This window comes from Cuculus canorus, chromosome 1 (genome assembly GCF_017976375.1).
Source record: "Cuculus canorus isolate bCucCan1 chromosome 1, bCucCan1.pri, whole genome shotgun sequence".
NCBI classification, from domain to species: Eukaryota; Metazoa; Chordata; class Aves; order Cuculiformes; family Cuculidae; genus Cuculus; species Cuculus canorus.
Window position 1 is genome coordinate 161,461,034 of NC_071401.1, and position 1,153,433 is coordinate 162,614,466.

At 38.3% G+C, this 1,153,433-nt stretch overlaps 3 protein-coding genes and 1 long non-coding RNA gene across 18 annotated transcripts in view; 2 read left to right on the forward strand and 2 right to left on the reverse strand.

Moving 5' to 3' along the window:
• Nucleotides 1-5,696: 5,696 nt before the first annotated feature.
• E2F7 (E2F transcription factor 7) lies at nt 5,697-28,221 on the reverse strand. The gene is made up of 12 exons (XM_054056861.1): nt 28,091-28,221; nt 24,457-24,732; nt 22,280-22,448; nt 19,230-19,514; nt 18,429-18,587; nt 17,751-17,888; nt 16,732-16,926; nt 16,019-16,103; nt 14,910-15,429; nt 13,780-14,050; nt 12,255-12,679; nt 5,697-10,939 (listed from the first exon to the last, which is right to left on the reverse strand). Exons 1-12 carry the CDS (start codon nt 28,160-28,162, stop codon nt 10,763-10,765), a joined length of 2,772 nt encoding a protein of 923 aa, XP_053912836.1. The 5' UTR covers nt 28,163-28,221; the 3' UTR covers nt 5,697-10,762.
• A 101,242-nt stretch (nt 28,222-129,463) lies between these two features.
• Nucleotides 129,464-683,133, forward strand: NAV3 (neuron navigator 3). 12 transcript variants are annotated; one of them, XM_054072776.1, is made up of 39 exons: nt 129,464-129,575; nt 267,693-268,089; nt 491,108-491,225; nt 491,915-491,967; nt 517,232-517,304; nt 521,202-521,379; nt 535,215-535,283; nt 537,955-538,094; nt 547,499-548,534; nt 558,231-558,346; nt 572,124-572,232; nt 572,632-573,015; nt 576,447-576,566; nt 616,292-616,430; nt 619,724-620,000; nt 622,155-622,860; nt 624,394-624,882; nt 631,265-631,306; nt 633,612-633,772; nt 635,501-635,689; nt 638,133-638,185; nt 642,134-642,157; nt 644,438-644,515; nt 652,806-652,889; nt 654,494-654,605; nt 655,874-655,995; nt 657,789-657,961; nt 661,675-661,828; nt 664,750-664,924; nt 668,334-668,431; nt 669,085-669,180; nt 669,490-669,658; nt 670,412-670,647; nt 672,559-672,713; nt 673,643-673,714; nt 674,126-674,322; nt 674,939-675,057; nt 677,781-677,984; nt 680,151-683,133. In XM_054072776.1, the coding sequence occupies exons 2-39, from the start codon at nt 268,009-268,011 to the stop codon at nt 680,268-680,270; spliced, it is 6,921 nt and encodes a 2,306-aa protein (XP_053928751.1). In that variant the 5' UTR covers nt 129,464-129,575; nt 267,693-268,008; the 3' UTR covers nt 680,271-683,133. The 12 variants fall into 12 exon arrangements, with proteins under 12 accessions (XP_053928751.1, XP_053928741.1, XP_053928758.1 ...); XM_054072766.1 differs by having other exon boundaries at nt 129,563-129,705; XM_054072783.1 differs by lacking the exon at nt 129,464-129,575 and adding an exon at nt 203,434-203,545.
• Nucleotides 683,134-758,635: 75,502 nt separating this feature from the next.
• Nucleotides 758,636-866,609, reverse strand: LOC128851952 (uncharacterized). The gene is made up of 3 exons (XR_008449473.1): nt 865,520-866,609; nt 761,229-761,381; nt 758,636-761,080 (listed from the first exon to the last, which is right to left on the reverse strand). It is a non-coding gene; the product is annotated as an uncharacterized LOC128851952 (long non-coding RNA).
• A 10,209-nt stretch (nt 866,610-876,818) lies between these two features.
• The window catches only part of SYT1 (synaptotagmin 1), a 350,955-nt gene continuing 74,340 nt past the window's right edge, over nt 876,819-1,153,433 (forward strand). The window contains exons 1-7 of one of the 4 annotated variants that reach the window (XM_054064261.1): nt 876,819-877,077; nt 997,343-997,404; nt 1,094,532-1,094,740; nt 1,133,125-1,133,309; nt 1,146,162-1,146,284; nt 1,149,479-1,149,646; nt 1,152,345-1,152,512. In XM_054064261.1, coding sequence (XP_053920236.1) covers nt 1,094,566-1,094,740; nt 1,133,125-1,133,309; nt 1,146,162-1,146,284; nt 1,149,479-1,149,646; nt 1,152,345-1,152,512 — 819 coding nt within the window. In that variant the 5' untranslated portion in view covers nt 876,819-877,077; nt 997,343-997,404; nt 1,094,532-1,094,565. The remainder of the gene's footprint in view (nt 877,078-997,342; nt 997,405-1,094,531; nt 1,094,741-1,133,124; nt 1,133,310-1,146,161; nt 1,146,285-1,149,478; nt 1,149,647-1,152,344; nt 1,152,513-1,153,433) is intronic. The other 3 variants (XM_054064263.1, XM_054064260.1, XM_054064259.1) reach the window with 3 other exon arrangements.

A 1,153,433-nucleotide genomic window follows, 5' to 3' on the forward strand; every position in this document is an offset into this window, starting at 1 on the left:
GTGGATGTTACAGTGAGTAGCAGGGAGTAGCTCTAGTTTGGTGCAAAATACACACTAGTGCAAAAGGCAGCCAGCATCCACGTTTATGTGCTTCACTAAGAGCAGCTTGTGCTTTCTTCGCAGGTAATGCTGCTACAAATGCCCCATGAGGAACTGAGCTCAGCAAGACAAGAGACTGATGTGGGAGCGAAACCTGAACTGATTGTGGAGTATAAGGACCTGCTCCTGACCAGGCTGTAAATTGGTGGCTATGCTGCGTAGGACATCGTATAGCAGAAGGGTCAGAGATGCTTTGATACCCTGCTGCAGGCTCACCCTGCAATGGCCCTGAGCTTCTGAGCCCTTTGCTGGTCTGGTATCAGGAAGCAGTTAAGGCTGCTTTGAGCTAGAGAGACCCCCCAGCAGCTCCGAGCAAGGAGAGATCATAGCGTGCCTGAGCAAGAAGAGATCGTAGCATGCCATCATGTACATGGGAAGAGCAGGCAGCGTGAGCTACAGGTAGCAGAAGAAATTGGGAAGCAGGACTCCTGTAGGAAAGGCTGATATTCTGTTCCTCCTCTGCTGGCCAAGGTGGGTTGTAGTGATAAGAAATGGTGCAGAAAAAAAGACAACAGTACTGAGCACAGGCAGTCAGAGTATGCAGAGCCAAAGTTGGTGGGTGGAAGACGTGAATTGGGCTGGTTTGTTAGCAGATGCCTACAATTTATAAAACAATAACTTGTTCCTGGAGCTATGGATCCAAGGACCTTTCCTCTCCCCAGGTGACCTTTGGAGCTGTGCGGCTGTGAGAGCTATGCAAGCATCCTCAGAAATGCCTCAGTGTATGGAAGAATCCAAGTCTGTTGTGCATGAGACCTCACAGGCCTGCAGCAGCCAGTGTACTCTGTCTTGGGGCTGGCCTGGCTCTTCTTTTCGCTTTAATCCATTCAGGCATTTTTCACGTCCTCTCTCTTGTACTGAAAAGGTTTCTTTGCTCACTGCAGACCCATAGCGCCCCACATGGGGAAATATCTAAGGAAAAGATTTCTGCTTCTTGTCACTGCATCTCTGGTTTTCCTTTTAATTTTGACAAAGCAGAATCTCTCCTTGAAATGAAACAAATTAAATAAAAAAATCTGTTTCTGCATAGAATTACAAAAATCATATTTTTCCATGCAAAATCATAATCCAGATCAAGATTTCCTAGGATTCATCAGACTTAAAACGTTTATGAACCTCTGAGATTCATTTTGCTCTCCTTAATTAAACTCTCTGTGTCTTGAGAAAGCCAACAGGAGCCTACAAGTGTGTTTACCTGGCATAACAGATGATGAGGATTTTGCTAGATAAAAACTGGCCGGGTGGTGCTTTCTTTCTGTCCTCTCATTTCTTTCTGAGATAACAACTCACTGGGGTTATGCAGGACTTTGTAGCTTGCACTAGCTTGAAGAAATATGTGGAGAGACCTCTTAACTAGAGAAGGAGGGGGGCTGGCGCCTGAGTGAATCCTTTTATCCTTTGCAGAGGCTCCTGGAGCTCAGCCCTAGCTACTCTGGCAGGGCATTGTGCAGTTATCTGATTACAGCAAAACGTATTCCCTGACTGCATCTGAAATGTTCTTTCCTCTTTAATTGTATATGCTGGGAAGACTGAAAAAAGCTTTTGCTTTCTCAGCCTCTTAAAATAATCTTTTATCTAATGCATTTTGAAGTGATTTTGTACATGTCTTACAGACTTAATGGGCTCCTATCTATGTGATTTCAGCCTAACACTTATAAAGAGGAATCTTACATTAAAAATCAATGGTCAGACTGCAAGAGAAGGTCACTCCAAGACCATCAGGTTTGTACTGCAGGAGCAAAAGGGCAGATTTTGATGTTATCCCAAGCTAGCAGACTCTGACATGTCCTCAGGGGCAGCCTCAAATAACATGAAGTCCCAAGCAAGGCTGAACAGAAAAGCTTTAAATTATTTTCAAATCAGTGTATGTATTTGCCAAACTGTTTCTTACTGCCTGCTCAATGGGGCTGCCCCCTGACCTCTCTCCATCTCTTTTTTCCCTTGTACACTACCTCCACAATCTTGATCCTCAGCCTTCATGAGGCCAGATGATATTCCTGGTTGACTGTCATTGCTCTGGTATTAGAGAAGTCAAAGACTGCTTTGCTCAGTGTCGGGCAGCAGATGATGAGTAGAAATAAGCTCAGATCCTCCTTTCCTTCAAGTCGATGTAAATCAAGAGTCCACTGGAGCCACTGGCATTGTGATTATATATATACATATATATATATATATGTTATATATTAATATAGAGACTATTTCACCAATGTTTTCAAAATGTCCTAGTTCCAGTGCAGTGATGATGGGAACCCTGACGAAAGTGAGGTGCCAGGTAAACCTTAGAGCAGAGCTCAAGCCACATCCTCCCTGACATCTTCTTCAACCTTATTGAACTCCCAGTGCATTTCAGGCACATGACTAATTGAAGATTTTAAAGGGTGTAGGGTTATTAAACCACATGTTCATTGGCTACAAACATCAGCGGAAGTTTAGACTGGGTATTAGGAGAAAATTCTTCACCAAAAGGTTTGTGAGGCATTAAAACAGGCTGCCCGGGGAAGTGATTGAGCCACCACGCCTAGAGGTGTTTTAAATACATGTAGATGTGACGCTCAGGGACATGCGTTAGTGGTAGAGTTGGCAGTGTTGGGTTTACTGTTGGACTCATTGACCATAAATGTATTTTTCAACCTAAATGATTCTACGATTCTATCAGTGAAATGCAGAGACTGTCAGGAGGCAGTGTTTTTCTTCGCACTGAAGAATTGGCTAGCAAAGCAAGTGAGATGTTTCCTTCTGACCAATTTATTGTGGTGGAGTGAAATCTTTATACTTGTATCTTATTTTTAGGCTTTAAATTGTTTCCTCTTTCTTCCTAAAAGATTAAATCTGTTACAAATTGGCCTATCTCAGCTGTGGTTACAGGCACACACTGAGCTGCAGTATTTTATATTTACTGTGGATTTGTGTGATATCTCTACAGTGCCTTCAACACCACACCACACCCAAGGGGTGAGTCTGTAAACTGTTGGTTTACAGCCGTCAGTTTTGAAACAATAAAGCAACTGGTTTTGGATAAAACCAAGTTTCATGCACCCCTCTCCCCCAAATTTGGAACATCATCTATGAAATCAAACTGCTGTCACTTCCAGGGTCAGAAATATCTAGACAGAGATGGGGGAGAGGCATAAAGTCTGGTGTGTCACGCTCAGTGTGAAAATGAGAACTTTATTTATTTGGAAAATCCAGGAGAATGGAGGAGGCCTGACTGAGGCAGACCTTTTCATCCCCTGGGATGTCCCGTGATATCAGACTTGGAGGTCACGGCATTTTGCAAAGAAGGAATGCACCCTTCTGCACACTCAGTGGTAGAGTCACCATAGCCTCCAAGGGGAGTAGGGGAAGTCTTCAGGCTCTCGGAGCTTAAGCCAATGCTGACTGACACCATTAGGATTTATTTCATCAGTCTGGGAGGCCTTGGAGAAAGAGCTTAAAAAATATCCTAATTTCTCCTCACCTTTCTGGTGTAATAAATGAATTTGGAAAGAATCTAGATGTTAATTCTTACTGCCCAGATAGATCTTCTCAGAGGATCACAGTCAGCAAGGCTTAAATTAGCCTCATTTACGAGAAGCCTTTCTTTTCACCTTTACATCCTGAGCTATTAAATTTGAAATTATGTAGGCCACGGAGTCTTGCTCCCAGGAACTCTCTGGGCTGGAAGGAGAAAGCATTGCTATGACCAAGCACCCCCTCAGGTTGACCAAGACAGCTGGTGCAGACCTACTTCCCTGAACGTGGCAGAAGCAGGCTCTGCTTTGCACCCTGTTGGAGGCTTCCCTTTTGCTTCTGCCCCTGATTGGGTTTGCTGGCAGCGTTCAACACATCCCAGTATGTGGGGGTTACTTTTGTCTCTCAGCTGGCTCTAGGCTGCCCAGTCCAGGCTGTGGAGCATTAAGATGTTCATCCACGATGGCACTGCTTTTAATGTTCCCTTTTTACAGAGAAAACTAAATCAGAGAGAATTTGATGTTTGCCTCTTTTTTTTTTTTCTTTTTTTACTTCAAAAGGGGAAGTTTTAAGTGCTCAGTGAGGACAAGAACTGCTAGAATCTACAGCCCTCCTTCTCCTGCCTGTGGAGCTAGAATAGGGTTAGGGCTTTTTAGCGCTTCTCATACCATGTTTAATCTAATTAATCTTATCATCCTTCCTTCGTCAGTTGAAAAGGAAAGTTATTGGAGTCACAGGTAAAAAAACCCTGAAAACAATACTGAGTGAGCTGTGGAGTTTTTCTTTTAGAGATGAGTTTTGAGGAACTCAGCCAGTTGCAGCTCACAGGCATTTTGCAGTCGTTGGTGGCACAGGACTTTAACTCATGTCTCTTCTGTTATGGGGTGGAAGAAGGTAATATGAGACTTACTGAAATTAATAATGAACCTGCTATTGATTCTAATGGAAGCCATCTTCAGTGTGGGTAAGCTGTGTTTTATGTCTGAGTGATTAGGAAAGCAGAAGAGAAGGGGAAACAGGGCTCTGGCTGCATTCTCCACTTCTGTTTTTTTCACAAGCAGTTGGTGGTTGATAAGCACGCAAAAGCAAACACCAGCTTCTGCTTGTGGTAAACTGGCCTGTGCATCAGGGCTTGCCTTGTTCTTGGGTGCCTGCAGCCAGTGGCCGAGTAGGCATTGCTGCCACCCCGTGGAGAGCTGAGTGGCTGCGGGGGGCCCGGGGCAGGCTCCGTGGCAGTGCTGGTGTGGTCCCCAGTGGTGGAATCGCCTTGTATGGTTTTGTGCAAGGGCCATCGGATGCTCCTCTGGCCAGCTCCAGGACTTGAAAAACAAGTCTGCATCGCACTGGTCATAGAATCATAGAATATTTTAGGTTGGAAGGGACCTTAAAGATCATCTTGTTCCAACCCCTCTGCAATGGGCAGGGACATCCCACTAGATCAGGCTGCCCAACATCTCATCCAGCCTGGCCTTGAACATTTCCAGGGATGGGGCATCCACAACTTCCCTTGGCAACCTGTGCCAGTGCCTCACCACTCTCATAGTGAAGAAATTCTTCCTAATGTCTAGTCTAAATCTGCCCCTCTCCAGTTTGTACCCGTTCCCCCTGGTCCTATTACCACAAGCCTTTACGAATAGCCCCTCTCCAGCTTTCCTGTAGGCCCCTTCAGGTACTGGAAAGTCGCTATAAGATCTCCTCTGGGCCTTCTCTTCTCCAGGCTGAACAAGCCCAACTCTCTCAGCCTGTCCTTGTATGGAAGGTGCTCCAGCCCTCTATCATCTTTATAGCCCTCCTCTGGACCCGTTCCAACACCTTTATATCCTTCTTACGTTGAGGATTCCAGAACTGGACACAGTATTCCAGATGAAGTCTCTCAGGAGAGGAACAGAGGGGCACAATCACTTCCCTCGACCTGCTGGTCACACTTCTTTTGATGCAGCCCAGGATATGGTTGGCCTTCTGGGCTGCGAGTGCACATTGCCAATCCTGTGACTGCAACAGCTGGAGCAGAAACTGTTCCCGTGCTTTGTCAAACAGCTGGATGCGAGAGCCACTGGAGCAAGCTGTTTGTCCTCTGCTACTCATTTGGTGCTCACGTCCAACAGGGACTTCTCCCCTGGATGTACAATGGATGGATGTTTCTTCTCAAGGGTTTCCTCCACACTAAAATCACAGGCTCAGCCTTGGTTTTAATTCCATTTTTAAACTGTAAAAGTTTATTATTTTGCTAAAAGATAGTATTAAAAAATAAATTCAACACAACATTGTGATTGGAGTAAAGCTATATGCAGACAGCTAAAAAGATGGCTAGAGAGCAGGAAAAGCAGGTCATCTAATCACTGAAGAACAGTTATAAACAGTAATAAAATTAATACCTATATTAAACTAGCAGTGCAAAGATACAAACGGGAAGCAGCTTTACATTAAAAATACAGCTTTTTAAATACAGAGATAGCACCAATTTACAAAAGACAATCAGAAATGTAAACGTGGCAGGTAGATTCAAGTATAAGTTACACACTCACCCTCCTCAGCAACTGTCTTGGGACAGAGAGGTTTCACAAACCCTGCAGAACATCCTGGGTATGCACTTTGCCTCAGTGCAAATATAAATTCTGCTTTACGAAAGCTACTGTGCTGATGAGTTGTTCCTAGTTTATTTTACTTCTTAGCTTTCAGTGAAGGCAAAAAGGAAAAATAAACCCATTCCCTCTTGACAACCAACCCTTCCTCCTCACCAGTTTAGTTCAGCAGCTCAGGTACTGCAAGCAGAGCTGACCCCTTTGCTGCAGGACTGCTTTGGTGGTCCCGCTCCTTTTTTAGTGAGAATTTTGCACTGCCAAAAACAAGACAAAATCGACTCCCTTCCTCTCCCAGGCCCAAATCTACTTTCACAATTACAACCCATCAAACAGCTTTGATTGCGAGGGAGTTGATCCTCGTTTCCAGACCCGCTTTATTTACGGAAACTCACAACTGGAAGCAGATATTGGAAAACTGAAGATCCACTTTCAGTCCCTGCATTTTCAAGTATAGTTAGGTTAGTTATGGCACAAAATAACATTACCGACAAAGTAAGGCAATTTTTGCAATGATGCTTCGGCTGGAGGTAAGAGCCAATGTTAGCTCCGAACCTCCTCTCTGCTCCCAGCTGCCATTTCACTAAAAGGCTGCACTGTACTCATGGGAGAGAGAAAAGACAAGGTGTGGAGAATCAACATCCGCCATGTCATCCTGAACCCTACCATCCTGTTTCCAGCCCAAGAGCAACAAATGCACACTAGCAGAAATGCAGGGGCAGCACCGTGCCAATAAGACACATCGCTCTTCAAAGTGAAATAAATTTAAATGGGTATACAAGAAGAAATGATTCAGAAGTAAAAATTGTAAACTTTCACAACTGTAGTGTAATTAAAAAAAAAACCAAACAACCTTGAAATTTAGCGGTCTGGAGATTCCACTTTACCACCCCTGAAACTTCCTATAATTCTACAGATTTTCTTTCACTGAGGGCTAACCAGCCCTCCTTGTAAGGCTGTTATTGGTCTATTTTAAGATAAGGCCATGTTACTCAAACTCCCAGCTTCACTAAAATTCTTTCTTAAACCTCCATTTTCATAATACATTTCCTTACAAAAATAAAAAGCCTCACCAAATCCCCGACTTCCAAAGTCCTAGCCTCCCTTGACCAATGAAGTAGCACATCCAGCAGTGTATCTACCCTTGGAAAACCAGTACTAGTACCAATGAGAGAAAAGCTGATAACGCCAGGCTTATGTTTGCTAAAAATCCATAATGACCTGATGTCAACAGTAACACTTTGCTATCTTTTAAACGGAAAACTGCACAAATTTAACTGGAGATTGCTGCCCCAGTGAAAACATACCCAAGCATAAGAGCACCAAATCATAAAATTCTGTCCTATAGTATTAATAGCACCATACATTATTTGAGGACTCTGAATACTAACTGTTGAGGCTTTTCTTCCTCTTTTTCTCCTCCTAAGGAATAAAGACAATTTTTTTCCCCACTTCCAAAATTCATGACCCCTGCTCTTTCCAGTTTCTTTTTACAGTTTAGATAGATAGGAGCCAAAATAGAAGACCTCCCTTGTCTTTCAAGTACACTCAAATGCACTATTAACTAGTTATGACATTCCTGTAAGTGAAAAACTAGGCACTTAAGTACATATCCCTTAAGTAAACCACTAAGTAGGCACTTAAGCAGACTGAACCAGACCAGTAAACCACCAGTAAACCACTAAGCAGACACTTAACTAGACTTAGGTTATACTGACTCACTGTGGCTAAGTCAAGATCCAGCACGGCTGAGTTGAGATCTGCTGGTGAAACTGAAGACCAAGAGGGAACCGCACAGGCGGTGCAAGTAAGGACAGGGAACCTGGGAAGAGTACAAGGACTCTACTCAGTTGTGCAGGGATGGGGTCAGGAAGGCCAAGGCACAGCTGGAGCTGAACTTGGCAAGGGAAGTGAAGACTAACATGAAGGGCTTCTATAGGTACATCAATCCGAAAAGGAAGGTTAAAGAAAGCGTACCTCAACTGATGAATGAAAATGGTGACTTCATATCTACAGGCGAGAAGGCTGAGGTACTTAACTTTTTTGCCTCAGTCTTCACCAACAACAGCTCTTCTCACCCTTCCTGGGTCAATGGACAAGGGGACCCAAAGAAGGCATAGCCCCTCCCACAGCAGAGGAGGACCTGAGGAACCTGAACATATAAGTCTATCAGACCTGATGAGATGCTTCCCAGAGTCCTAAAGGAATTGGCTGATGTGGTTGCCAAGCCGCTCTCCATAATATTTGAAAAGTCGTGGCAATCAGAAGTCTCTGGTGACTGGAAGAAGCGTAACATTGTGCCCATTTTTAAAAAGGGTAGAAAAGACCACTCTGGGAACTACCCACCTGTCAGACTCACCTCTGTGCCTGGGAGGATCACGGAACAGATCCTCCTAGAAGCTATGGTAAAGCACATCGAGGACAGAGAGGCCATTAGAGGCAGCCAGCATGGCTTCACCAGAGGCAAGTCCTCCCTGACCAACTTAGTGGCTTTCTATGATGGGGTAACCACAGCAGTAGACATGGGAAAAGCAGCGGATGTAATCTATCTGGACTTCTGTAAAGCCTTTGACACAGTTCCCCACAACATCCTTCCCTCTAAATAGAAGAGGTATGGATTTGATGGGTAGACTGTTTGGGGGATAAGACATTGGTTGAATTGTCACATTCAGAGAATAGTGGTCAATGGCTCAATGTCCAGATGGAGATCCGTGATAAGTGGTGTCATTCAGGGGTCCATACTGGGATCAGTGTTGTTTAATATCTTGATCAATGATATAGACAGTGAGATCAAGTGCATCCTCAGCAAGTTTGCAGATGACACCAAGCTGAGTGATGCAGTTGCCACACTGGAAGGATGGGATGTCTTCCAGAGGGACTTGGACAAGCTGAGAAGTGGGCCTGTGTGAACCTCATGAAGTTCAACAAGGCCAAGTGCAAGGTCCTACACCTGGGTCAGGGCAATCTGTGGCTTCAATACAGGATGGGGGATGATGTAATTGAGAGCAGCCTTATGGAGAAGGACTTGGTGGTGCTGATTGATCAGAAATTCGACATGAGCTGGCAATGCACACTCGCAGTCCAGAATGCCAACCGTACCCTGGGCTGCATCAAAAGAAGCATGGCCGGCAGGTCGAGGGAGGTGATCCTTCCCCTCTACTCTACTTTTGTGAGACCCCACCTGGAGTATTGTGTCCAATTCGGGAATCCTCAACTTAAGAAAGATATGGAACTGTTGGAATGGGTCCAGAGGAAGGCTACAAAGATGATCACAGGGTTGGAACACCTCTGCTTTAAGGACAGCCTGAGGAAGTTTGGGCTGTTCAGCCTGGAGAAGGCTTCGGGGAGGCCTTATAATGGCCTTCAACTACCTGAAGGGGGCCTACAAGAAAGCTGGAGAGGGACGTTTTACAAAGTGATAGTAATACGATGAGGGTGAATGGCTACAAATTAAAGAGGGGCAGATTTAGACCAGACATAAGGAAAAAAACCCTCACAATGAGTTGCCTGGGGAAGCTGTGGATGCCCCATCCCTGGAGGTGTTCAAGACCAGCTTGGATGGTGTCTTGGGTAGTCTGATCTAGTGGGAGGTGTCCCTGTCCATGGCAGGGGGGTCAGAATTAGATGATCTTTAAGGTCCCTTCCAACCCAAACCATTCTATGATTCTATGAATCTAATCATGTGGCTAATGACTCACCACTGTTCCTTGGTCATAAAGTCTACACTATATATTTAAATGCAGCCCTCTCATTGGCTTGCTACTCTCAAATTACTTTGTCAAACTTATTTAAGGAATCAGATTTTGTATTCTTTACATCTAACTTGTACATTTTGCTCAGAGTAAAAGAAAAAAAAACCCCAAGAACTAACACAGTTCATTAATGCAATTACAAAAATGTTAACATTCACAGTTATTTTGGTCTTAGTAATTTTCACATGTATACATTCAATCATATTGTGTTAAGTTATTATTAGGTTTTTCTAACCGCAAGTGCTGGGCAAATTGTACAACAACCAACTGACATTCAAGTAAGCCTACCCTGAGAAAATCTTTTATTCTGAAGCTGAAAAAAAACTTTTTTGCACTAAATCCCACTCCAACATAGAAAATAAATAGCAAGAGGCTGCACTGCGGAGGCAGGATTTGACAGACTGGAACCAAGGAAGCAGTTGTTCTTGCAGCTGAAAGAGTTCATCATTTTCACCACAGATTTACTCAGGGTAAGTAGAGTACATGCAAAAATAAAATTGCTTACCCCAGATAAGTGCTAGACATCTCACTTTAAACTATGAATAAAGAACCCCTGGGGACTCCAAGGAAATCTGCATCTCCTCACAGCAATAAAGAGTTTTCCAAATTGAACACAAATACAATTTGATGCCCACAAGGCCGTGTGAAGCACAGCACCTGAATTCCAATCAGTACTGAAAGAACAATTCAGTAAAAGGTTTTCAGTACCAAGGATGACTTGTAAAGAAGGTGGTTAACAGGATCGGTGGGTGAACAGATAGCAGGGAAGCATACCAAAAGCAATGCTATTTTAATGTGCTCCTCTTGTCAGGTAAGAGCTTGTTCTCTTCTAATTGATACAAGGTCCTAGGACAATCTGCCCACCCTTTGCAGTGAGTGGAGTTAGTCAGGACTGGTACTAGAGATTTCCAGTCTCCTCTGCACTGAGCTGGCATTTCTGGTCTGGGTGCCTTCAGTTTTCTTCCATGCAACAGGGTCTCCAAGACTTCCAGGAGTTTTGAAAAATGCCTCATGACATGCAGAACGAATGTTCTTAGGAGTGAGAGGAGTTGATGAAGGCTATTTGTGAAACAAAACCAAAATGATTGAGTAGGGTTTTCTCAAAGCCTACATGCAAGCATATAAATAGAAGACAGCTTGTAAGCATTCAGCCCTGTACCCTCTACTATAGGGAACCATGTCACACATTCCTTCAGAAGCTCCACATGAAAAGCTATGGGCTTTGCCCCTGCCTTTTGTTCTGGAGCTGTCTGCCAGTACATCATTGCTGGAAGCTGAAAGCCTCTATCTCATTTCCAACTTAAATGTATTCATGACTACTTAATACGCATTCACTCTTATGCCAATCTTGTCCTTTCACTTACATGTCTCTTTCCCTTCCTTCACGTTTTACTCATTTTCTTTATTTGTTAGCATCAAAATAGATTTAAAATTAGCCTCCTAAGCCCTGGCCACTTCTATTTGAAGTGCCATGCTACCATAACCTCTACTGTTACCATCTGTAACCAGACTGTCTGCCAATCAGTCTCTAGTATAGCCTTTTTCTAAAGCTTAAACAAGATAAACATAGAGTAAAATTCATAAAGCTTCCAGAGTTCAATCTATTTGTCACCCCACGAGACAAAAGGAAAAGCACAGATTTGACACTGTAAGGTAAGAAGTGCCAAAATGTCACTGCTAATAGTTTTAAAGATCCAGGTAACACACTATGATGCAGCTGTTTTATGTCATACTTCAGATAAAAAACCAGAAATTTAGAAGTGAAGGACTTGTTTAATTTACAAAATCTGTTTCTATGGTGGAATTTTGAAAAATACCTTTATAAAAAAAGATCAACAAACCCCACAAGAATCATTGTTTTCCTCCAGTTCTGATACTGCCATTAAGTTTCCATTACACAGATCATGATTACACAGATCATTATGGGAGTGAGTAGGTAATCTAGGACACAGCTACCTGAGCAGTGTTGCAGCCAGTTCACTCCTGAATTATGACAATCCTCCTGTCCACCTAATGGTTTCTGCAGCCATTGCAGAACATGCTTACAATGATAGTGTCAAATGGGGAAAAAAGTATTGACTTGGATTTCTGAGGAAAAAAACACTGTAACTCATATTTTTTTTCTGTGTTCCTGTAAGATTTTTAAAGATTAAGATTTTATAACTTTAAAATACCTGTAAGATTTCTAAAAGTCACCACTTCACTGTGCAGAGCTGGGTTATGTCTTTAACACTGCCCCAAGCCCAGCCACAACTACGGATGGCCATGCAAAGTATGCAGAAGATTCGGCTTCCAGCCTGCCAACTTACCGTTCTGACACACCAGTGACCTAGCACTGCTGTTTCATCATTACTCAACCATCTTTCATTCTTACCTGCTGCAGCTTCAGAAGGGTCACTGGATGCCCCACACACATGGGGGAATCCAGTTTAACAGCAGTGCAAGACCTTGCAAGCACAGGACTCAGGTGGAGAGTGGGGTGAGTTGGCTGCTGGTGATCCACCGAAGGTGTGGGTGAGACCTTGGGGGTAACCACTGCTGTCGTGCCTACAAAAACTGGTGTTGTTGATGCCAAGCTGGACACGCTGAAATTCATGGAGGCAGCAGCTGAGAAGGAGCCATCAGGAACTGGGGAAACTGGACTGGCGATTGTGGGAGAACAGACAAGAGGGAAGGAAGCCAGCGCTGCTGATGGCACCATGACACAGGGGACGCTCAGAGAAGGTAACTGGCTCGCAGTCAGGCTGATAGCACCAGAGGCTTGTTTTGCGGAGAACAGGAAATTACAACTGCTTAATCCTAAAACAAAGAGAGAAAAAGCAAGACATTAATACAGTTGACAAATTAGAATTCAGCTATTCAGCTATTGTAACTTCACCTAGAACAGGAAAGAGGGATCACAACAAAGAAAGAGATAAGCTGCCCAGGAAGAAAACTGTAACAGACCCGTGACTGTTCCCTATCAAGCTCCCTCTCCCTAATTGCCTCTCCCCTCGCTGCCTGTTCATTATATCTGCATTCATTCACCTTGTTACCAACTACAGACCTTACTGTTTTCTAGTTCTAACTTCAGTTACAAGCAACAGCAAAAAAAAGCAAAAAAAAAAAAGGAAACACCCACAACAATATACCCCCAAGACACTAATTTTCCTGAGAATGGCTGAAATACTTTCAAAACAGAAGCTGCTTTGGTACCCAGTTTGTCTGACCTTCCAAAATATCAGGAACAACATTTTCAAACTGAGTGTCTCCATCCTGTAAGTCAAATCCCATAGACTCGACTCTGTGCCACTAGAGAATAAAATACTGAAACAGTAGTCATGGAAATCTGCCACACATATCCTGTTCCCACAAAACAGACTTTCACTTCACGCAATCACAAGCACAAAAAATGGCTGACACTAAATGCTCTTGTAATATTTTCAGCTGCTTCCTCCTGTGTCCTACAAGCAGGTCTGGCTACACTCCCAGTGCCTCAATCTTTGTGGGGTTTTCCCACTTATGAAGACAGTACAGAGTTCATAGATGAACAAATTCACGCACCTCGGGGGATGCTGTTGCACTATTCTGCCATCTTATTGCCAAACTTCAAGCTTCTCCAAGTTTTGCATGCTGGGTAGGTGTCTTTTTTTTCTACACAATTCAAGCACGCAAAACCCACATTATTCATCATTTATTCATGTTTGGGTACCTCAGAAAAATGCCCATATTTCCAGAGAAGCAACAGTTCTTCTGGAGTCACAAGAATTTAGAGCTATCAAACAACTATAAAGAACTGCTGACAGGTTTTGTGCCAAATATAGACAGACTTTTTCACCTATCTGTAGGTCTCCCTGTTTGAACAGCTCAGTGAACAGATGCAAGGTTTGAGTACCTCTAGATCTCAAGGGTGTCCTTACCAGCAGTAGGCTGAACATAGATATACTGTGGTAGGAAAGGTTGACTGGCATTTTCTTTAGAGATATGCTCTTTTCCTGGTGAAGGTTCATCAGGGTCTTTATTCTGAGGCCATTTTTCTTGCTCCTGAGAATCTAGAGGCCTAGTAGAATCCTTGTCTGCAGCCACTGGAACATCAGGACTTGCAAGGTCAAGATGAAAAGCTTCTAGCTGTACCGCAGATGTACAGCCGCTTCCTGGGGTAGATTCTGCCTTGGGTGACTCAAAAGACTTCTAGGCAAAACCAAAAGAGGAAATGACAAGTCAAAACTGAAACAGCACAGTATAATGCCGCTCACGCACAGAGCAAAATGTGCATCTGTGCAAAGGGGCAGCAAACTCCTCAGCAAGTCACCAAGTTAAAAAAGTTGTTTGAGGATTTGAAGAGCAATATTAGTGATGCCTAAGCCTGGTACTGTAGCTCACTTTTGGTATTCGGAGACAGTAGGTAAGAAATACTTGAGCTTAAGGATTCAATTCGCTTTTTGGGTAAGGAAAAACACCTGTTACAAATAGCTTATATGCAGACACTGATATAACTTTAAGCCTGATCCCCATACTCCGTAGTTAAGAAAACCATGAGATAGATGCAATTCACCTTCAATATCATCTTTTTCACCAGCCTGCTGTGGGCAACACTGGCCTTGAGAGAGAGGGACTCAGGCTGGAGAATAGGTGGAAAAGTACGAAACATGTTTGTTCTACTTCGGTGGAATAAGCAGTGTTGCTGCTGCCTGGGAATGCCCAAGCTAAGAGGGCAAGATGAGGAGTAATAGTCACATTGATTTCGTCCCTTCTGGCAGGCTGTTTTGTTGAAGACAATGATCGAGATAATGCTTCCAAAGAACAGCTGACCATCACTTCACTATGCAAAGCAATAATAGTCCAATTTCCCTGGTAGTGTGAAAACATTTCCCAGCTAATGCCTATACTTCCTGACACAGCATCCTTACAATTTTCTTAACGTGCGGGAGGTAGCACTTTTATCTGTAACAATTCTGCAGTGGATTTTCACTTCTGAAAATACTGTCTTGGGTAAAAGTCTTTTCTTGTTAACAGGAAGACTTAGTGACAATGAAATTCACTTCTTTACCTTGGGTACTACAAGCGAGAGGGGCACATCACTCTGTTCCATGGTCTGCTTTTTAGCAGCTGGCTCTTCATCATCTGCAGGTGCAGCGGGTGATGTGCACTTGCGGGAGCTGCGTTTCTGGCAGGCAGCTTGAAGTACGGCAGCTGGAGTTTCTGCACCCTTGTTTCCCCCATCTCCTGTGGCGGGTAAGGTCTCTGTCAAGTTATTTTCCTGAAGACCACCACACAACATAAAAAGGGATGAAGATGGGAAGCACAGAAAGGGTTGGTTGGGGAGCAAGGTAGGTTTTCCATTTTCTGTTTCGGAGGTTGCTGGCATGGAAGGATGAAGAGTTTGGCTGTTGACTCCATTTTGCAGTGAGAGGCTCGGAACATCTGCCTGAACCACAGGGAAAACTGCCTGAGGCAAAGTGTTAACACAAAAATCAAAGTCCCCAGGAACTGGAAGAAGGGAGAGAGGCGAGTTTGCGCCTGGGTTCTTTCCTGAACTTAATGTTGGTTTTGTAGCACAAGTTCTATTCCTAAAGAAAAGTAATGAAAAGAGGAAAAATATTTAGTCAGAAATTAAACCTCTATACTTAAAAACTAACTTGTACCTTGTTGGACATAAATTTGGACATATTTCCCCTAAAGAACTACTTGTAAACAGTTTACAAGAACGGTCACTTTATTATTTCTAATTACAGAGGCAGATTTGTCGGGTCTTTGGCAGAATAATAATGCTTTCAGCTGCACTTCATAAGACACCATCATTCACAAATAAATCTGAATTAGGATAGGTGTACAGAAGATCCAATGATACAACAGACAAACTCTTCTATGGAATCATGATTTGCTCAGTCTACCTCAACAACAGGTCAAAGGAGCCAGGGACGACCTATATAAACACACATGAGATAAAGAACTACTAACAGCAGCAAAAGTACAGGTGGATATAAATTGGCCATGACAACAAAAAAAAAAAAAAGAGTCACACTCAGACCTATCAACATTAAAATAGTAATAACGAGATTGGCAATATTTCATCCTAGTCCCATCAATGCAATCTAGCCTTGAACTAAATATGTCAAGCATGAAGCTGAAGCTGGACAGGAGTTAAGAACAACCTACCTATTATCTTCCGCTATCTTCTGCCTGCAGACAGCTGCTAGATTTATCATTTTGGAGCAATATTCATCTGAATTCACGATACAGGCTGAAAAAACAAAGAAGCATTCAATTAATAACATACAAGTTTACCAAGCATATTTTCATACTGGCCATATAAAATACTTAATATAATTTTTCTATCCTGGCGCATTTTTATAACATCCACTAATCATCAAGAGCCAGAACCTGCAAGACACTCACAACTCTCAGCCCCAGAGATGTTTGACATGATCATTTCCTACATGCAGGAACTGTGAAAAGCCCTGTAATTGTTTTATCTGTTTTAACAGCAACCTATTAGATTGTTACAGTAATTCCACTATATTAGGAACCATAAAATAAAGCAAGATTTTGTGGCTAAAGAATCTTTCTTTATTGATACGAAATTTTAACAGAAGAAACTGTAGTATAATTGCAATTAGAGAGAATGCAAACATTTACCAGAAAAAAAATTGCAGATTCAAGACAGTATGGCCCAGATTTATGTCATCTAATTTTAGCCACTTGACTGGAAGGTCTAAAACAGAAGTCTCATCACATGGATAGCAGAAATATAGGCACCTCCCAAGGGTAACTGACACATTTAATTAGGCTGATTCACCTAATCAAGTGTCTTAAATCGTATTTGGGCAGATCCAACGGAATACAAAACAACATGCTTTCTTAGTAGTTACCTTGCCTCTTTTGATGTGGGCTGCTGGGCTCAGAACTGACCTTCCTTCTGGTCCCCTCAGAAGGCTGTGCAACGTTAAAAGAAGAGTGACGTGTAAACCTTTGCTTTCCAGTAGTATGGATCTGATATGGGGTACAGGCTCCTCTCTGCATCCCTGGCAGAGGATCAGATGTTGGGCTATGCCCTCTTGGCTCATCTGTAGGAACATAATTTTGTACAACAGTTCTTCAGGGAACACAGCTCATTATTTAGGCTTTCGTCATGTTACCAAACTTGGCAATAGAAGAGGTAATCTCTATACCATCCCACACTCCACAACACTGAATCAGACCTAAGCTTGGTAGGCACTGATAGACAAGATAAAGGTTTCCCCTCTTTCCATTCCATGGCAGCTGCAGCAGCACCTACACTCCAGTGTGCACACCCAAGAGGAGGAGAAGTACTAAGATGCCATTAATGCTATCCTTCACTTTCACTTGGTCCTGGAACTAGCCTGACTCAAATACAAAGGGCTTTCCTTTGCTCTGGTTTCTAGCCAAGAATCAGCAGCTGATAGAGATGCTCTGGCCCAGAGCCTCCCTCCTGGCAGACAAACCTTTTGTACAAGGGGACACATGCAAGAAAAAAGCCTTGTTCTACCTTGTGAAGTCCCCTTACCAAGAAAATAATTCACTGTCTAGCTATGACAGAACTACCAAGATTTTGCAATCCAGAGAAGCTGTGGCCCCAGATTTTGAGATTCAAGCATTATCTGCAATTGCTCTACAATTCAAGCAGTTATTCATACAGTTATGTAAGTCAGTGCAAAACTACCAGCAAGACAGAGTGTCCCTCAACAACCCTCCACAGCTCCAGCCCTTGAGTGTATAGTCTAACAAGGGCAAATGTTAAGCTTAATTAATAATCAAAGGGTGGACAATGAATGCCAAACCATTCTTTATATACAGAAAACAAACTTTTACCACTTGAGAAGGGATTGTCAAAACAAAAAGAAAAAGAGGTGCAAGCTACAGAAGTTACCAGTCTTTCCAGTGAATTCTACAGGCCCAATCCACTTGAAGGCTGGTTTGCGTCCTCGTTCCTCAGTGACATGAACTTTCTTGATTAAGCCTAGGCTGGTGAGAACATTGGCGATATCATACAGTCTTCGTACCTTTGCTAACAAGAAAGGGTAGAAACAGTCACATTTACAATGCATACAGTAAATATTTACATGGCAATTTCATTCTAGAATATCACCATGGCTTTCACAGTGGGTAAAATCAAATGGGGATGGACTTAAGCCACCTCCTGTGAAGCCTGCCATGACTGCTCCTACCTGCTTGTCCCTGCTTCTTCATATCTTAGCTGCTTATCCATCTGAGCTACTCAGGTTTAAGCTCACCTACCCCATTTTGATGGAAATGGGTTAGAAAGAGATGACATCATTCTTGCCCAAAAAGGCACCATGCAGGGTAAAGACAAGCACTTTGGGGCAAGAGGTACATGAATGCACAGTTGATCACAAGAGGACACATATTTATGATCTTAAAAATGAAACACTCTCATAAAAATCTCTGTGACTCCAAGAAATAACATTTGAGCTGAATATGATGCCCACAGGAATCGATCTGCTTTTGCTGTTACTGGTGTGAGTTAAAACATGCCCTTTTTCTTTACTCACTGACCGATTAATTTGCCTCTCAACAGCCAGCTTACTTTTAAATTTGCTGTGGTCCACTGTATCCTGGGTTTCTTCTATCAGTATCTTTGCCGCAATGTCCAGAGTGACTATCTTGGTCTTGGAGACAAGGAACAGCATGACAAACTTTTGGCTCATAATCCGCAATGACTTGTCCTTTCTGCTGCTTGCAGATGCTGTGTTACAAATAATATGCATGCCTCTTAGCATATGTTATCCATCGCAGCCAGAAAAATAGCAAGTAGTTTTTTCACACACAAAAGGGGTAAAGTATTTCCTTGTTGGGAAGCACAAATCTTTTGGAAGGCAGCAAATAATTCAGTTATGCAGACATAAGCCACTCTTCAAAAGGCAATAAAAATTAAAGCTTGCAGAAACAGCTTTTAGGAAGTCAGGTTCCAAAGCTGATTGAACGTTGCGTTACACAGTTTTGCACCACTTTAATTTTGTAACTCCAATGGACTTTGTAACTTAAACCACTATGTATTATATGGGCAGCATGCAGATTAGACAAATGGAATATGGCACCTTCTGGCAAGATAAAGCATTTACTGTCAGGTATGGGTGGGGAAAGAACTGGAGTGTCTGGCAGAAGTTCCTGCCAGTCTGTAGAACAGAGGGAAAAATCTGTCCTGAGACCTGTCCTAGGGATAGCATAGAAGGAATAATTCTGTCAACTCTGTGGGGAATACAGCACCTTTTTGCAAAAAATGTTTTTTTATTATTTAATTTAAAAGCAAAGCAAGGGAAAAAGTTACAGAGCAAACTGGAGAAAGAGACTTGTGTCTGTGTGTCACATCACACATTGGTTATCTTACCAGAGGTGCAATCTGGTTCTGGAAAGTCCAATAATGGTCTGTCTTGAGATTCTGGAATAGTATCCTTTTTCCGTTCTCCAAATTTGTATTCCCAGTCTTGCTCCTTGTGCTGGAAGAAGGCCATTAGCTCTCCATACTGCAGCTCTCCTGCTTCCTGAAGCGCTTTCAGAGTTTGACTGAGGTTGTGCCGGCCATGCCAGCAGTATTGGTTCTTGGCCACATGGCTAACCAAGTGTAATGACTCCAGGACGTTCACTATATCATAAATACGCCTCCGCTCAACTCCTGTTTTAAGAGGTGGAATAAAAAGATATATCTGCTCATCTGGTTTTAATATGCACTTCAGCAGAAGCACAACAGAGAACCGGCTCTTCTCTATGCTGAATGTTCGCAATATAGTGTTCACCTGGACACACTACATTATATCCCTCCACATAGGCATGATTGACTTATGCATAGCAGCCCCATGGTTTGATATTGTTTATTTTGCTAGCTGCTGGCTCATACATCGCTTCAGCTACAAGAGTCTACTCTGTGTTTAGAGTAACTGGCTACAGTCTGGCCAGACCCAGTTAGTCAGACCAATCCAGAATGCCCTCAAGTTTTCAGAGCACTTCAACTCTTCTTTTCAGAGAGCTTCAGAGCCTCAGTATAGGAAAGACATGGACCTGTTGGTGTGGGTCCAGAGGTGGCCCACGAAAATGATCAGAGGAACTGAACGCCTCTCCTACGGAAAAAGGCTGAGATAGTTGGGGTGTTTCAGCCTGGAGAAGGCTCCAAGGAGACATTACTAAAGCCTTTCAATACTTATAAGGGGGCTTATAAGAAAGATAGCGACAGACCTTTTAGTAGGGACTGAACAGGATACTCAGAGAGGTGTCAGGTGCCCCATCCTGGAAAACATTCAAGATCAGGCTTGACGGGGCTCTGATCAAACAGATCTAGCTGAAGATGCCCCTGCTCGCTGCAGGGAGGTTGGACTCTATGACCTTTAAAGGTCCCTTCCAGCTCAAACCACTCTATGATTGTATGCAAGTAACAGACGGCAGGAAAGGGTCTGAGCATGGTGCTGATGCGGGGTTCACAAAAAAGTCCACTCCTACAGGAACCAGTGGGAGTGTGGTTCTTCCCTTGCATTTTGAATAGCACAATTACTTGCTATAAGCACATGCCAAGCAAAGGAGCATCAAAGATTTCACAAGGGGCAAAGCAACAGAGAATGAAGCCTGCTGCTCTCAAAAGCAGCAGAAACAAGTGTTCGGTGCTGACTGCGTCTGCACCAGTGGCAGATCTATAAAATATGTCTAACCTGGGTTCAGCCTGACTGACATGAGCAAGGTTAGGGACTGAATTTGAACAGGTGGCTGGCTCTGCTCACTGTCTTGAGTGTCTAGTGCTGTTCAAAGCATGGTTGTTATGTACAGCACAAAGCACTATCCACCAGTGGCAGCATCTGCACCAGAAATCCCATAACTGTTAAGATCTGCTGAGCAGAACAAGTGCTAGCCAAGAGGAAAGGTTTTCAAAGACTTCCCTCTGGAAAGCAAGGCCTTGATGCATCTGTTTACCCATCTGGAGAATATGGATAATACCAGCCTCAAACGAATCTTAGGATAAAAAACTTGGGAGTATTCCCAACTGTGTGGAGATCTTAAGAGTGAAACATGCTCTAGAAAAACAACAGTGCTACACATATCCTGGTGTCCATCAGGCACCAGCAGCAAAGGCCCCTTTATGATCTTTGTATAGGTGAACAAAACTATACATTTGTAGTAAAAGCTGTACTGCAACCCTCATTTGTTACACAGAGAGCAGCAATATCAGCAGTGAAGAATTTCGTGGAAAGAAGCAGATACAGGCAAGCAAAGAAGTGAGAACCAAAGGCAGAAGAACAAACACATCCCCTTCTGAAGGTAAAATCCCCAATATTAAATTTTAAAACAAAATTTCTGATTTTTATGAAAGCAAGGTAACACCACTCCTAACACAGAATAAAGCACTACTTGTGTCCAGCTGTACAAGGCTGGAGCACGGACATTCCACACAAACACCGAAAGGAGCAACTGCAAAATCTAAAAGAATTATCTTAAAAGTATTTTAACTATTTACTTGATCTGAATTACCTCCTACTTCCTGTTCCATAACAAGGCAAATAAATCAGGATTTCAAGAACTTTCTTACTGGAGTCACAGAGCACATCACTTTTCTGTTCCCTTTCTTCCCAAAATAAACATAGTCCATTTTTGCTACCTCTCTTTTATTAAATATCTGTGTTCTAAATGTAGATATAACATTCATTTAGTTTAAGTCCAATTTTGTAAGGCCCTTCCTACTTAAGAGATGCCTCTGAGGACTTGGATCTTTTTGTCATTGGTGTGACCCGGCTGAATTCTCTCTCCCAAGTTTTAATAGTTCTCTCAGATATATCTTTAATCTTTTAACTAAAACCAAACCTAACAGCAGACCCATCAAATAGGCTACTCTGTACTTTCTTGCCATCTCAATACAACACATTTTCTCATTCTACACTTACAGGTCTCTTTGTACCCTTCACAAGACAATATTTAAAGCTAAGATAACCTTGGTTAACTATGAGATCTATGAAGATAACGTCAGTCACATTATCGAAGTCAGGCAGTAAACCCAACTGATTTCGGGCAATTACTAGATTGCAATTGTTTCCAAAATGTTCCATTTTGACAAAATTTGTTGTTCATAAGTCACCTTTCAGAGGCCATATAACACTTATAACTCCTTCAGTGTTCAGCAAACTGAAAATTTAAGACAGCCACCAAGTTGGTACACAGCTCGATGATAGATAGGTTTAGTAAAAAGTACTGTGAGCAAGCAGATTTCAAAATGGTAGTGTTATCAAGCAGCAAAGATACTGAGGAATAATTTCCAACTTTTGGTTAGTATGATTAGAAGAGCATCCAGACACAGGGAAAGGCAGATCTTGAATGTACTGTGTAAGAAGGATGATTTTTTGAAGGCCCTCCTGCCAGGTTACCCCAGGTCATCAGTTACCTCATATTTGCAGGTATACATACCAAGAATTGAAGCCACTTCATCCAAAGAAATGGTAGTTTTTTCCGTTGATAACGGATAACTTGGATAGCGAGCTAGAAACTTTTGGCACAAGAGTCCTAAGCTTTTCTGTTTTCTGCTGGGCCTCTGCTTTTCAAATTCATCAGCCGTGTTGTCATCTACCATATCATACTGTCAAAAAATAAATGTTAACCTTTTAGTGCAGAGCTTTAGAAGCAAGTCATGGCCAAGAAGGTATATTTCAAATGTTAGCAATATTTAAGCTCAGACTTTCTAATAAAGAAAAAAACATAGACTCCTTGCAAGCACAGAGAACCTGGGTGACACACTTTTGCTTGCAATGTTTTTAATTCCTCACCCAAGATATCTACAGAAAAACTCTTACCTATGAGATCGTAAAATAATGGTTATGGAAACAAAGCAGTAAGACCAAACACGCAAGACTAGCAGACTGTAAGATCCTACTTGGAAGAAATATTTCTTTTCGAGAGGAGGACGAATATTCCCTCAAACACCCCTGAATCCAATAAATCAGATGTACAAGCCATCAAAGAGTGTTTGCAAAACCTCTTTCAAGAGATTTTACTGCCCTTTACGGTGCCTCTACAACTTTTAAGAAACTAGGGGAGATGAGGGAGGACGATGCTAAGAGACTATAGAAGGCACTGCCCAGTCTCTGAACCTTAAAGTTCAGCAAACTGTTAGCTTAAGTGAACTCTGTAGGATGGCCTGAATGTGGTATTTCTGTCCCTGTAAGGAAAAAGAAAAACAATCTTGTGATGGCACGAAGACGTGAAGAAGTATGTTTATTACACATGCCACAGAAAATGAGAACAATGGAGGATTCTTCTGCACTTCTAACTTTGGGGGTTTGCTTCTGTGTCAAAAAATCCCCAAAAAAGCAGAAAGAGAAAATAAGTTGCCTTCTTGAAAAGAAACGCTGCAAGTGGTGGCAGCTGCTGAAACCCAGGGTTCCTTGCTTATGAGATCCTGACTCTCACTCGCTGACTGTGACTAAATGACCTTAGGGCAGGCTGTTGCTCTGACTGAATTCTTTGAGTTTTACAAGGTATGGAAATAGCAGTATCCTTTATATTCTTGAATGTTTATATACTCTTACAGTAACACTTTCATATCTTTTGCAAGTTAACTTTCTGTGTGGAGACAATTATAAAGTTTTATTAATGAGAAAACACTTGAAACCTTTGTAGTAGCCACCCCAAAAATGCTGTATGGTCTCAGCAGGCTTGGAGTAGTAGTGTACTAACTTCTAGCACAGACTTCGTTTTACTCACTAGAAGCTATGTTAGGAATTACCTTTAAAGAACTGTTTGTTCCTTTATGACTATCTAAATTGGACAACTGTCCAGACTACAGCTGTAAAAATCTACATCCGTAGAGTGATCTGTACCTATCAAACGATGCCTTTCAGTAGGAGGACCTCAGATCTTCCTCTCACTGAAATCACAAAGGAATGATCACCAGAACAGGTAAAACAGTGGTTGGAACACAAAAAAAATGTTTGAAGGAAGAAAACTGTAATGATGCTTATTATGACCTGATGTCATCCTCTCAACGGATGGACTTCCTAAAGTGAGGCAAGTGTCAGCCCCCACGTTGCCTGAGTCTTGGCAAGCAAAAATCTCATATAACACTTGACCATGCTGCCTGTCTACTATTTTGGATGCTGAGGTGGAAAGAGGGAGAGAAGTCTTAACTGACCACTCTGTGGGGCTATTGTGGGCAAGGTATAGGATTTCAAAAGTATATTGAAAACTATGCTCTCACCATTGCCCAACTGCTTTTGACAATGCAAAATGATTGCCTGTCTAAAATGATTTGGCAATTTTCTAATGTAGCTTAGAAAATAGCATCAGAAGTACTTAGGCTGGGGAAAATTATACATTTAAGCTCTACTTCTCTCACTGCCCTTTTTATGTGATACTCAAGTTCTTGAGGGGTCTCAGGTCAGTTACTACAAAGACAGTTGTACTACTACTAAAAGGTACTTTTAGTCCTACTGCTCATTCAGTGCCATGTAAGCAACTGTTCTTGGGTATGATTTACATTTCTGCAGTTTTCCACAGGGAGCAAAAAAAACAGTTGGAAGTACAGACGCACAACTTAAGGAAAGTTCGAGTCCCAACAGAACATAAAGTAATTGTGTTCAGGGTCTCACCTGTAATGAATCAGGTGTGTTACTCTGCTCGTTGTTTTCTATGGGTCTGAAGAGCTCTTTCTTCTTTTCCCTGTCCCTCATGTCAGGGCTAGCAGCACTAACAAGCATCTTCAGGTTAGCAGTGGGGGTCCAGGGATCAGGCTGCGGTCTGTCAACGAGCTTAACAGGTGTAATTGGATTTCTTTCTGGGGTGCAGCCTTTTTGCTTTGATAAATCAACCGGTTCATTCTTAATGGGAGTCTTTGGGGCCATCCTGGATCGATCAAATATGTTTTCCTGTTAAAAACAAAAAGGGTCTTTAGGCACAACAGGAAAGAAAACAGTCCAACGATCAATTTCATTGTTCTTATGAAGGTAATTGTAGTGACTCATGCCTTGGCACTCATAGCTATATTTAGCACAGTTCTTCTGCCTTTGCTGGAAATGGCAAAATACTCCACACGTTACTGTACTGGAGGCAGCGTACAGGAGACACTGCTCTGAATTACAGAACCTGAGGTCAACCAGTCAAACTTGTGGCCTCTCAGGCTTTTAAACTCTGCCTGTTATTGCAAGGCAGTACTGCCCACAAACAAATCACCAAATTGGATCGAAACTGAAATAATGCATTGGTCACATTACATTTAGCAAGAAGACATGATGTTCTGTTTGAGAGGTCCACAATGAGAAGCCATCCTGGGGATGCAGCTCAGACTGTCATAAAATGTCAAACTGAAGTGGATATAACTTCACATGCAAGTGAAGCAAAGTTTGCATCTGTGCTATGTGCTGCTCAAAACAACAAAGAAAATCTCCATAACTGTGTCCCTTGGCTACAGCTAAGATCTGCTAGAAGGAAAAGTCCAATTCGTCATCTGATTTTCATCATTTTTGAATGAAGCTCAACTCCCCCAAGTCCCCGGCTTGAGCTGAGATCCATTTCTGAGAAACAAGAGATACTACTACCAGTCCTTTAGTCCATTTAGTTCATATTTTCGTGGGATATCAAAACCCGAGATCCAGGTATCCTAGACTCGGCACAGAGCAGGACTTCCAGAAATGCCCATGCAAAAAGTTGTACTGTTTCTTTTTGCTCAGGGTGATCAATGTTCTGTTCTTAGATAGTCCAGCTATCTCTTAATACTCCTTTATACTCTACAAATGCGACATTGGCTTTTGGAATGCTAGCTAATATTGCTCAGTGGTTTCTAGGTCTAGTCCCTTGAAATGGTTGCCATGCATCTTGAGCGAAGTGAGAGAGAAAGCGAAGTAGACAGACTATCATCAGAAAGTTAGCAGAGCTTATAACCTGATGGAATTGGGAGTGAAGCCTTTGGAACCACAGCAAACTGCTTTTAAATTATGAATCAGACTTGATGTTTACTCTTCAGATATGCTGTGGCTTTCTTGGTACTGGTCTCAAACTGAACAAGTCTTCTGGCTCAGACTAAGATTACCACTTCATTTTCCTTAAAAAATTAGTTTAAAAAATCTAACATGACAACACTGAGGGTGGATATTGTTGTTACTTTACTATGCGCTGCAAGAAGTCCAGTTCTGAAATCGAATATAGCCTCAAATAACTGTTAAATTACTATTGGTTTTCTGTGGGAACTTTCATGGTTAAGTTTTGCCCTTTATTTTGAGCAGTTCAGCTATCACTAGCTGATACAGGCGATTCCAAACATCATCTTATCAGGTACAATCTAGCTGGAAAGCAGAAAGAAGCTCTAGTAACAACTGAAGCTGACTTGGAGTAGTTCTGTAGTATTCAAACTGGAAATGAATTTGGCACATTGAGAACTTTGTGCTCTGAGCCCTGATGAAGAACACTTCTGCATATTCACCTATGAATCACCCAAAGGGATGTAATAAATATACCCCATTTTACAATTAACACTTAGCCAGTCGTAGCCTACCATACAGTGATAAATAGGGGTCAGTTTAGAGGCCACTGTACTTCTTGGAATATATGTTCCCAGTGTTGGCATTCAATGTATTCTTGCAATTTCACATTTGGCAGTGAATCAACACTTAATCTGTAATGGAGAAAGTCCATCTTCCCCTCAAGTTCCTGCTCACTACAGCTCTGCTAATGGTACTGTAGTGAGGGCAGCTGAAGCAAACAGCCATTCCACTGCCACAAACACTCGCGTTTCTACAACTATCACAATGAAAAAAGTAGTGGCACTACATGAGAAATACACAACCACTGTCAACCTTTCAGATCTTTATTTCTTGAATGTCATAATTGCCTGCAAATGCTTTTACCCCCTTCTCCCCCCTTTTTTTTTTCAGTAGCTGCAATGCCCTATGAACTTCTAAGCTGTATTCTACAAAACTGCAAGGGCAGTTGGTAGGGGATTCACTTCGATCCAAGCAAGACAGCTTATAAATACAAAAGCACAGGAAAGGCTGGCTTCATAAACTTAATATATAGGCAGGAACTGAAACCCATACCTGAGAGCCACATCTGACAAGAACTATGTAATCCTTGGAGGACTCAGATTGAGCATGGATAGCATGCCATGAATCATTCCTAGTCCAGGAGACATTATTGAGCAAGGTATGCCTGAGGATAACTGTCTCCTGGCTGGTGGGAAAGGAGAGGAACGATGACCTTGTTCCTTGCTAAGTGGCACCGCTTAGCCTCTTGACTTGGGAACATGACTGTATGGATACAGGCATAGAATCACAGAATAGTTTGGGTTGAAAGGGACCGTAAAGATTATCTAGTTCCAATCCCCCTGCCATGGGCAGGGACACGTCCCACTAGAGGCACGGGGTTGCCATTCCATGATTCTATGTTTTCCCAGGCCAGAAGGCAAACATAGCAGACACGTGCATCAATATGGTCACACTATATGTGGAATATTTCAAAGTGGAATTATCAATGGTCAACCTGTTGCTAAGTAAGAGGTCTCTACCGTTCACATGTCATGTCAGGCATGCTGTGGGTTAGCTTCCGAATGGTGGGTCTGTACAAACACCTTATTATCATAAATTTATAGAACCATAGAATATTTTGGGTTGGAAGAGGCCTTAAAGGTCATCTAGTTCCAATCCTCCTACCAAGGGCAGGGACACCTCCCACTAGATCAGGCTGCCCAAGGCCCCATCCAACCTGGCCTTGGACACCTCTAGGGATGAGGCATCCACAGCTTCCCTGGGCAACCTGTGCCAGCGCCTCACCACCCTCACCGTGAAGAAATTCCTCCTCACGTCCAGTCTAAATCTGCCCCTCTCCACGGCAGATTTATACCCATTGCCCCTTATTCACCTCATCCAACAGTCGCCGCGGGGTTGCTCGAGATCGCATAGTGAGTTTTGCTTAAGTGCGAGCTAAAAACGTCTGACCTGGGAGTAACGCCAGCGCTCAATCGCTTCGCTCACGGCAGCTTTACGGGATGGCGGTTTTACCTCAGGGGCAGCAGAGCGGACACCGCCGTGCGATGACCCCGCTCCACGGCCCGACACGGGGAGCTCTCCGTTTGCTCCATTTTGACACAACGTTACCATAAAAATCACAGTAAAACTGACAGAATTATAGACCCGTAGAATAGTTTGGGTTGGAAGGGACCTTAAGGATCACCTAGTTCCAACTCCCCTGCCGTGGAATCGACTCCCCGCCCCCCCACACCCCGGCCCCGCTCACCTTGTGCGCCGCCTCGCCGCGGCCCCGCCGCCCCCTCGCCAGGTCCCGCCGCGACAGCGCGCTCGCCTCCATCTGCCGAGCGAGAAGGCGCTTTTTGAACCCGGCCTTTAAGAAGGAGAGCCGCTGGCCGGTCGGTCGGTCGGTCGGTGTGAGGAGGGCGGGTGGGGGGGGTGGGTGGGTGGGTGTGTGTGTGTGCGGCGGGAAGCTCGGCGCCCTTCGCCGCTCCCGCCAGGCGCCCCTGCGGGCATCGCTTTGCCGATCCGGCCAATCGGCAGCGCCGGGCGCGCGGGCGGCCAATCAGCGCGCGGGCGGGCGGGCGGCGCGCGGCGGCGGCGCGCGGGACTCGGTCTCCCGCCCGCGCCGGCCGCCTTCGCTCCCTTGTCTGCGCGGAGCTCTGCCTTTGGCGCGGTCGGCGCCGGCCACTCCCTCCCCATCCCCCCAGGATCCCGCCGCCCGGCCGCCAGCGCCAGGCGGGACGGGGGCAGGCGGGAATCGGAGGGGGATGGAGGCGCAGAGTCATGGAATCACAGAACCATAGGATCATAGCGTCACAGAATCATAGAATTATAGAACCACGGAATCTCGGAACCATAAAATAGTGGAATCATGGAATCACAGAATCGTGGAATCACAAAATCATAGAATCATAGAACCGTGTAATCACGGAATCACAGAATCATAGAATTACAGATCCATAGAATTATAGAACCATAGAATCATCGGAACCATAAAATAATGGAATCACAGAATCGTGGAGTCACAAAATTGTAGAATCATAGAACTCTGTAATCATGGAACCACAGAATCACAGGATCGTAGAATCATGGAATTATGGAACCGTGGATTCGTAGAATCATATACTTATAGAACTACAGAATCACAGAATCATAGAATTATAGAACCATAGAATCAGGGAATCTAGGAACCATAAAATAATGGAATCATGGAATCACAGAATCATGGAATCACAAAATCATAGAATCATAGAACCCTATAATCGTGGAACCACAGAATCACAGGATTGTAGAATCATGGAATTACGGAACCACAGATTCGTAGAATCATAGAACCATAGAATTATAGAACCATAGAATTACAGAACCACAGATTCGTAGAATCATAGAATCATAGAATTATAGAACCATAGAATTACAGAATCACTAGGTTGGAAGAGACCTCTTGAGGTCATCAAGCCCAACTGTACCTGCCCACTACTAAACCATAACCCAAGCGCTTCATCCACACGTGTTTTAAGCACCTCCAGGGATGCTGACAGTGGAAGCGGGCTGGCAGAGCTGGAGGCTCAGAAGGGATTCTGGTCTCCCCCCCACTGCAGGGCAGGGTGTGCGGCTGCGGGGTGATTCCCAACACAAAAGCGATGGGAAGAGGGAACGGGGAACTGGACCATCTCTCCGGATCGTGGAGTGGGGAGGAAGGGTTTGGGCAGCCTGAGGAGGGTGAGGGCTTGGTCACTGGCTACGGCGAATGCCGAGTGGGTGAGTGTGACAGCAAAAATGCCGGCAGATAAACTCTCCAAGACTCGTTTTTGAGTTTTAGGAAGCAAGCATCCTTAATCAGGCCTGGGAAATGTGAAGGAGCGATCTCCATCAATCGTGTGCAACGAGAGGAGCTGGGGACAGAGTGGATTTCCCACGTAGATGCATATGGGTAAATTTCCCCAGAAATCTTATGCATAGTCTTTTATTTTCCAAGGTCTAATTTTAATGTTATTATGATCTTCGCAACAGTCAAAACTCTTCCTCATTTGGAGCTTTGGAGCCAGCTCTTTGGTTGACCTTGCATTAAAGATAGAGAAATACTGCAAACAGAGGTGATAGCATAAGCAGACACATCTGTTCAGCACAGATCATGCTTCATGCAAGACGTTATCATCTCCAAAAAATGAACAGTGTCTGGAAAAACGCTGTCTGAAAGAAAACATGCTATCAGAAGGACATTTTGTCTAACTTCCAAAAAATACAATTACTTAGATGAAGTTTAACTCTGCTTGTCTTAAATCAAAGAATCAAAGATACTCCAATTTTGGAATAGTAACTACTTCTTGTATCAGGTGGGTGGGTGCAGAAGAGCCGCCCAGGCTGCAGGTCCCCTTAGTGGGGTGACAGGCGGAGTGCTGGGTGCTCCCCACAGGTTGCTGGTGCTGCTCCCCCCGGGCTGCTCGAGAGCCCCGTGCAAGTCAGCCTGCGACACAGTCCTACCTGGGCATCCTGGACAGGGTGTACTTCTTCACAGTCGTCTCGTGGAATGGATCTGCTGCTGGGGTGATAAAGCAAGCAGACATTTTAGGGAGCGGACTGGACATAAGAAACCTTTCAGGAGGCCTGAGTCAGTCTGCTCCACAGCTTTCCCTCTTCTGAGATAAGGGAAGGGTGGGGGCAAAGCTTTGTCCCAAGTTAACATATCAAATCCTGCGGAGCTGTGCAGTGTCCAGTTTCCAGTTGTCCCATTTTGACACAATGTTAGAAACATTGCCAAAATAACAGCTTTCTGCTTTGCAGGACTACCTCAGACTTGAAAGCGATTGCTCTAAGCTTGAGAGGCTTTCTGGGGAAATTTCTTCCATGCAGTGTAATTAATTTTGCTTTTCAAATTGAGTTTGTACTTACCATATTTTTTTTGTTATGCTAATGACAGACGCACTGCTGCATTATTCCTATCTTGTTTTACGGTGGGAGGATTCCCCTTTGAAATTGCTCGTTAGTTAGTCGTGAGTTGTCACAGAAGAAGACTCCAATGCACGGTTCTAATAATTTATAAAAATATTGATTTGTTAAGTTCTGAGGAACAGAAGAAGTCAGATTTTTCAATAGAGTTGTAGATAACAGGTAGATATTAAATCTCTTGCATTAACTTTAATTTATTCACTCTTAATCTACACTAATTCTTTTCAGCAGATTCATGTGCACCATATTTTGTTGAAGTGAATGAAATATAAACTCCCAGAGAACCTCCTTTTAATGAGATATATATTAAAAAGCCCTTTAAAAAAAAGCTTAAACCTTGGTCTTTCTATTGTCTAAAGGAAAATTAATTCCGTAATTGCAAAGTATGTCTTTCAGTATGTATTTGCATCCATGGCAGTTATATATGGAAAGAGAAATTTCAAATGAGTAAACTGTTACTGCTGCTCACACGCACAAGAATTCTGAAAACAGACTTGTGAGAATCAGAAGAGGTGCAGCCATGGAAAATCTAAATGAGAATCTCGCGTGACAAACTGACGTGCCCAGGCATGAACTCTAGGCCAAGGTTAAGAAGTCCTGAAGACAATTTAGCAGCTGAGAATCTGTGTACTAAACTCACAGTGATATGAAATTGCCATCTGGCCCATTTAGTCATCTATCTAAACTAAAATGACATAAAAAAAAATTCTCAGACCTTTGTCTTAGATATATTGCAAGCAATTGTGTGTTGATTGCCAATTAACAACATCTATGATAAAGTATTACATGCTGTGAAAGTTTAATAGGCTTAACTGCTTTTGCAGCTCTAGTACAGTGACTTTCTGGTTATTTAAAGGCTTAGCGATGGTCAGGATCATAATATTTGAGCCACTTGCTGAAATACTATGGCATGTGCATGTAAAAGGTCATTTGATTACTGGCCTTAGAAATCTGGTCATTTGTAAGTGATTAAACAGAAAATCTGTAGGTTGGCATGAGACCCAGGAGACATAAGTCCAGATACTTGTCAGCATCAACTACAGGCTGTGCAGGCATTGTGGCACATCTAGTTGAGAGGTTACTAGCTTGTAGTACTATAATTTTCCTGCTGGAATGGATCTGGTACCTTAATCAACACTCAGGGCTTGTGACTTCTCTTACTTGAGGTTAAGGATGCCTCTGAATGTAAATTGTGTTACCACTAAAGCTCTTTACAAGTCATCAAGAGAGTACTAATTTGAATCAAGCTTGACACCTTCATTTTATTTTGCTGATGTTTTAGGTGCGCAGTATTGTTGACAGCTGAACTGCTGACTAATCAAAGGAAGCTGGCTGAAATTGTGTAATAGCACTGTTCTGGAAAACCCACTGTCTGTTGAAGGTGAGGCAAGTGAGTCAGATCTCTGATGGGCTGGAAGCCCAGCCTGTTTGCTAGGTGAATTCTGCTCCAGAAAGCATTGTGGAGCCCAGTATGTGGGCCAGTAACAGAAAAAAAGTGTCAGGGATAGAGGTGTCACTCCTGGGTGTAAGGGGGTACGGGGGACCACTTTGACACTGGGTACCATAAGGGGTATGAGTCGTGTGTAGAGACAAAGGTGGGAGAAGGGAGACGTGGCACCAGATGGGCAGCCGGTGGGTATGAAGGGACACTGGCTGCTGATTTAGTGTGAGGAAATAAAATGCATTTACATAGGAGAAGCCCCTTTGGTGGGAGGTGTTGGCCGTGATTTGGATGCAGTAATTACTTTTCTATAATATGGAAATGAGAGTGTTCAGAATTAACATGTTTATCTTAAACTGTTACACAACGGAAGAAACATATATAACAAAATACACTGCATTTCTTAATCCATGCTAATCTTTTCCTTAAGATCAATACACAGTATTGTAATGCATTTAATGAGATAATTCTTTGTTCAGTGAAATAAATGTCCAAATCTCCTCTGACAGTGAAATGCAAAACTTAACTGGCAAACATATTATGAGTTAAATAGAGCAAAGCTATGATACTATATTTCCTTTCCTGGCTGTAGTAGCTGAAAGAAGCTTGCTGATTATCAGATAAGACAAATTATTGCAGCCATACATATATATATCGTAATATGCTCCAAGATGATTGTATATCTCTGTATGCACAGGTAATCTACTAGAACTGGCAGGAATGAGTTAAAAATATACTACTACATTTAAGGGCCTGTTCTTCAATATTTTTGTTATATAATCTTGTTACAGGCCAAAAAACCCCTGTCTGATTATTTACGATTTTGTATGAATGATACATGGGCAAATATATGTATATGCATATTTTATTTAACATGAATATTATTAAGAATTAAGCATTCCCATTAATTTCCTTCCATTTGTTTCCAGACTTGAAAATACAATCTTCCATGCAAGGTAGAAGTGGCAGTGCCAGTTCTTTGTGACAGAAAGCCAATACCTCTTTGGCAGAGGAGAAATCGTATCTATGCACCCAACAATACTCTATTGTGGGAGCAACGTCAAGTATACGGAAGATTAATTTGAAGTAAAAAAAAGCATGGAGCTGGTACCAAGCGTATTATAATAAACATTATTAAAGAGACCGGGTGTTCTGAACTAGACACATGGGATCACAAATCTTCAATGTGTGAGAAGGCCATGCTGGAAAAAAATGCCTTGGAATAAGTGGATTGGAGAGATGACTGCAAACAATCGTGAGAGTGTGGGATAGACAAAAACAAAACCATCCTGTCTGTCTCTTTAGTTTGGGAACTTATTAGACAATGCTATCTATACCCTCAATTTTTTAAATGCCAATTTGGTTTCTGGTAGAAATATGACCGCTGTAAAAAGGCATTTTTCAGTTTTTGAGAAATTATCACATCATCCAAAGGTTATGTACAGGGACCCTATGGCAAACAATTGTTGGAATGGACCTGCTGAAGTAATAATGTAGGGGAGAGAGTATGCCTGTGTTCTTTTTCCCTCAGACCTTGGTAGTTTCCAGCACAATATATTAAGCCCTACCATGAGCTGGAAAAACGTTACCCAGAATCAGGTGCCTCAGATAGAAAAGTTGAACCTGAACAAAGGTAAAAGGCCATGGAAATGAAAGAGGACAACACAAGATGATCCTATCACCTGGGGATCCTATCACCTTTGGGCATGTGTTGGTCTCGGTTTCACTTGTGTTGTTTTTATATTTGCAGTGCTCAGAATCATCTGGGAAATGCAATAAGAACTCAAAAGAACAGAACTCAAGGTCTTCTCTACCCTTGGTGTGAATTTGATCTTCTAAAACAAATAATGGGGAGATGTAGAAGTAATGCCAAGTATATGGAAGATTAATTGGGACTAAAATAAAGCATAGAGCTGGTACCAAGCATATTATAATAAACATTAGAAAAAATAGGTGTTCCAAACTAGACACACGGGATGACAAATCTGGAATGTGTGAGAAGGCCAGGTTGGAAATACTGCCTGGGAATAAGTGGATTGGAGATACGACTGAAAACAGTCACAAGAGTGTGGAGCAGACAAAACCAAAAGCATCTTATTTGACTCTTTAGTTTGGGAACCAAAGAGCTATATAAAGATCTGCCTGAATGAGAGAAGCTAGTGTCATTTTCTTAATATGACTCCTGTATGCCATGCTGACTAAAAAGAATATGTTTAAAGGAAACTATGAGGTCTGTGTCTCCTTTATCACCACACACTATCACAGAATGGGAAATAGATTTGAAAACTTGAATACCTTTAAACCTGTGTGACTCCTTATAATGCCAAAAATGTGACGAGTCAAAGACCTATTAGCTCCTCTCTGTCCTCTTCTCAGCTGCCTTTTCCTATGAGTTCAGTTATGCTGGAAAATCATTTCTCTGTCTGTTTTGGCTGATATTTGAAAGAGGAACTCAAAAACTATGAGTAAGGAAGACAGATCCCCACACAGATCAGATCGTGAGGTTTTATTTGCTTTAAAAGCCAGGCTGAATCACCCAATTGCTGAACCATCAGGGAATCTGTGTGACACCAGTGCTCTCAGCAGTAAAGGTAGCGGCATGCTTTGGTGTCTGCTGCCAGTCATTTCCCAAGCTTTAGTGGCTTATGTGTCATCTCCTCCCTGGGGCAGATTGGAAGTTCCCACCATTCTATGACCTCAGACTGCCTTTGGTTAGGCATGTCCTGCACCGGCGTGGACAGTAACAATGACCAGTTAACATTCAATGACAGCCAGAAGAGGTTGCCTTAGAAGTGATCCTATGGACTTCATAGTTTGGCATCAGTAGCCAAGGCGAAAACAGAGAAGCAGGGCTGGGAGTAGGACCCGAACCCAGCAAGGTCGTTTTCTCACCATGCTAGGAGGCCATGTGCTTTTGAAGTTTACATTCACTGTGGTACAGAGCCCCAGTTCTGATAGGAGGAACAGAGAAGGATCACAAATAGACTACAGCTGTGTGGCTTAGGTAAATGATAGTTAAGATACACACATTTGAAATCATTCTAGTAGAGGACAGCATTGAAAGAGTCTCCCATTTTCTGAGTGCTTTGCTAAACAGCCCTGTCAGTATCATTGCTCGGTCCCTTGGCTCTTAACGTATCTGTAAAAAAAGAGTATGCAAATTTCCTGGATCCAAATCAAGGAAGGTATTGGTGTTATTTAACTTGAGGCTACAAGTTGGTAGAACAGCTTCAGATCTTTGGTATTTCTCATTGCCTAATCCAGGTGCAGCCCGATTCAGGTTGGAGATTCTCAGGGGACAACCAGCTTTTTGCCTAGTGGGTAGCGTAGGTAGGCGCTTCAGCTGATTTGAGAAATTCCTTCTGGGGGCTGAGCGATCGGCAAGACCATGCCTCAGTCCTTTTATGGCTCTGATCTCAACCTGCCAAAGGTCACGTAAGGAAGTGGTTAAATCATGTCCCCAATCAGCCTTGCACCTGAAAGTCACTTCCCGCTGCTGCTTTTACAAAAAGCTGAATCCTTCACAAAAGTAGTGTTACACTCCCAGTGATTACTGGATACTGAAATTAAATCGCTGTTAATGGTCAGCTCTGTGCAACATTATAATTTTATTACTTTTCTCTGAGTGGGATATTGTTCGTTTAATGTCCCATACCATAATCCTTCTCTACTAGAGCTTCAGATTGATGACTTTTCAGTAAAAAGTGAATCAAGAATTGATGTCTTTAATGCGAAGCAGTTTAAAAGTTACTAGAAAAAATTACTAAAGTATGACATGGTTACAGTAGTTACACTGTGGTAGTTGGTTGAAGCTCTGAGAAAGCCACTGTGATAGTTGGTTGAAGCCCTGTCTTCCTGCACACCATGTAGCATCTCTACCTTGGACAGCCCTCAATCTAAAACGTAAGGGATTATGGCTATCTTTCAGCTGGCTTCTATACCACAGAGACACAGGGTGCAAATCTTCTTTCTGTCTTGCCACAGTACCTTGAGTGTAAATTGCTTAAGTAACTCTGCCTTGCCTGTTTAGACTCATACTAAGAGGAATCAGGGCCTCACAGCTTAGGGTGCTATTCAGACACGAGATCACACATCACATGCAGTCCCCATTGATTCAAGTAAAATTCTAGACCCCTTTGTTTCTTCTGTGGAATATCAAGAAAATACCGGTACACAACCATTTCTGCCTAAAATTCACAGACAAAGATTTGTTATTCCTTAAAACTGTCAGGAAATTAACTTAAATTAGGATGCACTCTGTGATGTAAATACTCAAACCTGCTCTCTAGTGATCACTTGCTACTAATTCATTGTGCAGAGTTGTTCAGCAGCACTGTTTTCCTCCATAGACCTGCCACTTGAACATTTAGCTTTTTGAATTAGCAGCGGAAAAAAGTGCCAAGCATCTTCTTACAGATGAATGTTTCCTCTGATTTCAGTCCATAACAGGACAACCGGACTCCCTCAATCTTATTAAAGTTTCTCTTGAGACCAAACATGGAAAATATGAATTTGAAAAGCAGGAACTTACCTGGGAATTGTGATCATAAATGTTATAGCAGAAGTTCCAATATGACCCTAGTGATGTGCTACCTGGAGAATTCTGTAAGAATGTTTATAGTTAGTTAGTGATGCAATATATCCATACAATATCCTTTGGTAGAGGAACAAAATCAAGAGAGGACCAGGCATGGAAGAAAAAAGTCCCATACTTCTTATTTTGTTGTACCATATCCCTGGCAAAGTCTGCCATACACACTGGACTCATTTCATTACTCAGCCCTGTACACTTTGATCTTGCATGATTGTTCCTAGATTATAAAGCCAGAGGGACCATTAGATCACCTAGTCTGACCTCCTGTATGTTGCAGGTCATTAAATTGTATTCATTACCTTTGTATTGATCCTAAGAATTTCTGCTTGGCTAAAGCTTGTGTTCTAGAGAAGCATGTGGTATTGATCTGAAGGCAGCAAAAGACTGTGAATCCATCATTTCCACGACTTTGTTTAAATGTGATTCCATTGTCCCCATTATTATTTTTTTTTCTTATTTCTAATTGGATTTTGTCTGGCTTCAGTTTCAAGCCGTTGGTTCTTGGCATGCTTTTCTTCCCTAAACTGCAGGGCCTTTCAAGTACTGCTTTTTTCCCATGGCAGTATGGCAATCATAAGCAACTTACCTCTTTCTCATTTTAACAGACTAGGAATAAAAGCCTTCAGTTCTCACTAAAAGCTATTTTCTCATGCTCTCGAATGACTTCTGTTTTTTTTTTTTAACAGCTTCTCAAGTTGTATTGCATGTGTTTTTAAAATACAGATACCCAAGCTTTATATTTTGTTATAGTACCAATCTCACTAATGCTTTATGCAGGGCCAAAATCATTTCCCACTGCTGACCTGCACTCCCTTAGAAAACTGAGGGCAGAAAGATTCTCCTTCAGCAGAAGTAAATTTGAAACTTCATATGGGGATTTATGATTGTGTTCTATTTTGGAGTTCATAATTTTTCACAAAGCATATTGTCAGACAAAGTATGTGTATCAATCAAAGTATATATTTTGATTTCTTCAGCTGGCTATCCTTCAGTGAAGCTCTTGGTTTTTATAAATTCAGCATTTCAATCAGGATGGAAAATGTACTGCAGAAGTTTCCGGAGTGCTCTGCTCTTTGCTTCTGATATAGAGATTGCACTAGTCCTCCTTATACCAGCACTGCTGTGAGCACTCAGAAATAGTTGTCTGCTGTGAACTCTGGATCCTTTGAAGTCACTGCTACATAGCCCCATCACTATTCAAAGGGACCTGGATTCCCTCTTCCTACATGAGTAACCTGGATGTGTACAGATGTTTTTCATTTGCAAAGGGCTCTTCTCATCAAGCTGTCTATATCTTCTATATGGCAGCCCTTCTCATGTGAAAATTTTATCAGTTTTTAATTTTTGTCTCTGTTTGCACCCACCGAGAAGGTAGCAGGCACAGCTGTCTGTTACAGTATGTCTTCAAAGCCTGCTGCTTTGGCAGGTTACCATGCATCAGAAAATCTGGTCCTGGACTCACTGCCCGTCAGCCTAGTACACAAAGGAGAGCAGTTCCCACTGGCCACTTGTACTGTGTATGTGCTACGCTTAAACAAAACTAGCCTGTTTGTTGCTAGCTCCTAAAGGCAGGGATACTAAAACAGATAAAGAATATCACTTCTTAATAAGTAAAATAGGGAAAATAGCTACTGCCAGCAGGACTAAGGAAGCTCTAGGATATTGATGAAATATTGATCAAATCCTACCTTGAAGTTAAAGAGCACCTTAAGCAGACTGCAGCCTCTTAAGAACAGAAAGTTGTTGACAGAAAAAAACCTCTGCATAGTGACCACCAAACTCCAAAAGTCAGCTTTCCTGGGGAAGAAGGAGACCTCTGTTTTTCACTTGAGCAGTTCCTGCCATCTGGGAAGATACTATGCTAGAGCCAGGACTGAAAGTGGTGTAACTACTCCTTCACCATCAGCTGTAGCTGCTGCCAATAACTAGTACTAAACTGATGCACGCATATTTGCATGGCCAGTACAGCTCAATGCATTTGCTTTATGTAGTGGGAGCCAGAACTAAAGAATGATTTAAGGGGATGTTAATGCCAGGTTTTAGGTCCTTGACCCTCAAGAGTGGAATCTGAAACCCAGCACGAGCCAGATTCAATATTTTGCAGAGGTAAGGGCCACACCAAAACCTAAATCCCATGTGCTTAGTAGGAAGCCTTTTTCACCCAGGCAATGGGGGCAGAGAATAAGGACCAGGCTGTGCCCCTAAACTTAGGTTTCTAGAAGTGTCTATCCTGTGTGGTAGAGACTAGCGCGGCAGCCTTCAGAGCAGCTGAACTTTGTGGTGAAGTCTTGAACTCAGAAGTGTGCGTTACACAGACACTCTGGTGACATGTCACATTATCTGGAGGTTTTTGTTTCAGAAGTGTGTTGCTTGGATGTTGAACCCAAACTAATAAACCCTCTTGGACTGCAGAAGAGCTTGTTCCTATGGTCATGTTTACCAGTCTCCTTCCTTCCATCATGGATGGCAGAATAGAGCTGCTGTTGCTCATGTCATTTTTTTCTTTCTTTCTTGCACCAATGCCTCCTTTTTGGCCCAAGGCCACTAGCCACTTGACTTGGGACTGCCCTGGGTCTGTCTTAGTATAATATATGCAGTGGTATCTCTACCGCTTTTCAATATTTTATTTCTTGGAGTTCTCAGCAAAGACAGCTTCTAGTTCTCCAGGGGATTAATTGCAGTCTGGCAGAACAGGAGTGTTTACTAGCTGGACTGCTTCCATCCAAAAGCGTTGCTTCCAGGCTGTACTATGGAGCAATACAAGTGCACTCATGCAGTGCTGTCCCTATGGTAATAAACTAGCACTAAGCTGGTGCTGCATAGAGCCATATGATGTGTCTTTACCTGTGGCGAGGCTAGTCTACAATCCAGATAAATTGCCAATAAGTAACAGAGCAGAGCCGACTATATATTTGAAGTTCCATACAAGTGCCTTTTAAAAAATAAAGATACTAAAAGAAAGCAACACTTCATCATTGCATTTGATACATGGTAGGGGCTTATTTAATCTGCAAAGGAATGAAGACATTTAGCACCTTGCAGCAGCAGATCCTGAATCTCTTGGTATTTGTAAGGATTTAGTATTACTTAGAATGCACTTCAAGGGAAATAGAAGCCAGCTGATACCTATGGTTGGCACATGAAGGCTGTGATTTATTGAAATTTCCTCCTTGATATGAAAGGAGGCTCTTGGAAGTGGAATAAACTGAAATACCTATGTGTAATGATCCTGTCAGGGCTGGAGAACAGGATAACATTGTTCTATAAGTTTTGCGGGATGTATTATATTACAAAATGTGTCTTAAAGATTTCTCTAAATGCATTTTCATTTTTCTGGCATTTGTAAGCCAAGAGTATTATTTTTGTCTTTCCCTCATGTGTGAATGTGGGTGAATTGGCAGGGGTCAACCAATGCCATAAAAAAACCCCACTAGAATCCTAGCCTAATGGTGTTTAAAATGCCAATACAGAATAGAGCAGTGAGCCGCTTCTAAATAAAAACTGAGTGCCATTTATCTGATGCTCAAGGCATGCCCTACAAGCCTCACAAATCAACTGTGGAACTGCTAGGAATTTGGTGCATTTTAAGACTCAACTTATTACAACAGCTCGTCAGTCCCCGTGCAACTGATTGGAGATAAGTCGCTTTTACAACTCCAAAAAGACTGCCTGCCCACCAGACAGATACTGTTTGTGTTTCCCTTTTTGCATTTCGTGCTTCAGTACACTGTAGGGAAAGTTAACGGAAAATATCCTCTCTCATCAACCAATCAAATTTCCAAGTGAATTCTAGTCTAAATTTTTTTTCAAACTTAACAACTGTTTAGCCTAATATAGTTCACGTGAAAGAAATAGGGAATAAGACTTTCTGCTAGAGACTTTGGAGTGTATTTTGAGCAGTGCTTCACTAGAAAGATTCTCAAACTCATTTATATTCTTTTAGAAAAATACTTCTATGGAAGCAAAGATAACATCAGCTTGTCTGAAAAACAGCTCTGGCATATGCCTACTGGAGAAGATGACAGCAAGAAATTGGAGGAAGGACAGAGAAGGACACTTAGATTGGCCTATTGGCTGCAATTAACTTGTGTAAACACTTGACATTCCTTTTATTAAAGACTCTCCTGTACAGACATTCTGTCAGTTACAGGAAAGACACCAGATGTAGGGAGGTTACCTTGATCAAAACTGTACAACATCCTTGTCATCCAGTAATTATAATTATTGCTGGTAAGGAAAGGGAGCATGCGAATAGCCATACTAGATTAAGTTCCAAGTCTGCCCTGAGTAGCCCTGTGCCCCACAATAGACAATAGGAAACCCTTAAGCAAACACATACATAAAATCAGAATATACTGAAAATGATCCTTTCCCTGACTATTCTTCCCAGGTCTAGCACTTCAGAGGATTTCCTGAGAAGGCAATTGCATCCAGACCAGTGCATCCTGCATCCAGTGCTCGTCATGTTGTGCACTTGCCTCAGAACTTAGCCTGTACAATGTGCCTTTTGAGCTCACCTACACTTTTGGCCAGTGTTCTGGAGCAACAAATTCTATGATGTAATTATACAGCATGGAAAGTGCTTTGAAATATGCTGCCTGGCTGAGTACAAAGGTTTTCTTTACATTAAGCTGTCGGTTAAAACAGTAAAAATGAAAGGTATGTTGTGGTATCTCACTATAGGATTTATCTCCAAGAGTGTTAAGGCTACCAGTTGATTTGCAGGTGTAAGTCGCATATTTATGTGGTAATGCTGTTCTTATTCCCCAAAGCCCTTCAGAGTGTATGAACGAGCTGCTGTGTTTGAGCTGCAGTGTGTGCAATCAGAGGTTTATGGTTCCTTTGGGGATTCAGTTATAGCATGAAATTAATCTCTTTCAGCTACTCTGGTTGAGCAGGTGAAAAGTGAAAATAATTATCAAAGCTTTGTGTCCTCTAGTAATTGTGTGAAACCTCTGAATATGCCTGCACTGCAGCTTGCTAACACAGTTTGCAATTGTCTGAAATGACATAGTGTTTAAAATAGATAACAGCACTGTATTCCTCTTGAATGGCTGGAGAGCTGCAAAAAAACAGGTAGTCAATCACACGCCTTGAAAAAGCCATTCTTTTCAGTGCAAGTTTGCTTATTCAACACATCCGGTGTTGAATTGCTTATTCATGCAATTGCTTATTCAATACATCCAGTGTCCTCCTATATATAATATATCCTGAGTACCTGGGAATGTAAGTGATTAGGGTCAGTGCAGTGAGTGTCTGTTTAGATGGAATAACAAGAGGTACTGCCTACACTATCAAGAATGCAGTATCTAACCTAGAGAACTGGCTCCAGACCTTAAATGGAAGATACTGCTACTTTTCTTTTTTTTTTTTTTTTTTTTTGGCTGAATATCAAGAGTGGCTAAATATAAGCTCAGGGCTTACTTTCATTTCTTGTTGAAAAGTGTTGATAATATAGTGTCTTTACCTAACCCTTATCACTCACCAAGGAATCAGAGTATATCCCATAGAAGTAAGTGACTAATTTCTTTTTTTTTCTTTTTCAAATTTTCAGTACAATTGAGAAACTAAAGATGCTCAGGAGGATTGTTATGGAACCACCTGTTCTTGCTCAACAAATATATAAGAGAGTAGTAATGAAAAAATGTTAGCAGATTCTGGCTTTGCTTAAAATTCGCTGTGTTCAAGATTAGGCTTCGTGGTCTTTTTGTTGCTGCAAATAATAATTACTTGGATTGGGTTTGCATGGCAAGGTTTGGGTAGCAGAGGATCTACAGGAGTGCCTTCTGTAAGAAGCTGCAAGAAGCTTCCCTTGTGTCCAATAAAGCCAACACTAGGTAGGTCCAAGATGGACCCATTGCTGGCTAAGGCTAAGCCCACCAGTGACAGTGGTAACACCCCTGTGAAAACATATTGAAGAAGGGGAGGAAAAAAACCCTGTCATGAATCAACTGCAGCAGTCAGAAGAGAGGAGTGAGAATATGTGAGAGAAACAGCTCTGCAAACACCAAAGTCCGTGAAGACAGAGTGTGAGGAGGTGATCCACATGCCTGAGCAGAGAGTCCGCTGCAGCCTATGAGGAAGACCATGGTGAGGCAGCCCGTGGAGGTTAATGGTGGAGCAGATATCCACCTGCAGTCCATGGAGGGCCCCATGAGCAGATGGTTGCATCTGGAGGAGGCTTTGACCCCATGGGAAACCTGCACCAGAGCCAGCTCCTGGCAGAACCTGTGGTGATATAGGAGCCCATGCTGGGGCAGATTCACTGGCAGGGTTTGTGACCCATTGGGGGACCTACGCTGGAGCAGTCTGCTCCTGAAGAATGGCGCACTGTGGAAGGGACACATGGTGGGGCAGTTTGTAAAGAACTGCAGTCTGGGGGAAGGACTCGTTTTGCAGAAGCTCAAGGAGGGTCCCATGGGATGGAGTCCTCCCTTTGAGGAGGGAGAAGCAGCAGAAATGAGGTGCAGTGAAATAACTGCAATCCCCATTCCCTGTCCTCCTACACCGCTCAGGAGAGAATGCAGAGAATTTGGGAATGAAGTTGAGCCTATGAAGAAGGGAAGGATGGGAGGAAAGTGTTTTAAGATTTTTTTTTTCTTTTATTTTGCATTACTCTACTCTGATTTGATTGGAAATAAATTAATCTTCCATAAGTTGAATCTATTTTGCTTATCATGGCAGTTGGTGAATGATCTCTCCTTGTCCTTATCTCACCCCACAAGCATTTAGTTATATTTTCTCTTCCCTGTCTAGTTGAGGAGAGGGATTGATAGAGCAGTTTTGGTGGCCATCGAGACAGGGCCAACCCAGCAGTCCTTTTCAGCACCCAGCGTGGGGCATGAGGAATTTGAGATAAGGATAGTAACTGGAGAGGTAATGGGCAAAACATGGACTGAACAATGTTAGAGAATGGAGTGAACCTGGGGAATTCCATTTGTTGTAATTGCGGCGAAGAAATGAGGGGTGAATGGTCTGTAAATTGTCCTCTTGTTTGGTGTTGTGATGATGTTATTTTGATTTTGGTGTGCAGCATTTGTTATTATGACATTTGGATACCAAAGCAACCACTATGCATACTGAAGCCCTGCTTCCCAGGAAGTAGCTGATCTTTGCCTGCTGAAGGGAAGTAGAGAATAAATCTTTTGTTTTCCTTGGCTTCCATGCCCGGCCTTTGCTTTTACTTTGTTAAACTGCCTTTGTCTTGACCCACAAGTTTTTTCCGATCTTATTTTCTCCCCCTCTGCTCTGCTGAGGAGAAGAGTGACAAAGCAGCTTCTGGGCAGCTGACATCAGCCAAGCCACATTAATAGAGCCAGAAAAGGACATGGATGTCTAAAGCTTGGGAATCTGACCTGAGTTCACTCTGGGGTCCACAGTTAAGAGGCTCACACTCCTGCCTGGGAGACTGGGTTATCTTGGAATAACAATTAATAAAGTCTCCCCCTGAAATCTGACCTGCTTGACTTTCAGGAAAATATGATCAACAGCCACTAGAACAGCTTGGTATCCGAAATCCAGGAGGTGTTTTCAGTGTTGCATTTCTAATCAGGTTACGGCCATAGGAGGATGCTTAAATAACTGGTTGCAGGCCCAGAGTAGAGGCAGGATTTGAAATCATCTTGCGATCAGCTGCATTAGGCTTGTGCCAGGCTCAGCACATCATACGCTGAATATCTAATTCTGCCCTTTCTGCAGCAGGACTTTGGCTTTAGGAATTCCACACACAGTCTGACAATGCCCAAATTAAATCTGAAACTGAGATCCCTTTGGGATTCAGGCATAGATGCTGATTGTTCCAAATTGTACTGCATCTAGGCATTCCTCTGTGCTTTGGAGGAGTCACACAGAAAGGTATCTAGCAAATTTGGGTTCCTTGGGCACTGGAGGGAAATACTGAGTGATCTGGAAGTGAAAGTTGTATTCTATTGCCATGTCCATTGGGGCATCCTGGTTGCACTTAGTCCAAGGACAACAGGTATTCCCAAGCATTCAACTCGCACAAAAATGTGGCTTTTCATGCCAAATCACAGAACATATGGGTCTGCTGCCATTGGCTGGTGACACTGATTCAAGGTCAGAATCTTGTTATCATTGCTAGAGATTAGCACAAAGTGTTTACAGGCATGAAATGTCTTTGTCTTGCTTAAGACTTGTTGATAACTCGTCTAGCTGAGGATGGGGAAACAACTTTTTTTCTTGTCAGGAGGCTTGTGTTACCAGTCTTGCAAACATGTGGATGGATTGGTTAAAGTTTCTGCCTTTCCCTGCAGATTGGAAAGCGTGCTATGGGCAAATTATCCAGCAAGTACATGTGTGCATACAGTGAACTGAGCCACATCAATCATAAATATGCCTAATTAAAGCTCTCAGGGTTTTGCTTTTCTTATGCTGTCTGTGTAGATGTAGTGTGATATGGTGTAAGATTTGATTCATGAGGATGCTGATATTTAGAATGACTGGCTGTCAGTCAGTGTCAATTCTGGAAATCAGCTGTTGCTGGAACAAATTTGACAGAATAAAAGGTCTAAATATATACCTGTCACTACTGATTTGTCCTTAATGGCCATTTTTATAGGTACAACACTGGCATCTGAAATGAAAAAGCACGTTAATAGTTCAGAGGTGAAAACAACAGGTGATGTATAGGATGTGATAAAAAAAAAAAAGTGAAAAGTGCAATGGGCAGCCTTCTGTTGGCCAAATAATTTCCATCAAAGTATATTGATATTCCATCTGTTGACTGAAAAAGGTAACTCAAACTGAAATGTGAAAGGACTATTAAATCAGAGGAAAGGACAGAAGGACACACTTCTGCTACCATATTTAAGTCCTTTTAAAACTCCTGAAACGGCTTGCAACTATTCAGCTCCTACAGAAAGATCTGACAGTAGCGTAATTGAGTAAAAGAATATGACTAACGCGATTCTGCCTGCGCTTTAGTCTTTATATATACTTGCTATTTCTTGTCAGCTTGACATGGAAGTGAAAAGAAAACAGATGGACAGGAAGTTAGATTATTTGTTGTATATTTGGTGTTACTGTGCTTGAGGTGCAGTAACTGTCCTTGCTGTTCATTCCAGTCGCTTTGCCCCTTGCCTTTCTGGAGATCCCTGTCATCTGAGCTGTTCACCCAATTGCTCTTTAAATCTCTGGAATGATTTGGCTTATCAAAACACATGTACTCTCAAATCCAGGTTATAGTCACTCCATACTTTCCTTAGCAGGTGTGCTGGTTTATGAGTTCCTGTCCCTGGGTACAAAAGAACTACTTCTGACCAGGAGCATTTGCCTGGCCAAGCTGCCAGTACAGCCACAAGTGCTTGACATTGTGGAGAGGGACCAAATACCTGAAAGTAGGACGAAAAGAGAAGCAGGAATCATAGAATCACTAGGTTAGAAAAGACCTTTGAGATCACTGAGTCCAACTGTACCTGAGCACTACTAAACCATATTCCTGAGTACTTTGTCTACCCGTCTTCTAAATAACTCCAGGGATAGTGACTCAACCACCTCACTGGGCAACCTGTTCCAGTGCTTGATAATCCTTTCAGTGAAGAAATTTTTCCTGATGTCTAATCTGAACCTCCCCTGGTGCAACTTAAGGTCGTTTCCTCTTGTCCTATTGCCTATCACTTGGGCGAAGAGACCAATACCCACCTCTCTACAACCTCCTCGCAGGTAGTTGTGGACAGTGATAAGGTCTCCCCTCAGCCTTAACACAGTATTCGAGGTGCAGCCTCATCAGTGCTGAGCTGCTTGGGACAGGACTGCCTCTTTCAGAAGACCACATGGAACCCAAGGACAGGGCTGGCTTCCCATGGGTGTTATTTCTGCCTGCCAAGGGGTTGCTGGTCTTTCTATGGCCTTTCCTCTCCTTCCCATCTTTATTCTGCAGTTCACCAGCATCCTTTTAATGTGTGCTGATACAACTTTTTTCTGTGGATACAGTGTATGCCAGACCATGAGATATATCAGGTTTAAAAATTGTCTGTGTTATGATTTTAATTTGGATCCACTTTTAATCTGGATCATTTTACTGGAACAGTGTAAAGCGTGGCATGATAAACAGTTGCCTCAGTGTAACATTGGAGTGAAGGAAGTAATTTCTGAAGTTCAGAAAGACAGGGAGAGGAAAAGTCTTTTAAACTGTCTTTGCAGAAAAAGAAAACAAACAGTAGTGCTTAATCTACCTCACAGAGAAAAAGCGCTAGGTTTTTGTTTCAGCAAGACCTGACTTGGAGAGCCTTCTCTCTTCAACTGACACAGCTGAGGAAGCTACAGACTCACGTGGGGCATGAGGCTGAGGGACCAGTTGAGTCTAGAAGATCTAACTTGCCTAACCACTTCAGAGATACAGTCACCATATAGAAGCCCAACTTCTCTTCATAGCAGACTATGTCTTCAATGTGTCTTCAACTAGTCTGATGTAGAGATATCGGTATGTGAAAAACTTTTATAAATCTGAAGGACATTTGGCTTTTTCATGCAGCTTCTTGTACTGTTCAGACAAACACAGCTGCCTGAAAGGATCTTCAGATGGTGCTGTGACAGAGAAGAGTCCTGAGCTAGGAAAAGCTAAGGCTGTGCTGTAACACAGCACTCTTTCCTGTTTGATGGGCCAAAGACAAGGCTTAGCATCTTGGGAGAAGTGTCGGAGAGCTGGCATATGAGCCTTTTAAAGACAAGAAAAAAAATGTTTTCCCACATCTCAGGTGTGGTAAAATGCAGACTTGGCAGAATTTATTTTTAATTTTGGCACTGGTATATCAAAGCTGTGGGTTTGATTGAGCAACAACATGTTGATGAAATTTTATGGCTTGGGAGTTTTTTTGCTATTTTTCTTTTGTTTTTAAACAAAGGAAGTCAAACTAGATGAGCATAATGGTGCTTTCCTGGTTTGAAGTGTATGAAAGATTAATTCACCCTTATTCATATACTCTTTTTTAGTTATGAGGCATAAAATAGCTACTGTAGCAAAATTTATTAAAAGGGGAAGGGGTCTCAGAACAATTCTTGCTTTCCTGTTAGTTGTCTCACAATTTTCAGTTGTAAATTAAACGCAGCACTTAAAGCCAGCAAGTATTAATACAAATAATTTGTAGGCAAAGCAGTTAATGTTATACCACTTACTGTAGCAAAAGTACATGTGAGCTTTGAAGCCAAACACATCTCTAATATGTTGTCAGGTTTAGTGGCTTTAAAATCTTCTGCTTAAGTTCTATCCAATCAGTCTCGAACTCTTCAGACTCCCAGGGCAGCCATTAAAAACCAAACCAATCTGGTCATCAATTCTAATCAGGTGTCAAAACAGCTGTTACTGTTGGACAGTGCGTGGAAATTCATATCCAGCAAATGGATTTCAGGTCTTGACTTTGACCCTTCATATTTCAAAAAAACCTGATGTTATTAAAACAACAGAAGAACAGTTGGAAGCAAAATTGTTTGGCTTGGCCCTTTCGGAAAGACTGCGCCATGTGGCTGTTATAGGACTGTGAAAGGGTGACCATTTAGACTGTTAATTGATGTCTAGTTATATCACAGGGTGTTTGAAGGATGCCTCTGTAGGAGAGAATTCTAAAACTAAGTATTATCCTGATTGGGAATATTGGGGAGAAGGTGGAGCCCTGGCTAAGGACACATGAGTATGGGCTCTGTCATTGCTTCGTCGTGTGATGTAGTTACTGCACTGTGCTGCATGTCAGTCTGTCTCTCTGCAGAGCAGGGAGTAGGATGCTGATATTGATAAGGCATTTCAGAAACCTACTTATGAATACAGCAAGATATTATTAGCGCTTTCTTATGCAACGCCCTACTTGTGCAACCTGGTGCAAGTCAAATTTGGATGTCTTGACGCAAAATCTTCAGTCTGTTAAGGAGAAATACACCTGGGAATGCTGCTGCAGAAGTTCTGCCAGACCAGAGGAACAGCCTGAGCAGAAAATCTCATGTTTCTACTTCATATAGGCTCAGGTCCTAGCTGTTCAGGTCTTGCTAAGGTGATACATTTCTGCCTGAAAATGACTTGATTTTCATCTCTCTGTTCTTTGGCACTTGTACGGCAGTCACTTTGGAAGGGGCATCTGTCATTTCCTCCAGCAGACTACCAGCCAGAGCTTGTTTTTGCAGTCATCTGGTAGATGCTCCCAGCGTGAGCAACACGTCACCTTCTGTCAAAGAGGAGGCAAGGAGGGAAGGAAAGAGAGACAAAGAAGAAGTAATCAATTAACAAGGCAAAAGGTTAAAGGCAGAGAAAAACAAAGCAGGAAGGAAGAAAAGAACAAGGGGTTCCAGAATAAAAGAAGCAACTAAACAGTAATATTCATAGAGAGAGGAGCTTTTACGCTCTTAAAAACACAAAGCAGGCCTGTTCACAATGCCTTGTGATTTATTTTTTTTTTTGTGTGTGTGTAAGACTGGCAGCTGGAGATGGCCAATGAGGTCCATCATGAAGGAAGATCTTCCAAAAAGTCTTGACCTGCTACTACCTTAACTGCTGCAGATGCCACACAACTGATGAAGCAGCGATGCTGTCACAGTTGCCAGGGCAGCCCACAACTCACTTTGCCCAGGAAGTCCCACCATCAGGCTTCACCTGCTGTGGTGTATAATGGTGTAAATGAGGGAGAAATGTGCTAAATTCAAATTATCCAGCCTAGTCTGGAGCAGGGGTAGAGATCAGTCTGCCCAGGCAGTTGAGGATCCTTCAAGGAGACAGAAGAGCAGGTTTAGTGAGCAAGTACTGGCCGTTCTTCAAGCTCATTAAATAGACTTGTGCTTTAGGTCAGCTCCCAACAAGTAATCTAACTTGTTTCTGATCTTTGCCTTGGGTAAACCTTGTATGAGTTGCTGGTAATCTAAATTCTGGCTACAAGTAAGGTAAAGTCTATCTGATTACTGTTTTAGGAAAATAATAACTTAATTTCTCTATGAGCTTTTCAAAAACACCTCATCTTCATTTTGTTATAGCTATTCCAAGAAATATAACACACGGTTCTGTAAGTGCCTTCATCTTTGTAAACTGAATATTCATATTTTTATTCCAGTTGGCCATTTAAAGCCATTTTGAAAAAGGTGCCCTAAATCAAACATATTTATAGTTACTTGTCATTCCTAAAAATCACAGAAAGTTGTGTTACAGCAAAAGATAATGCGTTTCATATGCTATGGCACATAGTGATCTTTGCACTGTTATAGCATTATAACAGTGTAAGGTGTTGTAGAAGAGGAAGGTGGGGGAGAGTGGGTAAGGATTCTGATTGTCCAACCAGGAAGCAAACCTGTGTATTTGGTTTTGTTTGCCGGGAGTCACGTAACATCTCTAAGTCTCTGGGTGTGCCTGTGAATGCATACTGCCCATCAGCCACCCATGGGACATGTAAGGGGAAGTAGTGAACATGAAGCAAAGGCAGCATGTTGGAGAGGGAGAGGAAAACATAGGAGGTAATAATAATCATCCAACTGAACAAATTCTACAGTCCAGAAAAAAAAAAATTACCTATGTATGAGTCTCATCTTTGGGAGGGACAGTGGTAGCATATGCGTCCAACAGAACATCTTTTTCTCTTCTTCACAACAAGTCATGCTACTATATTTACCGTTCTAGACAGCAGGGAGTGTGATGGGGTGGACACCATTCAATACTTGTGCTGGATAGAGGGACCGAGAGACTGTAGCAGTAGCTGCAAGGAGCCTGAGGAGGGTGTGGGTGAGCTAAGTGCCAAAATATCTTGGTACATCTCTGCCTGAGCTGATTAGTTAACGCCTGGCAAAAGAGATTATGCTGAGATATTGGACTTGCATGCATAGGAAGCTTTTCTCCTGGAGGATCTTGAAGAGCTGTGTAGCTGGCAGCCTGCTGGTCCTGGCAGCTTGCTGTCTCTGCCTTCCCTCTCCAGGTTGCCTTCTGCCAGTAAGAGGAAATTTCAAGGGTACTGTGTAGCCTCCTGATACTTTATGCTGAGTAGTAGCCCCTTGAGGCACCACACTAGAAGTGACGGCTCTGAAAAATAAGGGCGAGAATATGAATGTATTCTTCCTAGTATTAAGGAGGGATTCTACCAGGAGACTGAAATGTGGACGAGGATTCCTAAGGACTGTTCCAGCTAAGTGCGCGAAACAGTCTGTGGAGGCTAAGCCACTGAGGAGGAGCTGTGGCTGGTTCCATGTCTTGCCTGAGCAGTCATCCACAGCTCAGGATAGACTGTACATGGCTGAAACCATTCAAGTATGTATTAAGTCCAGAAAGACACTGTCCTTTGGAGGAAGGTGTTGTAAAAGAAGTGGCAGGTAGCTAAAGCACCAACAACTGGTCCATCGGGCTTCCTCAGGCAAGAAGGGCCCTCCAGAAAGTGATGCAGTGTTGATATTTTCTTCAGATTTTATATGAAGTCCCATAATATTTGGTCTTTGTAACTTTGTGTGACAGCCTCTGCTCAAGGAAATCTTTTATCATCATCATCTCTAAAGATAGCTTCTGTCTTTCAGATGAAAGCACAAAGCCCATGAATTCTGAAACTACCAATGCAAAAATGCAAAGAAAAAAACAGACCTTGTGATATACCTGGTGGCCATTTTTTTATGTCAGCATTGTGGCTCTCAACCTATTCGTCATCCTGAACACAGAAGATTCAAAATTGCCTTCTCCTCTGTCACTACTGAAGAAAAGGGGACTTTAGCAAATCTTTCCTGTGTTTGTGATCCTCAAGCTGAGCATGTTCAAGTTAAGGGAAGTATTACTAGAATTTAATTAACCACAACACTTGTGCTTATTCATCATATCAACTGTGGAACACGTTTTAAATAATTTTTACATAAAATAATGTGAGACATAAAGGAGCCTTGCACAACAGTTTAGACATGGACCTTCTTTCCACCTGTCCATGGATGAGATGGGCTGCTTCTGCTCTAAGCTCTGCCAGCGTGCTCTCAAGTGCTTAGATGCTCCGGTTTAGCTCACTTTCTGATAACCCCCTGAAGGAAGCCAGTGCTTAAGTGCAGATTAAATCCTAGCCTGGTAGTTAGATGCCCTGCATGTTCTGGTTACACAATAATTTCAAACTGTTCACTAGGTTCCCTGCAGAATGGGAGCCACAGGACCGTGACTGTCCTCTGCTGGCTTGTAGGTAGTAGTGATCTCATGTTCTACCATACATGGTCCCCACTGGCTGTGAACCCTTTCTGCCAACAAAACATGGATTCCCGTGCTCCTTATCATTTTTTTCCTGAGTACCTCCAAAAACTAGGCTTTTTGTTGATAGAAGGGAAAAAAATCCCCAACCCACAGCTGTATGTTAAAATTTGCAAAAAATAGATAATTCAGTTTATGATATGTCATTATTTGTTACGTAGGGGCTTCTTAACCTGATTTTCCCATTTCATATTTTTCTGCACTTTAAAGTTTGGGGATCATTCTTTGGTTTTGGTCTCTGTAAGAGAACTGGATATCTACCAAAGTGACACAAGTCTATCAAAGAGGTGCTAGCATCAAGGGATTTACTGGGCAAAGGAATCCTTAAGCTATACATAAAAGCATCAAATGGCTGATCTGGTAAAGTATATGCTGACTTCAGGGGAAACATTATAGAACTCTTTAGAGCCCTGAGAATGACCAGACATGAATTATGCTGATATATGTCTGCATTACTATTCTATTGAGGGAGATAAGGGTAAAACAGGAAAATCAATCATATTCAAGCAATCCAGAGCTACCAAATACATCTTCAGCTGCATTAGGCAAGTATTTTTTATCCATTTATGTAGACAAATACTTTGGCATGTTCATAAACAAAATAAAAAGCGTGTTTTTACCACTGGTCAATTTAAGCTTTGCTGCAGACATAATGGAACAAAAAGGCACAATAGCCTAAGGCTGCACATTCTGTCTGAGGAGCAGATTAGTTCTTTTCTTTGTGCCTGAGTGAATGTTTGTTTTGGGAAGAAAACATTCTTTTACCTGGAAGTAAAATATTTCTCAGTGTCTTGACTTTGATTTTAATGCTGAACATATTTTCAGGAAGAATGCAGTAAAATAACTGCTATGGAAACAAAAGTAGAGTCTAACCTGTGAATGTTAAGTAATGTGAAAATCTAAATTTGGAGTAAGTCTCTATGTAACCGAGGTGTTTTCTACCAAGAAAACTTTAATGAAAAACCCGAATCTAGCCATTTGAAAAACATATCACGTGACCCTCCTCCAGTTATGGAATTTTAATCTATTTCTAGAGGGAGCTGTGCTATATAATTCCACAGTTCGCTAGGATTGTGCTTCTTATTCAAGAACACTCATTGAACCAAAGAAACCTAGGCTTGACTCAAACTAATTAAGCTTGTGAGGATTTACAAATAGCAGTCAAAATCTTGCCAGCAAAATATTTAATGGGAACAGTGTAGAAGCTCAAACCTCGCTCTGCAAATTGAACAGCTTTCCTTAGAGCTCCAGATAGGAATCTGAGGCTTAGGGGAGATCTTTGATTTAAAGAGGGATTTTCAGAGCACAAAATGAAAACAAAATGCTTAGAGACCAATATATTTTATAAGCTTTTCCTGATAGGCTGAGCTGAGTGCCTGAATGTATTAATGGCCGAGCAGATGATCAATCTGCAGATGGAAAGTTGAATTGCCTTAACCTGGCCTGTGTATACACTCCTAACTTGGTGCCACAGTAAAGCAGAATGTATTAAGTTCAGCTAAATATATAGGTTTTATTCCTCAGGTGCAATGAGCCAGAAGCATGCAGACGGTTAATTAAAATCCTTTGGATGATGAGTCAGCTTCTTAAACTGCAGTAACTCAGTCAATTGCAGTTAACTTGAGTGCCTGTAATAGTCTGACTATGCCCTTGTTAAACAATAAAAAAACAATATTCTCAATTTTTCATTCTCTGAACAGTAATATTGCACCTGGCAACACCCCCCCCTCCCCCGGGTATAACGCAGCCCAGTGATGTCCTTCAGAGCCTTCACGTCATCCCACCCTTTCCATTCCTGTTGTCTTTCAGGAAGGCTGAATCTTGAGTGAGTGGTATGGTTTCAGTCTGGCAGTTTCATCATTTTGTATCGAGACTGAGTCAGCTTGAGAAGTCAGGAGCATATTTAAGGATCAGCAGCCCATCCAGCATGAACCTTCCTTGCGTTCATGGAACTGGCTCCCCTCTCCAAGAGCCTTTGGCATATGCTGGTGAACATCATGCAAACTTGGAGAGAGGAGCCAGTTCCATGAATGTGAGCACGGCCAGCCCATCTGTTACAGGATTTAGGCTCTTTGGGATAAATTTGTTTCCTTTATGTAACTTGTGCTTCTGCTGGGTACACTCCTCATAAAAAGGATCCCTTGCTTATAAAACACAAAATGGCCCTGTTAAGAAGAAAATATTTACTGAGCTGCAGTTGGCTTTCTGAGCTGCATTTTTGTAAAACCAGATTATTGCTGATGCTGACACTGAACTTTTCCTGCCTCCCTCACCTCTCACACAGTGTGCTGTGGAGCTGAGTGGTAAGAGATCCTCAGAGAATGATGGAGAGCAGGTTCCAGAGGGTGATCCCACTTCTGCTCAAGACAAATCCCACAGGAGACAATTTTATGACTGAGAATTGGAAGGGGAGAGGTGAAGGCATAGAGCCCAATTCAGTTGCCTAGACAGAGGTGTCCAGTGACTTCTGAGAGGCAGAAGGTAGCCAGGAGATGCGTGTGGGGCTGTCAGTTGTGGCATAGGACCTCTGGAAGTTTTGCATCTTAATGGAGAGGCAGCTAGATCTGGGTTGGGACAGCCTAGGGCAATAGATGCCTCTATTCTGAGTAGTGAAATGAATCCAGGATGTTTCCATTATCTTGAGAAGGATGTGGTGGTGGACTCATGGTGGTAGGCTATGTAGAACGTGTTATATCAGAAGCTGTAGCACTTACCTGAGCCATGGTATTCACTGGTGTAGGGCACCAGGAACTCCTTCACTTTCCAGTGAGAGAAGTTCCCTGTCTCTGGGACAGAGCAGGAAATACTCAACTCAGATTTGTCTAGAGAGAGAAGCACCTGGTGGGAGAAAGTGTCAGAGGTGAAGAATCTACATCAGAGCTGATGAGATTCTGCCAGGGAGCAGAAAGAGGGCTCTCAGAGGCAGTTATGGATCCAAGCTGGCAAGAGAGCTTTAATAGATGCATATCAGCAGGGCCTTGTGTGTTTTCTTCTGTATTTACCTTGACTTGAGCTAGAAGCCATATAATACAGAACTCAACCTTCATCCAAACCCAGCATTTTTTAGTAAAAACATGGCAATTGCTGGTCGCCTGGCCTGTGCTAGATGAGTCGCTGTCTTGCTGACATTTGCCGCAGAGGGGTGAAGGATGGCACTGTCGTAATGACTGAACATCCTTCTCAGACACCACTGGAGGTCCCAGTCTGCTCTGAAGGGCTGTGTTACATTCCCACCACGACTAAAGACAAGTCATGATGAACTATGAGACTCTTGAGTAAAAATTTACAAGCATTTTAGCAGACTCTTCTTCCAGACGTGTGTTGCTACATTTGGTCCTGTCCTATCTTTAGTTATACCTTCACTCAGACAGATAATGAACTGTAAATTTGGATTTGAAAGGACAGATGATCTCATTCTCACAATATTTATTGCCAACTTCTTCCTCCATCATGAAGAAGCAATGGGTTGTGAGTGATTTTTTCTTACTGGAGATAGTCTATGAATAGCAGAGGAGAAACATAAAGAAGATGTTTTATCTTAGAATATATTTTCAGATTATACTGATGGATATCCTCTCTGAGAAAATGGAACTTTATAAAACAATCATTTTTATCCAAAACTGATAAAAAGAATACTAAACAATATATTGCATCTCATTAAATGCCTATATTTTTTTTTTTTAATCACCACTGCATTTTTCATTCACCAAAGCTTTCAATACCTCTTCACGTATAAGTCACCTCTGTAAGGTGTTAATTGTCTGCAGGACCAGTTACTTTCCCGGTCAATAGTTGTAACAATTAATACATCCAGTATGGTCACATCCAGTTCCTATTAAAGCCATAGGCATAGCTTTTTATTGGAATTCCATCAAACCTTTAATCTAATAGACTTTTTTGGACACTGAATGTTTTCAATACCAGACAAAAGGTACATAGAGGCCTCATAAAACTAAGTTGTTATTGATGAATAATACTGAAAGATTGCTTGCTAATTACCATTTGTTATTCAGTTAGTTTCTGCAGCCAATGGCATATTATTAATCTTGCTTTGAATGATTAAATCTAAAAATTATTCTCTTCAAAGTCTCCTCTTTCATTGTACAATAAGCTCCATTTGCCATGTTTTACATGAGCTATTTTTTATCTTGTCTAGAGAATTGAAAAAAATTACTAGCTTAATAATTACTTCAGAATAGGAAATTTCCAGTAAGTCACAGGATTTTATCTTCTGAAAATAAAGATGCAACATTTTCAATCCTTTGTTAGGATACAGTGGTTTATTAATTCCGTTGTTTTTCATTCTGTCTTTGTTTGAGGGAGAAGGGAAGTGAGTTTTTGTTTGTTTACTCTCAAAAATAGAAGAGACGGTGAACACCACTCAATAGAATCATCTCAGGACCTGAGAGATAACTGGGCCTGTGTATACGTATGTATAAACCAAATGAAATGGATGTCTGCAAAGAAATTTGAAGTAGTCTTAGTGAGGAATGGCGTGAGATGCTTGCCACTGCTCTATTTTAAACAGAAAGTAATCTACCAAGGTCAACCTTATGAATAAATCTGTGTGATTATCAGTAGAGATAACTGCGAGCAGAGCAGTTTACCCACTACTGGCTGATGGCGCTTGACAAACCCTGTGGAAAGGGCAAGGTTCCTGGATGAAGGAACAGACAGCTATTTCTAGAGTAAGAATGGAGGTGTGCTTCTTGAGCCTAATATATGAAAGTGGCAAGGACAGAGAGGTGGAAATAGCATGACTCAAGCGGAAGGTACATGTATGGCAGGGTCATAGGCAACAGCTCCTTGCTTTAACAGTAGCATTTTGTTACTAATCACACAGCTATAGCTGCATGATACCAAGTAGACAGTACACCACTTGCTTGCAGAAATTTATAAAGTAGTTTCATCTACTTCATCTCTTTTCAATTTTTTGGAAGGTAAGGAGGGGCTGTGGGTATAACAAAAAATGCGTTTACTTGAAAGACTCAAACTTTCCTGTTTGTAGCAGAGATAGTGTACGTAATACAGAAAATTAACAAACATCTGTAGTGTTTTCACTTGTGGGTTTTTTTTTTTTTTGGCAGTTAACTGTAAATAAGGGGGCACAGACTGCTGATGAACAAGGTGGAAGAAGTGCAGATGACACCGAGCTGAGTGGTGAGGTTGACACCCCTGAGGGACGGGCTGCCATCCAGAGGTAGCTTGACAAGCTGGTGAGCTTGTGAAAACCTCATGAGGTTCAACAAGGCGAAGTGCAAGGTCCCACACCCGGGTTGGGGGCCTGTATCAATGCAGGCTGGAGGATGGAGAGATTGAGAGCAGCCCTGCCAAGATGGACCTGGAGGTCTTGGTGGATTTGAAGCGGGACATGAGCCAGCGATGTGTGCTTGCAACCCAGAAAGCTAACCATATCCTGGGCTGCATCAAAAGAAGTGTGGCCAGCAGGCTGAGAGAGGTGATTCTGCCCCTCTGCTCTGATAAGACCACACCTTGAATACTGCACCCAGCTCTGGAGCCCTCAGCACAGGAGGGACATGGACCTGTTGGAGCGGGTCCAGAATAGGGGCACAAAAATGATCCAAGTCCTGGAATACCTCCCCTATGAAGAGAGGCTGAGAAAGCTGGGGTTGTTCAGCTTGGAGAAGACTCCAAGGAAACCTTATTGCATCCTTTCAGTACTTTAAATATTTATTTTATAAGTATTTATACTTATAAGTATAAGGGGCTTATAAGGAAAATGGGGGAAAACTTTTTAGCAGGGCCTGTAGCAACAGGACAAGGGGTAACAGTTTTAAACTAAAAGAAGTTTAGACTAGATATTAGAAAGAATTTTTTCATGCCGAGGTGGTAGATGCCCCATCCCTGGAAACATTCAAGGTCAGACAGGATGGGGCTCTGAGTAGCGTGATCGAGTTGAAGATGTCCCTTCTCACTGCATGGGGATTGCACTAGATGACCTGTAAAAGTTCCATCCAACCCAAATCATACTATGATTTGAATCTTTCTGCTCAAACTATGCAGATCATGTGTGTCAATGCTTGCAAAATACGATTATTGTTTTGGAGAGAGAAGTCAGCATTCTTTTAACTTTTACATACAAAGGAAGGCTACCTCTAATTTGGATTAATTAAATTGAGTTTATATGTTGTGTCTATTCCAAGTAGAAACAGATAAATACCACACTGCTATTCTGCTTCCCCTGGTTATTGACAGGTTTTAATTTGTGTTTTTAAACACTGTTCATAAAGCTCTTTTTTGTGTACTGTATGGAATATACTCAAAGTTCCTCTCCTACTCAAGACTTTACAACCAGCCTTAAAATGTCCTACTTTGGTAGTGGAAGCTGCATAGTGTCGAGTAATTCAGTCCAGAGGTTTATCTTCATCACAGTGGTTAGAACAGGCATATGTTACCTGTGTAATAGTCTTCTCTGTTTTTTAAAGAATGGTTCATCCACCCCAAATGGTTATTTGTGATAATAAATAGCTATAATACATGTACTGCTCTCATGGTTAGGCCAACATAATGAGAAAAAATATATTTTTTTAAACAAGCTTTAAGGTAATAATTTTTCTATTTCACCTTCCAGTTATTATGATTTGAGTGGAAAGAAGAAATTTAACTCAGTTGGAGCCAGTTATTCTGTCCAAATAGTAAAGCGTGGCTGTTACATTTATGACAATATTTATGGCAATATACGCTGTGCTTATAATTGATTTGGGTGATGGATCAAGTGTGAGGAAGGTGTCATATAGCAGAAACATTTCTTTTTTTCTTCTTCACAGTATCTTTAAATCAAGAGGCATCGAAGTTACTATATCTAAGTGACACCAGTGCCTTTTGTACACACAGGACTCAGACAGCCAGGGCACCTGCTGAAACTTCTGCTAGACAGAGTTAAATTTAATATGTGGTACACTTGCGCAGACATTCAGAATCAATTTAATAGGAGCTATTGCTTTTAAATGGCTTCTGCTCTTTCTGTTTCATAATGGTGTTGCTCTGGTATTGTGACTGGGTGGGAGTTCACAGGCAGCTCCAGGATCTTTGATAAACCCGAGATGTAAGGAATTGTTAGTGGAAGGTGCTAAGTTATTATGATTAGAGAAATGTTAAGAATTTGCTCACGGATTTTCTTGGCCCATGCAATACTTTTTCCACAGCTTGTTTATTTTTTTCTGGTTTTAAGCATGACATAAGCGTGCTTAAGTCTCTTAACAACATCAGTGAGGTCTCTGGGATGGATCTTTGGGAATTAAGTCGCTGTCTTATTCTGTTTACTCTAAAATTTCGTTTACAAGGTGTATTTGTAAGGTCTGCTGGCATAAGCGTTTTGTCCACTATAGCATTATGCATCAAATGAATATTCTGTAATATAGGTGCACGTAAATTTTCCTTGTGGGAAACTGTAGAAAGCATTTCAGAGATCAAGTCCTCTGCTGAAGGTTGCTGTACATAGAAGTGTCCTTGCTGGTCCACCTAGAGACACAACGTGCCATAACCTCACATGGGAATAGAAAGAGAGAGTAGTAGAGAACATGATCAGCTTACCATGGGCATGGAATAGACTTATTGTGTGCTATTATCATTCCAAACCTCTTCTCTGTTGCAGGTCTGCAAAAAAAAGAAATGTTGCTGCTCCTGAATGTTGTGAGGGAAAGCGGTTGCCAAGAAGAGAGAGAAATGTTGTCAGTTAAGGCAAAATACGAGCTGAAGGACCCACAATTTTTTCTGCTGTGAGTCCTATAAGATGATTTACAAGCCTTAGTGGTGTCTGAGCCATTCAAATTTCACACCAAGTCTCTAGAACAATATTATACACTGAAACTGGAATTGATAAACATTCCCAAGCATATAAAAAAGAAACATTGACTAGAAATTTAACCTCTAACTTTTCTAAATATTTGTAAGTTTTTAAATATACCTATGCAACTTAGGAACTACATGGCCTTTCTTTCCTCCTTGAAAAGAAATGGTTACCAAATTATTCACTGTGGACTTTTCCATAAATTGTTCAAACAACAAACTGAAACCACTCAAATCAGCAAAAAGGGAGAGGTTAAAGCAGTATTTCTCACTGTCATGCTTCTGAAAGTGTCAGTAAGTAGTATGCGCTGTTGATTGACTCTATGTCAGTTTTTCCTTTGCAGTTCTTCAAATCGTATGTAATGCTGATCAAGGGAGCCCTCAGTGCAATACCTCTCTGCATGGAGGTGAGGGGCATGCTCAGCATGCATCAAGGCAAGACCCAAAATGAAATGCTAAATAAATGGTCACTCAGTGCTGACAGCCAGCAGCAGAACTGATTTATGGGATGAGATCTCTGACTGGTTATTCCTAAATCACAAGATAAAACCTTAGGCTTTTTCCATAATTCAAAATTCATTCTTTGAGAAATCTATAAACCAAATATTTTTATTGAGACTAAAATTAATGACACTTAGAATGTACAGGACTCTCCTTAAGTAACCTGTCAAGTTTATTTGTCTCTCCAGACAGATTGCCAACGTAATTTCTCCATGTTCACATACCAAAGACAATCTAATAGAAAGAGGTGAAGCATGAAGTAAAATATGACATGTATATGAAGTATAGGCCTCCCTGTCAAATAAAAGAGTGCAGATTTTTAATTGTCACTCAACAGAGAATTTCAGCTGCCCCTTTCTTACAGATGTGTTATCATTATCCCTAGACTCAAAAATCAAGAATCATGAATGTTCCATTATTGCTGCATCTGCTTCATCTGTCCCTTGTACCTCAAAAGGCAAAGACCGGGTTTTAAAGCATGAAAATTTCCTTGTGATTATTTCATAAAATAGCACAAAAACCATGGACAGAGGGGAATAATTTGCTGATGTCCTACTGTGCGAGCTATACAACAGCGTTCATGAAAACCATCTTCTGATAATAGCCAGAGGAAGTGCTAGTTTCCATCTTTAAAAAGAAATTGGAGGTTATTAAAATAATAGAAAACAAAATAGATGTGAGTCCACGTTCTTCTTCCACTCCCACTTAAGTTTTTGTGTCTCCACTGGGTTCCTTAGGGATATGTACTTCTCTGCATTCAGGGTCTGAATCTGCACATAAAAGGAGTACCAAACTGAATAAGGGTGAAGTGAAGAAGGGCATCTCTTTTGTTTTAAGAAAATCATGGTAGCAGTGAATCAGCGGGATGCCAATAGTAAGTAAAATAACCATTAAAATAGGATCACAGCTCTTTGGTTGCCTGTCTTCTTCCTCTCTAACCTATTGTGGTCTACAAGGACTGACTCATAGACATTCCTGTTGTTCTTCTTACAAGGGTTAACTAGGATCATATCATGAGTAGAGATTCCCTTTTAAAACTTGCTTCTTTCCTTCGAATGCTCTGCACTAATTTTTCTAGCATCTGTTTGCAGACTGAAACCTTCCCATCCCTTTGCTGCCTAACACTGAAAAAACTGGAATAAATCTCCTTGGTGTGCTCTGTCCTTGCAAAGATGCAGTCACTTAGCTCCAGTAAGTCCCTACCATTTACGCTTACCCCAAGGGTTACTGGCCTTCCAGGTGCCAGCCATACTTAAAATTCCATCCCTAAGACTGCTTTTTTTCTTTTTTTCTTTTTTCTTTTTTTTTTACCTCTATGATTTTTGCAGCATGTAGTTGGTGAGCTTAACCATTTTTATGCTCTCCCAATGTACACCATGGGAGTACAGGAGGGGTCTGACTTGGATCACAGCTGACTGACACTATGGGCATTGCCTTTGGGTAGGTCACCTCAAGGGTGCTGAGCTGCTTAGGACCAAGGTGTCCAGTACCAAGCTCAACAGATCCTAAATTCTCCCTTTACCTGGAAGAAAACTGCTCCTGAACCGCAGTGACAAAGGCAGCTGCCTTTGAAGAAGGGTTGACTAACCACCACCCTGCTTTCTTCTAAATAGCAAAGCTTCCCCCACCAGCGATTTCAGCTGTAGCCATGCCAGACAGAGCAGATATCATAGGAGTTCGCTGCTCCCGTGGGATGCTGCTCTCATCTTTGCTGCCAGCACCGGCTAGGAGGCTCCTTCCTTTACCCAGGCCAAATGACCTCAGTGCTGTGGGCGTTGGATGAAGGTGATGATCACAAATTCATATAATTCCTTCTTGCAGCTGCAGTGAACAGATACCATGACCTGTCTGTAAGGTGGGCTCCTTAAAACTCAAGATCATAATGTTTCTACTGGAAATGTTTGCCTTCCACTGGAAGGGAAAGGGGATGCAATAAGGATATTCATGGTGCTCAAAGCTCTGAAGTTTAGCCTGTCCTATGAGGGTGAACCTCTTGCTGTTAGTCATGCTTATTGCTCAACCTTGCTGTGCTGGGCTAGGTAGGTAAGGTTTGCCTGCAATGAACTCTTGGCTTGAGCTGCGCTAATTATTTCTGATGCTCATAAGTCACTGAGTACTTCTGAGAGACCACGTCTCAGATCTACCTATCTTCCCAAGCAAGGAAGAACTTCACTGAAGCACCCGAGTGGAGACTTGCTGGTCCAGTGCCTTCCTCCATTGCATCAATAGATGGCAGCAGGCAGTTCCTCCAGGAGCAATATCCAAAGCAGCGGCAGCAGGTGGTTGTCTTTCCCTTCTGCTGGCAATGGTTTGAGGTTTAAATCTGCCTGCAGACACTTCTTAGGATGCTGTCCCCTTTAAAAGCAAAACTTGTTGGTTTCTTAGGTAGGTTGTGTATTGTTATTGTAGTATCCTGGAAGCAGTAAATAAGTATTGGACTCTAATACAATAGTATCGAAAGAAGATTAAATATTTGGAACATAACAGATTTTGTGCTACATTCAGCTGTTTTCTTGGCAATCTTGAGTGTTCACAAATCCTGTTTCTTTCATTCCTTCTTGTGTCGGATAATTTTGCAAAGTCTGGCAAGGGGATATACTTTTCTGAGAAAAGAACAGGTAGATTCAGTGTATTTAAGAAGATAAGGGGGAAAAAACTGCCTTAAAGGAAGGCTAGCACGCTTCATAGGCTTACATGCTCCCTTTCATTACTAACGTCTCAGTTGTGGGTTTTACACAGGGTTTTTTTTGTTATACTATGTCAGTCTGTGTTGAGCCATGAGCAGTAGCCACAGGCTGTGTTAAAAAGGGAGCTTGAATTCTGTATGGGAGAATTTAAAGCCAGATCAAGCATTTGGCCAAATCAGTCCCCTACTCAAACAAACAAACAAACATAAAAAGGTGGGGGGATAGGTGAGATGAGGGAATAGTATGTCCAACACTCCAAATGATATAGTGTAGAGCTAATACTGCTCACTGACTGGGAAATGCAGTAGCTGGAATTTTACTGTGGGTCCAAGCCAGAGCTGGGAAAAACTTCTTCTGCCTATGGGAGCTGTCGGAGTTGTGCTGTAAGCAGTATGCCCATAATTTGAAGCTATAGCTTTGTTTAGTTCTTCCTAATGAACAGTTGCATTACACGTCAGAGTTGTGCAGGTTGCGTTGAAAATTACCTATAATGACTGGAGTGATGGAAGAGAACACTATAATGCAAGTTTTATTGTTTTATCTAGTGGATATAATTGACCCCCACTGGTGTTTTTATCCTGATGTGAGACTAAAAGGCTATGTAAAGTATCAAGCTTATGGTTAATGACCAAGCTTCTGCCTTGCAAATAGTATTAGCAAACTCTTTATCAAGAAGACATGGTGTCTCTGCGAGCTGGCTCCACAGTCACAGGCATCAATTCATCATACTCATTGACTGTGAAAACAGCAAATTTCAGTCTGCAGTGTAATATAATACTTTGCTTCCTGGACTTCTGCAATCTCTAAGAGTGGAAAAAAAAAAAAGAATTTAAAGCCAAGTTTTCATACGAAATGATGTAAACATAAAATTCAATTAAAATCAAGGTGAGCCTGTCTCCCAAACTGCTGATCTCAACCTTTCAAAAAAGACTTTGAGGTGGTGTTCTTAATATGAGCAGATAAGATTGTGCATCAAGGAGCACTGGATGAATAAATACAGCTGAAATCTGTGCTCCTCTACCCCTGTCACCTGCACAGAGGACTGTATTCCTTTTGGGGGTATGAAGGTGCTTAGCCCTCTCTTACATCTCTGCCTTCAGAGCGTAAGACATTTTTATTTTGGCAGATCAGCGTTTGGGCAAAGGTATACAGGTGCTTGTTAATGTTTCAGTGCCACTGTGGGCCTAGGCAAATTTTGGTCTTAGTTTCACTCTGAATATTTGTACATGAGTTGAGTTTATGTACTAAGAAACTGTATAACCGAAAGAGAGAGGAAAAGGCTGAAAAGAAAAAAAAAAAAGGTATTAAATGAGCGTAGAAAGGCCTAGAAGCCTGGATAGTTTATTTAGGATGCTCAAGGAGGCATTGATCCAAGGAAGATTATTACTTTTCAAATATCCTCTTAAAAATGATAATTTGAACAGCCATATTTTTGCTTCTATGTCTATTTTTCATTATTATTTTCTAGATAGGTAAAACCGGGATGAATTCCAGTGTCTAAAAGCCACTGAACATGGACATGCTTCCTTGCCGCCTCTCTTTTCCTGCAGGATATTTTCAGAAGCATAGTAATTGAGGCAGAATCACTCTCTATGCCTATAGTCCAGTCTTTGACATGTGAATACCGTCAGTGTAAGCATTAACATACTGTTTTAAATTTGAAACAGGACCTAAATAGCAGAACAAACGCAGCTGCAGATATCAGCCATCAATATCTTTTCATTTTACGTTTCACAAATATGGTAGAGCTGCTGTGTTTGTAGTTTTCCACACAGCTGTAAAAGTCAGCACTGAATTACTCACCAGCCTTTGGAAGTCTTTTATATGTGCTGTCTTCTGTGAGCTGTAGAGCACCAGTATTCACTCTCCAGAAGACTAAATTACTTCCTCTATCCTGATATGTATCAGGATGCGTGTGTCTTTATGGTTCTTGGGTGATAAACTATCAGCTTTATATCCTCTGCTGATTGTTCTGGAATTCACAAATAAGTTGAGGAAGTTAAAAAAATGTAGAGAGAGCGAGCAATGTGTGTGATAAATAACATCAGCGGAATCCTTCTTCTCAAACGAGTGCTCTTAGCTACATCACACTTGAAACCTGCTGTTTATTGTGCCTGCAGCAGCAGAAGTTGGTACCCTCCATCCAGCAACTGGCATAGAAAGGGGCAGATGAGATACTTTGCCAGGGATTTTGGATAAAAGGAAGTTGTGCTACAAAAAGCCAGAGGCCATTTCTGGGAGTGCAATTTGATGCTGCAGATAACTTGATTTAATAGTTAATCATCCCTGAAAGTGGCATCCCCATGGCTCTTCCTGCACTCAGCATGTGCTCGCACCACTTTCCTGGCACAGACGCTTCTCTGTCTGCCCGGAGACAGTCCAATGAGTGGATAGCTACTGCCAAGTGGCAAGTGTAAGGAAGAAAGGGAAAGTAGGATCTAGCCTTTTAGCAATGACTAGCTCTCATCTTGGCTTAGCTGTATTATTAAAAGCACACTCAGCGCCTGGAAAAACAAGCTGACCCTTGTAAATGCAGCAGTTTGCACGGTAGAGATTTCTGGGGTGCAGGGCATTGCTGGATACAGAGAAGATATTGCTCTCCAATTCCAGAATTGGAATATTGCTCTCCAGTTCCAGGAATTGCTCTCCAATTCCAGGCTTACATTGGTGACAATTTTCTTGTTATTTGGAACTGGCAGAATTTGGTCATCCACATGGACAGAGTAATCAAAACTTGTATGTCCTGTAATTCTCATTTTGACAGGAGGTTCACACCAGTCCAGCTAACAGTGCTGTTGTACCCGCTGTGCCTGAGCAGACACAAGAAGAACAGAGTGGAAATTGCTGCAGTTTCCTTTGGGTCAGTGTTGGCCACTGAAGAATTAGCTTGAGCCTAAGTGCCGTAAGGTTCTTTTATTGTAAGACCTGCTCAAAATGTGTGTCCCAGTCTCCAGGGGGATTAAATGCATCATCAACATAGGCCAACACCACTTCACTCTGCACTGAAAGGCAAAGCTAAGCAGGAACATCCCCAGCCTTTGAGGCAGTCCTGAAAAGCATGCTTGGTTCATGAGGCCATGGCTCTGCAGCTCTCAAGGGATTTTCTGAAGGACTGCTGGAGGGATTGTTGGTTGGTTTGCTGGAGTGCGCAAAGGTCAGCTTTGATTGCCTGAATGAACGTCTGGTGCTATCTGCAATGCTCTGGAGTAATCTGGACTTCTAGGTTGTTCGTTTTATTTTTATTTATTTTTTTTTTACCAGCTCCTTCTTGGATGTATCAAGGCATCTTAAATTCATGAGATGATATCTCCCTTTGGACAGCTGTGACTGCTCTATGACAGACCTGGCTGAAAGGTTTAGCTCCAGGAGGAGGTGTACAGCTGAAAATCACCACCAGAGCAACGTGAGAAATTAGACAGCTTCACAGACCTACTTTTCTCCTCTTATTTCTTCTTGGCTATATATGACAGCTTGCCATTCAGCATGATGACTTCTCAGCATTGTCCTTCCAGGGTGGAAGTTTGGCTCCTTAAATTTAGTTCACCCACATGTTTCTGCCTAAGTCCTCTCAGGATATGTGACATAGGTCCTTCTGTAGATTTGCATCCACCACTTAGTCAGGTCACTAAGAGTTAGTGGCTAGTAGAAAGGATCCTATGGCTCAGCTGAGGAAAGAATACAATGAAGAAGCACACCAAATCTGCCCTTGCTCATGGATGCTTCAGCAGACAGGTAAAGCTGTGGCTGGAGGAGGAACCAGCCTGGTCAGAAGGACCTCTCCTGGGTCATGGAGATGAGGGAGCTGCCAAGAGGGGGCTCTGGCATTGTGCACCCTGGCATTGCTGCCTGCATGAAATGGACATCAGGCTCCTGATGCATCTTGGTGGTTTGCCCCAAGAATTCAAAGTGTAGTTTGGTATAGATATAGCCCCTCAGGGAGATTCATGTCTTGGTTGGAGAACAGAAATATCCCACTGAGTGTGTATGCCACTGCCTTTCCATGTGGAAACTGATTCAGTCCCTCCCAGAGCTCTCAAAATAGCATATGGAAATGTGTTCTTACTTTCATGTTCATTTTGTTCTGCTTTACACCTGTTAGACTTCACATTTTCCACAAAAAGAAGCAGCCATTGCCTTTTTCTTCAGAAAATAACTTTTTTTGTCAGAGCCAGCTGAACAGCTTGTGTTCCTGATCAATTTAAAGAAAGCTGTTCACCTAAAACCACAGATAAGTGAATCATATTCAACAAGGTCATCTATTTCCAGCTAAATAAATGACTTTTCTTCCAGTGTAATACAATCTACTGTTACACAGAGATTAAATTACTGGGTTTAAAAAAACAGAAGTCTTAACCTTTTGAAATATCAAAAGTTTGGGAATTTGCTTTCAACAGTCTCGATAGCAGAGCAGTCCACCAAAGCAAAACAAGAAATTCTTCTTTTAGCACATCTTCAGAAAACAAGACGTGTTCCAGAATTCTCTTAGATAAAGATTCTTGCTGAGATGTTGGGTTTTTTTTCTCTATTATCCCTAAACCGATCTATTTACTGCTGTTACTGCTACAAATGGCTTATGACTTCAAAAAGTCAGTTAGGGGACTGGCTTTGAATCTCTCTTCTACCTAACTCCTGTCTGTGGCGGATGTGTTGCCAAGGGAGCTGCATTGTTTCCTAGTGCAGCAAATGAATAAAGTTAAATTTATATCTTGCTATGTGCTAGAGAAATAGAGATGTAGTTATATATGCATTACCTTGAATATAAATCAGATAGAGATCCCCACCTCCTCTGTCTGCTACAAGGCATGCATAAAAATTTCCCGCTGGAACAGAAATAAAACCGTAAAACACCATGTCTGTAGTTAGAGATGAGTCAGATGCAGACTTCAGAAGTGGATCCAGATTTCAAATGCCACCCAAATGTGTATGTGTGATCAAAGGTTTTGGTTCTAACCCAACTCTAAATCACCATAACAGCCTGGATAAAATCCTGAATCTATAAATCTTTGCCATTTTATACATGCATTTAACCATGTGGAGCTCTTTCTCAAGCTGGAGCAAAGAAGGGGAGGATGCTTTGCTGGGTACTGCAAGACATAGATGTGACTTCCAGGTCATCTACAAGGTCTATCTTTTGGCTTTGGGTAAATAATTTAATCCTAGATGACATTTCACAAGCAATGGGGCCCAAAGGAGCAGCAACAGGGCTTCTTCCTATCAGATGCAAGGGGAGGCACAGCCATGCTGTGGTACCCTTTGGTGTGGGGACACTGGGTTCAGCCCTCAGGTTGGAGGTGCCCCACAACACTTCTTGCCACCCACCTCTGCAGTCTGCAGTGTATATGGGGATCTCTTCAGTCTCTTAAACAAACCACTGTCTTGATACTCCTTCTGTCAGTGGGATAAATGCTTCCTCCACTTCACAAAGTTGGTAGGTGTAGGGGGGAAATCCTCTTTAAACTTTGTGACACTGATGTCTAGCAGTTCTGAAGGCACAGACAGACCAGCAGTGGGGAGATGACCAAGATATTTTGTGGATTGGGTCACAGGTAACCTTTAATGAAAGTATTGTGGGTTTGTTTTGGTGTTTTCACTAAGTAAAATGTTGGTTTGAATTAAACCTCCTTATTAAAATATTTAGTTTTGTTTTCCAACTTTCGTTTGGGGTAAAATGTTCTGTCCCAAACAAATCCCATTTTTAGTACAACAGTCAAACCATGAAACAGCCCCAAGCACTGCTCTCTTAAGCCATGTTTGCTTTCTCTTCAACTACATTTTACAGCTGCTTTTCTGGTAAGTGCAGGAGAAATAACAGTTAACCTTCAGGTCAGACGGGTATCAGACTTGGGTTTAGTAAAGTCAAACAACTCACTGTGACTGATTATGTTACATCCCCACATGTTACGTCCTTCTGAAGCACTATGCATATATTTTGCCTTCCAGAGATGTCCTAAAATTAATTAGTGAGCTATGAAAGCACGACGAGGAGTGCTTCTATCTCCCTCAGTGAGAAAAGGACCTTCTGTATCACTGTGTGATATGTCATGAAGCTTGACTGAAAATTATCCCTCTCAGTCATAAATAAACATGACTTATCTGAAATTTAGTATGGCTCTTAAAAATCAGAAAGTGATTTTTGTTGTTAGGGCAATGGAGGAGATGGGACAGGAAGGCAGGAGATAAGTTTTATCCTTGTTAGGCACTACCCAGCCCCCTGCACGCTGTTCTCTTTACAGAGAGAATTACTAAAAGCTATGAAGGGGACAAAAATATTCCTTCACTACATTTAAGGAAAAAGCCTGCGGTAGTGTTTTTAAGGTTGAGACACAAAGTGAAAGCAAGCATTACTTTCAGCATACAGTAATGATTCCAACTGGAAATGGGAATGTTGTTTCGAAAGTGTCACAATTTAAAGCACAACTGTTCTGCTTCAACCTCCTAAAGCTGTTTCCCATTTTGTGAGCAGAAAAAGAAGATAAAGGGTGATGTCTAGGATGAGAATTAGAACCAAAAACTGAAAGGCCAGAAAACTTCCTGGTGCTTTAAAAAAATAAAATAAAGAAAACCTTTAAAAATTATTTTGAGGAATTAGGAATTAATTCCTGGGGGTTTCCAGTTTGACAGAGACGCTATTTTATCTCTTCACTCTTGTGCAGAGAAAATCTGAGCTCATGAGCACTGCATGGAGATGCCATATGGGAAGCTTTGTAAGCCTCTGGCAAATATCTGTATCAAACATGCACTTGTGTAGTGCCTTCTGCATGCAAAGAACAAAATGGCAATGAATGGAACCTCCCAGCACCAGCGGGAGGCAACAAATTACCTTTTCTGCTTACAGATGGTAGAATTGCAAAATTGGACCCACCTGTGCTCCTTGTAGCCTCACGCTACATCTCTGAGGATGTAGTGTGAAATGTTGCTGTTCTAAGCCGGCGTTGTGTGTCTGTAGTTAACAAGAGAAGACTTGGTGGGAGGGATGATAAGCCCTGCAACTGACTGGGAAGAATATGATCTAGATCAGGCTCCCAGGCCACCCTGCTGCCTGGGACTGTCACCCCCCCAGCTCGTAAGCATGTATACTCTGAAAAGATACAGAAGTTGGTATTGTGTTTATGTGGTAACACAAGTCTGTATATATTTTAAAACTTCTGTGAGAAATACAAATGTAAATCAGCTCTGATTGTGTAGAAGCATTGCAGGATCCTTTAGTGCATGGGGGAGCTCTCCTCTTCTCAACACCCCTTATCATCACAATAACTTGCCGCATTAATAAGCTTTATCTTGGTGGACCATAGACCTGTCACGGCTCAGAGCAAGGAAGCTGGTCTTCAAGGACCAGTGAGCCAGACGATACCCTTTATGGCATTCACCCGGGGAAGGTACGTGCTGCAAAGCAGAAATGTAAATCACTTCTTCCCAGGCACACTGTGAAACAGGGTGACTGTTATCAGGTCCATCCATAATGAAAATGAAAAATGAGAGCATAAGTCTTTCCCTTTTCATATATATCTTTCACACTCAATATTCTCCCTGAGCCTGGAATACTGGAGCATCTTTATTGAGCTTAAAGATAAATCGTACACACCGTTAATTCAGCTTCATAATGCCATTACCAAACAAGCAATTACAACTATCTAAACTGAGCTTCATGGTACATAAATATGGGGAAGCAGCCTCCATTCACCCTATTGAGTTATTCTGTTCAAAGCTATCCTATCTTCTAATTATTCAGATGCCATGTCGGGTACGATAAATTCTTCCCCCCACACAGCAATTTTAAAGTGTTATTTTTTTCCCCAGCCATTTTTACAGAGAAGTGGTTGAGATACTGCAACTATTCCTTCTACAGACTCTCATCAGTTACATCAGTCTCCCTCTCAGACACTACTAATAAATGCTGAATTTAGCAGCCATGTGCACAAGCAAGGAAATCTAACTGCAGGGTTGTTTCTTGCCTGGAGCATCCACCGATAACAATAGAAGGGATACAGTCTCTTTATGGAGATCTTACATGCAAGCTAGATTATGCATCCATAGCTTAATTTAGCTCCCTTATGCCTCAGCATTATGATACATTTGCTAATTACATGATCACATGCGGTGCTTTCCCCATTTAACTCCTGCTTCAGTTGGTACACAGGATGCTTTGTGACGGGCAGCTGTTCAGCAATCCCCTTCTTCCAGCTCTCCCATGCAGGGGCCCTGTGCTTCTCTGACTAAGCACTGTGCTGCATGAAATGGAGATAATGACTTCTTCTTCGTGTGCTCTTCTGAAGCGTGAGTGGTTGGGAAATCGGAGCCCTTCACAAGTATCAGCAGTGTTACCCTTAGAGCTCCCTGTGACAAAAGATATTTTCTCATTTCAGAGGCATGGCTGAAGCTCGTTCAGGTCTTGTGTCTGCTGCAATGTGTCCCTGGATTTGACCCCCAGCTCTGACAGCAGTTACTCAGCTATACCTCAGCAATCCAGTCTGTGAAATGAAAAGTGTATACTTGCTTTACAAGGTGAGTGCATGAAACCTCCTTCAGAAAAGCTCTGAAATGCAGTGAGCTCCTAACACCCAGCCCTGGACGGGCTCCAGACTGTAACTCATAGCTTCCTCTGGCTCTCAGTATAGATCAGATTCCCAGAGGAAAGCCAAAGCAAAGCTGACAGATTTTGAGTGGGTTTGCCCAACATCCCTGTACGGAGGGAAACAAGAGCTCCATGAGCCATCAGCCAGAAGCAGAGACCTAGGTTGAGAGGCAGGGAGGGAAATCAGCTCAGGTAATTAATCTAGTAAAACAATGAGAAAACTAATTCTCATTTAGTTTTCTCATGAAAACTCTTATCTTTTTGATAAGAGAGCTAAACAGCTATAGCTCTGCCTGCTCTGCTTGTAAGCACATCTGAGAACAGAAGTCCTCCTGGCTGTCTAAGCAAGCACAAGTACAGGTGTAAGACCAGCTCATGCCTCAGCTGTGAGGAAAGGAGCGTTTCTGCTGAGGGTGTTCCTATCAGTTCAGTGTTACTGATGTTAATTAAATGAAAACCTGCCTGCAAGCCAGAACTTGCCCAGACTTTATAGCCATAATGTTACATTAATGACTTCAGATGGCAGGTCATGTCATTAATTCCAGCAAGGTTGTATGGATTGCAGCCATAGGTAGACTTGATCTTTCCTCTTTCTCTAACTGTAGAGGAGCAGTGTAGGAGCATCCCACAAGGGACGATCAATAGACCGAGACAAATTAAGGCTGGCAAAAGGTATTGTTATTGACAGAATAGTATTTGTGGTAAGAAATCCATCAGTTTCAAACAATCCTGACTTTCAAAGTGTATTTGTTATTGGATTTTCAATGCTTTCCACCGCAATGAGAAATTTTGTGCATACCAGGCAACTAGGTGAGTTGAAAACATTTATTATAGACATTTTTAATTGAGTGAAAGAATCTGAGCACAAAGGAAATGTCTCTTTGCATAATGATCTATGGAATTCAGTGCCATAGGAAGACATGGAGGACTCAAGCATTCAGGTTACAGAGAACAGCTTTTTATACCAATAAGCAGAATAAAGAAATTTAGAACTGTAAACTCCTTAAAAAATTGATTTGGCTGGAGGGAAGCTTGAAACCTAATACTTGCAGGCTGAGTGACTAAGGGTCTGGAAAAAAATGTCCTATAACTCTATTTTGTGGAATTTCATGTACCTTTTGAAGCATCTGCTGCTTCAGACTCAATATGGAAAAATCTGTGTCTCAGCCTGAATAGAACCCGTCTTCCTTTTTGTTGGGCCTATGTAAAATCTCCTTCAGTCTCAATAAATGCTGCAATTCATAATGCCAGTGCTGGCTGGCAGCATGAGAACTAACACCATGAAATATAGTAGTAGATATGGATTTTCTTCCTCCAAACTGGTAGTGTCACCTGCAGTTCATCTTTCTCATGGTAGCTGTGGCTTTTGGTCAGGGACTGGAAGGCATGGTTTTGATGCCAATTTTAGTGTAAGTAAGTGAGACTTAAACCTATTGTTCCCAGGTTTTATTAAACTTCCCATTGTGGCGTAGGCAGCATGAATGAAGGAAAAAGGCCAGAGGAAGGGGAAAAAACGGTTTACAGAAAAACTGGGAGTGTGTCCCTTTATCTCAGCCAGCTGAAATTGTGCAATTGTAAAACTAATGGTAGAAAGAGCAAGACTTCAAGTGAGAGGCTGAGTCATACCTCAAGTAGGTGAGGACTCTGCTCCAGAATGCACCCAGGAGTAGTTTTAGTGTACTTTGCCATTAATCATTGGCTAGAACTGGGAGGAGGGAAGGAACAAACCAGTAGAACACAGCTTAGAACTGATTCTGGTCACTCCACAAACTAAAACACCATATATCAAGGTCTAGTTATACTGGATGGCATTACTCCTTGGTTCCTTTTCACAATGGTCATCAATTTGGGTCTGTGATTAAGGACCTTGCAGGCTCACAGACAAATGCTTGGTTCATGTAAATTTCTTTGCATAGCCTGGTGCTAGGATGTTTTAAATTTAAAGGAAAAAAGATAATTTGTGTGTTTGAAAAACCTGACATGTTGTCAACCACGTTAAGTTGTGCTATAAAGTGATTTTCTCATGGCTCTGTGCATTTTTTTTAATCAGAAATGCAACAGAGTGATTAAATTAGCACTTCTAGTTTCACTTACCTTGACCACAACCATCTAGTAATTTTTGCATGTGCTTTCTTTGTAGGCCACCACACACCAGCACAGGGGTAATCTTCTCAGCCTCTGCATGCAGAAGAGACAACTGGTGGCCACCTGCACAGGGTGCCTGGCCCCAAGCAAACAGCACAGGTCTCATCTCAATGATCCACGTGCTGTCAGGCTGAGCCTCCAGCCCACAAGGATAATGTGCCACTGCCATTCTGGTACAGAGCTCTTTTTGTCCCTGGGCTGGGAAAAAAAGAGAGAAATTTCCTTTTAGTTTACAGCAAAGGCAGCTCTTGTCCCCTCCCAGCTACACAGGGTTGGCCTCACATCTCTGTAAAGAAACAGCCTCCTCCTGCAAACCTCTTGGCATTTACTAGCTGTGGAAAAGGAGGCACACACCCTTCCCCACGGGACTGGAATGAAGCCATCTTACTTGGCTTTGGGGGCTGGAAGCACGTTTAAACCTGCCAACTCTGATGAAGGTCCCTGGGCTGAGTCCCAGCACCTGCATTTAATTTTCCTCCAGAGCAGGTGGGATCAGACGTATTTCTGGGTCCTAAAAGAGGTTGCACTCCCTTAGCCCTGTGTGTGCGTGTGTGTGCCAGGGCCTTTTGGGCTTGGGGACACTATAGTATATGAGGTTTATGCCAGCTGAGCAAATCCTGCAGTAAGCTGTCAATCAACATGCCACCCCAGGGAGAATGGCTGTTTCTGGGTGCACATAAGGGTCTGCCTCCTGCTGCACACCCCTCCAGGGCGCCACAGTCCACAGGGCCATGTGTGCAAAAATTAAGGATCCAGGACATATTTTTGCTTAAATAGAGGGGCATCATTTTAAGACCTGCCACCTGTCTTCAAGGGATTATGGCAGTCCAGCCTGAAGGTGCCATGAGCTTCCATCGCCTGAGTGGGGAATGAGGCTGCTGAAGAATTGTAATGAGTAAAATCCTACTTTAGCTGCTGCTTTAGTTATTTAACTAAAATAACACTGTAAAATAGGCTCTAAAAGATGTTTGGTTTGTTTCACTCTGTGGCTGTTTGCAGGCTAATTCACAAAGGCTTTTACAAAACAAATAATACAGCCTAAGCCCCATTTTCATTTACGTCCTCGCAATTTCATTGGAGGCCATTGGGTTGTATGCTCTATCACATTGAGTATTAAGTGGGAAATACACACACACAGACACACAAAATAATCTAATGAGTCATACTAAAGCAGAACTATTCCCCGCAGTCTCCAGAACAGTGCTGTTAAACCCTGAGATAGAAGGTTTAACAAAGACTGGAGACCATTATCTTGCAGTCTCTAACCACTTGCAATTTGCAGTCAGGGTTTAGCTCTATGAGCGCTGCAGGATTTGGCTACCATCAAACTCTTTTTTTAAATGTTACATTCACTTGAGATCTGACAGAGGCAGATTTCTTGTCAGAAAGCAGATGAATGAGATGCTAGCATCTCAGTAATACATGGATTGTTCAAAATTCAGAAGATTTACAGTGAATCTGAATAAAAAGGCATCACTTAATATTTGGCGCATCATTAAAGCAGTACCAATTCCCAACTTTTTTTGCTTTGCATGTATATATGTTCAATATAATTACACTTCTTTACCATGTGTACATTTTTTTGTCATGCATAAATGTGTGGCCTCGTGTGGGACATTTTTATACAATTAATTCAAATCCACATTTAATAGTCTCTTTCTCTTACTTGTATTTTAAATAGCAATATCTAGTCCAAAATCACAGTAGTAAGGCAAAATGTTCTTAGGGCAAGCCAATTTCTTTTGGAAAACAGGAAAACTGTATAGCTGGTTTATGCACATAAATATTGCTTAAGTGTATAATTACATGTAGGAAATTATTTCGAACACAGAAACACAAGAAACATCAAATCAAGTGTGATTCAGTAAAGACAGTCCTTCACTGTGCTTTTCCATGAGGGGAAGCTGTCAATCTTAATCTGACATAGTGGTAGTTTCCAGAAATGAAAGAGAAAGCTGAGAGTCGGATTCATTTCAAATAACCTTTTTATCTAAAAATAAGGTCTCTTGCAAAATCTGTTCACCTCAATGATCTGAAAACTGAGAGAAGAGAACAAGAGGGAAACCCCACCAGGCACTTTGTCCCATCGTACAATAGGGCTGCCAGGTGGAAGATTTTCTCCCAAAGCTACCAATTCTGACCACTAACTGGAGGAATGAAGGATTAGATACACTTTTTTTCCCTTGAAAATTGGCTAGAACTACATGATTAAACCCCACCCTGTGATGCTTGCCAGAAGCCTCAGAGGGATAACCTGTAGAGTGGGTCTCATGCACAGCGACTTAGCTTTTTGCTAGAGGTGAAATATCACTGTCCTTTCTCTAATCCACTGGAAACCCCTTTGAACTCCACTTTTCAGTTCCCAAAGGACTTTGTTCTTCCACAGGATTTCAGTGGCTTATGTTTGGATGTCTGAGTTCTGCTGGAGTCCTGTGTGACTGTGTGTTCTATGGGGGTGCACCAAATCAAATATGGAACGGCCAATCAGGGTACCCTACACCAAATAAGACCATCTACCCAAGTGTGTTCCCTGTTCTGCACATCAGCCTTATACAGCTCTACATTTCTTCAACTTTAAATTATTTCCTTGCCTGAACTGATTTGAGAAACTGTTTTTGATCAAAGTTTTTTAAAACATTTTTCTTCCTTCATAAGGCTGTTCTTTACCATGTAGGTTTTTTTAATACATTTCCCTCAAGCCTGAATTATCCATCATCTATGTCTTGTTTGGGACTGTGTTTGGATTAAATGCTGAGAACAGATAAGATGGGACCATTTGACCTCCAAGCATGTGTTTCTGATTAGCTTACCATCACTAACTACCCTAGGTTTAATATCATTAGTCATTTAAGCATTATGACACCATATTCATTATATTTATTGGTTTAAACAGAAGCCAAATGAACATGTCAATGGAAATTACATCCCTTCAAAAGTCATACTCAGACCCCTCCCTTCTGGCTATGATGAGGCTGCTTGCATGAACATCCCTGGACAGCAGAGCATTGTAACACCCACGGTTCCTGGAAAAGCCTTGCAGAATCACCTCCCTGGGCACCAAGCTGGCTGCTCTGGGCCAAGAATCAATGTGTGAGAGTGCACGAACACCAGGATTTGTGCTAACGTCAATGCACCCTCATAAACTAGTCTAATCCCACTAGATTATGTTCTCCAGACAGCCAAGTCACAGATGCAACCTTTGTTGTAATGGGATCATGCCATGCCTTATGGAAGATTGTTCCTCATAGCGCATGTACTTACAAGTTAGTTGTGATGTCCTGTCGAGAGGACTTGAGGATGGATGTAGCTGGGAATCTGTCCTCCTCTCATGGTGCGTTATTTAACCATGCTTTCTAGAGATGTATTTTAAAGATTTTTCTTCCTGCCCAGATTATGCAATATATCATTAATGTTGCTTTAGTTAGTACAGCAAAAGGAGAGCTGAAACAGGAATATGAAGTTTTCTTTGTCAATGGAAAGTACAGGTTCTTGTTTACTTGTTTATAAAGCAATCTTATTAGACCTCTAATAGGTTTTATAGTTATTAAAGAAGAATGTAAGTTGTAGAGAAATGTAAGTTTATTATACACATGGATGAAAAGTTTCAGTTTCCCTGGTAAAAATGTACAGATTTTAGCATTCCTTCAGATTTTCACACCAGGGTATAGGTATGAACACAGTAAATGGTGCAGGTAATCACAATTCAGGATAGACAGTCAAGGACACTTGATATCTGAAATTTCCTCTTCATTGTTTAGAATAATCTTCTGCAAACATGAGAACACAGACCTTCGTCTGCTCACCTTGCTGTGTCAGCACGACGATTGCTGCTGCTCAGCAGCAACTGGGGACGGTAGGCACTGGGGCATTTATGCCAAAGCTGTAAAAGGTAACTGTGAGATCTGGGCTCTTTCTAGGCTGGAACACGATCTTTCTGTGCTGGCTTGGTGTAATGAGTCTTTTCACACTGATCATTTCTTTATCCTCCTTTGCATTGGTGTTTTTCATGCTTTGCATCATCTCAAAAGTAATATGCTCTCCTTTCACGCTCTGCTTTGGATCTATCTATGTGGTTCTGCACTTTTAACCGATTAACTGATGCAGAAATAACTATTGTTTGCTACTGCAAGATACAGGTCCCAATTGTGGACCTATATTTTTCTACACTTGGTATTTCTGAGTTCTTTGTTTTTATTATTTTAAGCCCACATTTAAGTTTCTTTATGGCAATGTATAGGAAAAGTACTAAAACATTTATTAGAAACAATTTCAGCTGCTTGACAAATTAGTGTGCCATTTCCAGACTGGCAACATCTGCAATGGATTTGCCACTCCGTCTAGCAAGGAAGTAGAGGAGATGTCCTCTGCCAAGGCAGCTCCTGCTTCTGCTCGAATCAGTGGCAATGCATCCATGGAAATCACTGGCACAGCAGCGTGTTCTCACATTGTAGATACAAAGAACCAACAAAATGCCTTGCAGTTTTATGCAATGAGTTCATGAGATGCACGTGGCAAATAACTCCTATTAATGGTGAGGAAGCAATGTGTGAAGCTCCGGTGAACTGATGAAAAAATAGACTGAAAGAAATTGGCAACGTTGCAGTATTGCTTGATTCGCATACTTAAATATTCGTGTCCTCTGCACTTTCTCAACAAGAATACATAATGTAATCAGGAATAAAATGTAAATTTTTAGCTAAGGAATGTAACTAGATTTTAACAAAAGGAGCCAGAAGTAACTAGTGTGATGTTGTGCTAGGACTGACAGAAATACTTGTGGTTTACTGCACTAATTACATGTGATCTGTTTTTCTGCTGTTTTGGGATTTTTGTTATTTTCATCTATTAGGTGTTATTGAAACCAGGTCACATTCAATGTCGTTGCAATCTTTCTAACTGTTCTGGGAAAAAACAGTGCCGTTTGTACATATGGCTGAGGGAGGCAGATATGGAGGATAAAGCAAAAGGAAAAGATGGTGAATGTCTTCTGTAGAAGCAGACAACTTGCTCTTTATATACCCGAGAAATGTTTTAAAGCTTATATTTAGAAGCACCTCTTCTGTTGATGTATGCTCTGTTCAGTCTTTAAGATATAACTATTAGTGTCATCTATACACGTTAACCAAATCCCCTTTGATCTGGCATGTGAATCAAAACAAAAATACCCAGATATTTGCTTTTAAAGATAATTGCTGTAACTACCTGCCCTAAAAGATGTGCCCTTTTTTCACACCAACTTCTGCCATGCATTTTGTCTGAAGGCATATAGGGAACAGAGGGATCCTTTTCAACTCCTTGTTTTACCAGTTTGGGATGGCAAAATGTTTCTTGAAATTAGTATGGGACCCACAGAGAACTGTATTTGGGGGATCTATAATGAAGATCTCAATATTTGCTAAGCTTTAGGCACAATATTGACTGATTCACAAGGGATATTCCTTGTAAAGAACTGGAAGAGACTCTCTTCTCTAGCATGCCATTATTTAGCTTGCCTTCGCTGTAGCTACCACTTTCTGAAGTAGCATTCCTTTTATATGAGATGTTTCTATTGAAGTTAATGAAAAATAGGGATGTTTAAGGAAAGGAGCTCTATTTTCATGTTTTAGCATAAAGATGCAAATTAGTACCGGTATTAAAAACCTAACAAAAATGGATGGAATTGTAAAGCAGAGTTTGGATCGGATAGGAGTAATTTGTTCTGGCATTTTGAATAAACATTACAAATAAATCAGAATCTTTACTACACATGCTGCTTACTGCTGAATAATCTGGCAAAAAGATAGCTGCTGTTATGGAATTGCTTTCTAGTTAGCACTTTCAGCAACAGTTTTGAACTGGATTTAGGGAATTACAAGAGCGTCCTTCCATGATGTTTATGTAGAGGTCCTGTGGACAAACTGGGAGGACGCATACACTAATTTGGGCTCAGTTCCTTAACAGGTAAAGCAAGATCTAGGTGTCTAACTGTGAGTCCAGGCTCCTCTCACAGTCAGCAGAAGTCATATTCATGTAGAGAGTGCCTTTGTTCACCCTAAGTGGATGCATCCTGCCTGGCCAACTGAGATGATTGTCTGGTCTCCAGTGGCAGGACTGACGAGACCTCCATGGGCTATCACAGGAATTATGACAGTTCCCTGAGTTACAAACCTGAGTGTAGATATCGTAACTGGAAATGAATTCCACCTCCAGAAATTTTCTATCATATATGTGACCTTATGAAAGGGCAACTCAGAGGCTACTTCAAATTGGAAGCTCTGGAACAAAATCAGTACTTTCTGTTGTCATGAAAGTAGTGCCTACTCTTTCCTCCGTATCTGTGGGGCTGAGCCTCTCTGCCTGGTTCTGGCTACCATGTGGCACTCTGCCTAGCTGCCACTTCTTAGTCAGGGCCTTTTAGGAGTCTTCTTGCATGGACTTCCAACTGGCTCAAGAGGCTGAAAGGAAGCCCCTTTCCATACCATGTCATATACTGAGTTACTGAGTGTTTCAGAGATTTACAAATCCTTGTTTAAAGTTAGTGTCCAAAGGAAATACAAGGTCTTGTATTTGACTCTGAAATAACTCCTGGAGATGATCCAGACTGAAGTAAATGGAAAAATAAATAATTTAGAAAAAAAAAAGTATTTACAAAATCTAATCTGTAAGTGGACTTTGAGTCTGAGCTGTTCTTATGTGAATTTAGCCAGGAAAGAAAACATGTAAATCTCAAGGGAGGTGACTAATTTCAGCATGAATCTGTAGTTTAGAGCCTGTAGAAATTATTCTCCATACTGCCTCTGCCTGAAATGTAGTGATTTATATATAAATGGTATTTATGACAAGAAAGATAAGATGTTAAGTCTAGGAAAAGTGAAAGGGAATGAATTGTTACAGTAATGTGAGATGGGAAAGAGATGCTGACTGAAAAATTAGTTTTCTAAGATAATTTTTACTTTTTTTAATTACTTAAGAATTTAAAGTTTAGGGAGATGGTCACTGATAATGGTTGTTGAATTATGGACATGGATGTTCTCATAACGCAAGAGCAGGCAACCCGTTGCTGAAGCACCAGCAGTCCTCCCTAGTGTATGTTACTACACTCTGTCGTCTTTGGTTTTGTTCTTTGTATTTATCCTAAGTGTAACAGCTTCTGGATGGATGCAGTTTCAGAGGAGCCTTTAGTCTTGCAGCTGTCTCAGCTACCACTGAGGAGATGTCAACCCCACAGTCAAGTAGAGAGCCTTGGAGACTTATCATGTAAAACATCACACTTTGTAATTTTCTTCCATGCCACCCCTTAGGAAAACCTCCAAAGTGATTTCTGTGTTCCTGCAGCCCTTTTTTGAACCAAGAGAAGTTTTATCTGACTCAAGTACTCAGATACTTAGATACTCAGATACTCAGATACAGGACTTAGGATCCTTCTTGCCTAGGGTAAATGCTGACCACACTGAGGCCAATGGTACTCAAGTTCTTGGTAGTCTTTTGACCAGGCAAAATTTCTCTTGGAACACAGAAAATGAGCTAAATACCCCCCCGAATTCTAGAGAAAAGGAATGCTCCTTTCAAAGGAGTGGTGTGGAATTGGAATCAAGATTATTTCTTGGAGAAAATTTGTGCTCCTTTAGACATTACTTTACAGCTAAAATCTATTAGAGACAGGCAAATATAGCTAAAATATTAATGGCAAGGTAGGATATGTTTTATTTTGTAGATCAAATATGAATTACATGATAATTGCACAGCAATTACAATAAAATTACTGTTCCCCATTCCATGTTACCTGCAACCACTAATTGCTATAGACTGGTTAGTACCTGACAGTGTTATTACAGCCTAGACTCAACAGTGTTGGTGTACCTGGGTACACGGAGTAATGAGGAATTAACTCAATTGTAGAGAGAAACCCCAACTTTTAGAGTTGGTGTGTTCAGGGAAGTACAGCCAAGGTCTAATAAGGTAACTGCAGTACAATTCAAAAGAAAGTTGAAACCACTGCATGATGTAGCCTCAAACCAATGTTTCATTATGTTAAATAATGATAATGTGGCTAGAAGATGCAGAAATCTTTATATATACATTTACTTCATGGCTAGAGTACAAAATGCTAGTACAAGTAGCCATTTCCCTGTGTTTGGGCAAAATTCCCCAAAACACTATCGGTTCTCTGAGTACTTAATGTAGGTCTGCAAATTCAGGTTTGAAAACCTGCCTACCCACAAAGTGTATATAATTTGTATTTGCATTTTTTTCATGTCATTCCACAGTCTCAGAATGGGAGAACAAAAGCTGAGGAGGATAGTAGCAGGCTTCCAGATGAGTTCCAAGGCCTGGAAAAAATACTAAAATAATAAACAAAGTGAAGAAGGGCCTTATGTGATCTACTGTGTCTCTCAAATAGCGTTATGCAATGATTTGTCCTTTCAGCCCACATTTTTATTTGAATCACAGCATATCATTGTGAGATATTCCCTCATGTTTAGAAGCTACAAGAAAGAACTCAATTATTATTTACCCTCCCTGTTGAAATGGAAGGCTGACTTCCAGGCTGACTTCGTCTGGCTATGGTTTCCAAACACTGGATCATGTGTCTTTCTCTATTAGATTCATGTGTTGGTTGCTATTAAAGGGTTTCTGCATTTAGGTTCTTTTACACTGTGATAAAATCACCTCTTATCGTTGTCTTGGGTAATCAAAATAGTTGAAAATTCTAGATGTTCTCACCAGATGATGCTTCCCAAAATTGAGCATTCTTTCCTAGCTCTTTTTAAATTTCCAGATGGAGCAGCACAGCATCCCATATCACCCTACTCACAGCTTCTCTGGACTCTGTGAGGACAGGAAAAAGCAGTGCCTTGTCGTTAGTCATCCTGCCTGTTGCCCCCAGGGCACTGAACCTGGCCTGGCCCTGCCTCCAGGGCATGGTAGCAGCAGGGAAAAAACAGAAGCTGGAAACATAGACCAACCGTCTGAGAAACAGAAGCAGCAGCTCCATCAACACTCATGGTGAATTTTGTAGTTTGGAGTAATAAACATCACGTAAAACAAAAAGATGTTATTTCCTTACTCCTCCTTCACATTTGTCTGCTTATTTAGTGATGGACATGACTTGCTCTTTCAGCTTTTACGTTGTTTTGCTTATCTGTTACAGCTACTAAATCCTCTTAAAAGCCACTCCTTCCTCCCCCTTATAAATGGGATTTATTTTCTCCTGAAGAATAACCTTACATTTGATTGTGTTGAAACATGCCTTCAAATGACCCCCCCGCTTTCCAAGTGACCCTGACCTATGCCCATCATCTTTTCTCTCTTCATTGCTTTCTTTTTATTTGCTACAAATTCTGTCAGCAATGATTTAATATTTTCTTCAACATCATTGTTAAAGATATTGAATGGGAAGAGAGCAGCTCCCTAGAGGCTTCTGCTCAAAAAAGCCTTAGCGATGGCAAGCGCCTTTCTGAGATCTACCAACTGAGCAATACTTAATCTTTTTAAAATGAGTCTGCATTGATTTTCTTGTACAGCTAATTTTTATAAGAATGTTATGAAGGATTTGCTCTAATGCCTTATAGAAGTTGAGCAACTGAATCAAATCTGTGAAGTCACAAAAGTTTTGAGGTAGACTATAAAAATTAAGAAAAGATAATATATTGATTGACTCACTTATTCTTTTGACTCCTTGCTGATTGTTTTCCCTGTCAATCTTCCTGGATTTGACCAGAGACCAATGACAAAGTAAGCTTGTTTGTAACTGTGCAAGTAGGGTTTTTCTTGGTCATTCTAGGATTTATTAACATTAATAATTCAAAGAGCTCATTGGCCACAACCGTTAGTATCTTAACCGTTAGTTATTATCCAGTCTTGCAGAGTCAAAGCTGTCTGAACAGGACACGTAGGAAGGATTGTCCTCTCCACTGTGCCAGCCCCCATGGACGACTCAGGCTGACGTCACCTCAGCTCCTCGGCACCCGAGGGAAGCGCTGCTTGAGTGCTTCAGCCTTTTGCACTTCGTGATCGATGATCCTGCCAACCCTGTCTAACAGCAGATCTATGTTGTTAATGGGATTTCATTTCATTTGCTCCTTATGTATGTAAATAACTCCTCCTGGTTAGCCTTACCCTGGCTGGCCAGTAGTGCCTCTTCTCTCCCATAGCAATTACTTATATTTCCACAGTTTCATATTTCTGCCCGTTGCTATCAGTATAATTTAATTTTAATTGCATTTCTACCTCCGTTGCATCATTTAATGAAGAGAGGCATTTCTTCTCCTAGGGACTGAGGAGTCTTTGCACTGATATGGATGATTAGGCATTGCTGCTCTGCTTTCTGCAAAATTTGCTTTCTCTCAACCTGAAATCAAGGAAATATCCACCAGAGCACAGAACTGGCCCTATCTAAGATGCTGTCTTTTTGGTTCATGGGCTGTGCAGTCAGCTCTGTCCCTGTACCTCCAGCATTGAATTTCCTCAAGACTTCTCAGCAGGATCGACAGATTGAATGTAAAGTGGAGCTGCTGCTGCTGGAGGAGGGGCAGAAGTGGAATAGGATATGGGATGACTCCTGGGGGAACCTGGCTGCCTCCTCCAACTCCTCATGAAAGGGAGGGAGAGGCTTCAAGGTAGCGACAGCTTAATGACTGCTCTTGCTTATCGCTGTCCTAGAGTCGATATCGAAAAGCTCTCTCTTACTTATTTTTGCTCCATTTTTTCAACTTTGGGAAAGTGTTGTCTTTAAATAAGTAAGCATATGTACTGCTAATGAAAACCATACCTGTTAGCATAGAGCAAGTAAATGATCCTCAGCACTTGCATCTACATTGAATAACTGACACATTTGTGTTTATATGTAATTTGGATTTATTCCCAAGTGTTGTACTACATTTTAATGAAATCGGTACTGTTACCAGATTCATGTCCAGAAAGGTTGTATTTGCCTATAGGTAAAGAGGAAGAGATTTTGGTATTGAACAAACACTAGGTGTTATTGATACTTTCTAATGTACTACATGTACATACACTAGGTGTATGATGGCATTTGTGTCTGAAAAGCCAGATACTGACATTTGAAATGATACTTGCAATCTTAAACAGTTCTGTGAGGAGAAGAGAACTGGACTTGTTGATCCTTATGAGTCCCTTCCAACCTGATATTTTCTGTGATTCTATAATTCTATAAGTAATGGCTGATAAACTGGCAAAAGAGTTCTCAAAGATGCTGTTTGTATTAAATAGTTAAATGTTAAATCTTTAACACATTTTACTTTACCTGCCAAAGTCTAATTGATCTTTTAACACAAAACAAATAATTTGCTTATTATAAGCAAATGTTCATAAATATTAGTTTCAAAAAAACTGACAAGATACTGCAGTTTAGTCTTGGTGACCCATAGCTCAGTCTAATTTTTCCAGTTTCTTAGCTGGACCCTCAGTGCTCGTAGGAAGTTTATCCCGGGGATCAGGAGAGACAGAGCCCTACTATTTCTACGTTTTGGTGCAGTGGATGATAAACGCCATATAAGAAAGGGTAGGATGTGTCACCGAGTAGCCCTTTCATCATTGCTAGTATCATGGAAACTTGATCAAATACAAAGAAATGGCAAAAATGGCAAACCCTTCATATCAGAGATGGGGCGGTATAGCTTGTATGCAAGATATAAGTGAAATTTTACTCTTAAGTGGATTTTTGTTACCATTGGGATCAACTTAGGAAAACCATGGATGTTTGTAACCTGCAATATTATTTAGGAAATACCAACTAAACTGTACTGAGTTTACTAATAAGCCATGAGCTCAAAGTAGCACACACAAATTGGGGGTGGAAGAAGCCTGCACAATTACGAGACCTTAAACCAATGTATAATGTTTCAGTTCTGCTTTCTCCTGAGATCCATCAGGGTCCACTAAGGAGATGCCAAAATTATGCATAGACAATGAGATAATTCAGAGAAATTTCCTTTAAAACACCATAACTTAAAAAAGGCAGTTTTATTGCTATGAGTATCATCTGAGAGACTAATATGCACTTTTATGCAAGAATCAGTCAGTGGCATTTACAATGAAGCAGAAGAAACTAAATCCAGACAGAAAGCAATTTGTTAGCAACTTTAGATTTTGTTTAAATTTCCCCATAGGACATCCACACCATATGTGGAAATAAAATCCATGCATAAAACTGCATATTCCTGTGCAATTTATCAGATACTTGACATCTCAATCAACATACTGATGTACTTCCTGAGATAACACTTAAGCAGTTGCAAATATTTCCTTTTGATTGCTTTTGTTTTCTTCCTGTGAAAGGAATCTTCCTCCTGTGGCTGTTCTGAGCATGCAACCCTCCCTGCCCGCCCTTGGCTCTCAGCTAGCCAAGTACAGTCCTATCTTCCTAGAAATGCAGTTACTCAGAAATTTATCTTCTGATGGCCTCACACTGGGAGTGTCCAGCTTCTCAGGAGCATCTCTTTTGGCTTTTAGCCTTGAGATTTTAAAGAGGGGCCTTCTTAAGTGTAGGAAAAGCTTTTCAGAACAATTGAAGAGTTTATTTCATGTCTTTGTTCTGAGATCCATTGGAGGGGAATCTATGCCATTCAATTTATAGTAACAGCAACAACAACGAAGTCTACAATCTGACTTGAGGTCTCCCTGAGTACATAAATGTTAACAACTGAGGAGAGACTCTGTTGTCTGGCCCTAAGGGAAATCACAAACTCTGGACTGTGTACCTGTAACAAAACTCTCTCTGCTTCCTCCTGGGCATGGTGACTTCATCCATTCTGCCTTCTGGAAATGGTTCCCGACCTGTGTTTCACTCAAACTGTGCTTGGACATTGTCCATAAAAGTACCACTTGGCATGGGTCAAATCCATGCTGGGTAATGTGTTACTGTTGCAATCACAGGCCAATGCACTATCTGTCACACTGCTTTGTTTGCTAGAATAGACATAGCCCTCAAATCCCATCAGTAGCAATTTTCAGGAAGCTATTCAGAGCATCTTGTCTCAACAGCTTGCTGGAGGAGCTGGGTGTGAGAGATGCAGTATTTTATAGGGGGAATAAAGAGCCTAATCCTGCCAACACTTGGCCCTGCTCCCCTAACTCACCTGCTCTGGGGCTTGCAGAGGAGCATGCAGAAATCCTGGACAGCAGAGTAGAGATTTTATTACCCTTTATTTGGGGTGGTTGCTGATACACACAATCACTGTGCTAATGTATAGATAAAAAAATCTTTGTGTTACACCATCATGCTTTCCTTATATATCTTCCTCGCTCTGTAGCTCTCACTCTCTCTCCTTCCATCTGTCTCTAGACATCGCTTACAAGGGCTGGAGCACCACAGATTTTGAACACCACAGTTCCCAAGCACACAGAATGTCAGGAATTTGTGAAGACCTATTGGTACAATGCATCCTCTTCCTGCCAAGGTAGCCACACAGTAAGAAGATGACAAAGCAAGCTATATGGAAGGTGAAAAATCCCCTAAACATAACAAAGCTCTTCATTTAACCCTGCTGGAGCTCAGAAAGACTCCACAATCTGGACTGACTGACTAAGCACAAACGCTAATGAGCAGCTGAGAAGGCTCTCTCCCCAGGAGAGTTCATATCCTCAACTCTAAGCAAATTCCAATCCTACTAGTACAGTCAAGGCAAAAAAAACCCAAAACATCACAGGCACAAACAAACTGAGAGCTAGGCAAAGGGCCTGAGAATAGCCTAAGACCATCCCTCCCTGCAGTGCAGTATAGTTCTCATTTAGCTCTTGCTTTTTTCCCTTCTTGGGTCTCCTCTGTCCCTGTGCACCAGAGCCACATGCTTTGACACTTCTGTCTGACCAGTTTGTATACCTTTGGACCCTGGTGCCTCCTGACCCCGGACCTCTTTGCTATGCCCCTCCTTGACAGCCTTAAAACCTTGGGGACCTGACCCCTAAACACACTGAGCCCAGAGAACTCTTCAAGAAACACAAGTTGCTGAAGCTCACCTTTTGCCAGCGTAGCGAATCCTGTGGGCCCTTTGATTTACAGTTTAGTGATCCAGAGGCACAATGAAACGTGAAGACAGAGAAAAATGGACTCTGCAATAGTTACTCATAACTTTAGATGGCATATGAAAGGTCCATCTTCCCACAGAATATATGTCTGTATCAGTGGTGTGTCTTTTTCCTTACTATTTCCCTCGTCTCTTAGTTTAAATCAGAATCTCTGAGGATCTCATAGAATCCTTACTCAGCTTGTCCCCTGTCTCCATCTCCACTTTGTTAAAGACAGGCCACTGCATTTGGCTGGCATGTGGAAAGCAAAGGAGGAGAGAGTTTGTGTTTTGGGTCAGAGACAGAAGGATAGATAGAGATCCAGGGTGGAGATCTGCTATCCAGGCCCTCCAGCGGGTTTCAGGAGGCCCTCCCTGTGGCAGGGAGAGTGCCGGGATGTCACACCAAGCTGGAGATGAAAGAGCCCAGTTATTTGCTTGATACTGGAGGAAAGAGATGGAAGCGTTGGGTTGCAACAGGAGCAGATGGAGTCGGGTGAAGCTCAGTGCTGAGGTCAGCCATGGAGTGCAGTTGTGCTTCTGATCACGTTCCAGCAGGGCTTGGCTCTGACTGCAGCGCCATCAGCCTGGCCCTGGCATGAGTCACGGCAATGCCTGTGCCTACGGAAATGCAGCCAGGGACCTGCAGCACTGACAAACTAGGGATGATTGAAGTCCAAGTTTTCTAACACAGGCTTGCTGAGCAGTCCTGCTGATCTCAAATACCCATGGGCTCTGGGCCTCGGTGGCCAAAAGGGGCCCTGGTGAGAGCAGGATGTTTTCAGAAGCTTGAACAGACAGGGTGCCAGCTAAGCATCCCTCCCGTAGTCTCTTGGTATCTGGGTGCAAAGCAAGTGCCTAGCAATTAACTTACTAATTCTGTCCCTAATTACACTCCTGGCAAGGTGAGTTGCTGCAGGATTTGGATTTTTAGAAGAAAACGATCAAGGTTAATTTCAACTGTTTCCACATAAATAATGAGCATGGATAATAATTCAAACATTTCTGTATGATAGACAACTGCCCAAGAGCATCCAAGTCAATGGTGGTGATGGAGAACGTCATCTCGGTTTTTTTTATTTGGGGACATTAGGAAGCTGTGCTGCTGAAGCAGAATATTGGTTCTGTTGGTACTGCTCTCACACCTCAGAGAAGTGGATGCTTCATAGTGACAAGCATAATTGTTTTCCTGATAGGAAAAAAAAAAAAAGAATTGTTTAAAAATACCATAATAATTTTCCTGATATTTTGTGCAGGAAAAAAAATAATCAGTTTATCAGGTTTTGTTTAGCATGTTCACAACTATCTGGAAATGAAGAGGAGAAGAAAATTCTTACAAGCATTTCTGGATTTTCAGGAAGTTCTTTTTCCAATAGCCACTCACTACAAAACTGAAAAAAAAGTTTTCTAAAACTCCAGAACTGAAAAGTGAAACTGACTTTCAACATGTAAAATTAAAATGTTTTACATCTCCAACAGTTTAAAATCGCAGGATTTGCATTTAATGTTTTGGAAAAGATAAACATGTATTTTGCATTTTGTGATGGCAAGTCTAGTCAGCAACATCCTCTGCAGTTTAATGAGAAAGGGCCTTTAGATGCTGAGGCAGAAAATTTGCACCCAATTTCATTCAAATGGCACTTAGATAGTTTTCAGTAAAAGAATCTATCTAGGTAAGATATATACATATATAGTGACAGTAAGCACATCTAGCTGAGATATGTATTAACTAGAGATCCATTTTTGTATGCATTTATAAACGATGTACAAAAAAAGTCTGTTTAATAAAGAAGGAATGAACCAAATAAATAATTTAGGAAACATGCAAACAATGAAATTTTAGTGCTGATGTTAAAAACTTGCCCATTGCTTTACAAAACATCCAAATGGTTGCCTATAGTAATGTGATACTTGGTCCTTTCTGGTCCTTCTGCACTGCTTAGTTCTGGTGCAGAGAAGCAGTGTGGCTTGATGAGTGAAAACCTCAGTTCGGCTTAACTCAACCTCTCTTGTACTGTCTGACTTCAGCCCTTCCACTTATTCTTCCAGGGGTGAAGAATATTCACTGCATCTCCTTTTAGACATTAGCTAATTTGGCCTGTGAACTGTGTTCTGGGACACGCCACCTCCATCTTCATTATCAAGATGTGAAGCCTAAGCCTAAAGTGATATGATGAGATTAATAACATGATCTACATCCATAAAATGGTAGAAATTATACTAATTTTCTTTATAAAGTGCTTTTTATTTCTATGAGGAAAAGTGGTTATTATTATTTGCAGTTATTGGTACAGGGCATAAGGTTCAAAACATTGTATTTCATTTAGTAAATGCAGGAAGCACAAGGCTATTGCAAATATGAGGAAGTTCTGTCTATTTATCTATCTTACAACAGGCAAATTTTGAAAGGGCATTGCTGCATAAAACCACACAGGAGGGAGAGAAGGGCACATATACTTATACCCTGACAAGAGAAAGACATGATACATCTGAGAAAATCAACGGAGATGTTAAAACTGAGAAGCCCCACAGACATCTGCTAACTTGAACATGCAACTGGCAGCTATCACCGAGCCGTGCTCTCATGTGGTTCTTGGCTGCTGCTTGGCTGTGTTTTCTAATTCTAACATGCTTCCTCGGTGTTACTCCTACATGAGCTGGCAGTGATGTCAGAGGCAATCATGTCAGCACACTGTAGACCACTTTTTCCCTTGTGAAGAGCAAGTTAGTTTGATGGATCATGTTGCTCAAAGTAAAAATGCAGGTTTCATCCATACAAAGATTTATATTTTGTACTGGGAACACTGGAACCATGCAAAGGTTCAGTTGCTTTCATTGTCGGTTGATGAGGTCTGTAAGATAGTGCAATGGATACTCCCAAAATTCAGGGGGAACAGCACCAAAATGTCATCTTTCTTCAGCAGTTACAGAAAACAGTATGACAAAAAGTAGACTGGCAACCGTCTCCTGGCTTTGGGCTCACGTAGGCTCTCAGCAGAAAGCTGAAGTAGGATATAATTAATTATCAAGGATAAACAAGCTCTTGCAGCCTGCTATTGACATGGATCATTTGCTTTAAACGAGACTTTGAATTTTTAATAGTAATGCAGAAAAGCTACTCTTCTCCCCTTTCTCTGTTCCCACGTCATGTATAAAAGCACGTCTTTTTGTGTCATCCTCTAACCAGTGTGGCGTCCACCCTGGTTCCTGTTCTGAAATAAACTCCACTAAAAAGACTGTAAAAAATCTGACTAAATACAACTCATGTCTTTTAGTCATGTTCATAAAAGTCCCTTCCCATGCATTCGCTTTTGCCATTTCCAGGGATGTGCCTGGCAGCAGAGATGCTACAGACCTTGGTGCTTCTCTCGGGGAGGAGGAGAAGGGTAGGAGCTACAAGCCACAGGAGGCTGTACTGCACTCAGCAGCACCATGGGAGTCCTCCATCACTCTCCCACAGCCCTTGGCCCCCTGTGGCTTGTGCTGCTGCCCAAAAGTGATATCTGCTCACAATTCTCCCTGCTACTTGCAAACAGCCCTGGCGGGAAGTGGGAAGACTCTCTTTGTGATAGCTGGAAATTTTGCCCTTGGAGGTCTTCCCTCCATGATCCTCCCCATGGTAGCTTCTGCAGCACCTTCACAAGTTAGTTCACATGTTGGTGGTCTTTGAGTGAGTAAGGGTGGCAGCCAAAACAGAGCTTGAGGAGAATTTACTTTTCCTTTTTTGCAAGGTGTTCCTGCTCTCAGCAAATGTCCACATGATCAGAAAGACTGGGCCCTTCTTCTAGAAACCGAGTCCAAACTCCAGAGAATAATACTATAGCTTTAGTCTTTTCCTTGGGGCTCTGGGTTGACTGGTAGTGGAAGGAAAAGCTGGCTCTAAACATTTCTAAAACTCTTCTTTTATCTTGCTGCATCTCCAAGATGCCATGGAGACTGCAGCGCTGCACCTGCACCTGCACATGGGCCTCTCAGTCCTGTTTGCTCCCTGTGCTGCATGTGTTAATGTACAGGTGCTTCAGAGAGGCAACACATCCTACTCCCTCCCCAGGCAAAGTGTGGGAGATTCTCCCGTGGTGTTGTCCTTTAGGGACTCCTTTTTCTTTTGAGGTGATGACTTAGATGTTCAGAGGAGGCTCTGTTCCTGTGTCTCGCTCTGCATGTGCCTTCTCCATCACTGATGTTAGTGAATAACTATAGTAGAACTGCACAGACACCAAAAATGGAAAACAAAAGGAAAGGAAAAGATATAGATAGGGGAATCACTAGGCCATAGTGATGAAATGCCACACGGCATTTTGCAGCCCTCAGAAACACTAACATTTTCATTGATGAATAAGATTAGGTGACACGAAGGCTTAGAGACTTCATTATGAAGTATTTAAGCATACACAGAAGTACAGCCAGTGGGATTTCAGCCAGAAGGGTGAGGTTTCCTCAGCATCAGCAGCAGCAGTACAGAAGCTGGTTTTGCATAACTTTGCATCACTTTGAGAAGAGCAGAACCCAGCAGCCTGTTTTATTTTGCTGGCACGTGAACTTGACGCTCCCCTTGCAGCAGAAACTAAGTGTCTTCACTGCTTTCTGCAGCACCTGGAGGAGGCACAAACTCCATGTTTTCTGTACAACTCAGTACAACTCTGAAGGATAAGAGGTAACAACGTGTGACAACATGCCCGTAGGACCGAAGAGACTGAAATTAAATACAAACTTATAAGTCATTGTAAAACTACTCTGTGTATGTTTTTTAGTCTTTGTGCTTGCTAATAGCCATGTGTTTCACAGGTCTTATTTTCTGTAATATGTTTACCTTGTGTGTTAGCTGTGCTTTTTCTATAACTTTCATTATCTTTATATCGAAGGACCTGTTTCAGGGCATTAATAAAATTCCCCTCTCACTTCACATGAAACAGACCCCTAAACCCAAAGCTCACAAACCAGCAACCTATCTGCCATTGTTCTTTAAGCTGGGAATGACACTGCTCTCCTTGAGCCCACCCTACTTCAAGGTTTGCTTTTCAGATGAAAGAGAATACCAAAACGGTTTTAGAAATACATGCGCTGTTCAGAACAAAAGAAATAAGTCAAATGCAGCAGTGTACCGAAGTGTATAAAATAACCTGACTTGTGAGGCAGCCTCTAAATGTGCCCTTTCGGCATGTCTCTCTGCCATTCGTGGAACGCACAGCAACAAGATGCAATTCCAGGAGTATGTCACTGCATTAATGCGGGAGGAAAACAGACAGAGAGAAGCAGCTTGTTGGGCAACCTCGTGTGTGTTTGACTGGGAATCCTACAGCAAAATGCTGAAACACCTTTCAGGAAAGTACAATGCTATAATGAATATATCAAGCCCTTGTGACAATTGTGTCATTCAGAGCCTTATCACTCAAAGCTCCCAGGTTTTATTTTCTGTAGTATGTTTACCTTGTGGATAGGATTGAACCCAGCAGTGCTCTGTGGCCTTCAGTGGGGTCAAATAATCGTAAAAAAGTATACCTCATCAAGATAATCTTCTCCCTTTTTATTGCTTCTTTTTCATTTTATCTCTGGTTAACTCCCTCCTCAAACAAAGAGACAGCAAATTAACTGTGTTCAGTGATTAAATCAAAGATCACCATAACGCAGACAAATCATGGTCTATGAAACTTCTTCAGTCTGCAAATCATAGTCTTCCCTCTGGAAATTGGTGTCTGCTAATGTAAAGCCAGTCACTCTGATTAAATGTGACTTTGAGCAGTGGGCGGTTTCGTGCTTGTCTTTATGCGTAAAGGTAAATGTCAGCAAAATGACTGGAGCTTTGGGTGTTACTTATGTATTTGATGAACCCCTTATACTCTCCCTACCAACTGTATTGTAAGCGCTTGACTAGATTTATCAGCTGCTTTATAAGGAGCAGCAAGAAACCCAGATTAAAGTTGCTAAGCTACAAACCAGATAAGATATAGGCGTATTTCCAAATTTATACAAACACCATGCCTAAATTCAAGAGAAGCGTTAGAAGCAGTCTGAGCTCAAGAATAGGTTAGCGTGCAGGATGGATTTCTCTCTCTATTTCCTTGCATGGCTTTACTTCCAGTGATATTTCAAAGGGGCATTACAGCACTCAGAACCTATTACAACATGCCAAGTGTGAGAGAAATAATGCCTAATGCCCAGCATGGGGGCTTTTTAATGGTAATACAAATATTATGCAGCATTTCCCTCCCCAAGTCAAGCTGTGCTTGCCTTGAATGCAATCCTTCTACAAATACAAACATGTACATCCTGGGTGTACAGGCTCTTGTTACAATGGGGACAAAGTAGAACTGTCTTCACACACAGATAACATAGACATTAATCCGAAGATTGAAGAAATGGGATTTTGAACTGTGCAAATTCCAGTTCAAAGGAGGATTCCTTCTCAGTATAGATGTCTTTGTTATCAGCCCATGTTTAGCTAATAAATGATTTATTAAAAATGGCACGGCTGTGAATGGCTTACACACACATTACTGGGTTTGGAGATGTTCAAAATTACAGCTTACAGAACTCGAGAATCTGCTCAGAGATGCTTGCATGCACCGCACAGGGAAGCAGTACATGGAAATATGCAGTTTTCCTGTAGGCAACACTTTTTCAACCTACATAAGTTCCTAGATTTTACTTTGGTCTCATAATATTAGTAGATATGATCACAGATGGCTGTGTTCTGAGATCTCTTTTTTCTAGGGAGGGAAATGATACTGAAGCGTTCACCCCCCAGAATGGAGGTGAAACCTTTTGGTGTAAGTGTAGGTATGCAGCCTGTGTCTGGCTCTCTGCAGCCACGTGGCACCCAGCTGTAAGCCCAGCACACTTCCCTGACAAAATGTGTGCTACAGAGTCCTACAGTAGGGGAGAGAAAAGTGATTATTTAAAAATATCTAGTAGAGAAATAACTCTAAAATAGAGTTACATATAAGTTTCCCTGCAGAAAGTCTAAGTGGACACATTTACCTGATCATTTCCTCTACGTATCTAGTATTGTTCAGAAAAAAAAAAAAAGAAAAACTCTAATTGAATTCCACCTACATATGGCGTGATGGCTTGAAAAGGCTCTAGCAGGGGCTGGCTAACTGTTGTGTGAGAAGCACATTGCCCACAGGCATTTTTCTCATGCCCTGCTCCTTATGCAGTGCAAGGTCTACCAAAACTAGGCAGAGAGTTCTGCTACAACATATTGATGATTCCAGGGGATTTCCAGAAAAATGGTCAGCTGGGGCCTCTGGGCTTCATTCTGGTAGTTAAACACAGAATAATCACCTGACTTCCAGACCATGGATACTGGTCAGCCTGGCTTTATGATTACATGGAGCTCTGCAGCATAATGTCTTAATAAAGGTAGAAAATTGTTGATGGGCTATATTTTCCGCTTCCTGTTTTTTGTTTTTGCTTTTGTTTTTGTTCTTTTTTTTGTTTTTTTTTTTTTTTTAAAAGTATTTTCATTTACATGAAAGAACAAAAAAAAGCCACCCTGAATACCATCCATACTTCTGTTTAACTACCAGCTCTGTGTTTTCAAGAAGTTTAAAGGTAAGATTAATTATCATGACAAAAAGCACAAAACAGGGCTTTTTTTCTAGCTGGGAGCCAAAAAGGTGCTCCGAAAGCCTTGGCAGGCAGGGTTGTAAGAATCACATTAATTCATTTATAACAAGAAGAAAAATAGCATAGCTCTACATCATCTAACAGAAGTTGTGGTCATTACTTGGCCTATAAGCTGTCTGTGTCCCTGTCTGCTAGCTGAAGAGACTATCAGCATCCAAAGTCCGGTATTTTGGGCATTGATTTAAATTCAACCTTATCACAGGTTCTAAATTTACATTAGCTTCCAGACACAGTGGAAAAAATGCTCATTAGAAACAGAGTGCTTTCATTCTTAAATGTTTTTCCCAGTTACACATCAGATTTTTTCCTTCTTCTTACAGATCAGTCTTATCATACTCCGTAAAGCTGCCCTTCCCATCGTTTTTTTATTTTCTTTGACATGAGGCCTGTCTGACTCCTTAGATTTGAGAATCACGTGCTAGGAAGAATGACACTTGGTGGTTCCTCTGTACAGGTAGAACCGCTGCACCCACACCAGCAGTTCACCACATGGTTCACACTTGATCCTTGCTGCTCCGAGTAAAGGTCAGAGTCGGTACTTACCACTGCAGTCAGACTGATTTCATGATCACTGTTACAAGTGTTTTGTAGACACACAGTCCTACTCTTCCTTGCTTGAGGCAAGATAGCACCCCGAAAAAATCCAGTAGAAATGAACTCTGCTGCAAGACTAAGTTTCAGCCTGAGGGTTTGTGTCATTAGCCTTATAGCTAGGTGTTCCGTGTTTTCTTTGTGGATTTACCGACAACTTAGTCTCTCCCCACCTGTCAGGTCTGGGCTGTAAAATCCTTCAATCCATGCTCCTGGAGATCCCAGTCACCCCAACAACCAGTGCCAACATTTTAATCATTTCAACCCTCTTTTGCACATCTGCAGCGGTGAGCAGTTGAGAGACTGTCTTGAAGAATGAGTTTAAAGGGCTTTTCTATAGTCATCCTCTAATTTTATTACATTACCTGAGTTTTATTCTTTCTTTTTAGGAAGGGAATTATATGGCATTCACTGATATTCCTGTTCTTAGCCAAGTCAGTGGAAATGCCTGCAGGATTGTAAGGAAACTAGGTCCTGCAGTTTCTATTTCACTTGTTCATGGTAGCTAATCCCCAAACTAGCAATGCCTTTGGTCTTGAAAGGGCCTGCATGAACAGATGATGCTGATCTTTTTTGCTCTTCAAATCGTGACACAGATCTCACGGTCCTTTTTAGATCAAAATACCTGTTGATTGCAATGAGACTTTTGCCTGAATTATCAAATCCTGGATGTCAATGTAGTGAATTTATGATGCGCTAACTGCAGATGCCACATGCCAAAGACCTTTTTGTCAGAGCTTTGCATTTAAATTTAAATTTGAATTTGACAGGTCTGATGAAGAAAGAAATATACTTTCATCAGCGGGAGGGTGGTTTATATCTAAACCTAGGTGCAACCTCTCCTTGTCCTAAATAGGAAAATGTAGAGCTATACGAACGCTGTCACTTGCATGTCTTGCTTGTCTCTGAAGACTGTTAAAAAAATAGAAACACCTCGCTGCCTTGCAGGTAGACTAGGAAAGAGATTTTGGGGACATCCCTGTATTTGATTTATCTATACATCAATAAACCTGGCTGCCTGGGTACTCATTCATAAATATTCAAAAAGTGGTCCACGTGACTGTCACTTAGTCAAAACCCCTCACTCAGAGTATGGTTCAAATGGCTTGTGCAGACGAATTTTGAATGCCCAGGAATTCCACAACCTGTCTGGGTTGATGTTGTAATGCTTAAACACTATAACAACTTTTTTTTTTTTTCTAATACCTTAGAAAAAGTTATCTCCTTTGTCTCAGCTTGTGCACATTGCCTTTTGTACCTTCATTAGGTACTTCCAAGAATTGCCTGTCCCTATCTTCTTTCTGTCCCTGTCTTCTTTCTGCCCTCTCATTGTGTTTTTTCTTTCTCCTTCTTTCTTTTGCCAGATATTTCTCCTAGGAAAAGAGATGTAATCCCTTCCCTGACTTAGTACCCTTTTGAAATGCTCTGTCCTTAGCCGTGGCCATGCAAAGTACATGTACTTCAGTGAATATCTGAGCCCAAATTTAGTCACAGGACCTTACTGTGATGGGTGTATTATTCTTAAATTACTTTTTCACATTTTACTTTTTGCAGTTCTCACTCATCCCTTCTAAAATAACCCAGAAGCTTTTAAATCTCCAAAGAAGCAGCATAGCAAAGTGTTAACACAACAGTGGCCTTTGAAGCCCCTTCTTTCATACACATCTTCTCTTTCCTGCTCCCTTTGTTAAATCCCATGGGAAAGCTGGTGCAGAGATTATGACATTGAATTTAATGGGGCAGTTGCAGTCATTTCTGAAGCAAGGTCTGCACTGAAGCTTTTTGTAAATCCCATAAAGCCCAAAGTGACTTGGGGCTGGATTGATTTTGATTAACTGTGCTTGTCTAGCTTGAATTTGATGCCCAAGGTTCAGTCACCTGGGGTCCTTTCTAATTCACAGCCTTACTGGTGAGTCAGTCATCGTGCAGGTTGCCTTCCTCTTCCATTGATTGCACAGCAAACAAACTGAGACAAGATTTGCCACTTTTAGGCAGCTAACTTTAGAAGAGATGAATCACACCTTGCTAGTGTGGTGGCTTCTTCCTGTCATAAGTCCTGTACAAGCTGAATCCCTGCATCCCTTAAATTACCCCTGTGACTTAATTGGCTTTTGTGAGGTTCCTTGCATGAATCATTCCCCAGATGCAAAACTCAAGTGAGTGAGTGATGTCCAATGTTACTCACATTGGACTAAATACAAATGCGTGCTTATGGAACAAGAGTAATACTTCACATCCAAAGACCCCCTATCTAAGCATGTTACTATAAAGATTTCATTTCTGATTTACCATATCCTCAGAAACTGGCACAGTAGTTTATAAATTACACCAAAGGAGATTACAGTTTATGCACTCTAACCTACACACTGTGATTCACAAGGAGGCTGAAAGTTGTTCTGGAAAACAGAGTTGAATGGAAGAGGAGAATAAGGTCCACAACTAAGGAACAGGAGCAGGGATTAGCATCTCTCCATCATTTCCATCATTGGTCCCTTCCAACCCTAACTACACTATGATTCTATGATTCCACGATTCCATTATTCCATGATTCTATGATTCTATTCATAAGGCCACAGAGATGTAACACAACTGTATTCCACTTCTGTGAAACTGTATTCACCAACAGCAGAGGTAACAGCAGTGTTTTCGGAGGTACACATTAAATTCTTAAAGACCTTATTTTTGAAGGATCCCAAACCAGAAAACTCAAATCAGCATAAGCTTTGGCAAAACAGATATACAATGTCTGACACCCATAGAGGTATAGATTTTTTTCGACTCGCTGCAAATGGAGAAAGGAAACTTTCACTATATATTTGTTTTCTGCCTAAATTTCCGTATAAGGTACATTTCCATGTTCTGCCTGCATACTCATACTACGTTTATTATGTATCTGTTGAAAACAAAGAAGTCACATATAGACCAACAAGACCCCCCCAACCCAGAGACCTGCTCCCCCAAGCCACGGTGTGGGAGCTGCAGCCTCCCAGCAGATCCCTGGGGGCAGGGGGGTTTTAACAGGGAGATGCTGAGGTCAGCCACTGTATCTGTGGCCCATAAGCATTTGCGGAAAATCCAAGCATAATAAGGCCAGCAGGGACATCAGAAAGCCGAAATCACTGTACAGCATGTCCATAACAGTATCTAAATCTGTAGTGGTTGCTAATATAATTCTGCAGACGGAGAACCACCAGGGCACAGGACCAGTGGGATAACTAAAAGTTTAAAAAAAAAAAATAAAAAATCAATCAAACATGAGAAATTTAAACCAAGCTTGTGTCAGGAATACAAGTCTAAAATGTGTTTGTTTAGTAACAGGCGGATTTAGTCAAAGGTTTAAATTCAACCTAGAAATAAAAACCCACCATGTTTCTTGGTAATGCGCACTAGCCAGGCAAGCAACAATGATCTCCTGCTTGCTGATGAAGCAAACAGATAAGAGAGCAAAAAACCCGAGGCTCTCTGGTGCTCAGTTTGCTCTTGCTGTCACTGGTCAGTCCCTTCCCGTCTCTTTCTCTCTATTTAATTAAAACATTAACTAGTGGCTTTGCATTCAGCATTTGTATCTCTCAGATATGAATGCAGAAGTGATGGGAGCCACTCCTGTGCCAGAACCTTTGGAGGAGAAGCCTGTAGCTCAGCACTCCGCTCCGTGATCATCCATCCTCAGAGCAAAGCTGCTTTACTACCCCTTGCTGTTAACAAGCAGCTTCCTACTTTTTTTAAACCGTTTGTAACACTCTATCCCTGGTAAGGGAGCTTTTAAATAGTGTTTTTTCCTCTGGCCATTTTTTTTCAAATATAATTTGCAAACAAGACAGATTGCTGTACTCCAGTGAAAGAGAGTTATGGGAGAAGAGAAGGGGATTTGTGTAGTGTTTTAAGGGGGGAAAGGAGGTCATAAGCAATTTTTGTGAACACATTCAGTAACACTGATGTCCAAATAAAAGGGGTACAGATAGAAACAAGCTCTGATTATTTTATTTTTCATGTAGAATTGTCATGCATCAAAGAACTTCATAGACATCAGTGAAGTCTCCTGACACCACACTGGACAAATGAGCATTACATAGCAGATGGGTAAAATGAGACTTAAAGAAGCTGAACAGAACTGGCCTCCTTGGAAGCACAGCTCAGCAGCCTCCTGCTCAGATAAGCAACCTCAGCCTCTTCCTCCATCCTCCCCTTTGCAGCCGCAACATATTTGTGGCAGTCACCATGGGAACATTGTCCTGGGGTACAGGAGCAGCCCTGGAGCATCAGACATGGGACCTGCTGCCACTGCCCTCATGCCATGCAGGGGAACGCGGTGTCCAGCCTCCCATCCTGCTCTCAGCTGCTGGAATTGAAGCCCATGCAGTGACCATTGGAAACAAAAGTAGCCATAATTATCAGTCTGGAAGAAATGCTGAGATCACCACTGAACTACACATCACACCACAAATATGTCACTGCCAAATGCTTTAGTTGTCAGGATATTTCTAGTCTTACTGAATGCAACCTGCTAGAAACAACTAGAGTCAAAGTCTAAGGTAACTTTGTCAGACGACTTACCATGTGGCAGTCAGCTGCCCAGGTAGCGAAGGCAGTAACTGGTAGAGGGCACATTTCACCCCTGAACTAGCCTAGGACTGTGCAGGATTTGTAAAGGCAGCCAGTCCTTTGGTCTCCCTGCAACCCTTTGAGAAATGACAGTATAAAGCAATTCTCACTCATAGAGAAGCCCTTTAGTGCACTTGAGATTGAAATTTCTAAATGGCCATCAGCAAAAGCCTGAAAAACTCTGAAAAGTGCTGCTTTGCTTAATGTGCACTAGAAATATGGAGGTCTGTTTGAATGGCAGTAAGGTATGTTCTTTCATCTGGCTTTAACACCAAGCTTCTCAGTTTGAGAAATAATTTCAGTCTTTTGACTCAGTGTTAGAGAAAATATTTGGTTCTGCATGTAAACTACACAGAGGGCCAAAATCTTCCTCCTATAACCTGCAGAAATTGTTGGAGTTACTCCAGGAATGTATTTAGTCCCTTCTGTTCAAAATTTAAGACCTGCTGTTTTTCTGACAGCGCAGGTAATTGCTACAGCTGGAGCAAGGCTGTATCTCATCGTCTCTCGGCCACTCCTGCCATTCTCTCTTCCTGCAGCAGAAACATGGCAAATCCCTCAGAGCATGCTGAGGGATAGATCCAGTGCTAAATCTTCATCCAACAAGAGCTGGTGGGGGAGGACACTGCAACTTGCAGCACATCCCATGCTGGTTTTCCTATAGAAAAGGAAGGGCAAGACCTCGACTTTGGGGATGGCTTGAGGAAATCACGTAGATTTTGAGGTACTCATGGAGACTCCCTCCCCTTTGCTAGCCCTGAGCAGCAAGGACAAACCCACCAGCGATAGGGTCAGCTTGAAGGCTTTACCCTACACTTCTCAAGTTCTTACACCCCAGTCCACCACCTGTTTCCTCCTTGGAGGTTACTGATTTGATCACAGGATGAAAAGCAACTAAAGCTGAAGAGTCATCTTCCAAATATGCCAAGGGGAAAGCCTCTGCCCTTGAGAGCTTTGGAAGAGAGAGAGAGAAAAGGGGCAGTAAGGAGACCATATGAGCCTTGTTTTACAGCTGGAGACCTGAAGCTCAGAGCGGAGGTCCTCACAGTGCTGATTTATGCAAGACCATGAGTTCACTCAGCCCCATGGGGGAGTACAAGCCAGACTCCTCTGCCAAGTCCATCTCATAGCTGTGAAACTGTCTCAAATGGGAGAAAAATTATAATTTGTGCATGGACATGAGCTGTTTCGCAGTTTTCAGTCTTCCTAGCTGTAGTCATTCCTCGCGAAACAAACAGCTTTGAAAAGGGCAGCATCAAGAGGTGAATTGCCAGACACTGCTACGAACAAATCAGCTGGCTTTTCATTTCATCATTCTATTGCTGCACAGTTACACATGCTCACTCATAAAACCAAGTGCCAGTAGATTATATTTCCTTCCAAACAGGATCCTCTATAAATATATGTAACTTGGTTTTGAATTAGAAAAAGCCATCAGTTTTTCCTCTCCCTGTAGGTATACACATACACATGCATGAGTCTGTGTAGACATCCAGCTGTGGTGCAGTATAGTATAAAAAATGTGTAAGTGAAATTATTATATGTAAAATAGTGTGAACACCAGAGGTACATATCAGCAGCAGCCCAAATTCCAGCACCTCCCTGGCTGCATACCTGCATCCCATACATTTTCAGACTTACAAATCATTTCAATTTGCCAGCATTCCCTTAAACTGATCTTAGCCAGATTAATCTTATTTCTTCTTAACACACACGTCATTCGTGCAGAGTATAAAACAACAATCTGCTTGAAATGGTTGCTGACATTGGCGGCTCTCATCAAAGAGAGGGGCAGAAAACTGCAGCTAATGGCAATAAGGGAGAGACCACTTATTGAATGGCAGCACCTTGGAGGATTTTTCTACCTGCCTGTTGTGGGACTGAAATCCAGGAATTTCCAAGTTTCTTGTGTCTTTATACTCATTATGGAGATATCTCTCAGCCAGTACCAAATAATGACAACTGTAACTTTTTATGAAGAAAAATGGCAGTACTGCCTGAAATTCCCGGAGAGACAAAAACCTGTAGATTTGCCTTCTGTAGCATGGCAGCCCCCGTCATTATAACAAACACAAGAGCAGACTGATCATTTATCATCTCTACTTCCACTCATTATGCTGCATGCTCACTAATATGTGTTGGAGTATGTGTATTTTAATGTTTGAAGGGCAAGATATTTCCAGTTCTTTCACCCTTTAATGGATGACAGAATCTGGAAATGAAGACTGCACACTGGGAAACACAATTGTTCAGTCTGTCTGCTCTGCCCCAGCTCTGAAAAGTCCTTCTTTCCCCTCAAACAGTTGTGACTATGTAAATAACAGCAGTCATTTTTCCCACTCAAAAGATGAAGTCTGACCTGCCTTATGTGATTTCCTTAAATAAAATAATAATAATTAAGTGAACAGTGCATTATCAGACTGACTAAAATTCTTCAGGCAATGAAAAGGGTTTTTTATATGGCATGCAAGAGGACAGATTTCCTGACAATGTTTCAATCTTTCTAACAGAAAGCCCAACCTAGAAATTGTCCAGTGTCTGTTCCATCAACTGTGAATATTTTTCCTGAGATAAAAGGCAAAGTCAGTTAAAAACTGATGATTGGCCTGTGAAAGTATGCTATAGATCAGCCATTTCTGCCTTCTAATACTACTTGACATAGTTGAGTACAAGTTTAAAAACCATACAGAGACCTTGCAAGCACTTTTGCACCCATCCTTCTTGCTGGAGCACTCTGGAATGGACATGTGGAAACACAGCCCAGTTTCTTTATAGACAAATCTGGTAATGAAAACCCAAAATACATTGTTTGGCTAAAGGGATATGAGAAGATGAGAGATACAACCAAGATTATATCAGATGTAGAATGTTTGCCCTATTCAAATGAATATTTCTCTTTTTTCTTCTGAGTTTCGGTGTCCTGAATGAATAAGAAGCAACCTTTGTTTTCTTTGAGCTCCCTTAATGGCCATTTTAATGACTGTATCCTCAAGTTCACAGCCAGTTGTCTAATTATTGAGTGCCAGCGATAATAACACAATTCAATATTTATGGGGATCACACTTTTTGTGAATAATAGTACTGAGTAATCACAGCTTTCTTGGTACTTCCACTCATTTTGGAGCACAAAGCAAGAATTCCTTGAAACTTAAAATCCAGACTCTCTTCATCCCTTACTCTTTTTAGTGACTTCAGACCCAGCATGTAGCAGCAGTTAGAAAGAACTATGATTTCTTATTCCCAAAAAGCCAGTGCTGAATTCATGGGGTGAGGGATATTTTTAAGGCGTTGTGATTGGTTTGGAGGTGATGGGGAGCCTGACAAGGTAAGCAGCAGGGAGGGAATACTCTGACTTTCACATAATAGCTCAATGATTGGAACAACATCTGGGGAGGGGGAAGAGGTGGGCAGAGTATTAGACTCACTTTGCCTCTCAAAATCCTCCTTTTCTCACTAGCAGACTCCAAAGTCTTTGCTTAAAATTTGCCCAAAACTAAGTGCACTGCTTGACGTGAAGCAATTTTTGAGAGCGAAGACGTTCTCCAAGACTTAGATGACTCAAACACACCTACGCTACGGTTTTGGTGGAATTTAGCCAGTGGGCATTGGACCCAAAAGACTGTGAAGATGGGGCAGGACAGACATCATGGAGGGAGGGACTGCACTGCAAACTTTGTTTCCATGTAGTAAGGGAAAGATTGCAAATTTGAATATTAAGGAAGCTGTTCCTACTGCTGACTTCCGTACTTCCATGTTCAGGTCGTAATTATATTTACCACATAATTGCAACCAGGGAAGAACCTTGGGTTTATATCTTATTCAACAGAAAACTTTCTACTGTTGCAAAGTTTTCTAATACTAGAAATGATGGTAGAAATGATGTCAGTAGCTCACGCCATTTCTTGCAGAGCCTGTTTCCCTAAGACATGCTATAAGCAGATGTTCATGTTTAGTAGCCAACAATGGACTACTTTAATGAATTTATTTTTCCCCTCCATAATGTTTTCATACTAATTAAGATCCACGTGAAAAGGCCTTTTGTTTAAATCCATTATGCTTTAGCTTCATGTATCTTTTGTGTTCCTTGTCCTGTCCTGGCTTTCTGTGCCTAGAACAGCAGCGGCTTTGGTATCTGAAATAATAAAGTATAGTAGCAGAAATAATTCTTTTATTACTGTCATTTACTTGGGAGGAGTGGGGGGAAGATGATGAGATGTCACTGATTATTTGCCTAAAGAAAAGAAAGAGAGAAGGAAGAGGAAGGAAGGAAGGAAGGAAGGAAGGAAGGAAGGAAGGAAGGAAGGAAGGAAGGAAGGAAGAACAGATTTTCAAGAAGAGGGATATGGAATGGGCCAAGTGGAGTCATGAGTCCTGTGTTTCTGCCCAGTATTTTATCATGTCCCTCAGACTCTCTCAGATGGCTTCCCAATGTGTGAAACAGAATCAGAAATGTGTAGTGTAAATGGACTAATATAAGTAAAATTTTGAAGTTTTAAATTTCAAAATTAAATATTTTGAATTTTTTTATGACATTATAAAAGCCAGATACATAGGGATTCTTTGTCCTTACTGTAAATAGTTTGCTTGCATTGGCACTGTCCTTACTTAAATAGGTTAAATGACTACATATATGTGTATATACATACATAAAGCATTGTTAAATTCTTATTGAATGTATTGTCAAGCAATTGTGATAAAACATTTACCAACATCTTTAAACTCTTTCTCTTCTGATTGTTACTGACATAACTTCTGATGCTTGATTTTCCCATGATGCAAGTTTGCTCTTTTGCTTGATTTCTCTTTTGTGCAGTGAGAAGAAGAATTCATGTGACTGGAGGAAGGTCATTTTCCTGTGCAAAAGTAAGCAAATAGCAAATAAAAAGTGGCTTTTATTGAACAAAATATATCTACTCCTATGGCACACATCTGAAAGCTTCATTAGCAGTGGTCCGTGAAACTAGATCTTTAACATGAATGTGTGAGGTAGATGCTGAAACAGAACAAAAGGCAAGGGTCATATTTGAAAATACATATTAAACATTTGCAATTGATTCTGACAGTGTTTACTGAACAACAGGCACATGCAGATTTTGTTTTGCTGTGACAGGCTGCTCTCTCCACCACCTGATAAGAAGAATGAGTCAACAGTTAAACAAAATAATCCATTAAGCAACTGTTGTCACGAAACAGAAATGTCTCTTGCTCATTAAGTTTGAATAAAGGATGCTGAACAAAAGATTTATATATTAAGAAGTTATTTAGAAGACTGAATAAAAACAAATTTGGATCTACAGCTTTTTCTCTGTGATTCTCTCCGCACTCCTCCCTCCAGCCAAAAAAAACTCAACTGTTAGTCACGATGCATGTTAATTTCTTACTAGCTTCCTTTCCCCAAGGCATTAAAAAGAGTTTGTGTGGGTAGTTCTTATCTTAATTTACTAGTTAAAGTCTCTTTACTATCACTGAGTATGTGTATTGGTTTTGTGCTGTGGGTAGTTTACCCAAAAGACATCTTTCCTTCCTTTATGTTATTTTCATTTGGTTTAAAGAAGTGCTGAGATGTTACCTAGTGTGTAGGTTGTCATCATGGCAAAAAACAGAGCCAAAAGTTATGGTCTAAACTGCTCAGACAAACTGGTTGTCCTTATCCCCAGCTGCTGACATTTCTGTCTAAGCCTCACCTTAGAAATATATTATTATGTTGCTACTGTTTCTGGTCATTGCACAGGAAAAGCCAATGCAAGTCTTGATGCTGCATATGCTGTTCTTGTACAGGTAAGGTGCAAAGCCAGCAAGATAGCAGTAGGATTATAACTAGGAGGCTTCACTAATGGGTTACTGGCACAGTATGAAGACTACATTAGATATGCACTGCTGATATGACAAGATAATCTCCCAACAGGGACAATGGGTTGAAAGAAAAGAAACATTGCCAGCCTGAAACCTAAGCTGCTCAGCCACATACGCTGGCATGTGCCTGCCGTCAGACTACTGCAAAGTTTTGTGAAGTTAGCTAACATTTACCATTTATAATAAGCTTTTAAATGAATTCCATGCATGGAATGAAGTACAAGGGTATGCCAATTCACTGCACCCTCTTCAGCCTTGGCCATGGCCGTTTGGCAGCCAGTGTGCTCTATCAGGAATGTTGTCTGACACAAGGATACAGCTGCTACTATCCTGGGTGCCTTCCTAGGGGTCTTTCTTCAAAAGGGGGCCCTTGTGACCCAAATGACAGAAGGAAACTGGGTCAAATAGGCACAGTATGGACACTATACTCAGGAACAAAACCAACGCCAAAGTACCTGTTTTCCTGATCTCTGTATCCATCTTTCTCACTAAAGGATGTACATTTTAAGGAAACCACTGAAAACTTGCACAGGTTTAGCCTTCAAAAAGATAAATCCATACCCCAAAGAATGTGAGTGTGATCAGTTGAAGTACCTCTTAAACTCTTTTCATTATTCATTGGATGTCTAGGAAAACATTTTGACTGGTGTAATTCTATATACCCACCAGGCTGGTGCCAGAGATTCCATTAAACGAGTGCAAGGACTACCTGAGCTGCCTGCACAGGGAGAGCCACAGCCCTGTATTAACCCTTATTGATCTATGCACAAGGGAGAAAAGATAAAACTACGCATGAAGGAGCCCTAGCTTGTTGGCCTGTCTGCCCAGGATAGGCTAAAACTTTCATTTACAGTAACTGGGGCTGAAGTCACTTGCGATGTAAAGCCAAAGACGTTAATTTGAGGGCAGATTTCTGCTACTCTTTGAATATTAGACATGGAGCTCTCTCCGAGTCCTCTGTCCTGGACTTGAAAGGAGAAGGAGGGAATCTGATGTGGTAGCATGAAGAGTCTGGAATTGGGCAAATCAGAATGAATAAAAGTTTGCTTTTGCCATGTATTTAACTTTCCGTTAGCTCAAACAGTTTCCTCCCCAGCTTCGATGCTGGCTCTGGCCATCTGCCCCATCCCCAGCCTGCTCCATCACCCCTACTCATACCCACAGACCAATTAAATGGATTTACCCCAGACAGGCTGTGGACCTGCCCCATAGTAACTCCACAGGAGTTCATAACAGGGAGCACACATGCACGTTCGATGAAGGAATAGAAAGATGAACAGGTTGCTCAGAAATCATGGAAAATCCATCTCTAGAGGTGGTCAAGGTCAGGCTGGATGAGGTTTTGAGCAACCTATCCAGTGGAACGTGCCCCTGCCCATGGCAGAGGGGTTGGAACAAGACAATCTTTTAAGGTCCCTTCCAATCCAAACCTTCCTATGATTCTACGCTTGGAGGTAGCGTCTGCATTTTATAGGGCTCCCTCTGTTCCACAGAAGCTCGACATTTATTTAAAACACTGTTTTGTATGCATTTGAGGTCACTCTCATTAGGCCTGTTAATCCCCTGAAGTAATTTATATTTACCTATTATTGCCCTTTCCTGCAGCACTGTCATCACATCTGCTTTTTAGCTTACGATAATACAAGGAAAAGGCACTTGTGTGTATAAAGAAAGGAACATTCCAACTAAGATTTGTCTTGAAAACAGGGAAGTTCCCTGATTTTACTGTATGTACAATCAGGGCAATGATGTGGTCTCCTTCCTTTTGTTTCTTTTAGCCTTTATTATATCTATTCAATGATTTTCTTCACTTTCTTAAAGAAAAAGCTGCCTCAAAGACACAAACAGAATGTGCAGATATATCTTAAAGGAAGCCAGCCAAAACTCAGGTACTATGAATCCTGCTTAAACCCTGAAATTACTAAGATCCCAGCAATTTAATGGTTCCAGGATTTTTTCTCCAGTAGAGTGGGGCGAGTCTCTCGGACTGCCATGGAAACAGGCTGGGTAGTGTTGTCCAAAGGAATAAGAATTCGATTGTACAAATAATCTGCAGTTAATGTGAATATTGCCCATTGCCAAGGTAAAAATGTCATAATTCATAAGAAAAAGAAGTTCCAGCAGATGTTCCTGTAATCCTATTTACTGGTTCTCTACTATTTCCCCCCGGTCACATAACATGACTTTTCAGTATTTTTCATATGTTGGAAAAAACTTCAATGAACACAATGTAAGAAATAATTCATCACAGGCAGAGGAATGGAGTGGATGACCTAAACGATTTCCAGTTCCTAGTGGTTCTTTGTTATACTAAATATGCTTGTAATTAGAGGACAAAAGAACATTTATTCTGATGTAAAAAACATCCATGTTATGTTTTAGGATAGTAAAAATTATTTGGTAAAAAGTCATGCCCCCAGATTAAATAATTATATTGTGCAAAAACTGTGCATCAGCCAGGCTTTGCAAACAGCTCTCCATGTGGCAAGCTGTGCCGGAGTGTGCGCTGGCCTTAGCACATGACATTTCTTGGGGCATTAACTGTATGATTTCCTGAAATATTAAACTAAATGGTTTTTCTTTCTTGCTTACTGAACACAAATTAAACCCACAAACAGAGTAGCTTCTCATATTCACAGGGCCAAGGCTTCTCTCCTTCCCCTCTCCCATTCTGGAGTTTGCATTGTTGTAAATTTTAAAAATCTCTTCTGAAAAAAAAAAAGAGAGAGAGTGACAGTGAAGCAATTAAGGCAATGATTTGGCTTTTCTAATAGAAAACTTAAGTGGAACAAATGACATTTTAACCCTAGTTATGGTACTAGTCCTCATGAGTTAGCATTGTGAAAGGAACCCATTATTTTTAGCGCTAACTCTTCTTTCATTTCCCAGTGGGAGATCATAGGAAACTGTTCCTATTTCACGTATTTACCAGAGATGCATAAATCATTCCAGAGAAAGGAGGACCGGTTCAAGTAATGGATGAAAATGAAACAAATGGAAACCAGTCTGTTGTACCCCATGCTGCTGCTGGGTTTGTGCATGAACTGCTTTAGCAGAACTCCATGAGGATTTTAGTTTCCAGGGCCACAATGAATGATGACTTGTGTCTGGACATGTCACAAATTTTACCTTACTCCATTTTAATCCTTTGTAGCTTATAACAGTTTGTAGCAGGCTAATCAGAGAGGGTTATGTGGAAAGCTTGCTCTTGCCAACTTTCCAAGGCTGACCTATGATGAGAGAAGGATTTCCCTCTTCCCAACAGCAATGCATTGCTTTTAAGCAAGGCATTGGGAAAGGTTTAACATCACAGCGTGAATTTTGTTCAGATACCAAGATGAGGTTTCTGAATATCTCTCAGAAGAGAGAGAGGTGACAGGGGTCTGCTATGTATGATAACTGAGGTTTAAGTCCTTGCTGCAGCCTCGAGGGGAGTGCCCTGACAAGATGCCTGCAATGCACTTGCCTGCATCCTCTCCAGTCCAACACAGCCAAAACCACCAGAGAACAAATACAGACTGTCCAATGCATATAGAGAACACCATGTTAGTGTTTGGGTGGTCTCTGAAGAGCTTTGGGAGCTGTGTGGTTTGACCTCCATGCCCAAGACCACAGCACCTTTGCTGTCATGCAATGTTGTGTTGTCCCGGGGCCCTTTCCTGGAAATTCCAGGCACCTTGGTCTTGGCATTCTGGTGAATGAAGTGCCAACAAATGACAATCCTGACTTCACTAGCAGAGCTGCATGGGGTGGCAGGGCCACATATGTGTGAGAGCTTAACTCCTCGGCCTTTTTTCATATGTGTTTTAGTATTTTGACACCATTGTTCACCAGTCTGTTGGACTGTGGACAAAGTGAGCTGTCTGTTACCTGTCTAAACAGATACTTCATTCAAAACTGCTTAAATTTATTCCACGTTAACAGTGGCCCAGTGTCAGACACAACATCTTGAGCAAAAATGGATTTGCTAAGCATGATCATAGGTTTACTTGGTTACATCTCCTAGTAAGGCTGTCTCAGGGAAGTGAAAAAGGCAACTGAGGAACTGTGTGCCATTCTTCACGGACGGCATGAGCCTGTCTCTGCCTTTCAGTCCTGAAGCTGAGCTGCCCCCCACCACCAGTGATGGGATTTTTAATTTGGCTCAGTTCATATTTATGGCATATGTGACACAAAGGAGTTTCCTTTAGCCGCTTCTCAGTGGAACCAGTAGAAATACTTTTTCACAGGATTCTTTGCTCTGTAAATAATCGTCCCGACCTCTCAACAAAATAGCTTTCTGTTAACACTTCCCAATAAAATAGAATATTTTTATTACAGAATTTAATGCCTGAAATTTATTTCAATCAGATTTCAATTAAGTAGTTTCTCATAAACAAACAATTTTTTACCTTTGTTAAGTATCAGGATTAGATATAATCTAAAGAATCAAATTACTAATTTTGAAACACTCTCCCAGAAAGTAAATTGAAGTTAGGGAATTAGTGAAAGCTGTGAAGTCAAAATGTTATGAATAGAAGCATAAGAGTGTCCAACAGAGCATATTATAATTTCTGATACAATGTGGCAAACAATTGCATATTTAAAAATGTTAAAATTTGGATTATTGAATCTAGAATTGCTATCTTTGATGTAAGTACAGTATGTGTTTAGGAAATATTTAAAGAAGATAATGTTATGTACAGAGGACGAACTCCAGTGTTACAATACACAGTAGCTTTCACTCAATCCTTCTCACATTATTGAATTAAAAACTGGCATCGCAATACATATACCAGGTAGAGGGAGTGTTGCAGTCATTTTGACAATAAATTAGTCAAATTTACCAATATTTCAATCAGACTTCACTGAGAAAGATACAATTAAGCAGACTAAGAGTTTATAAATCTTTCTTTTTAGACGTCATAGGCTATCTTTAAAAACCATTGACATTATGTGTCATTAGTTTCCACAGATGAGGTGAAATACTGATTACTCTGAAAAAAAAAAAAAGATGTAAAGAATGAGACAGTCTGTTTTAGCTTCTCATGCGAACACCAACACCACTACTGTTTCCCTGGAAAGGAACCCAGATCCAGGCTTGGGACGTGAACCCAGAGCCTCCAAGCTCAACTGCAAGCGTTCCATGATCTGAACCATACAAACACACCTAAAACCACAAAAACAACACTTGTTGCACGTTCCTCTGCTGTACCTACTTTTCATACCTAGTAATTTAAAAGCAGTGGGAGTTCTGTGAGGAGGATGTCTGAGAGCAGATTTTGGTCCCTGGGCTATTTGTTTTTTAGTCTAAAAGGACTAAGGTGGTTGCAGTAGTATAATATACACACCATTTGTCAAATTTAGATCAAAGCAGCTTTAGTTATATGAGAACAGAAAATGTCTGAACCTGGCACACTCCTATTTTTCCTCCAGGAATGCTATACATTTGTCAAAAAGCAACTTCATAAGACACATTTTCAGCTGCCACTCCAAAAAGTATTACATCTTCCTTCCTTTCTCCCTTAAAAAGGCAGATATGGGCTTTTTTTCAGCCCCAGACATCCTCCCCGCTGCACATAGCAGGGAAGTGTGCTGTGCCATACCAGTCCTTCAGCCTGAGGACAGGATGAGTTTCTACCAGGGGATCTCCTTTCTCTCCTTCCGTAAACGGTAAGAGGAGCAAGCTTATAAGCAAGACACACTAATAGAAGCAGGTGTTTTCAACTTTTTGTTTCTTTTTCTCTTTTTTTTTGTCACTTTTCAGCATCCTGTGAACACTAAACATGTTTAAATATTTGTGGAGCTAGTTAAATTTTTCTTTCCTGTTGCTGTTTGCATGAAAATTTGGGGTTTTTTTGCCAAGATACAGATCTAACCAACAGCAATCACTCCCAATCAAAATGTGGGAATTTTGATTTCTTTTTCATGCAGAAAAAAACCCCCAAATTAAATATAAATAATTTACTCTGAATTATAACATTTCAGTCATTAGTGCATGAGCCAAGCACTTACTCTGGATTATATAACCAAGGATTCCCTCAGGACGCTGATCTTTTTACCAGAAGGGAAGACTGATGCACCATAGAAGATGCATCTGTATATTTTGTCTATAGAGTTTGTGCAAAAAAAAGCAAAATATTCATCTACCAACCCCTTTAGTACAGCCTTGGCAAAAGAAAGAAATCCAGTACCAGAGCTAGGGAAAATTGCTGTTAGTTCAACTGGCTGCTTTTTAATGCTTTTAACATGAAATTCTTCTGCCGTTGTTTTCAAAGGTATATATAGTCAAATTAGAAAAATGAGTATAAGAGCATGGTGTAGTCACAGAATGATAATAGCTTAAATAATTAACAAAAAAACCAGCCAACCACTGATTGTTCTAGAACTGTTTAAAGCCAAAACCTACAAAATCTAGAGGATTTTTTTTTCTGAAATAAGGACAAAACAGAAGTGATGATGAACCAGCTTGCTTGGATTATGGTCTTAGTTTGTCCTGTCAGGAGCAAAAATATTTCTATACTTCCAATATTTTATTTTATTTTATTTTATTTTATTTTATTTTATTTTATTTTATTTTATTTTATTTTATTTTATTTTATTTTTTAGGCAACAACTGTATCTCAAGTCTTTTCTATATCAGACTGTACTTTACATAATTTCTGTATGAGATGCAATTTCGGATGCTTCAGGAAAACATTATGAGGACCATAAAAATTGATTCTACGAGTTGCGGCCAGGATGCAGCCTTACAGAAAGTTCATGAGCCCTAAGTTTATCTTGCCAGTAGCTATCAAAATTTGTGAACCTGAATTTTAAAGAGCTTGACTTGACTGGTAATGACTCTAGATGTCTTTTCAAAAATGGTGACAAAAATACTTTCAGTATTTTTCTTTTCAGTATCTTTCTTTTCAGTATTTTTCCCTAAGTTCATGTAACTCTCTGTCTTTAATACAGTAATCATAATAAATATCACCAGATCTGCAGAGATGGATCCTGAGAGCTTGTCCATTTTGCTGAAGCGCTTCTGTTGTTCTAATAAAGGGGCTGGGATCTCCCTGTAGTCTTTACCTCCATTGGATACAAGCATTGACAACAGAAATAAAATTCAGAGCTATGTAACTTACTGTACAAGGAGAACAGCTAATGAAATGGAAAGTAGCGCAATATTATACACACATGGGAAAAAGAGCTTATATTGCTTCGAAATTGCAAGTTTTCCTGTTATTTTTCAGTATTTTCATCAGCGTGGGAAATGTGGAGAAGCCCTGTTCTGCAGTGGCAATTTGCCCCTGTGTTTGCCACAGTAATGTTAGAGTCCCTGGGAGCACGCTGCTACACCCCTACAGCTCTCAGGGAGCTGCTGCCCTGCTTCTGGCTTGGAAGACCTTGAAAGAAAAAAGAAAAAAAAAGGAGAGCAAACAAGTGTGGTTTACCGGGGTGACTCAAGCGATTAAATAGCTGCCGGCTGGCCATGTTTTCCAGAATACAAAAGGAAGATTGACAGCCAGTGCTGACATTCAAACCTCATGTCATCGCTGAAAGTTGCCAGTGAAGTCCTGACAAGTACACCTTGCTCTGTTAGACTCGGCACACTGGAGGTAATGTCAGCCAACAAGCTGGGGATTAAACGCAGTCTTTTATTTTGGATGTAGCTAATTAATATTTGAGGACAGAAAGGTTGAATTTTTAAGTAATTATTATAGCCTATTTCTGCCTTGGCAGAAGGAAATGAGAAGTCCTGAGCACCTGAAGCAGGGACAAGCTGAGTTTTTCCACAGTGGCATTGTGCCCAAGACCACAGAGCTCAATGAACTGCCCAGAGCAGATATTCATGGGCACTGGGGGGCAGAGGGGCATTGCTCCCGCCTGCTTCAGGAGCTGCCTTCCTTTTCCTGAGTGTTATTTTCATTTTAATTTTGCTCCCTCTTTTCTCCTTGCTGTGAATCAATATGCTGCTTGAAGGTAGATATCAGCTGAATAGATGAGGACAGGCTATGTATATCTTCTCAGGACTTTAATCCCACAGTAGGAAACATGGGAAACTCGGGCAGATCTGATAATGTTTAGTATCTGAAACCCCACGCCAGTAAGTGGCTGCTTTGATGGCAGATGAATTGATAGCTTTCGTTTGCGTATAGATGGAAAATGGATTGCCTTTTAGGAGACACTGCTACTTTACTCAAATTTGCTGCACTACAACTGTCTTGAGGGTTAGATAACATCTGGGCAGTGTCACAGTCCACTAAGTGTCACAGTGCACAGGCGTAGTTTTTACTCAGAAGTTAAAGGCTCTTCTTTTAATTAACTACATCCGTCAAGGCCTGAGTAGAAGGTTCTGGTTTTTTTATGCTATAATCAGTTGTTGCAGGAGGAACACATGAACCCAAGCTACTTTTTTGCTGGTTAGGGACTTCTCTATTGACTTTGAAAATACATGCTTGCAGCTGGAGAGTTACAGACCATTCCTATTTATAAACCTAATTTCCAATCCATGACTGACATTGTGAAGAGGAGATCACCAAAGGTGCTGAAGGTGGCAGCATGGAGGACCAGTACAGGATGCCCTTCACAGCCTGCTCCTGCACATTGCCATCTCTGGCAGCATTTCACATCAAAGAGAGGCAGAGGAAAATCTTTGGAAAAGTACTGCACTGCATGACTGCCAGGGAAGCTGCTCTACAACCTACCCTTCTTTCCTGCTTGTCTTCTGGGAAATGCCTCATGTCCTCTTCTGGTGCAGAGCGGGGAAACAGGGAGAAGCTGTTTCTCCTAAGACCTGACCAAAGAAGCAGAAAGATCTACTCTGCCACCTTCCTATCAGGGAGAGCTGAATCCAATGCAAACCTTGATCAGTGCTCACTCCCAATATAATTGACTCATGGACCTGCTGGGAAGTGAGGAGGAAATATAAGGATAAACCAGGACATATTCAGCTGGAAGAATGATTACTATTTGGTGTGTGTGTGTGCGCATGTATCTATATACTTTCTGGTGGCTTTTTTAATCTTCTACTCTTGGAGTAAGAGAAAATACGGACTGCTACAAGTTTCCTCCTTGCACAGATGGAGTCAAGGAAGAGAAACCTCTCCTCCAAGACTTCTCCATTGCAACACTATGCCATATGTCATCACCACTTTCTCATTTCCTAAGACTCTCATTCCACCTGTCAACATGTGCAACTTCTCTCCTAGGCAAGTTCTTTGGTGGTCTTGCAGAGCTCAGGGCCAAATTGCAGTTGTTATTTGAGAGTACACTAGAGTTTTGCCCTGAGGAAGCGTAAATGGATTATACAGACGTTAATACAGATAGGCAGTAATTTCTCTGTGGATCAGACATGGAGAGAACTGAAGAAGTCCTTCAGCTTAAAGACCTTAAAGACCTTTTTTTTTAAGGTAGCCCTCTGGAGAACTATTGCATCTTCTCACCTGAAAGAAAAATCTGCAACTTCCTGCTCTGTTTTTCATATCCTCATGAACCTCTTATTGACATGAGGATGTAACAGCCTACAGAGAGACTGATTAAGTGTTCAGAAAAATGAAAACCATAAGTCTAGACTGCAGACTCTTGGATCTGGAAATCAAATGAGTGCATGGATGACTCATTCTTGTTTTCCTGAAAGAAAACTGTACGCTTCCCTCTAACTAAGTTTTATGAGTAAAACCTTTCTCACTGTGTGTTCAGCACAGACTATTTGAAAGATCTTGAAATGTGTCATGTATTGGCAATGTATCCTGAGCAATAAAATATGCACAAATTCATAAGCACCATCCTCTCCTCTCAAACTATTTCTGGCCAGATCTCCCTCAGAAATCAATGGAAAACCTTGACAGAGCAAGTAATATAAGACAGAGTGGGTCCCAAAGAAAGAAATATAGTTCTCCTTTGGCCTTCTCTATCTTTTTGGCCTCAAAGCTTAAAATCAGCTGGTGAGCTGTTTATGCTTTATGTAACTTTGGAGGGGCTATAGGTAGATGTATGCAATGGCTCACATCTCAAACCAATGACCAAAATAACTTTCATATATATGGCAGAATTTCTGAACAATTTTTCACGGATAAAAAAGGCTTTTTTGTTGTTTGGGTTTTTTTTGGGTTTTTTTGTTTGTTTTTTGGTTTTTTTTTTTTTTAAATAATACTATCCTGGTTTTTACATGTTAGAGTGTTTGGACGGAAAGAAGAACATTTTATTATGTCTCTTTTCAAGAACCATAAATTGCGTAGCCTGCCTGCCAAGTATAAGATGCAAGTACTGTGAATTTATCATCCATTTTCTGGCTTTGGCACCCACCTGTCGTGTGACCGTGAGTAAGTTCCTTTGCTTTGTGCCTCTTCTGGTCTCCTATACAAACCATTTGCACAGCAAGCTTTGCAGACAGTGTTAACCTATTTAAAACATGTCTGCTCCAGATCCCCCTTGACTGCTGGATGTTAATGGGCATAATATAAATTATATAAACAAATAACATATCAGAATAATACACTTAACTCTTATTTCATCCCAGTCCAAACAATCTCATAGCTTGGCTTGCAGATATTAATTTTTCACTAGTGACAAAAATAAGTAATTTGTAGATATATATCTATATAAGCAATTTACCTCCACTAGCATAGAAGGTTGCTTTCTTGGTATATGTTTCCATCCTTGCTTACATCTGCTCTTCTGGAAGGTGCCTGTCCCTGCTCTCATGCCTTTCTCACAATCAGTCACAGCTTAATGCTATTGCAGGTTTCTTGGTTGTCAGTCAAATCATACCACCACAGATGTCTTTTTTTCTGCCATGGATGATCAATAAATACTTGTTTGCCTGTTGATGGAAGATTGAATCATAGAATTCCTAGACTAGAAAAGACCTTTGAGATCATCAAGCCCAACCATACCTGTCCACTACTAAATCCTGTTCTTAAGTACTTTGTCTACGTGCCTTTTGAATACCTCCAGGAATGGTGACTCAGCCATCTCCCTGGGCAGCCTCTGCCAGTGCCTGATAACCCCTTCTGTGAAGAAGTTTTTCCTAATGTACAATCTGAACCTCCTCTGGTGCAGCTTGAGGCTATTCTCTCTTGTCCTATCACTTGGGTGAAGAGACCAACACCCAACTCTCTACAACGTCCTTGAAGGTAGTTGTAGAGATCAATAAGGTCTCCCCTCAGCCTCCTCTACTCTAGGCTAAACAACTCCTGTTCCCTCAGCCGTTCCTCATAAGACTTGTTCACCAGCCCCTTCACCAGCTTCATTGCTCTTCTCTGGACACGCTCCAGAACATCAATGTCTTTCTTGTAGTGAGGGCCCAGAACTGAACACAGTATTCAAGATACAGCCTCACCAGTGCTGCGTACAGGGACAGAATCTCTTCCCTGGTCCTGCTGGCCACACCGTTTCTGATACAAGCCAAGATGCTACTGGCTTTCTTGGCCACCTGGGAACACTGCTGGCTCATGTTCAGCCAGATGTCAATGAACACCCCGAGGTCGTTCTCTGCCAGCAGCTTTCCAGCCACTCTTCCCCAAGCCTGTAGCACTGCACGGACTTTTTGTGTCCCAAGTGCAGGACTCTGCCCTTGGCCTTATTAAACCTCATCCCATTGACCTCAGCCCATCAATCCAGCCTGTTCAGACATTTGTACAGGCTCCCTACCCTCAAGCAGATGGACTGTTCTTCCCAGCTTACTGTCATCCACCCACTTAATAAGGGTACATTCAATCACATTGATAAAGATATTGACGCAGCACTGAGCCCTGGGGAACACCATTTGTGACCGCCCTCCAGCTGGATTTAACTCCATTTACCATGGCTTTTTGGGCCTGTCCATCCAGTAAATTTTTTACCCAGAAAAGGGTGTGTCTGTCCAGGCCAGTGGTAGCCAGCTTCTCAATCAGAATACCGTGAGAAATGTGTCAAAGGCTTCTGACACCAACCAAAAAGATTTTGACACTGACCTTGATGCTTCTTCCAATATGTTGGGAAGATAATGGGATGATGTCCAGTCTCTATTAAGGCAAAAATTTTAACTGGTAACATACCTACATGTAATACTTTAACTAATATAATCCAGTAGTAAGGAAATTTTGGTTTCCAGAACAGAGGCCATTATTTAGGCTCTATGTTGAATAAAGAAGGAAGAGAAAATGCGGATCACTATGTCAGCAACCAGCATATGATCTTTATTGCTGGCTAAAAGACTGGTGCGTATTGAACTGGTCAGTGTTGAAAAAGCTTCCATTTCAACAGCAGACCTGTAGGAAGTAATATCAGCATGGCAGTGATCTGTTCTAGTTCTACTTGGCTTGTCAAAAATTTCTCATTAATTGAAGACAGAAATGTATGAATTTTGCTGTGATAGGTAAATGGGCATCCAAAACCAACAAGTTGTCTAAAAACTTGAAACTGAGACTTATTTTAACAATCTTAAGATTTATGCTTTTGAAATAAGGGGGAAATTCTTAAACACGCTTTCTTCTTCCCAGAAGTGTTTTGTCTGGATTCACCCTAAAGTGATGATTATTTTTCATCTTGATATTGCTTTCAGTGGGAGGCTGGAAAGGTGGCACTGGCCTCCATGAAGTGCAGAGGAGATCAGGACTGAAGGCTGTGTATGTACTTCAGGCTCTCTTGAACAGGTTGTCTCACAGTATCGCAGCACCTCCCAGATTGGATATGGGACTTCAAATGGTGCTGCACATCTGAAAGTAGAAAAGTTTGGTAACAGCTTATATAGACAAAGGATAACAATATGGCAGCAGCAGTTTCAAGGTAATGGTCAGTATAACGAAGCTGAGCTGCAGGTCATGTCCGCCTGCTCCACCACCTTTCAGTAGTGCAGGAAACTGCATGTTCCTCCTGTTCTGTTCAGTTCTTTGAGAGAAAACGGGTCTTTCTGCTGCTGTTGCCACTGCTTGAAGGGGCAAAATAGAGGTTTGGAGCTATGCCTGTCGGAAGCTACTAAAGGAGTTCTGACCTCCTCAGCTCAGCACTCATTGGGTGGATGAGTTTACCTTAAGGCACACATGGGACCTGAAAGCACATTTGGAGATGGAAGAGTTTCCCTGGGACAACTTCCTTCGTTTAGCATCAGAGGAAGAATTTGAGCCATCTCATAACATTTTTGCTTAGTTCTAAGGGGTTTTTTTTGAGAGAGTAATAACTGTAATGAACACTACCAAGTTGGCATTTTCCCTCCTCAGCAGGGAGGGAAAGAGCAAATGTTATGTGTGTACTGTGCTCTAGACAGAGAGGCACCCATATGGTAGCCCTTCAAAGGCATCTGAGGGGAGGTTCTGACTTATCTTGCAAAAGCGGGAAAAAAACATCTTGTTCATAACTCCAATATATTCTGCTATAGCTAGATTTGATCCTAAGCTGCTATTGCTCTAGACCTCCTTTCTTTGAAGTGGGACAAGCAGTGACAGAGTGGCAATTCCTCTTTCTTTGTATTTACACCAACATCTTCCTCCAACATTTGTGGTTTATTCCAATTTGTATCTTCTTTTTACTGGCCCATCAGTTTGAGGTGATGGCTGGAAACGAATAACCATTTTCCTGCTTTGCATTGCCACTGCATCCTCAGCTTTAAGAGGATTCTCTCCCTTTCTTCTTTAGATCTAGTATTACATTTTCTGCTTTATTCATCCTTAAAAGACCAGAAGCTTTTCCCCCTCACTTTTTAATTTACTTAGGAAAAGCACATTAATTAAACAGTTACATTTGGTTGGTTGAAGGTTATGCATGTTACTTATTTAGCTGGAGGTTTATCTGGCTGTCAGAATAACTCACTGGAGAGATCACAATGTGATAACAATACTGGTCAACCAATGTGACCTTCAACAGGACCACCTGTGGTGGACCTTATGAGCCAGCTTGTAGCTCTTATCCCTGCCTTTTCTGGCATGATTTCATATGCTACTGCACCTCAGGCACACAGTATGCAGCTTCTGTCAAGCCTTCAAGAGACAAGCAGTGTGATTCAGAAAGTGCTTATAAACATAGGAGATATGACTCAGATGCCCATGTTACCTCTTCTTCTATGGTTTCCAGGGCAGTAAACAAGAGAGGACTGGAATGACCAGACAATCAATTTAAGGAACACCGAAAAGGTCAAGATATTGTAATATGCTGTGTTGCACTGAATATATGGGATATTAAAATTCAGATGCTGCATTCCCAGGAAAATAATCGCAGTGGCACAAATACAGAAGCATGAATTTCCACCCTGGTGGCAATTACACAGACAAATGGATATAATCTAATTACACCCTGAGAGACACATTCTTGCGTGGAAGTAGTGTTAATGTTTAGTTGTTCTGCTTTAGCAGAAGAAATTAAGCTTGTAACACTTTGGGACAGAAATCTTCCTTCTTAAATGAAAAGATGAGGCAACATGAACAGTCAGATCAACCTCTACTAACCTCTTAACTTCAGCAGCTGATCCGGCAAAGTCAGGAGCCTCAGGATCTTCTTACATCTTATTTTCTTTCTCTCCTTTCTGATCCTTAGTTTGCACTTTTAATTTCACTTGTCTTACCGAGAAGAGGAATTCTGCCATTGACTATTGGCTTTATTTTCACAAGTCTTGTTCCTTAATTTGATATACAGACCCCCCCAAAAATTATCTAGGAGCTGTTTTGATATAAGAGAAAAATCAAGTTTCTGGTCTGTATGCTCCTATATTACTTACAGGCTTTTCATAAAAAATGCTTCCTCACAGATTGTAATTTCTAAATCTCTGGTTATTGCTGTATCTTCTAAATGACTCTAAGTGATTCACACCATTTTTGAAATCTGTGCCCATATCTGAATCCACTGTTATAGCTCAGGCTGCAGCAGGAACATGTGGAACAGAAAGACTATTACATGAATACTAGAGAAAATACTCTTCTCTGGAAATATCTCTTACAATGTCAGCTCAAACTAGGTGCTAAAGACCACAATCCTATATACACAGAAGAACTCAAGCATTTAGAAGAGAAACAAATTAGCTAGATATTGTGGAGAGAGGAGACCTTACTGCTCTCTACAACTCCCTGAAAGGAGGTTGTGGAAAGGAGGGAGCTGGCTTCTTCTCCCAAGTGACAGGGGACAGGACAAGAGGGAATGGCCTCAACCTGCTCCAGGGGAGGTTCAGGCTGGACATCAGGAAAAATTTTTCACAGAAAGGGTCATTGGGCACTGGAACAGGCTGTCCAGGGAGGTGGTTGAGTCACCTTCCCTGGAGGTGCTTAAAGGACAGGTGGATGAGGTGCTGAGGGGCATGGTTTAGGGACTGATAGGAATGGTTGGACTTGATCATCCAGTAGGTCCTTTCCAACCTTGTGATTCTATGATTCTATGAAAAATGAGGAAGGTGACGTCTGCCATTCGTCTTCAACTACAGGAATAGATAAGCCAAGCCTCAAATTAAAGCAGAAATTACTGTCCTCTTTCATTGTAATTACAAATAAACACAGTTGAAATAGGCATGTGGAATGAGAAGAAGGCTTTCATCTCCAACAAGCAGAGAAAGTAAAACTAGCAAGGACTTAAAATATTATAGTGTCACACTGCTAACAAATAGTCCACTCTCTGTACTTAATGCAGAAGCTAACTTAATGATTGACAATACAGCCATCTATATCAAAGGGAATTTCCTCCATGTATAGTCTGCTAGAAATCACTCCTGGAAAGCATTTTGTTCCTCACCAGTAACCAGAACCTCATTAGCTGCCCTATGAGTAATTCTTAGTGTCTCTCGCTGCTACCACTACTTCAATTCCCATCTCGTTGTATGTGTGGCGGAAGTCTCAGGCCAAATGCCCAAGGTCTGGACCAAAGCCCATGTCTTCTTGTTTATTTGTGTTTCAAGAATACATGATTCATGTTTACTTACTGTGAATTATCACAACTGACTGTAAGTAGGACTGGGCTTTTGGAATAGGGTAAAGTACTGCTTATAGCTTGGGGAAGTTCCAGAAACACTACAAGCTGAATTCTTGCTGAAATTACAGGGTAATTACTCCGTAATACTCCTCTATCTGTGGTCACATTCCAAGAGATGTTAAAATATCTAAAAAGGTAATCTTACACATCCTACAGGCTGGGTCAATATCCCTGCAAGATACTCAGAAACTTTTGACAGAATATTAGAACTAAAAATACAAAAACCCTCAGAAGAGATACAAGTAATCTGTGAACTGAACAACTAAAGGATTAATAAAGGAAGTAAAACCATGTACATGCCTCCCCAAAATGTTTTCTGATATCCATTGCAGACTGGTGTATTTGACAGAAACATGTTTACATCTGCCAGCCAGATTCAGTTCTACGAAAAAAATACTGTTCGCCCTTGAAAACTCTGTTTTCAATAAGAAAGCTATAGAAGTTAATTTCTAGTATATATAAGCTGTTCTGTAAACATTACAAAATCACTCTTCAGCGACTTTTGCTCTGTTTTAAAGGAGAAGTATTTTTTATAATGCTTTCTGATTGCAATATCTGTGTTATAACTGTTAAGCAGTAATTTAAAATTAAACAATTTGTTTTTCTTCTGCTTTATGTTTAGAAGTTTGGAGTCTGAGTTTTTTTTGGCATTTGGAAGTAAGTTAACTGGAGAGCATTTTCTGTGCCATCTGAGGTTGAAAGTAACAGCATGGAGTCAGAGAGGGCCATTCAGCAGCCAATTTGTATCCCCAGTTGGGTATCCCTTCAGTTGAATGCAGCTGCTATAAAACATACAGGGTCTAGGGCTAATAGAAACAGCAAAAATTAAGAAAGTGAATTTTCTAGAAATGCTTAAACTATAAAAAGAGTTGAGCATGCTGTTGAAGAAGCTGTGAATTTGGCTCAGGAGACTGGAGAGCTTTTCTCGTCTTCAGAGTCAGATTGCAAGTGCTGATATAAGAGGAACTGGATGTTTCACCCACATTTTCCTGTGAAAAGACTGGGTTTAGATACTTCTAATATTGCTCATTTCTGACTATTTAGTAAAATGAGGACAAAATTGTCAAAAAAATCAGCTGTCTGTGAAAATGAGGCTCAGAAAAAAAAAAGATGCAGCTTTACCAGTATTAAAGGTTGTTGTGTTTTTTCCTTTGAATAACTCCAGTTTTAGAGCAGATATTTGAAAATCAGTAATAAATGAATCAGAGATATGTTTCTCATTCTACAGAAACCTCCACATTTTGTATCATTTTAGAAATCCCAGCTGCTCAGAGCACCTTCTCTGTTAACAGCTAAGAGTGGTGCACTGAAGACTCCATCTTCACTGAGAAAACCCATTTCCAAATTTGCTTAAGCTATTAGATTTTGAAAAATCACATTTACAGAGATGCTGCCAGGAAGCCTCGCATTTTAGCAGCTCTGCTTTTTGAGGACTCATTCTACACTGTGCGCTCCTGAGCACCTCACACCTTCACAGACTGGCAACCAAGTCATGCCTTACCCGTCAGGGAAGATGGTATGATGATCTCGGCTATGTAGGACTCCAAGCACAAGTTCAGCATTTCACTGTGTCTCTGCTCCAAGCTGGTGTCAGTGTTGAAAATAAAGGCGGAAGCCTTCCTCTCCTATGTTCTCAGTAACTCCCTACCTCATACTTATTGGCAATGTTTTACTGCCTATACTAATAAGGGGTATAGAAATGAAAAAAGAAGCCTGCCTATCCAGCAAGATATACATGGTATAGGACTATAACACAGATAATTAAGATAAAGAATGTAATTGAGGAGGTGTTTATTAAATAGGCATCATTCAACAAGTATATCAAACCTTATGAGCTCTTTTAACAGTATGCCCAGGCACATTGGCCAAATTAAGACTGGCAGACGATGTAAATTGTGCCATTTCCTCATTTTCAAATGTTTGACTTTATATTCTTTTAACATAGATGCGTATGTGTGCATGTGTGTGTACATGGAAATAGGGGATCAATATACATGATTTGTTTCCAGTGAGTATTACAGTCTTTTGGATATCATTCCTTGACCCTTATGGAAAGAGCTATGGGTTTTGCAAACATCTTGGAGGGTGATTAGACAGCCTGATATGGACAGGAGATCCCCAGAATACAGAAGCTGTATTAGTATGCTAACAGAAATCTGGAAACTATTGCAACTATTTTTTTTTTTTCAATGAGAAACAGAATTTCTTTCTCCTTTTTTTTTTTCCTGTTTCTTCCATAACACCTATACTTATAAATTTATCCATGCCTGGTGTCACAACTAAAGAGTGGAAGTCATTTATCAGGATGCATCACCTCCTGTGAGATGTCCCTGTCACCTGAAAGCAGGACTGCTTCTGCCTTCATGTGTCCTTGCAGATACTATGGCCACACTAGTGGATGGTGACTACAGTATCACACTAAAGGAAATACAGCCACTGACCATTGATAACTGTAATATCAATAGAGTTTCAGACAATTTTATCGCAACCCTCATTTAATCATTTGTGGGAAAAAAATGCAGAAAACCTCCTAAAAGAGCCAGCCATGCAGAAAGAGGGAAGCGGTCAAATCTTGGAAGAAGTATGATGATTACCAGGTGGCTGCACTTAAACAAAAGATGGGTAAGACAATCCAAACAACAAACAGATGAGCTGAAATGGCTTATAAAGAAACCAGAGCAACCTTTAGTTTTCCTTCTCCTAATGTGGACTGGAATTTCCTGTTCTTGAGAAAGATAGATCCATCCTTCCTTCCTTCCTTCCTTCCTTCCTTCCTTCCTTCCTTCCTTCCTTCCTTCCTTCCTTCCTTCCTTCCTTCCTTCCTTCCTTCCTTCCTTCCTTCCTTCCTTCCTTCTCCTTAAGAGTCTGGGCTTTTCCCTGTGAATTCAGAGTGCTACCTCTTCTGAGTATGTTGTGTCCACATTTACTCCAATGATGTGGAGTCTGATACAGGGTTTTCATCCAGTTCTACGTACTGTCCCATGGTGAGGCAGCCTGGGACAAGTGGCTTTGGAGTGCAGTGACCCTTTACACCACCAGCACCTGCTTTCCCACCTGTCCTGCAGCTCCCACCAGTGCTGTCTTCCTCCTGCTGAGGCAGGGAGGGATCAGGACCTGGGGAGCATAGTGTCACACTGGGCTTAGCAGGGTGACAAACTAGAAAAGACGAGGGAATCTTTCAGCTGGCAGCAGCAGGGAAAGGAGTGCTGTCATGGAGCCTTACAAATAGACACAGTAGGCACCTGGGGAATGTAAAATTAAAGTTCAAAGGCTCCAATGGACTTCTGGTAGTTGTAGATCTGGAAGGAGTTGTGTAAATGTCAGTTACTTGTCCCATCCAGGCGCCTGAGTGCCTGTGCAGAGCCACAGAGCTCCCCTCAAGCCTCACCTGCGAGATATAGAATTCCTGAGCTTTACCAGATTATTCTCATTGAAATACTTTTTCAGTAAATAAATGTTCCGTTGTAATTTTCCATTCAGACATGCAAATACATGATGTGCTTGATGTCAGATTACAGTGCTTTCCACACCGAGTAAAAAGGGTGTTTTTTTGCATTTTATTTTATACCAGAAAATACAGAGAATATGCAGCACAGCTGAGTTAAAATTTTGAGAGAAACATTAGTGTTTGGAGCTTTCAAAGTTTTTAATATTTGGTGTAAAAACCCCAAACTTTTGCTTTTAATACAGTGTACTTTGGGGGTGGAGAAGCACATTCTTTTAATATCACTTGAGTCCAGAGTCATATAAAGAGATTTTTATCTGAGATGGGGATTTGGGATACAAAAGGTGCTACTGTATTTGACTAGCAACACTGTATAAATCTTTATGGTTGGTAGATCCCTTTAGTCTTCGTGATGAGATCACATGTTATATAGTGATGTAATTTCAAAAGAATTGAAATTCCATAGTCCACAGGGATAAAACATTAATTGGCCTTTGTAAGCTTGGCATTGTTCAGTTGTTCCACTTTTACACGAATGTATGCTACCTAAGATAACTGATCACATTTAAATACACAGGGTACTGCAATTTCAAATTACTGTCTTGCTGCAGTTATCCTAAATATCACTGAAATAATTTATACTTAATCTCACGTAAATGACATCAACACATTTGTTTATATGTGATGTATAAAAGATCTACAGTACAACTAATTTGGATTTGTTTCTTTTTTATTTTTCAAAATTTTGCAAATTAATTCACAGACAACTTGAGACTACTTTAAATAAAACATCTCATATAATTTGTTAAATATGTAAACGTGAATTTTTATATATAAACTATGCAGTTCATTCTAAAGATGTCTGAGAATCACCTTTTTACTCTATAGCATGCTTTGTTAGTCACATGTTTGGCAATAAAAAGAAAAATAGATAATGAATTAGATATTTTCTCTGCAAAACTGTGAAAGTCATTGCAGGAAATCCTTGATAACAAGTAAACTTCCAAGATACTTTCTCTGCTCTGGAATACCACTTCCTAAAGGACTAGAGAACGGGTTACTGTTGCACTGCCAGACACAAGCTCCTAAAACTGCTTGAGGCATAAGATGAGTGGCCTACGAAACAATAAAATACGCTATCCATTTGCTAAACATGGTTGGGCCACTAGATCCGATCTTTGTACTGGCATAACAACATTACTCCACACCACAGTGAAAAATGTCATGCTAACAAAACCATAGTTCTGTCAATATGAACTGCATCTACATTAAAGGCCTCTGCTGGCACATCCCTGCCTGCTAAAAATTACACTTCTAACCCAATTAACCTTTCAGGGAGAGGTCTTGTAGCACAGAGACTGCCCGGATAGCTCACTGCTCTGTGCCTTCCGTGCACTGAAAGAAATAATCTCTGAGTTACAGATCCCACAGGTTATCTTTTCTAAAAGTTGTCTGTCACCTGGGTCTGTTCTCACAGACCTATCGCTTCGTTATACTAATTTTAAGATAGTCAGCCTCTCTCTTGCCCCACATCCGTAAGAGAAGGCAGCCTCAGATGTCCCATTATGTAAACTACATGTAAACTATGGTTAAAATCCATCCAGCTTTATTCTGGCAGGAATATTGCAAGTTATGGTATTTGGACAACTGGACTCCTGGACAACCTGGCTGTCAATTCCTGCTCTTTTAAATAGCCTTTGTTATTTCTTTCCACTAAGCTCTCACTAGGCTGCTATTTTTTATGCCTTCATTTTCTTAAATAGAAATGGCTAGCTGAAATGCCAGGAATTATTTGGAATGGGGAAATACCACACAGCTCAGTAGGAGAGGTTTTTTTTGTTTCTTTTGTTTGCTTTTTTTCCTCCTGCATCCAACTATGGCTCCACTTGCTAATTCTCTCACCTCAAACCCCATGAACAATTCAGGATCTGCTGGAAAGTACAGTTTCAGCTGCAGCTACACTGAGGAGCAGTGCTGAATATCTGTGCAAAATAAAGAGCTATGAGGCCCAGCTGGCTGATAGTCTGAAAGAGGAAGGCTTTTTCAAAGACCCACAGGTGTCATGGGGGCTACTAACTGCAAACCATCTTCCCTAAATCTCCCACTCCTGGTGTGTTCTTCCTTCTCTAGCTTTTATGGGAAAAACCAAAGAGAAGAAATGCACAATTTTTCTCCATGGGAGAAGCTTTTGGACTTGGATGTTACTCACTTGTCTTTTTCTTCTCTCCCTTCCACTCTTACCTTCCTTTCTCCCACAAGAGCACAGGACTCCTTTTCTTCATAGGTGTTTAAAGCAATCATTAAAAGACTTTTTTCTCCACACTTCCACTTTCTGGTAGCTGGAGCGCTTAAGGGCTTGTCTGCAACAACAGAACAAAGATGGGGTTCCACTCTGCTCTGGAAGCAGGCAGTTTTTAGAGCTGAAATAACTTAGAATCCCTGTCCCCCAACATGATAAATTTGTTGGGTATCTTCTGTGTGGATGAAAGCTATCCCCTTGGTGGCTGTTCCTGAGTCAGACACAGACCGGACACTGCTGGAGCATAGAGGGAGCTGGTGGTGGGAGGTGGCTCACACACCAGTGGGACAGAGTAGAGCAGCATGTGAGGATGAGGGTAGAGACAGAGTAGGGCAGAGCGAAGTAGTGTCTGCCATGCTCTGTCCACCCACTCACACCAAAGTTCTCTTGTGCCTGCGGGTGGCAGCTGGTGGCACAGCTCTGTCCGTGGTCAGTCTTGAAATGGGTCCTGCTTCCAGCCTCCCGGTTGCGGCAGTCATAGAATCATAGAATTATAGAATCATCAGGTTGGAAAACACCTCTTGGATCATAGGTAATCAACCATTCCTATCTGCCACTAACACAGAATAGTGGCATTCCTATCTGCCACCATGTCCCTGAGCACCTTGTCTACCCGTCTTTTAAATACCTCCAGGGATGGGGACTCTGCCAGTGTCCGATGACCCTTTCTGTGAAAAATTTTTTCTGATATCCAGCCTGAACCTCCCCTGGTGCAGCTTGAGGCCATTCCCCCTTGTCCTGTCCCCTGTCCCTTGGGAGAAGAGCCCAGCTCCCTCCACTCCACAACCTCCTTTCAGGGAGTTGTAGAAAGCAACAAGGTCTCCCCTCAGCCTCCTCTTCTCCAGGCTAAACAACCCCACTTCCCTCAGCCGCTCCTCCTAAGACTTGTTCTCCAGCCCCTTCACCAGCCTGCGTGCCAAGCTCATTTGTCAGGACCAGTGGGATTGACAGGGCACTTCAGATGATGAACACGGGACACAAGGGGAACGATCTGTTTCGGAACCGTTTGTGGCCTTTTTTTGAGCCTTTTAATTGCAGCTAAACATTAGAGATGGGGACGGGGGATAGGAAGTTTCATTCCCTCCCCCCCATGCATTTTAGACCCTTTTGTCTATCCTCACTTCTTACATGACCAGCTCTCAGAGGCTGGGGCTGCCTCTTCCTTGCATCCGAGGCCTTTGGATCCCGCCGTTCCGCATCTCCCAATTCCCACCGCCCCGCGCTGCGCGCAGCCAACACTTCTCTCCCTCTCCCGATGCGCATCCCCCAGCGCATCCTCTCCCGGTTCCCCCGCGGGAAACTTTGGGGTTGAAAAAGACACAGGCAGGCGTCCCTCCGCGGCGGGGGCAGCGTTTCCCAGCGAGCACGGCCCCTTTAAATTCCAGCTGTGCGGCGGGGGGCAGCACCGCTGGCGGCGCGGGGAGCGCGCAGCCCTGCGCCCGCGGGAGGCGGCGGCTCCGCGGAGCCTCGCCGGGGCGGAGAGGATGAGGATGCCTTCTGGCTGGGTTTTTTTCCGCTACGATTTCCATAGTAACCTGATCGAGCGGTGAGATTTCGGGAGCTGGGGTGGCTTTACTATTATTATTATTGTTATTATTATTATTATTATTATTATTATTATTACCCCCCCTCCCGCCTCTCGCCGCCCCCGCTGTCCGAGCAGTGCCAGCCGGCAGGTAAGATGCCCCGACCCCGCGGGGGGGGTTAGAACTTCCTCGGGCGACAGCGGCGCGGGGCTGCGGGGAGGGGTGCGGCGGTGCCAGGGGACACCCCCGGGGGACACCGCCGAGCTCCTCTTACCTTCTTTGTTTGCTTGTTCCCGGAGAGGGTTTTATTCTTCCCTTTGTTTCTCCCTCATTTTCTTCTGCACCCCCCCCCCCCCCCCGCCTCCCGTTCCCCGTTCCCCCGTCCCCATCCCTCCTCTGCCTGGTTTGTTTCCCTCGTCATCTTTCCTTTTGTGAGGGTGAGAAATCGCACACACTTCAGCTTGAAATGTGCGGAAGGCACCCGTCTGCCCGTTCCCGGGAGGTGGTGGAGTCCCCATCCTTGGAGGTATTTAAAAGACAGGCGGACGAGGTGCTCAGGGACAAGGTTTAGTGGCAGGTAGGAATGGTTGGACTCGATGATCCAAGAGGTCTTTTCCAACCTGGCGGTTCTATGATTCCATAATCCCCCGCCCGCAGTGCCCCGCAGCATCCCCTGCACAGCCAGGGGAGAGGGGAAGGATAGGGAGCCTCTGGATTATCCCCCCCGGGCTTGCTGTACTGAAAACCTGTGAGCAGGTTCGCCTAGAAGCTTCTCCCTCTGTGACCCATTCTGTCCACCTCGATCTGTCTGGAGAAGTTGAGGATAAGGGACCCATCTTCTTGGTGCTACCTTGGCATTGGGTTGTCAATGGCACTGATGGTCTCATGGATCAGGAGCTGGCCCCATCCCTGCTCCGCAGCCTCCTCGTGCTGCCGTACACCATCTCCCCAGCTCGGGTGGGATATGTGGGGAAGGCCCCAGCATGTCTGGGTTAGGTGATCAGGACTTCTTCCAGTTGCTGTCATTCTCGCTTGGTAGCACCGTTTCTATGGCCAGATGGTAGTCGATCGCCAAGCAGGTCTCTGCTAAAAGTTCGTGTTGCTCGCTGTCTTCCCCAGCCCTCTGGGTTTCATCCCTAGATGGTGTTTTTGGCTGTGACTCAGTTTGTAGTGTGCAGGGGGGTTGTCATTTTTCATATCGGTTTGTACTGAGCACAATGAATAGATGAGTCTGGTCAAGGCTTTTTGTTTCTGTCATAAATGATCAATAATCATCTGGTGGTAAGATGATCTTATTACAGAAAAAGCCAAAGTGCACACTGAGAACAGCCAAAATACAAGGTCAATAACTCTTGGGTTATCAACGTTAAGCCTGCTTTGCATATTTGAAGATGATGTATTCCTTTCAAAGTAAAGGCAACTTCAAGCTTTTGATAAGCTTTATTTTCAAAGTAAATAATGAGCATACAGTTAACAGAGGAAACCAGACTTGCTTTGGAGAAGATTACCCATCCTAAAACGTTCCTGAATCTTTTTTATTCTTGTTATTTAGTCAAGGTGGATGAGGATTGCGGTCCTCTTAGGTGAGAAGAGTTTTTGTAGCTCCCAATACAAAGGTTGGTTTATTCCTAGCACCCAGCAACTGCTACAGGCTTTCCAGACACAAAAGAAAGGCGTAGTCTGTGGCCTGAAGATCGTGCATGCTAAAAAGGCAGTCAGCTGGAGGGTAACGCAGATCAACCAGCTCCGCTGCTGCCTAATAACTGGCTTCATTCCGGAAAATGTAACAGTTCAGTGAGACAAGTAATTTATGCGGAGGTGCTGGTGGCTCAGGGAGGACTGCCGTAACCCTCGGGTCGAGCCTTTGCTGGAAGCGATATGAGGAGCCCAGGCTGCGAAAGAGGGAGCCTGGACAGGAGGAGACTCCAGGGACAGGTGAGGCAACCCTTCCTGAAGAAGGAGACGGATACAATGCTGGAGCAGGGGAATGCAACGCGAAAAGGGAGCAGGGCAGATAATCAGCAGGGGAAGAGGTTATGTGGGGACTCGGAGTGGAACATAAAAAGCTTTAAGTAATGAGTTTAATCAACGAAATCTAGTTCTTAAATTGTATGTGCTTGCCAATTAGCTAACCATTCTGCAAATCAGAATGGAATTCAGATCGTATCTTGGTAGATGTATTGACTCTGAAGTGCTGCAAGGAAAAAAAATATAATCTCTCCTCTTTCCCCTACTGTGGGCTTTAAATATGAACAAAAATCAGATCTGAGAACTGAGGAACCTTTTAATACACTCACTTTTCTGAGTTCTCATCCTATCTAGCCTAGACTCCCACAGCTGAAATCAAAAACCCCTATGGTAATATGACTTCAGGGGGCCAAATTCAGAGCAGTTGTAGGGCATTTTCACCAGTGAACACTGCAGTGCATTGTGAGGAGGGGTCACTGTCAGTCACAGTATGGATTAAAGTGCAGGAGATGTGTAGCTGTTACCTTGCAGGGAGCATGCATCCCATACAAAACACTTTGAGTACAATGAGGGAATCCTACAGCCCTCTTGGGCTCCTCTAACAAACACTTTAATGTTGCGTATATAGAAAAAGGATTTGCAGCATAACCTTTATTCTCCTGTATTAAAGGGTATTTTTATGTGTATATGTATGTATTAGTTCATGTGTGTCATAACAGTTTTCAAAATGGCTGAATGATATTGATCCAATTAAAAATACTATGAGAGAATAGCTGAAATTCTTTTATATTTCAGCTTGAGTGAATTGTAAGAAACATCTCTGGTTTACATTTCTTAAGCAGCTAGCTGCAATGATTTGTAGGAACTGAGACAACCCTTCATAATGCTATTGTTTCACTCAGATTTGACCAGTATGGACTTAAGAAAAGTAGAGGAGAATCAATGCCAGAAATTGCCACTACGATCAGCACCCTGGGAAAGAATATTTGCAGCTGTGTTTTGGGGTCTGGGAATGTTTGCTTTAGATGGCTAGCATTAATGTGGTTTATACTACAGAGGATCAAAAATTCATTATGTTTGATTGGTAGCACAGAGAGGTAATAATACAGAATTTCTCATTTTCTTAAAGAAATGTTATCTAATTCATGCTAAATTTTGCAGTTAAGCTCCACATTGAGATGGAGCAGAGGTGTGTGGCTGGGAGATGTGAAGTTGTTTATTTAATAGGGAATCTGACTTGCACTGATGCGTGTGCATTTTTTTTGTACTAGCCGCCTGTGGTATTGCCTGCACGTGTTGATGAAGCAATCTGCCTGAGAGCTGTTAGAATTTGCATGTACAGAACTTTTTTGTTTATATGTAGATCAGTTATTACTGCAAAGATAAGTGTAGGCAGGGAAAGTTGTTACCACAGATGCATGCTGGCCTCTGAGAAATGAGTCCCACCTCTTTAAGATAAACTTTCATGCATAATGTCAGAGAAACAAGCAGGTTGGGGGCTAAACTACTACTGTGTTTTTGATTATGCTCTGCATCCAGTTTATGCTAGTCAGTATAATAGTCACCGCAAAGACCCAACGCTATGCTTGCCGTTAAAGTACTTGGGATTTTGTTGCTGTAAAATCAGAGCCTTGCCCAGATGCTCAGCATTTGTCTGACAATCATTATAAGAAATACTATGGTAAAACTTCCTTGCAGAAACATTTTGTAGAAAGATGTAATATGTAATGCTAACGGCTATATGTTTTGCTTTTAACCTTCTTTAATGTTTCCTTTCTGGTCTTTAGAAATGACTACATACAAATAGCACATCTTTCCCCAGGTTTTTTTTTTTTCCGCTTTCCCATCTATATTTAGAATCATATCTGTTTAATTGAGTGACAAACATGACGTCTTTCTTCTGTAAACGCAACAAAGACAGATAGTGTTATGGAGCGTGAGCTGGCCTGTCTTGTCAGCTCGACAATAGCAGACCAGGATTTGTTTTTGAGCCCCATCTCTGAGCATCCCCCAAGTCCCACTGATTCGGGTGTCCTGAGCTTCTAGTCCTCTGCAGTTGGCCCATCTCAAGGCATCACAGAAACCCTATGCAGTACAGAAGCATTTGAAAACTCAGTCCTTCTGACAGAGCTTCCTGATCCTCACTAGCTGCTCAGAACACTGATTCATGTGGTCATCTGCACGTAAATCAGCTGTCCTCTGAGGAGCTCACTGTTGAGTGGTGCAAGCACTAATGCACCATTCTACCTAACTATATATGTGAAGTAAGGAAAATATGTGCAAAAGCGGCTTCTTCCAGCGATCTGTGTGACATGGAGCCAGCCAGTCTTGTGGCCTGATCAGCTTTAACTCTATTAATTTATATGGAAGGAGATGATATTCAGGTCTTTCAGTAACAGGACAGTATGTGTCACTTCCTGCAGTGACTGGTTCACAGTGCTTAACTGGAGTCTAGAGAAACAGCCACGTTCATGGCCCTGTAGAGCAAATGTATTCCACATCCAAACACTTAATGTTGGTAGGTCTGTTTCAAATAAGACAGCAATATCCTTCTAGACTAATTCCAAAGAGACATAAGGGGAATGTAAGAAAAATAAGGTCAAGACATTATGTCTACTGATATGTTGATGATTTTCCATCGCTGAGCTTAATCATAAAAATAACAATTGTATTCTGTTATATCACAACACAGTCATCACTGGTTTGTTTACATGTACTGCGGCAATGGGCGCTAGGCTGGAATTTGAAATAGAGGTCGTCCCATTTGGTGCTTGGAGAATAGCCCACTGATGACGTCTTTCAGATGGAAACATGGAAAGTGAGTAGCAACTGAAAGCTGATGAAGGAATAGTATTAGTAGAGAAAGTGGAGATTTATACTGAACCAGACAGACATTTATGTAAAGTTAAAAAAAGCCAAAGAGCTATGAAGGATCGTAAGAATGCTCTACTGAGAGCCGACAGAAATAGAAGCAGTTGTTGTTTCACCAGTTTTCAATGAATCTTCTCTCAAAGACAGACAGAAAACTTGAGATTTTTTGATCATTCAGAACCATGCTTGCAGAGAAAAAATGTAATCCTAGAGTGCTTTTAAGTGGGATGTCCTGCAGTGTTCTAAATGATTAGATTTGGAGGGAAAATATATCAAATATGTTTATGTGTCATCAAAACAACATGATGTATTTTTCATATTAGATTTATTACACATACACCTTCTTCTGTGTAAAACTTAGATAAATGCACTGCTTCTCTCTGTCCTATTGATATTTTCATTGGCAAGATGATGGATGCTGTTCGAAACAAAATGGTTTGCTGGAGACTAGGCGAATCACTGTTTTAAGTTTGGGAAGTAATATCTTCCACAAGGAAATTGGTAAAATCTGTAAATGAAGCATTAATCAAGTTTACAGTCACAAAACTGAAATTATGGTGCAATTACCTTTTTCAGGAGTAGTTACTGTATTGATGGTTCTGTTTTGCTCCTATTTGGCTATATTTCACAATAGTGTCAATTACCTCATACAGTAAAATGTTACTTTTTTTCAAGTGTGTATGTAACACCCAGCTTTATTTGGTCAGTAGGCTAAGTTCCACCTGGCTTTTAAGTAAGGTTACATGGCTGCCTCTGTTTTATATAATGTTGGAAGACCAGTTGACAGTAACATGGCAATTTGCAACAGTATGTTGAAAACAGAATTGTCTAACAGTTAATTGTAAAAAATCCTGTTTACTGCAGATGAACAGGTTTTAATGTAAAACTCCAGCTGGACTATAAAACTTTCATCTTTAGTCTTTGGACTATGTCCCAATGTATCGTTATTATGCCATAAAAATTAGTAAAGCAGAGGGAAATACATTAAATTGGAAACATTTAAAATAACCTTAAGAAACCACCATTTAAAAACTGGTGAAGAAACAGCTAATGAATTTGCAGAAGAACCTAAGAAGATAAGGGTTGCTATGATCTATTTAAGGACACTGCAAATTCATGCAGCGTCGCTCTTCTGGAAGTAGCAAATCCAAATATCCTTACAGAAAGTCTTAACTTTCAACAGACAAAGCTGATTAGTCATCCAAACCACCAAAATAGTTAAAGCAAGAGTCACTGTGTCTTGGAATATACACTGGAGGATCGCTGTAGTTATTTAAAAGCATACCAATATGCATAAGGCAACGAGTTACACTACAAACTATTAGGCAATGTAAGACTCCAGTAAAATCACTCTTACTTAATTTTGAAGCTTTATCAGTGTGTCACAGATACAGACTCCTGTAGACCTCGTGTTTTGGGCCATGATTTCTTTAAGATATCTCTGAGGAAGCTGAAAAATATAATTCCCAAGAATATAAGAAGAGGGTAACTTTGCATGTAGGAATTGCCTCAAGCAGTAAAAGTGAAAGAGAACGGAGTATGGCACAGCAGCACTGATGCATAGTGCATTTTCAAAGCGCTTGTTTTAGGATGCAGGCTGCTTACGAAGGAGGGGCAGAGGGACCAATTTGAAGAGAAAAAAACCTAACAGTAATTCATTCTGCAGGAGTAATATGTGAACTAGGCCATTACTTTGTAGGTTCTGGGGGGAATCTGTTTTTCTTCTGTAGCTAGAAACCACTGTTCATGTTACCTGTTCTCCTTTCTCTTGAGCGTCAAAGAGTCCAGTGGTTCTGTGTCACCGCAATACGGAAATAATGAAAGCAAACCATCATAGATTGTCACAACATTGTCTTTAGTTTGGCAGCGTGTTGGAGATAATTGCAAAGAAACTCTGCAAAGATAAGCAGGTTTCAAACTGAACGACTGAGTAGAAATCATAGAATCATAGAATGACTAGGTTGGAAAAGACCTTTGAGATCATCAAGCCCAACCGTACCTGTCCACTACTAAATCCTGTTCTTAAGCGCTTTGTCTACGTGCCTTTTGAATACCTCCAGGAATGGTGACTCAGCCACCTCCCTGGGCAGCCTCTGCCAGTGCCTGATAACCCCTTCTGTGAAGAAGTTTTTCCTAATGTACAATCTGAACCTCCTCTGGTGCAGCTTGAGGCCATTCTCTCTTGTCCTATCACTTGGGTGAAGAGACCAACATCCAACTCTCTACAAGCCAAGATGCTACTGGCTTTCTTGGCCACCTGGGCACACTGCTGGCTTATGTTCAGCTGGATGTCAATGAACACCCCGAGGTCATTCTCTGCCAGCAGCTTTCCAGCCACTCTTCCCCAAGCCTGTAGCACTGCATGGGCTTTTTGTGTCCAAGTGCAGGCCTCTGCCCTTAGCCTTATTAAACCTCATCCCATTGACCTCAGCCCATCAATCCAGCCTGTTCAGTTCCCTTTGTACAGCCTCCCTACCTGCAAGCAGATTGACACCTCCACCCAGCTTAGTGTCATCTGTGAATTTACTAAATTTACATTCAATCCCGTCATCCAGGTCATTGATAAAGATATTGAACAGAACTGGATGCAGCACTGAGCCCTGGGGAACACCATTTGTTACTGCCCTCCAGCTGGATTTAACTCCATCTACCACTCTTTGGGCCTGTCCATCCAGTCAGTTTAAAGCTCTATCAATGAGCCCTTGTAGCTTCTTGGTAAGCATCCTTTTGCCCCTTGGGGACAAATGTACCCTATCCTTGGACAGCAAGCCTGGTGCTGTGCAGGCCAACCTATGATCTAAGAACCCAAAGTTTTGCACCTCACATCAGGTTCAGAGCAAGGCATTTATTTCTTGGCTTTTCCTACTCCTTCCCTTGTCACCCTGTAGCCAGAATGACAGATGAGAACACTGCTGGTGCCCCTGATCTCTTCACCATATGTCCCAAGGTCCTGAAGTCCCTTTTCATTGCCTTCAGATTTTTTTGTTTGGATTTCATTACTGCCTACTTGGAAAATCAAGAGAGAATAATAATCCTTGAGCCTGACCAGGATTGGAAGTTTTCTTTCCACATCTCTAACAAAGGCCCCAGGTAGGCAGCAGACTTCCCTATGTAATGGGTCTGGTGCACAGATCGGGCCTTCTGTTCCCTTCAAAAGGGAGTCTCCTATGATATTAACCTTCTTCCTATTATTTCTTCTTCACAGAGGCCGTTTTGATGAATGGCTTAGTCTGTCTTAACCTAGGGAACATTTCTAGGCTGTGATATGCAGAGCTTCATGTCTGTTGTGCAAGGGAACCTGGGAATCTGAGGAGACACGCCTGCTATGCTAGGCGGGAACCTGCTGCCATTCCCCTTCCTCTCCTAAATTTCTCTCCTCAGCTGAGTGGAGAAAGAATGGGGAGTCCTCTGTCATACAGGCATGCCCACCTGTTGGATCTGAGACAGGAAGCATAGGGTGTTATTCCAGAAATGAATAGTACCGAGTCAGATACTAGTTTAAAACCACCCTGCTGAGATTTTTATCACTTGCAGAATACAGTGCTCAGATCATGAACGACTTCTAAATAAAAGTAATGGCTCTTAAGCCTTTTCCCTTCTTTGCTCTGCCCAACAATCTAAAAAAAAAAAAAAAAAAGAACTTTTACTTAACTCCAGTTCATCCTGTTTCACCGTTATTGTTGCCTGTTTGATGATCTTTGAATCTAAGTACAACTTCGTCCACATGTGCATGTGCAAGCTGCAACACCACTGGCTCAAAGGATTGTCCTTTGATGGTTCTCTGAAATGTCCAGAATTCCTATTTACTGCCTGTATTTTGTGTGGGTGTTGCTTCTTTTTCTTCTTTCCTGAGAAAGTTCTGCAAAAGGGTTCCACAGAATACAGTAACAAAGTAGTTTCCCCCCTCTTTCTTGCTTTTGTCCAGGAAACACTGTTTCCCACCATGAGAAGAGTTCTTTAGAGAAGAGAAAGGACAAGCAGCAAAGGTGGCAGAAACTAAGACCTTGTCAGCACATGTGAATGCAGTTGAAGCTAGGCCAACTAAATAAAGCTCCTCTGGTTTGAAACATTGAAATGTCCCTTTGAATTTTTGAAAACTTATTTACATTTCAACACTGCTGAGAAAAGGAAAACTCAATATGGTGACTGGAACATTGGAAGACCAAAATATTTAACTTAGGGATTTTTTTTTTTTTTTTGAGAAGTGGAGATAAAGCAGGAAAACTATTTGTTTCTAGCTAAAATTTTCATTTTGCAATTTAGATCTAAGCTTTTGGTTTCACTGGCAAAAGCTAAGGACCAGTAACACATTCCACTGGCATATATAGTTTTATGGACATTTCTTCCACCTGAATAACCTCACCTTCCTCATAGCATTTCTGCCAGTAAGAAGAATCAACAGTGCTCTTGACTGTCCTGCTTTGGTTTACATCCTCTCTCCAGCCTAACCTCTCCCTTACTCTAGTACAGAAACAAGGAAGAACCAAACTGTATGTCACAAATCACTAAGTGCTCCTTTTTGGCAGATGCTCAACTGACAAGATATTTTAGTTGGTTTTTAATAAGTAGCTAAAAGGAGTTGAGTGAAAACTAACTAAGTCAAGTTCTGTAACTTGACTTAGTATAGGCATAATATGAGAAACTTACGTGCTCTTTGATTTATGTGGTTTTCTATCACATTTTATTAATGAAGAGATGAAGGCAAGATGAGAGTCTGCATTACTTACTCTTGGACTAGATTTTGCTGGTAAATGGTAAAGTGGTGTGGAAGTCTTGAAAGTGATAGTGGCGCTAAAATGTTGCAAGTGGTAGTTTGACTTTAACATAGATGCTCTATTAGTCTAGATGTCTGTGTACTTATGATATTTAAATCCTTATTTTCCTGAGTGCAGTTTAAGTGATGCTTGTGTTCTTGTGGTCATTCTGTTATGTCACTGTATCTGCTCATTTTCAGCAACAGTCACTTTTTAAACACTGTCTTTAACACTGAGACAGTTTTGACTAAAGCTCTATAATTTGTTTTTAAAAGGTATACTACATTAGAAACCAAATATAAATTTCTCACATTTATATTAGGTTGGCTGTAAGATAATTTTCTGCCATCTCATCTACAGAGGAATCAATTAAGAATTCCTGCTACTTACTAACCTGTTCCCTTGCTATTGATTTTCTGTACTTTGATAGAAGATTAAGCTTGAATGCATTTGATTTATATGTTCATTTGGGGGGGAATTTATAAATATCATTTTTTGTAACAGATCTTTGTAGATTCATACCATCACATGTCTTTTTCTTGTATAGTATATTGCAAATAGTTCACATGATGAATAGAAAACAAAATTTCTTAAGTTATCTTGTGGATGTCACATAACTAATTTGATGACTTCTGCCTGGCTTCAGGGAAAAGTCTGTCAGACTCTGTGGCTACTTTGAGCATTTTTTTGGTTCACTTTTTAATTTTTGCTTTATTCTTTGTAATCTGCTTTAGAAAAGGAGGCAGCCATCCTGGATAAAACATTGGCTAACCGATGGCTTAACTGCTTAGTGGCAAAGTGGTTAACAGCTTTGGATTTGTTTTATCAACCTCTTTCGGAGTCAGTAACCCACTGAAATAAGGGATGAGCCAAATTAGTCTCTTGAAAGTCTTACCATTATTATCTGTTGCCAGACTGAAGAAGAAGGCACTATGCTGATTTAGGTTCAACTGGCTACTTTGACAACTACAAGGATTAAATCCTAGTGGTTCTTCCAGTCATAATTCTGGCCTGGTTGCTTCTATTGAGTTTATCACCATGGAAAATATATATTTTTTAAGAGGACGGAATCTGAAGCCTTTGGAAGTAAGAAAAATTTCTGATCTTGAAAACTTGGATTCAATTGCACACGTTACATTTTGTTCAGGTTTCCAGCTTTGATATAGTCACCTGTGAACTGACCACTGGTAGACTCCAGAGAGAATTAATATCTCTCGGTATTCCTTCAAAAGATTGTGTTTATGGTCATAGTCAGAGTAGGCTAAAATAAGCAAGAACACCAGGCTCCCCTTGCCCAGACTATAAGCCAGCTCTATGAAGTAACTATAAGCCTATGTTTAAGATATTTTTCCTGTTCTATGGTACAGGTTCCTGCTGTTTCAAAACATCAACCCCCATGATAGAGTGAAGGATGCAAAGAGATGATTACAGTCTGAGTACAGGCTGGCTTTTGGAGTCAGGATGACTTTCCTTTACCCCTACTGTGTATTGCATCATCATCATTGTTTAACTTGATTCTTTACCTGAAACTGAATATCTACATGTTTTGGTGACTGGAAACCAAGTGCATTGACAGCACCAGTATAGCATCTCTTACAGAGTCCTTGGTCACTTTGTTCCTGAATGACTGGAGTCCTTCTGGCATTATTTGCTCTGGGAAGGAATACACTTCGTTCACATATTTGTGAAAGTATCCACTTTATTAGTTCCATATTTTCCTACATTCTTTGAACTATGTTGTATGTCATGATGTTAAAGCCAATAGAATAAATATGTGGACAAGAAAAAAAAGGTATTTTGTCCCCATATCCTATGTTCTGAAACATTTTCTGTGTGTTAATGGGCTTGGACAGATCCTTTAATGTGACATTTCTGAAGAGAAAAGTAAAATTAGTTTCCCTAGTTCTTAAGGCATACTGCAAGAGTTTGCCAGCATCAATGACATGATTAAAGACCAGATTTAGACCAGGTGTGGGCCCATGAAATTCCCAGGTATACAAATTTCTAAGCACTGGCAGATCTGCTCCTCCCTGACTTACCCAGCCTCTACTCATGCTGATGAAAACTTCAGTGCAGTAACTTCATAGCACATAATTCAATGAAGTTAAAATAGGATAATTCATTCCCTTCCCTCACATTTTATTTCTTTCTATTAAATAAATTTCAGATTCAGAAGTAACAAGGGAGTTGAGTTCGTGACCTGAGTGTAGCTGATTTTTACCTGCAGATTACTTCCAGTCCCATCGCATGTTCCTTCCATTTTCAAACTGCAGCTCTCTGGTAATACCACAGTAGTTTTCCATGTAGAGGTTTTGAGGCAATGAGTTCCAACCATTTTCATTTTATGATGATCAGTCAAAGTGTGCAAGTCAAATCCTGATTTATTCTAGCCATTAGGTGGCAAAGATTCTCAGGCATTTGGACCGCAAGCAATACGTTATGCCAGAAACAAATAACTTTTCTGATGCTCCAGATACTGCAATCTTCAGACCATGACAGCCACAGAATTGGTGTCACCTTCAGGTTTTTCTCAGGTTTTTGTCAGGAGGAAGACAGAGGTGGCCTCTGGAAGTCTAACAAACTGTCTTTTACAGACAGGAGTGGTCCAAGACTGATGTTAACGATGGTGTCACGTGTTATCTCCTAGTGCAATTCCTTTCTCTCACAGGATGTGAACTAGCTGGTAGTTTCTGTGTAGCTCCAGCGTGAGAGTTACTCCTGAAGTACTGCCAGATGAAGCTTGGTGTTAGGTATGCAGGTCATGCACTGTTGCTTCATCATTGCACTGGCACACAGGATATTCACTATATGTCACCAAGTACTGCATAGGTCAAGATAACCCTCATGAGAGGGCAATTGTTTAAGATGCAGATTTTAATAAAATGAAGTTAGTACCATAGATCCTCAAATTAATTTTCTGAAAATATGTGGCACTTGTTAAGAAGGAGAGACAAACACAAAACATTGAACTTCTGGAAGCAGTGAGTAATGGCAAGGTAAGGAGAGTCTGAGGCCCTAGGTGTTTATTTACATTCTCTTTTAAAACCCACTTCCACAAATTGCGGAATGACTTGGTGTTTGTTTCAAAAAATAAGAATGCCTGTCTCTAGCTGCACATCTGTGGAGTGGCTCCTAGGTTTGCCCGCACTGTCCTAGGGAGCAGACGAGACCTTTCTAGCATTGTGCTGCTTAAGGCATCATCCTTTTTCTACCCAGTCCTCTCATTCATGGCTTCTGGGAGATAAAGTGACAGATAGCATTCAGTGACCCAGTCTCACTCTCCATGTGGAGAGCCTGAAATAGATTTTCTCTGTCTCTTACATGTGAAAATCCTGTCTGTGCCCTACTACCCATTGCCTGGAGCGTGCAGGAGAGCAAATAGCAGCTATGAAGGCACTGGAGTTTAAGGCAGCAGAAGTCTATTCGCAGGGCACCAGAATATGCAACTTTCTCACCATGCATTATAAAACCTCTAAAGATTTCTAGAGTTGGCCAAGCTAATTATAATATGTACATCTTGCTGGACTAAGAACAGTGCATGTGTGATTCCGTCCCATCCAGGATGATGGAGAGTAACTCCACAACAGAGGGGATTTGAGCAATAGGGTTAACAGCTTTTCCTACTACAGTAGTTAAATAAGTCCAAGAGTGCTAAGTGGTTAAATAATTCCAGAAGTGCTAAGGAAACATGTTCTGTACTTGTAGACTCTTCTGTCTTCTTGAATATGAGCTGTCATCTGAGAGCATTCACCAGGATGCTTGTCTGGAAATAGTCAGAAGTCAGATCCATTGATATCAACTGGCTAAAATCAAAGGCATTTGGTATAAGCTGCCACTCTTGGAGAGTAGTTATAAATTCACCTGCTTATTCAGCAAAGCATGCTTTCAGAAGAGTGGAATTAAACTTAACGAGGCACCTGCAAGCTCAGTCTGTTCAGCTAGCCTTGATGCACCAGAGGTCAGAGGTGCTGCCGGCTGAGCTGCATAGGTGGTTTGATCTCATCTGCATTTTTCTGCTCTTTTCTAGCTTGATCACTTAATAGAGTTTGAGAAATATTTTCTGAGCACACACACAGCAGCCCTTGTTTTTGCTGCTGAAAAGATGACTTGGGAAGAATCTTCCTTCTGTAAATACCAGTAATAATGCTAGAGATTGACATGTATAAAATTTAGGCAGAATTAAAACAAAAAAAAAAAAAAAAAAATCAACCTCTGAAACGAAAAATATGTATTATAGCAATAGACTCATTCTACCTTGCAGAAAACAACAGTGGAACAAATTCAAAGTTAACTTGTTACACTTTTGATATCTTTTTTTTCCCCCTATTGGTATGGCAATGCTGTTGAAACTTTTCAAATATTGCTCCATATTTTCTAGATATGTAGAGAAAGTGCAGAAATGACAGCTGCTTCACTCTCTTTCCTTTGCTTTGTTTTTTTCAAGTGACTATAATAGGACATACATCTGGAGAGGGACATTTTTGTGCTTTTTCCACCCCAGCCCATTTTTTTTTTTTACTGAAGATTTCTAACAACTCTTTAGATAGCATTTTAATTAATTGCCCAATTATTAAGAATATACCCACTCAGATAAACATCCTAAGCAGCATAATTGTAAAGATTATTTTTTTAGATGTAATTAGAGCCATACTGTGTGCTCAAAAGCACTGGTGAATGTCAACAGTCACATTATTTGAATCATTTAAATCTATCTTGGGTTAATGCCATTATCTCTAAAATCAAAATTTGCTCTGTAGTGCTTGATTATCCTCTTGCTTATGATATTTATGTTGTGTGATGTCAATGTCTTCAAGGTATGAGTGAAATTAGTCTTTTCATTCTTAAAAAAAGGCAAACAAAACCTGAGCAAACTCTTTAGAGATGAAATGAAACAATTGCTTCTCTCTAGTGGTCATTCCCTTCAGACTTTGGAACAGAAGGCAAAGCCTGTTTTCTCTACAGTTTTCTGAAGATTTAGTGCGAAATAATTACTACTTTCCCATTGTGTGAATCAGTGGGACACAAGGCAAGAATAGTTGGGGGGGGATGTTGAAAGACAGGGAGGAGGTGATGGTGTTAATGGAAAAGAAGTGGGTGGTAATGCACATTAAATACCCTGGGATATTAACCTTTGACTTGCACATGTTGTTTATTTCTTGCTTGATTAATGGTTTTAAAATTTAGAAGGAAAGACAGCTTTCAGCCTTTTAAACAATGCACACCTTTAGTGAAATACTCTCTTTGTTTTGTTTTTTTTTTATTGGAAAGGGGAAAATCGAATGGTGTTATTCAGACTCCGAGCCATTTGATTGCATTTATAGCAGTAGTTGATGGCCTCTTATATGGGGTCTATGCAATTTCATTGGGAGTGCAACACATGGCATTCATCCAGAGGATTAGCTGACTTCTCTGAATTAGGAGAGTGACCTTGTGGAGCACAATGTGTTTGGCTACATGAGGTACTTGTTCTCCTTGTTCTTTTGGCAGGGTTTGGGGTTTTTCTTTAAATTTTTCTGAAGTTTGCCTGCTAGGTTATCTGAGTTCCCTTCCCCATTTATTTTTTTGAGTGAGTGCTGACAATATTTTTAATGTGACAAGATGCCAGTGTTTTCCATGACTAGTGGAACCATTCTTTTTTGCTTAAAAAAACCAAACAATGAGTACTGTTCAAGATTCTGCCTCTGCTGCAAGTGTAGGGTCCTGTTGATTCGTAGTGGGAAGCACATGTGCTTGGAAGAGCAGGATTTGATTTATAAACCTCCAGTTATGCATTGAGACAGGCTAGCTCTACAATGAATGAATTGGGTTGAGTACTACTAGGCTGGCACTGTTACTATATTTCACGTTTTAGCTCAGAGTAGTAAATTGCCACCTTTGTATATGATCCCTTTGTATTTCCAAAGCAAATTTGGTTTTAGTGCAATTTTTTCACTGGAAGATTATCAAGCACTGGCACAGGCTGCCTAGGGAAGTGGTTGAGTCACCGTCCCTTAAAAGACAGTACAGACATGGTTTAGTGGTGAACCTGGCAGTGTTAAGTTTATGGTTGGCCTCAATGATTTTAGAGGTCTTTTCCAATCTAAATGATTTTGTGATTTTATGATTCTGTTTAGTCATTGTTGGTATTTTACCTAAGACCTTTAAAACCTCAATTCCCACTTCTCAGTGAGAGATTATGAATTAGACTTTTTTTAAGGCTGTTTAAGGTCTTTGGGCACTGAGTTCCTATTCAATTGTACAGGTCCCTTTCTTTAGCTGTGAAATTCTAACCCTAGAGGTCTTGGGAGGAAACAATCCTCATTTTCCTCCAGTCCTTGGTCCAAATTTCTTTAAACAATGTAGTATAACTATATATATAGAGAGAGATAGATAGATATAGTTTTTTCTCTAGATGTTTTCCCTTACATTACAGGAGTGAAATGTCTTGTATGTATTTTCCTAGCTTTGGGTTGGAAAATCAGCATAATGAAATGATTTTTAGTGTTATAGACTTTACTTTGTTTGCATAGCATGCAGTTTTACTTCTGTAAACATCAGATATTCATATTTGTTATTTATGTAAATTTCTATATCTACAATGAATTTGCAATCTTTGCATATTCTCTATTGAACTTTGATTATGCTGTTTGTAAAACATAGGCAAGAATTTAATGCCCATTCCTGCTGATGATGAAGCATTTTCCTGCTTACTTAATATTTTAATTTTATCAGAGTTGGAATTTAAATAGATACATTTGAAAAACTAACTGAGTGTGAATTTGCTTATTATGGAGCTTTTGGTAAGCACTATGTGACTGTGAAAAGAGCTGCTTTGTTTGGGAGTGTTGGTGTTGAACTCCTCATTGCAGCCAAAGGTTACAGGAGTGAAGACAAATGAGTCCTTTGAGGTAATTAAAAGTAATGAAGTTGATGAAATAGAAGCTGATAATCCCTTCCGCTTTCATATAACTTTAGATTTAGGTCAGCATAGCAGTGACTTAAGCTGCATAGAAGTTGAAACCCACTGCTAAAACGTTTGTACAGCAGCATGTCTTGTGGGGTAGAAGGAGTAGAAGGAGCATATCACACTAATGCCCTACACACTCTAGTGCTTTTCCACTCAATTCTGAATACACTTTGAGGTCCTGATCCTGTTGTTCTTAATGGGTGAGGGCCTGTCTTGGAGACTACGTTTCCATTTTCAGTCAGAATGCACAGGTTTAATGAAGATGCTGCGCTTACCATAGCCCTGTGTGAAACTGGGAATCCGAGGCAGAGAATATTTTAAGCATGAGTTGAGTAAGCAGCAAAGGTCAGAGTGAGCCTGGATCTGCTTACAGCATGCTGTGAGGACCAAAATTTTCCCTATAAATCTTCTCTCAGCAGAAAGATCCAAATTAATTTAATTCTTATAGCAGGAAAGAAGTGAGAAGATGAAAAGGGTGGAGTAGAAAAGAATATGGGAATTGAAAAATGCAGGGGAATGTTATAAGCATATGTTCTTGAAAGAAGGCTTATTTAAATAAAATAAATTTCCTGCTATTAACTAAAATAATACTGATACAAGCACACTTAGAGTACACATCTTTCCTATCCTTCCATTGAAAAAAGTGATAGAAACCATCTCTGATTTTCATCAGTTAAGCTTGTTTATTTTAAAATGAGATTTGCATGTTTTCTCAGGTTCAAATATCAGGTTTCTGTACTTTCACAAAAATTCATGGAAACTACTGGGGAGTTGAAGGGTCATCGCTTAAGTTCTGCTAAAAGCAGAGAGGTATCTGTGTTAGCAGAGGAAGATTAAAGAGGAAAAATGAGCTGCACCGCAGAGGTCAGAGTATCCTGTGGGCAGAAACTCTTGCTGCTCTAAGCAGGTCAGCTCAGCTGAACTTTTAATATATATAAGTTTTAACTTGCTGTACCACAACCAGAACTTGGTTTTGTAATACTTCATGCTCTGCTTCTACTATATATTTACACATAGTCTGAAAAAGATTAGGTTATGTAAACCCATGTAATGGGTAAATGTCCACGTAAACCAGTCTTTGCTTTCTTTACGCTTGTTGCTTTAGCCTCAAACAACCCAGCAGAAGGTGGTGGATACAATTGCTCCAGTCGCCTCACTCCCGAGTGCCAGGTCAGTGAGATATGTGCCACAAAGTCACTTCGAGCTTCTTTAATATTACCTGTTTTCACACTCAAAGAAGCAGGCTTACAGTGCAAATCAATTTTTTCCTCTAAAATTCAGCATTCTTTTATTACAGCTAATCTATGAGACAAGTAATGCTGTGAGGAGCAGGTATTTTTACTGCTGTACATTCATGCAGTATGTGCTTCTGCTGTAATATAGGGATTCAAGGAATCTAAAACATATTTATTATTATAGTAACTGCGGTGTTTTATAGGGTTCTGTAAGTAATATTAAGAGAAAAAGCTCACATGCTCACATCAACTTTATAATGATCTCATCTTGTACCCGTTTTCAAGGAATCTCTCTACTCACACAAATAACTCAAGGCCAGTACATCATATATAAAAATATACCTCAAAGCAAAAGTTCACAAGATGCCTTTCATCCCTATCCTTATGCATCATATCTGACATCACTCATTGTCTTTTCTCTACTGAGGACATCTCACTTTGTGAGGTACCTGTTAGTAACACCACTGAAAGATCATACCAGCACTGAATGGCTGCAGGACTGTACCTGAGTCCTTCAGAGAAGAATGGGTACCATCCTGTAGCAAGGCTCCTGCTTTTAATTCCTTGTAGGAAACCCAAGAGCGAAGGAAACATCCCTATGCACATGCTGAGCTGTCTCAGTGGTAGCACCAGGGCTAAGTGGATATAATGGGAAGTTGGTTTTCCTGTTCCAGGGAGCCCCACTGATCATGGGCAATTTAACTGCTTGTGAAGGCAGTCTTCTGAGAAACCCACCAGGAGGGACATGCAGGTGCCCTTGGCTGAGGTCAAACAAGGCCCAGTTTTGCCTTTATTGTAGCTCTGTTTGGTCTGTGGCAAAAATAGTGGAGCAGTAGAAGGAAAATATTCTTTATTTAAAGCATGCTGAACTAAACTCTGGAGGCTGTTGCCTGTGATAATGCCTGGAACAAAGAGTTCACGTGAGGTGCCTTGTCCCAGGAAACCCACCATCCAAATACTAGCAAAGATACCAAAATAGCAACAAGCAAATGAATAGATGGCAAGGTGGTGGAGGAAAGGGAGGGAGGTTGAGCTGGGACACAGGAGGAAAGGGGAACACTCCTGTGATGGCAAAGGATAGGCTGGATCAACTACTCATTGTGTCAGGCAGAGACTAAAGACTTGATAGAGTGAACAGTGTCTATATTCAGTAGAAAGAAAATACCTTTTGCATCTCTTGCATAAATGGAAGAGTGCTACACATCTTTATTTCTGTTTAAAATGAGGGATTCAGTCTAGCTATCCAGGTCAGCCAAAATGTCTATAGGGTGTCTTGGATATCTTTAGAAGTAGTGGCTTGGAGATGTGTTGCCTGTGTCCTTTCCACCTGACGCATTAATGTCCTATCAGCTGCAGCATGCTTTGCAAGCCCAGAGGAACATGGAGAGGGAGTGAGAAAACAAGGGAAGGGTGTCAATGCCCTGCCTGTGCCATGCGGCTTCCAGGCTTCTCTTCAGGGCAGCAACAGCTAGGTCCCATCCAGCAGTGGTGTGATGGGGCAGGGCAGGCTGCAGATCCTCATCCAAGCTGGATTTCAATCTCAGAGGTGACAGCGTTGGTCTGTGCATTAAAGTTGTCATTCAGTTACCATGAAAATGGGGCTCTTCCTTTGCAGTCTGGGTACTCCACACCTGGTGTTTGATGCTCAGCAGTTGCTTTAAGAATCTAAAATAGGCTTTTATTTTGTTCTTGTAACATCTATTGTTTGGGATAGAGAAGAAACAATAACTCACAGCCATTGTGTTTTTTGACACGTTTTTGCCGACTTGTCCTAAAACTTGTGGGTACAAGGGAAGGGGATGTCCGGATGGCACTGCGTTGCATTCTTATTTTGAAGATTTGGAAAACAAGTGCATAGCACATATATATGCATAGACAGAAAACAATTGCAAAATGCAGTTTAGCATACCTGGGGGTTGAATGTCACAGTGAGGTTTTGGGGAGTTTATTCGTTGTTAGCAACAGAAAATATTGCTTGGGTTTTAATGATGTGGTGTCCCCATAGTATGAAGTGACTGGAAGTTGATCTGCTTTATCAATAATGTGACATAAATTATTAGTGCAGACCATTCTTCACTATGAATTTAAACAAATCCAACTGCATGTTAAAGGGTCAGGGTTGGGAGTAACATGCAAAAAAAATTCCTTCTTTCTCTGTGCTCAAGTCTGTGCTCTCCTGTTCTGCTGACATTGAAGAGTCATGGCACAGGGAAGTGCAGAAGGTGACTTGTCATTCCCATTGCATGACTCATCCCCAAGCATTCAGGAGGACTTTTGGGTGCATAACGTTTCATACTGGCACAATTCCTTACCAGTAAGTCAAATTCTATTGCCTTTATTTTTGCTTACTACCTTGATATTTGATAGTACTTAAAGTACTTTCTAAGGGACCTGATTTCCACTCCAACTCTCAAAAAGACCTGAGCACTTTTAAGGTGACTGCACTCATCTTTTAACACGGTGTACTAAAATGCTCTGAGAGTTATTTTAAAGCAAAGCTAATAAAATGTTTCGTTTTAAAATAATGAGACATGCATAATATTATCTTATTACGCTTTTCTCAACTGGCTGGGTAAAATATTTTACTATTGACATTTTTGAAGGAGGCAAGACAATTCTTGTTTGAGTTTATATGCAACGAGGGGCTGGAATAACAATAGAAATCTTTGTAATAACCTAATGAAATCCATAATCCAGTGGGATAAGTATGCTTCATAATAGGTCGTTGTAATTGCTGCCTACTCTTTCAAACCTGAAGACCAGCAGCTCCAAAGTACTGACTCCCTGTCTAGATATAGAGAAATTTTCTTTATTTCTATATATACGTATATCACCCACTTGTGATTCTAACTCAAGCATCAGCATCACAAATTTAACCATAATGCCTTGCTTGCAGGTGGCCAGCATGTTATTTACTATTTAGCTAGATCAGTGCACCCCCCGGTTGGTTTCTCAGTTCAGCATGGTTCCCTGTGTGCTATTAAGCTAGCCATGGTTCAAATTATCCTTACAAATAAAAATTTCCTACAAATATTTTGAGAGAATTTTATGAATAACCCTCTTCGAGGAACTGGATGTATTTTATGCATGTAATACCTTTCATGTCTTCAGTATATTCTGACTTTCTGAGATAACAGTTTTAGCATTTACAGCCTTGGTAGAACAGCAAAGGGATGCTCACTAAATTATGTTCCACTTGTCAAATGCTGCCTCTATTATTAGCAGGAAGGCTTACACCATAGAGTAATTTCAGGCCATAACCAAAAAGGTATATATTTTCCATAACAGGGAACCTTTTCTTTCTCCCATATGACCCAATTATAGTCTGTTAAAATCAACAGGCAGTAAACTAGCTGGGTTTTGAACACTAATTCTGGTGTCATAAGCAGTTAAAAAATCAGCCGTTAGTATATTCAAGTTCTAAAATGCTGACTTAAGTTTTTTTCAATCACATAATAGTCAGTTGCACCAGAATCAGCTTTTGAAATTGAAACTATGTTATCACAAGGTGCTTGAATATTTTGAATACTGAGTGAAATGTTTGTACCAAATCTTTGTTTTTGGGTAAGCACTGCATAAAGGCCGTGCACTCAAAAATGCAGTGTGTATTTTCTTTAATGTAATTATTTGGGGTTAAAGAGCAGTTATGGGAAACATCTGTTGGAGAGCAAAGGGACCCTAGATAGAAAGAAAAGAAGGTGGCCACAAGTTAAAAAATGTGAATCCTCAGTCTGTTTGCATGAGAAAATTGAGCCAAGTTCAGGCCCTGGGAACAAAGAAAGTGTTAACACTCCTCCAGGCTCCTCTCACACTACAGCTAAGAAGCTTTGAAAAAATAGACTCTTTCAGGGCTTGAATGTGAATGAGTTGAACTCTACTGTTACCAGGAAATCTTTTCAGAATCAGACAGAACTGAGCAGGTTTTTAGTTAGTTGTATCCCATTCATTCCCTCACCCCTTATCCTCGAAGTGCTGATTCAGTTCATAACAGCACAGGTTGAGGCTTTTGAAGTCTGATCAAAGATCTCACACTGGCTGCAGAGTGGTGGAAACGAAGGCACCTTGCCCTTTGTGCTCTTCCTAGTTGCAAATGTTATCACCATCATCTAAACCAGAAGCAAAAAATGCAAAGTGCTCTGGAACTTGGCTGGTGTTTTAGCTGTTGATTTATGACTAATCCAAGAGGTTTGCTAATGTTGAATGGTTTAGTTCCCTCTGCTCATATGCCAACTGCTTCTCAAATCCTACTACTTCAGTTCCCCAATTTTAACTTTCACCTCTCTTTAAGATACATTACAAGAAATATTGCTAAGTTCCCCTGCATCACCACTCACATGGGAAGAAGGTACCAGGCTTGTGTCTTAAAGCAGCTGTTTATGAAACAATGGGTTTGTTTTGGTCGTTTGTTTTTTTTTTCATTTTTAGCCTTACCGTGTCGTTGGAACAATGAGTGAACTGAAAAGCACCTTGTCGTTGAATGCTCTTCTTCTAAATATAATCAAATCCCTCATTTTTATGTCAGGTCTTTGTAGCCCCTTCTGTACGTGAGGTCCACATAGTTCACTTGCTAGAAAAGAAAGACAGGCAGGGAAGGGCTCTGCCTATGTTGAGTCACATTTTGAAAGGAACAAAAGTATTTCTATAGTTTATAGAGTGGACTGAGCGGTCCACCCAACAAATCCATAGCTCTCCAATTTAGAGAGAAGAATGTTGTGGGAGGCTGTGTCAAAGGCTTTATAGATATCTGCTCCACTCTTGTGAGACCCCACCTGGAGTCTCCAACAGAAGAAGGATATGGAACTGTTGGCATGGGTCCAGAGGAGTGCTACAAAGATGATCAGAGGGCTGCAGCACCTCCCATATGAGGACAGGCTGAGGTTGTTCAGCCTGGAGAAGAGGAGCCTCTGGGGAGACCTTCTAGCAGCCTTCCAGTACCTGGAGGGGGCCTACAAGAAAGCCTGGGAAAGACTTTTTGCAAAGGCATATAGTGATAGGTTGAGGTGTAATGACTTTAAATTGGAAGGGGGAGGATTTAGACTGGACATTAGGAAGGAATTCTTCCTGATAAGAGTAGTGAGCCACTGCAACAGATTGTCCAGGGAAGTTGTGTATGCTCCCTCTCTGGAAGTGTTCAAGCCAGGTTGGATGGGGCCTTGAGGAGACTGGTCTGGTGGGACTTGTCCCTGCCTATGGCAGGGGGTTTGGAACTAGATGATTTTTAAGACCCCTTCCAACCCAACCCATTCTATGATTCTATGATTCTATAATTCTATGATTCTATGATTCTATAATTCTATGATTCTATGATAGTAATAACTTAAGCTACACTGGTAAGACAGCCTTGGATAGACCAATATGGTTTTCAGTTAACATTCTTAAAACTGTAAGTAAGATGTGTTTTTACATCACTTTCAGAATCAGAGCTGGGGCACATCTGTCTATGTTTTTTCAAATAGGTGCACTTCAATTTATGTTGACTCCTGAAACTATCTGTAAGTTAAATTTTAAATCAATGAGCAAATCTTGCTATTTGTATTTTTAAGTTGAAACAAAGTACTAGATCATGAGCCAGTTACACTAGCAAGTGACATCTCAGCCCATCACTGTTAGCCCAACAACTTTTATTGGCTAGTTGGTATTTGCTGTTTTTTCTACCTCTTCCACTTACTGCTGAATTGCTGGGCTGGATGATTTTTTTCGTCTGTTCTCCTTTTAGAGAACTCCTCAGGTCTTGCAATGAAGAAGTGATGGTTCCAATGGCCATCTTCCATATCACAAAGCTTTCTGGAGGAATAGTCCTTGAGAGGAGACAAAAAGATCCTTCTTGATTGATGTGTGCGTGCAGAGACCTCTGTGTCTCTCTATTTGCTTCAAAGGCCACCTTCCCCAGGAGCAACCTCTTCTGCTAGGGAGCCATAGCACCAGAAAAGTTTTTGAAGGATTTCTCTAACTGGACAATGATGTCATTCTGCTGTCCAGCTCTTTTATTGCTGAGAGTTTCTCACTGTCCACATCTGATGTCAGTACTGACATGTACCAAGCTAACCAAAGTATTTTGACTAGTCAGCAGCACTGTACCCACAAGCTAGCATTTTTCACTTATCTCAGTGTTTTTTCTGCAGAGGAAAAAGCTAATGGTTTCTGCATAGCTTCTGAAGCAGGGCAAAGGCTGCGTCCTACTGTCAGTTCGTTTCAATTCACATTGCATCTTGTGGTTGCATGTGCAGTGCAAAAAATTGTTGGTTTTGTTATCTGCAGTATGATAAACAATGTTTCAAATGAGACTGCTGATCTGAAGAAAACTCTGCAGCAAGTCTAGCACCGTCTTTTTTCCTGAGTCGGTGAAGGGTGGGCAAAGTTATGGGCAACGGCTGATGTCTATTGAGTTCTGTTTTCTTTCACAGCCTCATTATTTAAATGGTTGCTGATAAATGAGGTACAGAAAACGACATTAAAATGACTGATGATGTCAGCAACCATTGCTGCCTGGAAAGTCAAACATTGCTGTCATTGCACAGAGACAACAAGACCCAGCACTGGCTGATGTATACAATCAATAAGGAGAATTGATCCCCAGTCTCTTCCTGCCCTTTGCAGGAGAGGTGCTTTTGGATGAGAGAAGTAAGGGGGGAAAAAGAAACATATAGTTGCATTTATGTTTGTTAGTAATTTTTATAGACAACAGAAACAAATATTTTTGTGACTTAAAATATAGTGCATTGAAATGTTTCCTGGTGAGGGTGATTAGAATAACATGTAATGGTATCTGACGAGCAACATGAATTCATTGACTACCAACTGTTGAATCTTATATATTTGATCTGTTTCTACTCCTTATGTTTTATTAATGCAGCCTTCAGTTCTAATAAGGCCAGATTCTGTGCTTCTCAGTCAGCTACTGAGAAATGAATTTTCTGGGACTCATTTATGAGGAAAAAAGGGTGTGGGATTGAACCTGTCATTCCTGTGGAGCATTAACTAGGCTTTGGTGTTGAGGGAAATCTTTTAGATCTTTCCACACAACATGCTTTTTATAAAGATAATAACATACAGTAAAAAAACCCAAAAAACCCACAAAACAGTCTGTGAGCTCTGTAGCTTTACATTTTGCTACCTTGAAACTGGGAGTGAGAAAACCATTAAAGCCACAAGTAAGACTAAGTGGTTCTGCATGGGTTCGCATGGTGCCAGGCAGGGAGGATGCAAGGACCTCCATCCCATTGCACGGCAGTTATTGGATGGAAACACAATTAGTCAACAGTTGTGGTAATGTATTTTAGCTTGGTTGATATGCCTCTGAGTCTATGTGTAAACCATGAGGATCAGATCTCTGGTCTGCATGTGGATCCCACAGGTAAAGAAAAGACCAGGATGCAGTCATGTTCACCTCCTGCACCCCCTTTGCCACTTGAGGAAAACCTGAGGATGAATAGATGAAGCAGAGGAGCCCTGGAATGAGTTTTAGCGAGTTTCCTGATGCCTGCTGATGAGGGGATGGGGATCTGCCCACATGGCAGAGCAGGCAGCTCCCACACCTCTGTTCTGTCCCAAGCTACGCTGCAGACTGCAGCCACTGCCAGTGACCGTGTCTCTGGGTATAGAACCCCATTCAGTCAGCCCTGTCATCTACATATAAAGCCAGTAAAAAGCATACTGTTGCTAAAAGAGTAGAGCATATAGAGCAGGAACTGTGGCCTGACCTGAAGAACATTTCATTGGATTTAGGCTGTAGCAGGATGAGGACTTGAAGAGAGGGAATGCATATATTTTTTAGAGATTTTATTATACCTGCTTTGTTCCCATGTTTTGTTTTTTTGTTTTTTTTTTGTTTTTTTTTTTAAATGTCTTATATTTCTGCATATATTTGTTTCAAGACATTCTTTAATTAAAGCTAAGAGATACTCCTGATGGGGTGGTTTTTGGGAGGTATTCATGAAGACCCAGCTGCCTCACTGGGCAGCCCGATTAAATGAAAATAAATGGCATCTGCTCGTGTGTAGCCATCTCTTATGGAGAACCCTACATAGGGGTATCTTGATGTTTCTATGCTACAACAAGCCAGCCAAAATTCTCACTTTTTTTTTTTTCCTTACAACAGGAGATGACTCTTATAATACTTTTTAAAATTTGTCTATAAAAGTGACCAGTTGAGGGGGGACTCTGTTTCTTCAGTACAAAGATCACAAGATTTAGGCTTCATAGGTGTTTTTAAGAACAGCTGAATACGAAACTTCTGCTGTTTGTCTTTGGGGTAGCGTGCCTTATAATGTTATTAGAGAATGTGTTCAATTAATCAGATAAGTATTGTGTCCTTTTGTGTGAACCAGCCATCTGTAAGATACGCATCTTCCTCTGCATTTTAAAAGCAATTTTAGCCTGATGTTTTAATCCACAGGTGTATAACACAATTGGTGTCGTATAGCACATATTCCTTTGTATTTACTGTGCTGCACCACAGAAATATTTCATTTTTTACCTTGTAATGTATATTTGAGAGAAGCTTTTGCAAAGTAAAAGTACGTAACCAGTGCTTTAAAAAAAATATTGCTTGAGGAAATAATTTTATTAATCCTACACACAATATCCTTCCTGTCAAACAGTGGAATTTAGATGGCAGAATCAATAACATAGCACCCACATGGGAATTGCTAATACACAAATTAGTGCATTGTGCTTTTGCACTTGGTGAGAAAGATAGCCTGTGTTCCCTCAGTCTTTTATTGCTGTGCAATCAAAGAGAATTATGGACACAAACAATCCAGTAAAATATAATGGAATATTTAATGAATTGTGATGTTTACTAACAAGACTAGAAGCTGCTTTTTTCAAGATGTGGCTGAATGGAATAGCAAACAATATTTAGGGCAGTAATAAAAGGCAAATTATCAGTGTTTTCCTTTAAAACCCATCATGGAGGTAAACTAAAATCTAATGCAGTCTGGTAACATTAGTGCACAGTCTTTCTGGTGTAGTGTGTGAATATTGGAATACTAATGGTTCATCATATTTATTTCAAGTAGCAATATTCTTTCGTGTTACTGAAAATATAAAGGGATGTAAATTAGATATAATGAAATAATTTAATTTCTAATGGTTACAGAATGATCTAAATATACTGAACAAGACCCCGTGACTGCCTGCTCCAGTAATTGCTCAGTTGGGTGCTTATTTTCATAATCAATGCATTACTCAGGCTATCTTTAGTGCAATTTATTACCTCATTTTCAGTTTCATGCTACTTAAACATGCAGTAGCCAGTCCCACAGAAAATTGTGATCTGTGCAGCAAAGAATCATGGTGTCAGAGGTCAGAGTTCTTTGTTTTCATTCCTTTGAAATCACTCTTTAATATTCTAGAAAGGGCAAAAAGCATGTAATTTATATTTAAAGCACCGCTTTCCTGCATTACATCGCCTTGAATATATCTTTTGGATAGTGGACATTTATCATAGCATTCCTCTTGACTCTGGAACCAATGCAGAAGGTAGCTGAAGGACCTTTATAACTGTGCAGTACAAGGCAATAAATCCGAAACTGCCACAGGATTACTATGGTAACCATCAAGCCTGTCGGGTTCCCAGCCATACTGAAAGGTAGGTTCAATTTTCAGCTCATCAGCTCTTCCCAATGATTTACTGGTTGACACCGTACATTTGATATAGTAGTGTTAATGCCCTCTTGCATTGCAAGGATCTAATACCAACACCCCCTTTTTATAAGGTGATACTCTGTAGCGACCCGAGGAAATCATTCAAAATTGTAGAATTGTGTTTCTGTCAGCAAATGCATGGAGTGGCATAAATTACCAGATTTCAAATCCTGTTTTAAACTGCTGAAACATTATATGGAAGAAGAGACTTCCTTCACACGGCAGCGCGCATTATGAGTCTGACAATGAGATTAAAATGCTGTATTTACTTAAACATTTATAGTAGGAGATACATGCAGGTTATCCTGGTGTGCATATCCCTGCGCTTGCATCTTTTTACAGTTCTTTACTGTAAAAACAGAGAGGATTTTGGCATGCAGCGGGGTGGTGTGTCTTTTTGTCCTGTAGTATTCTCTGTGGAAATGATCTGCAGACTTGAATGGGTATGGCAAATACTGTTATACCTCAAACAGATTACTTGTAATGTTATGTTTTGCATTTACACACCTACTTACTTTCTCCCCAGGGCAGAGTGAAGCTGCATGGGGTGGGCCAAATAATCCAGGGATCGCTGACTGACATCTTGATATTTTTATTTTTTGAAGCTGTCCCCCAGCTTTCTGAGGTGATCCAAATATGGATGCTGTGAAAGTGAGTTTAAAGTGCTTTTGTTGCTGAAGAAAGGGAAGAAATCCATATTCGTTTTTAACATTCAAGAAAGTTCAGGAACACTGAAGCTTTTGAAGTCTGATTTATTTGAGAATTTGTGGGTATGGATGCGCGTGTACATGCCACTTGTAGTGTGGCCGGATCCTCTGGCATCTAGCCAGGTGTGAAATCTGATTGTTTGAATGGTCAGTTAAGGCAATTAATTCTTTGTTATAATATCTCTCTCATGAGAGGATTCTTCGTGTGTCAAAAGCCAAACCCGGAATTTAGCTTTTCTCTCAGTGAGGGTACTGATCAAATGTAAAATCTCTGCTCCGATACCTGTCTTCAAAAACATTGTTAGAACTCAGTAGCTTTTCAACTTCCGCTTTCTGTTAAATTTGATGGAAGCTGACTGGTGGTAAAGGTAACAGATACAGAAAGGTGTGTGTCCTCTCTCACATACATCAGTCTATAATCATATTTCTCTGGAAAAAGCAATAGGAAAAAGACTTGCATGCAGTGACCAATATGCTGTTAGTCCAGCAACCTTTGAAGAGGAGCTTCTTGACCAAAAGGTCTGACTCGGTTTGAAATAACTTCCTTGAACCAAACATTCTGATGCCTGATAGTGTCACTCATTCCATCTTCCATTGCAATGTGGATTTAAAGATTTGTAGTTTGAAGGATCTTTTGATGTCCATTCCTTCCTTTCCCTAAAATAGGCCCTAAGATTGCCCTCTATTCATATTCATATTGAAAAAACCTAACTGGCTAAAGCAATGCTCATAGTACTGGGGATTTACAACAACATATCTGCCCCAAAATGTTACCCTTCTGCAGTTGTGAAGTATTCCACCTGCTGAAAATGTTTGTATTTGTTTGCTGCTCGTTGGGACATATTTGTTGGTAATAATCAGTTTGGTTGACATGAACACCAAATGAAGACAATATGGAAACCCCCAAACTGGAAATGTGCTGTCCCTTACTTGTCCTCACATTTTGACATTGGATTTTCTTCCAAGCGGTAAAGGCAGGAGTGGGGCCCCCATCAGATAGGCAGTGATTTGGCTCACATGGTCATGTTCTCTGGTTATGGAGAGCTGGAGTTGGAGTAAGGGGCACTGGGCTATAGAATTGCTTCTTTGGGTACTTTCCCATGGGTGGTTTTTTTTTCTTTATTGTTGGAAGGGAAGTTGGCCTTCCCTGGCTGTCAGATGCCCACTCAGCCAGTCTCTCATTCCAATTCCTGAACGAAAACAAGATTGTGTATTGAGGTAAGGACAGGGAGATCACTCAGCCGTTACCAGAATGGGCAAACAAAGGCTCAACTTGAGGAAGGTTAATTTAGTTTATTTCAAATTTAAAACAGAGCAAGAGAGGGAGAAGCAACAATAGAACTAAACCCACTTTCCTCCACCCCCTTCTTCTCACTCTCAATTTCACTCCTAACTGTTCTGCCTCTTCCAGCTCCTGAGTGGTGCAGGGGAGTGGGAAAAGGGAGTTGTGGTCAGTCCGTAACACTTTGTCTCTGCTGCTCTTCCCTTCTCTAACTCTTTCCCTGGTCCAGCTCCCCTGCCGACAGGATACAGACCTTCATGAAATGCTCCAGCATGATCCTTCCCATGGGCTGCATTTCTTCAAGAGCTGCTCCAGCATAGGTAATACCACTCAAAGCTTATAGTGAAAAGCACAGAAATGAAGACTCCAGCATGTTTCCCTGTAGGGTAATGACTAAGCTATAAATGAAGTGGTGGGCAAAAGCAGGTGTTAACTTCTGACTTTATGCTGGCATTACAGTAGTATTATGTCTGGTGAAATTACATAGAAATGTGTTTCTTCAAGAAAACTAGCCTTCAAAAATATGACATCTTCCTTATCCTAATTAGAGGCAACACTCCATCCTGTGTGATAACTTAGTCTCATGTTTTGAGGATCAGTAGCACACTGTCATGCAGGGCCATGGACTTTATGGGGAGAGGCCAGAAGTAATCCCTTTATAAGGGATAGCAAGAAGGAAAATCTGAGAAAGGAAGAATGTGTTTTTGTTTAAATGTTTGACGGTGATAGATGTTGGTTGGTGTTGCTTTCCAGACCACAGTTGCTTGAAGGCAGTAAAGTTCTCTTTTCCTGGCGGATCATAGCTAGAGCTTTGTTTGAAACAGTGGTTCTTAGTTATGCTGTTAAGTAGAAACTTAATAAGCATCCATATTTTCACAGTCCTAAAGGTCTTTCTGGACTGAGGTTTGAGTAGATTGATGTATCTTTCTGGACAAATGCAGATGGATTCAGTTCTTTTTCTTTTAATTTTCTTTAGGCAATTTGTGTGTGTATCATGAATTAGAAATGTGCCTGGTACAACTTGGTATCATTTTATAATCAGAGCTATGTTCACATAATCTTTTATAGAAAGGTGTCTAAGACCTTTAAAAAACTGCTGACTCCCTAGCACAAACATGGCAGGTAGTTTAGTAAAAGTCTTATACTTTCTAGAATTGTGCATCTTCAGATTTCATCTTTTGCCACAAAATTAAGTTCTGGAATCTGAGCTTTGATTTAAAGAGAGAAGTATCGTTGACTGTTATTGCTGCAAAGAAGGTCTTAAAAAATGTGAAGGAAAGCACGTCTTTCTTCATGATTTTGACAATGTGAACTATGAAAACCTCGTTTGAGAGATTATTAACTCTGAAACTCAGTGCTTTGATAATTTTAAGGCTTGCTGAACTCCTTTAGCACTGTCCTTTTTAGCGGATGTAGTTTCTTTGCTAGCCTGTACTGTCGTCGTTAATAGCTGTATTGATTCAGTCATTCGTTTTTATATTTATTCATTAAAAAGAACAACTTCTAAAGAGGTTATATAATCCAGAAATCTCAGTGCACTAAGAAGGAAGCTATAAAATCCAAGGAACCCTTCCCTCCTCTTTATTGCATGAGTTGTTGTTTTCTTCTTGATACTTTCTGACGTATTTTACATGCTGTCATTTGGATAGCTTTTGAATTTTGTTCTTTCCCTCCATCTCTACATGTTGCTGCCAGGAAGATTTTTTTGTTTCAACAGTATTATTGGCTCTACTCCATCAGATTCCAGCTATGTTGCAGTAATAGGGAGCCAGTGACTCTGTAGGAGTTTTTACTATCCTGTGCTCTGTGAAATGTATCCATCAGTGTATATGCTCAAAGGGATAAACACTGATAACAGGGAGAGAACATAATTATTATCTATGTTTTTGCAGTTAGAGAGCTCTGTGTTGCATTCATTAGTGCTATTTATACATGTGCCACTGAGCAGTCAATAATCTCTCTCTGCTTCAGTTTTAAAAGAAAGCATGGCTTTAAAATGGTCTAATAAAGTCCAAATGTACTGAAATGCTGAAAGAAGTTTCTTTCGTTTAAACATATCATTTTCGGTTCAAAAGCGCACCGAGTCCTGATGATGGAGCTGAGGGAAGTCATCGTTTGCAAACTAAGACAGTTCTGCTTCTAAAGCGTAGAGCCTAGGATGGGGTGGAAAGTGGAGGCAGGTAGGCATCTGTGTTGTAAATCCTGTGGGATGTTAACAGATAGGCTGAAGTTTTAGAGAAGGAAGTCTGTGGGGAGAAGCAATGGGACAAGTACTTTACAGGACATACAAACATCAGCCAGTTCTCTTCCAGCTGTGGATGGAACTCAGTGCTGTGTGGTAAAGTGATGCTTCTGATAGGCGGCATATATGATGCTCAGATGTTTCACACAGTGAGTAAGTTGCACGTAGGCATGCATGCTGACATTGATTCCCAGGAAATGACTGACAAGGCCACAGGAGTCTTGCTTTGGAGATATGCTTAGAGGGAATCAATGGTGGATAACGCATAGCTGAAGCACAGGCATTGGCTGCATATCGGAGAAGAGGAGAGAAATGGGGGGGGAGGGGGAGGGGATAAGCTCCAGCACGATCCTGCTGTCATCTGTAGGAGATTTCAAAAAAAAAGCCACTGGCTACTTCTTCCAAGAATATAAAATTAATCCCTTTATACTCCAGAAAGGTAAGTATCATCTTGTGTATGCTAATTTGAACTTCTCTTTATAATTTACTTCATTTGCAAATCATGTAATTGACAAATCATGCCATGCAAGCCTAAGCTCCCGAGTGAAATATATTGTTTTGAGAAAAGATGGACAGCAGCATAAATCAAGTACGAGCAGGTCGTTGTTTAATGGCTCTTTCGCTTCAGAGAACACACAGTAATGTGATTTAGAGAAGGTGCAGAGTTTGCAGTAGAGAAATATGTGATGGTGACTGACAACCAAAGCAAGGGGAGTAAAAAGACCCATGTTTTCACAATTAACCATGTCCAAGATCAGACCCTGAGAAACATGAGATAGTGCCTATGTAAAGTATGCATAATTTTTGCCAGCCTGTATGAAAATGAGACATTATCACAGTGTGCATTGGAACAGGTTGCCAGAGGCAAATGCTTGTGTGATAACTCCCCCAAGTGAATTAAAAAAAAAAAAAAAAAAAAAAAAAAGAGAAAAACAACCTTCCATGCTGTCAACAGTAATGTCTTATCTGTTGGCAAGCGTTTTCCATTTGGGAAGCATGCTTGGCAAGTAACAGAAGCAGACCCTTTATACCCAAGAAGAAGGGATGGAGAAATGAACACATTAGACTACATCTACATACTTCTGTTTGTTTCTAGTCTTTTTCTGAACCTCTTTCTTTTGGTTATCTATCTTTATGACTCATTTGCATAATTTTTCACAAAGTTAATGCATTGCTAGTCATAAGAAGTACACACTATTGCAAATTCTAAATTTGTTTCTGAAGTGATTTTTCTGTGATACTTTAATGACCTGTTTTAGTCATTTATATATTTTTCAATACTGATGGATTTTAGTGGTATTAATAACAAAGTGTTTGATTTGTACCTAAATCAAAGATGGATTCTTCTGATAAGGAAAATTCAAAATAGCTTAATAGCCTGTCGGCTGGCCAGTATATCTTACACTAGATGCAGTATAAGAAAAAAAGTCTTTAAACAGTGATTTGTCTAATTTTATATCCAACTATATTCATTCAAGCTGAACTCTGCTCACTCATAAAAACCAGCTCTGCTACTTGCTAACTGGAATTTATCATCTCTCGTACACCTCATTCCTTTTATCAGAGGCAATTAACCTTGTGACTGCTTCAAACCACAGTTTTTGTCTGTTAATAAAAGTTCCTTAACAATATACATGTCACAAATGTTCAAAAAAAGACAATTAGAGTGATAATTTCAAAAGTAACGTGAACTGTGAAGTTTTCTCTCTTGCTTTGGTTTGTTCGTGATCTTGCTCTTTTTTTGCCAGTTTGGGATTTGTACATATTTGGGTCTAAATCAAATTCTAATCAAGTTTTTTTTAGTAATTTTGCTTTCATATTTTGGTCTGCCTTTTATTCTGCAGTTCTAATGAGAAAGTTGTCAAGTACTTCTAGTTTTTTAATATTTTTCCTTGAGATTTTCTTGAAGTTTGTTATTTATGGACAGCCTACAGAGCCATGCTTTTTGGAAGGATTTACATCAGTGTTTGTTGGAGTGGTACAGCAATGTCCTTTGGATGCTGGAGGTACCTTCTCTCTACTTGGACTCATGCAGCTGGTGAAAAGACTTTCTCTTTGAAGATACAGCAGGTTTCTTGGTTACACTGAGCTAAATTTGCTAACCTCTCCAAGCAATGTGTGGTATTGTGCTGGAGCATTTTCCTAAAGTGAAATTGATTTCTTAGACGTCATCTACCAAATTTTCTATGTTGAAATATATATTTGCTCTGCATTTAAGTTCAGATTTCAGGAGCTCCGTGTTGATCTGAAGTCTTCTTTCTAACAGCTGTTAGACTGTAGAACACACAGTCACAGTTGCAGTAAGAAAATGACTCTTTGAGATAAAGCTCAGTTATTAAATAGTTGCAAAGATTGATTTACTGTCCTCCTGGCCCCTATGAATAACTCAGCATGCAGCTTGGCTTTGCACATAACATGGTTTGAGCAGAGGCTGTGTTCGAGAGGGACAGTCCCTCACTTCCTTTGTCTCATCTGTTTCCATGGCTTATGTTGCATTGGATTGAGCAATCCGTGAATGCAGTGAGTCAGTTCAATGAACTGATCAGATAGAAAACTTTGGTTTGGCAGATTAATCTTCTGTTAGGCAGGTCATTGCGCCAGCTGGTGCCACGGTCGTATGGTTGCTACTTCTGAAGCTAAGGAGGAGTCTAGTGGGAGGTGACAGTGCTTCTCTCCACAGCAGCCTATGGTTTCACCAGGCTTTATATAACTTTGTACTGTATTTCAGGACTGGTGCCTGCATTTTGAGGCCTGGTGAATGGATTTTATGCAGTCATTTGTTATACAATTCATGCTGGACTGGTTTCAGTCTTGGAAAACACTGAACTGTAACTGCCAACGAGCTCTGAAATTGTGTAAGTCTTTATGAAGTCTATAATGTGTGATTACAAGCTAAACATTAGTGCTGTTTAAGTGTTTTCTTCTGTTTTCGTTGCTACCTGTGTTTCCCATGGTACTAATGGAAAGTTTACCAGTCTGTCCCAGATTCTCTGTGTTTTTCTAAAGCTCAGCCTTAGAAAAGCTTCTCTTTAGCTCATGGACATCTCCTCTGTTTCTGTTTGTTTTGTTTATTAGAACATATCTCCGCATAAGGAAGTGAAGAGGAATTAATTTAAGCAGGTGGCGTTTTGCATTACATGAGAGAAGAGAAAAATGCTCTCTCAGTGTAGATGTGTGTAAGCTCTTGTGCAGCCCTTTCCAGAGCACCAATTACAGAGGAACATCACAGACAGGTACTGACAAAACACAGCTGTTCACTCAAGGCAGTGCCCAGACAGGCACTTTCCTTCTGATCCCTGGGTAGTCCTGAGACAACTATGTAGAGTGACCTGTAGACTCCAAACCCTTCCCTGAAGGATGGATGATGCCCCAAATGTTGGGAGGAATTAGTTCAGTCATTGGTCCTATTGTAGCACACCCTTGTCAGGTTTTTGGTGGAAAGGGATCTTTTCTTCTCTCATAAAGGGGCAAATAACTTACTTTGTTTTATGACACTTATCTCCTCTGGAAATGAATTATTTTCTGTCATTCTTAGCAATATTGGTTTTCTCTTCCAGTAATGCTTTTATGACTTATTGTAGCATCACTTGCCATCCATTTTTCTTATTCTCATTAGTATGCATTTCTTTAATTTGATTTTAAGATGCTTCACTTTGTTCCCATAGTCCTTCCAGTGATGTATAGGTTACCACTTTTATCATGCCAAATATAAGACCCCCTCGTAAAACTTGCAAGTTAGCGCTCTTGTGTTTCTTCCAGCCCTTATGTAGTGATGGTGACCCAAAAGTATCTGCAAAGCTGTTTTGGAGGGAGTGTTTTTTTTTCAGATCCCTCCTTAAAACCTCATCCTCTGTTACAATGCTATGTAACTAATGCCTTGCTGGTGTGCTGACTTGGTTAGCTGTCAACCTGATCATTGCTGTGTCTTTTCCTTCTAATTTCACTCTCTCTTTCTTTCTACCTCCTTCTCTCTCACCTCTTCCCACATGTAGACTCTCTAAGACAGGCACATTGATTTTGATTTCTTTTCAAGATAATCAAGCCCAGTGGTGGCTTGATCTTCGGCAAGGTCCACTTATTTGCTCAGACGTGTAGTTCTAACTGTTGTCCCTAGTCCATGGAAATTTTTTCTTCAGTACCTATTTCTCAACCTTAAGCCTTTTTTTCCCTCCCAGTAATTTTTTTACTCCTAATCTAAAAATTACCCATGTTCTCATTTACATAATTTTGAAAAACAGTCACAAATTTAAAAAGTCTAATGATTTCACCAAAAGTGTGATGTGGAAGTTCGTTAAAAAAAAAGAAAGAGAGATGGAACACCTCTTCTATGAAGAAAGTCTTCTTTACAATAAGGATGGTGAACACTGGAACAGGTTGCCCAGAGAAGTGATAGATGCTCCATCCCTGGAAACATTCAAGATCAGGTTGGACAGGGCTCTGAGCAACGTGATCAAGTTGAAGATGTCCTGTCTCACTGCAGGGGGCTGGACTAGATGACCTATAAAGGCCCCTTCCAACTTAAACCATTCTGTGATCCTATAAATGTTCATTGCTATTTAGTCAAACCCATGTCAAACAGCTCAGGGAACTGCTTTCTTAAGGGATGTGGTATTTCAATGCAATTGGCCAAAAATGTGAAAAAAAGCTTATGGCTAAAACACAACTAGTAACTATCAATGGTTTTAATCTTTGTAAAACTGTAAGGACCAGATCAACTCAAAAGTGCTTCACTAAAATCAGAAGCAATTCTAAATCAATATGTATATAATGGAGAGCAATTGGTTTTTAAATTGGAAACAATTTTGTTGCTAAAAAAAGCAGTAATAAATCACAACCTTCTCCCTTTTTTTTTAAGATAGTATCATGTTTCACTGAGATCATGGTACTTGCTTTAAGCATGTGTGAAATGAAAATTTTTATTCAGTGAATGCTGCTTCAGGCTCTGAACCCTGGAAAATCTCATATTTAACCTGAAGCACTTACATTAGCACATAAGAAAATCTCAGTAATAAAGCTTGTTTTACAGAACTGTCTGATATCTCAGTGTAAAACTGTAACTGTGTGTCTGTGCCAAGTGTACTGCTGCATTTGAAAATAATTCTGCACAATATCAGACAACACCAAAATGCCGATCAAGTTATGAAGGCAATGGATAATTACATACATAAGATCTGTGAGATACCTTAGATGATTTCTTAGGGCAGTGTTGCTGATGAATGATGGTGGTATTTATGAAGATGGTATTTGCTGAAGATTTCTAGATACTTATATATTTCCTCTTTTCATTTCTTTTCTTTTCAAGCCCTTAGAACAGTTTATAATTGCTCAAATTATCTTTAGTTCATTTTTTGCTCTCCTTTTATCCTCTGCCTCATCTCCAAAGACCTTTCTGATATCTTGTGCACGTCAATCAGAAAAGGAAGGTTAAACAAAGCATACCCTAAATGATGAATGAAAATGGTGACCTTGTATCATTAGATGAGGAGAAGGCTGAGGTACTCAACAACTTTTTTTGCCTCAGTCTTCACTGACAACAGCTCTCCTCACCCCTCCTGCGTTGATGGACAACAAGATGGGAACCAGGGGGGTATAGCTTCTCCCACTGTACAGGAGGATCAGGTTTGTGACCACCTGAGGAACTTGAACATATAGAAGTCTGTGGGACCTGACGAGATGCATCCCAGAGTCCTGAGGGAATTGGCTAATGTGGTTTCCAGGCCACTCTCCATGATATTTGAAAAGTCATGGCAGTCAGGGGAAGTCCCTGGTGACTGGAAGAAGGGCAACATTGTGCCCATTTTTAAAAAGGGTAGAAAAGATGACCTTAGGAACTACTGAAAATCATGGAACAGATCCTCCTAGAAACTATGCTGAAGCACATGGAGGAAAGGAAAGTGATTAGAGGCAGCCAACACAGCTGAAGGGAGCCTACAAGATAGCTGGAGAGGGACTTTTTGCAAAGGAATGTAGTGGCAGGATGAGGGGGAATGGCTATGAATTGGAGAGGGGAAGATTTAGACTAGACATAGGGAAGAAATTCTTCACAGTGAGGGTGTTGAGCCACTGGCACAGGTTGCCCAGGGAAGCTGTGGGTGCCCCATCCCTGGAGGTGTTCAAGGCCAGGCTGGATGGGGCCTTGGGCAGCCTGATCTATTGGGAAGTGTCCTTGCCCATGACAGGGGGGTTGGAACTAGAAGATCTTTAAGGTCCCTTTCAATCCAAACCATTCTGTGATTCTATGATTCTACGACTCTACAATTCTGAGATTCTCTGATGTTGTATGGTCTCTATACTCAGTAGTATCTGCTTCACTGCCCACTGCTATTTCCTTCTTTTACTAATCTCCTTGTTCTATTTGTTTCTTCTTTCCTTTCTGGTTGTTATAAACCCCTACTTTTCCACTGGGAAATAGCAGTTGCTTGATTCAGGTAATTAACTGGTGCACACCAGATCAAAGGCCTGAAGATGGGTCTGTAATCTGAAAGGTCATTCAATTGCAATATATAAATGACTCTTTGAAACTTCCTGGGTCAAAACATTGAGATAGTTGCCTCATGCTATTTTTCCACTATACTCATGCAGCTACTAAAGAATCACCCAAATGCTTGAGAAATGATGGGAAGGTCACTCCAGAATAGCTTACTGGAGGGACAGTGCTGGATGGAAGATCTGACATTTTCTTCATGAACTTTATGTCAATGGGAGAACTATGTCTAACAACCACTTTCTTTCTAACCAAGACATTGACTCTTTAACTAAGGCCACTCTCTCCCTCCTGCCCCAGACATTATCACTACAGTTTTTGTGCTGAAAATGATGGTCACAGGTGGATAGCAGAATTTCAAAACCTTGTGAGTGGTTTATTCCACTGAGCACCCGAAAAAGCATTCGTGTTGAGGTGCGGAGAAGGTTTTCAGGGCAATCTGCCAGGTGCAAAACCACTCCAGCAGTATTTTTGTCACCATTCAATGTAGCTTTAATTGTGGTTTAGGTTAATAAAAGCTTCAGTCATGGACAAGAAAACTGTAATAAAACCATACATCCTTTTTCTGTCATTACCCATGCAAAGCAGAACCCTTCCCACTATTTCTTCCATTTTTAATGCAGCTTATCCTTGCTTTTAAGCTATAAAATTAGTCCGTGACTAATTATACCAATAGAGAAAAGACTCTGTTTAATGCACTCCTCTGATTGAAACATTAGACATCATCATTCAGCTTCCAGGGAGAAAGAAAATAAAACAGTGTTGGAATCATTTGTGACAAAGCAGGAAATGGCTTGGGCATGCTTTCTTACTCTTGTCTTCAAACATGATTATATTCTTCTGCTGATTCGATATTGACTTATCGGCATCAGGATTAGACTTTGTAATGAATAAATTACAAGGCGAAAAGTATCTTGCTGTCCAAGAATAATCAGACTTGCTGGATACTGCTTTCAGGAGAATGCTTGAGCTGTATTAGTGATGGTTTCTGATTCCTGTAGGTTGTTACCATAAGACATGAGTACTGTCCCTCTGACTTTTCATGTTCCCCGCTGTTACTGTTATCTTCTTTTTAGTACAAAGCTATTGGAAAAATTAGAGCTACTTGTAAACCGCTCACTAAAATTATTGGCATAGGGCTAAGTAATTTGGGGGAGGAGAGAGAGGGATTTGGGGAAGAAGGTGAGAAAAGATGGCATAGAAAGTGGGCATAGATTGAAAATTTGTTTTAATAGTCAAACATTTCTGCTCAGATATTCTGCTGAGGTACTGGCATTCCAGAGTTAGTGCGTGCATAAGCTTCATCCGAGTGTGAAGATGTTGACAGTGAAGGCTTACCCCTGTTGCTGTCACTGGGAACAGATGGGCTCAAGTGTTATGTGACTAGGTGTAGGGACTATGGGTATACCCAATGGCTTTGTGGCTTGAAGCCTGACACAATATGACCCTACCAGTCTCATTTATATCTGTTGTAGGTATGACTAGTTTGTCATTTGGAGAAAACTATAGGAAGGGCGCTGCAGTGTTGGATGTATTTGGGTGGCTTTGTCCACTGGAAGGACTATGGCAACTTCACTCAAGCCAGTGCCGCTTGAGCAGCTGATTGGAGAGAGAGACCCACCTTCAAGGGATACCCAAGCTGGGCAGGCAAACTCAGACATCCAGCATCATCATTCAGTCTTGCTCAGAAGACTATGTATGGGCAGCAAGGAGTCTTGGCTTAAATCCCAGTTAAAACCCGCATTCTCAATTTTGCAATGAGAACCCTCAGAATGGCCATTGAGGGAGGGGAAGCAGCCCCAGCGAGGGCAGGGATGAGGAAGAAATTGAACATGCGATCTGTATTTTCCAGTAACTGAGTTGCAGCAGGCGCCCTCTGAAGTTCGCAGCTGCAGCCTCTAAATCTTGCTTGCGTTTTCCTGTGGTCCTACTCTGGCCTTTCCCTCCTATAAGTAGTGCTGATCCCATTGAGGTTTCAGGGAGCTCCATTCGTTCAGGCACATGGAGGAGAAAGTTAGCAGCCTCATGCTATAGCCTGGATCACAGGTAATGTTTTCCAAGAGATAGTTGGACCCCTAGCCTCCACAGAGCAGTCTATTCTCAACAATTTCAATAATGAATGAAAGACTCCCTTTAATATTCTTCGTCTGTGTCCTACAGCTCTTGTGGAGAGGCCAGAAATATCATTCTGGCCCTCAACACTCGCCCAAACAAATTGCATCTATTTATTACTACCAGAATGCATACTTTCTGTTTTGTTTACATTTGGAGAATTGTAGTCTTAGACAAATTGTCACTACTTCCAAGTAAAATACTCTATTCCTTGTTATTGCTTTCAGACTTCAAAGATAGTATGAGGGGCTGAAAGTGTCAATATGTTATTAATTCTACAGGGGCAAGTTCCTGGCACCAGTCATTCAGATGAAGAGCTGTGATAAAGTGAAGCAGTTTAAAATTACACAAGTTCAAGGTAGATATAGTACCTCATTCACACTATCTTCAGGCGAAATACTGAGATGAAATTGGTGAACTTTGATTGATTGTTTGTTAATCACTCCAATGGACTGAGCTGACGGAATCACTTGCCCTTGAAAGATAGTGTGCAGTCATTCATTCCTGTCCTGTCATTTGTGCAATTTGTGCAAGAAATAGCTTTTAAAAAATGAATTAAAATTGATGCAAGTAGCAAGTAGTGCAGATGCACCTCATGTGAATTCCAGCAGTATCTAGTTTGCAGGGGCAGGAGAGACAAATGCACTTTCATTTTTTCCCTCAACAATATTTAATGAAGGTGAAGTAGATCAGATTATGATTATAGACAGAAAAATGGCTCTGAAGGAAGGCTATCACCCTGCCTTACTCCCCAGCTGGACTGTATTTGTTCATATCTATGGTAGAGAGAAAGATACTCTTGCCGTTGCCTCACAGTGCCAGTAAAACAGTGAAGTAGCAGGCTTCGTAGATTGGCTCTGTGCATCCTTCGTCATATGTTATCCCAAAGTCTTTTTATATACTGGCACCTCTTTTCATGCAAACTTAGTGTGAAAAGTCCATGTTGCAGAGCCTTGCTTAAGCAATATGTTTTTTCTGATTTTTCCATGTAGTTACCTTCCCTCTTTCACTATAATGAACTTTCAGTTCATTACAGAAGTCTCTGAGTGTTCTTTCCTCAGCAGCTGAGCCACTCTGGCGCTTTGCTACTGCCTGGAGTGAGAGTCTTGCTCCTTCTCTCCTGTCCGCTTCCCATGACTTCACCATCTAGCCCTTTCTTGCACTGGCTGTGCTGCTTTTTGACACTCCTATGAGCCTATTTAATCCATGGAAATGGCAAAAGACTCCAGGGCTTCCTGCATGGAGTAGTTTTGTGCCATTCTGATGTTCACAAACAGAGCTCGCTCTCATTGAGCAGACAGCGCTGAAGGAGGAGGTGGCCAGAGGATTCAGGGAGACCTTACTTGGTGGGCTATTGTATCTGCTCACCCACCTCACCTGACTTCATCTGACTCAGCTGGAATCAGCTCAGTCCATCTGACATTTGAGCTGTGTAGCCGTGTCCAGGCAGGGTACAGAAATGTGAGCAAAGCGAGACTGTGCATCACTCTGGCACTCCTTTGCACAATGACGGGTTGGACCCCTTCCTGAAATTGTTCCTGTCTCCTTCTCTGAACAGCGGCAAATACAAGTAATAACTCTTGGTATGTGTATTTGAGGAAGGGCGCAGGGCAGCTTATATCTCTACAGCCAAGGCAAGAATCACGCATGGCGCTGCAGAGAGCCAGGGTGAAGCGTGCAGGTGGGACCCGGGAAGGTGCAGTGCTGCAGGTAGTTGGGCAGCCCTCTCTCCTGTGAAGCATCACTGAGGCTGTGGAGGAGTCCTGTGCGAGAGACGGTCCTGAGAACAGCTGAATTTGTTTTGAGAGTCCATGTTGAATTTGCAGTACTGGCAGCACAAAAACCATATGTTGATTTGCAAATGGCTGCATTTTAGATGTAAATTACTGAAAACGATAAATGTGAAGCCCCCACAAAGTCGCTTTTAGTTAATGTCAGAATGTGATACAATTTTAATGAATACAGTCTAAACTTTCAAAGACCTTTCACTTAATTGAAAAAATGTTTATTTGCAGTGTTCATCTTTTTTTTTTTTGAGATGCATTTGGAATATATTGCGTAACACCAATAAAATTTTACTAGCAATATGTCTGGGTTTGTGTGTGGTTGAACAAGTTTGCTTTCCTATTTTTATACCAGATTGTAATGCAGGAACTCTATTATCCATCTTGCTGCCTGCAAAATAAGCAACAATTAAATGACTCACTGGGACTAATTAAAAATGATTCTTGCTGTTCACTCCTTAGCTTCACAGAGAGCAACTTGGAAGTTGCACATCAAAATCTTAGGCCTGCTTCTTGTCCTTTTATATACTACCTTTCACCTGATCTGTGAAAATTGCCTGCTCACTGCAGACACTTTTAAGTGGGAAAGTTTTCCTCCTCTTTAAAGGATTGTTAGGCAGGTGTGCGTCACTTCTTAAAGGGGAAACAGTTCTCTCGTGCTCTCTTAGAGCAGAAACTCAGAAAGGCTTTCTAGAAGGTGAGTGCAACGCTCAGGACTTCAGCTGTGTGAGGGGGCCGGACACAGTGGGAAATTGGTTTTTATAAATAAATGGACCAGAGAGTGGGGCAGGATGGTTTCCTACAGGTTGAGAGGGCAGTGGTTTAGCAAAAACAGGGAAAAAGGCAAGAGGTTGTAGCAGGTATTTGAATAGTTACTTACCATGTAGTGAAATGCTGAGGCTGTTGATAATTGTGCAGGATTTTTGTTTTGATACAGTCCATCACAGCCAATGCACTACTTAGTTATTTGTATGGTTGTGGTCGTAATTAAATGTCAGGAGATGAAAATACAGAGATTAAATGTATTCTCTCATCATCACCACAACCTGCCTCCTTTTTTTTTTCCCCGGGTAGTATTTTTCAATGAATTGCTCAGTATAAAAAAATGCTTTTCTTCCAAAACTTAAAAAAGCCTCTGGAATTACACCACAAAGTGTTAGACTGCCTGGTATGTCAGGTTCATGTTGAAATAAGGCTTTATTTTTGCATGTAAAGGAGGGGATATCTGTCTCCACTTCAAAAGATCTTGTATTCCATTCATCGATATGAGGTTTCCAATTTTTGTATAGTATGAATGACATAATATAATAATCATGAAAATTATTTAAATCAGACTTACACTATTGGAAAGAGATAGAGGCATAGGGGGATGCTGGGATGTTTCAAATTAATTTAATTCTAATTTTAGCAGGAATAATTGAAGTGTTCTTTCATGCAGATCTCTATTATCACTGAAGTTTTAAGTAAATGTATTTACTGTCTACATCTGCCAGTCAAATTCTATTGTTTTTTTATTTTTTTAATTCAGAAATATTGTGGATTTATGGTGCTCTCTAAATTCCTATGGACAACAAAGCTATTATTAAGTAGGCAAGAAATTACCTTCCCTGCCAAATAAAACTGTCTTTCATGTTAATTATAGAAAATCAAACCTGCTGTTACAATAAAGATAAAAAATTTAAAAAGAAAGGCTTAATAACTCTACTCAAGAAACTGAAATACATGTGGCTGTTAGTTCAGCAACAGTCTGAAACTTTATCTGCTTTTGTTTTGAATATTGATGTAATTAGGCTTCCCCCAATCCTTGTTGTTGTACCATTGCTGGAAAACACTGAACTGAGAAGTGAGGAGATGGTTGCAATATCTTTTTTTGCCTATGCCTAGTCTATAGCATATGAACTTTGTGGTTGCAGTTTGACATCCAGCCCAATTCCACCCAGCTTTCTCAGGGACTGTTTTGGCTCTTTGAAACAAATACTGAGATCTGTAATGATTGAGATCTCACTGACTTAGAGCCAACTGGTTTATTGAACTGAAGACCAGTATACCGAAATACATGAAACATAGAAAAAAAAGGTTTGCATTGCCTCAGCCCACCTAGACAACCAATAAATACTGAGTACTGTTTCTCAACATGTAATGAAGTCTTGAATCATAGACACTTCTAATCTTTGATTTTCCATATTTCTACTAAATGCATATTATCCATGTATACTAAATTCATATTATAGCAGTCTTTTTTGATCATTAAGTGATCCATTCCAATTTTTTTCCCTATAAATTTTTAATGTCTTTCAGGAGAAAATTAGAACACAGAATTGTGTGAATAGCAGAAACTGGGAAAGTATTGCGATTAAGAGATTAATTTGTTGACTAGAAATGAAGCTTTTCAAAAATTTGTATCTGATCTTTGTGTTTCTCCATTTTTCAGCTTAGTGGCTTGCAAAGGTTAGAGAGGAAATGTGGGTTAAGGCCATATAAGCTTATTTTCAATGTCCTCTGTACATCACATTTGATGAATATCGTGAATGAAAACTTCTGACTTGGTGGACATTGCAGACTGGGAAAACTAAAATGTGCTTAACTGCTTCCACTACCACAGCAATACTGAACAACGCATGCAAAGGTGGGACCTGCCAGAGGCCTTGTATTTTTCTGGTGTGCAGAGGTTTCATCTTACCCATTTTTTTTCTTTAAAGGGCAATATCTGGCTCTTGAAACCAAAAGCATAAGAAAAATTAGAACATAGGATTGTGTGAACAGCAGAAACTACTAATTTATCTGGGAAAGGACTGCAATTAGGAGCCACCACACAAATGCACAAGACATGATCAAGTAGCAATATGTGAACTCAAGTAGGCATTTAAATTTCTCAAAGGCATGCTATGAATGATTTCCCTTGTGAACTAATCAGATGGGGTTTTGTATCCTTTGTATTATACTTAATTATAAAACAAATATGTGTTTCCTATTGCTGATAAACTGTTGAAACAACATATCTCAATGCATGGAGAGGTTAAATATCTATTTCTTATAGAAGTCAGTAGCCCTTTGGCACTTTTTGAAGATCTAAAAATTATTTATATTATCAATTTCTTCTTTTTTCTTGGTTATGACCCCTAAGTGGTGTAAACTTGAGGTGTAGTCTGAACACATTCGATAACAGCTTTACCTCACAGGCCCCCCAACAAAGAAGTATCAGTTCCCTGTTTATTTCTGTCCCTACCAGCTGCCTTCCTTTGCTAGCACCAGTGGTTTTGAAGCAGCTTCCTGAACCGGCTCAAAGGGCTGATCCATTTGGGTAGAGAAGCCACATTTCTCTGATCTAATTCATCACATGCCTGTATAAATGGTTTAAAATGAGAAGAGATGCAGGAATTGAAATTAATGGCCAAGGGGAATGAAGAGAGGGGAGGACTGCTGGTTTTGGCAGCTGTAATGATGAGGGTGTTTGCTGAGGATTGTAGTTTCATGCTACACTTAAGCCAGTGAAACTGCAGGCTACTAGTGAAGGATAGTCCTGCTCCTTCTCCATCCCTAGTGATCGTGAGCCAAGCCTGTTGAAAGGCAACCAACCAAAACAGAAGTTCTCCATTGGATCTGCTCACTAAGAAGACTCATCTTCTAGCTTCCTCCTTGCTATGTCAAATGCAGGTGGGAGGAGGGACTTTATTATGAAGGTGAGAGATGTGGAGAGGGAAAGTGGTAGCTTCTTGTTCACAACCTGCATTTGTACTGAACCAGACAGACAACAAATGTCAGTCCTCGTTTGTTGTTTTACACTAGCTGTTGAAGCTGGGAGTTTCACTTGTCTACAGGAGTGAGACTCCATAGGATTTTTATTGGCATTTGCTTCTCTGATTTCCTGGACTTCTTAAGAAATTTCCATCTTGGAGCCATAAAATATTTTCTGAAGAGCTGTAGGCTGCTTATTTTGGCTCTTCCATGGCTTTAAATGTCAACAGTACTCTTATAAATTGTAGCCACCAACATGGGCCTCCATAAGCTAGCATCAGTTACTGAATTCACAGTAAAGGCGATCCCTGCTCTTAGAATCTTAAAATTTAAGTAAGGACTGAAAAGGAAGCTTTTTTTCTCTTTACTAAAGGTGTATTAAATCTCAGTGAAATGAAATGGGAAATGTTCCTTTTGGGAAGGCAAGTCAAATGTCTATTTTTATTGAAAACTTCCCCCTCCTTGTGGTCTTGCTTAGAGTCACATGGAGGAGAACAAACAGGAAATCAGATTTTCTGAGTCTCAGCTCTGTATCTTAACTAGCCATTCTGTTCATCTTTCTTTTCTATATACTTTAAAAGGAATTAAATTACCTTATTAAGAGAAGGCAGGACTGCTTAGTTAGTGCCAGAGAAATGGATTAAATAACTTATGCTGATAGAAATGTCCATTGGTTACTATTAAACAAAATGGTCTGGTTGCAGCCCGAAGCTCAAAAGATCACTAAACTAGTGCCAAGAGCTGCTAAAGGAGAGTTTCTGTACTTGTCTTGTTTCTTATATTCCTTCTCCATGCATCTTCTACAGAGGTCCATCCCAAAAAACCTTAAAGCTATCCCTAGTTAAGAGAAAAGGATAGAAAGAAGGAGATAAATCTGGAGAGGGAAAACCCTACTATTAAAACTCTCCAGATGACCTTTAAGACAAATGGGATATGAATGAAGGTCCCTATTGAAATTTGGGTTCTGGGCTAAATTGTCTTTTGGCTGGGAGAAGAGTACAGTTTATCATCTAATCTTAAAGTTTTTAATGAGGAAAGTTTAATTATGTTGATAAACGTAATTAAGGAGCTGTAGAAGGCCCTATCAGTTTGTAGAGGCAGATGAACTCAGGCTGCCTGACCTTCAACCAGAGTGTGCCCATTTGGTCTGTTAACATTTGCATGCAGAAGCTGTCCATCTCAATTAATTGTTGAAGATTTATTTAATACTGACAGCTGTAGGTCAGAATACAGTTAAGAAGTGGGCGGTTCCTGGGTGGCAGGAGGAAGGGAAGAAAACATAGGCTGACACTGGCTATTTTTCTCATGCCAATCCTTTCAAAACTTTGATGTCTGCATTTCTGTTTCTTCATGACACACAAAGCTTGCCAGAATGATGAGCTCCAGTATGAGAAGCGTTTTAAGAAAGTTTCCTATTTCAATTTATCCATTATTTCCTTTGCCTTTGCCTCTTGCTGCATAGGTTGTACTAGTGCCTTAAGTGATAACTGGTGTTAGTAAGGAGGCTGCAGACTTCTTTCAATTTGAACCCTGTCAGTCCTTCCATTAAGCCTGCAGGATGTATGCTGGGTCATTAATCCAAACTACCACTGTAATTTCTTCTCCCTTTTCCCTACCTCTGCCCCAGCCTGGCAGTTGTGCAGATAAATAATTTCCTGGTTTACATGTCCTGTGCAGGAATGAGCTGCTAATTGCTGCTGCTGTTGCCAGCCACCCTGGGACCATCTTACAGCTCCTCAATAAACTGGAAGGAGCTGAAGGGTTGGGAGTTGGTGGTACTCGATGCTCTCAATTATGGGCAAGATCTAGGATGCTCATGTTGGCCACTCAGCACCGAGAATGGAGGAGCCTGGCAGTCAGGTCACTCTGTCTGGAGCCTGTGTGGTGTGTTGAAGCTCTCTGCTACTGCAGTAGAGTGAGGATAACTCTTCAGAAAAAGGCCTGTGTGCTAGAGGTAGGGATAGGAGACTGTAAGCATAATGTTTGCATTCACACTGTCTGTGATCTCCCTCTTGAAGATGGAAGCTGGGATTGCAAGAGCCTGGGATCCGCTGGAGGTGATAAAGCCTCCCTGGGCAGAGATGAAAAGTATTTTCTGCTCGATGTATCTCTAATAACTACCTGGTAACTACTGCTCTAGTGTGTTCCGTGTTTATGAACTGAAGTTGCTCTTTTTGCTGTAATTTAATGCCAGTGCTCGCACTGAACCCCACACGGACTGTGGGAGGCTCTGCTCCAGCCTGGAGCTCTACCTGTGTGCATGCATCTGTAAATACATAGGGTGCATAGCAAGAACTGAGGCTACTGGGAGCATAGTCAGTGAGTTTTTGTGACAGGTAGAGCTAAAGCTGTCTGGATAGCTTGCTTAATGCTATCTCCCGTCATCCTTCCATACCCCACCTAGGCTTCATGCTCCCTCCCTAAGAATCACTGAAAATACCTATATGTTTTTTGGTAGGCTATTGCAATACCTTTTCCTTTTTATTTTCATCTGTATGTAACGCTGGCAGAGATTATTTATATGCTTCCTTACTGGAAGTCTGCGGCTCTTTGTTAGTACTGCTGGCTGCTTTTTTTTTTTTCTTTCTGTAAATACAGATAGTATTTATCCAACTTTATATGGCACTAATGTTTTGATTTGCAAGAAGAGGCTCATAAATCAGAAATGCTGTGCATTGTGAAACAGTTGAAAATGCACAATGTTTTCAAAGAGATTTCATACAGAGTGTATTTTTCTGTGGTGTTTGTGTATATTTTGTGCCTAATTTCTACATAATAATTGAAAAAAAACGTTAAAAAATAAGTCATAATAGTAAAACTCATTGCGAGAAGTTAATAAACAATGGCTGTGCAATTGTATGAAAGATCATGCTTAAAACCAATTTGCACAGTCAAGTTCTGTTGGTAACAGAATAATTTGAGGCTTCAGGACTGAGGAAATTTTCACCATAATGCAAATGTCTGTTGAGGAAAAAGAAAGAATTTGACATTGTATAACCTGGAACTTTCTGCATAACAATTACAATGAAAAAGTGTCATTTAAGCTTGAAAATGAAAGTGCTACCCTGTTAAGGCAACATTTTGCTTCTTTATATTGTCAAAGACTACTGCAGACACTATACCAGTGGACCTTCAAGGTGCAGTGGTAGTACTCTGAAATGTGACAGGCTGAGGTTTTGAATTGAATTATAGTGTCAACCTTGGCCCTTTATACCTCCATTTAAGGTAGAAAGCTAGAAAACGGTATCCTGCTAATAATAATTGTGTGTGTTCACTTAATGTATATGCCTGAGAGGAAGGGAATAGGGCTGAAATGTCTTTAACGAGTATGAAATGAACTGGGAGAAATTAGTTACTTGACAGATATGGGTTTTAAACTCCAGGTCAAACATAACCATCCTGGAAACCAGAAGGATACTTCTAAGTGGTCTCTTAAGATGATAGGCTGCCTTTTGGGGTGGTGATGTGAGCACTTTTGGTATATGAATTATCTGTTACCTAGGCTCTTGCCTAGGTATGGTTTCATGAAGGTCTCATTTTATCGGTATGTGGAAAAATAAGACCTTAGGTAAGTTGTGGGGATTTTTTTTGTTTGTTTGTCTTTTTTTTTTTTTTTTTCCCTATAAGGAAAACCTTGTAGGGCCATTGGGGAGGACTGATGATGTTTGGGGAGTGGGATTGGTGGCAAAAGAAAAGTGGAAATCAGTAAACATTGCAGAAATCACCAGGCTGAGTAAAAACTTCCAAGCTCTTGAAAGTATAGCAAACTTGCAGGGGTTATAGGCTTTCAGTTTTTTGGTCCTTCAAGATATATTCAATTTATGCCTTTGTATCTTTTTTTTTCCCCCCTTAAGCTATGAGATCTAGAAATTTACTTTTTTTTTAATTTAAGTGGAAGTTTAGGGATGTTTCATAGCTTAATTATTTGTATTTTTATAGTTACAGGCAGCAGATAATAGAAAAAAATAGGAGTCAGCATCACTCTGATTATGTTGTCTAGTTTCCTCCTAGTTCCACTTCCTTGACTAGACCTCCTAGCATCCATTTTGCATTGATCTTGAAACATTTGAGATGGCTTTTGTTCTGCAGTGAGTAAACTGCATTTGTGGAGAGCCAGTGAGTAATGCGATCCTACAGATCCAGATGCAGGGCTATGTTTATGAAGGCAGCAAATGTGGCTTAGCCAAATGCTCTTGTCATGTACTTTTAACATGACATGTTGTCTGATAACGTTCAGCTATAAATCCTTAGCCAGCCTTACCCCTCAAGAGGCTGCTCTGACCTCCAGGAACATCTGGAAGAGGAGTCTTACTTTTCATTAAGACTTTCTGGGGCTGCAAGTGAGATGGTGGGCACAAAAGTGAAAAGTACAGGGCTATAAGCAGCTGGATGCAAACTGACTTAAAAGGGTATCAAGCTGGTCATAGAAATCTCTGCTTCATATTGTAGGTGGTGCTTTTAATCATGTTTCCTGTGTAAACCTATGTGCTTCTTTCCAAACGTGATGTAGACGTGATCAGAAATTTCATAAGGCCATCTGCTTGGATTTCACTCTAGAGTATTTCCCATGTGATAATCACTATTTTTATTAAGCTTTCTAGTAAGCTTTATTCTTTCCAAAGATAAAGCAGCACTGAAAGAACAGCAGGTAGACACTGTATTGAAAAATTGGCTGTGTTAGCAGGGAATTTCCTTCTGTTCTGGTAGAGTGGCAATTCTGCCGTACTCTAAATAGCTTTTCATTATCTCTTAATACTTGTACGCACAAGAGTGTGAAAAAGTTTCTTTATGCTTTTACCGCTTTATATAAACAGAAGGAGTATTTAATAAGTTTGTTATTCTGAACACATAACATACTTGAGGTCAAACTTGGCAGTATTATGTTTTTTTCCCTTTTCTTGCCTTTACTGAATTTGAAGGCAGAAAGTTCAGGTTATTTAAAACTGTAATAGTGAATATTTACGGGATTTTTGTGGATATATCTGCTTGTTTGCTCTAGGTGTAGAGCATATAGAAAGGCAGAAATAAAATGGAAAAACTCTGGTCAGAAGCCTTACTCTCAAGCTAAGAGACACAAAGTTTAAAGATGGTCTGGTTTCTTCTTTGTAGCAGGTATTACATGTTTGAATACTTGATGCCATCTTTTCTCTCCTCTATCGGCCACGGAAGTCCATGAAAATTTGAGATAAAAGTGGCTTTGAAGCATCACAAATCTGAGGTCCCCATGGGGAATCCAGGTTGGCTTCTGCAGGTCCCCAAGCCTTCAGGTGGATGTGATGTGTGAAAGCGGTGTGCAACCTAGGAGGAGAACCCCCTTGCACCCCAGCGCTGGAAATAAACATACCTGCTTTATAACTCATTTTGGGTTATAGAGTTTGATTCCGTGAAACAGATGTATTCAAAGGGATCATCTGTATTGCTATGTCAGTGTTACCACAAAGTGAAAGTCATCTCTAGGCAGAATTCAGGCTGCTTTTCACCCATTTTGGTGCTCCTCAGGGGGCAGAGGCTGTTGGAACTAGCTTAGCTGGTTCTCTACTAATGCAGTCCTGATGCAGTAATGTGAACGCTGTTCAACTCTGTTACTTCTTCTCCAGTCATCTTTCACTCAGAGGAGATAACTCAAGTGAACCACCCAAATATATTTACTATGCTGCATCATGTTGTTGTTTTCAGGAATGAAAGTCCAAGGTATCCTGCATTGGAAGAGACTCCATGGTGGCCTGTAGGGTTTTTTACCTCACCTTTGCCTGGGTGGAGAGGAACAGGAGTCTCTCTCTGTTCTCGTATCTCTCGTTTTTGTTGGACACTCCATGGCACAATTTTTGTTTGGGCTGGGGAAGTAATTTCTGGACTTAATGTAAACTTCTTACACAGACTTTACTCTTTCTTACCTGATTTAAGGCTAATATGTTTTGTTATATTTTGCATTATATGCTAGCCAGGACTGACTTGGTAGTGAATTTTCAAGCAGGACTTATTAGTTATCATTTTGATTTCACAATTTATTGTATGGTTTCTGAGCATCTCTGGTCACTAGATGGGGAGCTGCATAAGACTAAATTTATCACTTTTTTAAAATAATATTTTTCTTTCTTGTACTATTGTTTTCTGATGATAAGTCACAGTATGTGTGATTTATGGTCATTCAACCACCACAACTCATCAGATAATCTTTAAACATACTAGTAACTGATGAGTCAGGTACATCACAGACAAGTTCACAGCTCTATCCAACAGCAGATTTAATCTTCAAATAACAAAAATTGCTCAAAAAAATTCAGCACTGAAGAAAGGTGTTAGTGACTGCTGAACTGATTTTAAGAAAAAGCATCAATTGATTTTTGGTGGATGTGGGTGCAGTGTTGAAATTGGCACTTACACGGTCATAAAAAGGAATTGGACCTTGCAAAATCAATGTCCCAGAAAGAACGCTCAAATGCAGTGTTTAGAGAACAATAAGATATGCAGGCATCTTTGCTGAAGAGTTTTACATCATATTTGTATGAATTGGCTGTTGATATGTGGTATAACACATTATAATTTAGACATCATAATTGGAAATACCTGTTTCCCAGCCCTTTCTATTAGAAGACAGTTACATAGCATTATCATATCTTAAGTTGCTTGAAGCTTTCCTGAATATTAAGATTTTGGGTAACAATCTTGTAAGGCTTATATATGTCTCAAAAGATCTTTGAGGGAAAGAGAATTATGTGAAAACTATAGCAAAAGCAACTCTGCCATTTCTCAGAGCAAGTCTATGAGAAGTGAGTAGGTTTGCTTATGTTGGACTCCCACAGGAACATTGCTGAGAAGCTGGAGCATAGCTGTTCTCTGACTGAAGAGCTTTTTGAAATTTCTGTCAAACTGTATAACTTTTTGCCATTCTGTGAGTGGGGCTTTTTCTGGGCGTGGGTATAATTTTTAACTTTAGCTCAAATCTGATCATGAGCGTCTGGAATTTGTTTTCGCAGTTACTTACTTACAATATTACAGCTGGCTGAAACTTGGCATGCCTGTTTTCAATGAAATGCCAACACTGAATTTTCTTCTTTTGAATGAGGATGAAAACAAACATTAATTTGTCCATAAAAAAGATTTTTTTCAAAAAGCATTATTTCAGTTTCACTGACGTACTATTTTAAGGAAATCAAAACATTGTGTTCAGCTTTTGACTTCTCTAATTGTTCCATGTAATAAGAAATAACATTCCAAATGATACATCTTTGAATGAAGCATCGCTTTTTCGTATGAAAAAATGATAGAATTCAAATGATCGGTTTGTGGTGTTGCTGTTCTGCTTCTATTCTTTAGTTGAAATGCTGAAAATGAACTCTCAAACTTTCAGTTTCATCAGATTGGCTGTTTCCACCACTGCTTCAGAGCCCAACTGCACCTTGTTAGTGTTCAGAAAACAAGTTAAAATTTCAGAGTCGGGCAGTGGTTTCCATGTCAGAGCAGTGTTGACCGAATGAGACCTCTCGGTATGCGCTACTGCTTATGTCCAGGAGATGGAAACTATGAACACTGTCTTTTTGGTCCTCATTCACCTCTGTCACCTGTTATTTGTACCTGGACAGCAGGAGAGAATATAGTTATGGTTATGATGATCTAGAGGACTGCTCTGCATCTGGAAAGCTGGAAATGCAAAAGGAGTGTCTGGCTTTAAGTGCCGAGTAGACAAACTGGAAGTTAAAGAAGAGACAAGTGGATGAACTAGCGGTGAGGGGCTGTGTCATGATATCAGTGGGCACGTTGGGTTTGGCCACCACCCTGCCATCACCGAGAATTAAAATCCCACTGAGAAAACAGGCATTGCTTCCCTTTTGTGGCTCCCAAGAGAGGACTCTTTTAGCTAACTCGGTGGGCGGAGTATGGTAAAGTGGATGTGCCTACTGTCTCTGCTTATGTTGTGCCTTGGGGAAGGTAAATAATGAGCAGGGATTTCACTACTTGCAAGAAACAGAGATGCACGGAAACTACATAGCAGTAAAATTTCAAGCAAATGAAAAGCTAACTGCCCTACATAGTTCAGTGTAGAATTTGCTGCCAGAGGATATTTTAAAGGCCAAAACTGTAAAGGGTTTGAAAAGGACCAAAGCAATTTAATAGGAACAGAGGATCTCAATACAATCTTTGGCTCAAAAAACTCCCTAAGCTGCAAGTTATTGGAAGCTGTAGGGCTCCCAAGGAAGAAATCATCCAGCAGATGTTCCGCTGCTGTTTAGCTCCCTAAACTGTGAATACTGCTGGAGTCAGGGTCCTGATGTTAATGCGCCTTTGATCTTGTCAGAATGGCTGGTCTTAGTTTTGTACCATGGATTTTGTTTTTCTTGATGCATGTTTTTAAGGGCCTGAAAAGATGAAGGGAAAAAAAAGAAAAAAGACCTGAACACTATTAAGTCAGCAAGCTGATATTGTCATAAGTAATGACAAGCCATGCTTGGAACTGCCTGTATAAAATGAATTGTCTTATCCATACCCTTATGGATAGGGTCAGAAAAAGTAGCACGGGTTCACAGAATATAATGTAATGAGTGCTTGTCTTTAGCACAGTTTTGTTTGTTGTTCTCTGATTTCCTTTTTATTTTTTTTAACGCTATTTGAAAAGCTAAAAAATGCAAGAAGTCCAACTGAATTTTCCACACGAGATGGTTTCAAAGCTTTTATTTCAGTATTGCAATCATGGATCTTTGCTATTTAATCTATAGTATGTAATGACAAGGGCAAATTGAGGGCGCTGGTTTTATTCTTAAGCTCCAAGCTCTTTCTTAGCCTGACACAGTCAAGAAAACCTACCTAGTGCCCATTGTTCTAGCTGTTGAAAAGATGCTAGTGTAAGGGGTCTTTCCAAGGATACCTGAGGGATGAGGACTGTGAGTACTGTCTCCTGCCTTTAAAGCTGCATGTTAATGACTGTGTGGTCCTCCTAGTGTCAGAGGTCATAACAGGAGGGTGCTTGAAACCAGTTTGGTGGGACCCTTAGCACATTCAACTTTGCTTTTCATTTGGGCACCGTTATTATTTCTGGCTTGAGCATTATTTTAAAAAATGAAAGCGTCTCCTTGTGTTGCACACTTGAAAGAAGTAGTGGTCATGACTGAATTGCTGATTTTTTTGTTTAGTTGACTCAGTTTTGTTACTGTCAAATTCATCATTGTTTTGTCAGTAATGTTGCTAGTTCACATTGTATTCCAGACTACTCTTACAAATAATGCTTAACTTCTATTTCAAAATGTTAATGAGTAGTGTTTGAGTATGGGGTATTTGTTAAATGCAAAACGATTCTTTTGCTTTTCTCAGAATCACATTTGTATTTTTCTTCCCCTCTTAAAGGTGTTTGCTATCCAAATGCTGAAGGAAAAAGGGCATTGTTTGCTGTTATATAAATATGGCCTTGTTTTGCCAAATTCACTCTTTCTTCTAGAAGAAACCCACAAGAGAGATCTGGAGGAGACAGCAGCATCTCTGTGATTGACTTAAATTTCTCCCAGACCCAAGGCACTGCTTGTCTGAAGGACTCTTGGACAAGGAATTCCCTGGGTGCTTGGAGGCTTTGAAGAATAGAGCAGTGGAATCCACAGAGGTGACTGCCTTTCTGAGCTGCAGCCTGGCCTTTTCTTTTCTTCCTCAGCTATCTCACTCTTCGAATGCATATTCTGTTGTTGACCAGATCCCTTGGTAAAAGCCACAGGGTGGATTCAGTGGCCATTCCTTGAAGGATGTGAGCAGCTGTAGTCACTTGCCTGTAATCCATGAACTACAGGAATTGGAAAAATCTCTGGTACACCTTCCTTCAAAGCCGCTGAAAATAATTTAGAGGAAGCAGAGGTAAAAATTATGTATAAGACAGAAATAAACCTTGTTGGAATAGAATTCAAAATCATCTATCTCATTAGTATTGAGAGACAGGATATAGCCACAAATCAGTTGTCTAAATGAAACTGCAAATGGGGCTAATAATAAAATTTAGCATGGTAATAAGATAAGAACTAAATATGGGATTTACAGTGTCAGTGGTAGGTTGTAGATGGATTTTTCTGACTTGAACTCAGGTTTGCAGTGAGGGATTTTAAAGGGCAAAATGGTGTTTTTCTACAGTGAAGCTATGCAAACTTTGAGGGGTGCTGAAATAATCTCTGGGAAGTAAACCTTGAACTGCACTGAGCTCTAGAATCATTACACCCTAGGCTATTTTTAATTAAGGTTTATCAGCATTTTTCAACTGGATTACAAAGTGTAAAGCTCCTAGGCATGCTTATGAACAATGCATGGTAAATATGCTGCAAAAATCTTTTCTGCTCTCTCCTTCAAACCCTCCAACTCTTCAAGCTGAAAAATAGTGTTTTCTGCATGTACTAGCTCTAACCCTTTGTTATTTAAATACATGCTGGTTAGGGCTCTATTTTTCTGTTGTTTGCATGTGAAGTATAATAGCTTGAATTTCCATGATATTTGAATGCAACTTGTCATTATTCTCCTACTTAGCAGCTGGTACACATCGCTGGATGGTGACCAGAAGGAAAGATGGATGGGCGGATGTAAGCTTCTGAAGAGAGAGTATTGTTTGGTTTTAAGCAGCAGACAACTACCCCTCCTTTCCCATTTCCTTATCATGTGCTAAGGTCAGAAGATGAAGGCTCATATTCACATATCTCAGGGCTGATTGCAGTTTGAGACTGGCACCTGAATTTAAGCATTCATCATTAGCTCTTACGTATGGATTAGGTGTCTAACTCCTGTTACAGTCAGTGAAGATCTAGGGGATTATTCGATATCCGAAGTAGACAGCTAGTGCCAGTTGAGATAATTTTGGCATCCCTTGTGACCTTTACCTGTTATTCCAAAGGTGCATGAGTCTCCCATCAGCCCTATCTGGTATATGGCATCACTTGGGCACTTTAAGTCACACAATCCTCCGATATTAAGGCAACTGCATTGAACTCCAAGTTGGGACAAGACTACAGGATACTAGAAAGTGATTCAGTTTTTCCTGAAGCAGACACTTAAGTCCATTGCCTTGACTAGCACCTATAAAAGGAGCTTAAATGTTTTTTGGAGACCCCTAAATGTGGATGTTTTAATCTTGACTAGATCCCAGTCAGAGCAATTACCTTGCCTCTGATAACAGCTTGGGATTTTGGTGGCCCTAGTTGTTAATGTACATTATGAGAACTTAATTTTCATTCAACAGGAGTTTTCTCTAATAACAAACCCTTAATAAGCTTTTCATGGTTAGTGCTGACCTTCTTTATTATTTACTACTTAATGTTGTGGCTAGAAAACCTATAAATGAGTGTGAATGTGTAGCTTGAGAATACTTGGCTCAGTGTTTGTTTGTGCTGAAAGTGGCTTGATGGGAATCATTTTTACACAGGCATGCATCCACTCTTTCTGTGCATATACACACCATGAGCAGGTTTCAAATACCATCTGATTTAATTTTAAATCATCCCAACAGCACTTTGCATTATTTAACAGTGTTTCAACTGAAAAAGTTATATGGAAAACTATTTATCAATGACTTTTTATTTGGTCTTGGTTAAAACAGTACATGTAATGGTAGAAATTCATCCAAGAATAGCCTTTTAATCATGCTGACTTTTGAGCAACAGCCCATAACACTTTACTGTTTCCCAGGCTGGATATCACACACTGCTTGGACTGTTGGAACTCAATACATTTTCCTATTTTGTCTCAAATAGTAGATCCCGCTGAATTTGCACAGGTGTTTCTGGACTTTGAGATGGAACACCCATGAAGTACTGTCTCTAGATGTAGGTTTTCAAGCACAACTTGGGGTTCAGGTTGTGGCTAAGGTTATTGTGGGTAAGCTGGTCTGCTATAACCTGTGAAGTGCGACGTGCATGCTTAGCCTGTAGTCTGTACAGGGCAAAAATGGTACTTGGTATAACCATATTTCATTGTGGCCTAAGTGAAGTCAAGTCCTTAGCCCACACCAAATGCAAGGTGGCATGTGCAGAGGTAGTCATTGGTTTGATGAGTGTTGAGCTAGTAAGCTGTAGTAACTTGCTTCATTAATTTCCCTATTTTGAACCTTCTTTGGAGAACTGAGAATTTAGACTTTTGCCAATGAGATCATATGACCACTGGTTGCTTCTCCAAACTTATAAGTAGCTCGAGAAGAGGATCTTGAAAAGTGTGTGCTGACAGGGCATCTCTTTAGGATCACACAGTGAGGAAAGCAAACAGATGTATTCCTTGCAAAGGGTTCAGCACTTCTCGTTTTAGAAGGTAGTAGTTGTTTATTCCATTCTCACCTCTCTGAAAGGCTCTTTAGAAACTGGGCCAGAGTTTTCTAAGATCTTCTCCCTAGAACTTTATTTTTCAAAATATCTTTTTTGCAGTTGCTCTTTTTCTTTCTTTTTAGTAGCTGACTTCTAATATCTTGGCTGTTTTGTGTCAAATCTTTCCTACATGCACCCTTTTTCTGAGTCTCTCCTGCTGTGTCATTTTTTATAAATAATTTTTCTAAACTTATTTTTTTCCTCCTCTTTCTTCTCCAAGATTCAGTGCATATACAGGTATGGTTCTGCTTAGGAGAAATACCTACTCCTTCAAATTTTCACTAAATACTCATTCCCACAAAAGGTGTCTGTCCTAGAATTTACCAGTGTGTGTTTAAAATTGTGTTCATGCAGGCACTAATTAAAGCTTGTTATCACGTCATGGGCAGTTCTTCCTCGATTGCTGCTCATAGCAGCAGTATCAGAGGCACCGCTGATCAGCGTTGAGCCTTAAACATGAAAGGAATGAGGTGCGCTGGTAATCAGAACTTTCATGCATTTTTTGGCAAGGGCTGTAACAAGAAGCACAGTAGAGCTGCACTACAAATTTTTGAGTAACTAAATGATGACTGCAATATGATGCTGCCTCAAAATAATACAGTACCCATGCCCTGTCATGTATATAGTGTTTCATGTTGTGGTCTGTGTGTCTGATGCCAATGATGGTGCATATTTTCATTTCTTTTATATGTATTTCACTTCTTTAAACCTCTTCAAGCTTTATTGTCTCAGATAAATGAGTTGTTCCACTTATATTTAGAGCTGGGCTTTTGCCTAGTCAATTCATGAATAGGAAACCTCTCCCTCACTCAGTTTTGCCCAAGTTCTGTTTTGCATTTGGTGTCTCAGTAAATGACAATTTGGTAAAAAACAAAAAAAAGCCCTCACAACCAAGCAAATGGACAGCAAAATTAAAAAAAAAAAACCCTGCTATTTCCCACAGGTGCTACAGAAAACAAAGATGACAAACTGCTGGCCAGACTTTGCTTATAAATAAAGTTGTCTTTATTTTCATGCTTAGTAACATGTGATTATAATTACTATCTTTTCTGCGCAAATCATCTCTGATATTTGGGTTCCAGAGCTAGTATATTACAGTCAAGCTGTACCTTCATCATGATGGACTTCGGGAGGCAGGAGGCTGCAAAGGCCCTAATTGCTCAGAGATGATATTAGATGAGTTAATGACTCAAGTGCTGACTTTGTGCCACAGACGCATTGTCACACTCTCTAATAGGGGGTTAGTGAATTGACTATATGGGATAACTATTCTGCCTGAAGTGTTACTGTATGGAGGAAGGAATATGTGGAGGACAGCTTCGTAGTCAGATCTTCTTGTTAAGCTGATACTTAGAATTTTGATCGTGGTTATAACTTTTTAATCTGTCGGGATGAACAGCGTCTGAGGGTTTTATGACTGGCGTTGCTTGCAAGCTATGGATTTGGACACACATACAATGGGATGTGCTTTTCCTTCTTTATAACCACTGAGAATGAAAGACAGGCATGGTCTACAAAGATAAGACCAAGCTTTCATACAGCTCTGTTCTAGAAGTGTTCTGAATGAAGGCTTTGTTTTCATGGCTCATCTCTGGAATAAAATTTAATCTGTGCAGAACTTATAAAACAGTATTGAAATTCAGCATAGCATAGGAGAATTACATCATGTCACACATGCTGTCTAAAATAGCATCTTGTTGGTAGCTTTCAAGTAACAGTATTTAATTGTGCTTTTTTTTCACAGTTTTTCAAGATGTTTGGTGAAATTTTATATATAACAAGAAAGCTAAATCCATTTATACTCTGTGCTGCAGGAGGTAGACTGCAGCCCAAGGACCTGGAAGAGGACAAAGCATTTCATTTTGCTCTCAAAAACTTCATCTACTTTATTTTAATTGGCACAGCTGAGTCCAATCTCCATTTCCCTGCCTTTCTTTGAAACCCTCTGGATGGCATAAAGCATTGCAGGTTGGAAGTGTTGCCCCTCAGAGCTGAATGGTACATCAACCGGTATCCGCAATAGCTAAAATTACTACTTTTGAATGCATGATACTGCTAGAATTACAGATTTTCTCTGACAAGAGCCAGGTTTTACGCAGTGGGAATTTGTTGCAACTTTAACTCTTCAAATAGCTCTAGGTCACTGGAGTAGGATCTTTCAGTAACAAATTTCTGTCAGAGAGAGGAGAACCTATATGTTCTTTGTTCACTCTGAGCAGATTGCTTCCAGTGCAGGGCAGAAAAAAGTTGAGGCCAAGGCTTGGCACTGGCAGATGTGCGCTTGCAGGAAATTGCTAGGAAGAAGGTTTTGGCTGGTGAAGTTTGGCAGGATAAGAGCTTCTTTTTGCTATCTTAGTGTGAAAAGACGATTCGTGCTTGGGTATCTGTCCCCATGTCTTTTTTGTGCATGTGCAGTCACTGAGCAGGTGGCATATAGAGATCAACACATGCAAATCAGAATGAACTTAAATATAGGGTGACTCAAGATGGAGGTGATGTGTACTGCAGATGTTGGAAATGGTATTGCTTCTGATGCTTTGCATGCCCTGTTCCCAAACACACGTAGGCTCTTGTCCTTAGACTTGGGAAATTTAAGCCATCAACTCTGGTGTATTTGGAAAAAAATATAAATTTATATTAACAGGGATTTTTGTTTCATGGCCCTTGACTGGTTTTGGAATGTAGATAAACTCTGAACATCTACTGGCTCAAACAATAGATAGGTTCATCTGTTCTCTCATTAAATCATCTAATGCTTCACACATCAAAAAGTAAGGTAGTTGTAAAGAGAAGAAGACAGGCCGTTTGATCGTGGGACCTATGGTGATTGCCTAAATGTGGTGAACTCTTATTTATCATTTGTTTATGTTAGTGTTTGAGCTTGAATTATGGATTCGCTTTTGAAATCAGTGTTTCCATTTTGGTACATAGAACAGTATTGGACCACTCCCTTCAGGCTGAAACTAAACCAGGTGAAGTGCTCCAGTCACCAGTGTGTGTTCAGTCTGTGGAGCTATTTAGAAATGGTAGCCTTCCCACTGTGGATTGCATGTTCTCAACACCAGCTGTTTCACACTACAAATTTCCTACTGGGCTATGCTGCTTCCTGACATGGCCCTGAAACTCTTCTGGCAGGGACTGGGAATGGTGCTCTGACTCAGGACACCATAGCAGGGGGATGTCTCATCTAGGAGATACAAAGTGATTCTAGCTTGGGGTCTAAACTGATAAAACATGCCTTTTCTCCTAGAGGCAGAGGGCTTGCTTTGTGATGAGTGGAAGAGACAATCGCTGCCTGCCTACAAAGATCTGCATTCAACAGTCTGTCCATATGAAAAATGCACTGTGAAAGCCATGGGCTAATGTCAGCATCTTATAGGGTCGTGCTTTGGCAGCTTAGAGATCTTTTTGCCTTAAAACTGCTTTATGCAAATATGTGCCTATTTAATGTAATAGTAAAGTTACATTAATGATGTTATTAATTATAAAAGTGAAGTGCTTTTAAGACCTGTGGCTTGTAGCACATCTGGTCCTCTTGTCTCAGTGTTTCAGAGAAAAAGTGTTAAATACTTGGCTGATTTGGGCCTGCAGGCTTCAGAACCTGGCACGGCTTTATTGTATGCTCAGGTAGGTAATAATTTGGTTTCAAGCATACACAGCTGTTTTGAGACCATTTTCTTTTCATTACACTTATCTGTATCACAGTTGAGTTCATGTTTCCCTGCAGACTCACCAGTGCGTCGTGCAAAATGGTATGTGTGCGCAGAGCCCTTGTTCTTTTTCTCTGTGCACTTAAATATATGTATACACTTACCCAGGGAAAGTGGTGATGGTAACAGAGCCCCGAGTAGGGCAACTTTTATGTAGTTGTGGGAAATCATAATCCTCAATGAAGCTGCAAATTTGCACTCATTCGTCCCTCTTTCTGCTGGCATGTTCCTGAGCTCTTCAAAGAAAATTCAAAAAGGGGGTGTATTTTCCTCTTGCCACCCTTATTAAGTACTGTGATGAAAAACCAAACATGTAATTTTTTATACTTACTTTTATTACTACTTTTAACATATCTACTTCTAACATGCTGGCTCCATGGATGTCTTGGGGCTGAGGTTGTCTTGCCTGTAGTTGAGAGGATGGTGGAGCCACACTGCTGTAGCTCCACAGCCCTGTTCTCACAATGACCCCTGCTTTTTTTCACTCCCCAGTGCCTCTGCTCACATGTAAAACAGAGCAGAAGTGTGAAAACGCTTAGATGACTTCTGAAGATTTTCTGGTGCGCTCGTGCATTGCTCATAGCTCCAACCATGCCTACAAACATCCTGGCTGTTATTCCTGGGGGCTGCTGTCTAGTTGTGCTCTCACCCGTGTGAATGCCATATGAACAAGCTGTGTGCAGCCTGCCAGCATGGGCAGACCAGGGGAAGAAGAGCTTGTTCATGCCGCCTTCTCCTCTTCTTCTTGCCTTGTTACTGCTCTCGCCTGTACTTCATCCAGTGGCAAACTCTTGATCCATACTGGATTTTCTAGGCTCTTTGAAAGTATTATTTATGCTACTACTGTAGAAACAACAGTGATTGTTAACAGTGAAAGCCCTACCTCTTTTTCTACCACGGAAGGGTAATTCTTTACATAATTGTACATTACTTTTGCTTTTCTGTCTGGTAATGGATGTTTTGTAAATAATGCTGTTCGTTGCTGCCACAATTAACTCCCCTTTTCTGTCATCCATTTCAGTTGTCACGTTACAGTGTGTTTATTGAATCTTGTCTCAACTCATACTTTAAGTACTTAAGCCCAGTCCCTCATTAGCTCCACAAAATCTTGATCTGATATATAGTTTGATATTGAATTTTTTTTTTTACAGAGAAGTGATTTTTCTCAGCATTTTGTTGAGGAAAGAAACTGTCAAGCCCTCTATGCATGTTTCAGTTGTGGTTGTTAAAAGATATGACAATGCTTCCCTCCCTCTCTGGCCTCTCTGCAAGAATTTGATTCTTTGATCTTTGTCAGTGCAGGAAAGCTAAAAGCTGTCTTCGATGCTGTTGGATTATTCATAAACTAACTTCTTCCATTAAGGATATTATTTTAAAATATGTTATAGCCTCTGAGCAGTGTTGAAATATCTTTTGAAACTAGAGCCATATCTCTGCCTTTACTGGCAAAGGCACTGATGATGCTTCATGTTTCTGGTCTTGGTCAGGTCTAAAACTAATTAATTGTCTCCAGTGGAAGCCGTCCAGTGGGATAGTCATTGAGCAGTTACTTCACTGTTACTCACCTATTTCAGACAGTTATGCATTGTCTGCAACAGCTCTCAACTTTAATTCTCCCATGGTATGGAAATCCACAATTTAAATACTATTATAGTTTGATTCATGTTTTCCCTGTCTCATTATAGAATAGTATTTATGGTGCTATGTCAAGAATAACTTTTATGAGTATCAGTTGCACTGGCTGTGTCTCAGTGTTTAATCACTCTACTATGAGCAATATCCCTGAAAGCGTAACAGGATGTGAACATCCTGGTTCCTGAAGAACATATGCAACAAGATTATTAAACAATTAATCTCCATGGATCACTTTTACTTGGTGTATTAGTATATGTTTCAAGCATTTTGGGAGGTATGAGACTATAGCAATAGTTTTTTGGTTTTTTTGGGGGGGGAATAGAAGCATGGTACTTATGCCTTTAATAGAACAGTAACATGTTTAGTATACAGAGTTCATTTCTTTGTCTTCTGCCAGGTTCTGTGAACCAGAATGATTGACAGTAAGTTTTCCAGAATGATAGAATCCTGAAATAATTTAGGTTGGAAAAGACCCTTATGATCGTAGATTCTGACCATAAACCTAACACTGCCAAGTCCACCATTAAACCATGTCTCTAATTGCCACATCTATGCATCTTTTGAATATTTCTAGGGATGGCGACTGAACCGCTTCCCTGGGCAGCTTGTTCTCCAACACTTGACAACACTTTCGATGAAAAAACTTTTCCTAATATCAAACCTAAACTTCCCTTGATGCCACTTGAGGCCATTCCCTCTTATCACTTGCTACTTGGGAATAAAAACCCCAACATCCACCTCGCTACAGCTTCCTTTCAGGTGGCTGTAGAGAGCAATAAGATCACCCCACAGCCTCCTTTTCTCCAGACTAAACAACCTCAGTCCCCTCAGTTGCTCCTCTTAGGACTTGTTCTCTAGACTCTTCACCAGCTCCACTGCTCTTCATTGGACATGCTCCAGCACCTATATGTCTTTCTTGTAGTGAGGGCTCCAAAGGCTCCAAATCTGAATACAGTATTCGAGGTATGACCTCACCAGTGCCGAGTACAGGGGTACGATCACTTTCCTGCTCGCCAAACCATTTTGATACAACCTAGGTTACTCTTGGCCTTCACCACATGGGCACACTGCTGGCTCACATTCAGCTGTTTTTCAACCAACAACTTCAGGTCCTTTTCTGCTGGACAGCTTTCCCGCCACTGTTTACCAAGCCTGTAGCATTGCATGGATTTATTGTGACCCAAATACAGGACCCAACACTTAGCCTTGCTGAAGCTTGTACAATTATCTTTGGCCCATCGATGCATCCTGTCCAGATCTCTCTGTAGAACCTTCCTTCTCTCAAGCAGATCAGCACTCCTGCCTAGCTTGGAGTAATCTGCAAATTTACTGAAGGTGCACTTGATCCCCTCATCTACATAACTGATAGAAATATTAAACAGAACTGGCCCCAATTTGATGGTGTGACCTTACTTAGTCAAAGGCTCTTATTTGCATCAAAGCAAAATTTACTAAGAAATCAAGATTTTTTGTGGTAGTTTTTCTAAGTTTCATTAATTTTTCTCCAAACTTAACAACCAAGAATGAAATTGCCATTGATTCCACTGGTAGCTTGATATAGAATGTTGGATTGCACTTTCTTAGTAAAGAAATGATTGCGGTGATTTCTTCCTTCCCTCCTCTCTTACCCGCTTATATGTAACTGAATGATGGTCTTTCTGTGCCCTCCAGAGCTCTCCAGGGGAGGAGAGCTCAGAAATGGACTAGCCTTACAAGAAATATAACATCCTCCTTCTGAAATACTCAGAGTCTCATAACTTAAAGAATGACAAGCTTCTTAAACCTTTTTGAAAAATAGACTTGGGTTGGGTAGCTTTAATAGGAAATAGTGTTAAAACCCAATTATTCCAAAATGGTCAAAGTTCAACTATCATTAATTGTCATGGACCTTAAGTGAACAATTCCAATTTAGAGATCTCTATCAATGTATCATTTATTATTAAAGCTAATTATTTGTTTAATTATTCACAGCACTGTCATGGGTTGATTTCTCTGTGGTCTGGGGCTAGATTTTGACTCAGATTTTAAAATAAACTAAAGAAATGTTTGTACAATTTTTCTGTTTGTGGCACTTGTACATGAAAAAGTCACTTATTTTTCCCTTAAAGCCTTCTTCTTTCCTGTTAATAACAACCTAAATCTCATATATAAAGAATATAAACATTCCTATCTATGGATTGATTCTGAAGTTTGAATTTGATGCATTACCTGTTATTAGAATATAGTTAAAGGAAGATTAGAGGACTTTGATTTAACTCAAACATTTACTGCTTCTGAAGAATAATATTAAGATAACATGACAGTCATACTATATACAGACTGTGGGGAAACGTTCATATATATTTTAAAGACGTGAATTCTGCTCCTCTCTCCCCATCATTTGTGTGTATACTTCTGAATGAGGCTGTACTGTCTACCTTGCTTCAGCTCTTTTGGTATCATGGAATCATAGAACAGTTTGGGTTGGAAGGGACCTCAATGATCATCCAGTTCCAGCCCCCCTGCCATGGGCAGGGACGCCTCCCACTAGATCAGGCTGCCCAGGGCCCCATCCAACCTGGCCTTGAACACCTCCAGGGATGGGGCATCCACAGTTTCCCTTGGCAACCCATTCCAGTGTCTCACCACTCACTGTAGTGAAAGACAGTATCAGACATCAAATATTGAGAACTATGCTTCTTTAAAGTGCAGTGTATTAGCTATCACTGAATTTAGTCCAGAGAAACAGGGATGGTAAGACCCGGCTGTTTGACCAACATGTGCCCACACATGATCAGTTTAAGTTGCTCTCGACCAGTGTCAGGAGGGTTTTTTTTATCTGCTGTTCACTTAGGACACTTATTGCAGTTTTATCCTTACTCCTAGAAAAAGTGGCTGAAACTTGCATGTCCTGTTTTACTCAGTGTTTCTTTCATGAATCCTATTTTCTAAACTTCTGAATATCTTCCTAGTCATTAGTTGAGCTTGCTTTGGAGGGTTCACATCTTTGTTAAAATGCAGTGATACATAAGGCTGGGCAGGGAGCAGGATTACTCCACATCTCATATATTTTCTGTATTTCAAAGCACCGTCCAGCTTATTTCACGCTTGACATTGGTCCTGCATTTAGTAAGTAGCCCATCCCTACCAATATTAAGAAGGAATTGAGCGGTGAGATTCCTAGGATGTATTTTTATAATACTCAGTCTGTAGGTGATGATGTTTGGTCAAGGCTGTGTAAGGAAGAGATATCTGATCACAACAGTCCAAAGTATGTGTTTATTGTATAACTATCTAGTATTTCCTCAACTTACAGGCTTCCTGAACCAAGGTCATGCCTGAACTCTATTAGATGCTGAATTTTAATCAATGACCTTGCCTAAAAAATTTTCGGACCTATTTTAGACTTTTAACATATGTAACATATGCTACCTCATGTGTCACTGTATTTGGTTTGGAAAAAGTACATTTTTGTGGTGGTTGTTTGTTTTTTTTTTCCCAAACTTCTGTTTGCTAATTTAATTTTATTTGACACATTGTATCTCATTAGAATTAGGGGCTCTGACTTTCTATTTACCTTTCTAGATATCAATGATTTTACAGAATTCTACGTCGCTTTTGTTGTCTTCTCTCCCATGCTCAGACAGTTCTATGATATTGTGTAATCCTTCTAATACAAAAGTCTTTTTCCATTAATTTGTGTTCTCTTTATTCCTCTATTACTAGTCTGAGGCTTTTGTGATGATAGCTAAATACGCCAGAACTCCATGTGGGATTCAAGGTGGGAGCATATGATGTGTATATGTAACCACATGCTGAAGCTTTCTCTTTTATTGTAATCCTTCCTAATATTCTGTGTTCCTTTGTTCAACCATCAAACTCGAGTAATGTGTGTAGTGGTTTTGTGGGCTTTTGGTTATTTGTTTTTTGTAGTGGTTTTGTTTTAGTTTTAAACAGGAACATTTGGTGGATCTAAGCTACTGTTCCTAAATGGTAATAACAAATTTCAAGTCTGTTATTGCCTGTTGATAGCCGAAGCTCATCTTGACTTTGTGCCTTACTATGGCATTCGATTTTCACTTGCCATTTTATTGTACAGTTACTCAGTGCGTGAGATTTTTTTCTGTAGCTCTTCAGTTTTAATTTTTTGAGGATTACTCAGGGTTACTAAACACACTTTCCATGCATATTCCTTCTGCCTTTAGGAGCATTAATCTGTGAGTTGATCTTTCCTTCTATTTCAGGATATCTATGTTTTTTCAGAGCTTTTGAGATGTAACCTCACTGGTTTTGTGACTGCTGTCCTGCTTCTTGATCAAAGACATTTTGTAAACCCATGGGATCACCTTTTATTTGCATGCTAGCTAATTCCTTGAAAGAATTTTAAATATTTTTATCTGTTATGAATTCTCTTTCTAAAGCCATGCTGTCCCTTCACAGATATTCATTTATCTAATGTTACCATTCTTTATTGTGATTTCCAGCAAGGAAACACTGTTGGATTATACAAATGGGGTATTGCACAATAGTTATGACAATATTGTAACAGTTTCACATAAGGACTCTTTCAAATCTCCTGGGTGAGCACTATCTGGTCTTGGGAATTTGGTACTATTTTTTATCAATCTGTTCTACAGCTACTCTACTGAGACATTAGTTTAAGACATTTTCTCATTTTACGTGAAAGAAAGACTTAGCGTGGGATCATTCAAAAATCTCATGGTGCAAATAAGTCTTGCAGCTGTCTATTGTTAACCATACAAGCTTCCTCGTAGTTTTTCCTTTGCTTTATTGTGTTTGAGGAAAAGCTACTATTGCTGCTGTGCCCTTGGCAAATTTTTCTACAAATTCTTTACTAATAAACCTTATTATTTTACATTTAAAGTTGCCAGAATTGTAAGGTGTATTATTTGCATGCTTTCTGTGATCAGTAGCTGACTTCAGTTTTCTTATCAAACAGGCAAACAAGGTGATTACATTGGGTGTGGTATTTCTGTTGGGGTGTTTTTTTTTTTTTGTTTGTTTGTTTGTTTTGTTTGGGTTTTTTTTTGTTGTTTGTTTTTTCTCCTTCTAGACCCTTTTATTTTATCCTTCCTTTTGTTATGGAACATGGGCACAAGAACTGGCCCTTCCCCAGTACTCCTGGACAGGTCATCTAGATGTGTTGTGAGGTACTACCTCCGCACCCACATGGCACATCATGGTGCGAGCTTCACTGGCATCACTGACCCATCTGTCCACTTGCCTGGGATTCATGTTACAGGCCAGATAGCTTCAGCTGTCATGTGTGCTGTAATAAGCCAGAAAATGTGTGAGCTCCTGCTGGGCTTGTATTTGTTTGTGTTTGCTTCTACCAGTGGATTTTGAAATTCTCTCTGCTTTTTCCCGTTTGTTCATTCCCCTTCCTCTCTTTCTCTTCTAGCAAAGTGCAGCCGTCCTCTTCTGACCTAGTCTATGGATGTGTGGTTTTGTTTGGGTTTTTGCTCAGAGTTAGAGGTGGAGGCCCAATTAGCAGATGCCAAACTTCATCTGCTCATTTGGGAAAGTCTTGGCATGTGAGGCCTTTTGCTTCCGAATACTAACAAAAACTGGGGCTTGTCCATGTGTTGTTGGATGCTTTGGGAATATTGGACAAAGCTTGGAAATGTAAGGAGTGAAAACATGACAGAATTAGTGTTCATGAAAGTATGAGTAGGATGTTGTTCTTGACATGGCAGATTACATTAAATATTTAAGTATGGTTCCTTTGTGTTTTAACAGGGACCCACCTGAGTGCACTTCCTTTTTAGCTTACAGTGATGTCATTTTGGCTCCTGACACTTCTTTTTTAATGAAAGTCTGTCTCTGCTTTTAGACATTCAGCAGCTGTTCAGATGGTATTACTTCAAGTATATTATTCTAATTAGAGGAGGTAGACATAAGAAAGATGTGCATAAATACTTAGACTTTTTTATCTAGTCTGATGATGACTTTCAGCACCTTAAAAAATTACAAAAACCCGAAACATCAAAAAACCCTATAAAATAATATTTATAGACAGGCATTATGGGGTAAATTCTCAACTGATGCAAGCTGTCATGACCCTACTAAAGACCAAAGACTTGCTTCAATTTGTGCAAGCTGAAGCTGTGTACTTGTTAGTCTTAAACTATGGAGAAATGTTTAATTTATTTATCACTGTCTGGGCAAGATTTAAGCAGTGAGGGCTCTTTTCCTGCCACTGTCACAGACTGACTGTGTTAAGGCCAGCGGGGCTGCAGTGGGCTCTTGTGGGGTTGCTGAGAGCAATTGTGAGACTGTTGCAGAGAAGTCTTGTTGAGGTCAGGTTGGAGCCAGGACATGTGCCTGCAGTCCTTGGGGAATTCGGTAGCCAAGCTCTTAGAAAGTCTTTGAGCATGCATGAACTCAGACCTTCAGGAGTCTAGTTCTTTGTACTCAATGCAGGTTTTCAGAGATGTAACAGACACTGTCCAGGCAGCAGAGCAGCCTCCTTGCCATTTTGAAGCCTGTGCCCCTCAAACAGCCACTCCCAGCTTAGTGCAGCTGTTGGCTATGTCTACATTAGATCACCACCCCGTTCATGTGATGCAGACTGCGCAACCACGCACACAAGTTTCTTGCTAAAAATCTACATCTTGTCCTGTCTGAGGAGTGTCCAGACCAGGGTTACTGGGATATAACACATCTCATAGTGTGTTTCTGGTTATCCCCCATCCTGGCTGTTCCTCAGGCTTTTCTGACCTCCCCTCCTACTCAGGGTCCAGCTGCCCGTCTTCCATCCAGCATCTGACCAGTTGGTGAGGATGATGCTACTGGACACTGAGGAAAGGAATGGGTGTGGATTGGTTCCACAGACAGAGGAGTCTCTCACGTTGCAAGAAGTGCTCGGGGAACAAGAGGGAATCTTCCTCAGGTGCATGAAGCGCTTTCCTCCCTGCTCTAATTGACTGAAAATGCTAGGGTCTTCAGTCAAACCACTGCCAGCTCCTTTGTTTCCTTTTAGAATGGGTTAAGTAGTGAAATTATTAAATGGGAAATGGCTGGATCTCTCTGCTAAAACAGTCCATGTAAAAAGAATGCATTCTAAAGTAGGCACTGTGGGTAGAATACTTCAGTTCAAATGGCTCAGATAATCAAAGACACAATTGACCAAACCCAGTATTATAGCAGATAGTACAATTAATTGCAAGTGCTGCTTGCAGCCTCATGTATGTGTATAGAAAGATACTTCTCTATGCTTCTTTAAAAATAAGTGCATTATTGCTCCGTAATTTCATTCCAGAGGCTCATATAACTTTGTATTCCTCAATAGATGACTTTTCAAAACCCTTGGAAACTGGATAACTATTCAGTTAATTTTATGGCATATAGAAGCTGGCTGTCTTTCATCATCTGGCTGAAAGTTTCACTACAGAGTTATATTTTATTAGTGCTGTTATAAATGAAGATGCCAAGTTGTTACAGTGTTTTGTGGAAGTGTTTGGTGGAGATCATTAGAGCAAAGTAAGATTCAAACATCTTATTGGCTGAAGAAAGACATGTATTTAGAAGATTAATAATTTGGAGAATATTTTTATATCTAATAAAAGGCTTAGTTAAAAGAGCTACAGTCCTTTGGGACATTCAGATGCTCAGAACAATATATTTGCATTAAAAAATAAATAATTAAAAAAAACCCCACCAAAGACAATTAGGAGTACACTGTAATAAAATGTGAATATATCATGTTTTATTGTTCAATTCTTATTAAACACGTTATGGAAGTGAAGTTCAGTAGAACATACTGTCGTATGAGCCAAGTAAAATATATGTTATATGTCATTAGGTTTTAATCCACGTAGTTTCTGTAAAGCTATTGACCTTTTTAATTAATTTGTCAGGAGAGTCTTGGAAAAAAAATGGAAAAATAACTTTAACTGAGAGGATAAATGTGCTTTGGTTCTGAACTGAAACTTGACTATAAAAATTGCACTTTTCTGCCCAGGAGACCTGATCTCTCTATTTTTAGTCTGTTTCATTCATTAATTTTAATGACTAAAAAAAATTATCTTTCACTCTTTTTTATCCCAATTGGTTAGTAAACTGTCACGTAGCAAAAAATAGATTTTTACTTTGCTTTATAATTAATCATTGAAGTTGATAATTAATCCCCAGCTGTAGGGTCATTTTTTTTCCAAGTTGGGTCAGTCAAATTCCGTACTAGAAATGTAGAAGAATTGCACAGTTTTAACTGTCGATTTTTTTTTTTTTTTTTTTTCTCCTGGTGGAAGTTTGTGTTTTGGAAGCCCTACCTGGATGAAGAATAAATTATCCTGTCCTTCAAAACCCACTATGCTGAGTTTTCCAACTGCTAGGTTTGCACTCCTATGAAATTAAGATAATCTAGTCTAGATAATTGGGGTACTCCCATAATCACTTCCAAGAATGGAACCTCGAGAGACACTTCTTGTGGTGGACCAGTTTTGGGGACTTCAGTGGGCTTTGGACCGTGCTTATGAATACATTCTTAAGTAGCTATTAATGTCATAAATAAATATGCCTCAGAGCTGCTGATTTCTTGAGGTTTTCCTCAGGAGGTGGGGATATGGGAAGGATTGGCATATTCTTGATTATTGTTAAAATCAGATAGTTTCCAATGTCTACTGCTGTTTTGACCACGAATGAGAAACTGCTATAAAGTAAAATGTATACTTGTGTTTTTCATTTATTTTTAATTTAGGCTTTCAAAGCTTTGTGTTTTTCCTAATTTCCTGTTTCTGCTGACCTATTTTGCTAATATGCTTACCATCCTGTTTGTTCATTAAAATGAAGGCTAACTAAATTTACTTTTAGTTTATGCTTACTCAAAGTCTTGGGGAAAGAAGCCATTCTGTTTTCTCATAATATCCTCAAAGGACTATTCAGACGTGATTCCAAGAACGTATATTATGGAGGGATTTATACATGCAGGTGGACTGAATGAATTACATTTAGGACTACTCTGTTATAACTACAGTTGTTCTCCTTAGGCTGTACAGAGGGGATGTGGATAGAGATTGAAAGTGCACCGGGGTTTGCTGCCTTAACACAGCTGCATTATTGTGAAAGGCAGTTGCAGTCTGGAAGTGAAATTTGCCCTCAGGTACGGGGGATCTGCCTTGATGCCTAACTTGCTTTCCTGGAATAGGGTATTTCTAGGTCTGTGGTGCACATGTAGAAGAGGGATGCACTTTAAAGCTGCAGTCTGTCCTTTTCCATTGCAGCATGTGATGGCTGTGCGTGTCCTCCATCCTGCTGCTCCTCAGAGCTCTCAGTTCAGTTCCTGAACATCCAGCTGGGTGGTGACAGATCTGCTGAAGAGCAAGAGCATGTCCACAGAGGATGGGATCACTGCGTGAGTGCAAAGTGTACCTGAAGATATTCCTGTCTCTTGGAGGTCCTGAGTGGTGCACTGAGATTCATGTCGGACAATGCCTGAAAGTTGATAAGTGCATGTGCCTCCTGTTCACAAAATACAAACTGGTTTTCCTTTCAGTATGAAAGGTTCTGAGAAGTGAGCATGAAGCAATGGGGAGGGAATCCCATGTTTTCTTCGATCTGTTCAGGAGATGTTACATCTGCTGCCTGGCTTGTAACATTCAAAGGCCCCTTGGAAACTAGAGTACTGGGAAATGTTTCATCTGTTCCTTATTGGTATTTGGAATATGGAAAAAGGGCAGACCTTAAATTTGATCTTTCTATTCTGTGTCTCATAAAGGTCAACTGTCTACAAATTTACAAAAAGATCTTATTGATTCCTTCTGTGATATTCTTAGGCCGGATAGGGAGTCTCTAACATGGAGAAGTGAAGCTGTTATTTCAATTTATTGGCCCACAGAGAGAAGAATTTAGTAAGATAATTTGTTAGCATGTATGTAGTTAACAGGCATGATCAGTTTAATTTGTCTCAAGTAATATGTGTGTGTGATCATGTAGTTATACAGCTATACAGAATAGAATGGTTGTTCAATTAATACATTTTTTCCATGACAAAGTCTGATTTAGATACAAAACTAAGGTCTAGATGTAAGTGTCCAAAGCAAGAAATTAGTACTTTGATGTGCAGAGATTAGCTTCACTATGTCACTGCCTAACGGCTGAATGCTAGAAAAAAATTCTTCAGTAGCAGAGGTAAGCGCCAGGGAGTAATTAGGGATAAAACTTGCTCTCAGTTATTTCCATTAACTTCAAAATAACTGGAACATGTTTTATGGAGTTGCAGGAGTGTGATTTATAGCCCAAAATATTCTTTTGTGTTCTCTTTAACTGACAGCGATCTATTTCAGGTCTTGTATTTGCCTTTTGGGGCTCTAAAGTTTCTGCCAATGTAAAATTTCTGAAGACTGCACTAATTCTAGGTCTGCTTTTCTGCTCTGATCAGATCATCACTGCTGATGCTCAGTGGCTCAGGTGGCCCAGGTACAGCTGCAAGGGGAAGGCTGCTATGTCTGACCAGCCCTGTCCTTGGCCTTTCCACAGTTTGCCAATGGGTGTGTCATTTCTGAGTTACTGTGGGAGCCAGGAAACTACATTAATTGAAGTCAAGTACTTCCAACAGCTTGGAGAAAGGTGGGTAAGAATAAATGCTTGGGCATTCAAAGGGTAGATTTCTGAACGGTCCTATAATTTCATGATAATTGATAAACTTGATTTGGTAGCTCCCTTTTGTTTTTAAAAATGAAAGTGGATACTTTTGTTCTTTGGAATTAGGTGATAGGATGTTCTGTTTCCAGGAAAACAACAGATGTTATCTAAAACATTTTTAGTAGTGTGAAGAAAGTTTGGTGATAAAAGACTATAATACATATATTAATAACAAAAAGTTAGATTGCTTGATGAAACTCTCATTTTAATAACTAAATCATGAGGATACCTTGTGTTTGTGAATGTATGTACTGGAATTCCATATTAAATTTTGAATATTCAGGTTGGCTTCTACTGGTTTACTTAACTTGCTAATTTCAGCAGCAGTTATTCTCCTATAGCACTTCAGCAAAGGAATACAGTAGGAACCTGACTATGTGCTGTCTAAGAAAAACGTGGAGGACTGGATTCATTCCGGCTCTTGAGCTACCTGTAGAGCTGCCTTGTGTCGTGCAGCTATAGGAATTGTTTCTGTTCTTCAGGCTTGCTATATCTAGATATCTGGGGGATCACTCTAATAAATACCACTAAGAATACCAATGTGTTTTGTTACTGAAACCTAATGCAGTCTGTAAAGCATAACCTGACAGGGTACAACAAGTGCTGTGGGTGCATGGTGTGATGCAAAATGCGTCTGCATGCAAAACATGATACAAATGGAAGGCTCTGATAGTTTATTTGTAAGTAAGGAAAGGAGTTGTGTTAGAGGAAAGCAAGTGTGGTTTGGCTGGAGCCAGGGGGTGACAGGAACAGTGGTGCCTGCTGTGGGAGCTGCAGGGTGGAGGTACGGAGCTTTCCCAGGAGCTAAGGCCACTGTCTTTGCAATTGCAGAAATGGAAATCATGCTGATTGTCCTCTACTTGTTGTGATCTGTTACTTTTGGTCCCACATGTAACTTACCTATAATCTTTTTGTATTTTGATTTTTAGTATGGAGTAGAGGAAGCGAAGAAGTCCCCAGGTGCTTCAGTTAGAGCTCTTCAAATACTAGATTTGAACCTGCATGTTCTGTTATTGCGTACTCGAAATTACAAGGCAGAGCTGTACCTCCTTTTCCAGTTTGCAGATGGCTTCTGGGAAACCGACTCGAAAAAGTAAAGTGTGGCAGATTGTTTTGGCATCCCATTAAAAGTTCAATTCTTTGTTCATCAAAAATTATTCCCCCTTTTTTAAGTTGAATTTGTGAATAGTTTTGGCCATCTTAATGGCATTTTTAAGTGAATGAAAATTTCTGTGGAAACATTCTATCTATATATAAGTGGTTTCTGAGATTCTAAAAAAAAAGTAGGATAATAGATTGTTCTGTGGAAAGAAATGCTCCAAGGTTATTATATGGCAAATGCCCCAGATACATCCAAGTTCTGTACAGGCAGTTTGATAAAGTACTTAGTAATTCAGAATTACAGTAGGAAAACAGAGTTCTGCATAATTCTGCATTAGCCTTCTTAATCTGTTTTGATATGTCTTATTGCAATAGCAAGGCAGTAAAAGCAAGACTTGAACCATGAGCGTTTGGTTCCACTTGTCAGGGGGTTTCTTTCTCCTACTTTTTTTTTTAAAAAAAAAAAAAAAAAGAGATATGTGATACGGTTTAAAAATAAATTCCTTCTTATGGGGTAGGACCAGGATTCTGAATTTGATCAGTAGTTGCTCTGTTTTAGAGGTAGTGTAATCCTTCTAGTTTTACAAGCAAGCTTGGGAGCCTTGACTTGAATGCTTGTAAGTAGTTTGGGCTACTTACAGATGTTATCTTCTCACCCACTGGGCAGATTCTGTGGCTGAGCTGTGAAGGTCCAAGTTTTCTGTCCTCAGGCTGCTCACTGCTCTGCCTCGAGGGGCCCCATTATGGGAGTGAACTTCCACTTAATCTTTTCACATGGATGCAACCAAATGCCAGTTATGTTTAAGGGAATTGAGGTTTAAGGGAGTTGAGGTTTAAGGTGATTTCTTTTGATTTCTCACATTTTGTGACCGACTTCTGATGACAGTGAAAGTGGTGTGTGTTCCATTCAAATGGGCTTTATGTGGTACTTGGTGCATACACTTATGGGTGAAAGGATTAAGGTCTATGTATTGTAAAGATTACAGGATATCTGTTTTCCTCCCTGTTGTTCAAAAACTCAAGCTGTACCTTCTGCAAATCCAAAGTAGCTGCACCTGGTTTGTAAAGGTTAGCTCAATCTTTAAAATGAGAGTAGAAGATATGGAGCTTTATATTCTGATGGTCCATTTGTGCCCAGGAGGCACTGGTTTGTCAATGAAACATATCTGGGCAACCTGGCATCTCCCTGTATATCTAGTTACAGTGCCAGTTGTATACTGGAGGGCTCCTGTCACCCAGTTCTGTTGTGGCCCCTGCTTCCCCCCGGCTCTTATCAGCGTCAGTAATGCTGGGCTCTTGCAGTTTGTGGGTACACAGTTTTCATAGAGCAAGGAGAGTGTGGCTCAGACAGTATGCAAAATCAGTCTTGGTGATTTTTAGCTAAGGAAAGAAATGATCTTGAAAGACTGAGGAAAAGTGACTTGTTTTTGTTTTTTTTCTTTTTTTTCCTTTTATTTCCATCCCCCCCCCCCCCACCAGAATTAATTCCTGGCTGTTAAGAATTCTTTTAAGGGAGGAACAGGTTTCCTGTTTAATACAAAACACATAGCATATTCTAGAATCACTGTTCAATTTTATCCATTCCTATGAAACTCTTTGTTGAAGGCAGAAATTTCTGTAAACAGTTAATTTTCTGTCATTCTCCTTAGTCAAGATCTGCTATAAATAGTATTTCCTCTATAAAAGCCTTTGCCTTGGGTTTGCTATCTTCATTCTTTGTGGTAGCTTTTTTTTTTTTTTCTTTTTTATTGCTCTGAACGTTGAAATAACTTTTTTAGCATTGGAGTACTGATGTTCCACAGAGAAAGGAAGGAAAATTGTTAAAAAAGGATCCTGGATTAATTTTGTACAACACAGATTTTTTTTTTTTTTATGTCAGTCAAAAAGTTAATAATTAAAATTGAACATATAAATAGTCTATAAAACAAAAAGAGCCTACATTCCTTTTCAAAGTGGTAGATATTGCTTTTATTAGCGGTACATGTATCATCAAACCTTCTAAGGCAGATTGGTAGGAGTAGAGGTAGTTGTTGCCTGCGTGATACACATTGGTGTTTTCAGACTGCCATGGAGAGCTTTGATGAGGCAGCACCGCAAGTGCTCCCCGTGTCACATCTATGTGTGGTGTGTGAGGAAATAGTAAGAGTGTGTTAAAACAGTTCTGGAGTTGTGGCTGGTTTGCACCTGTGTGTACAACTGCCTAGTCAAACCACCAGAGCAGTTTTGTCTCACCTCAGCAAAAGCCCTAGATGAGACTGTTTTTAAATATAAATGAGAATATGCTTAAAATGAGAACATTTCAATTGTCAGTTTGTAATTCAGGGGAAGCTATATTTTATTTAAATCTTATAACTATCGATGCAGGCACCTAAGTTAATGTAGAATTATGGCTGAGAATTTAAATGCAAGCAGGAAAACACAGTCAGGAAATTCAAAGTGATGGTTACCAAAGCAACTGTAATTCTTCCCTACTTGTTCTCTAGTAGTGCTGTATGCTTCTCAGTACTTCTAAGCTCTGATGTGTTAATACATACATGCAGTGTAGCTGAGTTACTGTGAGAACCAAAGTTGTGGGTTTTTTTAGATGCAGATCCTTTGCAGAGTACCAGAGATGATGGAGAGTTTTGCTTTAATATTCACTTACTTTAATTATCATAAAACTAGAGTCAAATAATGCCGACAAATAATGGAAAATGAGAACATATAACCTTAACAGTGCAAAATGCATGCAGGTCTTTTAGCTCAGCAGTCAGACAAAAGCACAGGGTAGGAGGAGAGCAGATTTTCACATGATAGAATGTGTTTATCTTCTTGCTCCTGGGAGAGGAAATAAGTTAAAAGATTAGATTAAAAACAGTAAATTAAAAATTGTGGTTATAGCAAATGGGACATGCTTTAAATATAAGGAACTATCTGGAAGAGTTACACACTCTTACCACCAGCACCGGGTTTGCCAAAGAATGGCATTGGGAGGCAAAGCAGGAGTTGCCCGAGATCCTGGTAGACAAAATACCACTCCAGACCAGTTTCTTCTACATAGTGCAATGAGAGCTCCCCCTCCTGTTTTCAGCCTTATCTGAGCTTCTAGATAGTACCGGTAATATTCATTAGCATTTTATTAAAACTATGTGAGGAGCTGTGAAGCCTACACTTTCTGTGTAGCTGAGAAAGGTCTTTTGGCTGAGAAAGAAAGAATGACCCTATGGCACGTTGTGCCTTTGGGCAGTTGGGTTGTGAAAGCAGGTTCTTGAGCTGAGTAAATACAAGACTAGCAGAGATATTCAGTGGAGCAGTTTATTGTTAGTTTTTGTTCAAATGTACAGTTCCTGTAGTCAGGAGGGAAGGTCTTTAAGTATTGTAACCAAAAGGCCTCTGCTTTTTCAGGCTCCTTGCATTTTCAAGACTTCCCCAGCCAACAAACAACCTAGTTCAGTCAGTTGCTGTCTGTGTGCGAAACCCTGCAAAGTAAATCTGAAATAGCTGTGGGGAGAAGGATGCTATGGTGATAGGAAGAAAATAGGGAAGTTTACTAGACAAGATCTTATGCCTAACTCCTTGTATATAAAACCTTCAGCAATTGTATTTGAGCAGTCACATCGCTGTTGTATTAGTTAGGAAACACAACTGAGGTTTATTCCAGTTTCATGGGTTTTATGCCAGATACAGTACCTGATAAAGTGGGAGTATTACAGATAAGGCGATACCTTATCTAGTGTAAAGCAGACGTACAAGTTGAACTGTCAGAATTGTTTGAGCTTTGATTAGATCAGTGATTTGTGTCATGTAGTCCCTTGCAGTTTGGTCCAGATGTTAAAGCTGAATTTTCTATCCTGTCAATTCAAAGTCTGGGAACAGTCATGACAGAAAGTTGGCAACTTAAACTTGCAGGCCGAGTCAGCATTCTTCACATCTTTGCAACTCGCTTTTTCAGTAGGCTAAAGTTGGACAATCTCTTCATCTAGTGTGCAGCACATCCATCATGAAGATAATAAGTTTCATTAACTGTTCAAGTTATTCTTTTGTGTTAACAATCCAGAATTTATATACTCTGATTTGTCTATTTCACCTGTAGAATATAATGTTATAAAGAAGCTCTGCAGCCAGCTTCAACCTTGCCTTTTTATCTGGATCTCAATCAAAATCAGAAAATGCAATATTGAAGTTGTGGATGCTAAATAATATCTAAGATGCCCAAGATTCTTTTGAGTTATTACTGGAAATCGATATCTGATAAACACTATTTGCTTATTTGACTGTGTTGAGTAGATTGCAACCGTCTGAGAAAGGTGACAAACCTTGTAGCTGTGCTGGTAAGGTAGGAAGTGGTTTGTTGTCAGTACATAAGTACAACAAGCTAAAGAATTCTTCATTGAAGTGACATAATCGCCTTAATGCTTCTAGAGTCAGCTTGGGATATCTTCTCCAGAGCTGCTCTTTATGCAAAGTGGATCACCCATTGCTATCCACATTTAGAAAAATATTTGAATAACAGTTGTTTGCTGCCTTGTGACAGGTTTCCCTCCTCTTGATTTATTTTTGGGCATAGCCTCAATCTGTTTCTCCTTGAACAGTGCAACAGAATTAATTCCATAAATAACTTAGTGCTTTTGTGTAGCATATCTAGCAGACAGATTTTTTTTTTCCAGTGGATATATTCTTGTAGGTTGCTACTGTTTTTTGTGTGTGACTTTTGAGTGAAGCCATCATAATCTGATGTTAATTTAAATGTCAAATTAAGAATGCGTCTATGGGAGTCAAGAATCTTACCTCAGCTAATTATTCTCTTGGGGGTCTGCATTCTATGTTAATGAGGTAGAACACGCAAAGGACCAAATAGCTGAACATCAAAGCTGCTATAAATGAACATGCAAGAGATTTAAAACTCAAAAAGCTCTGTACAGCACTTTCTCACACATGTAGAAAAAAAAAGGAGGTACTTGGTTGGCTTAAGGAAGTAATAAAAAATGAATTCAAATCCCAGAATGTCAGTGCAGTGAGGAAAGGCTTCAGCTATCCACAAATCAGGATTCGATGTGCACAGTACAGCCATAAAACTGATGGAGCTATGCCAGTGGGGAAGTGCAATGTAGTATTATCAATTTCCAAAGAGGGATAGGTGAGTCTTCTGAATGGGTATGAAGTTTAGACAACCTTGATATACATTAGGGAAACTTGCAACAAAACTGCTATTACCATCCTCATTTTCATTTTAGTGTTTGGATTGGCAGATTTTTGGATAACCACTGTAAAAAGGACTGTGCATCTTTCATCTGCTTCAACTGGTAAGTGAAACGCTGTGTCTATTCAAGCAGGTTGACCTTGCTGTGGTCCTGCATGCATGTCTGCCACCTTGCAGTCACACTCATCTGATGTGTGAGGTGAGGGAGCAGTTTCCTAGTGGTCTTGAGCAAACTCCATCAAAAGCAGCAGTGTGGGGAGCTATGCTGGCAACCTGCATATTTGAGTAAGATCCTTGTTGTTTTTTACAATTTTAAAGTTAGACGTTTTTGGGGGTTTGGTTAAGAGGGACAGTATCTATCCAGTTTCTGCTGTCATTAGCAAAGATGAGCGAGTTATTTGTAATGGTGAACAAGAGCATGCAGTAATTGAGGTATTTTTGTGAAGGCCTCTCTAAATCACCGAGAAGGGTAATGAGAGTGTTTATGTTCCTCGAGTGTTTTATTTGGTCTGTAGAACATTATAGAATTAAGTGTTCAGTGAGCAATGAACAATTCTGTTTATTGCAATGATATAGAGAAGATTTTGAAACTGGCTATTGCAAAGGATTCTAGAGCATAGAAAAGACCCTGCCAGGTTGGCTGACACCTCCTATAAATCTAAACAAATAATAAAAATAGAAAATGTGTGTTGTGCCAAGAATACACAGACAATAACAATTCACCTGGGAAATACTTTCTGAGTGATACACTGTTTGGTAAATGGCTGATGGGATCAGAGAATAGTTAGGGAATGATGGTGTAGAAAAGGAGGAGGTTTCCTTTGAACTTTAAAATATTTGCCCTTTAGGGCCAGTTAGAAGATTTATCATGAATCAGAAGTGGATGCTTTCTGTTTATTTTGTAAAAAATGAAATAGATAATGAAATAGATAATTCCCTATTATATTGATCAATCATTATAATAAAGTGTATTGTTTGTTATTTTTTAATATATATATATCATAGAATAATCATAGAATCACCAGGTTGGAAAGGACCCACTGGATTATCGAGTCCAACCATTCCTAACACTCCCTTAAACCATGTCCCTAAGCACTTCATCCACCCGTTCCTTAAACACCTCCAGGGAAGGCGACTTGACCACTTCCCTGGGCAGCCTGTTCCTGTGTATATATATATATATACACATGTGTATATTTATATACACACGTATATAAAGTTTTCATTATACACTGTAACAAGGGAGTAGAATTTTGTCGGAGACTTCGGTATTGTTTGTGCTTAAGTAAAACAAAGAAAGACAGCCTTCCCCTGGAAATAAGGACTTTGCTTCATGGAAGCTTAGAGCTGTCCATGAAGGGTAACGGATACCTCTGGACAACTAACATAACGCCAGCATACTAGCACTACTAACAGGTCTTTGAAACACTCCCAGCATTATTTTGCATCATAAGTACTTATAGCAAGACTGACATCTGTATCAATAGTAAAGTATCAATAATACTGCAGAAATATAGGTGCTTTGCAAAGTTTTACTGTAATTAGTAATTGGTAGTGTGGATGCTAGGGATAAATCAAATCATGTTTTTCGTGAAAACTCGGAGGGTATGAAAACCCATCTAAAACCACATTTGAGGTGCCTCAACTTGGCTGGTACATCTCATGCACGTGAATAAATATTTACTCTTGTATTTCTATACTTTGCACCCTAACCTCTCTCCTCTGTTGGCATGGGCCTGTTGTAGATTTTTGTGATGGTTTCCACTTATCGCACGCTATACTTCTCCTGTCTTTCAGCACTTGATGTTCTCACATTAATTCTTCCCCTCCCATTTTCTATTTCATTGCTTCTTCATTATATTCTCATTTCACAGTCTCCAGTGACTTTTAATCCTTCTTTTTCTTTCAACTCCTTCTTAATAATTCTTTGTTTTCTCATGCTTTTTAAAATGTTCTTCTTCCTTCTGCCTTCTCTTTCCTTGTCAAGATGTTTGCCTCTTCTCTGTAGAATCAATATTCACTGGCCCCTCTCTGAACATTTTTTATGTTGCCTTTCTTGCCGTCAGTTTGCAGTTTTCAAATATGCTTCAGCATGCATCTAAGAGGGGAAAGAAAAAAATTCCATTTTCTCAGTGCTGATTATGAACCCTCAGGCATTAGTCCTCTCCATTCTTCTAGTAGCTGGTGCTTTGTGCATACACATGAAGTTACGCTGAGCAACAAGGGTGGCTAATAAAATTCCTGTGCACATTCTGTTTCAAAAAGTAAGTCAGATATGTATTGAGGACTGGAGAGCTGAGAGGGATAATATTAGGTTTATTTTTCCACCTCCTACTTTGAAATAATGTCTAACCTTTCTGCCCTCCTCTGGTAATATGATCTTGAATAAATCAAAACAAAGGAAAAAGGGTCAGGAAATGGAATGAGATCAGATGTGATATATCTGGACTTCTGTAAAGCCTTTGACACAGTCCCCCACAATATCCTTCTCTCTAAATTGGAGAGATATGGATTTGATGGGTGGACTGTTCGGAGGATAAGAAACTGGTTGGATGGTCGTATTGAGAGAGTTGTGGTTAATGGCTTCAAGTCCAGATGGAGATCCATGACAAGTGGTGTCCCTCAGGGGTCCGTACTGGGATGAGTGCTGTTTAATATCTTCATCAATGATACAGACAGTGAGATTGAGTGCATCTTCGACAAGTTTGCAGGTGACACCAAGCTGAGTGGTGTAGTTGCCACACCGGAAGGACGGAATGTCATCCAGAGGGATCTGGACAAGCTGGAGAAGTGGGCCTGTGCAAACATCATGAGGTTCATCAAGGCCAAGTGCAAGATCCTACACCTGGGTTGGGGCAATCCCAAAGTTCAATACAGGATGGAGGATGATGTAATTGAGAGCAGCTTTGCAGAGAAGGACTTGGTGGTGCTGATCGATGAGAAGCTCGACATTAGCGGCAATGTGCGTTTGCAGCCCAGGAGGCCAACCGTACCCTGGGCTGCATCAAAAGAAGTGTGGCCAGCAGGCTGAGGGAGGTGATTCTGCCCCCCTATTCCTCTCTTGTGAGACCTTATCTGGACTATTGTGTCCAGTTCTGGAATCCTCAGCATAAGGAGGATATAGAGCTGTTGGAATAGGTCCAGAGAAGGGCTACAAAGATGATCAGTGGGCTGGAGCACCTCCCGTATGAGGACAGGCTGAGGGAATTGGGGTTGTTCAGCCTGCAGAAGAGAAGGCTCTGAGGGGACCTTATAGTGACCTTCCAGTACCTGAAGGGGGCCTACAAGAATGCTGGGGAGGGACTGTGTACAAAGGCTTGTAGTCATAGGACTAGGGGCAATGGATATAAACTGGAGAGGGGCAGATTTAGATCAGGCATAAGGAAGAATTTCTTCATGAGAGTGGTGAGGCACTGGCACAGGTTGCCCAGGTAGGTTGTGGCTGCCCCATCCATGGAGGTGTTCAAGGCCAGGCTGGATGGGGCCTTGGGCAGCCTGATCTAGTGGGAGGAGGGTTTGGGGCGGGGGGGCAGGGGGTTTGGAACTAGATGATCTTTAAGGTCCCATCCAATCCGAACTATTCTATGATTCTATTATTCTATGAGTCTATGATAGCTATTACACGAAAGAATGAAAAAATCCTGTTGTTTGCTATTGAGGCAAAACTGTATCCATGATTCTTTTAGTTTCAGTGTTTTTCTAGCCATGCAAGCTGCTGTGGATGAGCCAGACCTTTAGATATTCCATATGCATAGAATATATTTTGCACTATTGTGATATAGAGTCGTACTTAACTATGTAAGATTCCTCTCAGCGATCTCTTTACCTTGCAATTCAGTGAGTGTGAAAGGAGAGGTAGGGTTTTTTCCTTTTCATTTTTCCTTTTTATATGATTACATTTTAGTCTATATATTTTACATGGTCTAAATCTCTGTTCATTTAGCATTATCTGTTGCAAGGATCTGAAAAATATGAGCGACTCAGAGCTAGGTTGTTAAATCAAAATCTGTAATTTTTGTTTTCAGTTTTCAGGCACCAGTACTCATGTAATTAGTTGCTCCAGAATGGTTAGCAGACCAGAAGCATAAACTGCTTCAAGCAGGTTTAGACTTACTAACAGAAGTTTACAGCAGATAATGACACCCTCATTCAAATGTAACCCTTGTCTTGGAGGCCTTAAGTTGAAGGCTGCTTGGAGCTGGCATTGCTTTATACATGCACTGATCTATATTTTGTGAACATCTACTATTGGATTTTGTCCCTCAAACAATGCAGACTGAATTCTGATGAACTCTTCTGCAACCATTGCATGTGTCGTGCCTCTTGCTTAACACATATTGACAAATCTGTGTTTGTAGGCTACAAGATAATATAGGAGCTTTCCCTTCAATTTCTTTAGTTTTCTGACTGAGGTGGGCTAAAACCCACCACAGATCCTGGGATTTAAGAAAAAACATGGGGTTCACAGCACTGGGGTGATGTATGTTGAGTCTGGTTTCCAAGAAATATGAACATCTATATGGTTCGTTTTCTAAAAGTACAGGCTTTCTTCTTCCATGGCAGTGCTGAATAGCACAAACTAGAGGTTGCACAGGATGTCTTCTCACACGCCTCAGCCTGCCCTTCATTCTGATAGGAAACAGCATGTGCGTGTATTGATCACAAGGTGCTTTCTCTTCTTCGCAGAAAAAAGATTGTATTCGGAGCTTCTCTGTGGTGAGCTTTCTGTAATTTTGGGTGTAGCTACAGTTGTTTGAGATCCACTAAGATGTGTTTTTTTGAACACTAGTTTTTCTGTAAGCATTGTGTGGCCTAATATTGATCATGGTTGTTTCCTCGTGTCTCTGAGGAAAGGTGGAGGTCCTCACACTCTCCGGAGTGGCAGATCTTTTCCTATCGGCCCCAATAAGACAAACTACAGCTCTTCATCCTTGCTTAGGGGTGAAGAGATTGTGAGTTGATCCGTAGGATGAGAGTCATCAGGATTGCTGCCCTGGCTCTTTAGCAGTCTCATTTGAGTCCCACTACTGAGCCCTTATGGACAGGCTTCAGCTGAGCTGAGCACACTAAGCATGTGCTTAAATTGCCAATACTGTCTGCTCTGGTGCTGACCTGGAGTGAGAGTACCATCTCCTGCGATATATAACGATCCATGGATGTGATGCAGCCTCTGAGGGGATCTGTCATGGTCTCTGCTATGATTAATTGATGCTGTGAGGCATGAAATAGCATTTGCTTTCTCTGCTACAGGTATCAGATGGTGTGCTCTTCTTATTGCTCCAGTGGTATGATAAACAACTGTATTTCATAACTGACATTTCCAAACAGGTCCAGCTTGTTGAACTGAAACCAATTAACACAAAGTTTAACCAGCAATGGCATATAACTCTAAAGCTAATTGATTCTAATGGTGAAAACCCAGCTTAAGAATGATTTGGTGTCTGGAGCACTAATACATCATAAGCTTTAGCTTAGTTTTCTGTAGCTCTGCTTACCCGGAAGAATATCAATTTTTGACCTTTATTTAAAATGAGATTACTTAAAGGTGATCATGAGTTGAACACAGAAGGAATACAGTTAGAAAACCATCTCTTCAGTAAGCTGGGAAGAACTAGGGGTCTGTAATAGCTGGAAGATGCACCCATAAGCAAATAAATGAAATCTTGTTTTCAGTTAGCTGATTTTCACCGAAGCATATTTTAATAGGCTGAGAAGAAATTGGAAATGGTCTCCAATTCTGGCAAACAAATTATTGCAATGAGTTTACTTTTCAAGACAAAAGTCTTGGACCAAAGCCCTTAGCGCTGAGGAAACTTTCAAAAACTGATCTATGAGATTCCATCATGATGGTTTGATTGATTCTCAGTACTTGTTGCCCTGACTTTTTGCAAATTTTTCTTTTAAATCAAAAATTACTTCCTTGCTTTTCCTTAGGCAATGAGTCTGTTAAGGGCATTTCATAAGCAAACAACCTTACTTTGTTCTGGAAAAAGTAATTACCTGTTGTCAAGTACAGGTAACATATGACAACTCAAGTATCTAATATATGCACTGCACATGCTTGGCTTTGGAGAAGGAATACTTTTGTTTCATAATGGAAATCCTGTAACAATAAAATAGAAGACTCTATATACATAGATTGCATCAGCTTCAGACTTTGTCATTTGCTTTCTTTGCTATTTTTCTGTTGGCTTTACTCATGTTTCTCCTATACTGAGTCAATTATTTGTTTTACCTTTTAATAATAAAGTAATATATAGTAAAATAAATTCTTATCTTATTAAATTTCTGTAGCTCGAATCCTTCCAAGTTTTCCAGTGTAAGGCTTGTTGAGATGATTACATTAATAATACATTACTATAAAAATTAAAGTGCATCACAGAGAACATGCTAATAGGTTTCATTGGTTTAAACTTGTAAATGGGTGCTAGCAATCAGAAGCCAGGTGCAAATCTGACTTCAAATGAACTGATAGTGATAATGGTGACAAAATCGACGGCAACATTCATAGTTCTGGTGTTAAAAGGAAGTAAATGTTAAGTGTAATGAAGTTACTTAGAATTAAGCTTGAATTAAAATGTGAAGGTCACACACTGGACTTTTGCAGAGATGCTCTTTTTTTTGCTGTTAAGAATTTTAACCTCAATTAAATAGGAAGGTGTGAAAATACTATATTTCCCTTTGAATTTAGTTTGATACCTTAACATTTAGAAATAATTATGGGGTAAGAATGTATCATGGTGGAAATAATTTTCTTAAGAACAAATTTAGATTTCAAGGCATCACAAGAACAGTGAATATTTAGAACCACTTAAAGGCAGTGCTCTGCTGTTAGGTATTGTTAGCCTTACCGCTTCCAGTTGCAGACAATGATACTGTTCTCTAAAAACATGGATAATGTGAATATCCCTCATCTTCTCAAATAAAACGAGCAATCAAACAGAAAGCCTAGTTGTAATTGATATGCAAGGGTTATTTTGTTTTAGTAACTAGGAATGTAGTGTGCTTTGTAGAGATCTGGAGTCCTGTTCATATCTAGGGGTCTATTAAGTTCTGAGACATAGATATTCTGTAACCTGACTTTGCACTTGAAAGTGACTTCTACCTTTCAAACTTGCGTATGAGCTGCTGTTAAAATTTAGTCTTAAGGACAACTTTTAACAATTAGTATTGCATCTTCAAGTAATGTTTACTACTGCAAATTAGATTTCTTCATGATTTTGCTCCTGCCTGAAGCGAACCTCATTCCATTTTGTGTATGAAGAGTGGAAGTTTGTGGTCTGAAAATGAGACCATAAAGTGTTTTGTGGTCACTTTGGATGCTATGGATTTGGATACATTCTTGTTGTTGTTGTTTTGTCTTTTCTTGTAGACGTTTCCTACAGCTTTAGGATCGTAACAACTTTAAGAAACCTACTCTTTGTTTATGGTAACCCTTGGTTTGGATTATTTTTTTCCTAGTTGTTTATTTTCTTTTTAATATTGTTCTTGTCCATGGTGTAGCATAGGCCTTCAGAGAGCTTATCTGGAATCTCTGCAGGATGCTGGGCTGTATTGATATCTTAAGTGTACAGACCTGAAGATAGAAATGGAGGCTTATGGGAAATCACAGAGGAAACCAACATCAGATCTCGAAACTGAATCCAGATTTTAGCACAACTGTAACAATATACATCCTCTGGCTACTATCCATGTCCTTATTTCCTGCAAATTTAAGTTTTAGACAGGGAGCTTTGGAGATACTAGCCAAGATCAGACTGTTGAGATTCTTGTGGCTTTTTGTAGAGAACTTTAAGTCTATAATACACTACTCTTCCTTTCTACAAGGTGTAGTTTGAATCTGCGTGAAGGTCTCCCCTGTGAACTTGCCAAGTAGCTAAACCAGATGTGCCTGGCTATGCAGAGATAAAATGAGAACCGCTTTGATGAAAAAGAGAGGGGAAAAAAAAAAGAAAACAGAGAAGCAGAGAAGAGAATCCAGCAATAGCAAATATAGGAATGGGCATGTTAAATATATCTTGAAATATGGTGATTCATGAATTGCTTGTGTATTTTTTTTTCACCAGGGCCTGGAAAATGATAGGAAAAAAGACAGATTTCACATAGGACTGAGTCAGCGCAGGACTTCATTGCATATTTTGTGTACTGGGATATGGGTATTCCTGGGGTCAAATCCACATGTGCTGCTGTTTTCCATGTGTGCTGCAGTTTACATAGTGACTAACAGTGAAGAGTTACTGGGGATTGTATCTCGCTGGTGGGAGGGGGCTGCTGCTCAGCCATCCACCCCCCCCAACACTTGATATGTGTACTGCAGATTGTTAGCTGTAATATTGGCTTAAAAATTTGTAAGAATAGCTTGTACCTGTTTTTCTGCTGCCAGAGGATTGTTTGTCTCTGTGATATTTTTGTGTCACTTGGGTTCTACCATTTTTTAATTTTCTTTTTCTTTTTCTTTTTTTTTTTTTCCCTGTAGGTGTGTGCTTTGCAAATATCCAGTAGAAATCTAACACAACATGTATTGTAAGCTTGGGTATAGATTTAACTGCCCTATAAAATCTGACAAAAGAATAAATGCAAATGACTTGGCTTGGCCTAACGGGCTTTGTGAGCTGTGTGAGAGGCTTCATGCATGTGAGAGAAGCTGCAGACTGATAATAAGGTGGATGGGTCTTTTAAAAACTGGCAGTGAATGTCAGGACAATATATCAGCTCTGAAGTCCTCTAGTCTTAGTTAAATCATTCACTGGTAAATGAATAAGTCTCTATTAAATTGTCATGAGCTATACAGCTATTTAATTCCTTTGTTTGCTCTCTCATCTATGGTGGGGCTGCAGGAAAGAAGCCAGCTGCCTCTTTGCTGTGTCCGGCCTCCTGTGCGCCAGATTCAGTGACGGCTCTGGTAGGATGGTGACAGCTTGTTCCTGATGCCGGCGGAAATGAATGTGCAGGAGGATGGCAATTCCTGGGAACAGCAAGGAGAAAATACACAGGAGGACTTTCTACGTGGACCCTTTAGGTCTCGAGAAGGAGGGAGAGGGGGCAAGAAGTATCAGAGAGGGTGAAAACATGAACAAAAAGGATTCTTTTGGAAAGGGCAGGCTGAGCAGAGGGGAGACGGGTTTGCGTGTCTCTCTTACTATAATCCAGTCTTGCCCACCAGAGAGGTGCTGCCTCTGTTTTAAAAGGTCTTAGCTTATATTCTGCTAAAATCCAGCACTGGAGACTCAAAACCCTTCTGGTTTTCTTTGAGGTGCCGAGTATAAGAAAAGATGTAGTCCAGGTTGCCTGAAAAGGTCATGTTTAATCAGGGACCCATCGGACAAAGATTCCTTATGTCTGAGACCTGATTGTGTATCTGGTTCAAGTCAGTCCCAGACATTGCATATGATAGTGACATAAGTACCTATAGATACCAGGCTTTGTTAGTGAAAATTTGATTCAAATAATATTTTGTTACTACATCATTTATTTCTCTAGAAACACGCTTAATAATTCCAATCAGGAAGCAAAGTTTTATTAATCTTGCCCTGGAATGGATATTCTGATTTTCTTCTTACATAACTGAGGCTTGGCTAAACAGGGAAAAAAAAAAAGAAATGTTATTTGAGAGTTCACATTTGAGGGCTGTGTGTGTAGGGGAGATAAGCTGAAGTTTGAAAAAATACAACGATTAATTAGACTTGAAGAGGTAATGATGGTAGGAGACTATAGAGGGCTGATGTGTTTACCTGCAGTCTCCAGTTTTCTTGTCTACAATACACAAGGGAAGGAAAACAGGAAAAATATTCCACGAGCATAATGTTTTTCTTTGCCTCAAAAGCGTGTCTGATTAATTTCTAATACAGTAGTGGCAGCTGCTTTATATATGCTCCACATGTCTCAATTGTCCTTTTTACCTGCTGATGTTCAAATAAGAATTGGTAACTCAGTCTTTTTTTTTTAACAAAAAATATTAATTGAAAGGAAGTTAAACATGAATGCTAGTCAGGAATTCATTATTATCAGATTATTCTCTTGTGCGTTCTGTTTATGGCATTGACAGCACTGAATAACATTACTGGTTTTCATAGGCAGCACTGTATTATTATTCTTATTATTGCCTGGTGTATTTAATCGTAATTTTCATTACAGATTTTATGAGGTGTGGATTAAAGGTAAAAATCTCTGGAGTTGAGCTGCCAATAATCATGTTGTGGGTTTCAATTTTAGAGTAGTTCCTCCAATTATTCCGCTTAATTTTAAGAAGCAAAGGTCACAGGAATAAATATTCTTAGTGTGAATAAACACTGAGGAAATTATTGAAGACCTGACTATTATCATATCAACTGACAGTCCATTCTGTCAATCTAGATACTTGCAGGTCACAGTGATGGCAAATCTGCACACATTTTTGGTAGCACTGATGCTAGTAGTCAGAAATTTTAAAGATGCTTTTGAAATGTTCTCTGTGAGGCCAACTGCTCCAGTAAAACCACTGCAGGATCCATATGCATTATTATGAGTCCAGGTAATTCAACCAGGTAATTCATTTTGATGAATTTCATCCTTTTTTTTAAATTATTTTTTATTGATAGGACTAGAGGACTGCAGCGTGGTCTGGCTCTGAAGTTACCTTTGCTTTGTGCAGGCAGTTGACTAGATGGCCTCCAGAGGTCTTTTCCAACCTAAGTCCTTTTATCATCTTATGAATTGGCCTAAAATATGTTTTCCCCCACTCCTCCCTGCCTTCTATTCAGATTTCCTATATATTCCTTTTCTGATTTCCTTTACTGACAAAAGTATGCACATCAGAATCAACAGAATGTAACCAAAATTGTAACTCTTAATTGTCTCGACTACTTTTGCTATGCATAAGTAGCATAGCATTGTGGACACACATATGGAGATGTTTGTAATGGCGAATGGAATAGAGCTAAGTATAAATACATGATGTTATGTAAAGACTGATAAATGGCAAAATGAGAAAGGATAACAAAAGATAAAAAGCATCCAGTTTTTCAGAAAAAAGCTGTAATAGAGATCTGACAAGAAGAGACCTTTGGATGGGAAATGAAGAACAGTTTTATTCCTGTGTATAAATGGAATTCAGAGTTGCAATATATATTGAAATGAAAAAGCAAACATATTTGTCACTTGGATATAAAGGAAATGTGGGAGATTTATATCCCTGCACTAAAAAAAACCCTCATACATAATATAGCCAAGCATTTTAGTTTTGTCAAATGAGAGGGGAATAATTATTCACTCTGGTTGATGTTCTATAAAGGAATGTACTTATTAAAACTAGATGCATCTGATAGAAAATTTAAAGCTCTGCCTTTATAAAAATCTCTTTTCTTTCTTTATGGTGACATTTAAAAGGAAGAAAAAATATTGCAAGATTTATCAAAAAAAAAAAAAACCAACAAACCAACCAAACCAGTCTTCCCCCCTAAAAAAAAAACAACCTCTTCTTCTCTTTTCTTTTCCAGAGAAAATTCTTTTTTTTTTTTTTTTTTTAAATTAAAAAGCTTATGGAATTGTAAGTGAAACCCCACTATAGAGATACAAGATGAAATTATTTGGGATACATCTTGAATCACCAACAAATCAGGATGGATGTCTTTGTCTTTGAGAAGCATTGTTTTAATTTTCCTCTGAATTATACAAATGGGAATCCATTTACACATACCTTAGATGGGGGAAGAGTTTATGAGAAACTTATGAAAGATGAGCTAGGTCCCAGAAGCACAAGTAATGCCTGGACTCTAACAGGTGCTCTAAAGTAACTGCTGGTGGGGCCAGGGCTGGAATACAAACAACCTGGTAAGACTCTAGGAAGGGAATTTTTAAAATATGACGCTACTACTTTCCTTATTTTTCAGAAATTTTGATGGACCTTGCTGGCCCTTAGGTTATACTTGCTGGTCATGATCATTTGACATCTCGCTTCTACAGTGTTTGTTGGAAGGGAAGGGCTGCTGTTGCCAAACTTAAGAATAGCAGCATATTGGTCTTCCTGAAAAAAAGATTTGTGTGTTTATGGGTTCTTCTGTTACTATCAGAGCCTCTACACCTTCATATTGCTTAAGCATAATTTTCAGACTTTTAAGGATTTTGTATAGCTGCTTTGTGATTGTGCCTGAGAAGCCAATTCAAACTGGCTTTCCTAAAAAATTATCTGTCTAGTTCATTATGACTTGCGTGCCATGTAAGGATTTTGTTGAAAAGGAGGTTGTGCTTTAGAAAAAAAAGTGATTCCTTCTGCTTATAATTTTAAATTGTTATTATGTGAAAATGGATATTTTTCATGGAGGTGATTCTTTTATTAATTTCTTTCCCCATTGAGGTCGTGACATATGGTATCTATGGAAACAGATATTGGCTGTTACTGCACATCATCAGGGCATTACGTTGTGTTGTAAATATTGTTCATCTCTCATGACACTGGCTGAGTTTAGGTTGCGTTTCTTTCTCTGTACTGCTTGAGTGTGGGCCTCACTGTGCTTCTGAAATCTATAGATAAAGAAATAAATAGCCCTGAAACTATTCATAAAAGGAAGACATCAAACAAGTTGGCAATGACTGTGTTTAACATATAACGTGTATTAAGGTGTCCTTATGGTTTGTGAGGTTAGCTGTGTTATTTTGTGTAAAGGACAAAGTCTATTGCCACCTCATGCACATGAGAAACCATAATGATACTAGTGAAGAATTAGTTTAAGAGAGTGAACATCTTCAATTTGAAGGAGACACATAAAGCTTCCGGTGACAGTGGAAAGCTCTAACGACAACCCTTTCAGAGATCCCTATGATCTGGAGAAAGGAGAAAGGAGAGAAGGGGTATATGTGTAAATATGTGTGAGGAACTGGTATAAATCTCTTACTAGATTTCCTAGATACTGTCATGTCTCCAGAAATAATTTTATCAACCAGTTCCACTGTGTTATCTGATAGAATGTGTCTGAAAACTGGAAACACTCATTTATAATTTTAGAAGTCATGCTGAATTTACATTAAAATACAATAATGCATTTTTAATGGTAATGGCATTCTTGTAATAATGTATTTCTCAAACTACTTTAGCTTTGTCTTAGTAATAATTTCAAGCAATGTTTAAAAATTACTAAACTTTCTTAAAATTGTGAAATACACAATAAGCGTAATCATCATTGCACATACAACGTGATACTTTGAGCATTTATGATCTTTGGAACTCCATAATAAAAGTGAAAAGAGCCATAGCTATAGGTCAGTGTTGGAGTCCACTTTAGTAGTATCGATACCCAAAAAAAAGGAGAAAATGCACATATAAAACCTCACATAAACTGTATTTTATTTCTTGTAAGTAAAGAATTCAAATGGATAGACATCTCTGCCTTGGACGGGTATTATACAGTGCATGTGATGAACATGGATGAAATGCCTTTTTTTGACTTGTTCTTCTCTTGAAAAGTGATTTGCTGTCATCTTCATGGCTGTTGTGATCACTGTTATAGAAAGTATTTCAACATTCTCACATGTCAAAATGGTTCCTTGAATCTGACAGTTGGTACCCAAATAAAGTCATTACCTAAAGCAGCAGCAAAGATGAGAATGTGCTGCTATTATTACTTTTGAAGAGAAGACTTATTTTTAAACTCTTCTCAGCCTGCTATTATGTGCATGCTGGTTTTACCTTATTATTAAAATATCACAACAGAGATCAAATTCAGCTGTTATGAAGAAACATGCCATCTGTATGTAATTCTATTGCTTAAAAGTATGGTATGTTAAGTTACGGAAAAAAAATATCATTTTTTCTAAAAATTTATTCCCCTTGTATAAAGACCAAGCAGGGCTTAAATATTCATAGGTTTCCCTTTTTGATTTTGTTAACAGATAAGAGTGGAAATGGAAGTATTTGGGTCAAGTTTTCAGGTATTAAATGTACTAAATGGAACTGATTTGAGAAGGTATCCCACCGTAACCCAGGGGAAAGAGGAATTTGGTTAACTCTTGCATGGCATAGGGCAGCTAAAGGCAGCTCTAGTTGATACAAAACAATGTCAGCCCCATCAGGGCTTTTGTAGGCACGTGAAATGCAATTACTTTCTGCCCCATGTATGTTTCTGGTGTATGAAAAAGGGACAGAATAAAAGTCCATGACCTTGTCCTGTCTTCATGCTATTTTCTTATTCTCTTGTGTTATATTGATTTGTGTTTCACTAAGCTCCGTGAAAACATGTGGAAGTTGTGTGGATTGCCATTTGATAACCCAGCAAATGGCCATCTCCTTCAGAGTGGGGTGTTGGTGTAAGAAAATGTGAGGGATAAGGAGAAAGATAAAGCTGTAACTCCCTGATGCTCTTATAAGTGGCATAGAGGTAGCTGTGGTAAGACAGTAGGTGATGTGATGTAATACTTATCATCTGTGTTTCTGGTTATTGCACTTTATTTTCTTTCCTTGCCTCGGTAATGCAAAAGTGTAGGAACCTGATTAAGGTACTTCGTAGCAGTTTAGCACCTTTTAAGGAGAAAAGTGGGAGGATTTTGTTTTTAACAGAAGATATATCAAATGTACCAATAATGGCTGAAGAGTGGTTGGGAAAACTTTGATCCAGCTGTCCATGAAGTCTGTGGAAAAAGTCTAACCAACTTTCCTGGGAATTAGAAAGTGTATGAAAAATGCAGACCATGGGAAGCACAGCTATTGCACTTTTCCTTTCAAACTTAACTGAGCCTGATTAAGCATTGCTATGCTCCAGTTTTCTTCAGAAAGCAGTAACTTTTGTCACCCTCCTCCCCTTTTCTACCTACAGAAAATCTGGTTTTACTGATGTGTCTTGTTTCGTCTTTTATTTATTTTTTTTTATTGCAAGTATGATGATGCAGCGTATACCTGCCTTGTTTGAGGGGTGAGTATGTGCTCTGTTCAGATGAAATAGCCTTATTCAAGCTCTTATGCATTAGAAAAATGTTAGCATAAACTGTATTTTTCTCTGGATACCTTATTTCAGTGGCTTTAGACTAGATTGGTATCTGCCAGTTCTGACTGTTGACAAACTGTACAATCTTTCATTCCATGGAATAACAGGAGCGCAGGTAGGAGAAGGACTGTAGATAGTGCTAACTGTCTGAAAATGCATTTTATGCTTGCATGTAATAAAGCTAGGAGCAAATATAAAATGCATTGTCTGGATTATGGCACTTTGTACAGTGGATACAAATCCCTGTATTACCTTCCTGGTTGGGTAAGGCAGATGTGAAAAGGTTATGGACTGCTTGTTGGATATTTATTTCAAGTGCATGCCTGCGTTTCTTTAATATGCAGGCATTTAACATCTCTGAGGTGAGGGCTGAGTTGAAGCAGGTCGCGTGCTTGTATGTGTTGGGCTAGATACAGACTAGCCACTCTTGATCTTGTTTGTCAACAAGCTGTTAATCTATTTCCAGATATATTTTCCAAAGAGGCAGGAAGGGAGTACGTAATTCAGAAGAGCGTGGTTGTCCTTGGCCTCTCTTGCTGTGAATAGTACTTTCCTGGAGAGAGCAGCAAGGACGAAGGCAGGGTTCAAGGTGTGCTATCTCTTTGCTGTCACGAGTAGGCTAGTGCCGGGCGGGTGGCTGTGGAAAGCTCTCACCCTTAGAATAAGAATGTCTGGAATCATTGCTAGCACTTGTACTTGCCAGGCAGAGAGCAGACATATTTCTGAGTGACCTTCTAGTTCATCAGATTCCTAACCTATGCTGGCTCAATGCTGAGAGCACTGAGCCATATCATCCCCTGGGCAACATCATAGTTGGCACTTAGCGTGAACCTGAACCGTGACAGACTTCTTCTGTTGCCAGAGGTAAAATTAGATGGTTTCACAGGCCATATGTGTGAACTCATTCATCTGCAAGGCACTGAGCTATTTGCAGTTATCATACCTGGGAAGAACTGGGAGTATGGGGGAGAGTACCTTCAATGGGTGAAGATAACACTCTCCTGACCTTCTCTGCACCCAGCTTTTAAATCACTGCTGAACAGTGATATTCCCCCCCCCTCCCCGGCTCCTCCTTGTCCCCCCTACTCCCCCATATATTAATGGAATGCAGATCATCACCAACTGATTTAGTGAATATTGTTGGACAACTATGAAGAAGGTTGTGCTTGGATGTTTTTGTTTCCTACTCAGGAAACACAGTGGTCAACTTGAGAAAGGGGCAATTCTTATTTCCTCTTCAAAAGTATCACTCACATGAGATATAATGAAGGTCAGCAAAAGCTGTATGAAAAGACAGAGCGTGAGAAATATGTAATAAACATTTCCTATGAATCTGGAAAAGAGAGGACCCTTATGTCTTAACTTCCTGGTCAGCTCCACGAAATGAATTTCCCTTTTTCTTGTTGATAGCCTGCCTCTTACAATGACTTTGTCAAGATCTTCCCTAACTTTCTCCAAGGAGTTTCGCAGCAGGTTTGGAGTTTCTTTAAGGCTTAGCTAGTTACTCCTGGAGCTGTTGATTGGATTTTGGATTTTACCCTAGCTTAAAGCACAAAAGCACCTACTCAGTAATATTGAGACAGGTCATATCATTTTGTTCTTCAGCATGCTTGATTTCCTGTTATCCTCCAAATGTCTGATGAATTGTGCTATAGTTGATATGACTAGGGGGGATAAAAAAAATTCTGATGCCTCTGAAAAAAGCTATAAGATACCTCCTCAGGCACACAAAGCACCATCCAAAATGTGAGAATATGGGGGTAGCTTGGCTATGGGATATGTCAGCTGAGGGCACGGTATCCCAGCTGCTGAAAGGCAGAGGCTAGTATTACCTGCAGTGCGAAAATACTTGCCATGTTTTTGCACAATATTCAAATTTCTCCTGTAAGAGGAACTTAATAGCACTTAATATGAAGTGAAATAATATATTTGGCAATCTCTTAAGGAAGGCACCATAAAAGGAGCAAGAGCTTGAACTGTGCAGACATTATAGTCAGTGCTGTTTGTAGTCTCTTAGTTTGAAAGTTTCTGTTTTCAAAGGAGCATTGGGAGAGGCAAATGATGTTGGACAGCATAGCCAGATGCAACTGCAGGTGCTGTAAGTTTAGAGTCCTGAAGAGCTTATGTTGTTCTAATAGTGGGTACAAATGTGTAGTTTTATTCCTTCCTCATAAGATTGTGATCTTATAATCAAATTAAAGTTATACTGTATGCAAAGATAGCCATTACGGTGTTGCTTTTCTTGACCATGATAATAATGGGTTCAAAGAGGACTTAATCTTCAATATCATATAGTGGCAATAGGAGTCTATGTAAAATGAGTGCTGTCTTACCTTTTGGGAATCATCTGAGTTGATGGGTTTTAGAGGGTGTTTCATTAAGGCAGGGTGTATAAATTCAGTGATTTTCATGTTTTTCTTTATCTCGTACATAGAATTCCCCTGTGTTTAAGTGGAACATAACTTCTGCTTAACAACATGGAATAGAAACATTTAGAATTTCCAGGGAGAAAAGATGTTTGAGTGAGTGAAATGTGCAGTATTTGTAGATAACCTTACCCAAAGTAAAGAAAGATTTCATTACCAATTTCAGTTTTTCTTTATTCTCAGAGTTGACTTATGCCTCAAATTCTGTTTGAACTGAGACTTTGGGATTTCTTAAATACAGTACTTTGAATGACTTTCAAAAGTTTAGTTAAACTGTTGGAAAACTAGACGAAAAACTAAATGTGTTCATTCAGTCCTTCTACTTTTTATACCAAATTTCTCCTACCATATGCAAGAGAAATTTAGTAAGAGATAATGCCCTAATAGTGTTATTTTAAATTAAGACGAGCTTCATTTCCCTTTCATTCTGCTTAATATATTTTCAAAAGCCTGTAGTAATATGCTTATTTATGAAGGAAATGAATAAGATGAACTTTCAACCACTGGCAGCTTGTTTGGATCCCTTGTATTTGGAAGTGGGAAAGCAAGGATGTTTTTCCAGTCTAAATCAGACTGTATGCACAATGCCTGTTTATTCTAAAACTGCTTACCATATGTACTTAGGTCCTAAGTAGGTCTTAACAATCAAGCAATGTTTGGATAAATGTGTTTCAGAGCAGATTTTAGGGATTCCCTGAGCACTGAGATAGGCAAGTTAGGTACCGCAGGAGACTCTGTTTTTGACGATGAAGTCATTTCAAGATGTGCCTTGCCCTGGCCACTCCTGCACAGAAAATTGCCATTTGTTCACTGGCATGGTATAAGTGTTTGTGGAGCTGCAGTGTAGGTCCTTGGAAAGAAGCTAGGTAAAACATGGCATGGAAGCAAGAGGACTTCCTAATTTTCGTACATTTGAACACAGTAACATTGGTTTTACAAAGCCCAACAGCTTAAGTAAGTAGGATGGACGTGTCTCCCTTCATAGCACTGTACATTGATTTTGACTTTAGAGTCAGTGGAAGCACATAGTAAGACTATCATATGTAGTTCCATAAAATTAGCTGCCTTTAATGAGCTGCTGTGTTAATTTAAAACATATTCACCATGACAAAGACATGCCATGCAGTTGTTGAATCTCATTTGTGTTTTGTATAATTGAATATTTAATTATAATTGTAAAATGATAATATAATTAGCATAATTTATTTGACAAATCCATATTACTATCCTTAATTACATTATTTCTAACAATACTGTGCATTAAAGATATTCCGATAAGAGTTCACGCTTCTATTCCTTGGTGCTTGCCCTCTAGACATCTGATAGTAATCCTTACATTTCTGAGGGAAAAATCTATCATTTCAGCGTTATGGAAATGCGTGTAGTCTGGCAAATCAATCCCTTTAACCTCTCTTACCCCAATGGTTTTGGTTATTCATAGCTTTTTGCATGAAACTGTAAAAGCATAAAACTAACACTAATGCAGTTTTACATCCCTGCAATCTGTTCTGCTTTCGGCATGTTTGAATCACTGCAGATGTTCTGAAAGAATGTAATGCAAGTACTGTGTATGGTGGATTTTTCACTTCTAAAGACTCATCTTTGAAGAAATATTTGTTCGGCGATATAAACTGGTTTAGCCATATGTCACAAACCTGAAAAAGAACCAGACTCATTCTACAGCCATGCCCATATACTCTTGTGTAAACTGGAAATATTTGGGATATAAACATGCTGGGAAAGACTGACAGTATTCTTGAAGGTACGGAGGATGTGTCAGCTCTGTCACTCACAAAGGACCTGTCTGTGAAGGAGCTGGAGTGGAAAAGCCAACTCTGTGTGCTGACTCGGTCTCAGCAAGGGTCACGTTGGGAGCATATGTTTTTTGGGAGCCTCCCGGAGCCTCCAGCTCATGTAGGCACAAATGATGCCTCATGAACTGTTTGCCCAGATGTGGGACGTGGCATGTGAATACCCTGATGTCACCTGATTGTGATAATTTTAACTAAATGTGAAGCATTAAAAACTTCCATCTTTCTCTCTATGCTGATACAGCCCACTGGGAAGGAAGCCTTTTTCTACTTTGTGTACCACTATGGATGGAAGTTCATCAGCGCTCAGTGCAGAGACAGTATAGGTTGTCTGCACTATATGAGTGCATACAGCCCATTGGAACAAATCTTTTATAATTCTGGTTGGTGTGTTTTTATATGATTTGTGATTGTCACTGATTTTCTTTGTTACACCATAGAAAGCAACACCTCAAAGCACTCATCTAATGAGTCTGAGCATTAAATGTGAATTAAATAGGAAAAAAAAAAGGCTTGAAATATCTTTTGAGAAAATAAGATTAGAGATAAAGCAAAGAAAGAACAAGATTTATTGGACAGAAAAGGAAATGGTAATCCTCTGCATTAGAGAAGATGAGGTGAGAAGTACAAACCAAGAGGTAATGAGACTGTGGAAAATGGCTTGTTTCGGTAGGGAAAGATCCAGGTTGTATTCAGAGGTGGCAAATGAGGGATTAGAGGGTAAACTAAACCAGTTACTGGATCAAATTGTGAGGAATCTGGCTCAGTACAAAGGGGTGAAAATCTAGGCTGCTTGAGAAAGGATTAGTATTGAAAAGTGATAATTGCAGTTGAAAAGGAAGACAATGAGGCTTGCACGAGGGGAAAAGAAGGATAAAAATGAATCTGAAAAAGCAAAGTAAAAAACAGGATTTAGTGAAGCAGAAGTCTGTCATGTAATAGAAGCCTCATTTAATCCAGGAGGAGGAAGATGATAACACAAATGAATAATCGTTTTGGTTTCAGTTTTCCTCACGTGGCATGTGCTTCAATCTTTCCTGGAGGACAGAGGCAGGGAGGTCATGGTTCTGATAACATGAAATGGATTTGGAGCATTTACTATTTTCAGCTGCTGCCAGGTAAGCTCCAAGGGGTAAACTTTCAAAACCACAGTTGGAAGATGTGCATACGTTTGTTTGGATGAAAATGGATTTGAGATGCATCTCTCTCTCAGTGAGTTTGCATCCTTAAATCTGTCACAGACCTTTCATTCTCCCCTAGTAATTATTTATTTTTATATAGATATTTGGATAGCAGTAGGGAATTTTTATGTAGCCAGTCTGATTTTTTTTTCCCTGTAGTAGGAAATTTTAGTTGCTAATAATAGCACAGTTTGGAGCGATTTTGTCATTTTTTTACATGAAATTCAGTGAAGCAATAATGAAGAGAGTTAGTCCAACACTAGTAAAATGCATTTAAATCATGCTCTGACTGATTGGAGGAGTTATCATTGAATGAATTATTCATGAGCTATTTTTCAGACATGATTAATGCAAAATGTATTCACACTTTATTTGAAGCAATATTGGAAAATTAATATATGATTGCAATTAATAATTTGAGTGTGGGTAGGCATTGTTCACAATGATTATTGCTTCCTACAATACCTAAGATATGAAAAGGACGAAGTCAGATATAGTGATCTGAAATGAAAAATCTCTGCTTATGCTGCAGACCTGAGCTCTTCCAAGAGAGAAAAACCACTCAGTCCCTTTAGAAATGTCCTATACCATTTTTATTCCAGTGTCCAAAGCTGATGATGCTATTGGCTGAATGCATCTGCTTCTTTATTTATTCTGAGGATCAGGGCAAGATAGTATTTGCTCTAAGGAGCTTTGGTCTATTTTCTCATTTGCTTCATGAAAAATGCATTTGTTTCAGGAGAGTAGTTTTCTGAACAGTTTTTTAGATTTCTTTACACTGCCTGAGGACTGAGTTCTTGTAACTTGTGCATTTCATTTAAATTTTCCCCTTGTCAGTGAAATAGGCTGTGGGACCAAAATGAACATCTGTGTCCATGCATCTTGGTGAGATCAAGGTTGGATACATTTCTCAAAGGTCTGTGCTAGTTTAAAAGAAGTTCTTGGATTCAGTTCCGGATCAACTGTGGTGGCCCATGTTATGTGTGCCATTATATAGTAAGCCGGACTAAAGGACCTGATCTGGCCTTTCTCAGACTCGAATTATATGAATCTTGGTTAATAGCTATTTGTCCAATGTGAAACAGGAGCATGGGGTGGGCTATGAGTTTCAAATTCTATGTATGACTCAGTAGAAGGTGGCTTCATCTCTTAACAATTAGTTTATATTCATTAGAGAAATTTAACTGTAATTGCTCATGATTTTAACTTTTTGCTGCAGTGCAGTAAAAGGCCCATGTATTAGCATCGTATCTTGGGATAATCTGCCACTCCCACATTGTAGCTTTCTTTTGCATGAAGGTAGAAGAAACTGAATACTTTGATGTGTTGTATTCATAATGTTTTTCTTAAAACTTTCTGCTGCAACATGGACTTTGCCCAGTGCCACCTGATGAAAAACAACTAAGTTTTAAGAATGCCCAAAGGAAAGGATGCCTGCTGTGCTTTCTATTTCCCAGGAGACTACTTTTTACGAGCTCATTGCCTTATCTAGAAATTTTGTAAAACCATTGTGATTTACTAAATGCCTGTAAGTTACTTTTTGATGCCTACTCATGTTGTATACTAATACATCAAATAATGAGCCAGGGGAGGAAAAGCTGCTTGGAATGGAAAATCATATTCAGCTTTGCCATTTTAAATATGACTGCTAGACTGAAAATGTATTTGAAGTAACTCTTCAGGATTCTTGACGTGTCATATTTGCAACGAATCTCCTTACTTCATAATGATAATCTGAATTTTAAAATATGAGGGTTTTTTTTTTTTCCTTTTTTTTCCTGAAGGGTCACTTACTCACTTTGGACTGATTTCTGCTTCCTGAATAGGACATAATAGGTCTTTAATGGTCTTGTTGGCCGTGCTTATTCAGAAGTATATTAGTATCACAGGAGTACTTTCAATGCAATTGTCTGAAAGGTGAAAAATGTATTAAGGGTTACTTGAAATGAGGAGGCAGACAAGCTTTGTCTTTACCAAAATAAGATGTGAAGTATATGGCAAGGTGCTCATTTGGAACAGCTAATGTCATTTTGTCAGCAGAACTAAAATTTCCATAGAGACATCCACTTTGGACTAATCTTTTTCTTTTCCAAAACTCTGTAGTGAATGGAATTGATGTTAGAGGAATGATCCACAAAAGTTATTTTTCTTTGAATGGTTGTTAATTATATATTATCCTCTTACATAAGCTCCTCCACTCCCCTTGGCTGGAGATGAGACCCTTCAGGGTGATGCTGCCTTTGCCCATCTCCACTCTTGAATGGGAGTGTGATTTAGAGCTATGCAAAAGATGTGACTGGTTATTTCCTCTTTCACTGCACAAGATGATTTGCATGGTCTCTTTAGAAGCTGAGGTGGAATTCAGTTGTGGAACATTATATTCAGGCTTGTTTTTTCTCCTGGAATTGTTAGGGGTTTTCGGGTTTTGGCCATGGCATGATTCTTACTGTCAGTACCAGACAGTTACATTGCAAAAACTTCAGAAAAATTCCCAAGGCATTCAATAACCTATTGACTGTGATTAGTGACAAACACCTTTACATATTTTTTTTACCTCTGTCAAGAAGAATTCTGATGTCTGATGTGGGTTAAAGGTGAGTTCATCAACCCTTAATAAAATGTCTGTTGTCAGAATTAAAGACAATTGGAAAGAAATGTGGGTGGGCAGAACATAATGTGTGGATGCAGTTATGTAAGGTGAATAAGATTCAGCTTCATTTGTGACAATGACTCACTGAATTGCATGCCAACTTCAAATTTTAAACAATGCAGATATTTCAGGGACACGAGCTTCCATTTCTCAGGTTTCATGTAAATGATAGAAGATCAATTAAGCAGAAAATTTTCTTGAATGAAAAAAATATGCTTCATGATCAACGTCTTTCAAAATGCAAGATATTCCTGCTGCACACTTGATTGCAAAATATTCAAAATCTGTGTGAGAGATCTTAAGAGAGAATTACAATACAGTGTAGTGCTGCATCTTGTGGAGTGAAAATGGTAATGAGCTGAACTATTGGCCCGGGTGACTGTGGTAACAAACAGTTCACCCGTATGATTTTAGTTGCTTGTGTTCTCAATTGAAACATTAATACAAGAGTACTATATTTTAAAATATACTCTTTGTTTAATATTGCAAGAGAGATAATACACATAGATCTATTACTTGCAGCACAGATGCTCACCGTTGAAATCCTACAAAAAGGATTACTTATCACAGAAATATCCCAAGCATTTTAATTAAATGAATAGTAATCTATTATATCAAAGTTTGAAGCTAAACGAAAAAAAAAAAAGATTCAGCAGCCACAGGTTATTATATCTCTATAGAGTGATATATTGAACTATGTCTTATTTTTAACTAAATGGGAACTCTTTTTAAATTCAATTATTAAACATACACACAGTCCGCTTTCTCAGGGGTTTAAAATATGTTTGACTTTTTTTCTCCCTGGTCTTCTGATTTTATTTAAAACCAAGCACCTCCCACCAAAAGAAACACCACCACCACCATTTCAGCCTAGGACAACAGGCTTATCAAACCCTCAAATTTAAATTTGAGTTCCAGTCACTATTTCAGTCACTATCTCCACGGTTGAAGGAGTATGAAATACTGGAAACTTAATCTGACACTCTCTCCCCCCATGCCCCGAACTACATGACAGCACAATCTCTATGTGCTTTAGTTGAGCATACAGCATTGCCCTGAAAAAAGCATTAAATGGATTACCTTAATGATACATTGTAACTACGACAAGATAGTTAAGGGGCAGTAAAAGATTATTTATCCATTGATATGGTTATTAAGTTAAATTTCCAGGTGTATTACTGTGCTCTGGAATTACGTACAAATGTTAGCATAAGATAATGGTCACTCTATTCAAGGCAAGTTTGTTCTGAAAAGTGTTTTGGTAAATATTTGAATTTTAAAGAACTTGTGGCTGTCCTTTGGGGCTAAATTCACATTTAACTCTGACAGCTGACAGTTCTACAGCAATATTTGCCTTTGGGAAATTTCAGTGTGTATTTACTGGGTGGTTGTGATGCTCCCTCCTTGATTTACCTCATTGCTTGAGATTCTCCATTACCAACTACATAAATTGCTGAAGAAAAATTATAACATAAATGCTGTTCCATATTGGGTAATGGGATACCCAATAAGGTATTCCTTTCATAAGTCACTTTCCTTATGTTATAGCAAAGTCTTTTGGGGGTCTGGATTTGTTTGGCAGGTGATCTGTTTTGGCTTTTCAGTGCCTTTGCAGAAGTAAGAGCAGGTGAGCGGGGATGGGTCACAAAGCTTGTGTTTGTCTGTCCAGGTGAGATGTACACATCTAGAAGATGTACACATCAACAAGAACACCTGTTGTTGCATGTTTTTGTTTTAATAACCCTTGTGGCTACCAAGATGAAATATATTGACAGCAATCAAAATAATTTTTTTGTACCCCATAATTCATATTAGAAATTCTTGCCTGTTTTCAGCCTTTTGAGGTTTTCTAGTAGTTTTATATCAAATTCATTTTCCCAATTACATTGCATTTATTTCCTGTAACTAACTGTCAGGCTTCTTAAGATAGCAATTTTAAACACTTGGGGGAAAAAACCCACCCAAACACAAAATCAACAGATAATCCTGTCAGCATGTGATTAACTTGATTTATATGGAATTACAAATGTTTATGTAGCAAACATTTGATCTGCGTGTTGTAAGCTAAGCCTGTGTGACTAAAACGTTTGTCTGCATTTTTGCTTTTGGACACAGTATGGTTGCATGTTCCAATGTAGTCAAAGTGAACAAATCATAGAATACAGAATCAAAGAATAGTTTGGGTTGGAAGGGACCTTAAAGATCATCTAGTTCCATTCCCCCTGCCATGGGCAGGGACATCCCATTAGATAAGGCTGCCCAAGGCCCCATCTAGCCTTGAACACCTTCAGGGATGGGGCATCCACATCTTCCCTGGACAACCTGTGTCAGTGCCTCACCACTCTCATGGTGAAGAAATTCTTCCTAATGTCTAGTTTAAGTCTGCCCCTCTCCAGTTTGTACCCGTTCCCCCTCGTCCTATCACTACAAGCCTTTGTAAACAGTCCCTCCCCATCTTGTAGCCCCTTCAGGTACTGGGAGGTCGCTATAGAGTCTCCTCAGAGCCTTCTCTTCTCCAGAATGAACAAGCCCAACTCTCTCAGCCTGTCCTTGTATGGGAGGTGCTCCAGTCCTCTGATCATCTTTGTAGCCCTCGTCTGAACCCGTTCCAACGGTTCCATATCCTTCTTATGTTGAGGATTCCAGAGCTGGACACAATACTCCAGAATTGTTCTTTGTTACATTTTGTGGCATTTACCAGGCCCTCCAAGTATCTCTGAATATCTGTTACTATAAAAGTTATATTGTTCTTTAGTTCCTCAGAGCAAGGAAATAGTAGTATTTAACTGACCCTGGGTGTTGGTTAGCTTTGTAACTTGTGTTAGATTCAATGCCTGACCATGAGAAAACGTAAGTAAACAAAATTAAGAGCAGGGATTGTTTACATTTTTTGTTCTGAAAAAAAAAACCAAACCCACAACACACAACCAACAAAACCCAAAAGAACAAAGAAAGGAAACAAAAGCCACCTAAAGATAAGATTTGTTTTAGTTTGAGTGTAATTAGTCAGCATATAAGTGCACGTGATCTGAAACACTTCCATCTGGAGAGATGTTTTTCATAGAAATAAATGTTTTTCTCCCTGATTTCATATTCATTTTTTTTCTTTCCCAACTTAATTGATTCAGATGTTTAATATCGCAAGGATGCATTCCTTGTTTTTTAGAACAAAGCAAATGAACGCACAACTCTTTGAATTTTGTTCCGTTCAGGTATTAATGTAGAGTTCTTCTATATTGTTTCAAAAGCAGGGATTTTCGTTGCTGTTACAGTCACCAAACCACTACAATTAGATGTGACTTTACTGTCATCTCATTAATAGGATGGGTATTAGGACTCAGCAGAGTGAATGGAGTTAATTCCTGCTGCAGTTCCTTGGGTCTGCAGGGAGGTGAAGTGAGTGCTTGCCTCCTTGCAGCTGGGGAGAGGAGGAAAATCCAGTTCCAGCAGGAGAGCGCTTTAGGATGCTGCGCAATGGGAGGCAGGAGGAAAATTGCAGTTAAAGACGGAAACCTAAATTTAGGTTTTATCATGTGTCAGACAAACAAACCAACAAACAAGCGGGAGGTAAGCAAATAGCATGCAGGAAGGAGAGATGAAATGGAGCAGACATGGTGGCCAGGAGGCTCTCCATGGGCTGCCGAAGGAAACAGAAACACGAGAGCTGAAGGGATGATCCCCCTGCTGCTATCACACCCGTGCCTTGCAGAAAGGCTTTCAGCGGAAAACATCACCTCTCATTCTCTTCTGCTTTCAGGCATACATCAGTATCGCCTCTTTTTATTTTGCAGCAGAAGTTCTTCAGGTGGCTGATGCTGCTGTGGAGGGGAAGAAGGGATTTTATTTTGTTGGGGTCTTGCCCTGTTGCTCATCCTTCCCACCCTGGGGTAGCAGCAGGCAGCGGTCAGACCTCTCCTCCACCTGGTGCATCTTCAGCACCTGGCTGTTCCTCCAAAGCAGCTTCTCCCAATGCAGTAGTCAAAGACCAGGTCTTGGCAAGCTGATGTGGTGGACATGGGGCACAAAGTGAAGCAAGCTGATAAGCTGGACTGGGAGATTAAGGCAGACCAGGACAGGAGAGATGCAGTAGTCTGGTTAGTTGTCTCTCTTACTTCCCTGGGAGCGTATGCCAGTCGGATTGCTGTCAGCACAGATAGCCCTGCTGTGCCTAATGGCAGCAGGAATAGCTTTCTTCCTTATCTTACAACCCCTACTTTTAAACTCATCTGGTCACTCATTGCTGCAATTTGAAGTAAAGAATGGTTAGTTGCAACCTGTTTAGGCACAGGTTGTGAATCCACATTTTGGACTGTTAATTAATTGGTTTGTGCACCTTATTTAATTTATCTAGCCAAACCAGGTTTTATTTTTTTATTTATTTCTAAGTATTTTGAAACTGAGGGTAATTTTTGATGTTGACATGTAAATAAGTTGTTGCTTTAGGTACTGTTTGTCACAGCCGAGTACTCGTATGCCTGCTTTTGCCTGGCAGCAATGCAGGGAAATTTGAGGTATTTATTCTGCCCAATCAAATGTATATTTATTATTTGAGATTTTCACAGTGCTGTTTCTGAGCTGTTGCGTCTGGTTCAGATACTGTTATAATTAAGGAACCTATTTCTTCTCACTTAATTCAAAATGGTTCTGCATCTAAAATGGAAGCAATCCAGCAAAATTCAATATTTATTCTTGTTGCAAGTGACAACATAACTATAAGGGAAGGAAATTAGTTGCTGTTCAGAGCTATGGAAAGAAGAAAAGTAGTTTTACTCTTCCTAGTAATGCGCTGTGGTTAAAATGAAACATATTTAGTGGCTTGCTTTGTTAGGATTACATGACTACAGAAAAAAGATCTCTGAAAACTGAACATTTTCTTCCTTCTTTTTAGGTGCCTCCCATATTATAAAATATGGCAGCTGCATTGCTAGCCTCTAGCCTTAGAAAGTATTTTTTTGAAACAATCTCTGAGAACTTAGACTTGCCTTTTAAATTTCGGGTTCTCTTGAAATTGGGTAAATGCAATATTTCAGAGGAACTTATCTGTTCATCTCGAATTTATTTTGGGGACTATGGCCATGTTTTAAAAAAAGAGGCTATGAGGTCATACGACTTTTATGAAATAGGCCATTGATGGAAAAAAACTTATGATGAAGCAGCTTTCATGTAGGCAGTGTGAGGAATGGATTTTGGCACAGAAGCAGCACCCACAGCAACTGTGAAGATCAGTGTCTCTTCCATTTTGCTGTCTTGGAGCACTGTCTGGTACAGAGATGTCTGCTGGCAGTAATCAGGTACTGACAATTCAAGAATTCATGGATTATTGATACCGAGAACTTAAAATGTATATGACTTTAGTTCTTGCCCTTCATAAAAGGAATCTTATCAGAAGTGGTTAAATTGTGTCTTCTCTCATGTACTTTATTCTTTCTCTCTGTTAACGGTAGTAATATTTCATTTATTCATTGAATCCAGTCTGACCGCAGCAAATTAAGATTGTGAAAGAGCCGCATAGTAGTCTAGCACTGGTGTCAGTCATGTGAACAGTGACTGGGGAAAGACACCAGGATATTTTCTAAATATCCTGTATTCTTGTTTTGAGTGATGTACTGGCTTGTGATGAGGACTGTCAGGTTGCAGTGTTAATGAATGACTGTTATTTGAGGCACAGGACTACACTGAAGTACTCCAACACTGAGCTACTTAAGGAGGAAAAAAAAATATTAAAGACTTCTAGAGAATTGTTTTAAGATAGTCTTTGTTTGCTTATGTACAATCTGTTTTTCTATGGATTTAAATTTTATTGGCAGTTGTACTTTGTCCCCTTCCCTGACCTTTCTTTCTGGGTCTCTCCATCTACTTTGGTTAATGTGATAGCTGTTTTTTCCTGTCTTGTAGTTCTCCTGAAAAGCCTTGGTGGAGTTAAGTCTGTACTTGCCAGAACCAATCTGTAAGATTTACTCGCCTGTTCTATTTTTAAATTGCTTCCTGCTCTGTGGGAGATGCAACAAGCAGAACCCTCATTTCTATGCAGAATCATAAATCCTGTAGCATTTCCAGTGCATATGCTCCAAGTTAGGCAGAATGGGGAACTGTACCTTTGCCTGCTAGATCCAAACTGAAAGCTGGCTCAGCAGGACACAGAGAGATGCTTCCCTTACTCCTCCCAGCCACCTTTGGACAGAGGTGCCAGATGAATACCGCCTGCTTCAGAGTCTATGGAGACTTAATTGTCTTCTGAGCATTTCCTTCAAAAATGAGGCTTAACTTTAAGAGATGTTCTAGGTTTTTTGGATCCTGAGAGTGCTAGAAACTATGGATAGGTGGAAGGCCTTGCAATCTTTGACCGTGGAAAACTGAAATGTCCTGGAGGTTTGAGCAGTAACAGGGCAGGGTCTGCACAGAAACTTGGAGAAAGTGCTCAGTGTGATTAGATACTTGTAGGTCTCTGCAAATCAGTGTCTACCTGTAAATGAGTGTCTTAAGTAGCCTGTGGTGATGATAAGAGCAGGGATAAGATTCCTGTGCATTGAGTGGATTTCTCCATGGCTTACTGAACACTGTAAAACGTCTCAGGAAAGGCACTTTGCTCTTTGTTATGTAGCTCCTAGCACACAAAATCAGTCTTGGCTAGAGTTTCATGGCAGTACCACAGAATAAATATAGAATGGTAACTCTTAACCAAAGAATCATTTTACTTGATGCTTTCCAGACTGTTGGAGAAAGTGATATGCCAGAAGGAAGCAGAGAAATTCTAGTGATTCTGTTAGGAGCCATTTCTTGCCAATGCCAGTGAGAATTGCAGACTCACAGCTTATTTGAATCAAGCTGCATAAATACAGTTATAATTTGCATTAATGGGAACCACTTACACTCGTACACCTGTAAAACTCTTGGACGGCAGATTATTTTTCTTGTTCTTATTGTGGCAAATGAAATGAACAGCTGCTTGAGTTTCCAGAGTATTCATCAGTCTTGAACCTCTAAGCTAAAGGAAGGTGGACATTGAGGTATCCAAAGAAGGGCAACAAAGCTGGTGAACGGTCTGGAGCACAAGTCTTGTGAGGAGTGGCTGAGTGAACTGGCACTGTTTAGTATGGAAAAACAGGAGGCCGAGTGGAGACCTTGCCATTCTCTATAACTACATGAAAGGAGATTGTAATGAGGTGGCTGTCAGTCTGTTTGCCCAAGTGACTAGCGATGGAATGAGAGGAAATGGCTTCAAGTTGCCCCAGAAGAGGTTTAGTCCTTTCTTCACTGAAAGGGTTATCAAGCACTGGAAAAGGCTGCTCAGGGAAGTGGTTGAGTCACCATCCTTGGAGGTTCTTAGGGTCCTGGTTTAGTGATGGCTTGGCAGTGTTAGGCTAAAGGTTGGATGTTCTTAAAGATCCTTCCCAACTTAAATGATTCTGTGATCCTGTTTCAGTTTAGAATTTGATGTGAAAGAAGACCTGTGTTTTCCTCAGTCTTGCTATGTTAATTCAAACAACTGGTTAAAGAACCAGTTCCATAGCACAGAAAGGATTGGACTTTTTGGTGGGAAGTATGCATGAGCACACCTGAAGGTATCTGCAATAATAATTACGATTAATTTCTATGCTAAAATGACAGAGGTTAGATAAGCATTGGATTGTACTTCAAAATGAGGCTTTGCAACAAGACTTAGTAACGTGTGTGTGTGTCTGTCTGTCACAGTATTTGATACACGTCAGGCTCTTGCATAATGTTTTCCTTGAATAAATAGGGCACTTCAAAATGTGCCAGAGAGAACAGGCACTCTACACACAGGCAGAGTGATGGGCTTGATGATTTATTAGCCTCTTTCTGTTGCTGGTTATATTAGACTGTGATTTGCCCTATTTATACGTAGCTTTAATGTCAAAATAAGCCGTGATAATGTGCTGGCCGATGAAAAATTATTTACAAGTTAAGCAACTGTTTTATATCTGTCTGCATTTCCACAGATATCATTATAAAATATTGCTATTTGGTTTTGCAACCTTTTTTTTTGTTTGTTTTCCAGCTACTGGGCTTCATTTCCGTTTCTTAATATATTTTCTTCCCTTTTGAACAATAATTTTGCTTTTACATTTCAGTTGTTGTAATTCACATGCAATTAAAGTTGAGTGACTTAATCCGTGTACAAAAGCTGTTTGTCTTACCTTTTCTGTAAAAGGAAACTTTCTCACTAGATTGAAACTACTTTCTTACATATAATAATACTTCCAGTTTGCTTTAAATCACGCTTAATTTTAAACAAGGTTCTGTTTGCAGATGTCACAGTGCTTCCGTCCTGTGAAACAGTGCTTTCCTGGCTGCAAACTCCACTGAAGACTGGTTGCTTAAGGTGCTTTTCACTCTATGAGTCACGTTCCTTCTTGTAAGCCTCATTGCAGATCAGTTCATTCAAGTGACACACTAACAAACCTCCAGCTCCTAATTATAGTTCTATCAGCCGAAGGAGTGAATTTTGATAAGAGTGGGATGCAAGTGATGGATCCTATTGTGTGTGGAGCCACCGTCATAAGCTTTTATGTTTGTGCAATTGTAGCAATTGTATAGTTGTGTATCTGCTCATATCTGCATGTAGAAACAGATCAGTTGCATTTTCTATTTTTTTTTTAATAAAAAAAAAATACAGGGCTCTGACATGAATAATATTTTATGGATGAAGTTAATTTGCATTACGTTTAATTTTTGTTCATTTACGTACAATTATCATTACAATTTCCTGAAAATTACAGTTTAGTCAAGAGGGACTTCAGGATGAATAACAAAGGAGTGAATGAATGCATCATGTATGTTGCAGTTCCAGCCATCTGCTCTGATGTTTATCCTGGGTGTTTCTACTCTGATTGAATTGGTACTGGCAACTTTGTGATCCTATACGGTCTCTGACTACAGAAGCATGAGAGAAATTCTGCTTTTATGTATGCCTGTACTTTTTGAGGTCAGGTAACTTTGTTTGGTATCAAACAGTGTACCAGTCTGAGCTCTAAAGTTACTCTATGTGCATTATGTTTGTCTTTTAGTGTTGGCGTATCCTTTTAAATGATCTTTTCAAATTTCAGTGGCAACTGAACTCTGCTTGTGTCAGGGCACACCTGGAAACTGCTATCTGTTCTGTTGCCTCCTGAGCTTGTTTGGAGGAAAAGTCTTGTAGCTGAACAAAATGTGGAATTTCTTATGAATGACGTATTTGCTGTAGTAGTATCATGCATTTCTACAAGGAATAATTCCTAGAGAGCATTTTTAACAGCAATGTTATGTCTGCAGATTCATTTTTTGCTCTGCTAGAGGTTTTGCAGAAACTGAAACTGCACATCACAGCTGAGGTGAAAGTCTGATCTCCTGTAAGCAGCTCCCATCCCAAAAGCAGGGAAGAAGATGACATTCAGCTATAATAGCATTATCCTGTGGGAGAGTGGGCAAGTCTCTCAAAACCAGGAAGCTTATAAATGTACCTGAAGTTTTTAAATATTGAGCATTTCAACTCAAAGTCTAAAAGTAAATAATTTTGATTTGGATTGTGAGCTCATCTCTGAAGTTAATTGTGTAGCTGCCATATATGTATAAGTTGATTATTTTCCTGTCATGTTCATTGAGAAGCGTGCTTTGTAATTTATTTTTTTTTTCTTTTGGTCTAGTGAATGTTTAGATGCGGTACAAACACAATGAAGCTGACTTCACAAATCACAATAGTGGCGTGTTTTGCTATTGATTACTCTTATGGTTTTCCCGATTTTATGCTATGTAGAGATCACTCATTTCTTCTTGTGAGGACTTTTCTTCCCAAATTACTGGTATTTTCTCAATATAATCACTTAATGGAATTCTATTATATTAAAAAAGATATTATCTTGGTTAAAATACCTAATCAAAATATGTTCTAGGTCTTCCAGTGTGTCTAATTTTTTTTATTTCTACAGACTAATGATTTTCTAGATCCTCTTTTGACATGTCAATAATTCTTTTGCATGTGGCAGAGAAGCTGTTGGTAGTAAAACAAAAACTGAGACTGAATTAATATTTTAGAGTAAAATGTAATATTTTACAGCTTCTAATTAGAAGAAAACCCCAAATTGCCTATTTTATATCTATATAAAAGGTGTGAAGTGTTTCAACTTCTTAATCTTTACAGTGTCATTTGCCAAATAAGGCTTGGTTTACTGTTATTTTCTTAAGAAAAGCAAGATGACATGCTGTTTTCTTAGTACTATAATATGGCTTGTGAACAGAGCAGGTGTTTTTGTTTGGTACTATACAAATCCTTGCTGCTTCTAGCAGATACACAATTGAATCCAAATAAATACTATCTTAAATACGCCTTGTATGATCAAATATAATGAAAAATCTAGCTTGCCAAGAAAGCATTAAGTTGACAAAAAAGCAACTTTTGAAAACTTCAGACGAAAGCCGAATTACCAGATCTCTGAGTGAATACTCCCCAAGTTAGTTAGATCTAAATTTCTTAATGTAATAATTCAGTCTTAACAGATCGTCACCATTTTCTAAAATCCAACTTACATTAATTTTCTAAAATCCAACTTACATTTTTTTTTCAAATTCTCATTCATTTAAGTAGTTCACCAGTGTTAAGCATTTCTTAGAATTGACCTGTTTCAGATCTTCTGCCAGTGAAGTAAAGGCACAAATAATGATTCAAGCCCCAGTTAAGAACTGTTGACCCATGTTTAAAGTAACTAATTCTCATGTTGACTAAATGATTTTCTTTTAATGCACTTATAAATGAGAGCACTAATATAGCTTCAGGGAAAGCTGTGTTAGTGTAAGTAGAGATATACTCTAGATATGTAAGATTCGGGGACTTTTAACTAATTTCCTAATGTGAAGAGTATTCTTTAATCAGCAGAATTACATGCTGAGATACACATGTATGCCTTCTCTTTAGCCCACTTTCTTGATTTTTGCCTTAAGGGATCCTAAGAATTCTTCTCCCATTTCATGCAGACTAAAAGTTTCTGTGCAGAAATAATCTCTCTTTTCTTTCTGTCTCCTTGGCAGTTTTTCTTTTTTTCCTTTTTGTACGATGTAAACATATAGCTAAAAAGCTAAGGGAAAAGTAACACAAAGCTTCAGAAAAATTATTGATATCAGATCTATCCCTATAGCAACATGAAGTTACAGAAACTGAGCAGGATGTATATCTATTTAGAGAGGAGTTGTATTTCTTGCTTTAGTCTGACTCCTGATTGGTCTCTTCAAAGTTTTGTAAACTTTGGACCAGAAAAGACCCTGGCTGTAGTACAGGGGCTGTTGGTCTGCATCCTTGTTTAGGACTATACATGCAATCTGCAGGTGTCTCTTTTTCATGACGTTTTGGGAATGTTTTCAGATGAGACAGATTTAGCTGGTGGCAGCAGGAGCACCTCACAAGCACTGTCTTCCTTGTGAGCTCCCGTCTCTGTAGCTTATTGCAATGCTGTGCTCAGTGCATCCAGTGAAGTGTTTTGATCTGTACATGCAGGTTACAAAGCTGGCAAATTCGGTGCATGAATGGTAAATCTGTTTAGATGTGGTGGAAAGGTTTGTACTGCTGCTCTAGTCATTACAGAAGATCTTGAGAGGTGCTCCTCTTCCTTGAGTATTCAACAATAAGGATATCAGAGCTCCTTTCTCAAATTCATTTGGCGACAGTGAATCACTGTTCTGTCTGGTAAGTCTGAAGAGAGCAGGTACTCATCAGCATGGTCTGTTGAACGCTTCTTCAGATAACTGGTTGCTTATACTTTCCGTACCCATTTGGCTTTGTTAATTCATCAGTGCCCTCTTGCCAGCTCCCAAGGTTTCAGTTGTGCCCTCTTGGTAAGAAGAAACTGTAGCTGTTGAGTGATGCCATCCTGGCAGTGTGACTTCATTACCACCCTGTTCACCGCCATGCTCATTATGTATTTCTGAGTATGTGATGTTGAAAACTACCTCAGTCTCATGTCCTTTCCCCAAGGCAGATACTGTGTTGTGAAGAGGTGTTAGCAATTTCTACAGCACTTTCTGGTAATCTTCCTTTCTACAATTGAATCTTCTGGCATTGTAAGATTTGAGTTGATTTGTCCAAGACACTTGTAGATTTAATACTATTCTTTTTGTGGGGCTTTTCCCTTCCCAAAGTAAGAGGCAGTGTATTGGCTTTGCAAGAGCTTCAGAGCTCCACCACTGAGAGCAGTGTGTGGGCTCACGCAAATTTATTTCATGGCACAGGAATGCAGTTGGTTTCCTGGTTAACAGCCCTCTAATCTGTGCTTGTGTTTGCATACATCCAGTATTTCATACCAATGTCAGATTAAAACTGAATTCAGTCACGTTTTTCAATCTAAAATTAATTCCTAAGGAAATTTATAAATATTAAAAGTAGAAGAAAAAATCTTCTGTGTTAACGTGTATACTTTTTACATTTCTTTTGCTTAATATTGTTCTCCTTCAGTGGATGTTTTCTTTATCACTTATAATTGCATTTACATCCTGTCTGCAGTGGCCTCATCCATGTATTAATTGCAGTGTTTCTTTTTGCTTCTAAGAGTGTTATTTTGGATGCTAAAGTTTCTATTTTTCAACCCCAGCAGTGTGAGTAATTCAAATATGCTTTACTCACATACCTGAAAGAGTTCTTTGATTGTTTAGCATAAAGTTGTGGGTATTCTTTTAAAAGATTTGCAGTCTTGTAGTATGGAACGCTTATACTCCATTTTCTAACTGCTGTTTGGTTTTAACCATGACTTTTTTTGTATGACTGATTTTTATGAAAGTCTCCAGCCTGCCAGGTAGCAAAGTCTCCTTCTTTTCAGTAATTGAAAATGTCACTATGTTTAACAGCAGTCAATCTGACAAGTTTAAATGAATCTGTTTTAGGTGTCTGGGCTTTTTTGTGTTGGCAAAACTGATGTTATGTGATTTCTTGAATTTCATTTCTTTGCTCATGATTGCTTTGGGGGGAAAAGTGCAGCTAGGGAAGCTTGTTTTCATAATTAGACACCCGTGGTATGTGTGGCATTTATTTATTTGTATTTTTTTCAACACAGACAAGGTAGATTCCCATAAATGATTTGTCAAAAATTGCATTAACTGTTTTCTGGACCCTTATGCAAAATCTACGAGCTTCTCTATCATATGGCATGGTCTGTAATTGTCAGTTAATGTAAAGAAATTTAAGTTCCATGAATATGCTGCTACTTTGTCTTTCTGCTGAGCACTAGTGGGAAATATACTTTCTTTACATTTGACTGTTTTATATATATATATATATGTGTGTATGTATGTATGTATGCAGTTGCATCTTTGCAAGTGCTAATTTACTTGTTAAACTTGTATGGGAGCTGTTCTCACTTCTGAACGTGCGTGTTTGGTATGGGTCTATCTCTCGTTGGAACTACTTGGTCATGGGACTGTCTCTTTGTGATGCTTACAAAGCTCTTATGAAAAAGCAATTCTGTAATATTTCAAGAAAGATAATGCTTTTGTATTTAAACAAAATTAATAGATTAAAAAATGGCATTTTCCCCAGAGCTATGCTATTTTTCATTACTTTTTTTTGGGGGGGTGGGGGTTAACCCTCCAAGTGTTAGAATGTATGCAATTTTAAAAGTTTTAAAGCAACTGTCATGCAGTGGAGCATTATAGATACATGAAATGCAGATGGCAATGAAGAAGAATGTGGAAGTTCGTTTATGTTCTTATTTTCCGTTGATTACTGGACCTGCTACTTTTCATGCCCCGCACCCCATGTGAACTATAAAAGGAGTCCTCCCAAAGCATTAACTGCCATTTCTCTTTCCTACAGATACTTGTGTGAGCATGTAGTGATTTCCCACCTCCCCCACCCCCAAATGACAGAACAATTGCTTCTGACAGTAATTGCTGCTTACAGTTATTTATAAAAGCTTGGGAAAAAAAAGTTGTCAGTTATATATAAGTAAAAAATTGAAAAGTGATTTTTTTTTCAAGTAATAGTTTGTAGTTAACATGGATAGTTGGTAGGGAAAACCAGTAATAGCTACAAGGAATATGTTATTAATAAATCTGAAGATCCATAAAGGCCTTCTTGCAAACAAACCAATTTTTGTTGCCCGTTTTGTTTTCATTTTTCCTCTGGGATTCTTCTCTAGTAGAGATCATGTGAAAATGTGCTTATTTACCCCAGTATTAAAACCACTCTGAGTAGATAAATGCAGCCTTATGCTTATCTGAATTTAAAAGAACAACTCAGCATTGTGCTCAATAGTTCACTGTGCATTTAATATGAATTTTAAAACTCCTAATGTCTTACTTGTGAGAGTATAAACAGATATTCTTCTCCTTCAGAGCTATCAAACATTATCCAGTGAGGGTGCAATAGGCATTAAATGAATGACGCTTTTGTCAGCCTATGGGATGATGCTATTATTAACAACTTTCTCATGTAGTACATGTTTCTTGATTCCCAAGTGAGCTGTCACAGTCTGCCTCTAAAAAATTACTCTCTGCCTATTACATGCATATACATTATGAGAAGACACAACTCTATCCTGGCAATACTTCATTGCTAGCCGTAATTTTCTGAACATTTGCAGCAATATAGAGCTGCCATCTTCTTAATTTTCATTTGTTATTTTTATTTGAGAGGCTTCTGATAGCGGTAGTGTCCCTTATGTTTTATTCTTCACTAGTTACAGTGATATAAACTGCTCTACAATGATATTCTCGAAAGTATTAACATCTGGGGTGCTGCATCGCATCTCGCTTTTCTTGACAATAATTTTCTTTATTTTTACCATGCTTCCTTAGTGTACAGGGGGAGAGGAGAAGGGATTGAAATACAGCAAGTCTCAGTATAGAAAAGGGTAGGCTTTTAATTAATTTCCCAAGAGAATCATATTGCAAAAAGGATGGAAGAGAAATGCTGCTAATGGCCCTATCTGTGACTCAGGGGACTGCAGTGCTGAACTTATAACCTGCAAACAAAATGCTGGTCTTTTGTTAGGGGTAAGCTGCTTTTTGCTTGCTGAATTTTGAGTTTCCTAGAACCAACATCCTAAATGGGCAAACTCTCTTCATTCCAGCCTGGGGCTGGCTACTCTGTCAAAAGAGCAGATTAACTGCAGCTAGTGGCCAAGCAGTAGAGATTTTATACATTTCCAGAAGATGCCTGTGGTCACATTGTAGGGTTTAATTTTCTGATTTTCTGTTTGTATTTTTTTACCCTTACAGGAATAAACATGCTAAAACCACTTGATTCAGCTTTGTACATAACCGCACTCAGACAATATGAAACATGTGTGATTTAGTCAAGAATAAACACCATCACTTCCTCAGGCTTTGTGTTGTGCATTGTGCTGCTTAATTTTTCAGCTATATAAATACTCCAGTCACTTACAGCTAAAATGGCTGGTTTTCCTTCTTCCTGTGACCTTAACATTTTTAATCAAATTATATTTTCTGGGAAGATTTTTTCAATTCATTTAGACATTGGAGTCCCAGGATGTTTATCTTCAGCAGTCTGTTTGGCAAAACACCATTTGTTATAACGTCTGATATTAAACACTTTGAGAAGAGTAATTTATAACATCAGAAGTCTCCAAGGACGGAAAGCATAAATATGCCGTAGTCCAGATTGGCAGCACGTACTTTTGAAGGACAGAGGCTGTGGGAAGGGTATGGAAAGATAGGACAGCGTGAACAACTCACCTTGCACAGAGCCTTTGAGGTATAGGGTGGATGTGTATGCTCTTGTATAGCAGAGTTTAGGCTGAGCTTTGGAAGACTCATAAAGTTTATCATCAACTGAAAACAAAGCTATTTTACATATTTTCCTAAAGACGGCTGTTGGCTGTATCAAGACAAAAATATCAGAAAAACATATTGGGTATTGGAAGAAACACTCATCTTTTTCTGTGGGTACTTGTTTCTGGAATCTTCTTTCTGCTGAGTTGGTCTCTAGTCCTCTGTTTTCAGTAGATGAATGAGGACCACAAGAAGCTCTACCAGAGCTGTGGTGTTCTTCTGTTCTCTGCTTGTTCTGGTCTTCTGTTTTCTGAAGCATGGGGAGTCTTGGTTGCCAGACATCACTGGTTAACCCTGTATGTGCTGTGACAGTAGCACGGTGTGCTTGGGTATAGAAATCAAAGGCATATTATTAAGTAAGGGCAGCATGGTGATGTGAAAAGAAATTTGTGTATCCTAGAGTGATCGGTCCTGTGCTGAAATTATACCAGTCTCTTACCAGCTTATACTGTGTACTACTACTACAGTAACTCAAACTAAAAACCTGTGAGTGAAAATTTCAGCATTTTTCTTCTGAATACTTCCTGAATGGTGTCCTATCCTCAGGTGTGTACATTGACACAGGTAAATAGAGTGATGGATTTTTACATGTGTTTAGGCCTTTAAAAATAGGTGTTCATAGATATTAGCAGGCATGCCTGCATGATGAAAATAAAATAGCTTACATTTTATAGATAGATGGCACCAGAGAATTACTGAGTCAAAGAGGAAAGCTGGAAAAGTAATCTGTTCTATACAGGTGAATAGGGCTGTGGTGCAGAAGCATGGAACAGAGCAAAAAAATGGGAAAACCTTGTTTCCCAGGGACAGACTGCAACACATGAAGTCAGAGTTGATTAGTTTACTGTATGGCAATAAACACGACTGTCAAATCATCATAGTAGTGTATATTCTTACCTTTTCTGAAGAAGCAATTTATGAGATAGAGTATGAAAAAAAGTATATTTAACATTCATGTACATACAACTTTATATGTAGCATGGGATCCTAAATTTGCAACAAAAAACACTAGTCAAAAATTCAGTCTTATATTATCTCTAGTTCTCTTATTTTCATATTTTTTTGGTGCACTCATTACTTCATTGTCAGAAGCTGTATTATCTTATTTTCCCATCAGTGATTTGTGTTTCTTTTGGCCTTCTTTAGCTGTTAACTCTTTTGCCAGTTCTGCTTCCTTTGCTCTCTTTAAAGCTGAAATTTTAGTCATCCAGAGAGGCAGGATGTTGTTAATTAACATTGTCTTCTTCAAGATAACCTATAGAATCTATACTCAAAGCAAAAATGCAAGCCTGCTACTTGTAGATATACTCATTAAATGAAATTCTGGTAATTCTCACTTCCATTCTCACTCAGACTTAGTAGTCTTCTGCTACTGAGAAATTTATAATAACTCAGCAAAAGATATATCACTTGGTTTAGTGGAAAACAAGGGTAGCTATGTTAAAAAGATAATTTTAAAGGCAGTAAAAGAAGGGATGCCCAGCAGCAAGTAGTAGAGAGCTGGTGCTTTTGGTTTGACATATTCTGTTGTAACTGATTTTTGCTCTTTGTTTTTGTGGGTTTATCGTTTTGTATGCTGTATTACTAGATGGCTCTGTACTTATTTTTTATTTCTGCTTCTATACCTTGTTTGCTTTCTTCTCTTGGGAAGTTTCTAATGTACTGAAGTTCTATTTAGCTGTTGCAGCCTGCTTTGATGCATTTCCTTCAACATTCTATTAGATACTGAAACCTTTCTGATCTTAAACAGCTCTTCTGTTGTCTGTTTTCACCACAGAGTACTCAAAAAATACACTGCCTTCTTTTTGTAGTCAAATGTTAATGGTTTTTAGATTTCATTCTTCCTATTACAGTAATTAAAAATTACTCTTATGTTCTCAGTTGCCAATATTCAGTTTAGTCATTACAGTTTAACATCTAAAGAAACATACTACCAAGAGGCTTCTACCTTGTAACATGTATTTTGAAGGTATAACATTATGTATATATAAAGTTAGCTGCAAGCCCAGTTCTGCTCTGCTTCTGAGAGACGGGAATTCCCCAAGAAGTCTTTTTTGTAGCTCTGTCTCATCTCCATCCAGGTCACAATTTGGATCCAGAGAAATTTTTACAGATGGGACTTCTGGCGAGACTATGCCTCTACTTTGCAGTTCCTCGGCTGATAAGCAGGCTTCTTTGCATTGTGTAGAGTTGAGTGTCAATTAAAACAGCCTCTGGACTACTTTAATTTTCAGTAAGGATCTGTTGTGGTCAATGCACTGAGTGTGTAAACGTGTCTTTTACCCCTTTTCCTCTGTTTGTGCTGAACTAGGTTGGAAGATTTAGTCTCTAATTTAGGGATGCCAGAATTTTGAGCACCTGTTTTGAAGTGACTGTAGTTTTGAAAGGGCCATTTTCAGTACAGTGAACTGACCAACACGGCTGGGATATTTTGAGCCAATTTCTCAACTTCCAGTGTAATACCATGGAGCACATATATGTTTAAGTACAATGGTGCAACTAGGGGGAATCTAAAGACAAATTAAGCCAGCTGTTACGGTGCCCAGAAAGCATCTGCTAATGAAAGGATACAGTAAAGATAAAACAATCGAGTTCTTTTTTTCAGTTGTTGATCCAGCTCTTTAATAGAGCTATCAGAGTGACCTGTCTGTTAGTAGCCAATTTATGGGTCTTTCAGAAAACAATTTTCTGAGGATTTAGTGGTAACTTTCAGCCAATTTTCTAATCTCCCTTCACTTATTTATATTCCAGCAAATGTTATGTTATAAAACCCGTCTGACATTTGATTGCCTGACTGGAGTGCATCACACAGGTTTGGTCCTTGTGGCTGAATTTCAGCAGGCAGAACGAAGTGGAATGTAAACTTCATAGGTCTGCCTCTTTATTTGCATCGTTCGTCATCAAAGGGCAGATTGAATGCCAACAGACAATATGGATGAAGGCATAATAAGTGGCCATTGTCAGTGATGGATCTGCTGATTTTGATGCAGAGAGCTGTAATGTCTCTCTTGCTAGTTCACAACAGTTTGGGTACAGTTGCGTTCTCCTTAAGTAGATGTGTAACAAAATAAAGACACTCAAAAATTTAGTTAACCCACCATCACCACCTTAGGAGTGTGAGATTTGTGAATTTTATAATGTTATGTCTTTGAAACACAGCATAGCAATGAAATGAATTTATAGATGAGAAAGAAACTGTAAACAAAGGCAATGCATAGGCACTGAGTGTGTTAGTTCATTTGTTTGTTTTTCATAGTTAATGAGAAAATTATAGAGATGGTTTGAGTCATCCAAGCCTTCATTTTAGTAATTTTACCATGTCTTTAGTAGTTGTAATCTTGCCAGTAAAACATTCATGCTGGAAAGTAAAGCTATAGGAGATAAGGCTGATTAGGCCATGAACAGATTAGTTGGTTTACATATTCAGGAAATAAATTGCATTTATTCAATGTGATCATTAAATGAAGTGGTGTAAGGGAGTTTTGTGGCAAAACAGGTGAAGGCTGAGTGGAGATACACCAAAGTGGACTTGTTGAAACAAAGTAATTATGTATATTTGCATATTTGTTCATTTATCTGCTACTTGCTAGATTTCAAAAACTCTTTTCAGACTTGTGAATGAAGTTTCTCTGAGTTATATTTCTTTCTGCTAAATTTTGCGTTTGAGGAAAGAGGAGGAATGCAGTGTGATATCACATTGGTGGACTACTTTATATGTATAGGTTTATTGTTGCTTGATGTGATTGAATGTAGCAATACTGACATAACAAAATAATGATACTGTCTTGACCTAAACCCACTGAGATCAACAGGGAAAAAAATCACAGAGATATGAGCTTTTGGTCAGGCCAGAAAACTGCCTCTTGTAAGTTTGAAACCCAGATATTTTTCCACTGACCTAGTGCTGTCATTACAATATCTCAGCTCCAATTACAGGAGTTGTTGGAAGTATTATTGCCCTGTTTCTACCTCGTGTGTTATTGTATTATGTCAATTGTGGTGTAATCCCCAACCTCGTGCATTGTCTAATAAACCACAGTGATCTATTTGATGTGGGTTAATTGAAAGGAGAGGAAGTCCTGCGAAACAGTGGTAATAGGCATTAGCAGATTATAATGTTTTATTGGCTTCTCATTACTCAAGCCTTGAAATCTGAGGAAGACTTCCTTCCAAAGGTGGGGGGCTGGGAAGGGGGATCTGCATTTCACATCAGCTGCCGTACTAAGGCTCCCCTCAGGCTAGCATATTTGATTTTCATTTTGTGCGTGTGTGTGTTTGATAGCTCTTCTATCTTAAAATCTGGTTACTTTTTTTTGTGTGTTATAGTACTATTAATTTTTACCTTTTGGAATAGTTTGAATGCCAAGTGCTTTAAAGTAAGGCATGAGAACCTGGTTTTATTTTGGGTAAAACCTCTTACTATCAGGGATACTGGGAGAAACTAAATCATATAAAAAATCAGAATGCGTCATCTTTAGAGACTGACATGTATCTTAATAAACCTTTGCTCTAATTGGCATTTTAATAAAAGATGACATTTTAATTGGTTATTTTACCAATTTAGCTTGGTGATTAGCATCAGCTACTTCTTTTGTGACGAATAATTCATCTATGCAATCTCTATAACCATAAAAGTTGTTTTCAAATAGTATTTTGCTGTTCTGAAGAGTCTGAAATACTTTTCTCTTGCTCCTTCAATGCACTTCCTGGTGATTATGCCAAAGTCTGTAGTGTTTACCATTTAAAAAAGTAGACTTAGGGTGTCATCACAGATGAACAAGAAAACAAAGTCTTAATAGCAAATAACTACAAATTAATTATCATTGTTGGTACATTAAGCCTTCACATGCAAACCAGCTGTGCAATAGTACTTAGTCCACCTGCTGTGTATTGTTTTGTTATGCATTTTTCAGACATTTGAAATATAGTCTTTAATTTTTTTTCAATCATTATTCTTAATCCATCCTTTTTTAATATGATCTTAATTTTGAATTTTACATGAAAGAAAACATGCGACTAACTGAGATTTAGTAATAGATTACCCTTCTAGAAAGTAGAGAGTGTGAAATAGTCACAGGAAACAAAGAAAACATAAGTACTGTACACAACCTTCAAAAAAAAAAACCCAACAAACCCAAACAACCAAAAAATCCCAAGGATGGGGCAAAGGTATTCACTTAATAGGGTTTAATAAAACTGAGATTTTTTTGTTTTGTCTTTGAAAAAAGAGCCTTGGGTTCATTAAGAAAGATAGAATCTTCAAAGAAGCCCGTGGGAGCCCAGCTGGGGCCTTGAATGGGGCTTTGAAAATCTGAGCTTAAGAAAACTTACCATCAGCAGCTTTAGGTTCTCCATTATTATGTTTTGCTCTTTAGGAAGCTGTCACGTTGTGCCACAGAGGATAAAAGTGTGGGTGAAATGATTGTCTCTATTCTTGAAATGCTTTATAGGAGCCTTTTGAGAGCTAATTAATATTAACCACTTGAAAACTGCCTGGTGAAAGGCATGGTATAAATGGAATATTTGAGAAAAGTTATTTATTGTGATAACAGTGAGCTATTTTTAAATCCTTGTGCAAGAGAACTTAGGGCTTCTCTGAGGTGCCAGATTGACAGCACTGCCTGATCCGTTACCCACAAACAGAACATATGTACCGTGGGCAGCAGTACTGCAAGTGCTTCTGCCCTGTCCTAGATGGCCTCCCTCCAGCTTCCAGATTGCCTCTTGGCTCCGCTAAAACTGCTAGTTAATACCTGCTTTTGTGACGGTAGCTTTTTTTACTGTGGATGGTTACCTGCTGTGAATGGGACAGAGAATATCTTTCTCCATTTCATTTTTAATTCTGTAGTAATGAAGATAAACCACTTTACTCAGCTCAACTATTTTTTTTTCATAAAGGAAAGAAAGAGCTCACCAATAAAGGTGATGAAATGTAGATATATTGTGGTCACCGCCATTAATTCTTTCACCATTTCATGTGGAGATAGAAAATTGTGTTCTTGTAAGGGCAAATGTCTGCTAAGATGCTTCTTAGCCTGACACAGAAGCTGGAACAGAAAGTGGTTTGCTTATGAAACATTGGTATTGTTTTAATTGTCTTTTGTTCTTGAGAATATTGTGCAGAGAAATGTCACTGTATGTACTTAATGAAAACAATTTCAAATAATAAATTACAATAGGGGTCCTTGCATTTTGACTTTGGTGTGTTAGTAACATGTATGGTAAACTGCACAGATAAGCTATCTTTGTTACTACTGCTGCTTTTATGAGGCAGTCATGAAAATAGGCTTTATTTCTTTCAACACATTTCATTAAGGAGTAAGAAGAAAAAGGGATGGAGGAGAGGAGTTGTACACTTTTTTTTTCCTCTTACAAATGAATAAGCATGTTCAGGGTAAATGAGTGATAATTTATAATACAAACACCCCAGCATTTTAACCAGATTTTTTTGAAATTGCTTTAAACCTGAGCTTTTTTTAAAGCTCACGAATAACACTTGCCTTTATGGCTCATCTGGAGAGAGCTTGGCGTTGCTCTCAGTGATGTCTGCTGCATGTATCAGCTGAGAGAAAGTAAAAGCAGAAGGTTCCTGTTCCAGGGAAGGTATTGGCATTTAACTTGAGTGCCCACCAGAGCGGTGGAGTGCTAATAGCATCTTAAGCAGTATAGCTAAACCTAGAGCGAATTAATGCCTATTTTATAGTAATAAGAATCAGTTCCTTCAGACTGTAAATAGTAGACTACAATTTGAACTTATTGAGAAGTTATTCATAGAAATATCTTGCTGAGGAGGTTGTGAATATTTGTTTGCAATATAGTGGAGTATATTTTATTGCTTACAAACTTGCTTACCCATCCCTTTTTCAAGCTGTTATGGAGCATATAGCCGTTTGCTTGCTTCAGTTACATTGATTGACCAGGTCATGAATTTTCATGATGATTCGTGTGCAAAAGACTGTGTTCTGCTTCCTATTATCTGGGAATATTGTACGCGCAAATGCATAGTTGCTGAGTTAGGCTGATTTTCTATCTGCTCCTGTTTTGGAGAAAGCTTATTCAAACGCTTCTGTAACCCCAAATATTTTAGTTTTCCCTTTTATTTCTGTACTCAAAGGTTTGATATTAGATATTAACCTTCTGTCAAAGGATGTCTGAGCAAAAGTGTTGCATCCAGTCAGTGCTACCCCTAATCTGGCAGGATAAAGCAGTGTATTCCCTTCCACTCCAGGGGACTCCCTTCAATGCCTGTGCAACTCCCCGCTGCCTGCCAAGGACGGACCAGACTTGGCTCAGTCGTATGGGGAATTAGGCAGTGGGCTGCCAGTGGAGTAAAGGCAAACATGCTCAGGTTAAACAGAGATATTCTCAATTGGTATTGCTGAGAAATATGAGAAAGAGCCTCTTTGTATGAATTACAGTATGTGAGCTAGTTCTGTAGGCTGTGTGGTAATACTTGTGTCTGATGACAGCAGGCATCTAACATGCCGTAGGTTTAACGCTCTCAGGCAGCGTGCTTTCTTCCTGGTATTCGTTTCTGGGAAGGATGAGCTGTCACACACTCTTGATGTGTGTAGAGAACAGAGGTCTCCTGAGATACGGTTGTTCATTATGCTTCCTGAAGAACCATTACATTTCTATCAGTGCAATGTGATCCACTCCTTGGGTAGAGACATTGTTTTCTGAACCTTTTCTTCTACCCTAGCCTTCATTTCTGTGATTTCGTTGTTTTTTTTCTTTTTTTTTTTTTTTTAATCTACAAACAGCAAGAACAGAAATATGTAAGTAGTAATGATGCAGTATTTTTGTGAAGAATCTCACGTTGACAAGGTGAAAAATTATGCATTCTTACTGCATTATCTGGTATGTATAAGCCTTTATCAAATGAGGCATCTTTCATATCATGTAGCTTTTTATAACTTTGTTGGATTTTTGATGCAATACACTATTTTTAAAAACATGTCAGTATTGTACCAGTATTTCAAGGTAGTTGTTAGTATTATACAGTAATAACAGTAGCGATCTTTATTTTGGTTCAGGTTGTTTAGGCTGCTTCATCTAAACAATTAAAATAAAACATTGGTTTTAGTTATGGAAAAGCAATTGAAGTAAATACAAACATTGCAATATTGTGCCTGACATCTGTGTGCTTGCTATGTAAAAGTGGTCATTGAATTTGTGAGTTTGTAATAAACGTGGAGTATTTTTGTGCATAACAATAATATTCTGTATTTATTGGCTATGTTTGTAAAGGCAATCATATATTCAGAATTACCTTTCTACTCTGAAATGTCCTTGGCTGTTGAAAATAAACAAGACCGGGACTTCTTTTTAAGGTGAAATTCTTTAATATTTGTACTAAATCTATAATGCAACTAATTGCAGAAAGTTCTTCAGGTAGGTATTGTTTCTTTTGAGAATACAGAACAGTTTCAATCTTCTTTTTGCCAGTCTGAGCATCTGGTGAACAAATTAATTAAATTTGAGGTTATTATTTCAGAAACAAGATTTTCTTAAAATACATGATCAGCCCAGCTGCTAAATTTCTCTTGGAGTTATTTCACAGATACTTTGTGATCAATAGTAATTCTAATGGTAAATTCAGATTATTATACAGATGAAATGCATATATATTCCAGCTAAACACTGTTCACAATCTTTAATAGACTCAATCCATGTGTGTTTCACCATGTGAAGTGATTGTGCTTATTTTGTCAAAGCAGATGATCTCTGACCTTCACATTTGTTTATCTTTTGAATGCTACATGTTCAGCGTGGTGATTACCAATCGCGTCTGGGAGACTGACAATATTTAGATGTAAATACAGCAGTGCAAGCAGTGCACGTTCATGGTCTTATTCAGCAGCGCATTTGTGACATGAGTCACATTTTAATAATTTAGAGGGCAAATTACATGACAGCTGTCTCAACAGAGAAAATAAGAATTGTTTACATTGTTAATTAGCCTTTCTTTTTTCTTTAATTACTGCGTGTTTCAAATATACTTAGATAATTTTTGGCACTATTCAGAGGGCTGGAACATGTGTTTCTAGAAGAGAGGAACATAGCCTCTGGTAAGCTTTCAAACTGTGTGAGTTGTAGATTAGAATTTCAAGTGTAGTCTTTGTGCTAACAAGAAGGAAGGGAGATTTAGCAGTATTGTCCTGAGTTATTTGACTCCTTGAGGAAAGTAGTATTTGTTGCTTTGTATATATTAGAGCTTATATTTCTAAACAGTTTTAGAGGCTTAGGGCTAAACTGTAGCGATTTGCTCATTTCAAACTTCTGTAATGGCAATGTGAGGACGGGCTTTTTGTTATACATTTAAGGGAGGATTAAAACTACCCAATGCATAGTCTGAAATAGCCAAACTATAGATTGTGAAAGTATATTTCTTGAAATCCAAAGAGATGCCTAGACCTTAATCTGACTTGTATTGTCTAGGTGTATTGGAAAGCTAAAGTTATCATTAGTAATATGGAGGAGGTCTTCTGCTTCTGAATTTCACCCTAAAATAACCTCTGATGTAAATTGAAATAGTTGAATAGTAAGTCAAGAAACAGTGTCCTTTTTACAGTCTTTTTAGCTTTTAAGAACAGTCTAAAACTCATGTTTGAAGTTTGTCCATATACTTTTCAGGGACAAAACGTAGTGAAAATAATAATTTCTAAGTAATAGTTCCTGTAATTAACTTGGATAAATGTGGATTAGTAGGTGTCAATTCACTGTAACAGCTTCTCTTTCAGGAACTGAGGAAAATCTGTGGCACGCTATGTTTGCATGATGTTAAGTGCTTAGAAATGAGGAACGAAGTAAAAAGTGCTACAGACAATGTTAATGTAATTTATGCAGTAAATGGTAGAACATACTACCAATGTTGTTATAAAACATGCTGCAAACAGAGCCTTTGATTTAAATTTCTCTGATCTCACTGTGTGAAAAAGAATCCTAGAACCTCTACATATATACAGAGGATTCTGGTGAGGGGAGAACTTGTAGCTAGATCAGGGATCTGTATTACTGAGACACAAGGAGTACTGTCTACACAAGTAGAAGTCATAGGATTGTCACAGTTATTGCTATTTTTCAGGGCAGGTTTCATGGTACAAAAAGGAGGAAATCTTCAGTGTTGTTATGTCACAGAAATAGGACAAGCTAACTCTACTGGGAAGAGACTGTCTAAAAAAAATGTTCTGCATATTAAGAGGCAAAACAACTCTCAAAACTGTTTCTAGGGTTTAAAAGAAAATAGTGAAAAGCCTGCTTTTTGCATTCATGAGCATTATCATTGATTTGCGTAGCTGTACAATACTGTTCTTTAATGTAAATATATAAAAACCAGGATAGGGTTTGGTATACTTGAGTTGTATTTGTGCCATTCATATTGAAAAGGAATACGTTTTTGTGACACTCTTGAAAAAACTGCTTTCAAAGTCATAAACTTTTAAGGAAGAGGAGGAACAGCTCTCAGTGAAGGGGCTGTAAGCAACTTTTTTTGTGAAAGGAGGGGATCCATAGCTCTCCTAGAGTAGCAACCAAAATTTTCAGCTGTGGCAAATAAGAAAAGATCAGCTTTTCCTGAAGTAAGACACCAGTCTCCACATTGAATGAAGGGATGTTCATGGCAGGTGGTTTACTTATATGGAATTATTTCTGCAGGACTTGATCACATGTAGTAGTGTGTTTAGGCTTCCTAATACTGGTCTTGCTTTGAATATATCAACTTTGTGTATCGTGTCCCTTAAGAAGGCCTGAAGGAAGAGATTCCTCTCACCTGATTTCATGCAACACTCATCAAAGGTCTGCACATAAGATAGTCACCATGTTGTCTTTCTGCAGTCAGTGGGAAGAGGTAGGGATTTTTAGGTCATGATTCATCTGAGCTGTTCTGGAGAAGAATTGTCCCATTTTTCACATGCCTATTTAATTCCTCAAACTCCAGAGATACCACTGAGCCATTATCTCAGACTTGTGCAGCTGCGTGTGTTCAGATGAGTCCCATCCAAGATGGTCTCACTGGGTACTTTGTTCTTCCTGGAGATGCAAGTCTGTTTGCAAGTGGAGTGTGACATTGTACTTCGGGTACCTTACTGTCTTAACACATAGTTTTGACATTAAAGAGTGGACATATGCTCTGTTCTAGTTAGACACAAAGCCACATACTTCCCATAGTGACAAGGAGCTAATATGTACTTCATGGTAATCGTATGCCGGACAGCCATGTACAATTTTTAGGATTATTTCCTACGTGTTACCTCAAACCCGTTATAGCTCTACATTTTCAGTAAAGCTGAGAACTGTTTAGATATTCTTGTATTTCTTGTCCCGTGTTATTTTTATTTAAATCTCTTTTCATGTAAACTTTGAATGGACTTTCAGCTTTGAGGTTCTCAGGAACAACTGACAAAGTGCTTTGACATCTTGAAATGCAGTTGTATATTTGGTATTCTCAAGGTCTATTTGAGTTCTATTTGAATTGATTGAGAATTAGATAAGCCAAAGTTGACCCTAAAAAAGAAGTTACTTAGATACTTGTGTTAACAGAAGAAATTTTTTTATGGTGTTCAAAACTCTGAGGATACAATCAGTATGTAAAAATATATGGAGTGAGCAATTGCCTCTATTGGCAAAGACAGATACAGAATGCTTGAAGAATGTAAAATTAAGCTTAAAATATAACTCAATATACCTAGCCTTTAAGAAACTTCCTAGAGCATTCAGATCTATTGGACTGTTTAATATTCTCCTTTGGGAAATATTGCAAGCTGTGGTACCTGGGAATTTAAAGTAATGCAAGAGTAAAGCATTAGAAAATACATTGTAGTAATTTATTCTGCACTGGGAGATCAGAAATCTAACTTGCCTAGAAGGTCTTTCCAAGCTCAAATTTAAACAAGTGATTGTGAAGACAAGTAAACTTCTGTCATTAAAATTATCTTTTTAGTTCATGGTTAAGACTCACTAGGTACTGTTGCTTTTTGTCTTCAGATATTTTAATATTTTTTGTCTCTTGAATCTGGTTCTATAAAAAATATTTGTAATCCTTCTGCATCTCTTTCTCTCTTGTTTTCCTCTCAAACAGCTGTCTCATTTTGTCAGCTATCTCTGCTCTGCAGTCTCTAGGAGCTGTTTGTTGTTTCAGCTACATATTTGTTTGAATCAATCGAATTAATTGCAAGAGACTAGTCTGGACATGGATAGAATACTGAGGCACCAGGACGGTAGTGTTTAATCAGCACCCATATGTAATTTCTTGGGATAAGCATGGGGTTTACCTGAAAAGGCTGCCACTAAACACATATTGAAATAATTAATTGGCAACTTTTGAAGCACCCGTGAAATTGTCAGAGACATGTTCTGCAAAGATAGGAATGATTTTTTTTTTCTCTATCACTTCTAACAGGCATAGAGTTAAAAATGTTCTGAAAAAGCAGCTGGCTCTTTGATCCAATGGAGTTATTTGGCAAGTCATGGTAGGCTGAGAGAGTCTGTCTGATTTAATGGTATTTTTAAGATTTAAGGGTTTGGATTTCTCCAGGTGGGGTGTATAAGTCCTTATTTTCCATAAGGTAGGGGAAGTTGATTTAAGCATTTCATGTAAGAGTCATTGGTGAATCTTCATAATGCTGTTTCTGTGTCTGAATATATAAATTGCTCAAAAAAAAAAATGTATGTGAAACTTTAGTCTGTGCTTCTGTTTCTTTTAGTCGTAGCCTATTAATCAGGGAGAGCACATGTCCCTTTGAACAGCACTGCTATTCGTGGAGTGGTAGCCAAGTGTTAACGTATGTGGGGTATTGATACATACCATATATGTTAGTCTCTATAGAGCTACTAGTTATCTAGGTATTTCCTAAAGTACATTGCCTTTTTCTTCCTGGAAATTTTGTGAAGTGAACAAAAAGAAGTATTTAGTAATTTATCTGGGATTTCTGGTGTCTTGGCAATCTGGTTAGAACAATAATGGCAATAGATGACTGAAACTCCCAGAAGAATGGCCACTGCTCAGGCACAGATGAGCTGCATGATTTGTTTTCATCCTTTAAATCAAAACTTAAAAGCAATAGAAAGGAAAGTGTAATAGCTCCCTAGGAAACAAAATTTCAAAGGTATGCAAGCTCTCTACCATTTTCGATTAGCCTTCTGGTTTCTCATGAGCCTCATAAATTTCTCTGTCCCATTAACTAAAACAATCTCCTTATGTAAGAAAACTAAGATCCATACAGGTGTACCTGCTTTTTTTGATTAAGTTGTATTTTCTTCCTCTCTGTTTCCATAGTATACAAAAAACATGCTTTCTATCTTCCCTTTAATTTCTATCTCAGTGCTGTCTTTTTTTTTTTTTTTAATATCCCCTCTGGATTATTGGCAAATTCTGCAGGATACATATAATGTCTTTCTTCTTTTTCATGGTAGTTCTTTTGTTGTATGTGCAGTGATATAAATACAAATATGATAAACTATTTAACATGTACACAAATAAGGAATATTCATTCTTCCTGATGGTTCCCAAATATTATAAATTTAAAAATTGCACCATACTGTTTTCGTGAGGAGACATTTTGTTTCAACAGTACAGAGGAACATTCAAACCAACTTAGGACAACAATGGAGAAATATCCCTCTGAAATTAGAGACGGAATTGAAATCACTACTCAAGCTGGAATTTTTCCAGTGCAGCACCTCTACAGAAGTCTTGTAAGGCACACTGAAATGTAGACATTTTATGTATTGCTCAAAAGACCAAATATGTAGTAGGAGAGTGCTGGGTAAGATAACTAAATTCATTTGGGTCTGATGCTTAGTTACATATCCTGGTACAAAGTACTATGCATACAGCAAAAATGTCATCCCTCACATCAAATCTTTTGAAGAGATGGTAGTAAAATGTGGGCCTGGACTATCTCTCTAAAATATACTTTATATTCCCTATCTTATGCTTTCCTTGTCTGATGCTCAGTGGCCAAAGAATTGGATGATAGAAGAGAGAAGGCATTTCTGTCTGGTATTGGTGCCAAGTTTGAAATAAGATTGACATATAGTAGCAGGTATAAATTCTGTGCATAGCGTTCAGCCTGTTTGATTTCTATCCTCACTGATAATGTGATGATTCCAACATAGCATTCTATGCCGAAGAGGAGTTTTGCTCTGTGAAGAAATGCAGAGGATAGGATGACACCACTTACGGAAATAATACAAAATTATTCAGCCATACATGCACATAACAAAGGATTTGTTATCTTTGAGCTTGCCCTTATGTGGTCGCTTTTAATCTGAGTAAATACCACTGCATTGATCAGAAAGAGTCATATACACTGCAACTCTTTGTATTGCTGCAAATCAGGAGCTGGTTTGGACCAGTTTTACTGCTGTTTGGACTAAAATTAATTTTGTATCAGAAGAAATAACTCTGTAGGCAAGCCTCGCTGCTTAGAGATATTTTATTGGCTTACCAGCTGCCTCCCCAGGCTGCTTTTATCTTGTGCAGGCAAGCCTTTCTATGGCACTTCTATCATATGTGTTTGCAGAGAATAAATATTGGCTTCTCCTTCTGAATGCTGGCTAAAAGTGTTCTTTGGCATTGCTCTCAAATCCTCCAAGAGTCAACATCATCTTGTTTTCCTGATAACTCTTTGTATCCTTGATCATTATGTTTGCACTTAGACACATAAAGAGACCCCAAATGCTATCTCCCTGTGAGAAAAGAAAGCTAAGAAGATTTTATAATTAGAGGTAAGCTTTTTTTGAGGCCATTGTGAAGCTTTTGCTATGGTTAAGTTATTAGAACCATGCCGATGTGCCTCATCACCTAGAGGTTTTTTAGGATCATATTGAGGATGGAAGTTACATCTCTGGTATCCCTGAACTGCCAGTCTTCAATGCGGAGCTGAATAACTTTGCAAAATATTAATAGTGAGCTTCATTTTTATTGCAATAGCCTGAGGAATCAACCTCAAGGACAGTGGGGCAGAGGATGCCTTGCACAACAATGTGTCCTCCTGCTCATCTTAAGGGAGTCATGGCATCTTGATACTTTCCCACCTCTTCTCTGAGCCATCTGCCGTCATTGGCAACACTGAGGGGCAAGAACTAGGTTGGTTTGTGTCTTGCATTTGTTCTAGCTGTATACTGAGATTTACAGCTGGCATTTGCTATTTGGTCCTGGCACAGGCACTCTCACGTTTGAAAGAGGTGAGAAGATATCATGTTTAATTTCTGCTTCTTCCCAGCCCCAAATTCTGCATCACCATTATAACTACATAAAGTAGATGTTCCATTTCGATAATGAGGTATCAACACTGAAAATTAGTATGCTTTACCTCTAAAATTTGCATGGCCTTTAATATTGGCATACCCAGAAAGTAATTTCTGTATCAATATTTCCAGAAATGCTTTAATAAAAACATAACTCTCAAATATTCTTAAGCATAAATCCTTATCCGTGCAGTTGATTATACCCAGGGGTGCAGCTCAGTAGGTTTATCCTGTACACAAATGAGAAAAAATTGAAAAGCGTAAATTACAACCAGAGTTCCATACCTGCACCTGCCTCAAGCTCACTGCAAAGTCACTTTAATGTTGTGGCAGAAGTTGAGAATGTCCATGCAGGCAGCACTATAAGATTCTGGAAATGCATAGTCTGCTTGGGCTCTAATGTGCCCCTTGTCCTTGCTGACAAAAACTGCGACAGAGCAGTGTCTTGGTGTGCAACATCCTCACTAGGCATCAGAATACATTTGATGAAGTCATGGAGTTTGGATACATTGAAAGGATACTGACAATGGGAGGAAACTCAGGCAAAAAAAAAAAAAAAAAAAATCTGGATTTTTCCTAAGGTTGTAGAGCAACCTCTTCTTTGTAGAAACGAAACTGACCAAGACATAGTAATTGCTTCCAACTCCCCTTTCCCTGTGCCTGCTCCCCAACCAGGTTGACTTGCAACCTCCAAACTCTCAAAATATATTTGTGTTAAGTTCTACCAAATCTTTAACGAATGTGCCAGTTAAGAGAGAAATAATAATAATAATAATAATAATGACAACAGCAACAATATATGGAAGAGGCCTTCAGAGAAGTTAAGGATGCTGGTTGCTTCCTGAAAATCCTGCCAGTGCAAACTTTTCGAGAACTATTTGTATTGATAATAAGGGTAGTACAAAAAGAATAGCTCTGGTTGATTCTCAGAATATAACCTGGGGTTGTTCCCCACCAGTCTGTGAGTAACTCATAGTGAGGCAAACCAAAAAGTTCTTATAGGGCACATTTTGCCTGAACTAAGTCCACCTGAATTTAGGCAAGTAATAGGAGTACCTAAACCAGAAGCTTAATCACCCTGAACACCGTCAGTGGAATGTCTCTAGAGGAGGAAGTCGCTAACCTCCAGTCAGAAATATATCTGTAAAATATTTTCTTCCTTGTGGTGTTTAACAAGAAATGCTCCCAAGGATGCTCCTAGCTTGGGTAGCTTGCTCACTTCCTTTAAGCCTGTGTTTGCAGTGCTAAATGCCTAATCTGCCAGGCTATTTTATTATGAGTATCTGTAAATGATTAGAGATTATTATTGAATGACTGTTATGTGTCTGTTAAGAGAATAAAATTGTAAAAAGGCTCTAATTCATCTTTCCTTTTACATTTGTAGATGGCTAGTAAAATCTATGTTATTTAGTGTGTGATCATTAGGGTTTCTGGGATTCTCTGGACAATTTATTCTGTGATTGTGTATATGTTAAATATCATTGTAAAATGGTGAATAATAAATCGTGTGCCGCTGTATAAAAAAAAATAAAATAAAATTGCTAGCTAAGAACATTTAATTACAGCTGTTTATGTTGAAAGGCTGAAGACTATGGAGCAATGAGTGGAATGGAATGAGTAAGAATTACCACTCTGTGCTTTGCATGTTAAAAGTAATGAGGACAGTCCAAACAAAATTATTTACATTCTGTCCAACTTGGGCTTGAAAACACCATACAGTTCCACAAAATAGCTTAATTGCCTAGTATAGCATAATTGCCAGGCATGGGGAGTAATATAATTTACATGTCTGACCGTGAAATGAACCAGAGAAACTGCTGGGTTTTAACAGTTTGGTTTTGACTTATCTGAGTTTTAGAATTGTTACAAGAGTAAAATGTTGATTGCTGCAGCGGTACCTCATGTTTCATCATCCTGCATCCTGGAATTAGGGACTTGTGGATGTTGTGGGTCCCCGAAACTGTCACATGGGAGGAATCACAGGTTGTGCCTGTGAGGTGCTGGGTAGGGGTGGGAGCAGTCTGTGCTTGATGTACGGTTGTTTACATGATTTCACAAGACAGATGAATCTTCTGTTTGCTTCTAGTTATTTTTAGGAACAGACTTGTCCTTATTGCGTGATTAGTCCTTTTTTAATATCGTGTTCAAATGTATGTTAAGATAAATACAGAAAAGAAAAAGGTGCCTCACATTGTAACCTGAAAATAACCACAATTTTATCCCTTGCTGGTCTGAAAGAGAGATTATATCTCATAGGGTAACATGCTGTCAGTATTTCTTTGTATCAATATTAAGCCCTTGATTTTGTCTGACTGTTGGTTTTATCCCACTCCTGCGGTAACAGCTTAAGTCTTTTTCCTGCAAAAGAAAGATTGCTATTTTAGTGGTGGGACTAGGTGTCCTCTAGTGATATTTCTTTTAATTCAGTGTTATAGAAAAATGGAGAACCCTTCATGAAGCATAGCATGTTTTCCCTTTAAGTGCTGTGTGAAAAAATGCAGATGTAAGAATACTTAGAGTAATCAACAACTAAGCCAAAACCTAAGTAGTAGGAGTTGTTTGACATGGTGTGAGCCTAGTGATGTCTTCTATTAAAAAGCATAAGCGGCTTCCAGTGCAAATACAGAAGGTTAGTTCAGATCCTCCTAGAAACAGCTGTCAGATTGACTGTCAGTTCACAGTTTTTGTTTCTGAACCACAGGTTTAGGCATCTGGGAGGAAAAAAAACCAACCAACCTATAGATGCCTAAATATGGATTTCTTTCTTTGGAAGAAATGAGGTTTACAATTTTTGGCTTAATAAAACTTGCACCTTGAGTCTGATTAAAAGAGAGTTTAATCTGATAGTGAGACTAGTAATGACTTCTGTGACTTTTGGATTTATTTATTTATTTTGTCAAGAGAAAATAACCTTTTCAATGTCATTTTGATAGAGACAGACTGCATGACCTAGCATGCACATTCAGTGCACTATCTAGACATATTTCTTATTCCATATGCATTAGTGAAGGCATACGGTGAACATTATGCATTTAAAACAAATTGAAATGGCATTCAAGTTATTTTTATGTAGGCTTCATCTACTCAGTTAATTCAGTTTAAACACAGGTGGCTTTCAATGGCACTGGAGGCATGAATACCCTACAATTCACTGTGAAAAATGACAGAAGAGATGCTGGCTCTTTTTCTTGCTCTTAGCAGAACTTTAACTTTCTGGCAAACACATCTTTGTTTGTAGTGTGTTTTGTTTTGTTTTGTTTCCCCCTGACATTCCTGCCATTTGTAGCCCTCAAGAGAACTTTTTTTGAGAGTTGTTCTTTTTTTAAGTTGTCACGTTGACTAGGACTTAGTATTTTCACTGCATCTCTGCACTGAGGTATATGATTATAATGAAAAAATTTCACTGTGCTGCTTTTAGTCAAATAGTCTTTGCTCTTCTCTTTCTTTGGACTTTTCCTTGATGGCTATAGCTGGAATTCACTGGCTGTTCTCCATAAATACTCTGCATGCTTGTTGCGATTTAGAGGGGGACAAGTGGGATAATGCATAGGTTCATCCTGTGAAGCATTAAATCACAAAACAGTGTTAATTTAAAAAAAAGAAAATAACACACACTCCTTAAAGCACCAGGACAAATAAACAAACAACCCCCGCCCCCAACCTGAGCAATAGATAATGAGCTACAAAGAGTGACAGCAAATTGCAAACCAATCTTGATATTTTTTTCCTTTTTTTGTTTTTCCTCAACAGGTTCATAGTCAGGATGTAACCTTCTGTAAAATGGAAACCTGTGAAGAAAGATACAGATAGCAGTTGGAGTTAAAAGCAGTGGATGAGTATTACTCTTCTTAAGCATCAGCTTTTTAAAACGCTATGGTGATTTGGAAAGTCCCAAGAGTGAACTGTGAAGTTTTCCTCAGCTTGGTTTCTTTTTCGTTTCTCCAAGTCATTGATGTTCAGAGATGGTGTGTGATGGAAAAACCCACCATGTCTGTGTGTTTGTAGCCCCTCATTTTTGGATTAGCTTGCTGTATTGCTGAGCTGATTTTGTTTTGAAAGACAAGGAATGAATGTGATGGATTTATCTTCAGAGATGAGCAAACATGGAAGGAATCCAATAAGTCATAAACTAGAAGATCAAAAGAAGGTAAGATTATTTTTAATTATACTTACTTGTATTTGAACCACTTGTGAACTTTTTGATGATTTTCAGTAAACTGGAAATTATTATGCTTTTGAGATTAAAGTAGTCTGCTGTGCTCACATAGTATTGCGGTATAGTGATCTGCTGTTATGGGAATCAATTTATTCATAATCTATTAATTTTCTTTCTAATACTGCTTGACTGCTTGGTAATTTTGTGTCAAAAGCTCCTTGAATTTGTCTAGCAATTGGTTTGGCAAAATCTTTGTTCACTACCAACACTGAGTTCATGGCAGAGAACTATTGAGTTGAAGTATCTGACATCAGCCTGTTTTGAGATTTTCATCCTTTACAATGGATATGTAGATTGAACCTTCCAATTGTATCCTACCAGTAGTTCTGTATAATTTGGTTCTCTGCTAATTTGTTGTTTTTCAAGTTTCATCCATCAGTACCTAAGGCATTTTACGCATATAAATTCATGGTTCCACAGTATGGAAAATCCTTTTGAAATCCCACTTCTGCAATGGACTGTCTTGAAAAGCTCACCTTCCCAGTTCATCTGCTTTACTCACTCATGCTATGGTCTGGAAATTTTTTAATGCTTATTTCATAAACTTGAATTTGATGTTTTTAACATCTTCAAGTCTTTCTTCTATTTTACCCATGCTTTATTGGTCTTTTGTTATTACACCTATAGATTTTTCTGAAAAAAAAGGTGGGTTTTTTATTGTGCAGTTTATTAAAAATTCAAAACTGTAATATGTTTTGTTAGATCAGGAAGAATTCATCAAACTCAAGTTCAGCAAAAATGTTTTGAAAAACCCTGCAAAGCCTTCTTTATCACATTCATTTACCTGCTTTTCTATTTACTTCTCTCAAATTTTTCTTATCATACATGGTAAGATCTGCACATAAATAAAATTTCCACCAGTGATGCCTCACAGGCTTTGTGGATTTTTTAGAACACGCAAGTCTTTGGTGGAAAAAGACTTTTTCAATCCCCAGGTGGTTCTGAGATTACTGTAAAGATGTTTCATTGTTTTATATCTACTTCTTATTAATCTATCAGCAGTTTCTCTGCACTGATGATGCCTTTCCGAAATCAAGTTGGCCATAAACGCCCTCTGTGTCTGCCTGTGTCTGATGAATACATAATTCCCTGAGCTTTTATCCAGGCTCCATGCACTACTGTCTCACTTACCTGAGTATATTTGATCTGGCTCTGCTGTGGGCATCACTTTTCTGTTGAACCAGGCAGGATGTGTGACATAGAATTAACATCAGATTAATGCACTTTTATGCTAGCTGAGGGGTGGTAGGATTGAGATGTTGTCTTCCTGGCATGCTGGGCTCTAAAGTAAGGTCTGCATCAAATGGCAGCCAGCAGAGAGAGTGAAGTCTGGTTTCTAGCATTTTGTGGCTGTGGAGTTCTTCATTTTACATCTTAAAATGAGATTTACTGGCCCCTTTGAATTACTGAGTAGGTTAATTACTGTGGCTGTTAACATCCAAATCATGTATTAGAGTGCAAGTATGCTTATTATAAAAAGTGCTGTTGGGCCGATTTGTTTATATTTTTTTTTTCAAATATTGTTGTGAAAGCTGCTGGCTAATGTTTTAAATAATTTTGATCTTGTTTGGGGAAATACAAATTGGGTAACTTTATGGACAACATAAATAAGACTGTTTTAAGACCTAGATAATCAAATACTTGGATTTAGTGCTTCTGTGATTTTGTATGTGTTAATCTAAGTCATTTGGTTACAGCCAATAGCCTTTTAAAGTGCAGAAAACTGCAGGAATTATAGCATGATAACACGTGGTGAAATTACTGGGAAAAGGTATTAAGCCTCTGGGCAGTTTTTTTTGTAATGGAAAAGACACAGAGGTATGTGAAAGGCCATACCTGGTGTAGAGCATAGGACTTTCTCCAACTCATAATTCACACCCTTCTGTGGCACAAAAGAAAAGCTGAGAAATGTTAGAGTTAATCTTACCATCCACTGAACTGTTTCTGAACCATTGTTATCTGATCTGGAACTGAGCGTGCTTGAGTTCCCTCTTCCCCCACTCCCCTCTTATTTCAAAAGGACTTTTTTCCCCTTCATGTCTTACACCTGCAGATTCAGTTCTAGAGACTGAGTCTTCAGATTGCTTAGGAGGAGAAAGTTTATTTCAAAGAAGATCTGTTATACCTCAAGGTCAAATGTTTTCTTTGAGCCAGCCTGTGGATGTTTTACCCAGCTGTAGAACTATGCAATGACCACCAAAAGCTCTGCAGCTGCTAAAAGTCTGTGCTCCTGTGGTGTGGTTGATGCTGAAGAAGTCAATGTGGTGATAATAAACAGAAGTCTGGTTAGTTTTCATTTCATGGAATTCTTATTAGTAATTTGATATTACTGATGTGCTGGTTAATTGGGTTAATTATAGAAGGCTAATATTTGAATAAAATTATGTTTTGCAAGTGCCATAGAAACACAAGTGGAAATAGTAATTTGGTTATCTCTTTATGCTGCATCAGATGTAAACTAAATTTGAAAATATGATAGACAGAAATGAGTGAAATAGGAGTGGATTGCTTTAGGAAATATTGGCTGACTTACTGGCTGATATGAATGCGTTAGTGGTGTTCTATCTGGATCAAACCAGGCAGAAGTCAAGCTGATTCCCTTGAATAGATGACGTTCTTGACAAAAATAGTATTCTGGGAAGATTCAACTGTTGTGTTGCTTTGGAAGGTATTGCCACTGGATGTCTTTCTGCACAGAGGAAAAAAATCAAATGGAGAAAAAGCTCCATGTTAATTAAGGATATAAAACTTTTCAGGTGGTATTAAAAATTTGGACTGTGCTTTGGCATTTAGCTTTTCTAATAATTTCATGGGATACCACATGCCATATACTTAGTTTCCTATAATCCGGATTTGGGTGTGGACACCTATATATAACTTTCGGGTTTTGTAGCATATGAACTGTCATATCTATAGAGTGCTCAGGTGTGCTCCTCATCTCAAAACCCATGAAATGCCATCACCTGCATTTTAAATAGGTGTGTGCTTGTTTTATGGCTGCAGAACTATCAAGCTCCTTAGCTTTTCTGTAGATGCAAGGACAGTTTTATTGATTTATGTCAGCTGTCAGCTTACTTTGTGCGATTGGCAGGTGTCTCTGACTGGGATGATACTAGACGTTTGACTCTCGAGGCTCAGGCACGAGGCCAGAACTGGGTAACTGCATAGAAGCAACAGTCCAGTTTCTGTGGCTGAAATGTTGGGGAAGGCTAACAGAAGGGAGTGCAGAGAGAAAAAAAGATTTTCTAAATATCATTGTAATCATTTAATTTGATGCCCTACAGAAAACAGGCATATGAGTTCCCCCTAAGAATTCTTTCAGCTGAGTGGAAAACCTCAGGAAATTGTTAATGAGCTGAATGGGCAGTCTGGGATGTCCATCAGCTTTATCTCCTTGAGGACTGTGTGTCCATGGTATCTTTGTCCAAAATGTATCCTTCCATCCTTCAAGCTGGATTTGCCAGCTCTGACCATGTAGAGGTTTCTATGATTCTGTGATTTCAGGTTAAATGCTGTGCTTCTGTATGTATTTGCTATTCCCACAGTGTACTGTACTTTATTTAAAAGGTATGATAATATAGAAGACTTTAGGACATAAATGCCAGCAAGCAGCAAATGCATGTATCACTGTTTAAAGTATGGTGTGTGAGTTCATAATTTTAGCACATGGTAAATGGTAGAGAGCTCTATGAACTAGCAGGCTGAACAACAGGATCCTATAGGCAGTGCTGCAAATAACCATTTTAAAACTCAGAAAACACTGCCTTACCTATCTGTATGTCATCATTCAGTAGGGCTCTTCTGTTTTAAAAATCAAAGTAAAAAATTGTAATTTACTCCTACATGCATGGTTTTACACTAGTGAAACCCATAAAATACATATCCAAATTTTCCTGACTACTCTAGTCAATTTTAATGCTTTCCCCCCCACAAGAAAGTCCCATTGTGGCTGTTTCTTTGACAGACTATCCAGGTTACTTGGGGTATTTGAAAAACACATGCTTGCTGCAGGCAGGCAATGCCAAGCCTTTGAATTATGCTGTATTTGTGGCCTTATTAAAGTCTGGAGAGTGGGGGTGGGAGGCTGAGAGTGTACTTTGCTGCGGGCACACGGACACGTGTCGGAGAACACACAAGCAAATAGCACAGGTTGCCATACTCTCAAGTACCATTTATATGCTTCATCCTGTGTAATCCTATAAAATTGTTTCAGAAGTATGACGTACAAAATGCTTCCCTGTAAAAGTAGCACTCCATCCCTTAGAAGTCTGGCATATCTGCTTTGTCTGCTAACTGATTTACTGCTTTCTGTTCCACAATGTCTGGGATGTTTCACTCAGTCGCTGTCCTGACTCATACTGAAAGATGTGCACCTAGACTCGAAATCCATCATGCAGAATATGGTAGTAATGATATTCTTGCACAACTGATAGTTTCCAGAAAGATAACCTTTGCACCTCTGCTGACACCACTGATGCATGTCGTGGAGTTCTGCACACCCGGAATGCTTGCTATGGTCCAGAGATAGTTTTTAATCACATTTTCTTTTAAAGTCTGTTAGCCAAAGGCCTTGGTCCTTTTGTTTAGAGAGGCTGATGCAAATCAGATGAAAATGAAGGAAAGGTTTTAGCACTTCACCAGCACCCTTCCAACTACATGCCTATAAGTCCAGTATAAGAAAGTGAAAGGATTTCAGTTGCTTTTAGAACAAATTACATTATTTCCTTCAGTCTTTATTTCTGTAGGGAGATGAACCACTGAACTCAGAAAGATTTTTAACAGATACCAAAAGTTTATTACTAGTTGATAATTAAATACAATCAATTAGCAGGAATACTAAACAAGCCTTGTCTACTGTTGGATGTTTTGCTGATCTCCCTAACAGCCATTTGGAGACTGGCTAACTGTCCAATAATCAGTCAGTTTTTGCTTGATAGGGTAAAATAGTAATTTACTGTCAAATGCATCATGCAGGCTTGACACGCAATCCTTTAAAAAGCAAATGAAGAGAAAAGGTTTAGAAGGGACAGGTGAAATGAGAGTGATCAGTATGTACATCACGCATTTCCTCCATCCTTGCCTGCTTCATTTTAGTCGATATTCAGTGCATGGAACAACATTTCAGGAAAGTCAGATGTTGTCACCAGGAGCCAGCCAGTTGGGCCAGGAGCACAATTTGTTCTCATGAGTGTGCTCATACTACACTGTCTGTGCTCCCCATTTTTGTGTCTCAATTTTAATTTGTATGACAACTACTGTAATCACCCAATGATGTTTTTAAAATTACTGGCATTAAATATTGTGTAGGCCAGGGTTGTCACTATTCTTATTTAACAGTCCATTTTCATTTGGGGGCTTAGGATCTGGATGATGTTGTTTGTTATCTCAAAAAAAATAGTTGAGTTTTCCCATCTTGTTTTTAATTCTCCCTCTGAGGCAGCTCTAACTGAGCTTTCTCTCCCTCCTATTCTCCCCACCACAGTCCCTCCTACACAGACGAGTATACACATTTTTATGCCCATCTGTATCTGTGTCAGGAGCTGCTTTGCAAACAGCTGGAGGGCTGAAGATTTGATGAAGAGTCAGAAACATCCTAAGCTCAATGTTCACTATTATCCCTTATCTCACAACAGCTGGCAGATTTTTTTATTTTTTTTTTTACAGGCTATTTATTCAGTGTTCTAACCAAAAGTAGTGAGGTAAGAAGATAGTGAAGGGTCTTCATGGCTGGTGGGATAGGTTTGTTGTCTATTTGCTGTTTCTTCTTTCATACCTTTGAATTAGTCAAAGGTAGGAAGAGCCCACTCAGCTGCGGGAATAAAACTACAGTTGTTTTCCAAATTCTTTTCTATACAAGCCTGTTATATATTACTTCCATCTTTCCCTTAAGCTGTTTCCCTCCATACTCCAAAAATTTTCTGTTTCAAAAGTTATGTTAGAAAGACTTGAATTATTTTTCTTTCTGTCAAACCTCCCTGGGGCCCCAGCACCTGACTCCTCTCACTCACTGAAATTCTTCATTGCACTCTGCTAGTGCAGTTGTTCCAGTTAAAAAAAAAAAACCCAAAGTCTTCACAGGCTCAATAAATGGTGTTAAATGTCATTTTGTGGAATATGAAATACATATTTAATAATTCATAGAGCAATTCACGTCCTCTGCTGCATGTTTACAGGGCTTTTTTCCTCCTGTTAGAGAACCATGATGTAAATAAGGGAGTAAACATGTATTCTTTTAATGCTTTTTCTTTTTCATTGCCTTTCCTAAGCCACTTTTTCATTGCCTTTCCTAAGCCACTATCTCCAACAAAGTCTCAATTACACAGCCCTATTTTGACTCAGTGCTGCACCAAAACAGCTGAGAAATTAAATACTGATTATTAAATTATTTTCTTAAAAAGATGCTGTCTATACTTTGTATTTCAGTAGCATGCCTCAGTTTCTTAGCTTGTTGCTTTTCATCCCCTTCAACGTTATCTTTAAACTCTTCCTATTAATGCCTGCCTGATAACTGAATAAAACTTGTATACCAGGTAAAAGTTGTACAGGATGTCATCACTGCCTGGTTGGAAGAAGCTCAGCTGCTTTGCAGTTGTTTGTGCTGGCAGGCTTTTGCGTAATCAGATAGCTGAAATGAATACTATTTTTTTGTGTACACATACAACATGATTTTGGATATGCACGATATAGTACAGAGAGAGGAAGAAGACAGCTTATCATTTGGATTGCTTTTTTTTTCACCCCACAAAAAAAATTAATACTATCTCTTTGTTGGCTTTGGTCGTCACTTACTACTAGAGGCACAATTTCCCATTTCTACTGATTACATTGCTATTAGTACATAAGTAAAGGTAGATTTAAGCATCTGGTCTCAAAGGGTCTTATCTAATTTGGAGTAAGATACAATGGCTAAGAAGCAATAACCAGTGAAATTCATAGGGGTAATATCTCATGATTACACAGTTTGCTCTAGGACACTTTGATGGTTACAAACTGTCTACAAGGTTTTCATTTGTCAAGTACAGAAAGAAAAAGGCTAGAGGCTTTCTACCATAAATCCTATTTTTTCATTGCTGTTGCTCTTTGCTTTTTCAAAGAAAGCTCTTGTTAGCCTCGAGACAAAGAACAATTTAAGTGATAATAAATAACTAAACTAGTAAATAAAGTTCTTTGTTGTTCCTTCTCTGCAGTGGTATTGCAAAATAAGAAAATTACTGTAATTGTTACTTAATAGTTTCTTGCTCTTACTGTTGTTATTTTTTTAAAGTGTTACAGAATAATATTTGTTTAAGTGATTTTGTCTTGAAATTGTCCTCTGAGAAAATCTGAGAAAATCTGCTGTATTTTGAGGATAAAATGCGATTAGAAAAGGGTTGGGCTACTGAAGTGGTGTGCGACCATGGCCTGTCTTTTCCCTTCTAAGAAGGAGCACAAGCTTGAGATGCAGTTGCACAGAGCACTGTACAGAGGAGAATCTGAACAGAGGCTTCTAGGTGATCTTGTAACGTTGTTTTGGGATTTTTATCACCCAACTTCATGAAGATCAACACCTTCAAAAAGTCCACTAGAGGTTTTCACAACCTGAACTCTGATCGTTGAAGTAAAGATGGTCTCATAAGAAGTACATTAGGGGTAACCATCCTGCTTGCTGTCTTTTCTTGATTATTTTTTTAAATCCTGTGGATGATCCTGTATCAAAATCAGCCTTAAGGATGAATACCAATTTTCTTGTCTCCCTTCCCTTGAAGTTTGAACTTTCCATGTGTTTTTTTTTTTTGTTCTCTACTGTGAACAGGCTGTGTACAACAAAGACTAAAGAATGTATAGCCAAGATTCCTCCCAAAATGTTGGGAAGTGTAAGTGAATATAATCTGAACCTCCTGCTTACTCCATTTGTGGGTTTAAATTGATTTTCTGAAAGGCTAAATCATGACTACAGCTGTTTGGATATAGGTGTAACTAAAGACACTTTTTTCCTGCTTGAATATAATTCTGCTTTTACATTAAGTGAAAGGTACTGCAGTGGTTGTAAGTTATTTGGGAAGACTTTTTGTTGTTGTTTTTACTGCATTAGTGTTTGGCTAGTTTCTTTAAATCATACTGTATTGTTACCTTGAGATTTTAACTGGATCCTAAACTCAGGTCAAGGCCTCTGCATCTTCCTCGTTACCTCTGCATTCCTGCACTACTAGGAAAGCATTACAAGTACTGTTGAATCTGTCTCTTGTGAATGATGGTCCTACGTATTTGCCTGTCTAATTCCCTTAGAACTCTTAATTGCTGAAGTTGGAAGGAGAAAGATCTGCTGCTGCTATATCCAAAGAAACAGACCAGTGAGGGACTGTACTGCAATGTGCCTTTGTAAGAGGGCTTTAAAGACCTTTATAAGACTGCATTTTGTGTGTGCTAAAGCAAGAATTCTCTTGTGAGGCTGTATTGTGTATCTGCTTATAAACTCATTCTAGATAGGTCTAGCCTTAAGCAACATGTAAGGGGGCAACCCAGACTGGGACTGTGGCTTTTAGCTTCTGAATGGACATATCTGCTGAGATAATTGACTGTACCTGTGAAAATTAATAGTCCTAAATTAAACGAGATTTTGTTTTCCTGGGTACAGTATGTCAATACGCACTCTGAATGGAAAGAATGGGAAGTGGTGAAAAAGCTTGGTACAAATGCAGAAATGATGCAGAAATGTTTGAAGCCTTGCTTCTGCCTTGCTTCTACAATTGAGTTTGCTAGGATTTATGCATGCTTACTAATTGAAAAACACATGGAAACCCTTGCACCCCAAAACCTGCAGAATTAGGATCAAGGTATATTGCTGAGGTCACAGCAGTTTATTACAATAGTTTTATAATGCAGACAATCCTTAAACGTGAGTCTCTTGAGTCTGGGTATTGCACCAACATGAAAGACTATGCTTTGTTACACCTTACACTGAAGTGTGAGGTGCATTCATGCTGTGTTCCAATAAAATAATACTGTGTGGAGATGCTTCATTTTTCATTTTTAATGCCTGGGATCTCAGCTTTTCTCCAGTGCTGAGGTACAAAAGAATGTAAAGGCAGATGAGAACTCTGGAAATGGTTTGCATTTTCTTTTTAGTACTAGCTCTTTTTATTTTTTCCCACAGCTGGTTACTGTCAAGCACATGCATATCTATTTTAATTTAAATATAAGTATGTGTATATATACACAAGCGACATAGTTATGCTGTATGTTTCCTGCAGGTACTTGAGCAAAGCTTCTTTGCTAAGACCAAAGAAAATGTTGATAAAACAGAGTTTAATACCGATATATTTCCTCTACTTCAAAACAGTGGTTTTTTTTTGGTTTTACTGTTTTATAAAAACAAAATTCAGGATACTCCAGTGTGAAGTGAATGTTAGAATATTATAATTTATTTGTAGAAGGTCTTTCTAGTGCATTTGGATGTAATAAAATTGCATGTCAGTAGACACTGCTATATGTGAGACCTATGAATTTTTTTAATATTAAAATTCCTTCATGTCTTCTAGGATTTTTTGGTATTGGGCACAATTATTTCTCCTAATGGCACTTTTACCTGAGTGACCCAATGTAGGTTTTGTCAGGGAAAGGAATAGCTCCTGGCATCCAGGGCTTTATCTGAAGTTATGTAGCAAAGCAGCTGCTGTTCCGATTTAACATTTATTATTCTTGAAGGAAAAATAAAGCTGTGGTTGAAATGCAAGTCAGCAGGCTGTCTTTATTAGTCGGGCTCTTAATATACTTTTTTTTTCTGTTTGCTCCTCCTGCCTTTTTGTTGTTGTTGCTGTTGTTTCCTCCTTTCTCTGTCATGTGTTCTCCTTACCCATCATGTTCTCTCTATCCTTACTGCACGTCTGTTGCCCTCTATATGTTTATTTTCATTTTCCTTCTTCCTTGCTCAAATTAACTCTGCTTATCAGTTTTTTTCCCAGTATATGTGCATATACAAACACGCAGATAATTGTGAGTGTGAATATGCATATCTACACATTTATTTGTGTGTACAAGTATTTTGAGTGGGTGCTTGCATATAAACGGTTAATATGGACATTAAGCTCTGATGTAATCATATTTTAAAGTATTTTGCTTTCTCTGTATTCCTTTTGTTTCTTGATTTTTATGGAAACTAGTATACTTAGCTCAGGGTCTTTGTCACCCTGTTTCTTTGTATGTGTGCAGGTGCCACGCTTAGAACAGGAGTCACCTGTCTATAACTAGGGCTGTTAAGTCTTTTAAAACAAAAGTACAAGTAATTTTACAGTTTGAAATTTTTGTTTAAATGGATAATTTTTTCATTTTTTTTTTTTTTTAAATCTGCATTTCTTAAATTTTGTTGGTGAGAAATTTGTGTGTTCACACGTTTCCTCTTGTAGAGCCTGGTAGTGTTTTCCAGCTCAGTCAGAAACGTGGCAGTTGCTCTTGGTTCCTCATAGGAGAGGCAGTCCAAAAAACAATCAATGCCTGTTTCATCTGACTGACGTGGAGCAGGAGGAGTAAACATCCCTCTTATTAAAGCCCCTAAACTGATGCCACTAGTAAGCTGCATGGTAAGTCCATGACAAAGGGTGCAGTTATTTGTAAGCACGGTGGAGGATTCATACTAATAAAAAAGGACTAGGGAGAAGCTGCCAGTAATCTTCCTTTCTTTCTTTTTTTTTTAAATGCCTTATTTAAACACCATGTCTATGATTTGTCATTTAGAAGGAAGGATTTCCAGCAGGTGTTCTTTTTGGCTCAATTGTAGAGATCAGATGACTTTAGATTTATTGTTGGCATTGTAAATGAGAACCAAAGTAGACTACAATAAATAAATGCACAGGGATTCAACCTCTAGAGCACTAGCAAGTAGCCATACAGCAGTAAAACATTTGGCCCCTAGACTTATGCATCATTTAAAACAAGCTTTTACCTAGAGTTACTACAAAACATGCCCTGATATCATGAAGATATTTCCTACTTACTTAATGCGTAGTGACTGAGCCACATATTGACTTCTTAATGGTGATTTTTTTTTTAATTATGTTGACTTCTTAAACAAAAATTAGCTTAGGCATCTGTCATTTTTTAATGCTTTTTAGGTAGCAGATCAACATTAAAGCCAGTATTCTGGAAGACTGTTATTTAGTTTGCCTGAACCTAGCCTGTATTCAGAGTGAAACAGTTACTGCTTTGTCAGACACCATCTGTATGTGTCATGTAATAGCTTATTAATAATATAAATATGCCTATTGACATATTACAATTGGTGCTGTATTATTTTTAGGAAGGATGATGTGTGTACAGGTTGGGACAGAAAGGCTAACGGGCTGTTTCTTTTCTAGCTTTGTCAGCTTTCTTTGTATGCTCAGGGGAAGTTGCTTAAACTCAGTTTTATCCATCTGGAAAATTATAAGATCTTCTGAATGACTGCTTTCTCTCAGAGCATTAAGATCCTCAGGTTGAAGGTCAAATATATTTGCCTGGTGTTTAAAATAAGCACGTTGCACTCATGGCTGTTTATTTGTATAGGGCAGAGTCATGAATCAGGATACAGTTGTGTTGCTACTTTAGGACCACAGTAAAAAAGACTGTCTTGCTTAACAGTTTACAGTTTACTTGTCGTTTCCCTTGATTCCATTTTTTTTATTTGGGCCCTAAGAGTAGAGACTTTTTCTTGGTAGAACGTGATCTATACAAAGACCACCCATCACTTAGGAACCAAGTAGTACTGTGCACGGCAAAGGAGGGAGAAGTTTGTGTACACAAAGTAAGGAACACACAGGGTTTTTCTTTCTGTCATACTCACCAAAAGCTTGTAATGCCTGTTGTGATTTGACCCCAGCCAGCAATTTTGCATCACACAGCTTCTTGATTACTCTCCAGCAGTGGGATGAGGGAGAGATCAGAAGAGTAGAAGTGAGAAAACTCATGGATTGAGGTAAAAACAGTTTAATAAATAAAGCAAATGCTGCACATGCAAGCAAGGCAAGCAAGCAGGCACAGGTCTCAATGGGCGAGGTTACTCAAAGCCTCATACAACGTGGCCTTGAACATCTCCAGGGATGTGGGGCATCCACGACTTCTCTGGGAAACCTGTTCCAACACCACCCTCACAGTAAAAAATTTCTTCCTAGTATGCAATCGAAATCTACCCTCTTTCAGCTTAAAACTGTTACCTCTCATGCCATAGCTATGCTCCCTGATAAAGAACCCCTCCCCATCTTTCCTGCGTGCCCCCTTTAAGTACTAGAAGGCTCCTATAAGTTCTTCCCAGAGCCTTCTCTCATCTAGGCTAAACAAGCCCAACTCTCTCATCCTGTCCTTATAGGGAAGGTGCTTCAGTCCTCTGATCATCTTTGTGGCCTTCCTCTGCACTTGCTCCAACAAGTCCATGTCCTTCCTGTGCTGAAAACTCCAGAACTGAATGCAGTAATCCAGGTAAGGTCTCATGAGAGCAGAACAGAGAGGGAGAATCACCTCCCTCAGTGTGCTGCTCAAATTTCTTTTGATGCAGACCAGGATATAGTTGGCTTTCTGGGCTGCAAGCACACATTGCGAGCTCATATTTGGCTTCTCATCTACCAAAACACCCAAGTCCTTCTCTTAAAGGCTACTCTCAATCTGTTCTCCACCCATCCTGTAATTGTGCTTGGGATTACCCCAACCCAAGTGCAGGACCTTGCACTTAGCCTTGTTGAACTTCATGAGGTTCACACAGGTCCACCTCTCAAGCCTGTCAAGGTCCCTCTGGATGGCATCCCTTCCCTCCAGTGTGTCAACTGCACCACACAGCTTGGCGTCATCAGCCCACTTGCTGAGGGTGCCCTCGGTCCCACTGTCCATGTCGCTGACAAAGATGTTAAAATAATACCAGTCCAAATACTGGCCCGTGAGGAACACCACTGATCACTAGTCTCCACTTGGATAACAAGCATTGTCCACAATTCTTTGAGTGTCACCAGCCAGCCCATTCCTTATCCACTGAGTCATCCATCTGTCAAATCCATGTCTCTCCAATTTATAGACAATGATATCATGTGGGACAGTGTTGAATGCTTTGCCCAAGTCAGTTACTCTTCCTTTATCCATAAATGCTGTAGCCCCATCAGAGAAGGCCACCAAATTCGTCAGGCATGATTTGCCCTTAGTGGAGCCATATTGGCTGTCACCAATCACCTCCTTATTTTTCTTGTGCCTTAGCAGAATTTCCAGGAGAATCTGCTCCATGATCTTGCCAGGCAATGAGGTGACGCTGACTGGCCTGTAGTTCCTAAGGTTTTCCTTTTTTTTTTAAAAAAAAAAGGGGGGCGGGCTTGTGCTGGTGGTATTTCCTCTTTTCCAGTCAATGAGACTGCTACGACTTCTCAAAAATATGGGTAATGTCTTAGCAACTTCATTTGCCAGTACCCGCAGATGCAGCTCATCAGGTCCCATGGACTTGTGCACCTTCAGGTTCCTTAGATGGTCTTGCACTTGATCTATTCCTGTGATGGGCATATAGAATCATTAAGGTTGGACAAGACCTCTAAGTTCATTAAGTCCAACTCTCAGGCCAACATCATCATGCCTACTAAACTATGTCCCAGAGTGCCATGTCTACATGTCTTTTGAATACCTCCAGGGATGGCAACTCCACCACTTCCCTGGACAACCTATTCCAATCCTCAACCACTCTTTCAGTAGAGAAATTTTCCAATCTAAACCTGGTGCAATTTGAGGCCATTTCCTCTTGTCGTATGGCTAGTCACTTGGGAGAAGAGACCAATATCCACCTTGCTAGAACTTCCTTTTGGGTATTTGTAGAGATCAGTAAGGTCTCCCCTCAGCCTTCTCTTTCCCAGACTAAACAACACCAGTTCCCTCAGGTGCTTCTCATAAGACTTGTTCTCCAAATCCTTCATCTGCTTTGTTTCCCATCTCTGGACATGCTCCACCAGCTCAATGTCTTTCTTGTAGTGAGGGACCCAAAACTGAATGCAGCATTCGAGGTGCAGTGTCACCAGCACTGAGTACAGTGGCACAATTGCTTCCCTACTCCAGGTGGCCACATTATTTCTGAGACAAGCCAGGATGTTATTGACCATCTTGGCCACCTGGCACACTGCTGGCTCATGTTCAGCCGACTGTGAAGCAACACCCTCAGGTCTTTTTCCACCAAGGCAACTTTCCAGCCACACTTCCCTAAGCTTGTAGCGTTGCATGGGCTTGTTGTGACCCAAGTGCAGCACTAGGACAGCAGGCGCAGGTGCATCCCCTCCCAACTTCTTGTGCTCAACTTCTTGTTCCTTCTCACTGGTGGGACGTTGTCAGAAGCAGAAAAGGCCATGAATCTTTGTAAGCAGTAACTAAAACTTGCCTGTGTTATCAACACTTTTTTCAGTACAATCCAAAACATAGCCCCATACAAACTACTCTGAAGAACATTAGCTTTATCCCACTCAAAACCAGAACAATGCCTTAGCTGTTACTCCGTTGCATCTATATTTTCTCCTAATTTCCTGATTTTTCTCCATTTTAGTAATCTAAACATGCTCTCAGGACTAAACAACCCATTTGGCTGCACATTAGACAGGGGAACATATTCTTAATTCATTCCGTTTAGGTGGTAGCTAAAGTAGCTGGCACTTTCTTGTCATTGTCAGCTTCCACACAACTACTTCTTATGATGCTGCTTGCTCTTTCTATATGTTTAGAAATGGTCATTTAAAGAAATCATTGCAAGAGCTGCAAATGGATCAGTCAGAGAGAAGGAAGAAAGAGATAATAGAAGAAAATTACAGAATTTTCCTAACATTTTCCTGTGCCAGTTTAGACAACTGTGTTTTTGTTCTTTTCTGAAAGCAGATGGGAGTTGGTTGAAGTTTCCTCTGGAGCAGCATCAGTCCTTGTATCAAATAAGCTTTCTGGTTCAAAATCCAAAGGAGCTCTCTTCTTAACAAATGTACAAGTAATGCAGGAGGATTTGCAGTATTACCAAACACACAAAAAATAATAAAGTTATGCATAAACCCAATACTTATTAGTAAAAGCTGTCAGTAAGGAGTTAACATTGCATCAAGATTTAATTTACATCTCTTGCAGAAAAAAGACTTCAATATGCTATGCTATCCCATGCTCAGCAGTAATGAGCTAAAATCGTATGTAAACATTATAAAAAAGGATGATCCCAAAAGCACAATTCCTAAGTGGATCTGTAATTCAAAAGTGTCAAAGAGTTATTATGGAGTCCTTAAAGTTCATGTTAGCCCATCAGAAGCAGAAATAGTGAATGTCTTCTGCTTTACTCTCTCCTCCTCTCCTGTTGTGTTTTTGTTCACTTTTGATTAGTATTGCTGTACTGTGAGCAAATTATTAAGCATAAAAAGAGAGACAAAATTATTAAGCATAAAAGGAGACACACCTTTAACAGTAGTTAGCCTTTTTCTTGCCCTTTACTTATCTGTATATGCCAATCAAATTATTAAAATAAATAACGTCATTCTTCCACAACATGTGTCTAATAATTGTGGCCAATGCAAATTTGATCTGTCAAAAATCTTGTTGTGTTATCTTGATATGCCAGTTTATGATACAGCTAGAGAGAAAGGCAGAGTTGTCATTTGTTATCAGAACAGCTGGCATAACAGACTGGAAGTCATGTGCTCCAGGAATTAGTTTTTTACCAAGGTAAGTTCAGTCGCAGATTTTTAAACTGTTAAATTTGCCGCTTAGGCTGTGCTGCTTGCCTGGGTAACAATTTCAGAGGATATAAAATAGAAATCGTGGAAGATATGTTGGGGGGGTGCTGCTTTTAATTTTTATTTTCTTCCCCTGTAAAGGAGGTTTCCAGTCTCTTCTGTGTAGGAGTCAGAAAATGTATGCTATATAGTTGTTTATTTTCTGTTGAGTTTTGGGTTTTTTTTTTTTCTCAGTAGGATTTTTCTTAACGAAACAACTGAAACCTCTTTAAGGGGGAAAAATAAATCCATTACTGCCATATGATATTTTTCAAAAGTACTTTTTCCTTCCTGTCATGAGATACTGCTTAAGACAATGTCTTTTGAGTATGCCGAATTCCATTCTTTCTTTCCTCCTTTACTGCAGCACACATTTAGGAATGCTATGGACTAAGTATTCTTAGAAATATACCACTTCTATCAGGAGGGTTTAAATTCAGAAGAATAAAGTGTTGTGAGTTCTCCGTGGGAAAAAAACCCAAACATTTTAGACACAAATATTTATTTCTTTTGGGGTTTGTAATGAGCCTTTAAAACCATACATGGTCAAGGGGCAGGAAAGCATTTGTTATATTTGCAAGATAATCTGTGACTGTCTTGGTGCTTATCTCCAAGCATGTGCCATAAGTGATTGTAACATCATGTTTTTTCTACTGCTATGAACCAGTTCTCAAAATCAAATCAGCAGCTCTGCATGAATTTTTTTAAGAGGTGGAGTATAGGTGGCAATCACATGGTGAAGTTGTGTTTAGATTTATGCTAAAATACTTGACAGTTATACTTTAAAGGTGTAATTACCCAGACCTCTTAGATAACAGTGGGAATCTTTCCAGTGATTTTGGCAGGCTTTCTGCTGAGCCTTTCAGTTTTTGATATTATATCTTTTGCAAGAAGTATTTACTGGAATTTTAAAGAAAAAGCAATTAATATTGATCTTTTTTATAAAAAAAACAAAACTGAAACCCCAAACAAACCCAAATGTAGCTACTCACTGCAGGTGAGAGTTACAATCACCATCAGTTGCCAATATATGTATACTTTTTGTGTGTGCATGCAGATTGAGACAAAACTTGGGCCCTGAGATCACATTCAGGAATTTAAAGTTAGACATATCTGTAGCAGCTTACCTCATTGAGAACAACCTAAAATCAGTTTGCCAAACACAGCTGTGCAAAGCATCTGCAGGCCTGTTGGTGTCCACACTCTTTAGTGTCACCTCTCAGAGGACATTAGTTAACCTGAGTGAAAAAAAATCCTAATAATGAATAAAAAAACCCCAAACATCCAAGTACTATGAGGGGGGTTCCTTCCTGGCTTTGTTTTTAAGGCAAAAATATAGCTTGGTTTTAAAGACTGAAACTGTTCAAATTACAATTTGAATGAGACCCCTAAATGAGACTGACCTTCCAGATGAGGATTATATTGGTTGAATTACCTCTAACACCATTTGGATCAAATATTTACTCTTTCGGAGAAGAGATTAAAAATGTCCCTTAAAATTCAATGTTAAATGTAGCTTAGTTTCAGATTGATTTGACAGAAGGGCCAGAAATTACAGGCTAAACTGGTATCAGAGACACAGGATGATATTTGTATTTTATGTAAGCGTCATTTCTCATGGAGTTACTTTGCTTCTGGCAATCTGGCCGATTTCTCCAGATTCACTAGCTATTATGGTTCCAGAGGTTCCCACATTGTGCTTTAAAGATAGACTGCACTGCTTTCACACACAGCACACCCAACCTGTCTTGTATACAAAAGAAGATCCGTCAGTTAAACTGAAGGGCTGACATGGGTCAGGGATTTAGAAATGGTCTTCCAAGTGCTGTGAACTGGGGAAAGTGACTGCAAGGTTGCTGTGTTCTGTATGCTCTGGGCTGCACCAATAAGTGGTTACCCTACAGCCCTTGTATCAAGTCCTACCTCCTGGTGAGGAAAGACTAAAGTTGTCTTAAGCAGAGTCTAGATGAAAGCAAAACAGAGGAGGAACAGTTTTCTGAGTGATTCCTCCTCTCATAAACCCCTTATTTTTTTCAAAGTTGAAGGTAAATCAGCTGTTAGGTGGTAGATGAGAAAGGTTAATGAGAAATTTATGCAGATGAGGTTTTTTTTATTTGTTTTTAGACTATGTGTGGAAAGACTGTTGGAAAAGTGCTTATATGAAGTTCACAGTAGTATACTGAGGTTTGTGTCCTTAGAGACCACAATAATTGTTCCTGATTTTCTCAATATCAGATAGAACTTTATCTGTACAGTATTTTTATTTAGTTCCCACAATGCGATGTTTAAATTATTGTGCTTGTTTTATATTATATTTATTAGGTTTTAATAGAAGCATCAGCTAGTTTTGGAAACCCAGTTGCCGTAAACCTCAGATCTTTGGTACTACAGATTACTCTGCATGAAAACATAGCAGTATATTAATATTTCTGGCAATTTCAGATACATGCAAATATGAGGTTAATTTTTTTCTTCTTTCACAGAGTTAAGTTATGTTGTTTTGGTTTTTTGTAAGTTGGAAGTTTCTGGATATCATTCTTACGGAAATAAATGCAGAAGATGAGAATACTTGTTCTACAGGTTCATGAAGCTAACTTCTAGTGAGGATTACATTAAACTCTTCAGGCAGCGTGGCTCTAAAGGCCACTGAAAAGAAAATCAAGCAGTAGATTATTGGGGAAAAAGAACAGATTGTCTTCCTTGAATAAAAATCTAGAAAAAATGTCATTTAAAATATGTTTCATGTCTTTATTGACAACCTGGAATTTTCAAATTACCTTTTACCTTTTTTTATATTCTTAGCACAAATAAAGAACAGTCCAATTATCTAATTTGAGTAAACTTTTTAAAAGACTGTGTTGCGAAAAGGAAATACGTTGTACTAGGAGACAATGGATACTTGCCTTTCCGTGAAGTTTACTAATTTTTTGAATAATAGATGCCTATAAATTGTCTTGCAGTACTAATTTTAACCTATAATCCAGATATTGTCTTACATTATTTATTTGATATCCGCTATCCCCATTGTTCAGCAATGCAGTACCTTCTGTGACTGAGGTCACTGAGAAAATGAGGAAATCCAGCAATGCCTGTATGCTCCCACCATAGCACAAACTCCTTGGAATTGCTGTAATTATGACAACAATTGTGACCTAAGCTTGTCAAATGTTCAGCTGACTGCTGCTCTTCTCAGATGTATTAGTCTCTTTTTGTTACTGCATTCTATTTTCTTTCTCTGTTTTTTCCTTTCTTTTTCTTGGTCTTAGTCCCCTTCCTATGGTATTTTATCACAAGGTGAAGTTGCAAACTCTTTGGGACATTGACTTCCTTCTTATGGCATGTCTGTGCAGTCCTTAGTTAAACTAAGGCTGCAACCTAATGTTTTGCTTTTAGGTTAGTTAAGGTTTAGAAAATATTTGTTTGTGAATTTTGTTTCTTTTTAATGTTACCAAGAGAAAACAGATGGATCCAGCTTGTTCATTATTATAGCACAGGGTGGAGATCCATCTATTTCAGTGCTGTCGTTTTGCAGGAACGCATCCACTGGGTGTTGGCTTGCAACATGCAAATACCTGTCTTTGGCTTGGCTTTGACAGCAGCCGCCTCAGGGAAGAATAAGTAATTACTATCATCATTGTTATTTCATAGCAATTTATGTTCAGGAAGCTCTTTAGAGTTACAGTCAGGGCCAGGAAGTCCCACGATGGTAGATGCTTCTAGTAAACATACAAATCACCAGTTGAATTGAAAAACTGGCCGCCTAAACAAAGTTAAGCAGCATATTTTGAGCAGCTAGTCTACTTCAGAAGCTTTCCAATATCAGACAACTTGTTTTTACTTGTAATTGCATGTACCCCCACTATACTTAAATATGTATGCTTGTAAATGTCCTGAATAAAATATGATATTTGAAGGCTTTAAGTCTAACCATAAACTAGATATGTTCTACCATATTTTTAGTGTGGAAAAAATTGACAATTAAAGTTAGGTCCGTAATGTAGAATGCTACAGAACGGCATAAGTTAGTGGTGTTTGTTAATTCATGTGTGGCTGTACTTTCATTTAGAAACATGGTGAAAGTAATGTAGCAGAAGTGTCAGCTTTCTCTGGGGAAGATAAGATGCCATGCTAAAGACTTGTTCTTACCAGCCTAATTTTCACTGATATGGCCATGACAAAGACCTGCCTCATTTTTTTTTAGCATTTTCTCTATCTTGCTCTATAAAGCAAAACAGTAGCTTAATGAAAGTGTCATCAAATGTTCTTTTCCGTGTTTTTTTTAAACTTCTTAGCCTCTACTTTTCTTTTTTTTGTTTCATATTGTACAAATATTTGATAGCATTAAATGTGAGGGTTCGACACTAATCCTTTCAACTGCAGAATAGATAGCTGTAGAAATAAATGTACTTAGAGGATATTTATTCATGTTTAATGTTTAACTGTAGTCCTGTTAATTAATGCTAAGTTGCCAAAAAATCCAAAAAAATTGTCTTCCTTCCCCCCTGATTTAAGTGGAGATAGGTGGTCAGACGATTATTAGACTTTTCTTGAAGGAGAAAATGGTGCTGCATAGGAAGGCTTAACTATTTGTTTGTCATTTTTACATTACTTCAGTAGTGTTGGTGTTACAGTAACATCTGGCAGCTCCAATCTAAATCCAGATCATGTTGTGCTTGTCACCATACATAATTATATGGAGAAAAGTCTTCTGCACTAAAATCAGTGTACCGGACCAAAATGTATATGAGCAGATTGGGAAGTTATAATTAATATCTATGATTCTTTGGTGTCATTGTATTTTTTTCGATGTACTGATTGTCTCAGTCATGATCTGTAGGAGTGATTGTAGCTCGAATTTGTCTGAGAAATGAAAATGCAGATACTTCAGGCATTATTGACTTTGAAACCAGTAAGCATAAGATGCTTCAGCTATTAGGGAGGGGAAGAGGGAAGGAAAACTTTCAGGTATTGTTAAGAGACAACATATTTGAATTTACCTAAAAGGACTTTTTTTTATCTGCTAGAGTACAGGCTGTGGTTTGATGACTGTCCTGTATTCTCATGACGTTTTGCCACAATTAAAGTGACATCTGCTAGGATATCAACTTAATTGAGGAACTTCTCCCTGCGTGAATAGGAAACTCTTGTGTTTGAAGGGAGGTGATCGCTGAATTAAAAGCACATATAGAAGTTTTGAATAAATTCAGGTAAAGCAGAAAATTTTATAATTAATAGGAAAATGTAGCCATGTTTGTACGTGTTCTCAGGGTAGAAGTCTCTATATAGGAAGAGAGAATCATCTTGACATCAGTTATATTGTTATCTGGTACGTTTCTGTAACGAAGATTTCTCCTTCCTGTTTTGATTTTTTTATGGAGCATGTAGACTCAAAAGTCTTAATTCAGTTTTCTTTCCTTTAAAGAAGTGTTTTGGTGGCTTGGGACTCACAGAGCAAATTCTGTCAATAAGTGTTTCTTCCATCATTCTTACTATGTTTTCTTCTCAGTTTTCTGAAGGCAGACAGATAAAGTCATAATGTTGAATAACAAATCTCGTGAAGTTAAATTTGGAAGAGGTCAGCACTGATGACAATGAAAAAGGCTTCTGTTGGTTAGATCATAGTATAGTTTGGATGGTCAACTGCTTGTAAGAGAATCTGCCCTGATAACAGAAGACAGAGACACCATTGTTACCCTTGTTTGCAAGTGTCTGCATCTTTGCTAGTATACAAGTTTTGGTGATTATTTGTGGTTGTAAAAATACAAATGAAACAGCTTTGATGTTTTGGCTTAAGGATTTTTAAACAGTAGCTCCTAAATCAATGTACTCTGTAGAACTGTTGGTACTTCTTTGAGAAAACTTTGCCTTTAGCTAAATCCGTGTGGTTGCACTGGAAAATAAGAACCTGTTGTCTGAGAACAGCTGAAGTCAAAATGTAAAAAATGTAAAGACCTTTAAGTCACATATGCCACTGAGAGTAAAATTTGATCTGCAGAAGTTATTTACTGCAGTTGGTGTGACACAAGCTCAAAACAAAAAAAATGCTTGATTTTCAGTTTCAAGGTAGAGTGTAAAACTTCCTCCCTCGCCAAGAACAGTACATTTAACATGGATACCAGGGAAGAATTCCAAAATGTTTTACATTTTGCTTTCAAAAGTATCAGTAAGAACTGTCATGGAATGCAGCAAAGGAAACATGCAGTATTCAGTATTCCTAGCCCTTCCCAGTGTACCTTGTCGGCCACTTTGTGCTGCCACAATATCTGAACACATCAACGCTGTTGATTACAGAGCCTGTACATGTGCATGCCATATAAAAGTTCAAAGGGAGGACATTTCTGAAGGACCTTTTGGATAGTTCTGTGTTTTCATTTTGTCTTACCTCTCGCCTGTTCTCCCAATTCAGAAAGTTTTATACACATGTATCTGTAAAGAAAGCTTATTATCGTTTATATAAATGGTTACTGAATTAAAATAGATTGTAGAATCATAGAGTGGTTTGAGTTGGTAGGAACCTTGGAGATCATCTAGGTCCAACCCTGACATCCAGCCCAAGAAAGATGAGAATAAAAATGAAATGAGAGCTTCAAACACTGTTGTACTTAGGCCCCTTAAATTTAGAATAGTGGTTTTGACCTTAGAGCTAAAGGAACGGAGTATTGAGATATATATACACACTCCACTATTTTGACAGGATTTGCTTCTTACTGAAATAGCAGTGAGAGTAGGCTCCATGCATTCAAAGTAAAAAATTACTTGGTATTTTTAAGCTAGAGATGTTGTTTTCATCTTTCTTTACAAAATTCAGTCTTTTGATTTAGAAGAGTTTTATGTTCTCAGTTTATTTTTTACCTGGGGCTTGATAGCTACAGTCCAAATTGTCCTTTATTAAATGAATTTAACTATCAATTTTCAATCTTCTATGCTTTGCACTGTGTGTTACTGCTCATTGAAAATACAGATGAGTTTTATCTGGAATGTCTCTTTCTAACAAAGATATAATGTTAACAATCTCTTTGCCATACTCTTAATCTAGTTATGTGTGGCTGGAGTCTCAATGAAAAGGATGATTGTCTTTTTCTTTTGAGGGGTTTTGCTTATAGACTTTTACTATTAGCTTAAAAATGAGATAAACGTAGAAACAGAGATTAGAATTTCAGCCATATCTATATTAATTTAATCTTGCTGGAGAATCCATTTATAGCTTTAAAAATGCTTTGTAAATGCAGTAATTACTATATTACTGGCCAAATTATTCAGTAAAATTGTAATAAGGATACCAGTTGAACATTAGCAGGTTTGTGATTTGTTGTCTTATTTTGTTACCAGTGTACATATATATATATATATATGTATTTATACACTTAGACGTGTGTGTGTGTGTGTGTGTGTGTGTAAATCTGTGTAATATTTCTTTAATACTGCAATAAGATACATAAGTCAGTCAAAGTCTTCTGGCATAACTATGCTTCCACTGGTGGTGGTAGGTTTGCTTAATACAGTACATTTTTTTTTTTTTGTTTATTTTAAATGTACGCTTTGAAAATAATTTTATCAGACCAGAAAAAATAAATAAATGCATATAAAGAACAGGAACTGACAGGAGAAGAAACATTTGGAGGACACTGAAGGAGAATGACTCAATTCGTATGTATTATTGCTATTCTGCTTTTGGGTTGTTTCAAGGCCCTCAAGCAGGTAGGTGATACACTGAGAAATTCATGTGGGCATATCGCATTAGGGCTGTTCACAATGTATTCATAAAATTCATATATATGATAAGACTACAGAATTATGCCATTCAGACAGTATGCTCTATTTAAATAGACATGGAAATAGGATTAGAGATGTTCAGGATTACTTCCGTGAGCTGCTGTAAATAGTAGTAGTATCCTTGGCTGCTATGAGAACGTTAGCCAATCACTTACTGCTTCGAGTCACGTGGAGAAAGGCTGTCCGTACTGGCATGAATTGTGACATTTTCTGTGATGGAATGAGGATGAGGGAGCCCATGTACTAAAACACTTGTAAATTATCTTAATCTGTACTAAAAGTACCTGGCTTATTTCTTCCACCGAACAGAGATCTATCTCTGGAATACTTATGACCAAGCTCCCTTATGAGTAGCCATAACAGGCCAGGAGGAGGACATCCTGCAGGTTTTATCACCTTTGACAGGGAACAAAAAGGATAGCATTGGCTAAGATGTTTCTGAGAAAGTTCTAAAAATGTTGTGCTCTTTTGAACTGTTAAGCTGACATGATCTGGTTTTCGGCCTATGTCCTGCGGGTTCTTATGGCCAAATGCACCATTCAGACATGAATTCAGTGATTTGCGTCAGTAAAGAATCCAAAAGTGCAATAGGTAACTAAATTAATGTATATATGTGTCCACTCTACAACATGATGCCCTCTCTTCACAAGGTCTCCAATGAAAAGAAACTTGTTCTGAAAGGTAATAAATCACATTTGAGTCACTGGATCCAGTAAAGGGGTAGATTATAAAGCTGTTCAATTCACAAAGTAAAAATCCTATGCAGGCTTTCCTTTGTTTTTTAATGAGAAGTGTTCAGTTTTGGCAGTATATGTTGGGAAGAGAATTAGAAAGGGGTTGAGAGCCCTAAGCCAAGGGAAACTTTGCTAATCCCTATACCTTTAAAATCCAAATATGAGTCTTCAAGTGAACCGGATTATTTTGTTCCAGTCTTGGTTTTCAAATAATTGTAAGCACTGTGGGAAATGGATGGTGTCAGTGTAACATGCGTTTTGGATCATGGTGTGTTCTCTCTGAAAAAAAACAATTGCAATCAAGGAGCCAGAGGTAAAAATCAGAACTCTCTTTAACTGGGCACTCAGCGTCCAAAGTAGATCTAATCAAACTGGTGTAGAAGTGCCATGTTTTCTAGAAGACCTGACATGACGCTGTTAGGCACTCAGACATTTCTTAGGCTTGAAAAAAAAATGTTTCTCTGGTACAAGTTGATCTAGTTAAGGTTGTTTAATGTTTTTTTTTTTTTTTGCAAATAATTTTCAGAAGTGAATGGACTTTCATATAATTTTCAGAAGTGAATGGACTTTCATATAAATTTATTCTAAACTCGAGTTTGGCAGACTTTTGTCCTGGTTTGATCAGAAGAATTTTTCTGAGAGACCAGTTGCTTTGGCCAGTATAGTAAATCCTCGGTTTTCTGTTTAAATTCTAAAAATAACTAATTTTTCATTATTAAGTGCCAAATATGCATACAAGCCTATGAAGTGGTGTAAAATCTATCTCTTATCTGGAAAAGTGTATGATTTAATATATCTTACTTTCAGCACAGTCAGCCTACATAAGCGGGACTTCCACACTGGGATTCTGAGATTTCAGTTCCTGTTGACCTCTTTAATGTTCTAAAAGGTTACCTTTGATTGCATGTTGTTCTTTCAGTTGATCTTGTGTCATATTTGTTCCTCATATTTAGGCAGTTCTCACATTCTCTTTTGCTTTTCAATTTATTCCTGCATCTGCTCCATTATTCCAATAATTATGCCATGAGAAGTTCATCAATTGGGCCTGACCAAAGAAGATTGGGCCAGGCCCTTTATCGCTGTTGCTGCTGTGGTAAGACATTAGTTTGCAGTCAGCGCTGTGCACCTGAGGGAAACCAAGAACTTTCCACACTCAAATTTCAGTATCTTCAGCTATTAAGGACTGTGTTGTCCTTAGGTGCCGGCAGCTGGTTGATGTTGCCAGCCACACACACAGTTGTGTTGCGGTCAGTGGTACAACTTCCCTGTGTTTTCTGCAGCCACCTTTCTGAAGCCATAGCTACATATTTGTTGTTGTTGTTGTTTACACTTCGATCTGGCAAGATACAGCTCTGGATTAGCATGGCACTGTGCCTGGATGATTATATCCTGCAGGTATGACTAGGCTTCTAAATACCATCTGGCAATGCTAAGGGGGAAAATTATATCAAAGCATCCAGACAATGAGAAAGAAAAGGTTTCATAGCAAATTTGTGTCACCTGTTTTTTTGTGCCTTGTATGCAGACACTGAATAAATTAACTTCAATACATGTTACAAATAAGGGCATGGTGTTTAGCCAGCTAATGTAACCATTGGCTTAAGTTTTTCTCAATTCTGTGATGATACTCACAATTGAATGTTGTAGTTACATGGATTTATTCATTTAATTCCTAGTTATTTTTTGAAATATTTTTTATTACTGCCTGCCTGAAGACTCTAAAACCTCCAGTTGTAACTGAAGCTGGTATATTAAGATTCATCTAAAACCTGAGCCATGCTACATGGTTTTTGAAGTCTTTGAACTGAATATAGCTTTAGTATGATCTCTGTCTACTTCAGAGGGAAACGAAACACTTTCCTATTCTACTCACAGACAGCCTGCGCTGGAGAGCTGCTGTGTCTCTTCTCACAATGACTGCAGCAGCTAATCATATGTAATCCCTATGTTACAGCTCCCAAAGAAAATCTGTGGGTATTGGAAAACCATAAATCAATGGATTACACATTTTACGTGGATAGATACTTAGATTTTATTTTACAAACCATACCCTTTTGAATCTGCCATTATTCTAATGTTATTGTGGCGGACGTCATGATTTCATTTTTAGTGCTTTGCTGTTGCGGGGCCTTAAAACATATAACTTGTAATGCTTGATGAGATATAATCCTTTTTCTTTCCCATTAACATGATCCAAATATTTTCAGGGAGGTTTCAGTTTCATTCTTTAGGATAAAATGCTAAACTGTTACAAACTCTTCAATAATACACGTTTCATGTCTAGGTCTTCCAGACAAGTCTGTTTTTCCATTTTGGAAATACTCTTCTTGAATACATCTTTGGTGCTATGTCTTGGGCTGCCAAACATCTGGATACCTTGTACAAATAGTCATTGCACGTGGATTGACTGTTTTTTTTCTATTGCAGTGAGTCCAACTCATCAGGGTTTGTCAGGGTTCCTCTATATGAGGTATGCGATGCATATTTCCACTTTAATATCCAGCATTTGCCAGACAGAATTGTGAGTCCTAATGAGATTGATGGATTGCACTTTAAGTTATAATATCTAGGATCTGGATGGTTTTATGCTCTTAGATGAATGTGGGTGCAAACTTTCAATATTTTCAGATGGTGATTTAGATGAGATTGCCTGTTTCTATAATTGTATTCCAAACTGGGCAGAGCACAATTTTTTTTTCTTGATTGTGAAAAAGTAGGTTTTCTCACAAGGATGCAAGGAATTTGTTTGATTAACTATTATGAGTTTGTTTTAGGTTTCCTTCTTTTTTTTTTTTTTTTTTACTAATTCATTCTGGCATTGAGTTTTAGTCTGTCTTTTGTTGTTGCATACAGCTAGGTTTGTCAAGAGTGTCATTCCAAGTAGTTTATCATATATCATCAGTTTATCAAGCTGTCATACTGGAAGCATGGGGTGTCATCCAGAGAGACCTGGACAAACTGCAGAATTGGGCCTGTGTGGATCTCATTAGGCTCAACAAGGCCAAGTGCAGGGTCCTAAACCCAGCCTGGGGCAATCCATGGTTTCAGTACAGGATGGGGGATCGTGTGATTGAGAGCAGCCCTATAGAGAAGGACTTGGAGGTGCTGATTGATGAGAAGCTCAACATGAGATGGCAATGCATGCTCGCAGCCCAGAAGGCCAACCGTACCCTGGGCTGCATCAAAAGAAGTGTAGCCAGCAGAGTGAGGGAGGTAATTCTGCCTGTCAACTCCACTCTTGTGAGACTCCACCTGGACTACTGTGTCCAGTTGTGGAATCCTCAGCATAAGAAGGGCATGGAACTTTTGGAACGGGTCCAGAGGAGGGCTACAAAGGTGATCCGAGGGCTGGAGCTACCTCCCATATGAGGACAGGCTGAGAGAGCTGGGGTGGTTCAGACTGGAGAAGAGAAGGCTCTGAGGAGACCTTATAGTGGCCTTCCCATACCTGAAGGGGGCCTGCAAGAAAGCTGGGGAGGAACATTTTGCAAGGGCATGGAGTGATAGGACTAGGGGGAATGGCTATAAATTGGAGAGGAGAAGATTTAGACTAGACATAAGGAAGAAATTCTTCACAATAAGTGTGTTGAGGCACTGGCACAGATTTCCCAGGGAAGTTGTGGATGTTCCATCCCTGGAAGTGTCCAAGACAGGTTGCTTGGGGCCTCGAGCAGCCTGTTCTAGTCATATGTTCCCTGCCCGTGGCAGGGGAGTTGGAATTAGATGATCTTTAAGGTCCCTCCCAACTCAAACCATTCTGTGTTTCTACAATACATTCAGAATAAATACTATGTTTTAGTGTTGTGGATGTTAATAATAAAGGCTCATCTGTGCATGCAAATGTATACATGTGCTATTCTTCAGGAGCCACATGGGAATACTGCCAACTTGTAGTTCATTATTGCTGCAGTTTCTGAATACGTCAATACGTCCAATAAAATTAATTTCTTTCCTCCATTAAATCTGACAATTGTCTTTGTAATCACTGACATATTTGTTCATAAAGGTTTTAATTCTGATTTGGGATTTCAATAAGGGATAGCAGAGTGGTGATTGAGTCTTTGTGTCCTCTTTGAAGGCATTAAAAGTTGATGTTTTTTCTGTCCTACAAGCACTCATACCAATTCAAGATTTAAATTTTCACCTCTTAAAATGACAACAGTAGGTTACGCGTATTTCTACCATGAAATTTTATCTGTAAAACAATTCTTGGAAGGGTTTGTGGTGTAGCTGATAGTCTGTCTGATTCCAAAGTTCCTTTTGCCAAAAGCAGAGTTGACTGAGTATGGGTTTCCTGTTATTTAGGTGAAATTAAGGCAAAGATGAAGTTTGAGCTCTAGTCTAAATCATGCAGAAGTACTTTTGACAAGCAAATGGAGTATTTATAAATGGCAGAAGAGTTAGGTTTGTTCTTTTGAAAGATTTTTACCAATAACTTCCAATAAGCTGAGCAATTTTTAAGTCTTGATGAATACTCCCCATATTTTTTCTAAAGTAAATGCTTTAATACATCCTTAATTGTACTTTATCTTTAAGGTGACCTTTCCTTCCAGATCGGCCTTTACAATGTTTATCTCTATCTTTGTCACTGCCAGATTGGATTATGATGTTCTAACCTGAGTTTAGCAATATCTAAAGGCCATTCAGGAATTCTATTAATAAAGAATAAGTCATCTTTCTTGCTTAATCATGTCTGATATAGATCTATGCTCTGTAGGTATTGTAGCTAATAATTCATTTATAGCCTTTTGAATCTCCTAGTAAAAGAGAGAGAAATCAGGTCTGCTGAGATTGATTATGTCAGCAACTAAAACCACTGAAAATAAAATAAAATGAGAAGTACACTTGGAATGTATTTATTTACAATCGAGTCTGCTATTCCGGGTAATAAATAAGGTGGGATATGGAAGATAAAGCAAACTCACAAATTTAAACCATATGTAAAATAGCTGCAAGAGCATTCTGTACATAATTTATATCTAAACATGAGATGAAGATATGAAGTGAGGTTAAAAAAGAAAAGGAAAATGTTTTAAGGTCCTTTCTGCATGTATTATGGTTAGTCTGAAACCTGAACAGTTTTTCCATGACTAATTGATAATTGGCTATATTTGACATCTGTTTTGGCTTAACCAAAATATGCTGACCACTACTTGCACTCAGCACACAAATTATTGGTTCAAAAGTGTCCTTTACCTGTGCCATATTTGTTACACTCTGCAGACTGGAGTCCAGGCCCATACTCTTCATACTCTTTCACTTCCTCTTTAGGTATAATGCATAACCAAAATGATCATTTTAACTTCTGTCCTATTTTTGACTGCTATAGTTCTAATACCTAATATGTTCTGGTTTTCCAATTAAGGCTATCTTAACAGTACAAACAGACTGTTATGAACACCGGTAAGGAAATCTGGTCATGCTTAATTTGCATTACCAGGCAGATCATGCAAGTTGGCTTTATTAATTTGCTCCTGTCTGTTTAAAATTGCTCATTGTCATCTTGTTCTTTAGATACTGCAAATAATGGAAGACTGAAAGGTAAAGGATCTTAAAGAGTTAGACTAGGATGTTTTGCGCTATATTCTTGACATGATCTAATGTGATTTGTGCTTTTCAGATGCTTCAATCAAAGTCAAAATAAATTGTGTTATTGTTTGCTGTTCAGCCAAGATATACTCGCTTTGAAATATGAAATTCAAACTGTTTTGTAGATACACTTCAGAATATACAGTGTAAATATCAGATTTTAAAATAAATACATTCCAATACATTTAAAAATATTATAGGGGACATTTTAGGGTAAATTTCAGTTCTATTTTAGAAAGAGCCTTATGCTTTATGGGAAATTTCAGAAATTGCAGAAAAGGAGTGATTCACGAGTCCAGTTCTGCTGCCTGTCTTAGTGGAGGGGCATGGTGCCATGTTTTGCAGTGCAGGCACTGTTCTCCGGAAGGGTCATGCGAGGCGGTGGAAGAACATGGACTGTTTAGGCGATAATGTCATGAGTTTCTGACTGCTGTGTTGGGTTAAAACTGATTGCTCTACTTAAATATTTCTTGCTGAGATACTTTTTCTTTTATGTGTATTAATCTACTTCAATGTTTAACTGAATTAATGACTTTTCTGAACTTTGGTATAGTTATCTGGTATTCTGTCAAGTTGTGGTAGCTTCTTTGCTTACTGGACATCAGTTTCTAGAAACAGTCCTATCTCTGCTTGCTAGGGGACATGTCCATGCATGCATATATGTCTGTGACTTCAAGCTAACTCTGTGAGGAAATGTGAAGGAGCTGTCTAAATTAATCATCTCTCAACAACTGTTGTATCTCAGATAAAATGTCTCTGAAAAGGTCTGGAGGAGGGAGGCGGGAAGAGATTCAGGCACTAATTGCCTTTGCTATGTCTTTAATTGAGGTGCAAAATCAGCTTTCTCTTCAAAGGATAGAGGACTACTGCAGTTCAATTTTTTTTAAAGTTAGGAAAGAAAAAAAGAGATGATCTTGGTTAAGAAACAAAAATTGGGAGAAGATGGGTAGTCTCTTGTTTTGCTTTTCGGTTCTCCAATGTTCTCAGACTGAGCTCAGACAGACCCATCATGTCCAGAACTTCTACCTCCCTTTCCAGAATCTCACCATCCTGGGCAGGGTTCGGGAGCACTTAAGCCTGGGATGGGACAGGCACCTTTCCAACGAACAGTGCCTGAACAGTCTTGCTCTGTTGGAGACTGAAATCAGCAGTGGGGCAAGGAAAGAGAGAGGCAGCAGCCTTGCTCTTCTCCACCATACTTGCAGCATGGTGTGATTCTATGGGTGAATGAAATGCATAGCCCTGTACTCTAATGAAACTGATGAAACACAGCAGTGTCCCTCATTTTGAGTGCCAAGAGCCTCGTGCACATTTGCCTTTCCTCCCCTAAGGTCTTGGCTCAGGTCCGTCCCCTTCCTGTTCATCTGTGATATCCCTCATTACTGCTGGTATCTCTGAAGTGGTCTGTGTATGCTTCCCTCTCTAATCCAGAACTTTGTTCAAAATACACAATGCAGAAAAGATGATGATGCAAGCAGGCTTCAGAATATCTGTGAGTGTATTTGTGTGTGTGTGAAATGTTTGGAACTCTCAGACACAAACAGCTGTGCTGTTCAAGTTTCTGCAAAACACAGAAATCATCAATAATTCATCAGATGTGGAAACTATATTAATGTTAAAGGACTTTGTAGATTAGAACAACAGAAATAAAGAGGTCTCTCAAAACTGTAGTTCTTCATTTTTGCTGTTGATGCTAGGTTATGGCTTTGATTTTATTCTGACTTCACTGCCATTAGTAATGGGCCTCTGGTACGTTACATGTAAGGCTTAGATGATACCTTGTATGAGGGCAGCCCTGATTTTTTTGAACAGCGATTTTTGCACTGTGTTTTAAATCTGTCCCAAGTAAGCAATACTATAGAAAACTCTTAATTTCCTTAGCTGACTACCAGGAAACTACAACACTGGTGTTTGAACTTTGCACTTACTGACATAAAATCTCTTTTAATATCATCTTGAAATCCATAGTGATTATTGTTCTGCACATTGCTTAGAATGTATCGTCTTGGGCAAAGACTGCAAAGCTGCTATTTTCAGACTCTAAAGTTAAATCTAGACAGCTGAATGTCTCTGAACTTAGGAAGTGCTACTTGAATAATTGCCTAGTTTTAGATTGGATAGATAGATTTTTCTTGAAAAATAACATTTTTATTGTACAATCTCTAAATTTGTCAGCTATTGTTCTTATGTTATTGGAGGCTCTATCTTCCACACATGCAGCTCTTGTCTCTGAAAGGTTCGCTTACAAGCCCTGAGGTAAAGAAGTATTCATCTTTAGAATTTTGAAACCACCTTTATACTTTCATTTTAAAATATCCCTTCCTGTTTATATAACTAACTGCCCATACAGTCAGTAGTTTTCTCAGAAAAAAAATTGTCTTTGTAAGGAACCATGATTTCACCAAAGAGACTTTCTTCCATTCGGCAGTAAACTCAGATGGCCAGAGATACAGCTGACTACTCTACTCTTCATGAAGTCTGTGCCATTTAGAAACTCAGATATCACACCAGTGCAAAAATCAATGCAAATATGTTTTGATTCAGCTAACTCCATATGTGCCACTGACAGTAGCACAACAAATATGATTTCTTTCTGGTTAAAATTGCTCTGACTGATGAGAATCAAACAATTTATTTATTTCCTTCAGGGATCCTTCCTCATTGAGATTAGATGCTCAGGGAAAATGTTTTTTAATTATCTTAATAAGGTAGGGGATAATTTTGTGGAAAGCCAAGGTTATTCACAGTCCTGGAACTTGCCAGGAGGAATTCCAGCATGGAAACGGGACTACAACGCCAGCTGAAATAGCACAAGAGAAAATGCCATTTTGCAAGTGACAGCTGGGAGAAATCCAGGATGCAGTCAACAGCTGTCTTCAGTTGTCCCCGTACTGTATTTCATCACTAGTTCAGAGTGAGACTTGTGATTTTTTGCCAGTTTCTCTTAGTTTGGGAGAAAATAGTTATTTGTAGTTTTAATAGGAATGCTATAGCTGAACACTTTTGGGTCCTAGGGGAAATCATAGAGCGAGAGTATATTTTTGGCAAGGCTTTTGATGCTGTCTCATAAAACATTCTCGTGTGCGGGTGTTGGTGATCTGGTTTGTGGTCTGGTGGATGAAAAAGTAGTTTGGATCATTGCATCCAGAGAACAAGATTAATGGGTCGTATTACGCTTTGCGTGGAGGCCAATAGCAGTGGAGTACTACAGGGATCTATTCTGGTTGTGCCCAGTATCTTGATCAATGTCTTGAAGCAGGAGATGAAGAGCTTGCTCGTAAGGTTTGCATCAAATTGGTGAGGAGATGAGTCAGTTCAGCCAAAGACAGATCTGCAATCCAGGGGGACCTAGGCAGGCTGGGGGAATGGGCCAACAGGAGCTTTATGAGATTCAGCAAGGACAAATGCAAAGCCTTGCTCCTGGGGAGGAACAGCTTCCAGCAGAGACACAGGCTGAGGACTGCCAGTTTAGGAAGCAGCTCTGGAAAAAACACTGGGATTGCGGTATCTAGCAAGGTGAGCACGGGCCATCACTATCTGCTTGTCAACCAAGGCTTCCAGCAGTCTCCCTAGCTGTGTCAACAGACACATAAACTTAGATCAAGTGAAGTGATTACCCCCTTTACTCAGCCCACCTCGTATCCCATCTAAATTACTCATATCCCATCTAAATTACTGCTTCTAGTTTTGGGCCCCACTATACAGGGAAGGTATCGATAAACTGTAGGGAATTCAGCAGAGTGCTGCTATAATGGTCGATTCTGGTCCATTTTCCCTGTGACAAAAGTCCCAGGGTCCAGGGCTTGTTCACTTTGGACAAGGGATGGCTTTAGGAGGCCTTAACAGCAGTCCCTCACCTACCAGGTGATCATAAGGAGCAGGAACCAGGCTCTTGGTCTTTCATGTTCAACAGGAGTAAATTGAGGAAAGAAAAGTTGTACTGATGCAAGAAAAAGCTTTTTCACCATGAGGACTGTACAAGTAGTGGAAGAGATGGAGACTGCACAAGCTGTGCAGGCAGTCCTTGGAGATTTTCCAGACCCATCTGGGAATGACCCTGAGCAACCTGATCTGAGCAGAGCCTGCTTGGAGAAGCAGATTGGGCTAGAGCTCTCTTGAGGTCTCTTCCAGACTAAATCACTCTGTGATTATCCGGAGGGAACACTTTATGCAACAAATGGAACAGCTGTGTCCTGTTCTCTCCATTATCAAAGAAGCCAACAACCCAACAACCAACCAACAACAAAAAAACACAGAACAAAAAAATCTCAACCAAAAACCACCACAAAAATCCCCTATGGAAAGGCAGGAGTGTGAATAGACCTATACATCCCCAGAACATAATGAAAAGCCCATTCCCCCTCAAGGGTAGTTCCCCGTCCTGTTCCCCGCTATGCACAATGAGAAACAAGCACAGAAGAGCTCTGTTTGCAGTGTCCGAAGAAACTCTTAATAGAGGCTTCTCCCTTGCCCAACTAACTATTCCACAGGCATATGTCTTGCTCTGTAAGGGAAGTTTTTCTCCCCTTTGCTTTGGACTTTTATTTTATTATTTTTTCTTTAATAATTATGATCATTACCATTTGATCTGACAAGAGCTCCCCCAGGGCATTTTCCAGGATCATGATAATGCATTAATATCAGCCCTAAGGAAGAAGGAAACTAATGTATGCATGTATGTATGTGTATATCTATGTATTTCCTCACTGGGGCTCTGCAAGTGGAGGTAAGGAACAGGGTGTAGTTACTGCAGAGTCCTGCATCTGTGAATAAAACAGATGCAGAGTGCTAGGGAAGTCAATCACAAGCACTAAGAATGTATGTTTAGTCTTATGTCATAGCAAAAGAATGTTGAATGAAAGTGACCATAAAAAAAGACAAGTGATGTCACAGAAACCAAGATACTCTCTTTGAAGCATATAGGGAATGCTGATCTCATATGAAGTTGTGTGTTGCTGAACCATATTTCTCTTGAAGCTCTCCCTGGTCTTCCTGCTACCCCATGGATGCAGCTTAAAGCATTGCACCTGTTGGCAAGGTCAAAGTCCCATCATCTGTACTTGTGGACTGTTAAATGCATACCTGGGAGCTCCATTTATTAGTGAATGAGGGAAAGCAATTTGTCTGTCAGAAAACCTGGAAACCAGTGGGGCTGAGGTGGTAAAGGTGATAATGAACTTTGATTGCAGGGGCAAAGTACCTGTTAAAGACAGAGTAGTATGTGATTTCTTCGAGGATCATTCATTTTTAGGAGCTGCAGCTTTATTCTTGTGATGGCAGTTAAGGGACATATGCATTAGTAATGTAGAAGGGATATGATAAGACTTCTCAAATTTGAAACCAAAAAAACCCGAAGGACTACTTGCCTGGATAGAACTAAATTCCTCACCATGGTGCTTCCTTCATCAGCTGTTTGATGAACCCACGTATCGACATGTTGGATTGCACTGGTAATTTTCCTCATTTCATCATAAGTCATCTTTATAGTTTCTTGCCATATGGCAATGGCAATAGAGCACCTTCTCCAGCTATCAGCACTGAGAATACAAATTGATGGATCATCTCTCATGGTGCTGCTCTTAGGTTCTTCTTATCACCATGTATATTTTCTACCTATGTGTATTTTCCACTGATTTTCAGGTGCATACAGAAGATAGAGAGATTATCAGTCCTGATTTTAGGCCTTTCCACATTACTGGAGAGAGATGCTATTGCCAAACACATTGAAAAAAAATGTGATTATCACATCACAAACCATAGAAAGAAATTAACCACTAAGATTTGTATTCCTTGACTTGAAGCAGTGCCTGACTTACCCCGGGAAAGGTCTCAGCATGAAAGCCAAAGTGGCCGTGTTTTCACATTGCAGTGTTAAAAGGATCACAGAAGAAATACAGTACTATCTGTCCGATATTTCTGTAGTATCCACTCCAATTCCAGCTTCCCAGTCTCACAGAGAACAACCTTTGAATCTGTACTATTGTTCTCCCTGTCTTATTCCAGAGATAGATATGGTGACACTGTTCATATATTGCAACTGCTCTCTGATAGCACCGAGTCTACTCAGATGAGATTGTCTAACTGGGGTGTTTTCCTACGTTAGGTCCAACGTTATGCCATCAGTTCAACAAAGTAGATGCTGCCACAAATGAAGGTCACTTCCCAAGATATATTCAATGTATATTTTTGGTTTTGTTAGGTATGAGTGTTCTTTCTAGAAGTACTGTCATTATCAAAGTGAAAAGATCACATCTCTGTAATGAGATCCTACTAGGTGGTTCTTAGCCGTTCACATAAATACATAAAAATCTCATATAGGTCCCCTGATACTGACCCACATGCACTGTTTGTGACAGACACCCTTTCTTTTCCTCATTACTAGCTTCTTTCTCTCTTGTTTGGGCTTTTAAATGCATCTTCCAATTAGGAAATGCATAATTATTCAAGTCCCATTTTATCATTTCCCTTGACCATAATCTGGTAACTAGTGTTCTATCTAAATTTAATGCTTTGAGTAGTAAACCCCACTGATGTGACCAACCCCTGTAACAAAATCTTTATTAAGAATTGATACCAAAGTAATTAGCTTGGGCTACCAAATTAGTTTTATATTCTGCAGCAGGAGAGATTTTTCTGAACTGCATTGCTAGAAACTAGAAACGTGGGGGTATTTTACAGACAGTGAAAAAAACTTCCAGTTGGAAGAAATTTTTTACATATCAAGTCATTGCTATTTGCTGTTGACAGACTGATAGCTGTCCCTAGGACTCGAGAAGGCAAATGGATTCTCTGCAATTTATGTCTGTAGTTTGTAACTTGAGGAAAGATTTTTCAGGTTTTCATATATAAATATTACCATTCTGGCTGTACAGAAACCTCAAAAATATCTGATTCATTGAAAAAAGCTACAACAAGCCCCCAACCCCAAAATATTTGGTTTTAATGCTTTCACTTTTTTTTAAAAAACAGTATGACTATTTTTTCTGTTATCTGGATTGCTGTGGTGTTTGCCTTACAAATACATCATTGTCCACAAACCCTTAATCAAAACATAAAGGATCGTTTTGTCTCCTGTACTACTTTTTATTTTTGTGCTGTGTTTCCCAAGGCTTCTATTGATTTTATTTTTTATAAATGCAAATAACTTAAAAGGATTTCATTTTAGTTATTACAAAGCTATTCCCTTTAACTTAAAGGGCTTTAATTGTGATTTTTCTTGAATGCTCTACTGGAGTTTCTTCCAGTATTTCATGATATTTCTGTTTTAAATGAATGAATTATGTGTGCTTAAAAAATTATTAAAAGTTTTTCATTAGATATTATTATTATTTAAAAATAATCACCACGGAGGTGATTCTGCCCCTGTACGCAGCACTGATGAGGCCACACTTCAAATCCTGTGTTCAGTTTCAAACCCCTCACTATGAGAAAGACATTGAGGTCCTGGAGCATGTCCAGAGAAAGGCAATGAAGCTGGTGAAGGGGCTGGAGAACAAGTCTTATGAGGAACGGCTGAGGGAACTGGGGTTGTTTAGCCTGGAGAAGAGGAGGCTGAGGGGAGACCTCATTTCTCTCTATAACTGCTTAAAATGAGGTTGTAGAGAGTTGGGCGTTGGTCTCTTCTGCCAAGTGACAGGTGATAAGACAAGAGGGAATAGTCTAGTGCTGTGTCAAGGGAAGCTAGGTTGAACATTAGGAAAAATTTCCTCACAGAAAGAGTTATCAAGCACTGGCACAGGCTGCCCAGGGAAGTGGTTGAGTCACCATCCCTGGAGGTATTTAAAAGGCGGGTAGGTGAAGTGCTTAGGGATATGATTTAGTAGTAGGCAGGTATGGTTGTACTTGATGATTTCAAAGTTCTTTTCCAACCTAACGATTCTATGCTTGTATGTGTAACTGGTTTTAATGGTATAAGTACATTTTAAAATTGTATGGACAGCTTTCATCGCTCCTACATAAGGATCACATTTGTTAACCAATTTCTGTTCAGTAACTGTGGGATATTTTCACCACTGCTCTCTATTGCCTTTTCATCTTGGTATAATTCTCTCAAATTACACTATTATTCTTTAAAATCCTAATTTCTGCAGGGTAGAAAAGCATGGACTTCATGTAGGACACCAGAGAGTTTTAAAGCTGTTCACTTACGTTTGCCTAGTCTGAATATTATCAAATACAATTGTCCTGTGGTTTTAGGCATTTCAGATTTTTCTGGCTGGTTTACCTCTGAAATAAAATACTCCCTTATAGCAAGCAACGTCCTTGAAATGTGTTCTGCTATATTGAGAACATACTTACAGAGTTTGTTTCTCCTCATGGACCCAAGTCATCAGTTGACACCCTTGTCATCCTTGAGCGGATCTTGGTCTCTTACAGGCTAAGGAAACATGGTTATTACTGGAAGTGGCAGGATGAAGCCACATGGTATGCAGACAGGATGGCTGTCCTGTGCAAACAGACAAAGGAGCAATTACAGCTGCTCTGGTAAATGGGCAGCATGAGTGGAACAAATTGTGCTGACGGCCCAGCATCAGCTGCTGCTCTTCTTAGTCAGCCTGTCAGATCTCTGCAGAGTCTGTGCCACTCACCACTAGGTCCAAGTGAGAATCCATGGGCTGTGTGTTCTGCTGCCCTAGGTAGAAGGAGGGTTATCTGTCAGACAGGAAGGATAGAACCAATAGCTGAAAGCTCCTGTGTCTGAGATTGCCTCAAGTGTACATGCTCCTTTGGTTAACCACTCAGTTGATGTCAATATCTCTACCACATGTTTAGTCTTGTGGGTGAGGCACCAGAGACTGACAAGGTCCAGTAGAGAGCTACGGATACTCGGGGGTGTGTCCAAAACCAATCAAACGTGCCCCATGGGACTGGCAATATTGTTTGCTAGAAGATATGGGAAGGGGCAGATACGGGTAGGAAAAGAGCACCTAAAGTAGGACTAATGTGGGACAGAAGCAAGTGACCCAATCCTGTCCTTTGCCTCTGCAATACTAAGGTTTTACCTATGTAGAAGAATCAAGAGCTTTCCACCAACTCTCTTTGTTGTGTCTCTTATCCATAATGCAGTTGTGGATAAAAAGCAAAGTAACAGGAATGTATTTAAGATAGTTCAGTAAGTGTCCTTTCTCTTCAGAAATACTGTTGTTTAATGGTCACAAGTTACTACAGGTTTTGAGTCAAGGCTTCAAGTATCCCAGTCTTTATTCTTGATCCTGTTTTTCTCTTTCCTCCCCTTTATTGTACCCTACACAACATTTTGTTCCTAAACATCCTTTCTCAAAATAAGGCTGAAAGGTCTTGCCTTAAGTCACACAGTCCTTTCGAAGAGCTATTTCTTGTCCTCTGTATACATTCAGGGTCAACTTTCTCATAACATATTTGGGAAAAAAAAAATAGAGGACATTTTTGCTTTTAAATAACAAAAGCTTTCCAAATCAGTTTAATCTGAACATTTATATCCTTAGTGAATCATGTATTCCTCCTAAAAGTCACTTTTCCTTCAAGATCATGAGTTTTATTTTTGTAGGAGTATTTTGTCTCACTTTGCCAGCTGTTTCCATTCTCCTTTGTTTAGGGGCTTTGACAATATTGGTAGGGTCACTATTTTTTCAAAGGCAGCATCATAAGGCAAATGGCATTTTACTGTTTCTTAAGAGTGAGCTACTGTGCCATCTGCAGCTACTGTTTACTTTCCCACTTAAATGCATTTAGTCTCATTTTTAAATGACCCATGTTTTCATACACCAATCTACTTGACAAGAACCAAACGCATAGCACATATGGGATTTATGGAATCCTGCAAAGCAGGACCACATCCTTCAAACAACCAACACTCCCACCCTCACTGAATACAAGCAAAGAAGGCTTTGCCTTTTTTTTTTTTTCCATATTTCTTGTCCTTGATTATTAAAGTGAAATGTAGATATATTAGGATAATCTCAAAACTTTTAGTAAACCTCTGGGATATAGAGTGTTAGTGCAGATGTTCACTCCTACATTAGAAAAGCTATCGTTTATATTTTATGTTGTTCATGTTGTTGGTGTTCCATGAAATATGGTATTTAGTGGATTTTTTTTTTTAAGTTGCATACGTATGTCAGCATCAGTAACTTAAACTACTGTTGCATCTGTTGTTGCATATGATAATGATATCATGGAGAGAGAATAACAATTTCTTTCCTTCTTTTCTGTAGGCTCATTGACTAACGCGGAGCTAGACATTTCTTTTCACATCTTTCACCCTTCAGGCTCTTAACTGACAGTATTCCACTTTCTCTTAGCAGTTAAAGGGGTGCAGCTCTCAGGATATGCATTTACTGGAATATAAGCATACTGTAGGCATATGCTTGCTCTATGTACATTTGTCTACCAATAACTTACTTAAAATAATTGGGTTTTATTTGTTATGTAAATAAAAGTATACATGGGTGTGTAAAGATCTTGATCATGACTGCTACATATATCCAATTTTGTGGCAAGGTAGTAGGTGTATTTTGACATGAAACTGCCCATGGTGTTTAAGTAAAGCGTGAGAATAAGTGCATTTGGTATTGCTCACTTAGCAATTCCTTTCATTTTCCTCAAAATGTAATATATCATCTGAACATGGGATTTTCAGAAGTGCTTGCACTGGAGTAAGCTTTGCTCCTGTCAAGCTATTAACTATAAATTTAAAAACCATTAATGTTGCTCAGTATTGTTTTATATTTTAAACTTCAGGGAATAAAAAAGAAACTGAGATGTTAATTTAATAAAGCTTGTGTTAGAAAAATGTAGGTGCTTGTTACTCTCACCAATATTCTGCCAATGGATAGACAATTCTGTAGAAAGTAGTCTCTTTTTCTGCTAACCCTAAGCCCATTTGAACCCGACAAAAACATAATACAAATGTGTTTCCTGCTATACTACCCCAAGAATCAAAACCCAGTTGTCACTGAATGACAGTTATTCCTTTACTGTCCTTTCTGCTCTTTTACAGCATCTTTGGAAGTGTACACTCCTATTATCACAGAATAAATGGGGGGATGTGGACACTTGTCCATGTGTCCTAGTTTTAGGAACTGTTGAAAAAGTGAGGACTGAATGTTCTTTGGTCTCAATGATGAATGCCTTGTTTGTTGTCAGATAGCTTATGAAAGTCAAGCCCTGTTGAGGTAAAATGCAAAAAAATCGGGCCTTTCTTTAGAACATAAAAACAGATAGGCAGTTTAAAATATTCCACCCAGATCTGAAGACATTAAAGGGTCCATAGTCATCAGTATGTTCTGGCATCATTTAAAGATGGCACTTCAGATTAGACATGGTTGTGCATTTCTTGTGTTTCAAATAAGCATGAGAAGACAATGTGAAGTCCATATGATCTATGTAAGTTATGGGAGAACAGACAGTCCCTGGTTTGGTGTAAACTCTGCTAGTTCAAAGCTATGAGTCCACATCGAGTGTTTATGAGTGTCAATGGTTATATCAAAAAGAGAATGTCAAGATTACACAGACAGAAATCTGATTTTTGGGGACCCTATTCCTCTCCCTTCCTCCTGTAATTGAAGACCTCATCACCGCGTGACATTTTTTTTTCTTTCTCAGTGCGATTCTTGTTCAAAGAAACAAAATTATTCAGAAAAATTTGGCCTAGACACTGACAGTAGATTTGGTCAGAATACTCTCAAGTGGTAGTTGACTAATAATTTTTATTCATAGCTATACAGTAATTTTCTAGCCAAATGTGCTTTTTGCATGGAGGTTTTTTAAAAATAAAAATTTAATGAAGATTTATGAAGAAAGTAAATTCTTAAGTTGTTTGTTCACAATGTATGAGCAGCAGAAAATGCAGTTATAAAAAAGCCTTTTTTGTGTAAATAAATGTACTTCTCTGTGTTTAGTAAGAAGATTTCTATCAGTGATTTTTCTCTTAAAGTAAGAGTTTAGATAAATTATTTTATGCCGGCTGTCTGGATTTGATAGATAGCAGCTGTATCACAGCTTCTTAAATGTGTAATCCCAGCTGGGATGTTTGCTTTGGGAATAAGTTTCAGGAGGTCACTATGAAGAGGGATTTTATAAATCATGTGTGAGTAACTGTTTTTGGTGAAACTCTGGTAAACATTTGGACTTGTTCTGTGATTTAGTAAAATCATTTGTGTTAGGAAAACACATATTTGTGCAATGAGAGACACCCCCCCCAGTAATCCCTACCACTGGTCACATGTTGAGGTGAGAAAAGCATGAAGACTATACAAGCTGACATATAATTTAAGACCATTGGTTTCAAAGTGGTAAATCTGAAAGATCAGAATATAATAATTTTGCCATTGTTCACAGAAGTACTGAAATAAAGTCATCTACAATTTTATGAAGATATGAAGTGTAGAATGCAGCTCTACGATGAGAGAGAATTACATTGAGGTAGAAACAGGGGACTCTACATCTTTATTTTAATTTATTTCTAGCTTGTTTACAAAATGTTGCTTATGTTCTTCATTAGAATTCAACTCATATCATCTGCTTTTTTTGAGTGGCTGTGGTTTAATCATTAAATACACAGAAGAAGAGCAACCAACGATTAAAATTTGCCTGAGGAAGGAGTCTGCAATGAAGAGTGCTTAGAGAGCCCAAAACTGTGTCTCCACTGACATCATGGGAATTGCAGTCTAGGCTAGAAAATGCCAGTGATCACAAGGTCACATAATAGAGATTACTTATCTGACATGTAGTCCTTAAATCTCCTTAACTCCCTAGACAGCTTTAGAACTGCAAATTACATTATTTTGCTTTAAAATATGAAGAAAAAGATTTCCTGCAAGTGTACAGGTAAAAATTTTGGGTGAGGAAATAGAGAAGCTGCATCTAAGCTCTACTTAATAAGACAAACAAGTGCTTGTTAGATGGAAAATCACCTTGCATATACAGAAATATATATGTAAGCAGAACACAATGTAATAGGAATATTTAGTAAACTGGATGTTGGGGGAAGTTGGGAAATGTTAATCTCTGACTTCCTGATCATGTTTGTATTTTTTTTTGTCTTTTTCTCCTGCCTCTTGAGATACAGCCGATAAAAGTAATTTCTTCTTCCATCACACCCCCCACACATTGTTCAGCCTGGGCAAGAGAAGGCTCAGAGGAGATCTTATAGCAACCTTCCAGTAGCGGAAGGGCTACGAGAAAGCTGGGGAGGGACTATTCACAAAGGCTTGTGGCGATAGGATGAAGGGGAGTGGGTGTAAACTGGAGAGGGGCAGATTTAGGCTTGACATAAGGCAGAACTTCTTCACCGTGAGAATGGTGAGGCGCTGGCACAGGTTGCCCAGGGAAGCTCTGGATGCCCCATCCCTAGAGGTGTCCAAGGCCAGGTTGGATGGGGCTTTGGGAAGCCTGATCTAGTAAGAAGTGTCCCTGCCCGTGGCAGGGGGTTTGGAACTAGATGATCTTTAAGGTCCCTTCCGACCCTAACTATTCTATGATCTGTGCCTCCATATCAACACCTGCACCTTATGCTATCTAGAAGCTTATTATTTTCTGACAATATATAAAGATTATAATAGCACACTAAAAGTGAGGTGTTCATCTGCTTTCTAACTGCTGTTTTTTTAAAGTGCTAGACATAGTAGGTGATGGTGGCATCCTTTGAATCTTACTCATTTTGTGGTAGCTCCTTGGTCTCTTACTCCTTGTAATGCTTATCACTCAAGCATTTTCTTTGTTTCTTCAGATGATCCTGAGCTTTACCTATATTTTCTAGAATTCTGATGTTACTATGGGACAGGAATTTTAAATTTTGTCTCTTGAGGCTGTTTTAAAAGTGGGAGTCTAGAAAGAAAGAAAAACAATGCCATGCACGCTTTATGGTGTGTCTCACTTGAGAGAGGCAGATCTGCTTGTTGGTATACTGGTGGCTATAAAGTTAGGTCAGGACTGCACTAAGTCTTAGCTTTAAATATCTGTCTTTTGATTTGTACCTTTATTATCATCCCTAAGCTCCTGATAAGGAAATCTAAGTTAAAATCACGTGGATTCATATTTTTGAAGATGTACTACACGTTAGGTTTTGAGTACTTTGATGATGGGCCTTTCAAAAATTCTTTGAGTAATTTCACCTTAATTTTCTGATAAGGCAGAAGGCAGGTTATGCTTCTATGCTTATTTAAACTGTAAGATATACCATAGATTGATCACTGGCAATTTCAGTTGACACCAGTCTGTTCTTTCAGGCTATTTTAGATAAAAAAATGGGAGCTGCTGTAGTCAACATCCATGAAAACAGGGACAGTTTCAAATTACTGGCTGCCATGTTAAAAGGGAGTAAAAGAGCGGGTTTCCAGGCTCCAGGAGGTTAAATGGGAATCAAATCAATGGTAGAGTTTAAATATGAACAGATTTTTTTTATTAACATGTTAATTTAAAGCAAGTATTGCAGATTCTAAATTATGCAGATTCTAAAATAATAGAGTTCATAAGACCATGACTTTCTCAATATTTAATTTTTTAATATCAGTCTATCTGTATGTTCTGCTGTCCCTTTAAATACAAGAAATGTTATTAGGGTGGTGTGACCTAAGAATGGAAAGCAAGTGCAGAAAAGGTTTTGGCTGTAGCACTGACAGGGTATTTTGCTGCAATACAAAAGGTAGATGTTGTGTGTTTATCCTTTATGAATATTTAGGCTTCATGATGTTAAAGCAATCTTAATTTTAGAATGGAAACAAAATTGAGAGACCTTTTTTTATGACCCTATGCATTGTATTTGATGCGCTATTTTGTTGAACTGAGAACTGTAGTTTTCTAACGTCATTATAGTCTTGTCAATGTTGTTTGCAAATGTATAAGTCCTGTGGACTTTGCTTAGTGATGTATTCTGACTCATGTTTAGTCTCAGATCAGGTAAGAGTCATTTTAGTCGGGTTTTATTCCACCTTTGTAGAAAGCCAAAAATCCATTCATTAACTAAACTAAACATTGAAAAGATACTGTACACAAAAGGAGAAAATACCATTTGCTTGGTGATAATTACTAGTGTTCATTTTCTCACTTATGTGATAGGGCACGTCACACTGTTGCCATAACAACCCTGAATCTGTCCCATTAGCTGCCTAATGTGAATTTATGAATGTAAGTTTCAGTGTGTGGAAAGCAGCTCAAAATAGGGAGTGATTCATCATGTACAGCATAGACAGCTGAGTTGCAGGCTAAGTCAGGGCTGTCTGATTTGGTTTTCAATGTTAAAGTGGTATGCTGTAATGTAGGTATCCAATTAAAGATGAAACAATTTGATATTTAGTGAGATTTTAAATGATGGGTGAGTAGTTCATTTAATTTTTGAAATGTTCTGTGCTACATTACCACATTAAAAAAAAATAGAATTTTTTAATGAATACTGGAGAAGATACTGGCTCTTTTGTCATGATTTGATTATTTCAGACATTTCAAAGGTGAAACCTGTTTCAAGTTAGGTTGCTAATGCTGAATATGCTCCTGATTCCAGTGCTATAATGAATTTACTCCTATACCTTAATTAGTATTTCTCCTCATTTACACCTCAAGACAACAAGCCTGTGCGTAAGGAACTGGATAGAGATTTGCATTGAAATCTTGGCTGTTCCATAGACTTCCTATGTGATTTTGGGGTAAATGTTTGTCTGTTTCTGTGCATACTCTTCTCCTGTAAAATAAGGAAAGAAACAGGCAAATTCCCCTTCTTAGTCTTTTTCCTGTGTGTCATAGCTATTTAGTCTCGATTCCTGTGCCTACTTGCAGTTTTCACACTTTATTATCAGCAGTTGTAGGAGTAGTCTGATATTTTAAAAAGATAATGTGTCTCTACTTACAGTCTGTCTGCTCAGTGCCCAAAGTCCTGTGACTATACCATTCATTCACTAGGTTCAGTTCTGAGGGTTGTAATGAAATGGATAGTATCAAATGCAGAAAAATTACAATGGTATCATGAATACAATGCCAGTCATTTAGAGATGGAATTAAGGTAGCTCATGGAATTTTATTTTGCATCTGTGTCTACATGATGGTAAAGTCCTTTATTACATGATTATATTTTTGGTGAGTTTTTTTGAATTAAAGATGTGCTGTAAGTCTTTCTCTGAAAAGCATGTTCGACTACTCATTGGCAAGGATGAATGCATAAGTGTTTAAATTTACTGGGAATAAAAGAAGGAGACTACCTCTTAACATTGGCTACCTTTCAGAATTAAATTCATGCTACAGGATTATATGATCAATCTTTTTTTTGAATAGCATAGAAGTGGAGACAGACTCCAGACTTCATTTTCACACCTTGCTTTTCTGTATCTTATTATACTACATTGAACCATTCAGTTCCAGAGGAAGATTTCTGCTTTATTGTTTGCCTTGTTATTGAAGTTTGCCTTTCAGAGTTGTTCTGTATGGATGTGAAAAAGCATTATCTCTATTGTCATGTCGCTGATACATTTGGTCGAACACATCTTGTTCTCTTCCTCTTGCTGTTTTTCATGGCAAATTTCCATTGTTATTCTGCTGCTCCTGTGTATAACTACTCGTCTCTTCCAGCTACAATAACACCATTTAGCGAGGATAGTCCTCCCCAACTTTACTAGTATTCCAGACAGAAAGGCCAATTTTGCTTATAAATCCACTAAGCTCAGAATTTATTTTGAAGTTAGAAGTATCTGTATCAGGAATGAAGGATTAAAGACACTTTGGAAGCTGACGATGACTTGTGGTTTCATAAATACTCAGTGTCCCAAATAAAGAGAAATAAAACAAAAGCAAACCCCAAACTGACACTTTTAAATAAATCTCAAGTGTTTACTTGGAGATTAAACACGTGACCAATATAATCATTATAATTGTGATATGAAACATGGTTGTAAATTAGTAAGATCCCAGCAGTAGTGAATTTTTATCAGAACAGATGTCCATCCTGTAAATCTTTCTTAACAACTGTGAGAGAGGTAATTGCAACTACAAAACCTAATCTGCTTACATTAAAGTAAACAGGGGTAAAATAGGCTGGGAACAACTATGTCTAGCTCACGCAGAAAGGAATCTGGAAGAGACGAAAATCCATCTTTCTTGTGTTAACATCTTCTACTGAAACTTGAGTATTTGCACTTTGTGTGTTTTAAAAAATCCTAACTCAGACCTCCAAATGATCTGGTAATTATTTTTTCTGTCTTGAAATTTAATTGTCTGTGGGCCTTTTGTTTATTCAAGTGGGAGCCTTGTAAATTGAAAACCAACATTTCTCTTTAAGAACTCATTGGACAGAGAAAGATAAGAAAGCAAAAGTACTTGAAAACAATAGCAGTGATAAACTATTAGCAAAATCACCAAGTTGGTTCTCTTTGCTGGTTGACTGATGGTAGATGCCTTGGGCTCACAAATTACTTTTCAAATGGGGAATATTGCATTCTAGGATGATCTGATAACTGACACCCTTAGAGCACTTGTAGATAGAACTGGGCAATGTTTCGGTCAGTAGCAGGTTACGAGAAAACCAAAATCTCACACACACTGAAGCTACAAATGGAACTGGTTTGGGTTTTGATCAAAAGTTTAAAGTCAGTAAAGAAGATTTCTTTAGTTTTCTCATTCTGAAAAAGTCAAAATAAAGCGTTTCATTTCAGAAATGCCAAAAGAGTTCATACTGGTTTGCTTTTAAAGTAAAAGGCTTTTAAAGTTGTTTTTAGAACTATAGTTCTGCTAATACAATCAATAGATTAATTAGTTACCAGTCATCCTAGAAATAGATCCTCATGTAGTTTTTGGGTTTTCCATTTTGTAGCAAAATAAGAAGAGATACATACCCATTTTGAAGAAACCCCAGCTATATCAGTTTGATAGATCCATTTTTAATCTCCTACTTACTGGTTCAACCACCTAACAAAAACATGATCTGTACTTTGCTTTGCCCTTTATGTCAATGTCCTGAATAATCCAGAACTTTGATGTAGATGTTCCTAGACCTTCTACAGTAAATGCCTGAAGGATGGAGGAAAAAAAAAGTCAAGTTTTAATAGAAGATTTTTTTTTCTTAAAACCCTAGTTTTTAGAATAGAGTTCAAAGGGAGTATGTCATAGAATTGAAATGAAAATACACTACTACCCCCAAAATCTTGGTTTTCTTGTTCTAGGGTTCAGCTTCCAAACTGATTTTCAGTTTACTTTTTGAGATTTACCAAATTCAGTCCAGTTTTCTGTGGGTGCAAGAACTTTCTTTTCCTACTCTGAAGCTCATCTGGCTTTTTGTGGCAGCTGTTGCAGCTTCTCATTTCAGCGGTACTATTTTTCCGTGCTTACACCTACTTCTTCAAGTACATCTTGGGGTACATCACAGGTAAACAATTTTCACAAATCACAAATAAACTATTATCTCAAACATACAATTTAAAAATGTGCAAAGATACAATTTACATCTCTCATGTCACTCTCCATCAGGTTTGGGAAGTATGTAGTGGGCAGCATTGACAGAAAGGATTTTTGAAGGATTTGTTCCCTGGTGATACAAGAGGTGGGAGGAGTGCTTGAGAAGAGAAGCAATTATGGCAAGTTCATCTCATTTCACTTGTGGTATCTTGGGAAACTTTTTTTCAGTTATGTAGTAAAGGTCTCATTTTCATTAACTCATGAGATGATAGCAATTGCAGTAAGTTCTTTGAAACTACCTCTTGCTGTCAGGATATGCAGTGAAAATGTGTCACTGCTTGAAGGATTGAAAGTCGCATAGTCTTATGTGGCTGTTCAGATTTCCAGATGATAATTAGGAAGAGATATTTATATCTCCAGAAAATTGTTGAACGAAAGTCATGATATTACTGGAACACAAAATATATGGCATGTTGAGGCATCCACATTAACATGTCTAGTTATATATGTACATGATGGCTTATATAGGAGATCCATGCTTGGATATTTTTAACATTAAAAAACAATTAATTAATGTAAATTTATTGGCTTATTTCGATTGTGAAATGTTAAAGATAATCCCAGAACACTCAAATGTTCAAATATTCAATTCAAAATATTTCAAAGGTTAACAAAGACATTAAAGGGAAACCCACTATTTATTATACAAAGAAAATGTAGCCTGTTACTGCTAACTGGGTGGCCTTCTGCAAAGTGTTGACCTCATAGCTAACATCTTGACTGCAGACGGTTTATAATGCAGCAGCACAAGGAGTTGAAAATATATTGTAGTTGAAAAGGTGAGAAGGGGAAGGAAGTAGGGCACGTGCAGAAAATTCTTTGGCATTTCTCACAATTTCAGTTACCGGAAAGTATGCAGACTTGGTTAAGAAGAATATCTCCTAAGGATTTATGCTTGATATGGATTTTATTTACTTTTAATTATTGGAATTGACATCAGGAAAAAAAGTTTGAATACTTGAGTGCTGGTATTAGTGAAGACTGGAAAATTAATTGATAAGGTTTTCACAGTACAATTTCTAATAAATGCTGCCGTACATGTATATGCAGTATGAAAGCTCACGAAAGGCACTGCAGCTGACTAACAAATATTTAGAAAATTACTTATGCCCTAGGGAAAAGTTGACGGCAGATTTTCTACATTACTTGTACAATTAAAAATTTGAGGCTTGATGTTTGGGTCCTGGAATTAGTAATAACTTAAGTATGCCTAAGTCTCAATCACTTAATACAACCAAGAAACATTTTAAAACTTAAATATCCTCCTAGAAGCTATGCTAAAGCACATGGAGGACAGGGAGGTGATTAGTGGCAGCCAGTATGGCTTCACCAAGGGCAAGTCCTGTCTGACCAACCTGGTGGCTTTCTATGGTGGGGTAACTATAGCAGTGGACATGGGAAAAGCAACAGCTGTGGTCTGTCTGGACCTCTGTAAAGCCTTTGACACAGCCCCCCACAAGATCCTTCTCTCTAAATTGGAGAAATATGGATTTGATTGGTGGACTGTTTGGTGGATAAGGAATTAGTTGGATGGACGCATTCAGAAAGTAGTGGTTAATGACTTGATGTGCTTATGGTGATCCGTGACAAGTGGTGTACCTCAGGGGTCTGTACTGCGACCAGTGCTGTCTAATATTTTTATCAATGATATAGACAACAAGGTTGAGTGCACCCTCAACAAGTTTGCAGATGACACCAAGCTGAGTGGTGCAGTTGTCACACTGGGAGAACAGGATGTCATCCAGAGGGACCTGGACAAGCTGTAGAAGTGGGCCTGTGTGAACCTCAGCAAGGGCAAGTGCAAGGTCCTGCACCTGGGTCGGGGCAATCCTTAGTTTCAATACAGGATGGGGGTGATGTGATTGAGAGCAGCCCTATGCGGAAGGACTTGGAGGTGCTGATCAATGAGAAGCTCAACATGAGCTGGCAGTGTGCTCTCGTAGCCCAGAAGGCCAACTGTGTCTGGGGTTGCATCAAAAGAAGTGTGGCCAGCAGGGTGAGGGAGGTGATTCTGCCCATCAACTCCACTCTTGTGAGATTCCACCTGGAGTATTGTGTCCAGTTGTGGAATCCTCAGCATAAGAAGGGCATGGAACTTTTGGAACGGGTCCAGAGGAGGGCTACAAAGGTGATCCGAGGGCTGGAGCACCTTTCCATACGAGGAAAGGCTGAGACAGTTGGGGTTGTTTGTCCTGAAGAAAAGAAGTTTCCAGGTAGTGGCCTTCCAGTACCTGAAGGGGGCCTACAAGAAAGCTGGGGAGGGACTTTTTCGAGGGCTTGTAGTGTTAGGATGAGGGGTAATAGCTATAAACTGGGAAGGGGCAGATTTAGACTAGACATAAGGAGGAAATTCTTCACGATGGTAGTGGTGAGGCACTGGCACAGGTTTCCCAGGGAAGTTGTGGATGGCCCATCCCTGGAGGTGTTCAAGGCCAGGCTGGATGGGGCCTTGAGCAGCCTGATCTAGTAGGGGGTGTCCCTGCCCATGGCAGGGGCTTGGAACTAGATGATCCTTAAGGTCCCTTCCAACGCAAACCATTCTATGATTCTGTGATTCTATGATTCTAAACGCCACATGTGTATGCGAGTTTTGCACATTATTCATATCCTATTCAATGTATCTTTTACAGACAAATAATGTTTCATATGCTGAGCATGCTTGCTCTTAGACAAAAAAATGGGAGTTTATAAGTGTTTCTCTTTAATGCTGTGATTTAAAACCAATATTTAGTCCTGTATGCTAAAAAAAAAAAATAAAAAAAATAAGGAAAAGTAAGCGTGGACTTATTTTGTTCCAAATACTTTTAATAGTAGAAAGCCATATATCACTCATATTCCCATTAAATTCTCTTACTGAAATCTAACGAATCCCTTGCACTTACACTTATTTTTATAAGGATTATTTTCTTCTTCATAACATCGACTTTATTTTTCAGTAGGAGTGAAACAAGACTATTCCACAAACAAGCCCAAATAAAAATGAGGACCATATTTGAGGACTGTCCTCATCAGTCAGTGTGTTCAGTGGATTTAGATCATCTTCAGGAAACAGTTAACAGTGCCTTTAAAAATGACAGTTATTTTTCATGAAAATTATTCCAAATGACCTTAATATCCATCAAGAACATTTGCAACTTTCAGCAGTTTTAAATGGAGTGTTTTTCTGTATTTTTTTTCAATAACATATTATATTTTTCTCCTGCTCTTGAGCAAGGTACTTTGTGTTATCCATAAAAATGATTTAAGATAGTCTACGAATCAATCTAAGGATTTCAGAACTGTCTGCTGTAAGTGGTCTGCTTGCTGGTATGCAGGGGGATGAGGAAAGCCTGTAAGTGGAAGGAAGACATGAAAATACAGAGATCAAAACTGGGAAGTGGGATAAAGCAGCATGGAACTGCATGTTTGGTCAGTGTGAAAGTTCCAAAAGCACTTTTCACTTAATCTAGTAAATTACATACTCAAAACAATACTCAAGGACTAAACCTAATCACACCCCAGTCAACACCTCCTCTAAGTGATGTTAAATCTGAAGCCTAGAACTTTGTGAACGTGAGGCTGCAAAGCAGGAGAGCATCAAGCAATTAGCACTGAATCTGTGGAATCGTATGAACACCTCCTCCATCAATCTCGTCTTACCGTTCTTCCCTGGCCACCTTTTCAGTTGCATGTGGGTTTAGAGCTCACTGGTTAAAGGGAGCCCAGTTGATGCTAAAAATAATTAGAAGTAATAGGATTGCTTCGTAGGTTATGCTAAAATACTTGGTTGGATCTCAGTACTTTCAGAGACCAGGAACGTAGCTCAGCATTAGTCTGGCTCTCCAAGAAGACAAAGTTGAAGCTACACCCAGGCAAGATGCACTAGAAATGGAGTGTACATATGGGTCATCAGTGTTACCTGTGGGGCTGTACAGAGCAGGTGCACAGCTGTTCACTATTGTTCATCTCTTCCAATGCCTCTTCTGTATATGTTTGGTGCTAGTACGATACTGTTACAAAATTTCTGTGGGAACAAAAGTCCCTTATTTTCAGGTTCAAACTGAAACTTGAGAGAAGCCCGTATTTTTTTTTTTTTTTAATCAGTGTACTGAGAAGTGCCATGTGGCCTACAGACAATTATCTTTGTTGAAAAGACTGTATAGTAATTTTAAATTACAATTAGTAAATAAAAGGCTTTCGCAGATAATGGGTTTCCTTTGATAAACCAAAGAGAACCTTTGTCTCACTGCTTTTTCAGCTTTTGCCAACTTTATTTGTGTAGTATAGTGTAACATAGACTAAGATTTCCTTAAGGGTTTATTCAGCTAGTGACCGTTAATTGAAGAACTCATTTCAGATAATCCCTATGACTGAAATTAATCTCTGGGTTTTAGTGAAGTTATACATGACCGATTTCATTAAGAAAACATATTATTTTTAGATGTCAGGTTTGGGTGCTTTTTTTTTCATTAGATGTTATGCTATTATATTCTTGATACTTTATCAAAGAATACCATTACTGTTCCTTTAAAATAGAATATATTTTTTTAATGCTCTTGTGGCACCACAAGCTTTGCAAAGAGTATAACTGCCCTTGCTTCTTTTCTACCCTAGCAAAATAATTCCTAAAACTTATTGACATACTTCTCAGTCTGTTTTAACCTGAATATAAATTATGTTTTTCCACTACTAAATATTTAGAATTAAATCTAGAGGAGGCATCTCAAACAACTCCAGCATAGAAAAAGAGGAGTGTACCTCGGAGGCTTCTTCTAAAATCTGTAAGGAGGACTAGTATCCTGGAGCAGTTCACAGGCTCATCATTATTTTGTAAAATTAGCAGCAATGCTTTTGTCTTCTCCTGCCACGTTTTAAAAACTTTTAAATGCTTTATGGTATGTTTATTCCAGTACAGTATGCATGGATTTAGTCTTCAGTGTGGTGTTAGTTGACTACTCACCTTGCTGATGAGAGATCAAAACTTGCTCATTTGGGACTACGTGATAATATAAACCAGTAGCATTCTAGTTGCCATACAATTTTTTGGTGTAAAATCATGTCTACACATGTGTTGTCATATTAAAAGACTGTTGTCAAAATAACATTATCAAATAATCAGATGTTAGCAAGTATAACAGTTAAAAGCTACTGATTCCTCTGAAATTCATTTTCTAGACTTCTATGCAGCAGCCTGTGCTCTCTGAGAGCCTGGTTGCACACAGTTTTTGCCAGTGTCCTGAGCACCTAAGACATAGAATGAAGTTACTACTTCTCTTGTACTTATTCTTTGATATATATAATTACAACACCTGAATATTTGCCTTTGCAACTACCTTTATAATACTCCAGTGAGGGAACTATTTGTATCTTTGGTTTTAATGTTTTATGGATTAGTACCTGATGGGCTTTAAAGTCAGTGTTCACTAATTTTAGAAGTCCGACTGGAGATGCTATGGCCCTGATTATTCTTAATAGTTAGTGTTATATAGGACTTGTTACGTACATCATTGTCTTTCACTGCAGCTATGTCAACTCAAGTGCTTCTGCAAACCAAATATTAGGGTGTGCATCCAGAAAATGAAGAACATGCGCTTGATGAACATATGCAAAGGGTTTGGTTTATCTTACATGACTACCGATATACAGGAACTTTGTGGCAGAAACAGAAATAAAAGCCAGTTCTTCAGAAGACACTGAATACCTGTGACCATGACACTGTGACTGTCTATTCCTGCAACTCTGCTTTATTCTCTACCTACTTCTAGTCATACTTGACCGTGCATTCAGTGATTTCCCCGCTGTCTTGGTACTTGCTTTTCTTGGAGCTCCCACACACTACACTTGCTGTTAATTAATTTGTATGTAGCAAATTATTAAGATATGAAAGTACAATCCTTTTTTCCTCATGTTCTTCAACGTGTATGTAAGCACTAATTTCAATGAAGAGTCAACCTTAACCTCTAGAGCCCTAATACAAGGCATTTTTTCTAGCAGGCGATATGCCAGTTTCTCCTTTGCTGGTGTTACGAGGAGGTAGGTCTTAGTGGGACTCATATGGTCTAGAAAGACTGAGAACTCAGGAGAATATGACTATATAGTACTTGGATCTCTCAAAGATCTCTGAGACTTCTCAGTGAAAATGGGAATATAAAAATTGTTTCCACTGGGCAAATCCTGATTTACCTCATTGACTTTGAATAACAAATTTAAGCAAATTTTCACACAGAAAAAAATGTGCCAGTTTTTATATTTATGCTTAAAATTATGAATGCTATGGAGACCTTTCCCTAAATGACATTTTTTCCTAAATGAGAACTCAAATTGTTCTAATTGTGGAAAACATATCTATCTCTTAGTGCAGAAACTAGTGAGGAAATTTTCAAGCCAGATAGCTGAATAATGGCAAAAGTACACACTATTTTAATACGTTTTGTAACAAAAATCAGGCAACATTAATGCTATATGCTGCCATCCTCATGGTTTGTATCAAGTTCACTTTCAATTACAAACTCCTGTCAGCACAGTATAAAAATAAAGAATTTATGAAGCCAGTTTGGGTCATTTTAACCAGCTGTTATATTGGCACAAAAGTCATGCTGTGCCCTTTGAATCAGAGGCAGAAGGATCAATCCACAATAAGGTCCTTAGCAGCGGGTGCTGCCGCCTGCACAGAACCATCTGGATATCACAATTTCCACCTGAGTTCAAGTATTAATATACACCAATGTGGTTGGAGGGTGTGGGGATGGGATGGTTTGACACTGTACACTGTCAGCATGATTTGTAGATAAAATTGTATAGAAACTGTTCTTTTAATTTTTTTATGCTCTTGGAGAGAAGAGGCTGAAATAGGAGGGGACACTGTGGTCTCTGGAAGTATTTTAACTGTATGTATGTTGCAACAGGAGGCAGTTTTGCTTACATATAAACACATTATGGCCCCTTAAAAAGGAAGATTTGGCTCAGAGGTTAGAGGAAAATTTAATAAAATATTATCAAGTGTATTACTGTTGTCAATGATAAACATTTGAGTTACCTAAGTATTACCTTAAATAACTTCAAGGCTTGTTAAAAGTCAAACTGAAGTAACTACCCTTTCTCCATGAATGAACAGCTAAACTGACTGGGATGCTCCTGACTCGTAATTGTTTTGGTTTTGTGGGGAGGGAGGAAGACATCTCATTTCCTTTCACTGCAGAAGGTTGTTGCATTCCCAACTTGCTAGTGCCGAGAAGACAATATAAGCCCCTAGTCAGTAAACTTAATTAGAGAGCTATTCTGCTCCCCTATCAACTGCAACTGCGAGAGGCAATCTCATTAGTGCGTGGCCTGCTGAACGCAGGCAATGTTTGTGCCTTTTCAAGCTGTAATGCATTTTTGCTGATAACATACTCCTAGCAATTATCCTTTTCTCCATCAGTTTTGTGGGTGTCTAGGGCTTTGGAATATTAGCTCTTCTTTATGTCTGTCACTGTTAAAAACATTTTAAAGGAATACAACATGCCAGCCTTTGACTTATATGCAGCTGATGGCAAATTCACTGTCACTATCTAGTCTGTCTATGCCAGCAGTCCAAATGCTCCTCTATTGATAAATACAGCGTAGGTATGCGTAAAAGTTTTTCAGTGTTATGGATCGAATTCAAACGTTGTGGACTCCCTCTTACAGTTTGTTTTTGGACACCTGAGGTAGAGGTCCAGTCTTGCAGTCATGGGGTACCTGGGACTGCTGTTGAAATTATGACATTTGTTTAGAAATCTGACTTCAGAAACAACAGATTTGCTGCAAGGACCCGATTTCTTAAAAAAACCTCACCACCATAACAACAAGAACAAACCCAAACAAAAAACCAGCACCAAAATCACTGATTTATACACTTTTTAACTTCCCTTCAATACTAACAGCTATTTTTTTAAAAGTGCGTAATGTTGTTGACACAGCAAGAGTATAAGCTTGCAAAATGAAAAAACGAGAAAATACAATTTCCTTTCCTACTGTTAGCTATTCTAAGCTTCTCTTCTATTCACTCTTCTAAATGCGAATATTATAAAGAAGATTTTTTGCAAGTGAGACGATAAATTATTTTGTTTCTATTATTTGATTTTGTGTGCTCTTTACTGAAGTGATAGAAACTGGTATTTACAGAGCTAATTCATTTAAATAAGTCCTTCTTAGTGGATTAGAGAAATGCAGAAATTTGGGGATTTTGGAGGGAAAAAAAGAGAATAAAATGTTATTAGTGTCATAAGTAATGCATAAACCAAAGGCAATTTTATGCCAAAATTTTATTTAATTAGAAGAGCTATATACAAATAGTTTCTTCTTCTGAAAGCTGTATTCATAGTAGCAATAGTTCATGTCCTTCAGGTAGTGGAGGACCAGCTGTGGTTATAAGGTATCACCAGAGATTTCTCTCTTGTAGCATACAAGACTGCAGGTGTACTAAATTTGCTCTGTTTTTTCTCCTACTATAGAAACTTCCTAGTAGCTTAATGTAGTTATGCACTAAAATGTAAAACTAAAAATGAGAAATTTCAGAATTTAAGTTTACCTACTGATGTTTCCCTCTGATCTGATAAGTTATTTTTAAACAAATAATTTTAAGGAAAATACTCTTTACTTTTCCCAAAAAAAACACATAGTATAATTAATAATCCTTTTATTTTGACAATATTGCTATTTGTTATCAGTGATAATGAAAAGAATATTATCAATAGCATTTCTTTTCTCCTTAATTAAAGCTGGTTCTCTTACAGAAAATTATTTTTTTCACAGATGCATCAGGTACCTCAGTGGGCTTTTTGAGAACAGTATTCTTAGATCTTAAGTTCATTCAGGTTTATTATATTATTTTTGTACTTACGTGGAGACATAACTAAGTTGTACTTACGTGGAGACATAAGCTAATCTAAGTTTAGCTGTATAAAAGTTAGATTTCTAGTCTGTATTTGTTACCTATCATCTCTGCATGACAAACACAGAAATATGGGAACTCTCAGAGGATGAGTCACTCCACCTCCCTCTTTCCATTCGTTACACAAAAAGCTGGAGTAGGGATGCTAAAATTTCTGGTGGCTGAAATTTGATAAAATGATGTTGTCATTAGTGTGGGTTTCTCCATATTGATATTTTCTGCTTTTCCTACTCAGTCTGAATAAAAACTGAGTAGAAGTAACATGGTTTGCTTTATCTTTCCAGAACAGGCTGCTTCCCATGATGATTTCAGAGCAGTCAAACAGAGCAGCTCATGAGTTCAGTTTTCAAGGTTTCTTGTGAAACCGAGACTTCTTTCGGATTTTGCCTGGACTGTTTTTGGCTTGTGTAGTGGAGCTGATGATATATGCTGTGATGATTTACAGGCTGCCGTTTTTCTTTCATATTGTATTTAGAATCAATGTGATCATCCCCCCCCCAAAAAAAGAAAAAGAAAAAAATAAAAAAAGAAAAAAGAAAAGAAGAAAAAAGAAAAAACTGCAGAGGTTATTAAGATAATTTAAAAAACTCTATTGACTCAACAAGAACAGGAAGGTAGTACCTAAGGATTCTGAATTTTTCACTAAACTTTTGGAGAAATAGTACTAGGTTCAAGCCAATTTGCTTGGAACTGTTGTTTATATGAAGCAAGCTTGCTGCTTTGCTGTTGTGTCTCACATTGGATCATAAAGCTAACAAGATAATCACACATTTTTTTAGGAAATATGTGTTGATAGTATTATCATACAGGACCAAGCTTATTTTTAAGAAAATGGGCTTTACCTTTTTTTTTCCTCCTCGTTCTTGGTTCAAAATGTTACCCAGCAGTGTAACTCTTTAGCTGAATAGAGAACACATTCTACACTCGGGTCACTCAGACCCCTAATAATTAGTTTGAGATGTTTTCTAATGAGCATGTCTTCTGAAAAGTCATTGGTGAGACCAAAGTTCTTTCCTCTTGCCTTTGCCAAAATATTCCTCTTGCCTTTGTAGGAGGGACAACCCAACTCCCTGAAAAGGCACCTGGTCTCAAGCATTAATGGGAGGGTTTTTTGAGTACTCTCAGGTACTTCTGCCTCTCTTCTGAGATGCAGAGAGAAATCCCTGAAGGTAACACTGCCACCTTGGGCTCCAGCAGTGTAAAAGCACAAGTAGGAACTCGTACCAAGAAAATTGTTTTCCAACGTTGGAGAGCTGCTTGTTACCCTCAGGGCAGGAAGACACAAACCGTAATGTTTCTTCTCAAGCTTAGAGATGTGTCCCTTCTCACAGATAGTTAAACAATGACTCATTACAGTGAGACTTGCTTGTTCTTACTTTAATGGTTTCTTCTGGATACTTTATGATATCTTTAAGAAATTCTCAGTGCATAGTTTCAAAGAAGTTCTAATAGCTGTTTTGTTTGTGGTATATCTGTAATTTAAATGAGTTTGTTTTTCCTGGACCTTCTGTAAACATATGTTCTGTTGGTTAAAAACTGTATTTTTCTTCTTGTAACCCGTGGGTAGATGGTTTACCTTCAATTTTCATTAATTGATGTTACAGCAAATGGTATGCATATAGACAGAGGTTTGTAATTGCAAGCAGAACCTGATGCTTTCTGAAAGAGGAAAAAACAAGATGTCTCTTTGAGATGAATTGTCCAACATATACTTTGGGTAATGTATTTCTATGTTCAAGCTAGCACATCAAGATTCCAGGATTGTGTATTTATATTTTTATGAACTCTAAATTAATGTCTCATGAAGCTACTCATAGAGTTAAGGGTACACCTGCTGTATATCTAATTATTAAGATGATGTGGGGAAAAGTAATGATAAGCACCTCCCTCTTACCCTGCCTTCTCCCCACCCTCGTGTATGACTAGGATAGAAAGGAGTGCATCACCTCAGCTCCATGTTGAAGATTTTGAATCATCAAATCAACTTCACTAGCATAATTCCTCTATATTTTCCATGCATTATCCTACCACTTGCTGCTTGCACTGTTCTGGCTGTGATTTGTAGCTGTGAATGGTCAAGGACAAAAGATGAGCTGTCTGCAGGGGAAAGTAATTACAGGGTGGGGAGGGCACCTGATGCAGCTGGGGATAAGAAAGAAAATTTTAAAGGTCAGATATCTAATTAAAGAAACTAATTGCCTCTAAAAAAGGAGGGAAACCACATTTCCTCTCTGTAGTAAAGCATTCTTCTCAACTGCTCTGGGAAAAAAAAGAGCATAAATTAATTCTTTCACAAAATATGTATGGGTTTCATATACTGTGCATAAATGATTTTTTGGAAATTGCCTCATCTTATTTAAAAAGGTATATGCATAGCTTCTGTATTTGGTTAAATTTTACTCATAATCTATGTTTAAGTTTTACAGAAATAAATTCTATAATATAAATAGTATAAAAAACCTCTTCACAAATCCTAGGAAATCTATTTGATGGCTTGATTATGTCTAATTGCATGCTTGTAAAGTAGTTGAGCTTCACTATTGTAACAAGTGTGATATAATAAGAATATGTATCAGCAATGAGAGATCTTACATCCACTTAAAGAAACAGTAAGTACTAACAATGGAATAAGAAAAACATACATGGTTGTTCTATGTTTTGGGACAATTAAGATAAGAGTTCTGAATTAGTAATGGAGAGTTTTGACTGATGGCTGGCAAAGCACTCATGGGGGAGTTAATAAACCATCTATGTGCTGCTCATTTTTCTTATGCTGGTCATCTCTTCACTTGAGTGCCTGAGACAGTCTGTCCCTATGTCACTTAAATAAGCCATATGTTTTATTCATTCTCTTAAAGAACAGACATTACTGTTACTTCCATATGTAAAAAAGAGTGGTGGAGTGGTGACATTTAAACAGTTTCTTACAATGATGGAGCTGACTAGTCACATTTACGTGATTAGGCAAATACTACAAGACATCCATCCTATAGCTTGAGACATGTATGTTCATGTGTGGAATAACAAGTTGCAGCTAGCATTTTAATTGGCTTCACTTACCACATTTATGCAATGTCATTGCAGAATTCCTTGTGACTGTTTATTTGTTTACCAAATGGAATTACCTTCCTGCCCAAACATCTCAGTATAATAAATTTAATCTTGTGCACACTGTTTCAAAAAATGGTTGGCTATTTCACAAATACAAGAACTAATCCTCTCTCCTTTGAAAAGCTGCTGTAAACTGGCTTTGAGAATGGCTTTGCTTTGCAGATAAGGGGAAACGAGTGCTCCCAAATGCTGTCTGCAGCAAGGAAATCTGCTCTGTAGTTGTTCTTATGCTCCAGGAGCTTCTGCAACCCTTGATGTGGTCTCAGGTCAGCCCGGAATGCTTACACCTAGTTTCAGCAAAGCATTTAATTGTGTACTTAACATTAAATTCAGTATGACTCATACATGTACTTAACTTCAACACTTGCCATTATTGAGAAAAGTGGCTTGCTCAGTTGGGATTACGGGAAGGAAAGACAGATTATCCTGGTGAGGTAGACACTCATGGATGCCTGTGTCTATACCAACATCAAAGGCATCTTTCTTTTTGCTTAGAAGCACTCAGATCAAAACCACAATGCTTCCTTTGCAGTGCTGTGGTTAGCAGAGGAAAGAAAGCAAGCTCTTGCCTCTTTCTAAAAACAGCCCTTATTATTCCAATTCCTGGCTGTTGCGACAGTACAAGGGAGGGCACTTTGGAGTTGCCTTCCCCTCTCCCTCCCTTATTTCCCTCTATGGAGTGGCTGACATTGAGAAATTATCTTTTCCATTTGCACATGCCTCGTTCTCCTTGATGTTGCCAGAAACAAGGGCAAGGGAGCTACGCTACAGCTGTAGAGGGAAGGCTTTAGTGACCCACTGGTCCTGCTGTGAGAATTACTGAATTGCCGTATTTTTGTTCTCTCAGAAAATGTCAGGTCCAAATGCTGTACTTGGGCTCTTCTCCCTGGCGTCACAGCTTCCCAGATGCACACCAAGTGCCTGTCCATTTCTGCGCTTGACATTTGTAGGATAGAGCCTACTGCTTAATTTATTAACACAAAATTCAAATTAACAACAGCCATCCTTCATTGATTTACAGTCTAATGCTGCTCCAGCTCAACTGCCACATTTTCCCTCGGGATCCACCTGAGATACTGTCTTAGTCTGCTCCTTGCAGAACATGGGAGACCATGTAGATTTCTGACAAGGTATTTCATTAAAGGCTTCAAAAGAAAATGGGGTATAAGGAATGCAGGACAGAATAATAGCGTATGGCCATTTTTTATGTTAGACAAAGGTCTCCAGCTGATTCCTTTAAGGTTCTGTGCTGATCATGTGTAATTTAATTCTGTAAAAAGGAATTAACATTTAGTTGACAGAAGTCTGTATGTGATACAGCACTATATACTGTAAGTCATTGCTGTTAACTTATTTTCTCTTTTTATTTAACACTGGTGTATGTGGAACATTTGAATGTACCTAGTGTATTCTTACTAGGTAATAATAATGTTAGCCTGTCTAGCCTGTAGATGTTCTTTATCAGTATTAATTCGCTTCAAGTCTGGAAAAGCCCTATATTCTCTAATTAGAGACTCTATGCATCAGAATTGAAATGTAAGTTACAGTCCATGTTTTGATGCCTGGTTCTTCAGAAATGATACCCAGCCTATCACCTTTCCCGCTGCATCACTCTGTATTACTACACACAGATCTCAGAAGTAAATTGTCCTTTCATTTTGCAGTGTTGCAAGGAGTAGGTTTGAATCCTTGACAAGCCGACATCAGAAAGTTGGAAGGAATTCAGAGCAATCCATCAATGATGTTTAAAGATTTAGATTTCATGGAGGCATATTAAAAACTAATTATATAGGATTTGTCTAAATGATGAAATAACAATATGTCAGTGCAGAATTATTCTCACAGGAGAAAGCTGCAAATTGCTAATGAAGAGAAGAGGATCAATTTCTATTACTCAAAAAAAAAAAAAAACCAAACAAATCAAACACTGCTTTGCTAGTCTGCAGAAATTGTGTTCTAGAGGGCAGCATGATTTGTAGCGGTGTCCTTGTCTACATTACTTTGTATAATCAAGTTAATGTTACTTAATACCTGGTTGTACTGTGTTCTATCTGCTGTTTCATAGTTAATAGAGAAGCTCATTGTAGATTACGCAGTCAGTGTGTACTGTGATTGCCTACTGCATTCTTCAGAAGCGTCAAATTACTAGACGCTCTACATAGTAGTTTTAAGCAATCAGTGGGAAAGTGGAAGCTGGAGTCCCTCAAAACCTGCAAGTCTTGATCAGGAAAAAAAACCACTCAAAAATTACTCTGCACCTCCAGCATAAGAGGGCTTGATTCTCATGAGGGGCCTGAGCCCCTCAGATGGAGTGTTTGTGCTGGTTTCTTTGGTGGATTAGCCCAAGTACATAGGATCTTGCAAATCATAGTGTAACCACAAGATCAGCAAATAACAGAACAATGTTTGGTTTTGACAGAAAGAGCCTACAGAGAATAGATGGAAGGTCTTATAGGTTTTTGTTTTATAAAACAAGCTCCCCAGTGCCATCCTGTGCTCACAACCTAGGGCTCTTCCAGCCTGCAGATAAGGAGGGGTTCTCCATCTGTATTTCAAGATATAGCTGTGGCTCCAATCAGCATATAAGTAGTTTTTTCTGTATTACTTAATCAAAACTGAAGTCCTTCAGTTTGCTTTAATTTTTAAGAAGTTTTTTGTTTTGTTTTCAGTGTGGATGAATTGCATTGTAATATCTCAGAGCCACAGAAATCTTGCATGGTTCTGCCTGTGCGAAAGCACATTCCTTTTCTATGCATATGCAGACCCATTTCCCAAGAGATAACTCTTTGATATTTATACTACAGTGCTGATCACAAGTTACAGTCAGTATCAGGGACCTGTTTTTGGTTTTTTTTTTCCAAGAAGATGGCCTCAGGTAATATAGCAAATGAAAGATGGGTGATGGATTATTAACCTGGGTGTCTTGGCTGATGCAAAATTTGGCAAAAATAGTCTTAGGTTTGGAAATGTAGTGTCTTACACTATTGATAACAGCTGCCTTTGAAAATGAAGACAGCATATCTTTGTATGAAGTAAGGAAGATTCCCAAGTTTCCTCTCCAGGTTGTATTATATCCAGCCATCTACCTCTAAAGGTCTTATTTGGAATGCATTTCTTTATTTCTTTTTTTTAAACTTGTTAAATGTGAAGCGAGTTCTGTAAGAAACTGATAATCAAACACAATTGGGAAGTGAAAAATCTAAACATTGAACTTAATGATAGAACAAAAATTATTTAAAAAGGGGAAAATGTAATTAAGAGAGAACACAGTAATAAACTTTGTAGCTGTGTCACAGACATTCTCAGAAGCATAGTAGGAGTAGCCTAGCTCCTGCATGCACATACTAAATTCCCTCTTGAGAACTGTGTAGGTGCCCATGAAAATAGGCATGACTGAAAACAAAAGCCAATGAAGAGCTATAAAGGGAGCATGGAACAATCCAGTTTTTACTAGTTAAGTGAGTTAAAGCGTGAAAGAGGGAGCCAAAACTATAATAAGGTGAAAGACGTGCATGAAATAGGAAAGAATATTTTAGAATAGTCTTTGAACAGTGATGAGTGTGCTAAATGTTTGAATAGTTCAAGCAACAAAAGAAATAACCTTTAAAAATCCTCCAGTTTAACACGCTTTGCTGTAATTTTGTTTTAATCTGACCAAGGTAAGCCACTCAGCAATTGCTCACCAAATTACAGTTAGAATAATATCTAAGATGATTTAAATAAAAAACTTGAGTCATGATGGTTTTGGCATTTTTTTGCTATAGAAATACAGTAAGATACTTTGAATTCAAGATTTTCTAGCTGTCATAATAGTCACTCATGCTTCCAGTAGCTCTGGAAATTCGTTAATTATTTACTCAGATTTTATAGTGTTTCAGAAAGAGGATTTGTTGCAAGCTTTGGAAGCTATTTTGGCAATATATAGTTACAAAAAAAAAAAAAAACCCAACATGCAGTGACTTAAAGTAGCATTGTTCAAGAAAAATAAATCGTAAATCAGAAATCACACTTAAGAATTTGCTTCCTTTTGCCTTCTTATAATTTTCCAAAGACAAAGAAGCACCCTTCACCAAGCCAAACAATCCAGTCACGATGACTAAAACCTGATTAAAACCTTAATATCTAATTCACTTTGTGAGAGAGGGAGAAACTAACAAATAAGCCTTGTTTCTGAGTCTTTAGATCTCCAGATCAGTGCTTAGCTGTCAATGTGAGCTGCATCTTAAATAGACAGTGAAGACTTGATCAGTATCTAAAGACGTGATCTACAGTGTCTGCTTTGTATGATAAAAGAGATCATTTGACCTAGCTAGAATGTGTTCCTGAGCCACAGAAGATGAATATTGTTTTAATGGCCTTCAAATTTAAAAATTAAATATAAGTGTAGTGTAAAGTACTACAGATTTGCTGTAAGTAATCTCTCAGTATTGTTACTTTAGCTGGCTTTACTTAAAAAAAAAGAACAGAAGACTGGGAAGCTAAGGTCACTACAGTAGCGAGGGGATTAACAAGTCCAACATCTGATCATGGAGATCATAACTGCAGCACTTGAAGGTTTAGTTGGCAGGGCAGGCTCATGAAAGAACTGTTCTTCAGAGACTAAATAGCAGGAATGCCAAGTGGAAGTTCTGTGCAGTGCTCGTTGTGTCCTTTAAAAAAGTCACTATGTAGGGTTCAGGATAAAATAATTTAGCTTTATATGTGATACATTTTAAAAACTTTGAGTTTTGCGTAATTTTTCTCTGACCATCTCTGTGGGAAATCATCCCTCTTGTGTAGAAAACTATCACAGGGAAGTTCCTGAATTTTCCTCTGCACTGTGTTTCTGCTGCCTTATTCTTCTGGGGAGATGCTTTCTCATTCTCCTTTCAGGACCGACAGCAGATTCTTTAAAGAAAGATGTGCAGGAGTGTTGAGCCTCTTGGCCACTATCAGCCCTCACAGACCTTTAAGTATACCATTCTTGGGTCTGTCTTTCTCTTCTTGGCTGAAATTAATTTACCAATGGTATAGTCCTAAAACATGGGGACCCTTATACAAATGTGTTTAATTTGTTCATTAGTGAACATGTGAGATGTCCTAATACTTTAGATTGGTGCTTCTTAGTGTTATCTTACCTTAGCTGATTCAGAATTGTTTGTCCCACAGTACCTAGTGATACACTCATGTATCTTGGCCATTAAAGAACCTCAGTGATAGGATGTGCTTGAGAGATGCGCAAAAAATGCTTATATCTGTTAGATCTGTTCAACTTATGGTTAATTTTAAATGCTTACTCTGAAGAGTTTGCTTTTCTGTAATTTGTCCACAGTATTTTACTTTCACAGTTTCTCCCTTTAACCACCACTGCTCTATCTTAGTAACTCTGTATTTATTTTCCTGCCCTTTATTTTCCATGTTTACTTATTCTGTGCCCCTATATTTAAAGTAGAAAACAATTCCAGCAACTCAGAACATAAGTGCAGGCAACATATTTGAATGTGTAAAATGTGACAGAAGTTCTGGGAAGTGACTCATTTTTAGCTTTCTCCTCTGTTCCTTAACTTAGATTAGAAAACTTCATTTGGTAGCCTTTTTCTTTTCTTCTTCTTCTTATACCCTGTTGCAATGACTACCATGGTTTACCATCATTATGAATCCTTCTCCTGCTCAGTTGTGGACTGATGGTTGGTGGTCCCCATGTTCACTTAGAGATACAAGACAACCAGAGCCAAGAGCAGGACTGGCACCGCAGGCTACGGATTCTGTATAGGGCTTCTAAAGGAAAGAAGGACTTGGAGGGAACCACAGCAAAAAAAGGTAGATAAAACTAAAGTAATCTCCCAAGTTGTTTCCTTCCTACAATCAATATAGTCTGAGTCTGATCAAGACTGAACATAAATCAACAGGCTTTTCTTCCAGACTTTAATTTAGCTAGCAAATCATTATCCCACACTTGTAATAGCTTTTGCAATTCTCATCTTGTGTGCTTAGACTCTCACTGCATGATCTTATTGAATAATGACCTGCCCCTTCAGCAGAACTGAAAACACAGATTGAAAATTTCAAGGCTAAATATGAGGTTTAACCTTTTGTGTCATTTTTTTATTATTTTTTTTAATGGAATATGTGTGATTACATCTCCGAGATACTTTAAGAAGTGGTTACAGGCAAATGTGTTGTTTGCTGTAACCTGCAGCAACCTGTTATGTTAAAGGTTAAGAACAGGTTACAAAGAAACAAAAATGGCTTTTGCCTTTTCTCTTATATAAGTTATTCTTGACTGTTGTTCCTCTTTTCTGGCCTAGTATTGTTCTTCATATTTCATTTCCATCCTTCTTTTCAGATATGTGTCTGTTTTTTTCTTTGTACGGTGAAATACAAAGTGATACACATTTCTTCTTATCTGGCAGTGCTAGAAACATGTCATATACTTTGTACCAGTTGCTAACCAGTAGTATTGATTGAACTGGGGGGGAATTATTGCTTAATTTAGAGATGTGAATGCTGTAGTTTGACCTGATGACTGTAACATTCTGAGTCACGTGTCAGACACATTACTAATGAGATAAAATGCCCCACAGGAAGACTTTGATGATAGTCACAATAACATAGTTTTGCAAATGAATTCTTAGACTGTGGAGTAATTAACTTGTCGATGTATATACATTTATGTTTACTGCTTAGAGTATTTTCTGGAATTACGGAATAAAATCCTGTTATTATACACTAGGAATGCTGCATATTGGAGGTATTGCCTAGATGGAGTCAACATTTTATGCCTTTGAAGTACAACATTGTAAGGCCACAAACAAACTCAACATCTTAAGAGTAACCTTAGACTTAAAAAAGGAATAGACTGTTAAGGCTAAGAAATTCAGTAGCATATAATTTCCTTTCTTTTTATTCTCATTTAAAGATGTCTTAGATATGAACAAATCAGAAATTATGCTGATTTTTTTTATCTTTCATGAGCATCTCCATTAAATAACGACAATTTCCCTGTATATTAAATATGCAATACTTTATTATACATTAAGATTTAAAAAGACCTAGACAGCTGGTAGTAAATTAAATACACCTGTACTGTAGAATGGTCTCTGTAATGTAACATCTATTTTTCCCCTTACTGAAGTTTGGGAAACTCAGTTTCTGCCTGAAGATCATATTTAAATTAAATGTAATATATTTTTCCATACACAGCTGGCTTTCATTTTGTAAGGAGTATTTAATTATGAAAACCTGTTTGTCAGCTTACTAGTGTCTCAATTTTTTCTTGCCCTCTTGGTTTGTTTTCCTCCCTCCCACCTCCCTTTCCCCAGATTGTAAAAATAAATAAAGGATGAGCTTCTGGTGTTTTCTATAGAAAGTTAAGCTTCGCCGACATTGAGTAATTTCTTTCACAGCTCACGTGCACTTTGAATTTAAAATTTAATCTGTTCAAATCAGCTTGCATTATCAAGGAATTGTGCTTAGCATGTTCCATGAATGATTCAGTAGATCTTAATAGCTACCTTAGTAATTTCCTATGAATCATTGAAGGAGGTCACATTAGTAAACGTTAGTGGTAAGTACTAAGCACATTTCTCATTAAATTGTATTTCTTGAGTATTGTTGATTCCAAAATCTGTCATGTGAGTGTCTTCTGAAGAATTGTATGTTTCATCTTAGATTTATTTTCTTTGAGGAAAAGGGTTCTCAATTTTGTAAACTCTCTGCAACTGTTAAGAACAATGCGCCAGCGCAACCACCATGGCACAAGCCAGCGTGGCTGCCAGCTCACAGAGTGTGCTCTGCTTATGGACCAACAGTGAAAGTGATATAAATGTACAGAAAGCCTTCCACAGAAAGCCTTCCTTAGATTATACTCACTTATCACATATGCTACTTCTGAATTTCCAGGAAGACAAAGAGTCTTAACAGGAGGAATCAAAATAGCTCATGGAAGTAACAAGTACTAAGGGAGGTTGATGTTTTGTAAATTTTGTCCCAAGGACTTTGAAGTAGCTCTTGATTCAGCAGTAAGAAAGTGGAGTGCTTTTTCTTAATTATGGTTCCCTTGAATGTTTAAATTATGAAGGAAGATTGCCATTGTTCCTTGAAAGATGGGAATACTTATTTAAATTCACTTCCATTAAAAAAAGAGGGATAAATATCTTCACATTCAAAAGCTTCATTAAACTCTGTAGTTGCAGTTATCATCTATTACTTGTACGTACCATCTCCCCTTTTATTTTGAATTTATAAAAAATCCTAGTGCAGCAAAATTCTAAAAGTTGGGCTTATTTAAGAAAGCTATATGACACTATGAAAGAATCTGTAGGCTGTAATATCATTTATGAAAGAATCTGTAGGCTGTAATATCATCTAGCATTTTGATGTTTTCAGTGGACTGTTTCAAGTGTGATGGTTATTTTAACGTGATTGTTACCTAACTGAATACATAGTCAAGAAAACTACAAGAACAAAGGGGGATATTATAAATTTAAACTTTGCAGTGTCACTATAACTACGTACTTATCTTTTCCACATTTTTTACTCAGAATAATTACAATATAAATTACATAGATAAGCTAGGTACATCTCTCTTTGAAGTGTGAGATGGGGGGACGGTAATCCCTAACCCCTCATCTGAGGAAGGAGATCTGTGCAAACCTTGGTAGGGGAGCCGCTGGGCACTCGGCATTAACTGTGGTGAGCGGTGAGCAGGATTGGAAGATTGCTACAGAGAACATTGAACCTCTCTACAGTATGAATATATATATGCCACTATCCTTGCAGTTGCATGAGTATCCATCATTCAGAACAATCCTATTTTGCATTTTTATAGTTCTTTTACTTTCACAGCATCTCAGAATGCAATGTGAACAAAGGGTGCAGAAATGGGTACTTAAAGACTTCCAACACATACACACTTCTGGTATACAATAGTCTGCAGAAATATGAAGAGGAAAGAAAATCTGGCAAGTAGTTTTCCTAAACTTCCAAAGAAATCACAGGGAGAACATGCAGTACGTTATGAAGTGTGAATCCCTTCTTTTCTCTGTGGGAAGTCATTCTGTGGATAGAAACTGTTTGGGTTTGCGGTTGTCTTGTTCCACATGGCTCTCACGTTTTGCTTGAGTAAAAGTGCTGGTTTTGGCCCTGTGATAGTGCCTTGTTTGTGGGACTACATCCTGGTAATAAGTACTGGCTTATGCATTGGCAGATCTTGCTCTAATGCATGATGATGCTTTAACTCCTAAGAGTACATATAAGCAAGGTGAATTAAGGTGGGACAAAAATGCATGATTCTGACATTTCCTAAAATTTTTAGTGTTAGGCTATGCCACTGCAATATTCTTATTTGTTTAGTCTTTGGTATGCTATATTATGAATAACATAAACAAAAAAAAAGTTATTTAAAAATGTTTAGAAGCTCTTAATAGATACTTCTTTGTGTCAGGTACAAACTTTCCACATGAATGGGAGCTCAAAGTAAATTACAAGAATCAAATTTGGCCTTATTTTTGAGATGTAAATAATAATTTGAGTAAAATGAAACGTGTCAGTTGACAATCAAGTCTGTCCTTTTCTAAAACAGATCCATTGTGGTTTGCTTGAGAAGAGGTGCTATATTTCATCTCTATTTAGGATTTTCCTATTCTTTCAATTTCTATCATAATTCCAGTATTAATAAAATAGCCTGCTTTTCAAGCAGAATTTATCATGTGGCAATATAAACGGGGTTATATTTAACTTTTACTTTGGACGGCTTATGTTAGAGACCATTGATTTATATAAGCATAATAAAGGTTAATATAAGCAGCAACAAGATTTATCTCTGACCCTAAGGAGTCATCACTTGATTTTGTTAATACAATATACAACCATATTGTTGACATAGTAGTAAATCAAAGACTTCAGTAAGGATTAGATTAGAGGGAAGAACTGTACTTAAGTGCAAAATCTGGTACTTTTGGAGGAAGGTACATGAAAGTGTATTGGTAAAAAGTAACGTGTGACCAGATCTCGTCTTCTCTTGCTATTTTGTTAGCCATTGCAGGATTGTTTTTGTATACAGCAGTACAACCTATGAGTGTTTTGGTATGGAAGATGTAATGATGGAAAGAGTGCATAATTTGTTTTAGTTGAATAGAACTGATCTCAGTTCAATAATATTTTCTATAATTTTTTTTTAAAAGGCCAACCGTGAAATGAAAATCCCCCTTGAAAACAAAAGGTTGAAACAATTTGTTTAGAAAATTGCTTCTGAAATGTCCAAAAAGCTATCCCAGGATTTTTATCCAGCCAGAATTCTTTGCCAAATCTGGCTTGAAACTGTGGGTAATTTGGCCATTGTCCGAAAAGGACATTTTTAGTCAGATTTTCTCTCTGCCAATAAACTGTTTCCAGCTCTGTCATTGTGTCCCAACTGTTACCAGAATGGAGACCTTAAGGCCAAGAAAAACATGTCTTTCTGTATTCTTCTAAGCCACTTAAAATATGTAGGGCAACACGGTCTGCAAAAATACCTTAATAATGTTGTTTAAGGAACAGTTACAATTAGTTTTGATTACTCTATATAAAATGAATCAGAAGTAGTGCCAACTGAGAGATTATACATACACAAACCTTTTCAGTGTTTTAAATGTGCTGAAGTAGGCATAAAAACATGAAATGTAAAGAAGAATTTGGGGCATTTTAAAACCACATTAATTTTACAGAACAGATACCGGGGCTTTCTGTTTGCTTTCATTGAAGATGTTTCATGTACAATAAAAGAACTGATATTGCAAATGACATTTCTGCAGGAAATTAGTCTGATATTTCTACAGTTCTTGTTGACAATTTGGAAATATTTTGAAATCATTCAACATTTCTTGTTTTCAAAGAAGTGCTAAGTGTAGGGTTTTTTTTTCCTGCATCCGTTTCACAGTAGTAATTTACATTATCAGCATATAAATTCTGATTAAATTAATTGGGATGATTACAAACAATGTAGAACTGAATGCACCTGCTATTTTTTCTCTCACTCCGTAATTTGCACATTTATTGTCCATAGTATTAGGAATAACCAGTATCTTAAACTGGTCCTAAATTTTCAGTTCAGACTGGCATGTAGTATGCTATGAGGAGAGGATAACAGTGCTACAGCCTTCAGATTGTGGACACTGACATATTGTAGTAGTAGGAATCAAATAGAGGGTTAATGCCTGTGCAATGCTTGATTCTTGTTACCCTGATCCATTACCCAACTACTTCGTTCCAGTCAGTGTGGCTTCTGCCCTGCATGGAGACAAGTTGAAGTCATGCCGTATTGCGTGGGCCAAATACACCACCCACACTTGGGGTAGTTGTCAGACTGTAGCGTGCCAGAGAAACATGAGGGATGTCTAACTGCACAGACCATATGTCACCTGAGCCTTTCTGCATTTTTTAAACTGAGCAGAACGAGAGTCTTTCTGTCCACTGATGCCTTGATTCATAATTATTTCATCTTGGAGCTCCTTGTGGCATGGGGAGAGTCCGTGTAACCCTAAGGAGAAGTGACGCATCAGTAGCTCCTCCTCATGGATTCTGTAGTGCTGAGCCTCTCAGCACTTTGCTTCGGTGGTGGGTGCCTGAGTGATGTAATGCTGACAAGCAGAATATATTTTTAACATTTTTACCTCGCATTTTATCATCTAGCCTGCGTTTTGACTAGGCCCATGATTTCCCTTTTCAGTCAGATAGCTTGAGGATTACCGTAGCGAGAGCAGCAGCATGTGATATTTCAATTAATGCCTTTCTTTAGAGAGGAGTGTATGCAGCGCTCAGCCTGAGCTGCAGTTTGGCAGAAAATGTTACAAAGAGTCTGACCTTGGGAAAATATTTTCTCACATCTGGTGACTGAGATTGATGTTACTTAGAGGTAATAATAAGGTGTGTACTGCATTTTTAAAGGTATAACTCTCATTGTAGACATTTACTTTAAAAATGATACATGTCATTCCTTTCTCAGCTCACAAGAGGTCAGAAATAGAGAGAAGGTGTAGGGCTAAGAGACCTGTAATTTAATTGTGATTGTCACCTCTTCCCTTCTTGTTGGGAGGAACACCAAGCTGTTAGCAACTGAAAATTGCCAACAGTTTGTTCTGTATGAAATAGGTTGGCAGTTGTGCTTCAGTTCTCAGGGTCCAGATATCCCCATGACACATACCACGATGCCAGTTAGTACAAATTGTCAACAGAGTTTGGACTTCTAGAGAGGAAGAAACAGGGAAAGAACTGACCTAGGCGTAAAATTATGTGTTTGTCATTGCAATTCAGCACAGAAACTACAAGATGCTGTTGAGGAATACTAAGCCATTGTTCTCTTTTGATCTCTTTGAACTGATCAGTGAAGAGCTTCTTAGTTTTTATAATTTCTTAAACAATTTTGATTATATTCCTTGACTGCTTGTATTTATTAAAAAAAATGCTTTTTGCTTGCAACGCTAGATGTTTGTGAAATGTCAGTTCCCCAGAAGATGCTACGCTGCTTTGTTGCTGGGCTAATTATGTAGTCATGTTGAAAATAAGGAGTCTTACTTATTAAAAATAAATGAGATTTATCATTGACTTCTGTTTGCTGAGCAAAGAGAACATATCATTGTATTTTTCACCACAGAAAACACATGCTTTATTCAGACTTTACTTTTATTAGCCCGTAGCAGCAAAGAAACATCAAAAGCTCTGTTCTTGAAACTAGAAAAGTTGTTTCTTTAAAAATAGTTTTATGTAGGTCTGAAAGAATATCTAGAAGCAGAATGAAGAAAAAAAAATCAATTATTTTTAGTCCTCCCTTTCAAAATCCTTAGGTTTAAGCAAGTTTAATGTATTTTACTCTTTATTACCTGTACCCCACAACAGTTTTTCCGTTTCATAAATAGATTCAGAGGTGAGCTTCTGCAGGGTAGCACATAATTTCTAATTTCAAGCCTCATTAAGAGTTATGAATTTTGTATTCTGATACATAAAAGTAGATCTTTGAAGAGTCTTGAAGAGGGTGGTTTTAGAAACCTAACTCATAATCCGATCTATGCAAATTCATAGATTAAAGAGCAATTTTGCTCTGCTAGAGGACAAGGGGCTCAGTAGGCTACTTAAAGCTGAAACAATTGGATTACTGTAACTAAAAGCCATAGGCTACATTGACTGAAAAAAGTAGAACCCCTGTTTTCTTAGTATTTACTGGTTAGTTATTTTCTTCCTCAAGAACAATTGTGCTTAAGCTCTTAGTAGGCTAAGAAACATTGATAAATCAGTTCATTAATTACAGTCTTATACTTAGATACACAGCCAGTTCAGGATTCCAATGTGCTTTTTGAAGATTCTATAATCTAGAAAGAGATGCTTCACCCTGTCCAGTTGTGAATATGGACAGGTGGTATGGAGAGTCAGGTGGGATTTGATAATTATGAAGTCTGATCACACAAAGGCATTAAAAACTCAATTAATGTCATGAGTCATGGTTGGACAATTCAGTTAGAGTCTGTGACCTTCCCCTCTTAATTTCATCAGTTACTTCTGCCCATGTTACTGCCCATCAGTAACTTCTGCAGAGTCTACATCTCCAGCTTTTAAAACATAGTTATGTTTCCATTTTAAATGGAAAAAATGTGTGACAGGCATCCTGTTTTGGCACATTCCGTAAGATTGTGTGTCTATTCTTACAGACCCAATGCATAAAATATAAAAAATAGCTTTTATACTCAGATACCCTTGAAAGTAAGCAAATTTATAATTTGAATGAAATTTTGGATTTGTTTTTAAACAATCTTTGTGATTCATTATCCTTTTGTAAATGTTACAAAGTCCTGAAAATTAGTATCGGGTTTCATAAAATCATTATAATATCAATTTTTTTATTACTTAATTAAATTCTTCTTTGATACCAAGAAAGCACATGATGAATTGTAACTTATATTGAAAGCAGTTCTCTTTTAAGAGAATACAAGAAAAATGGTTTGCATTGTTTGAAACAGCTTTAGGTTTGTGTTTCAGCTTTGCATTTTAATCACTTTGAGATTCTTATTTCTGTACTTTACATAAGTAAGAATTATATATGAGGACACGTTAACTTTCCTTAAAGAGTGACGGTATTTTTCACAAGGCTTTTCTGCATTTGTGCAGTTTCAGTGTATTGCATGTGACATATGCCACCTTCTGGATTTTGTCAGAATTGCCAGTTGTTTAATCTTCAATTGGAAAGTGGTTTTGTACTCCATGTGTCTGTTAAAGAAATGAATACAACTGATGCCTAAGCACAGTTTAACATATCAGAGGAAGAAGCCCACAATTCTCATTCAGTGAGACACTTTAATGGTGGACCATGGTCTTAGTCTGAGGTCTAGTTAAGTCTTAAGCAGTGTTTCTGTGGCCTGCATCATTCTAAAAAATTGATTATTGCTCTACAATAGTTAAACATTTTGGCCAGAAAGGGAAAAGCAACATTAGAAATGAAAGCAGTAAGATATTAAAAAAAAGAAAATCAAACCCAAAACCTAAACCAAAACAAACAGAAAAAAAGCCCTGAGAAACACACGCTGATCTGTTTAGGTGGGAGAAGCATGCCCATGTTACACAAGAATCAGAGATGTGAGGTGATATCCTTTCTAAGTCAGATAATTGCAAGCAGGTAAATATTCTGTAAATAATTCTCAGATTGGAAGTGTAGCTGAGGGTAAAAGGGGAAGTGAAATTTGATTTATTGAGTCTAAAAATGAGTTAGAGTGCCTTGTCAAGGCCCTATAATTTCAGTGCCCTTTAGTCCCCTTTAATCCTCAGTCTCTCTTCTACATGTATTAATTTGCAAGAACATTTTCCCAAATAGAAATATGCCTGGTCGTATTCACTGCCCTTCACTTCACAGTCCTCTGTTGGCACTGGAGGAGTCTTGCTACTCTTGTTCTGCCCCTTGGTCTCATGCATACAAAACAACCTTATGCTGCTTTGTTGGCTTAAAATAACAAACAGGAATGATTTCTTATGTACAAGAATATGTGGATCTGGTTTTGAAATCAAGCTGCTACCTAATTATGGCTTACAGTTTAGAAAATTAAAATTCCATCTTTCCTAGTCCACCACATTCCATCAACATTTCACTTGATATAAATGAGATCTCTTGTTGTTTCAGTTTTTCACTTATTTTCATTTGTTCTTATTAACAGGCTTAATTTTGTCTTTTGTCTGTTTTCCATGATGAGCTGTTCTCTTTAATAAGATTTGAATGCTAAATAGGATTTTAGGTTTTATACATGAATTACAAATGAGCTTAAAGATAATTGGAAGATGAGCTTCTTCAGGTCTGATGAGTAGTGAGAAGGCAGTCTGGCGGTTACAGCAAAACTTGCAGCTTGACGTGACGCAGCAGAAATGTCAAGGAGAAATGCATGAAAATTATGTCAAGTCTCAAAGCTGTCCCTTCAGATATTCTTACTCCAACTGCTGTTTCTCTTCAAGAGATGCTCTCTAAAGGCTGTCAAAGTCATTATGGCAACCAGCAATTATTTCTTTTAAATATTTTCCAAAATATGTCTTCCCTGGGGAATTTCAGCTTTCAGTTCAGAAAAGCAAAATGTTGAGGATTTTTTCTCAGTTCCCTAGTGGCAGTGTGCTGGCAGATGAGCTGGAGGGTTTTTATGGACTCTTAGCTGTGAAAGAAGGGAAAAAAAATCCCCCTGCTCTTGAGATTTGCTTAAGTGAACTCAGTTTAATATTTTTTTTAATGCAAAATAGGAAGCTAATGAAAGTAGAAACGCCTTAAAGCCAAGATATGTGTGTCTCTCTTAGTTTAACCTTTTGAAGCCTCTAGATGTACATTCTGAATGAAGCACAAGATGGAGGGAGTAGATGAAAAAATGTATTATAAAGAATAGTAGCTTTAAAATGATTGGTGTGTAATTGGAGCAGAACAAGTAAACTCCATGAAAAAGCTCCACTCAGTATTCAGCAGTTCATTTCAGGCCATATAGTCAGGTTTACTGGACTTGGAGGGATTCTAACCTAAAGGAAAATTAGGCACTGTTCCGTGAACATGGAATTCAAGTAAATATCATGAGGCAAAACAATGTTCAGGTCAGCATGCAAAGCACATCCTAAAACAAATATTCCTGTTAAGTTTCTGCAGTACAACTTAAAGCACATGCTCCCTAGGGAAGATCTTCCCTGCACATTCTTCAGGTAGAGTTACATTTTAAGCTAAATAGAAGCTAAAAGATCCTTACTCAACTGAATAGAAAGTCTGCAGCACATCTCTGCTTCCAAACATGCAATTGATTCATTTATGTGGCAGTTTCTGAAATGCAAGAGTTGGTTTGAGTGTGTATTTTCCAGGATGTTCGGTTGCATTCTTCACTGAAATGCAAACCAGAGTTCATCCCAAAACTTTGTTAGCCAAGAGATGCAAACCCATGAAATATAAACAGTTTAAAATGTTACAGGGGGGACAAACCAGCAATGTGTCAATTCCCAAACCACATAAGTAGCATTCCCATCTCAGGAGGGTGAAACAATCGCTCAGATTTGTATGTTGAAATCCTCTGGAACAGAAAAGCAGCTTCAGAAAAAAACCAAAAAATCACCCCAAAACCTGTTCTCAGAGGAGTAGCCAGTAAATATATTTTTATATACAGTCAACTCACTTGCTATTAACACTTTTGATGTACCACATTAAAGCAAGCATATGGAATTAGGTTCACTTTCATGTTATATTTAACTGGTATTTGCTTTAATGGGAATGTTTTCCCTCTTATCCTGTCAAAGTTAAAGGCGTCTGTACTTGTCTCCACTTCAACTCTTTCTCCATGTTGCAAACAACATTTTTTACAAATACAATAACTAAATACAATAACTAAAGCAGCTTTGATTCATGCTTCAATGTCGTGTTCTAAAACATTTGCAATTAACACTTTTGTAAAGATTTTCTACACTACAAGTTGGTTTTATTTAATGACTTGATGGAAAGGACTATTGTGATTTTATCTGGGAAATGAGCACTTGGAGAGAAATTAATGACAAGGCACGGAACTGTACTGCTGATAGAGTGGAAGCATTAGTTCCTAAAAGTTGCTATTCCGTTTTGCTTCATCTGAAATAGATGCAGCATCAGAGGAAGAGAAATGAAAATGTCAAGTTATGTCATTTGAAATTTGTTTATGTAGTGAGTGTGGTACATGCACAATTACCAGTTATGCAAGGTTAGATTGCATTCACAAAACCAGATCCCTTAATTGTGAATTGACTAGAATACTGGCTTTGGCATGAATAATAAGAAAAGATTTAAAACAAAGCGAAGGAAAGAACTTATCCAGTCTCCTTACCTGTTTTTAATAAGTAGGAAGGTGACAAACTGACAAAATAGCAGTAAGTTTGACAGCAAGCAGCAGTAAATATAAAGAAACCAAGTTTTTATGGGGCTTTCCAGGTTAATGATATAGATAATGGATTCCAGGTTAATGATATAGATAATGGAAGGACCACAGTTAACATGGCCTCGAACTGGCTGTGCACCACAAATCACAGCTTGAAGTTTTGTGCCTAAATGTAAAAAAAAAAAAAATGGAATAACTCTAAACTTTGAAACTTGGTAATGTTGGTTTAACCGAAATATGGCTGAGTAGCTAATACAGCTGGCACAGGTACTGAAGGGTTCAGTAAGTACTAATTACATTACAAATAGCAAAAAGTGTATATAAAACAATTTTATCTGGTTCGATGTCACTTATGTGAGTTTCAAATGGGATAATGCTAAGATAAAGATTTTGATGTAGTATATGGTATCTTTAACATTGTTAAATACTACTGAAATGCAGATCGTTATGGAAGATTAATTCCTAGTTACATATTTGAGAGCAAATGCTACTAACAAAGGCAGAGTCTAGTTTTCTTAGAAGTAAGAGTGCTGGTTTTTCACTACAGTACCAGTGAACCAGCAGGAAGAGATTTTTGACACTTGGTTTTTTGTATATTGTGAAGATACTGTAGGAAAACTGTTAGGAAAGAAGATTCTTGGCTAATGTGGTCACGTATTGATTACCTTTAAAGGAAGTGGAGATTTATAGCAGCTTTCATATTTTAAAAAGCAAATTCTGAGGAAATACGAAAGCTTCCTAGCAAGGTCAGGTAGACTTCAGAGCTGGAGAACTTGGGGTTGTTTTAAGTCAAAAGTGCAAAACAATTTAGAACTGTAACACACAAACACACACACACAAAAGTGGATAATTTGAAATTTCAGAAGGGATATCTAGATATGCAGGCAACTTACAATTGAGCAGGCAGTAATACAAGTCCATTTTAAAAGTCAGGAAGTTCTGAGTAAAGGTGAGCTTCCTAAGTGAAACTGGGAAGAAGTTTTTCAAGAACTTATGAGAAACTTCACTAAGTTCTTTAGGCACATGAAAAGAGAGAGGAGAAAGATCAGACATCATTACACTGTGACTGTAACATCAAGATTAAAGGTAAAGTCAGGATGACCTCATGACTAAATTGATACTTTGAGCAAGGAGATTGATGTTGAACAGGGGGGCAAAGGCTAGGTGACTAAGTAACTGGAATGAGAGCATAAAACAAAAATTACCATGTCCAAGAGGCAAGGAAGACTTTATTCTCAGTAAATGGACTGGAATATTTTAGTCATAAGGTACAGGATGGACAAAAAAGAAGTCTGGTATACATGAAAATACAGGCCAGGAGTTTTACTGACTATTAAATTTGGGATGGTGCTGGATGAACAGAGAATAACAAGTGTTTTACAAACATTTGAAGAAAAAAATAACCCATGGAGCTATAAAGCTTCATAAAATGCTTTAGGATATACTTCAGAAGAAAGAATGTGGAGGTGAACGAATGGTGAAATAGAAAGTGACATGGATTTACCAAAGGTAAGTTATACCTTCTCATCTCAACAAGACAGTTGCCCCTTTTGCTGAAGGAAATATAATACATCACAAAAAAACTCATTAATATTCAGCTAGGGAAGTATTTATTAAGGCAGAGAAAGTTGGAATTGTTACCTGACTAGAAAGATATATAAGGAACATGAATGAGGAAATCCCAAACTAGGGTTTGAAAGAAGTTGCTTGTAGTCTTGCTCTAGGATAGGTTTGGGGGTGGATCTTGTTTAACACTCTTGTTAATGACTGTGGCACAACAAGGGTTTTGCCAGTGGCATTTGCAGATCACAGACTTCAGATGCATCATCAAAGGAGGATAAAAACATCATGAAAGACTGTCTCAGATGTCCATGAAGTAAAATAAATTGAGTACAAGATATAAGTCACCTTGTTTAGTGATTCTGTATTTAATATATGGGTTGTATTTATAATGTCTGAAAATTGCAGAAGAGGAAATGATACCTGTTGATCATAAGATGAATATGACCTCTAATGAGATCAAAAGCCAAACATGATCCTAGAGTTGTTGGACAAAGTATATTCACAGGGGACAGTGGCATGAAAACTTCTCTGTCTATGGTGTTGGTAGGGTGTTATGTGGAATATTGTTCTCAGTTCTGGCTTCATTAGTATCAAAAAAAGAACATTCTAGAATAAATATTCTAGAATACAGCGAAGGTTGCTAGGATGATCGTGAGAATGGTCGGTTTATCTTATGTATTACATGAGTGCTTGAGTAGCCAAGTGAATCAGAAGTTGAGAGGGAATATAATTTCTCTTTATGAGAACATGCACATTGTGTATGATGGGGAGGAATGAGCAGGGAAGTAAGAAAAGGTGAATGACTGTCACAAGAAAACAACCCACATAAATGATCCTAAAAAACATCCAGGGTGGAAATTGTAGCCATCAGAGAAGTACAGCTTTCAAATTCAAGTGCCTGGGGAAAAAAAATGACATTTCAAAATGGAATATGGTAGAAATCAATTAAAAGGATGGTGTGAAGTGATTTACTGTGATAACACAGGACTGAATATCGTGACCTAGGTCTAATATACAATCCTCCTAACAAAGATTGAATAAAATGTTGATTCTCTTTTATTTGCATGATTTGCTTTTCTTTCAGTAGGACTCTGTACAAACACATGCAGTCGATTTTTTTTTTTGCTGATGCTTCTATAAATGAACTTCAGCCTGAAATATTAGAAAGTTCATAGCTTTTCCCGAGAACTCCAAAGTTGCTTTCTGTTTCTCTAATCCTATATATGTCTATAGCCCTTTTTGTTTCAATTCCATTTCTGTTCTTTAAGTGTTTGTAACTTCAGTTGTTATAACTCTAGAACAGAGTTATAGTAAACTCTGACACTGAAGAAGGATGTAAACACGAAGAAGAGAATGGAGTTATTTCATGTTGCCCTAGGAGAAGGCTGTTAGAAATGGGAAGCAATGCAAGAGGTGAATACCAGGAAGCTGAAATATCCCAGCCACAAGGTCAGGTAAAACTGTGATGAAAAAATCCCTAATATAAAATGCAGGGAAGGAAGATTTAGTCCTGTGAAGTGAAAAATAACACCAGCTGATTTTCAGTCTAATCTTGATTATTTTTTTTTCCATACTATTCTCTTACTTTCTCTTACCAATGCATTGCTATGGTATTACATGGTGAGTGTTCATATCGATGTGTTCACTAGGTTCACCTATGACTAAACACAACTGACTCATAACAAAATGTGGCAGGAAGCAGGGGAATCACAATGTTAGGTCATCAGTTAAGTTACAAGCAGGCTTACAGTTTCGACCACCCTGTTGCTACTGATAGATATTTGAGGCATTAGGCCAAGCTATAAATGAAATATTTTCCATTGAAGTCTTAGAGTAAATGGGTCTGATAAAAAGCTATCTGTTGGTTGTTTTGCCTCTAAACATTCTTTACTTGTTTTTCTGAGCCATTACTACTGCATTGCAGTATTACTCTATGTCACTGTACTTTGCTCCTGTCTATACACTGTCCTGTCCTTTCACTCAGCTTAATTTCCTTTCCTGGCCTAATACAGAATGAATGGACGAACCTAAGCTTAGTGGATTTTTGTTTTGCATTGATGTGGATTCTTCGCAGCTGTTTCCATCTTATTTGAAATATCTTGGCTTCATTCTTATTTGGATTTTCTGTCTTGGCATGAATTATGTACTATTATACTGGTTAGTTGATTTCCAAATCAAATGGCTTATGAAATAACCGAAGTAAAGTGCTCTTATAATGCTGAAATACTTTGTAATTCACAATGAAATTTGGAATGAGCATAATTACCATTTCTGGAGACTCCTTTGTTTTTGGGAGTAGTTGTTTTTTTCACCATAATTATTATAAAGCAAAGTAATATTATCGGAATGCTGGATATTTTTAACTAAGCATTGACTACCTAAAAGGAACTTGTATGGCAGCAACCTTGGCCTCTTGGGGTTATTCTGGTTAGGAGCATAAGCTCTCGTATCCAGGTTTCCCTGGCATTCCCAATGAGACTGCTTCTGAAGATCCTAGAAACAGTCACTGTTCTTCCCACTTAAGTATGTTATTAATATCTGAGTATTACTGCTGCTTAACAATTTAAGCTCCTGAGCTGAGGACAACCAACACTAACAGTTCAGTTCCATCTTAGCACTCATTCAAATCCCAGCAGGGCAAACTAAGGGGTACCGAAGAGCAAGCCTGAATGAAACTGTGCAGACAGGGCACTTGGAGGAGAGGTGCATGAAATACTCAGAGTGCTGGCCTTTGCTCTCCAGGCTTTTTTGTTGTTGTCATCTGATGGAATGCTCATGTAAAATATAGGTGGTTTCCAGGGAGCTGCGTCTGTCCTCTCACAGCTGAGTGTGTGAATCGTGGGGTCAGATTTTACTTGCTCTGCTCTTCAGCTGATCACACAGTTTTTGTCTGCACAGAAGCACAAGTGGGCTAGAAGAGCAGAGTGCTGTCAGCCAGTACATCTCCTGGTCACCTAGTAGTTTACGATAGTCCTTTGTTTTACAGGAGATCTAATTTTATTGCTGTGCAAATTCAGTGCATCTAAAGCCTAGACCTTTCTATTTCAGGGATGATTTCTTTAGCCCCAAGTCTTGATCTTATCTGTTCTGGAGGGGTCATTCTGAGTGACTGGAGTGTAATTTGTGTGTTGCCTGGGAGAACTTTGACAGGAAAGAAGCAAAAACTGGAGAGAGGCTCGCATCCCCTCAGGACAGGTCTCTGTTCTGGAGAATGAGCACACATAAGACAGGGAAGTTAGGATACAGGATTCAAAGTTTTCATTCCAAGATGCAGACTCTGGAAGCAGGAGGTTGCTGTAGGACTATGAATGTTTCAGGTCCCTAAACCACGAGGCAGGCCTTAGATTCCAGTTCTCATGCCTACAACTGGCCTAAACCATTGTTCCGATTCCTCCCTCTGCCCCAGGTTAGGAAATACTGTCACCGTTCACTCTCATGGCTGGTGAACAGAGATGTCCTGCTACTGAAGCTCAATTTGACCATTTTCCTGCGGACAAAAGTCAGGGACTGCCCTGTAGTTTAATTAAAATTTTAAAAATGCAAATATGAATTTTCTTCTTCTTGTAGTCCACAAACTATTAACTAATGCAACACAGCATTTTATGCCTTAAGCATATGTATACTTTGAAGACAGAGAAACTATTAGTATCTTTAATGCTAAGTAAACACTGTGCAGAATGCATCCGGGCTGACCAGCATCTGAGGTCTGTATTCCTGAGAGTATCTAAATTTGACACAAAATGAAATTGCCCTGATTAAAAAAAAAAAGAAACCTTATGAATAGCTATTATTATACCATTTTCTACAACTCTCAAAAATCCATTTTGCCTTAAAACTGCTGTATTTTAAAACACAAAGCCATTTTATAGTATCATATTACTTTGTTAAAGAGCACTATGAGATTAGTACCAGTGGAGGATAACAATAGAAGTTAAAATGTGACAATTATGATGTAATTATTTTATATGTTTGCATTTTACCTCTGTGCTGTTTTAAGAAAAATGCCGGTTTCATAAAAGCAGTTATTTTTAATGCCCAGTGCTCCAGGTGGTTGTGAGTTCATTGGCATTTAGGTTTTCATCAGATATTTTTCTTCTTCATGTTGCTTATGTTTCTCTATGGGAATGGCAAAAAAAGTCTGGCAGAAAATGAAAGGAAATGTGCCCTAAAAGCTTCACTGAGTATGGTATTAGTTTAGATGTCTTAAGTAACATAGTCTTTTGGCTGGAAATATGGTATAGAATCAGATATACTCTTCTATTCAAGGATAGAGCTTGTGTGATTTTCCTGTAACCTGTTGACTGATGCTATCACTGTACTGTGGGTTAATATGCTCAGGGATGGATATGGTATAGCCGCATGTTTCATGACTTGTCACTGGTTTGCAGCTCTCTGTGTTTACTGTGTATGAGTGTTAGTAAGAGAGGGTGTAAATTCAAGCCAGTAACTATCATTTCAGTAGTAACAAAGAGCAACAGAAGCAATTAGTCATCTCATAAGAATAATTAACAACTTGAATTTTACCACAGTCATCTACAGTGAAGCAGGAAAAGAGCAAAAAGATATTAAAGCAGAGGTGCAGCCATTCTGTTGTATTTTTTTTGGTGTAAATAATCATTTATGGCATAATAAGTTATAAAAAAAGGGATGGTGAGGATTTATGTTAAAATTGACACGTAACAATAGCAGGCATAAAGGAAAATAGCATAAGCTGAAAAGAAAATCCAAACTATCCAACCCACACATGTAAGCCAAGGTGTGTATGAATGTATCAGAACGTTATATGTCTTGAAAAGAACTACTTCTCTGTTTAGCTTAGTTAAAACTCATAAGCATATTAATAAATATGACCTGCTGTCTGGGAAGCATCGCAAACCTTGATCAAGAGTTGAATAACTGAGTATAAGCCATGATTTTTTTTCCTTAGTAAAAGGAAAAAGAATAGAATTATTACAGTGCAGCAAAAATAGGAATATTTTAATAAGTGAAATAAAACTTGCAATTGCCAGGAAAAGGTTTTTAAAAAGTACAAATTATTGATGAGCTTCAAGATTACATTCATTTTTCCATTAGCTTTTGTTAATATACCTCAGGGTATATCATTAACTAAGCTCAAAACATATGGTCTGAATATCCCATATTTGCTGACATATTCATTTCAAGTTTTTTTGTTAGCAGCCATGTGCCAGTTTTGCTGAGAACGAAGAAGTGAATTATGATAAAGTTCAATCGTTGTTCCTGGAGGCCTCAGCTTTTTACATCCTGACATTGTACAGTTGTGCCAAACAACTTTTGTTTTACAGGACCTATTTCAACCCCTATAAAGCAGAATATCAGTAAGAAAACAGTGCAAAGTTAGGAGGGGGGGATGAAGTTAATGTGTATTTACAAGACATGCAAAGACTATTTATAGTGTTTTATAGTACAGCTTTAGAATGCTGGTTTTGAACTCTTTACATTTTGAAACACTTGACGCTTTTCAGTGGTTGTACAAACCTCTGCATAATATACTTACCTTACTTTTCTTTTTTGCCCCTTCAAGGCTCTTTAGAAGTAATGCAGAGTTCCTGTGAGTTTCGTGGACTTGCTGGTGAAAGCCACTGCTCAGAAAACTGAGACAAATCATTTAGAAAGAAAAAGATGTTTTCTAAGAACTAGTGTCATTCCCTGTACTGTAAACAACAGTTATATTAGTATTTATATAATTGCAAAAGCAATGGAAGGTTTCTTCCTATTTATATGGCCATGACAAAGTACTGAAGCTTACAAAACTGATTTTAAAAGTGACCTGCATTATTATGACCAGATCAACTCCCAAACACTCAATAAGTTCGGGCTTGCAAAAGTGAGACAGTATGTTAAAAAAAAAAAGAAGTATTGTTTTTCTCCTAGCCAATAAATTCAGAGACGGGCAAGGAGCCAGGTGTATTCCTGATACATTGCTGAATCTCAGCAATTCCACAACTGACTGCGAGACCAAGTTATGGGTTAACTACAGATGAACAAATTAGCAAGTATGGGAAAACCTGGTTGAAAACAAATAAATACCACATCACAAAAATTATTTTGTTCACATTGTTTTAACATTTGAACAATGTGATTAGTTGTTTATTTGTGCAAGCATTTCAAAGCATGGTAGTGTATAACCTACATTCAGATACGATGGAGTCTTTGTGATGCAAGATCTGCATACACATATTGTTCTAAGAAATGGTTGGCTTAGAAACATGGTGAGAAACTTGTGTGGTTTTTGTACTGGGTTTACGAGTGTTGAGATTAACAAGATAATAACTCTTCTTTGAATGGTCATAAAATCCATGGAGAAGACAGTACATTTACATTCTGTAGCTCTGAGAGTTTCAGTGATGCTACTAGAGTTTGGGAACAGACAGAGGGTAAACTACTCAGAAATAAGATATATTTTCCTGCAGATATACTTTCCATTGATCTTAGATACAAACCAGATGGAGTCTCCATAAGGAAATTAGTTCACAACTCATTCTTGACTTCACCTGTGTGAATGCTATTGTGTTTTAGTTAATTACTTATATTAGGATGACTGATATGTGACTGAGTTATAAAGAATTAAAAACCTCTAATAAATGGAATTTATGTGAGGAGATGTAGGAATCTAATATAACAATCTATAACAAACTTTTTGCTGATTTTACTAAATAGATAAATACCTTATATGTACTTCATATTAATGATGCATTACATTAGGTTTTGATTAGGCTTAATAAGATTTCCTCTATGTCTGCAATAGTGCTCAAATTACATCAAAAATTACAGAAATGGAATAAAATGGAAATACTCTCCTTCAATTTGGTTGAAATGGCCTTAATTTATACTATTATGCAGCCTATTGATTTCTTTGAAGAACATCCAAGCTGTTTCCACACTTATTTTTATAGGGATATGGTTTAAATAAAAGAACTATCAGAACTGTTCTTGTATTCAGCCACATACATTGTCATTACTGGCAGAATATCATCCCATTCCTTTGAAATTAAAACAGTTTGTCAGATATCGCAGGTTTCAGCCACTTTTCTCTGTGAATTCTAATTGACATGCTATGTTTAATGAGCTGCCTTCAAGTTTTTGCCTAATTTTTATAATGAATATTTCCAATGCCTGCTTTAGGATTCAAAGCCACCACACAGGGATGCTTCTAAAATCCTTCTGATCAGTGTCCCTCATACCAGATACAGTATAGTCCAATAGGAAGAAAATTGTAACCCAACCTTTTCTCTAGAATCAGAATCAAAAAGAAGAAAAAAAAAAACACACAAAAAAATCTCCCCAAAACCCAGCAGACAAGCAACAGGAGAACATTAACGCGTGGAGTCCCATGGCAGCCTAACTGCAAAGTCAGCAAGAGGCTCTGCTCTCTCAACTTGCAGATTGGATCCAGCATGCTGAGATACATTTTCGAGAGGCCCTTCAGGCAATAGTAAGGGGCAGGCTATGAGCAGGCTGACTAAGGTTCTGGTACACCAGCTTCTTATCCATTTACCTTGTCTTTTCATATCCCACAATTAAATTCTATCCCTTGACTTTTAACCGTAGCATCTTTTTTCATACTCTAATTGGACATAAAAGCAATCTCAGGTCCATGGCTCTTTCGTCAGAGTAGTAGAAGGGTTTTTTATGCTGGGATGCCTGACAGATGTACACCTCAAGTGCGATGGTGAAAGGACTGTGATACTTTAGAATGCCTTGGAGACATTGGGTGTGGGAGACATCATGTCCAAGAAAGTCCAGTGGCTCATGAGCCAAGAAACAGTCCTTTTAAGGATGCTCCCAGGCAGCAACTTTAGGGTTGCTTTAATATATAGATCAGGCTGGAGGAGTCATTTAAATTCTATTCTCACCCCAGCTACACAGTGCTCTTTATAACTTGTACACCCTTGATATTTAATTGGGAGATGAGTTTTTCTATCTAAGAGAAATTATTTGAAAAGACTTTTTTCCATTAAAATTAATTTGTATTTTGTTTTATTTCTTCAAAACACAACTTAACATAGTGTCAGTAGAAGTATTTATTGAATATACCTTTGATATAATTATATTACATTTTAACTGCAAAACTGAACTAAAAGTACATTTCACATAGTAAAACCAAGTGTTTTCAGCAACAATCACATTATCCTTAGAGCTCTGTCTTAAATGAAACCATATTTTTAGCCCTGAAATCTTTTGTAGAGAAAATGTTTTCATCAGCTTTCCCTGCACACAGAAATTTCTGAAGAACAGAACATGGTTTGCTCTGAAAGGAACATCTGCATCCATATGGAGTATGGCAATCTATGAGTCCTTGCTGGCACTGATTTAGCCAGCATGCTGGGGAAGATTACAGATGTGCCAAGTTGTTAACAGGAATACATTGATCCAAATTGCCTGCTGAGGGGCAACAACCACTATTTCAGTCCACAGCCAGGAAGAGATGGAACTGAAGCTGTGGCCTTTTAGTTAATTATAAACCAATGGAAGGAAGACTTTCAGCCATGTCTTCCTTGGATATTGACAAAATGCTATCCTCTTATTTTATGTATATGCAGCATTCAGTTGTATTTCACTTCGTACAATAGAATCACAAAATATGCTTTTTTAAAATGCATGGGCTTATAGATTTTGATGCTGTTATAAAGTGTACTAACTTCACTTCTATAAAGACTGAAATGAAACCTGGGAAGTGCACTGAGCTGTTACAGCAGATCTACTCATAGCAGAGAGGGAACTATTGCCAATATGAAACTATTGGAATTTTGCTGCTAAAAAACCAAATCCATTGAACACGATAAAAATTATCCAGAAATTCTTTATTCTCATGTGCATTATCCAAGCCTAAAAGATTCTTTGCTGTAATAGCACTATCTTTGTGTACTCATCCTACCTTAAGATATGACTACTGTAGCTTTTTACATTGTACATTAATTATCTGTAGTTTTGCTATTGTAAGAGTTCTCTTTTATGATAGATATGATGAAGCACTCATCTCCCAAAATGTGATCAATACAGCTTGCATTGTTTAGACCTCTTTTAATTCAGTTTAAATCTGGAATAATGTTTTATATTATGAGAATGATCAGGTAGCAGCACAGGTTGACCAGAGAGGTCATGGAGTTATCAACCTTGGAGATATTATAAACCTGACTACACGTGAACCCTGAGCAACCTGCTGTAGGTGATCTTGCTTTGGCAGGGCGTTGGACTGGATGATCTCCAGAGGTCCTTCCTACCTCAATCATTCGGTGATTCTGTGAAATTTTAAAACTGTAGGTTATTACCTCTTTAATTTCCCTTCTTCCACTATTATGATTCTTCATTATGAAAGCTCTACAACCAGCAGAATATAGTCCATGCATTTCTTAGCTCAGTAATTTCATGCACTATCTCCTCCTCATGGCTGTCTCAGCATGTTTGGTCAATTCAATTTAATTTTTGAATAGCTTGATTCATTCTCTTATGCTAAAGCATAGCACCTTTCTCTTCCCTGTTTTCTGCTTGTCTGTCTAGATATTCATCCCAAAGTGATTCTTCACATAAATATTTGGAAGAATGGAACTGTTTTTAAATGCTCTTTATCGATACTTTATTATTAGCCTTTCAGTACAAAAGTATGGTCAAATGTGAAGTCCTTTGGAAATCAAGAAAATTCACATGTCCTTCATCTCTGATTTTTTTCTTAATAGAGTATCCTCCTTGTTCTTTTTGTTAATAATAATCTGAAGATGTGTATATATTTTAGATAAACCAGAAGTCAAGACCTTACTATACAGGTCTTGATGCAAATGATAAATTTTTGGTAAATAGCAAGATTGCCGCTTGTAAATAAGTGATGTTGGAGTTTTTCCCTTGCAGCTATTTCTACTAGACAGGCACTGATAAACGAGTGTGTGAAACTAGCATAACATCTTTATGTTCCTACTTGGAACATAATAGTTGGTTCTACATGTTCCCTGCTGATGACAGCATATCTTCTCTTTTGAACTTTTAGCAAGTAGAAAGGGGAAAAAGAAGAAGTGACAGATGCCAAAGGCAGAATATTCTTCATTACAGCAATGAGAGAGGGAGCAGTACATATTTTCATCCATGTACTCAGGGAACACTGAAGTACTGTTGAGGTAGAATTTAAGCAACTGGTGCTTAATTTGAATTAAATTTGCCTGCTGATCTTCCGTCTGGAGCTGGTTTTGAAACTTTCAGTCAAGATTGAATGTGTTTAGAAGAAACAGAAAAACCCCACATGTTCTTTTGTACTGTTGAAATAATTTCAGTAATGTTTCATTTTAAGTAATTTAAAAGATGAGAGCCATGTGACCTCTGTGTTAAATAGGACTTTTTTTGTCCTTGTGAAAAGCTGTCTAGGTCTGGGAGATTAATGAGCCTTTGAAAATTGTGATCCATCAGGCATGTTCAGTAAATACTTCTGTGGCCTATTCCTCTTTGCCTCTCTGAAAGATTTGCATGTGTCCAGCCTGCACATGAACTGTTTGCCAGAGTGACTGTGTATTTTTCAGTCTAGGCAGGTAAAGCGTGTTTTTCCTGTAATTTCAGTGTTTTCTAGGGTACAGGAAGGGTAACGTACTCTCCAAGACCATCATTCCTGAATTATCTGCAGTGATCTTATTCTTCCCTCTGCTAAAGCAAATGTCTGCTTTAGGTGGAAGGCTGGATGGGGGATATGATGAGAGAGCAGACTTGGGTTGGGTACACAAAGAAACTGGGACTAGAAGACTGAATGATGGGAAGAAAACAAACTGTGCCAGGAAATTATGAGGGGGAGGTCTGGAAATCAGCAGAAGAGGACGGTAGAGTTTGGACTGGCTATGAGAAGGAAGGACGAAGCTGTGAGCCAGCCTCTGGTGACAGACATGAAGATCAGACAAGCCTAGAGGAAGGGAAGAAGAGATGGGCTAGACAATCAGACAGAAGTGATGAAGTTAGTTGTACTTCAAATTCTCCTTTACCAAAATAATGTTTCTTTCTTGTTTCCTAGTTCAGTATACGTTGCACCCATATATCCCCACAGTAAATTGTAGGTACCAAGGATGCTATTTCCTTCTTTTGCATTGCTTCACACAAATACTTCTATAGTGTCTTGTTTTCAGAATCGCAGCATGCTTTTGTTCTCATTGTTTGCTTAATAGCAATTTTAGGTTCAAAATATATTATTTTTTTGATATGGGAAGAAAACAGTTAAAACCAAGTAGAAAATAAAATAGTACTAAGTCTCTTGCACCATTTGTAGCTTTTACGGGTCTTCATGTATTCTTGCCTCTAGAGTAAACTTTGGCAATATTTCTGCAGTATAAGATTTGTACGTTTGCTGTGATATTTATGGATACTTACTTTCCTGATGCATCTTTGAAATGTCATTATTTTGCAGAAGCAAACACTGCCCTTTTAGATGGTTCTATTAAAAAGTATTTTAAGTCCCCTGCAGCTTTCTCAAACAAATTCCAGTAGTGACAAATTAAGCCCCCTTAGTGAGTGACTGACTTTTTAAACATATCATTCAAAATAATGGAATTCTCTTTCTGTTTTTAACAAGACAAGTAAATACCTATCTTGTTTTTCGGGTTTTTTTCTTGGTTTTCTCTTTATTCCAGAGGAATAAATTTTAAATAAAATGGATATATAACTTCATCAAAGAGGTTGCCTTATTACCTGCTTTATGTAAAGGAACCAATTTGTTCCTACTAAGTTAAGGTTATAGCAGTGACAGTCAGAATCAGACTTGATTGAAAAATGGAGCTTTAGCAACTGCATTGTTCATGGTTTTGCATCATTAATACGTAGGATTCCTTTTAATTACTTGTGTTAATTCCCTTTGTACTCTATGAACAATAGTTATTACAAGAAAATTTGTAGGGAAACAATCCTTCTCAAAAGTCAGGGGATTTTAAGAACTGGCACAGGTCACTGAGACATTCTGATCTATTAGAAAATCTGTTATTTCTTTTTTTATTTTTTTTGGATACTGATACAAATGTGGAAAAAAATGGAATACAGTTGGATTCCTACCATACGGAAATCAATATAATGGAAGACAAAACCAATTCTTTTTTAATAACTGTTGACGTTTAATAGAAGCATAAAATATTTTTTTCCAGAAAAGCTGTATTCAATTTCCTTTAATTATTAAAAAGAAATTGGGTTTCAGATGGTTGATGATGCCCAGTTATTAATAGATAATATAGAAAATTTTAACACTCTTAAAATCAGACTATTAACCAAAGTAGTCAGATTTTTTCTAGTAATCTGATATTTTTCTGTAAACTTCTGTTTAGTAAAACATTTAGCTCTGTAGTTTTAAACAAATGAATAATTTTATTTCATTGCTGAAGCATCAAGCTAGCACCTTCACTGGGACAAGTACCAATATGTGCACATATGTGTACGTGTACAGATCTGAATTTAAAGTTCAGCGCATTTCTTGACTCATACAGTAACTGTGGCAAGTAAAATAAATTTAGCATGACATTTCAGTAGTCTCACTTAAAATACTGTTAGATTAAATATCACGGCACCAAAGAGCATATCTTTTATTTTCATTCAAGTGAAATGGACACAAGCCATAAAGCAAAATTTATTTTTTCTGCAAAATGATTATTAAGCACCTAGTATATTTGAGTACCTATTAATTTTGGATAGATATCAGAGAAAGGTATTCCAGCAAAATGTGTGAGAATTGTAAGTCTTCAGGTGTTCTCTTTATTCCCTTTTTTCTTTGCAACACTGAGTTTAGATTTAAGGTTTGAACAGAAGCAGTGGCTAATTACGGTCATAGTTTGAAGATTATTACAAAGCTAGTCATTCAACTGCTAAAACCATCACTTCTTTCATCTTTGTTACAACAGCTTTTTTGATGTCTATTACAGACTTTTAAATGACTTTTTAAAATACTGCAAATCAGTTGAACATAAGAAAGCTGTTGCGTGGCTGCAGAGAAGATTCAAATTTCTCCTTTTAGTTCATGCTTGTATTTACTTAAAGCTTAGGTGTTAATGCCAATATTTTGAAAGGAAAAATATTGGCTTTGCTGAAGCCTGCCTCTGCTTATGCATGTGCATGAGACAAATCTGACTCCATCTGGTAAACGTCAAGGCTATCATGGAGTAGTGACAATTCAAAGGAGAGTGAAAGAAGCAGCCAGGCTCCCTCTCCCTGCAATTCTAATAGCATGTCTGCATGTCCTTGTACTTCTAAGCATCTCTCTCAAGGTTGACATGACAAGAATGTACTTTCCACCTTATCCACCTTCATAAAAATGAAGGCTGGATTTTCTTTTTTTCCAAACAACATTCCTGTCATTGGAAGGCTATAAACACTTTAATATCAGCTGCATCTGTTAACTCTTACTGCACTGCCTGGATCCCAGTGGGAGGAGCTGATGAAAAACAGAAAGAAAATTGGCAGTGAGTTTACAAGCCAAATGTGATGAAGGATATATATACATACTATATTACATGAGATGACTTGGGCATGGCAGGCTGCCCATTATAAAGTTGTTCCTCCTCCTCTCTCCCACCTCTGTTTTAATGATCAGTGGAGGCTTGAAAGTGAACTTATGAGTTCTGTCATCTGTGAAACAGGCTGCCTGAAGACCGAAGTGCCTTCTCTCTATACATCTTGAAACCCAACGGTTCTAAACAAAGATGAAAAGAAATATTGCTGGAGTCACTACTTGTTTTGGTAGTCTGCATAGGAGTAGTAAGAAAGTATGACTTCTTCCCCACCTTGTTTCACTATAGACCTTTATTCCTTTATTGAAAATCAACCCAGCTGTGTATTCTGAATGAGTTTCATGCAGGAAGGTGCAAGGCCTTTCAGACCTTAAATGGAAACAGCCATTTTAAGGACAGCCCAAGGCTACAGTTACTGAAGCACATCTTTGTGTAGGCACCTTTTCCCTTTCTGTACAATAACTCAGAAAACTATTTCAATAAAATATAAGATGCAGTGACTGATGCTGCCTATCTCGTGTCTGCTTTACTCTCACGGGACTTTGTCGTTTGAATTATTACACTCATTGCTGAAAGTAGCTCTCTTATCACATGCTTTCAATGGTAAGGTTGAGAGAGACCTGTCACTCCAAGATCCAGTCATCATTTATGCATAGGATGTTTACTTTTTCTTGATTAACTGAAACCTGGAATAGCTCTGTGTGGTGAATAACTGGCCCAGCCTCTATTGCAGCAAGTTAAAAGTGTAGACTAATGTAGAAGGTGAGGGACTGAGATCTAGCAGTAAAAGAAAATAAAAAAAACCACAAAAAAAACCAAAACAAAAAAAAAAACAAAACAAAAAAACACCCCAAAAACACAAAAGAAAAAGAGAAAAAAACAACAAAAAACCCAACCAAACAAAAAAGACACACAAACTCAGGAGCCCCTCTGCTTATCTGTGTAATATTTTCTCAGCATAGATACTGTTAGCACGTATGCAATGGAATAATTTTCACCAAAATGTTTATTTTTCTACAGCTAGCAAAACTCATTTCATTCTGTCAAAATTATTGACAGCAGCCTTGTAATATTCAGCTATATAATCTCTACATGTGTTGAAATTGTAAAATAGTGCATAAAAAAAAATTTTAAATTCCAAATCAGAGATAAACGCAATGTTGGGATGCGTACACTGAAGCTGACTCCCACCAGGTCTTGCTGGTGCTGGCAGGTTAAAAGTGTAAGGGTACCTGGCAACACAGATGAAGCTTCTTCCTAGGCTGTTGCCTTTGTAGGAGCAATCCTTACCTCCAGTTTACACTTCTGCAATGCATAAGCAAGTATATAAACTGAGAATCCTCAGAAGAGTATTTAAGCTATCTAAGAAAGGCACTTGGTAGAGAAGAGGGCACAATGGGAGGTTCCTTCTGCCTGATATCCTCTTCTGGTGTTAGGCACACATTTTCTTGTCTCCGAATGTAAAAGCAAATGCACCTTCTGCCAGTGCTTTTCGGCTTTGTAGCCATAATTCAGTGTTCACAGGGCCCAGAACATGAACAGAGTGATTGTAGTACAGAAAGGAATACAAAATTATTTCTTTGAACTGAAGCAGATTCTGTTAGAGAAAGCAGGGGACCTCCCACAAGTATTTAGATGCATACTGTTTGATGTCTGTGCGAGTTACCTAACAGAAATTGTATTATCTGCCTTTTGTCTTAGGTGTGCTCTGGATTTATCCCTTGAATAGGGCCACCTGACACTGGAGAGAGATTGTCCCTTGGATATCGGCTTGACTAATAACTCTCTACATACACTATTTTGTGGAAATATGTTGGAGATTGGTTAATTTTTTACACATCCCTGGGTAAACTACAGTTAGCTGTCTCAAAAGGCATTGGGCTTGGATAGTGACTACCTGTCAGAAGCTCAGTTTGATATACACTGGGTGTAAAACCTTGAGCCATTTGCACAATAAATATTAACGTTGGAGCTCCAACGACAGTAGCTGAGTGGTCTCTGCTATGTGCTGCAGCTTTGATCCAGCCCTGCACTGACATCTTGCTCAGCAGTAAATGGATACCTTTGGGCACAAATTTGCAAAATGAGTTGCCACAGCCATTTGGTGGGCTACCAGGGCTTGAACAGACCTCTGAACCCTCTTTTTCAAAGCTATAAGCCACCTATTTAAAGCCAAATTAAGTCAGTGCACATGATCAGGCTGAATTTTGACTGTGTAAGAGTTAACAGTGTGCTGATATTGTGAGGTCTGAATCAGTCATAGGTCAGGCTAGTCAATAAACTTGCCTTTGACTGTCCTGACCCTCAAAGATGTGGTAATTCCATTTTTTATGTGTTTACTGAAATAAATTTGACAAAATTTTACTAGAGTTCATAAATACAATGTCATCTAAATGCTTGGCATGATCCTTAAATTTAACCTTAAAGAAAAAGAAACCCTTGAAAACCACATCAATAGGAGCAAACTTTAAACTGAGAATGAATTAATACAGCTAACTACGGTAATTTTATATCTCCAGAAATGATTTCTGGCTTATGATATAAATGAACATCATGGAATATAATCTTCAAATTATATTTAGTAGTCTGTGTTCTGGCAGCTTATTTTTTTGCTAACATATCCTGACTGGGAAGGGGGTTTTCTGTTGATTTCACTGGGAGATATTCGTACTTGCGTTTCTTCTTCTCTAATGTGTGAATTGACGGTGGCTCTGCAGCCTGACAGCGAATGCTTCTGCTACACCAAGTGATGGAAGAAGGGAGGTTACAGGAGGTTACAAAGTGGACAGATGGAGCAGAGCAGGGCTCTGGGGATCAGTGCCCCAGTGGGTGGTGATATGCAGGACATGGCAGCACCCAGACAATTCCTCATGTGGCACATGTAGCTGCTCAGCAGATCAAAGGTGCCCCAGCAGGGCATGGTACCAACATGGAACTTACTGTTGGATTTAGGGAATGAAATGGAAAAGACACATTTTTGGTCTCTTTCTTTCCTATCACCCTAAGTCCCGGAAATTCCAAGTGTTTATGTCAAGGCTTTAAAAAAAAAAAAAAAAAATGGCCATTTTTTTTTCCTGAACTGTTCTAAATTATTTAGGAGTTATTACTTACTTTTTTCTGTCCTGCTTTGTTGCTGCAGCAGTGAGAGAACTTTGGTGTATGAATGCTCGCTTCAGTGTACACAAATGTTATGAATCATTGCATTTATTTCTGCATCCTAGAGAACAAAGGTCTTACTCAGCCTATTTCATGCCAAAATATACTATTACTCACCTGTTCAGCTGAGACCTACAGTCTCAGCTAACATGAATCATAGTTCCCTTACTAAACGGTGTCAGAGCTTCTGTCACAGGCAGGTTTTAACAGGTTTTTTAAAGTATATCTCTTTAATTTTGTATCTGTGTATATTATTGAATTACACTTTTTTCTCAACAGTAAAATGCGTTTAGTAAGTGTTATTTCTGTGTGTGATTGTGAATGAGAAGACATGATTTCTTTGTGTCTCAAAGAACATAGTGATGAAATTACTTTAGCTATATACGTATTATTTACAGATAAATCCTACCTGGTTTTGTTTACACCTTTGCAGAATCACCATGACTTCTCAGCATTTTGGTGAAATATAGCACAAGCTTATCACTGGATGAGTAGGAATTTATTTAAGAATGTCCTAGCTTAAACATTCACCAATATATTTCACAACACTTTGTATTTCAGCTCTAGATTCAGCCCATTCAGAAGACACTTCCAAATTAGTAGACTTTTGTAGGCAGTCTTGATGTTACTAGGGTAGAGGAGAGCATAGAAATTGCAAATAAGCATGAGATATCATCCAATTCTTGCATTCATTGAAACAGAAATGTCAGTTGAGTCTTTGATGTGTTTATTCTCACATCAGAACACATCCAGCATACACTTTAAAGTATTGTTCAGCCTTTTACAATGACAGAATTGTAACCTGCTTAGGTATTCTTGTTTTCCCTGTGCACAGAAGGAAGGCTCGGGAGTAATCTCCTAAAAGAAAAAGTAACGTTACTGAACATATAGGGGCCTGGGTCATGAGGAATTAGTTATGGAAGTAATATTTATTGCCCTCTGCCATTTCAAATGGATGTAATAGTCTTTCGTCCCTAATGGCATTACTGTGCTATAGTAGAACTGTCGGAAACTGTTGTGGGTTTGCCCATGAGCCACTGCAATTCATTGCTTCCTTTTTCTTATAGTACGAATGCTGCACCTACCTGTGAATTTAGATAGCTGAGATGCATGTGTGCATTTATTTCTGCCAGTTCTCCCACAGGTGTGATAACCCTTGGCAAAGGGATGAAAAAGACAATAGTAAGATAATGGGGGTTGTAGATTTGGGAATACATAAAAAATAAGTTAATACATTAACTGCTTTTGGAAATGTAAAGAGAGTTAGCCACGTGAGGCAGGATGTGTTGGTACTTGACCGTTTCACTTGTATGCGAAACAAACCAAGAAGAAAATCTTCCAGAATACAAAAAAGTTGAAAGCGGAAATAGATTTTTAGAATTCTCTGGAAAAAGTAATTTCCTTTAGAACTGTCATTACCTACCGAAGAAGAAACTGGGCATCTAATATACTTAGAGCTTATTAGGAACTTTTCTCTTTTCTTTCTTTCTCTCACTCTCCCTGTTTTTTTCTTCTCTTTTTTTTTTTTCCTTTTTCTTCCTTTCTTCCTCTTTCTTTCCTCTTCCCTCTTTCTTCTTCTTCTTTCTCCTCCCTTTCTCCTTCCTTGCCTTCTTCCCTCTCTTTCTTATCCACTCAATCATCCGCTTTTTATATATATATTCTAATCGTTCAATCTAAAATGCATGTTGCAGCTCAAGGCCAGACATTTTCCTTCTATTCGTGAAGCAGTCAGCTATTCCATGACATCAACTATTTTAAATGATCCTTCTGCTTGATTATTTGGTTGGTTATTTGGGGATAATATTGGAAATATTAGACTTCTTTGAGAATATAAATCATATACCACCAGACAGATGGAAGTTTGCCTTGTCCAAAAATATAAAATATATGAATCATTTTTATCTTTGATTTTCCACTGTAAAGGATGAGTGCCAATTTCCTGTGTAATTATGATTTGTTTATCCAGCAGTTTTGTTTGTCCATGCACTTTTCTCTTTGCCAGTTGTGGTCTATATTTGGTTTCCATAAAAGGTATGTTTTCTTTGAGGCTATCTCTTTTTTTGCCACTGCCAAAACCACTAGTGATGCACCATTACTTGGACTTTTGTTCTTAATTTAAACTTGGCATAGAGTCTCCCTCTGGTGTAAAACATGAAACAAAATCCATTCTGATATAAAAGCTAGGAGGTAACTCCTTCATTTGGGATTGAATGTACGTTCTGTTGTATGGAGTGAGCTTTTCCACTTTCCTTGTATTGGGAAGGATGGGGGACGGCATAAGGGATGAGGCTAGAATATTTACCTGATTGTTGAATATTTACTGGGGTCAGTCCATCTTATGGAGTATACTGGGAAGTCGGTCATCATGAATAGAAAAGTTTAAAGTTAGGGAAAGAACAGGCTATTTTGAAGAGGACATTCCATCAGAGAGCAGTACTGAATCTTTCATACTGGTTCCCCTAATCAGAATTACTTTGTGTCTTTGAACGAACTGGAAATGTGAAAAAGTGGAAAAAAAAAAAGTTCCAGTTGCTAAATTATAATAACGTGAGTCTGTCCAGTAGCAACAGTAATAACAGGTTCCAATGTAGAATACTCCCTAGATTAAAGTGACAACAGTTGAGGAGGTTAGTTTTCTTTCTCCCATTTTTCTACTTCCTTCCTTCCTTCCTTCCTTCCTTCCTTCCTTCCTTCCTTCCTTCCTTCCTTCCTTCCTTCCTTCCTTCCTTCCTTCCTTCCTTCCCCTCTCCTCCCATTCTTTTTTGCTTCCAAGAACAAACTTGAGATGTCAAATCAGTGTGAAGCATAACAGATTTGGAATAGCAGATCACAGGGAACTGACAGTCTTGGAAGCACAAAATCTCACTGTGTTTCACCATGGAGCTTTATATTATTTATTTATTTATTGACTCTGGAGAGAAAAGAAATTACAATATAATGTTTTATCTTTTGTAGTTTTAGCAAATGGCATCAAAAGCTTTCTGTGAAGAAAATACAGAAAATTTCTTTCGATGAAACTGTAAATTTGTATTCACTAATTTGTTGGGCCAGTAAAAAGGTGAAACTACTTACCTTCTGCAGGCCATGGGAACCTGCTGTCTGGTCACAGATGTCTGTTTGCAGTGGGTGTCACTGCAATCTCAGACAGCATCTGCTGAAGTTCCTCTGACAATAGGTTGAGAAAGTGACATCCTTTGGCTTTCCACAGCCCTTCACCACTGCTGAAGTCACTATGAGTTCACTGACAGTTCATTGCGTTGTAGAGTACCACAATCTAGTCCTTAATCACCTACCTTTCTCTTTCTTCCCTTTATTTAATAATTTTTGTCCTGGGGAAAGTAGCAGCAAGTTGCAAGCAGCACAAGGTGGTTATTTTACCTCATATTGTCTTAGCCACACAAAGGTAAGTTGTTGTTGTCTTTGAGCTCTTTAGTGGCATCTGTATTTCAGTGTGGAAGAGAGAAGTAGGATGTAGAATACAGAGGAAGCCTGAGCTCTGCAGCCCACACTGCTTTGTCACAGAGCTTCCCCCCCCTTCTTTTCCTTCCTGGATCTGAGTGGAAAATGTTGCTATTTCTGCCTTCAGACAGGGAAGAAAGCACAGAAAGGCATAACTTTCTATTTGTTAGACCAGCTCAGTTCAGGTTGTAATGAATAGTATCAGCTTGGGATTTAAGGCAGATGGTTCTATATTTTGTAAATAAAAAGGATATTTCAATCAAACAATTTGAACAACTAACCTAAAGCCCCCTGAGCTTGTTTAGCCTAGAGAAAAGAAGGCTCTGGGGAGACCTTATAGCAGCCTTCCAGAACTTAAGGGGGCCTACAAGAAAGCTGGGGAGGCGCTTTTTATCAGGAAGTGTAGTGATAAGATGAGAGGTAGAAGTTTTAAGCTGAATGGGGGTGGATTTATATTAGATATTGGAAAGAAATCTATTACTGAAGGGTGGTGAGGTGCTGGAACAGGTTGCCCAGAGAATTTGTGCGTGCCCCTTCTCTGGAGGTGTTCAAGACCAGGTTGGATGAGGCTCTGAGCAACCAGACCTAGTGGGAGGTGCCCCTTCCTGGGAATTAGATGATCTTCCCTTCCAAAGGAAACTGTTCTCTGATTCTATGATTCTAATAGGTAGGCAAGTACTTCACTATTTGGCCTTGACATGTAAATGTAGGTCTCCAGGCTTCTCTGTATCCTTACTATTGTGATGTCTGATGATGGAAGTCATTCCAACTTGATTCCTACTCACACTTTGAACTAGTGCTTTTCTAAAATTTTCAAAGCAAAACATGCAAGATCCTACTACTAGCTGTACCAGGTTTAATATCTGGATGTGGATATAACAGCACAATTGGATCTGTTGGTAAAGCAAAACTTCAAGTTGTAGTGTATCAATTTTGTTCCAATTTTTACCAAAATTTTCAGTCAGCTACAGTTTGCACTACGAATAAATGAAAGAGGTCTCCCATTTAACTGAGAACACAGCTGAATAGTGCTTATGACATGTGGAGTATGATTTTCCGGTGTTTTAATTGGGGTGATAAAGAATACAGGCATAGAGTTAAAACTCTTTATTTCCATGTACTGCAACCAAGAGGAACACACATGCAAAACTTGAGGAAGGAGACCTACAAGGCCACATTCTGTTAATTGTAACTCTCGCTCTGAGAGTCTCATGTTTGGTACCAGTAACATCCGTTGCTTTGGGATTTTCATCCGTAAAAGCGGTGTTTTATTACCTTCATCACAAAATACTGAAATAACTAATTTTTGTAAGGATACCCTGCAATAAAAAGGTACTAATACAAAATGTTATTGTTTTAACGTTAAAATAGACTGTGACATATATGAAATAGTAATCTAGGCTTTTTTCCCCAACAAAAAGGCCCACAAATGCTGTGCCATTTAGATTTCCTCATGATTACCATGTTCTTTGCAAAAATCACATATGAGCCACGGTTGTGTAGCATAGCTTATTAAAGCAATTCCTTTTTTAACATATCAGTTTCTGTAAGGTTTACATGTATGACCTAAATAGCCACATATATCACTAGGCGTTTCCATCATCACTTACAAGCATAAGAAGATTGATTTTGGCTTAACAAGGATCAATTAGAAAAAAAAATAAAGAGGATAAGAATTTAAGCACAAGTCAGATGATACTGAAGTCAAATGAACTCCCCAATGCATTAGACATCTGCTTTGTTCTCAAGTTCTTTTCTTTTTTTCTCTTAGTCCTATCCAAGACGATCTTCAGCTATGTAAAATGAACTCTTATTTTTTATGCTGTTCTCAGGACTTAGTTGAGAAACAAGAGAGCAGCTGTGATGGCCTTGGCCATAGACTCTTTTTTTTTCACTGAGACACATTCCTTTCTCCTTGTCTGCATCACTGGGCTGTTGTCCAAAGCCAACTAGATTGTGTTTATATTGTGTCCTCCTTTGCTTTAGCCTTCATTAGGATCCCGTCATTCTCAGCCCTCACACTATGTCACATTCATTATGGTGACTCCTTTATTCCCCTTCCCCGAGACTTCATCGTGAGAACTGTGTCGCACTACTTTGTGCTCAGGACATTTAACATTTTTTGTTAGAAAAAGGGCAGAAAAATGGTTCGAGAGATATCATAAGTTCAAAATGTCTCAATTAGCCAAAATTCTTCATACTCTTGGTAAATTTAGCCTCGGTTTGATTTTCTATGAGTCCTCAAGTTCTGAAAATCAGAATTCCTAAAGAATCTAAAGCATCAAACACTGGACTGTCATCTCAGACTTTTCTTTCTGATTATTCCATTGCATTTTCCATTGTTTTGCACTCATGTAGCAACTCCCCAGTTCAGTGTTCTTAGATTAAGCCACTCTTTTCTTACTTTCAGCACAAGGTATATGGTTATTAGTGCAAAGGCTTTTTAATGGCCCAACAAATTAGTGAATACAAATTTACAGGCAATTCTGTCTTCAGGTACACTTGAAAACATTCTCAAACATTTTGTCCTTACAATGGAAGATAATTTCTGAAAGAATTGTGCAAAACGTTTCCATCATTTTGCCAAAATATGGAATTTTTGTCTTGCTGCAAAACTTAATCTAGTCATATTTTCATTAAAAAAATGACTTTTTCTCAGAGGATTCGCTTTTGAAATATTGCAGTTTAGTTTTTTAGGACAGTTTTCTATATGTACAACTTCAGGAAACAAATCTGACAAATGTTATTAGAAGAAATGCATATAACTTGTACAGCCCTGCCATATAGTAAGAGAATGATTACGTGCAGGTGATTGAATTAAGAGTTTGGTCCTTACCTTGCCTTTCTGATCCTCTTCCTTCTCTTCTCTTTCATTCTATTTCCTTTTGGTCACATAAAAACTACTGAAATACATTAAAACCTAAGTCTCCCTAGAGTATTGGGTCACTGTTTGCCATTAAACCATGAAAACCAATGATATGTTGAAGAGACTCGAGGATCTCCCTGAGAGGTCTTGTTATACTTTTGTACTCGGTATTTATCAGAGTGATTTATTTGTCTGTTGTGCACTTCTCCATCTCTGGATGCTGCAAATATCCTTTCCACAGCTGACATGTCTCTTGGCTCATGAAATTTTCTCTAAATGAAAAATACTGCAGATCTGGCCACAGTAAATAGCAGGAAAAGAATTTCATAGTGGAGGTTGTCCATAAACAAGTTATCTACCATGTCTTCCATCAAGTAACACAAACTGAGTAGTGCATTATCCTGTCTACATATTCTGTGTGTTTTGTCAGCAGCATATAAACACAGCCAAATGCAATTTAATGAACTATATATTTTTTATTTTTAGTTAGGAAAGAAAAATATTTCCTCCCATCTCTTTGCAAGGATAAATCACAAGGCATGGAAGCTTTTTTTTTTGTGATGTAGGACTAGAGGAGTACCTACTGTTGAGGTTTCAGTGACACATCATGGCAAGTGTATTTACTAGAGATTTTAATAATATGTGTTTCTGTAAATCTCTCTTTTTTTTTTTTTTTTTTTTAGAAAAAAAAAAGCTTGGGAAACTTTTAAAGTTCCAACATTCATATCAGGGTATAAGCTTTTAAGTATGAAGCAAACTGAGTTCACCTGAAAGTTTTTGCAGCTAGAGGGAAGATTTTTAAAAGCACAAATAGCAGGTAGGTGCATTTAATCATGTAAAAGCCTTTTGTAGAAATCATCTACAGTGTACTCTCCCTACATGATCCAGCCACTTCAAGCCAGTTGTGTGGTTGTGTCTATGCAAACCCAGCTGCATGGTTTGGACAAACTTAATTAATTCAAATTCAGTCTGTGTATCGACACTTGGGAAAATTGAATGGAAGGTGCACACGAATTTTTAAAATGAGAATTAGAGAAAGTAGTATATCATTTAGTGAAGATAGTGAATCGCATTAGTGAAGAGCCTGATCTGGTAGGCAGTACTGTTCCTGGTCCATTAATATGTCATTTTCTATGACTACTATGTCTATGTATTAGTTTCACTAACAAACAGTATGAAATCTCATGCTCTCTTGGATACAATCCTACCTCTCCTGTTTGCATGACTTCTGCTTCCCATTCCAGCCACACATGATGATACAGTCATCTATTAAAGCAGGCTTTTAGCACCTCTAAACTGACATCCTCATGGGGACTTTCAAGGTGGCAGTTAAAGAGAGGGACAATGACTAGAGTAAAGCCTGAATGAGGTATTTTGGAAAAGAGAATATCAAGTCCCTGGACACCAACATACACAAACTGCTGTAAAATATTCTCTTGGGAAGCACCTGGCCATAAGCAGTTTTCCTTATTAAATGCAGACTTCTGTTAAATATTGCACTTGGATATTTTCTTGGTAATGGCATGGAAGGCACAAAACTGGACCATACTTCCTGTCTTTCCTTTGAGTACTGCAACTGGACAGACTGACCTAACACGTGTTCACAAGCTGAAGCATTGATCGTAGAGCTAGGAAGGTTCTGACTCGGTGTAGGAAATGACTGGTATTTCCTATCTTCTAGACTTTAGTTTTAGCTATGGGATTATAACTACCTGTAGAGGCCAGTTGGTAATAGGTGTTATTTGATTTAAATTTCAGTAATATTCAAGAATTAATATAACTCCCCTTTTGCACATAAACAGTGCTCAAAGACCTCTGCATCCTTACATACACATATACATATGTTTTTGGTGTTTTCGTGTGCATGAAGTAGCACAATTTTCCAGGAAATTCCCAGCTGAGAAATGACTTCAGGCTGCAGATCGTTCTTCTGATCTTTCTTATTCTCATGAATTTTAAACCTGCAGGAGATGCATTCTGATACAGCTGAGGGCACAGAAGTAATTATAGGTATTCTTTGCTTTGGACACACTTATTTCTCTGGGGGTTGCTCTGCTAAATGTGGAGTGCAAGAGCTGCTTAAATAAATGAGGTGTCAGAAATTGATTCATTCAGTCGTTTTTATAGTGAACTTAGCAGCTGAGCCTTCTAGACTCCTGAATTCTGCTAAAGCCATAAGGGTTCTCCTTTGCAAATTTAGGATATAAGGCATTTAGCATTTAAAAATCTTTTTTTTCATTAACTTAAGTGTTGCAGGGTAAGTTCATATGTGTTAGGAAAATGGTTGTTTTGACTTGTTGTGGTTGTATTAATGAATAAAACATTTTTTGTTTCATTTTACCTACTCCGTTTGTCAATAGCCATTAATTTTATGGAGATTTTTCATTAATAAGCGATTGCTAAAGCTCTACCCTAAATCTACGTCAGTTTTTGGCATCGTGACTATGAAAAAAAATGAAAAAATCTCTGGTCCATGCCAGAAAATACTCTATCGTTCTTATCCTATGAGATAGCTGCTGTCTTATCAAAAAACAGTATGTTGCATTTTACTCATAAATGCCTATATTTTATTAAACAAGTTATAAGATGACCCTCATGCATTTTGGACAGTGCTGCACTTACATAAATACAAAGACTTATCCTTCTGCTTTCGAAAGCAGTGGGACCATCACTTGGACTTGGAAAAGTAATTCACAATCTTTTTGACTCTTTTATGGATATTATTTCCATTATTACCCTTAAGAGAAAGAATCTTGATATAAAATACTCCTTCACTGAGATGACGTCTCAGGTTGAAACAAATAGCTACAAAATGCTAGAAAGTAGGCAAAATAATTTTTGCTTTTTTTTATAGTTTGAATGGGAGTTTTAGAGGAGAGGACTTTCTTGCCAAAAAGCAGACTGCTGGGAGCAGAGCTAATAGGGTAAGTGGCAGGATGGGAACTGTTTTTTAGGATAGATTTCTTGATTTCCAGTCTGCTCCTCAGAAGGAAGATTCTGATCCTTCTGCTCCATCCTGTTTTTCCCACTACAAGTTAGCATCGATCACCCTGTAACACTTAACATCAAACTACTTGGTGATACTTGCTGCCTTTCAAGATGATTAACGTACCAGCATCCAATTACAGCACATCTAAATGCATTATCTTTTATTGGTTATTAAAATCTATGTAGGAGTCCTGCACCTGCCAGCGAGAGTTGGCAGAAATTTTCCACTGTTGTTACCATTGGTTCAGTTTCTTTGGTGGAAACAACACTGAACCCCGGTGTAGTTCTTCTGTGGTACCACGTTGGTGCAGCCTGTGCTGGCCGTGTGCTTATAATTTCTGTTGTTGAAACTCCAAGGAGGGAAACTGTATGTGCACCAAAGCAATTCAAAGCATTTTACTGTTGCTCTGAGAACAGTGATGCTATTAGTAAGGTTATTTTTCTGAAGTGTTTTGCAGGATGCATCTTATATTAAGAGGTAGACTTCTCATTATGAAATAGTTTAACTGTAAATATAGTCACAGGTAATAGATTCTCTTCTCCGTGTTGAACAGTGCTCATTTTAGACTTCCTTAGAGGTACTGTAAAGAAATATAAAGGGATGCTGTTCTTCTGAACTCATACTTTCTACTAAAAGCTCCAGTGAGTCCACAATGTGTTCCCTTATTAAAAAAGTCATTGTGTAGTGCATTCAGCAAAATTTAGCCGTAGAAGTACTGCATTGGATGTTACTCTATTATTAGTAACTTTATTATTATTTAAGAAGCAGGACTAGCAAGTTCTTATTGTAAATTATGCATGGGAATTAAAAATTCCTAGGTGTCTGGAGGTACAAATCCAATTAGAAACCCAAACTGTTGAGATGGTTTGAATATCTCGTCTTAAATGAAGTACAGAAAACAGCAATGATCTTGTAAGTCCATAAAATAAGCTGCAGGGCTTTGAAATTTCTGGCTCCGCCATAAGATGTCATGTTTGATTACAAAGAAACAGTTCTCTCTGTGCCCAAGTTCCACACCTCAGAAGTGGGAATAGCACTGCAGAGAGAGGCAATGATGATAAATCAGATGGCTTTTAAAAACAGTTCCTGTACTGAATGCAATATAAAAAAAATATTAAAAGTCCTACCAAAAAATATGGTGCAGTGATATCTCATCATCTCTTTCTTAAAAACCAATCTTGTCATAATGCTGCTATATGTTGGCTGTAATTTGTTGGGGTTTTTTAAATCTCCCTGGCACATAAAGAATGCTCGATTGCCAAGAACAATCAATTTATAGACAAGCAAATACCTTCCAGAACTGCAAATATTAAATGCTGTAAAAACATATTGGTGGATATGTTTGAATGCGTGAATTCTGCCTACTGCAGTCTTTCCTTTGAATAGTTACTTAGTAATGTAAAACTAAGTAATGTAAAATGTCCTTTCACTCTCTAAAGGCCAAATCCAGTTCTTATTAGCGGGAACATTAGCGCAACTATTTCTGACAATTTAGTGGAGGTCAGTGAGGACAATAAGTTAAAAAAATTATACTAAATTTGCAAATATGAAATCACAGATTGTACCTAACCATTTGGTAAAAATCAATAAAATGTGTGAAACTGAGGAATCCCTACAGGCAATATCCTCAGAATTGTCAGGGCCTTCTGCTTTCTTCCTTTAAGTAGCAGTTAAATGCCTTCATGTGTTGAGAATCTGGTTTTAATTGATATATCTAATCCCCCACTTTACAAATCAAGGCAAGGTTTTCACGGTGTCTAATCATGAAATAGGTATTTACTGAGGTTTTCTTTGAAAGTCAGTACACAGACACTTTCGAAAATACACCTAGGCACTTACCAGCTTATTAGGAAAGAAATGCCTTTAAAAACTAGACACAAGTGACTTCAAAACTATGATTAAATTCAGATGTTCAAAATCACTGAGCTGACCCACTCCTGTTTATGTCAATGGGAGTTAGATGATTTGAGTACCTCGGCAGATTTGGTCACTGGGATGGAAGACTGCATCTGCATCAATGTCCCTGTACACGCTCATCTAATTATCCACCCCTAAGGATGGACGCATACTTCATCCCATGCGTATTCAAGGGATTCCGATGAGGTAAATTTTAAACTGCTTTTAAATTGTGGGCTTCCAGTACTTTTTGTGGTAATTAGGTGCCAAAATAAATTTGAAACCTTTATCTAATTGTTCAGTTTCAAGCTGGATTGCAGCATGTCTGAGATATAAATGAGCTATGCAGGTAACTGAGTGATGTAATTAAGGTATCAGGAGTGCACAAGCTGTGGTGTCACCAAGTTCTACAAGGGACTCTTTGTTTTCCCAGATAAGTTAACCCATAAAAGAATCACTGGATCACTTAAGGCTGCCACTATCTTTTCTTGAAAAAATACGTCAGTTCTTTCAAATGCTGTATTTCTTGAATTTACTTATGCACCACAGTGATGAATATGATGTAAATAATAAAGTATTAGACATGTAGTAGAATGACTCTAGTTTTACCCCACTGTAAATGGAAATAAAATTGTCACTCCTGGCTAGCCCAAGGATGGGCTGCGTCAATATTCTGGCTCAAAGGAAAAGCTGTGGGCATAGAACTTTTGTAACTGCATCACTGAGAGTACGTTAACAAGATAAAATGGTCAAGATTCCTCCTGAAAAACCAGAAATTTGGAGATGAAGCTATTATTATGCCAGTAGGGAAAAATATTAGGTGTTCTGAACAACAATCCCTCTATTTCAGGAACCAAAATGCTCCCCAACACCACAGGAAGGACCTAAAATCAAAAGTTATGCTAAAAAATAGGGAATTGATACTGCTCCAGAACCTCTTACTAAGAAAAAAAATGTATATAAAAACCAATTGACATAAAACCTGAAATCTTGCCTTGCTTAAGACTATATTATCTGCTAGAGGACCCGATTCTGCATGCCTTCATGCATAAGCTTACCTTAATGCTTGAACTATGGAGTTGAAGAAATTTCTGCTCTTGGAAAAAAAAATAGTGAAAGCAACAGCAAGGAATACTCTAGAGAATCTCTGCGACTATGTATGTGAGTGAGTGTATAGAGACTTGTAGGATAAGGACATGGAAAAGTAAATGATATGGCTCTACAATACCACTATGTAAACTCAATTTTTATATGAAGTTTTTTGTTTTTCTTGGCCCTTCACAAATCCTTGCTTTGTTTTTGATAGGTTTTTGAGTGTATTTATTTTGGATTTAGGGGCAGTAGTTGAAAGTGGAGAAAAATATAATTGTCTTTTCTTTTTCTCTTAACATTTTAAGCATACAAAATAAAAACCATAATTATTCAGTTGGCTAATTGCATATTTTTTCTGGCTCATTGTTATCAGTGGACAATAATTTGTTGTTATAGATGGTCTGTCGGGAAGGAGATTTAGTCTAGTCCAGTGGTGATAGAACAGATGGGAAACTCTGAATTATTTCAGAGCACATTTCTTGACTGGCTTAAAGCTTCTGTGCGTGTTTCCCCACTTGATGGAATTGCAAATAACATTCCTTGGGTAAAGCTGGTAAGAAGTTGTCCTTGAGTAGAACCAGGTTTTACTCTTGAAGTTATCTCAGTGGATTTGTGGCAACAAACTTCATATGCTTAAAAAACTTTAATTTTTAAATGGAAAGTGTGATATAGGTTTTGTGCATTAATTAGAATATCTGTTGTTCAGAGAACTTTATGCTTTGGACATTTTATGTGATGGTCTGTAACTGTTGCAGATGAGAGATTTTAATTCTGTGGTCTCTGGTTTCTTGAGGTGGCCTCCAATATACTGCAAGAGAAGTACTTACAGGTGGTCCATACAGAGGCCTTCCCTGCAAGGAAAGTGGCAACGCTCTAATCTCTTGTAGCTCCATTCATACTGCTTTAAATTACAAACCTATTTGTGGAAAGTACATTTTAAAATATAAATATTGCCTTTTCTCACAGTTCAAATTCTTCATTACTAAGACTATTACAATGGAGTTAACCATAGTCACACTTGTTTTTGGAAAGTCAGGAGAGGACAAGGATAGAAGTGGTGGGTCTATAAATGATGATATGAGTGCTAAAGTAAAATCTCATAACCACGGAAGGAAAAGTAAATATTATGGACACAAGAAAGAAAGATAGGTCATAACCAAGAATGGTCACCCTACGTTAATACAGGCCTATTGCATCTAGCTCCCTTCACACCATTCTAATACCATTTTTGATGCAATCAAATATGCAAGTTTCCAAAGGAAAATGTGTGTTGGGATTGGGTAGCTTCAGGATAGGTGGCTGTAGGATATCTCTTTCTGCAATGTGACCATACTTCAAAAGCAGTGTTATAGGTTATATTTGGCCAGAAATCAAGTTCAATTTAAATAAGTTTAAAATATGGGGAAAGGACAGAGTCTTGGCTAAATCCCAGGCGGTTAGTGATCTCAAGTGATCCTATAATGCAAGAGCATGGGAACTATGGATCCCCTGAGAGACAGCAAGGGATTCTTCATCTAGATTTTCGATTCTAAGAACAGGAGGACTAACCTGAGGGTTTCTGTGCCTCCTGTTTCCTGTTTTGAGGGCTTAAGTGGGACCTAAGTAGAGACTACATCTTCCACTGACCTTCTGTGCTAGAGCGAATTTCACCCTAAATGCCTGTTTTGGAATGAACAGCCTTTATTTCGTTAAGTAGAAACAAAATTACTTCTGATTTGTTGAAACCCCATAAAAGCATTCAAAGCCATTCAGTTCTGTTTATTTTGGGTTCTGAAGAAAGCCTTTCTCCCAGTTGGGTTTATACTGCAATTTATTTTATGAGGACTTTTTACATTGGGGAGAAGAAAGGGGATGTGTAAGAGGGAGATAACTATGTTAATTCAGAAGTAGCTCTTTTTTAAAAAGAATTGAGAGTTCCTTTTTCCATAATTAGCACAATTTTTAAACTGCTGACAAGACTGGGCTGCTGCTTATTATGAATAAAAGCGGGACATGGGCAAAGTTGGGTTGAAAACTTGCCAGGAATGTTTTGAAGCTATAATAATATTTTATGTTCAAAAGTTTTATTTTTATCTTAATTTTCTGTCCCTTTTGACTACTATTATGAGATTAAAGTTAGATGGATAAAGTCACTCTAGAAACTCAGTTGAAGTTAAATTGCCTGAGTCAGTTTAAACAACCAGAGACAAAGCTGCATTCTTCCTGGCTTTTAAGGATTACTGTTGATGGCTAAAACGGTCTTTTGTGACACTGAGATTAAGCAACATTATGTGATAGCCTCAGTCTTGATTCTCCTCATTCAGCTGGAGTATTCCTCTTTCCTATCAGCTGTTACTATCAATTCATTGTTTTCAGGTTGGCTCTAAGAGTCTTCTCTCATAAAAGAAACCTCAAATCGATCCTTCTGGGCATTTCAGCAGTATCGAGATCTCTAATAATTTAATCAGTGTCATAACAGAGAATGTTTTTCTGTAGTCTGACTAAACATGATAATAAACAGAACAGCTGTAACTGTATGGTGCTGCCGTCAGTTGGGCTTGACATATGGTGGTGTGGGGATAACGTGTGCACAGTTTTTATCTGAATGCTAGTGGTAACAGTAGCAAATAAACATCTGGCAGTCTTCAAAGCTTGGGTCTGCTCTTTACTCTGCGTCTTCACATCACTTACCTGTAATCTGAGAACTGAGGTAATTTGTTTTTTGTTCTATAAAGGCATGCTTCTATTTAATCAAGAATTACTACCACCATTGCTCAGGTGTTCAGTCATTGTTATGTATTTTTGTTTCCATTCAAGTCATAAAGCTAGAAAAATTTATTATTGTGTCATGAGCAAAATGCATGGATGATGTGCGAGACTTGATGGAATATCTGAGAAAATACAGCAGTACTTCAACACAGAAGTGATGTTTAGTCTTCTCTTAAGTTCAGGGGAAGTGTATCTGGTGGGTGAAGGTATAATAAAAAGTTCATTTGCAGCTGCTGTACAAGAGACTCTTTGTCATCCCAATGAGAATATATGTCGTTTCTGCAGAAGACCTGGGAGTGGCAAGCAAGAAGAATCCTTCCACGATGAGCCGGGTTGCTCACAAAAGAGTTTCTTATTGACAGGAACTAGTGGGGAGACTGGTCAAAAGCAGTCCAGTGGGAAGCTGCAGAGTGGGGAACAGATGAGCAGTGACATGTGATCTTTGGGGATGTCTGAGAGAAAAAAGGCACCAGGCAGGGTTGCCCGTTGACCTGCTTTTCTACCTTGCCGTGCCATGCCTTGGTAACCCATCTGCTGGAGCCCTGAGCTTGGCTCACAGCAGTACCACAGCTCTTGTCAATTTTGAGAAGTCATACCCTAGAAAACACGGCTAACATGTGAAGCAGCATAGGTTCATAAGTAAAATACCCAGCTGCAGGAGAGGAAAATGTAATTTGTTTAGAATCATGGCAGGGATGTCAGAGCTGTATCAGGAATCTGGGCCTGTTTCAGGGGACATCGCTGACCTCCTCTGCTGTGGAAGTGTGAATCAATGGCATTTTGGTTTGCTGTTTTGCTCTTGTTGGTCAATACCAAAAGTGCTTCTAGGTCAACATGGTCATTACTGATGAGGGTCAAAATCCTGAACTTCTTGAAATCAAAAAGAGTTGTATGATACCAATGATTCTGGGATTTCTGTCCAAAAGATACCCTGGTTGCTTATATAGAAATAGCATAGAAACACACTGAGAAAAAAAAAAACAACAAACCCTTAGCTGAGAAAGGGAAGTGGGGGAAACTAAGTATTTTAAGGTTTCTTTTATTGTTTTGTTTGTTCCTATAACTATTCACTCCATCTGTTTTCTTATTTTGGGATATGTGTTTTCATTCTTTCCCTCTTTGTTGCTTTTGATAATGTTGGGGTTTTTTTTTTTCTAACTCTAATTTTGTGTATATGGGAGCAATACTGTTTCATTGCCAATTGTACATTTTAGTCCAGATGACGTGCATTTTCTTCCTATACTTTTTCTGAGATGCTGGGGACAGATGTCACAAGTAGTTATTTGCAGTGGTTAGCTTAGGCAAGTCCTTAGGCTATGTCCCCTATGTGTTATGCAGAGCAGTGCCTCAGTGTGTGCTCTTAATTGTCCTTTAGTAGGTCATCTGTCTAAAACCTGGGAGAACTGTATTCTTGGCTATCTTTGGAATGAAAGAATGTATTTCATCTATGTAACACGGAGACAATTTAAAGGGAATGTTCTTTGAAATGGTTTTATTTCATTATAAATCTTGCCAAATGAAATTATGTTTTGTACAGTTGGGCAGTGTATCAACAGCAACGTAGTTCAAGCAATGAAGATAATTTCTTTAATGTTTTGAGGGTGCCTTTACTGAGCAGCATTCTGGGTGAAAGGTAAACATCTTAATGGGAACAATTTATTCACGAGTCCCAAATCTTTGCTGCAACTGTTGCTAAGCATTCCAAACAGCCATCTTTCATCTTCTCCCAGATCTTAGAATAAACACTTATTTTTCTGCATTAGTTATTCAGTATCTCAGAGATTTCAATGGGGATATCACAAAATGGGAGCAGTCTTAGGGTGTGTAACTTGTACTTCCTTATGTCTAGCAGCTGTCAGTCTGAGGAAGAACTCAAATATAATGTTGTCTTTGCTCTTTAAGGGGAATGCTTTTCTCAATGGCCTTTATTCTCCTCATCAGGAAGATTTCACCAAAGCCTTCCACCTCTTTCTCTCCCCTCCCCCCCCCTTTTTTTTTTTATTTTAAGCGTTTTGTTTTGGTGGTTTGGTTTGCTCTTTATTTTAAATTATATAGCTTTCCAAGTGGACTGGCAGCATTCAGGAATCGCAAGACAGATTTCTGCTTCAAAGAAGTTGGTTAGATGAGATGAAGTATGAAAACAATGCTATTGCAGATTAGCCTGAGCAAAGTATCTTCTCCTACAGGCACTGAAAATTCAGTAAACCACCATCACCAGAGTAGACTGAATAAATGGTGTTAGAGGATGTCATCCAGCATGTCAGGTTATCAAGCTTTGCTAAGTCTGCTTCTAGCAACGTATAACATGTCAAGTCTATTTGCAGATGTTGAGGGAGGTTGGTTTTGCCTATTACAATAGCTAGCATCACAGTCTTACACGTAAGTTTTAGTTTTTCTTGGTAGTTCTACACAGATTCTGCGACACTTAGTTTAATATATCTAATGAGTTAAAAATGAGTAGCCTGTAATAAATATTGAGAAGTATATTTTGATTCTAATGAGAGTTAAAAAAAATAATTTTTGAGTTCATCTATATATGTAGGTTTGAGGACTACAAATTTTGATTTGGAAATGTCAGTGTCTTATTTTTGTAATGGAAGCATCATGTATCACTTCAAAGACAAGAGAATATTCCCTGCTGTTTTTTTGAACCAAAGGCTTGCTTTCGGCTCCATACTCTAATGTTGTGGGTTGTAAGGGAGCTTGTCAGAGAGCAAAACACTTTTGCCTTCAAGCCAGACCCCTAGAAGGAATACAGTTTCCACAGTGTGATCAGAAGTATAGGCAAAATTTAATTTTCTGCCCCTAGAGTAAGATGTGTTTTCTTGCTGGGAACATACACACTGCACTGGTAGAGCTCACAGGCGGCATTGCCGTAGCCAACAATTTACAGCAGTTTGTTTGCTGTTTGCTTCCAGCTCCCAATTCGCTTGATCTCACCAGCTGCCTCTTCTGCCCCTATGTAAGTATGGTGCCAGTGCACACGATCCTGTGTGCTGTGTTGCAGGAGATGCAGAGCCATAGCAAGCCATGCCTCCTTCGAAGGCAGCAATTCAGCCTCCTTCACTCACTGACTGCATGACGAGCTTGAGAAGTGCAGTTTAATGGGATTTCAGAGTGATTTGAAGTAAGACGTTGAGGTCTCATTTCAATGCACTGGAGCTGAAACAGAGAAAACCAACAATATTTTCTTTCCATTTCATTGCAGCATACTTTTCTAAATCATCAAAGCTGCACTGTTCCATGGAAAGTTGAAATTTTGGGGAACATACCTTCCAGAAGGCATTTGGACAGAGTGCTTCCAACTGGAAAAATTTTTGGCATGTCCCTAAATTCTGCATCTCAATAGGAAAACAGTGGAAAAAGAAGTATTTTTGTTACACATGAGTAAACTCCTGCATGAATTCTAAAATAGAAACTTTCATTTTATTTTCATTTTAACATGCTGCAATTGATATGATTTGTCTTCCTAGAAGAGTAGAAGGCTAAAATGAAAAAAAAAAGAACAAACAAACAAAAATCAATTTGGAAGCTGTTCAGTATTCTATTCATAGTCTCCGATTAGGAGTATATTAAAGAACTACAGAGTAGTGATAAATTATCCCAAGAGTGGCTGTAACTTGTGCACATCCTCATGGAAAATCAGGGACATAAGTATGGTAGTTCATAGTGAAAATAATTAATTATTTACTGGTTTTCCATCAGAGTCTTGGTAGTGTGGTAAAGACAGAAATTCACATACTTGAAGAGAGGAGACGTAGTTTACAGTCTAAGAAATATTTGTGACAGCATGAATTTGTGTGCTCTTCTTCTTAAAATGGGACTTAAGTGAGACATAAGAAGTACACAAGTCTTGTGCCAGCACTCTGCACAAGGCTGAATTTAATCCAGAATGAATAAGGGTCTTTTACTTATTTTATTTATTTTCTGCAGTCATTCTGCCCAATTTGTAACAGCATGTTTTTCAGACGGTGTTTTCGGACAGTAACACACCACCTCTAAGTCAAATACTGAAGGCAGTTTTTATTGGAAAGTTAATATATTGCTTGAATTTAAATACACATTTTGCTTTTATGTATTACTCAAATGCTAAGGAATTAACTGTTACTTTAAAAACTCTATAGTTTAGAACAAGTGCTTAACATTTATGAATGAAACCATGTGAAAAAAGAAATGTTTAGTAATAATTGGAAGAAAACTGGATTTTTCCTCCATCAGTTGTGTAGTTTATAGAACAGCACCTGGTAATTGCTGGCATTCTTTTATAAGAGCATTTCATAAGTGTGATATCCTGTTCAATGCAGCTTGAGCCTGTAGGTTTTGCCACTGTCACACCATTAACCATGTTTGTAAACTGTGATTTCAGCATAGTGAACTGTCATTTCAACCATTTAAACATTTTAAGTATCAAATTTCTAAATGTTAATGGGAGTAATCTGGTTTCTTCTTAGTACAACAACTGCTATAAATGGTGTTAACATGGGTAAATTTTCTTTTAAGATTGATTTTTTTCCAATATTTCCTTGCTAATTTAGAGCTTGTGAACAAGATCTGTGTTGTTAGAAGGTAATTTGCCTTTTCGTCAACAATTTCTTTAATTCTAGTGTAAGTAAAGACCTAGGAGGCAAATTTGGATTTGCATGTTCAGAATAATTTGTTCATTGTTAGTATGATCGAGAGAAATAGAATGGTTTTCAATAATACAGTGAGATCATAATTGTTTTCATATTTTTTCTTTTTTTATGTGTCTTGTCTTCAGCTAAACAATTACTGTTTTTAATTGCTTACCTGTATGTTTGTGTGTACGTTTATATATATATTCATGTGTGTGCGTTTGTCTTTCTTTTAAAATATAATTTATTGGCAGATACACTTTTGTAAGGATCAATATTAAATGAAATTTTCTTTGGTCCAAAGATATTGGAGACTGGAATTATTTCCAATATACCGGTAGGTGCAGAGATCATGAATCGTTATAATGGAGGCTTGTTTTCATTTTTGCATCATACGTTTATTCATAATTCAGTCAATATTAACTCAGATTAATTATTTGGTAGATGCTTAAAGCCAGATTCAGACATTGTTTCAATATATACAATTCATACAGATTTCAGGGGTTAAAAAACTATAGCAATATCAAAACAATCTTATTCTGCACATATGCAAGCAATCTGACTGCTGAACTCTGGAGATTAAGGTCTGTAATTTTACAAGGGAAATCTCATACTGGAGGTGAAGGTATACATCTGCTTTTTTTTTTTTTCCAAATATCGCAAAGCATCTTGACTTTATGGAAGTTAGAAATCTTAGTGTAAACATTTATCTAAGCAATGGTATACTTTGCCTCAAGTATTTTTTCAAAGCAAGTTATTTGCATTCTACAAAGGTACCATATGTTAAAAATAACACATACAGCTCTTTGTCAGAGGGACTGTAGTCAGGAAGACATTTAGTGGCAGTAAGAAACTTTTAGTTTCAGGGCTACTTTCAACTTGCCTCAATGCAAAAAAGTAGTGTAAATATTTTGCTTTCTCTTCTGTACTTTATAAACAGTACATTAAATAGTAGTATGTGGATTTGGTATTGTCAGACATCGGACATCTTCATGAAGGTTGAAATGGTCTTCAAAAAGCAATGAACTTTGAGCGTTAGATGGTCGTGTAGGTAATAAGCAAGAAGGTGCAACTGCAGTCTTATAATGGATATTTTCTGCAATTCTTTGTGCTTTTGAAGAAAAACATGCAATGCCTCTAATGGTAACTTTGCAGCAGAGACAGTGTCTGTGGTGCATATGATGGACCCCTTACACTTTAAATTGGGGGGTTCTTAAACCCTGTTATTTTGAAACAGTAGCTGTTTCTCTGTTGTCAGTATGTCTTTCAGGTTCATGTAATGGCCTATTTAATGACACAGTCAGATTAGTGTTTCAGAAGGTGCTATGTTGTTCATCAAGTTTATGGCCAAGTTATAAACCTCTGGATATAGGAATTTAAAACAAAAGCACTTGAAGTCCTTAACTCCAGTGGCCTCTGTGCCGTGGTGGTGCTCAGCAGCGTGTTTTACAAATCAGGGTGGTTACTCATCACAGATCCTTTAACAATCTGTTCCTCCCTCTATTCATGCATGGCACCATTTTTTGTTTGTGATCTTACATCAAAGTTAGTGATGCAAATAAACTCAGATAAGAGCAAGCTAAATTAAAGGAGAATAATACATGTGTTACCCTTCAGAGTAGAAAAAAATAATTCTTGCCTTAATATTAGGTTTCCCACTAGGTGAAAGCAAGTTGCATAATTCCGTAAACTCCTGACCAATTTTTGAATGTCAGTTCTCTCCCTTTCCTCCTCCCAAGTCTCTCATCTCCCTTATCCCTTAAAAAAAGGGTAAATTATATCTCATCAGACTGTGCAAATGCACAACTTTTTCTTCTTTTAAAAAATCATACAGTCAAACCTGCCAGATTTAATAAGATTAGCAGGAAACTAGAGCTATCATTTACTCAGCTAGTGGCCACTTATTGCCATAATGGTGATGTTTCTCTACTCCCAATATTTCATGGGAATCCTGGTAGCCTAACACAGTTTCTCTAGTAAACACCATGGGATGTAAGGGAATGTCTGCTTCTCCCTGTTATTATACACACTCTGAGGAAACAGAGACAGGTATAAGGCTCTAATGGTACTGCTGGTGTCCATCTCCACTTCCATCAATTGCACAGGGTAACCTGATGTGACTCAGACTCTTTTGGTGCAGGTGGGGACTTGCTCTGCTTCTAGGAATAAACCTCATACCAGTAACAAAGGGGAGCAAGGCGGACTGGAACCAGATGGGACTTGAGTCCTTCCCTGTACAGCCTGCAGGAAGATGAATGGGCCACAGAATCGCACTGATTACACATCATGTTTTCCACACATTTTCGTATGCGTGTGGCTTGGGTCCAAGTAAAGCATTTAAATCAGTACTGTTAATACGCAGTATTTCCTGGTGTTGCTGCATTAACAGGCCTTTGTGGCCTGGTGTCCCAATCTGCACTAAGAGTACTTTGTCCTTCAAAAGCTGTTGTATTTGCATGGGGAGAAGGTATCGTGTAAAAGCCTTCATTCCTCCAGCAGCAAGTTCCTGACCTCGATTCGCCTGGGGCCAGACTGCAACCATCTCAAAGCATACAGAAACTGGGGACAGACAAATTGAAGCATACAGTCAAGTCTCAGCCTAGATTTTTTTAATAACATATGGTCATTTTACAGCTTTTTTTTTTTCTTCTTTTATTTCCACTATAACTGACATGTGCAGCCTTCGTGCTTTTTAGCTTTTTTTTTTTCCCATAAGATCTCATCAAGATGTTGAATGCCCAACACTTGGGTCTTTTCAGCCTTCTGAATTCAATATTCAACATTTGCCTTTGTCAGATGGAAAATGGTGCTCTCAACTGCAGATATTTCAGCTTCCATTAATGAAAGGAGAGGTTTTGGTTTGTATTGAGATGTGGTATTTTTTATTATAACAGCTGATACTGCTGAACAGAACTGCAAGCTTTCAGGCATACAGCCTTCGTCAAGGACAAGTACTTGCTACTTGATCCATATTAAATAAAAAGTGGTGAGTAGAAGCTAGGAAAATCTCTGAGCAACAGCAGGTGCTCAATGTTGTGCAGTTCAATTCAGAAATGCTATTTCAACCCAAACTCCCCATTTTTAACAGTTGACATGAGAAATGGTAATCTTGCTGTGTTCACTTGCAAAACAAATAATCTTTTTTACACTTTCTTCTACAAACTTGCCAGTAAACCTCTATGTAAAAACATTAAAATGTTTTAATAATATGTGTTGTTTGAGGTTATCGGAGAGAGGTGTGTATGTAGAGATGTGCATATGCCATGTCTGGCCATCTCTGACATCTAGAAAAAACAGACTCCTCAGTCAAAAATCTGCTATGCAGGAGCAGATTGGTCTTGCCATCAGATGATAAAACTACCAGCCCTGGGATGGAAGTCAGCCCTGTGGCAGCTCTAGCCGTACTAGAAGTACTCAAAAAAATTCCTTAAAACAGAAGTAGCTCTTCCTTGAATCAATCCAGTTCTTCTCTGTGTTCAAAACTGGAGCTGGTTATTGCTCCTCCCATCATACAGGCCAATAAGCAACCAATTCAGAGTATTTTCTACTCTATTCATAGGATTAAGTACAGAAAATACATATTTTTGAAGGGAGGAACTCCTGTCTTTACTTCCATTCTTTGGTAGTTTGGGAAAATATTTCAATAGCCCAGTTCTACCTGTGGTATATCAACTGATTTTTTTTCTCTCTTACTGTTAAAGAGTTCAGAAAGGTCTGCACCGTCCGGGTTATTTCTACCTGAGAAATATGCTTCATGCACACCTAGCTCTGAGTCTCTATTCTCTACGTTTGGATTTGCTGAATAACTTCAGATTTGTTTCTTTTCTAAAACTGAGGTTATCTAACTCATCAGATGATGTGACTACTTTGTGAATATCTGGTTTGGATTTCTGAGTCAAACAATCTCTGGTAACTGTAGCGAACAATGGTCAGCCTTCTAGGGAAAGATTCAGTGGTACATGAGAAATTTCTAGTGACGGTGAAATCACTACAACTGTTGATTGTTACACTCTTTTATTAGTTAATGTATCTGACAATTTCTAGTTTTAATTTGTAGGGCTTCAGCTTTCGTCCCTTATGCACCTTCTTCCTATTTTGCAGTACAGCTTTCCAGAGAAGAGCTTGTGTGATATTTGCAGTACCCCACTTATTTGAGTTATGTTGTGATAAGTCTGGCCTAGGGAAAAGGATTTTTCTCCTCTGTGTGAATTAATCTGATTACAGCATTCATATGATAGGTGAAGAACACCTCCCCCTCCTTTTTCTAATGTTAAAAATAAAGAAAATAAATCAATCTATGGAAAGAATTTATTTCTTTAGAAGTGATAAAAATCATGACATTAAGAAAAAGGTTTGCTTAATTTCATCATATGTTGCAGATGGCACTTAGGGTGATCTAGAGTTTAATACTGGGAAAAATTGGCCTATTTTTGAGATTTGTTTTGCTTTGATCTCTTATTTCCTAGGGATTTTCCACAGCTTGTGTGTCATAAAAGCTGCTTTGCCTGTTTGACCTTAGTAGAAGTCATATAGAAGGCTGTTTCCTTGTGTTTGCGTAGCCTCAAGTTTCTTTTCTGCACTTTCTTTAGGTAATCTTTGACTATTTTTATTCTAAAATATTTTATTTCCTGAGGATTCCCCCTAAATATCTCCTTCAAAGGAATAAGACTTGCCGTGTCTTCATTCTTCACTAGAATGGCAGTCTTAGTTCTGTGCACTGCCAGTGGACTAAGGTTTTTGACAGAGGAGAGAAGACATTGAATGATATAAGACAAAATTCTGGCCTCTTTATACCTAGCTGGAACACACACAAGCAGTAAATCTATGGCATTTGCTTCGGACTATATATATTTCAGACTATGGAGGTCACTGCTTTGCTTCTCTAAATCTTGCTGGAGATAAAGTACACGCCCTTTTTGTATTTTATAATGGCATATGGTGATTCTTTTCTCTGGAAATAAATTTCTTATTGTTTCTTCTTCTGTATATTTTGAAGTAGTAAACTCTAGTGCTTGTCTTGTGTCCTAATTAGAAGAAATGCTAATTCTAGAGATTCCTACAGCTTCTACTTCCGTTCCTTTGTAAATACATAAATATAGGAGAGAAAAATCTCAGTAATCCAGAAGCAGGTGACCCTGCGTTACTCTTTGTGTTAATAATGGTTCTGAACATATGTCAAATAGCCTTTAGCAATGTTTGACACATATTAAAAAAAAATAAATACAAAAACAAAAAAAACCCAAGAGATTTGGACCTGTATATGCTTTTGGAAAAATACAAACATCCTGGATGAGATAACCATGGAGGTCAGTTTGCATTCTGCTGGAAATCCTTGAAATGAAATGCAGCAGTTTTGATCCCTGCTGCTGCCATGTTTATAGAGACAGAACATTCCTCTGGAGAAAACGTGCTAGAGTAGTGCAGAATTGTGTCTCCTGCTTAAGGCTTCTGTGTGCACACTTCAACAAAGCTTTCAGAAACAGTTATTCCTTTGCCCAGCTAGCATTCTGAAAACAGTTGTAGGTAGATACAATGGTTGTGTAGGAATTTACAGTGTAAAGGAGGGAGAAAATGTCTTTTTCCCTTCTTTCTGATGCCTGAATTTTTGCTTTTCTGAGTCTAAATGTGTTACATTCCTTTGCTTATGAAATAAGCTAAATCCAAATCAAACAAAGTTTCTTTGCTCTAAGTTCTTTTTTCTTTTTTTTTTTTCTTTCTCTCTTTAATTCTTTTTTCTTTCTTTTTGGACTCCGTTGCCCAAATTGGGTTGAAATGTTCAGTCCTATTATAGAAAAAACATAGTTCTGTAGCTTTTTCCATGGTGAATTACAGACCAGTATTGCTTTCAAGAAGGACAGACATGGACTTGGTTAGATTGTTGTATCTATCTTAACTTGCGTTCCTTATGTTCCACTCTAGCAAAATTTGACTTGCCAAATGTTTTTATTGGCTTGTCACCTTTACTGTTATAAAAACATTAAATTGAGAATCTATTAAAACCAGATTTTAAAATGCCTGAAAATCTTAAATATGTTTTGTAGCAATGAGTATGGGGTCATTTTAGTGAATGCCTGATTTTTCATTAAGTCTTCCCATTCACAAAATCGTCTTACCTAATTTAAGAGTTCCTTAGGCACTATAAATGCTATCTTCATGAGGGAATAGGTAATTAGTCTAAAAACTGTGAAAAGTTTCAGCTAAAGTTTCTCTTTGAAATGTCAGGGGGAGGACGTGGTAGGAAGAACTGCCCTTGGAGCAAGATGATCAGCAGTGTCGTAGGGAAGGCAACACGTCTGGCAGAAAGTCTCCAGGATATACTTGCTCAGAATTCTAGAATGTGTAGAAAATTGTAGGGAGCAGCAAAATCTGACCCATTTAAACTGAAATGGAAGGTGCTGAAATAAGAGTACAATGATGTGCAAAATCGCAAGGCATCTTTTATTTTATGTGGCATATGGACCTAGACACTCCCTGCAGTTGTGATGGTCTTATCTTCATTTATAATAACTTGCCAAAACATTAGGGACACATGGAGTTTATTAAGTTACAGCTGTTGTATTATATAGGTGAATTCTGATTTACAATACTGTCCTGAAAAGCATTCTGTGATGAGGGATACTATTAAACGGGATATCCTGTTATGGCAACAGAGTTGTCAGTAGTGTATTTCCTTCCTTCCCACAACAGAGCTGTCTCTAGGACTCCGGTGCCTTTTTCTACATGTGTGTTTACTGAATTTGCTATAAAGGGACCGACCATCTTTGACCTGCAGTAATCTTTTATTGCTCCGTACAAGCCTTTAGATGTAATTTTCTTCTTTTAAAGTTACTCTATACAGTTTTGGATTGAAACTCAACAAGATGTCATGATAATCATTTCATGACACCAGATGCATGCAATTCTGTTTGTAATGTATTCGGTGTCCAAGATGTTGTATATGGAGAAATAATAAAACATCGAGTTTAAAACCCCATTAATTCTTGGACCTGACTACAAACTGCACCTCTGGCCCTTCTTTACAGCCTTGTTTTCTAATCTTGTTTCTTTCGGAATATTTCCTTTGCATTTATAAATCAGTTGAACAGATTCTTGTACCGCAGTTACCAAGCTTTTCCTGCTATTTCCACATATGAAAAAAAAAATAAAAATCATGCGTATGCATCTGAGTTTTCAGATGTGTACTGGAACAAAAAGAAGAAGCTGTACAAAGCTGTTGAAAATCAGTGCTATGTATCAGATGCAAAATATGTGTTTCTTACTCTTTAAGTAGTGATACTTATCCATAGTTACCTCATTTACTCTTTAAAATGAAGAATATTTAATTGATTGGTTAAATTTTCTGTGTTTTTGAAATAATGCAAAGACACAGGACTACCAACCATTTTGTTAAAACCATGAATGTCAAAACTGGGGCTATATTTATTTTTAATTTTAAAGCATCAGTCTTCACGGATTTCACACCTAGCTATGAAGTGACACAAAGCAGATTAAACTATTATGCTTGTAGTCACATTTAGTCTTTCTTTCAGTGAACATTCCACTACTAAACCTAAAAATACACTTTTTTATCAGGTGTCATGTTGGTTCTTACATTGGTTCGATTCTAATCAATGTTCAAATGTGTGTATTATGCTCGAGTGCCATGGTGTAATTACATGGGCAAAATCAAGACAAAATTGCCCAAGAATTAAATAACAGGAAAACAGAATAATTGTTAGAGAAAATGTTTTAAAAAGTGGAAATGAATCCAATCAATATACATACGCATACATACTTCCAGTCTCTCGCTGAAATATAGATTAAAGAAACACAACTAGCTTCTTGCCTGTAAGCCAAATTTTCTTAATTTGATTTTGATGGGGACACAGACACGATCCAAAAAAATAGTAGACATGATTGCAGAGGAAGACAGTGTGTATTGACTTTGGTGCACATTGGCACAGTCTGAGGAATCCTATATTATTGAATGATCGGGTGATTGTCCTTTGGGTCTGTCAGCGGTTATACATCTCTACTTGTGTGAAGAATGTGGCATTGCCCCTTGGTTATTTGTAACTAAATTGACAATCTCTTGTGTGCCTGAGCAGTACAGAGAGGGTAAATGTAGAAATCTGGTGCTACAATCACCTTTGAGGTAGCATCCTAACCTATTCATGAATATGTGGTGACTTGTTTCCCAGGAACCTGTTTCCATGGTTGTCTGGAGATAGGAAATGGTCGAAGCATATCTGAGGCAGGGAAAGTGAAGAGAGAAGCAGAAACATGGTGAAAGCCTGTGATAGTGTGAAGTTGTATGGCATGCGAGTGGATATTGGAGCTCAGAGTTGTTCCCAAGGGCTCCTTGTTTAAAAATAGTCTTTGTCCACAGATCTGTGTTTGGAAATGTCTGCTACTCCAGAATAGGGAATAAGAAGGGGTCTTTATCTCCTCTTATTTTTTCAAAAAACAAGTTATGAAATAATAGTTCTACCTGTGCTCAGGTCTGCCAAGAGCCACAGGTTACAACGAGTGCCAGCCCTACCTTGTGTGAAAGCAATGGTGGATCTGTTTGATCTACTAATGCCCGTAAATGTTAGACAGCATTCAGCTGCCAGGACTACAGATAAAGTAATTCTATTTCTTTAGTTAATTTCTAAAGTATTAACCAAGGCCCTGAGCTCTGAAGTATTTAAAAATATTGATCTATTTGCATGCACTGTTACTTAATAATCATGGAAGTTTACTTTTTTTTAATTGAAAATACTCTGCATCACTATATAAAACTCATACAATTGAATCTGAAATAATAGCCTCATCAAATTATTCTTTTTTTCTCTGACCTTATGCTGTAGGAGACATTCAAAGGGAATTTTAAGAGCAATCAAAAAATTTAGTAGCACAATTCCCACTAATTAATTGATATTGCTAAAATCTTCCACTTAAATTATAAAAAAGTGAAATATCCAAGTAGGTGTTTACAGAATCAAGGAATTGTTTTTTAAATGTATGCATATTTCAAGGTGTTTTTCTTTGTATTTGGACAATCTTTTGCTTTGTGCATGGTTTCCCTGTATATTGGTAACTTATAAGTTGAAGAAAAGACTATAGTGACATTGTATGAAAAAGAAAGTGATTAATATTAATGGATGTTTTTCCCCATTCTGACCCGAAATCCTGTGGAAAAACTGCAGTGTGAGATGTGATAAAATCAGTAGCCGAGGATTTAGACTTTTAAAATTATGATTAGTGACAGAATAAAATTTGACTAAACTTACTGAAGTGTTGCCCACAAGAAAGATTTTAAGGCAACTTCCCAAATTACAAGAGCAACAACCCTAATATTTCCTGCTGCCAAAGGCCACCCCCATACACTGACTCCCTTGTCATCCAAACCTCTCTTGAGCCAGAATACATGCTGGTACCAAAACACCGGCTGTCGGGAAAAGCCTTCTAAATACTTTGAAAGTGAAGTACTGAAACAGGTTGCTTAGCAAAGATGTATAATTCCCTTTGTGGGAAACGGTGAAGAAATGCTCAAGCAGTGATCTGATGTGTGTGGCCCATGTACTTAATTCCTCTCTGTGCCTGGGGCTCAATTGGATACCCTCTGGAGAGCCCTTCTTAGGCTACATGTCTAGGGTTTTTGTGATAGTAAACGGACTAACATCTAATTGGCGCTCATGTTCCTTATATTGTTGGTGTCAGTAGGGCTGAACTTGTACTTGGGTTAAGTGGGATATTTCCCTAAAGCCCTTAGCATATCCCCAGTTTGGCTTGTAAATCAATAAACATTTCAATTAAAGCTATACACAGGTCCATGGTCCCTAAATACATGGAGTGACAGGAAATGGAGCAGTCCTTCTAAGGGGAGAAAGTAGTTTTTATCCATTGGCTAGACAAAAATGCTTATATCCTACCATCAAGTTTTGCCACCAGTCATGTCAAGCCAGCTGAGGTCATATTAATCACAGTCATAGCCTAACAAATATTCCAGATAGCTCTGTGCTACTTCTCAGCTGGTATTTGTGGAGCTCTTGTATCCTGAGGACACAGAATAAATCAAAGACAGAAAACTGAGACTGAATTTGCATCTTTGAGCCAAAATATACTGTAAGGACCATCCATAAACAACAACAGTCTGCAAGATAAATGTGCAGTTAGAAGCTTCATAATATCATCCTATCCACCTGCATAGGCAACAGTTTTTAAGGAGTGAGATGTAGGCAGAAAGAATTTAATGGCTAAAGCACAACCACAAGTGGAAAACCAGTACTTTGATTTACTGTTAATTTTTTTTTAAAGTTTTTCCTGCTAAATACATACAAGCTATTCCCAAGATACAACAAACTTTCTGGTTTTTATATATAAATACCTTTTGAAGTGCTTTAATAACATTTTCATGTGACCTGGTGTCCTTTAGCCACATAAATTGTGAAGCATGTTGATGTCATTATACAGTAATACTCTGGAGCTGAAGTACCCTAAAGAAATCTTTTTGACAGATTGTCTTAATGCAAATAGCTGTTGTCAAATTTGCCGAAGTACAGATACTCTTTTCACTACCTTACTTCTTGAAACTCTGAAAAAGAGCTTGGATGTGCATACATCTTTACTATGTGGCTAGCAGGAAGTGGTCAGAGGCATTAAGGGGTGGCTTGGACACACTTGGGGAAGAGTTTTCTGTATGAATGAATCATAGAATCACTAGGCTGGAAAAGACCTCTTGGATCATTGAGTGCAACCATTCCTATCTGCCACTAAACCGTGTCCCCGAGCACCTCATCTACCCATCTTTTACATACCTCCAGGGACGGGGACTCCACCATCTCCCTAGGCAGCCTCTGCCAGTGCCCCATGACCCTGAAAAATATTTTCCTGATATTCAGTCTGAACCTGCCCTGGTGCAGCTTAAGGCCATTCCCCCTTGTCCAATCACCTGTCACTTGAGGAAAGAGGCCAGCACCCATCTCTCTACAACCTCTTTTCAGGCAGTTGTAGAATGAAGACCAGAACTGGAGACAATTGCCTGATCTTCAGTTCATGTATGGGTGTCTTAAGCTGCACATAAAATTGTTAGTCATCAGTGAAAGATGGGAGTTTGTTGCAAGGCTGTGACTTTAAGCTCTGCATTGAGACCAGTTATTTACTTGCCAAAAACCTGATCAAATTTGTGGGTGTGTACAAAAGTTCTTGAGACTCGATACTAACTTTACACTCTGTGAGACTAATATTTCCTCCACATAGGAATTTTGCAAGAACACAATTCTTTGATCCCACTACTGTTATTTCTAATGGTATTCACCACTTGAATAGTCCCACCTATATGGTGAAGAATAAAATAATAGCACTATCTTTTTATTGCTGTTTGGGCTTAATATTGTGCCTAAATGAAACAGGTCTCATTGTGCTACCTGATGCAGAACTGTAGTTCTCAGATTATCTCAGGAGTTACACCAAAGCCAGGGTTTTGTTCAGTGCTGGTCTTTAATATCTGTATCATGTCTGATTCTTAGTTTCATTACGAGCATTCATGGAAATCTGTGGCAGTATTGTAGGCTAAGCATTGTCCAGAAAGTTTGGGAGCCATCAATTTATAGATACATGCCTGCAAATGAAAAAAAAGAAAAAAAAAGAAAAGAGATGGTTTTATCTTTTAGAAGTACACAGTCTGGGGAGTACAAAACACTTGGTTTCAACATGAATAAGCAAAATAAACACCAAACTGCCAGTGGCAAGGGGACATTTTTAGACAGAATGCAGGACTTGGGCAGTTTGTCTTGGTTTTGACTCTTTCAAGTTAAATTCTGCCTTCTAAATTCTTTCTTCTAAATTCATATAATATGAAGCTATCTATTCTGTTCTTCACAAAAAGTCCTCGGAAAAAAAAGCTTGGGTTTTTTTTTTGTAAAAATGGATCCATTCAATTCATAAAGATGGTTGGCAGTGCCAAGAGGCAGAGGGCTCTCACCTGGAAGTGAGAATGATGTAGGGGGCAGGGACAAAGGTGTGAATAGTTCTGTTCCGTGCTTCTTACATCCTTTGTAACTTGAAACTGTAACCTTGAGTGTCTGAAATCTTGAAATATCTAAGGGTGACTCACAGTATGATCAGTGGAAGGAAATATGCATTTCAGGAGGTTGAGTAGTCTCACCCTCAAACCAGACTCTAGTTTCTGTCTGTTGAGCATAATTACAGCTAGGACTGGCTTGCTCACACTTACATCTCTAAAGATGCATGCAATGAATCCTTGCTTGTGTGTGTCCCAGAACAGGCAAAGATCCTTTCTACTCCTCTAATCCTCTCACTCCCAGAAGTGATTCCTTCTTCTTAGGTCTTAACTGGAACTACTTCTGGTCTTCTCAAATGCTCCCTTGTCACATTCAGTTGTCTCCCCACTCCTACTGTCTCCTTGCCTAAAATTAAATAATTATTCTATGGTCTAATGTTGGTCAAGGAGTTGAAGAAGTAAGTAGGCTTCAAATTGCAGCCTCGATGGTTTTTCAACGCGATTCTTCCACTAAGATGTCAAGCATCTTCTGCAGGAAGGGCAGCTGTCTGGGAAGTAATTTGATAGCTTTCCTTTGGGCAAGTTCAGACATGTGTTCTAACATAATACAATATGTAGTTCATAATTTGATAGAAACACGTTTCACTCTGTAACGGATACAACAGACAGATGGGGGAGCACAAGTTTCAAGAGAGACAATTATGATTCGTTTGTGAAACATGCGTGTTGCACAACAGCTGCTGGCCAACATCAGCTATTCTTCTTTTGCCCTACAGTTGTGCAAATCTATTTTAAAATTTTTAGATTGTTATAAAGATATTATTTTGTTTGATCTCGCATGTTTAAAATGTTGGGGTTTTTTTAAACATCCTGAAGTAAAACATCTGGAATGTTTTGAAATTAAACACTTAAAATTAGGAGTTAAATATTTGGAATAAATGTAGTGAAGAGATAAGTTTTTTCAGTACTTTTTTTGGCTCTAAATAATCACTGAAATTGATCACTGTCTGATTTAAAATGTATTTTAAACAGGTCAGTTGGGAAGAAGAATTTTGAAAGAGAACAAAGTAGTTTACAGGCAAGAAGTAGAAATAAAAAATACTTGTAAAAGTAAAGAAGGAATAATTTGTTCCTAATAGATTTCAAGCTAAAATGTAGATTTTCTAAATACATTTTATCTAGTCTTTATTGAAACATCTCCTTTTTTTCCATCTTTTTCCTCATATTTTTACAAGTACTCTTTGTCAAGTCCCACTCCAAATGAAAGCCATGATGGCTGCATGGCTCCAAACTTATCAGGATATCTAAATTAATTTCCCAATGAAATCACCATTGCGAGAAACATAACCACCCACACTTTGAAAGTTATTTAAGTGCTCAGTATGTATTGTATTGCCCAGTGGATAAAGACCAAATATGTACTCTGCTGTTACACTTGTAAGTGGAAAGCTCTTCTATGACCATTTTTCTGACTTTCTTGAAGAACCAACTCACATATATACATTATAACACCAGTTTGTTTTAGAACCTTCCTGGAAATGTAGGATGATCTAATATTTCACGTGGTTTCCTTTCCTGCTTTTGGGCTTCAAGGAGTGGTGAACAAATCAGCAAAAACCTCAGAACCAGCCACTGCCCTCCATCTGCGCAACTCTCACCAGCTCCAACTTGCAAGCTCTGCTTAATGGCTTGAAATGGGTTTGTCTTTATAGTCGGATGACTGATCTTCTGATGGCAATGAGAAATGAGTATGTGGTAAAGCGGCAAGATCAAACCTTTAGGAAGTACATTATGCTAATGTACAGCTGAAGGCTACTTGTATACATTCGCTTATTTGACTGTAATTGAACTTGAGTATTTTAATCTACACCTCATCACCTTTGACTTAATGTGAGAAAGAAAATTAAAAATAATTCATTCAACACGGTAATTTATGCACACATCTAGCAAATTATAGACAGTGATTATTTCAAAGCAGGTTGCACTGCAAGCAAAAAAAATATCGGGTGGCTTTCAGTTCTCCTCTTTAAGAGCTGCTTGTTAATAAAACTTTGGATTTAGTATAGAATCTTTAAAGTAAAAAAAAGATGGCAAGTAAGGAATTTTTTAACGGGGGAAAGAAAACCAAGTATTAATTTCAATCTGGGCCCATAATAGTTATAGGCTACGTTTTCAAATCTATATAATTAAGGGCTTTGGAAGGATTGGAAGGCAGCTTAAGTCATAGGATTTTTAACTGAAATGCAGTCATGGGCTATGCATAATAATCTGGATTTTTTCCTACATTGATCAGATGAAGGACAGCAGCATGGGTAATGATGAAACTACTGTAGAATCCAAGTAATGACTCATAAATGCCCCTTACTGTAAGTTTAAGAATGCAGTAGTACTGTTTACTTGTTCCATACATAGGTATATGAATAAAATGATCATGAAAATAAAGGATGGCCAGGTTTTTATAATGGTTTTCACACAGATAGATAGATAGATAGATAGATAGATAATCTACCATCTTGCTTTTCTTCCAAGTATAGTAGACACATTCTGTCAGTATCTGCTCTACTCTATCTGCATTCTGCTGGCTGAATGATCATAATAATTCACAATCATTTTGTTTGCGTCATAGCTGTAATGGTTTACCAGCCTTCTCCTGTTTCACAGTCCAGATCTCTTCTAAGAGACTGGTTTATTTGGCAATGGTGAGAAATCACCAGCAAAATCTGGATGATGTCTCTCACCCCCACTATTCCCTAAGGAAGGACAGGCTCTTTTTTGTGCTATGTACAGCCTTTTGGGTCCTAGTCTGTGTCTTCGACTCTTAACCTACTACAGAAACACATAGAAAAAGAGTATTGAAGTTTGCTGCTGCTTTCCATTGCTACTATAACACAGTCTCAACTGTATAAAATCAATAGCTATAAGAAGGTTTGTAATAGACCTCAAAAAGACTCTGGGAGCCTTGCCTTTAGCGTCAAAATCCTGGGGCATGGGAGTTAGAATTTGGAAGATATTTGGGAATAGAAATTTTGCTCATATAGTGGATGTCATGGCAAAAACCCTAAGACATCACTCAGGGACGTTTGGGAAACAAGTAAACCAACATGTTTATATGGATACAAAATAACTTAAAAAGCATTTGAGGCTTTCAGGTTCTAAGTCCTTTCCTGATTTCTCAGACTAGCACTTTCAATATAACATTCACAGATTTAATTCTGGGTAATAAATCTCCGCCTTTACATAAGCCACTGCCGCTCAAATGATACTTTTCCATTCACAGATGATTTTTGACTTCAAGTGGGCTGCTAGTGGAATAAGATAATTTGAATAAATACATTTTTAAAAGCAGCCTTGATAAATTTTTAATCAGCTCAGAAGAGCTTCTGTTTAAGCCAAATTTGTTTCAGAGTTCATAGAAGTGATGCCGAATAGGTTGGCCTGCCAATTTAAGCAAATCTCATAATGGTCCTAAAGTTTCTCCTACCCCCAATAATTTCTACATTTTCTTTGAACTGATTTACATTAATGAATAATATAATCTCAGCCTCAGAGTCCTGGAGTGAGAACTATTGAGCACATGTGGCCATTGAAGTCTATGGAGAGATTTCTGTTTGTGGAAAGACTTCTGTGGAAATTGGGCTTAGTTCATGGGTTCCCTGATACCACTGCAAATAGGGATTGTTTTTTCCCCTCACTTTGAAATCAGTGAGAATTCCTTACTTGAAGACCTTTAAAATTCTGAGCTGTCAACAGCCTAATCTGAAACCTTGTTACGGAACAGCAGGTTTGTAAGATTTTGCTTTTTTGGTACTACGTAAATCCAAATATAATTAGTGAGAACTTGAGGTGGCCTAAGCTGAAGTATGAAATGACTGAGGATATTCACACCCAGATGAGGGTATGATCCAAAAGGTTTGCTAAGGTTTGACTCACTTTATCTCTGTTTCCTGTTGGAAAAGTCTCCTGTTGAATGTGGGGTTTTTTTGGTTTGTTTTTTCTTTTTTTTTTTTTTTTAAATTGAAACCAACTGTCTTTCATCAAAGACGAGGAAAGAGTGGGATTCTTGAAATCTCAGATCAAAGAAAAGTAGTTCTCTAGTCTCAGTTGGACAATGTCAGAATTTTTAAGCTCCAGTTACTCTAGTGTTTTGTGGACAAAAAGTGTGGGTTGAAGCCACTAGCAGGCACAGGCATATTTCTGTGAGCCCACTGGCTTCTGTGGACAGCAAACAAAGGGTGGCTTTATCAGAAAAATTATTTCAAAAAGAAGCCTACTGGAATAAATTTTTAAACAGAAGTTATAAAATAAGAGGGATTCGTATTTTGATAAATCTAACAAATTGTTGGCATATAATATAAACATTATATTCTTTCCTGCTGGGGGAAAACTCACTGGAATTAATTAAACTTATATCAGGAATAAAGTTCACCCAAAGCGTAGGAAGTATACCTTATTGAAATAATTTTTATTTGTAGCATATTGAATTATTACAAAACAGTTGTGTAGCAGTTTGAAAAATACAGACTTTTTGAGCTGCTTGCTAATCAAACTCACAGCAGTCAAGAAATTAATAAAATAATAACAATAAAAAGTTCAGCAGACTTGAAAAAGTGATGGACAGTCATGCATACTTCCTCTGTCAGTGGTGAAATATGTTTCTTCTCTATTGTTCTTAAAGATTTTCTACAGAAAAAAAAAAAGCTTATTTTGATATTTACATTCTCAGTAGTTACATTTACCCTTGATTTGGACGTAAAATATTTCCAAATAAGATTTGTGTTGAAAATTCCAAATATTTATGATGTCAACTTGTAGACTAGCCTAAAGGAAAAAAGGGGGTTAGGGCAAAGTACTGGAATGTTCACAAGTGTGTTGGAGGATAGAAGTCTTAAACAGTGTAATATTTATGAGCAACCAAGAGGCTGCATTCTGCTCTCAATTACTCTGGCATAAATCTAGAATTACTCATTGGAAGTTCAAAGTTTTTGCTGCAGATTTACACCCATATAACGAAGAACAGAGTTCAGTTCTGTAAGGGTGGGAAAATCAATTCGGCCAGAATATAACTAGCCTGGAAGTCAAACTGTAATCACAGAAAGAAACCTCTTTCAGGTCAGGTACCAGACTGCATTTTTTTTTCTTGTTTGTTTCTGTTGTTTCCCCCCGGCTCTTCTGTAGCTAATATGTTGAAGCAAGCATAGAGTCCTCTTCTTGTGGTAGCATCCCATGGCATTAGGCATCGGACTGCTTTGGCATGTAAAGCAGTGTGAAAGTGCCCAAATACAGTAGAGTCAAGGAGCACCACAAAACGCCAAAAGAAAGCAGAGCAATTTAAGCAAAGGTCCTAGATTATAGTTTGAGGGAGTGTAGAGACTTCTAAAGGACAGCAATAGGGCTCAGAGAACCACAGCAGGACAGTAAAAGGGAAAAGAGAGTTAGAAACAAAATTCCATATAGTAGGATACAGGGAAAAGGAGAAGTCTTTCCTAAATTGCAGAAGGTTTCAGAGAAGACTAGAATCTTTTGACACGTTGTCAGAGTAGGTTTTTGAATACTTTGCTAGTTACAGATCTCAGCGTTGCTCAGGTGGTCTGTACTGCAGAAATTGTAATGCTATGCTATGGTGGTTTTTGAAAAGAAAATAAAAATGCTGCCTACACATCTTGTTCTTATTCTGGAGAAGATGCTCTCACTGGCTGCAAGGAAAGGAATGGAATGAAAAATAAGACTTTCAAAGAGAGTAAAAGAAAACAAGAAAGGAACAAAAAGGAATAATGCATGGAATCTAATTATACCTATTCTAATGTAGAGAGAGAGACTATACTAGTATGTCTCAGACTTGGCTGACAGAAGAAGGCAGAACTATGCAGTTTTGTACCAGCTGAAAATCTTCCTGGGTCTATTAACAAAGTTATTGAACTGTTGTTTGTAGTGTTACATGAATTTGTGATGAGGGCATTTTCTGTAGATAGTTGTCTCTGTCACCACTGAAGGTGTGCATGGCACTGCTGACATTCTCACTGGTGGCTGTTAACTTAGTATTTCTTGATTTTTAACTAATGGTTTCTATTTAGCTGGATGTTCCAGATAAGTAACCAGTTCAGCCTCCCTTCTGGTTTTGATAAAACTGTGCTTTCTTCATAGCTCATCCTAGGGTTTTTGTAGGTGGAACAAATTTTTTTTTTGCTTTCTATTTTATTTTTTTAATTTGTGAATGCTGATGTTGCTTTTATGGCTGCCATATGCTTGTTACATATAACAGTTCTAAAAGCCCCACTGAAGGATGAAAGCTGGGAGAGGAGTTTTATCATTTGTCTCCCATCTAGCACTTTTCTTGTACTTGAAGGTAAGTAAGTCCAATATAATAAATAATCATAGCCTCTTTTTTTTTAACATACCACATCTGTAAGATAATATTTCTCCCTAGTATGCTGAGAAACAGGAAGGAAACATCTAACATCTGCAGGATTTGAAGTTATTTTTGACAGCTGTGTGTCACTGAGTTTTGTTTTTTTTTTTTTGTGAAACATAAAGAAAACCAGGTGAATTGCTCAAAAGGCATTAATGACTGTCACACATGTTAAACGTGTACTCATATTTACATAAAGATACACACAAAAGATTGACTCATGCATCTATAGATAGAGCGGCAGTGAGAAAATATAGTTTGCTATTAGGTTTATGTTAAGATAGCACAAGGTACATGGTGTAGTACAGATGGGAGGTGTTTGGTAGTGAGAAACAGCAGTTCATCCCGGACACCTATTGATTGAAAATATGGAAGGTTTGGTCTAGTGACACACAGAATCCATTTCAGCAGTTGGCCTGGATCATGCTCTGATCACAGGATGGAGCAAGGCACAGGGTTTCTAGGCTAACTATAGGAAAGGTTCACATATGGCCAGCAGCAGTAAGAGGCAGACGGTTGAGATTTTCAGTATATGTGTTGTACCTAATACCTTCTTTGCCTCAGTCTTTAATAATAAGGGAAGTTGTTCCCCCTGTGTACAAACCCAGGAGTTAGAGAAGCAGAATGAGGCTCCCACGATCCAAGAGGAGGCGGTTAGATTCTTGCTTGCCCAGCTAGACACCCACAAGTCTATGGGTCCAGATGAGATCCACCCAAGAGTATTAAAGGAGCTGGCAGATGTCCATTCCAAACCCCTTTCCATCATCTTCCAGCAGTCCTGGCTGACTGGGGAAGTTCCACTTGACTGGAGGCTGGCTGATGTTGTGCCCATCTACAAGAAGGGTTGCAGGGAGGATCCAGGGAACTACAGGCCTGTCAGTCTGACCTTAGTGCTGGGGAAAGTCATGGAAAAGGTGGCCTTGAGTGCTATCATGAAGCACATGCAAGAGAACTGGGTGATCAGGCCCAGTCAACATGGGTTCATGAAAGGCAGGTCTTGCCAAACTACGCTGATCGCCTTCTATGACAAAGTGACTCAACTACTGGATGAGGGGAAGGCTGTGGATGTAGTCTTCTTGGACTTCAGTAAAGCCTTTGACACAGTTTCTCACAGCATTCTGCTTCAGAAACTGTCAGCCTCTGGCCTGGACAGGCACACACTCTCCTGGGTTGAAAACTGGTTTGATGGCCAGGCCCAGAGAGTGGTGGTCAATGGAGTTAACTCCAGCTGGAAACCAGTTACAAGTGGGGTTCCTCAGGGCTCGGTACTGGGTCCAGCCCCGTTCAATGTCTTTATCAATGACCTGGATGAAGGCATTGAGTGCACCCTTAGCAAGTTTGTGGATGACACTAAGCTGGGTGGAAGTGTGGATCTGGTTGAGGGTAGGGAGGCTCTGAACTGCTGGGCTGAGACCAATGGCATGAGATTTAACGAGGCCAAATGCCAGGTCCTGCACTTTGGGCATAACAACCCTATGCAGTGCTACAGAGTAGGAGAAGTCTGGCTAGAAAGCTGCCTGGAGGAGAAGGACCTGGGCTGTTGGTTGACAGCTGACTGAACATGAGCCAGCAGTTTGCCCAGGTGGCCAAGAAGGCCAATGGCATCTTGGCTTGTATCAGAAACGGCATGATCAGCAGGTCCAAGGAGGTTATTCTCCCTCTGTACTCAGCACTGGTGAGACTGCACCTTGAGTACTGTGTTCAGTTCTGGGCCTCTCACCACAAGAAGGATGTTGAGGCTCTGGAGTGTGTCCAGAGAAGAGCAACAAAGCTGGTGAGGGGGCTGGAGAACAAGTCTTACAAGGAGCAGCTGAGAGAGCTGGGGTTGTTTGACCTGGAGAAGAGGAGGCTGAGGGGGGAGACCTTATTGCTCTCTACAACTACCTGAAAGGAGGTTATGGAGAGGAGGGAGCTGGCCTTTTCTCCCAAGTAACAGGGGACAGGACAAGGGGGAACAGCCTCAAGCTCCACCAGAGGAGGTTCAGGCTGGACATCAGGAAAAAAATATTCGTGGAAAGGGTCATTGGGCACTGGAACAGGCTGCCCATGGAGGTGGTTGAGTCACCTTCCCTGGAGGTGTTTAAGGGACAGGTGGACGAGATGCTGAGGGGCATGGTTTAGGGAGTGCTGAGAATGGTTGGACTTGATGACCCAGTGGGTCCCTTCCAAACTAGTGATTCTACGATTCTATGACCAATTTTGATTTGAAAGAGTACACCCACGTACAGCTAAATCATACATGGTCAAGGTTTTTCATTCTTTGACACACAAAGCCTATCAATATTTTGCAGGTAGCGATGAGTAACCATCTCTGCTAGAGGTCCAAGCCAGCCAAGCACAAGTCAAGGGGCAGGAAGCCACAGCAAGTGTGGTGATAAGCCCTGGTGAAGAAGTGCTGCTAAAAAAAGCTTTATCATCACTCCAATCAGAGCAGGAAAATAGCACAGAGACATGGGCATAAAAAGCATGTCTGCTTATCAAAACAAAACAAAAATCCTAGTGTCTTTTCAAGGTACTTTGCAATATCTGTTCTTCACCTAAGAATTTGACATCCAAAATGGTCAGAGCAAGGATCCCTCCCTCAGTATCCTGTTTCTGACCATTGGCAGTAAAAGATGTGTAAGGAAAGTGTACAGAGATGGGTCACATATAAACATAGAATTATTCAGGTTGGAAAAGATCATTGAGATCATTGAGTTCAACCATAGATCTAACACTGCCATGGGACACATACTCAGTACACCTATCCAGCATCAGAATAAGGTAAACGTGAGGAATTCCAATGGGACTTGTGGCAGGGAAGGTGATGTAATGCTGATCCTGTAAGACTTCACCACAACTACAATGTTTGTCCATACTTTATGCTGAGATGTTAAGAGTGCCATAGGAAATTATGCCTGTCAGTATCTCCTGAATTAGTGCAAGTCACAGGAAATGTAGGATAAATATGAAATATTCATGTGGCTAAAGAAAATGACAACAATGTAGGTATTGTAGGAAGGCTTACTTGATAACAAAATTAGTTACGGTGACTGTCTGCAATGAGCAATAGGAAATCAAAACCATAGCTTGGATCATTCACCTATACTGATAAGCAGTGAGGAATTACAGGCAGTATTCAGCAATAGTTGTACTCTAGACCAAGGTACAGGGAAGCAGATGTGTAGAGGTGGTATAGCTAGCACAGCAGGTATTGTAAATTGTGGGTGATGCAAGCCAGCATTGAATGACTACAGTCTCCCGGCAAGAAGGAAGCAGACAGTAGATTGTGAGTTGAAATTTATCCTCCAGCTGCATTGCAGCTCACACTTGTTTAAGGTCAAATATCAAAGCTAGTCCCTGAAAAGCTATCCATCTTTGTTTTCATGAAATATTCTTTAAGTATTAATGTAGTCTTCTGTTTTTTTTAAACACCTATTCCTAACCTTTCACTCCTAAGCATTTTCATTATTATTAAAAAGTGTGTTCCTTTCTTCACTGCTCTCTGTATTCACTTTTGACAGAGCAAGTTTTCTTCGTATCTCCCAAACTCTCTATGCAGTAATTTCCATTGACTACAGGGGTATCTGCTGGTGATAGCAGAGCTGATTGACTTCAAAGTCTCTTACTGTTGTTGCCGCACTTGGCCAAGAGTCTGCTCATGACTGTAGCAGATGTTTCTAAGCTTTTTTTAAAGTGTTTTTTTTTTTTTTATTTTTTTTAATAGACCAATGGGAACCTTATGGAGCACTTTTTCACTTCAGTCCCGAAGTAACTGCCAGCATGGCTAGGATTTTGAAACTTTCTATCAGATCCAGTGCTCCTAAGAGTAAAGTTTCCCTTTCCAGCAAATGAAGGCATAGATTTTCCACTCTGCCAGCTACCTGTTGGCAGATGATCAGCAGATTCTTTTCAGTTTCAATTTCTTTATCTTAATGGGTTATTTTATACAGTTTGTTAGAAAATTTCACACTAAGTTTATTTGCTAAAGACATTTTAGATTAACGTTCTGAGCAGTTCACACTTAGTATTAAAGAGTCAGAACAGCTTTGATTAACCCACAAACATTGCCAGTTTCCTTCTCATCTAATTAAGACTTACAGACATCTCCTTAGCATTCTAAAATATTCCATCAGGGTTTAATGTTGTATGTGCATTGGGAGAATTTTGTGCTAGGGGAAATTGTGTTGAGAGCACAGAATTTATGATGACCATTTTTTGAAGGTGAGAAAAGATAATTTAAACCTTGGCCAGAATTTCAAACAGAGCAAAGCCATTTTCATTATTAACTTTAATAATGTTAACAAGAACAGCACAGGGATTCTGTTCCTTACCAATTCCACTGAAAGTAATGTTATCGCTTAAAAACTTAATCATGCATTCTAGAAATGTCTGGTTTTGTGTTGTCTACCTTAGACATTTCTCCAGTAACTCTAGAGAAAGCTGGAACACTCTTGAAAGTCCTGAGAAGTGAAGGAAATGCTCCCCTAGCAATGCAGCACTGAAGTCATGTGCCTGTAATGTATTCTAAGACAGAAGGATAGAGGACGTGCAAGAGCTGAAATCAGTAACTCAACACAGCCCACCAAAGGTGATACAAAGCCAGAAATCCTTTCAGATAAATCCAGATGGGGAATAGTGCAGAACTGCAAGAGGGAGGAGGTACCTACCAGTGGCCAGAAGGGTGCTGGAGAAGCTTGTGTGCCTCCCATGGAACACTGAGCCCTGGAGAGGGTTTGTAAACGAGAAACTGAGGAAACAAGGAGGAAAGGAAAAAGAATTCTTAGGATGTCTATAATCTTTCATAATGTTTTATACAGACTGAAATAACTGAGGGGTTTTCCTTGTTAGCTGAAATTTACAGCAGCTTTGAGAGTCTTCAGCATTTGTTGTTTGGTTCGTTTAATTACAGAGGAACAAATGGATTATCCACTTTTTTTTTTTCTTTTCCTCTTCCACCTCCCAAAGAGGAAAGCTGACGCTTTCATTAAGCTTTACCAGCTGGCTGCATGGTCTAGTCAGGAGGTCACTATATAAATACTTACATAGTTACCATTAGTCCTTTCTTATCCTTACAAAATTTTTGTTTACATTTCCCAATCCTATAGTATTTAAGGTTAATTCCTTTAAGCCAAATACTTCATGATTAAATACAGTGTGTAACAAAGAGAAATAATTTTTTAACCCATACGGACGTATAAACCAAAGAGTACTGAGGCCCCACATAGACTTGGGAAGGTCATTTAGCTTCATGGTTCTGCTTGACTCTATTTTAATAGATCTTCCATATTTCACAAGGAGACATGGTACTAAATTATGCATAAAAGTTTGAAAACATCTGATGAAAGATGTTGCAAACGTACAGCATGTATAAAAACTGTAAAAGATCTGATCACTTCTAGCAGTTAATTAATTCAAACCCATAAACTCCTAGCTGAGCTTTGAAGGGCCAAAATTGTTCAGAGGATAAAACAATATTTTTATTTAAAAGTAGTCCTCTTTGAAAAACTTCCCCAAACATTCTGCTGAAGCAGAAAGATTTCCTTTAGGAAGCCGGATGCACCTTTTTCTGTGATTGTAACTGGGCTTTGGCTTATATATCTTTGGGAGTTCCAAACTGTTAAGAAAAACAATAGCTGCTTACTCAGTAGCATTATGTACTTGCAGACAGGACTAAATAGTTGTTACATATCTTACCTTGAGACTAATGGATTCACCTGACTTTTTGTAATAACAAAACCAATGTTGGTAGAATTACGCTGCGGACATGAGTCAGAGCTGAATACTTTGTCTCATCATTATCTGACACATAGAACATACTTTGTTCTACCATACAGAGGCAGAGAACTTCTTACTGTAGGTCAGCATTGATGTATTATAAAAGTTTAAACTTAGCTTACCTGTTCTTTTGTTAAAAAAAAATAAAAAGTTGCAGAAGCCATTTCAGGTGCCTTAATATTTTAGTATTGTTCGTTGTTTTTTCAAGAGTTCTCTGTCCCCAGCAGAGGAAAGCTTTCTGCCTACCTGAAATCAGTGGTCAGAAAAACTTGTGATTGTATTGATGCATTCAGGCTCTTTCAGAAGTTGGCCTGGCTCACGTAACCTATACACACAGCTGTTACACCAGTGGGATGAAGTAGGGAAATATCTCAGAACAGACCTCTGCAGTCTCTGGAACCCCTGACGTTTCCTGTTTGACCCTGGACACAGGCAACAGCTTCCTTGTCGAAGATCATAGACCAGAAGGAGCAAACAAATCTCTTGGCTCCACTTTTGAGGCAGGTGTCCCCTCTTTTGATATTTCCTGTGGTCTGGGAGACAGTGCCAGCTGTCTGTTCAGTTCATGTGAGCTGTTTTTCTGAGGGCTGGGGAGGGGACAGAAGGGAAGCAGCCTTCATGAGACTCGTTCTTGTATCAGAAGCAATGAAGAAAAGCACATTAATGCTGGGGTGTTGTGCTCTGACTCCGTTAAGTCTTGAGAACAAAAGTTCACTTTAATATGACAACTGACAGATATATATGAAGTGGCTTGGATTTCAGGTGCATTTACTCTTGTTATATGAAATAAATATTACAGCTTTTTCTGAGATGTAGGGATTATTAAACTGAATGCATACATACTGTCTTAATTTGAGGTACAGATCAACCCATAACTCACAGTTTCTGTGAAAACACTGATTGCTTGACGCTTTCAGAGCTGCGCTTTATAGCCAGATTGTCATCAGTTTTAATTGTTATTAGATAAAGAAGTGGCCTTGCCTTCAACATTTCACTGGAACTGCCACTACTCTTGACAAGACTACTAAGAACTGTGTTTTCACCTTTGATGTCTTTACCCATTTCTTGGTCTCTCTTTCCTTATCTAACATCCTACTTGAAATGTTGCCCTCTGTTTTTTTCCACATCTCAGCTGTCTTCTAGCTCCCTCATAATTCTTTCACCTTTCCTGCACAACTTCATCACTTCTTTGTGTCAGAGCTTCAGTCATGATCTATATTCATCCTTCTGCATCCTGAATCCAGATGCTGTCCCCTAACTGCCTGGCTTGAGGATGTCTAAGCTGATAAGTGTCTAAGCAGGTAAATTAGAAACCTACGGGTCCTCTCTCTGTACATGTTTAGCCTGACCTGTTTCTTTGCAATCCCTTTCTAGAAATGTCTCAATCAGCTTCATGTAGCCAAGTGAAGTTATGTGTCCCTTGTTTGCATCAGCCCTATCTTTTTACCCACTACTTTCTCTATGCGGTCAGCAATACTTTTGTCACTCATGCCAGGCAGTCTTTTGTCTTTGATTACGTGTGACTCTGTGTTATAGCCACTGACTGCAACTACTCAGCACCTGGTACCTCACAGAGATGCCATCTTTCTGTTTGTACACTAGTCACACATATCTACATTATCCTTACTCCTTCTTTGGATTCTCGCTGGCAGCCCTGCTTGATGGTTGCTTATCTCCCCACCCAAAGCTACCACAGGCATTCCCACCAAACTCGCATTGCCAGTGCAATGCCTAACAAGGCACTCCTCTTTGCAGCTTCCAGCTTTGCCCTTTCCCCACAGTTATTCTCTGTTCCTCCTTTTACAGAATCCTTGTGGGCCCAGACACCTTCTGCCTGTGGTACCATCACCTGCCTGTCCAATTCCACGAGCACCACCTGCGTCTGGTGCCAGTTTGTGCATGTTGTCCACATGTGTTTTATCCTGTGCTTTCCTGTTTGCATGGAAAACACTACTGAAGCTTAGCTGTTAAATATTCTTTTCCCCTGATATCCTTCATAAAACCCACATTCATCATGAGGTTACACAAAAGCTTTTCAAGTGAAAAATGTAGCTGAGTGATTTCTAAGGATAGCAGATGTTTGTTTATTTATCTTTTGCTTAGAATTAGAATGAAAGAAAACAAAAAGAGGAAGACTAGACTTGAAACCAGGCTTGTAACCTCCTTATTGTCTATGGAGTATTATTATTGTTTTCCTCCATTAACTTTTCCATTGTCTGATAATAATCTTGTAGATTCTTCTTTGTATCTGCAGCAGTCCAAAAGCACTTCTGGGTTTTATCATTGTAAAAATTTAAGTTAAATGGAGCCCTGAAGTTGATGGCCCTGAGCTTGTAATAGCTTAAAATTCATAATGTAATTAACAATTATTTTGAAAGATTAACACCAACTTCACATCATTGTTTCCAAACCCTGTTGGTTATATATTACAGAAGAATCTCTCTTACTAAGCTTTCTTACTTATTACTTTTAGGGTTTCTGTGTTGGGAAAATAGGTTGCAAAAGAGACTGTGGGTATCATGACCTCATCATGCGTATTCACAAGAAGAACAGCAAGATTACCAGAATGCATTACTTTGTAAAATTATAACCCTGAGAAGCAATAAGATTCAATTACATCTTTTTAGCAAAGTACTTTTTAAGAAAGTATCTGTCTCATGACTCTAGTTTATTCTTTGTCTTGATCATTGGTTAACAGTCCTCATGAGTATTTTTCATCTCCTCGGACCTTGCAAGAGATAAATCCCTCTTTTCCTGTGGTGCACTTCAGCCTTTGCATATGTGCTCTTTCTAAAGCAAAAACAGTTAACAGTTGTGCCTAAGAAACCTAAATTCCTTACACAGCCACAGTACTTTATGATGCTGGAGAACAAATGCAGACCGCACATGGAGCTTTCTTCCTCTTTGCTTGGCACAATACCTCAAGTGTCACACCAAACAAGAATATTCCGCCTTTTGGACAAGAGTGGTGGATCCTGTGGCTGAACTTGGCTAAAATGCAGAGCAGTTACCTTTGTGTAGACTTGTATAAAGCCCATTGTGGCTGCTGTTAATGATCACAAAGCAAAAGAGAAGATGAGCAAAGGATGCTGGAATTAGTTTGCTAATCCTCTGTATACACACTTCAAAACTCAGCAGAATCCAAAACCAGGTCAGATTCACTCCTCCAAATTACAAACAACGATGGGATTGTTTATAAGTCAATATAGACAGTTGAATTTCTAAACTACTGTGTTAGTAATCATTATGTCAGTGATCATTGTAAATGAAACATAGATGAAAATACTGTGTATTACAGTTTTACTCGGCAAAATAATTTCAAAGAGTGTTTTAAGAGGATCCTTTTAGTCTGCTTCTCATTTACTGTTTTCTTTTCAATGTTTTTTTCTAACTCTTACCTTCTTTAATTTCAGAACTAGCAAGTCCACTTATTTTCTCTTAGGTTTACATCTACAGTCTTGATAGCACATACTATTCAGGGAAGGCATAGTTAATACCCTGTAAACATTAGTGGAAGAATAGGATTCAGGTCATCCTATCACTCTGTGTTTTATTTTGGGAAAGATAACAAGGAAAACATATGGAGTATTTTTGAACCATAATGCTGGGTGATAAAATCCTATAGGAGTTTAATGGTGTGGCAGTTTTGCACATTTTTTTTCTTATATCAAAGTTTAAAAAGGATTACCCTGCTATAGGCTCTCGAAGGATTTCTACAATTGTCCTTTTAAGTAAGCATTTATGCTGCTTAAAGAATATTTCTATGACCAACAAGCAGAAATGATGCGTTGGACATGGACTTCACGGAGCTTTAGATGTTTTTAGAAAGGGAAGTGTTAACATTGAATAGATGATTTTAGCACCGCCACCAAGAAAGAAAGAAAGAAAAAAACCCAGAACTCTGAAAAGCTGTATTGAGTAAATCTTCTAACAATGCTCGTGATTTTCCTATATCCTGCTCTGTGCTGTTGTATGGATTTTTCATAGCACAGACAGACGTTACCCACACTGTGATTCAGCGTCTGTTCCTAGCCACGCTCTTGCACGATTTTAACCTGATTTCATGGGAGGAACAGGGAATGAAACACCGTAGCTCACGGTTGTCAGCAGTGAAAAATAGCCAGGAATCAGACAAACAGCTTCATTGCTGAGATTATTTCCGGGATCAAAACTCTTCCAACAGCTGTTTTCTTTGGCCACTACTCAGGTCCTTTTTTTTAAATCAGAAAAAAAAAGCGGTTTGTTTTTTTTTAAGATGTGGGCTGGTTATTTATGTAGGCAGGAAGAGGTCTCTGCTTCCAGTGTTGTGGTCTCAGAGCTGTTTTGACAGTTGGAGTACGGGGAGGTTTCACGTCTTCTTTCTCTCCTGTCCTTCATTCACTTAACGCACAGACCTGGAATGCTGTAGGAAGAAGAGAAAGTGAATTTATGAGTTCTTTAATCCCAGACAGGCAGCTCTGTGGCAGTTACCTTCTAGAAAAGTTCACGCCCCAGAGGAGTGTTTAGTCTTACAGAGTCACTGACTCACTGAGCAGCGCGTGTGAGTGGCTGCGAGGGAGAAGGGGAGAGATGAAGGAAAAGTTTTGCTTCCTTCTGAAACTCGTAATATTATTGTTTTAAGAAGTTTTTGAAAAAGATGACTGCTACTTTTGTTTAAAGTATTTGTTCTGGAATTGCTGAAGCTGGAGTCTACCAGACTGAGGTCAGGAGCATTTTCTTTGGCAGAAAGAAGATACTTTTATAGAAGCCATGCCTGTACTTGGGGTTGCCTCCAAGCTAAGGCAGCCAGCCGTAGGGTCAAAGCCTGTTCACACTGCCCTCCCGATACCAAACCTTGGCCCCTCTGGCTCGCAACAGTACTCACCAAAGTCTTTGGAGCTTACTGGGGCAGAGAGCTCGATGCTTTCTTGTCAGCTTACATTAAAGTCAACCTGTGATTTTGGAGAGAGGAGAGCACTTCAAGGAAAAACCCAGGAGATCGAAGATAGCAAGGTTAGTTGTAAACTTTACCTGTGGTCTCAGTTCTCTGAAAATGTTGATTTTTTTTTCAAGCAGAGATCTGATAAAAGCCTACTGCATGCAAAACTTGGGTGTAGCTGGGTAAATGGGCTTTTGCTGTCATCAGTGAACTTGCATAGCAGCCTTGGAATTTGCTTTGCTTAGTGTTGCTGTTTGAAAAAATATTCTTTTTTTTTAAAAAAATATTAGTGTTAAATGCTTCACAGACGCATTTTGATAAGGATCAGTAGAATTACAAGTAGAGAAAAATCGCTCTGGCACCCGGTAAGCAGAGCAATGACATGACAGCACTTTAAAAAAGTAATATATTGGCTGCTTCATGTTATATTATGAACTTTAAAAAGGGCTCTCACGCCCACACCTATTCCCACAGGGAGGTTCTTTTAAAATAAAAACAAGTAATTGATTTTCTTTTCACTTTTCAAATAATCTGGCTATTCTTGCTCTGTAGCTGCTGAACCAGAAAAACAGCTTCTCAGTTAAGTACCTGTTTTTTCCCCTTCTGCAATATAACTTCTTCCTAGCCCCTGTCTGGCTCTGATTTATTCTGATTTAAAAAAAAAAAAAAATGTTTGTCTGAAGTAGGATGCTACGCTTTTTAGACTTCTTAGGATTTTTTCTTTTACAGGGGAACCCTTTCTGAGTCTTGATTGACTGTTAAAAAAACTAAATTTTCTACTAGTCTTTATGCTGTAGCTGAAAACATTTTTCATGCTTTGAACATAAGTATTGAGTCCCATCTTGTCCGTAGTACATATTCCTGTATGTCTTTCAATCAGTAAATTACAGCTGCATGTGTGGTTTAACAGCTACAGCAAGTGGTGTTATGTGAGGTTACTTTCCCTTGCTTTTCTAGTGCTTTTGGTCTGTGGAACTGATTACCACACTGGGATTAAACATATATTTGTAGTTGCCTCATATGTAGTTTGAGGACACTTGAGTTGTTAAGGTGGCAAGATACACATAATGGTTTTCCTTTGTTTCCAGTTACTGGGTTAATTCAGTATTAGTGAAGAAAGTTGGTTTTGTGGTTAAAGCATAGGGTTGGAATTCTGAACACTTGGTTTCCTCCTTAATCCCTGCCACATATTTCCCCATGAGATTTTGGTCATGTCACTTAATTTTTCCCTTGGAGTTTTCTGTATCACCTCTCCTTGCCTTCCAAAGATGATGCGTTAATGGTCTCAGACATGCTACATAGAAATATAAAGAAAGAACACACTGTTCATCTCTTTTCTACCAGCAGTGAGGAACAGGCCTTTTTTATGACATGAATGCAACAGGAAGAAAGTAATACAACTTCCAAACACAATGCAATTCCTGTTTGCTTATATATTTTTAAAAGAATATATTATTTATGTTTCCTCTTTAATGTTGCTCTTTAATGGCTATTGCATGAAATTTGCAAGTACTATTTTCAGGAAAAAAAAAGAATACAGTTACTTTGCTTACTGAATGATGTGTTTTGATTCTTTAAAAAAGTGTGAAGAAAGATATAATGTATCTTGTCTTTAAGGTTTAAAGCACTGGGGAACCATTAATGATCAGCATGAGACCTAGTGGAAGTCATATACTTCCAAGACATCTGTTTGTGAGCACTGCTGAAGTGGTAGTGAGCAAAGTAACAGGCTAGATGAACCCAAACTGTGATCCAAATTTGCCATTTCATGTTTCAAGTGTTTGGCAATACTTGTAATCTTAAATATTGGGTTTTTTAAAGAAAAAAAAAAATGAAAGAAACCAACTTCCAGAAAACTACCTACCAACCATTAGTGGCAGCCCTTTGCCAGTGTTCTTTCAGGCATGTTTTTTGAAGGATGCTCTTTTATTCACCTTTTAAGCACATCATGAAATCTTTTTGCCCAAGGAGTCTGGACTATCAGGTCAGTGGTTATGAAAAAAAAATTATTTTAAGGCTTTCCTTATTAGTAAACTTTAAAATATCAGCCTAAAAGTATTGAATGCTATTTATCACCATCAGTGATGGAGATCCATGCCTCTGTTTCTCAGTGCCTGGTAGCCTCAGCAGTATGTCCTGGTTATCTAAGTAGTAGTTCTAAGCACAAATTTGAATGAGTTGTTAGGGTTCATGTCTGTTTAGATTTGCTAACTAGATGCAAGTTCTGCGTTACAGATTGTGTTTATCAAAGCTTGACTGTTTGTGATTGCAGTTTCCAATAGAGTTTTGGTTGATTTCTTTGGTTAGCAAATATACGAATCCAATGTGATATTCTTGCGTGGCTCTGTGGTATACAGTGCTGTACCTTGAGAATGTTTCATTATAATGATGACCAGATAAAAGTTCTTTAGATCAAAATGTAATGTATGCCTAGTTTGAGTTTCAGACTGAGAATGAAATCTACTTATAGAACATACTGCTTATATGCTTATATCATTGGATATAAAGCAGCACTGATTTTTGAGGGGAAATGATGGATATATATCTTCAAAAGACAATGGAACATACAAATTATTCATATGGTTAACTTTTGCCCTTGGCTGCTGGGTTGCAGCCTTTAGCATTGCTTTCTTTGGTATTTTACATATGCTGCACTGCAGGTCAACAACCTTCTCATCCTGTCTGGAAGGCTCTTAGACTGACACATGTAGTCACTGTGACGTATCCTGTTGCTATCTATAAGTGCTAAGGATTCCAAGATAAATTTGGGTTATACATCTCAATAGAGTAGGTCATTGCCACCCAGCTGTTTCCTCTATGGCCTTCAGTCTCACCACACCTGATTGTTCATGACTTTTGACACTTGTTTTGGCTTTCCTACACAACTGCCTAGCCAAGGCTGGTTAGGAGTACAGCTACAGACATCAGTTCTCTTTTCCCTAGACGTCTTTCCCATCTCACATGATTTTGCAGCACTTGCACATGTAGTCATGGTTGCTTTTTTTTTTTTGTGGATAAGATGCAGTTTGAAGTTTAATAAAAATGATATTATTATTTTAATAAAAAATGTGGCAGAAGAAGTTTGAGATGGTTATGTTCAACTTTTTACATAATTGAATAGAACATAGTTAACCCTAGCAAAGCAAATCATAAATTACTAATGATTGAAGTGATTTTGTGTGTGGTTTATTCAACTAGACTTCTGTTCAAAATTTTCATAATTTGTGCTTTAGTACCTAAGCCTCATACAGGTCCATCTATTTTCTTGCTAAACCCACTAATGTTTAAACTGACTGCATGAACACTTGTGATGTGAATAGTCATGCAAAATATTTGAATGTAAGCATTCAGAGCACATTCTTTTTCCCTGAGTATCATATAGACAAAAGTTTATTCCTATATATGTACACAGGAAAGAAATCCAGCTGCTGGATTCATGAGGTGAAATGTTAGCTCTTTGAAGCAGATGGCGTTTTGCTGTGCAATTGGATCATAAAGTGTTTTTATGTAAACCCGCATCTGAAAACTTCGATATCTTTTGTAATACTTTTCCAACTGTAGATAGTACAATGTTATCTATAATTCTGTGTCACCACTTTCATACTATTTGATAAATTAATGAGAACAGAATTATAAAATTATGCTAGGATGCCTTGTGAGACTGTTCTGGTTATAGAATGGGCTATTCAACAGTAACAAAACACAAAAATATCAAGTGATAATGTAGAAAGGTGAATAAAGCAATTGCTTAAAACTAAAGGAAAAAAGAATGGGTGTCTTTGCAAAACCAACTTACCTTGGTTGATAAATGATAACTATGCACTATATTGACCTGTACTAAAACTGCAATGACATTTTAATCCAGGTCACCATGATTGATTTTGGCTGTCCTCACACATCTGATAGTGCAGTCGCAAGGGCGCTGCCATGAAACCTCTCTGGCACAAAGCTGAGCAGCTGCTGGGAGTCAGCACCCATGCTAGACATGCTAGTTTTCTGGCCTAGCTTCTTGGGGCTGCTCCTGGCAGTGCTCTGCTTTATGTTCTCAAGGTTTTCCTCCCATCATCAAACTTCCCTCTTTCAAGAGCACTGTACTATCATTTATGCTTGCAAACTGAATTTTCCCTTAGCTGAATCTGATATATTAATTGCAGTCTTCTGGTTATACGACTTGGATGATGAGATTTGAGCCTTCTTCCCTGGGTTAATTTATTCCTTTGCTGTCATATTGTCTTTTTCTTGTGTTCAGTTTCTCTTTGTCCATGCAATCTGTCTGCTGCTGTCTGCTTTATCTTCTTCCTCCTTCCTGTTGGCAGGCATCTTTACAGGCTTCTGCATATGACGGATTCTTCTCTGTATTCACTAATCAAGTCTTCCTGTTGTGACTGCAACATTTGTCATATCACTATTCATTACTGGAAAGTGCTAGTCAGATCTTACAAATGATCCAGTAATACGTATGTAAACTTAGAACTTTTCAGGATATTTCAGTTTTGGGGGGCTTATATTAAGATTCTTGTAGTATGGAGAAACTGGTATCCAGTGGACAGTAGTTTGTGTTTCCCTTAGAGGGTTCCAGCCCCAACAAGTTCATCATAAGACAGTCTAAGAAAGGAATATCTCAGAGGAACTCAGGAAATGGATCTACTGCGAGGCCTTTTGGAAGAAATCATAGAATTCCTTGGTTGGAAAAGACCTTTGACATCATTGAGTCCAACTGTACCTGTCCATTACTAAAGCATATCTCTAAGCTCTTCATCTACCCGTATTTAAATACCTCCAGGGATGGTGACTCAACCACCTCCCAGGGCAGCCTGTGCCAGTGCCCGATAACCCATTTGGTGGAGAAATTTTTCCTAATGTCCAATCTGTACCTCCCTGGCACAACTTGAGGTCCTTCCCCCTCGTCCTATTGCCTATAGTTCAGGAGAAGAGACCAACACCCACCTCTCTACAATCTCCTTCCAGATGGTTGTAGATAGTGATAAGGTCTTCCCTCAGACTTCTTTTCTCTAGGCTAAACAACCCCAGTTCCCATAGATGCTCCTCATAAGACTTGTTCTCCAGCCCCTTCACCAGTTTCTTTGCCCTTCTCCGGACATACTCTGGAACCTCAATGTCTTTCCTGTACTGAGGGGCAGAATGACTGAACATGATGTGCCCATGTGCAGAAAGAGATATGGCTGGCTTGTTCTGCACAGAAATCTGAGCGGTAAGGCTGGTGAAGCAATCTGTAAACTAGCACAACAGAGAAGAATAGACATGCTCTAGCAGAGGAAAACAGCCAACAAAGAATGGGATCTGAAACCACGTGAACATTACTGAAATGAATGTCAGTGTCACAAAACAAAGCTAAATACTTTGATGTGATTATGCAAAAACACATTCTGCTGCGATTGAAGTGATTCTTGAGGTCCATTTCATTTAGTATCATGCTATTGCATCTCAGTCTTTGAGGGCCCCCAGTGTCATTCAGCCAGCCCTGTTGCAGTAGGACGTTGGAACAAGCATGAAAACCTCCCATTTTTTCCTCATCAATTGTTAGCGGTCTGCTGGTGATGTGGTAACTCTTGCCCGTCACCAGACACCAAACTTGGAAGACAGTTAGGCTCCTCTATCCAGACAGTTCCAAAGACAAATATTTTTGCTCTCTGTACATGGGTGGAGCTACTGCTCATGCCAATAGAGTCTGTGCACATTGGAAAACCAGATGTGTGCCATGAAGGACTTCCAAATCTCCATCTTTCCTCAGCTAACCCTTCCATATCGTTTGCTTAGGTTCTGTGTGACCCTTTCCCACCATTCCCCAAATCTCTCCCAGGCAAAGCATCTGTTGCAATCCCACATCAATTTGAGCTTTCAATTTCTTGGATACCTTTTTGTCCAGTCTCTCGGGGCCAAGCTCCACTGCGTTTCTTGACATGCTGAATCTAGGAAACACATATAAATGAGTTTATTTCCCCATTTTGACAAACTCTTCCTTTTTCTCAGTACTAGTGCATTGGAGATGTTTGCCTTGTGGGTTGGCAAGAAAGGAAGCTGCTCATTGTGCCGGGTGTTTCATTTACAGTGCTACAGCCAAGGCAACAAAAAGGGCAGGAGAAGCAGCCAGAAACCGCCTATCTTCTCCCCATAGTGACCGCTAGTGATGGGAAGCCAGCATTGTTTCAAAAGCACTGAACTAGCTGCCAGAAATTTCAATTGACACTGCTGTCACCTGGGACTCCCTGTGTTTAAAATTCACACAGCCTTAGTGAAGCCAGGACAGTTGGCAGGAGTTCAGACTGTCAGCAATTTCAGCTTCTTGCCTTGTGCTCTGAATTATTTCTTTATCAAATAGATAACTGTGTCTTTAATATACTTTAAATATCCAGCACCATCTGTCTACAGTATACTATAACTGAATTAAAAGCCTCATGCTCTATGAGCTTGGAGTAAACTTCATCGTTACATGTTTATTTTCTAATCGTCTGTACCAAGCACATTTTCATACAGTTGAGATAAATGTGTACAGTAACACAACATCAGCTCTGAAAGCTGTTGTATTTGTGAGCAAATTGTATTGAGTGTATGCTGAAAGATGTTTTTTGTTTGGAATTTGTATTTGGGATCATGGGGTAAGAGGTTATTTATCAAGGGTATATCACTAAGCTTAAGACATCTACCTATCTTTCTACTGCTTTTGTTTCATTTCTCTTACAAAATACAAATGTGGAACTCAATGTATTTCATGTTAATTTGTGTGTTGCAAGCTGGTATTTGGCATCAGCAGAAAACAATTACTCTCTCATTTTTGTACTGTATCTGTGCCTAGGGAAGCTGCTTTGGGATTTCCTGACCAAACAACTTTTCATTAAAAAATCCTTTCCTTGAAAATGGGAGTGTGTCTGAGTCTTGATGTACAGTGGGTGCATGAACAGAGCTCCAGAATTTGAAGCAACCCAGCAACATTTGCTTGGTGCAACACTTTTGGCAGCCTCTTGGGGTAATCTGTTCTCCATGACCATAAATAGAGATAAGCTGTCTCTATCTCTACGTAAAAATAAAAGGCTTATATTATATCCCAGAAGGTTTTACTTAGGCTTTAGTAAAACTTCCCAGAAGGTACACTATCTATCTCCACCACCAGTGTCTTCAAAGCAGACGTGCACACCTGCCTTTCATAGCATTACTAGCACTGTTCCTTCCTCCTGCAAGGGTCTCAGTGGCCATCCTGATGGTCTTCCCATTCTTTTTTCTCATTCCTAGATTCAGCGGTGTGCAGGTCTGTGGTAATGAAACCATGCTACTCTGGGAACCTGAGCTGACAGTCCTGTGGCCCACAGTGACATAGAGATGTAGGGACTCCCTTTGGAAACAGCTTTGTTACCTTAGAAAAAATGACATCGTGCACTATGGATGTTTCCAGAGGCATTTCACTGAAGTTCCAAACAGTAGTTTGCTGTAGTTTCCCTAAAGCAGAGGTAGAGTATCACTGGAAATCATCCATCTAGCTGCACGCTTGGAAACACTCATTTCCCTGGCATATAGATATCAGTATTGGAGTGCCCTCATGCCTCAAGATCCTGTGAGGTCTGGCAGAAGAGTAACTCTCAGAGACTCAATCCTTTGCTCTATAATAAGGAACATAGAAGCCCTGTGAACTCAATTCAGTTTCAGACTCTGAAATCCTTTAAATATTCCTTCAGGAGCACTGCAGTGAGTATTTCAGCTGGCTGCATTTTGTATAGAATGGGCAGACTGCTCCCTTGAAGACAGGAACATTCCAATGCTCCCAGCAGAGCGAGAGGTACTACCAAGATTAGGAAGTTCGGTTCAGATGAAACACTTTTCCCTCAAGTAAAAACATACGAGAATGTCCTTTCTGTAGATTTTTTTTCCGAGTTTCAACCAGACCTTTATCCTACAAACTTCTATTGGATTAATGCCTTATCACAACAGGTAGTGTGCACGCACACAGGAGAAGTTAGTTGCAGCCCTGCAGAATGTGTAGCTGTATTACATAGAGTGTGGGAGAACGGGAAAAATATTATCCCTACAGTGCAGAGGGAGAAGAGACATTAAAGGGGAAATAGATGATTTTCCCACACTCGGGCTGGGACTTTGTGGCAGTACTAAGAATTTGAAGTCATATATATCTTGAGTCCCAGTCTCCACATCACAACCGCAGTCCCATCCTTTGTCTTCTCTAAGGGATCAGTTAAGAATATAACATCCAGATAATGAGTTATTTTCTCTACTTTCTTCATAAGGACAGTTACGGCTTTTTCTTCATTTCAATGTCAGTGACTAGCATCAGTGTGGGCCCAGCTCCAGGAGCCGCATTCTTCAGTTTGATGTATCTGATCATCACAGTCCCTGACAAAATTTAGACCCTAACACAACTTATTAGAGATGTGGAATGTGTTGTACTGTTTGTGGAGCAGCATAACACTCATCAAACAGCATAAGTGCAATGCATTTGATAGGCTTTTCACTTAGTAAAGATGATGTGAAGAGTATAAATACTTATGAATAAAAGGTCGTTTTTTAAGGAGAGGTGACATTTTGGTCCTAATTTCTGCTTTTGAAAACACTCTTTAGCTTCTTTGTAGCAGAAAGTCTTGTATTTAGTAAATAATAAGGGCCTCAATTACAAATGAGAACTGCTAATTTTATGCTGGTCTAGGTCCACTGTCTTTTTTTCTCTAGTACACTAATTCTTTGAGTTGTGTAGTTTTGCTTGCACTTGCACACAGGGCATGCAAAGAGTAGTTCATTTAAAGCAGTTCTGTGTTTCGCTTTGACCTGATTCACAGGATGTGGTCTTGGAGGAAGCCCATGCCTTAACAATAGCCTTTTGACAGTGAGGGTATTTGGGGATTAAGCTGGAAGAGGAGGAAGCATCTATCTATACTCAAACCTACTAGTGGAATATTTTGTGCGAATCTTCACTTGCCCATGATGTTTTTAAGGTCACAAACCTTTCATTCTTGTTTTTACTGGCAAGAGGACATTGGCTGCAAGATAGCATAACTCATTTAAAATTCAGAGGAGGAATGCAGAGTGTTTTGTCTGGTAAATGTGAAGGGATAATTCCCCTGTGTGAGATGTGCAGATTTCTGATGACTCTTGTGTGTGTTCTGTGTTAACCGAGTTGAGAAAACTTGGAAAATAAGCAAATCAAAGGGAAGCATAATTTTAAAGTGGTTAGGGCTAGATCATAGTATTTCTGGATATATAAACTGAGAAGGTGCCAGCCACTAAACATCTGCACTAACTCTGCATAAAACATGAGAAAAGTTAACCAAGTATAATATTACTGTTGTCCTAACCTACTTTCAGCATGACATTTGTTTAGTTATATTTATTTTCCTGTAAAACTTCCTTTACTGCTCTGCCTTGCTGATCTCAATACAGTGGCAAGCATTTCATCTTACTATATATCTCTTAGTGGCAGTTCAAAATGTTTCCTTCAGATGAACTCTCCAATTAGTGAATTGCAACAAATTTGAAAAGCTAGAACAAAAATAGATGTTGAGCTCTCTCTGGTGTTTTCCATTTCAAAATATCTCCCTTTGACGATTTTAACAGCTTGCTTTGTAGTATGTTGATGCTGTGTTAAACTCCCTAAGATCTGGCAGTGAAAACTTCCTGTTGTGCATCAGGATTTGATTTACAGGGCACGTGCAAAACCATCACAGCTTAGTAATCAGCTTGGTCATGCACAGAAAGATGACTTCCTAGCAAATGCTGTAAAACATTTGACCACTTTCATTAATCAGGAAAAGCTGCATGGCTCATAGAAGATTTAGGGTGAGTAAGATATTAGTCAGGGTGCAGGACTTTTACTCACCACTACAACAATGGGATTTCCTGGCAACACATCTATGCAGTAAACAGGCTATTTGCTTTTCTTCAGGGCTATTTTTTTTTTGGTTTGTTTTGGGTTTTGGGATTTGGGCTTTTATATAAGCTGTCTCTGTAGTGGAAATAAATAGGCATTAAATAAGAATGTGAAATAACAAATAAAAATTCAAAAGGAGCTTAGAAATTTCCTCAGCTGATCAGTTTGCCTGCTTTAGTCATTGCTGGCCAGCTCACCAGCCAGAGCCGGAGTGCTGGAAGGAAGTGCCAAAGGAATCTGTTTCTTATGAAGGAGCAGAACAAATCTGAAAGCTTGAATGCTGCAGGTTCAGGTTTGCTTTTGAAATGTGTCTGAGAGGGAACTGGGCCTAGTTACTAGCATGGGAATACACAATCTAGTTTAATTTCTGGTTTCTATCAAATAGCTCCTTCAACTCAGCTCATATGTAAGACGGTAATAATGCCATTGCTATTAGAGTAAATTTGTTCGGTGACTATATATATTTGATTTTTTTTTAATACTAAAGAAATAATCTAATTAGCTACTTTTTACTTTGAATGACCTTAGGAAAACTGATTTTTTTTTTCACCTAATCAGTTACTGATGTTAACAACTTCCTGTCTGTCAATTTAATAATGCATCCATTCTTTGTTTCTGCTTGTAATAAGAATACACAAGTAGAAGGCATTTTATGTACAACGCACATTGTTCCTGTGGAAGTATGTGTTCTTGATAAAGGTAAGGAGAGAACAACACTGTTTTCACTGTTTTCTTTACTTCGCTGCAGTATAACACTGAAGTCTGTACGGTGCTATATTATTAGCTGAAACCTAAATAGCAAGTTGCTCTATAGAGAAACTGTGTGTAATGGTTGACAGTCAGAAAGTCTGTTCATGGGTGATACCACCTCCAGATGCATTTTTCTTCAGTATGGTCTAACTTGCAAAACTTTCAGCTACTGACTTCTCTTGAGCAAGAACTCAATTTCTTCAACTAGGTGTCTGGAATGGATTGCTGGTTGCGTCACCAATGAATGAGGGCAAATAATCCCTCCCAGTCTAAGACAGATATGTCAGTCACAGCCTTAAGGAGTTTTAGTTTATAAGATAAGCTAGGAGCAGGGAATAAAAGAAAAATGTGTGGAAAGGAAAACAAGGCCTTCTTCCCAGGGCCCCACCATGTCCATGCAGGATTTTTCTGATTAGTCTGCCTAGTTTGTGGAAATGATGCAGAGAAGATGTAGAGTCATGAGGGAAGCTGAAAAAATACATCCGATGAGGTTTCAGAGAAGGGAGCACACATGATGGGGCATATTGGGAAGCAGTGTGTTGGACTAAACACTATCATTCAAAAAAAATTCCTTGAAAGAAATTTGGCAAGAGAAAAAGAATATAATACAGGAGATTCAGACCAGCAAAAAAAGATACTTGAGAACGCAGGCTCCCTAAAAGCAAAGTGATTAATGGGACATATTTACACCCATGGAAAACCTGACCCTTTTTCTCATGAACATTAGAGGTGATCTCATTTAATTTGAGGGAAGTTGTAAGATCCCATTATGAAGTACTGATATAAATCCCAGCAAAGGTAGAGTGGTAGTGATCACATTTCAGTCTAAAGGGACAGAAGTTTCCTTCACTATCCTTTAAACATTTCAGCTTGGATGACAATAAAGTGACGATTTCCAACAGCTATATTCACTCAGATATACATGTCTTTAAGGATCATAGTAGCCTTTACAGAGTAGCACAGGGTTCACAACACAGCTAGAACATAAACAAATTATTTTGTCCTAATTAATTAGGTAGAACATCTCCGCCTGTTCTTGTAGGGAAGGTGCTCCAGCCCTCTGATCATCTTTGTAGCCTCCTGTGGACCCATTCCAACAGTTCCATATCCTTCTTACATTGAGGATTCCAGAACTGGACATAGTATTCCAAATGAGGTCTCACAAGAGAGGAATAGAGGGGCAGAATCGCTTCCCTTGACCTGCTGGCCATGCTTCTTTTGATGCAACCCAGGATACGGTTGGCCTTCTGGGCTGCAAGTGCACATTGCCGGCTCATGTCGAGCTTCTCATTGATGAGCACCCCGGAGTCCTTCTCCTCAGGGCTGCTCTCAATCATGTCATCTCCGTCATGTACTGAAAATGGGGATTGCCCCAACCCAGGTGTGGGACCTTACACTTGGCCTGGTTGAACCTCATGAGGTTTCTTACTTCTCCAGCCTGTCCAAGTCCCTCTGGATGACATCCCGTCCTTCCGGTGTGGCAACTACACCACTCAGCTTGGTGTCATCCGCAAACTTGCGGAGAGTGCACTCAGTCTCGCTGTCAATATCATTGACAAAGATACTGAACAGCATCTGTCCCAGTATGGACCCCTGAGGGACACCACTTGTCATAGATCTCCATCTGGACTTTGAGTTGACCTGAACGGTTGAGGCTTTTCACAAGGTATGCATATTGCATTTCAGAGCAACAAAGGATTGTGGATCTTCTGGAAAAAAATTGAGGTATTATGCCATGTGCTAAGCATTGGCATATCCTAACATTTTTCAGAGCAGCAGGACAAGTTTGGAGTGGAGAAGACTGAAAGTGTTCGTACAGGAGATCATCGACTGAATATGCTATATGCATGTACATATATATATACACACATACTTGTGTCATATGACATCTTTTTGGTGAAGACTTAGAATTGGTAAAGTTACTGTTCATAGTAATAAAAGTGGGATGTACACCACTTTTTTTTCTTTTTGTTACTTGTATCATCGATGAATTTATTCAATACCGAAACAGGCAAAAGCAGCAGAAGTAATGACCCCTCTGCCATTTAGTCTGCATGTTTCAGTCAGTGCATCATACAGCACTCTTAGCAGCAGCTCAGCACACTGAATGCTGAGTGACAGGCAGGAGACTAGCAGGCAACTCCATGGTCTGTCTCTCCACTGTCTTTCTCCTGGCCTGCATTGCCTCCCCCAGTTCTTGTGGGGCATGAAATGCGTCAACAGTGCCAAGCAGAGAAAGTTATAGAAATGCTTAGGTTATTAAAAATTCAGTTTCCAAACAGACTGGAATTTGTTGCCCTGTATTTTTCCTCTTCTGCAGCTTTCTGCTTTTATCATGTCCCTGATGTCCTTAGGGAAGGGTCTGTTGTTTGACCCATTGCTTTAAATACTTCAATTTAGAAATACGTCAAAATCAACCTTCCATAATCAGAACTCACTATGTTCTTGTTGAAATCAAAGGGAGTTTCTCCATTTACTCACTAGAGTAAGGATATTATCCCATTTCATTGCGGCTAGAGAACTTGTAACCTCTTATATTACCACAAGACAGATTCTCAAGCTGTACAAGCCATTACTTATTCCACAAAACCAGCATGGTGTTTTTTAAACAAACAAACTGCATCCTGCCTTGGAGGGTGTTATGTCTTGTACTCATATTTATTCTTGGAGGATTCCAGGCTCAATCAAAACCTAAACTCCAGGAAGATCTATATGATTAAAATCTCTATAGTCATGTTTCTTCATAACTCAAGAAAACCATCCAGTAGCTGGTTAGTGACCATTAGGCATTGCCACAGAGGAAAGCTGTTTAAATAATATTTCTGCCAGATTTTCTATAAAAAGTTAACCTTGGACAGAAGTTGCCACTGCTAGTGCCACTAATTGGAGAAGTCAGTTTACCTGTCAATAGATGTGTCAATGTAGTGTTCCCTGTCTGCTTGGGTCATTTAGATTATATATCCATTATTTTGTGGGCATCTTGCTGGTCGCTTGCAGAGCTACAGTCTGTGTCAGGATCCAAGAAAGAAATTCTTGATATAAGATGCAGTGCATTGTAGATTGAGGGCAAAGATCTTCTTTTGGGGAATGTTAGACTGTGTTGGTATCCTGAGTTATTTTATGCCAGATGACTGATATTTTCTAATAATCAGGTAATCTGAGAATTTATTCATGAAATGTATTTAAAGGGAATAAAAAGAACTTTGTGCACTGAAAACATTCAGAATTAATTGTTTTATGAAAGCCAAGCTTGTTACGGAAAAAAATCTATTCTTCCCATCTCTATTTTAAGTTGTAGTCTGTCTGTTTAGATGACCTATGGAATTCAGCTAATTAAAAAATTCCCAAATATTTAGGCTATGCTTGTTGCTGAAGTATTTGGAACTATAGATTTTTATTATGATTGATATCATATTGTGTTGTTAAACAAAAATTTAATAACTATGATTGGCATGTCACTGCCTTTAATTTCCTTGTATGGTGCAGTATGCAGTTCATGTCCATTTTATGCTCTGTATAGCCAAACTTGACTTTGCACAAACAGTATGAGGAAAGGGTAATCAATCTGACTGCGTGAAAACTCTGAGGAAATACTGATAAGTAAAACAGCTCATAAATTCTCCATAGAGAATTGCTCACATTCATGGCTCCAAAGATTAAAATTGAGGCTCCTTCTGTCCCACCCGTAAATGACTTTTGGCAGTTGAAATGTTCTCAGTAAAAATCTGCTCAGAATCTCTATTACCAATCCATATCTGCCTTCTCTGTTGTATTCTGCATACCAGAAAAGTCCAGTCTGTAGAGACCATCGTACTGAAATGTTGTATTTCTTGAATGAAATATTTCTTTTTGAGTTCAGTAATATTAGATCCCGATTGCTGAATGCTGTTGTTAAGTTAGAATTCTGTACAGGTGATAAATAGCATTAATAGAAGATGTGGAGCACAGGGGACAGGCTGTTTGGAACTGCTTTTTCCTGTCTGTAAGTATCTTGGGACCAATGGAAAATAATCAGAAAAGTTCAAGACAGTCTTAGCTCTTTTTCCAGCATCATAGATCAGTGAAATCCAGCATCAGTATAGAGTGGGAAGAACAGAACAAAAACTGTTCGAGGAAAAGTTATTAATTCTGTTGTGTATTTTGCATTTATTGAAAACTGAAGCAATATTAGTTATAGCTGTCAGTTCAGGAAAGGGTGAATGACTTGGCTGAAGGCTGGGAACAGACAACACACAGGCCAGAAATTAGTGTCCAGATATTTTCAAATGCCATATGAAGCCTCTGATCACAGTGAAATTCATCTTGCTTCATTATATCTAGTTAAAAGGTTGGTGTCTGGTTTGAGCCAGTTGGCTTCTAACTATAGCCAGATGGTAGAGATAAATACTTCCTGAGGGCAATTCCTTTCACTTTTCTTAGATGTTTATGTAAGGTAGAATGACTCACCCTCTGGAGGTATGTACTTCTGTTTCTTAATTAGAGGGAGATGAACCATCTAGTTTAAGCTAAACACCTCATTTTCACTGTCTAAAATTAGTTAAGATGAGTCTTACTTGTAGTACAGAACTTCTATTTGGGAAGACATTCTCTTTGCATTTACTTATTACTAATGTTATCATTATTATTACAGATTGCACATTTGTGTTCCAAAGGGTGTTTTTTAAACCTTTTGAGGCTACTTTGAAAGCTAAAGCAGATATAATCTCATAAGAGTGGTGGATCTGGGCATGCTTTATCAGAGGGGCATTTTTTTTTTTTGATTCTTAAAAGAGATAGGTAATAAAGTCCCTGAGAAGTGGTTAGGAGGAGTGATGGGCAAGCAACGACAATACTGAAATGAGTCAGTTGCATAGGAAATGGAGATGTCTCTGTGACAGAAACATGTTTCACTTTGATATATTCTCACAGCTTTTTGCTTAGTGCTAGAGATAGCAGAGATAATGACAGGTTTCATTACCCAGAGTTATTATAATTCATTAGTTTACTGAATGTATCACAATGCAACTGTATATGTGAATGTATAGGCCTTATATGTACACACAAGGAGAAATATTTAATGAGTTGGTGAGCACTTGGTGTACTTGAATATATATCAAAAGTTCTCTAGTTTACTATCTCAGTAGCATCTCACTAGAAATCTTCACAGCACTTGCATTCAGCTGCCAGCATTAGACTCCTTCCTTCTCTACTTGCTGTCACAGCATTTCTGAAATGTGACATTGTTCTAGAATCTACTCATGTACTTAAAGAAACAAGATCTGAAAACAAATAGCTCAGCTAGTATAAAAATGGGATATTCGTTAAGGCATTCTCATACTTCTGCAGCGTATTGCTTCCATCTTTTTAGGAAAGTTTCTACTGCAGCCTCCCCCATATGTCTTACTTTTCTTCTTGTTAGGAAATGAACGACATTGCTGCACCAGCTGCAGCCATTCCTTATGGGGAAGGACAGCATTAAGGAATTGCAGTTGCAGCTTAACAGCTTGAAATAAGTAGGAAAGCTTATAGCAAGTGACAGGGCAGCACGCAGACTTAATCAAGTTGGATGTGTACTCTGGAAGGGTGCTGCTTGTTGGCTGTAGTCACTGTAATCTCTCTGGTAAATCCCTTCTTCGGCTGTAAGCTACTTTGCTTGGCAAACTGTCTTGAAGTAGAGATGTTTGGAAAGCTCTGGAACTGTCACCTGTCTAACCAGTCTGCTTATTTTCACTGCAGACGTTGTGCTTGCTGTCTTAGCTAACAGGGTTCTGCAGATTGTTCTAAGTATGCCCCACAGGTGTGTGTTGGTGCTGACAATTTGGTTGGGGCCATCCGTATTTCAAACCAGGCAGCCCCAAGAACACGGGTGTTAAAGTCTTGTACCAAAGTAGGAAAAAGAAGGCTTCAGGAAAATTAGGACAAAATCCTGCAAAATAAAGGGCAAAATGTAGCCAACTGCCTGCGATCCAAAATGTGAACACTTGTGTTGGTGCTACAGGTGTATGGGAAACAGGCCTATTAGAAGGGTGACTGATTTGCATATCTGAGTGTTTAAGGTCCTTAAAATATACTATCTTTTTCATAGAAATAAATTTCCTATTAAAACTTCAAATTGGGCAACTTGAAATTTGGAGATAGTTTCTTTTAGAGGTTTTGTTGTCTTTTTAAATACATCCTGATAATTTATTCATCTTCTCTGAAACCACTGTCTAGGTCTGAATGTAATATAAGTTGATTTATCCCACCGAGGAGACAGACAAAAAAGCAAATCGTCAAGCTTTTAATATTTGAGTGCTCTTTGGAATTGGATTTAAACCACAGATTTAAATTGTAGCAGGCAGAACTCAGTCCTTTTTACAATTCCTCTGGAACTTGGTGGTTGCTTACCAGGGATGATTTTTCCCTTTGTGTCTGCTATGGGAACTGTGGTATAGCTATTGTTACAACACAGCTTATTCTTAAAGGACTCCTCTTTCATTCAGTGTTCTTGTATTGTACCTGTTTTCAGTTTTTTTCTCAATAGTTCATTCAAACTAGCCTTTTAAAGCTAAATAACCTACAATTTTTAGCTTCATGATAATAAATTCAACGATTCAGATAAAAATGCAGCATACAGTTCAGTTACAAATAAACTGATATGCTCTGCCATCTTTGTGACTCACCAGCTATTAAGTCCGGATAGTCATATGAGGAATGGGGGTGCTAGATGCTATACAAGTGATCTAGATAGTGAGATAGTGATCTAGATTCCATCCACTGGCTTTGCGGTAGTGTGGTAACTTATTTCTTGTTAGATACCACAGCAGAATCATAGAATCATAGAATGGTTTGAGTTGGAAGAGACCTTAAAAATTATCTAGTTCTAATTCCCCTGTCATGGGCAGGGACACCTCCCTATAGATCAGGCTGCCCAAGACCCCATCCAACTTGGCCTTGACAACTTCCAAGGATGGAACATCCACAGTTTCCCTGGGCAACCTGTTCTGGTGTATCACCACCCTCACCATGAAGAATTTCTTCCTAATGCCTGATCTAAATCATCTATCCTCCATTTTAAATCCATTCTCCCTTTTTACATTGCCCCTGTAAAATGTCCCTCCCCAGCTTTCTTGTACACCCCCTTCAGGTACTGGAAGGCTGCTATAACGTCTCCTTGGAGCCTTCTCTTCTCCAGGCTGACCAACCCCAGCTATCTCAGCCTGTCCTTATAGCAGAGGTGCTCCAGCCCTCTGATCATCTTTGTAGACCTCCTCTGGACCCATTCCAACAGTTCCATATCCTTCTTGTGTTGGGGATTCCAGAACTGGACACAGCAGTCCAGATGCAGTCTCACGAGAGTGGAGTAGAGTGGCAGAATCACCTCCCTCAACCTGCTGGCCGCACTTCTTTTGATGCAGTTCAGGATACAGTTGGCCTTCTGCACTGCAAGAAAGCATTTCCATGACTTTTCAAATATCATGGAGGGTGGCTTGGCAACCACATCAGCCAATTCCCTCAGGACTCTGTGATGCATCTCATCAGGCGCCATGGACTTACAAATGTTCAGGTTCCTCAGGTGGTCACAAAACTGTGTTCCCCTACAGTGGGAACGAGACGGTCCACATCTTGTTGCCCATTGATGCAGGAGGGATAGAAGAGCACTTGTTGGTGAAGACTGAGGAAAAAAAGTTTTTGAGTACCTAAGCCTTCTCCTCATTTCTTGATATGAGGTTACCATTTTCATTCATATGAGGGTGTATGCTTTCTTTAACCTTTTTTTTACTGGTTGACATGCCTGTAGAAGCCTTTCTTGTTATTCTTTGCTTCCCTTGCCAAGTTAAGCTTCAGCTGTGCCTTGGCCTTCCTGACCCCATCCCTACACAACCAGGCAGTGTCCCTGTACTCTTCCAAGGTTACTTGTCCCTGCTTGCACTGCCTGTGCAGTTCCTTCTTGTTCTTCAGTTTGATCAGCAGATCTTGACTCAGTCATACTGGTCTCTTCCCTTCCCCGCCTGATTTCCTGCATCTGGGCACTGAGGGCTCTTACGGAAAGCATCCTTTCTTGGAAAGCATCCTTAAATATTTTCCAGGTCTGTTCTGCTCCCTTGTCCCTGACTGTTTCAGAAATTCCTCTTCAGAGAGGTCAATGAGAACCTTATAGATTTTCACTGCCTTAAGGGTGGGATCAAGAAAGTGCGTAGATTGGGAGAGGAGTGGATAAGTGAGCAGTGAGGCCCTGCTATTTCTCTGTGAACAGTGGAGCAGTGTTAGCAGTGGATAGATATGTAAGGGCAGTGTCTCTTTGAAAAAGCTTGAAGTTAAAGACTAGAAATTTGAACTCAACTCAAATGAGTCAAAGGAAGGATGTCCAGAGAAATGGACAAAAAGTTCTTCACAGTGGTTTCTTCTACTTGGCATGCCCTAATTGCTAAGATTGTTTTTAATGCAGTACTTTGATGATTAGAGGAATCATTTCCAAACAAAGTACACATTGAGGTTGATACTGCAACGTTATCTGGAACTGTTTGTATGAAGATGGCTGCAACACAAATGCCGCAGTCACTGCATTCACTTTCTTGAACAAGCAGCCAGCAATTTTACTTTCTCATTGAAAGAGAGCTTTTCTTGTTAACTTAGCAGGAGGGAAGAAGCAGAGAAAGCACAAAATTAGCACAAATTCTCTTATCTTGTTCTGAGCTGTCTGCAAGTCACTATGCTTACAACTAGCATGTTACTCCCAAAAATTCAGCTGACAGCCTGTAAGGCTCAAACTAATAAAAGAGATGCTAAGGAAGAGTGTGCAGGGAGGGAGGACGGGTAACCTGTGGAGACAGGAGCTACAGAGGATAGGGCTGTGCATCCCAGTGCTCAACAGAAAAGTTCACATGCACAGTCTGTGCCATGAGAGCAGCATAGACACAATCCAGAAACTTTTCTAGTGACTCCATGTGCATGTAATCCTTTCTATATTGCTACTTGCAGACCTGATGATGTTAATCCTGAAAAATGCAGTGTAGACATTTGAAAAGGAAATTAAAGCTTGACTCTTATCTGATTGTGTACCAGAGTAATTCCGCTCACTCACTGGAGTGTTTTACACTTGCATAACTGACCTAATTAGAGTCAGGATCTAACTAAACATTGAGGCAAATATAAAAGCTTTTGCCGATTCTGCTTCTTTTCCTGTTTCTTAAAAAAACTCTTATCAAAATTTGTGTCAGAAATGTACTATGAACCATCCATTAAAATTTACTACCAAAAGAAAGAAAAAAGAACTTTTGTCTTTTCCTTTTGCATTGGATCGTGTTCATGTGAAATGAAGAATATTTGATAAGTTCGTGACAAGTTAAGGAAAGTGGTTATAACATGCAGAGTAATGAAAACTTATCTCATGGTATACATAACAGCACTGGAAACAGTCACTTTGTTCTTTGTAGGAGGATGTGCTTTCTGACTTCTCATTTATCCTTGCACAAAAGACACAGATTTCCCTTCTCTTCTGCTCTGGAAAAGCTGGATGGAGCAGTTTCTTAAGTACATCAGTGAGCTGTTCATTTCATTGGTGAGGATAACTTAGGAATAGCACCAGATAAGTCATCGTCCCTCCCTGCCTAAAGGGAATGAACATTTTCCTTAGTCTGTTCCTGACAAGGAGGCCCGTGGGAAGTGTTGCTGGCATAGGCTTCCCCATGGGAGGCTTTGGCTCTAGACCTAGACTAGGACTGTTGTCAGAGCAGATTTCTTTTCCTAAGGCTGTTGAAAGTTTCTCCAACAGTATAATCTGTATCTGTGAGATCCTTAACATATGGGAAGGTGACTGATTCCAGTCTTTGCAGTTTCAGTCAGTTACGTACCAGACGGGTACGTAAGCTCTCATTGGTGCTGTGCTAGATACTGCAGTAGCAGCTTCGGTGGTATGCTGTTTTTAAAACACTAATTAGAGAATACGGTTTCCTTGAACATTTTTATAATAGAGTTTTCAGCTACAGACTTATCTGAGAGTAGTTAAACCAGTAGGAGTTCGAGGTTCTACAAAGCTCACAAAGCATGTATGATGTTTATACAGCTAGTTAGCATATTCCTCATATTAATTATTCCTTTTATTTTAAATTATCATAATCCTGGTAATAGTGATACATTTTTATATAGCATGCTGCCCATAATAACAGTGGAGAAGTCTCATTTCTTAGTATTTTGTGTCTTTTGGGGATCACTTACTCAGATTGAAAATCTAACTAGATTGAGCTCATGCACTGCAGTGTGTCTTCATTGAGAGTCTTTTATTTATTTATTTATTTATTTATTTTCCTGGCTGCCTATTTCCATTTGTAAGGAAAACAAAAAAGTAAGAATGTAAAAATTTTGAGAACTCTCACTTTCCTTCAGATTTCATTCAAATTAGTCAGCATGCTCGAAAGCTGTTAGGTATGTACATGAATGGTATACAATACCATAATCCTATTTGGATTAAGAAATCAATTTAAAATTTAATGTCAGAATAGTATGTGTGTAAGGAGAAAAAAGCCACTCACCTCTCCCTTACCCTAGGCTCTCTTGTCTGTATACAGTATCCATGCTATATATGGACATGGATATGTTTCTGTATAACCGTATGCATATATATTATATATGTATATAATCTCTACAGCTTTTACAGTTCAGATTTTTTCTGTGTCCCTCTCAACTGCTTTGTTACTTATCAAATTTCCTGAAAATATCTTTCAAGATTTTTGTGCATTTTCTTATTTATATGCTTGTCATAAAGATATTTTTATTTTTTGTTGTGAATCTTGAAGATATTAAACTTCGTTTAGGGAAAACCCACACTCTAAATTTAGCTAGACTTCATTGAAGTTAAGAAAGTATCTGGCTTGTGGGAAGTCACATATTTTCCAGAGCAGCAGTAAAAAGAGAAAATTCTTATCTGCATAGTTTATATCATTAACCTATAAGCCTCATTCTTTCTGTTATACTTGTCCAAATCAATAGAAATTCCTTAAGCAGTCTGAAACCCAGACAGGACATGTGAGACAAAAAAGGCGTAGACAAAATTGTTTGATTTCTCTTTCCTGTTACCAGGATAAACCTTAAATACCAAATAGGCATTTTATATTTGGCTTTTCAAACCTAGATATATATTTTTGAGTATTCATTATTTTGCTTATAGCTGGTAAAAACTGTACATAACAGCAACACGAACAATGCTTAGCTAAACAGGCAAAGAACAGCTTTTAGGGTAAACAATTCAATTTTGAATCTAGAAATACGAGTTTCTGTTGTTCAGTCACACAGTTCCTGTGTTTGAATACAGCGGCATTATGCAAGAAGCCAAAAAAACAAAACAACATTAACCATTTGGCATACTTCATAGCAATTCAGTTGAAGAGGAAGAAGGGAATTTAACGGTCAAAATATTAGAAGCAGCTGTGGATACCTCAGGCAGGTTTAAAACTTTGAGAGAAGTGCATATGGCTTTAAAAGCAAACAGGGAGGACTGCTGGCATTGGCTCATACAATTTTTGAATGGCAAGGAACGTAATATTTAAGTAAGTCTTAGTCAAGCTGTTTTAATTAGCTTACAAAAGAAAAAAAGATCTTATGAACTAAAAACATCTTGCACTGAGTGGGTAAACTTGATCAGTTTAGTCTGAATTATTTGGCTTCGGTCTACATGTCTCATTTGATGTTTGTTGGCCTTTGTACAACTGCAGAAGAGTCATGTAGGAGAGAGGGGTTGGAAGTGCTGGAGACTGTTCTTTTCAGAGACATTTGTCCCTCAAATTTGTGTACTTGAGCCAGAGAGTTCAGGGTAACACTTTGAAAAATAGTCCTTCTTGAAGCATAGCCATATTTATCTGGCATGAATTCATATACAGTGGATACAACGCTGGCACAATTACAAAAAAGGAACTGATTACAAAAGTGTATGGAGTGGTGGTTTTAATAGGGTCACAGTTTATTAAAATCATAGCAAACAGAAACGGACAGCTTCAGAAAACTTTATCTTATTCTCTTCCCTCCAACCTTCCTCCTATTTGTCTATCAGCCTATCACTATCTAGTCTTCTATTTTAAATCTAAAGAAGAAAAAAGATAGGAGATTTGTAAATGTTTCATCTTTATCAGACTCTTCAGCCATAGTGATGGGTTGACCCTGTCTGCATGCCAGGTGCCCATCAAAGCTACTCTATCAGTCCTTCTCCTCAGCTGGACAGGGGAAAGGCTTGTGGGTTGAGATAACAGCAGGGAGATATCACTCACCAAATACCAATACAGGCAAAACAGACTCAACTTGGGGAAATCAGTTTAATTTATACCATCAAATCAGAGTATGATAATGAGGAATTAACCCAAATCTTAAAATCTCTTCCCCTACCCCTCCCTTCTTCTTAGGCTAAACTTCATCCCTGATTTTCTCTACCTCCTCCCCCTGAATGGTACACAGAAACAGGGAATGGGGGTTGTGGTCAATTCATCGCATATTTTCTATGCTGCTCCCTTCCCCTGCTCCAGGATGGGGACCTTCACACAGGACAGAGTCCTCCACAAAATTCTCCAAACATGGGTTCTTCCCTTGGGCTGCACTTCTTCATGAACTGCTCCAACTTGGGTCTCTTCCTTGGGGTGCAGTCCTTCAAGAATAGGTTTGTCTGGCGTAGGTCCCCCATGGGTCTCCCACAAGTCCTGCCAGCAAACCTGCTCCATCATGGGCCTTCCACAGAGTCACAGCCACCTTTGAGCATCCACCTGCTCCAGCACGAAGTCCTCCATGGGCTGCAGGTGGATATCTGCTGTACTGTGGACCTCCATAGGCTGCAAGGGGATAACTAGCCTCACCACAGCCTTTATCACAGGCTGCAGGGGAATCTCTGCTCTGGTGCCTGGAGGACCTCCTCCTTCTTCACTGACCTTGGTGTCTGTTGGGCTGTTTCTCTCACGTATTCTCACTCCTCTCTTGACTGCAATTGCAGTTGCATGGTTTTTTTCCCTTTCTTAAATACATTATGACAGAGGTGCTACCACTGTAGCTGATGGGCTTGACCATGGCCAGCGGCAGGTCCATCTTGGAGCCGGCTGGTGTTAGCTCTGTTGGACACAGGAGAAACTTCTAGAAGCTACTTACAGAAGCCTCCCCTGTATCCCTCATGCTACCAAAATCTTGCCACGCAAACCTAATACAGTCATCAAATAATCAATAAGTTAATTTAGGTAAACAACCATTCTCATTAGGGTCAAAGTGGTGAAGTTCTAGAAGATAAAATTAGTAATCTTTGAAATGTTATCTGTTGTCTTTCCTTATAATAGTTTACCTGAGACAGATTTTAATGCACACGTAAAATCTAGAGATACTCTGGAAGTTACCTAATAGATCCAACTTTTCTAGTTTTTAAGGGCCTAATTTAAATTATTGTCTAAGGCCAAAAGTCCAATATATATATAGACATATATATATGTATCTCTGAGTTGAAAAAGATGTCTTTGGATGTCTGCAAGTGCACATAGACTGTCTGATTTGAACTCTTCCTACATTAGCCACCTGCTGTATAAGCTATAGGACTAGTAAAATATAGTTGCAGAAGCATCCTGTTCTTTTTACTTTCCAGACAGAAAAGCATTGCAGCCAATTTTTGAAAACTGAGTGGGAAACAGAAAGGAGGCAATAAGAAAAACTCTCTAGAGATGTGAAGTGTTTTTCCTCTTGGTTGTTTACAGTACTGTCAAAAGGTATAATTGTGCTTATACAGAATAGAGTAAAACTACATTCCGCCAAAGCATTAGAAAATTTGCTACTTGGACATGGTCCAAAAATCTATTGCAAATTACCAGTGGACCCGTTTTATCAGCTGATCAAAGGAGCAACTGAGTCTGAAATTATTTTAAAGTAAATTTCTTATACTCCAGATCATAAAGTGATTCACTCTGAATTCCAAAAGGTATTTACATGAATCTAGGATTTCTTTTTTCTTCTTCATTTTCTTCTTTTTCCTTCTTTCTGATGTTTTCTCAGTTAAGATTTGGTATTGCAGGTTTTTCTTAAATTTGGCTTTCTGTAACTCTTAAGGGACTTCTCCAGATGTTGGATGCTCATTAAAATGAATTCTGTTCCAGTTCAAAAGTCTTTGGAGAAGCACCGAGTACGGCAACAGTCCATTGATTCCCTCATATTAGACTCAGTGTTGGGTTCATTTCATGGACTTAAGTTCAGCAAGTAAAAATGTGCAGCTGTTAGCTCATTTCTCAACAGTGCTTTTGGCAAAAAAGACTTTTATGTACTATTAGAATTACTTACAGGTTTTTTTGTGGTAAAGATAAAGGATTCTTTTTGCTTCCTTCGTCATTGTTGTGTGAATCTGATGCACCGATGATGAATTGCTTCTAAATCCACACTGACAAAACTGAGTTTTCTGCCATTGGTGAAAGAGGTTTGAGGCAACTACATGATCAGACTTTGCTGAGTCTGCTGAGTAATTTCAGCATGTTTAGATTGGCTTGTTTTATATATTTGGGAGAAAGAAAAAAGAGAACAAGAGTCAACATTTAAATTAATTGTAAGAGCGGGGTAATCCCACATAAAGTAAGAATATGTTACAATGGAAGGAAGTAAATTCAAGAACACAGAGGTTATATCCTACTTCCTTTGCTCTTTAGACCAGTGCATAGTAATTTAATAGACTGTGTTAAAGAAGTGGATACGGGAAATGTCTTTTTTTCCCCTAGGGAAGACAAATAATTGTTTTTCAGATTTGATCACTAACTGCAACTGTATTTTTACCTAATGTGTAGATAGTTAATTAGATGTGTAATTTTTGATTAGTAGATATTTTTACTCCTGTAAGCTGCTTTATTTTTAACCTAAATACTTTTTCCATCCATTAAAACAAATTGATTCCTATTGTCTTGGTGAGACTGTGATAATGCCAAGGAAATTGTCCCTTTTAAAACAATGTTTAAGAAGTTTCTAGAGCATAGACCTAAACATATTTATAATTTTTTGTAGATTTTAGGCAGGTTTATAATTAATACTCAGATATTTTTAATTCCAGTTTTAAGTAATCCCCCTGCTTTCACTTGCATGTGATTTTTATTTTAATCTTACCATTTCAAGACTATCAAAAGAAAAACCCATTTCACCTTAGAGCTATTTTGATCAAATGGAAATAGTCAAGAAAAAGGTTTCCTTTTTTCCCAGTAACTGAATTTTACCAGGACAGCTCATTTGTCTTTACTCACTAACACATCCGTTATTGTAACGTTTATTGTAACGTTATTGTAAGTTGGGTAGCGTGATAATCAGCATATCTTATTTGTTAAATCTTTTAGTGTACTAAATCTTATTGCAGTAGATATACTTTACTTTTGGCCTGCTTTCACTGAAATGTGAAGCTCTGGATTTTCTTATTGGGAAAGAATACAGATTCCCTTGATGTAAAATATACAAGATGCTACTGGCTGGCTGACTACAGGCAGCATTAGAGGACACTTTAAAAGGCATATTGGCATAAAGAAAGTTGGAATGTGTACAGAAGGAAAAGAAATTACTGAACTGAAAACACTTATACTTTAAATAGTATAAAAAGACAGTATGACAAAGCCACCTAAAATAAAGACATTTAGCTTTAATGTTGAAAATACAGTTTGAAAATAGCTTTCCATAGCTTACCCCATTTTCATGGTTTATTGGGAAAAGTATTTGATTGCTCTGTAAAATCTATGGCCTTTCCTACAAATAAGGCTGGTATTTGTTAGCTCTTAAAGACTTTAAAACATTTATCTATATGACTAAATTACCATGATGCTAATTACCATCAATCCAAATGTTCAGTTTTATATATCTTTGTTATCCCGTGGTCATTCCATGTGCACATCCTTCATTCTAACATAAATGCAAGGTATATTAGCTACCAGCTTACTTCACAGTAAGTTGTTCCCAACCTTAATTACAAATATTACTTTGGTTTTATCAGGGCACACAAAGTGGACTGGAATCACTGTTACTGTATGTAACTATCACTGATATCAAAGGCTGATACAGCAAGTGACATCGGGGGGCCTGGGTTAAAGCAGATGTGAGATGGGGCAAAATATACACAAAACCTGACATCATTTTGGGCTGAGTGTTATATCTGTGAGTACATCTGGGAGCCATGCATTTCCAAAGACAGAATCTGGTCCTTTAACTCTTTGCCAGAAGGTAAGGATTTGAAAGTCCCAGTGGCCTCACAGTTGTTATTCATTCTAATGAAACTATCCTAGCACTTAGAGAATTTATTTATAACATATATTAGGAGTTGCCTTTTTTCCTTCAGAAGGCTGCACATGTGCACAGCAGCAGTCTTATGGCGGTTGGCAGGTAACCTTGTCTCACTCAAGCATCAAGTTCCTTTTTTTTGCCCGAAATTCCTGCACAGGGAAAGATTATACTCATGGTTGCCATCTGGTTGGCCACGTTCTTTTGTTTTCAGACAGCGTGGAAAATCTGTATCAACTAGATAAGGAAAGGTTTTGAAACCTGATTTGACTGTACTGCTTGCTGTATGTAGTTCTGTGTTTCAAATCCTTATCATGTTTCTTTAAAATGGCATACTGCTTAAAAAAAGTATACTACTTCAGTTTTCAAAACATGTAACAACTTAACATAATAGACCTGAGCATGAGGATGCTTTTTATAGATCTAGTCAGGTGATTTAACTTCCTTACAGCCTAATTTTCTTGGAGAACTCTCTTCCCTGCTTTGGATGAGGAATTTTTTTCGGATTAATATTAGGATATGATGTTGTTTCTCTCTACCTCTTGCAACGTATCTTCTGGTGAAACCTGTATTTGTCCACACTTCAGGAGGACCTAGCACTGAGTTTTTGCTCCTCAGCTATTCTTTGTCAACAGTAAGGGCATGATCTTTGAGTCAGTATACAACTCCTATCAGCCAAATACATGTTCTTTGTGGCATATGTGTATTCTTTCTTCAGGTTATCAAAAAGATATTTTCATTTCCTTTCTTGTCAATGTATGGCATCTGCTTTGAGTATAGGATATGATTCAACTTATCAAGGATGTCTGTACATCTCCATGTCTCTACTTTCTGTCTTGTGGAGAGAGTGTTGGAACATGGTTTTGCGTGCACTACCTCTGTACATACATCAAGACACCGGGAAATGCTGGTCTCCATGCAGGTCTGTAAAAGTTGATCAGGTCTATGAGGCACTGGTGTACACAACGAGGATACTGTAAATTCTGTAATCTTAATAACTCATGATCCTGCCTAAAAGACTTTGGACTGGGGTATTTTTCCATTCCTCGGACAAAGAATATTTTTTTTCCCAACAATTTCTGCATGCCTTCCACCTGAACAGAAGGAAAACAGCAAATTTCAGAAAGATTGCTGTTGCAGCAAATTAGGGGCTGGTGGTCTTTCATGCAGATAGTGTCCTTGGGATGAAGCAGTAAATTACTTTGAGCCAAGTTAAAAGATGGTCTTCCTTGCTACAGAAGGGAAGATGGATGACCTTTGCAGGCATCAGCCCTTTCAAAGTTCCTGTGTGCTTATGACATGATTCCCTCTTTACCACCCACTGACATCTGCTTAAAGACTTGGTATAATTTTATATATAAGTACATCTCCAGAGACAGCTCAGAGCTTCCCTTCATGGTGTCTTGCAAGCTAGAAGGAGCTGCTTTTGCACCTGCTTTTGCTCCCCACTCAACAGGAAATAAAAGAGGCCTTGATAAAGGTGTTGGCTGCTTTGCTGGTTTTTGTCTATCCCCTACTGAGAGTCTCTGGGGAAGCTGGCATTGATGTTTGCGTCATAGGTGTTTGCGTCACAAACCCTAATTTAGACTTTCTCAAGCAGACTTGTTGAAGGGCAGCAGGAGGCATCATTATGTATTATAAACAGCATGGCAATGCTGCCTGAATCAAGCAAGCTGGTAGTTTTTGGCTTGAGTCTAAGTATCTCTCTTCATGTTAAATATTTGCTCTTAGATCAATAAAGTAGTGGTTAGGTTTCATATATTTTTATTTTATTTCTTTTTTCCTTTTCATGGAAGAGGATATAGCACTGGCCCTTGTAGAAACCCACTATGAACACTCAGTGTTGATTTTTTAGATGTCATTTAGCCAAATTGCAATCCATCTAAAGTGTGGCAGAGATGAAACACATCTCATATATTAGCAAGGACAGAGTAAAAAATTATTATTAATTCTGACTTCAAAGTTCTCTTGTTCCAGTTTTCTTTTGTACCACAAATGATTCTGAATTATGAACAGTCCTGCTCTTCTTGAATGATTATGGTCTTCATTCTCCTGAGTGGGCAGGTGAAAAAGATGATGTAATAGACACCAACTGGTTATGCTAAATCTTCCATTAGTATCTATCATTATAGTATTTGTTCAGATGTAACAGCTGAGGAATGTATGGGTTTGACCATTTTGGGTAACTGGCATTTTCTGGCTGATACGTACTGCTTCTCTCATGCTGCTGTTAGATATAGGAAAAGATGCTTATAGACTGGACTCATCTGTTCATTTGAGGACATTACAGCTAGTTCTAGTTACAGGGTTTTATGTAGAAAACCACTAAGGATGATCTTATTTTTAAAACTGAAGGGCCTATTTGAAACTCCGCTGATGCCTGATAAATTTTATGAAGCAAGTTCCAAAACCCTTTTCTATCCCTACAAGTGAAGTCAATGTGGGGTTTTTTCAGCACGCATGAAAATCAGGAAGGCAGGGAGTGAAGATTAAAACTTTGAATTAAGAGCTACCCTTGACAACACATTTGTATCTTTTAAACAGATTGAAGTGTCACCGCCTCTTTGAGAAAGCTGCCTGACATTAAGCAAAATGGTTTTATAAATGTGAGTTAAGGAAATTCCCTGACAATCACTGAAACTGTGTGGCTCATTATGGCTTTTAAGTACCACATCCTACTGGATATGTAGTGCATGTAGTTAATCCTGTCAAAAAAAAGAGCAACATGTTTTTATTTCTAAAATTGAAATGGTGCTGTCTTCAGTAACATTTATCTCAAATGTACCTGTTGGCCAAATCGTTTCACAATCAGCCTGCAAACAATACATCTCTCAAAGACTACCTAGTACCTGCACTTTGAGTATTTGCTGAAGTCATGTGCAATGAATTATGCACTAGTGCTGTTCCACCCGTGTTTTCTGGGTAATGATTAGCCTCCAGTCCTGCTTTTGCGAACACTTAAGCATGGCTGTTATTGTGCCTTTGGCTCCTCTTAGTCTTGAGGTAGCACGAGTAATGGGTAGTCATGTAGATAAACAGATGAGAATTCACAGGCTTATTACAGAAGCTAAATAAAAAAACCCACAAATTACTTTTTCCAGATCTGTTGTCTGGTACTGTTGAGGCTTTGGTAACAGGAGATGAAGGAAGGAGTGAGTGGTGGGTGTAGGAAACGGATAAGACTTTTGAACCAGTTGTCACTTTATATCAATTTGAAGCATTCCTAAGGCTAAGATTCATCTCAGATTAAAAATAAAAACACCAAAGATAAATATGGGAGGGGCTTTATGACTATATACATGTCTCTGATGGACAGCAAACTAGTTTTTGAAAGTACAGTGTGCAGACTTTAAATCACTCTAATGTTATTTCGTTAATTTAGCTAGAATCATTAGAAGATAACCTGCTAGTCAGACAGTTTGAAACTGAATATCCTTGATCTGAAAGTTAGGCAACAGATTTCTACAAAATAAAGCCATGGGAGAGGGAAGTTATTTAGAAGAATTAAATAAGAAATGAATTCTTCTGATGTAGGATACTGAACACCACAAACTTTTCATAAAATGACTACCAGGTGATATTACAGCGTTACAGGGTCAGGAGTTAATTCTCTCTCTACTGATTCACCTGTTTGCATAACTAAATGACCAAAACTATCTTTGCACATTCTTTTGGGGGATGACATATGTATTTCTATATGCCAATATATATACACCACATACATTTCCTACAAATGGATTAGTGACTGGCCTGACAGTCTTTTAAGAAGTAGACTAACAAATAACTTTCTCCCACCTGCAGACCCTCTGAAGTCAGCCCTATGAAAAGGTGCATCTCTTGCCACCAGTAAATACCCAAACTCGCCTAAGTTTGTAAATGGGATGTGCAGCTTATGCATGGAAGTGGCAGATCATGCAGATATCATTTAGGATTATCTCTTTAGCAGACCCACCAACATTCATGGTCTTGAAAGTACTTTGAGATCATTAATAATTAGATGGCTTAGGTCATCAATATATGTCATACCTGAAGTATAGCATTTGTGCCCTTGCAGGCCTTTTGTTTCTTAGTATGTGTTTCTAGATCTGGTTTAGGGCCTTTATATTTGCTGTATAAGCATGTCTGACACATGAATATAAAAGTGTTGGCCAGTATTATAACCTTCCTTTACTAAACTCTCACCTTCTGCAGTTACCCACAGAACTATTATTCCTTTTGTTTGAAAACTCACCAAAGAGCCATACTCTCTGATAACTAATTATTTTGTCTTCCAGTAGCCTCTAAGCTTGTTTTGAATGTCTTTGATTCCTCTAGCTGATTTCAAACCTACTTTTGTCTAACTTATGCCTTATAACACTACAGAATTTAAGAATGAATAACTTTAAAAGAACAAAAAAAAAAAAAAAAAAAAAAAAAAAGACAGAAGAGGGGGGAAATGCAGCTTCCAGGATTTTCTTCCTGTAGTAAGCAATTGTTTAAGTGGCTGCAGAGTCCATCCATGAAAAGTAACTTAAGGTTGCGGCTTCAAAAGGTAACCATGAGAGCTAAACTAATCAGAGCTGGTAAATGTGAGATTCATAATGTCTCAAAGATTAGGCACAAAGATTAAGAAGCTACTTAGACTACACTAATACAGATGGCATAATGTATCTTTAGGTATATAATGAATGAAAGCTGCCTGATTACAATTTCTTTTTTCTTCCTTTTACAGCACACTGGAGTTGATCTTGTGCTAGGTCTCAGAAATTAAGCATAATTTTTCCTTTGGAGCTGGTGTATTTAAACTAACTATATTACATTTATACAGTTTTGTACAACCATACAGTTGGAAACTTTGTGAAGAAAGGAGGAATGTTAAATCCTGGTTTAAATAAGAAACATAATGATGCTTCAAAGGACAAACATGCACATATTTGGAAGGAAGGAAATGTTTTAGTTGACTGACAATTCCTCTTTTTTTCTCAAACAGAATGAAAAGCAGGTATGTGCCTTTGTTTGGGAAACATGAATGTAGTTATTTCTGATCATTAAGAACAGGTCAGAAATTTCCTTGGCTAATGAAATTTCTCTCTCTTTCATTATTTTTCTTTTTATGAGAGCTAGTAAGAAAATTTATGCAACACATAATTTTTTGAAATTTTTCTTTCTAAATCAAGTTGAGATATCTCCAAAGACAATAACATTATTATTATTGTTGTTAATATTAGGGATTTTTATCATCTGACCAGAGATAGCTCACTTTCTTCTGCTCTACCCTAGGTCTCTGTTTTTATTGCCCATATGACAATTTGCTCAGAAACTCTTTTTTCAATTCACTTGATTTTTCATTCACTCGGCACCTCTCTTTCTTCCCTCTTAAAATTCTCTGTTGCTTGTAAAACATTCTCTGGCTGTGTTCTTTATCACGTCTCCTCCCTCATCTGCAATGTCCCTTTCATTTTCTCTTCTGACACCTCCCACCTTCTCCTGCACAATCATAATGTGCCTGAGTGAGGAAGAAAGATGAACCATGGGTGTTTATGGGCTTTTGAGGGAGAAAGAGTATTTCTGGTTCTGTAAGAGCTTTGATATTTCCCCAGAGTGTCAGTCATCAGAGCAGAATTATGCAATCTTGAAAAAGATTTTTAAAATGCAAGATAGAAAGAGAGAGAGAGTATTGTGGACTTTGGCTCGTTCAGATTCTTCCCCATAGAGTTTGTTTGGAGGCTCCTGGACTTATCAGTTGTTGTGTGCTACCTTTTTGTCCAACTAATTGAAATATTCTGTTCCACTCTTCACCACACGCAGAAACTACATGACAAATACCTTATGTAACAAAACATTTTTCACTTAAAATTGCAACCCTTATGAGCATAAAAGACTTTTGAACTGCCAAGTAATATTTATGGTCTGTAATGTTCATAGAAAAATATGCACAGTGAAGAGGATATATGATTAAATTATTTGTCAACATAATTTTTTGAATGGATATATTTATTTAAAGGGTGGACAAACAATGCAAAAAGCCTATGTGAGGCTTGGACACGGAATGTAGTTACTGTTTTTTAGTGATATCATTGGGCATCATGGAAGGGAGAGAAGAAAAGGCTTGAAGAGGTACAGAATAAATTAGTGAAGCCATCAAATGCAGAAGTTTTTTTTCCAGGAGGTGGAGGAGACAGTATGGAAGGGTTATTAATTCCATTCACTGGCAAGACAAAGAGAGGTATTAGAAAAAGAAGAACATTTGTTGGTTAAGGAGAATAAAGGTTGACAAGAGATGAAGTGGGACAACTGAAGGAAAACTTTTTTAACATCTCAGAGGAATATATTTTAAATGATATTTTGGAATGGAGCAGACTGAAGATTGCAATGCATTTTGATATGAATATGGAAAGATGATGTCAAATTAAGAAAAAATTAACTTTCTGGAGTGGAAGTTATATTAAGGAATGTATGTATTCTAGACAAACAGCGGAAAGGTACGTAGCTTTTCAAAGCTAGGCATATAGTTGTGAAAGTGAAAACTAAGCAAGATTCTGCAGTTAAGATAAAAATCTGTATCCTGAGCCCCAGGAGCTGAAGTTATATGTGACTTGAGGAATCTCCTTGATCAACATTGTTGATTAGCAGTGGCCTGATTTTTAGCTGGTGAAACAATGATTTTTGATGCATCAAGCAAATGTGAGGTGATCCATCTTGACATGAGGGAAGCAGAAACACTTAAAAGGTAGTGCAGCGCGTTTACTACCTGTTTGAGATTATAATCTTTAAATAGAGGATTTAAGATTAAGAGCAGTGTTGAGAAGAGCCTAGAGGTAGAAACAAGGAACAAAGTAGTTAAAACTGAAAGGCACAATATTAACAGTGAGATCACAAATTGGATCAACCCCAGGGATTTAAGAAAACAATCCAAACAATTTTACCTCGCTTTTTAGCCAGTGACAGGCATGCTTAAGTTTTTCTTCAAAGATTTACTTAAAAATTCTGTTGTTGTCGATGCCTCAAAGTGGTTCTTCCCTGGTAAAACTGGATAGATGTGTCCCCGGTTTCTACTTGGGGCTTTCAGGGATTTGCCTTTGTCCTCAGAAGGTTTTATTTCTTTGACTAAGGCCCAAACACATCTCATATCACATTGACTACTGTGGCTTCAACATGTAGTTGTATTTTCTCTTTCTTTCAAGCTGTGACAGAAGGAGGACACATCTAGTTTTTGTTTAATAGTTGAATGTTGTGCTTATCTTTTGTTCTTACACCAATGATCAGCAGGCATGGAATTTAGCCTTTTCTCAGTCTGAATGCATAGACACCCATTTCCTTGAGGAGTGTCCTAGCTGCACTGCTTTGGATGGGAATACCCATCCTTCTCTCTGCCGAAGTGCAGTGGAGCCAGGAACAGCAGGTACTGGAAACATCCTTCTGACAGCATTCAGAAAAAAAAATCTGTTTCTATTCCATGAGTAAATGAGAGTAATTAATTTTTTTTTTTTTTTTTTTTTTGGTAGGATCAGCCTGTAGGTACAAATGTAAGGGAAACTGGATTTTATTATATTGCTGGATGAGAAAAAGTTAAGGTGAAAGGTGAAGTCTCCTGTCAGGCTACATTTGGTAGCGTGAGCAAGGAGAGTGAAAGAGCTGCTTCAATTTACAGAGCACAAATCACCTCACATAGCTCCTTCTCTGTTGGGGACTACTCAATAAGCAGCTTAGATGGAAAGAGGTTTGGTGACTAATTACAAGGTAAATAAAACCCATTCTCTATGTATATGCTCCCTACAATATCGAGAGGAGAAATCAGTTTATTTGAATTTAAGTGTAAGTGACATTATCCCCAAGTTCCTATGCACTTTTAATAGAAACCTCTACAGAGGATAAAACATATTCCTTTTAACTGAATATGTTAAAAAAGTCCCCAGCATAACAAATGAGTCTGTGGAGAAATAGGTGCCTGAAAGCCAGATATACGAAATAACAGGATAAGGGCTCTTAAAATAATGCTCCTTGTGAAAGTTGGCTTTGCACGATGAAACTGAAGGGCTAGACCACCAATGAACAGCTTGAGAAGATTTATAGCAAACATTACTTCTGCGGGATTAGATGACGTGATAGTTTTTATAATACTCTGAACTTTGTAAGAAAGAATAGAAAAGGACAGCTTGCTTTGTGAGTACAGAAATTTCCACAACCAATCCCTCAGTTTTGTCTTGTGTTTTACAATAGGGCAAAATGGATTTAATATTAGAAATATGTTCTCTCTGGATCCAATTTCAATCTCGGCCTCACTCTTTAAATAAGAATCTGTAATCCAACTGACCGCTTTTGCAAAGTTCCCTCGAATATATCTGTAAACCAAAATATGTGTGTGAGCACAGGCTGCATGAGTTTAACTAAATTGGCTTGAAACACACATATTTGAGCTAAGTGAGTGCAGGATTTTGTGCAGACAATGTCTATACTACCTGCCTATGTTTTCTGTTTTAGTTAGGAAATATTGGAATGGAATGTCAATGAGGGGAGGAGAAAATTCAGTTATAATCAGTTATTAGATGTTTTTTTAATGGAAACCACATTATGAAGGGAGTAACTACCATTCTCCAACTGTTTAGTATGAGACTACTAAAAATCTTGGACTTTGGGAGAAACAAAACAAACTCCCTCTTCTTGGAAAATATTTTTCCATCTTAATAGGGGAAAAATAAGAAATATCCATAGAGATAAAGAGAAAATTGTCTTTGAATGTTTAATACTATAATTTAAAGCATTTCAAGAAAAAAAGAACCAAAATCTGCTCTTGATTACACATGACTTTCAATCAGTCAAAAGGAGGTAGCACACGCGCATCCAAAAGATAGAATTTGGCTCGTGAACATAAGGGAAAGAAGAGACTTGAGAAATGCAAGCTCCGTATAACCATTATCATGATTATTATAATAACACATGTGGTTGAATTTTAAAAAGTGTTTGAAAATACAGTGACAAATGAGGAACAAATTAGAACAAGTGATGGAAAATACAGCTGAAGATTATTGCCGTTCAGGAACAGTCACAGTGCAGGGTCGTCTGCAAATTTACATGAGACATATATTTTTACTTTAATTATTCAAGATATGTGTCATTTGCTGTTGAAGTATTGATGTTGGGGTTTATTTTAAGTAATTTACTATAAATATATTTAACTAATTAATTTTGCAATAAAATCTTACTTAAAGTTTCAAACTTTAAAATCACTTAAAAGTGTGAATTTATGCATGAAGAGCTGTCACTGTGTAGTCAGGAGAACTGTAAAATCTTTTAAATGTCCTATCTTTGCAATTCATATTGGAACTGTGTAGTTTCTGATTAAGAAGACACTGCCCTGTCTGTGTCTGGTTGTGTTTATGACTCCTTAAATGACCAAGTGTCTGTGTTGGTAATTACCGAGCTATAGTGAACTGGTCTAAGAGCTGCTGGCAGAACTCTTCTACTTCCTTCCACCACCTGCAAACACAGAACACAAGAGAGAGTTAAAATTAAGTAAATAGCAGCTGTTCTTTTCCCTGCTTGATAAGGTGGTTTATACCAGAAATCTCCATGAGAGTTCAAAGTATTTGAGACAGGAATATAGGAAGGCGTCAGGAGCTGTGTTAACTTGAAATAGTTCATAGAAAGGGTCATGTGAACATAAGGGCAGTTGATGACTCAGATCTTGCAATCTGTTTTTGTGGCCCTAAGGGGAAATTATGGTAGTTCATCTTCCTAGAATAAGGCTGGATACTTCATAGCAATGTTTGGCAACTAAATACTCTGTGGCTGTTATTGACTGTTAGATAACAAAAAAGATCAGATAGGTTAGAAAGAATTGTATTTTACAATTCCTATGAAAAGCAGTACTGTTGCGCTTTAAAAAACACAGATGCATCTTTTTAAATGAGCTTCCCATAGAAATTCAAAGCTGGACTGTTCCTAAAGGCAAAAGTGAAGACTTACAATCTTTTGTTTTCCTCACTGTAAAGCAAAAATTAGCCCTGCTTTTTAATAAATCCTGGATTCCTTTTTAATGTAAATATATGTAGAAATTATTTGTATGTTCATATTTAGAAGTACAGACTGGTAAAGCAATATTAAATTTATCTCATTCTGAAAACACCAGAAATGGAAATTAATATTTAAAAGACATGATCAAGATTCAGTGCTCTCAAATATATAACATATCTTCCAGCACTCTGCATTTTATACTACTCATATTATGCACTTTGTAAAACAAAGGCAAGATCTGAATTATAAATATTCTATAGTCCTACAATGAAAGCATGGTAATTGTTTCTGAGGGGTTTAATTTTACATCTTGGACTAATTTCTCACTGAGAAAAAAACTGCTGGAAAGAGAGATTCTCCAGAGGTTATTTGTCTGTCTATTTCAGTGCCCAATAAATCTGAAGATCAATCCTCATCGTGGCTGTATTCACTGAAATCCTGAATATTTTTGTTTTAGAAGTCCAGCATTTGGAGCTGGCAAACCCTAGCATTTCTTTCTCTTATTAATCCTCATACAGATATAGTACTATAATCCCGCTGATCAGATTAACCTTTATTTATTTATTTTCTAAGATTCGAGTCATGCTTCTCTCTTCACATTTTAAGTCAAAGTTCATAGTGACTTATGGAAAGGAGAAGGGGGCAGGTTTCTTCTGATGATTCAGAACTGAAAATCATGGATGGGCCAATAGATAATCCTACATGATTTATACTGTTCTTTCAGGATTTCAAGAGTGCTTGCTACACTTGAAAGTAAGATCAGAGGCTTGGAATGGAAAGGATTTTGGATATTCTTTTGAAACATACTGGAATACAGATAGCAAATAATAACCACACTATCCTTAACTGCAGTATTCATTTCTCGGAGCTCTCTAGTTGCTAATAACCCTGTATTTTTAAAATGTGTTTGATCTTTGGATGCCTAATGCAATGCCCCTACTTGCATCTTGACTGTTTTTACTATTTTGCTTGAAATAAACAACATTGATGTGAAATTCCTGTCAAAACTAAAAACATCTATATTCTCAAGAATATCAGTTGCTTTTAAAGACTCATTTGTAAAGTGTTCAAAGAATAAGTCTCTTGCTCATCATGCCTATTCTCTTTCTTTATCAGTGCTAGGGATAAATGTTGACTGGCTCTGTTGTCAGGACTGAAGGAAATGCAGGTCCCAGCAGGAACAGCCATGTACATCGCTACTATTTCTCCCTTTTTTGAATCTGAGCTGCATATGATATTTCATGTGCTATTCACTAAGTCCAAGGTTTACATTGTTGTGTGAATGTTGAAACGGTTGAAACGCCCTTTTAGCAAGGGATGTAGTCTTGCATTTTAGTTGGTTTGTATGGTAAAAATGTGTTGATTTGGCCTTGCCTAGGATCAAGCATACGTTTTCCATTCGTTACAACAATACAGTGTTGCAAATAAGATATTCAGAAGTAATTGATCCAATAAAATTAAGAGCAAAAGTTCTGTAGAATGATTCTTTTCTTAACAATTTTGAAAACCTTTTTCTTTAAAGAAATAGAAATGTTGACTACAAGCCAAAATATTTGGCATTTTCTTTATATGCATTATATTTTTATTTCTCAAATAATAATACAATTTGTTTTGCTAATTTAAACTATTGACCTGTAAGTAATTTGGAAATCTATTTGCCGTTTGTCTTCTTTTTTACATTTTGAGCTGTACTTCATCCTCATGCAGAGGATATACCTATGACAATAAAGATAAATCCTGGTAGGCGTTGTAAGGACAGTTCATAATACTTTGGCTGGGCCACTGCACAGAGGCCAGGCTGATCCGGGGTGATATTTTTAGGTCTTGTTTACACTGATAATTGCTTGATTATTTGTAGATAATGACTAGATAATGACTAAATTGAGCCAATGTTCATAAGTTTTAGTAGCTGAGAAAAATAAATCTGCAGTTCAATCTGCAATTATGAGTGCTCTGCCATCACCAGGAAGTAATGCTGAAGTTCTCTTCAGTTTACCAAGTGGTTTTGCATTTACCTTCCTGAGAAGGCAAAATTATTTGCACACTCATTCAACATACAGTATTTTGAGTAAAATTTAAATAATTGCAAGTAAAATTTGAGTTATAGTAATTGCTGTTGATAGTTTCATTAGTCTGTAAAGGCAATTGGTACTCAAGGTACAAAAGAGGTGTTCAGAGAAGATAATGTAGCAGAAAAGCTACACTACTTCTTCTCACCTTCTGTGTCCTATCGAAAGATAGCGTTCAGCAGAGCTCTGCTATATGAGGGACTCAAAAGAACTTATGCATGAACTTGGGTGACTCTAGAAAACATTATCACAAATTAAATGCACAAAATTAACAGTAGCAACTTGATAAATTAAGATAGTATTCTCCGCAGTGTTCAAAAGGACCACCTTCAATGGTATGTAATATCTTGCTTAAATGTGCTTGGGAACCAGCAGACTGCATGACACCAAGTATGACACCAGTTTCTAAACAAGTTTTCAGGAAGAGCTGAGGCTCCAACATCAGTACCAAGAAGATTAGCAGAAACACAATGCATTTGGGCTGACTTAGCAGGAGGATCAGCCTCCCAAACCTTCTGAGCAATTTGAAGTGGTCTAAACAATGAGGAGAACATAGATCTAGCTGATAGAATTAACCTCAATTTCCAAAAGGTTTCCAACATGCTTCCTAATCAAAATCTTTTGGAGAAACTAAGCAGCCATAACATTAAAGCTAAGAGGTCTTACATTTTATGGCATGCAGTTAGTTAAAACAAAAATTTGGATTGTGTAATCACCTCCTGGGGTGGACAGGCATAAGCATTATCAGTGAAGTTCTGCAGGGAGTGGTGCTAGAACCATGTGCATAAAAGACGCATAGAAGGGATGAGAAGTAACCTGACAGTGAAATTATTCAGGTAAGTGATTGAAGAAATTGCAGAACATTAAGAGACTCAGTAGCTGAGCAAAGAAATAGCAGATGGAATTCTTCATGGATCCTTTTTTTTAAAAGGCACATCTGAAGAATCAGCCTAACTTCACACATATAATGATAGTCTGTCGTTACCGATCAGGAACAAGACCTTCAGGTTATGATCAATAATACTATGGAAATGTTAGCTTAGTGTTTAGTATAGTAAGAAAAGCAAGATAAATATTAGGAATTTTTGAGAAGGCAACAGAAAAGGAGGTAGCAAATATAATTTCACCATCCATGCTATTGTACCAATTAATTTTGTTTTAAGTACACATCTTGAACACTTTTTGCATGTCTGGTCTTTCCATCTGAAAAAGGATGAAGTAGAAATGGAAAAGATGCTGCAAGCACAGCAAGAATGCTCAGAGATACTGAATGATTGCTGGTGGAGGAATGGCTAAGTGAACTTCAGTCTGCAAAATACATGACTTAAAAAAGTCTGTGAAATCAAGATTAGCTTGAAGGGACTGCCAATGGCTTAGGGAGAGGGAATTGCCATCCTCTTTCTTGTCTGATAGAATAACTAGAAAGTCATAAGTGAAACTATAGAAGCCAAACTTAGAACAAACGAGCAAAGCAATCGTTCATGCAACTGGTATATGAGCTGTTGAACCACTTGCTACAAGATGTTGTGGATGCCGGATGCTTACATGAGGTCAATAGGAGACCAAGACAAGATTGTTCACTAACACCACTAAATATAGCAAATATAGTCATTCTTATAGTCATACCTACTTTTTTTTTTTTTTTTTTTTTTTTTTTTTGCTGTGGGATGAAAGGGATTTCAAGTACAAGGATTGCTAATTTCTCTCCCTCTCATTTTTTTGTACTGGACTTTCTGTCTAAGAGCGTGTCTAGGCATCTCTTATGTTGGTTAGTGAACCTGATTTAAAATAAATATTTTTAGCTTAAGGAAATTAAATTTTGGATGTACTTTTCAGTTACTCTCCTAGACCCTGGGAAAAGATTAATGAAGATCCTGTATTCAACCAAAAACAGAAGAAACTTTATTTGCTTTTAAAGACATTCACTTAGATAAAGATGAACTTTCTAAACTCTGCTTTACAGATACATCTCTGCACGTGATCAGAAATGTTCACAGCATTCTACAAAAGACATTAGAATGAATGATAGATGAGGTTTTATCTTTTAAATCTTTTATTCCATTTGAGTAAAAGCTTCATTTTAATTAAAAGGTTGAGTGAAATTGGAGAAAAAGTAAAGAAATTCTGTTGTTCTTGTCAGTCTTGGTGCATTGTGAATTACAGATGAGTTCTGCTCTGAACAAGATGAATGAAGAAGTTCCTAAGAATTATTTTTCATGTGCCACAAATGACAAACAAAAATTAGTTAGCAAAATTCAGTGCTGAAATAGTCACTTATTCTCTCTCTTAGTGAAGTAAAACATTAATTCCTTGCTGAAACTGAACGTAGAATCAAGACACGTGTGTCCCCAGGTTGATTTAGCTTGAAAAAATAACCAGGAGAGAGAATTGAAAATGTGTGCGTAAATGAGCAGGAAAGTCAAATTCTTGGTGCATGCAAGGAAATAGCCTTCAGTTTGTTATAAGTAAAACATCATGATGGTGGATTTTGTCCGGCAAGGAATTTTTTTCCACATCAAATGGAAAGGCATGCCAGGCTAGGTCAAATAAGGAATGTAACTGTCTACAGCAGAATTGTTGAAGTCTTTCAGCCAAGCAGCTCCTGACACCTTTGCCTTCATTATCTTTTTACCATTTACCAGATGTCTCAGTGTAACTTTAGAGCCCACTAGAAAAATGGCTTTTGGCTTAGGAACATGCCCCAACTGTCCTATTCTTCTGCCTGAGAGAGGTCAGAGAGTAAAATCTGGGCAGAAGAACCTGTGTGCTTTCCAGTGGACCAGAATGTATTTCCCACCAGTCAGAAGTTCTTAAAAGTGCATTTTGCATTTTTAATGCAAATGCACTGACCACCTTTGGCAGTGTTTGCTTTATATAATAATGTGTGAAATTTGACATACCTTCTTTTATGAGTCTTTTGACTACAGACACCTGAGAGGAAGAGGCAGAAGTTCTGACTCCTACTTAGGGAGTCAAACCCACCTTTCCAACTTCATGCAGGCGAGCTGAAATCACTGGACTACAGGCAAATGTAGGGTGAGGTTACTCTTCTTCTGTTGGATTTGAATAACTTCACTGCCAATAATGCAAGATTTGGAGAAGAACAGAAGCTAGGGCATCTCACCGATTCCGCCTCTCATTTGAGAAAGATGGCCCTGACTTCCAGTCTTGCTTTAAGGCCCATTTACTTTGTCTGTTTAGCATACAGGGTCAAAGAAATGAGTGATCAAAGAAACGTATGACTCCTTTCTACTGAGTACAGAGGTAGGCAACATCTTACCTTCGCCACCTCAGAAGTGACAGAAAAGTGTAAGCCTTGCTTAGTTTAGGAATCCTGTGAGGATCTCAAGAAAACAGAGGCATCTCTAAGCCATTTGCCTGAGTCTCAGTCTTTGGACATACTTCTCTTTGAAGTATTTCTTTAGAGAAGCCTTAGACAGTTCCAAGTCTGATATGCAGATCAGACTGCTTTTTAGTGGTGCCTATTGTTTTCCAGACACTACATAAGTAGCCTAGATGCCTAAGATTCTAGTTCTTAGCAAAAGGTTTCAAGTTACTCAATTTAATACCTGATTTTTATGTACTTTTATATTTTTTTTTAACTGCTTTGTTCCCATGCTTTGTTGGGGTTTTCTATATCTCAGCCTGATCATTTCAAATGTTCTCCTTTATCAGCACTATGGGAGATTTAATTGACTGATGCGTTCATACCTGTAAACAGGATCATAGGCACTGTTCATCAAAGCTGACAGTGAAAAATTTAGCTACTAGCTTAGTAATTTTTGTTTTATTTTCATTCTCTGTCCAGATTTTGTTTGTAGATATCAGATTTCCTTGATGTGCTCCATAGATGGCAAATAATTAAAGTTCCCTGTACAAATTAGTAGATGTTTGCTACTATATGGTAATTGCTTAGGAAACTAGAAGATGCTGATGCTTCAGCTTAATCCAGAAAGACAGGTCATTGAGTGACATAAAAAATCTGTGGTTGGTTATAGTATAGAAAGAGAGGTGCAGTAGATTTCCTCTTTGCAACTATTATGGTGATTCCTGGAAACTCTGCATCAGTTTCAGCCAGAGGCCACCCAGATGCCCTGATGAACCAAAATTTTGTGATATGAACAGCCCAAGCTGTTCTAATAGGGCATTTTATTTCCTAATGAATCTTTACTATCACATTCACTTTTTTCCCTACGTCAATTTATCAGGGTTGAATTTAATTGCTGTGATCACTTGAGGGGAAAAAAGCATAATTTGATGCATGGAGTTGTAAGTTATATCAGCTAATGCATATTAATGACTTCATGCTTTTGTAATCAAGCTAATAGTGACCTCAAATCCTGCTAAATATGGCAAAAGCCAGCTGAAACAGACCTCTAATAATTTTGCAGAAAAAGCGGAGATTTTCACATAATGCAGGAATTTCATGTGGGGCCTGTTTATTACAGTGAATTTTGCTGAAATGTGAGGAAGCACACAACATTTATATTAAATAAGAATGTATTACTTTTGCAACCTCATTTTTTCAAAAAAAATATGTGGTTAGAAGAGAAAGATAAGCTTTTGAAAAATATCATCTTCATAATTGTGACAATCTCAAGCAAAAAAAAGCAGATTATGCTTAGAGTCTAATTATCACATAATTTAACCCATTGTTTCAAATTATATCCTTTGTACCAGTGAAACTTAAACTTGTGGGTTTTGGAATGAAATTCAGCTCTCCCTAAATACTGTCATTAGACCATAGCATATGAAAAACCTCCAATGAAACAGGATTTGCAGGGGAATTTAGTGGGAGGAGTCGACTTATTCCTAGCTCAGGAGGCCTGTACCCCTGCAGAAGCTTTCAAATCACTCCCTCAGGTACTTCTTTGTTACTGGGTCCTTACAACCATATTCCTGAAGGTAGCATTCATTTTTTAGGTTTATTGTGCATATATCCATTCATTTCTGTCTGCTGATCAAAACATTTCAATGGGATTAAGGAGTATATAGATGAGTTTCTACAGCTCCTTAATTTCTAGTGAAAATACCCTTAAGAAAAACTGTTTTAAACTTTATATGAGCATCCAAAATAATACACCATTTATCAGTGACAATTACAATGGTTTTGGACATTTCTGACTTAGCTCAGTCTAATGCTTTCTTATTTGTCTGGTGCTTTAATTATCTTCCTAACTGTGTTTGAAGACATTCTTAGAGAATGTGTTAATATGTGTTAAGAGAGAGCTCTCCAAAAACCACCTCTCAGGGAAAAAATAACACAAAAAAAAGTTTAAATAAGGAAAATCAGAAATTAAAATCATGACTTTAAATGGAATTAATAGGAAACTAATTAAGGGAAAGTCAAAGTAACAAGAACAGCATGGTCTTTTACTTCTAGGAGGCTTTCATTCAGTTTAAGTCCAGATTTGTCATAACTAGCTATGCAATGGCCTATGTAGGATAGATGTGTGGTCCTGCATGTGAACAGATGTTGATATTTCAGAAGTCTGCAATACAACTGGAACCAATTAATACCATGCTGGAGATCACAGCAAGGACACCAGTGACTGAGATAAGCTTGGAGATTAGACTGTCCTCTGACCCTTTAGATGGCTTTACGAGTGGTAGCTGATGTAGTCATCATTAAGAAATTTTCTGTCCTCCATATGATATAGGTGCTTAGGGCAAACAGAGAAAATCCACATTTTAAGAATTCGGAGGTCTTTGATGACTGTTACGAGTTGCTTTAAAATAGAATGTGTCAAATGGTAAACTCCAGTGTCCTTGCCTTGTTTTCATGCATCAGTGTTGACGTTAATCATTTGCATTTTTATAGTAGTGTTGCCAGATCTTGCCAGTCCAATTACTTATAAATGCTTATTTGTAATGATGGTGATGAAAACCCCATGGATACTTTACCTGTCTTTAAATGTATGCTACTTTTTCAAACCCTATAGCTGTACAGAGAGGTATGGCAGCATCTTAATAGAGATCCCTTTGTAACCAGAGACGGGAAAAGGTGAAATTATATGGCTGGAATACTGGCACTTTTAAGAAAAACTTACAGTCTTGTCAATGATTTAAATGTGAAGAAATTAATTGACTGTATATTTTGTGTACAGTTCCATGCAATGGCTTTCAAATTTTGGACCTACTTCAAAAAGCAATAGATGTGTAGAATAGCATCATTGTTCTTGCCAGCATGTGGAATTCCAGCTTGCTCACTGGAACCTTAGGTAACTTGTAACATTTTCAGGACAGTGAGCAGGCTGTCATCTGTCTCAATTTTATATTTGTACAGTGAGATGCAGTCTGCCAGTGGAAAGTAGAAGTATGATAGAAGAGGGGCTGATTTTTTGTTATGTCATAACTTAGATTATGAGTTACCAACTTCTCTGCACATAGGGCACTGACTGTCTTCAACAAAGGTAATTATTAATTGTCTCTCTAAGAGCTGCAATATTCCATAGTCAGAGGGTGGCCACTGAGTGCACCTGCACTGACTGTCAGAAAAGGTATGCAGTTCTAAACACTGTGAGACAGCAGATATACAGATCTATAAAGTACATGAGCAAGATTAAAAAGTAGTTAGGAGTATGTTCAAATGACTTTCTGAAATCTGCTTGAATAATCTCATTTTGGGGAATGGGATTCTCAAGCCAGTTTGGAAAATACTGATCATTGTATGTAAGTTATGCTGAAAACTATAAAGTTGCTATCTCTAGCGTTATTTGATTTCACCTGTAAACCTGCAAAACCTTATTTCTTTCTACTCTGAAATGTTTCTTCAGTCATGAGATTCATCATAAACTTATAACTGTAAAAGACAAATAAGGTCATCAAGCCACTTGTTGTCCATGGAAGAGTGTTCTTAATGTATAATTTATGATTTCTTATTTGGACAGTTTGAGGTACTTTAATTATCTATATATAAACATGCTTTGGCCTCTCTTATGGATAGTGTCTAAAGAAACATGTAAAACCTGAAATGCAAGAGAATTATAGTCCTAATATTGAAATAGGAATACAAGACTCCCATTGCTGAACCACCCCAGAGGTCCTTGTGTTAAGCACTGAGGATTTGGGCAGTGTTGGCTGATCGTTGGCAGTGCTTTTGGGTTCTGTGTCTAAGTGCTTCAAAACCAGTGAAACAGTTATACATGTAACCTTTTTAATGGTCTAAGTGAGAAGAGAGAAAATTCTTGGGCAGTTAATTTGGTTGTTAAGACCTGAACCACATTTACCTTGCCAGTCCCTTTTGCATTACTGTTGGAATTACTTTTGTCTTCATTGCCAAACATTTGTCCTCTCCAGAAGAACTGGGACAGCACACTCTTATGTTTAAAAGCTGCTTTTCTAGCATCATTTTCTTTGTCTGTTTGAGTTTTCAGGCAGAGCAGGGAAGCATAATGACAGGAATCTTTGATGTAAATCATGATATTAATGGGCACAAAACCCTTACTTCTTTGTCTTTAAATATTCAACCAAATTTTAAAATGGATTTAGATATCCAGTGCAGGTGGGCTTTCAGTTGCTATTTCTGTTGGAAACTCTCAGGAAATCCAACAGAGGCCTAAAATCTCCTTTTTAGGTGTGTATTTTGAAGGTGAAATAAAGGTTGGTAGATCTCTGAGTGAATCATCAAATTATAAGCCCTGGGTGAAATCAGTGCTATAATAAACATATAGTCAGAATATGGTACTGTATATACCAGTGCAAAAATAATAGTTCATTTCACATGGCAATGGCATGCTTTACCAAAAACCAATAGCAATGGACATAATGGTACAAGAATGCTGTTTATATGGTAGGTACATCTGTAAAACCATCCAATGGAAAAAATTATTAGCATCAAACCCCTGCAAAATACATTTTAGATGTCGAAGATTGCCATTACCACTTCTCATATCAAATTTTATAACCTTGTTATAAAATACATGCTGGGCTGTTTTACTGAAGTGAGATGTGACACTGTAAATCTGGGTCGATGCCATACACCTGGCTTTTGCATTATTATAAGCTTCTGAGCTTTGAGATGGAAACTAGTTGAGAATTGTGTTTTAGGGTACATCACTGTTTACATGGTATATGATTATTAAGTAAGTTTTAGTATTTCTTTCCTGAGTATCAAACGAAGTCCATGGACCAATAGAAGTCAGTAACCTAATACTTACCCAAAGCTCATTAAAATCCTTGAAAAAATTCTCATTGACTTCAGCACACTTTGAGACAGTGACCTTTAACTAAACACTGAACAAAACTCTACTGTTATGTTTTGGAGACATTTAGGTTGTTGCAGACAGCTATATATTGAAGGTGGTCTTTACTCTGTCTTTCACTGCAAATCGTTGTTTGGCTTAAGGAAAGAGAAGAGAAAGAATTTTTTTAATTCTCTGGATCACCACAGCAAGATATATGAAGACAAGGGTCCTTAAGATTCAGAAATAACGTATGGCAGTTGCTGGGGTTAAGCAACAAAATGGGTTTGATTGTACACAACTAGTCATCTGTTGGGTTACATCCCAGCTTTTCGAACAGACGAGCCAGGGAGGGAACAATTGGGTGGAAAAGATATAAACAAAGGAGTTAGAGATGGCCCTAAGGCATCCTCATTTAATTGGTGTGTGCATTTTGGATACACAAAGATTCTGTTCCTTTTTGCTCGCATGTATTCATTGTGCTGTGCTTCACAACATTTACTCAACTGTGTTGACAATATGTTACAGTGCAAGGATCAGAATGGGAAAGGTAATATTTTTTGTCACTTCTAGGTGCTAATCTGTCTACAGAAGTTTCAGTAATTGCTACTGTTAGCTGTTTTTAACTAGATTTTTCTCTCATTTTGAAAAATGTAAGATTTGAGCAAAGTGAGGGTTGTATATCTTCACTCACTGTAACTGCAAAGGAGGTATGGGCTTAAAGCTTACACAGAAATGATAGTTGTTCTGTATCCTGAAAGCCTGTGTTTAAATATGTGGCAGGGATGAAGAGAGAGCATATATATATGTAAGTCCAACAATTCAAATATTTTTCACGATTCTTTTCTATTTACTATGTTTTATGCTGTTCACTGTGTTTTCATTTTCTTTGCTAATACATTCTTCGCTGATGCTTTTCTGAAAATTCTTTGAGGACATAAGCTTTTACTTACAAGTACTTCATACTCTTGTCTTGACCTCTAACCTTGCTTCAAAGGTAGTCTGAAGCTGAGAAGAAGAAGAATAGCAAATGCATAGTATTATTCCAAAGTAGCATTTGATGATGAAACTAAGCAGAAATAATGCTTCTGCATGGAGAGGACATTTTTGTGTTCCCTCCATTCCTGCTCCGGGCGACAGGATTTCTTATCCTGCCTGTAGTCAACGCTGGTGGTTGCTGAACTTTGCTGAATTGATTCAGCTTATCCACCTTTTCAATAATTGTTTCCCTCTGCTTGTCAGGTTCTTTTCTGCCGTGTTGAATTGCATTTGTCCAGCAAAGTGGGCAATAGCTATCTGATTTTGGGGAATATCTGTAGAGGCAAACGTAGGTGTAAGAGCAGATGAAAGGATATAATAGAAGAAGACATCATTTTGTGATGGATCATGTAACTTAAGTCTTGATGTTTCGTCATGCATTCATGTAGTTTAAATGCCATAGTTTAATTTCCTACATTTAATACTCATTTGCTGTATAACAAAGAGACACAGAGAATTCTCACACACACATGGATGTGTATTATATGATTTAGCTACCCATCTCTTTAATCATTCTTATTTTAATTTCCCATTTTTATATGCAAAGCTATAGCAATTTAATATTAATTTACCATAGAATTATTAAATTTAATTTTGTTTCTAAGAGGAGACAAAGAAAGATAAACTGAAAAATATCATTATTTTTGTAACGTAAACTTTACTTTCAACTTTTGATTTTAAAAAATGAAAAGAACAGTGTGCTGGGAGTAAATGTCACTTATTGGGGAATCAGAGAATGCATTAGGAGCTTTAAATGAGATGTTTTAACTTCCTTTAAACTTACTGATCTCACTATAGTACTTGACTACTGTCAAAACACACTCTTTAGAGATGGAATTCCCAACTGTAGTTTGCACACAGGTGCCTTGGCTGCCAATTTTCTGTACAGATGATGTTTTTCTTTTCCTAAACGGATTTTAGTTGTGTCCTAACTGGTACTCAAAGTCTTCTTCAAGAAATTCTTTCCACAAAAAATCACGAATATCTTGAAAATGGTCTTGTATAGTGGCTTTTGTCTGTTTACACAAAGTAACTACAAAAAAAGTCAGGACCTAGGAGCGTGGGCTCGTACAGATAGCTTATAGAACTGAGTGTTCTTTTCTGGTTAGAGTTTGATGACAAGGTATATGCCTTAACATAAGCCCTTTAATTAGGCAAATTTTTCACTTTGGATTTTTGTTTGTTTCAAAAATCCCTGCTTGCCCCATCCTTCAGAAGAATTTAAAACATTTCAATTTTCAAATTCTTCCATTTCATAAAGTAAATTGTATTCCTTGGCTGGAGTTTCCATCTTTTGTGTTCTACCCTTCCAACTTTTCTTAAAGGGCCTATTGTATGTGTTTACATGATTGCATCCAAAGATAGGTAATGTGAAGGAAAAACTTAGCAGTTTATATAATTTGTAAATAACAATAGTGCATTCAATGTCTCAAGATGATTTTTTTCTGTATAATTCTATCTCATTTTTTTATCTGTTTTTAAGGTTTGTAATTAATTTGTTTGGCTTGGAATGCTGTGTTTAGTAGAATATGCTGATGGTTTTGTACCTTCATGTTTCTTTCAACATTGTATATGAAAACTGGAGCAATGCACAAGTCTTATCTCTGAGCTTACTTGGATATAGTGATAATTTAATGGCTAAGGAATCCAACTTTGGGAATCAGTAATAAGCACTTATTTCCATATTTAAAAAACATGCCAGTGTATTTGTTCAAAGAGAATAACCAAGCACAGATTTTTTTACTTGTGCAGAATAAAAAGCAATGTCCTTTGTGGTGTTCAGATGCTGTATAAAAATCTGACTATGAGTCTTTCTAATACAAAGCAGTATTCTTTACTTTATCACTTCCTCCAACTTTCCATCATAGTCCCTTACTGTTATGCCGCTCTCCTGCTCTTGCATACAATCTACAGCTGTTGTCATCAAAATACTATTTTGATCCTGTACAGGTAATTTAAAACTGCATGTCAAACCTTCCAGGCTAACCTCTTCTTCCACTTTTGTGTTTTCCTTGGTATAAACATTTGCCATTCTTCCTTTTCTCCCAGATACTTATTATAGAGTGTAAGATATAATTACAGTACATATTGCACTTTCTGGAGTATACATTAATTTGTAAGACAACTTTCTAATGAACATCTAAGCATCAGTAGGTATTAACTACTTTTCATATTACTTTTGAAGAAATTAACAATATACTAGGTGACTGCATGTAAAAAATTATTATTTGAGCCTCAAAGGACTAATAGCAGCTGAAAGTGTAAAGATTAAGAAAAGACAATGCTAAAGCAACAAAGAAGAAATATTTTGGTGGCTAATTTGTCTCTTAAATCACCTCAAAATTAAAATTACTGAATATTTAATTCAACACTGCATGCCTAGCATCCAGTGGATAAAAATTATAGGAAAGTATTAGTGCACTGAGAGATTTGTGCAGGTTTCATAAATATCACATGCAATTTCCAATAATGGATGAGGCTCAAAGTAATTTTTTTTGACACATTTTCTTCATCAAGACCTTCTATCTAATGCTGTTCCAAACTGTCCACTTATGCGTATTGTATTTGTTGACATGACGATATATATATATATATATCTTTTCCCTTAAGGATTCGTTTTCAGTAACTAACAGAAATGATACAGCTCTTATTATACAACTATTGAGAATTGTATAGGAGCTGCATTACTATAATTGTAAGAGGACATTGTCTGCTTCCAGTTACATCACTATAAACACAAAACAAAGATTTTAAGGAGTTAACCTCAGCTGTAAAACAATGTACCTGCAGAATACAGTCTCTTATTTTGAAAAGTAATAAATGAGGACTGACATTGTATATGATCTCCCTGAAGCAGTTACCCACAGAAGGACAATGAAAACAAATTTAATTCAGGAAATACATAGTGCCTTTTTTTGTTGAACAAATAAAGCATTTAATTGACTCCCATATGGTTTTGTGGTTCCCCCTTCCCCCTTTCTTTCGTATAAAAGGAGAAGGCTTTTATGGAATTTCCGTTTTTATTGCTGTATTTAAAAAAAAAAAAGAAAAGCAGTTATTACGAAGGAAAAGCGTAACAGGAAAACAGATCCAAATACTGTGAGCTCAAGTGCTGCGGCATCTATTTGAATGAAAACAAACTTCAAATCTTCCTGTGCCTGCAGTCTCATGCCTGCTTTTACTTGAGCGTTGTTTAAACTCCAAGGTTACTGCATTTACTCTAAATGAAATTATACTAATGATATGACAGCAAATATTTCTCTGAAAAAAAACCTGCTCATTTGCTCATGTTAGAATCTTCCAGTCCCTTGTAAGTCAGTTAATGGCACAAAGTTACTAACGGTTTGTTGGGGTCCTAGCAGGCTTCGTGTCAGCCAACAAATGGCTTCAGTGACTTCTCCAGTATAACCAAGTTCCTCTTATGTATTTATTTGGGTTTTGCTAACTGTTATTTTTACCCTCTTGTGCTTTTAAAAGAGTTCAAAGTGTACACTCGCCCAAATTTCCAGTCTTCATTCATTTTCCTTAAGGGTGACTTTTTTTTTTCCTCAGGCCCATTTCTTCAACTAAAGTTCCCATATAGCCCATTCCAAGAATTTACTTAACCGTAAGAAGTTTTTTGACTTCAGGTAGTTTCTGATGCTGCAGGTAGTATACATTCACAGAAGAACATGAACTTGTCGTGCTTTTCATATCTCGGTATGGGACTGGACATCACCTTTTTGGGAGATGTTTTCTGTACGAGTAGGTATACAATAAACACTTTTGAGAATGGAGCCTTTCTGAGAAGACTACTTTACTTAGGCAATCACTTCATTTATAGGCCTGTTTTATAGTTGTTTGAGAAACTTGAAGAAGCCTTATTTTTAGAACATTGTGGTCTGCTGGGACTGAGAGAAAATTATAACTTGTATTTTGGATGGAAAAAAACAACCCACCCTACGTGATATATAGTTACCATATAATGAATCAAAGACTTTTGCTGAACTATAGATTACACTTTGGGACGATATCACTCCAATTCTGATTGCCACAGTGTCCATGCCAGAGACCCCATAGCAAAGTGGAGGTGCAGTTACCCCCTGCTTGAGGGCCTGGGCTGAGACCTGAGCTTGCCCAGCAGCTGTAGGGTGCTTCTGCTGCATCTGGCCTCCAACTCAAGAGCTTATTTATTATTGTTCTCCCTTCCAGATAGCTAATTAGGACACTAGGCAATTAGCATGTTGTGGATTTTAGTCCTGATTCTGTTTCTTTTTCATGTAAAGGTTTTATATCTGCAGAGAGATGGTACATATGCCTCAGTTAATAGTCATGTGCTGAAAGTGAGACATGCTTATGTGAGCTCCCTGAGTGTCTGCACACAACTGCCCTAGGATGGGATTAGGCATCCCTGAGGGAACTGGTGTCACTCACTGACTTTGCAGTTTAGAGATCTCCACCCTTTGAAGTGGACTGCAGAAAGTAGACATAATCCCTTTGTTTTCAGTGAGTAGGTAGTCACATCTCACATACATGCCATAACATCTCCAAGGAGAAATAAAGCTCAGGTAAAGCTTTTGAGCAAATTTGCAACGTCGTTTAGAGACCTAGCAGCTAGAGGTCAATGAAATTTAATGACAATCTCCCAGATATGTTTTAAGATAGAGAGTGAATCGTGTCTGTCCATCACAGGGCCTTGTTTTCAGCTATGTATAAGTTTGTCAACTTTAACCACATGCACTAATCATTTTTAGGCACATGTTGGCTTTAAGCAGAAGTTTTAGAAACATATCAATAAAATTATGTTTCATTTACTTCTTAAAATGAAGTTAAAATGGAGACAGACACTACTGTTCTGGATAAACCAAGAAGAGTCTTATGACTGTTTCACTAAAAGCTGTAACAACTCTGTTTTGGAGCAGAATACTCAAATTTGGCAAGGGAATGCTGGGGGGGTCAGGAAAGTGCTTTTCACTCCTTCCCTGTGAAAAATCTTCTGAAATTGGAACGGGATGTGAGTGTTGGAAAGTCTCAGTTCACACGAGCTTAGCAAAAAACTTGGAGTTTAGAAAATAGACCACTTGGATTTGTACTTGTACTGAACATGCTCCAGTGCTTGGACTTGCTTTTCCCAGCAATCAGAAATCACTGTGGAACTGGACACGGGCACTGAGAAAAATAAATCTCTACCCTCAGCAACAGGATTTATCTTCTTTGGGTCTGCATGACGTGGGGGAAATAGCATCAATGAAATAATAAAGGGGTTGTTGTTTAGGGCTACTCTCAGGAGGGAAACCAGGGGGAAACTGAGCATAGGAGAAAGCTGGAGTAAAGGTGTTTAAGTGGATAAGTGAGGAAAGGAACAGGCAGGGTCTGGAAACTCAGATGAGAAGACAGAGGAAGTGCCACAGGTAAGAATTAGGGTGTGATATTGATCTTAGACCTTTACATGAGGGCCACACCAGGGGCGGAAAAGGAAGCAGTCAAAGCTAAGCTTTGGGAAACCTGACTGGATGTGATAAATATCCTCTCAGGTCATGATATTTGGATAAGTTATGCCATTGTTAAGAATACTCATTATTGAGGTAAAGAGTGACCTATAGAAAACAAGAAGGCTGGCTGAGGTGTGAAAGACTGGGGTGGCATTACCTGTGGCTCCCCTTCGTGCCTGGCCACTGTGGCCTCAGCTCCAAATCCTCTTGGCATTTACAGGACTTGAAAGCCTCCCACTTTGCTGAACTTGCACCACTGCTCTAGGAAATGCCCTTGTCCCTGCTCCTGGGGGTCATTTCTCGTCATCGGTCAGACAGACCACCCTTCATTGTGGCAGTTTCCCTGCTAAGGTGATTTGAACTGTCTGCAACCAAAAAAAAAAAAAAAAAAGACCAGCATATTTTTCTGAATATCTGATTGAATTTTTTGCTATGTGGCTTCGTGCAGAGAGTCTTGATGCTGTTTGCTTATTAAATATGAATCTGGTACAACCAGCTGTTTCTGTATTAACATACTAAATAATCCAGTGCTTCATTAAGTTTAGTCACACATCCATAGAGCTGAAAACATAAAACTTTTCCCTTTTGTATAGTAATTGCCTTCACTAGTGAACGGTCAGCTCATCTGACTATAGAAACCAGCCTCTAATACCAGTTACTGAGAGCAAAGCACAGGCACACTTTCTTTACTACTTTGCTGTATCATAGATGTTTTTTATTTTCCCCTCAGAAAAGATATATATTGATTTTACACAGCAGTGCATTTTGACTATTGCATTTAATTTTTTGACTGGGCCATGAATAATTCACCTTTCAGTTAACCTCATTCGCTGTGTAAGTATTGCAAACATTTTCTTTTGTAAACTGTGCATTTGCAAGAGGATCTTGAGGCCCCTATTGGGACTCATTTGGATCCACATGTAGAGATTAGTGATTCAGAAGAGTGTAAAAACAGGGTAGCTCACATAGCTCTCTGCATAAAACACCACTGGAATTGTAAGCAGAGAGGAGGAGTTGCAGAAAAATAAAGGCTCCCTTATGGCTATTTAAATCACAGGGTTTTGCCCTATTCTTACTTTTTTCCCTGAATGCCCTTTTCTACTGTCTGGTGCCTAATACTTGTCTAAGAGTAAGTGGGATTCTTTTTTTTTACTGTTTTGCATTTTTCTTACTCCTCTGGCCTTTGCGCACATTTTTTTCTCACTTAGTTGGCCGGAGACCTCACCCTCACTTCTGGGCTTGGTAGAGCTCCTCTACCTGCTGAAGGAAAAGAAGATCCAGCTTCTTGCTATCTCACAGTTGGCTCTGTCTATTGGCAGAAAGTCAAAATAACATTCACAGTGTGTCTCTGCTTAATTCAGAAGTATGGAAGAGCTACAAGGATGAACAGCTGCATTGGAGGGGGGCAGGGAGACATGCTTTAAAAGACAAACTGGTGGAAGAATTTAGCTCTTTCTGAAGCAATTCATTTCAGACAGCCATTCTGCAGACAATTTGAGCTTTCTTCCTTACCAAAAAAACCCATCCTGATAATTCAGTTGAGAAAGAAAGAGTTTACGGGCTTTTTTTTTTTTTGCTTTTCATGTTGTTAATAAACAGTTTCAGTGGTGATTTCTCAGATGGTGTACCAGCTGGCATTTTAGATCTAGGATAGTCAGTGGCTGCTTTGGAAGAGGAGGATTTTCTCTAGAGTGCAGCATCTTCAGAAATTTCTTTTTCAGGAGACTTACTGTTTAAAAAGGAACATAGATGTTTTCTTTGTATCTTCCCTCCCCCCACCTTTCTGACTTCAGTTGCTTATATTTTAAAATAATAATCAAACCATGTTCAGTGCCAAGCCACTCATGATAAGGGGGTTTGAATGAATGAAATTTCAAAAGATGGTGAGCCTGGTTGGAAAAAAAGTCTGGGCAGTCTTTCTCAAGAGGGCAAAACAGGATTTCAATATAATTGAAAATAAGTCCAAAAGAAGTGAGACAAAACATGAATGAGATTTGGCAGCTCAGATGACAAGATTAATGTGATAAAAGATACATGGTAATTATACCTGTGAGAAAGGAAAAAAACTAAGTGGAAAACTCAGATAGTAATCTGTTATGCTTTTGTGTTCCAACAAAATAGTTATGAACTAGTTCCTTCCAGTACTCAACATGGAGCATGTGGGGGACTTTTTGGACTGTATAAGAAATAAGATATAAACCATTTGGGGTTTTCTTCTGTTTATCATATTAGCCCTGAAAACTGCCTTCTAAGCAGGCCAAATAAGCAAAAGGGTCTTAATTAAGCCTGTATGACTTGAGCATTAAAACATGTTGAATATGATGCCTAAAGTAAACCCGATATTCACTGTGCTGGTGATGTGCCATGGATGTCATCTACTGTAGTGACCTGTATTGCTGCCCTATGCACACCCAAAAGGTGCTGCCCTCGACAAGGTAGAGACACTGTTCCAGTGGCTTGGCTCAGTACTTCCACATTGTGCTCCACTTTGCCATGTGGTTTAGTATTTAAACAGCAGACCAACATGACAACACCACAGCTGGTGACTAGGATTCATTCCCTGAGGGAGAATACGCATACCGCTCAAGAGTATTTCCAGGGAAATACAATTTAGAGTGTGCCTGCACTTTCAGAGTAGACATGTCTAGCGTTCTGCTAAATATACCTTTTTGTGTCGATCTGCAATGTCCTCTCTTGTAGTGAGATCTTGTACTATGTTATAAGGTAAATACTTACTGTTCCCTATTTATATAGCTGCACGGAGGATCCTGGAGTACAGTAGGGCTCTTCCATGCTTTAGTACTTTAATTAGTTACATATATGGTACTTTGTTTAGCTGCTTCTAGAATACTTTAGGGTCTCTGGGATAGGGGAGTGCTGTAGTTTAAATCATTACAGCTGCTGTTGTTTCTGAAATGTATTTCAGAGGCAGTGTGGAAATTGAAACCCTCTAGTTGTCTCTCCTCATTAATGGTGCTGCACTGGCTCTAAGAGCCATTCGGGGAACATAACAGGTGCCAAAAGGAAAGGACTTGCTGGTGGAATTGCAGAGATTGGGCAGGCTGCTGGGAGGCAGAAGTAATTTTTTGTGTAAATTCCAGATGTTGGAAAAGCATTAAGTTTCATGAACCATTTTCCTCCTTCTTGCTAAGCTAAATGCTTTGGACTGTTGCTTGTTCTTCTTTAGGAGACCTAACACTGTGCTTTTATTTTTGACAGCATTTTAGAAATCTTGGTTTGCCCTACAGTATGTTGAGAAAAGATTTTGAAGCTCATGTAAGATTGTATAAGCTGGCAGAGTAGGTATAATTTAATTAGCATTAAATGTGTTTTCTGCCATTTATATTTCTTTTTACACTAATTCTACTATAGGTTCCTGAGATTTTATGTGGGATGCTGCTACTACCTGTATGCTCTGAGGTTTCCCCAGAGGCTGTTTGCCATGTAGGCTCCCTCCCCATTACTACCACTGCTTATTCTGTCAGCCTTGCCTCAGTGCATCTGATGGGCATTTGTGTGAGGTGAGCTTGCAATCTCCTTAAGTTAGAGTTTACACTTTCCTTTGCCTTTAAATTCCATATAATTAAAATGAACAATAGACCTCACTGGTAAAAAGATGCAAACTGTTCTTGGGAAAAGCATGGTCGAGCTAGGTACATTCAGATGGTTCCACAAGTTTTCAAGTGGAGGACACAGGTCCTGCCCTTAAACTGAAGCTGTCGTGCTGCCAGGGCAAAGTCCTGTTAGTGACGAGAAGGGCTCAAGAGCTTTTGTAGCAGCGGCGGCTGCTTAAGGAGCTGCGCCTTTCAGCTGTGTGAAGAACCTCTTTCAGTTGGGGGCTAGTTGGTGCCCTGTGGAAGCTTTAGGGGAAAGCAGCTGATATGATGAGAGACAGACAGGACTGAAAGTACATACAGCTTATTGTTAGTTTGCTCAAACCACCATCTGCCCTGCTCTGAGGGGTGTTTGAACATTGCTGTTGGATAAAACAAGACTAATTTTTTCATCAAAACCACATTTTTGGCACAGTGGCCTAGTTACCTCCCCTGTTCTGATTTGTTTTCTTATTGAACTGTTTAGTTGATATGGTGGGTGGGACAACATTCATGGTTCTGCTTCTGCCTGGTTCATTCTGTCTATCTGTGCTTTACTTACCCATATATGAATGCTATTTCTTTTAAGTTTTTTTTTAACACATTTTGTAAAAGGTTTGTTACCTAAATTGGCGGGTGTTTTGATGATATTACATTTTCATGAGTATAAGGCAAGTGAGTGTTATAAGTGTAATATATTCCTGATATGTCTAGAGCAGTCTTTGCTGCAGTTCTTTGGATTTCCATCACCTTTTGAGAGAATAAAAGCAACATGTTCACCTGTTATTATTTATTTATGCAGCAGATTTTTCTTCACACCCGATAAAAATAAAATTCTCATTTTTCTCTATTCAAATATGCTATGATATTTGGACCTGCCAAGCACCTAGACATGTCTACTTTGGTAGGAATTTAAACCGGCAGAGCTGTGACCAAGTTAAAAGACTGAGGAGGCAGTTTTAGTTGATGTACTAGCTAGGCAGTTGGTAGGTTTTTCTTTTTTTGCCAGAATTTTTCCTTGGAAAATAATTCACAGTGTTTATGCCTCTCCTTCACTTTTTTTCAGAAGTATATATTGCTTGTTTGTTTCATTATTGAGATTAATTTTGTTTATTTTAGTTTTCATCTCCTTTTCTGCAGCACTTCTTTTTAGGAGTTGGAAGTTTTCATAATTTCCTAATATTGTGCCACTTCCATAATTTGTGTAAAAGTCAATATCTGCAGTGCAGTACTCAATAAGTAGGAATGTGCAACTGAATTTCAGTCCTCTAGATAGTTGTTAGTGGACTATGCATTCCAATGCACAAAACATTTAGTCTATCATTAACGATGATTTCTGGCATAGGGAAAAATTGATTTAAAACTAATTTATAAAAGATCCCTGGCTGGCAGAACAGTGTCGTACACCTCTGCAGGGACTTGCTGATTTTCATGTTACCAACTGGAATGGCATCACAGTAACAAGGAACACAGGAAAAAACAAAGCAGACTGGGGTCTGCCTTTGCCTAATGGCAAAACATCATTCCCTGTTAGCTGTGTGGGTTGAGAGAAACTACACATTCACTATACGCCAATAAAGATTTTGAAATAGAAAACTTCAAAAAGCTTAACTTTTACTGATTATAGTAGTGTTTTCACTTGTTTTGCTGTTAAAATATAAGAAGGCAAGACTGTTGAATACCTGTTATCAATATGGAAACGTGAAACATTTATACACTATATATGTAATATATATAATATTATGTACCCACTATACAATACTTCAGAATCAGAGATAAATGTTTATTTTATAGTTGTCCTTTCACAGTGCAGGACTGATTTCTTGCTTCGCATTGAAAAGACAGGAGCTGAGACCACTTCTGACCTGCTTTAGGGCAGTTTTTCTTTTCTCTGACTGCTCTGCATTCATATTGACTTTTTCCAAGCTGAGAAGCAGGTGCTTTGCTGAATTTTAACACCATCTTTAATGAGATTCTGTCCTGAGAGGTTTGTCAATAGATTTATTCATATGCCATTTAGGTACTTTTATTAATCCTTTTAGCCTTGTAGAACAGAGTTGATTATGTCATTTTATACTTGATTATGGTCCGATGCAAAAAAGGATAGTATATTGAAAATAAAACATTTTTTTCATATAGGATACCATGGTTTATATTCTGGATTGCTTAAATTGCAGTGGCAAATGAATGTTGTTGGCTAAAGGCACCTGCTGTGGCTCAGAGCTGGTTACAGGTGCTACACATTTTGTTTACATAAAGCTTCTCTTAAAAGAGTCCATTTAGTGTTAATAAAGTTCTGCAACCATCTGTGTCTTCAAAGTGCAAACTCGCTCGACTAAAAGTACTCTTGAAGCAACAGTGAATGAGTATGTGGGGACAGTCAGGAGAACGAAAGTCCAGCAGCAAGTGGAACTGCTGCTGTTCAGAGAATGCCAGTGTTTTGAAAAGGAAATTGAGGGTAGGAGAAAGGTTACAGTTGCACGTCAATCAGCATATGTCAATAACTTACCTCTTTGGTATGTTTCAGGATAATAGTGCCATTCTTTCCCACAATCTGAAACAGTTCAGTCATCAGTGTAAGTGGATGTCAACATAGCATACTTCTTGGCTGTGAGTGTTCTGATTTAGTTCTTACCCCATGTGAAACCTTCTGCAGTTGAAAATGTATATGGAGTCCAGATTTTACAAAATAAATCTTTCCAGATCCTTTTTGCCAAAAATCCAAGCCAAGAGAATACACTGCTCCTGTAATAGTCCAAGATGCCACTTAGTAGTAGCTTTTATCCTGCTACTTCTAGTTTTCACTCTCATTTAGGCATTTGAGTGACTCTTTCAAGAAGCAAACACGGATTATACGCAGTTTCCTTGTATGCAGTTTAATAAACAAACACACAGTGAGACCCTTCAGATCCTGTGTGTCTGCAAAGGTAGTAATTTTTACATGCTTGTAGGAGTTTTCCCTTGTGTAAATGAAATATGTGCCTAGAAACAAATGTCCTAGGAAACCAGGCTGGAAACATTTCTTTCAGTAAATTATTGATTTGTTCAAAAAGTTGGCATTGATGTTTGAATGGAGCACAGGGAATTGCACTGATAATTCCCTTCCACTTCTCTCATGACTGATTCACATAAAAATAAAGCTTACCAGCAACTTTAGTTATGTATATATACGTTGTTTAAATAGGGCTGAAAACACTACAACGAAGTATGACCCTTTCCCTGAATATGTTCCCCTGGTACCAGACTCTAAAGGTTGCATTATTGTATAATCAGATGAGTAGCAATATATACCGCTTAGGTTTTGGCAGGACCCAGAGAAACACTGCCACCAGATAAGTTGATTATCACTTGGGGAGGACAAGAGGTCAGCCAGTCGAGTGGCCACAGAGCACCATGCCGGTAGGTGAGACAGAGGCAGTGTAACTGGGGATTGCTTGCAGACTCATAATTCGTGAGAGATAAAGCGCATGCTTTAGGTGGCTGGCACAAGGTGGAACAGTTTTAAAGCTACATTAATTAATGCCAAAATATTGGCCTGATACAGAGCTGGCTCATGATCAGAGGAGAAGGAAAGCAATTTATTGTGTTCAACTGTATGTGCTCTATGTATGTCATATAAATGTATCAATATGCCTTGACATGTTTATATTTTTATATTGAAAGGATGGATAGCTCTAGAGTAATTTACTGCTGTTACTTTATTTCCCATATTTAGTTTTTTATTTCCATAGATGGAATAAACTGATCTTGATAGAAGTATTGACTGCAATTCTATGCTCTATCAGGCTAACACTGTTGACAGTGTTGACACTATTTGACTTTTGCTGTAGTGTGGTAGTGTTTTGACTGTAAGATTTAATCTTGGTGATCCTCAAAATATGGTCTATGTTTAATGCATGCCTATAATAAAGTATAAGTAGAGAAGGAATAGCCTGGTTGTGTTTGTCCAGAACTGAAAGCAGTTTGAGTTTCCCAAAAGCCTAAAATGGAAATGGCAAACTGGACCTTTATTATGAAATAAAAACTTAGAATCGTAGAATGGTATGGTTTGGATTGGAAGGAAACTTACAGATCATCTAGTTCCATCCCCCTGCCATGAGCAGGGACACCTCCCACTAGATCAGGCTGCCTAAGGCCCCGTCTAACCTGGCCTTGAACACTTGCAAGGAGAGAGCATCCGCAACCACCCTCATTGTGAATAATTTCTTCCTAATGTCTAATCTAAATGTTCCCCTTCCAATTTAAAGCCATTCTACCTTGTCCTATCACTACATGCCCTTCTAAGAAGTCATTGACAAAGACATTAAACAGCACCAGTCCCAGTACAGACCCCTGGGAGACACTACTTGTTACGGGTCTCCATCTGTACATCAAACTGTTGACCACTATTCTCTGAATACAATAATCCAACCAATTCCTTATCCACTGAACAGTCCACTCATCAAATCCATATCTGTCCAATTTAGAGAGAAGGATGTTGTGGGAGGCTGCGCAAACAGCTTTAGAGAAGTTCAGATAGATTACATCCATTTCTTTTTCCCTGTTCTCTGCTGTCGTTACCCCATCATAGAAAGCTACTAGGTTGGTCAAGCAGGACTTGCCCTTTGTGAAACCATGCTGGCTGTCTCAAATCACCTCTCTGTGCAAATATGCAAACCTCCCTCTGGAAATATGGAAACCAGAAATGCTGCAGCATAGTTGTGCAAGGTATATTCTTTGAGAGATTCAATTGCAATTAGTTGTTTTATTGATTGATCTGAGGTTCTCTGCTGGGAGCAGCGGAGGGCACAAGAGGACTGTGCTGGAAATATGTGCTGTTGCTGGATGCAGTCCAGCTTTTCCAGAAGTCCCTTCCTGTGTAAATGCCTGCTGCTATTTTCCTTCTTTCTGTATGTCATCAAGCTCTGAGATGAGTGATTCGCATGATGTGGGGGTGGGAGGTGACATTCCTTCCCCACCATGATTAGTCACTGCACGTCCTGCACCTCAGTACTTCCCCTGAATCACTCCATGCTCAGTGCCACCCCCTGTCCCAAGAGTTCCCTTCTCAGTTTTTGCTTTGCTTCTGGGAGTGCCGGGCATCGCCTACTTTTCTTGAACTGATGCTGTCTGGCAATGACAACAGTATTAGGGAAAGCAATTCATCCCACCTAATTCCACATGAAGAAAAGGATTAGGCCAGCAAAAAGTTTTGAATGGCATTAGTGAAGCAATTGATCCAATGTAGAAACAAGTCAGCTTTTTAAGTATCTGCAAACAAGACAGGCATCAGCTACTCATTAGTACCATAAGCTTAAAATAAGCCGTGATGAACACTTCCATTTGTGCGACAGTGCCAAAGGGAGATGTGGTTTGTTTGTTTGTTTGTTTGTTTGTTTGTTTAGCTTCAGGCCCTAAATGCAAAAATCCTTCTTCTACTTATGTGTTTTCTTCAATAGAGCCGTTTCTGGTTGCTTGTGGTACAACTAGCGGAAGGCCATATCCCAGAAATTTTGATGAAGGATCCAATAAAAAACAGATGAATGTATTTTAACTCCGTTGTGATGAGAGGAATGATGGTTGGGTTTTTTTTTTGCATCGGTATACAGTGCAATTTGACATTCTTGATGTCAGTGAAGAGGACCTTGCCTGTGCTTTGTGTGATTACTTTGAGTGGTCTGATGATAAATGGACTTACTGAGTACATTGCTAACACTATGACTTGAAGAGCTAGTAGAAATTTCAGATCTTAGTAGGTTATTCCCAGCAGAAAGAAAAAAATGAGGAATTTTTAAATGTCATTTTACACAAACTGAGGACTCCCTTCTATCTCTAAAGAAAAAAAAAAACCCCAAGATTTCTTCAGCCATAACCTTAACAAGAAATGTTTGCTTTTTCTTCATATTGATGGTATTCAGGTTATTTTGTGGTTTTCGGTTTTCTGCAGTGTTTTTTTTTCTGTTCCTGAGTATTGTCTCTGCTGCTTCTAGTCAGCTCTTTTTTTCTTTTTTCTTCACATTCCATCATCTCAACTGAAACAATTTTCACAAAGTCATTCTGCCAGACTTATTTGAGTCTCTGAGAGGCCTTGCATTTGCCTTTGCTCCAAAGAAAACATATGTTTAGCTGTCTCTCTTAGATATACCTTATCTCTTCATTTGGAGATGTCATCACAGAGACATCTTAGGAGAGACCAATGTTCTTAAGGGAAAAAACAGTAATGAAATCTTTGATATAAGGATCTTTGATGAAAGGGACTTGGTTTTTAAGGCATCTGTGAAAAAAAGCTGAATAAAGAACTTACAGTAAGTAGACTTACATTACTATAAAGAAGATAAAGGTTCTACAGGAAGGTGTCTGGAAGTCAGCAAAGTGTTTGAGAGCCAATCTCATTCCAGCTTAAAGGTAAGACCATATAATGTTCTGTCCTTACTGCAGTGCTATAGCTCCTGAAGTTTCTCATCAAACAAGATTATGACAAGAAATGTTGTCGGTTGGGGTGTTTTTCCTTATCGCTTAGCTTTTTTCTATACTTACATGCAGTTTACTGCTTTTTATATGAATAGGTTCTTGTATCTGCTGCCAGATAGGCTGTAGGGATTTTTTTTTAATAGCATTTGTTCCTCAGATTACCTTAAAGACTGTGTTACAGGAACCAAGTGACAAAGGCAAAGTGATTGCAAAAAATAAACTTTCACACGGAAATATAATTAATGTTAAGAATTATTTTCTATATTGGTTCTCTTCAGGCTGAGAGCAGTTTACTCATCCCAAAGATGAGTGAAGAAAGTAAGATCAAATAGTGTCCTAAAGCTTAAAGATGGTGAAAAGCATCACTAAGAGCTAATAGGTACAGGACACAAATAGGATAAATACAGTTTTTGAAAGGTTACTGAGGCTTTTTTATAAAAAACTGTTATGGTGTTCAAATGGAGAGAGCACTTCCAGTCTGCTCACACAGGGCAGGTGAATAGAGAGGCCCTGCAGCTCCAGACTCCCAGTGGACCACTTTCGGGGTTTAAGAAGCCATTTCCCCTGTGAGAGGCATGTGGACTAGTTTGGAGTAGGCCAGGCCATGTTGCTTCTGGCATCACTCTCTAAATACTCCGTGGTCACAGTGACAGAGACAGAGGAAGCAAACTGAGGCCAGGAGCCAGCATCTTCCAGCCAGGAATGGAGAACAGCCTGAAGTGTCTTTACAAATGCTTTCAATGAACATCGAAAACTTGGGCAATAGAAAAAAGAAAACTGTTTGTTGATTTAAGCCTTTGTTCTGCCTCCTGACTTTGAGTGAATTCATACATGACGTTTGTTTAGAAGTGCTTGGGTTTCCCTGCAAGCTTATATTCCGAGAACTTTCCACAATAAAAAAAAAAAAAAGCTCGCTTGTTCCAACTTCAGATGGCCCAGTCAGCTGAGTAAATGGTGTAAGGAGCTGGGCAGATCATAACCAGTCTGAGATATTTGCACTGTGTGTTCCTGCCAAGGGCACGAAGAAATCTGTGCACACAGGTTCTCTACAGGTTCTGCTCTAGCATCACGCCTTCCCTAATTTTTGAAGTCTCTGCATATAGTCTTGCCATTCATTTGGTTGTTATATTCTTCATGAACTCTGCCTATATAGTGTACATTCAATAACTGGACTGTACATATATAACTAAACAGATTTTATGATAACCATACTATCTATCTGTGGATTTAAGAAGTTTTCTTGAGTCTCAGTTTTCTTCTTGGGTCTTTAGGTTTTCATTCATATCACAAGCTAAAAAAAATCCATCCAAATGCAAAGTTTAGATCGGGGTTTTTGTGCATTTTTAAAAACTTATTTTACCTCATAACTGCTGCAAGACTTCTGTGAACCTCTCATGTAATTAAAAGTGTCCAGTAAACATGAAAGTATTTTGCAGAGTGGACAACATGCAAGTATATTGCATGGTATAGTTTTTAAATATCCTTTGCTTCACAACAGGTGAATTCAGATACATCCCTTTTTCTGTGACTATTTTTTTGGTTGATCATCATTGCAAGGCTCATTATGCACTATTGTCAGGTGCCCTCTGTATCACTGCAGCTGTCGTGTAATTGGAATTCAGAGCATGCTACTGCAATTAATTGAAATATTCTGTTCTTAAGATAATTGTTTACAGGACCACGTTGTATCACTGAGTATCGTTGTGAACATTTTAAATACCATTTTTAGGATGCAATATTTTTTAATGACTTACAATAGAAGATCTTTTATCACCCTGATGCTAGACTGTGTATTTTACTACAGCATTTTCAGGCGTTTTACAGTGTTCCTCGGAGTTCCAAATCATATAAGTATGATAATGGGTACCAAAGTCACCTGTTCTGCACTGTGCTATAGCTAACTGCTTTTAAAAGAGTGTTTCTGTGGCTTCTACGTTGAAGAAATACAGTATATTCATCAACACGTTACAGGAATACTTAATATTTTGGGAGAGACCCACTTAAATCCATCTAGCTGAGCTGGGATTGTTTAACTATAAAACCACAGACTAGAGAAGCAATTTGCCCACTTTCATTCTTCTTTTACTGTATGGAACATCTTTTTCAATCAAGAGACACAGATGAAACCTAAGTGCTTCAGCAGATTCTAGATCAGAGCTTGAGACTTAGAAGAGTTTTACAGGTGTGACTCAGGAATAATTATTACTCAGATAATGCAAATACCATTATAACCTGTAACAAGATAATGACAGTAACATAAAAAGAAGCATTAATGTAAGTATGGGATTTTATGACTGATAGTGAAATAACATGAACCTGCCCAAGGAATCTGAGAACAAAGCCATATGGTGCAACGTTTGAGAAGCCTTTGTGTGGGTCTGCACAACTTGAGAGGTACGTTAGTTTGATAAAATTTCAAACTTCACTATCAGTTTCAGCTTGTAGATCTCAAATCTATAAATTCTTTTTAAAAAATGAATAAAAATGCATTAGGGTTCTGTATATATTTGGGAAGTTCTGCCAAAGTGTTTCTCCTTACATTTCCATCAGAAGTGAGAGAAATTCAACAAGTCATGCTAAAATAAGTAATCCTCTGTTATCAGAGGCCTTCAAGAACACCTGTAGGAATTTAAGGAAAACCTGGTTTTATGGACTGTTCTTTTCCACACTTATCTTATTCATTAAATAATGTAGTAAATGATTGTACTCTTAACAAAGGATATGCCTTGTACAGTAATTTCTGACATATGAGAGCTTCCCTCCTCCCCGAAAGAATTTATGCTCCTATGACCTACCTCACTTGCATTTTAGGTACCTATATCCATCATTCTCATCTTCAGAACTCCCACTCAGCAGCTGCCTGTTTTGGCAGCACTTGTGGTCCATCCAGAGCCATCCCAGGTTTTTACATTAAGGATCTATACAGATGTGAAGTTGTACTTCTGAGAATGCTCAGAAGCTGTGCTGGCTCAGCAGAGTCAAGCACCTTACCAGCAAGGTTTATTTAAAGGGCAGGTGAAGAAAACACCTGTCTACTGTCACAAAAAGTTAGAGCTGACAAAACCACCCCCAGTGTTCCACAATGAAATATTTATTATTCATTGACAATGATTGCTTCCTGCTTACAAAAAAAAAAAAAAAAAGAAAAGAAAAAAAAGTAGCACGATTAAATTATTTTTCCTCTTATTTTATCAGGGAGTTTAGAAAGTTAATGGGAAGGGTCAGAAAAAGTGGTTTTGCTTGTTCTAAAAAAGTAGACTAAATGCAGAGCTGTCAATGGAAGTCCCTGAAGTAAAACCCCACATGCCCCTTTGTGATTAAAGCAGCTGTATGGACTCTTCTGGAATGCCAGACTTCTCAGACAGAGCTACGGGAGACACTAGTGGTGCCATTAGTAACATCTTGCACTGCAGTCGGAGAAAACAACTGAGAGTAACGTGAGATGGGACACAAGGTAGGCTACTGGCTTAGGGACTCAGAATTAAAGAGGAGGCATGATGCTCCTTCTACTAGGATCATTTCTGTTTCTTGTTGCCATTATTATGACAAAATACAGAAAGCTTTTAGAATGAAAGGCTGCAGCACAATCTCCTCTGCCCAAAATGAATGCTGTAACCTCTAGCCAGCAGTTATTTGTTTGTGTTTTCAGTGAGTCTCTTTCTTCTTCATCCTCTGCTTCCTGCTCACAGCTTCCCAAATCTTGAATTATTTTCTCCATAGTGGTGTGGCTGCAATGAAAGTATCCCCTTTCTAATCTTTTACAGAAGCCTTAGTCCCAGGGGGTGATTGTGTGGGAGGTAAAAGATATGGATTTAATTAAATTTAAAGGCAGTGGCCCTTCAAAGAGAGCCAGTCAATCCCTATCCTTCATTTCTCATCTGTTGTGCAAGAGACAGGGGTATCACTAGAATATCTATTTTAAAAGGAAGCATAGGACAGTGAGGGAAGAGTTGCAGATGCAGAGAACAGTCTCTTGAGGAAGAGGGCGGTGGGTGCCCTGTGTAGGGCCAGTCAACAAGGACCCGGAGAACAGACCTCAAACACAAAAGCAACAGCTGTTCTGTGTCATAAGAGATATGGGTTTGGCTTTGAAGTAAAAAGAAAAACCAAAAACCACCATATGCCTAGAACTAATAGTACCCTTTGTACTTACATGTCAGGTGGTGGCTGTAAGGGAAAAGAAAAAAGAAAAATGTCAGGTAGTTGCTGAGCTTCAGCTTTCACACAACTCTCTCAAGACCTTTTTCTTCTTAGGTATCAACCTCTTGGTGTTCAAGATATGTAGTAGACTCTAACAGATCATTTGATTTCCATTCAGTTTTAAAATATTTGTCTGTGCCTGGAGCCAGTGATGACAAGTCCTTCAGTTTTCATGTATGTTCGGGGCTTGGAAGTATTTTCCACATTTCAGTCCCATGTCATCTGGTCATTTCTCTCTATGCCCTAAAATTAATGTCATATTCTTGTGATACAATATTCAGAACCCAAAAAAATCTGCATCTTGTTTGTAGGAGAAGAGATACAGATATCATAGTTTGGATACTAGTTTGAAGCAATAGGGTCCACTGCTTAAGCAAAGGTGATAGTGTGATAGAGCTATAAACCTTACCTGTCTCAAAGCCTCAATAAATAACTTGAATGTTCATTTTTATCAGCGGATCTTTACATCTGTAAGCCCTGATCTTTCATAAATGGCTTTGCAATCTTATAATGGAAGGTGCTACATATAAACTTCAGATCATTGTCTGTCTTAATTATAATCCATTATCTAAACCTCTTTCGTCTTCAGACCTTAAGTTCACATATCAGTATGTCAGGATTCAGCATAAGAATAGGCTTTTTATTACCAAGTTAAGAGGGTCTTTTTGTTGTCTTCAGAGGTAAATCATAGGTGGAAAAACATTGAGTCACGACTCACATGTCTTTGATATCACGTTGCGAGGCGGTGCAGCCCTACAGAACTATGTAGCAGAACACAAAAGGTGGGGGTCTGTGGCAGAAGGTTTGCATGGGAGACTGCAGACTGAACGCAGATAAAGGACCTCCCTTCTTGAAACACTGCCTGTTTCCATGTGATGTGCAGCTGGAGACTTTCATGAGAGGTTTTTAGGCAGACTCTCCCTTTTTAAAGGAAAGGAAAGGTGTTCAGAAAATTTTTAGTGGGAATCTAGAATGTTATTCTTCCATTGTATGGTCCTGCATTAGTGTTTATGAGATAGGTCTGCTGTGAAGAAATGAGGAAGATTATAATACTGAATCCCATCTGGGGTGAAAAGTCTTCTGTTCTCAAAGCTATGGTAGCATTATGGTCTTCTCTTTGTTATTTCAGATTACTGACCGGCAGAATTTACTTCAGACATAAAATGTATTTTGCTGGATGATTGTTAATTTAAAGATTGCTATCATCAGAATGGGCAGGCCTTTATCGTGGGCAGTGCTTTCAATGATGGTAGAAGGATAATAAGTCCTGAAGTGGTGTTCCTTCTGTACTGAGCTGTGTCTGTAGTTGTTGAAGGCCCAAAATACTGGCTTACATTTTTTGAGCTGAAGAAGTATGTGTAGGCTGTCATCTGTGTGAGCTTCAGCTAAGTAGCAAAAGACATAACAGTTGCACACAACTGACCATACCACTCACACATTCATCACCAGGACCTGTTTTAAGAGAAATTAATGACAATAAGAAAAGGTTTAGCTCACTTATACTTGAAATCATTAACATATTTAATTAATGTTAATGTTGTGTTACTTTTAGTACCTCCTCGGTGTGCCAAATGTGTGCAAAACATTTATCAATATTAAAATCATAATGTTAGTGACAAACAACATTTAAACATCAAAGCCCAGGGAAAAACTAAGCAGGAGGTAGTGTCTTGTTACAAAACATGTAGCTCAGAAAAGAAACAATTCATTATGTTTATGTTGATTTGTAAAGCTATTCTTCCATATAAGAGGAAACGAGACAATTCAAATTAGTTTTAAAGCCTCAAAAAGTACAAGCTAGATGGCGACTTTAAATATAAAGTTACTTATAATATAAGTATAATAAAAGATGGCGACTTTAAATATAAAGTAGTCTAATTTGCCACTGTTTACTCACAAGAAAAGAACAAAAGTATGTCTTAATATTTTTTAATCTTTATATATCAGAAATTTGCCTTCCCACGCGTAAAAAGAAGTGCTGGAAAAAAAGGGTTATTTTGATCCCTGGGCCAAGTTCTTTAATGCCAAATCACAGTGTGGAAAGAATGTCTCCATCCAAGTTATAAATCCTTAAAATGAGCTTTGATGGAAAATCTGGAGTAGTTTCACAGTGGAATCTCCTCAACTCCATGTGAGGAGCCCTATTGCTGCTTTCCTAAGGCAAGTGCCCACTTCATCCAAGAATTGTCTGGTCAGTACCAGGAGTGGCTTCTTGCTTGTGAACAAAAAAGGAATCAAGAAAGCAGAGATGCTTTTGTTCTGAAAATTACTTCATGACTTCCAGTCAGGTCTGAGATTATAGAAGATTTTTATCCACTCTTCTGTGTTGTCGTGATACTGGTGAGCCACAAAGGAAACCTATGCAAATTCAGTTGATTTTTTTCCTTTACAGAAAACTTAACTTTCCTTAGGTGTAGGTTATCAAAGTGAATGCAGGACTAGTCATGAAACTTATCCTGGCATAACAAGACATTTATGAGACATAGATTCATGCAAGTTTAGAGTACAGGAAGTCTCATTCAGGGGAATGGAATGGGGCCTCTGATGTGAAGGGCCATCACTGCTATCCTGTATGGCCAGGAAAGTAGAAATTTGGCTTTCTTTGGACAGGCAGGTTCTTCTTGCCAAATCAGATGTTTTTTTCCAAAGGAGATTTCTTTAGCCAGGAACTGTTACAGACAGCCGCAGCTTGAACTTTGGGCAGGCGTGGGTGATGCCCAAGCATGTGCACACATACAGTAGAGAGGGAGTTCCATGTATTTCAGTTCATTTATTTGTATTGGAGAATGCTGTAACTGACCTTTTCATCAAAATAATTTCTTCACACATAACCATTTTCAAGACCAAAGCATGTCTTCCTTTTATATTTGTCACTACTATCACATCACACCAGTGTACAGAAGCATCTCGGTGTATGTCCCACCATGTAGGATTGTCAACAGCTTTTTCTATCCTTCCTCTCCTCTATCACTTCTGAGATTCAGATATGTGAACGTTAGCAGAAAGGATTGTTCTGTAGGGAAAATCAGTTTGGTATTAAGGTACACATTTTGAGAATGAGGTTACTTGGATTAGTGCTGGTTTGTTGCATGGACTAAATACTACTTAGTCAATTGAGTGCATTCAGTGTGCTCTTGAAGCACATTTCTCCATTTCATTTCATATGAAGGGGATGTCTGAGAAGGCACAGGTGATAGGAGACTGCCTTTAGAAGCACAGTCTGTATCTGAACTAAATTGCTTAGACAGATGCACCTTCTGAGTAGTGTCTCTAGCTGTAATTTATGCCCAGCAGGGAATCCTGGTCTTCCTCACACTAATAAAATACCGAGATATTAGTTTGAATCAATGATTTATGTAAAAGTTGTGTTGAATAATAAGTCCTGTATTTTATTGTACTTTCACTAAACGGATACTGAAATGTACTTTAAAGTTAAAATATATATCTAAGAAATAATTCTGAAGTTGTACAGGCAAGTATATGGAGTATTTATAACAGACGGTCTGAAGGTTGGCTGTTTTGGAGGATTGCTCTGTGTGGCACTTAATATTGTCTGCTGTTAATTCGGGAAGCTCAAGTCCAGTATTAATAACTGCAGTGCTCACTTAAACAGTAACTCTTCACAGCAGCCCAAGTCTGAAGAGAAGCAGCTGTTTGGGTCCTCTGCAGCTGCAGGGTGAGTATCTGGCTCCTTCCTGTGGTATTCTGTTGCTATTGCACAGGACTGAAGAGTAGCTGGAGTAAGCCAATAAAGAAAGCGGTGTGATTAAACAGGAAAGCAAATCGGTGTGATTCTTTTCAAGGGATGAACAAGTTATTTTGTTTTATGAAGAACTGGATTTTGTTGAATTGTGTAGTATAAAAATAATTTAGCAAACCTTACACACAAATAGGCACACAAACACGCATTCAGAGACGTATACTGTTACCTTTCATCTGGCACAGACACATCAAAAGTCTTATCCCTATGCCATTGGGATATTGGCCTCAAACACATGTATTAAATTAATTCAGAGTTGGAATTTGGTAAGAAATGGGAGTAAAGAGAGCATACTAAGTCATTACAAATGTTACTTGTGTGATTAGATCACAAACTGTAAGTGAAACTTGGAAATATAAACCAGCCTCCTTAAAGCTGGGTAAGTCATCTAAAGCCTGCCAGTGATTGTTAAAGAATATTGTTTCTCTTCATTTTCTTAGCTGGGGCTAGTGGAGTTATTGTTTAATTGTATTTTTATCTGAAAATTACTGAGTAGTGTTGATGGATACATGCTGCTATTTACAAAATAGAATCGTACTATAGGGATTCTGAAATTTTGGTTAATTGGTATGTATCCCTCTAAATGGTTTCTATTCCCTAACTCATAATTGTTCTCATTTGCTCAGTGGGACTCAGAAACAGGGTTTGTGGAATGTAATTTAATACTAATTTCATTTTGTTAAATGAAATGCATTGGCTTCCATCTTGCCTATAAATTAAGTCATTCTACTTTCATTTTCTGGCCATATATTTTTAATTGTGTAAATATTTTTTCTCCTGATGTAATTTGCTTAATGTTACGAAAAGTGCCACCCTCAGCCCCCAGCTTTACTTTATAGAAAATGTGTTGCAGTATGTTTTCTGTAGTCAGTTAAATCCGGACATAAATCGGATGCTTGATCTGTCTCTTATGGCAGTCTAAATGTGAACCATTGTTTTCAAAGTTAGCCCTTTTCCTTGTTAAGTGGAGGGCTGAAACTAATAAATTATTCTTTTGCAACCCATAGAAATAACCTTCAATAAGAAAATATTTAAAAGGTCAAGTCCTGCCTTCCAGTTAAGTTTTCCTTAGTGTAGAGGCAGCCGGAAGGAGAAAAGTGTCTTGTTGCAATCTAATTTCCTCACCCTACTTTAATGCTAGTCAATTCATTGCCAAGCTTCTCTTTATAAATACAAACAGCTTTAGGGACACTCCAACACGTGTTTTGCTACCCACAATTTATTAGCCAAGAATAGCTCCGCTGAAGTAGAGTTGTGGTCATGCCCTCCCCTCTGGCAAATCCTCTTCATCAGGGACTCTGGGACTGTTATGCAGGCTCTGCTGGGTATTCAGCATCCAGGGTAGGCCACACACTGGAAAACCGCCGAGGAAACAGATATATAGCCTTTATGGCCCATTTTCTAGCATAACAGAGAACAACAGAAACGAGTCATCAATCTCTTCTTCTACAAGCATGATTTGAATGAGTGTCTATGGGTGAAAAGCTCTAAGTGCTATCAGTTGTCTTTAATAGCAACATTTTAAGCAGAATAAAACATTACACTGGAAAGCCACATCACCCTTACATTAACAGTGTCATATTTCCACGTTGGCTGTCTTAAAGTTCCAGTGGTGGGACTTTTTAATAGTTTCATTTTCCACAGAAAAAAATAGATTATGAAATGTATTTATATAATCCAAATGCAGACGGAAAGACAGAATCCTGCTGTTCTAAAGTGTAGTAGTGCATGTTGCTGTAAACCATCGCAACCCAGGTATACTGCTAGTGATATTTTTTTGCAATAGATAACTTTTTCTTCCATTTCTTTACCTCTTTTTTTTGCTACTAGATAAAGGGGAAAGAAAAACCTGTGAAAAGCTTGCTGTTGCCTACAGATTCCTTTTGGGAAATGGAGGTCTTTCAAAGCCTCCCAGTCCTCAAAGGCATTAGGATGGTATCATGCACAGAAGAGAGCATGAGTGAGCACTGATGGACAGAATTTCAGTTCTTTCATGCTAATGACTCTGGATATAGTTGTCTTCTAGAGAGTATTTTAAAGGACAAATAGAATCATAGAATCATAGAGTGGTTTAGGATGGAGGGACCTTAAAGATCAGCCAGTTTCAACCCCCTTGCCATGGACAGAGACACCTTCTACTCGGTCAGTTTGCTCAACGCCTCATCCAATCTGGTCTTGAACACCTTCAGGGATGCGGCATCTCTCACTTCTCTGCACAACCTGTTCCAGTGTCTCACCACCCTCAAAGTAAAAAATTTCTTCCTCATATCTAATCTAAATCTACTGGATGTTGCTCCCACATATCTAGGAAGGAAACTTTTTCATAGAATGGACAAATATCTAAATATTTTTTAAATATAACCTATTCCTATAAGTGGCATGGAAATCTGATGAGGTCTTAACATAACTTGGTTGGCAGCAGCTGTTGTTCTTCCTCAGCAGCAGCATTGGCACGTAAGGTAGTGACAGCAGCATATTCTAAGTATGGAAAGCTGTCTTCTTGACCGCAACAGAAGACCATTTTCAGATCTGAAACTCTATATTTTGTAGCAAACAAACAAAAATATGCAGAAGGATCCTGATTCTTGGAATATGCATTTTCCCACCAAGCCTATTTATAAAACTGCCTGATACAGAAGCGTATAGAAGAAATGATTGCAGCTCAGAATATCTGGGTTGTATTCCCATCTATGTTTGTCCTTGAGCAAGCCACGTTAAAAAAAAATAAATCTGCTGAGAAAGTCTTTATACCTCAGTTTCCCCACATCTACAGAAGTAATAAATAATAGGGATGATCTCATTTGTGCCTGGAAAGCGTGTTGAGCTGATTTTGTGGAAGATGCTAACAAAGTGTCATGCATTATTATTGCATTAGGCTGACTGTACTTCTGAAATCCATCTGACATTTCCCACTTGGCACTCATTGTGGGTGGTAACATTTCTCTATTAATTTTGAAGAGGATGCATTATATAGCACTGCCTGATGTATAATTACACGGTTTATGATTAAAGCGTTTTCTAAGAAAGCAAGTAACCTGTGAGATCCTTTCTCTTTTTCACTTCATTAAACTACTGTGCTACGAAATGTATTGTTTCATTATGGATCCTGCCAAGCAGCTCTACTGTGCTCCTTAGTTACGTGTGAAGTATCGAGGTGAATTTCATAACTATATTTGGGTATCAGAGTTTATTTCCTCTACTCTCTTGAAGGTTAGCATGACGAGTGGTTGAGGAATGCTAAGCAAAACCATTGTTAACATGAGCAGGCTGTGCCCGCGCTCAGATTGCCCCACTGAATCCTGTTTTATGTTGGAAGCTGTTAAATCACCAGGCGCTGGGACGGGGCTTAGACCACACAAGACACAGTGCTGTTATCATGTTGCTGAGACCGGTCCTCCGCGTTGCAGATAACAGTGGCTCTCCCATATGTTGTCAGCAGTCAGAGCCCAGCGTTGAAGTCTAATTAGTCCCCAGTTAGACGTGCCTGTAGAGCAGGGTGGTAGGAGAGGAAGCTTGGAGAGGAAATGAGTAAGGCAGCAGTCCGTCCCAGTGCGTAGCTGTAAGACAAGGTTACTGGAGCAGGCAGAGGAGTGGGGAGGAAGTGTTGCAACAACTAACCCTCATGTCTGAAACAGCCTCCTGACAGGAAAATCTAAGATAAGAGGATTTTTGAGAAACATTACTGCACAATTAATGCAAGAGCTATTGCTAGTTCTGAAAAGAGGTGGACCCTGCACACCTCCTACTTGGACGTACTCAGCACCTGGTGGGAGAGAAGCACCTGTAAAAAGCAGACTGGGGCATGACGTTAGTCTTTGTTTATAGTCTGTTATGCATGACTTCTATCTATGGTGAGCTGCTTATTGTCAGTGATGATGTACCACTGGAGCTTTATGGTTTCCCAAGGAGCTTAAGAAAAAAAATCTAAGAAAGAGATATGTACCTACAATGATAATTAACAACTGCAAAGGGGATGGGGTCTATTTGCCATGATGTTTGCATCAGAAAATTTAATGTAAAAAGAATATAGTTGCATGTGTACTTTATTATAAATTCACCTCTCTGTCTACGTGCTTCTCATTTTTCACAACGGACTCCTGAGCAGTTGGGTCCCTGGAAAAGTGATATGAATGAGAAGGGCATCCTATGGGGAAGGGGAGAAACAGAATCAAGTGGTGATCCCTACAGAAAGCAAGGAAATTAAATGTGACATTCCACTTCCAGCTGGGTGTTAGTTTGCTATGTTGTCTCCATCAACAACTCTTCACCTTTTTGGTCTTTCTAAGAATACGTTTGAAGTGAAGAAAACACCTCTTTTACTACTGCTTCCTCTTAATATTTTTTCCACTATCGCATAACTGTCAAAATACAGGCCATCAGTGAAGTTTTTTTTGGCTGCTGCTATGATGTGGATTATCAACCTTTGTTTACAAAACACTGTTTACATTCTTTATGCTTGTCACTTTTAAATTAATGACAACAGAAAATTATAAACAGGGTGGGTGAGTGGGTGAAGTCCATTCTTTGAATACTAGATACTTGCAAAACAGCTGCTAGAATGAAATTTCCCCTCGCTGGTTAGTGAAAGGATAGTTCAAATTGTAGTCAAAATTAGGATTGGTGTACCAGATTATGTGTGGGTGTGACAAATGAAAAAAGGAAATGCTTGGTAAAGTATTTTTATTTGTAATGCGAAACTAAACTAAAATAATATCAGTGGGTATTAAATTCTGTATGTTCCAGTGGATCAGTTTCATTGGACTACAGAAAATATTTCTGCTTATAGTAACAGCTCAGAGAATATTTCTGAGACATTACTTTAGAAGAATGTCTGAAGTTGAAATACTAGTAGTAGTGAATATATGATGCTATTGGTGTGGTATGCTTCTTTTATCATCATGATTTCATATTGTTCTAAATACCTGTTCATACAACCTTTAAAGACTTTACATTAGCTACAGTTGGTTTATAAAAACATTTTAGTGGCCCTTTTAATGCCATGCACCTGTAACAAAAAAAAAACCCAAACAGTATCAGTCAGTGAAAACATAGATGATTGAAGCAGACCTTTGAGGGCAGAAGGGAAATTTAGCACCACATCCAACAGCAGCATCCTTTGACTATGGGAGACCTGAATCCATTTCTACAGTTAAATAATGTGGAGTTATCTAAAGTCCTAAAGCTGTCAAGAAAACCATGGCAAACCAACCGGTGATCCACATTTGGGAGTATGGGAAGAAGTTGGGTAGACGAAACAAGTTACAGTTTCCTGTCTTTATTAATGGAGAGGGAGAAAATTGTGCCTAAGGTATCCAGATAGTGAAGGAGTCATTAGCATGTGAATGTGAACCGGGCAGGGATACTTTTGCTGGATGGAAAGTAGATGTTGATTCTCTGGGTAAAACTCTGGAGTGGAAATTTCATCCATTTTCCTGCCCAAGCCTGACTCTGCCACAGATTTTCTTGGTGAACTAAGCAAGCAGTTAATGGCTTTGGCCTCTGTTTCTGTGTTAGAAAAATTAGATTCTGACCCCTTCCTCCCCAGGGTCTGTGAGGTTAAATAAAAGGATGTTTATAAAGTGAGCTCATATATTGTTTTTATGGAAGAGATGCAGTTGCAACATTTTCAAACAATAATCTCAGTGGAGAAAGAACCTTAGCTATTATATTTGCTTTTACAGTGATGCTGTCATACATATATACCTCCTTTCAGTGGTAATATCCCACAGTAGCGGGAGGGTCTGTACAAGTCCTTTCATCTGGGATGGGGAGAGAGGCCACAGACACCCCGGGAAAGGAAGCCAGTGCTGGCTGCCATGGGCCAGTGATACTTTCAGGCTGTGAGAAGCCCCTATGCCAAGCTCCCCTAGTCTGAGGTGCTCTGTGCGCTGGGACACCCCAGAATGGTGTGAGCACCTCTTGGGAGGCGGTTTTCCTTCAGTGCATAGCTGAAGGTGTCCCTTTTGCTTCATCTAACCCTAAGTGAGCCTGGTTGCCCTTGCGCGCATGCTGTAGGTGTTGCCAAATGCTCGCTTAATGTATACACTTTATGAAATGCTTCCAACCTCTCTCTTGCCCTCCCCCCTTAATTTTGGAGGTTGTAGTTCAGCTGGTCCTTTTTAACCTTTTCTTGATAAGTGCCATTTTTGTGCTGTCTGTTGCTAAGTATTTGGTGCTGCTCAGTTTCACCCTCTCCCCCTCCTCTTTTGGCGGAGAAAGGACACAGCATATTTCCAGAATATCTGCTTTAATTCCAGCAATGAGACTACTGTACATCTGGTGCTCTCAGTCTCCTCTGTACACGTTACAGCATGCTGAACCATGGCCAAGGAGACAAATGACCTGCGTGACGGGACATGGTGATTACTGCAGAAAGTGTTGTGGAGGCATCACTAGGTGTGGGATTACCAGCGACAATCCAATGAACTCTTATCAAAACACAGGCATGCGTCTCTGCTATCACTTTCTCTTAGGTAGCCCCAGAGCACTGAAAGTTGTTCGTGGGGCATTTGAAGAGGTAGAATCACGGTGGGAGGTAGAATTGTGGTAGATGTGATTGATTTATGACAGGAGTTTCCTTTACAGTCATAAGGGGAATTTTGCTTGGTCACAGCAAGTTTGAACCCTCACGAAACAGCCTGAATCATTTGAAGTTAAAATAAAACAGAATGGCAGGGGGAGGGGCATGGCCCTTAAAAAAAAAAAAAAAGGAAAAAACACAACATAAAAATTGTTTCCTTTGGTGCTGACTTTTTAAATGGGAATGTGATCCAGAATAGTTCTGGTGTGAAAGCCAACATTTGTTTTAAGAATTTTTATTGTCTTCTTTTCTCCCCCCCTTCCCCCTCCCTGCACAGATTTACACTGACTGGGCTAACCACTACCTAGCAAAATCGGGCCACAAGCGGTTGATAAAGGATTTGCAACAGGACATTGCAGATGGAGTTCTGCTAGCAGAAATCATTCAGATCATCGGTAAGACCAGGGCTGAGAGAAGTGCTGTGAGCTGACTCCTTGCATGGGGGAATATATAATTCAAGTTGAATGTATTTAACAATAAGATGAATGCTGAATAATACAATTTGACTGGGTCCATATGTCTCTGATATTTGTGTGGTTCATCCTTGTCTTAATTAAAAAATATGTTTATGTGAGCATGTTTGGAAGTGGATGTTTAACCATACTTTAAATGGCCAGAACTGTATCTTACACACTTTGAATTGTCAGAAATGAATGCTCTATTAAACCATATGTCTCCCATGTGTGCATTTTGTTAGTTGGAGTGGCTCATACTTTCTGGGATGCCTTGAAACTGTATCCTGACCCTGCAAAGACAATTGTGGAAGATTTCATGTCAGCAGTTATTTTGCAGGGGCTGAAGAATTAGCAGCGACCTCCTTCGCACTTCCCCCTTTGCATGATTTGGCATGTGGAAGCAACTGCTGCTAACAAGAGTGTTGTTACTGTACAACTGAGTTTTACTGAGAAAGGAGCTCTGTGTCAACAAAACTCTCTGCACTTTATTGCTGTATCTTTTCTGATCTTCTTCTGCTTTTTTTTTTTTTTCCAGTTTTGATTTGTTAGATCTTTTTTTCAGCCAGGGGTGGAAAGGGAAGTTTTATCTCATTGTTTACTTCTGCTTTTCTCCTTACTGTTTTGTTTAGCAAATGAAAAGGTTGAAGATATCAATGGCTGTCCCCGGAGCCAGTCTCAAATGGTAAGAATAAAATATATTTTTAGTCCATGTTGACACCTTTGCATTGTTCTAAAATGCTTTTTAATAATGATTTATTTAAGCTGTGAATATGCTGTCACACATTTACCATGAAGTCCTAATTCTTATATACTGTTCCTGGTACTTTTTTTTCCATATGTACTTAGTGCTTGTCACTTTATTTCTGTGCCTGCTACCTTTGGGTCTTGCATTAATCCAGCAGCAAAACTTCATCACTCCTAATTAATCCAGAACTACCTTAGCAGACCTGTTCTTATGATGATCCAGATAATTTCATTTAACTTCATTTTTAAGGGAAGTAAATCCAAGAACAAATTTTTACGTGGAGTCTTTGTGTCTGGAAAACTGGTTTCATGAATAAGACTTGCCAAATTATTTTTGAATATAAATAGCCTTTTGAATTGTCCACTGTGAAGTCCAGTTACATGCACTGACTCCAAGACTTTCAGAAATAGCAGTTTAGTCATATAGCTCTCTGAACCATAGCTGGCAGCTGCTTAAAGACATTTTAATACTCTCAGGCAAGAAGCATTTTGTGACTGTGATTCATATGGAGTCTTATTAATCTTTTACTATGTTTATGGCTAGTCAACTAAATTTAAGAGATAAACCCTCCTTATAAGGATGTGGAAGTGACAGGTACAAAATCTGAGCCTCAGTAACATCACCATGCATTCCAGTCATGCTCTCTCATGCTGAGGACTTTGCCTTTCTGTTCACATCCAAATAGTACATGAATAAGGTGCATGATTATGTAGCTGGCAAGGATTTAGGAGTGTAATAATTTGGATGAGTTTGCATGATAGCGAACTGCTGAAGCTGAGCTTAAAAATGGAAATGGAGTAGAAAAAAACTTGCGTTTATTCAGTGCATTTTTTAAAGTGGGAAGATACTTGTAGCTTTTTTCTGCAAAGCTACAAAAAGTAAAAGGAAAAATTTTGAGTGCCAATGGAATGAATAAACATGTCTTTCAGTTCTTATTTTTTTAAAAAACATGCAGATTTAAAATAGTTTTTTTCTCTGGCTTTCATGTTCTTTGAAACAGTCCCTAGTAAGAATATATACAATGTCCTTAATAGTTATTATTTTAATTACTCATATTACAGCAGCACCTAGTGGCCCTGGCTGAGAAAGGTTGGAACTCCAGCATGGAACTGTAATGTTACACACACAGATTGAGAGATAATCACTTTCTACTTTAATCACATTAAAACCTGCCATTCCAGACCAGCAATACAAACAAGAAAAGACAAAAGCACAGGAAAGTGATATGATTTCCCAAGGTTAGTGACCATCTAGGATTGCTTAGGGACCCACTACTCTGATGTTTATCGAACTTCATTTCCATAAGAGAAAGCTGAGCTGCAAAGAAAATTATTCACTCTGGCAATGTTCACAATATCTGTGTGTTCCCTGATGACAGGCACATCTTTGTGGCACAGGGATTCTGGATTTCATCTCTAGCTTGGCTACAGTTTTGAAGGAAGCATGGCCAATTCTTGCTTGTGCCACAGCAGAACCTGTGGGAATCTCTTTGCATCTATCTTCCTTCTCCTGTAAGCAGGTCTCTCAGCTCACCCAGCCTGTGTCTCAACTACTCTGGGTCTCAAACCAGGTGCTTTGAGCACTCCTGTACCTAGTCACACATCAGTGTTTGCACAGTGCTAATGCATCACTTTTAGCCACTTTAACTTGATAGAAACAGAATATATTTTTTCATCCTTCTTTCATTCAGTCACTTTACTGTATTGTTTTATCTCCATAGTCTAATTACATTATTTTCCTGCCTTTCAACTTACCAATTTTATACTGCTGAAGTAGTTCAAACTTGTCAGCTTTCCTCCCAAAGCATCTCTCAGCACCCCAGGTATTGATGATCCATTTGTCTCCTTTGGATTGTGCAGTGATCTGGCCTAGCTGAAGGCATTATTTTATTGCATTTTCAGGTCATTTCCCTTGGCAGTTCTCAATTTTGTTTGCCCACTCAGTTAATGATAAGCTAATTCTTGTCTTGTAGCAGTGGATTCTTGAGTGTTTGTAATATGCAGGGAAAAAATGTAACAGTGGTCAAAGGTAGTTTAGAAGTTTGGCACATGCCAATATGTAGCAATATGCCCTTTCAGTATTTGTCAGAACATCAGCCATCAAACCGACAACAGTCATGATATTCCTGTAGTATGCACATTAGCCATTCACTCACTGCTTTCATTTTAACGCTTTTAGTTTACAGACCTCAAGAATCCCACCACACTTTTCTTTCACATATGGTTTCATGATCCATGCTTTCATAACTTGCAACTAAGGACAAATATTTTCGGTATTCATCTGCCATTTGATGCCTTTCCCAGGAGGTGATGTCTTAGGTGTTTTATTAGCTTAAAAGAAGCTAGAGAGCACTGACATGGGTTGTCTGCTGTTGGAAACACTTGATATTCTCTGTAGATTATATTGATATCAATTCATAATTAATCACTAGCAGTATTCCCAAGTTCTGTTCCACTCACCATTTGATTTTCCTCTTGCCAATGGCTCCATCCTTCAAGTGATTTTTAAGGCATTCAATTCAGTTGCCACCTTAATTCGTAAGCATCTTTTAATGTTTATTTCAAGTATGCATGTAATGCTTCCTTTTTAGTTTTCTTTTAGTTAGGTCTATGGCAATGTCTTGCACTCTGTACTTACCTTGGCAGGGATAAATAAAGTATTTGCAGACAAGTCGAACTGGCTCCACAGGTCCACGTTCATAAAAATTAAAACCTATGAACCTCAGCAGCATCCAGTTTCTACATAGTTAATTTTACCAGGATCCTTGTAGCTCACATTTGGTGTCAGACACAGAATTTGAAATGTACTGGGGAACAGATTATTTCATATTCAAATCTCATAATGAAACTTGCGAGAGAATTGGCAAGATTTGCTTGTTTGCTGGGTCAATCTACTGTGGTAAAAAGATTTTGGCATTACTTATGAGTGGTTTTAATAGAGATAATAAGTATTTAAAACTCTGTGTATTATAATATACATTGTTTACAGTGTCATATAGAGTCTTCTTGCCTTGTTGTTTTTAGTTCACAGTTAAGTATTTATGGAGGAATATGGCACTTCAGCCTTTTTCTCATCATCTCTTTAAAGCCCTTCAATGAAAAAAAATCCACATTCATTTCTATCTCTTCCTTGTATGAATTGTTCCATTAGTCTATCGCTTAAGGAAATCTAGGATCATATTTCTCTTAGAAGATAATGGTCCTTCAAGGATTTGCCTTTTGAAAAAGCCAAAATTTAATTAGTTTGTGCTTCTTTTGTAAGCTATTTGTTCCTTTAATTACTGTTTTAAGTTCCCCCATCATTAGAAAAAGCAGGATATTGTCCTGAGTAGAAAATATACAGAAGCTTTTCTCTAATGGTCCAAAGAGAAAACTCTTTTTTTTTTTAAATTCCTGAACATATTAAAAATACTGGAAGATCTCCACTGTTATGTCTCTAAACAGATAATATCAAACATATAGTAAATGTACAGAGTATGCAATTTAATCCATCCTGGGATTTTCAGAGAAAATGCAAGAGTATTGAAAGGTGTTAGACTGAAAATCTTTTTGTGGTGATATTTACAATATTTGCCTTTGAGAATTTTACAAAGCTAGTGTTTCTATTCTTCCCTCATGCAGTTTATGATGCTTTCAGCTTCGTAAATGGTATAATATATTCAAAGTTGCCAAAAATTTTAAGTATATTGTTTTTCAAGTTGATTTTTCCTTTGGAGAGTGATGTCATCTTATTTGCTGTTTTTTCTTCCTTAGAATTAGCTTTTGCTACTTCCTATGAGAACTGTCTGTACCAGTACGCATCTATGTGCAAAAGCATCCTTAATTGTAGTTCATAGCAGTGGTTTTCTTATATTTATTAAAGGGTTGGAGACACCTGTCTTATTAAAAGGCTCCTAATGCAGTTACATGCAATTAATGAAGATTATTTTTCATTTTGTAAGTCTTACCTTTGGCAGTTTTCTAGCAATTCATATAACCAAAGTTTTGCTTTAAAGGTAGCTTATATAGTTTGGGATACAGACGTGCTGCAGTCCAACGGAGGGAGCTGAGTTCAGTAAAAATACAGGCCTTGCTTACCACATCCTGGAAATCAAGAAGTTGGAAAAGGCATTGAAGGTGTAGCACATTGCCAAATAGATATGAACATTTAGTAAGAAGCTGCAATTAGCAGAGGTGACACCATCTTTGAACAAGGAAGTAGTGTCTGTTAAAAGTGAGAAACAATGTGACTATGTGCAGCACTAATAAGATCAATGCATTTGATTTTGTTGAAAATCCTTTTAGTGTTAATAAATTGAAAATATTTCAGAAAAGAGCCACGAGAATGCCAGCAATTTTGATATATTTTATGAGTCTGAAGAAAGATTGTGTAGTTTCACAAGAAGGTGCATGAAGTGAATGAGTCTCTGCTTAACCAGGGAACATATTTGTGACAGAGAGAACTTTCTATAGCGTAGTTGAATAAGTGTGTGAAGCCTGAAGCTGAAGTGGGACAAGGTTACTATATCTCTACTGGTAGACATTGCTTTGTAATTTGTTGAGTAGATGTACTTTGTAGTATTCCTGTAGTCCCACAAAGGCCCTCTGTGGCTTGCTCTCTGCTCATATGTTTGGGCTTTTCTCTGAAGGAAGCCAAGGTTGCAAGGAGATGAGGAGCATGCAGGTATCTTCTTAGCAGGGAATCAGCCTGTATACAGAATGAGTAGGCAGAAACTGGAACTCCTAAGTATCCCACAGAGTATACCTGCCCTACAGTATTTCCCTTCTGAAATGACACATGCCTTCAGACTTCGTCGAACAGGGGTGTGCTAGAGGCAGGTATTGCTGAGTAGCACCCCTTGGTATCCAGGAGCGTCAATATCCAAGGATGAGAATATTGTCATTAGCATTGCATATCTAAAAATTGTTTGTGAAAACCAGGATGATTTTATATGAGCTAAGTACTGTAGATTCTACTAAGACCCATATAATTCCATATGAAAATGCCTGGGGTAGGATTACATGGAGATCTTTGAGGACCCACAAGCCTGAAAATGTCATCTGTTCAAGTTCAAATGTTCACTGTCAAGTGGATCCATGTGAGCTCTTCTTGTGTACACAGTGTTGAACTGTGTAAGATTTTCTGGCTTTACTGGTACAGTTGGTGACATAAGCTATGTGGATTAAAGATACACTTTCTGTGCTTTGAAGGAGCTGCAGATGAGCCTTCCACTAGGCAAGACATATTGAAATATATACAGAAGTATACATTGATGAAGATATTAAACTGCACTGGTCCCAGTACGGACCCCCGAGGAACATCACTTGTCATGGATCTCCATCTGGACATCAAACCATTGACCACTACTCTCTGAATACGACCATGCAACCAATTCCTTATCCACCAGACAGTCCACCCATTAAATCCCTCTCTCTCCAATTTAGAGAGAAGGATGTTGTGGGGGACCGTGTCAAAGGCTTTACAGAAGTCCAGAGAAATCACATCTCTCTCCCTTGACCCAGGAGGGATGAGGAAAGTGGTTGTCCCTTCTGAACAGCCTGTTTCCATTGATAGCCACACTCCAGTCATGGGATTTGTCCTACCAAGTTTCAGTGATGGCAGCTAGATTGTAGCTTTCTAGTAGCATGGTAGCTTCCAGCCCCTCCTATTTACTGCCCAAGCTTCGTGCGTTTGTATCGAGGCACTTCAGCTAGGCTGTTGGTTGCATTGCTTTCTTAGTGGAAGACCCTTTATTTCCTATAAGGTGTTTTGCAGAAGTTTCTTTCCTGGCATCTGCTACCTCAGGAGCCTCCTGCTCATCTCCACAGAACTTCAGCTGTGCTGCAGTGTCCCCAGCATGCCCCTGGACAGCAGGTGGAGGTCCCACACCAGCACCCCATCCCTCTAACCATTGTGTGTCCTCCTGCTGCTTGTCATAGGCAAGCCTGATGTTATCATCCTTCTCCTGGACATCTAGTTTAAAGCCCTGTCAATGAGCCCTGCAAGCTCCTGAGCATAGACCCTCCTCTCCCTTTGAGAAAGGTGGCTCCCATGTGATACTTGTAAACCTGGTGCTGTGTAGGCCATCCTAATGTCAAAAACCCCAAAATTATTATGGTGACACCAGCCATGGAGCCATGTATTAATAGACTGGACCCATCTGATCCTTACAATGTCACTGCCCGTGAAGTGACTGGAAGGAGGGAGGAAAAAATTTCCTGGGCCCCAGACTCCATCACCAGCCATCCCAAGGCCCTAAAATGTCTTTAATCACCCTTGGGCTACTTACCACATTTTCATCTCCTCCCACATGGAACAGCAGTAATGGGTAGCAGTCTGAGTGCTGTACCAGACTGGGAAGTTTCCTAGCAATATCCCTTACCCAGGCTCCTGGGAGGCAGCAGACTTTCCTGTGAGTAGGGTCTGCTCAACATATTGGACCCTCTGTTCCCATCAGCAGAGAGTCTCCTACAACTATGACTCACCTTTTCATCCTCAGGGCACTTGTCGTAATACAGGGTGTGTGTCTTTCTCATCTCAGTCCTTGCTCACCTTGCTTAGGTGAATATCTCAAAATGTGTTAATTGTGGTGTATGTGTTTGCATGTGATTGGGAGTTAGAGAAGAAAAAGTATTTCACTTTAAAAATGAAGAGTACCATTGAGTTTATCAGGTTTTCAGTATGTTTTTTTTAAGTTAATAGCTGCACCATGAGCTGGAACTGCAGGCAAGGGATCAATCATAACCCATTTCTTGGCAATCCCCATAAATGCCATTAGCAACTCATTAGGAATAGAAAACAAGAAATAGTTGGTCAATGTGTGTAAAAAAAACAGTCTACGATTTGTATCCCCCAAGGATCTGTGCTTGTGGTTCATTTCTTATGTTCATGAATAATCTGGAAAAGGCATGAATAGTAAAATGTTAAAATTTGCAAATATAAAAAAATATATTTTTTATATTAAATATAAATCTAATGGTGAAGCTGCAGAAAGATCTTGTGTTTCTGAATAAAAAAGTATGTTGAACTCATATCACTTTTTACCAGTAGGATGTTAACAGATATACGTAATAGTTTTCTTGATGATGACCTAATCACTGTTCTGGGAAAGACACAATTTGCATAAGAGATAGGATAAGGCCTGAGAAAACAGCCTTAGATGGTACAAATCTCTGTTTAAAAATATAGTTAAAAGGAATGGCTTTTCCAAGTATGGGCAAGACAGAGACAAAATCTCATTCCCCTGTCCCTTATGGAGGGCAAAGGGTATCTGGGATTTGATAGTGGAGTAGACTTTAGGAGGCATAAGACCTGAAAGTACTTTTTTAAAAGCATGGCAGCTTCATAGCGTGATATCTATGGAAGTGATCTCAGTAAAACCAGAGGAAAAAAAAAACAGTAGTAATTAAAAGATGAGTGGTTTCCTGTGTTTATAGATAGGAAGACTCATATTTTAGCTGTGTTACATAGGGAAAAATCTGCAAGACATAGTCATAACTTGTGTGGGGGTGTTTGAAGGAGAGCGCATTTGAAGACTATACCCAGATGTTAGGTGAAGGACCATATGCAAAGGATCAGAGAAAGACTAAAAGTTTTGCTTCCGTTGGCAGCTGGTTAGGTGATTTTAATTTGGATGAAAGTATACAGATGTAGAACAGAAAGAGACAAGATTCTCCTTCCAATGACACTTAAACCTATATGATAAGATTATTGTAATCCATATAATTGGCTATTTGGCATGCCCACATCAGGAATTATACTGCAAAAAAAAATTATACTTCTTTTTATTTTCCAGAGAAGTTTTCAATGTACAACTTCAAAACCAGCACATAGGTGCCTTTATCTTTTCTACACAGCATGTGTACAGTCATGAGAAGGCTGGTAAACATGATTTCTTCTCCATTCTGTCAACTCCGTGGCAATATAGATCAAATACCATATCTTTTGCCTTTTTGTGTACATTCAGCATGGGAATTTCCAGAATCATCTTAAAATTCTTTTCTGCTCTGCACATCTCTATATCTGCCAGGTGTGTTATACTGGACGTGGCCACACTGGTAGTAAGTAGGCATGTTTGTATTAAAATAAAAACTTTCTCTTATGGGCTTCCTCGGATAAAGTAAAATGTCCTCTTCATCTTCGAGATCTCTTGGAGCAGACCCTGGTCTGCCTTAATTAAAAATCCAAGCTTGGATTTCTGTTTCCATTGATAAGGGTAGAGTTGGGACAACAAAACAGATCAAAGGGCTCTGAGTTGCTCTTGGTTAACTGCCTATATTGTCCATACCTTTGTGTATCTTCAAGACAGGGTATTATCCAGAGTGGAGTTTTATGAGGACATTTTGCTCTCAGTTTAGCTGAGCCTATCCTTGCATATTACCTGGCTCCCAACAACTGCAGATCTTCCTCAGACTTTGTAAGCAGAGGCAGAAGTATTGTGCTTCCCATTCCCTAGAAAAAACTTGTCATGGTAATGCACAGCTTATACCCTCCTACCCAGGGGTTTACTTACCAATTTAATCTACATCTATTAATCCAGCTCCTGTGGTCTGGCAGAGTAAAGCCCCATGCAATTCTTTCTTTGGGAAGTGTGGGTAAAATACCCATTAGAGCCACACTCATGACAAATACTACTTCTCACAGTTTACTCTCTCTGGGCTTGCAACAGAGACAGTTCTGGACTTAAGCAAGCAAGACTGATATATCTTGATTATGAAAGGATCTATGCAGGAAACAACACTCCTCAACATGATAAATTTTCAGATTTCCTATTTTCTGATGGTAGTTTCAAGTAGACCCATACAATTTTTCTACTTAACCAGCAATGCTTTCTGAGATGCCTCACTAGGTAGGTGATTTGCATTCAACTTGTACCCACTCTCGGGACTCCCAGGAAAGTGCCCAAGGCTGTCATAGTCAGGACCGTGTCTTAGCTATATCTCCGAAGATATTTTCTTGGATAAATCCTTTCATTCCCTGGGCAGATTCAGAGTGTTATCTTCCATTTGAGAACTAACTTTGTTCCCACACCCAGTGAGTGTTCCCAGCTCTTCCAAGGAAGACTTTCTTAGTCATGTTTAACACATCCAGCCACTTGCAATACACAGTACACAGTATATATATGATGTATAAGATGGCTTTAGAGCATTTACAATTTGTTTAGCATTGACTGAGTGTTCAAGCTGACTACCAGGACAGGATGTCATCCGGAGAGACCTGAATGAACTGGAGAAGTGGTCCCATGTGAACCTAGTGAGGTTCAACAGGGCTGAGTGCAAGGTCCTACAACTTGGTCAGGACAATCCATAGTTTCAATATAGAATGGGGGACAGTGTGATTGAGAGAAGCCCTGCGGAGAAGGACTTGGCGGTGCTGGTTGATGAGAAGCTCATCATCAGCTGGCGATGTGCCTGCACAGCCCAGAAAGCCAGCTGTGTCCTGGGCTGCATCAAAAGAAGTGTGGCCAGCAGGTCAAGGGAGGTCATTCTGACTCTCTACTTTGCTCTCCTGAGACCCCACATGGAGTAGTGTCTAGTTCTGGAATCCTCAACATAAGAAGTGTATAGAACTGTTGGAATGGGTCCAGAGGACGTCTACAATGAATTAGAAGGCTGGAGCACCTCTGCTATGAGGACAGGCTGAGTGCATTGGACTTGTTCAGTCTGGAGAAGGGAAGGTTCTGCGGAGACCTCATAGCGGCCTTCCAGTACTGAAGGGAGCCTACAAGAAAGCTGGAGAGGGACTCATTACAGCAACATGTGGTGATGAGATGAGGGAGAATGGCTTTAAATTGTGAGGGGGAAGATTTAGGTTAGACATTAGGAAGAAATTCTTCACAGTGAGGATGCTGAGGCACTGGAACAGGTTGCCCGGGGATGTTATGGATGTCCTCTCCTTGAAAGTGTTCAAGGTCAGGCAGGATGGGGCCTTGAGCAGCCTGATCTAGGGGGAGGAGTCCCTGCCCATGATGGGGGGGTTGGAACTAGATGATCATTAGGGTTCCTTGCAACCCAAACTATTCTATGATTCTATGACTTTTAGCTTGATTCATGCTCTTTATCCGGGTTTATAGGGCCTCCATTCTTCAGGTCTCCCTTACTTCCTTTACTGATGATAGGAATATAACTATTACGACAGAATTTCGTTTAGCCATGCTTATAGGACCTTGAGACATATTCCTGCAGTCTAAGAATTCCTGTGGCATACAATTCATATGGCATGTCCTGGAGCTAAAAGTAGTGAGAAATTATTATCAAGCCTTCTACACATGTATTCATGTCTCCAATCAAAAATAATGAGGATGACAGCAGGAATCTGTATGAGATAGTCTTCTGTGTGCAGGGAAGTGGCCACTCTGTTGAACCAGCTTATTATGCTGAGGCTTTACTTAACTGCTTTTAATTTGTTCATGGCACTGAGTGTATGTCTTACAGCGGTGACCATGGCTTTTCCGTGTGATCCTCTTTGGCACAGTATTTAAAAATTCTCTGGCTGACAACAATGCATGTAGATATATCTACAGTATAAATACTGAGATAGATAATGCGTATTGGAGAATAGGTAGAGGAAGTAACATTATCTTCATCAGTGCAAAAACTGAAGTTTAGTTTTGTTTGCAGGTGAAAATAATCTGGCATAAAGACTAGAGTAAAAATGAAAATGAGAGTATGACAAATAGATATGTGTAGAGATGTTCACCCATGAAAATAATAAAGGGAACAGTAAGGGTCCATCTGAGGATAAGTTTTGTGAATAATTGTGACAATAAGAATGGAAACAATAAGGAAAGAAAAGAGTTTCCATAAAAGTAAAGTTAAAGGTGTTAAAAATGGCTGACATTCAGGGATGAAGTTTTTGGAATTCTGGTTAAAAGTTTTGCTGAAAAGAGTTTATTATTGCTATTAACATAGCAGTTTAAGATGAGAGGCAAATTTTTTTAGCATGGAGCTAGCGAAGGAGTAATTCTGACTGCTTTCGTTAACAAACTCTAAAAACAGAAGAGAAAATATAGATGGATCGAGAGCTGGGCAGATAAGAGTAACAGCTGCCGTTTTGTGGAAGACCAAATGTTTTTATTGTGAAGGAAAGAGGAAGTCAAGGAAAGGATGTGAGAACTGCTGCAAGTGTTAGATCTAGTAGAGTGTAAAGGATGGGGAAATTCATCCATAATGCCTAAGGATGTTACAGGCACAGAAAGGAGGGGGAGGCGAAGGCAACCAAATCATCACTTTTTGGGTATCATTTGATTCTGGTTTGGCTTTTTGTTAGATTTCTTTATTCTGTACTGAAACAAGCAGTTCTCTTACATCCAGAGAAGATCTGAGAACATTAAAAGAACCACAGTATTGAAGACAATTCTTCACAGAACAGCTCAGCATTACTCACTTGCATCAGGCAGTGAGATGCCTATTCCCCTGAGTCACTCAGATTTGACTATCTGAAGTCATAAGAGAAAATGCCACAGGAACACATCCTGGGTATTATTGTACTCGGTTATAAGAAGTACATTATTCATTATATATAAATTGCATGCAGTTATTAGCCTTTTTATTTAGGCTTACAAATTCCTTGACCTATTGATGTGTGGAATCACAGGAGAATTAGTCATTTAGATGTTAATGAAATAATCATGTTATAAGAAGTACTTACGCTGTGATGATATCAGTCTCCATGAAATCTACTTAGAAGTTAGGCTAGGGATGAGTTTGCTTGATTAGGGGTAGTAGGATTGGGGTTATGCATATTGTGCTTCTGTAGGCCAGGATTGCTGAACACAAAAGGGTCTTTTATTTCCCTTCAACACTTTTTTTTTCTTTTTTCCTCCTAGTAATTTGTGAAATATCTCTGCTGCCCCACACTCCTCCTTGCCCCCTAGTTTGTATCTGCAATACACTAGTAGTTCCATGCCTCTGAGGCGTGCCCACTTCACCCAACACTTCTCATCTCTCAGCTGTGTTTGTCAGAAATTTCATTTTATCAGCAACTCGTTCTGTTAAACTCTATTAGGAGGGCATATGCAGAGATGAAATACTGGAGGACACTGTGCATGAAGACTAGTAGGCTGCATAAACTCTGAAATATTTATTGTTTGAAGAGATGCAGTTGACAGTGTCCCATTTGCCCCCAACTGTAGTTAACTTTTACCCTCTTCATTTTTCTGACTTTATTTTCCCCTCAAAAATATCATGTGAACATTCCCTGAAGTTTTGGAATTGATCAAATGCGTGTTCGTGATACAGATGCTTAGACAAAGAGATGAGGACTAAATGGCCTTGAAACCTCCACTAATTGGAATGCACTGAAAAATTTTAACACAAGCGTGCACTTAAAATACCTATGTACAATTTGACTATGACATAGATTTTAGAAAGCACCTGTTGGTTACAATAATTAATACATTTTTCCCAAGATAGCAGCAGGAGGATTATAGTAAATGTGTGTGCTTCATGATGCTTTATTTTTATCATCCTCTATAGGGAGAGTATGTTATAAATACCAGGAATGTCTAGAATGTTTACTGGATTTAAAAATAGAGAAGAAAGTGCGTGATATTTAGCTGAACAGCAGAAACCCATATTTGAGCTTTATAAGAAAATAAACAATATCTCTGAAGTGGTTTTATTTTACAGTATACCCAAACAAGGCTTTTTGGTAATTTTGAGATTTTGTCAGCTTTCTAGATTTTTATCAAATGTCTGATTATTTTGGAACCATGGCAAAATGCCAGTCCTGTTATGGTTATAGTTGAGGACTTACTTCTATTTAAAGATTTGCTAACCACCCCTTTCACAATAATTCTGCTTAGAATGTCTTATAATTTTGTGTGCTGTATGTTAGTTGGAAAAGACTATTTTTCCACATCTGTGGACCCTTAAATTTACTCACAGACGTGGACTTTTCACAAAAAGAACATTCCTTAACATTGAAGTGGAGTCCCAAGTCTTCTCAGTCATCCTCCTTTCAAAGACAATCTGCCACTGCCTGTCTTGACACATAGCGAATTCTGCAGTTCAGTAACATACAAGAGTATCAAGAGACAGTGTGGGCACGTGTTTTGATGTATAGTGCACACACACATGGATGAGCATCTGTGTGAAGTACCCTGTGTGGTTCTGATGAACACCAATGTGTTTATTCACTTTGAAAGGCATTTATGTGACTCTCCCTGCCTCTCATTTGTGAGTGAAGATTTGTGGGAGCTTCAAAATTCTGGGAGCTTTGATGAACCCTTGAATTTTCTGGACATTCACAAGCATGTCTTCTCTAGAGCTGCCAGAGCTATTTTCTCTACTCCAACAGTGATTCCAGATTAAGTTTATAAAAGAGCTACTGAACATAATTTTGAGATTGGAGCAACAAGACCTGCAGACAATAAATGAGACCACACACTAAGTATGAATATAATCATCTTTTATTTGGTTGGGCTTGGAAATCCAACAACTGGGAAGAAGTTTAGTGGGGATATAGGAACTACACAACTGTCCATAATATGCTGTTTGTGGTGTAATGCGTAAAGCAGCAGAGGGTGCCAGAAAGCAGTAAGTTGTGGCTTCCATGGTAATTAATGGTAATTAATGGAGAAGGAAAGGGATTGTAACTGCAGTGTTAGGGTGGAACAGGGTTTACATTATGAATTCAGCTGCAGAAGGGAAGGAAGAAGACACACTTTTTGTAATTTTAAATTCTCACACATGCTTAAAATTAGAAAAACAAAACAAAAAAACCCCAAAAAACAAAAACCCAAATCAGTCCAAGAAATTGTCAGGCTTTTGTATGTATTTTGTGATCAGTTATGCCTAGATGACAGTGAATCATCTTTTAGCAGCTATACATACCGAGTATGGCTTAGCCCTATAGCAAAGAAGCTACAATACAGGAAGATAATAAAGTTGTATGGAATGTCCCAGTGACATAATGTGTTGATTACAAGCCAACTTGGTAAAAAAATCTATCCTGTCCTTCTGCATTTGTAATCATTAAACTCATAAAAAGGGCCTGACAACCTCCCCCTGCTCTCCTACTGGAAACTAAAATACCAAAAATTTGAGGGCAAATAAAGATTTTTCAGTAATATTGCATTAATTTCCATAATAGAATGCAATTGCAATGTTAGAAAATGAAGGGAAAGAACAGAAAGTAGGTGCATACTGCAGCTTCTGTGATCAGTCCAGATTTGTTTTCTCACTCCGCCCTTGATCTTTGCTGGAACAGGAGCTGCCTACATCTGTTGCAGCTAAGTGCTAGTCTGTTTCATGGAAAGAATGCCAAATCTACTCGATTTTACAGCGTGCTTTGCAGACTCACCATTTTGGAGTTCCTTGACTTTTATGCACACTGACCCTTCTAACTGTGCAGTTTTATTTGGCAACAATTACACCCAAAGAATAAACTCCTCTTTGAACCTTGTTGCAAATCCCTTCCACCTACACCTTCTCCCCCAATGCCCTGTTGCTGGCACATATGAATAATCATGCACTACTACATTAGAGCAGGGATCTATCAGGCCAGCGTTCCCTCTCTGAGAATTATGGTGTGAGAGGTGACTTAGCAAGAACAATTGACACTGGAAAATTTTTTTTTTGGCTCCATTATTCTCTTTCTCCAATATGTAAAGTTATTGTGTTAGGCTACTGCTTTGCCTGTTCGTTCAGTATTATTTTACGCACTACTATTGTGATCACCATTTACCCCATGAAGTGTCAAAATGAAGCATGGTGGGTTTCCCAGAAAAAAATCTGGTGTCTCCTATGTGCATGTGCACAACCATGGGATTGGGTGCAGAGTAGAAATTTTGTTTCATCAATTGCAATTATTCCTTTGGTAACCTGTTCCTGCTGTCAGGAGCTGACGGAAAGGTAAATTGATTTAAGGTAGCAGTAGAACAGGCAAAGGCTGCTTATTTCAGCATCATTAACTAACCCCTTCTCATGTAAAGCTCTAGATCAGGTTAATTAAAATATTAACACAATCTTCTTTTCTTTATTTTATGTAACTTATCTGTTTAAATCCACAGTGACCTGAAACTTAATACACAAATCGTTAGAATACAGTATGACCATTTTTGTTTCAGCAGAAATAAATGGTATAAATATGTCAATCTATTTGGCAGCGTCAGCGTGTGCAGGAATTATTTAAAACACTCCTAGTCTGAGGAGTCTGCTGACCATATGATCAACAGAGGATCATATGACATAAATCAGAGCTATACTTATTTTAAGTCTAACTTATTTTAAGTTGGCCCAGCGTCTGGATATGAATTAGGCTGGGCAGAATTCAGTTTCAGTGTTGGTCCAAGATATGTGTTTTTTTGTTAGGACTTGCTTGTGTTCAATATCACAAACATTTTTTTTGCTTTTTTAGAAGAGTTTCTATCAACTTAAAGCATTTGTTTACCTATGCAGTTTTTATCGATTCTTTCAGGTGATATCCTGATCAGCAGCAAACCTGTGAAGTCCTAGAAGTTGAATCTGAAAAGGTTTCCTGAAATAGAAATTTGCTTATATCTTAGCTTGTAGCTTTTGGTAGTCTTTAATTTTATAATAATTAGAATATGCTCAGTTTAGGCTTGTATTGTCAGCTAATTGGAACCTTGTCTGAAATATTCATACCTCTTGATTCTTCAGAATTTCTCTGGAATTATAATGGGAGTATACCGATGACATTTTCCTCTAGGGAGAAAATACCACAAGAATTTTCTTTGTCCCAGGGTTCCTACACTTGAGAGCTGAGATATTTTTGCATGTGAAATAAATAATAGTTCATGAGATTGGATAGCCACAGTTTTGTGTATTGTAACTTGCTAACCAGCATCCTGGACCAGTATGCTGTTTTGCCTGTCACTAACAACTTTTCTCAGTAATTCTTCCCAACACTAGCTTTAAAATTTGTGGGTTTTTTTTCTATAAAAGCTCTCACTTTGTTCATAAGCAGATCAGCAGCAAAAGTCCACAGTAAACATATGTGAAATGGTGCCTTCACAGTTCTTGTATATATAAGGCTTCTATTTAGATTTCTTAGCATAAACAGTTTTGAAAGATTTATATTGTTATAGTGTATAAATTAATGTATTTGAAGATATGTGCCCTATCCAAAGCCCAGTAAATGCTTATTTTTCAAGTAATACTGGCTCTGTTTTGAAATTTAAAAACTCTCGGATAACTATTTAAAACATTACTTCCTCCTACACTTCACACTTCATTGGCTGCAACTGGAAGTGAAGTGACAACAGGCAATAAGTGCTTGTTCAGGCCTCATTTTATGGGCTTGAACACTTCTGATATTTCTATTGTAACATTTGGCTAAGAATTCAAGAAAACATCTTGGCTTTATTGAACTCAAGAGAAGATATCCTATTGCCTTTCATGGTTCCAGGTGCTTTTATTTTTCTTGACTGAGAATCTAGATGTAAGATCTTGTAAAAATGTCAAAAATGCTTCTCATTATTACGAGCATTGGGCAAAGAGGCAGGCAACTGTAAAGGCTGTAAGTGTGGTGTGAAAATGTATACAGCATGACCTAATATTTCTTTGTATATAATGCTAACTGTGGTATAAAATACAATGCTCAGGTACACTAACAAAAGTGAAAACCTGGTCAGACTTCTGATATAGTCAAGAAAGTACAAAGTGCACCTAGGTGGATTCCATTTGCAAAGATCAAGACAAGCAGTGAAATAACCCATAGTTTATCTGATTACTTATCTTTTAAAGAATTCGTTGTAGCACTAATTATATGGCCCATACTTCTAAAAGGTGCCTTTTTCTTATGAGTTAAATGAGGTGGCTATGTACTAAATAGTGGTGAAAGAGAGAACTGGAATGTTTTCAAAGGTTTAATTAAATACTGTAAATGAACACTGTGTTGTAGACTCTTTTGACCTAATGTAGAGTAACTACTGTTTTGACGAAGCATGCATTTTCATATTGCCCTCCAATTTTCAGAAGTTGCCAGTTTCCGTAAATATTTAGACATTGATACCTTGCTGACTCAGAAGTGTTTCATAACTAAAAAGGAAGATTGTAGACAGGCTCACTGAAGTGATGCATTGTTTTAAAAAAGAAAAAAGTTTTAAAACAAAGTCCTTTTATCATTGCCTTAAGAAACATCCTCCCAGTGTGGTATTTATCTTCAATTTTATGTTCTTTGTTGTTACTTTGAGGCTCTGGAAGAGAACATTTGCCAGGTCTTTTCTTTTGATCCATGCTATTGTGGAGTCCTGTTTTAGCTTTCTAAGAAATTCATACAAGATATTGAAGTGCCTTCATGGTTTTCTGAATACAAACCTAGGACTCTATTCAGGACCAAATCCAGCACTCTATTCCTATAAAAAAATTCAACACTTTCTTCTCACAATTTCTATTGTAGTAGCGCAAAAAGCCTTCAGAAATGATCAGTGATCACTGCTATGTTTTGTGCTTTATAATGTCTACTGTAGTGACTAATGTAAAGAAATAGAAGGACAAGAGACAGAAGGAAGAGTGCTTAAGAAAGTGATCCAAGAGGAACAAGATCACACTGTTGTATAGATGAGCAGGCTAAGATTCTATATTCTTCTCTTATGGCTTAAATAGGGTATGTTTGGTTTTTTTTTTTGCTTTCTCTGTGAAGATGGCCATGAGATGTTCATAATGATCTCTCCGGACATATAAAAATTAGGATTAGGATTAATGGTTTTATTTAGAATAACTGAATTGTTCATTAACTTGTTGATGTGTGCAAACAGAAATAAAAAAAAACAACAAAACAAACAAATTGTATTTGACATTACAGAGATTATCTTCCATTCACCCCAAGCTTTCCAAGCACCAAGTCAGGGGTAGGTGAAAAAACTGCAGCACCAATTGTCTCTTTCATGTTCCTGATAGGACTGACAGTAATACGTGTCAAAAGGGATTCATTTCCCACTGTAGCATTTTCCTAAAAACAATACACACCCTGGCTCATACTCTGACCTCAACGGTGACCTCATACATTCTTTTATCAGCAGGTCAGTGCATATGTCTTCTGAATTCTCCAAGTATTTGGGAAGTTAATTTATTTTCACATTTCTGGGTTTACTGGTCATATTTCGTGTTTGGAGTGCATGTTGGAAGAATTTGGTATGTGTGTTCCTTACTATCTTTTGGAAAAGGAAGTGGAAGGTATTTCAGTTTTAAATAACTCCATAATCCTTTCCTCAAAAAATAACTAATAATTAAAAAACTCCAGCATCATTTCCTAAACATTTTTGCCTGGGGGGCCTTCTACATACCAGTAGATATTACCCTCTAAGGGAAAATTCTCCCCAAATGCCTCCAGTAAATCAGTTTTTAATTTGCATATATGGTCTATTACTGTAAAGTCAGTGCTGAGTTTGGAACAGTTTTCAGGACTGATTTACGTGGCTTATTGATAGTTATTTTTATTAGAAGCTTCTTAAATTAATCTGTTGCAAATAACGAGGAGTTTATTAGAAAAAAGTTAAGCTGAATGTGTGTGCCTGTCAGTGTATTCTGCTTAACATCCTGAAACGTATTATAATTTCCATAGAAAAATGGAATGTGCCTTGCATCTGGATTAAGTAACAGGCCACGTGCAACAGCAAGTCAGCAGAACACACTTAATATCTCCCAGCAGGACTGCTAACACCTGTTTTATCTGGGTGGGTTTTCAAATTTACACCACTCACGGAAACTTGACATTGCCTTCCAGTATAGTTACAAAAAATTATTGCTATAAGCTGCCACGTTGGGAGCTCATGGGAAATAAATTATCAGAACATACATAATTTGATTTTTCAGTCTCTGCTCTTCTTTGTAGTTTTACAAGTTTTACTGCTTGCTTATCTCCTGGTTTTCCCTTTCTTCAAATTTCCCACAGTTCTACAACGTGAACTGAGAATTTGTGGCAAATTTCATCCAATCGCAGTAATATTTGGTCAAGGGAACTGTGCAACACCCACCCTGCCACATCAGCATCTTGCACAGGGGCTGCAAATTTGAAACTAAAGAGGTTCCTCAGTAAGGTCATTATCAGTTTTGCATTACACTGCAAGTAAAGCCATTAGGAATTTTTTAATATTTAAATTGTATTACCCTTTGAAAATTTTTGTCAAGGAGTGAGCAGTACTTGTGTATTGAACATATTTTTTTAATTGACAAACAACAGGGGATTCTCAATACTGAATGTTGCTTCAGTGATCGTTTAAGAATCACCTGGACTCTGAAACAGTGTCGCAAATGTGTCATTTGGAGAATGGATAGGCAGAGGGATAAAGGCATTGGACTGGATAATCCATTTTGGTACACTAGTTTTAACTAGAAAGACATTTCTCACTTCAGTTGAACCTCTTTGGTGTGAGCCAGCAATCAAAAATAAGCATTTGGGCCCAATATTCAGCCTGACAAAAATCATTGTATGTGTAGATATGTACAATGAAAGCATTGTTTGAAAAGAAGAAAGTCCTTGAATTGTTTGATTTTTGGGTTTTGATGAAGGAAGTATTAATCCTATTTCTATTTTATACAACGGGAAAAAAGCTGAATGTTCTGGTTTATGAAGTCATAAACCTCCCTGGTTTATGAAGTCTGGTTTTGTTAAATGATCTTAGTTATAAAACTGAGGATAAAAACATACGTCATTACAGAACTGCAAGCATTTTCTCTTAATGTCTCTATCTTATAGCTTTCTAGCCCTTTGCTTTAAGGAGAGGCAAAACAGGAATACAAACCAGTGAAACCAGCTGGGAAGAAAACATCAGAAGGAACAAAGCTACAAAGCAAACTAAAAATCTGGGTGTTTCCCACACCACAAGTGAGCTGTCAACAAGTCACACTGTGTGCAGTGGATGAGTCAACAGAACAGAAAGTGAAATAAGTTGTCCTTCTCAATCTCTGCAAGCACCTTTAGATGTAGCAGGTTGTGCAAGACTAAGTATTTGGCCAAAAAATAGACCTCTTAAACAGTGTGTGTGTGTGAGGCTTAAGCAGCTATCCGTGAGAGTGTACATGACTAATTTTCATACTGTTATCTATTAGGCAAGGGAAGATCAGAGTTTAGGCCATTCCCACTGTGAAATATTTTCCAGTTTCTTACAGAGCATATAACTAAGTCTATAACTAATCTATAACTAATGCATTGCTGCAGAAGGTAGTGCTGATTGAAGTGCTAACAGAAATTACTGTTTTTCTGCCAAAATAATCAGGAGTGCTCTAGGAGGATATTTGTATAGGAAAACTCCATAATAATAAGGTCCCGTATTTATACAAGTGTCCCATTCTTAAGCAGGAGGAATTCAGCTCCAAGCAGACAAATAAGAACTAACTTGTCTATGTGTCTGTATAGTCTTGCAAGCTATATTGTCATAAACTTAGCAAGAGAGAGTTAGTAAAACCAAGATACTTTCCAGAGCTTGTTATAAATTCAGAAAAGCATAATGTTCTTTTGGTCATCATTATATGTCTTCATAGCATCCCACAATTAAAATAATGTTTGGAAGTGAAGAAAGTATTGTTGTCAGACAAAAGAGGTAAAAGCTAATCATGCTAACAACAAAAATAATTATAATAAATAGACATATTCTGTATGTTGAGTCACTGGTGAGTACAATCCCTCAAACAAGCTCTTCCTGTAAGTCTGCTAACTGCTGGGTATTAAGTACTACTGTTTGTCTACATACAAGTCCCACTGTCTGGTTTAGTGATTTATTCCTATTCAGTAAAATTTCAAATAGCTTCCAGTCAAAAGCAGATAACCCACAACTATGCAATGTAGTATGTTACAGGAGATTTGCAATGTATCTTCTTTGTATGCCGTGTAATGTATTAATACTGAAAGAGTTGTGACATTGCTGCTTGTTTGCACAACATTGTTTGAACTATAACCCCTTGAAATGTAGATGGAGAAGTATCTTGGGGCTCACTAGTGTTACAGTGCAAGTATTTCAGGTGTTCTTTTCATAATTCTCTGTGTATGAACAATATTAAAAGGATTTGATTTGTGGAAGAAACTTAATATACTGTAAGCATAACTCAGTAGGCTTAATTTAAAAAGCATCAAATGGTGTTATCTATCCGATGATGCCCTCATATCCTAATTCCTGAATTTTCATCCTCTTTGCTGAGTTCATCTGTCCCCACAATTCTGGAGAATTTCAGAATTTGACATTTTATTGTTGAGTTTTGATAAGGAAGTGATTATGTTATCATCGAGAGCTTTCTTTACCTCTGAAAAGCAATCTCATGTAGTATTGATTGACTTTCAACATGCTTAGTTGAATAGCTAAGTGCACAAATATCTACATGCCACTGAAGGTTTATTATATCATTAATTCTTTGTCCCATTTACAGGTTTTAAGATTTTTAATATAGCAGATCTGCTATTCAGTGCACTATGTTTCTTCTACTTTTTTAATCTTTAATATAAAATATAAGTGCCTGGGAACAAAAAAAGAAAAAAAAAGGGGGAGGGGGGATTTATGGTGATGGAGAGCTATTTGGAAACAGTCCGATCTTGGCAGCATCTACCTGTAGAAGAAAATTTGAGTTACTTTCTGTGTCTTGATACATAAGATTTGGGGTCAATCTGTATTTTCTGAATTCTGTATTGTAATGAACTATGTCTTCTACTACATCATTTGGTAATTCTGATGATAACATTTTCACTATATGGAACATCAGCTCTGTTATAAATTGGTTCTTTTTGCAAGCAAAGTTCACTACAAATTTGTGGGCATATGCAAGATGCAAATTTTTTTCTCGTGTCTATGTTGTGTTACACTGCAAAATCTTCAGCCCTTGATTCATAAGCAGGTAGAGTTTTACATCTGCACTGTCAGCTCTAGGAAGAGTTTACCCCAGTGTATAATAACTCCACCACTAACTATTTAAATAAATAGTAACTTCAGGGATTCATTCCTCTTTTGATTGAAATGGTATTGAGGACTGGAAGCTGCTTGAAATCTCTTTTAGAACTTTTGGAATTGCAAAATTACTCTCATCTGTTGGTGAGTTTAAAAAAAAAAAAAGATGTGTTTGAGGCTGCTAGGGTTTTAGTTCAAAGAATAATTGTGGTTTGCCAAAGCAAGAAGTAGGTGATTAAAGCAATGTTTAGAGAAACACTGAACATTTAAGAATGAGACAACTTTAAGGATAAAGTGTTCTAGACTGGAGAATAAATAAAGTGAAAATAATCTGAAAATGTATTTATGCACGTCTCATGGAATTTCCTAACAGTTCCTGAGAGCTGTAGAATAACTGCAGTTCTTATCAGAAAACAGACTCAAGAGTCGTCTTCTGACATTTTCAGTGTACTATGTGGCTGTGAGTTGCCACACCAAACTTGCTCAATTCACAAGTCAAAACAAGACTTTATTATAAGGCTAACAGTGGAACCACAGTCTATTGTCTGAAAGTTGGCCACTGCTGTTGCCACATACACCACCATCAAGAGGAATGACTTTGGACCCAGGGTTTTATTACTGTTCTCTTGATGGAGTACAAAGGAAAAAAGAATTTACTTTGTAGTTCTGCAGTATACTGAGTCATTGGTGTTAATGGTAATGACTAGTTTTGCCTGAGAGTTTGAGATGTCACTTCAAAGACACATGCTGTAGAAGCAAACACAAAAAGTGACCAGGTACCATTTCTATATGATATTTTTCATCTTAAATTTATGATAAGGTTCATGTATTATGTTTACTATTTACTAAATGTTTAGTGCTGCAGATAAATACTGAGATATTTTTACAGCACATTTAAGGCTTAAATGTTCTCTAATGAATTAGGGGGTTTATAGCTATTGTCTCCTGAACTACTGCAGAGGACCCATGCTCATTACGGAAAATATCTTAGTTACACTAGGAGGTCTACTAGGAAATACTGTTTGAGGTATTTGGGGTGGATGCTGCTGGTGTCAGTCTAATTTTTCTTTTTCTCTTTCTAATACTTGGTTGTAGAGCAATATTTCCCATCTTTGAAGTAGTTGTTTCTCTGTTATGGTTCATTTGGAAATTCAACAAGACATTCAGCTATATAGTTAATATGCAAGGAAATCTTCATTTGTCTTAAATTCTTCAGGACAAGAATATTTCCAAAATTGTTCTCTTATGTAGTTGACATTATTTAAAGGTTGAGTAGAAATATTCTCATCGTGTGCATTATTTTCACAACTGATGCAGGGGTGTAGTTGGAGGCCAAGGGCTGAGCCAGCCCCGTGACTTGCCATTGCCATCAGGAGTGGCACCATCTGCCTGTCCCTTCTTCCCACCTCCCTTTCTTCTCCCAAAGCCTGACTTACTCAGGCTGGGACGCACCTTCCCCTTTGCTGACTCTTGTGCTCGTTTGACTGCATGGGAAACCAGAGTGACTAAAACAAGTTTGCCTTTTTGCCGGGTGAGTTTTATGTGCAGAGCCAGCACCCGTTCTGCTCAGAGAAGTGCTGAAGCTCAGCAGAGACGGCAGTACCAGGGCCCCACTCCTGGGAGGAAGAGGAGGTGAGCAAGGAGCAGATCTTCCTATTTTAGGGGCAGCCAGCTTTCAACTGACTTAGACGTGTCACATGTCTACATCTTACAAAATTACCTGTCTTATTTGTTTTCTTTCTTTCCGTGGTGTAAAACTACATAAACATTTAAGAAAATAACAGTCACTGCCTGAGTTTCTGCTTTTACTGTGCTGGGCCAGAGTTGGAGTAATTCCATTTATTTCAGTTTGGTTATTCCATATTCACAGCTGTGCCAATTGGTGTCACCTGTCAAATGGATTTGTGAAAGCTTCATTGTAAAACCCAATTTTCGAGTAACTTTAGCTAGTGTTACCTGCAGAGTTATTTCTGGGTTTGAGGTTTTGTTTAATTCATTTAGGAGAGAGATTATCATTCCATATAAATGGTAACATATTCTTGAAAACAAGTGTTTTAAAAGATTTTTCTAAAGATGTGTTTAGTAATGCTTTGGAGTTTATTGTCCTTAAAAAGCACATATGTAAAAAATTTAAATATAACCTGTGGATATAGAGAGTCTCTGTTAGCTTGAAATGCAATCTAGGGGCAGTAGTAAAAAGATTTTTTATATTCCTTGCGGCTAATACAATTTTCTGCGAATAATAGCAAAACTACAATCTTAGAAAGATGACAATAATAAAAGGCCCTCCTCCTCGGTGAGAGAAGATACTAGCAAGGATCGAATAGCTTTTATTCAAGGAATGAAGTTACAGCTCATGTTTTGATGGTTGAAAACTGTTGATATGGGTTATTGTAAAATGTGTAAATGTTCAAATAAAATTAACTGCATGGGCTTCATCTACTAGAGGCTTATGATGTTGGTGTTGGCTATTCCTTTCTCTGTTTTAATGTGTTCCAATTAAAATAGATATTTAAAACATTTTGTTAAACATTTTGTTTTATTTTTGTGGTTTAGACGAAGTTGTTAGTTAAAAGATTTGGCATTTATATCTGAGTATTTGCTTCATACATCCTGGGAGGGCTAGAGAAACCAGCTGGGGATGGTGACTCAAGAGAACTTTTTGGAACATCCTGGCTCCCTAATCTATTAGACATATGACAGGACTCAAATTAGTTCTGTGGTTACTCATTTTAGAGACAGAAGTTTTATTCTTTTATTGGTCGATACTCTCGTATCTGAAGCTTTCTGTGGTAAGTGTAGATTTCTTCTAAACCATTAACATAAGTCAGCAGCTAAGCCAGCCCTCTTCAGAGGAGAATAAACATTAAATAAATTAGTTCAGCATAAGATTTGAAGGAAAAAAATAAGAATAAACCTGTGCTTTGACATCATTTTTACAGAATTTTACATCATCCCAAGGAAATACCTTTGATAACACATTTGTTGGAGGTTTTTGCTTATATTTTTTTAGTTAATTCAGTCACACGCTTCTCCAGACATACTCAGTGTCTAATCCTCTATGGATGCTTTCATTGCTACTTGTTTGTGGCATATAAAATCCAGTTTTATGTTAAGTAGGTGGGTTGCTGATTTGCCAGCATGCCATTCTGGATCAGGCTTTTATGAATTGTTTTTAAGCACCAAAGTGGACAATGAAAGCTTTATATCAATTCCCCAATTAGCAGTAATCATTCTTTTTAAACTTTGGTAAAGAGCTGTACTATGTGATGAATGTAAAGTATTCATTCCTGGGCTGTTTCTTTCTTTTTTTTTTTTCCTCCCTGCATTTTTACATTTTGTCAAATAGTCTCATGCTGCTTGTTATTTCTGTTCATACTGCAGATTGAGAATGTTGATGTCTGCCTCAGCTTTCTGGCAGCCAGAGGCGTAAATGTCCAAGGTCTTTCTGCAGAAGGTAAGAGAAATAGATCATCACAACAAGTAATAGGATCTTTTTCTGAAAACTAGTTTTCTTAATACAAGGTATTTGCACCTAAATACCAAACTCGGCTATCTTGAACAGCATGCGAATATAGATTAGTGATAGCAAGTGAGTTTAAATTTCCTTTTAATTTTTCCCTTGAAATTGAACCAAGAATTCAATAAGCTTGAGACAATATTTTAATTTTTTTCAATAGTATTAATATTTTCATGCTATCTCCATAACATTAGATAGGTACAGAGTTTCCCAAGTATGCTTTTTAACTTGGTCCTATATGGGATTAAAAACAACAAACATAAGTATGAGAGTCTTGCTCAGTTAAGTACATCCAGGGAAGACTATTCATTTAAACAAATTTATTATTAGTAATAACGCTTGCAGTATGAGTCTGAAGATTATTATATTCCTTTGATGTCATTCAAAGTATTACATTGTATTAAGTAAAAGAGTGAATGGTCTTGCTGCTTATATTATAGCCCTTTTTGCTGTTAGTCAGCTCAAGTGATTGCCTAATATGGTTACAACTAATTTAATAAATACATCAAATCAAAACCATTAAAGTGCCAATTGTCTGAATTAGTATGTGATGTTTGCCTTAGTAATGTAAAATTAGGTCAGGTGGATACTTTATCTTGCAAATTATGAAAATGTATACAGGCATTTGTCCTGTGACAGATGAAGCAGTTCTTCAAAATCCCTTTCACCTCTGTGGCAGCTGCAGACAATAGGTATTAATAGAATGCAACCCTATATTTTTATTCTGCTTGTAGCACAGCAAAAAGTTAGAAGGAAAGAATACATTTGTTCCAGAGACGATAATTTCAGTTGAATTTTAGAAGATGCACATAGAAAACAGTTTTGAATGCTAACCACTGTTCGATTTTGAAATTAACTTAAAACTGCTGTCTTTCACCATCTCCTCCTTCCTAATACTTTAGCAATGTGTAACATGTCCAAAATAGGTACAATCTATTCATTTTTACAGTCAATTTATGGAAAGCTCCTTAACTGGTTTAAAAAGAACCTGTGTGTATGCTTTAGATGTGTTGATGATAGAAAATACTGAACACCTACGTGTTGCCTTTCACCTCAAAGCTGTTTAGAACTTGAAATTTTTAGTGTAGCTTATTTTCACTTGCATATGAAATAATCTCATGTGTGAATACCATGAGTTAATTTGATGAGAATATTCTTCATGACATGGTGCATGACACTTTTTTTCTGTACTTTGTTAAATCAAAATCTAAGTGCATTCTGTAATAGACTCCTTTATTCATAATTTTGTTTTACTTTAGAAAATAATTTTAACAGGATATAAGCTTTAACTGTGTAACATTAAGTTAAAATACTACTAAAAGCAACAATAATACGTAGTGTTAAATGTGAGGACTATCATAAATCTTCAAAATGAAATTTTAATAGAGCAGACTTCGAGTTCTGAGTTAGGATTAAAACTAGTTTTGCTGTTCTGCAGTTTGTCATGAATCTGGTGTAAATCCTCTAATATCTTTGTAGCACTGTTTTGCAAATTGTCACAACAAGGTGATTCCTTTAAATATACCTTTTTTAACATGTACAATCCTGAATATTACAATTACTCTTGAGGAGAAGAAGTTAGAAAATCAGACTTTTTTATCATGAAATTGTCAAATTATCTTTATAGTGTTTCATCAGCACATTTATGTTTAAAATCCATCCACTTTAGAAACCCTAAGTCCATTTCTTTGGTAAATATGTCTTTTTACTACTGGGTCATTTATTAATGACTAGACACTTTCTGGAACCGTAAAACATGAGCTTAACAAGGTTTGTAGATTTCACACCTAGTTTTCTGACTTCATTTAGACACTTGAACAAGGAGGTCTAGAACAAAAGTAATTTTCAGTTTTTGACTACAGACGCTCTACTGGAGTACACAAATGTTAAATAGTAATGCTGTTGCTACGAAGAAGAACAGTTCCCTCCTCTTCCCAACAAGTGCTGAACACATATTAGAAGATTCTGGGTTTTTTCTGTTTAAGAGAATTCTTCCAACATTAACCTTTTTTAGAAGCAGGAAATAAAAAGAACTTCAAAACTGATAGCATTCTTAAAAGCTAGTAAAAATACAGTTTACCAGAAAATACCGAAATTTTAGGATAAAAAATGATGAGTGGAATTTAACAAAGGGTTCTTTTTCTGAGCATTATGCAAAATCATTAAAAAAACCCAGTATCACATGCATAAAATCTTTTAAAATTAGAACAACTTGAAGATGCATAGTTATGTGCTTTTGTTGGGATTTTTAAAAGATAATATGTTTTCTGTGTTCCTTAATAATGATATTCCTTGAAATCAACATGACTGCAAAAGTCATTCTTGCTTAAAAAGTTTTCAAATTCTGAGAAATTTCTTCTGCCAGTCTCTGCTGGTCTCATGGGTAATCAAAGATCCCGCAGCATCTCCATGGGGGAAATGGGAGAGTTTGGATACTAAGAACAAATTTCCATTTCGCAAAATATATTTAAGTGTCCAGGATTGTGTTTGCTTTTGAAGAAGTGGCCGAGATCATAAGGGCTCCTGTGGTTGCTGGCCCATTAGTGTATGTACTCAAATTTTGCCTAATCCTATTGAAAGAAAATTAATATTGTTTAAAGGACATGAATATAGCAGTCATTGTTTATAAATTCTGCTTTAAACATTACCTCAGAAAGGCTGTGTAGCACATACAGATCAGTATTTAGATTTGCAAGGAAGGCAGAAGTATTGCAGTATTGCTATAGGCCTAATGAAAACCTTTCATAAGAAGTTCTGTGCCAAAGAAAGTCAACAATGAAGTTATGAAAAACCTAAGTGCTGCAGATAATTTCATTATAGCCTCCTGAGGTTTCTTTTTTGACACAGCGGCTCTTTATGACCGAAGGATAACATTATCCTTTTAAAATCTTCATCCTAGTCTGAAGAAAGACTAAGAAAGGAATGGGAGACATGAGGATATTACTGTGGCTCACCAAAATTTCATGCGAGTAGCTGTTATTTCATACGAGTAGCTATGGCGGGGGGGGGTGGAACTAGATGATCTTTAAGGTTCCTTCCAACCCAAACTGTTCTATGATTCTACGATTCTATGATTCTGTAATTCTATGATTCTATGACTATATGATTTTAGCTTAATGTGAAGGCTATGATTTTGAAGCCCTCATTAATCAGTAGCAGCAGTGTGAAATAGAAAGCTAGAAAATCATGTAGTTGGGAAGTTTGAAGATGTAATCATGAACCTCATGGTCACCTTTTATAGTAGGTATTTTCCATTGATCTACTTCTCTCATGTTCCTTCTTATGAATGGGTGCGTGCTCATCCACAAGATTGTTACCATCTCCTCTTTCTGATTTTTCTAGAAGTCATTGTGTACTCTCAGTGTGGACAGAATTTGCCCCAAAGCCAAGAAGAATATTTTAAAGCCATGAGGTAGAAGGGATGTGTACCTAAGGCTGGAAAGAATTCACATTTTTCTGAATGCCCTTCTGGTTATTCAGAGTATGCTGTATTGAGGCAGAAGCATTTGTTTCATATTATGTATGGTATTTAAGGTTTGAAGGTTTGATGTACTCTTCTTTAAGACCGTATACATGTGACTTATCGTGAGGACATTATAGAGATATATGAATATTGCAACAATGACACATAAATAAGCAAAGAATAGAACAAACAATGGGGTATCAGTGATAACTAACATGTTCCTGATATTAGAGAAAAAGGAAGAGATGTAAGGCACAAATCTGTCTAGCTGTAGGTATGTACAGAGATGTTTTGGTATAAAACTGTTCCCAGTCTTAAACCACAATGGTTTCACTTCTTTTCCTTTTCTAATTTTGTTTCTTTTTAAATAGAAATAAGGAATGGAAATTTGAAAGCCATTTTAGGGCTGTTTTTCAGTTTGTCTCGGTACAAACAGCAGCAACATCATCAGCAGCAGTACTACCAGTCTTTGGTGGAGCTACAACAGCAAGTCCCTTCACCTCCAGCTGAAACCAGCCAGTCCAAAACACACCAAGATATGCAGTCAAGGTAGGTTTAAAAGTTAATTTTCTCATGCGTAACAGCTTTATGTTTGTCTCTTCAAAAATGACAAAATTGTGTGAATAAATAAGGCCATTTTTAGACCTAAAAGACTGGCTTTTTCTTCTTTTTTTTAGCTATTTTGCATTGGATGTAGAAAAACAATATCTTAAGTGTTTACTTGATATTAAGCTTGCATTTCTTGGGACTAAAGGTAGAGTGAGAGCAGAGAACGTTCCCAATGAAATTTAGTCCAAATTTTAATTACTTGTAAGGCATTCTTTCACTTTATTATTGATTCTACAATCCTTTGCACATTTAGGCATCCTTATACATACCCTGAGGTTAGTATACTGGTTATTTTCATACTCAGTTCCACATCTTAATGAACATTTTCAAATGATTTGCAAATTACATGGGCACAATTAGTGATTTAATTCGTTATAAACTATTTGCATCGCTGCACATTCTGTTTTTTGAGTGCCTAGTTCTATTTTAATGTTTTGTGAAAGGGAGAAGAAATCTCTTAATCTAGGCTGTTTTTTTTTTTCTTTTAAGTGATCAGTTTATGATTTAGTTTTAGGAAAGCAAAGCACTCAGCAGAATTCTCAGTTGCTGAATTACATTCAAACTGAAGCTGAAAACATGTTTTGAGAAGGTAGTTGCTTACTGGCCATGACAAAAGAATCAGTTTTAAACGCAAATATCTATTTAAATTGAAAGAGTGTTAGCAATGTATACTTTATTGAAAAAGTTAAAACAAAGCCTTTCACATGTAGAAGTGTGTAACATATAACTTCATGTATTGTTGTGTTGGGTTTAATATTTATTATTTTCGTGTTTATAATTGCTTGTTTAAAATATTTTGTGTACTTACTAAATAACTGAATGTTTAGAATGTGATAGGTCAATGACCTAGGATGGATTAGAAGTGTCAGACTGCAATAATGAAATTTTCCTTGAGTCCATTCATATCTAAATTACGTTTTCATGTTTATAATACATCTATTTCTTCTTCAGTTGAGAAAACTTTTCACAGTTCAGCCTAATGGAGATCTTTGTCTTGAAACTAGGAATGGTGTAAAAATACACATGTAGGAAAATGTTGCTATGGCATTTTAGTTACCTCATTTGATAAACGTATTAAGATACAGTTGCATTTGCCTTGGGTATTACAATGCGAAATGTGGGGGTTTTCCCTGATACTGAAAATTAATGTCTTTGAATACCTTCTCTTTGAAGTTTAATGTTAACATGTAGTCTGCGAAATTCTGGGAATAGAGGAATCTGACCACTCTCAATATTTTCTGAAGTGAATTTCTGCTTTCTAAAGGATATTTAATACTGCATTGGAGGCAATAATATCTTGTTCAGAAATTGTTTTTCCTATCATAAGGAAGACACATTGAATGTAGGTTTTCAAGAGTTCACTATTTTAATCAGTGGAATTAAAGCCTTAGCCAGCTTCATGTAAATACCTTTGGTTATTGGTTTTTGTTCATAAGTTAGTAAAAGAACTGTAACATTTCCTGCTTTTCTAATTTACCTGTAGTGAATTTTTAATAAAAAATAGTTATTGTGTTCCTTTATACATCAGTAGTATTGCGAGGAATTCTGTTTGTCCAAAAAGGCTTGGAGCAAGGCAGTTATTTACTATTTGGAAGACAGTGATTGCACGCTAGCCCTTTGGCTGTTCAGGAATGGTAGGCAAAGAGAGGATGGCAAAGAGGGGATGAAGTTTTTATAAAGCTTTCTTTTCGTTATAATTCCGCAAAATCTGATGGTCTTCCAGTCCCTTTTTCTCCGCTTCTACTTTTCTCTGTTTAAATGTATTTCATTAGGATGAAAGGTAGTCATTCCATGTCAAGAACCCCAGCATTCATGCCTTCGTAAAGTGACATCTAAGGCTGTTATAACAAAGTTTCTACTTCCATCAGTATGTTTAAACCTTCTACTTTAAAGCCAGGGTTTTAAAATAATTTTATTCTTTGATTAACTTTCTACTAGTAGCTATGTTTCGGCTGAAAAGTGTTTCTTTGTAAAAAAATATTATACTGAGATTGATGCCATCTTTCTTATTTCCTATCTGTAACCTAAAAGCAAGATTTTTGATTTGCTTTCATGTAGACAGGAGTTCAATGTCTGTCACCATAAACTTCTGTACTACCTGAGAGAATATGGTTTTCTCTATCCATATATTTTTCAGTAAAGCCTTTCAGCAGAAAGAAGGGTACTTACTTCCAAAAGCTTTCGGCTCTATGGAAGATTTCTTTCTTCTGCTTCAAATGCATCTATTGTTCGGAGCTGCTAGTGAAACAAGGAGCTCCAGGAGTTGAGAAATGAACAGAAATATAGATTTTTTTTAATAATAATAATTGGCTTTTAAATTTGTCACTATTTTGATGTAATATTAGGAAATTAGCATAAAATAATACGTGCCCTTCTATGAAAACTGACTACATCTGAAAAACAGGATTTCCACAAATAGATGGGCATGTATAAGTAAGTATACATTGATATGAATGCTCTGTGTTGGGACTGAGCAACCCTTTTTTTCATAGCAGTAGTTTTATTTAATTTTTTTTTTCAATCAAAACATAGACTTTGGAAAACATTTCAAAACTATTTCCAGCTTTTTAGTTTGAAGCTGTTAATGAGTAAATAAAAGCTTCTGTTTAGAAAGAAGCCAAAATACGAAGTTAAAAATGAAAAGTTGCCTTTGGTGGCATTCATCTTGCCTCTTATCTGCCTTTTGCTGTCTGAAATGAGGACAGTTATCTTACATGACTCTCAAGACTGATTTCTATGACATGATTGCTTTCATGGCAACTGTGTCTCAGCTTTAATTACAGATGGGACCAACAGGACTGACTGATTTACAGGGACGGAGTTAGCAATTTAGAAGTTCCTAAGAAGGTCATATGACTGCCCCATAGGACGCTTGAGACCTTTAGTTCTATTTGACAAAAAGTAGTACCATACAGATAGTCATTGAAAGAAGAGTACTGAAAAGTGATAAAATCTAAAGTCTGTAATAATGTCACATTCTTCACTTTTAACTCAATAGATAATCTAACTACTATCAATAACAGAGTAATTTTAGTTGGTTTTTTTAAGTAGTAGTAATAAAATAAGCTATTTTATCCTTTTATAGTGAATGTTAATCATGAAGGCAATTTATTATTACACATTTATTGTGCAGCTGTGCCTCACTTATTAGCCTGTTGCTGTTCTGAATATGCTTTTAAAAATCTTAATACTTTCTGTTTTCTAATATTTTATACTGTGAAAAGGGTATGTAGAAACCTTAAGGCAGCAAATTACTCATGGTGTATATGTTGGAAGAATTATTTGGCAAATGCACATAACAGATTATTATTCATTAATTTGGTGTGTGGTCCTCTATTACTTAGAAATAGTTCTTTCAGGTTTTTGAGAGGAACAAGAAAAATTATCTTAGTATTATGGCAGAAGCCAGATAATGAATACAGCAGTGAATACCTGAGTGACCTACTCATCTTTATTCAATAATGACAAAAGTCTTCAAACCTTATTTGACTAAATTTTCAAGTGTTATTGTAAAAATAATTTTCTGATAATTAGAGTATTGCATTTTACTTGAAAACTCATATATTTCTACTGTGTTAGACACCTGAGAAATTAAGCTATCTTTTTGAGACACTGTATATATTTAAGCGTGCTTGATATGTGCATGTTTGTATACGTGCAGACATGTAACCAAAATGTATACACTGAAAAAGAAGAATGCTTGTTATAGACTGTGTACTTTTAAAAAATATTCAGTAAGTGATGACATTTCATGTTGTAATTTAAGTCTTTAAAACTGTCTTAGTAAATGCAGTTACTGTAGGTTAGATTATTCCACCAGAAAAGTTACCTTCTTTGTTGCTTCCAGCTAAGGTACAGTGAATATTGCTTAATTTCAACTTCATTTCCTAGGAGGTAAAAAGTCATTGTGCGTGCTTTATTAAAAAGTATGAAATGGTTATAGTCTCCATTGTTTCAGGGAGAAATGCAGGTTATACACGGGAGAGGGAAATACCTCTGAGAAGTCCCACAAAAGATGGTCAGGATGCTGAAGGGGTAGCATTCAGGTCCTGCTAGAGACCAAGGAAATTTTGCATGTACAGGGCTAGTGCCTCACTCTCCTAATTTAAGACAGTGGTCCTGATGGTGATGATGACAATGATGGTACTCTCATCCTGATTTCCAGGTGATGATGTCCTCAGTAATGATCAATGTCTGTGATCATTACTGGGTCTGAGCTCATTCTGCAAGAAGAGTAGCAAGACTCTGCATGTGAAAGAGTATCATTGGCCTATCTAATCTGAGGGCCAACAGCAACATATAAAATTAAATGTAAAAAAAAAATTGAAGGAAGCTGATTTATTGTAAGTGAAATTTTATTACAAAGGATATGCTTTAACTATACAAAACTGCAATTTTGTACCACTAAGTATAAAAACTTAAACTAATTTAGACAGCTAGTGGAAAAATCTACTGTAGGTAATAAATGGTAATCTAAGAGAGATAATGGTTTCAGATGTGATTTCTGATTTCTTTTTATCCTAAAGTTTCCTGTATTCTTTTATGACTAACTGTGGGAATTGAATACTGCAAAATCTGATGTAGACACTTCACACTTTAATTATGACTTTGCTGATGCTTTGAGATTTAGTTAAAAAAACGCAGTGCTGGTGGCCTTATTTATATCTTTCAGTACAGATAAATGATGACAATAGTTACATTATATTTTTATGCTTTGCTTTGCTAGTGGATTCCATTATCACAGCAATACATCTAAACTTTCTGCAGTGATGATTTTTCAACCACCCAGATACTAAGAGAAAACACATGTGGATGAAAGAAGTTCTGTCTCATTTATGGATTAGGCAGTAACTGGTTTCAGTAAGCTGTCAGCAAAATTCCCCAAGACGGACAAACTATTTTATCACGTACAGGAATGATGAGCACAGCTTGAGGTCCAGATGGATTTTGTTAAATTTGTTATATTAAAAGAGCACCCTGGTTTTCCTAGGCGCATAAACAAAATTAGGTAGTTGTTTTCTACAGGCAGTTGCACATATAACTACTGGAATGAATTGGGTTTCATGTTGCCTCCTACTCAGAAGTACTAGGGAAAAAATGAAGGATATTGGACACACAGCTTGTGCTGTCTGAAATACAGTATTGCAATGGTAGTGGCTATGATTATGAATTTAAATAGATCTGTGCCAGAATACTGGCAATCCATATGCCAATCTTGCTTACACCACCCTGAATTGAGAGAAAGGTCTTTGTTTCAGTGTTCTAGAGGTTTAAAATATAACCTTAACAGTCTATACCAAGTTCATTGCATTGACATAGACAAAAAAACGGTATGTTTACAGCTGTGTGTCGTTCTTGGTTAATGGAAAAGAAATTAATGAACCAAGTCTCTTTGCTGTCCTTAGCTCTTGCCATTGTTAGTCATTTGCTTTTAATGAAGGGAAACAGGCAAGTGATTTCTGCTTTTCTCAGTACAGAATCATTATTTAATGCCTGCAAAGAAGAAAAATTAGGAAAAGGTTAATTTCTTCTTCCTGTTCTGTGTTTTCTAGTAAAGGTCTGAGCAAGCAAACTGCTATTAGCCTAATCTGATGTATTTTTATGTGTCTGGAAGGTAATGCAGAATGAATTGCTTAATATGATTGCACCAGGATCTGCAGCAGCTACCTTCAAATGGACCTTAGGGATTAGATTTTGCCTTAACTGAGCTGTCCTTCTCTCTTGACAAATCTTTGGCCCCATTTTGTTCTGCTCCTCAAAGATGCAGTCATTACTGTCCTCCCACTTCCCATCAAAAGGAACTCAGGAAGGAAGTTCTTTCCTGTTTATTGTCCTGAAGTCCAAGTAACTAAAATAAATAGCATCTGTGTGTCTCAAGGAAATCAGTTAACTGATTTGCACCTAAGCAAATAGATGGTATTTAATAATGATGATTTGTATAAATGAGAGAAGAGATTTATTCCTGTGATCAGTGCTATATACGTCATTAGGAAAAGTGGCTCTGCTTGCACATCCCTTTTGTTTACCTCACACAACTATGAAATTAGTTTACATATTTGATATAACTGTCATTACATGTTGGGAATTATTGCAGTTTCAGAAGTTTTTGAGGCTACAGCTATAATATATTGACAGAATAATGAAAAAAATAGAGCTTCATAGCCTCCTACATATTAATATTACTGCCACAATCTCATTAGAAATTTTGATTTTTTTTCTGTAAAATCCTTGTTAATGGCTATATTTGAAACAATGTGAAAGGAATACATCAGCGTGATTTGAAGTTTCATGATACATATTTCTGTTTTATTTGAAAGACTTAGAATTTACCATACACAAAAGGGTTACCTTTTGATAATTGCAAAACCTTTCTAGTGAACTTCATAGAGAAAAGGCAGAAGAACAATGGGAAGAATTTGGTTTTTTACTTACTTTTTATTTGTATCCCATCCTGTTGAAGATGAGAAGATAGGTAATAATATTTCTTAAGCTTAACATAAGGAAAAAAACCAGCTTTCAAAGTGGGCTTCCATTTTCTAAAATAAGTGATCTTTTCTATACCTATAACACATACTAGATAGAAAATATAAAAAATGTAAATTATAAAGCATTTTATAGACTCTCAATAGCTTTTAAGATTCAGTTTTTAGCAGTTCATCTCTTATTTAAACTTTTTATTACCAGCCTCTCAGAAACTGTATCTATTACCTTCTTACATAATTCTGTGGGCTGGATCATGAAAACCTTGACCTTTACTGGTTAGTACCTGCCCTTGTGTGCTATTTAGTATTTTGTACAGTTCTTCCTCTCTGCAAAGTACCTGATGTTTGTCTAAACATTTTATTTAGGAACCCATGACACATGATTTCTGCTGTTTATAAATCACCTCTGTCATCTGCTCAAGAATGATATTTCTTTCTTTTCCTCTTGTTCTGTTTGTATTTCAAAATGTGACTGTCATCCTTTCTCACTGCCTCTTCTTAAAGTTTTCAAAAAAGAAGAAAAAAAAAGAACTTTGGTTATATTTAAAAATTATCACATAAGATAAATTAGCAGATTAAGAAAATCACTTATATATGACTTAATCTGCTTTTTTGAAAATGCTAATTGGAACATAGCTGAAATGTTAGTAGAATGTTGGTAGAAGGTTTCACAATTTCTATGTATTGCGTGGCTCTTCTTACTATTTTAGCATTAGTAAGAAGACCCAACAAAATGCTCACAAATATACTTCAATACCTTAAATAAGAACAACATTAACTATGTGTTAATTGGTTGATTGATGCAGGTTTATAGCAGTCCCAATTATACTTTAGGATGTGTTAATGAATGGGGATTTTCTGGAAATCTATTAAAGGGTTCAAAAGACAATGACTGTAGATTTGAAAAAGTGACAGCCTCAGGCTTTTTGACACCCCGTTTTTTTTTTCTCTTTAGGAGAAAACTTTGTTACAAACTTATTCTATTTAACCGTGAAACAGAATAATGGCTTATGTTACTGGACAGATCATTTGATATAATTTTTTTCTAGTGCAAGATCATAAACAGTATGGAGATAAGGTCATAAAAGGGTACGACTGATCCCTAAGGGCATAGTTCCAGTTCTGGCAGCACGCTGTTATCCACTTGGCTGATTTGTTCAGAATCATTAACATTTTTAAAGACTATATGTATTACTTAAGATGAGTTACAGTCCAGGTGAAGCATAGTAGCTAGGTAGCATTTTTATTACTTAGTCAATACCATTTTGTTTCTTTAAGATTGTTTTTCTCATATAGTCTTTCATTAAATGCCACAAAATACCAATAGTACAAGTACTGGGACCAAGGTGAGAAGATATGGTCGCTGTGGTGAATGAGCCATTCCTGTAGCAAGTCACTGTGTTCTGCAAGAACATAAGTGTTAATGCAAATCTGGGTAATCTGAGTTTGAGTTTATAAACTGTGAACAACAGGAAAACATTGAAAACACAATTTTACCTTTCCTTCCAAGCCTGAATCAGTTGGAGGCAGACTTGTATAAGATGCCAGAAGTTCAAAGATTGGAAAAGAGAAATGTCCACCTAATGTAGAACAGATGGCATGGTATAAGCTAGAATCACCTAAATCATAGAGATTCCCTCTTGTGAATGAAAAAAAAAAAAAGTATGTTTCTATGTTAGAGAATCACATATAAAAATATTCATCTACAAAATATATGTATATAACATACATACATATATAACATTCATATATTTATATAACCCAACAGTTTAAAAATCTATATATTCATATAGATGTAAGTATATACTAATTCACCAGGACTGGGCTAAAAAGACAAAAGAAATGGCTGATGAATATTATTGATGGGAAAATTCAGGGGATTTTGTTTCCTCCTCAGTCTCCTTTCGTTGTCCATTTGAGTAATCAGGGATCTTTTAGCTGCCCAGACTGTTTGGTATGGTAAAGAGCATGGAAACGTTTGTTTCCTGTGGCGTCTCTCCAGGCAGGCTTGGGATTTGGAGTCAGATGAACCTTAGAATATTCTCTCTTGTGTTTTTTGCCAGGCAGGCTGATGAGGAGTATGCAGCTGAGGATTTTGTTAAGTAAATAAATAAATAGAGATTGTGTACAGCAACAAGGTCTGGAGAGATTTATCCATTTAAAATTCTTTCTTTTTAATCCATTTTTTATCAGGGTATCATTCCAATAGAAAAAGTCTTGAGCAGTTCTGGAGTGCAATCACCCTAGGAATATAAAAACACTTTATAAGATCAACTGCATATTACAATTCGAGTATTCTAGTAAAGTAGAAAGACTTTGATTAAATACTATGAACCCCTGTGCCTTTTGCCTAATGTTAACACATAGCTGGCATTTTAGAAACACCATGTGACTCTTAACATTATAGGAAAATGACAGTGTGATGTAAAATGATCCTTTTGATCTTTCAGAAGACTGTTAATAAAAACTAGATGATATTCAGGGTGGTGCTGCATGGATTACATGGGTTACCATGGGTTACCCATGGGTTACATGGAGAAGAGGGAGGTTAATATATCTTGGAACAGATCCTCCTAGAAGCTATTCTAAAGCATGTGGAGAACAGGGAGGTGATTTGAGACTGCCGACATGGCTTCAAAGGCACATCCTGCTGAATGGTGCACTTGTCACACCAGAAGGACGGGATGTCATCCAGAGGGACCTGGACAAGCTGGAGAAGTGGGCCTGTGTGAACCTCATGAGGTTCAACAAGGCCATGTGCAAGGTCCTACAACTTGGTCAGGGTAATCTGCAGTTTCAGTACAGGATGGTGGACAACGTGATTGAGAGCAGTGCTGCAGAGAAGGACTTGGTGGTGCTGATTGATGAGGAGCTCAACATGAGCAATGTGTGCTCGCAGCCCAGAAGGCCAACCGTATCCTGGGCTGCATCATAAGAAGCTTGGCCAGCAAGCCAAGCTTTTCCCTCTTTTCCTCTTTTGTGAGACCTCATCTGGAGTACTGTGTCCAGTTCTGGAATCCTCAACATAAGAAGGATATGGAGCTGTTGGAATGGGTCCAGAGGAGGGCTAGGGAGATGCTCAGAAGGCTGGAGCACCTTTGCTATGGGGACAGGCTGAGAGAATCAGACTTGTTTATCCTGAAGAAGAGAAGACTCTGGGGAGATCTTATAGTGGCCTTCCAGTACCTGAAGGGGCCCTGCAAGAAAGCTAGGGAAAGACTTTTTACAACACTATGAGGTGACAGGACAAGGGGAAATGGCTTTGAATTGTAAAGGTGAAGATTTAGATTAGACATTAGGAAGAAATTCTTCATGATGAGGGTGGTGAGACACTGGAACATGTTGCCCAGGGAAGTTGTGGATGCCCCATCTCTGGAGGTATTAGAGGCCAGGTTGGATGGGGCCTTGAATGGCCTGATCTAGTGGGAGGTGTCCCTGCCCATGGCAGGGGGTTTAGAACTAGATGATCTTTAAGGTCTCTTGCAGCACAAACCATTCTATGATTGTATGATTTTTTACTTGATTCATGCTGTTTATCCCGGTTTATAGGGGCTCCATCCTTCAGCTTTATGCGATACACACACTTTCAAGGAGCTGCTTCTTTCCTGATGTACTGTGCTATTTGTATAGCAGCAAGATAATTTCTGGAAGTTTAGTCCAGTGTTGAGCAGTCATTTGCCTTCCCTCTTCATCCTCTGTTCTTATTTGTCCTTTTCAGTTGAATATTGCACTTCACTTTCAGCAGGAGGGCATTTAAAAACCTTTAGTATTGTCAGTTATATTGATTTCCTAGTTCCCCAACACCTTCTAGGACCATTAACCCTTTTGTCTTGCCTGCAACTGCATGCCCTCAAAAAATTCCCTGTCCTGGCGGAAAATGGTACATAGCTCCACAATGCAAATTACTCTGCTGCATGTCCACATGGCTCAGAGTCCTTGTTACTGCAGCCAGCATGGCTGTAGTGCAGCTTTGGTGGTCGCCATCAGCAGTTCATGGTCAGTACAATCTCTAGCATCTTTGTAGCTTCCATCCAATGCTCTCCTTTCTGGGTAGTCTACCTTTCTGGGTAGTCTCAGCATGTTTATTCCATTTTCTTTTGGTATTTCACCAAGGAAGCAGCAACTGAAACAACCCAATGTCACTATTTCACATCTGCTACATTGACCAGTGTTTCCATGATTTGCAAGAGAAAATAAGGGGTCTTGATTTCCACCTGGAATCCAGTTTGCAGAGTCCAGATGCTTTCTCAGGATTCGGAATGAGATGTGTATATGCCATCTTACTTCTTTTAAACAGGATTAGCTTAACCAGGAACATCTGCCTTCTCTTCCTTTATGCATTAGGTGAAATGGGAGAGTTAAGCATGATGCCAGAGGGCAGAAGGACTATTCCTGGCCCAGGTCCAGCACTGCAATTGCCCCCAGGACTGCAAGACAGGACTTGTAGCTCTGGGAGCAGTGGGGTTTCCTGCCGGCTCTGCAGTCAGGGTTCGTTTCCTCTGTAGTTCATATGTCCCCATCCTGACAATGCACTTTACAGGCAGCTCCTGTGGCTCCTCTGTGGAGTTGAGCTATGACTGTGTCAGGGAAGACTACTGGTGGTAGTATTATGACAGTGGAAAGAGTCTTGTGAGCACTCAGCTAAGGGTCTGAAAAATCCCCCTTCCTAATCCTTTAACGAATAAATCCTTCCTTGTCCTAAATGCTATAGTGTTAAACTTATAGTGTGCTGCTTTAATGCAGGCACGTACTTATTAAACCTTTGTGTGGATCTATAAGCACAAAAAATAACTGTTTTAAGCAAAACAGGTTTATTTTCCTGACTGCCAGGTGCTACCCACAGACAATTATTTGGTAGGATGGAGGGCAGCAGGTAAATATTTGTTTATACGTTTAGAAGAGTCTTCACATCTGTAGTATTGGGGCCAGCAGCTGGGAAACAGGCAGCTGTGCAAAACTTTAACGAGTCCAGTGCTAATTGAGAATTAAAACCCAAAGTCATTAGGAAGTTGATGCACCTGGTTTATGAGCTGTTGAAGTTCTTTTTTTCCCTTTAATTTGTCACATTACTTTGGAAAATAAATTTACCGAGCCACAGTGGAAATGATGATTTACTGACATTGACACATCCTACAAAGCCTTTCAAGCCTGTCTGGAAGGCTTGAAAGCAGTCTATAAGCTGGTGTTTCATGAATTTGCGAGTAGATGAGTCCCAGGTAACAGACATGGAATTAAAAGCATTTTAGCAAGCATTTCCAGATAAGTGCTTCATGTATTGATTGTTGTCAGTAAGGAAAAGGGGAAAAAAAGTGCTATCTGTCTGTAGGCTAGTTTATCAATAGCTTGGCAACATCGCTGAGATTAAGTTATTTGGTCTTTCCAGCTGCTTTGGGATTGTGTTGTTTGAGGTAGAAAACTCACAATATGCTATGGCAAGGCATCCTATTCACTCTGTTTTTCCAGTTCACTGTCCATGTTGATTGTACTGTGTATCATTTTACCTTTTACAACATAAATGCACCAAGGTTTTATCTGGCATACCATTTTTCTCACAAACTTCTTTGTTTAGCTAATGCGGTTAATCAGCTAATCATTTCTAGATTCCTTCAATTGAAATATGTTGAAAAAAACGTGAGTGGAAGATCAGAAGATGGACTATTAAGCCAGGCATAAATGTAGCAGCTTCAGCAAAACATCCTATGTCACATTTGCATCATAAGTCCAGACATTATTAAGAAAGATAGCTGTAAGTGAAATATAATTCAATTTACAATTCCCACAGAACTGATGGTCTTTAAAAAGAGCACTTTTTTTGTCATTACTGTGAATATATATATCAGGGAATTGAATGCTGCTTTTATATATTGAGTGATTCCTTTTTTCCATCTTAAGACTGAAATATTCTTTTTTATATTCATTGTATGCTCATGTGCCGTTTGTTCATGTGCAGGCACAGAGACAACGCTGAACCCTTAACTGGGCTTTAATTTGGTAAAGTAATAATAATCATGCTTCCCAACGAAGCCTCACATTGCCCCTCAGTTTGTGCTTTTCCCTTGACCCTCTTCAGGGCCGCTCTGCCAGTGTGGGAAGACCTTTCTCCCCTAAGGGCTTCTATCCACTCAGTACTCAGGCTGTTTGCTTCAGTGGACTAGCAGAAATTGCTAAACACTTTTCTGGCAAACTAAATACCACCAGGTGTTTCTTATAAGTGGTGCTAGTCTATAACACCTGGACCAGAGCACTGCTTTCTGCTTCTACTCAGAAGAATTGCTGGAAAATGCAGAACTGTAAGAAACCAAAGCAATCTGTGACTATCAGAGTTTCTGCTTACTCAGTTCTCTTTCACTTCCTTAATAATGCAAGGAATTTGATGTTATGATTGCACCTGGCTTAGGCACCTGTCTATATCCTTAGGCTGTGTGGATCCCAAAGGATGCACCTGCTCATAGTAACTGAAATTATCTGGCAGGAGATCTTACCTTGGCCGTACATTTGACATATCCTCTATGCAAATGTCTGAAGTAATAGAGGCATAAATTTGCTGGGTGTCAAAAGGAACATAAATCTTCTAGCCCTATGGCGCAGCATATCTTCCAAGCAGAAATACTGCTTGGATGCTTTAATAGACAAAGGTGTGCTTTCCTGTGGAATTTAACAGTGAGTCTAAGCACATGTCAGGGCTTTCCTAACAAAGCTTCTAATTCATGGCCTGGGTAATGCATCACATACATGACCTGTAACACTGCTGCTGTAAAAGGAAAGGATTTGCCATGGGATGTTTCTTCCGTATAGCTCTGCTGTCAGGAGGGTCACCTTTCTTCAGTGGGAATTTTTGCATCCACGTTGGATCTAGAATAACAAATTAGTTCCTAACTGCCAGAATGTGAATCCAGACATGTTGCTGGAGAAACTAGTAGCTATATATTTGTGCTTAGTACTTCATGTGGATGGAAGTCAAAAAACGGCACTAAGTTTTGAGGTGCACTGTGTGTGAATTGAGCTGGGCTTCAGTAATTCAGCCACTGGAAATTTGCCCACATTGTCTATTCCTAAGATGATTTCTAGCAAATGAGACCAGTTATAACAATATCCATTATTTCATAATCTGTGCATTGCATCTCTCTTAAAAATCTGCATGTTTGCATTATTTCATGGTTTTGCCACTTAATTTGTGTTTTCTATCCATGTTCAATTTGCATTCATTAACTCATAGTTTGCTGGTAAGTGTGTTCTTTCTGTACATGTTCAAAGAAATTCTTTAATTCAATTTCTCTGTTTCTTCTCATACAGTCTCACAGCCAGATATGCAACTCAGTCTAATCACAGTGGAATTGCAACCAGTCAAAAAAAGGCTTCTAGGTCAGTTAAATATCTCTAATTTATTGCTTGTTAGTGATACTCAGGCAAGTATATGCCCATTAATATTTTATCCTTTGGACATAAACAGACTTTAAACAATATGTATTTATGTTACACGTGCAAGCTTTGCAGCAATGAGCTTTGCCACAGGAAAGCCTTGTATGGACTGGAAGGATCTGATTTATACTGTATATTAGTAATATTTCTGGTTGTTATGTATCCTGCATCTTTGTATCCTGCATGTAAAGTATTGGATGTGAAGGATTAGTTGGTGATTTTAGTGCTCTCTACTCTCTGGCCTAAAACCTTTTACTTCAGTTATGAGTGAAAAGAAGTTTGGGAGTCCATCCCAGTTCCCACTAGCTATTTTGCATGTATTGCAATCACACCTGAGAAGTTGAGTTCACAGAGCCAAGTTCAGGAAGAAGCAAAATAGAGCAGAAAAAAATAACCACTTCCAAGACTTCTACTCTGTCAAAAGTAGCCTGCATGCATTCCTTGCTAAAGAGATGTTTTCTTTTGGCAGTGAATTTGACAGAACTGTGTGTAGGAGCTGACCTGTTTCAGATTTCATCAGTACTCTTATTTTATCATTTCCATGAGCACTAAAATCTACAAGCCAGTTTGCAGAAGAAAGAAACTGAGGTCTAAAAGCTTAATCTTGTTTCTAGCTTTTTTTTTTTTTTTTTTTTTTTTTTTATGTGGGGGATAATTAATGTGCTCATTAATTATACCTTTGCTGTACAGTTCATTGCTGAGAACAATGAACTCTAAATTGCATAATCTACAATAAAGATTGCATTCTGCAGTATAGTGCACTAGCGCAATTTGAGTTGCTGGTGATAGCTTGAAATGAGCTATACCACGGTCCAGTTGCTTTGCATCTGCATTTATAGGTCTTCAGTTTTCCTTATTGCTGATGCTCCTGTCTTGTCCACATTCAACATGTCGGGGTTAACAGTCTTATTGTCTAATACTTTAAATCTGTGGCAGTGTTTCCGAAGCCTGTTCAGAGGTATGTGACTTGTCCCTTATTTGTTGTTCTCCTCTTTGCATTTCCTTAGCTGCTTAACCTGATTCTGCAAAAGCAATTTAAAACCTGTATTCAATTAAAAAAGACAGCAAATGAGGTAAACTGGAAAATGTGTAGAGCAAATGACCTCATGTATAATGTGCTTACTGTGGCAGTTCTCATATTCTGGCATGCAGAATATACGCATCAGTATTTTATATTTTAACAGAACAGATGAGTTTTCAGTGTTGCACATGCCTTCTCATTGCTTTTTTCATTACCTTCGTCAAACCATCTCAGGACTCTTAACTATCTGTCAAATTAGGCTAATGAGAAGGAGCAAATGGATTTTTAAGTTTATTTTAGTGCATTCTTCAGGGAACAGAAGATCACTCGAATTCACGGGTCATGGTAAAGGTTAGCATGCATACAGTCTGCTCTGGGCTCGGCAACGAGACTAGCAGGGCAGGCTGGCAGCCAGAATGAGCCATAAAAATAACTGATAGATTAGTTCTCTGAGGCTTAAATTGGTAAAGGAGGAGAACATGGAGATATTTATATACATTAGCTAATGAAAATAAAATTATTTGAGAATTTCTGTTATACCAGTATAATAAAGAAAAAAAAGTTTGGAAGAAATCTAATGGTTTTTAAGTCTCTGTAACGTAGTTTGGGTTTTATTTTTCCTCCCTTTTGATGCTGCTTTTTTTGTAATACAGTGAAACTAACTGAATTTGGTAACTCTGGTATAATTTTATTGCCACTGTTAAAATCATCATACCATTCCGATGAGTGAGAAACAAAAGAGATATTCGTCTCCTATGGCAAAAGCCTCTTGCTGATTTGAGCATTTCATTTTGTCTATCAGATAACAAAACTGGAAAGGAGTGGGGGTGCCCACAAAGATGCTGCAGGAAGTTTGAAGTAAGCATGTATTAAAGAATCTTACATCAGAGCACAGATTTAGACAGAAAAAAGACGGGGACAACAGAGTCTACTTTTTTTCCTTAACGTAGCCACACAGTGAGGTTCAGATGATGGCAGCAAATGCTGACAAATTAGCTGTATTGTCTACATTATATACTTCTATCTAAAAAGTATACATGCATCTGTAGCATCTAGCTAAAATATATATTTTCAATATTTTCCATTGACAATAGTAAGATGGAAGTGCTTTAGCCCATAGCCCTCTGAAATATAACCAAAGATACCTAAAAACCTGGCTTTTATGCTAAACATCTGTGAAACATTTACTAGAGCAAAAGATATGAAATATTTCTCAACTGTGCATTGTTGTGGTTGTTAGTCAATTTCTGTAACGTTTCCTCCTCAAAAGTGACAGATTTAAATAAAAGTTGATATTGCAATTTCATGGTTTGTTAGGGTGAATCTGTTTTAGCAATGTTAACGGCAAATGCAAAGCATCTTCTTACATGTCTTGTGGCTCTAGAAGCATCTTTTTCCCTTTTGTGTGTGTAAGGATAAGGTTTTATTTTCATTTGTGGAGTCTAACTAATTTAAATCCTTCTGTTCATTGTTGCTTACATTAAATCATTGTTTTCAGTTGTTGGTATTAAATTCTTGTCTGATGTCTGCATACTGACTCCTCTATGTGTTGCATTACATAAAATTAACTGATTTCTTATTATACAATTGCAGGCTTCCTGGACCCTCAAGGGTGCCAGCTGCAGGCAGCAGTACCAAAGTCCAGGGAGCTTCTAATTTAAATCGGAGAAGCCAGAGCTTTAACAGCATTGACAAAAACAAGCCTCCACAATATGCAAACGGAAACGAAAAAGGTAAGCAATTAGAAGTTACTAAGCTGACTCTACATAACATACAAGAGGGAAAAAAAAAATCACCAAGAAAAATCCATTCACAGGGCTCAAAGAAGTGAATTTAATATTTAGACTTGGTACAGAAGAACTGTGGAGGTAGGGCTCTGAATTAAGACTTTTGGCTGAGTTGTGATTAAAGTTAAGAACTGAAAACTTTCAAGATATTATAATTATATTTTATCTCTCTTTCATGGAGTTTCACTGGGTGATATTTGTGGATACCCCACCCCTGGAGGTGTTCAAGGCCAGGTTGGATGGGGCATTGGGCAGCCTGATCCAGTGGGATGCCCCTGCCCATGGCAGGGAGGTTAGAAGTAGATGATCTTTAAGGTCCCTTCTAACCCAAACTATTCTGTGATTCTATGATATTTCTAAAGTAAAAGTGAACCAATATGGCATACTTGTCATCTTGGTCCATATTCAAGTCTAGTGATACCCAAAGGAAAACTGTCATAATTTTCAGTGGACTGCATCTGAGCCTCTGGTGGAGAAGAATCAGAGAATTATATTTACATCAGAATATTACATACATCTATTCCTTCAGAACCTTACCTGGTGAATATATAAGCCTGAAGAGAGGATTAGATATTAAGTCAAATATCATGAGATTTTGCAGGCATTTTCATTTTTTATTGCCTCGTTTAACTATGAACTTCTATTTTGCAAACAGAGTTCCCCGAGTCCTTCTATTTCTTCTGCCCTGCCACCGTTTTCCTGGAAAATATGCCTCTTAGGCTTTATCTCAAAAAGAGTAATGTAAAAATTCAGCTTTCTGAGTTGTGTAACTAATCCAGCCCCTTCCTCCCCTTCTTTTTCCCTTTGTGTAATGAACAACATTTTATTCATATCTCTGGGTTAGAATACAGTTGAAAATGATACAATATACATAGTACCCATTTGCATCCTTGGGATCTGTGGGAGGAACAAGTATGCAATGAATGTTCTTCATCTGAGCAACAGGCAGCTATCCAGATTTTTTTTTTTACAAAATTCTGATGAACACACTTTGCCCCTAGCTGTATCTGAAGATATAAAACCATCCTTTCAATAGTTATTTCTTTATTTTCACTATCAGGACTGAATGTTTTAGGTAGTTCTATAGTGGCATTTATTTTGTCAAGGACTTGTTTATGGCAAGACATCCAGCGTAAAACCAGAAAGAGATCAGAGTGAAAACTGAGCAGACACTGTTCACTGTATTGTTCACAAATACGATAGTGAAGTTGTGAATTAGGAGATGTGGCTGCTTGAGTAAAGGTATGTACAGCAGTTTAGGTTTTAGAATTGCTTCATAATGTTAACGTAAGTTTGCTACTGAAATATGTGAGAGAGTGAAATGATTCAAGGTGAAACGTACTTGTAGATACTAATATTCTTAGCTCATTACTTGGAAACTGCCTCTCGACTGCTAAGGTTTGCATTGCATTGCACATTTACGTGGCTTTTTGCATGATGGATTTCTTTACTTTCCCATTTCTTCACAGCAGAGAATGAGAACTTGATATGAATTGTAGTGAAGGCATCACTTGCAGGAGGATAAGGAGTGGCTTTGATTTATATAATCATTCAATTCATTTTATAGAAAACAGAAAATATGATGTTATATAACTACAGAGTACTGTATTTGAGATGTTTCTGTTTGCTCTCTTCTCTTTCTTTCAAAACAGCAGAATGGATGGAAGAATATTGATTTTATATGAGAATGTAAGCCGACAGAAGTTTATTTTAGAGTATAAAGCAAAAGTTATTTAGAGAAGATGACTGCTCTGAGTGCAAAGATAACAAAGTGATAATTTTTATAATACCCTAAAAGAACACATGGGAGTCTTTATTTGAATTCACTGTGCTATTTCTTTGCCTAAAGAGAAAAACAATTGAACCATGCTATATTTTAAATTTAATTATTATAGTGGCTAATTTCTTAATATTAGCATGAACATTCCAAGTAGTCTTTTGATTTTTCTTTTTTCAGTATTTTGAGGATGTTCTGTGACCTGAGTTTTTTTGCAGAATTTGTTTAAAAACAAACTTCAACCCTCACAGTAGTAATATTAGTAGTGATAAATAGTAACAAAATAGTAATAGTAATTAATAGTAACAAACACCTCTTATAAAAAATGTGTCACTATATGTTGAAAAGCTGATTTTTCCTTAGTGTGGCACATGAAATAAACCTTATCTCAAATTTTTCTTCTGATAATTTTAACATCTTCCATTTGATTGGATATACCATCCATACACTAATTTCTGCGATGTAGATCATATAGTGAATAGCTTGTAATTCTGCAGCAGTGCTGCATAAACTGAAGCAGAAGAAGTAACAACTGGTGTTAACTAAATAGTCATTAGACGTTGAGACCTCCAAACCTCTTCAAGGGCAGGCCATTTCTTGGTGCACTTTTCCCTGTTGTACACATTCCTGTATGAGCTATAAGGAGACCTCAGAAAAGATATGCAGCATAAGGGCTTTATTTTTTTTTAATTTTTTTAAATCCAGTTACATGTAATACTTGAAATCCATTCTTGCATGCAATGGCTTCCAACTCATTCAGAGTGGGGAATGGATAAACAGTCAAAGGACAACTGAACGTGATCAAAAATAAGATGTGATATGGTCCTTTTGTTTAGTATTTCATTATTTAGTATGTCAGTAATGTTATCTAGTATGTTAGTAATGTTATTTAGTATGTCATTAATGTTATCTCCTTTGAATATTGCTTAGGGAATAGCTCATTCAGTAAGAAACTTAGCTCCCCTGAGTGAATCCAGGTTTGCCCTTTATTGATTACAGCCCAGTTTTCACCCAGACCCAACACATTGCTGTGATGCAGGCAATTGTATGTAGCCGTGATTAAGTCAGGAACACAGAATGAGTCAAAACAGTAAACATCTAATTAGCAGAAACTCATCTGTAAATCTTATGAATGGATTTCAAATAATATATCTGTTTTCCAGGTCACCTTACATCTATCTCCTTCTGACTTGATATAATAAAGATGAAAATAAAACTATGAGAATGAAACTATTTAAATAAAGTAAATATTTATATTGCTGGTAAGGTGGATGCCCATGGTATTTTGAGACCAGTAAAGAAATAATGCTCTAACTCAAATCAAATTTTAAAAACAAATATTTACACTTGAGAGCTTAGAAACACTGTGTCTGAACATTGATAAGGGTCTCCATATCATGGAGTTTAATTGCCTACTTTTCAATATAATTTAATGATATAAAATGTTGTTTATGGATTACCAAATTCAATTTCAACAATATTTGGTTAATTTGCCCATACCAACTCTCAGTAACTTTGCCTTGAAACTCCATTGTCTAATGGATATGAATCATTGCTCTTCTGTGGCCAGTATGTACATCTATATCTAATTTCTTTATGTTTCTTCTGGTGTCAGTATTTTGACAATTTTCCCTGTTGGCATTCTCCTCCTGTCCTGGTAAAGGGTAGCTACTTTCTCATGAACAGGGACAGTTGAACAAGCTGAATTCTTTTAATCTCACCAGACAGACCTCCCATTCCTTCAAACGTCCTTATGGTAATTCCTTGCAGCTCTTCTATATTCTAGTAACTTTCTTTATTGTGAGTGACTAAAATTGGATACTCTACTGAATATGTAGATTATCAGTAATTAATAGTGCTGCAACAGGGGACCTGTTGTCATAGAGGTTCTGTCTTCTCCAGCAGGACTGAACACATCAAAGGTCACAGGTGGGAAGACAGAAAAGGGTGGTTATATACTAGGCCCAAGTTTAACCCCTCATGCGTCCTTTATTTGTGCAATAGCTTCTGAAAAGCAGATTTGAAAATGTCCATTTGGTTGTCATGGTCTTGCTGGGATCTGGTGGGAATTTCTCTCTTGGCACTGAACACCTGGGGGTATTGCTGTCGTCCTTAACCAGTGCAGGTTGAACTCGGCGCTGAAGCACAGACCTCTCAAGCAAAATGCAAAATTGTTTTCACCACAAGCTGATGATGCATTTCAGCAATAAGGGTATTAGCCCCTAAACATCAGACTATCTACTTGCAAAATTTAATTTTAAAATACAAAATCCTTGTCTTAGGTTGGTTTCACTCTGTTTTAAATTCACCACAAGGTGGGGACAGATTTCATATAATGAACAGCTAAAGCTGAGTCCCAGCTGAATGTGCAGAAAACGGTTACTGTGATGTTCAGGTTCAAGTTTTGCATTTGGGCTGAGAGGAAATAAATCTTTTTATTCTACATCTTTAAACATATAGACAGACCCAATATAAGAGCATATTGGGAGAGCATGCAGTTCACATTCTTTGCAGAAATGTTAAGGATACACTTTGAATTGAATATTAAAAGCAAGTTAAAGTTCTCTGTAATTCTTTTGATGCTGTTTATGGCTTGTGACATAGAGATCAAATAAGTATCAGTGAGTCCAGGAACCTATGATTTTTTGCTATATATGTGGCAGAATAAGCTGTTGATGAAACAGTAAATACTCTTCTTTAAACAGTTTCACCCCGCAATGAGTTTAATATCATATCGCAGGAAATATGCCACGGCATACAATTTTTTTTGATGGGAACATTTTTTTCTTTTCTCTCTTCTTTTTTTTTTTTTTTTAATAATTAAATCTAACAGCCTAGAGCCATACAAATGTAACAGAATTAATACAACAGAGTGTGATGGCATCCCCCTGTTCCCAGATTGTTGCATGTATTCTGCATTTGCATATTCATACAGTGAATTTTTCTTCTGCAAAACTATTGGGATAGCTAAAGACTTCAATTCTCCAGTGTAATTACAGCAGACTTAGTGCAAGGCAAGATGTGTGCAAGAATGTCCTTGTGCACACCCAGTCCTGGGCTATCGGCCATGGGGCTGATTCCTGGTATAAATTAAGGAAGCCTGAGGGCTGCAGTAATTTCCTATAGCCTTTGTTGGCCCCAGGTTCTCTTCCAGGATCTGAGGCTAACCAGAAAATAATAGAGGCCAAGATGCAATCCCTGCCTTGGTCACAAGGGAAGTATCAGCTCTGCAGCTGCTCGCCAAAGCTGTTTCATATGCGTGGTGCTACCTGGAGTTGGAAAGTAAGCAGTAACCTCACCTGTCCCAGAAAATGCTCTGAGGAAACCCTTACCAGTTAATGTTTTCTTGCCTTACTGCTGTATACAACAGAGATGCTTGAAACCCTTGGTGGAGGTGGACTGACCTCAGGTGTTACTGTGGTGTTTGCATATCAGGCTGAGGAGCACAAACAAAACTCTAGGCAGATAGAATTGTACAGCTTCTGTCAAAAGTAATTGGCCTGCCAAGGTACGGTTGTTAATAGTGTTAAGCAAGTAAAAGCTGTTACATTTCTATTGTGTTATTTTTTAAGATTTTTGGGTTTTAGCATTTTTAAACTAGAAATTCTTACATGCTATTCAGAGAAGTAAATTTTGCTATGTTTGCATTCTTTTTGTTAAAAAAAAAAAAAAAAAAGCTCCTCTTTCAGGATGCTCCAAATCCTCTCTTTCCTGTGTGTATTAGTGGCCTTTGGATTTCCAGGTGGGTAGTCTAATCCATGCTAGGGCCTTAGGGCTGAGACTGCAAAAATTAAAATGATGCATAATTTCAAACTCTGTGTTGAAAAGGCAAATGTCTTCAGTGTCCTCATCTACTATATTATTCAGACAGAGGGGTCCCAAGGCATGACTGGTTTCATGTGTGTATGTAACACAGCAAGTACTCTTTTTTTGGAGTGGACTATCTTTGTATTGCCTGTTTAAGGTTTTCTTGTAGTACTGAATTTGATATGCTATAGGCAGGCTTATGCTTAATTCTCCTCTAGTTCTGAGACTGAATGGCAAGACAAGATAGATACACTGAGAGAAGTACCACATATTTGACTGCCATTACTATTTTATTTCTCTGGTGCTCCAGAATAATAAGGTTTAGATTCTTGGATATATCTTTGAAATCTGAGCTTCATACAGAAGAGATTAACCCTTTCATGATTTGGTCTTGTTTTCTTAATAAAGCTAGATGACTTTTGAAAATCATGGTTGTCAATTGCCAGTTAGCATAATTTGATTATTGCAGAAGGAACCTTGTTCTTATTCATTCTGAAGGTTTGCTGAAATTCCTGAACACTGTAAATGAAGTGAAGAAGTCAATTTACATACCAGAAACATAAAAACAAGCCTTCCGTACCTACCTGAGCTTCAGGTCCAAAACAACTATTGTTTCTCTACTGATGTAGATGATGTATCACTGTAACTTCCAAGTACTGACACTGGTTAAATGCTTATTAATTTTTTCCCCACTTATTAAAGTTCACTGGATAAGTTCCTTGAGCCAGCTACTAAAATTTGTTAACTGTACTTGAAAAAAAAGTATAACAACTTGTCATTTTTTGCTTTTATGAATATTAATTGTATGCATTTAATTTCAGTGTTATTCAGTCCTCCTCCTCCCACCCAAAACCTCATCTTTCTAGCACATATTTTGCTTTCACTGAACACTAAAACCATCTTTCTCTGGTTTTGTTTTATTTCCAATATAATAGCATTCTTTTTTCTTCCATGTCTCCGTGTTTTATTATTAAGAAGTAATTGGCAGAATTTCTTTTTAGATTTACAGAATAACTTCAGTTAGGAAGGACCTTTCAAGGCCATCTAGTCCAACTCCCCTGCAATGAGCAATGGCATCTTCAACTAGATCAGGTTGCTCAGAGCCCTGTCCAACCTGACCTTAATGTTTCCAGGTATGGGGCATCTACCACCTCTCTGGGCAACCTGTTCCAGTGTTTCACTACCCCCACTGTAAAAAAAGATGTTTTTCATATACTTAGTCTAAATCTACCTTCTTTTGGTTTAAAACTCTTATCCCTCGTCCTATCACAACAGAATTTGCTAAAAAAGTCTGTCCTCATCTTTCTTATAGGCCCCCTTTACGTACTGAAAGGCCACAATAAGGTTGCTCTGGAACCTTCCCTTCTCCAGCCTGAACAACCCTAGCTTTCTCAACCTATCTTCATAGGAGAGGGGTTCCATCCCTCTGATCACTTTTTTGGCCCTCCTGTGGACCTGCTCCAACAGGTCCATGTCTTTCCTACACCAGGAGCTCCAGGTGGGGTCTTTCAGAGTAGAGAGGCAGACTCACCTCCCTTGACCTGCTGGCAGGATATGGTTGGCCTTCTGGGCTGCAAGTGCATATTGTTGACTTGTTTCCAGCTTTTCATCCATCAGTACTCCCGAGTCCTTCTCAGCAGGGCTGCTCTCAATCCCTTCATCTCCCAGCCTGTATTGATACTGATGATTGCCCCTCCTCAGGTGGAGGACTTTGCACTTGGTCTTGTTGAACCTCGTCAAGTTCACATGGGCCCACTTATCAAGCTTGTCCAGGTCCCTCCAGATGGTGTCCTGTCCCACAGATGCATTGACTACACCACTCAGCTTGGTGTTTTCTGCAGACTTACCGAGAATGGACTTGATCCCACTGAATGTGTTACTGATGGGGGTACTAAACAGTAGTGGTCCTAATACAGAGTCCTGAGGGATATCAGTTGTCACCAGTCTCTATTGGGATGTTGAGCCATTGGCCACTACCCTCTGGATATGACCAGCTAACTGATTCCTCATCCACCAAACCGTCCAACCGTCAAATCCATATCTCTCCATTTTAGACTGAAGGATGTTGTGGACTGTGCCAAAGGCCTTATAGATGTCTAGATAGTTGACATCCATGGCTCTTCCCTGGTCCACTGATGTAGCCACCCCATCCACTAGGCGATGACCACTAGGCTGATCAGGCAGGACTTGCCCTTCATGAAGCCATGCTGGCTGTCTCAAATCAGCTCCCTGTCCTCCATATGCCTAGCATCCTTCTAGGAGGATCTGTTCCATGATCTTTCTTGGCACAGAGGTAGGAATGACATGTCGGTTGTTCCCAGAGTCCTTCTTTCTGCCCTATTAAAAATCAGTGTGATATTTTCCTTTTTCCAGTCACCGGGGAGTTCCCCTGACTTCTGTGACTTTTTAAATATCATGGAGAGTGGTTTGGCAACTTCATTGGCCAGTTCCCTCAGGGCTCTGTGATGTATCACATGAGGTCTTATAGAGTTATGTACATTCAGGTTCCTCAGATAGTCATGAACCTTAGCTTCTTTTACAGTACGAGGGCCTTTACTCACCTGGTCCCCATCTTGGGATCTATCCATTCAAGATGTGTAGGAAGGGAGATTGCCAGTGAAGATTGAGGTGAAAAAGTTGTTAAGTACTTCAGCCTTCTTCTTTTCAGTTGTTAACAGTTTACCAGTCTTGCGTATCAGGCCATTATGCTTTTATCGACCTCCCATTCATGGCTGACATATCGGTAGAAGCCATTCTTTGCATCTGTTGCCAAGTTCAGTTCCAGCTGCACCTTGACCTTCCTGACCCCATTGCTATACAACTGGGCAGCATTTCGATACTATTCCCAGGATACCTGTCCCTGTTCCTGCTGCCTATGCATTTCCTTCTTCCCTTTAGATTGCCCAACATGTTTTGACTCGGCCATGCCAGTCTCTTGCCTTCCTCTCCTGATTTCTTACACTTGGGGATCAAGAGCTTTTGCCTCTGTGAAAAGCATCTTTAAAGATCTCCCAGTTCTGTTCTGCTCCCTTGTCCCCAAGGGCAGTTTCCAGGAGGTCCTATTGACTAAGTCCTTAAAGAGCTGGAATTTTGCTTTCCTAAAATTCAAGGTCCTGATTTTACTGTTCACCTCACTCCTATCACTCAGGATTGTGAACTCCATCAGTGTATGATCACTGCAGCCCTGTCTGCCTCCAATCTTGGTACTACCTATTAGCTCACTTGCATTCGTGACCATCACTTGCATTCGTGACCCCCTGTAGTGCTGTCTATTACCTGACTCAAAAAGTTATCCTCAATGCACTTCAGGAGTCTCCTGGATTTCTTTCAGCTCACCTTGCTACTTTTCTAAGAGATGTTGGAGTGGTTGAAGTCCACCAGCAAGATGAGAGCCTGTGAGCACAATGCCTCCTGCAGCATAAGGTGGCCTGTAGTAGATATCAACTATGAGATTCCCTTTGTTGTGGCTGTTTCTGATTATGATTTATTAAAGATTAAATTGGAAGGTTTAATTTGTATAACGACATGGTTACAAGAAAGGTGTATCCAAGGCTCCCTTGAGCTCACAGAAGTATTGCACAACAATGTGATGGCAGTAAGTGGGAGGCATTTTTTATTAGCATCCTTCATGTTCCATGCACACGTAAGTTATGTTTATTATAAATCACGTGTAACTGTGTTTTAAATACCAGAGGAGTATGGTATCACCTTACAGATGAGAGAATAACTGTCCCATTATGGGGTTTTTTTTCTGTTTTTTTTTAAGCAGATTCACCAAAAGGCCCTCACCCATGTGCAGGCATGAATGGAAATGTGCAGCATCCCACCAGCACTGGGCAGCAGCAGGTCTCTGCCATACCCTCTCCAAGTGCCAGCAAGCCTTGGCGCAGCAAATCCATGAATGTCAAACACAGCGCGACCTCTACCATGCTCTCCGTGAAGCAGCCTAGTCCCGCAACCTCCCCTACTCCATCTTCAGACAGGCTCAAACCACCCCCTTCTGAAGTCGTGAAGCCCCCTTCATCTGGACAAAAATCTATGCTGGAAAAATTCAAGCTGGTTAATGCTAGGACTGCTCTGAGGCCTCCTTTGTCACTGAGCTCAGGACCCAGTGACAGTGGCAGAGAAGATGATACCTTTTCGGAGTGTGGTGAAATTGATGTCTTAAGTGGTGGGGTGAACAGTGGCGGCTCCACAAGTAGCAGTCCTAAAGTATCACCGAAGTTAACGCCTCCAAAAGCTGGAAGCAAAAATCTCAGCAATAAAAAGTCTTTGCTACAGCCAAAGGACAAAGAGGAAAAGAACAGGGACAAAAACAAAGTTTGCACTGAAAAGACAGTCAAGGAAGAGAAGGACCAGGTCACTGAAACATCTACGAAGAAGAGTTCAAAAATTGCAAGCTTAATCCCAAAGGGGAGCAAAACAACAGCAGCCAAGAAGGAAAGTTTAATACCTTCTTCTAGTGGGATCCCAAAACCTGGATCAAAGGTGCCAACAGCAAAGCAGAGCACTCCACCCACGTGTACGGGAAGTAAGGAGGTTGAAAAAGTGAGGACTACGAAAGGACCCCAGTCCCAACCAACAACAAAATCTCAGCTTAATGAGAAGGCTTCTCCTTCCTCTGGTCTTGCTTCTTCTGAAGGGAAAGAACCAAGTGGAGCTTTTTTGGGGTCCTCCACGGCTCTGTCAGCCTCAATGGCTGCAAGCAGCAGCCAAAGCACGGGAAATGGTGTTGTCCAGCTTCCTCAGCAACAGCAATACAGTCACCCCAACACTGCCACAGTAGCTCCTTTCATTTATAGGTAAGACCATGTCAGGAAGTTGGGTTTGTGTTACCGTTGAGAAAAGAGAGCTAAAACAGCTTGAGTAATGGTGGATTACACTGTAACATTTCTTATCTCCCAATTTCTGTCACAGCATCATGCACGTTTTCCTAATATTATTTTTAATTAATGTTACTCTATGAACAATTTCTTCCAAGAAATGTGAGCTCTACCTTGTACAAAAGCAATCCACTGGAAATATTTAACATGTAAAATTCAGGATGTTTTGATTAGAAATACATATCACATGATACATTCTCTGTGCTGCTTTTGAAAGGTCATGAGTCAGATTTCTAGTGCGAATATTCTTGTTTGTTGAGTTTAAGAACCTTAACATTTATTTGCTCACATTCAATAATATTTGCTCAAAATGCACCGTTCTCTTAAAAAATCCTAAAATAGACCGCTGATATTTTCAGAGCGTGTAAAAGTACTGGTAGGATATTAGAGGAAAACCCATACATAAATTTTTGCAAGTATTCAAGAACGCTTCAACATTTTGGGCAGAGAGAAAAGGTTGCTGTTTGCAGGTCCTTTTCCTATTCAGTTTCGTACATGAACTATGTATAGATTAACTCCATGGAGGCAGTTAATTTTTACAGGTGATATAAAGTCTTCTGGTGGCCAAGGGTCTGGAACAGAGACATGAACTGTTAAACTTACCAACCTCTGTCTGAGTTTATTTTGCTATATGGTAGAGCAATTGAAGAAGCTGAGAGGTTTCGTTGTTGTACAGCTCAGAAGACAGAGTGAGTGTAGCAAGACTGCCAGGCTGGTTTGATTAGTGATTTCACTTGTCAGTTGTCGGAGGGCTTTAGCTACAGTTGTAGGTAAATTTAGCATCTGATAAAATGATAAAATACATTATTAAGCAAAATATACTGGTAGTTTTTATTAGTAAGTAGTACTATAGATAATCTTGGCTAAAGATTAAAGAGGCGCTGAAGTAGAGTGTGAGGGAGTATATACATCATTACACACAACTAAACAGCTTCAAAAACAATCTGGATGAGTGATAAGCTGTTTAAGTTAATTCTGAACAAAAGGAGTTAAAAATTGTATGGGAGGAGAAAAACGCATAATATGTGAGTTATGTTTATTCTAATATGCAGTGGGTAGCCTCTTGAGTTTCAATTAAATCTATCACTGAATGTACTTAATATGCATGTTTCCTTGTAACTATCTGGAATAACCTCAGTGATACAGATGACTTGCAGTGTGGTTCGTAGGATGGCCTACAAATATGTTTGTGTGTTTATATAAGGAGAGAGAAACAGAAGCTATGCTTTGCCTTCCGATGCCTGTGCAGCTTAATGGCAATTTTACCACTTATTGATGCCATTTCATTGCATGATGGAGATATCTTATCATTCTTTTAAGCTTCATCAAGAAGCAAAATGTATTTTGAATTTTAAAGGGTGATAGAAGCATGCATCTTCCAGTAAAATTTGGTATTAATAACTGTCTGTTTGCTTCAAACAAACAGCAAAGGAGACTGTATTTGAAGTTAAATCTTGCATGAAAATAAAATTCTCAGAGCCAGGGTCTGATCTCGGGATGCCATAAACCCTGAGTAATAGACCAACTTTGATGAGGTTACTTCAATGCCTGTCTCTGTAATTTAGAGCAGAATCTGACCCAAAAATTACAGTTTCTCAAATTCTCAAGGGCTTTGTAATAGTACACAATGATTTCATAGAAGAATATAAATATGTGTAACTAAGGATAATATATCCATATTTCCAAAGTCAGCATGTTTATTTTTGTGGACATATGGCAAGTGGAAGTGTGCGTGAAGCTGGGGTGCTGTATTTATACTTTCTTGCTCTTAAACATAACTGTCTTCTGAGTAGTTTCACCACAATTTATACACAGAATTTTCAGGTGTGCTTGTAAGCGGCTAGAACAGCTGTATAGATCAGTGAGTTTATAAACAGTAGTTACTATTCACATTATTTTTTTTTTACAGCAAGAAGGAATATCTAGGTTCTGTACATTTGCAATGCAGTCCTTGTAAAAAGTTTCATTTTATCCGGAATCCTGGAAAATACTGCACTGTACTGCAATATACTACTGTGATGAGTTTAGGCTGTTAACACGAGGATAAGTTGGCTAGTGCTTTTTCTGGTTTATTGCTGATACCTGCAGTTATCATGTATTTTGCAATGCTTGATTATTACCCAAGAAGATATTACTGTAGATTTGAGAGTAAAAGAAAGTATTCTGAAGACTTGCTTTGAGGACAGCCTGTATTTTCCTTAAACAGAGAATGCAATTCTATAACAGTTATCAATACTCATGTTTTCAATGAGTTATATATTAACGGATAGAAGACAGAAAATACTGTTTCTCTAGGAAGTTCTGAAATTATATATGGCACTATTCAGCTTTGCACTCTGGGTGCTTTGTCCTGTTTGATATCACATTGTATTTTTATGCCGCTTAAATGTCATGGCATGGAAATTCATATGGGATTATTACTTCTCTTCAAAGATTAGCAGCAACTGTCAGAGTCGCATTTGAGATAATCTAAATGGTTATAATTTAAATTTTTCTATCCTCCTGAGTAACTGATAATTTATTTTTAAATGTGGTTAGGAATGTGTTATTTACAGCTCCTTATGTGTCCCTTCTGAAGCTGACTGCAGGGTTCAACTGATATAAGAAAGGCTGAAGAAGATGTAATTTTGTTGCTAGAAAGCTTGGTAAGAGAGGTACAGCAGGAAAGACAACTAAAAGGAAGGTGTAAGAGACTGTATAATTATTTAGTGTATCAGCCACTACTTTAAATTACACATTCTTCTACAGCGCCGGAGTTGGAGGATGATGGAAATTGCCAGAATCCTTTAGACTCATATTGAAATTTGCCATAAAGTTGAGTTATCTTCCTAGCAGTGCTTAAATTTCAGACAGAGAAGAGCAACAGAGAAGTTTAGTGCTTACTAGCTTACAGCAAAAACAAGAAAAAGAGACATTAATGAAAAAAAAGAGATTGTTCTCCTTAAGAGACCTTAATTGCTCAGTCTTTGGAGTTCTTAGCTTTCCTACACATTGCTCAAAAGTGTAATATAACCTATAATTCCAAGCATTTTCTGCACAGAGAAAAGCCTGTTGCGTGCAGTCATTGGTAAGTTTGTCTTATAAAAAAGGAAACATAACTAGTAGCCCCAGGAGTAAAACTAATGTCACCTCACTCCATGAGCCAAATCCTTTGTTGATGTAAATCATCATAACCCTGCATGAAGTATGTGATGAGTTGGCAGTTAACATTTACTGTGAATTTGCTCAAACAGTAAAGGAATATTTCAATAGGAGAACATTGAGTTATAACTGGACACGTGTACTGCAGTTTAGGGGTTTTTATTTACTCCTTCAGTAACAGCTGTACAAGCTTAGTGTCCCTTTTCCATGGCTGGACTATGTCTTCCATTTAGACACATGGAAGTGTCTAAATTCCAGGGGCTATGGTGCTCAGGAATTGCTTATGGCCTTAAATGCTGAGAATATAGAAACTGCTGCAGGGAATTGGCTGACTGCTCATCATCCTGAGCTGCACTTCTGTGTTGTACGTTGCTTAAATTTCAATTCTTTGGCTAAATTTGTAGTTTAATAATAGCGACATCTGGAAGAAGTTTCAGCACTGTCTGAATTGAGACCCTGCAGACATAACTCTTTCAGTGTCAATGCTGGACTTGAAGAAAACAGTTTGGCACTCCTTTTGTCCCTAAACAGTAAGAAACTGTTGACTTCAGCTACCTTATAGGTTAGTATAGAAAAGACGGGCCAGACAGATGCACATTACAGCAGGGGAGATGCTAGTTTAAAGAAAAAATATTTTTACCTTGAGGGTGGTGAAACAGTAGAGCACACTGCCCAGAGAAGTTGTGGAAGCTCTTCCCCTGGACTTGTTCAAAACTCAACCAAACGAGGCAATGAACAGCTTAATGTAACCAGACCTGCTGTGAGCAGGTCATTGGACCAGGCGGCATTTAGAACATCTTTCTGATCTAAATAATTTGTTCACTAGATAGAGGCAGAAAAAGGAAATATCAACTACTAAATAAACATGTTACTGAGTACTAAAATCTTCTCCCTATCTCTTTCCTAGATGGTGATTGAAGTAATTCTAGTAATAGAGAATAGCTTCAAGGGTGCATGGGAAGCACAGAGTTGTGACAGATGGGAAGGAGGATACAATCTGGTTGCACCTCTGGAGGCACAGTAATTCAATTCCAGCTGCCTGTTCAGGATGTTTTTATACTGACTTAGGGGAAAAATTAAACAACTCTTTAAGGATCCTGCAAACACAGCATCTGCAGTGATTGCTGAAGCCATATTTATGTCCGGCTTTAATGATTGTGGAGTTAAAATTAAGTTTTCAGTAAATGACATTCTATCAGTTAATTGTGTTTGTTAATAATAGATTGTGCTGCTAGACATACTGCAACTCTGTATTTAAAAAATATGGTGATTTAAAGTTATAGTGCAGTGCTTTATTGGTTTCCTTTATTTACGTTACTGTTGTGAAAATGCAGAAAGTCACCACTAAAATTTTGAAGTCATAGGTAGTACTAAACATTGCTGCTCAACAACTTTATTTGTGACAAAAACACAGTGTTGAAAAAAAAAACCCTCCCATTTTCTCATGCCTGATTTTGAAGTAATTGTGCAAGAAAAGTTTTCAGCGTAGAGGTGTTGGCTTAAGAGATGGGAAGAATGATAATAAGCAAAGAAATCATTATAAACACATACTTGATTAATGCTTAGTTAAACCAGTAGCTTAATGATTCAGTTATTTGCTACTTATGATCTGAAGTTATTCTTTTAATTGCCTTACAGTCAAGTGTGGCCTTGTTCCTTTGGCTAAATAATCAGTAAAATTTGGGATAAAGGGCTGCCAAAGATATTCTCTTCAGTATTTTGTCACTGGCAACCATAGTAACCCTTTTCATAAACCAATTAAACTTTGTTTTAATCTAGTTAATCCCCACTACTCCAATGGGAAGATTCTTCCAGAAAATCACTCGTCTCATTGTTAGAAATTGTTTGCAACCCACATGTTGAGATTGCATCCAATTATTACTTTACTAATATTATCCTTTAATTTAAAAGGTTGTTTTTCCTCTTTTGGTGCCTCTTTTTAAAATATTTGAGGGAATAATCCCATCTCCTTCCTTGTCTTTTGCAAGGCTACACCAGATCTCCATTCTTTCCTTTCAGAAAGGTTTCTTCTTCCCCAAGATTGTCCTGTTAGCCTTTCTCTGCAGCTGTTCTCAATTTAACTCACATCTCTTGGAACATGGTTGATCAAACTGTTCATATTCCAGATGTGATCCTGCCAGTCTGGTATATTCTCAGTGATACATATTCAAGGCAGCTGCACCTCAGAGTGATGTATTCATCTGATATCTTTTGGAATGTCACGTAAAGACCAAACAAGCCTTTGATAATATCTGTGTTTATCAAAGATTGGCTATTTCGTTAGAGACAGGAAATGACTGCGTTAAAAACAGCTTATTAAGTAGTGTTCCAAACTCTGTTCCTAATTACTCCTGTACAGGCTCATTTTAATCAAACTGAATGAGCTTGTGCAGGTGTGATTGAGAGCAGAATTTGTCCCATTAAGTGAGTTTGATACTTTTACAAATAGGTAGCATGTAACTCAGCAGGTTGGGAATAAATATATTCTCTGATTGCTGTGATTAAACTAGAAAACAGATTGTCCTGTTTTCATGACGGTTACCTAAGTTAACCTGCGCTGCAGATGCACAACACTGGAAGAGTTGTCAACAGGATTGCTTTGACTGAGCTGAAATTCTTTTTGCTTTTCTTGATCATAGAATCACTAGGTTAGAAAAGAAATTTAAGATCATTGAGTCCAACCATTTCTTATCAACCACTAAACCATGTCCCTGAACACCTCATCTACCTGTCTTTTAAATACCTCATGGGAAGGTGACTCAACCACCTCCCTGGGCAGCCTCTGCCAGTGCCCAATGACCCTTTCTGTGAAAGAATTTTTCTGATGTCCAGTCTGACCCTGCCCTGGCACAGCTTGAGGCAATTCCCCCTTGTCCTGTCCCCTGTCACTTGGGAGAAGAGGCCAGCTCCCTCCTCTCCACAACCTCCTTTCAGGTAGCTGTAGAGAGCAATGAGGTCTCCCCTCAGCCTCCTCTTCTCCAGGCTAAACAACCCCAGCTCTCTCAGCCGCTCCTCGTAAGACTTGTTCTCCAGCCCCCTCACCAGCTTTGTTGCCCTTCTCTGGACACACTCCAGAGCCTCAACATCCTCCTTGTAGCGAGGGGCCCACAACTGAACACAGGATTCGAGGTGCGGCCTCACCAGTGCCGAGTACAGGGGCAGAATAACCTCCCTGGACCTGCTGGTGACGCCGTTTGTGATACAGGCCAAGATGCCTTCTTGGCCACCTGGGCACACTGCTGGCTCATGTTCAGTTGGCTGTCAACCAACACCCCAGGTCCTTCTCATCCCTGAAGCTTTCTAGCCACTCTTCCACTAGTCTTTAGCACTGCATAGAGTTGTTGTGCCCCAAGTGCAGGACCCGGCATTTGGCCTTGTTAAGCCTCATGCCATTGGTCTCAGCCCAGTGGTCCAGTCTGTTCAGATCCCTTTGAAGAGCCTCCCTACCCTCCAGCAGATCAACACTTCCTCACAGCTTAGTGCCACTGCGAATTTACTAAGGTTGCACTCAGTTCCCTAATCTAGGTCATTGATAAAGATATTGAACAGAACTAGACCCAGCAATGAGCCCTGGAGAACATCACTTGTGACCGATCTCCAGATGGTTTTAACTCCGTTTACCACAACTGCTTGGGGCCGGCCATCCAGACAGTATTTTACCCAGCAGAGGGTGCACCCGTCCAGGCCAGTGGAAGCCAGTTTCTCAAGTAGAATACTGTGTCAAAGGTGTCAAAGGCTTTACTGAAGTCCAGGTACAGTATATCCACAGCCTTTCTGTCATCCATTAAGTGGGCCACCTTGTCACAGGAGCTGATCAGATTAGTTTGGCAGGACCTGCCTTTCATAAACCCATGCTGATTGGGCCTAATTTCCCGGTTGTCTTGCATGTGCTGTGTGATAGCACTCAAGATGACCTGTTCAGGATCTTCCCTGGCACTGAGGTCAGACCAACAAGCCTGTAGTTTCCCGGATCCTCCCTTGGGCCCTTCTTGTAAATGGGTGTAACACCTGCCAGCCTCCAGTCAAGTGGAAGTTCCCCTGCCGTAGCCAGGACTGCTGGTAAATGATGGAAATGGGTTTGGCAAGCACTTCTGCCAGATCCCTTAATACCCTCAGGTGGTTTCCATCTGGCTGCGTGGACTTGTGAATGTCTAATTGACCGAGCAGGTCTTTAAACATTTCCTCATGTATCATGGAAGCTTTGTTCTGCTCTTCCTCCCTGTCTTCTGGCTCATGAGACTGAGTACCCAGAGAAAATCTTACCTTACTATTAAAGACTGAGGCAAACAAGACATTAAGTACCTCAGCCTTTTCCTCTTCGTTTGTCACTAATGTCCCCGCTGTGTCTGGTAAATGATGGAGTTTCTCCTTTGCATCTCCTTGATGCAGCAATAGATGGTCGAACAGCTATAAGCTGTACAGTCAGGAACGCAATGTCATAGGGTCAGAAAGATAACAGGCAAAAAGGATCTCTTTTTGTTTCTGAACAGAGATGGGCTGATGTAAACTCCATATACATTTTGTGGACTATGCTAGGAATACTTAAGCTACACCCACTCAGCTAGGTGTTCTTCTTACATGATCAAAAGCTACCTACTCTTTTCCAGTGTTACTCTTAATTAACTCCAGCCTTGACCTGGCTTCAGCCTCAGTAGTTCCATGATTTGGGTTTAACTGAAAGAGTGCAGACCACTTCAGTTACATTGACCATTATTATAAGGGACTTTTTCTGAGATGTGTTTTTGGGCTGATAGATTGCCCTGGACTGATCCAGCACTAAAATTCAACACTAAACCCAGGAAGGAGTACTTATGAGCATTTATGGCCTCTCAAAGCGTCTTTCACAGAAAGTGGATGTACCCCTCATTCATTTTGATGGTTTGATGCAATATGGATAAGCAGGTGGGACTGTGGAATTACAGTGTCTGTTTGTTGGGGAGGGATAGAGTCTATAGATAGTGGTCTTTTTGGTACTTAAGACACTGTCCTCAAGCACCAAATGAAAAATTACACTCAGGGTCAGTAGGACATAGTTAACCTTGTAACACATGCTGAGCTTGTTTTTCTGATAGTGTGTGATAGATAAAATTGGTAGATAAGAACAAAAACCTGAATTTATACAGCAGTTGTCCATTTACAGCATCACAAAAGTATAGAAATTGATAAGAAAGACAGTGCATCAGATGAGACATCACTTGCATTTCTATTTCTGCTTGAGTCCGAGTTAAATGATTCTAATCAACAGATTCTACCATGACAGTAGTTGTGCCGTTCTACATGCATATTATCTGCTTGCTCAGTTACTGTCATGAATTACTAAACAAGTCCATTCGGTAAGCAACCTTGAAGAAAATGTTAAAGGGAAAGTTATTTCATAAATAAAGTTGCCTGAAATTATTTTGAGCGATAAGTCACTGATTTTATCAATTATATTTATAAAATACACATTCATCACACAATTAAATGTCTGTATTTACAGTTTAGTTGATCATTGGAAACATTTTATGCTGAATTTTCTGAGTTTAACTATAAATGTAAAATTTTTAAATTAGGATGTAAGTATTTCACTAGTCTTTTAAGATATCTAAAGTCCAAGTGTGCAGTTCATGGCAGGAAAGTTGGAAGAACTTAATCTCTAAATGAAGAGTTTTCTTCATTTTATTTCCTTAAGTGGCTAATGTGTCTTTAGATGTATTCTTTCGCTGTGTACAAATGTGGCTCATGTTGCTATAGAGTGTCATTGTAGTTCAATGGTTCCTGTGTAAGCTAGATGCTATAGATGTTTCTTTAGAAGAGACTGTAATTGTGTGATCTATTTTGTATTATAAACCATATTCTTGTGTATTTCTTGCTATTTACTGTTATTGCAACAGCGAATAACTATATTTAACAAAGAGTACCCGATATAATTTAACAGTGATATGCACAAAAGTATACCATCAAAGAAAAGATGAGCTATTTGTTAGCAAGTTAATGGAAAATCTTGAATTATCCAATTTCCCCAGAGTTATGTAAGGGGCATTATCAAAAGAAGTTGCACATAGATTTAAATATCTAGGCCAGATTTCCATTCCAGCATTGCATAAGCTTCTTCCCACATGGCCTTTCTCACTTAAGATTCCAGCAATTACAAATTTTCATTTCCCTTATATATGTACAGGGATGTGACTTAACATTTTAATTTAAATGGATTCTGCCAATATCTGGTTGACACCTCTTGCAGAGAAAAAGTGAGGAAATAAAATGGCTCCAAATTTCCCAGCATTAACTCTGAGTTGTTCCCAAAGAGAGAGACAGAGAGAGTTCCTAGTTGCTTGCAAATTTGAGTAGCTGGAGTCAAACTAACTCAGTAAGAACGTGACATTCGTGATATTTTCACAATATAGTGATTCAGTTCTGAAATACATCTGCAAGTAACATTCGTTGCCATTAATACATGAATGACAGATAATCAATCTTCTTGCTTGATTTCAGAACTCTCTCAGAAAATGACAGTACCTCCTTACCACCTGCTGACTCCTGCACCAGTCCTACTAAAATGGATTTGTCATTCAGTAAGACTGCCAAACAGTGCCTAGAGGAGATATCTGGTGAGTAACAATAAGTAAGGAGAAGCCTGTACAATTCTTTATTTACATCTGTTTCTTACCAGGAGCTTTGTAACGGGTTGAAATAGTACTCCTGACCTCTATTCATGAGTGGTATTATGTATGCAGAAAATTTGGGTCATGCACAGTTAGTGCTTCAAATGCACGGTTCTCTTATCTGAGCTGGTTCCTTCTTCTTAAATATAATCTTTATCATTTTTCAGAAACGAATTTTTACAAGCTAGGGTTTCAAGTCATTATTGTTAACAGTCATACTGAGTGCTCCAAGAAGAGCAGTGGAAAATCTACTTCGAAATATTTGACACGGTGACATATTTAAGAACATCAAATTAAATAATAACCTCAGAATTATGACACAAATTACACAAGATATATTTTGGTTTTATAAGTTGCATTCAGAAAATTTGAAAACGAACAAGTTATTAGTATTGTACCTGACTTATAAATTACTGCTAGAGCTGAGCTGCCAAAGGTTGTGTTCCTGAATTCCTTGTAAACCTGGGGTAAAGTCCTTAGTAGGTTACAAATATGAGGGTTTTTTTTAAATCATATTAAATAATTCCTTTTAAGTCAGTCAAGCCATGCTGATTTACATCAGCCCAGGATCTGTCCACAACTCTGCCAATGGATGCAAAAAGCAAAATGTTCCACAGATGACTTTCCCATCAGGATTGAATTGTACCGCAGGGCTGTGAGGGAGTATGTTCGAAGAAACTCTTAGCCAGAACTGTTTCTTTGGGAGTTTGGGGGTCATTTCATTGTTCTTGTTGTTTTGGTTGTTTTCATTAGCATCCTTATTCTTAATATCATTTTTCCAAGAGTAAAAGGTGAAACTGTCCCATTGGATTCACCTGTAGTTTTGCCCTTTTTCTCCAAATTTTTCATGTTCAAATGGATTTTTAATGAGTCATATGATTCTTCTTATACAGGAAAGCACTCATTTGACACATCAGTCTAAAATTACCTCTTCACCAGAAGGGAAATCAGATGCCCAAGGTTTCTGGGACTGCCTTGGCATTTAGCTGACTCATTCTGAAATGGAGGCTTTGCTCTGGTTTTCTCAGTCTCCTTGGAAGTATCTTGAGTATGATATTCCTTATTTGGACAGCTAGCATATGTAATAAATATGTCATGATAAAACCTGGTGAAGTGTTCCCTAGAGGTGACACATGCCTGTTAAAATTAAAGTAAAAAATTATTTTTAATTAATCCAGAAATCAGACTCATTCTTGTATGTATGAAGAATATAATTGAAATACTTATACAATTCAGAAGGCGCTTCAAGGAATTATCCAGAGAGATGCTAAATAAAATATATCAATTTACTACCTGCTGAAATGATCAAACGGGATATCATGTCTCCTGGCCTTTTACTGTTCTCAACAGAAATGGAACGGCATCAAAAAGGAGAAAATGGTGTAAAGGGCACTAGGCATCAGAGGTGTTTCTAATCTGATTATTCAGACTCTGGCATTAGCAGTTGAGTGATAAAACAGGCAGCAAAGGAGAACCACTGGGAAAATGTGGACAATGGTTTGTTATACACAGAGAAAAACAAATGTGTGTCACCCATAATTGGCTGTTGGCAGCAAAAAGAATGAATGGATAAAGTGCTATATTTGCTGAATAGATAATTGTCTGCATTGGTGAAATATTAGTAAGTCATTGGTGATTCTGTCATTGGTGAACTTGCATGGAAAAACACTCATGTGGCAGCTGTTTATGGGAGTATTCCATGTTGGATTAGCCATGAAAAAGGATTCTAATTCTGTTATTTAGGAGGATCTTTAATCTAGTGCAATCAAGGGATAATACCAATATTAGCAAGGAGATATGCACAGGTTATTTCCTTGTTCTGGTGACTTACACAGAGTGTTGAGAGATGAATCCAGAGTTTCTTTCATTTTGATATTGCCTTTTTTCCTGAAACCTTTCACTGCTGCTATGGATGGGAATTATCTTTATATTAACTTGGGCTTCTTTTGCAGCTTGGTTGCCAAACACAGTAGCACAGTGCATTGGTAGGCAAGGGGCTGGGCATCTGTAAAACCCACTAGCTTGTAGGAGAGGGTTCATAAAGTGCTGTTCCACCTGTGTTATGTTTCTGCTTCATTAGTCTATTATTTTTACAGTGCCAAATATTTGTACCTAAGGCTAACATGCTCAGAAGTAAGATAACCTAGTGTAAACCATTTCTCTACTTTCAGAATATTTACACCCTTGTGTTTGTTACCTTCTCTTGGCTAAAGATTACTGCTCCCGTAAAGTAGCCAAGCAGATCGTGTCAGAGCTCCTAATCCACTTAAGGGGAAAAAAAACAGCCATCAAAGTTAATGCTGTAAGCATGGCTGGTTCAAGACTTCTCCACAGTATAGGCAAATCTTGGATGGGGACAAAATAATTTTGAAAATATTAGGAGTGGTTGTTTAGACACCATTCTCCCAGACTGATTCAGGATACCAAAATCAACCTTATTTTCTTGCTCTAGTGGTAAGTGGTCATGGCTCTGTTTTCTGTGCCCAGCAAGGCGGTTCACATGCCTTCATCGCTGTCTCAACACCAGTTGTGAGGAAGTAGAGAGGCAAAGCGAGAAGCTGTAGGAATAGTTCCCATCTCTCCTCTGGTCTGTCTTTCTCTCTTTTTCTGAAGGAGCCAGTTAGCTTTAAAACCTCTCCTGTCTTCCACTCTGCAAGCGAACACTTGGTTTTACTTGCACAGCTGTGAGAAGAGAATGATGCTGGAGGCTGCTGTAGGCATGGACCCAGAAGTGCTGCCCCGATGAACAGAACAACTTCATTATTTTTAGCTTGCCCCTGTAAAAGTGCTGCCTGAGGTAATTTCCTACATCACTTATGCCTGAAGCCAGTTCTGCCTCTCATCTGAGCTACTGTAAATCTGAGTTTCTTCACTGTTCCTCTGTCTCTGCTTGGAATTTGTTCCAGATGTGATCTGAAGTGCTTCAGACTCTTATCCTGCTTTTTTTTTTTTTTTTTTCTCTCTGAATATACCACAGCTCAGCCAGAGCAGTCCCAGATGTTTCCACACTGCAGATGCAAAGCAGTACTCATGTGCAGTAGGTCTCAGGCTTCCTGCAAACACACCTTAGATCCCCTCTGCACGCACAGTGCCAGTGATACCCACACACACACTGAACGAGCCCCGCTAGTAAGCACAGCTCACCCATGCAGTAGTTTCAGTGCATTCTGCATACGGTAGACTCGCTGCACATGTGGCACACAGATGTGTAGACTTCTGTCCAAGAAATCCCAGACAGAAATTTGGGAGTCCTGTATAAGGACCAGTTCTGTTGTCATGCATAAACATTCTTTCTTGTATGCGCTTTATGTACCAGTTACCTCAACAGGACTATGTACCCGCAAAACTGTATAGAGAGGATGAAATGAGAATTAAAAGAAAGGCTGATAAAGTAATCCACTTTGGTGCTTGTTTTTCATGGCATAGCTATGAACAAGTAGTTCAGACTTCCTACTTATAGTACCTGTAACATTTATTAGTCTCTACTGCAAGTGTATTGCAGAAGGATGTCAGAGAGTTAACTATTTAAAATTCGGTTGTAAATTTTACATGTCAGTAACTGCAAAGTATTATTTTATGAAATCAGTGATAGATGGCTTTAACAAGTTTTTCCACGTTCAAAGAGTTTAAAGCAAAGTGTTTGGTTAGATAGTTATTAATTTACTAATATAGACCCAAAAAAACTAAGAGATGAAGAAGCAGAAATTAAAGTAATGTTAAGAGTTATAGGCCAATATTAGTGGCAGGATTTGCATAAAAACATTCAGTTTCCAAGCTTCTATATTTACTATGCTTATTTTTTGGTTTCTGAATGAAATAGTTAATTAATAGTTGTGAAAAGAGTTCACAGTATTTTTTTTTTATCAAGTAAGCCTGGCTAAAGAGATTCATAATCTTATGCATTTGCAGATCTATTACATAATTCATTTGTAAGGCTCCAAACTGTGCATCGAGTCTTCAAAGAAAGTCTTATCTGACAGCAAAATTTGTCCCTAGATTATTAGTTCATAAAATCCTGTATATAATTCCTTTTATGATAGAAACAGTAAAATAAAGTAATATGTTACACTGACTGAGATGGTTTGGGGAGGTTCGCTGTGCTGTTCTTGATTTAAACATATTCCTGTGTAGTGGGTGGGGAATACAAGGTAGCTGGGGAATAACGCTCTGTCATATTTGCTCTCCTCTACTCTCCTATACCCTCTGCTTAGTTTAGAAAGCTGTATTTGCTTGTTACTATATTTTATAAATTTAAAATGGAGGGATGAGGTTTACAAAAGTATTTTTCAATAAATAAACCTGAGAATTTTCCACATTGCAATGTTTTTTGATGAGTGACACCCTGCAGAGAGATGTGGTAAAGCAGAGGGATAGATTCAGTGTTGTTTCTGCTGAGAGCTTGGTCCGAAATGTACATATGTTTCTACAGTAGCTGAGGATGATCATGATGGTCTGTCTACCATGAGAGGCAATGGGATTCATGGGAGGAAAGTTCATATAACTTTGTAATTAAGGGCTGTAGTATAGTAATTGTACACACAAAGGCTGAATGAAGGTTGTGTGATTAGTCCCAGTGCCTCCGTATCCCAGCATTTGACTCTTTTTTTTCTATTGTATGTTGAAAAGGAAATGAGACAGGTGGATGCTGGAGCTGCTGGCTACCCTTGTGCAGCTTCCACACAGTTCAAGTGTCATTTCCATGCCTGTAGAGTAGTCTGTGTAGTGATGGAGCTGGGCTGCAGTGCATAGATCAGGTAGGAGAAGGAACACTTCAGCAGGGACACTGAAACCCACTGGGTTACCCAGGACCTAGCTGTGCCTCTCCCAGGGATCCTTCCAGCCCGGAGTGGCTGCCAACATGTGGTTTGACATGGCTGATTGGGTGAAGAACTGTAAGTTTTTCTACTTCCGACTGGAAGGGGCCAGTTCTTGCAGTCTTTTATTATTTTGCAGCTCAGAGCTGAGCAGCCGCTGCGTGCATGGCTTTCATCGCCCAAGCAGTCCTCGGCAGAAGGGGTACACCCTATCCGCAGGGCTTACTGAGGGCAGATGCAGCACTGCAGGAATGAGTGCTGCCTACAACCAGGCATGCATGCTGTGAGCTCAGTGTGGACGCAGAGCGGGTCTATACCTACTTACAGCTGACCACGCAGACAAGCCACTGACTATAGCTGTTTGGGCATCCAAGGGCAGGTGAGGGTGTTACCATTCATTTATTTGGAGTACTGGGGAGGGATACAGCCACATTGTTTATGATAGGAAGAGGTCTTCTTCCCTTGACCCCATTGCACTGCAGTGCTGCCCAGGGCCAAATCATTTAACTTCCTTTTCATTTGAAACAGCAATGGAGAATATTGAGGTTTTTAAACCATTGAGTGGGAAAAGAGTGAGCTTACCCTCCATTTTGCAAATTCCCTATTATAAATACAGCCTTGTGAAGCCTTTCTAACAACCTCAGCAGCTTTCTCAGCCATGCTGAACGGGCACATACAGCCGCACGGTACAGGCAGTGGATATCGATGTGGGAATGTGGGCAGCACTGGAGCTCCGCTTCCTCAGCCAGGGCAATGCCAGCATCCGCACAAATGTGTTGGGCTCTACTGTAGGCAGGCATCAGCACATTCATTAAAACCTTTTAAGGTCCCATACGGTCACTGCAACTGACAGACCGTAAGAGTAAACACTGATGTCTTACCTTTTCTTTCAATGCTGAAAAAGTGGAAGGCCTTTAATACTTGGGATGATTTTGTACTCAGGCTGACACAGCATTCTTGTCTCCTGTTACTTTGACTTTGTAGGCTGCATGGGAAGGGGAGTGGCATCTCTTCTTGTTGTGGAGTCTGTCTTTCTAGGATTGTGTCTGTGATTTGAATATGGAAAATCATAATTGCTTGAGACTACTGGATTTTTTTCTAGAATAGTTCTATGTTTATGAGGGTTACCTAGGAACAAATATACCCTTCCTTTAAAATTTCTGTGAGGTTTCTCCCACAGGTCTTTTGGCTTATATATCTTTAAAACCTGTAGACTGAGCCAGCAAAAAGCGAGAGGTACACTGAGGCTTCTCTTAACACTCATTTATTCATACAGAAAATCTGCAAACAATCTGTAATTCTTAGGGTGACATTTTTAAAGGTTACTTTCCTGTCAAGTTTTCTCAGTTAGGGATTTGAAATGAATGTATTTTCACAAAAGCAGTATATTGTTATACAGTAATTTTCATATATATAGATTTCTATTTAATGTTTTATTAAATTAATTGTCCCTAGGAAAAAATTGTATCTAAAAAATTAGACTGCAGTTCGGTTAGTTCTTTGTTCACCAGTCTATTATTTCTGGGACTAATATCTTTTTCCCTATGAGAAAAGGTATATATTTAAACATAGGTGTCCTTTCTCTCCTGATAATGTATTTAAAAACAATATTTAGAATTGGTGAACTCAGTTCAGACATTACATTGAGTTGCTTTCTAAAAAAAATTGCTATTCCATTAATAGGTTTTCTTCAGAAGACTGAAACGATGACTTTATTAGAGCTTTTTAATTCTATACTAGCCTCTGAATCTCACAGAGATGCAAACAAAGTATATTTTAAGGAGAAAGAATATATTCCTTTTATAAACCTTACTTGGTAGGTAACATTTCGTTCCCATTTTTTAGCTTCTTTATGATCTTAATTTTGTTGTTGTTGTTGTTTAGAGCAGACATTTCCAGACTGAAGGTCCATTTACAAATCTGCTTTTAGTTGCCTGCACAGGGAATAGCAGTGATACGGAAGGAATAGTTTGTCATCCTTACCTTTCAGGAAGAAAAATAGGATTTGACTCTGAGCTAGGTCTGTTACTGTAGCATCCCATTCAGGTGAAGCTGTGTCTTGAAACCTGTGGCACTGTAAACTGGGCAGAGGCTTCTGTGTCTCCGGTTTAATTCACCAGGATGTTTGCTGCCATGGCAGCCAGCAGCACTCACTGCAGTAGCAGAGAAGAGTCATATATCTGGGAATGCAGGTTGAATACTAAAATGTAAGGAGGCTTGTGCAGAGCTTTGCTTCAGTGGTTAATTTTGGCTCTTTATTGAGCTCTGACGTGGAGGCTGTGCTTGCAGTTCTGTGTCAGCCCATCTAAAGTGAAGAGCCGTGCACTGGGATCAGTCATGATCTGGTGAGAGGAGGGGGGAAAGCCCAAGACAGCACTTGTGCCTACTTTGGATTTCAGAAGGAAGCAGCTGTAGACAGAGATGCAGGCCCACTGCTCTGATGAGACTGGTGATTGGATGGAGAGGGGAAAACACAGTTGGCTTTTGGGATTACTTCTGTGCTGGAGCAGAGTGTTTGATCAACTCTCTTCTGCTTGAGAGAAGTCCAACCGAAAATGACTGTAAGTACTGCAGATTAATGTGATGGGAGAGAAGTGGCTTAGCAGAAACAGCAGCATAATTTTAAAGAAAATGACTGTGCCTGTCTAGATATTTACAGTACGTAAACTGGATGCTTGAGCTGCGCTTTTCATTACAACTGCAAGTATGTGCTACCTGGGAGATGCAGCATGCAGTGCTAGAGGGATCACCTCCCAGACCTTTTGGGAGAATTGAACTGCTGTCCATCTCAGAAGTATGAAATCTAACTGAGCTGAAGCCCCAGCCAGAAAGATGCAGCAATCTGCTGAACTGTCTGTGTTTAAAGGCAAGGAGGTTAGAAGAGGGTGTGTTCGTCTTCAGAAGCAGAAGTCTCTAACCAATCTCACACTCATCAGCGAAGGGGAGAAGAGGAGATACTCATATAGGGAGAACTGGTTTGGCAACGCCTCCAAGTCCAGCCAGAGTTACCATCAGCAGGAGACAAAAACTGGAGGCAGAGGCTCCCTTTCCAAGGCACTCTCACAATCGGTGCACTCTCTCTGCCACTCCAGCCTCACTGTACCCCAAGCATTTCAAGTGATACCACCTACTGGAAGCAGGACATCCAGGAGGTCAGGAGACCGACATACAAATGAAGACTTTAAGTTTCACAATGAGGAGAGAGGGAAAACTGATGATGACAATGTGTCCTGCACATCCCATTTCCCCAGCAGGAACTGGGCAGAGGAGGAGGAAGGCTGCTTGCGTGAAGGGACTGCACATCTGGATGAAGATGTCATAATAACAATGCTGGGGGATCTAGAACAGGTCCTTTATACTGATATTTTAGGTAAGTTAACTTTAGCTTGACATCAGGAATGGCAGGAGGAGACCCAAGTGCTAGCACATATCTGCATGGAGCAGATTTTTGATCGTGACAGTAATATTATGAGACAGAACTGGGTTTATTTGCAATAGTATGCAAAAATAGGGTCTTGCCATTTCTTGCTTGCTTGCTTACTCTTCTCTATAAAGACTGTATAAAATGAAGGCAACATCTAAATAGCTTTTGATGGGTGCATGGGCAGCAACAGTCTGTGAATAATTGAGCATAGTTTCCTCAGCTGTTTGAAAAAACGAGATGTAATATTTAAGTGCTATTATTTTAGTAATAAGCAATTTCATTTTAATGACATTTGTCCTCATGAATTTAAAATTGAAATCTTGAATCCAAGGTTTGTTTTATATAGAAAATATTTTGGCTTACCTACAAACTGTTCCTTCAGTAATGCTTTTCCCTTCCCCTTACTCATAATTTCACCCCTATATGATGAATCGTGGGTGCCGGAGTTTCATTTTAGTTTAAATAACCACGTTTTTTGTATCAGTGTATGCCAGTGAGTTTTTGAAGTCCACAGCCATAGGTGCTTCAAAAGGCTTCTGTGTTACTAGCTTTACTTGTCATCTCTCAGCCCTTTATAAGAGTGCTCTAAATGTTCATTTCCAAAGCTTTGTTCTTCAGCCAGTGAAATGGTTTAAGTGGCTGCTTGCTTTTCAAAGGTTATGTACCATCTGTCTCACCTAGAGCTTCTTTGCTGGTGGATATGTTAGCCCTGATTGAGCTTAAACAATCAGGGTTAATTTTTTTGTTGTGTTTGTAATGTTAAAACCTATCATCTGAAAATAACATTACAAAGAAGTGTTCTCTTTTTATGCATATCTTTCTGTTGTTAGGCTATACCAGTATGCACAAAGGGGCTTCTCCTGCCGATTAAAGGCTTGTTAGCAAAGGAAGCTGAGCTCTCCACTTGCCCCTGCTCCTCTTCAGCCATGTATCACTGAAAAATCCTTGTTCTCTTGTGATGTGAGCCTCAATTTCCCCACCTGCTCAGTAAAACTGATACTTTCCTTTCTGAATGGAGTTAATATCTGAGCATGGACAGTTTGCTGGGAAGCTGCTTATTATTTCTAAATCCCTTTATGTAAATTTGGCAATTAATGGAATTCTTTTCCCATTTTTCTTCTTGGTCTGTAATAATGTGCAGAAGTACTGAAATGATTCTGAACATTATTATTAAATGTGCAGTTATGGATGAGCTTCAGAAATGTAGTGTATTAACATAGATATTTAGTGATTACTGTAAAGTGTTTATTTTGATTTCCTGTGTACATACGTTACTCAATGGAAGCAATGAATGTGGTCTCTAGAAATTTAGGACACCTGTAATAGTTCAGTGTGTAGAAGCAAAAAATTAGGTACAATCTTTTGGAGTATTCATGTTAACATAAATGATGAAGCTTCAAGTGATCTAAGCAGATTATATTTCATGGGGTCAGAACTTTCTTCTAAGAGGAATGATATTTTGACAGGAAATGTCAGGGTACCCTGGTCTTAGTCACACTTATCACAGTCTCTTCGTGTATGAAATAGATCTGCTTCCCTTCAGCATACAAGCCATGGAGCACTTCTGATATTTTTGGTCATGCAGATATGAATAGACTCTATGTGATGGCAGTGGGTCGATGTAATAAGCAACAAGGTGCCTGAGGAAGGCTGGGCTTCCTTTGAACCCACACAGTGTGTCCCAATGCTACTGCAATAAGCACCGTAGTGTCTCTTCTAGCAGGTACGGTATAGTTACCTTTCAGAAAAAAAAAACCACATTCACCATCTCTGTGGTCCTCTGTGTAGAAGGAGGTTTAATATAGGTAAGGAGCCACAGTGTGGTCATGAAAGTGTAGGTAAGGCCAGATGCAAGTTAAGTCTGATGATCTCGCACTCAGTGCAGAAAATTTCTTAATCATCATGTTCAACTGTTTATACTTTCTGACTTGTTCTTCTGTTGTACAGCATGGCCTTAAGAGAGGGATGGGAATAAAAAAGAACAGTTGTTTATAAAAACACTTAATAGTTACAGTTGTGGTAGTAGTATGTGGTATTTTAAGATCAAGAAACTCCAGCTGTATCTTTTTTAGAAAAAAAAAACTGGTGGGAAGGTTTTGAAATTGTCCTTTCTGTCACAGAGAGATAAAAAGAGATTATACCTCAAACCTTTTGCTTTTCTAGGATAGAATAACACTGGTTTTTTGCCATTATTTGACTGAAAGTGAAATATTCTCTGTGAAAATGTATTTTGGCAGTTTGCCATATAAACGTGCCCCTTTTTGTTTTTTCATATTTCAATTGTACCTTAAGGCTTTGTTATGCTATTTACTGTACAATAAATATTAAAAAAGACAGTTGCTGTCATTTTTTTTTTGCTGCAAGAGTTTGCAGTGTTAACATACAGCAAAGGACAACTGACAAGGACAGACAAGGAAGGAAAGGGCAGAGTCACTGCAAATATGAATTATATTCGGTTCCTCAAATAAATATAAAGGTAAAGTATTGCTTTGCCCTTAATTCTGCCTGCTTACACCCTGGAATTTGTCTTTCTTTATGTAACTGAAAATAGTCTTACACCAACAAGCTGCAATTTCACCTCTGGTTGGAGCCAGGGCAGGTAAAAAACAGGTCCTGGGTCTCCTCCATATAGGTACTGTGGCAGGAATACGATGTGCTTCTGAAAGTGAATTGGAGTGCAGCTGGTGGAGGAGGGAAAGTAAAGGCAGCGACGTTGGGAAACAGAGTACACTATAGGCAGCTGCCTGGAAGCAGGCATGCACAAGCTGCCTGGAAAGTGTCTAGACTTTCAACAGCAGGTTCAATCTAACAAGACTCAATGGTCTCCAGCTTAGCATTGGCATGAGCCATTTTGCCTCACAGGAATCTCCAAGGTGGTGCAATAATCTCTGCAAACAGTACATGGGATCCATGGGTACGTTGATCAGTAAAGTGCTTGATTGAACACATCTAAACTGAAACACAAGCATAATGAAAATTACAGTCTGAGTGTGAACATTTGCCTCTTGCAAGGTGTTACGTGTAAAAATGAACACAAGTTGTTTATTTTATGGAGCAAAATTTTGTGACTGGACATGCCCTTGGGGTGTGGCTTGAGTAGATGGGAGTTTGGCAGCAATGCTGGACCTCTGTCCTCAGCTCTTGTCTCCACTTTGTCTGGGTGCTGACCCCACCATCAGTTCCACAGTGCCAGCCCAGAGGTTTAATGAGCTGTTGGACCATGAAAGCACTGAAGAATTGATCTAGACCAATAAAACAAACAAGCAAACAGCAGCTTCTGAAGCACTGTTTGACTGCAGCAGAGAGGACAGAAGATATAACAGGAGCCGTGTGGATGGGAACACCTTTAGCCGTCGTTGCTGTCAAAACTACCTTGACATTGAGTGGCAGCTGCAGGGTACATTGGCTAGTACCATGCATCATTTGCCTGTCAAGGAAGAAATAAAATATATGGAATGTATATCCAATAATTTATTTCTATTTAGTGTCAGGAATTTGGATTTTTCTTAACTACTGGAAGAGTGTTCAGGCAATAGGACCTGGGCTGCAAAACAGGTTACAGTAGCTATTCAGTTTGTTGATGAACTTAAAGGCTTCCTCCTTCAGTCAAAACTCAAAATTAAGGAGCTTAAGTGAGCTATTGTTCAAGTATAGTTTCTTCCACAGATTATTCCTTGTATTTAAAATAAGTGTCCACTATATGTTAATCCAGTGCTTTTTGTAAACCAATCTTGAACCCATATTTGTAGTTATGCTGCAAGCGAACCTTTCTGTATTTTTCTGATGTCTTCAAAGTGATGTTGTATTGAGATGGTTTTGCCCTACCAGATTATTTTCCTATAGGACCTATACCATCTTTTCCTTTTGTCTTTTTTTTTTTTTTTTTTTTTTTTAACCTGCTTGCCAAACACCTCCTACCTGCTTTTTCACCTGCCTGTCTCACTTGGATGACACAACATGCTTTTCCTCAGACACATCACCATTGTTGAATATATATCTTGTATAAACTCATTCACAAACCTGGATGGAAGAAAGGTGGCAGCAGGATGAAGAATACAGGAACTTGAATATGTATATCTTCGTGTGTATTTTAATTTTTACATATGTGAAATATTGTAGTGCTATATGGTATTTTGCCTCTGTTTTGATCTCTGATCTTGATTTTTGTATGACGTTGAGTTTAAATTCACCAGACTACCTCCTGTTAGATATATTTAAAGGTAAAAGTGTGTCTCAATGGCATGAGGATTCCAAGATTAGATTGAAAGCTTGTTCTGGATGCTGAATGCTGAAATCAAGTTAAATATTAGAGACAATTTTAGGTTGTAGAGACAATTTTAGGTTGTAGAGACAATTTTAGGTTGCACAGTGTCATTCTTAATGGTAATATTTCCAGGATGAAGGGTACAATTAACTATGTGAGATATGGCATGCAATGTATCATTGAGAGAGTCAAAAAGAAAGTATCTGCACTCCATGTTCAGCATTGTATGTGTAAGAAGAATAATGATGCTTCTTGCCAAGCTTCTTTCAAGCAACAGGTTTAAGACACAGCCAGAAGTAAAACACTAGCCTTGAACAGATCAGTGATTTTATCACAGATTTTCTCTTGAAATTCTCTTACTCTCCAAAAGAAAAATTAACTAGAATTCCTTGATACATAGATAGTCTAGAAAACATTTCTGTGTTTTCACGTGTGGTTTTTGGAGGTTGCTTTGAGGCTTATTACATTTTCCTTAGTTGTTTAATCATATGAAGTAAACATGATTCAGGACGTTCCAGGTGAATTTCTGTGGGCTTCGCTTTTCAGGATACCAGACTAGCTTTTCACAATGGATCCATGAAGGCTATTAAAATCCATAATTGTATAAATGATGCATGTGTTTACATTGTTCAGATTTTTATCCCTAGAAGAATATTTTTTTTTATCCCATACGAAGAATAATCTCCCCCTTCAGGAAACCATTATAGTTCAGGAAAGGTGCTTTATTAAGTGCCTGACTTAAAGAGTGCTTTGAAATACCCTGGATGTTAAGTGCATACTGAAGAGTTGTTGTAACAGTCATCCCAATTCTTTCCAGACACAGATTTAGTGTGTCTTTATTTCCTACCAAGTCATGTAAGATGTCAAAGAGGAAATAGGGCTGTGTAATGCATCAAGTGGTCTGGGGCTGCATCGTGCCTTGATCACAGAGGATAAAAATCCAAACACTGTAAATCTGAGTTTCATTAACAGATTTAGGCTGTAACAGGGATATTTCACCAAGAGTCTTTGCAGTGTTTTTTTTATATACCACATGTTATTTATAAGCATATGTGTGTTTTATTACTGAAAGGATGAGGTTTTATTTTTTAAGAGATTAAAGGGACAGAACTATTTACAATCATATGTGTGTATTCTCAGCTGTGTATACGTGTGCCCTTTATTCAACCTTATACAGTCGTGTGTGCTAGAATTTATACTGGTTTTGCTCTTTCTGTCCAGGGGAAGACCCTGAAACACGAAGAATGAGAACTGTAAAGAATATAGCAGACCTGAGACAGAACTTGGAAGAAACTATGTCTAGCCTTAGAGGGACCCAGATAAGCCACAGGTATACTGCTTTTGTGTAGACTGCTAAAAATTTGGAGACTATAGCTAGTTGCTGAATGAATTAGAGACTTGCAAGGGAAAATTAACTATGACACTAACCATACTGTTCGCTAGACTGCCTCGGCAACTTAAATATGACTTTAATATACTTTACTGTCAGTGTCTTATACAATCATTCACAAAGATGGGTATTTTTTCATATACATCTATGAAGAAGCCTATAACATTTATTTTAGGTTATTTTGTAAGTAGAGGGTATTGTATACATAACATGTGTGCACATGCAGACACACACAGAGAACTTTTTGAAATAAATATCCATTCTGCCACCCTTTGCTTTCCCTTGTTTCTTAGGAACAGAGAAAACGCAATTCACTGACTTCTCCATTTTGTTTGGCAGCACATTGGAGACAACTTTTGACAGCACTGTGACAACTGAGGTGAATGGAAGAAGCATACCAAGCTTGACAAGCCGGTCCACTCCAGTGACTTGGAGGCTAGGGCAGGCCAGTCCTCGGCTGCAGGCAGGAGATGCCCCATCCTTGGGTGCTGGTTATCCTCGTAGCAGTGCAAGCCGCTTCATACACACAGACCCGTCTCGGTTCATGTACACCACTCCACTTCGACGAGCAGCTGTTTCTCGCCTTGGAAATATTTCACAGATTGACATGAGTGAGAAAGGAAGTGGGGATTTGGACATGTCCTCTGAAGTTGACGTTGGTGGCTACATGAGCGATGGGGACATTCTTGGGAAAAGCCTCCGAACTGATGACATCAATAGTGGGTAAGCTGCACTTTTCCCCACTCGATCTAATGCATAAGCAGCAAATTTAATAGGATTTTTCTAACAAATTCTGTCACAGAAGTGGAAGTTGCATTATGGTTGCTACATAAAATATACATATAAAAAGAACAAGAAAAAAAAAGTTTCTAAACTGCCAGTGATGTTCTCACCTGTCTTAAACTTCTGTCTTCTCCTTCAGCATCAACATGACTTTGCTATGAACTTTGATAAGAGCACAAGTACTTCTTATTACTTACTGGAATTTCTTAGTTATCTGGTAAACTGACATTTTTCACTGCTTGCCTTGGGATGAGTCTTCTTTCAGTATTTTTATGTTTGTTTGAGATGGTAGATATTGGATGCAGCTGATGAAAAGCAGTTGCCTACAGGCCTGACTTTCTCTGTTTCTACTTCAGATATTGTCTAGCGTAGTCTGTGTGATAGACCTTTACTGCTATTTTTCAACTGTGCATATACTGTGAGCTGTAGGAATATCTTTTCATAGAAGAATAGACAGTCACTCTCCTAGCATACCCGGGAGGAAGAATGAAAACAATTGTTATTTTAACTTTTTTTTTTGCTTTATCTGTTGATTAGCTTCAGGGTACTGCATTCCCTGTGTTTAAAATTACCATTTAACAATTCTTATATCACTCTTATGAATCTTAGTAAAGTCACTTCACTTCTATGTTCATTAGAACTCCTAAAATATCATTAAAAAAAAAAAAGAGCCATGTTACTGTTTTATTCATACTTCTATTACTGATCAATGCTGTGGTTGGCATCTCGAGCCTGCTTGGTGGCTGAGGTAACATTGGGTTGAACAGAAGTCCCATAGAGTGCATGACCATGTCATGCCACACTATTTTACTCGGTTCAAATTTAGGACTCTCGCTGTCAGTCTAATCTTTTAGTTTGAAGTATAGGTGTGATTAGAGAATGGTGGCTGACGAAATGGGATATGATACGTGCCTAAGGGCAAATGTAAGTCTGTGATCAAAGCTCTCTGGAGTAGTGTCTCACCTCAAGCACCATCTAAAGATAGATCTCTAGAAAAAAGATACCTATGAAGAAAGCATATCCCTCCATCTCCCTGGTGCTTTGTCTCAGTGATCTGTGAATGGAACACTGCTGACAAGGCTGTCCACAGCATAGCATTAGTGGCTGTCAAGTAGGATGCCATATTCATGTGTGTTAGAATAGAGAAAAGACATAGGGAAAATGTAATACTTTAATGTATGAAGACCTTAAATCGTAAAGGAAATATAAAAGCTGCCTTTGATGGATGCATGGGTTTATTTTAAAAAAAGTGAAAAAAAAAAGTAGGGGAATCCTTTGCAGTACCTATGAGCTGTATTAATTATGTTCTCACATTAGAGAATAAATATAGTCATCTTCTGTGACTTCTCTTTGCATCTGTAATAGGTATGACTCAATAGACACTTGCAATGTGCTCAGTTAGTATTTTTAGGTGCAGTAAATGTTAAATTAATAAGCTTTGAAAATTCAGGATTCATTGAGGCATGTAAACTCTTATCTCTTTTATGCCTCTTCCGTTTTCAGTTTAATTACTGTAAACACTTGGGACAGAAATGCAGCAGTAATTAGAAATTAGCGTGAGGAAGGCCTATTGCACTTTTTAAGTCTCTCCATTCAAACCTTACTTATAGAGGAAGAAGGCCATATAGACTGGAAGCATTCAAACCACAGCTAAATTTAATATGCAATTCTAGAGCCTTAGAATCTACTGCATAATTCACCCCTAGCTAAATAATCTGTCAGAAAGTCTAAGTTTTGTCTTTAATAGAAAGATAAATCTAGAATATGAATGTGGCTGTTAATTTACCTTTGAAAACAAATGTGAAGTTGCCCTCTGCAGACTCCAGATACCAAGGATTCAGAAATCCCTTTCTAAATGGCAGGCCAAGTCTTACCAGTGCCTGAAGTGCCTTAGAGTTTAGTTAAAAATGAGCAAAAAAATGCTCTGTGTTCTAATGCGCCTGAGATTGTCTTCATCCAAATTGCCACCCAGGACACGATGCATCTCAAACTGTAGCTGTTGCACAGGGCTATGCTACTGCAGCTTTGCTCTCAAAATCTGCACCAGCTCACCCACCCTGAGCCCTGGGGGTGGAGGCTGCACTCTCAGGCTGCTGTATTAGTCCCACAGTCTCTGGGACAGTTGATTTCAATTAAATCAGCTTCCAGAAGGAACTGCAGGGAGAGGGCCAACAGAACATCTGGAGCGCTGACGGGGTGTGTGTGCATTGGCTTGTGCCTGGGAGTCTGTGTAGAGTTATTAAAGTTTAATGTTTGTGTACTTGGACACACACTTCAACTGAAAGATGGATTGAAGTGGCACTGGTTCATGGCTCAGGGAGAACTTGTGTTAAAGATTATTTGAATTGGGAGTGAACTCCAGCTGATCATTTTAGCCATCATCCTAGCATTGGGTCTACACTTATTTCAATAAGCCTGTAGATTTACTTTGAGCAGGTTCACTGTGATATACAGGGGTTTTTTTCTGTGTATGTGTACTTCTGTTTTAAGTGCCGTACACGTGCATGGCCCTTCACAAATCAATTGGCTCAACCTCTCCTCTAGGATGCTGCACTAAAGCTACTGAAATTGTTAGAGTAGTACTAAAACCAAGACCCTAAGAGGGAAGATGAAGGGTCCTTTGAGAAAATAATGGACAGCTCTTGAGAGTAGGACAGGCTGTGGTATTGCTCAGTTAGAGGCACCAAGACATCTCACAGAGGTATTAAGCTGTAGGTAGGCATTACAGAAATTATTGCTGCTGCTTGAAATTCAGAAATTTATAATGGTTCTCTAGTGAGTAAGCAGCATTATGCTCACTCTTCAACTCATTAGTCATTCATTATAATGTGAAGTAGTAGGAATCAAGCTAAAGGAAAACAGATAAAACAGATTATTTTAAATGTCATTGTAAGGGCTTCAGTGGATATCTTTTCCATACCTGAACAACTGCATGCTAGCAGTTGTTGAATATGGATTTAAGTCCTCAATTTCTGTTCCCATTTAAATGGATACTACTGATTTTTTCCCCTTTTTTCTTTTTTTAACTCTAGTTATGCTTCTTGCATGTTCTGCTGTTACTTGACAACATACAGTACTTAAAATGTACTTAAAATTTTTGAAAATATATGAGATTTTGAATCTAAATATATTTTAATAAAACAGATAGGCCTGTAACTCATCACAGAAAAAGGTAAATGATCTTAGAAAATGGTCATATATCTAATGTCCCTGCACTAAGAACACAAAATAAGAATATTTAGTGGAAGTCTACCATCTAATAGGGCAGTCCATACCTTAAATATTTGAATTCCACAGTCCATTAACTTTACAGTGAAACATGTTGCCAGATGGCTCCATTTTGCACTGATTGACCACACATTTATTTTCAGGTACATGACAGATGGAGGACTCAACCTATATACAAGAAGTCTGAACCGAATACCAGACCTAGCTGCCTCTCGAGACGTCATTCAGAGAGGGGTACATGATGTGACTGTGGATGCAGACAGGTAACAGTGCTTTCCTGAGGAAAAAAGCTATCTGAATGTTACAGATATTTTTCATTCTTCATACTTGTTAATATATCATCACTTATAACAAATAGCAAGAGAAAGGAAGGTTCTGAAATTGCAGGATTTCTGAGCACACAGTATCCCAAATACCACAATGAGTGGCAAAAAAGCAAATTCCTCACATGGGATGGGGACTTAAGAAGAATTTATTGTTAAAGATGGAAGAGAAAATATAAAGAAGCCCAGATGTTGTGTGCAATCTTGAATCTCTGAAATGGGACATGATTTTTACAGGTTGCCTTGTCAACTGATGTGCATAGGGAGAATTTGCATGATCTCTAGGCAGCAGAGAGCACGTGTGTGTTGTGCCTGTGAGGGTCAGAACATGTTCTTGGAGTCGGCTTGAACCAGAGCCCTGGTCTTCTCCACTCCTTTTGCCTTCTGCGCATGTCAGAAGAAGACAGTACCTGTGAGCATTGGGAAGAGAGAAGTGGGGTTATATCCCATTGCCTCTGCATTGTGAAAAAGAAACAGCACTGTCCTGCCCTTATAAATATATGAACGAGTGTGAGCTTAAAGCCACATTCCCACTAGTACTTGTGCAGATTAGGCGAAGTGTTTTCTGTTTCTTTTCCTTGAGCTTAAAGTAGATTCATGTTGGTGGCTTGTATCCATGTCTGAAAAATTCATAACCCAACGTTTGCAGAACTTAGTGCTGTCAGCTCTGAGGTTTTGGTCAGACCATCATAGAGATAAGGAGCAGCTGTGAAATTTGGCAGTCTTCAGTTTTAAGGGATTGATTTCAGTCCCATCTTTTTAAAATCAAGTTTCCTTTAAGGAAGGAAAAATGCAGTTAATCAGGAAGGGAGAAAAGGTTCATGGAGCAGCTCTGTTTTTACAAACCCAGTAAATTAATTGAAGAAGTTCTGGGGTATTAATCTGTGTGTGACATAATTTCTACTTGTCAGAGTCTTCTGGTGAAAAATATGCTTCTGACACAGGCCAGGGATAGTCTGCATTAGTCAAACAGTGCATGCAGTATATCAGGGTAAAGAAGATAATTTTCACTAGAGAACCAGTTACTTAAAAAAGAAGTTTGCATTAGCTGACATATTAGCATTTGTTGACCTTGCAGAAAACCTACTTTAGTTAGCAATTCAAATGTACATGGCTCAGTTCTTTGGAATGCAAGCACTGACGTGATGCAAAGACCAGAGAAAGTGTACAGTAGGCGTTTAAGAAAATAATTTGGATAGAACTCAGGAGGTAACAGAATGAGAAAATGAGAAATGTGATGTGGGCAGGAGGGACTTTTGTGGAGCTCTGTTTGTGAGAACAAGAACCTTAAGCTCAAAGTGGGAGAGAGGGTGGAAAATTTAGAGGCTGAGAGTCATGTAATTAAAGACAGAGAATGTCACTAGCACCCACATTTTTCTATGTCTCCATATCTTTTTTTCACCTGGGAGTGAAATTATTAGAGCTCTTCCCACCATGCAGTATTCACGCCCAGGCTTCAAATCAGGCACGTTTTCTCTGAAAAAAAAAAAAAAAAAAAAAAAAAAGAGGTCCAAAGTAAGGTATTTTAAAATTTTTCTTAGCATGCCTCAAAATCTAGATACTACTCGAACATTTTGTGTTTGTTTTTCTTTAAAGTATTATTTAGTAATGTATGTGTTAATTTGTTTTATATAGTGTGCAGGTACATAGATGTTTCGCATGTGAAAGCACAGGGAGACAATCATCAGTTCAAATTGAGAACAGCATTTCCCAGTACATAAATCTGTTTAGGTCTGTTTATACAACTTTGTCAGACTGGCTAAAAATGTGCTAAAAACCACTCTGCTGTTTCTGAGTCCTTCATCTCTGAGTCTATTATTTGCCAGTTTGTGGAGCAGGGATTTCAATTTTGTCAGGAGATTATTTTGGGTCTTGAAAGAAAAGTTGACCAATTTTATGTAAGAGACAAGGCTTTTCAAAAAATGGAATTCATGTGTATTCAGACAGGAAAGATATATTTGATCTCAACAGCTAAAATCTAAATATATTCCATCTTCACTGTGCATTTGCAAACTGCTCTTGACATTAGCACACTGCATGAGCAAGCCCTAAAGTAATTTTTGAGCTTAAAGCCTAGAGAAGTGATGTAGGATTTACTCTGTAATGACTGCTTTCCCTTACACAAAGAATGAAATCTGGATTTCTGTGCTTTTCTGGACCCTCTAGACACGGTGTCATGGAACATGCTAAATGCTATGACAGAATTAAAAGCTATCATAATGCACAGGCATGGGGGATTTTTATTATGGGTATTCAGCGAGTTGTGGCATTTTCTGACTTTTCCATCTTTGGTTTTGCAACCTTAATCATGCTTCGATGACATAGATTTTTGTGTGTGTGTGTAAGTGTATGCTATTCCTTGAAGCAGCAAAAAGGTGATATGTTTATGAGTTCTGGTGATAACGAAAGATTTACTTGCCAAAGTGGGTCACAAAAAATTGTTTTAACAATACAGATATTGCTGAGACTCTCCCTTTGTTTGACAGGACAGATTTTAGTCTTTCACAACAGCGTAGGTACCTGAGATGTTTTTTCTACTCTGAACAAAAAATAACAGGGTTTGTGTCAGGGCTTCAGGGTATATCTTGCCACTGGTATGATGAACTTCCACAAAAGAGGATTATTCTTCTCTCTGTCATACCTGTATGTATTGTGAAGGACATGCATTTTCTCTATGGTATCATTTATACTAATAGCGTTTTTCATAACTGGCATGATTTGCCCTGGCCTTTCTCTTGTGAAGGACTCTGTTGTCATCTTTGTGCATAAAATAATTATATGCTGCAAATACTTGATGTATATTAGCAGCCAAGAGAGGAGTTTCAGTCTTCTGTTCATCACTAGACCCACCAACTTTTCCCGACTCTGACTCCGTGTTCTTCATGAAAACTGACAGCCTAAATTACAGCTCCTGCTTTTATTTTAAAACTTTTGTGAGCTTGCAGTGCAATATTCGTCAGATAGGTGGGCTGATGATATCTCTGAGTAATGCCTTTTCTGGCATACTTTCAGATGGATTCTCATTCCATGGATAAATCAGGAATAATTTATTGATATTCACACAACTGGTATAAAGAGGCAATCGTGTCCCCAGTTTGATTCCTCCCTAAATTGGTTTCAGATAGCACCCGCATCTTCACTTCTTGCCAAAAAACAAAGGGGTGAAAGATCTCCATGTGTAAGTCTAGCCCGAGAGAGTTCATCCAAATAATAATATTAAATTGTTCTTTAAACAACTTCATAAAAAGTTAAATACATGAATAAACATAAGCCAAGGTTTAAGTGTTGATTGCGTACTGCTCTGGAAAGCACATTGGTGTAGAAAGGAACACAGCACATTCGCTCATTCTAGGGAAAGAATTGCTATGGTTCAGTGGAAGGTTGAAGGGACTATAGCAACATCAGATATCAGTGGTTGTATCATTCTTCTTCTGATTTTTTTTTCTAATTTGGACTTCTTTTTTATCCTTAAATGCCTATTCCTTGTAACTTACCTTGCCTCAGATACCATAAGAAACTAATTAGAGAGGAAGATGGATTCTCTGCAGCGGGTGTAACTTGGGATGTGGCTGGGAGACTTCTCAGTTGTATGATGTTACTTTTCATTTATTGTTCTGTCTTCCTCCTCTACACTCTAGTATTTGCCTTCTGGGACTCTTAGAGGGAGTATTTGAGGAACATTCTTGGAGTTCAAAACCCTTTTCAAAGTAAGATGAGCCAAAAGAGATTAGATGTAAGCACACAAAATGAATTACGTTCTTAGGAAGAATAAGGTTTATTGAAAAGTAAGTTGCAGTGTTTCCAAACCACCCTGTGTTTTCCACAAAAAAATTGTTACCAAAGTTTAAACAAGCCCTTTAATAAGGGGATATAACTCCACTGAGTTTAAGCATTGTCCTTCCACCTCCTAGGCCTGCTGTATTTAGTTGGTTGTATCAAAAGCCACAGTTGCTTTCACTTTCATCAGTCAACAGTCAACACAAGTTGTGCAACCACTTTCCCCTCACATCCCTTGAATGCACTATCCGGTTATTTTCACCTTTTCTGCAGATGAAAACCAAAGCTTTAAAGGTAACTTATGCTGCTTAGTGTGCTTTTGTCATGGCCTGCTTCGGCTACTTCGCTGTTGAATCTGAGCCCATGTTACAGAGTTCTTCTGCACAAGGAGTCTTTAAAATGCTTCCGTCATCTGTCACATGTGCAGAAGATCTGGCAGTTACTTCAGACTAGATGAAGCTGGCCTGTTTGTTCTCAGTCAAACCGTAATCACCATAATACATTATTAATTATAATTATAATAAAATAATTCCATATTTTGTCTGTAGTTTATTAACTAACTTCCTGCATTAATGACTACAAGTCATCTTCTGGTGTTTGTCTGAGTAGATGAGCCTTGAGTTGGAATATTGTGCTTTAGGAAAAGGAACTTCTCCAAAGTTCAAAGGAATGTTTAACTGGGAGCCCTGATTCATAGAGTTGGTAGAGTCAGAAAAGGCTGAGAGAAATCATGAATGGTAGCTTAAAATCTTGATAGCATACACTGCCTGTTCTCATGCCGAAAAGTTTTGGTAGCACATTGAAATTACTGATGCCATTTGTAATTGAACCCTTTGGAATGTTGTTCAATGGACAGTTATATTTTATGTATTACTGTTCTATCCATATGCTTCTGCATAATGTGTATGTCAACACTGCACTAATGCTGTGTTTTCTGCCTTGTGTCCCTCCAGTCTGGTGTTGATGCGAACGCTGTTCTGCCATGTTGCAACTATTACCTGTTCAATTTGCTGCCTCTGGTAGTAGACCATAATTTACTACGGATAGTTAAAGGAATTGTATATAACACAGTTATTAGTGATATTCACTGTGTGCAAACATTCAGTTCCCTACCCCTTTCCTCTGTCTCCTAACATTTCAGCTATGTCCAACTCAGTGTGCCAGTGTCTATGGCAATAATACAAACATTCATCCCACAGGTATAAAATAACAAAACATAAAAAAATATATACCTGCTTCTTGCTGTCTCAGAATTTCTTGGACAAAACTGAATTTTGCTGCAAAATTGCCCTGTGTAGGGAGGCTTCCTGCAGCTTTGTATCTGTCTTCACCACTAAGTATGGCTGGGATTGCTATTCTGTGCACAACCTGAAAAAAGTCATTATAGACCTTAAAGTCAGTATGGTTCATCCAATCGTGTAATCTGCTATAATTTTCCTGTCTATGATTTCACAGTGTTAGTAGGTTCTTAAGATACTGAAATAATTATAAATATCTATACTTCACTGTTTATGCAGTTATTACTGAAATATCTCCAGAAACCATAATTAAAGACTCTCTCTCATGATGCAATTTAAGTTTTAAACTGTTTTTACTATTGTTGTTCTCTTCTATACTTTCAGTCTTCCACAATTTCTTTTCACAGCTGTTGCTGTTAACATTTCCCACCATTTACTTTTATTATTCTCAAATGATCCTGCATTTTCATAATCTCTGGTGTAAATCTTTCCTCATTTTGGCATCTTTTAGGCTGTTAATAAAGCTACTAGTTAGAAATATCTTTTTCAATGTGCATCTTAGTTTTTAGTTTTTCTGCAAACTAAGGATGCTATATTTTGCTCCTAAAGCATAAATATTTATGTATCCATGCACAAAGAGCAGAATAGTTGTGTTAAAAGTACTCCTGTTTTTTTTGGTCATTATGTTGTTAAGTAGTCAGAATCCTTTGAGGGTAGATACCTTATTTTTGAAGGCATAATGAAAAGTAAAATTTCCAGTAATAAGATTTTGCATAGCATTATTAATTTAGAAAGAAAGAAATTTGAATCGAGCATGACTTTGTTTCTGTTCATGATTTCAAAAGTAAGGATTTGGACAATATAAAGTAAGCAGAGCAACTGGACTTTGATTTAATTTTGTGGGGTTGCTTCTTTCCTTAGTTGCTTTAAGTGTCTATAGAAATTGCCCATAGAACCACAAACTAAAACATGGGAACATTTAACAGCTGTGTGAGCTTTTAGGTTCAGATGCTTTATTAATAGCAGTGACATAAACAAACTGCATTGTTAGCATGCTGTCATTAGCATGTTAAACTGTCATGACCCTGCAACATCATGTCTGCAGACACATTTCTTTGCACTTAGTTTACATAAGGAAATGACATTTAGAAAAGGCAAGAACAGTGCATGGCAGATGTTTACTTTCAAACAAGACCGAGCTACAAGTGATTATGTGAAATGAATGACAAATGAAGTTTTCTCCTTTTCAATTTTTGTCAAGTAATAGAAAGAGGGACAATATCAACTAATTTCAGTTTATATGAAAAAGAAATTCATGGAAATAAGTTTTAAACTTTTGCAAGGGCTCGAAGTGAATTACATTTTCTCAGGCAACACTAAATGATCTGAGCTTGCTGGGTCATTAAACCAAAGGGTGGCAGTTTACAGCTGACACATTTAACATCCACTATTTCAAAGTGGATGATGTGGAGCTAGGTATTAATGTTATGCAGATTATTTGCATTCTTTATTTCTGCTTACCTCAAAGTTTGGTTTAGATATTTTAAAATTATTTGAAGTGAGGCTGGGTTTTATCGTATGTTAACACATTGCTAATACTTCCCTTCAGGAAAAATGCAAATGCTTTATTTTGATTGTAATTTGCCTCTGAAGAGAGTACCAATGTGTTTAATAAAAACTACTGAAGAAGCAGTTTGCGGTTTCAGGAGTAGCAACATTTTGGTCCACTAGTGTACCTCATTGTTGTCAGCAAAGAGTGATATACTGCACCCTTTGTGTTAGAAAAAAACATGGGTAGCAAGATTTAAACCATTACCCAAAATACCCTGGCTCAAATATAAAATTAAAGAACTTAAATCTCATGTGTGATACGTATTTGAGTCCTAAAGTCAAGAAACAATTGAAGTTCTTTAAAACGTCTTGATTTCTTTGATGGCTGAAGGAAAAAAGGTTAATTTTATTCTCCTGCATGGCTATTAAAAAAATATAATATTGAAATTTGCAATAAAATAGGTGCAGTTAACATCAACAAGCACAAAGTATTTTAGGCAGATACTTCATGGAACTGAGTATAAAAAGTGTGATTTTGATAATTTAATACTGGAGGCATAGCAGCTTGTGATGACTAAGTTGTCTTTTGTTCTAAATTGCCTCAGAGAGATCTGTTTCCTTGTGGAGTAAAATATTCTTGTTTCTTATTTAAGTTATTTTTTAAAGAACTTTTTTTTATAATAGCTTGATTGAGGTAGCTCTTGGTACGCGATGCTCACATGCTTGGCAAACACAACATATGAATTATAAGATTGTTCCAATTAACACTTTAATAGCAATTGTTTTGTAACACCACAAAAATCCTTTGCCTTGGATTTATGAGGTGTAAGCTCACTTTAAAGAACATTTTGATTTGGCAGTTTCAGCAGACTTCTAAAATGATGAGAAATGGGTTAAAAAAAAAAAAAAGTCGGATCATGGTGCACATTTTTGTACCCACAAGAGATAATGAGAAACAGGTAAAATGATCTCCTCTGACAGCTACTTGCTCTTGGTTTGTACACCTGTTCTTCCTCCATCAGATGTACAGAACGGATAGGTGAAAGGAAGGATAAATTTAAATTAAGCTTAGCATCATATGGGTGCAAGTGCATGTTTGTTGCTTGAGGTGTAGGGCCACTTACAGTGCAAAAGAGGAAAATTGCAAGGTTTGACCCTTTCCCTTGCAATGTGCTGCTCTTGGAGCAAAACAGTACTGCTCTTTGACCCGGGGCAGCAGGAAGGCAGTAATTTTCAATGCATTTTGGAATGGCAATTGCATTGCAAGGTAGCTTCATCACTAACGACTAAAAAAGATTCCAGCCAAAAGCTGGCCGTGGGTTATCTATGATAAGATTAAAAGAAGGATATATCTAAAGCTGTGCAAGTTAAAAAACATGGAAGCCTTTTATTTTCTGGAAAAAGAAATAGACTTTCAATCCCTTAGGCTGGCAAAGATAGTGTTCAAAGGGAGAGAACATGAAGGGAAAGCTGGGAAGGATACAGAGTGGCAGAAACACTTTCAGCCAGTGCAGAGAGTACCCCTGGCTGTGGGATGCCTGCTGTGGAGCGCAACGTGTTAACCTTTCTCTGTAAAGAGAAATCCCTCCGTTTGCCCGTATCAACATCTTAGCTATGAATCTTAACAATGTCTTCTTTTGATGGAGAGAGGAAAAGAGGATCCTCCTTTTCCAGTTTGTTCTCCAAGCACTGTTATGGAGTTTTCCTGCCCCTCCGGAGCCCTGTGTGACAACCTCATCTCTGCACAGGGAAATGTCTGGTGCAGCAATGTGCTTGGAGTTTGTTTTCTTTTGAAGTTACAGCACTAATCTCATCTGTATCTAATTGTTCAAATAGTAAGTCTTCAAAGATTTCGTTTGTAAACAAAAGATTGTCAAAACAATTGAAGCAGGATCAGATGTGTAAACTTAATGAGTGGAACCCTCAATACGTTTTACAGAAGACGTTTTTTACAAATGGATACAGTATAGTTATAATTCAAACCTGCTTAGAATTAGAATAGAATATCCTAAAATACATTATTTATATTAAAAATAGCTTTGCCCAATTACAGTTTACCTGAACAAATAAGCTTTTAGTCTTTTTCCTGCGTGCATCAGCTTTAATTTTCAATGTGCTAAACGTTTTCTTATATTCCTTTTGGATGCATTATGTTCTAGATCAGTTTCATACTACAGAATAGAATATAAAATGGCTGCTAAACCTATTAACTGCTGTGTAGATAAATTCACAAAAGCAAAAATTGCTTTACTGCAGTTTAAAAGCATGTATGGTGTTGGAAATAATTGCCTTGCCCTGGGAAGTACAATAATTGACAGAACAGATTCTGTCGTTCCTCAAAGTGTTTTATCTAGAGATAAATCTTACTGATATAAACCAGAGTTAGTTCTGGAGTCCTCAGCATGGGGAGGACATGAGTCTATTACAGTAGGTCCAAAGAAAGGCCATGAAGGTGATCAGAGGGCTGGAGCACCTCCCCTATGAGGATGGGCTGACAGGGATGGGCTTACAGAGATGGGCTTGTTTAACCAAGAGAACAGAAAGGTCTGGAGAGACCTTATAGCAGCCTTTCAGTACTTAAAGGGGGCCTAGAGGAAAGCTAGGAAGGGGTTCTTTATTAGCGAGTGTAGTGATAGGATGAGGGGTAAAGAGGGTAGATTTAGATTAGATATTTGGAAGATTTTTTTTCCTGTGAGGGTGCTGAGGCAACAGAAGAAATTGCCCAGAGAAGTGATGGATGCCCCATCACTGGAGATGTTCAAGGTCAGGCTGCATGAGGCTTTGAGCAACTTGATCTAGTAGAAAATGTCCCTGCCATGTTGGAATAGGACAAGCTTTGAGGTCGCTTCCAACCTTAACCATTCTATGATTCCATGATATTACGTTATCCTACAATTTTTGATTAGGCACTTGGTATACTGTGTTGAAACTGAAATTAGTACATTTCAAATGGAAAGGATTTGAACCAGTTTCTGGAAAAGAGAGTAAAGAGACAGAAAACATCGTTATGTATCGTCTATCTTCAGACTGTTTGTTAATGAACAGATTAATATTGATAGCCAGTGGATAAAATCTGAAATTTTGTTGATTCAAACTAGAAACGCACACACAATTTTAGTAGCAAGATTGTGAGCCTGAGGAACAAGACATGAGCAATAAAGGTAGACTGTATTTTCTTGTTTTGGTTTTTTTTAAATAAGCCTGGATCTTTCTGTAAGACATTTATGGCCAGATTCAGTTACCAAAGTATACAAAATTTAATGAGTGGTCTGTGTCTGGGGTGACTGGAGAACATGTAATGCTTTATCAGAGACAAATGATCTATAAAGGTGTGTAATCATCATGACTCATGAACCACCATCTGGAGGCTCTTATCTCTTTCTATTGACTGTACCAGGAATGTAGCTAGACAACTAGCTTTTGAGTTGTGTTAAAATGAAATATGACTGGGTTAAAGAATTGAAAAGAAGTGCTGGGTTTGGGGGTATTTTTTTTCATTTTGAATAAAAGAAATTGTAGCAGAATACTACCGTGAAGTGACATGCATCTATGTAGCTACATCAGTGACAGCATGACATGACATACTGTCATCCAGGGGTAGTCCCTTTGTGGAAAATGTTACCTTGTGAGGGATTTTAGCCAGCCTCCGTTTTAGTTTCTGTACTGTAGAGCTATTGAATAATCAGCATGTTACTTTAAGGTTAAAGAATTATTATTTTTCATCTTTGAGTTAAAATCCCCTTCATGAAAAGAATTGCCTCAGTGTGCACATGTGACCTAAATCTCTTGATGCATGAAAAATAACTGAATTGGCTCTATGTTAAAAGTATTTTCCCTTTGTTCAGGATAGAAAGAAATGTATGATGCTTTGTTTTGTACATCTTTCTTTCCCTTTCTTTAATAATTTAAATTAATGATAAAGCAATACTCTTCAGAAATGGTTGAATATAAAGGGGATAAATTCAATGGAAAAATTAGGGGAAATTGTAGGGAAAATATTGTTTTTATTAAAAATAAAGTATGTTGACAATGGTAAATTATAGCCTTCCAGATAAAGTGTGAAAACTAATATTCTAAATAGATTTTTAATAGCTTTCTCTAAACAACTTATTTTCCATAGATTTATCCATCATATTTACCTTTGGAATGATTCTATTGAATTGGTGATGTAGGAAACTCTAAGAAGACTGGGCTTATGTGTATGTCATTCCACCGCACCACTGAATCGCTGAGTAGTAGGAAGTGAGCCCCAGGAATTCCAGCACAATTTCTGCTGATTTCCAGTGTGGGCAGGAAGAACAGCCTACATGACAGAAAATTTATGAGAGACAGTTTATTAATTTTGGACTGCTGCTTTGGTGATATTTTGTCAAATTCTTGGAACTGCTGCAACTCTTTGGTACAACTCAGCTCAAAGGAAAGAAATACTGAAGGTATCGAGTCAGCAACACTACACACAGTATTGGTCCTCAGTCTGTAGTGGGTTTGATTGGTGCTTACTGAGGGAGCCGTAATCTTTTCCTTGACAGGACCTCTATTTCTCTCACTAGCCCTGGTTCTGATACAAGAGACAACTGAGCAGTGTGGTGTTTTGTAAGTGATATTCGTTCTCTTGAAGCTGCAGGAATACAGAAAGTATGTTGGCTACCATACCCAACTCCGAAAACATTCATTGTTGTCCTTCCTCCATGAAAATAACAATGAAACCTAAATACTGAGTTAGTTTTACTAAGTATTGAATTGCCAAAGGAATAAGGTCTTTCAGCTTATATTTCAAGAAGGCAGCAGTGCATTTCTGGTTTCTGCATAGCTGTGGCCTTATTAGGATGCCAAATTGCTACCAACACTTCAACTTTTAAAATCAAAGAAAAAGAAAAAAATAATTTATTCTTTATTTTTCAGTTTATCACAGGTTTTGAAAGAAATTTCTATCTTCATAACGTAACCTAAGTAAGATTAAGAATTGATCACCAGTTCAGCTTCCTATAAATATTCTCTAACTAAACTTTTTTGTGTGTGTGACCCTTCTAGAAAATCAGTACTCCTTTTAAAGTTGGCTTTTAAGGGTTTCTCCTGCTTTCCAGCCTCCTGTTGTGTCCCTCCCACCACCCATATAGTAGGTACCCCTAGAGGAAAAGTCATAATAATGTACATCCAGATATTCTCTTAAATCTAAAATATAAAAGCTTCTGTAAGACTTGATAGGTAGGGTATAAAACAATCTAGTGGCTGTCTTATACTAGTAGCATGGACAACCAAAACTGCCGTCCATCAGTCCCGTGCTCAAGGGAAATTCACAGAGGATATGAAGTCATCATTTTTTCTCCTTTCTGCAGCTGTGATGTTTTAGACCAGTGTCTTAAAAATTAGGATTAATTATCAGTGCTATGCTATGTCAATTCATGTAATACAGCAGACAACAAAGGACAGTGTTATTGTTATGTAAAATGATCCATGTATTGAGAGGAGACTAATCAAGACTCCAAGTTAATTTCTTAGAAAATTCTGCTATTCATGCTACCAGTGTCTGGGAAACTACCTCATCTTGTTTGAGTAGCAGTTTTATGGTTTGTTCCTGCTATCTCAGCTGTATTTTGCAAGAAGAAGTTGGGTAAAAGCCCAACATAAATCCTAGGAAGAGTGAACCCAGCTTGAGTATCTCACTCTCAGTTTTATAGTATTTGTATTTGAAAAACTGAGCCTAGCTATTAGGAAACAAATACGTTCTAAAACGGAAAACTAGGAAAACTGAGGAAAAATAAATAAGGACCTTTTGATTAAAAAAAATTGAGGATGGTAAGCAGTCTGATAATGTCAGGATGGCTTGTGTTATGGGGGGGGGTAACAAAACTCTAATTAAAACTAGATTTTCAGAGAACAGTGTTAAATTTTTACGTGTTTGCTATTCACCTTTTAGACAAACAGAAATATACCTGACTGATCTTAAAACAACTGAATCCTCTACAGTTAATTGTCTTCTATTTTATCTCTGAAAGCTTTTCCAAAATATTATTTGCAAAAGTGTGTCATAATGTAGAGATTATTGCAAACATATTGCCAGATTTTCCTGAGTGGTACATGATTAAATTCAAGCACCGGGTGCTAAGTTGTAGATTGAACAAATTGCTTTCTCTTTTCATTTGACCCTGTAGAATTCCCTCAGGAGAAATTTGTAGATTATTGCACATGTCACAGAAAGCCTTCATTCTGTAAAGAACCTCAGTTAGACACGAATCTTACTCTTCTTCCCTGTCTTTTTCTATTCCACATAGGAGAATGAACACCAGTATGTTGAACCACAATGATTTTAGATGTGTATGTATTTTTTCCTGGAACAGTCTCATGAGAATATTGTGGGTCTGTAATAAATTCAATCAGCCTAACATTTATTATGTTCATTTCAATACTTGGCCGAACTAAGAAAGATGGAACTGCTCGTACACTGGGGCCCCCCACAAAACCTACTTTCCTGTGGGTCTCCAGTGTATACCCGACAAGCAATACTGTATTTGCCATTAAAAACTTTTCAAAAAATATTGGGTTAGCACAGTCTAAATTTCTTTATGATTGGCTGGAGAATACTCAGAACGATTTAGTACTTCCCTAAGCAGTTCTTCAAATGGAACACACGTTAAAAGGGCAGTCAAGAAAATTAACCTGTTAGCCAGACTGAACCCAGAGCAAGAAGCTTCCAGGGACACACCAGAGAAGGGACTTATTCATGAAGTAAATGGAAACCATGTTGCTAATTAAGTATCAAAGCAGAATTATTATGGGGCTGTGCATAAAGGATACTGAGGAGACCACTGTTCTCAAGAGTATAGGTGCCATAACAAGTACAGTGTGTGTGCGTGTGTGGCTGCCCACTGGCTCTGGTTAATAAGCAAAACAAGACCATGCAACATCCTCAACCAACTTAGCTGAAATTGTTTTATAGGCTTTTGACTGACAAAGATACAATATTTCTGCTGCCTCTGGTTTTGGCGTGAATGTTTAAGGTTTTTTTAGAGGAATATGATCAGCCCTTTGTTTCAGAGAATGTTGACTGGGTGCAGAGACACCTACGTGTCCCTGAAAAACTGCTGGCAGCTCACAGTGACATAAGAGCTGAGCAGAAGTGGTATGGCTCCCTGAACTTCATGCTTCACCTCTTGCCAGCTGCTATGTGTAGCCAAATGGTCAGTCAAGAACTCTTTGGAATTTTCTCAATTGTAAGAAGCATTTCACTAACTTCATCCCTTCATTGTGGAAATCCAGAAGTGGCCTGGAGGCATCCAATGCATGCTGGATGCAATTGGGATGGAGTACGGAATTTACCCTGCAGTAGATGAGTGTAAACTTTTAGCCAGATAAATGAGATAAAGGAGGAAAACTATTAAGTCTAGATAAATCAGTGCTATATTATGTCAGGAGTGAAAAGACATTTATTGGCATAGTATTTTAGAGTCATGTGCTATAGTGGCAAAAAAAGTACTATTAGTTTGCCTTTGTGCTGCAGTTTCAAAGTTCTCTGATACATATTTAGTAGCTGGTAAAGTCTTTGTGCCCACGCCATCAGGACTTTGTGCAAGCCCTAAGAGTCAGTTACCTTCATATGCTAATCAAAGCAAAATCTCATAAAGCTAATATCAGAGGCTCTACAAAAATGTATGGCAGCAACTGGTTTTAATGCAAAATACATAATGTGTGTTGTGTAGCAAGTTGTAGTCTTTAATGTTCAGATTCCTTTACTTTTCCACTACTTTAGCAAGCACAAAGCTTTCTTGTTTTCCCAATATGCTTTCTCCTTTGTATTGTTAAGTGACTTATTTTTGGCAGAAACAAAAATAATTTGTTGGGAAAGAACATATAGCATCATTCGTGCGTTTCCTGAAAGCCAGTATTATGTTAAGCCAGTCTTACGAGGAGCGGCTGAGAGAGCTGGGGTTGTTTAGCCTGGAGAAGAGGATGCTGAGGGGAGACCTTATTACTCTCTACAACTACCTGAAAGGAGGTTGTGGAAAGGAGGGAGCTGGCCTCTTCTCCCAAGTGACAGGGGACAGGACTAGAGGGAATGGCCTGAAGCTCCGTCAGGGGAGGTTCAGGTTGGATATCAGAAAAAAATTCTTCACAGTAAGAGTCATTGGGTACTGGAACAGGCTGCCCAGGGAGGTGGTCGAGTCGCCTTCCCTGGAGGTGTTTAAGGAACGGGTGGATGAAGTGTTTAGGGACATGGTTTAGGGAGTGTTAGGAATGGTTGGACTCGATGATCCAATGGGTCCTTTCCAACCTTGTGATTCTGTGATGTTTCTCTATGAAGCTATTTCATCTGCTATTTTTCTGTGAATTTTAAAAGAAATCTTAGAAATCTTTTTTGAAAATTATCAGTGATAAAGCAAGACTTTTTAAAGCAAAAGTTTTGCCAGAGTTTTAGTTTTTCTTGTTAAAGATTTTTTTTAAAAAAAGCTACTACCTCAGTTATTTCTGAGTCACTGCTAATTTGAAGTTAGAATCCCTCATTAATGGGTTTCTCTTCCTAGTGCTTTTTTTTTTCCCCTCTGATATTTTTATAAAAGCCTTCTATATTCCCATTTGGATAGCATTACTTCATGATGCTTCTTCTCTGGTGTTATCTCTTCTCTGCAAGACTTGGCTGAAGCCATATCATTAATTGGTTTCTTCCCCATTTTCATTTTACAAGAAAGGACTTTTTTAACCTTTGAACTTTGAAATCGCCTTGGTCATTTCTCTCCCCTTACATTTTTCTTTTGAAGCAGTATTGAATTCCATTATACCTCCTGGGGTGTCTTTGAGGCTTGACCAGCTTTCCCATACTCTAGTAGTTGTGTTGTTTGGATTCTTTTACATATTCCATCTACTTTCATTCTTATATTCAACATCTCTTGGGCTTGTTTGGTTTTTACAAAGAAGAAAATGCCAAATTCTTTCCTGTAGGTTCACCTTTGTAGGGTAGAATATAATTCAAAATAAACTCTGATTGTTTTTGTTGATAGCTATTTGCTTTTATCAGTTACTCAGTAATTAGCTAGAAGATTTTCCTATGGTTATCCTCTCTTAAATTTATCACCACTCTGTTTTTGATGATGAGTTTATACCTCAGTGATGGTTCAATTTTGAAATTTCACCATTTTTTCCTTCCGTTTCTGTTGCTTCAGTAAATACAAGAACGAATTTTTGTAGTCCAGTTATTTTTATGAAGATGATTGCCATTTCTTTTCAATTTGATTTTGTGGTATCATGTTGGTGCAGTGTACCTGTTCCAACAGCTTTGCCTTTTTCCAGCTTATCTTTCAACCTTTTCTACTGATCTCAGCAAACTCAGGTTCATTCCGATACAGTTGTATAATGAGTGCTGTCTGGACTTTGGGAGGGAGGAACAGTAGTCAGAAGTGAGGAAAAAAAAACCCAAAAGGCTGTTGTCAATATTCAATTTGGAAAGAAGCCTTCGAAATCCTGATAAATGCTGCTGGTATGGAAGATTCAAAGAAATGTCTTCACCTTTGCAGAGTGCATGGTAACAAATAAGAATAGCTAAGAAAGCTGGAGCATGAGAGGGACACAGTTTCCCAAACTGGCAGGGACTTAATTAATTGCAACAGGCTTCAAATGTTTTTGCTGTCTGCAGCTATATTTTTATTTCAGCTCTCACTTGGTATTCTGTTCTCCAGCTCAAGTGTTGCCATCACCTATTAATGCAGAAAGGGGGAAATAATTTATTTGTAATGAGGGTTATTTTTTGTTTGTCTTTTACCCTTCTATATATCAAAGCCATTTGTGGTCATCTCCATCTTTATGTTAGTGACTTACCTCTGAATCTTGGGAGTCTAACTGGAGTGATTTATGAGTTAGATTAGATGTACCCTTTTGCTGCTATGTCTTCCTGAAGCCTTCTTGATAATGGTGGATTTTTTGTTGTTGTTCATTTGTGTTGTTTTGGTTTTGTTGGCTTTTTTTTTTTTTTTTTTTTCTGTGTGCAGTTTCAGCCAAGCAATAACCCTCCTCTTTTGATTTGTTCTGGCTTTAACTCAAGATGACATTTATGGGAGATGAGAGAGCTTCAGGATACGAAGGAGAGATCGAGGGAGATTGGCTGCTGTTCTGGCAGTGGTTTATTGAATCTGTTTCCCTTATCTCCCTGACTGAGATCCTGGTACATTTACTGCTAAAAACCCAGCTAGCCAGAGGTCTCCTACCTTCTCAGCAAATATTTGTTGTATCATAGGCTTTGACATTCAAGTTCAAAGCCTAAGAATGATTTCATTTTTAGTATCAAACATTGATAGCTTTCAACTAAAATTCCTTGCACAACCAGCTGTTTTGAATGCATATTGCCCCATGTATAATTTAAATGCAGAGTCTGCTTAGCTTTCTGGGCTGAAATAACGTATATTTTGCAGTATTTTTGGAAAAGGATGAACAGTCATTGGGTTTTGGCCAGGCTCTTTGTATTATGTGCAGGTGCTTTGGGGCTTTAATTATTAGGGGACCTTCTACTAGAAGAAGCAGAGAACAAGGCAGGAAAATTACTACAATGTGAGTTGTCTTTGCCTCTAAAAAAACCTGATCTTTCCTCTCTTAGCTAATATGAAATAGTAAACTTACAGCTGTGTTTCAGCCCATACTTGTTGGAAACAACACACAGAACTGATGGAATTATTAAATCATTATTAAGTAAGTATGATCTATGTCAAGATACATAGATTTAATTGCTTTACTGTAAAAAAAAAAAAAAAAATTACTAAAACCCCAGACCAAACATAAGCCTCTAATTGAACAGGCAAGCAGGGCAAGGGTCTGAAGTTCCTGGGTTGATAGTATATCACTTACTGTTTCCAGTAGGCAACACCTTGGGTTTTTTCTATACCATATCCCTCTCCTAAGCCACACAGGATTTGAATGAACTCAAAATATTACTTACCTGTTGTGCAGAATGTCTATCACTGTATTATACTACAGTAGGACTGTTGAGAAGTGCCAGAGTAGGCAGGATGTACATTTCCAAACCAGCTCACAGGGAAACTTACTGATATGTCTGCGTGTATCCTGCTTGCAAGTGTTTATCCATATGGTGTGAGCGTGTACTCACATACACACCTACACCTACGTGTCAGTGTCTCTCTGTATAAGCACGTTGTTAGTGAAGGAAGCAGTGGTGTTCACCGGCTGCACTGCCTCTTCATGCTCCTGCCATCCATCTAAACGCTGTACCTCAAGCTGGTTGTCTGAATATCACCTAACAAACTTATGGGAGTTTAAAGCTACCAGGATGTGACCTTAAATGCTTAGCAAGACACAACATGCTCAGGTTTTGTCTCATGAAGTGTAAAGGGTAAGAGTTATCTTAGGAAGTTTACAGATAAATAATGACACGATGAGACAAAAAGGCAGTGAAAAAATTCTCCTAGTTATTCTCCTAATTATTCATCAAAGCGTATTGCAATGGTGTTGCTTTAGTTCTTACAGTCTGGTTAATTAGATAATTAAAAATTTACCCTGTCAGTGTCGTTCAGAGCTGCTAATTATTTACCGATTTCTCCTTGACAGCATTATGCTGTATTTTAGACCTCATTGACATTGTATTTTACTGTATGTATCAGAAGTAGAAATGGACAATCAGCATATGCTGATGTTTTCCTTTCATTACAATGACAAAGAAAGGAAATGTTCTGTTATACTGTCATCACCATTCTTAGGAAGTATCGAGTATGTAGTATTTGGTATCGTTGTCTTCATATATATACATTAACTGATACTCTAAGCATCCCAGTGCTGATTATTTTCCTTATATTGCAATTAAGGAAATAGAGGAAAAGGGGTTATATTTGTCTTAAGCATCAGACCACTGAGCCTCGTGGTTTGTAGACTGGATATCCACTCCTCTTAGTCACTCAAGAGTTAAGTTTTGAGAAGCCTTATAAACATTTTTGCCTCAGAAGCATCGATATATTACCTGTGCCTTATTTCTGCACTGGGAAAATGTATTCTCCCTATTAACTCTGATAAATCTGCCCTTTTCATCTTTACTTCTCATGTTATTGATTAAGCAAACAACTTTTGTCTGGCTTTTTCATCTGCTTCATTGCTCAGTTCTGCATCTGGTTACTGTTGACTCTTCTATGCTCACCCTGGGCATTTTCTCATCTGGTTATGTCCTAAATCCAATGGAAATAATAAATGTATGGAGCAAAGACTCTTATCTGCATGTTGTTTCTCTGTACAAGCAGAATCCAACAACAATATTGAATTATTGTTGCTATAATGTACCATAAAACATCTTATGGTAACTATTATTAATAATCATTCAAAGCAACCCTGACAAAACTGACTTTGCAGCAATTGTCCAGATTCAGTCAAAGCCATCACCTAATGTTATTCCTTAATGATCCCGTCATGTTCTTCTTTCGGAGTAGTAAGTGTCATTTTCTTTTCAGCAGAACTCCTCCTTGAAATAGCCAGCTTAAAATAGATGGAATGAAACTGTTAATGAAAAAGTTGATTGAGGGTATTTTGTAGGGAGAAGGTAGGTCTGTGAAATTAAAGATTTGGATTGGAAAGCCCTTTTGTTGTTCCACCTATTCTAATTTTGTACTATTGCTAAATAGTGAAATTTGGCTGGCTGTTCTCACCTTGTGTATTCTGTTTCCCTTAGTAACAATTTTATGGTCTGCCCCCTGCATCTCATTAAGTTGCCTCTTCTCACTGGGTTGTTTTTTTATATAGATTTTCTCAAATGCAGCAACATAAAATACTAAAATAAAAAATAGTAGTAAATGCTAGAAGGCAGGAAATTTGAAGACGTATATATGAGATAGCTATCAGGAAAGCAGTCAGAACACGCAAAGCAAAAAAGTGTAGCAAATCAATATTAGGGACAGGGATCAAAAGAAAAGGGAGTACAGTCTTAGTTCAAGAAAAACAATAATAAAAAGATCACAATAGAATAAGGAAAGAGATTGATTTCATAATCTAACTAAAAGTGAATTAGAAAAAATGTGTTTATTAGATAGTAATGTGTGTGTCCATTTTGATAAAGCAGTCCACTGATTTTCTGTAAGGCAGTAGTTAATTGTCAAGGTACAATTAGCACTGACTAACAACAACAGGGAGAAATGTTACCTGATAACTGTATCATCTCATGTAAGTGGACAAAACGCATCCTAGCATTTTAAAAGTAAAAGCAGGGAAACACGGGAAAATTATGCTTAGTGAATTCTCAAAGGCAGGAAAGCAGTATCAGTCAATTTGAGACATTAAATGCAGAACCGCACTATGGGAATGAGATGAACACGGAATCAATGTCATTGCTTAGTAATCCTGACACTTTATTCAATATTTTCAAGTGCATATTATTTACATAATCCTCACATGCAGAGAGGAATGTCTTATATTTAACAAACAGCCAAGATGTGATGAAACAAAACACACCAGGTATGTTGCTACTTTTCAGTAGTGCTGCTCTCTTGCATTTGCTGTAGATATCTGGAAAAAAAACTGTTTAATAAAGCTTTTAATAACCCTTCTCACTGATAGTTAATTTCCACCGTAAAATAAGAGAGAAGCCTCCCAGGCTTGCTATGTCAGAGCTCCAAAAGAGCTCCTTATCTAATCAAGGAGAGGAATCTCCTGACTCACTTTATGGTATTAGACAACCACGCGCACACTGTAGGGTGTGTATGTATTGAATGCTAACCCACACAGCATGTTGTAATAAACATTTTGCTAGGCAAAATAATAAACTGAAATGAGATTTATCGATTTCAAACTTTTTTTTGGCACATAAAACAAGGGGAAAGAGGAGAAATGCAATATTTCACAGTGACTATTGTCACTCATGACATTTTTAATATTCATTGCACTGTTAATATATCATTAAGTTAATGGAAATATTCATGAGAAAATATTCACTACAGTAGCAGAAAAATGTTTAAAGATATTTTCATCCATCAAATATCTGAATATTGAGTTAAGTTAGAACAATTCACAATAAACTGATTAGAAAATAGTGAGAACAAAGTTAGGTGAAATAATTCAACTTGAATCAAAATAAGATCATTTTTCAGAACGCTGTTTTCGGGTTCCATTTTTCTGCAGGCATTTTCTTGAAAATGACTGCAGCCGCTTCTTTAAAATCTTTCCTTTTAATCAATATTTTTTACAGAAGTTGAGATTAGGTTATTCGTTGTAGTGACAACAATGTCAATGAATTCATTTGGCCTTAATGATTTGATTCTGGCAGCAGCTACTAATTCTGCTTACTAGGAAACCTAAGGGTTTTGTACAAAGATTAAAGATAGAAGTGGTTCCTGGGATGGCTGACAGGGTGGATTAGTGCTGCTGAGCCCTGTAGGGAAAGGTCACGACTGCAGTACACAAGGGAGGGTTGTCACTGAGGGAGGTGAGGTCACATCTAGCCTACGAAGAGAGGTTTGGACTTGGGTAAACTAGTCATTGGCAGGTTTAAGTAGGATTCGTTTATTGTCTCCTGCTTATCTTTGCCTACCAAACTGCTCCTGGCTTCTAATCACTGCTGCCAGGCAGCCGTCATGTCTATCAGACTGTCAGCTTCTCTCCTTCCTTCTGCCTGCTCTCGATGTTATTTGTTTGTGACATTTCCAAACAGAAAATTTTGAGCAAGTGCAGCACTGCTGGTGAGCAGGGAAAAAATTAAAGACTTTTATCTACTTAGGGAGCTATGGAAAGCTTGTTTAGGTTTTTATTCTGTTTTTGAAGTGGCATGCAGTGTTCTGCATATTTCTATATCTTACTGAGAATTCATGTTCAATCCTAATAACTTTTGCATCCCATTTAAATGGGAGTAACTGAAGATATCATTACTTTGAGTGATTAGTCATTGGGGTGTAGGTTCTGTAAAGGTTCACAAAATAGTGTAGCATATAGTAGCCCTAGGAGACAATCTCACTCAACTGCACAAGGTAATGTTGGCTATGAAATACAACTTGCTAGAAAAATGACATCTCAGCAGTTCACCCTGAAATGTCATGCCATTTCAAAGACTTATCTTTCACAGTGCTGCACGTTGCACATTTACTAGGCTGTGCTTTTAAGCCTACATACACAGTAAGAATATTATGTTAATGGGAGTGCATGAGAAAGTGACAGTTTGCAAAATGAAACCTGAATATAAAGAAATAAGAAGTGATTGCCAGCTTTCTAGTCACTTTTAATGGTACCTGGGTTAGCAAGCCTTGTCCACAGCGGCATGAAGTGTGATATCTGACTTTGATAAGCTTGTGGTCTGGTTTCACATAAGACAACTAACTTCGTTTAATACTGCACTAGATTCCTCTCTCTGGGTTATTTTTTTTCTTACACCAGCCTCATGGTGTGTTCTCTTTTCAGTCATTCCAAGGGTAGAGAATTGAAGGTTTGTACTAACTATATATGCTTCTCTTATACTGCTGTACATTCCAACACAAATAGAATTTCTCTGAAACTGTTCGGTGAGTAATTGCAGATCATTATAAATATTCCTTCTCAGCCCCGAAACTAATAGTGTGGAGAGTGCCATGTAAAAATAAATGTATCCCAAACTCCAATTGATTTTATTAACATTACATATAGGTAGTACGCGTATATATTATACTATGCAAATGGTAACAGGTGTCCTCAGATTGTACACAGCTTCTGAGTATTTTTAACTATATTATCAATTTATGAACTAGTCTATTTAAGCTAGACACTATGTGGGTGGTTCTACATATATATTGTTATAGAACTGCAGAGCTTAGTTCAAGAGAGATTTGGTCTTGAAAAGGCAATTTAGTGTTTGTCACTCAGCCTTTCTACAAGGAGCACTTAATACGTGTGAAAAAGAGAGAGTAAACCAAATGACTAGTTTAAAGAGCTGGGAGGCGGTGAATTTAACTTTGGAACATGAATATTCATCAGATCTTGCTCTCCTAAGGTAATCATATACCACAACCTTTCTTTGAGAAAAGCTGTCAAGTCTGACGTACGGTGCATTCAGAATCTGGCTTAGGAATTATTAACTTTGAAATGAAAGAATCCTTTCAGGCAGCATTAAACAGAGATTTTTAGCAGTTTCCCATTGAATTTTCTTCAATATTTATAATGTTCATTGATTTCAGAGAAATAAAAAGCAGCAATGTATAAACTCTGGAGTAAATCAACTCCTCCTCCTTCAAACTTTGAAAATAAGAAGACGCTAAAAAATGCATTCAGCTAATGTAAAGGGTTAAATTAATCTATCTTATCTGGGAGTGCTAAATAGGAGCAGAGGCAGTAGGAGGCCTTCCCACTTTCCCTGCTCAGCTGTATTATTCTCTTTAATTTTAGGCAGACTGTCTCTTAACAGACTGAAGGATATGCAAAAACTGAGAAAATCCAGGCCATTTATGATGTTCTTAGCTGCTTAGATGTTACATTTTTAGACATCTATGCTTGAGAATTTTGATCTCTACTCAAATCCTATACATCATAAAGAAAAATGATGCTACATAACATCATAAAACATGCTATTTTTGATCACTCAGGAAGAAGTGCCCCAAACCCTCTAAGTTATGGTTTAATAACAAAATCTCTTTTCTCTAAGGGAAAGTCCTAGGAAAACACTAATCTTGGGCAAGGGTATTGGGGGTGATTTATACCTCAGAACATAAAAGGTATTTTTATGCTTATTCTAATATAAGAACGTATATTTGCATTATCCTTATGAATTCCTAATTCCTTTAAAAAAACTGACTAGGCTCAGTCATTTAATTATGGGCTGCTTTATGGAATATATTTAATTTTTGTCAGTTGTTGCTTTTCCATTTCAACGTTATTTTGTCAAGTTAGTTTATATCTCAGTTTGTTTAGTTTCTTTCCCAAGAGACCTCCAAGAGTGTCCCAAGTAAGGGATTTTAAAAGAAATTACTTTTAGTAATAGAACTATAAATAAAATTATGAATATTTCCTTCAGACAAACTCTGGTAGTAGCTTTTGTATCATAGAAGGAAGCAATCAAAAACTCAGCCAAAAATTTGTTCGAAAAACCTAAACTGCAGTACTTGATAAGATAAAAGAATAGTAAACAGAGAATGAAATATCAGTACATATCAGGGTTTGGTTGTTTTTTTTAACAATGAAATATCCTGACTTCTACTACCAGGCTGTTTTGATAGTGGAAACAATTAAGATTTAATGGGATGCACTCACACACTGCACAATCTTGGGAGAGTTCTTAATGGCTTGTTTATTTTCCAGGGCTACACACTCCAACATTCCCCAGTGTAAGCCAGTCTATTTGACAGATATGAGTATGACCGGAGGCCTGAAACAGCAGCTTGTCATGTTCAGCTATGCCCAATGCTTTTAATAATGATGTTATAGCAAAAGAGTGGAAGCTGAGCAGCTCATCCGTCTTGGGAGACTCCTAGACTTTGCCAAGTTACAGACGGACCATGGCTGATTTGTAGTCATATCTTAATAAGAGGAGGGGAAAATAAAACTTTTTTTTTCCAAAGAAAAGGCTTGAATAAGTGAATTAAAAAAACCCCAAAAAACAGTGGGCCATGGGAATCTGCCTGTTCGTCATAACATAGCAAGTATCCTGTGATGTTTTGCAAACAGGTGTAACCACTCGTCAAGCCATGGACAAGTCTATTTGTTGACTACTGCAACTGGCTTCAGGCTTGGACTTTTGTTTGGACCTCTCTTGTTTTTACTCTTCACCACCATTAGTTCCAGTGATGTTTTAGCTCAATGCCTAGGTTGCTGAAGAATGAATCTGAGGCCGAAAGCTAGTGTGTGATTAATACTGTACATGGATCAGATCCCTCTGCAGGCAAAGAGAAGCAATACCAAAGCGAGGGCAACACCACACACGGTGCCTCACTGCTGAATGTGGAGTACCCTATGGTCACTTTGCTTTGCAATAGCTTGTACATGTTCTTTCCAATCTCTGGTTTTAATACAGTTATTAGAAGTGAATCTTTAACTCATTTAACTATCATGTTTGTAACAATCATCTGTATTTAAGTATCTCACAATTAGAGCATTTGGAGTACCACCTGAAGTTCATATGAAATTCTCTCTGATGCAATGGCAATGTGAGAGATGTCAATTGAAAATCACAGCTTTGAGTGAAGGATAAGAGAGCAAGTATCTTTATTAAGCCAGTGAGCTAGCAAAAACTGGAGAAAGGTCAAGGGTGACAGTGAGGACTGTCCTCTCTTTTTTTCTCTGCTCTTTTGGAAAAAGTCACGAAAAGTACTGAGACAATTGAAGAATTGCCTTGATGTTACTGCTGCCTCTTTGCCTTTTCAGTGACTGAAGCAATATAGTCAAAAAAGGGAGCAGTGTTTCTTTGCAGGGGTTTCTGCTGCAAGGAGAAAATTCTATCTCGATGTATTTTGTAGCAATTAAATACTTACATAAAAGTTTCTCCTCTCATAGTTGGTTCTGTCTTCATGTTTTAGCACAACAGTCTTGGTTGTTGCCCAATATAAGGTTAGCTATCCTTTTACCACCCCAGTTGCAGTCCTTCCAAACCATTTTAGAATATTTTGTGATACATGTTTATGTTAGTAATTCTGTACCTTTCCTGGGAGTTGAAGTTTGGTGCAATTAGATATGGAAATGAAAACTTTTTGTAAGTGAAAAAGCTGTAGATAGTATAGTATACACATTGGGGTTTTTTGTAGAAGAGCTGTGATCTATAGTGCTACATATTTTATATGTTGGAGATTTTAAGAGGTAAGTTTACACTAGAGTTTTCAGCCTGCCATAGCCTGTTCTCACTTTTGCAATACCCCATGCCCTTTAATTTCCACTGCTTTTGATAATTTTATGTGGTCTGTCAAAAAGCAAAGATTATCTGAATTTTAGGTTAAATGGAAGAGAGAAAGGCAATTTCAGGTGAAAAGTACACAGAGCACTTGGATAATGTAAAGACAACAGACTCTCTGCTAGAATTGCATGGGCGGATTTTTGCTGCAGGCCCTGTGCCACTGTCTGTGGTGCCCTTTGTCTTAGCTCTATGTCTAGGGTAGAGATGATGCAGTAATTCAGTTCTCCAAACTCTCTGCTCCTTGCTAATGTGTAGAGCTTTGACCTTTGTAGGTAACATCAATCCTTTTTTCATGCAGGATTTGAGCGTTGTGTCCGTCTCTGCTGCAATCCATCATACTTAAACATAGAGTCATGGTTTGGGTTGGAAGGGACCTTAAAGATCATCTAGTTCCAACCCCCCTTTCATGGGTGGAGACACCTCCCACTAGATCAGGCTGCTCAAGGCTCCATCCAACCTGGCCTTGAACACCTCCGGGGAGTGGAAGTCTCTCCACAGTCTCTTGCTGTCTGATCTTTAGATGTCTTTCTTGCATCCTAATTCTTTCTGCAACATTGCAGATGAGTGTTTTCATTCCTAGTTCTCCTAGCAGGTAGTAAAAAAGGACTCTAGTTCTTTCTAGTTTTTTCAGCAGAACTGTAGGTTTCATACCTATCCATTATAGTAATATTTTCTTTTTTCCACATGGAAAAACTGCACTGAAAACAACAGTGTGCATGCATTGTTTCTTTTTTTTTTCCTGAAAATTTTACGTTCACTTCCACACTTTCATAGCTTGCCTAGGGTTGGGTGTTTCTGTGTGGGAACAATAAATAGCAAGCTTGCTTTTCATATTGCGAAGTTAATTAAAAATTCACACAGTTGCAAGGATATGTTGCACTTTAATTGTGTCTTGTTTTCAGTCTCAGTGTAATCATCATTTTGGAGAGATGTTTAAAATTGCTTTCAGATGAGGTGTCCTGTGCAGCAAAGTGAGATGCCTGGAGGGAATGCATTCACTACTTCTTGTTTGGTCCCATCACAAAATTTTCTTTCTGCCCCTTTCATGTCAACCTCAGTGTACCCCTCAGTCACCCAGAATCCCTGAGAAGGAGCCAGAACCAAATTCCCTGAACATTTGGTAGACCCTGATATGTTAGGGGAGTAAATGCACACGGGCACTTATTTATGTGTCTACAGGGAGATTGGGCATTATTTTTTCCTGATGAAGATGTTTAGAGTCTGAAATGGGTCCCGTTTTTAAAACCGGCATTCCACACTATTGACAAGCCGTGTCAAAAGTGGCTTCAATTCATGAGTACCATTTTTCTCTTTTGGTCAATCTGACAATAATAGTAATTTTGGTACTCTCAGACATTGGAAAGAAAACTCATAGTGAGGTAAGTTAGTGCTGCCACCTTTTCAGCTGAAAAGGGTGCTTTTAATGTTCTGCTTCTGCTTCTTTGAACTTTGAGCTCGAAACAGCCAAGGAAATTATTCTGTTATCCAGAAGAAGGACTACAACTTTCTAAAGGCTTTCAGGGTTTTTTTGAAAGAAATTGTTTACAAAACAGAAGGCAAAATGCCTTCCAGAAATATCTATCACTATACTAGAAAGAATACAAAAAAGTTTAGCATAGATAAAAATCAGTTATTGCTGGTTACACCTTCAAAATTTGCCATATCTTTTTAAAGGAATTTTTATATTTTTTTGTTCTGATTTTGCATTAAATTATGGGTGAAATGTTTTTTAAATTTGTCACAAGAGAAACTGAAATGTTTCGTTTAAGGAAAAAAAAAATCTTTAAAAAGTCCTGTTTCAAATATGCAATTTATTTTATCCTTTATTATTTTATTTTATATACACTTTTCATATAACTAGCATATGGTATAATATTTCATTGAGAATGCTTCAATTTAGGAAAAGGTAGATTTGTTCAATATTTATGTAGAGTTCTCCATCATGATTGAAATATCAAATAAAGCAAATTGAAACAACTGAGAACTAAGATGTAAAAAGAATATCTGGGAAGTCCTATTCCATCTGTTTTCTCAGTGCAATAAAGTGTCATTTCTGATAAAATGACAATGTAATTAGAGATTGACTGAAATTTATAAATGAGTTTCTAAGTTATTCCTTTTTTGAGCAAATCACAATTTTATTAAAAATATTGCGAGATACTTTAATTTCTATAATAAAATCACTATATTTTCCAATACGTTTTGATTCAAATTTTCCAGCTAGCTTGATATCTGCATGGATCCGTGACATTTTGCCTTGTCACAGTCCAGAAACCTGAACAATTGATGTGGCCTGCAACTCACTCTCCTCTCCAGACTTCTAAAAATTGGATAAGGATTAGGTTGAAAGTTCTATAAATGAGCTCCTACTCTCATTGGCAAGGTGATAAGCACATGGCATGGGGAATTATCAAGAGATTATGGAACTAACAAAGATTGGGTACCACTGGTATACAGAATAGCAAATACATATGTTTGGAATTTTTTTGTGATGGATTGATCCCAATTCCGTGATCTCTGAGCAGAATCCAATATAATTGTTCAATGATTGTTCTTAATGACCATGTGAAAAGTGGCAATGTAACATAAAGTGCAACTGAATAGTATTTAGAGTTGCTGCAAAAGCCTGGCACAAGTTAGGTTTAAAGATAATATTAAACTCTTCAAACAGAATTTGCCTAAAACTAACCAATGTCAGTAATCTAAATGTCCAAGTAGCTCTTTAATGCAGAACACGAAAATCTTAAACATAGGGGAATTAAAAAAAAAAAAAAATCAAATAACTGCTTGATGACTAAACCTCTGCAAAGAAATCCATGTTTTCTAAACTCAGCAGCCTGACCTTCAAGAGGGAAAAGGCTAGAAGCAATTAAAATAAGAAAAAAACCCTCCAAATCTCAAGCCTGAATAAAAATGGTCCATGAACCTATTTATTAAAAAGAGGATAATGATATGCCTAAACTGGATGAACCTTTTCTTTTTTTTATTTCCTTTTAAAGCAGTGTACAGAATCATGTACGTCTGATGTATTTCATTCATATTGCACATTTCCTCTCAGGGAGACTTCTTTGCCTCTGTCTTCATTTGCTGTGCACTTCCACGAGAGTTATAAGAAACTGTAGTTTTTTGAGCCTTTGTGTTTTCTTCAAAGCTTGAATGAAAACAGCCAGTAGTTTGTGACCAGGTAGGAGTGATGTGCAAGTTCCTGAAGGCCGGATGCACAGACAGCATGAGCATTGAAGCCTTTATTCCTGATGATGTTGAAAATCAGGTCATGCAGAAGCAGGAGAAAGTCCCTCCCTACTTTCTGCTAAAGCAGTAATTTGGGTCTTTACTCAGCAAAATCTAAGAAACAAGCCACACGTGTGAGTGACAGTCCTGGCAAACAAAACCAGTAGAAGAAAAGGTTTTGTGTTCTGCTTCGCTTGTACTTTCTCAGACAGGTTGTTGTAATGATGCTGACTGCAAGCAAGTAAGCCTATTAGGCTTCAGATAATAGGCTTACCCTGTTATCTGAAAATATGTGTGCAGATCAAGCTCTCAAGAGATTCAAGGGTGAAAATTTTTGTTAAGAACCACTTCAGGCACCAAACTAGCAGCTATTCCCACAGTCACAACTTGTCGCTAAACAGCAAACCAGCATTTTGTCTTGAGACCTGCAGGGAAAAAATGCATTGAACGAGGATGTGCAGAAGGAAGCCTGTTGCTTGCGGTTGCTTCCCAGATAAAATTCATCCCATGCTTTCAGAAGGGCTGCATTTCTGACTGTGCTCACCTGTGGTGGGAAGCATCGGGCTCATGGATGTTCTCCCCGCTCCTCAGACTGCAGTGCAGGGCCACCAGCCCTGGGATCACATTATGCCAATGGTCAGGCAAGTTATCAGGGTGTGCTGCAACGAGGTGACAGAGATAGGAGGCGTCTGGTACCAAGTTGTTACTGACACTTCACAATTGTAGAGGATGACTTCAGAAAAAAAAATGAAACCTGAAAGTACAAATGAGTTATAACGATTTTATTTTAGTCTCAAGGACAATGTGAGGTAGCAAATGTCTCTTACAAGCCAAAATCAACTCCAAACCTTGCTTTACCCCAGCACAAAGCTGCATAAAATCATTGGTTTTAAATGTTGCTGTTTCATGGAGATTTATAGGATAAGTATCATGATCAGAATGAATGGAGATTTACTTCAGTTTCATCAGTTACATGCGCTGTTTCTGCACATAAGCAAAAACAGGACAAATAGTTCTAGCAACGAATGTTCTTAAGTGTGAGAGACTACGCACAGCAGAGGATGTTACCAGTAAATCACGACTTTGACATCATGTGAATAATTGCTGTGGAGAATTTGCCTCTGAACCATTATTAGAATGATCTGTTTGGTTTCTTCAAATACTGTAAAGACAAAGTTCAGTAGAGAGCTTTGATTTTTCTGCACCTTCCTCCTGGCTGAAGCTCTGACTGGCAGTTTGCAAAAGTGAATGGTAAATACAGCTTATCTCAGAGTGTTTGAGGTGCTGGTCTCAGTAGGATTTTCCTTCAAATACAAACGTGGATCCCATCAGATGTTTGTTTATGCTTGTGGGATCTTGTTTCTCTCTTCACTTTTGGGGGATGTGAACTGACTGTATACAAAGTGAAGAAAGACATTTTTACTTTTTAAAGTGACAAGGTAACAAGGAATAGAGTTTTATATTGCTTTTGTATCTTCTGAAGATCAGTATAGGCACTGTTATTTGTTTATTTATGTCCATTCAGCTGATGTTAATTAACTTGTCTGAATCTGCATTTGAAAAATTTAAACATTTCTTGGATCCAAATAGTGTATTAAAAACATAACAAACAGCAGTAGGAAGATAATTCCATCAAAAGCTTTTCTCCCTTGGTTTGTTATGATATTGTCAACAGTTCTTGATGGAATTACTTCCTTACATCTTGCTTCAGCCCATATATTATTATTTTCCATACACTGTTTGAAATGTAATTAAAAATGGATGCTGTTTATCTCCCTCATGCTAAAAAAGGACTGCACATTCCAGGAAAAAGAAATCTTTTCTAGTTGAATATTTATTATTTTATTCAAGTAACACTTGCCTAAATTCCATTTTGCAAAGTTCTTTCTTCTCATTGTTGATACATTCTGTTATGAATTTAGAGCTGGTTAATGACTTTCTGCTGTCCCTATCATGTCAGATTAAGCATTGTATTCAGAAATAAGTGGAAACCAGAAGGGGGTTCTGGCAAAAGCTTATTCAGATCCTGAGGTGTGGGTATGCAGGTTTTGGTAGGTATGTATAATTATCACAAAAAATGTAAATCTTCCATCAAGCCTTTTTTTTTCCTGCAGGCTCTAAACCCAAATTGCTTCTTAAAGCACTTATTAAATGCTTAGAAGAAGAAATGTGGAAATACGTTGACCTTGCAAAGTGCATTTTGTTCTAATTGTGCTCCTGGGCTAAAAGTAATTTCTATAGTAGGATGTAATTTTCTAATTGGATCTTCTTATAAAAAAAATTTAAATGTGAAATGAAAAATCCTCCCAAAGTGATACTGCTTTAAAACAGATGCATTAATGCATTGCTTTTCTTTTTAATTGTAAACAGTTTTCCTTAGAATATGCTGAATACATCCATTTTAAAATGTACATGACATGATTTTTTATCCATGACCTCAAAGTAATTCAGAATTAAAGCTTCAGTGGTTGCCTTGTTTGGATATGACAGGTAATGCATTATACTTGCTGAGGAAATGGTGAAGTATGAGTCCAACTGGCTATGTTTTCATTTAGCCATGAGGATGGAATAGCTGCAATGAAATTTGTAGCCCCTGCAAGTTTCTGGTTTGATTCAGGGCATGGGCTTGCAAGAAGGTATTGATTTTATGAACTCTGTGCCATCTTGAATTTGTCTGTGAAGAGTCAGTGTAGCTGTTTTTATGAATAATGAGTCATTGAGCTCGCAGCAAAAGATATAAAATGGATTAATTCATGATGAATTGAACTTTGAAGGAGAAAGTTTGCCAGATGATATATTGACATGCTAGTGAGGAGTTCCTTTAAGTAATATAGTCCAATTATTTTCTTATCTTTTCTTCTTAATGAGCTGAGAGATCATTTCTGTTCCTAAAAGTCAATTAGGGGAATAGCTATGAAGTCTTTATTTCAGGCTTAATCTTGCCTTATTCTCCTGAAACATGTCCTGAAATATGGGTATCAGAAAAGATGGTTTGTGGCAGCAGACTAGACTGCATATTAATCTTCACTTTACTGGTGTGCTGTAGAGAAGCAATGTCAACCTTTATGGAGTGTGTTGTGGAGGCTGATTTATGCATCGTATTCCCTATTTTATGTGTGTAGGACTAGCTTAAGTGCAGACTAATGGTCAACGAGTTCTTTCTTCCTCTTGCAGCGCTTAACTTTTATGAGTAGAGTAGGAAAAGGTGTACTAAGTTCAGGCTTTCTACAGGAACATCTGTTTTAAATTCTTTGCATCTCTCCTATCTCTCCAGTCTTTCCTGCTTACCTTTCGGATATACCTACCTTTGTCTACTGATTAGGGGATTAAATGCCGACCTTTGACTCCCTAAGTCATATTTAATGTGGGTGCACTGAACTTATACTAACACTGATTGCCTTACACTCTGGGTAGACACTCACTTCACAGTTGGATAGATTTTTGGCATTTTGCTTTTTTGGGGCACTACAGGCTAATCTAAGTAACTATCCAGGGTAACAGAAGGTGTCCCAGTCACAGCCACTGCAGTAGTGTACTAGCATCTCATTTGGGAAACACGGAGGTAGGCTATACTAATTAAAGCAATCGCTTGTGTTTCATTTCTCATGGGATAATACCTTGCTACTCATCTTTGATCTGATGTTAGTATGGATTTGGAGATCCTCAAACACACACTCAGGAGTTAAGTTTCCCTTTAGCCCTGAGTTCTAACTCTTTTGTTCTTGTTGATCTCAGTTATATGATTTGCCCCAGGCCATTCATCCCAGCTGCAGAAATACAGGTGGGCACTCCCCTGTATGTACCGACTGCAGTAACGAGCAATTTAGAAGTGTTTAAAAGTATTTTCACTATTTCAAAGCTCAGAGTTTCTATAAAAAATGAGTAAGGGTTGTTTTGCTCAATGCATTTTTCAGATTCCCTGAATCTCAAATCAATACACAAGTCCCTGAGGATATGCGAGTTAAATTGGCACGAGCAAGACCGTGACCAAGGATTTTCGTAAGCAAGACACACAAGGATTGTAGGCCTACTCTTGTGGTCTAAAGCCTTTCATATGCAGTATAAAACATGTGACAAATAAAGTGCTATTTTTCATTCAGTGTTACAGACCTCACAAACCAGTTGTTCTGATTAAATGAATGCTTTAAGAGGAATGTTTTTGCTTTTATTTTCTAGAGCTGTATTCTGCAAGCTGTAGTTTCTGCTTCTGCTTGCAAAAATAAGTAATGAACCAAAGAAAAGAATGCCAGCAACTTGTCAGACTGTGGCAAGGTGTGGGTACATTGAAGCAACCATACTTTTCCAGCAGAGTCAGTTGATTGGAGTCTTGCTGCCTTCATATGTCTTCATGATCTGCTTGTGAAAAGCTTTTTCAGTTGCATACTTAGGCCACTTTGGCTGCAGGCACTCTCAAAAATTAATGAAGTAAGCCAATCCAGGCAATGACCTAGCTTATCAGTATGGTGGGCTTGACTGAGCTGGCAAGTTACAGGACTTATAGGAAAATGCCAAAAATAGAAACAGGAAGGGTGGAAGGAACAATCATTGTGGTTGGGTGCTCCACTGTGTCTTGTCTGCAATTAGAGACTGTTTTGATTTTCAGAAACAAGTGCTGTGAAAGAAGAATATTATAGGTATCTATGGAACTAACACAAATTGTTAGTACCACTTCCTTTTGCCATACACCTGTAGCACTCATTGCTCTCCTAGTGCAGTGAATTTTGTGTTTTCAGCAAAACATCTAGAAAAAAAATTGTTGCATGTTTCTGCAGGTCTTCATTATGTAGGGTACAGCAAGTATTTATTATCCGGTTTGTTTCATCGCATATTTGCCCTAGAGCTCTGTTGCTTGCCCACCTGCTGTGTGAAATAACATCTTATCCCATATGAATTATTCTTCATTTGGTTCTGACTCAGAATTAGATTTTTTTTTTCAAGCAAAGAAGTCCAAATCCTTGTGGAAAACAAACAGAAAAGTGTCATGAGCACAACTAAGTGCAATTTATCTTCATATTTGTGGGAATAAGTGTGAGGATATGTTTATGATCTTCATTCAGCTCTACATACTGATGTTAAGCACTGGGTATTTTGACTTCTGACACTTTGCTATTTCTAGAACAGCTATGCAGTAAAAAGGTCAATGAGAGGATTATTGGGGAGAAGTCTTTTCAGTACTGTGCACTAGTGAAAATGAGACAAGGAGTGATAGTGGAGATCAACCAGTTGTGTAGACAGCAAGATGAAGTGGATTCTTCAACTTCATGGAGTATTTTGTGTGATCAGTCAGTTGGAACCTCACTTGAAGCATTGGAACAACTTGTAGAGCACTCGTATTTGTGCAATGCTCATAGCAACTAGAGACAATGTAGAAGTCACTGTCGTCTCCAGCACAAGTGTTATTTCTTGCTTCGAAGTGGGCAAGAACTGTTCAGATTTGAAAGATGCATGTTAGAATTAGAAGACGTGTTTTAGCTAGTGGAAATCATAGAATCATAGAATCATGAAGTCATAGACTAGTTTGGGTTGGAAGGGTCTTAAAGATCATCTAGTTCCAACCCCCCTGTGATAGGCAGGGACACCTCTTACTAGATCAGGATGCCCAAGGCCTCATCCAACCTGGCCTTGAACACCACCAGGGATGGGGCACCCACAGCTTTTCTGGGCAACCTGTGCCAGTGCATCACCACTCTCACAGTGAAGAAATTCCTCCTTATGTCTAGTCTAAATCTGCCTCTCTCCAGTTTATACCCATTGCCCCTAGTCCCCAGCTTTATTGTAGGTCCTCTTCAGCTACTGGAAGGCTGCTATAAGGTCTCCTCAGAGCCTTCTCTTCTCCAGACTGAACAAGCTCAACTCTCTCAGCCTGTCCTCCTATGGGGGATGCTCCAATCCTCTGATCATCCTTGTACTCCTTCTCTGGACCCGTCCCAACAGCTCCATATCCTTCTTATGTTAAGGATTCCAGAACTGGACACAGTATTCCAGATAAGGTCTCACAAGAGGGGAATAGAGGGGCAGAATCACCTCCCTCGACCTGCTGGCCACGCTTCTTTTGATGCAGCCCAGGATACATTTGGCCTTCTGAGCTGCGAGCACACATTGCTGGCTCATGTCAAGCTTCTTGTCAGTCAGCAACCCCAAGTTCTTCTCTGCAGGACTGCTCTCAATCACATCATCCCCCATCCTGTATTCAAACCATGGATTGCCCTGACCCAGGTGTAGGACCTTGCATTTGGCCTTTTTGAACCTCATGAGGTTCACACAAGCCCATTTCTTCAGCTTGTCCATGTCCTTCTGGATGACATCCCATCCTTCCAGTGTGTGAATAATCACTAGGCACACCTACTGCATCAAAGAAAAACACAGATCCTCTGGCCAGAAAGAATATTGGTAATGTTACTGCAAAGAGCCTGGGAAAATTGAAAGACCATGAGGTATATTTCTGGATGATGATTGTACCACAGTCGCTATAAATCTAGGTAGGGATGGAAGGGACTCTTGGTGCCTGTCACATGGTTCGGCATGCTTTTTCTGGCTCCCAAGGTGAGGGACCCTGTGTAACCTTAATTAAGATTCCTTGTCCGCATGTGTTTTCAGGCAATTGTGGTTTGATCAACAGCTTCCCACAACATCTAGAGTCCTTATTTTGTACAATGTGTAAGCTGAGGGTATTCAAGGTATTCAATTTTAAAGTTATTTAAAATTTTATGTCTTCTGTGTTATTCCTTATGTTGTGTCCCCTTATTTTATTTATCTTATGTTATTTGAACATTTTTCTAAAGACAAAGTAAGGAACTTTTTAAAGGTGCCTTTCAGTGTAGTGTCTGAGTATCCACAGTTATCAGAGACTGTGTTTTCAAACTCATTTGTGCATGTACTGTGTCCATTTTACAGATGGTAATCTGAGGTACGGTAACGCTAATGCCGAAAATAGCTGCTGGTTTTTGATATATAGTTTCAGTTGCCAGTAACCTAAATTTTAAGTTACCACTGCAGCATAGTATAGGTTCAAAGCACACATTTACATGCATTACATCTTTGCAAGTCAGCTGCTAAGCTCTAAAGAAAATTAGAAGCGCTTGGTTGGTATCTGACTTGTTAAAAATGTTGGTTAAAGCAGCCACCTAATATCTTGCAGGTTGCAGGGAGTCTCGTACACCAGGGGCTTCAGTCATGCTTCATATAGTCAATTTTGTTACAGAAGTCTTTCAACTTTTTTAAAAAATGACAGACTGTGGCTTGCTTTAATGCAAAATTCTGATTCATTCCTAGAGCAGACCTCTTACAAATACTGAATTAATTGTTTCTAAAGAAAAAAAAATGTAGCATGTGGTTGTGTTATTAAAATCTGTGTTGTTATGTACATTCACAATGAGAGTAGTGACTGGTGAGCTGTTTATTTGCTCTCCGTTTACTGATTTGATCCCAGAACTGGGCAGCACACCAGTGGCTGAGTTGAGCTGCTGGGTGAGGAGGAGCTTTTGGCCAGTTAGCTGGGAAGATAAACTAAGGAGACTCTGCCAGGCACAGGCAAACAGCATTTTTAAAGAGATTTATAAATCCAAATTTGAAAGTGTTTCTCTTAGAAACAGCAAAATGCACACCCTTAATGTGAAGATTATGGCTTGCTAAATTTCAAGATTCTTCTCCAGTTCCTCTTGGGATCCAGGATTTTCTCAAAGAAAAGGTTTCCAGAACTTGTCAAAACAGGCATTTTTCTCTTAACCTGTCTCCCATGAAGCTGAATTGCATTTACTGACATTTTCTTTTAAAGAAATCAAACTGAGTCTGACACCTAACAAGAAAAATACCAGACCTTGCCAAAGTTCTAAGTAGCTAAAATGTGGTTTTAAACAGGGAAGTGGTGTGAGGCATTAATAAGCAGCAGTAGTAACCTGACCTGTCATAAACTCTATAGGATGCTTGAAAAAGAGAAAAGTAAATGAAAGATAAAATGAAAATGAAGGATGAATCTTAGCCAGTGAATTAAAAGCCTATATTAAGTCCCCTAGGTACAGTTTAACAATGAACACTGTTCTACTTTTACCAGATTTGTTTGTCATACCTTTGCTTGTTTAAAGGAGAAATTAATAAGAATTGTCAAGAATTTTATCCAAATTATAAGCAAGGCATCTTCATTATCCAAAAATTATATTAATTCGTCTGATAGCCACTTTGCTATCCAAACGTGGGGAAAGAAGGCTGAAAAGATAGAACCACTAGGTACTGAAAGGTGAAAGGTTTAGCTACATGAACAGGTTAAACCAACTCTGGATAATGCACAAAAATAAGCACAGAATAACAATCTTCACTGCCGAAAGGTTGGTCGATATGATCTCTTTTGTTGGAGCTTTCTATTTCTACTCTGTATTTTGTAAAGGTTGTTATAAAACACTCTGTCAATTAGGAATCGGTTTCTCTAGCAGAGCTTTGAAAAATGCCATACAGGAAAGAAAAAGGGTTTGGAAATTCCTGTTTTTCATAGGCATACTGAATATTACCCCGCAGATTTAGAAAATGTCTTGAACACCTATCATAAGAGGCAAAAAAATCCAGACAAATATAGTGATGGCTCTGAAAGGTCAGTAGGGGAGGTGTCAAAGTAATCTTATCTATATCTTAGAAGATGGCCATGAGCATTCCCAGAACCTACTAATAATCCACTGGTGAGTGAGGTTTGATGAGTCTGAAACACCACAGAGAAGCCATAATAGTATGGAAATGTGATCATAGTCTTTTTTTGCCTGAAAACTTCAACTGCAGAGAACAAGTTTATATTTTGTCAATCAACTGAACTGTTTCGGAATTTAGAAAATTTAAATCTTCTTACAGAGAAAAATGAGCATGACTTGAAGTACCAAAAATGAAAATAGAATAAAATAAAAAACATGGAGAAACAGAACATTGATCTTGGTCCCCAGGGTCTTAAAGTATACTCAGAAAATTGATGGTCAAATATTAATTGATATGAAAGTCATACATTAAAAGTTCATGTTGCTTGTGAAAGTACCCAATATATCTCATTTTGGATCTGGTTACGATTTAATTAATCCTTTCTTAAAGTATCTTTTAATGTGGGCATATTATCTTTTCTAAAACCTAACCACGTATAATATTATCTATGTTTTTATCCATCTGCAAGGGTATCAGTCTTAACACTGTTATAGAAGGTATATTCCCATGTGGTACATGGCATTCGAATAATGACTTTTAGCACCAGTGAAATTCCACATCACATTAGATACTGGAAAATACAGAAAGTGTGAATTATTAGTGCTTTGGAAATGGTTCTTAGATGAATGTGGGCAGCCTATAAAGTTAAATATTATAATTGCTTAGATATTAAATTGTTTTATTTAATCACTCGTGTGTATATTACCTGGAAATTTTCCAGAAGCTGTATATATTTGTAGTCATTATACTCAACAGCAGAAAGTGCAACACTGTAATAAACTCTTACTCTCTGAAATATGTTTATCTTGTCACTGAGCTGGCTTACTAATGTGATTTTCTACCTTTCACCAAACAAAGGTAAATGCTTGCAGCAGTTGCTATGGTAGCAGACTAGCACACTGAACTTTCTGGTACCTCAGCTCACATTTTGTACCATGCAGTTTGCTGTCACTGCTGTTGACTTTCTAAAGCCTTCCATGAACAAGTGGAAAAGTGAATTTAGCCTCCCAAATCACCACTTTTAAAATAGGGATTCACAAATATTTTCCTTGTTAGCTGAGGATGACTGGTAGCAATAGTAATCAGCTTTAACTAGACTGTGGGACTGAATTTTGAATTTTCCTGGGATGACTGTAGAATCTGACCTAAAAATCAACTCCTAATACAGGCTACAGCAAAACAAGGATATTATGTATTCTTTCTTGTGTTTTGAACTTTACTAGCACAAATAAATATATCACCTACGTTTGTCTCTCCCCAGAAGTTATCTGACTAGAATAGGCTTTATCAGTCCCCTCCTCTCTAGGAAAGGGAAAGACACAAAGAGGTACCTGCAGTGGGCAATTCATCCTTCAAACCTGAGATACTTGAAGACAGACTGACCTGCCTCCTAGGGGAGCCTGCTTCTTTTTACTGGTTAGACAGGGCACCTAGATGCCCTGTAGCTTAAATGAGATATCTGACTTTAAATAGCTTAAACTATAGAAGATGGATCACACTGCAAATGATAAGGTGAATATTTTTCAAACTCTGTGGCCTGGGAATAACACAGAATAAGATTAACAGGTTGCGATGCAGAAAAACTGGGAATATATGACTGTATATGGCAATAGCCTAAAAATCATAATGTAACACTATGGAGAAGCAATTGTCTAGAGAAAGGTTTGTGAAACAACAACAAACCTCCCTTCCTTGCAAAAGCAAGGCTTTTCTGAGGGTAAATAAATGACATTTCTGTAAGAGTAGATTTTCTCTCATTTGCATCCTCTGCCTCAATCTCCCAAAGAGTTGACAGCCTGTGTTTCTTGAGAGATGTACAACATGTTCTCTGTCAACTCTGGTGACTGCATTGCCAGGGAGTCCTGTTTTGAAGGCATTGCACCCACTAGACAAAGGCTGAAGACAAGAAAATAAAACTTTTGGAAATACTGGCTTCCTGCTGACAGGTGATTAGGCTGCAGAAGAGATACTCCTTTTATTTTTCTGTATCCTGGAAATCCATCAGGCATTCTCCAAGCTATTAATAATGCTTTGGCTAGCAGTACTTGGTAGGTTTAATGGATTTCCCTGCCAGCGTACTGAATGTGGTTGCAATGAAGCATGAAACAACCTTTTTTAATGACTTACACTAGTGCTTGCTCAGATCTGATGTTAGTTTTTTAAAAGGCACCTGGACCTTTCATTAATTGAACAAGCAACCACTTGGCGGTAAGTGAATAATTAATTAAAATTCTGAAAACTAATATTCATTGTACATTAGGAAATATTACTAAAAATTTTCTCATAAACCCCTTGAAGAATAAGTAATTACTTCTATTGATTTTGAGATGCTTTCTGACTATTAACATACAGTATGTAAAGTACCTGTGCCCTTTTCTCTGCAGCTGGGATGACAGCAGCTCAGTTAGTAGTGGCCTCAGTGACACTCTTGACAACCTCAGCACAGATGATTTGAACACCACCTCATCTGTCAGCTCTTATTCCAATATAACTGCCTCTTCAAGGAAGAACACTCATGCCCAGGTAAGTATATTTGAACTGCTATTTCTTGCAATGTTCCAGAAGCATGTGGGATAACAGGAAAAACACGTTTAGTAATAATGCCTCTGAAACAATTGAAATATTCATATTTTGCAAATTCCTCTGTAACATTTGTGTGCAAGAAGCCCATGGACCCCAATGAATAGAGCCCAATCCTGACCTGTCAGCTGACATCGTAGATGCCCTGCTCCCAGGGCACATCCCACTGTAAAAGGTGCCAGCCAGCAAGACCTTCTGCCTGACCTGGGGGAGTTCCCACTGGTCCCAGCCTCAGGAAGCCCTCAGCCACTACTGCATCCTAACACAAAAAACACAGTAAGGCTAGACTTGTGATGGGTGGAGTTCTATTCACTTAGTTGCATTTGGAGTGAGTGTATCTTTGAACAGATAGCACAATATAAATAAGATGGTTTACATCTTTCATGAGCTGACACATGTCAGGGAAGAAATGCATAGAGTGTACTGTCCTTTCCTTTGTCTCTCTGCTGGGAGAAAAGAGGCTGAAAGGGGAATCACACAGGTGGCAGAGCCTCTCTTCTCCCCCAGTTAGGTCCAAAAATGAGTGTCCCATGGGCCCACATCCTGACAATGCATAATGTCAAAATAGAGTTCTGAGCAGGATACAGTCACAAGCTATGTATGTAATACATATATATATATGTGTGTATTTATAAAGCCCTTGTGCCAGATATCCCAGTATTTCTTCCCAGCTCTCCTCAGAATTGCAAGTGATGAAAAAGACAATACAGAATGCTTGCCAAACTCAATTCCCCCACAAAAGGAAAGAAAAACAGGAGAGTTAGTCACAACAGAAAAATATTCTCTGCCATGTTATCTCCTGTTTACAAATGGGGATCTTCAAGACTGAACATTCAGCATCAGGGAAGAGGTTTTGCCTCCAGTGATTTGATGTCAAGTATTCAGGATACAAGACTGACACCCCCAATTTCACTTGGACTCCTGCAGGCAGCCAGTGTTTTGTAGATGTACAACGTGGCAAATTATGTTAACAGGAGAAAAACACGCATTTTTCATTTCCTCCAGACAATGGGGAAATAAAGTTACTTTGGGAATGAAGATTACTTTAATCTGCAGCAAGAGAGATTTCAGGCCAATATTGTACTCATGCAAAGGTACTCACGCAGAGGTCAGCATTCTTCAGCCCTTATGGTTGCCTTTCCCACCCTGTCAGTGTCTCCCGTGGTTGCTGACTGGAGATCAGCCTCTTCCCTTTCACATCAAGAGTGATGGCCAGCTAGTCCTGGCTTACTTGTCCACTGCATCATCATCATCATGACTGGGAAATCTCAGGTTGACTAACTCTATGTGGGTTTTTAATTTGAATAATTAATATTCTAGATACTCAACCAGATACTATTTGCAGTTTGATCGGTGACAAAAAGAGATGGAGCATATGTTCAAACGTTGCTTTCCTGCCAGAGGTGCTTTATGTTATGAAAGCTGGGAAAAGACCTTTATCAGGTCTGCCTTTACCAGACAGATTAATCAGAAAGCAGTATACTCCATGTTAGTCTACAATCTCAGCCAGAAATTGAGATGAGCACAATGTATGGGTGTTTTCCCAGCTGTTCTCCAGGTGTTGGGTGTACTCATGCAACACAGAGGTCTCTTTTGCAGCCTTTTTAAGTGACTGGAGCAGTGCAACCTGGCTATAGCCTACAGATAACATCGCATATGTTTTTGGTTTTTCTGTATTAAAAGAAGAATAATACTGCTTTTTGGATCCCATAATGGTGAAGAGAGTCTTTTAGAAAGTATTATACTTGTAATTTCTTGGAAATGATGCAGTTTGTTTTAAAAATGTATAGCTTTGTGTTTAAAACCATTCATTTATGAGAAGAGTTCTTGGAACACTACACATGTTGTAATAATAACACCAGTGAAAATTCTCTTCTGAACAACACTCCGATATTTGTATAGATGTTTGCTTGGGCTCTTTTCCCATCAATCCTTACCCAAAATCAGTGCTAGCCTCTCCAAAGCACATATGATATTATGGTAGTGCAGACAGCTTTTGCATTTTATACGCCTCAAATGATAAATATGTAAACAGCAACTGATTATTCTGTTGGTCATCTAATCAGTATTAATCCTACTTATGACAGCAGTGCCTAGGAAACAGGCACAGAGGGGTCTCTGTGGAGAAGCAGTTGTGTCAACGCTGAATAATAAAAGGCCTCCCCTGAATGTGATCCAGTTTGCAGTGCTGGTTAGGTTGGCTGTACGAGGATAGGGCTGCAGTTGTACCAGACAACAGTAACAATGAGTGATACCTGAGAGTAGCATCCCTTTTTTTGCTGTTAAAGAGGAGCAAAGGTAAGCAGCACTGGTGAGATGGTGATGTGCAAATAAGGCTTGAAGCTGAGGTCAAGAGGCTGAAGGAAAACACAGGAGGAAGGGTTAAAATGAACAGCCTGTCAGCACAATGAATGCAAGTCTTGTCAAACACAGAGGATAGGATCAGTCTCCAACATTTCTATTTAAGCGTCTTTCACAGCTTCTACCTCCACTGTCTTGTTGGGCTGCTCCTTGCAGCACATCCTTATCAGCAAACACCAGGGAAAACAGATGCTGCAGAAGTGTTAAGTCCTCATATGGGTCTGAGTTTTGGAGTGAGTGTGACCCCAGCTGGTTACCTCCACCCCACGGGTGGGTACTGCTTGTGTAAGCCATTCTTCTGAATGCTCTGCTAGCTAATATAGCTACAGTGAGTCTCTTGTTGGAAGCAATTTGTTTCAGTGGAGACAAACCAATAATAAAGCCATCAACTACAGCAACAATAATTTTGCTGAAGATGTTACTGTTTTCCACTGGTGGCACAACATAGCCAGTGCTGCTGGAGGGTTTGGAAAAGGCATGAAATGAGACTGAGATGATTTTAATAATATATTTAGGAATTCAGTCATTCAGAGCTTTCATAAAACCTCACAGCACAGTGAAATTAAGAGGGAGTTGAGGAGTGATGAGAGTATCACCTCTGATGATTAAATTATGTTTGATTTCATTATGGTTTATCTATGAAGGCAAAAGTTGATATCTTTTGAAAATAAAAGAAAAAAAAGCAAAATATCTTTACAAAATCAGAATGCTTTAGAACTTTTGGGACCGGGATGCTAATGTTTTAGAAGGGATGTTTCCACGACTCTTGCTATAAATAAATCAATATGCTAATCCTCCTCCTCTCTTATCATATAAGAAATCAGCAAATACTGAAGATTCTGAGACTGACCATTTCTCATGCAAATCTCTTGTAGCTGAAGACAGACTCAGAGAAGCGCTCAGTTACAGACAGTGAAACTTGGGGCAGCATTGAAGAACTGAAGAAACCAGAAGAAGATTTTGACAACAGCATAGACAGCAGTGGCAAGTGGAAAGGCCTTCCCTTGGGGCTGTCTGAAGAGTCAGAGAAGGCAGGGCAGAAAGCATCTCTCTCTGTTTCACAGACTGGATCCTGGAGGAGAGGCATGACTGCGCAAGTAGGAACAACTCAGTCCAGGCACAAAGCAGGAACAAGTGCACTCAAGACCCCGGGTATGAAACTTCTGTAGTTCTGGTTACAGCACTGAAAATTAAGGCTTTTTACTGAGACTTCATTTTTAAGCAGTAAGGAATATTTAGTGGGCTGAAAATAATTGATGGATATTGTAAGTGTGTGACAGATACAAGTAACTGTGAGCATATTGGTACTTCTCATATACGACTGCAAGCTAGTATTGTAATAATATACTAGCTTGTTTATCTCAATAACTCTTAGTTTGTTTCACTGCTTAGCGATAAATTATTAATCACACATAGATGTATCCATAACAGAAACTGTGAGTGCATTTTGCTTTACTATCATTTCAGTACATCAACTGCTGTTAAGGAATTCTTAAAAGTATTTTTGGACTCATCTCTGCCTTATCCTTATTCTCTAGAAAACCTGTACCTTTGATAATGAACATATGCATACAAACAGCCGAAGATTTGATGCTGAGATAAAAAGATTTAACAAACAAGTGAGGGGACTCAAAATTAGTCTCTGAACTAAAGCTGAATTGTCACATTCAAGATAGTGCAGATATTCTATAGACCACGGATAGGAGATAAGAATTGTAACAAAAAAATCTTTTTACACACTTTCATCAGTGCTAGATGACTTCTTACCAAATTTTGAAAGACCTCTCAGAAGTAGGAGCCATTTCTGCAATCTGGTCTTGAAGTAAAAATCCGACGTTACTGGAAGAAATCATTATTAAGACCATCTAATCTATAACTTTACTAAGGATAGACCAATTCTTTGTAGGATATTTGCTAGACTTTTGTTATGTCCTGATAAAATACTGCATGAGCATGCTTTAGCTCCCAGTTGTAAAGGCAACTAAAAAAGATCTCAGAAAAAAATTCAAATCCTTTGTGAGCCTTTTTTGTTTCTTTGCAATCTGGAATTACTAAACATTAGTCGGTCTGGTCTATAAGATCCCTGAGGAGCATTGCCATGGTCAATGTTCATGTATATGGATGCAGAAATTACACCTCTGTAATAGCAATTTAAAAAGGAGATACTAAAAGGCTTACCGAATGCCGAACTGCTTCCCAGATAGGTTTTGCTGAAGATGAGCAGGCAGCCACTGTGCAACACAGAACTGAGGCCTTAATTTTTAAAGCATATACCAACAGTCTGTGTGTTCTCTGTGTACGAGTCTGGTCCATATCTTGGCATGTCCATGTGTTTGTGTAGCATAAAATGCACACTGGGTAAAAATGTGGCTGGATTTGGTTCTCACTAGCAGGTGTTGGTTAGGAGAAATTAGGCCACCCATCTCCAAAAATTCTGTAATCACTTGAAAAGTGAATTAAATATTTAGTTATGCTGAATATTTGTTTCTTATTAGGTGCATACAATAGATGCTTAAAGAGAAATTAGAAGAGAGATGACATTTTTTGTCTGTTTGTAAAATAAGATGAGGATATTTTCTTGTAAGACAGAAGAGAATATGGTGTTTAAACCTTTCTGAATGTCACAATGACATTATGTAGAAATATATGGGTATGTATCTGTGCAGTATTGAAGAAAGCCTTTCAGAAAATAAATAATTTGGAAAAGATATCAAGGGTATGACAAAGACTATTAACTCATGCAGTTGTTATTGTTATTGATAAAGACAATTCTTGCCATGGTAGCATAATCTCTCCTTGACAATTTTGTGTAATTAAAGCCAGAACAAACTTAGCTATAAGCTAGAAATGTAATCAGTGGAAACCAAAGAACTCAACAAGTACCATTAACTTCTACATTCGTAATTAATGTCATACTTCTGTAAATGTTAATCACATGTCATGTTCTATTTTCAAATATTATTTATTTCATATAGAAATACCATTAAGAGCAAAAAAAAAAAGAAAAAAAAATTCCTTGTAGTTCATTCAGGATAATTTTCTATGTCTGTGCTCTCCAGCTCTATGTGAAACTGAAAGTTCTCAGGGGAATTTCAAGTTTTAGTACTTAATGCTTACCTGTAATGTATCGTACCTGCTACTGACTGCTGATGGAGAACTAAAGATCAAATTGGTTAGGTTTTTTAGGGTAATTTTTTGATATGTGTATTTTTCCATTTGGAAATTGTAACCATATAGTGCTAAAATTAGATATTGAGATATTTCAGTTTAAACACGAGTGACCTTTTCAAATATTCCTTTATTTAGGAAAAACAGATGATGCAAAAGCTTCAGAAAAAGTGAAAACTCCTTTGAAAGGAGCCTCCATTCAGCGCTCCCCATCGGATGCAGGAAAAAGCAGTGGCGATGAAGGAAAAAAGCCTCCCTCTGGCATTGGAAGAACAACTGCTACTGGGTCATTTGGATTCAAGAAGTCTGGGATGGGATCTTCTACCATAATCACCACAAGTGGAGCAACTATCACGAGTGGGTCGGCGACTCTAGGAAAGATGCCAAAATCTTCAGCCATTGGTGGGAAGTCCAATGCAGGGCGGAAAACAAGCTTAGACGGTTCCCAGAACCAGGATGATGGCATCCTGCACGTAAACTCAAAGACGACTCTGCAGTATCGAAGTTTGCCTCGCCCATCAAAATCCAGTGGCAGTGGGATCCCCGGCAGGGGTGGCCACCGTTCCAGCACCAGCAGCATTGACTCCAATGTCAGCAGCAAGTCTGCAGGTGCTGCTGCCACCAAACTGCGAGAGCCAAGCAAGATTGGGTCCGGGCGGTCCAGCCCTGTCACCATCAACCAGACAGACAAGGAAAAAGAGAAAGTGGCTGTGTCAGATTCTGAGAGTGTCTCACTCTCTAGTTCCCCCAAATCCAGCCCAACTTCGGCAAGCGCTTCTGGCACACCGGGACTTAGGCAGCCAGGGTCCAAATACCCTGATATTGCCTCACCCACCTTTCGAAGGTTAGTGCTTTTCTATGAATTCCTGAAGTTGCAGTATATAAGGCAGGGATTTTCAGTGTGTTAAAGCACTGGGCAAAAAGTCTTTTTAAGGGCATATTTTGTCACAAACAGAAAACAGAGTTAAAAAAACCTGAAAGGGTCATATTTTGTCACAAAAAGCAATTATTTCTTTAATGTCTGAAGACCTCCCCAGATCTGAAATGGCTGTTCCTTGAGCTTTTAGTATTGTAGGTACATTCCCATAACAGCAGTTTGCAGGACAGTAAAAGTTGGACTTGATGATCCTTATGGGTCCCTTCCAACTTGAGATATTCTATGAGTCTAAGTTTTTATTGAATATGAAGGCATACAAAAAGTTCATTCTTACACTCTGATAAACCCCTGAAGAGAAGAAGGATGCCACGTCCAGGCATGTTATGTTACTAAACAGGCAATGTCATAGTCGAGTTGAAGAACTGAAGAGCTAAACAGATAAATGAAGCGTTTACTTTCACACTGCCGGCAGCTTCAGCTTTTCTACATCTTTCATTACCAAAAAAAAAAAAAAGCAGTTAATTTTCAATTGGGAATATCCTATTGTAGCAGTTCTAGAAGTATGAATCTGGATGAAGTATAAATTGGGATGGAGCGTTTGCACTGTTGGAGAAAAAAAGCCAATAGTGCCCTCTTGTGCCTAGTTACCAGAACAGCATCTCCTGCTGCTGGGAAGCTGCAGCTGACTTTTGTGGGCTTGGTAATAATTCAAATGAATTCTTATGTTATTAGCCATGATTACTTCACATCACAATAAGTTTTGGATTTATTTCTTACTAATATACGAGCTGCACCTTGACTGTGAGACACTAAGCCATCATGTGACCTTTCATTTCAACAGTTTTAAAGCATTTAGGTTTTGGGGTTTCTTCATCATCACTGTAGAATTTTCTTCTACAGAATTGCAAGAAGCAATTATATGAAGTACACCTCTGTCCTGGCTGCCCTTGGAGTCAAACTGAGCCTTTTTAGCTCTGGTGCAGTTTATTCTGTCTGAATGGTTACTTCATGACTAATGACTGCATGACCATCTGTGCAATACAACAACAAAGGGAAATTTTACACAAATACTTAGATGTTTATTAAACTATGAAGGATTTCACAAGTGGTTTTTGCAATCATTTTAGCTGATTTGAGAAGTAAGGGGTTTAAAAGCTAATGGCTTAGCTGTGGAATGCTTAATTACTGAATTTGGGTGAAAGTGTAATCTGTTTATGCACTAATAGGGCAAAAATGTGACTATTTTACTTCTCTCTGGGAGGGTCTGTAAGTGCAAAGAGCACATCTGAACAGGAGTGAATGAGAACTGTTGCTAATGAAACAAACCCTGATATTGTGATATGCTTAAGCAAGTTTAATTTTGTGATGCGGTTGATCAACTTAGGTAGGCATGATTTTAGTAGCGGTAATTAAAAATGTGTAGATTGGCTCTTAGGATGTTACGCCATTAATGTTTAATGTGGCTATCAGTTTCTCTAAAGCTATTTGTTTTACATTTAGGTTGTTTGGTGCCAAGGCAAGTGGTAAAGCTGCCTCTGCACCCAGTACTGAAGGTGTGAAACCCACATCGGCAATGCCCAGCCCTAGTACCACATTGGCACGGCAAGGCAGCCTGGAATCGCCGTCCTCGGGCACAGGCAGCATGGGCAGTGCAGGTGGGCAAAGTGGTAGCAGCAGCCCCCTCTTCAGTAAACCTTCGGACTTAAATGCAGATGTTGTAAGCTTAAGTCACTCCTTGGCTTCCAGTCCCGCCTCAGTGCATTCTTTCACATCAGGTGGTCTTGTCTGGGCTGCAAACCTGAGCAGCTCTTCAGCGGGCAGTAAGGACACACCAAGTTACCAGTCCATGACTAGCCTTCACACCAGTTCCGAGTCTATTGACCTTCCTCTTAGCCATCATGGCTCTCTCTCTGGACTGACAACAAGCACTCAGGAGGTTCAGAGCCTGCTCATGAGGACTGGAAGCGTCAGATCTACTCTTTCGGAAAGGTGAGCTTCCCTATAGATACAGTGACCACAAAACCAGTGAGAGGCAAAAGGACAGAAGCCAAACCAATAAACTCTCCTCCTGTTTTCCTGAAGGGACACTGTGTAATTAGCAGCTTAGTCCTTTGTGTAAAAAGGAAGGAACAATGGAAGGAAGAAAAAAAAGCCGGAAGGCACTGGGAAGTTGGGAATCAAATGCCTTTTAAGGTTTTACCAGCACTTTTTCTCTCTTGAGAAGTTTTTTTTGGTTCCCTTGTTCTGGAGAACAGCCAGAGAAAAGGGGAAAATTGTTTCATTACAAAAAAGCACATCTAACAGCCACATAGTGATTCCTGCATGCTGGATTCACCTTCCGCCCGGTAATTGGCATCTCCAAAGCTGTATCACTGCCCTCTTGCTAACAAGTGTCCAGCAGCAGGACCCCACCACATTTTTTTTCCCAATACCTCAAAGCACAGGGAGAGCTGGTGGGCCTCCCTTCAGCTGACTAGTCTTGCTTTAAAATACTTTGCCGTGGATTCGTACATGGTAATCATTACACGGATGCTTACTAAAATGCAGTTTCATTGGCAGAGACATTTTACAAGATGAGCACTCCACTATATGCAAAGTCCCAGCAAGTGTCTGGAACAAAAATAAAAAAAAAAAAAGAAATAAAGGATTTTTATCTGCTCTGGTAAAGATCTTCTTGGTATACTGATGTTTTACCATTTAAGTTGTGTTCTAAAGATGTGCAACCACCCTGACACAGTTGTACCAAGATTTTTTTCTTACAATTTATTTATTTATCTATCTATTTATTTATCTATTTATTGATTTAATTCTGTGAAATGTTTATTTGACTTTTGCAAGAGAGAAAAAAAAAAATCTTTGCTAGGCAGTAAGCAATTTTCACTTCCTGTGAAAGTTTTCAAGAGTTGACAATGAAACTCTTATCTTACCTGGGGACTGAAAAGTCAATATTAAATATCTTATTAATCTTTGATGAAAAAATGAAAACTACACTGAGTCAGTCAGAAATATTTTAAATACTTTAAGGTTAAACTTAGTTTTTTAACAACACAGTCATTTAATGGAAAAAAGATCTTTTATATACAATGTTAAGATTTTTTTTCCTTTACATAAAACCAGAGACTTTTTCAATACCAATCCTTTCTATGGAAAGATTTCACTTTCCGTGAAAAAAATAATAAAAAATAACAACAAAAAAACAAACCCCTAAACCACTCTTTGCAAAATCTAGATGGAGACTCTCCACAGCTTTCATTCTCTTATGTTACATTCATAAGTATTACTATATCAGCTAAAATCACACCTCTTACTAATATAATTACAACACTATAAAACATATGTGTGTGCCAATACTATGGATGCTAACAGTGGCTAAAAACATGCTGACACATGAGTAATTTGTAATTTGCACTGTGACTTTAAGTTTTAAATAGTAATTTGTGTTGTGTGCCATGAACTGAATGTGATATTTCTTAGAATGTTAATTATTAGTATTTAGCTTATAAAAAACCTTCACTAGTATTTAGTGCTACATGTATTGATGATGAGGTCAGTAGACTGACGTGGAAGAGTATGAATTTATGCCAAAGATTATATTTATACAGAGGATGTTAGACATCACATTTAAAATGTTAATAGTTTGGCATAAGCTCCTGAGCAACCCCCACTACTAATACTTAATGTGTTTTTTCAGTAACTTAATTTCAGTGGTTCCAATTACTTTGCCTTCGGCAATTTTTTAAGTTTCAGATTTGTTCCTATGGGGTTATTATGACTGAAGTCCAGAGAGAGCCATTTATCATGTTGATCTGGCCTCAAAACAAATATACATACCTGGAGAAAATGGTGTCATTTCTTGAATGATATCCTCAATAGCATTTTTGCAGTTTGATTTTTCTGAAAGGTCTGTTACAAGTGCTGTGTTATTTCTAAACTGTTTTATACATTAAAACCCACATGTATCAAAGTATTTTTTCACAACAAAAGCATTGGTTTGCAATGTTAGGGACAGATATGTTTGGCAACAGATTATGTCCTTTTTACTTTGTCAACTGAGAATATATTTGAGATGCCTGTGGCAACAGTAGTTTTAGCCTGGCATGGTGTAAGAAATCATCTGCAAAGAGTCTCATTCTTTTTCTTCAGTCACTCTAGAGCCTGGAAAAGACTAAACAAGCAGTCCGTATAATGAGATATATTAATACAATGTAGAGACAAAATCAGAAAGAGCAAAGCACGAAATGCGATACAAGAAGAAAGTGACATAAAGTCTATACAGATAAAGCCCAGGGAAAACTAAAAAAGAAGAGAAAGCTAATAACAGGTTATACAAATAAATATAGTTTTGTTTCATAGGAGCATCAACTGCAATTTGGTAGCTAAACATCATTAATGACAAGCATGCTAAGAGGGAATGTAAAGGTTATAGATCATTCCAGTTTATTGGTCCTGATGAACTTTTCACTTCCCTGCTTCAGAAAGTGTCTGAAATAGTCCTGCAGTCATTAGGGCTGAAAATGAGCTTTCAAAGAGTCTGTGCTGAGGAAGGAGTGAGGAGGAGGGCTGGAATGGAGGATGAGGGTATTATGGGCAAGACTACCTTGCCTTGGTTCCTGGAAAGATGCAGAGAATATTAAAGAGAATAGGTTAAGTAAGAGATAACATGGGATTAGTCATTAAGAGCCTTTTAAATAAGACTAATTTAATTCATCTGCAGGAAAAAAAGACTTTGTGAATAGTGGAAAGGAATTAGTAGATACAGTAAGAAATCCTGAACTTAGTAAATCTTAAGGTGTTGTTTCAAATAACACTCTCATAAGCAAACGAGGGAAATAAAGTAAGGTGATTGACTGGTAGGTAAAGAGTCATCAAAGACTAGTTATCAATGGTTTCTTAGCCTGAAGGGATATAACAGGACAGGATATATTTGCATAGCTACAGAATGGAGAGTGATTCTGCAGAAAGGCGGCAATGTGTAAGGTGTTGCAGTGCCATTGGTGGGACAAAGCATTTCCCGGTATTTTGAAAATGAAAGTATCACATGTAAGTCTTAGAAAGTAGTTATTTCATTCTACTTTTTCATGTTAAGACTTAAACTTGAAGACCTTGGAACATGAAGTTTTAGGAAAGAGTTGATGCAACTGGAAAGAACCCAGAAAATGAGACCAAAATCTCAGGGTGCATCTGTTTTCTGCTAAGGAGAGTAGCCCTAAATTAGCTCCAAAAAAGCAGCCATCTGCTGCGGAGACACCAAATCTGCAAGGTCTCTGCTACATTTGCCCACACATCCATCCCTCCAGGGATGATCAAATGTCGTCTACATGCAGTCTTCAGGCTACCCACTAAGCCATGATATGGCATAAACACTGAACTCCCTGATAATAGCTGCTTTGATACAGTGTCAAAGTTTCATTTGTGTCATTTGATTAGATTCTTTTGCATTGTAATAACCAGAAAATAGATTCTGTAAATGCTAGTAAAATATTTGCCTTTTCGGCAAAATTGGCTGATTTTACACTAGCGGTATTTATTTAGACAAGCTTACTATTGTCTTACCAGTGTAACTCCTTATGTGGAAGGGCACTTGTATTTTATCTTACAACAATTCAGAGGGGTTAAAAGAAATTACCCAAGTATTTATACTCCAAAATAAAACCATCTACTGGGGTTAATTGGTAAAATATCACTGCTTTAATTGATAATATTTTCCATGCGGACACATCACCAATAGTCCTTTTGAACCCTTAATTGCTGTTGGGCATTGCAAATTTGTGTCTTTCTTCTGCTTGATCTGAGCAACATGGCAAGAGATGCATAAAAAATGCAGAAATATAGGAACTTACAGTGATCTCAATGGCAATAATGGCTGCATTTTAAGATTAGCAGATTGGAAGTGTTTTCTAATTACGTGACTAGCTTGCTCTGGTTTACTTTAAAGGAATGTTTAGCTTTGAAGACCATAAAATCACACTGAAATCCACTTGAGCTCTTCAGGACTTTCAGTTGTTTTAAATTATCACTATATTTTGGTTTGAAGGTATGAAACAGTGCATCATGTATCAGGTTTTCTTTTGTGCTCAGGCATTTGTAGAAACTCATTTGTAAGACCCGTATCAGCTTGGCCCAGCCTGTCCTAGATCTCCCTTGGTGCCTCTTAGCTTTGCAACAATTACATATAAGCCAAAGATACGGCATTATGGCCCTTTCCCAAGTTAACCTCAACACCAAGGGCAGGTAGGAAATTGGGAACTGTAAGGCTCCCTGTAACTTTCCCCAGGGAACTTGCAGATGGTTTCAGCCGTGCAAAATAAGCAAAAGATAAAACAGAGATACAGTGGGGTTGATAATGTCAGCCTACATCTGCATACATCTTCCTGCAAGACTGCTATTTTCAACTGACTTGGCAAAGGAGAATTTCAGGAATACTATGATATTCTCATCTTCTATCAGCATTTGTTTTGAGCTGAAGAGGCAGATTTCCAGGTAAGCATTGCTTCTTTCAGGAGAGGACTCGCTTTTTTCATATCTTTAGAGATCTTTTGAGCACTAAGGTCAGTTCAGTTCTGCTTACCAAAAGTCAGGTTTCTGTAGGAGTAATATACCCACCTTTTGGTGAAGGAATGCTTTCAGGTACTAAAAAGATATTGGCAGTTATCGGTCCAAATTAATAGTTATGTGGAACCATCATTAATGGTTTCTTGCAGTTATCAGAAATCTAGGAGCATCTTCACAAGATTTAGTATTTTAAAAACACAAAATGAATGTTTGCTACATTCACTTTTATGTAGTTGCGATAACTCCGTGTTCATGTTGAATATTCATCCCTATTTTATTTGAGTATCTGAATTTGAAAGTGTTTTAGCAAAATCCTATGGCCGCTATTAGCCTATTTATCTGACTTAATTATAACTTTTGCCTTGTGGATTGCTTTAAAGGAGCATTGATTGGTTCCTTTATTTTTTAGATAATATGACATAGATTATTTTGAAATGCATAGAACTTCAAGGTAAAGTAATAGGATTAGGATATTTGAAGTATTTACAGAGGAAACTGGTATGGTTATTATGATAATGTTTATTTGGTTTGAAATTTAGAGGTGCATAAAGGTACATGAAGGAGGCCCCATTGCATTCTCTAAGGAAAAAAATAAGTGAATCATGCAATCAAATTTATGTTGCCTTTTTACCAGCTATTCTTGGTCCTTTTAGTTTAGTTGGGAGCAAAATGCTGAAAGTGACTACTCTCACATGGATTGCTGGACCTGTCCTGAAATCCTACTATGTTTCTCCTTCCACTTGCTTTCTCTCCATGCAGAACAAGCCCTTGATTAAACTAGTAAAATGGCTTGTAAAACTTTCTGGTGGTGAGAGTGGTTTACTTCCATTAATCTGAGCACTAAAAGTAGTGGATATTTAACACCAAGTGTTTTCACTGCCTTTACCTGCTTGGATCGAGGTTACATGACAGTGAGGTGCCCAGTGTTCTGAGCACAATGGAAAATGACCTTTAACAACGACATGAGAGTTTTCTTGGGTAGGAACGGTCCTAAGGTACTGTTAATCTCAGAGGTGTGATTATGATATGTAATACAGAATGCACTAACTTACATTCTTGACATTGCAACACTTACTTGATGAAAACTAGTTCAAATTCAATCCACACTAGTCAGGGACAGAGCTACCAAGTCTTTATGAGGAAATGCCCAAATGACACTTATTTAAAGGAGGGCTCATGGGTGTTCATTTAGTGATGGGCTTTAAGCTAGAAAAAAAAATCCAGCCATAGATTTCTGGTAATCAGCCATTCTGCCACCATGTTTGTGTAAATATGGAATAGCATTGCTCTGGCATCACTTTTCACTGTCCCCATCACCTTCTTATGTCAGCCCCACAACAACAGAAAGCCACTGGTCTGTATATCCAGCATGTTTTTCTACACGCAGAGCTGTCATTTGGTTTCTGGCAGGGCCATGCGGTCTCTTAGCGGGTGCCACAACCTTCATCTCTTTCAGAAATCTATTGGCATCATGGGCAACTGTGAAAAAGAAAGATTCATACTGGGACAATATGGTTCTCACACAAGTTGCAGGGTGAAGCTGTGGGGAGGTTAGAAATGGTAAAGAAGAACCTCTTTCTGACTTGGAGAGTCTCCAAATTACTATTGACCCGGGCCAGAGCATGTCTAAGTGAAAAATGAATGTGAAGCAGTCTGTGTCCTATTGTCCCTCCAATGAGTCAGGGATTTATAATGAAAGATATATTAAAAAAACATTAAATGACCTTCTGTTATGCATACAAATCTAGACCTTTAAAGTTTGTAATTCTGAACAATCCTGTTTAGTCTATGTCCTTAGGGATTTTTTTTGTTTTAACAGCGTACAGCTTGACAGAAATACACTACCCAAAAAGGGATTAAGGTATATATTTCTTTGAGTATGACTGCTGCTTCTCTGTTTTCCTGTAACCTTTTCTATATTGTTTCCTTTTCTTTCTCCTTTTGTTGATCCTGTTTGCAATAGAATTCTTGGTATTTAAATTCAAACCAGAAAACACAGATTTTAACAATGGACTTTTTTTCTATCCAAATCTGCCTAGCGAATAAATTTCCTTTAATGGAAGGTTTTATGGATAGTTTCTTTATGCAATGAATCTTAAAAGGCATTGAATCCTGGAGAGCTAGAAGAGACAAAGCGAGATACTGTTGTGATTCAATAGGACTAATTGTTGAAAATATTGACAAGAACAAGATTTTAGAGGAGGATCTGAACTTGAACTCTAAATGCAAACACTTAAGCAATTTGAATTGAAAATCTAGTAAAGGATAGGGTAAGAAAATGCTGATTTTAATATCCGAGGTTTGCAAGTATAAAATGAGCCCTGCTCCAGCTAGTCTTCTTGGTCCCTGTCCAGCAATACTCAAGAGTCCAACTTTGGTGCTAGTTCCCCACTAATTAGAGCTGTCTTCATCACAGTAAACAGAAGTCGTCCACTCTCTTCTTCGCTCCACAGTTAAAAGGGGGGATCATTAATTAACTTGTCTGGTCTCATCAGGCATGGCAGCCTATCTCCCTAATCCAGGAAGGAGATTTGGCAAGCAAGGATATATGTGCCTGCACACAGACACTCTACAACTTTCCAGTCACTGTAATTACACTGTTAAATCTCTTGAGTTATTGGTAAATTTTATGGAATTTTAAAGTAGTGCTAGGATGTTGTCACTAGAAAGCACTTTCTGCTCTTCTGCACTAGCTGTTCCTTAATAAGAATTTAATCAAATTGCCTGTTATCTAAAAACAATCATTTTGGATTCAGAGAGGATGGAAAATCTGGAAGACATGAAAGACGCATTGCAAGAGTACAATGGGATAATTGAGGTTTGTGGCTGTGCAACTGTAATGGTGGCTGAAAGCTGAAAGTGAAACAGAGCAGGAAAACAGCTTATAGTCATATAAGCCTGATCAGTTATCTGAGAAAGACCATCAGCTTTATTTTGATGTGCAGAGATCCCAGACCAAGACCCAGATCCTGAATTCTCATGTTGCCGTCTTTCTGATCTGATAACCACTGGGTAACTCTGCTTTACCACATTTATAAGCAAAGATCATAGCTGTCTTTTTGAAAGGAGAAAGGAAGTAAATATTTAATCAGGACAAGATGTTTTAAGGCTATAAAATATTGTACAAAACCACAAGCACAACATGAGAACTTACACATTCATTTAATCTGCTTTCTAAGCAGAAATACTTGTGCCTCACAAGCCTGAAGCCAGAATATCAAAAGCCCTTTCTGCTCTGCTGTTTGGGGAGCACTGATGACTCATGACAGTGGTTAGAAAGGTGCTCATTTCTTAGCAGGAGATTGTGCTGAATGAAGCAGGCTATTGCAGACATTGCTGAAAGCAGTTTCTTGATTAAGACCCACAATGCTTGTGTTTTAATGCTTAACCACTGCCAGGATTGCCTTTCTCCCAGCCCAGCCAGAAGAGGCTGGGCCGGTGAGTTACCAGTTATCCCTCTTAGCCCAAGTGTCAAGTTGCACTTGTTTTATTGGTTTGCCATAGGAAGCAGTTGATGAATGATTTGTTTGCCAGACTTCTTTCTTCCAGAGAACTTATTTCTGCTAATTGTGGATGTAATTGCCCCCTTAGTGTGGGGCAGGACATAAAGCCAGGTGACTTTCAGAGCAGCAGACCATATGTATAACCATGAGTAGCTGTCCTTACTGTTGCAAACTCCTTATTCAGAGTTCTTGACCTGTTTTACTCCTGTCTTCTAATCAATTTACCACATGATCTGTAGCAGATATCATTTTGTAAGCACCTACTCACATTTCTTGGCTTCTATTCTGTCCATTCCCCATCCTAGCTAGACAGCTTCCGAGCTTTTGCATCAGCCTGTACACTTCCTATAGCCTTGAAGTCCTTTCCTGTCAGCACAGTTGTCTGTCTTCTATGGTTTATTATCATATCTCTTCAAAGGAAAGCAAAGGTGTTTTGGGGAGGGGGATGAAGAGAAAAGGGATTTCAAGTCCTATACTTTTTCTGTTGTACTAAGATTCTAAATTTAACCTTGTTAAAGTCTCTGGTGATAATTACTTGAGTAGACTTGATGCTTTCCAAAGATTTTATTCTGTCTAACTGGTTAAGAGTAGTTACGTGACACCTGTTTCTTTCCAAACTGTCACCTTGTCATTGTTTTGAGCATGTCAGCTGTGGTTTTTCAGATACACTCCATCATCCCGACAGACGAGTCAGGAGGAAGGCAAGGAATGGCTACGCTCCCATTCAACTGGAGGCCTGCAAGACACTGGCAGTCAGTCCCCGCTTGTTTCTCCTTCAGCTATGTCTTCATCTGCAACTGGAAAATATCACTTTTCCAACCTGGGTAAATGCCATTTCCTTTCACTGTTTCTCCCACTCTAGAACAGCAACATAAAATTCAACCTTTCATGTTTCTTGGTTTGCCAAACTAGATAGTTTATGTTAACATCTCCATTACCATATTGTGGCACCTCACTAATGCAGGGAAACTCATAGCATTTTTCTTTGCATGGGCCAGGGTACCTCCTCTTTTGCATACAGAGAAAAAGCACGGGTTCTTTATGACTTGCTCAAGGAGAAGAAAATCTGAGGCAGAGCTGGCAATTGGCTTCTTGTTTGAAACTACTCATCTTTCAGGGTTCAGTCAGTAGGGTTCTTTTCAGTGATTTTAGTGAATGGCAACCCAGACACTAAACAGTGCATTTTTCCTACATACAGATTTGTTTGACGTAGGTCTTCTAGCGTGTTTCAGCAGCTGGACTTGGCTATAACTGCACTGGCCCAATTCATATCCTATCCTTGATTACAGTATAGTATTTTAGGATGTGAGGCACATTTTACATTTATTTGATTACAGTTCAAGCTTTAGATTTGACTGTTCTAAATCTTGTTTCAAGTTAATCTGACAGAAACTTAGTTTTGTTAATAATTTTTTTTTCTCTAATGCTTAATAGAAAAACATTTATTTGCACTGTGCTGGACACATGCCCAGGTTCACAACGAGGTTTTGTATTTTAGGCTTTTACTGGGGAATTAGCAGGAACCTTTGAAGCATTCACACTGCTGTCACTCTGTCACAGTTTATAGCATCTATAGGTTACAGTCACTCAAAAGCAACTTGATCAGACATACAAATGATGGTCTTTATTATATTGGAGAAAAAGAAGTGGAACAAAGCCACTTCTAAAAGTGAAATTGGATACTGGCTAAGCAAGCCACTGCTTTGAATTTCCTCTATGTACTTGCAGTAGTTTCAGACAGCTCTTTTTAGACAGTGTTTCTCTCACTCTGTCATTTTCTGCTGACAATTATCTTCTTTTTCTTTTTGTTCATAGTTCTTGTACTCACAGCAGAAAGCAAGAAGATCAAAGGGGGGTAGTAAAATTTATTTTCTCATTGCCCTTTTCTTACTTCCATTATCATAGCCCTGTGGATTAATTTGCTTTCACAACACAGCTGCTCTGGTAGTTTATGACTTAAGGCATATCTTGCATGATCTAAAATAAAAGTCCAAATATGTAGGCTGACTTTGGATAGACAATTAGCTTTTCCTCCTAGGCACTGCATTCATGAAGTCCAGGTGAACAATAACCAGGCTTTCTTGTAAACAAACTTTGCAAAAGCTTAAAGTTCTGGAGTTCAACCATGAGTGATCAGAATATTCATAGTTATTACGATGAGATTCAGCTGGCCTGTGTAGGAATATCAAAGGATAAATGTATTCTCCATATGCCAATAAACGTTGTTCTTAAAAGCAGTCAGTAATATAGGTATATAATGACAATAAAAATACCGAAACTGATTTAGTAGAAGAGCTGCTTATAAAAAATACTTACAACTTCTTATTCCTTTTTCACTGTTAAATTTTCACTTTTGAATTTCTCATATTGATTTCTGTCTTAAGCTGTCAAAGTGAACAAGTGTGTATTCAGACATCAGTGTTATCATGTGTTTTACAGGATTAGTCTCATCCCAGTCCAGCTCCTCATAGATCACCTCTTTCACATTTCTGTGAAAGAACCAAAATTCATTTAAAAGAAATGTGCTTCATTAATAAAGCTTTGTATTGCAGTGAGTCCAACCAACCTATCTCAGTTTAACCTTCCGGGACCCAGTATGATGCGTTCAAACAGCATCCCTGCACAAGACACTTCTTTTGATCTGTATGATGACTCCCAACTATGTGGCAGTGCTACATCCTTAGAAGAGAGACCACGAGCAATTAGTCATTCAGGTTCATTCAGGGACAGCATGGAAGAAGGTAAGACTCAATTTACTATTTGGGTCAATGAATAGGCACTAAAATCTCAAAATTGTAGTAAAATTTTAAAATATTTCTTCTGCAACATAAAAGCTTTAATAATTTTTTGATACCTTTTAAAATTCTGTTGAGCTGGACTTACAGGATTTTCTTACCTTAGAGTGTGGAAGATATTTCTTTTGCACAGCTATATGCAATGCTGTCTACGGTATATGTCTTTAAAACTTTTATCGGAAATTTTGGAGGAAAGAAAGCCATTCCTGGAAAATTATTTTATTATTTTTTTCCTCTAAATTTGAAGTGTCTGAGCATACCTTGACTAGTGTGATTCCATGCTTACTTAGTCCTGCTTCTGTATTTCCTTTTTTTTAAGTACTCCTTAGCATGCATTTTTGTAGTCAATTAATTTCACCACTTTCCTACAGCAAACCCTATGCAAATTTCTGTATCTAAACTCTGACAATTAATCTGACTTTAGTACCTTTTTTGTGTAGGTTATTACTGTTGTTCTGGTGTCTTTAATGCTGTATACAATACCTCGAATTTGGGGACTATTTTTTGTTCTGGTTTTGGATTTTGTTCTTTTAACCATAGAGCATCTAACAACTCCCAATTAGCTGCACTGTAACATTTTCTTCAACATAACATTTCTCGTAAAAGAAATCTGATTATTTGCAGAATTCCCATAAGTGCAAAGTTCTCACACTCTTTAATTAAAATAAACAAACAAAGAAAAAAAAACAATTCAATTTAATGGAGATTCATCATCTCATCAATCTTGCTTACTGCTAAGTGATGACAGTGTAAATGGTCTTTATAACAAGCAAATAAAAAAGTCTTCCTCTGGTCCCAAAGCTCATAGTTATGAGATAAAAGGGGGAACAAAAGTCCTAGATGAAAAAACAGACAACTAAAACTTTTACTTTTCAATTTGTTCTTCTGTATTTTAGATGATATGTCAGGCAGACATCTGGGTATGTAATACTAGCAGTAGGGTGCAGGACAGATCAAGCTGTGCGTTGTCAGTACAGAGAGGATGGCTGACTGCACAGAAGCATATCATGTAATTCAAGGACAGAGTTAACTACAGACCTTTTGCTGAGAAGCAGGAGAATTATCAGAGGAAAAGCTGGTATAATAATAAAGAAAACAAGGCAAATAATTTATGCATAGAAAAAGAGGTGTTAAATCTAGAATTTCAATAATGGGTCACTAGTGGCTTTGATGAAAGCGTTTTCATTGGTCGTGTTTCATATCCAGCTGAGTGCATAACCATGATCAACTTGAGTAAATGAAAGCCGGTGCAGCAATAATAAACAGTTTTAAGCAGTTTATGGTCATTAAACATGAAATTATGCTGTTGGAAGGTCAAATGTATTTTATTTAAGATACGAGCTCTGAGAAAGTTTATAGTGAAAGAAGCGAGGTAGTGAATAGAGCCACAGCGTACAGGAGCAAAATGGGGGTTTAGGTCAGAGATTTAAAGCAGAGATTGAAAATCAGAGGTAGATTGAAAGTAACAAGTTTCAATGGTCAGTGTGCCACGAATTTGTGGCAACTATTTACCCAGTTACAAAACTAGAGTTAACGTCTGTTTGGCTAATCCAAGTATTCCTATACTGTCAATTTGGAATACAGATACAGAAAATAAATTATTTGCCAAAACTTGGCATATTATAAATAGTAAACACATTTCTATTGAGTCAAAAAAGAAAAGAAGTTAAGAAATAAACAATCTTCTTTAAAGCTCTCTACTAGCCTATCCTTCCTCAGTAGAGTAATCAGAAGCAGAAGGGACCATTTTGTCTCAGTTTAGTTTTCAATTGCCATTTTCAGAGAGGCCAGGAATACCATTTTTTGAGCTGAAGTCCTACATCTTCACTTGGTGTTCTTGAGACTGACTGTAGTGATGATTAGTGGAAACATGGCACTACATCTCTCAGTAACCCCTTCACATTGACTACAAATGCCAGCATGCAGGACTCTGCATTGTGCTGATGGAAGAAACCAACCCAGGAGAGTCTGGGAGTTCACCCCAGGAAATGTGAACTCTTTTGTAAAGCATAGTCTCTTTTTAAAATCAGTTTGCTCACCTTTGAACAGGTGTACAAACAACTCATCTGTTTTTTCTAAGGAGTGCATTTATCAAGTAATTTGTTGCCAGAACAGCAAAAGTGATGCTTGGTTTGCTGGTAAGAATACTGAATCTCACTGTCTTGCTCTCCTACCTCATACACAAAAAAGAGCAAAAGGGCTTTTTATTTATTTTTTTAATAGAACAATCTTTCTAAAAATATCAATAGTTTTTCTATTCTGACAGTTCATAATTGCTCTTTGTGAAAGATTGGTTCTCATTTTAAAAAGATGTTTAGTTATTGAGCTATGTGGGGGAAGTTTTATGCTTTTGTCAATATTTCATGTTATTTTCCTTTTTTTTTTAAAGTACATGGGTCCTCATTATCACTTGTCTCCAGCACATCCTCTCTCTACTCTACAGTAAGTATTGATATTTTAGGAAAAAGTTTTGCTTGCTTCTGTTCTTGTTCATTGTTCATGAAATTTTCAATGCTTTGAGAATTAAATGCCTTAGAAGGATTAAAATTATACTGCAATAAAACAGTAACATTTATTTTCAACTTTGGTTATACTGTCATGCTAGTTTAGAATATGTTATTTACATCTTTTTATGTGATTTGCTTAGAATTGCTTAAAATTGCCTAGTGTGTCTTTTGAAAGCTAAAAGGAAGGTAATGATCTCTCTTTAAGTGGGGGTCCTTATGCTATTGTAGTTGATAATTTTGAGTGATTTTGCTTATTTTCAGCTAATTTTCTGACTGCACAATTTGTAAAGTGTTTTTGTCCTGTTAGTGTTTGAGGTGCACTTCTTGAAAAACAGATTGCTTTGGGATAAGAAAGATAACAATTTGAAGCTCAAATGTCTAGTGATCTTTGCTGCAAATGGCAGCACTTAGATGTCATTTCCCCAGAGAAGAGTGTCTTTAAAAAAATGATTGATCTTAATTAATTAGGTTAATTATATTGAGTAATAATTGCATTAAAACTCAAACAGAAGTTCTGGGTTTGTTTTTTTTTTTCTCTATTTTATAGTTTTGGTATTTTGGTTGAGACTTTCTGCATAAATTGTTGCTTTGGTTGTTCTACTAAAAAGAAATCATCCATATGGGAGGAGTTAAACATGTTGGGATGTTCCCTCGCTGATACACAACAGTTGCTTTGCAATCTATTCGCTAACTACAATTATATGCTGTAGTAGCTCTTTTTCGTGGGAGAGCAACACATTAATCTGCTTCCATACCATGTGTTAATGAATAGTCTGTCTCCTCTCCATATTTTCAGATGTTGGATAGTGTCATCAGACATGGACTAGCACGGGAATAACATGAACTCCTCTGCCCAGAGCCAAAAGCAGTTTTTGCCTGGGAATACCAAGCCCACGCAGTCCAATGCATTTGTACATTTCGTACTTCAATGCTAAAATCATGTTAGTTTGGAAAGCAGGTTGCTTCCATGCACGTCTACTGCAATGGTGCCTCTCCTAGTTCTGTTTAATCATAAAAATATCTATACAAGTGCATGTCTAAAACATCAGGTACACGCACTTTAGGTTTGTCCAGGCTTTAAGCACCAAGTTGCAAACAGTTCCAGTCCAAACGAGTCCTGAATTATTTTGAGGAGGTAGAATGTACATATGAACTGGCAATATGTGAAGTATAATTACCATTCAAAGCAAAGCTTTTCATTTATGTTTTGGTAGTTGAAAAATCCGTACTATTATTTCGCTGTTTCTGAATCAGTTTGCAGGGATGAAGTGTCCGAAGTTATAATACCTGCTTTGATGTCAAAATTTAGAAGAATGTTATGGAACTGATAGATGATAAAAATCAAATTATAAAGTGACATAGGATGTTTTCAGCACCTGATCAGTCAATAAGTCTGAAATATCTCTGCTCAGATGTTATGTAATATAACAAGAATTTACTGATACTTTCTATTTATATGACCTGCGCTCATTCAAGATTACAGAGTATCTTGGAAGTGTTTCCTAAATCCCACAATATTAAAGAACGGTATTTTTGCTGCAAAACAAACTTCAAACTGTTATCCCAAATTCATAATGTAAGTGTAGTCTTCTGAAATATCTAACTGTGAATTGTGAATTCACATTACAGCTAAGCCCTGCTCCATAAGTTATGTATTATGTATACAAGATAATGGAAGTTATAGAAAAATCTGTAAAGGGCAAGAAAGGAATTAGTCAGACAAAATTACTAGAACTGACCTTTAAGGATGATTTTTTTATCAGAACTTCCTCTGCTTGATCCCTCTCATCCTGTGAAAAAAGTTTAAACTTCTCAGCAATCAGTCAGAAGGTGGTGCAGAAAAGAAATATAGAAACATGAAAGGTTGACAACTGGTATCACACCGGCTGAAAGCAGAGAACAATGTTTCATTGTTCGGTGATACAGTGCAGTGCCCCAGTTCCTCCAGAAAGGGATAGTTTCATAGGGCTATGGCTCATGTAACTCACAACTGTCACTAGGTCCAAGGAGTACAAGAGCATTTTTACCTTACTTAAGCAAACCATGATCAGTGAGGAGGAATTCCAAAACAGCTGCCTTTCCATAAGTATCTCAGTCAAATATAGTTATCAGATTTCTCAGGTGTTGCCTCAAGCCTTGGTGCTAGTGTTTTTCTGCAGCCTAATCATAGAAGATATTCAGACAAAGCATCAGATAAAGATCAAGGTCTTTATGTATCTTATGTATCAAGATCTTATGTATTACCAGTGATATCTGAAAATCTTGAAATTATTCTCTGAAGATTGCTTCTTTGAGAATTAGAATATGAGAATCAGAAAAAACATCTCATGATTTGCTGCCATTGCAACGAATAAGTCCAATGAGACAGAAGTTCTGTATTCAGTAATATTTTCTGTATTTATTGACTTTCTTCTTGATTTGCATTTGGATTTTCAGGACTTACTTGAATAGACTGTAAATCTAGCTTGTAGAGATACGCATGCAGGGAGAAAAACATTTGGTAAAATGCATTTGCATTTTACATTTTGGCACGTAAGAGATCTTAGTGTACTGTAGGACTGAAATATTCATTCAGTTTTGGCAGTGAATATATCTAGCTCTCAGAGAAGTTGAAAAACACAAGACGGTATAAAGTATGACAGACATTCTGCAATTTTCATCTCCTCCTGCCCAGTAGGTGAGACACTTCAATTTGCACATAGTTAATTGCTATATTTCTCACACTGACTTTCAGCTTTAGCTACATTTAGAATCCCTGGACTGTATTAACTCTGCTAAGCCAAGTTCAAAGGAGATATGTAAGGATACATAATTTGAATGTTAATATTTTAAGTCTCCAAGAAAAAGAAAAAAAGAATCCTTGCAAGTATGGGAATCATGGATATGATGGTGAAAAAAATTATTTTGTTCTGGATTATTCTGAACCAAAAGCTGAGTTCTGAGTTACAATGGTATAAGCATGAACACTAAAGAAAAAACTGCTCAGAAGTGTTTGGTTGTCAGATTTTATTTTTTCACTTGAGTATGCCCAGAATCCTCTTCTTTGTCTTTCATTTACCTCCTGCACTGCCTACAAAATTTGACTTGTGGGAGCCACCTTGCTGAACTCTGTGAGAGGGGAAATGCTTCTTTTTATACTGAGAGAGTAGTTTGGTAACAATACATAGCACTGTTTTCATCGGAGGGGCAGTGGTCTAAGGATGGGGGACCACATCCCCACATGACAGTTTCAGGAAAAGGTCGCCAACCCTCAATTTTTATTTTCTTTTTTACTTTTCTTGGCACTGTAGAATTCACAAGTGCACGTGGTCTCTTTCTGATCCCTTTGTGACTTTTCATGAACCACATATAATGAGAATAGAATTTCAATTTTTCCTGTAGGCAGATCTCCTTTTTGCAAACATAGATCAGAAAGTTGGTATCAATGTGTGCCATATCGGTGCTGGTAAATAACACAATCATTATGCTAAATATTCCCATGTAGTGATGTACCAGTTATTACAGTAGTTTCAGCCAGGGTCCATAATAAACATCACAGTATAAAAGTTTGCTGGAACAAAGTGAGGTCTCTGCGGTGGCAGCATAGCAAGTTTTCTTTTGTATCTTAGAAATATAGCTGGACTTTCTGCAGTTCTGTTCCTGTTCTCTCTCTATCCACTGTTTCATGTTGTCAGTGTGCTGGCAATCTCTTTGGGGTTTCAGCTGGAGCCTTGCCAATTAAGTTGAAAAGAATTCCATTTATTGTTTTTACTGCATACTTTTCTTAAATGTAATGGATCCATGAAGCTATTCATTTCACTTCAGTGTAGCTGGCTTTTATTTTCTATTATGGCAATTACTCTGCAGCCAGTTTCTAAGCCATTTCTTCTTTGTTTTATTCCAGGCAGAAGAAAAGGCACATTCAGAGGTAAGAACTTTTCTTTGTTTTTATTTTTATGTATTGCTTTATATTACTTTAAAGTTTGTATTTTACCTGCCATGGTTAAACTGCTGAGTCACTGGGAAAAATATACCCTGTCTCTTTGCACCACTTTTTAAGAAGTATGCAGCTTCTAGTGCACTAGAAGTGTTTTCTTAGCATTGTGCTGAAGAATGCCTCCTGGCTGAGGTTCTGAAAAGGTGAAAAGAATTGATGAAAGTGGAGGATAGTGATATGTCCAATTTCAGACTTAATGCCACTCTGTACTGGATCTAAGGGACTGTGCAATTTAAGGTAATGTGCTGCCTTTCAGGAGAAAAATGCTTCAAATGTTCACTTTGAACTTGTCTCTGTTACCTTTTGCATCATATTAAGTTTCTGAAACTGACCACTTTGATGGATTTTAGAGCAATACAGATTGATTTCAGATATAAATCAAATATGACATGGAGAACAGCTTCTTTCTCCTCACAGTGTGTAAGAATGGGTGACAAGCACAGGTCAGCAGCTGGATACAATTACAGCCCTTCTCAAAAATGAAGTCCTCGTTGTATTAAAAGGGTCCCAAGGAGTAGCAGCAATAAAATGCAGCACCAGGGAGTGGACTTCCACTTCACAGAGCTACATGCCTTCCAACTCCTGCATTCACGCTGCTCCTATTTTTACTACTCTAATCAGACAAAAAGTCAACTCAAAAGTATTTTGAGGAATTTGAACAAATAAGCATATTCTTCCTTACTTGCCACAGTATATTTCAATATAATTTCTACTTGAATTTTCTAAGTTCTTTCTCTGAAAGTCAAAGTGAAGGAACTAAAGCAGCATCCCATAGCTCAGTACTGTAAATGACGGTTCCTCATTTCATTGCCCTTTATAGAGGGCTGTACATAGAAGTGAAATAACATTTCTTCCCTGTGTATTTCTACATGACATTTTCTTAGTATCTAGGCCTGCTCAGTGATGCTCTTGCAGGAGATGTTGAACAGTACTTCATGAGAACTGCCTTTGTATAGTTGCAAGAATATGATGAAAGTGTAGCTTAAGCATGAGGGTCAAATAATTGCTATTGAAAACCAAAGAGAAAACTTGGAAAAAAGAAAATTGACAGTCCAAAATGGCAAACAGCTCAATAGTTTGTCTCCTCTGCTCCAAGCTATTGTAAATAACCTGGCTATTTTTGTATCATAGGTGTACAGGAACTTGTTCATTCTTAAATCTTGTATAATATTCCCTGTTGCTTTTCATGAGAGTCATAAAATTAAAGTACTGCAATAGTCTTTACTAGTGAATGTTATGTGGTCCCTTTCCTAAACTAGTTTTAGACATTTTACTTCTCCAATCTGTCCTAATTTCTTTTATGTCTGAATATGAAAGGAGTTTCAAAGTGAAACTCCATGCTGTGCTTAAGTTCAGGACAGTACTTGGAGTCCTCAAATAGGGTTAAATGAGCTTAAAATAATGCATTAGCTTCATGCTAGATATCTAGCCTGGCTGAAATATGAACAGATATTTTTCTTAAGGATTCTATTTTTCACAAAAGGATAGAGGAGCCTTGAGTTAAGTTTATCTTCATGTCAACAGTCACACTCAAAGCTACATTTTTTTTAAGTTGGCAAGCAAGTTTTTGAAAGACATATAAGGTTTAAAGTGGCTGCATGTTTGACTTGCAGGGACTGTGGGAAGTACTGTGTTATAGAAAAAAAAAATGTTACTGTACCTCATCCAATTTTAGATACCCATGAAGCAAAAATCTGTGTCTGAGGTAGTCATCAAAGCCTTCTTCATGCCAGGCAGTGAGAGAGTATCATTTGGCACTTCATCTGAGTCTAACGTATACATTTAACATATGTTGGTTGCATTACTCCTGCAGTCAAGCAAAGCGAACCTCACTCAAAATTTGTTGTGCTTCATAATCTCAGGCCTCATCCAGGGTTGGATATGGATATGTTTGTGACTTAAGGGATTTGGTAAAAAAACCCATGACATTTACATGTGCAAACAGAAGATTGTACCTCTAAAGTAATTGAGCACTTGCCCATATGTGCTCCCTTAGCTGGGATCCTAGTTCATACACTGGTTAAGTGCAAGAAAACTGTTGGAGCAGCACTAAGTGCCAACTTTTAATAATTTCTATTTTGGATTATTTCTGATATTAAACTGTGAAACTAAGACATTGTAAACCTATTAGTGATCGCTTAAGAAAACAAAACAAAACAAAACAACAAAGGAAATTACTGAAATATTGACAGCAGTCTTTTTTTCTTATAGCAAATTCAGAAACTACGGAGGGAGCTGGTTGCATCACAAGAGAAAGTTGCTACCCTTACATCTCAGCTTTCAGCAAATGTAAGTATTTTTGCCTGTGATCATAAATTATCAAAGAATAAATTATCAGACTGGTTAATAGCTCTTACTTAATTCAAGTACCAACACATGGTCTGTGAAACTTTTACTATTTATTTATTTTGGTGTTTTTTTAAATTAATTGTTTCATTAACGGTATTGCCTCAGCTTCAGGCAGAGGAAATCTTGTAATTGAATGCAATGGAAATGAAAATGAGAGTCTGGATGTGACAACAGTCCTATCCAATTCAGTTTCACTCTGTTCTCAGTATCAATTAAAAAGGAAAGCACAAGAGTAAGAAGACAAAATCAAAGAAAGGACATGAACTTCAGATTCTTATAGAAGTCATTATAGTTTCATTTCACAAAGACAAACCCTGTGAAACACAGACAGATGTGGGGGGAAGAAGAGTATACAATCGTATTAATATGTAGAACTCGTATACTGCAATAACTGTGTTGAAATATAAGTAATGGCAACTGGGGTATTTTACAGGCAGCTCCCTCATGTTCCTTCCAATTGTCATACTCTGGTAATACGAGTTATTGAACATGTTATCAGAAAATAATGCCAGATAAGAATGTGAGCTACAATCCTATCTGGTTACTATGGTTTCAGATGAAGTAACCAGATAGTTACTGAACAATCTGTGGTATCATGATTTTTAAATGCAGTTCAGGATATAACTATAGTTACCATTCCCAAGGAAAGCTGAAGTAGAGTTGCAAGAGTATCATTTTGCATTTCATGAAAGTAGTTTCCTGATGTCTTGGGCAGCTGATAATGTGCCTTTCTTTGAAACATACATGTCCTGAGTATTTAAATCTAGAAATACTGCCATTATTTTCCAGAAATTATTTTAGTTGATGAAGAAGTACTGTGTTCATAAGTTGGAAAAATAATCTCTAACTGTGCAAAAGCTGCTTGTTCTCTTAGGACTGTCACACGTGAAAATGTGGAATAGCTCCTCTTAGTACTTTCTGCTCTGTTCAGGTGCCTGCAGAACACCTGTGGGTGTTTGTACTGCTGAAGCAGTATAGATTGCCAGTCTGCCCTGAGTTCTGAGCATGAACTAGTGAAGCAAACAATATTGGAGTCCTGCAATGTTTGTAAATTTGCCATATTGGGCAATTCTCCACTCACCTATTTTGAAAGCAACAAACTAATACCAACACCAAGAGGTCAGAAGAGCTAAGCCGGCGTGCCTCAGGTAGTCATGCTTGCTGACAAGTCCGTTGCTCTTTGCAGGGCACTTTTGTTTCCACCAAAAATGCAGGGCTGCAGCAGCTCTGCCTCATGGTGGGTATCACAGGGAGGTGGCCTGTGGCTGTGTTTGTGACACAGCACAATCACAAACATCCCCACATCCACTCTGAGTGCCCTGTTAATGCTCACGTAGCAGCTGCTGATGTTACCAGAGGAGTTATCTTGGTTCCTGCAAGCCCTTGATTTGGTGAAAGATGTCCTGACCATAGCTGGGACATTGTACTAGATGACCTCCCAACCCAAATAATTCTATGATTTTAAGCAGTGGTACCACATCATTAAGACTAAATTATTTGCTTTTGGTGGGCTTGTGCTCAGGTGCCTGGACTACAGCTGGTGTGGGACCCCCTCTGATGGGAATAATTCAGGCTCTTGGTACCATGGCTTTACTCTGCGGCAGAACAGCAGCTGGCCCTTCACTCCTTCCACTAGTTCTGAACAGAAAGTACCAGCATATTCTTTCTCACTTATGTTGAAAGGGAGAGTTGAGAGTTGACTCTATTTAGGTTCCATCCTTTTCCAGTCACCCCAGCAACACTGTAGCCTATAATACGGTAACAAGTACAGTAGAGTGAGGATGGCAATGTATTCTTCTCTGTACCTGAGGCAATGAGACCGCTGTTCTGTTCATTTGGGCAAATTGTGTCCAATTTCTCCACAGTGTTATTTAGAAGTCATTGATTATATCTCTGGACAGTATTCTCTTGTGTGAAGGAAACACCGTACAGACTGGTTTCTAATAACATTACCAGGCAAATTTTCAAATTCAGCTCCAAGTTACAATTCGATTTTGTCCATATTTTGAAGAAACTTAGTCCAACTAAAAATGGGTAGTTACATTTTGGCTTGGTTTTCACTCAAGCTAATTCTGCTGCATGGGTGAGGAATAAGTTGGGTTTGATCTGTATAATTCACATTGTGTTGGTTCAGAACCTGGTGCCCTGTACCAGCCTCTCAACTTCTGAACATCTACTAAGAATACCCATGGCTTTTCTCCTGATCTAATTGGAGGTGTAGCATTTTCAAAAGGACAGATAAAAAATATATACATGTGCATCTAGTTTTGCCCATCCATAAGCACTACATTTGTAAACCTGTATGTGCTTGTCTGCCTATATATATGTGCATGCGTGCCATATGTTGTAGGTTAATTTGATCAAATTCTTTTGACTGTGTGACCCACCTTCTAATCCATCTCCATGGAGACAGTCCTTAAACTCTAAACCTATAAATGACCCTAAAGCTGATCCTTTTAGCATATGGGGTTTTAAAATGCTACCAGAGAAATATTTCCTTTTTTTCCAAATCCCCAACATGTGGAAATTCCCTCAAAATTAAACTTGTCAGGAGCGTGAAACTTAGTGGCTTCAAATTCTCCAGGCATGAACAAGAGATTTAGATGCTTTTATGATGATTACAGTCTTAAAAGAAAAGTAGATATTACGAGATATTATAAGTAAATATTATTTGGGATGCTGTCACAAAATATATTTTACAAACCAAACATTGAGAAGTATTTCACAATAAGTCTGGTTCTGAGTTCATTCTATGCTATTTCTGGAACAGAAGATGTAGAACATTAAAAGAACACTTCCACGTAAGTCCACAGGATCAAAAGAGAGTCCTTAAGATGTGTGAGTACTAATCCTGTCAGTCATTTGAGCACTTTCTGTAAATACATCCTACCAAGTATCACTTAAACGTAATTAATAAAATCCATCTTGAAAACAGTGTATGTAAAACCTTTTAATTGTGATATGGCCTCTGAAATTTAGTCTGATTACAGAATAGATATTCAAATTCCAGTGATTATATATGTCTGATAAAACTGATAAATAATTAACAAATACTTGTTTTAATTTGACAGACTTATGAAAAATTCAGATAAGCTCCTTATTTTCATGAACTTACACTCTCTTAGCAATTCTTTACTTGCATGTGTTCATTTATCATTTATCTCTTAATCCAAGAGACGTACTGCACCAGCCCCTGGCATTTAAAGAAGGAATAGTCCTAATCACAAAAGCTGGAATTTGTTCTCAGAGAAGAAATAAAAAATATATTTTATTCTCTACAAGAATAGTACTAGTGTGGCTCTCATTGTGAGTCATATTTGTACTCCAGTAGGCTAAATTCTGAATGAGCAATAAGTTTTATGCAGAAAAGAGTTGGGTCACTGTGTGTATCTTTTCTATAGATATATCTGACCCTGGCAGGCAGTTATGAACAGTATTTTCTATGGTGTCTTTACTGACCAGAAAATTACTCCTTTCTGATGCTTTTGCTATACATGCAGTTATCATTGCCTTAGTTCTAAACCCCCCCAAATTTCACTGTCTGAAAAAGAGGAGCACTTTCTTCCTCACGGTAGTCTGGAGAAGGAACTATTAATAGCCAGAAATCCTGTTCCCTTGCAGTTCATCTCAGGCTTGAGTTATATTTATTATCTCCTTTTGTAGAACTGAGCTAAAATAGTTTATGCAAATAAAAAAAAAAAAAAAGCATTTTATTCATCTTGTTTCAACACTATTTGTGCCTGTATTTGCTTCGCCACAAAAGGCTGTTGGTGACAGTAGTACATGTGTCATTAAAAGGCTGTCAGGCAGAAATTTGACCTTTTTCATCAAGCTTTTGGTTGATATATTGCTTTGTATCAAAATCTGTCTTTTGGAAGTTATAGCATTCCTCTGGCATTTTGGATACCTCTATTAAGACTTTTCTGACTTGGTTTAATTTATTATTTTGTTTTTGTTGGCTGGACTCAAGTACTATGCTTGATTTCATCAGTTTATTTCATTTGATTAACCCCAAAGTGTTTTGCTTGCATATGATTAAACTCAAGCAAGGCCCAGCTTTTGTTTGGATTCTTAATTTACAGTTTTTTTCTGAGATTCTGGCTTTTTCCCTCATGCCTGTTTTGATGTTGCTGAAGGGCAAATCTCAATACTAATTAAGAAAGAGCCTATTTTCAGTGCAAAAAGTGTCCAACCAGCAGACTTCCTACATGACTGACAAGGGCTCAAATTCCAGTGTGCAGCCTGAACCCAGCCTGTTCGGAGGGACTTTGATCAGTGCTTTGTACTGTATAAAGCTGAAGGGTGCATGCTTGCAAACTGTAGTAGACCCAGGATGCCAGTAGAAAGCGGAGGGGGTTCGTTAGCTAATAGTCTTGTTTGGCCAGCTCTGAACCACTATCCTACAGCCAAACAACAAGATAATAGCAGGCGGCGAACAGAAAAGGTCACCAGATGTACTGTTGCTTCTTGCAGTCAGCCTGATCCCTTCTGGCCTCTCACACCTCCTTTCATGCAGCCGTGTCAGGTGGGAGGAAATTTATTTATTTACCTTTGTTTTATAAACCTGTACACCACAGGTCAAGTTGCAAAATGTGTCAGCAGATAGTCTTTGGATATGGTGGTGTCATGTTCAGGATGGGCTGTAAACGTAAGACCTGAGATATTTGGGATTTGGCTGACTAGATTTGTTTACTAAGAAGGAAACTATTAAAATGAAATCTCTCATCTTATCACTGAAGTCATTCCCTGAGCATATATCTCTTTGAGTATTTCCGGTGAGAATTTCACAAGTTAATAGAAGTCAAAATTAATCCATATGTGACGGATCTTCAGTTAAGAGCTGAGATCATATATGTATCTAATATGTAAATCATGCTAAAGATAAATATATTTTGCTGTAGGTATACTTGCAGTAATGTCCAGTTACTTAACTCTAATTCCAGTACATCTATTTCCAAGTACAAATGCTTCAATTGTGAAGAAAAATTTTTACTTAAATTCTATTTAAAACATATGCAATATTCATGCTGTTTTGTATGGTATTCAAATGACATATGGCATGAATGAAAATACTGAATCTAACACAGATTTCTAAGGTGTGAAGGACTGGCTGTAACTTAAAAAAATATTGCTAAATATTTTTTTAAAGAATGAAAGAATGGATCCTTTTGGATAAAGTTAATAACCCTCAGAGACTGAGGATTACCAGTCCGATGAAAATCGATCACCAAGTTTATAAGTGTAGAAGGGGTTTCTAATTAGAATTTTTAATTTCTAATGAGCATCTTCAAAGACAGAGTTACTTCTATTTGTTTCTGTTGTTTTCTTTTCTGAATTATTTTGCATTTAACTATTTAAATGCAAAGTCTGACCTTAAATGGGGCATGCATACATAAGTTTTATGCATACTTCCATACACATATGAATATACCGATAATCTAGCCTTTTTCAAACCAACTTTTCTTGTTTTGATATATAGCATTTCTTTTGGGACAAATCTGCATAAGATTTCAAGAAGTAGGGGTTCCCTAGACTGCTGAATAAACAAACATTTGCTACCATGGGGAAATGCAGCACAGTTTATTACTCTGAATGTAAAATTAATACTTTGTATTTCAATGAAGAATATTCTGTTGCAATAAACATTTAAAGTCATGAACAAGGTGACTGAAAGTTTTTTCTTGAATTGTTTTCAGTCAATGGGCCTTTGAATTACGTTTCTTTATTATTAGTAAATCAAGACCTGATAGCCTTTAGCTTTAGGAAGGATCCATCATCTTGATCCAATTACATTTATGATGCAAAAAATCTAGAGTGCTACTTCCAGAAGGTAATGTGCTCTATCACAAGCTGAATTTCAGTAAGAATCCATAATTGTGACACGGCTATCTTTCTCGACTGTCAGTCAATAACTTAACAGATTCAGTGACCTTTGATGACATTTTTAATGATACGCTTTAGCTCTTATTTTTTGCTATGCATTCCTTGTGGCTTATTCATGTACAATATAAGCTGTAGACTTGGCATAGGAAAATACTTTGCACAAATATGCATAGTGTGGTTATCACAGTCTAATTGTGAGAAATGGACAAAAGTAATGCATAATTAAGCAAATTATTCCTCTTTTCAAGCCCTCAGTCCCCATTGTTATTCTCACTGTAAAGGAGAGCCACAGGCTGTCAGCCAAGCCATAGAATTTTTTACAAGTCAGGGAACAGTGAGCTCCATTAGCTTGCTGTTAAACACATGTAATGAGGAGACATTTGGCTGTAAGTCTGTGGTATTGCACCTACTTTGTCTCCAATTGTCTTCTGTGTCAGTGTTCATCATCTTTGGAATTATAACATCGTAAATCAGTCCGGATATTTTTAATATGTAGCTAATTATTAAAATTAATAACAATTTTAAAAATTAGTTTTATCATCTCAAAGGAATAAAGTAGTGAAAACAACCGAAGGCTGTAGTTGCCAAATTATCTAGAATAGCTTTATATTAATTAACAGTTTCCAGAGGTGCATTTAACACATATTCAAACTTCTTTTTATTTAAACTTATAACTTCAAGAATATAGCCTGTTACAAAAGTTACAATAGGAATATACACAATTTACCAAGTAAATTTGAAGAAATTATTTATATATAAATCCCCATGTTCATAAAAGTTAGTCCTTGGGATACATATCCTTTACCAAAAGAGTTATCCGTAACAATATCCCTACCAATGCAGAAAGCAGGTGGATTGACCACTATACCCATCAGTAATTAAGTAAATTATTTACTAATAATATAATTTAAAAAGAGCAAACTTTTAATAATTTAGTGAATATAAAATAAGGAGCTTACATCTGAAATATTTAAAGCAATCAAAAATTATTTGCAAAACACAGAAGCCATTTGTCACTATAACAGCTCTGAAGGGGATACTATTATATATATGACAATCTTTTTTCATTTGAGGAAGAATATACAGAGCAAGGTGGCAAGAAGTTATTTTCCTCCTCCTAAGGAGCATAACAGAATCCTCTTTGGACTATGTCTTCTTCTGATTATACCTCAGATTCAGTAAAATCGCTTACATTGGAACAATTTCAACTGTGCTTGTACAAACATGCAAATCTGTAACTGAAAAAATTACCAGGCACTGTGTGTGCCTGTACTGCTTTAATAAAACATAAATTTTCTGGTGAGGAAGCTCAATTAATCCTTATATGCATATAAATATGTTCTTTTTGAGTTATATCTCCAAGCATATTGTAGTGCCTATGTTTGAAAAAATTTGCCTTTTACCACTTTTGAGATGGTAAAGAGAAAATAAGTATTTCCTTCTGCTTTTACTATTTGCTGTTGTGAGAGGAGTGTATGGAATTTTATGGAATATTATAAAAATGAAATTTTTTACTTTCCCTTCACTGTGCAAGCTGACTTAGCCTATTGGTTTCTTTATGACCATTTGAATTTCTTTGTCTACTAAGCCTGATGTCACTTAGGGTCAACTTAGAGAGTTGATGTATTGTTTGTAAAAATTTTGCTTGCATACAGTGTAGGGTGAATGGTATTAGAAAATAATATGAAGCTTTAATTTTTAAAAAATCTTTTAATCAGTTTCAACCTTATTTCTTTCTTGTTGAGAAATAGGGCTTCCAATTTTCATGAATTTTTTTGCATATACATTTTGCATACATGTTTATATTTATATTTTATATGGGTTTTATTAATTTATATACACAAAACACACAAATATACTTAGTCTATTAATTTTATATTAATTATAAAGATCTTTTATAAAACTAATAGTGATATATTTTGTTTGATTCCCAGGATTCCTCAGAAGTGTTTTATTTGTGAGGTTAAAATTGACCTTTTAAGAGAAAGTATTAGAATTCCTGTTCTGAAATGTTCATTAACTGAAAATTATTGTTCCTGGAGTTCTAATTGGGAGCAGATTTCTTTTGACCAATATGTGAATTAACTCAAAGCAGGACATTGAATCCATAATTTATTTCTAGGCAGAGGTATCTAAGCTAATCTTCTTGGGGGCTAAAGAAGCCTGAAGAACACTGGACTCGCTCAGCTGCTTCACTTGTCCAAGTTAGCTCAGTCTGAGTTTAAAACTAATAGAAAAGGGCCAAAGAATGTGAGCTGGGAGGGAAAAAAATATTTTTTAAAAACAAGTAGATCTTGGAAAAGTGTACTATTGTCATGACAAATGTTGTCTTCTGTTTCTTTCACAGGCTCATCTAGTAGCAGCTTTTGAAAAAAGCTTGGGAAATATGACTGGCCGATTGCAAAGTCTAACAATGACAGCGGAACAAAAGGTACGTTCACCAAAGCAGATGCTTTAACATGGAAAATAATCAGCAGATTATATTAGATTTTTGTTTAAAAAACACTGAAAGGAGACAGGGACAGCTGTGACAATAAGACAGACAGATCTTTTTTTAATAGCCATTGCAGTCAAATCTTCATAAAGCACAAGGAGAATTAAACTGTGCAGCATCAGGTTTACCCAGACAGTATCACAGAAGAGTTTGAAGATAAAATCTTTCCTTTCCAGATTTTAATTAAAACATAAGCAATTTTAGGTTTAATCCATACTGAAAGATCCCGTATCAAAGACTCACTGGAGTGACAATGCCAGCATTGTCAGAATAGTAGAATTATCAAATGGAATAACTTTAAGTAGAGAAAAATTACTCCATTCAGAGTGTTAATGCAGGTTGGGTATCCTATTCATGAGGAAACAATTTTGTTTTTTACTGTGCTGTTTTAACAAGTGGGGAAAAAATCTAAACCTGATAGGTAGTAAATTCAATTTGAACCTTTGTACCAAGCTCAGGATTAAGAGGTTGCTTAGCACCTTCCAGGACTGAGCTTTAAACCTTTGGGCCCTTACTCATTTTGAGTAGTATCCAGTAAACAGGAAGGTCTTGTTTAACTAAAGTGTGCAAGAAAGGATATCTCAGTGAGTGATTAGTCACCACTGGAGTCAATGTAGTTGTCTAAAGAAATAACATTTCACAGCCTGATTGAGCAGCAACAGACAAAATGTGGTGAGAATCATTGTGAAATGGCTAGAAAATATTTGTATTGCTAGCTGGTTTTCATCTTAAACAAAAAAAAAACACAATGGAATTTTCCGAAAATCAAAACTGCTGAATATTTTACAAAGTATGATTTCCCTCAGAAGGCTGTCTTTCGGAAGAGGTTAAGCAGTGACATGGAAGCACATAATCTTCAAGCGTCTTTCTCAAAAGATTTGGAACCTCTTTTCCTTCTTTTCTTTTCTCTGTTGTTGAGGCTAAATTCCTTTAATTATCATTATATAAAAATGGGCTGGAAAGACAGGCATAGCACAGCAGCAATAAAAGCTATTTTTTAATCAAAATTGGCTGTGCATTCTTATACAGAATGTCCTCAACTCAAGTGCAGTAATTCTACTTCAACTTACAATTACTGTTGGGGAGGGGGGAGAAGAGGGTGGTAATTGAATTATTATTTAGCAAGTTAAATCTTTTGAAAAATACACAAATTCAGCTTGAGATTAATCCATTAAACAGTAGCCTCACACACTAGGATGTGATTCAAATGGTTTTATTGTCTTTCAATATAAGTTTTTTTGGTTTCTCTTAACTTTATAATGAATATTCAATTGAGAACCTTTTGAGATGAGTCGTTATTAAAAATGTTTTGTTCTTCTTAAAAGTATCACAATCATTTTCTATAGAAAAAGTGTGAAAGATACTTTAGTTGAGTTTAATATCTTTGGAGAAAAAATATGCATTCTACTTAGTTGTTGACCTTATGTTCACCCAAGCAGTCCCATGAACTTCAGTTTGACCACTCTTGTCGTTTTTTTTTTAGTTTAGACAAACATTGTTCTTGTGCCATATGTTTTGGGCTCTCTTTGCTCTTACCACAGGAATCTGAGCTTATTGAGCTAAGGGAAACCATTGAAATGCTGAAAGCCCAGAATTCTGCTGCACAAGCTGCTATTCAAGGAGCCTTGAATGGTCCCGACCATACCCACAAAGGTATGTTCTTGTCAGTATTAAAATAAGTGCACAGTTCTCCCCAGAAAAAAAAGCAAAGTCACTACTTTTCTAGTTTTTGGGGGACTCTGGTGCAAGGGCAAGCACATTCTGCAGTGTGTGGTAGACATATTTGTGGTATTTTCAGAGCTGGAAACTTTGCATGCACTTCCTGTTTGCCACAGAGTTAGTTCCTGGAGCCTTGCTATCTCAGAACTGGGTGGCCAGGAATTGATTCCTGGGTGTCAAGATGTACTCCTTTCCTGTGTATTGAAATATGCCCAAGATACTAGTGAAATTGTATGGCTAGACTTGGTTATCATTTGGAAACACAGCACAAGATGTCACTCTGAAAATTGCTGAACTCATTGTTAAGAGATGGACTTACAGCTCAGCTCCTTCAACAAGATGCTAAAATCCATGCAGGAAAGCAGGTATTTTCAATTCTGAATTAATGTCTCATTGCAGTTAGGCAAACACCACGTGATAAACATGTACTTCAAAAGTGCCTAATGATAAGCAACACCAAAGAGATTACTTGAAGGAAAATAGCAGCATTTATTTTTGAGAGTGCCATTGATCTTTCTTTAAAGAGGTCAATATTTAGATGTTTGCCCTAAGGTCATTTCATTGCATGATTTGAGCATAGCAAAGCTAACTCCTAGGAAGTAATAAAATAATCTAAAAAGTAATTTCCCTTGATATTAGTGGGTATTTTCTGCAAGAATATTTTCCAGTGATTAAGATATAGTTATCAGAGACTTTTAAGAAATTGAAACTCAAAAGCCTCACCAACAATTTCTCATATTCTCTATTTCTTGGTTATTTTGTTTCCTTCATTTTTAATGAATTCCTGCCTGCTTATTTCAATCATGGAATGTTAGAAGCATTTGAACACCTATTAGGCCTGCTACAAGTCAAGCAGCACCTATACTTAGAAAAAGAACTGCAGTACATGTGATAGTAGTAAGTCAACTAAACTGCTTAGCTATGAGGTTACGCCTGCATAGATTGCTGTGTGAGATCATCACCTTCATGCCAATAAGATCTCAGTTTGGACAAGCTCCTAAGTATTCGCCGAATTGTATGCACCCCCATTGATCCACTTGTGATTTCTTATGGGCTACAATAGCTTGAATCCAAGCCACTGCAAAGATCAATGCCACTTATGTTCAATCTCCCTTTGAGGAGGAAGATACTACATAAATATAAGAATTATTATTATATTGGAACAGAGACAGATGGATTTCACAGCATTTTCTTTTCTTTAGATTTACGTATAAGGCGACAACATTCTTCAGAAAGTGTTTCCAGCATCAACAGTGCTACAAGCCATTCAAGCATTGGCAGTGGTAATGATGCTGACTCCAAGAAAAAGAAAAAGAAAAACTGGGTAAGTGCTCAGCAGGTTCAAACATATCTTTTAGCTATTATGTTGTTTCCTGGTGCCTCAGTAGCATAATGGTCCATTTCATCTACAATATTATTTTGGGGCCAGAAGGATAAGAATCAATTCACATGTATCCATACTGTGACACTATCAGCAAGCTAAAAAGTGTTGACTATCAGCAGGGAATTATTTGCATAAGCCAGGATATTTCTAAAAAAAAAAAAAAACAACAACCAAAACCAAACAAGCCCTCTTTAAAGTAGCTGTTGTGGCCAAAGCCACATCGAAACCCTGTTTGATTTTTCTTCAGTCAGAGTTTGATTCAAATCAAATGAATGAAATATGCTACCTAGCCACAAAGGAAGTTGAAATCTGCTAAGAATTCTCATGTAAAAATAGAATGGTGTTTACAGATACTAAGGTGCTTCCTAAGTGGAACACACAAATACCACACAGTGCTAAGGGTTTACTCAAATACTTTCAGTAAATAATTGGAAAATATGTTTTTGTTGTTTTAAAAATATTACCTGCATAAACATTTGTTTTAGAATACTGATCAGTCTTCATTCCCTTGATTTGTAATTCCACACTCTTTCATGTTTCTGCAAGGTGAACTCTAGAGGAAGTGAGGTGAATATAAACCATGGAAAATTTGGCATGCATCTATAAAGAACCCTATCTTGGCATGATTGCTATTTATTTTGGCAGTAGGCTTTTATACCTTCTAAAACCAGATTATCCTGTATGTCTCTCAGTTTGTCTCTATTCATTTTAATCTCAAAGTTTAGGCTACAGAAAGGGGGAGTGTAGCCAAAATCCATTTCTTTCTCATTAGATAACATGAGCTGGAAAGGACTTAAATTATGTTTCTCCAATCAGTGGTCACACTCCCCACTCTCCAATTATATAATGCAAATAAAACATTTGAATACATTGTTTTTTATAGAGCAACCAGCTTGTCTTTGAATTCTATACAATTTTAATCAGAACAACTTTCTGGAAATAAAATATAAAGCAACCACATTTTTCCTGTGAACAGCTTCTGCATAGACAAAGGTGTCAATGAATGGGCTAGTTAAAATTCACTGCAGACAAAACTGTTGTCATCTGACTCCTGAAATAAATGGCTCTTTGGCTATTCTGTCCCTTTTTAATACTGGATAAGAGCTTCTAGAGGGAAAAGGCAATGCTTGTACATTCAGAAATCTTACTATTCTAAAGAAAACTGCAGCAAAGAGTATGTATCTTTCAGCTAACATTCTTCTCAGCAGTACAACCAAGCAAGCCTTATGCTACAGCTTAAATCCTCTCGCTTGTGATCCAAACCATAGCATTGCATAGTTTGGCCATTCAGTTTTTTAATGGGGAAAGTAAATTGGCATACCTAGTTAATTGGACTTATTTGTTTTGATTTCCAGATTTGGTAACAGCAGGTTCTGCCTGTACCTAGACGCAAAGTGGTTATTTAAAGCCAGCCCTTGAAGGGAATGCCATGGGAATGGGATTCCGCTGAGGCTTATTGGTTTTAAATGAGCACTCCTCTCCCATAGCTGTACCACTCGATCCTGCACTCTTTCCATAGCATTACGTTTGCGCTGCGCTGAATTAATAAAGTCAAAACAAAGCACTGTATCATGTTTTTAGAGATACTGTGTTGCATATGTTAATACCTTGCTTCTGTATACTGACCTCAGGCAGTGGCTAGGATGGCATCTGCAAACTAACTCTTCGAAACATGAGCTGCATACAAATTGCCTTGACAAAGAAAATAATCTTGCTTTATGTTTATTTTCTAGCTAAGAAGCTCTTTCAAACAGGCCTTTGGAAAGAAGAAGTCCACCAAACCTCCTTCCTCACATTCAGACATAGAAGAGCTGACAGACTCCTCTCTTCCTTCATCACCCAAATTGCCCCACAGCTCAGGAGAGTGTGGGACAACATCAATGAAACCATCACAGTCAGCATCTGCGTAAGTGTCTCTCTTGGCAAACCTCTCTTCCCAAACTGGGTGGTCTGTTAAACACATCTCCTCAAGCGTGGCCATTTGTAGTTCAGAAACAATTGCCTTAATCTTAATCTCATTCTCTGTCCATATGCCAGATTTCTCATGAGCTTTACTCCATTTACACAGTAATTTTGCAGCAGCTCTTTTTTAGGTCATTCTCTCATCCTTTCACACCCTTTACTCAAAGTCAACTAGCAGTATAAACTTCTTTCCAAATGCATGTCCGAAAGTTTATGTTGTGATCTCCTTGCACCATCAAGAATTTTATCATATCCACTCAATAAAGGCCAAATATTGTGGTTTCCTCTCTTATTGACATACTAAAAATGTCATTTTATCTTCCAGGTAGCTATGAATTATTACAAGATAACCATCCCTTCCGTTATTATTTTATCAATTTCATAGCTACTAATTTATATCATTTTTTATCTGTTTCCCCCCTTTCGTCAGTTTGGATTTTTTTGTGGGATTTTCCTTTTATTTTTTATTTAAATCACCATCCTTAATGCTTCAGGACTGAGAACAAGTCATCAGTCAAAAGCTGTCCCATTTCCTCATTACTATTTAAATGTCTACTATATTCTTATGGAGTTCTCAAGTCCTATTCATATTCTTTTACTTATTCTTTTTTTCATTCTGCTAAACTTATAACATTTTCCAGATGGGGGAAATCAATGTCTTTGAACCATCAAATGTGTACTACTGATACCAGCCTTACTTTCCTTGTCTGAATTGAGAATAATCCAGCCCTGACTTGTCTTCCTTAAAATACCTGGGGAATTGTAGTCTCGTGACTGATTGCAGAGCTTTAGAATAGAATCTCCCTGCATTAGGTGCCTTTTATGATTAACTTTTTATAGACTCTAATCAGTTTTATATGCTAGGTTTAGGAGTTTGACAGCAAATATTCCCACAAAAGAAACCGCTCCACAAGAAACATTTTTTTTTCCTCACATTCCATAAAGACTACCAAGGGATAATTCATCTAGATTTCTAGTTTTGTCATTTTGGTGGTTTGTTTGTTTTTTTTACAGGAAGCTCATATTTTTATGGTTTCAGATGAGTGTGTATTTTGACAGGAGGATTTCTACATGTTTAGGACCCTTGAATCTCATTCATTATCAACTTAAAAATCACTAGTAAAAGCCTTAATAGGAAGTGCCTGAACTTAAACAAAACACTTGTATTCTACAAAATTATCTACTCGTGAGTCACATATCTGCTTTCCTAACCTTATCCTGTTTCTTTTCCTCCAACCCTGCTTTTTTCTTCTGTCTCTTTGACCTGCTCTCTAGATGTACTGGTGTTTTCAGAATTTATCAAGGGCAAAACTATGTATTTAGTCTTTCATCCCAAGTTCTTTCCATGGCTATTTGATCTCTGAGCCTGAACTTCCTAAAATCTGTCCATTTCACAGCCGTCTGTTTCTTCCTCTGTAACATTTTTAAATACTGATCTTTCTGATCATATTAGCATATTTTTTTTTTACTGTGACCTTTCTACACAGGATAACATAGGATAACATCTTCCTTTCCATGGAGAGCTCATGCAAAATATATTTATTTAGATTAATTTTTTTGTCTTTTACACTGCTAATGTTACTTTCTTTGGAAGGTTTGGGTTTCTATTGTGTGGTTTAAACTACCATCATCTTCAAGACTTTTTATAATTTTCAGCAGCCTCTGTTCAAAGATCATGACTGACTTACTTCTGCCTGAAGCAACCTACTGATCTAAAACTCCTGAGACTGTTACAAGAAAGAAAACGTAAAACTCTTCCTAATACTCAGAACCTTTGTCTGCAGTCATATGAGGCTTCTGAGCTTCCTTCTGTAACTGCTCAGGAACACTAACCTATCTTTTTGGTTTTCTTCCTTTTGATGAAGTCTCATTTTCTTAATTTTACAGCTGTAGGAGCTGAGTGTTGAAAAGCTCTGGAATCTGCAAAAGAAAATTCAGTTCATACTTTCTGCTTCCATTCTGTTTATCTTTCCACTGTAGATAGCCTTTTTCCTGCTTCTTCCAGAATCGTAGCCCTGGTTTCTGCTTAATTTTTATCTTATTTAAAGGTGGCTTGCCAAGAACTTTTTATCCATCCCTTCTCAAGATGTACTATGAAAAAAATGAAAAGAAAATAGCCAACAAACAGATATGTGATTTCCCAGTTGCCCAAGTTGTAGTATGAGATAATATATGTATGTAAATAAAATCTCATTTTTTAAGCATAGGTATGGATACATCAAACCAAGAATAGTATCATAATATTTTGAAAAAAATCCTAATATATGCCTTTATTCATTTTTACTCATATATAACATTTGTGCATGTTGTCAATTATCTTCATTATTTTCCTTCTTCAATTTGCCATAATTTTTATTTGCCGTGAACTTCTTCATCTTCCTTTTGCTTACGCTTTCTTTATATATTTTCTTGACCTCATTCTTATCTTCTAAACCATTACCTTTACTTTCTTCCAATTGCATCTCTCTAATATGTGTGTGTGCAGGTCATCTCTAGTCTGGGCACCAAAGAAAAGGCAAAACGGTCTCGTGGTCTACAAGCATAGATCCCGGTAAAATTGAGTGTGGGGCATGGAGTTGTATACCCAACTGCTGACCTCGAGAGTGCTGCATCTTCTTTTCCAAAATGCATTTGCATGCATTCTGGCAATTAAAAGTTGACCAATGTTTCTTGTTTGCATATTAGTCATAATAATCACAATAATAATACTTATTATTCCAAAATGTTCTTCATATTAAAATTGTTCTGCAAATATTAACTATGCAAAGTGACAGCAATAAAGAGCAAATAACATTTAGTGAATTGACTGAAAATATTGCTTAGTTTAACGACATAGCCAAAATTCAGTGTTTTGTTTTCTACTGGTTCTATTATGCAACAGATCTAGGTCTGATAATGACATAGGGAGGCAAAACAATATGACATGGTTACTGGACAGTTGTGGGTCCCTGAGCCAACCATGTTTTGAGCTTTCCTTGCAATATAATGGTTTCTTCCCTGACAATTAGTGCTTACAGAAAATAGTCACATGATGATTACTTCTATTCTACTCTTTAAGAAAGTAAAAAGAAAAATAAATTACATGTTATTTCAGACACCATACATTAACAAGTGACAAACCACAGGCAAAACATCAACCATCATAAATCAAAACTGTTACAGATCAAAATCTTCTAGATCATGAAGTCATGGACTTTCTCTTTGTGCGCTGTTCAAAACAGATAAAACTGTTCATGCCAAACAGATGGTAAATATCAATAGTGCAGTTTAATCAACTTACTTCAGTTCTTACTATTGCTATTTAGGAAAACCATAAGTTTGCACCAATGAAATTAAAAGCCATAGGTGATACACTCAAAAAAAAAAAAAAAAAGATTTCTGAAAAGTTTTTAATAACTGTTTTTCCATAATAAACTATCTAACTGAACTGGAAAGTTATAAAGCAAGCTGAACATTTCATCTACTGAGGTTTTTGTGGTTTTTTTTCCCTTTTTTAATTTGCAATTTGAGTCTTTTCATGTTTCTTTGATAAGATTCTTTCTTCACTTATAGGTTTCAGCAGCAGCAAGCATTTTCAGTACTTTGATACTTAGTAATGACACTGCTTTGGGGGAGAACCTTCCTTTAATCTCCCGCCTGCTTTCTGCTCCTCTTTAGGATCTGTGAGTGCACAGAGGCAGAGGCTGAAATTATTCTTCAGCTAAAGAGTGAACTGAGGGAAAAAGAGCTAAAATTAACAGACATTCGTCTTGAAGCCCTCAGCTCTGCACACCATCTGGATCAGATTCGGGAAGCCATGAACCGCATGCAGGTCAGTGCAGTAGCTTAAGTGATGACAAGGGTTCACACCTTTCCAACTACTTTATTTCAGGTACCAAAAAAATGTTGATACAAAGCAAATTGCTAGACTGATAGAACTTCCAAAGGATGAGTATGATAAGCCACCTAGTAATAATTATATTCTTAGCCTTTATATTAATAACCAAAATGTGGGTTTGAGATATGAAAGGAGATGTAATCCCTGCCCAAAGGATGTTTGTTATTTAAACTCTATGACTAGGGAAAGCAACAAGACAGACAAGCAGATCAAGAAATGATTTCTACACAGCTTCAAATCCTTGGGCCCGGAGTATTTTCATACTCTGACATTTGTGATTCTTAGCCTGGTTGTGGCTTGCCAAAACAAAGTATGTAAAATTGAGCTAAATTATTTAATCCAACATCTCGAAAATTACACTACGTTATTTTGTGACACTGCTCCAAATCTTCCTAAACACATTTTTCATCAAAAGACTTTCCTTTTCATGGGGCTGAAAAGAAAATGAATGGCAGTGTTCTTCAGCGGAGCATGGGGCTTTATGGGACTCAGCTTTGTTGCCCAGATACAAGTGTCTGGTATCATGTTGGGTGCTCAAAAGTATCTACAACATCCACACATTATGACATAGGTCCTTCAGTATATCAGAGCCTTTCTGGAATGACAGGTGAGATACCTAAGACATCCTTGAAGGCACTGTAAACCTGTCTTTGGGAGGCAGAATCAAGGCCATGGGGTGGAGATTGAGGTTGAGACCAGAAAAGCCACATTTACTTGTCTAAGTATGAGCTAGGTGATAAACTTCTGTTGTAGTCAATTGAGTTTTAGTCCTGCAATCATAAGGCTTAGAAAGCTATTGTAAAATCATCCTACAATAAGCAACAGAGTGTGAAATTGAGTTGTTTGAGCATAGGCTCCTGTTACTGTTTGAACCATCCTCAGGTATTTACATCTGCACACGAATTTTACGTTTAACTTTCTACCCATGGAAGACTATGTTTATAGAATGACACTGAAAATACACATTTACTCAGCTAGATCGAGCCCTAGTGGCTTGTCAGCTGAACTGTGCTGTGCCGGGTGGTTAGGTCAGGTACACCTGTAGGTGCTTTTGTATAGATATCCACAGTGGCTGCTTTCATAGTTACCAGATTTGCTGTGCTTTCTGGCTTTTCTAGACTTCCGTGTTTATACCATGCCTTTGGCAGCTTCAGCCACACCTTTAAACATCTATGGTACCCGCCATCCTCCCAGGTGCTCACACCACTAGTTGCCAACATTGCTATGGGATATTTGGCTGAACTTCAGCTAGGGGGAAGAATAACCAAGAACTGTGGGTTTCAATTGTCCAGACATAAGTAGAGACATTGATCTGGAGCTGCTATAAAGTTTTTAAGCACTGTATGAGATAGAGTACAGTTAATTGCACTGGTGGAGAACAGGTTTATTGGCTGATTGTGGTCTTGCACTGGGGTATGAGTATGAAAACCAGGTGAACTCCCAAGAGAGAGGAGTTGGCTGTAATCACAGGCCTCCAAAGCTTGAATTTCACCAAAGCCGGTCAGAGGAAATTAGTTCAGATGCTTTCACCACTTCTTTTGAAGTTTTCCTAAAAGGACGGGCAGCCACTTTGGATTTGCCAAGCTCTGTGACATACTGAAGGATTGTTAAGGTGGGGGGAGAGGGGGGGCGAGAAGAGATCTGCAGGAATGACATGTGAATACTGTAATGTATCCAAAGCACCATAAAAATCTAAAGCTTAGCTGAATGGAAGACTGCTAGGAGTCACGTAATTAGTCAGCATAAACTGCAGAGTAGGTGGAGACTGTGTGACTCGTTTTACCATAGCTCCTGATTTGAACCATAGGCTAAACCAGTGCATTCATCTATTTCCTTTGTCATTATTGTGCAGGTTTGTCCCTTCCCCTTCCCAATCTCCTCACCTTTGCCTATATGACCTGATCTTTTTATAGCTGTTGCAGGTATTTTTATGATTCTATCCCTTGTGGTTTTACTTGCATAATGTAGCTGAACAGCCTTCATAAAAGAAGAGGACTTTTAGCAGAGTGTTAGTGAATGTGGAATTAAATTTGGTGTGCAAAATCGTCTGCAAGAATAAGCAGTTGCTTTGTACTGTGTGTCGTGAAGCGACTGAAAGCTAGATTTAGCTGGTACCAGCCTGTTCTCAGGCTAAGTTTTCATTTTATTGTTGTACATTCAATAATCACTTGGCACCACAGAGGATTTAGCTAAAAAAAATTCCTAGTTGTTCTGATTCATCTGTCACTGTATGTTTTCATCAAAGAGAGTATGCTGGCCATTATGCGAACAATTCCACGTTTGAATGAACAAAAAGTCTTATTAGATAGCAAGAAGGGTTGTGAAACTGTTAAACCGTCAATTTCTAATTGCCCATTTTTAATTTCATTTCTCCTCTGTGAAGTCATTGCCTAAAATTTACATTCAATGACAGTAATAATTTTCCGTGACTTTAGAAACATTGGCATATCTAAGATTTTAATAATAACTTTCTTAACTGACTGTTACCTAAGATATTTGACAATAAAATGTAGCTTATAAAACTGAGAATAGCTAGGAAAATTCTCACCATACTTGTATTGTGATCAACCATAAAATAAGCACAAAGGCTTGAAGCTTACATTGTTTAGGAACTGTCTTGAGATAACGTCTAAAAAAAAGATTATAGGGGTTTCTTCCCTTTATTTTGTAAATGAAGGCAATCCTGTTTTCTCTGACTGAGTTATACTTCTGATATTCAGTCCTACTTAACTGCTGTGAAAGTGGTAAACCAGTTAGGTCATGCAGGCAAACGGCAAGAACCAGAATAGCCGCCCATTGTGGTTTTCTGAGGGAATAACCTCATGTGCTTTTATGCTGATTTCTTTTGACTACAGAATGAAATTGAGATATTGAAAGCTGAAAATGATCGTTTAAAAGCAGAGACTGGAAATACTGGAAAGCCCACCCGGCCGCCATCAGAATCTTCAAGCAGCACATCATCTTCCTCATCACGGCAGTCACTAGGACTTTCTCTGAACAATTTAAACATCACAGAAGCTGTTACATCAGGTAAACATATTTTAGGCACATGCATGGCTCAGTAATTAGTAAGAATTTATTATTTTCACTATCTTACTGGGTCATATATGAGAGACATGCCTAAAAATTAAAATGCCTCATATCACGCAGGTAAGCATCATATATGCTTTCACTAATGGAGATGAGAAAGAATGCTGGCAGTCATTTCTGAAAATGTGGCTTTTAGAAGGCCCTGAATAATAGTAACAGATTGCTCGTTATGTTTGCTAGTTCCTAGTTGTGATGCTCTCTGCCTACTTTGTTTACAATACTCTTTGGTCATTAGTTTACAATTTATTTGAAAAGGACAATATGTGTAGTAATATACTTGACAACTGTATAGATATATTTACTTGCCCCTGTGGGGTGAATATGACCCTAGTACACTAAACTTTACTTTTGTTTGTTTACAACATTCAGTGAACTCCCTTAACTTCATTTCATATTTGCAGCTAGAGCAGAAGGTGGTCTCAGTTAGCTTTATCCCTTAAATTTTTTTAATGTGTTGTAGCTAGTTAGCCTATGTTGGGCCAAATCACTTTTGTTACAGGAGCCAAAGCCTTCCTGGCTTATTAAGCAATCTCATTGTCTTCTGTGAATGAGAGAAAGCAAGTAGAACTTTGCTGCAGATCCTGAACGTTAACATTTGATTATTTTCCATGCCATAGAGTTTGTGATAATAAGCCTTCTACACTTGTTTTGATAATGTAGCCAAAAAACAGAAGTGCTGTCTCTACCATTAGAACAAGGAGCAGAGCAGAAGCAAAGCAGCACTCATTAGCGTAGACTCCACAGAAAGCACAATAAATTCTCTGGAAGTAATAATACTCTGGCTAATAATTGTAGAAAGAGTCTAGGCAAGACTACAGCTGGGAATGTGCCAAACTGCCTGACTATAATTTGGATTGGCAGTTAGTTGTATTATCTTGCCAGTCATCGATATTGTAATATTTCTTTTGGTTAATATCAGATTTTCTAGGAAAATTGATTTTTTTTTTTTTTTAAATTTACATTCTGGCCTACTATTTTGCCAGGTTTAACTTTTAGCATGGATAACTCTGAGCTAAGCCTCAGTGTACAATGAAGTGTGAGAAAAAATTTAATTGTTGTTCCTGCTCACACACACACACACAAAAAAATACGATTCTTTTCAAAATGGTAATTGTCAAATCTTTTTCATGAACAGCAGCTATTAGCAATTTGTCACTTGGCCCTTACTCTGTCTAGATACAGAAATAAACATAATATAAGCTTTATATAATTTTTTGTGTTATTGGTTCTGAATGTTTTTCTAGCATGCAAAGTAATTACTTTTGGTTATAAGAAGTTAAAGAAATAAGGGTGCCTAATGAGGAGTGGAGAATTCCATTTGATTATGAATCCAGCCTTTTTGATCATCTTGAGTATCAATTTGTAGCCGTGCCAGAGAGCTTGGAAGGGTGACAGCTTCCTACGGTGTCTCGTGGGATTTCTGTGGCAGCTGGAGTACTATTGGACAAAAGTCCCTGAGATATGGAGAGCTTAATAATGCTGGGGACTAAACTGAGAGAGATAACGAGGTCTTTGGGCTCGTCATATTAAAAAGTGTCATTGCACTTTCTGGGAGACCAGTGTCTCCAAATGGCCAGCGGTCATCTGGAAATGACCAAAGCTATCCATTGCCACTTCCTAAGGCTATGACTAAACCCTCCAGATAGGTGTGAGTACCAAACTGGGGAGGGACTCGGTGGACACAGGTACCTGTAATTCAGTGACTGGATTAAAGAGCAGCAAACAAGGACATGTACAAGACTGTCTGGGCTGTCCAGTGAAAAGGGTGTCAGAGCTCAGAGAAAAAGTGACCTGGAGCCACAGCAATGTACCTTAGGAGGAGGCCTGGCAGGAGGTAATCACAGCAATTAGCACCACCTGAAATTAGACCCTCTTGGGCATCTTCTCAGCCCGTTGTCTTAGTGAAAGCCAGAGCTCTTAGTAGAAAGTGGATATTTTTTTCTAGCCACAGAGTTGTGCCTCATTCCTAAATACTTACAGAAAAATGTACTTAAAAGGCTGCACAAGGGTCATTTAGAGATTGAAAATTTTCACAGGGGGATCAGATATGTTAGGAATTGCTCTCAGATGAATAACAACATCATAGAAACTTTTAAGTTTTGTCAGATATGCTGAAATACAGATATTGGTGGGACAGAAAAACTGACCGTCAGAGGCAAAACAAGCATGGATTGATTTAAACTCAAAAAAAAAAGCTTCTTTGTTTGATCAATTTAAAAACAAAAACAGACCAACAGCATGATTAGATTTCGAGATCAGCAGGTAAGCTGTCAAACACTTTACATGAAGACTTGCTTTTTAATACATTCATTGAAGTCATATTCATAAGTCTTTTTTGGGTTTACTTTGAGAAAGTGGCTGAATCTTATTGGCACCTCATTTAATTTGGGTGAAATCTGACCTTGTGCAGACTATGACATGAAGTCAATGCTTTTCTTCAATCACCACAGTAAGAATGAGCAGGACTTAGAGTAGTGGATTACTGTGCTGACCTTTCAAGAAAATGCAAATCCATAATCTCTTGTAATTTGATAGTTTAAATGTCTAGCAGTAAAATCTCTGAGAGAACTTCTGGAGGAATATAGCAGTTTTATCCTCAGTAATAAAGCTCCAGGTTCAGACTTCAGTAGGAAATACTTCTGCTTTCTCATTTTAGGAGTTAGTGAAGAGGTAGAGGCACAGAGCAGATCAGAATCACTCTGTACCTCCAAGAAAAATGAAACCTTTTCTTATGGGAAAGGCTGAATACAGAGTCCTATATTCTGGAGGACTACGAAGTGGTTCTGCTAATGGGTACCATTTGTAAGCTTGTATTCTGGTGGGAGGGAAAGTATCTATGCCATCTGTACAGAAGGTAAAGAAATCGGCTGGAAAGATAAATTAAATGCTATTTTACTTAGCAGCGAATGTATCAACACAAGGATTTCTTGGTTTTCTCCTTACATTCTAAAGAAGGGCACAAAGACTGCCCAAGGTTATAACTTAATTTAGGTTTTAAACAAAGTTAATTTGTGGATATAGGGTAATTTTGAACAAGTTCCAAGAAGGAAAGCAAAAGCAAGACTGTAATGCAAGTATTTTTTTTTTTTTAATGGATTCCCTATTCATTTTTTTATGGTTAAAGTTCCTAATATTTCTTCAAAAACTGACAAATTATAACTTTTTTTTTTCATCTCCAACAGAAAAGGTGAAGTAGGAAAAAGTGCAGATTAAAATGATTGCAAGTTGTTGTGATGGCAGCCTTTCTTTTGAACTGAAAAATGCTTTGAACAAATATTGAACCGATGATGTGAACATAACTGATGTGATTTGTCAGGTTGATCACTCTGCTTCCTCTCTTTTATTGCAGATATTTTGTTGGATGATGTCACTGATGGAGCACTCCACAAAGAAGGTCATAGCGTGAAAATTTTAGTCACTATAAACAAGGGCTATAGTCGAGCCAAGGTAAGTTCGTTTCCTATAGGTGTAAATGCAGAGTTACAGCTCAGACAAGTCATGCAGTATAGTATCTCAGCTTGTTTCAGTATTCTCAGCCAGGAACAGAAGGGAAATATCCTGTCTTCTCTGTCATCCATGATCAGTACAGTTAGGCACCCTCCATAGACTAGTATCATATGTATGGACTCCTTCCACTTTTGTGGTAGCTCAGGCACTACCAATTCTCAATTTAATTAGTAGCAAGATGTTTTGGGAGTTGCTGTCTCCATTTAAAAGTTGCTAGAAGTTTGATCTATATGGTGGGCCCCTTTGGGTGCAACTATGAATATGCTGCTGAGGTAATCAATTTGGTATTGCATGGTCATGTTTTCATGTTCTGTATTACAAAAAATGATAAATACAATTCAACTTTTATTTATTTTCAGCTCCTTATAAATACAGATACAATCTAAGAGCAGAATAAGATACTGTATTTCCTTCCTTATAAATATGTACCAAAGTAGTATCATCTATACCTATTTCTGGCACAGAGATTATTAACGAAGTTGTAGCATCACACTCTAAATAATGTTAATTTTCTTCACCGGCAAAATTATGAATCTTCATAGAAACTGATTACCACCATTTTTAGTCCAGTTTCAAAAAATTTCTCTTTGTAGGATCAAAAACCACATGCATATCTGATAGGATCAATTGGAGTCAGTGGAAAAACAAAATGGGATGTTCTAGATGGTGTAATCAGACGTCTCTTTAAGGTAAGACAGTGAAAAATTAGCTCAAGTATTAATTCAGTTTTCTTTTTCACTTATAAAAAGTTCTGTATTCTTTGTGTTGTCTGGCAAGTTTGTGCTTTGTTTGTTTTTTTGACATATAGCTAACACCAATATCAAATTTGATTCTTAAAGTTGCTATTTTTTTGTCATGATTGCAGACATTTCTCTCTTGAATTGTGACTGCAAGAATCTCTGTGTCAAATGACTTCGCCTGTATCAAAATATTTTCCAAACAGCTTTCATTGAATAACCATTTTTATTTTTATGTCTCATGCTTTCATATAATTTCAGGAATATGTTTTCCGAGTGGATCCAACTACTAGCCTGGGTTTAAGCTCTGACTGCATTGCTAGCTATTGTATAGGGGAAGTAATTAGAGCCCATAGCCTAGAAGTGCCTGAACTGCTGCCTTGTGGATATCTGGTTGGAGATAATAATGTCATCACTGTGAACCTGAAAGGTAAAACCACAAGAATATTTTTTACAGATACTGTAAAATTCTTCGTTGCATTCCCCCATTCCTCCTTTATTTTTTCACTTACGCCTGACCTTTCTGTATTTTGTCTACACGTCAAGGACTCATTTATCACGTAAACTCTCTGTATGACATTGTACAATACCTAACACAGTGGGGCATTTTGAGACAAATCTAAGAATATCTCTGTCCTGTTCTGCCTGACTGCCAAATCACAGGAAAGTAGAAATTTCTGAATAATGGAAAAAAACCAAAAACGCCAAGACAAAGATTATGATGAGAAATATTTGTGCATTACTCATTTCCACAGGAAAAATTGGATACATTTCAAAAACTGTAGGGATTTGCTATTGGAGGAGAAGGAGGGCCTTCAGAAGAGCTATTCATACACTGATGTGACAACTGGTAACCCTTGTGGCTGTCACTTTGACCTTTTTTTTGTCATGGTTGCCTGTAATGTCTGAAACATACATCTCTGCCTCACTGAGCCTTCTCTTCACATTTACTTTGATTTCATCTCTCTCACCCATCTTGTCCCTCTACCACTGTTCAGTTTTTTGGCCCTGTGCAAAGAAGTAAGATTTCCATAGTAACAAAGCCTTTGTCAGGGCTTTGATTTAGAGAGAAGTATCTTACCTTGCTTTGAGTATGGCACTGATTCTATCAGGTGCTGGGCCAAACCTACACCTACCTCAGCAAATATGAAGACAGGCCGTTTTTCTTTTCTTTTGTTCCCAGGAGTAGAAGAAAACAGTTTGGACAGTTTTGTGTTTGACACATTAATTCCAAAGCCAATTACCCAGCGGTACTTTAATTTACTCATGGAGCATCGCAGAATTATTCTGTCGGGACCCAGTGGCACAGGAAAGACCTATTTAGCTAACAGGCTGGCTGAATATATTATAACTAAATCTGGCAGAAAAAAAACTGAGGATGCAATTGCAACTTTTAATGTAGATCACAAGTCAAGCAAGGTAAGTTAAAAATGAAAAGATAACCTATTGTCCAATTCTTAGTGATGATGCAGAGGTCATAGAGATGATCCTGTTAATGGGCAAAGTATTTTGTTTGATAACCTAGAAGTTTTTCCTACAGGATTTCAGTCTCCAGTCTCAGTGAGATAAAGGAGCCAGATCTTTCTGTTCTAAACAAACCATTGAAGTACTGTGAAGGAAGTCTGAATTTTCCCTCAACATGATGAAATCCAGCTTAAGGATAGATGCAGAGTCAAATTCCTATGTACATTCAGTTCTTAAAATGTCTGTAATTCCTTCACCAGAAGGATTGGATATATAGTAATATTAGTCTGACTTGCATTTTTATAGTGATAATAGCAGCCTATTGTTAGCAAAGGTTTCAGAATGGGGATTTTGAATTACTGTCTTGGATTCAGCTTCTTAATCAGCACTGGATAAATACAACTGCTGCTACAGTTTCTGATGTGCATTGGTCAGGAAGCTGACAAAACTGAAATTACCTCCTGCATCTTGTCAGGTTCACAGTGATTTACATAGCTCAGATTATCAAGCTTCTAGCATGACTACTGTGCTAGCCACAGATAATATTATTCACTTGCTGTCCTAAATTGGGTATACTGCCAACTTGGTACCCAGGGAAAAGAAAATGAAAGATTTTGCCCAGACCTTTCTGATTTGCGCAGATCATAATGAAGGTTAACATAATATAAGAAGGAAGAACATACAGATCCCAAAGGTGCACTTTTCTCTGTCTTTATACAGAGGATTTGTAATGCCATTTACTTTGGCAAGGGATGTGCTTATGTTTTATTGTTATTCCATATACATTTATAATGAAAATTGTCCCACAAAAGAGCAAGATTTTGGATTTCTGGTAAATTGCTTATTGCATGTGGTTTTGTTCTGTGTTTTTGGTTTGTTTTCTTTTTTCCTTTTCCTTTGTTTCTATTAATATATATATAGAACTTCTGAGTTTGTAATAAAAAAGAAAAAACAGCATTACCAAATGCCAAGTTTGTTTGAATAATACAGATGGTGCTATTCCATGGAAGAAACCCATGATGTTCCCCTGGAGACCCCTGATCATAAAAAGCCAATCAAAAATCTTTCTTGAAATAAAAAAAGATTGAATGTTCCCATTAAAAAAAAAAAAGATTCTGCTATCCCCGATCCAGTGATTAAAACAGCAATAGGAACTTTGTCCATAATACTAAGCATTCACAATGCTGACAAAATTAGATACCTCTAGAGTACAGCTGTAAAACTTGAATAGCCCAGACTCTCAAGGGCAACAAAGTGTTGAGAAAAATATGGAATGTTTTATTATAGAAAGCTCTTTTACTCCAGCCCTAAATGGCAGCCAGACAGAAAAAAGGCATTTACACAACAAATTTTATTATGAAGTGTGATATAGTATCCCCAAAAGGGTAAACAGATTTTCAGTAAGAGTCATGAGAAGAGGTATCTGAAGGAGTAGGTCAATATGCCTAAGTTGTGTGATAATTTGTTGGGGTGGGGTGTGATATATAAATGCGGCAGTTCTAAGAATGGAAGTCCAACAGTTAATGTGAGGATCTTGGTCCCTTGGAAATGGCATATTTTATTACAACCTATTGTCCATCGAAGATAAGATAATTCATCAGCAAGTTTCTATGGAATGTTTCCACCAAATAGGAAAGTGTATGTTTCAATCACTTGCCTTTTGTTCAGTGCCTTTGTTTTTCCTAGTATGTGGCTTCAGTGTTGCCCCATCAAAGAAGTCAGTCTTCCTGTATGTGCTGTTTCAGCTGATTGATCCACAGTGGGGAAACTCTGTAGTAGCCTCTTTTTCTTTCTCAAAATCTTTTCCACTGGAAAAAAACAGTCTAATTGGGTTAATCTTTTCTGCTTTTGTTAATGCTGCTGAAGGATCTGCGACAATACCTAGCAAACCTAGCTGAGCAATGCAGTGCTGACAACAATGGTGCTGACCTCCCTGTGGTCATAATTCTTGATAACCTTCACCACATCAGTTCACTAAGTGACATCTTCAATGGTTTCCTCAACTGTAAATATAATAAATGGTAGGTAGTATCTGTTCTCTCCCCTTTCACACACAATTTTCATTGAAAGCAAACAGTAAAAGCTGTTTCTTATAATATTTTGCAAAATTAAATATTCTACTGGAAACTTAGGCTCCCATAAGCTGTCAGCAGAGCCCTGTCTGCTTGAATAATTTTAACCCTCTTCAGCCCTGTACTTAGGTGTCTCCTTCACTTTATTTATATGACTCCCATGCATCTCAGTGAGATGTAAGTGTACCACAGAAGTTGAGAAAGTATTTAAATGCTTGATTGAATTAGGGCCTTACACCTTTCACCTTGTCACACAAGCTCATTCCTACCATGAGGAGAACTTATGGGAGAGTAAGAAGACATTCACTTTATAATAGTGAAATCTTGGATATCTGTGAATCCACAAACCATGCCATGCAGAAGCAGCTGTATATCTGGCAGACTTGTATTTCTTACAATTTCCGTGTAGCAGCACAGAAGTGTGATGTTTGCTGACTGTCCTTTATTACCAAGCAAGAATAAAAATGCTTTCCGGAATTTTCACTGGCCTATAACATTGGCTATTTCTTCTGTAAATGTCCCATCACTGGAACTTCACTTCATAAAATCACTGCATGATATGTCTTACTCATGAGATTCACTGGCTTCTGAAATTAAATCTTTAGTCCTACTGCAGATTTATGAGGTACATGAAGACAGAGTTGCCTTGTTTATTTCTTTATTACAGATGAGTTCTAGTAAACTACAAATGTGCAGAGAGGAAAATCATACAAGAAGAAACATTAAAGGGGATACCTCAGAAATATTTAGAATGTAAGACTACAATACATCCAGAGACTCCTTTAAAATTGGCCTAGACTAGAAAAGAAGAAAGAACATTTTCTGAATATCTAAATGGGTTCTCACTCAAAAACACCCTACTACTTTTCTCTTTTCAGTCCCTATATTATTGGAACCATGAACCAGGGAGTTTCTTCTTCGCCAAATCTGGAGCTGCATCACAATTTCAGGTACATTCACTCTGTATTTACTGCGTCTGTGTTTGCACAGCTCCCTGCTTCTGAGCCCAGTTGTTCAACAAACATTGATCTTATATCTCATCACAGCAAAGTATTTCAGCTTCTGTGTCTCCTCTGTATTGAGGGATCTCTGAATGATGTGATGAAAGAAATAAGATACTTTCTGGTACCTCTAGCAAGTTGCTGAAGACAATTGCATTCTTGCATCCAGCGTCTTGAACTTCTGCTGACACCTGTAATGATTTTATTGTAGCAGTGAACAATAATGTTGTTATTGGAACAGCTTTATACTAGCAGACTAACGAGACTTTGAAGCTTATAACATTACCTTCATCTGTATGCTTAAGAAGAAATGATGTATTTGCTGTTCATTGATACTTGACATTGATCCTTTCTACACAGGTGGGTGCTGTGTGCTAATCACACAGAGCCTGTTAAAGGTTTCTTGGGCAGATATCTGAGAAGAAAACTGATTGAGACTGAAATAGAAAAGAACATACGCAATAATGAGCTTATCAAAATCATTGACTGGATCCCCAAAACATGGCATCATCTCAACAGCTTTCTAGAAACACACAGCTCTTCAGATGTAACCATTGGTGAGTCTGTTGGTGGAGTGGTTTGAAATAAGGATGCAGGCTGAGCATTTTTCTCTCAGTGGGAAGTATAATATCAGTGTGGGGAATTTATCTGGTTGCCAGCAAAATTGAAATGAAAATGGAAAGTTCAGTGAGAGAGAATGTACTTCCCAGTACTTCTGCCTTTCTTGCTAAAGATTATCAAGCAAATTATCATAATTTTTAAAAGTTAAATTTACAAAAGATTATCTCAGTAGCCACTTCCCTAAGCTTACTCTTTTTTCTCTGTTTTCACACTGCAGCATAATTACAGTGATGGAAACACTTGCATGGTTAGTTCAGAAAACTAGCAGATAGGAGAGATATAATTGCACAGGAGGTTTTTTAATGGAATAGCTATGCTAGCAAAGAAATCATCCTTTTACACAGCTTTTCCTATAAAACTTCTAAATTAGGCTCCAGAATAGGATAAAGTGACACTAGTTCATTTTTAATAACAGAAGACTGATAGCTTCTTTATTGTAGTCCTGTATTAGAATTGTCTTCACTCGAGTTTGTACCAATACTACTTTTTAAAGATTATTTTTAATATATTTCCTGGTTCTACTTTTTTTTAATACACAACTTGACTTTTCAGGTCCCCGTCTCTTCCTCCCTTGCCCTATGGATGTTGATGGCTCCAGAGTGTGGTTCACAGACCTCTGGAACTATTCCCTGGTACCATATCTTCTGGAAGCTGTGAGAGAAGGACTTCAGGTACATCATTTTTTTCCCAGCTAATTTTCTTTAATTAGTTTCATAGGCTTTTTCCAAGCTACTTTTAACCAATCCATTTAAGTATTAGTGCCATTGCTATTGCAAAAAGAAAATCTGTGGAGGGATTATACAAATCAGCCTTGAACTCCTTTTGACCTGCTCTTACTCTGATATATAATTTGGCTTTGTCTGCTCCAGCACCAGTGTATCTTGTATTTTATGAAGAGAGTTTCTCCTCCGTGACTGGAGGAAGGTTTTTCTTTTCAGACTGTTCGAAGATTTCACAGCAATGCTAAATATCGTTCAGATTGCCTCCCTGAGTCAAGGCAGTCCCAGCCTAACCCTGCATGGAAGAGTTAATAGCCCTTACAGTGGTGCAAGAAAATAGCTTTGATCTGCATAATCCTCTCTCACCCACGTACACTTGTAGGCACACAGGCCTACAAGAGGATAGCTTGTGAACTAGGATATTTTCACCATTCAGGAAAAAAAAAAAAAAAAGGTGAACTGGCCATATATACACAGATTGAGATCATTTATTCTTTGGCTCTGCTCAACATGATGGTCTGTCCCTTTTTGCCCTTGTATCTTCTGCCTCTGGTTGTATTTCCCATAGTTTTGTGCCTCCTTTTTTATTTCTCTATATGGCCTAAGGTTTCCTTCTGGCTGCACTCCTCACTGTGCCTAACAGTGCCAGGAGATCAGTGCTTGACTGTTCTGTCCACCCTATCATTTCCAGAGCTAGGTGTTTAGCAGCAGTTCCTTTGACTGATTCTGAACTAGTATTGTTTATTCTACTCTACTAGAAAAAGGGCTAGAGATAGCTTTGCTGTAGATAGCACTGTAAGCTGTCCCATATAGGTTGAGATTTTGGACCATTCCACATTTTTGGAGCAACCTCAAATCTCAAAATTAATTAATCCAGATTTTTATTTGTTTTTCATTTTTATTAGACTTTCTCCCTTTATTTTTTTTCATGTAATTCTATGTCCTCTGAAAAGGCGCTTTATGAAAAGGTGGGTTTTGCCACACATGACACTGAAATTGCTCCGCAGTGCAGAGGGGATTGTTATGGACTAGTAAAGAACTGTGTAAGCAGCTGCAATTTCATTATTGCCTTGTATTGACGTAATGACATACTGATGCAGTGGAGGTTTAGTATCTTGCCTGCTGAATATGTCACACTTTACTAAAACTGCTTACCTCTCTGGGAATTACAGAGTGTTTACGCCTTGTGCAAAAAACTGCCAAACATCTGATAGAACAGCCACAATAAGATTAACAGCATTTCTTTAAACCAGCTATAAAAATGCAGTGATATTCTTCATGCTCATATTTTCCCAAGTATATAGGGTACTTACTTAAATAGAAACTTCAGTTCAGGAGCAGAAGATGGCAGCATACAAGAGAAAATATGTTGTTTCACGAACTGTTCCAATTTTTAGCTGCTTTGGATGGCTTCCATAGGATAACATTATTAATAACAACCAGAAATCTTTTATATGATGTAATTAGATGTTCCTGGAACCAGGGATGGGTAGAAAATGGCTTTCTAGCCTGGTACTTTTCAAACTTACTTGTCAGACACAAAATTTACAAGCCTTATTCAAGGTTCCAGAAAAGATTTAATCGCTGTTAATCTCAGATGAGGGGAAGTGCTGCTTACAGCCTGGAGTTAGCCCGCTGCCTCCCTCAGAAATATTTCCTCTTGGCTCATTTAGGCAGATTCCTGTTACAGCAGCCTAACCTCAGCATAGGCCAGAAGGAGTCTGAGCATCTCTGTGCATAATATAGGGGACTTGGCTGCCTAACCTGCAGCTCTGGACTCAGCAAGTGCCTGGGAGCAGGTGTTGCAGCGATAAGCACAACTAATCTCTCTGGCTTCAGCACTAAAATCCTCCACTGTTTTACTCACCTTAGGAGCGCAGCCCATCTAAATGCTCCATGACTCTATGCCCTGGCAGTATTATGCTGCTCCTTGGATCGTGTGAGGCTGTTTGAGCTGGGAGAGATCACAGAAAGCCCCGGTGAATGGCTCCCCATCCTAGTGTGGTATTGTCACAGCTAACGGAAATCTGTAAAGCAGCAACAAAGGGGCTCTCATCTAACATGATTGTGAACAGCAGTCTAGCGAAGGGAACATGTTAGTTAGAAATATACCAGACTTCCTTACAATATCCTCATTCCTTCTTCCTCAGTCCTCTTCCCAGATTCATAAGCATTTTTGTGCTTCGTAGTAGGGAAAAATCTATCCTTTGTGAATTTCTTATCTTACCATTGTGAAAGATCTCAAACTTAAGGTGTGGGCAGGTGTCCACATCCCATTTTGCTAGAAGAGAATAATCTGTCCCGGTACTTCCTAATTAATTTCAAACGAAATCCAATTAACTAAAATGTTATTATATATTGGTCAGAGTTAATTTCACTGATATGCCGTAAGTTAGGTCTGATTTCATACTGCATCAAGAACTTGTGGCTCCCACTATTGTCTACAAGTGACACTAGTTATGGACTTCTTTTCAACCTGCAGTCACTCTACATGTTGAAGAAGCATTAATGGAGATTAGGTCTTTTGAATGTCTTATCACATCCAAACGCTGAGCATATCTGAAAGCAAACCGCTTATTAAAATTATTTAGATGTTTTTGATGACTTTTGCCTGCTGTTACAACTGGTACTGAAAACTCTGTAGGATACTTACCTGTGTTATATCCATTATATAGATGTATGGTAAGAGGGCACCCTGGGAGGATCCCTCCAAGTGGGTAGCTGATACCTATCCATGGAGCTCTGCATCTCTACAGCATGAGTGGCCATCGCTACTTCAGTTAAGACCAGAAGATGTTGGTTATGAAGGTTATGCATCAGCAAAGGAAGGAACAACCTCAAAGCACGTTCCACAGACTGATACAGAGGGGGATCCATTGGTAAGGATTCCACTTTGAGGAAAAGGCTTTTCAATATGAACTTTACTGTCACGGGAAAAAAATATTGTGTACCTGTTCCAAAATGGTCTTTTAAAACAAATTCTGCTATAATTTATTCAAAAGGTTGAAACCAAAAGGAAAATCTAGAAGTAGGGCAGGTATCACTATTGTATTAAGATGTCCCTAAATTGTTTCTATTTCCTGTCTGACCAGAAATTTATCTAGTCTTCATGATGATAATGTTTAGGTACCACTCTTCAGCAACTCATTAATCAGCTTATACTAAAAACAACTTTCCAGGTTTGGCAGTCCTTCATCTGTATTCTGCAAATGAAGGATTGAGAAGCTCACGTTATCTAACTTGTCTATCATAGAGAATTTAGTGGAAATGAAAATTAGACAGCAATCCTCTCATTCCTCAGAACATTCCAAGATAACTGATGACTGTATAACAGTCTTAGTGTAAAAGGAATGGAAGTGTGGTGACATTAAAAGATAAAGAGGTTGATTCCCCTCAATGCCATGTATTGTTTTATTTAAATATGATCCCAGACGTTTGGGTTTACCATTGCCTCCTCTGATAATAGGCTAATAAATTGCCTATATTGAACTGTTATTCTGGTATAGTACTTTCTCTATAGACTGTCTTTATCACAATTCAAAATACCATTTTAGAGAACTGTACTTCTGGAATACAGGCAGCCCTTGGAAAGGGAATTTCTCAGAGGAAAATACATTTAAATTTTATCAGTCCTAAGAAAATGACTCCTCAGCCTCACAGAAGTGTTTGGCATCCAAAACTAGACCTTACATCCTGAAGTAGTGTAAAAAAATCACCTCATTTGATCCCCTGTCTCCCAGTCATAAGCTTTGTGGTGATTGTTTGACCCTATGATTTGGGCTGCCAGTGAGTGTATTGGTCCGACTTTCAACACGTATGCATCACCGTCACTAAGGTGAAAATACTTGGGCAGCCTAAGTTCAGTGTCCCGTCACCCTTGTCCCTGCATACTGTGATCAGTACCTGTACCTGACTAATTATCAGAAGCTTGAAACTTGTGAATGGAGGGCTTGTCCCTGCCTGCAGTGAACCTCATGGGGAGGCAGACATCATGCTTGAGGAAATAGGACTTTTCACATGCAGGCTATACTGCACACCCACCGCATGTATCCTGTATTCTCAAACATGGATGCATATTAAACCTTCACCAAAAGACACTTGGTAGTATTTAATATTAAAAGCTGCCTAGAGAATACTTTACAAACCGTGCAGGTTGAAACCATAGAGACATAAGTATTCCTGAGCAAACTGGAAAACAGGACTTAATACACAAACACACAGGAATACCTCTTTCTGTTTGGTTTTTCATTGCCTGCTTTTTATAATGACAGCGTATTTGTTCCTTGAAAAACACTAAAGCAATGTCAACATGGCTTGCAGCCCTGAGTGTGCTGGCAGAAGTGAATGGTTTATAAATAAAATCCTAATCATTACATAGAGTTAGGCGACAAGCATCCAAGTAATTTTCTGTGGCTTAATGCTGCTTTTTGATGACTTTTCAGATGAGCTTCAGGTTCTAATAATCACCAAATTATGTGGAGGCTCTCCTCTCCTGGGTGGGAGGATCTGTTGCTGCTTCCCTGCTGAGGTCAGCCGCTCAACAGCAGATGGGACTCATGAGGCACCTGGCCTTGGTCCACCCATCTCTTGCTCCCTCCCCATCTCTCTCTTGCAGAGGGGGTATGTTAGTATAATTATGTTTTCAGTTGCTTTTCCAATGTAGTGTGCCTACACCACCCAAAAATTATCTAGAAGCTTGACTGTCTCCAAATATGGGCCCAGATGCCCAGCTGTGATATGGCTTCCTTCCGCCGCTGGTGTTGCAGCTGCAGCCAGTCTCACCCTTGAAATAAAGAGAGTTATCAGGCAGCTCCATTGTATCCCTCTGGCTCTTTGGACCTTTAAACTTCTATTTAAAGACCAGAAGGCAATGAAAAGGGTACCAGGAGGAGCTGCTGACACCATGCCCTTTCTGAAGTCCTTTTGTATGATCTCAGCTAGATACCAGTACATGTCATACAGCAAGGGAGCTTAATTAAATTTTAACATGGTCACTGCAGCATTAAGTGAGAGGAGATTATGTAAACACTGCTTTCTTCTTTCAGATGAATATGCTAATGAGGCTTCAAGAGGCAGCCAACTATTCGAGCGCACAAAGCTGTGACAGTGATAGCACCAGCCACCATGATGATATTTTGGATTCATCCCTTGAATCAACTCTCTGAACGGAACAAATCTTGGTAGAGGATTATGGTAAAATCTGTTTCCACTAGACCACTGCCAGTATTAAAGCAGCACGCCAAGGTCCCTGAGCGAGAATGGTGTGTTGTAAGTAGGCAGGAGACCTAACTCTGCAAAATCAGGAAGAAAAATTGAAGTGGAAAGCTTGAATTAGTTTAATTTTAAGGCACTTCAATAGCTGTGGAGCCAAGTGAGACTCCATTTGTCAACTGGAAAGGGCCCTAGACCAAGGGCATCTAAGCAGATTGCACATGTGTTAGCCAAACTGGATTTTTTTTTTCTCTTTTCCTCTTTCTCTCTGTCTCTCTCTGTCTCTATTTCTCTGTAGAAGTTTACAGTGCAACTCCTTTATTTTTTATTTTCTTTATTTTACCCTGAGGTGCTGCATGAACAATGCAGTCTTCTAATTTTTTTCTAATCTCTGTTGTGCCACATGATGCTGGTCACAGGACTGCAGTGGTGTTTGTGTTGTACGCTACTGCCCATTCCAAAACCAAGTCAAAGGTGATGCTAGTAACTCAGAAAGCACAAACACTACTGTGCAATCACCAGAAAACATGACTGTGATATGCTGGATAAGTGCCAATTTAATTCTAACTGCCATGGTCATGGTGATGCGCTCCATCAAGTTTTTAGTACACGACTCTCAGATTTTATAAAGTTGTTTTTACCACAAAGGTCTTTTTTAACCACCTGCCCACTCCTTAACAACAGTTTTGTACCAATTATTAACCAACACTGATTAAAGGCTTCTTAGGGCTTCGTTGTTTGAGCCTTTTCAGTGAAAGAAGGATCATTTCTTATGGTGCTGTCTCACTGCCTTAAAACAGATTTCTAGAACAGTTTTACAGTTGGTTTAATTCCTAAACCATTGGTAATTTACACTGTTTTTTTCTTCATTTACTAATGAGAAAACGTCAGTTAACACAGTAGCCTCATATCTGTATATCATGATTTTATAAAGTAATGGATAGGAGAAAGAACAGTTGCTATATAATATTTTTATCTTGTGAATAGATTGCTCTGCCTACCCTCAGAAATACACAAGGAACTCAAACCCACTTCCACTGCCACTTAAATGCTGAGAAAATCAGCTCAAACCCATTTGGTTCCACGGAATGGAGTTTTTGGAGGACAGATGTTTTGAATTCTTATCCAGCAGAGCTGGATGCACTTGATGCAGCATGAGCACAAATATATGTTGAGGTTTTTTTTTTTTTCTTTTTTCTAGTTTTAGCATGTTGTTTTGATTGCTATTGTTGTACATGAAGAATTCAGCATAAAAGAACACTGAAGCAGTGATGTCCACTGTGGAAGAGGAAGAGTTTATACTGTAAGAGTGGGTTGGTTTTGCACAGTCTGCTGGGTGGGTATTGTAAATATTGAAAAACAAAACAAAAAAAAAACAAAACAAAACAAAAAAGAAAAAAAAAGAAGAAGAAAAAAGCCTTGCACAAATCAAATCGAAAACAAACAAACAAATTGTATTTTATTCTGTTGGTGTTAAGAGATGTTTCACTTGCTGAGATTTCCTGTATGTTGCAAACAAATACAGAATGCAAAACTTAAAAGCTGTAATTACCTGGTGTGTTTGTCCTGTACTTACAGTTGTTATGACTATGCAGGAGCTACCAATGCTACAATCAGCATGTTTCAATATCTATATGAAGCCAATACATTTGGGGGGGGGAGGGGAATCCGAATATGTTTTAAGCGTATATGTCACGGCAGGATTGCATTCAATCTGCTCAGAATAATCAGAAACACTCTTACCACAAGAGGAATCTGGTTAAAATAGGTGCATATAAACAAGAACGTACCTAAGGGCTTTGGCATTGTGTAGACATGTACTGCACACCTCCATGGATGTAACCTTCAGGATGTGTATTTGGTGCTATTAACTCTTTGTGGCCACCCTGTGGCCACTTGCTGTAAAACAAAAATAAATCAATGCAGTTTCCAAATGGCACTGAGCTGCATCACTGAATCTAGAGGTTCCTACACGGTGCTATTGCCCTATCAAACTCTAGCTGATTTTATGCATGTAGGATTCAGTCAGACCACCATCATGCCCCCCAAATCTGGATCTTATTTCTGATGCAAAATGTCAACACATACACCTTGAGTGACTCAAAAAACTAAAAGAAAGCTGCTCTTTCCTGTACCTGTGCTCTGAGCAAACCTGCAGACCTTTTCCTGCCATATTTAATACACAAACACACAATATCACATATACAAAACTTCCTGCAATACATCTCAGTAAGTCCACCTAGTTTACAACTCAGAAATTGTTTGTGAAACATTTGTCTGTACACATTTTATATTTTGTACATTTTTGATGTAACATATCATGTAAATAGACAGAAACAGTGAAATAAATCATCTGAAAAGTTTTGTAGTCTTTGTAAAGCCCTAATAAGTATTTCGTGTCATCGGACTTAACTGGATGATGTATTTTCTATTGGTTTATTGTTCCTCTAGCTTGTAAACCAGCTTGCGTATATTTTTTTGCAGGTGTGCGCACTGTATCTGTCTAAATTATTACTTTGCCATTAAAGTGGAATTATTTATTGAAAACACAGTCTGGTGTTTTTGCAGTCAGGACCACTTAACAGTTAGATATAATTTCAGGTATAAAAACATATAAACAAAATGACAATCTGAAGGATGTAATTTTCTGTATTCAGCAGAACTCTGTAGAAGCAAAAAAAGTACTGTTTCTAGTTCCAGTGAGTCAGTACGATTATTTTAATGATTCTTTACATGGTGGGAACAGGTTGTGCAGTTCAGGAACAACTTTACAGTCTCCCTGTTCTAAAGATTATCTTCAAAATACAAGGCTATTGATTTCCGTGGTGGTAAACCTGTACAAAAGTGGTGCAGTATTTATGCCTTACTTGCAGACTTGAAGGACTTAGGGCTACCTCCTCCATAGGTAAACATGAATACGCTTTAACAGAATTTAAAAAGAAATAAGAAAGTAGAATTATGTTAGTCAACTAATCACAGACATTGAGGCTGGAAGAGACCATTATGATTCTGTAAGGTGTAGCACCTCAGCTACATCTCAGCAGCAGGTCTGTAGTTTTTTTCTGAAATTGTTATGTCCCTGGAAATACCCTTAGAGGTAACAGCACAGAATAGAAGACCCAGTACCTCACTGTCAAGGTCACTAATTATTCACTGGGTGAGTTTGCCTTTTAGGGTCTTTATTTGCAATTAGATCTTCCATATCTCTTTCTTTTCAAGAAAAAAAAAATACCCCAAACTGTCTTTTGTTATGTCTTTTTCTCTACTAAAAAGCCAATCACAGTCAAAAAACCGTTTTTTTATATTTAAGTAGTAATCTTCCTGGCTTTTAATTTTGATAAGACAAGCAGCTTGCTCATTCTTAGGTTTTCATGGTAAGGCATACCTTTCAGACCTCAATGCATTTTTGCAGGACGTTCTGGCTACTTTTTGATTTATCAGAGTCCTTTCTGAAGTGTGGATATGAGCACTGCACACGGTATTGCTGTGATGATTTTACTCTTGCTATAAAGAGAACTAATATCACCTTCCTTCTCCCACTTCATATTTTCCCTGCTTAGGCTTCAGGGCTGACATTCTCTCTCTAATTGCATCATCCTACTGCAGGCTCGTGTTCAGTTAATTATCTACCAAGACCCTGACTTCTTTTCATATCGCATCATTTCGAAAGACTTTGTCCAATCCTGTCTGTATAAACTATTCTCTTTATTCCTTAGATATAGGATTGCAAATTTATCAGTATTAAAACAGCATATTCAAATCAGCTTCCCCCCAAAATGATTCAGATTATTCTCTACAATTGGCATCTAATTTACCCCTACCATTTCTCCTGACTTCTAAAATCTGCTAATCATCATCTTATTTTGTCTTTGAGTTTGAACGTGAAGGTACTAAGTAACGACCCTCTGTGAAGATTTCTGGTTTGCAGCTACATTGTTGAGTCATTTATGTCACAGCTATATTTATATTCCACTTATATTGGATATGAATATCAGGACATCATACGGAACCATGTGTATGTAGTATTATAGGAAATATATGACAAGTTACATGGTTTCTCCATCACTGCAGATCTCTAAGGGTGGATGAAATTAGTTTCTGTTGAAAATTACATATGTAGACCTGATTTTACACAGGAAGGAGAATAGACTAGATGACTTTAGTGATCTCAGTGTGGTTTTCCTATAATTCAGTGGTGCAGTCTTTGCACATTTTTCAGCTGCCATTACTTAAGGGAAAAGATATGAAATTTAATTGTCAAACTCGTTCTGTGTCTACTGTCTCAACATAGATAGTTGTTAGCCTTAGTCTGGAGACCTGCCTAGTGAATATCCAGGTTCCAAGAACAGGAACAGGAATGGGAAGGGGATAGCACAGCCTTGGAAAGAAAAGTATTTTTAGCAAAGTACTTGAGACATTGTTCTTGCTTATAAGAAACCATTTTTTCTGCTATCATGAAATAGTCACTGTGTTTCTCAGCGTGCGCTACTTTTTCTTGATAGCTGAATAATGTCACACAAATTAAATGCTACCACTAATTATGGCCATGCAAGAGCTACAGAGGCACTGTCATGGAAGAAATATATTGCCAGGTAGTAATACCAGTAGCAGAAAATAGAATCTGTCATGAAAGATAAATTAACTAAGACCTAGGCCATGTGACCTTGCCTCTTTATACTAAATTGCATTTACTGTTCTTTGTTCATTTGCAACCGTAAAGAAACATTGATAAATAGCAACGATTGAGCACACTGAATGGAGCAAAGTTCTTTTTTTAGGAACAACTTCCATAAACGAAATCATGTTTTGTCTTTGTCAGTGTATTTACTTGTTTTGTAAGCAGTTTTTATTAAATCAGATTATATAATTTAGGAAACTAAAATGTGCCTTGACAATTAAATGCCAAAGCTGAAAGAAAAGGCACCTGGTAACTGCTATGTAACAAAATAAAACATTTGCACAGTGACATGTACCCAGCACTAATGATTTTATCATGCCATAAATGGATGTCTCTGAAAGAAGAAAGAAGCAGAAAAAATGTGTATTATCTGCACGACTAGACCCCGAGGACTTAGTGAACTAAGTCATTTAAACTACTAAACTCTATTTTAGCACTGATAGCGCAATGCAGTTTAAATATGTCCAGCTAATTCTGCATTCTGTGCTCTACAAGTGCAAAGAAAAGACACACAGACTGAGAAAAGACTCCAGTGTGACTGTTAATGCAGGTAAGGTGTTCCACTCATGTAGGCTACATACAATAAAGAGACATGGCTTCCGTTCCACAGTCCCTGAGCTACCATAAATAATTGGGTGGCAGAGTGAATAATTTAGCTTCATCATTACCACACTTTACATATAACTGTCATGATCTTTAGTACCCTGTTCCTGCTTACCCAGGTCAAGCTAAGGGCACTGTATTGGACTAGCAGTACTGAGTCTGGCTTGTGGGTGGGGAAAGTCATGCTGGAGGCAAAAATCTTACATCTTAGCTGAACTAACATGGCACAGAAAATGTAATTTTCATCTAGTGGAAATAAGAATTCTAAAAGCTATGTAAAAAAAAATTGTTGTCTTTTTAGTAATAGCTGTAATTAACTTCATTATTACTTAATGCCTTTGTATTACTGCTTTTGTAGTGCCAGTGTGTTTCAAATACTTTACAAATAGTTTTCTTGTAAATACAAATTATCTTTCCAAGTGTAAAATTATGCTGCCTGTTTGAGAGTTGGTTAATACCTTGTTTCAGACTAGCAGCCTATTTAACAAACTACATCCACATACAGTAAATTTTATCTCTAGCTTAAGGGCCTCTGACATTAAAGAACTTCTTTAGTCCTACTATGTGTTCCAAGCAAGGGATGTTCTATAATTTCCGTGCTGCAAGATTCAGCTGAACATTGTTTGTAGTAACTCCACAGAATATTACGCTAAAGAATTATAAATGAATTGCAAGCTTAGGCACAGTGTTTAGTAGGATGCTGTATTACCTGTTGTAACATTCTGTGAAGCTGAATAAAACCTTCAGATTATGTTGCTAATCAGAACAGAAGGAAGCTTCCTCCTCTTTTGGAGTGGAGAAGCTGCTAACAATAAAGCCTGAGTGCCTATTTGTAGCTGCAGGACAATAAAGAGGTTACTCCACCTAGAGAAAAACAGATAAGCTATAACATATGTTACAGGGCATGCTGGAAGAAATCTTTCATACTGGAAAAACATCAGTACCATTTAGCTTACTCTCCCTCGCCATATATCAGAATCAGATGGGTAACTTTCATAGTTAATTGTAACACTATCTTAGCAGATATTTGTGGGTTTTCTGAACTATGCAGTAATCAAATAATAAAATATAGAGCTGAAACCCAATACGAACCTTAGAGCCTTGATAGTCTCTGGCTAATGACATACTATGGTGAGCAGAAATTATACCTATAACCGCAGAAAGCTCCAAGTTTGTTCAAGAATGTGAAGTGCTCTTCTTCTTTCTCTAGGGAAGCAGGGTAAAAAGAAAAAGGGGTTTCTGGTTCATTTGCCTATTCACAAAACATCCTCTCACTGCTGATTCTCTCCTCTCAGTTTTGTTAGCAGACCTGCTGAACATCATACCACAGCTGGTCAAGAAGTTCCCAACTAACAATGCTATCCTTTGAAGCCAAACTGATATACCAAAGAATGTCAGAGTAAATAAACTTTGAACTTACCACAAATGGAGGATATTTTTGGCCTCGTTTCCTGCCAGCTCACCAGGTAGCTGCTTCAGAAGTGGCATTAAATGGTCCACAGCTCTGGTGAAGTTTTGCTTTGAACTCGCAGCATGAAGCTTCTTGTTGCAGAGCCAAAGAGGCTCATTGCACGGCTTCAGCTCCTCGCTCCCCTGGCAGCCCTCAAGGCTCCCACTTCAACCAGAGTGGGTAAGATTTCCTGGCATCCCTCTGATAGTGGGCAAATAACTATGTTACCTGCAACTCCCATAGAGGAACACCTCCTAAACTTGAAGATGGTCTAAAAACTAATGGTGTGAAAGGAGTAGGGGACAAGGCAGATGGTTGCTCTGATCTATTCCATAAAATTACTTTCTGGAATAAAAGCATGGAGCTTTTCTTTCTAGTAAAACTTTTAGATAAGCTTTTACTCAAAGTCTTCCAAACACATAGAGACAAAGCAAACCAAGGGATTTCCTGTGAAAGTAATTTCTATAGGAAATCAACTTTTTGGTGTTAACACACATTCCTTAACAGTTTGTTTAGGCTGCAGTGGCAGTGGTAGCTGCAGGGTGGGTTTAGATTTGCTTTGTTGAAGCAGACGTTGCAGCTTGCTCTGAGAACCACCATTCCCAAAGCAGGTAAGGCATGTACTCAGAGAGCTCCAACCACTTGGATTTTAGCCCTTTTTTTTCCCCCTTGGATCCTTTCTAGACAAGAAAATAGCTTCTGGCACCATCACAGGTCTTTTCTCTCCTTCTCAACTTTGCCCTCTACCCTTTCTGCCCTTCTAGAATTTAGCACATCCCTTCTTTCTCTTTTGCCGCTCCTGTACACGTTTCTCTTCTCACTGCTGTTAATGTTAACAGTCAGTTTGGCTTCCCTTCTCTCGCTGGCACATTTCACTTGTCCATCTCCTCTCTCCCCGAAAGGCTGCTTGCTGTTCAGAGCATGCAAGGGCAGCATCGTGTCCCTTTCTGGCTCTGAAGGCCGAGCATATGCTGTCGCAGCTGAGCAGTGTGTGGCAATAGTGATCCAGCCAGCAACATCCACTCCCAGTCACTGCCCGAGCGCTGGCGGTTCTGCCAGCGCTGTGGTAAGACGCATTGCAGCAGCAGGAGAGGACAGCAGGCTCTGGGAAGAAGCACCACACCCTACTCTTTGCAATATGTTTATAGTGAAAAAGGTGAATGACTTGCAAGGTCATTCACAGTGCTCCTGTCCATTTCCATATACCATTCTCCTTCCCGATGGAGAAATATTAAGTTAAAAAAAACCTTTGCACTGAGTTTTAGTACTGTGCCGAAACTAAGTAGCTTGTATTTTGTAGCCTAGAGGAAGACTCTGTGGGATGTGAGAGGGGAGACACACAGTCAGCTAGGATACAGGAAAGTGGGAACAGACTGGCTCCAAAATTCTTATTTAGCTCTCAGACTGAGTCTTTTCAATGGAATTTGCTTCTCTTTCTTTATCACCTGCCAGAGGAAAAGAAGGATATTGGCACTGCTTCATCTGTCACCAAAACGGGTGCATTTTCACTGTAAAAAAAATGGTGGCAATTTGATTCAGTTTCAGAAAGTACAAGCAGAAACATCTCATCTTGAAAGTGAACCAAAGTCTCACTAGCAATTTGGAAAAAAAACCCCAGAAATAATCATGTTACTATAGTGATATTTGTTAAGTAGTCATTAGCTCTGGGCAAATACAGAAAACATTTTTCCATAGCTGTCACTAGAGTTATAATAATCAGATAATATTACTTAGTACTTGCTTGGTGCTTTTGAAGCATCTCAAAGTATTTCACAAAGGTCAGTATGAACCTTGTTGTTAAGGAATGAATAGGACAGAAATCTCATTAACATCAGCGGGGTGCAGATGACAGTATAGTACAGTTTCATGCAATGGCCTGAGTCTCAAGATGCTGCTAATGAAGAAAGCCCTAGAACTGATTGACATTCTTATTGTATATCATCCTTTTTTGGGGGATTGACATTCCTATTATATATCATCCTTTGGGGGAAGGGGTGTGTATATAGTGTGTTGCTTCAGAATGTTGTTTGAACTCTTGTTGTGTAAGATACTGCTTTCTATAAGTGAAAAAGAAAATGTTGGGGAAGTGTTTTAGACCCACGTAATTGCTGTCAGATGATATGAAACATTTTGTTGTCTACAAGAGCATACGTAAATGTATGTTCACATATGGAGAAAGGGAGAGGAAAAACAATCATTGGATTCAGGGATTTTAACAAAGTGGATTTAATGAGGCTGTTGATGTAACCAAAGTCAATAAGGACCCTAAATTTTATTTTCAGTAGTGAATAAGATTACATGAGTAGACTCCATAATTATTCCTTATAGTCTTTATATTTATGGTAGTTTGTGACAGTTTTCCTCAAAATATCTGTGCTTGGGGTTAAATGTAACAAAAGTGATCATTTCAGCTCAGAGTCCCCAAGGCATTTATGTTTCTGAATTCCAACTTTCAGCTCTCCCAGTAAGCTGGTAGAGCAGGGATTTCTTGTGTGCCTTTGGGAAGCAAAGATTCATCACCTCATATACTGTGATCTAATGTTATGTCTGCCAATGATCTTTGCAGGCAACTGTTAGACACGTATTTTTGGATCCTGTGTTTTTAGCTTGATAACAGTTATCTTAGATGTAACTGATCTATGAACTAGTCTAGCCCACCAAAATACCCCATTTTATTAGGACATGGTTAGGCAGATGTTCTAGCAGCAGCAGCATTAAACACTCTCAGCCCATCTTCTCTCAGGAGATGGCAGCAGCAGCACTCCTGAGATACCTACAATCATTTCCACTTACTGGAGGGGCATAAGATGCAAAGTAATAGTTGGACAGGAAACAACTTCTCCTTCCTCCTAAAAAAATCCTCCCTGCAGTCATGTGGAGTGTTATGCTTAGAAATATAGACCTGGAAGTGTTTCACTAAATGTGAATGATGGTTGAAGTGGTGGAGCTAAAGAAATACTAGAATTAGCTAGACCTTGCCCAAACATTTCATTGGTAATCCGAAACAAGTGTTTCTTTTTGAGTCAGCTGAACAGAGGCGCTTTAAGCCATGCTGTGGCAGGGTAGCACCATTGCTTGTCATGCCTACCAACTTGCTTACAAACATTCCCTCTGTAAATGGAGCAGACAGCTGAAGAAGAAAGGTGCGAGCGTTTGTGTTGGGTAGTGAGCAGGATTTCGCTTTGCCATGGGAGATGCAAGGGAGGTGAGGAAAGAAAGAGGGGAGGGGCAATAACACAGCAGAAGTAGGCAGGGAGTAGAGAAGGCTATTTCGTGTTTTAATCTATGTGTTCTTCTAATGCTGTATTAAGAGCATTTGAGCAATTCTGTGTAATGATGAACATCTGTTATACCCTGTTTGTACTGTAATCCTTCCCCATGGGGAGGAACAGGGGCAGAAGAACATGTAGTTTTCCAAAGACATTTTCATTTGTCTTTCTTTAAATACATATGCTGCTCTGAGGCTGGGGAGGTCAGGAGTGGGTACAGCAGTACAGCAGTAGCAGAGGAGCTTCATTGCACTGTGGGGCTTCCTCTGGGGCTTGCATGGGCAGGTGCAGAGGTGTCTAGGACTGTCTTCTCAGATGTACAGAGTGGGGTTTTTTTCTAATATAGCTTGCACACCACTTCCCAACCATTTTGATTATATCAATGTGTTGAGCTTCCTTCTGAATGCTGTGTAGAGTCTGTATATAGCTCAGAGAGAGGTTTGCTACATATGCAGCATCTTAGCTTGCTGACAAGGCAGCAACAGTGCCCCACGTTACCTGGGGTTTTCTAGGCCTGTGGACTTCATGCTCAGATATATCAAAGGGCCTTAGCTCGGGTGGCAAAATCAAGAATAACACCATCGCCTAGGTCTCTGATCATTCACGTAATGGCTACTAAAAAAACCCAAACAAATAAACAAAACCAAAACACAAAACTAAACACAAAACCAAACACAAAACCAAACCAAAAAAAGAAAATACTAAACAGAAGATACAATAATGCTGTGGGGTTTTTCCTCCTCATTTCATCTACCCTGGTAGGAATCCTACCCAGTCAAACAGGTTTTCCTGCACAAATATGGTAACGTCTAAGACCCAGAGTCAGTTCCTGCAGCCTATTCTGCTGTCTTGCTTAGGTTGTAGGCTGCTTCAAGCCAAGAGCAGTTCCCAGATACTGAGCTAACCTTGGCACTGCCTGAGTGCATCCACCAGAGTTAGATATTTAACACAAGTGTTGTCATTGTTGCCTTTCACTCATCCTAGGCGGCCAGCACATCCCAAGAGTGGCTACACACACCTTTTCTGCCTAACGCTTCCAGAGCGCCGAAAGGGGCAGGTTTTGTTTAGGTCCCCAACAGGAAATCTGTAGTTTTTAGGTACACCTGTGGACTTGTGCAGGGAAGGAGGCAAAAATAAACCCCAAACAAAAGTAGGGGAGAGATGAAAGGAGCTGCAGCCAAACCACATCTGCTTCAATGCGGAGAAACTTGAATAGTGTCTAAGTTATATACAAATGCACTTGGGATGGCATGTAGTTGAATAAGGAAGAAAAAGTGTGTTCCTTCAGAGAAGGACTTCTTCCTTTCTTCCCAGTACTCCTCAAAGAGCCAGCTCCTTAGACAGTCAAGTTAGGTGACTTTTGAGGACTTTTGAGGATAAATATATTTTCTAAAATTATTTATTTTAGTCCTGTCTATAGCAGGCATGTCAAGGGCTACACTTAACACCATGATGTTTTTGTGATAGCTGAAGAACTATTATTTAAGAAGGTCATCACCAGGACTGTGATAGAAATTGTCTGTAGGGCAGAAGGAACAGGCAAGTCTACAGAATCAAAAGTAGTGTGTGGGAGAGTCAGTCCTTGTCTAAAAACTAGGGGGTGTTTCTGTACTGCCTTTCCCATCACACCCTTCTGATTTCAAATGGTTAACAGTGTGGAGAGGTAAATGGTCTCTGCTTTGTTGTTTCCAGGTGGCACATCTGGAACCTATCTAGGTCTAGGTCTAGTTTTCTCACTGCAGCTGAGAAACAGAGGTAAATAATAACAGAGAAAGGTTTCAGAGAGACAATAGTTTACAGAAATAAGGAGTACTTGCCATTACAGCGCTGCTCTCAATTGTCAAAATATTTTGTAGTCTGTTCTGTCTTTAGAATTAAAAATTGAGCAAGGATACAAAATGATGTTTTCATGTGTCCTCTTCCCAACTAACGTGGTAAATTGTAGAATGAGGAAACTGAGCAGAGATCAGAATGAGGATAGTGAAACATTGGAAGAGCTTGACAAGAAATGCTGTGGGATTTCCATTCTTGGAGATGTTCAAAACTTTGAAGGATATAACTATGAGCAACCTGCTTCAACTGTTAAGTCAGACCCGCTTTGAGCAAGGGGTTGTATGGCATAACCTTCTGAAGTCAATTCCAACCTCAGTTATTCTGTGATTCTAGGAAAGAAGGATCAGAAAAGAAACCAAGGAGCCAAGACTGGCCCTATTAACAGTGCCTTTAATTTAGTAAAATGAAACACTGCAGCTAGCTGCAGCCAACTGAAATTCCACTCTAAAGAGAACAAGCAGGGGCAGCAGCAGGTCCTGTGTGTGCTGCTTTCAATATCTCTTCTGCTGTCCACTAAGAAAACCTCCAAAATATTCTTCCTAGCTTCTGAACAAAGGCGTCTGCCTTCTGCTGTAATACACCGTCTGCAGCTCAGGCACTCTCTTTTTCTTCACCAAATATTCATCTCTTTTTTGTAAGACATACTAATTGCTCCCCAAGGCCTGAGATATTGATATTCCTTAGTTATTTAAAGGTGTGTGAGATGGATGAGTGAACCTCTAATAGAAATGTTCAATGTTAAGAATTTACAGTTAAATTTAGTGACTACAATAGATGAGAGCTTGACATCTTTATAGGCTCATGCTCTAGTAATATTCTGCATCTAGGAGGGGTTACAGCATTATTTGATTGTAGTGTCAGGAAGTAGTCCCCTCCAGACTATGGAGGTGATAAGATGTTCAAAGGGTTAAACAAAAAAAAAGAAAATAAAGGACACATAAGGGTAAATGAAAAATACATTAGCAAGTTTAAGTAATTCTGCATTTAATAAGCACGTAGAATTATTCATACACTTGCTAAGTTCTCAATTAATTGTAAACACTTGGCCATCTGTGAAAAACCTCTACTTAGTTCACAGCAGTGATACAGAAGGCATGTGGATTGTTGGGAGATCTGAAGAACAGAATTGAACATAGCACTCGGGGTATTCTATGAATAAATACTTTGTATTCAGCTTGTATGAATCCCAATTCAAAAACAATGGTAGAAGAAGAGAACGCTTAACAGCATGTGAGCAGAGGTGAAATAACTAGGGAATTCTTTGGGAAAAAAATGTCAGTAAAAGGGTATAGCATATCATAAGCTATGAACAATAATAGAGAAAAAAAACATAATGCTTTTTGTTTCCCGTTTCTATTCTACAAACGGGAAAGGAGGAGGACAACCAGTCAATCAAATTACTAGTTAACAACCTGACGTTGTTGATAGGCAGGCTGCACCACGCAAATATCTGGGCAAAGGACCTCAGGCACAAGCATCCAAAGTCAGGATAAAGAAACAACGTGTCTGGAAAAAAAAAGGAAGGTTCCAGTTGCAGAAGGCCACATACAGTTATTATGAAGTGAACTGCTAAAACACAATGGTCACAATCCGTACTTAATCAACACCAGCTTTAGACATAACAGAGTATTGGTCTCTGTCCTTTTATAACTTCTGACTGAAAATGACTGGCCTATCCATGGCAAGAAAACGCAAGGCTAGACAAAAAAGTGTATTTTTCCTTTCTTCTACTCTGGAAAGTAACTCTATGTAAGTATTGCAATGCACAGCTCACTTAAAGCCCTGGAATGCTGCCTGGCAAGGCCTGTATGTGCCTCCACCTGCTGCCCTGGACCATGTGCTCTGTGGGAGAACTGCTGTCTGGAGATGGAGATGGTGTCCTCCCCTCTTAATCATCCCCCCAGCTTATCAAAAGACAGACAGATAAAGATGACCAAATATCCTGGTGTTGTGACTTGATACTTCTGCTTTTGTGTCATAGATGATTTAAATGGAGGAAAAACAAAATTTAGTCCAATATTGATAGCACAAAGGCAGCCAGGACTCACACCACCTGTTTTCCCCCAGTGCCTTTGTGTAGTGCTCAGCTGGGTAGATTTTGGCAGCAGAAATGCACATTCCTTGATACAGCAGGTGGTTTTAGCTACAGTCTTCAACTTCATTTAGCTCTTATCACAGAAAATCAGATTGGCTATGACTTTATGCATGTAATATTACAGCAGTTCACCTTAATTAGACACAGAAACTCACTTTGGAATCCCTGTTGTCCTTCTGGATAGCAAGGTCAGCCAAAAGTCTTGTGTCCGTGCTAAGTATGTGTGATTTTATCCTACCAGTATATTCAGTGTGGCTATGAAGAGTCGGTGCAAGCAGAACTGACTGCACGCTGACACTTGCTTGTTGGAAGTTTCACATATAAGTGATAGCAACAAACCTGTGGTGGATATTTGCTTGTGCTCATCACAAGCTCATGACTTTAAGGAACAATTACCAGTTACTGGAGCTATTCAGGCATTCTGCCCGCTCTGCAGAAGAGCTTTCACTTCTCCAAAGTCTCTTTCTCAAAGATGTACTCATCAGCTGTGACTGTGCCATGTCTCATCTTGCTTACTGAATAAATTCCCAGGATCTTTTCCAAGAACTGTTTTTTGGGTTTTTTTTTTTTTTCACACATTTAAACCATCTCATGGTTCTTCTCTGACCCACTTCTGGTTTATAAGGCTTCATCTTGAAGTCTGAACTTTGGAGCTGGAAAATCTATTTCAGCCAGTGCCATCAATGCCTCTTTCTAAATCCATAAAATTTCCCCTGATCAACATTACCTTGTGTGTGCAACCCTTATTCATATGTTTTTGAACACGTCTAGTGTTGTTCATGTTACTGTTTATCTGAGGCTGACGTCCTCTGGAGGGGTCTGGCGTTATTTTGTTTGCCTCACTTATATCTTTCAAAGTTGTGAGAATTTATCAAGAAGTCTAATCTTGCTAAAAATTGCCGTGATCAGTGTTCGCACAACTCTTGAAAAATACTTGCATACAGGAATTCTGTGTTTTGTAAATTGCTCCTGCCGAATCCCTGCTGTTTAAAAAAAACCAAAATTGCTGGTGGAGAGAAAGTATTTTATCACTGTATGGCATAATTATGGTTATTTGTCATCTTTTCCTACTGCAGATAAATGTACTTCTGTATTCTGCCTTATATCTAGAATTATTGACAACTCTATCATTTCAGTTAATTCTTAGAGTTTTCTTTGTTCAACCTCTGCTTTATGAACTTATAATTAACTCAGACTTTCCTGCAATATGCTGCTTCTTCTACTGACTTCCTTAGTGTTCTTCCATGCTTTGCTTCTGATTCACATCAGTCAAAATATCAGAAAGGTCTTATCTTGTGATTATGTCTGTAGTACATATATACTGGAAGACAAATATTTCTAATTTGTGTATAGATATACACAAACCATACACATAAATGTTTTTGTATATATTATTTTATTTGCATATTTTTCCTCTTCATCTCTTAACCATTATTTTCTGCCGTTGTTGTTTTCATCTTAGTAGAAGAATTCTGGAGTTGATTTTAAGTTTCCAGTCATGTTCACATAGTTCTGTCAAATGACTTTTCCCAAATGATTCATTTCATCTACTTTGGTTTCAGTTCCAAGAACACTACTCGTTATCAATTATGTTTTTATTTCTCATTCTGTTTGCACAAAGCCAACATAAAAAATCATGATTACATGTGCACCGTGTGTTCACGCCCACATGACCAAATAGATCACAGCGAGGCCTCTCTTCTGATGTCACCATATCACATATTATTGCGAGTTTCTGACCCTGTGTCCAAACCCTAATTACATGTCAGGATGAGGTCTAAGACAAAATTTCTCTGTGTTGAATGAACATATCTGGATTAAGACAGGAACACATATAGATAGCTTAGTATTGGCAGTGTCGTGCAGAACAAAAGCCCTCATGATAATACTTTATTCCCTTAAGGTTCTAAGTTATCAGTCTACGTGTAAGATGGTGCGTATTCTGTTCTATACTATGATTTTTATATGAACACCAATTATAGCTCTAAGTCTTGGAATAGTTGATACCTAAGAATCCAAGACAATGTGTTTCCCAGACATGAGAGAAGTAATTTTTGACCCTGTCAAACTTCTGCCCTTCAGCCCACTTAATTTGTCTGAAATTGGATCTAACTAGTAGTTCCAGCAATGCTGGCCATGCAAATGTTCCCATGACTCTTAGTAATATCTGCTAGCTGAAATGTATGCCCTTTAATGAGCAATTCTGATTCTTTTTGTCCACTAATCAGGTCCCTGATATTACTCTATAAGCAATTAGAGAAATGGGTTTTTCCTCATGTGCTCCTCGTGTCTTGATTAATTTTTTTTGCAAGTCTTATTTTGGCACTCAGTTCCTCTTTTCATCTTTTCCTTACTTTTATTAAACACCTTCAGATTAGTTTAGCCAGACTGTCCTCTCAGAGGTAAGTTTTCATTACATTGACATATATTCCAGCCAGATTATATAACTCTTTTACCTTGTGCAAGGCTAATGAAATGCACCAACAAAAGAGACACCATCGATCTAACAGCAATTACCTAGGCAAAAAGCAAGCAGACAAAAAAAAAAGAACCAAACAACCCTACTGTCTCTCTTCAGGTGACAATGAAAGACAAACGCATTCCAGGACGACCACCTGTCTGTGCTCTTCCTTCAGAGTGCTTCTGATTTTCTCAAAAAACAGGGCATAAAACACAAAGATGCTGTAGTGCGGCATCATTAAACCACTGCCTTCGGTGTATCCTCTTTACTGATTTCAAAACCCTATTGAGCATCAATGTACAGTACAGATTTCACTATAATGTGGAGGTATCCAGCCAGTCTTAAATGAATTCACTTGGTATTACAGTCTGCAATGGCCATAGCCCTAGAAGTGTAATTGACTGGAGAAAGAGGAGACAATTAGCCTGCTTTGACTTCTTTGCTGTTTGCTTTCCAGCTGCCAAGACTCAAGCAAGCCTGAACTTTTATTTTCTACTTCTTTTTAGTATCACTTCTCAAAACTGGTTCTGATACTGCAGTACCTCATTGCAGACCTGCCAATAGCTGTACTTAGAGAGCGGCACCTTGTGTCTCTGCCTCGGGGAGATAGCACACCATCTGCTGTCTCCTTGTCCTTTACAGGACGTTCTCTCAATTCTCTTTGAGGGAGAAGGTATCACACCAAACTACATTCAGATCTGCAAACTTATTTTAAACATTACATTCTTGAACCAGAAATTAAATCAAGTTATTTCTTGAAATCTTTGTTTTAACCAAACACTGTCAAGTTGACTGTTCTTTCTTAAATCCTGATTGGTTTTTGAAAGCTGGAAAGTCTGTTGAACTTGACCTGGATCTTAAAGAAAAATTACAAAAAAAACAAAGAAACAAAAACCCTAAACATTAATCCTTCAATCACAGCCAAGTTCAAAACAGCCTGAATTGTTTTGGACAAGACAACCTGAGTTGTTTGAATAGTTTGAGCTTTTTTTCTGGGTGTAATTAATTTTTCTGTAGGATATTATTTTGCGGCTGTGTCTTACTTTCCTATTTCTTTACACTAGCTTTCCTTCCTGTTTGGCCAACTAGCACTGTACATCAGCTGCAGGTATCCTGTCAGTCACCTAATGATCCAATACACAAAAAAAACCTCTAGTTTCCTCTTTTTTGACCAAAGCACAACTGTTCTTCTCTACCTCCTCGTCCCGATCCTAGCTTTTTCATTTCCATTGGCTGCTAGTCACAAACCTCTCTCTGTTATTCTTTGGTGGCCAGTTCCTTCTCCTTGGAAACTTCATCTTACCTTGAACTATATCTCATCTTCAGTTCTTGTTCTAATTTATCACTCTTCTCAAACAGATATTGTTTTTGCATCTTACATACAGGAAATTTCTTCTGGCTCATGGAAAGAAAAAAGCACAACACATCTGCTACCAGACATAATCACTGTGGGTTTTGATTTCTGAAATCCTTAGTGAATATAACTGCTAACTATATTTTTAAAGGAAGTATTTGAAAATCTATAATAAATCTGCATGCTTTTGTATATAAACCAAGGACCTACCTGTTGTTATGGAAAAGCTCTTCTTTTCCTTGTTCTATTTTTATAATTCAACAGACACAATATCTAAAACTAGCCAGCGGCCACTTCTAGAGGAAAAATTACTGGGTTAGATAATATCACTGAATTTTAATGTAAGACAATTTCTAAGCTCTGTATGAAATTCTATAACCTCGACAAGCCATTGTACCCCAAAATATTTCAAAGGGGTCTCCAAGTGAGTTGAATAGCAAGCATGTATTAAAACTGGTATTTTTTCATTCTTTCTGTCTACAACAGTAAACAAGTGATGGTAACTATGGAAAACATGTTAACGATATAGACAGCTGGAGAGAAGTCATCAGCTAATTTCATGTTATTGTAAATGTTTTTACATGATTTCCAGTATACAGGAGTTTATTATTCTATTAAAACTTGGAATTAAAAATTAAGTGAAACAGAAAATATTTCTTAATAATGGGATAAGAATAAATCTTTGAAGACGAGAAAAAAAGTAAAGATGTTTATGAAAGAATGCAACGCAGTTAAGCATTCAAATCAGTAGAACTACAAAAAGAACACGGCGAGGTAAGTAAATAGCAGCTAGGATTTAAACTCCCCGTTGCACCTCTTTGTATTGCAAAAGCATGATAGCACTGATGTGGAACTGGTCTGTCCAGGCTTACCAGCTCTGAGGATCCACTACTCATAAAATTTTAATCACCTTTATAACATGCAGCTTTTCAGAGATAAAGAGCCTGGCTGTAAAATTACAAGCAGCCTTTGTGGAGTAAAGGCTAAAAATGCAGAAGAGCATCTGGACTATGATGAGCTACAAGAAAATACACGTGCTCACTCCAGAATTAATCAGGAGACACTGTAAAATTCTTGGCTTGCAATATATCTTGACTGGGGGAAGAGAGTTTGCTCACGACACTCATCTTCACAAAACCTTATTCCTGCCAAGTCCCCCTTTGAAGTGCAGAGGTGTTTCTGTTAAAGCCATAGTCCTATTTTAGTATTCTAAGCCAGTCTGCTTCAATTATTCATATGTATTCCATATCAATTGTACTTGAAGGACTTGTGCTCTTGAAAACAGAAGCTCTTCAGGATAATTTCTTAGCCCTGTCCTTCATGATATATGTATATTCATAGTTCTTTAGGGTAATATTTTAGCCCTATCCTTTGTAATATATGTATCTCCATAGCTTTAGTTCAGAAGTAAGAGATTAAAAAAACATTTGCAGTAGTGAAGACAATGATGAGGAAAAGGTGATTTTTCAGACAGAGTGTGGAGGCAATACAGGGGGCAGTGTTGAAAAGACAAGACAGAGAATAAGAACCAGAAGAGCAGAAGTCAGATATAAGCGGGGACATTGGTGAGGAAATCAGGAAGAATAAAACAGCTAATAAAGTATCGATCTTCACCAAAGATGCAGGTAGGAACAGTCAAATGCCAAGGAAAGACCTGGTCCCATCATGGAAATTCCTGCCAGAAGAGAAGCTGGAAGGGGGGGAAGTAACAAAGCTGGTGTCTGAGATGACAGCACTTGCCAGAGGCTCTCGATTGAATCAGAAGTCTGTTGGCACACAGTAAGTCTGCATTAGTGCCAGAAAAGGTCAACCAAGACTTAAACTATTGGATCTGCTATCAATTCATTGCTTCTCTAAGAAGCCCTGCCCCTCTTTTTCTGCCCTGCAGCTTTCAGCATCCTGAAAATATATGTACCACTCTCCATATAAAGGCATTACATAAAATGTTGGGTTTTTTCCATGTTCAGTCTCCTATAGTGTGCCAGGTGGCATGGAAGGCAGAACAGTTGCATAAAATGCCCTTTTTATATCTGGCAGCATTTAAATAGCTCTGTTCATTGAATGTGTCCCCATTCCCACTAAAGTCAGTGGATGCTGTTGAGCAAAGGTACCATGATGAGATTAGGCCTTATGCTTTTGAGGCATTGCCGCATTATAGTCCACACCTCAAATAGCATCTTTCCTCTAAGAAACAAGCAGGGATGGATGGGAGCAAGCTGCTTCCCTGGATGTTTCCTGTAGCACTATTTTATACCCACCGTCTGCCCACCCATCTGTTCAATCCCTGTTACGAAAACTGAAAACATCCCTGCTTTTTAAATGGGTGAAAAATGCCCCAAAAGTGGAATAGGTGCTGTGAGATCTCCATGAAATGACTACCATGCTTTTCCAAATTAAATGAGATACACTAGGAAAATCTGAAGATTTTTATTCATTGAAGGATGCGGTCTTTTCTGAGCATTTTGTGAAAGTAACATATTATGCCAAGGATTTATCAAAAAGCCATCAATCAGCTCTGGCACCACTCAGTCTCCATTTATGGACTCCTAAGCTAATCTTGAAGTATTTAGCAGAGCAAAGCTGCTGGCTGATGCTCCTGGGAGCCTTTTCCTGTGGAGTGAGCTGCAGAGTTCAAACCTGAGCCCACAGAGCATCCATGAATGTTGGGAAGCCACCAGCCCTGGGGACCACTTCACAGCCAAACTCCATATGGTGGAGCCATCAGCCATTGGGTAGCTCTGTTCCTCTATGGACCTGGCTTCAGCTACAGGTAAAGCTTTGGAACTTGTGTCTAAGTCCTGGCTCACAGCTGCCTTGAGGACGGCAGACTGGTCTTCTCTGCCTTATGGCAGAGCTCAAAAAGGGCAATGAGGGACAGAAAAAGCTGTTGCCATGGAGGACCCTTCCTGGACCCACAGGTGTCTGTATAGGCAAGCCCCACTGGGGAGAATTAGGGTTTGGCAACCAGGAGCGATGTCTGCTCTGCTATATTATCAGGAGTTGGCTGCCTTAAGAGAGGACCACTCCTCGCAATGATTGAGGCCAGTGCCTTACAAAGACGTCTTCAGAAAAGACAAAGGCAAGGATCCCCTCCTGGTGAGGCTGTGGTCATTCTGTAATCTAAAAAAGGAGAAAAGCTTTCACTTCAGAAAGAAGGAAAGGGATTTTCTGCAATGGCCACATAAGGAGGTCCGTTAGGAAGCTCCTTGAAATCATGAGGTAAGCTATTTGGCCATGGTTTGGAGAAACATATCAAGCTGAAAAGGGCCCAGCAATCCTCCTTGCGTGTGGAAAGAATTTACTTGCTTTTAGATACAGACATAACAATCACATTTAAATAATCTAGACTCCTAACTTGAAGTCTTACTGCTGGCTTTGCAAAGAGAAAACTCCAAAGAGAAAACTGTAGCAGGAACTAGGTTTGGCTATGCATGAGAAGTGTCTCTTCTGGCTTCTAATTTTTGCTCCTCTGGTAATTAAATCAATTTATTCATCATCTGCTCAGGAAGGAGGAAAAAAACTTGTAGACCAAAGACCCTCCCCGTGACAGGAGCGGACATTGCTTCTGGGGCCACTTTGACTTGTGCACAGATGAAGGTGGGTGGAGGCGAAGAATTGCTTGAGTGAAAACAGATCCAGCTGGAAAACAGCCTCTGGAAATCACATGGTTCAGAGCTGTATTTGCCTTATTATAAAAGGAGTCAAATTCAAGAAACATCTATCTCATATGGCATCTTTATAGAGAGATCTAGTCTTAGATGGGGACCTATAACTAGCCACAACTGTTTATTTTCTTTTAAGAAAAAGAGAGAAAAGATACTTGCTGTTTGCCAGAATGGGATAGTGCTGAACTTCCTATTTTCCTGACTTTTTATAAAGCCAGAACAGTTCAGCTCACTGGCTGTTTTTCATGCCTTGACTAATACCAGCCAGTTTCACTGAAATCAAAGTTTATGAAAGAGTTTCTTCAAATATTCACATTTGAAGCTTATGGCTTAGGCTATTATCTGAGGAAAAGGAGTTATACATGAAAATTAATTTTAGATTGTATTGCCGAATGTGGTTTCAGATTCCAATAAAAACTAAGTCACCAGGATTTGGGATGCTTTTAAATATGAGTTTCAAATCAAACTGCTTTCTCTCTGTTGACAATCTTTTCCACACAGCATCTTGTTGCATTAAAGAACAGGCTTATCAGCAAACAGCATGTTACAACAAAGACACAGGCTTTTCTGCCAGGATTGTCTCCAATTAGGAAAATAAATATTAGAAACTGCTGAGCCACTGCAGTGAACAGGGAAAGATTTAGACAAGTTTCTAGCTAAGAGAATATCATCTATTGTAAAATTTGGTGTGGAAAAGTGTTGAATGGTGATAATATGCACATTAAAAGATGGATCCAACAACAATTACTCTTATTTTGTGCCTTTTGTAGACTACAAATTCCACTCTGCCGTGCTATAGTGCTGCAGGACAGCTTGCAAGATTTGAAGTTGAATGTTGGGAACTGTAGCATGTGCACAATGCAGCTCCCTATTAAAGCTTATTACAAAAAAAAGAATTGGTTTTCTGCAGGCAAGCTGCAATATTTCTGATAGTTTTTAACCTTCAGTTTGCCTAATATTACAGTCTTCTGATACTTATTTAAAAGGGACTATTCTGCAATTTAATCAGAAAGTATTTTACAAAAGCAGGAGGAATAATTTTGTGGTTTTTAGATGATGTGAGTACTTTTATTTTTGCAAAATTAATTTCTTGTCAGGGAAGTAAAAAGAGGTGGTATAAGATAGACTGCTTTTAAACTCTGTGTAAAGAGCTTAGAGAAAGCATGTCTTAGTCAAATGCATTCATTATTTTCTAAATTCAAATATCCCTGTGATTCTGTCCAAGCCTACAGAATAATAACTGGCCAAGAAGTGCTTCGAATAATAGATTAGAGAAAAAAGTAGTGGGGGTTTGTAGAATCAAAGCCTGCTTTGCTGTTTCTGATTGGTATGTGGACACTGAAGTCGGAGGGCCCTTGGTAAGTCTGTGCCAGGAGGACAGGCAGGTGCATGGCAGCCAAAGCAGGACTCGCCCACCACCCCTTGTACTGTCCCTGCCCTTCCTAGATCAATGTAAAACTACTGCTGATATCCAAGTCCCACATGGCTCGTGTAATCTGCAGATATTGGCACTCAACAGTCATTACAGACCCAGAGGCATGGAGTTTCAGTCCCAGGCTCTGGGGTGCATCATGGGCTAAATGAGATCTTGCACTCTGTGGCTAAGACTATAATTGCCATTGTCAGAATTGTAAAGCTGCAGCTACCATCCACCTCCAGCAGATATAAATATATGTGGAGAAAATAGTAAAGAAAGTCTTAATGTGCATGGAGAGAGGAAAAAAAAAAAATCAAATTGGAAGTGTCTTTAAAGAAAGATGTGTATTAAGATAGAAGCATCCGAGTCCCACAGCAAATAACAGGTTTTCAAGAGATTTTCTTTTCTCCTGTGTTGGCAGCCACTTTGTTAGATAATTGCTGTGTTCCAGCCAAATGATGCTGCTGCACAGCTTCTGGAGATTGTCTGGTGCTTATTAGGACAGGGAGTTTGTCCATTTTATAAGGGTTACGGTCAAAATAATAGGAAACTTCTAGCATTCTGTCTTTACCGCTATGCATATTGTTGGGACTTAGAAATCAGTTTTGCTGGCAATGTCTGGTTTTGCTATCCAGCAAAAGCAGTTGTGCTAGAGATGTAGTTATTTTCTTCTGGAAGAGTTCATTAACTTGTCTTTGTTATTAAGGAGGGATTTCTCTTTTAAGAATGCAGGGAAAGGAACAAACGGCGAAGTAGTTTTCTTCTAGACTAAGGAACTATGCAAGCAAGCAGGGAGCTAAGTGTTTCTTTCTTCTTCTCACTGGTCTACTGCTACTTATAATTGTGATGGAGGAGTACAGTCTACCTTCCTTCACCAGACACTCTGAGTGGTTTTATAGGAAACATAGTGTGGAGGAGGACAGGCCATACAGTTTGCCAAGCTGAGACATGAAATTAAAGAACAACACAAGTTTCAGCTCTTTGCAACAGCCTCCTAAATACTTCACAGCGCTATATGTCTTGTAAGACTATTTCAGTCAGTTGGTCCAAATAGCAAAGTAAATCTCTACCAATTTCCCAGCAGTCTTAAGAACAAGCAGTGCTTAGTTTGCTCAAGCAGAATGATTTAAAAGACCACAGAGTAAGGCAAATTCGTCACTTTTCACAATTATGACAAAGGCTAGTACAGTAGCTCGTTACCCTGACAGGATGCTGTGGGTGCCAAGACTTATTACGCCACTGATTCGTTCCTGAAAGTGCATTAGGGCAGCATTTCCTTCACTGCACCAAAGCACTGGAGCCACAATCTGGATTCAGCAGGTTGCAGTGTACCTGAAACTGTTGTGCTCTTGACTCAGGGTCAAATCCTGCATCCTCACATAACATATGGCAGTCTGATCTCCCCTTGACTGGTTACATAAGGTCACCTGAGAACCCTTTTTATAAAATGATGGTACATCAGGTCAGGGGTTTTTTTGCAGAAATTTGTAGACTAAAGAATTGGGGATTTAGTACAGCAAAGGTTCTCACCTTCATCTGTGCTTATATTTTTTATGAAAATAGAAGGCCTTTGCTTCATTCTAATGTAAAAAACAGACAAAGTTACATTCTTCCAATGATAGGTCATTAAGGTTTCAGTACCCAACGTTAAGCTAGCTACAATTGGCTCCTTTTATATTCTAGAGAGTGATTCATCTCATCTGAAGAAAGAGATCTAAGGTAGGTCAAATTAATTGCTCTTTGGAGGCATCTATTTTTCTTCCTTGACTATAAAAGGAACTCTGGATGAGTAATGCACGTACCTGAAACTGAAACAAACAAGCCAGGGGGAGACGAATCTCACCTGGAACAGCAACCCAGAGAAAGCTCTATGGCAGGGAAGTATGATAAATGTCATCAGGAGACAGACCTCACCAGTGTAAATGCTCAGTGTACATTCTATTAATATTTATTTTATGCCATTATTTAACATGCTAGTAACTCCCTTATATTACAGACCCGTCTCTCTGCCTTTATAACACCTGTATTTCCTCTCTCTCTGCCTTCTTGGGTAGTATCCTCATTTTGGGTCTAACAATTCTTGGGTTTTCCCTCTCCCTTGTTCTTTCTTTATTCCTTTATTATTCCTCTTCCATCTCTTTTTTCTTGAACTCTCTAGGACAAGAAGAAGGAACCCTGTAGGTCTGTAATGCAGAACTGCATGAGCTCCCAGTTCATCCTGTGCTGCTGAGCTTTAAGGAATTGTAATTGCGTGGAGGAGGATCTGGGGGGGTTGAGCACCATAGGCTGTTCCCGGCATTGCTGGCAGTGCTCCCTTATGAGAAACTGTCTTCCCTCATTCCTTGACTGGTTTTATCTTCTGTGCCATGTTTTCCTGTCAAAGGGCACCATACCAGCTTCCTGCTTCTGCATACTGGAACAGCTGCCTGGAAACTGGCAAAGGCCACACTGAACCAGGGAGAAGCCAAGCCTGCTTAGCAGGGAGACAAGAGGGACTGCAGAAGGCACGTATTTTTTTCAGACCAGGAACTCTTTGGGCAGCTCACTACTCAGGGGCAGGTATTTCTCTTTTACTACAACAACTTCTTTGGAAGAGTTTTAAGGAGTGAAACCTGTTTGTAATTTCTCTTACAAGTTCATTTCAGAACCACTGTACCTACTGGAATACCTATTTCACATAGATCACAGGTTCTGCACATTCATGGCAGATTCATGACACAACCTGAGAATATTTCCTCAAGGTCATCCCTTTTATTTTTAAAGCAATCTCTTCTAATATCCTGAGTAACTAGTGGTATTTTAGTTTATATTCTATGACATAACCTATCCATTGTCCCTAAAGGAGTCCCATGTTTAGAACAAACTGGAACGCAGCATTTTGCCTCTAGAGCAGTAAAAAAAAGTCAATGAGAGAAAAGGTCTTATTACAGTCCTTGTAATACATCTGTAGAAGTGCTCTGTATAAGTCCTTGGAGAGATTAAATGGACGATAGTTGTATTAATCTTTAATTGATGCTGCCTCCTAAGAGATAGTACAGTCATGAGGGATCCAGATCTTTCTGGTGTGAAAATTTCTATAATTTCCTTGACCGCCATTGAGCTTCACAAACCCACACAACCTGAGGATTACATCCATGAGGTCTCACTGAATCTTCAGAGGTCACTGTAAATGGATTCTGCTGTATTTAAGATGGGCATCAAGGAGCCATAATTCATTTGTTGTAGTGGGATCAATCTTATCATTTTCAATTTTAACTTTCTTTGTTATTCCCTAGTCCATTCGGTGGGGTTTTTTTTTTGTCTCTGTCTTTCTTCAATGGCATTAATTCTGTGTATTAGTAGAAGTTATTGAAATAGAGGAGAGTGTCTCATGCATAATAGTTTTGCTATTTGCTACAAATGAAAAACAGTCTCTTATTGCTTATTTGACTGTATTAGCTCTCACAACCTTAACTAGGTCAGGGCCCCACTGTACCGGAGGGGTACGTCACAAAAGAGAGTCCCTGAAGCAAAGGACCTTAATCTGTAGAGATAAGAAACATCAACCAAGGGAAACAAAAGAACAGGAAGGACACGTAAAGGCCTAGAAAGGCATGGAAAACAGACTCTAATTTCTATCTGCACAATTCCTGGGTGTATTAAGCTGATCAGTAGCAATGATAGCACCACTGTTATTTGCTCTTCCAGTAAGGCTAGGCTGAACAGAATTCAAATTTCAGAGCACTGCATACTAATTGTGTTTGTAGTAGCTGTCGGCCTTTTCTTTTCTGTTTTTAGAAAGCTTCATTACAGACTCGGTATTAATTAAAGATTTTAGCAGAATGAGGTTTTTTGACCTGGACACACTGGACTTAAAAGATCCGCCTTTTTCACAGCATTAAGAAAGCCAAGGCAAATCTCTTGGACAATGACCTGTAGAGCAAGGTCCTCCCACCATCTTGGTGGGCAAGTTTGATCTTTTGCCTTTCTAACAGACACCACTGGTTTGACCAGCAGCCAGTCTAAAGCCATGATAAACTCAAAGGCACTTTCCATGACTTGTATGCACTAAGATAAAGCTGTTCCTTCTGCTGTGACACACACAGTTCTCCATGGTTTTAGTGAATGCAAATGGCATACCTTTAAAAACAGTGTCATGAAGTGATGGGTAAGCCACCACATTTGCCAGATTGTTTAATTTCTTAAAGCTTACTGGGGAACAAAGCAGGATTAGACTGGACACAATTAATCTCAGTTTAACATTCAGGAAGAACTGTCCAGAATCTCATTTTCATTGATGCCATCAGCTATTTCATATATTTATTTCAATAGCCAATGTATTTAAATAGTCATCCTTCCTGCTACCCATTTTGCTCATCATTAATCTCACAGAGTTCTATTCTGCGCATTTCTACTAGCAAAATTGTCAAGGTCCTTGGCTTAAGAGGTTACTATCTAGTCCAGCAAGTTCTGAAAGAAAAAAGATAACCAGCAAGTATAAATTTAGCATCAAAAGCCCCATTTGCTATTGTCTATTTGACGAACCAGAAGGTCTTAAAGAAAATGTGGTACCTAGAATATGAGAACACTAAGGTTAAAGTAGTTTTGAGATGACAAAGTAGCAGGATACTGACTGTATCTCCATGATTTCGCATCTCAGCCAGCAGCTGCAACAACATGATCTGTCCGAACTTGTGCTGTACTCTCAGACATTTTCAGTAAGTCCACACTCGCCTTCTTCCTTACAATGTTACTCGAGTCATGTTTTTTTTACACAAATACAGTTAAAACTGAACTGTGTTTCAGGGCACAACATAACAGCAACAAACTAGCTCTTCTGTTTGCAAAATATGACTCTACAGAATCTTTGTGTCTTTTTTATCATTGCAGCTTTTTAACCTGTGTGTATATGAATGTCTCTCATCAGTATCTTTGGTAGCAGGCAGTTTTTATGGAATTTGTATTTATGAGGGTATTCTATCTACTGATGTTAGTGCTTCAGGGGAAAGGCAGGTCTCTTGGCTGAAGAGCAAGCATCTTAATTTGTAGTTCTGACACAGCTGGAAGTGCATGGTAGTGAGAAAGTGAAGGAAGGATGCTGTTTGTGCATAAATTACTGAAGCATTCAGGCAGATATCTTCATAACTGGAGTTGCTGGAAAATCAATTTTTTATTTTCTTTTTCTATAAATCAATACTTATTTTACCTGATGCTGTAGGAGTCAGTAGTCACGTATTTTTTCTGCTTAAAAGAAGGAAAAATTTCCTGTCTTATTTCTGGGAATTGTGGTACATCTGCACCTCATTCTTGATCTAGCTCTAGTACCTAATCCATCTGCAAAATGGGGAGAGAAAGGAAGTCTGATTGGGAACAGACTTAGTGAAATTTGCTAAAAAAAGCCTTGCAGTTCCCCTGAATAAAGAATTACTCTAAGTACTCTGAGATTTCCAAAATTATTCCAATTCCATGCCCAGTTTCAACTATAACACAGTTGGAAAAATCTTTCGTATTTCTTGTATTCTTGCAGGGAGTGTAAAATACCCTTACGAGGATCAAATTTCTGTTGCAGAAGTAATTCACCAAGATATGTAATTTCGCATTTATTTATTTATTTTACAGGTCATTCAAAGGGGTAATTCTGGTATTATTTAAACTATGTAGATATAAATGCTTTGAATTCATGTTCGGATGTTGACTGTGATCATTAACATGGCATATTATTTGTCTGTGTATAACAAAATCCACTGATAAGTGATGTTAGGGTAGATATTATTATTGAAGAACTGGGAATAGAATGGTTAGTGGGTGGTAATAATAATAAGAATGACAACAATAAGAATAACAATAATAATAAATTTAATTATACTATAATATGTATAAATAAATAACATAATAATAATAATAATAATTATTATTATTATCCCCTCAAAATTTCTGTGCCATTTTCCTTGGTGTCAATGTTCTTCTCAGATAGCAACTCATGGATGACTGTTTAAAAATGTGCTTTCTCTAAGGAAGGGGAGACTGATTTGTCTGCTAAATTTTTTGTGTAGCAATTCCCCCTCCATTTAGATGCTATAAATCCTGAAATTGCTCACAGGAGTTTACGCAGTGCAAATTCATCAGACATTTGTGAGGTGTGCTATGCATGTATTCAGAAATATTTTGAGTTGCGTGTTAAAGTCTAATGACTGGTGAGCTGTACTGTTTCTGCTTCCATTATACTCACTTGGACACATGAGAGTCTGATCAGCAAGCAAATGAAGATCACATACGCTTGTCAAAAAGCAAACATTATTTGGTGTCATCAGAGCAAAATCCATCTTGGTCAGATTTTCTCTTTTATTCTTGATTCTACTCTTTTATCAGCCCATCACAGCATAAAAATAATGTTCCTGGTCTTTCAGGCATTATTATTTATGGAAAGCTTAAGTGGAAATTAGAACCTGGCCTCTTGTTTGGGGAATGATCAAGGCAGGACTTACTTCATTCTCACCTAGTTAGGGCCACCTTGAGAGCATTTTCTCTCAGTATTCAGGAGGCTCACATTAGCCATTATACAGACATATGAAAAATCAGGGGATTTCAATAACTTCTCCCTGACCTTCAAAAAGAGATTTTTCTGCAAGGCTTTAGAGCTTTGAGTTGTCCCCAAGAAGTCAGATGAAGGCTCAGGGACATATTCCAACACAATCACAGGTATACGTGTTGACATTAAACCACTGTTGTCTCAGCAGTACAAACATTAAATCCTATAAGAAAGGAAGATCTGTATTAAAAGAAAAAAAAAAAAGTTGAGAAAAAATTGAGGATTGGTAAAATGGTAAAATTCTTCTACAGAAAACTGAATTCTTAACTATTGATTTTTCCAGACCCCAAAATTTCCAGAGATTATGTTCCCTGTATATAGTTACATGCACACACCTGCCTTTTGGCTCTTTGTGAAAGAAGGCTCGTTAGCTATAAGGCAATCTCCCTAGTGAGAGAGACTGGCTTTTCTCACTCTCCAGAACTTCTGCATTAATGGAGGTATTTATCTTCCTCCAGGGAGAGAACACCATCACTCCATTAGAAGTGATATCAAACAATTGATACACCCTTGGCATTTTAGAGCATGAGTAATCCTCATGGCAAAGGTTGCCACATTCAGGCCGTTACTAACATTTCCTAAGGCAGCAAACCTACTGGACATGGGAAATGCTCTAGATGTTCTCCGCTGTTAACTGTAAAAAAAAACAGTGAATTAAACAGTTCATAACTCTTATTTTCAGGAGAGAACAGAGTGCAGTGGTGGGCTGCTGGAGAAGGATCAGGCAGCTGATGGGTGCTTGGAGCTGGACTCACAGGAACTCTGCCTTTGGATTTTGTTCTGAGCTCTCTGGGTGCTGTATGTGCTTTACCGGACCTCCTTCTGTAATTGCAATTGTAAAGTGTCATCTCATAGGGGAAGAATAAACAAATAGTCCTCACATTGTGATGTCTTATCATTACTTTATTTAATGAGGGAGTCTGTGTGTGAAGTTGGATCTAACCAGTAAATCCTCCTCAGAGGAAAGCTGAGCTCTGGAGTAGGGGAAGCAATGCGAGTTGTAGCACCCAAACCTTATGTGCTTCCTCCTCCTCTTTACTATTTTAGCTTTTTTACCTTTTTTTTATTTTCCTTTTTTTCTTTTTTTTTCGTAATTAGGCCAAGGAATGGGTAAATGGCATGTACCTTAAACATGGCACATTTATAGAACGGTGACCTTAAGTGCTTTAAATGACTACATTGTTTAATGTGGAGAAAAAGAACACCACAGCTCAGTGGAAATGTCAGCACTATTTTTAATGAATCAGGTTTGTTTTAATCGATATCCAGCTCTTCTTTCCATTTCCCTGAGACTGTCGTGCTTTGCAAATAGATAATAGCAAATGTCATGCTCTGAAAAAGCAGTGGCTTTGTTGCTATAAATAAATGGAAGCATGGTTCTACTAGATGTGAGGCGTGAACGACAGAAATGTCTTTCCAAGAAATCACTATATCCACACCCCGTCTAGAAATCAGCTCTGGGGAGTGTTCCCTAGAGCTCCATCACTCTGCTCTAAGATAGACTCCACAACAGCCAAGACAAACATGGGAAATTATGTAGGACACCACCATACAATATGTATGAATCTGAGCGGAGAACTATCAGAACCAGTCCAGCAGACATGCAATCCTTTTTGTCTGTAGCTCTGTACTGTGAGTTTTACAGTCCAGTTTTGAGAGTTTAGTTCACATAAGAGCTGAGAAATAAGCTTGCTCCTTTTCTACACTTAGGTGACATCTGAAGCTGCAGAACTGTTTTCCCTATAGGCAGTGAAATCTATCTGTGAGGGAAGGTCTCTTTGCCTTTTTAGGTCTTCTTTTTTTTTACCTAGTCTTTACAAGAATGGCTATAAATTGGTTATTTGTTTTTATAGGTCATTCTGTCATGCTTTTCTGGGGTATAGTTAGGACTAAGAGCCTGTAAATTTAGTAGACAAGCATACAGATGTCTGATTTCATAAACTTAGACCAGCACTGACCCTGCCAGTGAAATAAATGAGAGAAGTGGTCTGTCATCTAGTTCAACACAACACGCATTGACAAGAATTATTTACTTTAATATCTAAGGCAGACAAAAGTATACTAAAATAAAAACTACATTTATACATAGAGTATCATATTTATTCTACACCTTGACACTGGGGCAATTTTGATTTTATGTTTACTTTCTCATCCTAAACCTTATACCTCTGCATTTGGAATTTGAATGTGCAGCTCATGTCTAGGCTTGTGCTGCAGAAGCTTTATCAGCTTTGTGAGCCCTTGCAGTAAGTTCCTCTCACTGACATAACCGTGTCTTTGATTAATACTCTGTAGGTATGTTGCTGTGTACCGTTGTTCTGTTCAGGAGGCAGCAAACGGGTTGCTGTTGGCTGCTTCTCTCTGCTCTTGCTAGTGGTAACAGCTTTTCTTCCATCTTCTCCTTGTGCTGAGGACACTGCCCAAGCAGAATCGCCCCTTACTCGCCTTCCTCTTTCCAGAGACCTTTCTAAGAACCCTTCACATTGTGTCTTATTGTCATTATTTGTGAATTCAGCGTCCTCTCTTCTTGACAGATCAACTCTCACCCCCTGAATTTACACCAGTGTCATTCACAGAAACAAAATAAAAAAAAAAAATCCCATCAGTAGTCAAAACTTACAGATTGCACAGCAACGCAGAATAGTATCTGTATGCACTGGACTGCTGCTGTTTCCCAGGAAGGAGTCCAGTTGTTTGACTCTTTCCTCAGCTTCTTCAGATTTCTCTCCCCATGCCCGTGTTTATCTGTGATGGTCTGTACTGATATTGATACCAAAAGCTTCTGATTAAGGGGGAGCCTGGGACCGAGAGAGGTCAGCTGTGAGTCAGATTCTTGTCTCTTCTGTACCAAGATCTGTAACGTAAGCTTTTAAATTTAGATCTATTTGAACAGAATTTTCTGTCTTCTTTTTCGTCTTTTGAAGATAGCCTCTGTTTCACTGCAGCAGAAGGATAATAAGGACCCCAGGCAATGTAGGTCTTGCTGACCTATTTCTGAAAGTGTAGGATTGGCATGAATTCTGGGATGGAATGAGAAAACATCCCTTTAAAATTCTGCTGAAAATACCTAGAGTTCACCACAAACTGGAATTTTTGCATTCTTTGCTTGCAGACAGATACTGCTGACACGGTTGTACCTATCAAAAGAAAACAATGTAAAGGTTTTTTTCTGTTTTGTGAGTACTCTAATAAATAGGATGACTTTAAGGAGCTTATTACACAGATGAATTCATAAGACTCTAAACAAGGAAAAAAAGGCAGAATCATATGACTGCATTGCAAGTTCTGAAAAACTCGATTCCTACATTTATACAGTCTGCAGAACTTGAAGAGACAAAACTTCAGTAGTTTGGATCGCACTGGAAAATGTACAGAATCTGCTGGCTAAATGAGTGGAGCTTTTTTATTTGGTCTTGCGTTATGAAGGCTGTTAAGCTAAGAGGCAACTTTGAGCTATGACAGTAGCTCTACATATTATAGTCCAAATCTTGACTTTTCCTTCTTGTTTCAGATGTTGTGATTGAACAAGCATGTAAACACTCTGGGGTGGTACCTAAAGTCGAGTTCTTTGCTGGGGGGTGAGAGGGAGAAAGTATTCCTGCTCATAGGCCTTCTCTGCCTTCATAACTCCAAAGTGACTTACAGACATCTTTTCTTGCCAGCTTCATCACTTGGGAAAGCGGGGCTTGTAGTGTCATACTTCGTTTCAGGTATGGCTGAATTCCACTGTGTTCTCTGGAGACCTCTTATTTTGCTGCATACTAGTGCTGCATGTCCAGGGAAATAGATAATAAAGTATGTAAAGCCTCCTTGAGTAGCTTGTTCCAACCATGGAAGCAAAAACACATTTAGGGCAGAATAAGCATGGCTGGTCCGCATTTTATACTGCAAGTCAGGTATAAATGCCACCTTGTATGTCTGTAACTTGAATTCTGGTGGACCCCATAAGTATAATCTGACAAATGATTGAAAGGAAAGCTTTTAGGAAAGGCTACTTTTAATATACTTTTACGTTTATTTTGAATTATATATGCCACAAAATTGAAATCTGCCTTATCTTTGAACACTTGCAGAGAACTGTTAGACTACTGAAGTAAGAAAAAACAAATTACTAGCACTACATGAAAGGATAAACATGCTGAGGTGCCCTCTGTGCTATAATTCCTTTTGGATGTGTTAGATGTTTTGCTGCATGAGTTTGCTCTGAGCATGCCCTCTGAATAGCTTTTTGTGTCAGCAAGTCCCATCATGTTTATAGGAAGCTCTATTAAGGGTTCTGGGAAAGCTGAAAAATATATTTGCTTCAAGCATAAGGCAGGGGACTTGTTGGAGCAAAGTAATTCCCGTGTTACTACAGTATGCAAAACTGGACCAGAAGATTACAATTGGGTTAACATCCTGAAATGAAATAGTTGAGTGAGGTATTAAAAATGCAGCTTTTCGAATACTAATAAATTGACAAGTTTAATGAAATCTCGGAGGGACAGTAGCATTCAGAGCACAGTCAGCTTGTTAGGACAGGATCTGCTTTTCTCAGACAGTTCTGTACTCAGCCCTAGGTGATCAGTTCAGGCTCAGATCAGAAAAAAAAAAAAGTGATTTGGTTAATACAGGGCACTATATAACAAGGAGTTTTCTGGGATCCTTTCCAGCTGACCAGCTGGAATGAGATTCCTAGAGGAGACAGACTGCTGTTGCCAGAGCACAGGGAAGCCCAGCAAAGTAACCTTGACTCAGTTTACTCCCCTACAGGCAACTGTGCTGACCCATTCTGGTTTCAGCAGCTGTTGTTGTTTGCCCTAATCATCTGCGACAGAGTCTTGACCCAGCTCTTCACATAGCTGCATACAGCAGATGATGGTAAAATAAAGCACACTTTACATGGAGGAAACATAATAAACTCTAAAAAATGCATATATGGTAAACTATAAAATCATATGCAGAGATATTGAGGAATACAGTCATCTTTAAATCACCCACTCTATCACATAATACTAAAGCTTAGCACTTGACATAAGCCAGAAAGTGCTTTAAAGTGCTTTTGAGCCAAGCTTCTAGTTTGCTCTCATGGCAATGTCCTGTGGTTCCCTGTGATACACCCCATGTGTCTCAGAAGCTGTAGACTCCATATACAAGTCAATTAGATGTGCCCAGGAACATATGTATGGCCCAGAGGCACTGGCACAGGACGGCCTATGCCCAGACCTGAAATGAATTGTCTGTGAGCCTGTGGGGGTGTTCCCTGAAGCGTATGGCATCCAAGTCAGACATGGGAGTTCTTGGAGATACTGCTAATTTTACAGGCCAAAACAGTGCAGCAAAGCTTGATAGCGGATTACTAATGTAGGCAACCAAATTCCCGAATATTACCGAATGCTTGGATTTATTGGTATATCTTCAGCTGGTTTTTGCTGTGAGGCCCAACTTTACTTTTCACACATCATAAATATATGTCACATTCTTTAGCAGGGGCAGTTGGATGCCATATAGGATATGAATATACTGCTCACTTTTGCACATTAATTCAGCAATTCACCTCAAATTTAGAGATAATGTCCTGAATTTGCCAAACTCATTATCATGTTTATTTCCTTTTCAGTTATATGTCATGTTTAATGATAGAAACAATTAAGAAACAAATGTTGCTTATATATCTTCACTACTCCTCTTCAATATAGAAAAATCTGTGTTGCTTGAAAACGAGCTTGTCTGCCCCTTATCTGGCAGAGAGATTGAGGCTTATGTGTACACAAATATACCTGCTTCACTCTGCTTAAAAAAAACCACTAAGCTATTTACAATAATCACATGTAGGAGTTTGAAGACCAAAGGGGATAAAATCAGCCAATTAATCCTGTCAGCTGATGCTACAACACCAGATTGTGACGTATTTGCCCAAGTTCATTATCCCACTGATGGTTCCCTAACAGAGAATCTCATATTCATTTTCCTATTTGGCAAATGGCTAATCATGAATATTTGTTTTATGACATATGACTGCATTGGTGGGGTGTTTCTCAAAACAGTGGTACGATTTTACCTCTTGCACCTTTGTTGTGCTCCAGCCTGGACATGAGCACTAATGGTAATCCTCTGCAAAGCTGAGGATGTATTTGTATTACTCAAGAAAAAAACACCTATGATTTTATTACATGTGAGTATATTTTAAGAGCTCAAGCAGAAGTGAAGAAATGTTGCTTTAAAATTGTGAGTAGAGGAGATCCTGTCTGTTCCCCTGATTGCCAGAGATGTTTTCACCTCTTATTTGCCATACCTGGGACTTACAGGACCGAATCTTTGCAGTCAGCAAGGAGTTTTCGGTAAGACCTAGACACGCCCAATTCCTTTCCCTCTGCTATACTACGGAATTAGGAAGAGAACCACCACCACCCTCCAAAAAAACCCACCCCACTCCCTCCCCCCAAAAAAAACAACCCCAAAAAACCCCCAGACTTTCACAGCATGGTCCTTGCTCCTGGCAGGGAGGGTAGAACTAGATATCTTTTAGGTCCCTTCCAACTCAAACCATTCTACAATGCTATGAGTCTATGATATCCTCATGCAACCATAAGCCCATCCCTTTCCAAGCGTGCTTGCTACCTCAAATAACTGTTGTATACTAAGTGTAGTACACTTAGTACTGTAACATTCTGGAACAGAAACAGTGATATGTGCTAAAAAATATAACCACCATTCCACACTGATCTGTGGTGCAGATTTACAGAATTTTATAGGATTGTGGTATGTGTTACTTAAACATCCAGTACAGTATTTGCACTCATAGAAAGATTAATTTTGTTGAAATCAGAATCTACTATATTTTTGATATTTCACCCTTCATAAGAGTGCTTTTTGAAAGAACTAAAAGTCTCATTGCCCTAAAGAGCATATACATTGAAAAACAGCAGGGTGTTTTCCAAGTAACCTAAATACTACAGCAATATAATCACATTTCTAAAACACATGGCTATAATGATGACCAACAACTGTTTCATGCTGTCATGGCAACAGAAAATCTTAGAGTTTCAAATCCATAATTTAAAAAGATTAACTTGAGAGTGCAAAAGGTTTTTATATTGCAGCTGTAGCCATAGCATACACAGTACACAGTTGATGGCTACTTCACAACCTACACACACAATTTTTTTTAGTTTGTCCTCCTTTCCATGTTTTTTTTTTTAAGCCTTATTCATGTGTGTGGTTTTCTTAAGAGTTTGTTTGTCCTTCATTTCATCATGAAGTTTTCATTAATTTCATTTCATCCTAGTTTATCATGCACTTTTATGAGATATCTTGATGTTTGGCCACCTATTTATTTTGTAGAAGCAAATTCAGCTCTTCTTTTAAGCCATATGTTGTTTCATGTTCTCACTGTATATTACCTTAGAATTATGGGTATCTAGACACTGTTCCTTCGAGCGAAATATCCTTTACCCAAAGTACTGTTGATTGTTATAGACCTATGGGTGTTGGGTTTTGGTTTGGTTTTTTTTGGCCCTCAGAGCTTGGTAAGAAGTAACAAGGAATAACAAGAAGTAACAAGGAGTACAGAGGTTTTAATGGTTTTAGTCCAACAATTGCCCCTGCACCTTCAAGAGTTGGGTTTTTCCAGTGTTTGCCTTTAGTGAATATTGAGTAGCCATAACATTAGCCATAAAATATGTAGATTGCAATAAATAAAAATACATTTGCCTTTTACTATGATCAGTAATAAAATTCCTATAATCTTCTGTGAAGCCAAGATTTTAGAGTAAAAGATGTTGAGTCCTGACCAAAGGAGGCATGAGCATCAGGCACACATCTTGAGGCTTTACTCCTTTGCTGTAGCTCTAGTCACAAAATACACAGAGTCTGAAAAGGATGGTGGCTTTCTCTTTGCCAGACTTCCTGGATGAAGTGGGATCAGCACTGAATTCAGAGCAGGTTCTCCACAGCTTTTCCCACAAGTCCCTAGGCAACTTGTTGTAATGCTTACTTTTCCTTGTTGAGATTTTTATTTCCTTATATTTCAAGTTAGAAACTCCTGTTTTCATCTTACGACCATTGTTGTCATTCTGTCACCATGCGCCTCCATAAAGGGTTTGGTTCCATCTCCCCGGTAACCATCTCTTAGGTACCACGAGGGTGCTATCAGGTCCCCTTGAAGCAATCTTTTCTCCAGGAAAAGCAAGCCCACTTCCTTCAGACGCTCCTCACAGGCCAGATTCTCCAGTCCTCAATCATCTTGGTAACCCTGATATTCAGATGAAAAGATTGGTTAAACTTGCCATACTTCTGAAAAAGAGGTTAATGTAAGAACTACAGAGTGCCTGTGGGATCATGGAAGCCCTGTGTCTCAGTCCTTGAGGGAAAGCAAGGGACTTAATAGTGAGTGTCAGTAATGCTGGTTCTGACCTCAGACTCAAGTTTCCCCTTTGCTTGTCCTTTCTTGCTGCTCAGTGTTTTAAGGCTGAGTGGATTCAGCCACTTGTCTCTTCTGTTTCTTCAAAGTCCTGCTCCTGTGACCACTCAGTTCTGTGCGTGGAAGCAAAGCTTTGAAATCAGTGCAGTGTGACTATTTAAAAAGAAGATATATGAGCACTGGGGAGAAGGAGGAGAGGGTGGGCTGAGGGAAATGTCCATCTGTTTAAAATGTTAAGGCTTAAAATACTGCTCCCCAGGAATTTCAGGGAGCTTTGAACCCTGTCAGGAGCTGCCTGCTTGTCCCACTTCAGGCATTTTGTCTTCAGAGAGCTATGGCTTGCTTCGAATAGGGATATTTTTTTCCTCTCGTTCTGGATTTGCGTGCTTCTTAACACAGCTTTTTTTGAAATTCTGATTTATATGTTTTAAATCATGAAACTATTAATACAATAGTATACTCTCTTGAGTGTTTATTTGTCAAGTTGAACCTAAATTTACATGGTCTGTTGAAGGCATGAGGTGTTTACATATCTGACGGGTACATATAGACCTTAATCCATTGAATAACTGTCTTCCCACTGGCTATAGCACAGTCTTGATGCCCCATCCTTCGCCTCCACATTTACTGATGAATGTATTGTGTGTTATTCCTTATGGTTTTTAACATTCATATTACTGCAATTTAATTAAAACAATTAATACTTGTGTAGTATTAATAAATGCTAGCAGCAATTTTGTGAACAAAATGGGTTTGAAAGTACCCTACATGCATACAAATGGTTTAATATAAATAAATATAATTAACATCTTATTTATAACATAAATCAGGAAATGCTTACAGAGCTCTGTGTTGCGTAACACTTTTAAAAGGCACAGCTCCAGGCATCTGCAAACACACAACGAAACAGGGATGAGGGGAAGAGAAACACAGCCACTGTACTGTTTTCTGCCATTTAATCTTCCAAGGTACATATAATAATACAATAAAAAGCAAGATACAGGATCAAATGAAAAGAAGGTAAAGATGGGAAACTGAAAGACAGAAATCATGCTGATGTGACAAAAAAGATTAAAATAAAATTACCGTGAGGGGGTGCTGAGTCTGAATCCTCTCACTTGTCATCATTTCATTGCATTATTTTCAGTGGGAAGCTCAATAAGAAGCCTTTGCTGGATGACAAAAGTTACTGTCTTCCTGCAGATCTATAATTCTAAGCTAGAAAAACAACCTACATGCATAAGGACACCCTGTCACTGTATCAGCTTGGAAGAGTACTTCAAATGTTATTGCTGTGACCCAGCTTCCCCATAAAGATCTTATTAGCAATATCAAAATTATTCTCAGGTAACTAAAGTTCCATCTACAACATTTTGGTGTTTGAGAGCACTGTTCTGCATTAAAAATATTAGTAATTAGTGTTGGGATCTGGGAGGACCTTTTTCTGGAGCATTCCCTCCTGCCTGCTTTTATTAACAAAGCTTTCTGCTGATCCAATTTCTTGTTTGAGCAGAGACAGTTTGTGAAGATGATTCTCTTTGCTCCGTGCTGGTTTCCACTTGAGTAAAATGACTTTGTTCCCTGTGTGGAAGAGATTTTTTTTTCAATACCCCTCAGGATGACCTTTCCAATTGTCACCTGTTCTCATTTCTTCTTCTTCCCACCCCTACCCATTTGCTTAATTCTCCATCTCTCATGAATCACACGTAGATATTCAGAGATAAGAGGACGGGACACCTCCCCAGGTATGACCCAACAGTGTCTTTAGTAATATATAGGCACCATACCAAACAGACGAGGAATCCCTGTTGTTTTTTAAGCAGATATTTCAGCTACAACAGAATAATCTCGAAAGGTCGAAGCTCAAGGTACATGTTTAGTACCTTAGTACCATGCTGGTACAACACATGAATCTAGTAGGAATCCTTTTTACCCAGGAATATGAATCAACTGTATCCTGACAAAATCCTGATCATCTTCAGCTGCTCATCTGAAGTAGCAAGCAGCACAGTTGTAGGGAATTTACTCTTCCTGTTGTGCACATTCTTCTATGGATACGGGCTGCAGGGTACTACGGTGGAGGAATTATCTTCCTGTCATGTTGAAAACCCCATTGGGATTGTGCTACTCTTCAACCAAGCTTGGCAACATTAAGAATCAAGATATAAGCAATTAAAAGCCAGTCTAATTTGCACCTAAAAATTAGGATATTCATATCTGGAACAAGCTAGAAATCTGCTCCTTACTATCTGGCCTTTATATAACTCTAAATGGATATATTTATTAGATTTAAGAAGTCCTGACTAGCTCAGGACCTCTGCATCACTTGAGAACAGGTAGCTATTATGTCTTGAGTTAGAGATGGAGTTTCTAGAAGTTGATATTTTGCTGATTGGGTCATTGTATTGAATGTGGCTGTATCCATATTCTGTTCCATTACTATTGTTTAGAGGGAAAAACTTTTTCTATGTGAAAAGGGGATACTTTCTAAATATGTAAGAAGAAAACAGTCCATGTTCCTTGCAGATGGAAAGGAATTTAGTTGATGTCTTCCTGCAGATGAGTAGGGTTTGTAGAAGATGTGTTGCCACAACAGAGCATAGATTAAATGGAAAGGCATCTAAAAAAATGCTGCCTTATTACAAAATAGATTTGATACACTATTTATTCATCGTTCAGGGAGGTTTATTTACTTTGGGTCTGGTTTCAGATTAGTGTTATTTTTTGTTTTATTGTGGTCTACCATTTCTATACCTTGTTAAGAAACAATTCTTACCTCGTAAAACATTTTCTGATTTTCAAGCTAGCACTCTTGCACAATGATAAATGCATTGTCAAGCCTGAGGACTAAGCACAATACTTTAAAGAGTTGGAGAATAGGCACAGAAGCAGAGAAAGAATAGAAGAATGCTGTGATAGACAGAAGAAAGTTTTGGAGTCCGCATAGAAAGGATGTTGGATGGGATTCATTTCCCAAGAAACCTCTCATCAGGAAGACCGTGTGTTTTTAACGCTTGAACTGTTGTGAAGCAATTTGTAGGTTGTGGCTCTTCCCAGAAAGCAACGCTTATATTTAAACCATCAGAGTGATATTATGAATAGATTTCATTTAGAAGGAAGGCCAAATGAAAACATCATGTCTATATTTCTTTCAGGAAATTCTGATGCATCTCTTCATTTCTATCTTGTCTCATCAGAAAATTTATTGAGCCAAGGAGAGCTGCCAAGGTTTCATTTGGGTGAATTCTTCTTTTTTTTTTTCAGTAAAGTGGCTTAGGAAAAACCAATAAATTGCTATCTAATTTTGTTTCTTTATCCTTTTGCAGCGTGCGGGTTTCAGTTATATTTCTGGAAAGCGTTACTTCAAGATAGCAATAGATTTCTGTCATGGTTGTGATTCAGGTTTAACTTGAATCACATTGCCTCTTCAGTGCCAAAGGGATCTCTATTCATGATCTTGTAACAATATAATAGGTGTTTGGCAAGAGAGAGAAAGTAATTTCTATGATCATCATACAAAAGTGCTGATGCGGATGTCCTGGAAAACTGTTTTGGCTGTATACCAAACCATTAGTCATCTGAGTGACTATTCTGACTTCTATACTCCAGGAAACTGTACCGTTCATGGTAGCATCTACTTCAAAGCAATTGTTTTGCACTGCACTCTAACAAGAGAAAATACGTCACGAAGTCTGCAAATCTATGGTGTGCAAATCAAAGTGGAGGAGTACATGGCCATATGATAAGAGAATTAGATAGTTAATGAGCAGTTTATTCAAAACATTTCTGCTGAAGCATGAATGCAAGATGGAAATTTAAAAATGAGCCAAACACATTGGCTCAATTTTTACGAATTTAACGTAGCACACAAAGGTGAAACCCAAGGAAAGTGTCTGACTGAAGAAGAGAAATGAGCACTTCAGGCAATGAGAGGACAGTTAATGGTATTATTTGAGAAGACATTAACCAAAGAAGAGAAAACAAACTGCAAAGCTGTAACGCAGAAAAAAAAATTAGGTGCTCCCAGCAGATCAGATAAGTCAAGTTTATTCCATTAGCTCCTTTAATGTAGTAGTAGCAGTGAAGGCCCTGGCAATAAGAAAAAAGGCTAACATTTCCGTAATGATACAACACCGAACTTCCCCCTCCTCAGAAGAGGGAGCTTAGTGTGGCCTGATGCAATCTTATTAACCTCTGAATCCCAGTATAACTTATTCTAGGTCTCTGTCTCACCTACAGCAACCATCATAATCTTACCTAGGGCCCAAAGCACTGTCCCCTCATTTCCCTTCCCACTGTCAGCCTCAAGTGCAAATTTACCAGTGACTTGGAGGCTGAGGAACTTTTCCAGCTCCCCCTGGAGTCAACAGTTCCTTAAACCCCTTCTTTATTCATCAACTATGTAATGTTATTTTCTAATACACTAAGTTCGCTGACATTTTCCTCTACAGACTACTTATTGATCTTTCAGGAATTCTTTTCGCGCTTTGAGGCTTTCTTCCACCTACTTTCTGCTGCATGAAGGAAGGGCTGGAAAGGAGAAGGCCAGTCAGCATTTTATTTAAAACCTAGACAACTCACCAACCATTCTGCTCTGGGTCTTGCAATGCTCCTGTCTTTGAGACTGTTTCTCTTCTTACCTTTCACAGTTGGTAAGTAGCAGCAGTTTTTGAACTTGCCTGTTTTTAAGTACTGTTTTGTGTAGGCGTCTTTTAGTTCCCTGAAGATCGTGATTACTATGTTGTGCTTCTTTCAAGAGGGGGTGGAAGGCTCCATTAACACTTCCCAATTTTCTTCCAGGATTTCCCATTTTCTTGAGACTCGCAGTTTTATTTATTAAAGAAAGATACAATTGTTGTATCAGTGGTTCCACCAGTATGTTGACAAAAATGGTCTAGTGAACATTGAGGTTGTGATACATTGAGAAGGTAATAACAAAAATTGTTGAAGCACTTACACTAAGCAGTATGGAAGTAATATAGACATTATGGATGCGGTGATTGTTTTTCTTGTTACGATATTTTGTTCAAATCTAATATTAACTCTCTGATATGCCTCCAAGGATCTGATGGAGCTTGTTCAAAACCACATCTTACACAGTTACCAGCTTTTCACATCAAGAAGCATAAATAGATTCTCAATATAGAGAGTATTGCATTTATGCCCATATAATTGTGTAATATGCTATCTAACACAAACAATTACTTTAATGTGCAGAACAAGATAAGACAATTGGCTTTCTAAAGACAATTAGAAACATTGACTGGATTTCAGTAGTACTTAAGCATATCATTTTTGTTTGAAATCAACAATGCTCGGTTAGTCCTTGGTGGAGTCTACATTAAGAAAACCTAAAAACCCTATTTACTTTATAGGGTAAAGAATACATCAGATTGCAGTGGAGCTTAGAGGTCTGTATATTATACCCAGGTGCCTATGCTGCCTCTCTAAGGGAAGTCTCTGTATTGCCTAAGGACCTCTGTTATATGAAGAGAAGGTTGCATGATACAGCCTGGTCGTATCAAGAGAATATTTCTCCCTCACATGCTTTCCTAGAGCAGATGTTTCATACTTCAAATCTAATGATGAGGCAAGGGATCAAGGAGGGCGTCTAGAAGTGGATTCATGTCTTGCGTGTGTGTGCGAGTGCATAAGACAACAGATAGTTAAGTATAAAGTACTTAAAGCAAACACCTGCCTAGTTTTATTCTAGTAATGTGGGACATCAGTCCCTCAGAGCAAGGAGAGCAAGTACAGATTTTTTGTTACCTGTGGTATCCCATGATGTGATTCATACAGGGGAAAGGGGAAAAAAAAGAAAAGAAAGGAGCACCTTGATTCTTATTTATCACTTACTCAGGGACAATGGTGTCTACAGCAAGGCAATAATCCCACACATCTTGTAAGTAAGTTCTACCCCTCTCTCTTCTCCTTCAAACAATGTAATTTATCTCCCTTTGGAACACTATATTTCTATCCAGCAAATGCTAACTAAATAGAACTCTTGGACTATTCATAGAGGCTCATTAGATCTCTGTCTTTGTTGTCATGTACACCAATTGTGAGTTATGGCAAATGAAAAGATAAGTGAGAAAGGTTATTATTTTAATTAGTATCCTTTCATGTTCCTATTATTGTAATTTAGAAAATAACTTACAGGTGATAATTAAAGAAAATGTGTTTACTTGGTCCTTATCTAGGACTCTAGAAAAAGTCAAATGGATTTTTATAGCAAAAAGTGAACTAGAAGGAAACATTCATATTGAGTTTATTCTTCTCTCATCACAGCCATGCTCTATTTCACTCATTAAACAATAGCTCGTAAGCTCTACCTTAAACTCTAGCTAAATTTCTGATCTCTTTTTTTTTCTTGTTATAAAGATGCTTCAATACTGTGACGGGTAGAAATCTTTTCTCCTTTCCAGTCTAAATATATTCATAACTGCTTTATACTCATTTGTTCCTGTGCCAGTACTGCCTTTGAATTTAAAAAGTTCCTGTGTCTCTGCATTTATTCTTTCTTCCCCCACCCTATGTATTAAGAGATAGGAGTCTTATTCACCCTCATCCTTCATCTACTTTAGCTTAACAAGCCAAGTTCTGCTAGCCTCTTCCAGTAGCTCGAGTTTTTGATGCCTCTGCTGGTCTAGGAAAAGTATACTGTATCCCCTCAGTCTACAGCATTCCCATAGTGAGCCAGGTATCTTGAACAGAGAGAAATAGAAAAAGTCTTTCTTGCAGATAAGGTTCAGCTAGGAAAATTATGTGAAGCATACAGAAAAATTAAAATGTACCATATCTCTATCTTGCTGTTTTTCTACCAGAATATCTTCTGCAATGGGTTTCTGTGTCTGTGTAAATTGTGGGTTACAGTTTTCTGACCTCATTGTGACAGATTTATGGCAATACGGAATTTTTCTCTGCAGATAGTTATCTATTCATTTCATCACAATTTTATTATTATTGGTTCTTCATAAATAGAGAATAATCAGTTAGTGATACCAAGGACAGAACTCTTGTTCTTGCTTCTAGAGATACTGGAGCATTCCTTGAGAATCAGCACACCATTTTGTTGATGTGAGATCTTGTACAATATTTGTCTTTTTTGCCTTGTCTGCAATTTATCATCACAGAATGATTAATCTGGGTACTTGCTTGTACCTCAAATTTGATGCTTTTGCTTCCATGCCCTCCAGATCTCCCTCTAGGAGTCTAAAACACTTTCTGCTAGGGAAAAATCTTCCTCAATACAGGCTTCTTACTATCCTTCCTTGAAATGATTGCAACAAAAAAAATATCTGCTTTGCACGCATTATTCTTTCTTTTGACTGACCTGCCATCACATTATTAATGCGGGTCATATAGGCACCTTCATCTCAATTTCTTTATTTCCTAAGGCAAATGTATCGTTTGACACACCTCTTTCTCCTCAACAAGGTTATCTCAGAAACATCAATTTTTACATTCTAAATAAGCGGCTAGAGTTGCTCCTTGCAATAGTATCCTAAGAGCCCTCCCAGACCCAGTTTCCTTGAAGAATTAGATGTAGCAGTTTAATTTACATCACTGTCTATCTGGCTACTGCTCTCACCCATATGGGTACCTTCTGCTCTTTTCAGCAGGTTTCTGTTCTTCTCTCATTAGAAGCCTGAATCAAAACCCAGGACTCCTGCTTTCCTAGCTGAAGGGAGTGATAAAAACAGTGACATAAAATGAGAACTAGTTACAAGCACAGATGGAAATTTTCTGTTAGAATAACAATTGTGATTAATCTGCATTTCAAAATTTGTGTCCCCCCATCCCCTGTCATTTGCCCCACACCGTGACAAAGTTACCCGGAGGTTGCTACAGCTCCATGCTACTGTTTTACTGTTCTACAACTTTAAACTATTGCAATAAAAAGGATGATCAATAGCTCAGTTACAAAACAGTTTGGAGGGGAGGAAAGGGTTTGCCTGCTTCTGAGCCAGACATCTCATCTCATGCAATGAAGCTGAACAACTTCTGTTTGATGATCGTCACGGTTGGGTGAAGTGGAGCAGGGAGGGAATAAATGTCTTCCAAATTAGATTGCAAAACTACAGGGGGGAAATGCCTGTCTTGAATTTTTAACCAACCACAGATCTGGTTAACAATAATCATGTCTTTATTTAATTTGATAGCTACTTTCCTAATTTAGGCGCAAATTATTGCAGTCCATCCCTTTTCAAAAGGGGTCTATTCTGAGGCCGGTTTTGCTTACATCGCCCTTGACAGGTGCTGCTACTGGCAGATTTGTCCAACCCCTCTGCCTCCCTCAGCTCTCAGTGAGTGTGGTTGTTTCCACACAGGCTCTGTCGGAGTCTCTGGCAACATCAGAAGTCAGCTCATGGCATCCTAAGTCACCTAAGCCTGAGACACTCTCAGGCACCTGGAGTGTCAGATGTTTCAAAGAGGGTGAATTCACTTTCAGGACAGATACCACTTCTCCTTGAGAGTCAGGGAGAGGGGGGGCTGAAAGGCCAGGGCAGAGGTAACCACTGAATTTTAATGGAAAGGCTGCCTTACTGGATTAAGGATTGGCAGCCCAGAGGCTTTAAAAGGGTTCTGTTTGCTTTAGCAAAGTCTAAAAATGCACTTGAATTCATTGTTGAACCAAGACCACTCAGATTCAGAAAAGAAAATGAAAGCAGCAGAATATGAGGTAAACCTTACGTGAACTTTGCTTCCGAATAAAATGCTCCTATCCTATTTCTCAGATAGCAGCAGTTAGTTAATTTGCTTCTGTTGCTGTTCTAATAGACGTGTTACAAATGTGTTTGCTTTTCACAGCAACTTTGGGCTATGCTGGATGTGTCACGTTCACTTTTGATTGAGCAAAGTGGATGCCACGTTGCCAGTCATTCTGTCTACATGAAGCTTTTCATCATCAAAATTTATACTGTGTTCTCAACTGGCAATGGTTTACAAGAGTGATACGTGGAAATACTCACATGATAGAGGTCAGACATCTCTTCACAGTAGCAGTGTAATCCTTCCTTTAGAAACTCAGATGAAATTATGACTGTGCTGATTTACACCGTTTAACAAGTTGGCCCTCCAGTATTAGCTCAGGGGGACAATAAACCTCTTTTGAATAGCTGTAATTCAGCAGCATTATTCCTACCTTCCAGCTGCTACCCTCCAAAGGAGAGTGAATGACTTACATTTTTAGTGGTTTCTCTTTCAGGAAAAAAAAGTAAAACAAGTAAATTGGGCTGCCTCTGCCATCAGTGAAAGGTGTCAGGAGCAGCCTAATGGAACGACAGACAACCTGTTATGACACTCCCAGGGACCTGGAGAAATCAGCTCAGCTCCTACTACTAGAGAAAGATTTAGGGTGAAAGAATCAATTTACCCCACACAACTTAGTCTTCAAAGGAATAAAGCTGTCCTTTCTAAGTCCCCAGCTGATTGTAGTGGACAGGAGAAATGAGGTGTCACTAATCCTCCTGTTGCTCTTCGCTGGCCACTTCAGGAGCTCAGATCTCTTTCTAAAAGCCTCCTGCAGGCAGCTCTGTTGCAGGTGGGTCTGTCTACGGTGACAGTGGGGCTCTGCAGTGGTACCCGCATAATAAGGTAGAGTTGTCCACTTCAGGGTTTGAAAAAGGTTAGATTTCTCAAAGAAAGCACCCTTTGCATTTCCGTATGAAAGTCTCTAAATGCCATGTTTAGTTGGGTTAAGGCTTGAATTATTTTAAATGGGACAGGTCAGCTTAGTTAATCAACAAAAGGCGGAGGCCAATCCAGTGGAGGAGTAAATGTTTTTTCTGAGATTGCCTTTGCTTCAAATATCAGCTTTGCTGTAACCAGTACAACTAGCACTAAATTTGATGATGAGACCTTGAATTTTATTTCTCTTTTCTTCTGCTGCTTTTTTAAACTTCACAGTTTAAGGAAGTCTTAATCCTTAGTTTATTATTTGCAATCTTGCCTGTTAGATTATTTTTCATCGTTGCTTAGGCGAAATGCCATGATGAAATTGAAAATTACTGGGACAGCATAAACTAGGACAGTTTTACAAATAGTAATTGTAGTATGAGTATCTGCAAGATGCCTCAATGTTCAGAGGGCTGAGATGAACTGACCTGGCTGTGCACTGAGGATGACACGCATCCCTGTGCGCATGCTCTCTGCCTTGCCTTATGCCTTGGCTCATCTTCATTGGAAAGCTATCGTTAAGATGTATCCTGTTTGGACTTATTTCTGCTGGACCAGTCACAAAACAATTGAGCCACTGGGAGTGAGAGCTGGAGTGGTGATACAGAATCGTAGAATCACAGAATCATAGAATCATAGAATAGTTTGGGTTGGAAGGGACCTTAAAGATCATCTCCTTCCAACCTCCCTGCCATGGGCAGGGACATCCCACTAGATCAGGCTGCTCAAGGCCCCATCTAACCTGGCCTTGAACACCACCAGAGATGGCACATCCACAACCTCCCTCCCATACCATGTGCATATGTGCGGGACTGAACTCTGCAGAGAAAGCATCCAGCTTGAAGAGAAAGGCATCTTAACAAAGCTAGGCCAGTTCCTTCCTTCAGGCTCTCACAGCGGAGCAAGTTCATGACTCTTGTTCTTTCTCAAGTAGACATATTTTCAATTAAAGCTGCCTCCTTAACAAAAAGAGGATACATAGGAGAAAGGGCAAGCTGGGACATGTGATGGCCCCTCCAGACTCTTCCCCTGCAGTGTGAACAGAAGAATGGCCTCAGGCGAGGCTGCTTATGAGAATGGAAAAAAAAATTCTCCTGTTGCCTTTCAAGATAATGCAGAGCTGGAGGACTTTTTTTTTTGTCTGTAAGCTGGGTTTTTTCCTCTCCATCCCCTATTAAAGTTCAGGCACCATTAGTGTGTCCATTATAAACCTATTTCTGTGATGTATCCCATTTCATATGGTATCATAAAGGAAAATAACGTATAATTTGTAAATGTGTGGATGAGAAAAATTTTGGTTTGGGAAAAAAAAAATAAACGCAGCAAAAACTAAAAACTAAGTATTTCTATAATTTCCTTCTATATGGTGTTCCATTGATATCAGCTGCATGTCCCCTATTGACCAGATTACTGGGTCACCACTGTTCTCACCTCTACTGCGCTTGCATCTTGCTTGGTCTGAAAAAAACTGTAGGACTGTCTCCCTTCATAGTCTTGCTGTCATACTTCCTGGGATAGACTCAAGGGTGATCCTCAATAAATCTTTTCTAAGAAGAACCTTGCACTCAAGTTCCCTTGTTTCTCAGAAACTGCCCCATTTCATATTTTGATTAAACCTGTATTACTCAGAGCACTGACCCCTCTGAATTCTTTAAAGACCTACCCATTTGCAAGTAAATAGATGGATAGATTCATCCTCTTTGCTCTCACTAATCAGTACAAATATGTAGATATTCACACAACAGTAAATGACAAAAGAGTAGCTGTAGAGGGTCAGGTCAAAGGCCTGTCAAACATTATATTCTGACTCTAACTGTTGTCAGTGGTCAATCAGATGCTGATACTTCTCCCTACAATCCACAGCTCTCCACTTACCAGTTTCAGGAGAGAGAGGGCCTCTTCGTTCCTCCCTCTTCTCTTTCAGATGCCTACTTCTCTCAAGGTTCTTTTACTGCTTCCTGGTATTTTCTGCTTCAGTTTCCTAAAGAAAAATCTGTTTCCTTCTACAATTTCCTTACTTCAGCTGTGTAAATTTGGCACTGCTTTGGACCAAGATCCTCTGACAATTATTTAGAGGTTCATCTGTGTATGGGTGTGGCTCAGTTTCATTACCTCCATTGAGAGTTTTGAGCCGGTTTCACAGCCATTCAGCAGGAAGGGCACACTGCCCCATTCAGCTCTGCAGGATCACCTTGCACATACCCCTTGTAACTTTTCCCAATAAATGCTTCAATCTTGCATTAACACAAGTGAAACACTACACCCCACCTGTTATTTGCCATCTTCAGTGGTCCCTCATTTTCAGAGTAAATGCAACTCCCAGCAAGAAGATGTCACTTCAAAGAACCCACCATGTCCCACAAGATGCTGTCTGCCAAGTCTGGGGCTCGGATGCAAAATCAAAGGACTGGAGTGTGCGGAATATGCACGGAGCTAGTAGATTATGAATGCTTTGACCCCAAGCCAAAACAGAAGTTTTCTGAAATATCATGGCTGAATTTTCTTTCAAATAGATAGCTTCCTCTGGCTGTGTGTGATTTTGTGAGTCTAGCAGTATCCTGTAACATGGAGCAATGGAGAAAACTGAACAGCTTCTCACCATAAGTATACATTTAATAAATCCTTGGCATATAACTTGAGTTATTATTTTAAAATGGCTATAAAGAAGGAACAGTTGTACGGGCTATGAATAACACAACCCCAGACGCTCCCAGAGTTTTCTTCTGGTCACCAGCAGGAAACGCCCTTCCACTCTGCAAAACTGCAGTGTCTCAAAAGCTGTGCTCTCACAGACTGTCTGCAAAATTTTATTCTGGTTAAAGGGCCAGAATGTTATCAAATAAAAATGAATGCTGTCACAAGCAAATTTAATATCTGTGTTGACAGTAAGCAATTCTCCCAGTACTGATTTAGACATGGCTCCATCTGCCTCTGGTCACTCCATCGTATTTTGTGGAAGGTCTGTGTACTTTAAAGTAAAACCTAGATTTGAAAGCAAGGTCTAATATCCTCTGTGCCTGTGTTTTTCTTTGTCTATATGCAGTATTTCTATTCCTTTTGATTCCTTGATTCCCACAAAGCAGAGAACATGAGGCTGTTTTATTTTACTAAGTGCGTAGTTGATGCATCCATTTTAAAATGACCTAAGGTGATTTTAGGAGTTTTTTTATTTCTTCCTCTCAACTATTAAAAGCCTTCATAGACATCGGCTTGTAGTCCATCTTGAAGTGATTCCAGTGTGAAGCTTTCATAATGCATTGCACTCACTGGGCTGAAACCATAACTTAAAAATATTAGTGGGGGGAAAATATATATTATCTCTTTCTGTTTGGATTCCCTTCAGTGGATAGTGATGGTTAGAGTAGTTTTAAGGTATTAATATAAGCCCCAGACATATGTCAGCTACTTCCATAGGTGTACTGCGGTAGCAGAATAACTTCAGAAGACAGGAAGGAATTGGCTTGGAGGGATTGACAGGACACAAGAAACTAAAACCTCTAAGGATTTGTATGGTCATACTCAGGTTTTTGCTAAATGTAGAACAGGTGATATTGAATTATGTACTCACACTCCTGGATTTTTTTTTTTTTTTTGTTAATGCTAACTGTTCTTGTGCACAGCACTGTTTTCTTTGTGATGCTCTTCACAGCAGCTCTTAACTCCCAGTTCTGTGCTTTAATAACAATACCATCTGGCTGAGGTTTTCAGACTTGCCTCTGGGAGTTAAAAGATTATTTTCCTGTTATAATTAATGAGATTTGGGTGTCCAAAACCCCTGGGCAGATTTGAAGACATCACTTGCATCTTCTTGGGTTCTAAGTGCTTTAAGACTTTCAGAAGAAAAAATCATTAAGCTGACCTGAGATGATAGGATGCTATGCAGTCTTAACTAGACACGCTAGTTTCTGTGTAAAGCAGCCAAAACTTGTTTTACCGTGCCTGAAAGGGAATTTTGTTGGCTTGGTTAAGAATGAACAAATCTCTTGAGGACCTTATCAAGCACATTTAATGTTTATTCCTAAATGAGTTGACTAGAAGGCTAGAATGCATTTTTTTGTTGTTCAGTATAAATGCAATATTTTTAATGTCCTACACTAGAGCAAAATTTGGTACCCATAAAATACTGGCAGCCGTTAATAGCAGCAGTTGTCTGTGGTGTGACAGATATACAATAACTTTCTTTAAGATGCTATGGACCAACAGTGGCCAGCCTTAATGTCAGGTTCCAGAACCTTCTCAATATCCTAATCCACAAAACCCCCTCCATAGAATCATGGAATCATAGAAACACTAGGTTGGAAAGGACCCACTGGATCATCGAGTCCAACCATTCTTAACAATCCCTAAACCATGCCCCTCAGCACCTCATCCACTCGTCCCTTAAACATCTCCAGGGAAGGTGACTCAACCACCTCCCTGGGCAGCCTCTGCCAGCGCTCAGTGACCCTTTCCGTGAAAAAAATTTCCTGATGTCCAGCCTGAACCTCCTTTGGTGGAGCTTGAGGCCATTCACTCTTGTCCTGTCCCCTGTCACTTGGGACAAAAAGGCCAGCTCCCTCCTCTCCACAACCTCCTTTCAGGTAGTTGTAGAGAGCAATAAGGTCTCCACTCAGTCTCCTCTTCTCAAAGCTAAACAACCCCAGCTCTCTCAGCAGCTCCTCATAAGACTTGTTCTCCAGCCCCTTCACCAGCTTTGTTGCTCTTCTCTGGACATGCTCCAGAGCCTCAACATCTTTCTTGTGGTGTCGGAAGGACATGGTGACATCCCTCTTCTACCCACAGAAGAAATGAAAAAGAGGGTGGGCAACTGCTCTTAGTCACCTTGGAGACTGGATTTCAGCTGCAAGGGCAGACCTCAGCTGACTCTACTATATCAATTCACCTGGCAGCTGAGGGCACGAATGCTCCCATAGCTGGAACAGCTGGCTTCAGATGTGCTGGGGAGTCACACTTGAACTGCATATGGCTCAAGAGCCACCCTCTGGTCACTTCGTTCTTAAGCAAACTGCCAAATAACTTGAGAGAACAAATGTTGCAGCAAAGAATTTCTGTCCTGTGAGTAAGTAATGCCTGTCTGGTGGCAGATGTATTTCAAGAATATCTGCATAAGAGGCATTGTGAAGCTTTGTTCCATGAAAATTGTGTAAAAATGGAGGCCTGTTAGACAGAATTAAAAATGCTTTCTATCTACCTTTCAGAGGAGACAGGATCTAATCATAGAATCATAGAATCATAGAATAGTCTGGATTGAAAGGGACCTTAAAGATCATCTTGTTCCAATCCCCCTGCCATGGGCAGAGATATCCCACTAGATCAGGCTGCCCAAGGCCGCATTCAACCTGGCCTTGAACACCTCCAGGGATGGGGCATCCACAACTTTCCTGAGCAACCTGTTCCAGTGCCTCACCACTCTCACAGTGAAGAAATTCTTCCTTATATCAAGCTTAAATCTGACCCTGTCCAGTTTATACCCATTCTCCCTGGTAATATCCTCACAAGCCTTTATGAATAGTCACTCTCCAGCTGTCCTGTAGGTCCCCTTCAGGTACTGGAACGTTGCTATAAGATCTCTGAGCCTTCTCTTATCCAGGCTGAACAACCCCAGTTCTCTCAGCCTGTCCTTGTAGGGAAGGTGCTCCACCCCCCTGGTCACCTTTGTAGCCCTCCTCTGGACCTGTTCCAACAGTTCCATATCCTTCTCACGTTGAGAAGAACTGGACACAATATTCCAGATGAGGTCTCACAAGAGAGGAATAGAGGGGCAGAATCACTCCCCTAGGCCTGCTGGCCATGTTTCTTTTGATGAAGACCAGGATACGGTTGGCCTTCTGGACTGCGAGGGCACATTGCCGGCTCATGTCGAGCTTCTCATTGACCAGCACCCCCAAGTCCTTCTCTGCAGGGCTGCTCTCAATCACGTCAACTCCCATCGTGTACTGAAAATGGAGATTGCCTCTACCCAGGTGCAGGACCTTACACTTGGCCTGGTTGAACCTCATGAGGCTCTCAGAGGCCCACTTCTCCAGCCTGTCCAGGTCCCTCTGAATGACATCCCATCCTTCCGGTGTGGCAACTACACCACTCAGCTTGGTGTCATCCGCAAACTTGCTGAGGGTGCACTGAATCTCACTGTCAATATCATTGATAAAGATATTAAACAGCATTGGTCCCAGTATGGACCTCTGAGGGTCACCACTCATCACGGATCTCCGTCTGGACTTTGAGCCACTGATCACTACTTTTTGAATACAACCATCCAATCAGTTTCTTATCCACCTTACCATCCACCCGTCAAATACATATCTCTCCAATTTAGAGAGAAGGATGTTGTGGGGGACGATGTCAAAGGCTTTACAGAAGTCTAGATAGATCCTATCCATCAGTTTACCCGTGTCCACTGCTGTGGTTACCCCATCATAGAAAGATTTGGTCACTAAAATAGTAAATTATATAAAAAGAAAGTGGCTTCATGCAGAGGATAGTCATTTGCAGTTAAATGGCAAATAAAAAATAAGCAGTGAGTCAGTTCAAATAATATTGTTTAGGGTAATCCGTTTGGGTGTGCTTATATAATTTGTTTATATAAGAAGCTACATAAAAATCTCCAGACTCACCCTTAAAAGTCTTGCTCAGTCTTACATTGTCTGCAACTCACAGCAAAAGTTTATTCTATATGCTTTACAGATAAAAAGAAATGGGTTTGTTCTTTTAGCAAACACATGGACTGTCATAATTTTCATGCAATAATCTTCTGGACTCTAATATGGTACCTCAAATATGACTCAATTATTAGATTTGTAAACTCTGTATTGGAGGACAGAGTAACCGGATACGTATTTGGCATCAACTCCCAGAACAGCAATTTTAACTGCACGATCTCAGCTTTTCCCTGCACCAGTGCTAGCAGGGAGCAGATCAGGCTGAAGGCTAAGCTTCATCTGGGAAAATAAATAAATAGATAAAGAAACACTCAAAGTTTTCAGCAAGGTCACGTTCCTTGGCTGAGCCAACATAAAGAAAGGATGGAAGCACAGAGTTAAGGGCAGAGCGGGAGCAGAAATCACCCTTCTGTCTTCCATGTGATTTCAGGTCGGTTTATGCCTCTAGTGCCATCACACTCTGAGTCAGTATGAGTATGTCTATGGAGGAAACATACAGGCAGTTTAGAACATCAGAAGCAGATGGCTACATGCCAGCAAATCATAATTGTTGAGAAATCACATTGCTGACTTTTGAGTTTGGTTTTTTGGGTGTTTTTAGGGTTTTTTTGTTGTTGTTGTTTTTTCTTTTTAAGACTGCTAACTCTATATTCTACAAGGACTTCAGGCTAAATCAGAGAAATAATTAGCTATGTAAGTACTCACAGCAACTTGTCTATTAGTGAAACAGAAGGAAACCCTGACAGACCTAGATGAGAAGGAAAAAAGGACTGTGTTTTTCCTAGGAATAAGACACATGTTTCACAATAAATGCTGTGTGTAAAGAATATAACAGTAGTCTCAGTAGGATGTCAAAAGATATGGGTATGGTAATGTCTGCATTATTATTTGTTACAAATTTCAAAGACGGCACACTGGCCTCTGGAACAGTTTATTAGCGGGGCTCAGAATATCACCTCTGCCCTTGTTTACTGGTGTAAGTGAGCAAAAAGGGAATAATACTGTAATTCAAGGAATTACAAGGAATTCATTACAGAGTGTTTGCACCATATAGCCAGTTGTTAAACGATATAAACATTAAAAAGGCAAGACCCCACTTATGCTTCTGGAAGGGCAGAACCTTTGTATTAAAGGAAAAATAATGTTACCTAATTTGAAAGCAGTAATCCAAGAGGGAGTTGTTGATTCATGTGTACTCTAAGCAAATCATTTGTGAGCAACTACAGGCTTCTATTTATTTTTCCAAGTTTTCACCACTCCCCACGGTAGATGAACTGTGACTGAAATATTGGTTTTCCATCCCCCAGATGGCAGTGCTGCCTTCCAAGATAATAACACTCAGTAGCTCCAGGAGAGAAATGCGTGCTGATCTCTGGCTGGCTTATGTGTCATGTTTCTTTGTTTCAGGGGAAATATGCTACAAATTCTCACATAACAAGACTCGAGTATTCAGGACAGGCTTCCTTATCCACCTCTGACACAGCAGCCATCTTCTGTTAGAGGCACCCATCAGAGCGCATTCATAAGAAACAATGTCTACAAATGAGAGTCGGAATTTCTGCTGAACTTCATTTTAAACATGTAGTTTCTAGTACCTTCTAAGTGAGCTATAAAAGAAATAAGAGAGATGGCCAGTTTGTCTTTAAAGGAGCTGCAAAAGGAGACCATGTACATTAATTTTGTCCACAAGACATTGGCATTGGACCTAATCCTGCTTCCATTTCCCTTACCAGCAAGTCCTTACTTGTGGTCCTCAGCAAGGTAGACACTGAGCGGCACTGAAGATATTTCATTAGACTGATAAATCTTGCAGTGATTTGCTGGGCAGGATACTCGCTTGATCCCCCTGTGCCTTAGTCTGCACATTTGCATGGTCCCTTCAGACGCCTGAATAAGAACCAAGCTCAACTATCACACCCTGAACTGCCCCAACTGAAGTGTAATAGTGTAGCTTTAAGGGTAATCTTTACTGTTAATTAATTAATCCTAAGCATAAAATGAAGAGTGCAGTGGAATAAAAGAAAACTGATGCATGAGGATGGCTGCCAGCTCCAGTGGCACACTGAGGAGGGAACAAGGAGCTCTCAGCCCCTCAAAAGGACCTGGGAGAGTCAGCCCAGTTGTCACTGAAAGTGAAGCTTTTTAGAGACTGAAAATCCAATTCAGTGGTCTCACACACTCCCTCGTATCTTTAGAAATTATGAGAAGTGCCCTTCCAGGTTGGGAGGGTATGATCTTTCTCAAGGACCTTGACTCTCATCACAGCTTTTTCTGTGGCTGGCAGGCAAGAAACAGAAAAGGGACTTCATGGCAGTGTTTGCATCTTGTTCCTTTCCTTCACTGGACGTATTTGTGTTGACTCTTCTCTGGAAATTTCTGCTACTACTTGAAGATCCCAAATCACAGGTGGCAAAAGAATACTCTTAAAGATAATTGTCTGACCTGTTCCCTTGCCCACAAACTTTGTGGTTCACAATTCAGTCAGGAGAGGCTTTTTTCCTCCTTTCCTGTTGAAATGGTCACAGAGCCAGAGAGAAAGGGTTAAGTGCAAGCAGAGCTGGGATGTGTCCTACTCTTCCCCTGCCAAGCCTAGGGGATGTGAAAGCCCATGGCAAAGGAGGACAAGGGAGCTTCTGGGGTCAGAGGTGGGCAGGGAAGAAGGAGAGAGGACAGCAGTCACCATACAGAGTCTGTGGCAAAGGCTTCATCTCCAATCTCTTCTGGAGATGCTGCTGCTCTGTGCTGCTCTTTAATTAGAACAAGTGGTAAATATAACTTGGCCTTCCCAGTTAATAGGATGGGAGAACTGCAGATTTAGTTCAGAGCAGCTAGGGTGTTGCTAGTGGTGCTTGGGTCACAGCTTTTATCCTCAAACGCTCATTTATCTACTTTTATTCAACCTGGTTTTGGGGAGGGAAATCTTTATTCTCTCTTTTCAGGTTTTTCTAGTTCTCCCTCTTCTCACTCGAACTTTCTGTTATGTCCAGAGTCATGATTTCCAGCCCCTCACCTTCATGGTACCCTCTTCTGCTGACCTCAGACATTACTAACCCCCCCTACTTAAAAAATGAAGAGTTAAAAAACATAAATTGCGTGTTCTCAGCTGTTCCACAGCTGGAATTTCTCTTCTTTCCTCTGCTAGCTGTAGAGGAGCTTGTGGAAAAAGCTGGAAAAGATAAAACTGAAAAACTTAAAATCAAACCCATAACAAATAATTCTCTTTTTTTGTTGGTGTTTTTTTTTTTTTTTTGTATTGGGAGCACTCAGCCCTCTAGTTGACTGACAGGTTCAAGACTTCCTTATTACTTCAACACACACATAGTCCAATGATATGTAAATAAAAAGCAGTGGAGATGATATTTGAAAGAGAGGGGAAGAAGCTGTCCTTCAGTTGGGATCTGGATTTTACTCTGTTTTCTCCATCAAAAGCCCTTTCCTTCTCAAACGTATTAGCAAAGATGAAAAAGACAGTTTGGTTTAAAAGCCATATTATCAAACTCCTAAAATAACTCTTTTTTTCCTTCAGTCTGGGAAGAGGGAAGAGGAACTCAGTCATCTCAGCCATTTAAAGGCACATCTGCTCATCCCCTGAATTGTATTTCAGCTGTCACCAACTCACCTGAAACGATTATAAGGGAAACCAAGCTTATCAACTCCAGTTTCCCCTTTCCAGTAATTACAGCACTTTGCAATTCAGATACTTTTTCCTGCAGAAAATGGAAGGCTGAAAATTAATCTCAGTTTATTTTTTAAATAACCAGATTACTTAGTTCAAAAGGAAACCAACACAAATTAAAAACAATATTTCTTCTGATTCAGAATAAAGATTCTTCCATCTTTTAGAATAAGTTTGCTGCCAAACTGATGATTCTTCCATGGGTAGAACATATTTTTCATTTAAAAGTGAAATATGTAAGGTTTACAGAAAGCAGAGATATTTTATCTGAAATTTAAAAACTCAGATGTCTTTTCCCCTCTAAATATAAGAGGAAGTTTGTCACTACATTTTTTGATTTCTTTTATATGTGTACTGAAAAATTAGGCTTGCACAAATTGGAAATAGAATCTCCCTCTTATTTCCAATGTATTAAACTGGAAGACAATAGCAAAACTTGTTGCTATGATTAGATTAAATCACCCTGACATTTATATTACATATTCTTTGTTATTAATAGACAATTTTTTTAAAAAAAATAACCTTTGGTATTTTCTACTCATGATGAAGATGGTACAACACCTTCTGGGATACAGCTGACCCTGGGATACTTGAAGGCCATATGTGGATAACGGAATACAGTTAAGAATTTCTGCTTATTTTGTAGGGAAATATGTGTATTTCTCTGCCTCTATGTAAAAAAAAAAAAAAAAAAAGGCAGGAGTCTAAAAAAAAAAGTAATTAGAAGAAAAATAAAGATTAAATTTTTAGGAGCAAAGAGTGAATAAGAAAAGGGTCTGAACTTCCTTGTACCACAGTTCTATCCTTGTCTTGGCTAGGGGACATTAGTCAGAAATATATATAAGCTGCATGGGAGAGACGTCTGTCTAATCTTACATTTTCCTTTGAACCAAAATCCTCTCTCTAACTGCTTGGGTCAAAAAGAGCATCTATGTTTCACAGCTCAGCTGGCAGAACTTGGTTAAATGTCCGTCTCCTTGACAAAACAGTATTTCTAAAATAGAGGTGACTCAGAGAAACGTGAGGAAGGAAAGCTCTGCACCTCAACAACTGGCAGCTGCATTACTCTCCAAATCCTCTCAGGGAAAGTAAACTCGTGAGAAACATTTATTTTGATTCAGTGGCATCTGTTGTAAATATGCATACTATTAGGACAAAGGGCAATAGCAGATGTTTCTTACCCAATTTTCCTGGTTTGAGTAAGCAGGTATTTGTTGCAGGTGTACTTGCATAGCTGGGAATAACTTGGAGCCCTCCTGCTCCTGGTTTTATCTTTCTGCCATCAACTATTACACAGGTGGAGAATAAAGTTTATTCCAGCCATTTTAATTGCAGCATTCGTCAAGACTACTAATAAACACAAACCACTGCAGTGACACTATGTGTTTCAGAAAGACCTCAGTCTGTCTTTCACAGTGACACATTTTGTTTTCTTTACTCGTATGAAAAATATCTGATTCAGCTGGTGGGAAACTACACTGATTTTGCTGGCTGAGCTGGAGAAGGGCATCCCTCAGCACCCACGCGGATGAATCAGCCTGGTCCCCCATGATCCTTACCAGGGATCAGGATCACACTCGTATCCAGATTGCATTTCAGCCAGATACTGCCAATTCCCATTAACTTAAATTTTTATTTAATTATTCACAATTACTACCCGGAATATTCAACCTGGACAAGATTCTGACATTTTGAAGGACTAATTACTAGTCTAACAGGGAAGCCTACTTTAATTGTCAGTAAGACAGTGTGACTATTATCAAAGTACCTGCTGGCAACATACCTAAACGCCTGTTATCAGCAAGTGAGAAAATCTGCCAACTTCTATGCTAAAGAGTTTTTACTCAGAGTGTGAGTTTGATTCTGGAAGTTAAATCCAAACGCAGAGAGTATTTCCAAAAAGAATTATTATGAAGGGATACTGAAAAGGTAGGTGAAGCAGGTAGAACGAGAAAGAAAAAAATGCATGAGAAATTTTTGTGTGGACGCATAACTTGGTTGGAAGGAAAAGGAAGATGGAGAACAGAGAAGAGGTGAACTTGTCTTTTCTTTTGAAGCACTGGAGATAGGTTTTTGAGAGTAGTACAAGAGTACTCCTGCTTCTAAAATTTCTCAAGGACTTTATTAGAGTAGCTTGCTCACCTTGAAGAAGGCTGACTTATTTGTGGGAAGCAAAGAATACTTCCACAAGGCAGATATTTGAGACTGGCTTTGTTTCTCTTTTTCTTGCCCTATTGCATGGTGCATTACAACAGTTGGTCCACAAATTTGACTTCACAGTTTTCTTCCTATTGCATAGGCCCTTGAGCTCTTCTGCTCTGTTTTTGTGACATGTTGTAATACTATGTTTTTACTATTTAACAGTAAGCCTTTAAGCCTGAGTGGTACAATGATACTCAGTGGTACTCAGTATAGGTGTTTATGGACTAAAGTCCCATAGACTTTTCTGAACTGAAATCTTATTGTGTTTGCCTGTGTTGATGAGAGAGACAAACCTGTTGAAGGAAAGAACCGCCTAATGGCACCTCATGTCATCATGAATAGAAAACTTTGCCATGAAATTACATAGCAGCCTGTAGCCTGCTCGCTGTGAAACACTGGACTTGCCCTCAGGCAGGACTCTACCCCCAGGAGTTCGTACCATCTGACCATGGCAAGTATTTATCTCAACTTCTCAAGTACTAGATGAAATTAAATAAGCTTGACAGCTCCTGACCAGTACTTTTACTTCATTAAGAGTTAATATTTGACAATATTTTCTCCAAGTGGTCTATTCTAAAGGAAAAGATAACTCGAACGATGATCACATTTTAGTACTGACTACCAAATTCTCTGTTGGGCTTGAGCTACGTGACAGCCGTTCCTTAGAAATAAGCAATAAACTGCCACTAAACAATATGGAAACAGTAAAATATGTAGATTTCTCTGGAAAGTAATCAATCAGTTCATTTCTGTTCTCTTTGCAACGCCTCTTTCTGGAGTAGATGCCAGAGAGATCTCCTTGTGGCACTGGATATTTCCAGTCTGAGGCCAGCTCTGTTGTTCAAAGATGCTTATTCCACTGGGAAATTTCTTCTGATGCACACTCTGTGGTGTTTTAACACATTCTGGTAAGAAGATCTTAGGATAGCCTTGACAGGAGATAGTAAAAATGCTTCCTAGAGAAACTGGTAAAACTTCTTTTTAGTCATCCATGCTTTTCGCCCATCTTGGGAAAGTTCTAAAACAATATAGAGTTTTTATCAAATGCAATTGGAAAAACAATTTATAGTTCAGATTCTTGGGAGCAGCTGCAATGGGAGGTAAGTACTGAATTTGGCTTGCAGGTATTGATTGTGCAAGATGACAGTATTGATGTTGGACTGAAATGCTTTTTCTTGGGATTTTCTATGTGGTAATCTACACGACCCTAGCTTTGAAACTCTAGTCATATTGCCAAGAACTCCTTAATAACCACTCTTTTTTACTTGTAGGAATAAAATCATCTGATTGTCTTAGTTTTTTGCCTGTAATGAAGGATCTAATTGTCTTTTTCCTCATTACTCACAGTCTTGCCTAATAAAAACTCATGAGCTAGTACAACTACATTCTGTTTTTCAAGTGTCATGGCTTGAGTTTCCCAAAGGTAGGTTTAATTTTCTTGATTGCATCCCCTTCTGTACAATCTAACACTGAAGTATTATTGCAGCTATCAGAAGACCCACTTCTGTACCCCTAATCTATAAAATAATCCTAATTTAATTTATGAAAGAATATTTGCTAATTTTTCATGGTACAAGACGTTTGGATTGAGAGTTAATTTTTTCTGGTGTTGAGATTCATGGTGTTTTTGCAGTCACGTTTTGTAATATCTTTCTTTCCTTTTCCATGATGACTTGGTTAAATGCAAACTCAGTTTATTGTGAGAAAGTGAAAACACAGTTTCCAGAACATTTTCTCTTTCTGTGTCTGCTGAGACATCTTTGTTAATGCTTATTATGGGCACATACCAAACCCTAACAAAGTAAACTGAAATGTTCCCCTGACTTTGGGTCAAGGCCCCAGATAACATCAAACTCCAGCTTGAGTTTAAATGGCTTCTCCTTCTCCAACCTTCCCGCATCTTTGCAATGCACTGAGGAAAGGAGAAATCCTTTGCTCATTTAAAAGAAATGCTTTTAGAAGGAAATAAATATGATAGTGTACCCACTTATAACAACCATGGGTAAAATTACGCTGCATTTGTTATTGTTCTTTACATATATTACCAATTGAAAAGGAAATGAAATTTGAATTAATGGACCCACTTGTACAAACATGATTATTAATATTAATATGCAGGGTAAGTCAGTTGGCAAGAGCAGAAATAAATTAGTGCATCCCTCGAACACAGTATTTCACTGGAGACTAGCTGCACAGATGCTAAAAATACAATCCTGTAGTTAAACTGGCGTGCAGGGAGACTTCTCTTAGAGTTTGGGGGAAATATCGAAGTGCAGATTCCCCACAGTATGCTCTTATTGTCCAAAAGCCTACATGTGCTGCTGGGAGATTATTAGTGTTTACTCAGAAAAAGCACTTTGTGAAGGAAGGAGCTGGTGGAAGTAGCAACCTTCCCCATTTTCTTCCATGGCTGCTGGGCTCATGTTGTGGCTGCAGGATATTCTAGATGGATTTTTCAGTTGAAAAAATAACCACAGGGAGTTTGTTTTTTGTAGACTCAAGTAGAATTGTTTAAACCCAGCTTTTGAAACCTGTCTGTCTGGGTAGTGCTCAGGGTGATTTCCACATGCCTCCATTGTAAGGGCAGACATCACAAGCAGAAAGACTGCAGGTACATTTATTATCCTTAGATGTGCGAGCTCACAGGATGAAACCCTGTCCCTAGTTAAGAGATAAAGCTTTGGAGAGCTCACTGGGAATCTCATTAGTAGATTAGAAGTTATGCTAGTTGATTATTCATGTTTCTAAACTATTCCTTTAAAGATATTCAATTCATGATCTTTTATTAGGATTCTGAAAACCATACTTTTGTGCATCAAGTCCAAATTTCTCTTAATTATTAATTTTCTTCCAGGAAATGAGCTTTTTGGGAAAAAAAGTCACTCACTATACCTAGCTGTCCCTGTTTGTAATGCCCTTCATTATCTCTGATTTTTTTTAAAAAGTATAGTAGGTTGGCTCTCCCATTTCAGAGCAAAGTTTAAATTACCTTACTGAGACAAAATTGTCTCTTAACCTGCAGAAACTTTGTACACCAATTAAAAGCTGTTCTTTTATTATAAGAAAGGGCAGCTTTTCCGCTAATCAAAGAATCCTCTTGGAAATGAGCATTCTTTTTTCGTTAAATACTTTTATGTTATTGTGAAATACACGTGCTTTCATTTTATCCATTCATCAATATTTTCAAATGTGACAGTGAAATAACAATGTTAGGAAAAAACAAGACAATCAATAAAATATTCTGCATCTGAATTATACCATTACCATTAAAACTCAACATTAAAGCATTGTTTGCTGGAAGAAAAAAATGATCATAGTTTGATAGAGAAATCAAAAACAACCTTGACTCTTCCAGCTTTAATCAAGTAATTTGTGACCCAGTAAGTGCTCTGTACTGCTGAGTTATTTTCAGAGCATTTATCACAGGTGTTCCACATGTGTTCAGCACATCCTGATTCTAATCCTCTTAATACGCTTAGCAATAGTAGGGCAGCTTTTGAGAACAAGTGAACTGACTCTCCTGGTTATTTTGGACTGTGTTCTTACACAACTATTATTTATTCAGGATTTGAATCCCTGTTCCAGCACTCACTTCATCCAAAAAACAACTCCATTTCTGTAGGGGGACTTCTTATACTGCAGCACTAAGCAGAACAGTTTCTGCTGTATGAAATCAGAGAGACATTCATGGACAAATATAAGACTTGAGTCAGTTTCTTCCATGTTTGTACAGAGGTCAGTGCTCTGGACAACAACATTTTCAGGTAACTTTCATCTTCTGGATGCCCTCGACCTGGGAACTTCTCACCCATTTGACTAGCACCTGGGCCATATTTTGGGTTACATCATCATGCCATGCAAACAGCAGCATAAATAAACCACAGTCCTCTAATTAGCCTCATTAATTCATTACCTGTGAAAGCTCCTAGCTTCACTGGTCCTATGATGGATTGCAGCAAATGTAATGTGCATCCCAAGCCAAATGTGAGGGCATGTAGGAGAGCAATGTCCATGAGATGATCTTCAGATCCAACAGTGAATATTTCTGTCTTAATATTTACAATTTTTTTAAACATTCCAGTTCATTTTTCTTCGAATGATTATGCTTTTACTGGGTGATAAATCACTCTGCTTGAACATACCAGAGGGCATGTGGCACCAGAATATTTCTGCAACATATTTTGGGTGGTGATCACACCATTTCTAGCTAACCATATGGCTTGGTGCAGATACCCTAGCACTAAAATGACCTTCTTCATTACATAAAGGTCACAGCTGCAGAATTCAACATTTTGTAACCCTTGGAAGGGGTACAGGCTGTGCAGGCAGTACACCTGTTGCCTTGCCTGCAGATCAGAAAACTGTCACCCAATAACTGACCGAAATACAGGGACTGAAATTTAGCTTGCATTGCAGTCAATACCATCAGTTATAAACTTAGATATTATTAAACAGTTCAATGTGCTGAGATTAACAAATAAAAACACTAACATACTAGAATCTACTTCTATATAGGTTTTATTTTGGTAGCCCTAATAACAAGAATCATCACATCCATCTTTTCTGAATCTGCATCAATAGTCATTTTCTCTCTTTAAGAAAAGAAAAAAATTCAGCTGCTGTTTCTGCCCTTCTGCCTAGATTTTGCACCATCTTCTGTTTCTCTGAGAAAAAAAATCTTGGTGTGTTCCTCAGTATGTTTATCTTGCTGCTCTGTACCACTTCAGTCATAGAATCATAAAATCATAGAATTATAAAATCATAGAATCACTTGGTTTGAAAAGACAGTTGTGATCATCAAGTCCAACCATATCTTTCCACCACTAAACCATATCCCTGAGCACTTTGTCCACCTGTATTTAAAATACCTCCAGGGATGGTGACACAACAACCTGCCTGAGCAGCCTCTGCCAGTGCCTGATAACCCTTTCAGGGAAGAAATTTATCACAATGTCTAATCTGAATCTCTCCTGGTGCAGCTTGAGGCCATTTCCTCTCTTCCTCACCTATCACTTGGGAGAAGAGACCAGCACCCACTTCGCTACAGCCTCCTTTCAGGTAGTTTTGGACAGTGATAAGGTCTCCCTTCACTCTCCTTCTCTCCAGGCTAAACAACCTCAGTTCCCTCAGCTGCTCCTCATAAGACTTTTTCTCCAGCCCCTTCACCAGCTTCATTGCCCTTCTCTGGAATTGCTGCAGTACTTCAATGTCCTTCTCACCAATGCTGTGTAGAGAGACACAATAATTTCCCTGGTCCTGCTGACCATGCTGTTTCTGATAGAGGCCAAGATGCCATTTGCCTTCTTGGCCACCTGGGCACACTGCTGGCTCATGTTGGCTGTCAACCAACTCCTCCAGGTCCTTCCCTGCCAGGCAGCTTTCCAGCCACTCATCCCCAAGCCTGTAGCACTGCATGAGGTTGTTGTGTCCCAGGTGCAGGACCCGACATTTGGCCTTGTTGTACTTCATACCGTTGATCTCAGTCCACTGATCCTGCCTGTTCAGATCCCTTTGGAGAGCCTCCCTACCCTCCAGCAGATCGACACTTTCTCCCAGCTTAGTGTCAACCATGAATTTACTAAGGGTACACGCAATCTCCTCATCCAGATCATCTAGAAAGATATTGAACAGTATTGCAACCAGCACCAAACTCTGGGGATCACGACTTGTGACCAGACCCCAGGGGGATTTAGCTCCATTTACAACTCTTTTGGCCCATCCATCCAGCCATTTTTTTTACCCAGCAGAGGGTGTGCCTGTCCAGGCCGGTTGTTGCTCAAGTAAAATAGTGTGAGAAATGGTGTCAAAGGCTTTACTGCAGTCCAAGTTCACTACATCCACAGCCTCTCCCTCATCCATTAAGCAGGTCATCTTGTCATAAAAGGCATTCAGGCTAGTTTGGCCGGACCTGCCTTTCATAAACCCATGCTGACTGGGCCTGATCACCTGGTTGTCTTGTGTATGCTGTATGATAGCACTCAAGATGACCTGTTCCATGTTCTTCCCCGTCACTGAGGTTAGACTGACTGGCCTGTGGTTCCCTGCACCATCACTCCCACTCTTCTTGTAAATGGGCATAGCATTTGCCAGCCTCTATTCAAATAGAAGTTCCCCAGTCAGCCAGGGCTACTGGTAGATGATGGAAAGGGGTTTAGTGAGCACCTCCACCATCTCCTTTAATATCCTTGGGTGGATCCCATCTGGCCCCAGAGACTTGTGAATGTCTAATTGGTTGAACAGGTCTCTAATCTTTTCCTCTTGGATCATGGGAGCTTTGTTCTGCTCTTCCTCCCCGTCTTCTGGTTCATGCCGCTCAGTACCCAGAGAACACCTTACCTTGCTATAAAAGACTGAGGCAAAGAAGGCATTAAGTACTTCAGCCTCATCCTTGTCCTTTGTCACTATTGTCCCCTCTGTGTCCAGTAAAGGATGGAGATTCTCTTTGGCCCTCCTTTTGTTGTTGATATATTTGTAGAAAGATTTTTTATTATGTTTCACAGAATTGGCCAATTTAAGTTCCATTTGGACTTTAGCCCTTCTGATTTTCTCTCTACATCTCACTTCATCCCTGTAGTTCTCCTGAGATGCCTGTCCCTTCTTTCACAGCTCATACTTTCCTCTTTATTTCCAAGATCCACCCAAAGCTCTTTGCTCAGCCAAGATGGTTTACTGTCCCACTGACTCATTTTTTGGCAGACAGGGATGACCTGCTCTTGTGCTGCCAGGATTTCCTTCTTGAAGAGTATCCAGCCCTCTTGGGCTCCTTTGCCTTTTAGGACTGCCTCCCAAAGAACTTTAGCAACCAGCCTCCTGAACAGTCCAAAGTCTGCCCCCCAGAAGTCCAAGGCGGCCGTTCTGCTGACCCTCCTCCTTAATTCTTCTGGAACCGAGAATTCTATCATCTTGTGATTACTATGCACCAAGTGTCCTCCAACTGTCACATCTCCCACAAGGCCTTCTGTGTTCACAAACAGGCCCAGTGGGGCACCTTCCCTAGCTGGCTCACTCACCAGTTGTGTCAGGAAGTTGTCTTCCACACACTCCAGGAACTTCCTAGACTGTTTTGCTTTCTGCTGTGTCGTACTTATAGCAGCATGTTGAACAAGATGGAGTACTTGGCTTCTTGTTTTAATCAAGATTGTGAAGGTCATTAAAAGGCACAGATAACCATTGAAACAAGGTTAGCTCCTTACAGGTGTATTCAACAGTATTGTCTTTCACTGGCTATCAGCAGAAAATTTGTAGTTTACATGCAGCTCTGAAGAATTGCTAGATAGGATGTTTTAAAAAGCATATTCTAAATTTAGGCTAGGCTAGACAAGACTAGACTAGTTCACTTGGAAGAGGCCTACGACAATCATCTAGTCCAACTGCCTGAGCAATTCAGGGCTGACCAAAAGTTAAAACATATCATTAATGGCATTGTCCAAATGCCTCTTAAACACTGACAGGCTTGGGGCATCGACCCAATCTCTAGGAAGTCTGTTTCAGCCTTTGACCACCGTCTTGGTAAAGAAACATTTCCTAAGTTTTCCCTGGCATCGTTCTTTCTAGCTGACTATCTAAAAGCACTTTCACATAGCCGCTGCAAATTCAGTAGTCCTTTTGGAGGGATTTCACCACTATAGTCTAATATATTCAGGAGTATCTCAATATAGTGTTCCCTCAACCAATCTCAGAGCACCCCATCACACATACTGTTTCTCCCCGCTCTGTGTACTTTTCTTGGGAGTGAGCTTTCACAAAAGCCACTGATTTAGTATGTTTAAGATAGATACAACCTTAGAATCTGATTGAATGAGGAACACCTGACATAAGAGCATTTCATTAAAAAGGCCTACCAACTACTGATTGGGGATGTGACCTTTTTATTTGATTATTAATTTAAAAAATCCTATGGCATATGAAAAGTTGGCCAAAAACATACTCAAGATTGTGTTTTCTTCCCAGAGATAAAGGAAGAAAAAGAAGTGAAAAGGCACAGAATTTATGGTTCATGATACTCAGTGAGATTGGCACAGCATTATGAAGCATCTAATTTCAGCCGCCAAAGGGGTCATATTGATTTTTTTTTTTTTTGCCTTATTGTCTGTGTGTACTTTTATACAGACTTGAGATAGAGTCTCCATTTGCTCTTATGAAAACCACATTTCTGGGAGGGCAATGTGGGGGAGTGAAAAGAATTGCTCTTTCTGCTTGGAAACATAGCGGACAACTTAGTACTTAATAGAGGATTACAGACCCTGATGTTCTGAGAGGCTCCTGTTTAGGTACGTAGGGGGGAGCTGGATGCCTGATGCCTTAGGAGTATTTAAATGATGATTTAAATCCATGCAGGCTGCTGTGTGTTTTCCTATTTGCACATCGTGAGAGAGAGATCCAGATTCCTGACATCACTTTCAGAGCTATAAAACTTAAATTAAGGTTGAAAACACATAGCAGTTCCTAAATACCTCCATTTGTAGATTGTAACTGAACTTACTGAAAAGATTGTTACAAGGAAAAATACTCTTTCTTTAGGGCTACCTCAGCAGTTACAGTCTGACTCTCAATATTCAGAGAGGGAATATGGAAAAGTCCAGTCATTGTCCAGGTCTCTGACAGTTAAGAAAATTCTAAATCTTTATAGAATGAAAGGAAGATCTGTTATTAGAACAAATAACAATATGTTCCTTTTTTCGAAGCGGTTGGTTTTATTAAGTAGAAAATGCAAAGAGACTAAGAGGTGCATAACACTTATTAACAAATAAAATTTACTGCAGAGTAAGGAAGGGAAAGAATTCACCTTTCCTTACTTTTCCATAGTTGATTGTTGTGGAGAGGCTTTCACCAGAGCCTTTCCAAGCCTATGTCTCCAGCATTGTTCCTTGCACTGTGGTTACAAGCTTTAAAATGGCCAGAGACCAGAGCAGGTGCATGGCCTGCACTGCAACCCTAGTGCAGAAGACTTGTTCTGTTGCTGTTAAGGACAACGGGGAGGAGGAGGGGGAAGGGAAAAGTCTTAAAATTACAGCAGAGGATAAGGAAAAATACTGTAAGGAGTCTAAATGCATTGCTGCAAATGTTAGCTGCATCTTTCTGTTTGGCACTGTACAGATCAGAATCTGAGGCATCCAGATGACAGTTCTGAGAAGAAGGAGGGAAGAGATGACAACAAAAAAATTCTCATGACTCAAACATCTTTCCTTTTCCCCCCCACGTTATCTGGCAGAATTAAAAACCCAGCAGGAAATTAAACATATACACCTGACAAAGAACTGCTTAGAAAATGTGATGTGTGCTTATGGATGACTCATTCTCATTCTGGAAGACTGGTCTCCTTTAAAGATTCTATCAAGCCCTGTTCTCTTTATTATTTTTTCTAACTCCATTTTCTAAATATGATTTAATGTTATTGTTTACCACTATCAAAAAAGGAAGTGTAACAACCTTCTCTTAATGTTGCTTCCTAGCTAGTCAAGATATTATGAATTTATTTACCAGATTCACAAATGAAAATATTTTAGCACCCTGTTTTCCCAGCCCATGGAAAGAATTCCTTTCTAGGTGCCTGTGAACTGTATTTTTAAACCAGTGTGGACATAGATGGAGGCCCTCCTGAAAAAAAAAAAAAAAAAAAAAAAAAAGAGGAGCAATATAATACTAACATTGCAAGCAGTGCAAGCAGTGCAATAATACTTAACACTTACATGGCACCTCTTACATAAAAGTCTGCAGTGCCTTTACGACTGAAATAATAATTTTTGATAGCACCCCTAAGACGCAAAATCATATAGGCAATGAGTACTTGGTACAGGATGGAGTGACCAGAGGTGATTAACTCTAATGGAGGGGACAATCACTGCTTAGAGTCTTCATCAATAATAAACAGTTTAAACAGTAACTTGGTTTCCATCACTGACACTGTCTGGGAATCTGAGATTTCAGCATGTTGTTCTGGGCTGGAATTTGTCCAAGACATCCAGGTTAAGAGGCAAACTGTGGCTTTCAGAAAAATTTATGTGGGTGTTAAATGATCAAAAAGGAGTCACATCCCAACAGTAGACCCCATCAAAGGATTAGACCTGCATCATCAGGGTGCTCTTTAATAAACCCCTATTGGAGTATTGACTCAGTACAGACTTAAAAGGAAGACTGCAGTCCACTGAATCACCAGCGTTTAATGCAGACTGAGTGTAATGCCACTTAACTTGAAGGATTTGAAATGATGAGAACACAAAGTGTTGAGATATATAGCCTACAACCACCAAGGACTTCTGCTTTCAAAACATGCATTTGAAATATTGTACTAAATTTACAAGGACTATATTCATGTCTCTATTATACCAGGCAATCATTATCTCTGTAAGAGATGCACCTTTAGGACTAAGAAGGCCCTGCACAGTGTACTGTGAGGAACTTTTATTAAGTGTCTGTAACACCTAATAATTTGAATGGTCCAGAGTAGTGCTTTTCCATGCTCAGGTGCATCATTTATTTGTTTGTGGAAGTTTGCTCAGGTGCATCATTTATTTGTTTGTGGAAGTTTAAGGTATCTCCAGAACTAAGATTACTAATAAAAGAATGCTTTTCTCAAAGCATTACCTTTCTCAAAAGGTAAAATGCTAGCAGCTGTTTGACTGTGAAGCTCTATTGCTTCCAAGATTTGGAGCCAAAAACTGTAGCTTAACAGGGTATTATATTATTTTGAAGGATAGACTTTTACTATTTTTGTAAAAATCCGCTCTAGCTGGCCCAAACGCCACATGTTTATGTTCAGTGGTAACCAATAAATCTGGTAGCAAAATTCTCACATGTTCCAGACTTTTGCCAATAGCCTATTGACCCCCTATCTCTTTGTCCAAGGAACATCTCTCACCTACTGGCCTCTGAAGCAATGCTTGAAAACATCTTTTTTTTCTGATTAATGGGAAAAGATTGGACCAAACCACAGAAAGGTGAGGAACTGAGGACGGGGGAAGATGTGCAAGGGAGAAGACAAAGCAGTGGAAAATGGTGAGAGCTATAACTGGGAAAAATTGATTTGAAGCAGAAGTTCTGAAAGGGAATTGAAAAAAGAGATTGGGAAGTTCCTTGAAGGGAAGAAATATTAAGGAGAAATAACCTGAAGATTCTCTTCAGTAGCAATAGTGGATGGGAGGCATCTTTAAGAGCCATGGCAAAGGCAGGCACTAGAGACAAAGAAAGAATGGAGATGGACAAGGTTCAAGAAATGGGGAGGTGAACATATATATAAGGGAACAGATAAAATGAGAGAGCATTACTGTATCCCATGACCATGAGTCTGAACAAGGACTAAGAAATAGGCTATGAACCCTTTCAGGCAACTCCATTTTCCCAGCCTCCATAAATGGCAATTCGTGATACAGCTCAGGAGAAATTCACCATTTAGATTTTAAGAGATTTTTCTGCCCTTTAAACTTGCATACATAAAGTTTTGTTAAAAGCTTCTTAAGGCAGCTGAACTATGCACTCAGATTTTAAGAAATGATAGACTCCACAATTCCAATTTCGGTTAGATTTCACCTGGTTTGGTTTGGGGTTCTTTTGATGTTGCAATGAATGGTTTGTATTAAATCTAGGCAGTTATCTAGGGGGAGAAAAGGACATCTGTAGCTATTTTAAAAAAACAAACAACAACAAAAAAAAACAGCTGAAGGTGTAACAGAAACAGCAAAGGAGAAGAGAGCAGTGGGAGTGGGTGCAAGATTTTGGAACCTTTTCTGAAGGTTGGACACAGCTGAGATCAGGCCAGTAAAGACTGAAAGCAATAGTCATCTGCTAGCTTATGAAGAATTGTAAGTTTGGCTAGAAAGCAAAGATTACTTTTCTTACTGACAGGGAACCGCACTCTGAAAGGAAGCTGCATGGGCATGGAGTGCAAACTTCTCCTGCCAAAGGACAACTGGCACATTGTGAATTCCATATAGTGAAGGCAGAAGCGTAGATAACGCATCCAGTTTGGGCATGCAAGGCATATCTTTCAAGGGCAAAAAAACATGCTGATTTACTGTGACCCCATTCTGGGAGGCTACAGACCACTTCTCTGGTTCCCAATATTAGTGTTGGGATTGACATCACTGCAGGATTACAACAAAGCCCTCGCATGCACTATACAAAACTTACGATGTAGGGCCCTTGGTTTAATTGTTTTACCAAATAAAAGCCATAAAGTAGTCTGCTTTGCTTAAGCCCTTCTTACACTTGCAGTAGCTTTGCTTGCAGACAACTAAGGAAATGTGTACAGAAACCATCATCTGCCAGCAAACTCCTCCCTTTTTTATCAACATTATTGCTGGGATGCCTTTCAGCATCCTTAGGGAGAGTGTGTCTTTCCAGTGCTTCACTTGTTCAGCTCAGCCCTCTGATGTGGTTGGTGATTCGTCTCTTTTTGTTCTTCTTGAAGTGTCTGTCTCTTTGATGACAGTCTTTGATGTTCCTGTTTCAGATTCAAAAATGCTTCCTTTTTCTATCATAAAAAGAAAGTTTTAAAGGAAGCCAAAGGTCATAGTAATAAATAGAGTTCATGAAATCAAACAAAATTAATTAAGATTGCATAGACAAATTCCTCACGGTCTTTAATGCAGTGGAAAATCACTGATAGTTTAGGAATTTTTCTGCATACATTTTTGAATTTAGAGTTGAGATTTTTTTTTTTGGCTACTACTGTGTGTTTACACAGTTTAGATAAAATTTAAATTATTGCAATTTCTATGAATAATTTCAGATGGTATTCACTACTTTATTACAGTCATTATAAACCACAGTTTAGTCTCTGACTGATGTAACATACCTTATTGAAAGACGTAATTACTGCTGTGGAGACTATTTGTTTAGAGGGAGGACAAGTCTCCTAATAATGTCCCCAAACTTTTTTCTCCTTGGGAAACCCTCCACATCATTTCTCCCTGGTGCCTGGAGCACAATAGTGACAAAACGAATGCCGATCATAAGTAGACATCCCCAGAATCTGTCATTTCATTTATTGGGCAAGCGCTGTATGTTAGAAAAAGTCTGCTCTTTCTCAGGCACTGAATTTTCATCTCTAGCAGTAGTTTCAGCTGTAGGAAGTTACAGCACGTAGGGTTGAAACTGGGCTCTGTGCAGAGAAGTGTGTCATTTGCTGCCTTGGCTGCTGGGCTTATTCCCCCTCTGTTATTCTTAAATGGTGTCATATATTGTCCCATTCGAATTTTAAAGTAATGAAAGGTGCCATTAATATAATAGACTCCCTGACTTGCTTGAGTTTGAATGATAGAAAATTCATTTCCCAGTAGGGATTTTTAAACTGTAATGAAGAATTTAAATACCTAGCTTCATGTCAAGGAAACTGCCAGATTTTCCTAAGCTCTTTCAGCTACGAGGTAGGAAAGGGCAGAGAGTCCAGTTGTTAACGGAAATTGTAAAGGACATAGTTCCATAGAACAGTTTGGGCTCTACACAGGCCATCATGCTGTAAATAAGGAGACAAAACGCATGCTTGGAGGTGACTCTATATCTGTTACGTCATTGTAAATGTTTCCCACAGAGAGAGAGAATCAATTTAAGATTTCAACCATTCTGATCAGTATTCCAGTATTTTAGAGGATGAGCGAGGCAAAGATGACGGTGTAATTTCCAGAACAACAGGGTTGTCCATGGAAAGTTCATGGCTAGAGTCACTAACAGTAAATCTAGTCTTGCAATTTCTATGAGAAAACCCAGCTCTTCCAAAAAGCATCAAAAAGTGGAAATTTTATCCCTGAGGAGAATTGTGTGGGGTGTTAAGAACATATTAGCCATGGTTCTATTCAGAGACTCACTCTATAAATAATATTGCAACAGCTTTGTTTAGGAGAAAGAGGGTGAAGAATCATAATTCCTACTGTAGCATTCACCGGAGAGAGCAGGACTTAACAATCAAGCATCAGCTTGCCTTTTACTTGGGGCAGTGAAGTATCCATCTAAGCCAAATGCTTTGAGGGATGTGAATATTAAAGTTCAGAGTAGTTCTCTAACAATATGGATTGCAATATTTATAAATAACTGGTAACAATTACATCACATATTTACCCTCATGAGACTGTTATCCCGGCGATTCCTGTTGCTTGTCAACTTTCAGTATCTTTGGGGATTCAGGTTAGAAATCCTCCAAAAACAGAGGGTACAAGACAAGTCCTGTACCTTCCCCAGCTGAACAAGGTGGTAAGGGTGGTCTGAGGCCTGTTAAATCACTAGGGTAGACAAAGGGGACCACAGAGATACAATTGAATACAAGAAATAAACTTCTTTACCCATTCATCAGGTAAAGCAGGACAGGGAGAGGTGGAAAATGGGGTAGACTGAGATCTGAGAAAGCATGTCAAGGGGAATATGGTAGAAAATTTAACGTAAGAGTTGGACAAGCGCCTGTTCTCTGCCTGTGCCTTGACTGGTGATGAGGGGTACAGTTACCACCATCCAGAGTTGTGCACCCACAGCTCGCTGGGAGAGCCCAAATCAGTGATACTTCGATAGTGGCTTTAGATGAGCCATAATCCAAAACTCCCTCTTCATAACAGTCAGTTGCGTATCATTTCTACAGGTGTCAATAGTTTGGACAAATTTTCTCTGTTACATGGCATGGGTAAATAGACATAAAAAGAAGGTGGTCTAGGGGAGCAAACTGGAGACAGGAACAGCAGTGCAGCGATGGACATGACGAGGTAAAGCCCAAGAGAAGAAAGAGGTAGGCACACTGGGCTAATTCCTGCAGCTTTTCAAGCCCCTCACCTCTCACCCTTGCCTGTACAATGTGCACAGACAGCATAACAGACTTTGTAGTTAAATTATCAGTGCTACTTTCCTCTAACTTCATGCTTTACTTTGCAGGCAGAATAGATATTTTTAAAATGGTCTCTGCAACACTGAGAGAAATAGTATGAGACAAGTTGCTAAGGCCCTGTGTGAACACCCACAGGCATATTATCTCTGATGCAGTTTTAAAGAGTGAGAATAATAAAGCAGAATGAGTGAAGGCTTACCAAATTAAAAAAAAAAAAGCGAACAAATAAACAAATCCATAAGCAGAGCTTCCTGGCAGCTTATAAATACAACCGTGAGGGTGGTACAATAATTAAAGCGTATTTGACTGTATTTGCTATTTTTGTGCCAAATTCTACATTTTTTCTGGCACTAACACCAAAAGGGAACACCTGATTCTAATTACAAAAGAACTGCGATTTTTTTTTCTTAAAAATAAAGGCTTCTGAGTAAGGCATTTTTCTATCACAAGTTGTGTTGTCATTTATTGGTTTGCAATTTGAATCAGGAAAGGATTTTTAGTAACATTATGTTTAAATTTTCCAGTATTTTCCTTTTTTTTTTCTTTTTTTTTTTCTGTGTGTTTGTCTTTAGATTTTTTCCCCCGGGGACTTTTAGAACTTGAAAGTAGGAAATCCTTAGGTACTAATGTATTTTATTCTTAAGCAGTGAAATTACATTCAGATTTGGATGAACTGATGATTTTTTAAAATTGCTAATTGCCTTCAGTAATGTGTGCTTGCTGGGAAGATTCTGCAGTGTGTTAAAAATAATGAATGTCTACAAATGTTCCATAGAGGCTGGTTCACGAGCTTGATCAGTGTCTCTAGCACCAGCTGTACCATCAGTGCCTGGCTGCTTCTTGCAGCACTGTCTACTATGGAAGAGATTATGAGAGAAATAAACCTACTGTGTCCTGCTCTCTCTGGACTCAAAACATACCAGCAATGCCACAGTCTCATCTTATCTGGGTCACCTGTGCCACAATTTCATCTTCTCTCAGTCACCTCTTGTACTGCTCTGTATTCTGATGGGTGGAGAAAAGTGTACAGAGCTCCATGGAATTACAATTGAGATCAGTCTCACTCCTGCGGCAAGATAGTGGCAAAAAAAGTCGTCATAGTTTCCATATCCCTTCCTCCTTCTCTAAGCATGGGTGTTAAGTGTGGGAAAAAACCCTAATGACTATTCAGCTTTATTCTTCTGCACCATCCCTTGAAGCAAGTCTTCTTTATTAACTGCTTATGAGCAAGTATGCTGCAAGTTGTCAGTTCCTGAGGTGTCTAGTTCGAACACTTGTAATAAAAAAGGCTGGGCTTGCTATAGAAATATACTCCATACTTAAGTTGGAAAGCCAAACTTCTCAAATATAGGATGTTCCAGTAATTAAGCTGTCTGTGTAATCTTAATTTGCATACAAATTTGCATGGACGGCTACAGTTCATAATGCTTTCACCACAGGAGCCAGGTCTTAGTAATATATACATTCTGCATGCAAAGAAGACAGAGCTAAGTACTCCTAGACAACCATGGAAAAGATATTTTCCAAGCTATTAATCTTCAAATCCTGTGGAGCAGACAGAATTCATGGTGTAGATTCAGAAATCCCTGGTCACTGTAGGAAGTGAAGGAGGCTAAACATAAAAATGCACATCACAGAGGGTTCTCAATATTAACTTTTGAGGACATTCAGGCCAACTTCTCCCCCAAAAAGGCAAGATTGTTGCCAACACAAGGTCGGATCAGTCTTGACTTTGTGTAACTGCATCTTGAAACCTTCCAAAGATGGAGATTTCAGAGTTTACCTGCACAGCTTGATGCAAGACTGCACTAAAAAGATTTTCCTTATAGTGAAAAGCTTTTCCTAATGACCAGTTTAACTTCCTTAAGTCCTTTATTTACCACCTTTGAAGTAGTTGTTTCCTACTATTAGACAAACCCTTAAAATCATCAGCAGACTAAGGACCTTGCAACCTTTCCTTGTGGCCCAGGGCCATGAGTATCCTCATAGCTTCCCATTAGAGCAACTCCAATAGGTAGTCTAAAACTGGATTTAACTATTCCACATGCAGCCTCATAGGCTCCAGGAAGACTGGAATAACAACTTCCTCGTATCTTTTGGGCTACTTCCCTCAACACAGACTGATCTACATCTTACCTTATTCACTATGAGAGATTATATTCAGCCTGGAGTCTATCGGTATTTTTCTTTTCTGCAGGATCGTTGCTCATCTTTTAATTGTGTGTAAGTTCACATTGTCCCAGGAGCAGAAATTTACTTTCATTTTGTTGAACATCATGAGCTTTCTGTTGGCCCAGTTCTCAAATTTATCAGAGCCCTTGTGGATTCAAGTTCTGCCATTCTGCCCCCTAATTTAACGTTATTGATAAATTTGCAAGTGTTGCATCCTGGACCATCACCTGAGTTGCTGGTCAAGACATCGAGTGATCTGAGCAACATTCTGGCCCTTTGGGTACTATGGTCATTGCTGACCATCAAGCAGATGTTAAGCCAGTCATCGCCACTTTTTAAGCCTAAAGGTATGGGCAATTTCCTGTCAAGCTAACTGTCTTTTCTTCCAATCCACACATCCTTAGCTGCCAAATGAACATACTGTGGAATATAGAGTCAAAGATTTCCCAAAGCTGAGGCATATCACATCTGCGGGCTTCCTCTTTTTCACTGAGAGAGTCATTTTGTTTCAGCCTGCAATCATGTTTGCTGAACATCATTTGTCCCTGATAAATCCATGCTAATTACTACTTTAAACTTTCTGTTCTTCTCATGTTTAAAATGCATCCCAAAAAGACAGGCTGTGTGATCTTTCCAAGAACTGATGTGAGGCTGGCTGGTCTCTTACCTTTCTTAGTGGTGGCATTCAGTACTGCTGGATGAGCCATCCAGGGAAAGCAGGTGGTGGCCAGGAAATGTCTGTTTTCTCTGTGAAGGGCAGAGTATCGTGTAACTGGTTTACCCTGGCAGAAGGGTCTGAACCTGGCACAGTGCCATGGTCCTGGCACCATCCAGTGAGCTCTAACTGGCCCTTGAAAATCTGGAGAAGACAGTGTAAATCTCATGCCAGTCCATGCCCATGTGTACACAGATATTTATAACAACTAACTGTGTTGTTTCTCTGCTATCATGTTAGCTGTAGGCATCTCACTTAGACATCTGAACTAACAGGACAAGTATGTCATGCATAATAATTCTTCCAGCAGATAATCCAGAACTTGCAGTTTAATCATTTTAGCTCAACTTCATTCTCGGTGTTTTGCCCTCTTGGGGGAATATTGGTTATAAAGCAATCTGACTCAGTCCCCTGCGTTAGGAAACCACCTCCTTAGGCAGTGTGACTCGTCCTACTGAGTTCAACTGGAAATTTGTTTTGTTGTATAAAGCAGCAAACTATGAATCATATACTGTTGATACTAAGCTACGTGTTTGCAATTTGAGCGCTTCATGAATTTTGGTTCAACAAATTAGTTGCCAGTGTAGCCTGAGAAGGTTTCAGAAATCCTTGGCAAAAAGAACACAAGAGAGTTGTCTTAGTTGTGTGAGGCAGCACATGACCTCTGCAGTAAAGACTGTCTTAAGGAAAAAGTTTTATTTGTTTATAACAGCCATCACCAAGTCAGCAATGCCATTCACAGCTGAAGTTATGCTTTCGCTAATTATTGCTAGATATTAATGCAAAGATGAGAACTGAAATTTCAGTTACAGTAATCAACATTCTACTGGAAGACAGTCACAAAGTCATGAAGTATTGAATCTGCAAAAGTAATCTTTAAAAATATTTTTTAGGAGAACAATTGAAGATTGTTTCATTTAGAGGCAGGAACATTATTAAGCAACTCAGGGACTGTTGTCTTTAGTTTTGCAACTAGCACTGTGAAAAGCTTCTGGCCCACAAGAGGTTTCCTGCAATGCAGACACTGAACTGCTCATCCTTGATGCTTTGGCTTCAGTGGCAGTGCAGGGAGTATCTACACGGAGAGAGCAAGGAGGAGCAGCAGGATGAGCTGTGAAAATGCTACATTTCAAGCCTGCAAATGTTGACAGAATAAACTTGGGAATCCCTCCAAGATTTAGTTATTTCTAAACCTCAGCTTACTTCTCTGTCTTGGACAATATTGCCACAAGCAATAACAAGCATGAAATACTAATAAAGATTTTTTGAAAGTGTTACTGAAAAGCAAAATGAAAGGAGTGGGGGAAGCATTGCACAGCTTTGTACATCCTGAGTTTCTGACTCTGGATCCCATTAAGAGGAAATCAGGAAGAAATCCATCCTAGCATTGATGCCACTGGAATGTTGTTAATTGAGGGCATGGATCATGAAAAATATTGCCAGTTCTGACACTTGTTACAAGTTGCTGATTTATACAAGAAATGAGAACTACAAAGGTGTGTTTGCGGATAAGCATTCATGTTTCTCTCTTAGCATAAAGGGCTGAGAATAGAGGTGAAAAAGCCAAGGAATGAGGAGAATACAAAAGATACCCACACGTCTAGTGAATATTATCCTGTTCAGTAAGTGACATGCTAATTTCCTTTTTGAGTATTACATACTGTGTCCCTGCTAAAGTTTATTATCAAGTAAATTAAACTGGAACTTGCAGCTTTTGGTATATCAGCCAGTTCAGGGAATAAATACATTTCATTATTATTTTTTTACAAGCAGAAAAGAAAATTGACTTTACTTTTAAAGAAGTAGTCAAGTGGAGCGATGCACACTGTCTGTGGTGTATTTCAGGTGCTTCATCATTCAATTTTCTGTCTCTACATGAGGTTGCTTAGAAGTTAAAGCAAACTAGCAAAAAGATAATTTAAAAAAATCTAGTTTCTTAAAAGCTTATAATTTTCATTTTACCTCATTGTACTCTTCAAATACAGTGAAGTGATGGATGCAGGAAGAATTATGGTGACTTTGCCCTTTGTCTCTGAGCAGTTCCAGAAGATAAAATTCTGCTTTACTTACTGTGCTGATTTCAAAAAAATAGAGTGATGTGTTCACAAGGCCCTGATCTAAGCCTTTAGCTTTTGTGTATGAGACTTCAGTAGATAGTAAGAAATTATGTGCCTCAGATTCTAAAAGAAAATAGTTTGGTCACTGAGAGTTCATGGTCTTTGTGCAGTAGAGCTTCATACATGTCCTACAGATAGAAACCCAAAAGATCTAGAGAAGAATTTTCAGACCAGCAATTGTAGTTATTCCCTTTTTTGAGCCTGGCTGCAAGTCATGATGTTTTCTCAGTTATTTATGTCTATGTTTCTCAGAGTTCCTCTAGTAGTTATATTTTCATGAATTTGTTTGCACTTCATCAGGGGTAAGCAGGGTAATGTGTGCTAGGGAAAGCTATAAGGTGTTTGGCATAAAGGAGGTGCCAGCTGCCTAGGCACTGTAATACTCAATCTTCTTTATTCTCTATATCTTTGCCATCAGCAGGTTGTAGTGAATCTGATTCCCTAAAATCTGTAAGCTCTCAGTAATTTCTTAAAATCAAATTGTTTTGCAGACTCTCTGACTGTTTCCTATCTGCTCAATATTCAAGAGAATTCCTCTCCAAAATAAATTTAAACAGTCCTTGAAAACATGACACTGAACAATTAATCGTGGGTCAAGTAGTGGTTTGGGGTTTTGAGGTGATTTTCTTTTTTTTCCAGACATGTAGTATTTCGTAAGAAATAAAAAAACTGCTTTCTGCTTCCATTTCTGAACTCACTGATGGGCTCTGTGTGGGTGTTCCTTATTGTGGTTATGCAAAAGCAATCACGAGTCATAGGCAAGTCCAAGAAGGTAGTTATTGTAGTCACTGCCACCGAGCTGGGAAGTGGCAGAGTGCTGGAGGTGTGGGGGAAAGCAGCAGTTCTCTGACATTTTGGCTTCTTGCTCTTCCTGCATTCTTGCATTTGAGTTGTCATTTAAACGGTGAAGAAAATGGCTGCAAATCAGAAGGAGGAGCTGGGACTGAACTAGGAGAAAATACAAAAATAAGACAGATTAGATAACATGAGGAAACAGAGACCGAGGAGATTGCTGCTGTTGATAAGAGAATTATAGTGATATTTGATTAGGCACCAGTTTCTAAGAACTCCTAAACCTAGTGTATGGTTTGCCCACCTGTAGCAGCTGTGGTGAAGGCTGATGTTTTCCCACCTTCTTTTTGTTCAAGTGTGACAAACAGGATCAGCAGCAAAGCTGTCTTCAGAACAAGTTTCTCATTCCACTAATCCATCAGCGTTATCTCCTGAGCTGCTTCCGCCTCCTATAAGCCTGCAGCAGATGTAGTTACATTGCAAAAAAAAAGCACAAAAAACACTTTGCAAAGTCATTTCTATCAGTAGCATCAGTTTACTTAAAGGAATACATTCTTGACTGCTTGTACTGGGTCTGAGGGAGCATCTCCTTCCATCCTAACTCATAGTCAATGAGGTATCAACAATGACAGGTATCAACACAAGACAGACAAAACCCCAGGACAAACTAAAAGTGAGCAACCAGCTGGATGCTATCAAGATAAAAGACAATAGGGTTAAAACAGGAAACAGGAGCATTTGAATCTAGAGTTGCATCGGGCAAAATCTGTAACCAAGAAAGTAGTTATGGATATATGCAAGCAATAAATAAACAAACAAATAAATGAATGAATGAACGACTGAATGAATGGATGAAAATAGGAGGTTGGATGGCACTAAGACTTTTATGAGGTGTTTAACTGCTACAAAAATTACTATCCTCGGAAGTATCCCAGGCAGTATGAAGGGATGCTGCTCTGTTCGTCCTCTGCTTCTTCATTAATACATAAAGGAACTACTCTATCCTTCAACCTGAATTCACTATAACATTTCTGATCTTGCAGTGGAATAAAAGGCAATGATTACACTGTAGCAGGGTTACTCAGTTACAGGTCTGAGTTCTAGGAATCCAGTAATGTAACAGAAGCAGTGACGTTGATTCGTCACAGTGCCTTAAAGTAATCAGTCACATTCTTGGTGCTGGTTTCTCTCTCTATTTGTTGTGAGGATTCATCAACACTTATGTTTATCTCTGCAAATTATCTGATAGCATGACAGGGAATGGCAGTGGTACCTGTTATTACTAATAAATATGAAGATGTCATTTTTTTTGTCATTGCAAGAAGTTCCCTTGGATAGAATTATATCTATTTCTGTTTTCAAACTCAAAATAGGCTTTTTGGTTTATTACAAAAGTTGCATTGACAGATCTGTATAGCAAGAATTTTGTTAACAAAGAGAGGGGAAAAACCTCTTTGGTGCAAAAATCACTTGAATACAGAGATGTGGCAAATAATCCCACAACTAAGCTCTTCCCTCTGCACTGCTTGTGGCTAGATTCTGCTCCAGGCAGTAACTAATAGCTTGCAGTTTGGCCTTGACTTTCTGGGATAGTGAAGCAGTGCTTAAAGCAAATTTGAAGTAGAAGGAAGAGGCATTAAGACATTGACACATATTCCTGAACCTCAGGTAACAAATGCCAGCCTGTGTCTGTGAAACACATTAAAGTAGCTTCAGGGCTGCTGTCACTCATGCTGTCTCCCTGCTCCAAAAATGCCATTAGGGCTGTTGGGGAGAAGATGAATGGGGTGACTCTTCAGCAATTTCTGGTGACTTAGCTTTGGAGTGGAAGAGTAGCAGAGGAGTAACCACGGCTCTTGTATGCCGTAGTGACAACTTGGTTGCTTCTTAAGCAAGTAAAAACTGGAAACAGGCACACCATCTGGCTGTTAGGGTTGGAACGTGCTTACTGGGTTTTAATTTAACCAAAGGGACAGTGTCCACAAATTTTCACAATATGAATATTTCTGAAAAACAAAGCTCATGCTTTTTCCTTCTCCCTCAATGAAAAGGCAGCATAGCTGCCAAATTTATCTCTCTTTTGTGATGAAATATGTGCCACCAGCATTCAGGCTGTCACTGTAATCTTCAGGTTTGCTAATTGATGCCCCTGGGGCGGTTAGGTGAGGGGTTGACGGTCAGAGTCTGAATTCTTTCCACAGCACTTTGTTCAAAGGAGGAGTCAAGGAGAACCTGTGTCCTATGCAGTATTCTCCAAGAGAAACATGAGGTTCAAAATGTATTAGTCTTACAGTCTTCTGACAGCAATTTTCTTTATAATATTATCCTCCTAATTGCTGCCAAAAGCAGAGGTTAGCTATTAAGAGAAGGATAGTGCAGAGCGCAGAAGGCAAGGTACTTCGCAGCTTCTCTGTCTATTCTGAAATGTTTTCTTTAGTCCTCCATGCCAGTACAAAGCCAGGTTTTCTCTTCTACTGCAAGTGGAATGTATATACAACATTTTGAGATAAATATGTGCCAGAAAAATTTAAGCACTTTAATGCCCATATCCACCAGACTGATTTTTATGGAATGGCAATGTTTGACAGGTAGAAAAGTTGGATTTTTTTTTTTTTTTTTAAGAGCTGAAGAAGAGAAAAGGAATAAGCTTACAACAAACCTTGTCTCTGAAACTGCAGACTGCTTGTGAGACTGACAACACAGAAAATACCCTATGGTGAATGAGTGTAAATTTTGGGAAAACAGGTATGTGGAAGTCAGTAAGGAATAGAGGCAAAACTAATGCAACATTTCAGTCTATTTTTTCAGTCTGTAAATGTTCCCGTTTGTGTTCTTATTTATGTAGGTGGTGACCTCCTATAGTTTTCACAAGTTGATGCACAGCATATTGCTGTGCAGATGGGACATACCAACAAAAATGACTAAAAGCCTTAAACATCATAGGGTAAAGAATATTTTCTCCATCTTTGCATGTAGCTGGACACTTTCTACATACACACACTGTTAGCAAAGATAAGCATGTGATAAACCACAGCCTTATATGACAATCTTTATAGCCTCGTGGTTTCTACATGCTAGTTTTACTACTCAGCTTGCACTATGACTTGGTTCTACATCTCCTTAGGCTGGTTTTGCATCATTCCAAATGTGTAAGAGCAGATAGAGTCCCAGTCTGCCAGGTTTTTCTTCCTTTTCTCTCTGAATTGATATTTCAGGCAAGTGTCTTTATCACAAAGAGAGAAGGTAACCTTTCTGTGGAGAAGTCCAATTCTATTCTCTTGGTTAAAAAGAAAAAAAGATTTTTACTTCTCTTTATTATTATTATTACCATATTTAAAAAGCAGAGTGATAATCCATCCATGATGGATTGCAATGTGTCGCTGTTCCCAGAATTATAAATAGGAATTTATAATGGAAAACTTGTTACAAAGTATAGCTATCTCAGACATGTGGTCTTAATCAACGATGCATTAATTAGCAGTACAGAAAAATGCATCATAAGAGATATCTTTATTTTTTTCCCCAAAATGTTACTCTTTATGTCCCTGAAATCACTCAACAGCATGAACAGCAGTGCAGACATTAAACCAAATATCCTGGATGTGTGACCCATAGTGATAATTTTTCTGAAAATAATGAATTAAATGTTACTTAAGCCATTAATTTTCAGGGAAGGGCAGTTGTTTCTCATTTTAAGAAGCTTTCAAATGTCATATTCCCTTCTTGACAGTGTAATCCTACAAATTACTAGTTGCTAGCAAGAGTGGGGCATGGTGGCCTAACATGCCTAGTGAGCAGCTCTGTGCAGACCACAACCAAAGCATCGATCCTCTCTTGGGAGCTGCTGTGCTGTCTAAACAGTAACCTTCTGCTTGAGAGGCTGGGTTTTGACATAATAAATGGGACTCATTTCGCAGCCACCATCTTTCAGTCTCCAGAGTTAACAGCAAGTCCTTCCAGGCATATTTGTAGAAAAGCAGGGCATTCAGAGCCAGGCTTTGTTCATTTGAAAATTAAATGAATTAGGCAATGTGCTCTAGATGTTTGTCCCAAAGGCTAGTATTACTGCTGTTTAACCGATGGCTGTCATTTACTGAAATACCAAACCACATATTTAATTTTAATGTTACTGTCACATCTGAATTGATAAGTTAGGTATGTAAATTTGATTTCAAATGAGAAATTAAATGGCTAATCAGCTGATCATTACACTCATAGCATGTCATTAGCATTTTAGGTCTTACATTATTATTTCTTTTTGACTACTGAGTAGTTTTACTCTCACAGCATGTTTTTTAAACCAATTGCTATTTTTCTTGATACAGTTAATTAAAACTTGTGCAAAAAACATTTACAAGGGAAACAACCAAAATTACTGATTTAAAATAGCCTGGTGTATCCCTTAAAGAAGTATAAAAATGTTAGATAAACATCTCTGTATGTGTAAGATACCACACATAATGCTGTCGGCACACAGTTCATTCTATTCTTTCGTTCATTCTTTTCTAACTTTCGTAACTGCTGTCATTTATGTGCCAAATCTACATGACCCGGGTAAAGCAAGTCAAAGGCAATAACAACTTGATTTTAACCTTTCCAGTGTTTGTGCTTTGGATTGTTTTGACTGTCCATCATACTCCCATGATACTAGTTTGTCCACAGAAAATACAAGAGGTTACTCCTGCAGCACTTTAGGGGAAGTTTTTCGTATACTGTGTTTTCTAGTTTGGTCTTCAAGTTTCAGACTTCAGATGATCACTCTTCATTTTTTCCTTTGAGTTTTTTTTTTTTTTTTTTTATTGTGGATGAGTTTGGTAGAATGTTGAGAAGAAGGTCTAAGGTTCCTATAAACCAATAACTTCTTTCAAGAGAACACACTACGGTATATCAATTCCACTCATACTGATGATACACACTGCTTTTGCTGTCTATGATAGACAATCCCAGTTCTCAGGCTAAAAATTTGACATATCCACATCAGAAGCCAAACGTTTGTACCAGTTTTGATCTGGCTGAGAGCTGTCCCATATCCAGTTGTCTGAATTTGATTTCAAGAACACTGAGAGCAAATACACAAAGACATACACAAAACAATATTGACTACAATAAACCACTAACAGGGTGCTGTGCAATAGGTATAAACATGGTGGGATAGGCTAAGGTCAACTTGAACGTCATGTTGAACTTTGCCTCTTTTCCACACCGACAGTGAAGAACCTAAATGTGGGACCTTCTCAGTCCCTAGAAAACTATGGCTGTGCCACGGATTTTCCTACTCTAGCAAAGTCTGATCAAGTCTTAACACTGCAGAATAACTACTTATCTAACTTACAACTAAATATTGTCAAGATTCACAAATTGCTATTCTTTTGCCTGTCTATTTTGGTTAGGAATCTGTTTCAGAGCCTACCTATTAGATTAAGCCTTGCACAACACAGGATGCCACCGGCAAAGGCAACACCACCAGTATTTTTCCAGAATTCTAGTGTCCAGAACATACACTTAGGTGTTGAAAACTTGGCTTAAATTGTGTAACCAACCAATGTACTGTAATCACTTTAATGAACAGCGTTCTTCGAATTAAAAGCTCACTGGTTTCTGCTGAATTTGCTCCATTCTGACTAAAATAGTTAAATGATTCACCTGAAGTAGGATCAGAACATAGTTCCCTTGGTTTTGCACGTATTACCATAAGTACATGTCCATGAATTCCTATCTGTTATTTGAATCTTTTCCTATTTCTTTAGTTCAGCAAATATGTATTTATTTCATGCAACGTGGAATAGGTTCCACTGAGGGCTTGTGAATCAGCAAGCCTGTGAATTTTGCTCTTAGCTACTGTACAGGGAGCATAAGGCTGCACAAGCCTGCAAATGAACTGGGGTAAGTCCAAGGAATCTGAGGTGTTGGTCTAACTAGCATTAAACCAGTGCTTTGCACAGATTCTCATTGTTTTCATCCCTTGGTTTCTAGAGGCTGACCTTGGATGTGCTCTGATTTGCAGGAGTACTACATGCACTTCACTGTAATCGATGCAGTAGCAGTTACACCTGAGGTAGATACAGTAGTGCCCAAGTCCAAGTATTTTGAACATTTCAGCTCTGGGGATTCACACTGAACATCCAAATATTGGGAGATCTCCACACTTGGGCTTTTTGGCTGTCAGATGGAATTAACACCACTTCTGGTAGCTCCCAAGGTTGCCCTGAGCATAGTGTATGTGAAACATCCAAATGGCATTGTGAAGAGCACCAAAGAAAAGCCTTTAAGAAGATTAATTTTCTGAAGAGTTTGTTTGATGTGTAGTTACTGGATCTGAAACCTGAAAAATAAGAAGAAGGCTAAACAGTCACAGTCAGCTCATTAAGTGAGCTGTGTTCATCCTGAATGAGACAGGGTCAGGTAGGAAAAAAAAATAGTACTTAATTGTTTAATTGGAAAATATACCATCATGTAGATGTGCAAAAGGTTGAGTACTCTAGCATTAATTTCCACATTTCTAAACTCCATGACCTTTCAATGTAATTTTGTATGTAATTTTTTATATATGACTTTTAAAATGTGACAGATGGCAAGCTTTTGCAATTATTACCCCTTTACTTCTTCAGGATGAAACCTAGTAAGTTGTAGAATAAATTCCTAAGGGAATTGCTGATTGCTTCAGTGCTTATGTAAGTTAAAACAGTAGTGTACCATATACCATAAAGGCTAATTCTAGAATAATAAGTCAGAGGACTATGTGACTTCACAGAGGTTTTTCTATTTGTGCTTTGTGTGGTTCTGGTAAAGGGAAGCTTGCCTCTGTATTATCCTGCTGCTTTGCCTCAGGGAAAGACTGGACTTGGGCAGGATAAATTAATTTTCATTTGGACTGTATCTCTCTCCCTTTCTCCTGGCATCACATTTGAAGTTCCTGTGTTGTGTGATCAAAAGGCACATGATGCAGAGTCAGTCAGCTCTGCTACCATCAGCAGGACTGTGTACCACACAGACAGTATTAGGGATTACGGAGATACTATCTGGCCAGTAAAGAGAAGAAAAGCATCATGTTTTTAATAAAATGCTTGTATCGGTGGGAGTGGAGAAACATTTGATCAGTGTAGACAAGGTAACACTTAGTAAAAACCTTAAGGATTAACTTTTAAACTCCAGCTGATGTGGAAAAAGGAAAATGTTTATCTTCTGGAATCAAATGCATTTTCTTCCCTGGACACTGAACATTGCTGTATAGTAAAATATTAATTTAGCTAACATACATTGCCTTACTCCAGAAATATTGTGTTAAAACAGGTTAGCCAGAGAAAAGGGCTTCCCAAAATTTGTCCCTCTCTATTCATTGTCAAAGCAGTGAAAGTTGATGTATGATTGGAATTTTTCCCTTCTCCCTTCCTGCCCCTCCTGCTCTCATTCTCTCTTTCTCCCTTTCTTTCTCCCTTTTCAGGCGCAACACTGCCCTTCACTTGCAGCCTCCCTTCAGCAGCTCTCTGGATGCTTTTTCCTCTTCAAACTCAGCACATGGAGGTTTCGGCCCAGCTGGCAGTACTGCTAGCGCTTAAATAACTCTCAGTCCTCCTGATGTGCCTGGGGTTGCCTGAAGGAAGAAAGTGTTGCTGTCTGAACAGAGTAAGTAGTAAGGGATAATCTTGGCAAATATAATTGCTACTAGCATTGTGAAATTTGACATGATTTCTTCGATTACCCTTTCAAGAAATAATGTATTTCCAAACTGTAGCTATGAGTGTAATGCCTACTGCAGTTATGTTTGCAAAACACTTATCATTCTGATGTTGTTTTCAGGTGCTTGTAGCTTTAGTGAAACATTCAAATTTCATTCTTCAACTTTGTATGAAAGCTGCCCTGCACTATACAATATTTTTTCCCAAAGGTAAAAATGGAACAAAATCATATTACATAAGTTTTAACAGCATATCACTTCCAACAAACAGATGGATTTTCATTTTCACCTCAATTAAACATTCTGACTAAGTGATAAATTTCTCCTATGCCACAGAAAATTACTTATTTTTCCCTTTTTAATTCTGTCAGGAAAAGGTTTATGTGGCATAATGAAATAGGGATGCTGTTCAATATCAGCCTGAACAGTACTGTTGCATTAGCCCCTCTAGGAGCTGATAAAGTCAGCTTTCGAAAAGGATATTTACTCCAGAGCTATCTAGAGTTTCACAGGAGATGAGTGCAGTGGAAGTTCCAAAGGAGAAAGTGAAATTTGACAGCTTATATTTAATTTAATGAGCATAGATTATCTGTTCTTGACCTATTCTCTATGAAAGAAAAAATATCCTGCATAGAATTAGGACCAGGTGTCCGTTACTTAACTAATGACAGCTAATGAGATTCATGATGTCTTCTGTTGATGATCATCCAGAAGGATTTGGTACTGCAGAGAAAGAAGTGTTCCAGGACTCGTGCAGAATCATAGATCAGTTTGCGTTGGAAGCGACCTTAAACATCGCCTAGTTCTAGCCCCCCTGCACAGGCAGGGACACCTCCTACTAGATCAGGCTGCCCAAGGCCCAATCCAACCTGGTCTTGAACACTCACAGGGATGGGGCATCCACAACTTCCCTGGGCAACCTGTCCCAGTGCCTTGAAACCCTCATTGTGAAGAAAGTTCTCCTTTTGTCTAGTCTAAATCTGCCCCTCTCGAATTTATAGCCATTTCCCTAGTGCTATCACTACATGTCCTTGTAAAAAGTCCCTCTCCACCTTTCTTGTAGCCCCCCTTCAGGCACTGGAATGTCACTATCCGGTCTCCTCTGAGCCTTCTCTTCTCCAGGCTGAACAAGCCCAACTCTCTCAGCCTGTCCTTGCATGGGAAGGGCTCTAGCCCTGTGATGATCGTTGTAGCCCTCCTCTGGACCTGATCCAACAGTTCCTTATCCTTCTTATGTTGAGGATTCCAGAACTGGACACAATACTGCAGAGGAGGTCTCACAAGAGAGGAATAGAGGGGCAGAATCGCCTTCCTCAACCTGCTGACCATGCTTCTCTTGATGCAGACCGACCAGGATACTTTTGGCCTTCTGCACTGCAAATGCACATTGCTGGCTCATGTGGAGCCTCTCATCAATCAGCACCCCCAAAGTCCTTCTCCACAGAGCAGCTCTCAATCACATCAACCTGAATCCTGTAATGTAACTGTGGATTGCCTTACCCAGGTGTAGGACCTTGCACTTGGCCTTGTTGAATCTTATGATTTTCACACAGGCCCACTTCTCCGGCTTGTCCAGGTCCCTCTGGATAACATCCCATCCTTCCAGTGCGGCAACTGCACTACACAGCTTGGTGTCATCTGCAAACTTGCTGAGGGTGCACTCGATCTCACTGTCTATATCACTGATGAGGACATTAAATAGCACCGGTCCTAGTACAGACTCCTGAGGGACACCACTTGTCACGGATCTCCAACTAGACATCGAGCCGTTGACCACTATTCTCCGAATATGATGATCCAACCAGTTTCTTATGCACTAAACTGTCCACCCGTCAAATCCATATCTCTTCAATTTAGAGAGAAGGGTGTCGTGGGGGACCATGTCAAAGGCTCTACAGAAGTCCAGATAGATCATACCCACTGCTTTTTCAGTGTCCACTGCTGTAGTTACCCAATCATAGAAAGCCACTAAGTCAGTCACACAGGACTTACCCTCAGCGAAGTCCTACTGGCTGCCTCTAATCACCTCCCTGTCCTCTACATGCTTTAGCATAGCTTCTAGCAGGATCTTGTCCATGATCTTCCCAGGCACAGAGGTGGGGCTGACAGGTCGATAGTTCCCAGGGTCGTCTTTTCTGCCCTTTTCAAAAATGGGCACAATGTTGCCCTTCTTCCAGTCACCAGGGACTTCTCCTGTTTGTCATGACTTTTCAAATATCATGGAGAGTGACTTGGCAACAACATCAGCCAATTCCCTTAGGACCCTGGGATGCATCTCATCAGGTCCCATAGACTTATGTATGTACAGGTTCCTCAGGTGGTCACGAACCTGATCCTCCTCTACAGTGGGAGGGGTTATGGCCCTGTTGCCCTCTTCTTGTTGTCCATTGACCGAGGAGGGGTAAGGAGAGTGATTGTTGGTGAAGACAGAGGCAAAAAAGTACCTGCTGAGTACTTCAGCCTTCTCCTCATCTGTTGATATGAGATCATCGTTTTCATCCATTGGTGGGGGTACACTCTTTTTAATCTTCCTTTTCTGATTGACATAACCCTAGAAGGCAGAAAAGCTGGAGCTCAAAATGTGATACCTTATATTTAATTTGATAGGCATAGACTATTTATTCTCGTCCTTTTCTCTACCAAAGAAATATCTTAGATGCTGTTAGGACTGGGTATCTACTACTTAGCTAATGACAGACTATGGCTCTAGTTGTCCTTCTAGCCACGTCTCCACTGCTGTGTTCTATCCACTTACGATAGTGTAAATCTTGCACCTGCAAAGACAGTTTAAAGAAGATGAAGCTAGTATGTAAGGATATCTTTTGCTCTTTTAGAAGGTGTTCACAGTCTTCCTCAAAACTGATGTGTGACATTTCACTGTTCCTTCATCCCATGGTTTACTGTTGTGTATCCTTTGCCTTCAAATTTCTCTCTGCCATGTGGATGAATGTATACATGGCTCTGTCTTTTCTTCTTTGTCTTCCCGAAGATGGAAGGGAGGAGAGGCAAAACAGTTTCCTCTGACTGGATCAGCAGAAAATGTGTTTACAGTGGATGATATCAGTCAGTTCTGCAGGCCTCAAACATCATTTGGTAATGGGTTTGTAAAATTGAGTTTATCAGGAAATGCAGCTGATGGACAGCCTTCTGAGAACTTGTTTTGTAAGTGCCTCGTTTGCGGTCTTGAACAGCTCCCTTCTTATTTTTAATCAAAAAGAAAAATTTCTATAAACTTTCTATATATTTGCTTTACTCTTTCAGCTAAAAATAAGAGAGATATTGTCTATCTAATAACAAAGAAATTTTTATGCAGGAGCGAAAGGTCCTTCTGCATTTGTTCCAAAACTGTATTCGATTTGGCAATCCACAGCAAGTTTCATGCTTCACTCTGTATCAAGTTATTTTGGAGGTCAGCTGGTCTAAAAAAACCAGAAGCTCTCACTTGCTTCTTAAATACTGCATAGTTGTTTAACAATATCTGCCCTTAGTCAAAGGAAACAGAAGCTTCTCCCACACAAAGTAACACGAAATGAAGTTGAAAAATGATCTGCCAGTTGTGTGAGGGGAACAAATTTATGAGAGCTTTGTCATGGGCAGCAGAGATTAATGAAAGCTGGGACTTCAGTCAGTCAGTGTTGAAACAAACCAAAGTGATTAATTAAAAGGAAATACTTAGCAAAGCCTGTATCAATAAGTACAGATGAATATTGATGCAAACCTGTATGATTTGGGGAGAGAGGAGGTGCAGGGACTGAAACAAGCTAGAAAATAGAAAATGCTTAAAGGAAGAGAGTTTCATTATGTTTCTCTTGTTCATCATCCTGGTTTTGTTCTGAGGGGGAAACTGCACTTAGTCTTGTATAGAAAAGCTGGAACTGTGTTATTTTTCTGTAATAGATCTGCTCTGTATTTTGCTCACAGTTTTCAGCTATAGTCTTCAGGTATTTTTTGCTCTTTTTGCATTTTTATTGTCTGTGTTATTTACTCATAATATAGAATACACATTAATTTATTGTGCTTAATTATGTGATTAACACAAAATCCATGATTTGGAATTAAAAATGTACAGTCCCCAAATCCCATGAGGTAGCTAATACTTGCAGAATGTGCATCTTCCCCAGATCAGTTATTCAAATGATGGCCATTCCTTATTATTGTGTATAGTAAGACCATCCTTGTCACTAAAGGAGTTTCTATGAAGTGGCTCACCTGCCTGACTTCTCCAGAGTGCCTACTTATAAACTGAGAGGAGGTTACTGATAACGCTAGGAGCCTTAGGATTGCAATTAGGCAGGGCTTAAGAGATGTCAAGGTTTAACTAATGGAATAGCTGTATGTTTTCTGAGCAGGAATAAGTACTGGACAGTGTTTGAAGGTGGTCTGACTGGGACAATAAGGAGTACAGTGGCAAAATTCAAATAGAAATGATTAGTAAGTGTTATTAAAAATTATTACGTCAAAGAAAGTGGTGCTCAGAAACAAATTCTAGAGTCTGGTGTGGTGTAGGAAAGAGTATCTTATTCAAATTGCAGAGCTTGCAAAACTTGGGAAAAAAATTAACTGATGATAAATATCTTCAGAAATTTTTTTCTTTCAAATGACTGAAATGGGAAATAAATATTCAGACAAAGAAATTGAATAATTTGTGGGTTTCCCCCCTACTTCTTTGCCGCACACTTCTTTGTCTTAACTAATTAAGACATATATACATTTAAAAAAAATTGAAAAAATATTAATTTGTCCTAATAGCTTGATTTCTTCATGGCAACTTGTTATCTTTGAGGTGCAGGTTTCTTTCATGATGGAACACTGCTGGAAGGGCTATATACGAAGTTCCTAGTACAGAATCTAAATTGAATTAAAGTGCCCATCTGAGCTGGGATCTGTCCCTGAAAGACAGAAGAAACAGAACAGAATAGCATAATGCAGTTCAATTCATCTTGCTGTTTCTCAGCTCCAGGAAGTTGGTGGGTGGTACAACCTCAGAGAGGTTCATCTCACTGCTAAGGGGAACTGTTCAGTTGAGTGAGAGCTGCCAGGAAAACGAAAACCAAAAAAACCCAAACAAACCACCAGAAGCAACAACAACAGCAACGAAAATTACTGCTTCTAATTCCAGACAGAACTGGAAAGGATCAAAATTTACTCCCTGGGCATGATGTGGTTGCTAATAAAATCATGTATTCTGCAACTAACACGATTGGGAGCAGGTCCAAATGTCATTTCTCCTTTTTGTTTTTAAGAGGCCTCTTTCTATTGCTTTAGAATGTCATGACCATTAAAAATGCTCAATAATTTCAGAAGTTAAGTAGGAAAATAAGCTTACTTACCTCCCCAGCAAGGATAATGGCATTGCTGCATATAAATAAGAACACAGTTTTGACCGGCATTGTCAAAAATTAGGGCAATATATCTATAGCTTACCAAAGAAATAGGTTAAGAATTTTAAATCTGGTGTGGCAACAATAAGAAAATTGATTATGCCAAAAAGATTGGTAGAAATGCAGCCAAACTGTCTGTCAAATTTTTATCCACTACTTCATCCTTAGGACTCCTGAATTGACCCACTACAGCTCAATAGCACCACAAAGATATGACATGCTTTTGGTTTTAGACATCCTACAGTTTTCAGATTTGGTTAATTTTATCAAAGCAATCAGTTTGGTAGGAGATATATATGTATATAATCTTGTTGTGAAAAGTGACACTACAGAAATCTGGTGGTATCAAGTTCTTTAAACCGTTCTTGTGTGTTTCACAGAGCTAATATGCCAGAATGTTGGCATGAGCACTTGTTCAACTGCAACTTCCCTAAGGGAACAGTGACATTTCAACTTCTCTGGCATATTTAAAACAGGCAAAATATTCTTTAAATTTATAAAAGAATGGGGAAAATAAATCTTGTCTTTTTACTCTCCATTCTTTACCACATTAGGATTTTCTTGTACTGTAACCTGAGTAACCCACCTGTGTGAACTGTCACCTTGAAATGAAAGAAAGGAGAAAAGGAGCACCAATGTGACCTCTGAGACCAAAAAATGATAATGTAGATGCTCCTTCTCAGCCTCTCCTCTGTCCTAGGCCTTCCCTGCCTCTTCATTCTTGCCATTAGAGAAGAGTCCCTTTAAAATAAGAGGTTCTAATAATTTCTTGATTATATGCAATTCCCATTAATTTCATCCATGTGTAAGATTAGGAGGACTTTATAGGTGATATTTTATGCTTTATAGCAGAAAAAAAACTATTGAAGTCTCAACTTTTTTCTGTGAATTTACACCCCTGCACCCCTCAAAGCTTAGTCTGTCTGTACAGAGAATCCCTCAGAAAGGGAAAGTGAACTAGTAAGAGTATGATTGTATGACTCTACACTTTTCCTTTACTAATTCTGCACTGTAGATTAACATAAACTGTATAATTGTTTGTGCATTATTACAGTGTCTAGATGGTGAAAGGTAGCTTTTACAAAATGAGAGTTGTACGACTCAGCAGTTTTTCTGCTCTACTGAATTGTTTGCTTTAAAGAAAAAAGAAAAAATCCCATGTTATCACCACCCAAGAGCATAGAACTAGTGAGGAATTTTTCTGTTGCAGCTGAAAAGAACTTTTGCCCTGGGTGCTGTTAGGAATAATGGACTTTTGGCTGTTCAGCATGCTGTGTCTCCATTTGAGATGCCAGGATGAGATTGTCACCAGGCATTACTACTACTAGAACCTTTGTCTTCCTTACGTCTCAAACAAAAATAAAGCAAAACCAGTTGGAACATACATAACACATAGACACATTAACAGTCAAGGATTTTTAACTTCAGAGCAGTGGTAAGTATGCCACTCCCCACCCGAAATATATTTTTAGATATTTTGTGTTTTCTGACAGATGATTGGGCTGTCAACGTAAGGTTCTTACTAGTTGAGTTTCATAACAGCAGACAGTTTTACCTGATGAGGATGTGAGAGGGGTTTCTTCAGAGACGTAAAAGGTAAGCCCAATATCCTAATCCCCAGTCTGGTGTCCAGAGAAGGAGAGATACTCTAGCTGCCTCCTACAGAAAGCGTCAGTAAATGAGTATTGTGTCCAGTTCTGGAATCCTCCACATAAGAAGGATAAGGAACTGTTGGAACTGGTCTAGAGGAGGGCTACAAAGATGATCAGAAGGCTGGAGTACCTCTGCTAGGAGGAGAGGCTGAGAGAGTTGGGGGGAAGAGAAGGCTATGAAGAGACATTATAGAGACATTCCAGTACCTGAAGGGGGCCTGCAAGAAAGCTGGGGAGGGACCTTTTTACAAGGGCATGTAGTGATAAGACAAGAGGAGATGGCTGTAAATTATAAGGGGAAAGATTTAGGTTGGACATTAGGAAGAAATTCTTCAAGATGAAGGTGGTGAGACACTGGAACAGGTTGCGCAGGCAAGTTGTGAATGCCCCTCCCTGGAAGCATTCAAGGCCAGGTTGAATGGAGCCTTGAGCAGCCTGGTGTACTAGGAGGCATCCGTCCCTGGCAGGGGGGTTGGAACTAGGTGATCTGTAAAGTCCCTTCCAACCCAAACCATTCTATGATTCTATGATGCTTCTGTTGATTACCATATTAAATGTAGTAGTGTGGTATGATCCTATTCAGAAACACTTTACCAGAATGTTCAGCATAATTAGATAAAAACATACTGCTTTACCCCTAGCAGAACACAGCTGATTAATTTTCTAGGTTAGAAGACACAGGTGCATGAGGATAAAAGCCTTCTATGTTTGAATAAACAGAAATTGTCTCATAGCTTTGCAAATTATTTCCTTTAAAGCAATCTAGGTAAATGAAGACAAAAATTCCTGTTCAATATTTATTCACTGAGATGCAGAAAGGTTTCTGTTATGTTTTGGGTTTGAAACAATGTTAAAAGCTGTCCTAGTGTAATTCTATTGAGCCTAATGAATTGTCACTGGAGATGAATTTGGTCCTGGTATCTCTGTTTTCACCTGCCAGGAAAAAAATGTTTTTCAACTGACTTTACATATTAATCACTCACAGGCAAGGAGAGAAGTTCTGTAACAACTCTGTCTTCTTTATATGGACTTTCTAATTCAGTTTGTTTCCTAATGAGCTGAGAGATAAGTCAAGATCACTCCAGTTTTGTAACAGCTTTGAGTCAGTACTGCAGATTTGGTCATGTTTACCCCTAAACTCAAGAATTTCTTGTTAGATTTATCATAATCAGAAAAAGAAATACATTAAAAACATATTTGGAGAACAGAAAAAGAAATAAGAGGGGTTCTTAGGACATTTTATTAGCTGACATCCATACAAAATGCTGCTTTGAAAGAAGCCGGGGTAGCTTGCTTATATCTTGGATACTCTAATTATCAGATAAATGGGAAATGTGCTATGTCCTTGCCTTGCCTAGAAGGGCAGACCGCCTCTGCCTGCACTGTCAGAGTGTCCCTGTGGTATTTGGGCAAAGCACCAAGGAACTCTGAAGTGGCAGCAGCCGCAGAGGAGCTCCAGAGTCATAGCTGTGCCCTCCTGTCACCCCAACTCAGATCGTACCTCCCTGCACCAAACCTTCTTTTGGGCTTGAGGGAGACAAGCCATATTCGAAAAACAATTGTCTACCATCTATACCATCTATACCCACTGTTCAAGATTTTATTTGGAAAATACTTAACTTCCACAGTCTCATGGCTTCCAAAAGGAATGTCAGTAGCATACAGCCCCCAGAGAGCTTTAATTTAAAACTAATTCTGCCAGGCAGCCTATCTCAGAAATTGGGTTAAAGAGAGGTTTCTTAATCAGCAGAATATTTCTCATTAAAGAAAACTTGTCTCTGTCAGGTGCATTGACTTGCAGATCTAGTTGAAATTATTTGTTGTTTTGGCTTCTTCCAAAATCATCACATTATATAATGTAGATTTTAAGATACTGTGATTTTGAGAGTGACATATTTTAGAGACTGATTTATCTTTTAAAAGAAAGGCTGGTTTCTCTTCCCTTGATGCAATGGAATAATTGGTGGCTAGCATGAATGAGTCATGAGATGCATACATCAGTGCCACTTGAGTCAAGTTAAAGCCCTTCAGACCTCAGTTTGTACTTAAAAACAAGAGCATAGGCATGGTCCTTAAATCCTGATTAGAAGTCACTTAAAATAATTACAGAAGCAATGAATGCAATTTGAATTATTCTCACCCTGCTAGGCAGCAGCTAATCCTAGTCGGTGCGCAGAAATCTCCATAAAATATTCTTGAAAGTGATAATATAAAATTTCAGATTATATGTTTTAAAAAAAAAATCATTACTCAGATATACAAAAGTAGCCCAGAGTACACAGAGCCAAATCTCAGCAGTGTGTTAACAGGAATACTGTGTGTGCCATTATGTATCATGCCGTCTACTATACCACACAGAATTGCTGATATTATATTGTATTTAATATTTTATATATTACCATGATAAATCGGCTATGTTTTGGCATAACTCCTCTGATTTCATTATAGTTCATGAAGTTCACTTGTAAAAACCCATGTGATTTCATTACGTGAGTTTATTTGGACCCTCATCTCCTTAGATATTAACCTGCATTATTTCTCATGCATGTAATTATTTCCTTCTTTTATTTCTTCTGGCCTGATTTCTGTTTTCCTAAGATTCTGATTGAGAATCACAGGTGCTTCTGAATGAGGTTAGTAATATCTGTGTGTACACACTGTAAAGTCTGGGGATTGTTTTTTCAAAGACCCCTTCCTTGCATTCTCCCAAAATCTTCTGCATTCAGAACATAATAATACTCACATTATGGAGTACAGTTGTCATTTCAAGGCAGTCTTCCATAAAGTATTGGCCATTACTGCACTATCTGTTGTACTGCATCATTCACATGATTCATCAATAGCCAGGAAGGAACAGTTTGCTTCTTCTGGCTAGTACACAATCATCTTTAATGTATTTTCTGAGATTTAAATTCAATGCCGCATATTGCAAGGATTTCAGACAACGCGATGCCGTTAAAAACTTTTGTACTGCCAATGTTTTCATCGAGAGCTATAGTTAGTCATATGTATCTTACAGCTTCTTATTAAGATTGTTTTTGTTTATTCCCACCCCCTCTAAGAATTCACTTTGCCTTGAGAATAGATTTCCTTCTTTGTCCTGTTCTTGTCATTGTGTAGATGGGCAGAGTGATACTGCAACCATATTTTTCTTCCATAGTAAACCAGTTTTCACTTCTCAAAGTCTCTGATCTCTTCACAACTCCCAAAGAAACAAATAAAAAAGCAACCCATTCTCTTCCTGTCAACAGAAATGAGGGCAGAAACCTGTATTTACATCCATATTGATTATTTAATGTTTTCTCTTTTTTTACTGTCTTTAGTAGAACAGGATGAAATTAATGCATCTTCTGGGAAGATCTAAAGAGTTACATACATGTCTAGTGAAGGTTGAATGAACAGCTTCAACTCAGCTGTTGACAGTTGTGGTTTGTGCTGACCTATTTTGCTTCATGTGGCAGCAGACTAGGAAGGCATGGGTGGGATTGTGTACATATATATTCAAGGTACTTAAACATATGGAAGGGTTTTAAAATATGTGGAGTTTTCCTGAACCAAGAACCAAACTGACCTTGGTAAATCTGCAGTCTATGGAAGTCAGAGCAGAGTCTTGCATTGTCCTCTTTAGGGCATGTGCTGGTCCACTCATCATGACTGTGAAAGATGTGACCACGAGACTGATGCCATTCCTTACACTAGCATGAGAAAGGAGCCTTTTGGATGAGTTGACTTACCTCTGGAGATCTGTATGTCAGTCCAATGAAGGAGCACATAAGAAAAAGATATTAATACTTCACTTTGTGCTTGTTTAAAAGTTAGATGGTTTTATTACTACTTTTATGAAGCGAAAAAAAATGCCTATTTCAAGATATCTCACCCAAAATATCAGCCATGCTAGTTTGTATTCACATTGCTGATTGATCTCAATAGAGAAAAATGTACTGCAGATTTCCTTGAGTGAATCAGGTAATATTTCTTTTTAGGTGTACTAAGTAGAAATATGTATATTTAGTGGTAGGCATGCTGGCTTTATGTTTATCGATCTTTAGAGTCTTTAAATCCTTATCCTGTCTTTGAAAACATGTATGCCTAGAAGCTCTTCGTAAAATATGTTATAAAAGGAGAGGTATATAGGTGCTGAAGCTCCTAATAATATTTATTTTGTCTTTAAAAAGAGAGGTTTATTTTACAGTTAATCCCTAACAGTTCTTTCTTTTGAGATGACTTCGAGATACTAGCGACATGGGGAAATTATCTACTTTAATCAATTTATGACTTTTTTAATAAATAAGATACATAAGTCCTCTAGTGGTCTGTGAATGTGTCAGAATATTTTGACCATTGTTATGCTTGCTATCTTAGTTTGAAAACCTTGACATAAAAAGTCTATTTTCATTTACTGTCTGAGGCTGTCTACTTCTAGGAAAACTGTGCTGAGGTCCCATAAGGGCTGTTTCATAGCAAATTTACAGTTATTTAGTCAATGATCATCTGATGCATGATATAATAGAAAGTATTTTCGTTCTTGATTTCTTACAGAAACAAGCTTTCAATGACTTTGTTAAAGACTGATAATAAAACACGAAAATGTGCTATATTCAGGTGAAATATTGAGATTGGATTTTGAGCTTGATTTTTTTCTTCCCTTAACTTAATAGGTATGGTAAGTACTAAGGGCATCCATCACAGACCACAACACCTCAATTTAATAGGCATATGGCATAAGATCAGCTTTGGAAAACTGTCATTCTCACATTGCTTCTTTGCCAAAACATTGCTATTGAATTTTGCAAGCACTAGTTTAGAGTTTTAAATAGAGAATGACAGGAATATATCAGAGAATGTATCAGCTGGGATTTTCGTTGATGGTGTTTTTATATGAGATCTACTACAACCACGAATCAGAGGTTCTCACATGACACTTTTCTTGCAGAATCAGCTTTTAAACTAGAACCCACAGTGCTGTCCAGACTACACAACTCCCATCGGAGCAATAATGAGTCACAGGGGGAAAAAAATCCCTACTCCACTCTGTGTCCAGTTGCTCTCCCTGACTTCTCATTTAGTGGCTCACATAGGGTGCTCCTGGCTCATCCATCTCTATAAACGCTTCCAAGACTTTCCATGAGTATGTCATTTCCTGCAAAAGGCTTCAGTCTTATTGCCTCCACTGCAGCATCACAACACCAAGTCACACCTTTCACGGCACAGGAATTGGATATGATGTTTCCTGAGTGGCTCCAGTTGTTCCTGCCAGCCAGGAGGATGCCATCTGGGTGTGGCTGGTACATGGCCCCACAAAATGCGCTCAAAACATCTACACAAATGCTCACCTCCAGTGTGAGAATGTGGATGGTGGCACAGTGAGACATGTAGTACAAGGAGACACTTAATCCCTTCTAATATCTACCGCTTTCGGGGAATTTATTCTTTCTGACAGAACAGCTGCCAGTTTACAAGGCACTTCTGGAGCTTTTCCCATTGCCACAGGAAGGCAGAGCTGCTAAGCTGAGCTGCCAAGGTGTGACCTGACCCACAGCTGGGGCCACCTCAGCAGCTGTAGTCACTTCTGCAGATCTTTTTTTTTTGGATTAGGTGCAAGATCAGGCTGCTCATGCTAGACCAGAGCAGCCCTCAATGCAGCAAGCAGAGAGCTCCAGTACAAGGGGTTTCAGCCCCACTGTCGCCTCTAGAATGCCCGGCTTCTGGCCTGGTGCTGCTTCCTCGGTCTGCCTCATCATCCCTCTTTCCCTCTACTGGCCTTTGCACAAGTGTTGGGGTTTGTCTGCTTGAAATCTATGTAGGTACATTTCTAGGAGTTGTTTTTCCTTCTGTTTTTGACCCTAATTCGTGTCCATGTCATTTCATTTCTGACTTGTTGTAAAATATGGTCTGTATTTGTTGGCAGAAATATAGGTTTTCATCCATTGGAGGGGGAAAGAAACCTATTTCTGTGTAGTGTACTGCCAGCAGAGATCATAAAATGAGAACAATAGCCCTTCACAATTTAACATGTTTCAGCAGTGCAGCCCCCTCCATGACATTGCATGCTCAAACAGAGGAAAGATAGAAATTAAAACAAATTACTGAGAAGTTGAAAAATCCTATTGACTCCGCATGAAGCTAGCATTTAAAATATGCTCAGATGTCTATGAAATTTAATGAAATGTCAGTTTAAGAGCTGGAAACATATTGTTAGATTATATTTTAATATAAGCAGGTGAAGATGAAGTACATTATGAGTAGTGAAATAAATAGCAAAGTCTGCGGCACCTACTTGCTAAGCATACTTGCAAATAATTACATTTTAGTTGAAGGCGTACACCATTTAGGCCAACTGAAAATTAATACTGTGTTTAGCAGGATGCATGGGAAAATGGATATACTCCTTTGCCTGGGAGATTCATTCTTCTTTCCATATGAGCCAAAATTACGAGAAATTACTGTCAGAGTTTTCAGCACCTTCTGTTAGGTACAGCCTGATGATCAAGTGTGCTAATGGAAATCAAACAGTATGAGGAGAAAGTAGCTGATAACTTCATGCCCATTAACAGCTCTAAAATCAGTGACATTAAATGTAATAGCGGTTGGCCAGGACAGAGTTTAAGCCATTGGTAGGCAAATGGGGGGATGGGGAGTTAAATCACGTTTTCTTTGGAAAATTGTATGTAATCCTGTTCTTTGTCTTTCACTCCTACCGTCCCACTAAAAAGAAGTCTCACTCTTTTTTTTTTTTTTTTTCTACTGGCAGGTTTCCACTAGATTTGGCAGAAAACTAAAGGTCTCGGAGTTAATTAACTTTGTCAAGTCTTATGCAGTCATGACACCTTTACACTTGCCCCAGTAAAGAAAAGGCTGGTGTTACCTCACCAAGCAACGGAGAATTCACACTGGAGCAATGTCTTCTAAATGTCCTTTATATGCTAGTGTCTTGTATCTTCTAACACACCAAAGATGATCAACCACAAGACATTTACTTGTAGGAAGCCAGAACATTGTTTTTGATGGTTACAGAAGTACTTTTTAGTTCACAGGTCATGTTAGTCAGAAATTTAATCCTAAACTATCAGTAGAAATGTTGCATTTTCAGTATATCTTGTAAGTTGGTTGACTGCTGATATGATTTTTATTTTAAATTAACAATATATTAATCAGTGCCTCTGTTAGAATAATAAACACTTCCATCCCCTTCTAACAAATGAAAGCAAGTTGCCACCTACTTCTTGTCTATCTGAAGCCACAGTGCTGGTTATGTGATCATAATTGCATCTCGAATACTGATATACAGAACTAATTCAGTGAAATTCAGCATTAGGAGTGGCAGGGAAGGTAATGAGGAAGAATATGAGATGTTAAGCAAAATTGTTGCTAAGTAGGTTGGCTCTTTAACAGTCTCCAAAAGCTGGTAGATGAACTTAAAAGGCTGTCTATGCTTCAGCAGACAGAAGCTATGCTTCAGCAAACCTGAGACAAAGTGATTATAATGTTAAATGCATATTGCCCACTCCTGTAAAAAGAGCAGTGGGGAAAAAAACTCTCAAAATCACGCTTGCCTGAGGATTTAGGAAAAAAGGTGACTTGTGGGTGGATGAAATTTAAACATCATAGAAATAAGCTAAGTGTTCTGAAGCAAGCTGAATCTCTTTAAGAAATGGGATTGACATGGAGAAATCAATGATTATAGCAAAGTTTATAGACAATCTTCTGAAACGAGTAATGAAAAAAAGGTAATTTCCTACTCAAAAACTGAATGTTATACGCAATCTTAAAGACAATAAAGGAACAGCAATGTTATATCTTATTGATAAGGTATTGCAGCCTTGTTATATATGTTTAATTTTGGGGAATTTCTGCTTGAGTGCCCAGGTACTTTAATGGAAATCACTTGGGTGTAATTTTCTCTTTTATGTCTCACAGAAATTGCTTCACAGTGATACTTAAATATATTTACTTAGGGCAATAATAGAGGCAAAAATGGAGTGATGTTCAAGATATATTAAATATTGCACAGATTTTAATAAGAATGCATTTAACTACAGATGAAATTTATTTGTTATAAATTTTACAAAAATCTTCCTATACAGCATGCAGGATTCTTGACAACTTCAAGCAATCATAGCTGTAAATTAAGTTACTCTCCTTCTCAGCGTTCCTTTCAAGAAGCACTTTTCAGGAGATACTGCTTTGATATTTATTTAAGCAGTTAGAAAACAAAGCCTCAGGTTGTGAAAACATATGCATGTCAGTAGCTTGTGCTTCAAACTGAAATCGGTGCATCTTTTCAACAAGCCTCAGATGGTTTGTAGATAGCTGGCCACATTAAAGATTTAAATTCTTCAGGTTAGTGTTTGCCCTTTTCAAGGGAAGATAGTTTACTACATCTCACTTTCCTGCAGACTCCGGTGCATGCTTTCTCCTGACAAATGGAGCTAACGCTGTACTAAGTTTTCAGCCCTAATGCCCACTTTGCTTTTGTATTAGCAGGAGCTATGTACCTGGTGACCAGAAAATGTACACTGTTCAGCTTTGTCAGAAGGAAGATATGACAGTCAAAAGAATTTCAGTGGCTGGAGAAGCGTATGCTATCCTCGGCCATGTGAATTCACGGATCTTCTTTCCTTTTATGTTTTTGGTAAGTGTAGTAAAATTCAGATCTCCTTGTTAAGGATGTGGAGTCACAAGGCTATTCCTATATCATTTAGCTGATAGCCTTTTGTTAGAAATTCACTCACAATTTCTGTCATTAGTTACCATCTTTCTTTCAAGTTTATGCTGCTGGAAACCTTGAGGCAAAATAGCTGTGTTAGCCTCAACGAAAGTGAGAATTTCCCAAGTAAAGATCTTTTCCCTCCCTTCCTTTTTGCCATCTTTAAATTTTGTTCTGCTGCACAATGTAATACCAAAAAGGTAAACTGAGTCACATAACTATTCAGGAGAAAAAAAAAAACCTTTTGCACTGTTTATTCTTTTCTTGGATTTTGTTTCTCCCTTTAAGCCTTCCTTAAGAGGCTTTTGAAAATCCATTTAGCTTGACTCAATTACAAATATAAATAGCAAGCAGATCACTGTCCCAAATATCATGTGTACAACTTTCTTTAGTGCTTAAACAGCATCCGGTAAGGGGCTGTCACACGCATAGAGAAAGAAACAAGTCCATCTGGACAAAGCTGATTTAAAGACACATCATGAGACTGACACGTCAGTAACAGCCACTTTAAACACTAAAACTTCCGGCTAACCTAAGAACTGATAGCGAAGGAGAAAAAATCATGATAAATTACTATGGAGTAAGTTTTACTGTAGATCATTAATATTTTTACCATGTTACAATTAACTCCTTAATGGTAAATCCTGTGGTAACACGTTCCCCTGGCTTTACCCAAAGATCAGTATTTCCCAGGAGGTCTGTTTCATTGTTGAAGTAGCCACGTTATATACCAGACCTTTTATGTAAAGAGTTTTAAGAAAAGGAAAACGGACCAATTTCATTCCTGTGGTTTTGGAGCACTTCACTTTTGCTTCTGTGCTACGAACTGTCTTCACCTACTAAAAATACTGTCTGGAGGATAACTTGTGGATTCTTATCTCACTTATGCTTCTGCATGGTTCAAGATGAGGTCAACACCAAATTTTGATGGATAAATCTTGATCTAAAAATATACAAGCTCAACTTATTTGTGTCGGTATTTTGTTTATCTATTTAGACATAGATAGTAGTTTACATGTAGGACTGATAGGATTCAGGAGGTACTTTTATTTAAAGAACTATTGTAGCTAGAACTATTACTGCCAAATTTTACTACCTGGTACAATTTCCATCAAATTTATATTTTAGCAAGAGGTATAAGCTTAAAAAAATCTACAGCAATGATTTCCAATGTCTTGGACTGCTTTATTTAATGATTAAATTATAATGTATTTTCTATACAATGAAATCACATTAGGAAAAATTTTTACACCATTTTATGTCTTTGAGTAGGAGCATATATTTTTGCAATATGCTTCTAAGGAAAGCCATCTATCTTACAATTATTAAACTTGTAAATTTATCACCATTGTTATAGCTTGATTCTTGACTTGGTGATTAAACTCCAGAATAAAGAAGGAATATAAATTACATCTTTCAAAAGTGGTAGCTATTAGTGAATTTCCTCATCTCTGTTAGAACCTGTGCTGCACAACACAGCACTGGTTTGGTGGCAAGCACTGTTTTTCCATCCCCTTCTGATATCTGCAAGCTACATTTAACTACCTGAAACACTTTGCAAGAGTCAAGTTTGAGTTTTGTTCTCAGCTGTCCAGATTAAACATAACAAACAACCAGCACTGCAGGCAGGGTGCGGTGGGACCTGTAGGCACAACATTCAAAATGTGCCAGTTGTTCACTTTTCCAGTAGCTTAGTCCAGTTGGCTCTCCATTTTTCAGTGCAGCAGATATATTTACTCTCAATTTTCTGATGGTCACTCAAGTACTTGAATGAAGATTTATGATGTAGATGAAAACTATGACTTTTTTCCAAAATACATCAAGCAGTAAAATGAAAGCTGATTTCTTAATTTTCTTTCATTGTGTAAAATTTTGTCCTCAGAATTCTGAAGTTGCTTTTTATGTAGCATTTCTTCTCTCTTGGAAGATGTTATCTCTAAGTACATCTTATCGTTTCAGTAACTATGTTTAGGAAAAGGCATAAAGAAGATATACTGCTTCAACACGTTTGAATTGTAGAAGCATACTCTATGCAACAGCTCACATGGGAAAATGAAGGACGTTTACTCTCTGCTAGAGGCCATTTTGATTATGGATCTTTGTTAACAGTGTTATTTTTTCTGATCATGATCCACTGCATCACAAAAATAGTTTTTTATCAGTTACAAGCAGATGAAGCAAGAAAATATATAAATAAAGGGGAATATAGGATTAAAGGGAATCACTCCTCAAGGATTATCACAGAGCCTTATATCTCACAGAGCCTTGTATCATCACATCATGGGGAAACAGCTTCTATTTTATGAGATTTTTTTTAATTCCTAACCTTTCCTTCCCTCCTTTCTACAGACATATACCATGTTTTTCTTGATGTTAGCAGGAATGCTTAACCACACAGCATTCAGCCTGACAAGGCATTTCAATTTAATACAATTTTGTAAACATAATTTAACTATTAACTTTTGTACCACTGTTTTCTTTTTTACATTTGAGCCATATTTTCCGTTTTCTTGACCTTCCATGTAAACTAGTAGAGCTCTTTTGACATGACACAGTACTTTTTTCCTTATTAACTATCTGTTAAAGGAATCTCCCCAGTATGTTACAGCCCTCAGACTACTACCTGCTACTGCTCTTCCATGTGGGAGGTGATGAAGCTACAGTACATAGCCCAAAGGTAATTAAAAGAGACTTCAGGGCCTTGGGATGGCTAGTGTGGGAGTCTGAGGCCCAGGTGATGTTTTTTCTCCCTCCTTGCAGTTGCAGGCAGTGACATTGGAAGGAACAGGTGACCCAGTCTATTAATACATGGCTCCTTGGCTGGTGTCAACATAAAGACTTTGGTTTTTTAACAGTGTGGTGGCCTACAGAGCACCAGGCTTACAGTCACCAGATGGGAGCCACCTTTCTCAAAGGGAAATGAGGGTCTTTCCTCAGTAACTTGCAGAGCTCATTGACAGGTCTTTAAACTAGATGTGCAGGTGAAGGGGGATAATATCAGGCTTGCCTATGGCAAGCTGCGGGAGAACACACTATGCTTAGAGGGACAGGGTGCTAGTATGGTCCCTCTACCTGTTGCCCCGGAACATGCTGGGGACACTGCAGCACAGCTGAGGTCTTGCAGAGATGAGCTGGGGGCTCCTGAGGTAGTAGGGGACAACAAGGAAACTTCCATGGAACATTGTAAGGGAAATAAAGGGTGTTCCACTAAAAAGGTGATATGGCCAGTAGCCCAGATGAAGTGCCTATACACAAACACACGCATCTGGGGCAACAGACAGAAGTTGGAAGCTACCATACTGCTAGAAAGCTATGACTTGATTGCCATTACCGAAACTGGATGGGATGAATCCCATGACTGGAGTGTGGCTATTGATGGCTACAGGCTGTTCAGAAGGTGCAGGACGGGATGGAGAGAAGGAGGCGTTGTCCTCTGTATCAGGAAATGGATAGAGTGTGAAGAGCTGTGGTTGAAGAATAGCCACAAACAGGTTGAAAACTTGTGGGTCAGAATAAGAGACTGAGGCAACAAAAGGAACATTGTGGTTGGTGTCTACTACAGGCCACCTGATCAAGGAGAGCTTACTGATGAAGCTTTCTCACTCCAGCTACAGAAGGCTACACACTTGCAAGCTCTTGTCCTGCTGGGATACTTTAACCACCCTAACATCTGCTGGAAAAGAAGCAACGTCAAGCTGTAGGCAATTCAGAAGACTCCTAGGGTGCATCGAAGATAAATTCTTAACCCAAGTTGTAGACACCCCTACCTGAGGGGATGCAATACTGGACCTGATGGTCACCAATGCAAGTGAGCTCATCAGTGACGTCAAGATCAGAGGAAACTTGGGCTGCAGTGATCATGCACTGGTGGAGTTCAAGGTCCTGAGCGATATGGGACGGCGAGGAATATAGTCAGGACCTTATATTTTAGAAAAGAAAACTTCCATCTCTTCAAAGTGGTAGTCAGTAAGACCCCCTGGGAAATGGTCCTTGAGGACAAAGGAGCAGAACAGAGATGGCAAATATTTAAGGATGCTTTCCATAGAGCACAAGAACAGTCACCAGATGTAGGAAATCAGGCAGAGAAGGGAAGAAATCAGTGTGGATGTGTCAAGACCTGCAGGTCAAACTGAAGAGCAAGAGGGAACTGCACAGGCAGGGCAAGCAGGGACAGGCAAGCTGGGAAGAATATAGTGATGCTACCCGATTGTGTAGGGATCGGATCAGGAAGGCCAAGGCATAGCTGGAGTTAAACTTGGCAAGGGAGGCGCAGAACCGCAAGAGGGGCTTCTATAGGTATGCCAGCCAGGAAAGGGAGGTTAAAGAAAGTGTAACCTCCCCTTATGAACAAAAATAGTGACCTGGTATAAACAGACAAGGAGAAGACTAGTGTACTCAACAACATTTTTCCCTCAGACTTCACCGTCAATATATCTCCTCACCCCTTCTGGGCCAATGGACAACAAGATGGGGACCAAGGTGTAAACTCCTCCCACTGTAGGGAAAGATCAAGTTTGTGACCACCTGAGGAACCTGAACATACATAAGCCTATGGGACCTGACAAAATGCATCCCAGAGTCCTGAGGGAATTAGCTGATAGTGCCAAGCACTATCCTTGATATCTGAAAAGTCATGGCAGTCAGGAGAAGCCCCTGATGACTGGAAGAAGGGCAACATTGTGCACATTTTTAGTAGAAAGGAAGACCCTGGAAACTACCTACCTGTCAGCCTCACCTCTGTGCCTGGGAAGATCATGGAACAGATCCTTCTAGAAGCTATATTAGAGCACATGGAGGGCAAGGAAGTGATTCGAGACAGCCAGAATGGCTTCACCAAAGGCAAGTCCTGTATGACCAACCTAGTGACTTTCTACGATGGGGTAACCACATTATCAGACACAGGAAAAGCAATAGGAGTAATCTATCTGGACTTCTGTAAAGCCCTTGACATGGTGCCCCACAACATCCTTCTCTCTAAAATCGGAAAAATATGGATTTGATGGGTGGACTGTTCAGTGAATAAGGAATTGGTTGGATGATTGCATTCAGAAAATAGTGGTCAATGGTTCAATTCAGACAGAGATCTGTGAAAAGAGGTGCCCCTCAGGCGTCTGTACTGGACCAGTGCTGTTTCATATCTTCATCAATGACATAGACAGTGAGATCGAGTGCACCCTCAGCAAGTTTGCAGATGACACCAAGCTGAGTGGAGCAGTTGCCACGCTGGAAGGATGGGATCCCATCCAGAAGGACTTGGACAAGTTGGAGAAGTGGGCCTGTGTAAAACCTCATAAGGTTCAAGGCCAAGTGCAAGGTCCTACACCTGGATAAGGCAATCCGCAGTTACATTTCAGGATGGGGGGTGATGTGATTGAGAGCTTCCCTGTGGAGAAGGACTTGGTGCTTGGTGGTGCGATTGGTGTGGAGTTTGATATGAGCCAGCAATGTGCACTGGCAGCCCAGAAGGCCAACCGCATCCTGGTCTGCATCAAAAGAAGTGTGGCCAGCAGATGGCGGGAGGTGATTCTCCTCCTCTACTCTTCTCTAGGGAGAACCCGCCTGGAGTATTGTGTTCATTTCTGGAATCCTCAACATAAGAAATATATGGAACTGTTGGAACGGGTCCAGAGGAGAGCCACAAAGATGATCAGAGGGTTGGAACACCTCTGCTTTGAGGACAGGCTGAGAGAGTTGGGGGTTGTTCAGCCTGGAGAAGAAAGGGCTCGGGGGAGATGTCATAGAGGCCTTCCAGTACCTGAAGAGGGTCCATGAGAAAGCTAGGGAGGGGCTTTTTACAAGGGCATGTAGTGATGGGACAAGGGGCAATGGCATTCGATTGGAAGGGGAAGATTTAGATTAGACATTAAAAAGAAATTCTTCAGCATGATGGTGATCAGACACGGGCACAGGTTGCCCAGGGAAGTTGTGGGTGCCCACTCTCTGGGAATGTTCAAGGCCAGATTGCATGAGCTCATGAGCAAACTGATCCGGTGGGAGGTGTCCCTGCCCATGGCAAAGGGTTTGGAACTAGACAATCTTTAAGGTTCCTTCCAATGCAAACCATTCTATGATTCTATAATAAGACAATATAAAGAAAGTGTAAGTATCAAATATTTGTCAATGTTTATATCATTTTTGATGACAGAATTTTTGGCCAAGATTAATGATTTTTCCACTGTTTTAGTGGTCTGTAAGTAGAAGAATAACAAAATCATTTATATATATCAGCTTGTGACATTAAAAAACAGTTGTGATTCTTAAGGAAGTGTTGAGATATAGGAAAAACGCAGCTGGTTGAGCAGAGGCTGGCAAGATAACCATCTGCTCAGCATGGCAGAGATGTCTCAAACTGGTGTTTTTTATTTTATGTAAGACTGATTGAGCCTTAATTCTAGATAAAACACAAGTGCTGTATGGAATATAGCGTAATGGTTTATCTATATACTCAGTTGTCTTGTATCTGTTTAGCTGATCTTCAGAAAATTAATCAAGGCTGTACTTCTCTAAGCCATGTCAATCTTCAGAGTTTAAAGCATTCTTTCGTAATAGAGGATATGTGATCCACAGTGATTCATCCACCTGTCCAGAGTTAGGATCAGCTGCATATAACATGTAACTTCTAAAAATCTCCCCTAGGAAATCTTCCATTGCTTACCTCTTCTTATAGGTAGTTTCCACCACTCCCAGCCTAAATGCCCAGTCTAAGACCTTGCTTTACACTTAGGAGAATTTTTTCTTACTACATCTTTTCAGTGCAGTACAAAGGAACAAGGTATGAGGACTTCCTAGGTTGAAGTGTTCAGCAATTCCACTCACAGCTATCAGCATTAGTAAGCCTTCACCCATTCCAGTCCTGTGCAGCCAGAGTAAACAATGCAATTACAGTGTCAGTGTTTTCAAAACAGAAACTCTTGCAGCAAATGTTTTTCCTGTTATTTAATAAAAGTACAGTTGAATATAATTTTGTTCTTTTAAGTAAACTGTTCTCTAAAAGAGATACAATTACAAAATCACAACTCAATCTGTAAAGAAGCAATGTTCAACAGGTTCCAAGAAGTGGAGACTAGATTATCTTTTGGGTTCTTCAAAGTACACATATTTAGTCTTTTAAGTGTTGCTTCAGTGTAGCATAAGATAGTCATCTCGTCTTCCTTTGTTGTCAGCAGAAAGAAGTAGATGGAGTGAACTGCTTTGTGGCTGCTCCTGACTCTCCACTGACTACAGATAAAACTCAGACAACAATCTCTAACTGGTCAGTACATTTTTTTATCTTCTGCTAAAGGAAGATTTGCAAGATCAACACTATTTGTAAAGTTACGAGCCTCCAGTGAATCTTGAGAGGACTCCAGCTGTTCCTCCAATCTCTTCAAAACTGCAGAGGCTCTCCAGCTGATTTATTTCTTTTTTGAAAGAAGACCTTTAGTCTAATCATGTAAGGTTCATATGCTACTAGTTGTTATTCCCTACCCAGATCATATGATTCTTCACTAAAAGTCTATACAACCCCCTGCAAAACTAACGGGAAGTTCCCCTTTGATTTCACAAGTCTCTGAACGAAGGCATCTGCTTGCACTGTGACTCTATAGGATTTTACCAGTCTTTCCTCTTTTCTAGCCAACTCTTTAAACTTGACAATAAGCTGCTGGTTCAAACAGCTGCCAAATGCCCTCCTGGGTGCTAAGTAACTGCTGCTAATTTTGCATTGCACAGGTAACGAAGCCTGGTGCACATAGCCCACAGCACGTGAGATTCAAATTCAGCTTTCTAGAGTACATGGAGACATTCACAACAAACTTGATTTCTTTTCTTTGATTGCAGAGTAGATATAGCTTAAAGCTATCACAAATCCTTCCCATTTATCTTTTTGAGGCATGTTTGTTTTCTCCCAATTTCTATTAACAATAACAGCAGTTGAGCACGTTACTGTTGCTCACAAAGACGTCCTCCGTGCCAAAATACTTTTTTACCCATAGATTGGGATTTTTCTTAATGGGATCACATGAGAGCATGGGGGGGAAAAGCACTGCAAGGCTCTGCCCTCACCACCAAGAGTAGATTCAGAGTCTCATGCAACAAATGTGGTCAATTGCCTGAAACAGCTCCTCACTAGCTGTGCTGCCTGCCTTTTTAGCTCATTGAGAGCCCAGATCTGCTTTGTGCAATGCCCCTGCCTGTCATTTCTCAGGAGGCTACAGTAGGAACCTGTTGCTTCTCTTGTGAAGCTCCTGGTTGTTCTGCTATGCATCCATTGCCTATGTTACCCAGATGAGTTCCAGCTGCTGTTCTGGTGCTCCTCTCTGCGCCTTTGTGACAGATGGTGCACAGCTATGCAGAGGCCACAGCTGAAAGTAACTTGTGGAGTTGCAATTCCACTGTAAAGATCTTCCAGCGCTGTGGCTCAAAAAAACTCCAGTGGCAGAAAGCAACAGTTAAAATTCTATTACATACACAAAAGTATTTATTCACCCCTCATTTCAAGCAGGGCTGGAGGGTACTATTGTGCCTATTAGTGACAATTTGAACTGATACCTGAGTATCGCGAAGCTCTGCTGCATCAAAACTAACCCATTGCATCCTGACTGGCCACAGTGGCATGAGGAACAGCTATAATTTTTCAATAGGTTTTATTGGTTGGGGGCTCTTCAACAATTGTGTGCATTGAAACCACATATGTGCATTGAAACCAAGTGTATGAGAAGCTGCATAGTCAGCACATGGGTTAGCGATAAGGGCAGTGCATGCTCTTCATCTGGGGCCTTTGCACACTGCCAACCTTTCACACAAAACATCAAAAAAAAGGCCAAGGGCACTGATGCTGATTGAGCTATGCGAGCCTGGTGGCAATGCCCTACTAGTGCAGTTGCCTGGCCTTCCTTTTCTCTGTTCACACCTGGCTCTCAGCTGACTTTGGGTATGTATGTGAGCGCTATGTGGAAAATACAGAAAAGCCTTGTCTAATACTGAGTATGCAGAAAGCTCAGATTTTGGCAGTCTTAGGAAATCTTCTACAAGTGTGGTAAAACATTGGAATAGGTTGCCTGGAGAGGTGGTGGAAGCCCCATCCATGGTAACATTAAAGGTCAGGTCGGAAGCATCTCTGAGCAACCCGAACTAGTTAAATATGTCCCTGCCCCTGCAAGGAGGTTGGACTAGATAACCCGTAAAGGTCCCTTCCAACCCAAAGCATTCTATGATTCTGTGGTTCTATGAAAAGTTAAGATGTCCAGAGACTAAAGTATTATCTGAGTTCTTGGGGCATACATTGTTTTCAGTTGGGTAGATACATTTACTGGGGACCTATAAAGGGATAAGATATTTTTTGCATACACACTTCTTTAAGAATAATGCAAAAATAGAATTTCTGGAGGAAATTTAATGTGTATCTCACATCAGTCACCAAAAAACTTACTGACCATTATAAAACTTTGTCAGCTTAGGCACATTTGTGCCTCTTTGGATACTGTAAACTTTTGAGCTCCTCAGTAACAAGGGCTGTACTGACAATTATCTGCATAGACTACAAGAACGGAGGCTAGCAATCTATGGCATTTGCATTACAGTATCTCACAGCTGAAGGCAGATGTTGGGTTTCTTTGTTGACCTTTAAGAAGTTTATAAATCATCTTGGATTCTCCTCCTTCCCCACTGCAGCTCTAGCTGGCTTCACTTCACCAGTGATTTTCCTCACTTCTGTGATTTCTCAGTCTGAGGCAGTATGATTGCTTGTTGTCAACGAGTGCACTGGATAAGGTGTCTGCCTCTAAATTGCTTTCAAGCTGATAACTCTTTCTAATAAGCTGTGAGATGATGCTCAGCATGTTTAATGTTTCTATTATTTTTCTACGGAAATAAAACCCCTGCCAAGATTTTTTTTCTTGTTTAAATCTTTTTAGCCCCCAGTCAGCTGGAAGAGAGAGAGGACTTATGTTACAGGTGCACTGTTCTGAGCACAGCTGTCTTGCCTGCCTGTTCGTGAAAGCTTGTGATAGAAAACAAAACCACTGCCAACATAGCTACTAACAGGAAAATATGTATTCACTGATTACTATTTTTGTTTGAGTTTTTGCCTTTTCAAAAGAAAAATGCAGATGTAGAGCTCTACATGCCATTGCTCTTGCGCCCCTATAAATTACCGTAGAAATTTTTAAAAATACGTACTCACTAAATTTTCATTATAAAAAAAATTTTAAAAAATTAGAAAGTCATCAAAGTGACAGTCCCTTGATAAGTCTGGCAACAACGGGGAAAAACAACTTCACAGCCTGATGTTGCTGCAGTTTGACAGCCAAATGGGTTTGCGTAGGCTGTTGTTGGCAGCAGTTTTCATTAGCTTAGGGCCTCCTTTCTGGAAAGACAGAATCGAGCTGTCAGACGTGGGCATCCTGTCTGTGCAAGCAGGACTCACATGTACACTGTCCTGCTGAGTAGCTCCCCTGAGCCTCTCTCATCTGCCTGTCTTTAAGTGCAATTCTTTTATAATTATGACATTCATTTTAAATTTTTGAGGATAATCCGTCGCAAATACCTTAATTTCTGTCTAGTTCTTTTATGTTTAATTCCATACCTCACAAAAACGTATACTATTTCCCACCTTTTTGGCTCTGCAGATGTCTGAAGTGAACACTCTCTTTCCTCTAATTCCTTATATATAAGCCAGTCACAAGTTTGTTTGGAGGCGTTGGATAAAACATTTTGTGGTCTTAAATTTTGGCATGTTGTGTTCTTAAACAAGGAGAGAAAACCCTTAATCTCCTTAAATATTTGGAATTTAATTTATATGTTTGCTTTAAGCTAAATTTCCTGTTTTGTTATAGTAAACATGAGTATTCATGGCACAATGTCTCAGCAAGGAGAACTGAGTCACATTGCAGTATACTTTGAATAAATATTGCTGTTACTGCAAATTGCTGTTTGGATTTAGGCATTGTCTGAATTATTGTTCATATATTTTTTCATTTATTAATCTAAATGAACAAAACTAGTCTAGGGTCACTGTAACATTTATTGATGATCTTTAGTAGGTCCTTCAAAATAGAGTACACTTGCAGAAGAAGAAATTAGCACCATTACTAGCAGGAGATTAGATTGTTATCCTCCTGCTGCACCTGATCCCAGAAGGAGTTAATCAAGTGCTCATGACAATAGGATTCTTTTTTAGTAATGGCTACTACTACAAAACACATTATAACTTTGTTTAAAGAAAAGTCTTCTTGTTATTCTTGTACCCAAAATATTTGAGTAAACAGTTTGTATATAACAAAGTTTTCAAAATTATACCTATCCAGAATTCTGGAGGTGAGTCTGAAGAATAATCTCTCAAGATCCAGAAAGACTTCTAGATAAATTGTGGATAGGAAAAAAGTGTATAGCTCTACTATCTCCCTATAAGAAAACTTTTCTCAGTATCTCTGTACTAAGCGGAAATTTTTCAGTGCAGTCAACATTTGGACTGGAAAAACAGACTTTTGGACTGAAGGGTAAATTTTCAGAGCTGCAGTGATATTTGCGTTATGGTACTACCATAAACCCCAAAGATGAGCTTACCTCCACAGTCCAACCTTCCAATATGCAGAAGTCCAACCCTTTATACTTTGCAGTTTGAGGGCTCTCCAGAATCTAAGGCCTTATTTGTTATTTAATTGTCAGTCCTTTCTGAGAGAGGAGCTTTATTCAGTCAACGGAAGTCAAGTTCATTGTCTTAGCTTGACTATGCTCATTAGTTACAGCAATGTAGTAAGACAATAACTACAAGAACAACTTAGATGTTAGATGTTCATTTGTTTAAGTCAGAAATTTCCCCCTTTGGGTACTCTGGCAGTTCTTCGGTTTGCTTTTTGGTTTTGGTGGAATCTTTCTGAAGGATGGAGGGGATTGGTTAGGAGTGCATTTTTTTGTAGCTGTATCTGCCGCACGCGTGTGATATACCCAGATTAATACACACCAGTACTTTGAGTGATACAACTGGGGGATTTTTCTTGGTGTTGTACTGAATCTTTCCTTTGTTGTTGTGAGCTCAGTGAAATCTCATATCAAGGCTTTGACCAGCCAAACAAAACCCATCTATCTCCATCTCCTCTGGCTGCGTTATTCAAATAGTAGTTAAATTCTGTCTCCATTGGCTTATTCTTTGGTTTAACTGGTATGTATTTAGCCTATGTAATATTTCCATAAGTCTGTCTTGCAAATGAATTATTACCTGTGTTTTGCTACCCTGGATTTCTTCCAGTCTGTCATTGTCTCCCTGTAATGAGATTTCTAGAGCTGCTGCAAGTGTAGTTGTATTTATTGTCCTACCTGGATGCAATACCCTCTGTAGATTGAATGCTATTTAAAAAGTTATGGACTTTGTGCTGCCAAACTGCATTGCAAAAGCATTTCTTGATTGCTTCCAAACTACTTACTGCTAAGTCTTTTTCTGTGCATTCAAGGGTGAGATACTAACTTTGATTATTTCTTTTCAATTAATTGAAACAATTTCAGAAACTAAATCTTTTCACTTCCATAGAAGTCTGAGGCAGATAAGGTTATTAGGCACCTCCCTTTTACATGGCTTATATTAGATAAGATGTGCCCTATGAGAAATAGTTTGTAAAAAGTAATTGTTATGGCTATGTCACATGAAAGTGCAGTGAAGAGAAGGTAAACATGAATCTGTAAAAGACAGTTCAGTCCATGTTCACACCTTCTGAGACTTACATAAATGGCAAATGCAAATCTGTCTTGATTGACTCATTATGTAGAAGAAGGCAGAACTAATGCATAGCTAACTTGTATATTAGGCATGCCCTGCATAAGGAAAGCAGAGGCATCTCTGTCGCTTTTAGAAGTGCTTTCTAAGAGAAGTGAAAGAGTAGCAGTCAAAAATTGCAGTCATAAATGTTGTCTTTCTCTCAGAGAATATCGCATCTTTAAAATTCAGCAGTTCCCTTGACGTCTGTCAATGCATCTGTTTGTTTTTGGAGAAAAAAAAAAGATGAAATGCTGCTTTTTGGTAAGGTCAAAACCTTTCCTTTTCAAGCATACCTGGAATGTTGTCATTGTTTCAAGATCCCCTTCTTACTTTACAGAGAATATTTAAAAAAAAAAGCACATCTGTATGCTTCAAAATTGAAAGTATGTTTGTGTTTATTTCTTACCCTGAGAGACTAATCTAAGGAAAACTATATAGATTTATCAAAACCATGTAGTTTAGTTCATACTGTTGTCCCCATAACTAAAAAAAGAAAAGGCATTAGAATTTTTTTTATTTTTCCTTACTATAAGGACATAATTTCTGTGAGACAGAAACCGTCATGATCAATAAGATATTGAGCTAACTTTGAAACAATGAATGTGGTGTGCAAGGTCAACATAGCAAGAAGCCAGGTCAGATCATGCACAAATTCAAGAACACAATCTCAGATACCAGTATTTTTATACAAGCTGGGCTCAGTTTTCTATTTCAAACACCAGTGCAAAAATTCAGCTTAAAGGGGACATGTTTTACAATAACTCTATTCTAAGTCATGGTCTTTTACTGCAATTTTCCTGCAGTATAAGTAAAATCAAAGATTCACTGAAGAGTGAAGCTCTGCCTATGACTTTACCCTATGTCTCTGTCAGTACACTGTACAAGACCAAATGCGTCAGCAACCTCCTGTTCTCTGTGGGAAGGTTCTAATACAGGATTTTTCAAGAATCTTCCTCTGAGGAGGTTCATTTTCATCTAATGAGAACATATGGTTTTGGCAGCACCAATCTTTAAGGAATGCAGTCAGCCTTTTTTTCTTTTTTTCCTCCTTTACAAAGTACCAGCATTAGTACTGAGCTCACTTACCAGTAAATCGCCAAGTAAAACGAAGTATTTCAAATGTAGTTGCTCCTATCTTCACTTCAAGAAGATTTGGACTGATGTGAATCATAACTGCACTTTGTAACAAAGATAATGTTGTGTAAATGTTCCTATCCAGAAGAAATGAGTCATGCTTCAATGACCATCGCTTAATCATTCTGACTAAACAGCGGGTCAACATTTCCAGCTAAACGTGTTAACTTTCAAAAATATTTTGGAAAGTGAGAAATATGGCAAAGTATAAAAATTTACAAGAGCTATCACTGCCTATTAATTCATATGACCTAATAGCTGCTAGTTTCACTTGTAAAACCTGGGTCAGTGAGGTGTGAAAGGCAGTAATGATTTCAATGATCATGCTTCCAAAAAAGCAGCATAGGGAACACTTCTTTCAGTGTAAGGAAGAAGAATCCACTTGACCCTTTAACATGCTGTCTGTGTTCCTTTCACAGGACATGAATGTAATGATAAATGCCTAGTACAGTTGAGTACAAAACCAGCACAGGCAGTCACAACCAGGGAATTTTGCTTTTCTCCTTGACGTAACTGGCTTTTCTATATTCAACTGTTGATGAAAACCTATGATGGAGTGGCAATTTGCCATCAAATGGCCCTTTAAAGACTGGTTTACAATCCCATAGCCAATGACCCTGGATTCCTCTTGATCTGGTACAGATTTAATAATTTTCCTTTACAAATTAGTTAACAAAATAAAGATTTTTCTAAAATAAAATCAAATTTAGAAGTAAAACACAACAGGTTTGGGTTTTTTCCGTAGTACCAAACACTGAACATTAGCCAGCAAAAACCCTGGCTGCAAAGGTGGCTAGTGCAGTCCTGGGTTGGATTAGGAGGAGTGTTGCCAGTAGATTGAAGGAGATGATCCTTCCCCTCTACAGAGCAATGGTGAAGCTGCTTCTGAAGTGCTATGTCCAGTGCTTGGCTCCTCAGTACAAGTGACACATGCACATATTGTAAAGAGTCCAGTGCGTCACCACGAAGACAATTCATGGTCTGGAACTGCAGCGTTACTTATATGAGGAAAGGCTGAAACACCATGGACCATTCAGGCTGGAGAAGAGAATGTCCAGGTGGATTTTCTCAGTCTAAGTAAATAATTGGAGGGAGACTGTACAGAAGATGGAATCAGGCACTTTTCAGTGGTGCCCAGTGACAGGACAAGAGGCAGTGGGCACAAACCAGAACAGAGGGCATTCCCTCTGAACATCACAATACACTTTACACTGTGAGGATGGCACAGTATTGGACCAGATTGTCCAGAGAGGTTGTAGAGTCTCCATCCTAGGAGATATTTAAAAGCCATCTGTACATGATCTTGGGCAAAGGGCTCTCAGTGGCCCTACTTGAGCAGGGGTGTTGGACCAGATGATCTCCAGAGGTCCTTTTCAACCTCAACCATTCTGTGAATCTGTGTTCGCCTATAGTTGAGTATCCTAGTATTGATAATGATCGGAATGGTAGTATTTGCATAAGACAATGGCTGAACTCCAGTCTAAATCTATATTGGATCTCTAGTAAACTTCATAAACTCTGGAGAGTATCTTTGCTCTGACTTTTTTCTGGACTCTGCTTTTTCTGTTCGTCCAGCACAACTTCTGCACATACAATACATTCAAACCTCTGGCTTAATGCATGTATTCCCCCTTCTACTTCAGAGATGTTTTGAATAGTGATTTCTAATTAACTGGTCTCCTCCATGTTCTTTACTGAAATGACATCCATCTGGTGTTGTGCTGATAACATCATGTCTCCAGCTGAACAATATTTTCTTGTTTCTTTGTAATATCCTGTCTGCATCCATCCTTTGAAGCAAGGAAAGTCTGTTTTTTACATATTATTAACCTAGAATGGTGACTACAAGGCTCACAGGTAATAAAAGTAGAGGATGAGGATATCAATATGACGAGAGGCTTCAGCCTAGCATATTTATTTCACCTAAATATCAATGCCAAGTTTTGGAATAACATTCAATGCCTCAAAAACAGTTTTAAAACTCCTACGGATTTCCTTGGAACCAGAACTTTATCATTGCTTTCCTAGCTAAGGAAAGAGACTTTGCCTAATTTCATGTTCATTTAGCACTGTAAGTTGTATCTACTGGATCCAATTAAAGAATACTTTCTAAAGGTATGTGATTCACGTAAATATTTTCATAGATATTGAGAGGAAAGTTTTGTAAACATATAAATGATATACCAATTGGAGCACAGAAAGCCTGGAGGCTTTTTCCTTTTTCTATTTTTTTCTGATGAAATAAAAAAAAATAAGGATTTTGTTATAATGCAAAGACGCCTTCAAAACCATTCTAAAGAACTGAGCAGCCCTTTTATCCCTGAGCAAAATAAAGTGGAGTGCAGCCAACAAAAGGATGAACATTAAAAACGCCAAGAAAATAAACATAGAATAAAAGGTTTCATGTGCTTTTGGAGAAGCATGGTTATAAATGTCAAGGATACAACATATTCTTAATCAATATTTTTCTTGCTGATGTTTGTGGGCCTTTCTTACTCTGGATGTGCCAAACTTTAGATCCCTAGTGAAAATAAATGAAAGAGCTAGAACAACGGTAAAGGTGAACTGAGAACAAAAAAAATCAAAGTTGGATAAATTCTCTTCTTTAGTGTTAATTCAGCCAAACAGTAGATATTATCTTTTTAGAGATATTTTAAGCACAGCATAGCACATTCCCTTTCTAGAAGAAGGGCTATGTCATTGTCTGTGTTGTAGGACTGTAATAGGGAGGTATAAATGCCCTTTCTTAACTTTAACCTTAGTGAAACCACCTGTTCAAATGTCGTATTTGCACAATGACTTACTGTCAGGGAAGAAGGAGCAGAGGAGAGAGGAGTGTTCATAAATAACGTTGAAGAGCTAAATAGCTGGAACCACCGCTGGTTGCTAATTTTACACTGTGCAAGAACACGATTACTCTTTATGTCTTCTCACTAAATCCCTCCTACTTTAAGTCACAGCCAGGCCCTGCAGCCGGCACACTCTCATGCATTACAGCAGCACATTTGGCTGTGTGGTCACCTACTCCCACCCGTCTCTATGTGCCATTACTGCAGCTCTGGGTTTTCAGCAAATCGACATGCCCTGGTGGGCTCCCCAGCACATGGAAAAGCCAGGACTGCTTTCTGGAAACACCGGTCTGGAAAAGAGCTCCTTTCGCTTCTCTACTGCAACAGATATGGGATATGCTTAGGTAGCTCAGCTAAACGGAAGGAGCACACTGTGTCTCCAGGAGATGCTCTTATGTGCAACAGCGGAGAGTCTTTCCTTGATTGAGTTGCTGCTAAAGGTGGAGGGAGTCTGACTTGCAGGCAGTTTCTCTGTCAGCAGCGTGTAAGAGCTCTTGCAGTTAATACAGGGGCAGGTGTTGGATGGCTGCCTGCCTTAGTTGGGTCCTGCAGGCACCACGGGGCAGGTCTATCCCGCAGCTCAGGAGCCCTGAATGTCTCCCACCCCTCCTTGACAGACTGAGTCCTGGCAGAGAGCAACAGAGCCAAAGTCAGCCTGGGAGGAGAGTAGGAACGCTGTCAGTAACTGTGATAGCAAGGTTAGACAATGATGACTGGTGCTCAAAGTGAACAGAAAATAGATGCAAACCAGCACAATCAAATGAGCAGGTGCTTAATTCCACGTTCCCTGTGCTCTCTGGTGCGGCGGCTGTGGCTTCAACATTAGCTACCACCTCCAAAGTGTTTTCCTCCGTGTACAAGATCAGTGGCAGTAAATTCAAACATCTCTATAGGAAGCAAAAAATTGAGTGATAACTCAGCAAGACAGGTGATATTTTCTGAAAGCAACATCATGATCTACTTTATTTACAGCTAGTCATAATAGCAAAAGAGCATCATGTAAATCTTAAAAAGAGAGTTAAAGGTGGAAAGATTACTCTGGAAGGAAGTACATACCCAAGGAAAGGAGAGTATCCAAGGTTCTGTAATTATTTTTATCTTATCTTCCTATACATACTTTAGATGTATCTTTAATTAAAATGGTACAGGGAGCGTCATGGTAGGTCTTTTGTTCTGCAGTCAAGTTGTGAAGATATGGAAAGTCTAAATTTTGTTAGCGTGGAAAAGCAGTAGAAAAATTTAAATTAAAAAAAAAAATTCTGCAGAAAAGATTTGGTACCTCTCACAAAATTCAGTGGATGATGGTCTAAATTCACACTAATTTTAAGTATTTGTCCCACTGCTTTTGTTCTTAATCTGGATTTTAAAAGATCTAAATTCATAGTGAGGGAAATTCCACTTTAAAGTCAAATTCTTTAGTACTTAAGAGCTACATATCAAAATTAAGCTTAATAAAATCGAAAATCTATGAAGACATCCTATCTCTGCTTCACCTAATCACAGAAGAAATGACTCATTTTTATGGCACAGAAGGTATTGATAAATCAAAACTATCACTCCTGGTTCTTAATCTAATTAATTTCATTTTAAAAAAATATTATACATCCTATCCATGGTTACCATGGGGAATGAAAGTACACAGTGTAACCTGAGGTCTGACTCTGATAATGAAATTATCAGTTTGGATATGTTGCAGCTATTTAACCAACAGTAACCATACCAAATGATAATTAAGAGAACCACAACATTTATGTCACCATGTTGTGCTACTTAGCATGTAATATCTTAGTAGTTATTAGGATGTTCTGATACTATCACAGAGAAGAAATAATCAAAAAATGCAGAAAACCTGTGTGTATTCGAACACTCTCATCCACTGTGTAAAGATCCTTTTTTACTCTGTTTGTACTATATCTTTGCTCTGCAAAGACACTGCATTGCTGCTGAAGAAGTTGTCCTCACAGACAAGTGGATCCAAACTTTTCAGCCTTCACAGAGCTCTAATGCTTCTATTACTTGAAATAAGAGGATCCATCCCATTTGTATTACATCATGGAAGTTTGCCAAGTGTGTCAGGTGACTTCTCTGTGTGGTGAAGACCAAATAGCTGCTGATGGGCACTTGTAATTCTGAGCTATAGCTGCAGGTGAACTCTTAACATTTAGATACTAAACAGAATACTTACAGGCAAAGACATTTTGTGGTTTTAGTCTTGAAAAAAATACATTTACATTCTGTCAGGATAATTTAAAATTTGCTGAAGTGATTGTCGTCTCCTTATGCAAATCCATTTTTAAGAGGATAGGCTTTGAACATTTGGAAATACAAGCAATTAAACGAGTACAGGAAATTAAACTCTTGCAAAGAGGAAATGGAAAAGTTTATCAAGTACCTGTCAAATTCTGAATATCAGACTTTTTTATGAACAGTCATGAAGAAGTTACAAGCAACTAAGAGAGCCACTGATAGCTATTTATTTTTATATCTAGAAATATGGGAAATATAGCAGTACTGTCTTTGCTCTAAATTGGTCCTTTTTAATCTGTAACGTAATGCATATTCCAGAACTTCGTACTCCAAGAGGCAACTCATCCATATGGAAAACAGAAAATCTTTCATATTGTAAAGTTTCAGTCATGGAGCATTAGTGGTCTCCTCCCTTCTCCTTTTAGATAGGAATACCCTTTAGAAAGCAGAGAGGTAGGGCTGATGCGATTTCACACAGGAAAATATTTCATATGAGTGGCAAGACAACAATTGCTACTACTAGCACCCACGAAGTGAGATCAGAGGACTCGGAGGATGTCTTGCAATCTGTTTTGAATATACATTTTTTTTTTCTCTTCTTCTTTTGCTTTACGTTTCTTCTATTATAAAAGAAGAGTTTTTGTCAAGTAATATTTTTCTTTTCCTTCTCTTATGAGGAAAAGAAGCAGCTACAGTAACATTATTTCTACATCTCTGGCTTTATTTTTATCATTATATTATTTTTGTATTTTTAACGTTATATTCTTTTTACACTATTCTTAAATACGGGCGTGTCTTCTGACCTTCACAATTTTTAGATGACAAAATCACTTTATATTTTTGCTCTGTGATAGAATTAAGCCTTATCCTCCTAGCAGGAAGGAAAGTGTTCAAAGAAAAAAACATTGATTTTGTTAAACTAGTACTTATGAGGACTGATTGTATAATGCATCACAAAAATACATGATCTTCTAAGTCATTGTGAAGCACCTTAATATTTTATATAGACAGGCAGGATAGAAAGTTAGGTGATGAGTGGAAGGATACATTGAAATACGAAAGGGGAATTGTTTAGATTTAAAGACGTCTGTTCACAAGAAGAGGAGACATCAGACAGTTCTTTATTTCTTGATTGAAATCAAGAGTGATGAATCACAGAGTAAGGTTTTCTTTCCTAAAGAAGCATCAAAACCACATCAAAAAAAAAAAAATTTAAAATAGCATGGCAGTAATTTGTGAGGAAAATTATTGCACACAACTCCACTTCTTTCAGGGTTAAAATATGTATCTGTAAGTTAATTGAGTATCCACAGTATTCTGCTAACTTGAGTGGATGTTAAATGAAGTCCAGAAAGAAGAGTATTCATAAAAACTCAAATAACGGTCTGAATAACTTCCAGCTCTGGAGGAAAAACTGTAATGTGGGGAAAAGCCCACATATTTAATTAATTCCCACATGCAAAAGTAAAGGTCAGTTCGAGGGCACTTTAAAACTCTTTCTGAAATTCTTTTTGCCATCCCAGTACTTATATCTTGGTAGAATGAGCACAGTCTGATTTGCTTATGTCAGGTTAAGACGAAAAAAATCTCCAAACCAGTGAAAAACAACTTGAAAAAATTTAGGTGTTGCCTCTTGCTCCAGACTGACCTTGCAGTACTAACAGCTTCAAAATACTTCTGTAATGTTGTGTGAGCAACTTTCATATGAAATCAACAGTAGAAAATACTTATGAAAGGTACTGTATAACTAAATTTCTGCTGCTGTATGGGTTACCAAATCAAATATGCATAACTTGCTGTCATTCTAGGTGAAATAAACATAAGATGCACTCTAATAGTCCCAGTTCTTGACCAACCTTAAAATTTAAAAGCAATTTTTGCACTTAAATATAAATGAGAGAAAGCCATACAGCAATGCACAAAACTACTTTGGTGTGTCTCAGACTTGGGATTTTGACTCGAGTTAACTCAGGTTTAATTCTTGACAATTAGATATTTTTAATATAAAAGAAAATCCCATCCTTACATAGTTCATCTTAGTTTATGGATTGACTCTTGCCTTTCTAGCTCTAATCAGTAAATGTAATCAATCTTTTTGCTACAGTGCTTGCAGGAGTTAAAATTGGAGCTAGCTAAAGACATTATTTCACACTGCTTTATTTATGTTTCCATATGATTCATATGCTTCCATACAGCTTCATAGCATTCATCCATTTCTCATCTGCTTATCTGAAAAGAAGAAGGATCAAAAATACCAATACATACCAGACATACAAATCATTATTACTAGCTTTTTCTGGCAGTCTTAAAAATGGTAACATTCAGGTGCATACAAATTGACCATCGCTTGTACAGAAAAATAAACTCTTGCGAAACAATATTTTTAGGACGTTTTTTCCAAAGCAAAGCTTCAAGAAGTTGCACTAGACCTTTTGACATGAGTACTGGGTTGTACAATGGCTGCTGGACATTGGGAAGACCAGTTCTCCGTCTGATGCAATACAGAAAATTACTTTACACACACATGAATTTTAAGAGCTACTTGAAACATAAGTTTTATAGATTAAGAGGAAGGAGCATAAATTACATCAAATGTATGACAATTAGAAAAACTGATTCAAAGGACAGAGGATTGCTGGAATGCACATACATGGACTGAATTCCACCATTAGCCTCCAGCGCTGCAGGTTTTTATTTCATAGGTTCCTCTTAGTCACCAAAGAAACATCAAAGCCAAAACAACAACAAAAAAAACCTCGAGTCAGAGGAACTCTTTGCTGAATTTAGGAAAAGGTTATTGAAAAATATTTCACAACTTACCTTGTCTGTAGGCACTCAATTTTTTTAGAGAATTATCTGATGGCTAATGATAACTTCATCTGATAGTTGTTGGAATTGATAGAAGGGAGAGATATTGAAACAAATCAAAACAAGTTTATGCTTCTGTTAACTATGGGCTGCTTCCTCTTCGTTTTTTCTCTGAGAGTCACGAATAACTCAGGAAAAATGATTTAAAATACATATCTTTTTCCCCAAAATAGCGACACTGATTTGACATTGGAAAAAAAAAAAATTCAGTCTGAGTCTTTACATTACCAAGATGCTGGCTGTCAGATTCACTCATTCTTCAATCATGGGATTATATGGAAAAACGCTATCTATAAATTGACTAGGTATTTAAAAGCACCTGAACCTTCTAAATCTATCTAGCTTCCTTGGAGTCTAGTAATTTCACTCTCAGGCAAGAAAAAATATTTTTTTTTCCTCTCTCTGAATATAAATTTACATAAGGCCAAATAAAACTTAAAACATTCTTCCGGGTTCAACCTTCTTATTTCCCCCTCACTCTGAGCTGAGGCATTTTGTCCTGCCTTCTCTAAACTAAAACTGTCTCATATTGACTGAATTAAAGACTCTGTAAAGGTACCAGGGAAAATCTACTGAGATTCAGAACGTTTATTGTGAATATTATTGCAGAAATTGCAGCATATTCCAGTCTGGAAGAAAAGATGGTATTTGGGAGTGTATTTAAAGCAAAGCAAAACAAATCAAAAAACAGCTTATGGCTTTCTCTCTTCTGCCTCCTTCCCTACAAACATAAGAAAAGTTTGACAAGGAAATATCAGCACAGAGAATACAAAGAAGACTTCTTTATATAGGCAGACTGACAGATCTGTCACTCTATTCCCCTTCTTCATGTCTTGTTATCAAATCAGCCACCCTTGGAAAGCATTTTCGATTTTCTCTAGATGCAGAAAGCTTCAAAATGTTTCACCATCGGGTTTACTTGAGAAGCGTGTGCTGGATTCAGACCCATCTCTCTCTCTCTATTCTTTAGTTAAGCAGAGTCACATTTTCCATTTTTATAAACAAAAAAGTTCAGTTTTCACCTATAAGGCTTAAGGTGTTTAATGCTTTAATTTTACATTACAGCGCAGTCCGGAAATCCCACACAGGGTCAAGGCACAAGTCTCTGAAGTGATGTGCTAATTAATGACAGCGTCATTCTTTCAATATATTTTTTTCCCCAGGAAAAAAAACATACAAGATCACTTTAGAAAACAGAACCTCTCTGATTTATGAAAAAATACACATGGCTAAGCAGTAAGTTTGTCTTGTTTTGTTCAAACACTTCAAGGTGAGCTCTCAGAATGGAAGAATAGCAAAGTCTGAAATTAGCATGAGTGTATTTAGCCCAGCTTTATCTCCAGACTGGCAGCTAACTGCCTGTCAAAAGGTTTTAAGTAAAGTTCTTGATTGTAGGTCAGTCCTCAGTGGATAAATCACAGAAACAGCCATAGATAAGGCACGCGATTGGCTATTTTCCTGCTGAGGAGAGACTGCATTAAGGTAGACTAATGAATACTGAATCATTTTCTCACCCTCAGGGTGGACACCCCTGTCAGGGCTGAGTCACTGCGAAAGCAGCATGCTGAAGTGATTTAAAATGCAGCAGTCTTTAGTGCTAGTGACAGATGGATTTAACTTGGGCATTATACATAGTTATTTTTAGGCCTTCACAAGCTATGAGTACAAATATACAAGAAAATGAAAGATAAACTGTGATGCAAGTCTCCTGCTAGTGCATACATTAGGAAAGTGCAAAGTGAAAACCATGTCATAGCCATTTAAAATGACCAGAGGGGACTGTCTTCTAGGGTAGTCAAGGGTGGATATTTTATCCCAAGGTATCCTCATTGCTCTTCTTTTTTTCCAGAAGACTGCAGAATTTCCCGGAATAAGCAGTGTGTTACCTCTGCATAATGAAACCGCATCTTTTATATTTTCTGCTGAAAATTTGTTCTGATGTGATCATCGGTTTACCCAGTCAGCTGGAGGTGTTACAGCATCAGAACTGCAGATATGAAAAGCTAGAGGTACATTTTGATTTTGTCAGCTGCATTTTAAATAGAAATATGTGGTCTTGTTCGAGAGAGATAAGATAAAAGGGTAACTTTAGAAGTATCTACCACTCTGAAGGGAAGGAGTGATTAAATGAATACTATACTATTCCATAACATAGTGAGAAACTGTGCAATTGTTCCAGCTTGACTGAAATATATGTCTTATGGGCTTGATTCTGCCCTGGATTATGATTTCTGTTTGTATAATCCTGGCATTTGGCATCAGCAGTAACTCACAAGCCCTGTGGTCAGGAGCTTATGGTAAGCTCCCAAGGGCCTCCCATGGCAGTCAGCGACCAGCCTGGGATCAGCCCAGAAGAGGCATTAGTTCACACTCTGAAGAGCCACTGATGCAGCTTTCATGAAGGTCCAATTGTTTGCCATCGAATGTTGCCCTCTTCTGAACCTTTGAAAAAAAGGTGTAATTTTGTGCAACACTGATCTTTCTGTGATGAACCCTCATTAGTCAAGAAGTACAAATAATGCCACCTGGGTGCAGGCACAGAACATACCCTGTAACGAATGCTATTACTAAAAAAAATGGATAATGAAACTTCATAATGTACATGCATGAATTCTTCTAGCTACTCAGTCAAACCGTAGTCTATGGAAACCTAAATTGGAAAGCTGCTTGGGAAAGAAATCATGTGCCAAAGGGTGGCTATGAATAGTCACTAGCAGAATGGCTTTATGAAAACAATAGCTTTAATGCTTTTATGCTGTTCTATGTCATTTAAAGCACTGCAGTTCATCGTAGAAAATGGGACTTTTAAGCTGACCTTCTGCTTTACCTTTGGGGAAACTAATGCTCATATTTCAAGGGGGAAGATGGTTGGTTGTTTTTTAATATAGTATGTGCCACAAAGGAATGTCAGGAAGGTCTGAAATTTCATCTCATCCAAATCTATTAATGTTAATGTTCTTTTCATTATGATTTCATCAGGATTAGTTAATGGAATCTGTGAATAATATGCTGCACATATTTGATATGCAAAACCAAATCACCTGTACAATTTATGTTTCCTTACAGCTGGTGCTTCACATATTGACAGTCAGGAGCATAGACTACATGCATTAGTCTGCACCAGCTGTCCGTGACTAGCAGCTCACCTTCCTGAGCTATGAGGTGCTCAGGATGACTGGTGCTAACTGCCGACCCTGCTGGAATCAAAGCTTTTGCAGCGCACACGCAGCCCAGAAAGCACTAGCCTCATTTCCTTACAAATTCGGGAGGTTCATTGTATGTTTAGATTAGATTGGTATAAATGTGCCTCAACTATTGCATTTAAAAATAGTTCCAGATAAACCTAGGAATGTCCAGTATGTGTTTTCAATGATGTGTCCTGTGGTCACTCTGAGAGCACTGTAAATTGCCTCACTGACACAATTCATCAGTGAGTAAACATGGTAGGTACAGGCATGGGCTGCTTATAATTTTTAGAAAAGCTCTCATGTTCAGCAGAGAGAAATTTCTATTGATGGTAGTGTCCAGTTAACTCATCTCTACATAAATATCTGATTTTTTATAGCAGAAGCCATTTTTGTGAGTGTTTTTTTATTCCTTCATTTATTGGCAGATCACAGGACAAAGATTTGAGGTCCTTTGTACCTTTTTTAAAACATGACAGATTATCTTAATAGGCAACAAGATCTTGATGTGTTGTAATATTTTGAGGCACAGAAGCAAAAGAGTGCAAATCTGGTTTATGATCTCACTGGGCTTGCACTGGCTCCTGGGTATTTACATCTTAATTTCTTTCACTCAGATGTGGTATTTGATTTGTGTGTTTGTGAAAGCTACCAATCAGACAGTCCTGCAGACCAAAGCCTTCCATTTATTCACCAGTTAAGTACAAAGTTCAAGTTTCCCTTTCCAATTAAAGTGCCTCTACCCATGCTGGCCAGACCACCTCGAGGGAGGAATCATTTAGATTCCAGCCACACACTTTCCCCTGCCTCACTCTTGCAAATGCCAGCAAGAAGCCGATTTATGCCAGCTGTTGCATATTTCTAATGGGCATGCTTTTCTATAGGGAGTAAAGCAATCAGATAACTTCTAGAAGATAACAATTTCAGGTTACTATGAGTCTGGGCTGGATTTGAACTGATAGTCCAGAAGGAAATTATTCTCTCTCATTACCAGTCCAGATATGCTTTGGAATTTCTGTTAAGAAATACCTTGATGAAATTGGAACAGTTTTTAAAAATATATATGTTAACAATTAAGTGGATTATATGAATTTCAGGCTGCATTGAGATGTAGTTTACACTTCATAGGTAAGGAAAATAGCTCATGTTATAAATACTATACGTGTATATTGTACCTGGTGCTCATTTATTGAAACATTGTTAGGTTTTGAAACTGCTTACATTAACTCTGAATCTTAGCTGTGAACCCAGAAAAAATCTGAGGTTTGCTCAACTAAATCCTTTTTCATGCTGCTGAAAGCTCAGAAGTTTGTCACAGATATGCTTGCTTTTTTCACCATTTCATATGTCTGAAAAGGACATAAAAGACAATATATTGATTCTAAAGTAGGAGAAGAAGCAACATAGAGACAATAATGATGAGCATGTTCCTGTTGGATGGATTATGGGAGTAGTCCAAAATCTCCAGGTTGTCATTTTCTCACAAGACAGCAAATTCCAACACTTTAATATATAGGCATGGATGTGTGAGAGAGGGACCGAGGAAGCATTTAATTCCTATCCGCTGTTGCAGCTCAATGGCTTTGGTACCACACACGCTACTGGAACCACCTGTAGCACCTAATTGAGGAGCCTCACTGCTTCAGGAAGAAGGTAGAAAGGGATGTGGTGCATTTCCCAGAACCTGCATTGGGCATCTCATCTTTGTTGTTGCCAATTGTTCGGGACAGAAAGCAGCTTTGCAGGGGCTTCAGCCTGCTCTACATGGCACTTGGTCCTTGGTGTGTGACCCAGAAGGAGGGCTGATCCTCATCATTCTTGTTACTGAGGCATATGTTTCTGAATTAGAGTACTGTTTTATCTAGTGTTTTCCTCTACTTTGAGTGCTTCGAAAAGCCGCTATAAACATTTTTGCTTGTAGAAAAAGTACGAGCGCTGCTATCATGAGCTTTGGAAAAGTGTAGAGAAGGCAACTGGGGCAAATGTTCTCCAGGGCAATAGGAATACATGTGCTATATCACTGAAGCATAGGCAACAGCTGTCAGTTGCTGCTAATGGTGTCGCCTGTATTTACTGCAAGTTCCATCCAGAAGGCCATGTGAAACAAGAGACTTTATAGTATTGAATGTGAACTGTGAACCTGAACAGAACCCACAGTAGACGAGATAGAAAAACAAAATGCCTGTATGCGCCTCCCTGTTTCAGTTTCCTACCTTCCTCAGGTCTTTGGAATGGGGTTTGTTTATTTCTTCTGGTGTGTTTTTAAAGGAGTGGTCAAAATTCTCCAAGTTTTACTTTTGTGTTTTTTTCTCTTCCACATCTTGTTCCTTTCCTGTCATTTCTCTTGTCTAAAATACCAACCATTAGCCCTTGAAAAAATAAATTTTAGCTCCTCTTGACAAACAACCTCCTTTTCTGCTTTGTCGGGTGGTTGATTGATTAGTTACCAGTATCCTTGGCCAGGCTGTCTCTTCTGCAAAGCTGCCAGTTACTTCATCCAGGGGTGATTCCGCGTGAATGAGTGATCACTAAGGACTTGTAGCCTTCTCCTGTTAGCTCTGCATCACTTTCTACTACTACATAGATGAAGATACCTAGATAGACAAAACCTTAAATCAATCTACTGTTTGGAGTCTGACACATACAATGGGAGTCTGCAGCAGTAAAAGAACTCACAGGAGTTGAAACAGATTTCTCAAATCACTACAGGACTACAGTTATTTGCACTTGCCTAGTACATGCTAGGTTGTTCTTATATCCAAGTTTCTCAGCTGGAATCCATCTATTTTTTTCTCCAGGTTTATTATAGTGGTATTTTAACCTACTAGTAGATTGAAAGGAGTATGAGACATATTCATCACATGCAGGAGGGAAATTCTATCAGCTTTTTTCTTCCTAGCAGGCAGGAAGAACTAGACTTACCAGTTCCTCGACCTGCAGTGCTTTTCTCAGAATTTTGAATTTTAAACTTCAAAATTTAGGCTAACAACTCGGGTCAAAAAAGCTGACTAATTCCTAGCTATATCCCAAGATTGGTCTTCAATCTGCGGGAGAGAAATTTTCTCTGTGGAAATATTTTTTTTCCCTCTGTTTTGTTAGGTAGTTATACAATGGGCTGAACTGAAAAATCAATGTCTTTTGCTCCTTGCCCTTTCCTGGAAGGCGCATTGGAGAATTCAGGCAATTATTTAAATCAAGTGAGTGTCACTTCAATGTCCAGCCCGGATGAGTTCCTCCCACTGAAGAGGGAAAGGAGACAAGAAATAAAAAGAGAACCTGACTTTGGAGAATTTCTAGTCCCTATTCCACTTTTCTAGACTGAGTTAGCCATGAGGGCAACATACAAGATGAAGCCTAGACAAGAATTTGTCTATAGCTTGCACCGGTGACTGTATCTCTTGAGTGGCACTTTGACACTCTTTCCCTTTAACTTGCTTTTCTTAACCTCAGAGAATCCTACAGACTGGAGCAAATATCTTATGTGGAGACACAGACCAATTTTTTGTGCAGATCCATAGGACATATCCCAGAAAAAAATATGAGGCTATGTTTAGGATATTTGCAGCTAGACTAGACAACCTGTTAATTGGCAATAAGGGTGTTGTTTGAGGCAGACAGTTCCAAACACGCTTAGAAGATTTAGAAGTTTAGGTGGTCATCCCAAATAATGTTGTGTCCCATTACGTCCCATTGCCCAGTTCAGAATTTCTGGCTTCTGTTACAGTGAATATATCACTTACATCCACCTACACCAACAATAACCCTCGAAGCAGGTGGTAATCAGCAGGCAGCATGGGGCCCTTTGGCTTATGATTTATTTATTTGCAGCTCAGCTTCTAATTTTGCAAAAGGCTTCTCAGGATCCATCAGTAAGAGATTAATCTTATATCCTTCTCCAAAGTAACTGTTCATATTTTTCCTTGTTCATCTGGGGCTCTCTGTTTATTCTGTTCAGTGGCTGATGTGCAGATGGTCGTTCCTTCACCTTTAGATCTTACGGTGGACAGATTTGATAAGCAGCAGTCCTTCTCAACCTTCTCAACCTTCTCAATCAAAGGCATTAATTTCTTGAAAGAAATTAATAACACAGTTGATCTATTTGTGTAGATTCTTAGCTTTATTGTTCCCAGACACCTTGGGGTTAGAACACAGAAACCTAATGGAAAGTTAAGGCTGTGCAGAGTCATTAAAAAAAGCCAACTTAAATCTTGATTTTTGCCAGACATATGCAGCCGAAGGTCAGGTACTGCAATTTTTGATTTTACGACTGCAAACACTGAGTTTGGAAAAGGATAGCTCATTTATTTCTCTTTTGTTAAAGCATGGCTAAATATATTCATGACACTAAAACATTTGCATTATTAAAGCATTTGAATGAACATGAATAAATTGCTAATCTGAAAAGGCTATAATTATTTTTGCCCAGACATGAATAAATAACTTTTCAGCAGCATCTGTAAGACTTAGGTTGTCCATCTGCCCTTGCATACTTGTAAATTCATATACCAGTTGAGTCACCAGGATCAAAGCCACATTTTAATAAGACATAGAAGAAACAAAGTATATTTGCTGTCAACTTTCTCTACTGGAACTACAAAAATAATTGTAATTGATTTTACTTCCTTGAAAAAAAAAAAAGCTGACCCTTTGTTTGACTGGACAAATCAAAATGGTTGTTAACCATCTTCAGTGACCTTTCTGTTAGCTGACAGTTGGTTTGTGACAGATGAAGATGAGTAACCAGCTGGCAGTGGTAAAAAAAAAAGCCATGTACCTGATGCAGTCTAATTTTGAACTGTCATTTGTGATACATGTGGATTTGTTATGAAAGCTTCAATATTTTGAATATATTTGTCTTTCTGTCCTGACACTGAAAAATTGTTCAAGCCTATTTCTTCATAAAAGATGTATATTTAATTTCTGAATTTACAGAGATGGATTTGATAGCATTCTTGTTTCCTGTTTCCCTTTAGGAGTGTTAAACATTTCCCCTAGAATGAGTAGTAGTAGACTAATGTTTGAAGCCACTGACGTGAAAAAGTCTGACTTTGATTTGAGCTGGTGTCTTTGTTGCTGAAACAGAGTCAAGAAACTAGCTGAAACACAGGAAATTAAGATTGAACTAGGTACTTCTAGGAGTCCCTTCCAACTTGAATTCTTCTATAATTCAGAGCCTGACATATGAAATATGGCAGCAAACTATCCTTTACAACTATTACCCATTCTCAGATTTTAGATTCCAGGTATGATTATCTTTGTTGATGAATAGATTTCTTCAAATTATACAGCAAAAAGATTCTGAATATCCATACCACCACTTCTACATCACACACCTACAAGCATTTGTTCCTTGGAAAACTGTTTGTCTAACTGGTTCCTGTTTCAGCAGGAACAATCCTGACTAGGCTTGTGGGTTTTGTCTTGGAAGAATCTTAGAATTAGGTTATGCCTGCAAACAGAACAGAGAAGTGAAATTTCTCCCTTAAGTTTATTCCAAACACTTAATCAGATGTGTATTTCATATACAAGCTGAAGTCCTCTCCAATTCAATTACTATCAGTTACTGTTAATTACTTTGAAAATTAGAGGGGCTTTGGAAATAGAAGCAATGATAACAGAACTATTGTTCATGCCTTTCCCTTAGTGAAAGAACTAAATGTGGTCTGGGGACGTTCAGATGTGTTTACGATATCATGCAGTTGGTGAACAATGTCTGCTGCAGGCCATAGTGAAAATGTCTCAGCAATTGAACAATCAAACAAAGATAAATATCTCATTTGAAGCATACGCTTTTTTCTTTTTACTTTTTTAATTTCTCTGCTGTGTTTTAAAGTTGTTAAATGCCACGTGTTGGAAACATTCAATTTGGTTTTATCTTCCTTGAATAAGGAAAGCAGTACGGGTGGTATGGAGTGGAGGAATGAGAACATTTAGCTGGTTTCTCAGTTTTACTTTGTTAACAAAATTCCCATTAGAACAGGGAATGTTATAGATACTACAGTAGCTGGCGGCTTCCTTTGCTGGTCAATGAAAAGCTCGACATGAGCCAGAATGTGCACTCATAGCCCAGAAGGCCAACTGTATCCTGGTCTGCATCAAAAGAAGCATGGCCAGCAGGGCGAAGGAAATGATTCTGCCCCTCTATTCCTCTCTTGTGAGACCTCATCTGGAATATTGTTTCCAGTTCTGGAATCCTCAATGTAAGTATATGGAGCTGTTGGAACAAGTCCAGAGGAGGGCTACAAAAAGGATCCAAGAGCTGGAGCACATTCCCTATGAGGACAGACTGAGAGGGCTGGGCTTGTTCAGCCTGGAGAAGGCTCAGAGGAGATCTTTTAGCGACCTTCTAGTGCCTGAAGGGGACCTACAGGAAAGCTGGAGAGGGGCTATTCATAAAGGCTTGTGGGGATAGGACCAGGAGGAATGGGTACAAACTGGAGAGAGGCAGGTTTAGACTGGACATTAGGAAGAATTTCTTCACTATGAGAGTGGTGAAGCACTGACACAGGTTGCCAAGGGAAGCTGTGGATGCCCCATCCCTGGAGGTGTTCAAGGCCAGGTTGGATGGGGTGTTGGGCAGCCTGATCTAGTGGGATGTTCCTGCCTATGGCAGGGGGGCTGGAACAAGGTGATCTTTAAGGTCCCTGCCAAGCCTAACTGTCCTATGATTCTATGATTCTATGATTCTATGATTCCTGACCCATGGTTTAATGGTACTAAAGATAAGGACTTGGGACCTACCCACACACCTTTTAAAAGAGGACATTGAGTTGCTGGAGCTTCTGAGAAGAAATTAAAAGAATTCCTGGTTCTGGGCAGCAGCACCACATATATTGTTACTGATTTAATCCGTTTCATGTATGCCTAGACTACATGGTTTAGTAAATCAAATGTACATGATAACCAGCAACTGCTGTCCTTCTTTCATCAGAGTCAGCACTATCACAGCCAAATCCAAGAGAACCAGACCTAGTGCAAGGAAATTCCACTCAGAAAAAAATAGATCCAGAAAGCTAGGACTACCATATTTCTATCAGGTGAAAGTGAGGGAGTGGGAAGAACAGGACATGGTAGCCCTGTGCAGTTACAGGCTGTGATCTTTGTCTCCCAGTCATGCTTGCTGAGAAGTTTCCCATCCAGGGATGAGATACAAGAGTCTGCTATAGCAAAAACATGTTCTGACCTTATCCATAAGCATAACACGGAGGAAAAATATAATTTCAAGCATCAGAAATCTATGCCTTTCCTGGGTGTCAGCCAATAATCCACAAGATACCGCTCCATCCAAATTTCACTGTTAGGGACAAAGATATGACATGGCAGAATAACATCTTCTACACTACAGATCATAGAAATCAAATTCTGTCCAGTGCTTGTCTAAATCAATGACTAACATTTGCCATCACAATAATTGGTTTATTGGAGAAAAGTGATATTGTACTATGCCTTATTGTCTCTAACTTCTTTCCTTCTTCCTTTTTTTTCTAACCCAAGACTGCAACTTCTCAGATCTTTCCCACGTGCAAATACAGATCAGGATTTGCCTGTTATCTCAGACTTCACCTTTTTTCATCTGACTTACGCATTATCAGAGAAATTTGTCACAGCAGTCGGGAAGGACCAAATTAATGAAAAAAAAGAACCCATATATATATATTATAATTTGTCTTGGATAGCTATAATCAAGATCTTCCACCACGGGAGTGTGCTGCAATCCCAGTGAAAGCAGATAAAGGTGATGCAGCATAATGACTTGCCTCTACATATCTGAGAACTTCCAAGTCTTCTCTGGTCATCTTTTGATCTTTTAAATCCATCTGGAATGTGCTGAAAAGGCTGGAAGTTGATGAAGCTCAGTACCCAACCATTTCCACTTGCAGCTCTTATTAGCAAGGGGAGAGTATGCAAAAGTATCACTGTGGAAAGACGATGCGAAATGAGGCACGGAGCAAGTATCCCTCATGTCACAATAGTATCAACACCTGACCCATTACTTGGGAAACAATTATTTTCTCCTATTGTAGACTTAAAAGAGTTCCTAATTTAAGAAATTTGACTTTAATTATCCTGGTGATGAAGTTATTTCACGTAAGGATAAAATCAAGAGATGAGCTAACAGGCTCCTGCAGCTGCTGGGCTAACAGCTCTGGTTCTGTCCACAGTTTTCAAGGCAGGCTAAAATACTCACTGCAGTGGATCCATGAATCTTGTTATTGAAATCAGAATACTAATACATTTTATAGTTCTGTTACTTCTTAGTTTTTTAAAAATTTTGTGCATATTCAAGGATAAGTTTACTTTACACAGTTTAATAACAGCTATAGTTTACTACGTGTGATTTACAGAAAATACATTTCCTTGGGGTTTTTTCTGACTCTGAAATATCTTCTGGCTGAGTTCCTGTGTTTCTTGCTTTTCATTATATGACTCAGTCTTCCAAAGGCAATTGTTCCACTAGGAAGATAAGGTGAAAAGGCAACTGAAATAATACAACGTGTCATCAAAATAAAATGCAGTACAATTTTAGTTTATTGTTACTGGGGGAATTCCATTTCCGTATCTTTCCCTCTATGCCCAAAAGTAAGATAAACTACTGTGCATTGGTACTTCTGGTCAGAAATTTTCAGTTATATAACATACTGGAATACACATGCTGTTTATACAAGACAAAAGCAAAATTGACTCCCTCTAGACACAAGACCATTAGCTTTAAAACTTTCATTATTTTGAGATTCATGATATCCTGAAGATAACTTACATTCTTTTAAAAGAGAAAAAAAAAAAAGCCTTGAGTGTCTAACAAAAGATGCACACCTTCCTCACAGTACTGAAATTGAAAATGTCGCCTCAGTCAAGTTTTCAATATGCTTTTGATGCTGCTGGGTTGCACTCAGTATATTTTTGAAAGATTTGTAGTGGTCAATTGACTTGGTTGATAAATTTCAAAAGTACCAGCTTTTTGTGGTAGTGGCACTCAGTAGTAGCTACTCCCATTACTGTAGATGTATTCTGCAGAGCTGCCAGGGACCACAATCAGGGTTTGAGGGTCTGTTGCCTTTGACTGTAAAGTTACAGGGCAGATTAGCAGTCTTTCTGCCAAGAGCTCAATATTTGAACTGAGATAAACTGAATTAGTAAGTGTAAGAAATCATAGGAAACAGGAGACAAGCATGAGGCAAACTAAGGTGCTTCCTTCTATCGACTCTTCAATAACTTCTCCCAGGCATTCTGCAAAATGTCTACAAAGCTAAACGACAAAAGCATATTCATTGGACTCAAATCCAAAAAGAATACTATGCTTTCTAAAATGAAAAATGTTTTTTCAAGACACAATTACAGCTCCCTAATTTCCTGGATTTAAGCAGAAACTGTTCCCCACTTTTTTTCACTGGTTATTGTTCAAGCTAGGTGTTTTCTAGAAACACAAACTAATGAAAAATGTAATTTCATGAAATAACACTCACTGGGTGGAGAGCTGGATCCTGAAAGATGTAACAGATGTTTCATTAGATGAGAAGGGAGAGAAAGAACTGTTGTGTAATCAAAATTATCAAAAGGCAAAGTATATTTAAGTAGCTATCAAAGGATAAATACTTTATCGTTCATTATTTTCAGAGGCTACTCCAGTCAATTATCATAAAGCTTTTTCAGTATTGAATGCTATTTTGAGAGCTTAAAGCACTGCAAACTCTGAATAAATGCCTATGCAGGAGTAACTTTCATGTTTGCTATGCACTCAATCATCATGACAGAGATAAGAGCCCGACTGATTCCTTCCTGACCATGAGCCCAGTTCTGTTACATTCAGAAAAGAACAGATTTGGAATAGTTCAGTTGAAAGTAAAAAAGTTATTTTAAATTGATACTGAAGTACTTCAGAGCAAGCCTTGATTGAAAATGGGCAGATAGTGTTATGTATTGAATACAGACGTAAATACAGGGCTTCACTTACTGAGAACTGAATAAAGATATGTATTAAACATCTTGGTTTAATGACTATAATTAGACTTTTTAATATTCTATCCATTGATAAATTAAATATCATTTGTGTTAACCGCAATTGTACTCCTTGCTGTCTTGCTGCTGTGATAATTATTTCAAAGAAGTCAGTGTTTTTCCCTCATTCAAAAGATACCATCCACCATACGAATTGTGGATTTTATCTAAAACATACTGAAGTCTATTGGAAAAATATGTGTTCTCTTCAGTGAGTTTTAGAACAGTCTCTGAACAGGTCAGAGTTCTTATGGAAAAAAATAGTATGAGACCTTGTAATTATGTCTGAATATATAATGCCTGTGAACAGGGGCTATATTTGCAGGAATCACAAAATCTTAGAATGGCTGAAGTTGGAAGAGACCTCTGGAGTTCGACCAGTTCAACCTCCCTGCTCAGTGAAGGGTCAATTAAAGCATGTTTCCCTGGGGCCATGCTGGAATGTAACTCCAACCTTATTTCTTTAGTTTGAAATTACTGACTTCCCCAATTTAATGTTCTTTTACAAAAAAAAAAAAAAAAAAAAAGAAAAAAAAGAAATCTTTACCACAATTTACTGTGTAATTATGGGATCATTTGCCAATCTTTTGTGATGTCTTATCAGGAGAGAGGAATCCTGTTGCGCATTTCACATTTAGTATTATAATTTTTTTTTTCATTGAGCGGGGCATCAGAATGTGTAGTTTTAACGCAACCTTGGAAATTATTGTAATGTGCTAAACTAATTTGGACCTTTTTAAGGTTCTGTATTTTGCAAAGCACTGCTCTTCTTTAGCCTGAGTCACTGAGACTGCAATCAATGGAGAAAAGAATTAAAGAGAACTAATGTAAAATCAATATCTTTTGGAAGGATAGGTAGAGAGATACCTTTCAGAAATTGCCAGAAGACCTACCAGCAATGTGTCACTTGGCCACTTTTCCAGCAGACATCACTGTTGAGGCCTGACAAAAGTAGAACACTGAATACTCACCTAGGTTCCTCTGCAGATAATTCCTGATTCTTATCCTACTGATTTTAATGGAATTTTTCCCACAATATATTTTGTCCATAACCATTTGCAGAACTGGTCCTCTGAATCTTTTCACCATTTCCCTGGATGCTTATTAGTCGACATCCTGCAACACCCTTGTTCTTATGAATTGGTTTATTTTTTAGATTGAGTGCTATATGGCAATTAGCTGAGAATAAGACCAATTACAAGTGATTGATTGATGTTGCCTATGCATACCAGATACTGATTGTGGATGAGAGCTATGTTTTAATTAAAATTACAGCTTTTCTTACTACAAATTACTGGTTGTATATAAATTAAAATGTCCTTCATGCTGTTACTTCTGGCCATTGCAAAGCCAGAAATACATGGAGCATGGGACAGGAAAGAGAGCAAATCTTAAGAGTTACTACCGGTTTAACAGATCATTTTCCTTGGATCAGGGAAATAAGGGGTACAAATCAAGGTAAGATTTTAAAGTTAGTCCTGATCTTAATTCTCATCTCCCTTTTCCTTAAAAAGAGATAGAGTGGCATTTGTTCCACAGGTAGTACTCTCTTTCTTCTATTCCTTTATTCTGTTGAGGTCCTTAATTTAACCACATCATCAATTTTCACAAACTTTGAAGTTACTATAGTGTTTTCTGTGGGTGAAGAATATTCTTATATGTTAGAATAAAACATTTAAATATATATCACTTTTTTAGAGTCCATTAAGTACTTTATTGACTGAAAATTTAATGTACGTTTTTGAAAAGTAAAATGTGATTTAAATTCTAAAGACATATTGGTCTGAACTTTGTAAAGTGAAAAAGTATCTACATTATAGAAAGTGGTTTCATGAAACTGTGTTTCAGATGTATGTGAGTAGGGTCTTATCTATTACTGAAACATTTCTGAATCTCTTAGAGTACCGAAATGTTTGTGTCTGGAAGAACAAATACACTGGTAAAGAACAGTGACTGACAGTGACCTGAAAGTAGTGAGGGATGAACTCTGTCTGATCTTGTTTGAAATGATGTTTCAGACTTCACAGCTTACACTGAGAAGGCTCTGTTATCAATCAGTGACCTTGTTAGCAATCTCCTTGGGCAGACTAATTAGCGATGCTGATTTGCATAGGTTTAGGGAATAAGTAGGAAATAGATGCGACATAATTTAACTATTGTAAAGTCTCGGTTTTGAACTATTGCTTCTGAAAAAGTTGGTGGATATGTGAGTTTGATCAAAGCTAGTAAATATGCATGGTTTACCTTGCATCAGTTAATTTTTGGAGCACAATATCAAATACAGCTCTCTTTTAGATGCTGCTTTTGGATGTATGTGCTGTGAATTACGTGGTGAGCACCATTTCCTACAACCATTAACTCACAGGGAAGAATGAGAACAAATTTAGCTACAGTTTCCCAGTCTGTATTTCACTAGGTGCCCCTTCAGTGTCTTCTGCCCTGGAAGTACAGCACTGGAGGCCATTCCCTCAAGAGAGTCAGGGTGTTAGGGATACATATTTCAGTTGTGAGGAGTATCCTAATGACTCCGGATGTTGCTGCTTACAAGTAATTGTCTGCAGGTGAATATTCTTACCTTAGCAGACACAATGGTATGTTTAGCTGACTTGTTCTGACTATTTGTTTTCTTGGGCTGCAGGATTAAACTAATTATATTGACTGGATTACAAAAATCCTTGCATATTTCCAAAGCATATCGGCTTTGCAGTTTGCACATCCACAAAACGTAAGCTATGCCAGTTTCTAGGGAAAATAATGTGCATTTAAAAGAAATATTGTCTCCAAACCGCCTGCCCAAGGTATAGTAAGAAGTACAGCAGAGACCATGCTGGTGTTCTATCACTGACTTCAGGTGCTTCATTATATGATGACAAACATTGAGTTTAACAGTGTGATGGTATCTTGCCTGATGGCACAGGAACAATTAAGTGAGGATTTTTAGAGAGAAGAGTAAGGAGAAAATGAAGAAGGAAAAAAAAAAAGAAAAAGAAAATATTAAGCTCCTTAGAAAGGGATGTACTGTTAACTGGCCAATATCCCTAACTGGTTCCTTCTAAGCTAGAGAGGTTTAATCTTTGCAGTCCTAAGGCTAATATCAAGGATTCTGAACCACTGACCTAGAAAATGCCAAGGAACCTGAAGCAATTTTTTGCAATTGCTTGAAGGGGATCTCAGATATACAAACAGCCGGAAAGTGCTGCAAGAAGGCCACTCTCTTATCCTCCGAGTCCCTGGGATGAATGGAACTCATCAAAGCTTGCAAAGAATGATGAAAATGCAGGCAAAAGATGATAAAACTGGCCTGCAGCTCCTGCATGAGCAAATAATATGTGTTTTTATCTAAATAGATGGGAAAGTCACAAATTGTGTCCAGCAAAGAACACAATAGAGATAAAAGTAAATGTCACTTATGGTAGTAACCACAGTGCCTACATTTTTGATTAACCCAGTGCCTTTTGAAGTTTGAAGATGAGTATAGTAGCTAGTTCTTTCACAGCCACTTGATTGTTCTAGCTGCTCTGCAATCTAGTCCCTTTAAGCTTTTCCATTATGCTGTGTAGACTGTATTTTGTGCAGCCAAGCTCTCAAACAAAAGTACTGGCTTCAGAGCAATTTATGGATAAGGAAAGTGGTTCATACAGCTGAAATGCATTTATAAAAATCTCCTCATGTTTCATCACAAATCTGGGACATACCGTGCCCTAAGTTTTCCAATATGTAGTCAGTCTTAGAAATGTTAGCCGTGTTGGACAAAGGGATTATGATACAATTCCAAAAAATTCCATGTGCCTCTGTTGGTTTATAATGATTTTTGTCAAGTAATGTGTGTCTGTAGGTAGCCCATCAACAAACTAACCATGTGACAAGCCTAGAGGCAACTCCAGAGCTGCCAGAAGAACCTGCCAAGGAGCCAGATGTCACTAGGACTATTTCAGTCACTACTTAGCTGCTAGTTCCCATGGATGCCACCAAACAAGAGAAGGAATAGGATAATATATTGTCTTACATTTCAGAGGCTAGCAGCCTCTACATCAATCTACTGCAACTCTGTTGCTTTTTGAAGTAAGAGTTTCTATGTCTCCACAGCTTTGTACAAGGTAAAACTTGTGTATGTGTGTAAGGGATTAAAGACTCTAGAGTTTTAAAAATAAAATTGTGATTATTGACCACTACTGCTGTATATTCTTAGCTTTCAGCATCAGAGTTTGACAGTGGGTGTTCAAGGCTGGATGGGGTTTTTAGCAACCTGGTTTAGTGAAAGATGTTCCTGCCCATGGCAGGGGGTTGGAACTAGAGGATCTTTAGGTTCTCTTTCAACCCAAACCCTTCTATTATTCTATGGTTCTATGAAATGAAACTTCTTGTTCTGGATATGTTCAGATCTCATGGTTTAGTAACTCCTTGGTTGGCCATGAGAATGAAGTAAGACAACTTTGGAGCCTTTATGGAGTTAAGATTCTACTACCATATTTTGACATTCAGAAACATCCAAAATCAGTGTTGGTGTCCAATGAAGATCTGCTTCATTTGCTGTCTTGGTATTAATCAGTCACAAGTAAGTTCTCGAAGGCACTGAACTCTTTTTGATCAGTGATGCCTCGTTCCCACACAATAATATTCATTCACTGGGCAGTAGTATTCTGTTTATCCTTATATTCTTTAATGGCTACCCTTCACTCTGCTATTATAGGTAAGTGTAACTCAAACTTAATTCACCTGAAAAGTAGGTCAGTCCTAAATATTAATTCAGAGAAAGGTCTACGCTGATACATAGATATACTGCTTCATATTCCAGGCTTGTCTCTAGACCTTAGAAAGCTTCTGTGCTTCTGATGCACTCATGGGTTAGACTCAATGGACAACGCAAAGAGATTTCTACACTCTAAGTTAAACATGGGTCTGAGCCTATTCTGAGTCCAAGGTATTTTTCTACCTCTTCAAATGGTTTGCTTCAGAGATCCTTTTCAGGATCGGGCTAAGTGCTGTCAAGATCTGTAAGGTGAGAAGGCTGGTGTGCTGAGTGATCTGCCACAGATTCTGAGCAGTACGCGACTTCTTGCTAGATGAAAAAAAAACTTCTCAAGTCATAGCTACACCTTTTTGTCTCCATCTCTCTCACTAACGTGGTTTTCTGGTGCTCCATACGTAGTTTAAAACTTTATGACATATATAAATAAGTATCTTGAAATGCAGACACTCAAATTTCTCTGTTCTGCCACTTGAACTATTATTACAGTGTGGTTTTCCTCTGCCACCGGTTGGCTTTACCTAGTCATAGTCCAATATTTACCATGCAAAATGTACTTTGTACTTCCTCAACTATGGATTTAGCTAAAGCTAAACAAGAAACTGCAAACACTGTTAACCATATTTCCTTGAACTGCCAAAAAGAAAGAAGCAACTTTTTTCTTTATTGCTACTTTCGTATTTGTGCAGTAAAGAATTGAGTATGGCTGTTTTGTTTTGGGTTTATATCTACAGCACAAAAGAAAAAGGTAAGATTACAGAGAAGCTACAGCAAATTGAATGTGAGCCTGAGTTTTTATCTCTAATTTATTGACAGATCCTTGCACACTCAAACTGAGCATCTTATAACCTACCCAGTGGAGGATAGCTTGTTATTAGAAAACAGCCTATGATACCAGATCAGCAGTCTCTGATTTCCCGAGCTTCTACCTAGAAACAGAAAGTGAGATATTTCCAAAAGACAGTTGGGCTCTTAGATTGGGCTCTTACATTCCCAGGTCCTGAAGACCAAGTGAATTAAACCTATGCCTTTGAGCATAGATTGATTACAGAAAATGACCACGATTACAATGTTACAGAATCTCTTCCTTCACCTCCAGAGAGAGAACATGTCCTTCCCAGCATGGATTTGTAAATCTCTTGTTTTCATTTCACTGAGGGACTTCTTACTGTATTTTTGTCAATAAAGAAAAGATGGAGTGACCAGAAAATAAGCTGGCCAGTGGTGTGAACATGCAAAGAAAAAGAGGGAGAAACTGGTTTTTCATATAGGACCACAATCTTGTATAAGAGCCTATCCAGCACCCCTGGGCACGTTACAGGTCACCTGTACAATCACTTTCCTCTGTCTTTCAGATCTGCATCATGATTTTCAAAAAGTTAGTAGATTAGTAACTTTCAGTGTGAAAAATTATAGTTTGTCACTTATGAAGATAAGTTGCTGGAGAAACAAACCCAGGACATCAGTCTTTTCCCCTTCCTGCATCTTCCCTCTAAAACCCTTTTTCCACCACTGGTATGTGGTCACTTGCCTTGACTGTTGCTGCAAACAAACTCCACTGTAACCCCGAGGGTGTTTCATGGTTCTCTGTTTCAAATGTAAGCTACCGAACCTGTGGGTATTTTCCTCTCTCTGCTGCCCACTGTCACTAAAATACAAAGTGGCTAAATTCGAAGGGCTGTAATGCTTCAAGGGGTGGGGGTGGGAGGGATCATAGTGCCCAGAGAGCTGTTTTTTCTACCTCTACAGCATCTGTTGTCTTCCTCTAAGGTTTTTAGTACCGTAGCTATCAGGGACTGAGGCATCAGCATCTGTGGCTCCTTTCCTCACTCTTTCTGTTAGTTCTTTGCTGAAGAAAACATGGAGATTTATTTATGCTGGTTTAGCTAGAATATTCTTTCAAATTTAAATGAAAGGAAGCAAAGATCTGGATGAGCTTTAGCTGAGAGCTAATGCAGAATAGAATATAATCTTAACATTTTTATTTCGAAGTAAACACAGATATTTTTAATTAAAGGAAAAAAGCCAGAAATTCTGTCTCATCTTTTTTCTTAAACAGATATACTTTCAGTTGGCCTAATATGGAAGGAAAGAATAAGGGAAAATAAGTGCAATAAACATAGGTGCAGTAACAGAAATTCATAATTTCATTTACCATAAATATTCTTTATCGGGGTTTTAATGTTCTTTGTTTCAGGGTTCATGTGGCCATATTTCAAATTTCACATCCCTCATTTCAATTATTTTGTAGCCTTTTTTTTCCCTCAGAGATGCCAATGTTATCACTTTTCCATATGCTATTAAACATACATTGTTTAATACTCAGCAGCATATTTTTGGACCAGCCAAGCACCAGTCAAATCCTTTTATCATAAAAGTCTATTCTGGAAAGATCACCTTATTCTAAAGTTACTAAAATGAAAGCAAGAACCCTTGTACATTAGACCTCTTTTTTCCAAAAGAATTCCATTTTCTTTTCCAGACCTGCTACTTTACTTGCTAGTTGTATTATGAAAAGCTGTGCTTATAGCAGACTTATTGTAGAGTGGAAAGAGAAAATGCTTTGCAACAAGGCAGTAGCTAATTCACTATTCTTCAGGGACTGATATTCATCTATCCTTCAATAAAAGCTAATGGTTAAATAGACCCAATGCACTCAGCTAATCTAGGAAGAAGCTGATGGCTGGGGGTTGGGATTCAAAGTTCATGCAGAAGTGCTGCTCCTGAAGACAAAGATATTCTTACATTTGCCTTAGAAAAAAAGATGACAATGCTACAAAAAAATATCAGATGGCTTTCATTCTCAAATACATGGTTTCATGAAAAAGCACCTACTACATCTGAAAAAGGTATATTTTTATAATTCAATAATTTTTAAACATGCATTCCTTTTATACTTCTTTTCAAGGGATCTGAATATTTAAAGGAAGGGATTACATTTTAAATAACATTCTGTCTAGTCTTTTGCTACTTAATTCCAACATCCTTTAAAAGATACAATGATTCTTTTTTCATGAAAAGGAACTTTTGCAAAGCACTCGGAGAAGGAGGGGAAATGACAACACCACGTTTCCCTCTGTGTAAGTACCACACCAGTTAAAGGTACTGCTATGCTGTGCATGTGTAACAGTCCAGTGCAAGAAGGAAAGCTCACCTGAGAAATCAACAACGAAAAACAAAAGCCTACAACCAATGCAACAGACAACACAAGGGCAGAGCACATTTTTATAAGCAAGGTTATGACTTAAAATACAATATATGGGAAATCACATGGCTTCTGGACAGTTGCTGCATCTGTATATGAGTGAAGATATGTCACCGATTCTTTTAAGAAATAACATAAAAGCATATTTTTGTGCTGCAGGACATTTAGCTTGGCCATACTGTGAATGAGCCTGAAGACAATATCACCTGAATATGTAGATGCATTACTTAACTACAGTACCTTTGTTAAAAGGTCTAATCTAGTGCCCCAGGAAACAGTGGCAAAGGTGTCCCTGACTTCACCAGAAACCAGATGGAATGGTAGGATCACAGCTGAAACTGGTGGTTTGTGTCCTTATTTTGGGACCTTATCATAGTGCAGCTGATGAAAACAGTATATGCTTAACAAAATGTCACACCTCTGCATGCCAGCTGATAGCTGACAGAACAGCTGTGTTTTCTCAGAAACACAGGGCCAAGATTGGATATATGCCTTGCGAGAGGGCTTGCATATTTGTGTCTTTCCACAAACTCAATACTTCCAGTGTTTTTTTCTTTTCTTCCATCTTTCTCCTCAAAAAAATTATTTTGCTATCATTTAGCAAAATATACATACATATGTATATATTTTCTTTCACAAGGTTCCGTGTACTTTATCAGTGCTAATATTAATTCCTCTCTTAAAGCATATTTGCCAATGATCTTTCTATCTGAAGCCAGACTGTACTCCTCTTGAGCTGAAGAGAAGTACTACAGTGCTATGACAGCAACTCTTCTTTCCCTTCAGCATGTACCCACTGGGGAGGTCTGGGGACAAATACAGTCTTGCAATAATCTGAAAAGCATCTATTTGCCTTGATAAGGTCAGGAAGGAGGAATCCCTGTAAACAGCATATTGGCATTAAGTGGATTGAGATGTACATGGATATAGGGATCGACTTAACAGAACTCCCACGTAATTTTCATGCAGGTCTCAGTCCTTCTTACTGTAGAATTGATACCATAGTAGTTCAGAGCTGCAAAGTCATATCGAGTCCAAGTTTTGCGACACATATCTGAGATAATGTATCAAACCAATAGAGACCTTAGAGGTGGTTAAAGGACTGTAATTTTAATAAGATCTCCAACAGCTTTCAGATTATCAAGTAACTCATAGCAGCTGCATCATATTTCAAAATATTTTTGATATCTAAGATCAATTTGCTATATATTACTGCTTTCATCTGAAAGCTATCTCAGCATCTTTTTATAATAGGGTCAAGATCTGTTAGCACAATAATTTGGGAGGTAATTATTTTTACGTTCCTAGTGAAATGATAAAGGTATATATGGGTATTTTACACTCATAAATAGGTCAAACATAGTTTTGGACATTTTAAAATTCGACTAGAAATAAATCTTCCCATTATATTTTTGTCATATGCTAGGCTAGTTGTTGTTCTCAGCTACTGAGGTTTGATAAAAGTAGCCTTAGTTGAGCAGCTTACAGAAAGCAGGGTACCGCAGGGAGTAAGTACTACTACCATGGCAGGCACTCACCAGGCAGTGTAGCCCAGTTATGCTACCATTAATCTGGACAAGATTTGCCTGTTTCTACTGCCATCTCTTGAAAAATAAGCCTAAGGAGATACAGTAACTTGGTGGCAGTGATACCTGGACCATGTCAGTGCTGGTTGTGTAAGACATGGACTTTTGTTTGACTGCGTTTAGATTCTTGATGCTCTTAGCGCTGATAAGATGAAAACCCAGAGAATTAAGATTGTGAATTCATTACATTCCCTCTTCTCTCTCATACTCTCATCACAGTCACAGACACGTTTCTAACCGTATAATTGAAAAGCTCGTTCACTTATTTCTTTCTCAGTGTACATTAGTTTTCAATTAGCTGTTTATTACAGGATAATCTCCCTTTCTATTATACCTTTCTTAGTGTTATAGCTTTCTTGCAACAAAGACTGCAGTAGGAGGTACTGCCACACCCAGCATGTGCAGTATGGAGAACCCAGGTTACTACTTCAACCTGCTAAAAGAGACTTGTCTTTTAATGTTTCCAAGAAGAGAGTTTTCAAAGTTGTTAGAAGCGAAAGATCTTCCCTTTCTGTTTGTTAACATTCAGCAAGTCAATTCCTTTGAATCTGCTGGTGAGAAAGACTTGTTTAATCAGTAACCACAGAGGGTTGTGATTTATCTGTATCACATAATAATTTATGAGTACGTGCCATTTCATTTTCTCAGGGTGTTATTTTTTGCTAAATTTAAACAACTCTGAAGACTTAAAATATTTGGAGGGTTCTCTGACTCTGTCTTCTCAATCAATTATACTGAGTGATTACAAGTGGAAAGGCCTGAGCTATTCAAATGTACTGTTTTCCACTGAAAAAAAAACACTACAAAATGCAGATAAGGCATTTGATATAAGACAAAGGGGTAACAGTTATGAAAAAAAAACCCAGAAGTACAAAATAGTCAATATATGAGGAGAATACACGGTTGAAACACTATTTCTCTCAGTATATTTCTATTATATTTCTTTTTTCCTCTCTTGCTTTTGTAGAAACTGCCTCCTCTGCTTTTTAAATGTCATCCATATTTATCAGGCTGCATGGTTCTTGACATTTAGGAATATTTTTTCATCAAACTGTAACTGAAGCTTTGACAAAGGGTACTAATTATCAAGAGACTGGAATTTTTTTCCTTTATTCCCCTCTTTTTAAGGAGCAGCAGGCTATAGAGAGTGTGTGAATTATCAGCCACTTCTAACGTTCTAGCAGTCTTTCTTCCCTTACTGTTGCAACATAGCTAGAAATAAGAGTTTGAATGTTTGCTGAAGCAGGTACAAAATGTAGTGGGAGTTGAATAACTGGATTTTAAACGACAGAGAAGTCATTAGGTTACTTACTCAAGTAAGAAGAGTTACCACCTCTTAGAGCTACATACAATCCCTATTGAAGGAGATTTTATGAGTATTTTTAAATGTAAATGCAAATTACTCACCAATGATGATTTCATTGACTATGGGATGCTTAGCATGAACAATATCACAACATGGTGAATAAAAATTAATGACGAACATTTGAGAAAATGCTTTGATACTAAACAGAAGGCTGCATTTTTATAAAACCCATGCACACTGCAGTGCGTATCAAAAAAAAAAGTTGTTCATGTTGAAAATAATCTGTCTTATTGTCCTTATTTACAGTAAAGACATATTGGATCCAGATCAGAAATATGATTGTTTTGCACAAATCTGTTTCATGATCCTCCAAATGAAGCCTAGTGTAAGTGTATAGATATACATCTGAAATCTATTATTCATCCATTTTCAGTTGCCTAGCAATGGCACAACTGCAAAGGAAAGAACAGCATGTGGTGTGTAATACATTTTTTTCATTGTTATCGATACTCTTGTGTCTATATAGTTCTTCATTATGACCTTGCCTGCTGTCATATATAAGTGATTTCATTTCCTTGACTTGTCAAACCCAGACCACTTAGTTTGAAGTGAGATTTTTAACTAAGGAAGAAATACTAGATATTCTCATTACAAAATCAATTTTAATTTAGTTACAATATCAAAGCCTGCTTTGAATACATGCTTCATGAATTCATCTGTGCTAATAGCAATGCTTAGGTCAGACTATCTGAACCAATTTTATAAAAATTCAAGGCTAAACACAACTTTTCTATCTGTTTCAGACTTGGTTTAATGACATTAATTGCAAATTGGCATACTTTCTCTACCAGTTGTTTACCTAACCATAGATTCTAAGTAAAGAATGAGGCCAGTCCTGCTAAACATGTACCCTCAGGAGAGACCAGTTCTAAGCACTTATCTGTAACAGCAGAAAAGAAATATAGACCTAGCTATTCCTAAGACTCAGCACTTTCTATACAGTAAGGTTTACTTCTTGTCATTCCTTTTTATCCTACACAAAATCCTGATTAATGTTTTCATGTTACAGTTTTTAAATCATCATATATTTATGTAACAGGAAGGAACGGAAATAAGTAGAGCTGTCGCTGAAAAGAATGCACAACAAACCACCCAAGCCTGGCTCTTCATATGAATTTACAAGTTGATGGTTTTTTTCTCCCTGAGAAACGACGTGTCATACTGACCCAAAGTAGAGAAACAAAACCCCTCTCCCTTCTCTTTTTTTTAATAGGCTACTGAAAACTAAAGCATTTTTGGCTATAGCATCCCTCTTATAGATTAGTGTCTCCAAAAGACATTGAAGCATTGATTTTTGTCTTATAGCTCAACATAAATTTGTTGGTCTTTTCCTCTTCTGGGTTTATCCCCCCCAGCATCAACTCATAGAAATTCTCTCAATCAACTTGAAACAAAATCCTTAAAAGATGCAGAGGGAAGAAGTACTATGAAGTACTATGAAGGACGCGATTCTGCTGGGCTCCACTCTTTCTAGTTCATGGGTTTCAAGTGTAGTGGAATGTGTGGCAAAATGAATCATGGTTCAGTACAGAATGAATGGCTCACTGACGTGGTGTTTTGCCATTTTCCCTGTGGGGTGGTGGAAAGGATGATATGATCCTTCTTCCCTCACAGAAAATGTCATCATCCCTCTTGATGTTTTCTAGTAGCTGGAAAACTAAGAAATTACCCTTTCCCCTCAAAAATTTTAGTACTCTAGCACACAACTGTTAGGGGTATTTTCACATCAGTCATTAGGAAGATTTAAGGAACTATTGAGGTTTTGGACTCTTATCAAATCCTGAAGACATACAAATTTCAACAGCATGTGGCTCATTTGTGTTGTGTATATGTCTACAGGTAGATAGTTCATTAGAAGATGAAAATGGAAGTGGGACTAGTGAACTTATGTAGATGAAGATGTTTAACTGCTTTCCTGCATGAAGAACAGAACTTGAGGGTTTCAAGAGGAAATATATCATGTGCCACAGGTTATTTTCACCTGCCTTTGTGTTTCCAACTTCTCTCAGTGCTGAACAGAGAAGCTGAAGTGCCTGTTAAAAGCTCACTACTTCAGTATCAGAACAGATTTTAAGGGTAAAATATTTCCTGTGAGCTGAAGAACAATCAGCTGTTTCTCCTGATAAATCTATGTTGTTCCTATTCTACAGTAGGCCTCTCACATAAGGTAAATGAACCTGACCTGGTATAAATGCTGTAGCTTACAGATGTGCCAGCTGAGACAAACATATATTTTGGTTTCTGCAGTCACCTACTTCAGGATATTTTTGTCTGACAGAGAGACGGCAGAAATTTCATAATGGGAAATAAACAACCTTAAGCAAATACACCATTTGAAGGTAGGTGTAAATAGGAGAAGAGAGAGAAGTAAGTAGGATTAAAAAGCGGCAGACCCCCTGAGAGAAATTATTGCCTGGCAATTTAGAGTAATTTCCATTTTTAAGTAGTCCTTGTGAGGAAGAGCAAGAGTCATTTGCAGTCTAGCACTTGAACATTGAACTAATGGAGGAATGGAAAACTTTGCAGTGTCTTCTGCAGAGATCCAAGTATTTTTTCCAGAGAGACCTTTTTCTGCTCCATATTTAAACTGCATCAAGTCTTTTCTATGGTAAACTAAGATCTCATTTAGCCTTATGATATTTTCAAGCCTTGCCAAGAAGCAGTGACAGTGTGAAGAGATCAAAATTATTACACTCTAGTGAAAAACAGCTTTGACGGAAAGGACTTAAGTAAATAGATGCGTGTCATTAAAGCCACTGCTTTAGTAATGCCATACCACTGGCACTTTGTCCTACCTATCATTTTAAAGTGCTCTTAAATCTCCTACATAAAGAACCTGAGTATTGCGAAGGAGGGTGTGGTAGTATTGAGGGAATCATCTGCCATAAACTGGCTGTCTGGCAAAAATAATGAGTGATTTGTGTCCCTGTGCCTCTGAGTAACCTCCTCTTGTGTCAGCTAGTTGCTCCCACACTGCAGACAACTTGGCCCAGGCCTCTTCTGCAACCCTGACTGCAATCCTGAGGCATATGTCTGTAGCTATATATATATATTTTGTGTCTTTTGCTTTGAAGTGTCTGAAAAGAAGTGGCCCACAAAGCAGTGTATTTATAGACTGACAGTGGGAGTACACGTTATTGCATGTGCTGAAGCCTGCCATGAGATTAAGGGAAGGACAGCACTTCACAGGGCAAAATTTGGGGTGACCTGCAGATCTCTGGGGAATGAACGTGCCATATCTGGCACAATGTCATTCCCATTCTCCTTGAGGAATAAGGTCAATAATGATCTACCAGAGCCACACTCAGACCTTGTCTCTAGGGTTCAATACAAGGAGACTTCAGGAGTTCAGAGGACCCATTCTTTAGCAAGGGCACAGCAACAAAAAAGGAACCAAGGTTACATGAAAGCATAAACATATCCCAAAATCAGTCAGACAACTCACTTGCTGAAGGCGCTCTACTGTTCTTGTTGAACAGAAAGGTGTTTGGGTGGCTCAGATGTATGATTTTTTTACCTCTGAAATTGAATGACATGAAGCTACCCTGGGACTTCCATGCTTTTGGGCAATATGCATAGCAATACTATGCTTCCCTTATAGGCACAGATCGTAGACTCAGGGAAAACAGGGAGAAGTTTAAAAACAATTATACCATAAAAATCTGTGCTCATAGTCACACAGGAACCAGAGGCAGGGGAGGGGAAGAATTTTGAATACCAATATAATATCCCTACCACTTGGCTAACGCAGCTCTAACAGAATCAGGTCAATAATACGGTTACCCCAGAAATGGAGTTGCAGCACGTATTTAGTCAAACTTGTCAATAATCAGCTCATTTCTCTCCAACTTCTGAACTCTTCCAGTTAATAATTTTGTTTAGTATTTCTTCCTACTTGTAGGACACAGAAATTTCTTACATTTTTAAAGGCATCAGTTTTTAAAGAACAGTGAAATTTGAAAGGACTTCTATATATGAAAGACAGCTTGAGGATTTGGATTTTATTTAGTTATTATTTTGCTATATTTTAAAACTTCATTTAATCCAGGCTATCACAATGCACAAGCTACTTTGAGCAGGGTCAATGTATGGCCAAGCAGTAATTTTGTGAAGTTTGGCACAAAAGAAAGTAAAAAGCTTCTCTGGAGATTGCCAGCATCTCCAAATACATTTTAAAAGCATAAAGAAATAGCTTTCTGTTTTATTCCTATTCTTTCAGTTAAAAGGAAAAACTTTTTGCATACAATAGGAGCTACAGTACCTATTATAATCACAGTAGATGGGAATGTAGGGTGTTATTACCATTTCAGTAAGTGGATGTAAAATCATGCTTCTGTGGCAGGACTACACCACACAAAGAAACAGGACAGGGATGCCCAACCTAGCACAAGCTGAGCTGATCATTTCAGTCTGGCAATGGGTGTTTATGGTAAGAAGCTACAGAAGATCTAGAGAAGGGCAACTAAAATGATTAAAGGAGGAGATTACATAACGAGACAAAAAAGAACATGACTTCTCAGTTTGGAGAGGAAATAAATTGAAGGGGATTATGACGAAAACAAGAGGGTGCTGCTGATCAAGATGAATGCAAACTATCATTCAACAAATTCTGCAGTACAAGAACTGGATTGTATTCAATTAAACTAGTAGAAAATCAGTAGAAGTGTACAGTGTCCTCAGGCTTGTGAAGCGATTTGATAAAGTCATGATCAAAACTCCATAAACAGATACTAGAGAGGGTTAGTCATGGATGTTTTCTCTAGCAACACCCAACCAATGACAGTGGGTGCTGGGAGACACCAAGAGCAATGAACAGTGTTGCAAACTCTTCCTAAATAACTTTTTCTTGGGCCAGACAGAATAGAAGGCTAAACAGATCAGTTCATTCTGACGGATATACGTGTTCTGGTGTAGCTACACGATGGACCCGCACAGTGTTCTGTCATATGGTACATATATATGGAGTTTTTTTCTAGCAAAATAAAACATGACTGAGAACTAGATTGAAAATATGTTTGCTACAGGTTTCTGTGTACCAGTTAAAGAGTAGAATTAAAGCACTGAAATTTTACAGAGTGCAAGCCAATATAAGGCTTGGTGGACTTCCCAGTGTCTAGCTAAGTGTCAATTGACCAGGCCTCTTAGAGGCTGATCATTCATAATAAACCATGATAAGACCAATTTTAGCCCTAAAAAAGCTAAACCTAAACTACAAATTGATCTCATCTTTATATATATACAAAAAGCACATTACTGCTTCCATTGGTTGCTATCTTCTGAACAATTGCTGTGTGTAAATCCTGAGCTAAAAATTAAAATGGAGCTTTCTAGCGCCATTCTTTCTGCCTTTGTGTGGCCATGAACAAGACAGTTTATTTTTAAGGGGGCACCTTCAGGAGCTCTGGATCTGGCTCCGTTAGTATTGGATTAATCATGTCTTCTGTAAATTTATTGTGAATGTTGTCTGTTCTGTAATACCATATATTAAGCAATGCTTTCTAAGATTGATCTATGTGGCACAGCTGAGAGTTTAGACCATAACTTTTTATATTCCTCATTTTCTTCCGTCTGCAAAAGGGAGACTCCAACGCTTGCAGAACTTTTAACGTTATTAATGTTTGTACAGTGCTCAGACAAAAGACACCATACAAAGGCATGATCATATTGCTTTTATAAAAGGATCTTGTCATTTTTTTATTTATTCCCATTTGACCTTTTAAAGGAAGTGAACTTTCTACTGTTTCTATATATCATTTCAGGTCTTATGAATTAAAACTTCCAGTCTCTTTGTTTCAGCATTGGTCATCATTAATGACCAAAGCAAATAAACCCCTTCTGATGCTTTGAAATTAAGAACCAGACATTTTTTAAAATAGTAATGGCTAAGAAATAGCCATACTTTATCATTAACTTTATCAGACCACACAGCTTATGATTACTGGATTTTTAAATAGTAATTCCAGTGAACTGTTACGGTATTTAGCAATTCAAGAGCACCGCTTTCCTGCCTTGACATTTTTTGTGCTCATGCTCTGTTTTCTTGAGTAACCTAGGCTTCTTGAGGAAGCCTTGGATATGGATGTTGGTGTGTGCAGTACCTGTATATACTCATAGCTGAACAATGACACAGCAGTTCCCAAACAAGAAAATATTTTTGTGGAAGACACAGTCTTCTAATAAAATACAGCATAGTCTGTGGGCTGTGGCTTCAGCAGATGCAATTATTAAGAACTGCAACCTGTTAAATTTTTAGGATACTATGTTGCTTGAAGATAAGTGGTTATCTGGCAGTGCAGAAGTTCAGCTCTCAATCAGGAGTTAGATAAGAAGAATGCTTAAGTCCATCAGATCTCTTTTTAAAAGTAATGGAATGATGACAGAAAGAACTTGTCTTCTGGATTGTAAAGAGACCAGTGCCAATAGTTCTGACATCATAAGACAACTTCAATAAAGTTAAACACATCAGCATGACTAGTTTTAACAGATTGTTTAACATGACCATTTTTAACATGAATAAAATGTGGATTTCAGGAGTGCAAGGCTGGCTGTGTAAATCTTTAATGATCTGCAAAATCATATTCACCCACATAAAATATTTCTATACAAGGAATTAAATTTGGAAAAAGTTTACATAAAATATTTAAAGAATAGCTTTGTTGATAACATTTTTTTGATAGCAAGGCATGCATATTATTTTTAGAAGAACTTACATTGCCCAGTAGGAAAAATGCAAGGTGACATTGTCTTTTGAACGAATCTTTAGCATAAACCATGTTATTTGAACTTATAGTCAATATATAGAACAAGTTGCTTCTTTGGGAGACTTCACCTTCATAAAAGTCACTGTATCTTGTACTCATTGACAAGTATGTTTAATTTACGTTCATTGTAATTGAACTACTCTATCATTCCTCCCTGTTTGGACAGTTATGGCCACTTAGGAGTTTTACATTACTTTTTAACCTTGGATGATACTGATTTTTCCTTTTGATGATCCCTGGACCAAGAAACTATAACTTGGTTGTGCTGACAGCAGTTTTGTCTTTAGTGTCTCTCTTCTTACTTTATTTATATATTTCCCAGTGTTTTCTCAATATAAGCTCCTTTAATAAAGAAAATGGAAAAAACGCCATGCTTTTAATTACTTCTCTTTTTAATTTTTTATATATCTTTAAATTTCTCTATCATTTTTTCCAAGCTGACACCTTCATTTGTCAGTGCTAACTAGCACATCACGTTTGGCCATATAGTCATATTTGGCTCCCATCTTTTCATATCCATTGGGAATATAAATGCTTCATAAAGTTTGTATGCTATGCTATAGCATATCACCTCTTTTATATCTAAGCTTTTAGGCTTTTCCAGTTGCTGGCATCTTCTGATGTTCTTTCTCCTACAAGTTGGCAACATCATTTTGAGAGAGGCAAACATATATGAGGAATACAGTCATGCATCACCCTTCAAAGGCTCAGAAAGTAACAGTGCTGAGCCATCATGAGGTCTTAAAGATGGTTAGATAAAAGCAATAATAAACCAGACTAGACCTTACAGAAGGGAGGAAATGTCAATAGCTTGAGAAACAGATGTGTTAAAAGAATACTATGTGATCTTTCAGCCTGACCTACTGAAATTTTGAGAATTATCTGCAATATACATGTAACACTTATATTTGTAAGCAATCTTGATTTATATTTTGCACAGTTTGGAAGAAGAAACTAAGAAACCAGTTGTCCAGGGAGGAAGTACTTCCTATCAAAGTTATTGAGGTTATTTCCCCATTCCTTGCTACAATACCACACAAAAGATATATAGAATGTTTCTGAATTTTTACAGCTGCTTCTTAAGAAACAAACAAACAAAAATCCTCAGTTAAGGGATACTTTAAAGAAAGGACTGACCACGAACAGGAATTTTTGTGCTAATAGGTTTTTTTACTCTTCAGGTAGAAGAAAAGAAAAAAGTAAAAGGAAAAGATAAAGAAGAATAAAAAGAAAAGAAAGAAAAAAAGAAAAAAAAAAAAACAAGAAGGAAAGCCACATACAAAGGAAGAACCTTTTCTGATGAAAATAAAATTGCTAGCTATTGTTTAGCAGGTACATCCTGGACAGGATGACTACTCACCGGCATTCTAACATTGCTGTTTAGTCATATGTCTAAGACTGCTCATCAGCATTCCCAAGCATGCATCAATTTGAAAATGTCTTCCTTTTAACTCATCAATATGGAAGGCCCAAAGTGTACTTTATTTGTGTAATAGGTTCCTTCAAGATGTTCAAAATCAGTTGTGGCTCTTCTGTTTATATTCAAGTGATATCCACTCAGAAAAAAAATGTTTATTTTTGCTAAATAATAAAAGCAGAGAGTGCAAAGAAATAACGTGTCCTAGACTGATTTGGTTTAATTTTCTGCTCTACCAGGAGCTGTGAAAAGCCCCCTTCCTTACTCCACCCACAGTAAATATTACCAATGTAAAAGAATGGAGGTTCAGAAGGAGAAAATTCAAGGTGTTTTGATAGACCTCTATTTGTACTTCACTTGCTCTGTTGTGCTGTGTTTAGAAGCCATATATTTTCTTTCATCAAATGCTTCTCAGGACTTAGGAGAGACTGGATATCTATTTACCAACAAGTCAGAGAGTTTCTCAGAAGAGGATAAACCTCCTCCCTTTGCTCTGAGAATTGATACCAGCTCAATTGTTAGCAAGTTCCCAGAGTATGCCTCATCATGTGCTCTGAGAAGAAACAGTTCATGGTTATTAAATTTAAGAAAAATGTAAAGCATTGTCTAAACAAGTAAATATAAGGGTTTTGTGGCAGGTAAACTGAAACTGTAATCAACAAGGCATAAGTTGTACTTTATAAGGCATAGTCACAGCATATTACTGCCTAATTTTCTTTCACTCAGTTGCTTAAAGGCATTTTTTATAGCACTAGAAGAATTCACCCCCTTCCATCCCAGATTCCTGTAAAACAGACCAGCAATATTTATATACCTCCCAGGGCTGTGGCAGGGCTTAGCTAATTAGGTATGGATTGGTTTTCAAATAGGGTGACTCTATCACTTCTCAGTCTCTCCATGCCTGCCCTGGAAGGGTCAGGATGCCAGGATGCCTCCTTCCCTGCATTCTACTTTCAGGGCTTTGGTGAAACACAACTTCCTGAGGATTTGCGTTGCTGTATGCCGTGAAGTATTTCAGATGAATTACTAGATGTTTTACTTTGTAGGTGGTTCTGATACACAGTGAATGCTGGAGACAGTACACCTGAAGCAAAGGGGGAGAGAATATACAATATGGAAAAGCAGGACACATAGAGTTGGCATCATAGTTGTCTATGCAACACACATTGCATGAGGCCAAAGATCTGAAAAGGTCTACAGATAAGAGTAGCTGCCTTGTAGCTTACTCAGTGTTTCTGTTTCAGGAGTTCAGGACACGCTTTTCATCCAGACCTGTATTTCCATTCTGTCTTTTAGCCTCTTGTATCATTCTCTTGACTCCTTTTGATGCATTTTGCAACAGCTTTTCAAGAGGCATGTGTAGTGACACAGAAGAACCCTTACACCTGTAGAGTATGAGAAGAATTAAAAAAAGGCCTGTGGAACCTTCATTGATTGGAAGAAAGTAAAGGAAATCTCAAAGATATAGAATCCTTTGTGGGCAAGTCTAAAATGTGTGGTCTGATGCATTTCCAGTAAATTTCTTGTAAATGTATCCCAGCTATTTGTTGCAAACTTTAACTGAACATTGGGTAATACTTTCCTATCATGGGGGGGGTGGGAACTAGTTATTTCCACACTATAGCCATATGCGAAGCTATTCCTTCTCAAAGGTTGACACAAGAGGAAATCATTCCTACTGTTTCAGAACTGCACATTTGTACAGTTCTGAATCATTCCTTCCTTTAACACTTGACAGCATGTAAAGTAGATGGACTGGTTTTTGCTCATATTCACTACATATCTGCTTCCTCCTGACAATACAATTTTGGCTTCGTAATAAATCCCTGCTGCAAATCATCTTAAGAATTCTTGTGCCATAACTCACCCAAAGCTTTTTGACCTTGTTAACTGTAGATTTTAGAGTAGGAGTATGAAATAAATGTCAGTCTTGCTGATGCGGCCTTATTGTTTTCTACTAAGAAGACAGCTTAATATTTTTAGACCACTGGAAGTGACAACCTTCACAAACTTCAAGAAGGCTCATTAATTCATTTTAATAATGAAAAGCAAACCAGAATGTGACAACAAGTTTTGTCCTATAAGCTAATGAAGCTCTAAGATCTGTTATGAAACACTGCTACGTATTAAAGGAGGAACCAGAAGAAGAAATTTATGTTACTGGTAATTTGGTATCCATTAGATTGTAATTTCTGAGTTTGGTCTAAAAAACCCAGTATACTGACAGGGTAACAATGAAGGGAAGTATGTTTGCTACTTCATTGCTGCCAAACTTTAAAAAATGTGGTGTGTACCTAGATAAGTTAAATCACTGAAGTCCTGCTCTTCTCCTGCCGAAGTCAATAGGCGAATTGCTGTTATTAATACGAGCAAGAAGGTACTATTGTAAAGGCTTTATAGCAATTGAACTTCCATGACAATAAGTAAGGAGCCAAATGTGAACTCAGTTCTTTCAATACTTTACTTTTCTGTATGCATTAATAGAATAAATTATTATAGGGGGAGATAGTTTTCTTATTTCTGCGTCCTTTTCCCTTAAATAAAAGAGAGAAGGTGAGGAGAAAAGCTGGACTTTTGAAAGGACTGTAGGTACCTAGTGCCTTCAGTGTTGAAATGTCCGACAAGTATCATCAGCCACAATGTGCTGCCCACACTCACAGAACAACCACAACAGTAAGTCAATGCTGTATAGGATTTTGCTGATGATAAATGAGATAAGTTTGTATACATGAGGGACACCTGTAGAAGGATAGTGCTAAAAAAAAAAAAAATTAAAAAAACCTCAACTATATAATCATGATATAAACCTGTTGACAGCATAAAGAGCTTCTACAAAAATGTACGAAGGCTGTGGCTGTGTATTATGAAGTGTAAAACTATGGATAAAAAGTCTTATTTTTAAGACTTTGTAGGTGGTTTTGATACACCGTGAATGCTGGTGGCAGTACACTGTGAAGTCACACACCTGTGAGTGTGAAGCAAAGAAAGAGAGAAGTCTTCCTTTCATGCTGTATGAGAACTCCCAAGAACCCTCTTTGGTCTTCTCACACTCATAACAATCTCTGGACATGATGCTAAGCAGAGTATCTGAGATTTCAGTGGTTCTTCAGGATTTGAGTGATTCCAGATGAGGTAATACCTGCCAAGGTGTCTCACTCCTTTTTGGAAGCAATTACATATGGTTCTAAGCTGCATGGCTTGTTAAGCAAAATTGATTCATGATGCATTGAAATGGAAATTGAAAATAAATTATTTGTGCATTTAATGCTCATGAGAGCTAATGACCTCAAACAAGGCATAATGCAAACAGGAGCAAGACTGAGCAAACTATCCCAGTAAGTTCTGGTTATCCTCCCTCTCCTTGAAAAACAATCTTCTATAGCATTATTCTCAGGTTTCTTTTTAATAAATCCAGACCATCCGCATTTGCTCAGACTACTGAAAAACAGTTTATGTTCAGTCTTTATGTTTGGTATCTTTAATCAGCTTAAATCTGTCTTTTTCCCATTAGATTTGCATCAGTGAATCCAGAAGCACCGAGTTAACAGAATTAATTTTCAAACAGATTTCAATTAAACCATGTAATCTATGACTTTACAAAAAGGTCTACTTGGCTCTGCACGTAAAGGCAGGCACGGTAAGTGCATTGACACTCAGATTCTGTTTTAAAGACATACAACAGACAACTTGAACATCTAACCTGAAGGTATGAATACTCACTCTGCTTTTCTGACAGTAACTTTCAGACAGATAAAGAGCTGCAGTAGCACCATTTGATCCTGTACAATTGTTGAAATCCACTTCACCTCTCACAGTGGGCTTTGGTAGGTTTATGGTTCTTGAATGGACTCTTTCCTTATGCCATAAAGAACTGTGATTCTGTATCCCAGCTCCTGTATAAGAGCAGGCGTGTTCTGTGTCTGATCTAGGCAGGATTACTCAGGTGGTCACAAGGAAATAAAGAATCATGATGGTGGTTCACTATTTTGAATTTTTCCTCAGAACTTAGAAAGTATCTTTATTATATTTGGAATTATACATCATTTATATGTGGCTATCTACTTTAAATTTGCTGCTACACCGAGCATAGAAAAACACAACTTTCCTCCTGTGTAAAATAAATGGTGACAACATGTAATTTTCTTCTTTGCAGCCTTTGTTATAATTTCCTTCCTTTCAAGCAATGGAGTAGTCATTTTGACAAAACCTTTTCTGTTACTCTTGTCACTATCTTATTACTTGCGCGTAACTGTTGTATAACTAAACTTCCTAATTGTTTGGAGAGGTACAGTTCACAGGTGTTTTGTACATAAAGTAAATATTTCCCAAAAACACTTTATAGAAATAATTCACTGAAGCACTTAAGTTTCAGTGATCAGAAAGAATATCATTGCTGAAAATGTATTTGGTATTTAATTCAAACATTACTTCACACTTGGATTCCTTTCAGCAAATGAAGCCTTCTTTTCTAATTAACAGTGCTAATAAGAATATATGTAGTTTTGCTTCACATATTACAGTTTCTATTATACTGGTAATATATGACCTACTTCTCAGGGATAACAATGGTTTAAGGACAGGCTATTTCAGTTACAAAGCTAAAAGAACTGAAGAACAAACACCTTCAGGCAGGCAGCCACAGTATCAGTGGCACTGGCCGAGGATGTCCAGCCACAGAGACAGAGCAGCAGAACAAGATATGGAGACAAGGAGCAGAGAGGAGATACTCTGGCTAACTATGGGAGCTTTCCTGGAGACCAGGTGATGCCAACAAAGGATCTCCAGACTTTAGCATGGGACCTACCCGGAACCCTAGTCCTTTCTTTCCTACTTCATGAAACCACATTTTACCTTTAAAAAATAAACCTAAGCTTTCTGCTTCCTTCAAGTCTTCAGATGCTTTGACCCCCTCATTGTGACTGTTTGTATCCTTCCTCATCGCCTGCTTTAGGTCTGTGCTGTCTGTGATGCTTTTAGGCTGCAAACTACAATTACTCCCAGTTTTCAGAAGTCTCTTAATGGCATTGCTTCTCCTGGTACCAGCAGCTGAATCAGGAGGCAGTAGGTAGAAAAAGTAAGTAGTAGAAAATGCATCTTGCCTTTTTGTTTGTTTTATCAAATCACTTGATACTGTTTAACCACACCTGTCATTCCAAATAGGCTGCTATACAGCATCATTTCTTCATGATGTAAAAGTGGGACACGGTGATGGCCAATAAAAATACACCAGAGTAAATGACCCTTGTTGAGATAATATTCCTTTGTTGTTGAGACAACAAGGCAAGCACTATTGTTTCATTCAATTGAAAGGATAGGAGGCTTCAGCCTAAAGAAAATGGATTGATAGAAGGAAATTGGACTGATTTATTCCTGCTTAGTCACAGACTGTCTTGCTTTCAGTATGCCTGCAATGACAAAACAGCCTTATGATTTGGAAAGGTGCAAAACAATTTTTTCTAACCAGAAAAGAGACACATTCAGTTTAAAATCATATAACAATATTTTAAAAACTCAAGAAAAATGTCAAGTAATTTCCCTAATTTTTTTAGTTATTTTAAAAATAATTATATGGGTAATTAGTAATTATACACTTTGAAAAATCAGAGCATTTTAATTTTCTTCTTGAAATTCCAGCGGCAGATGACACAAGTATTTTTTTTCCACTCTTTGTTTACAAGAACCTATGTGATTCAAGTGCACTGCAGATAAATTGTCTCCCTGGACTTTTATTTTAGCCCTGGTCTGGAAAAGTCCAAAAATATTTAATTTCATGCTGCTGCCACAGGAACATTAGCTAACTTTGGCAAGTCCATAATTATCAGTAAAAGACATTAATTCAGAGCCCAACAGGTATTTCCCAGAGCATCAAGGTTCTTTTCAAAATATGGCTGGAACTTCAGTGTATTGAGAGCATATCTTCAAGACTGCACACCACCTAAAGTTTTTCTTTTAAAAGCCCAAGTCTAATTAAAGAGTATTGCTTGTTAGAAAAACATATATAGACACTGTGGCTTTTAACAAAAAAATCACACCTGGTCAAAAGGCTCCCATCTGGGGACAGGGAGAGGGAGATGCCTCTAGCCTTCAAAGCAATAAGGCAAAACAACTATTCTACACAGCGTTTACTTACATGAACTCTGAAAAGAAACTGATATGATACTAGAAGTTGTTAAATGCAAAACCAGACAATAGCAAGATAATGGCACAAGACAATGAAGAAAGATTGATTTTTGTCCACCCTTATTCTGAGACTTAAATACACAATTTGCTAAAGTAGCAATTAGACAACAGGTGGAATTCAACAAGTATGACTCATACTAAAGCAGTGTTTTGATAGAAAAACACTATATAATTTAGACTATTGTGTAAACATCCAGTCTTTCTGCATGAATCCACCTATGGATTCATCCACAATAGAAATTATGACTGCAAATAAAGAACTTTGTCCCAGCCTTAATTAGTCCTTCAGAAAACATACAAAGCCTCGTCCCTTCTAATATCCCAATCTGGAAATGCTATGAACTATATCAAATTGAGAACAGAGGTGGTAATCCTCAAAGTTCAATTACAGAGTTCCCACTTCAGTAGTCTTGCTGGAACAATAAAGTACTTTGAATGCAAGCTTCTTCGTTAAAGTCAACTTGCTTCACATCCTGAGATATCCTTGATTGCTAATAGTTCTCTCACTGAAAAATATGTGAGGGGTAGAAATCACCGAGAGTTATCCTGCTGGATCAGCAGCCAGACAAATAATTTGTTGTTTTCAAATTACTTACTTTATTGCATTTTGAGAGATATATAAAAAAAAAAAAGCACTTGCTAGACAGATTACAAATGAAACTAAACTACAGCTGTGCCTGGCTCTTATACAGCAACCAGCAGACAGCTCCATCTTTCCCCCAAGACAGTCTACTTCTCTCAAACTGACCACATTCACAAGGGGCAAAATCCATTAAACCAGGAAGTTCCAACTGGTAAGCCAGGGGGCTGGATGCAGTGTTAGTGTGGAGATAACCACTTCTTGATCTGGTTCCTACGTCCCTAAAGTAAAAGCAAGCTGAAATTTGTTGAACAATCAAACAAACCATTGGAAAGCAACATTAAAGACCGTAATTGTCAATTAAACTTTCTTCCCAGTATAAAATGAATCCCGATAAAACCTATACATTTAGCAAAAGCTAACCACAACAGCTTAGAAGTGATTATTCTTTTGTGTTGTCTTAACATCAAACTAAATTTAGAACCTGGAACACAAAGCATTCCTGTAGCTTCATTTGGAAGAGTTTGTTTCTTGTTCATGATTCACAAGGGAATTAGTATTTTTTATTGGCTGTGTACTATGTGCAAGTGAGAGATTTTGAAAAACAGTATTAAGCCATTTTCTTCTGACAGACCTTGGAAGTTTATAAATAGGGATCATACCAGGATTCCGCAAATTTTAATTCAGTTTGCATCCTATAAAAACAGCAGTACTTCATCCCTTATTAGGCTTTGCTGTAACACACTACTAGTATAGACTGAGCTGCTCAGGAGATTGTTTAAGGAGGACCGTTTAAAGCAACTGTAAAGAAAAATGTATTTTCTCTGAACTGAGAACAGTGAACAACTTGAAGACAGAATATAGCCAGAAAAGGCAAACAACTGAAAATGATTGAGGCAATTATGTATATTCACTCCCCAAAGGGACTTCAAAAACCTTGATCTTTACATATCATTATTTTTACATGATTGTGGTATTTACTATTAAAGGAGATTGTTTCTTTTACAAACTGTGAAGAGAAATTACTTTGCCTGCCACTGAAAAGATGTATTCAGTTGAACACTTTGCCTACCTAATAATTTTGAAGATAGGAGAAAGTTCTATAACTAATACTAAAATTGTGAGAAGATATAACTTTAGCAGCACAGCTGCCAATGCTGACTAATATTAAAGGAAGGTACGTTTACAAATTAAGGAAAATAATTACCTAAAGCTGATGCCCAGCTAATATACTGAATATTCAGCAGAATATGCTGTAGGTAACAGTTTATGTAGTATCTTTGTTACATGATACTCAAAATCATAAGTCTTCTCAGTCACTTTTCTTTATAAGTTGACAGATCTCAGAAGGCAAATACCTTTCAGCCTGAAGAAGAAAAGGCCATGTTAAGACATTATGAATGTGCATAACTACCTAATGGGGGAGTGTATCTAAGACTGAGGTAGACTTTTTTTGAGCTATATGATGAAAGGGAGAGAAGGAACGGATACAAATTGCAGCAAGTGAAATTGTGATTAGATATAAGGAAAAAACTTTTCACAGTAAGAGCAGTCCAACACTGCAGTATCACCCAGAGAGAATAATAGAATCTGCAACCTTGGAACATTTTGTACGCAGCTGGGACAAAGGCCAGAGTAACATAATTTAATTTTAAAGTTGGCCTCCTTTGACTGGGAGGTCAGACAAGACAGCCTCCAGAGGTCCTTTTCACCCTAAACTATTCTATAATTTTTTTACTTCATTAATTACTCAACAGTTGAAACTTGAGAGGTCTTGAGATGCAAATATTTTTGTTAGAGCAATATTGCATACTAAGAGATTCAACAGCATAGGTATACGTAGTTCATATCTTTATAATATTCAACCTTCAAACTATATCTTCAAATTCTAAAGCTTGTTGACTTTGTCATATTCATTTCTATTTCAAATGTACTGGAAAATAACACTATCCTTGTGGAAACAGACTTGAACGTACAACAAAAAGTTGTTAAACATTGAATCATTATTAGCCCAATAACAAACTGCAATTAATTTCAGTGGTAAATGCACAAGAGTTTTATGAACTGAGGTAGAAAAACAAAGATGTATTGAATTGCATTGAAATCGATAATTACAGTTTCTAACAAAAAAAAATGAAGCTTTTGACAATCGAATTACAGTAGAAACGCATAACTGAAAGCTGCAAAATATGTTAAATGAAATGTTATTTTGCCTAAAATTTCCCTTAAATTATGATACTTCTTAATTATTCTGATGCAACTTATCTGTTACTACTAAAAAACAGTCAGTCAGATTTGACATCACTATAGTCACTCATTTATCAAAACTGTTTAACAGATTATGGTACCTCTTAACTCAAAGTAAATGACAAAAAGTCACATCTGCCAGGAAATCTAGTCTGAAAGCAAAACAGGACCACCAAATGCTAATAGTGGTACTATACTCTCCTGAGTAATGTAGTTCAGAGCTGCAGTAGTTCAAAATTAACTCCTTGAGTCAGCCAAGGACTGCAAAGGAAACATTTTAATTTAGGAATACCCAAATATTTTATAACAACTGTAAATAATTTTTAGCCTTTTTCAGTTATTGGTCATTCAGTCTTGGTCTAAGATACATCCATAAACTACATATAGTAAAATTCAGAATTTTAGTTTGTAACAGAAGCAGTTCAGTCTGACGATCTGCACACAGTCACACAAACAACATTTATCTTGGAAAAGAAAATGACAAATTAGCATCCCAATTCAGAACACAGGTTTTCTACACTGAAACAATGTAAGTAAGTGCAGGAGGACTGCTTCCCTTCAAAGCCTAAATCTCTATCCAAAAATAAAGGTATTTACAGGTTTTTTTCTGTAGCTGCCATCTAAAAAAATTGAAAGTAACATAACAATCAGTCCATTTCTATGGAAATGGTCTTGTTATTATTTAATCAGGCGGACATCTAAGTGATTCATGAACTGCACGTTGAAATTCAATAAGCAGTTCATGAATCTTTGAGTTGTGAAAATTCGAAGGAAAGAAAAAAAGAGAAGAAAGAAACCCCTTCCCCAAAGGGCTTAGTAAACACTCTGTCAAAGACGAATGCTGCCTAATTTACTTTAAAGCAGTTAAGAGCTACTCAGTTCCTTAGCTTATTCAGTATTCACTTTTAGAAATAGCAAGCACCAGTGATGCATTATGCTAAGCACTGTACAAATCCATAGCAAAAGGAGAGATAACCAGTAGCTTAGAGAAATTAACTGCACAAAGCAGTTGTGAAGGGAGTTAATTGAAATTTGGCAGTATTGTAAACAAGCTAGAAATTTTGTTCCACAAAGCGATAGGGATCAATTCACTGGAATAAAGCTCCATCATGCGCAAGGAGCCTTTATATTCATGCTGAAGATGTTTATTTTTGCCATCCTTAAGTTCATGACCCCAAGGCCAAGAAAAGTGTCCTTTACTGCTTTCCTTGAGAGATGTGTGTCAGCTTGTGTATTTAGGGATGCATTCACACATATGCGCACACACGCAAACATATGCTTGTGTACATTATCTGCATACATAATGTATCTGGTATTCAAAATTCCACATTCACCTTAAAAATACTTTGTAGTCGTGATTCTAGGAAGAAGTCTATTATTTTAATGTTTCCACAGAGTGATCTGGTAAGGCTATTGAACAGTTGTAATTAGCTGGAGCTTAAAATAAGCAAATGGAGGAAGAAAATTTGCACTGCAGTCTAGCTTGATGCGCAGAATAAGCCCAGACAGCTACAGCATCCAGCATCCTGATTTGTAGAAGAGTGATACTGACTTCACAGGAAACAAAAATGCTGTGCTCACCCTTCTTTACTGCCTTTTATTGCCTATTCTCCCACCCAGTCAAGTTAAATGGAAAAGGAAGATGGATGAAAAGGGTGGGTGGAGAGAACAGTGCTGGAGCAAATAGTGCAGCATTCTCCTTATTTTCTGTCCTTGCCTTTTGACTGGGGGGAGTTGTTCATGGGTTTTTTTAAAAAGTTGTCTTTTTAGAGCACCTGGTTTCTTTGCTTTTATGTTGCATCATTTTTTTTCTGCCTGCTTTCATTTACCCTTCTTCTATCAAACATAAATGTGATTCCATCACTCTGTCAGGCACAGACAGCTCCTAGTGATACTATATCAAGACAAAAAGTTCTATAAAAGCCAAAGCACATTTTCCATGTGATCATTGTAACCTCAATAACAGCAAAAGTACAATACTGTTAGACATAATTTCAAGAAAAATATTTTTTTTACAGATCATTCTGCAACTATTCCTGCTGCAGGGGCATGTGAAACTTTGGAACATATGCGTTTTGCTGAATAAGGATGCTAACAGTGCTGCTAGTGCTGATGTGATTCTAAAAAGTGATGACAGAGTGTTGCTAGTGAACAAGAAAAAGGACAAAAGAAGCTATGTAACAAGGACTTTGTACAAAATAAAAAATAAATATCATGTGGAAAACCCTTGGGTTTCCTTCAGCTTCTGCCTTCTTTAAGATACAAACGTTGACAAATGACAAAAGTCAGCAAATGCTTGCTGTATGCTTGTGGTTTAATAGAAGATAGAGTGATCCAATATGATCTTCCCTCACTTTGTGTAATCATTGGATTGCTTTACTGATCATCAGTATATGTAAATGCATTAGCAACTAATAGTTACAAGCACTTTCAATGGTATGTGATAATTTTCCTGGAAAGGGGTACTTTACATACCAGTGAGACCTCTTTATGGTGGTTTCAGGCTATTTGCAGTGAGAGACTTTCAAGTGGCTGTTTCAGGTCAGGTACAAGTTCACCTGCTCATCAACAAAGTAAGAAAGGATCTTTTCCAACCTGGTGATTCTATGATTCTATGATTCATGACTAGACTGAGACCTGTACATGAAGGCTCTGATACAACCCTTTTAGAGGAGAAGATGGAAACACCAGTATGGTTGTGCCACATTCTTATGAAGTCAGTGCAGGTAACTTTCTAAAGAAACATCTAGGAGAAAACAGTTTCATGGGGACATGCTTTTGCAGAGTTGTCACAGTTTTGTATATATACATTTTGTGTTTTTACCTCCCAACTTCTAATATTTTAGTTGTAATAAATGGACTGAGGCAGGCCATTATTTATATTCAGACCAGTCTTCTATTACGTTATACTGAGAATAAAAATGAGTGTGTAAATATATTAATTAGCATTAAGTGCAAGCAGTAGTTGCTAAATATTTGGCTACAATAACAGCAGGTATAACGTGAAAACTAGAAAATGCAGTAATTCATTGCAGCAGTATTTATCTTAGTTTGAGATTATTAAGAACATGACCACTGTGGTAGAGGATAACAAATTATAAAGAAGGACTGAATGAGGTTCAAGAGGTGAGAAGCTCTGCCTGATTACTGTTGGCTGAGAGATCATTTAATAGCAGGGGAAAAACGATGTGTGCACGAGCAGTGCTGTTCAGAACCTTAAAAGCAATGATGGACTGAATGTCAATCACTTACATGAAAAGCTATAACCCACTTTCCTTATCATATTCACAAAAAAAACACGGAAACTTCGTATTTCGCAATCTCCAAGTCCAACCTTATTATACGCGGGCTGTCACACTGAATAAATCGGAACTGTTCAAAACTCTGTAGGCTGTTCACACAACTCAAGGCCACCTGTTCTTGGTTCTGGTGCCTTTATGTGACTCGCTGTAAACACGGCATTCCCAAGGTCACCAGCTGTAAGACTTGGTGGTACAGCTGCCCTCAAATACACACAGTCATAGTCACATTGCATTACTGCTTACACAGTGGCCTTGCAGGCACTCAATGAGTGAATGCTCTCTGCACACAGCAGCTCTACATTCTGAAACACTACATTTACAAAACAGCCATTTATTCCACACTTACTTTAATGTATACATAGGCAAGGAGAAAAATAAGAAGAGTTAAGCAGTTTAAAAGCTACAGTGAGAGAAGCTATGTCACAGGCAGCTGCAAGGCAGCTTTTCTATTTAGGTTTCTGAAAGCTTCATTGTAAACTTGAAAGCTAGGAGAGGTAGCATGTCTGCTAAACGCACTGCCCACAAGTAGAGCAGAAACCACTTAGTTCTTCACAAGTGAATTCCTAACACTGAAATTAACTCTGCAGCAAAGATAGTGTTAGGCTATGCTTTCACTGAAGAGCTGACACAAGAAAGTGGTCATACCACTAACTATGCCTCCAGCAGAACAGGACTACTGTGCAACAATTTCCTAAAGTGCAACCAATCAAGTTAAAAACATAATCATGCCTAAAGAAAGTGTTTTCATATGTAAATCTACTCAGATCTGAGTTCAGTCACAACCTAATTATCAATGTGGAGTAAAAAAAGAAGCAGGGACCAAGCTATGCTAACCTTTTTCTTTGAAGGACACCAGATTTCACTCATTTCTGTTAGCTGGTATATTGTTAACTGAATGTGGACTCCACCAACTCTTTGTGCTTCTCCCAGAAAATCCTGCTGACATATACAAGATCCCTTCTTACTTCTTGATGAGTAGCCGAGTTCATATCTTGCCTGAAACAGCTAGTTGAAAGTCTGTGCCGATAGTCTGAAGCTATCAATAAGAGATCTCATGTTACTTAGTGACTTTTTCCAACTGAACAGTTTAGCACCTACGAAATCTAAAAAGAAGAGTTCTATTAGTAAAACAGTTATAACATGTAAAATTTGACAACGTGGAAGTAAAAACAGGCAGTACATTTATACCTAGCCTAAGAATTCCACAGTAAATATCAAAGATTAAGTACTCCTGGCACAGGTTCCATCAATGCCCTCACTGCCTTGCCAAAATACCTAACCAATCTTTTTCTTGTTCAATCTGATCTGGTATGAGCTTTGGGTCTCAGTGCATACGTTACAGGCTTTATTGGCACTACAAAGGTAGCGACTGGATCCAGTCAGATTCATAAGCACTATATTTCTGACACCAGAGCATCTGTATACTGTGGGCAGACTGTTCAAAGAACACGTGAACTACTTATGCATCCAAATGAGAAGTAAGACCTACGCCAGTTTAGCATGTGGTTTGTGAAAAGCAAATTAAAATAAAAGGTTGAAGATGGACTTCAGGTTCTGAAGCATCCTATTGAAAGCAATGATATCTGAAAGGTTCCTCTTCGTCATCAGATCCAATCACCGTCATTACAGCAGTCATTTTATCTAGTCTTGAAGTGCACAGAGCTCTGTCTCCCTGGGAAGGCTGCTCCAAATCCTTTCTAGTTTATTTCTCGTATGGTTTGCTGTTTTACCACTGGAAAATTTTAACGTATTACTGGTGCCTCTCCTTAATGAAGTTATCAGAGGAAATTAGGCTCTTGGTATCACTACTAATATTCCTCCTCCAGCCCACCCTTATTCTTTCATCACTACCTGTCTATCTGCTTTGGATAGGCCTTTTTATTCACCGCTATTCACTTCAATGGTTGGCCTCTTAAACTTCACTGGCAATGTTACATTTGACTCAGTTTTCCAGTGCTTCAATTATTAACATACTTAAGATCTACTATGTTGACTTTGTCTAGAAAATGCATTATCAGACGACTCTGGCAAAATCTACTTTTGGTGATTTCTTGATATATTTCATCAGTATTTTCTTACCTCTAATGTCTTTAACAAGCTGGTCTTTGCCATTGTTCTAATACCTTATATGCAGGCAAACCAGCAGATTTGCACTTGTCTGAATCACATTTATCCTCCATTGAAAATGTCAGTACTAATTTTCTCTATTCTTCAACCACATAGTGAAACTTCTTACTGAAAAGATTTTGTAAGCTCATATGGCATTTCTATCAAAATTGGTAAAAAGTATCTTTATCCATGTTTTTTTCTTTTTCATTACCTTCTAGTTTTGCCCTGCTAGATTATGTCACAGTCCTGTTTTGAAAAATAAAAAATTCTTCGTGCTACTAAAGGCACGATGCCAAAGCTCGTATATTCTTCCCACTGTATGGAACTATGGATATTTTCATTCTCTTTTTACTTGGGTTGTTGAAGAACCTTTTATTACTTTAGTATATTTCTCAAATCCTTTCTCGATCCTGCATTCTTTGACCTCGTAAACAAGTATTTCTTTGCTAATCGGTCCTTCTTCCTCTCTGAATATGCTTTCTGCTTGTTCTGAAGTGTCCTTCACAAAGTAGTCAGCCAGCCAGCAGATCTGTAGCCTGCAGGTATTTTAACCCCGGTGTTTGGAATATAAATTCTAGACAGTTTTACATGCATTGACTGGAAGGCATTTAAATCTTCCTTCACATGTGAGTCCTGGTGTCCTCACCCTGATTGCTAATACTGAGCAACTTATTCAGTTTATTGACATATATCCAAGTTTGGATAAATAATAAAATAAATACTTTTAAAATAAAAGTTTCTGTACAATTTCATGCATTCTTTTCATCCATTAATAATAAACGAATCATGTCTTTATCATCCAACCCAACACTGTTTTCCACGGCCAGTTTTTCAATGACAGCCTTGCTGCTTACCAGTGCCAGCTCTCAAAACACTTCCTCTTGATTCATGGACAGTGGACAGTTGACCACCAAAATCAAGTAATCTTCAATAAGTGATTATCTTTGTTCTGAAAAGTTTGGCATTGCAAATCATTGGAGCTCAGCAGCATGCTTTAATGTTGAGAGGAACTATGAAATAAGAGGAATGACTCAGCCATCAGATGAGCATGTTGTTGTCAGAAAGAGAAAGTATAAGTTGCTGGTATTTTCGCATTGATTTCAAAGCTGAAACCGAGCTTTCTGTGAGCTTCGTAACTATTTCTGCTTTTCCACTCTCAAAGCCAAATCTTGCCCCTCTTTGTGAGAGTCATAAATTTGATTAAAAATCATTAATCTATTTGTTTTATTATTATTTGTGATTTGGCTGAATAAAATATTTCTAAAATACTGTTGAAATTCTTAATTTGATAAGACCGTCTTGTTAGTTATAAATTGATAGACGATTCAAAGAAATGTTTTAAAATATTAACAAAAAATTATTCTACATTCGACTTTGATGAAAATATCAGAAATCTACAAAATTTCAGTTAACCTTAATTCATGTAAGTGCACCCATGAGTTTGTTTCTAAAGCCATGAATCCACATAGTAAATACGGAGTAAGAAAATACCAAATATTTCCTGAGAGGTCAGTTTACATTAGAAATAAAATGACCACTGTGGAGTGCCATCTTAAAGAAGCTCAGCGAGCAGAATTTAAAATATCTTCTAACTCTCCAATAATGTTTAACTTTCCTAGCTTTCCTGGTACACATTAAAACATTATCTACCTACTCTTCCCTCTATAATCCAAGAAGCACAGGTAAGTTATGAGTTAATTAACAGTCAACAGTGTGAGTTAATTTTACCAAAGTTAAAACTTTTTTTTCCATGCCGAAAAAGGCCAAAACATGTAAAAGGCTACTGAAGCCTGATTCTTCACTGCTTTCTGTGGTGTAGCTGTTTGTTTCCTTGATGTCAAGTATGAAACCAGCATGATAGCATCTAGTATTCCCTTTACACTTTTTGCACAGTTGATCCCCCAAGACACAAAGATTTGGATAATTTGGGTTGTAGGAGATAGGGATGACTTTAAAAGGTATCTTTTTCTCTGAAAAGTGTTAAAATAAGAGAAAGCTAGTAAATTAAAAAACAAAGACTTCTTTAGAGAGATTGGTGGTCAATGGCTGCCAAATAGTGTCAAATAGATTCCACATGCATTTTTGGCAACAGGTTTGTAACTAATTCTGTAAAGCAAAATTAAAATGTAAAGTCAAACATCAGATAGTTTGTTGCTTGAAGGAAAGTCCTATTAATGTGAACATAAGCCTTGCTTTCTTTCTGTTCTTTGCATCAGGAATCAATCCTAGCCAGTGCCGGGCTAACTATGATCCATATACCCTTGCAGTCTTCCTCTCATTCCCTTGTGACCACGCCTGTTGTGCAGTATTGGAGCTGAACGTAATCAGTTTAGCACATGAATAAGATTTGATTATTTTTGTTTTACATAGGCTATAAAGCAGTCCAATCTGTTTTAAAAATCCTTTCAGTGTTCAATTTGCTTAGCTTTCACTGAATTGAATTCCTTGCCTGAAATATATTAAGCCACTGTGGTTAGAACAGTAGAGTATGAGGGCTTTTTTCATTTTTCTTGCTCTCTTGGAATAGTTCTTCATTAGAAATATGAGTTCCCCTGAAGCATTGTCCCTGAGATTTTTAATCACATATCAACTTAATGTTACTTCAGTGGATTGTGCATGATAGTATCCTTCTCTGCTGTTTGGTTTCTTGCTGGCTGGCTCTGGTGAAGGGGATACACAGCAGCTGCTCGCTTTGCAGCCTGTCCTCTTCAAGGAGATAGTAACTGTAGGGTAATACATACCCAATAAAACAAGCTAAAATCATCAGGGAATCCCTAAACAAGAGCCTGCTATATTGAAAAAAAAGGCACTCTCTAAATAAACTCTAAAAGGTTTCTAGCAGCCAGGATGCAAGTGCAAGCTGTCTGCCTTTGGAAGTTTGTATAATCATTTCATCTAATCCTTCCTGCAGTGTTTCCAGCCACTGCTTTAGTTCTTTGATCATAATATGCTAGGACAAATGTCAGGAAATATGAGTCTACAAAGTGATGTAAATCTTGTTCCCTATCGGAGATGTGACTATGAGCATTATCTTTGTATTTTCTTTCTCGTGTATTTATTTCAGATCTGTTTTTTTTCCAGCCTGTGATGACAGTGAAAAGCAATGGCTTTCAAGCTAAAAACCAAAGTTATCCAGTAGTCCAACCCTGGTTAAGAGAGTACTTTATCTTGCATTTCAAGATGAGGAAAAGCCGTATTAGCCTGGATATTATCTGTAAGTTGTTATAGTGTGGTATTTGTAATAAGCCTCGACTTTTGGCTTTCATATTGTTTTGCGCTTGCTTCGGCTCCATCATAGAATTATAGAATGGTTGGGGTTGTAATGGACCTTGAAGATCATCTAGCTTCAGCTCTCCTGCCATGGGCAGCGATACTTCCTGCTAGATCAGGCCGCTCAAGGGCCCATCCAACGTGGCCTTGAATGCTTTCAAGGAGAGAGCATCCACACTTCCCTTGCAACCTGTCCCAGTGCCTCACTATCCTCATCACGAAAAATTTCTTCCTAATGTGTAGTCTAAATATTCCCCCTTCCAATTTATAGCCATTCACCCTCATCCATCACTCCATGCCCTTGTAAAAAGTCCCTCTCCAGCTTTCTTGTAGGCCCCCTTCAGGTACTGGAAGGTCGCTATAAGGGCTCCTCAGAGCCTTCTCTTTTCCAGGCTGAACAAGCCCAACTCTCTCAGCCTGTCCTCATATGGGAGGTGCTCCAGCCCTCTGATCATCCTTGTAGCCCTCCTCTAGACTTCTTCCAACAGTTCCATATCCTTCTTGCGTTGAGAATTCCAGAACCGGACACAATACTCCAGATGGGGTCTTACAGGAGAAGAGTAGAGGGGCAGAATCACCTCCCTCGACCTGCTGGCCATGCTTCTTTTGAGGCAGCCCAGGATACATTTGGCCTTCCGGGCTGTGAGCGCACATTGCCATCTCATGTCAAGCTTCACATCAATCAGCACCCCCAAGTCCTTCTCTGCAGGGCAGCTCTCGATCACATCATCCCCCATCCTATAATAATATAATAACTGCAGATTGCCTTATCCAGGTGTAGGACCTTGCATTTGGCCTTGTTGAACCTCATGAGGTACTCACAGGCCCACATCTCCAGCTTGTCCAGGTCCCTCTGGATGACATCCCATCCTTCTAGTGTGGCAACTGCGCCACTCAGCTTGGTATAATCTGCAAACTTGCTAAGGGTGCACTTGATCTTGCTGTCTATATTATTGATGAAGATATTAAATAGCACTGGTACCAGTATAGATCCCTGAGGGACACCACTTGTTAAGGGTCTCTGTCTGGATATTGAGCCATTGACCACTACTCTCTGAATACAACGTTCTCACCAATTCCTTATTCACCAAACAGTCTATCCATCAAATCCATATTTTTCCAGTTTTAGAGAAAAGGATGTTGTGGGGGACTGTGTCAAAGGCTTTACAGAAGTCCAGATAGAGTACTCCCATTGTGTTTCCCACATCCACTAATGTGGTTACCCCATCATAGAAAGCCACTAGGTTGGTCACACAGGACTTGCCCTTGATGAAGCCATGCTGGCTGCCTCTAATCACCTCCCTGTCCTCCATGTGCTTCAGCATAGCTTCCAGCAGGATCTGGTCCGTGATCTTCCCAGGAACAGGTTGGTAGCTCCCAAGGTCATCTTTTCTACCCTTTTTTAAAATGGGCACAAAGTTGCCCTTCTTCCAGTCACCAGGGACTTCTCCTGACCACCATGAATTTTCAAATATTATGGAGAGCAGCTTGGCAACCACATCAAGCAATTCCCTCAGGACCCTGGGACATGCATGTGTGATGAGTCCTACTTTTATCTTTCTGTCTCATAGCAGTCAAACATCATCAGTTAAACATGGCCATTCCTTATTTTCAGTAGCACTATGGCCTTACAGGCTTCACGAATTAGACTGAATGAAAAAAAAATAATAATAAAAAAAAAGCCTTCAAAATTATACATTTATGTCAACAAATGTAGAGAAAATAGCATAAAATAAAACTTGGTCATAAAGACTTTTTTTGTTCTTTTAAATTTTGCATATACTGATTTGAAAATAAAAATAAGGAAGAAACAGCAACTGAGAAGCATTCTTTCAGTGTGGTAGCATCTATTCTATATCCAGCTGGCATTTCTTATGATTACATAGCACAGCTGAGGTCATTACACTAAACGGAAAATAATGGTGGAATGAACTGAACTAAAGAAGAAAATCTTTTGTTACTGCTAATATTTTAGTGTCTGTTAGGTAAGGAGGATTTTTCTTTTGTTAGTGAAGACCTAGCTTGCATTTAATTAATGTTGCAGTACTCTTTCTAATAACTGCATCTATTTAAGATATTGTTAATAACAACATCCATTTAAGACATTAAGTCTCTAGCATTAATTTAATGGAAGCATTCCAACAGCATTTATTATATGTTCCCTGTTAAATTAGCATGATGGTCTCTTAATGGATGTTTTAATAGACATTATTAACCAGAATATCATAAAATTAAAATGGATCTCAGTGGGTTCTTTGAGTTCCTGTTGTAATGTTCTGTAAAGGCACTTATTCTGAAAAATAACAGTCTATATATTTTTAATTTAATCCAATGGCGTTTGGCAAGAGCTGAAACATAAACACGCATTTATATAGCAGGAGTAAAGACAAATATTTACTGAATTAAGATGTGGCTGATCTAAAAATTATCTTACATTTTGTGGGTCAAATTCTTTAAAAAGAGGTTCTTTATAAATATTTGTGTACCAACAACCATGGTCATGCTTTTCTTCCCTGCTGATGCGTTGTGTTGAATTTCCTGCTGAAATCAGCTCTGAAAATAATTGGGACCCCATTTCTTCAGAGAAAGGAGAGTTCTTTTTATAAACCACCATTTCCCCTATTTTTTAAAAAAAACCTCATTTTCTCTTGTTAGTTTGTGAAAATACACAGTGGGTGTGCATAGTAAGTCTCAATTCCAGCTGAGCTACTTCTACACCGGATTTAAACTGTGAAGTATTGTAAAACTGAATAGATCACAGATCTGCCTATTAAGCCCTTATTTTGGTCAGCAAACTTTTAGTACACAGGCAGAAGAATTTGAACTTCCTCCTTATTGATCTTCTATTTGTGAGCCACAATCCTGCAAGTACATATTTTAGCCGTGGAAAATGTTATTGTTCTCATCAGTGAAGAAGGCCATTGGTCATCATCTTTTAATTTGAACAGCAATTATGATTAATTCCTATTTTCTCTTCTGATCTTCTCATTCTGACATGGGAATGTGGGAGACAAGACACCTGTCACACATTTAAAAACTTCAGATAAAAGTGGCTCGTATAACCAGTCAGTTGACATTGTTAATATGTCATTATCTCTTACATTTGGGTGGACCAGCTCATGGAACTCTCCAAGTTTCTGAGTGCTACGTATCCAAGTGTCCACGAAGCATTGTTTAACATCTCAGCGTTAGCTGAAAACTTTTATTTTAGCTAAATGGCTTGAATCATCAGTATTTTCTCTGAAATCCTAATGGTCTTATTTGCATACAAATCTGTCATTTCACACACAGACAAAGCTGGCAGGCCTAATATGAATTTCCCATTGGATTTGCTTGAAGGTATGAATCCAGCCTTCACTGAAGAAGGAGTAAGCAAATCCCTTTTCATCTCCCAGAAAGAATTGTCAGAAAGTGCAAATGAAAATCTCTGCTTTTCACTTAGCTCTCTTGCTACCTGCCTACATCCATCTGGCACTTCATGATAAGGTCATGCCTGTACGTGAACAAATGGCGTTTGCAGGTTGATCTGTGTGCTTTTAGAAAATACGTGCAATAAGCAAACAAACAACAAAATGGTGAAGTATTTATAGCCTGGAAGTGGCAAAGCAAGAATACATATCAAAGAAGACAAAGGGGGTTGTTGTGCTTTTTAAACAGTCAATCTTTTAAAGGTGTGTCTTAAGCTAATGTGCCTAAAATAATCGTTTGATAAGTGGGAGAAACATTTTTCCTATAACAGTGAACTTTACACTGCATTCTCTAATGTTGTGCAGAGACACTTCTGTTAAAAGAACCTGCCGAGATGTTTTTTCAAGAAAAGAAGATGCTTTTATTTATAATCTCCAGAATTCCCAAAATGCAATGGGGTACAAACACAGTTGAAAGCAGACATTATAGTAATATGAGAAAAAGATGTGAATGCCTGCTGTGCTGAGCTGGTTTGATTATACCGTAAAGCCCTTAAAAACTGAGTTTAACTCGCCTTTTGGGAGAAAAAGGAAAGTCAAAATAGGCCTTCACAATAGGCCTATATGAGATAGGAAGAAGGTGGTTACCACACATGCCAGTTTGCCGGTGCTTTTTATTTTAGTTTGGATGAAAATAGCTCTCACTTGCAAATCCAGTGAGAGAATGAAGTAAAGACAAGAGTTCAATATTTCAAATAGATGACGAACTTCTAAATTTTCATTTACCAGCCCTTTCCCTTAAGAAAATGAAAACTGCTTCAGGCAAGTTCTGCTGCCCCTGCTATCTGGCTACAAGTCCTTTGTTTTCTTTCCCTCCTCCGTTATCCAGCCTTGGATCTGGAAATGTGGAATAGGGCTGTGATTAAAGTAGGCGTCAAGGGGGAGTGAGAAACCTGCATCTCCCCAGTTCCCTCTCCATCTTTCCTGGCTCCATCTCTGGGACCAGACAGAACATCTCTGCGGTGCCAGGGTGAGTGACAGCACACAGCTTCCAGAAGTGCCAGCTGGAGTATAAAAATCCTGTTTAGCAGGCTTTTGATGTTATTCACTTCCTAGAAAGGAATAGGTCTATTGAAACTCAGAGTCTGTTCCTGGAACTGCCAAATGGCTTAGGACAGGCAAAGGAGCATGGGGGGCCAGGTACAAGTGCCTTCCCTGCATAGCACGGAAGAAGCTGAGTCTTTCTCATTCAAGATTTGTTTAAATGAAAAATGTTTGTTGGACAAAGGATGCTGACTTCTTGGCCTGCTGAACAGGACACTTGCCTGAAATGCAGATGACCCAGATCCAATTTGCAGTTCCAATTCCAGTTCCAAATTGGATGAAATAGGGACTTGAACTTGCAGCCTCAATTCCCAAGTGAGCACCACTAACTTCAAACCTAGAAGCTAGAAGAGCTCCTGGGATTTTTTAATTTTAATTTTGTTACAGGGATTCCAAATTGGAGCCCATAATTGCTTTCAGCTGTAGTTTCATTGAAACAAATACATTTCTATAGAATTTGATTTAAAGCAGATCAGGATTTTCTGCCAACATCAATGAATCAAGAATATTTTGGGGAGCTACACTAGAGGAAGATTATTTAAAAGAAGACAAATAGGAAGGGTAAAAGAAATGAATGGCAGGGGATCAGAGAAAAAGGTAGATAAGCTTAAATAAAGTCCTATTTGGAAGGGAAACAAGAACTTTTCTTCTTTTTTAAAAATATCTCTGAAGCATTCCTGGTCAGATGTCTGTCCTGCTTACAGTTACAAGTCCAATAGGCTTTCTGCTCACCAGTGAGCACCAAATCAGAGAAGCAGCTGTTTATTAATTCACTGAGTTATCAAAGTCAGTGTTGAATCCAGAAAGTTGTATTTATAGCAGAAAAACCGTCAGTGCCCAGCTTAGGAATAAGGCCCTTGATGCCTGTTGTAGCCAGCAAAGCTTTCTCCTCTGCTTTTTTCTCACCTTTTTCCATTTATATCTTTTGAAGTAAAGTTTATTTATATAAGCACCCGTTTGCTTTCTATACTGCCCTTAGGCAGAGCAGGATTCTTTTTTATTGCACTGACATTGTTTTGTCCGCAAGTTTCAAAATCATTCATCAAGGAGACAAACCTCCTTTGAGCAGACATGCTGATGATTTCTTGTCCTCAGACTAACAGATTTAATCTTCTGAGCACATCACCTGATTAGGGAGAAGAAATCTGCATTCCAGAAGTCTCCAAGCTGAAGAGGTTAAATTTGTCAACCATGTGGTAATATAATTTGGTTAGGGTGATGGAGGACAATACTGAAGGATTCATCTCTCCCACTTTATTCCGATACAAAATAGTCTAAATGTCTAATCTTGTGTGTCTTCCAACTTTGAGATCTCATGGGTCTGGTGTCAAACTGGCTTCTTGTATAGTCTGCAGGACTGCAGCCATGTTCCACTTCATCTGCAAATAGTGACATGATCGAAATGACCATTGAAGAAGTAGTGTGAGGGATTCTTGTATCACCACGAGATGGACAGGGTCCAGTCCAACTCCCAGATAACTTGTAGCAAAGTGAAACAATTCCATAGGAATCACAAAGGCCGAGAGGTTAAGAACCATTACGGATACGTGCAAACCCAAGGAGATGAAAACACTAGAGTGTTGTCAATTGTTTTTTACATATTCTGGGCAGACTCCTTGGGAGTGTATGAATTCTAGATCTAGTTAACATGATGATAAGCCAAACAGTCAGAAGCATAAGAACATGTAATTGAACTGGTGAAGAAAATCTTTAACCAGGAAAAGCTCCAGAGTTCTAAACCACCAGAAACAGACACATTTACTGAAGTGTTACAGGTAAGGTATAGAAGAAAATCTTAAATGAAAGCAATTGATGGAGACATAAAAAATGGGCCCTCCGATGTACAATTGAGTTTGAAAAACTTACCTTCTCATATAAAGCAAGCCCACCAGCTCAGCACATGCCAAAATATGTGACATGTACATGCCAAACTACTAAATTGCAGAAATAAGCTGCTGCACCTATGGAAAGCCAGTGTATGTTAGTAAGATGATGATGGTACCATAGAGAATGAAGTAACTCCTGCAAAGACCTCACGAGAAATTTTGAGAATATACATAGTCATTCTGATGATCATCAGATTAAATACTCATATTTGGTTTTAGATAGGGATTCAGTCTGAAATATCAGTTCTGTACTAGTAGTTCTACTTGTACCATATAGCATTTTGGAAAGAGTGAAACAGTTTTCTGACTGTTCAAGGAAGATGCTACTATCGCTACTATTTTCTACTAGTCTTCTGTTTTGTTTAGAAGCTGCTGTAGTTTTGACTAAGGATCTTAGGATACTGGCTGTTCATTATTTACATTAAAATAATTAATATGGCAGCAGGAAAAAGGTATTCTGTATCTTTGTAGTGGTCATATAATATCAAATGACTTTTTGTTCATCTCTCCTTTCCTTTCTAATAATGATATGTTAACAGCTCGGCGAACACAAATTCCTGTGTACTGGTATTGTGACTGGATTACATACAATTTGAAGATCTTTAGTAATGCCAACTGCAACTATCCAAACAAAAGATATCGAAACCTAAATCAAAAAAGACTGGCTTGAAAATGAAATTAAAAAATACACGAATTTGTGGCTCATACTTGCTCCTGTGTTATTTCACACGTTGAGTGCTGTTTTCTTCAAGCTTTACTGAATATGTTTCTATGATAGTCACAAATGTAAAACAAGTAAAAAATTAATCTAAAATGTTCACAAAATCCTGAGGGTGAGTGGAGCTGGGAAGAGTGCGCAATGTCAAGGGAAGTTAAGTTGATTGAAGCAGAATTTTTACTTCCATTTAATGTTTTACTATGGGTAAATTACAACGCCAAGGCATACCACTTTTTATAAACTGTGCATTTGAAATACAACAAATAAATGAAATATGGTATATTAATTTTAATTTGGAATGTAGTTTTAAACTCCATGACTCATATCATGTCGCAACATTCTGCGCAACTTGTCTACAAAGCAACTTGTTTTCTGCAATGGTAGAATGCATGATTTGGGGAACAGTCATTAAAATAGCTTACAAATTTTTACTGTGAAAAAGAGAATAACTGAATTCTGTATAAATATATATATACAATTACCTAAATCCCAGCTACGTTACATTAATTCTACCGTTTCTTCTAATTTGAAAGAGAAAGATCTGCTTTAAAAGATATGCAAACTAACTTTTGAACTACAAGCAATGAATTATTGAAAAACAAAAATGGTAGGAGAGAAGACTGAAACCATGGTTGAATCAGAGAGAGAAGGATATGCAAAAAAAACCCATCAGAAACATATGGATGCCAATGCAAAACAGTTATGCTAAACATGTTCTAGTGATATAATATGACTGGCATTTTAATAACAGAAAACATCTGAGAGTTAATATACGAGCAGCATGTTATGTGATTCTGGCCCAACCTAGGAGCTACTGACAGCTGCTGGGAAGGGCATTACGCAAATCAGTTTCTAAAACTGAATCTTTTCTGAGTAGTATGCATCTTATATCTGTTTTGGCAGGTACTGTTTGAGGACAGCACCGATGTGAATGTGGTCTCTAAGCCTCTTACGCAAGACACTGGCCGATTGAGTGTGGTTAGGCTTACTCTCCTAAGCCCAGAAGCAGCAGAATGGTGTATCACCGAGAGCCCTTACACACTACAAATCCAACCCTGACAAAACTGTGCTAGTCAGGGTATCCTGGCACAGACATAGCTATAGTATAGAAACCTGAATGTACAGTATATTCAGTGCCCTCCTCCACCACCCTTCTACCTTGTATTTCCAAAAGATTTCCAGTGGGAATTTTCTGCCATTTTCAGATCTGCTACCTTCAATTAATTAGAGTTCGAGCATCGGTAAGAGTACTGTGGATCTCTGTTCTCAGGTAAATTTGAACCTGTGTAAATCTGTGGCTCTGTTTCCCACTCCATGATGACCCTTCCCTAAGCATGTCTCTGCGTTTGCAACATAGGTTCCAACTCTTCCTTAGTTTTACAAGCAAACTGGTTCTGCCAAGAACCAACAGTCAGTCTGTATCCTTGAGATGTGAAAATTTTTTTAGAAACAGAGCTTTTTGCTGCTACAACCAGTGATGTTGTACCTTTCTACATATGAGTTTCTTTGGATTTTAAGGAAAAGCAGTAAACTTCCTTTTAAACAACTTAAGATAATACATACATAAAATTTATTCTATTTTTAATATATGAGTTGGTTTAAAGTTGAATGAAGTGTTAACAGGTATTTGCCAAGGGGATACAAAAAAATATAAAGGCAATTTCTAGAAAGAAATCTGAGATGCAGCAGTTTTGGAGTAGCTATGTAAGCTGACATTAAATTAGGCTGCGAAAATAGGATGTCCAAATGAATTCTTGGGGTCAATGCCATCAAGTGAATATATAGAGAACTAGAAGCCAATTAAGGCATTTAACTAAAAGGTCTGAATTTGAGAAGTTAGGATAGTCAAAGATCAAACTAGCTTCACCATGCAAAATTAGTTCTAATTGGAGAAATGTATGTTCTATTAAACGCGCCTTGAGACCATTAAAATGTCCAAATGAAAAACAATAAGGACATGTCCCAAAACTGTCAGTCATCTTGTAAGCAATGGATATTTTGAGGAGTTTAGTAATGGAAAATTTAGGCTAAGTAATGCAATCTGTATAGAATGAGTCACATACAGGAAGTCCAGTCCAAATGCAATTTAAATATTACACACGGTATTAGTGAAGGAAAAATGGAGAAAAAAAATGTGGAGAAACAGGACTAAAAAGATACAGTTGAATACAAAAAAGACATGAAACTGAAAGAAATAAACAACACCATAACAAAACTCTTGTAGTCCTACAGCCAAACATCTCTCTGACATTATGAAAAACAAAGGGCAGAAAATATCTGAATTACCTTCATACCAATTAAAAATAGATGTAGGTTCAGTTACGAAGAAGTGGAAAGAGAAGTGGTCATAAGCATCCTCAGACTTCAGATTCTTTCACCAAGAGCTCCATTTTACAAATTCTATGTCACAGGAGTCCGAGATTCCCGCGATATCTGCAGAGGGATCTTGGAATACCATTATAAGCATAGTCGTCTGTCACTGCAATTGATTACATGATTCAAATCAGAATGTACTTCTGGAAACCTTCCCAGAAGTTTACATTAGTGGATTCTCACTCTTCTACTTTAGGACTATAATTATACAATGCATTAGAGGCTGAAGGCACAGAGCAAAGAAAAGGTTTAATTACAGTTCCTGTGTGGAACATTATAAATATTATGGCAAGGATAAAGAAGTCTAGATAAGGAACCAAAACTGAAAAAAGAAGTACTGATGAGAAAATCACCTTAGAAATTACATCCCAAGGTAGAGGATATTGATGATTAATAGTAATAACATTCGATTTCAGAGAGTGCTGATGGTTCCAGCAAGAGCTATGGAGATTATGTTTACCATGATATTAGTCATTTCTCTGTGGCTTATTATAAGAATTTTAATTCAGCTGACTCTCCAACTCTGGATCAAGTGGTATGATCTGAAGGCAAAGATTACTTTGCTATATTTTCTGTCATGGAAGAATGCATTTGATGTATTTTTTAAGTAGAAAAGTAAACATACACAATTTTCTGGAGGAAAAGTACCATAGAAGGAACTGTTACTAAAACTGTTAAAGCTGTAGTTCTAGAAAGAGACTCTTGCATATTTTTAATGTTGCTTCAGGTTATTCCAGCAATGCCTTGATGTTAAAAAGAATGACACTGGAAAAAGCCTTTTTCATCTTTTTCCAGACAGCACAAACCCCAATTCTAAAACAAACTTTAAACTCACAGTGTGTTGCACACCAAAAGAAAAGTCTCTTCGTTTCTATACTAGCTTTACTATTGCTAAACTAGCCTTAGTATTTAATTTACTTCATACTATACTGCTATAGTATATATACTTCTTACTATACTATTACTGCTATACTAGTTATGCTACTTTATTTACTGTCTTTTACTTTATACATTATTTTTGGTTTATTTTATAAAATACACTATTTTATTTCACTTTTATATTAAATTATTGGGGTTTTTTAACTATTGTTATACTAGCTTTCCTACTACTGTACTAGCTTTCCTACTGCTGTAGTAGAGATAAGCATATCAGAGAGCATAGAGAACATAACATTTTCTTGTAGAAAATAAAAGTACCATCCTCCTATCTTAGTATGAATCTGTGCATGACAGCTTGGAAAAAAAGCTTCCAATGAAAAGGTGCTGAGATATCTATTCCAAGGTTGGATTTTATGAATGAACATGAAAAGGCTAAGTATAAATCTAGATGTACAACAAGAGTTTTATATACATGCTACGTATATATTTGTAAAGCTGATTCATGAACTACACCAAGAGTTGCACATAGGTACTATACATAATCTGCTAAGGTGATTCATGTACAAAGTATGTACTGTCTTTGGAAGCAGTACCTTGATGCACACTGAAATTTCCATCCAAGGCGTGTGTGCCATCTGCATTCACATTGCTGCAATCTGCAGAATTCATCAAGGAGGCACATTGTGTCCTACATTGGTTTCCCTTCACTACAAAATCTTAGTAGTTATAGATCATTATAGACCATTATTTTGCATTTATTGACACTCAATATCTGTTTCAAACACATGCTGTAAATGTCCCAAATGCTCTCTGCTTCCCAAAGACTCACAGCGCATCACAGGCACTCTGAATCTGCCTGTGAGCAGTTATTCATTTCCATTCCTTTAACAGGAAAACCAGGACAGAATCTGTTAAGCAAGTCCTGACCTTCTACCAGTATAAACTGGCTTATAGCTACATCTGGGTGCAGTCCATGCTTTGCTGTCTGGCAACTTTGAACAAATGAAATTACTTCCAGCTAGTGGAACAACATCACTCTCCAGGCTTGGATCAAAGCAGGTTTTCAGGATGACACTGAATTTCAGGACAAGAATAATCACATTTGCCCAGTGTTTGACATACTTATCTGGAGATCCTGATCTAAGAAGGAAGTTATTACCCCTCCAAGCTTAGTCATACTTGCTCATTAGTTTGAGCTAGGAGAATCTTGTGTCAAGATCACGGAGATGCACAAAGACCTCCCATATAATATCCATGACTGATGGTTTCAGAGGAATCCCTATACTCCAGTGCCAGGTACTACGCAGCTTCACTGACATTTCAGAGCTATAAATGGTGTTTGTATCTCCAGCTGATCACTACCCTAGGAGACACAGCCCTATAACAGTAGGGATAGTTGCAGCCCCTCAGAGGTTAGCTCATGGCCTTCCTGACACAAATTTCATGAAGCAGGTGTGGGAAGCTGCTCCAGTTTGGCTGGTTCTGACCAAGGATGGGTACGTCCATGTACAGCCTTTCAGCTCTTCAATTTATAGCTGTGACTCTGAACCATGAACATGAATCAGCAGTGTGCCATTGCAGCAAAGGCCAATTACATCCCTGGCTGTATCAGAAAAATAAAAGTCAGGAGGTCAAGGGAAGAAATCTTCCCCTTCTATTCAGTACTTTTTAAGACCACATCTGGAGTACTATGTCATTTTTGGGCATTTCAGTACAAGGAAGACACTTGACACCCTGGAGTGAAGCCAGTGGAGGGCCACCTAGATGGTTATAGAACCTTCAGCCTTCAAGACACTCAGAACTTGACTGAACAAAGCCCTAAGGAACCTGTTTATCTGGATCTCCTTAGAGCGTGTGGTTGGAGAAGATGACCCTTAAAGGTGTCTCCTAAACAAAGTTATTTTATAAATCTATTGCTACATGCTACTAGCAGCAAACTTTGATGACTATGAAGTTTAGCACCTGGATGCATCAAATCTTTTATCTCACATAGCTGTCTAACCAGCACCAGAAATAGGAACCGAACCTCAAATGGATCCTCTGTGTACTAAAAATACAGGTCTTTGTAGTATGGCAGTGAGGGTTAGGGGTCCTTACATAAGTGTATGTTGGTTGCTGAGATCTTCTTGGAGGACTATAAGCTGGTCAGACATGATATATTAGCATCCATAGTGAAGAGAGCCAAAACACACCAAAAGTATCCCTTAGTCTCTGTACTCAGGCTATGAGATGCCTTTGCTAGGACAGCTCCTGAATGCGTTCACCTATGTATAGGCAGCACAGAAACAATGGACTATGAGTCAGTGGCAAAAAACTGGGAGTGCAAACCCACAAAAATATTGAAATACTGACAATTAGTTTGGTCAGAACATTTTTTGTTTTCTGATCATCACTAGAGAGTCAGTGTGGCTTTTCAGGGCAAGTCTGCTGACAGCAGCATGAGGCTGCCCAGCGCCAGACAGAGGTGAATCTATCGCCACTGTGACTCCCGTAATCTATCGCAGCTCAGCCTGCAGAGTAGAGGGTGTCACACTAAACGAGGCATTAGATCGTAATTAAACCAGCAATTAAACTGTAAATAACTTCAGCAAATAGCCTGTTTTTCCTCAAAGAAAACTGTCAAGGTTTGTTTTTAGGAGAAGTGGCTGCAGGAAAAATCAAACAAGTTCTATTTAAATCAGAGTACAAGGGAAGAAAAGCTTATACAGTTCTATTGGAAAAAGTCAAATGTGGACATTTTCATGAACCCCTGTAAGACAAAAACGGCATGACCAGTTACCTTAAAAAAATCAATTTAGTCAGAGATAAAGCTTAATAACTTTCAGAGGGAAAGTCAAACTGAAGAGTGAGTTAATAAAAGAACCCTTAGCATTGAATAGGCCTTTTTAAACTTAGCAGGAATGACTGTTGCTCTAACAAATCTCTGAGGTTATTCTACAAATACCATCGTAGTTATGAGGGAATAATGATGATAATGCCTTTCTGTGATTATGGTGGAGAAAGTGTGGGTCATAGATTCTAGCAGAAGGAAGAAAGTTAGTGCACGAAGGAGTCCACTGTAAGTCGTAGAATAACTTAATCTAGGTTCTCATCTTTAGTAAGAACATTTTGATTTAGAGTTCCGACACCAAAGACCATATAAAATCACCATTTCTTTGAAAATCCACACTTAAGAACAAGAAGATATAGGTCAAAATCCTTAAACTAATCAGTACCAAAAACTCCTGTGGGCTAAACTTTTCTCTGGGATCAAATTACTGAGCTTAAGCTAGGAAGCTTATAGTCCAATTGCAGTGTGGGGAAGGAAGAGCTTCTGGCGATAAGAATCTTTATACCATATCTCCATTCTAAATGGCTTCTTAGTCTGTTTTTATTCTTTTTTATTTTATTTTTTTCTTCCATCCATTAAATAACATTGCTGACTAGTTACTTCTGTTCACACACAAACAAGAATTAAAACCAAACTAATGGCTAAGTGACTTTTCTATTCTGCTGAAGAATGAAGGTAAAGCCTTCAGACAGAATTATGACTGATGATGAAGTACAGGAACAATCTATTACTGTACTTCACCATCAGTCATAAATCTGACTGAAGGCTTTACCTTCATTCCAAAGAGAAAAGGACCAATCCTGATTCTTGCAGAAACAGGTCTAATGTCAAGGCTTAAGAGGACTGTCCAGACCATTTCTCACTTAGGATTGATAATGTTATCACAAAATATATTCCCAGATGAACAGGAAGGACAAGAGAAGAAGGAGGGTAAGAGGACTGGCAATGAAGAAAGGTCAAAAGCAAAACACTAGGAAGGTGATAGGGGATTCTCATTCACAGATTTATGAGAATTTAGGGAAGAAGATCTTGGCCCAGACTAAGTGACAATTATTGAGTAAGGAAGAAACTATGTCCCCAGTGTGCAACGGGAGTTTCTGTTCCGTTAAAACTTTATAGTTAAACTTGGGACTTGTATTAAGATTATGCGTTACTACATTAATTTCTTTAGGTCTTTAAGATTGCTTGTTTTATAGAAGATAGCAGTTGTGAAAACCATGCTTTTAAGACAGCAGCTCTTACTAGAGATTTATACATGTGGAACTCTGAGGAGAATTAGGCTCCCTGGGTAGGATTTATTTTCTCTTTGCGTAAGTTTTTAAACAACAATAAAGGCCTTTTTCTTAATATTAACATACTGTAATGAATAAAAATTCACCTTTGACTTGGATAAATATCTATCAAAGTCTGCAGAAGAGACATTACCGTTGACCTTATCATCTTTACAACCCTGTTACAGTTGGAGAGCTCTATTCCTCTATATTCATGTAATTTGAAGGTTATGCCATATGCTATAGAAAAAACGTGGGAAACAAAACAAGCTTTTTAGTTTGCAAACAAAATGGTGCTGCTGACAGCCCAAACTGCGAGAGGTAACTAGTTTACTGTCTTGCATACTGGCATAAACATAGCTGTGAGGAAACTGAAATTAAAAATTCTTTTCTCCTAATTATATTAATGATATATAATTTCCAGTTCATTTAGCCATGTGTTTTGCAAGCTTTTAAGCCCAAAAACAGTCTGAACATCAGAATTGTACAGTGATTGCATTTCTATAAGAGAAGTAACTACATTTTAAGGAAAGGACAGAAAATATGATGAAATGGTGACTACTGAAAAAAAAAGTCCTGACACTTCTATGGTTTGGCATTTTAAATATAAATGCTAGGGTAATTTCACTGTGCCTTTGAATGAAATGGCGGTGTGACCTAAACAAAAACAAACTCCCTTGGGAATTGTTTATCAGGCTACTGATATTCCACAGTATTTTCTGAAATATAAAATACATTAACTAGGTTTTTACCCCCGTAACTCTACCCCATTTTTTCTTCACATGGATATTCTGGGACTACTCTGCATAGCTAGATGGGAGAATTTGCCATGCTTCATGTCTGGGATGGTTTTCGGGAGATTTTAGTTATATGTCTGCTGCATGGTGAAGGTTTTGTGGAGATCTCAAATTAGAGAGATGAAACTCAGGAAGCCTGAAGCCATAAGGTTTTATCCACATTTCAGTGCTATACCCTAGTACATGGATTATTTACCCTCACTCTACTCTCAGGGTGGTGTAACTATAAGTATATTTTGCACTTACCAGACAGTTCATTTGAGTGTCTCCACATGGAGTTACGCCTATTTTGTATTGGAGACAATGTCCTCATTTATGCACATTGTGACAATCATGCATATCCATTTGAAAAGACCTTGCTTAAGACCCTCTCCTCAGAGGAAACACTGTCGATACGCACCTCTTCCTTGCGCTTTGTGAAGGACAGCTCCACAAAATTAAATTAGAAATCCCAATTCCCATTCTTTTTATTACACATTCATCCATATGATGCATATGCTCACGAGTAATCAGAAATTCTACATAGGAGAAGCCATAATGTCTACTGCCATAAAGCAAGATTAGAGATGGATAATATATGGGCACTCAGCAAGGTAATGGTTCAGTGGTTTGTTGTTTTATACAGTAGATTCTGTTTGAAAAGGAAACCAGAACTTCAGTCCAGTTTGTCCTATCCGCACTGAAAAGGCCTTTTTTCTGGAGTACCACCCTGAGTACAACTTTGGTGAAAACTGATGTTCAAAGTGGGGAGGAAGATTAAGAATGCAGAGTTGTCAACCCAAAAGAGAATCCCTGAAGTAGGGGCACCATCTACAGGGGAACAGACTGACACTGACTCAGATCTGTCCTTGCATTATGCCACTGACATCCGTACAAAGAAAATACAGGTCTGTTTGACTACACTTCAACACTCCCTCGTAAAAAAGTATTTCCATTTTGCCACAGTGTCCAGGAGGCCTGGGCACAGAGCAGGAGTTCTCTTGTGTTAGCTGCTATACAAATGCAGATTAAAAGAGACCATCCCTGCCTAAACACTTAGAAGCAGCAGCAGATGTATACAGATCAAATACAAGGAAACAATGAAATCAAATGACACATTTAGACAAACATCAGCCAGTGAACTAACAAGTTCTTTGATACTACCCTTTGATTTTTAGCTAGAATTAGTACCAAATAAAAACCCAAGTGCTTGTTCTCTACTCCCTCTATCCAACTCACAACCTTGCACATTGCTCCAAAAATCATCTTCAAAGACTTACTTCATATAATGCTTTGCTTAATTGTCTACAGCTAAACAATTACTCCAGTATTTATTCATTTTACTGAAGGTTAATTCTCACTTTTGGGACTTGGCTGTCACTTCGCTTTCATGTCTTTCATGCTCTCCTGATCCAGGCTTGGCTTCCTGAATAAGAAAGTGCCTTCTAAATACATCATCATCACACAGTATATATTGTAATCAATATATAATCACTGAAATCAAGGGTAGGATGACACTGCCCCAAAATGGGATTCCAAGTTTTTAATTTTCAGCTCTACATACCCGCTCTTGGATTCCCAGTCAACTGGAGAAAAAATCAAAACTATTGAGAGTGTGCATTTCATTGGCTAAAAGATGCTTCAGAAATGTGTGCTTGAAGTCTTGTAATTGGAAATTCATTTCTCCCACCTCCCTAAGCAAAAGACAATTTCTTTGCCTTCAGGCATACAAGCTATTCCCAAAATAAAAAGCAACGAAAAGGAATAAAATAACACAATGTTGAAGAACAAAGTAAAAGACTCTTTCTATTAAAAATAGGTACCTGTAGTCTTGTGCAACACAAGGCCAGTAAATAATTTCATCATGACTATCACAGTTCAATCCCTGTTACTTTACAGTTCTGAATTCCGCTAGATAAGTAAATAAGTAAATGAACATGCCACCAATATAATCTACTCGTTCCCCTGCTGCTGATTTGCCCTCATGATTTCCTTGGCTTCAAGCCTTGTACATCTAATTGTGGCAGTTGTGACACTTGGTCACACAAACGCTGATACACAAAAGAAAACTGATGTCAGCTTGGGCCCAAAACCAGAGCCCTGACTGCTGTTTTTGATGTGCCACAACTGCCGTTGGTCCTGAATTTGCCTCCGTTCAGTGACTGTCATTGTAGTATCTGCTCTTTATGTGCCATAAGACATGCCAGGACAGGCCTGGGAATACTTCAGTTTCATTGGCTTTGGCCCAGGCTCTCCTCTTCTTTCTGGAGCAAGGAGGAGTATTTTACAATCAAAATCTAGGTTTTATAGCTCATATTGCTTTCTAATCTTAGGTTTCATCTTGACGTCACGGTATACAGAGAATAAAAAATAAAAATGGCGAAGGCAAATATTGCATCAATTCTGATCTTGCTTTTTTCATTCAGATTCTTCCCAGATGTTCCTGTACCTTTGGCTCAAAGTCTAAATAAAAAACAAGGGACATGAAGGATAAAACAGTGTCTAGTTCTTCATTTGTACTTAGAATGTACAAAATGGAATGGAATTTCTGAATAGTAGATAATATTTAAAACTCTCATTTGATGTAGTAATACACATTACCAAACCAAACAAAATAGGTTGGTTTGGAACATCATTTTTGCTGGTGTTGCATGTTTCTTCTTTTATTCTGATGATAGGGTACCTTCTTCTTCCCTTAATACAACTGTGGAAGACATAATAATAATAATAATAAATACAATGATCTGTGTTTCATGAGTTTAGTGGCTAGCATTTGGTTAGCATTCCAAGCACTTATCAAATGGCTTGTGAGCTCTTCTAGGATATCCTTGCCCATTCAGGACATTTACATAATCTCTCAAGTTTCACAGCTTCCTTTGGTTTAATTAACCACCACAGCTGGGCAGTAACTACTTGTTTCCTTGTGGATGCAGTAGAGAAATACAACTTGCTCACAGGACTGGAGATCTTTATGAATAAGCTTTTGGGGCTGCAAGGAACTGAAGGAAGCATGTGTGCTAGAAGGAATGTAACTTTGTCTCCACTGCAAATTCCCAAACTCAGAAAGGATTAAGTAAAATCTCTCCCACCACCCTCCAAGCCCTACCACATCTGCTCTTTTATTTATTTAGTATAGTGGAATAATCATGTACAGACTACCACAGTAAGAGAGCGTGAAAATGATGGTCTACTCTCCAAGGCTACTGCTAGATAGCATTCCTGTTCCTTACTTCCTATACACTAAGAGAGGGCTATTTGGTTTAAAAGACGTGCCTGGTCTTTGCTTAGATACTAAGTCAGCATATGATGTGTCATGCCTTGCAGATGCCAGACTCCCACAGACTTCTGGCTGTGTGGCTGTTAGGAGCTCAGCATCAAGTCCTCATTATTATTAGCATTGAAATATATGAAGTTTTTAACTGACCAGATAAATGATGCTAAAGAAAATAGTCCTTGGTATCTATTGTACTCAGAGAAAACAGCCACAGTTTTAAATCACACAGGGTAATATGGGCACAGGTAGCTTCTGCATACGCAGTTTAAATTATGGTGGCTCCTCCTTTCCGTAGCTCATCAAGACCTAGTATTTACTTTCCTTTTCCATCACATGACTTAATGTGCCCACATAAGAAAAATTCATATTGCAACTAGCAGACCTAAGAACACCTGTCTAGCACTGATGTATTCAGAATATGTCTGTTTGAACTGAACTGGGAAAGGGCTGTGATTTTAAGAGGCAAATCCCACCACAAAGTACGTGTGGGGAATGCCAGGCTGATGTTCTGTTGTAGGCATAGTAGTCCTGAGATGTGCCCGGGAGCTCCTTGACTTTCTCAGTTGCCTGCTAACGATGGCATGGGGGATCCTCTGGTTGCCAACATTTGCTGGTTATCATCTTCAGGTGTAATATAGATAACTTTGACTCTTATGTACAAAGTGAAACCAACTAAAGAGTTGCGGAATACGAACTACTTAAAGTCTTCCTACAACAACTGCTGTTCAGCAGCACCCTGTACTGCCGTACATCAAGCCTGGGCTAGAACCTATATGTTCAGTACCGTGTGAACAGTCGAAGGTTATAGGAAACTCTTTCAACGTAAATACCACACTATTATTTTTACAATTTTGCAGATAAAATTGTTTCCCCTCTGCGCCCTTGAGGGTATAAATGCAACAATAATGTTTCCTGAGGAACAAAGAACTTTAGTCCCTTGTTTTTATGAGAGCTAAACTCACATCTAAATCTACTTCCATTTCCCTCTGGAACCCAGGGAACTTTTTATGTTATATTAAACAAGAGACAAATAGGGTAGATCTAATTAAAAGTTGAAGAAATGTGCTTCCCTTAATTGAATTTGTTACAGTTACATTTTGCAGACCAATGTTAATCAAAGCTCCAGTCCAGGGTGGATGGATCCAGGGAATTAAGTTAACCCTTGCACGTCCTTACCCGAACACCCCACACGTTCAGTTCTCACCAAAGCCACTGGGGCCAGTCACGACTATGCCCGGTCGCGATCGCCTCGGGCGAGCTACAAGCACCGAGTGCCGGAGAGGGGGGAAAGCGGCAGAGCCCGCGGGGTCACGGCCGCCTCCTCTCGCCACCGCCCGGGAGACCCGACGGCCGCCGTGTCCCCAGCACCGCCCCGGTGGCGATGCCCTGCTCCTCATCCTCATCTCCGTCCCCATTCTAGTCCTCGTCCCCTTCCACATCTTCATCCCGATCCTCCTCCCCATGCTCCTAATCCTCATCCCCGTCCCCATCCCCATCCCCATTCCCATTCCCATTCCCATCCTCCTCCCCATTCCCATCCTCCTCCCCATTCCCATTCTCATCCCCATTCCCATCCTCATCCCCATCCCCGTCCTCGTCCCCATCCCACCCCATGCCCACGTCTATCCTCATAGTTATCCTCATCCCCATCCCTATCCACATCCCCATCCCCATTCTCGCTCCTCATCTCCATCCCCGTCCTCGTCCCCGTCCTCATCCCACCCCACCCCATGCCCATCCTCATCCTCATCCTCGTCCTCACCCCACGACACCCCATCCTCATCCTCATCCTCCTCCCCATCCCCATCCCCATCCTCATCCCCGCTCCACATCCCCATCACCATCCCCGCTCCACATCCCCATCCCCATCCCCATCCCCATCCCCGTTACTCATCCCCATCCCCGTCCCCGTCCCCGCCCTCGTCCCCGTCCCAGCCCATGCCCATGCCCATGCCCATGCCCATGCCCATGCCCATGCCCATGCCCATGCCCGTCCCGATCCCGGTCCCGGTCCCCACCCTCGCTCCCCGCCCCTGCCCAGCCCCGTCGAGGACCGCGCGGCCGCGGGATGGGCGAGGCCGGCGCGGCGGCTCCACCCATGCTGTGCGCGGGGCGATTGGCTGTGGCTGCCCGTCTCCCCGCCCCGCAGCCAATGAGAGCGGCGGGCCGGGGGTGATGGGCTGCCTCTCGCGGGAGGGATTCCTTGAGACGCTGCAGTGTGGCGGCGCTCCCGGGCGCCGCGCAGCCCCCGTGCCGCCTCCCTCCCTCCTCGCCCTGCCCTGCCCGCTGAAACTTAGCGCCCGTCGCGCCGCCGGAGCGCAGGGGCAGCCGCGGGGGGGGGGGGCGCCGCTCCCCGCCGTGCGCCGCAGCCTCGCCCCGGGCGGGGCGCGCGTGGGAAAAAGGCTGAAGGACGAGCCGGCTGCGCCCGCCCCGGTTGCCAGGTAAGGCGGCGGCGCTCCGGGGGCGGTGGGGGCACAGCACATGCCGCGGGGGATGCGCTCCCGGCGGGGGCGGCTCAGACAAAGGGGGCGCTCCCCCCCCCCCCCTCCTCCCCCCCCCTTTCCCCCATCGCGCACCGCCCGGGTGTGAGAGCAGGGCGCCTGCCGCCTACCTACCTTCTTTCCATCCCTCCTTCCATCCCTGCCCGGTCACCTCGTTCCTCCGAGTGTCCCCTGTCACCGCCGCTGGGCAGGGTGGTGTGTCCCGGCGGGGCGGGGGCTCCTCGGTGTGCGCCCGCGGCTCTCCCAGCGCTGAGCCCCGCTCCTCCCGCAGGGCAGCGCCCCGGCGCTCCGGCATCGCCTTACAAAGAGCCTTTGCTACGTTACTTAGAGAGGCTGTCGAGCTAATGCGTTTTCTTTCCGTGCAATTTCGTTTTGTGTCCTCGGACATCATTGCCTTCATCTTCTTGAATCCCGCTTGCCTTCCTTTCATTTCGGGTGGGCGATGGTCTGGTTCGTCTGCGCACACCGTGTGGACAGGGCATCAGCGCTCTGTTTAAAAGTTAATTTTGCCTATCAAACTCTGGTAGGTAGAGTAGTAAGAAAGTGACAAAGAATGTTAATATTTCTTTTGTTTCCAGTCTTCCGTAATAGAGATATCAAACGACTACCAGCTCCTGGTAGTCTGTATAGTAAGTAAATTAAATGTAGTCATTGGAATGAGCCTTTATGGCACTTTCAACAATCTGTAATTCAATCATCTCTGATACAAGCTGCCTTTTGCTATTATTCATCAGACCCAGCTGAGTGATTTCTGTCAGATGGGAAGTGGTAGAGAGAAATCTCTAGGTAAATGTAACTGAAAAGCTTTCCGAGTGGAGTCCTAAATGAGCACAGAAAAGCACTTGGCCACAATCTCGAGACAGATGTCGGCATCCAAATAAATCATTTCTTTTGATTGTCTGGGGGATGTCAAGTCTTATTTTCCTTATTTAATAGTCATTTGTGGGTGAAGCAGAAGGAGGTCTCTGTTTATTGCCTTGTAAACGCAATGCAAAACGCTGTAGTGCAATAATATTTCACTGTCTCTGAAATAATATTTTCCGTACAAAGGTCAGAGTAATTTTAGATACACATGCCTGTTGTAAACCATAACCTAGACTACTGATGAGCAACGGTGATATTGGTCCTCTGAGCAGCTATGCGGTGTGCCTTCCGTGTTGTGTGTTAATCTGTTATGTGCTATTTAAACTGCTGTTGTTGTCCAAGAGTTACTTTCTCCTAAGAAACGGAAGATGGTAGTTGTAGACCTAAGGAGAGACTCCTTTCCCTCATGGGTTGACATCCAGAGTTACTGATGAACAATTGTTTTAGGACCGACTCTGAAAAGGGGAGGAGGAGCTTTTGAGTACAAGGACAAGTAGGCAGCAAACTAATTTGCTTTGTGAATATATGAAATGACATCTCCTGCCATGCTTAAATCAACCTGCTTGGGAGAAGTGTAAGGAGATTACACGTGTGTCTAGAATAGTATTTTTTTGTCTATCTTTAAAACAGATGACCTGATTTTGTGTCTTGAGAGTTGAATATGTATCGATTTCCTTGCAAGCTTTTTTGAATTGTAGTTCTATTAGTAGTGTCCGAAGGGAATATACTTTAATGTGGTCTATTACTTGGCTTGTGGTATAGTTGCTTAAAATTTGCATGCATGCAATTCATAAATTGAAAACTATATAGCTTAAAAACATAGTGTAGGCAGCTTGAGTGAGAAGAGATAATTTAAAAGAGAACCACAGGGCAGAAGATAATGACATACTGTAGGAAATAATCATACTCCTGCACTTGCAAAAGCATGAAATGTTCCAATGTAGCCATTTCATACAAGCCCAATTTTCCTTCACATTAAGAGTGCCTAAGTGAGCCTTATTAATGTTTGATGCAAAAGATGCTAAATCCATTTTAAGGATTGATACTGGAATTTAAAGAGGTAGCTCACAGACTAGCAGTGCGGTTCTAACACTTCCCCAAAACAAATGTGACAAATAATCATTTGCTGTGTATGCTGTAGCAGTGCAAGTGAGATACAGCCTTCTCTCTAACAGTGATGGGTGAGAAGCCCTTTAAAACCATATATACAAAACAGTATTTGATTTAAACAATCTGAAATGTTCTTTTACCTGTATCATAACTCAAATCAGATATAAGAGCCCAGATGATGTTCAGTGTCAGTTAGCGTGGTAGTTAAGAAGGTGTGAGATAAGGGAAAGGTTCTGTTTGTCAGAAACCTAGGGAAAAAATCTATACTTTTCCAGCTAGCATAGAGAGACTGGAAACGTAAAATCAATTTTTATGGTCTTTTGGCAGGGTTGCCTGTAATAAGTAAAAAGAAAGAGCAGCTTAGGGTCTTGGCTGAAGTTTTTAAGCCACTCAGCCGTACAGAACTCAGTTAATTGATGTTTCCTCATATGAAAATGAAGCTCTTATTTAGTATATTGTAGTCTTTTCTTGTCTGTTCAGCAGTCTGTTTACAGTTTTAGAAATACTTAAGTGTGAATGTGTGCGGTTTGGTATTTATGTACACATTTAAACGCACAGATAAATTCCTGCTGGGAGCTGTGTTTCAAATAAAGAGTGCATACAACTCCTTATTAGTTGCTGTGGAAGAGACATCAAAGTTTGCAATACAATTCAGAAGGACAAGAAGATATTTCTGCATATCTGGAAGAAAAGCATAGAGAAATGATTAGGCATGGATACTAGGATCTCCTTCCCTCTGCTGGTGATGCCCATATAAATGTGCAGTTTCACGAAGAGAAATCCTTCATCATCTGATTTACTTTGATTCTCTATAGAATATATTGGTTTTAAATCTTACTTGGTATCTGGAAAGAAGCTTAATTAGAAATACACATAAGGGAGGCTTATTAGCCAACTATGAGTTTGTGTTTACTGCTGACATTTACTAAAGATACTTGAGGTTAAAATAAAAGCATTTGCCAGACTGAATAAACAAAGCATTATGTTAACAAATAATTTTAGAATCGTTATATACAAATGTCATCTTGGCTAGAGCAGGCTTTACTCCTCCCTAATACACCCCAGTGAAAGAGGGGATTAGGAAAATGCTGGTGATACTATTATATCTTTTACAGAAATACAAGATACCAGAGTAGAATGCATTAGGGAGGAGGAGGACGACTGACAAGGGCTCTTCATGATTTCTTCTGGTGAGAGGATAAGAGCAGGCTACGTGCAATCTCTTTCAGGGACTACGTGGACTTGCCAAGTGATTTGTAAAAGCGGTGTGTGGGGAAAAGTTACCTAGTTTAAATTAAAAGAAAAAAAATAATTTTGTGGGATGTAATGACAGAAGGCTAAATATGAGCTGTATTAAACCCACCTCTTTTAGTGTCACTTCTGAGAAATGTCTAATCAGAGCGGTTTAGAGTAGTCTGGCTTTTTTTTTTTCCCCCTGTTTTTATCTTTTTCCCTAGTGACTTAATGAGTAGCACTTTGTAAGTATTCCATTGATTATAAATGCTTATGAGGGAGTTGATTATTTTTCTTATTCTGTTTTCTTGTCACTACTAGTCTGAAGGTGTTCCCCCAGAACAGCAGACACTGAACACTTCTCCGTCTCCATCCTAGAGGGAGCGATGCTGCCATTTTTTAAATTCTCAGAAGTTTGCCAGATGCAGGGAGAAATGTGTCAGAACACAAGCTAAATCCAGAATATACCTCCTGTGTGATGTTATCTGATAATCTGCTAATTGTTATATGATTCTCTTAAATGGAAGACTATACACATTTTAAAAAGTTTCACCAGATTTTATCAAAAAAAACCCCAGTTGTCTTTCACCAATTCTGGCTAATTATATTAATATAATATTTCAGGAAAATAGAATTTTATTTAGAAGCAGCAAAAAAAATTTCGTTATGTTAATAATGATGTCTGTAAGTTTGGCAGGGGTCATTCAGGATTTATTGTAGTATCCAAATTTATGTAACTTTGTTTTAAGAATAGAACCATAGTTGTAGTGGCTGGGTAGTACAGTGCCTCAAATACTTGAGGATACATGCCTCAAAGCCGCTTAGTGATTATTTAGAAGTTGTTAATAGTTCTATTATTAACTTTTCTTTTGTACCTTTATTTTATAGGTTTGTTTTTGTGTGTGGATGTGGTTGAAAAATAAGTGTAGCAGTTGCAGTATGGGAAAGCTGGTAAGGTATTACCCTGCTTGGCTCAGAGATTTAGGATTGCCTGCAGATTCCCTTGTGTCTGTGTTTGGATAAGCATGTGGATATGGCAGCCGAAAACAATTGGACTGCTTTTGTGGAAGGCACTGTGGAAATAAGGCATTTGTTGAGGAATCTTTACCTCAGGATGCTGTCTAGAGAATGTGCACGCTTATATTATTGACAGGCAGACATCAGATCTAACTGTTTGTGTTTGGGACACTTGATGACTACTCGTAACACATAGGTTTAATTAATTATATATTTTTTTAACTTTTTTTCCAAAGCTACAGAAAATATTTATTTATAATTATCTGGTTTTGTTTGCTTTCTATTATCAATCTTAGAGTTCAGAAGAGTTCTTAGGAGAATGTGACAGTTACAATTAGAGTGGGGGTTTTTAAATGCTAAATGTGGTAACTTCAGGAAAACTTTGTGGCATAGTTTTTTTGATAGAAGATGCAATCTATTAGCAAGTAGTTGAAGGTTGAACATTTATAGTGTAATACATCCCAATCAAAACTTTCTGTTTTGACTTCAGTAAGGCATTTGATTTGGCTTAGGGTGATGTTCTGCTTGTAAGAAATAGTGCTATAGAAGGGCACTGTTCTCCATGTGAAATTTTTTTCCACTTTTTCACTTAATAGCTTTCAGATGAGATGGTGGATGGGCAGTTGCCATTTTCATTATTCCCACTCCATTAATTACCTTTAACAATGATCTAGAATAAACCAAAAAAATCTGTATTTAGGAGTATTTATTAAAATTGGCGCAAAAAAAATCAGAAGTGAAGTTGGAAAAAGTGCTATTATAGACTGGTGTAATTTGGTTCCTAATCCTACTGCATCTAAACAGGTGTTCTAACAAAGTGAACTTCAATACTTTTGCCTACTTCCAGTAAAAAAAAAAATAAAAAAAATTCCCCCTAAAAGTGAATCTGAGACAAGACATGAGGATCATGGGGAACATCATCTGTCATTGTTTTAAAAAGCAGAGGAGCCATATGCGGTTGTAAACGCTGAAGCGTTGAGAGTAGAAGAGGATGCTGGACAACTAGAATTAGCTTAGAGAAGGCACTCAGGAGTTACGTGATTTGAGATGTGTCAAATCTGCTCCTTAATGAGACTCATAAGCTCTTTGCATTCTCTTTGGAAAGCTGTACACGTCAAGAGATTTGTTAGCTCCCACACACTGGAAATACAGATACTAAATTGTGCTCTAATAGGTAAAAGTCACACAGCCGCCTGGTGGAGCGTATATGCTGGGAGAGCTGAGCCTGGAAATAAGGCATCCATTTTTGCCCATCAGAATAACAAGTGTGTGGGCCAGCTTAGTAAGATGATGCTTTTCTACGTGAAGCCTGTAGATCAGTACTTCCTTTCCTTTCCTTTAACTAGACCAGGGCACAAGATCTAGATTTGATGTAGGTGTTGCTGGATTTCTGATTTGTGTTAATCCATGAGAATAGAGCAGATAATCAGTTGTCCTTCTGGCTTTAAAATCACCGACCCATTGAACTTGCTGCCATTTACTCGTATTATGTCTCTTGGATTAAATTGTATTTTTTTTGTAAAAGATGTTGTGACATGTTATTCGTGTAGTGCGAAGTTCTGTCTGAACTTTTTTTAAGCTGCCATTATATGTTGTAATCCTATTTTGTCTCTTCTTACTGACAAGAAATATTCTCCTTGTTTATCCAACTATTGTTAATCTTTGAGACATGATTTAAAGTCCTTTGAAACTGACGCCTGTTCCTTCTATTTATTTTGTTCCTCTGTGTCCCAAAACTATTAATTGTTTTAATTCCTGTTAATAGGGATTCTGTTTAAATAGAGATGCCTGTTACTCTTTCAAATATGAGAGCACCGATATAACGTGTTCCATCATTCTGGCCAAGGCTTGTGTAAATAGACCTTAATTAGTTTGCAATTGCCCATCAGTCAGGTGCTACCTGAAGGACTCTCTTCTTTCAAGCCTATTCTGGAGTTGGCTGTGCAGGTGGCAATTGTTGAGCTCAGCATCTCAGCCAGGGAACCCTGTCATGAACCTGCTTTGCAGCAAGGTAAACTTGTCGTAGTGAGACACTTCTATGTCCTGTTTCCATGTGAGAAGCCATGGATGGTTAATTAGTGGTATAGACACAACAAGTGTCTATGAGATGGTCCAACAAGGCCTACTGAAATGGGAGGTAAGAGTCATCTCTGAGAATGTCCTCCCGCTGAATTGCCAAAGGTATGTCCTTGAGTATTTGAGATGAAGGTGGAGCACAGACACATTTTTGACCATGAGGGTATTTGGTTTTTGGTGGGATGGAGTTAATTTTCTTCCTAGTGTCTGGTGTAGTGCTTTGTTTTGGATTTTGTATGAAAGTAATGTTGGTGTTTTAGTTGTTCCTAAGCAGTGCTTACACTAAGTCAAGAACTTTTCAGCCTCTCCTGCCCTGCCAGTGAGGAGTCTGGAGGTGCGCAAGAAGCTGGGAGGCAGCACAGCCAGGACAGCTGACCCAAATGGGCCAAAGGGATGTTCTGTACCGTATGATGTCATACTCAACATGTAAACTGGAGGGAATTGACTAGGGGGGGTTCAGCTGCTCAGAGACAAGCTGGGCATCAGTTAATTGAGAAATTTGTTTATTTGCATTGCTTGTCTTCCTTGGGTTTTATTTCTTTCTTATTTTCCTTTTCATTACAATTTATTATTATTTTAGTTTAATTCAGTTATTAAACTGTTCTTATCTCAACCCGTAAGTTTCCCCTGTTCTTACTCTTCTGATTCTTTCCCCATCCCACTGGGGTTGGGGAATGAGCCAGCAGCTGTGTGGTGCTTAGTTGCTGCTTGGGCTTAAACTACGACAGTAGCAATGGTTATGTTGCTGGCTTTCTGGATCCTGAAATTCGAGTTTACCTCTTATCTAACACCCAAGTGTTTAATTAAAATAGTGTTTGTTAAACTGTTGCATTTGATAACTATATCTGCAGCATACATATTTCCTTAGGAAAAGTCTGCCAGTAGATGGCCGTTTATCTTTCCCTTCATTTTAATTTCATCGTAGTTTTTCGTATATTAGTAACAAGTATACATAGTGCTAGTAACAAGGAGTTATCTTGCACTTGCTCTTCAGATTCTGCTTGCTTTCTTTGCTTATTTAGCTGCTAGTTAGAGCAGAGAAACACCGGGAAATAGTCATGTGACCTTGACAAAGGTCGGTTGCTTCTTCGTGATATGCATAGCCACATAAGGCCTTTGTTGCTATTATCTTGCACATTTGTTTTATATTTTAAAATCCTACATAACAGGACTGAAAGGTTCCTTCCTGTATTAATGTGTATTGTATTTATCACTCTTTCAGCTTGCTGAGAAAATGCTAAAAGTGAAAACTTCAAGTCATCTGGGACAAAACTACCTGATGTCACATGCTGGAGTTCTTTCTGGCATTTGCCGTTTTCAAAATGTGTGTCCAGTTTTAATAATGACTTAGACCTACTTAAATATTTGATATCCTATATTGGCTTTACAATATATTGGCTTTATGAATCTTACAGTGGCTAATAATTGTGAGCTGTTTACTCTGGAATAAATGATTCTTTATAAATATTGATGGAAGTTCTCTGTTGTTATAGGTGAGCAAGGCACAAATCTTGCAATTTTAGAATGATAGTAATAGTAATAAATATTTTATCTCAGTATCAAGCAGCTAGAACTCAGGATTTTGAACTGAGCACTGTTTGTCCATGTAGTGTCAATTTGCTTCCAAAGCAACATCCAATAACCAGTGAAATGACCATTAAAGGTGATGAACCAGACTTCTGCAAGCATAATGGACTACCTACACTGTTACTGAAGGATTCAAAACTATCTCTAAAGCCAAAACCTATTTCTGCCTTTTCAGGTAGCTCATGGCTATCTGTACTCACTAACTAGATTAAAAAATGTATGTATTGCATATAGGTGAAATGAAAAATACTTGGTATTTTAATGGAATTTGCCAATATTATTCTATTTATAGATTTGAAATTTCCTTTTGGTATTAACATGAAACTGTGAGACTTTAATTTGCTTTGGGTTGAAATTTGGTTCTTAGAATAGCTATAAAACAAGAGTTCAATGATCTTAACTGATTCACAGAATAAAGCTAAATTATTTGCTGGAAGGGATTAAAGCCTGGAATCCTTTAGTCTGAGGTGTTACTGTTTTCTTCCACTCAGCCTTTATTCTTCAACCTTTGTTATGATGAAGAAAAGTATTCTCTTTGAGGCAGGTGAAAAACACAACCTCTTAGCGTAGTTTGCGGTATTGGCTTTAGATATTTTAAGTAGGTGAAGTTGAAAGGATGAACATAGAAGGCCATGGGTGGGTGTAGTGAGTCCTGAGCTTGGTTGCAGATTTACTCAATTGGTTATAATCAACAAAATATTCAAGTTTTTTTTTTCCCCTTCTGTTAGGCCAAATATTGTCTATTTCATGGGTACTTTTGAGGTAAATGTTGTGATGATTTTTTGAGTAGCTTAGCAGTTATGCTGATGAGGCAGTATAAGCACTTATCCTTAAACAGTGAAAAATAGTAGTTCAGCCTGTCCTACTTACAGCCACAGTGCTGGTGAGAGACTTAAAGGTAGTTACTTCAATCAGGCTTAGAGATGATATGAAATAAATTCTAAGTATAAAATTTAAGAGGAGTATTGTAAATAAACACTAAGCACAATTCTACATTGTCTCACACCGTAGTGCTTATTAAAAAATAGTTGGGCAATATACTGGAACTTTCTCACCCTTGAAGACCATCAGCAAGTTTATTGATTATGATGAGTCAATTTTGTAATTTAAAGTTGTTGCCTCTTTATTACTGAATGTATATGTTTTTGGTATGTATATGAAATTGTAATATGACTGGAAGGAATTAAAGGTAATGGGCTTTGTAGTGATGCATGTGAGTGGAGTGGCTGTATGGGTAGTGATGACCAAGGGTATGTGTTGGTGCTGAGATAAGTGACCTACATAAACCCTGTGTAGCAGAATTGGAAGCAACATTAGCTAGTTAGTCTCTGCTAGTTAGCTGGTCCCCAAGACTAACATACGAAAAGTGTATTTACAGTCGGGACCAGCATCCTTGCAAATGTAGATACAGTCAAAGCAAGTACATCATCTATCAGTTGCAACGGTAGTAAATATATGAGTTTTTTCCCCTGGATAAGGTGCACAGAGCTAGCCTGAAATGGGTAGGCACTGAAATGTTTTCCTGTTACAAAGCAACTGCTTAGGGCCCCATTGCTTTTTCCATTGGACTTGGCCTGATATTTTACATCTAATTCTGGCTTGTTTGGACCAGAATTCTCGTTAATGTATTTCTCAGAAAATCATATTTCCTTTTACTGGATAAGCTGAACTGGATCCCAGAAATTTAGATATTTTTGTTTCTTCAAAGCACTTCTAGATGAGTTGCAAGGCAGGATAAAAAGATGCTTATTGTCTCCGTCACTTAGAATAGCTAGTTAAGCTTTTCAGACTATTTTGGTTTTCTAGGCTGCTTGCTTGCTTGGACACATCGGAAAAATAGATTTTTTTAAAATTTTTTTTTGCGAAAATATTAATGTGTAGTGGGCAAGTTTCTCCTCTTTTTGCGTGAAATAAAGGAAAAGATCTGGCAGTGATGGCTCACCTTTCCATATCCTCTGTTAACCCACATTTGGAATTCACCATGTCGTAACCAGTGACAGCTGTTTCATCAAGAGCTGCTTCATGTTTGTGAGAAGCAGTGTTTGCTCTGCAGTCTTGTCCCTTTAGAATAGGGCCTGACATAATAGAATCCAGGTCTTTGACTAGGGACGTGGACTGCTGTGCAAAACAAATAATAATTAGCCCAAATGTTGAAAAAGTGCCATTATTTAAGGCTGCCAGAAATCAATAAACAGTTTGTTGGTGTAACCATATCGGCCTTCTTCAAAGGGATTTTAATTGTGTCACAGAAACTTCATACTTGAAAATGTGAACTTTAGTCTGTTAGGCACTATGTTAGATATAAGTATATTTTTCCGATCATTAAGGTTGTACTGTTCATACTCGGGAACTCGGACACTCAGTTTAGAGCTATAATTAGATACTATGCTGAGTTACTCCTTACAGCCTCTTTACCCTCATCCTGGTATAACTTATGGATCTATCAGTTTTAACTGAGAAACAGGAATTTTTCTATTTTTTTTGTTTATATGATTTGCCACTTTCCAGTTGAAAACAGGATAAACTGTTTGGCTTGCTAATAAAGAAAACTATTTTTGGCATAATGCCACTTACACAATTGGGATTTGAATTATTTGCAGGTAGGATGTGCAAAGGGGCTGGATTTCAGCCATGTGTAGCTAAGAAGGAATTTATCTCACATAAAGGAGAAAAACTAGTTCCGGCTCCAGTAATACTTTGGAAAGTAGCAACTTCATGCCAGAAAGCCATTTCTAAAGGACAGAGGAATTAGCCAAGTTCTACTACATCAGCTTCCCCAATACAGGAGCCAGCTTATCTCTCTGGAGGTTTATCTAATTATTGGAGATTTCTTCTCGCCCTTTTTGATGAGGAGATGATACAAGAGAACATCTAGTCTTACTGTAATGTGTGATAGCATATATGGGTGAAACAATTGGAAAGCCAAAACCATAACTGCTGACATAACCTGTCCTGAAGATTTTGGGCAGATTTTGGGATTAGCTTTTTGTAAAGTGTACAACTTTGTACACATGAGGCAGTCAGTTTATATTACGTAGGAGCCAATCAAAGTAGTGTCCTATGGATGTGGTGAAACATAAATCCTGTATGACAGATGGGGATCAATGGCAGAGGAAGATTAAGGATGAGATTCATCTCATTGAACTTTAAATAACCTCAGAAAGGTGAGTCATTTGACCTAACTTAAGCATCTGTCTTGGTGTGAGATCGACTGCTCTCTGTAGGTATCTTTTCCTTTCCAGTCACTGTAAAAGGAGTCTGGGCTTACTATGTGAGACTTAATCAGCTAATTTTTAGACACCTGACATGGGACACTTGCATCTTAAGTGATGTACCTGAGGCCTTAACTGGGAAGCCTGTGACAAGGCTGAAAACTGAACCCAGGTTTTCCAAATCCAAATTAATAGTGCTAATCACAATACCATCTTTTCTGTGAAAAAGGAGAATAAGATCTGTGTCTAAAAGTAGTGTGTGGCAACTGCTTAAAATAGCTTTTAACAGTTGCAAATAAAGTAATTGGTCTAAAGTGGGGGTGCTGGTGGTGTGGTGTTTCTGGAAGCACACGATTAAAATCCTTTTCCATTGTATGATGGTTTGGGTTGGAAGAGACCTTGAAGATCATCTAGTTCTAGCCTTCCTGCCGTGGGCAGGGACACCTTCCACCTCCAGAAATGGGACATCCATGATTTCTATGAACAACCTGTTCCGGTGCATCATCTGGATGATATCTAATCTAAATCTACTTTCTTTCAGCTTAATTACCCCGGCTTACAATTAGTATTAGTCTACTTGATTCATGAGAATGCCAGCCTCAGTAGTGCAGAAACTTTGGGCAAGGGACTAAGTTTAAAAAGAATATTTGAAGATAAATGTTTTGCTGCATAGACTAGCAAACGTGTCTGCAGAATCTGTGCAGTGCTGTCAGGATAGAATAGGCTTTATATCTTGAAGTAGAGTTCTTAATATTAATGAAAGCTTTACTATCAGCTCTACAGAAAGACTGTCAAGATGCCCATAAAACTGTAAATAAAGGCCTATTGTATTGGGGGTAACTCTTTTATTCATGTTTATAGGGAGCTAGTTGAAGTTGGTCTTGTCCAGTCTGTGCTGGTGAAAGTGGACTTGCACTAAAGGAGGCACCTTACAGTACTATGAATCACAGGGGTTAGGATATGTATGTGTAATGTTTTCTGAAACCTGAATGCTAAAGCTGATGTGGAGATTGCTGTTGGATTTGCTGGGCTTTGAATCTTGCCTGAAGTGTGCTGGGAGCCAAGCGGATCTGCACAAATGACAGTGATAGAAATAATCACGCTTGGCAAAATGTGGGAAGGCTTGTTGTATTGCTTCTCCTACGATCAGCAAAGAGCAGAAAGGCAGCTGCTCAGGTGTTGCTAGAGTGTGTGTGTGCTTTCCCCCTTCCCCCCCCCCCCCCCCCCGAGCTGCAGTAAATGTTGCATCTGAATTGGGCACAGTTCTTCTGGGTGTTATCTTGGTTCTTCCTTGCCTGCTTCCTTGCACTCGTGCCACCCTTTCCACTTTAAAGTACCTTAAGGCTGTAGTTTTCGTGTGGTTTGTGACTGACATGAGATTGTGTTTTCTGAGCTGTAATGTGGGATCTATTTTAATAGTTTTGTGCAATTTGTACGTAGAAATCTGCTTAGATGATCCTGGTAATATGTGATCCCTTTAAATTCATGGAGTCACATCGCTTTATGTGGGAATGTACTGTGATGTTAAAGCTTCAGAGTGTAAAATATTTTTTCTCAGAGAGATGCTGTGGGGGGAAAAAAAAAGCAGGAAGACTTCTGCTATTTTAAGATAAAACAGAAGCTGGCAACATGGAGAATAAAATAGGATGTATATTTGAGAGTTATGCAATTTCTTCCTCTAAAAAATTGAGAAGTAGCTATTGGTTTCACAGTACCACCTGTAGTATGAATTATATCTTCATGTTAGGTCTAAAGTAAAGTTAAATTAGAATTTTCTAGAAATAATTTTTCCGAGCAGGATTTTTTTTATCACGGCACAATGTTGTCTTGATATCGTCAGTCATGAGAATTTCCCATTTGTTTCTGTTTTTCTTTGAGTTAGCAGCTAAATGCAATGTTTTTCTAGCTAAATAAACCTTTGTAAGCTAGACATCAACTATATATAAATGCAGAACAGTACGTCTAAAATCTGTCATGCTGTCAGAGTACAACTGTTTTCTCTACGAATATGGAAATTGTCACTTATCTGCATTCTCTCCCTGCCCTACTTTCCCCTCCCCATATGTTGATATTCACCCATGTGAAAGAGGCCAATTATACTTTGGCCACTGTATAAATAATGCAGGAGTTGTCAGTAGCAGAGGAAAATTTACGTTAGAAAACAGAGGGAGTGAATAAGGAAATAAAAGCACCTTTTAATGAGGACTGTGATCTCTGTTTCTATATCACTTTATGTTAGAAAAGGTATAGGGGGGCAAGGGCTTTTACCAGTTAGTCTTCAGATGAAGAATTCTAGCTTTAATAATAAAAAAAACCTGGTTAGTCTTCTCTCAGAATATTTGCTCTGCAGTGTTTTCCCTTTTAATTTTTCCCCAGGCTCTCCTGGGAGCAGACACTGTGCCTTTCCCGTTGGCTGGGAGAGGTGCTGAGCAGTGCCTGGGGTAGAGGTTTGCTCTGGGTGTGCTTCTCTTACCCTCGGCTTTATGGAAAATATTTAGAAAGCACAGTGCAATCTGGAGTCAGGCTACCTTGAAAGTAAATTAATTAGGCTCATTAAAAGCAGACTTCTGAACTTTAGAGCAACTGGGGCTGGCTGGTGGTAGCTGTTGTTGGGAGAGCCAAGACCTCCGTGCTTGCTGGGGCACAGGTGATCTTGGAGCTGCCATGAAGCCAGCCAAGCTAAACAGCACCTTGTTAGCATCGCGTACTGCTGGCCATCTCTTCTGCGTAGTGGTCAGAATGTGATGCCAGATAACGTACAGAATTTGTGTAACTTGTCTCCTTCCTCCAGCTGCTGTTTCTCTTGAGTATTCTGAGAGAGGGGGAGGATGCTGTCACGTTAGATTTAAGTTTCATATGAACAACTGCTCAGAGGGTCTTGCTGACCTGATAGCAATCTTCAGCAAAACTTGCTAGGCTGCACATCTGCTGGGTCTGCAATGCCTCCGACGATGGCATCAACAGCAGGTGAATGATGTGCTACCTCTTGCCTCTAACTGACTCCTTGTTTTCCAGTGGTGTTGCTCTTACTGTAGTTGTTAAAAGGATACTTATAGAGGGAGATAAAGAAAAGCCTGCATCTTTGAGGCTTAAAACAGGAATAATAAGGAGATAAGCAAGTATCTCTGATGTTTTTGATCAGGGAGCTGAAATTTTCCCTTGTTATCTTTACTCTTTCATGATTGAGCTGTTTGCTTCCAGATGGCTCCCATGCATATGAGGACAGGGACATGCACAGCCCAATCTGTTTGGCTGCAGGTCTCTCATCAAACACAGCCTAAGGTGCTGAGCATCCTGGCCTGTTCAGAACAGTTCAGCGACCTGTCCTATAGCAATTACTCTGGTGCTTTCATTTTCAGATATGAAGGTTTTGAAGCAGCATCCTTTTGTGGGAGGAAGAGATTTCAAAGCTCAGAAACTGAAATGTGAAATTGCATCCATCTATCACCTTTCTAATGAAATTGAGTTTATCTACTTTTCTAAATGTGTCCTCATCAAAACATTTTGGACTTTTTTATTCCAGGTGTTGGTTTCGGAAAAATATTTGTTTTCCATTCTGCTGTAGAGTTCTTAGTGCAACTTCAGGTATGTCTGCTGAAATATATGAGTTCCTTGACAAAAGTCCTTACTAGGAGACATTTAAAAATACCCAAGTGCGTAAGTTCAGATGGCTGTCACATCAAATAGCTGCAAGAGTAAATAGAAATCCCACGTGGAAAGCATTGTCATTGGTCCTATAATTTAAACACTCCAGTGGATGCAGAATTTTTTTCTTTTGACTCCTTAATACTGAATAGGAAAACAAAGCATTTAGAAATGTCTGAAAAGCTTGATGTGAACTGGCAATGTGTGCTTGCAGCTGAGAAAGCCAACCATATCCTGGGCTGCATCAAAAGAAGTGTGGGTAGTGGGTTGAGGGAGGTGGTTCTGTCCCTTGACTGCATTCTTGTGAGACCTCACCTGGCGTACTGTCTCCAGCTCTGGAGCCCTCAACACAAGGGGGACATCAACCTGTTGGAGCAGGTCCAGAGGAGACCCACAAAAATGATCAGAGGGATAGAATACCTCTCTTGTGAGACAGGCTGAGAGAATTTGGTTTGTTCAGCCTGGAGGAGAGAAGGTTCTGGGGAAACCTTATTGTAGCCTGTCAGTATTTAACAGGGGCCTGCAAGAAAGCTGGAGAGGAACTTCTTGATTGGGCCTATAGATAGGAGGGAAGACTAGATATATGGGAAAAATTCATCACTATGATGATGGTGAAATACTGGAACAGGTTGCCCAGACAGATGGTAGATGAGCCATTCCTGGAAACATTCAAGGTCAGATTGAATGGAGCTCTGAGCAACCTGATCTGGTTGAAGATGTCACTGTTCACTATATTTGGGGTTGGACTAGGTGGCCTTTAAAGTCCCTTCCAGTCTAAACTGTTCTGTGATTCTATGACGCAGATATCTGTTGTTTAAGTTTCTGTTCAGCACCAGAAATCCAGTCACTACTCAAATCACTTGGTGACATTGAGTACTTTAGATATGTCTTTGTCAAAATAAGAATTTTTAATTTTGCGTGTTATAAAAAAGAATATAACCTTCTAAATTGTTCTTGTCCATACTTCTGATGAACAGCAGTGTGAAAAATAGAGTTCATTAAAACTTCCAAATTCCAGTTATGCAAGGTATGGGGCCTTAAAATTACCGTGCTTATTGTGGAGCAGAATGTCTTAGTAGTTTCTGTTGACAGCTGAAGCAAAACTGGGTGCCCTACAAGTAAGTAGCTAATATTGAGAGTGTCAAGATAGGTAGTGTCCCCACCATTTTTATATTTTAACTTTGAGCTGATATCATTGTAGCGTTCATAGAACTAGGCAGTTGGTAGGGTTGAGGGGGCAGGTTCAAGCTGCAAGAGAAACTTGAAGCAATATAGAAACCCTACAGTAAGTAGCTCAAATTTTTCCATGGAAACTTTTCACTACTGTTTCAATTTTCAGTAGATTATATTTTTGGAAGAAAAAATCAATTATGCTGACAACAGCAATAATCACTTTACTTGCAAGGAGTTCAAAGGTTACTTTCCCACAAAGCATAGAAGAAACAACTGCACAGGAGTTCCCTTCCATGGCAGAAGATAGTGACGTATTCTTCCATTCAGCTCTAGGTTGTGCTTCATTGCTTTCAGAATAGATCTGCTTGGGACATTTGCCCAAGCTCGAGATGTGGTCAGTGTGATACAATGATTATTTTGTTGTTGAAGAGCTTTTTTTTTTTTTTTCTTTTTTTTCCAAAGTAAAATAGCTTTACTATGATAAGAATGTAACATTGTCAAGATCATAAATGCTTAATAATCTTGTCAGTCTTAAGCATATATGGGAGGTGATACTTGACAGAGATCTCTGCAAATGTGTTTTTGGTGCATGGCAGAACTGAATAGTTAAATTCCTCTTAATGTTTATGCAGATCAGGATTTGTAAATGACTGGTTCTGTCAGCAGTGCCCAGCCTGAAGCATCTGGAAGTGCCTTGTTTTCAGCATGTGCTGGGCATGCATCCTGCTAAAAAACCCCAGGCTTTATGCACACTTGACCCAAAGGCAAGTTTTACTCGTATGTTAGAGAACCTATGAGATAGAGACGCCTTGAGCTCATGACTGATATGACTATAGAGAAAGCTGCCTGATGGAAAGCCTGATCCTGTGTTATAGGCCTGTCTTCTCTATCCAGGTTGTGCTGGGGGCTGGTCAGATGCACTCCATATAAGGTCCTTTAGATAAGCATAGCTGTAGCGTGTAACGTGTGATTAAGAAGTAAAATGCACTTTGCTAGACCAGAACAGCAGCTTTTATGAGTTCTTTCAAGTTGGCACCAAGCCCTTCTTCTTCTCGATACTCAATGAGTAGATGCATATGAAAGTATTACTGTAAATTGTGGTATGTCCTTGGTGTTGCCTGTCTTAAACATCTTAAAGGTACCTGTCTAGTCCAAGCTGTAAAGGGTAACTTCATATCATTAAAAGACAGAAGAAGGGGTACTTCATTGTCCCCATTTTAGGGTGATGAATCATCCCTTAGTGCTAGAACTGGTACACTGTTGCCTACAGTGGGAGTCAAAGTAGCTACTGTTATTCTTGGACTATGCATCAAAAAAGTTCATTAATGCCCACCATTTTAGGGGGCAGAAAAAATTGAATTTTTAAGGCATTCATTTTGGTAAGAACTTTTCTAATTGTCTGTCTGAGAAAACAAGGAGATGGTATTAACTTGTTTTCAGCAAGAAGAGTTACTTGAGGGTAATTTTCATGATAAAAGGCTTTTTGGAGAGTTGTGCTGAAAGTATAAATGGGTAGAGAAATGAAGGCAAAATATTTTTCCTGATTTACATGTATGTTTTGAATCTGTTTTTTAGCATATTAATGTTGCTGGTTTTTTTTTTTTAGTCCCTCTTGGTCATTGGGTATAGTGTCTTAAAGTATGACACTGAAGATAGCTTTGAGTACTGAATAAGGGAAAATTCAGAATAATAAGTACTAATTGGAATATGAACACTCTACTGTATCTGATTTTTCTTTATTCTGATGAGTGTTCCAAACTTCAGTGTCTGTTTTACTTTGCTTTGTCTCATCATTGCTTGGAATGCATGAATGAATGATTGCTTGCATGGTCTAAGAAGTGGACTAAGTAGGTTTCTACTTTTCACTGTCACAGAACATTATCAAATAAAGATGAAAAACATGACCATAGATTCTCATATATGATATTTTTGTTCTGCAAACCTGAACGAATTTCTAAGTCTCCTAAGGAACAAATAAAACACAAACTGCAGGGTGACATAAAATGTTACTAAGTTGGTTTCTGTTGAGTACCTTACAGTGCCCTGCTGTTTACATGATCGCTTAATGAGATTCAGAGACATTAAACATTTTTCCTTCAGCTCTTGGAAGCAGAATACCTACTGGTGCAACAAAATAGATTTCTGAAAATCATGTAAAATCTCAACAGAAATCTCTTGCTCATGCTTCTTTTTCTAACTGCATATATGTTACTGTGGATCTCATTTGAGTGATAGTGTTACTGCTTTAGCGGAGTTGAATGTGCTCACATGACTATATAGATCAATATACAGAATACAGTGCTATTGCACAGTTTGCATATCTGCCTATCATAAGGCTTTTAGCTTGGCATGCTTGTGTGTTTTCTGGTCCTGGGTATGTCTTTGCTATTCTTAGGAGCCTGTGCCTTCCCTCATGTTCTTTGTCATTCCATACTTGTGACAGAGCATCAGAAGTTGCTAAATAAGTGTCTTTTACTCAGGATACTTTAGGAGTGTCCTTGAAGCATCATCATGGGTAGCCACACTTTCAGCATTTAAGTATTATGTATGCAGGCAGCCTCTCCAGTTCTTCAGCCTTTGATTATAAAATTTTTGTGTATGTACAAACTTGAGGGTAAGTATGGAAATATTTGTGTGTGAATGTGTGCAAATACTGGATATTTGATATCTTTAAGGACAGTGTGAACCTGTGTAGTTGTTCTGTTCAAATTACCTCTATTAGCTCTATATCAATTAAGCTAGAACAAAAAGGCTAGAACAGCTAATGCTTCAGAGCTGTTAAATTAATTTTTTATGCAAATAAGATTAAAAAAAATCTTTTTTAATAAAACACAATGAAATCACATGTAAAGAAGCAAAGCCTACAAACTGGTGATTGTAATGCCAGTGTCAAGCACCAAGATAAATGAAGAAGCCAATGAAGAGTCTTACCGTGTCACTTGCTATATCTTACCCAAATACAGGTTTCCAAGCTCGTTTCCACACTAAGAAGTGCTGAAAATTTTTTTTGACAACTCTGTTGGTGGAGTTTTAGAGGAAGAGGGTCAGGTCACCAGCGTGAGAATACTGTAAAATTCTGAGCATTAACTGTGCAACAAACTTTTATTCCCCCACATGTTTCCTAAACAAAGATAAGTCCTGAGGCTTTTGTTGCTAGGGGTAGCAAGCATTATTCAGAAAATGGTTCTAAAGATGTAAGTGATAACTTCCAGTAATAGTGTTAAGAGTTTAAGTTAATACCTCATAATAGTTGAAGAAAACATTAAAAAAGCAGACGGCTAACTTGTTTTCTTTTGTGTTTTGTTTTTTTGGTTTTTTTGAGCTGCATGTAACAGCATCCTAACCCCTAACAACCTAGTAAGCAATCAGATAGTCAAACATTTGGACAGTTGATAGCTGGGATGGTTGTGCTTATTTAACCTTGTGCTCAGATTTAGTCCTGTGTTCTCGATGAATCTTAAACACTGCGATGCTGAAAAATTGCAATTATCTTGCCCATGTAATAGTATTCCTCATATGGGATTTAAGTAATTTAGCATAGGAACCTTAAGTCCATATACAACAAGTTGGGCATCTTGGAACACAGTTTCCTAAAGTTCGAATGGTCGTTCTCAGTGTTGTGAAATGCTGTAAAGGCACTTCTGTCTTAGTGCTACCACCTAGCTCCTATCTGTGGGCTGCCTGCAAGTGTCCTTGATGACTTGGGCTTCAGCAGCCCTGAGCCCTCTTCAGAAAATAAGTGCACATGCAATATTTCCACAAAGATATTTTTGTCTACTTTTTTTTTTTACTTAAGGATGGAAAAGGTAGTGAATACTCTTCATACAAGGATCTGTTCTTTCAAATCAGCCCTCTCCTAGGAGTTCAGAATGAAGATACTTGGCCTTCCAGTCTTATTCTTAGGATTGTTTCTTTATTTTTTACATTTTAAAGATGGTGGATAAAACACATAAGCAGTCACTATTTATTTGATTATTAGTGAAAATGGAAGATGGATTCCTCTTAGCTCCTCATCTGACTGCTTTTTGGATTAAAAAGATTGCCTACAAGTGGGCACCGAAAGTGCTCAAAGCCTGCCCCTAGCATACCCCGAGGAGATGGAAAGGTAAGTGAATGCTTAGGCCGAGTGTCACAAGAGGGTAAGAAGGCCAGAAGACAAAACTTGGCAAACAGAAGCAGTTTGGGGAGATTGGGAACTATGTTTCTGACTTATCTTTGGTTTCTGACGTGGTCCTAAGCAGTATTACAAATTCTCTGTGGCCTTATGGGTATTTTAATGAAGAAACCAAAAGACATTAGTCTAGAAGAGCAAGCGGACTAAAAGGGTCTATTGTGCGTGTTTGTTCCTGTAAAGAATACTGCTCAGTAGAAGTGAAGGATCTCCTAAGACTTAGCAGTTCCAGCATGTAAACGAAAGAAGAGACCTGTCACAAACTTATTGAAGAAGACTGAAGTAAATTGAACTGGGATTTAAGATGAACTTTTGGAACTGCCATGTGAATAAGAAAGGCTTGAGTTAAATTTATTCCCTGTCTTCTCTTCAGAAAGAAGTGCGTTACAGGTCTATGTTTATTTTAATAAAGTTTGAAAGCTTTAGCCAATCTAAGTCTATTATAGTATGCAAAAAGAAAAAAAAAATGTGGTTAAAACTGTGGAATGTCATAATTTAGCAGTCAGTCTGGTGACACTGGCTGTTTCTTATCGCATTGCTCATAATTTGAGATGTTCAGTATCTAGGTTTGCTGTCTTGTTTTTATGAGCTACTTAAACCCTACAGATTTAATGAATCTCTCTAGACTGTGCACTAGAAAGAAGCCTTTTTTAATGTGCCTAAGACTTACGTAATGTGAAAGAATTTGAAAAATTATTTGGATAAGTTTAGAATGCAGGTTCACAAATTTATCCTTATAAAAGCTGAGTATATTGTTGGTGCATAGCTATCACTTTCTAAACAGTTCAGTTTAACAAATACGCGATTTCAAATTCTTACTGTTTCTTGCTATAATGAACTTACTCTGTGTAGCTTTTTCTAGGAAAATTTCACAAAACCAGGTGAATTTAGGGGATAGAGTTAGTGTCGGTATTTCAGGGAGTTAACATATTCTAAATGCTGTAGCAGAAAGGGGAAGTAAAAATGGTGATTGGAAAATGACCTGAAATGCTCAGAAGGAGGAATGAAGACCTGTAAAAGGAATTAAGTACGTAAAAAGAAATTAATTCGATAGCATTGCTTAAAAAGATGATGTACTTATCAAGTTGAGTAAAAAACAGTATTGCATGTGAACAGGTAAATAAAGGACCCACAAACCCAGGGAGCACAAGTCTAAAGTATCTCCAGTATAGATATTCCAGAGTGGCACCTGAAGCAGCCCTAAGGCTGCGTACAACTATGGGAACACATGAGCCTTGAGAACAGGATACAACGGCTGTACTATGTATGTGAGGAGTGAGGAAATCTGCATGTGATGTGGTAGCCAGGAGCGCGCTGTTCCCTAAGGGTATGAGTCAGCAGGGGTGTAAAAGCTGCAGTGCTATAAGCTTTATTATGCAGAAACGTAGGTGAAATGGTGAGGTTAATACTGAAAGTCTGATTTTTGTTTTTTTTTTCCCCCATATGTGAATACCTCTTTCCGTTATGAAAGATCCTGATACAGCCTTAAATTATGGGCTAGGTTTGTGATGTGGCAATAATTGTAAAGAGATGTGAAACTTTTCAAATTTACATTTTATCTTGGCAAAAACCAGTCTCAGCTGGCTAACCTCAACAGCCTAACTCTTATGGGGACTTTGATGGATAGTTTAAACAATTTTAGCGAATTTATAACATTCTCTTATAACAAGCATAGAAATGTACCTATGTTCATGGCACTGATTTGGTGTTCTTAGTCCTTGGTTATTAATGATGCATTCCTCCCTGTTTCTGGAAGTTAGCTGTGTGTAAAAGCACCTGTTGAGCTGATTTTTTCATGAGTTCCTCAGCTACTTTAAGAGTATCTATTATAGGCATTCAGAAATCATGAATTAGACCTGAAATATGGAAGTGGCAGAAAACTTTGTTTTACAAATGACTTTAAATGTTTATTTGCTTTTTGATTTGGGGACTGCAAGCCTTATTAAATTGTCAAAGGTCATAAAGACGTGATTTATGGAGTTTTTCAGGAAAAAATCACCCTAACTGAGTATTACAATTGGCACACTGTAGTTTGAATGTGAAACATATTTGGAACAGGATAATTTAGAAATGTGGGAATAGAGCTATAGTGTACGCTTTTGCTAATCCAAAAGCTGAGTCTAGGAATAAAAACTAATTGTTTTTTGAGACTAGCCAACTGCTATTCCTGCCCACTACACCAGCAACCCCACTACTCCAGCAACTTACAGCTCCGAGATGTATGACTGAAATACGTCACAGTTTCAGCTAAACTGAGTTCACTTAATAGGAGTTACTGTGTATGCTGTTCACTCCCACAATTACATATTGATCTGTTTGTGATTCTAGTGCTCACTAATGATTTCGTGCATCTGTCATTGCCACCTACACCCTGGCAAACTCGGTCTTGCATCTGGGCACATAAAAAAGGCTGCTGCCCAATTTGTTTTTCTTGATGTGCTGGGTTCCAATTGAATAACTCCTAAAAGCTTAATATATTGCTAGTTGGTAATTACTTCAGTTAAAGCTGTCTCCGGTTGTTCTTGTGGAGTTGTGTATAAACTGATGTTGGGCTGTAGGTACTTCTTAGCATTTATTGATTTGGAAGTCTTTGCTGTAATCTGTCAATGAATAAAAGTTGAAATAGTAACTAAAATATGAATACGTTTATTTAAATAGCATAATGTTAGTAATAATTTTAAAGTATTTGTAATAAGTCTCCAGCAAGGCTGAATTCAGTTTGTTCTCTCCATGGAATCAATGGCAAAGCAACTGAAGGCAAACAACAGGAACGTGCCCAGAGTCTGGGAATGGGCCCTGGGAATAGAAATTGCATGTCCTGCTTCCCCTGAGCTTGTGCCTTCCCTGCGGCTGCCCACGCAGCTTGTGCAGGGAGCCTGTCGTCTTTGTTCATCTTTAGCTGATGGCACCAGCCTGGAGGTAGATGCTGTTCCTGAAGATGAGTTGTAGGGAAGAGGTAAAATGCCTGGTCAGTGGCATTGCAGCTTGGAGGTAGCGAATGTGAGTCGGGGAAATAGGAAGGAAAGAGGAATGGATCTGGGAGTGAGTGAAGGAAAGAAAAGGATGAAGGCGCTAGTCTGCTTCATTTGCTACACAGTTTCCTATTACTGCAGCAAATGAAGCTGGAATTCTACTGACAGTCTCCTTCACTATATAACCCAAATTAATCCCCAGAGCATCCTGTGCACTAAATGAAGCGGTATCCTGTGGAGAAAAATAGTAGAGCCTTAAAAAAAAAAAATTAAAGACTCTTGCTTTAGAGGGGCTGAATTAACTTTGCACTAGCAATTGCACTTCTGGATTTTCTTAACTTTCAAGTGCTTATCTTAGCAACCGAAGCATTATTTTAAGTTTGGGGGAGAAGAGGGTTGTGATAAAAATAGACAAATTATATGTGCAACTGTAGACTATGCAGGAAACATTCAACCGGCTGTATTCCTATGGAAGTACAACTCTTCCTGACCTCATTGTGTCATTGATTTGAGGAGACAATTTGCCTACTGCTTAATCATTTTTACTTTCAAAATACTATGAAAAGAGAAGACTCGCAGACAAATCTAGCAAGGGAGTTTCTTAAAGAAGGAATTGCTGGATGGAAATATTTGCAAAATAGCTGTTACAGTTACCATGAAAACAATTTGTAAATCCTAATTCAACAGTTTCATCTGTATTATGTAAATAGCTATTGCTTCCAGGTGTGTTGACCCACCTAGCAGTCTGACAGGGAGTGTTATTTGAATTTGTTTAATAGTTGGATTACAAATATTAATAACAAAAAGTACTGAAACATTTTCTTAGAACACTTTTTGAATCTGGATCGTTGTTTGCAGGTCTCTGAACGCAGCTTGGGACCTTAACGAAGAGGCGCACATGAAGAAAAATATTTAGCTCTGCAGCCTTTTCTGCCCACATCTTTAGGTTGCCAGAAATCCTATCTGTCAGCTAGAGTGATGTTAAATTCTACACTGCTCTAATCCAAATATGACAGAGAATAGGATTAGCAGAAGCTGTTCAAATGTGATAAAATAAATGAATAAAAATGAGTTGAAAAGGAAAGCGTGATATTAGTGGAACGTGACCCAATTATATATGTAAAAATATACTCAATAAAATAGGTCAGAAGTACTTGACTAGATGCATTTACATATTGTTTTGAATGTCGCGTCTCTGTGTAATAGTATTATGTAAGATTTTGAAACCTGTGTATATCTCCCTATAATGAACTCCCATCAATATATGCAATTGAAGTGAGACACTGCAGTCTGACTCTTTTCTAGAACATGAAACTACATAAACCAGGTTTCTGTATTGATGCAGTATTTGCTTTGCTTTGCTTCCTCTTTCTCTTCTACAACTCTTACAATAAACTTTCAGTAGTTAATTCATATAAACTGGGAGAAGAAATTTGTTGATCTTGAAAGTCTTGGCGTGCAAGAAAGAGAAAAATGAAATTAATTCTTCCAGTAATGAATTTCCTCAGAAACAAGCTTTAATAATGCTTCCAGATTAATAATGGTCTCCAAGTTAGGCATAGCTTCCTAAATGATGGTTGAATGTAACTCTTGAATGTCAAATTGTGCGATGAATATTTTTATACTGAAGAAATGTTAATCTGCTAATTTCAAGAGGAAACGTAAACAGCTTATGATTTGAAGTTGTAATCCGGTTCTGGCAATACTAAGATGTATTAAAATCAGCTACTCTCTTTTCTACAATCATAATAAAGGAAATATATGGTGTGGACTGAAAAAGAAAAATTATGTTCAGATCAGATGTGTTGATATTTATTTTTAGTTCCCTTATTTTCTTGTCATGTGAATGACCCATCTCTTTCTAATGTTGATTACAAAAGTCTAATTTTTGGAATCTTTAAATACTTCTAGGTAACCAGAAGTACTACCTTTAATTGAAGAACGTGATAAATTAGGTATTTATGGAGTATTTGCTGTCACTTCTTTTAAAATCTAGGTTTATTTTCTTTACTCTGTAAATGTAGTCTAAAGATCAGTGTCTTTAAAATAGCCATTGAACTTAAAGTAAGAATTAGTTGAACAAGCAAGTGACCTTTCAGTGTATTATGAAGCTAGTTGAAAATGGTCTTTAAATCCTGCTTTATCTTTCTTTAGCTAAAGAAAGCTCACAATTAGAGGCTGGGTAAACCTTTTTCCTCAATAAAGGTGAGGGCAAAGAAGGCAGCAATGAACACAAGAGAACAGCAGTAGGGAGAAGGAAATTTATTCTATCAATCTGCTAAAAACTGAGCAACATGGATTGCTTCTATAGATCGGATGCCTTCTAATGGAAGGAGTCTTTACAATATTAGTATTAGTGAAATCCCATTTCCTGTGTTACAATCTCTTTCTTTTTGAAACATTTGGAAGAAGAAAGTACTTTGGTTTAGGGATGACTGTTTAGAATACCTATACCTAAGAAATGAGGCCAGTATTAAAACAGGTTTTTATAGCTTCATTCTGGCTTGATGTCATTGGAAATACTTTACCAAATGGTAAAAATTGATAGGAAATTATTATCTTATCCACAGGAAATACAGGTATTAATAATGAATGCTCTTTTTCTGGTGTGAATTCAGTCAATCATAAATAATTACAGTAGGCAGAGGTCATTTGATTTGACTGTTAATAGATGTCACACAAGACGTATGCAATGTGCATTTTGGAAGTGACTTCCCCTGTATACCAGGACTGGTATACATTTGTCTAGCAGCAGGATTTGTCTCCCTGTGTAGAATATACTTTGTAATATATTACAGTCTTACTGTGATCTGGTGTCCAGAAGGTGACATCCTCCACCAGGGCAGGGGCAGGGCCAACCTACAGTAGCTCAGCTTGAGCTGCTGTTGAACCTACCTGTCTCCTATCTCCCCTGACTTTGTGGTCCTACCCGCTCTTCTGCTATTTATTGTTCTTGTATGAACAGATGGTAAGTCAGTTCAAGGAAGTGAGCTAACAGAAAATGGATCCAGAAGAGGAAGAACAGTAATTATTTTGGCTGGCTCAGATCACTGGACTTGTTCGTAACTTACTCATTTGAGCGCAAGTTCCAGCACAAAGGGAGAGACATGGTTGCATGGCTGAAGGCAAGGAGAGCTTCTGGGAGCCTTTGTTTAGATGCTGCTATGGAGCTATGTAGTAAGTAGTGATGTCCTAGACGAGTTGAGGGGCTAAGTGCAGTTATGATTGATTTTTCCTTGATGTGTGTTTGAGGAGGGGAAGGAGATTGTTTCGCCTTGTTATAAATCTACATATAACCATTTCTGTTACAGTGGAGTACTCTTACTCTTTTATCCCTAAATCCTGTTTGTTAAAAAGGTTGATTTGGCACTTATCTTGAAAGAAACAAACATTGCATTCAGAATACCATGCTTTCCCAGTCTGGCATTCCCAAATGTCTTTTAATATCTTTACCTGTATTACTGCATCTGGAAAGAATCTTGGCTTTTTTATTTTTCTTTCTTGGTTAGTCATTCTTCCCAGTGCAATACATAGATAATAACTTAGAAATTATTATATCAATGCGTTAATGCACAGAGGTAAAATGAATTTAGAATTCTATTCTATAACATATTGCTACCATGTTATTGATCCAGGCATTAGTGTAGGGCAATAAGCAGCTTGGTGTTAGCTGGTGCAAAATGCTAATTTCAAGGGAAATTCTATGCCTTGATACAGTTCCCCGTAAACCCAAACATGCACTCATAAGGATCAAAGAAAACATGAAGATCTTGCATCAGAACCTTACAGTTTAGCAGTAAACACTTTATCAGCATTGCATTTGTGTTACATATTCCTTCTGTGTTTTTTTTTTTTAATATTTTTGTTGTTTAATGTTTGGTGGCATTATAGAGAAGGAACAAATAACTGAGAGGCAGAGAACACAGAAGGTGAATCTAAACAGGGATACATGGGAATGAGTAATTCTACATTACTCTTAAAGGGTGTTTTCTTGTCTGGATGGGGGCAATCTAGATATTAATTTTGAAGTAGAACGTGATTATATTAAAAAGTCATTACTTTGAAACTACTGAACTGGATTGTCATACTTGCAGTTGCTTCACCTGGGGAAAACTAATTTAGAGGTCTCTTGTCACATATCCCAGAATAAATGGGCATTATTTATTATAAACCTCCATATTTATACAGTTTTATTTGTAAGTTTTATGACATCTGAGAGCCTGACAAACACTGGAGTCTAATGCCCCAGTTTTAAGGCGTAATCTGTTCGCTCCATCCATATTATGAAATATCAGCTCCTTTGAGAGTCAGATTTACTGGAGTACCTAGCTCTGCTCTTAAATGAGACCCCTGAAATCTATTGCTATTTATGTAATCCTAGTTTAAACTGGCATTTTTGGAGGCAGTCTGCAGAATTCCTTGCAGAGCTGTGAAAAAACTCTGCATTTGAGTCCAATGTCAAAGGTTGCTCCACTCAGACTTACCTCGGCATTGAAGTATTTAAGAAATACAGTGACATAAACCTCACAAATACCTGTTGGAGCAGGCAAATACTGTTATCCCTGGTTTAACAGATAGCTAATCTTAGAATATGCCCTTGTTTCCTCTTCAGCAGTACCACAGACAGCTTTGCCAATGCTGAGTAACTGCTGTGTAGTAAAACTGGGAATGGGATTCAAATCTTCAGTTGCTGTTCTTCTGAAGCCCAAGTTTAACTAGTCGTTAACTAACTAATCAGCTAACTAATACCCATACTGAAATTAAACCGTGATGCTTAAGTATTCAATGAAACTTAAAGAAAACTCCCAAATTACTAAATAAAAATTCTAAAGATTTTCTACAGTGATTTTTTCTTTTTTTTTTTTTTTTTTTTTTTAGCACTGTAGTAGATTTTCTTGAAACTTTTAAAACATGACAAGCCTGAAGAGGATATCTGTGGCTTAAGAGATTGTCTCCCAGTAATTTATTAAGCTAGCCTGTAGCCATTTCATCTGGGCAAGCACCTTGTCCTTCCCAAAATAAACTTTGATAATGTTACCTTTCAAAAACACTGACAGAGCTATTGGCTGCCTGGCAGTGAAAATGTTTCTAAAAAATAAAATCGGGAAAATAGGAGGGTACCTCTTCTAGGAAGAGCCATTTGAGTGATGCTAGTCTTGCATATTTTTGTTACCTGGTTTGTTTTCTTGTGTTGTTAAACACAATCTGTGGGTACTGATTTAAGCTTAGAGAGTCAGAGAGGGGAAAGCAGGAATGTCCCTCAAGGATGGGTGGTGTGGGGTGCTTTGGGATTTTGTTTTCTTCTGTGTTAAAACCCTTACTCTTGATTATGTTGATGCTGAGTGTTTCTTCATCTATAAAGGAAATGTAGAAACTCGGAGGGGTTAAAAAAGGATAATTGGGCTTTGCAAAGCAATAAAGCAACTATGTGATGTCAAGTAGGCCAGAGCATGAGAGTTGGCTGAAAACTGCTTGTGGTTTTTCTTTGTCTTTATATGTTGTGGTGTTTTGCTGTTGTTATAGTGCCTTTTATCTCATAGACCGTTTGACTGAGGGAGGTTATTAATGGACAGTGGTGAATGTTTATCTTGCTCTGTTTGGACAGTGAGTTTCAGTGAACAGATGAGAACAATACACTGGTGGCAGTAATCAATTTAAGACATAGGATCTTTCTTTATTTTTTATTTTTTGTAAACAAAAAAATGTTGACATTATTGAAGAAGACAAGGGAGGAAACACACTGTAAATCCAAGCTGAAGCTTGGATTGTGCTTGTGTGAGAACTCATTTTTTTCTTGCAGCGGTGAAACAACCATGAGGTGTGGGTCAAGACAAACACCTCTTCATCAGACCAACTGACCTGTTGGTGAGTGCCTCTGCATGCACCTGATCCATGTTGACCTTCACAGTGAAATGTACAGAGCCAGCAGAATTGTCATTCAACTATGGCATAAATGCTATTCCAAGGACTTAAGCCTTGAACTTAGTGATATTTTTAAAATACTTTTTTTTTTAATTTCAGAAATCATTAAAGCTTCCCTCCCTGTTTATAGCTTATTATTCCTTTTATTCAATTTTCCAGCAGCACCTTGGTGACGGACTACGCTTTAAATTTAATTTGGAAGTATACATGGGATTTGAAAACAATTTAATTGTTTTATATCCTTTTCTTAATTGCTTTCTTCTTTTCATTATGTCATTTCTGTCTTTTCACCAGTAAAATGGGATTGTTAAAGCATTGTTAATGATGACGATGTTAGTGCTGCTTGGTAAAACGTTTTGTTCCACTCACAGCAAGCTGAAACAGGTTGTAGGATGAGATTAGTAACCAGAAACATCTAATTACCATCAATACTTAATGTTTTCTATCACAAAGAAGATGGAGATCAAGCCAAAACGTAATGTTGCTTTCTCTGTCTCTGAAGTCCAAGGAGGTCTGGTTGCATGGTACCGTGGAAGAGGTAGGCTGGTGTTATACCTGGTGTCAATTATTAGCTGTTCTAACATGTAAAACTTGACTGAAAGCTAATTTATGGACACCCGTAGTTTGTTTCAGATAGTGGATTTTAGTTCAAGGAGTAAGGATTGAAATCTTAACAGGCCACTGTTTCTACTGAGTTAGCCTGATATTGGCCTTTCCTCACAGTGACTATAACATTTTATGTAAGGTGTTGTTTAAGAGTGTGTCTGTATTTGTGTTTTGAATTACAAAGAATCAGCAGAGTAGCTGCTTAGGTCTGTAGCTCTACTGGAAACTTTCAGAGGTTTTTATAAATGGGGGAAATCACTTAGCTTTGGATTAAAGAGAAGAAGGGTCTTTATTGCTAAAGGTTAAAAGAAAAAACCAGCTTTCCTTAAAAGCCAAGTTCTCTTTTAATGAAGAAAATGCTATAGAATTTTGTATTGCTGTTACCCTACAAATGGTGAATGACTGAGCTGCAGAGTAGGTACCAGAAACCATTAAACCAGAGCTCTAACAGAAAGAAAATAATAGACAGACTCTACTCTTCAGACAGCATTTAGCAGGCTCAATGCGGTTGCTATTCTTTGCAACCCTGCTACCCCCTTCAATGTGAAAATCATTAAAATATGCTGGCTAGCGTTTGAAGTATAAGATAGCTTACAAAGAGATTATCAATACTGTATCTGCTTAAAAGACACTAGTTTCAGTCTCTCAGGTTTACATTAAAGCCTTTAAGAACAAAAGAATGGTTATAGTTTATTAGTTCATAAATCCTCATTTGAGGCTACACGGGCTGTTAACCTATGCTTGAGATTCTTAACCTTATTTCAAGTTCATTTATTTCCATCGTAACCACCGTTCATCCAAACATCCTCTGATAACTTTTTAACACTGTGTATTGTATTTTGGGCTGCTGGCATGCTGGTGAATGTTCGGATTTATAAAATAATACTTTTATCCGTATCTTATTTCAGCCCATTTGATGCCTATGTCTCAAGAAAAAAGCATTCCTCCTTTCCAATGAGTAAATCTGTTGCTTATGTTGAGTTCAACATATCCTGCAGAAACCTTAGCTTTCTTTATAGGGAAGAAAAGTAAGTGTGTTTGTGTGTGTGCATAGACAAAAAATATGTATGAAATGACAATAAAATAACAATAAAAGCCCTCATTTGCCAAGCAGAAAGGTTTGTGGTTTTTTTTTTTTGAGTTGTAGCACTTGATGCAGAGTTTAACTACATCTTGAAGTTACTTGAGGCATAATGGTTCTGGGATCTGTTTGAAACTCACTGCATCATCCTGTCCATGGAATATATATGACACATGTTGCGACATGGTCTCCTCTCAGGTAATCTCCACGATGGTTATGTGAGTGGTAAGAAGGGAGAAAATTGAAACTTTATAAAAAAGCACTTTTTAATTAGCACTGGCTCTCAGGAAGGTCTTGTTGATCACTCAAGCTTTCATTTAACAAAGAGCAAATGCTAAAATACTTCATAATTACATTTTTATGGAAGACTGATTTATCCAACGGGAAGAAATGTTTTTGTGGCAACTTAGATTAGCTCTTCTTAAAGTTGAGTTCTTTGACAAGATTTGCAAAGTCAATTAAAATAGTTGTGTAACCTACAGGTTAAGTATTGTATCAACATTTAGGAGAAGTGAATGTGAGTCTTGATACAAAACTTATATGCTGCTTTTGCTAGGTTTTACTGAGTAATTAAAATGAAAAGAATAGGAAGTAATTTAGGCCATGTGTAAATGATGAAAAGTATATACTTGTTTCTTTAGTAGAAGTAATGCATGGAGAGTTATTTTATTTTCAGTGTCTTCACAGAGCTTTTTCTCTTTACACAATAGCTTACGTGTTTTGGGATTCATCTTTTTATAATTTTAATTTTCAGTTTGATATGTTGCATTTAAAAAAAAAAAGTTACTGATCAGAATAACTTTTTGATAATATTGATTCATCCTGGTTTTGCTTCTAGGTAGGTGTGTGAGAATGGCAATCAACTTGTTTAAATGGGGTGGGGGAAATCCAAAGAAAACCCTTCAAAAGCACAGGGACCATCAGTGTCTGTGAATGATTAGAAATCGACTTGGAGAAGTAACAAATGCATCACAGAGCTCTGCAAGGGAAGCCCTGCAAGTAAACACTTGATATGGGTGCCCCACAATGCTACCCAAAATGTCTTAAAAGAGTTAAACATCTCTTCTGATCTTTTTGCCCAAGTCTGATTTTAATTTGGAAAGCGTAATAAAGTAACAGAATAATTAAAATTTACAGTACAAAAGATGAAACAATGCAGGATTCTGGATTAGTCAGCATCAGTAACCTGAAGTAGTATCTAACTATTCTAAAGATGAAGTATACCTTCTGAAAATCATAACAGAATTATCCAACCAGAAAAACATTAAACTAGAGAATTCCGGTTGCTATTTTTCACTAATTTGCAGAATGCTAATGCATTGGTTTGTAATAAGATGCCAGAGCAGGTGTAGTGATGCTGATGGGGGCTGTTAAGCTGCTTACATGTGCAGCCGTATGGTTTTTTCCCCCTTGTTAAACAAAAAGTTTTATCTGTGTATTTATATTAATCAGGAAATGCATTTTAAAGCAATTATGCCATCCACAGAATTATTTCTAATTATGAAATGCATTAATCAAGTTCTGATTTGTCTGATTAGTAATTTTTAATCATAAGCAGAATGGAAGAAAACACAGATGTATTATATTTGAACTCTGTGCTCTGGGTTGTGCTCAAATGTATGCAAAGAGGCAACTAGTATGTCCTAGACTAGTTGATAAGAGATGTAAGAGCACAATGGTGCTGGTGAATATTTAGCTTTATATTACGTCTATTCTTTTTCTTGGGAAGCCTTTGAAGAGAATTTACCCTAAACCAATGCACGTAAATTTTCTGGCAGAGAATGACTTAGTGATGTCATCGCATTAATAAGCAGTGATCAAAAGCATTCATTAGAATTCATATATCTAATGAAAATATTTGTTTCATTTCTCTGACTTATTTTAATGAATTTTGTGCTGCTTTCTGAACTGACAGCAAATATTTATTTATTTGGCTATTACTAAATACTGTTCCAGAAGTTAAGTAATGTTAAGTTCTAGTGATATTCGTAATTAATAAGTCTTTACTACTTTTGAGATATTATTCTTCAATTTACAATTTGAAGATTTTCTTTGTCACAGCCTGAAAGATTATCAATGAATGCAACTTGGTGTTTGGGTGACATTAGAAAGAGATCTTTTTCTCTTTAAAAAACATAGTTTTCTCCTAAAAGCGTTGCTGTGTTTGATAAATATCTCATTCCCAGGGATTTTAAGGTGGTGTTTTATGATGGTGGTATGGTTTAACCGACTTTAACCCTGGAGGTGTTCAAGGTCAGGCTGGACGGGGCGCTGGGCAGCCTGATTTGGTGGGGTGTCCCTGCCCATGACAGGGGGTTGGAACAAGATGATCTTTAAGGTCCCTTCCAACCCTAACTATACTATGATACTATGATACTTTCACATCACTCTCATTGGGTAAACTGCTGTTCTCAAACAGCTCTTCCGTATCTGGAAAGAGCCTGAATGAAATGCTCAACTGTTCTTGAGATCCAACCACACCATTGTGTGCGTAAAGAAGAAAGTGTCTCCTCCAGGCAGCTCCCTTGTGTTCACTTGCACCATTTTCCACAGCTGTAAAATAACATAATGAAGGTCTCATCTAATCCTTTTTGAAGACAGTGACATTCACTGAATTCAATGCGAGTAAATAAATAGAGTCCAGATCTTGACCAAAAGAAGTATCACAATGCCTATGGGTAGAAAACCACAAATATTCCTAATAAATTTTGATTGCAATCTGTCTGTATGGCATGTTCTGGAATACTGAAGGGCAAATTTGGTAACTACTTTGGATCATCTCCTTGACTAAGTTTGGACAGAAGGAGAGTATGAATAGTCACTAGTATGAAAATCCCTCAATATGCATGTCCCAGATAAATGCACTAATTTCATAGCAGGAAAATTATCTCAGATGTATGGGATAAAAATGGAAGAAAGGAATACCAAGCTATGTTTCTTTCTTAAACTGATGCATTACATTATAACGTAAATTTTCTTTTCCCCTAGTCTTTTATATAAACACTATTTTCTTAGGACTTTATGTATTGCTTTTCAGGTTCAGAACCCTTTACACAAATTATTTTAATTAGTTTTCACATCTCCACTGAGAGAGGTAAGTAAATATCATTATCCTCTGTTTTACAGACAAGGACTCTCATCTGGAGGGGTTAAGTAACTTGCGCAAGGCCGCAATGGGGAATATTGTCCTAGCTAGTCCCAGAAACTCAAGAGCTGTTATATCCTCAGTCCTTTACTTTGTTTGCTAGATGGTAATGTGAGTTGTTAATAGTTACTCCTGCATCACAGAAATATATTCTGTGATATTTTTTTTTTTTACCTCTTTGGTCTTAGCAGTGGTTTAAGCAAGGAACAAGTTGGATTTTCTGTAGTCAGATTATAGCGAAGTAACACAGTCTCCTTCAGCAGAAATATCAAGTTATTTTCCTGCTATGTCTATAGTTAGGTAGGCAGTGCCTGTTATGTTTTTTCCATGGGATGCTGCCCAGTCCACAGTCACTTAGTTCAGGTAATGTTATGCCTGCAGCTCTAGTTTATGGGAGATGCAGGAAACTTGTATTTTTCTGAAACGTGCTTGGACCTCAAAAATGCAAATACAGACAGTGTGTTCTTTCTAAGAGAATTCCTTTTCTTACATGAGGGAGATATGGAAACACGGACAAGTGGGTTTGTATTTAAGGAGTTCTAAGTGCCACACTTGTGTTGTTGGCGTTGGAAGATACAGCGTTGCATGTTTGCAGAGTTCTGTCTCTTGGCATTGTCCTCAGCTAGGGGATGGTTAAGGAACTGAGTTTGTTGCTGGGATCTTTTGTTTCTTGAACTTTATGAGAATGCTAGTCACTATAAAGAATGTAAGGGACTCAGAAGACTAGTCAGTATAATTTTTTAAAATGGAAATGGATGGAGAAGAATCGAAAGGGACGTTGATACTTTAGAAATGTATTACGTGTCTCTAACAGCCATGCAGTAAATAAAGGAAATTTATCCAGGATATATATTACATATGTAATGTTACTACAAATAGTGACCCTTATTCTCCGCAGAGAGCCACTCGCTGTTAGACCGTGCTAACATCAGCATGGTGTTACAGCGCAGCATGCTGTGAGGCTCAAGTTACCAATAAGTGGGGAAATGAGTGAACACTTGCAGGTGTCCAGCCAGACAAAGAGGTGATGGAGGAAAGGTGGAAAAGAGAAGGTCTTTTGAAGTTTCTCTAAGCAGTCATTATAATTATTAGGATGAGAACTCAAACTTAGGTGAAAGCTTGTGCCCTCTGTTGTCTGCACAGACACAGACTTTTTTTTTCTTATTGTTTTTTTTTGCTAACTTAAGTTTGAATGATTGTGAGATTTTCCAGTAATCTTTTGTTTGTTTCACAAGGATAGCTATTGAACTTGAATGATTACCCACATGGAGGCCTTGCTTCTTTCTGAGATGTCCTCGATAGAGTGAGATTCTTCTGTGGGACTGCTAGGTGTTACACAAGAGCCATCAGAGATCTGCACCCCTGCTGTGGTGCTGGGTGGGTTACTGGGAGATGCTTAGTGGATCTAAGGGTATGTCCATGTGCCTCGCTGGGGCCTCTCTGATTGCAATCTTTTAAGTCTTGTGAAACACTTAACAGATTATAAACCTCTTTCTCGGTTACCTTGTACAGATATTTATACCAGAATGGAAAGATTAAAAAGTGGGAAGAGCCCAAGCAAGACAGTGACATAACATGCTTAATGAATCCAACTGAAGGAAAAAGTACTGAGTGTTTTGCCAGACGTTCTGGAAGCTGTGTGCTCAGCATGTGTGGCAAGAGAGACTTGATCAACTACCAGTGGGGTGACAAAATTAGTCATTAGTGGAAGTGCTAGGTAGTTTTTCATTATAATGATAAAACTAAGTAGAATCTTTATAAATAGTTAGTGTGAAAAGCTTGAAAAATTAAATTGTCATTGGCTAGTATGCTGTCCCCCCTTCCTACCAAACACACACGCTTCCTTTTATTATGAACTATGGTTTTTGTCTGTAAATTCAAACAAAATCTGTTCTGGAATCATCAACTTGCATATTGTTCATCCTGAGTATAATCGGAAGCATTTTTCCTGAACAGTGTCTTACTCTTTGGTTTTGAAACATATGCATTTGTTTAAATATGATTTGCAAGGATCTTATTCTTTTAGCTACTTTTGATCCTTTTTATTTTTTCACGGCATGAACACAATTATTGGGTGAGGATTGTCTTAAACTATTTGTGGGACCCAAAAGTAAACGGTTTCTCTGTCACTGGATTTTACCAATTACAAGTATTAACTATACAAATTAATTAATAGTATTTCCTAATACTGAAGTCTCCAGGTTTCGTTGCTTCTGAAACATAATCTAGAACTTTTGTTAGTAAAACTTTAATGGTGCATAATTAATTTCTCTAAGTATGCACTAAGGGTACTTTCACTTTCCTTTGCCATGGTCACTATCATCGCTTTCTATGAGTTTACTGCAAGCAATTCAAGACTCCAGTTTACTGGGGTTTTTTCCCATTATAAACTCTTTATTTGTCATTATTTAGATGGTGAATATGCCTCTGTTAGCAAGAGAATGAAAATCTGTGTGTTGGTGAAGAGGTCAGAGTGATTTCACATTGACTTCTGATCCCCCTGGTTCCATGTTGTCACGGACAGTAGAAATCAGTTGTCAACATCCTGCATCCTGCAATCATATTTTGCCTACTCACAATCTATAAAGCTGATTTTGTTTGGATTTTGAAACTTTAAATCTGGCCACCTGTGTCACTCTTAAGTGTTTGCTGTAGAAGGACAGATATTTTTAGGGCTAATGGAATGAAGAAAGTAAGAGATACAGGTGTGATAACGGCAAAGATTGTTTAGAAAAATGTGGAAAGGAATATTTTGGAAACAGTATAGCTTTATGCTTTGCTTTAAACAGAATAGGGAATTTGGAAAAGCTATATATTCCTCTTTTCCTTCATTGAGCTTCTTGAAGGTAGGTACCACTGCCTGTTGATTAGGAAAGCCAGTGTCCTGCTGCCAAATTCTCACTATCGGAATTGGAAAGACAAGCCAGGGAGCCAGAAAAAAACCCCACCCAGTACTTATTATATCAATATCGGGAATCTTTGATAACGGATCCATAGGTTGAATCAGAACAAGAGATAAGCTAAGATCAGAAGTCGGATAGCCACAGCAGGAGCAAATGCTGAAACTGGAGGAAGGATCAAGGTGGTGAACTCAACCTGCTGCTCAGAGGTCTTCCATGTGGCTGCCTGCTCACTCCTTGGGATAGATCCACTTCTTGCAGTAGAAGTCACAACTGTGACACCTGATTTGCCCCCAAACAGACAACTGTTCAGTATCGTACGTGTGTGACAATCTTTAAAAGTCATGATATAAGAAGAAATTATTGGAGGACTGAAGAAGAGAACGATTTCCATGCAAAACTCCCTTCTGGGCTACTGCACAAAATTCTGAACAAATGCTTAGAAATAAAAAATGTTTTCATGCGTTGTTCTTTTTAAAGCAAATAGTATCTTGGGAAAAATAACCAGGGAGAGTAACAGGACAAAGCGGTGAATGATAGCATTGCCATTTTGAAGACTGTGTTCACTTTTCAGTGAAGCGTTACGTTCCTGTCATGTTCAGTGCCGAAGTTTTAACTAAAGAACTCTCAGGAAGTCCAGTTGCTTATTTAAATCTGTCATGCTGTTTTGTTATGCTAGCTGAGTAATAGCAAATATCTGGCTTTGAAGCTTAATGGATTGTACGGTACACAAAGGGTAATTTTAATCACTTTTCAGTGTCTAGGTACTCTTGGCACGGTAAGCAATTTCATTCTTCCAGATGACTTTTCCTTGGATGGTGATACCTGAATAAAAGGTAAAGCAAGCTAACCTGACTGTAGTTATTGGAATCATCTCCCCATTTTGTTAAAGTCACTTGGCTTTAGCGCAGCTGGTACTATTCATCTCAGAGTAGGTACAGAAAGACACACTTCTCCTCTTGCCTTAGTGCAGAGATAAAAATATCCAAACATCTTATATATTTGCATGCTCAGGAATGATGGACCTGACAGTCACTTATTAAACATTAATGACCAATTCAAATACTTGTATAGATGATCTGAATCTTTCTCTTGTTTTTAATGAGAGATGGATCAAACTTTTAATGAATCATTTCTGAGAGAAACAAAACAGCTGAAAAGGAGTTGTGCATTTTGCAATACCTTCTAAACTTAAAAAAATGAATCATGTAGCAACAAAAGTGGGAGGTATGATTACTAGCTTTGGCAAGGAAATAGCCATTGCCGGGAAGAGTCCAATGAGTTCAGCAGCTCTAATAGAGGAGCATAAAAATCTTCCTTCCCCCTTTTTGTAACAAGATGGGGGAAAGCGAGGTTTGAACTAGAGCAGAAGTAATCTTTAAAGTAATACTCTTTTCTCATATAAAAACTTAATTTGGTGTGCATTATGGATGAAGTCTTACCTGCAGCAGGAATGATATCGTATGGTGATATTGAATGATAATTATACTACTGATACTTTAAAGAGTTTACCATTTGATATAGCTCTGGCTGTTAAAACTGCATCTTGTAACATGTGCCAAATTAAGGTTTTACATACACAGGGAAAGGGAGAGAGCGAGCTTTGGCAGTGCCTTGTTTTATAGCCTTTGCTTCAACATAACAATCTTATTTTTTTTTCATGACAGTGAATTATTAAAATGTGAATACACACCTTTAAGTTTCATTTATGTAGCTAAATTGTAATGAGAAGCAATTATGAAAAACTTGTGTTATATGATACATCTGCAAGCTAAACTCAATGTCTTTTACTGAAATGAAGTATGTTTTTGCTTTGCCAGTAAAATTTGGGGTTTTTTTTTTTAAACAGAAAGGGAGAGCATGGAGCAGCATACCACTTTATTCGAAGATAAGTGAAAATACAGCTTCAAACAGCTGGGCTCCAGAATCTGCAGAATAGGGATACAGGCGTGTGTTGATTTCGGGTGGTTCTAACAATTTAGCACAGAAACGATTAGTGTTAAAGCTGTGAAGTCAAGCCCTGAAAATATTTTTTTTCATATGTCACAATAGGGTTGTGGGTTTTTTCCCCATTATCTTACAGGAATAGAAGAAACAAATTGTTGTTTCTTGATTACTGTTTCTAACCTCCAAAGAATACTCAGTCTTCTTGCAATACTCAGCGTTGTTTACTCCCCATCTCATTGTCCAGCTGAGGCAGAGAACTGAAAGCTTAATATATAATTAAGACCCACAAGAAGGCTAAATTAAGGTTGTATCTTGCTCTATATAGTACCAGTTAAATGCAAAACACCATTGATATGTGTCAGAGGAAATGAATGTGGAGTCCATATTGTTGTTAGTTTTATGCCAGCTTTCTCTAGCAAGAGTAGCAGGTCAGGTTTAGGATCAGTCACAGCGAGCAATTCTTAATAGCTTCAGCCTGATGAAATTTGCATGTATTTTCATGGGTCAGCGCTTTTGAATTCTTTCCTATATCCCCTCCTATTTTAAACAAGACAAGTGGACTGGAAAGAGCCTGTGGAAGATGGAGGAGGGAGGTGAGAGAATGCCAGCACTTAGAAAATTGCATGTTTATTCCTCAGTTTTGCTTTTGAAAGCCAGTATTTCAATCTAAAAGCTTGTCATGTCTGTCTCACGCCCTCCCCAAAGACTGGCAGAGTATTGGAGATGGAGCATAGATTATTTTAGCCCTTTTGTTCAGTCTGCCAAAGCTGCAGGCAACTAAACAATGACTGTCTCATTAAAAAATACTAGCTGAATATTACATGGGTGTTATGAACTCTGTATTATCAATGATAAAATAAGATATCAGCAAAACTGGATACCAATTGAAGAACCCTAGGAATGAACGTTAAAAGGAGGAAAGCACCAGAGATTCATTCAAGCCAATCCTAAAATAATATTGCTTAGGGAGAAAAAGGAAATTAAATGCCAGGTATGGTTATTTTGGAAGTAGTGGAAAATTGTTTATGTGACCTTACAAACCATTTAATAATCAACGAACCTAGAGAACAGTAAATGTGTTTATTGATCGAACATTACTAATTTAGTTTCAACACACTGGTTTTGGGTCTGATTCATAGTGCACTAAAGTGGAAACTTTTCAATAATGTGTATGGATCCATCTGTAATAGTTAAAGAATACCTAACACTGCAATGGCTACACCAAAATAATTTCTTAGAGGGAAGGATTAATTTAATTGCTTTATGTATCATGTTCGGATACAAAAGGGAGAATAGTTTTAGATAGCTGGTTCTTAGTCAGATGCAAAACGTGGTTGAATTTTACTACACCAGATTAGCAAACAGCAAATGTTGAAGACTTCTGAAGAGGTAGTGCCAGGACCATTAATGCCAACAAGTCCTATCTTCCTGTTTCTGGTCAGTCTGCAAATCTAACCTGATAAAGAAAGGCATAAACCGCAAAACTTAAAGGTCCAGAGCAGTCCTGGCGGCTTGAAACAGTATATGTGAAGCAAAGAGAGAGGAGCAGGGAACACTGGCAAGGGTTGAAGAAGCCGGGCCTTATTCTGACATCTTAAGGGGATGAAGTACACATAACTGAACAGAAACACATTGTTTAAGGAAGTCTCTCTACAGATTTGCTTTTGTTCATAAGTAAAACAGTTTCTCCAGAGGAATGCTGTTGATGATGATTTGAGAACCAGGCTCTCAAACAGAGAGTCATTGAGTCTTTGGCTGCCTCTTCGAGCTGTGGGAATACATAAGTTCACTTTGCCTAGATTATTTCTAGACTTGGAAAGCTGTGAAATTTCCTATTAAAACGGGAGTCAAACTGTTACGTTTATCTGAAAAAAACCTCACCCGAAACAGTGAACCCAAACCACCCAAAAAAATACGCCCGTGGGGGAAGCAATGCAGGTAGTCCTACCATTGTGATAAACCCTTACAGTCCAAGGAGCTTATACCAGCCTTTAAATTATTATGGCCAGCTACGCAAAATTAAGGTAACTTAACTGAATTCAAACCACGACCTCTAGTCATGAGGTTTTTGAACTTGAGAAAGGCCGTTCTTTAGGTAAGAAATTCAGACCATAGTATGTTTACGTTCCATGCAGAGCAGATGAAATTGGTTATGGTACGTAGCTGGCGCGTCAAAGAGCTGTTTTCAAAAATTATTTCTAGACAACATAATCCACCTGACTATGAAACGCTATAGCAGCTGCAATTTCTAATAATAATACTTTCTTCTCTACACCAGAACACATTCGTGTTGACATTTAAGTATTGCTCAGCTATCATATTTCACAACCTGAGGAAGAGGAAAATTTTCTCTTCCACGGCACATCATGATCCTTTTTTTTTGAGTGGCTAACTTTGACAGTATAGCAGAGGAAAAGACTGAGCAGCAGCAGAAGGGTTGCTGAAGGATGACCATACCAGTATAACCTTCCCTCCGGTGTGCCATTTTCCTTTTGAATTCTGAGACTGCTCTGTTCTCCCTTTCTTACTAATTGGCTTCAGTGGCCCATGAGGATCCCTCTCTTTGATAACCCTTTCCACCATCTCATACGGTCCTTTGAAAGGCTGGTAGCAGCAGACAGAGCATTTTATCCAAATACTGGATGCCATTGATTAGAGAGGCTGGTGACTGTGGGCAAGGAGAGGAAACGGTGTAAGACCTCACTAAATCTGCCCAACACCGTTGTTGCCATCTGTCTGGCACAGTGCTCCATAATACCTCCAGGCTCCAAAAGGTGTTTTGGAAGGCCAAAAAAATGACTTTTGAACTTTCTGTACTGGTGTGGCCTCAAAAATACTTAATTCAGAAACATTCACCAAGAAAATCTGTTTGGTTTGCTTCCCCTCTCCTTTTTTTTTGTTTGTGGTCAGTATTTGCTACAAAATTTTGACTCCGCAGTTGATAGTGTTCACCAATATCTGATTTCCCCAATGTATCTAATGGCGTATAGTGTTTTAATGTCCCTTGATGAAGAGATTTTTAAGCTGGGCATAATATACTTCAGGAATACAACTTCAAAATAACCTTCATTTAGTAGCTTAGGCATTCTAGGCTGACATCAAATAAGATCAATAGGCTCTGTACACTGGAAGGATGCTGCCTTTCTGAACTACTCCTCAAGGAAAAAAAAAAACAGTAGGAAAACGACTTTGTATTGTTTCTCTTGCAGCTCAGAGTGAGTTACATATACTGATCATTACTGTGGGTTACTGCATTTCTAAGCCCTTTTTAAAGTTGAGATAACAGCCCATGGTGGCATCTGCAACTCATTTTGATTTCCTCAGTGCAGTTATACAAACTCTTTAGGGATTAACTTGTAGCACTGTTCTATTATGTCTATCTCTTCTTTTTCCAAGCTAGCTGTTGCACACTGTTGTGGCAGCATCCCTAAGGCAGTGTCTGTTGGAGTTATTAGTAAATTGCACTGGTTTTATATTTTTATTTTTTTTTAACAGTGAGTTTTTTGGGGTTTTTTTTGTGTTTTTTTTTTTTTTTTAACTATAGCAAGCAAGAGCAATAAGGAATACTTGTTAGTCCCTCTGGTATGAGTGGCTGGAGAGATTTTTGTCTCCTTGTGACAGATAAAAAGAAACTGGTATCACTGAGGCCTTATTCAGCTGAAATAACAGTAGTCTTGGGTCTGATCAGCTTATGGAGAATATTTCAGTGACCCTGACATAATTTCCACCAAGGCTGTGCTTTCTGGAGAGCCATCAACAATTGTGTTTTCAAACATCCAGGGTAAATAACTGGAGGGTTTTTTTATGCTGCATTCATTTGTTATGTATGTGTCCTATGGACTCTCACATGCTGTAGTATAAAATACTAGGATACGAATCTCAATCTTTTGGAGAAGTTCGGTTAATCCAGACCTGCTTCCTCTTACTGCAGCAGAGCTACAGTTTGTTCATTGCCAGCTGAAAGGCAGAGATTTTTCTAAGCCCAGGAGAGCATTTTGCAGCGTGAGCAGCTGTAAGCTGTAGCTTCTGTTGTGTGTCAGTAGTAGCTACGTCACGCGATGCAGGCATCCTACACATGCTCAGGATGCTTTGCCCTCCCTTGAGACAGGTGAGCCTTTTAGGAGTCTCACATCACCACATAGGAAAGGAGAGGGTTCATGAAAGAATGAGCATGCTTTTCCATGAGTGATTTCTGGAAAAAGTGTCTAGTAGAGTTTGTGCAATAAAAGCTGTGTTGGCTTTTTAATTTAAATATCCCCACTTCTATCTTGAGTATTTTCATTGTCTTGTAGCTCTCTAACTTCCTAGCAGGCAGTGACAGTAAAGAATTGCAGTTGTCAGCCTATTCGTTTTCAGATATGTTCAAGTAAAATTTATTGGTCTGAATTAAGATGTCTTGTAAAGCTTTGAGGTTTTGACAGTTTAATGTTGAGAGGAATAAGTAGGACAGTCTCAGGAAACTTGGCTGGTTTTGTTGGAAAATAGCAGCCCTGCTCTTCTTACAGATGGATTCTACAAAGCTATTTAGTAAAATGAAACTAAATTTCGAGGAACAACATGTTAAAGTTCATGGGTGAGATCTATATTTCTAATATTCTACTGTGTTCTCTCATCTGGAAGAAGCCATGAGCTCTTTTCCTGTTTCACTGTTTGAGAGTGTGGAATAGACAGATAAGCCGTGGCAGTATGGTACTTGTCTTTATTTGATCCCTAGTATTTTTAGCTAATCTCCTTGATTGTATAATTCATTGTTTGACTCTTTTAATTTAGAGACCTACATAAATAGTTTACCTTAAAAAAAACCCCAAACATTTAAAAGCATTTTAAACTTCTTAAATTATGTATACAGTATCAATTATAAATGCTAAATTTGCAAGTATCCTTTTTCAGTTAGCTAAGTAAAACTTGGAAGGATAAGAAATTTGGAGGAAAAAATGGCTATTTTTTGCTGTTATATGGAAAGATAAAGGTGATAAATTCCTAATTAAAACACTGTAAAATTGGGCAAAATTGTGCCTCTGACACTTTTGCAAAGCAAACCCTGATATCATATTTCTTTCTTTCATTCTTCACTGATAATATTTTCTCTCATTTCTGCTTGTCAACATCATTTGTATAATGATTTTAGGGTTTTGCCAAATTTGATCAAGATTCTCATGTGACAAACTACATATCCAGTATTTTGTTCATGGAAAAACTATAGGAGATTTAGTCCAGGCTTAAGGAGAGGAACTTTGTGACCCTTGTTTCCAGCAGGAATGGGCAAAAGCTTCGTGAAACATAGGTGAAAGGTCTAAGTGACTTCTGCCGAACTACTTTATAAGTTTGTTGCACGGTAGAATCCTATGAATCTTAATTGGAAGTCCTGAGTTCTACAAGCTGTGACGAAGAACGGACTTGAGCTCTTCCTTCTAGTCCATGTTGCACTTTGATAAGAACCCGGAAGGGTAATGGAAGGAAGAACGTCATGGTTTAAGGATTATTTCCAGAAAGTTGGTGTGAGCTTTTTAAGAGTTAAACAGGGAGGTAAGGCTACCATGTGTTTATAACTCACCCTGTTGTGTCTAGGTGATGCAGCACATATGGCCTTCTCTCAGGAGCTGTGGGAACAGTGGGAGAGCGTAGGTGCCATATGTTCTGCTATACCTCATCACTCGCAGGAAGTTAGGGGCAATGTGGCAGCTTTAACTTATAATTTCCTTTTATTGGTGTGTGTCTCAACTTTAATGTCCTGATTTGCATAAGTTTAAATAACTATGTAAATTATAGCTTTAAAACTGACATATGGTATTTTATGTGCACATCTATCCTCTAATGTATACTTAAGGAATACAACACTTTGACTAATAGAGCCCAAATGCTGCACTAGAGACATGCTGCCTGCTTCTAACGTTCCTACACTTTATGCCTGAAAGAAAGAAAAAAAAAAAAAAAAAAGTCCTTTTATTCCAGGATAGTTACATTATGTAGGAGGCTGTTGAGTCTATCTGGAATTCAGACCGAACACAGTATAACATAAACGGGCTTGTCATTATGGAGCCTTGTTGGTTTTAAGAAGTCCAACTATTTAGGTTTTTCAAAGTGCTGGTGAAACTAAAATTTCCAGTGCCTGAACTTTTAAGGAAATTATTGATGTACAATAAATATTTTGGCACTCTTGAAAAATACTTACTTAGTCATTACTTTTTCCACACTTGCGTACTTGCTGTAGAAACCAGTACTAACTGCTGCTATATATAATTCTTACTGTGCAAAGACAAATTATAGTAAGGTGGATTCCATGATGTTTAGTTGGTGTGTCTGCCTTTATTCTTTTTAAAATGGCAGTTCACTATTTTTAGGGTTTGCTGGACAGTTTATGCTTGTTGAATGGGATGCATTAACATCATCTAGTTGCCTTTTTCTGTTATATTCAACCGATTCAATGAATAACTTGCAATAGAGTTGTATTCTGATGTTATAGTGTTTAAGTTTTTTTCACATGTTATGCTATTATTCAGTTTGCTGTTTCATCTTCTAACAATGCAGCTGCTGAGTAACTGCAGTCACAGGAACGATGCAGAAGACTTTTACAACTGATAACCTTGCTGGAGTCGCAGTTCACAAAGCCTTGGTCTATGCTCCTTCTGCTGATCCTGTGTAGACTGTAAGACTCTTGAAGCTGCAACCCTTTACCTGTACTATCCAGTCACTTGCAAAGCCATAAAAGGTTTTTCATGGGACCTTGCAGGACATACAGAAGTTAAACGGTGTGGGAAAAATTCTCTTGGGACCTTCACAGGTTTGGTAAACTGCCTGCCGGAGAGCCTCACAGTTTATTGCTGTTGCATTAACAGTTCTTCTGGGCTAATTTGATACCGATTCTCCATGTGTTCTTTGCAGCATCTGTGTCAGCACACTCCTTTATCCTTTGGTGACATGAAACAAAACAGGAGGGCACCTGGGTATGAAATGATTATAAGATGTCTATGAAATATTTATAAATGGGATATGAAAGAAGAAACGAAAGATAGATTATGCTAGGATTTTTTGTTACTAAATTTAAATTGGAAAGCTCCCTCTCCTTCCCTCTCCTTCTCTGCCTTCATCGGGTAGACTTGCTATGTACTTCCGTGGTTTCTCCGTTCATCAGGAATTGTGTACTTTTGTTACCTCTGATTGCATCCATCTTCTTGATTAATTTCCTTCTTGAAATCCCGAAGGAGATCAATGCAGGTTGATATTTTCTCCCCAGACTTGTCTTTTTCTTTAATCAGCCTATTTCTTAACTGCAATAAAGATCCCTCTGTTCCTTTTGAAGACATAAATGTCTGTTTGTTAGACACAGCATTATTTTCTGTATCGATTAAATAGTTAACAATTCATCAGCTTGATGAGAGATAATAGTCTCCCCATATCTCCTTTTTGAGACTTAGGACGGTATTCCAGACAAGTCATTGCAGGCAATGGGAGACTTTTCTGTTCATCATATCTGTTTTTTCTTTACTCACTTTTCCCAGAGCTTAACCTGGGATGCGTATGGTACTGACCAAGAACTGATTCGCCCCCCTTAATAAGTTTACTTAATACAATAATAAATGTATTTAGCTTCTTGATAACAGAAGGCATACTGATAATTAACCACTTTGGGATGAATCTGAACTTAGAATGATTGATGTGCTACATCTTCATTTGTAGGATACTGTGGCAGAGGGATAAAGGCAAACAAAGGACCAAGTGAAATATCTTATGCTCTTCCTTACATTTAGCTGTTGTTACATATATTAGCTGTAATTATGAAATATAGTCTATATGAATTAAATATACAAAAGTATTAGCTGTAATGTAGTATGCTAAGCAGGTCCTGAACTTGCCGCTTAAAATTGCGGAGTGGAAGAAATGTCTATTCCTGACTTCTCCCAAAAATGAAAAATGATACGCTCTTAAATTCCATGACGTCCCCTATGCAGGGAGGGATATGCAGCAATCAGTAAGTCAGAGAAAGGCCATATTCAATGTTGTACCTCATATACTTCTCAGAATTCTGTTTCAAGTGCCTATGGTTATTTAATTTAGTAAATGTGACTGTACTTTTATTCATCAACATATAAGGCTTTAAATATAATTTGAATTTCCCAGAATATGAGTGGCAATGTGGTATTTATGTGTAACATTTAATCTGACTGTATTTGTTGTAGTAGACTGTTTCCCCACTTTCTATACTATACTTTGATTATATTGTAAGAAGGGGACTGTGAAAAGAGGAATTATAAATTTAAGAAGAGTACTGACATGTTGCTTCATGTCAGCAAAGCAACTTGTGAGCATAAATATGAAGCATCACAACAGTAGCATTTTCTTCTCATGCTATTGTAGCTGAAAACAGAGATTGACCCCAGCCTTGTTTTATTTTCCAAACTCTGCCATGTAATAACATGAATGTATTTGCGGGAAAAAATGAAAGTGAATTCAAGTAGCCTCCAAGGATCTTCATCTGGGTTTTTTTGTTTTGTTCTTGAGTTGTTCTTTTTGCAAGACAGTAGCAGTTTATAATTTGAGTGGAAGTGAGATGTCTTAGCTTTTATACACAGAAATCTCAATAAACTAGAGTTCTCCTTCCTAGAGGCTCTTTTGTGGATTGTGTTTTAAAAAGAATCCATATCTAAGTGTTTAAAATCCGGATTAGAATAATGGTATTGAGTCAATAAACAACTGTTGTTCCATTACATTCTTTGGGTATTGTAACATAATTCATCATGTGTATTCAAGGTATGTATCTCTTTTAGATGTTAAGAAAACAGTTGGTGCTTATTTTGATCTAGTTTTATGACCTGTTATTATACCAGGCTGGTACTCGGAAGACTTGAGTTACAGTCCCAGCTCTACCACTGGCCTGTGCTGACTTTAGGCAAATTATTCACATCTGCATCTGTACTGTTAAGAAATTGGTGCTGCTCTCCCTGGTAAAATGCCTTGAGATTGATTGATAATTGCTACTGGAGGGTGAGTTGCTGCTCCTTGTGAGCCAACACAGGTGTTGCTGCCTCTTGGATTAGTAGGTAGTGTAGCAAAGGGGCTACCTAAAAAACTTATTGGTTTGCTTTTTTCTGTTATATTTATATTACAGTGTCAGTGGCATGACACTGGTGTTAAAATGGACAAACAGATGTTGGTAGGGTAAGCCTATACACCTCTAAATTATGATCAGAGTGATGTGTTGCTCTGTATTATGCATCATCTATGTAATTCCTTCTCTCTTCTTGCCCATGATCAACTGGACATTTATTTTGCTTGTAGCATTAGTCAGAGGGAGCAAAATGGCTCAGATTCCTTTTATTCACATTAATAGTAATATTCCTTTCAGGATTAAAATTATTCTTAGCCAGGTGGGTAAAGAAACGGAGAAGGTTCCCCACCCTACTTTGGGTATAGTCTGTTGTACTGCAGTTGCCTGTGGGTGTGAATACCAGCTGCCATAGGTTGATGTACAGGTAGTACAGACATGGATTCGCGCATTCCTCCACATCCCTGACCTACTTAAGCAGAGTCACTGGGAAATAAGTGTTGATAAGCAGATGCCTTTTCGTCCTTCTGATGTGTTGTATATCTGCATTGGTTCCTTATATGTGGTGTTCTTGGGCAGATTTTACCTAGATTGTAGCTACTGCATTGCAGTGTAGCCCGTTCTTCATTAATTTCAGTATTTTTTACAGTTAGGTTTAAAGTGAGCAGAATACACTTTGATTAGGAACAGGCTTGATTAGCTCTGCCCATTATGAAGCAATCAAATGCTTTTAATTACTTCCATGACTGTATGTTTGTTGGATAATATTCTGTAAAACTGAGGCTTTTAATTGCTTATGTAATGGTTCATTTCTCTAGAAATATCAGTTGTAAGAATCTCTGTACTTTCTAGACTACTTGTGCTTGTATATAACTTTCTGAAGTGTAACCTCACTGTGACTTGTGTTAATACCTAAGTCAGTATTTTTTTAACAGCACTGGCTGATCGTGTGTGTTATCTTTCCTTGGCAATGATTATAGAAGTATTGTAAAAACTGCAGCTAGCTTCTGTGTCAGCTGTCCATTGATGGTCCCTTGTTTTCTATGTGCTGCTGCCAAAGTTCTATCTCCTGTTTTTCTTTCTGTCCTCCAGGGAAAACTCCCTTATGGAGCAACTTTCCTTTATACTTTGGAAGCCAGTGGCTCTCTTGTAAACATTACAGTCCTTACGATTTTTACTAGGGAAAAAAAAACACCAAAACAATAACAGCATCTGCAGAAAAGCCCTGGATGGTGTGAGACTGTGACCCTGTCTGCCCATTATTCCATCCTTGGAGTCAACACAAAAGGTGCCACTGGGAAATGAGAACTGGACTGGCATGATTCCGCAGGCTTTTCACAGTGCGTTTGGTAAAGATCAGTTGTTACATCACCATTTTGAAGGGACTGAGAAAACAAATTCACCCAACTAGAAACTGTGCGAAACAGATCTAATTTCTCCAGTCTTTTGAGTAGTCTTTCAGTGGGACAAATGTGTAATGATGGCAAATTGTTCCAAGTCTTGGAGCTAGATACCTCAGAAAGGGAAATCTAAATCGCTCTGCGTTGGGGAGATAGCTATATCTTGAATGCTTAGCCAGTTTTGTGTAGTAACTAGTATTAAATATAACTGCCTCCCTGTTTTTGGTTTTTTTTTTGCAAAAATATAACAAATAGGTGTGTTGGTTTGGGGGTTGTGTTGTATTATTTGTTCACACAACAGTCTAGTCTAGTTGGGATAGACTCTTGTTTTTTAACACAGGTACACTCTATCAACATGCATAAATTCATCTGCTTCCTTATTCCTGTGCATCTTAAATAGCTGAGCATGAGCTGGGTTGATGTCTAGCTCCTGGGTGCACTGTCAACACTCGCCTTTCTGAGAAGAGGTCCAAGATACACCCTATCCATGCTGTGCGAGAAGATGCAGCCATATTCTGTTTATCCTAGTAACAGTAGAAAAGTATTGCTGTTCTCTCTGGTTTCCCTGCAGTGCAACTGTACAAAATTTATATGTAACAAGAGCGTGTTTTACTGATTTTTTTTTCTTAGCAATAAAATGTGCTTCTGTGTTTTCTTTTAGATATTTGCAAAAAACTTAAAGGAAATATTGAAATACCTGTTTACAATATCTCAAATACTAATGCAAAATCTTTCTTTTCTTTTGACCTATCAAGATTTAATGAAATATGCAGTATTCAGAATTACTGTAACACACTTGCAATTTCCATTGTTCTCTGTAGATGCAGTTTCTACTGGAACTTCTATTTGTGCTGGTTTTAGCCTACTGATGAAGTGATAAGAAACGCTTATTTCTTTAAATTGGAGCTATAACTATTGGTGTTTGCTCAAAATGGGTCCAGATTACTCGTTAGAGTTTATTTTAAGTCACTCAGTCTCATCTGGGACTAATTCCAACCATGATACAGGAGACTTTCTGCTGTCAGTTGATTGCACACTGATCCCATAGTGGATGTAACAGCACAAATGCCAGGAGAGGGACCATTAGGTGTTCCTTGCATCGCCATCAGGAGCACATAGAAAACCAACCATAGCTGATGTTAAGGGAGCAGGGAGGAATGAACACTTCTTTCTTATAGTGATACGGACTGTATAAATTCTGAATAGAAGGATACAGGCAAGATACACAACAGCTACAGACTTTGATTAATATATTGTTGAAAGGAAATCTGAGATAGCTAGTACTTTTATTTTCTACTTCTGTTCTAAAGGCACTCAAGCTATTTTAGAAACCGAAGAGCTTAAGGAGCCAGATTGAATTATAGAAGTACAAAGTACAAAAAATTCATCTTGGCAGTATTTCTTTCTTGGAAGGCGTAACATCAGTACAGCTTAGTAATTCAATAAAAACCCACATAGTTGCATGGTTTAGGTGTCCAGTCTCTGTCATAAAAAGCGTTGGTGATTTGCGTATAATCTGGAGTGTGTCATCACACGGTTATGCTTAACCAAATTCTCCAAAAAGTGTGATTAATTCCTGAATACTTCAAATGTTTATCATTTGTAATTTTTTACAGCTGTGACAGTGGTAGTTGCATAAGAAATACATGTAGAGATGGTGTGAAAAAGTGCGTAAAAGTAAAGCAGCAAGAAATATGTGCGATGAAAGGATGGAAAGTGAAAAGAGGGAGAAGACATGGGAAGTTAAGGAGGATGGGTGGGATGCTGTTGAAGATCAACACGCTTAAAGCAAAAGAGACCAGTCAGTTAACTTCTGTTATAGATGGGACAAAAATGGAATGCAAAATTGCACTGAAAACACTAGTAAGCAGACACCAAAACTTGCTTTTTTGTATTTGTTTTTTTTTTTTTTTTTTTAATGGGGAAACACTATTTTTTACAAACGTATCAGAGGAAATAGAGATTTTTCTTAGAACTTGCAGAACTTTTATTTGATTTTTTTTCCACTTAGATGTGACATTTTTTTGGGTAGAGGGCAGGAATAGTGAATGTATTTGGTTTATGACAATTTATTGCCACAGAGGAAATAAAGGCATAGTAGTGCCTTTTGTGGTAATAAGTAAACACTTTTCGGTGCTCTTGGAGCTAATTGAATGCAAGCACACTGATGCAAGGAGACTTGATGGTTTCCTTGAGACTCAGAGATACAGAGCAACTATTAATGGTGGATAAGTGCTCTCCTAACTATGCCTTGCCTAGACTGTCGATGATGGGGTTTGGGAGACGGGGGAAAAAAGGCAGGTAAAATGCTGGCAGCAGCAAACCTGGCAATGAACACAGGGTATTAAATCATTAATGGGACTTGGAATATGATTAGGGAAAGTTAATGGAAAACTAAGCCACTGTGCCAAATGACTGTTGCTGGGTTAAAGGAGGCTAATTTGCAACACCGTAATGAAATTAGGCATGCTGCCTTTGTTCCTGACACTGAACAGGGTAAAAAAAAAGTTTGTGTTGTGCATTTGTGGGCCCTCAATGTCTCCACTAGATTTTAAAGCTGGAATGGTGCTGCCAAGCTTGAGTAGTAGTGATCGGTGATGGGCTTTGGAAGGTACATGAGGATTGACAGATATGTAAGATGGGCACTGAACCCATCAGCCAAGCATCACTCTTAAAATGGAGGGATTATGAAGACATTTTCTTTTCTTTACGCAGCCTTTTAAGTAGAAGTAATTTCCAAGAGCTATCAACTCTTTTAGCAAAATTCAGAGGGATGGAGATATTACAGCCTTTTTATGGAGTCTGTTTAGGCTTAGACAGTAATTAGCTGATCTTTGCAAAGTTTGTCCTGACGGGAGGTCTAAATTTGCATGGCTGGGATATAAACTCGCTGGTGAATGTTCAGTCCTGAACAAATGGGAAAGACATTTTCTCTCTCCTTTTTCCAGGAAACAGCGTAATCTTGTTGCATCTAAATTTTGCTCTCTAAACAAGCAGCTGCTCCTTATAAATAGTATTGTTTGAAACTTCTCATGGAGGAGGGATTTGAGGTTTGATTATTTATTTTTTTTTTAACTATCATCTGGAAGTTTATATTTTGAATCTTTATAGTTGCGACTATCAGACTATCATCTAGCATCTGTTCATCTAGTCAAAGGGCAGAAACGTTGACTTCTAAAGCAAATTCCTCTTAACCTACAGTACATAACTGAACTAATCTGAAAGAACAGTCCTATATAATAATAAACAGAATTTGTTTATTCCTGTCTGACTGTAATTGGAGCCTGAAGTGACAATGTCTGTATTATTTATTTGTCGATGTCTGCTCTTTACCACCCTTCAGTCCTATTTACAAAACTGCCAAGGGGTATTTTAGCATGTTTTAAAATAGTATTCATCAAATGCATAATATTTGATATTGATTTTCCAATTTCTATAATACTCTTTACATAAATAGCAGAAGCAGCAAATGCCAGCCTTTTTGACAGGGGTCACTGGACTGTCAAGAATGTAGTATTACTGTACAGTATACTTTGTAGAAATGAAATACAAATATAATTAGTATTTTAATTCGTCATATGTACGTGTGTCTGTTAACGCTTCTTGTAACTAAAATTGGGTAATAGTCCATGTATGCAATCTTGTTTATTACTGAGTTTGACCTACTATGTAATATTCCTCAGATTTAAAGCTACTGCTCTTAACAATCATTTTGCATCTTAAAGAATAATAAAATGGTCTAAACACTGCAAGTATTTCATTAAACTTGAGCGATTACTTCATTACTAACAGATAGGTGTCAAAGTAGCATAACTCTTTGGCAGCTGCCCCAAAAGGTGAGTCACTTGACCCAAATGCAGTTTCTCTAAGGTGCAAGAAATGTTTGTCTAAAACATTTCACAAGCCTCTTCACCAGGACAAAGTCAAGCTAGTAAGGTTTGAGGATGGAATTTATATAGGAAGGCTGAGGAGACTATTTCAGCTAATGCTTGGTTGTAGTTGCGTTTTTCATTGATAAACTCCAGAAAGCAAGCATGAGTTTTACATGACAAAGAACTGTGGTTTTCAGAGACGTGGGTGAGATTTATGCATATGCATGGTCCGAGAACACTGAGAACATCCTGCTGTTTTTTTCAGTTGCTGTGCGAAATGGGTATCAGAGCAAGAATGACAGCCAGACCGGATTATAGCTCAACAGGAACAGTGCCAGAAACTCTCTAAAGTTTATGCAACTCTGTAATTTATCATACTTTTTTGCCTTTTCCAGGGAAACTTTTTAGTTCTTAACTATGTCCTTACCCTACAGGCTATTGCCTAGGCAACATGCCCCCTCAGAAATTACCATAAAAAATTACTTTGTGTCACGAGCGTATACTTTACATAATTTTATTTATGTTCTCACTCAAATAGATTGTACTTTAGATTTTATGTATATCCCTTGCACGGAAGGTGGCATAGTATCATTTGCTTCAGGGGGCTGATTCTCTCCTTCATTATATCAGCTAGTTTAAATGGAAAAAAAATGTAATTTTAGTCTCATACAGAGCCACTCAAGGCTTTCTCGTACATAGATAAAAATTATAATTCCTGCCTAAAGATTAAAGGCCTATGTCCTTGTGCTGATAAGAGAAGGGTGAGGGGGGGAAAGGAGCTGCGCACGTCCTTCTTGCTGGAGAGAGTGCCCTGGCAGTGGCTCCAGCTGCCCTATGCTCTTTCATGGTGCGTCACCTCAGGCCTCTCTGGAGAGGCAGGATGGCTTTCCAAGGAGAGGAGGCATTTTCCAACTGGGATTATCTCTGTTTGTGTTGCTTAGGGCCTCTTAGAGCACTGGTGTGGTAATTTCCCATAAAAGGGGGAGAGGGGGCTTCCAGTACAAGAAGCTGGGCTGCACTCCTCTCTTGGTGGCACTTGGCCAAGCAGTGCCATCCCAGCACCGCCTAACAGAGACTGAGACATGGACCACGCAGTGCTAGACATGTGCAATTACAGCCTTCTCACTTGTAATTACTCTAGAAATAGATATTTAAGTACAGGTTTGCTATACATAATGTAACACTAAATACTAGCAATTAGCATAACTGCTTTCTATTTGTGATATCTGGGGATACAGAATTGTATAGGTGACTGATGTTTTTCCTAGGTACAAAATGCTCCTTTTAACAGTTTCAAGTCTGTCTTGTCTCAGTGAAATGAGTTATTTTAATTTATAATTCACTGCAATTATCAATAGCAGCAATTATGTAGGTAACAATGTAAACGTACTTAATTAAATTTAAAATGCATGTGGATTCAAGTCCTGCAGTGAATTTTTATTGTGATTTAACTTGGCATTTCAGACCTTTCACTATTCAGTATCTTGCTTTCTACTTATCTATATTCAATATATATAACTGACCTACTACTGTCAAATAAACTGAATTGGGAAAAGGCTGTGTACTGTTATAATAATTTTTCTTGATGACTAGGTTAAAATCTGAGGAAAATCCAGTGGAAATTCTTAAATTCTCATTAAAGTCTGTCTAATTTCTGTTTTACTCGTTTTGCACATTAATACAAGCTAAAGCATTATTAGGTTGGAGGAGCCATTTTCACAGTGGCAACGATTATCTGTCTTATATGCTAGAGATACTTCACTGTAAAACATACTCTATAAAAAAACTGTAGTTGAAGTACTAAGCAAAAAAAGCCCCACAAGATATCCAGGTAAATAGTATCTCTTTGGTAAAAAATGCTACTCACATGATCACTGTTCTCATCTTCCATGTTAGGTTGTTTTTTTTTTTTTAAATGACGGATCATATGCCTTTCTTGGGTATTGAATAGCTGTGTGAATGTTTCATTGCCTGAGTAGTAGAGGTTTGAACTAAGACACTTGAAATTAATCCGTATGGCCGTGTCTCTTGGTATGTCATGGACATGTGCTATTACAAGGGGTTTTCACTGGAGCACAGCATAAAAAGGCAGGTTACCTTCTTGGGAAGCAATGAGTTATTTTATTTGAAAAAACGTGGGAACCCTTGTTAAAGTACCTTAACTTCCCTTGATGTCGGTGTCTATGCACTCAGCATCTTGTATTTTAGCATGCTCAGCTGGTGATACTTTGAAGAAGCGGTACACCAACAACTTCCATTTAGAATCTATATTTATATCCATGTATGTTTGCGTACTTTCATCTAAGCCTGATTCTCCACTCCCCCCCCCCATTTTTTCTAAACAAAATATATAAGATACAATAGATATTGCTTATTTAAAAACTATGAGTTTAAATAAATGTTACAAGGTGTAATGAGAAGAATATCAGCCTAGATATTCCATTTTAATTTTGAATTTTCCTGGGTTTGTGTCCATTCCTTAATATGCTTCATACCTTTAACTTGTGGTTTAGGAAACACTCTGGTTTTGCTTACCTTGGTGGGCATACCTACCTTAGGTATTACATGTAATTTTATAATTACATTCTATTGCCAAATGTTTTGGTCTTATAATAGCATGAAAAATACAAAATAGTAAACTGTGCTGCAAAATACGTAGACTATTTTAAAAAATAGATCTATTATATTTTTTAAAGCGATCTCTGTCTTTGGATTGTACTCTTATTGAAAGTCACATGTTTGGAAGATGTTTTAGGTTTCCATGAGTTTATCATCTATACTAAACAAAATGCTGGTGAGACTTCAGTTAATCGTGCCATAGGGTGAGCATTATCCCAGAGGAGATGCATTTAGTTTGGCGTGCAGGAAGGTCTTAGTCTATGTTAGCAGCCACTTCTGGGTAAAGCTTCAAAATGCCTGGGGAGCTGCAGATTTGCAAGAGCAAGGGAACATCTGCTCTCTTTGTGTGCTTTTGCAGTTCCCTTAACAAATGGCTGATTAGAAATTGAGCAAAAGATGGTATTCAGCACAAAACACAAAGGTGTCTTGTGCTTCTGAAGTGTGCATGTGACATGGTGAGAGGAAAAGGAGATGCAATAGGAAGAAACATTGTCTTCCTTAAGATATTTGGCTTTTCAGAGCCACAGAAAATCAGTCTTGCTTATATTATGGAAAGTCAGGCATTGCAACCTATCAGCGGCATTTCTTTGGGGCGAAGTTGGAATGTTCAAATCAAGATCCATAACTGCATAGCTGAAACAGTGTTTTAGGGCCCACTGCAGTGAATTGCTATAATTATCAGCATTCCATAAAAACATTTCATTACTTCTGTTACGTGAAGATACTCTTTGAAATCATAGAATTATAGAATGGTTTGGGTTGGAAGAGACGTCAATGATCATCCCCTTCCAATCCCTGTCATGGACAGGGACACCTTCCACTAGACCAAGACACTCAAAGCACCATCCAGCCTGGCCTTGGACACTTTCAGGGATAAGGCATCTACAGGCTCTCTGGGCAACCTGCTCCAGTGCCTTATCACCCTCATAGCAAAGAATTTCTTCCTTGTATCTAATCAAAATCTACCTTCTTTAACTTTTGGAAGACCCACTTGTCCTATCATTACGCGCCTCTCATAGGAGAGGTGCTCCAGCCCTCTGATCATCTTCACCATCCTGCTCTGGACTTGCTCCCTCAGGTCTGTGTCCTAAAGCTGAATGCAGTACTCCAGGTGGTGTCTCATGTGTGCAGAGTAGAGGGGGGAGAGTTGTCCCATAAGCATCCTTGCTTATAAATACTAAGAATTGCTATAATACATTATCTTGTCACCTCTTGCTATCACCTCTTCCTGACAGTCTCACGGGGAAATGGCAACAGTACTTGCCTTTATCATGGAGGTGCTCCGATGACTCCATTAAAAAACAATTTAGATTTGTTTAGAAATCTTTGGTGACCCTCAGGCCACCGGCCTGCAATTAGTTGAAGAGATTTTTATCTTTAAAAACTGTTATAATTATCGGCAATTGTGCTGTCATGCATAATCAAGGGAGCACCATTTGTGTTTCAGCTGGAGCTGCCTTTTGATGGGCAAGTAAACAGCACCTTTTAATATTGAATAAATAGTTGGCACTGATGCTAATTCAGAATTAGCATTATTTAAAAAAAACCCAGTGCTGTAATCCTGACTGTCATTATATTGACTATTTTTGTAGCACAAAAGCTGTTGTAGAAAGTAGGGCAAGCGTGGAGAATGGCTTTATAGACTTTCTTTCCCGCACTCCCCTTCTGCGCAGAAGTCCTTCCTCAAAAGCCAAACCCCAGTATGAGCTCAGTCCAGGCAGTTTACAGTGGGAGAACACCTCAATTCAAAAAGCTGTCAGGGAGCAGGTATTAATCATGCCAATATTCAGCAATCCGTGTCCAAGAGCTTTCTTGTTCCTTTGAGCTTAATGTGGATAAAGCCAGTAGAGAAAGAGAAATTGGAAAAGGTGGCTTCACTGATAAGAAAACCTACCGTAAACTTTAAATTAGTGACAGTGTATACCAGATTTTCCTCTGGAGTGTTTCATTAGTGTTGTGTACTTCCTCTAATGCATGTTAGCTTTCTGCTGACATGTCACCTGAGATAACGACATCATCTATTTATGGGCCCAAGAAAGAAACAAATTAGTTTACCAACCTCCTAAGAAAAACGTGAATACTCAACACATTCAACAGTGTTTCCACACTCACTGGATATTATTATACATTTGATTTACACATTTTTCTTTTAAAAAAGATTTTTTTTTTTGTTTACTTTTTTTTTTCCCCCAAATCATAAGGCAAATTGGATTGGGGAGATAGATCTCCTTCAGGAGGTGAGGCAATATACAGGAACATTGTAGGACCAACTGTTCTCTTTGTATAGTTTGCCACGTAGACTGCTTTTGCGGAGCCCAATGAGGATGAAACCAATAGGCTGATCAGAAAGGACCAGAAATAAGAGGGAACACTTAAGTGACCGAAGTTAATGTAGTTCTCCCATTGTTTATGCTCAGCAGTACCAATCTAAGGATTTCTAGGGAAATCATTGAGCCTAAGATTATATTTATCTAACACCTTTTTTTTTAAGCTTATTTAGGAGATCTTGATGAAACTGCAATACTAAGCAAGTACAAATTCTGCAGATGAAACGGGAGATTTTAATAAATGGAACAGCTGAGCATTGATCAAAGTCAACACTCAAGAGCTACATAAAAGAAGGGAAACTCTAAAACTGAACATTTTAATAGTTTTAGAGTAACATGAGATAGTTTTTTTTTCAAGTGATATCTCATTTAAATGCAAATTTGGGGTTCAGTTATCAAAGTGATTTTTCTAATCATTCTATGTTTCTAGGGATCTGGGATCAAAGTCATATATTGCACTTGCAAGCCAGCTATTCAAGATGGCTGGTGATGAGATATGAATTACCTTGAAGGTAGGTTCAGAGCAAATACTAAAAAAATGAACGAGCAGCAGGTGGATTCTGGAGGGCTTCATGTTTTAAAAATACAATCTGTACTTTTCCACTCTCAAATAAGCTCACAAAGACTATAATTTATGATTCTGCCTAGGCTGGTGCAGAAAAGCCCAAGGGTGAGAGAGACACTTAGATGGTGCAAGAGCACAGCAGTGCATCCCGTGACACCACTTATGTCAGTGGGCACAGAGCAGACCATATCTTGGGTAGGAGAAATGAAGCCAGCTGAGTGTAAACAGGAGCATTTATAGCTCTCCCTTTGCAGGCACCACAGTGACCATAGCAAGCTGCTGATACACATCCTTGAACCCTATTAGAGCAGAATGTCTTTCATTAAACTCGGTGTGCAAGTCCTCGATCTCCATAAAGCTCTCTGGGATGGATACCTTGGTTAGCCAAGTCCAAATGGGTTTTGGAAGTTTTGTAATAAAAGAGAGTGAACTACATTTTATTCAGACCAGGCTGAGCTGAAGGCACCAAGCTGTATTTTTTTATGCCATTACGTGTATAAATCCTGTGTAACTTCACTGCGTTCAGGAAGTATTGGAAAATAACTGTCGTACTCATAATAGAGGCACAAGGTTGAATACCTCTTTGCTGCAGGGTGGTATTGAAGACAGAATATTACTTGTATATAGTCAACCAGATAACTGCTTTCTGAATTAAATTATTTGCATATAGTTATTTATTCTTTCCTTTGTATTTGTCTATAAATAGTGGATCTCTAATGTTGCTGTTAGCATTGCCTTTCCTCATTTACATAATGCTAGGGTCAAAACAAGCTCTAACTAGCTCTAATGGTAATGGTTTATTTTCTCACTATCTATTTTTTTTATGTAGGTGTTTTAGTATGAATTTATTTAAAATAAATTTTAAATATCTTATAAATAAAAAGAGCAACTATTGCAATAGACAATTAAATCACAGGCAAGGGCTTGTGCTGAGAAGTGTACAGTTGACTTAAAAGAACGATGTCTAATGATAGCGTATGAATTTGCAAACTAATTTTGGGAGCACTTTACAGCTCTTTCAGTCAGGTTCCTGGAGCTGTGAGCAGCATGAGCTGGTAAATGCTCCAACAATATGGCAATGCAAAACTTACAGAATGGGAAAGTGTACTCTTCTGTAACAGCCAGATGCTGAGTTAGGGACGATTAGCCAGGATGCTATTCAGTCAGCAGCTGTATTACTAACTTAGCTTTGAAAATTCCTTATCAAGCATCTCCTGCAATGGCTTTCCCAGCCAGCTCTTGGCTCTTCATTTACTCCAATAAAGAGTCCTGACCTTATCATAAAAGAAGGGACTAGCAGGGTCTTGCTGAGACTTCTACCTCCTTGCTCCTCAGTCATTTCTGTGCAGAGAAATGAAAAGGTTACTGCTTTTTAAATATTTCTTCACAAGGGTCTATGATAATTGAACTGTCTAAATTCATGTGTCTGGTTAGATTAGACTCTTTCTTTACAAAAAATAAATACTTGACTTTTGTCAGTTCTTTCCTCCTTACGAATAAATTGCATATGTGAACCTGTTCTGGGAAGTGGCTGTTAATCAAAGAGCAGCACAGATATGCAGTGGCATTATGAAAGCTTTTCTTTTCCCTCTATTCATTCAGACTGCATCAGTTAAGTGCATCTTTTATATTATGTCTGAATAGTTATGTCAGAAACAAAGCAAAATTACTATGTCTGTAAAATTATTATGCCTTTAAACAGGTGGGTGTGTATAGATATTGAGAAGAGGATAAGTTATGGATTTGCAATCCAAGAGATGGAATTCTTCATGGCTGGGGCTGGATGGTATTTTTCCTATGTTCTTTGCTTTATTTAAGGCAGAATTGATATTCAAGTATAAGCGTCACTTAACAGTTCAGTAATAAAATGTAGTTCAAGTGGAAAGATCACAAATGTCTTGGGGGCATGCAGTAGTGAATTCCTTAAAAAGTTAAATAGATTGGTTTAATTAACACATTTAGTCTGTAGAATAACAGCGTATGATTCTGTAAACAGATATAGATGCTCCTGAAAAATCCTAGTTGCTGTATAAGTAATTTTGGAAACATAAGATGGGTAGGGATTTCTTTGATTGCCATCTCCAGCTCCTTACTGTCTAAAGTAGCACTGTATATTGGTCCACCTTATGTGCTTGTAGAGCACGGTGCAGCTACTTGTTAGTCTGGGAAGCATGTGGGAGCTGCATCCATTTATTCTATTCCAAGGCTGTTCCAGATCCTCATTGTTCTAACATTTAGATGTTTTTTATTTTTAATTTACAGCCTAACTTTATTCATGGCCATCTTATATTCATTCTTTCTTGTGCCAGCTGTGGCCCCTAGACTGAATAATTTTTTTTTTGTCTCCTTCACTGTTCAGTTCCCTGGCATATTTTCTCTTGGCTTTCATTTCACCAGGCCAGATATGCTTAAGCACTTTTAGTCGCTTTTTGTCAGATACATTTTCCATTTCTCTGATCCTGTTGGCACCTCTTTTCTGCACCTCTTCCAATTTAAGCTTATCATTCTTTAACATGAGTGAACAGGATTCTGTGGCATATTAGAGATGCTGATGATTAGATCTCCCCCACATCTTATACAATAGGATCAGTATTTCCTTCTCTCCTGAAAAATCTTGTTTGGCATAGCTTAGAGTAGCATTGTCCATATAACACTTAACAACGCATACTTAAATCCTAGGATTAATAGTTTACCACCTCAGTAATTTTCAACTGATGAACTTCTGGCTTATGCAAGAAATGTTTTTATTAGTCCTTAGGAGGATGGTTTTGCCGTATGTGTGATAGATTTTTATTTCATTTCTATTATTCATGGTCTCAGGGTCATCAAGTTCTTTGGATCTGGATGTTCTAATGCTTTAGTATTGATTATCTGGCCCCGAAAATGAATTATTGTAAGGTTTCACCATTATAGTACTGATACATTGGCCAATGCCATTATGCAAATAATGAAATTTCTCCCCAGACTGGTAATTGAGAAATTCTCTTAATAGCTTCCCTCTAGCCCGAAACTTTTCAACACTAAGCAGTTTCATTTTCCCTTTAGTTAGTTTCTTATTGACCTAATATTTCTGATATTAATCCTAATTTTCTGTAGACTGAGTAATGATTTCCTGTGTGGCACCACATGAAAATTGCTTTTCCGAAGTTCAGATACATGTAGTCTCTCACATACCTAGTGTCTTATAAATCCCAGATCCTTGAAGAATGATATTGAATTGATCTAGTGTGATCTGCCTTCTCACCCTCCCTTGACCTGCATGTCTTTAAATATACTTTCTCTGAAAACTTCCTCTGAAAATATACACATTCTTGAAAAGTCTATTGAAATCAGGCTTACTGACCATCTGTGTCTGCTATTGCTTTCTCCTCTCCTACTTTGCTGCTCTGTCCTATTCTATTCTTTCCAATGCCTATTCCTATGCCTGTTCCTATCTTCCTACCTGTTCCTGTTCTTCCAGAATTTGGGCTGGAGGCTGTCTTGTCATCTCAGATTAATCTCCTTGAGCTTTTTGTCTTTCTGAAGATACATATAATTAACATAACTGATAATGTCTAATTTTTACTTGTGTTATCTATCTTCATCCCTGCATTCAATATTTTCAGCATAATCCTAAATTCTGTACCATCTTTACTCCATTGCAATCTCTTTTGCATTTTTCTTATTATTATTTTATTCACATAGTTGAAAAAATCTTTTACTTATTTGTACTTAGGTACAAAGTTTTTTATCTTTACTTTTTACAATCATCTACTCCAGCCACCACAGGAACAAGACTAGTGTATTTATTGCTAGTTCCACACTGTGTATATGTATAGATGTGTATAGGAAGAACAAATATTTTGGAGTAATAAAATATATTTAAATCAAACAGCAAGACTATCTGTTTTTTTGTCCTTATATCCATACACAAAACTTTGAAGTAGCTTTTTACTTATAATGCACTCTATGTACATAAGGTTAGGTAGATATTCGAAGAAGCAGCATACTTTATTTCCTCAGATTTCAACCTAGCCTAACCTGTGCAAATAAATGAAAGAATAGATTTATAATTTCATGTTATGATCTAAGTTAGAAGAAGGTATTGGCTTCCCTTTTGTCTCTTAAGTCAAGTTAGCATTCAGATTAAGTGAGGTTTATTTCAGAAGGCTGGAAGGAGGAAATGGAAAATGCCAGTCAGTTGGTAGTTGGGAGACTGTTCCCTAAAGACAACCTGAATGTGTGAAATCAATAAGGAAGAAACAAAGCACTCTGGAATGATAACTTCGAAGTTCAACACAGAGAACAGAAATCAATGCAAGAGGAGAAGAGAGAAAAATAAAAAGGCAATGAAGGCAGCCATCGCTAGGCAGACACGGACAGCAGAGAAGTGAGAGCCATGTAGATCGTGGGGCTTACGTATTTCAGTGGGGTGGAACCGAGTTCTCTGCTGCGGGGAAAGTGATGACTGAAATTTCCCGTTTAAAGCAACGTTAAAAGATAGAGGGAGAAAAGGAAGAGGGAAAGATTTAGAGCCTGGAGAAGGAGAATGTATATTTACTGGAGGCAACCACTGCTTCAGTGAAACAGTGAAATAGAATACTAATACAAAGTAATACATAATAATGCTCTAACACTGTAGTAATTTGTTCAGCTGAGACCTAAAAATGGCAAGGTATGATTCTGGCCATGTTTGGGTTAACTGAAAATGGTTGAAAGGAAAAAAAAAAGTTAGATGTCGAAGTTTAGGTTGTATTTAGGTTTTTCTATTTGTTTACCCACCGAAAACATTAGGGTCATTAGAGTAATTTCTACTAACTTTCTTGACCTCCTTTGTCTGTGTGATATGATTATTGATGGGGGTATTTTCTGCCTCTTGGTAGTACAATATTTTTTAAGCTTATGAATGATTCAGATACTCCATAATGTGTTGCATTACTTTTCTGTTGCTGAGTCGCTATATAGTTCAGCTTGTGGTTTCAAAAAAAACTAGTTTAATTGCTGATAGAATTCAGTACTAAGAAAAATTCCAGCTCCTTTGGCATGGATTTTGGTAATAGATGCTGTAATCATGATATTAGAACTTTTCGGTATATTCATGTAATAATATAGAGCAAAACCCAGAAATGCTTATCTCAAGAGATCACAAGGTTTCTTTTGAGGCTTCCTGCCTTCCTTTCTTTTTTTTTTTCCTTTTTTTTTTAATTATTTCTTTCCTATTAATTATTTAATGGTATGTAAAGCAACATAGTCTTGATTTGTTTGCAACCTGGTGTCCGCACTAAGATATTTATGATACCGATAACAGTATACCAAACTCTGGGGAACAGCATTGTTTAACTACATCAGCATGGCCAAGAAAGGAATCATGAAAGTGTCATGGGTCATTTGGGTTTCTGAGGGCTTGTGTGCGTGCGTTTGCCAAATTTCTGTTGATTATTATCTACTACAGGAGGGTAGGATGTGGGCATATATTTTAGAACAGAGGTGGCCAAGCTTTTAGAAAGCTCCACTGGCCCCTTGTTGTGGCTGAAAATCTGATGTTACTTAGAACAGTCCTTAATTTGCTCAAGACTGCATTGAATAAACAATCCAACACTGTGCCTCTCTATCCACTTTGAAGTACCATCTCATTCCTTCAAGCAAAAGTGAAGGAGCAGTGGTAGACATATACCTATGAGACAATTGCCAAGGTAAGACACTGAGATGTCTTGAGTAATAGAAAACAGTTCAGTAAATTTTAATTAAAGTGAGAGTTTAAACTTACAGATAGTGCTAAACATCCTACATTTGGGGAAATAAATGGATGAAAAGTTAAATAGAAGCTTAACTTTTGTGCTTGTTGGAGTATCTGATGAAACTCCCACCGAATTCTACTATGGGACTGCTCTAAACACCTAGTCAGGAAATGTAGATCCATCATATGGGGTTTTCTGTGTGTGTAATGATAAAGATGCCACTGGCTTAAGAGTTCAATTTAGGATGACAGACAGCAGATGGATGTCACAGTGGAAGGGGGTACAAGTCCCAGAAAATTAATTTTAAAGAATGCATAGCTATTGGGTCAGTTTTGATCATAGCCAGAGGTAAACAGCTCATTTCTGCCACCTTTGTGCCTAACAGAGTTTAGCCACATTAGTAGAACAATTGACTGTTTCAATAAGAGCTATTATTTGCAGACACTTGGGTTGAGGCTCTAAAATTAGACTCAGGAACCACTGTTTGGATTTTTGAAATTTTACTGGTATCTGCAGCATTGAGAGGACTCAGGAAATGTCCATTCCTTGTAATCCATTCTTTGTAAACTTTGGTTTTGTTCTCAGCTATTTCTTTCTCCTACATTTCATTTATAACAAAAAATAACTGATGGAAGCTTTGAGATACGGTGTCAGAGCCTCTCTTAGTAGCAAACTTCTCTAGTATTATTTTTATTAGGAGAATGTATTCTCTGTAAGTGATGTATTGTTCTCATGATTTTAAGAATCCTTCTAAGCTATATACAGGGGAAAAAACATTGCACAAAACTTCCACATTGTTCGCAGAGGAATAACAGCAGGTAAGAAACCCTGTCATGGTAATAGAAAGTTTTGGAACTATATGGATCTATATGGAACTCTTAGGCAAATCTGTTCTCATAAATCAGTGGAGGTACTAGATTTAGGTGAAAGGGATGAAGATGCTCTGCTGACTAGATTTTCAGCTATATCAGTATATAAATTAGTGTCAAGGAATTTTATAGATATTTAAGTGATTTAAAGGAATAGGATAAAGATAATCATTTACTTGATGACATGTCGGTTTAATGAGTCATATTGAGGATGGTTGCAAAGGAACAGTATCTAACAAAATAAATTCTCATCGCACAGCTTTAACAATGTAATTAAAACATAAAGGCTATTTATGGAAAAAACTTGTTAAAAGCAATTACAGTAGCTTGTTTCATTATGTTCTTTCATTGAAAGACAGCAGAGACTGGTATTCAATTTTCCCGTTTTCAACTAAAATGCTATTGAATTTTCACGTTTTTTCTCTTCCCATCTATATATTTCACCTGTAAATTACGACCTTTTTTTTTTTTAAGAGTAATGGGGTTGTTTTTAATTACTGTCAGCAGTTTGTTAGTGGGAGTTCAGCTTCCTCTAGTTTCAGTCATGGCTCTACAAAAGCTTCCAGTATTACCTGCTACAAAAAGCTTTTGAGGTAGCACAGTGCCCTCTTCTCCAGTATAGCTCATCAATGTCCTCTGCCATGTAAATGAAGGTGGATCATCCTGCCCCAAGGTGTTCCATTCTCATAATACTAGTTTTGTTCTGAGCATAGGTTTCAAGGAATACACAGACTCATGGAGAAATATTGATGGGTGTAAGTATCTCCAAAAGAGCAGATGAATATTAAGTTATAAATTCTTATTTTCATGAGTTGAATGTCGTATATTAGAATAACTGTAACAGAAGGGTTCAATACTTTTGAACGGATACATTTGAAAATAAACTCTATACAAACATGATGTTGTGACTAGCCAGTATGTCACTGCTATGCTGTTTTGTTTGTTTGTTTTTGTACTGCCTCAATAATTATTGTCTTGAGATAATCTCTCTGCTTACTGGCTTTCTGTAGGATCACACCAGTAATTCACCTGGAATGACTGTCTGCAATCTTACAGGGTCTTTACTGCTGAGGTTGTTTAAATGGTAATGTGGCAATCAATAGTGTGGCATAATTAATCAATAGCGATTGTGCAAAACATAAAGCATTTATATGATCTTCATAACTGACACCTAAATCACTGCAAGAGACAACCTGAAATAGTAGCAGAACTTAGCCTTGCATCTCTTTGTTCTAGGCACATCCCATTTGATGTGTTAGTATGCGTGCCTTAAAATAGCCTCTGAGGTGAGTTGTAGAGTTGTGTCATTTGAATTGAATATAGTTTTGCATGCTCTTGTAGTTTATAAAAGAACAGAGTACCAAAAGCTGTTCTAAGTAGCAAAAATCAAAACAGTCTTTTCTGCTAATCTTCCAGAAACAGAAATTTAATGTGTCAATGAATATTATTTCTTGAAATACTGTTTTGAGGATTTAATAGAAAAAGCTGTACGTGCTTATTGAAAGAATCATGTTTTGCTTCCTTTCCATGTATAAAATACAGCATTCTTACTTAAGCCTCTCCCAATGTTAAGGACAAGTGCATTTTTTTCTCAGCTGTTCTTTGTTTTGTCTTTACACCTTCATTCCAATGAGAGCTAATAGTTTACATTCTTGCTGAACTGTCTCTGCTGCATAGGAAATATAGTAGCTTTTTCAACAGAAATTAGACTTCTACTTAAATGTAGTAGTTTCCAAAAGCAACTGGATACTGTGTCCTGCCTTTTCAATGGCAATCTGTTAGTTGCATGTTTAAACTTTTTGATTTATTGCAATTTTTTTTTTCCTTTTGTCGAGTGCGTATTTGCACAGTTCCAGCACACTGAAACTCTGATCTTAACTGAAGCTTGGGATTCAGCTGGAAAAGGAATGAGTACTAATTACCTGGGGAAAATGTGGCAGAGAAGGATCTGGGATGACATAAATACACAGAAGATGGAATAACCAATTCCCTCCTCACTCTTCCCCTCCTCCCAAAAATCAACCCGCCAGCAGAGGAACAGTTAAAAATAAGTTTGTTTATGTCTTCGATTCCTTTGAACATGTGAAACCAGGTGGTTAGCAGGCTCATTAGTGCCATTTTATGTCAACAATGACATATCTACAATACTGTGACTACAAAAAATGATCTTCTGTATGGCTCATTTTTTAAATTAAGAATGAGCCACAACCGGAAATCACATGAAGATGAGGGACAAACTTGGTATATCCTAAACATTATATAGTAATATATTGTATAAAAGTAGTTTTCTAAAACAATATACATGCCAGGAAAAGAAACCTTGCAATTACAGAACCTGGTGATGAAGCTGATTCTGTCAATTAAGATGTTGGTTTTGGTAGATAAATCTAATAGATTTTTTTATACCCTGATTTTAAGGTTTGTTATTTTGCTTTGAATATTTCATTTTGACAGTTACCTTTTGGAAAATGAGATTTCTGGTTGATGTTTTTAAGGATATTGTTAAGAAATATTTGGAGATGACCAAAGCAAAAGGGAAACATATGGTAGGTTTTACTGAAGAGACTAAGTGTAATAGATGCCTGACTCCCAGGAAAATCCATGGAAATAAGGTCTTTACTCATTTGGACGCTTTTGTAAACTCCATTAGGTGCTTTTGTGTATCTTCAGACATCTGAATACCTCATCCACTGGTCTAAACAAAGCAGTGCAGCCAATGGCAACATTTACAAATGAATGAAGTCAGGTATGCTTTGACTCATCAGTGGGCTCTGTTCATTTGCGCCTTGGTCTGGAAATATTCTAACTGTAATCTGCTTGGTTGCCAGCTGAATAAAAAAAAAAAAAGCAACTGAAAAACTACGTTTTAAGAGGACTAATAAATGTATTTTGAAGATGGGGAAACTAAAATTACTTTCATATGACACAAAGCTGTTGGAGGTCTGATAAATCTGGATTAATCTATAACAATGGCTGGTATTAAATCTTTGTCCAAAAAAAAAAAAAAGAGATAATTGGAACCACACAATGCACAGCTCTTCAATTTGGCATCAATTCCATAGTACAATAAAACTTATCATTGGTAAGCATGTCTGGTTTTCAGAAAAAGACTGAGAACAATTTGATCTGTCCTTGTACATCAGACAATATGGTGCAGGTGGTTTAAAAGCAAAACAGTTAATCAAGCAAAATTTTACTTAAACTACCTGATGATTCATCATCCAGTCTATGCACGCTGTCAGTTGTGCCTTTCTAAGCAATTATTTATAGGATATTTAAATAGCCTGGACAGCATGTGCTACTGCTGAGAATACTATTGTTTTATGAATTACTTCTTCAGATTGTTTCAGTTTAATACAGACTGACAACATTGCAATGAGTCAACTTTTGGTTTTCTTAAATGCAATGAAATATACCATTTATATTGGAAATTGAAGTTTTGCCTCCGGTATTATTTTGGCCATGTTGTACTATTCCAGAAGTAAATTTTGTAATGGTATTAAAATCAGATTTTTTTTTAAAAAAAATCACATTTCCACTTCTTTTTAAATATGCATTATCACAAACTTTAGAAGTTGCATTTATATCAATAACAGCCACCATTAAGCTCTTGTCTGCATGACTCCCATTCAAGCACAAGGTTAGTTGGAAACACCAACAGAGAATATGACAGAGTAGTTCCTTAGTGGGCTGGGTACAACTTGGATTTTCTAGAGAATTTGTAAAAATGTATAGAATAAAAGGAAGCTGTGAGAAGTAAAATACAAGAATGAGATTATCAAGAACTGGACAGGCTTTGACAGACTGTAAATAAAGGGAAGAAATTGAGTAAAGTAGGAAAAAAATAGGGAGGAGGTGGTGAGACAGATATGGACGTGAGACATTTATAGAGTTTATAACATGCCACCTGGAGCAGAGACTGTTAAGTAATTTTTCTTGTCCAGGAAATTGTAGAGTGGAACATAAAGGGGATGGAAATGAAACTGGTGACAGCAGAGTTCACATCCAGTTTGAGGACTGTGACCTCAATAGCTACAGCTAGACTGCATGACTAGTGCTTTCAGGTATCCTGGTGGACCTGGAAACCAGGGTGGACATGGTAGGAGAAAGAAAACGTGGAGAGGTCACTGTGTGGAGTTAGATCTCATCCTGGCAAACCGAGACACATGTTGTGATGCATGCCTGTATTGGATCTGATTGAGATGGAACTTTCTTCATTGCAGCTCATACGGTGCTGATTTCGACAAGTGGCTAAAACAGCATTGATGACACACCAGTGTTTTAGCTTGCGCAGCATCAAGGTCTTCTCTTACTCTGCCCCCTGCAAGTAGGCTGAGGGTGACAAGAGGTTGGGAGGGGACACAGCCAGGACAACCGACCAGAATCGACAAAAAGTGTATTCTGTACCTTACAATGTCACACACAAATAAAAACTGGGCGTAGTCTTTCCAAAGAAGTCATCAGTTGTAGGCTGCAGGAGCATTGGGCTGCTGGCGAGAGGTAGGGAGTGCTTGCCTTTGCTTCATGTGAGTATTTCTTCTCCCTCTTTTTTTGCTTCACTTATTAAACTGCCTTTATCTTGAACTATGAGTTTTTCTTGCTTTTGTGCTTCAAATTCTCTCCTCCATGTGGGGAAGTGGAGGGAAGGAGTGGCTGATGGGTGCTTAGTTTTGGGTCAGGGTGAACCCACTGCAATAACTGAGACTTGAAAATCCTTCTGAATCCCACTCTAGAGACACTAGAGAGACAAAAAAATGCCAACTAGAAAGTGCTAAGGTCAGCTTCTCTGAAGTTAAAATAAAAATATTTGATGGAAAAATTGAAAACATAAGAAAAAAGGTAATATTGATACAGATGTTGTCTGATTAACTGATTATATCAATGACCATTTGGATTTTTTTTTAAGTTTTTGTGACAGTGTTACTATGTCTCTGATAAGAATTTATGTGTCACTTAATATTCTGTTGGAGGTTCTCAGAAAACACTTGGGTTTGTGACACGTTACTTTGCACCTTTTAAGCTTGTTCACCTAGTATCGACAAACTGCAGAAAATCCTTGGAAGACTAAGTAGGCTTATGTGTTTTTAATGGATTTTTTTGAGTGGCATTTTTAAAGTAATGGCTTATGGAGCCATTGGTCATGACATTTTGCTCATCACATGAGGACTAAATCAATGAGTATGAACTTACTTCAATGTGTATGAACTTTTCGTACTCAAGCCATCAAGCAATAATAAACATGTATGTGGTTATTTTCATCACTTTCTGTTTTGAGTCTTGAGAGAAATAAAAGTATCTACAATGAAGTTTTTCAGAATTTCTAGTCTTAACTAGAAGCTTTAGTGAAAACTAAAAGACTACAAGACTGCATTTCACCTACACCCACACAGAAACAATATGGACTAGTTTCCTCTCCTATTAGGTGTTTTATAGGCGTTTCCTTATAGCTAAGAAAGTAGTACTCCAAAGACAAATGAAAGTAAAAGTTATGTCTTTACCACATCGTATCTAGTCTGGAATTATGAATTGCCTACTAATTGATCTTTATTAACCTATATCCATATAATAGGTGTCGAAGTTAAAAATAAAAGATACAGATTGAAAAAAATCTGTAGGCCTCATCCTTTCCTCTGTCAAGGCAAAATTAACTGTTCTGTGTATTTGTTTGAACTAATATAAAAATCTCATGTGTATTGTAATTTATGTCATTCTAGTTGAAAATCTGGTTTCACTGTTGCGAGTTGACTGTTATGTTTTTATGTTTTCTCATTTCCAAATAAGTGCAACTGTAAAAAATGGTTATCTAAGCTGTGCTGCCCCATTGAACAATAGGAATTCGAAGGTTAAAATGCAAAGTTCTCCCATTCTGAAAAAAACTCTGTTGTAATTTACCATGATTTGACTGCTTATGTGTGTACCTATTCATTGCTTGAGTTTAGAGTTTTAGTGTATATTGTGACAAGGAAGCTATTTGGATAGTGGATGAAAAAGAAGTGATGATGAACTTTTTGTGCGTTCTACGTGAACACCAATTTTCAAGGGAGCTAATTAAAATCTTTATCTGATCGCTAGCTGTGAGAGAGCTCTGCCTGGATGCACGTGATAAGTTCATGCCTTTTGAGATTTCTAATTTGATTGTGTATTTTTTTCCTGCTTTTATGGCTACAGCTTTTTTTTATGTTCATAAGACTTTGCCAGAGGAAATGGCAACCTTCCCTTTAAATGTTGCAGTTGGGAAACAATGCTTTGCAAGGGGATTTCTTTTTTTCCTTTGAGTATGTGAGAAGAATGGTAACTCAAGTCATCAAAGCTGCGTATAGGGGAAAATGCTTCTCTGCAGCCTAATTGCCTAATAAACTATTGCTTTGAAGAGACTCCAACCTGAGGTACTCTACAGCATCTCGATAAACTGTGAGCTCCTGTTGCCAAAGCTCTGTGAAGATTATTTTCTCATCTTAAAAAGGACGTGCAGAGTTTTCTAGGTACAGAATACCACATTGCACATTGCAGCTGGATATCAGCAAAGAACATTAAACCTTTAATTTGGCATTACAAGTTGTCAGCCGGTCACATCAGTTGACTTTAATAATTGCTAATTGAGCAAATGCACAGATCTGGAAGATGGAACCTCAAAAACTTACCCTTTCTTTGTCAGCTTATTAATTTTGTGTGTTTGGGTTATTATAGCTTAAAAAAAATAAGGTTTAGTTTCTTTCTGCAGTGAGTTCTATACCATCAGATTGATCTTTTGTTTCATGTCTTTCATAAATTGAAGGTCACGCTCATAGCATAAGCTTGAAATTGTTCCTTAGCAGCAAGTAAATGAGTTGATCAATATGGAATTGGGTTGGTAAGAGAGGTCAGAATAAGAGTTTGAGGATAAGACTTGGCACAATATAAGGAAATCATATAAAATTGATGTGTACATTCTGTGGTGAACTATTGATTCTTTGTATTCCATGCTTCAGCATTCCCATGGAGGAAGGAAGTTTATAGCAAAGCAAGATGTCTCTCACAGACACATCTGCTTTTGCTATAGTAGAAAAATCGATGTTAATGATCTGAGATTTAGCTAAAGCAAAATAATGATACTAAGTAACATCTTTACCTAAATGAAGTGGAAGTAGGGGGGTGAAAGTTATACCAAATTTTCCACAAAGACTGAAAAAATAGAATGGTACTAGAAATAACGTTTTCTGTTTGAGCTAAAATCTCTTCTTATTATTACCTTTTTTCCTTCATCGTTCTGAGTAATAGGAAAGGCAGGCATATTGAAATGATCTGCTTGCAGATTTTAATTCCAAACTAGTGACAAAATAACTGTTCGGAAGGTTCAAATGCATTTCACTTAATATAGGGTGAAAATTTCTCATACAAATTTTTTTTACTCGTGTATTATTCTGGTTGACTAAGTACTTGTACTGTAGTTACAGTTGCACTAATACTAAGGCATTGATGGTGGTGATTGTAACAACCTGAAGCCATACAAATTTGTTTGGTAGAAATAGACTAACATGCAATACTATGGTTCAATGGGTGATGCAGATGCATCATGCAGTGCTTTTAACTAATTCCTGGAATATGAAGGCATCCATTTATTTGCCTTTGCTTAGGAAAAAGTGTAGGTCAAATTCAGAGTATCTTTCATTAGACCCAATGAATGGTCCCAAGAGTTCAGACTAGGGATTCTTATAGCCTGGTACCTATAGAGTCCAACATCCTATCTCCAAAGAGGATATCTCCATAGCAGATTTCCGGAGAAGGAAGGAACAAAGTGAGAATATACCGCATATTTCTTGAAAATTCCCAGCCTCTGACTGTTTTCAGCTCAAGGGATTTTCCGAACCTGATGTGGTTTCTCTAATTCTCAGTGTTTCTTTCTTCCGAGTACCTGTTCAGTTTCCACATGCAACTTTTTAATTTTTTCTTATACCCTGTAATGTGTTTTTGAGAATTTCATGGATCTTCCACGCATTGGACCAAGAACTACCTTTTTTTTTCTTAGTTTTGCACTTCGCTCCTACCAACTTGCTTTATGATTGCTAGTTTTCCTATATACAACAATATACTGGACTGTAAAATTATATCAAAATACAGTTTTAGCCCTCTGTTCTGATACAAATTATTGCAGATCACAGAAACTCGGCTTTATAACTGAATTTACTTACAGCTTTACAGAAGGAGAATGTAATTTTTATAGCAGTAACAAGATAGAAATTGTCAGTTAATACTTTTCCTCACAAAACTGTATTGCATACCTAGCCTATATAGATATGAAACCCCATACACAGATTGGTAGACATAGTTACTAGGATATTTGCAGACCTCGCTTGATCATCAGTAAAATGCATGGAGATCATAAATCCTGCGGTTTTATTAGTACTGTCATAGATAATCGTATTTAACACAAGTTATGTTAGAAAGCTACAAGGATAGTGATATAAGCTGGATTTTGCTGAGTGTTTGAGTAGTGACAAAGGTTTAAAATGAAAGCTCAGAGGGGGACCTGGTACAAGTAATATGGGCTGGAATGATATCTGTGGGTTACGGTTCTCATTTAAGGTCATTTGTCATGTAACAAACACTGTGTAACATTTCTTGAGATGGAGCTTAAAAATTGTGCTGCAGTGCAATTAAAAATCATTTGCAGTAAAATAAAGAGATCATCCACATCTCTACGTATGTCACCTGATAAATTTAGGTCAAGACTGACTGAAAGATCTTGCTGGTCTACAGATGCCAGGTTTCTAGAGACTCCTGTGGTGGTTGCAGAGTAGAGATTAATATGCTTCAAACAGAAATAAATATTTTTTTGTTTAATATAGGAGATACAAATACAATCAGAAGATAAATAAATCAGTGATAAATAAAATCAGTGAAGAAAATAGGAGAGAAATGTCACTACTACCTTCCAGAATTAAGCAATTCAAAGAAATTTCAAGTTTTGTGGGGTTTGGCTCTTTTTTTGCTGAATAGCGATGCTCCATGCAATTATTCAGTATCTTTCTATGATTCTAAAAGTTCTGAAATTTAAAAAAAGAGAAACCAGTGCACATAGTGTGGAGATACATTTTGAAAAGTAGTTGAAGGGATTAAAGCGATGGCCTTGCCAATGTTAGGTTTATGATTGGACTTGATGATCTCAAAGGTCTTCTCCAAACTAAACGATTCTGTGATGAGGAGAAAAAAAAAAAGAATCTCTGTATCTTGGACCTCTACAGTTTGTGTTGGTAATAAAAATATTCTGCACTACTAAAATTGCATGGTGAACACTAAATAATAGGAGTGCGTGATAGGTGGGCTACAGGTTTAGCATTAGCAATCACAGTAGAACAGACTATTATCCTTACCAAGTGGTGAAGATAAAATAATAAAATTAGTTTTCTTCTGAACATTGTTTAAAATCACTTAGTTGACGAGATGGCCTTATATTGTGACTACAAGTAGCATCTCTGCTTTCTTTCAGAACCATCAAATAAAGTTTTGTAGTGAAACAAAAAATCTCAACTGTCAGAACATATACATCCGAAGGCATTTTATCCCAATAATTTGTGTTAGAGTAAGACAACAGGATGACATTGTGAAGTTGCTCAGGTCGATGCTTTTTCTGTCTGAATCTGCTTGTTCTTAATAACATAACTGCAGGCAATCCCATGAGTTTGCAGATGTAGATAGCCAGTGTCAGTATGTGTTGGATGCAGAGCAGAATTATACCTTTAGCCAAGTAATACCTCTCGAGGAGATGCTGCCTGGTAACCCTCATTTTAGCTCAAATTGTAGGAATTAACAGTTAATCTTTTCTACAAACATTTGGTTTTGTTATTTTGGGGGTGTTATTTTTTTTCTTTCCCCAGAAAGGAATGGGAACATTTATCTTCATCTTCCTGTGCTTCTGGTAGCATCCTCTATAACTTGATCACTGACCTTTTTTGAGAAGAAAGCCTTTTCCTGTCATCTTTTAATACCTGTTATCTTCTTTCTCTCTCTCCGTGTTTTCCCCAAATCTTCATGCTATTGCAGAGGTCTCTGAGAACTGGACACTTGATGGAGAAAGACTTAGTTCGTTAAAAATATACCACTAGCTTAGGTATCTTTTCATGCAATTAAAAAAGCCAGAAACAAAATGCAAAGGGAAACTGCTCTTCCCCCACCCCTCCACCTATTTTGTTTGCTTTTTGCATCTCTGTGGAAGACACATAAAGGTTTTCCACAGAGACTGTTAGTATTCTCGCACACTCCCTCTTATGATCCTTAGACCATCAAAGCACCACTGACAGATGCAGTATTATACAGAAATGCAAAGATTATATTTGTGTTTCTGTATGTATCCTGGAAAAACCCAAAACATTCAGATCTCTCCTTGCTACTCTGTTCCAGCATGCTCGAGCCATCTGCTTGGTTTTCCTGCTGCATTTGGTCTCATTAGTCATGTTCACATGTATTTCAGGCTGCTTAATTTCATTACGCAAAGTATTATGCACTGCTCATCCAATAAGTGAGAGAGATTCATTTCCTTCCCCAGGGGGCTTGTAAAAAGAAGTTTTAAATCTCTAAGAAAACCTGAAAATTCTTGTTGAAACATGAGTCGTGTTTCACTGTTACCTTTATTAGCATACCAAAACTTACTTTATTGATTAAGTTATCCGTGTTTTCCTGACTCCCAAAGGCTAACTGCTGTCTCCTTAGAAATATTTGCTTCTAACTGGGGTTTTATAACACATTAAAGATGTCAACACAAAGCTAAGCGTCATGTTGGAAAGTTTCCTTGTTAGTGGAGTTAGTTTTACTGCCTGGTAGTGAAGTTGCTTATTCTGAACAGAATGTGCTTGTTGCCGTTCCTGTGAATATCCAGTAGAATCAGCAAAATTATAAGCCTTTTAAAAAATTTTAGAATTAACAGAGGAAAGAGAGATCTGTTAACGCTGGAGATGTAACATCTCCATTTGCCGTCATTGCTGACTGCGCTCAAGCTTCTTTAAACTTCTGAGACTGACTTCAGTAAACTTGCAGCATTCCCGTGGGGTGACTCAATATACTCCTGTGGCAACATGAAAAAATAGAAATCAAGTTTCCTGTGATGGCTTTTGGTAACTCATTTGATGGGAAGGAACCAGCCCCAGCAATGAGAGCTGGAACGCTGCTAGGACCCCGGTGGGCAGAAGAGTACCAGTATGGGAGAAAACCAATCGGCTTTGGGCTAAGGAGAGCAGTGACTGAGGCGTGATGTGCAAAGACACTGGATTAACATTCAACCTGGAGAGTGGAAAGGGACATGATAACTGGGCATGAAGTGGGAAACTGGGGCTGACCAGATAAAGTGAAAATTGGCAGGGAGCTTGAGGGAAGACAGATTTAATAGGGAATTGGATACTTGGACAGCAGGTGTAGAGCTGCCAACATACTGCCATTAGAATCAGCCAGTAATCCTAGCCGGGGAGAACTGGGAGCGCTAGAGAAATGAGCCAGGAAGGCAGGAAAATTGACTTCAGTGGGAACTATGCTTGAATATATAGGAATGTAGAGTATATACTACGTGCTCTAAATTAAAAAAGAAAAGAAAACAAGGATCCATTGTTGGGTGTAAAAAATGAGTGGATTTTTAAATCTTGAAAAAATTTCGCCTAGAAAATCAGAATTTTATTTTAAGAATGCACTCTACATGGTATACAAATTACAGGACATTCACAGAATAATAATTTTGGACTCTGTATTCCTTAAAATAAAACAACATAGGTAATAGATAAGCATGGCTCCCCCACAAAAAATATGTAACTCAGAGACTGTTATAAAGCCTCAGAAGGAGGCTGAATTAAACTTGAAATACTTGCCATTGCAACAGTGTTATTTTATTAATGTTGTGGTTTGCATCTAATGAGTTTAATTTTGTTTTGAGAAATGAATATATTCTATACAGAGGTACAAGGTACAAAATAATTGTTGACTGTGAGAGCTGGAACAATTTTAACCAGCTTTTCCTGATAGTTATTTAATTAAAACCCTAGGTCTCAGAGTAATTTGAAGGATTTAGCTTTTTTTTCTTTCCTGATGGAAAAGAGACATTGTGTGGCAGTGTAAATTTGTGTTGCCGCCTGACTTTTGTAAATTCAATGCAGTGCACATTGTTAATATGGTCTTTATTCCTCAAATATTAGAAAGCAAATTAAAGGTATCCACCTTTACAGAAAATTCCATCATTTTTCACTCTTGTGGTTAGAAATATTGATTTTTTTAGTACTTAAGTAGTGAAAATTATGAGCTTCCAAGCTATTAAAAATATTTTTAATGTACTTTTGAATTATGCAGTGCTTGTGTTGTGTTAAAAAAAATCTTTATTTCTATGAATTTTTGCTGTTTAAACTACTACCAAGACTGGCAAAACGAAGTAGTGATGGTATTTCTTACCAAGGAAAATAATCAACAGCAGTACATGTAAGATACAGGGACTGAAAACAGCTTTTACAGTGTATGATTAAGGTATTGGGCAAGGATTCAAGACATTTAAGGCTGAAAAGGTTCCTTAAACCATACTCCTTGTGTGACATTCCAGCATATTGTTTAATTTTGTGTACCTCAGCTTCCATCTGTAGAACAAATATGTTTTTATAGCTCTACTCCTATCCTTTGCCTGTCTCAGGGATTTGGTTTATATAAAATCTCTAACAGTCTTGTTCAAACAACTTCCAGCACAGTAAGCATTCAGTCTTCGCTGGAGCTTCTAGTCGTAGCTGTGGGCAAAAAGTGATGTACATTCTCTTATCAGAATAGGAAATACTATAGAAGGAAAAGAGAAGAGCTGAGAAGGTAGGAAAAAAATATATTATAATCTGAATAGTTCTATGAAATTGTTTGAGTCTAAAGATTGAATTGATTTATGCTACTTTTGCCTCTTAATGCAAACTGTTTCAAGCTTGTCTGGTTATGTATAGAAGTTTAAAATTGCGCAAGTATAAATCCATTTATTTTTTATATCAAAATAATTTACTGAGCATGCTAAGTTTAGGAACCTTGTGGGATATAGCAGTAGGAAAATATGCTTGGTGTGAGATCACTACAATTCAACATACTTGGATCACTTATGAAATTTACAGAAATGTCTGATACTGGAACACACTAAGAAAACAGTCTTAATGAGTCCATGATGATGAAAACTAGAAATTGACTGATAGAACCTTCATTCAAGATTTCCTTGTGAAAAGAAAACTGTGTTGATGCCAGTCATATAAGGTGTTTGAAACAAACATGGATTCTGTTACCTTCCGTGCCCTGGTAAATGCTTTAATGCATGGTTCTTTCCAAGAAATAAAATGGAAGTAGTAAGTAATTTAAAGAACTTTTTTTCTGATGTAAAGTCTATTAGATTAGTGAACATATAATCTTGTGGTAGTACTTTCATACTGACATTAAAGATGAAAAAGACCAGTTTATATGCATTTTTTGACCGCTCAGATAGTAGTTTTATTCCTTGCCTTCTCTCACCGACTTGCATTTTATCAAATCCCAAGCTGTCATGGTTCATTATCCATAGATGATCTTGAGCAGCCTTGCATCATAAGAAAATATGCTCTGGCATCTGCCATTGTGTACCACTATACAGATCACTTCTGAGTAACGTTTGGCTTTGATTTATACATTCAGTAGTGTGCATTCTTATATTTTTGCATGTGAATATCTTAAGCAATGGAATTTGCATATTCCACATTACTGTGATTTTTCAGGTTATAGATATAAGGTCTGCTGTGCCTTTTTAGCTAACGAGTTCCATTTGAGTTAATGCTTGTACAATTCCATCCCCACCAGGCAGTCACATCACTTCTGTGGTTATTTAATAAGCTCCTCTACCAGTGATGTAGACAGAACATTGTAATTAGGAACTGTGATTATAGTATCAGTCTTGCATTCTAGATTCTATGCTTTGCCTTTTTTGATTTTATGACACAGAAATGAAATTTATGTCATGATTGTACTAACAGAGAGCAGTAATCTCCTTATATAAATATATTTATTAAGGAAGTTTTATTTCCTGTGAGGTAATTACATTGGTAAGAGACTATTGTTCTTTTCAGAAAGACAATTAGTGAAAACGTACAGTGGTCATAGATATTGATTAATAAAAGTCCTTTTCATTCCTCTACTTTACATCTCTGTTTAACTATGGTTGTGAGGAGAAAAGGAAATGTATTTTTTAGGGATGTTCGAAGGTCATTTCACTGCTATTCTGTTTTGCTGATACAACATTGGAAATTAATTTATTATAGTGCTACTGTTAGTACTTCATCTGAAAATTCTTGCTTCAATGATCAACAGCGAAAATTTATTACTACCCATTTTAGCTTTATTTCAGTACTTCTTGAGTTGATAACTATTTTAAATCAATCAAAGAAGCTGCTTTTAGGAAATTTTATGGATACTTTTCTGAATACATTAAATCTATGTAGCATTGCTTGCTATAGCCTAGATAGGTTGTCTTCATCCAGTTTCTTTGATGTTTTCTCCAGGGATAAGACAGCTAAGAGAAACAAGCTTGTTCTGTTAAGATTCCTTATAATTGCCAGGCTTGATGCAATTTCAGTGAAACATTATGCTCAACCCACTCCTTTAAATAGAGGAAAACAGTTTCTGTGTAGTCTGAAGGTATTTATGGGACTTCTGTTTGTGTGTCGCAGTTCCCATTTCAATTAATTATTTATACGTGGAAGGGCTTCAAGACTTCATTTGGGTTAGAGCATTTTATGCTTTTTCTGTTTGTGCACGTTTCACAGGGAGCTTGTGAAAATGGAGATCATTCACAGGTCAAATAAAAAACAACAATATATAAAGACAATGAAATGTCAGGGCACCCGTCAGTGAAAGTTCACAAAACAAGTAAAAAGCAACGTGAAAATGCAAAGCAATATGTCCTCAAAGTAAATTGTCTCCAGAGAAGATAACTCACTTGGAAAGAATAATACTATTCATTTGTGTTGTAGAGCAGATTGCTGTGAGACTAACTCTCAGTGTGTGGCTTCAGCAGTAACTGTCATTCTGCCCAAAGCCTACCTTTTATTTTTCAGTGATAAAACACAGTACAGCTCTGGGCTGGATGTGGGAAAAGGAAGGAAAGAGCAAGACAGAGACTGAAAAAATATTTTACTTTCTAATTCCCCTGCATCTGTTCCTGTTCCAACAAAACTTGCAAATGAATTTCAATTGAAGTAGTAGTGTGTTCATCGCAGTGATAGAATTAATTTCTATCTCTGTTCACTATCACGCGTGTCTCAGTTACAGACAGTTTCTTCTGAGAATATGAAATACTGTCTGTGAATGTGTCTGGGAGTAAGACGACAATTTATAACTCAAACTAATTTAAATAAAGGTAAATGTTTTGGGATCTGAAAGTTGAATTTCCATTTGAACAATAGCTTCAAGGACTTGCATGCACATTTGACTGTCTCGTGCCCTGAGGTGGGTTGCTACTTAAAAGATTATCCACATATACCCACAAGCTGCAATAAGGTTCACAGGAATGTGAAATAGAGTGAAACTGTCTGTAAGGTAAATATGAAGTGGAAAAGCAAATCAAAGCAAAAATGGAATTAGAATGAATCCAGGAGAATTTTTAAAAAATCTTTACTGGATACTTAAGGATACAAGAGAATGTGTGGATTTGATGCACAAATCTGAACTAGAAATGCTTCTTAATCTGTCGCTCAAGTCATGGAATTTGTTTGGTAGGTCTCTCAGTGCTCTTGATGTCTATGTAATACATTACAAATTGGTTTAAAGGGGATACTGTAATAAACATAGTCAAAAGGAAATATCTTCTGAGAGTTCTTGAGTATAGGAAGTGCTTACTGAAATACAAAGTAATTGCAGTTGGTTAAGTGTTACAAGGAGTCTTCATGTTCAAAAAATCCATTACATTGGTAAAAATACTCCTTTAAGTGTTTTAGACAAAATTTATGTTTAATACTACTTCCATTTAGAAATATTTATTGTGTGTTGAATTTGGTGTTATTTTTTGCTTGTATTTGATGACAGTAGCAAGGATGAAAGCGATTCTCCTATTACAGGAACTATTACTTCCACTGCAGTTGCTTTTGACATTCTAGAAATTCAGAGTGGTGTTAAGGCCGGCACTGAAGGAATCCCCACAGAGCACAGAGGAAGGCTGTAAATAGTGCCGCTCCAGGATCGGGAGGTCCCAGACCAATCACTCTCAGTGATCTGATCCCATTTAATTTGAGAAATCATGCCAGCTGATAGCAAAGCTCTCACAAGTTCTTTGTCCTTTTCTTGCCTTACTGGTGTTTTGCTTCTAGCCCACTTATAAAAACAAGAAGAATTCACGGAATTACTGTGTCGTTCCCATGCTTGTAAAACTCCATTAACTGTGGTGGAGCAGGTAGGACTACAAGTAAAAATTCAGATTTAGTCAGTGAGTTTTGCTGGTGGAGAAAACTGGTGAATAATTTTAGGATTTATACTCAGCCTACCTCAGTAAAAGGAAATACGTATAAACCAAAATTATATATCTCCCCAGAAGTCATACGATGTCATCTATGTGTTTTCTAAAGTGGTGGAGCAAAATTGTATTTTCCCAACTTATTCCAGATTGGGCGGGTTTTTTGTATTTTAAATAAATTCAGTACGTTTCTATATTTTCTAGTCCTGTCTACTGAGAAGGTGTTCGCATGTTATCATGAAAGTGTACCAGGAATCAAGGACTGAGGCATTGTTGCAATGAACACCAAAATTACAGGTGAAAAATATTGACACAGTTTGCAGACTGGTCTCAGAGCAAAGGTTAAAAAACTGTAAACTGGTCGTTGAAAATATTAATATTTGCACTATTTCTTCTCTCTTTATTCTGTATTTTTTGAACTTCTTTCTGAACTAACAATTCCCTTCATTCCTCTTTGGGAGCCAACATTCCACTGATAAATGAAAATCCCGAGGCTGTAGATGGATACATTTTGCCTCCTTTAGTCATTTCCATCTTAAAGGTAAACCATTAAGCAACACAACTGTATTTTACATAGATCTGTGGTGCGTGCATACATTAAAAATAAAGAGGAAAAATAAATGCAGAACTTAATTATTTGTTGAAATTTCTTAAACTGTGTATAACCTCCTTAGCTGAAAGTAACTTCAGCTATCTTATACTGGCAACATAGGCAGCAAGGACATTTCTGGGGTTTGGCAAATCGGGATGAAGCAGACATACCAAAGGCTTTTGGGGGGAAAATAAAATTTGAGAAAGTAATATAGTTAAGTGCAGGTCTTACTATAAGAAAAAGAATAAAATTGGTGCAAAAAAAGGCTTTCTTCCTTCCCACAGTGCTGCACTTACTGTATTACAGTCTAAACCAGAAGCAATTATACATAAGCTGTTAAACAAAATGAGAACAATCAAACAGTCGGCTCACAGAGCCAGAGGTGGTACTTGGAATCCTTGCTGTTTCTCCCAGTCAATCTCAGCATCAGTGATGGTCAGAAAATAGTTGTTCATTCTACTGCATATGTTTATGTGGCAGGGGGGAACATGACTTTTCTTTCTGGCAGGCAATAACGAAACTCATTACACTTGGGGGGAAAAGAAGTAGATTTATGGCAAAAGTATGCACCTACAAGTGCACACCATTCATGGGAAGAGTGTTGTGGTTTTTAACTGACTGGATAAAAGGCCCACTGGATTACTACAGGATGAAGCCAAGAAGCTGGCAAAATTCAACAGTTTCAAATTTGTGTAGTAATGAGAATTGTAATAGTAAATTCTTGCATGATTTTAGGGGAAGAAAAAACCCCCCACGTGTAGGGCAAAATAAATGGTTAAGTGGGTAGGATATTCTTTCATGCAATGTATTGTGTTCCAGATATCTACCGCAGGAGGACGTGCATATTTTTTTAGGTAATTGATACTATCCTTTGTCAAATAGAGGATACAAGATTAGGTAGACCACGAATTTAGTTTGATTCAGAAAGCCATCTGGTCCTATCAGATTGTGACAAATTCGCTCAAAAGAACCAAACAGGATATTTCTGACCATCTCTGCCTCTGAATGAATCAGGATAGACAGTTTAAGAAAACCCAGTGTAAAGGTAGGGGAAGACCTGTGATGCAAGTCTAGTAATGATTTTTATTTTCTGAAGTATTGAAATTGTGAGCCTGAAACAGTCTAAGGGTATAGTTTCATGATAACATAAAACCACGCTTTTGCTGGACGTGATGTTCTTAAGCCCCTTTTTTTGTTCCAGCACTAAAAGTTAGTAGAGTAGTTTTCAGCCAGATCAGCTGTCTTGCTGCCACAGAAGGAACAGTACAGTGATGTGAACGTGGAAAGTAGGGCAGGTCTATTCTCTACTGGCAGAAGCAAATCCTCTAAGCAGCTTCTGAAACCACTCACAACTTTGGCCTTCACAGAAGGTGGCCGGGGGCAGCAGGTGCTGACACCACCATGCACTTTCCATCTACCAAACACTGCGCACCTCACTAACAGCAAATGTGCTTAGCATTGTAATGAAGAATGAGCTTCAGTCATTTTGCTGTAATTGGACTACCTAAATTAGTAAAAATCAGTTTCCAAATTTGATCCCCAAGTGCAGAGGGTTGACCTCGGCTGGCTGCCAGGCCGTCAGCCAGCCTTTTCATCAGGACTGGGAGAAAATAAAATGGATAACTTGTGGGTCAAGTTAAAGACAAGCAGGTTGCTTACCTATTACTGTCACGGGAAAACTAGACTGGTCTTGGGGGAAGTTAATTTATTGCCAATTAAAGTAGATTTGGATGGTGAGAAACAAAGACAAAACTAAACCACCTTCTTCCCTTGTTCCCAGTTCAGCTTTACTCCTTCATCTCCAGCTCTTCTGCCTCCACCTGCTGAGCACTGCAGGAGGGTGGGGAATGAGGGCTGTGGCCAGTTCATAAGGCTTCATCTCTGCCACTCCTTCCTCTTTACACTTTTCCCCTTCTCCACCATGAGGTCCTCCACGGGCTGCAGTCCTTTAAGAACTGCTCCAGCATGGTCTCTTCATGGGCTGCAGCTCCGTGAGGGTATATCCACCTGCAGTGGCACATGGTCTTCCATGGGCTGCAGGGGGCAACCTTCTTCACCATGGTCTTCTCCATGAGCTGGTGGAGAGTCTCTGCTCTGGCACCTGGAGCACCTCCTCTCCCTCCTTTCTCTCTCATTTTGGTGCTTACAGGGCTGATTCTCGCGTCGTTTTTCCCTCACTCCTCACACCAGGCAGTGTTTTTACCCTTTCTTACATACACTTTCCCAGAGTTGCCCAGCACCGTGGCTGAGGAGCTGAGCCATGCCCTGCAGTGGTTGATGTACAGCACACGGCAGCCTCAGCTATCCCCTCATAGAAGTCCTTGTCCCTTCATACAAACCCTTGCAGCCTCCGCATTGCCACTGCCTGGACACATGTACCTCGTACACTGAGTTGTCTCTCAAACATCGTAGTCAGCCAGTGAAAGCAAGGGTCATTTTCTCAGGATAGTTTTGAAAACTTGAGGTTTTTTTTTTTCCTAAACTGATCTTCCTGACACCTATTTTTCAGTAGTGGTTTTAGTTTTGCCACAGCACAATTTGTGGCCCATCTGTTACGCAACGCAGCAAGTTCATTGTGCAGATCATGTTGTGACAGAATTTTGCCTTTAAGATTTAATATGTGACATTGAAAAACAATAAAATTCTTTTCTTTCCTCTAAAATATTAAAAAAAAAATTGCCTTGCATATCTCATTTAATCCAAAATTTGTATGTCCAAAATGTGTAAAACATGGAAGAGTGAGAAATGGGTACCAGAGGACAGGCAAACCCTGGACTCTGGCAGGCTCTCAGCTGTCAGTTGGGACGTGGTGGGGTAAGGTTTCCAGTCTGAATTGGGCAGATCTGCCGTGTCCCTTCTGGTACTCACCTCTCATTTTGGTGTAGCCTGCTCTCTGGGCCATTGGGCACAGGACACTGTGTTCAGATAAATTGATCTTCTCCTGTTCTGCCACTATTTCTTTGGTAAACTGGGTAAATGCCAATTCCTGCTTTATTCATTACTACTTCTGTCTCTCAGTATCAGAATAGTGGTGATCCAATCAGTACAATACTTTGTCCTTTACAACATGACAAACAGGTTGGAGCTGTTGGCACAAACATGTTTTATTTTGTTCTTGTATTAAAACAAAAGATGTGATATGAAACCTTGGATATTTTTAAAATAGAAATTCTTATCTGTGTCTGAAAGATCACATCAGTATGAGAGGTCCAGAATTTGTGGTTCTCTTAAAACTTAGTTATCTGGCACTTTCCAACAGCAGCTTGTCTACTATTGACATGTAGAATTTCATTTTGTTCAAACATCTTTTGTCTGCATGTCTCCTTGATATTAATAACAGTGGCCTGTGATAATGCTTATCTCCTTTTGATTCTGAAAATGTAATAAAGAAGGAAAATGCAAACTAATAGCTACATGCAGTAGTTAGGCAGACATCCATCAAGGTTTTGTATCAGACTTCGCTTTTCAGCTATCTCAAGAAACAGAGATCGTGAAAGCAGCTTTAGCATGGCAAACATGTCCACAAAACCAAGTAAATCATTGTCCAAACACGGAATGAACCAAGACAGATCTTTCTTGTTGACTCATGAGTTTCTTTGTTTCCTTTTCTAGATAATTTTCTGAACAAATTGATAATTACCAATTACCCTGGTTTTCTGTCTTCATAGCTACCATAATTGGACTCTTACATGAGGCTTGAGTCCATTCCCCAAACTCTGGCAGTAATGATGGGGATAGGAAGTCAATGCAAAGCGAGTAAAGAATCGTAATAATCTGTTGTTTATAGATAAGAGTGGTCAATGGGAATAAAAAGTGTAGAATTGGGAACATAGAACTTTTTATCTCCTCTGTAAAAGAAATCTGTCATTGGAGAGCTAGGGATATAAACACAAACAACTGTAGATATGACTCTTGCCTTGTAGTTTCCAATTTAAATGTTGAAATAACTGGATATTTATATGTAGGACATGTTTATAGACATGAATTTGATCTGTACTTGTGGATAGTGAAATGGACAATAAGAATATCCTGGTATACTTACCTGTATCTATTTGGAGTGTTTGGGGTAACACAAATGTATAGCAGAAAAACAGGAAATTTTGATGGGTTTTGTGTTCCAATAGATGAAGAGTTTTATTTGTAAAATGTTTGTTTGCAAGACACAGTATCTATTTTTAACATATATTTTTTGTTTGTACCGTGCTATAGGTGCACAGTGATCCTGTTACAGGGCTTTGAGTTTGTAACTCTTGGTCTGAGCACCCAGAATCAGTGCTGACGTGGAGAAATATGTTTTGTTGGCAGGTTATCTGGTGAAAAGAACAGTGGGAATCTAATTCATATTGTGGGAAAACTAAAAGTATTTTGACTTTCTGGTAGGCTGTTAATAGCTTTTGATAGAAGGAGAAAACAAGTTCAAGCTATGCTCTGTGCCACAGAAGAGCCTGCATGATGTGGCCTGCTTCTCAGGAAAAGCAGAGGTAGAAACCAGGATTTCCTGAGCTCGTCATATTATTATTTAAAAGTTTGCATGGAAGAAAAAGCAAGGTGGGTACAGCTGTGTGAAACCCATATCCCTGGTGATCAGAGCACAGGTGAGAAACATGTATACCCACTGCTCAGGGATTATGTGTTTTCCCTAGGCATAAGAAGCTCTTATTGAGTAGCTAAGGCTGTTCACATTTCGGTTTGCAGATCAGGTCCTGTTTGTGCGGTGGGTTCCAAGTCAGTTATTATGGTATCATCAACAGGGAACATCCTGACCAAAGCACACGAGGCTGTGCAGCTCGAACTAGAATAAAAAAGCTTTGAAACAAACAACTGTTACTTCTCACATACCACAAGCAATGTCTAAGAGAGGGCTTCTTACACAATGCCCAGTGTCTTTTTTATGTATGCATATATACGAGAGGATGGACAGAAGGATCTGTTATGGCAAGTGTCAGCACAGCCAGCAGGTGGGACAATCAAGGACATCTGGTATATTGGCTTCTGTAAGTAAGGTTTAAAGTGCACTGGAATAGTAGTAAGAAAAGTTACAGAGGGAGCAGGTGGAGACAGGAGAGAGAGCTTCCATCTTGTCATGCTGTTCCATCTCCATGTTAGGAACAGATGGCTGCAGTGAAATGGGATTCCTTTCCATTCTGTAACCCTGCATGCCATTTAAGAAAAAAAAAAATGTGGGTTTTGTGGAGAAATTACCCACAAAGCAGTAGAGAATTCTTTACTTTTCAGAAGCAAAAGGAAATATACATGATGGCACATGGACATCCTTAGACTAAGTGATCAGTTTTGGCAGGGAAGATACAAGCTCGCTTTACAGTATTTTGTGAAAGACAGCTGTTACTACTTTTATTTGACAGCAGAAGTCTAACCTGCATTGGTTAGAATTTCCTTGTACTGCAGCAAATAATGACAGTTAAATAAGAGTGACAAATTGTTTCAGCACTGTTATACTTGAAAGGCGTTGGCTGCAGAACTGCTGCAGAACTGTATGTAATTCGAATATGACGGTATGCCTGACATATTTGTAAGCTCAAACTCATTTTGCGAACAAAACATTGTTTGCAACACAGTAATGTAGAGGTAAAAAAAAATATATTTTCAATGTCTCTCTCCACTGGTTTGCATTCCGCTGCCTCTTTTTTCCACTAGCAACCAAATGGTTATTTCTGTATTAGTTCCCCATATGTGCTGCTGAAAGAGACATAGCTTCAGATCATGCTACAGTGAACAGTGTTTTAAAATACGTGCTTTATTGTCATTTATAAACAGCATGGAAGGCAACTAACCTTGCAAATCTCTGTCCTGTGTCATTGTGTGGATAATGTTATATAATAAATACATGCGTGCAGCTGTAAGTGTATAATGCAGGTTCATGCTTCTGTGTTTGTTCTTGAGCAGCGTGAGGAAGCTGGATAGATAATGCTAACCTGACAGTTATTCAGTCAGTTTGGTGTCTGAGTCAGCTGCTTCCATTACAAATCAATACATTCTTCGTAAATAGGAAGGACATGAAAGACATTATTTTGAGTTGGGTAATTTTTACATTATCTTTCTCATCCTACTCTTTTGTGTGTCTGTATAAGACTTCACTTGCTGTTGTGTACTAGCAACCTGCAATTTGACATACCATTTGAAAACCTCATTTCGTAGTGTTTTGGTGACAATGACATAGGATACGCTATTAATCCAACTTCTGGAAAAATGAAAAATTGTTGAGATCAAAAGTTAACAGTGGCATTGTGAATGAACTGGTTTGAAAGAAATGAAAGCACATTCAAAGTGTCCGTGGAAAATTTGAAAAAGTTCAAGCATATAGGTGTGGATGCATTAAGGGCACGTTCTACCACTTCTGGAAGCATCAGTTCCTCCCAGTTTAGCAGAACTCAGTAACCGTTCCTGGCCTTCACTACCACATTTTGAGAGGTACAGGTGCTTGGTGAGAGATCTTCCGTATAACTTGTGTCTGGAGAAATTAATTTGAATCTGTAAATTCCCAGATTGGGTATTTCTGGGATTACAAACTCTTCACAGGGAGGGAGGATGTTTTGCTCACTTGCAAGTAATTTCCAGTGAAATCCAGGGCTTCCTTTCCTTTCTCTTTTCAAATACAGGTTAGCAGTGACTGAATTGTGTTTCACATAGGCATCACAGCCAGCCCTTCGGATCTTCTCTGAGATTAGATATCTACACATTTGAGGATACGTGCTCACAAATTAATAGCAAAAAAGCATCCAAAATATGTTTTCTTAATCAAATTCAAGTGTTGTATACAGATCCTGTGAAAGGATGACATCCTGAAATACACGTTGTATCCCACCTGAGAATTGTTGAGCTAATTTTTCTATGTTTGGTTATGTTGATTTTAGTGGAACAGTTTGTGAGTTAAGCTGCTAGCCAAACACACTAGTCACTATGAGCAGCTAATGAACTCAGTGCTTGGCTAGGACTGGAGATAAATCTGAATGTAGTTAAAATTACAACACGATGTTCATTAGCTTCAGCAAGGGTAATTTCTGAGATAAAATGTTGCTATCACCCAACCTGTTAAATAAGCAGTTGGACCAAGCAGGTGGTGGGCAGAGATCAATGACTTTCCGTTAAACAATAGGTAATTTCTCTGTAGGAAATTACTTACATTCCCTAAAAGGATTGCATGCCAAATTTCTTATGCTGGTTTATAGTTGTAAGAAATCTGACAGTCAGGTACGTGTGCTTTAAAATGTGAAAAGGCAGAAAACCTTACAGACATTTTGAAGGTTGATCCTACTTATTCTGGTATACCTCAAGGCTTTGTTGTGCTTGATGCTGCATGCACATAAAGTCTCAGGTTTACACTGAAGTTCACCACTAACTTACCCGTATAATGACTGTTTCCAGTACCAGAGCGAAACTGTGGTGTTCTAAAATACCATCCTTACACATGATGTTAAGTCTACAGAAGATTGACTTCTTTATGTACTCATGTCAGTTTACATATGATTTACTGGGAAAAAAAGTGTAATGCATAAGGGTGCAGATACAGCTACATTACTTGGCCTTTTTTTTTTTTTTATTAAATCTTGTATAAAACCCTTTATATAGCTTGAGGGGGGAAAACCCTATTATCTTTGCTTTTTATTTGTCCACATTGTGGCCTGTTTCAGATTTGAAGCAGAAGTGTCAACGTTGGCAGTTGTTTTTCCAACATTTCCAATTCAGTTATTTCAAGTTTTACATGCTGTATTTTTTTGTTATGTATCTCAGGCTTAATTCAGAAGTTCCTGAAGTTGTTCTTCCTCTAACATATAACCCAACAGTGGACTGAAGCAATGTGACCTGAGGAGGGGTGGGTTTGGGTCTTGACCCTTCTCATGGTAGATATCTTCCCTGAGAATGTCATGTCCAACCTATTCATTTGACTTAGTCTGTCTTTGTTTTACCACAATGCCTTGGTGTTAAAAACAATCTTAAGAGCTGGGTGGAGGGCTGTAGGTGATTATATTTTCTGCCATCCAGTTATTCTATCTAGCCATCACAAGTACATGAAACTGGATAAGGCTTCCTGAATTTTTAAACTTGAATAGTTGCAATGTCTGTAAATATTCGTGTCTTGATTTAATAGTATCTTGCACCTACCCAATATGGTAATTTACAGAAGACAGCATAAACAGTCTGACATAATGGGATATGAATGAGAGGTAAGAAAAAAAAAGATAATTTGAATATATACAATAGATATAGATAGGTTTGGATGGTACCTCTACTTTAGGAAGAATTCTAGACATTAGGAAGAACTTCTTCTAGACATTAGGAAGAATTTCTTCACTATGAGAGTGCTGAGGCACTGGCACAGGTTGCCCAGGAAAGCTGTGGATGCCCCATCCCAGGAGGTGTTCAAGGCCAGGTTGGATGGGGCCTTGGGTAGCCTGAGCTAGTGGCATGTCCCTGCCCATGGCAAGGGGGTTGGAACTAGATGATCTTTAAGGTCCCTTCCAACCCTAACTATTCTATGACTCTATGTTGTCATTACTTTTCGTCAATCAGTCTCTAGTCTGCTTCACATGTAGATACTAACGAAAAAGTTAATGTAACTGTGAATCGGTGTGGGAGTGTTTTTAATATTAAAAAGGAAACCATTTGAACAATGTTAAGATGGCAATAAAATCTTACCAATATATTTATTTTCTTTAATATGTTTTGGTGTTTTGTTGTGTTATTAACCAAATCATGGCTTTTTTTGGGGGGGAAAAGACTTTTGTTTTAAAAGCATAAGAATGTCCAATTTGCATTGATTAAGATGAATCATAGGGTAAACCATAGATTTGCATTAGAAAATGTCAAAGTTTTTAAATTTTTCCTTAAGTAAAGCTTCTCCTTTAATGATACATAATAGAATAATTTACATTTTTAGGATGCAGGGCTCAACAAAAAATTTCCAAATTATTATTTTATAAATCTAATATATACGGTATCTGTTATGCTTCAAAAATGCTTAATTAAAACCACTTTAATATAGCTTCACTCTATATGGAAATTTTGGAAGAAATTGTATAGAAAGAGTCAGTTTCATAAGGGAATAAAACACATCAGAGCAGTGTCCCTAATACGTTCGTTGGAGTAGTAAATTAAAACTTGTCATGCCATATGCTTTCTACTCATTCTTCATAATTTACTTTCATGAATAACTTTGTCTTGTAGGGGTGGTTTTGGAGAAGGAATTGCAATACTTTTGTAGCTTCAAGATGAAACAGAGACTATGCTGCATTAAACCCTCAAAGACTGTTTTCTGTCTATGCCTATATTTGAAAGTATTCTTAGAATAATTTTTTTCCCAATAGCTTCTTTGTTGCTTATCTCGAAACTATGTGACTCTTGAGCATCAACTTCAAATTCAGGTGATTGTACTGTAAATAATCTGATTCTGTATTTATTGAGTTTCCCTGAACTCTTGCCTCCAGCTGATTCAATTTATATTCCATGTCAACATTAGCAGTGCATGTAGTGTAGCCTTGCTAAACACTATGATTATCTGACGATTACGTTGTGTTTGCTCCTAAATTTTACAGGAGACTCAGAAGAATGTCTTGTCCCTTGCCCATCTTGAGAAACCTGAGGAAATTAAGTAATGGTATTTAAAATTCTTTCTAAAACATTAAATTGTTCATTAAAATTGTGTTTGTGTCTCAGTGTGTACTTTGAATACTTCTCTAGTTGCATTTTTTCTGTGCTTTTTGTATACTGCACGCGGCCACTGATGTTATTTTTGCAGAAGATGACAACCTGCTAAGAGTATGAAATAAGAACAGCAGACAAAATATATGAAAAAGTTTGTGGATACAGAAGTGTTAGAAAGTGTTAACAAATACACAGGTAATGAGAGCGATAGTTGTGCCTCACTCACTTTTAGAAGCATTTTTTCTTCATGTCTTTCTGCTGTAAGCTATTTCTTACCAGCAGTGCTTCTCATAGGAATGTATTTCCAATCTGATTTAGTATTTCCTTCTCATTTATGTTAGTAATCTTACTTGATGATCTGAACTTAAAGCTGAGTTTTTCTTCACTCTTCCATCTCGTGCGTACTGTTCCTTTCACTTTAGCTGATTGTAGTTAATTTTAATTCGAGGTGCCAGCATCTCTGTCCGTCTTAATGTCCGGCAGCTTTGGTGTGAGTGTTATTAAAAATAAGACTGTGTCTGAAGAGAAAGCTTTTCAAAGCCCCTACACATTTTTTACCTGTAGAGACAAAACTTCTGTCTGGCTATTTTCTTTGTGTGGTAAACTCTTACCCACCTTCGTTCCTGCTGAGTAGTTATGAAGTACTAAATACACTCCAGAATAAACAGATACAAGAATGCCCATTAATTATTTCACGGTAGTGTCAGAAGCTTGCTTGCTATTAGTACAATTGGAACGTAAAATTGCTTTTAAAACAAGCAAAAAGGCTATGTTGGAGCATCATTAATCCATGAAATGGATTTTTTAGAAATTATATGAATATGGCTGTGTTGGGACTACTAAAGATCAATTGTTTCAGAGCAGCATAAAAGAAGTTATTAAATGAAGCACAGAGTGAAAAATGATAATTTTTATAAGACTGTTGAATGTATAAGAAAGATCATCTCAGGAGCACAATAGGAGGGGCTTCCAACAGGTAATCCAGAGTTGAGGAGGAGGCAAGAACATTATGATTACTAGGAAAGAAAGAGGTTAGGTTGTAGACAGTGGCTTTCACTTTGAAGAGAAATAATGCTGCTTATTTGTTGAAAGAATTTAAGTGAAAGCTATGAGTTCATAAATATCTTGAGCTGCAGCACAAACTTTCCTATTAATGAGGCTAAGCACTGAATAAGAGATGAGACTGAATATGGGTAAAGGATCTGGAGAAGCTGAAGTTGTTTGGGACTGGGCATACTAAGTTTCAGTTGCTAACAGGCCATTTATGGTAATGCATTGGAAAGGAAGTCAACCATGCGGAACAGAAAACTGTCTGATTGTGAAAAAGAGATCAATCGTTGACTCACAAATTATAGCTGAATCCACATAATATTCACCAGAGATGAGTAGAAGGTGGGAGAGTCCAATACAATAGAAAAAAGAAACTAAAAGGCCAGAACCACATGAGTAAATACTAAATTACAGGGCCACAGAGTCTGAAATAGATGTTAAGAAAAGGATGATGGAGAATAATACGAAAGAAATGCTGTAAAGGTGTTAAGATGGTAGGATTTAAGACTTGGCTTAGAATTGATCAGTGTAGTAGAAAGCAGGACACACATTTTATAAGTAGGCTGTTAAACTCCTGCTTAAAAATACGTTGGAAAGATAAGAGATGAAAATAGGTCTGTGGTCTGAATAGTAAAATGGCAGATGGAGTTGAAGATCCTTTAGTTTGGAATGCTGATGGACCAGAAAGCAGAATTGGAGATTATTGATAAACTGGATAGAGTAGGAGCAATGGATGGAGTCAAAGAGTGTAAGTATGGTGGTGTGATAAAAAACAAATAGTAGGGCAAAAGGAAGATGCTTTAGTCAGTAAACAGAAAAAGAAATGAAAGAAAAGGCAAAGGAGAGAATAAATAGGTCTAATCCTATTGGATTTTATTTCCATCAAAAGCCTGAGATCCTGAACAGGTTGCAAGAGATGGACAATAATAGGTCCTCCTTTTCAGTGTTCAGGCCATGAAAAGGAAGTTTTGAAATACTGGACAGCTATTGTGTGGTTAAAGATTCAGACATGTAATATTCTGCTCAAACAAATAACCAGCCTATATCACTCTTGACTGTATTGTAGCACAAGTGAATGTTGAGAAACAATACAGATTCATCAGCTCCATCCAGTTGCCTTTGCACAGATGCAGCCAGTTTACCAGCTGGCAAATAATAATACTGAATATTTAAGAAGCTGTAAATCCTCTTAACAGTCTTTTCACTACTTTCATGTGTTCCATTGCTTCTTGTGCAACAGAGAGAGGTATCACCTCCCTTTCCTTTGTTTCCTACTTCCTTGTCCATCTTCTTATCCTTATTTTTCATTCTGCTGCATTTACAACCTGTACGGTAGTATTTCAAGTTCATGGGTACCTCCCATGATCATTTTATTATTCTTTCAAATACTGAACAGGTTCAGAACTCTTGAAGCATTTCACCATAAAATAACCTTTTAATCTTCAGATAAGCTGTCCAGGTTCTCTCTGTTAAAGAATTTTTAAGGTTCGCCACTTCAGTGTCCTGCATTGCTAACAACATATCAAGACTGGTTTGTAGGTCATGTCCACAGCTTGCATTTTGGAGTTGTTTAGCCATTTTTTTTTTTTTAATTACCAGCTCTGCTGCAAAAATACAAATTCCACCGTCTTATTTTAGATTCTGGTAACCATCTATTTCTATTTCCTTTGCCTCAACAGCAGTGTTTTCTGACTAGCTCGAGTAGCAAAATCAACTCTTAGTCATATTCATCCATTTCTATAAATGAGTAGAACATCTTGACAGCTAACAGGGCAAAAGCTATCAAAAACTAACTAGGTTGTGTTTACAGCATGAGCTTAAACATCAATTACTGAAAAATTTAATATCTGAATTTATTATTATCTGCTAAATGAATATGCCTTCTGGGAAAGTTTGTCTTCAGAGACAGAAATGTTTTGAGCATGGAGAAAAGTGGCCCGTATGTCAAAGGCTGAACAGTTCAAATTGTCAGATGATGTTTACTTTTCAATATGCCTATTTAATTTTTTAAAAGATTCGGGCCTGTAACTTACTGATGTAAATTTTGGTTGTGAGTTCGTTAGATTTCCCTTTAATAAATGCTGCTATATCTTTCTCTTTTGCAATTATTTTATCTCCCACATTGCACCTCCTTGCAGACTAAGCAATTTTCTTCCATTAAGTTTGATCCTTTCTAGAAACTTGTCTATTAGAAGGTTGTCTTAGTCATATTTTTTTCTCATTGAAAAGGTAAATGGCTAAATCATTTTTATCTACTTTTTGTTAGGAAAGCTGACGCTCAGAGACTAAGCCTTTAAAATCATATATACAGGTATTGCAAAGATTAAAACCCAGAGAAGTTAGATATAGCCTCTGACACAAGGATTTTGTTTAATGGAACCATTATTCCTCTTGATTTATAAATAATCCCTTTGCTTATGCACCCTAAGAACACAGCAGCCTTTTCAAATATCTGTTGCATATGACTCTGTACAGATGAATACTTTTTGCCATGTTACCTGAAACACTGTACCTGATATACTGTCTGTGTTGGTCTTGATTTACTGTCACCAAATGTGCAACACCTTCCCATCTTAAATTTCATGCTACCATTATCTCTCCATATTCCTATTCTTAGTCTTCCTCACTATGACAGTATTTTCCTTAATGCATTTTTTTATTTACAAATCGTATTATTATAATTAATTGTAGCCAGTTTTTAATGTATTAATGTGAATTATAAATAAAAATGTTACATTACAGTATTATAAACCCAAGGCTGTGCTTAGGGAGGGGTTTTATCAGCTTTATGTGGTTTAAGGGAAACTAATTTGAATGGAAAGAATAGCAGCATTTTTAATATTTTTTATTTCTTCTTTTTTTTTAATATTTCGGATGGTTTATTCAAAACACAAATAAAATCAGAAGATGTTAAGTTCTTCCCTCAACATTTTAGCAACTCTTCATGCATTGTTGTTACTGTTACTGAAGAACTTGACTGATGGCAGTATCAAACACATTTAGTGGGTCCCGAGGGATAGGTGATAGGACAAGAGGGAATGACCTTAAGCTGCGTCAGAGGAAGTTTGGATTGGACATTAGGAAAAATTTCTTCACGGAAAGGGTTATCAAGCACTGACAGAGGCTGCCCAGGGAGGTGGTTGAGTCACCATCCCTGGAGGTGTTTAAAAGATGGGTAAGCAGGTTGCTTGGGGACATGATTTAGTAGTGGACAGGTACAGTTGGAGCTGATAATCTCAAAGGTCTTTCCCAACCTAATCGTTCTATGATCCTGTATCACCAAGCACCTACATACAACCTCTGTGCTAATATCTGTGATTGTAACCCCATACATTACTGATACAAAGAGAGAGTTCTAACTGAGATTCAAAGTGTGGTGTTGGGCTTTGGGCTTAGATTTGTTTGGACTTTGCTAGTTTTGTTTATTTGGGTTTTTTTTTCAGCAAAATATATCTGTCCTTTCAGGCATTGTCTCTATTTAAACAGCCATGATCTTCAGCTGAGTATCTTTTATGCTGTTTATAATTAGAATGCTGTGCAAAATGGCTGCTCTGTATAATATGGTAATGAGATATGAGGGTAACTTTTAAGTAAATAGACAGGTTTTTCAAAATCAGAATCGATTTAAATATTAGCCAACAACAGCAGTGACAGAAATGTGGTCCTCTGACTTAGTCGTATATAAAGTGAAAAGTACAGTTCTAAATCAGTGAGTATTTCAGTAAGTGCCTTAGTCTTTGCTAGCCTGCCTAGATTTTTAATTGGAAATATTGCTTACTGGGAGGGGGGAAAAAAAAAAAAAAAAGAGGTCTAAAATCTTGTCTTCTCCTTACTCTGAGTTATCTTCCGTGATGACAGTTTTTGCAGTGATTCTCTGGTTTTCTATCTAGGCTTGGTTTGAGGCACTAATCACAAGTGAAATCATCTACCTCCGTATGTCTGTGGAAGCATAATCAATAGGTGCCAAGCTTGTTAGCTAATGGCTTCGTTTTACTTTTGTACTAATTCCACTGAGCAAAACCAAAACCACTGAATGATATTCCTTTCTCAGAAATATAAATTCTAAAAAAATTCCCAGGCAATATCTCCCTTACTGTGTGCAGAAAATTTCCTTCCCTTTTGTGATGTCTCTACGTTTTCACTTTTCTCTGCTTTCTTCTACAATTTAGTGCCCTGTTTCTATTAACTTCTAAATTCATGAGCTAAACTATTTCTTCCTTCTCCCCTAAATAGCTTTCACATTTCCCATTACATTTTGGCTTCTAGTACTTCTATTCATAAACTAATCTTAAGGCCATACAAGAAGAACAACTTCATTTGTCCTTTGAAATGCTCTTTGCTTGATTGAATTATCAGCCTATTAAAATTACCCTTTTGCTGCTTCCTTCTTGTGAAAGAACTAGAAACTCACCAAACTCGCTTAATATTCGCAGCCAAAGTTTGAGTGCACTGTGGTTGCAGTCAAGTGCCCTGATAAATAAAGCAATTTAAAAGGTTTGATGAATGTCACTTCAATATAAAATCAGATTTAATGTCAAAGACACAAGTTTTCCCAGTGCCTGTTTTAAAGTATTGTTATCCCGCTTTGGAATGAAAAAAAAAACACTGTGCAGGCAGAAGGCTATGGGTGAAGCTATAGTTAAAATATATAGAATTAGCAGTTTTCATTGAACTTCATTCAGGTATTTGTGATATTAATGGAATCCTTTGAATTGATTTGGTAAAATAAATCTATTAAAATTTACCCTAAAAGTAACATCCTGTGTGAAGCTTGGTAGACTTCTTGAAAACAAAATTTTGGATTTTCTGTTTGCTTGGAGTCTCATAATATATATATATTTTTTTTAAGTTTTCTATATCTGTAATAAAAATATTTATTTTGTAGCTGAAACTATATTGAATTTACATTCCCTCCATTTAAAAATATGTGTTTTTTTTAGTTTTGCCATAGATTTCAATGGCATTAGTATCCTTTCTAAGACCTTTGTGTTTGTTTTTTTGATTTGAAACATCTACTCTGAAACAGAAGAGTTGTACAGAAATACAGCGAGAATACGTTGAGACTGCCTAGGAGCTGCTGAAGCAGTCCAGTCAAGTGGATTCCCCATGGTTTGTTTCTGCCTGTCTGCTTAATGTCCACTGCATGACTTCTGTAAAACTGTGCTTTTCTTCTCCTCTCTCCCATCATCTAGTGGATCTTACAGGTGGACACAGACTTCTTCCCAAGCTACTCTCAGCTGGAATACCAGCTTTCATCTCTCAGATGGGTAACTACAGCTCACAGCAGCAGTTCAAGTGTACAGGAAAAAAATCTCCTCTGCAGGTTTTGAACAGTTTGAAGTTCAAACTCTGCTTCTGATATGTATTTATTTGCCTACTTAAAAAAAAAATGAGAATAATTTCTTATAAACTGCTTTAACCATTCAAACATATCCTCCAAAACACTCATGTTTTCTGTTGTGGATATGAAATTGTGATGTTGTATTAATAATGCAGTGTGACAAATGGATTAACTAAGGGGCAAAATATTTAAATATTTGTAGGGGATTACCTAGGGGGTCTGACATTTCTAAACTTTCATCTTCTTGACTTTACAGCTTTGCCGAGACCATTAGCTGAACAAGTGTTTAATCTGTACATGTATGATGGGTTTACCCTGGTTTACCACCAAATCTGCCCACTCCACAAGCTGGACAAGGGAAAGAAAATATAAAGAAAGGCTCATGGGTTGAGCTAAGGGCAGGGAGATATCACTCAGTATTGTCGTCACAGACTTGACTTGGGGAAATTAGTTTATTGCCAGTCAACTCACAGTAGAGTAATGAGAAATAAAAATGGGAAATAAGAACACCTTCCTCCCACCCCTTCCTTCTTCCCAGGCTCAACTTAACTCCCAGTTTCTCTGCTTCCTCCCCACAAGCAGTACCTGCCAATACAGTAACTGGGGATTTTGTGGTCAGTTCATCACATGTTGTCTCTGCCACTCCTTCCTCCTCAGGGGGAAGATTCTTCACACTCTTCCCCTGCTCCAGTTGGGGTCCATCCCATAGCAGACAGTCCTCTGTGAACTTTTTCATTGTGAGTCTTTCCCATGAGCTGCAGTTCTTCATGAGCTGCTCCAGTGTGGGTGCCTGGTGGAGTCACAAGTCCTGCCAGCAAACGTACTCAAGCTTGGGCCTCTCTCTCCATGGGTCTGCAGGAGCCTGCTCCAGTGGAGCCTTCCTGTGGGATCGCAGCCTCCATCAGGCACATCCACCTGCTCTGTCATGGGATCCTCCATGGGCTGCAGGTAGACACCTGCTCCACTGTTAACCTCTATGGGCTGTAGGGGCAAAGTCTGCCTCACCACAGGCTGCAGGGTTACCTCCACTCTGGTGCATTGAGCACCTCATACTGCTCCTTCTTCACTGACCTTGGAGTCTGCGAAGTTTTTTCTCTCACGTATTCTCACTCCTCTCTCTGGCTGCAGTTACTGTTTCACAGCAACTTTCTCCCCTTCTTAAATCACAGACGTGCAACCACTGTAGCTTATGGGCATGGGCTTGGCCTTGGCCAGTGATGGATCTGTTTTGGAGCTGGCTGGCATTGGCTCTATTGGACACAGGGGAAACTTCTTGCCGCTTCTCATAGAAGCCACCCCTGTTGCCTCCCTGCTACCAAAACCTTGGCACACAAACCCAATACAGCCTGTGAGTCTGTAGACAATTCTGCGTGTTGACTGAGTAACCTATATATTAGAGCTTCCTCTTGCTTCTTTATAAAATACGATCCCCTTAAGGTAACGAATAAATGACTCTAGTTGAAAGAGTAGCTAACTTAAGTCCAGTAATTCATTTAATGGATAGGTAAAAGAGTTACCGGAGCCTGCAGTAGCATAGCTCATCAGCATATTACAAACCAAAGCATGTTACCGGTGTCTTACAGAAATGCTGTATCTGCATTAAGCAACTTGATGAATACCTACAGAATGCTCTAGTGCTGTCTTTAAGTCTGCCCCCAACAATTTTCCATAAGCAACTTCTTCCTTGCATTGCAGCCGACACAGAATGTGAAAAAGAATACACGAGGGTTATTTGACTCTCTTTGTGTAAAATATTTTCCTTTTTTTTATACCTCATTTTACTAGCAGCTACTCCACATTGGCATAAATAGAATAATCTTTTCTACCAATAACCTTACAAATTGCTTTAGAATGCCACACTTCACTGTGTAGTGACACTTGCTCTCTGAGCTGCTGCAAAACCTCATTTTGTGAAACAAGCGCCGTGTCACTTTACATAGCGAGAGAGTGAATACTACATTCATAGCTCACGCAGAATCTGACAGTTCAAAACTAAAACAAATTATTTGGAAGGTCAACTCTCTTCTTCATTGACCTTGATATTAATAATGTTTGTGCCCTGGAATGTAATGAAACACATTACTAAGGTCCTTCTTCAACAAAATAAATTAACAGCTTTTTAATTTACCTATCTATGAACTCTGTTGTTTTCAAACATGCAATTTCAATCTACCTAAATCGGTTTAACTAGTGACAAGGCTAGGATGTGACTAATTTGCTTCATGCCAGTGGGTAGCATTATGTTGCTCAGTTCTGACAGGTTTCTGTTCCTCACAACCTTTTTGGATATTTCCAGTTGACAAAATTTCCACAGCAGCTAATGTCCAAGCGTGGAATTCTGCATGTGAAAAAAGATCTCATCTGAGGGAGACTTACACATTACTCGTGCTCAAAGCTATTGGGACAGTTTCTTCCGATAATTTCTCCTTTAACCTCAAGAGATTCTTTATTTCTGATGTAGCTCTACTTTGTAACAACAAGAGGAACTCACACTATGAAATACAGGTAACTGTAGGAATAAAAGTCAATATAAAGAACTGTTCCTCAATTGCCAGTAGATTAATAAACAGTTACATGAAGTCAGTGCAGTCAAACTATGATACCTGTTCTCACTCCTTGGCTTAACAGAGAGCAAGTTGAAAGGAATGCACTAATTCTGAGTGGAAGGCATTTAGTACTTCTTGTAAAGGGTTTTCACAATTAGGAAAATTGTTCTTGTCTTTACTTTATTCTATCCCTTCTTTCATGGTAGTGAGATGGAACTCTGGTCTGAAAAACCATTATGGTTTCTGTGTTCGGCATCGTAAGTCAAGTATATTTCCTTATATACACTACAGTATATAGATATCGGCAAAATATTAGCTAGGGCTGGGACATAGCTACACTATAAGATGCAAAAAAATACCTAGCAAAAAAATTGCTTTTTTTTGTTGTCAAAATCAGAGGTTATCTATTACAAGATCTGCATCCTTAACTGTATGCTCAAGTGAAGAGTTTCTTCTTGTGTCCACTGTTTTTTCAATAAAAAGTGTACCGCTTTTTACAAACTTAGAAATGGAAATCAGTATGGTCATATCTGAAAATATAGGCTAGAATATTAGGGAAAGCTATTTTATTTTTATGTTTTGAAAAGGTTTTTGGTTCATGTCCTTTTAAGCAAATTTCTTGAGAAAAATACTGTAAATCTTCTAGATGGGATGAAAGAACAATTATAAATGCAAGGGCTCTTGAACACAAGCAAAGAAAATTGAGTGATACTTCGGGATGGCTTGAGACTAATAAAAATGAACTGCACTTGATTTTAAGATCATGATATTATGACCCACCATGGCCCTCAGTGAAAGACTGGTTAATTTACAGCCAGCGTTGGGTTGTTCACTTTTCATTTTGAAGGTCCAGAGGCAAAAAAACAATAGTTACATATTTTGGTGGATTTGGTTCTGTTCCTTACCACGTGTTACATGTCATAAAAAAAAAGGAAACATTTGTATTGTCACCGTTAGACAGTGTCTCTAATGTGAATGTGACCTCTAACTAGAGAAATATGTTTGCAGACTTAAAAATAGTCCATACTGTTATTTCTGCCTCCCACATCCCCATCCCTTGTAATGTACCTGTACTGCCTGTTGGCCTGCTTTAATCACTCAGAACTCCAGGTTGGTTATAATCTTTACTTCCAAGATAGGTAGTAGTTACATGGAGCTAACAACATCAGTCTCAAAGTGCTGTGTTTGCTAAAGGAATTTAATGCTTTCAGATAGTCATTTTATCAGGTTGGTAAATACTTGTTACACATACTGAATCTATTGCTTGATTTAAAATAATAATCCATATATAAGTATCTACCTAGTGTGGTTTTCAAAAGGTCTTGTGGTTCAGGATGATGTTCCTTTCCAAAAATAAACCAGCATTTTTTTTTCTGCTGGGGAAGGGTGCTTTATATTCTGGAGTCAGGCATTATTTTTAAGTTTAGAATATAAAACCAGACTGAAAAACGCAAAAACATTTTTCATCATTTGCTGTTAGTGTATGGAGAACTGAACAACTTGCAGGAATCACAGTATGTATGAACTACAAACTTTTCTGGTTTTGTAGATAAACATCTGTGACCAGAAGTCTCTCAGTTATGAACTAGGATGCTGAAGCATCTACGCCTTTACATTGCAGTAGCTGAGACGTTTTCAGTAGTATAATCGTAGGAAAAAAGTACTGGAACTAGAAGTTGCCTCTATTCTTGCTTAGTTTTTGGAAACAATGAGTCAGAAAACAGGAAGAGATCAGGAGGTCAAAGAGTGGGGGGGAACAGCAGAAGAACTAAGGTGAAGGAGTATTTTAATTGAGGGGGGAGGGATAGAAAACTAGACAGAAAAGTCAAAAGGACAATTGCATTTTGCAGCATTGTCAGGGTATGAAGATTAGAGATGAAATGATATGGAACAGATTTAGGAATACAAGTTTAAGAAGGATTTGACTTAGGAGCAGGAGAAAGGAAGGCAAATGGAAGAAGAAAAGTGACGAGAAGGTAGGAAGGAGATAGAAAAGCCCCAAAAGGAGGGATAATTCCTGTTGACCTGATTGAGGAAGTTGATGTGTCATGTGACAGCAAGGGAGGTGGAGGTGAGGTGAAAACTATATATAAGTAGAAGGTGTGATATTCATTAGACCCAGAAAATAATTGTTTCTTGTCCAGGACAGGAACCTAGCTAAAAGTGGATAGAACAGAATTGTAGTGAAAGAAATTTATTTGGTCCCAGCTTTTCACCCAAGGGCATTCAGACTGAACAGAAATAGGAAATGGAATTTGGAGGGTATGGGTCAGAAGAAGAATGGAAGAGGAGGGGAGATTGCAAAATATATGTTCATTGAGCTGAAAATAGCTTTATATTGTTTTAAAAGGAAGCTCGTATTTCATGAAATCTATCAGCTTCGTTCTGACCTCGAAACATAAATCTCTTGTAAAATCTGACCTAGCAGAGAACTAACGGGCAATTTACATCTTGTAGAGTACAAGACGTCCTTTCAGTCCCTAAGCAGTGTCATCAGTGCTATTAACACATTCATTTAAAAGCTTTTATTTTCAACAAAATTGAAATACAAATAACTTTCTAGGCTTCCTTTAAAAAAAAAATCAGCCAAATTAGCTAAATAAAAACAAAACAATCATTTTTGTCCCATCACAATATATATACAAACTATATACAAAATATATACAGCATAAGTTTTTTAACTTTTTTGTTATGAAACTGTATAATGTGCAAGCTAAGTATCCAAGAAAACAGAAGGGTTTAGGGCAACTGATAGCAATGAGGAGGGTGATTATTCTCTCATAGCATGTGTTCCTGCTCTGGGAGTTAGTACGGTTCTGCATTATGAACCAACCTTGTTTTTACACGAGGAACACAGAAACCCAAAGCAAAAAATTCTTACTTTCAAAAAGTTTTCAAGTAATAGATCAAATGTGAAGCATTCCTCAAGGTTTATAGTGCTTCTTATACAGTAGCTGGAGAAAGAAAGCATACAAGATTTTTTGAAGTGATGGCTGTTTTCAAATAACAATAAAGTTTATAAGCCTTCCAATTAAGAAAATTCTCCTGGAAACACTGCCGGCATTACATATGTACTTTCATGATATAGGAAAAGGCAAACTGGAAGATCTGGACAAAGAAGCCATTTTATATTAAATACTTTTTTTTTTTCCTTAATAAATGTCCTAGTTGTCAATGCAGTAATTTTTAAATTATTAAAGATTACTGGTTTTCAATGTCAGTTTTCATAGCTCACCAGAAGACCTCTCTGGATATCAAAGTAGTTGTTTGAAATACTTTTAATGTTCTTGAATATTTACAGTTCTCATTACAGAATGCCACTTTTTATGAATGAAATGAGAAATGACCTGATAGCAAAGTCAGCCTAACTTTTTTTCCCCTAACATAACTGATTTGCCAAATCTTGTCCTGCTGAGGTTGAAATGAGTTTTAATGAATCTTAATATTCTCATTGGCTTCTCTGATATAGGGTGAGTTTCTTTCATGTTTGGAATCTCTGCTTTCTTCTTTAATTCTAGAATAGAGGAACCATCTTAATTTCTTTTCATCTCTTCCACGAGTCATCAAGACAAACACGAAGACAGCACATGAAGTTAACCTGTGAAACGGAAAGCCAACAAACCAAACAGTTTAGTAACTCCTTAAAAAATGATGATGAATATTACCTAGAGGAAGGAACAAAGAGAGACAGTGCAAGGCACGAAGGAAGCTTTGGGATTACAGGTTTATGCCATATGAAAACTGCACAAACCTGTTTTACTGACACATGGTAGAATCTAGTGAAGTAACCCAGACCTTCTAATTTCCACTGAGCTGAATAAAAACTCAGAAATCTACATGGTCGCTGTAGAGGGGCAAAGCACTGGTCCTTTTTTTTTTTTCATTTCCACTTCACAAATAGTAGAAGAAGTAGAGAAGTCCTGCCCTGCCATGCTACCCTCTGGATATTTTCACCTAACAGATTATTTTGTTATTGCAAAGCCTTATGACATTTGGGTGTTCTTGAGCTGTCCTGCATCCTTCCAGTGGCTTAGAAATTTATGTAGCTTTTGGCTTCTTGCATGAAAAATGTCAAGTTGTTTCAGTGTGGTAGGATGTATTTTGCAACTTCTCTTGGCAATGTGCAGAATATTCAAGGCCATTCTGGCCTAAGGGATTTTCCAGGGTTATCTGCGATTGCAGAAGGCTGCACTTGGTGACCAAGGCAATCCCTTCCATGCTCTGAGATGTGATACAGTTCCTTGATAAGGATTGGAAGTCCTTGGACTTTCTAATTTCAATCTTTGTGTTTTCAAAGTAGTATTGGTAGCTTATGGTTGGTTATGTAGGAGATTGTAAAGTTACGCAGAATTGTCTGGCTTTGCTTTGAAGAAGGTAGGTTGAATAGGAAGATGAATTAGGCTGTACCAGTCACAAAATCTCAGATCCTTTACTTTTTGTAGTAATCTTGCTATTTGGATTCTTAGGGAGAGGGGTTTTTTCCATGCTCTACTGAAAATTTCAGACCAGGTCAGTCTTCAGTACTAAGGAACAGCTAAGGCCAGCTGTCTGGCCAGCTGAGCGCTATCCCTGGAGCCCACAGAGGTTGAAATCCTTGATGCAAGTTTCTTGACCTAGATGAACTTGACTCTGTTTTTTCTTGTCTTTTTAATCTTAATATGGTATATGCCCCTGTTCACTCTCCTTCAAGGGAAAATCCCAACATCCTTGACAGGTTTAGCAGGACTGCCATCTCCAGTGCAGGTCTACCTGTTACCTTCAGGCAGAAAAGCATGCTATATGGCACCCAAGTTTGGGTAGATCAAACTCGTGTTTCTCTGTGTTGTATTGCCTCATGGATATATTGTTGATGTACAGGCAATAACTGACAGCTGATAGTTTAATTTGAGTTTGGCTCTTTCCTTATTTGAAATTACTTAGCTACTTCATTCTGGCTACTGTGATGGAAAACAATAGGAAGCTATTATTTGTATTTATTATGTTAAATCAAAACATTCAGACATTAAGTTTTCTATTGATGTTTTTAAGCTTACTGTGAGTAAAATGCTATTTTTAAGAAACAGGCTTGTGGTACAGAATATGCCAAACCAGTATACTTATCGAACTTCCAAAAGAGATGTTCATGTACTCCTGCATCACTCCCTTTTGTCTCTTGCCAAGGTAATCATCACTATCAATGGCAATACCTTTCGATCTCTATTTTAGTTTCATTGCTTGAGACTTTGAAAGGCATCCAGGCAGAATAAACATCTAGAACCATGTTAAAGAATCTTTCTCACTCTGTGTGCATGTCCAGGCTGAAGCACACCATCTACTTTTATTATTCTTATCACATAAATTATATAGTATCAGTTATGGTTGCTATTTCAGAATGGTACACTGACATAACTGAAAATTTTTGCACAGGCTGGGCATCACATCACATTGCTTTGCACAGAGTGATATAAATCTCTAGCTCCTGCCACGGAGGCATCTAGATTGTGGTCATCTCTCCCCTTCCCTTGTGTAATTCAAGACTTGATAGCCCATTATCTGAGATATGAGTGATCTTTTAATGATATGTATTTTGTGATGTAATGTCACGTGACATGGCATTCAGAAGACTATACCTTTCTATATAGTCAGAAATGACGACAATTAAATTTTTAATGTGTTGTTTATTCACACAATCAGTTTTATACCTCTACTGGTGTGACTGCACTGTGTTGTCCGAAGTAAATATTTCTGCCTCCATCTTTTAATCATGTAAAGAGTGTAATTTATGTCTGTCATAAGCATATGTATGGACTTTATTTTGGGCTACTGAACAGAAAAAAAAATCTTTATCCAAGTATTTTAATTATGTGACACAATAAGAGCAACTAGCAAAAAAATCCCCACAAAAAGCCAGCAAAAAAAAACCAAACCAACTTTATGACAGTGAAATGTGGAACAGTAAACAGTTCAGAATTGTTACTGAATTTACTTTAAACATAAGAAACAATCCAACAAGTACTGTCAACTGCCAGAAAATACTGTTAACAGTCTTCAAGTCCTTTGGCCCTACTTCTTCATCTTCATTTAAACCACTCCATTTAAGGGTACATCTTCTTTTTTGTTTAATATTTCCTATGTTGGTGAAGTGATACTATTTTGGGATTTAGTAGGGTGAATATAGTGTTAACAATGATGGCAGGTGAGCTACATTAAATATATTATCAAACATGTTGTTTATTTGTAATACAGCCTTGCCTAGAGAATCAAATGTGGTGAACCTTCTACGGATAAAAGGAATTCCTTGTAGCTTAAAGGAATTTTGTGAAACATAAGGTGAAAAAAAAATTGAGAGGGATAAAAGTTTGCCTCTTTATAATGCCTTATAAAAGCAATTCTAAGGTGTTGAGGTGAAAGGAAAACTTAAGACTGTTCTGTAATTTAATTCTGAAAATCAAACAAAGTCCCAGAGCTGCAAATGTTCAGTCCCCATGGCAAAGAGATTAGTAATGCAAAGGTGAAAGTTTTAAGAACTCTCAGAGTTGCCTTGATTCTTTCCTCCTGAAGTCAACATTTTTGTAGACATACGCTAAGACCCAGTCATATATTCTGGCCCTTTAGAGTACTGCAGGAAACTTGAAAGTGACAGAATTTATTCAAACCACTATAGACTTTAATCCTCAGAGCTCCTTCATGGGTTGGATATTATTGTTGTTGCATTGTTAGTAGGAGAGCTGAGCAGTGACGTAAACATGGTATCAGAGCAAGTCAGAGACCAATCCAGGATTACAGCTCTAGAGTTCTTGACTTCTAGCCCCGTATTAGCTCTGGTAATTCCACTCACCTCCACAATATTAGCTTGGTATTCACTGAGAGGAAAGGTGGAAACAATCAAATAAATATTTATTTCAACTAGTCCTCAGTTTGACTAATGTAAGATGATTTCAACTACCTACTTTATCATGCTTTTCCTAGTCCAGCTTTAAATTTCACGCATAGCTGAACATTACTATTTCCCTTAAAATATTTTAGAGAAGGGTTTTGGTACTGAGGCAGTGCTTTCTTTCCCTGTTTTATGCTGTTATGCTTGCTTACGGTGCTGGTCATGTACCAAATACTGTCCAAATTTGAGTCTTTAACATACTTCCTACTCTGTCCTCAGCCATTTTTTTTGCTACAGTACCTGTCTGCCTTATTTCTTCATAATCTTCCTTTTGAGGATCCTCTTTGCTTTGCTTTACATTTTCAGTGAACTATTCAAATGGTTTACTATTCATATTTGCAAAGCAAAAAATGAAAGCAGATGCATGTTTTTTTCGATAGGCCAAGATTATTATCTGTAATAAGCATGGAAGGTAGCAGTCAAAAGACAAAATATCATGTTGGTCTGTTTTCTAGTTATGTCTCACTGCAAATTCACATTTAGGAGAGAGTGTTGGGTAAATTGCAAGGCAGTAGACCGGGATTTTGTGTCAAGCAAGACAGAAACAAAGGGTAACTTGAACTCTCTGCTTTTTTGACTTGTTCTTAGACATGTTGCAAGATTCAGTATAAAAGTACTTTATAGAAGCTTCTTATTGTGTGCTCTAAGGAGCTGTTTACGGCCAAAGAAAGGCAAGTATCAACTCTTGTCTGATGCCCATTTTCATTTAAGGAGAAACTCAAGTAGAAGGAAAGAAAGCATATCAGGAAGGAGGAAATTAAACCAAGGCCAGGGGAGGAGACGTTTGATTTCCTTAGTATTTTATCTTCTCTCTGAGTCTTACTGGCTTCTTCTAATCTTATACAAATGTATTGCCCTGAATTTTCTGATACATGGACTGAACTTGAAGAAAATAGCAAAGGATGTTTGATTCATAAATATATATCCATGTACCTGAATGTACCCCTAATGTTACTGTTTTAAGCTTTCAGGTTGTTCTGTTCATAAAGCAACATTTCACATTGCCAGCTAAAATCTCCATCTATCACAGAGCTTTGCTGAAGACTGACGCTGCTGTGGATTGTGTTATTGTTTTCTAAGGGAATTAATTTCTCCTAAGAGCCCACACTTCATTTATTCTTGAGACAAGACTGTAACCTTATAGGCAAAATGCTGGATTTGACAAAAAGCAAAGAAGCTGGCAGTCAGCTTTGCCAATGTGTGTTGAACATGCATATTTAATATCGCTGCAAAACATAGATTAGAAAATTGTCTGCATACTTCATGAGTGATAGTAGAAACTGATTAAAGCAATTGATTGTACCCTGTGCGAGGAAGTATTTATGGTCATTACATTAATGCCAAAAAGCACCTGTCAGCTTCAGAAAGGGCATCTGCTGATTTGTTGACAGGCAATTTCAAGTTCTCTTTTTACAGAACCTCATATTAAGGGCTGCCCTGAACTAGGCTGTCTTTAACAGATTTTTTTCTTTTTGCCAGATGCTGAAATGCAATTTTAGTTACATCATGTGATGTTTTCTTGATTTGTTTAAAATCCATGCTGAGAGATGCTGAAACAATCATTCTGCTTAGCGATGTCTGTTATGCTGTTCTTTTCTATCCATGGAGGTAGCTATGCTCTCATCTGACTGTTTACCAGAAATACATTTACATGCATCTTCCTACTTACAATGCATTTTTATAAATCTGTTTGTATTTTTTTTTAAAAAAAAAAATCTTAAAACATATTTAGTGGGATATGCTAAATTCTGCAGAGAACTTCAGCATTTCAGTGTTAAGCAGCTTCCCCCTTTTGGGATTGCTGTGAGATCTGTGATACTATAGCAGTTTGATATAGAAAGAAGAAGGGGAATTAAATCCCCGTCCAGAGCTAGACTGACTAGAGAACTGAGGATGGAAATGAAGGAACTAAGTACAGTAGAAGACTCATAAGTTGCTCCCCTGAATTAGACTAGCATAAGTTTGCCTTCTCTAGGACTCCCCTTCAGTGTTTAATACAGCATATGTATTTTAAAGAATATATTGCGGTATTAGGTTTTCAGTGACCAAGCTTGCTTTGTCGGTTAGAAAAACAGATGAGGCACATTTTAGATAACGATGTTGTATGTTGAGGTGGAGTGTGTCCCTGCCTCGAGAGGATTCAGACATTTGTTATGTTTTCTAACTTTCTGCTTCTGCTTCTTCTGGGCCATGGGTAGTACAGATTGCTTTTGTTTTATAGTCTTAGCTAATGTGTTTGCAAATTGCAGTGAAAGAATCTCAGAAAATTACGCTATACATCAACTGAGACAGAACAAATGTTTTTTCTCTTCAGACTGCTCCAATGTGCTATTTGAGTGCAAATCAGTAGTTTTTATGAAGTGGCTAAAGTTTGGTCTGAATAAGATGTATTTCAGAGAATCTAATAATCAAAAATTAAATGGGTTTCCTCAAGATGGATAGGAAGATTAAATTAAAGGGTGGTTTACGTTAGCATTTAGCTCTACAAAGAGGGAGAAGTATTGCTTTCTAGACTACTTTGCTTCATTAGCAAAAGTAGCCCAATTAAAGTATTTGCCATATGGGGTTTTTAGGGATTTCAAATAGGCCTTTCTTGGATTTTTCTTGGTTCAGAGATGCTGACAATTAATGTGACACATGATATAGTAATTACAAGGTAATTATTTAATTTTCTCTAAATAGATATTTCCATTAGATTCCTTCTGGCTTTATCTAGCTGAGGAAGTTAATTTTATAGCCAAATACAATATCAAGATGTCTTTTCTTTATTCAGGTATGTAAGGAACAATAACAATAACTACCTCTTTGGATGTTCCTAGCCATCTGTACCTCTACACTCTGCTGTGTCTGACGTGCTACTTCTTGATTAGGCTATTAGATTTGCCAAATTTGGACCTGATGCTTCCTTTTTTCTTTCGTGTAGACTTGCAAAGCCACCACTTGCCACTTATCCTGCTTTTTCTAATAATATCTTTGCATGTAATCTGCAAGGATTGGCTCTTAAGCTCTTCTGTCACAGCCCAGGGTGACACCTGTGATTATAAGGTCTGCCTGAATTCCCCAGTCTCTAGGTTTTCTCTTATAGTTTCAAGATGAAAAAAGTCACGGTGCTTCAAAGTTTCATTTCTAGGCTTGCGAAATCAGATGCATTTGTCAGACGTGCGCACGCTGTGTGAAGAAATGTTCTAAGATACTGAAATTATATCTCTAGATTACATTATACAATTACGAATTTAGACCCAAGTCCCAGCAACAAAAGGCTACTTAAAGCTTTTACTGTGCTTCCATAAGCATGGAGATTAAATTTATACCAGATGCCAGCCTTACTCAAGTTGTTGACCAGGGAAGGAAGCCAACGTGGCCAGGTAGTATGTTACTATATGCCACTAGCAATGGACAGTAGCATGACTTAGCCGAACTACACTGAGACATCACTTGTGCTTAGTTAAGAGCTCTTCTGAATAAAGTCTCTCCTTTGCACAAGCCAGCCAGGATGGCAGCAATTTATCTGAGGGATATGAGACACTTCTGCTGAGCTGTGCAGCTGCTGCAGAGCTGGATTTGCACCTCCTGAAGGATCAAGGTAGCATTTGCAATCTTGGCCACTTACATACCCACCCAGTACTTTTCACAGGCAATTGCCATTTGTCACTCAGGGTTCACTCATGTCATTTTCATAATATGTTTCTTCAGCAAGTTGTAGCCTGACTGTAAACTCCTGTTTGCATTGCTCTTAGCATTCATGTATTTTATATACATACGATGCTTCTATCTACTAATATTTTGTTTGGTTTGGTTTATTTGTTGGTGTCTGTGTGATTGCTTCTCTCTGTCCAGGCAAAAGGAAAAACACTGAAGAGCCAGAAAGATCTACTGACTGGTCATTTCATTACTTGTGTTTGAAGACCAGTACTATTAATCAGCAGATCTCATTTGTACTTCTGTGATCGTGCTATACAGTGCCCCTTCCAGGAGACACTGCTGTCTGCTACAGTTACAGTCACTGAAAAAATAATGTTCTGGACAGTACTGAAGAAGAAAGACTCTTGATGGTGACAAATGTGACAAATGTGAATATAATAGTTTTACAAAATCAGGTCTATTCAGTTCTCTAATTTTCAGGACTGTCTCTACAAATCTTGTTATTTTCATGCTAATCCATTTTATTTTTTGTTTCTTTAGATCTTTGTACTATAGAACTATAACTTATCAAAATGCATTTTTTTAACAACTGTGTAAGGATTTTTTCGACTAACTGTAGGGAGGGCTAATATTCTAATATTCTGAGGAAGACAAAGAACGTGGCACAAGATGAATTCATGTTTTCCAACAGGCTTTGTAATTTTTGTACAAGAGATTCATAATAGTAATCCATTCTTGTGACAAATGTATCAAGTACAGAAATAACATAGTTAGTTTTTTATCATAATTAATTAGAAGACTGTAAACACTGTTGGATTTTTAACTAATTGCTCGTGATTTTGTCATCCTAGTTGTTTAGCCATACATTTATAAAGTATTTTAAGTGTTGTATAACATTCCAACAGTGAATTATCGTCTTTTAGTGTCTGTATCCAGGTGAAACTCAGTATAAATCTGTTTAGGATTTTCTCTTATTCTAAAAAGTTATCTTTGAAAGGATGCATTTAAATGGCCAGCAAATATTGAAATTGTTGCCACTTTTAAGTCTCTTTAGTTTAATACAGAAAGGTCATCCATAGATTACATTGCTTAATCTGCTGAGGTGCTGATAGTCAGTATCAGGTTTTATGGGTGAATTGCTTGTCCACATTAGTGCTCTTTTGTAAAGTAGAATTGAGGTATAAATTAAAAAAATCCTCACACTGAGCTTGCAGAACAAAGAGATCAGCAGTGTTATGTAATGTTTAATCACTTCCTGCAGTGGATATTGCAGCAGGTTCTTCTTCCCGTGATAAAAACAATTAGGTTTTGAATCACCAAACAATGGAATGCAGCCGAGCGTGTATGGAAGATACTAAGGTTCTTCAAAGTGTGTACAGTGAGATTGCTTGTGTTAGTTGCATAAAATGCACCAGCTATTAATGCAAAGATCTATGTTATCCTTCTAGGAAGGATTTGGGAGACCGATTAAAAACCTTTACTGTGCTTCTAAATAAATATTTGTCTATAGCTGTAACAAGCAACCTATTTATGACTTCTGAAACCAATGTTGCTAGGAACTATTATTTATAGTTTCATATAATCCAAGGAATCTAGTCTAAATATTCTTATGAAGCAACATGTAGAGTACTGGATTTATTTTTTTCTGGAATTACTCAGAAAGTAATCATAGCTCTTTATCTTTTTGTCTAGGAAAGCCTGAAAATATTTGGAATTAAACTTGATTAAATGCCGTGTCAGGAGTACTGGTTATTTCAACTCAAACCTTGAAAACTTAGGAAAATTAAGTTACTCTCTGGTGTATAGTTTTTAGGGCTTTCTATTACTAATAAATGTTTCTAGAATTCTCATGTGTTCATATTTGCAAATGGAAAAATGTAGGCTTCATGTAAATTTTGAACTTTCTATTATATTTTAAGAAAATGGTTGAGACCTACCCAGCAGTCACAAAGCTGGAATGGCAAGCTATGCACTGTGAAAATTCTTCCCAGAGCATCTCCACAGTTACTACGTGGCAGATGCAGCAAAGTGCTGAAGTGTCCCTGTATAGTGTGAACACATCCAACTCGTCTACTTTATTGGTTTGTCATATGCAAAGATTTCCTGGGATTCTGTGCCACATTTGGTGTACATCCACATCTCTGGCACATCTGACATCCCATTTATACAGCAGGACTACAGTAGCTTCACTGCAAAATGCATGTTAGTAAAGGAAGAGCCATGTATTGTCCTGGATAGATATTGGGGGGAAATGCTAGTGCTGCCTGAAATTCTGGCCCTGCATATGGCCAAGAGCTGTCATAAGAGCAGAATCACAGAATGGCAGGGGTTGGAAGGGACCTCGAAAGATCATCCAGTCCAACCCCCTGCTAAAGCAGGTTCACCTACAGCAGGTTGCACAGGAACGTGTCCAGGTGTTTTTTCAATATCTCCAGAGAAGGAGTCTCCACAAGCCCCCTGGGCAGCCTTTTCCAGTGCTCTGATACCTTCACAGTAAAGAAGTTTTTCCTCATGTTGAAATGGAGCTTCATGTGTTCCAGTTTGTACCCTTTGCCCATAAGCTCTAGTTGATTCAGATGCTGATCTGTGACTGTATCATCACTGGCCGTATTATCACCATTAATAGGTTTTCTTTCATGAAGAGACAATCTTTTAGTGCCCACTGATTCATATGATTGTTTATTGATCATGAAGTTACGATACTGACCTAAGTGTGGTTGATTGCAATATCAAGAGTGGAAGGCGCATGAGAATGAAGCACATGCTGGAAAAGTCTGTTGATGAGCAGCAGGAGATCTGAATCTAGCAGGACTGAGAACCAAGGAGGGCAGCAAGGCGTGATCTGGTCAGTGCTCCTGGGAGAAATAGAAGCTGAGAATGTGAGAAGCATCAGGCACCTGGTGGAGAAATGCAGGAGCACTTGGGGAGCAGCTAGCATTTACTGAGGGTTAGTAGCTATTCTTTAGCCTGTGTATGAGTTGTGTGTAGCAGAAACCGCGTGTCAGGTGGAGGTGTGGAGTATAACATAGAAAAGACTATTTTTCCTATGGATAAAGGACCACAGAGAGTCCTGTAACCCTTGGATCTTTAATCTGCTACAAACTGAAATTTTAAGGAAGCCACAGGTGAGTAGTATCTTCGAACATTAGGTCGCAGGTAACTGAGTACAATGAACAGAGGCCAAAAAAAAAGCAGCTTCATTGCCAGTATTGCAAAAAGTACTCTCAGAGACAAATTCTGCAATAAGCAGTCCTTCGCTAAGTAGAGAAATCCCTAGAGCTGAAAACTGCATTCTGCTTTAACTGCACAGGTCACGGGGTGGCTTAGCCACAGACTGAATGGGCAGAGGAGACGGGGTCTAAATACTGGCTTTACTGCTCGTGACCACAGTGACACTGCGTGTGTATTATGACAAGTTGTAGGCTGAAATATTTAAATATTGTATGTCGAGACCTAAAAAAATCTTGCAATCTAGTTAATATCTGCAAACTTAAATGGCTGTCCAAATGGCAGATACCTTGTATAGATGCACTGTCTTTACATACTGTGCCAAATATGTATATCTTGTATATAAATAAGTGTGGGAGAAATTCTCCTGTGCCGCCAGGAAGTGTGTTGTACAACCAGTATATTTTCTTTTTCATTCTGTTGCTCTAAATTTCTCCCTCGTCTTAAAAAAATGGCTCCTTATTTACCTTTTCTCTTTCATTTCCTGTTTCAGTAGTTTCCTTTCCCTTACAAAAATCAGCAGCATGCACCCATATTTATCAATTTCCACAAACTTACTCCCTGTCCTGGTTTTTACTCTTAGTTGTGAGAAGACAGAGGGTCTGGTAACAAGCTCTTGCAGGCAGAAGTTTGCCATCTATCTTCCCTGTACACTGACAACTAATGTCAGCACACATCCGAGAATATTTTTTTTTAAAGCCTTAGGTTGTTTTAAAACCCTCTGGACTGTTGCAGTCCAAAATGTGAAAGCTGGTGAGTATATTTTTGTGTGGCACTGTGTTATTCCTGTTCTGTAGATCTCATACTTCTAAAGCATGAGATGCTTCACAGAAAGAGGGGTCCGTAGAAGTGCTTAGCTTTCCTAGCACTGTTTATTCTCTTATCAAACTTCTAATGAAATTTGCAGTGAAGATGGCAACGAGTACTTTTTTTCTGGCTTATTTGCTATAGAACTTTTCACTCTATATTTTGATATACAGGCTATCAAAGACTATTAAGTCGCCTTTTCTTCATTGTTCTGCAACCGCTTGTTTGTGCACAATCACCTTTACCATGACACATGTATATCTTTATCAAATATTATGTTGTTGGTTCTTTTTTGCTCTTCTATGTTGTACTACGTAATTTCCTACTGATGAGGAGGCAAGGTCATGAGTGTGAGGGGAAGAATGCTGTCATGTAATATATGGTAACTTAAAGGAATGCTGTTTGGGTTTCTTTTTTTTTATGGAGTTATATTTAAAGTAAGTTTCTGTTTTGTTATATTACAGGCCTGAATGAAGTCAGTAATGACCTCAATAGTGCCTGTTTTAATGTAATCCCTGCTTGCTGACTGCTGTTCTAAGAATAAAAATTTAAGCCAAAAGATTTAATGAAATCCTTTGGGATTAATTCTCATTGGGCTGGAGAGATTGCATATCAACCTTTTCTCTGTACTCTAGCCATACGGTTTGGTATTTGAATAGGAGGGTGTCCAAGAGAGACAACTCTGAGTTCATCAATAATTTACATTTTTGTTAGTTACAAACCTGGTATTTGGGATTCTGTTGCCATAGCAATCCATCTGGGCCTGAACGGATAGTGTTTTAAGTGGTGGTTGTATAGGGATTCACAGTGTGTGCTTTAAATCCCTTCTAAACTAATCCTCAGATCTGTTCTGTGACTTATTTGAGGCTTCGACAAAATCAATGTTACTCACAGTGAAAAGTTTATGCTGAGCAAATTAAGCCCATAAAATATTAGAATATGCATATGATTAACGGCTGTAAAGTTCATAATGTGTGACAATTTCTGTTTCAATATGTGAAGCAATTAATAAATGCTCACTACTCCATTTTTTTCAAAATACATTTAATTTGTTGCACATTATGCAACTAGAAATTATCCATACTCTGTACTGGTTATTAGCTAATTTAAACTCCATAATCGAATGCTAGCCTAATTTTCCCAGATGTCAGTTCTATGTTTTACAGGATGTCAGTCTATTCATAATACTGTATAACTTCCACTTTCAATTAATCTGATTTTCTCTCTTATAAATAATTCTAAAGCAGAGAATAAAATTTGAAATTCTGATTTTCCTTTCTAACACTACTAGACTTGTGTTTTGAGACCCCGTTGTTAAATTCAGTGGGCTAAACACCAGCTGGTTTTTGTTTGAATTTCAGTTTATATTTTATCATTTTGCCACCCAAAATTTTAAAATGGTTCCTTCAGAATGTCCCAGATAGGTCACATAAAGACATGTCCTCAGGTCTGAAAGACAGACGAAAAAGCTCCTCAGCAAACCACAGCTAAGTTTTAGCTCTGTCAAACCTGAAACTGATTTCTTCATGTTGTCCAGTTGTGCTCTCAAACTGTCACTAAAACATAGTGATGATATATTAGCAGGTCTTTATTAGTCCAGAGTATAGATATTCAGTTTGCAAAATTATTCTTCAGTGTTTGAAAGAAGGGAGAGAAAAGTATTCAAATGATTCCCGTATGCTCTACTAAGTGTGTTTAGCCCATAGTCCTAAACAGACATTGTTTCTTCATGAAGTTTGTAAGGATCACACAGTTTTTTCTGGCTGTAAAAACAGTAATAGAATAAAGAAGCTGCAGGTGGCCTAAGATACCTTGAGAAATCTTTAATTGCCATACAACTTCCTTTTCATTACAGTTCACAATGAAAAGTGAAACAAGTAATAGAAGGGGCTTAGCTTTGCCGTGATTCGGTGATGCTAAAAACATTCTTTGTCACTTGCAATAAATGTAAAACTCCTCTAAACAAAAATTTTCTGAGAAAAACTGAAAAAAATCCCATCCGTGCATGGAGCTGGGTTTCTTTCCATGAGCAAAACCATGTGTCTATACTCTTAATGCAGTTTGGCTGACTGAACTTTATTGTAGGGGTCTAGTTCTTCTACCCCAACTTAATGAGATTATTTCCATAATTGATTACCACTAAAGGTAACTGGAAGTAGAGAGCTTAGAATTAACTAAAAAGGCTATGTTTTGATTGCTTTTGCATATCCTTGTGACTAACTAAAGTAAAAGTTGCAGATCATTTACATGATTGCTTACCCTAAAATTACATGCCCTAAAGTATCTTCTGTAGATACGATTTGTAAAATATAGATTATGCTTCAAAGGGATATTACAAGATGTATTCAGGCATATCAAAATGTGTTTCTGTTGATATTTCCAATGGTTTCATTAGGAAAAGCCTTCCCTTGCAAATATTATTGAAATGAAAACAGAGACTTAGAAGATACTAGCAGTATGACACATTTTATTTGTAGCTCTGGAAATATAGTTGTCACTGCAGGGGATCTCCTGCACTGAAGACCCACAGCAGTCAATAACCAAGGCTGAATGAATTAATCTTACAACACATCTCATAAGAAAATAGCCTATGTTTAATAGTAAGTGATAGAAACACTGTTGAATTTCTCTCATAATTTTTTTGATCTTTAGAAATGTGAATCTTTCCTGTTTATTTTTCTCTATATTTTTTAGCTTTGCAAATCTTTGCAAAGAGTGCTGAATTTACTCTCCTTGCGTACCGTGGATTTTTATTGATCAGTTCTTACTTATTTATTCCATTATGCTTTTGATGTATTTTGGAAACTGTCCATCAGAGATAGCAGGCAGGCTGTCTGTGTTTGTGCTTAATGAAGGACCACACTTATTCATGGCTTTGCTTGGATTATTTCTGTAATCTAGCACATAACCTGTATTGTTATTCATTTATTTCCAATTAATACTCAAGAAAACAGCTGTATGTTCTTTATTTTTCATTTTCTGTCTTCACAGCAGAAGGAAATAGTTAATTTTCTGAAAGGCTGCATAATAATATGACACAGCTTGACACAGACAGCTTAGAGAAACAGGGGAAGATTGAGACGGTGTACCACAGAGCAGGGGTGACTCTGTGTGCTAATTTCTCTGAAGCACTTCTAGCTGCCTCTGCTCAAATGGAAGATGTACATAAAGACCTGAACCAAAACCCCACCTCTGAAACCCATGATAAGGTTGACATGAGAGCTTTTGATTGAAACGTGTCCATGAGAGGGTCCAAATTTCAAATCCCTCAGTTTGGGAGGGCTTGAATGACAGGGGAAGGCAAAGTTTTGGTTGAACTTATCCAAGAGATATTTGAATACAGTAGTTCAGATTAGTTCTGTCATGGCCTGTACCAAGACAAGAATAAGGAGCACCATGCTATGTAAGGGTTGCTAAGGCTATTGCCAAATGTATTACAAACTCTGGAAAAGAACTAAGTTGGTTTGACCAGCTTCTGAATTATTCTAACCCTTTCAATATAAGGGTTTCGTATCATTGTCTGGCTAACTTGGCATTGTTTGAGTGTTCCACAAATCGTCACTGATGTCTAGGTCATAACAAGATAGGCTGTTAGATAGAAGAGCTAATCCATACAGTTAAAAAAAGTTTAAAACTTACTAATAACATAATATTGTATGCTTTGAGCTCATGAACTGTATAGCCCTCAGTTCAAACCGTTGTTACATGTTGCCTGACTGGTTTCTTCAGTTGACTGACATGCAAGTGGGTGATTTCTGGGATATCGTAGATATTGGCAGAATTATGTAGAAATAAACATTTTTTTACTAAAAAAGAAAGGGGAATTAGATTTTTTGATCAGTTATGGTCTGAATCTTTCATTACATGGGTCATGAAAGATGGTGGCTTGGTTAATTTAGATTGAGATGCTGGAAGGAATCATGATTTTCCTTATTTTAAAGACCGGAGTAAGGGTTGATGTGATGCAGTTTGACAATTTTAAATAATGGTAGTTTCATTTTCCTCTGACTGAGTTGAGGGAAAATTAAAAATACATTTAACCTATCTTGGTAACCATGCATTTGTCTCCCTTTTTTAAACTGCATCAAAATGGGTCATCTTTGCCTTTTAAATGCCTTCACAGCTAGATCCTACCTGCTTTTTCACGTCATTATTGCCCTTATTGCAACCCTTACTACCCATCAGGCCCAATTTTAAGCCTTCTCTCACTCAACCTTTATTCATGAAAATTGTTAATAGTAAAAATTTGCAAAACTGCTGCCCTGTGTTCCTTCAAATCCTGCATTAAAGCTCACCTCTCTTGTGATGCCTATAAACTGCCCAAGAAAGGCTAAGCAGCTGGTGTGCTGTGATCAGTGCTTATTATGCTAATTGCATGAAATAGTGGGAATGAGGTATCAAAACACCCCTCTGCAGCATGTCCCACTCTCCTCCAGAAGCGGTGGGAGAGGCTATGGCTGTCATTGGAGGTACATGTTTCTTCCTTAACTCCTCATTCTAGTGGGGTTATCCAGCCAAGATCTACTACAGCATAAGAATTTAATTTTGAGCAGAGTACTGCCAGCCTCAAAGGTGTGGAAGGCTCTTACCTTCCCTGAACTGGAGAGGGCTGCAGGTGCCCAGATACAATTCAGATGCCCAGAATTTAGAATGAGGTTTCAAAAGACATTTTCCCCCTGAACCTGTGGATGTTCCATCTCCACTGCTATTATAATAACTAAGACTGGAAAATCAAGGAGAAAGGACTGATGGGGATTTTGTCTTCTGGACTATCACAAAAATCCAAGGCTTTAAATCTTACAATAAACCAAAACTGAATATGAAAATGGCAAACTAATGTGGCACAAATGAAACTAGGTGATTTTTTTTTAATGTAGGTGATAAATGCATGTATTTCTTTTTCTTACAGAAACGTGGAGTCCTGAATAAACAAAGAGAAGAGAGTTAAGCACACAGTCTCTGTTGCGAATAGTAAGTGACTGGATTACCTACTCTGAAGCTGAACATTATTTGTACTTCCATTTTTGTGTTTTTTTCCTATTCACAGTTCTTTAACAAGTGAAAGAAATAAGCACAGTGAGCATTACTGCCTTTTATCCAACTCACTTTCATTTCACAGGGGTAGTCTTTTATTAATCCTATTATTGTCTTAGATAAGAGGCCCAGATAATCCATACAATGTGTCTTTATCACTGCCAAAACTGAAAATATTGCCTTTTTTGTCTCAGCATAAGTGAATTGTAATACTAGAGGGTACAAAGCTAAAAATAGTATTACACAACTATTACACTAACATTTCACACCTGAAATTTTACAGAAAAACAGTTAGATGTATCAGCGTTTAGGTCAGGACATGAATAAGAGAGCTTTATGGGTTTGTGTTAACCACTTAATCACTGATTAATTGTTCTGAGGTGCTCTGGTCAGGGCTGTGCTATTCACTGCACAGTATGGCCAGTCACAATGCATGACTGCACTGGCCTTTGATAACTACAGCTTTATAAAAGATTACTACTTAAGGCTACTCACTGAGACAAGAAAATGAGCCGTGGTTGTGTTGTGGATTATGTTATTGGTGTTGTCCTTCAGAAAAAAATCTGAAGTACCAATCATGATACACCAGAGAACAGACACTGCATGTAATGCCAATCCGAGGTAATATGCCCAGGGATATATAGGAGGGTCAATGAGTCTACTGTATTACTGGGTATTAAAAGGTGGCGATATCCTTTGAGAACAAAGTGGGTTAATAGATATTAAGGCCTTTCTGTTAACAGTTCAAACAGAACAGTTCCTGTATGCTAGGTGCTAATAGAGCCTGTCTCTTTATGGCAGAAGATTGTGGACAGTAAGTAATGTAGAGAGAATATGTGCTCTTCAGCACAGTTCTGCTTATATGTTGTGTATTTGATAGTATATCATGTAGTAGAATTGAAGCAATTTTATTGTTATATATGGTATCTGTATTCGTTTAGCCAAACTGGTGCATGGAACAGACTAGTTTTGGATAGAAATAAATCTTGAATATTGTTTGGCAAGCAGTAAAAATAAAACTCTTCGGTGGAAAATAATATGTGTAAACTTCAAAAGACAAAAAATGCCCAGTATCTCACTGAGCGACCAAGTTCAATGATGGGTTTTAGAATTACGTTTAATCAGACAACATGAAAGGAAATGTGTGACATTTCACTGAAGCTGAGGGCAACATAATGCTTTTTTGAAAGTCTGTGTGGTTATTTATACAGTGTACTAAACTGCTAACAGTAGGCATTTTTTAGACATATAACAAAATATACATTTGTTCCAGAAGATTATTAGAAAAAAAAACCAACAGCTTTAAAAAAAAACTTCTCAAGACCCTTATCTATTTCTCTTAAATATCCGTTACTTCTTCTCTCAGTCATACTTTCATTCCTTTTTCTTTTCTTTCCCCTATCCCTGACTGGTGGTTTATACTCCCTATATACTATCACACCTCTCTTCACCCTTTCCAGTCTTGTACCTACAAAGCTAATCTGCTCCAACTTCATAGTTTTTCCTTCCATTTCCAATGCAAGGCCATCTACTTTTCCTCCTGGCAGAGCTGCCTTGCAGAATGCTCCCAAATCTTTGGCAGATTTTGACCTTTGAATTTCTAGCGTGGAGTAGTCTGCAGAGCAAGAGCATTATTGGCATTGTAGGGTAATAATGCTCAGAATAAGGTCATATACCTATATCTAATCTGAAAAGAGTTACAACGTATTGTAATATGAGTCAGCTCTTGCAACTTTTATTTGACAGGCAGAAAGAAGTCATGGAACTTTGGGAGTTTTTATGTAGCGCGTTGGGTACCTTCAACCAAATCAATCATGTTTTTCCCCCAGTTCTTAAGTTTTGACAGCAGATGACTGATAGTTATATAGATATTAGCAATTCCAAGCAATTTGTATAATTCAACTGATGTATGTATGCAAAAATCCTGGAGTTGTTATACACCTGTTTGTAGAAAGTAAATTTCACTGCTGCAGACACAAACTGATTTTCTCCTTACTTGTGTTCCTGTGTCGAGCAGCCAGAACTCACAGGCAGCTGTTTCAGAATAGTGTGGATTTATTTGTGAATAGTGTGAAAAAATTAATCAGCTATTATTGGCACTCCATCACATAGAAATTCTCTCTCCCTTGCTGACAGAATAGGTTGACAGAGCCTTTCGATGGTATCCATCAGTTAATTTTATCAGTCATGGTAATATGATTATAAACTACTAATGTTTTAACAATGAATGTATTATTATAGAAATGAAACTGTACAGTGGTTATTTAACATTTTTAATTTGTAATTTATTTAGAGTAATAAAAGAGAAATAAAATTATGTTTATCATTCATCCGTCATTAAAGAGGAGCAGTGTTACCAGTTTGATCAGGCTATACATTCAGCCATGTAGGGAAGTTCATATATGCTATCTTTGGGCTTGCTTAAAACACCCTTGTAAACTGTATGTTATTCCTACCCTAGGCAAAAAGTCATTCTTCTGACATTGTGATTGATAAATTGTAGACCTTTGTTTTAAAATATTTCTTATTCTCGACCTGGATTAAAAAGTAAAATTTAAAATCTCCAGTCCTGAGAGTCAGAAATATTGGATTGTAAATACAGGAAGAAGCTAAAATTAATATTGTTCTTATTAAGAAACAGGTAAAATAAAATTCATAGCATGTAGTATATTTTGTGGGGTTTAGTTCTCATCTTTTTTTTGAAATGTAAGGGCCGTTGTTTTCTGGCTTTGATATTGCAAAAGATCACAGTCATCCTTTGTGGAGGAGGGAAGAAATTTGCAATACATGTTCAAAAACAGGTGTCCATTGTCCCCACATAGTCAGCAGCAAGCACATTTCATCTATCGCGTGTTTGGTTTAGTAAATAATTGACATATTTGGTGACTGCTGCTTAATAACAGATTTTTCATTATTCTTGTTTAACAAAGACAATTCAGGTGATATGACATAAATTAGAAGAATGTGCAAATGAAGCAGTAGTGCAGGAGAAGGGTGGCCAAACTATGCTCTGCTGTGAATGATTGTGACCAGGAGTTTGGCTCCATGACATGTAGAGGAACTAAATGCATATTAGACTTTAAATTAGCTTATGACCACACAGTATTACCATTGTTTACCCTAATAGCTATTATAAAACTACTGTGGTTTCTTTTTATGTTAGCATTTACCATATTATATCTGAAAGTGTGTAATGTACCTTAGATGAAATAGCTAAATGAAGGGTTCCTTGGTTTTGGAAGGGTTAGTTTTGTAAAAGCTGAATTTATGAGCCTTCAAAAAGAAATGAGCCTGTGATTTCTGAATGTTCTCTACTAATCACAATAATCTTCCCTTACTTTATGATTTCAGTCTTTCATTGCAATCTAGAAGCAGCATGGAAGTACCTTCATTCCTTGTGCTCACAGGTTTTGTCATTGCCTGTTAAAATTCGTGTGCATATAACTGCAGGCTTGGATAAAATAGTTCATTTGAGTGTTCACACTACCTGAATTCTTTAATGAGGTCTTTCCTTAGATTAGTTTACCTGTTCTTTTCCCCTTCCCACAGTGCAAGTGTGAACTTCTGGTAAACTATATAGTAACATTTAATAGTGTAAAGATTTTTTTTTTATTTTGACTGTTTTGATTATCGTGTTAAGACTATTCAGAGTAGTATATTCTCTGACTCATGCTTACAAAATTCTGTGCCTCAAAACCTCATTTTTCTTTTTTTATCGATCTTGTGTTAGAGACAGCTTTGCATTTTTTAATGTGAGATCTCTGACACAGATTTAGATTCTGTACTGCTTTGAGGTATGCTAGTTATGCAACCTAATTTTGCAAAATGGTTCTGTGTTTGTACTTCCCTGGGGTTTCAGTTTAGTTGTCATCTATCATTTTAGCACCGTGATTGATTACTCTCTGGTGTTTAATTTATCTGCTGCAGCTTCTCAGCTTTTTCTTCAATTGGTAAACACATACTTTTCTAGACACATTTTCAAATGATGTGTTTTCCAAGTGCCCCAGAAGTCATGTAATCATATTTTCCTCAGCTAGGAATTGAACCATTTCAGCCATTTAATGATTTCAATAAATTATTGGCTGATTCTTTGTCTATTACTTGGAAGTTTTGCACTGGAAATCTATGTTGTATTTTCCATTTTTCAATGTTATTGTATATATTTATTCTGAAATACAAATGTCTTTATCAACTGTTTGTCTGTCCACCACAAAACAGTGAAATTAATTAGCACCTTTTTTAAGCATAGAAGCCAAATGCATGGGCTGATGCTGCTGCAGTAGATTTCAGCCACCTTTGCATATTAGGTTTTAAAACCGGAACATTTATTGCCTTAATTTGATCACTGAAATTTCAAAAGCCAGCTTCATTCAGTAGGGTTAACATGTGCTTGTTTTCTTGTCTTGTGTACTGTGTTCCTGTACTGTAAGTTGATATTTTTAAACATTGCATTAAAGATCAACTTGACTGTGATTTTAAATCAGGCTTTTTCAGAGTAACATCAAGTTTCCATTTAAAAAGGGGAATTTTTTTTGCATAAAATCATACTGTGTATACACATGGCAGCAGTTTCACACAATTACTGAGCTAGTATAATGAACTACTTCTGTGATTCACATATCAAAGGAGTTTTAATGTCAGATTCCCTTTTCTCCTGCAGCTTTTATTATGGCTGTATGTTATCCATGTTTTTTGAATGGTGATGTTGAAAATTTGTTTTGATTGTTTTCTACTTTATCGTTATTGACTGTATTTCATATTTGTGATTAAAATCTCTCTGTAATAAGAATTATACTTTGTCATCATAATGCAGCTTTTCTGACGTTGGTAAATGCTATTGTAGTCCTGTCCCTAAATATAATCAAACAAAATGAGTAGTCATCTGCAGTGTTGCTTGCTTTTTGGGGGCAGTTTGGTGTTCTTTTTATTTTTTTGTGAGAGCGAGATTTAATCTGTATTTACCTTTTGTTTGTAATTCGTAATCTCTTTGCACAATCCTTTTTTTAAGGGCTATCAGGTTAGCTTTGGATATGTATCTTAGTAATTCCTGGTAGCAAAAGTCCAGCCCACATTTCATTAGGGAATTGGAGATAGCCAGTTCTGTCTGTTCTTTCACTGTGCTTGTAGGGAGTTAGAATTTGGTTAGGAACTAAGAGGACAGACTTTCTTCTCCATTCCACTATTTCACATTTATGGTATAGGAAGGTTAACTAAAAAAATAACTAATACAATACGGATGATTACATACATACAGTTTAAGGTGACTCCCCAGAATGGAGTTAGCTCAGGAGCATTGTTTGGCAGTTTTGGATCCTCTCAAAGTACAAGTTTGTTCTTCAATGATAATTTTCTTTGTTTCTTTGTTTCAAATGTTTGCACTATAAAGCTGATTTTGAAGACACATAGCCAATAAAATGTCGCATTTTGTCAACTCTTCTTATGTGAATGAAACTCATTTCAAACCAATTTAGTCAGAAAAAGATGCAGCTTAGACCTGTTTGTAATCTTATCTTTAAGATACTAGTATATTGACGTTTATCTCTGAAAATGCAAACAGAATAGGAAATTCAGTTAATCGCTTTCCCATGTAAACAACAATTTTTTGTTTTAACATTACCAAAGTTAGCACATAAAAATGTATTTTATTATGTTAATCTACTATGTTCATTGTGCTATCTGACGTGCATGAAAATGGTTGCTGCAGAATTTTTCTTGCAATAAATAATTCAAATTAGGAATTAAGTATATTTGGGAAAACATGATTCCTTGGATGAGGATTTTTGGGATGAGGCAAGGATGTATTTTAGAACAGCTAGAACTTAGGACTGATGAGGAGTGCACTGGAATATATCAAATCTGTTAGCAGTGTATCTGCAGTGTGCTTCTGCTGCTATACCTTCAGTTTTATACTGCAAGCCAAAGAGCCAAAGATATGGTTTTGCTGTGAGAGGAGCCTCTTCTCATGGGCTCTTACAGCAATGTTGATTGATGTAGTTCATAATCATAACTCTTATAGCTATACTACTAAGTGGAATGACAGTGATTTGAGCTGAAGGCACAAGTTTTTGACCAAAGAACATAACATATAGGCCATGCATCTTGTTCTTGCCAGTTAAAAAACTTTAGTTAAGCCATGAAAAATATTCATATTCTGCTTTTTCTGTGAGCCATATATTTGGGAGTTTTTCTCATTACTGCCTGATTCTATGAGTCTTTCATTCTCTCCAAAAATCTCAAGGTTTAGAAGTATATTTTTTTTGTTGAAAAGTGAGATTTTCTCGCAGTCAGGTGGATGCAGGAGCTAGAGCTTCCATGGATAACTCCCAAACATTAATTGCAAGGTCTGGCAATATTGTGATAAATGTATGATAGCCTGGAGGTCTCTGCTAGTGCTGTACATCAGTACACTTTGATCTTTCACATAATAGCTCTCCAATAGCTTTTCATTTCTAACAGAAATAGTGCCCAGACTGCTTTTATACCATAAGCCTATTTCACTCATCCTTATAAGCTGTGATGCCAAGTCAGAACATTTGTTTTAGGAAGAAGGATGAGGAAAAAGGAATAAGGTGTCATTTATACTGTGCAGCCTTAACCATTTTTTTTATGGAATTTTGCTCATAGGAGCATGTCTCTGTTTGAATCTTTAGTTTAAATTAAAAGCTTAACACCAACAGAGTTTATTTAAAAATCTAATTTTACTTCAGTGATAATAATTTTAAGAACTTTAAATTGCACTAAACCTTTAGTTAATCATCCACTAGCTATTAAACTGTTAATAGTTTATCCTGCAGATAACAATGATTCCTTTTGGAGAGTTATGGTCTGTTGGGCAAATATGCATTTAGGGAGGTTCTAAAATGGGAATTATATCTAATCTTTATAATTATGCACTTAGACATTTCTTAAGGAGAATAGAATCAGTAGCTTTTAATATATGAAGCCATATGCTCCTCAGAAAGATGCAAATGTTTGCAGTGCACAGCTATGCTTTCAATATAGAATTGTTGCCTCTCAGTTGCTATATTGTTATTTTTGTATTTGCTCTGAAATTTGACAGTTTGTGGCCTCGGTGTCTGGAGCTATGACCTGTCGATGTAGACACTCCAATAGCACTCTGAAAAACCAGTCCATATTTCAATCTTTGTGGGCTAGTTCTATATCCATTTAAAAGGAATGAAACAATTTGAAACCTAACTTCCTTTAAAAAACATTCAGTAAAAGGTAGGTTATATGTCACTTATATGAAGCCATTGCTAATGCACAAGAGTTTTGCAAGCCCTCCCTCTGTTTGTTCTGGTTTTTCATGTATTTTACATATTTTATGTTTCTTTCAGAAGTAATAATTTTCATTTATATTAATAATCTGCTGAGTAGGCTTATTATATTAAATCACAACTAGAATTCTACACTAACTGCCTTTGAAGTGGAACCAGTTATTTTAAGCATGTGGGAAGTGGTGTGATACTATCCGACCTCTTCGTGGGTCGTACACAATGACTTTCACAGCTTTCTGGCATTTGCAAGAGTGTGATAGGTGTACTTTCCTATTTGTATGCTGGCTGTCCTTCATGGCTGATCAATAATGAGACTTCATTTCTTTCAGTCTCTTTGTGGCAGTACTAATAGGGATCACACTATTAAATTCTATCCTGAATTGGAAGGAAGTGTTTCTTGTACTTGTCAAGCATTTTTTATATGATTGTTGGAAGTACCGTTTTCATTAATTTATATCTTGTGTCACAATTTCACTGTTGTAGTCTGAAAAATAACTTCACATAACTAACTTTACTTTTAATTCATTCAGGAATCCTTTTTCCTGTGAAGTTTTGCTTCACTGCTTCAGAAGTACTTATGTAGACCCCCCCCAAAAAAAAGAAAAGGCATGCCAGGTATCTCATACTGAAATTTTCCAGGGATATGTTAATGGACATGAACAACTTAATTAAACCCTGTTGGGTATCTTTCCTTTTAAAAATTGATAGGGTGGAGCATAACAATTTTCCACAGGGTTTGGGATTCACTCCTGAGGTGAAATTGATAGTATTGTTACTGGCAGGAAAGGAATGACCTGATACCATCCTAGTATTGTGAAGACCTTGAAGAATGACAGAGCTATGTACTGCTGTTACTTACCATTAGACTTTCAGACTCTGAGGTTGAGCTGAGTATTGATTTGTTCAGCAGCGCATACTTCTTTAGAAGGTGCCAGTGTGTTGGTCTGTTAGATAAATGTGTTAATCAGTATCTAATTATTTTGATGTATGTTAAAAGAAACTGAGATTATATCTGTTTTTAAGTAACTATGGCTTAAAAAAAAAAATGGCTTGCTTGGTGTTTTCTAATCTTGAAAATACCTACACAAGACTGTGAGCAAATCCTGCAGACATCAGAGTTTCATGATGCAGTTTTTGCCAATATAAACTCTCCCTGCCTCTGCTATTCATTCTCCTGGGAAATTTTACAAGCCTGAATAATTAGGTGGGCCTAGGAAAGAGGAAAACTCTGATATAATTATCTTAATCTGCTACATACTACTACAACATCTAGTTCTATATTATTTCTCATTCTGCATTCTCCTTTCATTTTTTTGTTTCTGTTCCCATATGTCTCCCTATTTGGCAGCTCTACTTAAATCTTAGTTTCCTTTTTAGATATACCTTGACCACACTTATCTGGAAAAAATCCCTCATTTCCCAGTGTCATCTAATTTGTTTTCTTGTAGTTTCTGTAGTCCCTGATCTTCATAGAGGTGCTTTCAAAAGGATTACAGCAGGGATAAAGTACAGCTTCTTTCAGTTACATCTGCTGGAGTGCTTCAACTAGGTTGTGACTGAGCTTGCAAAGACGTGCTCAAGCTGGGACTCAAGATGGTACCCATTTATGTGATCAACAATGTATGTAGACATAGAGAAAGTAGTTGGTTTTATATGTACATGTCTTCCTCCTCACGCCTAGATATCTTACTGTCATACTATAGAACTATGAGGGAACCTGGAGTTTGTACCTATTCACTCTGTGTTTGTTTCCTTGGCATAAGCTCAGAGCTCTTTGGGCATCTCTTTATCCCAGTCAGCAAACTGTCGTTGTAGCTTTGCTTCTACTTATTCTTCCTTTTCTACATACTATGGGCATGGGGCTAGGTTTGCATTGCTTCATATAGAATACACTGATTTGCTTATAGATGATACATTAATACATTATCTCCATGACTTTTTGTTGGTTGTTAAACCCTTAGCTTTGGCATATAATGCTTTCTGGAAATTATCTGCCTATGGCATGCTATGTGTGATTTCTTTGAAGAGCTTCTGGTTCCTGCTGATTAGATATTCTACTAAGAGCTTAAAAAACCCCCTCATGTTTGTGTTTCTTCCCTTTCTTCTTGCATGCATGCATGCATGCTCTCAGTTTTGCTCTCTGTGTCTCTCTTGCTTTTTTTCTCTGTTTTGCTGGAACATTATGTCCTCAGTTGTCAAATAGCTTTCTCTCAGCTGAAATTCCAGTGCTGAATTGAAAGAAATCAACCAGAAGCTCTGGAAAATGATTCATTTTTATAGTGAAACTGAATTTTGTGAGTCTTAAGTGAAGAAAAATATACTATTAAAAATACAATATTAGGCTTGTGAAAAGGGATCTCTAACACTTAGGCTATAAAACCAAAAACATTATGATAAGATTATGAAACCTTTAGGGGTTATTTGAATTATATACTTGTTTCTATAGACTAAATAAAGCTGGTTTTTATTAATCTTAATTGTCCTTTTAATTTTTGCACTCTAAATTATCGGGATTACAGTATTTCTTCAATATTAGCTTCCCAGGAACACCGCCACCAAAGTGCAACTATCAGTCATCCGAGTGATACAGATACAACATTGAAAATAAATATGGATGATTAAACAAGTTGTTATTTTTTAGAAACAGCACATCCATTTCTGTGCAGTATCAACAGGAGATTTTAGAAAATGTGTACGGGGTTCAATAAGCTGTTGAACAGTCTATGTCTACTCACTAATAAATTGGGTTTGTGTGTTAATCTATTGGTCACTAAAGGAGAGACAGTTGCAGTTCATCATAGCTGCATGGTACAAGGAGAGCAGTTCATACACTAGAGCTGTATGTCAGTTGTGAATCAACTGTTGCTTAAAAACATCATGGCCGTGAGGACGCACTAAAAGTCTTCTCTAAGGAGTCTTCATAAAGTTGATGTTTGAAATATGGGTAAAAGCATTTCTATAGCACTCAACAGCCAAACTTAATGTGTGGCTTTTGGGAGGTGTATCAGCATACAGCATGCCTTCACTGTTCAGTCTTGTCTATTCCTAGGCATATATTCTGCTTACCAAAATGTTGCTTCATCAGTTTTCTAGCTTAGGAGTACAATATAAGTGCTGCCACAACTTCTTTAGCAGAAATTTATATGATGGGATAGTTGGGCAATTCATTTAACAACTTGAAAGTCACAGATTTAGAGTGACCAGAGCTGTGTCAGTCGATTTTGTACTATGGTGCGACTGCCTTATGGTGGTTATCTCAAACTTTGTTTAGAAATACTTTGCAGGAGATCTAGATGATGTTTATATGTAAGCTTTTTAAAAAGTTAATTGACACACGGTTAGTACTTCTAATGGGAATAAGTAGGAGGAGCAGATGAACTCTGGGTTCCAGTCACAATTGTAGATATCACAAACAATCCACACCTGACCAATAATAAGAAAAAAACCCACCAAAACTACAGAACAGGAGGTGTCAGAATGTTTCTAAATAAAAACATTCGTCAGCTGTCACACTGTTGACTTCTTAACTTCACTTATCATGTTTAGACTTGGTGTGGTGCCAGTAGAAAGAAGGATTTGCTCATATATTTTTCAGGGATCAGAATTTTTTTTTGCCCACATAGAAATAGTTATATAATGTAGTATGTGGAACTGGATAGAAAATACAGAATTAGGGAATTGTAGTGGTAACACAGAAGAGGAAGGAAGAAAAATCACAGTTATTTAGATTAAAAAAGATCTGCGTAGTAACTGCCTTCATTTAAGATAATACATATATTGTTAACTCTTACTTCTCTGAGTGGGTGAAATTTATTTGGCAAGAGATTGACATGAAAGTAATAAGAGTGAACAAGGTGAAATAAGAGTGATGTTCTTTGGTGAGTTAAGACACAATAGCAGTATGTGTAAGAAAAGAGCCCAAGAATTCCATTCTGAAGGCCGAATATTCATTTATTTAAGGCTTATATTATTTATGTACATCTGAAAGATGTGAAAAAGGTGTAATGGAAAGGATATTTGTTACAGAGATGTTAGCTATATTGGTAAACAAGAGCAATGGCAGCTTAGAGCTAGAAGAATGAAGGTACAGATTTTGTCAAAATACTAGTAAGCTCCTCTAGATGCCCTGATGAAAAATTACCACTAGTTGTTTGTTTCTTGTGGCTGCCTTGACCTCCAGTATATTTTTTTAAAAACTTCTGTCATTTTCACCCACAGTGTGAGTAGTCATTCAGAAAGCTTTACATTTTTCTTTTGGATTGTGCCTGGTTAAAAAATGTAGAAATATTTGGCAGTGACAAGTGCTGTCTGATCTGTAGGCAACAGTTGTTTTACTCTGAAATGATGTAAAATGCCATCTCAGATGTTTTCACAGTTAGGTGTCTGTGGTTTATATCGATGCTTGTTGACAGATTAAATGGTTTCAGGCGTGTTTTGGATGTGTATTTTTTGTACACCATTAGTGAACAATTGTAATTCATTTGGGGGTTTGGGAAACCAATAATGACACGTGCACTTCACTCAAGTTCAGTACCTTTATGGAAAGCATCCTGAAACAGCTTGACTATGTAAGAGAGTGTATGTATTTCTGTGTGTGAGGACTTGCCTATTTATTTTATACAAATGTCTTTTTATTGGTAAGCACAATCTTCTATCTCTCTTAAGGTTTTTCGGCAAGAGCTCATTCACAGTTTGGTTGCTGTGTCATTTTCTGCTGCTGTTGGGGCAGTGATGTTTCCCTGCTAGATGAAACTTACTGTTCCCCCTGGAACAATGAGTTCCAATACCTGACTTGCCTTACAAGAAACCTGATGTGAGTTTTGATGCTTTGCTTTTGAATGGAGTTTCATACGTCAGTATTGCTAGTTGTCTTACCACCTTGTGATAGGATCACTGACAAAATACTGTATAGTCCATAGAAAATTCACATGAATTTATGTAGTTCCTGTAAATTTAACATGTGCTCTGCTTTGGTTCTTTCAGTTTCCTTCGTTGTCTATACCTGATGCCTTATTAACTCATATGAACAAGGTATTTTTCACATTAGCAGTTCTAAAAGATCATAAATTATAGTCTTTTACAGAAATAGCAAATGCTTTGAGTAGTGCTCAACTATACTTCTCTTTTATGGAGGAAAGTCTGGCAGCTGCCCTGCTGATCAAACAGTGGGATCTGTGGCAAGGGAGTGATCCTATGCAGTGGGTATCCGCTGGCACAGCTCACAGCCTAAAGGAATGTCCACTGGAAAAATGCTGGCTGGTGTAAGAAAGTTCTGTGAGGAAAGATTCAGATGCTGTTTGCTTATAGCTTTTTCATGAAACTCTTATTTAATTTTCCAAGAGAGGTTGTTTCTTTCCTTCAGAGAAAAGACCACAATTCTAATACAATTAATCATCGTTGCTAGGTAGAATGGGAATTCTAGCTAGGTAAATCTTGCTAATAAAGAAGGTGAGTCAGTTCTAGAGGATCTTACTCTCTTATGTGGAGGGGGGGGGGGTTGCCCTCCTTGGTTGTTTTGGCATCGTTTCTCTTTTTTTCCTTTTTGGTTTTTTTTTCTTATTTATTTGTGCTTGATATGACAATATTCTTGGTGTTATGCATCTTACTGTGTATGTTCTTTACATACATTGTTTCTTTCTGTATTTGTTTATTGTATTTGGATGTGTAGGTCACTAGTAAATATTTGTTAGTTTCTATGTTGTCTAACCTTATGAGCCTTGAAACTTAAGACCTTGAAAATACCTTCAGGAGTTTTGCACGATCGTCATATGTGCCAGGATACCCTGTGCTTTGAGAAAGCTGGCTTGCTATTTCCCAGTCACCACTACTGAGACTGGCAGATGCCAAACGTGTCACATCCAGAGCAGGAAATCAGATAGCCTGTTGTAGTCTGCTTGGGTTTGCTCCTGCACTCTTCTCCCACTTACACTGTTTGTCTTTATGCCTGGTTTTGGAAACTTATTTTCTCTTTTGCTCACAGTGAATAACAGTTGTTCTCAGGACGAGCAATCAGTTCACCCCCAGGTTACCGTAATGCTGCTTTTGAAGCTAGCGATTGAGTGTTACTTCAGGAGAGCCCATTAGATGGCCCTTCCCCAGAGACTGAGCCTATCCGATTCAAAGCACTGTGTGATGCCTTTGAATTATAATTACTAAAATGCCACCCATTTATTCCAGTAGAGCTGTCAAGACACCTAGGTAATTTTTTTAAGCTTTTTAATTAAAGATGCATATCTGAGGTAGCCTAGCAGAGGAAGTTTGCCTAATTAAGTTCACCATTCTGTCAGTGACTGGCAATTAGTAAATATTTGGTTTCTTTAAGCCTGATTTCTGTAGGTAGGTGATTTAGATATTTATGATTATGGAAGAAGAGATTAGTTTATTTCCATGTCTGTTACTATGATGCCTACTTGGACTTTCCAGATCACAGTGCAGCTTAAACAAAGATATTGAAGGAATACAGAGTGGTTCACAAATGAATAGGTGAAACTTTGAATGTTTTTCCAAGGTGGTGTTTTATCTATTGGCTATGAGAATAAAAAAATTACCATCCCATTCAAAGTGGTTAAATTCTGTGATTCTTTAGACTTCTGTAGGTGGCACTTGAAAAGATGTGGGTTTATTTTTCAGATTTATTACTATGTTTTTGAAAGTCTTTTCACTGCAGGGCATGTTCATGGTCTCTTGAAACTTCAGTACATAAAAGAGAGAATAATGGTCTTTAATAGAATTGGGAATAATACGTAATAGCACTATATCAAAAGTCACCATATAGTGCAGTTGTTTTCTGGACAGTGTATAATTATCACAATTTCAGTGGGGGTAACAGGCTGTGAAAATGATCAATTCTTATTGCCTAGGCTGTTATTTTCTGTTCCACAATAAAAGTTATATTCATTCTTTATACCTAAATTAATATTTTATGTCAAAGCTTGAGGAACAAAGAAAGGGCTTTGGGCAGGGGGAAGAGATGAAGTTTATATGTATAATTGAAAACTGCGCTGAAAAGGACATTTTGGTTAATTCCAGTTGCCATAGTTACTTGCAAATAATTATGCAGTGTTATAAACACATAACTTTTTTTGCAGTCTTACTTCCACGCAGATAAGTGTCCAGCACTCAGTTATAATTAGGTATGTAAGAAGTAAATTATCAGCCTTGATCTTCAAATTCATCTTAGCCTACATATTTTACACCTGTACGTACTGCATTTTTATTGGCTTCACTGTGATTGTATTTCTAGGTTAGGCAATTCTGTCTGGTATGAATAATCTTATCAGTTCACTGTGGTAGTTTATTTCTGCCTCCACAAGTTTTATGGTAAGCTATGAAAGCTTTTAGAGAAACAGTTATGTTTTCCAAATAGCAACTATTTTACGCTGAGGAATGTTGCTCTTTTCTCTTAGGGTCTTTTTATATTGTGTGCCTAATTTCATTAAAACCATTCAGATCATGGAAACCACAATGATGAAAATACAGCCTGCCACGAAGGCTGGTCATAGGAGACCACTGTTCTTTTTTGCTTCATTAATAACAAATGTAGGTTTCTCTTAATAATAGTGTAATAGGTAATTTGATTGTTATATTTGTAATACCATATTAGCATCATGTGAAAAATAAGCAGATTAGATTAAACTTACAAGGTTTTTCTAAATTAAAACAACAACTCTGCCACTGTTTTGTTTGCATAACTGCCCTACATTGCCTGCCTCGGAACTGCACTGTACGTGTCATTGCAGAATTATAGAAGTGTAACAGATAGCTTAAAACTTACATTGATCACAATTCTGAACTTTAATTCTGAAAGGCTTTTGACACTTATTTATGAAGCATTTTCAGATAATTCTTTCTGTTCGGATATGTGTGAATTTCTTCACATTTGCAGGATTATTTTTATGATTTGTCAGAAATAGGTATTACAAGATATGTCATTTCATATCAGCCCTACTGGTTTCCTGTTTGTCCTTCGTATCATTTTTTTCATCAAGGCATTTCAGTATTGGGACAATAATTCACTATTTTTGTAATTAATACCTGTGGTAAAATATTTCATTTAACCATTTCATATGATTGTATTTCTTACATATGATAAGCATGCACTTTATAATCAGATTAATTGCTCTTTTCTCCTTCAGCATAACACAGAAATCTAGAATATAGTAATTCTTCATGTAGCATTTTGATTATTTTATTTTCTGTTTCAAAATCTTAGTATCAAACTTTCTCATTACCCTGAGTTGTGATGATGTGTTTAGAATGAAGATAAACCATAAGACAATGAAAATAAGGAAATACAACTTAGTCACAATACTTGTTTCTCATTTTGCACGCTGAGAGGGAATCTGGTATCAGCAGTAATCTTTGGCAAAGGAAGCAAGAGAAACAATTTGGTTGACTCTGAGACCATGGAATCACGTAATCATTGATTTTGGAAGGGACCTTGAGAGGTCTCCCAGCATGGCTTGCTGCTCCAAGTAGGATCAGAACTTGAGTTTAGACCACGTGTGCTGAGTGCTTCCTCCAAACAAGACTTGAAAACCTTCCAGAGTGGCGTTTCTGCAGCCTCTCTGGGCTACTTGACTGAAGCTTGATTGTTCTTTTGTGGAGATGTTTTCCTCACATCCAGGTACAAATTCCAAATTTCAGTTTATGATTATTGTCTCTTGTTCTCCCACAGTGTACTTAATGTATAAATTGTGATCCATAAACAGAACTTACTTACGTTGGTATTAGATGCAATAGCAATGAGGAAAGTCTGCTGTGTTGTATTTTGGCCTGAGTTTGTAGACGACATGTATATAAATTTAAGTGTGTCATATATAAAATTTAAAACAGCTTTTAAGACAAAATCCATTAATTTTCTCAATATAAAACTTCTAAGCATGATACTTTAATTTGAAATTTTATTTAATTTTGAAATCTCTTTATTTTAGGGCAGTTTTATTAAGGTCAATGTAATTTCACAAATGTGCTTTTTTCCGCTCCAGTGGAAGAGTTGCTTGGCTAAAATGTGCACAAACAATTTCTCAGAAAGATACTCCTCTTACAGCTTCTCAGAGCTGCTGCTTTATGAGAGCATAACATCTGGGCTGTACTACAGAAAATATATTTGGAACTGCCATTCGAGCAAAACGAACGTTCTTTATCACTGATAGATCTGTTATCGGTCTGGAAAGCTTCCAGTCTGAAACACTGGAAAAAGACGTAAATCATGTCTGGTTTTTAGTCATATTAATGAGATTGAAAGGGGATTATAAGCTTTGCTATCTTGTCAGTTTTTCAAGTAAGGGATAATAAGAGTGACCACACAGCTATGTAGAGTCATTTCTGGGAGAAAATGTCATTATTTTTCTGTCAAAATAATCAGTCTGTGTTTTTGTTTCTTGAAGTAGCTAGAATCTCAAGAAGTCTTACATTAAAGGAAAAAAAAGAAATCAATTTTCCATATTCTGCCTTGGTTCTTCTACATGATTCTGCTCCTCTTCACTACAAATTTCCATTGGGCAATATTTCCCCCCCTTTAAGTATGCATTTAATGGTCTCCCATTTTTCCTTTTTTGTACTTTTATCTCATTTCTATGCACAATATTTTCGGCTTCCATCCTATGTTGGTTTCAGTTTCTTATTGCCACTTCCCCTGCTCCAATCACATTTCAGCTAAAACATGAGCGTAGGGGCTTATCCATTTTGCTCCCAAGGATGTATGAGCTTGAGTCTTCCTGAGCGTCAGAGTTAGACTACTGACTTCCTCAGAGCTGACTCAGAAAAATCTTGTTGTCTGGAAGGCTGAAACACCCAAACCCAATTTGGGTATATGAAACTGCATGATACACTACAGGGTGCAACAGAAACTCTAGAATCTTCTGTGCATTGATTGGCATCTACTCGTCAAACCTTAGGCTGAAATGAAAATGAGCTTGCCACCTCAGTTCCCTTGTAAATGTTAGCACTGCGTGTTTCAAGCACAGGCTTTGTTCGGCTAACCAGTTGTTCTATTGTAAATGCTTATTGTCCATTCTGTATGTAATGTATTCCTGTTTCTACTGTGGAAGGAAGAGTATCTCACTGTGGTTGCATTCCCCTGGGTTTTTCAATGGAGCCTAACTCTTGCTTCCTTGCATTTATCAGGAAAGCCCAAGCAAAGTGGAAACCGTGTGTATTAAATCACCACTTCAATACAAGTCAAAGCATTCAAAATCTGCATACCAAGGCTGTTTCCGTATCAAAAGACTCATGAAAAAACACAGTATTCTTTCACTAGGTGTCCATGGTGTGATTTGGAGTTGTTTGGATTGAAATTATACTTGGATAAATTAAAAGTTTAAAATGAGCTAACGGGTTGCAAAGCAATACATTTTAATGACTTGGAAAAACTAGCCTTCAGCTTATTATTCACATCTGAATAAATGAAATCATAACCTAATGCAATGACTGCTGCAGGTGAGAAAACACATGGCGCAGTCTCCAAGAACAGCTAAGCACCTGAATTCAGTATTGTCTAAAGATAATGCAAGTGAATTCTCTGCTATCATAACTTATTTCATTATGAATTAGTGTTAGCCTTCATATATGAATAGCAACAAAGGGGAACAGAAGGTTAGGGAATATACAGTAAGTGTGAAAAGGCCACTGGTAGATGTAAAAAACAAATTTTTTGCAAAATAGTGTTTGTGTTGCTGGAGTTTTAAATATTCATCCTGAATTACAAATAGAAGAAACATGGACCTGGGTCTGACATGTCATAACAGAGTATGTTAGCAAGTAATGCTCTATTGATTCAGTGTTATCACTAGAAATAATGCTTTCATCATAATAATGTTTCATTATTCATTATGTATCCAACAAGTATTCTCAATAAAAAGAACAATTGTGTTTTTAACATAGGAACCAAAACATATTTTCAGTCCTGCGCGAAACAAATTCTGTATTCAGATACTTGTTCTTGGAAAAAGATTAAATTTGGATTATCATTGTGGTTGAGAACCACGTGTACTGTTTTTTCCCAGTTGTAGATATTCATATAAATTTGTGCCTGAAATGGGGGGGGGGGGGGGAGAGACAGAGAGAGAAGTTATTGCATATTTATTTTTCTGTTCATTAAAAAATGTATGTCTCTATTAAATTATGCATATGTATCTTTACATTTGTATATAACAATATGTGTAAGTTCATGTCCATAAGAATGAATGCTTTCTTCGATTTTGATGTTAAAACTCAAAAACAATAATAATCTCTAACCATACAGTGGTGAAAATAATAAAAGAAGAAGCAGTTCTTAATATTTAATGGACACAAGCCAAAGTCTGGAATGGAAATATTTTATGATGAAAAAACCTCCAACAAATCTTTCATGTTTTTTTTTATAGAATTGCTTTAATCTTATCGTAATGTAGTACAATTGTAGATGCATTGTAGATACCCATACACATGGGAAGACCAAACAAAAGTATAGTTTTTAAGTCAAATATTTGAAAATAGGAATCACTAGTGATAAACAACCCTTTCCGTTCACTGCAAGTATATGCAGTGTTAGTTGAGTAATGGTATCCTAAAGTAACCGAGGCAGAAGATTCCAGAATATAAGCAGAATTGAAAATGCTCAGGGAAACAGCAGATACTCAGACTCATTGTTTCATCGTCATTGTTTAGTGGGATATTTACATGTGCTATTTGAATTATCTCTGAAAATGAGATTATTATTTTTTCTGCAGGCTTTTGTGTGATGTTTAACATTATTATCCAGTGAGGGTAATGGTATGGTACTTTAATACTAAGAAACTTGCAGCACCCCAATGATAAGAGGAAAAATGGGTCAGTAAGGCACATAATATACACGAGCATCCATTCATTTTGTGTGTCCAATGAGCACAAGACCTTTAACATGTTGATTCTTTCAGGAAGCGACATTTTTTTGTAGCATATAATGGATGAAAAGCCTCCCTTGGAGGCACTTAAAACTGGAAGGAGGCATAACACACTGTTAGCAGATTTCACAGTTATTTGTGGACAGCAGCAAAGTACTGAGAAACTGAGTTCAAAGCCAGATACTCTTGGGGGAGCGCTTCTATATGACATTGCTATTTGCTTCTCTTTCCACAACTGCTGATGCTTTTCATAGAATAATAGAATTCTTGAATCACAGAATGGTTTGGGTTGGAAGGGACCTAAAAGATCATACCGTTCCAAGCCACCTACCGTGGGCAGGGGCACCTTCCACTAAATAAAGTTGCATAAAGCCTCATCAATCCAGTCTTGAATACCTCCAGGGATGGGGCTTCCACGGCTTGTCTGAGGAACCTGTTCCAGTGCCTCATCACCCTCACGGTACAGGTTTTTTTTCTTAGATCTAATCTAAATCTCCCCTCTTTCAGGTTAAAAGGTTACCCGTTGTCCTATCACTACAGTTCCTGATAAAGAGTCTCTTTTCTCTGCATTTTTTCCTCCTAGAACAGTTCTTGACTTCTCCATGCACAGTCTTCCCTGATCTCTTCATGTTAGCTTTCCACATCCACGTTTGATCTTCTTTAGCCTCTGTCTGCATGTCTGCCCTTTTGTGCTTCTGTCCCAGTCTCCTCCTGCCTCCTGTCTCTTCTCTTGCTCCCCTTCCTCATTGAGCTGTTGGACTGGACATGGCCATTCACAGTGCCTTCAGTTTCCATACCTTCTTTCTATCCATTCTCCTGCCCAGTGTTGGTCGTAGTGCATACAAACATATACACTCTGACCAGCCACCCCTTTAGATTATTCTTAGGCTCATCTATTCCTTTTTTTTCTGATTGAATACTGATGAAGTCTTTGTGGTTTGTGCTTTTTCATGCTGTCTGATTGCCTATAAAGCTTCGTATAGAAAAGATTGTCCTTTTATTCTGAGTTCCTGTATGTAGCCCTGTGGCAATATTCCTAAATTTTTCTCCTTCTTTGCAGTAGAAATACTTGGTCCTTCCAGTTCGTAGCCGGAACAAGTTGATTGTGAATGGAAATTTGGTGATAGGAGTGTAGCTGCTGAACTTTAGTCTTTACTGCAAATAGATGAAGTGAGGATTTTTTTTTTTGTTGAGGCTCGTTGATTAGATAGATGGATTTATACACTTCACAGAAATCAATACATTTCTGGTGCCATGGTGAACCTTCTGCCAGACTGGAAACAGGTGGAGAAGTAAAACTTCTTTTTGAGAGATTCGTGAGAATATTTTTTTTCCAAACATGTCTTTTTTTTCCCTACTATTAATATTTTTAATCCATTTGAGGAAGTTATGCAGTGTAGGAGTTTCAATGGCCAGCATATTTGACACAGTAAGCAGACTCACATATTCCAAAGTACTGACAGCTCTTAAGAATAAGCCTGAGGTTGTTACCTCTCACATAATGTTTGAAAACATTTCTTGTCTACTTCTCCATATGACAAAATTGATAAGGTGTGAATTTAAGATAAGCATCTTTTACAGTAAACTGCTGAGTTTACTTCTTTATTAAAATCATTATATAAATCATATTCATTACACTGGAGGACAAAACAAGAAAAAATTCATTTACAGGATCTAATAAAGTATTGCGTTGAGATTTAAACGACTGCCACGAAAGGACAAATAAAGTATTTATTAGGCTTCCAATAACTGATAGTTTACTTGTATTGAGGAATTTAAGCCTATTTTCATAAACTGATTTAATATTGCGCCATCTTCCTCTCTTAAGAAATCTGCTTAGTACTTGTTTACAACAAGCTGTTTTGCTGTTTTGATTGTCAGAACCTTGGAAAATATCAAGGTCAAATATAGACTCGCAAACAAATGCAGAAATACATTTAATATGCTGATAGATGGTCTACTGAAATGATTCTATTTTTACACTCACAATTCTTTAATTGTAAAAGAGAAGTGTGAATTTAATGAGCTGAAAATGATAGCTTAGAGTTATTAGTTGGAGTTGGAACACTTTGATTGGGTGATACGCAGGTTTTCTCACAGAAATCTGGCAATATATTTCAGTCCAGAACTGGAAAAAAAAATTACCAACGCAACTAATATTTAATGTTCCTAGTGCAGTATTGGCTCCATAGATGATACCATTCATGTTCATCATAAGACTATTGTAGGAAAGAAAGAGAACAAGTGAATAGTAATTAATATGGTTCTTAACACTGACTAGTGGATATTTTGATAAGGTTGAAGTTGGGATTTTTTTTAATGTTAGATATGACTTCTAACTAGATATGACTTCTAACATGCTCAGAAAAAAACCCTTCCTTTATTTTCCAAAGGCTCTCTTGTCATTCTGTAGAAGCATATCGTAGAAAACACTGTGTTGCGTTCTTACACAAACACACACTCTCAATGTCTTTTAAGTCATGTTTCAGTTAAGAATGTCTTTCCTATTGTGCTAAAAGTGTTTAAGTCCATATCTGTGAATTTTTCTCCTTTCTATATTTAAATACAGAAGTTAAATAAAATATGCAGCTCATTATTGGGTGTCTCAAGGAGATCCTTTTTATGGTATCTTTCTATATAAAAATTGTAGATTATGAATCTATAGCAGTACCAAGTTATTTTCCTTTGTTCATTTTTAAACATAAACCCATAATATTAGTTAGAAAGTAACTTGAAATATGTTATTCCATGGTGGCAATTGCCTCGAAGTCTTGGACAACGTAACGTCAAAGAAGATGTGTAAGTTAATGTAAACAGACATGAGCCTGAGACAAAATTAGCAAAGTCTTTATGGAGCACACGCACTTCAATTCTTCCAGCAGTACAAAGGCTGGATGTAGGATAGCGGGAAGTGACAAAACTGCTGATCCATGTATTACAGAACAGTAGGAGGTTAGAAGTTAAGAGACTCAATATCAGACTTTGAAAAAAGCTGACAACATTTTGCTTCTCGTGTTAGCACCTCCTGCTCTCGTTTGTACTCTAATTTCTGGAGAAGGAAAAAAAAAATGTTGTGAGCTCTTTGACTTGTCAAAAGAATTGTCAGATGTTAAAAACTACAACTCTGGTTTAGCAATTTACTGTGGTGAAGACCACCAAGTTCTTTGATTATGGGCTCTGTTACTAAGGAAGATGAACAGCTGCAAAAAATGCGAACAGTCAGTGCAGTGCTTTCACTTTCACCTCATCTTTTCATTTAAACCTTACATCCTGTGTGCCATATGTGACAGTGAAGCTGGGAGGGAGAACTGTGTGAGAGCATCCTCGTAATGACTGTCTGAAAGTACGGACTGTCCCCAGCCAGCAGACAGAATGAGGCTGGGCCGTCAGTCAGGATACAATTTTAAGCTGGAGACAGGGTAATTTCAGACAAAATGGAGAACAAAATCACTTTGGCACAGGTCAGATGCTTTTTCCTGCTTCCTTCACAAATAGTACATTATTTCAGTTTCCGGGCGTACTGTGTGGTCTCATCCTTCTCTTTCACTCTTTCCTGCTACTCCTTTCCCCCACACAGCCTTTCGTGCCGTTTCAATAGGAGAAGCTGCAAAAAAGAAATAATCTCATCCTGCCATAAACTCAAATACTTCGTCAGTCTGTGCTTCACTGTAGCTGAATTTTACCTAAAGACTTGACTCTAGAAATACTGTGAGCCTTTGGTCTCTGTCATCAACCAAAGTAGTCAGCAAAAACCCAAAGGTAATCCTTTTGTGCCGTTTCTGATCTTGATTAAGCTCCTTAGATCTCAGGGGATAAAGTTAGGCCCAAATTTCTGTAATCCTGCCTCTCATGCAAGATTCAGCCTTCCTAGAATGAGAGCTCCACTTGCATGAAAATGAGGGAATCTAAGTGACTGTTAAATTTTTGTGATTTTGTAGTGATATTATCTACCTGATTCCATTGTGATAAAAAGTAAATATAATTAATTTTACATTCCCAGGGTGATTTGAAAGAGTACCTTGTGGCAGCTTAATGTTGATTAGTAGTTATTAGAACACTGGCTTGAAGGGGCTGCAAATAGTACAACGCTGTTTTGTGTCTATGTGTGAAGCAATGAAGATGAAGGAAGAGGGAGATAAACGTGAAATGTGATGCACCGCATGAAATACAGCTGTGCCATCTTTGACTCCATATGTGTTAACCAGATCTAGTACAGCAACAGAGGTTTCCTTGATCCTGGTTGCATTTTTATTGCAAATGATTGCGTTTGGGAGCCACCATTACTCTCTGGAGTTGCAGGGTGGAAGCAGCAGAATAGGATTCCCAGAAGGGTGGAGAAGAAGGTTTGGGAAGCAGCTGTATTGTGATCTGTCACTATAGTGATAAAAGAGATTTGCACTTTTCTGTCTCTCCCTTCACCTTCCAGGAGGACACTAGCTACTGCTAAGGGAGGAAAGGGCAACAGGAAACAGAGATGAGAAAGGATTGACTAACAGCATATTTAGAAATAAGTTGTATTTTCTGAATTGTGAGAGCCTCAAGTACTGCATGAACGTTGTGGGTCATGGTGGGCTGCGTGGTGTCATGGTTTACACCAGATACAGGTTTTTTATTCATCTGCTTCTCTGGCTGAATAGTTAGTCACATGAGCATTGCCATTGGTTTCGGTTGACAGAGTCATGAAAAACCACATTAGCTGCGTGTCAGTTCTTGGAGCTTGTCTACTATTTAAGCCTAGGCTATCTAAAGCTAAGGCTCAAGCTGGAGGGTTCCTGTGCTGTGCCTGGAGCTACACGGCAGTGCTCCTGTGTGGCTGAAGAAAGGCTCATAAGCGTGAAGGCTTTCCCAAGTTATGATTGTGGAAGGTGAGACTGAAGATGGATAATGATTCTGGAAAGAAATTCTCAGTACTGAGCCTCTCTTGCGTTAATTTGCTCTGAAGTGACATAGGAGAGCTTACACATCATCACTATCCCCACATGGTAACAGAGGCATGATAACTTTTTAAAGGTCAACCATTATTTCTCAGAGGCCCACAGAAGCTCCTGTGGCTCTTCATTGATGCACTCGTTCAGAAGGGGCTTTTCTCCACCCAGAGTGGCAGATCTGTGGTCTCCTGCTGGCTTGCCTTTCCTGGCTGGGCTAAACAATGTTTAATGACTGAGGTCAATCTGTTTAGTTTGGGTAGGGACAGTGCCTCTGGGCTGATGCCCTGGTCAAACGTTCACTGTCTCCAAGCTCCTCCACTGACTCCAGAAGAAAGACATTGTGAAACAAGGTAGAGAAATCAAACTATACAGTTTCTGTAGCCTAAGAAGAGAAGTACTTATTTTGAAAAGAAACCAGAATGATTTGTTGTTGTGGCTGTGGATTTAGTGAAAGGGATCTGTCCCTTTTTGACTTCTGCATACGTCGTCCTCATAATGCATATTCATCCCTACGAACTGTAAGGAAAACGCGCTAGCAGACTCGAGTGCTTTGAAATACATCTACTTTTGATTGTCAAATGTAAGACATCTTTATTCAAACCTCTGTCCAGATGCAGGAACTGAGCTCAGTAGTTGCTAGGAGGAAAAGGAAAGTGCATTGGAAGCACTGTTGTAGAAAAAGAAGTGCTTACTGGACATGAAAGTTGAATGTCAAGCTAACTGCTGGTAATTTTGTTTTCAAATTATGTCTTTTTGGTCACCTGAGGCTAGTAGTTTCTCTGTTTCCTCCTCTTGTTATATCATCAGTTCAAACCTGAAATGTGAAGTATGTTTACTAGGAAACCAGTGTGGTCATTGCTTTGAAAGAATGATGCTGACAGTGTAGCTGCTTATAAACTATTTGTGTGTTGCTTTGCCTGGAATTTGGACAAGCTAGCCACTGAAGCAGAAAAAGCACAGCCAGTGTTGTCAAATATTATTGGTGCAATGTGCCTTTATATGTGCCTGGCTGAGCAGCATCAAATGGCATTTGACATGGTTCTTTCCCAAGGCCATAGCTTGCTGCATACAGCGGACTCTCAGTGAAATCATTTTTATATTTTATATTTTATATTTGTGCATATGCATTCATGTATTGTGTTTAAAATCCATCAGGGTGATTTGCATGAAGTTGTAAAATGTTCCTCACCCTTTCATTTTTTTCATTTTACCCTGTTCATTTTTTTCATTTCATATTAATAAGCCACTCCTAAAATATCATGGCATCTTTCCCAAAATAGTATCCTTGAGTTAAATAAGCTTTGATGCATCTAGCTATGATATACAGCAGTCACAAATATGTTTTCTGAAGCATAACAAAGGCCTAAAACTAGTGATTTAGCAGTTGTTAAATTATACAAGTGGTTTTGTTTGTTTCTTGGATGAAGACTTTCAGACCTGTAAGTTTGGTTTTTTTGTTTTTTTTTTATGAAGCACTGAATTCTTTATGTTAGCTATAGTTATGAGGAAAATTTAAACAGCATTTGTGTTGTCTCTGCCTTCAACGCAAATAGAAATTCAGCTCTGTTATGTAACGTGTTCTACGCAGCAAGTGGGGAAATGCTACAGTGTATTTAAGCAGCATTACTTTGGAATAAGTTGATGCTTTAACAGAATTTTTTTGAATGCTACTTTCCCTTCTTGTTCGGATTCTTCTGTTGAATATTTGTTTTGCAACTCATACAAATAGTATTTCAGAGGTGTAATAACTTTGATGCCTGAGATGTGCAAATTTAAAATTAAATAGATGTTTGCTTCTCATATTTTACTTTTGTACAAGTCTCCTTCTGTCCAAATAAATGATGTAAAGATTAGGTGTCAGCAATGAGAGCAGATATCTGGTATAGGTGTGAAGAATTCACCGCGTATTTCTATTGTAGGTGAATTTTGACTAATCTAAACCAAAGAATAGTGGCATCTTTTCTGCATGCTGTTTTTATTTTCCTGTTCACCTTAGACTGAGATGAAAAACACCTGCCAATCCATACTGAAACGTTTGTGTTTCATTGATTGCTACCTGCAGAGACTATCCCAGTAATGACTGTGTAACAACTTGGGGGTGAAAATGATCTCTCTGTCTCTTCTTGTGTGGGATAACTCCCTATGGAGAAGGACAAAATGGTCAAAGCCTCGCTGCTACTTTGCCTTAAACGTCTTTTCAGTAAGATTTTGTTCACCGTACCTCCTGCTTTCTGCTGGCAGCAAGCACACTTTTTTTTTTTAGCCCTGTTTTATGAAATTATGTTTTTATTAAGGCCTGTGCAGTATGTTGTAAACTTGGTAAGAAAAATCTCTGCATTAACTTTTAACTCAGATAATAGCCTAGCCTGTTTTGTTTTAATTCTTCCAAAATCAAATTCCAAGGAAAGAAATAGGTAATGGCTTTTTTTACAAGCTAGAAATTAAGTTTAGTTGGATCATCATGTCAGACTACTTAGGATTTATCATCTAGTCACCTGTTAGCTCAACTGAATTACAAGCTGGTAATCATAAGTGCACTATTAGTATATAATCTGTTGCCAATTTAATGGTTTGTAGTTTAAAGTAGTTTCAAGGGCACCTTTTCTACGTGAATTTCCCTCCTAATGTAGGCAAAATAATCCGTTGTTTCAGTGTTCCTTTCTTTCCTCAAAGAATGAAAGACATAAAGGAAGGGGAGAGAAGGAAGGAGGAAAGAGTGTATGACAGAAAAACTCTGCATCAGCTGTTGTCAAAGGCACAGAATAAACCAGCTGGATCAGAAGCAAGAGAAGAAACCTATAATCTTCTCCAGTTATAGCAATATTGGAACATTAGTTCTAGAGCAATTTAAAAATATTTCAGACGTGAACTTAGTGTTCTTTTGAAATCGTTGTAAATCTTGGTAAGTATTGAAATAGAAATAATTATTCTGTTGTCTGAGTTTACTGTGTTTCGATATTGTTTAAAAGAAGCGTGTACAAACCATGCCATTGCTCAAGTTTTATATACAGTGTTTTCCTAAAGAGGAGGCCATGTGTTTTCCCTTCTAGAAGGTACCAGAATTTCCAGGCAATCCTTATTCTAAGGATGATGGCTGGTTTCAACCTTAACAGCAAACCATGCTTTCTAAATATGTTCCCTTAATAGAAGCTACTTTTTCTTTTCTAGGTGGTACATGTAATTGAAACTTTCTTAACTTCTAAAACTGACTGATAAACTTTGAATTGAAGCTTCAAAATTCTTTTCTTTTTGCTTATTCTCTGACTATTTTTGTAAGTGGCCACTTATGCATCAGAATTGGAAATATTTTTATAAAATAATTTTATAAAATTATTATCATATTATATTTTAATAAATATTAAGCTATTAATATTTATACATGAAGTTATTTTATTATATTAAATTATATAATAAAATATTTATATATTAGGTATTAATATTTATTAATAAATATAAAATTATTATTTTATAACCTTTTTCCCTCATATTCTTATGAAACTGTATTTTCAAAAAAGAATGGCATTATTTTATTTGCTTTAAATTTCTCTCCTTTCCTCCCTTCATCTGCCTGCCTTCAGACCATTATGGCTGCGTCTCTACCAAGAGATGATTTCATTTTCTGTGTCTTCCAATCACTTAAGGGTTAGGCATGCTTGCCAAGATGTTGCCAAGAAAATGTAGTGATTTGTGACTATCTTACTTCTGAGGGTTAAAGGAGCATGTTTGTCAGTGCACACTGAACATTAGTTCTATGAAAATGAACAACTCTTTAACATGAGCTAAGTGGTGCCAGCAGTCTTCAGTTGAGAAAGTTGTGGATCTACCACATTTATTATCATCCAAGTGGAGAACTACAGCTTGTCAGGAGTGGCTTCTTAATGATTTAGTAATTCTGTTGAGTTCTTTTGTTTTTGTTCTGAGCTAATATGCATTTTCCGAAGATGGATCTGGTTTAAGAAAAACAAGACTTTTCTCATCCCAAAATTGATGGCTTGCCTTAGATGATTTGAGAGGTGTGAGCACACACACACACAACACTTGTTCAGAAAGATATTCTGAACAAAAGTTTTGAATTCGTCCACTATATTAGTATTGATTTTTTTTTGTCCTTTTGAGCTTCCCTGATATAAATGTGGAAATAAGTGCATGAAGCACAAACCTGAAGCCACTGTCTGTGTAAGTGCACTACTTAGCAGTGGTCTGCTTATGTTTAACACTTTTTTGATTTCAAGACAGCAATAAGATTAAATCAGAATAAGTATTGAGTCCAGCTCAAAGCAGAGTCTTCAGCAAATTCCATCAATTTCAGGCTGTCAAATATAACCACAGCATTGAAAATTGCTTGCTTTAACAGTGTAAACATCTATTCTTTCATTTCATGAAAAGTTTACAATAGGTGACATGTTATGGGCCGTTTTCTACTACTTCGTTCAAATATTGCCTCCTATCCAAATCCTCAAATGCGCATTAAACTGAAAATTGAGAATAATTTGCGAAAAAAGAAAAGGCAACATCATTGCAATTGTGCTACGTTGCGGATAAAAAGTACAAAGGGTTAAATATTTTTTTCCTTCTGTAGGAACAAAAGCTTAAAGTGTGTGATTTCGAAGTCTGGAAACTCCTTGTAGACTTGCCCTCGTACATGCATGGAAATCTGAAATATTAAATCACTCACGCAAGAATGCTTTTTTTTTTTTAATAACAATGTTATATTTATAGTAGTATATAATTTCTTGTATCTGCACAATAAGTTTGGAGTGAGGTTTTTTTTTCCTAATTTAATTTCGTACATCACATTTGATATGATTCTAGAATACCTTTTATGAAATACATTAGAGAAATACATCAGAAATGTAGAAATACATTAGAGAGTAATGAACTTCTATGATTAAATTTTGTGTTTGTTTTAATAACTCAGACCAAACAAAATTGGGTGAGTTAAGCATCATTCTTTTTATGTCACCACTGAATTAATTTTAGTATTTGTGAAGTTCTAAAACGCGTAATTCCTTTCCATTACATCCATTGCTCTGAAATAAAAGCTAAAAATACAAGAAGGTAACTGCCTGAAATTCTTTCCTGGTAATATTTAGTGTTTGCTGCTACTGAAATGCACATGTGAGTGTGGAAAGAGTGTATAAAATCAGTCAATAAGGACATGCAGTTCTTTTTGGAAGGAGTTAAATATCTTATTTGATCTTTCCATTCAAGGCTGACTTGAGTGCTAGACAGGCTGCTGAGTTCTCTGCAGATGCGTTGCTTCAAGGTCTATGAACGCAGGCAAGTAAAGGACTTAGAGAACTTTAGAAGTTTTTCACACATTCGTTGGGGCACCTTCATATTTCTCAAGATTTTTTTATCACTAAAAGGGGTGATGAGAGAATTGAATATCCATTAGCATTAGAGATCTGAGCATTCATCTATATATTCTGTTAATCATATTAATATTTGTAAATCTGAAAAGCAAAAAGAGAAAGATCACTGTAACTGAATAAGATAAGCTGGCTTGTAAGGCCTTCGCTTATTGTTTGACCAGAATTCAGAAGTGCTCTGAGACAAAAAAGACTGGCTAGCAATATCTTTTGAAATAATTACATTTATTTTCTCAAGTGATTAACAGATGATCCCTTCACTCCTCTCTTTTAGTTCCTAATCCTCTTCATGTGTTTTGGAATTGTGTTGGGAGTCTGCGAGCACCGAGGAAATATCTTTGTGACAGGAAATTGTTCTGGTCTAATGGGATCCAGAATGTTATGTTCTGGAAGTAAATATGGTTTGTTACCTGTCTCATAATCAACACTGCATCCAGTAATGGACTAGAAAGGGGAATCAGGATCAAAAACAGTAAGAAGAGATGACAAGAGGAAGGGTTAAAGGCAGTCAGACCTTATAGAGCTAACTCTATTGGGTTTGTATATCTTTTACACTGTACTTTGTACTTCCTCTGTAAGGATTAGTCTTAGAAGTTTCTTGCGGAAAAGAATTAGCAGCCTGAGAAGAAAATAGCCCCACAGAATATTGAAATTTTACTGTACGGACAGTAGGTGGATTTGTAAAGAGACTAAGAGCAAGTTGACTCATAAAATTCTCTACCAATTAATCATTTAAAAATATTTAAATCCCGAAACATGTATAAACACTAAATTGCAGCATCTTATCCAAATTATTAATTTAGCGACTTTCCTTACATTAAGCCTGGCTTTGATGAACTGATTTAATAGTTCAGTACATATATTCATTGCAGTTTTACTCAGGTATCCCATTCAAATTTAAAATAATTACTTTTTTTCCCAGACTCGAAAATCGGGTACTAATGGAGCTGTCTGTACAGTTACTATAGGAACATTAGATATTAATAGATAAAGGATTGGGGAGATGTGTATTCAAGAGTGAGGCACTTGGACTATATGAAACTACTTGATTTTAACTGTTCAGGACAGATTCTTTTTTTTTTCTGTTGATATTACATACTCTAAATATTACTTAAAATACTGCAATTAAACAGTGGAGAAGAGGGTGATGAAAGGAGTTTGAAATATGTATGATGGAAGAAAAAATCTAATATTCAGTATGAAGCAAATGTAAAGTTGGCAAAAAAAATTGATATCTGAATGAATCCATAGCCATTTTAAGCATATGATGATATTGATCATTGTTACTTCTGTAAATTATATTCCATTTCACTTCACAATACAAGGAAAGTGGAGGTCTGAGGCTGCAACTTTTAGTATTTCAAAAGAAAATTATGTTAGTTTAAGTCCAAAAGTTGTTCTGCCCTGTGTATTTTCAGGATGTTCAGAGGAATTATGTTATACTAAAATTACAGTTCTGAAAAGAACTGAGTTTATCAGAACCAAGTAGAGCTGCTCTTCTGGCCTGCGCCCCTCTTCATTCGAGGGCAATAGTTGGACCATTTGAGAGTTTCTACTGTTAGATTTGAACAAGATACTAGGTATGGCGGTAAATGCACTTTCTAATAAATTGCTGTAATCCACAATACTGTGGCACTCTACCTGTAACTGATGTTCAGGTCTCTATGTCTATGCTTCATGTGGCAAAATCCATTCGAAATAGGGACCCTTCTGTGTTTGTGCTTGTGCTTTCCTTTTGGAGTGAGTTATATGATGAGTGTGATACCGAGCTCTCATTAAACCTGATGCCTCTTTATTTACTTGGAACACCCACTGCAAAAAGGTGGAAGCCACACACATCAAGCTAGTTTTTGGAAGTTTACACTTTGGTATGTTGGTAACTAAATAACAGATCACCTGGTGGGAGAATTTGATTGCCTCTCAGGGCCAATCAGGAGTCACTGGCAGAGAAAACACTTATTCCAGCAAAGTATTCCTAGTGTGGATATGGTCAAATAATCACAAAGACCCTCTGAGATGAAAAAATAGCCTTCACACAGGGCATGGTAGTTGTTAGCAGCTAGCTTTAAAGAAAAAGGCATGGAGAACGTGCTTTTGATATGACTCATCTGCTCCTCTGGGACTGCCTTACTGAAAATCTGAAGGTGGACCTTCATCTTATTCTTGGTCTTACTGATTTTAGGCAGGGCAAAACATGTTTTTAAATCAAGTTTGCGAAGAAGATAATGGTGATAATTGTAATGAATTATCAGAAGAAGAAAGTAAACTTCTTCATTGTAAGCAAAGTAGAAAGGTTATGGGCAGAGTGAGCGTGGAAGAAAGTCACCGCTGACAATTTTCTTTAATAAGCATTAAAGAACAAGGTCACCTTTGAGTGGAGAACACTTTTCATTTCGGATGTTCAACCAAGGCTCCAAGTTGGAGGCCTGGTATTTCATACATTTATTACTCCAGGGTTGCAGAAATACCAAATTTTCTTCTTTGTTACGTATGAATAGGTAAATTTTCTCCTGAATGGAAAATATTTCTCTGTGATCTTTGTTATTTTCTGAAATGTAAAGTAAAAATGATGATGATGTGCTTCCTCTTATGTCCTGAGCCTGTTGTAAAACCAAAATGAATGGCTTTCAGCAGAAATTCAGCGGTTGGACTAAATTTTGCCTCCACTACTGCTTAATGGAATTTGATTACTATTGTGATAATAAGCAAAGCACTTATCGTAGAACAAGAGACAACTTGTTCAAATACTACAGAAACTAGAAACAAAAAATGCAGTGCGTGTCTGCAAGAATTTGATGCTGAAGTACGCGTTTTACCGACACTGCATTGTCTTACAGGAGAGTGTAGGGAGACAGCAAACTGATTCCTCTGTGGCTGTTCCCAGAACACAGGTAGCACCATGAAAGGGAGGATGACTTAAGTTCTGCCAAGCTGCTGCAACGCATTTTAAAGTCATGAGCAGATAGAATGAATGTCATGGATGAAGCCTGGCTTGCTGGCATTTTTGGCAACCGGCTCTGCAGCACTGGTATGGATATAATGCCGTGTCCTAGACCCTAACATGTAACAGGATTTGGTTCCCTTGTTATGATCTATCTTTAGGATCTTTTGATATTTTGTTGTTGATTTAGGGCACAGTTAATCAATCAAAGCTTAGTTATAGTTTCTTCTACAGGGCTGCTGCCCTGCAACCGGTATGATTACTGAAATCTACCTTTTTGTAGTAAAAGAGGAGCAAGTACAAGAAAGCTACAGGGTGCTATTGCCTTTAGCAATTATGTTTGAACTGCCTAGATGGAAAATTGACTAGACATTTCATAGTCATTTTTTCAGATTGTGGCAGCCTAAAGGTGAAGGTGTGATATTGAACATCTTAGACTTTGTCACTGTTCCAGTGCCTGTTTGCTTCTGAAGGCAGTTCTTTTTCTTGGTGAGAAGATGGATGAAGTGTAAAAATCCATAAAGTATTCTCTGTGAAAGTGAATCCTCATCAAAGGATGTTGTTGGTATTTTTGAGTATAAATGCTACACTGTGCATACTGTTAGAATGTAGGAGAGGAATAATATGTTTATACATTGGATTCAAGAAACTTTTTTTCCAGGTTATTTGTTTTTCTCCCGCTTCTTTACTAGTTTCAGAATTATTTGCATAAATGTAGTTTTGTCTGCCTCGACTAATAAAAATTCAAATATAAACATTAACTTTAAATCACTTCTGTAGTAAAAGTAAAATCTTGTTTGTTCAGAGAACCATATAAAGAAGGGAAATAGAGTTGGGAAAAATGTAAATGGAGAGACAAACAACTTGGAGCAGAGGAAAGATATCTATTATGAAGCATGAATCAGATGCTTTGCATTTAGCTCAGTCTGTTTTAACTTAAACTGTGTGTCAGAATATAACCAGCTTTCACTCACTCTAATAAAATTTTGAAGTTGTTTTTTCTGAACTAGTGAAACATTTTTGATTAAATGAATAGAAAAGCGTTTGTGAAGAACATTATATAGACATTTAGAATAACAAACTGTCCCTTTTTCCAGTTCTATCATGTAATGTAGTACATAACCTCAAGTGATGACAACTGAAATTATCTGTCTATTATCTGCAGAACAATTTCACTCTAAACAGTATTAATACAAGCTTCTGCTGATTGCCATAGCAATATACTTCATCTTTGCTCTTTAGGTTCAGCTCTTGATGTGAAAAATAGGTCAGGTTTTGTTTTCTGCTATTTATCAGCATGTATGTCAATCAAGCAGGTGATGAACATACGCCCGTTAGAGGTTATATTTAAGATCATCAACTCATTTCATGTAGGTTTCTAAACAGATGGTTTCTCTTGGTCCCCAGAAACATTATCTGGATTTGAACGACTGATATGAGTGTGAAAAACCTGTTTATATTCACCAGTCTCCTCAGTCTAGCTTCCATCTATTAAAGTTTTAAAGGCACAGGTTTTATTCTGTATGAACAAAGCATATGAAAAATCACTGTACTGAATTAATAAGTAATTAGTGGAATTTCCTTCAATTAAAACTGAACACACAAGCCTGCAGCCTTGCATATTGAGTAAATTCTTTAAACCAAAGTAGGCACCAAAGTAGCTTGAGACAGAGCTCTGATATAAAAATTTCCAGCACATAATAATCTGTTAAATTTTGAAGGTGATTTGCTTTGTATGCCTTTCTTTTCCTGATGATTCTTTTTAAGCTTTTCTAGGTTGTGTTTTCCACTGGATTTTAAGAAGTTTCTCAACCATTTGGTGAATAAGGAAATAGGATGACACTCAGAACAGAAATACGCTGCCTAAATTATTTCTGGCAATGCAAATGAAATATCAAAGTAAACTCATGGATTTTGCTGTGAATGAGAAACCTCTTATTTTGATTATGAATACTCCTACCATCCAATGATGGATTTAAGTTACACGCTGTAGTCCGCATTTTTTGTTTCCTCATTTTATTCTATTTTTTACCTCTCTGTCTGCTAGCAATGCAATACTCTTGAATCTTACTACTGCTGTTTGATTTACTGTATCCTTAAAAGCCATAGTCAGGATCAATATGCATAGTTACTCTATGTTGCTGGATGTGGTGTAATGTAAAGACACCGGAGCTAGATTTAAATGAGTTATCAAGGGTACCTGGAGTAGTCTATCAAGAGAAGCTTGGGTCTTAATCTGCAGTTGTTTATTTGGCTTAGCTTGATACAGACGTGCTATCAATACAAGACAGTTCCTGGGAGACAACCTTATCATTTGCTGTTATGTGCATTACCTCTACATAAATGCAAAAATGTTTCTAAACTGCATATCCTATATGTATTTATTTCATTGTGCATTTATTATAATATAATACAGCATCTTGACTGCTCATGTAAGAGTTATTCTGTCTAAACATCAGCCCTTGAACTTCTCGAGCTTTCAGAGTAGCAGAGGGTACTGTTACTGCTGTTCTAATGGAAATCAGATCTGCTGGTAGGAGGTAGTTAGTAATGACCATAAAATCATTATGAAAGAGTGCATATACTTGGGACCATGGGAAAGAGAAATTCAGTTAAAATTCATACTCCTAACATTAGCACTTATTTAGACAGCCCTTCTTTGTGAAAACTGTTGGTACTATGTCAAAGTCAAAATGATAAGTCTGGTCAGACAAGTAAGAGAACAGTACATGACTATATTCACAATTAAATCTGCAGAGTGTGCTAAGTTGATTCTGCTGAGCAAAAAAGATGAGATTTGTCTGTTGATAAGCAGAAGCCTACCTGTTTGGGAAGCCTACCAAATTTTAAAAAAAAGCACTTACATGTAGAGCAAGTAAAAAATGACAATTTAAAAATGTAAGTAATGTGGGATTTTGTTTCTTTACTGAAGCATGTTCTTTAATGTTTCAAAAAAAAGTATCCTTTCAATCTAAAATTTTTGTGGTTTTTGCTTTGCTTCGCCAATGAGGTTTAAATACTAAATAAAAAAAAAACCTTAATCCATTTCTCCGGATATTGTACTGAATTAACCTTTTTGCAATTAGGACTTTAGTTAAAGAAGAGCAAGATAAAAGTGGCTCTCACAGGTAAATGGAGAGGATAATGTTTCTTATTAAATGCAGAGGAACTTAAAATGGTTGTTGTTGTAGAAAACAAGCATCTGTGGTTTGTTATAAACCTCTCAGTATTTGGAGTGAGAATGTTTATAAAGCCTAACCTGGAATTAAATTGTTTACAAGAGAATCACGTCTCTCTTTAAGATCATTTTCTAGTTCCTTCTGTGGACAAAAAAGAAACAAATTTTTTGGTCTGGTTTTTTTACAGCTCAAAAACCTTGTAGGTGCTGAAAGTGATCACATAGTTACCCCTTTTATTTTAAAAAAAAAAAAAAAAGGTAGCTTCTGAATACCTGAGGATAACAATACATTGTAGCTTTTCTTTTCTTTGGGAGTATTTCAGCATTCCAGGTTTAAATAGAAATCAGGAGAGGGCTCAAACTACTTGTTAAAACATATCCTCAGTAAGAAGCTTCTGCAGTGAAAGGGTTTCCTACTGCGTGTAGTGTATTTTAATAGTTAAGCAAGGCTGCTCAAGTCAGCCATGACCAGGATGCTTATTCATCACTGTAGTGCTTCTTCCTGTGGAATAGCAATCAGATACAATACTTTTATCATAGTCAGTAAGCAATTTCTGCTTGTGGAGGATGATATATATCTATAAGGAAGGATTCAGCAGTTGAGCATATTTTGGTTTAGTTGAATGTTGACTTAGTGAATTGGGAGACTATTATCAGTGCTGGGATGAAAATACCCAGATTTAAGTTATCATGTAGTGATAGACCATGAAGATATCACTAGGAAGCTTTTCCTTACTACACAACGGAAAGTTGTGGTTGACTGATGATACTTCACCCTTTACAGCTATGATGGACCTCTTTAATATTACTGTCACAACCTAAAACTATAAAGATTTTTTTCTTAGGTAGAGTTCCATTTTTCTGACCAAAAAGAAAATTTTCATTTAAAGTCCTGAAGCAAAGTCAGAATCATTTTCTTCTTACTTTTCCTCTTTTCCTTTGGTCAGAATGCAGGAAGATATGAAAATGAAAAATTAAAGGGATTATCAATCTTAAAAATGTTCAGACCTATCATTGTTCAGTTTGAGTTGAGTGGAAAACAGGGTTTTACTCCAAACTAGAACTCATTGTCCTTACAGAAGCAACAGTCTAGTACTTCATGAGGCAGACTTTTTCAATACATGGGATACACATGATTTAGTCACCCATAGTTTCTTTCATAGTCAGTGGAGAGAAGTAGGCAGTTCAGTGGCACTATCTACTTTTGGTATCTACTTTCAGAAGAGGAAACTATGCCTTAGAACTCAACAGGTTGGTCCAATGTAGTCAATAACAACCCTGTGGTCCATTGACTATAAAGGTCTCCTCAGACAATTAGGTCAGATGATAATGCCTGTATTGTTGACATCTGCGGGGAGGATAGAGACTTGCAGATTGAATTAATCACCCTGTATTAGATGTATTCCTTACTTACAATGGGATTAATTGTGCTCTAGGCACTATTAAGTAAGTTTATTAGGTGTCTGTTAGTCACAGTGGTGACTAGTTCAGCTGTGTATGTCTATATGGTAGGCATCTAAAATTAAGAAAGATGAATGGTTGGCTCTTCTGTTGTATGATTAAGTCCTTTTGACTTAGTTGAAAATAATAATTTACTATAAGGCTCTGTAAGAACAGAATTTAACTTATTTGTCTTCATCCATTACAAAATTCTGTGGCTATTGTAGCCATTGATAGTTCAGAATTCAGCATATGTTTCTTGTGTTTATGTATATTGATGTAAGTCCACAGTCCTAACTCACTTCTAGCCAAGTTTACTTTGTCTTTGGCTTGTCTTCATGCTGCTTCAGTAATCTATGCTGTCCAGCACTGATTTGCTTTTAAAATCTTCCTTCTACTACACCAAAAGTGGGTATGCTTTGGAAACAGGAAGGCGTCCAGAAGACTGTATTGAAATAAATTGTCCTGTTCTTTAGAATATTCAGAGCATGTCTCTTCATCTTCAGCTGAGAAAGTTTTTTCTTTCATTCCATAGCATAAAACATTGATCCTTTTCATTCACCCTCAGAAAACGTGTTTCTTTGGATGACAACCTCCTTTCTTTCTTCCACATCTGGCTTTACTTTTCTCATTTTTCTTTTTCCTTTACCAAAGGAATTCTACAATTTAAGGGCTTTGGACCACACATGTTCAATTGTTATTTTTGTCACACACCACACAAAGTAACTTTGGCCTTTTAGGCTAGTATCAGCTATCTACTTTTGCTGTGAATTGTTCTAAGGTTCACATTAATGAGACACAATTTTAGTCTCAAGATGGAAAGAAGTGGGAACTGCTGCCTCCTTAGTTAACTTAGAATTTAAATGATGACATGTTAAGGTGCTAATGCCTTTTGAGTGTCAGTCTAGCTACTATGAATTGTCAGAGTGGTAAATGAAAGAATGTACTGCTGCCTCCTGAGTAATACAAGTAACTGAGCTCCGCTCCAAACTGAACATTACTGGTTGTCTTTCTTTTAAATTTCTCCATATGTCACTCAATATTGTTAAGCACTCTTGATTCTTCAAGATGCTACAAGAAGCAGGTACTGCTTGTATCAATAATTGTATACTACTGAGAATGTCTTTAAGCTATCTATCTTTTTAAGAAATGCATTCTGTTCGGTAATCTACTTCATTCCCATAAAAGTCATGAACTAGACTTGAGAGTCTTTCCTTTAATGAGTTTTCTAGGCTATACAGAATAGCTATTAAAATGAAAAAACTGTGACTTAGTGAGGTTAAATTAGATTTGTTACTACTCACAACTGAACTCCCTTATGGTAGCCGGAGTGAGCTTCTAAAGCAGATGAAAAAAATAGAGCATGAGGCACACAGCAATTTTTCATTGTTATTACAGGTGACGTATCTAAACTGGCAGTGTGCAGGCACAGGAAGGGCATATAAATTAGACCAAGAGAATTTGTTTAGGCTTTTTCAAAACCATCATCAGAAGTAAGAAAAGGAATGAACTTCAGTGGGATGTGTGAATGAACATCTTCATCATCTTTACCTAGCTATCTTTCAGTGCCCAAATAAAAGAAAAGTACTGGAGAGAAAAGTAGTTTTGGACTTCTGTTCTGCAGTAAGTCAAAAAACAAATACGACATTCAAGAAAATCTGTACTACCTTGCCTTAGTTCCTAATATTGTGTGCATATTACAGTCATTTTTCATTTTGAAAAGAATGAGATTACTAACGACCAATTCAAGGAAAACATTTTTCATAGTGCGCTGGATCTTTCTGTTCCAGAGGTGTTACTAAAAAACTATAAAAACTATGAATTTCCTGCCGCCTTAAGTTTCAGTAATATTAAAAGAAAAGTAAGGTGTTTGGGGTCCTGTGAAGTGCTGTTTTGTGCCATTCCAAGACAGACTCACTTGGCACCTTTGGGGATAATGCTTGACCATCACAGTAGAGGACTACTGGCAAAACTGGGTGATGACTAACTTAGGTACCATAAGTGCTGTTTCAGTCTTTCCTTAACCTACCGAACTATAACTCTAATGAGGCTTCTGAAGCTCAAGCACTCCTACAGTACTTGATAAAATGCGTAATTAGAGCACGAATAGATTTGTGCAAACAATACAATGGCTTTTTGTAGAGTAAATTAAGAGAAGGATTTTTCCTCACCTTGTTAACTTATTTCGGGTCAGGCACATGATTTTCATTTGCTCTGCTGGTACAGAATGCACATTTTCAAAGACTTCTTTCCTAATTGCCTTTTCTCTGTCCTGCAAGAAGTTATAAAGGAATTTATCATATACAGTTATACTTTTTACTGGAGCATATTCATAATATGTGTGAAATCAATCTCCCTAACTTCGCTGGTTTTAGAAGCTGCTGGTTTCTGAGAAGACTTTATTATACTTTACAGTGTATCAGACCTAGACAAGGAAAAAATTGTGTCCAAATAAGTAGGGAAGTGCCCTGTCAGAAGTGTGAAAGTGGCAATAGTTTATCACAGGCTTGAAGCCATTCTCTTCATTTCTTCAGTATTGTCCTTCCCTGCTTTTCTCAAATGCAAATATTTTTTCTAAACAAAAGAGAAAATATCTCTCCTTGTTTGGTTACTGCCATGGTAGTACTTGAAAATGATAGTGTTCAGATTGTAACTACTCCTGATAAAGGACAGGATGATAAATCTATCGCAGATGAACATGGAAGTTTCACAATAATAGCAGTAGGATGAGAAATAAGGGACTTTGCCTCGAGTAGCCTGCACTCACAGTGTCACAGGGCAGCCGTAGCTGCTGGCCATCACCACCACTGCCTCACAGGGCACTCACGGCCCTGGCACAGAGACATCAGTTTGCAGCTCTCCATCATCTTTGGTGTCTTTCATCCACACACTGTACGCCTGATGATGTACCAGTGACAGACAAGCTCTTGCTTAATTGGAATAGTATTTTATTAACTGAGACTATTGTATCTAAAAGTAATAATATTACTGAAAGAGATTCTACCTAAACAACGACTACAAATAATAACACAACGCACACAAACACATGCCCCTAACTCACAGCCTGCTAGAGTTGCACACTACCTGTAGCCCATGGCCCAGCTACAGCAGGGAAGATATGGACCATACACCTATTTCAACAGGTGAGGCTCTGTGCTTCCTCCTGTGAGGCCATGCCTCCACACAGTTGTCCCACCTACGGGAGGTTGTTGCTTTGGGATCTTCAGGTGATCTTCCGATGATCTTCCTCAAATACCTAATGGTGTCATGAACATATTGGCACAGGTTGTGTTCGAAGCCGGGTTGGGTGGGGCCTTGGGTAACCTAATATAGTGGGATGTCCCTGCCCATGGCAGGGAGTTTGGAACTAGGTGATCTTTAAGGTGCCTTCCAACCCTAACTAGTCTACGATTCTATGATGCTATTTGTTTTACCGTGCTGTATTTATATCACCAGGCTGCTCGTCTAAGCATGCCATGGTTTGCTGAATCAAGTATCCAATCACTATCCCTTTCATCTCCCGCTGCCATTTTCTTCCTCATGTTAATTATGAGTAGTGATTTCCAGGCACAGTTCACTTCTTCCTGTTACTCTCTGGTCTCTCCTACCATCAGTCTCAAGGCAAACATGAGTTATTTGCTCCTGTCAGATGCACACCAGGTCAAACTCGGTTCTCCCATCTTAGAACTTGGCACTAATGTAAGTACAATTGCCTGTACCAGACTACTCCACACATGGTTCTGAATGAATTTTTCAAGGGGTACCCATGCTTCAGGCGGTAGGAGATTCTCAGGGGGTAGAGCATTGAGACTGAATCAAGGGATGCATTTATCGAACATAGCAAAGTCCTGCTGCCTTTGCCAAAAGCATGAGAAGTTGAGAAGGCAGACTAAATGGTTTGAAAGCGGCTTTGTTGCCACTTTACAGCCTAATGACAGTGGAAGAGGTCTCAGCTATTAACCTTACTGGGAGAATTAGAATCCATCAGTCAGTTTTTACTCTTAATCTTTATATCTCAGGTAGTCAGAAGACAGTATAACCTCAATGAAGAATTAGCCAAAGCTTCCGTGAAGTTTGCAACTTGAAATCAACATGTTACTTAGGCCATGTTCTGAGTTTTTCTATTAATACAACTTGTTTAAATAGGTAATCCATCAGTCCATCTAATTCCATATCAGACTGCTAACGGACTACTATTTCCTAAGAAGAATGGAATAAAAAAACTGGCAGTTGCATCAGTTTTGCTAGAGTGAAGAACTTTTAAGCTTTTACTGGAGTGCATTAAGAGCAGCTTTTTTCCCTGCTAAATACTTGCAGCATAGTGACAGGTTGGCTGTTGATTTAGAAAATATTTTTAAGCAGTTTATTTTAAAATAGAACCATAATTTTTTTCCTGTTGAGTGGCACTAAAGCAACATTACATGAGGTAAGCAATTAAAAATAATTGCACAGGCTTGAAAGCTAAATGCTAACATGTAAAGGCCAAATTCTGAAGTTTTTCCTTCATTTTCCTTTAGACAAAATTCCTGCTTGTTTCACTGCAGTTTTCATCTTGCACTTTGTGATTTAAAGCAAACACGGGACCAGATTAATAAAACAGATAATTGTGCTTTGTCTGCTAAATCTGCATCTTTCGTTGTGTGTGGTTGTCAGTGCCCCAGATAAATTTTATATGCAAAATAGCCGAGTGTGAGCATACAGTGTTGAAGTGTGACTATATTTTATATTCTCAATTTACCTTGCTGGGATGCACTGTCAAATCGCTTCAAAAATTCTTACCCCATATGTTTAAGTTCTTTTATGAGCAGTGTTAATTACCAGTATGCAATTTCTCAGTGTAATATGTTACAAGAATGTTCTGCGCCTTCTACAATAGCATCACATTCTAGTACATTTATACAGCCTCACAATGCTTTTGAAACGTATTTTCAGCCATTTTGTTTCCATAGATTGGCTTCACTTCAATCTCATCACACTTCTGGAGCTCACCGGCATCAGAACATAGATGAAATCAGATAGCAGTGCTGTCGTGACATATTTTAATGTATGAAGTGTGAAGGTGAAAACTGCAGTCAGCAGTGCTGGTCAAATGGAATACTGTTGCTGAAACTGGAAAAAATGACTAGAGCAGGGTAAATTGATCATTCTCGGTAAATTTTTGTGCTCTTGCATCTGAATTTTAATAATATGAGAACTAAGGACTAGCATTAATTTTATCCGATTGTAGATACCTGCAGGTCAAGTGTATAAGTTTACAGTACAGACCCCAGCTATTTTTACAGCCAGTACGGCAATTAATCTTATTTTATTTCAACCACTGTTATAGGATGGGATGACTCATCTAAGGGAGCTGTTTCTCACCATTGACTGTGAAGGAACATAGTGTCTGTCAATTAAATTAGGGCAGAGGAACTTGCTATGCAGCCTGCTATGTCCACTCCCTGAAAATATAAATCATGTCTGAAACTCAAGGTACTTGAGGGAAATGCACAATTAGTTCGCAGATGTGGAAACAGCAAGTGTAGTGGAGTTGTATGTGCATTGGTAGTGAATAAAAACTTTAAGTTAGTATTTCTAGTAAAATATTTTATTTTTAATGGTTATCTGTTTTGCCCCAGTAAACAGTATATGGGTTTTATATTGGGAGGAAAGGAAGATAAAGTACTTTTCTTCAGTTAAGCAGTTGGGTCAATGAATGGATCAAACATGCTTTTGCCCCATGCATGTATCGGATTCTGAGAAAAGATATGGGAAAATATCTGAGAAGTGTAAAATTATTTTGCTTGATGCTGACATGTGACACCTTCATGAGTGTAAACATTAACTACTTCTTTTTTGGCCGATCCAAATGGACATGTTACTTTAAGAAAATAAAAAAAAAATTGATCAAGTGTTTGGTAAAGTTTAATATTGAGATCAGAGTGGTCAATTTCCTAAAAAAAAAAATATATTTCTCAAAATCACATCCATTTAATATGTTTTGTAGTGGGATTTTCGTGTAAAGACAATTAAAATTCCCTTTAAAAATGTTCCTATACAGATTTTTGTATCAAAAAGAAGTCTGGCTCCACAGTATGTGCAACATGAACTTAGTCTTGTTTTTCATGGAAAGTGATTGTACTGATCACTGCAGAACTGTGAACCTGAGGGATGGCTTTAAATTTACATTAGATCAATATCATAATTAGAGGAAAAACATTCTACAATCTGACATATTTTCAATTAACTTTTCAAAGTATTTTGTGGGAAGTCAAGGTTCACAAATCATTTGGTTTCTGAACCATTTCTTCTCTGTGGAATTTTCATAAGGGAAATTCATTAAATAATTTAAAAAAAAACCCTTAGTAATAGTGTATGATGTATGATAGTAGGAATAAAGAGAAAGCTAATGTTGCTGGCACTCTATATATGATATCAATCATAATTATAGTTTGATTTTTTCTTATGCCTTATGAGAATCATTTTACAGTCTCTTTAATTTTACTTGTGCTTCTCTCTTTGTTTTGTTATCACTCAACATTTTTCTCCTGCCCCTTCTCTGCCTTCTCTTTTCAATTTCCTAAATAGGTTATGAATCCAGTTAGAATGAAGGTGAACTTTTGAACTTAGTGTTTTTCAGCTGATTAGAAAATAGACATAATAGGGAACCTTATTTTTAATGATGATTTCATGAGAGTAATTGAATAGCATCTTTCAGCAGGAGATCTCGAAGTGCTTTGTAAATGTGAGGTAGTAGTATTATTGCGCAACAAATACTAAAAGAAGTGGAACAGATAAATTTAAACATGCTTTTGAAAAATATTCACCTTTGAAGTAGGGTTCTGAGCCTTTTAGGCACTCAAAGTCTAGGTTGAGTTTTACTGAGGTAACTACCTCAAAGCTCCCTCTGAACCTGCTGAGAGCTGTGCGTACTCAGTATGCCTAAAATCAGGGATAAAGGATGAGGAAAGAACAATCACACATTTATGGAATGAACAGATGAACTCAATGCACAGGAAGTCTTTGTCTCCCTGATATATATATTTCTCTTACCAGCTAAATTTTTCATAGTACCGTTAACCTCAGATGCTTAATTATGATATTAAAATGATACTTCAGACTTATCTTCTAAGGTCTCGCCAAAGTAGCTTTCCTCATGTCTCAGGGACCTCAGACACAGAGGAAGTTTGCATCTTTGCCTTTCTCAAAGCATCTTGTAGAATTTGATGGATGAAAGAAAGAATATGGCTTATAACTGAGCCATAAACAATTCACTTTACAAGAAAGAGAGCTAGCTGATTAAATTAAGAAATTAGGTAATGCTGTTATCTGTATTCGAACTATAATGATGCAACAGACTTGGGGTCCTATAAAAACTGAAATCTATGCCTGTACCCATTCAATTCAGCTTCTGTTGGGATCATTCAGAGATTATTATGGTTTCAATTGGACCAGAAACAGAGACAGTTTTAGTATTATTATTTTGTATTGCCACATAAAGTACAGTATGGTTTTACAATGCAAAGTATTTATAGCAACAATAATGATGTCTTTCAGTTTGTGTTCAGACCATTCAGCCTGTTGCAATGCACCAGTTCCTATAAATCTACCATTTATCACATCATAACTTAAAAAATACATTTACATTCTTCCCAGCATAAGTGTGTGTACATATCAAGAACGAGGGCATGCACATTCAAAACCTTTGCAGAAAGGTTTATCATCTCTGTAAAAGAGGACATTTTGAAGTGGCAGACAAACCAGTCTTTTTTTTTGTATGAAAAGTTATTTATTTTTAGTTATTAAAGCACTCTTTGCACTTGAGGAGAGAGAATTTATGAAGATTGTGGACAAGCTAAATTATCTGGTAATGAAATCTTCTCTTTCCATACAATTCCTGTTGTTGGTTTATATATTTATTCATCATTCTTAGGTAACTGGCCCAATGTCAAAAACCTTTCATTAACTGTTGTTGCTTCTCTTGTCTCTACTTTTATTTCCAGATCATGAGAGGAAGCAACCCTCTCTTTTAAGCAGTGTTTGGCTTTGAGGATAATAATAATTAGTGAATATGTTTTAAAATATGAGATGCTGAACAGGAAGCCTGACCTATGATGAGTCCTCTGTCATGAGGCTATCACAAAAAGAACTTTCCTCTTAAAGAACAATATTCCAGATACTATTAAATATTCTTTGTAAATATATCAATATTTGCATGTTATGCCCTTGAATTCTTTGGGACATTTGCCATGGACTTCAGCAGGATCAATACTCCTTGAATACTTAGTGTTTGGTGAAAACAATACAGATAGATTTCTTCTGTGTGGCATGTGCAGCAAAACTGATTAAATAGATTTGATTTTATTTTCCCCATCCATATCTTGTCCTCCTTGTTTACAGTTTTATTTTTATTTCCTTGCTTATGCTTCTAATACCTGGCAATGAAAATTAACTCATACAACAAAGGATGTGGTTTAAGATTTAATTTACATACAAAAATAATCTTATCAGAGTCAAGTGTGACTTGGAAATATATAACCTCCTGATCTGATTCAGAATGAAAACTAATTTCACCTGATTAAAAAAAATGGATTCAGAATGCATGTATTGTATATTGACTACTGGTGAATTTCTTGTTGCATTCTCAAGTGTCAGTGTGACCTAAAAGAAATTTGGGTAATTATTATTATTAAATATTATTATTATTATTTGGGTATTATGAAATATATCTATAAGTGTTGATGAAATCTTTTAGTTACTGTTAGTAAAAATTAAAACCAATGGAAGATCAAAAGATAATTTATTTTTTCTGGACAATCTGAAACGACGTTGTATAGATTCAACACTTTCAATCTAATTGAAGAGTTAGATCTCACATCCATGTTTCTACCGCAGTATGGTCTTCGCTGTCTTCTCAGCATGTACTCACTTGCAGCTGTGTTCATCCAAGTTATTTACTGAAATCTACACGCCTTCCCACCTCTTTAATTGGTGTCTTACCCCGCTGTTCCTCTTCTCTGGCAGTCCTTACCATAGTCTTACTGTAGTCACTGTGGCTTATTGTATTACTTGCCCACCTCTGTCCTTGTTTTTTACTGCATAACTCAGACTCGCCCATTCTCTCAAAGCATTTCTATGGTTATCCAAATGACTTTTCAATTTGATACTTCAAGTGTAAATATTCATACAAAAGTATTTGGATTTAAGAAGATTTTATGGAGCATAACTTCAAAGTTTAAATTCTTTCATAAAAAAAATGTTTGGCATTTCTTTACTTGTTTCCTTCAAATAATGTGTTGGAAAAGAATTAAAGGACGTAATTGCCCTAAAGACTTTCTAAGAGTTGATTTTTATAAATTTCTGTTTTTTCCTGTGCAAAAACAAAATTAAGTTTTGAATATTTTAATCCAATTCAGTAATATAGTGTTAAATCTAACTGAAATATAGAAGTAACAAGCTGTAATCTTTTTGAGTATTAATCTCCTGGGCTTAATACTTTTTTTGATTTTTTTTTTTCCACGTGGTATTCTTAGTCAATATAAAATACGTCCACATCTGTCTTTGTTTGGTTTCCACTGCTGCTAGGTGTGGCAGCTTCTGAGAGTGTTTTTGTTTGGGAACATCTTTCTATAGAACATCCCTTCAAAGGAACAATGTGTCACTCGGAGCCAAGTGCATGCAGGTGCACCTAGAAAAAGGTGTTTAGCAGCCTCTGCCTCATCAGTCACAGCTGACACTCACATTGTGAGAATAAAAGGTTAGAAGCTTAAAGCTCAAAAATAATGAATCAACACATGAATAGATTTGGAACTTGAAGAGTTCTCTAAATCTTTATATTCTTATTGTTATCTTAAAAATATGACTTTGTACTTACATGCATGGGTCTAATTCTGCAGCCTTTGTTAGGAATCTTTTCTGCTGACACTTTCAGTGAAAAATAAGGGATTTCAGGATCCATTAAAAAGATTTTTGAATATCGTTGAATCAATCTATTTCAGATAGTTTTTCTGTGGATGATTATTTATTTTTCCACTGTTTTTAATGAATTCTTTACCATTTGTGTGAAAAAAAAAGATTGACAAACTTGCCATTCCTGCTGCACATCCTAGTCCATATATTAGTCCAAACATCGGCCTATGAAACATCCCTACCATTTATGATTGCTACCAATTCCGTACAAAGGTAGTTATTTCCACTGTACTGCATTTTTGTTATAAAAGCTTTACCCTGACTGTTTGTGCATTTTATGTTTATAGATAGAAAAGACATATGGACTGATATTTTAAGAGTTACCTTCTTCAACACATTTTCCCCAGCTCTGTATCACCAGGAATTTTTTGAGTTTTGAAGGGCTTTCTATGCCTCTGAGACCCTTTTACTTACCATTTCTCAATGTTAAAGGTCCAGCATGAGATATTATTATGAACCTTCTATGAAATTCACTTGCTTGGCTGTAACTCTGTGATAAATTTACTGCTAGCCTGCTAGGTAGAATCTCAAAGTATTTGCTATTTTTACTTTCGTAGATCATTAGGCAAGAGTTTAGCTTTTGAGAGAGAGGAGCGTAGTATTTAGCAAACATACAGAATGAACATTGAGCTGCTTAGACTTCAGCCTTCCTGAGGAAAACTTGTTGGATACTGATTTTTGTCATGACAAGTCTTCGCAATAGAGTTTTTCTTCTCCCTTAAGATTATCTTTAATTATTGTCTTGGGCTAACCCCTGCGTGTTATCACATGCTTAGTGTTATGCATGCTCAGAGTTTACTAAGTTTGATCTACTTTGTTCCCCTTTCTGAAGGATCCTAAGCAATAAAAATTCAGCCAGCTTTATAGAATTGATAGTTCTGATTGAAGCAATAAAGAGTCTGTGGGAGACAAAATGGAGCTAAAGCCAAGTGTGTTCGTAAATACTTCTGTATGTGAGGATGAGCGGGTTGACATACTCATACTGCATTGTGATTATAAAATCCTTTCTACTCCAGTAGTCACTAACGCTACTAATGCTGGAAATCTTAAGTCAGTACATTGGGTTAACATATCTAAATATTTTTAAAGGATTGGCAGAAGAACTCTCTGGATTTTTAATATCGATTTTATTATAGCTTGGAGCGCTGGAGATGTACCAGCAGCCTGTGGGAATTAAGATCGTGCTAACACTTTTTTTTTTTGATGGGTGAGATAACCTAGGTAATTATAAGGCTGTCAGTCTGACATCAGTCTCAGGCAAAAGAATGGAAATGCAGGTGTGGGACTTGAATAACAACGGACTGAACTCTGCTGAGGCAAACAATATGTTTTATAAGCACAAATGTTATGGTATAAGAAAGGCAGCTCAAGTTACAGAATGGGATGGCGGGGGCGGTGCTATCCAGGAAAAGCATTTAGGTGCCACAATGGGTAATAATAATGGATAGAGCTTAAAGTTTTCATCCAGAACAGCAGACAACAAGAGATAATGTCATCACTGAACGTATAAACAGGACAATATACAATAAACCTAAGGAGATCATTTTATCTCTTCTGCTCTGTGCAGTTGATCCTATTTCTCACTATTCAGCAAAGACGTTGGAAACCTGAAGAAGGTTTGAAGAGCCACAAGACTCATTAGAAAATGTTCTGTATAGTGATATATTATCTTGAGGACTTATGTTGAATTCACTTAGCTAACAAAAATCATTAAGGAAAGACTTTATATTGGTCTGTAATTGTATACATGGAGAACAGAAAACTGAAGGCTTAAAACCTAGCAGATAAAGATGTAAACAGATTAGCAATTGAAAGTAGATGAATTCATACCATAAATAAAGAACCATGGTGACACCTCTGAAAATAGCAATGGTGAATTCTCTAAGATGGGTAGTTTATAAATCAAAAGGGTTGATTTCTAGCAGGATCTCTGCTAGAAATAGGCATTTCTTCTGGGAATTCCCCAGACCTTTGTAATACTGCAGGTCAGGCTGCATGATAACAATAGTCCCTCATGGCTTTCTAATCTGCCTCTATGTGTCAGCAAAGCAGGTATTGCTTTGAGCTGGGCTGACAGTAATGTGTGGCTGTAATCAGGTCTCAGAGCACATGGTGTTGTGCGATAACAGGCCTCTCTACATACCTGCTCGCCCATGGAGTAATACCCTCCAAATGATCACAAGAGTAATACTGAAAATTCATACTAGTTTAGCATTGACAGTATAGACAGGTTTGTTTGGTTTTTTGTTTTTAATTTCAGCAATTCACTTTCAGAGCCAAGAATAAGACACATCTAAATATAAGCAACAATGTGAGTAGGTCTGCTTACTCTTGAAGAAGATTTTGCAGGTATCAGTACCACCTTGCAGAATACTTGCTACATTTAGTTTAGTTGAGTTGAGTTGAGTTTACTGTGGGTGAATATCTGAAACTTTGCAGGTGACGCCCCCTATCAAACCTTTCCATCTACTATGTAAGGAATACTTGGTAATTTTACAAGACCAATTTGATATTAGCTTCCACTGTGCTGGTCTGTAGCGTTAGATTATGACATTTTCACTTGTTGCTACTTACGTCACTTCCAGGAAATTATTTAAAAGTTATTTTGAGTTCTTACTGATCACAGTATAAAATCAAAGTCAAATGTGTTAGAAAGAGTGAAACTGGACATGTTTTACTTCTCTCACGGAAATTATCAGAAGCAGCGTAAGACATTTTAGTTGAATTGAAATATTTTAATTTTTTTTTCATTTTTAGCCTGATATTAAAATTCTTTTTCTTTACAAAAGCCTTTTAAATAGTACCATAGCAAGTGTTTGCATAGAACTCTGAAAATATGTGCATAAACATATAAAGATAAAGAATTCACAGCAACAAACTGCATTTTACTATTCATGGTGCAGAGGTTTGCAACCATTTGCTTTAAACTAGACTTCAAATACAAAGTATGTATTTCTCCTCCATTTGAAAAATACTCTTTTACTCTGATGTTTATTTTGATTAATTTACTGTATGACAGAAATAGATATGCACAATGTAATGCTTGCTTGTGCCTATGTGTTTATATTGCGGTACCTTCTAAGTGAGTCAGAACATATTCCAAGATATGAGTTAGCATTTTTAGGAATTTTCTTTTGAACTGTCCTATTTTATATCTTTGTTAGAATTCTGCAGGTGGTTAAGTGAGCATGATCCCAAAAAGACCTGTAAGTGATTGCGCTAAAGGAAGAAAATATTCAAGAATGTTTTAGCTTTGCATGGACTTATTTTTCCACTGACTTCTTGGCTCTTAAATAAGAAGGGGTAGTTAAATGACTCTTGGTATTAATTTATCATACTAATTAAAAAGTATTTGAGCACTTTGCAAATTAGTGTTGGCCTTCAGGCAAGAAAATCCATTGGGTGAGCACACTTGATTATCTTTAATAGATTTTTACTTTTTATTATCTAAGTTAACTTTCTTTGTGTGTAAAAATCTGCCATCATTAGGACTTTGCTCTACTCATGACACTGGTGTAATGACAGCACTCTGGCTCTCAGGGCAGATCGAGGTTAGATCGAGGTTATGCTAAAGCTGAGTGAAGGTTTGAGCATCAGGGGACTATATTAATTCATACCACCTGGCCCTATTGCCATCACTTATATACAAGCTGATGTGAGGTTTGCTCTGGATGCTCTGCTGATATCAACAGTTGGAAAGTATATGCCAATGAGGAATTTGAAGGGAATTCACGCTTGTCTACATCTACTTGCTTTTCAGCTTTTTTATACTGTTCAGGCAGGTGGACCTTACACTTGGGCAATTTCTGCATCAATCATAAAAATTGCTTATGATCCTGTGTGAGACCACTGGCATCTTTACCTACTTTCTGTATTCTGTTTGCCAAACAAGACCTTAATGAAGAAGGAACACTGAAAGGAAAAAAAAAAGAGAAACTGAAAAAGAACATAAGATAACAAGATAATGCTTATGAAAAAGTAATTGTGCAGTCTCTTGGGGTTTTTTATTGTCATTATTACTACTGAATACTCCCTCCTTGATTTTAGGTTCTGCAGAATATATACTTGTCCATATCAAGCAGTGATCTGTGTGACGACTAATTAAAAAAAGAACTCAAATCACTATAAAAATATCTACTGCATAACAGCAAACTTCACCCCTTCACCTCACCTAATCTCTAAGTAGCTAACAGATTCTCTGTGGCATAAAATGGGATTATATGAGTAGCAATCAGCATTTGATATTTATTTCCTCAGTATGCAGGACTTTTCCAACTTCTTTAGCTCTTGTTGGTGCTTCTTTTCTGAAGGAAACAGGTAAAGAAAAAGTGTGAAGTAACAGAATTTCTGATGTTTATGTACTGATTCAGTTTCCTGATGTTAGCTGAGAGAGAAAAGGGTAGAGGGTTAATGTTAACATCACCAATCACAGCTGCAGGTCTAGTACAAGAACTACAAAACCCATTATGACTTGACTTAGTTGGTGTGTTATAGAACCTATGGAGCTGTAGGACGTGCTCTAGAGCCCAGCATTTTCTCTTCAGGCACTTGGTTCTCTTCATTCATTTTCATGAAAGCTCTATTGAGCAGGTAGCCTATGACAAAGCATTTAAGGATATCTTAGATGTATAAAACACTGTGGAAGAAAACGAGTTTTCAAGACCTCATGATGGCTTTAAAAAAACACTGAAATCTTTGCTGTACTATCTAGATTTTAAGCTACTGAAATGGTCGAGCCGTCTAATGGACAGCAAACTTAAAATCAAAACTGTGTTTCAGCTAAAGGCAAACTTTCCTGTATCCACACCACAGGAAAAGCCCTTCTCTGAAGCTCTCTGAATCACCTGATTTTTCTGAAAAGCCATCTAAGGACAGGTTCAAGTTGTGGTCAAATGTCTGCCAATAGATACAGAAGTTATTAGTATTAGTTGATTCTTAATATTATTTGCCTATATATTTGTCCTTTAGTGTTGAATGTCGTCATTTCGTTCAGTGGTTTAAGAGCTCCTTGCCACCAAAGTCAGGAGTATCAAGTTTTTCTGTCTGTGTGCTCACCAGTTCTCTTAACTCTGGAGCTTTCTGTGAGCCAATACATTTTCCTAATCCAGCAAAAAGAAGAACTACCGGTAGACAATGGATAACTTGCAGCTGTACTAATAAGTAGGATTATTTCCTAGCAGGAGCCACTGAGCATCGAGGAGAGTGGAAAGAGTTGATGGAACCACATAGGCAGGAATACAGAAAGAAATAAGGAAAGATGAAGACAAAACATCTTTTGAGTCTCAATAAGCCCTTAAATAGGGTCAGTTCCTTACACCCCACTGTTTTGATCTTGTATATCAAAAATCACATCCTTTTCTCTGTTATCTCAGTTTGTCTCATGAAAGCTCTGTCCCCTCAATGCGGAGTTTAGCTCTCCTGTTTTCTTAAACCACAGAGCCACAGCTTTGATACTACCCCTCTAAACACTAGAGGTCAGGACAGGCACCACAGTAGAGTCAGCGTATTTCCTTCTAGCAATAATTAAATTGGTTTGCATTTATAATTATATGTCTGGAAAATAATAAAATCATTAAGAAGACAGAGCTGTAGCTTTTAGCAGACAAAAATAATTGTTCCTTGTCCCGGTGATGTCAGCTATGGGATTGCTAGTTAGAGAGTACATTTTTTAGGTTTGACCACAGGGTGAGTGCTTTGCATGCAAATGACCTGTGCTGCATCACTGAAGGAATAGGATTCATTTCCACAAGTTCTGTCAAGCTCTTACATTGCTCTGGACTTTTCTACCCTTGTCTTGCATGATTTGCAACTTCTACAGCTTACAGTTTTTATCCCTACACACAGGGATGTGATCTCAACTTTTTTCCATTATTAAGTACCTTGTTTTACTCTTCCTTGTGTTTGTGCATATTTGTACCAGTGCAAGACTGTTCAATAAGTGTTAATATAAAACATAGGTGAGCTTAAATATGAAACATAGAGACAAGCTCCAGAAGAGAATAAAACCAACCCAATCCAAGCTGATGCTTTACCTCAGTATAAATAGTGAGGAATTATGGATTTGCTGTGAGACTGTAGTACATTCTTCAGATTAATATGGGGGGGGGTCTTCTGATATTTAAATGTAAAATCTGTAAATTTTATAATTATAGAAGTTGGAATGCATAAGAAGTTGGTCGACTGAAATCAGATCTGTACTAATTTTGTAGTAAATCTCTAGTATGGCTTTGTACGCTTCAACACAATTTTACTTATTCATCAATGAATATAATTTGCATATGTGTGTGTCTGTCTGGTATGTGTGATATTATGATATGGTGGTAATATATTACCTTGCCAGTATAGTTCATTATGTTACAAAGTCTGTATCATCAATTTTAATTTCCTTTTTTTTTGTGTATTTGTATGTGCACCAGGACCCAGCTTAGCTAGAGATATGGAATTAGCATATTGTGTCTTGGGGGATGCCCTTGAATGTGCTTGAGTAGCTGTCTTATGTGAGACGTGAGCAGCATCGATTGCAGAAAGGGTGGAAGATTGTTTCAAGCAGTATGCAGTAATCCTGTGTTGCTGTGCCTACTTTAAAATCTTAGGAAAGCTCTTCAGACTGTGAGGATCATTTTTCAATGAGCAGAAAGGGGCAGTGATAGGCAGGTTGGTAGAGCTTCAAACAGGGTCTGCATGGGAGGCCTGGTAAGAATTTAATCTCGCTTTGTGACCTGAAGATATCACCGAGAAATGGAAAGGAAACTTAAGGCATTTCTGTTGCTTCTGTATAGAGGATGAGGGCAGGATGTGATGTGCTGGGGGAGATATGCAATGTAAATTATCTAAATTTGGCTTTTTCTTCATAGATGTATTTCTTTTCAGAACTTTATTTCAAATTTAAATAGGGGTGTGACCAACAGTCTAACTGAATATTAAATGCTACCAAAAATCAACCTTCATGTGACCAGCCGAGAGAGACAGTCAACATGACTTTTTATTAATATCACATGCCAAGGAACATTGTGTCACGTGCTGTGATGAACGGAACAAAATGTTGTTTTCTGGCACAAAGCTTAGAAATGAAGAAAATTGCAGTCAATCAAATACAACAACATTAGTGAAAGTTGGGTGAAAAATCTAGTAGAAACCTAGGAACATAACTATGTAACTATCTCCTGTTATTGCTCATTCAACTCATGTGCAATCACATTGTGAGATTTTAAGTTCTATTCTCATCACAGTTTTAATCAAGACTTTATTGTGAGAAGTAGAATTCCATTGAAATGTCCACAAACTGTTGCTTGAAGGCTTTTCAATGTTTTTTTCTATCATTTTAACTTCAGAATGTCTGCATGTGCATAGAGTGCAGCATAGTTTAATATGAATATTTATGGTAGTCATGTTAAACATAGAAAGAAGTATGAAATTTTTCTTGGACGTTGGTAATACAATATGACATGCTGCAAAGTTGTAGAGAACACCAGTCCATATCAACAAATGCCATTTTACACGTAAGGAAAATACAGCCACTGAGAACAGATTTGGGTACAACAGAATTAGGGACACAAAACAAAAAGCCAATCATAGAATTTGTTTATGTACTTTGCAGCTGATGAGATATTTTATTGTTGTATAAGTTATTTTCTCTGTTTCTACACATATAGATGGAATCCTAAACAAGTTCGGCTTTATGAATTCTGTAGTAAATAAAGTTGCCAGGAGGTTTATATTTCCCATGTAGCGAACAGCAGCTCTATATGCGTGTATGCCTTTCTGTGCATTAAATTGAATGGACATTTTTTGTTATATGTTACACCGTGTTGTGTGCTGTGTTTTCCATATTTCTTCATGTTTAGAAATTGGCAGCACACCTGGGAGGGAAAGAGCTGGTATTAGATAAAATTTGAAAAAAAAAAAAGATTTGTTTAGTTTACTTATCTGTTTTTCTTCTTACTTTAGTACAGTAAGTATTTGTTGGTCATAGATTTTAGTTTTTTAATGAAGAAAACATCTCTGTCATCATAATCCAGTTGTGGTCAATCGGCTTGGACAGAAATCAAAGCAGTTGTCACTGTTGAAACTGCAGCCACTGTTTTGGCCTTTTTATCTAGAAAATCAAGAGGGCTAAACATCACTTAGCTTGTCTTTGTCCACAAAAAAAGTAAGAACAAGAATCGTAACATCTGGGAAAACTGAAATTAAACTGATGAGAAAAAAATGCATTAAAGCTCAGACTCACAATGCTATTTTAACTCTAGATGCAGTAGATTTTAATAATTCCTAAATGCCTTTGTAAATATGGGTTATAGTGCTCTAGGAGGAAAAAATCACGTTTCTAGTAAGAGACATTTTGACAATTGCTGTGGAAAAAAATGTGGGTCTCTGTGACATCAGAATTACCATCTTGAATTAATTGTTGTTTACATTTTTTTTTTAATTAGGGTGAGAAGGGACAGCTTCTAATCTTACACTACTAACTGTTATTGCATTGATTACTGATTTTAATTACTCTTAAAAAGAAAGCTATGTTGCAGAAAGTCATTCATGAATGGATGAAGTCCTGATTCTCCATCAGACAATATGTAATACACTGGCATAGATTTTTTTCTCTGTTATGTAAGTATAAATCTGGATTAGCTCTATTGTGAAATCAATGTCATTTTTTCAGTTTATGTGTTTCAGTGTCATTTCTGAGAATAGAATATGGCCTGCATGTTTTTGAGTGAAAGATTAAAAAGTGGACTGTAGAAACAGCATCTAATATTTACTTGCTCATAGTGTCACTTGGTGAAATTAAGTAAATAAACAGCTACAGGTTTATTTCCTTTAAGTATCTACTTTCATTGCTGTTAAACTGTTTTTACAAGCACTGAGACCGAATAAAAGTGCTTGTTTATTTCTTTGTGTATTGTACGGAATTCTACAGAAGGACTTTCTCTTTTGTCCTACAGAATCTCTCTCTCATTTTAAAGTTTATTTTCTATTTGTCTAATAATTTTATTTGCCTGTTCGTTGTTGCTGAGTAACTCGGAGAAGTCTTTCACTTAATTTCCTGTGTGACTTGCATCTCCTATCCTCTACCTTCAAGTCAAAGCATTTCCATTAATTTCCATCACTATTTCATTCAATCTGTTATGAAAAATCAGGAATCCCTGCTTACATGGGAAACCTATCTCAAAACCACAATAAATTTTATTTTATGTGGTATTTATTCTTCCCCATCCACTCTCACACAATTTCTAGTTTACTTTGGATATATACTGTTGCTTGCTTAAGACTTTGGTTATAAGCTGTGTATGAAGTAGATGTATATGCATAGAAGCTTAGCATGGCATCCAGTGATTTCCACTACCTTACGGCAAGGGACATCAAATTTTGAGCTGTGTCAGTCTGGCCAAGTGTAAAACAGATCCATCCCTGAAAGTTTATTCCTTGTTTACAAAATCTTTAGTAAGCATGGGTTTTATTTGATGCATTCTGAGATTTTACTGGATATATTCTGTGTAAAAATTATAAATGCACATACATACGTAAATACTTACATATATATGTTTATTATATATATGTATTTATAAAATAATAATTTTGTACATATATATTCCTCTGCCTTCAAATAAGAGAATTCCAATCCACTAAATTTCATTTAGCCGTCCCAGAGGTGCCTGTGTAGCTGAAATACTGTGAGGTACCAGACTCTGACATTAACACTGTGACAACAAAAAAAATGGTGATATTTTAGCCATGTTTTATCAGTCTGCAGGGACTTCTGAGTATTGCTGTATTTATTACTTTATTGTCTGTCTCAATAATCCCCCTAATGATTATATGTAGTTTATTTTTCTCACCTAAAGGCCTGAAACAAATATATTTTGTGTTTTGTAATACACCATACTGTTTTATATTGAAAGATAAATTTGAAGAAAAAAATAGGAATAAAATTTACCCTTGAAATAGTGTTTATTGTTTTGGTATGTATAAGCTGTAATAAATAACACTATTATTAAAGGTTAAGTACTGGAACAGAGAAGGAAATTGGAAGAAAACAGTAAGTAAAATATATTGGGCTTTGGCCTTTTTATAAAGGGCCAGATGACTATGAATTCTGAAATTTCCTAATTTTGAAAGACAACAGATGAGAGAGTTTTAAAATGTATTTTGAAATATCATTTGCTGGTTAAACTGAGTCATAAAAACTTATATTTATTTTTTTGTAAATCAGAGGCAGGGAACTCAAACACATCTAGATGAATGATGGAGAACCTGAATGCTCATGGCTGGTACAATGTTATGTTGAAGAGGACAGCACAATTGTTATTCGAAATATGATAGTCTAATGAGAAACAATGGTATATATCTAAGCTTTATCACCACAGACTTTTTTTCTCATAAATGGAAAGTTTGGGGTTAAAAAAAGGTATGTGAGGGGTTCACATATAAAGTAAGGCAGTTCTACTCAGCGAACGCAATGCGAGATATCAGTATTCTGTGCATGTTGTGGGAAGGACAAAAAGGAAAAGTCCTTCCTGTGGAAAGACCCATTTAATCTTTCTGGTGACAGAAGAGGAGGAGGAAAAATTAACTTCAGTATTAAAGTGCAGTTGGGTTAGATCAGAAGTCTTGATGATGCATCTGGGAGAAGAATAATGTAAATCACTGCAGGTATAATTATGAAGGTAATTGCAATGCAGGATAAGTAGTACCAAAAAATGAAATGAAATTAAAAAATTGCAAAGCAAATAAAATCACGAACAGCCAAAAGACAAAAAGTTTGTGATAAACGGTTCATTTAGACCTGCAGTGCTGTGTGGGCAAAATTGGATTGCAATCATAGCCATTTCAAAAATGAAAACATTAAGAGAAAAGGAAATTGGACAGAAATGGCATGGAAATTACAGCCTTTGATCCGTTTTTGAAGAACCTTTTATGAGACATCATCATGAGTGGGCAGCAAATTCTTTCCAATCTCCTCTTAAAGCACTTGTGAAAGCTTGGAGACCATGAGACTGAAATAAACGTTTTAGCATGGATTGTTGGAGCATATCTCTCTCTGCTGACCTTTTTTAGCTTTTATAAGCAGCATAGAATTGCACTGAATGTTTAGTGCAACAATTTAGAATATATATAATATATGCAATTATCTAGAACATTGCTTTGCACAATGATATAGAAAGGAAACTACTTTCTGTAGTGGCATTGGCCTTTTATTAGTTTTCTGTGACAATTAGGAACCATAGGTGGGGGGAAGACTGCACATTGGTTTTAGAGATGTGTTTAGTTGGGAGTGCAGATGGGTTTTGCAGCTTATGATTTTGAGGGTTCACAGTCTAGGCTGAGTAAGTCTGTGTCTTAACTCGCCACAAGTTATATTTCTGAGGAGGGCTGTGTCCTTCTTTTCTTAATAATTCATTGTTTTGAACTTTCTGGGTTATCCTACTGTCTTGAGGGAATTACAATATCTCAATGTGGAAATTCAGTCTATGTACAGAGACAAGAGGTAAATTGTTAACATGAGTAATGTACTGTAATTGCCAAAGCACAGCACAGCTCTGCACTAGCTAAAATTAGATTAAGCTCTGAGGCTATAAAACAAAGATGATCATAGACTTATTCAGTCACTATTGAAGTATCTGTAATTCTGTTGTAAAACATTAATGTATGGATGTATTTGGCAGTGCTCCTTATTAAATACCAGTAATTAAAATCAAAATACATTGGGCTAGCTGTCCCATTCTCTAAAGTCTGAGTAATTAGCTTTCAGGTAATTGGTCAGATTAGTAACTGTACATAAAATGATTATTGTCAATGAGAAGAAATATGTTACGTCCTGATTTGAAGAATCATGAGTGCTGTCACATAAAAGAATAAGCACACTATTTTACATTTCAGTAAACAACAGCTGGATTCTTCCAAGAGTGCTGCTTAAATCAGATTCAAGCTGCCTGAAGCAAAATCCCTGTTTATTTTTGTATTTTATTTGACTTGACTGGGTTCTGTTTTCATTAGCATTTTCTGTCTGACCTTTTGAATTAGAAAACCTTTTCAGTCTGCAGAAGAAGTAGAGTTTTCTTTGAATTTGTGAAATTTAGGATCTCTTCTTTTTTTAACTTTTTGTAGCATTACTAAGGTAGAAAACACTCTCCATGATATCCAAATAAAGACTATATAAAAAAAAATCATAGAAAATAGTAAAAATGTTTACTGATTTGTAGACTACTTCGGGGTTTTTTTTGGATCATTGGATTATTAAATGGGAGGTGGAGACAGAGCCATATTTTCCCATTGTGCTGCTGCTATTATCATTATTAATCATTTATATAGTTTATATATAGCTGCTGCTCACATCTTAGACAAATGAAAAATGTCATCCATGCCCCGAAGTATTTGCAATCTAAAATTAGAGAAAAGAGCAACAAAAGAGATAACAGATGATAGCAGTTAGCTCAAGGAGCAGGAGGTTTGGAAGAATACATTATTGTCTGCCTGCTGTCCTCTTAGCACTTCCTGTTTGAAACGCCTGCTTTTAACAGACTGCAGACTTGCAGAAAGTACACTCTGACCCATCATCCAGATCATCGATGATGGGAATGGACTCAGTATTGACCCCCGGGGTACGATCGCTAGTTTGTACTATTCCAACTAGACTGTGTACCAATGATCATCACCACCTTCTGTGCCCAGCTGTTCAGCCAGTTTTCAATCCACATCACTGCCTGCTCATCTAGCTCATACTTCACGAGCTTCTCTGGGTCTTACAAGACGCAGTGTTGAAAGCCTTATTGAAGTCAAAGCTGACCAGAGCCTCACCTACAAAGCCAGACATTTCATCATAGAAGGTTGTCAGGTTGGTTAAGCATGACTTCCCCATGCTGACTACCCCCAATCATCTTCTTGTCCTGAAAGTGATTCCCAGGTTTACCTGTTCCATCACCTTTCCCAGGGATGGAAGTAAGGGTGGCCAGCCTGTAGTTCCCTGGGTTCTTCTTCCTGCCCTTCTTGAAGTTTTAAATTACATTTGCTTTCTTCCAGTCTTTGGACACTTCTCCTGGTTGCCACCATTTCTCAAAGACTATCAAAAGTAGCTTTGAAATGGCATCGGGCAACTCTCTCAGCACTTGGGGGTGCGTGTCATGAGGGACCATGGTCTTACATATGTCCAGTTTGCCTAAGTATTCCCTGACCTGATTCTCATCCACCTAAGGTGCATCTACCTTGCTCCAGACTTGCCCATTGTTCTCCAGGGCATGGGATTCCTGAAGGCTGGTCTTGCTAGCAGAGACTGAGGTAAGGAAGGTATTCAGTACCTCAGCCTTTTCTGTGGCCTCTGTCACCAGGTCCTCTGCCACATTGAGCAGTAGCCTCACATTTTCCTTAGTCTTCCTTTTATCACCTATGTAGTTATGGAAGCTGTTCTTGTAGTCTTTAACATCCTTTGACAGGTTTGATTCCAGCTAGTCTTTGGCTTGCCTAACTGCATCTCTGCACTCTCAGTCAGTATCTTTATATTCCAGTTCGCCTCTCCCTGATCCACCTTCTACAGGCTTCATTTTTTGTGTTTGAGTTCTGCTGGGAACTACTTATTGATCCAGGCAAGCCTCCTGCCATATTTGTCTAGTTGGGATGAAGCAGTTGCAGCTCTTGCAGAGAACATCTTTGGCTCTCACAGCTTCTCCTCATACAACACATACTCCAGTTCTTTAATGATGTTGATTACATTCCAGTAGGTACATGTCGCTCTTCAAATGGGGAGCACAGAACTGGACACAGCACTCAAGATGTGCTCTCACTGCTGCTCTTTTTAACAGATGGTCGTAGCATGTGACAATCAAATGAGAATGTGATTGACATGTGACTAGCACTTTCATAATGATAAGAGGAGTAAAGATTGCAAGACAAAAAAAAAAAGGAATGAAAAAAGCAATTGGAAGAGTCAACAGAGAAAAGTCAATGGAGTAGAAAGCACAATTACTTGGAAGCAGCTGTGTGATGCAGTCCACACGCTAGAGGGAAGGGGTGCCATACATAGGGACCTTGACAAGCTTGAGAAGTGGGCCCATGGGAACCACATAAAGTTCAACATGACCAAGAGCAAGGTCCTGCGCCTGGGTTGAGACAACCCCAAGCACAACTACAGGCTGAGCAGAGAATGGATTGAGAGCAGCCCTGAAAAGAAGGATTTGGAAGTGCTGGTGGGTAAGAAGTTCAACTTGACCCAGCAATGTGTGTTTGCAGCACGGAAGGCCAACCATATCCTGGATTGCATGAAAAGAAGAGTGTCCAGGAGGTCGAGGGAGGTAATTCTGCCCCTCTGCTCCGCTGTCGTGAGACTTCACCTCCACTACTGTGTTCAGTTCTGGAGTCCTCAGCACAGGAGGAAAATTAGTCTCTTAGAGCGTGTCCAGAGGAGGGCTATGAAGATGATCTGGGGGCTGGAGCACCGCTCATATGAGGACAGGCTGAGAGAGTTGGGATTGTTCAGCCTGGAGGAGAGAAGGCTCTGGAGAGACCTTATAGCAGCCTTCCAGTAAATAAAGGAGGCCTGCAGGAAAGCTGATGAGGGAGTCTTTATCAGGGAGTGCAGTGATAGGATGAGAGGTAACGGTCTTAAGATGAAAGAGGGTTGATTTAGATTAGATATGAGGAAGAAATATTTTACTGTGAGGTTGGTGAGGCATTGGAACGGGTTGCCCAGAGAAGTTGTGGATGCCTCATCCCTGGACGTGTTCAAGGCCAGGCTGGATGTGGCTTTGAGCAACCTGATCTAATGGGAGGTGTCCCCAACAATGGCAGGGGGTTTGAAACAATCTTTAAAGGCCCGGCCAACACAAACCATTCTATGATTCTATAACAAATACCTCTGGGGCTTTGAACCTGCTTTCTTGACTTGGTGGCTGATGTTTGCTTTGGAACCTCAGTGAGCTGTGCTTGGAAGAGGGACTGTCCAATGACAGCTGTTTCAGGACATTCTAATTTGCAAAAGGGGTTCTTCCAGCAGGAAAAAAACTCTTCCTGGTTGTGACTGAAGTAGATTACACAGATGTTCCAAAGAGTGAGTATATTAACGTATCTCTTCAGAACATAGGAAAACTGTACAAAATGAAAACTAAGGCCAAAGGGATATTTTGAATTGCCAAGTTCTCACAGGGAAGATAAAAGCCAAACTTTGATTTACTACTTAAATTATACATGTTTTTCTACTCAGCCTGAACTGTTGAGAAACTTAAATGGTCCTAATAAGGGTAGCAAGATATTTGAGCATTTTTATTCTGTAAGAACAGCATCACATATTTTGTATATCTATGAGCACTAAACTCTGGTAGAACCACCTTTTATCCTTACTTCTTGGGGGATTGCTTGTTTGATTTTCTTTTTATGTATTTCCATATCTGTATTTGTTACTGTTTTATGACTAACTGGAGATTCAGTGCCAATGTGCAAAACACAAGCCAGTTATTTAGTTCTGCTGTAAGCTTCTTCAACCCTAAATCTCGAAAAAAGTGTTTAGATTCCCTATTGAAATCTCCTTTCTAGGGAGTATTACTTCTGTGGTCATCTCTGCAAATTTTAAGTTTCTCAAAGTTCTCAGTTTACAAAGGCCACATGCTCTAGTATATGTAAGAGGTTTTTATAGTGTATCTGAATAACTGCCAAGGTAGGTAAACTGGAGAGGAAAGAAGAATGAATTCCAAAGGCTAGGAACAAATAAAATCCTAGCCAGTAGTCCCTTGGCTTCCTTTCCTTCAAATCAAGAATTGTTCAATCATTTCTACTGAACCATAACTACTATCCTATAAGTACAGGCATCCACAGTATCTCCAGTGTAAAATACTTTCTTGTAGAACACAGCTGTACTAGCCTTAATAGGTATTAACATATCTGTTGTCTGATAGCAAGTAATAGGTAAGTTGAAAAGAATTCACAGATGACAAGTTGATAACTAAGGCAATTCTGTTCAACCAAGGATTTCATGCAGTCTTGTAGGATTATGTGGCAATAGGGAATGAGTAGGTTTCTTAGCAGTTTCTCAGTTTCTTCTATCTGGGGCTGTAGAAAAGCATTACAGCTTTTGAATACAAAATGGGGAATTTCTTCAGTGGTAGCCAAAAACTGACTGTATTTTATTTGTTTTGTTTTGTTTTGAAGAGGTGATGGAAGACTGGGGTCAAATTCTTTTTTCCCATTCTTTCTAAAGTATTGTTTTCTGTTAAGGGTTCTTACCTTCTTTTCAAACTTCAGGAAGAAAATATGAAAAATAGCTTTTATTACCATTCTATGATATTTGTAAGGATGGTGAAGGAATAGCTCATAAAAAGAGATTTCTCAAGTTTTAACATACTGACTTTTTCATTACCAAAGCAGGTGGTCATTTTCATATAAATGAAACTCGTAAATAGCAACCCACCTTTTCACATGAATTCAATTACAGTGAATGCTTCCGAAAGCCAAATGCATGGAAAAGACCCTTCCTTTTGATACTCTTTTTAACCAAATAAAATGCATCTTTAAATCTTTTATAAATATGTATATATACACATGCATATACTGGTCATAGTCTTAAGTGCGGTAATATATAAAATAACGCTAAACTGCTTTATATTTTTCCTGGTCTTTTTTCTTTTTTCCATTTTTCTTCCTCTTAGTTGATCCTAAAGCTATACATAAATTTCACTTTGGCTTTATTTTACTTTTTCTGTATATATTTGTAAAATAGCTTTCAGGTATCTCACAGACTCTTATTGAGCTGTGCTATGCTTTTCCCTCTTCCTGACTTAATAGTCTTATAAAACTCGCCCTTTTCTTTTTGGGGAATCATTTTCCAGGCTGCTGTCTTCTGGAAAAGAAATTACAGTGCACTGCATGGCACCTCATAAACTTGCCAAGAGTTGGATTCATCGTACCTAATTTTAGATCTGTAAAGGTTAGATGTCATATAAATGCATTAAAAGCGGGTAAAATTGTATAAACTTCCCTCTGTAGGTGTCTCTTTCCAATCTGTTTTTAATTCCTAGTCTGCTGTTTGCTCTGGATTGATATCTAAAGTCGAGACAAACTCCAGTCTTAAAGTCCTAAGTGCCTTAGGAGGTCTGGTTAAAATACTAATCTATCAAAGGATTATTAAAATTACATGAAAGAGGCAACACGTATTACGGATTACTAATTATGTCACTATCGTGTTTGAAATGTATTGGAAAAAATCATAGTATTGTATGGGAACCATAAAAGTTTAAGTATTAACAAAAGTATTTCCAAGTAAAATTAAATCCATCTTGGAAAAGCATAAGGTACCTTAGCAAGATTTTAAATAACTGCAAATAAAATAACTTTAAGCAAAGGTTAGTGGATGAGAAGTACACCTTATCTTAGAAGTACAGCTTTTAACCTGTATGCCACTAACACAAACAATGAAAATAAATACTGCTTCTGGTAGTATTCCCTAGCTGAAGGGCATTTTAAGAAATTTTTCCCCCAGATGAATTTCCAAGGACAATATTGGTCTAGGCAAGTGGAAGCAGTGTCTTGGTGCAGTGCTGTAGCTGCAGTCTTCAACTGATTACATTCTGCTGTAGAAAAAGCAGATAAAATAACATGAAGAGTTTGCACAAGATTGGTCTATTTAGCTGGGGTCCATACAACTCTTTAAATCTGTCTTTGTGTGCAGCAACCTGCTGGCAAAGGCAGCAATTTAAATCCGTGGCATTTCAGATCCTTTCAGTCACGACCGATGCAGACTTCCTCCATAAATGTCTGTTCTGTTGTATTTATTGTGGAGAAGGATTGTAAAGAAGTATGTATCTCTTGTGCTTTAGCAGAGGTGATTCCCAAGATGACCAATATATGTAGTAATTTAAGTTTCCCCATCAAAAGCTTTGTGATTTAAGTTGCTGTGCTAAAAACTACTGAATTCTATCTCAAGTGCAGTTGCAAGGGTGCAAATGTTGGCATGCATAAAAAAAGAGTTCACGATGGCTTAGTGATTACTTTGACATACAGTTTGTATCTTTTTTAAATTACTGTTACTAAGCGTATGCATTAATTAGTACAAGGACTGATAAGCATATTAAAAGCACATTGTTTTTTGCATATAAATTATGATATTATGAAAGAAAGGTTGTTGAGCTGGACATAAAAGTGCTAGTAGTGATTTGTAAAACAGTTTTTATAATGAAAAGATATTGAAGCTGATGATAAAAGGGAGTCTCAGAAGAAGGCACTTTGCTTTAAAGAACTAAAGAACTTTTCTCTTTCCTCACCCTGTACCATCTTTATCCTATAGCACTCCAATTTTTTGCAGCTATTTTTTTGCTCTGTTCTAAGCACAAGAGATTGCACCTGAGTCCTCACACGAGCTCTAAATAAAAATTCTGCACTTTCATTCCAGATGTTTTGGGGGTACAGATTTCTCATCTTCAGAGGCAAGAATGAGCTTGTTTCAGTGCCCGTGATAGGGAGGGTCAATAGTATTCTCTTTTGCAGTTTCTCATTACAAATAGAACATGTAAATCTATTGTGCTTTACAGTTAAATAACCTATAAAATGGCACTTTAACTACAGAGATTGATTTAAGTTTCTTATTCTTCTCACATAAAGATTTATTAAAAACTAAGCCACAGGCGGGTGATAATATTGTATTAACACCATTTCACATAATTCTTAACCACCATCTTTCAAACCTTACTACAGAAGTATAAACCAACATTGACTTGTCACTAGAGAACAGTATCAATGATTTATATGAAGTGTTTTATAAGTGGACATGATTATTTGAAAACTAATAGCCAAAGATGTCTATTTGTATTATTTCTACGTATATACAATCTTCAAATTAAACCACATCTACAGGATTTTATGAGTAGCATGCTATTGTTTACTTTATGGAAAATATGTCTGCATAAGAATTGCTGATGTGTGCTCTCTATACTCATCACATGCTACGTGAATAAAGATGACTCAGAATTCTGAGTTCTTAAAGCTAACCACGCAGAGGCTACTCAAATGGGAAACCTCCTCTGAAGTAATGGTGAGAACTCAAAGCATCCATTCATCTCGGAGAGAGCTCTGTGTGTGCAGCAACTTTGAGTATTGCATTGTTTACTTAAGTGTTGTTCTTTGGCAGTCAATTTGAAAAATAAACAGTTTTTAAGATACCAGTTTACCCTTGTGTTTCATAACCACAACTCCTTTGTAAACATCATGAAATGACAAACAGGTGAATCAGTTCGGCTGAGAGGTGAAACACTACAGTCTAGAAGTTCCACATCCGAGGATCACGTCTATGTTTCTGCATGCCAGATGGATTATATTAAAGAGAAATATTAATTCCCCAGAAAGGCAAGATTAAAGATTAGCTGGTATGTTTTGATTCTTGGCTATTTGAAGATACACTGTAATAAGCAAAATAAGATAATTGAAACATATATTTGTTTTAAAATAATCTGAATAATAAGCATTGATAATTGTCACATGTTTTCAGAAGCTGTAACATATTTGCGTATTTTTTGTTTTCTTTTTGATTTACCATGCCTATTTTCATTTCCTATTGCCTCTGGTTTTTCAAAAACTAAATTATTTAGAGATGTCCTAGATTTAGAAAATGATGTTTTAAAAATCTATGATTTAAAGTGTGCCTGGAAAAGGATCTTTATTATACATAAAAATTGTGTTCTTGCTTTTATGTTAAAAGATTATTTGGGCAATGTTAGACAAGTAGTCTGACCTCAGCGATAAACAAGGATTTAGAAGATATCATAACAAAACAGTAAGTAGGGGTGTGGAGGTAATGGAAGCCCATGTAGAATTACTGAATATAGCACATACCAGAGTATATTGACCATGTTCTTTGATGAAATAGCTGTTTTTTCTTAAGAAAGAAAGCTCGGTAAATTTTATCTATATAGGAAGCATTTTATTAAAATGATCTTGGTTTTGTTGTAAATGTGTACAAAGGCTGTAAAGTGGTCAGAAATGGGTGAGCATGATGATGAGCTGTGTTTAAAGTTATTTGGTATAAAGCAAGTTATTGGCGTGGTTCTTGAACAAACATTGATCTTGGATCAATATTATTTTTTTAACAACTGTCTGCAGAAAATCAGAAAACTTAAGCAGTTTGCTTCTCATACATATTGGAAAGTTTTGGCAGCTTGTAGAAGGAATGACATCTCTAGGAAAAAGAGTTGATATTGAGGAGGAGATCACTAGAAACAGATAATGTGTATAAATGCAAAATGAAAGGAAAACAGTGATAAAAAAAAATCTACCCTATCTCTTCCCTTGAAAACAACAAAGAAGGACAAAAAATATCCATTCTTGGATGACTAGAGATACCACCATGGAAAATGGAAAGATTTCTAGGAGTTACTGGGTAAGATGTTCAAGAGAAATGGATATGCATTAATTTAGAAAGATGCAGGTGAAGTTCCACTTGGAATGTTATATACAGTTCTTGCCATCACCTTTCCACACAGATAAATTCATATTTGAGCAGATGAAGAGAAGGGTTATTAAAGTGATTTGGGGAAGAGGGGAACTCAGTTGCGCAAGCAAAATCAGTTAATGATCAAATGTCAGTCACATTTATCTTAATAGACGAGGGCTGGACCCTGAAGGTCAGCACAGGCTGAAAAATTATTTTCAGTAGATCTCAAATGGAAAACATAACTTTCATGTAGAACTTGAATCCCCGTGCTATGTTTTCTTTGTTCCTTGGTATTCCTTATAAGAAATCATATGATACCAGCTTGGACAATTTCTTAATCTTAGCTTCGTGCCGATTTTTCAGAACTCCTATATTAAACTTTATGGATGTGCGTGTCATTAAGCAGTATCTCCGTGGTCTGTCATTTTGGTAGCTTTGGCACCAAGATATTCAGCTTCTGCTAAAACATACTTCGGAAATCAATCCTTTAGTGACCCAACAAGTTCATATGAGTTCCCTGTGATAGATCATTTCTGTCACACAACTGAATCCAAAGTTCAAGGCTGGTATTTTTGTTGCAGGATGATTTGTTTTCTGACTGTTTTTATGCAATGTCATTAGTGAAAAGATGGCAGTAGAAAATCCCTGGGACTTTGGTATTATCCTTTCTAAGTGCTGTATTGTCTAACAATATTATTGAAATATTTTTGTAAGGGGCTGGTCAGTACAGCACTTAGCTAAGTGATAAAGGGAAAAGATGCATTATGAGTTGTTGGAAAAATATCTTCTCTACTAAATAATTGCGTTTCAGAATAATATTAGGCTATTCTTATATTTGGGGCCAGTTTTTGAAGCAAGATGTAGTCCAGTAATTTGTTTATTTAGATATTTACATTGAGCTGGGCCTTCTACATAATGTTTGTTGCTCAGGATTGCTCCAGGACTACGAATTCTGTATAAATCACATTATGCATCTCTGGGAATGCCAAATATGAGTCAATATTTGTGGTGTTTATCTATATAATTCAAGCCAAGATTTCCTCCAGAATGGCAAATACTTCTGAAAAAAGATTGAAATTCATCTGGCATAAAAGTTTATATTGCACTGAACCAATTAGGCCTAGCCTTTCTGGGAAGATGCAGCTGGATGAAGGACAAAGAAATCCAGAAAAATGAATAATTTCACACAGATAATTGACCTTTTTGCCCTGGTTCTCTATAGAAAAGGGCCTGCACTTTCTAAAATGCTTGCCTTCATCTGGTAATTTGAGTTTGTTGCAAAAATCTTAGAAAGTGATATTAGCTGGGGACCTTCCCCGATATTAAGTGTGTTGGGTCTGCGAAGTCATCTATAATAGCCTAGTAATGATAATGTGCACATCGTATGAAATATTCTGGGTATTCAGACATGGCACCAAATTTTCAGCAGATGTTTAAGTCACTGAAAATTGCAAATTTGGAAATGACTGCCAATTAAAAAAAAAACTTTGATCTATTATAATGACTGTCAGTTCATATTTGAAGAGTTGCTGGGAGGGTTTTTTCTGTGTTGAAAAGACTCAGGATACTTGTTTTGTATAATCATCTATTCTCTTGTCCTAATGTGTGTGGAGGTTTTATTGTCATTTTCAGGGAATGAAGTATAGATGGATGATTATCTGTCTTTATCTACACTTGCATTGGCATCTGAGATGGTTTGATATTTTCCTCGCCTTGAAATTTCATTCCTTCCAATTTTCCTTCTAAAATATCAAATAGAAGTTTCATCCTTGAAAAATATTTCTAGAATGATCACTGTTGTGAGTCTTTCTAAATTCTTCATTTCCCTTCAGAACTGGGTCTCTTCATTTGTTCTTTCCTTGTTGTGAATTCACAGGCAAAGTTATTTTATTGAGCTTTCAGTGTCATTGAATTTAAGAACAGCAGCTCAGGCCATCTGCCAAGTCAGTGTTTTGGGACCAAAACTGTAATTGTTTTTCTTTGTTGTTGAAAAAAATATGATGTTCGAACTTGAAGCCAAAGCCTTTTTTTTGTAGAATAAATAATTATCCTGACATAAATTGCCATTTGTACATGTGGAATAAATTTTGTGAGAACAGAGCAAGATGGGTAAGGAATCCTAGTTCTTTATTCTGAGTTTATTTGAGCAATAATTTCTCCTGTTCTTTAACTGAGAATTCCTCATGGGGAACAAGGCTTATATGTTGTGAACTTGCTAGTCTGATGCCATATTTAGGCTGGCAAGAAGCCTCACGCTTCCACTGTTTGATGTTGTAATGGTCGGAAGCAAAATCTTTTACTCTTGATGATATGGTAGCCAGGGTTTCTATATGTATAAGGACTCTTTATCCTCATTTTACTCCATTTCACATTACTATCTGGATGACTGTCTATGGAAAAAGCAGCATCACACTCCTGAGTTCTAGCTAGCTGGCTGTATACTAATGTCTCATTTAAACGTTAAACCCATGTTTACCTCCAGGTTATGAAGATGTTGTGCTACACTGATAGTCATTATAGAAAACTAAAACATCAGAGTTGCTGAAATGTGAAGTGGAGGAAATGTACTTGCTAGGAAAATGCATCAGACAGCATTTTAAGATCTGTCTCTTTCGCTCTGCTGTTGATTTTGCCTATTTGTTTTTATGTTCTGACTTTATCTTTCAGTAAAACATTTTTGTTTCATATTGACACTTTGAGAGCTATGGATAGAGCCTATTTGCAATATTGATTCTTTTGATGGAAAGATAGTCGCATGGGAAATTTGGGAATCAGGTTTTCCACAGTAGTGTGTACAACCCTGATAAAGTCCTTTAGTTTTTCTGTGCTTCAGTTACCCACATATAAAACTGAGATATTTCCCTGCTGCCAGCCATACTGTTCTTCCACTCCCCCTACAGCAAAAGAATACTCTGAATAGTTAGGAAAGGGACCTCAAAACATCTATATTTAAAGGGCTGGAAGAGAGTGATCCTGCTAATACAGAATATTAAGAAAAGGGAACACTTGGTCCTTGTTTATAACTGTTACAGTTATGTGCAATGCCAGAGTGAAAAAAAAAAACCCTGCCTTGGTTTGACTTGGCATTTGGGGGATATATCACAGTATGAAATATGAGAGCAAATTTAGATGGGTCTCTGATTGTGCATAGCTGGATTAAGGGTACCGATACAGTCACGTCTTGATTTGCCTAAGCCTATAACCATTTGCCTAGATAAGGATTCACCTGTCATATATATCTATAATCAGAGTTGGCAAGTAAGATAGAGGAGTAGAACTGTACTTTTGACAGAAGACTGTTTGACTGTTTTTGCCGTAAAGTGGAAAGCATATGCATATTCAGTGTGGATTAAAAATCTGTGTTTCTCAGAAAAATCATTGCATTTGGTGTTGAAAGTTTGCTCTAGTTCTGGTGTACAACCAAAATGAACACCTGACGTTTCAAGGGGAAACACTAACTGCAAATGAGAAATCGCTACGATGAGTTGTTGCCTTGAAAATACAAGTGAGAAAAATCAAGGAAGCCATGTAAGAAAATAAAATATCAAGTAGAAAAGTCGAGAAATGTGCATGAAAATATTGGGGTTTAGGGTGTCCTTTAATATAGTGAAACGCCAGTTATATCATCTAGCCATTTTCCTGTCTTCGTGCCCTCCAAAAAAGTAAACCCTTCCCACTGAATACAACTCTCTTTTCAGTTCTGTGACGTACATCTGTAGATTGAAAACAGTCAGGAGGGGTGTATGCAGGAATTTGAGAGGAATGAGGATAAAACAGAGATTTCCAGACTGCCGGGTAGCCACAGCAATGGCTCGATGGATAGGGCATACGCGAGGGTGGAAGGAATCCACTGCCACATCTTTCAGCTGTTTGTACCTCTCTGTTGCATGTTCTAATCACTGGCTATGGGAGCAGAGAGCGGAAGTATTTCAGACTTTGACAAAAAGGGCTTTGAGGTTTGTCAAATTCATCTCAATATGGAAAAGAAAAAAAATCTACTTCAATTATTTTTACATGGGAAGAGAATTGCTTCCCGGTCAGCACTAGGCAATTTTAGATTGTGTGTCTCAAACACATACAAACACACTTTCATGGTGTTTAACTGCAGGCTTTGCGTTGGAACCACTTCAGAAGAATATTTGAGCATTCCCATTGGATCTTTGAATAACACAGGATTAAGATTTTGTCTATAGTATATATATGTGTGTATTTTTACAGTCTAAGTTTTATCATAAAGATAACTGAAAAACATCCTTTTTAAGGACTGCTAGATGTAAAAAATCTGCAAAATATGAATGATCGGTTTGCATCTAACTCTGACATTTAACGTGTCCTTCTCTTCATTAATTGAAGAAGCTGGGAGGAGTCAGGCAGAGCGGAAGGGTCAGAAGAGGGTTAGAGCTGTGTCAGCTGCCTTTTCCCTCCTGGCTTGGAACAGTTTTGCTGTCCTTGCTTCTTCAGTGCAGGTCCCTGAAATCCTGAGCAATACCTACAGCAGAAGTATTTGCTGTCTGAATGCAAATGCCTGTGCCAGCCTACCTACTTCTTACATCACTATCTGAGGATGCATACCTGCTGTTGGATGTATTCCTTATTTTCTAATTATATTGTCTGACAAAACAACTAAAATATGGCAAGAGTAATTAACAAAAGAAAACAAAATCATCCTTTTTTTTTTTTTTTTTTTTCTTGGCCCGCTGGGAACATACACACAGCCACAGGCTGTAGCTGACCCACTTCTTGATAAATTGCACGGCAAAAATGACACTGAGGCAGCTAATGCCATCTACTGACTGAAATAAGAGTGCCACCAGGATAGTCAGCCTCAAAAGAAACCAGCAGGCTGGTAGCATTAAAAATAATCTGAACATTATGTACAACCCTTTGATGAAATACAAGCTGAGCTTGAGGAGTTAAACCAGATGCTTCAGGAATCAAGATTCATTTTTCTAAAGCTTGTTCTGCAGCAAGAAAACTAAAATAATCTGTTGTTAGAAAAGCCTTTTAATAACCTCGTTTTCAAAATTGCTGAGTACCTTCTCTTCCATTGTCTGCAGTTAGGTTTGTGTCTTCTCAGAATCTGTGAAAATCCATGCTGGCACTTGTTTACTAAAGGTGGAACTCATTTAAAACAGAAAAAAAATAAAATTGCCTTTTCTCATACCTAATCATTGTTGCAATGAGTTATACCCAAGTGTGTTATAAAGCTGATTGTTTTCACTTCGGAGGTGAGACCAGGCTTTTTTATTTTTGTACCTTAGTATGAAGACGTAATCAGTGTTAGGTATATCTCTGCTTTATGATATCTGTAAATAATGACTTCATTTGAAGTATCTTTTCCTGTGTTTACATTAACAAATATATTGCTTTGATGCAGTATGAAAAGAATATTTGCATTTTAAATAAAGCCATATTTCCTGCTAAAAGTCATTCACGGAGCAAGGTGGATTACATATAAGATATCAGCATCCTTCAGGTTAATAACAGAGAACATTCTCTCTAATAATGAATAATCATCTCTACACAGTAAAGCAAATCAGTGAGCTCAGCTCTTTTCTTATACAATGAAATTATAAATCAAAGTCTCATTAAAGCAGATGAGGTACTTCTGTATGTTTTTAAGTGGGGTGGTGTCACTAACTCATGTCACTTTCTGTGTGCCAAAATATTGGCACTTGAGGCAAAACCCTACTGATTGTGAGAAGCTTGATAACTTCATAGAAGGAATCACAAAATCATACAATCGTTTGGTTCAAAAAGGCCTTTGAGATTATCGAGTCCAACCGTACTGTAGCCATCGTCCAACTGTGTTACTCAACCATGTCCCTGAGCAACTCATCTACCTATCTTTTAAATACCTACGGGCATAGTAACTCAACCACTCCCCTGGGCAGCCTGTTAAGAGATGCTGCCTCTAGTCAAAGCGTATCTCTACCAGCCAACTTTCAGCCAACAAAATCCTGACTGGATTAAAGCACTGGATCTCTCGTTACTGAGCATTCTGAGGCCTTTTTTGTACACCAAATATCCAAAGCTGACTTCAGGGATAGCAATAAATTAGCAGTAGCTCTGTGCATTCCTCATATTCCACAAGAGACCTGCATCCTTTAGTCATCACCTCTGGACCACTGCTAAACTCCATAGTTTTAATACAGAGGCAGTGTAAAATTTTATGGAACTTTATTCACTTTTCCACTTTTTCAGGTGAAAAGTACCTTTGGTCATTTTGTGGAAACAAGGTCTTTAGCTAAAAAGGAACACAATTAAGAAGGTGTCATAATGTAATAAGATAGGGACTGGTATACCAGTTGATAGGTGATGTTCAGGTTACCTTCATTATACTTCAAAGATTAAACACCATTATTAGAATTAATTCATAATTTCTACTTTTACATAATTTTGTCTTTCTATGCCAGCATCATTTTAATTTCACTATATCAAATCTCTATAACATTCTACCAAGTAGTCTTCATTCCTGACTTTGAGTAGCATTTGCCAAGCTAAGAGTAATTCTTAGTTTGACGAAAACCCCTCCATGGCCTAATTAATTACTCTTAAATTTATTCTACCTAATATCTATCATATGTAATCCAAGTTTGAGGTCATTTTGTAATCTTTAACATTTTTCAAGATACCTGACACTGCTTCCATATGTTTTTTTTCTCTTAACTTTGTTGGATAGTAGATACTTAAAGACTAATACAATCTCTGTACAATTTTCAGGTTTATTGCAGGTATTTTATTCTTTTTTTTTTAATTTATTTACACAGTCACTATAGATGAGAAGAAATTGAAAAGATATGCAAATTTATATTGAAACATTCTGTACTCATTGTTAAGATGTTTTTCACCCCTCAAAATTTGACTGCTAATTACTTTTAAAATGTACAATACATGTTATGGACAGTACATCTCAGCAGTAAGCATGTTGAATGGCAGAATAATAGCAATCATTTCCACTTTTAATAGCTTTCAATCTGCCTCCGCAGATGTTTTGTTTTCAAAATGCCATGGATTGTACGGTTTCACAGGTGTTTACAAAATAGCAGCTCAAATGGTCTTGACTTGGGTTTCACTTTGTATGAGCAGTCAGCTTCTGTTGATCTTGGATTAAGATCTCCAGGGCCTGTGAATAACTAAGGTTTAGCTAGGGCTGGCTAGGACAATTATAATACTATTGTGGTTGCCCTGGAGTGTTCTATTAAAATGATAAATTGTATTTTTTCTGTAGAATATTTAAAATGTTCAAATAGCCATGCAATTTATTACGTGATGTCTATGGTAGTTCTGAAACCCTGCATTACTTATTTAGGAATTATTTTGGAAGGATTTTCTTGTTTTCATTTATATTCCATGGACTCAAAGAACAAGTATGGTAAAATTTACTACCTGTTTCATTCCTTCTGTGTTTGATCGGACCTTTTCTTCTAGACATTGAGGATGCATTTATTTTGAAGCTCGGCAAAGAAATATATCTATCTACATACATAAATAATAATTATATAATAAATAATTAATAATTATAATATATATAATATATTATAATATTATTATATTATATAATTATATTATATTATATAATTATATTATATAATATTATTATATTATATAAATAATAATTATATATATTTTTACCAAGGTACAGTACTGTATGGGAATTTTCCTAAGCAGAAAACAATTTTTGAGACAAATACAGAATATTTTTGTTGCGTTTGTGTGAAGTTAAAGTGTTGTCTAGTGTTTGCTATGGTTAACATGACATTTAGGGTTTCTGGCACAAATCAGATTTGTTCCACATTGATTTAGTAGCTTAAGACAATAGTATGGAGATAGGGGAGAATATTTTTGTTGAACAGGTTATATTGTTGTTTGGTTTGCTTTATAACATCATTTAGATTCCCTAGTAAAGTTATTTATATTCAGAACAGTTTCTGGTACTCACAGAGGACATACAGGAGAAAATATTGAAGAGCTCATGGCAGCAGTATATGCAATAGACAACTTATTGTTGTTTGCTATATCTAGGAATTTTTAAACAGCTCCATTACAAACCGCAGCGTGTACAAACGTCGGTATTTTATTAGCTGTTATAAACTGGGGTACTGTTTTCAGAAAATAACTGCTTAAAGTTATGTGATAATGGCTGCCTGTGAAGGATGAAGATCATGCAAGGAGCCTTCGTAAAGAAGCTGCATTTATAAATAGAATATGAAAGCCCATTTTAAATTGCTTCATAAAATTTCATTGCTTTAAATGAACCTTTGTGCCAAACAAGCCAGTCTTCATGTTTTTTAGAGGCGTGGATTAGAGCAAGATTACTCAGTGAGTAGGAGAGACAGACCAGAAGTGGGTCACAAGGATCATACCAGCTAATGGGCAGAATCCAGCAAAAATCCCCCAGTCTCTGTGCAGAGCAGAAACCTTGAACGGGGTTGAAAAATCTACACATCCCTTACAGCTGTCCTCCATCTCCCAGTGCTTCTGCTGGTTCTCCTGCTGCAAGCCGGCACCTGTGTGATACTTTCTGTACCTAACTGGCTTGTATGCAAGGCCCATTTCTACCAGTTTTCATCCATGCTGAGATGATAACCAAAAGCTGCCTCCTGTAGTCACTTCAAGTTACCATGCAAATGAGGGAGACAGGGAGAAGATGCATTTTGTTTAGAGACCCTAAGCTGACCATGGCAGACTGAGGTGAGAACCCAGGAGACCACTGTCTTCTGACCGTGCTTTACCCTCAGTGTCACTGCGTGGTGCTGCCAAATCCAATATCCTTGCCAGCTGCCTACTTCAATTTCTTTAATGCTCTGTGGAAAGAAACAAAAGAGTTTTATGCTTGTTTATCTTTCTAAGTACTATTGCAACCTAAGAACCAGGTGTTGGCACTGATGTCCTTGAAGTCAGTCCACTGCTCAGGTGCCTCTGACCATCTCATTCTTAAGTCTGTATAGCTTCATGCAAGTGAAAGGAGTTGGAGGGAGACAAGGCTCCTTATCCAGGATTGTAGAAGACTGTTCACCCTGCGTAGTAGCCTGTCTGTCGATGGAAATGGAGAGATGCTGTATCTCAGTAAGATTCAAAGGAGCACCTGGAGGAGTGCGGTTCTGTCCTTAGCATACCTCATGTAGACACCTTGTACATGGCATTAGACAGCAAGGAGTATGCCTTCTCCTCGCCTCTGCCTTTTTCTTGCCCCTGTTTCTTCCAAGAGACAGTCTGCCACCTGGCACCCTGGGGAGGTGGTAAGGTGTTCACTGAGAGGCCACGCTGCCATTCAAACAGTGACTTCACAGAGTTTTAAGGTGCCAAGTCCAAAGGTTTGTACCTTTGCCAGAAGATGACAAAAAGAAAGAATTAACTATGATTTCTCTTTTTCCTTCTTCCACTATTTAAATATGTAAGCCAGTGCATTCAACAGTATTGTGCAATAGGAGGGATCTAAACAAGACTTCATGTTTTTCAAAGGTGTCCTTGGCCATGGCAGGGGGATTGGAATTAGGTGTTCTTTAAGGCCCCTTCCAAACCAAACCACACTGTGATTCTATGATTCTAAATCAAAAGATCCGTAGAATGTGTCATTAAAATACATAGACCATCATTTGGTAGTTTTTATTTATTCATTCGTTGCACTTTTTATTTTCTGCCTTGTGACCTTTCTTAGGACTTGTGACTCATTCTTTTGTTACATTGTTTTCCCCTCTTCCATATTCCATCTTTTCTCCTAGAATCTGTTCTCTCACTTTGTTCTTCTTTTGTTTTTCTGTTCTCTCTCCTGAATTGCACTCAATGGTCACACCTCCCTGTCTGCCACCTTCTTCCATGACTATATTACTACTAGGATTTTTTTAAGTTCTATATCCTTCGATTTTATCTCTTGAAACTTGCCCCTGTCGGGATTTCCATTTCCTTCCCATCACAGGCAGTTTTAGGTGAGTGTTTTCCCTGCAGATTTCTGCCCATCAGCAGTAGTACTGAATTCCTACTGCAGTAGGAGGAATGGGAGTGGGAATGGGAGTTCTAGTTCTGTCCTTAGGTAGCATCACATGTATAGGAAAAGGAAATTTGCATCTGAATTCAGCCCAGACTTTTCTTTCTCCTGTTGATACTGTTGGTATCAGGGGAAGGAGTTGACTTCAGAAGGCTGAAATGCCAGTCTGAAACGCCAATTAAGGTCAAAGAGGAACACAGCACTAGTCCTTTTAAATGCTCACTGAGTTTGGATGTTAATATTGAGCTTTGTGAGATACGGGGTTGGGGGATTTATAGCCTCACTGGTTTTTGATTCCATGCCCATTACTATTTAATTAGTTATTTCTCTTACAAGAAGTTCAGTTCTGCTTTTGCTTTTTCAAGTGTTTGATCGCTACACTCCCTAATCTTCTTATCCAAAGTCTTTTTAATAAATATTACATAACAACAGAATATGGTGCGAAACATTGTGTTCTAGTGGGGTGTACTGAATATAAGAATATTGCAGGATGCTCCAGTGCTTAGCTATTCCTTACTCGATCCTTCTTTGATTTTGTACGTGTTATCTGATTTTTGTGTACCTCTTCTTTCTTCTCCGGTGGAGGAAGGGAACAGTGGATAAGAATATCTCTGCCTGCACAGAGCAGGTACAGCTGAAAAGGCGTTATTTGGGCACGCCACTTCTGGATGCTACCAGCCCTCATACGCAGTTGCTCAAATGCATCCGTCTCAACGTACAAACCTAAACAGACTTTTTTTTTTTTTTTAATTATTTTATTGAACAAAGCTTGTCATGAAAGGGAAGGCCATGTTTAGGTCAGAAAAATGTTTTAGCTTCAGGCAATAAAATTATTCTTCAGGCTTTTAATGGGTATTTTTTATTCTGTCTCTTCGGTGCCTTAGAAATGCTTCACAAAGCCATGTTCCTGAGATGTCAGGAGCAGACACGGGGAAGGAGTTCAGCGAGTAGGGCCTAAAATAACACTTAAATGTACGTACATAACGAAGAGAGGATAAAGATCACAGGCAGCAGCTTCACAAGGCAAAACTACATTTCACAGTAATAGCAGTGGCCTACTTGTGTCGTCTTGGGTTCAGCACCATCCATGCTCTCTGCTTTCTTCTGTGGCTCTGTTTCTCTATCAGTCTTTAGCCAATGGCAGCAGATGCTCTCAGGACTACTGTGATGTGTCCAGATTAGAAAGAGAATGCTGAAAGATACGAAAATACTTTATAGGATCACCAGGGGACTACATAACCTGAATGTTACAGAAAAGAATACGTTTCTTCACTCTAGCAAAAAGAAGACTAACAGGAATATTGAAAAATAATGATGATATAGATACTAGTAGGGCAAAAATACTGTTGAAGCTAAAAGACAACACTGGCCATGAATAGACTTAAACTGGAAATCAAAGGAAGTTTTCCAGCCATGAGAACAATGAGATTCAGAAATGATCTTCCTGTAACAATAGGAAGAGAAACATCCTGAACTGAATTCAAAAGGATTTTGAAAAATTTCTAAAAAGGGCACTGTTGAGTACTGGAATCTCATTTTAATTGCCTGATCTCCCAGCTAACTTATAGTTGTACTACATTCTTAAAAAAATTGAAGAGCTTTTAGTGGTTTTGGAATATTGGAGAGCATTTTTCTAAAATGTTTGTTTATACACATATTCATCATCTCTTGTAAAAGGTCATCATCTCTTATAAAAGCATTTTTTATAAAAGTCTGTCTATGAAAACATCCATTTAACCCTTTTTGTGTCCTCTGAGTTGTTTTCACAGGGTGTTTATAGGTGTTATAGGTGGTTTTTTGGGTAAGTGAGAAATACTCTGTTCTACCAGTTGGACAAAAATTGACAACTTGTTCTGAAAATCAAAAAAAAAAAAAAAATTTGCTCATTCTTAGTATCTTACCCATCAGACAGTTAGACTGAGATCTTTTAGCATGGGAACAGTGGACTAAGCTTACACAGCTCTAACAATCAATCATTGTCAATAACAGAATTTTTCAGAAGCCTTATTCTTTCACCTTTACTTGTTTTTCAGTGTCATTGGGATGAGCATTGTTTAAGCTTATCCACACACTCCAATAAGGTGTTATGTTCCAGAAAATGAATACTTCACTTTTAGACTGTACCTCTAACGATTTCCAGTCTGTAACTCCAGTGCATGACCCTATTTTGTCTGCCATTGTCACTAGATTGCCCTCAATTATATTGATATATTCAAAGACTTCCCATATGTAGAAGACTTAAACGCTGCATCTTATTTTGCTACTGTGTTTTCCCTTCCATTTACATTTCTTAAAATGCCTTGGAATTTTGTCACAGTGCCTTCATACATATGCATGACATGCCACTGCAGAAGACAGAACTCTTTATTTTTAGAACTTATGAAAAATGCATCCAAACTTCAAAGATGAATTAGAAATCAAGATTTCTGATTAGATATTTTGGGATTCAAATCATATGAGACCACTATAATGTAGACAATAAAACGGATGCTATTAATGCGTCTTTAGAGAGAGAGAATATCTTGCATGAATCCCAAGCAGTCTTCTAAGCACTTGGGAGATGGGAAATACAAAACATGAGCTAAAATGACAATTTTGCTGCCTACAGTTTGTAGCTTGTGATAGTTTTAATATGATCATGCATTGTTTCTTCCCTGCTACATCACTAAAGATGTGAAGTGCCCTGGAATAATCTGTTTTCTATATATGAGAATTCACTAAAACACAAACGGAAACAAAACATGACATAATGTCATGATTTAAAATTTCTGTAAACATTATGTGCAGGCATAAATAAATTTTAGGATTGAACTTCTTTATTAATACATTTATAATAAATGTGACCTTATTGTCTACTCTTTGCTGGAAATATTTGTTTTATTAGCAGGTGAAGATTCACTAGCAGTTTTTGTAAAGCTGGAAATTTTTTATTAACTTTCAACTCTCAGGGGTATACAAATTTAAAGTCTTTACAAATTAATACCTTTAATTAGGAATTTAAAATGTAAATCAAATACCACATCCCATTGCTCATCTTTGCTTACTAAATTTTGCAGTATTTTGTACTACAAATATTTTGTCTGATGTCTCAAAAAAACCACCCAAAACAGATTCTATTGTGAAACCTATTATGCTTATATGTTTACTGAACTGAAATAATGGGCTACCCAGAGCTAGTAGTAAAAAAAAAAAGTACTGAATAGAAATTATTCTGAATTTTAAAACATAAGCATCTTGAGACAAACAAATAGAAAGATCAGAACTGCATACCCAAAGGTAGAATTTGCAAATAAACATTAACACTTTTAGACTTATTCTTGGTATCTTTAAGTCTTATATTTTATTTTCCTTTTTTCAACAGAAGAATCCAAGGTGGTTAAATTTGTGAAGGCTGTAACATCTTTGAACTATGTCCAATGCCTACAGCTTGTGGAATCGATAAGCTTCACCATTTGTAAAATGATTCACCAGTTTGTTCTTCCAATGATTGTATAGTATGCCAGAGAAAGTCTCTGTTCTGTGCTTAGAAACTGAATCCACGAATAAAGAATCGCGCTGTGCAGTTTTCAAGCAGTGCAGCAGAACAAAGATGTCAAAACAGAAGCTGCCTCCTGTTTTTTACCAAAAAAACAAAGTTTCCTTGGTTCAAAACTGTCCTTCTCTGTATTGGGCCAGTTCATTAACAAATAACATTTGCCTGCGCAGAACTCTGTTCATTTACAAAATCTGCATATTAACTATAGTATTCACTTAGTTCTCACAGCTCCTCTCAAGACTGGGAAGGTGATTACTGCATACAAGAATAATCCCATTTTTAACTTATAGTTTATTCTCTTTAAACAGCAAAACATTTCAGTCAGATCTACCCAAAACATAACAAATTTGCTACAATCTGTGGTTTGAGATGTGCTCAGAAAATACTGTTTTCAGGCATTCAAAATGAGAACTGATTATTATTGAGTAGCTAATGTGAAGAGATCATTTTCAAACACTAAATCTTCCTTTTTTTTTCTGTTTTTCATCACTGCCTTATTCAATAAAAATAAATCAAAACAGACAAACAAAGAATTCCACATGAGGCAATAAGAATAGAAAGTTTCATTTGAAGGAAGAGATGATAAGCAGGAACATAGAAAAAACTTCACGTGGTTATCCTTGAATATACCAGGCACTGGATATGGTTACCATTAAAACGACTTCAAAGCGATATGCAATACATTACTACAGGATGGAAGAAGCAGATATTCTAACATCAGAAGAGAATTGGGTTGTTTAACTTCTGGAGCATTACAGCCATTTTAGTATAATTAAATGAAGATGAGTTGAATGACTATTACTTTATTGTATTTAGAGGGCCTAACCATGATTCATACTTTGTGTGTAAAGTATGCAACAGAAATGTAGTAGATCTTGGAATATGGCCAAGCGCTGTTCCCTGTTTATGAGTATACAGAAATATAGAGATTTACTATACTAGATTAAACCTATGTTCCATCTAGTTTAATATAGGCTAGTACCCATTCAGTATAGTATATAATGTCTGGGTGTATTTAGAATCAAATGCTTCAAATAGATGAGCAAGAAATCCTAAGCCAGCTTGTTATGGAATAATCAGTTACATGGGAAACTACTTTTAGCCCTTTACTGCTGGCAGTTTGATAAGTGGAGAAAGGAATAAGACTTTGTAGCTTTCTAACGGTACTGAAGGTAGTTGCAGAAGAGAAGATTCAGAATGTGGTAGAAGACTGTTTAGGTCACATTGCAATTAAGTTCCCAAAGGGCACATCCAGTATCTCTCTGTTTACACAAAATAGTTTTTTTTCCTCTCTGTCATGTCTCAGGAGAGAGGATCTTGGCTGTGTATCCCTAGAATATAATCAAAGACACTAGTTAAAATATAAACCCAAAAGAGTTTACAGAGGTTTTAAATTAACAAAAGTTAAAAATTGTTCCTGATAGGTTCCAAACATGCTATTTCTTTTCACCACTTCAGTACTAGTTTTGATTACTAGTGGAAGTGGTGGGCTCAAAATATAGCCAACTAAATTGTGTACAGCATCATTAGACTGCAGTACACAATGAGACGAACAGGTTTGCTCAAAACCAGTCCTGTAGTTTCTGTGCTACTATAGTGAACTTTCTTACACCAATCTTTTAACAGTCCTATGTTCTAATGAAACAGCCATTTTAAATTAAAATTTCCATCACTCCTAAACAGTTGTGATGTATGAAAAAGACCTGAAAAGAATTGGTTGTTATTCACTCCAGCTATGCCAAATGAATAGATTTCCTTCTGCTGAAGTGTTGAGCAGTTATTCTTGGCAAAGCAAACCTCCTCCTTAGCCAATTAGGTAGCTGCAGAGTATCAGGATCTATAAAAGCATTTTGTTAAACACTTATTTTAAACCATAATTAACATTCTTTGTTGCCTTTTATTGTTGTTGTTCTAAAAGGACAGTCTTTGCACCAAGGACTGTCTGAAGTCTTGTCTGCTCTAACTGTGCTGCATGTGTAGGTAGAACAAGTGCTGAAGAGGAGACGTGTTTTCTGGTGAAGTTACTCAGTTTTCTGAAATTGGGTAATGCAAGCTGACAAAAGCTGTTTCTGATAGGATAATGACATTCCTTTGCTGACATGTCTGCACTGCAGAGATCTGCTGGCATAGCTATGTACTGTTAGATAAGCAAAGCCAAGTAAAAAGTACAGAGGAAGGAAGGGCTGTTGATGAGAGGAAGGGGAGTTAAAAGTAAGAAAGGCATTTGCTGCATAGCAAGAGAATTATGAAGGTGTAGGAGGAGATTTTTCAAAGGTATGAGTGATAGCTAAGGGTCTAAATTTCACTTTCTGCTTCTGCAAATGTCTTATTACACAGAGACTGAAGTCAGATAGAAGGGAAGAACAGAGAACAGGAGTGAGAAAGTCTGGAGGAGGGATTTAAAGAGATAGTCTGAAAATGGTTAAGGAAGCAGAGAAATGTGGTTCTTGGGGCAGAATGAGTCACACACCAGGATACCGGAGAAGGAGAGCAAAACAACAGCCATAAGCAAAGGGAAGAGAAAAGGCTAAAACCACCAATTAAGCAGAAGAAGAAACTTAGCCTTCAGAAAAAGTACAATGCAGGTTGTGCTGGAATATCAAGTCATGACAAGAGAGTGTATGTGTCTAACCCCACCTGCATGTAGATGCTTCTGCAATGCACCACAGGGTGCTGGCTCTGAATATCCAAACCGAAGGCCTTCTAGAACACGTCATGGCTTCCACTGAGGCTACACACGTAGATGTTGGATGTAAATGCAGCCATAGATGCTTTATAGACTAGTGTGTATATTTCAACATAGTTCACAACCCTTATTACTGACCAGACTGTCATTCCACTGCAGGTATGATTTGCCCATTTTGTCAAAGGATGGCTTGTCATTCCAAGTGTGAGTAGGTTTCAACACAAAAAAGCAAACTTCACCTACTGTACCACCTTTGCCTGTCAGAAAGAATCAACTAGAGAAATTAATGTACCTATCTAATGTTTCTAACCACTAATCTAAATGCTAGGCAATAGTCACCCTTGGCAAGAAGATACCTAGGATCCCAGTACCCAATTCCCAGCTGTCTTTCAGCTGGTTTTGTAACAAGGCAATGTATGTGCGGTTTTCATCCTGTGTAGACTAGATTCAGAAACTACTGATGCTAATACTAAACTCAGCTGGAAAGTGGCAGTACTGTAAATCTAAAAGTTCTTGATTCAAACATTGCAAAGGACCCAGTCAAATATGTAATGATCATATAACTAGAGATTGTTGTTATACTAGATAAAAAAAGAAGGAATATAAGGGCTTCAAGAGTATCTTTTGAGGGTTCAAGATGATAACTTCATTGTTCTCTGATCCCAGGACTAAATGCTGTAAGACAGTTCTGATCGGCTTCAGTGTCTCACCTCGTAGGTCACCACTTGAATTCAGTCCACTCTGTCAGCAGAAAAAGCTGCTGTGTTGAGCTATTCCCATGTCACAGGCAAAGCGCATTTCTTGAAGTGTTGTGCCATCACAGCTTGCTTCATGAAGTTACGCTAAGGTGCTACATCACCTCTTTGAGTTTTATTCCTTAAAATGTTTCCTGCTAATGATAAACTTGAGGAACTGGAATGTGGGATAAACAAATAGCTAGTGAAGTAATCGCTGACCTTTAGTCAAGGATCTCCGAACACAGAGGAAAGAAATGTTTGAGCAAGAGAGGTAAATAATACCAGTTGAATCCAAACTAAACAAAAAAGCATCTTTACATTACACTTCAGACAGAAGTTTCATTTTGTGTGCAGGCATTGAGTCAGCCCTCCTGATTCTTTGTTTCTTCTTCTACTAAAGTTACAGCCTCCACTTCGTTCCTCTTAGCAACTTTCACTGTCAGCCAGTGGCTGGCTGATACTGCAGTTCTTTGCACTTTAGTATTTCTTCGGCAAGAGCTGACAGTGTTTCAGAGATGACATTCTCTCTCTTTGGAGACAGCCAACTGCCACTATATTTTCTTCTCTCCCAATGGTGTATTTTGGCAACAGATTTCCTTTGCAGCTGTGACTATAATTTGCATTTCGAAAGTATTGCTTTAGAAAGAGAAGGTATTTACCAGAGCTAACAATTATTGTTTTCGAATGGTTGAAAGGTAATGAAAATTCCAGTCAGTGCTTGTGCGTGTGGATTAAAAACAAATATCACTCGTCGCCATAAATGCTGCTTCTCTCTCCTACTGTGACAGCTGATAACGGCCAAAACACAGGTGGCACATCAGCCCAGGTTTCTATAGGAAGGGCCTTTAAGTGAGGACTTAACTTCTCAACCCGGCTCCGGGTTTGTTAAACTCTTCAAGGAAAGCCAGACTGACTGCGTGTAGGACAAGGAAGCAGCACTTGTTTCTACAACTTCCAAGGAGATGCCTTGGCTTTTTGTTCTTTGGAGCTCTGTGAACTTAAAACTGTTGTTTTTGTAAAGAGCAGAAGACAAGAAAAAGGTGCTACTTAGTGTGGGTTAAAAAAATTAGATAATACACATTTCCATTTACAGAAAAAATTCTTCTTTGTCTAGCTTTAAACAATTTTAAATTATCCTATTTTGGTTTTGATAGCAAAAATATGAACAGAATGAAATTCAGAACTGTTGATTCAAGCTTTTATCTCTTTTTTTTTGCTAGCAATTAAACAAGAATTACAAGGCTTATAATTAAAGGTTTAGTAGTTGCTGCTTGTTAAAATGACCTTTAAGTGGTATTCTTCTTTTCATCGTTCTTTTCTCTTTGCTAATGTACATTCCAGCAGGGCTAATTCCCCTTTTTTTCTCCAAGGGCTTTGTTGAAGTGAAGGCAAAACTTTGACTTTCGTCTCTTCATATTTATGATAGGCTTTTTCTTGTCACATTCTTAGCATTTTACTGCATCCACTTTCCTTCCATTGTGAATGTGTCTTGCGCTCTAAGTCCAATTTTCTGCTTTTACCTCACAGTGCTTAAACTATCCATTCTATTCTGCTCTGTTTTCATAAAGAACCAGCTCTTAGCAACTAGATAACACCCTGATACTGAAGATTTCTTCTTTTCACACACTATAATACATCTTTTCTCTTCCAAAGAGATTTCTGGAGCTCATCAAGTGCTCGTGCTACAGAACAATGCATCCATGTGCTTTCTCTCAAATATCTTTTCTCTTCACAGAGCTTAGAAATGCTAACTTATTTATTACTCTCTTCTAAAGAGAAAGCAAACAATTTCATCAATCATGTTGAATCCTTCTGTGCTCACCTTTTATAATGTGGCTCTTGGCTGTAAGTTTTTTAGAGAAAGCCAAGAATTTCTTTAATAATTAGTGCTCCATTCATTATAGAGGATCGAGCTCTTGCAAGTAGTCCTGGCATTATAATTTGATTACAGTCCTGTGTTTACATGCTTTCATGAAGACAAAAGTCCCATGCCACAAAGCAGAAACTCATGTACTGAGAGAATCTTAAAGGTCGTGCTAGCTCCCCTACATGCTACTCCTGTTTTGGGTCAGTATCCTTATCCTTTTGTAGAGCAATAGACTTGGATTTACAGATTGCAGAGGGAAAAAAACCCAGCTACTGGACACTGGAAATGAAGTTAGAATTATCCCATGTCTGTCCTGGATACTTCCTGCTCTTGAGCACATGGAGCAGCAGAGAGCAGGAGGCTTATGTCATCCTCCGTATTGGCCAAGTTTACCATCCAAGCAGTGGTAGCACACAACCATGTGTATGAGGATGTGTATGGTTGGTGTTGAAGCTCTGCAGCTGTACATATTCCAGGCAGTGCTCAGCAGGCCACAGACCATGTAGTAGTAAAAATCAGGCTGTTTTCAGCTAAAAGTTTGACAAAGATGCATAGTGTTACACCAGCTGTGGTGTCCCAAAGAAGTGGGAACTGAATGCATGAGTAATTGTCTTTGTTCTGTGCTCTGTGACAACAGATAATCTTATTTGCCTATGCACATATGATCAGTATATTTTTTGTTTTGATTTTCAAGTGGATCATGGTTATAGACTGGTATTGGTGACTGAGAAATGGTTATAATGGTGCAGCTGTATAGAGAGCTTCACAATAAACAAAATAGGGGAGAAAAATGAAAACCAAACAAGCGAACAGGAAAAAACCATTATCACATTGAAGCATTCAATTAGACAACATGATCATCAAAGAAAATAAGATCCGAAACAGAAAATATTTTTAAAAATTATATTAATAAGATGTCTATACAAAGTATAACTCTTTGGTTGTTCATTTGCTTACTTAAAACTGCTGGGTTTTCGCGTGAATGATAACTGTAGAATTTAATGTAGACACAGCCCTTCTTCTGATGCCCCAGCTGGACAATTATCTCATACAGCTAAATCTACAGGAAAACCTAGGGCATGTGACAATGTGCCCTAAGGTGTCTAGCTGCTAAAGATCTATCTGCAATAGCAATACCTGCTGCATTGGGTTAAAAAACAACATTCCCGTAACCTTCCTGTAACCAATGAGGTGTTCAGAGTGGTCCATGTTTAATCACCAGTAATTTAAGTAGAATTTGCTCAAGTTTCCATCCACGAACTTGAAAGCTAACCTACCCTCCTTACAGGCTTCTGATGAACAGCACTTTCCTCCAGACAGGCACTGAGTCAACAGTTTAAAACAAAGAGCACTGTACTGGGCAAAAGGAAGAAGTGCTCAGAACGAAACTGGGAAAGCCAGCAATAGCAATAAATCAGCCATGGCTATTAAATAGGATTTCTATCTCCCGGGGTTGTTTTGGCAATAGCACTAACCTTAGTTGCCCTCCTGCAGCTAATGAGGCAGAATGGTCTATCAATCACTGCCTCAGTCAGAATGCTACTGCAGACTGTTGTCCAAATTTAGGGTAGATCCATCTCTGAATCTAAAAGGATATGATGCTCTGGGACTTCACCTGCCATCCTAGATGAGGCGCTCCAGAGGACTGCTTTCAGAATTCAGCCCAGGCATCTCGGTTGGCCTCAATCCATAAAGTTTCTTTCCAAGCTGTGCTGAACTTCCAGATGGAAGTTGGGAATATTCATGACCCAGAAGGCTGATACCATCAGACAGAGATACCAGACTGCTTTTGTCATTCTATTTATAAAAGCAAAGCAACTCCAGGTTTTGGATTTGATTAGAAGGGCCCCTGATAAATGCAAATACCGCTACTCTCTACAACCTTGGGTTGAACTATAGATTTAGACCAAGCTTCCTGTATAATATCCGGAAGATGCGAGTACCTCAAAATGGGTTGCTCAGCAGCTAGCATGCTAAGTGATAAGCTGCCTAATCAGCAGGGAATGCTAAAAACAGGAGTGACTCATAAATCCTGCTCATCCTCTGAACTGCTGAAGGTCTCCAGCACCTTCTTCCAGGTGATGTTTATGTCCTGGCCTGAAGGTGAGCATGCAAGTCTTTTTTTTTTCAGAAGCTGAGCAACAATGTCTCTTCCCTTTCAAGGAAGCACAAATGAGTGGAGGCAGCGACGTTGTTGCATGCAAAATGTTGTGCGTTCTCAGTGATGGAAGAACTCATTCAATGAAGGTAACTTTAGGCTAAGGTCCGCTGTCTATCCGAAGGAGTCCAAAGCTGTGTCACGTCAGCTTTCTCTGATCTAGAGAAGATAGGGACACACATCCACACCAAGCATTTCCATGTGCAAAAACCCTGACAGTTTTAAATTTATGAAAAACCCTAAATTACTGTTCAGTCTTTATTTAAAAAAAAAATATCCAAGTAGTTTCTATTTTCCTTTGGATTTTATTTCCTCCCCTTTCTTCTGAAGTTTTTTTTCCTAATATTGCTCATGTATGAGTTGGATACAATATTACCATGATTGGGATGCTTGCTAAATTGTTCATCCACAGAAATAATTGCAGAACAAGATATAGTTGTACTAATAGCAGAAAATAGTGCTTCTACTGCTACTTTATAAACTTGCCTCAGTTTAAGAATATCAGTTGTTAAAATAATTTCAGATATTTATAAGGACATCTTTTAAAAAGGTGGCTTTCCAAAACAAGGGAATGCATGGTTATTAATCTCAAATTAGAATCTTTTTTTTTTCTTTTCAGTAGAAAAATGTTACAAGTTAGAAATTAATTGTCATGTAATTGATTGATAATTTTCCCTCCTGCTGTGTGCAGAAAGCTATTGGATGAATACATATTGTTCTCAACAGGATCAAAAAGTATCAGTCATTATGGGACAATTAGTTCCAATTTCCACTATTTTTCTTCCATGTGCTGATAAGATTGCCTTCAAAGTACAGGAATTAACCATAGCTATTGAATAACTATTTTTTAACTTAAAATTAGCAAATCTACATGCACATGCTTCCTATGCCCCATGCTCTTCTTTCCTGGACTGATGGCATTCATGAAACAGTACTATTCAAGTAGCTGCAATTAACAGAATTGTCACAGTCAATCAGCTTACATTCCTGATTTTGCAGCATTGTTCCTGGTTTCAGTGTTAATATGATATGGCTGAAGAAAACTCTGAAAAATCTCTTTTATCAACATCACAATTTATGAAAATTGTGTATTTCACCAAAAAAACCACCATCTCTTTACAAGGAAATTCTTGGACTCAGACTGTCATTGTTTGCTTTATTGACAGTGAAATCATAATACTTGGTTAGTCACTTTATAGCAAGCGTAGTAGCACATCGTTAATGCGTATGTGGGAGGAATATACCTGTGATGTATATACAGAGAGAGATATGTTTGTACACACAGGTACTTTACATGTATCGGACTGATATCTGTCAGAGATTTTTTACTGAGATTTTCTAAAACTAGAATGCATCTACATGAAAAGTCTGAATCTTTTATTGCAGAGTTGGCAAAGCTTGATCTGCAAAATTCACTCACATGTGAGTATTTTTCCCATTAGTACCCTTGGGTGATGCTTCTTAAAGTTTTAATGCCAAATACCAACTTTTTACATTTTTCTAAATGCCAGCCATGTAATTTTATCATAGAATCTGAAAATCATATGAGCTGTTTCCTCCTCCCACCTACCATCAAGTAATGCAGCCCAGATTTCATGGGCTTGGCTACAGGGATATAATCCTATGCATTCAGCTATAACAGTGAAATCTGCAGTAGTTTTTCAAAGATATAATCAACCGGTGTTTGAAATTAAGCTTATAATTGCATTCATGATGCAGAGAAGGAATAAAATCTTATTGTGTTCTCCTTGTTTTCTTAACTTTTTGATACTGCTGACATAACAGGGAAAAAAACACTCGATGAAGTTGGAATATGGTGGATATGACTGAATATACAAAGGGAGCAGATCTTTTTAGGGATGAAGGTGCCACTTTTATGTAGTCACTTGTCAGAGTAGAATCACACTCCGAGGTGCCAATTATTTCACAACCTAAGTTAAGACTTAACTAATCTTTGAGGTAGTACAAAATTGCACGTCTTGGCTCCCCATATTTGGTACCTTAATGCATGTACCATCCTGCTTGTTCCTAATTAATTTTACTAACAACATGGTTACCGAATACAGAAATTGGAACACATAGGAAATCTCAGTGGATGGAAAATTCAAAAGTGAAATAGTGAATTTAGAGCTATTATCTACAGATACCAGAACGAGAATATTAATAGTGCTCCTTTGTATTATTTTACAATTCCTGTTACATTGTTCCTACTGAATTTCACCACATCATAGCTAATCTCTATGGCACTTTACTAGTTTATAGGCTTTATTAGAGCCATTTATTGGACATGAGCCAAATATGTGAATATAAAATTATTTTATGCAATGTACACAACGAGGAATTTATTGATATAAAGGGCTTCAGTATTTGTAGGATTACTTGAAAATTATTTTGGAACAGCAGAATTATCTGTGGACTGTATTCGAATTTCATGCTTAAATGCAGTTGAACACTAATTTTTATATGAATTCTTTTGTCTTACACTGCTGTATAAAGGAAGTCTAGAAGTAATAAATACCAGGGGAGTCGAAATGAAGATTACAGCTTCAGTAAACAAGGTGCACATGTGAAAGATGACAGAATGATCATGTGGGAGGAACTACTGTAGTTACTTTCTTTCCCTTATTTGTATTTATAACAAGCTATTAACAAGAACCTCAGTCATTTTGAAGAAGCATTTGCAGAAGCAGGGGAAGAGGGAAGGGTTAAATTATATATATTCTGACTCTTTGACGGGTTTGGTAACCTCATTGCTGCTGAAACGTGACAATGTCAACATCCAGAGAGCCAGGGTTGCTTGTAAGCCCCATTACCTCTAAAAATTAAAAGAACCACATGACTAAGAAATATAATATACTTAGGGGAAAATAAGAGTTTCAGACCACAGTCAGGGAAACAGGCATTTATATACTGAATCTGTGCAAGGGACTCACCACTCTTGACTTGCTCCAGTGTTCCATGCTCTTGGTTTTCTTGTTTTTCTATAAGCTGCTGTGACTCCTCTAGCTCTCATGCGCTCTTCTGCATTGCGGGAGTGAAAGTTTGAAGTGCAGTCAAAAATTACGGCTTTTAGCTGGAAAGAAAATAGTATTGGCTTCATTGTTCTCATTTAAATTAACAGTAGGTTTGCCAACAGCTTAAGGAATGAGTCTGAAAATATCATTTTGGATAGCTTGGTACTGTAAAACATACAATGATTAACTGCTTGTAGATTACATATAAGACTGAGCTTCTTTCTGAAAATGTGAGCCAAAGTTTCTCTTGCACAAACTTGGCAGCATGCGATATTCCGGAGCTTTGTATATTGAACAGTCCCACTGGATTTAATAATGACCAGGACCTGAAAGAGGAGCATGTAGGTTGTGCCATGTACTAATCAATTTGTTCCTCCGACGTTCACAATCTCCATATCCCTCCGAAAATATTCAGGTGGTTTGCTGTCCACTAGGCGGGTAATTTTTTGTGGCATTGTATGGTTATCTTTGAAACATGCTTAGAGATTGAGTCATATGCTCTAATGCTTTCAATCAAATAAAATGTGTTTATCACAACAGAGAACTGTGAACTATTTATTGACTTATTCTACATATATCATATATATTAGATATAGAGTGAATTAAAAAAGTGAAATAGGTTAAGAAGAATACATAAAGATTTGGAAATTACTTGGATATAACTCAATTCAGATAATAGGTTTCCAGTGTCAATATTAGACTAGAATTCTTACAGCATTTTATTTTGTCATGACTTTTCAGATGCTTGTTATTGTTGCTTTGCCTGAGTATTAGAGAAAGACCCAGCTGAAATTCATATCTACATACACAAAACTTTTGAATAGCTACACTGCCAAAACCACTTGAAACTGGAACTAAATAGATCTCACAGGAGAGAAGCAAAACCTGCTAGGGAAGAAAAAAAAAAAAGAGGTGATTTTGGATTTGGCCATCCCATCAACTTAGTTTCTTTCTACTGTTTTTTATAAATTTTTGTTCCTATTTTAAGCAAATACTGGAGATTGATGCCAAGCGCATGTTTAATCTTCAGGAGATTTGTTGCCTGGTCCAGGATAGATAGTAGATAACTCAGTCTAACTAGCTGTTTGATCCTGAAACCAGCTGTGTTGACTGACTGTCAAAAAAATATTTCTGCCAAGCTCTCTTCCCTGCAACCTTGGAGTTGCAGCACTTCTTGTTGTTTTAGTGTGTGACTCCTTTCCTGCTCCAACACTTGCTTAAACTTAGGCTCAGACGTGCTCTGTATGTGTGGGCCTCATCCCTACTGCCTCATCATCTCTTGGTCCTCTTCCAATCTGCAACACCATGTTCCTCCATCCTGTTCCAGTACCAGTGCTATTCCTATGACAAGACACACAGTCATAGTCATTTCTAAAACTGAACAATAAAGTAGCCATAGGCTTTTGGGAAGAGATTTGGGTGCTTTATCTTGTTTGTTCAGTCAATGAAACTATTGATGTAGTATTAGTAGGGAGCATTTGAAAGCAGTTTTAAAGAGCTAATGTACGACTAGGATATAGAAAATGTCAACCGATTTGATGTTTCACATCAAATGGCTATAAATTGGAGAGGGGAAGATTTAGACTACATGTTAAGAAGACATTCTTCACAATGAGGGTGGTGAGGCACTGACACAGGTTGCCCAGGGGAGCTGTGGATGCCCCATCCCTGGAATTGTTCAAGGCTATGTTGAATGGGGCCTTGGGCAGCCTGATCCAGTGGGAGGTGTCCCTGCCCATGGCAGGGGGGCTGGAACTAGATGATCCATAAGGCCGCTTCCAATCCAAACCATATATAAAACAAGAGAAATGTCTCTCCTGCACTGGAAGAGGCACAGAAGTGATCCTGTAGCAGTTTCCTTGAACACTTCTTGCACATCAATAACAGAGTGAACAGGACACCTGAATTCCCCACTGAGGTTCTTCATCAGAACTTTTTTCCCCATGAAATACTGGGCCTTTTATGTACCCTCTCTAAAGTAGTACTAAATCTAGATTGCGTTGTAAGCCTTTGTGGCAGCGGTGAAAAGGCTATTTTGACGTAACATCTTTACCATGACCTTCTTTTCTTCTGAAAATGTAGTTACAGACTCATCTTTATAAAAAGCCAAGGAAGTCTCATTTCTGAGCTGGTCTTTTAAAATAAATGTTCATTACTGAAGCTAGAAGGATAGCGTATTTCATGAATAGAAAGATGAATGAGTAAAAAAAATACATTATTAACATCCCAGAATACTTAAATCTAAGAAGAGATCGTTTATTGAAGATATCTTTAGACATTTTGGAAATGCTTCCATCTTCTTAATGATGAATTAATTTCATTTAAAAAAAAAAGCCTAATGGAATAGGGTACATTTTCAATGTGATGTCTAACTGTTCTGTGGCAACACTGCATACTTACCCTGGACATACCATACTCCATGCAATGCAATGGGACCCTCACCATCAGGATTCATACTGACACACTAAGGCAGTCAGCCAATATTTTGTACCTCCATAAGGAAATCTCTTGCTGCTTCTCAGTCTCCAGAGTGCATTTGCATATTATTCAGATGCTGCCTTTTCAAAGGAAATTATGTAGAAATTGTATAGAAGTTTGAGCTGATATTCATTTTTGTCAGAATTTTACTTCCATAGGGAACAGTAAGGTTCCTCAAGGGTTCAAATCATCATTTCTGAATTTTCAGAAGACACTTGACTACTTCTGTATAGAGACAAGCATTACTTTGAAACATTCCATGTATTTGTTCGTTGTTTTGTTTTACATCTGTTTTATAATGATTATACACCACTAGTAAGGATGGGCAGTGATACATCAAAGAATAGTCATGCTCAGGGAATACAGTCTATGCTGTCATTTGTGTTGTAGAAGCATGTAAATTTTTTTATTTATGACTATAAATGTATTCTTATTGATGACTGCATGTTGCACATGCCACGCGTAATATTTCATACCTAGCACTATAGTCATTTTAGTGAACACTGAACTGGAAATCATAATTGAGTTCTATGGCATTTCATTTTTTAACCTATAAGAAATCTTTGGTTGCAACCACCATTTCATAAATGGCAGAAAATCTGCCTGTACTTTGTACATCTTTACCTTCAGTGATGCACTGCAGCATTAGAGTAACCCCCTTTTTTTTTTGTAAAAGGCCAATTTAAATCTAATTACCTAGTCTCTAGTAATACCAGTTGTGTTTATACCATTATTGTGGAAAGCTGCAGCACTGCCATAGTAGAAGCCATTAGATGATATCCCTATAAGCAAGTGGGTATATGCTCTTCAGAAAATTCTTCACTGCAGAAAGCTTCTCCTGAGAAAAGATTATTTTTCAGCCTCTTCACACCTATTTAAAATATCAGGACAGTGTCATTAGTGTGTAAAGGTCAAAGGCTTTTTAGCAAGTCTCAAAGCATTTGTGCATGCCTCATTAGGTGTAGTGACCTCTAACTGCACTAGGACTCTACCGAGGATTGTTCCTGGATATTGAAGGAATACTCAATAACATGTTTTGTTATTTTTTCCTGCTTTTAAATAAATGCAGGAAAATGCTTCAGTTTTGTTCTTCTAATATGTTTTCAAACTATAGCTCCAAAACTGGAAGCAAATAAATTACATTTGCCTTAATTTTTAATTAGCTGAAAGTCATCACTGCAAATTGTGTCTTCCATTACAAAATAAAATAGTCAACTGCCAGGCCTGAAATAATTAAGCAATATATTATAATTAAGCAATTTAATTTTGATTTAATTATGATACATCATGCAACTTTTCTTCTGATTTAACTGACATTCATTGACAAAATGCTATAATATAAAGCAGCTCTAATGTTTACAGCTGATGTCTCTGCATGTTTTGCTTCATAGTATTTGGCATCCATCAGAGCATATGGAAGAAGTCTTCTAGTCTGGAATAGCTGGTGTGTTATGTCATACTACACAAATTATGCACTACATGTTTTTCCTAATTGTTATTTTGAGAGGCAAGTGGGTAAATCTTCACAGCCAGCGAACTTCAGCCAAAGTTCATGGGTATAAACTGGAATCTTTCCATCAGATTTGGCCTGTTTTAGATAGTGAACTGCTCCTATGTTGTTACAGGCAAATAGATAAGACTGCATGCTTATGAAATATTTATGGAGCTGTTTCATACACGTGTTCTGTGTCAACATCAACATTTTATGTTATGCTGGAGATGCTGAGGGCAAAGGTAGAAGCAATGGGCAGGCATGGAATGCTGCTTCATTCAATGCTGCATCAATAAAATTGCTGCAAAATATCCACTAAATGGGGTCTTCAGAACAAGGCCAACCCCCTATTTAGTTAAAATTTTTTTCATCGAATGACGGTATTGGAGAATGGCTTCTATTCGAGGTTACGGTTGTGTGAAACCCCCTGTTTGATGAGAAGAATGATGAGGGTGATTTCAAAAGGTTCATTCTGCCTGCAGTCCAGTCTGCACCTGCAGGTCTTCATGACTGCAAGCTCGTAGAAGTAAAGTTGAAGGACAAAAAGCCAGTCCTCATCTTGATTTAGTGATTTGAGCACTCTCAGCAACATCCATGAAAGCAGTCACGTAAGGCAGGAAAGCTCATGATTCATCGTATTGCTTGCAGTCGGATGCTCTTATGCCCCTTTATTGTTGATGTGTTGCGTTTATTTCCTATGGTGATGTTTACATTTCTCAACAGAAGGTCAAAGGCTGAATGTCTTTTGGGACTGAGAGCAATTGTATGCTCGGAGCAATAATGAATGTTTGTTATCTCTCAAATCCTTTCTCCCTCTGGCTTTCTGAAGAAAAACAGAATGGTTATTCAGATCAGTGATATCTAGGACGTGGCAGAAATTCAGAACAACGTGTTCAAAACCAATGTAAAAATTTCAGCCAAACTTCTTGTGATATTGAAATTGCTGTGGGCATCTCATCTCACCTTCACCCTGGCCCCAAATATTTTTGCTTTGTAATGTATTCTTAGGTAAAGGTATTGCAAAAGCCTGTTAAACAACATGTAAAAAAAAGATATTTCAATATGGCTGCAGTTAGGTACCCTGCAGGTGTCATAGCTTCATGAATACACCGATGAGACATCTGAATAATTTAAGAGAATGTTGTCAATAGCAAATGTCACACAAAATAACTGAAAGGAAAATTGCCTTCAAAAAGAGAAGATAAAAATGCATGCAAGTAAATTTCTGTCTAATATGCAACTTGCTTTAATAGGGAACAGTAGGTTATTACTTCGACAGGAAATCTTGAATTATTTCTAGTATATCCTTAGCACTTTGTTTATTTTACATAGAAACTTTGGTTATGATCCACCCCTCTGCAGCTCTCATAGAATAATAATTCTGTAAATATGCTGTGAAATTTGCACATAGGGATCAGTTATTACCCAATTTGCTTAGACTTTCAAAACCGAAGAGCAAAACATAGATCTACATGAGAGTTTTACAGGAATTTTGAGGTTTTCAAATTCAGCAGTTCAAAATGCAACACTGTTGGAGAAGAACTCTAAGCAATGAAATTATTCTGGTTGAAATTAACCCTGCAAAAGACTTTTCTCTCTTGTCTAATAAATATTTTATGAAGAACACAAAGCAATATACTGATGCAGTCATATTTACCCAGTAAGCATGAGCACCAAGTGATATTCTGCCTATTTAGTCTTTTATTGATGAGCGATCCATTTCAATGTTTTAAATATTGTCTTTTCGTTCTTTTACTGTTTTGGTTTTTTATTCCAGCAGCTTACCCAGTGTTTAAAATGGTGAGTGAAAGTCATCATGAGGCCCTGGCAGCACCGCCAGCTACCACAGTAGCAGCAGCCCCTCCAAGTAATGTCACTGAGCCAGCCAGTCCTGGAGGAGGAGGAGGAGGAAAAGAAGATGCATTTTCTAAGTTAAAAGAGAAGTTCATGAATGAACTGAACAAAATTCCACGTAAGTAGAAATTAATTGATTAAAAAGCTTCTGTTGGCAGATTAGATTTAACTTGACATTTTCTTCATTGTCAATTATTTATCATACTAAATGTTTTCTAGTCAAAAACAGAAAAATCAGAAGATTAACCTGGTTTAGTAAGCTCCTTAAAATGAGTTGCAGTAGAAAATATAAGGTCGAGCTCATATGTACTTTCACTCTAATCTCAATATGTCAGATTGTCTTGGTAATTTTTACAGATGAATTATTACTGAATCATCAAAACTGGAATGGCAGAATTTCACAGTGGCCATGGGGCCAATAAGCAAAATATTTCCTAACAGTAACACTTAGGGTTTCACGTTTGTGACAAATGTGTGTGGATATATTACCTTAAAGCAAAATTTGGCCAGAACTTGTAACTATTGAGAAAATAAGTGTGTATATTTGAAGATTAGAAAATGTAGGAAAAGTTGGGAAGTGGCCTTTTAAAAAGAAAAATGCTCTAATATCAGTAATATGTGAGTATAGCTGTGGTTTCCCACTCTGTAATTCTGTTAGATCAATCATTGGCTATTGTTTGCATGAGTTCCTGTGCCTGTGCAGGATACTTTTAGAGCACCACTGTGTGTATCTGTGAACTCAATAGGGTTAAAGTCAGCAGGGTTCTTTTGGTCTGTGCTAGAAAGTATTGATTCAAAGCTGAGGCCTCAATTTGTTCACATTTGTGAAAAAAAATAGAAGCATTAGCTTTTCGCTGTTGTTTGTGATAGTAATAGGGTTTTTCAACCCGTTTGGTATGTTTTAGTATGCATATACTGGTAATAAATATACAACTGATTCAACATTGTCAATGTTGTTTTGTGTAATAAAGAAAAAAATCCTTTTTCTTACTGACAGAAAAATTGCCTAGTGATACAAGCAGATAATTTTGACACTTTTGTAGACATGTAGGTGAAAGCTCTGTGTGTATGTGTGTTTTAGTAGCAGGCATTAGAGAGACATTCAATCTTTAATAATTTTTTCCTCAAAAGAATAAATAAATGTAAAATATTTTTCAGGTTATCATTTGTGTAAGGAAATGTTGTGTGACTGATAAAGACAGATAACATATTAGAATATTAATCGATTTTTTATCTCTGAAATGGATCTTGGCAACCTGGGAGATGCGGTTTTTGCAAAATTGATAGCAAACAGCCTTGCTCTGTCACTCGAAATTCTCACTTGCAAGAACAGAGGTGTTACAGTGGTAAGAAGTCCATATGCCATTAGTTTGGTAATCTGCACAGTCCAGTGCAGACCACACTGAAATGAAATTACCTGATGATATCATGGGAAAAACAAAACTACAAGAATTAAAAAGAAGTGGAAAAAAGAGAAGACAAGACATTGAGAGAGAAACAATCAGCATCTAAAACATTTATCTTTTAATTTTTATCTCACCATGCTGTGTAAATGAGGTAGATGACACTATTACGTAGATTCTTTTAATCGTAAACTTTTATTTTAACATAGCAAAGGCACGTTTTCCAATATGAGGAACTCTGTAATTGCTACATCTAAGAAAAGGTCTGTAGAAAGAGAGGAACCTTGATTTCACTGCTGCATACTTTATTAAAACAATGATGAAAACAAGCGTGAAATCCAATCTGGAGAATCTTTCCAGATGGGACTCAATAAAACTTTTTTTTTCTGTTCATGAAAAAAAAACCCGAACCTACTCTTACGTTATGAAAGTTCTTACTGAGTGAAGTGTACTAGGCCACGTGACAACTCAACTATTATGAAAAGTATTAGTGTCTATAAAACATGGTGCCTTCTGCTGATAGTGAGACCAGAACACATTGCCTCCATTTTAGAAATCTGGACTCTTATCCAAGATCCTGCAGTAATTTTGTGGTGGAATGGAGAAATGAACGTGGGGTAATCACAAATCCTATGCCAATAGTCTGCTTTCCTTCTAGAGGCTGCAGATGCGATTGTATCTTTCCAGCATCTCCATCAATTGCTGGGACTGTTTAACATGACATTCTGCTGTGGTTTGGTTTTGGTTTTTGTGTTTTTTTTTCCCATGTTGCCATTTTAAGTAGAAAGTTCAGTGTTCACTGAACCACAAGGGAGAAAAGGACTCGAGTGTGAGTTTTTTTGAAATATTTCAATATGAAGCAGTACCATTGACGTGTTGGAACATATTATATCCTAAATAACTTAAGTTTTCCCCGTTTTCCCCAATAACAAATCCTACATAAATTGACTGTAACTGACAGGTCTTGCTTATTTATAAACTAACAAAAATAATCACTGAATAAGTTTAAGTAGACTGTCTCCAAAATAGTAGGGGCAGGAGGGGAGAGGAGACCTCATTTTCCCATTGGAAGATTATAGCATTTCCTTACTATTTGCTCAGATTGTTTCAGTAAGGAGCTGTCAGCAAGGTGTTGCTAGCATATTAAAAAAACCTGAGGATTTAATGATGGTAGAAAAATTGTCAGGCCTTACCTTTTACAGCTGATTGCAAATTTTTGGGGAATCTTTTGAAACAGACTAGAATGTGAGTTTGTTCCAACCAAACTGTTTTCCTCGTGCTTTTCTGGGAATTTCTTGCTGTGTGAGAGAGAGTAAAGATGGTGAATGGGCCCCACTGGGACAGCACAGGCACTTCAGTCTAAGAATGCTTAAGAGACCGTGGACCTAGATTTCACTCTGATAGATTCGAATTGAAGAGCTGACCTTGAGTCGCAGAGGAATGCCACAGTCAGCAAGTTGTCTAATCTTTGCAGAAATAGTGACAATCCTGTTTTTTAGTTCATGGGCTTTCTCATTTAAAACTTCCAAAGGTCTGATGTTCATCTCCACATAACGGGAAAAACTTCAAAAGCTCGGTAGTTGTTGTGAAAGGATCTTTTTTTTCAGTGCTGTGTTGTCTATGTGCAAGAGAGAAATAATTAAATGTTTTAGCTGCCTCTGCTTAAGATGTCTGCAGGTGGAAAATAAGCCATCATCATTTAATTATAATAAGGTAGAATCTACCCATATTGTGAAAAAGCTCACCTGCAATCAACTTCAGTGACAAAAAAGCCAAGGCGTAGTAGGGGTTAATTTATATATAGTGTCCTCTTTCTGTTTTTTCATAGAAATTATGTAATACCAAGTCATGGTTATATTAAAAAAAAAAAGTTCAAGAAGTGGACTACATGATGACTAAAAAAATGTACAGCAAGCTACACCCAGCTAAATAATGTTCCTTCCATGCTCCTTATAATAGAACAGAATCTTTTTAAAATAATGTGTATTGTAGAACACATGGAAGTTGCAAAATAAGTAGTCTAGACATACTTAACTAGCTAAAAATATCGGGATTCCTGTTAAGATTTCACTTTGGAAAACCACAGAGGGTCTGTGCAATTTAAATTATACTGGTGTTTCCTCCTGTAATATATGCACCAGAGAAGTCTTACTTTGTCAAAAATGGATAAATGTAATGGAACAAGGAAATAAAAGTTCCAAGAAGAAGAGAGGCCTTTGTATTAGTATACATTTATCTCATGAGCGGTGATGCACTATGCAAACTCAGGTAAAATTTTGATAGATACAAGAAAAAAATCTGTTATTTTTCATTGAATTCTATCTCTTTAAAGTAGAACATACTCCACATTTTGCAGCAGGAGAATGTAGGCTTCCAAAAGCACACAAATCATTCAGAATGGTGATGTCCTAATATATATTTCAGTCTGCATAAAGAAAGTAGGATCATTTTATTGCAATGAGTCATACAATTAAAGTGCAAGAATCCTGTAAGGTTACTGAGGCATAACTGTGAAAAATTTTTTTCTGCATTATGTAAATCCCTGCATTTTGGTTGTGAGTGGCTGATTTGCATAATCACAGTACAGTTGTTTTTCTGTAACTGCACTGTGTATAAGTCACTCTATCTTAATTGGTTCTTATACTTTCTATGCCTATTTATCTTTAATCTGCAGAATTTTTAAGTTGTTTACTAGAAGGAGGAAAAAAGGCACCATCTCTGCTTTTGCACTTTGAGTTTGAGATGTAGGAATTCCAACACCTGAAGAAAGGGGTAAAACAAAGCAGATAAAATGGCATTTACACTTCTGAAAACAAAATTGCATTTAAAGACTTGATAAGATGTATTGATTCTTTCCTTCCTCCCTCTCACAGCTTTTCCATCTGGGTCTTTGTCTACAGGTTAGGAAAATAGCTGCCATACATTTACAGTAAGTGAGTTCCTATGAGACTATGGAAATGTGAGACAGCAACAGATTTTGGGCAGAGGCTTTAAATGTCAAGATACTGATACTAACTCTATAAAAATAAAACTTAACATCAGTAAGCATTAGTTTGATTAATAAACATCTTTGTAAAAGCAAAGTGGGTTTGATGCACTTCCTAAAAACACGTTCCTTTATGAACAGAATACCACAATCTGCCAGAAGAGTAAATAAAAAAGCAAAAAAGCAATAAAATTCCAGCATACATCTGACTGAATGATACTCGGTTAATGCTTCTCATATAATCTTGAATAGCTGTAATACTGAATGCATTGAATCCCGGATACTATCATTACCTCTTTAATAGGAATTTACTGCATATTTCTAATGCTCTTTGCTGTCTTATATTGTGATTGGATACAAGGTTACATTTCCATACAAACCTTATTCTGAAATGTTTGGCTGGCTTGTAACTCCATTTGGCCTCAGTAACTGGTGCTCCAAACCCCTAAATTTGATTCATCAATAATCCCCAAAACCAGGAGCTCAAAACTGTGTGATGATTCAGGCTAAAATCCGATGTTCTGTGCAGGCTCATTTTGCATTCCTTTTACAGGTGTTTAGAGAAGGGTTTATTTACCTTTCCTTGGCTTACTAAATAACTGTCAAAACAAAATGGGACTGGAGGCTACAGAGGAAACTGTAATAAAAAAATAAACGTAGCTGTAAGATTGAGGTCTAGGTTAATTCTACATAATAGCTCAGTAAGCTTAAGTACAGATAGATATATCATATTGTAGATATATTTGGGTAAACTAGCAAATAAGTCTGGGTATATATGTTTATATATATGTTTAGTCATTTAAGTTAAAGTTTCAGCCTTCAGCAGTCATTCTAGACAGACCTCATCATTTCTTTCTCCGTGCTGATCTCTGCTTTTCTGCCCTCCTGCCTTTCCTGATTGACAAGCTGAGGTTGTATTAAGAGTTCCCATTATCCTCTGTAGATGGCAAGAGCTCATCTCTTAATTTGTCATTCTTGTTTGGCATTGCAATTAACAAGGAGATATTATTGAATTTTATCTATTATTAGAAAACTGATTATTTTATGCATGGGGTCTTTCTGAAACTTATTTTTTTATGGAGCTTCCAGCTTGATCATTTGCAGAAAATAATTTCAGGCTCTTCATTTCATTGCTTCTCCCAGTGGTTCCCAGAGTACAAGTGTCAGAGGCACAGGGAAGAAAGGGCAAGTTCTTTCCTAAGTTCGTAAAAAATAAGTAAAATGCTGGTAATAGAATGTTTACAGATTTCAAAACCGGTTTAATACAGAGATAGAGAAATACCATAAAATCATAGTAAAGTTCTCAGCAATAGCTATTATTTATATTTCCATGGCACATACCAGTATTTGTCATTGCCTAAGAACTTTTTAGGTTAGCAGGAAGAAATTTAAGTCTTTGTTTCAAAGACCTTCATGTCTAAACATCAGACAAGGAATTGCTGCCTGCCTGTAGAAAATGAGAACTATGTATATGCATGTTTACATAGATGTGTATAGAGACATGAACACATATATTTGTCAATACAATAAACAGTGATCTCAACTTAGGAGCACTCTGACATTGGCAAATTCTATTTAGGTATCCTGGCAAAGAAGACTTGTAAAGAGTGATGAAAAGGGTCATTATTTCTGTATATAGCAATTTAAATTCAAATCTCAGGTTCCATTGCTTTCTCCCTGAACCCTACAGTCCCAGAGTTCAGTTATTGCATGAGAAATTCAGATTTCTGTTTTCATGAAATAAAAGTTTCTAGATCACCTGCTGGTGGAGAAAGGCTTAGAGATACTGCCCATACACATCCAGAAATCACAAGAATCCTGAGATGAGAAAAACTATTCAACTCTGCTATTTTATACATTTATAATACGAAACTACCTTAATTATTTTTAGGGTTCCAGCAGATTGTGCATACTTGAAATTAGGAGTCCTGAAAATAGAGCCTTTAAATCCAAAGTATATAAATAGTTATTGAGGGGTAGGAGAATGGAAATTAAAAATTCATGAAATAGAATCCTTGCCTGGAAGGAAGAGCACGTGGTCCGAGATCCTGTTGAATTACACTCTGTTGATATTTTAATGGCTGATTCTGTCATGAAGGAAATTTTTACCAGCCTGTGAGTTATTTTCATCTGCCTTCTGATAGGATCCCCTTAACAAGTCCTGTGCTTAAACTTTTGGATCCATAATGGCTGCCAGTTTGATCTTCATAAAGGACTGAGCTAGAAACCTCAGACTGTTAGAGGTACGAGCTGCTCTAGCATGTCCAGAAGTGATGCTGCAGACCATGGCTTGATCCAGCAGCAATTACGCGTGCTTACCAGGAGGTTATACACCCCCTCCGATCAAAGCCAGCTCAACCCACACATCTGGCACACTTAGTTCTGAGAGAGGACCCTATTCCTACTCTGGTTGTTATATTGGCTCCTTGAACAAGCTGGGGAAAAAAAGGAGAAATCAGAAGGGCAGAGTCCTGCAACTTGAACTAGAGCACCAGCTGCAGCACCCTTCATCCCCAGCACAAGGGAAGCCTGTCACATGCTGTACCTGTGTCCTCTTCTACAGGACCTTGAGAACACACTGTGCCATCTGAAAGGAAATACTGTCTCTTAGCCAGAAGCACATTAGGAGCATAAGCTCAGTGGCAAAGAGAATTGTACATTATCAATTACATGTGTCTGAAACATTGTTTTCAGAAACAGCAGTTGGGTTTGAGTTGAATAAACTGAAAGAATGAGAATGAGAAGTGAATTCTCTTGTAAAATACATCATGAAAACATTTCAGCGAAATGTAAGAGAACAAAAAAGCCCATTCAGATTAACTTTTACAGCCATAGGGATGAAATTCATCTACAGCAGAAACAGGGGTGAGCACCTACCTGTGGTTTGGTGACAGGGTTTTAACAAGGGGTGCCAGAGTACCCCCAAGGGTCTCCTCTAGCACAGAAGATTGTTATTTTATATGTTACAATGACTCTGGTTGGTATTTTATTGCACTATAGATATGTCAAGTTGTGCCAGTGCCTTACAAATTGAGTCAAGAATTCAATTTACAAGCAGAAAACTGAACATGGTTGCTGGCTTCCTTTCAGTACTGGGAATGTATCTTAAAATTTCATTACTTTGTGTGAGAGAGAGTGCACTAAAATTATGTTTACATGCATAAAATAAACACAACCTTTGCTAGTCTTTTTCAAACTTACCTGCAGATAAAGTGTCTACAGAAATTACCCATTATCTGTTATAATTCAGTTTGTAATCTTGCTCTGAAAATACTCTATAAAGAGAGTTCATGGAACAATTGTTCTGAACTTAAAATTGAGAATGCATTTAAAGATTGATTCTCAGTAGCATAGTGCACAGAATTAAAAAAGCACTTGGGACTATAGTTAATGGATTTGCTTTTTAAAAAGTATGGTATAAATTAGCAATGAAAATACAGGAACTACTGTTAAGATTGATATTCCATCCTTATCTCAGCTACTTGTGCCTAGGCACTATGGCAAGCTAGAAGATATTCTCTTGCACTGTATAAGAAGCAAGAGTAGATAATGAAATCTCTTATTCTGAGCCACTATTCTAAGTGGCACAGATAAATAAAAGAATGTAATTTTTTGTTGTTATTGTTAACTATTCTACTTAGAGCTGGCTGAGTTTGGTGCTGAGAATTACCCAAACTAAAGTCTTCCCCGAGGGACTATAAATCTCTGTAGGTTCATGCATCCTTTCTTGCATTTCTTTTATCTTTTTCCTTTGCTTGTATTTCAAGCAAGAACTTGAACCAGTCTAGATATGAAAATCTCTTCTTCTTCCAGAACACGCAGCCAGTTTGCAAGAGCTGTGCACGTGGCCTCAGATCTTCAGAAGAATCTTCGTATAGGTAGACTTTGCCCTGACTCCACAGAAAGAAGCTGTGCTGCTGAACTTGAATGCCTGCCTCATGAAGGCTGAGTTCCAGCTGGCAGCTGAGTGAGCCATCTGCCTACTCCTGTGCAGGTTTCTGAATCTGAATCTAATCTTAATTATCAACTTCAGCAAGAGCTCCCTAATTTGCTCACAGACCCTATATCATCTGGGGGCATGTTTCTGTACTGTAGCTGGCACTGCTTCCCTATTGCAGCAAGAGCTGCCAAAATGAAAGATATTTGTCGTATCAGATGGGAAAGACATTTCAACTCCCATCTGAAAAAAGGACTCCAGAAATGTGCAGGGTTTCTACACATAGCTTTTAGGAGCAAGGCCCTGAGAGTCATATTCACAAATCTGAGTTAAATGTCTTGGTTCTTTTCAGAAAAATGCAGAAACAAGAGACCCAGGTTTATTGAGAAAGAAAAACTGGAAGGAGATGTTTCTGAAGTGGTACTGCTCTCACAGACTTTGATATCTAGAAAAAGCCCAAGGTTAGGCCCTAATAACAGACAGCTTCACAGCCTGTAAACACTTTCCCCGGACTTAGAGACTTGATTTCTCTCACTTTGAGAGCAATTGGTTCCCTGTCTTCTGCCAATGTACAATCTGATGAAGAGCAAGGGAACTCATGGGACCAGACACCTGGCTGAAGGACGGCATATGCATTTTGCTGAAAAATGCCACTGGACAAAATAAATAAATAACATTGGCTATTTAGGGCTCCTTACTTTTAAACAAATGTCCCACCCTAGGCTAAATTGTATGACTTCATGAATCCTGCATTTCTTTTATAGCTCTTCCTGCAGGAAAGGCAGATCCAAGTTAGTTTTACAGCTTGATCTACCCATTTCCTTCAATCTCAAGAAGACCAGGAACTTGGGTATTTTAAGTTGCAACCTGAATGATATTCCTCAACCTTTGCTGGCAGCTCTCATGTTGTTGGTTTGAAGCAGTCACACAAACCATACAGAGGGGGCAGTTCCTTGAAGAGGAAGGAAGAAGGAGCATTCTAAAGCTGGTGAGCTTCTAATAGGACTGAAGGTCACTTCCACACGAGAAGCTTTCTACCTCCTAGAGCTGTGTCAGGACCATCCTCCATATGGCTGTACCACAATAGGAAGGAAACCTCCTTCTAGGGCAGACGTAAGATTTTTTTTTTACTGGAAACAGTTTCTAGTGTTCCACAATGTTGAAAATAGTTTTAATACATTTCTTACAGATATTTTCATGGTCTTTCCTTACCAGAGTTCATTGAATTTTCTATTTTCTTCCCATGTTATTTCATTGATGTTTTTATTAACAATTCTCTCCTAGCCAAAATTCACATGAAAAAATCACCACATACAATATACTTGCTAACCTAACATTCAAGCTTGTTTCTTCTATAGATTTCAAACCTCACTTTTCCTCCAAAGCCAGCTATTTTAGTATGTTTTCTAGGACCTTTCTAGTACCCAATTTTCGGCAAACACATGCTCTGAGCTGGAATATAGTATTTGAGGTCTCAGCCCCAGAGCCAGTTATTTGTTTGTAAAATGCCATGGGTGCAGATTCACTTGCATCACGGGCAAAGGAAGGGATATAGGGGAAGATAAGGCAAGCTTACTATTCACAAATTTCAGTCTAGCGTAGCATTTTAGGTTACAACTCAGTGATGGTAATCACTTTATAGGAAGCTCTTCCAGAATAACAATTTCTAAACTTTCTTGCCTCATGAAATATTTATTGATAGGTTTTAAGTCTGCTCAAAACCAAAAGAGAAGCATACCAGAGATGGAAAAGCAGACAAATACTAGTTGAGAACTACAAGAGCATTGCCAGGGCATGCAGAGATGCAGATAGAAAAGGAAATGCTAAGCTCAAATTGAAATTGGCCAGAGAGATTGAAAGCTACAAGAAAGGGTTCTTCAGGTATGTACACAGCAAACAGAAACAGAAGGAAAATATTGACCCCCTGGGAAGGTGAATTAGTCACCAACAACACTGAAAAGGCAGAGGTTTTCGGCTCTTTCTTCACTTCTGTTGAGCCGTAGCCTTGAGAATAAAAACCTAGATTGATGCTAACACAGACCCTCTGTTAGTGAAGAAAGAGTTAGTAGGCAAACTAACAGGAGCTTGAACCCTACAAATCAATGGGCTCTGACAATATCCACCCAAGGGTGTTGAAAGCTGGCTTACATCATTGTGAGGCCACTCTCCATAATCTTTGAGAAGTCATGGAGAGCAGAGGACATCCCTGAATCAGAGAGTCAGAGAATCATTAGAGTGGAAAAGACCTTTGAGATCATCAAGTCGAACCATACCTGCCCAGTACTAAATCGTATCCCTAAGAACTTTTAAATGCCTTCAGAGATGGTGACTCAATCACCTCCCTGGGCAGCCTGTTTCCAGTGCTTAATAACCCCTTCAGTGAAGAAATTTTTCCTAATGTCCAACCTAAACTTCCCTTGATGCAACTTGATGCCATTCCCTCTTGTCCTATCACTTGGGAGAAGGGACCAGCACCCTCCTTTCTACAACCTCATTTCAGGTAGTTGTAGAGAACGATAAGGTCTCCCCTCAGCCTCCTTTTTTCCAGGCTAAACAACTCCAGTTCCCTCAACCACTCCTCATAAGACTTCTGCAGTCCCTTCACCAGCTTCAGTGCTCTTCTCTGGACACGCTCCAGGACCTCAGTGTCTTCCTGACAGTGAGGGGCCCAAAACTGGACACAGGATTAAAGTTGCAGTCTCACCAGTGCTGAGTACAGGGGCAGAATCACTTTCCTGTTTTGCTGACCACACCGTTTCTGATGCAAGTCAAGATGCTATTGGCCTTCTTGGCCACCTGGGCACACTGCTGGCTCATGTTCAGTCAGCTGCCAAGCAACACCCCCAGATCTTTCTCTGCTAGGCAGCTTTCCAGCCACTCTTCCCCAAGCCTGTAGCACTACACGGGCTTTTTGTGTCCCAAGTGCAGTACTCTGCATTTGGCCTTGTTAAACCTCATTCTGTCATCCTCAGCCCATCAATCGAGCCTGTTCATATCCCTCTGTAGAGCCTCCCTACCCTCCAGCAGATCGACACTTCCTCCCAGTTTAGTGTCATCCACAGACTTACTAAGGGTATACAAAGTCCCCTCATCCAGGTCATTGATAAAGATACTGAACAGAACTGGACCCAGCACCAAGCCTTGGGGAACACCATTTGTGACCAGAAGAAGGCTAATGTTGCTCCCATCTACAAAAAGAGTTTAAAGGAAGATCCAGGAAATTATAGACCTATCACTCCTACTTTAGTCCCTGGGAAAGTTATGGAACGAATCCTCCTGGAGGCTATCACAAGTCCTGGTGTACAGCAAGCTTAATATGAGCTAACAGTGTGGTGCTGCAGCAAAGAAAACCAACAGGATGCTGGGTTGCATCAACAAGGGCATCACCAGCAGAGATAAAATGGAATGGTTGGACTCGATGATCCAATGGGTCCTTTCCAACCTTGTGATTCTGTGATTCTGTGATAAAAAAGTCATTATCTTGTTCTGCTTGGCACTTGTCAGGCCACACCTGGAATACTTGTGTTTGGTTTCAGTCATCACTGTGCAAAAGAGATATGGACAGGCTGGATGGGGTCCAGAGAAGGGCCATAAAGACGATCAAAAGACTGGGAATCCTGCTATATGAGGAAAGGCTGAGAAAACCAAGTTTGTTAAGTCTTGAGAAAAGAAGGCTTAGGGGAGACCTTACCACTCATGTTCCATTATTTAAAGGGTGGTTTCAAAAAAGACGGAGACTGCCTTTTTACAAGGAGTCACATGGAAAAGACAAAGAGTAATGGGTACAAGGCACTCCTGGCAGATTCTGATTGGACACAAAAGGAAAAATTTTCACAATGAATAAAAACAGCCAATGGAATAATCTCCCCAGGGAAGTAGTGGATTCCCCAACATTGGACAATTTTAAGATTCAACTGGTCCACTTTGTCTAGACCACATTTTTGACAAGAAAGGTCGGACAAGATGATCCTTGAGGTGCCTTCCCACCTGGTAGTCTATAGTTCTATGATTAAGTCCTAGGACAGTGAGATGGCCAAATATGACATAAAATACTATGGGGGTGGAGAGGATCATTGGACAAATACAAAAGCTGTATATTGCCTGAACTTAGGGCGTAACATTAATGATGATAATATAGCATGAAATAATGTCAAGATTGACTTGACTATTCTGAAACAGCCATGCATTTATTTATTAGGTATGTAGGAAGCGACAAAATTGAAGAGGGGAACTATTTAGAAAGCTCTTTGTTCTGTTCAGTTAATGCATTAACTGAAGTGTTTAAACTGTGCAACATTCTTGATTTGCAACATCTTATTTTTTGTTAGGAACCTACTGATAGCTGGGCTTTGATTCTGTAAAGTGTATGGATATGTCCAACATTACTACTCCTCCTCACTGCCACACAGAATAAGAAAACTAGCTTTAATTTCATAATAATAATGTCAAGAAGCATTTTTATTATGTTGAGCTGAATATTTATCCCAGTAATTCCTGACGGAACAGAAAATGCATCATCTTTAAAAATAAACATGCAGTCCCATAGATTGTGTCCGCATTAGGTAAAATAATTGGTCATACCAAATCTCTGATAGCATAGCAACACTGGCAGAACTATGCAGCGTGGGATGAGTGCAGATTGGTGAACAATTTTTTTGTTGTTTTCAAGTCTTTTTCTTGACTGACCTACACCACTTCTGTAAATAACCTGAGAGACAACAGAAGTACATTCTTATTTGATATAGCCATACAAGCGTAACATGGGTGTGCAGGCTGAGTTCAGGTACTGAAATGATACACAGCAGATTTTAGGATTTCAAAAGGTTTTATCCAGTAAAGTATTTAAAAGTCTACTAACCTTTAAGCTCCTGAATAGTGCATTGAATTAAGTTTTTCATACACAAGTGGTTTGAAGGATCAAGACTGCAACATTTCTAATACAAGCTGCAATTTACTTGATGAACTGCTAAATTAATTCATATTTTAATCTACATTAGTTTTACTTTGGCTATAGTTATTTTAAAAATTTGTAACTCTACAAGTGATATAATTTTAGAGACATCTACTACATGCATATAGTAGTAGTAGCAAATTTCTTTTCAGACTTTCATAAATATCAGTGTCATTTTTTTTCCTTCTATTTCATTTTAGCAGACTGCTTGCTGAGAGCTGTATCCTCTTTTGTCATATGGCATATTATAACAACACATTTTTGAGATTGTTGTCAAAAAAAGATGGCATTTAAGGCATTTGTTTACTTTTAAGTGATCAGTAGAGTGCTACTTTGAGATCATTTGGGATGGAGAAAGTGAAATTTACCAATGGAAGTCATTGGAAGAATGTAATTACCTCGCTTGGGATTTGGGCCAACCGTGCAAACATCCGATTTCCACAGAAGTGATTGAAGTTCATTCCATTTAGTTTAATGAGAGTTGGATGGGGTTGTAAGGCATTACAATCCTTTTGGGGAAATCCCAGGAGGTCTTTTATCACCACAAAAGCTGAAGACATTGGTTTTATGCTTCTTCCAAAGTATGGCAGCCCTTGCATCAGCATGTCTCCATCACTGTTCCTCAGCATTACTAGCTCAGGGGGAAGCAGACCACCACGGTGCCACTTTCTGAGCCTCAGAAAGACCCAGTGTACTACCAGATGTTGTTGTTTAGATTTCTTCTGGGTTTAGGTCATAGAATCATTAGGGTGGAAAAGACCTTTTAGTTCATCAAGTCCAACTATACCTGCCCGCTACTAAATCATATCCCTAAGCACTTCATCTTCCCATCTTTAAACTACCTCCAAAGATGATGACTCAACCACCTCCCTGGGCAGCCTGTTCTAGTGCTCTAATAATTTTCAGTGAAGAAATTTTTCCTAATATCCGATATGAACGTCTCCTGGTACAACTTGAGGCCATTCCCTTTCATGCTATCACCTGTCACTTAGGAGAAGAGACTAACACCCACCTCTCGACAACCTGTTTACAGGTAGTTGTAGACAGTCATAAGGTCTCCCCTAAGTCTCCTCTTCTCCAGGCTAAACAACCCAAATTTCCCCAGGCACTCCACCTAAGATTTGTTCTCCAGCCCCAGCTTTGGTGCTCTTCTCTGGACATGCTACAGGACCTCAGTGTCTTCCTGACAGTGAGGGGCCCAAAACTGAACACAGGATTCGAGGTGCAGCCTCACCAGTTCTTACCTTACTAATAAAGACTGAGGCAAAGAAGGCATTAAGTAGCTCAGCCTTATCCTCTTCCTTTGTCCCTAATGTCCCCCTTGTGTTCAGTAAAGGATGGAGATTCTCCTTGGCCCTCCTTTTGTTGTCGATGTATTCGTAGAAAGATTTTTTTTATTATGTTTCATGGAATTGGCCAATTTAAGTTCTAGCTGAGCTTTAGCCCTTCTAATTTTCTCCCTACATGATCTCACTTCATCCCTGTAATCCTCCCGAGATGCCTGTCCCTTCTTCCAGAGCTCCTTTACTTTCCTCTTTTTTCTGTTATCCACCCAGATATCTCTGCTCAGCCACGCTGGTTTTCTCCCTTGCCAGCTCATTTTCCGGCACATGGGGATGACCTGCTTCTGCGCCGCCAGGATTTCCTTCTGAAAGAGCATCCAGCCCTCCTGGGCTCCCCTGCCCTTAAGGACTGTCTCCCGTGGAACTTGACCAACCAGCCTTCTGAACAGACCAAAGTCTGTTCTCTGGAAATCCAGTTTGGCCATTCTAATGACCTCCTTCTCCTAGAGCTGAGAATTCTGTCATCTCGTGATCACTATGTCCTGGGCATCTGACAGCTGTCACATCTCCCACAAGGTCTTCTTTGTTCACTAACAGCAGGTCCAGCAGGGCACCTTCCCTAGATGGCTTACTCACCAGTTGTGTCCGGAAGTTGTCTTCCACACACTCCAGGAACCTCCTAGACTCTTTCCTCTCTGTTGTACTATACTTCCAGCAGACATCTGGTAAGTAGAACTCCCTCACAAGGACAAATGCTAGCGATCGCGAGACTTCTCCCAGTTGCTTGTGGAATAACTCATCAGCCTCTTCTTCCTACCTGGGTGGTCTGTAGCAGACTCCCACCATGATATCTGTCTTGTTAGGTGCTCCATTGATTTTTACCCATAGACATTCAACCCCTGTCATCACCATCATTAAGCTCAAAGCTAGCAAAACACTCTCTAACGTAGAAGGCTACCCCACTGGCTCTGCTTCCTCGCCTGTCCCGCCTCAAGAGTTTGTAGCCAGCCATAGCAGCGCTCCAGTTACGCAAGTCATCCCACCACGTTTCCATAATGGCAATTATATCATAGCCTTCTTGCCTATTACTTCTAGTTACTCTTGTTTATCGCCCGGGCTGTGTGCATTGGTGCAGATGCACTTCAGCTGGGCCGTTGATCCCACTGCATTCCTAAGAGGAATAGTCTTAATTCCTAGGTGACTACTCACTGAATTTTCTAACCTATCAGTAATCTTTACATTTATGCTGCATTTGAAGTGCTACCCCTCATTTCCTTTGATGTGGCAGACCAAAGGTCCTCGCCAGCACACCATTCTTCAGACACTGTAGTGCCATTCCCAGGCTTTTTTCTGTCAAGCCTGGTTTTGTCCCCCTACCCCTTCACGTCTAGCTTAAAACTCTATTAATGAGCCCTGCTAGCTTCTTGGTAAGTATCCTTTTGCCCCTTGGGGACAAGTGAACCCCATCCTTGGACAGCAAGCCTGGTGCCATGTTGGCCAACCCATGATAAAAGAACCCAAAGTTTTGCTCCTTACACCAGGTTCAAAGCCAGGTATTTATTTCTTGACTCTTCCTATTCCTTCCCTCATCATTCCCTGTAGTTGGAATGACAGATGAGAACACTACATGTGCCCCTGACCCCTTCACCATAGGGACTCTGAGGTCCCTTTTAATTGCTCTCAGATTTCTTGTATGGATTCTGTTACTAACTACTTGGAAAATCAATAGACGATAATAATCCATGGGCCTGACCAAGGCTGGAAGTTTTCTTTCCACATTTCTAACTGAGGCCCCAGTTAGGCAGCAGACTTCCCTGTGTAATGGGTCTGGTCTGCACATCGGGCATTCTGTTCCCTTCAGAAGGGAGTCCCCTATGACAGTAACCTGTCTTTCCTTCTTGACAGAAGCCATTTTGATGGATGGCTTGGTGTGTCTTAACCTAGGGAACATTTCTAGGCCATGAGACCCATCATCCTCCTTGAGATTTGGTTCCATTTGCAGAGCTTCATATCCACTATGCAAGGGAACCTGGGAGGCTGAAGCTGACACAGAGGAGACACACCTGCTGTTCCAAGCAGGAACCTGCTGCCATTCCCCTCCATCTCCTACATTTCTCTCCTCCTCTGAGTGGAGAAAGGGTGAGGAGTCCTCTGTCATACAAGGCGTGCCCACTTGTTGGGTCTGAGACAGGGACCATAGGGTGTTGTTCCAGTGGTCAATCTCCCTCTCACACTCCCTGATGGTCCTCAGCCTGCTCACCTCCTCCCCGAGTTCTGTCACTGAGCAGAGGAGTTCCTCCACCCAAGCACACCTGCCATGGGTGAATTGCTCACTGGTGTCCAATAGCAGTGCAAGATGGGGGCACACCCTGCAGCCCGGCATTTGGGTGGCCGCGTGCACCCACTGGGGCTCTGTCTGGGAGCAGCCGTTGCTTCTGAGAGTCAGGAACCTCCTGCCCTTTGCTCCTTCCTGGGTTTCCTGGGCCTCCCCTGCTGTGGCAACCATCTTTTTGCCTTGACTTAGCGCCCAGCCACAGAACTCATTGTCTGTGCCACCGATTCTCACTGATTGAGGTCATCCATGAGCTTTAGTGGATAGTTCAGCAGTTTGGTGGGTGTACTGGAGTATTGTGGTAATGAGTAGGGAGCAGATGTGATGCCTGACTAATTCCTCCTTCCTTTCAGCTTCGGTACCGAGAAGCAGTGGAAAGTTAGCATCAGATTATCACAGGGTTCAAGACTTTTTCAGTGGCTGGACCTCAGCAGACTTTAATTCTTGCAGACAGAATTATAGGATTGACTCCAATGCTTCTGATAGTTCTGTGTTTTGATAGATTTCTTTAGTCTTTCCCCTGGTATCAGGGAGAATTATAAAGTGCTAGGGGCATACATTCTATCAGTCATGCATGCTAAGACAGATCACTTTTAATAGATTAACAAATGCTATAATGCCTCTGTTTCAAAGACAGTTTTGCTTCGATTTGGTTTTTGTGAGAGATAAAGGCAAGCTATAATACACTTACGTCAACATAGGACTAAAATAAATTCTGTCCATGGTTGTAGCTGTAGGTGAGTGTACATACTGTCCAGTTCCCAAACTTAATGAGGTTATACACAGATTGTGAGGGTGTTGAATTACAGCAGCATGTTACTCATTCAGCATTGTCAGAATGAGGGCTGGGAGCCATTAGGAGACTGACATGTCAGTGAGGATTCTTGGTGTAGCAAAGCATTGCTGATTTTCCCTGCTTTCTCATGATATTTTATGAGGCAAGGAAAACAAAGTATCAGTAATGTGTTTGTACTGACATTTGGGGAGCAGAGAATTGAGAGCTTTAAAATATCTATGTTCCTGCCCTGATGTTAGGTGAACTTAAAATTGTCTTTTCTAAGGTAAAAATAAATAAACCAGCGATTCTTTCTCCAGGAAGGTGCAATATTTGCTTCCGACGTTCAGGTGAGCGTTAATGACAGTATATGTCTTCACGATTTCCATGTCACTAGGTCTGATTTTCTGACAACTACTGTTACAGAGTATGTTGATGATATGTATGGCTTGTAACCATTAGAGGTCACATCTGTAATTTGAAAGTAAATGATAACCAGTTTGTGATTAACAAGATCAGTTCTTCTTATCATCTTTCAACTACTGCCTCTTTTCCTTACTTTTTCCTGATACTCTCATCACGTGGCACTCTTCTTGTATACGCTTTCTGCCTCTCCAGAAAAATAAACAGTTTTGCCATGCTAAGACTTTTCACAGAGAAAGCAGTTGCAGGAGGAAAGTGGAAAGTTAAAGTCTCTGAAATTTTTTCTGACGTGTGACTGATAGAAGCACGAGGCTGCCTGCCGGTGTGAGTTTCTGCTCTGTTCTCCAGGCTATCTGCCATAGGATACTTCTGATGAACAACAATAAATACAAAACAATATTTCTGTACTTTTCCTTCTGCTTCACCCAAAACTTGCTAAGAATGAGTGAAAAGCATTCAACTAACATTTTAGTAAAGCAGACTGAATATTAATGTTTGAGTAACTGAATATTAATGCTTTAGTAACTTCAAGACCAATGTACTGTGAAATGTACATTTTTTTCTTGTCGCAGTGGCAGAAGTCATGAGGATAGGACTAGCTGTTTTTTTGCTCAAGACTAACAGGGCTCCTGACAGTGGTTGTGCTTTACCCTGTGAATATGTTGAACATTTCTACACTGAACCATGAACTGGAAACCTCATATCCAAGTGTTCAAGTGTTTTCAAACTGCTACTAACTACACTACTCATTGGACAAGAAACGTTTTTGGAAGGAGAGTCAGAGAGAAAAGCGTGTTGCATAGAATCCTGTGATGTCCATGGCAGTCAGCAAAATTGTTTGTGACCTCAGATAAAGATCAACAATTGAGACAAGCCAGGATAAATCACAGCATTGCCAATATTAGAGAGAAGCCAAAGGAAAATTAGTTACGGTGCTGGCTTCCAGAAGGTTGTTTCCTGGCATGAGCTGGCTCAACTTGAAGGCATGCGAGGCCGATTAAATAGGTACTAGCCACTTACTAGGAGTATGCCTGTCAGATACTGCTTTCATAATGGGATGAAAGAGCTGTCAATTAAAATATAGTCTACATGTTACCCATAATTAAAATACTTTGACTAGAGAGCTGTTTAATTGGATTTATTTTGGGGTGCTGTTTTTAACTCTTCTGTGATTGAATCTGTGGAAGCCAGTGTGGAGGTGTTGAATCTTTAAGCCATCAGCAGTGAGGTAACTGGCATTTAGTTTTGCTCCAGGGAAGAACTTCTTCTTTCATCAAGTGTCACCTTTACCAGGATGTGCCTGAATAATATAACTAGCTTCACTTGCTTTAGTGGATTCTCCTGGGACAACACTGCCAACATAAGTTATTTATGATCTGGGATGGGTTGGATACTAGTCACAGCTCAAAAATATTACCTTCTGAGCTTACTGCATATTGCAAGTGATGGAGACAAAAACTTTATTAAATGGCTGTTTCTACCGTAGCAATAAAATTTATTGGTCCATTTTTACCTCTGCCAGCTGCACTTCTCATATACTATGGTGTTCCTGTATGTAGCCATAACTTTGGCTCTGAATCTCCACTGAAAAGGAGAATTGATGAGGTCTTCCTTTTCTTCAGCTCAAGGGCAGGCTCCTTACCACCTAGCAGATCTAGAAGCTTTTGACAAGTCTGATTAAAAGCACTCAAACTGTCATCTCAAAATAAGCAGGAGTTATCTACCAGTTTCTGAAAACCCTTTTTGAGATTTCACCAAATAAGTCCTCATTTTGCTGTACTGCAGAGTAGTTTGCCAGTATCAGCAATCAGAAAGTGAGGCACATTTTCGGGGGTTTATTTCTGACATAATTTGGGCAAATCAATATTATTTTGCTGCATGCCTTGTTTACTGAAAATATAGCAAAGGCAGCACAAGGTTAAGGCTCAAATTTTATTCAGTATTGTACTCACCAATATAGTTCTTATTTTTGTCTAGAAGAAGTTAGAAACTTTGCATCAGATGTCCTATGGGTTTTTTTCAGAATAATTTCTATCTTATTGTATCTTGTATCTTACCTGGGTTTTACCATATATAAATTACACTTTTGTGTTTATGGTGGCTTAAAAGTCTATGCGTGTTTAAAGACAGTTCTCAGGTGGCCGAGCCATAATAAGGCCTTCATACATTAAAAAAAGCAGTTTGTCTTATGAATACTATATATTGAGCAAATGTAGGAGAAAAGTGTAATCAAAGTAATACAAGAGTAATAGTAAAGATAATAAATAAAAATGCAGAAACAGTGAATAAATAATGACCAAATAGTAAATTAAATAATGCATAGGAAAGAGTAAAACAAGTAAATGCAGCGTCCTCAATGCAATGTAGATACAGCCACGTTTGTACCATGCTCTAAAAGCTCCAAATTGCACTGAAATCAAAATATGATGTAAAAAAAACCAAGGTATTTGACAGTCCCCTTTTCATTCCTTATGAAATGTGTGATACCACAGTACAATGCAACATCAAGAAAGTCTAGATCTGAAAAAAAATATTCTCATCTATTAGTTAAGTGGTTTTCATATTGAACTTTTCTTCATGTTAAGGGAGAGAAAACACATTTTTTTTTGAAGTCTTTGTTACCCTAAGGCTTTTTAGTGAGTGCACAATACTGTTAACCATCAGTACACATATTCAGAGGGGAGGATGGGGCTTCTGTGACTGCCTGTGCGGCATGTAAACCTCACTTTAATATAGGGTTTAAATTATGAAAGATACCTTTTAGAAGCTTATACAGTGGAGTAAATTTCACAGCAGCATATAGAGAAATACCGTGAAAATAACTATTCAATTAGCAATTTCAGACTGACATTTCATTTGAAAATTAGTTATGACTTACTAAAATATCCTTTTTCAATAAATCGCCATACTTATCTTTTCTAGGTTGAAGGAACACTGTCAAAAACACACAGTGCTTTTCCCCTTTGCATTAGTAAATTGACTTCAAGCCATAATTCTGCAAACATTGATGAACAGAGTTTTGTTGAAATTAATGGAGCTATTTACAACTGAAAGGACTCAAATCGGACCACTACTTGTGTAGAAACATCAGCCAGAGAAGAAAATTACTTTAATGGGACAATTTTGAAAATTTTCGTCATTTCTTTTTTATAATAGAGGCCTCTATGTAAATTTTTTTCAAACAGCAGGCCCAGTTTTCACAGTGGGATTTACCTGTCTTGTCTATTGCTCTTTTACTTGGAGGTTGTATTTTCATTCTTGGAACTAGTGGGATTACAGTGGGAGTTAGAAGGAAAGGGAAATGCTGATAGTGTTTTCACCAATTTTATGTTGCAATAAGGATAGTTGCTAAGGCACTGTCATGAGAAGTGGAAGAACACAGCTTGCATCTTACTCAGCCTAAACAAGTTTAGGGTGGGAGACCCAGGAACTTGGGAACATTGTTCTGTGGGAGAAGTGGGTTGGCTTCTGGCTGATGTGGGGTGAGTAGCTCATGGGTTAGGATACTGACCAAGAACAGAGAAGTGTCCAGAGCTTTACTCTCAATCCTATTTCAGTTTTTCATGCTAAAAAAATCCGATTTTAGTTTTTCATTGCATCTAAAATGATAGGAAGAGTTGATTTGCTGGCCTTCTAGGAGAGGGTTAGATCTACAGTATTGTTCTTGCATACTCTCACTCCATGAATTTGCTCTAACACGAAGTGTGGCCCGATGTGAAGAATTTCCCAGAAATATAGAGCCATGCCTGTCCCACAGAGTCAAGGACATGTTGGAATCCAACATTTCAGTAATCTGGATGTTACTATATTCAATATTATAGCAATTTAGTAAACCTTGAGAAAAGGAGAAAGAAGGAAAACAGGATGTGTAAAGCCTCTTTACCCTGCGTGGATTCAGACTCTTGCCAAGCACTGTACCTTCATATCTTTGGCTTTCTTCACATGTAGTTCTTTTAGGTTGTGACAGGATCAAGACAGTTTAGACTGTTTCTCTAAGGTGGAAATATGCAGAGTATCCTTATCTGATTGTAATAGCTAATGGAAGTATGTTGTGATAAACTTTTCATCAAGATTTGTCCTCCTTTAACCTTCTTTAATCTGCGAATTGCTCATTTAAGCATTTTAACAGAGTTTTCTAACATGAATTTTCTTACCTGAGTTTTTGAGAGGGAAAGAAAAAGGATAAAAAGACTGGAATTTATTCTTTTACATTGGTCTCACAGCTTGTAAACCATTGCTGTGTAGAGGATTATACACATTTTATTATCATGTGGCCATTTAAGTGCTCAGTGCTAGAATTCCATCTATGGAAGAATTTCAATTGAAAACAACAAGTTTTTATACTGAATACAGTGTCTGTGAAATGTTTATTTGTTAGGAAAAAGAAAGGATTCTGTAATAAGGTTATTTTAAAATAAATCCGTCAACCAGACAAGGTTTTGTTCATGCCTGATTTTGCTGTGGACAACTCACATCAGTCAGGTAACACATCTGTGAGAGTGGTTTTTTGTACTTGAGTTCTGCATTAAGAAGTGAGGCAAAAGGATGACATACAGCTTCAAGCTTTTTTCTTTCTTCCAACTGTATCATTTTGCCTAATGAAAGGACATTACCTCCTCCAGTCACTGTGGTCTCCATTGCTTTTGTAATGTATCTGTGGATACATTATCACTGCTTCTTCTTCTGTGAATGAACAATTCCAAAGCAGCTACAAAGAATTGATTTGCTGATTACTCACCTGCTATTGAAGGGGTTCCAAATAAGGTGAAATGGTAGGCACCCTGTCTCTTGGAAGCTCCTTCCAACTATAAAAGGAATTCTGTGTGTTCTCTGCGGTGTTCAAGCTGCTTTGCAGATGCACCATATTTAATTAGATTAGTTTTAATTAGACTGCAGATGCAAAGTCGCATCTGTGTATCAGTCTTAGTCTGGTTTTAGGCACTTTCAGCCAATAACAAACCACCACATTGTTTGCATTCATTTAAATGTGTTAACCTTTTGCTTGCTGGAATAATCACTATGGATGGACACCTATAACTTAGAAATTAATGTGTTGTTACTCTCATGTGGCTCCATATGCAGAAAGTGAAGTAGCCTAAGAGACAGTCGTGCTAGGAAAGAAAAAAGGAAATTGCACTGAAGAATTAATTCACTGTTAAATAAATCTTTCTGAGAATTCCATTTATACTTATTGAAATTCCTTTAGAGTACTTCTTTTCTAAGACAATCTTTGCAAGCTTTGGACTTTATTGATTGCTCTTCTACCCTTAATGTTTGTTTTCTTTATGAACTTTTCATTTTTATTTCTTCATGCTTCACAGAGTCCATTTTCCTTTGCTGCCTCTCGCTCTCTGTTCTGAGTTTAGCTCAGTTCTGAGGAGACAGAGGATTAATTGTTCATTATTGGTAATGCTACAGGTTTGAAAGAACTGTTGATTAGCTATTGTAAAGTTCTTATTAGGAGAGAGCACAGCTGCTTCTTTATTTAATGGTAGAGTACTTGCAAGAGGAATTGTGAACCAGGGACAGCATCCTTGCTGAACAGAAGTCATCAGGACCATTTCAGCAGAATGAGCCTTTAACCCTAACTTCTAATTTCCAAAGTGATTATTTTTCCTATGCTTAGTTACAGCATTCCCCCTTTAATTTGTTTTTCTCTGTTGTGGCCAAACTTGGGGTAAAACAATTCAGGTTTCATTGTATTTATATAGAGACAGAAGCAAGAACTCTACTGTGTACTTTTAATTTTAAGATTTGATCTTTTTACAGCCTTTTTGTTCAGTAGCATTGAAATTAATCCACTGAGAAGAATGGATTTTAATTAAATTATTTAAATAAGTGGGATGCTCTTTTGAGCAATGAGGGGAGGCTGTTAAACAGCAATATGTGTCTATGTAGAGCAGCTGCTAAGGTTGACTGTAAATATTGGAGCAAGATATTACTATAGTGAAAATATGCCGGTGTCAAGAGAGAACCATACGCTGGGAATGGGGTTAGATTGACCACTCTCAAGTTTTAGTGACATTCTTTGATCCTGAAAGCAAGTCACAGATCATTCTCTCCTGACTTTCCTCCTTTAAAATTAAATTAATACTTTTCTCTGACTATGCCAATTAGCAAATCATCAATCAGAAAGCAATTCAGGGATAGAAAAACAATAGACATGGAGTGGTGTCAACTAGAGGACTGTAGATCAAAGTCTAGTCTAGAACTTTTTAGTCAGACCCTGATGGTTATTTACTGCAGCAAAGTCAAACAAGAATATCTAAGAATTGTTTTTCAGAGCTAGCGTGTGGTTCTGTTTCCTGATCTCTTACCAACGAACAGAATAAGCCAGTGACATTTCAGCACTGAGTTTTCAATATGCGCTTAGTGGAACGCTTTACTTAGTGGAGAAAGGCTGACATGGACATACCTGTAGGATGAATCTCTGCGCACTCAGTCTCAACAGGGCACTACAGAAGGAGATGGAGCAAAAGGATGCTCTGTCTGTGAATTGAGCCCGTACAATTAGATCCCATAAGGGATGTAAGTGTCTAGAATGTGTCTGGTTTTCATTTGGACCATGTAAGGCAAAGCTGACATCTACTGCAGATAATCAAAGGTGGATTCTGTTACTGAGAGAGGGGATTTATTTCTTTCTGTCATATCCATAAAAAAAATGACTGACATAATTGAGAAAAGCTTACAGCCTGCATTCAGTATTACATGGCTGGACTTCAGACTCAGACAGGTGGGTGTCAAGGGGTCTCAAAACGATGAAAAGCCTCCTAGACTGACTATTCTCAGAAGCAGGCCAGATACAGGAGTTTAAAATGGAAGGTTTTCATCTGAAACCCTTAGCACATGTCTCAGAGCAGCAAGCTAGTTCACGCATCTGCTTAACAGTGGGGAATGAAAATTCCACTTCAAAGGACAGACGCCTACAGCCCTTCTTTTGGGGGAATAGTGGTAGGAGTAGAACCTGAGTGGGTCTTCTGATTCTACGCTGGTATCACAGCTTGCCACTTTTTATATATTAACCTGAAAGTTGGAGTGCTTATCCAGGAAGTGGAGAGCCTGAGATTAAATTCCTTTATCAAGCCAGAAGATCTAGTATATGACAGCACTTTGAACTCATATTGAAGTTATGGCATTTTATAGGAAATAATTCAAACTTTAGGCCAAAGAGGGAAGAAAAGATTTTTGGTTGTTTTTCTCAACTTTGCTAAATTTTAGAATAAGCAACAATTGCAAAAGATAATACAGAAGTTGATGAAAAGAGGCTTCTTTTTCATGGTTCCTCCTCTGTCCCAAAGCTTTCAGTGTCACCTTTACTTTATGTCAGGTTTAGAAAAAAAGGAGATAGAAGTACTAGATGAGATTTTTAGGGAGAGTTACTGTCTTAAGAGACAAACTGATAGTAGCTGTGTTTTCCTGATAGCAAATAAGATTAACAGCATGAAGAAATCACTGGGACAAGGTCCCTGTAATAATCCACACTGTACAAGAACATTTTGTGCTGTCCTTCAGAATGATATGTGTGCTTACAAAACAGTCCTTTCCAGGCTTCTTTTAGATCCACTTCATTCCCCAAACTAAAACTATTAGCTTTGGGTTACAGTAGTCTCACACAGTCACGGCGTACCTGAATATTAGGCCTGACTAGAGCTCATGTAAATTAAATTATTTAGGCTAATTAGCAGAAGAATAAAGGACAACATGAGAGAAAACATATTCCAGGCATGCTAAATTAATATCTTCTAACATTGTTAGGCAGGGAAAGTGAGAAGTGCCGCAACAGTGAGGAGTGTGTTATACTTTTGCTTTACAGAATTAAAGATGAAGGACACGAGAATTTGCAGGGAGTATGTAGGAAATGTGGACTAAGAGATCAAATGCATCGTGCAGCTTTTTTATTCCACAACTAAAGCTAAAGAGCTGTATCTGTACATCAACCGTATAATTTTGATGTAGGTTTTGATATACTAACATGAAATTCTGGACATGTATTCTGGACGTTCAGCAAACTGACCATTTTTCCAAGAAACACAGCTTCCCTGGGCTTGTACATGTTGCTTTTCATGTCTCCTAGGAGCAGTTTTAAGTTCTTCTAGACTGAACAGGAAGTAAGGAAATCTTGAATGCCTAGCATTTGCACAAAGCATTTTGGAGACAATTGGGACCTTACCTCAACGGAACAAGATTTCAACTTTTGCATTTATGGAGACCAGAAAAAGGTCTCAGTCTTCCTTTACAGTGAGAATAACTCCAGATTTGATTAGATCTATTAATGAGGTCAAATGATGCTTTTAGGCTGGTAGCTAATGTAAACCAAATCTATTTATCACTTTGGCAGTGGTTCCTGCAACAGAGTTAATGACCATTACAGCATTTATAGTTAGCTAATCAGGAATGGTGCTTTTTGTGCAAAAAGGCAGAAGTTACTAATCAATCATCATCATCTTCATCATAAAGTGCTGTTAAATGAGCTTCTGGAAACAAAAAAAAAAAAAGAGCAAGATGGCTATTAACCTTAACCATACCTTGAAAACAGATTTCTTCCTACAAAGGCTACTACTGAAATGCAGCTGCAGCCTTGACAGTCTCTTGCAGAATAAAGGAAACTGAAATACTGGGCAAGGGCACAACCAATATTTAGATTTTTTGCTTCAGCCTTTTAAAATAAAACTGAATGCTTAAAAAGAGAAAGGTCAAGGCCTAATAAAAATATTAGGAGGTGAAACAATATGTTGTCCAACGAACTTGAGTTGTATGCAGTCAGTGAAAAATCAAATTAAATTTCTCTTTTCTGTATTAGCAGCATAAATGTCTAATAACATACAGATTCCACAAAACTGTATCTTCAGAATATCTTCTAATACATTTCTTCATATTGAAAGCTGTGTACCAGTGGAACAAAATGGACCACTGCAAAAGCTGTTGTGCACATTGATGCCAGTAGTGCTTTCTTGGGAAGTTTGCCTTGGGAAGGGAGGAGCAAGGGAAGTTGTCTTTTGTGGTGTTGGTTGAGGCAGAGGTCAAGCATGCCATGGGAAGGGGTCTCTCTTTCCATCACAGCACTGGGATGAGACCTTGGATAGCTGGGCTGTTGGTTACTTTACTGCCTCAGAATTTACAAAACTGATTTAAGTAACCTGACCAACACCTCCATTTAATACAGAGAGGTCATGAAAACATTTTAGTTTGAATGCCTGGGGCAAACGTGGGACTGTTCAGTCCTTCAGAGGCAGTCTGGCAGACTACACACTGAAGAACAGCTCGCCTACCTACTTCGGCCTGCCAAGCCTGCATCCTATACCAATGCGGCAGAACCTGCACCATTATGCCCCCAATCCTACAACCCATGTTGCTCATATAATGTTCTCAAAACACTTGCAGCACAGATGGTTTACTCTCTGTCCTTTCCAGAGCTGAACAGAGTGCCGCATCAAGGACACAAGTGCCTGCCAGGAATGCTCTCTCCCATAACTCTGCATGACTGAATCAATACACAATTTGAGGTCCTTTGGAAAAATTCATACATACAGCCAAAACCAGCCTCGTTTAGTCCTGCTGAGGTCAGCAGAGCCAGACCGGGGTAGAATAACACAGTCTCAACTCTGCTGCACACTGCAACATGCTATGAGCCCTTGCCTGTGTACGGTGCACCCGATCAGGCATTGCTGGCCATGCACCAAAACCAGGATTACCTAACCAGTCCTAGCATCCACTTGCATCCAGATTTGAGAGGACACTGGACAAACAAAGTGTATCTTAGTGACAATCTGTGTGAACATGCATGTGGCTCATGCTGCTTGTGCCTGCCAACACATGCACATAAGTGTTATAGGGCCATTCTTGGTGTTACAGACACCCTGGAAGCAAAGGTGCTGGACCATTAGGGATGTTTAAGTCATGGTGACTAGCAATAGGGAATTTCATCTCACACCAAGGTTTCAGCATGAAACTGTGTTTACCGTGCAATGATTTGTGAAAAAAATAGATAAGATTGTGTGACCTGAAGAATTATTGAATGTATTATATTTTTATTTGGAACATTCCTATTAAAAGTTGTCACCTGGAATACGAGAGCGAGCCACGGTTAGAATCTGATTTGTCTGGGGCTAACTGCTAGTGCCTTAATAATGCAGTCAGCTCAGGCACTCCTTTTGGAGAATCCCAGCCAAAGAGAGTCTCTTGGTTTTCTGTGTCCTTTGTTTCAGGGACCAGTGTTGGCCATGGCCTTGGCCACTGATGAGATATGGTGGTACCAGGCTGGCTGGCTGAGTTCCCTCCAGAAAGAGGCCATTCATGTCTTAGGTGGACAGGATCTTGTTGAGGTGACAGCAGGGGTATTTGGCAAGAGTTGTGCAGATGGGAGTGCCAGGCGATGTGCTTGGACAGACTGTATATGGTAGTGTACAAGCCTGGTGCATTCTTGTAGGCTGATGGCTGGTCAGGGGCACAGCTCTTGTGAGAAGTCAATTAGATCAGGATGGGCACATACCCACCACGTGGACTTAGGACCTTATACTACAAAGCCTGTCAGGCAAGACTGTCTCTTTATTTCATTTGTGCAACATCTAATCTGGTGAGGCATTTCTTCTCAGTCAGTGCCTTTAGGCACTACCCACACACAAATGAGTGTCTATTAATAATGATAATATTTAATGAAAGAATCCTGTTCAAAGTTATATCTGTATATTTAAAGTAACAGATCAAGAAATGCAGATATTCAGTTGAATTCACTGGATATACACTATTGCCCAGCAAAAGAAATATGCTTTTACAGATACATTCCTATCTCAGAAACATGGCTTCTCATATGAGCAACTAGTGCCTACATACTGCAATTTGCCTAACATACAGTAAACATTTAAAAACAGATGTTTAATTCTAGCTGAAAGAAGGAGATTGGTTTTGATTTGCTGCTTGGTTGTTTTTATAATTGATTTATTACTACTACAACTGCGCAGTTAATTTTTTTTTTTTAATTTCCTGGACATTGGACATATGAAAAAGTTCCCAAACCTATTAGAAATTAGCCTTTCTGACTGCTTACTATACCTAAGTAAGCAAATGCTTTCCTGATGAAGCAATTAAAAAAAATTAAAAACACCAACAAAGGCTTTTATTAATCAGGCAAGTATTAATCAGTTTAAAAACTGACTGTTCCTATGGTTCTTAAGTGCAGAACACATCAGTTTCTTTAATAAGTGGATATCAGGTACAATGCATATATATATATTACATTCCATGCCGTAGATTAGTCTTTTTAACCCGTCTTTATCTTACCTGTCGGGGGAGAAACAAGTTCATCCCAGGCCTCTCCAAGGGCTGGATAAAACCAGATACCTGAACCTGCTTAGTAGCTGTTCATAGTCAATAATGTGGCTCTACCAGGCTGTGTAATGGATAAAGGCAAAAGACAAAGTCCTAAGGGAAATGATGTCATACTTTTTATCAGCAGAAAGGGTTTGATTATTTGCAAGTTAGAAATACTATACATTTTGACATTTGGTTTTGTTTCACATGGAGAGACAGTAAATTTCACTGTGGATTTCATCGAAATTTTTAATAAGATTGCAAATGAGAATCTGAACCAACAACAAGGCTGAGGAACAGCAGAATTGTTTCAGTGGGCAAGTTCATCAGTTTTATGTGTATGAGAAGTAAATTCTATTTACTCTGTGCTATCCTCTACTTCAGTGCTGTGTCTGAGGGGATGGACTCTGGATACAATCTTGCTGACTGGATAATGGAATGGCAGGAAAACAAAAAAAATGTATTTTAAAGCCTTAAATAAGAAGTGAAAAATTATTATCAAAGTAGTATATAATGACAAATGAAACTTAAGTCTCTTTGTTTATGTTTGGGCTCTGTGGTGATAAACAAAATTGATTATTTAAGGTTCCAAACACTCTGCAAGCCTGGAACATTTTCAGAGCATGGCATGTCATTATCCTCTCCATGGGACAGTAATTACCCTGCTGACAGTAACGGTTCCACACCAGAGTGGGAAGTGCACTGTTTCAGTCCTTCTTTTCCTCGGCATCACTGTTTTGTAGGAAACAGCCATGCAGTAAATCTGGAAGTGGTCCTCTGACTTGCTGCTTGGGAAGAAGCAGAGTTGAAGGAGGTGCCCTAGGGGCTGAGTGAGTCTTCTGGCTCTGCAGCAGCTGAGGTGCCAGTGAGTTGTGCCAGAAATATTGCAACCTTGAGGGGCCTGGCACTAAGACCTGGGGCACCTCTGATGTATGCTCGTCTTTGGTATCACATGAAGCGCTTGATGCTAGTGATTTAGTGTGCTGGATGGGTTCCTTTTGGTGGTGAGTGTCTATTGCCTCTATAGTACAGGGAAGCATGCAGCATGCGTGCACCCCGGTACTTTCTCTAGTGGGATGGAACTTTGACGCTGCATCCCAGGCTGCTGTCTGGGGCACTTGCTTGCAACATGCACAATGGCATCTTCCAGCACGTAGCTCCCTACACATGGCGAGGTGCATGCCTAGGACCTGCCGTTTCCATGAACCTCACTGATGGCAAAGACAGACCAAGGACTTGTGATCCTGGCAACATGCTTGCAGGAAATGAAGCCCCTGTCGTTGCCTGTGCACCGCATCAGGCAGTAATGTACACCGGTGTTCCCACAGTGTCTTCCAGATGATAACCAAATTTTATTCCGTGGGTATTAATGTCTGCCTCTCATTAGTTCAGATTTTATTACCTACCTCCTTTATAAGACATTTTGTGATCTACCAATGAAAATGCTTTATATGAGACGTTTTTATTTGAGACCTTCTAAATGAATATTAAATCTCACTAAGGAATAAAACTGGTTATTACTTTCAGTGGGAACTTACTGTATTACTCCAGTGGTTGTTAATTCTTTTAGTAGTAGCTGTTTCCTTTTAAACCTTAGGCCATCTTGTAATAGCATCCTGTGTTAAGTTTGTATGTTACCAGACCCTTGGCTTACAGACAGATATAGTTCCTGGAAGTTTGTCTTATCGGCCATCACAAAGCAGTTCCTTTTTATAAAGGACTTTACCCTTGCATACTATTTTACTAATAAATCTTGCAAATTGGCTTGTCCTTCCTTGGCAATGGACTTTTTACATAGTTTTGGAACTTTTAACATTCAACATATACTATATATGACTAATTCTGGTATGCAACAAATGTGATTCCTGTTTTAGGAAATATAAGCCTGGCCCACATATTTGTAAGACAAGCCTTAAAAATGTGACACAAATAACATTTCCAAGTGTTCAAAAGCTTAGAAGGAAGATGAAACAAAGACAGTGTTCATTGCATACAATGAATGAAATCAGCTAAGAGAATCAAATTTACGTAGACACGATTGATTTTTCCCATCAATTTCATTACTTTTGAGTCTTATTCTCTTGATTTCTGAGTCCCAGGGTTGATATGACGGGAGTATTTTTTTTCCTTCGGAAATTCTAGCTCCGAGTCAGAGGGATTTGCGTGACTGTTTTTTTTACTGTTTTTTTTCATCCAGACTATCCATCAAAGTTTAAAGTGCAACATATTGTATATGTCACAGGAAAAGTGAAATGTGTTCTAACCACAAAGTACAGTTGTCCGCAGTCCCTTCTCAGGAAAGTATTTGGCATCAGCTGGTGTTGACACATAACAGCTTCTGGAAAGCCTTCAGCAAACCTTTCTGGGTTCCAGGTCTGATTGGAGGCTCCAGCTTTTCTCATATTCCACAGATGCTCAGTGTGCTTTCTCTGACAATTATCTAGAGCCTGAATTTATTTATCTTATTGTAAAAGCTTTAAGGCAGCAGATATATGAACTGATAGGAAGCATCAGTCTAAAAATATTATCTACTTGATTATAAAGCATCTTCCTCCAAAGTGTTTCCTTTCCCTACTCTGTTTTCTCTAGTAAGAGACCTGGAGGTTTTGCCAGAAAGGAAAGGCTGTTTTATTTGCCACGCTGGCCAGAGCTGTCCTTCACGAGGGACACACTGTGCAGCAGGGAGCTGGGCTGTTGGTTTCTCCTCTGGGCCATTGTGTGCCAAGTGTGGGAACATTGTTCTTTCGAGGAGGGCAATGGAAGAAACTGCTATATTTGCTGGAGGAAGAAGGAGAGAAGAGCAGGCAGGAGGGCTGGGGGCTGTGAGAGGGTAAGAGGAGAGCCAGCAGCCCTGCAGAAGAATGGCACTGCTGGGAAGGGCAGCTGGGCACCAGCAACCACAGGAGGGACCTTTCCGAAGAAGCCATGTGGCCACCAAGGAGCCTGTGCAACGGTGACTGAGCTGAAAACAAGCCCAAGAGAGCAGCCTCAGCCAGCAGTGACACAGCTGGCAAAGGGAAGATCTCTGTTAAGTCTCTTTTTGTCATACTCTGTTTCATATTGATTCAGTGGGGAAAGCTCAGGTTAACAGAGTAGCTCTTTTCATTTTAATATTTATACAGATGAAACCTGACATTTAAGCTTGAAGGCCTTTGTGATCTCTCTGAGGTACTTCATTCAAGGAGACATCTCAGCAACTTGTCTTCCTCACTCTAGCTGCCTCACAATCCCATCTCACCTGGAAACTCTCTTGCCTTGCTTTCTCCCCCATGTGTCTCAAGAGGCAAGGAGCAGAGGAAGTGATGAGACTCAGCAGTGAGGAGCTGGGGGAGAGAGGGAGCAAAAGGAGAGAGATAACAACAAAGACAGAAATAGTTCTGCTTTGCAGAAGGAAGATGTTTTGTTGGCTAAATGTGTTTTACCATGACAGAGAACCTATCACATGACCTAAAAGTTGAATTAATCCCAGCAATAATAATCCTGAATGACCTGCAAATTCCAATAGCAGGTGTGTGTTCACCTTCAGGTGACTGTTTCAGTCATTTTATGCATTTTTTACTTCTAGCTTTGGGGGCATCAGTAGGCACATCAGATTCTCAAGCAGCCCAAGCACCTTGGCTAAATTTGTAGCCATATTTGGATTACTGCTGAATTCATTGTCAGTTTATTTGTAAAGACCAGAATGTTCAGTCATATAAAGTTTGCATATTTTTCCGTTATAATGTCTAACAAAGAAGCTATAGGCAGTATATTCGATAAGTGAAGCCTATCTGATCATTGCACTTTCACAGACTGTTTTGCTTGCAGGAAACTTTTGTTGTCAAAACACACATCCCTTAGCTCAGTTAAAGCTTCAGTAGCTTCCAGAAGCTATTCTCAGATACTCTTGTGCAACTGCACAGAGAAAGGGGGAGAAATGTCAACATGAGAGCTTCCATTAAGATAATTAATAATGTGATAGGTCTAAGATAGCATCGTTAACTTGAACCACACAAAAAATCTTTAGTAAATGTAAGAAAGTGAAAATAATCTTTTGCAAACATACGATTAAAGCATACATAAGAGTGTTCAGGGTGGAAATGTAGCTGTATAAGCCTGAAGGCTAGTATTTAAATCATTGGTATTTGTAAGTATGTATTTTCAGTTTTTATCTTCCTCTTTTACAAGTCATTTTGCCATTTTGCATTTGCTTTCCTTTGCATTGATCACCTTTGTACTCCTTCTGCTATGAATAATGGTATCTATTACGTGGGTCCTTGCTCCCAGTACATTTTGGTTTTCTTTAAGTAACTTCTAATGAAATTCAAATTGATTCCCAGAACGTGGTCCCAAGGGAGTTTCTACACAGAAAGTCTGAATATGGCTATATATTGGGTTTACTTCCTGATTAGAAGTCGTAAGTGCAAAAAGCTAAGATAAAACTATGGTTTAGAAAATGCACACTACCAGTGTTCTCAAATTCAGGCTGCTAGAGGTTTATATTAATGCAATGTGCTTCACATACAACTATTTGGCAGTTGCAGCTTCCTGTTAAGTACCATGCCCTCTCTGAAACACAGATGATGAATATTTATCAGTTCCGACATGTCATGGGCCTCCTTTGCAGAATAATGTGGAAGCTGCCATAATCTGATAGTCCTTTGCTGTCACAGTTTATATAGGTCTGCTTAAGTGCTTAATTGGGAGGTATCAGTGGACAACATTTTTAGTATGGAAGTCTTCACTTTTTAATTCAGCTCCTCTCTTCAATTCTTCCTTGACCTTCCCTCTCGTTAACTTCTAAGTTAATAAAGTTTCCTCTGACATTGGAGACAGAATGGGAATGAAATTACTAGGATGATGAAGGATTTTATTCTCCTTTACAGACAGTACCACTTTGATGCTACTACATGTTTTGTGACTTCCCTCTTGCTGTCTTTCCTCTGGAGGGAAATGTCCTCCAAGGCATTTGATAATTTTAGATTGTCTAATAGGAATGTCAGTTTTAGACCTAAGGCCTGTACCTCTCCAAGCATTTTCTGTAAGGCTAAGTAAGGATATCTTTATATAAAGAGCATAATTTGTAGCTCCTAAATTGAATAATTCAGTAGTACACCATTTTCTTGGAATCATAGCATATGCGGTGGAACAAGATTTAGTGACGGGTTGGGACATGCGCTGTGTTTAGTGCAGTACAGTAGAAGCAAATGAGTGGAGTGAAGCAGTTGGTCCTGAGGATTCAGCCCCACACTGAAAACTTTGTGGGGGTAATGCTTCGGTTTAGGTTTGTTTCTCTGGGCCAAGTGCCTTTTGCAGTTGGAGCACCATTAGGTGATCTCTGAGAGTGTGTATTCCCATTCAGTCCATTGTGCCCTCCCAGACTGCTACTTAACGTGAATCCATGATAAATACGTGTGGTCTGGAGGTATGCCTCATAAATGCACTCTTAAGCCCAAACTAAAAGAGCTTACTGATTTTAGTGTCCTGCTATTGCTCAGGACTAAACCATGCATTTCTTTTTCCCTGCACTCTCCTTTTACACATAGGCTTTGTTCCTGCATTTCTAAGTAAAGTCCTAGAGCATACCCTGTTTAGATTGGATCAATAAGACTAATTCAAGACCTTATTTACTAACTAAGCTACTCAGCAAATCCCCTCCCATAGATTTGTCTTTAAGAGCCTTTTAGAATCACCAATCACATAGCAATTCATGAGAGTGTCTTCAAAATAAGTATGTTGTATTTGCCCACAGGAGCAGAACAAAGAAATACCAGAAAGTTGACACACATATTGATTATCCTTAAACCAATAGCTTTTCCTTGATCGCATAGCTAAATATTGCTTGTTTCAAAGCACCCCCTTGTGCGGGCACTGGGTAAGACAAGTTGTACAAGAAGCTTCTGGCTCACTGACACCTTGATCACTTGGTCAGGATCTGTATTTTTCTTGTCACTCACACTCATGTGTCACAGAGGTCTTTTTTTCAATGAATCGTGTCAGAAGACCTCTCGAGGTTTCAAACCTTGACACTAAACCTGATTAAACTGCTTCTGTATAGGTGGAGGTTATCTTCAAACTCTAGATTCCCTTTATTGTCCATTTAAAGACTAGAAAAATTAAATAATATTAAAATCTTGCATATTTGTGAGGAAAGTCCAACTGGAATTAACCAATATGAATCTCCAGAGTTAGCCACTGTACAAAATCAACAAAGTTCGTATACTGCCAGTAAGGTTTTTATAGATATTATTTACAGTTGGCAAAAAGGCCGAAAAATTAAAGGCTGTAGACTTGAGTCTCCCAAAGTGTCTAGTGGCTTTGGCCACTTCATTCTAATCTGTCCACCTTGAGATGACCTAATAGAAAACAGGTTTTTAGAAACTTATCTTCTTCTGGAATTCATCTCCCTGGGCTGTGCCATAAATTAAGGAGCAAAAATAGGAAAACCCTGAAAGACTTTAGTAGTTTTGGAAAAGCGTGTCTGTATTGTGTAAAGTTATGAATACTTAAAATTATTTAAGTGATACTTTTGAAAGGAAACAAGCATTACTTCAAAGCCAGGGATAACTGTATGTTTCACTTGTCTTAAATCTAACATGTACATCCACTGCTGGCAGTATTTGATTGGGCAATCTCTGTCACTGGCAATGTTCGGATGAGCAATCTCCTTGACAGAAATTGTACACTTTTATTGAGGAAAAAAAACCATCCATTCCTTTTTGCTTTTTCAGACTTCAGTGTTTAGGTTGTTTTGTAAATGTGTAGATTTTGGGTTATCCCCTTTTTTTTTTCATTTGTTGCTTATAAAAAAGGAAGCATATTTTCTTTGAAGAGATAAATAAGGAATTCTGCATAATTCTTGGTGTCTCAGATATTAATTTCATGATCATTTAATTGCATCACAAGAACTACTGGGTGGAATTAAATTACGAACAGATGAGAGCAGGCATTGCATTATGTAAAAGAAGCTGAGGTATCTGCAAGTATTTCAAATGCTCCCCAAGGCACCCCACATGGCTCACGCTCCAGAGAAGCAAGGCGGCAGTGCCAGAATACCACTTTATACAACAGTTTCAGCACAAAGGGACCTGACTTCATTAGCTACACAAGCTTTTTTATCTGTAGGATGCACATGTATATATCCTATTAACACCCACATGCCCTGTCTCCTCAGTTCCTTGGTTCTCTCAGCTTTCCTGTGTTTCATGGGTCCCTTCTCTCTTTCTTCCCATGGTGCCATCCTGCTGGCAGAACCCATTTTTTTGATATTCCCCATATTGACTGGCATCACGTGTCAAGCATTACTGACAAGGCAACAAAACAAATAGACAATAAATTTGAGCACAGCATTAATTTCACATTGACATAACTCCCATAGATTAATTCAGATATATAGTGTTACATAAATACCGTTTCAGGTGCGAAGTGTCTAACAGACTAAGTACACGTGAAGTTTAGAGTATAAGAAGAACACACATTGCCCGTGAAAGGCGATGGTTTTACATTTGTGAGGGCCAGATGAAAAACAGTCAAAAATTTGTAGGAGAGTCAGTTGTGCTACAAACTGTTACCACTCGAGATTTGAAGACAAAATGAAGTCATTAATGCCTGAAGTACAGATTTTAAGTTGTCATAAGTGCAGCTCTAATGCAACTTTAACTGCAGAATTGCTGCTGCTGACTCCATAAAATATATCCCATAAACAGCTGCTAATCTGTTCACTGTTTGTCTTTTAACATTCATTTGTTTAGTAATCAGTTCTCATTTGTTCTACATATGGTACGGCTTCCGTTTTATAGCAGCTGCATTTAATGAACATTTGAAAGCACAAAAGTATTACAGAAATTATTGTTTAACTAATCTCCTGCATTATTTTTCTGTCTGTCACCAAGGGCATTTGAATAAATGTTAGGAATATGGTCATTAAATTTAGAATAAGAAAGATGTAAGTGCTTTGTCTTCTTCCAGAAATGGTAATTTGTAGTGGAAGTTCCTGTGACCATGCTTCACCCTCTGCCTAGCCCCTTTAAGCAATTAATTTTCTTCATTTATACTCTCCATTCCCTTCTGTGATTCAGTGACGTCAACATGTCAAATTCGATTCAGTCTTCAGTTTTGCTCTGTATCATTTTAGAGACCTTTAGGTAATGTGCTGAGAGAATATCTTGCAGACTGGATAGACTGAGTGCATTCCAAGACTTTCAGAAAATGACAGTTTACAAGATGTAAAGTTTCGTCAGGTGTTCTGGGTACATGTGGGTATCATTGCTGATTAAAGTTGATTTGTATGAAAGTAATTCCTTTCTGGATTAATTGTGTTTAAGTGTCATCTTAATTCCTTTTTTCCAAAAACTCTGGTCTTTAACAAGACCATTTTATCATCATAAGTGTTCTCTGTTATTTATTCATGCTTTAGCCACGTCCAATACCCTGGACTGAACAGATAAATGGAACATACAGTTTTCTTCATAGGAAAGTGTAGGTGAGAATGCAGCTATGTAGTGAAACGTTGCCAGCATTAGGACACAATGATCGATAGGACAAATGCTCTTAGGCTGGACAGACCTTTGTCCTTGGTCAGTCTGTACTGGTGACCTTGACCCGCATCTATCGTGAGGAGTGTGCGAGTCTGTCAAGTGCAGCAGTGGGCATAAGAAAAGGGCTCTTCATTAAAACTGACTGCTTGGATCAGATGCTGTTCCAGAAAAGGGAGATTCCAAGTCGGTTCCATGTGATTTGGCCACAATGCCAGGTGGGTTGGGGCGGTGATTAAAGAAGGAAGGAAATAATTTCCTGAATGTGCTGAGCATTTTGCAGATTTGCACGGTGTACTTTGGACATACCATTTTCAGATGGTTGATTAATCAAAATAGTTGCAAGAGAGTTTGCTATGTGTCTCCAGGCATGTAAATAGATATGTGTGTTAAATTGGTGTTGTGTGTGCATGTGCTCCGTTGGGAGAAATATACAATTGATGACAAGATGTTTTAGAAAAGATTTCAGGTATTTCTGCAGGACATGTTCATTTAAAAAGGTTTAACTGTGAGAGAAATGCACTTGTTTCTAAATTTAACCCTACTAACAGTTTACTGCTTTCTTTTGTGTGTGTTTCTTTTTCTCTTCCAGTGCCACCTTGGGCCTTAATAGCCATAGCCATAGTTGCAGTACTATTAATCCTTACCTGCTGCTTTTGTCTCTGTAAGAAATGCTTGTTCAAAAAGAAGAACAAGAAGAAGGGAAAGGAGAAGGGAGGGAAGAATGCTATTAACATGAAAGATGTTAAAGATTTAGGGAAAACCATGAAAGACCAGGTAAAGTACTTCTCCTTTTCTTGAACTCTTGAGTTGCGTTTAAAGGGTTTGGGGTTTTTTTATGTCTATAAAAAGTTCTGCTTGTTGCCCCATTAGTGGCTCTGTGAGGAGGGGACTGATTTGCAAAATCTTCTTGGTGGTATCAAGTTTCCCCGCTCTTCTAAAAAGTGAGCAGGTGTGTAATGCCTCATCTGGAAGAGGCAAATTCATTGAGAGTATCTTGGTTGTCCCAAAAATGAAGCAAATGTGAGCTATTTTCATTGTCTGTTTTCAAAATTTTGACCAGGACCTAGTACAGTGTTTGCATATCTTTCTAGCAGTATTTCTGAGTCTACATGATAAACAAAAGCAGATCTGAGCTCTAAATCTGCTTTTACACGAAAGCCAAAGTTCAGCAGATAAAGAAACAACAGTACAGAACTAAAAATGAGAAGCAGAGAAACAAGTGAAAACAATCGAAAAGGAAGAGCCTGGATGCATTCAGGACAATAATGTTGGGAGAATTATTTATTCTAGAGAGGAGGAGATTAAAGATAACAAGCCATACTTGTATCTTTAAGTCAACTGAGTAACTTGGAGGAAAATATTAGCATAATGCCCTTTGAGCAGCATCATTTTCATAAGGGGAAAAAAAATTCAGAACTGCTTCTTGTAAGAGAAGCAGAAGGTTGCAGGTCCTAATCCTCAGGGCCACAGACTTAACTAATGTGTTCCTAAAAGAGAAAGAAAGCTTTTTTCAACAGGGTTTTAATATTGTCCTTCCTGGAGCAAGCTGTTCATAATAAGCAAAAGAATGGGGAAATAAATGTGAAGTACCCATGTGTTCTCACTGTATTGCCAGAGTTCCTAAGCTAACAAGACAAAGGGCTGTATTTTTCCAACTGAAAGTACTGAAGAGATTTAAAGAACTGCTTTGCAAAAGCTCCTCAGTAGGAGACAATAACTGTAAAGAAATTGCTTGTCAAATCTGTGCACCCAGAACTCCTTGTAAGGTTGAGCCAGAGCAGTCTAGGAGCACTTATCCAGCCAAAAAGAGAGGATAAAAGCTTGGTCAGGAAGGATCAGTTCCTTCCGCAAGTTGAGATCTAGTGTATGAAGAAAGTTGGGCTTAAGAAAAGTGGATTAGAAGTATGAGCTGAAGCTGGGAACCAGAGGACTAGGGTCGGGTTATCAGGAACAAGATCCAAGAAAAGAAGCCTAGAGCATAGTAGTTAAAAAGGCCCATGGAGCAGTCCAGAGCTAGTGGTGAGATGCCACTGTACAGTGACGGAACAGCCACCACTGTGGCTCATTAGCCAGTCTTAAGAATCCTGGAACAGGTTAGCATGCTTCTCCAGGCACATAAGACATAATAGGGAAAGAGAAAATTCAGGAGAGTGTATGAAGAAACCTTGCAAGTCTGATGACAAGCTACAACTGGATCACTTGAGCGGAGCCTGAAAATAGCTCTGATAAGGGGAGGAAAATAATAAATAAGCTTCCAAGGTACAGAGCTATCAGAGCTATTTCAAGTTTCCATTATCAGACAACAGGAAAGGTTTTGTTGTTGTTCAGCAGACAATATGGAAAGAAAATAACTGAAGATCCAGTTGTTTTATTCCTGTTAATGCTACTCAATTGCACTAGCCAGTATTAAAATGTTGATTCATTAGAAAGCAGTTAACTTTTCTAGTCTATATACTGCACCAGTTAAATAAGCCTTGGCAAAATTAATTCCTTCGAAACTGTATGTATCAACATTTTATATTGACCACTGTAGACACGGTCATCATCTGAGTGACAAAGGAAAGAGTGAGGCTTGATCTAACACAATCTGTTTTGGTTCTCAGAGCATAAGTACACGTTGCATGGTTGCAGCTAATGAACTTCACACCAGTTGCCCATCCTACCGTACTTGTCTATCTACATGTTAGAGACAATAGAAAGCTTATTTCTCTACAGCCTTCCCAGACTGCCTTACCACAACTAAGAGAGTCTTGCACAGGCACAAAAGAGCAGACAGCTGGAGAATGTTGCATCTACGTTGCACGTGGAGCACTTTAGGTAGGGCCCTGGCGTGCAGCTTCAGCCTTGGTTCCACACTGACACAAGACAAATTCACATCTGAAAACAATCTCGTCGGTACACAAAATCACTAATGTAGATGTAGCTATTCCAAGGTTAGGAAGATTAGTGAGGCTGAGCTCAAAACCAGCAGAGCACAAATTTTGAGTTCTCCCTTGCAAAAAATATTATGCTGATTTTGTTTTTTCCTTATGATTAATGTGAAACAAACTCCTTTTCTTTAAGCACTTTGATTTAGCATTTGTAGAATGCCTGTATTTGATTTATAGACATTGTTCTGAGCTATTAAGTAATTGTGAGATATTTCCCCCTCAGCAGTGCATGGAAAATCAGATCATCAATTGTTGGATTACCCTGGGCTACTGTTAGCCAACTTTTTCCCATTGAACCAACAAGAACTGAAGAACTGTTTGATTATGCTTGTGGAAAAATTCTTGAGATGTTTGCTATGTTCTACCAATGATAACAACTCTAATACTTTGTTGTAGGATAAATAATGTGCAATTTATTGATTGATATTTATGTGGAATTTGTTCTATATCGTGTAAGGCCATTGTTGTATTTACAGTATATTATTAAGTGTTTTTAATTATATTCATTAGGACCTGGATAAATGACCATGGATTCTTGGAAAATAAATATTTTTACATGTAAAATTACATTATGTAATTAATATTTGGATTCATTTTTATCTTTTTCACAGGAAAATTTGATAAAAAGCTGAATTGTGTCTCTTGTCTACAGAGAGCTCAAACTTTGAAATGTTGCATAGTTAGACATTTAAAGATGATTCAAAGTATTCTGCATCATTATTTAAATATCCTTCTGCCCAAATACTTCAGTATTTAACGAATACATTTTGTTCCACACACTTAAATCTAAGCAGGGTAGATTCTCAGGTGATGTAAACATCAGAGCTTTAATAAGTGGATGCATCACCAACTCTCCAGCCAAGCTTCCTCTTCACTCCCTGGGATTTCAAAAATAGGCTGCTCAAATTAGCCCCTGAAATTCAGACTTATTAGTCTGATAGTGTACAGTTTTAAGTCCTTGGCATTCAATAACTTTTACCAATTTAATTCATACTTTCTGAAATTTTAGCCGTTTTCTTTTTTTTCCAGTATGTTAGAATTTGTTCTAACAGTTTAATCTTGAATGATCAGTACACATTTTAATATATCTAAATGAACTCAATGCAGTGAATGCTAAGTGTAGGATCTTTAAGCTAAAAGAACTGAACCACTTTAGGTGCTTTGGCATAAAGCAGAAAGGGGAAAAAAAAAAAAGAATGCCTTTTAGGTCTTTAAAGAAGCAAATTTTAATCTTAAAGAAAAAGTAATTGAAGATCAAGATGTAAAACTAATGCCATTATAAAGGGCAGTGTAAAGATCTAAAATGTTGTCAAAAAACTAAAAAGCTTAGTTCAGTCCTTGTTAGTACTGAACCTGCAAGTGCTAATTACCTTCTGTCTTCTACTAAGCCTGCTTAATAGCAGTTGATGGGCACTTGGCATCTTGCAAGATCCTTGTTCCCTCGGCACACAAAACTAGTGTAGCGTTTGGTAAATTGGAAGTATCAGCTTCTGGAAATGCAATTTCCATCTTACTCTGTCTTTGTCAAAGAGGACTTCTGACCTACATGTACTCATGCTGACCTGCACATCCATGCCAAATCATTATAGAGCCACATAGCTTGACATAGTTAAAGATCCTTTTGACATACTCAGTCTGCTCAACAGTCACACCATAACTAGATATTACAGAAAGTGGAATAATTTCTTTTGTCTCTGCTAGAATATTTGTGCATCAAAATGTCCACCTTCCTGAACACAACTTCAAATGAGAAGCTGTTTATGAAATGATACAGATCATGAGCAAATGTAGTTGAGGTAAAGTGGGAGATAAGTTGAAAATAAGATTAAGTTTTCAGTGTCCAAACCCATTTCCATTGCAATCAATGCTTACTTTTTCGAATAAGAGTATATGACTTCACCGAGAGCCACTGAGATAATTAGGTTCCTTCTAGGAGAGGCAAATTGTTAATGAATGTACTGCTATGAAACGGTCATTTCTCCATGGTTTTTACTAATGTTGTGTGTGGATGTTTTAATTTTTATTTCTTCCTTCTATGTCCTCCTTGTCTATGTTGTGTCTCATGACTGTTCTGGATTGTCACTTGCGGTAGGTTTATTTTGCTATTTGGACGCACCTAGACTAAAGCTCTGATACATATAGTCTTCTGACAGCTGTGGCTCCTCAGCTGAGATTTATATGTAGTAGCTTTGGTATACACACCAAGAGGCTGAACTAAATTGATTGGTCATTTTTTTGGTTGGATATGTATCTGGAGAGAGTCTAAAAGAGGGTGAAAAAAAAGAGGTTGTTATTCTTTCTGTAGTCAAAATATTAAGTCAAACTGTACTAGAAAGCTAAAATTTAAAATTGAAAGGCACATTAAAATAACTTGCTAATTTTATTTCTTTTTTGTATAAGTGTCACCATATCAAAAGTAAGTGAAAGTAGCATGTATTTTTAATGTCTTAGTTTCTAAGTGTTGCTACAATGATTGGTTCTTCGTGAAACTTGCTGTGGGGTCTTGCATCATCTTAGTACAGTGCCCACACTTTAAGTTCTTAATGTTCCATACCAAACTCTTTTAAGTGATCTTACTCCAGACTTCTCTTGGTGCAAGTGACTGAAAATAGCACCAGTGTTTCTGTGAGATCTTCCCAGCACAGTTTCGCCTTCATAACTTACCAGTCTCTGCCATGCCCCTGGTGGCTCCCACTAATTTTTCTTTAGGAAAACAAAACAAGCCCCCAGATGCCCAGGTCCGGAGACACTGTAATAGCTGCTGATTTATTTGGCCTGAATTTGATGCATTGGTACCAAAAAATTCTTGCCTAAGCTCAGCCTGTGGGCTGAGGGAAGGAATAGACATAATCCTTCCAGTCATGAACAGTGGCACTTAAAAAATTACTAAAATTTAGCCCTGTTGCTTAGAGAATAATTGTTGTGGTGGTCTGAACATTTTATTAGGTCACAAAGCATTAGTGGAGAAAGAGATTTAATAGCTCAGTCCTTCCTCATTGCATCAGGCTAAAACACTGTCACTAATGAAAGATTTTTGGCTTACAGTGAATACATCTGTTGGGTGAAATAAGAGATTTGGAATCGAGTATGTGTACTATGACCTGGAGTATGAGGCTCAGCTGCTGACTGACTGTGGCCTTCAGTCAGCCATCTGACTTATTTGCATATTTGTTCTTCCTTTACATAGGCCTTCCATTTACATCGCAGTTATGTACCGACTTAATCAGAATATTCTGATTAGTGTTCAGGCATTAATAGCAATGAAATATTGGGCCTTTATCACGAAACATGATATTGAAAGCTGCAACATATCATGGTTTTCTTAGGCTGTTTCACCATATGATTTTAGCTGTTGTACAGTAAGCACTCTTACTCTCATATTAAAAAAATGCTGAAGTAACAAGCTTGTTAATTTTAGGCACTGAAATATTTCAGAAAGTCATGTGTGAAGCATGAAGGTGGTAACCAAAATGAAGCAAATGAAATCCACGCTGACATCCAGAAAGCCTGGATTTCATTTGAACGAATCCAAGCCTTTACTGCCAGAAATAATCCAAGAGTATCTTTTTGAGGAACAGGAGCTCTGTTGCTGGCAATGATCTTTTCTTCTCTAATGTTTGCTCTTGTGCTTATTTGTTTTCCCAGTGGAATGCCTAGAGAATAGTGAGTGTATTTATTCCATGATGCCACCTCTCTTGGTCTCAGCATGCCAGTTCCCATTTGTTGGCATCTTCAGCCCATGGTGACATGGGTCAGAACCAATGGGAACAAGCCTTTCTTAGAAAACAAGCCCAATAAGTATACTGTGGCAGTCAAAATATATTGACTGAGCTCCATTTCTACATTAATTCAACTTCAGGCTTGACCAGTCATCCTGCTTTTTCACCTGCCTCAGAAGGGAACTGTGTAGGGTGCATAAAACTTCCGGAAAAATGTGAAAATAACATGTTTATGAAGATATAGTGTTAAAGATGAGTGTTTGTGTTCTGCAGTGTTTTTTGAAAAACAGTTTTGTAACTTAGATTTATATTAGACTTCAGAACCCTGAAAATATGGATGCGACAGATGTGAGTCACAAGACCGGGCTTATTTGCATTCCTCTCTTACTCTCAGTCACTCCCAAGAAAACATAGGAGCTTGTTTTGCAAGCTTCCTGAGTTTCTTTTTCCTCCTTTTTTTATAAGTATTTTTCCTGTAAAATAATTCACTTATTACTTTCATTTTAATCTATTTTATTGTTACGATGATATGATGATATGGATCTTAATAATTGTATTACATGCTTTGGTTTCTATACTGAAGGTCTTGCCACAGGAAGCTTCCATTGTCAAGGACATTTCTTTCTTGTGTTCTCTTGATTAACAGGCCAAATTTTGAATTCCTTATTCAAGACCAGATTCTGCAGGTTCCTAATGAGTGGTGTTTAAGAACTATGCAATTATTCCCTAAATTAAGTGACATTCTTGAGGCCTTTACCTGTATCCACTGATTATATGGAGAGCTAAGCTCTTATACTAAGTACCTGGAGTTAGTGGGTATGGAATAACCAACAACAGGAACAGCACTTCCTATCAATGAGGTATACATTTCAAATCCTGTTGTGGATATTTAGTTGTTTACTTTTTTTATTAATTATGATGAATAATAAATTTGAATTGCAAAGTAACCTTCAAGCATGAGACTATCAGATATTTGATAAAGTCCTAGTCGGAGGATGGTCTTTGCCATTTCTGTCCTAAAGTGCACTTCCATCTGGCCCACTGCCATTACTTTGAGGAGGATGAAGAACAATTGATTGACCGTCACACACCAGCCAAGCAGCCTAAAGCTGCCTCCTACTCACAACCTGCTACTTAGCACAACCAAGGAACTGCCATATGGGAAGCGGGGGCAGAATACGCTAGCGTACTTGCAAGAGTGCTTTCTTCTTTTTGTTCATGTGCCTGGGCCCTGAATTCAAAGCAGAATCCTGGCCCACAGGATGAACTTCTAAAATAGGACCCCAGGCTGAGAATGGCTGCATCTTTTTTTCAGTAAATAAACACTGGCTACAGGAAAAATAGGTTGATTTGGGGGCTTGACAGCTCCAATTTGAATATATGTATTCACATTTTCCATTGAACACCTCTAGTATTTGCTGTATTCTTCTATCTTACCAGAATAAATTGCTATTTTAGTACCTAAACAAATCCGCGAGCTCTTAAGCTGAACGTGATGACCTCGCGTCATAGAGCTCCTGGAGAAAGAAAGCCTTTTGAATAATCCAACAGACCATTTAAAACCTGGATAACAAGCAAGAAAGTAATGTCCAGGCATTGCATGCTGGACACAGCAGGGTCTTGCTCATTCTGTGCCGCGGTGTGGCCCGCTGCTGGTGTGTGAGGCAAACACTCTTAGAGCAGTAACGACTGAGTAGATTTCACAATGACCAAAGCCTGGCTCAGCCACTGGAAACACATGCACGACATGCTCTTTAAATTGATTCATGGAGAGAAAGCAGATGCTGAAAGAATGAGATGCTGCCTCTCCTTCTGAGGGACTCTGATAGAAAATGTGCTACAATTACAGACTGTCATGTTTCATGGTAGAGAATTAGTCAGGAATTTTTAAAGGCTTTTCTTTTCCCCTGGGTTAAAAATTGACCAGATCAGAATTATCGTGTTCTCAAACATGAAAGAAATTGAGAAGAAGTTCACCACCATTAGTGGAAACAGAACCATTCCCAGGTATGGAGGAAGCATTGCCTTTCTGGTAGATTTATTGTTGGATGTGGCATAGAACATTCTTGCTACAAAACAATATTGTTTAATTCCATTCAGCTCAGCGGGCATTACACAAGCCTGAGGACTGGGCATCATTCAAGCATTAAAAAAATATCCCCTTCACATTGTGAACAAAAGGAATGATTGATGGGGCAGGTGGAGATGGAACTCAGGATGGCGGCGTGCGCTGTGCAGCAAATAAACTTACAGCCTGCAGTCAGTGTTGTTTTCCTTCCTAACATCTACTTGCTTATTGGTAACTTGTTTCCTTGAAAGTGGGGCAATAGGCTGCTCCGTGAATGGAAGAATCCTAAAATCTTTGTTAATAAAAGTGTTTCTTTGCATATGACAGTGAAAGACGCTTTGTTTGCAGTCTTAAGTAGCTTGTGACATGAACTAGGCATTAGAAATGAGACATGATGATAACTGAGAGTGGAATCAAAGTACCAAATACACCTTCATGGGTCTTTGTGCTCTCCTCATGACTCAGACATGATTGTGGCCTCTGCCTCACTGCCCAGGGGGCAAAGTACACTTGCTCCCCCAACAGCTTTGCTACCAGGAGTCTCACATCAGTTTGCTTTCCTGGAGCTTCTTCACATGTGGAATCTGGAGGCAACCAACGGATCAACTGTGCTAAATCTCTTGCAGACCTCCTTGATCTCTACACGTAGTTTTTGGGAGGGATTAAATGAAAGTGTACATAAAGCTGTTTGGATCCCCAGAATCTATCTTGTGGTTTGTGGTGGATAGAAGTGGGGCAAACCCAGTGACAGGGTGAAGGGCTTTTGGTGGAACTGAGCTGGAAGCGAGGGATATTCACAGTATCAGGAGGAAGTATCACTGGAGGAAGAGGCTTTTGTCAGCTGGAAGAATGGGAGAGAGAGGAAGCCCAGTATGTGTAAAAAACCTCTGCAAGTTGTGAAGTTTGCAGAACTGCAATTATGAGCAGTTTTGTTTTTACTTTCCTTTTTCTAATGCAGAAGATGCAACTGAAAAGGAATTGAAAATCAAGCATTTTCCTTAACAAACCAGACAAAAAGAGACTAAAACCACTCTTATGTTACAGAAGTGAAGAAAAAAACAGCAGATTGAACTGTGGATTCCAGATTGCTATAATATAGCCCTGTTTGCTGTAGAAACCACTGCAGAGTACATAAGCTAGAAAACGGTTGACTAAACACAGCACAAAAAAAAAAATCCTAATGCCATCTGTAGATTTATGCCTGCACCCTTGGTTAGAACTAGTTACAGAGCTTGTTCAAATGTGGTTTAAATGAGAGATTGCTCAAAAATGCATTTTGTCTTCCAGATGTAAGAAGATGTATTTTGTATATTGTGTGACAACACAATGTGCACAACATAACTTTTCTTACTTGCTGATTTCATTGGGTGTTGATGTATCACCTTGTAATGGTTGTATTGGATTAGTACTTTTTTTGTACATTCCCGTACCTCCTTACTTATAAGCCTATGTTTTTTCAGATACTTATAAACATGTAAGAGGATTGCTGTGTGTTTCTGCATATGTTACACAGAAATTAAGAAACCACTTGAATAAACAGTCATCCAAATTAGAAAAAATAAATCTGGCCTCCAGCAGAATGTAATAATGTATTTCTCTGCTGTGTATTTAATAGAAAATGCATTTTAAATGTCATGGAATTAAAAGAAATATTAGGAAAGGAAAGACTTGTATTCCTCTGCATCTAAATCCAGGCTTTCTGATCACAGTTGTGTCAGCTGAAGATGCTTGAGGAAAACGCTGTCTTATAATTAAAAATATTTTATTGTTTCTAAAAGCAGTAAAATATAGCTGCTTCTTTTAATTGAGCATAGCGATACAACAGTAATACCCAATATAGTGTGATATAGCGTGCTATAAATCGAGAGTTGCAGTACTGTTCCATTAAATATTGATCTTTCAGAGAATCTCAATACAAAATGAAAATCCCTACAGGGTGTTTCAAGTACTTTGAAGGAATACAATTCTTCTTCCTCTTTGGAACTCAGCAGCTGTATCAAACAAGAGAAACTTCTGTGCTTCCTTTGACTCAACTTCTTCTTGAAGCAGTGGACTCTAGATTGAAAGCAAATACCTCTCTTGGTGGTAAAAATTATTATGCACAGACTGCTGTAGAGAGAATAATTTGTCATTTCTTCCCTCCCTCAATGCCATGACCTTGGCCAAATCTACACGCCATCTCCTTCTTAGTGTCTCTTAGGGCTTCAGTGTTTCTAGGTCAAGGTCATGAGTAATCATATAGATCCTCAGCTGATATGAAGAACATGCAATGTTTACTATCCCTCCTGGGAAATAGCTTTCACCTTCCAATAGGCATCTCATAACCTGTGGAGAAAAGTTTTCCGATCATGTAATGTTTTCTGCCTGCATTCAAAACTCCCTTGCAAGAGGGATTCTTGCATTCAAAACTCCCTTGCAAGAGGGATATTAGCTTCCCATTATATTTTCCATAGTTACAGTAAGAACTTCTTCATGGTTAGTTACCCACAGCTCTGGCATCTTCAGATTGATCAGCTAAGCAGATAGCATATAATTTTTCTAGGAAGAGTATGGATACATAGGTTGCCTTAATACAAAAGTTAGAAATTCCTAATACCTAGAAATGAACATAAAGGTTCTTTTTGCATTCTCTCTTTTTTTTTTTCCCTGAGACATGGCTGTAGGATAGTTCCTCTGAAAGAAAATACAGGTCAAAAGTAGGTAGAACAGCAGAAAGTACTTATCCCAGAAGCAATGATATGCTAGAGCCATTTATCACTTTTCTGTCTTGGAGTCCTCTGTTAGGGCAATACAAAGATGATTCAGAGCAGTGGGTCTTGGAGTTAACATCCCACTCTGAGTTATTGCTTCCTGTTATCTCCAGGCTTAGATAAATGTGGTTGCTTTGGTTGGATTGAGTCACATGGGGTTTTTTTGGTCTCGATCACAAGGCCTCAAGCCTTATGAGGTGAACAATGAAAGCAAGGTGTTTGGCACAATCACATCATCCCATATCCTGAAATTCCTCTGCAGGGGCTGTTCCTCAGACAGGCTTTGCTCCAGCACTATCTTCTTGCCATTGAACTTGTCACTGTTGAAGAGTCACACACTTGTTGTACTAACAAAATGTTGTGCTACGGCCAGGGAGCTCACTAGCAGCTTAGTGATTAAAATGTCTCAAAATGATTTTCATTTCAGGCAGTTCATCCCTTCCAAATAGAAATGGTTTAGTTCAAAATGTATTATTCTTCCAACATCACAGGTGATTCCCATCCACTATCAACCTTTCCCACAATCTAATCCAGGTACACTATAATTTATGTTCCTAGTAAAGCATCCATCATTCACTAACATTCAGATATTTAACTCTAACCTGGCTCCGCAACTTGCATAAATCGATGTTATTGCATTGATTTCAGTTAGCTGTGCCTGCTGAATTTCTAGCTTATTTCAGAAAGTAGAGAAATAATTGCTTAATACTGTACAGTTTTAAGTCTGACCTTTTGAATTTCTATCTGGCTTCTGAAAAATAACATTTTCTGACTCAGAGATCAATCTTTTCTCTTACCACACCCACACAACTGTTGCATGGTCCCTGATGCCTTCATGGCTAAGTGAGAATATTAATGCTTTCACATTCTTTCTTTCACCAGCCACCATCAACTGTGGGTATAGTTGCTTTTCAGCCTTGCTGTCTCTTTGGATACAGAGCTCTAGCTGCAGCCTGTTCTTTATATATGCTCTGGGTTTCTTCAGCCCACCTCACATTGTGAAAAAATGAAAGAACAAAACAAATTTTATTTTTGCGCCTGGTAGTCTGTTTCTGCAAGAAGAAACTCCATACAGAAGAAACTTTCATCCAGATAAGGCTCTTATATAACATGCAAATAACAATTCTGGATGAATGCCCAGTATTGACTTCTTTTTTTCACACTCTCAACTTTATTTTCACTTTTTCCACAATTTTTCACTATTCGTCTCATTTCCCCATTTTTCAGTTCTTACTCAGGTAAGAATCTGCTGGAATAAGATCTACATACTAGCTGTGGTTCATATGGTCTAATAATTGTACAAATTCCCTTTTCCACAGTGCAAAGATTTCTGCTTTCTGGTACAGCAAAGAAACAATTACATCTTTTAGTATTTTAATTGTGATAAAAGCTAAGGTAACTGCTGTGTCCTTTAAAAATAGCAGGCTTTATGCAATAGACAAAGCTGTAAGCTCTTCTGCATATCTTTGTTTTTTGTGTTTCTTTCTAAGCAAACTAAAATCAACTTTCAATCAATTTGGTTCAGCCAAGCTTTATAGCAAGAATGAATAAAAAGGAAATTATTCTCGGGAGGGAGCGAAACAGAGAAATATGCATTTGCTAATGGCATGGTGAAAACTTTGCTTCCATATTCATTCTAAATAAACATGAAAAATGTTTGGCATATGATTGTAGGAAGAATTCGTCCACCGCACATGCTCTTTATCATAGTAATCCTACAGAAACATGTTGCCAATTGCAAACAATTCACAGCATGCACAACCAGGTTTGAGATTGCTGAGATATTTTTAAGCTGAATGAATGTCTGACTTTGCTTATGTAATAGCATGTTTGCCTCCTTGTGCCTCTTTAAGAGCAGTGTGAGCCCAGAAGAATTTTTTGATATCGAGTTGGTATTTTGTTTCTACTTTCAGGTTTTATAAAAATTGTTGCTTGTAATACTACAAGAAGCTTTCTTCCTACTTCCATTGCTTGCTTGCTGATTTATAACATCTTCTTGAGCAATCTAAATAAATAAATATGTACACTGCATATTTAGATTTCTGCTGTCATGCTTGCTTTTAATGGCTTTAAAATAGATTTCAGGACACTTTCTATTTTAAACTGGTGCTTAGAATTCTGTTTGCCTTATTTATCAATATTACATTCTTTCTTTCTAGGCTCTTAAGGATGATGATGCTGAGACTGGACTGACTGATGGGGAAGAGAAGGAAGAACCCAAAGAAGTGGAGAAACTAGGGAAAATCCAATATTCTTTGGATTATGACTTCCAAAACAATCAGGTTTGAAACAACCAACCTGTAAAACTTTCTTTCTCTGTGTGTGCAAGGGGAGGATGAAATAATACATTTAATTACAGTGGATATTTCTGAAATCCTTACTGCTTGCACAGAATAAAGGGAGAAAGCAAGACTGAATATTCATGACAGAAGTATGACTGAATTGGTATTCAATGTACTTGGAGTTTATATTAGACCTTTAATCAGAATTGAAGACATAGTTTTATTTAATGGTTATTAATAACTTATATTAAAGTGTCACCAGTCAATGTCAACACTCATTGTGTGATGGAGTCTTCAGGCAGACAGTAAAAGATAGCTTCAGACTTCAGGTAATTAAAATGTAAGCAAACAAAACATGGGAAGAAAAACAGAGAGACATATAGGAAGTTGATTCATTGTGGATCTTTCAAAGATTGCCAGGGTTAGCTTTCTCTCACTTCGTCAAGTGTGCGGCTTGCCTCATTAACTACCTGCATCAGGTTCTGTTGCTCTCAGTGAAAGTGCACCTACTAGCCAAGAAAATTTTAGTTTGGCACAAAAGTTCAAATAAAAAGATCTGTCCCTAAAAAAAGAATAGGAAAGTTGAACAAGAAGAATCTCTCCAGTCAAGGACTGATACTCCTTCAGTACCCTACTCTGAACCTGGTAAAACTAAACTTCAGCATACTTGCCCAGTTTTCAGCTGGAATAGACACTGCAATGTGATGTAAACCTGGAATCAACCTACCTAACAGGCCTGGCCATATCCTGAACTAGCTCTTATTAAATTCCCCTCCTTGATCTCTTGCTGTGGTTGGGATCGCTTTAGTTAATTATACCAATTCGCAGCCTCACATTAAAAGACATTGTGCTTAACTTAGCACTGAAGTGCACCAACACATCTGACTTCTCCGCTTCTACTTCATTTCTTTCAGTAAGCTTGAGGATACATATCCTGCATTTCATTTTTTGACAACTTCAGTCAAAACCACATCATTTTTCTCTATGGAGGGAAAGAAATAACTTCTGATCATAAATCACTGTTAATTCATATTCTTCATCTGAACTGACTTCCATATGTACTTGGGATTTACTTCCACACTCAGAATCTTTATTTGATGCAGTTCACAGAATGCAGTACACTTACTTGTTGCAAGAGAAATTTAGAAAAATTTCTGTGTCAGCAGCAGACTATTTACGCACAGCTATGACCTGGCGTAATACATAGTATTTCCCTGTCTTTTCAACTATCTTCTGACTACCAGTGCTTGTTTTTTAATTCAAGAGCCAAAAAGAATTCTGAAGCTTTTCAAGAACCTGTGGTTGAAGGAGCTTTTTCCTCACCTCCTAGAGCAAATTTTCTGACCATGTGATGAGTCACACTGATCGCCCTTGAAATCAGAATGAAATCAGCATGAAGTATTAGGCCCTTCAGAAACAGAAGATCTAAAGAGGGGGGAAAGGAAAAGCTGCAAATGTGTTCTGGCAAATGGATTTCTGTTTTCTTAGAATATGAAAACAAATTTTCTCTGTGAATTTTATTACAGGAAAAGTTGATTTTGTGAACTATAGTTTACAAAGGGAAATAAAGTGGGAGGGCAACAAGTCTGTGGAAGTGTGTAGTATTTAGTTAAGGTAAATTATTTGAGTTACGGATTCCTATTTCATTTTGCTGCTTTGAACTATGTTGCAGCTTTGAATTTTTCAGAGGATAGATGATATGGAAGAGTAGAAAAGGGGATTCGGTTAGCATGGATAGCATGGTGACATGAAACTACAGACCAAAAAATCTAGCTAATATATTGCATAGGGTTAAGAATGGAGTCAAGATGACCTGTGTATGCTGAAGAGCATGATGCCACAGTTTTAGAAGGAGAAATTTTAAAAGGGTATGTAATTGCTTTTCCACTCTGTTAACTACAAGTCATAGGCATTTTTCACTCTTTGATGTGAAAGGCTTGGTGTAGATCCTAAGCCTATCCATGTATTTATGAACTGTTATGCATCTAGAATAAGAAGAGAGTCAGAAAAGGAGAAGCGTTCCTTTCAGCTAAATGAAAAACTGTCATGCAGTTTAAGAGTCCTATAGGTGGAAAACATGCAGGCCATACTATGAATTTAAAACTGGTGAAAGTCCAACTTTGAAGAATCTCTCAGAAGCCAGAGGCTTGTTTCCTAGATTGACTATATTGTTCTGTATTCAAAAAATCAACTTCTTTTTGCAATTTTAAATAATTCATCCACAAGAGACACAAATATATTGTGACTGAAGCACTGTTTTAGAAGAAAATTTTCTCAGATTTCATTCCAAGTCCTTAATATCTTGTCTCCAGATTGACCTTGAAGAGTCGCTTGAATGCTTACCTTAGCTTGTGTCTATGAAACAAGGTTAAAAGTGGTGGGGTTTTTTTCTCAAGTCCACTATGCTGATGAGGCCTGATAGAGTCTGGGGTGTCTAGATAACGTAATGTGATGTTTTGTAATATAAGACTTCATTTGTAACACTTAAAAAATGTGCTTCAGGCTTATTTTTTAAAGTGTGTAAAAGATTTAAGAAACTAATATTTTACTTTTGCAATGGGATTACAAATTGTTATTAGGATTTAGTTACCAAAGGTTAGCTTTCATGGCATATATTTGAAAATGCTGTTCACTCTCTAGACCCATTTGTATACATAGCAAGAGAAGTTAAATATAAGGAAGAAGGCAAGATCCAATTGTTTTCAATAAAGCTCTGCCTGAAGGATTTACATTTGATATATCACCTGTATGTGTTTGATTGAGGGGAAGGTCACTTTTGGGGGATTTAGAATACATATTATGTAGTCAAAATTAGACATTCTTGATTGTTTAATAATGTGATTTCTATTCATGGTGCCCAGCACAGAAAAATAATGCACAAGAGGAGAGAGCAATTGAAAGTTATTTGATTGCAGTCTTTAAAAAGATGAAGTCTGTATTTAGCTGTAATCAGCTGCCCTTTGAAAACCTCTTTTCTGCTTAAAAACAGCCTTGGTACAGTCTGCATCTGCCATAATTGGTTTTCTAAAGTCTATAGTGTTGTTTAATTTGCCTTCCTTGAAGGAGAGAGGGAAGGAAGAAGGACATAGTTTCTCATAGACAGAAATAGAGTCTGCATGTGTATTTCTCCATTACAGGTTTTTTTTATGAATACCTATTTGAAATTTCATTCTGCTGTTTTTCTCTCTTTTCAGCTTCTTGTTGGGATTATTCAAGCAGCTGAGCTGCCTGCATTAGATATGGGCGGTACCTCGGATCCCTATGTGAAAGTTTTCCTGCTGCCTGATAAGAAGAAGAAATATGAGACAAAAGTCCACAGAAAGACCCTTAACCCTGTTTTCAATGAGCAATTTACATTCAAGGTATTTTTTAATAGTTATTTGAACTTTTTTTTTAACTACTATGTATCTCATGATTGGCTACAAAGTTAGACATCTTAGTTAACTGGTAACTGCAACATACCGATTTTTCATGTTGTAGAAACCTCTGATATTCAGTCTTATGATGAAAATGGTATAACATAGGGTCAGACCTCTGTAGATGTAAAAGGCATCTTTTGATTTTAGGCACTTCAGTTATCCTGGTGTATCACGGTCTGATCTGTATTTTATGGCTGGATAAGACTTGCAAGAAAGTCAGAAAACTGTGACAGTTTCACAAATGTCAAGTAAATTTCACTAGACCAGCGTTTTCTTTAAATATCTTTCTAGTCTGATTTATGAATTTCAGTTTACCATTTCTTTTCCCCTCAAAAACAAATTAAAACTCAAGGGAGGTAAGTGGATGAAAGTCAATATGACAGATTAATCTTACTAGACTTTGTCATAACAATTCTCTGCTATGCACTTTATATATGGAAAGAAATCATGTCTCGGGTTTTGTAATATATGAATTAAATAAATGTAGCTAAGCCTTACATTGCATTATTTAAGTCATTCCAATAGTATCTCTCAGTAGTGTTTTTCTAAAACTGAAGCCATCCCTAAACTCCAGTTAAATACCATAAAGGAATACTATGTGGCATGTTTCACAGGGTTTCTCCTATTATACATTCCTCTGCTGTTACTTTAGTCCTCTCTCTCTATGCCCAATGACAGCAACAGACTGAAAACAGGAACAGTGAAAGACTCAGGCTATGTAATCATTCAATGAGAAATATGTCCCTGGAGGCCAGAACTACTACTGCATATATAAGCTTATTTTTTCCCTTGAAGATGTTCATAAAAATAAGCTTTTGTATGGAGTTATTTTTTTCTTGAGCTTTCCTAAGAGAGTATTTAAAGGAAAATAGCATTACAAATTACAGATTCCTCTGCAGCTCACAAAGAAAAGAAAGAACAAATAATTCTGTCATCTGAGATGAAGTCACAGATTATAAATCACATCATCTACTCTTGGTCTATAATTTCAGCTTGTTTTAAGTCACATCTTTAATATTCAGATGTTATGCTCCAGAAGAAAGTTTGCTTTCCGCACAAGACCTGACAGAGTGTTTAGGTGCATCCCACTATTGTTCTAACCATCCCCCGGATACTATGGAAGCTGGAGCTTCTTTCAAACGTTATATAACATGTTATGAAGAAGAGAAACTACTCATGTGATTGGTAAAGATTTTAAAAAGCAAGTGTAAGCCAAACAGTAACAAAAGACAGCAGTCCTAGTGTTTAAAAAGACCTGAACATACAGTGATTAACAAAGCCAATGATAATCACAGAATCATAGAATCATAGAATAGTTTGGGTTGGAAGGGACCTTAAAGATCATCTAGTTCCAACCTCCCCTGCCATGGGCAGGAACATCTCCCACTTGATCAGGCTGTCCAAGGCCCCATCCAACCTGACCTTGAATACCTCCAGGGATGGGGCATCCACAACTTCCCTGGGCAACCTGTGCCAGTGCCTCATCACCCTCATCATGAAGAAATTCTTCCTTATGTCTAGTCTTAATCTGCCCCTCTCCAGTTTATAGACATTGCCCCTAGTCCTATTACTAAAAGCCTTTGTAAACAGTCCCTCCCCAGCATTCTTGTAGCCCCCTTTAGGTACGGGAAGGTCGCTATAACATCTCCTTGGAGCCTTCTCCAGACTGAAAAGCCTCAACTCTCCCAACCTGTCCTCGTATGGAAGGCGCTCCAGCCCTCGGATCATCTTTGGAGCCCTCCTCTGGACCCGTTCCAACAGTTCCATAGCCTTCTTTTGTTGAGGATTCCAGAAGATTCCATGCTCTCATTTCTCTTTTTATATAGACAATTAATAGAGAAACATTTACTGAAGTCCATGGAAACCATTTATACTTGCAGAATATATTTGATTTGACTGCTTGTTCAATGTAAATCCAAACAATTCCTAAATCAGACTTCTCTAGATAGCTGCTCAAGCGTAGCTTACCTAAGCTGCACCTCTTAATCAGAGTATTAAAAATGTGACTCATAAGCATCCTAACCGACGGCATCTGTCCAAAACCCATCAGAGTAGTTGGAGAATTAGTCAGAACTTGGCCTTCTGCCACCACTATTTCTAGCTGTACCCTATGATTTAAAAGCACCTTACTGTCTACAGTGTGAAAGGTGTAATGATGAAAAATACAAGCTGATAAGTAATAGGTAGTGCTACTGTAAGAGAACTATTAGTGTCTAATTACTTTGTGTCAGATAGAGTAAGGTAGTTCAAGTTTTATTCGTCAGTCTGGGAGCTACCTATTTTTGAGTGATGACAGTTGATTTATTGAGGGAAAGACACCGTTGTGTGAAAAGTTCATGTGTCTTCAGTGCAAATAATTGGGCTTCCTGTTTCAGTTTCATCACCCACAAAATGATTTGAAGTAGAATGAGAAAAACGAGTGGAGTGATGAGTGAGCTGCCACATTGTTCTATCGAGTGCCAGAACCTGGTCTCAAAAAATACTGCATCTGGTGACTCTGAAACAAATGCACCTCATAATTTTCTCTGCAGTTCAATTTTCCTGAGATGACAGCTGATAAACCAAAGAAATAGATTTGCATTGTAGTGGACTGATCTTTATTGTCTCAGATACAGAGTTTGTCATTTTGTCTTCTTTGCAGGTGCCATACTCCGAGCTGGGTGGAAAAACTTTAGTAATGGCAGTTTATGACTTTGATCGTTTCTCTAAACATGATATCATTGGGGAATATAAGGTTGCAATGAACACAGTGGACTTCGGTCATGTCACTGAGGAGTGGAGGGACTTGCAAAGTGCAGAGAAGGAAGAGGTAAGAAAAAACAGACTTTTTTTTTCCCTCCAGGACGCTTCTATACTCAGCTACAGAAACAGTCAAACTAGCAACATTTCTTTTGGCCAAGACAGCTCCCATCTGTTATCAGCATTTCTCAGGCTTACTTTGCCTGATAAATCTTTTGATAAGCATCTTTTCCAATACTTATTGAGTGGTACATTCTCCTTTCCTAATCCTGTTTTCAATCTTTTTGATACTTTATGCAATATATTAAGAAAGTTTTCTTGAGTTTGACTTTTTCTTGAATTGATGCTGTTTGGATACATAGAATTTGCATTTGAATTATAAAAGGAGTGTGTATTTAGGCTTCTTTGTGGCCCTCATCATTCTCAATGTTTGTATCTCAATGCATCTTATTGTGCATGAAGATAATGGTAAGTTTTCATTGAAATACCTCACGGTTTTATTGAGCTGCTACACAATAATATCCATCGATTAAAATTAGAATCCAACAAAGGCCTTGGAACAGTGTCTCACTCAAGTATTAATCACTTTTTTTTATTTTCCTTTCTGTGCAAACATCCTGTGGATTCATTATTTAGTAGGTATAAAGCTACGCGTACACAAGACACTTTTTGGAAATATTTCATCACAAAATATGTGTTTCCTGTAAGATTGTTCATACTGGCACATCTACCTTTTTGCTTCTTACAAGACCATTTTTTACTCAGCTTTACAGTATTTTCCCTTTTTATTGCAAGATAATATGAGCCCACTCATAACAGTCAGAGTGCAGAGCGTGCTTCAGTTCTCTAGTGGGGGACGAAGAATCTGGGTTCCTCATCTAATTTAGCTAATAAGCTGCTTTGGATTTGAACCTTATTTTCTGAAATTAAAGGGAAAATCACTGGATGAAATCTTTCCTTGATACAAGTGATGAAAGCCTCAACATTGGAC

What these genes read in the sequence shown, in the direction of transcription:
- E2F7 (XM_054056861.1), bottom strand. Translation starts at nt 28,162, where the DNA reads ATGGAGGCGAGCGCGCTGTCGCGGCGGGACCTGGCGAGGGGGCGGCGG. An exon ending in AGAACCAGATTGCACCTCTG is followed by an intron (nt 18,588 to 19,229) that starts GTAAGATAACCA and finishes TTTGTAACACAG; the next exon opens with CATCTGCAAGCAGCAGAAAG. An exon ending in TCTCGCTTGTAGTACCCAAG is followed by an intron (nt 14,051 to 14,909) that starts GTAAAGAAGTGA and finishes GGTTTTGCCTAG; the next exon opens with AAGTCTTTTGAGTCACCCAA.
- NAV3 (XM_054072731.1), top strand. Translation starts at nt 412,483, where the DNA reads ATGCCTGTACTTGGGGTTGCCTCCAAGCTAAGGCAGCCAGCCGTAGGG. An exon ending in ACTGATGACATCAATAGTGG is followed by an intron (nt 573,016 to 576,446) that starts GTAAGCTGCACT and finishes ATTTATTTTCAG; the next exon opens with GTACATGACAGATGGAGGAC. An exon ending in CTACCCAAAAAGGGATTAAG is followed by an intron (nt 631,307 to 633,611) that starts GTATATATTTCT and finishes GTGGTTTTTCAG; the next exon opens with ATACACTCCATCATCCCGAC.